The sequence below is a fragment of the Castor canadensis genome, chromosome 6 (genome assembly GCF_047511655.1).
Source record: "Castor canadensis chromosome 6, mCasCan1.hap1v2, whole genome shotgun sequence".
NCBI lineage: Eukaryota > Metazoa > Chordata > Mammalia > Rodentia > Castoridae > Castor > Castor canadensis.
In genome coordinates this window covers 122,073,510-123,213,023 of record NC_133391.1, presented here as the reverse complement: position 1 = coordinate 123,213,023, position 1,139,514 = coordinate 122,073,510, and the positions used below count along the sequence as shown (strand labels likewise).

At 40.1% G+C, this 1,139,514-nt stretch overlaps 2 protein-coding genes and 1 long non-coding RNA gene across 19 annotated transcripts; 2 read left to right on the top strand and 1 right to left on the bottom strand.

The window, feature by feature from the left end:
- Window positions 1-107,850: 107,850 nt before the first annotated feature.
- Window positions 107,851-113,126, top strand: LOC141423923 (uncharacterized). Its single transcript, XR_012448687.1, has 3 exons — window positions 107,851-108,099; window positions 108,859-109,032; window positions 110,625-113,126. It is a non-coding gene; the product is annotated as an uncharacterized lncRNA (long non-coding RNA).
- Window positions 113,127-362,545: 249,419 nt separating this feature from the next.
- Window positions 362,546-922,692, top strand: Mast4 (microtubule associated serine/threonine kinase family member 4). Of its 17 annotated transcripts, XM_074077362.1 has the most exons (32): window positions 362,546-363,200; window positions 525,217-525,370; window positions 552,287-552,411; window positions 626,478-626,552; window positions 655,810-655,841; window positions 676,117-676,176; window positions 678,972-679,007; window positions 819,902-819,990; window positions 847,700-847,769; window positions 853,811-853,889; window positions 860,494-860,651; window positions 862,785-862,860; window positions 864,707-864,916; window positions 869,998-870,099; window positions 872,315-872,447; window positions 875,997-876,064; window positions 877,302-877,387; window positions 884,084-884,292; window positions 885,776-885,914; window positions 887,294-887,426; window positions 888,289-888,454; window positions 890,454-890,555; window positions 894,868-894,990; window positions 895,189-895,301; window positions 897,652-897,779; window positions 898,130-898,365; window positions 902,826-903,026; window positions 905,534-905,763; window positions 906,267-906,389; window positions 913,587-913,723; window positions 915,876-916,057; window positions 916,362-922,692. In XM_074077362.1, the coding sequence occupies exons 1-32, from the start codon at window positions 362,844-362,846 to the stop codon at window positions 920,240-920,242; spliced, it is 8,013 nt and encodes a 2,670-aa protein (XP_073933463.1). In that variant the 5' UTR covers window positions 362,546-362,843; the 3' UTR covers window positions 920,243-922,692. The 17 variants fall into 17 exon arrangements, with proteins under 17 accessions (XP_073933463.1, XP_073933464.1, XP_073933468.1 ...); XM_074077363.1 differs by lacking the exon at window positions 676,117-676,176; XM_074077367.1 differs by lacking the exon at window positions 902,826-903,026.
- Window positions 922,693-943,044: 20,352 nt separating this feature from the next.
- Window positions 943,045-958,313, bottom strand: Cd180 (CD180 molecule). Its single transcript, XM_020165557.2, has 3 exons — window positions 958,017-958,313; window positions 948,637-948,803; window positions 943,045-947,281 (listed from the first exon to the last, which is right to left on the bottom strand). The coding sequence occupies exons 1-3, from the start codon at window positions 958,104-958,106 to the stop codon at window positions 945,553-945,555; spliced, it is 1,986 nt and encodes a 661-aa protein (XP_020021146.1). The 5' UTR covers window positions 958,107-958,313; the 3' UTR covers window positions 943,045-945,552.
- Between the last annotated feature and the right edge of the window lie 181,201 nt (window positions 958,314-1,139,514).

The following is a 1,139,514-nucleotide window of genomic DNA, read 5'->3' as shown; positions in this document are numbered from 1 at the left end:
AGAAAAAGAACCTCAGATATTGTATTTTACAACTCTAGTTCAATTTCTGTTTCTCTTGTCTCTGTTTTACGTGCTGAAGTGAGTTTCAGTCACAATAGCACATAAAATATAATTTGTGAAATTTGCCTTTTGAGTGAATATTTTTTGCATCCTGTGGATATTCTTAAGCTTTCCTCTGATGCACCTATTACTTGGAGATTCTTTCTTTCAAAGCTTTATTAGGGAGGCCCAGATCAGCCTTATCTCTAGAGCTCATTTCCCCCTCCCCTGAAGTAGTACCTTCTGAATACTCAATACTCTGGGAATTATATCTTTTTTACCCCAGGCTCATGGGAATAGCGACTTCCATCCCTGTGTGAGCTCTGGGGATATGTGTCTCCAGTTTTTTGTTCTATCAGATGGGATGGTAAACTTAGTTCCTGTTAATTCTGTTTTGTCCCAAAGTGAAAATCTGGTCTCATAATTTTAAGCCCATGGTTTTGACAGCATATTTTTTGCCAATAATTTATTTCCTACAAAAATTTGACCATATAGACACATTGCTGACGTCCCTTTCAGAGCCTGGGAGAGGATTGCTACAAGCGAAGAGTCCTAATGTTTCAATTGTATGAGTGTCACAGTAAATCCTGCTGTGAGTCCCACGAGGGAGGGTAAGAACCAGAGGGTGCAGTCCTCAGTCCACCCTCTTTTGACTCTTCCCAGGCAGCATGACCAATGACAACTGTAAAGGAGGCTGGGTTTACAAGGGTCGATTTTTGGACAGATCATAAAAACACATTTTAAGGAGAGGTGGGAGGTACTGAGGTTTGGACTCAGGGCTTCACATGCTTGCTAGGCAAGTGCTCTCCCACTTGAGTCATGCCCTCATTCCCAAAACCCATTTCCTTAAAGATTCAGGAAAGCCACTCAGCCAGAATGGTTCTCTGTGCCTCCAGGGTGAGACAGCTTGGATTCTAGGTGCCCACTGAAGAGGGGCTGTCCTTCCAGAGGCTGCTCACCTACAATGCAGAGGAACCACGAGCAAAATTTGTGTCACATCTTATATCTCTTTTGTTCTACAAGCTCCTATTAATTGCAAGGTACAAGAACAAGTTCATATCAGAAACTTGACTAGAGGTTAAACTAAGGTATGCTATAATCAGAATAATGTGGTTATAGAACAAATCATGAAGCTAACAGCTTAACCCAACCAATCTCAACTACAGCTAGCAACTTAAATTGTTGTCTATTATACTATGGCAGTGTCAGGACAACTAGAATTTTGAAATTTTATAGCTGGTCTGTTTGGTCTGAGAGTTCCCTAGGCTCATATGTATATAAGCTTTTCATCAGTTCTTACGAACCATAATAATAAAAAATAATGGTTAAAAACAAGAATGAAACATAAGCATATTCTTCACTGTCTTCTTTGAAACATAAATCTGTCAGCCTCTCAAAGCACCTAAAGTCCAGGGAAGTGACTGTGCAGTTAAGAAACATGCTGTCTGGGGTGGGGCTTGGGGTGGTGGTGCAACCCCCTTGGCTATGGCTTGGCAAGCAAAACTCAGTTTGGAATGCAGGCTCCGTGGTCTCCTGTGCTGGGTGGTGTGCAATAAACAGACTTCACAAATCATAGCTGGGTTCCAGTGGCTCATGCCTGTAATCTTAGCTACTCAGGAGACAGAGATCAGTATGGCTATTTGAAGCCAGCTCTGGCAAATAGTTCATGAGGCCCTATTGTGTCCCCTGACCTGCCACACCCCTAATAGGGACTTCCCTCTAAGAGCGATGGAAGACCACTGAAACATTTTATTCAGGGCAGGCATAAGCAGCCTTTGGTTTGGAAATGGTTCACAATGAGGGAGGGGCAGATAAGAGAGCTGTGGAGGAACTGCCTCCTGAGGAGGAGCCTGGGCTGAGGCAGTAGAGGCAGTAGTGGGGAGGTGGAGAGGGAGCCTCACAGGGTAAAGAACCTTCACAAAAGCAGGTCTTGGGGTAGTAGGGGTATGAAGGGGGCTCTTGGCTAGTTTTCTGGCCTGAGGTGCTGCTGGATGGTGATACTGTTCACTGAAAGGTGGTCTATGGGAGAAAGAGAGCTTTGTCAAGGTCAAGTCTAAAGTTCTAAGTCTTTATTACTACATAGCACATTGACTTTCTCCCCCATCCACTGTGTCTGCTATTCGGTGATTCTGTCTCACCCATTGATTCTAGGGAGGCTAGTTTGGTGGCAGCGTGTCCTACTGTCAATCCCAGCCTTCAGCCATCCCTAAACTTCTAGAAAGTGCCCATTTTCTCCTCACCAGCACATCCTCATTGCACCGGTGAAGGGAGGTCCCTCCAGGTGTCTCAAGGTAGGCTTTTGGGCCTCACCAAATAAACTCATTTTAACACCCCCCTCCCTGAGCCTTCTCCCTGTGTTCAGAGAGCTTTGATTTCCACATTAAGAGTGTCCATGCCTCAGAGAGCAGCCCAACAGACTTCTGGGACAGGCCTTATTAGTGGAGACACAGTAACAAAGATGTCTTTGCAAGAGGGCTCATACATCAATTCATTCTCCTCTTCCCACCTTGTCATGAAGCTAACACCTTCCCATGTTCCCACCTACTCTCCCAGCCCCAGTTCCAGACCCTCAAGCTCTGCTTCCACAGTCAGCCCTCCCTCTCGCTGGCACTTGCTATTTAGGCCTCAGAAGTTTTTCAGTTTGGATTCAGGCTTTCATTTTTGCATAGGTATGCTTCTTGCTGACTCTGGTTTTAGCCTGGAGGGGGCAGATCTTGGAGGAGACAAATGCTATCTTGTGAGGCCATGTCTTGTTAGAGTATGACAAGTCCCCTCAGGTACCACACAGTCCAAGAGGACATGAGCCAGAGCAAAGAGTTGTCTAACCAAAAGGCATTTGCTCAGCAATTCCAAATGCCAACAGAGTGCTTTAGAATTTAGCCAGTGTTGGTCAGGTCTCTCAGTCGCCATGTTTCCTCCCTCTCCTGCCCTCTGGGCCTCCACTCGCTCCCCCAGCTGACAACATGGGCTGGCCTGGCTTCCTGCCATTGTTCTCTTGGGCTCCATCTGGAAAATAAGGACCCAGAGTCTGGCTTAGAGCATGTCACAGGGGAAGTTGGGCCTTGTGGAGCCAGAGAGCATACTCAGTCATTTTAAAAGCTTGTTATTTTTGAGCCCCCCAAGCTCCAGAAATGAATTTAGAATGAAAATGAAAAAAATAACAAGACAGATAGCAGGAGCGTGGCCTCTACTAACGAAGGCCGTCAGCTGAAACCAATTTGGACAGCTCAGCTCCGTCTCGGCTCATGAACTTTGCTTTACCTCAGAAAAAGCCCTTCAGGGCTGCATGCATGTACGCATGGGTCTGCGTATGCACACACACACACACACACACACACACACACACACACGATGGGGGTGAATGAGAGAACGCAAGACAGGGTTTGGTTTCAGAGCTGTTCCTCATGAAAGAAGCAAAGGTTGCTTTGCTTTGTTTTGCTTTGCTTTACTTTACGTGCTAATCTCTGGTTTTGACATTGGTAACTGTGATAATGTAATTTATAATAAGAAATATGTGTTTGGTCTCTGTCCAGTTTCATGAAAAGCTCCCAAGACCTTTGGAATTTCTACAGTGATGTGTCTTTTGGGGTGCTAATGATAGGACTGGTGGCTGGGGGGTCCTGAGTAACCTCTGTCCCTGCCTCCCTTCTGGGAGGGGAAAGGGGTGAAAGTTGAGTCCATCACTGTTAGTCAGTTTTCTGCCACGGTGACAAAATACCTGTAATTAAGAACTTAAAAGGAGAAAGGGTTTGTTTTGGCTCACTGCTTCAGTCCACGGTTAGTTGGTTCTTGCTTTGGGGCCTGTGGCAAGGTGGTACATTATGGTGGTGTTAGGTAACAGTTAGTCATGAGTGGTAGGCGAAGCAGGATAGAAGAATAGATGAGGAGACAGGGAAATTGTATTCTTTTAATAAATATTAGAAGGGCCAGACTCAGACATTGAAACGAGAAAGTAAAAACTAAAAAGCCAGTGTAACTAGCCACCCCTCCCATCTCCAGTTAGATATTTAAGATACAAGAACAGGGCTATCTACATTTCAGGACTATCTGCCTTTCTCTGAGACAGTAAGCTTCAAGGCTCCTTGGATGGCTGGAGGGACAAAAAAAATGAAAGACATGTCTAACAAGTGGAAGTCCTAAAGCACACAATTTGTCCCTGTGATTTGAGTAGGCCTGGATGACACCTCCCTCTTTCAGCACCCATCTTAGCCACCCAGATCCAGTATTTTAATGACCATTGTGTTCCTCCAGCTCAGAATTGTAAGACTAAGAGCTGAGGACCACCATTGTGAGTCTTTACTCCCATTTCCTGCATGGGGAGCAGGAAATGTTTCTCCACTTTTTCCCCCATTTCTTCCCACTTTTATCCTGTTATACTAACTTCCTTTTCTAATAAACTTTCCTATTTTACATTTTCACATCTTGTCTGAATTTTTCTCTTACTGCATACAAGAGCCTAGGTGTTCACCAGCGCTTAACTTTCCGGTGAAGCTGGTCACCTCATGGCAACGGGAAGCAGAGACAGAGAGAGAGAAGGTGCCAGGGACCCAACATCCCCTTCAAGGGTGCACCTCCAATGACCTAACTTCCTTCTGCTAGGATCCACCTCTTAAAGTTCCACCACTGCCCCACAGTGCCCCATGTGAGAATGAACTAAAGTTAGGGCTTTCCTGTCAAAGGAGTTAGTGTGTAGATGCTAGCTACCCTCCCCAAATTGCTGCCTATGTGCTTTGTGAAGTGTTGCTTGACCCTGCAAGGTCAAACAAAGAGCTGTTTACCACCAAGTGCCCTAATCTCAAACTGCTTGATGAGTGAAATGTTAGTCTCCTTCCCCTGTCTGCAGGGGGCCTTGAGAAATCACTTTCTCACTGAGCTGTAAAAATGTCACTGCCTCAGAAAACCTTGCCTTTACCCCAAACAATAGCTAGCCAGTCAGGAAGATTGTAAACCCAAGCCCATCCATCAGGGTGAGGGGCAGAGAGATAAAAACTGAGCTGATTTCCTGCTCAGTGTGTTCTGCCTATCAGACTATGGTCTGTGGCTGCACCCTTCTGCAGAAGTAAAACTTTTCTTTTTGCTTTGCTGAGCGATTCCCGAATGTTTCTTTGGCTACTGTTTGGGAATGGCACTTCTAACACACAGGATGGGGACCAAGCCTTTAACACCAGGGCCCCCAGGGGCACCTATCCAAAACCATAGCAATCACCAGTGACCAGTGGTTTAATCAATTGTGGCTACGTAGTAAAGCTGCATAAAAACTCAAAAGGACAGGATTCAGAGCGCTTCCATGGGCAGAGCACATGGAAAGAGGCACACCCAGAGAGGGCCTGGAAGCTCCGAGACCCTTCCTCATGGCTTGCCCTGTGTACTTCCTGCCTCTGCAGTCATCCGTGTCTTCTGTGACATCTTTCCAATAAACCAGTAAATGTCAGCTGGTGCTGTACTGAGTCCTGTGAGATACTCTAGAAATGCTTGAACCTGGGCTGAGAATAGCTGGTTGGTCAGAAGCACAGGTCACAACCTGGGGTTTGGGGATGACATCTGAAGTAGTGAGCAGCCTTGTAGGACTGAGCCCTAAACCTGTGGGATCTGACTCTTAACTCCAGGTAAATCATGTCAGAATCGAGTTGAATCAAAGGATGCCCGGGTGTGTGTGCTGGAGAATTTGGCTGGGGAAAATCCCCACACATTTTGGTGACAAGAGGTAAAGTGTTGTTCTGAGTGTGGAGTATATAGGATTAAGCAGTTTGTGTTTGTGCTATTCTTCAGGTGTTTTCAATTTACTACATCAAATCCTGAATTGTTTACTTACAGCCCCTCCTTCCTTTTCCTGCCTGCCATTTTGCTTTCTGGTGCCACCCTCAACAGAATTACTGTAGTAAGTTTGCATGTGACGGTAGAGTTGTGTCCTCCAAAAAAAATTAAATAAAATAAAACATGTTTAAGCCCTAACCATTCGAACTTGTTTGGAAGCAGTCATTGCAGATGTAATTTGTTAAGATGAGGTCATACTGGAGCAGGATAGACCCTGAATCCAATGTGACTGGTGACCTTAAAAAGAGAAGAGACACAGGGACACACAGAGAGTGTCAGGTGACAGTGAGGCAGAGATCAGAGTGCCCAGGACTGTGAGCAACACCAAAAGAGAAAGGCACTGGACACATTCTCTCCCAGAGCCCTGATGGATTGATTTCCGGCTGCTAATCAGAGCTTCCAGAAAGTACATTTTTGTTATTTTAAGCCCCCTTATTTGGGGTACTTTGTTCTGGCAGCCCGGACATGTGGGTAAAATGAGGAGATGAAAATATTTCTAAAATGAGATCTTGTTGTAAGATTTGTGGATTTTACGGCTAGTATTTAGTGAGAGTAAAGTTGAGCACAGTATGGCACTTGGGAGGACCTGGAGACATGGAACGCAGGCCTTATTCTGTGGAAGTCAAATGCTCTAGCCAGAATGCTCTTATTTCACTGACCCAAGGTCACCCCAACCCTGGGAACAAAAGCTAAGAACTTTTTGTTTCATCAAACAATGAAATTGCTCATTAAACTTTTGCTGCCTGACCTGGGAGAAAGAGCAAAACCACGTTACAGTGATGTTGTATGTTCTCATTGTTTACTTCAGTGTCTGTAATACTTCTCAAAAGTCATGTACGAATAATGAAGTTACACGGGCCTTTCAGGATGTCTTTGAACATAAATTGCATTAACTCAGAAATCTCTGCTGGCTCATCAAGAGTAATGGAATTACGGCCAGAAGTCATAAGTTCCTTAGAAATGAAATTGTATTTTTCCAAATGCTATATATAAATAATGATGTTTGCAATCCCTGTCATCATTGTATCAGGGAACTTACGTTTTATCTGTGTTTTTGAGTTAGGTTGTAATGGAAAAGGCACTTTGAAAGAACATCTGTCCAGATTTTAACTTACTAAAGCGGTAGTTGAATATTGAAAAGGGAGTTGATGACAGTTGAGTGGGTCACAGGTGGAACACAGCCTAGCGTCACCACATTTGTGGGTAGGACCCGAGGAGACTGTCCATAGCTAGCAGTGAGACCTTGGGCTCCTTGCTTCCTTCTTGAGCTTTAAGATTTGTAGGAAGGGAAGATCTATGTCATTTCCAATATCCTCTCATGCCTTAAAATCCTGCTGTCTGTGGGGTTTTTATGTGGGCTCCGTAGGGTATTTATGTGAGCTCAGGATTTCGTAGTCAGGTTTTGATCCTTTTTAAGTTAATAAATCCCTGACTTCTCGGTGCCTCTACTTACTAAGCAGGCCAGCCTGGGGCTGTGACTGGAAGAGGAGTCTTGTTGAAGAAAACTTATTTTTTTTTTGGCAATATGAGGACACGACTGAGCACATTCCCTGTACTCCAGACATCCTGGGGGAAGCTGGCCTGCAGAGGGAGGAAGTCCAAGTGAGGCCCGTACCTACTGGTGAGCACAGCTGTACGAGGGGGTACAAAGAGTATCTGAGGATGTTTTTAGCAATTGGATCCAAAATGCCTTTGGCCTGCAGCATCCCTGGATGTTCCAGTGGTGAGAAATAATAAGTTGCCACCTTTCCGAAATCCACATTTTTTTGGTGGAACCAGGCTTTGAACTCGGGGCTTTGAACTTGCAAAGGAGGTGTTCTACCACTTGAGCCACAACTCCAGTCCATTTTGCTTGGTTATTTTGAAGATGGGGTCTCATGAATTATTTTCCGGGATTGGCCTTGAAACTCAGTCCTCCTGATCTCAAGCTCCCAAGTGCTAGAATTACAGGTGTGAGCCTCTGTCACCAGAAAAATTTATTTCTTTTGAATCAGGTTTTAGGTATTCCCACGGAAGAGTCCTTTTTTTGACTGATAACCAGAATATATAGGGAACTTAAAAAACTAAATTCTCCCAAAACTAATGAACCAATAAAGAAATGGGCAAGTGAACTAAACAGAACTTTCTCAAAAGAAGAAATTCAAATGGCCAAAAAACATGAAAAAATGCTCACCACTCTAGCCATAAAGGAAATGCAAATTAAAACTACACTAAGATTCCACCTCACCCCTGTTAGAATAGCCATCATTAGCAACACCACTAACAACAGGTGTTGGCGAGAATTCGGGGGAAAAAGGAACCCTCTTACACTGTTGGTGAGAATGTAGACTAGTACAACCACTCTGGAAAAAAATTTGGAGGCTACTTAAAAATCTAAACATAGATCTACCTTATGATCCAGCAATACCACTCTTGGGGATATACCCAAAAGACTGTGACACAGGTTACTCCTGAGGCACCTGCACACCCATGTTAATTGGGGCACTATTCACAATAACCAAGTTATGGAAACAGCCAAGATGCCCCACCATAAGAAAATGTGGTATCTATACACAATGGAATTTTATGCAGCCATGAAGAAGAACGAAATGTTATCATTCGTTGGTAAATGGATGGAATTGGAGAACATCATTCTGAGTGAGGTTAGCCTAGTCCAAAAGACCAAAAATCGTATTTTCTCCCTCATAAGTGGACATTAGATCAAGGGCAAACACAACAATGGGATTGGACTTTGATCACAAGATAAAAGCTTTAGCACACAAGGGAGGGGTGAGGATAGGTAAGACACCTAAAAAATTAGCTAGCATTTGTTGCCCTCAACACAGAGAAACTAAAGCAGATACCTTAAAAGCAACTGAGGCCAATAGGAAAAGGAAACCAGGAACTAGAGAAAAGTTTAGATCAAGAAGAATTAACCTAGAAGGTAACACATATGCACAGGAAATTAATGTGAGTCAACTCCCTGTATAGCTATCCTTATCTCAACCAGCAAAAACCCTTGTTCCTTCCTATTATTGCTTATACTCTCTCTACAACAAAATTAGAAATAAGGGCAAAATAGTTTCTGCTGGGTATTGAGGGGGTGGGGAGAGAAGGAGGGAGTGGGTGGTAAGGGAGGGGGTGGGGGCAGGGGGGAGAAATGACCCAAGCATTGTATGCACATATGAATAATAAATAAATAAATAAATAAATAAATAAATAAATAAATAAAAGAGTCCTTTTTTCCTTTCTTTTTTTTTTTTTTTTTTTTGTGCCGGGGGTGGAACTCAGGGCCTTGCACTTGCCAGGCACGCGTTCTTCCACTGAGCTAAATCCCCAACCCCTGAAAAGTCCTGTCTTGTGCAGCACCCACATTCCTTTTTCCTCCTTTGATTTTAAGTCTGTGCTCCACTCAAATTCTGTCCCCATCACATGGCCTCCTTTCCTGTCCTTGTCTTCTTGACTTGGGAAGCCATTGTACCCCATGCCCACGAATCCCATTTCTCTAAGTCAAATTCCACTTTTCAAGGCCTGATGAGTGGGCCGCCTCCAAGGAAAGTTCCCTTGGATACTGTAATGGGATGATTAGATGTGGTTTCTTTCCCTGAATGTTACGCTCAGCCTGAGCCATTCTAAGGTAAATGCCTGCAGGGCACAGAGAGCTGTGTCTTTCAGCAGTGGGTGCTCTGTGCTCAGACAGGGCTGCCAACACTGCCTCAAGACAAGACTGGAATCACGCCATTTATCATAGAAATTGATTTTTCTCCAACATGTATTACTAAGATATATCTATCTTATTTTGAACTTGGAATGTGCTGTAGCACAAAACTCACAATAAGTATTCAGCACCAAGGTCGGTTGAAGGTATAGATTCTCCAAAACATAAATTGTCTCATTCTGATCTTGGTGAGAATCAAGAATGGCTTTGCAGCTTGCACAAAATGCAGCTATCTCAGCTTTTTCTTGCATGCTGTCTGAGATCCAAGTGGTGGCTTGAGAGCCACAGTCAAGACCTACCACTTCCCAAACATTTTATTGGCCTGTACTTTTTTTCAGGTTTAGACTCAACCAGCCCAATTTTGTTAGTTATGAAATTCAAGGATTAAAGCAGAAGTGGGTGCTAAGGTCATCAGATCCAAGATCAGCTTCGATTCTTTGAGCCTGGAAGATGCTCCAGGGTACACGCAATTTAGCTAGTCTCATTATTGTAGATAATGTAAACAACTGTACAAATCCCTGTAACACACGTGGGGATAATACTGTCTATGTCACAGTTTCTGTAAGATTTAGAAATAATGGCAGAGCAGGTGAATTCAACTATGATATATTGTAAGAACGTCTGTAAATGTCATATGTACCCCTAGTACAAGAATAATAAAATAAGTAAGTGAAAAAAAATAACACTTGGAAAGCACTTAGCACAGTATCTAGTAGAAAGAAGACACTTAAAAGATGGTTGATGCTATTATTATTAATATAACCAGTTATTTTAATTTGGTTTGGGAGTACTGGGGTTTGAACTCAGGACTTCACAGTTGCTAGGTGTGTGCTCTAGCTGTGCCCCCAGCCCTACTTTTTTTTTTTTAATTTTTTTATTTTAAGGACTCTCAAATAGCTAAGAGAGACCCATGAAAAGAGGTAGTAAAGGCTTTATGGATTTGGAAGGGATAATGGATGAAGTTAGGTTTGGAAGGGAGGATGGGGAGACGCCTTGGTCACAGGATTTGCTCTTGTTTCGAGAACATTCTCCCAGTCCCAATTTACACCTACAGTGTAGGTGGCTTTCCCACTACTGAAGTTTTTATTCCAACCATTATCACAGGCCCCTCTGTTCACGCTGTTGTTACCTTATAGATTACATCTACCTATAGCAAGATACCTCAGACAGCGGAGTCACTTCGTTTTCAGCTGCCACACGTATTTGGAAGAACTCAGAGGAGGGTAATAATGAGGTCTGTTTATCAGGTGTTCACTTCTCTTCCTGTGCTCCTGAACACCTGCTACCACTCCTCTGCTGTCCCAGTTCTTTTAGAGTGCGTCCGTTAGCGGCATTCTTCGCTTTCCTGCATCTGAGAACATAGTTTGCCCTCAGTCCTGAGGGACAGGGTCCTGGTACAGAATTCTGCAGTCCTTTGATTTCAGCTTATGTAATTTGGCTCCTCTTCCCCCTTTCCTCCCGAGTTTCTGAGAAGACACTTGGAGTGGTTCAAATTGTTGTTCCCCGTAAGTCATGCATCATTTTTCTCACAACTTTCAAGGCTTTTTTCTTTAATCTTCAAGAATTTGATCTGATGTTCTTGGGAGTGGATATCTTTGGGTTTATGGTGGGGAGGTTGCTCAGCTTCTTGACTCAGTGGGTTTGTGTCTTTCACCAAATTTAGGAAGTGTTCAGCTATTCTTTCCTCAAAAGAATTTTTACACCACTCTTCGTCTACTCCATCTTGGACTCTGATGGCATGAATATGAGGTCTTTGGTGGTGTTCCATAGGTCTCTGAAGGAACCTACAGGTTCGTTTTTTTTAATTTTTTTTTTACTCTTTGTTGCTCAAATTATATTACTTCTCTTGATCTGGCTTTATGTTTACTATTTCCTCTATCACCTCCATTCTGCTATTAAGCCTCTTAAGTGAGTTTTTAACATTTTTAAATGTAGATTACATATATAAATATGTAGTAGGTCTGGGATTTGAACCCAGGGCTTCACACTTGCTAGGCAGGCACTCTACCACTTCAGCCACTCCGCCAGCCCTTATGTGAGTTTTTAATTTCAGTTGCTATATATTTTATCTATCTGTCTATTTATTTACTTATTTATTTTGTGGTTCTGAGGTTTGAACTCAGGGCTTCCGGCTTGCCAGAAGGACTTTACTACTGGAGTCATGCATCTAGCCCTTTGAAATTTTTAAAAATAATTTTATTAGCATATAATAGTTGTACAGGGGATACACTGTGATGCACAATGTATCTTAGACTTACTCCTTCCATCGTTCCCCTTCACTCCCCCTCCCCTCTGTTTGAAATTTTTTATTGGTTTTTCTTTCAGTCCTAGTTTTTCACTGACATTTCTGTCTTTCTGTTCATTTTAAGGATATTCACACTTACTTGGTGAGGGACTTTTTGTTTGTTTGTTTTTTCAAGATGGTCTCGATATGTAGCCCACGATGGCCTCAAACTCAGGATTCACTCGCCTCAGCCTAGGATTACAGGTATGCATGCCTGGCTGGTGGGGAATTTTCTAGGGGCTGCTTTGAAACATTTATCAGATAATTCCACATCTGTATATCTCTGTGTAAGCATCTAGTGCTTGTCTTTCTTTCCCCATTGAAAATGAGATTTGCTTGGTTCTTCATATTCTGGTTAGTTTTCGATTCAATATTGAACATTTTGGCAATTCTGTTATGAGACTTTAAATTCTGTGATGTATGCTGATATATTTTTCTTTTGACCTAGTTGGGTTCGGGCTGCAGGGTTACAAGCCTTTGTGGGCTGTGGTTTCAGTGTCAGCTGCTTTTCTGAACTTTTGCAATGCCATGCAGCTCCGTCCTGTGTCTCCCACTTGGTGACCAGTCTGACACTAGGGTGGTTATTTACTTCTTATTTCAGCCCAGATTAGGGTCAGATCCATGCCACACAGCTCAGAGGTGAGCCCAAGAGTACAGTGACTTTCTGGAGTTGATTTCCTGCAGTACCTTCTGATTCACTGGGGGATTTGTGCCCCTTCCCTCTTCCTGTGTTGGGATCACAGTCCCTATGATTAGGTGTTTCCCCTCCCTGAGTTCAAGGTGCCTGGGTCTCCTTGGCCACCACGGTCACACTAGGAGAACCACCTACCGCCCCATGATGCCCATTGCCAGGACCTCCTCTCCACTTGTTCCCCCACCCCCCAAGTCCAAGCAAGGGAAGTTTAAGAAAAGAGCAAATTCTCCACTGTTTTCGCACTACTGCAAGTAGTTCACAGGCCTTCTTCCCCTGTGTTCCTGCCATGATGTACTGCCGCACCCCAGGCCCAAAGCAATGGTCAATTTTGTACTGAAACCTCCAAAACTCTGAACCTAAATCAACCTTTTCTCTTAACTTGGTTTGTCTCAAGTATTTGTTATAATAACAGAAAGCTGGCACAGTTGGGAGGGAGGCAGAGGCACAAGCTTCCTTCCTTTCTCTTAGAACTAGAATCCCGCCTCTCAGAAATCAACCTTGTTAACATTTTGCTCTTTCCTTCTAGTGTAGTTTCCTGTGAACACATACACAACTGGAATCTATGTATATAGTTTAGTAGATTACTTTTTCCAATATCATTGTGAAAACTTCCCAAATAGTATTAAAATATGAGTAAAATGTTTTAAATCTCATTTCAAAGTGCTATATGCTTGTTGAAATGTTAGGAAAAGGAGAAAATCATAAACAACAGGATATGTAGTCCCAGCAGCCTGAAATAACTCTTAACATTTTGGTGTATGCTCTTACAGTCTTTTAAATATTTTATATGTTTAAATTCTGTGCAGACTGCTTTGAAACTTTTTTTTTACCTTAATGGATTGTATTTTCCATATTATTGAATAATCTATAGCACATTTAAAAGGTGGCGTTGTTTCTGTTACCTGCCTGTATCAAAAGATGTTTAAATAACTAGATGTAGCCTGTAATCCTAGCTATTCAGAAGACAGAGATCAGAACTAGGGAAAATAGTTCACGAGACCCACCTTGAAAATACCCAACACAAAAAAGGGCTGGTGGAGTGGCTCAAATAATAGAGCACCTGCCTACAATCGTGAGGCCCTGAGTTCAAACCCCAGTACTGCCAAAAAAAAAAAAAAGTTCTAATCTGATAGATTAAGAGGTGCCACTTAAAAATTCCATTTAATTACTATTTTGTGTATACTGATGAAAATAGTGTTTTATGATTAGTATTTCACCATGTGGAAGGAGCATTCTTTTGTTATTTATATTTTGTGCTATTTTACGTAATTCTGCCAGGAATGTATGTATTTTTTCTATCTTTTCCTCTATTTATCTATCTGCCTATTATCAATTTTTCCTTTTCATCACAGAACATTTAAAAAATAAAGATAAGTATAAAGAAGAAGAAAATCTGCCTGTGGCAGTGAAGCTCACTGGCCACCAAGGTCTCACTCCTTTTTCCATAATTAGTCTGGGAATAGTTTCCCAGCCTGCACCTGTGTAGGTCTGACCAGTGCTGTGTGAGCAGCGCACTGTGAAGCTAAGGCTTTGAAGTTACAGGTGGATTTTCTTCAAGATTGTTTCCCCCTTCTGCTAGCAGTTTGCAAGTGCTAACGAGGGAATAGGAGGAACACAAGGTGAAAGGGGTTGGGATTCCTTAAGCACTGCATGGACAAGAGCCACCTGCTGACTAGGAATACAGGGTTACATTGTCACATGAGTAAGACACAATGTTACAGGAAACCCTACTGGCTTAAGCCACTGAAAGTCAGTGAGGTGTTGTTTTTTCCTTCCTTCCTTCCTCCCTCCCTCCCTCCCTCCCTCCCTCCTTTCTTTCTTTTTCTTTCTTTCTTTTTCTTTCTTTCTTCCTTCCTTCCTTCCTTCCTTCCTTCCTTCCTTCCTTCCTTCCTTCCTTCCTTCCTTCCTTCCTTCCTTCCTTCCTTCCTTCCTTCCTTCCTTCCTTCCTTCCTTCCTTCCTTCCTTCCTTCCTTCCTCTCTCTCTCTCTCTCTCTCTCTCTCTCTCTCTCTCTCTCTCTTTCTTTCTTTTTCTTCTTTCTTTCTTTGTTTTTAGATGGGATCACTATGCAGCCCAGGCTGGCTTGGAACTTTTATTCTCTTGCCTCCTCCTCCCAAGTGCTGAGATTACAGTTGTGCACCATTATGCCCAGCTTCAGTGATTTATTCTTTAGAAAAAAACTCTTGGTAGCATTTTGGTTCATTTTTTTTTCCGTTTTTTTTTTTCTTATGCATTTTTTCTTTCCTTAGATTAGACCAGAGAATGAATTTTTAAACTTCTGTTGTATGTGTTACCAAAATGTGTTAGAAATGCTGCTTTGATTGGTATGTAAGCAACAGTATGTAAGAATGGATTTCTCAGTATTGTTTGTACTTTGTTGCAGTCTGTTTCTTTTTCCTTTTTTTTTTTGCGGTACAGGGGTTTGAACTCAGGGCCTACAACTTGAGCCACTGCATCACCCCTTTTTGTGATTTTTTTTTTTTCGAGATAGGATTTTTTTTTTATTATTTGTTTATTCACATGTGCATACATTGTTTGGGCCATTTCTCCCCCCTCCTCCCCTCCTCCCTCACTTCCAAGCAGAATCTGCTTCTAGATAGGATCTTGAGAACTATTTGCCTGGCTGGCTTCTAACCACGATTCTCCTGATGGCTGCCTTTTGAGTAGCTAGGATTACAGACTTCGTTGCATTCTTATGAACATTCTTGCAATAGCCTACCTAAAAAGTCCTCTAGGAGATGTGACAATGTTTAAAGTATCTTCTTTCCCTTATCAACTTTAAAGTTTTCGTGATTTAATGTCTGAATGTACTTGAACATCACGATGGCTTAACAAGTACTTGTGGAATGAATTTTAAGCCAATGTTCAGAATAGTTACTACACTTATTTGAACTGTGACACAATCCAGTCCTGCAAATCCTTCCTGTGGCTCACTTCAGATCACATACTTCTTTTCCTTACTCTTTCAAGTTGCCTTTCAAGGGCTTGTCATCAATCATAGCTTTAGAGTAAGGAACACGAGGCAGTTGTCTGGCTTCCCAGCCTCCAGGCTGATGTGTGCTCCACCCAGACCCCATTCATTTGTTCAGGTAGCCGTTACCCAAATCTTCATTTATTCAGCACCTACTATGTTTCAGATGCTTAATTTATGACAGTGCACACAAAGAAGGTCTTTTCTGCTTGGAACTTGTCTTCTGGAGGGGGAAATGGATATTAAGCAGTAAACACAACAAGAAAAGTACAGGTAAGTTAGAAGACATGGGAAAAAGAGAAGGAAGGCAGGGAGAGGCAGGAGATGTCTTGTGGGCTGTGATTTATGATGCATTGTGTTAGGGTGGACCTGATTGAGATGGTGACATTTAGGCAAAGGTTTCAAGGAGGTAACCAGTATTTGGGGGACAAATCATTCCAACAGAGGGAAGAATGTAAAAAGCAGCAAAGAGACATGGTGCCTGGGCCAGGGTAAGTAAGGGAGGCCAGGCAGGAGTTCAGTGAGTAGCTGCAAAGGGTCTTCTTGGCACAGACTCTCCCCCTGAGTGATGTGATCTGACTGTTTTATGAGGGTGATGCTGACTGCTGTGCTAAAAGTAGTAGACATGCAGGCAGACAGAGGAACGACAGAACAGACTAACAGTGACTTGGGTCATGCTTGTAGCAGGGGTTGTAGAGGAAGTAGGAGTGTGAATAGGTTTGGAATATAGCACCCACAGCATCTCCTGGCAGGGGATTTGGGTTCAGGTGATGTAGGTGTGGTAAGAGAGAGTCTCCAGGTGTGCATAGGGAGAAGGTCTTTCCTTCCTTCCTTCCTTCTTTTTTTTTTTTTTTTTTTTTTTTTCTGGTTTTATTTTTTTATTTTATTTTTTTTTTTGTAGGGGAAGTCTCTCCTTTTATTTTTTTTTTTTTCATTTTTCTTTTATTATTCATATGTGCATACAAGGCTTGGTTCATTTCTCCCCCCTGCCCCCACCCCCTCCCTTACCACCCACTCCACCCCCTCCCGCTACCCCCCTCAATACCCAGCAGAAACTATTTTGCCCTTATCTCTAATTTTGTTGTAGAGAGAGTATAAGCAATAATAGGAAGGAACAAGGGGTTTTGCTGGTTGAGATAAGGATAGCTATACAGGGCATTGACTCACATTGATTTCCTGTGTGTGGGTGTTACCTTCTAGGTTAATTCTTTTTGATCTAACCTTTTCTCCAGTTCCTGGTCCCCTTTTCCTATTGGCCTCAGTTGCTTTAAGGTATCTGCTTTAGTTTCTCTGCGTTAAGGGCAACAAATGCTAGCTAGTTTTTTAGGTGTCTTACCTATCCTCACCCCTCCCTTGTGTGCTCTCGCTTTTATCATGTGCTCATAGTCCAATCCCCTTGTTGTGTTTGCCCTTGATCTAATGTCCACATATGAGGGAGAACATACGATTTTTGGTCTTTTGAGCCAGGCTAACCTCACTCAGAATGATGTTCTCCAATTCCATCCATTTACCAGCGAATGATAACATTTCGTTCTTCTTCATGGCTGCATAAAATTCCATTGTGTATAGATACCACATTTTCTTGATCCATTCGTCAGTGCTGGGACATCTTGGCTGTTTCCATAACTTGGCTATTGTGAATAGTGCCGCAATAAACATGGATGTGCAGGTGCCTCTGGAGTAACAGTCTTTTGGGTATATCCCCAAGAGTGGTATTGCTGGATCAAATGGTAGATCAATGTCCAGCTTTTTAAGTAGCCTCCAAATTTTTTTCCAGAGTGGTTGTACTAGTCTACATTCCCACCAACAGTGTAAAAGGGTTCCTTTTTCCCCACATCCTCGCCAACACCTGTTGTTGGTGGTGTTGCTGATGATGGCTATTCTAACAGGGGTGAGGTGGAATCTTAGTGTGGTTTTAATTTGCATTTCCTTTATTGCTAGAGATGGTGAGCATTTTTTCATGTGTTTTCTGGCCATTTGAATTTCTTGTTTTGAGAAAGTTCTGTTTAGTTCACATGCCCATTTCTTTATTGGTTCATTAGTTTTGGGAGAATTTAGTTTTTTAAGTTCCCTGTATATTCTGGTTATCAGTCCTTTGTCTGATGTATAATTGGCAAATATTTTCTCCCACTCTGTGGGTGTTCTCTTCAGTTTAGAGACCATTTCTTTTGATGAACAGAAGCTTTTTAGTTTTATGAGGTCCCATTTATCTATGCTATCTCTTAGTTGCTGTGCTGCTGGGGTTTCATTGAGAAAGTTCTTACCTATACATACTAACTCCAGAGTATTTCCTACTCTTTCTTGTATCAACTTAAGAGTTTGGGGTCTGATATTAAGATCCTTGATCCATTTTGAGTTAATCTTGGTATAGGGTGATATACATGGATCTAGTTTCAGTTTTTTGCAGACTGCTAACCAGTTTTCCCAGCAGTTTTTGTTGAAGAGGCTGCTATTTCTCCATCGTATATTTTTAGCTCCTTTGTCAAAGATAAGTTGCTCATAGTTGTGTGGCTTCATATCTGGATCCTCTATTCTGTTCCACTGGTCTTCATGTCTGTTTTTGTGCCAGTACCATGCTGTTTTTATTGTTATTGCTTTGTAATATAGTTTGAAGTCAGGTATTGTGATACCTCCTGCATTGTTCTTTTGACTGAGTATTGCCTTGGCTATTCGTGGCCTCTTGTGTTTCCATATAAATTTCACAGTAGATTTTTCAATCTCTTTAATGAATGTCATTGGAATTTTGATGGGAATTGCATTAAACATGTAGATGACTTTGGGGAGTATCGACATTTTTACTATGTTGATTCTACCAATCCATGAGCATGGGAGATCTCTCCACTTTCTATAGTCTTCCTCAATCTCTTTCTTCAGAAGTGTATAGTTTTCCTTGTAGAGGTCTTTCACATCTTTTGTTAGGTTTACACCTAGGTATTTGATTTTTTTTGAGGCTATTGTAAATGGAATTGTTTTCATACATTCTTTTTCCGTTTGCTCATTGTTAGTGTATAGAAATGCTAATGATTTTTCTATGTTGATTTTATATCCTGCTACTTTGCTATAGCTATTGATGATGTCTAGAAGCTTCTGAGTAGAGTTTTTTGGGTCTTTAAGGTATAGGATCATGTCATCTGCAAATAGGGATATTTTGACAGTTTCTTTACCTATTTGTATTCCTTTTATTCCTTCTTCTTGCCTAATTGCTCTGGCTAGGAATTCCAGTACTATGTTGAATAGGAGTGGAGATAGTGGGCATCCTTGTCTGGTTCCTGATTTTAGAGGGAACGGTTTTAATTTTTCTCCGTTAAGTATAATGCTGGCTGTAGGTTTGTCATATATAGCTTTTATAATGTTGAGGAACTTTCCTTCTATTCCTAGTTTTCTTAGAGCTTTTATCATGAAATGATGTTGGATCTTATCAAAGGCTTTTTCTGCGTCTATTGAGATGATCAAGTGGTTTTTGTCTTTGCTTATGTTAATGTGGTTTATTACGTTTATTGATTTTCGTATGTTGAACCACCCCTGCATCCCTGGGATGAAGCCTACCTGGTCGTGGTGGATAATCTTTTTGATGTGTTGCTGAATTCGGTTTGCCATTATTTTGTTGAGGATTTTTGCATCAATGTTCATTAAGGAGATTGGCCTATAGTTCTCCTTTTTGGAGGTGTCTTTGCCTGGTTTTGGGATAAGTGTAATAGTGGCTTCATAAAATGTGTTTGGCAGTTTTCCTTCCCTTTCTATTTCATGGAACAGTTTAAGGAGGGTTGGTATCAGTTCTTCTTTAAAGGTCTGATAGAATTCAGCAGAGAATCCGTCAGGTCCTGGACTTTTCTTTTTGGGGAGACTCTTGATTGCTGCTTCAATTTCATTTTGTGTTATAGGTCTATTCAGGTGATTAATTTCCTCTTGGTTCAGTTTTGGATGATCATATGTATCTAGAAATCTGTCCATTTCTTTTAGATTTTCAAATTTATTTGAATATAGGTTCTCAAAGTAGTCTCTGATGATTTCCTGGACTTCCATGGTGTTTGTTGTTATCTCCCCTTTTGCATTCCTGATTCTACTAATTTGGGTTTTTTCTCTCCTCATTTTAGTCAGGTTTGCCAGGGGTCTATCGATCTTGTTTATTTTTTCAAAGAACCAACTTTTTGTTTCATTAATTCTTTGTATGGTTTTTTTGGTTTCTATTTCGTTGATTTCAGCTCTTATTTTTATTATTTCTCTCCTTCTATTTGTTTTGGGATTTGCTTGTTCTTGTTTTTCTAGGAGTTTGAGATGTATCATTAGGTCATTGATTTGGGATCTTTCAATCTTTTTAATATATGCACTCATGGCTATAAACTTTCCTCTCAAGACTGCCTTAGCTGTGTCCCATAGGTTCCGGTAGGTTGTGTTTTCATTTTCATTGACTTCTAGGAACTTTTTAATTTCCTCTTTTATTGCATCGATGATCCATTCTTCATTAAGTAATGAGTTATTTAGTTTCCAGCTGTTTGCATGATTTTTGTCTTTACTTTTGTTGTTGAGTTCTACTTTTACTGCATTGTGGTCAGATAGTATGCACGGTATTATTTCTATTTTCTTATATTTGCTGAGGCTTGCTTTGTGCCCTAGGATATGATCTATTTTGGAGAAGGTTCCATGGGCTGCTGAGAAGAATGTATATTGTGTAGAGGTTGGATGAAATGTTCTATAGACATCTACTAGGTCCACTTGATCTATTGCATATTTTAGATCTTGGATTTCTTTATTGAGTTTTTGTTTGGATGACCTATCTATTGATGATAATGGAGTGTTAAAGTCTCCCACAACCACTGTGTTGGCGTTTATATATGCTTTTAGGTCTTTCAGGGTATGTTTGATGAAATTGGGTGCGTTGACATTGGGTGCGTACAGATTGATGATTATTATTTCCTTTTGGTCTATTTCCCCTTTTATTAGTATGGAATGTCCTTCTTTATCTCGTTTGATCAATGTAGGTTTGAAGTCTACTTTGTCAGAGATAAGTATTGCTACTCCTGCTTGTTTTCGGGGGCCATTGGCTTGGTAAATCTTCTTCCAGCCTTTCATCCTAAGCATATGCTTATTTCTTTCGGTGAGATGAGTCTCCTGTAAGCAACAAATTGTTGGATCTTCTTTTTTAATCCATTTTGTCAAACGGTGTCTTTTGATGGGTGAATTAAGTCCATTGACATTAAGTGTTAGTACTGATAGGTATGTGGTGATTCCTGCCATTTAGTTATCTTAGTTGTTTGAAGGTTTGATTGTGTGTACCTAACTTGATGTTACTCTCTACTGTCTTGCTTTTTCTTATCCTGTGGTTTGGTGCTGCCTGCCTTTTCATGGTTAAGTTGGGTGTCACTTTCTGTGTGCAGGATCCCTTGCAGAATCTTTTGTAATGGTGGCTTTGTGGTCACATATTGTTTTAGTTTCTGCTTATCATGGAAGACTTTTATTGCTCCATCTATTTTGAATGATAACTTTGCTGGGTAGAGTATCCTGGGGTTGAAGTTATTTTCATTCAGTGCCCGGAAGATCTCACCCCACGCTCTTCTTGCTTTTAATGTTTCTGTTGAGAAGTCTGCTGTGATTTTGATGGGTTTACCTTTGTATGTTACTTGTTTTTTCTCTCTTGCAGCCTTCAATATTCTTTCCTTAGTTTCTGAACTTGTTGTTTTAATGATGATATGTCGTGGAGTAGTTCTATTTTGATCTGGTCTGTTTGGTGTCCTGGAGGCCTCTTGCATTTGTATGGGAATATCTTTCTCTAGATTTGGGAAATTTTCCGTTATTATTTTGTTGAATATATTACGCATTCCCTTCGCTTGCACCTCTTCTCCTTCTTCGATGCCCATGATTCTCAAGTTTGGTCTTTTGATGGAGTCGGTGAGTTCTTGCATTTTCTTTTCACAGGTCTTGAGTTGTTTAATTAATAGTTCTTCGGTTTTTCCTTTAATTACCATTTCATCTTCAAGTTCTGAGATTCTGTCTTCTGTTTGTTCTATTCTGCTGGATTGGCTTTCCGTTTTGTTTTGCAGTTCTGTTTCGTTCTTTTTTCTGAGGTTTTCCATATCCTGGCTGTTTTCTTCTTTATTGTTGTCTATTTTTGTCCTGAGTTCATTTATCCATTTATTCATTGTGTTCTCTCTTTCACTTTGGTGTTTATACAGTGCTTCTATGGTTTCCTTTATTTCTTCTTTTGCTTTTTCAAATTCTCTATTTTTTTTGTCTTGGAATTTCTTGAGTGTCTCCTGTACATTTTGGTTGACCCTATCCAGTATCATCTCTATAAAATTCTCATTGAGTACTTGTAGTATGTCTTCTTTTAAATTATTCTTGTAGGCTTCATTGGGTCCTTTGGCATAGTTTATCTTCATTTTGTTGGAGTCTGGCTCTGAGTTTCTGTTCTCTTCATTCCCCTCTGGTTCCTGTACTAATTTTTTGCTGTGGGGAAACTGGTTTCCTTGTTTTTTCTGTCTTCCTGTCATTGTCCTTGGTGTTGTTACTGTCCCTGTACTGTGTGTAATTAAGTATTTTCTAGCTTGTAATAATAACAATGGTAATATTGAGAACGGAAGAGTGAGCTGAGATGGAAAGCAAGAAGTTAAAGAAAAGGGGAAAACAAATATACAGACAAGAGGGAGAAAGCAGAACAAGGTATCAGACAAGAGAGTTTCAAAGGTATAAACAGGGAGTGTTAGTGTACTAATCCACAGTAAGCTGAACAGACAATAGAGAGACAGAGAGAGGATTGAAAATCAAAGATAAAAAAAATAAAAAATAAGTATATGAAAGTAATATCTATTTATAAAAATGAATTAAAATAAAATGGAAAATAGGAAATTAAAAAAAAAAAAAAAAACCAAAAAACTTCCAAGTTTATATGCAATGCAATTTCAGTCTTAATAATTTGGATGTCCGTCTCAATCTCCAGTCCTGGAGTTGGTGCCTCAGATGTTGTTCTGTAGTTGTCTCATCAAAGGGGATGCATAAAGTAGAACAAAACTACACTCACACACACACAGAAGAAAAAATTAAAAAAAAGCCCCACCAAGTGTCCCCAGTTCAAATGCAATAGTTTCAGTAAGTTTTTCGGCTTGCAGGTGTAATTCGGTTGTTCTCTCATCAAAGGTAGGGAGAAAAAGAAAAAAAAAAAAAGCGTCTGGAGGCAGTTCTGAGAGTGGTGTCTACAACTGTGGCTTGCCTGCCTGCTGCTCTCAGCCTGTAGCTGGCGGCGTTATTTATGCAGATCTCTGGGGTGAGCTAGCGCTCACCTGGTCCCACAGGCTTTGTTTGCTCAGAGTTCTCCTGTGCGGGGGAGGGGGGCCTCTGCTACAGGCTTTTCCCTTTCCAAGCACTGGGAAAGGCGACACTGCCCCGCGTTGTCAGGCCTGCGTGTTTATTTACAGTTCACGTGGGAAGTGGGTCTTCCCTCCTCTCACAAGCGTCCCTGCTCCTGGTTGCTGGCGCGCCCCGCTCCCGCCAGAGCCTCTCCGGCCGGCCCGGCTCGTTTCTTTACAGTCCCGGGAAGGATTCCCTTCCCCCAATCTTCAGCGCTCAGGGCGCCCCACCCTCTTTCCAGCGTGTCTTAACTGTTCTTATTGCTTAGTACTCAGTTTCTCTTTTTTCCCGGGTGGAGGTCAGTGTGTCCAGGGGGCTATGCTGCTCTGGCCCAGGCTTGTCTGTGGGGGAACGCGGTACCGCGAAGCTCACCTGGTCCGCGTCTTCCCAAGCCGTATGGGCGCCGGCCCCTGGCGGCCCGGGGGCCTCCTCGGTTCTCCGTTTAACGTGAAGTGGAGATTCTCTGCACCGGCTGGAGATGTGGAGGAGTCAAAGTTATGCCTTTTCTCGGTGATTATGCCTGCAAAGTGTGTCTCCAGCGTCTCTCCAAGATTTCACTATAGGAGGCTCGCTTTCTGCTTCCTACCTCTAGCCGCCATCTTGGAATCTCCTTCCTTCCTTCTTTATTTCATGGAATTATGAGGTTTGAACTCAGAGCTTCATACCTCCTCTCCTGAGCCACTCTGCCAGTCCAGAGAGACCTTTCTAAAACGTTAACTAGACTAAATGGCTTAACACCCCACTATAGTCCTCTCGTTCACACAGAGTAAACAACTAACAAACAAAACTAACAGCTGGGCATTGTGGTGTACACCTGTAATCCAAGTATGTGGTAGCCTGAGGCAGGAGGATTGTGATTCCAGGCCAACCTGGGCTACCTGGCAATACTAAACAATAGCAAACCAAAAACTAACAAGTACATACTGGGTTCCTGAGTGTAGCCCATAACTCATTTCACCTCCTGCTTCTTGCATTTTATATACCACCCATTAACAACCACAGACTCCTTACTTGTCAGCCGCACCCCTCCACAACTCAGCTCAGGTATTTTTTCCCCCTAAAAAGTCTTTCCCAACTTTTGGTGCATCAGTTTTCTGTGGCTGTTACAAATCACTACAAGCTTGGTAGCATAAAACAATAAGCCTTTATTCTGTCACAGTCCTAAAGACCAAAAGCTGAGATGGAGGCATAGGTAGGGCCACATCTGCACCGGAAGTCCTGGAGCACCTGGCACCTGCTGGCATTCCCTGGCCATTTCCTTGTGGCCGCATCAGTCCCATCTCTGCCTCCCTGTGGCTTTTTCTTCTGTCTGTATCAAATCTCCTTTTGCCTCACTCAGATAAGGACACTGGTGACTGAATTTGAGGATCAACAGGATCATCCAAAATAGTCTTGTCATGTCAAGATCCTTAATTTATGGGGGTGAACATGATTGAAGCACATTTGATAATTATGTGATCTGTATACATACGCACACATATAATATATAAATACATATATACACACATAATATATATGTATATGTATGTGTGTGTTTATATATATAAAATGAAACCCACTGAGTAGTGTTTGAGAAAGGGTGGGAGAAAAGGAGGCTAAGAGAGTATAATGGAGGGAGTGAATTTGAACAAAGCATTTTATATACTTCTATGGAAATATCACAATAAAACCCCTTCGTTCAATTAAAGTATTCTAATAAACATTAATTTTAAAAAAGATTCCTAACTTAATCACATCTGCAAAGACCCTTTTTTCTCATAAAGTAACATGGACTGGTTCCAGGAATTGGGCCCTGGCAGCTGTGTGCGGCTATGTGTCAGCCTGAAGGTGGTAATGCCCCTGTGCCACACGGACTTCACAATCTGAGGACAGTGAACCAGGGCTGGAGTCCTCAGACACTTGGCCAGTGGCTTTCTTTTGTTTCTGACTTGTTTTCTGTGCCCAGCTCTTGATCAGCACAGCTATGGCCGGATAGAAGAGATGTGTTTTCCCTTAGCTGGTGGGAAATCTAGATTTGGTGTCCTTCTTGTGAGCGGTGAGGTGCTGAGGATGGAGCCCTTACTGCCCATTTGGACTCAGTGTTCCAGGACTACAGGCGAGGGTAACCAGGCACCCTGATGATGGTCCTTCCTTTGTTATGCGGTTGCTCATGACCTTAGGGAGGGCTGTGCCAGGGGTACTTGGGAAGTGACTGTGACTTTGACCTAATAAAGATAAGTGCAGTCCTCGCTGTGTTTGGGTTAGGATTTAACTGGGGCATTGGTTGCTTCCATGGGGTGGAACACATGTGGTCAACCTGGTCTCCCACGTTCTACTTGCCAAATGGTTTCTGGCTGTATTTTCATTATCCTAAGATGTGGTCATGCATGGCTACAAGAGAGTAAGTCCTGGGGGCTGCAAAGCAAATCAGTGCTGAACTGTCACAGTGGGTCTGTCTCTCCAGAAAAGGCACACTATTTAATTTTCTTTTCTTCTGTTTTTTCTTGGTGGTACTAGGGTTTGAACTCAGGGCCTTACACTTGATAGGTAGGTGCTTGACAGTTGAGTCACATCCCAAGCTCTGTTTTGCTTTAGTTGTTTTTCACTTAGGGTCTTGAGCGTTTTTACCTGGGGCCAACCTCAGATTCTCCTTACTATACCTCCTGCATAGCTGGGATTACAGACATGAACCACCATCCCTGGCCAATTATTTGATTTTCCATTTCAAACATTCATTTCCCCTCATTTTCTCTCCATGTTCCTTTGAGTGTTGTGGGTTGTTTGCAGGCTTCAGTGACCTACTTTGCAACATGTTAATAAATCAAATTTATTGTCAACCTTGATAGAGACCAGTCACACTTGAAAACTATACTGGTTAAAATCATGTGTCTTAAGAGTCCCGTGGGACAAACTGGCACAGTTGAAAAATTCTTGGGCAGAATCTGGATGAATAAGATGATAAATTTTCCCTGCTCTTTTGGAAATGCAGCCATTTATTTTGACAATCTTCCTGGCAGCAGAGTCCCTGAATGACTTTTGCCTTTCCATTTACATTCTGCCTTGTACACTAACAGCTTGTCACAAAGACCTAGTAGGCAGCCCCAAGCCAAGGCAGCATGGGGCTCGTTTTTATCCATGAGAAAATCCTGCAAGTGCTGACCATGAGGGACGCAGTGGAGGGAGAAAGAGGGGAGGACAATGGAAGAGCGCTTGGAAAAAGGATGCTTTCAGCTGGGAGCAAGCAGGTCTCTTTACACCTGCGGCCAGGTCTCATGACATGTTTTTGGTGACCCTTACCAGACACCCACATCCTGGTCTGTGCTCTATGTGGGATAATTCAAAGGCCAGGAAGATCCCAGAAGCTGAGCTCAGAGGCCAAGGAGCAGAGCAGGAAGGGTGGGTAGCAGAGCCATTGAAGCCAAGGACTCTCTGGCCAGGTGTGCTGTCAGCGAGGCCCCCTCTGCCTCTGTGTTCTCTGGATGCCTCTTGTTCCTGCAAGGGTGGGAGAAACCCCTCTCCTCTCACCTCCACCTAGGCTGGGGCTCCACATTGGCCAGCACTTATCTGGCCCATAGTGCCTGCCCAACTAAGCCCTCTTCAGGAGCCTGGGGTAGGTTAAGATGAGACCCGTTGCTGGGCCCCAGTGGCTCACGTCTATAAGCCTCTATAGCTACCCAGGAGGCAGAGATCAGGAGGATCATGGTTTGAAGCCAGCCCAGGCAAATAGTTTGTGAGATCCTGTCTGGAAAAAGCCTTCACAGAAAAGGGCTGGTGGAATGACTCAAGTGATAAGAGTACTGCCTAGCAAAGCATGAAGCCCTGAATTCAAACACTGGTGTCACCAGAAAAAAAAAAAAAAAAAGATGACCACTCTCTCTGAGAGGTGCTTGCATTTTAATAGTTTTAATGGGAGACACTTGGAAACAATTTTTTTTTTTTGACACGGGTAGTCCAGGTGGGCCTTGAACCCATGATCCTCCTGGCTCAGCCTCTCGAATGCTGGGATGACAGGCATGTGTTACCACTCACAGCTATAGATCTAATTCTTACTTATTCTTATTTTGAAGTTCTACAGCAGAGTTCAAGTTTTAAATGTGTACCTTGAATGTGTGCAATGCAAACTCACAACTCGAGTCATGGTGTGTGTTAGCAGACCCATCATGCCCTTTTGCCATGCTGGGGTCTCCCAGCCTGTTGACAAAGACAACTGTTATTCTGATTTCTGTAACCATAGCTTAGTTTTGCCTGTTTGAATTTTTATCAATAGAATCATAAATAGGTACACTTTGGGAGATCATTTTTATTGTTCAACATTTTAAAATTACCAGTGTTATTGTCAGTAGTAGTATTTATCCTTTCCACTGCTGCATAGTATTCCATGTTTTGGAAAAAGAAAAAAATCCTCACAACTTATCCACTCTTTTGTTTGTGAACATTTGGATTGATGTGGGCTGTTAGGAATATACTTTTGTGAATATTCTTCAGTGTCTTTTAATGCACACATGTACCTTTCTTTTGGGTACCTAGGAGTCAAATTCTAGGTCAGAATGTTCACTGAGTACAGGTGGACCATTTCCAATGTGGTTCTACCCATTCACACTCCAGGCAGAAGTGTATGGGTCCCAGTAACTCCATACCTCACCAAGACCTGGGATTGGAAGGTTTTGTTTTTGTTTTTAAATTTTACCCTTCCTGGTGGGTAGGTAGAGGTGTTGGATGGTTTTGATTTACATTTCTAGTAAATTAACTAATGACTAGTGCTATTGAACTTTTTTTGGTAGACTTATTGGCCATGTGACTGTTCTTTTTCCTGTAGTGTCTATTCAATAGATTTTGATGGATGCTGTATACCTGTCTATACACATGTGCTATCCACCGTCCACTTGTCATCTGTCTATTCATCTATAGCTCACTCATATCTATTGCATATGTGTGTGAGTGTATACTGTACCTATTTATACATCTAATCTATAGATAAGCCTAATTTTTCCAGAAGTATGATTGGGCTAATGTTGCACATGCTTGTGATAAACTGATTGAAACCCAGCTTCATTTTCCACCTTTCCCTGTAATCGCAATCCTTGTGATGTAATGTTGCAAATCTCCCACCAGGAGGCAGAGTGAACCCCTAGGTCTCTGCTGCCCTTTGATGTGTTTTGCTGGTGACATGCATCGAAAGGGACAGTGGGCCAGTTCTGTGTCCTGGCCTCCAGAGGTGCTGGTGGCTCACAGCCCCTGCCATGGGAACCGCATAATGATTCTTTAAGTTTCTGTTTCCCCACCTGTGGGAGATCCTCAAGAAATGAACATTTGTTTATCACTCTGGAATCAGCTCACAGCTCCAGCTACCTAAGCTCTCTCTCTCTTTCTTTCTTTCTTCTTCTTTTTTTTTTTTTTGGTGGTTCTGGGGTTTATGCTTGTTATGCAGGCACTCTTGCCACTTGAGCCACTCCTCTAGCCCTCTTTTGTGATGGTTTTTTTCAAGTCTCATGAACTATTTGCTAGGGATGGCTTCAAACTGTGATCCTTCTAATCTCTGCCTCTTATGCAGCTAGGATTATGGTGCCTGGCTCTAAACTCCGTTTTGTCTCAAGATGTTTTAATCTCTTGGATTATTATGCTCTGTATTATTTGTTTGAGGCTGGTTTTGAACCCTGAACTGACTTTTCTTTCTAATCGCACCCCTCACTTGCCCTTCCACTGTGGTTGCTAGCTCTCTGTGCTCTTAGAGACCTGGGGCTTTCTGCACTTCAGCCATGAATGACATTGGCTTTTCCTCCAGTGAATTACGTCTGGCCTGAAGTTTTGAGGGCCATTCCAAGATGAGCCTGCCTACAGAGAGGTTGCCGCCTCAACCCCATGTGTTAAGTCACCCTTTGGTTCAATAATAAAAAGCAGTTTCCTTTTTGCATCTGGAATTAGTATGTAAGCAGAGTTCCTTCTTTTGTATTACCTCATGCTTCTCAAGTGAAGCTGAACTTTGAGGTTTTACGTGTGTGTGTGTGTGTGTGTGTGCATGTGTGTTTTCCCTCAGTGTGACAAGACAATCTGTCATTCTGGCAATGAAGAATGAGTCTCACCAACAACAGGATGGAGAAGCAGAAAACCTCGTCGTGCTGTCCTTCTGGGCTGATGACCTGGGGCCTTCCCCACACGTCAAAGCAGTCATTGCTAACATTTGGGTCAGGACAAAATGAAGTGTTTCTGCAGCCGGTGGCCCTGCTGAGCTGGCCTAGAGTTGAGGCATGGATTGGAGTGACAGCTTTGCCATTTGCCAAAGCAACAAAGAGCCATCGGTGGTGGTGGTGGGGGGCACGTGGGAGGTAATTGATCCTGAGGGCTATGCAGAAGCGCAACTCTTTCTATGCATGGAGAAAAGCAACCACAGACTTAGCTAAAGCCTATGTGTTCCCATTTTCCTCTCTTGCTTCATCTGCTAGGAAAGGGGTCACATGTTGAAGTGGTCACATCCTGTGTAGTTCTGTGGGCTGTGCCATCCCTGTGACAGGAAAGAGTGTGGGGACAAATCTGGGCGGAGGTCGGGAGACGAAGTAGTTGCCCTTCTCTGAGTCTCACTGGACCAGGGCAGGAAGGTGTGTATGTGAGGAGGCTGGGTGACAAATGAGATGGAAGATGGAGGCACAAGCAGCCCGATGCCTCTTATGCAAGGAAAGGGAGCAGCATGTGGCCAGCACAGGCGACCTCATCGCCTGGGCTGGGGATGAAATTACTTGGTGGGAATCATGCTTTTGTCCTCCATGTGTCCAGAAAGCGTTCCGATTGGCTGGTTTTGTTCTGCTCCCGCAGTAGCTTCGCAGACTGTTTGTTTCTGAAAGGGGCTGACAGCAGTGGGGGACCTAAGCAGCGACTCTCCAGCCTAGTGCTGTTTGGGGCTCCACCCTGCATGGGTCCAGCTCTGCCCCTCTGTGCTCAGCAGCACTGTAGACAACACGGGTCCATGGGCTGTGGGAACCACATAGGAGGGAACATTTCCCTGTGGCATGGCCCTGGGCATTGGTGGCCAAGGTCTCTCTTGTCATGGTCAGGGTCTCCTTTCTCCTCCCCTCACCCCAAGCATCCCACAGGCCCAGGACATGTGTGGGGCGGTGAGAGGCTGTGGCCAGGGCTGAGGCTCGGGATCTGCAGCAGTGTTTGTTCTCTGACCTCCATGTGCCCAGGCCCTTGTGGGAGGCAGGGTGGCTTCAGGAGCCGGGGACACTAGGCTGCATTCCTGACAAGCTCCCAGCCATCTGAGGCCGCTGTCCTGGACCACAGGTTCAGTAGAAGGACACGAGCAGAGGGTCCCAGGTGTGGGCCACCCATCCGCAGCAGCAGGCCCAGGAACTTGTGGAAATGTATGTTCCTGGGCCTGGCCCATGGGTGACTTAGCAGGAGCTGTGGAGGTGGCCTCACAGTGTGTGGTGTCAGCAGCTCACCAGGGGTCCTGATGCTTGCTCAGGTTTGAGAACCGCTGGTCTGGGAACAGGCTCACCTTACCATTCAAATGTCACCAATGTCCATTTTCTGAGGGAAACTTGTGGACTGTTCATATGTTGAATAGAAAGTTCCAGAACAGATGACTATGGCAGATCTTGACCTCAGTTAACGCCTGGCAGTTTTCACTTGGTTAACAGCTGTGAAGAAAGAGGAGGACCAAAAGAAACTTTTTTAATTACAAAAGAAGTCAATGTTTACTTTTAAAAATTCACACAGCAGAATATAATAAAGTAGGAAAAACGAAGGTCCCCCTCCTTCCTTCTCTCCACACCTTCTGTGAGAAGTAATCACCACTCACAGTTTGGCATCAAACTTCAGACCCTTTTTTTCAACAATTAAAAATTTGTAGATAAGTACAATATATAAAATCCATATTTTTTAGATATGGCCTGCACAGGCTGGCCTTGCACTTGCAATCCTCTTGCCTCATCTTCTCCAGTCCTGGGATTACAGGTGTGCACCACCACACACAGTTTTGGAACCAACATTTAAATATAAAAATTATATTGCCTTACGTATTTGTGAAATAATAAGATATATCAATCTATCTATCAATCAGTGGATCTATGCATTCATTCATCCTTGGTTCCTGATTGCAAAGAAAACCTTTATAATCTCCTGAGTGCTAGGAGCATCTTTTCTCTAGTATTTGCTCTTTGATCCTGATTCCTGACACAGATTCCCTAGTCCCTTTGAAGTTCCTGGGTGATAATAAACGTCATAATGAGAAATAAAGTGAGAGAGGGATGGGAAATTTCAGTTTTAAGCACTGTGGTCACAGAAGCCTCCATGGGAAGGTGCTATCTGAGTAAAGACTGGAAGAAGGGAAAAGCAGAGGGTACTGAAAATCTGAGGAAAGAAAATTCCAGATGAATGAGGGAAAGAGGCAGAGCCCTAGGAAAAGTATGTTCTGCATTTTGAAAGGCAGCAAGGAATCCAGAGGGACTGAAGCAGGACGAACAAAGAGGGCAACAGGAGGCAGTCCGAAGATGCAGGGGACCAGAATCATTTGGATCTGTGAGTTATGGTAAATATGTGGGGTTTGACTTAATGTGATGGATCGCCAAGGAGAGCTTTTGAGGAAAGAAGGGCACAACTAGCTTGTATTTTAAATGGCTCACTTGGGTGCTGTGTTGAGGAGAGAATGGCCTGTGGGGAGAGTAGGTCAGGGTAGAGGCCGTGTGACCAGGTAAGAGGCCACTGCGGTAAGCCAGGTGAGAAATTACAGCGGGTCAGATGAGGGTGGTTGCAGTCAGTTGGTAAGATGTGGCTGGATTCTGAATATAGTTTTGAAGGTAGATCCAATAGGATTTCTTGACAGACTGCATGTGGGGTGTGAATAAAATAATTTTAAAATGCATTTTTATTTTATTTTATTTTATTTTTTTTTCATTTTTCTTTTATTATTCATATGTGCATACAAGGCTTGGTTCATTTCTCCCCCCTGCCCCCACCCCCTCCCTTACCACCCACTCCGCCCCCTCCCGCTCCCCCCCTCAATACCCAGCAGAAACTATTTTGCCCTTATCTCTAATTTTGTTGTAGAGAGAGTATAAGCAATAATAGGAAGGAACAAGGGGTTTTGCTGGTTGAGATAAGGATAGCTATACAGGGCATTGACTCACATTGATTTCCTGTGTGTGGGTGTTACCTTCTAGGTTAATTCTTTTTGATCTAACCTTTTCTCTAGTTCCTGGTCCCCTTTTCCTATTGGCCTCAGTTGCTTTAAGGTATCTGCTTTAGTTTCTCTGCGTTAAGGGCAACAAATGCTAGCTAGTTTTTTAGGTGTCTTACCTATCCTCACCCCTCCCTTGTGTGCTCTCGCTTTTATCATGTGCTCATAGTCCAATCCCCTTGTTGTGTTTGCCCTTGATCTAATGTCCACATATGAGGGAGAACATACGATTTTTGGTCTTTTGAGCCAGGCTAACCTCACTCAGAATGATGTTCTCCAATTCCATCCATTTATATATAAATTGTACGGGGGGTTTCATGTGACACTTCCATGTATGATTACAATGTACCTTGGTTACATTCACCCCTCCATCATTCTCCTTTATTCCCCTCCTTTCTTCTTAAAACACTTTAACAGGTTTCACTGTTCTGTTTTCATCCAGAAAACAGAAACTGACGAATTCACCCTCCTTCACCCTCTCCATTCCCCCTCGCCCTCCCACTGCCACCCACCCCAGAGCAGGAGCTGTTTTACATTCCTGTCTTTCATTTTTTAAACTGTGTATTCATTGTTCAAAGGGTTTTCACTGTGGCATTTCACACATGAATATATTATACTTTAGCCAGATTAACCCCTCTGTTACTCTCTCTTTCCCTACCACCTAGCCCCCTATTATTCAATATCTTACAGTGCATTGCATTACGGCATGTCCATACACAGATGCAATGTATTTTGAGGCTATTCACTGTCATTCTTTTCTTCTCCCATCTCTTAGTGGTGGCTGATGCCTCAGAGATTAGGGATCTGATAGCCACATGGTGGTAGCCAGGGTGTGAATACCAGAAGAAGGGCAAATGGAGGGGTCTTGCCAGGGAATGCTGATTTCTGTGGCTCACTTGGCTCCTGCTCATGAACGTGCTAAGGCTGGAGGGGTAAGCTCTCTCCTGTGGTGCAGAGCTCCTGGGGGTGTGGAATGCCCTCTTGTCTGCTGCCATCAGAGGCATGGAGGCCATGGCAAGGGCTGGAGATGTAGCTTTGGGAGAAGGAAGCTTGCTGAAGGGCCATGGCCTCCAAGGGTGGCCTGGATGTGAACAGGGAGAGTTCATGGTGCCTTTCTTCAGGCTCTGATGCTAAGACTCAGCAGCCAACCTTCTGTCTCTCTTGCTGCACTTCAAATTTGAGTGCTTGGATAGCCCAACTGACAGAATCAGTTGTACAAACATGTTTCCTGGGGAGTCACCTCTCTGGATTGTGAGGAATGATGGGGGAGTTCAAAGAGATGGGAAAATGATTTTACATTGGCTGACACTTGCCAAACTTGAACTTCTCTTCTGTAAGATGGGGGTCGATGACAATCCTTGCCTCATTCAGTTAAGGTGGAGGAAATACAATGCCATGCAGACCACACTGAGCACAGGGCTCAGTGTCCAGTTGACATCATGTAAGTTGTCAGTCCTTAGTTTTGGAATTGTGAGATCCAGTAATTTGTCACCTCACTGAGGGCAGATTTGAATTGTTCCTGCATGTGTGTCACTCATTCAGCTGGAGAGGAAGCTGAGGACGAGGTGTGTGTGCTGGGCAGGATGGGGATGCTGGGGCTGTATGGTGCCCAGCAGGACTTCCAGCAATAAGCATTGACATTTCAGTGTGGCTTTGTTCCTCTTTACTTGGGTCTGAAGGGGACCCACTGCATTTCTATTTGTATTTTATTGCTTTTTATTGGGGAATTCTTAAATGACTTGGAATTCATTCTCAGCAAATGCCAAGGGTCTCTGTTGGCCTCCTGTTGGCCCTGCCTGCTCTGGCAACCCCTTTGCCTCCTTGATCTTCACAGTTGACCTCTGCTAGCTTACTTTTGTCTACTTTCTCACTTAGTTTTTCAAACAGGACAGATCTTGAAAATGAGCAAATGTGCATTCACCCCCAGATAAGAATTTTAGTTAGCACTTTCATTTAGTTATTGAATTTCTTGGCTTATGTGTCTACCAGACTACTTGTGGATAAATACGAGCATGATGCTTAGGTGTACCCTCTGTTGTGTGCTTTAAAGAGATCATAAATGTATTGATGGAAGCTGTGTGATAAGAAAAATGAGGTTTGCACTGGAATAATCTTAGTTGGCACTGAGAAACCCTGAGGATGCTGAAATGTACTTGAGTCTGTAGTGTATTATCGAAGAGGAGACTCTTCTAATTCAGATCACAGTGATTTGCAGCAAGTGCAAGGTCATGAATGTCCTTTCTTATGATGGCCTCTGGATTGTCCCAGGTAGCAGAAGACTAAACTGTTGATACCCAGTGCTGATTTTTCTGATTTCTTGCTTTATTGCTGTGGATCTTACTGTAAAACATGAGTGCAATTTTGGGAGAATAAAGTCCTACAGAATTGAAGAGAAAAAGCCCCAAGGCATTTTTGACAGTAGTCATAAATAAAATACGGTTGTAATACAGAGGATATATGACCATAGAAATTCTTTGAGTATGTTACCGATGATGTTATTTGATCAGTTTTCTCCAATTTATCCTATCAGATGTCTGAAAAAAGTAGATGGGTGACTGGAGACAGGTGTTTTAAAACATGATTTAAAAAAATACTGGCATTCTTTATGCTTACCTCTAGTACAGAATAAGTTTCTGAAGCTGAGTGAATTTTCCTCATGCTTATTTGTGAGAAAAGACAAGCCTTCAAAAAAGTCTCTTATCAGCACTCGTGTTTAATCTCTATTGCTGTGCAGGGGGCACGGGAAGTACTCTTTGACTGCCATGGTGTTTTGCTTCTTTATTCTCTCTGATTTTAAAGAATTTCATGCAAAATATATACTTTATTACTTTAAGTGGACTTTAGAGATTTTGTGCAGGGTTATGGTACAGCATTTTGATTCAATTTGCCCAATTTTTAGAACAGGAAAATTTAAAAAAATATCTTTCCAGTTTGAATTATTATAAAAGAACTATTATGTAGAATAATTTATTAGGACAAAGAGGACATAAGGACTGGATTTGTATAGGGAAAAATATTTCAATAATTTCCATCAATGTAATGTAGTGCCCATAGTCTACAATTAACTTGACCCTAGACTGAGAAACAGTGAGTGAGCTTGGTTTAATCCCTCTTCTCTGGCCCTTTTAGGATCCTGTTTCTCTGACCTGGCCACAGCCTGGCAGATCACCTGCACTGGTACATTTACAATGTAACATTAGTCTGCATTATTAGTATTTTCCTATCAGTTTCTTACATCTAGATAATGACCAAAACAGCAAATCACGCTCATATTTGTAGTGTTAGTAAATTTCTGTGGAAATTGAAGTTAAGGAGCTGACTGAGTGGCTCAAGTGGTAGAGTGTAACAAGCATGAGGCTCCAAGTTCAAACCCCAGTACCGCAACAACAACAACAAAAGTAGATGAAACTGAAGTTTAGGAGTGGTGCATAGAGGCTCACTCTTAATAGGATTTCCACTATCAAAAGCCAGAAGACAGAACAATCTTGAGAACAGATAGCAGTAAAACGTAGTAAAAGAATTAGGTAGTGATGCGTTCAGTACTACATTTTAAAATATAATCTATTTCGTGGTAAGTTTTTATAATTTAACTTTTAGTAATTACCACGTTTAACAACTGGCTCACAACATTTCTGAAAGTGTGATAACCAGTTCTCATGAGATAGGGAAGGGGGCTCCAGCACACTCCTGCTTTTCTGCTTCCCCTCCACTGACCCCAATTGTGCCCCAATCTTCCAGGGTCAGCCCACAGTACAACTTTCAAGAAAACCTTCCTTTCTACAAACCCTCAACTCTTTTACTGATGTGAGTCCTTGGCTCAATGTTGTTTTTTAGTTTTAGTCAGTCTGTGTCTTAGTCCATTTTAGCAAAATACCCAGGACTTGGTAATTTACAAAGAACAGAAGTTTATTTAAAAAAAAATTTTATTATTATATTATTGTTATACTGGGGGTATATTGTGACATTTACAAAAGTTCTTACAAAGTATCTTAGTTAAATTCACTCCTTCCATCATTCTTGCTTATCCCCCTTCTCCCCATTCTTAGGATAGTTTCCACAGGTCTCATGTTTCATTTTTATACATGAGTACAGAATATTTCCACATATTCACCCTCCCACACCCTTTCCTTATATCCTGCCCTCTCCCACTGGCACCAACACCCAGACAGGACCTGTTTTACCTTCCTGTTCTCTGGGTTTTTTTTTTTAAAAGGTGTTTTTGTTTGTTTAAGATATCTTTATAGAGATTTCCATTATGACATTTCCATGTATATATGTAATGTATCCCAAACTGGTTCATCCCCTCCATTTTTCTCCTTTCTACCTTAGTCCCCTTCTTATGGCGATTTCAACAGGTTTGAAAATTTGATGTTGGTTCTTGTATAGAAAGCACATCACCTATATTCACTTTCTTTACTTCCTTCTTGAAAAGTTCGTTTAGTTTACAGCTTGGAGAGTGGGAAGCCCGCAAGCATGGCGCCAGATGTATCACAGCACGGTGGAGGGCACCCATGGAGCTCCGGTCTCCCTTCCTCTCTTAGAAGGACCTTATCGAATGATGCTCATGACCAGATCTAATCCGAACTACCTCCCAAAGGACCACCTTCATATCCACCGATGTGGGCATTTGTTGATTTGTATATTTGATACTGTGCTTGTGATCTGAATGCTTTGTGGATAAATTACCCGTATGCAGTTAGTAGAATATCCATTTTACCCCAATTCATGAAAGTAGCACAAAACACTGACGTGACTCCAGGTAGGTGAGGAGTTCGCTGTTTTTGCTTAGCTCAGACTCCACTGACTTGGGGTCTGCAAAATGCACTCCGCATGACCTTGGCATGCACTGTTCATATCTTCAGACTCACTTTCTTTGAAAAGAGCAGCTTGGCTCTGAGAGCCCTGGCAACTCAGAGTCAACATCATTACTGTGCGGCTACACTGGCCTCCCCTGAGACACCTCCTCCTTTGCTTATGCGGGAGTGCTATCTACCTGTTGAATTTTGAATGAAACCCAATGGACAGACATTCTGCACTGAATTCTATATTTTGTTCCTTGCTGAGATTCCATGAATATAAATTATCAGCACAAAGGGGAGAGTCAGCAGGTAGAGATCAACACTATCCATATTTAATGGAAAGGGAGTTGGAGTTCATAGATGGGAAAACTTGAGATAGAAGAAGGCTGAGTTCAATAACTTGCCCATGCTTACTGAGTGAGCTTCTAGCAAAAAAGGAATAAATATCTTATGACAAATGTTCACCACTTGTACTTTAAAGACGCACCATCATTTGAATGCCTAAGGAGGAAAAAAACATTGAGCAAGAATGGGATTAATTAGCAAGGGCTCGTCAGGAAAACTCCCTCATCCACAATGGAGCACAAGAGCAAAGACAGGGTGCATCTTTCACCACGAATCCAAGCTGTCTGGGGCTTGGCTGGCTCAGACCTCCCCGCTCCTCCCATCTCTTCTGAGGAGAAGACACTGAAATCCCCCAAGATTTCAAGAGTAGCAAGGCAGAGCAGCTTGGAGCCTGAGCACTGTGGTCTTCCTAGCTGGAGTTCTGGCCTGTGGCTTCCAAAGTGGCCCTGGGGAAAGCTCTCTCAATGACAGCAAACCCTCACACACTTTCTTCCCTGGTCCTGGTGGCTTTATGACTTAACATACTTTTAGATAGGATCTTGTGCCAGGCTGGCCTTGAGCTCCAGATTCTCCTGCCTTAGCTTCCTGAGTGCCGAGATTACAGGCGTGCACCGTCACAGCCAGCTCTTGGTGGTTTTTTGATGTCTTCCCAAGGGCACCCCTCCACTGACAGTGGCTTTTGTAACAGTGTCTGTAGCTCTCAGTTGCTTCTTCTAAATACCCTTGTAGGGGTTCCCAGGGCCTCTCCTTTGTTTCTAACCTTTCAACAGGTTTCAGGGGTCTCCACAGCTGGGCAGCCACACATACATATATTCTTATAACTACATCAACAGAGCTGCAGTGTAGGTCATTGGCAGAGCACCGGCCCAGCACGTGGGAGACCCTGCGTTTGACTCTCAGCACAGGAAACGAACAAACAAAAATCCAAAACAAACTACAACATAGAACAAGCAGTCAACAAACAGAGTCTGGCATCCTCCCTCACCCTTTTTCCTGTTCAGATCCTCCTTTTGCATCAGACACTGAAACAGCCATGAATACCCAACTCAGAAAGAACTAGCAAGTTTCTCAACCTCCATTCAGTAAGACTGTGGTTGCACTCTTGCTCTCACAGTTGCTCCTTCATTCAAATAGCTGAACGATACATTCAGTCACTTATGGAGTGCTTACTATCTTCTTGGCCTCATGGCATGGATAATTGGACCCAGTCCTCCAAGTGCTGAAGGCACTCATAGTCTGGTAATTATAACAACGTCAAGTGCCTATAGAATGCTTAGTATGGGCCATTCCTCCGTAGCGTGAGGTCATTATCATTCTCTCCATTTTACAGATGAGAACAGAAGAGGTACAGTCAAGCATGGTGGTGTACATCTATGAATCCTAGCACTTGGGAGGTTGAAGCAGGAAGGATCATGAGTTTGAGACCTGCTTGAGCTACACAGTGAGACTGTCTCAATAAACAAAAGCAAATAAACAAAAACAAAATCAAAAAATGAAAGAAAACACAGGTAGGCACAGAGAAACTGAGTTTCCCATATTCACACACGTAAATGGACAGTATTGTTTCATATCATGGTCACAAGGAGACTGTGTGTGCAAGGGATGTCTTCAGGAGTGAAGTGTGACTCAGACCTAATTTGCTTACACACTCGCAGCCAGACACCTGACTTTAGGGTTTTCTAGAGGTAGTTAAATTAAAAAAACAAAACAAAACCGAATACTTGTTTTAAAGAGAAATGCACAGGAAGGCACTAACAATAAAAACGAAGTGTTCATTTCCAATGGAAAAAACGTTCAGTTTTTAGGGTCAGCATGACCTTTCATTTACATGTGTCTTCCAGTGCCTCTGGCAAAACTCAGCCCTCTTCCTGGAGAAATGGTTTTTATGTGCTGAATTAGAAAGGGCCAGAAAGATTTGTGATTGCTAAGGAACTCAGGAAACCTTTCCAAAAAAGAAAAGACCAGACCCGTGGTGCCAATTTTGCTCCATCTGCAAGGTCTGAGAGGCAGAAGGGAGAGTGGGTTTATTTGGTAACGGGGCTGCACACTTGGTCAGTGGCAGTCACTCTGATGCTTGAACCACACCTCCAACCTCTTTTGCTCTAGTTACTTTGCAAGATAGTGTCTTTTTTTTTTTTTTCATTTTTCTTTTATTATTCATATGTGCATACAAGGCTTGGTTTATTTCTCCCCCCTGCCCCGACCCCCTCCCTTACCACCCACTCCACCCCCTCCCGCTCCCCCCCTCAATACCCAGCAGAAACTATTTTGCCCTTAGCAAGATAGTGTCTTGCCTGTTTTTTCTTTTTCTTTTTTTTTTTTGGTAGGACTGGGGTTTGAACTCAGGGTTTTGCACTTGCAAAGCACGTGCTACACCACTTCTGACATACTTTCAGTCCATTTTGCTCTGGTTATTTTGGAGATGGGGGTCTTTCGAACTGTTTGCCTAGGCTGGCCATGACCAGCAATCCTCCTGATCCAGCCTCCCAAGTAGCTAGGATTACAGGTGTGAGCCATTGGTACCCGGCTAACATTGATCTTTTTGCATACATATGTTTTTTTTGCTACATTGTCACAATCTCTTTTTGGCTGTTGTCTATTGATTTCCTCTTGAGAGTGGTAAAATTTGACAAGGACTTGTTCATTCCTGTATACTCCCAGCTTCTGATCTAAAGTAGAGTCCTTTTATTCCAAGTTAATACCTATACTGTAATTCTGAGTTTATCCTACTTTTCAGAAATGATCTCCATTCTCCCTCTGCTGTATACTCGTGCAGTCTCTGATTAGAACATTCCCCAATTCTTTGTGTCCCATATGGAAGCATCCAGGCAAGACATGTAGGTGTAGTAAGGGAGGTAAAAGAGTTTGTTAGAGTTAAGGAAAATGTCTTACAAAAAGCATCTGGCCAGGTGGATGGAAGTGGGAAGCAGACAGAGAGAGAGCTATGTCCATTTCCAGGTGCTTTTAAAACCTGAGCTAACCTATGGGAGGGAAAAAAACCCAGATGGTTCTTGATCACCAATAGTCAGTGAGTGGGGAGTGGTTCGGGTGGTCCTCAGGCTAGGATTTAGACTATCCTCTGGCTAGGCTGTGAATAATTTGCACATACTTACAATTGTAAAGAAGGTTGAGAGAGAGAAAGAGAGAGAGAGAGAGAGAAAAAGAGAGAGAGAGGATGTTCAATCTGAAATACAACATGAAATCAAACGTGTTTTAAGAGTCCTGATTTTTTCTACGGCCTGGCCTGCCTCTCACCTCCATAGTTGAGAAGTGACTTTATGTTGTCAGAGCAGGAGGATATCATGTATTGTACTTTGTCCAATCTGTGTATGTCGCTACGTGTATTTAGTAGATGCTTTAGAAAGGCTTTAAGGCAACGTTACCTGAGTTCTTGTGTGTTTATAGCTTTCTGTTTGTGGCTTTGTGCCTGAATGTCATTTTGATTGGATGCAAAATCCATGACTGGCTATAAAATTGTTATATTTCTTCCCTTGAGTTGCTTAAACACATTGCCCAATTACTTTCTGACACAACTACTTTTTTTATTGTCAAAAAATCTGATGATGTTTTGATTTTTCTTTACCTTCTAAGTGACTGTTCTTTTATGTCAATGCTAAAGATACTTTAAAGTCTAAATTTACTAGAATTGTATGATGTTGGTCAATCTGGACCAATATTCCTGGTAGGGATTGTAATGTGTCAACATGTAGTTCTGTAGTTTTGAAGAAGTTTTTTCTTTTTTTTCTTTTTTCAGTGTTGGGATTGAACCCAGGGTTTCACACATGCTGGATAAGTGCTCTGCCACTGAGCTACATCCCCAGCCCTTTATTTATTTATTCATTCATTTATTTTTGCAAAGTTTTATTGACTTATAGTTTTTGGTATTTGGTTTGTTCTATTGCTGAGGTGTTCTTCATGAAGGATTTAAGTAAATCTTGGATTATTTTTTGCCTGTCTTTTATGGTTTCCTCAAACTTCTTTTACCTCTTTCTTTCTTTCTAAGTTAAAACTTTTCTACTTCTCATCTTCTATTTCTCTTAAGATATTGTTGTCTTTCTGGGATGAAAATTTTGTTTCTAAGCACTAGCTCCTTTTTAAAAAATCTTCTTTTCCCCTAATTACATAATTTATATTTTTTCTAATTCTGATTTATTTCCTGGATTTGATTACTTTCTTTCTTTTGGCTTTTAAAATAGTAAGTTACAGTTCAATTTAATAGCCAGAACGGATGCTGTTTTGATTCTTATGCTTTACTTTTAGAGATAGGGTCATCTGTGTAGCTTTGGCTGGTCTTGACCTCACCATCTCCTGACTCTACCTCCTGAGTGCGAAGATTCCAGGCATGCACTACTATGCCTGGCTGATCCTTATTCTTATTTTCCTTAGAAAAACTTTGAATGGACTCAACTGCAATCCTTTTTCTTTTTGCTCATTTTTAAAAGAAAAATAAGTTTTCTTGTACATTTGTATAAAAGATTGAGAAAGAATGGACCAAAGTAGTATTTTTAGAATCTTGGCTGTGATGCTTCCTCTTGTGTTGTTTTTGTGAAATGATCAAAAACCTTGCCTGGGATCTGCCTCCCCTGCTTTTTGAGATGGCCTTTCTCTTTGCCCTTTTCTCATTGTTTGTATTCTGTTTGATTCTACTCCCAGAAGTTTCACTGCAGAGTGGGGCTTTGTCTTGGGAAGAAATTTCGGTTTGATATTTGAGAGTTTTCAGAGTCCACAAGTTTAAGCATCATCAAACCTTGAATTTCACAGTAGTCTCCCCGGACGGACGTGCAAATTGTACCTTGCAGGGCCCGTTGTGTTTTTTGTCACCAGTCCTGGGGTTTTGAGGTTGCTACCCTGTTGCTTTGAATGACTATGGGGCGATTAAGGAGGAAATTCTCAAACATGCTATGATCACTGCCATATTTCTAGAATCCTCTCCCCATACATTTCCATTCAGCATTTTTCTATATATTTATGACTCTTTTTGCATTTTTTTACAGTGAACTCTGTTCATATCTCTAGCCAATTTTCCTTTTTAAAACATAAAATTCACATAACATAAAATTTACCTTTTTATTTATATTAAAATATATGTCACTGTGGCTTTTAGCATATTAATAATGTGCAATGAAATAAAAAAATAATGTTGTGTAATCACTGAGACTGAAAGTTAGGAGACAGAAACTTGTCAGGCAGAACAGGGGCAGGGGAACTTGATGGGAACTTACCAAGGATACTGAGACAATAAACAGGTGTGGGAAGTCTGGGGAGTCTTGACACTGCTCGGCCAGGCCTTGAAACTACTGAAGCATAGGAAAGGTACATGAACCATGCCCTGATAGGATGCCTGGCAGGTATACTGGAATGCAGGGCCATTGGGAAGGGAAGAGGGGCATACACAGTGTCCCCATGGGGCATATTAGCTGTTGATGATATACATCCCTGCTGTCTGTCATTTTCATTCTTCCACCACACAATCCTCCTGAGTTGGTCCAACCAACAGAAGGTCATCTATATACTGGAGGAGTGTGTAGCCATGCTAGTCAGCCAAGAAAGCCTTTAGATTGGATGCCAAGGCAGTCCCAAAGATAGTGGGAGAGTTTTTGAAGCCTGTGGCAACTGAGTCCAAGTCAATTGTCCCTTCTCTCCAGTACTAGAACTTTCCCATTGGAAGGCAAAGATGGGTTGGCTCTGCGGGGCCAGAAGGATGCAAAAAAAATGTGTATTTAAGGTCCAGGCAGGTAAGGAATTTTGCCTTAGCTGGGATAAGGCCCAAAAGAATTATGGGTTTGGGACCACAGGGTGTAAAGTAACAGTTGCTGAGTTGACTGCACAGAGGTCCTGAACTGGCCTAAAGTCTTCAGTGCCTGGTTTTTGGACAGGCAGTAAGGAAGTGTTTTAGGGAGACTGACAAGGCTGAAGGATCCCATACTTTAGGAGTCTGTCAAGATGATTTTAGATTCCAAATTAGGCCTTGCAAGGAATGTAGTATTGCCTCTGGCTAATAGGAATGGCTCCTGGCTTGAATTCTACCACCACTGGAGGTATGTTCCGAGCCAGTGTGGGGGGTGGGGTTGTCTTCAGCCCATGCTCCTGGATTCTTAAAGGGAAGCTCAGGCATGTCAGAAATCTCTTTCTTAGAGGCACAGAGTTGCCATTCCTCCTCCTGTGTAACCATGAGAGTTAGAATCTTGGCCTCAGGCCCCTTCAGCTTTAAGACTGCTGTGCCATCAGTCAAAAGTTATCTGTACTCTTAGTTTGCACAACACGTCTCTGCCCATCAAGGCCACAGGGCAATCAGGAAAGTAGAGGAACTCATGCCTTACTTCATGTTTTCCAAGATTGTATTTACAATCAGAAGAAGCTGTCAGTAGTCTGTCCAGGTGGACTTATTAGTTTGGATGATGGACTGTATTAGATCAATCAGAGCCTAGACTTTTCCATGAAGGAGGGGGTACAGTGGCACATAAGGGGGTGGGGTCTCCCCAGGGTCCCCCACTAATGTGGGTTTCTCTGGCTTCTTACAGTCTTCCCTGCATTTGGAAGCTGCTGCCATGCTGGCTACCATGACCCTACATGCTTCCTCTAAGTGGGGTTTTAGCCACATGGGCCGACTGAGGACTGCATCTTGCCAGCAACTAATATAAGGAAACTGATCTTGGTGTCCAGGCACCCCTACAACCACTTCAAAAACTTTATTGACTATGACCTTATCTAATGACCCCTCTGAGGCCCATTCTACACCAAAACCAGACCAGTCTATTTCACAGACATTCTTAAGCTGGCCAGGAGTCAGCTTGACTCTGTAATGTCCATTAAATCCCTTTTTAAAGTTCTTAAGCATGCACCCCAGGGGGGTGTTCTCACTCTGACCTCTTCTCATTCCTTCCATTGTCAGATGTCCAGACAGAGACAGAAATGGAAGGATGAGGGTTGTGGAGAGGAGGTAAGGGGTCTTCCTTTCTGGCATATATGGAAAACAAGTAACACCACTTGCTTTGTCTATTTCTGGTTGTTCCTCTTGCAGGAATTTAGGCATCTCTTAACTGTAGTGAGTCCATATAAACCCCAGACTGGAGGCCATGTTAGGGCTCACACTAGAGCATATGGGTTTGCCATGGACCTGTTGATCAGGACTCTGCATCGCTTTGTAGCTGGGCCATGTCTCAGGCTTGCACTTTCACATGCTCTTACACAGCACAGTACTTCCACCCTGCTCCCTGAGCCTGAGAGACTTGGTTTCACCCCCAAAAGGTGGTTACTCGGGTCTCTGCAGGGAGTTGATCAGACTCCCCTCCTGCCTCCTCAGGCAGGCCTAAATTTGAACCTGGGTTCTGACCAGTCTTGATGAGCAGGGCTCCCAAGTTGGTTCCCAAGCCTTTCTGGGTTCCTTTGTGTGACCAAAACTCACCCCCTCAGTTTTCTGGGAGAGAGACTCCCTCTCCCTCAGATCAACACCTCAGGGGGGCCCTCCTGGCAGGCCAGGGATGCTGAGCTGGTGGCAAGGAAGTGAAAACACTGCCCTCCAAATCTCATACCGAGCCCTCAGAAATGTTGTTGGAAGACTCAGACGAGAGATAGGGTACCAAAGCTTTCAGGAAGCAAGTTTGATTAAGCAGACTGGCAGCAACTCAGCAGATTGCTTTGGGTAATATAGATATGTTTATTATACAACAATACTGATTCTTCTAATTCATGAACACTGGATGTCTTTCCATGTTTAAGTGTCTTCTGGAATTTTCCTTTCATCAATGTTTTAAAGTTTTCCTGTGTATTTATTTATTTATTTTTGGTGGTACTGGGGTTTGAACTCAGGGCCTCATGCTTGCCAGGGAAGGCAGTCTACTACTTGAGCCACTCTTCCAGCCCTTAAAATTTTCATTGTAGAGATTTTTTTCACCTATTTGGTTAAATTTATTCCTGCATATTATTTTTAAAGCTATTGTAATTGGATTGCTTTGTTTTAAGTTTTTTCCTTTTTGGTGGTACTGGAGTTTGAACTCAGGGCCTCATGCTTGCGAGGCAGGTTCTCTGCTACTTAGGTCACTCCACTAGTCCTTCTATTTCAAATAATTCAGTATTGGTACACAGCAATTCTACTGTTTTTGTATGTTGATTTTGTATCTTATGACTTTGCTAAATTTGTTTATCAGTTCTAATAGTTTGGGTGGAATCTTTGGGGTTTTCTATATACAAGAACACATCATCTGCACACAGTGACAATTCAACTTCTTTTCCAATTAGAATGCCCTTTCTTCCTTTCTCTTGCTTGACTTTTCTGGCTCTGACTTCAAATACTACATTGAACAAAAGTGGTAAAAGTGGCATCCTTGTCTTGTTCCAGACATTGGAAAGGAAACTTTCATGTTTTCCCCAGTCAGTGTAATATAGCTATTTGTTTATCATACATGGCCTTTATCTCATCAAGGAATATTCCTTCTACACCCAATTTTCCAGTAATGTTTTAATCATGAAGTAATGCTGAATTTTATCAGATGCCTTTCTGCCATTTATTGAGATGGTCATCAGTTTTTTTGTCCTTCATTTTGTTGATTTGCATTGTTGGATCATCTTTGTATGTGTGGGCTTAATCCCACTTGATTGTTGTGAATATATTTTGTAATGTATTTGGTTTGCTAGTGTTTGTTGAGGATTTTCACATCCATGTTAATCAATTATATTGCCTGTATGTGTGTGTGTGTGTGTGTGTCTGGTTTAGCTGCACTAAGTTAAAAAAAAAAGAAGACTCAAATAAAATCAGAGAAGAAAAGGGAGACATTACAATCGATACCACAGAAATACAAAGGATTGTTAGAGACTCTTATGAGCAACTGTATGTCAACAAACTTGATAACCTAGAAGAAATGGTTAAATTCCTGGACACAGACACCAAGTTTAAATCATGAAAAAATAGAAAACTGGAACAGACCAATAACAAGTAATGAGACTGAATCAGTAATAAAATGTCTCCTACCAAAAAAAAGTCTGGAACCCAGATTCACTGCCAAGTTCTATCAAACATTTTTAAAGAACAAGCAATACTAATTCTTAAATTATCTCAAAAAAATTGAAGTGGAGGGAATTCTTTCAAACACATTCTATAAGGCAAGTACTACCCTGTCAATTTTTACTTTGTGAATTTTAGAGAACCATTGTTAGGTTCATATATGTCTATAATTGCTGTATTTTATTGACATATGACCATTTTATCATTGTATGTTTGTCTTTGTTTCTTGTGACACTTTTGGTCTTAAAGTCTATTTTGTCTGATAGGAGGATAGCCATTCAAGCTCTGTTGGTCACAACAGCAAAAATATTTTATTACCCTTTTACTTTCAGCCTATTTGTTTTTTTCAAACTAAAGTAAATATTTTATATAAAGAAAGTAGGTGGATCAAGCTTTGTATTACCCACTGACAATTTCTGCCCTTTAATTGAAGAGTTAAATCTATACTTTTTTTTGTGATACTGGGGTTTTGAACTCAGGACCTCACACTTGCTAGGCAGGTGCTCTACTACTTGAGCCACTCTGCCAGCACTGTTTTATGTTGAGATTTTCAAGATAATCTCTTGAACTAATTGCCCAGGATGTTTTGAACCTTGACCTTCCTGACCTCTGCCTCCTGGGTAGCTAGGATTACAGGTGTGAGCCACCAATGCCCAGCAAATCTATACATTTAATGTAATTGCTAACAAGGAAGGATTCCCTTCTGCCAGGTTTTCATTTTCTATTTATCTCTTAGTTCCATCATTAGTACTGTTTTGGGTATCAATATGTATTTTCTGGGGTACTATTTTAATTCCTTTCTTTTTCTTTTACTATGTTTTCTAGTTATTTTCTTAGTGGTTGCTCTGAGGGATTATAATTACATTTTTATTTTTTGAGAAAGGGTCTCACTCTGTTGCCCAGGCTGGTCTCAAACTCACAATCTTCTTGCCTAGGACTCTGGAATAGCTGGGATTACAGGGATGTGACACAGTGCCTATGGTATCTTAATTGCTAACAACATATTTTGAATTAATAGCAGTTTAATTTCCATCAGATATAAGGGCTTTGTTCCTAGATGGCTCTACCCCTTTATGCTGTTGTTTTTACAAATTACACCTCCCCCCACCTCTCTTTGGCAGTGCTGGGGATTGAACCCTGGGCCTTGTGTGTACTAGGCAAGTGCTCTACCACTGAGCTATATCCTCAGCCTACAAATAACATCTTCATACACTGTGTGACCATCAACATAGGTTTGTAATTTTTGTTTTATATAGTTATCTTTGCATTATATAACAAAATACCTTAATATTGTCTTTTATATTTACTTGTATAGTTTCTTTACTGGTATTTTTAATTACTTCATGTGGATTTAAGTTACTGTCTAATATTCTTTCATTTCAAGATTTAACATTCCTTCTTGGATAAGGTCTTCAAGTGAGAACTTCTCTCAGTTTCTGTTTATCTGGGAATGTCTTAATTTCTCTCTCTCTCTGTCTCCCTCTTTCTTGACTGGCCAGCCTCAACCTTGTGACTCTCCTGCCTCAGTCTCCCTAGTGCTGGGATTATAGGCATGCACTTTATTTTTGAAAGACAGTTTTGCTAGAATTTTTGGTTGATAGTTTATTGTTCTTTTAACATTTTCAATATGTCATACTACTGTCTCTGGCCTCAATAGTCTAATGAAAAATCAACTATTAATCTTATTTTTTTCAGTGATGGACTGAACCCAAGGCTCCAGGCATGCCAGACAAGCTCTCTATGGCTGAGATGCATAACTGATGATCCAGCCTCTACCTGTCAATCTTGAGGATGTCTTTTATGTAGTCAGTTGCTCCTGTCTTGTTGCTTTCAAGATTATCTCTTTGTCTTTGACTTTCAACAATGAAGTGTTTTGATTTGAATCTTGGTCTGGATCTCTTTGAGTTTATCCTGCTTGGAATTTGTTGGTTTCTTAGATGTAGAGATTAATGCTTTTCATCAAATTTGGAGTTTTTGATTAATATTTCTTCAAATATTCTCTTTCCTTTCCTCTCTCTCCTCTCTTTCTGGGACTCCTGCTATGCATTTGCTGGTAGGCTTGTCAGTGTCCAACAGGCTTCTTGGACTCTTTCCTTTTCTTTCATCATTACTTCTTTTTGTTCCTCAGACTGGATAATCTCAATAGACTTTTCTTCAAGTTTATTGTTTCTTTTGTTTGAAATAATCTGCTATCAAATCTCTGTTGCAAAATTTTAATTTCAGTGAGATATGGCTCAGAGGTAGTGTCTGCCTAGCAGGGCTGAGGCCCTGGCTTTAATACCCAACACCATAAAAAAAATTCAGTTACTATATTTTTCAAGTCTGGAATGTCTATTTGGCTCCTTTTAATAAGTTCTATTTGTTCTTTTTCCCCCATTTTTTTTTAGAGACAGGGTCTAAATATTTAGACTGACTTCAAATTTGCTATGCATCTCAGGTTGGCCTTGAACTCTTGATCTTCCTGCCTCATACTCCTGAATGGCAGGATTATAGGTGTGACAACCATGCTTAGCTGATAAATTTTATTTCTTTATTGATATTTTCTACTTGATGAGATACTGTTCTCATACTTCCAATTCTTTAGGTATGGTTTCCTTTACTCCTTGGACATACTTAAATAGATGATTCAAAATCTTTTTCTTGCCAGGCACTGATGGCTGATGTCTATAATCCCAGCTATTCAGGAGGCAGAGATCAAGAGGATCATGGTTCAAAGGCAGCCTGGGCAAATAGTTCACGAGACCCTATCTGGAAAAAACCCATCATAAAAAAGGGCTGGTGGAGTAGCTCAAGGTGAAGGCCCTGAGTTCAAGCCCCAGTACTGCAAAACAAAACAAAAAACCATCTTTTTCTTATAATGCTAACATGTGGACTACTTTAGGGATGGTTCCTACTGATTCCTCCTCCCCACCTCCGCCCCAAAGTATGACCTCTACTTTCTTGTTCATTGTGTCTCTTCATGAAAAATGAACATTCTGAATGTTGTAATGTGGGACTCTGAAAATCAGATTCTCCATTGCATTAGTTAGCTTTACATTGCTGTGACCAACTACCTGAGAAAAGCAACTTAAAGAGAGGAATTATTTATTATGGCTGACAGTTGCACAGGGTTCAGTTCATGTTGTTTGGCTTCCATTATCTACTTGGAAGAAAAAAAATCTTACAGTCTTTGAAGAGGGTCTTTATTTTTGTGTTCAGTACTCAGCCAGGTGGCACACAACTCTGTCTTAGTCTTCACTTCCTACCTGTTTGGAGCTTAAGGCACACTTAGGTCTTTCTTGGACATGTGTGCAGTCAAGATGGGGTGTATGGCCTTCTAGACTTCCAGGAATATGTGGGTACTTTTCAAAGTCCTTCTTCCCCAAAGCATACCATCCCATAGCCTATCCTTCTAAGCTTATTAGTCTATTGTTTGCCCCAGCAGTTATGCATTTCCTTAGACAGTAGCAACTAAAACATTTGCCTGTAAGTGCACTTGATAAATGTCCTTGGGTGGTAGCTACAGTGATGAGTGAGTACTAGTTAGATGAGACAAAACATGAAGCCACTGCACAGATCAGGGAAGGACAATCCTTTGCAAAGGAGGACCATTCTTCTCACTCAGGCAACAATACTAGATTTAGTACTGAAATGTGGGCTGTTATTGTCTAGGCTGTGGTTTAGTTAAAGAACAGGCAATGGGCCTAGGGTAAATTGGAGGGCCACAAGTCTCACTGCTCTTACTGGGATTCAGCCCTTTGACCTGATTAAGCATGTGCAAGATTGCAGCAAGCTTTTCATTTATTTCTAGACTTCTAAAAAAATCATTGATTATGGTAGTCGTGTGTGTGTTTGTGTGTGTGCCAATTTTAGTTGCTTTCGTGGAAGGTGGGCTTTTGTAATTTCTTACTCTGCTGTTTTCACTGGTATCACCTACCCTATTTTTCTACAGTATTGTTGGGGCTTTATTTTTGTGTCTTTTAGAGACATTCAATGCTGTGTCTGTGACATTAATTGAAAATAATTTTGCCCGGTTCATCTTGTTATTTTATTTTGCTCATGGTGTTTAGACTTGTTCAAAAGTACATTATTGGTCTTGTGTTTGATATTCTGCTATCAAATCTATGTTTGATTTTATGCTGTTATCAAACACATTAGTCTTTTCTCCCACTTGTTTCTGGATTTCAAGTGATAGTGAGAAAAAGCTCCCCTCTCTCTACTTCTAAGCAATTCTCTTATATTTCTTATGTTGTTTGTATAGCTTTATGTTTTACACTGAAGTCTCTAATCAACTTGGATTTTTAACATAGTGTGTGATATGAGAAATGGATCCAATTTTACCTTTTTCATTTTGCTTTCCTCCCAACACATATTATCTTTTCTCGTGATTTGAAATGCCTCCTTTTATTGTGTTCCAAATTCCCAATTAGATCCATGTCTCCATCGTCTGTGCTCTGCCATTGATTCCCTCCTCATGTGCCAACCCATGCCCACACTGTTTGTAATTATAGAGCTTTCATTAGTTTCCCATGCCCTCCTCCCCCATGTTGTGGGTTTTTTTTTAAATTCTTGCTTGCTTATTCTTCCAAAGAAACTTGTGATAAACTTGCTTTCTTCCCCCTTTATTGTCGTGCTGGGTTGGGGGTTCATTGTGGCATTTCCAATGGCTCTTACAATTAAACTTGCTTTTTACCAGAAAAAAGTCAGGACATCACTTTATACTGAGGTCTTACTATATAAAATCGCTTCATTTGTCTTCGTATTTCTTCAAGTGTGCTTTTGGAAATTTAAGGAGTGCTTTATAGTTTTCCTCATATAGGTTTTGGGCCTTTCTTATTAAGTTTGCACCTAGTATTTATTTTATTTCACATTTTCATGTCACAAATGGGACATTTTCTTCCATTCTAACTACTTTCTGTTTTTACATAATGAAGCCTATTAATTGTTTAATCTGCCATTTTAGTATTACTTTAGTTTTTTGGGTTTTCCAGAGGTAAGATAATATCAGCTGCTGAGATGTTATATTTTGGTGGTTTTGGAAGGACTTAAAGCCTGTGATGATAAAGTTTTGGATATAATATTCACTAATCAGAGCTTTTAGCCAAGGTAATCTCTCCTGTGTTTTAGCATTTCCTATGAAGGTACTTTGATTTTAGGCCTAAGTCAGCCTTTTTTAACAGACAATTTAAAATGTGACATTATTAGGCCATTTTAGTCTATTTGGGCTGTTACAACAAAATACTGTAAGTTGATGGATTATGAAAACAGAAATTGACTGTTCACAGTTCTGGAGGCCAGGGTGTCTGAGAGCAAGGATTTGGTGGTTTGGGTGTCTGGTGAGGCCTTGTCTTGTGCCTCACAGATGGTGCCTTCTATCTGTGTCCCCATGTGGTGGGACTGAAGCTCTCTGGGGCCTTTATAAGGACGCTATTCCCCTTCACAAGGACTCTGCCTTCAGGACTTGATCACCTCTATAGACCCCACTCCTAATACTGTCACATCAGTGATTCAGTTTCAATCTAAGAATTCTGGGTGAACACAAATGTTCAGAATGTAGCCATAATCCTTTGTGTCATCTCACACACACACACACACACACACATGGACACACTTGTGCACATGTACACACAATCTTGTGCTTTGATTTTGAGAAACAGATGCATGTATAGGCTGAATATATTTACCCAATGAGGTTGCCAGGTGAGTTAGTGCAGTGTTTTTGAAGATGACATCATACCCTTGCCTAACTTTGCCACTCTTTAAATGCATTCCTGTGTCCATTATTGTCTTTTATTCTCAAAGTCCTATGGCCCTAGGAGGGAGGCTGGCATCCCATTCTATTTTCTCAGAAAACACGCACTCAGGCTGGTCAGCTGGCCAGGGAGGGGCACGGATAGAGCTCACATTTTCTAAATTCCAATGCTTATTCTTTCCAAGACACTCAAATACCTGTGAACCCTTCTACTGCTATTAAAGCCCATTTCTTACCTGTCCTCAGAGGAATCGGGAGGCAGCTGCTCAGCATCCTCTATTATAATACGTTCATATGCATGGATCCTGTGCTGTTCCCTTCCAGTCTCCCCTTTGGCAGGTTAAATAGCCCTGATTCTGCTCCTCCTAGAGTCTGGCTTCCCACTCTTTTGTCAGTTTTAACAAAGAGGTTGTGACTCTTGGGTTCCTGCTCACCAGAGCTCTTCCTCATTATTTTGTAACCTTTATCCCTCCTTCCAGGGAGAGTTAAAGAAAGCCTGTGGATTTTTGATATGAATGTCTGGCAGGCCACACTGCACTGAAAGGTTTCCAGTGGGGCTCACTGATGAAAGTGTCGCTGCAACCACCGAGTCTCATTCATGGCAAATGAAAGGCAGTAGCCCCTAAATGGGAACGGTGCCCACGTGAAGGTTCAGGTTCCAGAGCAAGTCTCATTTTGGCAGGAAGAGATATGTTGTAATGAGAATGGAGATGAGGAAGTGCTGGCTAATTACTTCAGGTGAACAATTCCTTTCGGAAAAGGCACTATTCATGTGTAAAAATTACCCCTGACCCAGAATTTCATTACTGCACCTGAGCCAGCCTGAAAATTGGAGCAATTAAATGCCATAAAATAGAAGCCATAAAAAGGAAAATAAACCTCGGGAGTTAACAGCCACTGTATTCTGGCTGTTAAAGCATGAAGCATGTCAAGCGTGTTTCAGTGGCCTTTTAAAAATGGCACCAGATGCCACATCTCTTTCGACATTCAAGGCTTTTCTCCTAGCCCATCTCTGTACCCACTAATAAGGTGCCGAAGTTGAAGGACAAGGGGCGGGGGTGAGGGTGTCTTCTCTCTCCTATCCAGCAAGTTGCTTGCCTTTTATCTTTCTGGGAATGAGATGTGGCTGACATCACTGTCCTTTAGAGGACCCGGATCCATGAGTTAGAGGCATGGGTTCATGTCAGCCTCTTAGGAGAACACCTTGTGTGTGTCTGTGTGGGAAACTTCTCCTCTGTTTGTGAACAAAGTATCTGCACCTGAGCCCTGGCCTCGCTCTGTGTTCCCTGGTTATTCTGTCACTGAGCCATCTACTCCTGGGAGGAAGTCCCTTTTCAAGTAAGAATCACCCCAAGTCCTGAAAGAAAATAACAGGGGTTGAGGAAGCTCTTTTGCAAAATCATGCTTTTCATTGTAAAGAGCTGAGATGGATATGGAATTCATTCTTTGTTTGTAAAGGGTTTGTACAATGAATGGGGAGAACTTTGCAGAGGGAAGAATATAAATAAAGGGTCAAGGTATGAATGATGAGGTTGAGTGAGGACAGGGAGTCTCTGCAGTCTGGCCCAAGACAGTTTGATTTGGATGAAGCAGGGCCTGGCTGGAGAGGCCCTCAACGGCACGATGAGGCAATTGGGCCTCCTTCACTTGTTGGGCAGGGAAGAGACATCCTAACAGTGGCGTTTCAGAGAAAGAGGCTGATGATGGTGTAGCGTGTGTCCACGAGGCAGCAGTGAAAGTGATGTGAGAGGATGACAACAATATTGGGCATGTAGGGAATTTTCTCTGATCTCTGATAACAGGAGGGTGTGGTGTAGCAGAGAAAATTCTGGGAATGGAAAGGCCTTAATTTGGATTCTTGTTTTGCCTTTAACTTTCTGGATATCTTCAAGAAGCACTTCTCTGAGCCTCTGAGCCACAGTTGCAAACTAGATCTGATCTGTGCCTTGGTTTTCACCTGCACACATTTATCTCAGCTGTTTTCCATAGTCCCCACCACTTCCGATTGCATCAGATTTAGCATTACGCTTTTGCACCACCAGCCTGGCTCCTTAAGGCTCCAATCCCTGGTATAAGTCTTCTGAAAACAGGTGTATCTGTGTCCATCTGCTTTGCCATTACCTACTTCAGATTATAAGCTCTTAGACTCAGGAAGCTGTTTGACTCACTTTCTTCTAGCATACTGTTGAGGATATGATTCAAGTATGCTAACATAGCCAATTCTCCCTCCAACTCAACTCATTTTTTTCTACATACTAGAAAGCTTAAAGCAGGGGACTGTGAGAACTTGGTCCCTTCTTCTCTTTCTCTTGGTCACCTTGAGGTGACTACTTTGGGCCCGCTCTATGCTTCACCATGATGTTTTTACCCCCTCCCCCAATCACAAGCCCAAAGCAACGGGGTCATCTGTATTTTACCAGTATTTTCCCGCTCCCATTTGGAACTTTCAGATATCTAGAGCCACAAATGTACCAGTATCTGTGTTTGGAAGGAAAGTGGTCCTGGCAATTTTTGCTAATTTCTGAGTGCCTTGGGGATTGTGAGAAAGGAAGCTAGTTGTAAAAGTAGAGCTAGCTGTTTCTTTCCGTTTCCTTTTCCTTATTTTATTTAGTATGGGTGATTTTATTGTCCTCAAGAGGCTATAACTTTCAAATGAATTAAAATGTTACATTGCATTTTCTTTTATAACATGAAATTCAATTATATTGAATTTAATTCACCTGAGTGTTCATTTAAAGACGAGATTTTTAAGTGTTTTCAAGTTACTAGAAATAGAACTTCTCGCTCTTCTTTATTTTCCTTTATTTTTTTCTCCTCTTTTTTTGGGGGGAGGGTACTAGAGTTTGAACTCAGGGCCTCACACCCTTTTTCTCCTCTTGTTCCTTCCCATTCTTGTGGTTCACCCATACGGGCGAAGTCCTAGGTGAACGTTCACAGGCAGTCCAAGAAGTTGTGTGAGAAATCCTGTGCTTTTGTGCATGTCTCTGGGAAGAAAGTCTATAGGCTTCATCACATCCTCAGAGGGGTTGCTGACCCTGAAGTTTATGTAAGAGTCACTAATGAGAAAGATGATGCCATTTAGTGGCAGAACTGGGAGAGAAACCATTTCTCATGGCTTCCAGTGTCGCTAATTCAGTACACCAGGAAGGCGAGCTCAGTTTCCAGTTTTAATGGAGGCCATTAAAGACAGCCATTGTGTCTTCTTATATCCACATTCCAAGGAATTAGAAAAAAAATTATTAAAACATCTTAAGTAACACAAGCACTACATTCTAAGTGCTCTGATTGCTTTCATATAAAATTTCATACATTCTGACTATGTCTGGTATCGTATAACTAAATACAAATAGAGAGAGGAGGAAAAGGGAGGGAGGGAGAGAAAGATTTTATATATATATATATATAAAGAGAGAGAGAATATGAATGTGTGTTGGGATGTCTGATAAGGGAGGGAAAAAACTAGTGAGAACTAGTAAGTCTTTTCTCCTTCCTAACTCATAGTCTACCTTCCCCTTGGGAGTTTCAAGGATTTCCTGAGATTCCCACAATATTAGTTTTGCTATTTCTTTCTCTCCCATTCAAGAAGTGCGTGAGGATGCAAGGGAGAATGAGGTCACGAGCAATTACAATACCCAGCAGTGGGCTGTGAAGTCGTAAGGATGCTGGACGCCCCTGCCAGGAGTTGCCACTGTGGACTTCTCTTTAGTAGAGTACCACTGTCCTGGGTGTGCCAATCCACTGATCTGAAGGAAGCCAGAAGGTGGTGTTTCCCACAACTGTTCTGTGCACTCCTAACCCTGTCTGAGTGGTGTGAGCCCTCCCAGCGGGTTGCTGACCAGGAAGGATCTTTATTCTGGTTTCAACACTTTATCTTAGCAGTTTCATCAGGTAGTAGAGATTCTAGCTTCACTGTTCACATTTATGTAAATTGTTTTCTTTTCAGACACAGATAACACCTCCTTCCCAAATATGCTGACCACGGCCAGCTTGTCTTGGTGACAACGGTGGGTGGATTTCAAGTGTCTGAGCTGAGGTGCAGCCTTCCACAGGCTGGGAGGGGCTTTTCTTTCCCCCTAATGGTGATAAAGATGACAATTTAATCCTTTGTCCTCTTCTCTCATGCTTTAATCGAATGGACAGGAATCACAGTTCAATGTACCTGTCACAATGGAGGCTATGAGTCTTTGGATTCTCTTTTCTTAGCACTATTTAAAGATCTGTAGCAACTCAAATTGCTCATTTGGCCAAACAGCCTGACATTTCTTTTCTAAAAGGAAAAGAGAAAAAAGGGGGGAAAAAGAAAGAAAAGGCTAACCAGGTCTTCAGCCCCATTGTGCGAGGACTTACTGCTTTGGAGCTAACTGGATTTTCCCTGCTTAAGGCCACATGGACTTCCACTGCTATCTTTTTTTTTTTTTTTCTGGTGCTGGGGCTTGAACTCAGGGCCTACACCTTGAGCCACTCCACCAGCCCTTTTTTGGGAAGGGTTTTTTCGAGATAGGGTCTTGCAGAACTATTTGCCCTGCTGGCTTCAAACTGCAATTCTCCTGATCTTTGCCTCCTGAGTAGCTAGGATTACAGGTGTGACGCCCGGCTCCACGACTATCTTGAGTGCATTTCTTCTTCAATGGGCTCCTCAGATCTGCCCTTTCCTTTGGCAATTGGAAGGTCAGGTGATGTCACAGTACCTCCTTCCCCATTGGATTGTCCATCTCTCTGTGGCTTTTCAGGGGTAGTGGGGATTTTTGGCAAGATTAAGCTCTCGGGAGCATAGAGAGGCATCTTCTTCAACTGTGTGCATTTTAGTAGCCTCTGACTATGTAGCAACCAAGTGGCTTCATGTTCTGGGGCACACAGCATTTGGTGGCAGCTTACTGTACTCAGGAGGAATGGGAATGAGTTTGTGATAGAAGACCATTGTTTGGTCTGGATGTGTTTCTTGGTGGGGAGGGAGGGAGCAGGATGGCACACAGCAGGCAAGCTTAGCGGGTGTATGGCCTTGAAGAGTCTGTGTTCAGTAAGCCTGTGAACTTTTCAATGCATGGGTGGCCACTGTGACATATGACTAAATCTAACCAAACTTTGATTGACTCCCTGAAATATCTTGGTAGAAGCTTCTTTGATTAATTTTCAAAGTTTATTTTTCCCCCACATTTTTTATATCAAAATTGGGTGGAAAGGAATCTTCAATCACTGGGCAGCAATGGCGTGTGTGTATGTGCATTGGCTTTTGATAGTGAAAGGGGGCAGCCCTACAACGTTTTGGGAATAGTGGTTAGGGGAAAGGCCTATAAATTGTCAAAGAAACTTCAGGTTTGTTTCTTACTGCAAAGACCCAGTACAATGGGAACATTCATACCATCGCCCCGAACTACACAATCTATCTTAGTCCATCAGGGCGCTATAACAGAGTGCCACAGAGTGGGTGACATATAAATAAGAAATTTTTCCTCACAGTTCTGGAGGCTGGGCAGTGCAAGATCAAGGTGCTGGCAGACTCAGAGTCTGATCAGGGCCTGTTTCCTGATTCCTGGAGGGCATCTTCTCCCTAGGTTTTCACATGGTGGAAGGCACAAGGGGCTTCTCCTGCTTTTTTTGTTTCCCTAAGAGTACTACTCCTATGAATGAGGGCTCTGCCCACGTCCCAAGGGCTCCACCTCATAATGCCATCATCCTTGGGGTTAGGATCTCAACATATGAGTTTTTGGGAGACATAAACATTTAGTCCATTGTACATCCAATAACAGACTCTGAGAGGGACTGACAGAATGAGAAGGCAGATGGAATTAGAAGTGGGAAATATCTACTCACACTTAGCTCTGTTTTCTAAGTAGATCACCTGGAAAGAAAAAGTCAAGGCATATTGGAGATACTTCATAGCTTCCCACCACCTGTTCTCTCACTAAGAGAACGTAGGTTCTTTGTAACCTGAAAGTGGTCAATTATAGCTGCTAAAAAGGGTTCGAGGTGGCATACCACCGATGGGGAATGACCCACCCCAGGACAAGCAAAGAGGCTTAGGATCACTAATAAAACTGACTAGAGATTGGTCTGCTTTTTATTATTCCAACATTGGCAATTCTAAAGAATGTCAGTGAAAAAATATTTCTCCCTGCCAAGATGAGCCATATCACCATTTACTTCAAATACAAATAGCATTCAGGTCTGTTTAAAATAGGTATTTTGGATGTATTTTAAGTCATGCTTTGAAATTGTGTATCATTTCATACGAGTTGGAATATAGTTAGTGGAAATGCTTCATTTGAAAAAGAAATTTATTTTCAGAGAAAAATATATGAGATGCTTAAAACATAATGAGTTGGAGTTCTCTGGAGCTGAGCTGGTGACTTGCTCAGATGAATTTCCTGCATAAGCTGCCTCTCTCTTCAGATCACTGGTCAGCTATTAGTAGCCTCGTCTAGGAACTAGACAAGGTCCAGGAACTAGGAAAAATTTAAAATTTTGGCATGTGCTGGTGTTGAAAAAAAATGGCAGGAAATATCACCCTTATTTGTTTGTCAAAAATTATCTTGTCCAGCTGGGCGCTGGTGGCTCATGCCTGTAATCCTAACTACTTAGGAGGATTGTGGTTTGAAGCCAGCCTGGGCAAATAGTTTGTGAGACCCTATCTCAAAAAAACCCACCACAGAAAAGGGCTGGTGGAGTGGCTCAAGGTGAAGGCTCTGAGTTCAAGCCCCAGACCGCAAAAAATAAAATAAAATAAAGTAAAAGAAATTGTCCATCTAGCAGTTAGCAGAACTGACCAGGGCTGCACTCAGTCTCTTAGTAAATAGCATTTGTTGAATGAACCTTTTCCTAAAGTGGCGTGTACCTATAACTTAAGTCTGTATGCATGTACTCACCTTAATTTCCATTGAGCTGGTTTCACGTGCTTTCTTCTTGGTTCGGCTTCAGGAGATTGGGGTGTCTCTCCTCCCTTGCAGGACGCCAGCGTCGCCCTCTCTTGCTACAGAATTGCTCACTGTCTGCAAATGGAAAGCCTTCTAACCCCTTAGTGCCTGGCTGATGTTCAGCAGTTCAGAAGCAAGCCCAGGAAGGAGGGGTAACACGGTCACGTGGTGTGGACACATGGGTGGCCCTCACACAACTCCAGCTTGGACTGCATGGGTGCACTTACTTGTGCATTTGTTTTGAGATTTGTGACAATCTGTAAGACAATTTTCAGGCTATTAGTAATGAAGCTTTTGGGAGTCAAAAGTGGATTTTTGAGTAAGTTGGTGGAGAGGGGTCTCAGTGCCTCTAAAACCTTCACTGTTCAATGGTCAATTGTGTTAGTAACAGGCTATGTGCCTTCCTCCCTTCTTCCCTCCTTCCTTTTTATGGTACTGGGGTTTGAACTCAGGGCCTTGCACTTGCTAAGCAAGCTCTCTACCCCTTGAGCCATGCTCACAGCCCTTTTTGCTTTGGTTTGTTTTTTAAACAGTTTATCTTGCACTTTTGCCCAGGGTGCCCATGATCCTCCTGCCTCTAGGATTATAGATGTGTATCATCTACAATAACCTGGCTTGTTATTTGAGATGGGGTCTTGATAACTTTTTCAATTGGGCTGTTCTTGAACTGTAATCTCTTATCTCCACTTCCCAAGTAGCTGGGATTACAGATGTGAGCTGCCACGCCCAACCTCTTATGTGATTTTCTTAAGGTGTTAAGGTCTTGACCATTCTTTGGGAAAACTCAGATAAAGTAAATGTATCTTATAAAATGCAGTGTGTTCTATGTACCATTCTCTTCCTTTGAGTGATAGGCCCCAGTGATACCTTAGTTCTCAAGAAAGTTTCATTCCTTACTCAAATTTCAGGAACAAAATGAACTTCTCTGTCTATGTGTAGTGCCTGCTGATTCCTCTGTCACTGGTGTGTGCCAGTGATGGGACAATGTGAAAGGAAACTTGTTCCATAAGGAGAAGAGTGACAGTTTTAGGGTCAGATGGAAGATGAGGCTCTCACCAGAGGTAAGAGCTGGAGAGAGGTTTATTCCTTTGCTGTCATTCAATGCCTTCATGAGTTGGTCTGTCACCATAGACTCATGATGAAAGGGACCCAAAATGAAACAGAAACCAGGCTGGAGCACTCAGAAGTCTTATGTGAGACATAATTCAAGCTAGTGTTGCAAGGAGTGACATTGCACAGTGTTGTCTGGGCCTAGACCATAAGGCCATGTGTGGCTCAGGCTCACGCCAGCACCAAAGGAGGGCAGGGAGGGGTGTGGGCTGTGTCCAAACTTGTCCCTGTCAGTGCTGCTGTCACCTTTATCACACCTGCTGCAGGTCAGCGGTTTTGACATCTGAGCCAGTTGTTAAGGCACAACCTGTGCAAATTGTTCAAAAGGGCTTGGAAATCTTCAAGCAGATGTGCCGCAAGAACAATGCACCTGGAAGGGAATGGAGGGGCTACAACCTCCTATTTTACAAACATCTCTGCTTCCCCTCTTATCTTTTGAGAGGAAAAAAAGGCAGAAAAATTGTTCTTTTATTCCTGGCAAAGGACTGACTTTGGCAAGTTTTCGAAGGACCACAGAGCACCAGCGTTAGGGGATAGAAATCACCAATTGTCCAAAGGAGAAGCAGGTCTAAAGACTTCAACATCTCCCTGGGGGTAGTTATAAATATGACTTGGTATAGCTAATGTTTTCTTGCAGATACTTTCAAATCTATAGCCTATTTTCTCTGGTTATCTCTTTTCTTAATGCTTATGTCAGAGCCCTTGAAAAATCGGTTCCCCAGGGTGAGCACACAGCCAACTATCAAGGCAATGGTTCAGTGGGGGTTATATGAAAACCATTTAGCAACTGGCAGTGAAGCATCAGCTAGTCAAATGGAGTCCCAGCGAATCAATACAGGTGTGCGCCTGGCGACTATATCAGTACACGCTGGCCGAGTGTCAGCCTGAGCATAACGGTGTGGGTTGACCTTGAAACTTCAGGATGTGTTCTTTCGCTAGTCCATCCCACCAGAAGTGATGGCACTCCTCACTGTCTCTCTGTTTCTGTAACCGAAAAGCTGTGATATTTATGAGAATCAGATTAAGGGTCATTTGTTTCAAGGCAATAATCTATGAAATGCACTGAAACGTCAGTGGAAAGGAAGGAATTATACTAATGATCTCCGAGTTCCTTACATAATGGATGAAATAGAGATCTATTTCTGTATGATTGAATAAACAGTACTCTAAAGTGGCAGTAGAAGGTATGTATCTATCTGTGATTTTTTTCTTTTTTTTTTTTTGGTACTAGGGTTTGAACTCAGGGCCTACAGGGCCTAAGCTGTAAGCCACCAGCCCTTTTTATTTTTTTGTGATGACTATTTTCAAGACAGGGTCTCACGAACTGCTTGCCCAGGCTGGCTTTGAACTGCGATCTTCCTGGTCTCTGCCTCCTGAGTAGCTAGGATTACAGGCGTGAGCCATCAGCGCCTGGCTGCATGTACTTCTATAGGGGCGAGACTCATGGTACAAGTGCCAATGACCAATGCTGACACCTGCCTGCTGATTGATTGCCTGGAGTCTAGGTGGAGATCAGCTGAGAAATGAAGTGGAGTAAACCTAGAAGACTGCTCTGTACCAGACTTGGTAACAGTGGCATACAAGTGAGAGATTACCAATAAATTGTCACTGGTGGACTGAGACGTCATGGATAGTTCGTGTGTGCTCTCAGCCCTTAGGGTGGATGGGCTGTGCCTACAAAGGTGGAGCTCCTCAAAGGGGGCTCCTGAGAGGCCCAAGTGGAGCAGGATTTCATGGCTATCCTGTGGTCCTCTTGGGTGCAAGGATGGTGAATAACATCCAGCTCTCAGGGCTGGGTGGAGGGACCGTGTGAGGTCAGGGGGCTCTACCACCTAGAGACCTCCTTCCGCAACTGCCTGCAGAGTACGTGAGCTGCTGGGGGAATTTGTGGTGTTGGTGTTTAAGGAGAAGATGGTTGGAGGTAGGAGAGGGGCAGAGATTGTCTGTGGTTCCTTGTGGGCCTAGCTCCAGCTCCTGTCCAAGCCTTAGTCTCTCTATACTCACATTTATATATAGAAACATATATAATGTGTTTATATATGTATTAATTTCCTATTGCTGCAGTAACAAATGATCACAGATGTAGCATTCAAACAGAACACGGAGTTATTGCCTTATAGTTCTAAATGTCAGCATTCTGAAATAGGAGTCACTGAACCAAAATCTAGGTGTGGGTCCAGGTTGTACCCCTTCTGGAGGCTCTGGGGAGAATCTGTCCTCGTTCCTCTTTCAGTACCTAGAGGACACTTGCACTTGGTTGCACAAACTCTTTTTCTAGTGACAGAGTCAACAGTATAGCATCTTAAACTGTTTCTCTTCACCCTCTGCTTTTGTTGTCACATCTTCTCTGACTGTCCTGCCTGCTATTTTTCCTTCGTTGGGTCTGAAGTAACATGCTCCCAGGTTCAGGGACCACAACATAGACTTTTTTTTTTTGTGGGACTGGGATTTGAACTCAGGGCTTCACACTCACAAAGCAGGTGCTCTACCGCTTGAGCCATGCTCCAGTCCATTTTGCTCTGGTGATTTTGGAGATGCGGTCTTGTTAGAAGTATTTGCCTGGGCTGGCGTTGAACCTCGATCCTCCTGATCTCAGCCTCCCAGGTTGCTAGGATTACAGGTGTGAGCCTCTATTCAGCCTATCACATATATGATGGCTGTCCCTGTGTTTTGTAGCTGATTGGCCATGAAGGATGACATTCATGTCCTCCAAAATAGAGTCTTGTCGTGGTTTTGAACTCTGTTCCTGTCACTAAAGACATTTCAATGTTATATTGACTAATGAAAAGAGAAGAAGACGCTCTTAAAACATAATTTTAACTATTGTGGATTTTCCAGAGGGTATAAAATGTTTTTAAAATTTGAGTCATTTAATTATGTGAGCAAACTTCTTATTGATGTGACTCTCACAGATTTAAAAGGCTGCCTTTAAAAACTCTTGATCAGGAGTTGTGTGTACTCATTTCAACCTTAAGATCTCATACAAGAAAGTTATGTTTGTTTTGTTCAAGGAAGCAAGCTCCAGACTCATAAAAATGCAAAGAGATTATTGGGGAAATTTTATTCAAGTTCAATATTTAATATTTTCCTTAGTATTTTACATTTTATTTTTACAGTGATTATACATAAAACAAAACAAAAGTCATGAGGGTTCTCTTATACTAGGTTCAAACGTTGTCATTTCCTATGTGTGGCTAGTGTGAATAATAGTTGGAGACAATGGATGTGAGTGATGTCATCCTTTGTGATTGTGTGGAACCATCCAAAACAGTTTCAAAGGAACACTACAAGTGATGGACAATTCCAATGGAAGACTGATCACTATGTTAGAACATATAACACAACAGATCCTTTATTTTGACATAAGAAAGAAATCCATAGCTTTTATCAGAATACCAGTTTTTCCCTATCTCCACTAGGGAATGTTGAGCAAATTCTTATCATATAAAGAGGTGCCCACCTATTATTGCTTATACTCTCTCTACAACAAAATTAGAAATAAGGGCAAAATAGTTTCTGCTGGGTATTGAGGGGGTGAGGGGGAGAGGGAGGGGGCAGAGTGGGGGGTAAGGGAGGGAGTGGGGACAGGGGGGAGAAATGACCCAAGCCTTGTATGCACATATGAATAATAAAACAATAAAAAAAATAAGATTGACAGAATGAAAAAAAAAAAAAAGAGGTGCCCAATTAAGTAGCCTGCTATGGGTTCCTCATGTTGTGATCTTAGATAAAGTCATTGGGTAGGGACCTCATAACTGACTTCTGGTGGTTTTATAAGAAGAGGGAGAGTGATCAGAGGATGGATGCACTCCCTTTCTCTTGCTCTGTAATGCTGTGTTAGCTTCCCATTATTATAACAAAACACCCAAGAACACTAACTTATAAAGGGAAAAAGGTTTATTTTGTTTCGGTGCATGGTTATGAGGGTCCAGTCCAAGATTCAGTGGTCCTATTGTTTTGGGTATCTGGGATGCTGGAAGGTAACAGTGGGTAGTGCGTGTTGGAGCAAAACCACTCATCTCATTGGCCAGGAAGCAAAGAGAGACAGAAAGGGGCCTGCATCCCACAATCCCCTTAGAGGGGTTGATCTAAGGTCATCCTAAAGACCTAAGGACCTCTCACCAGGCTTCATTCCTAAAGGTTCTACTACTTCCCAATTATGCCACCCTAGACAGTAACCTTTTAGCACATGGGCTTTTGGGATCATTTACCCAAACTGTAGCAGATTCCCTGCTAGTTTGGGGCTCTATCAACAAAAAGGCTATCATCAGATGTGGGCCTTTGGTTTTAGATAAGAACCATTAGCCCAAATAAACCTCTTTACAAGTTGCTCAGTCTTATACTTACCTAGAGCACACAGCCTGAGCTGGGCTTATCACCTTGTGTAGGAATAGCTCTTTTTGTTGCAAGCCCAATATACACTCTTTTGTTCTACTGAAGTATGCCAATCCCATCGCACCAGACCAACATCTGCTATCTCTTTCCTCTGTGGGGAGCAGAGTCATTCTACTGTGCCAGTGGTATGTGTATCCAATACAGTCCTGTATTGGCTGTTGGGAGAGACTGCTGGCCCTGGCGGTACTGACATACACTATTGATGCTGAGTTTGCCCTGTAAAGCATTGCTCCATCTATAGCTTGACTGTGTTTCCTGAACAACTCCAATGCCAAGCTGCAGTGTGCACAAGTGTCTGGACTTCTCTTTCTGGTGGTTGATACAGTGATGATCTTTGCAATCCTCTGTGTAATGGGAGTCTTCCTTTGGGGTGGGGAACTGATGCTTGGGGAACTGCTCCCCTGGGATCAGTATCAGGTATGTGGCAGTCTGCATAGCAGGAAACACAGTGAAAACCTCTTTATTTTCCAGGTAGAGATCAAGGCTAGCTTCTGCAGCACTGGCTGGGAATGGGCTGTAGGGAAGCAAGGCAAGGGTTTCTGGGAGATAACCTTTGGCCTTCCACTGTTTTAAGCATCTGTCCTGACATTGGCCTGCTCCCAAGCCTGCCTGTCTTGTCCAGTCATGTCACTCCCTGTCTCCAGGATCTGTAAGCCAGGGCTCCACCTAGAGCTTGTAGCCCCATTATGTCTTGCAGAGGTGAGGATGAAGCTGAGGTAGCTTTACTCTGTCTGCCGTTTTCAAGCAGGAGGGCATTTAGTATTTGGTATATAGCAAGTGATCAACAAATGCTGGTTGGCTGAGTGAACAGTAAATGGAGAAATGAACTTCCTGGAATAGATAAGACTGCATGTTAAATGTTTTTGAGAAAGTTGACAGAAACAAATTTACCAAGGGCAAAATCCTTAGATCCCATTTTTCTGGTTTACCTTAATGTGGGGAGCAGATTATGAAAAGCCTATGAGAACCTGACATAAGCACAGCTGTGCTCAATGTTCTACAGGCTAAGTTTGGCACAGCCCCAGCTGCAGAAGAGAGCAAAGGCAAAAATGCAGCACAGCTGCTTTTCCTAAGCTGTTTATGTTCAGAGAAGTAGAGAGCAGGTGTCTCTTGTTACAGTGCCATGTCCCTCCCCCAGAACTGTTGCTCCACCTCCCTGTTTACCACTGGATATAAAAGACTTGCTGAAGGAGGATGGGGTTTTTTGATGGGGGATTGATTGGTTGGCTGCTGCTGTGAGCTGTTTGTGTGTGTGCAATTCTGAGGGCCAAGACTTTAAGAGAGATTATGCTAAAGAAAAGCTAAAGAAAACACAGGGCAGTGAGAGTCTAAGAAAAGAGATTGTAAAGAACAGAAAAGAAGAAAGACTTCAGAAGTAAGGTTTTAAAGAATAATAGAAAAGAAGCAAAGCAAAAGAGGAGTTATTAGAGAAAAGAAGCAATAAGGCTGTTGTGCATCTCCATCCGAGTGCCTAACACACCTGGCCCCAACTTTCTGCATATCTGTCTTCTATCGTTTGTCCTTTCTGCATCTCCAGTCATCTCCAGTTAGATTGGTAGAACAAGAGCTTATGAAAAAGCTCTCGAGACCCTAAACCTTGTATTTTTAGAAATTGACTATTTGTATTAAAGTTAGTTTATTCTGTCTGTCTGTCTGTCTTTTTCTCTTTCTCTATCTCTCTATCTTTTGCTGTGTAGTTTGGACTGGCCTTGAACTCACGAGTCTCCTGCTTCTGCCTCTTGAGTGCTGGTTACAGGTGTGCACCACCATACTTAGCTCTCAATTTTGAACTCAGGGTCTACACCTTGAGCCACTCCACCCGCCCTTATTGGCCTGGGCTGGCATCAAATCACAGTCCTCCTCCTCTCTGCCTCATGAGTAGCTAGAATTATAGGCATGAGCCACCAGTGCCTGGCAATCTCTATTTTTTAAAAGTTACAGAAGACCATAACAAATAATATAAAGATTGTTTACCATACTCATAACATTGGGGTATATTTCCTGAGACTTTTTTTCTCAATGCACAAACGTGTACACACACACATATGCAGTTGGCCCTTTACATCCATGAGTTCTACATCTGCAGATTCAAACAACCTTAAATTTCAAATATTAGGGCTGGATGGTGTAGGTCAGTGGCAGGGCTCTTGTCTAGCATGTACAAAGCCCTGGGGATGGTCCCCAACAAAAAAAAATTCAGAAAAATACACTGAAACTATTGCATTTGTAGAGGACATACACAGACATTTTTCCTGTCACTATTTCCTAAATTACACAACACAACTATTTGCATAGCATTTTTTACATTGTATTAGGTCTTCTAAGTAATCTAGATATGCTTTGACATCCACAGGAGGATGTGCACAGGTAATTTGCAAATCCTGTCTATTTTATATGAGAACTTGAGCATCTGGGGATTTTGATGTCTATGAAAGGTACTGGAACCAAGTCCCCAGGACACTGAGGGATAAGATGAGTGTGTGTGCATACTTTTTTGTGTGGCACTGAGGATTGAACTCAGGGCAAGTGCTTGCTATATCACTTAAGTAGTACCCCACCTACTGAGTACCTGGGATTATAGGTGTGTACCACCACACTTGGCTATATATTTACTTTTTATTTAAAAAAAAGTATATGTGATGCTGTTTGTAAGATGTAAGCCTTTACCTGTAATCCTAGTTGCTCAGGAAACATAGATGGGAGAATTCTACCTTGGGCAAAAAAAAAAGGGTTAGTAAAACCCTATTTCAAAAAACAGCTGAGTGTTTTGATGCATGCCTGTAATCCCATCTATGTGGGAGGTGGAGGCAGACCTTTCACTGGCCCTGGGCAGCCCCCTGTCTAGTCCCCCACTTCCTCCCAACTGCAAGACCTTATAAAAAATATACTAAAGCAAAAAGGGGTGGAGGCATGGATCAAGTGGTAGAGTGCTCACCTACCAAGTGTGAGGTCCTGAGTTCATCAATACTACCACAACAATAAGCCTTAGCAGTACAAATATGCCAGCGTATTAAAATGTCATATTAACATAGGTTACCATAATCCTTCTTATATTTCTAAAGAGTTTATATACACACATGGGATATGTGTCTGCGTATATATTTTAGGAGACTCCTATCTTTCAAGACCTCACAACTCTGGCTTTGGCTGTGCTCACTGGAGGCATGGGAGCTGGACAGGCAGGGCCTGTCTCAGCCTCCTCCTCTGTGGGCCCTTGAATGAGTTTGTCCTTAACTTGTGAAAGGCAGTTTCTACCTTGAGCCTATCATCTACTTCCAGGATCACTGTGAAGGTCAAAGAGATGAGATGCACAGTGTCTGTTACAGCTGCTGACCCTGCAGGCAATGACTCAGTAAACGTGAACTCCCTTCTTTAAACTCTTGGTTACAAGAATGATTCATGCTTCTAGGTTACGCTTCTTTTTTCTTTAACATGAAAAAGATCCATTTTATGAATAGATGAATTGAAATTACCATTATTTTGATAGCTGCATCAGAATGTCTTACCACCAAACCCTGACAGTTTGCATAAATTCCCGGTGCCACCCAGGGCTGGCCGTCAGGGAGTCAGCACGACAAGGCAGCTCCCCACACTAATCTCTTTATTCTCCTTCAGGTGCATGGGCAGTCAGTCCAAACACATCATTTTCCAATCGGAAGGGCAGCAAACAATAATTGCTAACAAGTACAAGCTGCTGCACGTGCCCTGTCCACGGCTTTCCTCATTACATCAAAGCTGGTAGTCCTGGAGGGTCCACAAAGCCAGTGGAGGGACAATAGCTTGGTGTTTGAGAGGACCAAAGGTGCGTAATCAGACTGATCAGGTCCAGTGATCAGACTGAAGTCATCATCATCCATGACAAATATTTTCGATGCCCCACTTTGTGTTTGGTTTCTAGGTATAACAAATGAGGAGACAGAAGGTTTTAGGTTAAAAGTCCCCAAATCCATTTAACACCTGGATGGACATCAGAAATAGGTGACAGATAAATCATGTGGAAGTCAAGACAAGCAAAGTCTTTTCTGTGGTATGAGCACCGAGATGACAGTCTACATATCCTTTCTTAGATTTTAATTCCCACAATCCTGGGGACCCTGCTGGTGCCTAGTTTGTAAGAGCCTGCTAACTTATTGTGTTTAGTTTATTTGAGTTATATAAACTGTTCTTTATTGGGAAACATTTCAAAAAGTTATCATTGTCGATAGCGTGTAAAGATGTTTACAGCTGCAGGCTGGGAAGGAATGTTGAGGATTAAAAACAGATGGGCCTGTTTGGATGAGCACAGGTGGCTGCTCAGGTGTTACTTGTGGACAAAGCAGCAGTTTGTCCTCAGGCTCAGGTGCCCTGGTGGTGTCTGAGTGCCTCATGCCTGGGGAAGGGCAGAAGGCCACATAGCTTCAGTGTGGCCATAATTAACAAGAGCAAAAATGCATAAGCTTTGGCCTAATTTTGCCAAAGGACTGTTGTCTATGTTAAGTCTTTGAATCTAGACTCTTGTGTCCTGGGAGGCAGCAGGGAAGCTGGCGGGGGGACAACAGTGACAATGCTGCCTCCTATACATGTTCTCATCTGCAAGATGTACAGGTTGGTTGGTTCAGCTTGAGGCTCAATGGCCCTCTCCTTCCTTTTCCATGGCTACTTCTTTCCTTGGCTAGTTCCCATTTATTCTTTCCACAAACATGTTGCAAACACAGTGCTGACACTGTGTGAGACACACAGTTGGGGGGCAAGATGTCCCTACTCCCATGCAGCTACAGGGAGTAGAAGAGGTGAGTAAATGGGTACAGGCTAGGGCCTGAGGAGGCAGGCTTGAGGAGGTGGGGACAGGAGGGTCCTTGCAGAGACTGGAAGTGAGGAGGAACATTCTCTTCATCTGGTGTCTTCAGGAAACAGGAAGAGGTGTGATGGATGGCAGTGAAAAGAGGCCACAATAGGCAGGAAATGGAGGCCTGTTCTATTTCTTTTCCTTTCCTCTTTTTCTTTTTTTACTTGGACATCTCTCAATTGTATGGATGTCCTGGGCATGGCACTACGGGGAGGAAAAGAAACACCTGTCTTCCTCTCCTGTCTGGAAAGCTCTCAGGCATGCATGTCACATAGCGTCAGGTGGAGGACCATGGTGGTTTGCTTCTCCTCCAGCAGAGTGACTCTCCAGTGCTCCCAAGCATCAGGACCCCACTGTGAGCTGCTGACACCACACACTGCAGGGCCACCTCCACAGCTCTTGCTAAATCACCCATGGGCCAGGCCCAGGTCCAGTGAGTTCTTGGGGCTCCTGCTGCAGATGGGTGGCCTACACCTGGGACCCTCTGCTCGTGTCCTTCTACTGAACCCAGGACAGCAGCCTATGGTCCCAGGACAGCAGCCTCAGATGGCTGGGAGCTTGTCAGGAATGCAGCCCAGTGTCCCCGGCTCCTGAAGCCACCCTGCCTCCCACAAGGGCCTGGGCATATGGAGGTCAGAGAACAAACACTGCTGCAGATCCCGAGCGTCAGCCCTGGCCACAGCCTCCCACTGCCCCACACATGTCCTGGGCCTGTGGGATGCTTGGGGTGAGGGAAGGAGGAAGGAGACCCTGACCATGACAAGAGAGACCTTGGCCACCAACGCCCAGGGCCATGCCACAGGGAAATGTTCCCTCCTATGTGGTTCCCACAGCCCATGGACCCGTGTTGTCTACAGTGCTGCTGAGCACAGAGGGGCAGAGCTGGACCCATGCAGGGTGGAGCCCCAAACAGCACTAGGCTGGAGAGTCACTGCTTAGGGTCACTCCTCCCCCACCCCCTCCCCCCTGCTAGTCCCTCTCAGTCTTTATATCCCAAAAATATTATGGACTTTTATAGATCAATAATGGGACATGCAACCCAATGAGAAAATGAACAAAAGATGTTAATAGACATGCACAGAAAACATAAAATGCCAATGAACACAGGGAAATACACTCAGTGCTATTAGTCAAGAGGGAAATGTGAATACTTTAAAACTATAACAGGATACCTCTAGCCAAGTTATGGAAACAGCCAAGATGCCCCACTACTGATGAATGGATCAAAAAAATGTGGTATCTATACACAATGGAATTTTATGCAGCCATGAAGAAGAACGAAATGTTATCATTTGCTGGTAAATGGATGGAATTGGAGAACATCATTCTGAGTGAGGTTAGCCTGGTCCAAAAGACCAAAAATCGTATGTTCTCCCTCATATGTGGACATTAGATCAAGGGCAAACCCAACAAGGGGATTGGACTTTGAGCACATGATAAAAGCGAGAGCACGCAAAGGAGGTGTGAGGATAGGTAAGACACCTAAAAAATTAGCTAGCATTTGTTGCCCTCAACACAGAGAAACTAAAGCAGATACCTTAAAAGCAACTGAGGCCAATAGGAGAAGGGGACCAGGAACTAGAGAAAATGTTAGATAAAAAAGAATTAAGCTAGAAGGTAACACACACGCACAGGAAATTAATGTGAGTCAACTCCCTGTATAGCTATCCTTATCTCAACCAGCAAAAACCCTTGTTCCTTCCTATTATGGCTTATACTCTCTCTTCAACAAAATTAGAAATAAGGGCAAAATAGTTTCTGCTGGGTATTGAGGGGGTGGGGGGAGAGGGAGGGAGTGGGTGGTAAGGGAGGGGGTGGGGGCAGGGGGGAGAAATGACCCAAGCGTTCTATGCACATATGAATAATAAAACAATAAAAATTAAAAAAAACCCCAAAAAACAGGATACCTCTACACCTCATGACAGCCAACAGTATCACAAAACCATACCAAATGTTGGTGAGGATGTGTGGCAATTGGAACCTGGCTGGTAGAAATGCAAAATGTACAATGACTTTGGAAAATAGCCTGGCAGTTTCTTAGCAAGGTGAATATATACTTACCATACCACAGAGCCCTGTGCTCTTAAGTGTTTGCCCAAAGAAATGAAACATACATGTACAGGGTAACCTGTACAAAAACATTCATGACAGCTTTTCTGGCAATAGCTTCAAACTGAAACAGCGTCCATCAAGAGGAGCAGCGATAAAAGTCACAGAGCCACACAGTAGAAAACTGTTTAGCTGAAAAGATCTATATGACATGGATGAATCTCAAAACACTTACAGCAAGTGAGAGGCCCAGAGTAATCGGAGCCCCTATTCAAACTTGGGCAATGGAAAGCAATCTACAGTGATAGCAGAGCGTTGTCTGTGGGAGGGGTGGAGGGAGGGATGGGGCACAGGTGCACAGGGAAATTAGGGGTCGTGGAAATGTGTGTTATCTTGACTGTGTTGATGCGTTCACAGTAGTGTACGTGTGCCAAACCAATCCCATTGTGCACATTGTGTGCATGTTAGTGTACTTATGTTCCAGTAAGTTGAGGACTGTGCTCTCATTTCAGTGGCCTTTGGGATAATATGACTGAGTGGTGGTAAGAAGATCACCCTGAGGTGACGGATGTTCTGAAGCCAAACAGAATGGGAGCAAGAGGATGTGTTGGCAGCATAAAAGTAACCGTGAGGTTGATGGGAGGCTGTGGTCAGAGGCTGTGAGTCTGTTGTTGAGCAGGTTAGGTCCCTGGATAGATTAAGGTGGTCACCAGACCTTTATTGGTCCCATGATGGCTTTAGGGATGGAGAACAAGAGCGAGGCATAAGTAAGTTCCTGGATGGAGAAGGAGATGAGTGAAAATGATGAACAGGAATGTGTCAGCCCTGGGCAGGTGTCAGACACAGTGGTCTGTGTGATGGTTGATGGGGAGCAGCCCATCTCCTGTAGGAAGTGAGCAGGAAGTGGCTCTGGGTTTGCTTTCTGAGGCTGCCATTGCTTAGCTGTGTTGTATCATCTTGTTATTTACTTATCTGTGCCTCTGTTTTCTCACCTGCAAATGTTTATTAATAGACTGTTTTTAGAGCAGTTTTAGGTTTATACAAATTATGCAGAAAGTACAGTGAGTTCTCATATACCATTCTCTCTCCTTACTTCGTGTTTTACAGTTCCTTTTTTTTTTTTGGTGGTACTGGGGCTTGAACTCAGGGCCTTCACCTTGAGCCACTCTGCCAGCCCTTTTTTGTGATGGATTTTTTCGAGATAGGGTCTCATGAACTATTTGGCTGGGTTGGCTTCGAATCGCAATCCTCCTGATCTCTGCCTTCTGAGTAGCTAGGATTACAGGCGTGAGCCACCGGCGCCCAGCCCATAGCTTCTCCACTGCTGAATAATATTGCATTGTAAAGATGGACCAGTTTAGCTTTCCTTTTATCTATTGAAAGTCATCTTGGTTACTTCCAATTTTTGACAATCATGAATAATGTTATCAACATTTGTGTGTAGGTTTCTGTGGTGACATGTTTTCAATTCATTTGGGTAAATACCTAGAAGCACACTCTGTAAAGCACGGTAGGCCTACGTTTAGCTTTGTAAGAAACAACCAAGCCCTCTCCCAGAGCGGCTGCCGTTTTGCAGTCCCACCAGCAGGGAGCAAGAGCTAGCCTCGGGTGGTGGTGGAGTTTTCATCAGGGTTTCACAGTGAGAAATGTGAGACTCTGAGCGAGGCCTGGTTGAGAGGCACTGCTCAGTATCTCGCTGCCGCTCTGACCATTGGAGGTGCTTTTCCTCCTTCCCCTACCCTCGCTCCTTTCCTTGGCCTATGTCAATCCCTTTTATCTGAGGCCCAGCTTTTGGTCCTTAATCTCTAAAAACTCTCCCTTCTCTGCCAGTCTCTTCACCTGAACCTCTTGTCACTCCTAATTAGACCAGAGACATCTGATGGTTCAATAATCATCTTGAAAAGAAAAAAAAAAAAGAGAAAATGAAAATAATCATCTTGAGTGTTGTATTAGTCAGGGGTTCTGGAGGAGTTGGATGTGTGTAGACCAATAGAGGGATAACGAGCGAGATGAGCTTTATTGTAAGAAATTGGCTGCTCACGTGGTCATGGAGGCTGGCAAATCCAGAATCTGTGGGATGGGCCAGCAGGCAGGAGACAGGAAAGAACTGGTGTTGCAGTTCAAGTCCAAAGGCATCTGCTGCAGTATTCCCTTATTCCCTCTCGCACCAGGGAGGGTCAGAGTTTTGTTCTCTTTAGGCCTTCAGCTGATGGCTGAGGCCCACCCACCTCAGGGAGGGCCAACTGCTCTGCGCAGACTACTGATTTGAATGTTAATCTCTTCCAAACACCCTCACAGACACCCAGAATGACGTCAGCCAAATATCCAGGCACTGCAGGGCAGCTAAATCATTAAGAATTAACTATCACAAGTATGTGGATGCTGATTTGGAATTAAATCAGAGCCATTTTGAGAACAAGAACTGTGTTTTGAGCGTTTCCTGTCCTAGGCAGTGCTAGGGCTGCACCAGATTCTGAATGGGGTGGAGAGGCCCTTGGAGAGAAGGATTTCTTCAGTCATCTGGTTCAGACCCAGTGTGTGGATGGGGGTGGGGGAGGGTAGGTATCTGTCCTGTTACCAGGGTGATAATTTAAATTAACATGTTCCTGCTTGAAAGGGCTTTGTTAAAGGAGTTAATTTGAACTAAGAGAAATGTCAAGAATTTTAGAAAATGACGGTATTTCCAAAACAAATCAGGAAGACAAATCATTAACTGTTGTGATTTTTTGACTACCCTCATGTACCCTGCCTCCTTCTACACTTTGGAAGGAATGGAAAATGATAGTGAAATGAAGATACACAAGCAGGGTTCCAGTTTCCCATGGAGATGGGTCTTTGTAATGATTATTTTGTGGGTTGTTAGAAACTGACCAGTGAGTGTAAAGTTTTGGGAGTCTTTGGCCCAGTCACTGTGACTACATGACTAAGTCTTAGTCAGTGATCCAAGCTTTGTCTCCCTTCAGGGTTTCCACCTGGAGCCTTTTTTCTGATTCCTTCATGTTGGGATCCACACATTGTGAGATGAAGACCCCCTGGTACAGCTGGAAAAATAAGTAGGCAAAACCTGGGTGTTGGGGGGTGGTTTGCAACACATGGGACAGCGACTGTGGTCAGGACATGTCAGCACAAGATGAGAACAAAGGTGGTCAGTTTGACAAATCCAGCTGTTGGGAGCAACAATGGGCTGCAAATCTTGTCAACTCTTACCCTTGTAGAAGTACGGGGGTTCTTGGAGGAGATAAGATGTGGTTGGAAGGAACACAAGACCTGCTTTGATACTCAATCTGCCCTACGCACCTGTGATCTTAGGTGGGCCACTGGGTCTCTGAGTGTCTGACTGTGCATCACTTCTAAAATGGTGGTAATATGTATTGTCAGAGCCGTTGAACGAGCTACGCTTTGTGAAAGCTTTATGCCATTATTATTATTGAGCTCTGGTGTTTAATTCATTAATCAGTTTTAAAAATCTACTGTTTTCTTTGCAGAGTTGGGAATCAAACGAGGGCCTCATGAATGCTAGGCAAATGTTTTACCACTGAGCCCCCCGCAGCCTCTACTGTCTTGTTTTACTAATGGGGAAACTGAGATTCAGAGAGGCTAAGTTTCCAAAGTAAAGATTTCAAACTGCAAATCTTTGTCTTTTCTTTCAGTGCCTGTTGTTGACCTGCTGATGACGAGAACCACAGCAGTTGCTAAGCAGTTACTACGTGCCAGGAAGTGTGTGTTTTTCTCCTCCGTATGACTTTGCAAAGGTGATAACTGGATTGGTTTCCACTTGGTACACATCAATTTCCCCCATGTTTAGGGCTTAAAGCAATACCTATTGGCTTTCTGACAGTGCTGTGGTTTAGACCTGTGGGCCTGCTGTGGCTGGATCCTCTGCTCAGGGTCTTACAAGGGTGAAATGGAGGTATTAGCTGAGCTGTGTTCCTTTCTGGATGCTTTGGGGAAGGGTCTACTTCCAAGCTCCACTGGCTGTCAGTTGAACTCAGTTCCTTGCAGCTACAGGGGTGAGACCACTGTTTCCTTGCTGGCTGTCAGCTCAGTCCTGGGAGCCTTGAGAACTCCCATGTTCCTTCCACTTGGCCCTGGAGGTGGTTTGCAATGTGTTTGCTGCTTCACCTTGGAGGCCAGCAGGGGTAAATGCTCTACTTTTAAAGGAGCTCTTCTAATGAGGTCAGGCCCACACTGTTAAAGCCAGCACTGCTGTGTAACATAATCTAACCATAGAGTGAAATCCATTATAGTCACAATTCTGGCGTTATGAAAGGTGCAGTGGGGAGTATGAATCTTGGGGTCACCTGAACTTTACCTACCTCAGCATAATTACTCATATCTCCATTTTACAAGTGAAGAAACAGACCAGAAATGTTAATAAACTGCCTAAGACCACACAGCAATAAGTAGAAGAGTAAAGCTTTCTGCCTTCAGAACCCACGATCTTAACTGTTCTATGAGACTTCATTTTGTTACTTGGCCCTTGAGAAGATCCTGTTTCCCAGACCAGGAGGGAATGAGGGGTACTGGGTTTGCCAAGCAGAAGTCCCTATTGGAGAATCCATTGTCCTTAATTACTGAGGTTTTCCAGGGTGGGCCACAGGGGAGATGCTTCTGGTTTCTGTCATCTCTTACACCAGTAAAAATGTTCTGGGACCCTTAAGTGATGCTACAAGTCCTGGGAATCAGACAACCGGCTGGGCTCCTGCAAGAGCTGAGAATGTCAAATGGCCTTGTTACTGTCCCTAAACAAGTGTTGTACAGGTGCTGGTCTATTCTGCTTCTACCCAGGTAAAGCACACGCGCCCCCGTGTTACAGTTCTTTCCTCTCCCTCCCCGCTACCCATTTGAAAGAGGCCTAGCCCTGCCTGCAGACGCAGGGAAGGAGATACCATGTTGAGCCCGTGACTCATGCTGCTGTTTCATCGTAAACCCACACGTCTGCCAGCTCCTCCGTCATGGCCTCTGAGGCCTTTGTTCTGGTGGGTGGGTATGGACCAGAGTGCTGGGGCTGGGGGTGTGTACGAGGCTTAGTAAGACTTCCTTTGCTGCTAGGTGGTTCCCTCTGTCCTCAGAGGTGAAGTAAGCAGCTTGGTACATACTTGCCTTTTAACATTTTTACTCACCATTGGCCTTAGTATAGAGGCATGACAGGGGCAATCCCTGAACAGCACCTGCTTTGGTATGAAATGAGGAAGAGGACATTCTTTGGTTGGAACTGGCTGTTGACCAGGGACCTGGTGATAGTGAGAGGGCAGGCAGGAGTGGGAGTGTCCCAGGGAGGCAGGTTCTGAAAGCCTCAGTGTCTCACATTCAGGTTTGTTGCTGTCCTGTTTGCCCTTGACGTCTTTCCTAACAAGGTCTGGTGAACTCCAGGATGCTCTCCTCTTACTCCTTGGAAGGTGGTCTCAAGAAGATGAGGAGGAAAGACAGGAACTCTCTTGGCTTAGTAACACTTCATGCTTTTGTTGTAAGAATGGTCAATAGGAACCAGAAGAAGGTTTATCTGACTTGTTTGCTAGGGAGGCTCAAAGGTGCCACCTCTGCCCTTCTAGCTTCATGGACAGATAGATTGGGAGGCATCACAGGACTGGGTAAAATGATGGGAGCTGGGATAGTGGGGGAGAGAACGGAAGGAAGGGAGAAATGGGTGTGCAGACTGGCAGCGGTGCAAAGGGAAAAGTGGAACACACTTGTGAGTGTACTTGTGGACATGTGACTACCAGGTGGCAACAGTGGATGGTGGCTTCCCGCCCTTGCAGGGGTGCAATCAGACCCATGCCTTCCACTTCTCTGAGTTTCTCCATTTGGATTACACAGGTCCCTTGCTCAAACACATGCAGCCACCTTGAACATCTGATGTCCTCTGCAATTCTCAAAGCCATCACTTGGTCCCTGCTGTGGTTTAGATGTGGTTTGTTCCCCAAAGCTTCACGGGTAGGAACTTGGCCATAGTGTGGTGATGTTAAGGGTGCTGGAAACTTACCAGGTGGGATCTAGTAAGGGGTGTTTAGGTCATTGCCTTCAGAATAGATTAATTTACTTCTTCCAGGAGCCTGCTTAGTTCCATGTGAGAGCTGTTATTAAAAAAAAAAACCAAGCCTGACTCCCAAGTCACTCCGACCTCTCATTTTATCACGTGATCTCTTCCACACACGCTCATGTCATTATGCCACCCATTATGAGGTATTTACCAAATCCTACTCTGGAGCTGGAACCATGTTCTTGGATCTCCAGACCTGTGAGCTAAATAAACCTCTTGTCTATGTAAAGTACTCAGCCTCAGGTATTTTGTTATAGCAACAGAGAATGGCATCAGAACTAAGACAGTCCTGATGTCACTTGATGTTAGTGGCACAGGCTGGAAAGCTCCATACTCACACTTCCCTTCTCTTCCACAAGGGCTTAAAATATGCAGACCACACGGCCTCCTGTTCTTTCTGCCAATGCCCCTCAGTGGTGCCAAGTGTGACTGTGGCTTCAGTTGCGTTAGAGGGTGGTGACTCCTGACTGGCAGCAGCAGCAGGGGCTCCTCCAGCAGCAAGGATAAGTGCACAGGTTCCTGTCCACAGACAGTGCTACCTTTCTGATCTTTGAGTATCACCTCTTTGTCTTTGTGTTCCTTCTTTGTGGTGTTCCACACCACACATTTTCAATTACAGCCCTCTGGCCACTTCTGTGACCACATCCCTGCTTCAATCCTTTTCTCCTCAAAATATCCCTAAGAAGCCAGGCATGGCTACACTGGTAATCTCAGCACTCAGGAGACCGAGGCAGGAGTATTGTGAGTTTAAGACCAACCTGGGCTACAATAGTGAGTGAGAACTTGTCTCAGAAAAACAAAAATCCCTGAGTTTTGTTTACCAGAACAAACGCTGACCCAGGCAGTAATTTTAATCAAGTCCACCTCCATTCTCACAGGGACCCAGATTTGCATGCTTTGTTTTCTCAGCTGTCACTTTGGTTTGGTGGCTCTGTAGAGCCTTTACTTTGATGCTTAAGAACCTTAGCGTTATTGTTTCAGGGTTAGAGTTTTAAAAAAGAAACTGATGGATAGCTCAATAACTGCAGTGATTAAAGCCAGGGAAGAAAGCATGGGGCAGTGAACAAGGATAGGAATTTGACCCTGAACTTAGTTCTCACAGCCTCTGTCCTCACATTCATCAGGGCGTTAGCTATCAGACAAGCTTGTCAAAATGTGACTGAGCCTGCTGCTTGATGTGTCATGAACTTGGGCTGACAATAGCTGTTCTACCAATTCTCTTTAATCTATACTCTGTTTCAAAGGCAAAGGGGGATGATTGGGAGGAACATGGCTTAATTTTAGAGAATTAGGGAAGGCATAAGTGACCAAATGATGTTTTCCAAAAACGCACATGCGCGCGCACACACACACATCCCATTATCAGGTGGGATGAGTTTGACTATGAATAAGAATAACAGCAGGAAGAACTCAAAGGGACTTAGTTAAAGAGGTTTATTGGACTCATAGGATTGGAAGTCCAGGGAAAGGCAGACTTCAGCGCTGGCTTAATCCGGGGACTTCTGTCTCATTTTTCTAAGATGTTCTTGACTCTGCTGGCCTCTGGCTTCTTCTAGGGCTTGTAATTGAGTGTATTCTGGCACTATCCAGAAAAAGAGAGTGAGAATAATTTCTGGGAGCTTGAGAAACCCTCAAAATCTTTTCTCATGTCTCATAGGTCTAATCCAGTCATATGCCCTTCTGAAATCAGTCACTGAGAAGGGAGGGATGATCTTTGGAACATTCTGGACCTGGGATGAGGTCAGTTTTTCCATACGGACTGCATGGAGAAGGGTTTCCACGAAGGAAGTCAGGGTTCAGGAGGAGGGAAAGGAACACTGGAATAATTAGGACTGTGGGACAGCAGAGTGGAGTCCACAAGTCCCTTTGCTGTTCTGACCCAGAAAAGGCCATGTTGTTGATATAACTGGAGGCTTACAATTCTGACTCATTCAACATAGATTTACGACGCCATTAAGTCTATGCTTAGTACTATGCCAGATGCTAGAGGTAAAAGGAATAATAAAAATATTGTCCTATTCATTGAGGATTTTACAGTCTAGTGGAGACATATAGGTAAACAACTGTTATAGAAATATATGACAAAGTTGTTGAGTAGAGAAAAAACAAAGTTTTATAAAAACTCAGAAACTATGCAGAAAGAGGCTGATGGGGTAAGTTGACACCTGGGGAGATGGGCAAGGGCATCCCAGCCAGAGGGACAGTACGTGTAAGAACACAGAGGCATGGGAGATGATGGAATGTTCTAGAGAGTATGACTCCCTATGTGTGCAAGGCACATGGTGAGCACATGGGGGATAATGAGGTGAGCTCCAGGGTCCAAGTTATAGACAGACTTGGACTTCATCCTGTACATGACAGGAGGAGAAATTTAGCAGGTAGGAGGACCCATGGGGTAGGACTGGAAAGGTTGTTGTGGCTCTGTGTGGAGACTGAATTGGAGGAGGTGAGCCTGAAGGCAGGAAGGTTGTTTTCCTAGCCACACAAGAAAGCAAAGGAAGGAGGAGGGCCTGCACTGAGGAAGCAGAGGAAGATGTAGAAGGAAGAATGGGAAGGATCTGGTTACCACCTGGTCAAGAAGGGTGAGAAAGAACTGAGAGAAGAGGGGCAGAAGATGAGATGAGCCCAGGGCGCTCTTTGAGTGTCCAGGTGTTGACATGTCAATATTTGAGACAGCTCAGGAGGAGGTGGAGGAGGAGGAGCCGGTCTGAGGGAAGAGGACAAGTGCAGCTTTGTGTATGCTGAGGATGAAATGCTTGCAGCATGTCTAGGTGGCACTACAAGTTCCACCAGGACTACACCTTCCACCAGGACCACAAATCTGGGGACTGGGAAGGGGCTCTGGTGGTGAGCAAGGCAGGGTGGGACACTTGCAATATGTGGTCAGTCAAGGTCATTCTGAGGAGGACCCATTTCTGAGATACGCTTGGATGAAACATGCAGCAGGTCATGTAAACATTTTGTCCCTACCACTGGCCTGTTCTCCAGGGTGTGTTTCCTGATTTCTGCAGCACTGTGGAGCTGACCAGCGTGACAACCTTCTGTCTACTCCTTGGGATCGGTGGGGCAGGGCACTGACCATCTGTGAACTCTGAAGAGGCTGTTTGCCTTACTGTGGAGTGTGTCAGCAAGTATAGGACTCCTCACTCTTCAGCTATACCCCTTTGTCTCCCTTCCACCCATGATTCCCATGGGGCACAGGAGCATTCTAGATCTTTCTTTTGGCTGGACTGTATTTTAGGCAGGGAGCTCCATTGGGTGCAGATATCACTTCTGGGCACTAGGGGGCTCTTCTGAGCATTCAGATCAGCCTTCATTAGGTGCAGGGAAAGGTGTGTCCTGAGGATGGTCTCTTACAGGGATGTGACACACGGTTTGAAGCATTATGTAGCTTACTCAAGCTCAAATTATACTTTTAATTTGACCTAAGGGCCACTTCTTATAGTCAGTGCAATGACTAAGATGAGAAAATTTCCCAGAAGTCTCATTTCTCTACTTTTCTTTACTAATCTCGGTCTTGAACTCTGTTGAATGTACGAATGCACAAGTACTTTTTCAAAATCCCAGGAGAATTTGCAAAAAAGGAGTGAGAATGGGAAGTAAAGCAATTGCTGTTTTCCTTCTACTCGAGGCAGTTCCATCTGAGCAAAATTCCTTGCTCTTGCCACTGCTGGTTTATACAAGAACTTCCTGAAAGTAAAGGCAGCGTGGGACAGAGAGTCTCAGTCAGAGGCTGTGGCCTGAGAGCTTTCTAAACACCCTGGAAGGTGTCTCCTTGCAGCGGTGACGCTTGCTGTCATGGAGTACGCTAGAAAGTAAGATGGAGTTTATGTTAGTCAGGTTGTGATGATTAAATATTAAAAATCAGGGAGTTCATCAGGTAAGAGGGAGAATGGGTACTACTTTTAGATAAAGTGCAGTTTGGTTGTTTTGGTGGTACAAACTTGCTAGGCAAGTGTTCTACCACTAGGGCCATGCTCCCTACCCCCAAATATGGTTCATTCTTTGAATGAGGTCGTTCTTTAGTGCCACTCTCACTTCAGTATACTGTCTACTATGCGAGGCCTGAGCCAGGCAATATGTTTTAGACTCTTAGCCCACAAAGGACATACTTTTGCAAGCTCCAATCATCTACTCTGTCTTAAGGATGAAGGTTGAGGATTCCAAGATGGCGGCTAGAGGTAGGAAGCAGAAAGCGAGCCTCCTATAGTGAAATCTTGGAGAGACGCTGGAGACACACTTTGCAGGCATAATCACCGAGAAAAGGCATAACTTTGACTCCTCCACATCTCCAGCCGGCGCAGAGAATCTCCACTTCACGTTAAACGGAGAACCGAGGAGGCCCCCGGGGCCGCCAGGGGCCGGCGCCCATACGGCTTGGGAAGACGCGGACCAGGTGAGCTTCGCGGTACCGCGGTTCCCCCACAGACGAGCCTGGGCCAGAGCAGCATAGCCCCCTGGACAGACTGACCTCCACCCGGGAAAAAAAGAGAAACTGAGTACTAAGCAATAAGAACAGTTAAGACACGCTGGAAAGAGGGTGGGGCGCCCTGAGCGCTGAAGATTGGGGGAAGGGACTCCTTCCCGGGACTGTAAAGAAACGAGCCGGGCGGGCCGGAGAGGCTCTGGCGGGAGCGGGGCGCGCCAGCAACCAGGAGCAGGGGACGCTTGTGAGAGGAGGGAAGACCCACTTCCCACGTGAACTGTAAATAAACACGCAGGCCTGACAACGCGGGGCAGTGTCGCCTTTCCCAGTGCTTGGAAAGGGAAAAGCCTGTAGCAGAGGCCCCCCTCCCCCGCACAGGAGAACTCTGAGCAAACAAAGCCTGTGGGACCAGGTGAGTGCTAAGCTCACCCCAGAGATCTGCATAAATAACGCCGCCAGCTACAGGCTGAGAGCAGCAGGCAGGCAAGACACAGTTGCAGATACCACTCTCAGAACTGCCTCCAGACGCTTTTTTTTCTTTTTCTCCCTACCTTTGATGAGAGAACAACCGAATTACACCTGCAAGCCGAAAAACTTACTGAAACTATTGCATTTGAACTGGGGACACTTGGTGGGGCTTTTTTTTTATTTTTTCTTCTGTGTGTGTGTGAGTGTAGTTTTCTTCTACTTTATGCATCCCCTTTGATGAGACAACTACAGAACAACATCTGAGGCACCAACTCCAGGACTGGAGATTAAGACGGACATCCAAATTATTAAGACTGAAATTGCATTGCATATAAACTTGGAAGTTTTTTGGTTTTTTTTTTTTAATTTCCTATTTTCCATTTTATTTTAATTCATTTTTATAAATAGATATTACTTTCATATACTTATTTTTTATTTTTTTTATCTTTGATTTTCAATCCTCTCTCTGTCTCTCTATTGTCTGTTCAGCTTACTGTCGATTAGTACACTAACACTCCCTGTTTATACCTTTGAAACTCTCTTGTCTGATACCTTGTTCTGCTTTCTCCCTCTTGTCTGTATATTTGTTTTCCCCTTTTCTTTAACTTCTTGCTTTCCATCTCAGCTCACTCTTCCGTTCTCAATATTACCATTGTTATTATTACAAGCTAGAAAATACTTAATTACACACAGTACAGGGACAGTAACAACACCAAGGACAATGACAGGAAGACAGAAAAAACAAGGAAACCAGTTTCCCCACAGCAAAAAATTAGTACAGGAACCAGAGGGGAATGAAGAGAACAGAAACTCAGAGCCAGACTCCAACAAAATGAAGATAAACTATGCCAAAGGACCCAATGAAGCCTACAAGAATAATTTAAAAGAAGACATACTACAAGTACTCAATGAGAATTTTATAGAGATGATACTGGATAGGGTCAACCAAAATGTACAGGAGACACTCAAGAAATTCCAAGACAATAAAAATAGAGAATTTGAAAAAGCAAAAGAAGAAATAAAGGAAACCATAGAAGCACTGTATAAACACCAAAGTGAAAGAGAGAACACAATGAATAAATGGATAAATGAACTCAGGACAAAAATAGACAACAATAAAGAAGAAAACAGCCAGGATATGGAAAACCTCAGAAAAAAGAACGAAACAGAACTGCAAAACAAAACGGAAAGCCAATCCAGCAGAATAGAACAAACAGAAGACAGAATCTCAGAACTTGAAGATGAAATGGTAATTAAAGGAAAAACCGAAGAACTATTAATTAAACAACTCAAGACCTGTGAAAAGAAAATGCAAGAACTCACCGACTCCATCAAAAGACCAAACTTGAGAATCATGGGCATCGAAGAAGGAGAAGAGGTGCAAGCGAAGGGAATGCGTAATATATTCAACAAAATAATAATGGAAAATTTCCCAAATCTAGAGAAAGATATTCCCATACAAATGCAAGAGGCCTCCAGGACACCAAACAGACCAGATCAAACTAGAACTACTCCACGACATATCATCATTAAAACAACAAGTTCAGAAACTAAGGAAAGAATATTGAAGGCTGCAAGAGAGAAAAAACAAGTAACATACAAAGGTAAACCCATCAAAATCACAGCAGACTTCTCAACAGAAACATTAAAAGCAAGAAGAGCGTGGGGTGAGATCTTCCGGGCACTGAATGAAAATAACTTCAACCCCAGGATACTCTACCCAGCAAAGCTATCATTCAAAATAGATGGAGCAATAAAAGTCTTCCATGATAAGCAGAAACTAAAACAATATGTGACCACAAAGCCACCATTACAAAAGATTCTGCAAGGGATCCTGCACACAGAAAGTGACACCCAACTTAACCATGAAAAGGCAGGCAGCACCAAACCACAGGATAAGAAAAAGCAAGACAGTAGAGAGTAACATCAAGTTAGGTACACACAATCAAACCTTCAAACAACTAAGATAACTAAATGGCAGGAATCACCACATACCTATCAGTACTAACACTTAATGTCAATGGACTTAATTCACCCATCAAAAGACACCGTTTGACAAAATGGATTAAAAAAGAAGATCCAACAATTTGTTGCTTACAGGAGACTCATCTCACCGACAGAAATAAGCATATGCTTAGGATGAAAGGCTGGAAGAAGATTTACCAAGCTAATGGCCCCCGAAAACAAGCAGGAGTAGCAATACTTATCTCTGACAAAGTAGACTTCAAACCTACATTGATCAAACGAGACAAAGAAGGACATTCCATACTAATAAAAGGGGAAATAGACCAAAAGGAAATAATAATCATCAATCTGTACGCACCCAATGTCAACGCACCCAATTTCATCAAACATACCCTAAAAGACCTAAAAGCATATATAAACGCCAACACTGTGGTTGTGGGAGACTTTAACACTCCATTATCATCAATAGATAGGTCATCCAAACAAAAACTCAATAAAGAAATCCAAGATCTAAAATATGCAATAGATCAAGTGGACCTAGTAGATGTCTATAGAACATTTCATCCAACCTCTACACAATATACATTCTTCTCAGCAGCCCATGGAACCTTCTCCAAAATAGATCATATCCTAGGGCACAAAGCAAGCCTCAGCAAATATAAGAAAATAGAAATAATACCGTGCATACTATCTGACCACAATGCAGTAAAAGTAGAACTCAACAACAAAAGTAAAGACAAAAAACATGCAAACAGCTGGAAACTAAATAACTCATTACTTAATGAAGAATGGATCATTGATGCAATAAAAGAGGAAATTAAAAAGTTCCTAGAAGTCAATGAAAATGAAAACACAACCTACCGGAACCTATGGGACACAGCTAAGGCAGTCTTGAGAGGAAAGTTTATAGCCATGAGTGCATATATTAAAAAGATTGAAAGATCCCAAATCAATGACCTAATGATACATCTCAAACTCCTAGAAAAACAAGAACAAGCAAATCCCAAAACAAATAGAAGGAGAGAAATAATAAAAATAAGAGCTGAAATCAACGAAATAGAAACCAAAAAAACCATACAAAGAATTAATGAAACAAAAAGTTGGTTCTTTGAAAAAATAAACAAGATCGATAGACCCCTGGCAAACCTGACTAAAATGAGGAGAGAAAAAACCCAAATTAGTAGAATCAGGAATGCAAAAGGGGAGATAACAACAAACACCATGGAAATCCAGGAAATCATCAGAGACTACTTTGAGAACCTATATTCAAATAAATTTGAAAATCTAAAAGAAATGGACAGATTTCTAGATACATATGATCATCCAAAACTGAACCAAGAGGAAATTAATCACCTGAATAGACCTATAACACAAAATGAAATTGAAGCAGCAATCAAGAGTCTCCCCAAAAAGAAAAGTCCAGGACCTGATGGATTCTCTGCTGAATTCTATCAGACCTTTAAAGAAGAACTGATACCAACCCTCCTTAAACTGTTCCATGAAATAGAAAGGGAAGGAAAACTGCCAAACACATTTTATGAAGCCACTATTACACTTATCCCAAAACCAGGCAAAGACACCTCCAAAAAGGAGAACTATAGGCCAATCTCCTTAATGAACATTGATGCAAAAATCCTCAACAAAATAATGGCAAATCGAATTCAGCAACACATCAAAAAGATTATCCACCACGACCAGGTAGGCTTCATCCCAGGGATGCAGGGGTGGTTCAACATACGAAAATCAATAAACGTAATAAACCACATTAACAGAAGCAAAGACAAAAACCACTTGATCATCTCAATAGATGCAGAAAAAGCCTTTGATAAGATCCAACATCATTTCATGATAAAAGCTCTAAGAAAACTAGGAATAGAAGGAAAGTTCCTCAACATTATAAAAGCTATATATGACAAACCTACAGCCAGCATTATACTTAACGGAGAAAAATTAAAACCATTCCCTCTAAAATCAGGAACCAGACAAGGATGCCCACTATCTCCACTCCTATTCAACATAGTACTGGAATTCCTAGCCAGAGCAATTAGGCAAGAAGAAGGAATAAAAGGAATACAAATAGGTAAAGAAACTGTCAAAATATCCCTATTTGCAGACGACATGATCCTATACCTTAAAGACCCAAAAAACTCTACTCAGAAGCTTCTAGACATCATCAATAGCTATAGCAAAGTAGCAGGATATAAAATCAACATAGAAAAATCATTAGCATTTCTATACACTAACAATGAGCAAACTGAAAAAGAATGTATGAAAACAATTCCATTTACAATAGCCTCAAAAAAAATCAAATACCTAGGTGTAAACCTAACAAAAGATGTGAAAGACCTCTACAAGGAAAACTATACACTTCTGAAGAAAGAGATTGAGGAAGACTATAGAAAGTGGAGAGATCTCCCATGCTCATGGATTGGTAGAATCAACATAGTAAAAATGTCGATACTCCCCAAAGTAATCTACATGTTTAATGCAATTCCCATCAAAATTCCAGTGACATTCATTAAAGAGATTGAAAAATCTACTGTGAAATTTATATGGAAACACAAGAGGCCACGAATAGCCAAGGCAATACTCAGTCAAAAGAACAATGCAGGAGGTATCACAATACCTGACTTCAAACTATATTACAAAGCAATAACAATAAAAACAGCATGGTACTGGCACAAAAACAGACATGAAGACCAGTGGAACAGAATAGAGGATCCAGATATGAAGCCACACAACTATGAGCAACTTATCTTTGACAAAGGAGCTAAAAATATACGATGGAGAAATAGCAGCCTCTTCAACAAAAACTGCTGGGAAAACTGGTTAGCAGTCTGCAAAAAACTGAAACTAGATCCATGTATATCACCCTATACCAAGATTAACTCAAAATGGATCAAGGATCTTAATATCAGACCCCAAACTCTTAAGTTGATACAAGAAAGAGTAGGAAATACTCTGGAGTTAGTAGGTATAGGTAAAAACTTTCTCAATGAAACCCCAGCAGCACAGCAACTAAGAGATAGCATAGATAAATGGGACCTCATAAAACTAAAAAGCTTCTGTTCATCAAAAGAAATGGTCTCTAAACTGAAGAGAACACCCACAGAGTGGGAGAAAATATTTGCCAATTATACATCAGACAAAGGACTGATAACCAGAATATACAGGGAACTTAAAAAACTAAATTCTCCCAAAACTAATGAACCAATAAAGAAATGGGCATGTGAACTAAACAGAACTTTCTCAAAAGAAGAAATTCAAATGGCCAGAAAACACATGAAAAAATGCTCACCATCTCTAGCAATAAAGGAAATGCAAATTAAAACCACACTAAGATTCCACCTCACCCCTGTTAGAATAGCCATCATCAGCAACACCACCAACAACAGGTGTTGGCGAGGATGCGGGGAAAAAGGAACCCTCTTACACTGTTGGTGGGAATGTAGACTAGTACAACCACTCTGGAAAAAAATTTGGAGGCTACTTAAAAAGATGGACATCGATCTACCATTTGATCCAGCAATACCACTCTTGGGGATATACCCAAAAGACTGTGACACAGGTTACTCCAGAGGCACCTGCACATCCATGTTTATTGCGGCACTATTCACAATAGCCAAGTTATGGAAACAGCCAAGATGTCCCAGCACTGACGAATGGATTAAGAAAATGTGGTATCTATACACAATGGAATTTTATGCAGCCATGAAGAAGAACGAAATGTTATCATTCGCTGGTAAATGGATGGAACTGGAGAACATCATTCTGAGTGAGGTTAGCCTGGCTCAAAAGACCAAAAATCGTATGTTCTCCCTCATATGTGGACATTAGATCAAGGGCAAACACAACAAGGGGATTGGACTATGAGCACATGATAAAAGCGAGAGCACACAAGGGAGGGGTGAGGATAGGTAAGACACCTAAAAAACTAGCTAGCATTTGTTGCCCTTAACGCAGAGAAACTAAAACAGATACCTTAAAGCAACTGAGGCCAATAGGAAAAGGGGACCAGGAACTAGAGAAAAGGTTAGATCAAAAAGAATTAACCTAGAAGGTAACACCCACACACAGGAAATCAATGTGAGTCAATGCCCTGTATAGCTATCCTTATCTCAACCAGCAAAACCCCTTGTTCCTTCCTATTATTGCTTATACTCTCTCTACAACAAAATTAGAGATAAGGGCAAAATAGTTTCTGCTGGGTATTGAGGTGGGGAGCGGGAGGGGGTGGATTGGGTGGTAAGGGAGGGGGTGGGGGCAGGGGGGAGAAATGAACCAAGCCTTGTATGCACATATGAATAATAAAAGAAAAATGAAAAAAAAAAAAAAAATAAAAGTTTTGAATATAAAAAAAAAAAAAAAAAAAAAAAAAAAAGGATGAAGGTTTATGGTAAGCACCCATTTAAAAATGAGAAATGCAGCAGATTTGAGGATGGTCTGCTCTTTGTTGTTGTTATTTTCATTACTGTAGTCTGTCACTGGATGTGATTGCTCAAGTTCTGGCCACGGAGAATGGGTGAGTGAAGATGAGAACTGACCAATAGACCAGTTGGAAATTCACTGCCTTGCTATTCTACACGCACCACGGAGCCGTTCACACCTGACACCACTAGATGTCACCAAATGCCATGCTCCTTAGAACAACCCAGTTGGAGGGTTGGCTAGCCATGGCGCTGCTCAGTCTATTAATATTTAAAAACTGTATTTGTACTGTATACATTTTTGACATTAACTCTTTTACATTTAATATGACATTCATTCCTAGGAACATGGTGTCATCCTATGGGACTGTAAGCCAGCAGTTCCTTGGCTGGGGACAACTCTGCTAGCCCCTCTTCTATCTGCCAAGAGAATTGCGATTTCATTTGCTATTAACATGTCCTGGTTAGGATGAACTTGATTGTGTTTTTCATGCTGATGAAATATTCGTTCTTTGCAGATTTTGCTGGACCAATACAACGTGACGAACTGGACGCTTGATCGCTTTGCTTCTGTTTTAGGCTCCTCAGAAAGTGTGATTCCTTCATAGAGGTCATTTCAGTCATCTGAGGCCTTCAGTCAGGGCTACCACATAAGCCATCAGGGGCAAGTGAAAAGCCTGTACTGCTTTAAAGACCTCTATGGAAAAGGCCTTTGCTAAAACAAAACCCCTTTCTTTGAAGCCCCCTAATCCCTTAATCTTCCTGAAGGCTTCCTTGTCATATTTTCTATGACAGCTCTCAGAGGAGCAAGGCCAGCAGAATTTTCTATGCCTTGGGAATCTCTATCCCCATCAGTAATTCAGACAGTCAGAAGGAGAACTTGTCGGATGTCCCCAGAGGGACCCTTCAATTGTGCATTTGATGTTGACAGCTTCCTTTGTCATGAAGAATAGAACTCAGGGGTGCATGCATCACACAGTGTAATGATAAAACTTTGGAGTTCTATCAGGCTTTCATGTGTATCACATCAGTTTGTTCTCACAACAATCTATTAAGTAAGGCAGGATGGATATTTTTATTTCTATTTCCCAGAAGAGGAAACAGAAGCTCAAGAGGTTAAATGGCATGCTCAGGGTTGCCTGGCTAAGAAAGGCAGTGTCCCAACACTTGCCTCTCCAGGCTTCTGGGCCATAAGTCCTTCTTCCCCCAGTGACACCAAGTTGCTTCCTGCAGAGGAATTGTTGGGCTACAAGAAATGGATCTTCTGATAAGGGTGTTTCCACAAAGCTGAGGAGGAAGCAGAGATCTGGAGCTAGAGAATTCATGGCAAGAGCAGAGGCATCTTTGAACCTTCTGCCAACCCATCCACCCAAAGCATGCCATCATCTGGGTGCTTGCTTGGCTGGCACTGCTTGCCGAAACTGTTATTTGAAAGATGTGAAAAGATGGAGTGCACAAAGGAAGCATATAAAAATACCTCAACAATCACAGGAAGCTTTGCAAAGAAAAGCGTTCAAGATCTTGTACTTATTCCATTTTGAAAAGAAAAAGTGAGGAGAATCTGAATATTATTGCCCAGTCCAACTCAGAATGTATCCTTTCCTTGGAGTGTGAGAGGAAGTGGGAAAGATGCAGTAGACCCAGGTAATGGCAATAATGATCCCAGGGTCTGTGCGATGCATTTACTGCCTTCCCAGGACTGGGAGGGACAGATATGGGTGGGGGAGAGGTAGTGGGGGACTTCCTTTGTCAATGCTTGAGCTAATGCTTGACTGAACTGCATTTATAAAGCATTTTGCTAACCTGATGAAAACCACCAGCTAATCACTAAAGTAATCTGCTAATCTGTTGCATGAGAGCCCTTTCTTAATGAATAGAGACTTCAAAAAATACTGCTTAATCAATGAAGGTGACTAACCTAATTTTCAACCACAGCCAATAGTTGACTGAGAAAGGAGTAGAAATTTCCTACAGCATCTTTCTAGGGTCGTTTCTGAAGGAGGTCCTATCTGAAAAAATCCATGTTTGTGAATTCAAAGCAGCTTGTTTTTCTGGTACTTTATGAAATTCTGGTCTTTTCACCAGATGCCTTATTATTTCTCAGGTCCAGCCTGAGTGCCATGTGAGAAATGGACAGTAATACTTGCCTTTGATTTCCAGGGCTGGTTTCACAAGACCAGCTCCTAAGTTCTCATTAGAGTCAGTGGTTCGTGACCTTGACTGCACATGAGAATTGCTTGGTGAGCTTTTAGAAATTGCTGATACCGGGGCTCCACCTCCGGATGTTTTGATTTAATTGGTTTGGGGTGGAGCCCAGGCACTGGTATATTTAAGTGCCCCAGATAACCAAATGTGCAGTCCGGGTTGAGAGCCACTGGGTGAGTTGCTTATATAGGCTGCCCTTCTCCCAAGTGAAGGTAACAGAGAATCCCAGTAGAATTTCCATTTGACTTTTTGCTTGTTCGTTTCAGTGAAAGAAACTTGATTGAAATATCGAAATGAGAAACCTCCTCTAGTCAGTAATTATTTAATTTAAATGCTAAATCATATTTTAGCACTAAATCGAAATAGCTACCATCACTTAGATATAATTTCTTGCACCACAATGTAATCCAGCAGTTTCTCAAAGTGTGTTCTTTTGATTATTCAAATCAGAATAATCTAGATGCTTCTTATCATGCAGACTCCTGAGCCACACTGTAGCCACACTGAATCAATGTACTCTGGTGGAGACTCAGGAATCTGTACCCCAGCAATCACTCCAGGGGATTTTGGTGAGAAGAAACACTTCACTATTTCAATTAGTACTCACCTGCTTGTCCTGAGGGCATTAGTGTATCTTAGCTCTTACAGTGGCTTTGGTTTTGTTCTTTCATTCTTGCTATTGCAAAGCTTCTAACTCTGTAGCCCTCCATCATGTCTCCAGCAGACCATACATTGTTTTCTTTATAGGTCATGGGATACTGAGATGTTCAGTACTGTTCAACCCTTTGGCATTCCTGACCAACTAAAAGGTTTCTTGTTCTTCCTTCAATTCCATCCTAAAGCAGAAAAAGAAAGAGAAATGAAGTAGTAGCATGACGTCACAGGTCTGCTTAAGAACCCCCATGTTTGTCTATTTCCAATCAGCAGTTTCTCTGCCTGCTGGCCTCTGAGTCTCTCCAAGTTTGCCCTGCTATTAGGTACTCAGCTGCTTAGGGCTTGTTGATTTATTTGCATCAAATAGTCACTTAGTAACTATGCACAGGACCAAACACTTCTCCTTTTTGGCACAGTTTTCTCTCAAGAGTTTGGAGTTAACAAAGCCAAGCTCTACCCATCAAGTTGAAAACCTGTTTAGAGAACACAGTGTAATTGTAATGGTTTCTTCATGAATATGAAGTCTTTCAGGTCCTTGCTTTGCTTTCGTCCCTCTCCTGGTTCTGGACTTTCTAACAACAAACATTCTGGGTACCTGCTTCATACTTCTGCTAGTATAGCTTCTTCAAATCAAGCTGCCTTAAATCTAATTCTAAGTTACACTAAAGAATTAAGGCAATTCCAAGTCAAAAGGTCAGACTGAACATTTGTAGCGAGACTCAGTCCTCATACCAATGTCTTAGGAATGCCAGAATGAAAAACAAATTAGTCAAATTAAAAAGAACCAAGTAGAAATCTTAAAACAACAAATAGAATCATGAAATGAAAAGCTCAGCAAATGGATTGTAGTATAATTTAGACACATATATGGAAAAAGTTAGTGATTTGGAAAAGAGAACTGAATTTTCCATGCATCATACAGAGCTCAAGAAAATAGAAATATGACAGAAATTGGGAGGCCTGGAGGATAGAAGGAGAACCTTTAAGTTATATCTAAGATGAGCTCTATATGCAAAGAAGAGAGGTAATAATAGAAAGCCCAAACTTAAAGAAGCAATGACTATTTTCTAAATATGAAGACATAAGTTTCTATAAATAAAAACTCAGACTGCCAAGAAGAATTGAAAAAGGAAAAAATCCTTTGGTGGATTCCATTGTGGTAAAAAGGCAGAATATAAAATCCTAAAATCCTCCAGACTATTTATAAGGCATTGGCAGTCAGATTGACAGCAGACTTCTCTCATTGTAGATGACAGAAGACAATAGATACTCTGAAACAGTCTGAACCTACAATTTCATACCCAAGTGTTAAGAAGTAATCTATGCCTATTCAAACACTGCTTAATTCTTTTGGAAAGTTTTGGTGGCCTCCAGGGATTAGTGGTGAGTGATATCTCCTTCTGCACAATCTTGTCACCAGATCAGATGTTATAAGGAAAGCAAATCACAGATTAAATTCTGCACCACTCAGACTTTTTTGGTTTGGCAAGCATAAATGACAGTCATGCCTGGTTTTATAAGGTCAATGAATTTTAAGTTTTCTATCCTTTAGGTATTTCTGCCAATCCCTTGCACAAAATACTGTTTAGAGGAAGATGTGACAGTGCTCTAGAAGCAGGATCAGTTGAGCTTTCTGTGGGATCAAGAGTCCTTTATTAAATGGTGGATAACAGGATAAAGGGGCTCATTGCTTGGTGGGGACTAATGCTGCTGGGATGACCTGGCTCCACACCTTGCTCGTGCAGAAGCACAGCAGATGCCTGTGGTATTTTTTATTAACCACTCCACATAGCTTGACTGCCAATTATTCCAACAATAAAAAGATATTTCTGTATCATTATGCTAATTAGCCTATCCTACATGTAGTCTTAGAGAACAGGCTTGGAGAAGTTGCCTCTGGGGAGTACTTTTTTTTTTTTTGGTGGTACTGGGGTTTGAACTCAGGGCCTTGTGCTTGGCAGGCAAGTGTTACACGTCTTACGTCATCACCCCATCCTTTTTTGTTTTAGTTACTCTTTTTGGATAGGATCCCACCTTCATGCCCAGCCTGGCCTGAACCATGATCTCCCCAGGTAGCTGGAATGACAGACAAGCCACCATACCCAGCTTTATTGGTTGAAACAGGGTTTTGTGAACTTTTTGCGTGGACTCTCCTTGAATCATGATCCTCCCCTCCTCTTATTAACTAGAATTACAGGTGTGAGACACCATTCTTGGAATGGATAGTAGATTCTTAAATGAAGTCTTTGAAATTCTAATTGCCCTGTGAAGGTTTACCATTGATTAGGATATTTCCCGTCTTAACCAACCAGAGCACAGATCACAACTAGCATTCATTCACAGGTTATATGTTATGCTCTCTCTGCTGAAATATTTTAAGCAAACCATAGACTATATAACACCAGCTAAATGATATTTTAAGAGTGAGAGGGGGAAAAAAGGACATTTATAGACAGAAAAAAAAAAACCTCAAGTGTTTTCCACCCAGAGATAGAAAGAAATAATACAGGATGTCCTAAAGTAGGAATAAAAACAAATCTAGAAGGAATGTTGGGATGCAAGAATGAAAACAATAATTTATGTGTATGTTTAAAAGCAAAATATAATTAAAATTCTGGTGCTGAAATAACAAAGGTTTGGGGTTGGGCTGGTGTGGGAGGGAAGTTAATACAAGCTAGGGTTTGGGAGGTGGGTACAGATGCCAAATAACTTTAGATTTGCTTGCAAGAACATAAAGTTATGAGTCTATTTTAAAATCTAAAAGAGTTGCCACTGAAAGAATAAAAAGTGAAACATTTTTACCAAGAGCAGAATATGGAGGATGGTGAATGGAAAACTATAGGACAAAAGCATAGAACGATACACTCAATTCATGGTAGTGGTTTTCAGGGGCTGAAGATGGGGGAATGAGCCTTACAAAGGGACACAAAGTAAAAAACTTCTGCATGGTGGGAATATAGAATTTTAAAATATTATTCTTTGCTATTTTTACAATATTAAAAAAAGGAACTCTTTTTTTTTTCTTTTATTATTCATATGTGCATACAAGGCTTGGGTCATTTCTCCCCCCTGCCCCCACTCCCTCCCTTACCACCCCCTCCACCCCCTCCCTCTCCCCCCACCCCCTCAATACCCAGCAGAAACTATTTTGCCCTTATTTCTAATTTTGTTGTAGAGAGAGTATAAGCAATAATAGGAAGGAACAAGGGTTTTTGCTGGTTGAGATAAGGATAGCTATACAGGGCATTGACTCACATTGATTTCCTGTGTGTGGGTGTTACCTTCTAGGTTAATTCTAAAAAAAGGAACTCTTAAAACAAGAAAAACATATGTTGAAACTTTGGATCGATTTAAGGGCAAGAGCCTGGGGGCATTCAGGATTGGGTGGCAGGCACATGGACTGAGCACCCAGAGAGAAAAGACTGGGTGTTTTCATTGTTGTATTAAGCTCATAGCAGGTACTTGGTAAACACTTGTAGGTGCAGGTTTGACTGAACACATGGCTGCTTTCTTCTTGGGAAATACACCCCTCTAAACAACTACCTTTCCTCGAAGGTCCCAGATGGCTCTTGAGGTTTTCCACTGCTGCCTTTCTCCCTTGGCTCCTCCTGAATTTCTTGCCCATATGCCCTGCTGTGATTGCACTCTTTCGACTCATCATGGAATGTCTGGCCTTCAAGCATCTTCAAGTCATCTGGGCCCATTGAACCTTGTAAACCCTCTATTGAAGACTATTGCACAGGTTCCTGGGAACACTTGAGAATTCACCCTCAACACCACTCCTCAGCATGGCTGACCTATGCCTGTGGGTTCTTTACCTTCACTTACCTGAAGCTGAGTTCCTTGCTTCCCCAAGTGATGTTAGCTTTCATCTCTCTTTGTGGAAGTGTTCATTCTTTCTCCAAGACTTCAAGAGAACCTTTGCTACTAGAGGAAAAATGTTCTAACACTTAGAGATGCCCTCCAAAGAAATGGAATACAAAAAGGAGTGAGCTTCAGGTGATTGGGAGTAGTCAAGGTGGATAGCAACCAATGACAACATGGTTAGGTTGGGAGGCCTGTAAAGTCCCTTCCAGCTTTAGGAGTCAAGGACTCTGGGATCATTGGTGCTCGCCTCTAGAATTAGGTTAAACCCTAGAAAACATGCTTGTACAGAGGAACTCAAAGCAACTACTAAGCACTTCATGGAAAGAAGTCACACCATTGGTAGGGATTCTGATGTCAAGTGCCTTATTAGGTTGATGGGGTAATTTCTGATTGTTCCAAAGACTATTTGAAGCAATCAAATACTCCATTTATGAATAAAACTCTGCTGCTGCCGCTTCCCCAAAGCAATGCAGAGCTGACCAGGGACTCCTGTGATGGAAAGCTATTTGCTTTGCAGTTAGCAAAGGGAATGAAATTCTTTCTCAACTATTTCATGGGATATCAGAAATTAAACTTATTCTGCTCTTCCTTGAAACTGGAAGTCGCACAACGTCCATTTCGCATTTATTGTGTGCCACCTTGCTTTATGAGTTAGTGTCAGGCGACCAGGTTTTGTTTCCATAATTCACTTACAGTCTTCTAGGAGGTGGAGTTGTGTCTTATGCTTTTATCACCCATGGTTTGTAACAGAGTATTCTGCACAGATCGGGGCTCAGCAGCCATTCACTGAAGCACTGGCAAGAACCAACATAGAACTTGACGGAAAGTATTCAGGTTAGGCTTGTTTTAAGATGATAGCCAGTGTGTCTCTAAGACAAGAGCTCGGATTGTATCTGTCAGTGTTTCTTTGCTTCTTTGTCTCTATAGGCTGCTTCCATGTGTCCTGTGGATGACAGGATTGTGTAGGCATCCCCACAGAGTACAAAGCCAAGAGGGATGACATTCAAGAAGGAATTGTGGCAAAAGAACTCCAAACAAGCCTTGAAGGCGAACACAATACAGAGGGGAAATTCAGAGTAAAATGAAATATTCAGAGTAGTTGCTTAGTAAACAGTTTACTTTGTCACATGGATGTGAAGCCAAGAAGGAAGGGCAGGCTCTGAATGTCCACTATAGATGAGCAAACGTGCTGCCTGGGAAGACACACTAGCATGAGGTCTGGGAGGGGACTCCTGTGGTCCTAGCCCACATTCCATTCCTAGGGAACTTACTTGTCCCTGTCTAACAATTCCTGACTGACTCTCTTGGAGGTCAGCTATTCTTTGGCTCTTTTTCTAAGACACTAGCTCTGTCCCTGAGTGTGGGTCATCTAAGCCCAGCTCTTGGGGAGGCTGAGGGGAGCATGGAAGAAAGACTGTGGAGCTCTGAAAAGAGGCTACCTCTGCTGAAATAGCATTTGAGAGGGTTCAGCTTCTGGATGTGTTTGTAATTTAATAGGTGACTCAAGTCCGGAAAAGTATATAGGATTCAAAGGGTGAATCTGAAAGTGCAGTTTGGGCACTTTGACAGTCCAGGGGGTGAGGAGGCCTGTGTGGCAGGGACCTCAGGAATGTCACACACAAGCAAGTATATACATGAAGACTGTCTTCTCAAATGGGGCATATCAGGAAATCCCATTCTCAGACCACAATGAACAGTCCGTGTCCCTCCACGCCTACCATATCGCATGGACACTGCCAGCTGTCTGCTCAGACTGGGTCTCTGGGAGGATTCCCTACTGACATGGGCATGACTAGCTTACAGCATCTCAGAGTATCTAGGCTTCCTGTCCTGCTGTGCAGAGCTGTGGGGCCTTGGACAAGTTACCAAAACTCACTGTGTCTGCGTTTCTACATTTGGGAAATGGGGAGAATCACAGTACCTACCTTATAGAGTATTTGAGAATGAAATGAGTTATTGCATGGTGAGTGCTATGAATGGCTGGCATAGCAAATGCTTGACAAACAGAAACATAGTAGTATGGAAGTGACTGCTAGGGGACAGGGCTCTAAGGATTGGTGGAATCTTGTAAGTTGGGGATCAAACCTATACTCTGCTATGTGGCCTTGGGTGTTAGCCTCTTGGAGACTCAGTTCCTCATTTGTGAAATGGCAATCATAATACCTACACCTAGAGCTTTTAAGGATAAAATGAGATAAGTGATGTGAGCTATGAAGCACAGTGTTTGTCACACATGATGTGACTTCAATAAATGTGACATTTGTAATAAAATGTTTCAATGAGGATTTAACTTATACTTTGTATGAGAGATGAAATCACTGTGGTAAAACTGAGGAGGAAACTTTGTCCTTTTGGGGTGGGGATGGTAAGGAGAGAAGATGGGAAGGTAGGGGAGGAATAGGGGAGAATAGGATACGAGGTGGGGAGAATGTGGTCTGAGAATTGGGCTCCCTGAAAATGCTCAAGACAGCATCTTTGGAGAAATAACCCTATTGTTATGAGATTCCCCCATTTCAAAGGCTGAACAGTCTGGTCATAGTCTTGGGGGAGAGGAGCAGAGGGGTAGATTATGGGGACTTGAGAGGCCTCTTGCTTCCTGAACCAACTCTGACAGCTCCTGAGAACATCAATCAACATCTGGGGGTTGACTGGGAGGGAGAGAGAGAGAACATCAGGTAAGAGCTGCCATCCTCAAAGCCCAGTGGTGGTGATGGGGAGAGGATGGGCATCCTTCACTGAGCAGGGCATTGGGGCCCACTGTCCTCACAGGACCAGGGTATGGGGCCCATGGGTAGGACATTTCAGTGTGGACAATCAGGTTTCAACAGCCAATTGGTGAAAGCAAGAGGCCAGAACAGGAGTGGACTGTCCAGAGACCAGTGTTCTCCTTGGTGAGTGTGGAATGCACGCCAGCCATGGCACTATGGTTACTAGGACAGAACTGGACTGGCTGAATTTTGAAGGTGGGTGATTGAGCCAGTTTTCAATGTATTATTAGAATTTAGAAGAGAGAGAGTGAACACACATGCACTACCTGGGCCTAGACTTAGTGGAGCAGGTCTGTGCTCTGTGTCTCACTGCAATAAAGAAGGGAGAGTTTTGATCTGTAGCATCCTCTTCCCACTGGGCCTTTGGTTAGAAAAGGTAATCATTTTGTGATAAGAAATCTAGGAGCTGGATGTGTGCCCCTCCTCACACAGGGTACTGCAGCCAGCATACGTAACCACTTTGAAATTCAAGCACTTCTTTTCCCATTTAACTCTCACTAGGATCATGAACAGATGCATCTCTTCCTTTTAGCGATGAGAAAACTGCAGTCTAAAGAGGTGCAGGAACTTGATCCTGGTGCCTCGGAGGAGGCAGTATTTGAATCTAGGCTACCTGATTATAAATCCCACATGCTCCCCGCATCCCCTTCTTCCCCAGGAGATTTCAGTCCCCGAGTCAAATTCCGAGTGTTGGAATTGAAGCAGTGGCGGCCCCATGACTTCTCATTCATTTTTCTTTACTTCTGGGGGTCTAGACTTCAAGTCCATAAATAATACATGCATTAGTATGTTGAGCTGATTCCCACAGTTTTTCAACAGGCTTTCAGTTCTTCCTGAGATCAATACTGCTTAAAGGAAAAGGAAAAGCCAACTCAGCTGGTGTGTGGATCCCGGAACAGGCTACAACACGGACAGCTTTCCTGGGGTGTGAGCCATGCTTGAAGGCTCAGCTTTCTTTTCCCTAATGACATGGGTGTGGTTGCACATTGGAAATCCAGTAAGCACTGATGAGTGTGCTTGGATCCACATCACTGATTAAACTCAGTTAGAAAGAAATTTCTTTACAGGGGGAAGTGCAGAGGGGTGTGCGAGATTTCCAGTCTGTTCTATGTTGCCTTTGAATCATGGTTATGTCATGGGTGGCTGAACTTTTTCCAGGGGTAATCAGAGATGAAATAAACAGAGGGAAATAACCAAAGATGACCACAGCAACCACTGGACATATCAAGAAAATATTCATCATTGGCCCAACTCAATATCCAAAAGAAACTCTCACTTAGAACCCAGATGTCAACCCAAATGACACATTGGTGCAAACCGAGAGGAGGAACCCTTTGCAGGCACATGCAGCCTTGTGTGGGCTGAAGGCCAGGCCCCTTGCCTCAACCAGGCTTTATGCAGGGAGTTGTGTAGCTGGACACCGAGTCTTCAGTGTCCACATATTTCCAGCCATTTCTTTTCTAACATTTTCCTTTTTTTTTTTTTAAAGCTCAATAGCTCCCCTCCCCCAACACACACCTTTTTTTTTTTTTTTAAAGACCATGAAGCTGCAGCCTCTGCCATGATATGTAGATAAAAGATGTCACGGGGATAAGAGCTGGAGAAAGCTTTAACGAGAAGAGCTTAGACCATTTTCAAAGCCCGGCGCAGTGTGCGGAGGGGCTCCGGGGCTGGCGGAGCTCTGGGTCGCACGCGGTGTCGGTGGGCTGCGGTGCACGCTTGGGCCTCGCTCTGATGAGCCTCGCTCTGATGAGCTGGGCAATCGGGGGCCTGTTTGAACAGACCAAAGAAAAATATCAAAAGGCAAATTGGAGTCAGGGAGAAAATGAATAGCCCCTGATCTCCAAGGGAGATTACAGAGGTATGACAAAGCAGTCCAGTTTTTAAAGGGGCTGTTATTCCAAGAAAGGTAATTTCGTTCAACTTTTTTCTTTTTTTTTTTAAGTGGAAAAGAGGATGAAGAGATCAGAACCAGCTAAATCACCACTGTCAGATGAAAGATAAATCTTTCATTAGGGAACATTTCTTTGCATGCCCTTTTGACATTGAAGAATATATTTGATGGTAAGGTTTTGGGGCTTTATCAAAACTGTAACATGCTAAGATAAACAAAACACGATATCATGTTTTATTGGAGAGGAGCAGCCATTTTAAAAATGGAAGAGAACACTCAGGATTAATAGTGTGTTTTCCTATGGGAGCTCTGCTCTTTTTAATATATATTTTAAGATCTATACTTGCTGGACGCTTGCACAGTCAGCAGACATAGGCTAGGATAGCAAAAGGAACTGCCTCAGTCCCAGAGAATCAGGTCCACACTCCCACCCACATCTTCAGGGCTGCAAAGCTTGGATTCCTAAATTTGTCTCTTATCCCAGCCACTGCTCAGACTTCACCTCTTCCCTTGGGTCATTGAGCACCTCAGCTCTCCCCCTCAACCTTGCCAGTTTCCACACCCTACTAGCCGCCTACAGATTCAAGCGGTTTCTCATTCTGACATTGGGGAGAAGGGATGAGAGAAGCCCTTGTTAAGCAGACTGTCATGAATGGCCATCTTACTGTAAGTCGGTCTGGCACCTGCTGTTTCCATTAGGTTTCTTCTTCTCTCATCACACCCTTCCTATGTCCTCCTTCCACCAGGCTAGCACTGTGCACTTGCCAAGTCTCCCATGGACTGGCATTATGCCCTGTGCTGTGACTGCTCTAAGGCCACCCCATGACACCATGCAGACTGTTGCCATGTCTATGGAGGGAGCTCTTTTACTTGGCTGGATCTTCACTTATTATCCTTGGGGGGAATTCCTGTGCTTACAGCTTTATGTCAACACCTAGCTTCTCTGGATATTGTCTTCTCACCGCCTGGGTTTCCTCTGCTTGCCTACATCTGTGTTCATATCTCAATTTAGCTGTCCCATTCTGACAGACAAATATGTCCTTTACACTTCCAAATCCTTGATCTGGATTATGAAACTCTAGCGTGGTAAGAAGAGTTCACGGATCTGCATTTTTAAGCTCTGCCATTAACCCACTCAGTGATGCCTCTCTGTGTTTTTGCTCCATTGTCTGATGAATTAGCATCCTCATCATCCACTCCACGTTTTTCTCTTCCAGGTGCATGCTCCTTTATAACTTCAGCATCGACAGGGCTCCTTTCGCTTTCCTGCTAGTGCTGCAAGCCCACTTTGTCTTGCATTCACATTTTCCATACCTTCACTGCTTCATAGTCTGGTGTTTCCAAGAAATTTTATTTGTCTATCTTACTTTTTTTGGCATGAGAATCAAAACAAAAGAAGCACCCAAGCAAATAAACAAAATGAAAAAGGGAGATTAGCAATTGTATGAGTTGCTTATCCGTGGGTCAGTTGCCTTCTCCAGGTCCCACTAGTCTGATTGAAGGTTGTCCAGTCACAGAAGAGGCTGTAGATGTAACACTGTCTTCTGGTTAGGGATTAGGATGAGGCAGGTACCATGACATGCCTCATATTACATTTTATTTGCTCTCAGAATCCACACTGACACACGATGAAAGGGATCTAGCTATTCCAGATGAATTTGCAAGTGGCCTCAGATCCTTCTGTTAAAACAGTTCACCAAGTTATCTGATCCTCAGGGAAATAAAGTTAATAAAATTGGATTCTGAAATCCAATTTTTTGGAGGAAAAGCCTCCAAAAAGACCAGCAAACCTTGGAGAAGAAGTTTTTAGTAGTGGAAAGTGCATTAGATGAGTCCCAGAAGACTTGGGCTGAAATTATCTGTCTCCTTGTGCCAGGCATTTCCCGGGGACTGTAGTAGATGCTGTGGCCCTTCCCAGATGTGCATTACTGGTCGATCAGTGATGCATCCCCCAGCTGCTAAAAGCTCACTGCTACTTTCTCTGGGACCATATACTGCTGATAGGACAGCAGCCCTCCATTATAGGATGGATACAGCCAGAGTCTTTCAGGGCAAGACTAGACTTTCTTGACATCAAATCTGCACTCAGCACTTTACTGCTTCATTTACTCCCTCCACTTTTCCTTCAAGAGCACTATCTCTGTATATTGTGCACCTGAATCTCTGTCTAAACTTTGTTTTTAGGGACAATGACTAAGGATAGGGACTCAATTAATTTCTCTGTGAAGTAGAAGTCAAGGTTGATGAATACTCAGGTCCTTTCCTATCTTGATATTTGTGTGGGTTTTTTTTTCATTGTCTGATTTGTATTTCCCAAACAGATAAAGTGTAGAAGAAAATCAGTAATTGTTGTGAGAATAGTTGTGTTTCTATGTAGATTACCATATAATTGACATAGCTAAGGATGTCTTAGCTAATCAGATCCTAACAATTGCTTTGGCTAACCGTGTGTGAGCTTTGTGTTACGATAATGAAATTTCTGAGATAAATTAAGTTATAAGAGAAAAGGTTTATTTTGGTCTATAGTTTTGGAGGTTCCAGTCCATGATCAAGTGGCCCCATGGCAATGGCAGGAAATACATAACAGGGAAAAACTATAAACTTCAAGAACCTAAAACAAAAAGAAGGAAAAGGAAGAGGACTGGGTCTCACAATTCCCTCCAAGGGAATGTCCCCAAAGACCAAAGGACCCTTAAAGGTTTCTTGATAGTGTTGCTCTCCGGACCAAGCCTTTAACATATGTACCTTTGGGGAACACTTATCCAAACCCACACCGGCACTGGGCAATAGATTCGGAAAAGTATCAGAGTTAAGCATTATGCAGTGTACTATGTACACCACAAGTTCATGACTTGCTGAACCATGCAGGCATTCCAGGGTGGGAAGTTTCTGGCATGTGGACTGATATAGTTGCTTATGCTAGCCTAACTTGGTACGTGTCAACACCGAGGCAGATATTTGGAAATCTCATGTGATGTTCTTCACATAGAACAAATTGTAAGTCAGTTAGGAGGCAGGCTGTAGTCCAAGTTACTTGTATCTAGAAAATGTAAGTGGCATATAATTGTATTATTTTTGGTTCTGGCTTGGGTCATGGAAACACTGAAGATGAGTTAGATCATCAATGTTAATAGCAGAAATAGCCCTGCAGAAGAAAAGTTCTTCCCCCCAGTTAACACTCTTACAACCTAGCTCATCCATAGTGACTGTTCTAACCAGTGAGTAACTCCCTCTCTGGAGCATTTGCCAGAACTTTATCATATGACCACTGGCAGATGGTCATGAGTTACTTTCATTTGGGAGATCTTATTAAACTAAGCAGTGGGACATGTGGTATTTGCGCTGGACTCAAGACCTGACGGCTTTCTCTCCTGACTTCACCTTGTAGCCTAATAGGGCAGTCAATATTCCTGTGGCTGAACCATCAGTTAGCCATTATGAGAGGTAATTATTCCCAAAGGGCTCTATGACAGTTCCTCTGGGAACACTTGCCACACCTCCAGTAGGGCTTCACGTTAACAGGAGCATCAGTGCTTCATCCAAGCACATGTACCTCCCTGGGGCTTCATCAACATTGAATTCAGAAGCACTGTCCAGAGCAGAGACCTCCTAGGGAGCTCAGTGTGCTCGGGCTTCACTTTGAACTCTGGTTGAGGCTGTGGTAGGAGAAGGAAGATTTGGTATCTACTCAGAACTCTATTCTAACAGCTGTGCCTTATGTGCCGAAGGGCCCCATGGAGTAGACTCCAGGCTCATTTTGCTGTTTGCTATGTGTGTTCTGCAGTTCCTTTTCCTAAAGTCCGGGACATCCAGCTCCCACATCCAGGAGAAGCAACCTGGAATGGTTCAATGGAGATAGGACTAGGAGGCAGAAAACCAGGCTCTAACTACCCGTGTGATCTTGGCCCATTTAGCTTACTACTCAGGACACAGATTTCCTCACCTGAACAGAAGGGGTTGAGGAAATATGCTTCTTTCAACTAAAGAATTGTATTATTTTAGCGGGGCATGAGTGGCTCACGCCACTAGCTACTGAGGAGGCAGTGATCAGGAGGATCATGGTTCAAAGCTAGCCCTGGCAAATAGTTCACAAGACCCTATATCAAAAAACCCTTCACAAAAATAGGGCTGGTGGAGTGGCTCAAGGTGAAGGCCCTGAGTTCCAGCTCCAGTACCGCAAAAACAAACAAAAAAGAATGGTATTATTGTGGACCTGGAAAGGCATGAGAAATAATCAAGACCAACTTCTTCACTGATGCATGAAGAAATGGGGCCCAATTAGTCTCTTCTCCCAAATCCCAGATCTGTCCTCAGAGTCACTCAACCATGTAGCCATCATGACCATGACTACCTACCTATTGAGCACATTCCAGGTTTGGCACACTTGACCACCCTCAGCTTTAATCATGTTGGCAACTGTGTTAGTAAGCTTTCCATCATTATCACAAAATACCTGAGATAATCAACCTATAAAGAGAAAAGGTTTATTTGGGCTCATGGTTTTAGTGATTCCAGTTCATAATTGACTGGCTTCATTGCTTTGGGGCTGTATGGAGGCATCACATCATGCAAGGAGTATGTGGCAGGGTAAAACTGCTCACTTCATGACAAGGTAGCAGAAGAGAAAGAGGAAGAGGCCAGGGTCCCACTGTCCCCTTTGAGGGCATGCACCCAGTGACTTAAGTCTTCCTCTACCCCTCCCGCACCTTTAAAAGTCCACTACTTCTCAATAGCCCCACCCTGGGGCCCAAGTCTTTACCACATGGGTCTTTGGTGGACATTTAACATCCAAACCATAGCAGTAGAACAGAGTCGGTTTCAGGGGTTAGTTTAAAAGCAGACTTTGGGGCCCTCTACACAGTCCCTGGAACCTATTTTGTATGAACCTTGTGTCCAGTGTCGGTAGAGTATGTAAAAAATTTAAAAATTTTACGTTGTTGCTGAGTTCCTTTCATACCTGATGCTGTGGTTTGGATGTTCCCCCTCCAAAATTCCGGTGTTGAAATGTAATGGCCACTGTGATAGGACGAAGAGGCAAGACCTTTAATAGATGGGCAGGCCACGACGGCTTCTCCTTTGTGAGTGGGACTAAGGCCCTTATACAAGAGGGGCTTCACACAGCACCACTCAGCTGTTTCCCCCTTCCCCTTTTCATGTGAGAACACAGCCTTCCTCTCCTCCAGAGGACACTTAGAAATAGAGACATGGGGCCCTTACCAGCTGCCACCTTGTCCTAGCCTTCCAGTCTTCAGAATCATGAGAAATAAATTTTTGAGGTTTTTACAAAGATAAATTATCCACTATCAAGTAGTTTGTCACAGCAGCACTGAGATACTTAATGGGAAAGGAATTCAAGACTACTACAATACTTAGTTGGGTTGTGGTGGCAGAGCACAGGCACCATGGGACACTTGACATAAGGGCCGGTGCCTGCTCAGGGCATAGTATGGTGAAGGTGGAGAGGAGTGAAGCATAGGACCTCAGGCTGGCGACAGAAAGGCATGGAGGTGTTCCTAGGATACTAACAAGCTGTGGGCCACTCCCTTAAAAGAGCTTGGCAAGTTCACTAGTCCAATGGGCAGGGATATAGTTATAGGGTGTCTTCTGAGCTGAGCTGAAGAACACCTGATTGTCTGACCAGGGTGGAGTAGAGAACAAGGACCCAAGTGAGAATCTTTCCAAAGCACTTGCTGGAGCACGTTGGTGTGTGAGAGTGCAGAGGGAGGGGAGGAAACAGAAACAGAAACCCAGAGTCCCAGTTGGAGGAGACCTTCATGAGAGATTTCCACTATCCTGTGGTGAGTGTACCTTTAAGGGAGAAAGGAATTAGCTTCCATTCAGATTTGCACATCCCTGGGGAAGATAGCAGATTTTTCCATTAATAAACCTAGGAGTTTGAAGGTCACTAGGTACCAAGTTAGGAGTTGGTCATCAAAACCTTGAAAAAAGTTGGAATTCAGGGTCTCAGTGCGGGTGGGTGGGACAAAGGCTGAGGATGGCATGGGTGCCTCCCTGGGCCAATGAATCATGGAAAGACCTTGAATCATGGGTCCACCTGCCTTCCACCACAGGCACACCTCACACAATAGCCCAGAAGGATGACTAACTAGAAGCTTCGGTTTCAATCTCTCATTGACAGGAAACTTGAAGCTTGCTCATCTGCCTCTTAACAGTGATAGCTTTGAACATGCCACTGTGGGCCAGCCTTCAGTATTAAAAACTGCTTCCTTGCAGGAAATTAAATATGCTTTCCCTTCGACCTCTTCTCCAGGTCTAAACAGTTACAATGATTTTCAAGGTATTGTCACTGAAATTTCCAGAGACAGCTATTATGCGGTGCCCATCTTTACTCTTGCCTCACCAAGTCCAAGCTTAATATCCTCAGTTTATTCCACTGTTGGCCATAGAACACAACTTTAGACTCTTTCCTGTTTTTCCAGATGTTTTATGATGTTAGTGACAACTGTGACCTGTCTCTCTGCAGTCTAAGAGGATGGAGCATCGGTCTCTCCTGTGTGTGGAAATTAGCAGTTTTCTGAAAGATTTTTTTGCATTCCCTGCCTTGTGCCTATTGACTAGTTGTGGGTACCCACAGGTGGGAATCCTCTGGCCTGGAAGACAGTTTATTCTCAACAGAACAAACAGAAAAACTAGGTTAGAAAAGACTTTTCTGTCTTCTCTGGACATCAGGTCTACTCCTCTCATTTCCTCATAGGCCATGGCCACTTAAGGCTGATAGTCACAGCACAGAATTAACTTAGGCTCTAAAGAAGAATAGGTATTTACCCAATACCTCCATCTATCTATCCATCCATCTTTCCGTGTGTCTGTGTGTATGTCAATCCATCCATCCACCATCATCCATTCATCCACCATCATCATCCATTCATCTACATCCAATCATTTTAAGAAAATTAGGAGTCAGGGAGAAGAAGCAAGCTTATCTCAAAAAGCAGGTGCCTAGATCATCATTACAACTTTTATTTAATTGAAGTCAACATTCCTAATTTACTTAAATGCTATACAACTCTAAAAGACAATGAGAGATTTTCACATTTATCACAAAGGGGTATGGCTTTTTTTGAATGCCAAGAGCCCCTGGCTTACAGCTTGTTTGGAAGGGTTAGACCTTCCTTTCACTATTTCTGGTCTCCCTTCCTCCTGAGATGAATGTAGCTATTTTTACTCTCACTGTTTATGACTTACACTTCGCTAATTCTGAAGAATGGGGGAATCTTTTCTTGGCATATCCTATAGATCAACTTCTGAGACCTTTTCCCCTTTGGGTCTCTGCTTGCTCACAGAGGAGTGGGGCTCAGGAAAAGAACAGAGCTTAGCGACAGGAAGCAGCATCTCATCGCTGTGCCCTCTACCATTGTCTGGCTGCTTGGTAGACCACTTCCTGTGAGATATCCTCAAACTCTTCCTTCTATGCCTGCAAATACCCAGGACTTTTGGGCTACCCCTGACTCCTCAGAGAAAGTGAGTCTAGGTCAAAGGTGGCAAGTACCCCACCCCCACCACATACCATGGTGCTGACATCCCAGAGGATGGTGCTCACGGGTGCAGAGTCAGCAGCAATGACACTCATAGCAGGCAGGAAGCTTGTGAACAGTGGGCAGGGACCTGACAGGCTGCAGCATCCCATTCAGCTGTCGTGCACCAGCTGCTAGAGCCAGAGTCCAGAGGAGGCAGCCCTCCCTCCCCATTTTCACCTGCTCCGGCTCCCAGATTTTGCTTAATCTTCCAGGCAAAAGTTTTTCAAGTCAAACTGCCCTCATCTCACTCAAGGTTCTGGGGGACGTTATTCCTTTAGCTTTGGTTCCCTTAGCCAAACACCTATCAGTTCTATTTGGGATTTGCCAGTGGCCAGGAAGACAGGATTCAGTCTAGCTCAACTGAATTCTAGCTACACAGGAGGTGCCCAATAAACATTGGTTGAGTGGAAGGTGATGGCGGGAATGGTTTTTGCCAGATGGGATTCTTGGATTCTGGAAGTGACTTTTGTGGAGGGGAACCTTCCCTGTACATCCCGTGTGATGAGCTGGTGTGACTATTACCTATGCAGTTACCACAGAGAAGCAGTCTGGAAGTGTGGATTAGCAGTCTGGAAGTTGAGAAGAAAAACCAGCATGCCTGGTGTCCACAGACAGCGATGTCAGAGGGGCATCTGGGCCTGACCAGCTCAGGAGGCTTTGGAGAAGGGGGTGGACTGCATTGGAGGACACAGGTAATTAACAAAGCCTAATCAGGCAATGTCAGCAGGAGCAGGGCCCACTACTTAATTTGTGGAGCCCAGTTAAAAATGAAAACATTGGGCTCCTTGTTAAAAAGTTCTTAAGAATTTCAGAATGATGACAACAGATCATTAACTAACCATGAACTTCTAAACATGGGCCCCGTGTGACTTCATAGGTCACACACCCATGAAGTTGGCCTTGAACAGGAGTCATTACCTGTCCCTATTTTCACCTCAGCAGAGGACTGCTGGCAATGACTTGGGAAAGTGCTTGATGGCTAGTTGTGGTGTGCATGCCTGTAATCTCAGCTACTTGGGAGGTGAAGGTAGGAGGATTGTGGTTCAAGTCTGGCCCAGGCAAGGTTAGCAAGACCCTATCTGAAAATCAAACTAGAAGCAAAAGGACTGAAATTGTGGCTGAAGTGGTAAAGCACTTGTCTAGCATGTAGGAGGCCCTGGGTTCAATCTCCAGTATAGCCAACAACAACAACTCCCCTCTGATGCAGTCCCAAGGTCTCCTTGGCCTAACAGCATTCAGCCTACTTTGCTCGGGTTCTAGCTCCACTGTGCTTGTTTGGGGATCAGCCCTTTGCTCCGGACTGTGAATGAGTCTGGAGTCCTCCACAGCTAGCAGTTCTGAGCCATCATTTATCAAGGTCTACCATGCCCTTGGCAGAAGTGCTTTCTATACATGACCTCTAACCCTCTCCAAAATGCTTGGTGGTAAGTCTTTTTACCCCTGTCTTACAGATAAAACATGGCCAGAGACACAGTGTTTGGTTAAAGCCACGCAATGTATATATCGCAGGACCAAACCAGGACAGCTTCAAAACCCTTTCCATTCACAACCTGGCCTTGCAGTGCACAGTTGTGTCTTGTTAATTTTTGTGTCATCTGCGGGGCCTTGCTCGTAGAAGACTTTCAGTAAGTACTCTTTTTTTTTTTTTCTTTGAAATGCCAGGTTTGTGATAGAATCAATCAGAGGTAACACTCGAAACTGAATCAGGGCACTTGACTCCCAGGTAGCACTCTGTTCACTTGATTTGGTGCCCTTTTGTTTCTCCCAAGATAAGGATGGCTGCTAGGGGCTTCCCTGGATTCAAAGGCTCCATTGATTTCAGGGGTCTCCTGGCTTGGACTTGCCTTGCTCTTCTCACTGTCCTCAAAGGTACTGAGCTCAGTCCAGCCAACTGCTTCTTCTGAGTAGGTCCTCTGCCTAAACCACATGCCCCCTCCTGCCCTGGGGAGCTGGGCTGATGATGTAGAAACCCAGGCAACTTGCTCTCCCTTCTTCCAAGGATTCAGCCAGAGAAGTTCTCCATTGGCCAGTCTCCTGCTCCCTTTCCCAGGACTCCTCCTCACCTCTCTCAGCTTTCTCAGTGCTCCTCCAAACGGAAGGCAGGCACAATTGCTTTCATCTCTCCAGGAAAGAGAGGGAAGGGAGTGTGACCACAAAATAAAGGACATGGGAACATGGGTGAGCAGTGTTCCAAGTAAGGTCACTGTGTGTGGTGATGCTTCACTTTGTGCTTAATCAGAGCCCCTCTGGGTACCTGCAGGACATTGGAAGGGCAGGTCTGGCCAACACTGTAGAATTTGTGGAATACTACAGCCCTGCTTTCAAAAGTCAGGCTCACTTCACCATGGTCAGGAGATGTGGCCCAGGGGCCTTTGGTTCAGAAGATTGTCCTTATCTCCCAAGCCCCACACCTGGGAAGCTTTGCTCTTCCTCTGCCTCATTGTTGCCTGGCCTCACTGGAATCCCCCCAGTCTCTGAATTTGCCCACTGGTTTAAGAGTCCCCAGTTTAGGCTATCCTGTCATTTTCCTTCTGCTGGGACTTGGTGAGTGCCTTTGTGCAGCATGGGATCCTGCTTAGCTGAGTCTCTTTACCACTGGCTTCTGACAAAGAATCAGTTGAGAGGCCTGATAGGGAGGTTCTGTGGAGTCTTCCCATTTGGGGACAAGGGGATGGGTTGGCAAATCTCATTTGGAAGCTGTTACTTCTACCTGCAGAATATTCATCAGGACAGATTTTTACATAAATAATATGGAAAACTGATTGCATGTGTTTGCAGGCGATAGGGGATTTCCCCTTTGGGGTCCCAATTTAAGCGACAGGATTCCAAGAATGTGGGCTCACTGGAGCTTCCATTTGGAAGATCCTATTCTCCTGGGTCCTTCTGCGTGAGCTGGCTTGGGTTTCTTGCTGTTTTGCACATCTCTGCTTCTGTGCTTAGCAATAGCAGAGGAAGGGAGAAAAACCCCTGCTCTTCTGATGTTTATTTGACTATTGAGGCTAATTGTTCACTTGCTGAAAAGAATAAAATCAAAGACCAAGGATCTCTAAAATATTTCTTTTGCATGCACTCTCTCTCTTTCTGTACATATATGAGGATTTCTGTGGGTATGTAAGTAGGTACTTCGTCAAGTGAGATGTAAGCATCAAACTAAAAATAAAGATGAGAACCTTTTATAAAGAACCTTTCTCTCTTTTTCTCTCTTCTCTCCCCAAAGGTGCTGCCTTTCAGCTGTAATTATACCCTCTCTTTACCACTCACGGAGAGGCAGTCGCCCAGGTCCACGCATGCTGCAGCATCACCATGTGTATAATTGTATATAAAGACAAAAGGAGGATCAGATTTCAGGAGATGAAGCAAGCTGAGATTTGAGATCATAGCTGTGTGATAAATGTTTGGGGAAAGAGAATCCTATCCACTGGACTTGGTGCTCAGACAATGGCTCAAAACCCAGGCAGACCTCCGCAGGCCATTAGAAAAACCACTTCTCCGGAATATGTGTCTGTACAGGGAGAATGAGGAAAAGGTAGTAAAAGACTGCCTGAGTCTGTAGCCATCAGAGACTGCTGATAAAAACTGTGCATAGCTGAAAGAGCAAATTGCTCTTGTTTTTCAGTGATTGCTCTGGATTTTGAAATTAAACTCAGCAGGGTGAATGTACCTGCCTGAGTTCCAAGAGAGGAGGTGGGATTGGAGCTACAAACATCTATTTGTCAAGCTCTGGAGCTCTGTGCCTACCTTGCTCAGCTTCCATGACACAAATCTCAGGATTGGTGATCTCTTTTTAGCTCTACACTAGGCAGGAAAGTGGCAGCTTTTGCCTGGGCTGAGAGGAGGTCAAGGGAGCAGTGGCTCACACAGTAAGTCACAGCCTCTCTTGTTTTTCCCCACATCTGGGCTAAGCTTAGGGGTGAGTTAAATTGTTCGAGGTAAAGTCCAGCTCTCAGAAAGCCTTCAAGATTTCTAACCCTATTAGAATTTACTCAACCCTAAAATAACAGAGGTGTTGGGGACTCATTGCTTTAGGAAGGGTCAGATTCAAAAGTTATCGAGCAGGGTGAAAATTGCATGTTGTCAAAATTAGACTTGAGGGAGGGAGGATAAAGAAGAATGATGGAGGGGGTGAATTAACTAAGAGATATTATAAGCACTTTTGCTAATGTCACAAGGTACACCCAGTACAACAATAATATGATAATAAAAAAAGGGAAAAATAGGCTTTAAAATCCTTTAAGTCACTGGCAAAATATGCATCAAGCTACTTAGGCTCGGAAGGAGGAGAGCTGAGAGAGGGTGCCCCTGGGGGCGTTGCCCCTGCCTGTGCTCTCTGAGAGAATCTGTGAGGGATTCTTTTCAGTCTTCTCTGGCCAGCTGGCTCTGTTTGAATTTGCTGAAGTGAAATCCAGATAGGATGTGTTTACTGTGCACCAATGGGTGGTCCAAAAGGAAGGAAGTGAGGGAAGGAAGGAGGGAGAGAGAGAAAGTCTGCATAAGAACCTGTGTATTAGTATCTCTAGCTTGACCTTAGTAACTACTACCTAGTTTCACTCTGACACACTTACAGGCATCTAGCTAATAATAATAATAATAGCTAATACACGGCACTGAAAATGCACTAGGCACTGACTAAAAGCACTTTACATACATTTACCCACTCAATGCTCACAGTAACTCTGTAAAATGAACTTTATTATTCCATTTTACAGATGAGGAAACAAAGTCATAGAGCCCATGCATGGTTTTGTTTCTGTAGTAGTTTAAGATGAAGATGTGTGTTAGGAGGTGTGGGAAGAGCCTACTGGGGAGGAACTAGAAACTTCGACTTATTTCATGGGGTCTGCAGTGCTTGTTACAAACAGGAGGCCCTGCACTGGCCCATCTGGAGCTCAGCCACAGCGCTGGATTCAGCTGCCTTGCTCAGTCATCTCGGGGCTTTCCTCTGGGCTATTCTCTCTGGCACACTCTCTCTGCCCCCTTCATCCCAATAACTAACTTATCCGTGGTTAGCTTCTGTATTAGGAGCTATATTGGGGTCACTTCACCTGCTTAACCCCCTCCATCGTCTCACTGTCTGTTTTTCATCCACTGGACCAGATGGTTTTGGACAGGGATGCTGGCTGTCCCCCAGCTGTGTCCACGGACTTGGCACAATGCCTGGGGCTGTCGTACATAGTGCTACAGTCTCTCATTTCCTGTCTAGTTTCTAAAACACAAGGCACCTCCCACTTAGCATAAGCAATCTATTCCTAAAAATCAGATGTTCTGTACAAAAGTGGTAACTGGAGCCTACTTTCTATTACTTTAAATGAGAAAAATTTTGTGTTGCACATCAACCCCAAATTCCTAAGCATTTTCCTAAAACATAGGTGAAATATAGTAGAATGTCTCCATGCAACTAAAAGACTCCTCTGCGAGGATGTAAAATGCCTACCACATCCCTTCCTGATCCAACTGTTAATGTGATGCTTGAGAAATGACTGCCCTAGGTGTAGTAAAACCCTCTCTTCTGGTGGATTGGTTTTTTTCTCCCTGGCTTTAGTCTCTACTTCAAGTTTAACACTGTCTCAAATTTGGGGGAACTTGTATACAATAATAAACAAAAATCAGTGCAAGTTATGTAAGGCTCTGGAAATCTGTTTAGGGCAAGCACAAAACAGACAGGGAATGTCTCCCACAGAACATGAAATGCTACCAAGTGGATTTGGAATGGAACTTAAGTTTCCTCCCACACATTGTCTGTTAAAAATGGTGCACTCAGTTTTGGGGTTGCAAATGTAATTTATTATTTTTTTTCTAAAATTCATACAACATTTTATTCACAAAATATTTAGAGTACTATTCGTAAAATATTTTATTATAGCTAGTGCCTTCCTTCTTATTCCTTTCTACTTTCTTGTTTTCTTTCCTTTCTTAATGCTTTCAAAACAATTGAGTCCTTGACATTTGGCTGTGACCAGTGAAGGGGTCAAATTTGTTACCACAGCATAGAGATTATTCTGAGTGAAAGACACTTGAGAATCAATAGATGCAGGAAGGGCCTTTCTCCGGACTTCCTTTTCTGCCTAAAAGCAGAGCCTTCCAAAAGCATTCTTCCATAAGAGGGGCATTCTGTGCCAAGGGACAATTGACTTCTGTTACCAGAGATGAGAAGTTGGTGCCAAGGCATAAATAATCCTCATTAAAATAAATCTTATTGTATTATAAGAAATTGATTCACATGATTATGGAAGCTGAGAAGTCCTATGATCTGTAAGCTGGAGACCCAGGAGAGCTGGAGATGTAGTTCCAGCCTGAGTCCAAAGGCCCAAGAAGGAAGGAAACTCATGGTACAAGTTCTAGTTCAAGGCTGACGGCCTGAGAACTAGGGGAGTTGACGTAGAAGTTCTAGTAGGAAGGCATGACATGAATGCTAGCTCAAGCAGCCAGGCAGAGAGAGTGATTTCTCCCTTCCTCTGTCATTCTGTTCTGTTTAGAGCCATCCATCAAGATTGCATGATGTCCCTCTACACTGGGAAGGGAAATCTGCTTTGCTGTGGTTTGAGTATCCCCACTCTGCCTCATCCTGAAATTGAATTGTGAGGGATTAAGAGGTGGGACCAGGTGAGATCTTTAAGAGGTGGGTCATGAGGACAAAGTCTTCGTGAAAGGATTCATTCAAGGGTTAATGGATTAATGGGTTATCTTGAGAATGGGTCTGTTATAAAAGCTAGTTTGGCTCTGTCTCTTGTGTGCACCCTCCTACCATGTGATACCCTGCATTTCCTTGGGACTCTGCAGAAACTCTCAAGAAAGACCTCATTAGCTGTGGCTTCCCAATCTTGAACTTCTCAGATTTTAAAACCATGAGTGGAATAAATCTTGTTTACTTATAAATAATCCAGTCTCAGGTGTTCTGTTATAGCAATGGCACAATTCAAACGCTCATCTCATGTTTAATCATCCTCAAAGACACAACCTGAAATAATGTAATACTATTCAATCAATTATCTGGTCACTCCATCACCTTGCATTTATTTCTCCCATGTATTGTCAGTTATTTCCTGTTAATGATCTCTTGACTCATAACCTATTCCCCTTGTTAACAAGGTGAATAAGCACCACATTCTATCAGCTTCTTTGAACCACTTTCTTTGTGAGCTCCAGAGAACATAAATATTGTCTTTTCTTTTGTCAGTTTAATTCATAGACCATCTGCCCCCAATTACTGAACCAAAGAGGGATGAAGAGATTTTTCTTCCCTGGCATGCTCTATTAGGAAAATTGAATCAGGAATAATTCTGTGGCATGTGTCTTATTTTCAAACTTTAAATATCTCCACATATGCTGAAGCAAGACAGAGCCACTTCTGCTCTGATGTTTTCATGCATATGACACTGACATAGTTTACTTATGATTTTGTTGGGGACCTGAGACTGAACCTAGCTCTGGAACCATGGCCTTGTAGTAGGATTTGATCTAAGGTGCAAAATCTGCCTGTATGGCTCTTGGTTCCTGGCCAACCCTTCAACTTTCTGGTCTATGGAAGCTGCCTGGAATTCTTGACTCATCTGATTAAGATACTAAGTCCTCCATTATAAAGTTTAACTAGGCTAAAATAGAATAGAAAGGACATTTCCCAGCTTTCCTTACTGATTAGGTGTGGCCATATGATAGTTCTTACTAGTGGACTGTGAGTGTAGGTGACAGGTGTCACTTCTGGAGTGTCAATATATCATCCCCACCTTGTTTGTGGGAGATACATTCCAAGACCCTGAAGGGAATGTTTACAACAATGGATAGCACCAAGCCAAATATATGTATGTTTTCCTATACATAAATACCTATGATAAATTTTAATTTATAAATTAGATACAGTAAGAATTAACAACAATAATAAAATAGAATTAAAACACTATAATGACTGTAATAAAATTTATATGAATGTAGTCTCTCTCTCTCAAAATATATTATTATCTTATACTCTCCCTTCTTGTGATGGTATGAGATGGTACAAGGCCTACATAACAAGATGGAGCAAGGTGAATGGTGTAGGCAGTGTGGCTGGTCTTAGGTTACTAAATACAAGGGTTACTTGAACACAAACACTGTAATACCATGGTAATCAAGAGATGGCTACTTAGTGGCCAGGGGTAGGTAGCATACAGTGTATGGATACATTGGACAGGGGAATGATTTCATGTTCTAGGTACAACAGTGCAGGACAGTGCAAGACCCCATAATTCTACTCAGAATAGCATATGATTTTAAATTTTTGAATTACTTATTTCTAGAAATTTCCATTTAATCTTTTGAGGCCATGATTGACTGTAAGTAACTGCAACCACAGAAGGTGAAACCCACTTATAGAAGGGATATTGTGTCTTTTGGAAGTCATGGGATCAATAAAGATCCTCAACATTGTCATAAAGCAGTTTTGCCCAAGATGGGCACTGTGCAAACTACCAAGAACCTGGCTTTGCACAGTTCACATTCACCGAAGCCAGGAGCGTGTAAACACAGTCCTTGGCATAAATTGTGCTCCACAGCGTTCATGTGTCGAATGAATGCACAAACAAATAAATGACTGGATTGCATAGAGGTCTAGGCATTCATGACAAATGGTGGTCATCTTTCATTATTTAAGATGGATGACTTCTCAGACAGTTCAGCTTTCAGTGGCCCCTAGGCTGGCTAGTGCGATCACTTCTCCCTCTCCATTGCCTTTATGAGATCCATCTAGCTGGGTCATGGTCGCATCCTCCCCGGTTTGTGAGCCCGTGCATGATGTCTAACACACAGAGTGTGTGGAGGCTCATAGAGAAACAGGCTAGAAGCAAGGCATGCTATTTTGTGGAACTTACCAAGCCTTTTCTTCTTTTAGCATCTCAGCCAGTTTCTGTCTTTCAAAACTTTATTCCTTGGATTCATATCAAATAAAGGAACAGAAACGCATTTGTCGCATAGCAAGGGGTGACTACGATGCCTTGAGGGTAACAATCTTTTCCCACACAAGATAAAACAGACAGTATCCCATTTGAAGCCTTCCAGAACTGGGTGCCCAAGAAGTGCCAGAGTTCTCAGATGTTAATTTCCTTGCACCTGGCACCAGCTGGATTGAACTTTGCTCTCAAAAAAAAATCAGACCTTAAGGTGTACCAACCCTCTTCCACAAGGTCTCTGACCATCCAGAAGGGAAATAGACTGGACGTCAGCTAACTGTGACCTTCTGAGAAGCCTGCTTACATCCTTAGCACCCTGCCCTTGAATTCTTACCATTCTTATTTGGAAAGAAATGTCACAAGGACATGGGCCCAGCAGCATTGATTGTCTTGATAGTTTGTTGATTAAGTCCAGGAGATATGCTGGCATCTGCAAATACATCTTATTAGGTGTGATCAGGCAAGTAAATTGTCCCTGCCCTCCAGCATGCTACAATAATTAACTCTAATACTAACAAGTAAAAGTTAATCACAGCAGGTGCAAAGCCTGGCTGTCTTTGTCTGTATGTAAAACCTTCCTATCATGGCTTCAAGGTGTTAGCTCTGAGACTTGGAACTGTTCTTTGAAAAAGAGCCTTTCCTTTCAGTGAGACTGTTCTACATACTATTATTTTAATTTAATTAGATTTTAAAAAGGTTAACCATGACATTTTAATAGCTTAAGCTCACATTAATATTCTGAGAACACTGTTTAGCCCAGCCACTTGTGATTTAAAAAACATGTCTTTCCAGAAAAGGATTTGGCTTTTAGGACAATTACTGAAAAATAGCTTTCATTTGATTAAGATGGATATCTTGCTATTTTAAAAGTTATTGAAATAAAGCACACATGAGACATTGGTAAATGTTAAAACTGTAGCTTGATACAGTTGATCCAGGGGAAAGGAGGACTGGGCTGTGTGTTTATGGAGATTACCCCGAAGGTGGCTAATGTCCTTCAGCAATGAGCAAATTAGTGGACTGTGCTTGTGATGTGTGTGTTGTCAACCTCATGTTTTATTTATTTGCCTGAGAGCTGATATCTTCATTAGGGAGTTTAGAGAGCAAAGCAAGATGATATTTACTGGCCTGGCAAACTAATAAGCTCTGCTCGTGTTTCTCCTTTTGCTATCACGGCTAATCGCTGCTTTTTAAAAATAGCTATTCGATATGCTAATGGATCCTATGGGAATGGGAGTCAACCATAACTTCCTGTAGAGGGAGGCGGCAAGGACTGATTCAGTGTCGCGGTGCACATGGCTACTGTGTGCCAAGCGCTGTGCTAGCGTTAGGTGTCGGCTTCTAGACCCTCACAGCTAGCAGGAGCTGGCACAGATGATACAACTGGGTCTCATTCTACAGTGCACACAGTTACGGGTGCTATTCTTGCCCCAAAGGAGCACAGGGGACAGGTGATGAGTTTAGCCTGCTGTGACTGGTGATAGCTGCAAAGAGTCGGAGGGAGCTAGGACTTGAAGGACTAGAAAGACTTCATCAGAGGGATTTAGATGAGGCAGACTTTTGCTCAAACCCCTGGTCCTCAAGCCGTGGTCTTCAGCATCAAAGGACCTGGAACTTGTTAGACATGCGCATTCCAGGCCTCTCACAGGACCTACTCCACCGAAGATCAGTGGGAGGCAGGTGTGTGTGTGTAGGTGTGTATATGTATTTGCATGAGTGTGTCAAGCAGTCAGTTCTTTAACTAGCTTTGCAGATGTTTCTGACACTCACCAGAGTTAAGAATGTGTTTTTTCACAACCCCTCTCATGAACTGAGAGACATTTGACTTGACCATTGGTGGGGGCGTGGAGGGATGTCTACCAGGCTATGGACCTAGAAAGGTCACTGGGATCAATTTTGAAAGAAGTGGAGGATATTAATATTTGTATTAGTTATCTTTATGCATGGGTGTTTACCTAAAGACAGATCTGGTGCCAGGTAACAGGAACCAACTCAAACTAGCTTAAACAAAAAGAAAATTTATTAAAAAGACACTGTGATATCTCATTGTAGCCAAGGAAAAATCTGACAGCCAAGGCTCAGTAAGGCATTTTTTTCCTCCTTCCTCTATTTTATATTATTTCTTTAGGATAGGCTCCCAGATGTATGTTTACTGGTTCAGAGAGTGTGAACAATTCATGGCTCTGATGTGTATGGCCAAAAAGCTTCTAAGAGCTTGTCATAGTATGTGAGGCCACCAACATTGAACACAAGCATTACCAACATAACTTTGTATTGCTAACTTGATAGGATGAAATCGTATATCATTGTAGTTCATAATGTATTAATATTATTATTTGCAGTGCTGGGGATCAAACCCAGGGCCTTGTGCATGGTAGGCAAGTGCTTTACCACTGGGCTGCACCCTCAACCTGCAATTGGTTATTAATGAAGTCAAATATTTAAAATTATTTAATTTACAAATTATGTATCCTAGTTCAAAAAGGTATTTTGCTCTTTTTTATTTTTATTTTTAATTTTTTTTGGTGAGGGGGTTGCTCTTATTTTACCAGGAGAGGACGTACTTTACTCTTTAGGGATTCTGGATAGCAGTACTTCTAGCAAAATAAAGAGGAAATCATGTGGTTTTGGTGGCTACAGAGGCTGTCAACTTAGCAATGCTTAGCCATGGGAACAGGTTCATCATTGTTTTCACTAGCAGCCAAAAGGGCCATGGTGTCACAAGAACCACGTCCAGATCTCAACTCTGCCACTTACAGGTCTTGTGATTTGGTGTCAGTTTCTGCACTCCCCTGAGCCCATTTCCTTGCAGCCTACATGATATTTTAAAGACCAGAATGAGATAGGTACTTGTTTCTGATGTATTTTATGCTTGGTAAACTGCAAAGCACTAAGCAAATGTAAGAAATCACTATTGTGACATTGACTTGCTTGTAATGTCCCCATGAGGTCACACCAGGTCTGGAATTTTGCTGTTTACTTACAAGCAGAAACATTAGTAGTCTATATCAGCTCTTTCACGTCTCACACAAGTGGGATATTCACATAAGTGGTATTTCAGGTAATATTTTTGTCTCCACTAGCTGGTGAGGGGCTTTACAAATATGTAGAAGAAGCATATATGAAGATGCATCCTCTGGATGCATCGTTTTATTTGTTTCTTTCTGTATCAGTTGATGTGCCAAGCAAGAGCTGGTCCAAATCCTGCTACCATGTAACTTGTGTGTTCATTCAGAAGGACACACATACAAGCGTCTCTATGTTTTTTTGGTAGTATTGGAGTTTGAACTAGAGGCCTTCCTCTTGCTAGGTAGGCACTCTACCACTTGTGCCACATCAGTGGTAGTCCGTTTTTTTAGTTTGTTTTTCAGATAGGCTTTCATGCTTTTGTCTGGGCTGACCGTGGACCAGGATCTTCCTCCTTCTGCCTCCAGAATAGCTGGGATTTGTCCTTAGGCCTGACATGGGTCTTTAGTTGACTGAACAGTGCTTTACAGTTTACAAGATACATTTATTGTAATTCATGCATTTGATTCTGCCAATTAAGTCATGAGGAAGGCTGAGAGGCATAATGTTTTAGAGTCAGAAAGGTTAGGTGACTTGTCCTGGACCCTCTAACAGAGTGAATCTTGGGTTGGACCCTGTGCCCAGTCCCCTGGACCCTGGCCCCTTTCCCATGGCACCACACTCATCCTTCCGTTTCATTCTCATATTTACAGTGGATTAAACTTACAACGAATCCAAATAATGGGATTCCCTTAAAAAAATCTTACCTCATCTTAAAAACTGGGGTTGGAGCCGGGAGCTGTGGCACACCTGCAATCCCAGCACTTGGGAGGCTGAGGCAGGAGGAATGAGAGTTCTTGGCTAGCCTGGGCTACATGGTAAGACCTTGTCTTGAAAAAGTCAAAACAAGAAACAACCCCCAACAATCTGGGTTGGCTTTTGTTCTGGGAAATGCAGCTCCAAATGTAATTAAGAAAAGAAAGCCCAGCAGCCAGAAATTAAAAAGCTAAAAGAAAAAGATAGGGTCTGGAAAGTCCCTGTTGACCTAAAAAGCCAGGCAGTGGGTCCACTGGGGTCAGAGAGCTGTTGGGGAATGGGGGTGGGGGTGGGGGCCTGCAATGCAGTACTGGCTCAGCTCTGCTCTGGCGGGAAAGTGTCTCTGCTAGTCAATGGAATTACAGAGATGGCTCTAAGGGATAAAGGGAGATAAGTGAGCCAGATAGAAAAGCTTGCAGAAAATTGAACAAAAGCAGGAGAAGATGACGTGGGCTAAAAAAGCAACTTGGGGCCTCTGGGTAAGAGAGGAAGCCTGCTGCCTTAGCCTGTCTTCACCCAGAGTGGAAGAGATGTACAGTCAATAATACAGGCCGGTCAGAGGAAGGGTTTGTCTGAGGCCTGGCTGGGAGGGGCAGGTTCACTCCCTCTTCTGAGTGCTTTGCATGTGGGTGGCTGCACAGCAGAATGGTTTACTCACCTGATGATCTCCTCCACTGGACGGTGACCCTCAGGGGGCAAAGCTGCATGTTCAGCTTTTATCCCCAAAATCTGACACAGTGCCCTGGCCACATCCAAGCTGGCGAGTGGTCACTATGGGTTTGTGGACACACTTAGGCTAGAATAAAAAGACTTCAGAAACTTACGACCCAGATGGCCTGAGTGCTCTAATTTCTTCGGCTTTTGGGGGCTACCTTTCAGTTGGCAGTACAATAGGATGACCTAAACCTGTGTCTCTTTCTTGTGAACCCAGTGTTCGCAATATCTCTAAGAATTGTGGGTAGCCCTGTTTCTTCTTGAGCTCCAAGTTCCTGCTTCTGGTGAATCATTTTTGATTTTATCATGTCTTTTCTCCTGTACATACACAATGTCATTTTCTGTATACCATCTCCCCTGAATGGACAGAACCTCCTCTCTTCACTTTCTCAGGGCAGCCACACACATGTCATGACCTGTGGCTGCAGACTTATTGAAGGACCCTGGTATTAGTGCTGGTTACACTAATCACACAGCACGTTAGCATATATTCATGATACAGGGGGATACATTGTGCCAATTCTGATAGCCTTACATTGCACATTGGAATATGCCTGGGAGTGGTATTGCTGGATCATATGGCAGTTCTATTTTTGAGGAATCTCTATGCTGCTTTCCATAATAGTTGTACTAATTTACACTCCGACCAATAGTGTATAAGGGTTCCTGTTTTGCTGCATCATCTCCAACATTTGTTGTTGTTTGTGTTCTTGATGATAGCCATTCTAACGGGGGCAAGATGAAATCTTAGTGTAGTTTTGACTTGCATTTCTTTTATGGCTGGGAAATTGAGCACTTTTACATGTATTTATTAGCCATTTGTATCTCCTCCTTTGAAAATTCCCTATTTAATTCATGTGCCCATTTCTAAATTAGGTTGTTGATTCTTTGGAGGTTTGAGTTTTTTGAGCTCCCTGTAGATTCTAGATATTAGCCCTTTATCAGATGAATAGCTGGCAAAGATTTTCTCCCATTCTGTGGGCATTCTCTTAAGTCTGGTGACTATTTCCTTCGCTGTGCAGAAGCTTTTCAGTTTGATGCATCCCATTTGTTCATCCTTTCTCTGTTGAGACACTGGAGTTCAATTTAGGAAGTTGTTGCCTGTGCCTATATGTTCCAGTGTATTTCCTATTTACTTCTTGTAGTATATAACATTATTTTTATAAAACCAGAAAGAAATTGGTTACTAGCCATTTTCTTATGGAACTTCCTCATTTATATTGATTCCATTCACCACCATGTTGCTTTGTCTATTTTTACTTTCCCCAATTGCTTTATTCTTCCCTGGTAGATCATCTTTGAAAATTGATCCCATGGAGAAAGAAGGGGAGCAATGAAGCTGAGCCAGTCCCAGTTGTTCTTTTAAATTTATAATCATGGGGTGCATTTGGGAAGAGTAACTCCCAGTTGGAGGGATAAGAACCAGGGAGGAGAGAGGTAGGGAAGTTACTCATCTTGAAGATTGTTCTCAACTCCTTGTTGAAATTTGTTAGTTTGTTACTCTCTGTTCTCAGTTTAGCATGACTAGCCTTGATGCCTGAATGTAAAACAGTGGCCAAGAGGACAATCCGTGATATCCCTGCTTTACTGCTGAGATAGTTTCAAAGAGGATTTCTTTTGCTCTTAATTGCCACCATCCTCCTTTAGATGTCAAGTGTCACATGCCAACCAGCAGGCACCTGCAAATGATATTTTTGTTTTCCTTTATTTTGTGACATTTGTAATTTAGCATCAATAGTTACTGTGCACACAGTGATAGCTCTGGGCTAGGAATGATAGAATATACTAATATGATTAAAACATGCGCCTGCCCTCAAACTACTCACGATGTAGTAGAAAATAAATACAAGGTTGTGTTAGACCTTTTAAAGTGCTTTTGAAAACATTATCCTACAATACCTTTGAAATAGGGAAGGCAAATGATGATCTGACTTGAAAAATGACAAGACAGAGACTTAGAGCTATGAAATGACTCTTCTGGACTCTCACAGCTAATGAGTGATAGAACTAGAACCAGAGGGTGCAGTTTTGACTCGTGGTCTGGTGCTCCTCCCACTGTGCCAACGCCTACACTGTGTGATCACATTCCCAGGAAAAGAAGAAAGTCTCCTGAAAACCACTGGATTGGTTCCATGTATGGAAAAAAAATCTCATCAGCTCTTGGGAAAAGGAATATGCTGCAATAGGGAGCCACTTTCCTCTTTATTTTTTCTGCCCTCAAAGGCTAGTGTTCAAATTCTACAGTTTCAATAAATCTTATCAAGGTGATTTTCAGGAGAATGATATTCCAAAAAATGCTTAGGTTTTTCAGGTTAGCAAGATGTGAAGGCCATTTTCCTATTCATGGAGAGATTTTAAGCAAATTTTATCTATAAGTTGAATAATTGTTGACACCCAGAGTTCAATAAAGTTTACTGAATATAAACAAGTATATAATAGAGTCTTTTTTGTGTGTGACAAAATCAGTGTTTTTTAAAGCTTTTGTTGACTTCTCTTGGTCAGAGAAAACTCATTAAGGAAGATGTGAATTATGAATATACATAGCCTGTGAGGTGGTGCAGATCGAGAAAATGGAGGTAGAGCAGCACTGAGTCACTTTCAACATGTCCCGAAGTAGGTTTTCATAGAGCAGTTTTGTTTTCTTTATACAAGGCTTTGAACATTCCAGAACAGTCATAGGCTACATGGAAGTGTAAGTAGACTTCTGCCTCTAGAAACGCCAAGCAGAGAAAGGCAAGAACTTTAATGGCACCATCATCAGCTTCTGCACACCGTCCTACTTGCTGCACTCAGTGACTTGCTTCCTTATTGTTGGATCAGGCTGATTTATGATTTTCTAGCATCTGCAAAAACAAAACCATAAAACCTAAACCTGCCATTTTGATTATCTCCTTCACTTTACTCTCCTGGACTATTCTGAAGTTTCTGCTTGACAGTGCCAAAGATTTTGGGGGTGCTGTGTATAGATTATCAGTATATCCGGGGATTGCTTCCCTGCTGTGGTCACAGACAAATATATGAGGATTTTCTGTGCATTAGAATAGACCTGAAAAGTCCTGGTGGTTGATGTGAACTAACAATCAGCCCCTAGCATGTCGTACCATGAGGATGTTCAATGAACATGCATTGACTGATGACCAGCCTCTGATAAATGTAGCATACATTATCATCTTTCTTTGAAGCCATTACCATGATATTAAATACCTGCCCTCATATGGCTTCCCAGGTTTAAATGTCTTGTCATATGACTTGGAATGTTTGATAAATAATAGCATTGTTATTTGAGAATAAAGATAATCAGTGTTTATTGTTTTCTAAGTGCTAGGATCTGTGCTGCTTTTATTTCATCTCATTCAAATTCTGTAAGACAGGAATTGTTATTATTTTTCAAAATAGGATCGCACTATGTAGCCTAAGATGGCCTTGAACTCATAGTCCTCTTGTTTTCGCCTTCTGAGTGCTGGGATTACAGGCATGCCCCACCCCGCCCATCTTAAGATGGGAATTATCAGGGGTCTGTTGATCTTGTTTATTTTTTCAAAGAACACGCCTGGCCCAAAAGACCAAAAATCATATGTTCTCCCTCATATGTGGACATTAGATCAAGGGCAAACACAACAAGGGGATTGGACTTTGATCACATGATAAAGCGAGAGCACACAAGGAAGGTATGAGGATAGGTTAGACACCTAAAAAACTAGATAGCATTTGTTGCCCTCAACACAGAGAAGCTAAAGCAGATACTTTAAAGCTACTGAGGCCAATAGGAGAAGGGGACCAGGAACTAGAGAAAAGGTTAGTTCGAGAAGAATTAACTTAGATGGTAGCACACATGTACAGGAAATCAATGCATGTCAACTCTCTATATAGCTATCCTTATCTCAACCAGCAAAAACCCTTGTTCCTTCCTATTATTGCTTATACTCTCTCTTCAACAAAATTAGAAATAAGGGCAGAATAGTTTCTGTCTGGTAGTGAGGGGTAAGGGGGGGTAAGGGAGGAAGTGGGAGGGGAAGGAAGAGGGGGAAAGGGAGAAGAAATGACCCAAACAATGTACACACATATGAATAAAATAAAAATTAAAAAAAGGATGGGAATTATCCTCACTTTAAAAATGAGGAAATTGATGCAAAATTTCTTAATATATTCAAAATTATCAATCTTTTTGTTTATAATGAGTGCTGCATTTGTCTTCTTTAAGAAATCTTTCCATACCTTAAGATCTAAAGTATAGTTATCTAAATTTCCTCTAAAAATTTTATTTTTTGACACTTAAGACTTCATAAATTATTTTACTTTTTTATTAATATGTATTTATTGCACATATTAGTGGGGTTTAGTGTGGAATTGTTCCACATTCACTCAACAAGTGCTGATCAAATTCAACCTCCCATTGTCCTCCCAACCCCACCCCCCTTTTTAATCTCTATGTCACTATTTTATATTCAGGTCAACATCTTTTTTAGCTTTCACATGTGCCTTTCTCTGTCTGGCTTATTTCACTTTACATAATATCCTCCAGTTCTATCTGTGTTGCTGTAAATGATAGGATTTTATTCTTCTTTCTGACAGTATAATATTCCATTGTGTGTATATAACACATTTTCTTTATTTGTTCACTGTTTAGGGCATCTGGACAAGATTTCATAGCTTAGCTATTGTGAATAGAGCCACAATAAATGTGGGCACACACAAATCTCTTTGGTATGCATATTTCATTTCCTTTTGCTATGCACCCAAAAGTAGTATGGCTGGATCATATGGTAGTTCTATTTTTAGCTCCCTTTTTTTTTTTTTTTAACTCTGTTTGTTTTGGAGAGAGGGTCTTGCTTTTTGCCTAGGCTAGTCTGGAATACACTCTTCCTATTTTATGGTTTTGCCACAGCTGGAATGACAGGTGCATGACATACTACCCAGTTTTTATCCATTGAGATGAGTCTCACAAACTTTTTTGCTGGGGCTGGCCTGGAACCTTGATCCTCCTGATCGCAACCTCCCAAGTAGCCAGGATTACATGTATGAGCCACTGGCATCTGGCTTATTTTCAGTTCTTTATCAGACATTTTTGTCAGTATCATTTTCTTTGGTATCTGTTGCTCCAGTTATTGTGTTCTTTTGGAGGCAATGTGTTACCTTGTTTTTTCATAATTTTTGTGTTCCTACATTGAGATTTATGCTTGGTTGGTCATCTGTCTCAACCACTTTTATGTGGTGGCCTTCGTAGGAGGCAGCTTTCTCCTGGAAAAGTGTTTTAGGGTGTTGGTTTGGTATGCAATGTTGGCTTTAGTTCCAGCTGGGTACTATAGTGGTGTCCTCATAAATTCTTTGTGGTTGATGATATTGGATATAGTACCTACAAAGCAGAGTTGGAGAGACACACTGTCTTCAGGGGCCATGCAGAAGTGAGGACACTCTAGCAGCTCAGGCAGGTGTGGCACAGACAGTAGTGAGTGGTGGGATGCTTACTATGTGGTTACTCCTATGATGTTACTGGTGGTCCAGTTGGATGATAGGGGTTTTCTTAGGCACTGTTGATGTGTGCTTTGCTGCTGGAAAGGTCTCTGGCAGTGGCAGCCCCAGTAGAGATGGGTAGAGTAAGTACTTGCCCTCAGACCAGCAACTGGTATGGACTCAGGCACTGCATGTGGAGAGACAGTGGCAGGAACCACTCTGTGGTACTCACCCAATCCTGACAGAAGTGGTGTGAAAGTGGGTCAGAGGCTGAGTGATGCTGTTCCTCCCAGCCCTACCAGCAGCACAAGACAGGGGGCCAGGTGGCAACAGGAACCCTGCATTTACTCTCAGCCCTGTCAGCAACATGGACCCAAATGTGACAAAGAGGTGGGACTGGAACAGATAGAAGGAACTACGTAGTTCCAGCCTTCAGTCCTGGCATTGGTATGAATTCACAGGTGGTGGAATGTGCCCTTGGTCTCAGAGGGCACGCACCCCAATCTCCTGGCTCTTTAGGATAGCACCTTCCACTCTCTTCTATGCTGCAATTCCTTTGCTGCAATGTAGGGCATCGAGTGGTCTTGGGTACTGGGGTTCTAGTCACCTGCTGGGTTAAGTCGGGTTCCTGAGATTGCACTCCTACCCCAAGCAAGTGCTGTGGAGTATCTGTGAGGTCCCAGAGATGGGAATATGACATATAAGATTTTAATTCATCTGGAGTTGATTTTTACATATGGGATCATTTAGGAGATTCCCTTTTATCTTATTCCATATGGACAATTATTTTATTTTCCAGCTCTGTTTAGTTAATAGTTTCTCCTTTCCACACTGATAAGTCTTGCCAACTCTGACATGGACCAGACATCCACATATACACTCGCATAATGAGGAATTACACAGAAGTTCAAAGAAGACAACTTACATGCAATAATATAAATGAATCTATGCCATGTGATGGACCAATGAGAAGAGTGTGTCAAGAATCATGGATTGTGAGGAACTGAATTCTGTCTTCTGAGGTCCTATGGGGAAACAAACTAACCCAAGGCTAAAAAGAAGTTGAATGGTTTGCCTAAGCCTACTTGGACAGAAAAGTGATAGAGCCTCAAAACTTTAAATCCAGTTCATCCAAAGGCCAAGCTTTTCCATCAGACAATACAGTACAGTCTACTTATAACCCTTCTAGAAGCATATCATTCGTAAGTACATATCAGTACTTTAGATGCAGCTGTGATACCTACTGGTAAACAGAGTACCACACAAAGTTGGAAGGCTGTACATTTCTGGGATTTCCCTGGATCCCTGAAGTCCTCCATGCACTAAGTATCCCTTGTATATCCCACCTCTGACTCTTCCAGGCTCCTTTCCACTAATGAATACACTAGGATTTTTGAGTATGCTTGACAAAAGAAGTACAAACTCCCTTTGATCACTTGCCAGTCTCTTCTCAGCATCCATGCATCTTTGTTAGAGTTCTGTTTCTGTCTCTCTTGCACAGGAATCTCTGCAGGGCATGGTTGGCTGCCTTGTTCACTGTTTTATCTAGTTTCTAGCACTGTGACTGACATACAGTAGGCTCTCAATGAATATTTTTATACTGAATAAATAAAGATGATATTCTTTCTTGCTTATACCCTACTATTTCTAGTTTCTGCTTTAGCCCAGGCTCTTGCAAGAGTCCTGTTCTGAGGTGTGGGAATTTAAACTTATTCTAGATGGGTAGTTGCTGTTGCTGGCACACTGTGACCGTATGTTTCAGTTCCAGTAAATGCGTTCATGCCTCATTCCTGGTTAGTAAGCTTCTGCCTCAGCTTAGTGCCAGTAATTTAGTCCTTGCTCTGTTCCTCTGGCAGCCCTCAGGGGACTTAAGCCCTGCCATGAGCCTTGGTCCTCTTGACTGAGTCCCTGCCACGCTCACCATGCATGCCTGACACTGTTCTGCCTTCAGCCTACAACCCTTAGACTTCTCCCCTGGTCAAGCCAGGTTCCCTTACACATCACCCTCATTCTGATCTGTGCCTACTGCAGGGGCATTCCAGAAAACTGTCCATCTCACTCTCCGGAGTCAGTCTCTCCAGATTCAGTCTGCTCACTTCTATCCAGGCAAGAACCCATTTTTAAAAAAATGTTTATTTTATTCATATGTGCATACAATGTCTGGGTCATTTCTTCCCCCTTCCCTCACCCCCTCCCTTACCCCCCCTCCCTCTACCCCCCATCCCCTTGCCTTGATAAGGGCAGAAACTATTTTGCCCTTATTGCTAATTTTGTTGAAGAGAAAGTATAAGCAATAATAGGAAGGAACAAGGGTTTTTGCTAGTTGAGATAAGAATAGCTATACAGGGAGTTGACTCACATTAATTTCCTGTGCGTGTGTGTTACCTTCTAAGTTAGTTCTTCACAAGAACCCATTCAAACACACTGGTGGTCCCCAGAAGGACCCACAATATCCTCAGTATTACCTCAGACATAGCCATTAATCCCCAGATTCTTGTCCTCTGTGAGGGATGGGAGGCGAATGAGGGCTGGAACAAGAAGGCAGGAAGGTAGCAGGGAGGAGAGCACCAAGAAATTGGCTGTGGCCACAGTCTTTCTACAGGTCACAGAGAAGAGGTCCTGTCACAGTGAGAGTGATGGCTCAAGCTGAGGAGGGTGTGTGAGTGTTCAGAGGCAGTGTATCTTCCATCTTCTTATCCCCAACACCTCCCACAGAGGCTGACGTAAATAGATAGCGGAGATGTTAGCAGAATGGTGTGAACACATTCTTACGTGGGTTGTGTCCCTAACAACCCATGTGACACTGGACTCATTAATTCACTGGTAAGCTTCAGTTTTTCCACGTGTTAAGTGTGGGTCAAAGTGTTTCTCATAGTGTTATTTCAAGAAAGAAGTAATTCAATGCATTTGTGTATGGGGCATTGATAGTTTCCAATATTTTTTTTGAGCATGTCATCCTATCCTGCAGGGGCTTTTAAATTTCTACTCCAATGTATGTGTGTTTATTTTGAAATTCCCTGTATATTCTATTTGTTAATATGCTTTGTATTTTTTAAGGATGAGGAAAAAATAAATAGAAGTTCAATGTATTTGTGCTGTAACCCAAATGAATGACCCCTAAATTGTGTTTATCTTACTTTGAATATCACAACTTTGAAGTCTGATATATACCTAGTGGGGGATAAGATAAAATGTTGCGCGTTTTTACTCACAACACGTCTGATTTCAAATGTGTGGTGTTTTTTCCATAACACTTCTACTCTCAGACTCCAGCTGGATGTCCTACAATTCAGTTCAACTCAATTCTGGCATTATCTATGCAGAGCTCGTATCAGATCACACAATGAAAGGTTTAGTTCCATAAGACTTCCCCTACGTTCAGATACTGGTTGGAAGTCTAAGGTTGTTACTCCTGTTGGGTCCCAGTCCATGAGACCAGTGAGTGGGATCTGAAAGATTTCACAGAAAAATGAATTGAGTCAGAAGCAAAATTTTATTCACTTTCCAAGGGAGGAAAGGGGTTGATACCTTAGTACCAATATTAAGATATCAGCTCAGAATGAGGTTAGGGCTGGAGTTTATAAGTATTTGAAATGCATGAGGATATACTGCTGATGTTTAAGGTATCAGCTCAGAATGAGGTTAGGGCTGGCATTTATAAGCATTTGAAATGTATAAGGAATATATTGCTGATGTTTTGTTCAGCTAGCTGTTCTAGGAAGCAGCTGGGATGGTCAGTTTCTCAATGTTTTACCAAGGCTGGTTGTTTGTTAGCTGGTACAATCTTTTCTATGATGTCATGTGGTCAGAATATGTTGTCAACAAGATGCAGTGAGGTTCCGCTTGAGTTCATAAAAACAGTTTCTGCAAAACAACCTTCCTGCCAGACAAGATGGAGACCTTTACAAAATAAAGTAGTTAGGTTAATTTGAGTTGGGACCTTATAATTCTGACTTCTGACCGACCAGCTATAAATTGAGTAGGTTCCAACAACACGCTCTTCCAGTTCAGTAATCTGGTAGAGCAATTCACAGAACTCAGGAGAGTACTATGCTTACTATTTCTGGATAAAGGGTACAACTCAGGAACAGCCAAAGGGAAGAGATGCACAGGGCAAAGTATGGGGGGAGGAGTGTGGTCCTTCCATGTCTCATCTAGGCAGGCCACCCTCCCACTACCCCTATCTGTTCACCAGCCCTCCAAACTCCTTCGTTTATGGGTTCGTATAGAGATTTCATTATGTATGCATGCGTGATTAAATCATTGGCCATTGAGGATTGAACTCAACCTCAAGTCCCTCTTCCCTGGTCTGTGGGTAAAAGTTTCAACCTTCTAATCACCTGGTTGGTTTCTTTGGCAACCTGAAGTTATCTAGGGGCTCACCAATGGTCATTTTATTAGCATAAACTCAGATATGATTGAATAACAAAAGATGGTCCTATCACTCCCATCGTTCAGGAAATTCCAAGGGTTTTAGAAACTCTGTGTCAGGAACTGAGGACAAAGACCAAATACATCACAGATGTCTATGGATTGCTGCTCATATTTGCATTTTAGTGGCTTAATAGTAATGCCCATTGGCTCATTAATATTTATCTGATCAGCAAAGTATATCATCTCAATGGTAAAACTCCACATCACTCCTCCCGCCCCATAGGATTTAGTAAAGATACTTTCATATTAAATTTTAAAGTGCTGATCATAAACATTTGTGTTTTGTCTGAGTTGGCTCTCAACCAGAAAAGGTTGCTTACCACCAGTTTAATGTCACTAGTAACCACATGTGTTTCTTGGAAATGTAAATTCTTAAGCTTGTTAAAGCAAAATGCTCCCTAGGGTACTATAAACAGATGTTGTGAGGCATTACCCACAAGTCAACAGAAAAACTTCCCTCTTCTTTCTCCATCAAAGAAGGTACACTGGCAACAAGGGGGCGATTCACTCTTTCCCTCATCTAACAAATACTGGTGCCAGGCATTGGGCTAGTCTCTGGGGATAAAAGATTAAACAAGTGAGATATAGCCTTTACCTTCATGGACTTTATATACCAACTCAGGTGAAAGGCAGCAACAAAAATAGCAACAAACCAATGAGACAATTACATATAGGGTGAGTGCGGTAGTTTGAATCTTGAATATTCCCAAGAAGTTCACATGCTAAAGAGTTAGTCCCTGGAGTGGTAGTTTTGGGAGGTGCAGGAACTTTTATGAGGTGGTACCTGCTAGACGGTCTTTAGGACATTGAGGGTGTGTCTTTGAAGAGGAGTGTAGGACCTCGGTCTCTTCCTCTTTTCCCTTTTGCTTTTTGGCTTATGATGAGGACAGTGGTTTTGCTCTGCCGTGCACACTGATGATGTTTTGTCTTGCAATAGAACCAAAGTAAATGGGGCCAACCGATCACAGACTGAAACCTCCCAAACTGTGACCCAAAATAAACCTTTCCTCTTCATCAGTTGATTATCTTAGTACTGCCAGTATAAGAGGCTGAGGAAAGTCCCAGCCAGTTCATCCAGTTTTCCCACCATTAAAAAAGGTTTTTGTCACCATTAGAAAAGGAGTCTAGAGACAAGACAAAGTAAGGAACTGGGGGAGAGAGAGGCATGCTTTTATTAACCAAGTGAAAATGAAAATATACACTCAAGAGGGGAATGAGGTCTTCTCAGAATGGTGGCATCCCTAGGATTTTGGATTTTGTATTATGGGCGAACTTTAATGGAGGGAAGGATTATTTATGAGCTAAGGTGGGGAAAAGTGAGGAGTTCCAGGAATAGATCAGGACCCCCCCACCCCTTTTTCTGTTCCTATATGGGGTTTTAGATGTGTCATGGTGTCAGAAGTAGGATGGAAACGGCCAAATCTACAGGGTTTAATGGTTTTGAGATGCTGAATTAGTGGTCTCCTCAGTTGGCCGTACTGGTGCCAGCTGGTTTGGGGTGGTTTGGAGTGGCTTTGTTCCTTTTCTGTTTGAACAGTCATATCACATCGTCCTGTAACACAGCTCTGTGACTGCAGCTTCCATGTAGCTTGCCTTTTTTTTTTTCCATATGCCTAATGTAGCTACCTCAACAGAAAGTCAACTAGCTAGTAAGTCTATGAAGGAAGTACTCTGAATGCTGAGATAGAGAACTGTGGGGTTAGAGGTAGGCACAGAACCTCCTGGTGATCATAAAAGTGTCACCAAAGAGGTGGCATTTCAGCCTTATCTGAAGGATGAGAAGCCTGATGAAGAGTGTCTAAGCAATCCTGTCACAAGACAGGATTGTTGGGAAGCATGAGGTGGGAAAGGCTGTGGCCAGTTTTTGAGTCCATGTGATGCAAGAAGTTACATAAAGACCACATCATGACTCACCTTTGTTAAGCAGTCAGAATTTTAAGTGCAATAAGAGGTCACTGAAGGTCGGGGAGGAAACCTTTTAGGGAATGTTATGAACAATGGGCTGTGAGCTGAGAACTGGGGGAAAAGATGTTGGACAGGAAAATGGGTTTGAGTGAAACCTCAAGTGTGCTGTAGAAATGTAATGTGCAGTGTTTTTTAACTTTCTTACAACAATGTAGCTTCCTTGTTCTTCTGGGTAGTGGAAACTTCATTTAGAATCTAGACTGTCTAGATTCCAGATAATTCCAGGTAAGCAGAGTTATGCCAGTGTTTCCTTTGTCATTTTAGGATTTCTTTGCTCCTCCTCCTCTTTTCCATTGATCTGGTCCAGGTTCTGGGGTTTATTTGCACCCTCATTGACCTAAAGAAAAAGATTCCACTCCATAGGCATCATTTGCCTCTGTACCTGGTGACTTCTTTGAGATGAACAGTTCCTATTGGACTTCATCAAATTTTCTTGCTCTTCCTAGGTTCTTGGAAATCAAAAGTTCCTCAGCTATTGATACTGCTACATCTACCATGAATTTTAAAAAATTGACAAAGAAACTCAGTTGAGTTTCTTCACTGAGGTGTGTTCAAATGTGTGTCATTCATAGTTAGGTGAACACTGTTGACTCTGAGTGTAGGGTGGGAGAAAGAAGAAAGGTCCAGGACAGATGCAACAAGAAATAATATGGGTCAATAATTCCAAATTCTATCTCTCTACCTTTTTCAGTACTAAAGTTTTTACTATCTTAGTACCCCCTCACCCACAGTCACTCACTCCCATTGTCCAGCATCAGGGAGCTGGAGAGAATAACAGTGAATCAGATTTTTGGTGGATATGCTCTTTTCATGAAAAATACTCCTCAGAGGCTTCCATTGCATCAGGGAAGAGAAGGAATTTTTTTTCAGTAATTCAGAGAAGGATGCTTCCTTGTTCTGCTTTGCAGCATGAAAATAAGATTTTGAATATCAAGACAGCAACAATAGCAATGACCTTGAGAGAAAGGTCTTTTGAACATTTATGTACTAAGGTCCTGGACTCAACAACAGGCAGTGTACTCAGGTAGGAGTTTAACTAATTCTGTCTCACATGTCTGGAGGTTGGAAGTCTGAGAACAAGGTATCACAGGTTGGTTCCTTCTAAGGGATGTGAGGGAGAATCTGTTCCAGTCCTTTATCCTAACTTCTGGTGGTTTGCTGGCAACTTTTGGCATTTGTTGGCTGCTAGGCACAACATCCTGATCTCTACCTTCTTGTTCATTGTATTCTCCCAGTGTCTCTGTCATCACAAGGACTCCTTCTTATAAGGACACCAGTCATAGTGGATTCAGGGCTCATCTTGCTCCAGTCTAACTGCATTTTTGCCTAATTAATTACATGTACCAGCACCCTATTTCCAAGGAAGGTCACATTCTGGGGAACTGGGAGTTAGGGGAACATAATTCATCCCATGAAACTCATCTTCTTTTTGCTTTTTCAAAATGTGAAATCTACATTATGTAGCTTTTAACACTCATTTTTTGAAATTCAATCTGTGAGGATGGTAAATTGTGCCTCTGAAATATGCCTTGAAGTGATCCACTTCTCTTCAGCTCCTCTTCTGCTCAGTTCAGGCTGCCATCAATGCTCTTGAACTACAATAGCCTCTGTGGTTGGGTTCAAACTTCTCATGCACAGAAATATAGCCTTTTAAATTTTCCTTTGGCTTGATTGGATTTCCATCTCCAGTCACCATGGCAACAGATGCAGGGAACTTAGTTGAGTCACATCCAGGTCAACTTGGTCAAATTTGGTCTATTTGGGTTTAAGCTTAGACATATTCAGGTATTTCTCCTTTCCTCTTTTTGCCCTTCTTCTTCTTGGCAGGGCAAAATTATTCTTCCTATCAGGGGATGCCATTGTTCAGTGGCACTGAGGAGGCACCTGAATTCATGGTCCTTTGAGGCTGGTGTCCATTTTCCATAGTGAGGACCTCCCCCGCCCCACATACTGGCATTTGCTGAAGTCAGGCCCACTATGCTACTCCCATATCCGCATCCCAACTTCATGTCCATAGACTCCATCAAGGTCTATGGGATGACCTTGGGAGAATTTGTTTACTCTACCCTCAACTGCTGGGATGTATAGTGCCCTGAAGCCACCCTCTGGCTTGGTGGCCTGGACTATGAATAGCAATGGATCCTTTGTGGCTTCAGTTTTTTTTTTCTTGATGGTACTGGGGTTTGAACTCAGGCCCTCATGCTTGGTAGGCAGGCGCTCTACCACTTTAGCCACTCTGTGGCTTTGTCTACAGGGTTTGCCAGTGTCCCAGAGTTCTATGTAGAAAGCCTCATCTGCTTTCATTTCTAGGTTTCTTGAAACATATTTGAGGGTTTGCATATCTGTTTTCACAGAATGCATTGCTTATTGCCTATTTTCTCTTTGTCTAACTTTGGTACGCTATGAGCCTCCTGCTTCCCCTATACCTAGTACAGTAGCTAACCTATTGTAGGGGCTCAGTAAAACATCTACCGAAGGAATGACTCACCAGCATTCTTCCAGAGAGATCGTGTGACATATGTGATGGATGCCATGTCTTAGGAGTGACAATACAGTGGCAAACCATGGCTCTGGAGGCTGAGCCAGCCCAGCCATTAGGTAGCTGTGAGCCTTTAGCTATGCAAGCCTTAGCTTTCTCAGACACTTAGCTTTCTCAGACATGGATGGGAAATGACTTCATGTGTTGAGACTGGGTGCAAATTAGATAACGTATATAAAACACTTAGCCTGCATCCTGCTGCTTAGGTAAGTGTGCTAGGAAAGGCTTATTATTAGGGTGCTTTCTTTAGCTTCTGTGAGCCCTCAGAGCTTTTAAGCAAAATGATTACTGTGAGCTGCAGAAGAGGACTAATACTTCTTTACCCCAGTCCATGCTTGGCTCGTGGTTGAGTTGGGTTAATCAAGCTGAGCTCTTATAGTCTCTGGAAAAGAGGATCTGTGAGCAGCCATACTGACACCTCTACCCCCAGTCCTCAAGAGCCACGGCCATCTTGGGTTTGACACTCGCATGTTACCTGGGATAATGCATGATCATGGTATTTATTCATGTGTTCAGAGAGAGGGAGAAAAAAGTTACTGTGCTTTAAAAATGGAAACCACTTTTTTTTTTTAATTTAACAAGGTACCAGGAGATGGATCTGGACTTCCAGTCCTAGAAGCAGTAGGGATAGAGTGGGAGATTCTAGTCTGTAAGGGAGGAGAGAGATGTGTTTTCCTTGCAGGTTCCTTTTGGGATTTAGGGTGTAACCTGCTCTCTCTATGCTCCTGTGCTCTCAACACTGTAATAAAACAGTGGGGCCTGCTACCCACTCCCTCTTTTTTTCACACGGAAGGGTCAGGGTTGGGTGGGGAAGTGATGACATCACTAGCTTCTATCTCTAGGTTGAGTGGATGCCAAGTTGAAGGCGGGCTCCTATTTCCCACAATCAGGTCTTGCTTTGTCGTGAAACTTTTCCAGTGTGCAATTCTATTCTGAGCACTGCACTTTTATTTTTATGGAGGAAATGGAAGAGTCTAGCAAGTCTGAAATGGTAGGTGAACTGGCGAGGGGTACTGACCTCCTTGTTGCTAAAGTGCACCAGGGGAAAATAGAATCACACACGAATGGTACTCACACACCAAAGTCAGTCTTATATTCAGAATGGAGTTTCATGGACTAAGGAGGAAAACAGAAGGCTGAGCTTCACACCTGACTTCCCCAGCAACTTGCTGCCTTGGTTTTCTTGTTCGGAAAACAGGGACAAGAATAACAATCCCAATTAAATCTCTATGAGTTCACTAAGCTAATAGAAATAATTGGTCGCATTTTTTTGAGCATGATGTGCCAGGGGCTATTCTTCACAGCAACCCTTGGAGATAGATTTTATTACTTCTGTTTTACAGGTAGAAGAAAGAGAAGCAAAGGAAAGTTAAATAACTCATTCAAGTTTGCAGAGCCAGGAGGCACAGGACCAGGACTTGACCTGGCTCTGCCTGACCCTAACCATTCTTTTCACTGGGCCTCAATAACAAAGACTTTCAAAGGCTTCTTGCTGGTGAGCTGTGTGAGGTCATCCTCAGCTAAAAGAGAAATGGAGCGATACAAGAAAAGTGAATTTGCTTTATAAGGAAAGATTTTTCTCTTAAGGATCAAAATCTAATATTAGCCATTTGACGGAAAGCTGTCCAGGAATGTCTTCTTCTATTTTTAAAGAGAATGTATAAAAAATGACAGACCCATTTATTCTCTAACATATTGAGCCTAATATTCACACTGTGTCTCAAAGCAGTTCCAGGGGCATTACCTGCACTGCTAAGCACTTCAGTCTCCCACCGACCAAGGAGACAGGCACTGGCCTTAACCCCTTTTTATGACCATATGATTGAGGCTCTGGGTCACAGAGCCAGTACTGAGTCTGGATTTTAACTTAAGCAGCCTGGTTCCAGGGCCTGTGCTCCTCTTGACCAACAGTTCTGAGTTATGACAGGACTATGCACGGGTCATGATGGCAGTGACCATCTTTGCCATTTATGATCCTTGAGTTTGTGCGAAGCACTATGCTAGGAGCATCACATGTCTTGGTCCATTCATTCGTCTCCACCATTCTTCTGATTCTTTGTAGCTCAAGAACAAAGACATAGAGAGGTAAAGAAACTTGCCAATATTGCACTGCTAATAACCGGCAGAGTAGAGGTTCAAATTCATGTCTATAGCACCAAAATTCATTCAGTTATATGACTCTGCCTATAAATACTGGGCTCAGTAGAAAAAAACCTTCAAGGGTTGTTGATGGAGAGTGTGAAATTGCCCTGGCAATGGGCATAAGCTCCTGTGTTGCCATCTTCCTGCTAAGCTGCTCTTCCTTCCCCAGAGCCACAAGTCTTGGTCTCCCTCAGTAGTTCCTTGGCCTAGCAGGAGGCACAGAGACTGGTCGGTGCTGGTTTTGTTCAACTGAACTTCAGCCTGAAGTTCAGTCATTAGATAATTTTGCAGGATGATCCCAGATTTGGTGTCCATACTCACATCTGTTCTCTCATTGGGGCAGCAGTGAGGTGTTCACAAAACCCTCACGGTAGCCATTATTAGACAGCATAATTCATAACTAAGGTAGGATCCCAAGGGTTGTCTCCATGAGGAGTAGGGTCAAAGTCATGCTAACAGAGGGACGTGCCTTTTTCGTGTTGTCCAAAGACGACCCTGTCTTTGGAGGCCTCATGAAGCAGGCATAAATCTGTATGTTTAAACTGAGGTATTCAAGAAACATAACTTTGTAAGTTGTGTCAGAACTTAATTTCTATTTCTGACTCCTAATATTTCAGCTATACCGTTGTCGTTCCTGAATTTTCTTCTCTGGAACATATGCCCCAAGCCTGGAGAGTTACCCAGCACCAGAGCATGGGTTCTTAGAGACTGTTCTCACAAGCTAGCTTGGGGCTTGTTGTGCATACTGTCAATCCTGGTTCCCATGGCCCTTAAATGTGTGCTTCTGTGTTGCCTCCGGGCTATGCTTCACAGAAGGACATCTTTGGTGAGACTGACTCTAGTCCAACCTGCTGTGATGTGTGCAATGATTTCTCTTTGGAGTCTTTCTGCATTTCCTTCGAGGCTGCCAACACTTGGTTCCTTTTTGCTTTTTGAACTTAGAGAACAATTGATCTCTTTTCTTTCCTTTTCCTTTTTCTCCTGTTTCACTTCTCTTCTTTCTTCTCCTCACCCCAAACTTGAGGAAAAATTTCTAATTTGGAGAAAGTCCCACTGCTTTCACATTTCTTCTAGAAACCCTGTCTGTACTCACCTAATATCCCTTCATTAAGAGATTAGGCTTTTGAACAAAAGCCAAAACAGGCCACATGTTTCCTACCAACTGTTTAAATGCAGGGATATGGGGTGAGAGGAAAAAAAAAGATAGAAAAAGAGAAGAATGGCAGAGCCCATTCTTTGGGCATGCTTTCTCAGAAGTCACAAACTGCTAGGCTGTAGCTCTTGCTGATGGGGACACAGGGCTACACAGCTGTCCCCACTGTAGGACCAGAGTGAAAACATTCCATTGGAGCCTTCAAAATCTGTGTCCCGGACTTTACCAGATAATGAAAGGGAGCTGGTGGGGTGGGCTTTTTTTTCTACCTGGGGAGGTTAGTATTTCCTGAGGTAAAGGTTGGACCCTGCATTCAAGGAGTTTCAAAGAAGGAGCTATAGCAAGTGTTTGGGGATTTGTGGAATTCACAAGAAACTGTGAGATGGAACTTACTAGTAGGCCCTTCCTGCCTAGAGTCTATGCCTAATATTGGAAGCAAGGCCAAGTCCTAAATGTGCTCATCCTATACTGCATGTTTGAGCTATTTACACCTGGGGAATATTTCTGTGTGTTTGGTTCTCAGAGTCAGAAAATCCTGGGGTCTGGGAGAGGGGAAGGTTATGACAGCTTTCCAGTCACCTTATTGGACCCAGCCAAGACAGTTGGAGGGACTCTGGTTACCCTTGGTTGCCAGCAGGCATCACAGGATCTATGGACCGCATATGGTCAAGATGATTTGTCATCCTCAAGATCTCATTAAGACTGAGGTTCCTGGTTGATCTCACACCCCAAAGCAGGCAAATAATTTAAAGGACAGAAGAGAGAGGCCCTGCCACATGGGTTACCCATTTCTTTAGTCAGTCGAAATCTACTGAATACAGCTATGTGGCAGCTAGGGGAATTTCTTTTTCTTGTTATAAAAAGATGATTGAGATAGTCCTTGCCCTTGAGATGTTCAAAGTCCATTGTGAGAGGCAGAATTCTATAAGGAAGACTATGATGTGTGCACATGCACCTGTGTGTGTACATGTGTTGATCATTTCTTATGTTCTCATCTTTGTGTCCCGTCCTTGCTAGAATATGCAAAAGAGGTTCTGCCCCTGGTATGTGTGACTTACCTGTTTACTGGGATGGGGGAAATTGGTGTGCCCACTGCTCTGCACTGGAAAGAATGATGTCTTAATTTAAAGGTTCTTCCCAGATGGTCTGTCTCTTTCCTTCTCTTTCAGAGCAGCTTCCTCTTAGCAGGTGTGCAAGCATGTGCACACTCTGCTCTGTGTGATAGATCTGCTCTGTTGGGGAAGGCCACAAGTTCCCCAGCTGTTTAGTGTGGCCAGATGGATAAGGCAGGCCAATCAGGCCGTGCATGTGGGGTGTGTGGCATATTAGGCAGCTCATTTGGCTGCAGGGCTGATGCTCTCTCTCATTTGTTACGTCTGTTGTCATGGATATTGAGCTCTGTTTCTTAGTATATGTTTCAATTGATTCCAGAATCACAGAAGAGGGGTTTCCCTAAGTCCTATCACAGGACAAGCACTATTACAGAGATATGGACAGAGGGCAATGGGTCAAAGAGGAAGAGGAAGGGGCAAGAGTCAGGAAAGCCTTCCTGGAGGAGGAGACATTTGAATAGAAGGAGGGGAGACCCAGAGGCTCAACAACCTACATGATAGATCTTTATCTCCATCTCAGCCTTAGCAGGAAGCAGGAGCACCCAGCAGGAGTTCCAAACCTGTCCGTGGGATGGGAAAATGAGCCCTGGAGAACACTCTAGGAGAGATGGAGGAGGAGTCTTCAGAAACATGGGAGGGCCACTCTACTGCCATGCTGGCCTCCTACCCCAACAGCACCAGGGCCACTGGCACGGCACAAGACAGGATGCACAGGGCCCTGATGCATTGTTGATTTGCATATGTGCAAATTGCTGGGTGGAAAATCAGAAGGCAGAGATAGGAGGGCAGGCAGGAGGGAAATCTAGGACTGAGAGCTTACGGAAGTAGGAAAACCCAGGCATCCAAAGCAAAGGACTTTTTGGAAGAAATGTTCTTACTTGGAAGAGACCAAAGAGAGCAGTTCGGTTAGGTGACACAGAGTCAAGACTTTCTAACACAGGATTGCTGGAGAATTTTTCCTGGGGTTTGGCAGTGGTGTCCAAGCATTAAAGGATTCTAGGAAAATCCACTGCACAGGCAGAAAACTGACGTTAGCTGGAAACAAAGGACTAGAAAATTATTATTGAAAAAATTTGGTTTTTTTTTCCTGTGGTTAATCATTCCTCCTTTGAGAGCTAGGTTATTTTCACTGATGTAATTAGTGATTGCATTTTCTAGAGGACATTTTTCAAGTCAAGCAGACAATGGCTCCTAAGATGGGGGACAATGGAACCTCAGATGGGGGACAATGGAACCTCACTGCAAGAGAAAGAAGCATCACGCTGACAAGAGAGGATGACACTGGATTTGACAAAGGAGCCCTTCTTGCACAATCAGCTACCCCGAAGCATCAGCAAGCAGGAGCTCATTTTTGAGATGTTAACGTACCCCTGGGATCTCCAAGTGCTTTGGCCATGGTGGGACTTTGCTGGTTCAGTTTAAGTTTACTTAATCAGCCCTCTCCTTTCCCACTACATTCTGGATTTAGAAACACTCAACTGAGTAAGACATGGTGTCTGTCCTTACAGGGAGAGAGCATACCAAGCCAGCAATAACAGTACATTGTGGTAAGTGCTGTGGAAGGAGTATGCATAGATGCCAGAGGAAGGACACAGAAGGCTCTTAGAAAGTCCCTGGTGACTGAGAGGAGCTTTACGAGAGGAATTATTCCAATTGATCACTTGGTGGCCATTAGAGTCTTCCTTGAGCGGATGCTTTGAATCTGCTATTCTCTTTATTTCCCTCCATCCTTAGGACGCTCCTAATTCATAACTTTCCACCACCTGCTGTACTCATCCATTTGGAGCCATCATCATTATGAACTGCATTCTGGCTCCTGTCTACTTCCCCATCTTGATTACCCCAAGCCAACCTTGTGATACCTGTGTGAAAATTGACTATAGTTACCCGGTTTGATCCAAAGTCTTGCTCCATTTAGGCCTCTGGTGAATTAATTAGTCTCTTCCCAATTTGAGGGTCAAAGCCAAGATCCAGGATGGGGTACATTGTGAAGGTCACTGGAAGCCAGGTGACAGAAGCTGTGCCTTCAGGACTCCTGGAGATCTGGAATATGGTTCTAGAGTAAGCAGCTTGGTGTTCCCTTATAATGGAGGAGCTGTCTCCTGGTCCAAGTGACTTTCTTATTTTTCACTTTTCGTCTCTGAGTCTCTGAGGTGTCTCCTGTCCCTGCCACTGCTGTTCTCCTTGCCCCTTATTCCCCATCCCTTGTTCTCATGCATCCTTGAGGAGTTGCTTCCCCAAATTCTAGGTCCACTTGGCATTTCCTGACAGTAGTATAACAGTGTATGTGCCAGATGCCAATCACAGTTTTCTTTGATCACGAGGGGGCCTGGGGCATGGCAGCTGCCTAGGTCTCCACTGGGTACTGGGGGTGTTTCCATTCCTGACCATGTCCTTGGTTCCAAAACATCCAAGCATTCTGATCTTGCCCAGAGCTCAGCCTGCCATAGAATTCCTACAAGATTCTCTGTTCTCAGTCTCCATCCCACCTTATTACCATCATAGCTTATTGCCACTAGCATTTTGCCTTCTACAACCATTACTGATTTTACAATGTGAGTCAATACCCTGTATAGCTATCCTTATCTCAACCAGCAAAAACCCTTGTCCCTTCCTGTTATTGCTTATACTCTCTCTACAACAAAATTAGAAATAAGGGCAAAATAGTTTCTGCTGGGTATTGAGGGGGTTGGGGGGAGAGGGAGGGGGTGGAGTGGGTGGTAAGGGAGGGGGTGGAGTGGGTGGTAAGGGAGGGGGTGGGGGCAGGGAGGAGAAATGACCCAAGCCTTGTATGCACATATGAATAATAAAAGAAAAAACCATTACTGATTTTAAACAACACTGTCATGCCTAAGGATGAACCATGAGGGTTATTTTTTCCCTGGGTTTGGGGATTGAGCAGACCTGCCTCAACGGCCATCAGCCTGCTAGTCCACAGCTTAGCCTGACTCCTGTGTGCTCAGGGTACTTACTAAACTGCTCAGTGCTTTCTTTTGCCTCCATAGACTTCACTTCACTCTACTGTTACAGTTCCAGATTATATTCCTTTTAAAAGTGTTCTTTTGCTTCCTGTTACCACTTTTCATCTTTAAAAATGGGAAACAGGAAGCCTCAGGTTAGGGGTCCAGTCCAGGGGCTTCATAGGGGCTGGCTGCCCACACAATCTCTCTTACTGTTCCTGGCAAGCCTCCTTGGTCCCAAAGTCAGCCCTCTAGGGAAGGCCATATTTCCTCCCTACCCAGCAATGCTCCTTTGGCAACTCTATAGAGCTGAAAGAAGATTCCATTTAGATGGCAGTAAGTTCAGCCTTAAAAGTAACTTCCTAGGGCTACTAGACATGGCTGGATTTTAAAGGCCAGTCAGGGAATATGGTAGTGTATTTGTTGACACTAATAGGAAAGCTCCTATTAAATAGAATAAGTAACCTTCTGCATTGGCCAGGCCCATCAGGCAGTGTATATTATGAACTGAGAGGGATGTAGGCAGTGTTTCCTTATTTTCAGTCATTCATATGCTCATCTTCATCATTTTACTCATATCACTTTACCACTTATCACTAAACTATTAATATTATTTAACTTCCTTTAAACAAACTCAATAATAAAAGACTCACCATAGTTCTGTGCTAATTAATAGTACATTTAAGAATTCCAAGATGGCGGCTAGAGCCGGCGCAGAGAATCTCCACTTCACATTAAACGGAGAACCGAGGAGGGCCCCTGGGGCTGCCAGTGGCCGGCGCCCATACGGCTTGGGAAGACGCGGACCAGGTGAGCTTCACGGTACCACGGTAGCCCCACAGACAAGCCTGGGCCAGAGCAGCATAGCCCCCTGGACAGACTGACCTCCACCCGGGAAAAAAAGAGAAACTGAGTACTAAGCAATAAGAACAGTTAAGACACGCTGGAAAGAGGGTGGGGCGCCCTGAGCGCTGAAGATTGGGGGAAGGGAATCCTTCCTGGGACTGTAAATAAACAAGCCGGGCGGGCCGGAGAGGCTCTGGCGGGAGTGGGGTGCGTGCCCAGCAACCAGGAGCAGGGACGCTTGTGAGAGGAGGGAAGACCCACTTCCCACGTGAACTGTAAATAAACACGCAGGCCTGACAACGCGGGGCAGTGTCACCTTTCCCAGTGCTTGGAAAGGGGAAAGCCTGTAGCAAAGGCCCCCCCGCACAGGAGAACTCTGAGCAAACAAAGCCTGTGGGACCAGGTGAGTGCTAGCTCACCCCAGAGATCTGCATAAATAACACCGCCAGCTACAGGCTGAGAGCAGCAGGCAGGCAAGCCACAGTTGCAGATACCACTCTCAGAACTGCCTCCAGACGCTTTTTTTTCTTTTTTCTCCCTACCTTTGATGAGAGAACAACCGAATTACACCTGCAAGCTGAAAAACTTACTGAAACTGTATTGCATTTGAACTGGGGACACTTGGTGGGGCTTTTTTTTTTTCCTTCTGTGTGTGTGTGAGTGTAGTTTTGTTCTACTTTATGCATCCCCTTTGATGAGACAACTACAGAACAACATCTGAGGCACCAACTCCAGGACTGGAGATTGAGACGGACATCCAAATTATTAAGACTGAAATTGCATTGCATATAAACTTGGAAGTTTTTTGGTTTTTTTTTTTTTTTTAATTTTCTATTTTCCATTTTATTTTAATTCATTTTTATATATAGATATTACTTTCATATACTTATTTTTTATTTTTTTATCTTTGATTTTCAATCCTCTCTCTGTCACTCTATTGTCTGTTCAGCTTACTGTCGATTAGTACACTAACACTCCTTGTTTATACCTTTGAAACTCTCTTGTCTGATACCTTGTTCTGCTTTCTCCTTCTTGTCTGTATATTTGTTTTCCCCTTTTCTTTAACTTCTTGCTTTCCATCTCAGCTCACTCTTCCATTCTAAATACTACCATTGTTATTATTACAAGCTAGAAAATACTTAATTACACACAGTACAGGGACAGTAACAACACCAAGGACAATGACAGGAAGACAGAAAAAACAAGGAAACCAGTTTCCCCACAGCAAAAAATTAGTACAGGAACCAGAGGGGAATGAAGAGAACAGAAACTCAGATCCAGACTCCAACAAAATGAAGATAAACTATGTCAAAGGACCCAATGAAGCCCACAAGAATAATTTAAAAGAAGACATACTACAAGTACTCAATGAGAATTTTATAGAGATGATACTGGATAGGGTCAACCAAAATGTACAGGAGACACTCAAGAAATTCCAAGACAATAAAAATAGAGAATTTGAAAAAGCAAAAGAAGAAATAAAGGAAACCATAGAAGCACTGTATAAACACCAAAGTGAAAGAGAGAACACAATGAATAAATGGATAAATGAACTCAGGACAAAAATAGACAACAATAAAGAAGAAAACAGCCAGGATATGGAAAACCTCAGAAAAAAGAACGAAACAGAACTGCAAAACAAAACGGAAGGCCAATCCAGCAGAATAGAAAAAACAGAAGACAGAATCTCAGAACTTGAAGATGAAATGGTAATTAAAGGAAAAACTGAAGAACTATTAATTAAACAACTCAAGACCTGTGAAAAGAAAATGCAAGAACTCACTGACTCCATCAAAAGACCAAACTTGAGAATCATGGGCATCAAAGGAGGAGAAGAGGTGCAAGCGAAGGGAATGCGTAATATATTCAACAAAATAATAACGGAAAATTTCCCAAATCTAGAGAAAGATATTCCCATACACATGCAAGAGGCCTCCAGGACACCAAACAGACCAGATCAAAATAGAACTACTCCACGACATATCATCATTAAAACAACAAGTTCAGAAACTAAGGAAAGAATATTGAAGGCTGTAAGAGAGAAAAAACAAGTAACATACAAAGGCAAACCCATCAAAATCACAGCAGACTTCTCAACAGAAACATTAAAAGCAAGAAGAGCGTGGGGTGAGATCTTCCGGGCACTGAATGAAAATAACTTCAACCCCAGGATACTCTACCCAGCAAAGCTATCATTCAAAATAGATGGAGCAATAAAAGTCTTCCATGATAAGCAGAAACTAAAACAATATGTGACCACAAAGCCACCATTACAAAAGATTCTGCAAGGGATCCTGCACACAGAAAGTGACACCCAACTTAACCATGAAAAGGCAGGCAGCACCAAACCACAGGATAAGAAAAAGCAAGACAGTAGAGAGTAACATCAAGTTAGGTACACACAATCAAACCTTCAAACAACTAAGATAACTAAATGGCAGGAATCACCACATACCTATCAGTACTAACACTTAATGTTAATGGACTTAATTCACCCATCAAAAGACACCGTTTGACAAAATGGATTAAAAAAGAAGATCCAACAATTTGTTGCTTACAGGAGACTCATCTCACCGACAGAAATAAGCATATGCTTAGGATGAAAGGCTGGAAGAAGATTTACCAAGCCAATGGCCCCCGAAAACAAGCAGGAGTAGCAATACTTATCTCTGACAAAGTAGACTTCAAACTTACATTGATCAAATGAGATAAAGAAGGACATTCCATACTAATAAAAGGGGAAATAGACCAAAAGGAAATAATAATCATCAATCTGTACGCACCCAATGTCAACGCACCCAATTTCATCCAACATACCCTGAAAGACCTAAAAGCATATATAAACGCCAACACAGTGGTTGTGGGAGACTTTAACACTCCATTATCAATAGATAGGTCATCCAAACAAAAACTCAATAAAGAAATCCAAGATCTAAAATATGCAATAGATCAAGTGGACCTAGTAGATGTCTACAGAACATTTCATCCAACCTCTACACAATATACATTCTTCTCAGCAGCCCATGGAACCTTCTCCAAAATAGATCATATCCTAGGGCACAAAGCAAGCCTCAGCAAATATAAGAAAATAGAAATAATACCATGCATACTATCTGACCACAATGCAGTAAAAGTAGAACTCAACAACAAAAGTAAAGACAAAAAACATGCAAACAGCTGGAAACTAAATAACTTATTACTTAATGAAGAATGGATCATCGACGCAATAAAAGAGGAAGTTAAAAAGTTCCTAGAAGTCAATGAAAATGAAGACACAACCTACCGGAACCTATGGGACACAGCTAAGGCAGTCTTGAGAGGAAAGTTTATAGCCATGAGTGCATATATTAAAAAGATTGAAAGATCCCAAATCAATGACCTAATGCTACATCTCAAACTCCTAGAAAAACAAGAACAAGCAAATCCTAAAACAAATAGAAGGAGAGAAATAATAAAAATAAGAGCTGAAATCAACGAAATAGAAACCAAAAAAACCATACAAAGAATTAATGAAACAAAAAGTTGGTTCTTTGAAAAAATAAACAAGATCGATAGACCCCTGGCAAACCTGACTAAAATGAGGAGAGAAAAAACCCAAATTAGTAGAATTAGGAATGCAAAAGGGAAGATAACAACAAACACCATGGAAGTCCAGGAAATCATCAGAGACTACTTTGAGAACCTATATTCAAATAAATTTGAAAATCTAAAAGAAATGGACAGATTTCTAGATACATATGATCATCCAAAACTGAACCAAGAGGAAATTAATCACCTGAATAGACCTATAACACAAAATGAAATTGAAGCAGCAATCAAGAGTCTCCCCAAATATTGAGGGGGGGGAGCGGGAGGGGGTGGAGTGGGTGGTAAGGGAGGGGGTGGGGGCAGGGGGGAGAAATGAACCAAGCCTTGTATGCACATATGAATAATAAAAGAAAAATGAAAAAAAAATAAATAAAAAGAACTCAGATCCTAAAAAAAAAAAAAATAAAATAAAAAGCAGACTTAAAACTTAAAAAAAAAAAAAAAAAAAGAGTCTCCCCAAAAAGAAAAGTCCAGGACCTGATGGATTCTCTGCTGAATTCTATCAGACCTTTAAAGAAGAACTGATACCAACCCTCCTTAAACTGTTCCATGAAATAGAAAGGGAAGGAAAACTGCCAAACACATTTTATGAAGCCAGTATTACACTTATCCCAAAACCAGGCAAAGACACCTCCAAAAAGGAGAACTATAGGCCAATCTCCTTAAAGAACATTGATGCAAAAATCCTCAACAAAATAATGGCAAATCGAATTCAGCAACACATCAAAAAGATTATTCACCACGACCAGGTAGGCTTCATCCCAGGGATGCAGGGGTGGTTCAACATACGAAAATCAATAAACGTAATAAACCGCATTAACAGAAGCAAAGACAAAAACCACTTGATCATCTCAATAGATGCAGAAAAAGCCTTTGATAAGATCCAACATCATTTCATGATAAAAGCTCTAAGAAAACTAGGAATAGAAGGAAAGTTCCTCAACGTTATAAAAGCTATATATGACAAACCTACAGCCAGCATTATACTTAACGGAGAAAAATTAAAACCATTCCCTCTAAAATCAGGAACCAGACAAGGAAGCCCACTATCTCCACTCCTATTCAACATAGTACTGGAATTCCTAGCCAGAGCAATTAGGCAAGAAGAAGGAATAAAAGGAATACAAATAGGTAAAGAAACTGTCAAAATATCCCTATTTGCAGATGACATGATTCTTTACCTTAAAGACCCAAAAAACTCTACTCAGAAGCTTCTAGACATCATCAATAGCTATAGCAAGGTAGCAGGATATAAAATCAACATAGAAAAATCATTAGCATTTCTATACACTAACAATGAGCAAACGGAAAAAGAATGTATGAAAACAATTCCATTTACAATAGCCTCAAACAAAATCAAATACCTAGGTGTAAACCTAACAAAAGATGTGAAAGACCTCTACAAGGAAAACTATACACTTCTGAAGAAAGAGATTGAGGAAGACTATAGAAAGTGGAGAGATCTCCCATGCTCATGGATTGGTAGAATCAACATAGTAAAAATGTCGATACTCCCCAAAGTAATCTACATGTTTAATGCAATTCCCATCAACATTCCAATGACATTCATTAAAGAGATTGAAAAATCTACTGTGAAATTTATATGGAAACACAAGAGGCCACGAATAGCCAAGGCAATACTCAGTCAAAAGAACAATGCAGGAGGTATCACAATACCTGACTTCAAACTATATTACAAAGCAATAACAATAAAAACAGCATGGTACTGGCACAAAAACAGACATGAAGACCAGTGGAACAGAATAGAGGATCCAGATATGAAGCCACACAACTATGAGCAACTTATCTTTGACAAAGGAGCTAAAAATATACGATGGAGAAATAGCAGCCTCTTCAACAAAAACTGCTGGGAAAACTGGTGAGCAGTCTGCAAAAAACTGAAACTAGATCCATGTATATCACCCTATACCAAGATTAACTCAAAATGGATCAAAGATCTTAATATCAGACCCCAAACTCTTAAGTTGATACAGGAAAGAGTAGGAAATACTCTGGAGTTAGTAGGTATAGGTAAGAACTTTCTCAATGAAACCCCAGCAGCACAGCAACTAAGAGATAGCATAGATAAATGGGACCTCATAAAACTAAAAAGCTTCTGTTCATCAAAAGAAATGGTCTCTAAACTGAAGAGAACACCCACAGAGTGGGAGAAAATATTTGCCAATTATACATCAGACAAAGGACTGATAACCAGAATATACAGGGACCTTAAAAAACTAAATTCTCCCAAAACTAATGAACCAATAAAGAAATGGGCATGTGAACTAAACAGAACTTTCTCAAAAGAAGAAATTCAAATGGCCAGAAAACACATGAAAAAATGCTCACCATCTCTAGCAATAAAGGAAATGCAAATTAAAACCACACTAAGATTCCACCTCACCCCTGTTAGAATAGCCATCATCAGCAACACCACCAACAACAGGTGTTGGCGAGGATGCGGGGAAAAAGGAACCCTCTTACACTGTTGGTGGGAATGTAGACTAGTACAACCACTCTGGAAAAAAATTTGGAGGCTACTTAAAAAGCTGGACATCGATCTACCATTTGATCCAGCAATACCACTCTTGGGGATATACCCAAAAGACTGTTACTCCAGAGGCACCTGCACATCCATGTTTATTGCGGCACTATTCACAATAGCCAAGTTATGGAAACAGCCAAGATGCCCCAGCACAGACGAATGGATTAAGAAAATGTGGTATCTATACACAATGGAATTCTATGCAGCCATGAAGAAGAACGAAATGTTATCATTCGCTGGTAAATGGATGGAATTGGAGAACATCATTCTGAGTGAGGTTAGCCTGGCCCAAAAGATCAAAAATCGTATGTTCTCCCTCATATGTGGACATTAGATCAAAGGCAAACACAACAATGGGATTAGACTTTGAGCACATGATAAGAGTGAGAGCACACAAGGGAGGGGTGAGGATAGGTAAGACACCTAAAAAACTAGCTAGCATTTGTTGCCCTTAACGCAGAGAAACTAAAGCAGATACCTTAAAGCAACTGAGGCCAATAGGAAAAGGGGAACAGGAACTAGAGAAAAGGTTAGATCAAAAAGAATTAACCTAGAAGGTAACACCCACGCACAGGAAATCAATGTGAGTCAATGCCCTGTATAGCTATCCTTATCTCAACCGGCACAAACCCTTGTTCCTTCCTATTATTGCTTATACTCTCTCTACAACAAAATTAGAGATAAGGGCAAAATAGTTTCTGCTGGGTATTGAGGGGGGGAGAGGGAGGGGGCGGAGTGGGTGGTAAGGGAGGGGGTGGGGGCAGGGGGTAGAAATGAACCAAGCCTTGTATGCACATATGAATAATAAAAGAAAAATGGAAAAAAAATAGTACATTTAATATAAAATTACTTATTTTTTATAATTAACATTAAATAAATTCAAAATAATCATAACATATTTGTATACAAAGTGAATCCTCTTGCATATCTATTGCAGGGGGACACATGGCACACTTTGTGTTGTTTTTTTTTTTGTGGTACTGGAGTTTGAACTCAGGGCCTACACCTTGAGCCACTCCACCAGCCCTTTTTTGTGAAGGGTTTTATGAAGTATTTGCCTGGGCTGGCTTTCAACCACAGTCCTCCTGATCTCTGCCTCCTGAGTAGCTAGGATTACAGACATGAGCCACTGGCACCCAGCTATACTTTGTGTAACAGTTTCAAGTGTCTAGGATTTTTTGATATCACCAGACTTCATTCTATTCAACTGATTCTTCTCTACTCTAGTAGGACTTTCAGGGGATTCTCCTGGATGCAGCTATTCCTGATGGTTTGTCATGATAGAAACCAAGGTCACTTTCACCAGTAACTTAAGTTTTGCACAAATGACAGATTTCAAGCTCTCAAAAAATATTTGAGTACTTCCTACATTCAAGAAGCCATGAGAGGTGCTATGAGTGGGGACTCATGGGCCTAGCTTTAAGCAGTGTCCTTCCCTGTGATGTTACCAAGGGAAGCACATCTGGAGAAGATGATGGCAAAGGAATGCAAAGCTCCATTTACTAGGATATGATGTTGTGGCAGAACAGCCCATCCCACTGAGAGATCTGCGGCTTAGGCTGGAAGTCTAAAGGGAACTTGTCTGTTCAAGACCCAAAACTTCTGACCACTCATCAGCTACATCAGAGGATGGAAAATGAAACATCTGAGAGAGCATGGGCAAGGGAAGATGACAGAGAGCCTGAAAGCCCAACCTCCTCATGCCCTTTTACACCTGTCATGTGCAGAGAAAAGCCTCCAGGTATAGGAACACTGTGACCTCACTCCTAGCCAATCACATCTAGAATCTGCAGTCCAGCACATGCTCTGGTCCCTGCATAGGGAACAAGAAGGAGGGTCAATGAAGAGACCAAGGCAGAGCCCTGAAGGCTGAGAACATTTCTGCCTGCTGAGTAGATGACCTGTGGGCCAGGAATGTTGGGACTCCTTAATTTCTAAGTAGAAATTAAGTTTCACAAATGTCCACAGGAGCAAATAATTAGTTGGATTGCCTGGGACAATCTCCACTATTGCTGGATCCCTCCAGGAAAATGCCACTTGCTTTGGTCATCTGTCTGTTTTGTAGTAGTGTGTAGCTAGGAGCCTGGCTGGAATGCTGCAATTTGCATTTAAGTGTCAGTGCAACGATGGACGTATTGCTGCACTATTGTCTTCTAGCTGTTTGTAGGCTTTGCAAGCCTGTATTTGAAAGTTGTATTTAGCAAGAACGAAGTTCATGCTTGGTTGGTGTCAGCTGAGGAGCAGCCCAATGCTTATTCCTAGGGTACAGCCTAAGCTAACATGAACTGCCTTGGGTCCCTGCCACTACAGTTCCCCTATTGGTACCCTGTACAGTGTTGACATGGATCAACCTGCTCCTTCCTGCCATCAGCACGAATATAGCTCTGTCTGGAGTGGTAAGGAATGGTCACCTTGACCTTAAGTTCATCTGAGCGCCCTTCTTTTTTTCTCCTCACTGAGTCAAAGGTAGAAAGAAAGCTACTTTGGGCTTTACCCACACTGTGAGCCTGGATCTTTTTGCAAACTCGTTTGAACAGAAGAAAAAGAACCTGTTCCATTTCTATTGCAGAATTGAGCAAATTTGTCTTGAAACTGATGAATGCAACACGGACTCTCGAGACACCAGCTTGCCAGGTGTCTGAAGAGAATGGATGGAGCTCTACACACCCACTACAAACACAGCACTTCATATACTCGGGAGAGTGTCAGAACCTTGTAATTGCTAAAGGCCACTTGAGACACCCATCACTTGAAGAGATCGTCTAAGGGACATGCTCTCCATCACTTTCACTACATCCTCTGAGCACCATTTATGTATTAATTCAGGCTTCCAGGAAACTTCACATGAGCACTTTTGAACCCCTAAAAAAAGGCCCAGCAGGAGTTAAGACCACATGTGATGCTTGTGAAAATCCTGAGAGTGATTATAGCGAGGGCCATTTTGTGACTTTTTGGGTATCTTTTGTATGCCTGTATTTGAAAGTGTCACTCATTACATGATTCATGTAGCATTTCCTGAAATTCATTGCTAGAGAAAAGCTTTCGACCACATGAACTTACTAGTTCTCCCAACAAACCTTTATGGAATGTCTGTGTGCTCTGGGCTGTGGGCTAAGTTAGGGGAAAGTAGTGTGTTATCTTTTGTTTCACACAAGTGCTGGCTAGCCTAAGTTGCACTCATTTTTTCTGGTTCTGGCAGGAATTCCAAACTACATTTAGCACTCAAGTACATTATACTCTTATTTGTTATTAATTAGAACTATATTATAAAGAGATATATTCTCATTTTAAAATTTTCATGTAGTATAGGAAAGTCTGTTCTTCATATATCCTCCAGCTTTCTCCTTGGCACAACCAATAGTAACTGTTATGCATGAATCCAGCTATGAAACACACACACACACACTCACACACTCTCATGTACACTTGTGTTTCAGTTCAGACAGTACACACAGTGACAGCAAGGGTAAAGGAATTGGAAGTGGTCCATCCCATGTGCAGTCAATAAGGAGGTTCACTGTTAGAAGAGATTTGTAAAAAATAATAAAACATCCTGAAATCTGCTTTTTATTAGCACAGCGCACCAGAAATTGTAAACAATGTCAGGGATAATATACTCTTCCCTATGCAGAGGACCGCTGTCAGCAGGTCCCCTCCCCAATGGCTAACTCACTGAACTCACGTATTTACATATGGGTAAACACAGCTATATATAGACAACTGAATAAAACTATATATGTACAATATATATCCTCCATAAAATACAAACAAAATAATATTATACATTATTCTTGCAATATTTTTCTACTAATTTAAATGGATTTCTTTCTACACAATTTTTTTTCTACATAATTTTTTTCTACATCTAAATTTTTGGTTTTTGTTTGGTGGCACCAGGATTTGAACTCAGGGCCTTGTGCTTGCTTGGCAGGCACTCTACCACTTGGGCCATATTTCCAGCCCTTTTTGCTTTAGTTATTTTTTGAAGAGTGTCTTGCATTTATGGCCAGGCAGCTTGGATACAGTCCTCCTGTTTACACTTCCTGTATAGCTGGGATGACAGGTGTGAGCTATCACATCCAGCTTTTATTGGTTGAGATGGGGTCTTGAGAACTTCCCCTGCCCTGAACTGGCCACAGATTGCAATGGTTCCATTCCCTGCCTCATGAGTTGCTAGGATTACAGGTATGAACCACCACACCAGGCTCTAATTCTGTCTTAATGACTGGCAGAAATTCTGTATATGAATGGGCCAGACATTTTTTTTTATCCAAGCCTCCTCATTTTTTTAACTATTCGCAGAAAGATAGATCTATTTTGCTAATCCAGACTGATAGTCTCTTTCTTTTTTATCAGGTAGGTTTACCTCATTTACATTTATTTTTTATAGCAGGTACATTTATTGTACTTAGTTTTGTCACACTATTTAGTTATAGTATATTTATCTTGGCCCCTTATTTAAAATTTTTTTTCTTTTTTTTTGCTGTTTGATCTGTGCTTTCTTTCTTTTGCCTTATGTCAAAACTTGGATATGGTTAAGCTTCTATTTTTTTGTTTTATCAATCTTGACCCTTACTTGTAACACATTGTGAAATATGAGAGAAATTTATATTCCACACTGCCAGCTCCTTCTCCTCATTTTACTTTTTATTATTTTTTTATATGACCAAGATTTATAACTTATACAGAGCTGAGCTCCACAGACACAATTACACACTCAGTAGTCACTAACAGCCCTTTCATCCATGGCTTGCACATTCATGACAGGACTTTAAACATTTTCTACTTATCTTTGGGTTGGCTGGATTTGGCTATTAAGTGTCTTTTATTTGAAAGACTATAGGTGCTATATTATCAGAACCTTTGCATTATTAAAACTATTTTCTACTTTTAAACATTAAGCCCATTTTTCTTGGGCCACACACTTTGCTCATCAGAATTTGGTAGATATTGCTCTACCAGCTTTTTTTGCACTGAATGTTGCCATGAATAAGGCTAGGATTAGCTGCTTTCTTCTTTGGGGGAATATGCTTTGAATTCCTGAAAACCTGAGGACTCTTTCCTTGTTCTTGCACTTCAAGGGCATAAGATACAGCTCAAATTTGTGATTGTATTTTTCCTTGAATAAAAATTCTATGTTTTGCAGATTAAAGTCAGTGGATTCACACCTTTATTTCAGAAAAGTTTTCTTTTTATATCTTTATTTGCTCTCTTCTTCACTTTAGGAAAACCAATTATGTATATGAAGAACCTCCTCACACTGACTGTCTTTGGTGTTATCTGTTCTCCTGCTGCCTCTAATCTTCTATACCCTTGCTTACATTTTCTTCCTTTCCATTTCATTTTGTATGACTTTCTTAAACTATGCCTTCATATTCCTGACTGTGTTTTCATTATTACCTAATCTTCTTGCTACCTCTAATGTGATTTTCATTGCTATGTTATACTGCTTTAAAATTTTCTTCCAGTGATACTTCAGTTTATATTTTATTTTATTTGCCTTTATTGTTTCATGCTCTAATCATTTATTCCATGAGTCCCTTTTTTCTAGACTCTCTCTCTTTCTCCAAAGAGCCAAATTGCTTTATTTATTTTTTTTACACTTACATAGAAGACAAAATGTTTTATTTATTCAAATAAAGACTTAGTGTTTTGTTTCTTCGATTCTTTATCTTAATTTACATCAGCAAAAATGACAGAAGAGTCATAAAATAACAAGACCACCAACATTTTAAGGGCCCTAAATACATTATTTCTTTTGAATGATTATTAATAAGCAAATACATCATATATATTACCTCATTTAATGGTCACAAAAACTGAAAGCTAAAAATAACATTTCCTCTATTTTTAGAGGAAGAAACTAAGTCACAGAGGCAAAAAATAACTGACAGCTCATAGACAAATGACACAAACTGTGGTTACTATACATGCTACTTTTAATATTTTTTCTTAACTTATTATGCAAAAGAATGGAAAGAAGTCTTTTGTCCTTCCTCTGAGCTCCAAAATCATTTTATTTCAACCTCTGTTTTTATACTTATTTTCTACCTTACATTATTATTTGCACACTTTTCTCTTTTTTCGGTTTATTTATTCATATGTGCATCCATTGTTTGGGTCATCTCTCCCTGCCCCCCGCCCCCTCCCTCTCTCCCCCGTCCCCCTTGCTTCCAGGCAGAACCTGTTCTGCCCTCTTTTCCAATTTTGATGAAGAGAAGACATAAACAATAATAAGAAAGACATAGAGTTTTTGCTAGTTTGAGATAAAGAGCTATACAGAGAGATTCCTAGCATTGCTTCCATGTACATGTGTATTACAACCTGAACTTTTTTGTCTCTACCAGACCTCTTCACTACTTCCTGGTCAACTTCCCATAGTGGCCTCTGTCAGTTTAAGATTACTATATTAGGAGCGGGCACATCAAGCACTTTCAAGTTTTGGGTTTCCTACCTTTCCTTATTCCTCCTGTATGTGTTCTTCCCTTAGCGTGTGACCCATGTCCAATAATATTACTGCATTTGTTTTAGGTCTATAATCCACATATGAGGGAGAACATATGATTTTTGGCCTTCTGAGCCTGGCTAACTTTGCTTAAGATGATGTTCTCCTGTTCTATCCATTTACTTGCAAGTGACAAAATTTCATTCTTCTTTGTGGCTGAGTAAAATTTCATTCTGTATAAATACCACATTTTATTAATCCATTTGTTGGTAGTAGGGCATCTTGGCTGTTTCAATAATTTGGCTATTGTGAATAGTGCTGCAATAAATATGGGTGTGCAGGTGCCTCTGGAGTAACCTGAGTTCTTGTATATTCCTTTCATAGGTCTCAAGTTGTTTGACTAACAGTTCTTCAGTTTTTCCTTTAATTTCTATTTTATCTTCAAGTCCTGAGATTCTGTCTTCTGCTTGTTCTAGTCTGCTGGAGTGGCCTTCCACTGAGCTTTGTATTTCTGTTTGATTCTTTTTTCTGAGGTTTTCCATATCATGGGTCACTTCCTCTTTAACATTTTCTATTTTCATATTTAATTCATTTCTCTCTTTATTTTTAGTGTTCTCTGTTTCACGTTGGTGTTTATTTAGGGCCCCTGTGAGGTTATTTATTTGTTTCCGTGTCTTCTCATATTCTTTATTTTTGGTGTTTTGAAATTTTTTGAATGCATCTTGTACATTTTGGTTAACTGCATATAGTATCATCTCTATGAAATTCTTAGTGATTACTTGCAGGATTTCTCCTTTGAGATTGTTTTTGTGGGCATTGCTGGGTTCCTTGGTGTCATTTATCTTTGTTTTGTTGGAGTCCGGAACTGGGTATTCATTTTCTTCATTTCCCTCTGAATCCTGTAATAAATTATTTTTGGGGGTAGGTTGGTTTCCATCCCTTTTTCTTCTTCCCATTGCTCCACTTGGTACTGTGCAACTATGTTCTTGATAGGCTATTTGGTGGTTTTAGTAACCTATTTTCTTTCCCTTGATTTAGTTTTTGTTTTGTGGCTGCTTGGGTTTTTAGCTAGGTTGGTGTGCTATTTCTGTCCTTGGTCTGAGTGTAATTTAGTAATAACTAATTCACAGGTTTAATACCCAACCATTAGTTTATGTGTTATATAGAAGACTCCTTGATGGTAATATCTATAAGCAGTGGGAATTGGGGGGTTAACATTTGTAAGGCTAGCTATAGAAATTTGGGAAGTTGGATAGGGTGGCACTAAAGGGGGAGGTGGGAAGTGGGGTGGGTGAGTGGGGGAAGCAGTGTGGGGGCTGCTGGTTTTTGTGGTCCTTGTGTGTTTGTGTGTATTTCTGTTGTTGTAGTGGAGGTATTGTGTCAGGGATTGCAGGGGTTTGGCATTGTGTAAAGTTGGTATAGTAGAAACTGTCCTAAAATCAATGAACCAGTTAAGAAATGGGCAACTGAACTAAATAGAACTTTCTCAAAAGAAGAAATTCAAATGGCCAAAAAACACAAGAAAAAATGCTCACCATCTCTAGCCATAAAGGAAATGCAAATCAAAACCATACTAAGATTCCACCTCACCCCTGGTAGAATAGTCATCATCAAAAACACCACCAACAACATGTGTTGGTGAGGATGTGGGGAAAAAGGAACCCTCATACACTGCTGGTGGGAATGGAAGCTGGTGCAACCACTCTGGAAAAAAATTTGGAGACTTCTTAAAAATTTAAACATGGACCTGCTATGTGATCCAGCAATCCCACTCCTGGGGATAAACCCAAAGGAATACTACAAGGGTTACTCCAGAGGCACCTGCACACCCATGTTTATTGCAGCACTATTCACAATAGCTAAGTTATGGAAACAACCAAGATGCCCCACTACTGGTGAATGGATCAAGAAAATGTGGTATTTATATATAATGGAATTTTACTCAGCCATGAAGAAAAATGAAATCTTATCATTTGCAGGTAAATGGATGGAACTGGAGAACATCATTCTGAGTGAGGTTAGCCAGGCTCAGAAGACCAAAAATCGTATGTTCTCCCTCATATGTGGACGTTAGATTTAGAACAAATGCAGCAATGTGGTTGGACTTGGATCACATGGCAAGGGGAGAGCACATACAGGAGGTATGGGGATAGGCAGGAAACCCAAAACATGAAAGCATTTGATGTCCCCACTGCATAGGAACTAATATAGAAACCTTAAAGCGACAGAGGACAACATGAGAAGGGGATCAGGAACCAGTGTAAAGATCAGTTAGAGATGAATCAACTTGGGTTGTAACACATTTGTACATGGAAGCAATGCTAGGAATATTTCTGTATAGCTATCCTTAAGTCAACTAGCAAAATCACTTTGTCTTCCTTATTATGCTTATGTCTTCTCTTCAACAAAATTAGAGATGTTCTGCCTGGAAGTGCGGGGGCAGGGGGGAAGAGAGTGGAGGAGGGGAGCAGGGAGAGAAATGACCCAAACAATGTATGCACATGTGAATAAATGAATAATAAAAAATTTTTTTAAAAAGTTGGTATAGTAGGTTGGTCAGTGGGTGATGAGTGTGTAGGAGGGAGGGGTAGTCTGGCAACAGGATGGGGGAGAATGGGAAGGGAAGGTGAGGGTAGGGGGAGAGAGTGGGTGAGAAGGGGCAGAATGAGTTGTTGAGGAGGAGAGCAATGTATTTTAGCACAGAGAAGGAGGAAGAATGAAGGGGGTGAGAGTAGGGATGAGAAAATGATGATGGTAAAGTTGATAGTATGAAAGAAAAAAGATAACAGGAACAGAAATAAAAATAGAAAACCCACAATAACAACAACAAAAAAAACCAAAACAAAAAAAACAGGAAAAAAAATGAACAAACAAAAAACCAAAACTAAACAAACAAAAAAATAAAAAATAAAAAAAAGAAAGACACCAGTTTCATGAACAATAGAATTTCGGTCATAGTTTAAGTTCTGGAGTTACTCCTCTGGCATCCAGTCCTGGTGTTGGGATGTAAGTAGAAGCTCTGACCTGGTCTCACCAGGGGATTGGCTTGTGAGTAGTGTTTTGTTCTTCTATCTACCAGCTAAATTGAAACTGTGAGGTGAGGTAGCTTTGCCAGATGATGCAGGGTGGTCGGAGGTATTAATTTCCTCAGCTGATAGCTGTGTTACCCTTCAGCTGCAGCTGCTTGGCCAGCTCCTCCTACCCAGCAAGGAGTGGTAGTTCAAGTTTGAATGCTTCAAAAGATCAGCTCTATAGAGCACTAATTGCCCTGCTTTGGAAGTGGCTTTTCACTGTGCTTGTTTACTGGGGTTTCCACACTGGAAGGTTATTTCTTTGCCCCACCCCCTTTCTGTGGGGCAGGTTCAGTGTACTGTCAGCCCCCTCTACTGTCTGTGTGTTATGACAGTTCACTGTTTTTCAGTTTTGTGGGACAGTTTGGCTTCTCACTGGCTCAGGAGAAGAGCTCTGTGATCCCCTACCTGCCCTGTTTCCAGGAGTGGCTTATGCCCTCCCACTCTCCCCCTTCTCGCCTTTCTAGTGTTTGTTTACTGATAATTCACACTGAGGTTAGCTCCTTGCCCCTCCCCCTTTCAGTGTTTCTGCCCCCTCTGCTGTGTGCTAGGTTACAGTTGGCCAGTTGTTATTCAGTGTTTTGGGGAGGGGTCAGTCTGCCCAGGGACTGTGCTGGTTTATCCTGGGGGTGGCTCCCCGTGTGGCCTGGAGCTCACCTGTTTCAAATGTCTTCCAGGCAATTTTGGAGCTGGTGGCGGTGGGCTGCGGTAGCAGTGGCAGCCCCGGCTTGCTGGCTGTGCAGCAGGTTGCAGCTGTTAGGTGTAATTAAAGGCTGATTTGTGGGTCAATCTTTGATTTTTTTCTGCACCTAGTGTGATGGCAATTATTATTTTTGGTAGAGCCAGTCAGTTACCCAGGTGTGGCTCCAACTTCTCAGGGAGGTTTTGGAGTCATGAAAGTTAGGCTTTCTGCTTCCCTACCCTAATCACCATCTTGGATCTCCATCCTAACATTGCTTTATAAATTGAGTAAAAGTATAAAACTTTCTTTCCCAAAGTGATTCTTCCTTTGGAAAGTTTTTTTTTTTTTTTTTAAACTCTGCTTAATTGAGGCTGGCAGAGTGGCTCAAGAGGTAGAGTGGCTACCTAGCACGTGTGAGGCCTTGAGTTCAAACCCAAGTGCTACTAATAAAAAAAAAAAGTGTCAGGCCTGGAAAAAATCTGCTTATTGTTTGGTAGGTTTGCTTTTCATTTTTAAAGGAGCAATCTCTACATGGAGCCTATTCTTCATGCTAACATGTGAAGCTGAGATGTCCATATGAAAAGGTGTCAGCCGGGGGAATGCCTTCTCAGAACTCTTTCCAGATTTCTCTTTCTTGAACCTGAGAGCACCTCTCTCCTTTGTTTTCTGCTCTTCCCCATTTGGGGAGAGCAGATCACCCTATTAGAAGGCTTCTGTAACATTCAGTGCAGCCTCTAATTAACAACCAATCATTTGAGTATTTTTTGTAGTAAAAATTTAAACAGTTAAAAATGGTGTTAGCTAAAAACAAGCTTCCCCACACTTAACTCCTCCTCTGAGCTAACTAACTCCTTCTGGATCAAAAGTCTATGCATATACAACTGTATTATTCAGGTAGGATCATAGATCTATAGTTTGGATATGGTTTGAATGCATTTCCCAAGGGTCATGTGTTGGTACCCTGGTCCTCAGTGTGGTGGTATTGGGAGGTGGTGTGGAACCTTTAAGAAGTGAGGCCTAATAGTAATTAGGTTATCAAGGTCACTGTCCTTGGAAAGAATTGATGAAGTTCTTATGGGATCTTGGTTTGTTCTTGCATGATAGTTGCTACAGAAGAACAAGACTGGTCCCTCCCCAGTCTCTTTCTGGCTTTCTGCATTGCCATGTGACCTCTCCTCCACACACATACTGTCATGATTCCAACTACCATGGTGTGACATGAAGTGGTCCTTTGCAAGAGCTAGTACAATGCTGTTTGGACTTTCATACTCTAAAGCTGGAAGCTAACTAAACCTCTTTTCTTTATATATTATCCAACCTCAGGATAGCAGTGGAAAAGGGACTAAGACATATAGTCTATACATACTTAAGTTCCTTCAGTTAACCATATATGCTGGCTGTGACTCCAGGTTAGTCTTCTTACTAGCTGCAGATTTTTTTGGACTCATGTTCAGAGCCTGTTGTAGAAGTTCAGACTTTCTCAGCTAGCACATGGTTCTGAATGATGATGAGGGGTTATTTTCTTTCCTGTTTTCTTCCTTCCATATGTTCTCCCACCTCACAGGCTGCTAGAGTTGCCAGATTCCCAGAAGACCTAGTAACAGCCAGGGACAGTCCCAGTAATCATCTTGTTTGCTGAAGGTGAAAGAACAATATGCAATTCCTGCTCATACCTGTATGTCTGTCTAAACTTGAAATGCTGGAGCAAAAGAACACTGACTGTGACAACTTGATAAAATTGGTGCTAAGATAGGAAAGAAGGGTAGACCAGAGATCTTTGTTTTTCTCTCTAGTTCCCCTTCCTGTAACAGGGAAGATACCAAACCTGTTTTAGCCTATCAGAAACTTGGTTTATACAGCTGGCTTCACTTTGTGCTTAAAATGTTTTTCATGAAAACAATATAGTTATATCTGAGATTGGGACACAAAACAAGTTAACAATACCAGAGAGATTAAATAAAGAGATTTAAGAAGAGCTGAGATAAACCACCGGAAGTTTTAACTGCAACGGGAGAGATTTTTAAAACAAACCTTGGATCTGATTTCCCAACTTATATTTGTTATCTTCCATTCACGAAGACAAGTAAAAATTTCTCTGGGGGGTTATTTGGAAGGTTTTTCCTGGTGAGGTAAGACTTTCCATATGGTGCTTCCTACTGGAGTAGAATTCACACACAGGTCCCACACAAACCCTCTGCATAGCTACTAGTAATGCCGCATGTCTATTTGTTGGTTGTAGTGCAAGTGCGGGAAGGGTGGTGCATTCTTATTTAAAAGGATCTTTAAATTTTTCATAATATGTAGCTGGGTGCAGTGGCACATGCATGTTATTACAGCACTCAGGAGACTGAGACAGAGGATCGTGAGTTCAAGGTCGGCATGGGCGCCGTAGTGAGACCTGTCTCAAAAACCAAACCCAAACCACAATACATGCTTATTATATAATGCTAAGCATTTCATATGCATTATCTCATTTAACTTTTGCAAACATAATGAGATAGTTAGAGTCAGGTGCCCAGGATCAAATTCCAACTCTGTCAACCCATATTCTTGGCAAGATTGTATAGCTCTGTTGCCTCTATTTTCTCATGCTTGAGGTAGGGTTGTGACAGTACCCACCTCATAGAACAGTTGTGAAGATTAAATGAGACCATGCATGGACAGCAGCTAGTCGGCACTCACAGATCATCTACTTGTATTTATATTATTAACCTTATCACTTCCATCTTATAAACGAAGATACTGCGGCCCATAAAAGGGGTGCCTTTGCCCATGTTGCCCAGGCAGCTGCTGGCCTCGCTGAGTGTAGAATCTTAGTTTTTAAAAATGATGCTGTCTGTCCTCTTCAATACCTCCAAAGCCATCTCTCTGGGGCTCAATGTTTCAGGATTCCCTGCGTTCTAACAAAGTAAAATGGCTTTGAACTTCCTCATACAATGGAAGCATTCCCCAGAGAAAACATGTATTCTTGTTTTTTCCTTGGCTTTCATTCTAGGCGTTAGCTTTTCTTTCCTGTTCAATATTTTCATTCAAAGACTGATTAAACACATTTGAATCCTAGCCTACTCTCTGGAATCATTATTCTTGCAGAGGCAGAGTTTTCATTCATTGACGACAGAGTTAAGCCTCAGCTAGAGTTACTCATAGGAGGAGTGCAGGAATCCTTTGTTGAGTATTGCCAGGGGTCCCTCTAACATGTATCCCTTCACCAAGTACTTGTTGCACTCCTCCTAAAATTGTTTTATATGATGCAAGTAGATATTTACTTGAGAGAGTTTTTTGTTTTGAGTTTTGGAAGTACACAATTAAGTCTGGAGACAAGAATATAGCTTTTGTTATTTGAATATCTTTTTAGAAGATAATGCTCAAAATAGATGGAAATACAGTTGATTCTCATTATTCATAGCAATTATGTCCTACCAAGTCACTGTGAACCCTCAGTAAGCACTTACTGAGCAGTTATTTCAAGGGGAAATGCAGAGTTAGGTTCCTGTGAGACTACTCAAAGCGTTTTTGTTAATGCCATCAGTAGATAACTTTGGCATCTGTTTTAAGTATGCATCTATTTGAAGGTGTTTTATTTAACACATAATTGATTCATAGAGTTTGAGCTCATGACAAACAGCCCTGACTCATGCCTCAGTGAAGCTTATTTAACACACGTATTTTCTCTGTGAGGCACATCACAGCTTTGCTGTGCTCAGACCAGCCAGCACTTCAGCACTTCCCTCAGAATCTCCAATAAAAAGGACAGAAATGTTAAAAACATGCTACCCAAGATATGGCAAAGAAAGCACTTGCTCATAGTATGAGAGCTGAAATGAAGGCCACGCCCGCCTTATTGGACCTCAGGTGGGAAATAGTACGTTGGTGACTCAAACTTTTCACTGCTCTCTGCCCGTCAGTGAATCACTGGGAAAGCATCTCCCGTATCTATTTTGAGGTTACAAATACATTTGAACAAGCAGGTGAATTTGCAAACTTGGAATCTACAAAAAATGAGGGCCAACTATCTCTTGCTTTGGAATACCTTTAAACTTTAGTTTGGAGACTTTGGTAGATTGATTGCATTATTGGTCTTCTGGCACCAGGCTCTCTGTCCTGCAGCTCTTGGTCCCCTCCTACTTTAATTCCAGGCTTGGAAAATGGGCCAATAAACCTGATACAAGCAGAAACTTGAAAAGCACATGCTCATTTCCTTTTGTTCTCTTGGTCCCCTGCCACCAGCAGGAGAACATGTGGGACCGGACTGGAAAAGGGACATGTGGAGGAGAGTAGAGTTGCCCCATTTTAGACGAGACAACCCTGAGCTGGCCACCAGCTGAGCATAGATGCATGAGGGAGCCCAGCCACACCAGCCAAGCCTCCTCTGGATCCAGAGACCAGGAGGAACAAGCAATCTGTTTTGGTTTCAGCCACTATTTTGGAAGGGGTGGTTTGTTGGACCTTAGTTACTAACTGATACAAGGTCTGGGGCATCTCTAGTGTCAATTTGGAAGCTTTCAAAACTTTAGAAGGACATAGGACTGCCACTTCAGCTGCAGATGGATGTCTCTGGCTTCTCCATCATGTGGAGGTGGAAATGGAGAGCAGCTACTCCAGCAGACCAGGGAAGACACAAGAAGAGTAATGGTGAGGGAGGAATGGCATCAGGTGAGCAGAGCAGAGTATGATTTTTCACAGCTAGTTTCTCAGGCCTTGGTGAGTTGCTGCTCATTCCTTTAACTGCAGCTTGGTTAAAATGTGACCTGCTATTTACTTCTAAAAAGTCTTCCACCGATAATGGCAGGTTTTTAAAATTTATTTTGTACTGAAACTCAAAAAAAAAAAAAGAAAAAGCAGCCAGGGAAAGGGAGCGGTAGACGTGGAAATAAGGTAGGGAATATATACAGAAAATAATTTCTTATGTTCCAGTCTTAGAACATGAAGGGCAATTCACCAGGGGAAGAACACATCAATAGCTACAATATATATTCCTCCAGAAAAGCTGCTGGCCCCCAGGCATGATGGAAGTTACACTTAGGAAGACCATAAACCTTTTAAAAGTCACATTTTGAATCAAAATAATTTTCTTATAAAATATTAATTCTCAAAATGAGTTGTAAAATATGAACACAAATGGCTGAGGCTATTTTTATTTCTGGCAATAAAGCTAGAAATTTCTTAGAGGAACCAACAGCTATTATGAGAAGGTACTGAGAATGTGAGTCTGAAATGTGTTCAGATTCTACTCCATCTTTTAACGCACAGTTACTGGGCAGCCCAGGCTCCGTGCTAGGCCCTGTGGGCCTCACCAAGCCAGGCTATCATATGGAAACCTTGAGATATAGTTGGAGCCCCAAATGCAATTTTGAGGCAGCTCATTGTTTCTTGGTAGTTTTGAACTTATTCAAAATTTTAAAAAATGAGGAGGTAGATATGAGGCAAGTATTTTAAAATGTAGGGGAAAATACATTGAATGACAGCTCTGAGTAGAGCTAAAAATTATGTAAAATAATTACCTGAGATTTACCTTTTATAATTATAATTTTATAACTATGCAAATACAGTATTTTTTAGTTAATATTAAAAGAATCGAGGGCCAGGTATGGTGGTGCAAGCTCACAGCTACTCAGAGGCATTGGTTGGTCTAAGGCTGGCCAAGACAAAAGCGTGAGACCCTATCTGAAAAACAAACTAAAAGCAAAAGCACTTGAGCAAAAACTCAAGTGGTAGTGTGCCTGCCTAGGAAGCAAGAAGCTCTGAGTTCAAGTCCCAGGGCCACAAAAAAGAATCCATTCCCTTGCTTATAAATTTTACTGTTAGAATTTTTGGTACAACAAATATTAATATTATGACATATTCCTGTAATAGCATGGGTCTCTGAATCAGACTCCTTGGATTAAAATCTTAATTTTCCCATTTATAAAATCTAATTTAGGTAAATTTCATAACCTCTCCATGCCTCAATTTCCTCAACTGTAAAATAATAATAATACCTGCCTCATCTGTGTGCACTATGCACAAAGCAAGGTGATATATGTATTTGTTCTATGTCAGGTGTTAGTAGATAATGTTAGCATTAACTAGGAAAACTGGGCTTTCGTCTGATGTTTCCCAAGTCCATTCTCTGAGCTATTGATACTGCTGGGTTCAGGTCCACCCTCATGGCCTCATGGATGCTAGATGCCTCCCTGTTTTCCCCCCATAGTAAGTGGGTTTTGGGAGTTCCTACGTGAGCTGTCTCCCATGTGGATGGAAAATCAGCACAAGGTCTTCCAGATTTGGATGTCTGCACATCACATAATTTCTTGGAGTGGGAGACTAGAAGAAATGGGGACCAATTCTCCAGAATGTTTGGAGAACCCCATTCCCAGGCTGCTGGTGTAGCCCATAATGCTATTCTCCTGTCTTTCCAAACTTACCTATCCCCTCCTGCCTCAACTTCCCTGCCCCAACCTAGTAATTCCCTGTGGTCTCTGGATCTGTGAAGTCCCTGCCCAAGGACGAGCCCTGGTGATACTTAAAGCACTTGCTCACATCGTTGTTGCATTTTCTATGGGCTGTGCTTGAAAGTAGCTCAACTCTAGCTAATTCTTTACAAATTCCCTTCATATTTCCCTGAATTGTAGTGGTCTACTTGCCCATGGCTCCAAACTTCTGGGGATTTCTTGTTCACTCCTAGGAAGTCTTATGCACCTGAGAAACCCAAATGCACACACTCAGGTTACTCCTAATTTTTCTTCAAATGTATTTAAGTGCAGTTTCCGTCCAGAGCCTCTGGCAACTGCCAGCAGACACGCCGAGCCAACCTCCTGAGTGACTGTGAATAGATCAATTCTCATCTTGCCTTATTTAACTCATATGTTCTCTTGAGCTTGTGTTACACAAACAACACAAAGTTGGGGGGTGGTCACCAGGGGTAAGAAGTAATTTACAGTCCTCTGATGAGGTGCTGTTTGGAAAGGCCTGACTTCAGCTGACCTGGCCTCCAGCCATAATTCTACCTCTGCATCCAAACTGACCTTCATCAATCTTTCCTCTTCCAATTAGCCCCCTCTCTACAGAACAGTGACTCACCCACAGCTCCAAGACATCCATGAGCAAAGTTAATTACAAGTTTGGTCTCTAAGTAGTTCTTCTTTTCCTCAGGAAAAAAAATCCTCCTGTTTCCAGAAAATGGGCTTTAGAACAAAGCAAAACAAAACCTGTGACAGAGCAAAATGATATCCTTTTATGAGGTGGAGCCTGGGTTGTGTGCTAATGTGTTTGCTTGGGAGCAATAAGAAGAATCAAGGAAGACTGAGGCAGACTGTCTTACCATTTAAATAACAAGAACAGTAATGGCTAGCATCTATTAAATGTGTACAATACGTTGTAAATTGTGTCAAGAACTTTCCATATTTTCTCTCATTTTGACCCCCACGACAATCCCATTATTCATTTAAAAGGCCTCTATGTAGTGCTTACCAGAAATAAAAAAGAATTTTGCTGTGATATTTTCAAAACGTTACAACAGTGCATTTAAATTTCTCTTCCCCAAAGTCCTTTGTAGCCATTGCCCCTGGGAAAGGGGGCAGGATGTGACATGGGAAGGCCAAGAACAGAAAGAGAGAAGAAGTGGAAATCTGAACCCCTCCATCCTGAGGGGCTGTGGGAAGAAGAAAAAGGACTGAAACAGGGAACAAAGCAGTTGGCACACGTGGGACCTGATTTTTCTTCCTCTGGCTGGAGTACAGATGGATGTGTGAGTGGGTGTTTGTGGGGGGGCGGGAGAGCACTGTCAGGTTGAGGTACACGTTGAAATCAGGAGATGCTGGTGAGATGTCCTGTTTGAGACTTCTGGCAAAAAGTGCCTTGCTGAGTAAGCCCCAACCTGGACAGCCAGGCTGTGAGGCAAAAAGAAAGTCTGAGCCCTGCATGCAGTAACCTGGGGCAACAGTGATGACCAAATCTCCTTAATGTTCATGCCTTTGCCTTCCTAAGCAACAGCATCCCACTTGGGAGCAGTCATCAACCCAGTTGGAAGATTTTATTTCCTGGTCACTGTTGCCACTGGGATGGCCATAGAAATGTTATAGACAATGTGAATGTAAACAAAAGTTTGAGTGGGACTACTGGACAGGCCTCTGACAGGAAGCCATCCTAGTAGAGACACACTTCCCATCTTTCTTTATATCATATCCTATACTTTTCATTGCATTATGTCCAGGAGATAAGAGCTGGAGCTCCAGCAGCCATTTTGTAACACAAGTTGATCCTGAGGGCAGAAACATGCCCGACAAACCACCAATGTATGTGAAACCTGGCTCTGTGATGACTTCATAGAAGTACCACACAAACCCAAATTATCTCTCTTTAGGATTTTTTTGTCACTATTTCTCATTTTATTTATTTTAAAGTTATATTAAAATTTACAATATTATGTAATCAGTATCTTGATTCTTTACTTTTGCTATTTCTTCATTTAAAAGTCCTTTCCTGATGGACACTGGTGGCTCACACCTGTAATCCTAGCTACTCAGGAGGCAGACATCAGGAGGATTGTGGTTTGAAGCCAGTCTGAGCAAATAGTTCATGAGACCTATCTCAAAAAAACCTTTCACAAAAATAGGTCTGATGGAGTGGCTCAAGGTGAAGGCCCTAAGTTCAAACCCGAGTACTGAAAAAAAAAAAAAAAGCCCTTTCCAATGTAGAACTTTTGAAGCCAGAGCCATTCTTTCCCTGGCTTCTTTATTATTTGATATTGCACACTTGGCTCATCTTCTATTTGGAGTTTACTGTGGTGGGTAGCACAGATTTTGATGGACAAGGAAGTAGAGAATGAGGTATAAACTGGGGGAAAATATTAGCAAAGTTTTATAAGCAGGATTAAATGAAGTGAATGCAAAAAGTGTAAGACTATCACACCATGGGTGACATGGTGACACTGAGTAATGAAAAAATATGAGAGATAGAGAAGGTGAGGAAGGAAGAGGAGGAAGGCCAACAGTGTTGTGGTCCATCCAGAGGCAGCATGCACAGCCTGAGATGAGTCCAGCTTTTAGCAGGAATTCCAGGTAGACAAGAAAAACTGCCTAATGCAGGTTTGAGCTCTGCCCAATGAGCAGGAGCACAGAGTGCTGATGGTGTTATAACAGTTTCTGTCTAAAATGAGGTGGGATGTCATCTCACTCAGGATAACTTCGTTTGATGGGATTTAAATGGGGTGCAGAGGAAGGGCAACTTTCTAATTCTTAGCAGAATCATAGAGTTTTGCATCACACGTCACACACCTTTCCTACTCCTCTGGGAGATAAAAGCTCAGCAGTTTTCACTGCACTGTTCTTTCTCTAGAGTTCAGATCATATGTCCATGTGCTAAAACTACTGATGTTTACTTGATAGTTATTGTACATATTTATGGTTTATAATATTATGTTTTGAAATATATTATACATTGTGGAATGACCACGTCAAGCTAGTTAGCATATGCAGGGCCTCACCTTTTTTTAAAAATTATTTATTGTGATGAAACATTTAAAATCTGTTCTTTTAGCAATTTTCAAGTATACAGTTCATTATTATTAATTAGAGTCATAATAGATCTCTCTTTCTATCTATCTATATATCTCTAGAATTTGTTTTAATAAGAGAAAAAAATTCATGCTTTAACCCACTATCATTTTGGTTAGTTACAGCTGAATGCTGTAAGAAGTTATATCCAGAAACCACTCAGAGTCAAACTGAAGAGATGGAGGGGCTGAAGGGAGTGAGAAGACAGCCGACAGGGTGGGGATGAGGTCTGTGAGGCCAGCTGCTTCATCTAGAAATGGAATGGGAGTCATGGCCGACTTCAGGGCTTCATCCTTCCAGCAGGGCCCAGAGAACAGACCACACGAGACACAGATCTCACGCTGGGCAGCAGCGGGCCACTCAGCAGCCAGGGAGAGAAGACACCTCAGGTGTCCTCAATGTGAGGACCTGCCCAGGGGTGAGTTCCCCAGAGAAGTTCCCAGAGATGAGCAGTCATGGTACGAAGGACAAACAGGAGTGAGTCAAATGCTCAAAGATTAAGTGTTATCTGAAAGAGACCAAATTAATTGAAGAAACTGCTGTAAGCAGTGAATGGAGCTAATTCCCACAGGATTGGGTCAAGTTTGTTTTCCCTGACAATCCAGTTGGCAGTGGAGGCTGGAGGAGGTCTAGGAAAAAAAAAAAAAAAAGGAAGGAAGAAAGGAAGGAAGGAAGAAAGGAAGGAAGGAGGAAAGGAAGAAAGGAAAGGAGCTACATTTGTTTGTAGGTCTGAGTACATGCCTGAACTGGCTTCCTCATGATGGAGGGTTTAAGTCCTTATTTCACAGATTAAGAAGCAGAAACGTGTTAAGGTCACATGGTTATTTATCATGTTTACATTCATTATTTCTATTTCTAACACATTTTAGGTTTGGAGGTTCAATTGCTCTGCCCATGAGGATGGCCTCTTTGCTGTGTGTTCAGTGCTGGCTGTTGATCAAGCTAGAATTCATTTTCAGAGCCTCTCCAAATTCCCAACCACTTTCTGCTAGATCATGCAGCATTTAAGAACTGAGTGATCTTGATCTGATTCCAAAACCTATCAGCACAGGGCCATAAACCTATCAATCTTGGTTACTGAGACTGTCAACATGTAATTGATTCTCAAAATGAATATGAAGAGCCTCTAGATCCAATTCATACATAAAGTGGCAAAACTGAGTGTAAATGATTCAGGGGGAACTGAGGTACCAGGGAAGACTTCAAAGGGGATGAGAATGGTCTTGGTTCCTTGAGCAAGTTCCCAGAGTTACGTTGTTCATTTATTCATGCATTCTTCCCTTCATTAAAAGCTTCTCAGTGCCTAGGTGTGCCAGGTACAGACTGAGGGTGGAGACTGAACTCTGTAATCCTCCTCCTCTTCTCCTTCTCTTTGGTACAGGGGTTTCAACTCAGTCCTCAGGGATAGGCACATGCTCTACCACTTAAGCCATGCCCACTCCTTCTATTTATCTTCTTATCACTTTTGCAACCTTTACTACCTCAATGATTCTAATTATTGCAGAAAATTCTATTCATATCCCCAAAATGGAGAACATCGAAGGTGCGAGTATCTTGTAAACCACAGTTTTAAGAGAAGTGATGGGTGTACATGGAGCACCATCTGTAAGGTGGATGGCCCTCACTCGTTCATTTCTAGAGTTCAGTTCTACACGTTGTCGTAAGGTCTGCTCTTATGATTTCTACCTTGCCTACCTATATTTATCTATGCCAACATTAGATGCGCTTACCCTCTGACCCAGCACCCTCAGTTCTAGAAGTTTTCCTCATACATATGCTTGAAACTGTGATGAGAGTTGTTCACGGGAGCACTGTGTGAAATAACAAAGGTCTGGTCATGAACGTAGAGCTGCTGGAATAAATGAAGTATACCTGCCCAGTGGAATAGTCTGCAGCCTTTAAGAAGATGGCAGAAGCTTGGAGATTGACTTCTATAGCTCTAGCTGGAACTCTTGCAACATGTTGTTAAGCAGTTATGATGCTACTATTTGAAAAACAGCCAATGAGGTGGGGAGATTGATAGAGGGAAAAAGAAAGAGGGTGCTTCTTTGTTGCACTATTGGTGCTGGGGGAGAAACCCCTCGTGTGTGCCGTATGCCCTGAATGGGAGTCAGAAAGACAGATCGATAGCACATAGCAATATTGACCTTCACATTTTGCTATTATTGCCTTGTTTTCTGGATTGGACCTTTCATTTTTGCCTGGACTACTCTGGCCTGAGATCCTCTTATTTATTCTTCCTGTGTGGTTGGGATAACAGGCATGCCCCACTATACTCAGCTTTTGGTGGAGAAGGGATCTCACTTTTTTCCCCCGTCTGGCCTTGAACTGTGATCCTCCCAAACTCTGCCTCCTGAGTAGTTGGGATTATAGGTGTGAGCCACTGTGCTGGACCCAGCAGAAAGTTTTAATGCTTATGACATGGTGGAGGTAGAAGTCAGTCAGCCTGTGTGTTGTCTGCCATATCCTAGCCTTGCTTTTTTTCTGGAAGAGGCAAGAAGGATTCTGAGGAAAGCAGAAGCGTGTCCAAAATATGCTTGGAACCACAGTAGGGAAGAGCAGTGGCCCTCCGTGAGACGAATGTTCTGGACTTCACACGGCACAGAGAAGAACCTGTCTCTTTCTCTAACCTTCTCTCAGGAGGGAAACCTCTGGTTGAGAGATGAGTCCCCATTAGCCATATTTGCAGATAAGGAGCTGAAGGAAGGACAGGAAAAGAAAGCTGAGGTCCTCACTAGAGCTAGACTGCTTCTCTAGGAGGGGAGGTGGCCTGGGTGTCTCCACGGTGCCAGCCCTCTTTATGTCCTGCGATTCAGGATTCATAAATCATTCAGTGGGACAGACTCCTGGTGGGCAAACAGCTCCATGTCACCATTTCCCTTGTGGATCGATGATACATAATTAAATGTTTGCAAAATGTGGGCGACAGATGGTCTGTTAAGAACAGTCTCATTTATGGTCATTAAATAGGACCCTTTGAAACAGAGCACCTAGAATGTTGACACTTTCTTCCAGGAAGGAAATATAAACCCCACAATGCTAGTTTTCCCAGAATGCCAAGCAACTTTCCCACAATTTCCTGCCCCCCAGCTCCCTGAAGGTGACTATGGGTCCTGCTTTCTTCCTCTCCCCTTCCCAGTACCACCAGGAAGTCATCTCACACTGCTAAGCTCTTGGGGAACAGTTATGGGGGTAATGGACCCTTACCTCAGACGGAGTGATGCATAGTAACTCCCATTCCTGAATCTTCTTTCCCTAATTTGCTTTGAGAGTTAGGTACTAAAGGGAAAACACTGGTATGTAATGTTTCTTCAGAGAACTAAGAGGCATGGAGGCTGACCTGCTCAGGGCACTGAGGTCAGGGATGCTCCAGAGTTCTAGAATCTTTACGTCAGAGCTCCAAGGGAAGATGGATGCCTAACTCCTTCATTTGCATGTTTTGGCCCCAGTTCCATAGCTATAAAGCACTTTTGTGGCTTCAGAGCTGGTTCTCAACACAGCTGAACCTGAGGCCACGTCTCTGGGTTCCACAGGTGTTCTTGTTCCCACATAGCTTAGACATGTGATTGGCTGTGTGTGAGCATAAGTGGGGGAGTGGAGGAGGCTGATTTGCAGAGGGAAAGAGAGAGGCTTTGTGTTTCTTCCATTCTACATGACATCAGAGGTCTGAGGAGTCAGGTCCACCTACGTCAACTCTCTACAAACTGAGATTTCATGCGTTCCTTTACTTGTCCTAGTGTGCCCACTCCCCAAAGCGTCAGCAGTGTCCATAGACCCCTCCTCACACACACCTCCCTCCTAAAGGCCCAGGATCCCAGTCTCCCAGAAGTCCCTTCAAACCCCGCTCCAGCCTCCAGCACAGTGCGGAGATCTTCACCCTAACTCAAAGTGCTGGGAGAGTTCTTGTGTCTGTCTGTCCTCTCTTCCCAACTGGCTGTATGAACACAGAAGCCATCCTTGAAGAGGGCAAAGAAACCTGATGGAGAATGAATGTCACAAACCTCACTGAGTCTGAATGGGGTCCAAAAGTTAGGCTAGAAGTTTGCTATGACCTACTTCTGGGGGCACTTGCTCTCCTTCTGGCTTCAGGATCCCAGGGTCTCCCGAGGCATACGGGTGAGGCCTTTGGCACAGAAGGTTTGCAAAGAAGCCCTGGGTAGAAAGGGGCCATTTGTGTGTCCTGATCCATTTATTCTCCATCTTCCTTTTATCATTATCCTCCTCTAAAACATGGCTTGGGACCATCTCTGAAGTTACAGCCTTTAGCTCCAAGCTAGTTTCTGCCAGGCCACCTTGGAAGTGCTGCATTGGAAGGAATGGGCTGTTTCTAGAACCGTCTGCTGGGAGGTCTAAAATGGCTGCTTCTGCAACTACCAGCTACACATTGAAATATGGGAGATGGTCTTAGAGGAAGGAGAGCTTCAGGTGCAATGTGAAAAAGAACTTCCGTGGTGCTGGTAACGACAGGCCTCGGTACCCTCAGAATCCTTGGAACTCTACCCAGACAGCCTTAAGAATGGTATAGATGTGATCTGTCTAGTTTAGTTCAGGTGTGACTCCATTCTGAGAGGCAAGGTTAGCTTTGATCTGTTTCCCAAAACATGGTACGGTATGCATCCAACAAATAGTGTGCAAAATTTTACATGCTCTGTGGATCAGCAATTCTTTTTATTTATTTATTTTTTATTATATTATTGGTGTACTGGGGTACATTGACATTTAAAAAAGTTCTTACAATGTATCATAGTTGGATTCACTCCCTCCATCATTCTCCTTTATCCCCCCCTACTCTCATTCTGGGAATAGTTTCAACAGGTCTCATTTTTCCATTTTCATACATGAGTACAGAATATTTCTACCATATTCATCCTCCCACATCCTTTCCTTATACCTTCCCCCTCCCACTGGTGCCAAACCCCAGACAAGACCTGTTTTACCTTCATGTTCTCTGTTTTTGAAAAAAGACATTTTTATTTGTTTAAGATAGCTACACAGGGAGTTTCTTTGTGACATTTCTGTGTATATATGTGTTATAACCTGAATTGGCTCATCCCCTATATGTTTCTCCTTTCTACCTTACTCCCCTTCTTATTGTGCGTTCAATAGGTCTAAATATTCCATATTCATTCTTGTCAGCATTTCTTATTTAATGTTAAATATCTGACAATTATTTAATCCAATTAACATTCCAATTTTATTGTGTAATAGAAAAAAAGAATAAATAGGACCTCCCAGCTTTAATTTTATAGCCATTTCTGGTCAAGGATGGATTGAAATCAAAGTGAATCTTCACAGAGTTGATTTAAGGAAAAATCTTAAATGAATAAAATTACAGGTATCCTGCAGAAGGGACAAAAGTCACAGAGGTGGCTTCAGAGAAGAGAAACTAGAAACATTAGATTCAGTGATAGAGCTCCTACCTGGCTTCTTGTTCCCATGACCTTTGTACTAGTTGGTAACTCACTCAGATCTGAAGTTCTCTTTCCCCACTGTCAGTGTTTTAGCATTGCGACTGGGGAGCTTTGCCTGGCCAGTGTGATTTTCAGGTGCTTGGTGGGAGGCCCTAGCCAACCTGGTAATGAAGAGTTCTTCTCGCTGGCCCAGTGGCAGGGTGACAGGGGCTGATGAAGACAGAGCTGCTGCGTGTGGTGTTATTAATGCAGCTTGGAGCGCCGAGCATCTGCAAGTGAAACAAAGGGATGTGCCCTTCACTTAAACCCATGAGGACAATGAAGCTAGTGTGTGGCTTGCATGGGAGCCAGGATCAGGCCTGTTGTCGCAGTAAAGAAATTCATTTGAGAAGATCTCATTCTAGGGGCTGGAGAGAATGAGGAAAAAGTGTGGGGGGGTGTTAATTGAGACACAGCAGATTAAAACTTCCTCCCATTTCAGGATGCACTTAAGTCCCTGCTTCTCTGGGAGACTGATGACAACAGAGGCCCAAGAGGGTCTGGGTCGCCAGCCTTACCCTGTCTCTGCCCTCCACAAACCAGGGACCAGAATCATAAGAAAGGGCTATGGTAAAATCTCTGCAGAGATGGTAGAATTCTGGACAGGATCACATGTTGCCAATAGAAAAGGAAGTTGTCTGAAGTCTAGTGACAGGAAAATGACTATTTGGGATCCAGATGTTGGTGATATGTAAATACCTGTTACAAAATGTGCAAATTCAAAGGAGCCAGGCAGGTCCCATAACTTGAAGTGTATGAGGAGTGTGTGCAACAGGAAGTGCCAGAGGTCATGGCCACCTTGAGGGCCCAATGCCCATTTAAAGGGCCAGCTGCAGCATAGTGTCTGCCAGTTGTTTTGATGAGGGAATCAGCCCTTGTTCCTAGATCTCTTCAGAGAAGCTAGACATGGGTATTTTTAAACTATAGAAAAGCTCTTGATTTTAAAATATTACAAATTCAAAACCCTAAAAATTAAAACAAAACCCTCTATTAGACTAATCAAACAAAAGATGCTCATGGACTAAATTTGTCCTGTAGGAATGTGTACGCAAAATAATGTTCTCCTGGAACATTGTATGTATGTCCTGGACTTGTGACTATGCTATGGTATGTGGCAAAAGAGAATTGAGGTTGCTCACCAGTTACCTGGGAATGGAGAGAGTGTCATGGATTACACAGGTGGGCTCAGTGTAATCACAGGGGGCCTAACAGGTGAATGAAGGAGGCAAAAAAAAATCAAAGTGATTTGAGGTGGGAAAGAGACAGTACAACACTGATGGCTTTGAAGCTAGAAGGAGGCCACACTACAAGCCAAGGAATGAGGGAGGCCTCTGGAAGTTGGAAAGGACAAGGAAACAGATTGTCCCTGAAAGCACTGGCCCTACTGACCCCTTGGTTTTGGATCAGTAAGACCCATTTTGGGTTTCTCAATTGTGGAACTAAAAGATGATAAATTTGTGGTGTTCAAGCCATTCAGTTTAGTGGTAATTTGTTACATCTGGAAGAGACAACTAATATGGCTTCTAGTTTCAAACTCTAGAGACCGAGAGGAGGAAGGTTGGAACAGTGAAAATAGAGGCACACTGTGAAACTCCACTTGCTTTTTATAATAAGGGACAACTGGAGAAAATGAATGCCACACTGGGCTGCTCGAATTCCTCGGTGGCCATTTTGATAAAAAGTCTGTTAGGCACATGTATCTGAGCCTTTAATTCTCAGATACCCAGCTACGTCCTGGAGGAAGTTTTTAGAGAAATGACCCAGAAGGTCTCTAAGCCAGTGGTATCCAGTTTATAATGCCAGAGACCCTAGTGCCCATCAATACCTCCTGTGATTCTTAGCCTCCCTTGCAGTTGGGTTGGAGTCACACAGCTAAGGAGATGCAGGCAATTGAGACCCAGGCCTGGCCCCTTAACAATCCCACAGGATCTCTAGCACCTGTCTTTTTCTTTACCACGGTGGCCCCGGTGGCCTTGTGTTCCACACGATTTCGGTTATAGATAGAAGAGGGCTGTCCCACCTGTGTGGGAGCAAGAACTACACCTTTGTTTGGTTGGACCACTAAGATTTGCCTGTTTCAACATTTTTTTTCATCACTTACCGAGTCTAAAAAATTGACAAAACAAGACAGAGAGTGAATGTGAAGAGACACGTGAGTTGGGAACCCAGGGGAGAGGCGGGAGATGGTTCAGAGTAGGACCATGTTTTTCCAAGTGATATGTAAACCAGTAACAGGAGCTGAGCAAACAATGGGTGGCAAACAGAACAACATTTTACGTTTGAATGGGCATACATTTATTTGATTATGCATTGTAATGAAAATTTCTTTTTCCAGCACTTCTATAATTTCACAGATTTTTTTTTTACTTAGGAGTCAATTAGTAGTAGATGTAAAGAAAAATATCAAGTTAAAATATGGAAGTAGCATATTGATTTGTAACAAAAATGTGATGGTGGATTTTAATAACTGAAGCTTGAGGACCATGGAAACAGGCCATAGGAAAATACGGGAGGCTTGGAGTATATCTCCAAAAAGAAGAGTCAGCAGATAAGGCTGTTCTGTGGGCAAATTATTCACTTAGCTCTAAAATTCTAGGACTTGCGAGGGACCTAAGATTACTTTCTTGCCTTTATTGAGATGTTTGATTTCCTCCTCCTGGCATCCAAGACTTTACAGATGTCTAGACTCGAACCGTACCTTGATGGTTCAATCTCTTTTGACTTTGTACATGATTCTACCCTTTAATTTCACCCAACTTGCAAGGTACAGTTGAAATTCCATTTTCTCTATGTAGCTTTACCCCTAAATAAAGGTGATTCCACACTCTTTCCAAGCCTACTCCTGGAACTCCTAAGACTTGCATCGTTCAAGTATAGTCACGTGCATTAGCATTTAGACTGTAAGTTCCTGAACAAGATGGCATCTTATTTTTAAAGTATTTCTTTGAATCTTTCGTACATCCTGATAATCTTCAGTAGCACAAATCGACCTGTGTGCTGTTCCTTTTTTTTGTTGTTAAACATCTGTTTCTCATGCTTCAGAGCTTTTCAAAGCCTAGCTAGGAATTGCTGGCTTTAGCAGAATTGAGCTGTCCTATGACACAGGATAATTTATTGAGCTTTCTCTTTGAAGAAATCTAGCTCTAATGAAGTTGGCTATTGGGAATGTCGTGAGTTTTGCTATTACCTGGTTTATTAAAGTGGTCATATTGGTGAAATGTGTTCAGGCAGGATGTTAAAATAGAGGCTGAAATAAATAACCTAAAAAATTAAATAATACAATGTTATTTTTCACTTACTTAATAGTCAGGCAAGTCAGCTTTCCTTAATGTGGTCATCTAGGGACCAAAGTTCCTTCCATTTTATGGCTTGTTCTCTAAGGCCTTGCTATCATCTGTATCCACTTGGCAGAAGGTCAAAGAGAAATTTAAGAAATTCTCTTTCATTATTTATTTATTTTTGGTGGTACTGAAGTTTGAACTCAGGGTCTTGGGCTTACTAGGCAAGTACTCTACCACTTGATACCCTCCTCTCCCATCCCCCCGCCAGACCATTTTGCTTTAGTTATTTTTCAGATGGGGGTTTCAATTTTTCCTGTGGCTTGCCTCTAACCACAACCCTCTGATTTCTATCTCCTACATAGCTGGGATCACAGACATGTACCACCAGGCCCAGTCTAATACTCCCACTTTTAAAATTCCCTAGTCAGAGACAAGCATGATGGTACATGCCTGTAATCCCAGCAATTAAGGAGGCTGAAGCAGAAGGATCACAAATTTGAGGCCAATCTGGGCTACAGAGTAAAACCTTGTATTTAAAAAAGGAAATAGCAGAATAATCTAACAGTCTGTGGGTGGAACAAGTCACATGGTCACAGCCATATGTCATGGAGCTGGGAAATGTAACCACTAGGTGCTTCCCATCACAGTTCTTAATTATAGAGTGAGAACACACACTTAGGGCCTATGGTTAACTACTTCTGGCACCCAGTGAGGGCCAGCTGCCAGCCATCTTCCAAGATTAGCTGCTGTTTCACTTGATTGGCAAGAAAACGTGGAGGAGTTTGGTGAATAATTGTAACAACAGAGGAAAACACAATGGAATAAATTGAAATTAGAAATAAGTGAAATATACAGGAAGGCCATCCGGGTCCTTACATTACACTCTTCACCACAGGGGAGAAGGAAAGCCTAGCAGAGGCCCTGGAGCCCCAGTCCACCGAGCTCTGGAGCAGGGAAAGCAGGGTGATTGTGACTCTCCTCCTCTGCAGATTTCCAGGAAGAATCCTTTTGGCCAAGTGGAAAACTAAATTTTCCAGGCATTTCCATCCAACTGCCAGCCAGATTGCTTGGCTTCTATGATGGCTTAAGTACTGAAAATGGAAGAGAAGAACCAACAGTACTGGCTCTTGAAGAACACTGTACTTTTTTCCTCGCCTTCCCACCTGTTCTCTTATTTGAATTTTATGATAATTTAGTGTAATCAGGAACATTATCACTTAATAGAGTAGGAAAGTGAGGCTAGAAAGGACCCAAATTTTCACAGAAGTGTGTGAGTGAGGATTAGACCCTATACCCCCTGACTCTGTATTCAAGGTGCACTCTGCTGCGACACGATCTCCTCCTCTCTGACAAACAGTGGGTTTCAGGTAAGCCTCAGATAAATTCTGTCCTTCAGTCTTCCAGCTTTTCTTTTCTATGACTTTTTTGCCCCCTCAAAGATCAGTTTCCTCATTTCATTCAAAAGCTGGCTTTATCTCCTTGGCTGTGCTAACTTGCAAAGGGCACTGACATTTTTTTCAGGCTAGGTCTAAAGAGATGTGACTCTATTAGTGGCATCCAGTGGGAACACAAGGTCTATGGCACACAATTTAACAGCCACCTGCTCCATAAAGCCAGGCTGGTTTTAGCCAGCACTGTTGTAATGATCACTTTTTGCTAGAACATAAATCACATGAGTCAAATTTTACAGTCGTGAAGAATTTTAGAAAACAGCCGACCTAGCTATTTATGTTTGGGCAATAAATACATGAGTACTTAAAAAGACTCATTCCCACTCGTGACCAGAACAATGCAACTAAAACAAGAGGACAAAGTTTTCCCCCTTCAATTAGCAAAAGCAAAAATGTATCTACTGTTCGAGGGGTGTGGGGAGAGCCACTGTTGTACGAGTGTAGACTAGCAGCAGCCTTTCAGGGGTACTTTGGCACGTTTCAAAGCAAAAACTTACCCTGTGAAATAGCAGTCTTATGTCCAAGAACCTCTACACCTATGAAAGTGCATAAAGTATTAATTGTGATTATGAACAAAATGAGAAACCCTAAGTGAACTCAATAGCTGAAGGGTTAACTTAATTATAGAATACCCATATGGTCATATTACAGAATTTTGTGTAACTGTTAAAACGAATGAATTAGAAATATAAAATAGTACCACAGCTTTGGAAAAACACTTTTTAAAATACATTTTTATTAGGAAATATTCATTATATGGGGGATTCGTAGTGACAATTTCAATTTCAATTAAACTTATATTATACATTATTTACATTGCCCCCATCATCCCTCCCCCTCAAGCCCCCCACCCCACTTAAAGCAATTGCAAGAGTCTTTTTAGTTCTGTTTCATATAGGTATTTGAAGTCCATCAACCATATACAGTCACCTTAATCTCCTTCCTTCACCCTCCCCCTTCCCACCAGCACCTCCCCCGCCCCGCCCCGTGCCTATTTTTCAGTCTTGTTTTCGTTATTAATATTCAAGTTGACGTTCAGAGGGATGTCTCAGTGTATGCCCACTGTGGGTGTGCTTTACTTTGGTCCATTCAATCCCTTCGAATGCTCTCCCTTACCCTTTACCTCCCTCACTCCATTTTTCAATAGTTTTCAATTCACATCCTTAAATCCTCTACCTTTACATCTTATGGTATGTGATATTACTGATGCTCTATCATTCTCTTTTCCTTTCCTTCTTTCCCCAAGTTCCATAGAGTAGTTCCACTGTTACAAACATGTTCTACATCTGAGTTTGTATATGATCATGCTTGTTTTTGTGTATCTGTTTATCTTTGGATCTATCTACCATGTATGAGGGAAGGCGTGTATCTTTTGTGTGTCTTATCCTGGCTAACTTCACTTAGCATGATTTCCTTGAATTGGATCAATTTACCTTCAAACCTCATGTCATTATTCCATGAGGCTGAGTAATACTCCATTGTGTATATACACAATTTCATGATCCAGTCATCAGTTGTAGGGTACCTGGGTTGTTTCCAGAGCTTGGCTATTGTGAATAGTGCTGTGATGAACATTGGTGTACAGGTGTCTCTACTGTATCCTGTCTTACATTCTTTTGGGTAGATGCCCAGGAGTGGTATCACTGGATTGTATGGCAGTTCTGTCTCTAGTTTTTTGAGGAATTTCCATCCTGCTTTCCATAGTGGTCATACTAGTTTGCATTTCCATCAGCAGTGTATAATTGTTCCTGTTTTGCCACATACTCGCCAGCATTTGTTGTTGTTATTACCCTTGATTCTGGCCATTCTAACTGGGGTGAGATGAAACCTAAGTGTTGTTTTGATTTGCATCTCTTTTATAACTAGGGAAGTTGAACACTTCTTCATGTATTAACTGGCCATTTGTTTCTCTTCCTTTGAGAATTCCCTGTTTAATTCATGTGTCCATTTCTTCATCGGGATGTTGATTCTTTGGGGGCTGATTTTTTGAGTTCCCTGTAGATTCTGGCTATTAGTCCCTTATCGGATGGATAGCTGGCAAAGATTTTCTCTATTCTGTGGGCTGTCTTTTGAGTCTGGTGACTGTTTCCTTTGCTGTGCAGAAGTTCTTTAGTTTGATGTAGTCCCATTTGTTCATTGTTGGAAAAACACTTTGCAGTTCCTCAAAAAGTTAAATGAAGAGTTCCCATATGACCTAGCATATACCTGAGTATTGGAAACATGTCCACACAAAGACTTGTACTAAATGTTCACATTAGCATTTTTCCTAATAGTCAAAGAGTAGAAATAACCTAAATATCCTTCAACATATGATGGGTAAGCAAAATGTGATCTGTTCATACAACAAATATGATTCAGCCATAAAAAGGAATGAAGTATTGATGCACATTACAATATAGATGAACCTTAAAAACATTGTGCTAAGTGAAGGAAGCCAGACACAAAAGAACATATATTCTATTATTCCATTTATATGAAATGTCCAGAAGAAGCAAATCCTTAGGGACAAAAGTAAATATGTAGTTTTTCAGGGCTGGAAAGAGGGAGGGAATGGGTAGTGACTGCAATGAGGATGAGGTTTCTTTTGGCAGTGATGAAAAAAATTCCAGAACTAGTGGTGATGGTTGCACAATTTGTGAACAATTACACTAAAAACCACTGAATTATTTGAAGTATTAATAACTTTGTTTTAAATTTTAATTTAAATTATGATTTGTACTGGTGTTTTTAAGGAATGAGTTAGACCTGTTTGTCTGAAATGGAAGGATATCTCTGATACATTGTAGGTTGAAGAACAAGATGTGGAACAATGTAGAGCCTATTGCTTTCTTTTTTGGTGGTGCTAGGGTTTGAACTCAGGGCCTCACACTTGTTAGGCAGGCATGCTTCCACTTGGGCCATGCCTATAGCCCTTTTTGCTCTAGCTATTTTTTGATCAGGGTCTAGAATTTGTGCCTAGGCTGTCCTTGACTACAATCCTCCTAGTTATGCTTCTTACATAGCTGGGATGACAGCTGCAAGACTATGCCCAGATTTTATTGGTTGACATAAAGTGGTCTTATGAACTTTTTCCCTGGGCTGACCCATGATCCTCCTGATCTCTGCCTCCTGAGCAGCTAGGATTATAGGTTTGAGCCATAGTGCCTGGCTGTATAGCCTATTTTTATAGCATTAAAAAAATATCAATTCTCTCTCTCTTTTTTTTTTCAGACAGTCCAGTAAATATTTAAAACAGAATTTAATATAGGGAATTGATTGAGGAAAAAGTGCTCTCTGTTAGTGAGATAAACTGAGGAGACATTACTTTCAGAGGCCAGGTTCTGAGGACACTTATGGAGAACAGAAACCATGGAAAGCTTTCCAAAGAGTGCTGAAGCTATGAAAGGATTACAGCTACCACCAGAAGCAGAGTGAGGCAGAGAAATACCTTTGACTTCTCTCCTCTTCCCAACCTCTAGTCTTCCCCATCACTTCCCATTGGTCATAAATATTCAGAAGCCAGATGGAAAGAGAGCCTGAGAAATATAGTTCCCAGAATTGAGCAAAAGGGGACCAGAGAATGGATGTAGAATCAGGCAGTTAATCCACCTAGTGTACTCTTTTTGTAACCTGACCTCAATTCTCATTTGCCTGACCTGAGGCATATGACATACAAGCCAAAATGTTCTTATCCTCTCCTGACAAGGGGAGACCCAAGGTGCCATCAGTGTCATATCCATTTTGAGTGCACAATTTCTAGCTGATATGATCCTCCCCAGATGTCTGGATGGAGCTTCTTATAAATCTGGTGAATTGAGTTACTTGTAAAGGTAAAACCACCACAGTGATCATTAAAAATAATGGAAAAAGAAAGAAGTGACAAATATAAGCCTAATAAAAATATTTGTAGCTGTTAGAATCTACATATCTGTAACAGATCATGAGAGCATAGTTAATATTTATCACTTCCTCCTTCTACCACTCATTCCTTGTCACTGTGTCCTTAGCTAGCACTCTAATTTGTCAAGGTCCTTGACCCAGTGGAGTAACTGACATCACAATTCCTTGAGGCTCAGAGTCTTCACTGGCCATGCCTTTGGTGTATCATTATAGTCTCCTGTTGTTCTTTACTCAGAGGTACTAAGAGGCACCTCAGCTTACCCCAGTGATGTTCATCTTCTGCCATTGTGTAATAGCAACCCAGCTTCCCCTAGATAAGTGAAATCACTGCCATTATCAGTGTGTTGGTGTAGTGACACAAAGAAATCTAAATAGGGAGGTGGCAATTTTGTCTTCTACTTCATGTGGAAGCAGTTCTTCCTTGGGGACAGTTCCAAGGTTGCAGGGACAGAAAATGAATCTCTGATATAATAATGAATGGGGCAAGTCTTCAACCCTTGGTTTCAGATTCATGTGTTCTGGCTGCAGGGGAAAGAGTGCCAAACATTGCCCTTGCAGTTTGAAGCTAACATTATATCCTGTGGCATAGTATCCAACTTCATGGGGCCTTGTCTCCCAGCTGCACTGTCACGGAGTCTGCAATAAGCCATTTTAACAGGCAAGCTTCTTCTGGGCAGTTGAGATATAGGGTAAGACCAGAGAATTCTATGAGTGAGAAGCCATTGGTGCACTTTCTTTACTATAAAATGTATTACTTGCTCAAAATGTTGTGTGAGATATCATGATGATAGATGAGGTGTTCCCTAAATCCATGGGCACTAGTGTGACAGGAGTATGCAGGGTTTATTATACCAGGGAAGTTTGGGCATCTTGATGTAACTGAAGGTACACAGTTGAATCCAAGTTTCCATCAGCCAATGTAGGAAACTGTTGGAACTGTTTCCAGCTGCGTGAGCTAGAGCAATTAGTCTGGAATCTTGCGTAGGTGTATCCTTATTGATCAATTCAATCTCAGCTCATGTTATTTTCCTTTTTAGCTGCTATCATCACCTTTAGAATCTACTAACAAAGCTGTTCGCCAGGATCCTGCTCCTGTGGATTAACGTCTTACATTTCCCAGAACAGCTCTTAAAATTCCCCCTTCCCACCCACTCAGCCTCCCCTGCTTCCCGAATACAATGACATCTGATTCTCTTTATAGGTCCAGAACTTGTGGGGTGGGTCTTGCGAAGAATAGAATCTAGAGCTGGTGGAGTGGCTCAAGTGGTAGAGTGCCTGCCTAGCAAGCACAAGACCCTGAGTTCAAACCCCAGTACTGTCAGAAGGAGGAGGAAGATGAGAAGGAGGAGAAAGAAGAAGAGGAGGAGGAGGGGGGCTGTACAAGAAGCTCTGTCACTAGCAGGTGCCTGGACCTTTCTGTTGTGCAGGTAAGAATTGAAGTGTGTCACATGTGGAACCAAGGGACAGCCATTGCACAGCTATTGTTGGTTACCGACACCTCTTCCTTCCAAAATAAGGGGCGTAGTCCCTGGGGCTTCTGCTCTACATACCTCAAATAGGCCTCAGATGCACTAAAGAGGAGTCTGGGAAACAGCAGACTCTGGGAAAGAGATATCTCTCTCTGCACAATCTTGCTTCTTTCTCCTCTCCACTACAGTTGTTAATTCTCAGGGAGCTCCCTAATAGACTTCCTATATTATTCCTTTTCCTATTCCTAAAACAAAATACCTGAGCCTGGGTAGCTTACAAAGAAAAGCATTTTACTTAGCTTACAGTTTTAGAGGCACAGCCTCCTTCATATACTCTCAGACACTGGCAAAGAAGATGGGCAGCTGTTGACATGGTTATAGCTTCTTCCTGCTGGGGTCACACAGGGCTATCTTAACCATTAGGCACCACAAACTTAGTTCTATGATCCATGGGATATTTAAAAGCTCTTTAAACATGTCTGAGACTTGAGGGAAAAAAAAATCCAAACAAAACAAACAAACGAATAAAAAACCAAAACCAACAAACCTCAAAGCAATCTGACAAAATTATCAAATTGATTTAGTCAGACACAAAATCCAACAGTTAGAATAAATAATCAAAAGGTGCCTCACTCAAGACCATGCACCTTCCTGGAGCACTGATTTCCAATGGCTGATTTTAATGGCAGCAAGAAGGCTTGGTGGTTCAGCTCAATATAGAATGGGCCATTTTAGCTCCAGAGTTCCCAGAGAAGTTTCCCACAGCTGCTGTTGGACCCACATTGTAGCATGACACATTTAGGAGGCACATCTAAACAGGGGTTCCAGAAGAAGAACATGAAGGAAATAGCAGAAGAATGGTTCTGTAAACATAATAGCTGGGGATGTTCCTGAATTGAAGAAAGATAACAATTTTTTATTAAAAGTGCACCCTGAGATACAGGCAAGATAAATAATGTAAACCCACACTGAGTATGGTGACAAAACTGCAAGATCTGAAGATACAGCACAAAAGGCTCATAAAAACCTCCAGAAAGAAAAGATACTTTATCTACCCAGAGAAACCAGTGAGACAGACAGCTGACTTCCATCAGTAGCATGTGTCAGAACAGAGTAGATTAATTTCCTCAAAGCACTGGGGGAAGTAATAGTCAAGCTCATATTTATTTTTAAGCTATCATTCAAGGACCAGGGAAAAATAATAAAATTGTTAGAGACACAGAGTCTAAAAACTTTAGAAATTAATCATTGAAAAATATCTTCTGCAAGAATGAAAGTAAGTCCAGAAAGAAGGCTGGGCTACAAGAAACTATTGTGAGCACACAAATAAACTTTTTAAAAAGTTGCTATACTCAGCAATTTGTTTAAAAATAAAATTATTTTTTTGTGTTGAAAATTTCAGGGTTAAAAAAAGAAAATAACCAGATGGGGGAAGGAAGTAGTCAATGTTTACTTGAAGTGTGTAAAGTCCTGGTCATGTGTTGGAGGGGGACAGAAATAATGAACAAATTTATAGCTTGTGAGACGCTTTGTGGCTAAATGCCTATGTTAAAAATTTAAAGGTAACATCAAAAGAAGATAAACACAATTTATGGATTGCAAGCTAGCAGAGGCAGAAGGAAAAGAAATATAGAAAAATGTTATCAATTCAGCAGATGGCAGTAAAAGAGATATGAACCAAAGATAGAGGATAGTTACAGAAACACAAAATGGAGTGGTAAAAATAACTTCAATTATAACAGTGACCAGAATAAATGCAAAAAGATTAAATTCACCTCTTAACAGATAGATTATCTGATTGGATTTCTAGAACACAAAAATAGGTTATATGCTGCTTAAAACAAGTAGGGCACTTGCCTAACATGGGTGAGGCCATGAGTTCCAAAAAGACAGATTGAAAATAAAGGGGTTGAAAAGGGTGCACTCGGCATAAACCATTGGAAAGAAAGCTGGGATTTCACAGAAACTTGAAGATGAAAAGCAGATGATTCACAAATCTCCGGTTTTATCTTTGACCCTGATTGACAGTTCCATAAATGACTTATTGCTCATGTACCCAGGGTCCCACAGACATGTCCAACTCAGCTTTGCAAAACTGACATAATTTTCCTTTCTAGACTGTCTCTAAACCAATTGCTGACACTGCTGTCCATAGGTTCTCAGTTATCTTTGATCTCAAGGCTTGTCACTTTTTCAACTTGGGCTTGCTCTGATTATAGCAACCAAGACACAGATTGTATCTCTCCGGAGGGCCCAGAAACTTCTAGGGACCAGCATAGAGTGGACTTTCTGCAGTAAGAGCAACAAAGAAACGGCAGCCAGGATTGAACTCTCCAGGCACAGTTCTGCCACTTGTCTTCTCTGACCCAGGTCTGCCCAAGGAGGATCAGAGTAGAGCAGCATCTGCTGGGTGGTGAGAAGTGGTTTTAGGGGAGGAGTGTGTGGTGCAGCAGGAGTGGGTGGGCTATAGGAAAGGGATCTACCCCATACAGACCCACCATGGTCAACACATCAAATCCTAGCCTCACTTCTGAGAACACAGGCAGGGGGAGGTAAGGCCAGGGAATGTGGATCCTCTGAATGTTTTGACCCTTCTCTCATTGGGCCATATCAATTCTAAGATGCTCCTGTCAATCCAGCCCACAGTGCCTTTGATAGTCATGCAAGTCAAATTTTCCCCTTGGCCGATGCAGAGCAGTTCTTAAGTCACCTGCCTTGGGGAATTGGCTGCATCATTGTTGTGGAACTGGTGCTTTCCTGTCAAGCAGACACAAGTCTGGTCACCACGGCATGGTTACTTCATGACCCACACTCAAGCACAGTGGCGCCCTTGTAAGTGCCACCTTTGTTCTGCATAGGTCAGCATTCTGCCTCAGTGAATTGTGCAAATACTCATTTTAATGAAAGAGTGATGCACGCAATTGCTTAAACCAGTACATATGTTTCAGGTGGCTTTTTCTACTCTCTCTGTCAAAGGGGTCAAGGGCAAGGCAGCTATCACGCAGTCTGCCATGTGGGAAGTGGCCAGAGGAAGGAAAGTGTGATGAGCAGCAAGGTGGCACCCCCCCCCTTTACAGGCTGTAGGATCCCCCAGGGACTCAATTGCTCTACCCCTGTGTTCCCCTGTTGCTGGTCATGGACTGGGCTAGGACAGACACTTGCACAGCTTCAATGTGCCCCGTCCCATTCTGGCCCCTTTGGAAGGAAAAGTGGCTGGACCCTGGGCCCCAAGAAAGCTGGGGAGCCCCACAGTGAGCCACTGAGGCCTGCCATCTGCCACACTGCCTTGGCTTTAATGAAAACTGTCCACGTTGCTACGCCTCAGTCCTCATTATCTGTGCTCCGTCCTGGCTGGCTGACATGTTTATTCTGCAGCTGCCAGGCTGGTGGAGATGGTTCGCTCAACGACTCGCATCCTTTTCAAGTTGAGTTTTCTTTTTGCCCATCATTTGTTTTTGCAAACATTTCAGGATTAATTGAACACCCTGTCCCCTTCCAACCAAAACACATGCTCGCCTTCCCTGCACAATATGGCAATCTTGGCATTTGATCATCTCTGTACTCTTTCATTTCTGAGGCCCCAGTGCTGACAAAGACTGGTCTCAAGTAACCTCAGGCCGCTGTGTTGGAGAAAATTGAGTTTCATTTCAGATCAGCCTCTTCAGTTTTAGCCTCTGCGAAGCTCATTTTCTATAAATCTGGGCTTAGATATCTTCAGGCTCACCTGGAACATGAGCCTGCATATCTTTTGCTCATCTTTTTAATTATAACTATGGGTTTGGAAGCTTCTACAATATGTCATGTTTTGAGTAAGAGAAGAGGGGGAAAAGAGCTCTGGGCAGACTTTAGGAAGCGTCGAATAAAAAATTGTTTTTCTTTAACATAATTTCACTATTAAGACCCCACTGAAAATGTAGCTAGCAGTTGGAGTAATTGTCTATTACTACACACCCCATCTTGTGAAGCAAAATCAACCCAAAAACTATCACCCCTCTCTCCTTTGGGGGTTCTTTAATACTTTTGCTCAGAAGAATCAGAGAGGTGCTTACAATTTTCCCCACATATAAGCAGGCTGTATAATGGCCTCCCCAAAACGTCCATATCTGCTATGTTTGAGTGTGGTTTGTTCCCTCCAATACTTATTATGTCAGAGTTTAATCCCCATTGGGAGGTATGAAGCGGGTGGAAACCTAATCCAACTATGGTATTTAGAGGTGAGGCCTTTGGGAAGCAATTAGTGTCATCAGGGCAGAGCCCTCATGATTGAGTACTGGTGACTTCATAAGAGACATGTATGTCTTACCTTGTGATGTCCTGTATCCCTTAGGCTTGTGTAAGCATAAAAGCCACCACCATGTATGGGGGTTCTTGACCTTGAACCTCTGGGAACCATAAGCCAAAGTAAAACTCTTTTTCTTTAAAACTTATCCAGTCTGTGGTACACTGTGTTACTAGCAACAGAAACTAAACAAAGGCAACTTCCTAACATGCAGGACCTGTTACCTTTCAAATAATAAGTTAAGGATCTTGGGGTGGGAAATTATCTTGGATTATCTAGGTAGACCCTAAATGTAATCACAAGGATCCTTAAAAGTGGGAAAGGAGGACAGAAGAAGAGAATAAGAGGGAGATGTAGCCATGGCAAAAGGCTCAGACAGATGCAGTGTTGCTGGCTTTGAAGATGGAGGAAGCAGGCTTTTGAAGCTGGAAAAGGTAAGGAAATGAATTCTGCCTTATACCTCTGGAAAGGCACATTGTTCTGCTGACACATTGAATTTAGCCCAATAAAACCCATGTTGGACTTCTGGCTTCCCAAACTGTAAGATAATACATTTGGGTTGTCTTTTAAGCCACTAAATTGGTGGTAATTTGTTACATCCACTATAGGAAACTGATACATCATGTAAATTTACTCCATTTAAGTTTGAATATTGAGAGATGGGATCTAGGCACCAAAAGTGCTCAAGGCTCTGCCAGCAATTCTCGTGTGTGGTAGGGCTGAGCACCACTGGGCTGTCCCATGTCCTTACACTTCCCTACTCCTCAGCCCGTTGCAATCTGGCTGCTGGTCCCATGATGCCTCTAACGCTCTTCCACACTAGTTGCATCCTTGCTGGCAAATCAAGGAAACACTTCTCCCTTATTTTACTTAATGCTTGACACTGTTGGCCAAATCCTCATGCTGATGTAGTCCCTCACTATGGCTTACCAGACACACTAATTATTCTGTCTTACCTCTACTGTCATTTGTTCGATTTTCTTTTGTCGCTGTTTTCCCTGGTCCAATCCTTAAGTACTGAGGTGTTGTTTCTTTTCACTCTATAAACTCTTCCTGGATGGTTCAAAATAATGATGGATAACTAACCTAAATCTTTTGTCAAATATGTTTCCTGACTTTTAAAGCCATATATTCAATATCCTTCTTCAAATTCAGTATGTCCAATAATAAACTCATAATTCCCTTCTATATATGGTGTTATTATCAATGCAGCAATTTAAGCCAGAAACCTGGGACTCATCCAGTCTCTTCCCACTCCTGCCCCTCTTCTTCCCCTAAATTGAATTAATTATTTATCTCTATCTACTCAGTATCATCCTGGCTCAGGCTACCTTCATCTCTACCTGAATTAGTGCAAGAGCCAAAGCTATCACTTCGAAATAAAAGTGTCATAATTCTACATAAAACATTTCAGCACCCTCAGGAATAAACTCTAAGCTTTTCACTAGTCCTACAGACACATTGTCACCTCTCCCTGTTTTCTTTCTTTTTTCTTGTTGTGCTGGTTGGGGTACATTGTGGCATTTACAAAAGTTCTTACAATATATCGAATACATCATACTTGAACTTACTCCCTCTGCCATTCTCCTTTATCCCTCCTCCCCCATTCCTGGAAGAGTTTCGATGTGTATCATTTTTCCATTTACAAACATGTGCACACAGTATTTACACTATATTCACCCTACCACACTCTTTCCCCACCTCCTCCCCCTTTCCTCTGGTACCAACCCCAGGCAGGATCTGTTCTGCCCTCCTGTTCTCCGATTTTGTAAAAGAAAGAAAGAAAAACATTTTTGTTCATTTAAGATAGCTACATAGGGAGTTTCCTTGTGACATTTCCATGTATATATGTATTATAACTGGAATTGGTTCATCTCTACTTTTCTTCTTTCTACCTTAATCCCCTTCTTATGGTGGTTTCAATAGGTTTAACAATTCTATATTCATTCTTGTATAGAGAATACATCAACCATATTCACCTTTTTAACTTCGTTCTTTTACCCTCCCTCTCTTGTATGTGACCTCCCTTAGCATGACCTGGTTTTTATAATATTGATGTGTTTGTATTAGGTCTATGTTCCATATATGAGAGAAAACATGTGACTTTTGGCCTTCTGAACCTGGCCAACTTCACTTAAGATGATGTTCTCCAGTTCCATCCATTTAGCTGCAAATGGCAAAATTCCATTCTTCTTTGTGTCTGAATAAAATTCCACTGTGTATAAATGCCAGATTTTTTTTGATCCATTCATCAGTGGTGGGGCATCTTGGCTTTTTCCATACCTTACCTATTGTGAATAGTGCTGCAATAAACATGGGTGTGCAGGTGCCTTTATTGTAACCTGACTTACATTCCTGTCCCTAAGTAATGCTGGATCATATGGCTGTTCTATTTTTAGTTTTTTGAGGAGCCTCCACACTGTCTTCCACTATGGAGGAGCACTCCGTAGTGGTTGTACTAATTTACATTCCCATCAGCAGTATATGAGGGTTCCTTTTTCCCCACATTCTCATCAACATTTGTTGTTGTTTGTGTTATTGATGGTTAGAATGCTAACAGGAGTGAGGGAGAATCTTAATGTGGTTTTGATTTGCATTTCTTCATGTGTTTTTTAGTCATTTGGATTTCTTTCTTTGAAAAAGCTCTGTCAGATCATTTGCCCATTTCTTCATTGGGTCATTGATTTTTGGGAGTTTAGTTTTTTGAGCTCCCTGTATATTCTGGTAGCTAATCCCTTCTCAGATGTATAGTGGGCAAAGATTTTCTCCCATTCTGGGGAGAGCTTCTTCAATTTAGAGACTGTTTCTTTGGTTGTGCAGAAGCTTTTTAATTTTAAGTAGTCCTATTTGTCAATCTTTTTTCTTAATTGCTGAGCCATTTGAGTTCTATTTAGGAAGTCATTGCCTATGCCTACTAATTCCAATGTATTCCTGCTCTTTCCTGCACTAGTTTCAAAGTTTCAGGTCTTATACTAAGGTCCTTAATTCACTTTGAGTTGATACTTGTACAGGGTGAAAGACATGGATCTAGTTTCAGTTTTCTGCAGCAGATACCCAGTTTTCCCAGAAACATTTTTAAAGAGGCTGTCTTTTCCTCCATTGTGTGTTTTGGTGCCTTTGTCAAAAATCAGGTAGGCATGGATTCATATGGAACAGATTCTTTTAATCTGTTGGTCTTCATATCTGTTTTTATGCCAGTACCATGTTGTTCTTATTGCTATGGCTCCCTAGTATAGAGTTAAGTCAGGTATTGCGATACCTCCAACATTGTTTTTTTTTGCTCAGCATACCCTTGGCTAGTCATTTTGTGTTTCCAAATGACCTTTAGGGTTGATTTTTATTTCTTTGTGATGAATGTCATTGGAATTTTGAGGGAAATTGCATCGAACGTGTAGATTGCTTTTGGTAATATAGCCATTTTCACTAAGCTGATTCTACCAATCAATGAACATGGGAGATCTTTCCATTTTCTATAGTCTTTTTTGTTTTCTTTCTTCAATGATTTATAGTTTTCCTTGTAGAGGTCTTTCACATCCTTTGCTAAGTTTTATTCCTAGATATTTGATTTTTTTAAGACTACTATAAATGGAATTATTTTCCTATATTCTTTCTCAGGCTGTTCATTGTTGATGTATAGAAAGGCTACTGATTTTTATAGATTGATTTCATATCCTGCTACTTTACTGATGCTGTTTATGGTGTCAAGGAGTTTTTTGGTGGAATTTTGTGGGTCTTTTGAATATAAGATCATGCCATCTGCAAATAGGGATAGTTTGACTTATTTCTTTTCCAATTTGTATTCAATTTATTTCTTCTCCCTGTCTTATTGCTCTGGCTAGGAATTCTAAGACTATGTTGAATAAGAGTAGAGAGAATGAACATATTTATCTTGTTCCTGACTTTAGAGGAAATGGTTTCAGTTTTTCCCCATTTAGTATTATGTGGCTATATGCTTGTCGTATATAGCCTATATTATGTTGAGATACATTCCTTCTATTCCTAGTTTCATTAGAGCATTTATCATGAAAGGATGTTGAATTTTATTGAAGGCTTTTTCTGTATCTATTGAGATGATCATGTGGTTTTTGTCTTTGCTTATTTAATGATTTGCATATGGTGAACCATTCCTTCATTCCTGGGATGGAACCAGCTTATTGCAGTGAATGATCTTTTTGAAATTCTGTTGAGTTCAGTTTGCTAATATTTTATTGAGAATTTTTGAATCTATGTTCATTAAAGAGATTAGCTTATAATTCTCTTTTTTTGTTGTGCTCTTGTCTGGTTTTGGGATGAGTGTAATACTGGCTTCATAGAATGAGTTTGGCAGTGTTCCCTTCCTTTCTATTTCATGGACAAGTTTGAGGAGTATTGGCATTAGTTATTCTTTAAAGGTCTGGTAGAATTCAGCACTAAATCTGTCAGGCTCTGGACTTTTCTTTTTTGGGAAACTTTTTATTGCTGCTTCAATTTCATTGCTTGTTAAAGATCTGTTTAGATGATTAATATCCTCTTGGTTCAATTTTAAATGGTTATATCTGTCTAGAAATTTGTCTATTTATTCCATATTTTTCCAAAATATTTGAATATAGGCTTTTGAAGTAGTCCCTAATGATACCCTGGATTTTTTTCAGTGTTTTTGTTATCTCCCATTTTTATTTCTAATTTTATTAATTTGGGTCTTTTCCCTCCTTATTTTAGTCAGATTTGCCAGGGGTTTGTTAATCTTATTTATGTTTTCAAAGAACCAATTTTTTGTTTTGTTGATTCTTTGTGTGGTTTTTTGGTCTTTACTTCATTGATTTTGGTCCTTATTTTTAAGTTACTTCTCTCCTTCTTCTAGTTTTGGGTTTAGCTTTTTCTTATTTTTCTAGGAGTCTGAGATGCAGCATTAGGATGTTTATTGGAGAGCTTTCTGTGTTTTTAGTAAATGCATTCATGGCTATAAACTTTCCCCTCAGGACTGTCTTTGCTCTGTCCCATAATTTCTAAAAGGTTGTGCTTTCATTCTTGTTAAATTCCAGAAACTTTTTGTTTTCCTCCCTTATTTCTTCTATGACTCACTGATTGTTGAGCAATGTGGTGTTCAGTCTCTAGGTATTTGAATATTTTCTGCTGTTTCTTCTGTTGTTAATTTCAAGTTTTATTGCATTGTGGTCAGAAAGTATGTAGAAGCTTATTTCAGTTGCCTTATATTTGTTATGACTTGCTTTATCACCTAAAATATGGTCTATTTTGGGGAAAGTTCCATGGGCTGCTGAGAAGAATGCATATTGTGCTGTTGCAAGATGGAATACTATGTTGATGTCTGTGAGGTACATTTGATCTATGGTGTCATTCAATTCCAGAGTTTCTTTGTTGACTTTTTGTCTGTATTATCTATTGGTGATAGAGGAGTACTGAAGTCTCCCAACACTACTGTGTTGGAGTGTATCTCTGTTTTTAAGTCCAGTCGTGTATGTTTAATGAAGTTGGGCACACCAACATTGGGTGCATATAAGTTAACAATTGTTATTTCCTCTTGATATATTGTTCCTTTTATTAGTATAAAGTGTATAGTATAAAGTGACCTTTTTTGTCTCTTCTGACTAATTTAGCTTTAAATTCTACTTTATCTAATTTAAGTAGTTGCTCTTCTTGCCTGCTTGGGGGGCCATTAGCTTGGTAAATCTTCTTCCCCCTCAAGGCAATGTTTGTTTCTGTCTGTAAGGTAGGTTTCTTATAAACAACAGATTTTCAGGTCTTCCTTTTTAATGTAGTTTGCCAATCAGTGTTTTTTGATGGGGGAGTTGAGGTCATTAATATTCAGTATTAGTATTGAGAGATATGTGGTGATTCCTGCCATTAGTTATTTTTGTTGCATAAAGGGTTTGTGTGTTTGCAACTAATTGTGTGCTACTTTCTGATTACTTCTCTGCTGTTCTCTTGGTGTTTAGTAATTCCCATCCTTTCATGGTTATGTTTTTTTTTTTTTTCATCTTCAGTGTATAGGATTCCTGTCAGAATCTTCTGTATTGGTGGTTTAGTGGTCATGTATTGTTTTAGTTTCTCCTTATTGTGGAGGATTTTTATTCTCCTTCATGTATTCCAGAATCAGAGCTGAAGAAGCTGGAAACACTAATAGGCACAGACAGAAAGAGCTCCAGCAAGAGCCTGCTTCTCAAAGCAAAGAACTTGGAAAGGGATAGTTTAGCAAGACAAGAGATGATCTACTCTAGTCAAACAACACAGGAAAAAAAATTATAGCCTCATTCTGACCAACACCAGCAAAGAATGAATGTGGTGCATAGGCTGTAAAGATGGTCCCACCCCAACTGAGTAGTGTCAGAGAAGGCTGAGGAGGGGGCCAGGACTTTCATCCCCTCTGGGTGGTAATAAGCACCTTCTTCCTCCACGTGGTGTTAGTGAAGACCACCTGGGAGACCCTCACATGGGAATCCCAAGGTGCACTTTCCCCCTCCTAGCTGGGGAGACACCAGTGGAGGCCCTATGGGGAGCCAGAACTCCCATCTGACCTATAAATAATGAAGAATAACCTCAACACACACATCTTGGGATAAATAGAGACTGTGTGGGGAGCATGAATTTAAATTTCCGTCTAGAAATATTGAGGTGGCACCTATCCTTTCATATTCCAGAGTAGTACCAGAGCAAACAAACTAAAGCAAGGCTTAGATAAGATCCAAAATCATATAACACATTATCCAAAATGTTCAGGTTTTAATCTAAAAATCATTAATTTTAACAAGAACCAATAAGATAAACAACTGAATGAAAAATAAGATGACAGAGATGTTAGAATTATCTAATAATGCTTTTAAAAAAGACATCATAAAAATGCTTCACCTAGCAATTACAAATGCACTGGAAACAAATGAAAAAAAACTCATCAAAGTTACATAAAAATCACAGCAAAGAAAGAAAAGCTTTGAAGAGACAAATGGAACATTTAAAACAGAATAGATGGATTTAATACCAGAACATGGAAGAAAGAAGAAAGAATCAATGAATTGCAAGATACACTGGTAGAAATACCCAATTTATTTATTTTTTATTTTTTGAAAAAAATTATCATTTTTACATTTACTCACATGTGTATGCATTATTTGGGCCAACTCCCCAGCCCCCTGCTTCCAGGCAGAACCTGTTCCACCTTCTTGTTCTCCAATTTTGTTGAAGAGAAAATATAAGAGATAAGAAGAAAGACATAGAGGTTTTGCTAGTTTGAGATAAAGATAGCTATACAGAGAGATTCCTAGAGTTGCTTCCATGCACATGTGTATTGCAACCCACACTGGTTCATCTCTACCAGATCTCTTCACTACTTCCTAGGCCCCTTCCCATAGTGGCCTCTGTTTAAGATTACTATATTCGCTCCTCTACAGTGAGCAGATCAACTACATTCAAGTTTTAGGTTTCCTTCCCTTTCTCTGTTTCTCCCATTCATGTTCTCCTCTAAGTGTGTGACCCATGTCCAATAATATTACTGTATTTGTTTTAGGTCCATAATCACATATGAGGGAGAACATGGGATTTTTGGCCTTCTGAGCCTGGCTAACTTTGCTTACGATGATGTTCTCCAGTTCCATCCATTGACTTGCGAATGACAAAATTTTGTTGTTCTTTGTGGCTGAGTAAAATTCCATTGTGTATAAATACCACATTTTCTTAATCCATTCATTGGTAGTGGGGCATCTTGGCTGTTTCCATAGCTTGGATGTTGTGAATAGTGCTGCAATAAACATGGGTGTGCAGGTGCCTTTGTAATAACCTGAGTCACATTCTTTGTGTATATCCCTAGTCGGGATATTGCTGGATCATATGGCAGATCTATGTTTAGTTTTTAAAGAAGGCTCCATATTGTTTTCTAAAGTGGTTGTACTACCTTACATTCCCACCATCAATGTATGAGGGTTCCTTTTTCCCCACATCCTCACCAACATTTGTTGTTGGTGGTGATCTTTTTTTTTTTTTTCATTTTTCTTTTATTATTCATATGTGCATACAAGGCTTGGTTCATTTCTCCCCCATGCCCCTACCCCCTCCCTTACCACCCACTCCGCCCCCTCCCTCTCCCCCGCCCTCAATACCCAGCAGAAACTATTTTGCCCTTATTTCTAATTTTGTTGTAGAGAGAGTATAAGTAATAATAGGAAGGAACAAGGGTTTTTGCTGGTTGAGATAAGGATAGCTATACAGGGCATTGACTCACATTGATTTCCTGTGCGTGGGTGTTACCTTCTAGGTTAATTCTTTTTGATCTAACCTTTTCTCTAGTACCTGTTCCCCTTTTCCTATTGGCCTCAGTTGCTTTAAGGTATCTGCTTTAGTTTCTCTGCGTTAAGGGCAACAAATGCTAGCTGTTTTTTTAGGTGTCTTACCTATCCTCACCCCTCCCTTGTGTGTACTCACTTTTATCATGTGCTCATAGTCCAATCCCCTTGTTGTGTTTGCCCTTGATCTAATGTCCACATATGAGGGAGAACATACGATTTTTGGTCTTTTGAGCCAGGCTAACCTCACTCACAATGATGTTCTCCAATTCCATCCATTTACCAGCGAATGATAACATTTCGTTCTTCTTCATGGCTGCATAAAATTCCATTGTGTATAGATACCACATTTTCTTAATGTTGGTGGTGATCTTGATGCTAGCTATTCTAACAGGAGTGAGGTGGAATCTTAGTGATTTGCATTTCCTTTATGGCCAGGGATGGTAAGCATTTATTCATGTGTTTTTTTGGCCATTTGGACTTCTTCCTTTGAAAAAGTTCTGTTTAGTTCAGTTGTCCACTTCTTTATTGGTTCATTGATTTTGGGGGAGTTTAGTTTTTTTGAACTCCCTGTATATTCTGGTTATCAGTTCCTTGTCTGATGTATAGCTAGCAATGATTTTCTCCCATTCTGTGGGTGGTCTCTTCAATTTAGAGACCATTTCTTTTGTTATGCAGAAGCCTTTTAATTTCATGTAGTCCTATTTGTCCATCCTTTCTCTTAGTTGCTGGGCCACTTGAGTTCTACTGAGGAAGTCCTTGCCTATACTTATTGCTTCCAGAGTATTCCCTGCTTTTTCCTGTACTAACTGCAAGGTTTGGGGTCTGATATTAAGGTCCTTAATCCACTTTGAGTTGATACTAGTACAGGGTAATTTACAGGCATGGATCTAGTTTCAGTTTTATGGAGGAAGATAACCACTTTTTCCAGCACCATTTGTTAAAGAGGCTGTCTTTTCTCCATCATATGTTTTTGGCGCTTTTGTCAAAAAAGGTGAGCATAGCTGTGTGGATTCATATCTGGGTCCTCTATTCCACTGGTTTTCATATCTGTGTTTGTGCCAGTACCATGCTGTTTTTATTGCTTTGGCTGTATAGTATAGTTTGAAGTCAGGTATTTTGATACCTCTAGCATTGCTCTTTTTGCTCAGTATTGCCTTGGCTATTTGCAATCTTTTGTGTTTCCAGATGAACTTTAGGGTAGATTTTTCAATCTTTGTGATGAATGTCTTTGGGATTTTGATGGGAATTGCATTGACCATGTAGGTTGCTTTTGGTGGAATAGTCATTTTTACTGTGTTGATGCTGCCAATCTATGATCATGGGAGATCTTTCCACCTTCTGTAGTTTTATTTGATCTCTTTCTTCAGGGGTTTATAGTTCTCCTTGTAGAGGTCATTTACATCCTTTGTTAAGTTTATTCTTATTTATTTGACCTTTTTGAGGCTATTATAAATGGAATTTTTTCCCTATATTTTTTCTCATTTTGTTCATTGTTGATGTATAGAAAGGCTGCTGATTTCTCTAAGTTGATTTTGTATCCTGCTATATTGCTGCAGCTGTTTATGGTGTCTAGGAGTTTTGGGGTGGAGTTTTTGGGTCTTTCAGGTATAGGATCATGCCATCTGCAAATAGAGATACTTTGAATATTTCTTTACCTATTTGTATTTCTTTTATTTTTTCTTCTTGGCCTATTCCTCTGGTTGGGAATTTCAGGACTATGTTGAATAGGAGTGGGGAAAGGAGGGCCCCCTTGTCTTGTTCCTGACTTTAGGGGAAATGGTTTCAGTTTTTCCCCATTAAGTATGATGTTAGCTAAAGGTTTGTCATATATAGCCTTTGTAAAGTTGAGGTACATTGCTTCTATTCTGGGTTTTCTTAGAGCTTTTATCATGAAGTGGTGTTGAATCTTATCAAAGGCTTTTCTGTATCTATTGAGATGATCAAGTGGTTTTTGTCTTTTCTTCTATTAATGTGCTGTATTACATTTATTGACTTGTGTATGTTGAACCATCCCTGCATCCCTGAGATGAAGCTGACTTGGTCATAGTGAGTGGTCTTTCTGATATGTTGTTTGATTCAGTTTGCCATTGTTTTATTGAGGATTTTTGCATCATTGTTCATTAGGGAGATTGGCCTATAGTTATCCTTTTTGGATATGTGATTGTCTGGTTTGGGGATGAGTGTAATATTGGCTTCATAGAATGAGTTAGACTGTGTTCCTTCCCTTTCTATTTCATGGAAAAGTTTAAGGAGTGTTAGTGTTCATTATTCCTTAAAGGTCTGGTAGAATTCAGCTGAGAATTCATAAGGTCCTGGACTTTTCTCTTTTTTGAGAGACTTTTTATTCTGTTTTAATTTCATTACTTGTTAAAAGTCTGTTTACATGATTAATACCCTCTTGGTTCAATTTCGAATGGTCATAAGTATCTAGAAATTTGTCCATTTCTTCAAGATTTTCCAATTTCTTAGAATATAAGTTCTCAAAGTAGTCTCTGATGATTCCCTGGATTTCCTTGGTGTTATTATCTCCCCTTTTTTGTTTCTGATTTTTCTAGTTTGGGTCTTTTTCCTCCTCATTTTGGTCAGATTTGTCAGGGGCTTGTCAATCTTGTTTATTTTTTCAAAGAACCAGCTTTTTTGTTTCATTTATTCTTTGTATGGTTTTTTGGTCTCTATTTCATTAATTTCGGCCCTTATTGTTATTATTTGTCTACTTCTGCTTGTTTTGGGTTTTGCTTGTTCTTGTTTTTCTAGGAGTTTGACATGTAGCAAGAGGTCATTTATTTGAGATTTTCTGTCCTATTAATATATGCACTCATGGCTATAAACTTTCCTCTTAGGATTGCCTTTGCTATGTCTCAGGTTCTGGTAGGTGGTGTTTTCATTTCTGTTAACTTCCAGGAACCTTTTGATTTCCTCTCTTATTTCTTCTATGACCCTCTGATTGTTGAGCAATGTGTTATTCAGCCTCCAATCATTTTTTCATTTTTTGCTGTTGCTTTTGTTGTTGAGTTCTAGTTTTATTGCATTGTGATCAGATAGAATGCATGGGATTATTTCTATATTCTTATATTTGCTGAGGCTTTCTTTGTGCCCTAGGGTTATGATCTATTTTGGAGAAAGTTCCATGGACTGCTGAGAAGAATGTATATCGTGCTGTTGTCAGACGAAATATTCTGTAGACATCAGTTAGGTCCATTTGCTCTTTGGTGTCATTTTGGTCTAGGATTTCTTTATTGACCTTTTGTTTGGATGACCTACCTATTGGTGATAGGGGAGTATTAAAGTCTCCCACTACCACTGTGTTGGAGTCTATAAGTGCTTTTAAGTCATTTTAAACAATTGAGAGAAGATAGACTAAAAATCATGAACAAAGTTACAGGCACATGTAAAACTATAACTAAAATACTGGCATTCCTGTCATGTGGGTTCTGGCAAGGAGGAGAAAGAGAAGACTGGGAATATTCTTGAATAATGTCTGAAAACTGCCCAAATTTGGCAAAAGACATAAAGCCACAGATGTAAGAAACTGAGTGAAACCTCAATGGGATAAATTTAAAGAAATTTACACCAACATATAAAACCAACCTTCTGAAGACTAAAAACATAAAAAAATTAAATCAGTGAGAAACACTATCTCACCTGCAGAGGAAAACCATATGAAGGGTTTTTTTTTTTTTTCATATGATAGTGATTCATATCAGGATGACATGATTTTCATATCAGAAACCATGGAAACAAGAGAGAAGTGGCCCATTTCTGAAGTTCAATAAGCAAGAAAAAGAAATCAAAGGCATACAGAAGGAAGAAATAAAATTGTCCCTTTTTATGGATGACATGGTTTTCTACATACAAAATCTTAATGAATCTACAAAAATCTTCCTATGACTAATTAGTGAGTTTAGCAAGGTCCGAGGACAACACAGGATAAACAAACAAAATTCAATTATATTTCTGCATACTTGCAATAAACATGGACACTGAAATTTAAAATACTATATTATTTATAATTGCTCAGAAATGAAACATTTAGGTGTATCTATAACAAATTATGTACAGAAACAATATGCTTAAATCTACCCAATGCTGATGAGTGAAATAAGACAGATGTAGAGACACACTGTGTTCATGGATTGGAAGACTCAACATAATAGAGATATTAATTCTTTGAAATTATTATGCAGTTTTCTCAGAATTCTTATCAAACTACCAGAGAAATTTTGTAATGATAGACAGATTATGCTAAAATTTATATGGAAAGAATGGGAAGGAAAAGGGAATTAGAATAGCTAAACAATTTTGAAAAGAAGTAAAGAGGGAAGAATCAGTGCCCCTGCTTTCAAGACTTACATAGCTACAATAATCAAGACTGTGGGATATTGGTGGAGGGACAGTTCTATAGGTCAATGGAACAGAATAGAGACCTTAAAAATGGACTCACATAAAGTATGTCCAGGAGATTTTTTTTTTGTAGGTTTTGGAGCTTGATGCTTCATGTGCTCTACTGATGGAGCATGCTCCAGCCCTATTTGCTGTGGTTTGGAGACAGAATCTTACTTTTTGCAAGATGACAGGGGTATGCTCAATTTTCTTCCATTGAGTTGGTTTTCACAAACTTTTTTTTTTTTTTTGCCTGGGCTGGTCTTGAACCACTATCCTTTTGATCTCAGTGATCCACATTTCTTGGGATGACAGGTGTGTGCCACTGTGCTCAGATATTGGTTGAGATGGGTCTTGCAAACTTTTCCATAAACTGACCTCTAACCATGATCCTCCTGATCTCAGCCTCCCAAGTGTCAAAGATTATAAGTATGAGCCACCAGCACCTAGCTCCCAAGAGACTTTTAAAACAAATTTCAATATTAATTCAACTTCTGTATTGGTCAGTTTTCTATCACCATGACAAAATACTTGAGAGAAATCAGGAAAGGTTTGTTTTGGCTTATTGTTTCGGAGGTTTCAGCCCCAGGCCATCTGGTTTCATTGCTTTTAAATCAGAAAGGCATGGTAGAAGAAAGCTCCTACCTCATGACAGCTAGAAAGGAGAGGCAGAGAAGGTGGGGGAGAGAGAGGAAGAGTCAGGGACAAGATATGTCCTCCCAGTGCAGACCCTAGTTTCACAGTTGGAAAAGTGATCTGCTTTTTCCAATAAGGGGTCACCTCCTAGTTTCCATCACCTCCCAATAATGCCATCAAATTATAAATCCATCCAAGAGTTAATCCATGGATCAGGCCAGAGTTTTCATGATTCAATTTCTTCCCAAAAGCCCTACCTATGAACATTGCATTGAGGACCAAGCCTTCAACACATGAGCCCTTTAGGGGACCATATTCAAACCAAAACAGTTTCCAATAAATGGACTGGAGCAATTTCAACATTAATAGGGAAAAAAAAAGACATAGCCCAAGTCTCATACTTCAGTATAAAACTTAAACGAATCATGGATGTAAATACAATATGAAAAACTGAAATATTTAGAACAAAGAAATTCTAATTTGGCACGAAGAGTATACTTTATAAAGAAAAATTGATAAATTGGACCTCAAAAATTTTTTTATGGTATGAGTTTTGAACTCAGGGCCTTGCACTTGCTATGGAGATGCTCTACTACTTGAGCCATGCCCCACTCCCCCAGCCCTGACCACAACAAAGGTGTGAAAATCTTTTGTTCTGAGGATGATCCTGTTAGGAGAGTGAAAAGACAAACTACAGTTTGGGAGAAAATATTTGCAAACTATACAGCAAATTTGTTGAACTTAAGACTTTGCACTTGCAAAGCAGGCACACCTTAGCCCATTTTGCTCTGGTTATTTTTGAGATGGGATGTTGTGAACTATTTGCCTGGACTGGCTTTGAATCATGATCCTTCTGATCTGAGCCTCTCCAGTAGCTAGGATTACAGGCAGGTGTTACTGGTGCCTTGCTCAAACCACATATCTTACAAAGGACAAGTATCTAGAAATTATGAAAACCTTTCAGAACTAACATTAAAAAAATCCAATTAGAAAATAGGCAAAAGACACAAACATTTCACCAAAGAGATACAGATGACAAAGAAGCACATGAAATCATGTCCAGTGTTATTGGCCATTAGGAAAATGCAAGTTAAAACCACAGTAAGATATCAGCACAGTTATCAGAATAAATAAAATAAACAAATAGTGAACACCAAATGCTGGTGAAGATGTGAAGAAACCAGTGATTTGTCCATTGCTAGTGGAATGCAAAATGACCCAATAGCTCTGGAAAACAGTTTGGCAGGTTGCTTTTCACTGAACACGTAACTCTCAGCAGTTACACTTCCGGGTGTTTCTCCTAGAGAAATGAAGACATGCTCACAAAAACCCTGAAAAGCATATTTCATAACAGTTCAATTCTGGAGACAATACATATGCCCTTCTATGAGCGAGTGATTAAACACACTGTAGCACATCCTTGCTATGAAATACTATTTAACATTAAACAGGAATGAATTCTTGATATACAACCACCTGGATGAGTCTCCAGAGAAGTATACTGAATGGAAAAAAGGCAGTGTCTAAAGGTTGCTACACTGTGTGACTGTATTTATAGAACATGTTCAAAATGATACAATTATAGAAATGATGAACACATTATTGGTTGCAGGGCTTAAGAAGGGAGTGGAGTAGGAGGGAAGTAGGTCTGGCTATAAAACGCAACATGAAGAATTCTTATGGGGATAGGAATGCTCTATCTCTTGACTGTATCATTTTCTTCCCCTCACCCCTATAGTTCTAGGATTTGAACTCAGGACCTCATGCTTGCTAGGCAGGTGCTGCTGTACCACTTGAGCTACTCCGCCAGCCCTGAATCATTTTTAACACCCTAGCTATGATATTGTATTGTGTCATATGTGTTACATACTTACAGAGGATGTTAGCATTGGAGGTAACTGTGTGAAGGCTATACAGGATCTCTATGTATTATTCTTACAACTGCATGTGAGTCTACAATTAAAAATCAAAATAGCCAATTCATTCAGATTGAATTTGGGTACTGACCAAGATGGGTAGTCTACCAACATTTATCTTTCATGTGATTATAAAAAAAATCTGAGCTAATACAAAAATACAACTACCTGATGACCATGGAAAGTAAGCAGAAGCAGACAGATTATGGCAGAGTCAAAACTTGTAAAAAAGAAAAAAGTTGCACTTAAGGGAGTGAACTCTATTTTTCTGTATTCTTGCTGGCTTTGGTCAGCTTGCATCATGTATTGTGAAGTAGCAGTTCAGTAGGCAGCTAAAATTCAAAGAAAAATGTTATGTTTCTGTCCAGAAGAACTGAGAAAAGGGGCCCCTGAGTGCCAGAGATTGTGTATGGGATCTCAGAGAGGAAAGAGCTGAATATGAACCTAATTCTGTATGTGAACCTATAGAAATTCTGGTCAAACCCTGGAGCTGCATATACATGGAACAGACCCAAATCTACTGAGTTGGCTCAGCAGTAAATTGGAGGTGACAGAGGAGTCAGAAGTGTGAAGCTAAATTTAGAGAAATCATTGAATAGTTTCTCTGTTAATAATACCACTCTGAAAAGTAGAGAAAATATGTTCTCTTCAATTCATCAAACTATTTATGACTGTTGAAAGCAAAATCTATAACACTGATGGGGTGTTCTACATATGCGGATATAATACATGTGTATATAAAACAGATAACTATAATATTAAGGTTAGTGTAGAGTGTAAAAAGGATCTAGGTGGTTGTAAGATATGTACATTTTATTGGAATTTATTAAATATTAATTCAAAATAGAATGTCAAGGTTAGGTACTTATACTGTAATCCCTATAGTAACCACTAGAAAAAGTAGTAATTCAGAGATATATCCATATTGCCAATGGACACAGTGGAATGCTAAAAATATTCAAATAATCCAAAAAGAAGGCAGAAATGGAACAGCTGAGAAAAAAACAGATGGAATAGACAAAACACAAAATACTATGATAGACCTAAATCCAATCATATTAATAATTTGATAAAATGTAAATGATCTAAACACACCAAGAAATACACTTTAAATATAAAGACAGACAAATTGAAAGGGTAGAAAAAGATGCATTGTATAAACAATAATACAAAGAAAGCTGAAGTGGCGAGATTAATATTGAACAAAAATTTCAGAACAAGGAATGTTGCCAGCTGTAAAAAGACCATTATATAATGATCAAAGTATTAATTCACCATGAAGAATGAACAATTCTAAGTTATAGTCAGGGTTTGTTGCAGTTTTGTAAAATTATAGCAGTGGTCCCATAAAATTATATCACCTAGTGATGTTTTAGCCATGTCTGTTTGTATGAGTATGCTCTATGATGTTTAAACAATAATGAAATTGGCTAACCATGCATTTCTCGAGCTTATCCCCATACTTAAAGCAGCATATGACTGTAGTTGGTTCAGTATTTTTTCGTTTCTTAACAGCTTACTTTGGGCATTGTAGGCAGAGCCTAAAAAGAATGAGTGTAGTCTTTATTAGAGAAAGTCATATTTATTGTATCCTGTGAAAGATGCCGAAGAGTGGCTCCTAGTCATTTCCCAGTCAATGAAACACCCCTTGGCAGTATTCTTCTGACAGCATTCAGGGTAGGAATCTTGAGCCAATGTAGCAAACACCTTCTGCCAGCCTGCCTCCTGATTTCTGATTCTAAAGGGTATGAATGCTTAAAGAGCTATAATGTAGGCCCAGAACGAGTGATCTTAAACTCTTACATGCAAACAACAATACTGACTTATTGCTATTAGTCCTAGTTTGAACAATGCTTTCTGCCTACCAGCTTAATGACAGACCCCTCTGGAAACCCAAGCCAAGGTTCTCAGAGATTTCTGAGTTCCTAGCTCCCACAAGACCCCTCCTTACTGGCTGCAGGAGGCCTTGATGGGTAGGTCTGCACCCGACATGCCCACTATGGTTTGAATGTGTGTCCTTCCAAAATGTATAGATAAATGCTTTTGACTCTGAGGTAATGGAATTAAGAGGTGGTGGCCACTTTGGAAGTAATTAAATCATGAAGAATCTGCCCTTGATACTCCTATAAAGGCGTCTGACATGCCTCTAGAAGATGCTTCTTGATTTTCTATCTTTCGTGGGATGGAGAATCATTATTAATCCCTCTCTGTATTTTCTCACGAGCTGTGGGAGGGGCTTCAGGCCAGCCTATTACTGACTTTTGAACCATCCACCAACTATTTCTTCAAGTCACAGAATAGAATCTATTAAGAGAGTCAAGAATCAAATGGATATTGGTAAGCTGCTGTGGCAAAATGAAACCAGAAGATGAAATTATCAGGAATAAACATCAAGTCAGGTATTATGTTAAATGATCAATTTCATTATAATCAGTATGCAGAAGGTCACTCACTGTAAGGACCCCTGGGGAAATTGGTAGCAAGGGCACTATCTGAAAGTGACACTAGAAAAGTCATCTTAAAATGAGTGAGGACAAAGAGCACACTTGTACACACCCCTACACAAGCCTACAGGCTGACCTCAGTCATGACTATCACTGCAACAACTCTAAATAAAATATGTGCAAACACACAGCATATGAAAAGATTAAGATTACATGAGCAAAGGAATTTATTCTATGAATGTGAGAATGTTTTAATATTTGTATATTTATAAATATATTTTACATTAATGGAGTCAAATAGGAAAATCATATCATTCTCATGAATTTTTTGAGAAAATTCAGTACCCATTCTTGATTTGTTTTTTTAAAAAAGTTTTCACAAAACGGGAATCAATAGCTATTTCCCTATTATGTAAAACCAAGCTCTCTGCCTAAAAGGGAAAGAATGGAAGAAGTCTTGTTAAAATCAGGATCTAGGAAAAGATATCTTCTACTAGTGCAACTTAGCATGACCTTATCATGTTCTGTAGCACTTAGGGAAAAGAAGAAAATCAATGATTTAGAAGTTGGAATGAGGCTGGGCATAGTAGTTCACTACTGTAATCCCACCACCTGGGAGTCTGAGGATTATAGGATTGAGAACAGTCTGACCTATATAGGGAGACCCTGTTTTAAAAAAAACTTGGAGTGAACAACATGAAATTATGATTATTAGCAGGTAATGTGACTATTTGCCTCAAAAATGTAAGGGAGAATAAATTGAAATATTGTTACAGAATGAATCTAGTAAATCATACATACAAACTATGATCAGTAGGAGGAGAGAAACTGAGATCAAACATGAAGTATATGACTACCTACAAATAAACCTAGAAAGAAATAGAGAAAATCCTTCAGAAGAAAACTGAAAACACAAGGGAGGACCATGAAGCTTGTACAAATGATCTATATTCTAAATTAATAGATAGCAAACTATATCATCACAGAGATCTTAGCTCTCCCTAAGGTCATCTAAAATTATATACTTTCAATAAAATGCAAACTGGATGGTTTTGGGAGTAGACGAGCTAATTGTAAAATCATATGGAAAAATAAACAATCCGGGAAAGCTAAGAAAATTCTGAAAAGGAAAACTACCAAGGGGACTATCTTTACTAGAAAATGTAATATTCAAAACAATGAGACTCTGGCCATAAATTGATAAATAGACTAATGGAAAACTTAATCTGAAAGTAGACCTTTGAGCACGGAGGAATTTATTGTATTTTAAAGCATGGCTTTTCAAGTCAGGGGGTAAGGCTGATTATTAGTTCCCTTCCCAACCCTCCATGCTCTCATCTGTTACAAAGGCACTGGCTGCAAGCCAGCACACTACATTTTCAACTTTCATCACCAGCTGTCTTTAGGTAGATTCTGCAATGATAGCAGCTCACTGGTTGGGACTGAGTGCAAGAGGTAAGGAGGAGCCATATTTCTGCTTCTGGTGCTTCTTCTGGCACTAGCTGTGGCATCAGTGGCAGGCAGCTTAGGCATTACCAGCACCAGTGAGCATTATTACGGCATAAGAGCCTGGGTTGCTCCTCACTGTCTTCAGTGAGGAAACCATCAATGCCTGTGATGCCAGAAGCACAACCATGGTGCCCAACCCCAGGGCGCTAGCGACTTTGTGATCACTAACATCACCTTCCTCCTTTTCTTCTGCTTCTGCTGTTTTTCTTACTAATTCTTTGTAATAAATTACTCTCTACATAAAATATCTGCATTCAGATTTTCTAACAAGAACACTGACTTAAGGAGAAAATAATACTTATTGAATAAATGACATTGTGAAAGTAGGTGGTCAGCCTCTGGGGGAAAAGGATTTGATTCCCTACCTCACACTTTATAATAAAATACATCTTAGCTAATCAAAATGAATGTAAAAGAGATAAATCATAAAATAGAGAAGAAGACATTGTGTATTTTAAAACTAGTCTTAGAGAACTGAGAGTCTAAGGTTCTCCAAAAAATAGAAACATTTTAAAATTTAATTTCATAAAAATGTTGGCATGAAAAAATCCCACTAAGGAAGTCAATAAATAGGAGAGCTACTTGCAATGCATATCCATGGACAAACACCAAAACCACAATAGAAGAATGAATAAATGTCATGACGGAAAGCTCACCGGAAGGAAATATGAATAGATCTTAAAAAAACACACATACACTCAGAATTCACTAGTGAAGCCATCTGGTTCTAGGCTTTTCTTTGTTGGGAAGTTTCTGGTTACTGATTCTGTATCTTTACTCATTATTGGTCTGCTCATATTTCATGTTTCTTCATGATTCAGTCTTGATTGATTGTATATTTCTCGAAATTTACCCATTTCCTCTAGTTTTTACTGTGCTTTTTCATGATCCCTATTTTTAATTTCTGCAGGATCAGTTGTAATGTCTCTTCTTTCATTTCTTATTGTATTAACTTGAATTTTCTCTCCCTTTTCCTATTTAATCTAACTAAAGTTTTGTCGGTTTTATTTATCTTGGAAAGTGCTGGGTGACTATTACCTTGATTACAGTAATTGTAACATGGGTGTTTGCAAAAATCCTAACACAACAAATTACACACAATAACTATTACATATATTCTTTGTATATCAATTATATCTCAGTAAGGCTGTTAAAATATTAAGTCTCACTCACAATAAGGAAATTGCACATTAAAATCACAATAGATGCCATTTCTACCTATCAGGTTGCAAAGACAGAAAAACACAGTTGATAACTCACTGTGGTGGCTTAAAAATAGGTCTACCAATTCATTGTGGCTTCTCTCCTTCAAGAGTTAGAGCTTCATTTTCCTCCCCCTGAGTATGGTCTAGACGTGGTCACTTCTTATGAATAAAATAGTGGACATGATGGTTATGACTTCTAAGATGAGGTCTTGAAAGGCAGTGCTACCTCCTGCTTGTTCTCTCTCAGATCTCTTCCTCTGGGGGAAGGCCATTCACAGCACCAAAAGAACATTCCATAAATCCAGTGGAGAAGTCCACATGGCAAGCAACTGAAGCTTTCTGCCAGTAGTCACATGAATGTAACATATTGGATGTCGAGCCTCCCACCCTGGTTAAGTTTTCAGATGGCTTCAGCATTAACCATCCTCTTAAGAGACAGTGAATAGAATCACCTGGCTAAACTACTTCAGCTTATCCGTGTTCTAGCTATTAAGCATTGTGGTGATGTGTTACACAGCAATAGATAACTAGTGAACTTGCTTTGTGGAGAGTGTGTGGGAACAGGCACCCTCATAAACTGCTGGTAGAAACATAAATGAGGTCAATGCTAGGGAGGCATATTAGGCAGTATCTATTACAGTAAAAGTGTAATTCCACATCTAGAAATGCATGTGAAGGTACACTTGCACAGGTGTGAAATGTTAATTAAACAATGCTATTTATTATAGCCATGTTTGCAATGGCAAAAGACTGGAAGCAATCCAGATGTGTATTGTTACTGGGACTAGTTAAAGAAATAGAGTACATCCATACAATGGAATTCAATGCTGAGGTTAAAGAGAAAATAATTCTATGAGCAAGAAACAAAATAAGGTGTATAGTGTACCACCACTACGTCATACAAAAGCAAAATGTCTGCATAGATCATCTCTGGGTGGATACACAAGAGAGTGATAACAGTGGAAGAGACAGGACTCAAGAGTAGGAAAGAACTTTTCACTGTATACCTTTTTTTTTTGATACTTTTGACAAATACTTCTTTTACCATGTGCCTATATTACCTCTGCTAAAAATTAAGTAAGTAGAAAACTCAAATAGATGCAAGGTCACTCATGTTAAGAGAGAGATTCAGAAGGCAGTGCTTCTAGTATAATGTGATAGCTAGGAGAATTCCTCTAAGCACGGAATCTGACTTTTAAAAAGTCACCACCTAAGGCACTGTATTTTTTTTTTTTTTTTTTTTTTTTATCTAGAGAAAGAGTAGGAGGCAGATGATCTGCCTAGAGTTTAGATAAAGGGAAATGGGATAGTAAGGATTTGTCAGAGTTTACCCAGACTGAGAGGGAAGGGCAGTATTTAGCAGTCTTCGGTGCTGGAGTCCTGGGGTGGGAGCTTTACAAGACTCAAGAGCAGTTGATTCCTTTGTTTAGATTCTGTGCTCAAGGGAGTAAACTTTCAATTCCCTAGGATTTAACAAGAGAAGCCGTCATCTTAGATAGATGTATCATAGTCACTGAAAGAATAGATGCCATTAGAAATTTTAAAGGGACATTTTGGTTTCTACATCAAACTTTTAGGAGTTAGATTTGTGTGAATCAGGTTTAAGCTTGAACAGCAATGATGGATCTAAGAGGATGGAGTTTCTTTTTTTATTTTAGTTTTTTGTTGTGGTTGTGCTGGGTATGGGTACATTGTAGCATTTACAAAGGTTCTTACAATGTATCAAATATATCATACTTGAATTCACCCTCAGGTTGGAGTTTCTTGACTCAAAAAACTGAGGGGCAGATCTGCTGTGTCCCACCTTCCTCTGGGGCCTAGTGGAGTAACCAGTGCCAGCCAACCTCTCTTTTGGGCAGTCTTGCCTCCTTCCCTTCCCTTCTGGTCTGTTCCCTTCCCTTAATTCCCTTCCCTCTTCTCCTTTCCCTTTTGCTCCCCTCTCCTCTCCCCTCTACTGAGCCTAGAGCTGGGCACCTCACTTAAAAAGAACCATTGACTGACTTGAGAGGGTGGGCAGGTTAATATCTGGATCTCCCTAGATAGATAGATGGATGGCACCACCCATCCATTCATGTATTTGTGTATTTCATTTACATTTACTGAACATTTCCTATTTGCCAAGAACTATGGTATGGCTGGGGGGCAATGCACTATGAGAAACAGCGGAGGGAACTCAGACACACCACCAAAGGAGATTAAAGGAGAACATGACAGCTTGTTTCCAAGTATGTGAAGAGGCAGAAGGCTTATCTGTGTTTTTCCAGAGAGCACCATTAGGGAAAGTGAGTGGATGATAAGGGGAGTCAGACAAGGGCATAAATTATAGAAGAATCTTTGACTTTGTTAGCTAAGCAACAATGGAATCCATGGCCTTGCAAAACAGCCATCTTCCGGCAGGTCAGGGAACTGCCAAGGTGCAGATAAGGAGGACGGAGCCCAGAAAGATTAAATGACAAGGGCGCATGGCCAGCTCATGGAGGCCTGGCTCAAAACTCAGACTGCAAGGCAGACTAGTCAACCCTTGGCATGTGATGATTTTAACTTTTGCTTTTCAACCCCACAGCTTCATGATATATGGTAATTTTGAGGAAGCAAGTGCTACAAGGCTAATGCATGGAGTGAATCCTTGAACAGAAAGTAAATACCCACTTTGAAGTCTGGTGCTGGTGGAATGCATGGTAGTTTTTGTGATGTGTTACAATCTTTTGTTACAAAAAGCAGTTAATGCTATGCTGCAGAGCAGAGATTTAACTGAATGAAAGTTCTTATCAGAAGTAGGAACTTTCTAAAAAAAAGAATGGCAAGTTAAATTCAGTGGTGATGTGAGTCTATGACATGAAATTATCTCATAGAATGTTCTATTCCTTCTGTTGCCACAGAAGTGTCTGAGGAAATGGTCAAGAAGAAAGTATCTGTACTCATTCAGCTATATTCTCAGTCTCTTGTGGTCTTTTGCTCTAAATAATTTGAATAATATGGGTATGAAGAAGGAGAAAACAGCTCTAATCAAATCCTACCTTTCAGGTGAGCAGGGTGGGGAAGGAATCACACAAGGGTGTCTCTGGCTTGTGGCTTCCCTGCAGGGCTGTGCAGACCATGGGAACCCCTGGCTCCATGTGACTTGTGATCCAGATAGAGTCCCACCGACAGGCATGGAGTCCAAGATATATCTGTCTTCACCTTAAGGAACAGGCCTCATTTCTGTCAGCTGTAGGCCTAGGGGACTGGTTCATAGTCAACCACTCTCCATTTCCCCCAGGATACCAGAGGCAGTTGAGGCTTAAACTTTGAAGCCATAGCACAACTTTGATGAATGGTTCCCCTAACATAGTTCTCAAAGTGTGATCCATGGACTGCAGAAGTAGCATTGGAGAATGTATTAGAAATGCAAATTTTAATTCCAGGGCACTGAATCATAAAGTCCTGGGCAGGGGGTGGGGGGAAGGTCTCTGCAATTTGTGTTTTACTAAGCCCTTCCTGTGATACACACTAGAATTTGAAAGCTGAGAAGAATCTTCAAGAGCCGGAAGTAACATGGGTCTCATGGTTGGTTCAATGTCCAGCCTCCACCACCCAGCCTCCCTCCCCTTCAGAGGAAGTCTGCTCATGGAAGCCACCAGGGGTCCTGACCATCTCCATCCTCATAAAAAACCTACATGCTTTGCCTGGAGCACCAAACAGTGAGTAGAAAATGCTGTTAGGTGATTTCTGTTTGGCTCCCTGTGGTTCTTCCAAGGATTAAGTGGCACCCTGATTTTTCACAAATGAAAATGGAGATGTCAGCACACCCATGATGAACCATGAACAGTGATGCAGTTTGCAGAAACTGTGCCGAGACCCCCAAACCAGCTGCTTTTTGCATATTTCTACCTACAAAGTTGTCAACACAGCACTTCTGCCAGCTCCTATTTTACTCAAGAAAGCCAAAGCCCAGCCATTTGTATGATTCATATCTTTTATTACTAGAACTTTACCAAATTACGTGTTTAATAACAAATTCCCTGCCTATGTGTGAGTGTGTGGAGGTGAGAGGGTGTGTTGCTCACCTAGTAAATATCTCAGGCCCAGTCATTTCTGGCTTCCCTTCCTCACTTGGTTCTTGTTTTTTTTCTTTATGGCAGGCTGTTTATGTGACAGCTGTTTTACATTGATATAAATATGCACCCCACTCCAACTGAATAAATGTCAGGAGAACAGCGGGAAGCCTATTTTTTTCTTCTTACATCCTATCACTGCTATAGATGTGTGTGCCCACTAATGACAAGTCACACCTGCAGATTCCACACCTGGAAGCTAAGAGGTTGTCTGCATTCTCCAAAGAGCCCAGGCATCAGGGAGGTCTCAGTTATAACCCATAGTGGACCTTCTACTTGTAGCATGACATTTGCTATTTACGTGGTCCGTGTTTACAGAAGCCGGGGTGAATAAACAGAGGCTACTGAGGGGAGGGAAGATGCAGAGTGTGGAGATGCATGGTGTAGGAGAAGGGAAGGACCAGAACTCACCCAAGCAGTCCTGTAGCAACATGTTCAGAATGGAGTGGTTTGCAGTTTAGGGAGGCATCACTAAAGCTTCTGAATTTCACTCTTTAGAAAGATGCATCTGTCATCCCTGAAGTGTCCTATTTCCAGGTGGGGCTCTGGTAAGCAGATGGTTAACTGCTTAATAAAGTCTTTCACTTTTAATCAAAGACAGCTGATTTCAGACTGAAACCCTGAAATCTCTGCTTTCTCCCTGTGGTCTGATAGAAGGAAAGAAAGAAGGAAGGGAGACAGTACCATAATTTAGATTGTTCAGAAGTTCTAATCAAAGGGCCCTCAATACCAGTTCTTATTAGAAAATTAACCTGGCAAACTTGAGATGCAGCTCCCTGGAACTGGAAGGGGTCATGGCAACAGTGCCTGGTCCAAAGGAGGACCTGATCCTTCATCCCTGCTTAATTGATGGCCGTTGACAGCCTGTATGAAGTAAATCTCAGCTTTATGGATAAAAGTGGGCCTCTTCCTATAAACCTCTCAGGTAGTTAAAGAAAGGGCATCTTTTATGAATAGTCCAATCTGGGTTGGCCTTTACCTGGTTGGCAGGATTCATTCTGGTGCGTGTTTTTATATACAAAACCTCCGTGTGTGAAATAAAGGTCAATGGAACAGTAGGCGGCCTGTTTCATCCCATTATGTCCCCGTCTCCTTACAAACCAGCTTAGCCTCTAGACCTTCCTGACAATACAGGGCTTTGAGGGTGGCCCTGCCACAGAGCTCTGTGTGGCAGACCTGTCCCACTGTTCTATTTACAGTCATTTTCTTGAGTGGCATCTGGATGCCAATGGATGCTGGGGTGGGTGAGATCACTCCTAAGTCATGGGGCAGGGACTGACTCAAGCTCTCGGAAGGTGTTGTGCCCCATGGGCATCCCTGACATGAAACTTCCCCCTCAATAAAACTCTGGGGAGGAGGGAACTGGCAGGGGGTTATTTGAAAGATTCATGCCAGTGTATAAGTGCTGAAATGGAGGGCATTCCTAAATGGGGGCCTCAGAACAAATTACTGTTTTATCCCCTCTCCCCCAAGTATTTTACCACATATAGTTTTATTAGAGTGAATTTTAGGAGTGAACCTGAAGGTAACCTGTAGAGCCTTTGTTACCTGCCAGGCATGGTTTATAATTGTGATTTGTTTCTCATCATCCTTAATACATAGTGTCTTATTTGACCTTCATGACAGTCCTCTGATGTGACATCCTCTTTGTCCCTAGTTGAACAGATGAGTGAAGGAAGGTGAGGTAATGTGCTAGGCATCACAGGGCTGGTTTAAGTGGAGAATCAGTGATTCTAATTTGGACCGTATAAATCTATCCACTGTACTTTAACCACGCTTAAGAATGAATCTCAAATTCAGGTATGGTGGCACATACTTAGAATCCCAGCTACTCAGAAGGTGGAGGTGGGAGGATTGCTAGTTCAAGGCCAGGCTAGGAAAAGTTAGTGAGGCCTGATCTCAAAAACAAAATAATAAACAAGAAAAAAATGGGGTAGGGGAGAGCATCTGGGTGTAGTTCAAGTGATAGAGCACTTACCAGAGCACAAGGCCATGGGTTCAATCCTGGTACTGAAAAATACAGAATGAATCTCAGATTTCAATATGCATCTGAATCACCTAGAGATCTTAATAGACACTGATTCCTGAAGTCGGGGGTAGGGCCTGGGATTCTGCACTTTCAGCAGGCTCCCAGGCCCTGCCATTGTTGGGTTGCCCCAGTCTTCTGGTCACCTGCAGGTAGGAGGTAAATTATCCACCCAAGAGCCCAGGCCTCCTGTCTCCAAGCATGATCAGTGCTTCCCATTGTACCAACCTGCCCCGGCTGCTCACCCTCTCTGTTGACCAGGAAGGAGGCAGGGGAAAGGATGTCCAGAATTCCATTGCGTGACACTCACTCCCAGCCTGTTGAGAAGGTCTTTGTACCTACAACTTGCACTCTGCCATCATAATCCTGCTATCACAATCCTAGGGGCCATGGTGCAGCAGCAAGCACATCCAAGTGTCCCCATAGAACTGGTGATTTCATACCCCAAGCCCTCCCCTCCCAGGTCTCCTAATATCTTAAATCACATCTCACTGCCACAGTTAGACGTCTCAGAGCATCTCTCATTTGTAGCAGTGTAATGGAAACGGCCCTGGATTGGAAGGCAGGGGCTTGAGTTCATTTGCTCAGTGACAGGAAGCTAGAAGCTAACCTCTCTAGACCTTCCTTTTTCCTCTCTTGAAATAGAACTAATAAAACACACCCCCAATCTGCAGCCTAGTGGTACTTCTAGGAGTAAGGAACTTGCATTTCTAAGACAATTCAAGCTCCCTTGGAAATAAGTTTTTATTATGGAAATGAATACACAATAATACAATATTGCCAAAGTCTGTGAATACTTTCTATGGCATTCAGCAACTCGTTAGACTTAATGACCATCTCTCCTTTGCTTTGGTGTTAAAATCCTCCTCATTACAGCATTTGCCTAAAGTAGGCAAAGGAAGTAGCCTGCTTGAAATTCACACTCAATTTCACCACCAGTCAAAACCCAGAAATGCTGCATTTCTAGAAAGAGAGTTTCATACCATGAACCCAGAGTGTGATAGTCTGTGGCCAGGCTTCCATAGGGAAACTAGTAAAAACAGAACAATTTCATCAGCTATGCTAGAAGCAGACAGGCTGCAATGGAACACACCTTGCTTCTTTGTCTCCCTCGGAATAGCTAGTCATTTGGTGAGTTTCAGGCAGGTCACATTCCCATCCCCAGTTGGGGTAGGGGTGCTGGATTAGTTGGAACAGCAAGAAAATTCTCCTGGCCAGTGGGTACGCAGAGCCTGAAAAGGACTGCAGGCTGTGAGAATGCATGTGACAGGTACTTGGAATCCCTTCTCCAAAGTGCCACTTCTCACTTCCTCTGCAATATGCCAGGAAATTGTTCTTGTCTTGGGGCAAGATTGCTTTTATTCAGAAAAGGAGTCGTTCACCTTGAGTATTGTCTGCCTGGAAATCAGGCAATCACATCGCTGAGACTATGATTTATCTTGTACATGGAATGTCTTAACAATCTTTCTATCACTTCATTACAAGGTTATGTTTTTGCTCCCCCTGTCTCTTCACAGACAGCATGGAGTTCTCCTGCCTTTCCCCATTTGATTTTCATTTGTTCCTCTGTCACATGCATTGCAAAGTTAGGGATTTACGTTGCTGGTGACAAGACTGTGGACTTGGAATCATTTATAAGCAGCTGGGGGCAGGAGTGCCAGAATCCACAAAGAGACCTAGAGGGTTGGTTGGTTGGTTTCCTGCCAAACACATTATCTTTCGTTTTCATGTAAAGAGATGAAATGGTGGGTAAGGTTCACAATTCTCCAAATGCTCCTTGATTTAATCTGTCAGCCCTTACACCATCCCCCAAAGGCTGGCAGTTCTGGAGGCTCTGGTCTGCTTCTCTCATTTGTCTTTTTCGTTCAGCAACTTCTTTTCTAGGTCCCCTCTATTTCCTCTTCCTCCCACTTTCTTCTCTTTTTCTAAGTCCTCACTTTGTATCTGGGACAGCCTCCCACTCCTTGTCACCTCATTTAAGGTTCTGTTTCCAACTTATTTTCCTCCAGTAAATCTGACCAAATAAATCTAGATGTAATCCACTATGTAATCCCAGCACCACTGTCTGGATTTTTCTCTCTCCTCTGGATTCCAACTGAATATTTTTATAAGTCAGAATTTACTGTTACCTCTCTTGATTGTTGTGAATCCATCATAGTGCCCCAAATATGAAAAGATGCCTCCAGATGCTATGGAAACAGATCAAAACCCCTTAGGAAGGGCACAAGTATCCCCTGCACCCAGGTTGTGTTCTGGTTCTACCTAAATGGAGCAGGACTGTTTTCTACCTCGTTCTCTCCTTGTGCTCTCCAGAGAGCAAGACATTTAAGAGCTCAGGGGGAACAGATTTATTCTAAAATGGAGGATGGCCCACCATAAATGGTAGGTCAGAACGGACTCTTGCTGGCATGGTCTTCTCAGGTTGCTGGTTACTGTGTAGGGGCAGGGGCTTTAACCACAGCTGGCTTCACTTCCTCGTGGCTGTTTGTTTGGCCCTGAGCTGAATGTTCCCTCTGCAAAACAGGAATGACAGTGGATACCACATGGGTTTGCTGGGAGGTCAAAGTGATATAATTTATGTGAAACATTTAGCATGAAACCTGGCAAGTATTATGGAAATGATAACTTGTTGATTCTTACATTGATCAAATATTTACAAACCTTAGAAAGACATTTCATTTTTGACACAAAAATGCCTTTGCTCACCTCTCCTGCCACACACAGCCCTTCATCATTCTGTATGGAACAATTTGAGCTAGCCAATTCACAAATCAATTTTTCCTTCCCCACCCCAGCTTTTATTTTTGGCCTTGGATGCTGGTATTTTTCAATGCCTGGACAACCTAACCCCTGGAAGTAAGCATCTCTTTTCCTACAATAATTTTTTTTCTCTGCCAATGAAGAACCATGATAATCTTATGAAGGGCACAAGTGTCCCCTGCACCCATGTTGTGTTCTGGTTCTACCTAAATGAAGCAATATATTATTGTTACAAAATGAACAAATGCCCCCTCTTGACTTTTGGTGAGGACTTTGGCTGTGGGGTTTTGGAATGTTCTGCTTTTACACCAATAACCACAAAGAGTTGATGTCAAACATAAAAAATAGTTCACATTTTTTTCACATTAAGAGACCTGCTCTTAGTTCTCAAACTCAGTGCATTTGGTAAAATATATCTTTGAGGAAACTTTTCCAAAAGTGCAGCCAGCTGCTAGATAGTTTGTATTCCTTCTTAATTAAAACACTCAGGGTACTGCCCTGGTCCGTCATTTGTATGTTCCTGCCAGTAATATACTTTGGAGGTACTGTTCTGTTTTTGTTGTAAATGTTTTGGATTTTAGTAAATTGAGGTTTGGTTTGGTTTGGTTTGGTTTTGACTTGCTTTAGCTGGTCTCTCTCTCTCTCTTTGGATTTTAGTAAATTGAGGTTTGGTTTGGTTTGGTTTGGTTTTGACTTGCTTTAGCTGGTCTCTCTCTCTCTCTCTCTGTGTGTGTGTGTGTTTCTGCCTGCCAGCCAGCTGTCCTCTTCTCTACCTCCCTTCTTTACTCCTCTCTATCTTTTATTAAGATTTCTTTTCCCAAATGAATGAATGATATCTACATGATGCTCAAACACTCAGTCTGACTCAATACCTATTTAACCCTTTCCAAGCCACTTATAATAAGGAAGCAGGGAGTGTGGCTTAGTGTCTTAAGCCCTGTCCAGCTCTAAACCAGTTGATTCGGTGGTCAATGTCCTGACCCCATGCAGGTCAATTGCTCCATAATCACAGAGACTTACATTTGATTTGAGGTACCTACATAAACCACTCCAACAGCTTAATTGTTCTGCAATTAAATATATAGTTTTGCTTTCCTATTATTAGTTATGTCTGTGGACACAGCCAATTAAAGAACAGGTATACCAGAAGGATACTTTTAAAACCTCTCTGTCAAAAGAAGAGTTAATAATCAGAGCAAGTATACACTAAAGCTCTGACTGAAATTCCTGGGGTGAGCATGCTTGATTGCTTTGACTACTTACTTTTATCAAAACCCTTATCAATTTGATCAGGTGACCAATTTGACTAATAACATATACACAGCACTGAATTTACCCAACAGTATTCAAAATGGTCATTACAGTTACTGCACTCATTCATTCAACATACATTTATTGAGCATCCATCCTATGGTGTTGGAGGGGTTCTGGGAACTGAGGATACAATAAGAACCAAAATAGCCCCTGGCCTCCTGGAGTTACATTCTAGTACAGAGATACCCAGTAAGCAAATAATACATATGAGAACTGTGACTGATGTGACTGTGACGGAAACAAATGCTCTAAAAAGAAGAAAGCAGAGTTGGAGAATAATAAAGGTGATCAATTTATGTTGAATGATGAGGTTTAGCCAGTTTGCAAAGGTAGCATTTGAGCCACCCAGCCTTAAGTATATTTCTCTGTTTACTCACCTTCTGGGAGTAAGGCTAGAAATTTTTAGCTTTTAATCAATTTTCCTACAGTTTAGAAGAGAGTATTTCTAAGTTCTCATACCACTGCTGTTTCCAGAGTTTTCTTTTCTGTAGGTTTTCACAAATTATAGAAGATAGTATAATAAGCAGGTTTTTCTGCAAGTTGCAGGAGATATGTTATGATTCCTTTGTTCATTCAAACAAGTCTTCTCTAGTTTTTTTTTTTCCGTTTATTTGCTATTTAAAAGTCTTTTTTATTTTCCCATAAAATGATGTCTTGAGCAAGAGTTCAAGCAAAAGTCTGTTCAGGATGCAGACATGAAACAATTTTTATCACAAATAAGGTGTCTCTTCTTTCCAGATCCTACTTCTCCAAATAGCATTTTCGGCAAATTTTCCAAACATTGCTCCAAAAAAGCAAATGCCTTTGGAATTCTTGTAGTTCCAGTCATGAAATGTGTCTTGTTGGAGTTTTTGGTTTCCTTTAAAGGGTTTTTTTTCCCTCTTTCTGAAATAATCTATATAAGTATGTGAAACACTTAGGATTTTTCCATAGTTTACTTTGTTGGCCTGAGATGCTAATTGAATTTAGGAATTTTCCAAGGGGGGCGATCATGGTTGCATGGATGCATTGTTGCCTGCTCATATGGACTAAGCTTATATAAAGGAGCAAGACTCAGTTCTGTGTGTAGAGGGAGGCAGACTGTCCCAAGGCCAAGGTCATTCTTCAGAAATAACAACTAGCATTTATTAGTGCTCTCCATGTGCCAGGCATTGTTCTAAACCTTTTGAAAACTTATTTTTCAAGCTCTGTGGTTATCTTCATTCTATGGATAAGGAAACAATACCAGGATCACACAGTCAAAATGTGGCACAACCAGGAGTAGGATATAAGTGGATTGGATTTTGTGTTAATGTTTTCTGTCACTAAAACAAAGTACCTTGAGACAACCCATGAAGATAAAATATTTATTTAGCTCACAATTTTGGAGGTTCCAGTCTGTGATTGATTGGCCCCTTTGCTTTGGGTCTGTGGCAAGGTCAGTACCTCATGGTGGTGATGGAGTAAAACTGTCCTTCTCATCTCCAGGAAACAAAAGAGAAAGAAAAAGACTGAGGTCTCACAATACCCTTGAGTGCATACCCCCAAAGACCCAAGGATCTCCTACTAGGTTTTGCCTTCTAAAGGTTCCACCATCTCCCAATAGTGCCATTCGGGGGTCTGAGAATTTAACCATGAGCCTTTGGGGATATTCAAGACCCAAACTATTGCAATGTGGAACCCATCTTCTTAATCTGTGTCTTATACTACTGCCCTTCAATGTAAATCAATGAAGGAGTTGAAAGTTGTATATTCAGTCAGAATGCATAGGTGTGACCTCATAGGTGGTTTATGTCCCTGTACTGTCCTGATTGGTTGGTGGCACATTCTGATTGGTAGGTGCCCATACTACTTAAAATTTGCTTCTATGGCAGCTTTCCATTTCCTTCAACTGCAAGCTCTGATTTGATATCCTGTATCTCATTTGCTTGCAGACGCCAACAGGGTGGGGATTTTGTTGCTCAGTTGTAGCAGAAGTACAGTATCAGCATTCTTTAAAAATTAGCTGTTGGGCACTGGTGGCTCACGCCTGTAATCCTAGCTACTTGGGAGCTGAGATCGGGAGGATCAAGGTTCAAGGCCAGCCTCGGCAAATACTTTGCAAGACCCCATCTCCAAAATAACCAGAGCAAAATGGACTGGAGGTACAGCTCAAGCAGTAGAGCACCAGCTTTGCAAGTATAAAGCCCTGGGTTCAAATCCCAGTCCCACCAAAAAAAAAAAGATAATTAGCTGTTTCAACCTACTCATTCAATAAATGAGGAAAGTAAGGCGAGGTCCCCAGACTTACTTATCTCAGTCCTTTGCCTGGAACCCAGGTTTCTGCCCACTGAGCCTCCTGCTTTGTACATATTCCTCTTCTTCTCAACTTCTTCCATGGACTGTGACCTCAGAAAAGCTCAGAAACAGATGTGGGAGGGGAGCAATGGGAGAAGGAGAAAGAAAGTCAATTTTTTATACACAGTTTCTCATTAAAACATCTTGAGAAATTGCCTAAATGGTTGATTTCCATGACACTCTTCTACCTGATACTGTTGATCACCCCTCTCTGATCTTCTGTGTTGCTTCATGCCTGGATCCCCATATGTATTTTTCCCAATATACAATTTTGATGCTCTGCAGTGGTATAACCTCACCCTACCTCTCTTTCAAGCATTAATTCAATTATATCCTCCAGGGTAATTTTCAACTGACATCACATTATTTACCACTGACACATCCATAATTTCTATTTCTAGCTTCCTCTTCCTTTTCAAGATTTCAAACTGTCTATTGCTGCAATGGCTGAAACTCAACATCTCTGAAAATAAAACCTGTGATTCCCCCCTTAGGTCTACTCTTCCTCTAGAATCCCTCCTCCATGAGCACTGTCTTGGTTAATACCAACACTATGACATTGGCATCCCAAATACTGTTTCCCGTGCTCACATTAATTGTCAAGTCTTATTGATCTTATTGAAATCTCTCAAATCTGACTTCTCCCCACTAGTACTTTAATGCAGACATCCTTATCTTTCTCCTGGTTTTAAACCAATGTTGACTTGAAGTCTAATATGCATACAGAAAGGTGCACAGGTCACAAGTGACAACTGAGTACACCATGTGACTTACACTCAGATCAAAAAGCAAAGCCTCCTCCGTGACTGGTGGCTGCCCTCCACTACTGATGTTTAATGACTTGAAGCACAAATCCCCATCAAAATTCAAATATCCAGGTAGAGTAGCATTTGATACTATGATGAGCTATGATAGTTAAGCATGTGAGTGATTTGAAAGCGCAGTTTAGTAAACATGAAAATGGAGCATGGATCACTAGGAATTGAGAGATGAAAATTTACCCTAGGGATGGAGAGTTCTGAGAGACCAGGCTGGGGATGCAGACCTAGACTGCCAAAGACATATCACCTGCTTCACATTTTTGCTGAGGACCAGCTCCTATGATAACTAAATAAGGTTATAAGACTCTCTGTTAGAATGAAAAAGGCACAGAATGGATAGGCTGGAAGACAGCTCAAAAGCCAGCACAGGATTTATTCAGGAAGAAACCCTGCAGAGGGGGTCCCCAGCTCAGTTGTGGAGGCCACAACTGCTTACAGACTTGAAGTAGGTATAGGGGAGTGGTCTGGAGTAGAAATTTGGCTTGGCAGGAAAATTTTTCCAGAGTGGAGTTTAAGATTTCTAGGGGAAGCTAGAGGAGATAAGTGGTAATTAGGGGGATAAGTTGCTCAGCTCCCTTCCCCCTGGCGAGGTGGCAGCTTGTCATTTCCTTGAGGCTGGATGTGCTCTTTCCAGTGGGTGGTGGAGTGTCTTCAGTGTGTTGCCTGCAAGTGTGGGGAGTCCAACCCTAACATGTCTTCCTTTTTGTTCACCCTAACATCATTCCTGCCTTTTGATATATATAGATATAGATATATATGAATGGGGCACAGATGTTCCTCTATGTACTTCCTGCTGAACAGGGGTGTCGAGGTCTCTTACGGGGAGAGGGTACAGGCAGGGTCTTCTTGCTTTCAGTGACTACAGTGGGCCTGTTGGAGGAATAGAACTCATTTGATCTGCTTAAGGGTAGTGTCCTGGATGGGTCCTGGAACCTCTGCAAAAAAAAGTGAGAAAGTGTTTGAAAAGACAAGGTCACAATGCAGAAAAAAATAAGGAGTCCCAGCAGAGGAGGACCTATAGCATTCACTTAGGTCTGGAAAACCACTGTCCCCAGCTGTCTGTTGTTTGTTGTTGGAGGTTGGCAGCACGTTTTGAGGTCTCTTTACTGAATCTCAGCAGTCCTGGACTGGTTGACATAAAAGCAATATTCTTCTTGTTGAAGCTACATGGCTTTGAGTGACAACCTGTGTAAAGGAATGTAGCTTTTGGAAGATAAAGTGACATATGTAGTTAAATACACATGGCCCAGTGGTAATCAGTATGAGAAAGAAAACCAAGTGATCTTGGTACAGACATTGGCTATAGGTTTAAGTACACAAAACAACTGGGGCCAGGGGACAAAGGTATGTATAGTTAGGCAGTCCCAGTCACAGGTGAGACCTGGTTGGTCATTTTCTTGGTTCTTGTTTGGGAGAGGTTCCAGAGTTGTTATCTGGAGAGTGCTCCATCCTGAGAAGAGTCTGTTGTTGGGGATAGTTTTAGTCCCTTGTCATAAAGATGTTATTGATTATTTCTGTCTTTTCTTGATTCCAAGGTGGCTGTAGGAGAGAATGGCTCAGAGCAAAGGACAATAGACAAATTGGAGAGATGCCATGTTTTTTCCTGCTTTTAGTTAGTTTGTGGGCCCAAATAAGGAGTCGGTGTTTTCTGCAAAAGCAGTTTAAGTACCTCTTATAATTTTTTACATTTGAGTATTTTTAACATTGAGGAAATTAGGGTTTCTTGACCAATGATAAATTGGAAGGGGTCAGATAGCTGGAAGCTAGGTCAAAAGTACTTGTTATTTACATTTAAAACTAGAAACAACTTTATAGAGTAGAATACTCTGTAAGTAAAAGTCAGAAGACTCCCAGTTGAATAGATTGTGTAGGGGAACCCATTTTAAAAATAATTCCATGATCATAGCAAAAATAGTTATTTTTGTCTTTACTTAAATAGATGACCTTGGCCAAAAATATGAGTTTGCCTTCTGTCAGAAGTAACTGCAAGGGCTTGGATGTCTAGTAACCATGCGTAAGATCACTTCCTTATAGACTTTTGGCTTTAGTGACTTTTGTAAGGTCTAGCACAGGTGACTCAGTCTGGATTAGGACAGTTTTTCCCACTTGTCTCCAAACTGTCTCTGAACAGTCTCTGAAGATTTTGTCAATTAACTATTCTGTTTAATGAAAGTCCCTTGTCACTAGGAATAGCCTTTCCCAGATGTTTTTTTAGATTCCATGTTGGAGGGGAATCATTAGGCAGGTCAACTGGGAATCAATGCCAATTAACACCTGTTTGGCCAAATTGTAAACAACAAAAGAGGTTTAGAAGAAGTGGGCTTACCTGGCATCCATTTTTAGTTCTGTCTGGACTTTAGATGATATCCTGACAACTTAAAAATGTTGCAGAATGTCAACAGACATCAATTAAAAGTTTTACAAGGAGAATATAAAAAGCCAATAAAAGCAAATATCCAAAAGGCTGACTCAATTGAAAAATAAGTACTTGTTAGAGTTATTTGGGGGGATTGATTGCAAATGCTCCAGAGAAGGACCCAGACTGTGAATGACAAGACTTAGAATAGCCATGGTTAAAATACTGAAAAGTAGTTTAGGAATTATCAGAACATCTAGTTATTTCCATTATAGGCAGAATTTTAGGTAAATAATTATGACCGACAGCATTAAAACACCAACACTAAGTGTTCCTTGTTAAAATTAAGAACACATGGAGACAAGCCTGCAAAGATTGGTATCACTAAAATTTTAATTGGAGAATATCTATATGTTAAAGGTTTTTTCCTAAGAGGGCTTATATGTTTGGGGAGTGTAAATATACTACAAAGGAGCCAACAACAATTAGCATCATAGCAACTCAAATATCATATGTACCTGTTAATTAACTTTTTTGGAGTAAAATTTATAATTTTTTGGTTAGGTAAGATAATAGGTATACAACAGTGACAAAAGTCAAAACTTCAGATCTCTTACTAGTTAGAGAAGCAGTGTTAGCAATCCCAAATAGTCTTATTTCCTAATGTACAAGTATATTTTATATAGACAGTAACACCTATTTGGCTAAGACAAATACAGGCCAGGTTTAAATAGCAGAGTTGCCCAAATGGCAGTATTTTTGTGAATGTTAATGATTACAAACAGCAGAAAAACCAAAAGTTTCATTAAACATTTTATATGCCAAAGGTTTACATGGAATGCTGTTGGATAAAAGAGAGCTTTAGCTGGTCATTTTACATATATTAAATTGACATACTTTTAACTCTGCAAATGTTCATACAAATTTTAGATAAAGTTTAGACATACAGCTCTACATACTTTTAGTCACAAATCGATAGTGTACTAATTGTATTATAATTACTTAAAATAATAGTTGTTTTATCACATAATTATAAGGTGGTCATTAAAGAGAACTTTATAGGAGCAAACACTTAAGTGAACTCTGATTTAGTTAAGCTTGACAAGATCAACAGAAAACACAAGTAATTATTTTGATAAAATCCTTCCTTATGAGTTTTTTAAAAATATTACTCAGAGCAGAACAATATTAAGATAGTTTTGTTATTTTATGTACATAGAGAATCAGGTTCTACTTTAACATGGCCCTAGAAAATCTTTCAGGCAACTCTTAGATTACAGTCAACTTAATCATACACCTAATCCTTTTATAAGCATGGGAGCTTATAAAAGACCCATGAAGAAAGGCAATCTTAAACTGTCTATACATTAAGCAATTTATAAAGACACATTTGTTAATAGATCAAATTATAAAAGAAATGAATGTAAATTACACTTATGACAAGATGAAACAGATCAAGGTTACTGTCCATAAAGTAATAGCTCTATTTTAGTTAGACCCGATTGACATAAGACCTTGAAAAACTGATTTTTCTTATAAGTAGTGGCAAAAGAGAAGAGAACAGAAGCCGTTAATTTCTTTACATTAATAGTTAATTTTTGCACGCACATGCAAAAGTTTTAAATTAGGCATGCCAAAAATGTCATTTTAAGAGTGCATAGATTCAAGAGCTCAAGAGCATGCAAAAATGAATTAACTGGCCCACAAGTATGTTAGTTAGTTATTTTTAAAATTTTAGGAGCAGATTGAAATATGCCCTGTTCTGATCTTTTAGGGCTCATTTTGGGAGACTTGATAGTTGAAGGAAGAGGGTGATTTGAGTGAGTTTCAGGCTCCAGTAAGACTGTTGCCACAGAATGTAAATTAGTGCAACCACTCTGGAAAAAAATTTGGAGGCTACTTAAAAAGCTAGACATTGATCTACCATTTGATCCAGCAATACCACTCTTGGGGATATACCCAAAAGACTGTGACACAGGTTACTCCAGAGCACCTGCACACCCATGTTTATTGCGGCACTATTCACAATAGCCAAGTTATGGAAACAGCCAAGATGCCCCACCACTGACGAACGGATTAAGAAAATGTGGTATCTATACACAATGGAATTTTATGCAGCCATGAAGAAGAACGAAATGTTATCATTTGCTGGTAAATGGATGGAATTGGAGAACATCATTCTGAGTGAGGTTAGCCTGGCCCAAAAGACCAAAAATCGTATGTTCTCCCTCATATGTGGACATTAGATCAAGGGCAAACACAACAAGGGGATTGGACTTAGCACATGATAAAGCGAGAGCACACAAGGGAGGGGTGAGGATAGGTAAGACACCTAAAAAACCAGCTAGCATTTGTTGCCCTTAACACAGAGAAACTAAAGCAGATACCTTAAAAGCAACTGAGGCCAATAGGAAAAGGGGACCAGGAACTAGAGAAAAGGTTAGATCAAAAAGAATTAATCTAGAAGGTAACACACACATACAGGAAATCAATGCCCTGTATAGCTATCCTTATCTCAACCAGCAAAAACCCTTGTTCCTTCCTATTATTGCTTATACTCTCTCTACAACAAAATTAGAGATAAGGGCAAAATAGTTTCTGCTGGGTGTTGAGGGGATGGGGGGGAGAGGGAGGGGGCGGAGTGGGTGGTAAGGGAGGGGGTGGGGGCAGGGGGGAGAAATGACCCAAGCCTTCTATGCACATATGAATAATAAAAGAAAAAAGAAAAAAAGACTGTTGCCACAGTCTCTAAGGTTAATAATACAATAGACATAAACGGAATTCACACAATGATGCACAAAACAATTACATCAAGTCTGAGAGCACTCTTAGATATCAAAGGCTTTAGATTTATCTCTAGAGGGTGTCTTAAAAACAATTTGTAAGACTAGTTTACCTTGGGTTGCAGTACCTTTGTTATTAGCCAAACCTTTAACGTAAATTTAGGGAACCTATTCTTAGGTATAGGGTTGACAGCCCATATCCTCCTCTGGACAAAGGATATGGGATACATGAGTCTACCCTCTTATTTTATACTAAAAATTTGTTTTTTAAAATTAGAATTTATATGTCAGGCCAGGAAAGGGACAGACTGGTATGATAAAAAGGATTACATCTCCATTGAAACTGGTGGTATCTGGCAATCTTAGTCAGCATAGAAAAGGTAGAATGAATTAAGCCCCTCAAGACTTAAATTTTAGCAAGGGGCCTTTCATAATCAAAAAACCAAATGCCTTATTGAATCCATAGCAGAACTCAGAAAGGCTTCCCTTCTGCCTTTTAGCTAATACATAAACTGGAAAACGGAGATTTTAATTTTAAATACCTGGGGGCATTTGGAGGAGACAAAGAAAAGCTTAGACAAAGAATTGAAATTCTGTCTTTGGTCCCTCCAGTCTGTGTGCACATGAGGCTGAGGGCATGGGTCCATAACCCTGACCACATTGTGCCTTGGCCAGGAGAGCAGACAGGCCAGCCCAGGGTCACCACCTGCAGTGATCTGGATATGAAAAGATCCTTTTCCTGGTTGTGACATGTCTACAATAGGAAAACAGCCCATCTCAAAAGCAAGACTTAAAGGGGAAACTGTTAGTAGAGTGTTTAGGCAGACTTAGAGACTTAGTTTTAGGTGGAAGACCAGGAGGTTGGGGCAGAAAAGCAGCTCCAGTCCTCACCAACATGCCTTTTAGGTTTTCAATTGATCTTATGTTTGTAGTCTTGGGATCTTATGGGTCACTCAGGAGGCTGAGAGAACTGACAATGTGACTTGACCAGGGCATTTCTTTCCCTTTCTCCTCATCCATTTCTGCCTCTGTTTTCCCCACTTGGATGGCCAGTCAGGGAAAGGAGACAGGGGTAGATTATGGAGCAGGAGGGGTAAAAGAAACCCCCATCATGGCTGAGACAGATTAGAGAAAAGAGTTTTAAAGTCAAACTCTTTGTTATGTCTTGTGAGATGAGGGAGAGGAAAGGATGACACAGAGCTGGATTGAAGTCAGAGGAGAGGGTTTTTAATGGAAGAGAGAGAAACCTGCAGGGGGTGGGGGGAGGGATTTTTGTTTAGGAGGAGAATATAATAACATGAACAAGATTGACAGAGAGAGTCTAGAGTCGACATAAACAAAGGACTAGACATAAGAGTAACTTAGACCATGTCCCATAGCACTGGAGAAACTTTTTAAGATCATGCTGAATTTGGAAATTGAAAATGTCCTGTTTGGGCCAGTGGAACCATTTTTGTGAGACCCAGGGTCTGAAATCGAAAGTGCCAATGGTTGGAAAAGGCTTTGGATAATCCCCTCAGTGGTCCTACCTGGTAGGAGCGTCCCCACTAACAACTGATGGTCTATGATACGTGCGTGCACCTGGATTTTCCAGGCATTCCCAGAAAATAGCAAGTGAATCCACCCAGTTGGGGAATGAGGGAGTCTCTCACAGGGCTGGGGCTTTCCAAGTAATCCACAGTAGGACAGGTAGTAAGAGAGAAACCTGGATGGAGGGGGAAACTCACCAAAATTGAAGGCCACTGTTGGATGGAAGTCCAGTGATATTGAGATGGTCCTTGGCAGAGCCATCAAAGAAAGGAAAAGGTGGGAGCGATTGAGCAGTGAAAGGAGGGGAAGAGGTAGTAGGGGAGGATTGCTCTACCCTCCACTCAGGGTCTGGGAGTGGGCCCAGGAAGAGCAGCTGCTTGTCCATTGCATCCCAGGTTGCAAGAGTGGAGAGCTGAGAGCCAGATCTACAAGCTCCATCCCAGGTTTCGGCATCATCTGTTAGACTAAATAGATACAGAATAGATAGGTGGGGAGACAGCTCAAATGCCAGAACAGGATTTATCTGGGAAGAAACCCTGCGGAGGCGGTCCCCAGCAAGAGAGCTGGAGCCCACAGCTGCTTACAGACTTGAAGTAGGTACAGAGGAGCCATCTGGAGGGGAAATTTTGCTGGGCAGGAAAATTTTTCCCTGGAGTGGAGTTAATGATAGCTAGGGGAAGTTAGAGGAGATAGTGGTAATTAGGTAGATAAGTTGCTCAGCTCCAGAACCCCTGGTGATGTGGCAGCTTGTCATTTCCTTGAGGCTAGATGTGGTCTTTCCAGTGGGTGGTGGGGTGTTTCCAGTAAGCTGCCTGCAAGAGTGTGTGTGGGGGGGGGGGGTGTCCAATCCAATTCACAGGCCCTCCTTTTTGTTCACCCTAACACTCTTTTCCCCAAAATGTTTCTTCCTTTTCTGGATTCAGCTATTTGTTTTAAACTTAAAGGAATCAGAAATGGTATCAGCAGAAGCAAAACTCCTACGGCCTTGAAAGTCAGAGTAGGTGAGACCAAAGCATTGAAAATCCATTGTGAATTTACCTAACTCATGTAATATTATATTCATTCTCTGCCTTGTGCTAGATCAGTGTGAAATCCTCTGTACTGAGCTGCTTCTGAGGAGAGATCCTGGAAAACACATCCCTTATTCATAGTTTGGTCCATAGAAACAGCAGTTTTACAAGCCACCTTTCTATAGGTTTACCCTTCCTCTTCTGCAGGGCCTCATTCTCTAACCTTGGAATTGTAATTTTGCTCCCAATTATATTTTTGCTTTTTTCCACTGCTCCTACAATCTTTGTTTAAAAATAGTTATTCATATAGAAAAACTCTCTCTAGCTTTCTTTCTAGCCATTGGAAGAACATTCAAGTTTATTTTTGATGACTAGAAAATAGATTAATATTACTGGTCAAAAATTTGGATAAGGGTCTCTTTTAGGCTAGCTTTCAGGTGAAGAAGAATTGTTACATACCAGAATGCTTTCTAAGCCCAATTGAATAGTGAGAAGAAAATTTCAAATGCAATTGAGTTGCTCCCAGCTCTATCAGACACTATTCAATTGCCCCTGAAGATATCAAAAGGCAACTCAATTCCATCAGATTTCTTCAGGAACAATTGGATTGTAACTCAGCTGAGTCACCTTCTCAGGCAGAGCTCAGTTGTATTAAAAAAAAAAAAAAAAAGAAGGACATATGCTTAAGAAATAGTGGGTGTCAGCTAAGAATTCATCAAATGTATTCTGCTCGTACAAGTTGTATTGGAGCAAGGAAAGGAAACACTTAGGATGCAGTAAGATTTGTGTGCCACACATTTATTCTTTCATCAAACATGTCTTTGTGACTCCAAACTCTGTGCCAGGTTCTCAGGCTATAGAGACTAGTGTTTCTATCATTTACCTTCCCAGCTTGACCTCCTTTTTCTGGTTTCTCACTCTGATTTGAGGTCTGTGGGATCCCCCTCCATGCTGACTACATGCAATATGGGACCTTCACCCCAAGTTTAAAGGTAACACGTGAGAACCTGGCTTAAACCAATCCCTGCATCATAGTTCCATGGCCACAATGATTGATTTAAGAAATGCCAAGTGCCCTAACTTGATCCAATCAGAGTGAACCTCAGTCTTTTAAGAAAGTGCCTCAAAAGGTCTCTTGCTCTTTCTGCTATCTGAAAGAACTCATGCTCTTTTTTTCCACCTGAGAGGTTTTAGTTGCTACATGAATTTCACCATGACAAAGAAAGAGCTCAGAGCAAAAAGGGGTCATGGGGCTTAAGCATTAAGCCAGTGTAGCAAGATACTCAGCCAAGAATGGTGAAAAACAGAGTGAATTATTTAAGCCCTGATTCTAATGGTTTCTGAAGCTGGTGCTGTACTTCTATGCCTGGTGGCCCAACATTTTAGTGAATAGACCAGGGTGAATTACTTGGTGGATAGAAAAACAAGTTGAGCACAGTCCATCTTTGATCTCAATTGTCCTGAAATCAAGAAAACTAAGACTGGTAGAAAGAGAGCAATAGGAACATAGCAGTATTTATGGGACCAGATCAAGTAGAAATAGCCTTAAGAGAAGTCTTAAAAATGTAAAATGCATAGAAGGTAATCAACAACCCTGAAGGATCCTAATGTGAAAAACAGAATGGAATAGAGAACTCCTAGTTCACCTACAATGCTTGAGCTCCTTGGCAAAAGTGCAAGAGTTCTGTCAAGTTCAACTTAAAGCCGAAGAGCAGAGGCTTGGGGACTGGCAGAACAAACTGGAGAGATGTGGGTAGTGACTGACTTGAGATGACATTTCATTTGAGGGCCACAAAGAAAGTCACTTCTTTGACCTTGTGATTTTGTCAGGGGTCTAGTTAATGTAACAGGAATAATGAAAATGAACAACTCAATAACAATATTAGAGGAAGCATGAAAATTTGAAGGTATGTCCTATGGTTTCAAATGCTAACTCTTTTTTTTTTAATTTTTATTTTATTCATATGTGCATACAATGTTTTGGTCATTTCTCCCCGCTTTTCCCCGCTCCCTCCCTTACCCTCCTCTTACCCCTCGCAGACACTATTTTGCCCTTATCTTTAATTTTGTTTAAGAGAGAGTATAAGCAATAATAGGAAGGAACAAGGGTTTTTGCTAGTTGAGATAAGGACAGCTATACAGGAAGTTGACTCGCATTGATTTCCTGTTCAAATGCTAACTCTTTCACATGGTATTGACAACCATTACCCTCTGTGTATTTTAAACTCATCACCATCTTCTTCACCATGGAGGAAAATCTGGGAAATGAGGGATTGGCATTCAGCTTCTAATTTTTTTCGGCTCGGCCATGCTCCTCTTCAGAGGGTAGACAGCTAAATAGACTTCGCTGAGCTCTCTTGATGAAGGTTAGGTTCTTCAGCTCCATGTAGTCAAATGAGATCTAAGAAGCAGAACTAAGGTATTGGACATTTTTCTACTATATTTGCAGTATTTTGCAGACACAGTGTGTTTCATTCCCTCCCTCCCTCCATCCCTTGCTTCTCTTTTTTTCCCTGGGGGATTCCGGTGTTCAGTTGCTGGCTTCATGGATATCAAGAGATGGGGTGTTGAGCATCTATTTTTTGCCAGTGCAGATCCAGCAAGTGTGAATGTGATATTAAAGCTTACAGTTGCAGTAGCAATGATACCTGACCCTCCTTGGGTCACAGTGAGGGTGCCATTGGAAAGTTAGCACTTCTAGTGGGAACCTTGTAAGTCCCTGCTTTCCTGACTGAAGCTAAGATAGCAGTTTCCCCACTGGTCAACCTATCTACTGTAGCTCTCCTTGTGAATTTGCAAATAGTCCTCTATTAAATTTGCTTCTACTTACTGTAGCTAGAATGGTTTGTTTCTGCCAGTGAATCCTGATTGATGCAATCACTATGATCAATAAGCATTTGTGTAAGAAGGCTCTACTTCTGAGTACTATATGAAGAGAAACAAAGAACACTTTTCTTTCCCTTGAGGAGCTTATATACTAAGACAAGGAAGTAGAGAGTAGTGGAGGAGAGGTGAGAACTCAGAAAGTGTTTGGGCTTGATGCCCAAACTCAGTGAGATAAGAAGTAATTAAAACCAGGAAATCCTTCAGTAACCCCCTTCCCCCAAAAAAAGAAAGAAAGAAAATGAAGTTAGACTCTTACCTTATAGCATATACAAAAAATTTATTCAAAATTGATCAAAGACCTAAATGTAAGACGGTAACTATCAAACTCTTAAAGGAAAACATAAGCAAAATGCTTCACAACATTGAATTTGACAATGATTTGATGTGATACCAAAAGCACAGGAAACAAAATAAAAAATAGACAAGTTGAACTTCATCAAGATTAAAATCTTGTGCATAAAAGAACAATATCATTAGAGTAAAAAGACAACCCATGGAACAGCAGAAAATGTCTTCAAATAATATGTGTAACAGCTATTGATAGTCACAGTACACAAAGAGCTGCAACTGAACTGCCCGGTTAAAAAATGATCCTTTCTCCAAAGAAGAAGCACAAATGTCTGGTAGACACATAAGAGGTTCAACACCACTAGTTCATTAGGGAAATGCAAATTAGATCAAAAGGAGATACCAATGCAAACCCATGAGGATGGTAGAAAAGAATCAGGAAATCACATGTTGGTGAGGAAGTAGAGAATCTGGAACACTTGTGCACTATTGGGAGGGATGTATAATGGGATAGCCCCTGTGGCAAATGTTATCACAGTCACTAAAAATATAAGCCAGCAATTCCTCGCCTGGGTATATATCCCAAAGACATGAAAGCTGGAACTCGAACAGTTATTTGCACACCCCTATTCATAGCAACATGATTCATAATAGCCAAATGGTGGAAGCAACCCAAGTGCTCATCAAAGCATGAGTGGATAAGCAAGATATGCTATAGACAAATAATGGAAAAGTATTTAGTCATAGGAATAAATTCTCACTCATGCTACAACATGGGTGAATATTAGAGAAATTAGGCTGGGTGCAATAAGCAGTCATAGAAGGACATGATTCCACTTTGATGAGGTATTAGGTGTAGTGTAGTCAGTAGAGCTACAAAGTAGAATTTCCAAAGTGAAATTGCTGGGTTCTATGGAAACTTCTATTTTCAACTTTTTGAGGAACTGCCATACTATTTTCCATAGGTATGGCACCATTTTTAAATGAGGTGCCTAGGGAAGATAAATTCATAGAAGCAGAAAGTCAAATGGTGGTTTCTAGGAGGTGGAGAGAGGGGGGAGAGGAGTGATTTTTTTAATGGGTACAGAGTTTCAATTAGAAAAGATGAAAAAGTTCTGGAGCTGGATGGTGGTGTTGGTCACCCAACAAATATGAATATACTGAATGCCACAGAACCGTCCACTTAAAAGCGGTTAAATGTGCCAGGCACCAGGGACTCACCCCTATAATCCTAGCTACTCAGGAGGCAGAGATCAGGAGGATCGCAGTTTGAAGGCAGCCTGGGGCAAATAGTTGGCGAGAACTTATCTTGAAAATACCTAACACAAAAAAGAGCTGATTGAGTGGCTTAAGGTGTAGGCCTTGAGTTCAAACCCCAGTACCACAAAAAATAAAGTCTACATGTTATGTATTTTTCCATAATTTAAAAAGCAACAGAAAATCCTCATTATTTGAAACTCATCTATCTCTAAACTTTCAAAAGAACAATACATATCTAGACTTTAGTTTGCATTATTTTTCTTTCAATGAGGAGTAATAATACATTTGCACAATATTCATGCTATATGTCCCATCCAGGCAGAATTTAATGTTGCTACATGTTCATGTTTCAATCTCAGGTTTAATTCTTCAGTAGGACATTTTTATCCATCTGCAGTGTAAAATAATAATATCATTTGAAAACTGGCATGGAGTAATTGTCCAGGTTAACTTGTAATGGTACGCCATGTATTTTTTATTGCTCTACTCTTCTCTGTGACATTGTAGAAAAGAATTTGATTCAATTATGGAAGATAATCTGTTGGGAAGGAGTTTTTAAAAGGAGCTGTGAGCCCAGGAATACTTTGATTTCAAAGTAATTAATTCCAAGGGGAACCTTCCTGAGATGAAATAGTGAGGTTATTTGGTCACGAGAGCTTTCATAGTCAGGAAGAAGAAAAAAGGAAGCACAATTCTTTTATTAAATTAGCATTACATCAGGAAAAAGAGCTAAAAAAATGATTGGTTGTGAATAGAATGTGGGAGATAGGAGCATCTGGTTCAGGCGTAAATAACGAAGGCTCTTTGACCTATGGCGCTGATTTGTGTTTGTGTCTCTGCAGTCCCACCTTTTCCAACAGTGATGCCTTTTGCAGGACAGGCTTGCCTGGGTGTCAGTGTGAAGCAGGCAGCACAGGGCAGGGTGAGTGTCTTCCTGGCCTGTCTCTGTGGACGAGATGTTTACAGGGCTTGCAGCAGGTGTGTGTCTCTGGCGCCAATGTATCCACAGTCACAGCTGTGAACCCAAGAATGAAACAGCATTAAGTCTGGGGGCCTTCATTAGAAACTGGACTCCGAGTATCCAGGCAGAAGCACTTCAACGGTTTAGGTCCTCCCCACGTCTAGTGCAAAGTAGCATTTATGAAGCACAAAAAGACGGGATTTTTCTAGGCCTTTGATGCCATACCAAAGGTAATCACTCATAGAACACTAAACAGCACTTCAGAGTTGGTGGCATTCCATGAGTCGTCCTTTCCTTGGTGACTTTTAAAGAAGACTCGAGGCAACACCTCTCTGGTTGTGCCTTGCCTTGCAGGGCTTCTCCTGTCTTCAGGCCTTCTCAGCCCCAGGCAGCTGCACAGAGCCTGGACACTGGCCTCTGCACGCTGCTCCCATCAGCTCACAGGTGAGAAAACTGGAGAAAATGTGCTGTAGAGAGGACTGCAGATGCCTCATGGACCCGAGATGATGGAGCGCTGTGCCTCCTCTGGGTTTACCGATAAGCAAAATGTCTCCTTGTCTTTTCAGGAAGCATCATATTTACACCTGCCTTCTCCTAGTATTCTGAAGAAAGGGCTCTAACCTGTGGTATGGTACCCACTGCTTTGCTGACAGCCTGACCTTGACACCAGCTCCATAACTCAGCCCACAGATGGCTGCAGCTGGGGTGCTGTGTGTAATTTCAAATTACATACTTGCTGGTCTTTGAGAGGAACGCGTCCTGTTCTTATAAACACCCATCTGTCTCCTTGTGGGAAAAATGGCTCCACTTTTCATGACCCTTTCTCATAAATCTAAGTTTTAAGTTAGATTTTTCATAAAACTGAACCAACAGTGGTTCTCTGAGCTGGCTGGTGTCCTGCTTGCCTCTAGCAGGTTGTCTCCTACAGGCAGAAGTCACCTGTGTGTCCCAAACGTCTAGAACTAAACACGAGGCTTTGCTAACTCTGAGTCATTTTATATAGATTATTTTTCTATATAAATAGAAAAATAAACTATAGAGGAATAGTTTTCTTTTTAGCTCCAGTGCCAATACATCTGAGTTTTGCTGACATTAAAAACTCTGAGTCTTTGCTGGTGATAAGAGCTTCCCTTTCATATTCTGATTCAAGAAAACATGAGTAACTGATTTGGTAGAATTTGTCCTTCAGAAATGGCTTGTATAAGTGAGTGTTTCAAAATGGGATGACACACAATATCTAATTCTTCCATTTTATTCATAGTTGAAAAACCTCATTTGATTTTATTTTTTGGGGGTGGTACTTGGGTTTGAACTCAGGGCTTCACACATGCTAAGCAGTTGCTCTACCACTTGAGTCATACCCTCAACCCTTTGTGCTTTAGGTTATTTTTCAGATAGGGTTTCATGTTTTTGACCAGGGCCAGCTTCAGACCTTGATCCTCCTGCCTAAGGGCTCCAGAGCAGCTAGGATTTTAAGCACATGCAACCATGCCTAACTTACTGAGATGGAGCTTTGTTACCTTTTTGCCCAGGCTGGCCTTGAACTGCAATCTTCCTGATCTCCACCTTCTAAGTAGCTGGAATTACAGATGTGAGCCACTGTCCCCGGTTTGAATTTTAAAATCCTAATTTCAGGACAGGTCAGATTTTCACATTACAAAGCTCATTCCATATTGTGAAGGTACTTTCCAAAGATTTATAATTCTGTAAAAATCCATCAGCTGGATAGTAGATGGAAGTGTAAATTTTGGATCCATGTTCACTGCTGCTGCTGGGAATACAAATAAGCACCTGGAAAACACATGGGCCACACTTTCTGTCCAACTTAGTTCTTCCTGGTCACAATGGCTGCTTACTAAAACACTTTCATTTCTCGGTAGAAGCTAGTGCCTATGAAGGGAACAATGGAACTCTGGCCCCTTCTTCCTCTCTTTGTCACTTCCAGCTGTGAGATAAGCAGTTTAGCTCCACCATGTGCTCTCTGCCAAAATGTACTGCCTTTCCACAGGCCCAAAAGCAACAGGGCCAACTGATCATGAAGTAAAACTTCCAAAACTATGAGCCAAAATAAACCTTTCTACTTTATAAGTTGATTATCTCAAATATTTTGTTACAGTAATAGAAAGCTGACTAACACAAGGACTAATGATGAATTAAGGAGCTTCTGCATTAAAACTGTGACTCTTCTCATTCTGGAAACTGAACTATATTTGCCCAAATTATGAAAATTGGCTGTTTCTGTAAAAGCTTTGGAAGTGCCAAGTTACAACAGTTAGGAATTTCTGATTGAAGGGTGAAAACATGGTCAAATGTATTTGTTAAACACCATAGCTACTTCTTGTCTTTGTCACACAAAGTCTCTGGAAGAATCTACAGGGAGAAAGAGAGGGGGAAGGCCCTGGGCACTTGGTGCTTTTTGAAATAGAGTTGGGGCTTGACACCATAGTTAAGAAAGCTAGAAGCACACAAAATCACCTCCACCCAGGTAAGCCTATCCCATTTTCATGCTTCTCCTGGATGTTAAATCTTTAATTAAATCTAATGGAATTTTCAAAAACTTTATGTTTTAAGAAGAGTTATAAAAAAAATCCATATCTAATGACAGTTATTTACAAAAATATTTTGGGACACTTTACATGTTTACTAGAAGATTGAAAAAGTGACCTTGGATTTTTTGTTTTGTTTGGTTTTTGGTACTGAGTTCAATCACTCAGTACCTTGCATTTAGGTACCCAGATACCCAGGACTTTTGGTTTTATTGTGTTTTTGAAATAGTGACTTGCTCATTTTGCCTGGGCTGATCTCAAACTCTCAGTCCTCCACCTCCTGTGCAGCTGGGATTATGGCTGTGTACCACTGTGCTTGACTAAAGTGATCCTGCTTTTGCAAACTGTTTGATTCTTTTTTTTTCCTATTAATTTTCTTCTTTGCCTTATCATTATGAAAATAGGTACTGTGGCAGAAGTTAGATAATGTGAACAATAGCTAGGCATAGTTCAGATATGGAAAATACATGTAATTAAATTAAAACATTTGTTAGGTAAATATTCAGTAACAGATGGACCTCATGGGAAACTTGGGTTTTTTTGCTCCTCTAACACCGTTTGTTTTCTGCCCCTTTTCTGTTTGTCACAAAATTCTCCCTATCTCTACTGTTAATGTTTCATGATACTATTGCAGGACAACCGTGAACCTTTACAAGACCAGACATGATCTTTACCTCTGACCTCAGTAGAACTTAGTTTCTGTGCCAGACACTTGACACTTATTCTGCAAAATGACTTGAATTGGAATCAACAAGACACAGCTCCTAATTTTCTTGGATTCCTTCTTATTTACCATTTGTCTTGATTTAAAAAACCCAAGATCTTATTATTATTAATAATGACATTAAAAAGAGCCAGGTGGGTTTGGTACCTTTGTTTAGCACTTCCATCTTCTGCCGTGGTAGGGGATATTCACGCACTGAAGAGAGTTCTCAGTTGGACACATAGCTATATATAAAGTTGACCAGCAGTGATCTTTCTGCCTTTTCCTGACCTTTTTAAGGTACAGTGTTAACTAACAGTTCTCTTCCAAGGACATCTGGCAGGATACCCACTGGTAAAAGCAAGTGATGGGGGCACAAGTCACAAAGGACAGCTTGTTCTCTTGCCAGCTCTGGTGGTGGTAGAAATGATTGAACCAAGGCTCCAGCTGGACACTGGGAGTACTAACCTCTGGGAGAATGGCCTCCAGTCTACCTGGCAATGGAAAATAGGGGAGAGGATGGGTTTGACCACTGAGCATGTCTGGAAGCAGACGTTACTTGTCCTACCATAGGGCACAGAGAGAAGACTGATGGAATGCTTTAGCTGCATTTGTTCATTCTTTCACTTATCACATTGACTTCTTTTATTGTTTGGTAACCCTTTTTTATTTTGCAAAAGAAATTCCTGTCATCAGCATGAGCTTTGTTATTGTTATTCAAATGAAATCCACAAACAAAAAATTTACCATTTTAACCAACTTAAAGTGTACATCTTGGTGGGTTTTTATTATATTCACAAAGTTGTGTAAGTATCACTGCTGTCCAATTCTAGAATACTTCCGTCATGCCAAAAGGAAAACCTGTACCTCTGAGCAGTCACTCCCAACTTCCCTGTTCTCCTGCTCTCTGGCAACCACCAATCTCCCTTCTGTCTTCATGGATGTGCCTACTCTGGATATTTTATATGAGTGGAATCATACAATATGGCCTTTTCTATCTAGCTTCTCTCATTTAGTGTAATGTTTTCAAGGTTCATCTATGCTGTAGCATGTGTCAGCTACACATGCATGGTATAGTTGAATAATAATTCCTTCTATGGATGTCCCATGTTTTGTTTTATCCACTCATCAGTTAACAGGCACTCATGTTGTTTTTACTTTTTAACTGTTATGAGTAACACAGTTATGAATATTTGTATGTATTTGTGTGTATAAATGTTTTCCATTCTCTTGGATCTATACCTAGGAATGGAATGGAATTGCTGGCTCATAAGGTAACATGTCTAACTTTTTGAGGAACTGCCAAACTGTTTTCCAAAGTGGCCACACCACATTACATTCCAGCAGGAATGTTGAGGATTCCAACTTCTCAACATCTTTGCCAAGACTTGTTAACTGTTTGCATATTATAGCCAACCTAAACTAGTAGGTATGAACTGATATCTCATTCTGACTTTGATTTATAATACCACATGACTAATGACATTGAAATCATTTCATGTGCATATTGGACATTTGTACGTCTTTGAAGAAGTATGAATTCAAATCCTTTGCCCACTTTTTAGAGAATGGGGTGTTTTTTTTTTAAATTAAGTTGTAAAAAAAAGCCATTATATGTCTGTATATTAGAGCCTAATCAGACATGTGATTTGCAAATATTTTCCCCCATTCTGTGGGTTGCCTTTTTATTCTCTTGATAGTGAAGTATAAATGTTTTTAATTTCGATGAAGTCCAATTTATCTTTTTTTTTCATTTGTTTCTTATGACTTTGGTGTCATGATTAGGAAATCATTGCCTAATTCAAAGTCACAAAGACATATATCCATGTTTCTTTCTAATAGATTTATGTTTTTAGCTCTTACATTTAGATTTGTTATTCATTCTGAGTTAATTTTTATATATGGTATAAGGTAAGGATCCAAATCCATTGTTTTGCTTGTTGCATCGGCATCATTTGTTGGAAAGATTATTCTTTCTATCCTTTCTCCATGAATGGTCTTCATATCCTTGCCAAAAATAAATTGACTACAGTTATGTGAGTTTACTTCTGGACTCTCAATTTTATTCCATTGATATGTATGTCTATTCTTATACCAATAGTACACTATTTTGAGTACTATAAACTTGTAGTAAGTTTTGAAATTGGGAAGTGACTTTGTTCCAATTTTAAAGTTTTGAAGATAAATTTTAAGATCAGGAAATAATTTTACTCTAACTTTGTTATACTTTTCATGCTCATTCTAACTGCTCAAAATCCATACATAGCCTTAAGCTTAGTGATTAGTTAATGATTAAATAGAATTGACTTTCAATTCCTGGAAGGAAAAAAAACCCAAAGCAATAAACAAAAACCCTCCCGGTGTTATGGAGGAGCTCTGTTTTGTTTTGGGCATGCCTTCTACACTCAGCCAGGAAGTGCATGACTCTGCCTTATAGCCTTTACTTCCTACCTGCCAGCTTCAAGGTCAGTCAGAGATTTTCAGGGCCTACTCAGGTCTTCCTAAGCATCCATGCACGCCTTGGGTGCAAGTGTAACTTTCTGGGTTCCTGAGAACATGTCAGAGCTTTCCCAAGCCCTCACTTCATACAGCATGTAACTCCTAAGACTTCTCCAGAATTTTGGTTCCTCTGTTATGACCCTGAAGCGTTATTTATTGCATCAGGCAACACTTGCCCATAAATATTTTTGAGAAAGGGAGTCTATCTGTATGAGCTTTAACACAAGGGGGAAGTTTCAGTCAGATGAGATAAGACCAGTCTTCTGAGCATTCTTCCAGGGAGCCACCAGACAGATAAGAAATAACAACTTGCAAATGATGTCTGTTCTTCACTTTTCTCTGCTGGTAAGGTAGTGGAAATGTGGACTGTTATTTTAAAGGCTCCCTTGGGGGGTGGGGAGGGATGGGAGAGGGGACCCTAATTTTAAGATGCCACAAAGCTCACTGTTCTTTCTGAGATTCAGATTTTTTTCTTGAATAATCCCTCCTGGCTTGTGAGAGCTTTTGGTTAGTTTTCAACTCTTCTTTTTTTTAAAAGGTGATTTTGATTGCTTTTGACAGTTTTTTCATTACTTTTATGGAGGAGAGGGCTTTTGGAGTTGCCTCCCCACCGTTTTCTCTTAGCAATGAGCTTTTTAAATGTATGTGTTTAATGAAAAATTAAGAACTGAATTTTAATGTCTCAAACAATCAGGGGTGGATATGTAATCTCAGCAAAAAAGAAAATAATGCAAATTTCCCAGTTACCATGGAGGGAGTAGTGACATCCCTGGCCACTTGTATCAGGACATACAAACTTGCTAAAGAACCATCAACATTTATTATTTTTTAACATCTACTGTAAAAATACTTGTTCTGAGAAGAGTATGTCTCAGACAATTTAGCATGTACAGCTCAGAAAGTATGTTTACCTTATGCTCTGCAGTATGACTTATTTTTAGATAAAAGACTGTTGTTCTAAATTAATTTCTCTTGTTTTTCTCCCTAGTCTTCTTGTGCATGTACAAAATGAGGTAGTAATTACTGCCATTGTGTTGGCTCTATTAGCTAAGGAAGAAATTTGCAAACAGATAACTGATGCCTGTTGTATATCTATGACATCAGATGCTTCAGACAGAAGAATGGTCAAATTAATACAAATAGCAGTTGTCTTTTTTTACATCAAGTTCTCAGCGTTAAAGCCTCTGGAAGTTAATTCAGTTGCATTAGGAATATTTGACATGGATGTGGGTTTAAATATAGTTCAAAAGTTTAACATTCAAGGTAAAATGGCTTGTTCTGAAAGTGATAATAGAAATACAAATTTTGGTAGGGTGTAACATTGTAGCAATAGCAATGTTCTTACTAAATTAGGAAAACATGGAAAAGAAATATAGTTCAAATTAGTTGGGTGCACACATAGCTAATCACAACTGTGTGTTCAAATAAGCTACAGTGCCTTAACAACCAAGATAGAAGGTTTAGTTGCTAAGATTTACAAATAGTTAGCCAGGTATGGGGGTGTACGCCTATAATTCCAGTTATTCAAGAGACTGAGGCAGGAGGATCAAAAGTTCAAGGCCAGCCTGGGTACTTAGTGAGACCCTGTCCCAAAATTAAAAAAGAAAAAGATAATAAAAAAGGCTGAAGATGTAGCTCTGTGGAAGAGTATTTGTCTTCCATGTGCAAGGCCCTGAGTTCAATTTCTAGTGCTGCAAAAAAATTTTTCTTTTATAAAAATTATTATATTTTTAATGTATGCACAGAGTAAAGAACTAGAAGATTTTTGTGGCAAAGCTGATGCTGAATACAGGAAGATATTTGAGCCTGGTTGTACGTGTGTTCTCTTTTCATGTCCACCATTAAGTGGAATTTAGACAACATGGAGCCTTTTAGACCTACCTTGTAAATCTGCCCAAGTGACCTCAAAGGGCATTATGTTATTTTGTGAAAGAGTTCTTTAAATTTTTATTTTATTTTGTTTAAAGAAAACCAGCATTTCACAATAAACAGCATATTTGAAAAGTTTTATCCTTATAAAATTAATTGCCAAAGAAAATTACTCTGAATAGAGGCATGTCGGAGCCAGCAGTGGGACCGTGCCTGTGTATTTGGCATCTGGCCTTGTGAGAAAGCTCCAAGGAACTGAGGCAAAGGTCACAAAGGCTTTCTCACAAGGCCAGATGCCAAATCACACAGGCACGGTCCCACTACTGGCTCCGACAGAGGCAGAACAGAAGTACTTGTGACAATATGGAGTTTGCATATGGCACTGAGAATATCCTCCATTTACTCAGATTTTCTCTGAGCCTCCCTTGTACCTCAGCCCCATACTGGGTCCATTTCCTAATCTGAAATGTTGTGGTCTACTGAGAAAGGTCAGTTGAAAGCATCAACGGTTCAAATTTAGTAATCATAAATGTGACCTTGAAAATATTATGCTAAATTTTATGAAAAAAGCAGATTAAACTAAATAGTATACTTAAAAAGCATACTGATCCAATGGATAATAATGAAATCCTCTTAGAAAGAGGTTCAGCTAAAATACTGATTGAAACACATAAATATCCTGGAATCACCCTGTATTTTTTTTTTTCAAATAATACAAGAAATTTCTGAAAGTTTTATTTTAACATACATGAATGTGTAATTTTATCTATAGATAAACATTTTCTAGAAAGTATTTTTGAAAATAGATGAAGTAGAACTTTTTATAAGTCCACTATTATCTGATACCAATTTGTTAGGTATTGGGGCTTTTTTTGCTTTTTTTTTTTTCTTTCTTTTATTTTATAGTTTTTATTCCACTTCCAGGCAGAATCTGTTCCTCCCTCTTGTTCTCCAATTTTGTTGAAGAGAAAACATAAGCGATAATAAGAAAGACATAATGTTTTTGCTGGTTTGAGGTAAAGATAGCTATACAGAGAGATTCTTACTGTTGCTTCTGTGCACTTGTGTGTTGCAGCCCAACTGGTTCATCTCTGCCAGACCTCTTCACTACTTCCTAGGCCCCTTCCCATGGTGACCTCTGCCAGTTTAAGATGACTATATTCGCTCCTCTACAGTGAGCACATCGGCCACATTCAAGGTTTAGGTTTCCTTCCCTTTCCTTATTCCTCCCCTGCATGTCCTCCCCTTACTGTGTGACCCATGTCCAATAATATTACTGCATTTGTTTTAGGTCTATAATCTACATACGAGGGAGAACATGCAATTTTTGGCCTTCTGAACCTGGCTAACTTTGCTTAATATGATGTTCTCCAGTTCCACCCATTTACTTGCGAATGACAAAATTTCATTCTTCTTGTGACTGAGTAAAATTCCATTGTGTATAAATACCACATTTTCTTGATCCATTCGTCAGTGCTGGGGCATCTTGGCTGTTTCCATAACTTGGCTATTGTGAATAGTGCCGCAATAAACATGGGTGTGCAGGTGCCTCTGGAGTAACCTGAGTCGCATTCCTTCAGGTATATCCCTAGGAGTGGCATTGCTGGATCATATTTTCTTTTTTTGAGACAGGATCTTCTATATACTCCAAGCCAGCTTTGATCTCATGATCCTGCTGCCTGAGCCTACCCAGAGATGGGATTATAGATGTGTACCACCATGCTTGGCCTATTTTTCTTAAAAGACTATAAAAATTATGTAATTGTAATCATTCCTACTGCCCCTTTCATTCTCAGTGATATCCTGGGTTGAATGATAAATTACATAAGCATAGTTGTAGTTACCATGTACACAGAGCACCAGGACTTCTGGGTGATCATGGTATATTAACAAATTCTCTCTCCTACAAATCCCACCAAAATTACTGTAAGGGCATAAAATGCTTAAAACCCATTAAGCAAAAGAGTAGAGAGAGGCATAGAGACCACAAAAATGCAAGATGGCAAGAAATGCTATAAGATTTAAGGCACATGGATGGAGGTGACTGAGCAGAGTCAGGAGACTTCTGCTTACGGTCAATAGACCAGATAGCCTCTTCCCATGCAAAACCCTACAGCTTCAGGCCTGTAGGAAGGCAGGGGTGAGGTGTGCCACTGAAATCCAGAGGTGTGACTGAGAGTCTAGGTACATGATCACTACCACCTTTTCCTAACCTGGAATTCTGCAAGACAATGGAATTAAACACCTGCAGAAAGTGACCTGAGCAACTCTTCTCTTCATTTTCCCAAGGATGGCACAAATTTAGTGCTACATTCAATGCACAGGAGAGAAATTTCTTCATTCCCTACAATGAATGTTTTAGTGCACCGGAGCTGAAACCTCACAGCACCCCAGCTGAGAAGGAACCTCTGGGGGCCTCTGTCACCCTGAGCAACCACTATTCTCAGAGTCTCGGGCTCTTCCTCCACCCAACTTTCTGGGTCCCAGCAACTATGTTTACACCTTCCAAAGCAGCAGATTGGAAGGTTTGTCCCCTGGGGAGATCAAAGAACTACAGAGGAAAGACATATATATCCTGACAGTGAAACCCCAAGTTGACAACCCCCACCCAAACCTGAAGTTTTCAATCAACATTTTAGTGTCTCCCTTCACTTATGAACAGCCAACAGCTTGCCTGAGGTTTGAAGGACAAAGGCCAATATACACAAACCTAAGAAAGGAACCCTGAGGAAACAGAGCTGACGAGAAACTGCAAACTTTAAAGTGACTCTTAATTAAAACCCTTAGAGAGAGATTGCATCTGTGAGACCAAAGGAGTCAGAAACATGTTGCAAATTGAAAAATACAGCAGAAATAAGTTTCAGAAGAACACCTGGAAGATAACATTGAGGAAATCTCCTAGAAAGCCATGAGGGAAAAACGGTATGTAAAATACGAGAGAGAAAATAAGAAAATTAGATGTGAATAGAGGATCTAAGAGTTTCAGAAAGATAAAGCAGATAAAATGGAAAGGAAATCATTAAGGAAAGTATGTAAGAATTCCCAGGACCAAGGGACTCATATCTCCAGACATAAAGGGTCCTCAAGTTCTCTGCACAAAGAATAATCTCAAAAAGATCCATGTTAATGTATAGTAAAGAGGGAGAAAATCAGGTCACATACAAAAGACCAGGAATCAAAGTAATTTCTCATTGGCACTACGGAAAGTTGGAACGCAATGGGGCAAGGTCTTTACAATCTGAGAAAAGCCACTTCCAACCTAAAGTTCTTAACCTAGCCCATATCATCGATTAAATGAGAGGGCAGAAAAAAGTTTCAGATATTTACATACTAGGTGTCACACTCCCCCATTCCCTTTTTTTTTTGCCTCATTCTTGCCAGGTAAGAGTTCCAGCACTTGAGTCATGAACCCAGTCCTTTCGTCTTTGGTTTGTTTTAGGGTCTCACACTAACTTTGCTGGATCCTCCTCCAAATCTCCCAAGGAGCTAGCATTACAAGTGTGCACCACTATGCCCATCCAGGCCCCCTTCTTTTAAGAGCAGCCACAAGATGTTGTGGAGCAAGCCAAGTGAATTAATCAAGAAGGAAGATGAGACAGAGATCCTTGAAATGGAATCTGAGAGCAGTGAAGAGAACCCCCAGGAGGACGAGGTGCAGCTGCCAAGGATGAGGAAGGCCAGGAGAAAGGTCTCCAGGAATGAGATAAGACCAAAAGATAGTGTGTGCCATAAGTCTGAGCTAATGAAAATAATGTTGAAAGTAGTTTTCAGAACAGTTGGAATTGCATGAAGAATCATGAAAGGTACATAAGCAAATGGAAAAGTAATGAGATTAATGAAAGGAAATCATAGCCATAGATTGGCTCAGTGATATACAACATTTATATAACCCTAACCTTGAAACCTTAATATTAAGCAAACCAAAAATTGCCATTTAACCACCTTGGGAGAATGACAGTCAAGTCTAGGAGACTAATATTTATTAATATCTTATTAATGAATCTGTTTGTAAAAAAAATACCTTCAGCAAAACTTTGCTGGGTTCCTATTTTGTGTTCAGCTCTGGGTTGGGCTGCAGATAGCTAGCTAGGTGAAGATATATGATGAGGGCTGTGCAGTCTGATGGGAGAGACTGAAAAGTGATTTGTGTTAATGGGAAGCTTCCGGCAAATTCCCTGAGGCCTTGGTTATAGGTGTGCCGGGTTCCTTTCTGAAAGCCTTGATCCTTTAAGTGGATGGCGATTTGTACTTGAAAAATGATTCTTAAGTTAGCAATATTTTCACAGCCAGGCTCTTTTCATTGTGAGCTCCTGGCACATTTAGTATTTATTTATACACAGTTAAAGTGTTGTATAAAAGTGAAGCATCCTGCAATCCGAAATTCCTTTCCTGTCTAGAAGGAGGGTGCTGATCTTTGGATCTTGTGTATGCTCCCTAAATGACTTGCGTCTGTCCTGGCAGAGGAGTAAGCTCCACTAGGCTTGCCCATCCTTTGCATCCATGAGTACTGTACTCCCCCGAAGTACAGTACTCATCTAGGAGCTCCTATTTAGAATTCAGAAACAGGATGACTTTCTTGCTTTCACATACCACTGGGAAGAGGTCTGCTGAGGCCGGAAGGTGGGCAAGGAGCCTTTCAACAGGAACAGGGCATTTCCTGGAAGGAGATGAAAATGGAATGTTGGATGGGTCTTAGTTCCACAGAGCTTTCTGGGATGATGGAAATGTGCTATTCTCTCCAATGCCTTTGCCACTATGTGGCTACTGAGTATTTGGAATGTGGTCAGAGAGATGGAAGAAATGGATTTTAATTTATTTAAATTTATATTTAAATAGCCACATTTGGACTATACAGATCTAGAAAGAGGCTGTGCTGCTTCTAGTTCAATGCATTACTCTGTAACCTTTTTGAATTTCTAGAAACCTCTCACTTGCTTCCCTTTAGGAACTAATAATAAGAACCTAGGACTCCAAAGGCCTGGTTAATTATTCTAGAGAGAATATAAAGAGGGAGAAGTGGTGATAGGCTTGGGGAGTAAGATAATCTAAGATGGAGACAATGGTGGCAGTTAGAAAAAAGAAAAGCATTATGTATATTTGGAAGATCAGGATGAGAGAGGAAGAGAAGGAAGGGAGATAGGGAAGAAAGAAGAAAGAACAAAAGGAAAGAAGGGAGAAAGCTCAGAAAGCACATCGGAATGCATGACTGAGCCTGGGACTACAAACTAGGGAAGGGGGTACAGCCTATTCAGAGATCATACTACAACTAGTGTGAACCTAATTCTTTTACCCATTGTATCAAAATCAAACATTCATTTATTTTAAGTAATATCCAACTTAAACACTTACATTTTTATCTATTCATAGCAATTTTTCTTACTTTGGTTAGTATAATCAAAGTGACCATTCCTTTAAAATAGATGAGGACTTGAGGACTGGTGGAGTTGCTTAAGCCGTAGAGCACCTGCTGAGCAAGCATGAAGCTCTGAGTTCAAACCCCAGTACCACACAAAAAATAAAAATTATTAAGGCTAGTGGAATAGCTCAAGTGGTAGAGTACCTATCTAGCAAGCATGAGGCCCTGAGTTCAAACCCCAGAAATGCCAAAAAATTAAATTAAATTAATTGATGAAGGCTAATGTATTCATTTATCGATTGACTGAACACCAAAACATGTACAGTGGCACATGTACACACAGGTTGACGGTCTTACCTTATTTCCTATAACTTACCTAAACCCTTCATTTTATTTTAATTTTTATTTTATTCATATGTGCATACAATGTTTGGGTCATTTCTCTCCTCTTCCTCTCCCTTCCCACCCCCCCTCGCTCCCTCCCTTACCCCCCATTACCCCTCGCTACCAGGCAGAAACTGTTTTGCCCTTATCTCTAATTTTGTTGAAGAGAGAGTATAAGCAATAATAGGAAGGAACAAGGGTTTTTGCTGGTTGAGATAAGGATAGCTATACAGGGAGTTGACTCACATTGATTTCCTGTACATGTGTGTTACCTTCTAAGTTAATTCTTCTCGAACTAACCTTTTCTCTAGTTCCTGGTCCTCTTCTCCTATTGGCCTCAGTTACTTTAAAGTATCTGCTTTAGTTTCTCTGTGTTGAGGGCAACAAATGCTAGCTAGTTTTTTAGGTGTCTTACCTATCCTCACCCCTCCCTTGTGTGCACTTGCTTTATCATGTGATCAAAGTCCAATCCCCTTGTTGTGTTTGCCCTTGATCTAATGTCCACATATGAGGGAGAACATACGATTTTTGGTCTTTTGGGCCAGGCTAACCTCACTCAGAATGATGCTCTCCAATTCCATCCATTTACCAGCGAATGATAACATTTCGTTCTTCTTCATGGCTGCATAAAATTCCATTGCGTATAAATACCACGTTTTCTTAATCCAATCGTCACTAGTGGGGCATCTTGGCTGTTTCCATAACTTGGTTATTGTGAATAGTGCTGCAATAAACATGGGTGTGCAGGTGCCTCTGGAGTAACCTGTGTCACAGTCTTTTGGGTATATCCCCAAGAGTGGTATTGCTGGATCAAATGGTGGATCAATGTTTAGATTTTTAAGTAGCCTCCAAATTTTTTTCCAGAGTAATTGTACTAGTTTACATTCCCACCAGCAGTGTAAGAGGGTTCCTTTTTCCCTGTATCCTTGCCAACACCTGTTGTTGGTGGTGTTGCTGATGATGGCTATTCTAACAGGGGTGAGGTAGAATCTTAGTGTGGTTTTAATTTGCATTTCCTTTATGGCTAGAGATGGTGAGCATTTTTTCATGTGTTTTTTGGCCGTTTGAATTTCTTCTTTTGAGAAAGTTCTGTTCAGTTCACTTGCCCATTTCTTTATTGGTTCATTAATTTTGGGAGAATTTAGTTTTTTGAGTTCCCTATATATTCTGGTTATCAGTCCTCTATCTGATGTGTAGCTGGCAAATATTTTCTCCCACTCTGTGGGTGTTCTCTTCAGTTTAGAGACCATTTCTTTTGTTGAGCAGAAGCTTTTTAGTTTTATGAAGTCCCATTTATCTATGCTATCTCTTAGTTGCTGTGCTGCTGGGGTTCCATTGAGAAAGTTCTTGCCTATACCTACTAACTCCAGAGTATTTCCTACTCTTTCCTGTATCAACTTTAGAGTTTGTGGTCTGATATTAAGATCCTTGATCCATTTTGAGTTAATATTGGTATAGGGTGATATACATGGATCTAGTTTCAGTTTTTTGCAGAGTGCTAACCAGTTTTCCCAGCAGTTTTTGTTGAAGAGGCTCTCTTTTCTCCATCATATATTTTTAGGGCCTTTGTCAAAGACAAGTTGGTTATAGTTGTGTGGCTTCATATCTGGGTCCTCTATTCTGTCCCACTGGTCTTCATGTCTGTTTTTGTGCCCGTACCATGCTGTTTTTATTGTTACTGCTTTGTAATATAGTTTGAAGTCAGGTGTCGTGATACCTCCAGTGTTGTTCTTTTGACTGAGTATTGCCTTGGCTATTCGTGGCCTCTTGTGTTTCCATATAAATTTAACAGTAGATTTTTCAATGTTTTGATGACTGTCATTGGGATTTTGATGGGAATTGCATGAAACATGTAGATTACTTTTGGGAGTATGGACATTTTTGCTATGTTGATTCTACCAATCCATGAGCATGGGAGATCTCTCCACTTTCTGTAGTCTTCCTCAATCTCTTTCTTCAGGAGTTTATAGTTTTCCTTGTAGCGGTTGTTCACATCCTTTGTTAAGTTTACACCTAGGTATTTGATTTTTTTGGAGGCTATTGTAAATGGAATTGTTTTCATATATTCTTTCTCAGTTTGTTCATTATTAGTGTATAGTAATGCTAATGATTTTTCTATGTTGATTTTATATCCTGCTATCTTGCTATAGCTATTGATGGTGTCTAGGAGCTTTTGAGTAGAGTTTTTTGGGTCTTTAAGGTATAGGATCATGTTGTCTGCTAATAGGGATATTTTGACAGTTTCTTTACCTATTTGTATTCCATTTATTCCTTCTTCTTGCCTAATTGCTCTGGCTAGGAATTCCAGTACTATGTTGACTAGGAGTGGAGATAGTGGGCATCCTTGTCTAGTTTCTGATTTTAGAGGGAATGCCTAAACCCTTCTTTAATTTACTGACTGAAAAATATAATCCGAGTTCCCAGGGAACTTCCTATTATTTCTCTGGAATGCATGGTGTCCTTCTTTTAGCTTGGCTATGAAGGCCTAACCTGCAAATTATGACATGAACAGCACATGCACACACACACACACAAACACACACATGCACATCTGTGCTCTTAGATTTACCATAAACCTTGGGGGTAAATGAACAGATGATCTGAGACATCTATGGCTTGCTTTCTCTCAGAAGTTTCAAATTTCTTTAGTTCAGATTTGGACAAATGTCTTCCTCTTCAGAAAAGTATCAAAATGTATTCTAAATTATCATAAATCTATAAGTCCAAGACCTAAAAAGTAAGCCCTTCAGAAAGCAAAAAGTAATAAAAAGTTAAATAATTCAAATTTGATTCACAACACTTTTAGCAGGGTTCACTGGCTCAGAGAAACCGTTACTACGTTGGAGGGTACTGGGGGAAGAATTAGTAAAAATTCTGTAGGTTGATGAAAAAACATTGATTCCGTGGTTGCTTATTTACAGTGAACACAAATAGCTACAGCAACACCCAAAGTAATGTACTTAATTATATTTAGAACTTTAAATTAGATTCTAAAACCTTTCAAAAGTCGCAAGTTGCTCAGTAAGTCTTTATTTAAAGAGTTCAAGAGATTGGCAGGTTAGCAAATTTCCCCAGATTAGCAAGAACAAAAAGAACATCATTCAAGAAAAGAAACACAGACATTTTGGGTAAAATGTTCTTCAGAGAACCTAGCAATTTTAGCACCGTTTCTTCCTCAGCTCCCTTAGTTCTTGTACTAGAAAATTACAAGGATGCAGGAACATTTATAGTCTCATGCATTTGTCAGTGGGTGACATTTATTGGGTCTGTCTGTGTGGAAATGTGAACTGACATAGTGGGAGAGATTCAAAAGAACTGCAAGACCAGACCTTCCTCTCAAGAAATGTCACATAAAAACCAGATTCATAGAATAACATATGGAGAGTGTATGAATAAAGTCTCTAGTACATAATTAACGAAGCTCATTGAGTGGAAGAATTGAGAGAATTGGGTCGAGTTCATCAGAGGGTGGTTTTGCAGCTAGGTTTGAAAAGCGAGGGAGGGGTTGATGGAATGGTGTTTGAGGACATGTCTCTCATGGCTTGCCCATCCCCACCTAAGGGTAGGAGTGATTTGGGGCTTGTGCAGCTGATGTCATTATTGCATCGGTTAATGGTGTGACCAAAGGAAGGTGGCATCATGCTTAAAATTCTAGTAAATCTCCATGCCCTGGGGCAGGTAGGGGACAGGGTGCCATTCTGTGTTCCTCCTCCTTGAATGTCAAGTTCCAAGCTGACAAGTGAGAGTATAGATCCTTCTTAAGAAAAGAAGAGGTGAATGAGGGCAGGAAGGCCTGCCGTCCATTTTGAAATAAAGCAGCTGTGAGAAAGCAGAGCTGACCTTGGAGGCTCTGGGAAAGGAGGGTGCTGACCGGGAGAAGCTTGTTATGGATCCCTGGGGAGCACGGAGTGAAAGTGCTCCCTAGAAGGTGGGTTGGAAGTGTGCTGCCCAGCTACCAGGGGCTGAATACCTGCAGACAAGGCCATTGCTGCTCGGGAGGAGTGGGGATGGGTGGGGTGGTGGGTGGCAGGGACATTGACAAGTGCAGGCAATTAGGATTCAACATGGTAGGTGTGACCCTAAGAGGTGAGTATCACGGTGGGGACACAGTGGCATATTCTGCCTAGAGGACATGCGCAGACTGCACAGAGTTGGTGAGTGAAATTTGAATTGGTCCTTGAAGACACAGTAGTCAATTTGTAGGTAAGAAAGATGGGGGGAGGGGAGGTGGCATTTCAGGCAGTGGGACAAGTTGATAAGAAAATATAGAAGCACAAAAATGGTGATGAATCTAAGTAGGCTGCAGCTGCACCTTGGAGAAAGGGAGGGGAGAGAGAAGGAAGACATTTTGGTTACCAGACTTGTGCAAAGCAAAGCAGCATAAAGAATGCAGCTGTAATTTGTAGGGAATTCCAAGGATAGAAGAGCATGCCAGGCTGCACCTCTGATATGCTAAATCCAGCACACGATTCAATGGCAAACTCTAGCATCAGACCCCCTGAGTTCAACAGACAAACTGGAAGAGAAAGGGTAAGGTAAAGATGAAGGGGACGCTTGTAGGTCAACAGGTACTTAAAACACACCATTTTTAAAATGGGGTCCAAAAAACCCCCCATAAGCACAGGAAAGAAACTTCTGTAAAAGTCAGTAGGACTTGTAACTGGGACCCATGATGGGGCTTTTTGGGTCACTGGCTGTTTCTTGGCCTGAATGTGGTTATGAGTGCTTGCCTTAAGCTAAACATTGTTTTTATGTACTAAAAAATCTGAAATAAAATTATGAGCAAGGCTTTCCCTAAAGTGAAGTGAGTTTCATATAGAGATGGATCTTAGGTATGGACAAAATCTTGCCAGAGGTGAGCCCTGCACGAGCTGAGTCAGAGGGACACTGAGTGGAAAGAGGGTGGCAGAGGCCAGCTGTGTCTCACGCTAGCTGCTCAGAGCCTGGAGCTGAAGGCACAGTGTGACCTACCTGGTATCAGAAAACGATCCAGTAGCAAACAAACTGTATTCCAGCTTCATCTTCTCAGACCCTTTGCATCCTACTTTGTTTGGGTGACATATGTTAGGTGAGTTGGCTGCACGTGTATTCATTAATGTTTCAGTTTGCTTTTTAAGTGGAGATCAATATGGGTCTGAGACGGAAAAAAAAAATAACGCATTGCCTTTTTCTCTTACCAATAATCTCTGCATCCTGGAGGCCTGGCATCCCCTGCTTCCTGCGACATGTTTGTTTTGTAGAAAGGAGCATGTCAGGCTGTGGGTTCCAGCATGGCGGGCACATGGAGTGGTCAGACATTATGCAGGATAATAATAAATCAGTAAGTAATATGGTTAAACAAACATGTTCCCAATACCCCCTGACTTCTTCAAATGTCCATTACAACATCTCTGTCCATATTAGTCAAGTGCTTTGTTCCTGGTCTGCTTTTCCCCTAGTGTGGGGGAAAAGAGAAAGCTCTCTTTTAGATACAAACAAGTAAAAATAACTAAGGGCTGTTTTGGTGGAGGTGATGCTTTTGATATTGGTCCCTGTAATAATTCTGGCTTGTTTGTTTTATGAGTTAGGTTTGGACCTTGCTGTCTGATTTGTATATTAACTCCTCACACAAAGGGAGAAAGCTCTGGTGTGAATAACAAGTCAAGGATCAGAATCTTCAGGTCAACAGAGCATTCACAAATGGTCAGTGTCATGGCTAACTCAGCAGTGGGAGAAGAGGGAGAGGAAGAGCCTTCCAAGTTTAGGGGGAAATGAACCAGTAAAAGTTAGTTAGTATGTTAACTACTCCTCTCAAAGAAAGCTCATTTTGAATTGCTTTCATGCTAACTCTTATACAGGTTTTGTGGAAGATGGAAACCTCAATTTTCCTGTACCTTTTTGGAATGTGTCACTCCAGATAACCATGAATAGTCAGAAGCTCATCTAATGAAGCACAAAATATTTTGCAAACTGTATTGGGTGAAAATTTTTCTGGAGAATGTTTTACATATTGTCCTAAATGGTCAATAAAAAGAGGGCAGAATAGCCATGTGGTAGACATGCTTGTAATCTCAGCACTCATGAGGCAGAGGCAGGAGGATGGCAAGTTTGAGGCCAGCCTGGGCTATGTAGAAAGACCCTATCTCAAAAGAACAAAACAAAATGAAACAAAAATCCAAGAGCACAGACTTTCAAGGCCAAGCAAGCTGGAATACACACAACCCCATTCATTAATTGAAGGTCATTGGGAAAATTAATTATCCTCACTGAATCTCAGTTTCTTACCCTGTAAAATGGGCACAGTTGCACTATATAGTACGTAGTAAGTAACAGGTACTCCTCATTACTGGCTTCTATTATGCCACTGTCCTGACTCTAATCTTCCATGTTAATGATAGATGAGAGCTGAGAAGACTTCACCTGGAAGCTCACAGAAAGGATGGACTATGAGGGCTTCTTGAAGGAATTGGAGTGGCAAGCAGGGCTGGCTCTGAGGGCTGACTAGGTGGCGTCTTATCTATGTTTTATAGTTTGAGAACTGGAAGTTCCCCCTGCATCTACCAATCACAGTCAAGATACCTCCTGTGGAATGAGACATTTATTTTCTAGTAATTTCTTGTTCTATAGAGTCACAGCGGTGTGGCAGACATGCAAGACGACAGTCAAAGGAACAGCATACTGCCCAGCCTTGTGGAGTGTGATTAGCTAGTCTCCAGCTGTTCCTTCAGGGTCACCTCAGTTTTTGAGCCAAGGCTGCACTCTTCTTGGAGCAACCCCCACCAGTGTCTGAGCAGAGAATGGTGGCTATGGCACACACTTTTTCATGGTTTCCACCTTTGCTGAAGAAGATGGTGGTGCTGGGGCCTGGCTATTTCTACCCCACATTGGCGCCTTCTAACGGGGAGTATCTCTCATTGGAATGGCAGAGTATTGTTTTATCTGTGTCAGGGTCTGAGGTTCCCCCTGCCCAACCTTGTTTCGTTCTTTGTGCTTCATAGCAGCATTCCACAATAAACTCTTTGTATCTCTAACTCTGTCTCATCGTCTGTTTGCTTCCTGGCACTGACTGGGTCACATGTCAGCTGGGGTGGAGAGGAAGCATTAGCAGTGTGGACTTGTGAGTCAGTGACCAAGAACGGAGCAGAGCTCTGCACAGGTTAAAGAGAATGAGACAGTTGTGAGGGCCCATCATGGGAGGATTCCAGGCAGCCAAGGATAGCTCCAAGAGCTGGGGTTATAGAGAAGAGGACACTGCAGACCAAAAACTCTCTCCTTCATGGTGGGCTAAGGACAGAGTTGGAGGGGAACCATTTGGGTCAGAGAGATATGTAGGGAGACAGCAACAAGGCTGATTGGTGCTTTGCACAGATGATCTCCAACCTCTCAATAACTCTGCCAAGTTAGATATAAATAAGAGAAAGAAAATGAGATCCAAAGAAGTTAAACCAATGATCAACCTAGTAATGTGAGAGTCTGTTTGACTACGGAGCTCTTGCCCTGCGATGTCTCTGGAAAGAGTAAGATAAATGCTGTATGTTTTAATATGTTTAGCATCTTTTGCCTTTGGAAATTGACTGTCAGTCATGTAGCCCTGCCTTCCTGTCATGGGGGTGTCTGGGGAGGGTGGGGAAGGACTCAGGCTGGTTAGTCAGGTTATTCAAAACGTTTGGACTTGGTGAATGGTCTGAGAGCACATGACCCGAAGAGACCAATCAGAGTATTTTCAGGGGTTGATATGGATGATGGGAAGAAGATTTATTTATCTTCTTACTGCTGGAAGCCAGAAGATGATGTCAACCTGATACTCCTAGGGACATCTTTCCCAGCACTTGAAAAGAACTTGTCTGAGAATGAGGCCATCGTTGATGATATAATTTGAGAAGTTTTTAGCTATGGGAAGAAAAACATATTCTCTTTTTATTTCCTTGAATTATTTTGATTTGGGTAGGTCCTTGATATTTACTATCTATGCATAGTTTAACTAATGCAATTACCAGTTGTCCAAATTGATCATGGTGCTAAACCAATATTGTCTTGGAAAAGTATTCAGTTGCCAATCAAATACTAATATGATTTTTTGAAAAATAAAGACATCTGTTTCTAATAGGATTACCTAATGCTTCTTACTCAAGCTTTCTTAACAAGAAATCAATGACAATCTTATATGTGAATAGGGAAGAACAACTTCTCTTAGATTTGCCAGGTTCTAGGCCTTGTTTGAGACAGTAGAATTAGGGTACCCTGTTAGGGAAATATCTAAATTTTTCAAAAAGTTGAGCATTACAGGAGATAACTAATGTACAACAATTGACCATTGGGTAGCAACACTGAATAGGCTATCTCTGGCTATACAAAAAGATGAAAATGAATATGTTTTGGAACCCAAACCTAGTAGACTACAATCCAAATGACATTCTTTTTTCTGTTAAGGTAAAAGAATGTCACTCTTTAAAGTTGTTCACTAAAAATAGATGCATGTAGAAACCTGGGAAAATCACCCCAGGATTTACCTATGTAGAAAATGACTTCTTTGTGGGGTACAGCTAAGACTAGGGTGTTTTCTAATGTTCTGGAAAGGTTTTAGGTGATTTTCTTGAAAGGAAGGCTTCGACTTAAGTGTAACTACTATAGTCTACATAATTCTATAATCTTGGAAGTTGGAAGTATAAGGACAAACGTTAATGACTCAATACACAATATTAAGAAAGGAAGGTTGTTGAGTATTAGTCCATAGCTGGACATGGGATAAAGACATCATCTGGGCCTGAAATCCCAACCCCCCCCAAAACTGACTTGACACACTTCTCCAGGGTTCTTCAGGTTCCATGGAGCTGGTGCTTTGTTTTTTGGGGTTTTCTTAGCACTTGTGTTAGCTGGTATTTATGGTGGTTCATCCTTGGACAAAGTGTTGCATCTTCCCTTTTGGTTCTAAATAGTATATTTGAAATGGTCAGTGAAAATGCCTCCTAGAAATTGTTTCAAATATTATGTTCCAGTTGAACACTGCTATCTGCTACCCCTAAGCCTGCCACCAAAGTCTGATTTCAGAGGGGCATTCGGTATTCAGCAAATTTGCAAAGCCCTGCCCTCCTCTGATTGCTTACGTGCTTGCTTCCTCAAACTCTGTTTACTATCTCCTACCCTCCACCACATCACAGTATTCAACAGCTCGTTCAGATATTAGCAAACTACTACTGTGCATTTACATGTTTTAAGTGTTGAGGATATATGGTGAACAAGCCCAACAAGTACCTGTTTTCTTAGAGTTTGTATTCTCTGGATAACTCACAGTCAAACATTAGTCAACAGGTGTGACTCTCCTCAACTAAATGGCCCAACAACCTCCCCAAACAAACTTCTCTGTATCCACCCACATCCTTACCCATGTGTTAGTGGTGAAGCTATCCTTCTATCTATTACCTCTTAACCTGAGATATTTCCCATCCTTTCTTGAATCCTTAAGGAGATTTCTCAATCAGTTCTTCATTTTTTAGCTAGTTTATTCACGTTATTAGCTATTTTTTTCTCTACGTAGAAATATGAACCAAATATAAGCGAAGGCTTCATACAGTCCAGTCTTTGGGTGGCATCAAGCAAAAAAGGCCATGTACGTGAGGAGTTCATGAAAAGTAAGCACATGTGTATACGTCAGTAATGCAATACGTTAGTGCATTCTTTCTTGCAGGATATTAATCAAGTACTCTCCTTGAACTGAGAAAAATTAAACTTTTACAAGTAGTGATCCCACAAAGACATTACAATTGGTAGTCTTTCTGAAATAATTAGCCCTTCTCATATTCTGGTAGTTCTGCCCAAAATTTGTCTTGTATTCCTTAAGATTTTGTTAGGTACATACGAGTCCAAAATTCTTTAAATTTTTTTGTTATCAGAACACAATGGCCTGATTCATACCTAATTTTATTACCTTAAAGTTCATTTGTCTGACAACAATATTGTCACAGATTGTTTTAGGAGAAAGGGCACACAAATTTATTCATCTGCAAAAAGAGGAAAATCACAGAAGTGTGATTACCCCCATAGATCTTTTTAGTAGTATTTTCTTAGAGTAAATTATTATTAAGTATCTTGGAATATACATTAATTTTATACTTTTTATGTTTTAAATTTTATTAAACCACTTATAATTGGTGCTGTGATTTGGATCTTCAATGTTAGTGGCTTGGTCACCAGACTGTGGTGGGTGTTATGGAGAGGTGCTAGAACCTTTTAAGAGGTAAGGCCTGATAGAAGGAAGTTAGGTCACCATGGACCTGCTTTTGAATGGAATATTGGGATCTTGGCTCTTTCTTCTCCCTCTCTACTTCCTAGTCACCATGAGACAAGCAGTTTCCTTTACCATGCACTCCCTCCATGATGCACTGCCTTGCCACAGGCCCAAAAGCAATGGAGTTAATGAATCATGGACCAAAACTGTCAGCCAAAGCAAGCCTTTCCTCCTTATAAATTCATTATCTCAGGTATTTTGTCATGGTGACAGAAAACTGGCTATCACAATTGGATTTAGTTTTAAAAACAGTAATACCTGGGATTTCCTATCTTTTAAAAGGGGAAGTTTAATCCATCTACATTTGATGTAATTTCTGATGTATTTGAATTTATTCTATCCTTTATGTTTTCCTTGTATTATTCTTTTTCTTTTGTTTCCTTTTCTGACTTCCATTGGATTTAAACTTAAAAAAAAATAAATTTTAATTATTTTATTGGTTTGGAAGTTACACATTTCAACTTTCTTCTTTTGGGATTCTTTTCTTTAAAAGTTTTAACATGCACGGCTTACTTAAAATCTAAATTGTTGTTGACTAGTATTTTAGTTTCATCTTATTTTTAAGACCTTAAGCATCAGTTATTATTATTAAAGTATATTTAATTTGCCCACAGAAAATTAGTCTTTTTGCTCAATGTGGCACCCAACTCTCTCCTTCTGGGTTCAATTTCCTTCTTTCTGAAGCATGCCTAATACCTTTCCTTTTAGTTGAAAGTATGTAAATTCTAAATTTCTTTAATTATTTCTCTCAGAATGTCTCTATTTTGGTTGCAGTCTTGAATGATAATTTTATAGGTTGTAAAATTGTAGGTTGCCTTTTATTTTCTCTCAGCCCTGTGATGATGTGGTGTTAATTTTACCCTATTTATTGCTGATGAGAAATTTGCTGTCATCTAACTCCTTTATAGATTCTCTGTTTTCTGTGGTTGTTTATAATTTTTTTCTCTTGATCTTTATATTTCGAAGTTTCACTATAATATGACACAGCATAGATTTATCTTTGTCTTACTTGAGCCCAGAATGTCTCTTCAACCTAAGATTAAGCATTTTAATATTCAGGAAAATTCTCTATTGTTTTCTCAAACATTGCTTCACCCATCATCCCTGGATCAGGAATTGGTAAACCATAAATCACTGGCCAAATCTGGCCACTGCAAATCATGTTTTATTGGAACTCAGTCATGCCCATTTGTTGATGTAATGTCTATGACTACTTTTGCACCATAACTTCAGACTTGAGTGGCTTTGACAGAGATTATAAGGCTCACAAAACCTAAATATTTGCTACTTGTTTCTTTTCAGAAAAGGTTTACCAATCTCTGCTCTAGGTTCCCATCGTGGAACTTCTATTAGACCTAAGTGGACTTCTCACTGTCTGTCTTATGTCTACTAATCTAGTTCTAATTTTCTATAATTTTATCTTTCTGTGCTGCATTCTAGATAATTTTCTCAGGACAATTTTTTAGTTAATAAAATTTTGTATAATTATGTGTAACCCAATATTTATTGTACCCATAGGAATTTCTATTCAGTTATGTTTTTCATTTCTGGAAGGAATTTTTCTTGAATTTTTAAATCTGTCTAGTCTATTTTCACTATAGCATCTACTTTCTACCTCCAATAGCCATTTTAAATTTTTTGCACTTGCAAAGCAGACATTCTACTATTTGAGTCACATTGCTAGTCCATTTTGCTCTGGTTATTTTTGAGATAGGGGTCTTATGAACTATTTGTCTGGACTGGCCTCAAACCTCTATTCTCCCAATCCCAATCTTCCAAGTTGCTGGGATTGCAGGTGTGAGCCACTGGCAACCTGCTTACTTTGAATATTTTTAAATGACTTAATCACCACAAATTTTCATGGTCATTAACCTGGCTTTGTGTGCTAACTCTTGTTATGATGCATTGTTTCTTTTTAGACTTCTGATTTTTGTTTGTGATCTTGTTTTCAGTGAAGACTGATTTTCTTCTTTACAGTATTTTAGTATGCCTTGGGTTGTGGAAATTTCCCAACACAGGAGTTTTCGATTTGCTCTTACCTGGCACCTCAGGGATTTATTACTCTGGAACCAATTTTTACATTAGTGTTTTGGCTTAATGACTTTTGCACTTGTGAGTAATGAAATTTGCACTGCATATTAGTGCATGATGCTTGGGGTTTTGACTTTTTTTTTCTTTTTGGCAAGCTATATTTTTCTACTTTGAAGCCTCAATAGAAATATTCATTCTATGCCTTATTGTTTACTTTCCTGTATCTGAAGCAAGAGGCTTGGAGGCTTGGGGGTCATCTTTTGACCATGGAGTCAACTCTTCCAGGATTCTGATTTGGTCTGGATTCTCATTTCCATCATTCTGCCTCGAGGAGCCCAAGAATATGTTCCCTGCCCCCTATTCCAATCCCCTGCTTGAGCCTGTATTTATATTCAGCTTCAACTTCTATCCCATTCTCTTCGCTATGATGTGAGCTCACAAGCACAGCACTCTGGTTTCATTCAAGTAATTTTCTTTTATTAAAGAAACATTTAACATATAGTGAAGTTGGCATTTTTGAGAATAGAATTCCTATGAATTTTAACACATAAAGAGATGGATTGGTGTAGCTACCACCACAATAACAATATAGAGCAGTACTATCATGGCAAAGTTCTTTATCATTTCTTGCAGCTAGTTGTTTCTTTTTTCTTTTAAAGTTAAACATTGTATTAAGTTTTAATATTCCATTTTGCATATCATTTCTATGTATGTGTATCAGCAGTGGGGCAGTCATCTCAATCTGCCATGTTTTCAGAGCCACCATCTACTTATATTAACCACAAAACCTATGGCAGTGTAAATAAATAATCTGGCCATTTGGTGTATTAGGATTCTGCAGAGAAACAACCCATAGGATATGATATATGGAGGAAGACATTTATTTTTAAGAAACTGGCTCACACAACTAGGGAGGCTGGCAAGTCCAAAATCTACAGGGTGGGCCATCAGGCTAAAGACCTAGAAAAGAGCTGTTTCTGAAAGGCCATCTCTGCAGAATTCCCTTTTGCCAAGGGAGGCAGTCTTTTGTTCCATTCAGACCTCTAACTGATTGTTTTCCAAATTGTGGACTTTACTTAAAGTTCATTGATATAAATATTAATTTCATCCAAACACACCCTCACAGAAACATCTGGAAAAATGTTTGATCATATAGCTGGGCACATTAAGTTGACATATAAAATCAATTAAAACCTTGTAAGCATGGTACCCATATGCATCTTTTTAAACTATATTTAATCTCCAAATAAAGACAATTACATGGTCATACTTTCACATATTATGATACAATTATCCCATGTAAAACTGAAAATGTGCTAACTCTTTCCCCAGAAAAAGATGCAAAGTCTTTGGGTCATGGTTACTGTTCTCCTTGATATCTTATAATTAAATATCTTTATATAAAGCTAACAATAATTATATCCTATTATATAAGTCAATGCATCTTATGTTACATGATAAAGGAAGAAAACAAAGATGTATGGTACACACACAAACATATTCATAACAAAATAAGAATCACAGGCCTCATTTCTGAAGCAGGCCACATTGTTGTAGACAGTATTTATAGCTACCATTTTGTAGTTTTTTTTGAGATAAGGTCTTGCTATGTAGCCTAGGCTGGCCTCAATCTTTCTGTTTTAGCCTTCCAAGTGCTGGGATTGTAGACATGTACCACTATGCCCAGCTAGGTCTACTTTCTTCACTACCCATTCCATACTCCCTTTGCTTCTACCGAGCACCTCAGCTGGTAACAGTTCTTTGCTTGGCGGAGTGACAATCACATCTTCATTCCTGAAGAATCTGGGCCATTTATAGGTCTACACAGACTGGGTTGTTATAATTTTCCTTTGACTTTAATCCTAGGACTTGATAATACTAACAGAAGCCCAAAGGGAGTCTCCTATATTCTAGACATACTCTTCATTTCCTCCATGGTGGCATAGCAATCCTATTTCTTCTTGGTATTCAGATCACCCACCCAGCCAGTCATAATTCCTTTTCTGTCTGTTGGTTTACAGGCATAAGGAGCCCAAAGGGACTGCATGGCAGCCTTAACTTCTGGTTCAATAGAATCACTGTTGTGTTTCCTGGCTGAACTAAGACCTCTAAGCCAGCAGAGCATAATGGCACAGGTTTAGGAAACAAAAATTTTGCTAGTGGGTCACCAGGGCAATTCCATTCCCACCCTTTCATTCCTGGAAAACCCATGAAAGAATTAAAAGTATTTAGAAGCCAGAACAAATGTAATCAACCTTTCCATACATTACTGAGCCCACAAAGATACTGAAGCATTTGTATTCCAGAAATCAATTTGAGCTACAGAAATGACTGAATAAAACCTCAGCAAATAGCTACTCCTTTTCCCCTGGTACAAAACAGTCATCTTCTAGAAAGAAATACCAGTGACCCATATTTTAAACTAAAGCACACACACTGATTTTAGTTAAAGAGAAAAAAAGCAGCCATTTAAAGCAACTAATTAAAATACCATTTAAGCAATTACAATGGGTAACAGGACCATAAAATCGTTAGCAGAGTAGGAGCTTGTCACTGCCGATTCTGTATGATCTTATAGATAGCAGTGGACTGGTCAGGCTTCAGAGACATCAGGCAGGTGAAGGTACCAAACTCCATTAAGTCCTAAAATATCACTGTCCTACTTTTTTTTCTGAGTAGCAACAGAGCCAAAAAGAAAAAAGCAATGCTAAGAGAAATATACCATGACTTATGGTAGGGATTGATCTGAAGTTCTAGACATAAAAGTTTAGTGTTGGTTTTGTATACATAAGATATCCAGGTTAATGATGTATTTATTGAGTATATATACATGCTAGTGTTTTGCTGGCCAATTTGGGAAAGAGAAAAGAAAGCTAAAAAAATTTCTTTGAGATGGTATTTCATTGTGTTGCCTAGGCAACAAATTCCTAGGCCTTGAACTCCTTACCTTCTCCACTACCTAGGACTACAGGCACATACTACTATGTCTGACTAATTGTGAAGATCCAGGACAGTGTGTATATTTCAGGGCTACTTCATGCAGTACCAACTACTAAGGAATAGTGCACTCTAACAGCAGAGACAGACAAGATGGGAGAGGTAGTACTGACTCCTTTGCAGCTACTGACTCCAGGAATGAACTCAATGTCCAGAAACAAATGATCCATTATTTACTACTAATTTGAGAAAATCTTTTTATAACTTAGACCCAGTCATTTATTTTGCTTAGAGCAAGAGCTTTCTGGGAGGCCTAGCAGCTCTTCCCTGCTTCAATTGTAAGTTCAGTGTCACATGTCACACTCATTCTTTCTCTAGCACACGTGGTGTAAAGCATGAAAGGGCAGGAGAGCAAATGGCCTCTGCTCTGGGAGCAGTGTGCCTTGGTGTGCCCTCCACACCAGTATTCTTTTCTCTGGGTCTGGGCTCTCCGTGTCCCCAGGCCTTTCAGCTGCACTAGATCCTTTCTGCATTTCTGTTTTCTGCATGCTACTTTCCTGGCTGTGCAGGTCGACTTCCTGCTTGTAATTCTGTTGACTTCTCTCAATGTCCCTATGACTTCTCTGATCAGCGATACCAGCAGAGTCCTCATGTTGGTGGAGCTCCAAGTCCAGACAGTCATTCTTATGCCTGAACCCACTGTACTGTAGACCATTTCACCTTGCTGATCTGAACTAGGAAGATAATCCTTTATGAGATCACCCTGGGAAGCATAGGATGGCATTTAAATGGCTGCTCCTCCAATCCTGTCCTTAGCCCACCTCTTTTTTGTTGTTTTTGCTGTTATTTTTTATTTATTTTTTATTGTTATTTTATTAGCATATAATAGTTGATGGGATACATTGTTACATTTACATATGTGCTTATAATATATCTTAGATTTGCCCCATCCATCATTCTTGCTCTTGACCCCTTCCCCCAGTTCTTAGAAAAATTTCAACAGGCTTCATGCTTCCATTTTCAGATATGAATACAAAATACATCCACCATATTCACCCTCATTCACCCTTTCCTTGTGCCCACCCACCTCCCATTGGTACCTGCCCCTGGAAAAGACCTATTTTTCCCTCTTGCCCTTCATTTTTTAAGTGTATATTGATAGTCCAAGGGGGTTTTGCCTTGGTACTTTAGGTCTGTTTATATCATGCTTTAATCAAATTAACTCCTACCCCATTATTTACTTATTCTCTATTACCATGCTCACCATTCAACAGCTTACAGTATAGTGCATTATATTATATTTATCTATAGATGGGTTGTTTCAATGTTTTTCAGTCTCTGACATTTTCTTTACATCTCCCACCTCCCATAGTCTCCTCAGACAGATTCACTAAAGCAATTTTGTTCTCTCTCTTACTGTATGTGTGTATGATCGTACATTTATCTATATATACATTTAACTTGTAGGTCTAGCTTCCACATATGAGACTTTTTGAGACTGGCTTACCATGCTTAACATGAAGTTTTCCATTTCCATCTACTTACCTGCAAACAACACAATCTCCTTCTTTATGGCTGAATAAAATTCCATTGCATATCTATACCACATTTTCTCTATCCATTCATCAGTTGTGGGGCATCTGGGCTGCTGCCAAAGCTTGGCTATTGTAAACAGTGCTACAATAACATGCTTAGTCTACTTGTTTATTCACCTCCACACCCGCTCCCAGGGCAATCTCGCTCATCCCTAAGGCTTTAACTTCCATCTTTTCTAGGATGAATCCCTAGGCCATCCTCCAGGTTTTGGAGTATCTGAGCTCGTCAGATACCTAAGTTGTAAGACACTACCTCAAAAAGAAAAGTAAATTATCAAAGAATTAATGTATATTTTCCAGAATTATTGAGAAAACTGAAGAACAAGACTCAGAAAATGGGCTAGAAGATAGGGATGCCAAAGGTAATCCACAACGTTGTCCAGTGAAGTCCTTGCTGCTCCAAACATTGGTACTGCCACTTGCTATGGCAGTGTTGCTCCTTGAAAAGTAGGTGTCGTTGCCACCTCCAGAACGAATTCTCCACTGAGTTTGTTGTTTGGAGGCACTTCTTCCTAATTCAAAGTCTTGAATGCGTGCATGTGGTTGGCTAAGCCTATATCACATGGTGTATATATCCTTATTGTTGGGGAAGCAAAAAGCTGGCATGTTGAGATTTTATTTCTGGCTGTCTCTCACCAGGAATTTCAGTGGAGAATTTCTCACCTAAACAAGGCAGGATACATCGGGCAGTAGAAAGAAATGAAGAAGGAAGGAAAAGCAAATATCCACTACAGACATTTATCCAATTGCCTACTGTCATAAAACCTCCTACAAACAGCTCAAATTCTGTGTCTAAAAGTGAACTTACCTTCATTTATTCAAAGTTACTCCTCCTCTCTTTCCTTTCTTGGTATCTGATTGGCTGTCATTCATTCGTCACAAAAGCCCCTAAACTCACTAGCTGTCTCCACCAAGGCACCAGACATAGGAGAGAGCCAACACTTAAACATTCTAGTTCAAGTGAGCCTCACGTGACTGCCGCCCCAGCTGATGTCATGTGGAACAGAACTGCCCAAATGAGCTTAGTCGATCTACTGAGTCACGAGGATAATAAAAGGTTTTTGTTTAAAGCCTTCATTTTGAAGTGGCTTCTTACATAGCAACAGACAACTGAAATAGGAGTCATTGATTATGTGTGTGGTCTTATTTAATTATTCATTAGGCTGAGCTTCAGACATTTAGTGTGTTTTTCTGTGGGTTGTTGTTAGCTACTCAATGCAAAACCCCTTTAGTTCACAATCAGTATAGGACTTTAATTTTTTTTTTTTAAAGATGAACTCATTTGGTGGTCCTTATCAATATTTTGAAGCCCAGAAAAGCACACACATAACAAAACTAGAAGCTTCAGGCTATAAATTGAATTGGCTAGATTCCTCCTGCTCTTTTCTCCATTAGACGTAGCACAGAACAATTATGTTGGTCTATGAGACAGTTGTTTAGGTCTCTGAAATAGATCAATCTGAAGTTCCTTTGGCAAAGAATAAAACAGTAATAGAAGAGAGATGAAGTTTTAATTGGGAAAAATATGAAATAAAAGGGAAAAATAAAAGAAAGCCATCAAAATGTCCATGACAGGTAAAGATGCTGTTGTTTGATCCACTGACAACAGGGAATGAAACTTGTGTTATGTTAACATTGTATTTTTCCTTATATAGTTCTGGCCAGGGACTGTTTTTCCCAGGACACACATGCAGAGATGTATGTGTGGCCATGTGACTAGTTTATGCCAGTGGAATGTCAGAGGAAGTGACATGTGCTACTCCGAGCCAACACTTTTAAGAAGTCATTATGCCTGTTCATGCTTTCTTTCCTCTTAGGCTGACTTCAGGGTCCTATGGGATGGCAGAATTCCAAGATGGAAGAAAACTAGATGTCTGAGTCATAGCAGGGAGGAGAGTCATTTACCAACTAGGAAAACCCACCTTGAAAAGTTACACAGGAGAAAGAAAATCTTGTGTTTGAACCTTTAAAAACAAGAGGCTTATTTGTTACAGCAGCTAGTATTCCTCTAATGCATACACTTGTTCATTTATTTGAAAATCCACTTAATTTTTTTGTAGATGACATCATTACTAGTTTATAAATTGTGGAGAAGTTAGTTCATTTTCTTTAGCCTCTGTTCTCACATCTATAAAATAGGGCTAATGCTATGTACTTCATAGGATTGTTGTCATGCCAAGTGAGATATTATAGCCTCTAATTTGTTGAACATTTCCATGTATCAGATCCTGTACTAAGCATTTTACATACCTTATCTCATCAATTCACCCAAATAACCTATGAAGTAAATTCTACTAGCATCTACATTTCACAGGTGAGAAAAACAGAAGCCTAGAAGGGTTAAGCTCTTGTCCAATGTTATACAGCCAGTCTGTTATACAGCAGAGTCAGTATTTGAACCCAGGCAGCCTGACCTCAGAGGACAGAAGCCCATCATTAAGGTTTTCTGATTAGGAGCACATAGAATACAGTCAGTGCAGAGCCTGACACTAATAAATGCACAATAAACACGAACTTTATTTTTTCCTTCCTGTTTGAGGGACGAAACAATACAAAACATGAGTACAAGCATGCACTTTGGGTGAAGTGCTCAAAAGACACATGTACACAAACATATACAACCTTACCTTTATTCACAGTCATCCTCAGCATGGTATGTTTAAACTAGAAATTAGCTAGTTACCTTTGTTTACCTGTGTTCATTACTGAGTACTGTTCCATAATATATGTAGATCATCTCAACTGAGAGTGTTATTATTTTGGGCTCAAGGCCCAATGCAGCCAATGCATGGTCAAAAGGAGCAGCAACAAGAACAAATGGATCTCCAAATGACTAATGTACTTTAAAGTTTCATGTGCAACCTTCCTGCTATCGACCTACCAGAGGAAAATTGACAGAAAACGTAGCCCAGCATAGACCTTACTTCAAGAAACTCAGGACTGTTGGCTCCCTAAAGTCCTTTTCATTTCTTTTACTATTGCACATGTTTCTTGAAGAAAAAGAGTTTTAACAGCTAGCCTGAGGTATATGTAAGAAACAGGCTGACCTTTGTCGTTTTGGTCATGCAGTGTTCTATATACCTGAAGGACTTTAAAAAAATTACAAAGCCATAATGAGAATGCTAGTGCTTTCTCTAAAGTCATATCGGCTGTTATTGGATTGTCTGTAGAACCACTCTGAGAGTGCCTTTTCAAAGAAGGTGCTGCAATTTTCCTCATTCTAATTGCGACACTGAGAGTAATTTGTCTTTTGGGCTTTGGAGCTGCTAAACCACTTTCTTCCTTCATCCAAAGTTCCATCAAGACAACATCCTTAATCAATGTTTGCGGATGTTTACGGTCTGGCGCTTACTGACAGCAGGTGCAAAAAAAGTCAGTCCCCATCTGCATAAAAATCTTCCTTAAATTCACCGGCATGCTGTTTTGCTGTAATTTTACTAGACAGGTGATTTTTCATGGCACCTTCACGAGTTGCTTTCTCCCCTGTAGCTGGCTCTGTTTCCCTACCTGCTGTTCCTCGGTACTGTGGTCTTATCTGTGCAACGTGTGGTAGCTCCTTTCAGACTGTGTAATTGGCCTGTTGCTCAACTCTTCTTAGTGCTTGTTTTGACATTTTAGTCCAGGAAACAGACTAATTTAGAAGCTGTAGCTAACCTGTCAAGGAAGCCTAGCCAAAGATGGGTTATGGATCATACCTTTTTGATAACAGCAGAGACCTTAAAATAGCTTCTCTGACCCCAAGGATCTATTTCCAATAATGTTCAGTGGAAAGGAGTTTACCCTGGGGAAGTTCATTAACCTTAATGATAATCACCTGGCTAATTACCCATCACCACCCTGGAAATGTGGTTCTGAGTACAACCTCCCAATCATCATTATTTGTTTACTGAAGCAAGGGAGTTGGTTCACCTTTCTCCTCCCCATTAGCGAAGGGTAGTTTGTAAATTGAAGACCGTGTGCAATGCTCCAGGCAGGTATTTTTTCACGTTGACTTCTTCATTCCACTTGGCCTTAGATTCTTTAAGGCAACGGGTCAGTTTATCATCCTTTTCCACTGAGGGGGACGAGAGGATGAGAGCTTAGTCTCCTAGCAAGTCTAGGGAGACTAAGGGGGTTATCAGTGTTTGAATGTCCCTCCTGTCCTTCCAATAAGCAAAGGTGCACTGAAGTCATGTGAACTTCAGTGGAGAGCTGAATCCTTGATGTATCATATGTAGTTAAAGCCATTATTTTACTATGTAGAACTCTTAAAATGTTAGTAACGCATACATGGACAGCGGGCTTCTTTGAATCTCAGAGAGCTGCCATAAAGGTAGCAGAACTAAACCACAACATTTAATGGCTATTTAGTTTGCTTGTTCTTAAAGTGTGGAATATGCTTGAAACAGACTCACTCCATAGAGTCCCTGAGGACATGAGACTCATTTTAAAACATAACCAAGTTGTGGATATGCCGCTGTTTCTTTACCAATGTGGCTGGCCTTGCTACCACACATTATTTCTAAAACACTACATGAAGATCTTCCTAAATCAGCTTTATAAAAAAGAGAAAAGGAGATGGGAGTGGAAATCAAGTCCCTAAGGGGATTCGAAGGCCAGACATAAAACCACAAGCAAGAGAGTTAAACAAAGCCATGGGAGAGAAATCTCAAAACAAGATGCATCAGAACCAATAGAAATTCAAGATCAATTGTGCCAGCAGATCAAAGCCAAGACCTAGCAGAGTGAAGAGTATTAGCTATCATCTGGGGAGAGCATCCACCAACAAGAGGGAAGCAGATACTTTGCATCACTGTGGTGCTAAGGCTGGCTTTTGAGTTTGGTTGCAAACCTGGCAAAACAGATATATTTACCCATAAGGCTGTGGTTAGAAACTGAGGAAGACATAAATTAGCTTTCTAAAACACATTTTTAGGTACTAGAAATTTTAGAGGCTAGAATTCAGCCCACCTCTTAGAGGAGCTGTTTTACCTAGGCAGGATCTACATCCCATTGACAGGTATTTTGTAGGAAGATTTCCTCTGACTGCTTCAGTGACTGACCCTTGCTGTTTACCTGGCAGGTGAGCAAAAAAATCCTGTTCCTCCATTTTAATCTATAGACTTAAATACATGCATTGTTGGCTGAGAATCAGGACCATGGCGTGATGGTAACAGTCTTGGTAGAAAGACTTGGCAGGAGTTACTGCGCAGATTTGTCCAGACTCTATTTAGAGACCTTCACGAGATGGAGGGTGATAGACTGCCAGTACTCTGTCTAGCTACCAGGAGTCTATATTTGTCTCAGCACCGGAACACTTAAAACAATGCTGGAAATGCACCACACTGTTCATGTCCTGTGAATGATATGTACACCTAGAAAAGTAGAAAGCTCACCAAGTCTGACTGTAAAATCAGAGTTTTCTGAATGTTTATGACTTTGGTATGATAAGAAAGGGTGTATTCTTATCAGGATAAAGTGAGATTCCTAAGGAGCAGATGGTATCCACAGAATTAATGGATTATGATCAATGTATTCAAAATGCAATCGACATATTGTGGTTACTGATATATGTTGAAATATCAATCGACATGTATATCATGGATCAACTATATGGTTACAGCTGCTGTATATGGAAGTTCAATTGCATATACCAGTAGAGGAAGATAGAAAATGGGATCATTTGACAATTAATTGAATACTTGTTTAATCTGAGTAATTATGGTTGTTGGGAAGAAAATTATCACTGCCGTGAAGGATAGGAGCCATGGAGGAATAAGTTCAGCTGATCTGCTGTAGGATGTGTAGATGTCTTGAAAAATAATCCAGTTTCTACTGTAGGGAATGGGTTGGTGTATCTTGAATGATAATATAGTTTCTGATGTGTTGGTCACCTCACTGTAGCATGTGCTTTAACTGCTCAGTTCATGTGAGGATTTTTTTCTTTCTTTTTCATAGATAGTCCCATAAATCTACTAATAGGTTTATGTGGAAAGTTAACTCCATGAAACTCTAGACAACTAGTTCTCCCTCAGTCCCTCCAAAAATCTCTAGATTGTTAGAGTTCAGGTAGCAGATGGGCAAGGAGGCTTAATATTTCAGATTAAATTTGGCCCCTACCTTAATTTGCTTGGCTTGAATTATCACTTAATATAATTTCTTTAATAGATTTTGTATCTCACCTACAGCAACGTATCTAGCACACTTCTTACTTGTGGAATGAGGACACAAAAGAAAAATTACGTAAACAAATGAGTTAGCTTATTTATTCTAAGTATTTCTCCCAATCTAATTAAGAATTTATCAATTTCTTTTTGAAGTGATTTGAAATTTCACCTTATATATTTTAAGATTATATTATTATATGCATACAAATTTAGTAAGCCTATACCTCTGGGTTATCAATTTCACAGGTGCTTTGCAATTTCCTTCCACTCCCCTCAGACAGGCCAGAATGGCTCTCTCAGGAAGGAGTTGGGCGTTTCCCTTTTCCTGGGTCATTTAGGCTGTGTTGAAACCTTAACAAGTTAGGCCCTGGTTGACTGGTTTCTCCTGAGGGCAGGCCTTGTTAAGAACAGAGTGCTTGGGCATATTTCAAAATGGCTCCTTTCCTCCACCCCAGCCAGAAGCACACGAGTTTTTCTCCAGTATTCACTGTGGGAATCTGATCAAGCTCCTGGAAACAAAACTAAACTGTAGAGGATCCCCTCTATGTCTGGGTCCCCTAAAATTGTTTTTAATTTTCAGACTTGCCTGTACTTGCCAGCTTTACCAAATGCAATTTAGGTTTTCCAGTCCTGAGATGGTTTCTACTCTAAGTCTCTACTTTGGTAAGCCACAAGTGTACATGCAGATCTGAACTGCTTTTTTCTTCTGTTGAATCGAGCATCTTACCTTGTCCCTTTTAATCTCTAGTGCTTTCTGCCTTAAATTTCACTTTATCTTATAAACAGTCATGATATTGTTATTTTGCTTAGTGTTTGGATATTATATTTTTCCATTGTTTTACCGTCAGTCTTTCTATATTCTTATACTTCTGATGTTTTCTCTGATAAGCATCACATAAATTTGTTTCTTTAAAAATAAATCTTGGCTTATGATTTTTGTCTTTTAATTGAAATAATTGGCTCCTTTAATGTGACTGCTGGTTTGTTAGGATTTAAATCTCTCATCTTTTTTCTTTTGGTGCTGGTGTGGAACCCAGGGCCTTGCACATGCTGGGCAAGCATTCTACCACTAAGCTACATGCCAGCTCCCTAAATCTCCCATCCTGCTGTATTCTTTTATTCTTGTCTTGCTATCTTTGGGATTGATTAGTTTTTATTCTTCTATTTGCCACTCTGTCTCTGAGCTTGATAGCTGTTCCAGTTATCTATTGTTACATAATAAACTTAATAGCTTTATGAGTCAGAAACTCAGGAGGGACAGCTGATTTGGCTGGTCAGTTGATTTCTGCTTTTTGGGCGTGTCTATTGAGTCAACCACTAAGGTATGAGTAACTTCTTTACACATATCTTTCTCTCTCCAATCCTCCCCTTCCCCTACCACTGCAAAAAAAAAAAAAAAATTTTTTTTTTTTAACCCGTAGAGGTTTCTCTACTTGGCTCGTGCTTCTCCCTGCATGGTTGCTTGGGGTAGTCACATTTCTTACATGAAGGTTGTTTTCCATGAGGCAGAAGTAGAGCTGCCAGATCAGTTCATGGCTATCCTGGAATTTACACAGCATTACTTCTGTCACTAGCCAAAGCAGTCTCAGGGCCACCCAGATTCAGGAGAGTGGAGAAATAGCTTCTATCTCTTTTCAGGGTGGAGACAAGGTCATATTGTCAAACCCCAAATTTCCACATTGCCAAAAAAGTATGTGAGAAAATAGTCATTACTATGGCTACCTTCAAAAAACACAATCTGCCACAGATTATATAGTACACAGTTAAATATTTCTTTACTGTTTTTGTTCATTTGTTCTAGTGCGTGCCTGCAGACAAGAACATGTATATTGAATACACATGAATATTTTTGAATATACATTGAATATATGAATATTTTTGACTTTTTCTTACTAACGAAAAGAATTTTGAACACTTTAAATCTCTCTAGTCTAACACATAGCCTATTTTTTTATATACCCAATTTTAATCCCACCAGAAATCACCACCACTCTTTTATACAGTCAGGACTCATTTAGGCTTTTCTATACATTTACTTTTTGGTTGTCTTCATTTCTTCCTATATTTCAATCTTTAAACTGCGATCATTTTCATTGTATGACCTTTACTGTTTCCTGGGGTATGTGTCTGCTATTGGAAAAATCTGCTTTTTAAAAAAATATATTTCCCTTTCATTCTTGAAAAGTATTTTTTCTGATAATGGGTTTCTATTTTGCAGATACTTCTTTGACGATATCATTCTATTGTTTTTTGACTTTCCTTATTGCTAGAGATAAGTCTAATGCTAATTGTCACTTCTTTGAAAAGCCTTTGGCTGCTTATGTGTTTTTCTTTTTAATTTGCTTGCTTGATTTTGCCAATTTTATTATGAGACACCTTCTGATTTTCTTTCTTTTTTATTTGCCTTGTGACTTACTACTGAGATTTTTTTGCTTGGCATTTTTAGAACTCCCTGTAAAGTGGGGGGCTAGATGATTTTTGTTTCAGGGCTTCTTGTTTTTGTTTTTATTTTTAAGATAGGGTCTCACTATGTAGCCAGGCTGGCCTCAACCTTGTGATCCTCCTGCCTCTGCCTCCAGAATGCTGAAGCTTGATGACTTTGTGATTTGTTTTGAGGGGGAAGGGGAATTCTTGTCCATTGTGTCTTTAAATATTATTTTTGCCCTTTCTTCTTTCTCTTACTCTTCTGGTACTTCCATTACATGTATATTAGACCTTTTTCATTGAACTCCCATGTTTTTTACTCCGTTCCCTTGTAATCTCCATTTCCTTTTGTTTCTGTGTTTTATTTTGGTTATATTTTTCTTCTAATTAATAAATTCCTCAACTGTGTCTAATGTGCAATTAAACATGCATTGAGTTTTAAATTTCAATTATTGGATCTTTCCTAAATCTAGATTCTACATTTTTTAAATGCAATGTCCTGATCCCACATGGGTCTACTTCTAATGTTTATTGTTTCTCTTGGTTTTAAACTATCAATCCAAGTGCCTATTTTCTACCTTCTACTAATCATTACATATTTCCGTACAGAAAGAATGTAAAGCATAATAGGACTTACAATTATTTCTGGCAGGCAATAAGTGACATGGCTACCCTAGCTCACCTTAATCCTAATACAGAGATTGAGATTATTTGAAGTTAGCCTTCAGACCAGGTGAGGGCTAGATTAAGTTAGTTCACCTCTATTCTTAAGGCATGGCCTTTAGGGGTTCCAACCAAAATCATGGATGTTTATCAGAGCTCCTTCATGGTGGATCTTAGGCTCTAATTTTTAGTCCCTTAATGAGGTTGACAAAAATCTCTCAGTCCCTCAGAGAGGCTGACTTTTATTTAGTGCTCTAGAAGGAAGCAGGTTTATGTGCTCAGCTGACCTGTCTGGTCTGTCTTCCTTCTGTATCTTTTCCCCATAATTCTCACTGTCTTTTGAGCTTCCTGTGATTTCAGTGTTCTTCCATGTGGGGGATGTTCCACATTACCCAGCCCATCAGTAACAGAAAGAGTCCTATTATCAAATATGTACAGTAATTATAAAATAAAATTTAAATTCTAGCTTCTCCTCACTAGAACCAGAATTGATTATAAAAAGAATGCTAATAATAACAAAACACACACATATCAAGTTACTTTTGAACATGAGAGAATGTGTGAGGCTTAACTTTTACAAAATGTAAAACAATTCAAAATTATTAAATGAGGACTGGTGGAGTGGCTCAAGCAGTAGAGTACCTGCCTAGGAAGTGTGAGGCCCTAAGTTTAAACTCCAGTAATGCCAAATATATATGTATACATATGTCTATATCTATCTCTCTATGTATCTGTCTATCTATACAACATAATAAATTGACTGGCTCATTTTAAGTTCTTATGTCATTCTCTGTTACTCATGTAAAATCTTTCAACTTAAATGACAAAATAAGCCTATTTGAAATTTAAATGATCTTTTATGCTTACAAATAGCAGAAAATCAGTTCCCTAACTCATGAAAAGTAAATTCAGTACTACAGATGGAAAGGACAATAGTGATTACTGTTTATCATACTCACAGTCCAAGTGAATAGGTAGATATGAAGAACACCATTTACTTCCATGTACTTTAAGATCTTATTAAACATCTTCTGGCTATGAGATAGTAGGATAAGTTTTACAAGGAACACAAAGATGAATGAGTCATAAACTTTCCTTTAGACAACTCAAAGTTTTTCAGAAATTTATCTGTAATTCAAAGCAGAATCCTACCTGAGACCAACATATATATTACAAAGCCATGCTACAAAATAAGACAAAAGTGTGGCACTTTTCTAGGCATATATCTGAAGGAATGTAAGTCAGGATAAAATAGAAACATTTGCACACCCATGTTTATTACAGCACTATTCATAATAGCCAACCTACAGAAGCAGCTCAGATGCCTTACAACTGATGAATGGGTTAAGAAAATATGGTATTTTCAGGAGGAATAGGGAAAGGTAGGAAACCCAAAACTTGAAAGTGTTTGATGTGTCCACTGTAGAGGAGCTAATATAGTAACTTTAAAGTGACAGAGGTCATTATGGGAAGGTGACCAGGAAGTAGTGAAGAGGTCAGTTAGAGATGAATCAATTCGGGTTGTAATACACATGTACATGGAAGCAATGCTAGGAATCTCTCTATATAGTTATCCTTATCTCAAAATAGCAAAAACCTCTATGTCCTTCTTATTATTGCTTATGTCTTCTCTTCAACAAAATTGAAAAGAGGGCAGAACAGATTCTGCCTGGAAGTGAGGCAGGTGGGGGGTGGAGAGGGAGAGGATAGGAGCAGGGGGAGAAATGGCCCAAACAATGTATGCATGTATTAATAAATGAATAAGTAAAAAGAAAGTGTGGTATTTATATACAATGTAGTATTATTAGTATTAGTCAACCATAAAGAAGAATGAAATTATGTTATTTCCAGGTAAATGGATGAAACTGTAGATCATAATGTTAAGACAAAGATCTCATATTTTCTCTAATATGTGGAAGCTAGACCTAAAAGATAAATGTATATGAGAGAGAGAGAGAGAGAGAGAGAGAGAGAGAGAGAGAGAGAGAGAATGAACATGTTTGTAATAGTGAGACTGTTGGAGAGGACTGGGGAGAGGCTGGAGAGGAAAGGAGACTGATAGAGAGTGAAATTCACTGCATCTGTGTATGCAGTTGGCATAATGAATGCACAGAAAGCTGTTTGAGTAATAGGGGGCAGGAAGACAGAGTAATAAAGGAGGTTAATATGAATAAAGTAAAATATATTCACATGTGAAATACTGTGGCAAAGCCCCTTTAAATAATGAAGGACAGGAATGTTAAATGGGTCCTGTTAGGGGGTGGGTACTAGTCAGAGAGAGAAGGGTGAAGGAGGGTGAATATAGTTGATGTATTTAATATACTAGTATGAAAATAAAGCAATGAAACCAGTTGAAATTATTTTAGGAAAGGAGGGGGAACGAGGGAGAATGATGGAGGAGGTGAATCTAACCAAGATACGTTGTAAGCATACATGAAAATGTCACAATGAAACCTCCCTGTACAACTTATATCTGCTAATAAAAATATTTTTAAATTTTTTTTAAAGTGTGGTGCTGAGAAATAGGCAGTTGACTCAATGAGACAAAAAAGATAGTGCATTGGAAGACTCCTGAGTACTTGAAAACTTGGCATAACAGGAAGTAACACCCCACATCAATGTACAAAGAAGTTGGTCAGTAAATTATGCTGGGAAAGATGTTTTTCCATCTGAAAAAACCAAAATCAATCCTCCACAGTCAGTGGGGTAAAAAAACTAATTGCAAAAATAAAATGATAAATTAATGGATGAAAATAGGGGATAATACTCTTCTGACCAAAAAATGAAAGAATAGTGTATGCATCTGTGAAATATTCACAATGCCAACAAATGCAAATCTTAATTTGCATCATAGCTTTGAAGTTGGATGAAATTTGCTACATCAAGGCTTCTCTAATGGGGAATCTTGTTAAAATGCAGATTCAGATTCAGTAGGTCTTGGAAGGAACTGAGATTCTGCATTCCTGACAAGCTCTCAATAGTGGCTAGTGCTGGGGGTCCTGCACCTTTGAGGTGCAAGTCTCCACAGGAACACATTGTAGATGGGTTGTTCTTAAGGTATCTGAGGTGTTACTGAGCTTGGAACAATCTCAGGATGTATGCACATTTAGCAAAAGATTGCTCAGGGGACATTTGAGGTACTGTGTAGTATTACAAGGGTTTGTTCCCCCAACTTCCTGGGAATATGCTCCCCCAAAGAGCTCCAATGCAGCATGGACTGGTTATGGCTCATACATCTCTTTCCATCTGTATGTTTAATGACATTGTGTTGGTAGCTTGAAATCAGCCTTGGAGATTAGAATTTACACCATGAAAATGTGCAAATGCTATGATTTGGGGCTCCCTACTTAGAGATTGGTTTAGCAGCTCACTACTCTGACTAGAGTGTTCCATAGGGAAATTCCTGCAGACCACCTTGGTGTGACTCTGAGGAGCACACGTGAGAACAGTAAGTTCCCACTATGGTTTCTGGCTGGGATAAGAGTCCAGTTTTAAAGAAATCAAATAGTAAGGGGTTCACCTAGAAAGATATAACATAGAAAAAAAGAGAGTTACTTGGGAAAATAGGGAATAGGACTTTACAAATAAAGCTCTTTTGCTCAATGTTATGGTTTATATCTGAAATGTCCCCAAAGGCTCATGTGTTGAAGACTTGTTTCCCAAAGCAGCAATGTTTAGAGTGGGGCTTTTGGAAGTGATTGGATCACAAGGGCTTTGACCTCACCAATGGATTAATCCATTAATTGGTTCAAATCTGAATGGACTTTTAGGAGGTGGTAGAAACTAGGAGGTGAGACCTAGTTGGAGGAAGTAGATCATAGGATGGGGTGGGGCATACCTGGAAGGGTACATCTTGTCTTCTCCCCTCCCCTGCTTCCTGGCTACCATGAGATGACCAGCTTCCTCTATCACACACTCCTACTGCTGCTTTGTTCTGCCTCACCACAGGTCTGAAAGCAATGGAGTCAGCTGACCATGGACTGAAACCTCTGAAAATGTGAGCCAAAATGAATCTTTGCTCCTTTAAGTTGTTTTCTCAGGTATTTTGTTGCAGCAATGGAAACTGACTAAAAAATACTCTCATCCCAAGCATCAAAACAAATGTAACATTTTAAATATCCATACAAATGAAAACCAGGGAGAGAAAATGCACTATTTATAACAGGAACACTTTCATTGAAGAATTAATGAGTCTTTAGTATTAGGAGTCAGAGCAATGCTGGGAAAGTTGAGTCCCTATGAAGAGGCCACTGTATCAGCTTATTTCATGCCTCTCAACAAAATCTGTACATGTTTTTTACAATATTTTACTGACTTTTAAAATAAGAGTAAAAATAATTTTTAGCCATCTCATCTCTTCACAATTTCCACAGAATATTGGGTTAATAAATTAGGTTAAAATGGAAGTTAGAAACTAGGGACAAATTATTTTGATTTAGAAAGGAATGTTTATATGTAGGTTATTATTACCCAGAGTCAGAGGCCCATTTCTTTTCTGGGTAGATTCAATCCCAATGAAGCTCAACTAGAAAATGTAGTAAGTATATATTATGCTTTGCAAAGCTTCACTGAGCCACCACAGGACTGAGCAAAGAGACAAACTGACTTCCCTTGCCCTAACAGTGTATACTGTTTACCAGTACAGGCCTACATTTACATGGAAGAAAATCCTGTATGATAGCCAGAACCCTTGTAGTGTGTGTTCTGTGGCCATCCAGTTTCCATGGCTTTTCCTAGGCAGTCATTAAACTAACATTTGAAAACTCAAACCTAGGAGTTCAAACTTTGAGCCACCTTTTCAGTAAACTAGACACATCACATATAATTTATATTCTGATCCAAATGATAGAAGAAAGATCAGTTGCAAGACATAGAGAATACAATCTTAAACTTGCTGAAAACATAAACACACATGCCATCAAAATATGAGTGGATATTTACCAAGTTACCTGATGACTATCTCAGGACATTGGGATCATGGATGATACTGATTTTCTTTTACAAATTTTGCTACACTTTCAAATTTTTCAAAAGATGAAGATTTATTAGTAGGGAAAAAATTCATTTTTGGGGGGGTGAGTTTTCCATGTTTAAGCTGCCACTTTAAAATACCATTTTATAAGATCTCAGATTCGCTGGGCATACCCCTCCACAAAGAGAGACAGGGCATGTAATTTGATTGTCCTTCAGTATTGTCATAGCATTTCATAACTGAGATGTGTTTTGAAAATATCTACTAAATAAACCTCCCCCTAGCTCCACGAGAGGTTTTCATGTGAGGATGAATTGAAGTTTGAGGGAGAACTGACGTGTTGAGTCACTGTTGGAAATGGTTTCCTGTACTTCATCTTCTCACACTGCACCTTTTGGTCCTTAAAATCTCATAAGTTCCATAGACATGGTTTGCCAGCTGGAACTAGACTTACAGCAAACTAAGTATTGACATCATCTGGCCAAATGCAGAGCCAAGGAAATGAATGTGCCTGATACATGCACTTCCTGATTTACTTTGGAACGCCATTCCACAGCTCTCAAAAAGTCTGTTGTACTTTTTCCACATTGCATCCTCAAACCCACATACCCACTGGTCAAAGGTTAAAGTGTTGCAAATGGTGAGGGAGAGCAGGAAAACCTGCTCCATCCTATGTACTTGAGCAGCCTGAGGAGGGACAATTAGACTTCACGTTGTGTTTAGAATATTGTATATCCAGGATTTCCATTCTGGGCTGTGTGACTTCACCTGGTTATAATTTGCATTTGACCAGAAGAGTCTGTGGAACACTAACCCCTTAGGAGACATTACCTCATCAGTCCTCCCATCATCCTTTGGGAGACATGGGGTCAGACATGTCAGGGAAGAGAAAGTGGAAATTAGACTTCCTCTTTAGAACTCAACTCAGTTCAGAAAGGGACATGGACTCCCAAGTCCATGGTCAAGCCTTCTGCACCTGGGGCATCTTTATGGAAGCAGCTTCCTTATTTCAGTGTACCTCTGACCTTGATCCACACAGTGAATCCAAGGTAACTTCCAGTAGGATATCTGTGCTCTACCCCCCCCAATTTCTTTAACTCCCCAGTATATTCCCTAATCCCTTTTGAATTTAGTTCAAACATAAAAACTGTTTTATTTGATCCCACAAATGTTCATTTGTGGTGTTCAGTCTCTTGGTCCAAATTGCAAATTTTTTAAACACAGAGATTGTACTTTATTATTTCTGCTACTGCTCACTGCACCTGTCTAGCATAGCACAATTCACACTCAGCTCCACCTGGCTCATCCTTTTCTGTCCCTGAACTCAGTATTACTTTTTTCCTGATTTTTACTATTGCCCCACCAGAATGTGACATCTTCAGGCAGGCACTTTTTCTGTTTTGTTCATTTCCACATTCCCACCACCTAGAATAGGATCTGGTATGTGTCAGGCTCTCAATGCATATTCACTATGAGAAAGAACTAATGCTTTAATAAGGTGTTCAAAAATGCCTGGATATTTATTTTTGTTATTGGTGATTGGAGGCTGGTTTTCCAGATACTCCACTCTGATGCCTTTCCTCTCTTCTCCCTCTTTCCTTCTGCTCATAGAGTGACCAGGGAAAAGATCACAGATAATGGCTTTTGGATTTGCAGCAATTGTGAACTCATTTTAAATGGAGAACAGATGAAGGAGGGCAGAAGAAAATGAGCTGAATTTCAAATGTAGAGCAGACATGCTTCCTGACATTGAAGAAAGCTTTCACACCAGATGATTCAGAAAAATGGACTACAGGAGGTTAACACTGAACTGTAGCTGGGGGACTAAAGCATTTTGCATCTCTGTAGGCATAAGGAATCTCAGCACAGGCAGCTCATGAAAGACTCTCCAGGTGAGGAAACCTGGGTGTGGAGAAATGAAGTCATTTACATAAAGCCACACAGCTAGATGATGTCTGAGATGACTTCCAGTTAGTGCAGTGTGCTAAATAATCTTTAAATATTTGTTTAAAATTAAGTTCATTGGGATTTCACACCTAGTAAGTTCCCATGATGTCTCAGAATAAAAAAAAAAAAAGAAGTCTTAGCCCATTTTACAGTCATTGATCATGTGGAGTGCAGTGTAGCACTTTGCACTGCTTCTAGTAATATCGGCACAGGCCAGGTTTCACCTTAGTGTAGATAAGTCAGCAAATCTTACGGGAAGACAAAAGTCCTAATCTTATAGAGCACCTAAGTAGAAATTAATTGGTTCCAGCACTTGCTCAGAACTGCCTGAAGCCTGAGAGGACACGAGTAATCCCATGCAGGTGTGCTTGCTCTTCACGAGTCCAGCTTTCAGGCTTTCTTTGGAGAAACTGAACTGGATAGAATCAAGTACTTGTTACCAGGCTTACAGCTGGAGTTCTGCCTAACAACAGGAGCAGGGAGAAGGCTGTGCACTTCACTGGGGTTGGCTTTGAACTAATGGTGATACTCTCCTCTATTCAGAGCTCAAGGTCATCCCTGCCCTTCTCATGGCTTTTTGACCTTCCCTCCTTTGGGGTTGTGTTTGTGATAAGAAAAAAGGGTCTAGTGTTTGTGATCAGAAAAAAGGGTCTAGTGATTCCAACTTAAGCACCCCCCTTCCAACAATTTGAATCAAGATAATACACTTGGAGTACTGCAGTATAAAAATATTAACTTTGACATTGTAAGTTCATTTGGGAATAGACTTCCTAGAAATTCATCTTTCTTAGTGTGACAGCAGTTAGCAGCAAGGTACAGCTTATTGTCACCTAAATGTTCTTTTCTCCTCCATCATATTTATCCTTTTTCCATCCTTTTGATTCTTTTTCTTTCTTTCTTTCTTTCTTTCTTTCTTTCTTTCTTTCTTTCTTTCTTTCTTTCTTTCTTTCTGTGGTACTGAGGTTTGAACTCAGGGTCATGCACAGGGGCTCTCCAACTTGAACCATGCCCCCAGGCTATCTTTTTTTCCTTCCTTTCTTCCTTCCTTCCTCCCTCCTTCCCTTACCTCCTCTCCCTTTGTCCTTCCCTCCCTCCCCTCGTGTTTCCTCCTTTCCTGCCTGGTCCTAGGCCTGCTGACCTACAATCACTGTTTAGCTCCATTGGCAGCAGGTGGAGCTGAAAGAAGTTCCTGTCCCTGCACTGCCATGGTTCTGAAGATGTTCTGCAGTAGATAATTTCTCTTTATTCTAATAGGATATTCAAGGTGGTTGTATTAGTTTCTTGTTACTGCTATAACAAATTGCCACAAACTCAATGGCTCAAAACAACACAAGTGTCTTATTTTTGGAAGCTAGAAGACCTAAAAGTCCAGTTATCATCATCCGTCTGGAGAGTGTGCCTCCTCACTTTTGCAGCATGTAGAGGCCACTCACTTCCTTGGCTCATAGTTCCTTCATTCATGTTCAAAGCCAGTAGTGAGGCATCTTCAAACCTCCTTTTTTCTCTGACCTGGGCTTCCATCATTACATGTGTGACTCTGACCCTCCTTCTCCTTTATAAGGCCCATTGTTATTCCATTGGGTCCACCAGGATAATCCAGAATAATCGCATCATCTCAATCTCCTTAATATACTCACATTTTAAGAATCCCTTTTGCCAGGCCACATAGACATTTCAGAGGGCCATTATTCTTTCTACCACAGCTAGAAGCCAGTGATTCCAGAAACAAATTATTGGTTGGAATATTATCAAAGAACAGTTATCCTTTAAACTCTTCTTGTAGGAAGGAGCTCAGCTTCCCAAAACAAAAATAAATAGATAAATACATGGTCAGGGCTTTCCATGAAGATAATATTACCGTTGCTTCTGGTGAGTTTCAGTGTAATAGTGACTTGATTTGGAGAAAGTTGGGGCAGCCAAACAGAGCTTCCAGGAAACCAGGCTTAAAGTTTGAAGCCCAGCTCTGGCAATCACAAGACTTTGGTTAATTAAGACCTTGCTTAGTTATAAAATGGGAATGATTCTTCCCTCATAGAGTTACAGGATTAAATAAAAGTATGCATATAATATGTTAAGTAGCTGGGCACAGAGGCTCATGCCTGTAATCCTAGCTACTCAGGAGGCAGAGATCAAGAGGATCGCAATTTGAAGCCAGCCCTGGCCAAAGAAAAAAGAAAAAAGAAACATCAATTATGACATCTGGCTTATATCTGATGCTTCATAAAATTTAATTCTTCTATCTCCTTCCTTAGCAATAAGGCTAAAAGGTCAAGAATGTAATTACAGTGTGGCCAAAAGAAATTAGGATGACAGTAATCAATTAGATGTTGAACAATGGAATTCTAAACTGGACGCAGATATACTTATGTAACCCAATGCAAAATGACTAAATTTGTTTCTTTTCATCTATTTTTAGCCTAATTGCATTATATGTTCCTAAATTAAATGAAGGTGTGTAAGAGAAAACCTGACCTGTTTCATGCCTCAGCCTGAGGAAGTGTAGGAACCAAATGGAATTTCTCTCATTCCCAAATTTGATAGGAATATATGATGTAAAGATTGAATGGGTCTTTAGGTCTGCTCCAGAACAACCTCCCAACCATGGTCAGCACTCTTTACTTGCCTTTGCTTGAACACATTTCACATGAGAAGTTCACTACCTTATGAAGTGGTTCATTTCAATGCTGGCCAGTTCTCATTAGAAAGTGCCTCCCCATTTTTATCCAGAAAACTGCTTCCTAAAGTTTCTGTCTTTTGATCCTAATTCTGCCCTCTACCATTTATAAAAACCAAGTATTGCTTTCACATGACCATCCTAGTTGTACCTACTCTGTGTCTTTTCTGTTCTAAGTTAAGATTCTACTTTCTTCAGCCATTCCATCATTTGGTCTTTTCAGATCTGTCCCAGGCTCCTAGTTGTCCTACTCTTGCTGTCTTCCCATTTATCAATGTCTTTTCAAAATGGATCACCAGAGCTAAACAGAGTGCTCCAGAGGTGGCTGGGTTGGTGCACAGCATGGTAGGACTTTTATTTTTTCTGGATCTGAGTGACATGTGTCCCTTTATGAAATCTGATTGCATCAGTTCTTTTTAAAAGTCATCACATAACTGTCAATTGGCTTATGATGAGGTCACAGTCAATCAAATGCTTTACAAATGCTTTGTCAGTGAGCATTTGTTTCCCTTATTACCCACCCACTTGACTTACTATAATGCATAAATAATATTATAAAAAGATCAATAAAATGACATAAGTAACATAGGATCATACTACCCTACCATTGGCAATCTTCAGTTGTTCTTTCTAGTCCTTGCTTATAGAAATTTTATATATACCTCAATAACTTTTCACATCATAACTTTAAAGATCAACATGTTAACATTTCCCTAAACTACTGCATTATCTTTTACAATTACACATTAAAGTAGCTGCACTAAACTCCATCATAAGATATAGTATGTTTACTGGATAAGTTCCCATCTCAGAAGTGGAGGTTATTGTATCTATACATAAAATATTTTTCTTTGGCAAATTTTGACAAGGTACTTGAAATCAAATGACTTTTTTTCTTTTGGTGGTGGTACTGGGGTTTGAACTTAGGGTCTTGTGCTTGCTAGGCAGGTACTGCATTACTTAAGTTACATCCCCAGTTTATTGGTTGAGATAGGGTCTTGTTAACCTTTTATCCATGTTTCCCTCTGAATCATAGTCCTCCTGATCTCTGCCTCCTGTTGTAGCTGGGATTACAGAGTGAGCCACCATGCTCAGCCTCAAATGACTTTTTGAACCCAAATCAAGATTTTACATTTCTCTATTTAAAATTTTCTCCATTTTTAGTTTTATTCCTAGTTCAGACTTTTTGGGACACTTCTCTCAACCGCATTCTCCTTTGCTGCTAACATCATCTTCTAATTCAGAGCAAATAAAGCAGAGTAAGTAACACAAGACTCAGAGCTGATTAGTTTCTAACAGGAGTTCGGGACTGTCTCACCCCCACCTTTGTCATGGGCAGCCTAAGAGCTTCTGCATCAGGGGCCCTCAGCAAATTTGCCCCCACCCCAAATGCTCTCTTCTTACCAGCCAGTTGATGCCTGCAACTCATGGAGGCCACACATTATAGGTTCCCTGGGGGGTGGGCGCTCTGTCGCTTTCACTTACTGTATTCCCAACTTAGTCTTGGCAGCTCTCCGTGAATATTTATTAGTAGAAGGAATGAAAGAATATAATTAAAGATAAGACTTAACAATTTAAGTCAGCCTGGGGCAGACACCGCTTCATTCACACTAATGAGTAAATTGCTGGTATTATTTCCCTGGGAACAGGTTTTACTATGAGGAAGAAGAAATGGGAAGCACTCTACTTCTGTTTGAGAAAAGAAAGTGATGGGCTGGGGACACCCAGAATAGGTACATTATAATTTTGCCTAAGGCCAACCTTGTATTTTTTAAACCCAGACTATTAATGCTGTAATAAGCCACAGAGACTTGGAACTCATAATGCCCATAGATTCTGCACTATAAAATGTATGAATGCTTTTGCAGTTTGCTATAGACTAATGCTACAGTAACAGAACTTGCCTTTGATGTTACTTAAGGGGAGGGGTTGATTCCAGAAACCCTAACCCCAATGATACAAAAATCTGTGGTGCTCAAGTCCTTTATATAAAAAAGTGTTGGGAAGACTAAGTTAGAAAGGAGAAAAATAGAGGGGATGAACCAATTTGGTTTATAATACATATATGCATAGAAATGTCATAATGAACCTCTATGTATAGCTATCTTAAACAAAACTGTCTTTTTTTCAAAAGTGGAGGATAGGAAGGTAAAACAGGTCCTGTTTGGGGTTTGATACCAGTGGGAAGGGGGAGGATATAGGGAAGAGGTGAAAGAGGGTGAATATGTGGAAATATTCTGTACTCATGTATGAAAATGGAAAAATGAGACCTGTTGAAACTATTCCAAGAATGGGAGAGAGGTAAAAGGAGAATGTCAGAGAGAGTGAATCTAACTAAGATATATTGTAAACACTTTTGTAAATATCCCAATGTACCCCCAGAACAATCATATAAGAAATGGAAAGTAAAAAATAAAAAGGTGTAGTATTTGCATATAACGTGTGCACACCCTCCAGTGTACTGCAAGTTATCTCTAGATTATTTATAATACTTAATACAGTAAAAATAGTGAGTAAATAATTGTACTATTATTGTTTAGAAAATAATAACAAGAGAAAACTCTGCATGCATGCAGTCTGCATGCAATGTTTTTAATTAAACATTTTTGGCCAGGGTTGGTTGAGCCCACAGATGGGGAACCAGCAGATATGCTGGGTTTACTGTGTGTTAAGTTTCTTGCTAAAGGGTCTGGGTCAGGGTCAGGTGGTAGGTTGGCATCCTTTCCAGGTATTTGTCACTCAAGTCAGGTCCTGACTTGTGTGGGAAGGAATGCTGGGGTGACCAAGTGTCTTAAGTTTGCCTAGGATTCTTCCAGTTTTAATACTGAGATTTGTACATCCTAGTCCCGAGAAAACTGGGACATGACTACGACCTAGAGATTCTAGTCATATTATAGGTTAACTCATTAATAGTCCCATTTGTATGAATGTGTTTACTAAGCCATCACTTAGATCAGCGCTCTGGAATGGGAGGGCAGCAGACAGCAATGCTGAGATGGGACATGGCAGTAAGTGTATGTCTGAGACTGGGGCTCCAGTTGATACCATGGTATTTTCTGTCCATCCAGGGCAATAAGACGCTTTGGGTCCCTTGGAAGAGAGTACAAAGTCACAATTATCCGACTTATGATTTGAGTTCACTCTTCTCTAGATTCCAGAATAGAGGCATTCTCTCTGTTACCCACTTCTACTTTGGACACTCATATGATGGAAATGTTGGTGACAGGTTTTCCTCTTATCACTAATGGGCACACCCCAGCCATTGAGTCTCATTTATTAGACTGTAACCAAGCTGAGCTGAGCTAGAAATATGTCCTGATTGTACATTTTTATCCTCACCCTTTTTTGTTTGTTTTCTTTTGTTCTTGCTATTCACAGATCAATTGATTCCATCTTCTATAAAGCATTGTTTTTAATCTCATTCTCCTTTTCCCCTTATGTTTTAGTTATCTCAGAAGAATATTTCTTTTGCTGTTTACTCTTTTTCCTTTCTTGTGTTCCTTTTACAAGTATATACATTTGTGTGCATACCTATGCATATGCATACATACACATCCATATTTATAGCTCATAGTCTGCTTATATAATGTGTTTTAAATAAGGGGTAGGGAGTCAAAGTTAAATGAAAAATAATGAAGTCTCAAGACCTTCAATTTCTAGAACACTTGAAAGTGCTTACATTTCCTTCAAAAGTTTTTTAAAAGTCTCCCTCTGCCTTTTTGTCCTCTACTAAGCTAACCAGATATTTCTCAAGCACAAGAAGGGAAAACAGAAGAAAATAATTTCTTCCTCATTTTTTTCTTATCCTATTTTTCCCTTTTCTAAAAACTAATGGCTAGTATTATAGTAGCTATTAGTTTACTATTTTTCCTTATAAATCCAAAGCAAACCCAGCAATACTGTGTGTTAAAAAAGGCTTTGTGGAAAACGTAGAAAGGTAAGCATTGCCTCAGTAGGGATGACTAGAAATAGAGGGAAAGCAGGTGCTGAGATGGCTTATGTAATGAGGTCAGATGTTTGAGGCAAAAAAGACACAAGTATGTCAGGATTTTGATCTGAGCTCCTTTATTTGTTAGCAGAGGGCCTCAGAAACCCTTGAGACCTGACACCTACCATGTACTTGAAAATACAACCGAAGCTCCCAGTACATTGTGCAATGTTCTATTCCAGTTGGATGTGTCCTGATACCATACCATCACTGAGGGTAGGACTAAGAAGATATAAGCCCCATGTGAGCAAGAAAAGAGCAGAATTGGGGGTGTGTCCTACAAGGGCAGAGTAACCCTGAGCCATGAGGAAGAAGGGAACATTTGGGTGGTCCTTCCAGTTACATCTACTTCCCTGGGGCCTGACTGAGGAGGGCAACTCTAGGCCATCACAGTTCCAAACAACAGATTTAAATTGCTATTTATGCCAGAGAATCCCTGTATTTCACAAAGACCTTTTTATTAATTCACATGGCAAGTGTGTAGAACTTAGCCATTATCACTAGTTTGTAGATACTAAGTAATTTGTCATAGTTAATAGCATATTTGACTTTTCTCTCCTTTAAGTTGATTTTTCCTTTAACTGTTTGCTCCTATTTCATTGCCACAGCTACCCACCTTCTTCCAGGACTGTGTCCCTTCAAACCTATACCTTTTCAATGGCCTCCTAACCACTTCCATCTCTAGCTGGACTTGGCTTAGTATATCTGAATATACAAATATTGCTGCCAGTGTTCAATGTTGGATTCATTGTCCTACACCAGTATTAGCCATATCACTTCCTGCTATAGTTTGGATTTTGAATGTTCCCCCAGAGTCTATGTGTTAGAGACTCAGACTGTTAGGGGGTGCCGTGAACCTTTATGAGGACTTACTAGGGGGCTTATGGGAGGTGCTTAGGTCACTAGTTGGGAGGGGATGAATGGAAGGGTATTGTGGGACTCTGGCTGTTCCTCTTTCCCTCCTTGCTTCCTAGCTATGAGGTAAGCAGTTTACTCCTTTACATGCTCCCCACTATTGCACCCAGCACCCCATGAGAGACCCAAAATAATGGGTCCACCTGATCTTGGACTGGAAACTTACAAAACTTGGAACCAAAGCAAATCTTTATTCTTTATAATTATCTCAGCTATTTTATTACAGTAATGCAAAGCTGACATCAACACTTCCTTTTCAACTAATCCGAGCATACCTTCCATCCCTCTATAGGCTAACAAAGTTTTCATTTTGACGTTTGAGTTCTTCCGTGTTTCCTCAGCCTTAGTTCTTCTCTCCTTGGGTGACAGTCAAATTGTGCCTTAAACATCAAGTATCCTCACATGCACACTGCACTTGTCATCATTCCCCACCTGGAATCCCACCTCTTGTCCCCTTCATCTATCTAAATCTATGTACCTCAGCTGTCACCTTTCTGTAAAGAGTCACACTTAGGGTACATACCAGCCCTTGGCTATTTATTGTGTAGAGCCAGGTGACATCTTTTATTTCTGTTTAATATGGCTGCTTCACTCTGTATGGTTAACTTTTCATAGGTTTTCCTATTTTTCATGTTTTCCCAGTTATATAGGCAGCTTGGAGGCAAGAATCATGTTTTAAACTATTTTGATGTAGCAAAATAATATCTTGAAATATTAATCTTTGTGCTTTTATTTTCTTCTTGTCTTTGTACATGACTTTCACCTATCAGGCAGAGGCATCCACATTGCCTCAAGCAGAAAAATGGAACAAGAGACAAGCATGAAATCGTCAGTGTTCCAAGTTTTTTTTTTTTTAACTTCCACAACAGTGTTTTTGAGAATCGAAAGAGAAAGTCTGAGAATTTTGTATCACACTCAGAGTTTATACCGTAACAATGGAATTAGCAAGAGAAGGTGGCCTTCATTATCCATGGTCCACTCAGCAAAGGAAATCTGGGTCTGTCTTAAGAGTCTTCAGAAACTCACTCAAAACCATCTACATTAAACACCTCCAGTTAATACCAGGACACGTGACAACAGCAATCCTCAAAGAGAGAGGAGACTTTGCTACCCTGAGGGAGATGGGGTGAGTGGTGGGGAGTAGCCTGGGCAGAACCTTAATTTTTGCATTCTTGTATCTATGCTGTTCCATAAGATAGCCATTGGACATGTGTGGCTATTGAGCAGGTGTGTTAAGAAATTGAATGTAAATAGCCATGTGGGGCTAGTGCCTGCCATACTGCACTGGAGCGCTTGACCTGGCCCGTGTGATTCTGGTGGTTAGCAGGGTACAGCCCAGTTCCTGATACACAGTGAACTCTCCATGAATGTTTCTGGAATGAAACAATGATTTACATTACAAAAGCAATGAGTTTGTGTTGACCACTGGTTCAGACAGACCTGAAGCCTCTCGGTTTCAATGTCCTCTATTCTACTGACCATATAAGAAGACGCTGCAGCTTTCTCCATTTAAGAATCTTTATAGGAATTGATTTTTCTAGGGTGCATAATTCCCAAGCCATCAGCATCACCTGATAGCTAGTTACTGGGCACGACAATCACTATACTTGCTTTGAATCTGAAGTACCTAAATCAGGCTTGCCAAAGCTTTAAACTATTCTCTTTCTTTCTCAGAACAAAAGTTGACTAACATGCATTTCACTTCTGGATAGTTTAGTGTTATTTTATATCACATTGATAACCTGATTGCCCCAGGCATTACTGATTACTGACCTGTGGATAAGGAGATAAGGTTGTAGTGATATCTAAATCACATCACCTCTGTAAGTCTCTGGTGTTCTAGCCATTATTTCTACTGCTGCTTTCTCTGAGAGCTGTTCCAACCCCCTTGGGGGTGGTTCAATTAGGTCTTCAATGAATGTGGTAAAGAACGGCCCCACCCCAGGGCCGAGCTCTCTGCTTTCTCTGACCTGAAGCCGCTGCTTATGTTCCAGGTCTCATTACAGGATTTTTGTTTCTTTCATTTCATTTTATTTTGTTTTAATGAACCTGGATCTTTTTGCTCCTGGTTCCCCTCTCCCCTTTTGGGGGATCAAAACAGTTCATCAGGTCAAAAAACTAGATTGAATCAAACAGTTGTAGACTCTATTATGTGTCAAGCTTCTTTTTTTCATTCAGTGATATTGAATACACCCCATAATACTTAATATCTAGACGTCTTGCCTATCTACCCTGTCACTGCTCTTCATCTTGATGAGTGACACTCCTGTTCATCTCTGTTCATTGAGGTAGAGACCCCATGAGGAGCACCAGTTACAAGGCTGAAACCCAATTTCAGAGGCTGAGACCCAGGTTGGGCTCAGCTGGGAATAATTACAAGTCATTCCTTTAATTCAGAGGCTGTCAAACTTTAGTGAGGATCAGAATCCCCTGGAGGGCTGGTTAACACAGATTGTTGAACGCTACAGAGTTTTTGATTTACTCTTGGATCTTGGGAAAGACTCCAAAATTTCCAGTTCCAATGAATTCCCAGGTGATGCTTATATACGTGTGGGAACTACATAGGAAAAGCATCCCCTTTATCATTTGTTGACTGACTTTCTGGAGAAGTAGCTTGTGGATGCATGATGGTCCTCCAACTTCACTTCATCTTAGTTTTCACATGCCCTAAAACATTGGATCTTTCTTGCCTGAATCCAAGAGGCAACATATTTGAGATGAGAGGATTTTCAGTATGTTCATTTGCAGTTGTAAAGAAGCAATCAGTTTGCTTCAGCTTTCTGGAGGCTCTTGGACAACTGGTTTATAGATAGTAGAAAGCAGTGATTCACTGGGGAGTCAAGACACTGAGTAATTTAAGTAAATCTCACTATAATCTTGCTGCAAAGACAACTAATTAGGTGGAGCTCTGTCTGCTGTATGAGCCCAGAGGAATAAGTCCACTGTCAGAGATTGTTTTTCTAATTATATAATATAAATCACTCCAAAACAATGAGAGAGACAGAATACAATTCTTTGCTTTTCATTACTTAGGTGAAATTTCCCAAAAGCCATAAAACATTTACTCAGCTCAATTAATCCATTAAAAACTCCACTCATCATACAGGTGTTTTATCCACATGACTTTGAACAGTCAGCTGGATGAATTGTTCACTGTTGCCAGATGTTTTGCTGTCAGGAAGACACAGTTGCACTTGAAGTGTTTTGGGAACCTGGAATTTTCTCTGTGTTTAATTACTCTTCTGGTCAATAAATTCTACTTTCAGTGTAACCAAATGTCACTGTTGCAATTTAAACTCATTTCTACTTGTTTCTATCTTGTATATAGGGAATGAGTAATACTGTGAATTATCTATCGTTAATTATTCCTAATTTATTTGACGATAGCTAGTCACTCTTTATCTTATTCTTTTTCATGCAAAATTACCTCCAACCCCCTTTAAAATTTTCCATTGATTCTAATTCCTGTCACTCTAATTTGTTTGTAAGTGTATCTAGGACCTATTTCTTCCATTCTTCCTTCCCTTTCTTGGTTTATTTTGACCCTTCCTTCCTTCCTTCCTTTCTTCTGGAGTTTGAACTCAGGGCCTACACCTTGAGCCACTTCACTAGCCCTTTTTTGTGATGGTTTTTTTCCGAGATAGGGTCTTCCGAACTATTTGCCCAGGCTGGCTTCGAACAGCGATCCTCCTGATCTCTGCCTCTTGAGTAGCTAGGATTTATAGGCGTGAGCCACCGGTGCCTGGCTCCAGACCCTTCTTTAAAAGCTCAGACCCAAGTTGTGATTTCCTGGTTCCTGATTCATGCAGCCTCATCACGTGGGCTGAGTAGTCCAGGCTCCTGGTCCAGGTTTGTCAAGGCACAGCTATGATTCATGGAGCCTCCCTAAGCCTCCTTTTGCGAAGTCAACCTCCATCCTGTGAAGCTTCAAAATGTCACTTCCAAATCACAACAGGTTTGAAGAACACAGTGATGTTGTAGGAATTTGATTTTAATAATTAATTTTTTTAAATACATGAATTCAAAGACACTATTAGATTTATACAAACTGATTCAGTTCACAGTTAAATAAAATTAATATTGCTTCCAATTAATGAATGCTACTGTCTGGTTTTTTGTTTGTTTGTTTTAGGTACTGGGTTTGAACGCTGGGCCTTCACCTTGAGCCACTCCACCAGCTCTATTTTTGTGAAGGGTTTTTCAAGATAGGGTCTCTCAAGCCACTGGTCCCTGGCTTATTTGGTGCATTTTTATTTGGGGTTCACTTTGGTTTATTTTAAGGCAAGTTTTACATTAACAAAAGTTATATTAACTTGTGGTTATGTTATGAAAATAAGAATGATTTTTTTAATTGTAAGGAAATGATTGCTCTAGGCTATGCCTAAGGAAAAAATCAAGATGTAGAGTTGCAAAAAAAAAAAAAAGATGTAGCGTTGCAGAGGTCTTCATCCTAGTCCTCACTGCCTCCCTCCTGTTCCTGTCCCTAGAAGCCTCCAGCCTCCTTCTTGTGGATTTTATGAGGCTCAAATCTCTTGACAGCAGTTATTACTTAAAACAACAACAAAACCATTCTCCTAGTCCAGATAGAACCTGATGAAGGTGTCTCCTCACAAATTACACTTAGCAGTTTTCAGCACTTCCTGCTATGTTAGTAATCTATTTTTGCATAGTAAATGTACCTAAACTTGGTGGCTTTAAACACCATTTGTTATCTCACAGGTTTTGCGACTTGACCAGATCCTCTAGCTTGGGTTCTGTCACAAGGCTACAATCATTTAAGACCTTTCTAAGGATCCACCTAGCATCTCAGGCACATGATAGTTGGCAGAATTTAGTTTCTCATGGTTATTGGTCTGAGACCTCAGTTTCTCCTGACCTTTTGGCTGGAGCCCCCTGTTAGAGCTCTACCTTCCCTCCAAGTATCTTGCAACATGACAGCTTCTTCTTGAGCCAGCAAGTCAGGGCAGGAGAGAACATCAGTGAGACAAGGCCATGTCAGTCAGATGACAGCTAATGCAGCGACAGAAGTGGCACCCCATCACTTTTGCCGATTTTTATTTCTTAGAAGCAAGTCACTAAGTCTGGTCATACTCAAAGACAGGATTACACAAGAGGCAGAGTAAGTGAGGCAGGGGTCACTGGGGTCAGCCACCATTGCACATTTGAATCCTTTGGTGGGGGGAGCTCTTTAAAACCCCAGTGCCCATGCTACAGCCTAAGACAGTTAGATGAATTAATTTTTATCTGTTAACGAGGTAAAATTTAATACAATAACAAAGGTACATAATTGGTTACCACCACAATCATAATACAGATTATTTTCAATAGCCCCAAGAGTTCCCTTGTACCTTTTTGTGCTCTGTGTCCTTCCCCTTCCCAGTGCCTGGTAACCAGAGATCTACTTTCAGTCACTATAGTTTGGCTTTTCTAGGATTCCATATAAGTAGAACTGTGTATTATATAGTCAATTATATTTGTTTTATATATAAAACAGAATGCTTTTGAGACTCATCTATGTTGTTCTGTATCTGACTAGTTTATTCCTTTTTATTGCTGAGTAATATTTCATTGTATGGATATATGAAAATTTGTCTATAAACCTATTGATGGATTTTTGGGTTGTTTTTTGGCTAACACAAATAGTGCTGCTATGAACATATGAGTACAAATCTTTATGTAAATATGCATTTCTATTTTTCTTGAATTACCCAAGACTAATTGTGGGGTCACATGGCAAATGTATGTTTAACTTCACACAGAATCATCAAACTGTTTTACAAAGTGGCTATACCATGTTATGTTTTGATGATCAATGCATGTGAGTCCTTGGTGACATTTGGTAGGCTTTTAAACTAAAGACATTCTGGCAAGTGATATCTCAGTTTGATTTCAATTTACATTTCTCTAGTGACTAACTGAGCATTTCATGTCTTTTATTTATTTATTTATTTTGACATCTGTAATCTCTTTTTTCTCTCTTTTTTGGTGGGACTGGGGTTTGAACTTGACTTCACACTGGCAAAGCAGACATTCTACCACTTGAGCCACATCTCCAGTCCATTTTACTCTGGTCATTTTGGAGACAGGGTCTTGCAAACTATTTGTCCTGGCTGGCCTTGAACCTTGATCCTCCTGATCTCAGCCTCCCAAGTAGCTAGGATTACAGTCATGACCCACCAGTGCCTGGCTATGCTCCTCTTTTGTGTTAGTTACTTTTGTGTAACTGTGACCAAATACCTGAGAAAAACAACTTAGTTCAGAGATTTCAGTCTATAGTCCTTGGAGCTCTTGATTCTGGGCCTATGGTGAGGCAGAATGTCATGGTGGTAGGAACATGAGGAGGATGAGCTATTTATCTCATGGCAGACAACAGAGAGAGAGAGACAGAGACAGACAGAGAGAGGCAGTGTGGGAGAAAGAAAGAGAGAGAAGACTGGGGGACAGGGCTAAGACACACCCAAGGACACACCCTCAGTGACCTACTCCCTTCAGCTAGATTCCACTTACTAAAGTCTCCAGAACCTCCCAAAATAATGCCACCTTCTGCAGACTAAGCCACATGAGCCTATGGGGGTCATTTCATATTTAAACCATAAAATCTTTGGTGGAGTATTTATCCAAATGTTTTGCCCTTCCTTTAAATATTTGGACTGTCTTCTTAATATTGAGTTGTCAGGGTTCTCTACATCACCTGGATACAAGGCTAAAGCAGACAAAGGCTTTGCCACGATGTTCCCCAAGTCTGTGGCTTGCCTTTTCATTGCTTAACAGTGTCTTTCAAAGAGCAGTTTGTAATTTTAATGAGGTCCAAGTTACCATTTTTTCTTTATGGTTTGTGCTTTTTGTGTTGTAAGAAGTTTTTGTCTAATCTAAGGTCGTAAATATTTTATCCTATATTTTCCTTGAGAATTTTTATTGTTTTGGCTGTTACATTAAGGTCTACAATCCATTTGGAGTTAATTTTTATGGTATGAGGAATAAGGGTGAAGGTTCATTTCTTTGCTTATGAATGTCCAATTGTTACTGATGATTATTTTTATCACTAAATTACCTTGGTACTTTTATTGAAAATTAGCTGGCCATATATGAGTGAGTATGCTTATGGACTCTGTTCTGGTCCATTGATTTAAATTCCCATGCTTACACAAATACCCTATTTGGAAGTCTTAAAATCAGGTAGTGTGACTCCTCCAACATTGATCTCTTCCCAAATATTTTACCTATTTCAGAACACTTGGCATTTCCTTGTGAAGTTTAGAAAAAGCTTGTACTTTTCAAACAAAAATATAGCTGAGATTTTGTTTGGAATTGCATTGAATCTATAGGACAATTTGGGGGAGAAGTGACATCTTAACAAAATTGAATAATCTAATGCATGAACTTGGTATATCTCTTTGTTTTTTATCTTTCTGAATTTCTTTCTACGATGCTGTGTGGTTTTCAGGTATTATGTTTTGATAAATTTCTCCATATGTCTTTTACTTTTGGTGCTATTGTAAGTGGCATTTTTTTTATGTTTAATTTCCAATTGTTCCTTAATTGTATATAGAATTGCAATTGACTTTTGTATAATGGCCTTGTGTCCTATACGCTCACTAAATTTAATTATTTATACTAGCATCTTATCCTCTAGATTCTTTAGGGTTTTCCATATAAACTGCTTTACCTTCCTAAAACACTTTGTACTTCATTTTTGCAATTTTACTTTTTCCTTTCCAGTCTATATGCTTTTGTCTTTGATGTCTTGATATTTTGGCATGATATTAGCTATAGGTTTTTTTTTTTTTTTGTACATTCCCTTTATCAGGACAAGAACTTTCCCTTGTGTTCACAGTAGCCTGAGAATTCTTATAAGTAGACTTTGGATTTTGTCAATATTTTTTCTGACACCTTTGAAATCATCATGTATTTGGTTGTTTTTTCCTGTTAATATTATCAGTTATATTAATTGATTTCAAATGTTAAATCAAGCTTGCATTTCTGGGATCAAATTCACATGGTTCTGTTGTATTATCCATTTTATATATAGCTGGGTTCAATTTGCTCAAATTTTATTAAGGATTTTTGTACCTTTGTTTGGGAGGTATATTGGTCTATAGTTTTGACTTGGGTTTTACTATTGAAAACAGCAGTGATGATTCTGAAGAATCAATATATCTTTTACAAGATTTTTAAAAAAGCAGCCCCATCTACTTGTCGCTTCATCATTTTTGGCTTTTTATTCCTTTATGAACTTCTGTATGGAGTCACTGAATTTCCTTTAACTTTGCTTAGGATTCATGTTGGCTGGTGATAAATTTTGTCTGAAATATTATATTTTTCAAATTTGGGATATTCTTTTTGTGGGTAAAGAATTTTAGTTTATATTTTATTCTTTTGTACTTTAAAGATGACTTTTCTTTATCTTCTGATTTGCATAGGGTTTTTTTGTTATTGTTAGAAGCATGCTATCATTCTTGTCATTATTTCCCTTTACAACAATATCTCTTTTCTCTGCCTGCTTTAAAATTTTATCACTCTCTAATTGGCTTTCAGTAACATAATTTTAATGTCCTTGGTGTGCCTCCTTTACATGTATTCTGCTGACATTATTGTCTCCCTTTTGTCAGGAGTCATGGTTCTTTGACATCTGCTATTTGATGTCTATGTGGTGAGTAGCTTTTAAGATAATGGCTCCCAGTGATTCCCCAGTGTATGGCCCATTTTTTTGTACTATAACCAAATACCTAAGGAGACTAATTTTATAAAGGAATGAAGTTTATTTAACTCACCATTCCAGAAATTCAAGGGTATAGTATTGGCATCGGCTCAGCTCTGGTAAGGACCCTCTTGGCTGTGTCACATCATGGCAGGAGCATGAGGAGAGATTGCATGGTGAAACCAGAAGGCAGAAACTGGTGTCCCACCATTCCTTCCAGGGGCACACCCCAAGTATAACCTCTCTCTATGCCCCATCTTTTGAAGATCCACCTCCCAACATCACCACACTGATGACCAAGCTCCCAATACATGTGCCCTTAGGGGAAAAATAATATCCAAACCATAGTACCTGCCTTCTGGTATTCATGTTCCTCTTGAGTATGGAGTCAGTCTGGTGACTAACAAATAGTTTTTGGCAAATGTGATAGGATATCACTTCTATGATTAGGTTATAAAAGATTATGACTTCTAACTTGCTAGGAAACTCTCTTGTTGGCTTTGATGAAGCAAGCTGCCATGTTGTAGAGTACTACATGCAAGGAACTTAGGGCAACCTCTGGCCAACAGCCAATGAGTAACTGAGGCCCTCAGTCTAACTGCCCACAAGGAACTGTGGCCTGCCAACAACAGTTGAGTGAGCTGAGAAGTGGATCTTTTCCCAGGTGAGAGATCTGGCGTCCAAGGACTGAGTTAAACCATGCCTGGATTCCTGAACCATAAACACTGTGAAACAATAAATGTATTGTCCTTTTAAGTTTCTAAGTTTTGGGATTACTTGTTACTCAGTTATAGATGACTAAAATAATCTGAAAACCACTGTTTTATATATTCTGTGGGGTTTTTTTCCCAGCATTGAAATGAGGAGGCTAAGCAAGTCTTTGTTACTCCATTTTAGTTAGAGAGACATCCTGGATCATTCAAATCAGTATCTCTGAAGGTGGGACCCAGACATTAATAGTTTGTAAAACTTTCCAAATGATTCCAATATATAGCCAAGTATGAAAGCCACTGTCTTCCATCAGTGATGTTCAGCCTTTAATGTACATGTATATCATGTGAGAATCTTAAAAATCAAGATTCTGTTTTAGTACGTCTGGAATGGGACCTGGAATTTTGCATTTCAACTGGCTCTAAGTTCTTGCTGACACTGCTGGTGTGAGGACCACACTTTGACTAGAAGGACTTAGATTGTTGGGCTTCTTCTGTTTATTTTCATCTGTTGAGAAACTTGAAGCAATGTCCTTAGCATCTATATCCAATGATGTTTGGATAGCTCTATTCTCTATCTTATTCAAAAACACTATTCTCTGTGAACTAGTCTCTCATTTATTAATTCATTAATTCGATCACTATTTTTATCTCTTGTTTGAAGTCTTCTTCACTAGATGAATGAGGCACAAGCCTCCTCCACCATCCTTGTAATCTGAACCCGTTCTCAGTTTAGTGGATGAAGCAGATGGGTGAGGAAGTACATGATAATGCAGGCTGGTAATTGCACAAACAGATTCACAAATTAATTATGAACTCATGGGGTACAATGGTCAGAAAGTCTTCTGGAAGACTGAGTTAAATTGGAGTTAATGAATGGCCTTCCTGGTGTGTTAGGTTGGAGAGCAGTGTCTAACAGAGTACATACTGGCCTCCACCTCTGTTTCCTCTCTCTGCTAGATAGCTTTAATCTTCACGTCTAGACCTGGACTTTGAGGACCTAGGACCAAACTCTTGCCTGCTTTTGTGCAAATTGGATCCCTCATGGTTGTCCCTGAAGTCTCAAATATACAGATTAGACCCCTATTATAGCCCTCACTCATCACCCTCACTATTTAATCAAATTTAAGAAACACTTTTATTTTTAAACTCAAACTAGTTTCAACTGTCAAAAATTATCATTTTTCATTTTTATCTCTGTTCATTTCTCAGAAGTGGGGAGGCAGAGAGTGGAGCACCAAGATAGGGACACATCTCACCTTTATTTAGCAACATTCCTGACTTTTCCCTCCAGGAGAATTGCATATTGTGAAACCCCGTTTAATATCCTCCCCACATTTTTCCGATTAACTAATGAAAGTAACAGATGAATGTAGCAATGTAGAAAACAAAGTAGAAACATTTAAGCTTTTCTTAATTGGGATTATAGTTAAGATATGGTTCATATCCTTTGTAGAATAGGCTTATGAACTGAAATTAGCCCATAGTGGTTCTTACAGTGGAAAAATCAGCCCTTCGCTGTCTCCCCACAACTTCTCAATAAAGGTTGGAGGGGAGAATAAGACTGGATCCTCCATGTCGTTGAACATGATGCCTCTTTGTTTTTATACATCTGAGCCTACCCCCAATTCTGTACCCAGAAAAGTTGTGGTTAGAGCAACAAGAGAGTTGATAAGTGGCCTCACACATTATAAAGAGATTATAAGCTTAGAGTTAAGTAGTGAGAAATCTGGTATCTAGGTTTGGAAGATAATTTTCTTCTAACTATGAGCAACCATGGATTACTCTTCCAGAATCTTAAGAAAATAAGTGAATAGTTGCTCATTGATGGTCACGATCCTACTTGTGACATGATGATCAGTGGATCAGTTAACGTTTACTGTGTAACAAATCACCACAGAATTTAGTGGCTTAAGGCAATAAGCATTATTTTCCCCCGTTTTGGGGTTTTTATGGGCACTTTTATCTGGGCCAGCTTAACTGGGACCAGAAGTATCATCACTCATATGTCTGGATGATTTAGGAATGGCTTAGATGGAGCCTGTGTCTAGAAGTTCTTTTATCCCCAAAGGCTAGCCAGCGCTCACATAGTGGTGGTAGAGTGCCCAGAGAGCAGCAAGAGATGGGCAAATCCAATGTGCAGTCAGTTTTCAAGCTTCTGTTTGTATCACATTTGTTAAAGACCCACCTGCTGGTAACATGGCCAAACCAAGACTCAAGTGAGGAAGACACAGACGCCACCTCTTGACAGGAAGGGCAGCCAAGTTATGTTGGAAGAGCATGCATCAAGGGAATCTCAAACTACCATACACAGCCACCTTTTGCTTCTCTTCCTGACATTCAGCTTAAATCATCCCAAACATCAGTTATTCCCAGCCAGCCAAGTACGTACAGGGTGGTCCATAATGGTAACTTTCAAAATTATTTGTTGTCCCACTACATGACTGTTCCACTTAAGTCTTGTCTCATCTCTTGTCTAATTCATGCTCACTCTTTTGTCTTGTTTTGTTTTTGTTTTTGAGCCAGGGTCTTTCTATGTAGCCCAGGCTGGCCTTGAACTTGCAATCATTCTGCCTCTGCCTCCCAATTATTCTTTCTCTTGTCTTTTATCCAAAATACCTACCATCTCTGAACTCTGCACATTTAATTTCTTCTGGCTGGAAGATCTTACAATTTATTCATCTAATGAATTGCTATGCATGTGCTAATCTCCAGCTCGAGCACCACTCATGTTGAATTCTTTCATGACCTTCCTGGGTCAATCTGGATGGGCTCTTACACCTGTGTTTCCAGGTCATGGCATTTATAACACTAAGGTTGCACCGTGACATCATGTCAAAGTCCTCTATTACTCCCACTGGGCTCTAAACCTCTAAGGTCAGGGAAGGCATTTGGTCTTCATCTATCTTTTCTTATTGCTTAGTCCAGGGTCAGGCTCACAGCAGATGCCAAGTAATTACTGATTGAAAATACTACACATAGATAAATAAGACCCATGGCAGGCTGTATTCAGGTAGTTTACAGTCTGGTTAGAAAGACAGTCTAAGAAACATTAAAAGCAAGAAGAGCGTGGGGTGAGATCTTCCGGGCACTGAATGAAAATAACTTCAACCCCAGGATACTCTACCCAGCAAAGCTATCATTCAAAATAGATGGAGCAATAAAAGTCTTCCATGATAAGCAGAAACTAAAACAATATGTGACCACAAAGCCACCATTACAAAAGATTCTGCAAGGGATCCTGCACACAGAAAGTGACACCCAACTTAACCATGAAAAGGCAGGCAGCACCAAACCACAGGATAAGAAAAAGCAAGACAGTAGAGAGTAACATCAAGTTAGGTACACACAATCAAACCTTCAAACAACTAAGATAACTAAATGGCAGGAATCACCACATACCTATCAGTACTAACACTTAATGTCAATGGACTTAATTCACCCATCAAAAGACACCGTTTGACAAAATGGATTAAAAAAGAAGATCCAACAATTTGTTGCTTACAGGAGACTCATCTCACCGACAGAAATAAGCATATGCTTAGGATGAAAGGCTGGAAGAAGATTTACCAAGCCAATGGCCCCCGAAAACAAGCAGGAGTAGCAATACTTATCTCTGACAAAGTAGACTTCAAACCTACATTGATCAAACGAGACAAAGAAGGACATTCCATACTAATAAAAGGGGAAATAGACCAAAAGGAAATAATAATCATCAATCTGTACGCACCCAATGTCAACGCACCCAATTTCATCAAACATACCCTGAAAGACCTAAAAGCATATATAAACGCCAACACAGTGGTTGTGGGAGACTTTAACACTCCATTATCATCAATAGATAGGTCATCCAAACAAAAACTCAATAAAGAAATCCAAGATCTAAAATATGCAATAGATCAAGTGGACCTAGTAGATGTCTATAGAACATTTCATCCAACCTCTACACAATATACATTCTTCTCAGCAGCCCATGGAACCTTCTCCAAAATAGATCATATCCTAGGGCACAAAGCAAGCCTCAGCAAATATAAGAAAATAGAAATAATACCGTGCATACTATCTGACCACAATGCAGTAAAAGTAGAACTCAACAACAAAAGTAAAGACAAAAAACATGCAAACAGCTGGAAACTAAATAACTCATTACTTAATGAAGAATGGATCATCGATGCAATAAAAGAGGAAATTAAAAAGTTCCTAGAAGTCAATGAAAATGAAAACACAACCTACCGGAACCTATGGGACACAGCTAACGCAGTCTTGAGAGGAAAGTTTATAGCCATGAGTGCATATATTAAAAAGATTGAAAGATCCCAAATCAATGACCTAATGATACATCTCAAACTCCTAGAAAAACAAGAACAAGCAAATCCCAAAACAAATAGAAGGAGAGAAATAATAAAAATAAGAGCTGAAATCAACGAAATAGAAACCAAAAAAACCATACAAAGAATTAATGAAACAAAAAGTTGGTTCTTTGAAAAAATAAACAAGATCGATAGACCCCTGGCAAACCTGACTAAAATGAGGAGAGAAAAAACCCAAATTAGTAGAATCAGGAATGCAAAAGGGGAGATAACAACAAACACCATGGAAATCCAGGAAATCATCAGAGACTACTTTGAGAACCTATATTCAAATAAATTTGAAAATCTAAAAGAAATGGACAGATTTCTAGATACATATGATCATCCAAAACTGAACCAAGAGGAAATTAATCACCTGAATAGACCTATAACACAAAATGAAATTGAAGCAGCAATCAAGAGTCTCCCCAAAAAGAAAAGTCCAGGACCTGATGGATTCTCTGCTGAATTCTATCAGACCTTTAAAGAAGAACTGATACCAACCCTCCTTAAACTGTTCCATGAAATAGAAAGGGAAGGAAAACTGCCAAACACATTTTATGAAGCCAGTATTACACTTATCCCAAAACCAGGCAAAGACACCTCCAAAAAGGAGAACTATAGGCCAATCTCCTTAATGAACATTGATGCAAAAATCCTCAACAAAATAATGGCAAACCGAATTCAGCAACACATCAAAAAGATTATCCACCACGACCAGGTAGGCTTCATCCCAGGGATGCAGGGGTGGTTCAACATATGAAAATCAATAAATGTAATAAACCACATTAACAGAAGCAAAGACAAAAACCACTTGATCATCTCAATAGATGCAGAAAAAGCCTTTGATAAGATCCAACATCATTTCATGATAAAAGCTCTAAGAAAACTAGGAATAGAAGGAAAGTTCCTCAACATTATAAAAGCTATATATGACAAACCTACAGCCAGCATTATACTTAACGGAGAAAAATTAAAACCGTTCCCTCTAAAATCAGGAACCAGACAAGGATGCCCACTATCTCCACTCCTATTCAACATAGTACTGGAATTCCTAGCCAGAGCAATTAGGCAAGAAGAAGGAATAAAAGGAATACAAATAGGTAAAGAAACTGTCTAAATATCCCTATTTGCAGACGACATGATCCTATACCTTTAAAGACCCAAAAAACTCTACTCAGAAGCTTCTAGACATCATCAATAGCTATAGCAAAGTAGCAGGATATAAAATCAACATAGAAAAATCATTAGCATTTCTATACACTAACAATGAGCAAACGGAAAAAGAATGTATGAAAACAATTCCATTTACAATAGCCTCAAAAAAAATCAAATACCTAGGTGTAAACCTAACAAAAGATGTGAAAGACCTCTACAAGGAAAACTATACACTTCTGAAGAAAGAGATTGAGGAAGACTATAGAAAGTGGAGAGATCTCCCATGCTCATGGATTGGTAGAATCAACATAGTAAAAATGTCGATACTCCCCAAAGTAATCTACATGTTTAATGCAATTCCCATCAAAATTCCAATGACATTCATTAAAGAGATTGAAAAATCTACTGTGAAATTTATATGGAAACACAAGAGGCCACGAATAGCCAAGGCAATACTCAGTCAAAAGAACAATGCAGGAGGTATCACAATACCTGACTTCAAACTATATTACAAAGCAATAACAATAAAAACAGCATGGTACTGGCACAAAAACAGACATGAAGACCAGTGGAACAAAATAGAGGATCCAGATATGAAGCCACACAACTATGAGCAACTTATCTTTGACAAAGGAGCTAAAAATATACGATGGAGAAATAGCAGCCTCTTCAACAAAAACTGCTGGGAAAACTGGTTAGCAGTCTGCAAAAAACTGAAACTAGATCCATGTATATCACCCTATACCAAGATTAACTCAAAATGGATCAAGGATCTTAATATCAGACCCCAAACTCTTAAGTTGATACAAGAAAGAGTAGGAAATACTCTGGAGTTAGTAGGTATAGGTAAGAACTTTCTCAATGAAACCCCAGCAGCACAGCAACTAAGAGATAGCATAGATAAATGGGACCTCATAAAACTAAAAAGCTTCTGTTCATCAAAAGAAATGGTCTCTAAACTGAAGAGAACAACCACAGAGTGGGAGAAAATATTTGCCAATTATACATCAGACAAAGGACTGATAACCAGAATATACAGGGAACTTAAAAAACTAAATTCTCCCAAAACTAATGAACCAATAAAGAAATGGGCACGTGAACTAAACAGAACTTTCTCAAAAGAAGAAATTCAAATGGCCAGAAAACACATGAAAAAATGCTCACCATCTCTAGCAATAAAGGAAATGCAAATTAAAACCACACTAAGATTCCACCTCACCCCTGTTAGAATAGCCATCATCAGCAACACCACCAACAACAGGTGTTGGCGAGGATGCGGGGAAAAAGGAACCCTTTTACACTGTTGGTGGGAATGTAGACTAGTACAACCACTCTGGAAAAAAATTTGGAGGCTACTTAAAAAGATGGACATCGATCTACCATTTGATCCAGCAATACCACTCTTGGGGATATACCCAAAAGACTGTTACTCCAGAGGCACCTGCACATCCATGTTTATTGCGGCACTATTCACAATAGCCAAGTTATGGAAACAGCCAAGATGTCCCAGCACTGACGAATGGATTAAGAAAATGTGGTATCTATACACAATGGAATTTTATGCAGCCATGAAGAAGAACGAAATGTTATCATTCGCTGGTAAATGGATGGAATTGGAGAACATCATTCTGAGTGAGGTTAGCCTGGCTCAAAAGACCAAAAATCGTATGTTCTCCCTCATATGTGGACATTAGATCAAGGGCAAACACAGCAAGGGGATTGGACTATGAGCACATGATAAAAGCGAGAGCACACAAGGGAGGGGTGAGGATAGGTAAGACACCTAAAAAACTAGCTAGCATTTGTTGCCCTTAACGCAGAGAAACTAAAGCAGATACCTTAAAGCAACTGAGGCCAATAGGAAAAGGGGACCAGGAACTAGAGAAAAGGTTAGATCAAAAAGAATTAACCCAGAAGGTAACACCCACACACAGGAAATCAATGTGAGTCAATGCCCTGTATAGCTATCCTTATCTCAACCAGCAAAACCCCTTGTTCCTTCCTATTATTGCTTATACTCTCTCTACAACAAAATTAGAGATAAGGGCAAAATAGTTTCTGCTGGGTATTGAGGGGGGGAGCGGGAGGGGGTGGAGTGGGTGGTAAGGGAGGGGGTGGGGGCAGGGGGGAGAAATGAACCAAGCCTTGTATGCACATATGAATAATAAAAGAAAAATGAAAAAAAAAAAAAAAAAAAAAAGAAAGACAGTCTATTCGCCTGTGAAACATCTACAGAATGATAGAAATAATAAGAATCAAGAGAGGGGAAGACTATTCCCTGCTTCGTTTCACAGCATCACTTTCCTCCTCCCCTAAATCTGATGTATGATCATTTTTCCATAACAGACCTTTCGAGCTGCTGACCTTGAACAAGATATGTGACCTCAGAAGGTCCTCATTTCCTCATCTATTTTCTTAGACTCTGTGAGGATTAGATAGGTTAAGACACCTGAAGTGCTCAGCACAGTGTGTGGCTCACGGGAGTGCTTAGTAAATGTTAGTTTTTATTGATGCTTATGCTGTTATGCTTTCCAGCTCTGCTTCTGCTTTCCTTTTGGCTCTTGTCATGTCTTTCCTGGACTATCATAATCACATTTGAGACTTCCCCATCACCCAACTTTCACCTGGTTACCTTTTCATTTTTGGTCGTTTTTTGTTTTGTTTTATTTCAGGTGGTGCTGGATATTAAACTCAGGACCTCATGAATTCTAGGCAAGTGCTCTACCACTTAGCTGTACCCTCAACCCTACTTGATTGTCTTCTCTAAAGGAAATCTGATCACCTCTCTCTTACCTGCTTTAACAAATTTCTCTGGCTTCCCATTGCCTACAGAATCAAGTTCAAACTACTTTGCATCCTTTCAGCCATGCCAGACAACTTGCCCTTTCCTGAATCTGTACTGCATTTTAAACACATCTACTTTGCACAGAGCCAGATTTACAGTGGTGCCATGAGGCTTGTGCTTCAGGGCCTTTCATTTGCAAGTGCCCCTTCCAAGGCCTAGCATGTACTCCAGGATTAAGGGAGGATCCAGAACCCTCTGCAGAGTCTGAGCCATGGAGCACTCCTATAGCTTGGGACAGTAGTCCTAGAACTGTGGCCAATGTCAGCAGGCTGCCAGAACCACCTCCCTCACTGCCTGGTCCTCAGTGACAACTTACCTCTGGTAACTTTGATGAGCAGCAGACCCTGTCTGTGACTCCCAGAAGATATGAACTACAGGCTGCTCTGCCCTTGTTTGGAGCCACCATAACTCAGGCTCCAGGGCCATCTCACACAACCCCCCGCCCCCACACACAATCCAATCCAGGCCCTATAGGATGTTCCTCTGGGCAAGAAACACTGAGCAAATCCACAGAGTAGGAGAAAATATTTGCCAGCTACACATCAGACAAAGGACAGATAACCAGAATATATAGGGAACTCAAAAAACTAAATTCTGCCAAAATTAATGAACCAATAAAGAAATGGGCAAGTGAACTAAACAGAACTTTCTCAAAAGAAGAAATTCAAATGGCCAGAAAACACATGAAAAAATGTTCACCATCTTAGCCTTCATAGCCAAGCTAAAAGGAACACACCATGCATTCAGGAAAAATGATAGGAAGTTCCCTGGGAACTTTGATTATATTTTTCAGTCAATAAATTAAAGAAGGGTTTAGCATTCCCTCTAAAATCAGGAGCTAGACAAGGATGCCCACTATCTCCACTCCTATTCAACATAGTACTGGAATTCCTAGCCAGAGCAATTAGGCAAGAAGAAGGAATAAAAGGAATACAAATAGATAAAGAAACTGTCAAAATATCCCTATTAGCAGACGACATGATCCTATACCTTAAAGACCCAAAAAACTCTACTCAAAAGCTCCTAGACACCATCAATAGCTATAGCAAGGTAGCAGGATATAAAATCAACATAGAAAAATCATTAGCATTTCTATACATTAATAATGAACAAACTGAGAAAGAATATATGAAAACAATTCCATTTACAATAGCCTCAAAAAAGATCAAATACCTAGGTGTAAACTTAACAAAGGATGTGAACAACCGCTACAAGGAAAACTATAAACTCCTGAAGAAAGAGATTGAGGAAGACTACAGAAAGTGGAGAGATCTCCCATGCTCATGGATTGGTAGAATCAACAGAGTAAAAATGGCTATACTCCCAAAAGTAATCTACATGTTTAGTGCAATTCCCATCAAAATCCCAATGACAGTCATCAAAAAGATTGAAAAATCTACCATTAAATTTATATGGAAACACAAGAGGCCACGAATAGCCAAGGCAATACTCAGTCAAAAGAACAACACTGGAGGTATCATGACACCTGACTTCAAACTATATTACAAAGCAATAACAATAAAATAGCATGGTACTGGCACAAAAACAGACATGAAGACCAGTGGAACAGAATAGAGGACCCAGATATGAAGCCACACAACTATAACCAACTTGTCTTGACAAAGGCCCTAAAAATATACGATGGAGAAAAGAGAGCCTCTTCAACAAAAACTGCTGGGAAAACTGGTTAGCAGTCTGCAAAAAACTGAAACTAGATCCATGTATATCACCCTATACCAAGATTAACTCAAAATGGATCAAGGATCTTAATATCAGACCACAAACTCTAAAGTTGATACAGGAAAGAGTAGGAAATACTCTGGAGTTAGTAAGGTATGGGTAAGAACTTTCTCAATGGAACCCCAGCAGCACAGCAACTAAGAGATAGCATAGATAAATGGGACCTCATAAAACTAAAAAGCTTCTGCTCAACAAAAGAAATGGTCCCTAAACTGAAGAGAACACCCACAGAATGGAAGAAAATATTTGCCAGCTACACATCAGACAGAGGACTGATAACCAGAAAATATAGGGAACTCAAAAAACTAAATTCTCCCAAAATTAATGAACCAATAAGGAAATGGGCAAGTGAACTGAACAGAACTTTCTCAAAAAAAGAAATTCAAACGGCCAAAAAACACATGAAAAAATGCTCACCATCTCTAGCCATAAAGGAAATGCAAATCAAAACCACACTAAGATTCCACCTCACCCCTGTTAGAATAGCCATCATCAGCAACACCACTAACAACAGGTATTGGCAAGGATGTGGGGAAAAAGGAACCCTCTTACACTGCTGGTGGGAATGCAAACTAGCACAACCACTCTGGAAAACAATATGGAGGCTTCTTAAAAACCTAAACATAGATCTACCTTACGATCCAGCAATACCACTCTTGGGGATCTACCCAAAAGACTGTGACACAGGTTACTCCAGAGGCACCTGCACACCCATGTTTATTGCAGCACTATTCACAATAGCCAAGTTATGGAAACAGCCAAGATGCCCCACCACCGACGAATGGATTAAGAAAATGTGGTATTTATACACAATGGAATTTTATGCAGCCATGAAGAAGAACGAAATGTTATCATTCGCTGGTAAATGGATGGAATTGGAGAACATCATTCTGAGTGAGGTTAGCCTGGTCCAAAAGACCAAAAATCGTATGTTCTCCCTCATATGTGGACATTAGATCAAGGGCAAACTCAACAATGGGATTGGACTTTGAGCACATGATAAAAGCGAGAGCACACAAGGGAGGGGTGAGGATAGGTAAGACACCTAAAAAATTAGCTAGCATTTGTTGCCCTTAACACAGAGACAGTAAAGCAGATACCTTAAAAGCAACTGAGGCCAATAGGAAAAGGGGACCAGGAACTAGAGAAAAGGTTAGATCAAAAAGAATTAACCTAGAAGATAACACACACGCACAGGAAATCAATGTGAGTCAATGCCCTGTATAGCTATCCTTATCTCAACCAGCAAAAACCCTTGTTCCTTCCTATTATTGCTTATACTCTCTCTTCAACAAAATTAGAAATAAGGGCAAAATAGTTTCTGCTGGGTATTGAGGGGGTGGGGGGGAGAGGGAGGGGGCGGAGTGGGTGGTAAGGGAGGGGGTGGGGGCAGGCGGGAGAAAGGACCCAAACCTTGTAAGCACATATGAATAATAAAAGAAAAAAAAAAGATTCAATGGGACAAAAACCCTGGAAAAAAAAAATGAACATTCTGAATGTTGTAATGCGGGACTCTGGAAATCAGATTTTCCATTGCATTAGTTAGCCTTACATTGCTGTGACCAACTACCTGAGAAAAGCAACTTAAAGAGAGGAATTATTTATTATGGCTGACAGTTGCACAGGGTTCAGTTCATGTTGTTTGGCTTCCATTATCTACTTGGAAGAAAAAAAATGTTACAGTCTTTGAAGAGGGTCTTTATTTTTGTGTTCAGTACTCAGTCAATCCCTCATTTCCCAGATTTTCCTCCATGGTGAAGAAGATGGTGATGAGTTTAAAATACACAGAGGGTAATGGTTGTCAATACCATGTGAAAGAGTTAGCATTTGAACAGGAAATCAATGCGAGTCAACTTCCTGTATAGCTGTCCTTATCTCAACTAGCAAAAACCCTTGGTCTTTCCTATTATTGCTTATACTCTCTCTTCAACAGAATTAGAGATAAGGGCAAAATAGTTTCTGCCTGGTAGTGAGAGGTAAGGGGAGGTAAAGGAGGGAGTAGGAGGGTAAGGGAGGAGGCAGGGGGAACAGGGGAGAAATGACCCAAACATAGTATGCACTTATGAATAAAATAAAAATTAAAAAATAAATGCATAAATAAAAATCAGGATAAAAAAAAGAAACACTGAGCATGAAACTGCAGAGGAAATTACAGATGAGGCATAATTGGTAACAAAGCTGTGAAACCGAAAGCAATTTCAAAAACTATATTAACAACAACATATTTCTCTTGCCCATGCCCTAGGAAAGACTGATTTATCTTCCTAGTCTCTAGACACTGTAGAATCAAAGAGTAAGAGGCTGAAATTAGGGGGCAGGCGTTGGTTCAGTTAGTTAACTCACAGAAATAATATCCACGATGATTTGTTGTCCAGGGATTTGTGATTCTCATAATATTTGCCAAATTTCCTGCTTGTAACTGCCTAGCTTTCACTTGTGATGTGCATTCCTTTAAATAAAGGGCCCTGGGGATAGACGTTCACCTAACTAACCATCTATCCCTTGCTCCAGTGAGAGAATGGCTCCTTGAGAGCCAGTGACCAGGCAGGCTGTCTGTGTGCTGAGCACCACCCCAAGCCCTATTCTGCACTGCCTGTCCTTTAGTCCTCTCATTAACCCTGTGACATCAATGCTACTGTTAGATCACATTATAAATGAGGAAACAGGCTTAGAGGGCTTAAGTCATTTTTCTAACACCATAGCTAGGAAAAGGAGAGTCGGGGGTGGGGGGGCGCATTAAACCCTCAAACTCACTCAGTACATCGCATTGCCTCTCCCCAACCACTTAACAGTAATTTAGAGCCAATTTTTCTTAAGACATTATTAACAAAAAATGCCTAAGATAGTATTCAATGCTTAAAGACACTTACAGTTTCTATCAAAGTGCCTGAGAGCCTTCATTCACACTGTCACTTCATTTTGCACCAAAATGTATTTTATCTATTATGCTAAGTTTTTATTTTAGTTTTTTGGCAGTACTGAGGCTTGAACTCAGGGTCTCATATTTGCTAGGCAGGTGCTTTACCACTTGAGCCACTCTACCAGCCTCCTATGCTATTTCATTTTCTTGTGCACATACATGGTGTTTGGTGGAGGCTTTTCCCCAAACACCAAATTGCTTTCCCATTTAAATCTCTTTTTGTGTTGCTGTGGGGAGGACACCTTTACCTTGAGTTCTCTGGAGTTGCTCTGGGAACAGTGAAGTAAGCATATGCACCACTTCTTTCTAGCCAAATTGTGCTTCCCCATCTCTATGCTGTACCTGGATTCATTTCCCCAAGGCTGAGGCTCACAGCCAAACCAGGGATGAATGCAGCAGTGATTCATGCACATGGTCGTCACTGTGTTCTCCACATTTTACAATGGAATCACAGATACTTGCATGTTTCCCTTCCTTCAATTGGTCTGTCTTATGTAAGAGATCAGAGCAAGGGAGTATGATTCACTTGGAAATGACGAACAATGGCCTCAGGTAGAGAAAGGGGTATTCAAGTGTGTGGTTTTTTCCAAACCTGAAGAATTTGCTTTCCATGCACTTAGCAGGGTTATAATTACAGGGTGTTACACTCTTCCAAGTGTTGTTATGCTGACTCAGCATTCCACTTGATTGTTTAAAAAATAAAATATTAGCTTTATTGAGATATAATTTATGTATTCACAAGGTTATACTACCATTTCCATTATCTAATTTCAGAACATTTTCACACCCCAGTTAGAAGCTCTATACCATTGGCTACCATTTTCCATCTTTCTCTTTCTCTGTCTTTGGTAACCACTAATCTATTGTTTGACTGTATGGATTTGCCTCTTGTGGACATTTCATATAAATGGAATCATGTAACATATGGTCCTTTGTGACTGGATTCTTTTACTTGACATCATGTTTTCACGTAACATAATGGACATAAGGTTCATCCATGTTATAGCACGAACCAGTACTATACCACATTCCTTTTTATTGTCAAATACTATTCCATTGTATGGACATACAACATTTGCTTAACCATTCATCAGTTAATGAGTATCTGAGTTGTTTCCACTTTTTGGAGGTCATGAATAAAAATACAATGAACACTCAAATACAGTTTTTGTGTGAACATGTATACCTAGGAGTAGACTTGCTGGGTCAAATGGCAACTCTGTTTAGCTGTTTGAGAAACTGCCAGACTATTTTCTAAAGTGGCCACACCATTTTGTGTTCCTACCGACCGTGTATGGGGGTCCACTTTCACCATTCCTGATGACAATATTTCGATTTGATCATAGCCACGGAGTAGTTGTGAAGTAACATCTCATTGTTATTTTAAGGTTTTACCTTGTGCTATGGAGTGAATCTTTTTGTTCCCTTCCCCATCCCTGCCATGTGAGGAAATCGAGAATGTGCCTTCACCAGCATACAACCACGCTTGCCACCCTGACCTCAGACTTCCCAGCTTCCAGAACTGTGAGAAGTAAATGTTTGTTATTTGAGTCACCAGCTCTATGGTATTTTTGTTGATAGTAGCCAAAATTGATTAAGGCATCATGATAAAGAATGCATCATGTGGAATTTATCATTTAACTGTTCTTAAGTGCACAATTCAGTAGCAGCAAGTGTATTCATAGTGCTGTGCAGTCATCACTACTGTCCACGTTTAGAACTGTCATCATGCCAGGCAGAAATTCTACATTCATAAAACAGTAAGTCCCCATTTCCATTCTTCCCCCCATTGTGGTGTTGACTGGTGTTTTGCAAATGGATAATGTTCTGAGCATCTATTTGTATGCTACTGGTCATTTGGAAATATGCCTGTTCAGATTCCTTGAACATTTTAAATTGGGCTATTTGTCCTTATACTTTTGAGTTATAAGAACTCTATGTATTTGAGAGAATGTTTGCAATATTTTCTTTGATTCTATGGGTTCCCTTTCTTGGTGAAGAAAGCATAAGTTTTTAATTTTGGTGGTTTTATTGTTCTATTTTTTCTTTTGCTTGTGCTTTTGGTGTCATATCTGAGACATCATCACCTAACAAGACCACAAAGATTTACTTTTTTATTTTCTTCTAGGAGCTTTATGATTTTAGCTCTTCCATTTTTGTCTGTGATCCATTTTGAGTTAAGTTTTATGGGTGATGTGATGTAAAGATACAACTTATTCTTGCATCAGAGTAGCAGTTGTCCCAGCACCATTTGTTGAAAAGACTATTCTTTTCTCTCATTGAATTGTCCAGCATCATTGTTTAAAAAAAACTGAACACAAATGGACTTTCACATCTATCTCCTCTTTCACACACACACACACTCACACTCCAGTACCATTCTGTCTTGATTACTGCAGCTTTGTAATAAGGTTTAGCATTGGGAAATGTGAGCCCTTCAACTTTTTTTTAATCCAAGGTTGATTTGGCTCTTTTGAGTCCCTTGCATTTCCATATGAATTTTATGGTCAGCTCGTCAATGTCTACAGAAAAGCTAATTGGGATTTTGATAGGGATTATATCAAATTCAAGATCAGTTTGGGTAGTATTGCCATCTTAATAGTAACCATACTTTTAGATTCATGAAGATGGGATACTTTTCCATTCGTTCTTTAGCCTTCCTTAGTTTCTTTCAGCTTTGCTTTCATAGTATAAGCCTTGCACTTTTTTATTAAATTTATCCCTAAATATTTTTTCTTTTGATGTTTTCATAACTATAATTGTTTTCTTAATTTCATTTTTGGATTGCTTACACTGGTATACAAAAATACAATTGTTTTTTGAATATTGACCTTGTATTCTGAAACTTTACAGAACTTGGTTGTTAGTTCTAATCATGTTTTCTGGTGGATCCTTTGGGAGTCTCTAAATATAAGATCATGTCATCTGCCAGCAGAGAGAGTTTTGCTTCCTCATTTCCAATCTGGATACCTTTTCTTTTTTTTGTCTAATTGTTGTGGCTCAATGAGCATTTTAAATCCAATTTAAAGATTTTCTTTTGTCTAAAGAGAAAAGGGCAAGAAAGCCAAGAATATGTAGGTACCTGGCATCTTGCAAATAAACCTATTTGTTGATACTCTTACTTCCTCATTCCCTGACTAAACCATTTCTCTTTCTGAGTCTCCTACTTGGGAAGGAATGTGTACTCAAGGAAGATTGTCTTTGTTTCTTACATTACCCAGTGTCCCATTGATCAGCAATCAGTTGAATCCTAAATCTCCATACTGGATACAAAGGGCAGGAAAACATAAAATTTAAGAAATAATAATGAATGTATTTGTGATGCTTTTCACTTCTATTCCCCAACTGCCAGATTATGACTATTGGTTTTTTCTTTATACCCTCTTCATCCTGGCTTGGGATATCTGATACCTTTTTCTCTATAGCCTTTACCAATGTCAATGTTGGGAAATAAATGTCCCAGCTTTGGGGGCTACAGTTATCATCTGGCCTTTGCTTCCATGTGTGCTCAGTATCCAGATCACCTGGTCAATGTAGAGAATTTAAAGTGTCAACATCAGTCTAATTTTAATTTTCTCCCAAAAAGAACTGAAAAACATGTCTAGTTGTAAGGATGCTTCAGAATACAGTGGGAGAATATTCAACTCCTGTGAATAACTATGAGAAGCATGAAATCATGTGTTATTTTTGGAACTGTTGTGTTGTACCTTGAGCTGGCAGGGCTGTTTTTCATGGAAGTAGCTGTAAAATAATGGAAAGAACAGTGTGCTTATGCACAGTCCTGGGTGCTGGTTCTTCTTCGGCAGTGAGCATGGTGTGTGGCCTTGGCTACATTGTCACTTGAATGCTCTGGACCTGAAATGAAGGAAATGGAATATTTACAAGCTCTGATAACCTATGAGCCTGTGACTGAAAAGCCCTGTATGCAAGCCAATGGAAGAGGTCCTTAGCTTTCAGAAAGCACATTGCAGAAGTGGTGTCATCACAGCAACCAGGACCACAGCAAGGAACACATACATTTCAGATTTAAATCCTTTTGACCAGCGTGTGTGGTCTTTCCTTTCAAAGACCGAGAAGAGTAGGAGAAGCATAAGCGAGCATGAGGTATTAGAGTATGTATACTAAGTGACGATTAATTTTTCCAGATAATTCTTAAGAATTACAGTTTATCTAAGAAAAGTTAATATTCATAATCTCCTAAAAATGATGAATAAATAGGAATTTTCTTTTTGATAATTCTCCCTTCTTGGCCGAATGGTCATCCATCCTGGGGGCCAATAGGTCAGGCAAAGGCCCAGAACCAGTCCCATACCTTAGGGCTCAGAACCATTGCTTACCAGTGGCGGTGGCAGCATGTCTTAATTTTCCCCAGACAGTCTGTTTATGCCTGTTATCCCAGAACAATCATTCATAGGACTCTTTTCTTCTGTAAAGTAAGCCTCCCAGTCTAGACAGTAAGTTACATAATCTCATAAAGTATTCTTATTTCCAGGTCCATTTACCTAAGCGTTTTTTTTTTTAAGTAGCAAAATAATTTAAACTGTGGTTCAATTAAATCCTTTGTTTCATTTTCTTGTCTTAATAACTGCATCAGCTTTCACTTAGTCCTTACTCACTTGGGGCAAGCTCTGGGCCAAAGCTCATATGGGAGATCTTATTTATAGTGCGTTGCAGGTAGGAGAGAATCATTAGCCTCCTTTACAGATGAAGACACTGACAGTCTAAGAGGAGAAGAGCAGAAGATCCAGAACTTGAACCTGGGTCTGTTGGTATCATAAACCTTTTGTCATTGTGCCTTTCTGTGTTAAAATATATATATATATTTTTTTTTAACTTCAAGAAAGGCAAATTGGCTGGCAGTTTAGATTGATAATGCTGACAATATCATTAATACAGCCCCTGAATGTTAGTGGTCAAGGTATATTCGCTCCTTTCCTCAGTCTCCTCTTCAAGAAAATGGGAAAATAGGAGCTCTCACTCTGAGAGGAGGATGTGAGGCTTGGTACACTGCCGTATCTCAATGTCAATGTCACGGTCATCATCCCACCTCCATCACTAATACCCGAAGGAAGTGTGTATGCTTTGCTCACCAAGCTCCTGCTCTTTACGACCCTCAGTTTTGCCCAGCAGCCAAGTCTTGTCCTGCCTTCCAGTCCCCACTCACCTTGCCATCTGTCTCTGGGTATATCAATTTCTCATTAACATCTTTTTGTTTTATACCTTCAGTGAGTATAAAATATGTAAGAATTTTGTTTTCATAGTGAAAACATGTACCTGATATACACAGCTTTGAAAAATTGAAGGGCTCTGTGCTAATACTTGAAACACTCAAACTTCAAGGCCCTCAGTTCAAATCCCAGTGCTGGTCAAAAAGAAAAAGACAAAAACTTGCAGAAGAAAACTACCAAAGGCATCAGTGACTAGGTCTTAATTCTACAGAAATTCACAGAATCAAGTCACCCCCTCAGCCCCTCTACCTTTAAAATGAACAGAACAACAAATAGTTTTTAAACTCTTATATGGAGTTAGTCAATTGGCAGTGAGCTATTGACTTGATTTAGGCATCACATGGTTGAAAACCTTGAAATGTGGAGTGTTATATAGAAAACATATTTTATGGCTAAAAATAGCCTCTTTTCCTGATGACCAAAAGAATAACCTGCTTGTTGTAATATATGTTCTTTTGTGTATTTTTTGATCATGGATACATAGACATATGTGAGATCAAACTGCAGTATTATTTTGCAATCTGTTTTTCCATTTTATAGAGCACTATACACATCTTTCTATTCCAATTATATTTATTCCTTTCCCAACTATTTTTGGCAGAACTAATTTTCTTTCTTTTTTTTTTATTCTGAACTCTATCTTTATTTTTTTTCTTTTATTATTCATATGTGCATACAAGGCTTGGGTCATTTCTCCCCCCTGCTCCCACCCCCTCCCTTACTACCCACTCCACCCCCTCCATCTCCCCCCCACCCCCTCAATACCCAGCAGAAACTATTTTGCCCTTATTTCTAATTTTGTTGTAGAGAGAGTATAAGCAATAATAGGAAGGAACAAGGGTTTTTGCTGGTTGAGATAAGGATAGCTATACAGTGAGTTGACTCACATTGATTTCCTGTGCGTGGGTGTTACCTTCTAGGTTAATTTTTTTTGATCTAACCTTTTCTCTAGTTCCTGGTCCCCTTTTCCTATTGGCCTCACAGAACTAATTTTCTGAAATGAACCACCCTACATAAAACCAATAAAATTGAAGTTCTTGAGGTCAAAGCAGGAATGTGAGACCGGGGCTCCACCTACTCACCCCCAGTAACCCCACCCCTGCTTGCTTTCCTCCCCATCCTATCCCCAGTGGCCCATTGGTACCACCAAAGAACCCTGTGATACGATAGTGTATGTATATAATGGTTTTAACCAGTCTTTCATCATTTAGATTACTTCCAAAGTCTTCTTGTTATCAACAGCATTGCAGTGAACATCCTTATAGCTGACATGACTATACATGAATAGTTACGTCTTTATTTCCTCAGGACCCTTTTTGTTTTGGTTTTTTTTTTTGGCAGCACTTGGGTTTGAACTCAGGGCCTTGCTCTTGACAGGTGAGCACTCTACCACTTGAGTAATGACTCTAGTCCTTTTTGCTTCAGGTTATTTTCCAGATAGTGCCTAGTACTTTTTTGCCTGGACCAGTCTCAAGCTACAATTCTCCTGCCTATGCCTCCCATATAGCTGGGATTGCAGACATGTCCCAACACACCTGGCTTGCTGTTTGAAGTGAGGCCTCAAACTGTGATCTCTTTTCTCCCACCTCCTGGGTAGCTGGGATTACAGGTGTGAGCCAGCACATCTGCCTCCTTTTTTCCATCTTACAGAAAAAATTGGCTTAATTTCCCCAGGAGGTTCTTCTATACTTTGTATAGAATATCTTTTGAAAGCAGTAAGCTCTCTACAGATCTGTCTGTAGGGAGAAATTAACCAAGAAAGATGGTAAAGGGAATCTTGGGTACATATTTTTTATTTGATTCATCCTGTTTTAGTAGGTCTCTGAGGACCCTTAAGCTAGCGTTGTGCATGAATCTGAAAGGTCTTTTAAATGAACTAAAAGTCTTGCCATAGACAATTTCCCCAAATGTAAATCACCCTTCACATTCTTTTATGCTGTAGGTTACCAGAGACTCCCATCTCCAGGTCCATTGCTGCACCTGGGCAGGGGTGCAAAACTGTTTTTGGAAACCCAACCCCCCCATCAACTTGACTCTGCTTTGCTAAAGCTTCCCAGTGTTGGCTGACACTGGTACCACGTGGAGGACTTTAGGCACAGATGACCCGATCCAACTCCAGGTATTCTTTTTTAAAAAATTTTTATTAGCATATTATTGTTGTACGGGGGGTACATTGTGACATTTACAAAAGTTCTTACAACATATTATAGTTAAATTCACCCCTCCTCATTCTCCTTTATCCCTCCTCACCCCATTCTTAGAATAGTTTCAACAGGTCTCATTTTTCCATTTTCATACATGAGTACAGAATATTTCCACATATTCACCCTCCTACTGGAACCATCCCCAGACAGGACCTGTTTTACCTTCCTATCCTTCATTTTTAAAAAAAAGACATTTTTGTTTGTATAAGATAGCTATGCAGGAGTTTCATTATGACATTTCCATGTGTGTATATAATATGTATATATATATATATTATAACCTGAATTGGTTCATCCCTCCCAATTTTCTTCTTTGTCCCTTAGTCCCCTTTTTATAGTGATTTCAATAGGTTTAAATATTCTATATTCACTCTTGTATAGAAAGTACATCAACCATGTTCACCTTCTTTACTTCTTTCTTTTACCCTCCATCTCCCATTAGTGGCCTCCCCTTAGCGTGACCTGTTTTACATTCTTGTCCTTCATTGTTTAGGTGTCTGTTCATTGTTCAGTGGAATTTTTGTCTTGGTGTTATCTGTACATGCATTGTGCTTAAGTCAATCTAACCCCCACTCCACTGCAGTTCCTTGCCCTTTTCCCCCATCCTGTGTTGTTTAACAGTTTTTAGTGGTTTTGTTGTATTCCTACACAGATGTGATATATTTCAGCTATTTTTCTTTCCTTCTTTTCCTCCTCCCTTAGTCTCCTTTACATGTTCTGTATATATTTGTCTGTATATATTATGTTGCTTGTATTTGTATTGAAGTGTGGATATTTTTTGTTAGTACTGAGGCTTGAACTAAGGGCCTCATACTTGCTAGGCAGGCTTGAACCACACCAGCAGCCCCAGCCCCAGATATTCTGACATAAGTAGCGTGGAGTAGACATTAGACTGTGTCAAATCTCCCCTGGGTGATTCAGTGTGCAGCCAGGATAGAGAACCATGGGCTTAAACCAGTACTTCTCTAGTTTCCTATTTGCCTAAGAATTCAATTGGATCTAAAGTCACTTTAAGGAAGTCAGGAGAAAACAAAGACATTGGAAGAGAAACAGTTTCTCTATTTTAAGAATGTCAGTTTTACTCTCCTAAAATAGAGGGTACGTATTGGTGCAAGTCCAGAGCTTTTTGTCATTAACTTACGAGGAGGGAGGTTGAGCAATGGGGCAAGAGTAAGGGTAGTGTGGAACAAGGTACTGTGACATTAAAATGAGCTTAAACTACGTAATGCCTTCTTCCTGAGTCCCTGTTAAATAGCAAGAATGGTACGAGCCTTCATTTCAGGTTTTCTTGATGCTTCCTGAGAAGGCCACACTTTTTCCTCCAGATCAAACGCTTAATTACTTCATTTGTCTGGGATCTCACTGTAGAACTCATTACTAAATCCATCAGGACCTAGAGGGTGGCGGGATGATTTAGCAGTCTTATAAATTTCTCCATATTCTCTAGTAATTCTCATCGTATGTTAAACGCTTCAGAATGACAGAAAGATATAACTTATCAAAATGACTGGGAATGACTTTGAAAACATCTTTTTCTTTTTTTTTTAAGAGGAGAAAAGGGCTGAAGAAAGAGTCTTTTAAATCCCCAAATTAATATTTGACTCGTTAACGCTAACCCTGTTCTTACTCAAGCCCTTGATTGCTTTATTAGAAGGAATTGCTTACTTCGGTTTAAGAAAACTGGTGGACAGGCTACTCACATTAACTCACTCATATAAACTTTATATTAAGTATTTTAAATGCCTTTTGAACTCTTTTTTGTCACATTATAAATCAGCCAGTTTGTTGTTTTGTAGTGAGATGTAGAACTTTTACCATGCAGACTGAAATACCTGCATCAGCATGAATGACACGTTTTCTTCGAGGCAGTTACACGGAACACCAGGTTTTATCAGGGTGCTTAGCAGGTGTGAAAACCAAACAAAAGGAAGCTACTCTTAAGACCTACACCACACTCATGAAGCCTGGGGTACACTTTCCCACCACAGGAACAGCCCAGGCTCTGGAAAGCTCGGTCTCCTCCCTCCCTCTTGCTCTGGATGAGCACCACCAATGTTTGCCTCCTGTAGCTATACAATCAGCCTCCTTGGCCTAGTCATCTTGTCTCTCTGCTCACTAATTGGTTCATTTTTTGTTTTTTGTTTCTCAGTGCTGAAGGTCAAATTCATCGCCTCACAAATGCTAGGCAAGCACATTACCATTGAGCTGTATCCCAGCTCTGCTGCTTTTTATTGTTGACTTCACTGAAAACTAAGATTCTGAAGGGGGCACATCAATTGCTCCCATGTCTACCTTCAAGACACAGTAGTAATCTTGTTGGGATGCTCTCTCAAACCCATTTGTGAAGTTTTGTGGATCATCTGCTTTGGAAAAGTTCTTTCCACCTCTATTAGCTCATACAGAGGCTACCTAGGAACTCACCTGATGTAACCTACTTCCTTCTGGGGACTGAGCAGTTTAATCAGCTTTTTCCTTCATTTTGGTTTTTTTGTTTGATTTTTGTCTTGTGGGGCTAGGGTTGGGTTGACTAAACAGGAACCTACAAAAGGAAGAGGTATGATCTTTTAACATCAATACATTACTCCTATTAAAAATATCATTCCCACCAATGTCAAATGGTCTTTTGGTACCTAATGATCTTGACAAGAAAAAATACAATGCTGTGGGTTTAGAATCAGGCAACAGTAGGGTCATTTATCCATAATGCTGTAGGAGAGACATTTTCTTTTTCAATTTTCGTCCTCTGTTTTCTTATTACAATTACTGTTTGGGTTCATTATGACAACTCCCATCATTATGACTTTTCCAGCTCACAAGCTGAGGAAAGATTAATGGTGGAAGAAAATACAGTCTTTGGCATTAGAGCTTCATCTAGCTGTTAATATAACAGAGTAGAAATACATGAAATCCATTTAGAAGATTTATGCTTGTTTGGGAAAACGTGGTATAGGTATAAAATGTTAAGATGTAGAACCTGAAATGTTGGCAGGTAGCATGTGAATTTCAATTACTCGTTCCTTCACTCTTTCAATCAATACGTCTTATGCATGTGATACCCTAAACTTGAACTAAACCCTAATATAAGCCAGTCTGATTGGGATGTGGGGTGGGGAGGTTACACAGGATAGTTGTTGGGCATAGAGAGCTTTTTACCTGGTTTTACTGATTCAGAAGACTAGAATTTTAATTCTTATCTAGTGGAGTCCCTGTATCTTGGCGCATCTGATATAAGCCTCTAATTTCTTCTCTCCAGAGTTATTTATTGTCACAAAGAGAAACATCTGGTCTAGGCTGGATTGTTCTCTTTCAACCTAATAGTGTATCCTGTTCTTGCCTCCTTTGATGTGCTTGTAGACACTCTCCTTGCTGTTGGCCCCTTGTTCCTAACTCCAGAGAGCTGGACTTAGCTTCTTAACCTTGGGAAGGAATGCTCTAGGTCTTGTTTAGAGAGCTCTCCAAATGTTCTCTCTGGGATTTTCTTTCTTAGCTCTATGGCTTTGGGTGGGGTATTTAAAAAATGCTTTGAAGCAAAAGAGTCATTTCCTGTTTGGAAGTCTAAGTGTTAAGGGTTTGTCTTTGCTCAGAAATGAGTACATTGTAATTGTTGTGCAATGCCATTTAACACACTCAGGTAGAAATGGGTCAGGAATAGCTCAGAGGTATTGCCCCTTAATCACTGGTTTTTCAACATCCTGTAGGTTACAGTCAACACAGTACTGGACCTTGGTGATGCAATAATTAAGGAGCAGTGTTCCATTCCCCAAGGACCTTCAGGTCTCATGAAGGAGTCAGGCACTTACAAATTGTATGATTAGTACTTGGGTAGAGATATGCAGGTAGGGGAGTGGGTGGCTGTGGGAACACAGAGAAAGGTTACTTAATCCAAAAAGGTTAAAAGCACTGAAAATTTTGCTTAATAGCACAATTTTTAGGAAGTTGATAACATCAAAACAATCTGGAAACTTTCTCCAAGTTATTTGTAGTTCTATATTAAAATGCAAACTGGTAAATCTTGTATTATGTCATGATAACATCCTGTTATCATTCAATTTTGTTAACTCTTAAAATGTGAGCTATCTTAGGGGCTGGTTAGGGAAGATTTATCATGAAGATCCTATAGAGATGGAGCCTAGAGAACAAGTGGTAGTGAGGCAGAGAATGCCATGAAGGGGAAAGGAAATAGGACATGCAAGAAGGGGAGACAAGAATGCAGCTTGGGAAAACTTGTTTAGTTCTTCCCAAGCTGCATTGACAAGGGAAGCCAAGAACTGGAAGGAGAGAGGCCAGAAAAGAAAGTGGGGGTGTGACTGTGGAGAACCTTATGTGCTGAATAAAGGTCTCAGATTTTATCTCTTGGCAATAAAAGACAGGGACTCAATAAAGGATTGAACAGGAAAGAGACAAGATCAGATTTCTGGAGAATTAACTGGAGGTATAAGGCAGGAAGCTGAAAGTACAAATGGGAGGCTGATGCAACCAGGGAAGCAAGGATGGTGGTTTGAACTTTGGCAAGACTGGTGGAAGGTATAAAGAAATGATATATTAGACAGGTAGTTATTTGGACTGCATTTGGTGGCAGGTCAATGGAGGGATGAGGAAGAAGAGAAAATCCTGCTTCCCATGAATCCAATATGTTTTCTAGGTAGAAGAGTGTGTGTAGGTATGTGTGTGGGTGTGGGTGTTACTGGGGATAGAACCTAGGGACCTCACACATGCTAGGCAAGCGAGCTCTACCATTGAACCACATCCCCTGTCTAATAATAATAAATGTATCTAATTATAAATAAATTTAGTGTAGAAACAAGATAGCTCTTCCTTTCATGTCTCTGTTGCATGAAATCAACTTCTAGTTTAGATGTCTGATAATGCAAATCCCAGGTGGCTTACTACCCAAGGAGGTACATAGGTTCTTTCTACCAGTTGATACTATTTTGGACTTGGGCATCTTTTGAAAGAGTTACAGTCTCCTTGCCAGCTGGGGATCTATAATACTTCGTGACTGGCAATATTGGAGTCAAGGAGCTCTGCCTGTTCTCACTCCAGGTGTGAAGTTTCTAGTCAGTGGTAGTTCCATTTGCCTTTGATATTTCAGCAGTAGGAAAACTGAGAGCACATTAAACTTCACTCATCTTAAGAAGCAAACTATTGCTTGGATTGTGAATACCTTTAAGTCTACAACAAGAGAGGAAAATAATGCTCTGGCTAAAGGTTGGGAGTTGTCTTTGGCTCTTCTACAGGTCTGGCCTGTTTTTAATGTTAGCCCCTTCCTGCAGACTATCCCGTCATCTGGTATCTATTCACTTTCATTATCCCCCAACCTGTCTTCTCACCCAGCTGCCTTGGAATTTTACAGGTTTTTCTTGTCAACATTGACCTGTGTCAATTCCCTCCCTGCTTCCCATGCTCTCCTACTGTAATTCTGATGCTGTATTTGGTCCATAGGACAGGGACCTTGCCTTACTCCAGTTCTCAAACCTTACTGTGCTTCAGAATTGCTGGGGGTGTTGGTTAAATTTCTGGGTCACTCGTTCTGCATTTTTGATTCAAGAGAGCTGGGTCTGGTTGGTCCTGGGAATCTGTATCTTGACAGCAGGTTCCTCCTTAAACTCCCTCCCCTTCCCCAGGTGACTCTGGCCTGGGGAGGAGACCATGCTTTAAACAACCCCATACTCTGCTATAGCACAGAAGAACAGTTCTTTAGTAAGGAGACATGGGTTAGTTCTACCTCTGCTCCTCTGCCAGTTCTGTGGTGTGGGGTAAAGTCACTTCACCTCCCTGTGCTTCTATTACTTCCATCTCCAGCATGGAGGAGTTGAGAGAGTTGTTGTACTAGAGATCTTAAATTTCTGTGCCTTATTATCTCTCCTTTTTGCCTTCTGGATGCCCCACTACTGTCTGCCCACTCTTCCCTGTACCCAGGCTATGGAACATGCCAAGACAAGATGGTACGTGCAGGATGCTACTCCACTGAGCTCTCAACACTGCAAAGTACGGAACAGCCCTCCTACCTGCTCTCTCTCATCTTCACAAGGATGGTTCCAGTGCTCTTCTCTCTCACACTTCAGTCCCAGCTACTTCCCCCACATTTTAACATGTGAGCTTACTTCCAACTCACAGAGAAAACAGAAGCCACAAGGAAGAAATTCCTTAACTCCCTATCACCATAATTGCTTCCATAACTGCCCTTTCCTATTTCTTTATTACATTTTCTCTCTTCCTGGCTGAGTCAATGGATGCTTGGATCCTTTGGGTTTCATTTCTTTTTGTCTTGTCCTTTCTAGACTTCCTTCTCTCTCCAGTATCTTCAATCTCTTCTCTACAATTATATTCATATCACTCAGAGACTAGTAATACTAACAAATCGATACAATACTCTCAGTGTTTTAAACATTTATAAGCTATATGTTTTATATAGCTTATATAAAACATGTTTTATCAGCATAGGAAAGAAATGTGAAAGTTGTCAGAATCAAAATGAAGTCATTGTATCACCATAACAAAAAAAGTCAGGATGAGAGGATCTGAAGGAAGAGTTCACACACATGATTGTCTGATAGTAACTATTACAAAAGACTGCCAAAACTACAACCTTGCACAAAGGTTTATTACTGTTTTATTATTCATATGGCATACAAGGCTTGGGTCATTTCTCCCCCCTGCCCCCACCCCCTCCCTTAACACCCACTCCACCCCCTCCCTCTTCCCCTACCCCCTCAATACCCAGCAGAAACTATTTTGTCCTTATCTCTAATTTTGTTGAAGAGAGAGTATAAGCAATAATAGGAAGGAACAAGGGGTTTTGCTGGTTGAGATAAGGATAGCTATACAGGGCATTGACTCACATTGATTTCCTGTGCGTGTGTGTTACCTTCTAGGTTAATTCTTTTTGATCTAACCTTTTCTCTAGTTCCTGGTCCCCTTTTCCTATTGGCCTCAGTTGCTTTTAAGGTATCTGCTTTAGTTTCTCTGCATTAAGGACAACAAATGCTAGCTAATTTTTCAGGTGTCTTACCTATTGTCACCCCTCCCTTGTGTGCCCTCGCTTTTATCATGTGCTCATAGTCCAATCCCCTTGTTGTGTTTGCCCTTGATCTAATGTCCACATATGAGGGAGAACATACGATTTTTGGTCTTTTGGGCCAGGCTAACCTCACTCAGAATGATGTCCTCCAATTCCATCCATTTACCAGCGAATGATAACATTTCATTCTTCTTCATGGCTGCATAAAATTCCATTGTGTATAGATAACACATTTCCTTAATCCATTCATCGGTGGTGGGGCATCTTGGCTGTTTCCATAACTTGGCTATTGTGAATAGTGCCGCAATAAACATGGGTGGGCAGGTGTCTCTGGAGTAACCTGTGTCACAGTCTTTTGGGTATATCCCCAAGAGCGGTATTGCTGGATCAAATGGCAGATCAATGTTTAGCTTTTTAAGTAGCCTCCAAATTTTTTTCCAGAGTGGTTGTACTAGTTTACATTCCCACCAACAGTGTAAGAGGGTTCCTTTTTCCCCGCATCCTCGCCAACACCTGTTGTTGGTGGTGTTGCTAATGATGGCTATTCTAACAGGGGTGAGGTGGAATCTTAGTGTGGTTTTGATTTGCATTTCCTTTATTGCTAGAGATGGTGAGCATTTTTTCATGTGTTTTTTGGCCATTTGAATGTCTTCTTTTGAGAAAGTTCTGTTTAGTTCACTTGCCCATTTCTTTATTGGTTCATTAGTTTTGGGGGAATTTAGTTTTTTAAGTTCCCTATATATTCTGGTTATCAGTCCTTTGTCTGACGTATAGCTGGCAAATATTTTCTCCCACTCTGTGGGTGTTCTCTTCAGTTTAGAGACCATTTCTTTTGATGAACAGAAGCTTTTTAGCTTTATGAGGTCCCATTTATCTATGCTATCTCTTAGTTGTTGTGCTGCTGGGGTTTTGTCTTAGTGTGGTTTTAATTTGCATTTCCTTTATTGCTAGCGATGGTGAGCAGTTTTTCATGTGCTTTTGGCCATTTGAATTTCTTCTTTTGAGAAAGTTCTGTTCAGTTCACTTGCCTATTTCTTTATTGGCTCATTAGTTTTGGGAGAATTTAGTTTTTTAAGTTCCCTATATATTCTAGTTATTAGTCCTTTGTCTGATGTGTAGCTGGCAAATATTTTCTCCCACTTTGTGGGTGTTCCCTTCAATTTAGAGACCACTTCTTTTGATGAACAGAAGCTTTTTAGTTTTATGAGGTCCCATTTATCTATGCTATCTCTTAGTTGCTGTGCTGCTGGGGTTTCGTTGAGAAAGTTCTTACCTATACCTACTAACTCCAGAGTATTTCCTACTCTTTCCTGTATCAACTTTAGAGTTTGTGATATTAAGATCCTTGATCCATTTTGAGTTAATATTGGTATAGGGTGATATACATGGATCTAGTTTCAGTTTTTTGCATACTGCTAACCAGTTTTCCCAGCAGTTTTTGTTGAAGAGGCTCTCTTTTCTCCATCGTATATTTTTAGGGCCTTTGTCAAGACAAGTTGGTTATAGTTGTGTGGCTTCATATCTGGGTCCTCTATTCTGTCCCACTGGTCTTCATGTCTGTTTTTGTGCCAGTGCCATGCTGTTTTTATCGTTATTGCTTTGTAATATAGTTTGAAGTCAGGTATTGTGATACCTCCTGCATTGTTCTTTTGACTGAGTATTGCCTTGGCTATTCGTGGCCTCTTGTGTTTCCATATAAATTTCATGGTAGATTTTTCAATCTCTTTAATGAATGTCATTGGAATTTTGATGGGAATTGCATTAAACATGTAGATTACTTTGGGGAGTATCGCCATTTTTACTATGTTGATTCTACCAATCCATGAGCATGGGAGATCTCTCCACTTTCTATAGTCTTCTTCAACCTCTTTCTTCAGAAGTTTATAGTTTTCCTTGTAGAGGTCTTTCACATCTTTTGTTAGGTTTATACCTAGGTATTTGATTTTTTTTGAGGCTATTGTAAATGGAATTGTTTTCATACATTCTTTTTCCGTTTGCTCATTGTTAGTGTATAGAAATGCTAATGATTTTTCTATGTTGATTTTATATCCTGCTACCTTGCTGTAGCTATTGATGATGTCTAGAAGCTTCTGAGTAGACGTTTTTGGGTCTTTAAGGTATAGGATCATGTCGTCTGCAAATAGGGATATTTTGACAGTTTCTTTACCTATTTGTATTCCTTTTATTCCTTCTTCTTGCCTAATTGCTCTGGCTAGGAATTCCAGTACTATGTTGAATAGGAGTGGCGATAGTGGGCATCCTTGTCTGGTTCCTGATTTTAAGGGCTGGTGTAGTGGTTCAAGTGGTAGAGCACCTGCCTAGAAAGTATGAGGCTCTCAGTTCAAACCCAGTAACACCAAAAAAAAAAAAAAAAAAAATTGATATTCTGGTTCCTGATTTTGGAGGGAATGGTTTCAGTTTTTCTCCATTAAGTATATAATGCTGGCTGTAGGTTTGTCATATATAGCTTTTATAATGTTGAGGTACTTTCCTTCTATTCCTAGTTTTCTTAGAGCTTTTATCATGAAATGGTGTTGGATCTTATCAAAGACTTTTTTGCATCTATTGAGATGATCAAGTGGTTTTTGTCTTTGCTTCTGTTAATGTGGTTTACTACGTTTATTGATTTTTGTATGTTGAACCACCCCTGCATTCCTGGGATGAAGCCTACTTGGTCGTGGTGAGTAATCTTTTTGATGTGTTGTTGAATTTGGTTTGCCATTATTTTGTTGAGGATGTTTGCATCAATGTTCATTAAGGAGATTGGCCTATAGTTCTCCTTTTTGGAGGTGTCTTTGCCTGGTTTTGGGATAAGTGTAATACCGGCTTCATAAAATGTGTTTGGCAGTTTTCCTTCCTTTTCTATTTCGTGGAGATACCACATTTTCTTAATCCATTCATCAGTGGTGGGGCATCTTGGCTGTTTCCATAACTTGGCTATTGTGAATAGTGCCACAATAAACATGGGTGTGCAGGTAAGGCATACAACCTTACCATAAAGTACTACAAAGACATCTGCCCAGCAGCTATCAGGCTGACACCACTCATGTTAGTATCCATTGTGGCAGAGGATTCTTGTTTCAAAATATCTGGTGTAATCCTCCTCATTTTTGTCTTTAAAAACTTCCCCTTGCTTCAACCTCTTCAAAATACTTATCATTTACTATGGGATGTGTATTTATATTACAATGCTTTGCTATTCCCCTTGCAATGTTCTGCTACTCCCAAATAAATGTCAGTATTCTTTGGAGAATGTCTCTCTGGTTGATGGGATATTTTTTATATTGACAAGTTAATATTCAAATAAGGAGAGCAGAGTCACTGTGTTAGGGAATTTATTATAGGAGTTGGACCTTAGATAATTGTGGGAAGAGAGAAGTGAATGCCCAAGGAAGGATGCTGGGGAAGAGAGGAGTTGTTAATTGGTCAAGTGAGAGCCCAAGCACTTTATCCTGGATTATGTAGGTGGGCCCAAGGTAATAACAAATATTCTTATAAGAGAGGGACAGAAGGAGATTTAATTACCATAGTAGGAAATGTGATGATGACTAGAGTGACATGAGGAAGGGCTCAAGAAACAAAAAAGCCTCTAGAAGGCCTCTAGAAGTTTGAAAAGTCAAACAAACAAAAAACAACAAAAAACTTTTCCCTCAGAGCCTCCAGGAGATACCAGCTCTGACCATATTTTGCCTTTAACAAAGCAGATTTTAGACGTCTGGACCCCAGAACAGTAAAAGAATAAGTTAGTGTTGTTTTAAGCTACTACATTTATGGTAGCTTGGACAGCAGGGCCAGAATCAAGAAGTGCTGAATGCAGAGTGGAGGATAGCTGCAACCCACTAGACATCTCTCTAGATGGATTTACCTATCTGACCACAAACACCTTCAGCAAGCAATGGCCCCTTTGACACTTTTTGCCTTCTAATTCTTACACAAATTCCCCTTTACCCAGCTCTAACTTGAATAGGAAGTAGACTTCTGGGACCCATTGTTTTCAGCTTAAACAACTTGACCCAGAACATTCCAACTCAAGATCAGATGGTTTTTATAGGTTTTCCCTGGCTCTCCTGCCTCCTTTCCCTAACATTACAGCAAGAGCATCTTTCTACATCACTGACTATTCTTCCAAATTAATTTAGAAGAAATTCTGGTGAGCCATTATTTACTTAACACTCCTGTTATTAGTTTCTTAGGCTATTTTCTGTTTTTCTATATTATAAACAGGACTGCAGTAACTCTGTGAATACAAATGTTTGTCAGTGTCTCAACATTTCCTGGGGATGAATTCCTTGAAAGGAAATTACTGAGTTAAAGGAAGTGAATTTCAATGGATCTTGATGCTTCCTGCCAAACTGCTTTCCAGAAATGATGTATCAGCTTTCATTCTTGTTCTAACTGGTCATCGCCAGAATTGAAGATTATGTTTTTGGTCTTTTCAAAGAGGCACTTGTTGATTTCTGACATTGGTGATCTTGTATTGCTCTGAATTGTGGCTGTGGTCTCCAGCTGCCTGGCTGGGGTGGTGATGCCTTCTCTTTACCTCTGTGGGGACATGCACCTTCAGAAGCTGCACTCTGGGTAAAAGGGGACAGCCTGTTCTGATAGGAAATCCAGCATTTTTCAGTCAATAGTGTGGGGAACTATGTTGCTTAAAAATTAAATGTGTTCTCCATAAATACATAGTACATAAGGGTCAGGATCACAAATAGAGAAACAGAAATAATATGAGGGTGAGTGACTTGTTCAGGGATAGCTGACAAGACCTCAGAAGAATCACCATTAGCATTCATTTTCCTGAACTTTTCAATCATGATTTAAGATATTTCAAAGCATCTGCATTGTACTCCAAACTAGATCCTACATATAAAATAGCATGGGAAAGATACAATCTTTGGTTTATTGCTTATGCAATAAACTAAAACATATTAATTGACTGGTCCTCATTGCAAATATTCTAATTAATAAGAATCGTTTTATCACCTAAACTTTAAATAATCTTTTTGATTCTTAGCATCACTGCAGCAGAGATGAAAATAAAACATGATTGGGTTGTGTGAAGCTAAAGTGACCCAAAGAGAATACCTTTCCCATCTGAGAATTTTGTGCAGGGAGTGATTAAGAAGTCTATACTGCATGTTTTCCCAAATTGATATTTCTGCTGAAATGTAATGGTTAGATGGATAAGCAGTAATTGGTACACTGAGAACAGAAATTAATACTGACTTATCTTCTCTCCAAACTGCAAGGTGTATTTTTATCTACAATCTCAGTATGCTAATAAAACAATCTAGTTTCCATTTATCAAAATTAGAGATGCCTAAATTTCTGATGACTAGTTTGCTTTTTGAAATCTATTTCAGAGTTATCAGACTGTCAGAGCTCTTCAGGGAACTTCTGCATTAAGTGAGCCAGCCCATAAACAAATACCCAGGTAACACCTACAAAATCATAGAAGGCTGAGCTGCAAGAGAGACAGAGATGACCAGGGCTTCTCAGAGTGGTCCTAAAATCAGCTGTCTCAGCATCACCTTGGCAATGGTCAAAAATGCAAATTCCACCTTAGACCTCGGGAATTGGAAACTCAGGGGAGGGAACTGGGCAGTCTGTGTTTTAAGGAGTCCTCTGGTTTTCTTACACTAAAGTTAAGAACCACATGCCTTCCTTCTACAGATAAGAAAGTGAAGCCTGGCGAGGTTAGGTGTCATTCCCTAAAGCAGCTGAGAAGTCAGCAGCATAGCAGGACCAGAACTCCTGTTGTTAGACAATTTCAAATATTTCTACAAGCTGCTTCTCTGAGATATACAATAAGGATGACAGTGTATTTAGCATACTCTGTCCTTGAAGCAAGGCAAGCTATGGGGTAACAAATTTTAGAAAGGAAGGTGTAAATGAAGAAATGTTCAATAACCTTAGCCATGAAAGAAATGCAAATCCAAACATCATTCAGATTCCATCTTACCCCAGCTACAAGGACTATCATTATGAGAATAAACAACAACAAATTATGGCAAGGATGTGGGGGAAAAGGGGCCCTTACACACTAATATTGGGGATGTAAATTAGTGTAGTCACTGTGGAAATCTGTATGGAGGTTCCTTAAAAAACTAAAAATACAACTACCATATGTTCCTGCTATACTTCCTGCCAGGAGTACCTAGGCATTTTCCAAAAGAATGCAAGTCAGCTTATAACAGAGACACCTGTATGTCCATGTTTACAGCAGCACTATTCATAATAACTAAGCTATAGGATCAGCCTAAGTATCCATCAACCAATGAATGAATAAAGAAAATGTGGTAGATAGACACAAAGAAGTATTATTCAACCATAAAGAAGAATGAAATTATGTCATTTACAGGAAAACAGATGGAACTTGAGATCAAGTCAAGTAAAATAAGCCAGACCAAGAAAGACAGATATCACATGTTCTCTCTCATATGTGGAATCTAGTCCTTAAACATGAATGACAGGAATGTAATACAGGTTCTGTTTAGGGGTGGGTACCAGCTGGAGGCAGGAGGGTAAAAAGAGAAAGTGTTGGGGGGGAGGGTGAACATGGCCCAAGTACTTTAAACACATGTATGAAAATAAAATAATGAAACCTATTAGAATTGTTTTAAGAAGGGCCCAGGAGGGATGAGAAATAGGGAGAGGGAATGAATTTGGGGTACATTGTATGCATACATGGAATTACTACAATAAAACCCTTTGTATATCCAACTAATATGTGCAATGAAAATGAAGGGGGGAAAAAAGGAAGGTTTCTTGCTTCTAGAAGCAACCTATACAAAGCTTGATTGCCATCCCCTCATGAACTAGACAAGAGAGCAGTCGCTACACTTCTGGATTCTGTGGTTTAATGAGAAGAACCAGGAACATTCCCTGTGGCTATCATGACTCTCACAGAGGCCACATAAACTCTGAAGAAGTAGCTGTCATGAAAAACATGAAACTGTGTTTGTTCTCTGCCTCTTTGAGAGAATTGCATGAATTCAAATGACTTTATTCCATTCAGGTAGGGGGAAAGTGGGGAAATTTCACCTAATCACACCTGCAAAGTCACCTCTGTGATCTGTAACCAAAGAGAAACTTTTTGAGTCCTTCAGGGAAACTTTTTCCATAACAGCCACAAAAAAGAATTTGATGAGACTCATTTTTAAGGCAGGTAAAGAATGTCAAGGATGTCAAAGAAAAGTAAAAATCATTTCTAACTCATGATGACCTTATTAAATAATAAAGTTTCTCTTTATTTAATCAAGTTGCATTTAACCAGATGGAAGAAGGGATTTATGTGATTGAATCTTTCAAAGTCAGCAAGGACACCTTCAGTCTGACAAAAATCAAGGATGTGAAATCTCCATTTTAACAATAGTTTCCCAGTTCAGCAGGGACCAAATGGTCCATGTGGCATTGTCTTTGCTAAAATGTAGGTCTATTGCACAATGTAAACATTCATCAAAAACTCCAAGACACTGGAATTCATAAGCCATGAACTGTGTATATTAAGAAGGGCTTGAGGCAAATACCTACAGGATTCCCATGCAAATTCAAGCTCTTGTGTAGGAAGCCCTAATATGCCATAATTACATTTCTGGTAAACCAGGATGAGACTGTGGGCGAACCTTACACACTAGCACTGCCTAAAAGAAACAATATAAGTCACACGTGCAGTGTTCCATGTTCTAGCAGCCAAATTAGAAAAGTGCAAAGAAACAGGTGAAATGAACTTTAATACTTTTATTTAATCCTATATATCCAAAATATTATTATTTCAACACCTAATCTATATACAAATTACTAATGGAAGCTTACATCCTTTTATTCTAAATCTTCAAAATCATTGTGTATATTTTGTACACACGTATCTCACCTTAACAAGACACATTTTTATTAGTGTGTATTAATTATACACACTAATTAATTATATAGAGGGATTTCATTGCAATATTTCCATACATGCATATAATTTACTTTGATCAAATTCACTCTCTCTATTATTTTTTCTTATTCTCCCTTTTCTTTCAATTTTTAATGGGTTTCATTATTCTATTTTCATATGTGTATATAAAATACTTCAATCACATTTACCTTCCTATAACCTTGTCCTTTCTCTTACTGGTTCCCCTCCCAAACATCACCCCTTTTACATTCATGTCTTCATTTTTTTAAAGTCTAGATTCTGCATATGAGAGAAAACATGTAATATTTGTTTTTTTTAGTCTGGCTTATTTTGCTTAACCTGATTTCCAGTTCTCATTTTTCTTCAAGTGACATAATATCATTCTCCTTTATGCCTGTGTATATTTACTGCATTTTCTTTATCCATTCATCAGTTGATGGGCACCTAGGCTTATTCTATGGCTTGGCTATTGTGCATAGTGCTACAATAAACATGGGTGTGCAGGTGCCTCTATTGTGTGTTGACTTACATCCCTTCAGATATAAGCTCAGGAGTGGTATAGCAGGATTATATGGTACTTCTGTTTTTACTTTTTTTGCGGAACCTCCATACTGATTTCCATAATGGCTGAACTAATTTACATTTGCCAACAGTGTGTAAGGGTCTCTGACTCCCCCTCTCTCTTCCCTGAACCCCTCCCCCTCAACTTCGCCAGAATTTGTTGCTTGTTTTCTTGATGATAGCCATTCTGTCTGGGTTGTGATGCCATGTTTCAATACTCAGTCACATGTGGCAAGTGACTACAGTATTGCACAGCACAGCAATGGCTTCACCAGTCAACTGGACATATTTCTAGATGCTTCCCTTAGACTATCTTCACCCCAATCCCAACTTTCAAATTGTCAGTCATATAAGCAATTCTTTCAAAATGCTTCTGCAGTTTCATTTTCTACCCTATTTTCATTTTTTCCTCATTCTCTCCCTAAATCCTAAGGCTCTGAATACCAGCCTCATGCTGATGACTCTTAAATCTCTGTCTCCAGCCCTGATCTCTCCCTAAGCTCCAGGCCTTCATGCAATTTAGTGGATGTCTAATAGATGCCAAAAATGTAGTGTGGTTGAAATAGGTATAGGTACTGACTACCAACCCCTACTAACACTATCAACTTCCCCATGGCAATAAATACCATCATTACCAGTTGTTCAGCTAAATGCATTGCTGCAACTGTTCCCTAACTAGTCTCTTGCCTGTTTTCTCCTGGCCATTTAGAAGAGATTCAACTTTAAAGCATAAATCATATCATATCCTTCCCTTGCTTACAACTCTTCCATGGGTTAGAAAGCACTTAAAAGATGCTCAGCATCATTAGTCATTAAGGAAATGCAAATTAAGTCCACAATGTGATACCATTTCTCACCCACTAGAGATGAGACAGATAACAACAGCTAATGTTGGTGGGTATGCAGAGAAATGTGAAGCCTCTGACATTGCTGGTAGGAATGTAAAATGGTACAGCTACGTTGGAAAATATTTTGGCAGTTTCTGAAAATGTTAAATATGAAACTAGTATACAACTGAGCAATTCTACTTCCACAAATACACCCAAGAGAAATGATGAAAAACACATCTATACAATTGTTTATAGCAGCATTATTCACATAAATGGCTAAACTGTGGTATATCCATACAAGGGAACACTACCCAGCAAAAAAAAAAAAAAATGCTGATTTAGGCCACAGAACCTTAAAACCCTGCCAAATGAAAAGATGCCAAATACCCAAGACCTCCATTATATGACTCATATGTAAAAATCTCCAGAAAAGACAAATTTATAGAGGCAAAATAAAGATTAGCAGTTGCCTGGGAAAAGGAGTAACTACAAGTGGGCATGGGGAAACTTATTGGGAGGATAGGGATGTTCTCAAGATGGTTATAATGATGTTTACCCTCCTTAAAGTACAAAAATAATTGAATTGTACACCTGAGATTGGTGGTTTTATGACATGTATAATATACCTCAATAAAGATACTTAAAAAAATGAAAACCTCCCTTACACTTAGAATAAAACCAAAACTCTTCATCATAGCCCATCAAACTCTCCTTGACTGGCCCCTACCTCCCTCTCGAACATTCTTTCCAACTAACCTTCTCTTTGTTCACTGTGTTCCAGCTACTTTGGTCCTTCTTGGTACTCTCCAACATGCCAAGTTTGTTCCTGTCATGAGGGACTTGCTCATTGACTAGGGTCATTCCTCCTCTAGATCTGCGTGTGCTTGCCTTCTTCTCAACATTCTGGTTTTGATCCACAGAACTTCTCTAACTCCACTCCAGCTAAGGTAGCAACCATTCTCCCAGAGAAGCACACATCATCCTCTGTGATGTCCCTTCCTTTATCCTCTTCATGGTGCTTACAGTCTCTGAGAAATTTTCTTTCTGCTTATGTGTTTGTCACCTATCTTCCCTGCCTTTCCCTAAGTTCCCTGTTGAGGGACTTGCCTGGCTTTCTAAAAGACCAGGTTCAGAAGAGTAAGGTCTGTGTTATAGGAAGTGCTTACTAAACCAGACTGACTAACTTGCTGAATGTTCTTGGATATTTTATTTAAACCTCTGAACCTCAAATTATTCTTCTGTTTAAAAAAGCAGAAAACAATTATATCTATTTCTCAACCCATAGGACTGTTTGTGAGGCTTTAATCAGACTTGTGTAAAAGCTCTTTGTACACAAAGCTAGCTGTTACTATTTTATGAGAAGATTACCTCATGATTCCTTTAGACCATCCTCCTGTTTACATAGTTCAGGGTCAAGAAAAAAATTGCAAAATGAATGGCTGGGTTATACGCTCTATGCACTAGGGGAAGGGAGGCAAAGCGTGCACAAGCATGCTTGTAGGGAAAGCAATGCTCTGCTCATGTGTAGGGCAAACAATGTCCTTTCTTGTCCCCTAATTCCATAAGAGAGAGCACCTCAATATAGTCTCAGAGGAAGCCCAGCTATTCTTGTGACAATGAGAAATCTATAGGGAAGTGGATCTGTTTGTTTGCCCTTTGACATGGAAAGGGACAAGGATGGAGCACTTACCATATTTGCTGAGAGTGTAAAACCCAAAATTCTAAGTAGAGACAACTGTATTTCAAAGGTAGTTCATTTCATATAAGTCACTAATGAATACCAGAAGGCAATAACTTTTCACTGTCATATAACTTAAGCTGCTGAATAAGAAGCTAGCCCTAACATCCATCTCTCTCTCTCTCTCTCTCTCTCTTTCTCTCTCCTATCTTACTCTTTTTTTTTTTTTGCTTTTTAAGTGTACATCTTTAATAATTTTGTAAAATTTTCTCCTAGGAATTATCTAAAAAGTGACCAAAATCATCCTTTCTCTCAAACTAAAATAGTTTCCCAACTGACTCAAGATTTTTAACTTTAATCCCCTTGTAAATGTGTAATGCATTAAGAATTTCTTTTTTGTTTGTTTTTTTCAAGACAGGGTCTTGCTGCATAGCCCAGCCTGGTCTCAAACTTAAAATTTGACTGCCTTAGCCTCATGAGAACTAGGACTGTAAGCACGCACTACTACACCCAGCACAATGAGTTTCTTACACAAAAATTGACCTCCAAATCGAATTTTGGGTTTTCTAGGAACAAAATACTTTGCTTAATATATTTTTCCCTTAATATTTTGAAAAGGTTCTCTAGTATCTGTTAGCATTCAGTCTTTCTAAGTCTGATGCTAAATCAGTTCTCTTTCTTTTATAGGCTTCTTCCTTTCTGTCTCCCTCTCTTCATCTTTTCTTCTCTCCCTTTCTCTTCTTTCTCCCTCTCCTTCTCTTTATTCATAGTGTCTAAAATTCCCTTAAGATATGTCTACTCCAACCTGCCTAGCATTTTGTGGGCACTTCCAATCTGAAAAACATGCATCACCTTTCAGCTCTGGGAATTTTTCACATATATATATATATTTGCTCTTAGTATTCTCTCATTCTGAAGTTCCTCTTTGAACATTTCCTCTTCCTCAGTTTTATTCTATATGGTTTGGGCTGCAACTTTCTCTGCCAGAGTAATTGCATCAATTTGTTCTTTCAGGGTTTATTCAAAATTTCTGATTTGCTAATGACACAGTATTTTTTCTTTTTCAGAGCTGGGAGTGGGGGAGAGAAGGAGGGAGAGTTTGTGGTAGGTTATTTCTTAGGATTTGAGACTGGGAGTTAGGAAATGTGACATGGACGTTTCTAAAAGGCTGATCCTGCCTGTCCCACAAGTAGAAGTCCTCTATTTAGGAATCAATTGTGCCTTCCCAGATAGACTTTTAGAAGAGCTATGTGTTTTCTGGATGTAAAATATGAAAATGGTTCTCTAACAGCTTTGATTCTAAGTCAACATTCTCCATTTTAGTTTGCTGCATTCTTTTTGGAGTTCTACGTTCTGTTAGTATTTGTGATTCTTCTTAATGTTCTATTATTCTACTCTAATATTTGTGAATTTGCAGTTAGAATATAAATGCAATTATCATACACAAGACAAGGTCTAAATTTCTATCCCATAGTTCTTGAGAAAAAGATGACCCTGTCATTTTGTTCAGCACTGGAGGTAGGAAACCTTAAAATCATGCTGTTAGCTGCCTAAGAACTAGCCTCAGATCTGCAATACCTTTGTATGTTCCAAACATTTAAGGGAAAGAGAGATCGTGAAAGAAAGTGTTCACGCTCTTTGACTCCATAGTCCTGGGAACCAGTCAAAGAAATAATCATGTTCCAGCCAGAGTAATCGGAGCAGATATGGCTAATAGATTTCAACTTGAGGTGAAATAAATGATTGATAGGGTCTGCCTGGAACAGCTGTGTTGGAAAGGATTTTGATGCCATATTTGGGTTCACAGGACAAAGTGTGATTAATGATGTCTGCCATAGTTGTAAGAGGAGATAGCAATGGTAGCCATGCCACATAGTTTTAATCCCTGAATAAGAATCTTCTGATGAAAAGAACTGTGCATCCGTGGGGTTGCCAGATTGCACCACAGTCCCCCTCACACAGCATGGAGCTAAAATGCTAATGCTATTTGGGCTGATTTTATTCAACTTGTAGCCAGAATAATTTTCTGACTTGCCAGAGCCAGTAAGTTGGAAAATAAAGTATGTCATAACTGTACTCCCACTGCTTGGTTTAAACTTAAATGCAGGACTGTAATACATCCCAGTGCAGACAGAAATAGGATATTGCACTGAAAATGGAATGTTCAGCTATCCAAATTATCATTCTAATGAAAATCTTCTTGTGTTCTAGAAGGGAGAGATGGATTTTTTTCACTTGCCTTATTTTATGCTTTGGTCAGTGAACATAGATATGAGGAAGAGAGGGTTATTTACCTCTAATACCTGTGCCAAAGATAAATATTGCTAATATTTTTGGTGTGGAACCTTCTAGAATCTTTTCAATGTATGTTTAAAATTTAGTTTGTTCATATCATGCATTGTTTTTGCCAAAATTTTTCATCCAACAAAATTTAAACACCTAAGTTAATAAATATGATTTCATTATAGTATTTAATGGATCAATAATATTCAATTGTGTGCAATATGTCTTCATTTATTTAATCAAGCACATGCATTTTAATACTTTGTGTAATCAACAAAATTTAATATTTTTCTTTATTTCTTTTTTTTTTTTTTTTTGGCAGTACCGGGGTTTGAACTCAGGGCCTTGCGCTTGCTAGGCAAATGCTCTGCTACTTGAGCCATGCCCCTAGCCCAATAAACACCATTTTGATAAATATCTTTGTACATAAATACTTATGTACTGATTAGTTCCTTAGAATCATTTTCTAAAGCAAAAATATTTGGGTTCAATTTATGATTTTTTTTTAATTTTGAGGGTTTTGCTATTGTGTTTCAAGAAGATATTAACAATATACTTAATAAATCTTGAAGATAATAATAAAGAAGATCTCTTCTCTGAGGGAAGAGGATGGAGTACCTACCACTCTCCGCACACCCACAGTCTTTTCTCTCCCTCATGGTACCATATATCTTGATTGTAGAAACTATTATGATTCATTAGTTCTGCAGTCAAGTCAGAAGCAGACGTGCACATGTAGCCTGTGGTGTGGAGCTAGACAAGATCACAGGGTTATTGGATTCTATAGACCAAACACTGTTCCAGCTGTCCCAAGATTGCCATGATCTCCAGAGGGACTAAGCATTCTGCTTTGCACTTCCTGGGATGTGCTGGGCCTTGTCGACAGACTGCAGATCCCCAGCTGGTGTGACTGATTCATCTGTGGTTACCTGCAAGCCTGTGAGGCTTGGGAGGCTGGACAGGGAGGGCTAGAGAGTCTGGAGGAAGACTAGGCTGTGATTCCCTGGCTCAGGGGAGGGCAGAGCTCTTGTCCTCAAAGTGAGCATTAGTAGGAGATTTGAATCAGTGACCTCCTTTGGGGATGGTGGGTCAGGACAGTGTTATTTTATCTAAATTCCTTTTCTCTGTTCCTCTTGAGACTCAGCTCTTTTTATTCCATCCAATCATTTTTTTCCTTGATTTTAACTTTCAAAAGGTTCCCTTTGTCATTTGTGGCACCTGTGGAAGTGTTTGGTGTTGGATACAAGTACCAAAGTAAATGATTCATAAATTGTAGTTAATGGTATCTATAAAAAGTAGGAAATTAAACTTAAAATAATCTATACTTATACATTTAAGAGAAAATTGTCTCTTATTTTCAAATCATAGTATAATATTTATTGATTCTACCTCCTAGGATTTCATTCTCCCCATAAATTGTTAGGCTGGCATCATATTAAAACTAGTAACCAGAGCAAGGAGGAGATAAGCTAGAAGGCAAGATGGAAGACTGTTGCTTCACAATTTTCAGGGGGCGTTTCCAAACACACCTGGCCTCAGTCAATGGAATGAGTGGTCATTATCAGTGATAATTGAGTTTAGCATCACACCCAGAAAATCTTATGTGGCAAACACACTCAAACCTCTCAGAAAACTAGGGGAAAACCCCAGAAAATTTCAAATTCTGTTTGTTTTCTAAAAACATGTTAATAGTAGAATCTTTTTTTGAAAATTTTAAAGGGTTTTTAAAGTGGAAAAAAGAAAATCAAAAGCAAGACATTGAGATTTATTTCTGGAAATCTTTTACCTGTAGTTGTGTGTGGGGGGGGGTTGATTTTAGGAATGGTTTGTTCTCCAGATGTACTGCATTACTCGACTCATTTACTTTTTGTCACCATACCTTTCTAGGAACAAGAAGAGAGTTATTTAATGAGTACTCATGCTTAGAACGCTGGTATAGCACTAAGAGTCAGATTATAATCTGGCTTTAGATTCTGCTGGTTCAGTGAATGGGCATGAGAGGTCATCTGAATGGAATGTCAGAGGTCCCACACCGGACAAATATGAGGACAGGTAGGCATTTAAGGTAAGGGTGACCTTCTGTTCACTGGCAGACATAAGTTTATTCCCATCTTTATACACAAGCAGGAAAAGCACATGACCAGCTGAGAACATCTTTCATTTCTAAACAGAGGAAGGGTTTTACATGTGAAACCCCAGGCCCTGCTCTGTGGGTCTCTCCTTCAGTCTTGGAGACACCTGGAAGGAGCAGTGGTGGAGCTCTACAGGAAATGGATTTTTAGAGTTGGTTATCAAGATATTAGAAGCCAAGAAGTTTCTGCCTAGAACCAAGGGCTAGGGACAGGGACTAAGAAGGACATGTTGGGAATTCTTTTTTAAATTAGTATACATTAGTTGTATAAATGGGTTTCAATGTGATCTTCCACACATGTATACAATGTACCTCTATCAAATTCACCCCCTATTCCTCCTCCTCATTCCCTCCCTGCATCTTAAAACAATTTCAGTAGGTTTCATAGTTCTCTTTTCATACATGAATATAAAGTACTTCAACCATATTCACCCCTCTTTTACCTTCTCCTTTCATCCTTGCCCTCCTGCTGATTCCATACCCAAACAGGACTTGTTCTACATTGCTATTACTCATTTTTAAAGACTAGATTCTGAACATGAGAGAATATGCAATATTTGTTTTTCTCAGTCTGACTTATTTAGCTTAACATGGTAATTTCTAGTTGCTCTGTTTTCCTGCAAATGACATAATTTTATCTGTCTTTATGACTAAGTGATACTTCATTGTGTATATCCACCACATTTTCTATATCCATTCATTGGTTGATGAGCACCTAGGCTGATTCCATATTTTGGCTATGTGTGAATAGTGCTGCTGTAAACGTGGGTGTACATGTATCTCAATCGTATGTTGACTTACCATAGTGTCCAAGAAAGATTTTGTTTTAAAGTCTGGATCAGACAGCCTAATCTGATTGGCCTTGTGTCATTTGGAAAAGAACTTAGAAATCACTGGGCGTGCTGTAAGTTTTTATCTGTGATTTAACCCTAAACTAAGAATAGCTCCAACCTAGATAATTACCTGTTAGTTCAATCATTTACCCTATACTTGAAATTTTAAAATTCCTTCTTACCATGTTATAGGTGTGAGATCTTTTCCAGTAGATGTGGACTCTGTTGTATGGAGTTTGGAATTGTAGCACAGTGTCTAGCATATCATTTTATAGACATTTTTCAGCTTAATTAAACATTCTTCAAAAAGTGCAACATTGGCTCATAAAAAGATTAAAAAGTGCTTTGACCAATTTCTGAATCATCTCTTAACTTTTAATGACTCTATGATTTTTTACTAAATATATATATATCACTTTGACCAGTTTCTGAACTATTTCTTTTTCACTATAATAAGCTCTATAAATGGCCTCTGTATACATAAATAATTTTATAAATTTCTGATTTTTTAGGATAAAAATTAGAATTTGGCCTGCTTGGAGAATTTTATTCCAATAATTTATATTTTAATTTATTTTAAAAAATTGATACTATTTGGTACATACAGATTGTCACCTAGGTTTTTCACTTAGCAAATTGTGGGCATTATTCCATGTCATTAAGTATTCATTGAAAATATGATGGGTTTTGTGGTAGCCATATGATAACTTACCTCTTGGCTATTCCATCATTAATCCTCCCCTTTTTTAGCCATTCTATTATTAAATAATTGAGTTGTTTCTGCTTTTTTGGTGTTACAAATATTGCCACCATGACCATCCTTTCACATATATTGTGTTTAAGAAAGAAGACTAACTAGAATAATGAACTCCTGTCTGTCATTCACTCCCTCAATTGTTAGCACATGGCCAACCTTGTTTTGCATAGAACCTCCACATCTCCTCTCCCCAGTGGGTTATTGTGAAGCAAGCAACCCAGGATGTTTTGTCTCATAAGGACAGTAAGAAAATGGTCATTTTAAGGGGAAAACACTACAACCCCTTTATGTTGGACCTAGGTGATGGTTCCAACTCAGCTGTTTATTAGAAAAAATGTTAGAGTTTGCAAGAAATAGGAAACAACATTGTTGAAAAGTGAGATTTTCAAGTAAACACATTATACTTCATTTCATATTAGTAAATTTTAGGTTATGCTTGATTGTCTGAGAGAAAAGAAGTCATCATTGGATACTCTGGTCAGATGTTTGAAATGGAAGAAGATAAGCCAATGTCATCTTATAATCTCCATAAGTGAGAAAAAGGAAAGTGTCAAAAATAATTATAAGACACATTTACTTTTATACATTGCATAACATTTTCTAAACTTCATTTTATGCTTTTGGTGGTAAAAGTACAGAGAGTGAAGTAATGGTTCATGGGAGGAGGGAACCTGTTCACGTGATCCTCCAGAAATGCAGTAACAGACTATCTGGTTATGGTGTGCATGTACCCACATACCTTGAGCTGTGTGAGAGAGAAGAAAACTACAAACACAGCCCTAAGACTAAGTATGTCATAGATCAGGTCTAAGAAGAACACTCTCCTGTCACACAATCCAGCTGAATTATCTTGCACAGAAAATTGTCAGTTCTTTCTTCGTGCACACAGTCTAGCTTTCTTATGGAAGCTCTGTCCACAATTAGCCAACAAATATGTATCAATTTCCTTCTTGAGATGTGTGTGGGGGATCCACTAAGATATTAGGAAACTGATTTTAATTCCTCCCATTCACCATAATATTGCAACAAAACTCTTCCTCCTCCTTCCTCTTCTTTAAATTTTTCTTGCAGTGCCCAGGATTGAACCCAGGATCAGTGCATGCCAGGCAGGTGCTATACCACCAAGCCACATTTGAGCTGTTCTCAAATCTATCCGTTGGCTTCCTCTTTCTTCCCTCATAAACTTACACATTTTGACTTGTGTTTGGAGCAATCAGATTCAGGCTTCTTTTCTTGTGTTTTTCTCTAGTAGCTTTTTTGTTTTCTTGTTTATTTCTCTCACCATTCTTTTGTTTTTAACAGTTTACTTTCTTCTCTTTACTGTATCTTTGATCTGGTACCTAAGATTTGATTGGTGCTCACTTATCACCCTTTCTACCTTCTCTTTCTTGTACAAAAAACCCACAAAAGCAAACACCACTGTCAAGATTGTATATTCACTCCTAAAATGATTGTCTTGCTTTCCTGCCAGCAAAACATTAGCCCAACTGAGGTGACATTATGTTATATTTCCTTTTGAAAATTCATAAGCTCTGACCAGGGAAGGCAACTTTAGATAAGCCTTGTTTTGTTTCCCCAGTCCACTGTGGAAGCAATTTTACATATGAGATCATGATTTTTCTCAAAAGAGAAATAATGAGGTTTTCTCAAAAGAGAAAGAGAGATGGAGAGATGGCAGTGGAGAACTTGCCTCTAATTTGGAGGAGAGGTGGCCCCAGGGCACTCAGGCTGTAATCGTAGAGGCACTGCATGTCTGCATTTTTCTCACAATTTCTATTAAGATTTCTAGGGGGAATAGAAAAGCAATGTGGATAAGCTCTAGAAAAGACAAGAACTAGAACTTGTAGAGAACAACATTAGCAGTAGGTCTGAAAAATAACTAGTTACAGGACTAGAGTAAGCCCATCTTACTCATGGATTCTTTACACATGGTTTTGACCAAGCCAAGCATGGTAAGCCAGATAATAAATTTTTAAAAATCAAAAGAAATTTCAAAACAATTTTTTTTAATTTTCATGTGTATCACACAGCTCAGTTGATGCAGAGAAGCTCTCAGTCGGTCCCACGTTGTCCTCAGTTGTGTTTAAATTGTCCTGTGATCTACTGAGTGCTTCTTCCCTGCTCTTAATTTTGAGAAAAATCTGTCTCTCGAAAAGCAAATGGTGCCCCAAAAGCAAGGTAAGTTAATGTGCTTAAATGAAGTGAAAATCTGAGATGTGTTGAAAGGTGCATGTCTTTAGTGGAAGCTGGGCAGTGTTATGTGAGAAATGAATCCAGCATCCACAGCACAACACTGAGTTCTATGGATCCCGACCATGCTCACTTTTCCCTTAAGGGTGGACTCCCTGGAACCACAAACCTGTGACTATCAAGGTTCTACGTTATACTCAGTGAGAAATAGCCAAAGGTATGCCAAGGGGAGAGTGATCCAGAAATTTGAGGTTTCATTTTTGTGAAGATAAAGGGTAATTCATTCTGTTTAAACTAATGATAAATGCAGGATTAAATTAAGCAGTGCCTAATAATAAAGATGATGAGAAAGGAGAACATAAATGTATCAAGTATCTGATATTTCTTTTAGTCAATTATATGTCCTCTTTTAACAGAGCAATTGGTAATATTAATAAATACTTATGCTTGCCTATTTTAATAAAGAGCTTTACTTGCACATAAAGAAGCATAATTATAGGCAAAATACTATATTTTATTTTTGATGTAGTAATGCCTATGGGACATCATTTCTGGGGGCAGCAAAACCATAACCTCCAACAACACCATGACAGCTAATACTAGCCATAATTTAAATATTTATAGTCTAAGTCCTCATAGTGGAATGAGCCCTTTAAGGATTGACCTGAGAAACACAAATTTACCAAATGATAGCAAACGCCCAGTCCACTAAGACATATCTTTGTTTGCCTTTCTCCTAACAAAGAATCATCAATGAGTATTTGAAATATTTGATCACTTACAATATGCTTAACCAATACAAGTGCAGAATGCTTTTGAAATATTACCCAACGTATTTTTTAAGTCAAAAGGCTGTTTGTCCTATCTTCTCCCCCATTGCATCAATAGTATTCATTGATCAAGATATGGTGAATATAGTGTAGAAAAAAATGCAATTTTCACATTCAAGAAAGTTTACAAAGTCCAGAGCAGAGAAAAATAGCCTGAAAGCCAAAACCTTTTTGATTTTCAAGAGCCAGGCTCTTAGGAGAGAATATGTTTGGGGAGCGTTCCTGAAAACTTGGCTTCATGTATCAGGTTCCATGCCCTGACTTGATATAAGTTTAGAGAATTTATACCATGAACTCTCCAGAAGGCCCTTGTCTGATATGGCCCCTGGGTAGAACAGTAGCCATGACTGAGGGAAATGTCCAGGTGCCTGGGATTCTGCCCACGATGGTGGAGGATAAGGTAAGCAGCTAGGAAGAGAGGAAGAAAGGAGTGACCAGCAGACATGAGAGAAAGAGTAGAGGTCATTCAGCTTGTGCAGATCAGCAACTGTAGGCTGTGATGGGACCTCACATTAGCAGTGGATGAAGCAATGACAAAAGTTGACGCTTGAGGTCTGGAGGGGTGAGCAACACCTGAGCAGCTTGCATCAGGGGCACTGGATGCTGTGGGAAACAGTCTATGAGAATGTTCTATGAGGCCCATACAAAAGCACCCTTGGAGCCCAGGACATCTCCATAGAAGAGAAGAAAGAGCGGAATGAGTAGGTCCTGGATCTGGGCATGTTCCAAAATAAGGGTTCTTTTCTGGTTTTGTCTGTTTGGATGTCCATCTCAAGATTTGGGAAATTTTCTGTTATTTTATTGAATATATTTTCTATGCCTTTGGCTTGTACCTCTTATCCGTCTATGCCCATGATTCATAGGTTTGGTCTTTTCATGGTGTCCCAGAGGTCTTGTATATTCCATTTGTACTTTCTAATACCTTTTTTCTTATCATTGTCTGGATGTTCTAATTCATGTAACTTGTGTTCAAACCCTAATACTCTGTTTTCAATTGATTTAGTCTTTTGGAAAGGCTTTTAACTGAATTTTTTATTTGACTTGTTGAGCTTTTCATTTCTAGAATTTTAATTTGATTTTCAGGATTCTGTATCTTTATTTATTTGTTTACTTATTTATTTATTTTGATGGGACTGGGGTTTGCTCTCAGGGCTTCTGTGCAAAGCAGGTGCTGTACTACTTGAGCCACACCTCTAGTCCATGTTTGCTCTGGTTATTTTTGGAGATAGTGATCTCCCAAACTATTTGCCTGGGCTGATCTTGAACTGCAGTCCTTCTTGATCTCAGCCTCCCAAATAGCTAAGATTATAGGCATGAATCACTGTTGCCCAGCTCTGTATCTTTCTTGAATTCCTTTTTTGTATCCTGCATTGTCCTTATGTATATCCTCTTGGAATTTCTTCAGGTGTTTATATGTGTATTCTTTAATTTTGTTGATCATTCTTGTAATCATTCTTTTGAATTCTTTGTCTAAGATTTCACCCAGACAAAAATTTCTCATTGGAATATGCTATTGTACAGGTTCTCACAACCTGCACAGGGTCTCCTGTTTGTGCTCCCAGGGGCATCTAAGCCTAAGGGTGTCCTCCCAATGCATCAGAATGGAGGAGCAAACAGAGCACTGAATTCTGGTCTGGAAAGGAGAAACAGAGGGAATCAGCACTCTGGTGCTGGTCTCAGAGCGTTCAGATCTGCACAGCAGTTAAGTACCCTGTGGGATGAGAAGGCTGGGGAAATCATGTGATCCATAGGACCTGGTCTGAGAGTTCTCAGTCAGCCCAGTAACGTCCCCACTCCTCTTCCCCCTCCCCCACAGCTGGGAGGCAGAGGCCAGAGCCCTCCTCAGGCAACCTTCTCCCTCCTCTCCAGAGAGGGCAGGGCCATCCACCATTTTGCCAGTCAAGCCCCAAGCTCCCTGTTGCTTAAACTTGTCAGCAGGTCCACATCAGACCTTCCCTTTCTCCACAATCCCTTTTGTGGCCTTTGCCCACCCAGTGTCCCTCTGAGCCATGATTGTTCCTTGTTTTGAGGTCCACAGAGTAGCCTGTGACTAGGTCTGCCAGTCTGTCCTGGCTTGGTCAGGCTTCTATGCCTGTGGTTGTGGCTTCTCCTTCCTTCTAACCCCCGGGGAATCAGGGTTAGAGTTCTAGACTATTTCCTACTTTTCTCTGTCACCTTTCTGTTTCTCTGTGCTTTTCAGCTGTCCTGTCACCTCTTTCATGATTCCTTGACTCTTTCTTTCCTTCCTTCCTCCCTCCCTCCCTGCTTGCTTGCCTGCCTGCTTTCCTTCCTTCCTTCCCTCCTTCCCTCCTCCCTCCCTCCCTCTTTCTTTCTCTCTTTCTTTCCTTTTTCTCTTCAGAATATAGTCCTTCGTTACCCTGACTCTTTTCATTCATGGAGTCAAACAGAGGAAACTTCTAGTTTGCCATCTTGTCTGCATCTCCAAGAGTGTGCTTTAAAATAGAGGAACTGAATTATATGCATGATTGCAAGATTTGATCTATTAGTAGAAATGGGGACAATTAATTTGAGTTAATAAGAAATAGTTTTAGGTTTGCACATATAAGTTTTTAGCTAAGAGAAATTCAGATTTGCAATATAAATAATCCCTTATCACAAAGAAATACAACTTTAGCGAGAACATATTTCCTAAAAGTATTTTAAAATAAAAGACCAGGGACGGAACAAGAGGATGCCAGAAACATGTCTAAATGAAGGTGATGCTCTCCAGACCCGACCTTCTTTGGCCTCAGTAGCATTTGGCATAGTTGATTTTCTCTCGGTTTCTTAAAACACTGATTTACTTTGACTTTGGTGACTCAAAGTCTTTGGTTCCCTTCTAAATCTTCTTTCTACTTGGGGCATAGTCTTCCTTCACCTTGCAAGCTTGTGTGCTTTTGGTCCTTGCCTAGGCTCTCTGCTTTTCCCACTCCAGGCCCAGGGAATCTTAGGCTTGCTTATGGTTTTCACTACTATCTAGGTACTGCTAACTCAAACCTAAGTCTCTAAGCCTTTCCCTCTAGAACTCCAGACTCACACACTCAATTGTCTCTCTGATAATTGAGGTCCCATAGACCATCAAAATCAGTATTTTCAAATGTGACACTGTACATGGCACAAAATTCACATTCAGATGTGTATTATTGTACTGTAGATATAATAATACACTATACTTCTCTGTTTTCTTAGCTATCTCCAGCAGACTACAAAGATCCTGTAACCAAGGTGCTATGATTTGAATGTGGTTTTTGTCCCCACTGAAACTCATGTTGAGGCTTAGTCCCTAAGGAGGCAGTGTTGGGAGGTGGGCCTACTGGGAGGTATTTGGGTCCTGGGGGTAGAGCCTTATGAATCATAAGTGCTTTTCTTGTGGGAATGGTTTGCTAGTCAGAGGTTAGGCCCCCTTTTCTTTCTCCCACAGGTGACTTCTTGCCCTGCTGGTGTTTGCCATGAGTTAACATGGCACAAGACCATCACCAGATGTGGCTGCCCAAGCTTGGGCTTTTTCAACTTCCAACACTATGAATCAAAATGGCTTTCTTTTCTTTTCAAGTTACCCAGTCTCAGGTATTATGCTATAGCAACAGAAAATAGACATAAGGCACAGGGTTAGTGTCATTCTCAAAAACTTATTGCTTCCCTACCATCCAGGTTCATCACTAAATATGTAGCCCAGTGGATGTCTTTTGAATGAATGAGAGTAAGAATAATTGCTTTGGAATTTGAGGAGTGAGGGATGACCTTGAATTGGATGGTCAAGAGAACTTATTGAATGTCCTTATTACTGTTGTTGCATATTGTTTGCAAATTACTTGTAAACTTAATAACTTAAACCAGCTGTTTATTTTGCTTATGATTTGAGAGTCAGGAATTGAGGAAGCTCCTGATATGGTGATTGATCCTGGAATGTTGACTGGTACTGCTTACCTGAAGGCAGTTATGCAGGAGGTCATCTGGGTCCTCTACCAGATTGTTGATTTGTGGTCTCTCCAGCGTGGTAGTCTCAGGGTATTGGGCTTGTCCATGGTGCCTAACTACCCCCCCTCCCCACAGCAAGTGTTCCAAGAAAAGCTGCTGGAAACTATGTAATCATTTCCAGCAAAAGCTTGGAACTTACACAACAATCCTTCTTTCTGTTGGTTAAGAAGAAATTCCTATGGACCACTCAGATTTAAGAAAAGGGGACCTACAGTCCATCTTTCAATGGGAGGGGTGTCAAAGAATTGGAGAACATGTTTTAAAACTGCCACCCAGAGGGCTGGATTTTGGTTAAGTTCTGTTAGATATATAGAGTTTGGGTAGCTATCACATTTTAATGGGTGGAGACATGGGCTAAACAGGATTCTAGTTGCATAAACACATATGGGAGAGAGGGCTGGAGCAGAGTCTGAGTCACAAACAATGACTAATCCAGTTTGGCAAGAATTATAAGGTTGGTGGTGGGGGACCTAGAAAGTGATCCTGGAAAGATAGTGGGGCTTTGCATGCAAGGCTAAGCATTTGGGTTTTTGTTTTTTTTTAGCAGTGAGTAGCCCTTGATATGCAGAATAGTGGTATGATCAAAGCAGTATTTCCAGGGTTTCTTTTCTTTTTTTGTTCAAGATAGGGTCTCACTATTTAGCTCAGGCTGGCCTTAAACTCACAATTCTCCTGCTTTCACATGCTTCTTCTGAGTGCTGGGATGATAGACAGGAGAAACCAGAAGCACTAGAGTATAAACAAGCAACTCATTTAGAGGGCTGTTACAGTGATCTTAGGGGTGATGGGCCCCTGCCTGAGTCAGGGAAGTCGAATTTAACTTGAAAAAGAAGGAATAGTTAGGGGAGTGATGTGAAGGAAAAATCAGCAAGCCTGGAGAACTGGTAGGTCTGAAGAGAATTTTGTGAGCTGAAGGGTATCTGCTTTCTACGGGGGCAACACATGTTACTCAGATTGCCTGTGTTGGTGGCAGTCTGAAGAAATCTTCAGCTCCTAGGGAGCCAGCTCCTGCTCCTATCTTAGCCAGCTAAATGAGTAAGTACAACTTAGCTTTATCCAAGCAATTAATATGTAAGACTGGTTTGAGATTGAGAACTACAACAGTTGGAAGAGGACAACAAGGGGAAACTGCTTCCAAAATTTCTCCCTTGTCCTTCCTACTACCTGCTTAATAAATATCTTATTTTGAATTCATATTTTTACACCACCATAATTGTAAATTTCTTTATATTTTTCTATGGGAAAACCATGCAAGAAAACAAAATAACAATAACAAATAATAACATCAAGAACAACAACAAACAGTTACACTTCATACCCTGGCATTTTACCCTATTCAGGATGTTCTCTTGGCCTCTGCTCCTGGTGATCCATCTTTCCATTTGTTAGAACAGGCTGAGCAATGGAAATCATTCACTGTTTTATTTATGGTCCATTCCATGGCTTTGAAATTAAGTTGACATCCGGTGTTAGTAGATATTCATTACCTTTCTAAAATGCCATTTAGAAAACTGATTGCTTGGGGACTAGACAGCAAAGAAGGGGACATTTCACACTCAGATGGTTGACCCTATTCATAAAATGCTACACTTAGAAGTTCTCCTATACAGCCATTTATGGTGTATACTATTTCTACCAGTGAGCTGGGTGGACTCTCCTGGGCTTTTTACATCTTTCTATTTTAAAGCAATCTTTATCTTCTTTCTAGAGTAAGGCTTTGTGTTCTATAAAATATTATGCATGTTGACAGCCAGATATAAATAATGAACCATCTAAAGCAACATTTCAGCTAGCTAACACAATTTGAAAGGTTTATTTATACTAAAAATTTTAAAAACACAACAAAAGAATAGAAGGGAAGAAACAACCCAGTAGGAATGAAAAAAAAAAAGAAGAAAGAAAAGAAAAAAAGAAACAAGCAAGTTTTTCTTCATAAAGAATATCTCCCCGTATGGATGCCTGTGAGGCTCAGAAATTACTTAGTCCTAGAAGTTGTGAGTCGAGTCTTCTCTGAGGTGCTTTTCTTCCCCCTGAAGAAGTCATAACAGGAATATATATAGATCTGTAATGCCTTTCTGTTGGGGAAATGAAAGTACTTTCAAAACAATCTCATAACGTGGTGATGGAGGAAATGATGGCAGGTTTTATATTACCACCATCATACAGGTGATGGAGGCTCTGATAAATGGAGTTGGCAAAGTCACAAATAGATGCTAGGCCTTCTGGTGTACAGCTAGGACTTCAGTAGTGAAATGAAAAATATGCTTCTGGTTTGCTCAGCCTTTTCTCATCTTTCAGAGAGAACCTTTCTCATCAGGTTTAACCCTTGCTCATTCTTGCAAATACATGCATCTCCCATCCCCACAAGAGAAGGAGCTCCTGGCTCAAATTTTAAATTTAAATTCCATACTGCAAGATGGTATCACAATAAATGATAACATAAAAAATGTATTAAAAAAGATTGGGGCTGAGTACAGTGGCTCACTCCTGTAATCCCAGATATTCAGGAGACAAAGATCAGGAGGATCACAGTTCAAGGCCAGCCTAGCCAAATAAGCTGGGTGTGGTGGTGAGCACTTGTCATCCCAGTTACTTGGAAGGTATAAATAAGAGAATGAGGTCTATATTGGTCTGGGCAAAACCACAAAACCATGTACAAAAAATAACTGAGGCAAAAAGGGCTGGAATGTGGCTCAAGTGGTGCAGCCTAGCAAGCACAAGCCCCGAGTTCAAACCCCAGTACTGCCAAAAAAAAAAAAAATCAGAAAGATTAAGCTGACAGCCAATCTCATAGATAGAGAAGGTAGAAAGTTGGTTGCCAGGGGCTGGGAGGGTGCCATTCAATGTATATAAAGCTTCAGTCATGTAAGATGAAAAAGTTCCAGGAAGTAGAGAGCTTCCAACAGAAGCTAACAATAATGTTTTGTACACTCAGCATGGTAAGACAGTAGATTCATGCTATGCGGTTGTCTTCTTAGCGCACACGCGCACACCTGCACACACACACACACATTCATTGGAATATATTTGTGCCCTAGCAACATGTTGCTTTATGATCATAAATTGACCTGTTACAGCTTTGGGGAGTTTGTTTCTGTTTTGGAGGTCATATGTCCCTTTTGAAATCTGATAAAACCTGTACATTCTCCCCTAGAAAGATGCATAGCCTCATTCACGTGGTCCCTGAAGACAGTACCACCTCAATGGTTCCATGAAGACCTTGGTTAAAAACCCAATATATAGGAAGAATACAGGCTCCAGACAGGGCTTGGATTATGTCCTAGCCCCACCTTACTGTGTGACTTTGAGAAAAAACTACTTAATTTCTCAGCCCTGCTTTCCTTATCTACAAAGTGAGAAGTACACCCTTGAATTGGGGTTATTGAGGAAATTAAATACATAATGCATACAAAGCACTTGGCTCAGTGTCTGGCATATAGATTGTGTTCAGTGCATGATTGTTATTTTGCCCTATGAGATATCAGGAGAGCAAGGACTGCTGTCTGGAGCAGCCATCGTCAAGATGATGCTCAGGTCCACATCCACCTGAAGGCTAAAACATTATGCCAGGGGGCAGACTGGCACAATAAATCCAGGACTGGAGGCTTTTAAGTCCAAGTCACTCTGGTTTACCCTGTTAGCCAAATCTTTTGGCACTTCTTCTGCATTAGGATGGTTCCCCATGGTGTGAATCCCATCTTCCCAAGATAGAATGCAAAGCCCCCACGTTTCTCAGTTTCCTTTGCCTCCAGGGTGCAGTCCTATGACTTAGCTCTGCTAATCAGATGCACATACAGAGCTGTAGATGCAGAAGTGATTTATGTGAGGAAGCAGGTGGGGTGCATCCATTCTGCAGGCACAGATGGCAGGAGAGGCAGCATAGATCTGGAATCATCAGGAGCAGCAATTCCCTTTCTTGGCAGTTTTGCATTCAGGTTCTGGGGGTTGTTTCTGCAAGCTCACTCCAGAGTCCATTTCTTTAGTTTTTCCAGAGACTCGGTGAGTGTTCTACTAATTTTAATAAATCATTTCCTACTTAAGCCAGATAGATTCCTTGGCTTGGCAACTAAGAAGCTTGAATTTCACAATGCCTAAATATCTCACCATTTCATTTCATCTTCCTGCCTGCCACAATGCTCTTAGATTCATTTTTCAACATGGCTAAGTATAATCAAAGGTCCTAATACTCTTATATATGAATGGAGTTTACATAAGGAAGCGGTACAGACTGATCCCACCCTGACTATGGTCTTGGGTGATATCTTTGGCTGCCTGCAAGAAGATTCTTGTAGCTTTAATATGAAGATCTCAGGTGTTCCTTCCAACTTATTCACATCATGTGCAAGTCATGCACATAAGATTGCTTAAGAAAGGCAAATAGTGGGAGAAAACTTCTGTGAGCATGACAGAACAATAGTGGTTTTAATGCAATTATTATTTTTGATAAAATGAGAGACTCTTTTAGGAATGAGGCTACTTTACTGCAGAAACAGATTTTTTTTTTTCCTCCAAGAAGATTTTGGGTTCTTTTCATCAAACTATGCAATGTATCAAGTCTTAGATTGAGTTAACTTTTTTCAACAAACATAGACCTTCAATAAACCTGTTAAAAGTGACAAGGGAACAATAGCATCATAAATTCAATCAACAAGTATTTATCATGAACTACTGTATGCATTGTGCAAGGAGTTAGCACACCTGAGATGCTAAATAAGCCAATATGCTCTGGTCCTCAAGATTTCCAAAACCTAGTTGAAAGACAGACAGACAATTCCAACATAGTGCAATGCTAGGACCTGTTTCAGGCAGAATTTGAAAAAGTCTTTCTTCTTTTTTCTTTTTTTCCTTCCAGCTCACACTTTCTTGATATTTTAGGCTACAGTAAGAGGGATTCCTTCTCATACCGAACCGTTAACTGTATCCTAACATTTTGTGGAGTCAGCACCCTGATTGAGGTCAGAACACACCTTTAAGTTTAGGCGCACTAAGAGCTTTGGAATTGCACTCATGTATCTTATTCCCAACTAGACGGGTGACCACTGGATTCAGGTCGGCACACTTGCATTTCTGAGGGTTCCTTGCTAACAAGTCACAGCTGACAGTAGCTAATTCAATCAGAAGGAAGTTTTATTGGTAGCTGAGAGGATCAAAGGAAAAAAGTCTTGGAAAAATACTGGAACCACAGCAGCTCTGGATGTAGTTTGTAGTAGCCAGTTAATAGTCTTACTCAATCAATGCCGTCCTTGGGTTATTCTTCCCAAGATTTGAATTTCCAGTATAGCTCACTCCTGGATTGACAAGGTTATGACTGTTCAAAAGGAAATAGGGATTTCCTGAAGAATAAATTGGGTTGCTCTTATCAAAAGAAAACAGAATGGCTATAGAATGGTCTAATTCCAGAGATGTCTATTATTATGTTGATGCTCCCATTTGTGGCTCCCATGGAACTCACCTTGGACGTTTTCCTGGATGGATGCTGGGTAGTAAGTAGTGCTGATGTTGCTACTTGGGTAAGGAGAAATGAGAAAGGTAGGAGACTGGTTACTGAGGGTTAGAGTAGAAGGTGTCTACTTTGGCTACCATTAGAACCATCTAGGAACTTTTACCTTTTAATTATGTATTTTGAACTAATTTTAGACTTACAGAAAAGTTATAGTAAAAAAGTACAAAGACTTCCCCAATTTTCCTAAACCTGCTTCCCTTGATAATAACATAATTATAACCACAATTATCAAGATCATGCAATTAACATTGGTACAATATTATTAACTACACTACAGATTTGATTCAAATTTCACCACTAATATGCTTTTCTTTACTTCTTTATATTTTGTTCCAGGAGTCTATCCAGGACCCCACATTGTATTTTGTTGTTGTTTCTTAGTTTCTCTAATGGTTCCTCATACTTACCTTTCACGATCTGAGTACTTTTGAAGAGTTCTGTTCAGAAATTCTGTATAATGTCCTTCAATTTGGTCTGTCATGTTTTCTCATGATTAAGTGAGATCATGCATTTTTGTTATGAACACCACAAAAATGATGTATATTCTTGCAAGGGGTTCAGCAAGGTTTATGTGGTTCAGTTGGAGTTTATTGGGTTCTCCATCATACAGTTGCTTTCTTTGATTGTATTGGTTTCTGGGGGAAATACTTTGAGTCTGTGAAAATTTGTTTCCCCCAAACTTTCACCTGATCACTTTAGCACGTGTTTTTGGATCTTGTCAAGCCAATGATTGCTGTCATCTTTCCCTAATGATGAATTCCTTCTTGCTCTTTTACCCATCTCTGGAATTCTCCTGGGGGGTGGGAACTGTTTCTGTTCCTCCAGTTACTTTTTATGTCATTATTTACTTATGAGTTTGGACTCATGGGCATTTATTTTATCCTATGATTTAAAATCTAGCACCATCATTGTTTGCTACTTAAATTGTTCCAGCTTTGGCCACCGAGAGCTACTTTATGCTGCACGTTATCTTCTTGTGATCAGGTCCCATCTGTCTTTGAGCATTTCTTTTAACTTGGGACACCAGGAGTTGTTCCAGGATCATTTTATATTTTCCCTGCCCCACTCCTAAAATTAACTACTTCCCACCTAGGGAACTTGTCCCCAACCTATACCAATCAAATGAGAAGATGTTTTGATGAGATCGCAGGCAAGTGAGGTGCAGGCAGCAGGCTTTTGTAAAGCTCCCAGGTGTGGCAAGGACTGAGAACTTGCAAACCAGAGCAGTGTTTTTCACACTTTCCTGTGCCTATGGAGCCTCTGAAGTCTTGTTAAGGTTCTAGTTGAGTGGTCGCGGCAGAGACCAAGATTCTGCATTTCTGTGTCGGTGCATTGGCAGGCCAGAAACTCTGAAAGGAAAGGAACTGGAAAGGTATTTCCTCCAGTACAAAAAGCCCTAAAAAGAATTGCAAGTGGCTGTGGCTGGGGAAGGGGTCACTGTTTGCTATGTTACTGTTCAGTATTATTTTATTTTCTAGTTGGCTGGGGTTACTGGTGGACAGACCAGCGTCCTTCATGCAGTGTAGACAAAGTCAAGGAGATTGCTCTAAGAATTGAAAGTGGGAAATGGAAATGTTTGACTCTGAATGCAAACCTCTACAATGAATAAAAGGCAATGAATGGGTCTGCTTGTCTTCTGCTTCCTTAATAGGCAAAGAGTAGTGAATAAATCTATTTGAAAAATGAAGAGTGATAGTAAAAGAACATTTCATGCTGAAAGCACAACAGAAAATCCCAGATGTGAATATCCATCTTGGAAAGACAAAGGCAAAAGATTGGAGTCTTCTGTGGGAAGTAGGTCACCATTTTGAATTTCACTGGAGCATAATCCTCCAGGGAAATTGTCCTGTTTTTTTTTCTCTATGTGTATTAGCTCAGTTTTCCCAGCTGTTTTTAAAACAAGCAGATTTCTGTCCAGCTGCTAGGCTGGCTTTGTCTCCTCAAGGTGGTTTGTCTCCAGGAGAATAGGAAGAGATCCAAGGAGACTCAAACTGCAGCCAGTCAGTTTCACTCCAACTACTTTCCCTCGAAATATCTATTTTCCCTGTAAAATGACTATTTGATCTTCCAGTTAGGATCATTTTTAGCAATCCTCAAAATGCAGGATAGTTGAGGTTCACTTGGGATGGTTCTTAAAAAATACTGATTCCCAGACCTTTGGATGGGCCCATGAGCCAGACCCCCTCTCCCCTGTTGATCTGATGCAAGTGAACCACATATGGCCTGTTGAGAAACATGGATACAAGAGATCAGGTCAGTGGACACCCCCTTTGGCCCATCAAAGGCTTGTTTTAATTTGCTGACAAAGATATTTCCCATCCTTCTCAGCCTCTAGGTCAGAGACTCTGACAGCTGCAATTCACATTATGACCCTTTCCCATATTATCCCTCCTCCCCATCCTTTTCCATCACCACTTAAAAATTCTCCAACTTATCTTCTGGAGTCTTGTACTGCAACTATTCCTTCCCTAGAGCCTCAGACACACAAAAAGATTGAGAGGATATGAGGGTTTCTTTTTCTCCTGGCTGACTGGTCAAAACTGGTATGGTCTGTATCGTCATGCTACAGTCTCAGGTATAAATCAGAAACCACAGTTTAGGTCACCTCAACAGCTACCTTTTGGTCAATGTTCACTCTGTCTCAAAATGGCACTTTAGTCACAAGGCAAATCCATCATTAGTAATAATAATAAAAATAACCCATTAAGGGTGAATATCATCTTTATAATCCTAAAATAATCTGAAATATAACAATTTTTCAGTGCTTAAGTAGTTAGGAACGTATTAACTTATGATTTTGCAAAAAGGTTCATTTTGAGTTTATTATGTTCTCGTTTCATGTAAGAAAGAAGAACAAATGATTTCAGTTTTCTTAAGTCCCAAACCTAATGCTTGGGAGAAGGTTCATGACACTGGGAATAGGTGAAGGGTGTGACAGCTTGTGCTGGAACATCCTCCAGCTGAGAGTCAGAGCTGACATTCACACCTGTCCTCACCCACACTACGAGGCTGGCAGAGACCATACAGATCCCCAGAGGCGGTATTTCCCATCTGTTAGGAGAACAGCACAAACCTGAGGCAAGTGTTTAAGCACAAAACACAATGAACACTTGTGGTGGGGTGCACAGGAATGCTTATCTTTGAACCGAATGCTTGGTATCACATCCAAGAAAATTCAGAGAGACTAAATTTTGGGGTAGGCTGACCTTGACCTTCTACTCTGTAGACTGGTCTGTCTTCATGTGAAGCTACACTGTTAGCTCCCAGGAGTTATTTTTCATTTTTCTGGTTTCTGCCTCCAGTGACACTATAGGAAAAAAGTCATGCTTTCACAATCATGTCTGGTCCCAAAGTCTCCAACATTGGGGACATTTATGAGGAGCTCTCTTGAAGGAGACACTGAGGAAAGTATTCACAATGTAATTAATAACTGGAAAGTTGAACAGCAGGATTTAGATAAATTAACACTGATTTTGGCCCAGTGGTTTGGCCACATCTCAGGGTTTGTCCGTGGATCTAATTGGAATTATTTTAGGGAATTATCCTGACCTTCTGACCATATTCTACTTACAGAGTCATCCTTTGAGTTCTGATCTGGAAACTCTTACACTCAACGACAGTCACATCTCCCTCTTAGGCAGATGTGGAATTGATCGACTATACTTTGAAACTGCAATTTTGAAGAATATAAAATTTGCTTAGCAGATCACAACTAGCATGTTCATTTTCAGTAGCATATAAGAATTTCAGACCACATTACTTACAGAATGGGTAAGCACTGCTTCATGAAATTTTATTTGTATGTATGTATGTATACACATTTGTGATGAATGGCAGTGGAAAATATATTTCTCATATAGGGTTAAGTTTTAAAAAATTAAAGAAATACTATCCACTACTTGACTTTGATCTGTAAAGGTTAATAGCATGAATGTTGTTCGTGTTTGTGTTCTGGCTCCAGCACCTGCTAGCTGTGTGACTTTGGGTGAATTACCTAACTTCTCTTTGCCATAATTTTTGTATGTCTCACAAATATGATTTGAGAATAAGAACAGTAGCTACCTCATTGATTAGCTTAAAATAAGTATTAAGTAGATTAGTATTTGTGAAGTGCTTAAAACCTTGTCTGGGAACATAGTAAATATCTTATAAATGTTTGTGGGGAAAATTACTGTGCCCCAAGTTTATTTTCTTATGCATTGAATCAAGACAAAAACATTCTTTCCCTATTTATAATCTTGTATGTACATATGTGTACACTTGATTTAAAACTGTCTGGCCTGAGTGGTATTATACTGGGATGTTTTGGAAAGAACCCTTTGGAACCAGACTGCTGGGTTTACAGCACAGCTGTACTACTTACTTACTGTGTGACCTTTGACAAGTTATTTGACTTTGTGACTTCCCAGGTTCTTCATCTATAAAGAGGAACTGACAATCTAGCCCCTAAGGTTGCTGCCAGGAGTAAGAGACCATCCACAGAAGATGCTTCGGGCTCAAGTAATAATAACTATTATCATTCTTACTGTTCAGAATTCAGACAATGTCCTTCCCGCAGTCTTCCCTGTCTACTGAAAGGCAATCCCACCTCTTCTTTTATGTGAATGACTTGCTTTAAATCGTCATTTCAGTTCTCTGTGCCAAATCAACCACATAGGGGCTCAGATAAAGAACAGTACTCCTGAGGAGGCAGTCATTGTGAGGCACAGGGGTGGACTGAGACCGCCCCACTGTGCTCTCTCTCCAGCCTCCCTCTCAAGACTTAGCAAAGTCACTAGAATTGTCCTTTTGCCTGGCAGGTCTTCACATCCCTGTGGATAATTCTGAAGTGTCACAATACAAGCCTGACAGCCAGAGTCCGTTTTGCAGTACAGCTGTCTCCAGCAAGAGGGTCACATCTATTGCCTTCCCGTTCTTCTGCAGGGAGGAAACTGGGACTAAGCTTGCTGTCCTGTATGATGAGGGCTTTGTCTGATGTATCACTTGTAAATACTGTGGTACCATTAAAGAGCTCATTAGCTTGAAGGGGCTTTCAACTTGAGTCTTCGAGTTCTTAAGGACCTTTGGCAAAGCTGTTCTGAAAAACAGAAATCTCAGATTCCTGGGTGTGAAGACATGCTGCAGTTTTTCTGTAATTCTCCCCTCTTCTCCCACAGCACGTTGTCTCCTGTAGCACTTAGCACAGCTTTTAAAAATGAATAATGGAGCGGTATTATGGAATATCAATCTCTCTTTTGACCATAAGCTCCTCAAGGGCAGGAGACCTGCCTTATTCATCTTTGTAGCCCCCGTAAGTACCTGGCACACATCTCAATCAATGTCTGTGGCCTGGAAACTGGGTGAATTTATACCTCGGGTTACAGTGCGGGAGCTCAGAATGGGACTACAGCTGAAGGTGAGTGGGAATCATTTATGTCGCGCGCAGCACTAGCTTCCGAGCAGTCGCCCCGCAGGCTGCATTCTCCAGCCCCAGGGAGGCTGTTCCTTCTCTTCGTTCCGCCTGGGGAAAAGGAAGCACACGACCTGCATCTTGCTAGTTTGCTCTGCTCGGCTAGGGGACGGTAAACAGCACACGTGAACTCTTCATCCTCTGCTTTGCTTAGGTTGAGACAGACAATGGCTAGGGCTGTTCTAATTTAGCTCGCTCCTAATTAAACATGAGGGGACAAATCGTTATTTTCCTCGCTTTCAAAATGTGCAAGCCTTTGACTTAATTTTTTCGGTTATAAACAGAAATAAAGACATAAAACAGTCCTTGGAAAATTCTCCATATATCCAAGTCAAGCACTGTGCTGATACTGGTCATAGGCAAACAAGAGCGGTAATCCTGCTTCCAGTTACCTTTGGGGAAACTGAGGCTCAAGGAGTTTAAACACAAAATAAGGGACTGGCGATCCCGTTTGGACCCACTAACCATCCCACGAACTTTCCCTCTTTTCTCTCAGTACATTGGTGGGTCGTGTGTGCGTGGCTGTGCGGATTTTCCTTTTTCCCTATAAAGCCTCCCCCCACCCCTTCTTCGGCTCAGTTTCCTCTATTCCACTTTTTCCAAAGTCCCGTTCTCCAAGGTCTCACCACCCCCTCAGTCGTCGTCCCCCTCTGGCGTCCCGAGGACAGCCAGACCCTCCTCCGCTAAGTTCTGAGTCCAGCCCTGGGCTCTGATTCGGGCTCCAATCCCACCCTCCAGGGACCGGCGCCCGGTCCCTGTTAGCAGCGCTCCAGCAGGACCCGGTGGCCCGCGCCTCGGCCCCGCCTCCCTACCTGACGCCCGGGCGGCCGGGGCGCCGCGGCCTCCGCCCACCGGCGCGCCTGCCCTGCCATTGGCTCCCCGAGCTGTCCGTCTGCTCGGCTCCGTCCCCGAGGCAGGTTTTGCCTGAGAAGCCGCAGTCCCGCGGCTCGGGCGCAGCGCGGGAGCACGGTGGAGCGCAGAGCGCACAGGGGAGCGGGAATGTCCCCGAGCACGGGAGTCCCCGCCGGCTGCTGGGCCCGGCCGGCTGCTAACTTGGCGGTGGGCTCTTGTGGCCCTGTCGCGGCCATGTAGTCGCCGGCGGCGCTCCCCGAGCCCGGGAGCGGCGGTTCAACCGAGCAGCAGCCTGGCAACCCGCGACTTTCCCCGGAGGCACTGAGTGCGCGCCGCGCGCCGCTGTCCTCCAGGCAGCACTTTGGGAAGGAGAGGAAAATGGGGGAGAAAGTTTCGGAGGCGCCGGAGCCGGTGCCCCAGAGCTCCAATGGCCACGGCGCCCGGACTCTCGCCCCTGCGGCGGCCGCCGTGTCTTCGCTGGGCGCTTCCTCGGCTGAGTCCTCCTCGGGCTCAGAAACTCTGTCGGAGGAAGGAGAGCCCGGCGGCTTCTCCTGCAGGTCGCAGCCGCCGCCACCGCCGGGCGGCGCCCCAGGTGCCAGGCTGCCTACCGCGTGGGCTCCCGCGCGCATGGTGCTGGAGCGTGGAGTCCCTATGCTGCCGCTGCCGCCCCCCGGAGGAGCCGCGCCGGCCGCGCCCCGGGACAGCAGCGCGTCCCAGGAGGAGCAGGACGAGGAGGTGGGCCCCGCCTTTTCCCACCTCGCCCCCTCGAGGTCCAGGCTGCCGGGCGACCCCGGCTCCCCATCCCGTGCGCGGGCGGTGGGCAGGGGCGAGCTCGGCTTGGAGAGGGGGAGGGACCCAGGCGTTCTGCCCCGAGCCCAGGGTAATGACAGTTGGCATCCTCCCTGTATTTCATTGATTTCCCGGTGGCTGTTACCTCCGCGCGCGTGTATCTCCATGTGCTGCCTGATGGTGTCCATTTAAAACATCAAAGCAAACTCCTTAATGTCTGTATCTGCTTGGGTCAGTGAATGGATGCGATCTGGGCACCTGGCTTGTCCCCATAACTATGATGTGATTCTCTGAAGTGGGCGATGCTGACCATCGGAGCGCTTGGGTGGAGCGGGAGAGTTGGTGCGTTTGGGGCGTGTGGTGCGGGTGGGAGCCGTAGCCGCGGAGTTGCACTGCAGGGTTTCAGAGGCGCCAGCCGCCTGGGATCGCCCGGGGTGGCTTTGGCCTGCCGCTACAGCACCCACCCTTCGGGAGAGGAGGACGCCCCGCGCTCCACCCGCGGCGTAGGCGTCCGCGCCTGTAGCTCCCATTCGTTTTGGTTTTAACCTGGTCCAAATGAGTGCTGTCACCAAACCGAATAGGGAATGCCTTACCACCTTGTTCAGAGGACTTTGTTAAGAGTCCTGAAAAGAGACGCATCCAAGAACTTGTGGGTCGCTTCCTGACACACAGAGCTTTGGCGTCCTCATGACTGCTGTCTTTGGTTTTTTTGTTTTTTGTTTTCCCCCTCCACTTTGGAGGACAGTGAAAGAAGATTGTTTGCTTTGGACGTTTCTTGTGTGGAAGTCATCTTGATCAAGCAGGGCCATAAGTTAAACATTACCCTAACATAGTTTCCTTGTGAAATTAATTCCCCAGTGCCAGAGTGGTATTTTCCTCACCTCCGATGAGGTTGGCTTTAGTAAATAATTGCCGTTGTCCCTAGAAGAAAGGAGCAGAGGCCGGTGTCCTGGCAGCAAAGGCTGAATTTAGCACCAACTAAGTGGAGCCAAGTCCTAGCCTGGCAGAGATGGACGGAACCTTAGTGGTTGACTAAGCCTCTCCCTGGCAGTAGCCATGACCCATTCCTGAAGGACCCAGGGATTGCAGGGATTCCAGACAGGTGTCTGGAGGCCTGCTTTCTAGAACTGTCTCTGTTATGAGTTGGGAGACCTTGAGTATATGTTTGAGTATCTGAGGTTCAGTTCTATGATCTATAAAGAGAGGAATTTTAAGGTAAAGTTTATTTCCACACTAATAATCCTGTTTTTGATCAGGAATTTTGAATGGATCCAAAGTTCTGGATTGACCCTAGTGCAGGATGCCAGGAGTTGGTTGAGTTCCACACCATGCACAGAACTGTGTTCTGTAATGTAGCAGCATCCCTCACTGGTTACATCTCCCTTTATGATACCAGGCATGTGTCAGGTGTTCATACTGTGACTTTTGGAGATGAGTAGACTCCCTGGGAAGCTGGGAGTATATCCTAACTTAATTGTTTACCATTAGGTCCTAACTTAGTACTGTCATGAGGTGAGAAGATATTTGCCATGTGCTTTCTGTTTAGGTAGGAGGGTGCACTGTGTAGTAAGTGACTTGATCTTGCGGTTCAGCTGTAAGGGAGGGGATCTGGGAATGTCTCACTTTTGATCCCCATTTTGCGGCTGATTTCTTGGCTCACCTCAGGGTGATGGTTGTTTCACTTTCTCAGAAGTGGATATAATGATAGCTTATTTCCCAGGCCAAGCGGTGAGGATTGGCTGATTGAAACACATTTTGTTTCACCGCGGAATGACTAACATTGGTCTCACTATTTGTGAAATCTCAGCATTGGATGTAAACACATACAGTATTGCAGTGCATTGTATTTCTTAACCTGTGGCAGACGATGGTGACAATTGTCTAGGAGTGAAATCTTTCACTTGCCCTGAGAATTTTGAAGCAAAACTAAAGCTATGTAGTTCTGTGCCCTTTCCACATCCTCCCCCAGCAGCAGAGAAGTAGAAGTCTTGGTGAGGGGAGCAGAAGTCAAGTGTGCATTTTCTGGTTCTAATGTGGTGATGGTGCAGTGCTGTGGTTCTTAAACTTTTGTGGAATTGTGTGTCTCTGAGAAGTTAATGAAAACTCTCTTGCCCCGCTTCTTAGAACAGACATTTGAAATGCTCATTCCAGAGGGTTCAGGAATGCCAGATTACAAACACTCACTTTAGAAAGAACTCGAGTTTCACGTCTACCACCTTGACTAGTGTGTGCTCATAGACCATTCAACTTCTGTAAGCCTCAGTTTTATCACCTTTTAGATGGGAATGATAGCAATCGAGTCATTAAGACATCATTAAAAATACCATCTAATTTAATCCTAGCATTGTAGCTAATATGTGGCATTGACATTAGTAAACATTAATTTCTCAAGTTCATTTCTGATAAAATCGTGTGGAATATAGGTACAGGTCGGGCAGGTAGGTTATTTTATTAACACATAACTTATGCTATCTACTATCTACTTTCAGCGAATCTGAGGCCGTGTCTATTCAGTTTATCCCCGTTTTATTAGTATAAGCTAGGAAACAGTTTTTATTCATCTCAGGGCATAGAGTATGGCAAGGCACTGTGAGAGTAGTGTTATGCAGCAGCAAGGTAGTCAGTAGAAAACATTGCAATGCTGAGGTGCAGCTCATAAAATGGAAAGAAGTTTATTTTGATTTTAAAGTTATCTCTCGCTTGAGAAATTCATTTTCTGTTTTTATACAGCAATATATTGCATCAAGTTTTAACAAGCCACAAAACTCAGGTTTCTAGTACATTATTGAGCCCTGATTTTGGACAACCACCTTGTTAAAGATCTAGTGATACCACAGTTTTTGACCTGTTTCATATTTGATCTTACTGTCAATATTTGTATAAACTTACAAAGTCTCATACACTTAAGTCAGCCCCATAGGCTTTGGATGTTTTAAGAACTATAGTTTCCCATGGCAGTGATGGTAGTTTTTAAAAATTTGAATTCAGTTTAATATTTTTGTGGTGTGGGGATTGAACCTAGGGCCTTAAGGCATGCTAGGAAAGTGCTGTAATGCTAAGCTAACACTTTTTTACTTAATATCAAACACATGAGAGTTAGAGAGTTAGTGGGTGACTTTTTGTTTTTTTGTTGTTTTTGAAGCTTCATCTGCCTCCGATTTGTCCCCATGCTTATGAGGTCTGTGTGTGTTAAGAGGCAGCACCCTGCATTTCTGAGTTAAGACATTTACATTGGGGGATGTTTCCCTGACAGCATTTCTGAGATTTGCCTTTAGGCATTGTGCCTTGTCCCTTCCCTAAAGCATCTGTGATGACTCCAATAAAGTACTCAAGTGTCAACAGTGTACCTGGGTGTTAACAGGTAAATTCACTGGGAGCAGGAATTTTGTCTCTGTATGCCTGGCACCTGCCTCTAGTACATCAGCAGAAACTTAGTAAATATATGTTGAATGAATTAGGGGGAAAAAAAAGACACTGCTGAAAATAGTTGTCTATTTGATTGAAAGGTGACTGTGTGTATTCATTTATTTTGTCTGGTGTGAATTATGTTGCTCAAATCACTGGATTTCTCTCCCAGCAAGGAAAATCTGTGGCTCACAGCAGAAATGTTATCAAGAGTTTTTCTTGGTAAATTTGAACAAAGTCAAATCATGGAAGATTCACTCAGAATGTCTTTGAAGAGACTGATGTGTTGACTGTTTTACTAAGTCTGCTTTTCACTGTGTGTGAGAGAACTTGAAACTTTGGGAGATTCTTAGGATGGCAGCAAAGGGCTTAGAAGTGAGAAGGCTTTTCAACAGAGTGTACATAACATATTTACCCTCGGCTGCTCTAAAGGGACCTATTTTATTGGCCCAAGTTGGGAAACAGTTTCTCTCATTAACAACAGGGACAATTATGGGATGTCTTTAAACTATTCTATTAAATGGTACAGGAGTAAGAGGACTGCCTTAGTATTATTTGGGGGATGCTTGTGTTTGGGAGTTCCCCACATATAGATGAGTTTCTGGTTTTAATTGTTTAAGAGAATAAAAAGCAGACAGCTTTTGATTGAATATATATTTTATTAATCATGGCAGCCACATAACTTGACAAGAGAAGTGCAGGAATCTTGGCATATTTATTGTTTAGTCTACTTTTGGACTACTTCAGTAAAAGCCAGAAGGTCAGAAGATCAGTTAATCTACCCATACTTGTATCATTCAACTCTGAGGAGTCATCCTGTGAGCCCATGGAGCTTCTCATTTCCTGGGGGAACTAGACACTAAACAGGATTATCAATTAACTGGTGTCAAAGGTGACAACTCAGAGAGCAGGATGCAAGAGAGTGGGTAACCACACTGCAAAATTCCATGAGCGTGGAAGCTAAGGACTGCCTGGCTGGGGAAGGGATGTTTGGCCTGAGACCTAAAAGATGTGCAGGAGTAAGGTGGGGGAAGGGAATAGAAGGAAAGGGATGGATTGAGGCAGGTTGCCTTGAAGCCAGAGGGCACATGGTGGGTCATGGTTCTGAGAGGAAGCCGGCTCGCTTGGTGTGGAGAAGTGAAGAGCAGATATCATGTGATGTTTGAGAGAGAGGAAGAGGGAGAGAGAGAGAGAGAAAGAGAAAGAGAGACACCATTGCTGGGTCCTGTAGAGCCCTTTGAGCATCATTCTGAGGACAGTGCAAGCCATTGAAGGATTCGAGGCAAGAAATGAGTGGCTGGTCAGATTTGTATTTTGGGGAGGCCGGTTAACATGAAGCCCACCTCTTAGGAACTACCCACTGGTATAACCTGTTTAAATGTTCCAGAGTTGGCCTGAGAAGATGGTATCTTAGTAAGTGTGGTATTCACCCCAGGTGAATACTTTTGAGCTATAATAGGGAAAGAATTTAGATCTATTCCAGAGAACATCTTAGTGTGCATAGAATTTCCTTGAAAGACAACCTTTATTGACATGAATGGAGAATGAGATGGGGACCTTGCAAATGCTCATTTCCACAGTAAGTTGAAGGGACGTGTTTACCCTGAGTGAGCTTCAGGGTTTGTAGTCTGAGATTGTGCCCACTGTGGACAGGCAGGGTGGCATTCATGCAACTAACACACTTACCAGAGTCTGGATTGTTCATTTGGATTTTTTCCCAGAGGGGGAAGGCTCAGCATTTACCCTTTCCACCTCTTGTCTGAGTTATTCCAGGAAATGCCAATTATTTATACCTCACCAATGTTTTTGAGTAGGTGACAGAGGCTCTCCATTTACTTAGACTCAGTGGATGTAGTATGTGAGTTCATTTAGTCTCCTTTTTCAGTCTCACCCTGTGGAGAAGGGCGTGGAAATGGGGTGCAAAGATGATAGACTGGAGAAATAATCTTTGTAGAACTTGTATGACAACTAGAAGGCCTGGCCCTTAGAGAAAGTTGAGTAGAGGGTGTGTGTATGCATATACACACACACATTTCTTAGAAGAGATGATTGTTTTTAGACGAAAGGCACCCTCTGTCACTTCAGATTACATTCTATGACTTTGCTGAGAAAGGACTTCAGAGCAGATGGTCAGTACAAGGTCTGTATTGCATGGGTGCAGGGTCTGATCACTTATAGGCCTGATGACTATGGGTAGGCTATTAATACTGAGACTGCTTGCTCATCTGTAAAGTGGACATACCAGTTTATTGTAGAAGTCATTGTGAGAATTAATGAAATGCTTTATGGAGAGTCTCCAGCATGATGCCTGGCATATAGAAAGCATTCCCTAGTGCGGAAGGTTTGTACCACCACCACCATAGCCAGGAATAAGCAGGGGCCTAGATGTCCTTTCCCTGATGGGTTTTGCCACCAGCACGTTTACCAGTTCTGCTGCTAGTTCTGGCAGACCTTTTCATTCATGAGTAGGTAGATATGTAACATAGTTTTCACTTTCAGTTGCATGGACGGCATCTTTTAAAGCTTTATGGTGTATGATTCATTAGCCATTTTTTTGCATCACTTAGCTCACAGGTTCTTACTTTCTTTTATATGCCCCATATTTTTTCTGTGGTTTCCTATGTGCAAGTGTTAGTTTAGGCTAAAGCATAACATAAAATAGAAGATGAAGCAGAGAGCTGTTACTCCAGCAGCTGTAGGCCTTGTTTGTCTCCCTGTCTTTGCATTCTCTCACCTGGCTCAGAATTCCTGGAAAGGTCTGGACAGTCGTCACCTGTCCCACCAGACTTCGGAGAGAAATTCAAGCCCTAAAAGCAAAATGTAGGTTCAGGACTGTGGTCAGTAATACATACACATACAGTGATGTCACATTAAAGTGTAGAACTTGTGTGAATCCTGGTGGCTTCTCCAATTTCACTTAATGCAAAGCATCCCCTGCTTATTTAATCATCTGAATTCATAACTAGACACGTGGCTAGGAGATAGCTTGTAAATTTGTATCCTAGGCCTGCACTCTTTTGCTAGTCCATCAATTCCCCTCTCAGACACAGTCGATATAATTTTGATTATGGTAGTTACTTCCACTGAACCTTCCAACCCAAATGCTTTGTGATGATATTGGGGGCTGGGGGAAGGTGGGACTGTAGGAGGGAAGATAGAGATTCTGGCAAATTGTGCTTCTTTTCTTAACTAATTTCATAGGCTATCATGTGGAAAATGAAATTTGAATTTTAATGTTCTGGACTTTGTAATTTAGCAGTGCTTTGGGTGGAAAGAAAGCTCCCAAGTGGACCCAATTTCTTTTGGGTGGGTGAGTGTATATTAAGAAACTCCCATCAGATGTGGGCCTCTGCCTTAGAACTTGATCAGCACTTTTATAATCAGCTGAGAAGTTAAGTGTGTCATTCCTTCCTGGCTGATGATTTTGAGCCTTTCTATGTCTAAAAATACCTTTGTATCTTGGACTTCCAGTCTTAACATTTGGCTTTTCAGGTGTTTCTTTATGTAGAAATAGATGGGACTTCTGCCATGTAGAAAGGGCCCTGCACTTCATCAGTGGTAGGGAAAGCTAAATTGGGGTTAGAATTGGTGTTTTCAGTCTTGTGCTGCCGTACACCATAATAAGGACATATTCACAAGAGCCACACATTTAAACTTATGTTTTAGGGCAGTCCTAGCCAGCCAACCTACATTAAGGTATTACAATGGAATGTAATTGTGAGGAAATCCATTCTGTGTATAAAGATTAAACGATCAGTTTCGCAACTAAGTTCTTTATGGGTAAGTTGAGTCCATAGAAATGTGCCTACTTCCTACACACACAACACAAACTCATGAAACTTACCTTTTTGCTTACCTAATTTTAGATGGAGTGGCTTACTTAAATAATCTGAGCCTTCACTTAGGTTTCTTGTTTTAACAGCAGCTCTGAGGTTACTCAGATGCAGCCAAGAAAAGGAGGGAAAAAGTGCTCCAGAGGAAAGGTCACCTCAGATGCTGGAGTCTTGAGAAAGAAACAGGGAAAGGCCTTACTTTTAGGAGGACTTCACACACCCCAAATGAGTCCAGTGCATACCAGGAGAACCCAAGGAGATGCCAGCCTTCCTGGCCTTGTGGCTCTTATCAGAATAGTAAGTCAAAGCTCCCTGTTCAGTCAGAGTGGGCTTGGCTTAAGCACTGAGCTCGAACATGTGGGAGCAAATACTTGTCACATAAGAAAAGACCGTCTTCTATTTGCCCTACATTATGGTACTTTGAATTATTTATCTGCTGTTTGAAAAGTTGCCTTGGTAAACTTTATTTAATATGCCATTTTATTTCCTTGAAAATTCTTGATTATTTGCTTAGCAGGCACTGACCAAGTTATCCTACTAGGATACCCTGTTTCCTTGTTGGTTGGGGAGGGGGACAGTCCCAAAAGTGCCTGTAAGCCCTTTTAGAACTAATTTTAATTCGTGATCCTCTACTTAGAGGACAAAAGATAAAGTGGAAATTACAACTTTGAACACTCTTGACTTTCTTCATAAAAGTGTCATTTTGGTTTTCAAGACTTTTGCTTTAGAAATTGAAGCCATTTCTACTGATGATAAGAGTTTTACAGTCAGAGTAAGGCCAGTGGTAGAGTTATGCCTGTGGGTAACAATATGGTAATTTTGTAACCTCTAAAATTATACTCTTTTATGTTCCTTTAAAATTATTTCTGAATTATCACTTTCTGTGTATTTGGTTACCGTCACTCCTTTTTCTAATTCTTTCTTGCTTCTTTACAGCAGCTCTCCCCCCCTTCCTATCTATAGCTTGGTCATCAAAATTTTAAAAAGAACATGACAAAAAAAAGGAAAATAATGACAAACCACATTAGAAGAGTGTAGTAAAACCTTTGTTAGAATATTTGTGAGATAAGCCCTCTTTGGTTACTGAATTTTTTGAGTCATTAAAGATTAATTTGAAAGCTCTTTTTGTTTTTGCCTTGTGTAGCTTACCTTTTTTTTTTTTCTTTCTATAATGCCATGGTGCGTTTTCCTGCCTTATTATTCTGTGCTGAACAAGCTATTTTTTTTTTTAATGATTGGACATTTTCTAGTACTTTGGGGCTCTCACTCAAGATATCAATCATCTTCAAGAAGTATTGAAGATGTGAAAAGTGTGTAAGAGGTAAGAGTGAGAATAAAATTGTGTATGCTGCTAATAAAAGTAGATACCTTGATTTCTTCTTTCTAACTTTAAAAGTTGTAGATAACAAACATCAGCTCTGCTTTCTGGGGGTTGTACTGTATTATCTTTGTTCTTATTTTGTATTTATTGCTAATATTAAAGAGTACTTTTAGTCAGCATAGTCCTGTCCGTTGTTTTCTCATTCCTACTTTGCACACATTTCTTTTTGTTGCGTAGATAAGGGCTTACATCTCTCTCCCTCTAGACTCTGAGCCCTTCAGACAGGAGCAATGTCATACCAACTCAAATCCCCGCAAGGGAGAATACATGGCATGTTATGGATAATGATAACAATACATTGCATGAAATTGCCATGGAGGCATAGTGTGTGAAGACATCACTCTCCATATTTTGCATGTATTTATTACTTTAATTCTCCCAAGTCGTTTTGGCATGCAATTGATAATTCAGTTTGTCCACACTGCCACTTGCTATAGCAAATAAATGGCAGAGTTCTGTCTCTCACCTCCCAGTCCCTTCAAAGGAGAGTAACTGCAGATGGCAAGCTGAGTTCTGTGCTTCTCTTGATGCTGGGTCACCCTGTGGTGTTGTCTTGCCCATTCAAGTCCTCAGGCTTCTGCACATTTTTTGAAATACTGAGATTCTTTGAATTCTCTCTTTGAGCATGGAGCTTCAGTTTTAGACTATGTCTTCTCACAGAGACTGGCTGGGCCTGCAGGGACTGTGGGTGGAGAACATGACCCCTAACAATGCAGGGCAGCTGTAGGGTCTAGTGTTGGTGTCTTCCCTGTGTGAGGCTGGCCTGTCATTGAGACAGTGCTGTGGTGTGGCTGTCTGTTGAGATATCTTTACAGTAATGTATGTTAACACTAGGGGTTTTGTTCCTGGTTGAACCTTGAAGGGTAGTGTTTGCTGCTAGCTCCTGGAAGCTCTGGCAGCAAATTGGATCTTTCTCCCTTGGATTTTCCCTGCAGATCCTGGGACCAGTGGCAGAATTCACAGGCTCCAAGCAGAAAAGCTTCAGTGTGGAATTTGCTTGCTGTCTAGAATTATTCTCCTTGGGCTACATGTCACAAGCCTGATACCCTATGTCCTAGAACAACTTGAGATTTTTAGAAATCACTCACTTAGTTAAAAGACTTGTGTGATCTCTACTCTTCAAGACAGTTAGGGTCCTTCTGTACTGCTTGGGACCTTAGCTGCCCAGCCCTTGAAGTCCACTAAAATTTTTTGCAAAGTCAAATCAGAATATATCAGATGTTGCCTTTCAATGTGCTGGTTCCCTCACCCCCGCTTTAAAAAAGCAACAAAACAGAAACTGGGGAACTGGCCTAAACAATCAGTAGGTTATTTCATAAGTTTGAAATTTAGTTGTTTGGAACTTGGAGTGTTCAGTACCACACAGACAGTCTAAACGGTGATCCAGATCAGCCTACAGAAGCCAAATGAACCCCCAGAATTGGATGCTCAAGCACTAGAAGTGGGGAAATTATGGCAGCAATGATGAGGACAGTAGAATTCTAGATCTGAAAGGTCAATGGCTGCTCTTAATCCTGTTTTCCCCAGAGAGGTCAAGTGACTAGGTCAGCGTGGGAACCCAGGCCCTGACTGTCAGCTGCTCCACAGCACGCGTGTTGATGCCTTTGGTTTCCCAACATCAGTCCAGTGAGTGCTGAGAGCAGGTCAGACTGCTCAGTAGCGTTGCGGGTGATGGGCAGCTTCTGGGGTGCATGACTACAGCACAGGTAACTCAACAGCCGTCGACCTGCATGAGCAGGCCCTGTCCTCCCAGGAACCAAATACTGTGTACACATGTATGTAAATGGAAAAATGAGACCCATTGAAACTATTCCAGGAATTGAGGGGGATAAAGGAGGGTGATGGAGGGGGTGAAGTCAACTAGGACATATTTGAGAAAAAAAAAAATAAGGAAGGGCCTTTATGTCAATAGTTTTTCTTTGTATAATGAAATTCCTTATACAACAAATGTTCTAATTTGTGTGCTCTCTCTCCCCCTCACCAGCATACATTAAATTCTCCTATACTTTTCCTTCTAGTTTCATTCACGTAGTAGGGTCAGTAGCTCCTATAGATGAGGCTTTAAATAACTGCCACATGTCCTCATTCCAGAGGGGACCTAACACTTAAATGTGCTTTTCAGGGACTCTTTGTGTCTGGAACCCACTCCTACAGTTTGCCAAGAATGGTTTCATCTTTCCAAACAGGATCCTTATGCTTATTCTGCAAGCTATTGACTTTCTCTCCTGCATCTCTGTCCTTCTCTCATAAGAAAGTTCCCACTGAGTTGAGTTGTGGAAGTAGTGTAATTTGTTCTTTTAGAGTGATGGCAAAGACTTCACTGAAATAGTTTGTAGCTACCTTCTAGTAATGGGGATGGTGCCATCAAGAGTCTCTCCTGGTGTCCCTTAAAGATCTCCTGTGGTGATTAACAGGCTAGTGAAACACAGATTTTCTCAAATGAAAAATACAGGTTTATCAAGTGACTTTATAACAATAGGCGTGAGTCCTGCTGAGAACCACCAGTGGGGGGCTCACTGTAGTCCTGAGAAACCTGTGATCAGGCACTGTCATGAATGGCTAAGATACCTTGTTACCTTTAAGAGCAACTAAAGATGGAAATTTAATTGCTGTTCTTTTTTTCCCCCCTGTGGGCTTGGATGAAAAGTGGCAGATTATATAAAATATTGCCACAAAGGTATAGTACTTATTGGACTTAAGTTTCAAAATCTTGTTTTCTAAACTTGTCATGTGTTAATTAATGACTCTTAGAGCTTTGCTCATGGGTATTGGGCAATCCAGATAATTTAAATTTTGAGGGATAGCTTTAAATTTGGTGTGGTTTAAAATAGCTGCTTACTTAGGGTATCCTAGAAAACAAGGGCTTGATTCAAGTGAGATTTTGTGTGTGTGTGGCTTATTTTAACTCAGACTCACAGGGGGCAGCACTGCCTGTGGGGGTGGTAAGTGGGCTGGGGCCAATCAACTTCCTGGGCTCAGGTTTCTTTTTTGTGGGACTCCTCTTTCTTCCCCTTGTCTGTTAGTTTGTACTTTTGAGGACAGAAAGGAAGGAAACAGTAGCCCTCGGTGAGTGAACAGAGGGTCTTCAGAGTTACTCCTTTTCACATAACAGATGCTGGTGAAGACCTCCTTAAAGGAGGTGTGTGTGTTGGGGGGGCTTCTTCTGGCTGCTGGGACCCTTCTTGCTGTGGGGGTAGAGCTAGTGTGAAAGCTCATATTGGTTTTCTTTGTCAGGAGGCGTTTATTGAACTTTGCTGCTTACAAAGCAAAGCACTGTAGAAGTTGATGAGAAAAGAAGGAAGAAAGATGCAAAAGAAAGAAAAGATCTGGTCAGCGCTTCAAGGAATCTATAGGAAGGTTAGAAAACAGCACACACGGAATTACTTGATCCCAGTGTACACAGTGCACAATTGAGAAGCGAAATGTGACTCAAACTGAAGATGGGCATGGGGAGGGAACCAACCATGGAATCATCAGCCTGACAGCATCGATTTAGCTTATCAGAGATGTTGACTAGGAACAAACCCCACCAAAATAGCACATAGCTGAATTCTAGTAATGAGGATGATACCATTGAGGCCTCTTTCACTAGAGATCGTGGGGAAGTCTCTATTTTTTTTCTATTAAAGTAATAACATTTAGAAGCATTACTAATCCACAGGTTGGTTTTTCCATTTTATGTCCATTACATATGCACATTTGACACTGCTGGTATAAAATTAACCACCAGCTTATTTATGGCTTCATAACTTTCTCATCAAGAGCATTGTGTATATGTTTTTAAAGATTTATGTTTCTCTAGGTAATTAAGCAGTGTTTATAATAACGCTTTTTTAGTCACTATCTTAAGGAACTTTTTGTTCTTGTTGGTTGTGGGGCCAAAGTTTAGGGAGAAAGTATGTTGGTTGAAATTTGCCAGGTGAATAAATTTTTAAATCTGATTGGGATCACATTTTCTTCTTTTGCTTTATAAAGACAACTTGCCCAGATTTTAGCAATGATGTTTTTGGCACAGTTAGAATTCTAAACACTACCTCCTTAGCTCAGTGTTTTTTTTTTTTTTTTTTTCCCACCCCTGCTCCCAGAGTGCACTTGGAAGTTTTTTTTCACACCCTAGCAGGAATCAGGCCTCAGTCAGGGTAGGGCTGATGGTGGGACCTGATGTTCCTGTGCTCCTGGTAGCTGTTGGCCCGGGAGCTTTCTGAGACCTCTGAGTCCCAGGAACTTGTTCAAGTTTCTAGTAGCCACAGACCTCCCGTCATCTTTTTATCTGGCGGTTTTTCCAGACCTCAGACCTGTAGCTAGTTCCCCACGTTTCCTAGTGAGGAGGGAAGTGAAACGTCGGGATAAACCTCATCTTTAAGAAACACTCTTGACGTCATCTGTCTCCTTCAGTATCTACAAGCATGGGGGAAATTCCTTCCTAAAAGAGTGAGTGATGTAGATGTGGTTTACTCTGTGGGAATCCATGTGTGACATGGTGGCTGCTTCCCAAAGCCTCACAAAATTGCAGAGCAAGGTGGCCAAGGGTCCTGATGAGAATGAGTCTAGATAGTGAGGGGGAACTTAGAGGAGATGCTGCTCCTCAAATGTGTCACAGCCTGGGGTTGGGAGGGGGCAGGGAGGATGATAGTTAAGGTGGTCCTGCTTTTAGAATTGAACTTACTTTTTGTCTTACTGACTCTTTCCTGGCTGGACACATCTTTTCCTTTACCTTTCCCTCAGGAAAAATAAATCAGAAAGCTGTGTACAAGGTCCTCTGTGAGTTTCTGCCCAGGTCTGCTACTTCTTCAAAGACTCTCTGTCCCAGTTATTTTTATTATAGCCATAATGTGTACTATGGACTTTTGAAATTTGTAGCTACAACTGTGCTATTAATTTTAGCTCTGAAAACTAACTATTCACCCTCTCCATACAAGAGCTTGCAGACACAGTCTAGCTAAGCTGTGAAATGATAGAAGGTTTTCTTGCAAGACTTTGTGCTTCTGGAATATAATGTCAAGCAGCTTGTTGGTCTTTATTAAAATGGTATTTGGAGTATATAGAATTCTTCTGTTCTTGATGAATGCATTGAAGTCTCAATATAAGGTTAAGTTTTGGGAAAAAAATCTTATTGAAAAGTTTTTTTGCAGAACTTTCAAGGGTACCCCTCCCACCCCCCACCAAATTTTCCCATTCTTTGGAGAGAAAGTTCTCTGTTATTTAAACTGGCTGATTTATTTTGTACCAAAAAGGCATGGTGCTTTCCATCCCTCTCAATACGAAAAGGCTGCTAGGACAGAGCTTTGTGGAGCAGGGACCTCCTGGTACACAGTAGAGCTCCCTTGTTGGGAGGTGGTGGAGTGTTTCTACTGGAGTTGTGTGTATTTGCAATGAAAGGTGAGACATCCTTTCTGATGTTTTGTAGGGGTGGAGGTGGCTCATGCAGTGAGCTATTAAATCTGTGACTTGCCCTTTTTCTCTTTGGTATTTCAAGCAGGAAATGGGACCTTTGCAATTTCTTGTCTTGGGGATATTTGCCTGGCAGAAGTCGTTTGAAGTTGAGGCTCTTCTTGGCCTCTCAAAAGTCTAAGTCTACAGAAGAGGGAATGCTGGGTGTCCTGGAGTAGAGGGTGTTTCCTTTCAAGAGCAGGAGAGAGAAAGAAAATTTACCCTGAACCAGGAGGGGATCAAGGGGGGTCCTGGGAGACAGGGGTTGGGACCCTGTGAACCTCTTGATGGCAGCATCATGGGAGGGAGGAGGCACTGGCCACTGAGTGGGCCTGGTGATGCTGGACTTTAGACATCTGGGTTTCCTGCCGTGGCAGATTCTTCCCCATGTGGGGTGTGGAAGTCCAGAGACAGGCTGTGTTTCAGGAGCTCTTAGTTGACCATGAAGAGCTCAGCAATAAGCACAACAGACTGGAGGCCTTTACCTCTGTGTGGCATCCCAGGAACAACTCTGGGATGTTTCCTACCATGGGGCTTAGAATCAGCATTAATTGGATCTCCCAAAAAAAGTGATAGATTTGTACACCTGACTTTGTGACTTTATGTTTTTTGTTTGTTTGTTTTGCAGTACTGGGGCTTGAACTCAGGGCCTACACCTTGAGTGACTCCACTAGCCTTTTTTGTATTAGGTACTTTCCAGATAGGGTCTCGCAAACTGTTTGCCTGGACTGGCTTTGAACTGGGATCCTCCTGATCTCTGCCTCCTGAGTAGCTAGGATTACAGGCGAGAGCCACCTGCGCCTGGCCTTTTTTTTTTTTTTTTGGTGGTGGTACTGGGGTTTGAACTCAGGGCCTCGCATTTGCAAGGCAAGTGATCTACTACTTGAGCCACTCCAACAGCCTGTGATTTACTGTTTTATTGCTACTGTATGCCTGATCAAAAGTTGGGTTCCTGAGAGTGTATAGATGAGAGGCTGTAGCCCCAATAGACTTAAAATCTTCCTCCAATTCCTTTGTAAATTTATTAAAAAAAAGAAGGTATTGGAATCTGCACAAATTGGAAGAAGGCACTGAGAGCTCAGTTACTCTTGTTTCAAAGACTGTATGCTTCTCTCCATCCTTCCCTGAAGCCTGCCCCCAGCAAAGCAGTTGTCTTGCATTGGGCAGAATCCTCAGATCTCAGATCTACTAATGCACTTACCTCGCAGGGTTTTGATGTCTTCTCCCCTCACCAGACTTCAGGTTACGTGAGATTAGGGCTTTTGTCTTAGTCATCTTCACAGCCACAGAAGCTGCCTGCCAGTATGCAGTCAGTCTTTGTTGAATCAATAAATGCATAGTGGAAACTTTCTTGGCAGTCCTGAAAGACCCATGCAAGAAGGATGTTAGGATGGGTTCCCTCACTTGACTTCCTGGATCCTGGTGGGGTGCATGAATTTTTCATACTCAGTCCATGTTCCCCTGTCATGGTGAGTGATTCAGTCAGAGTCAAAGGAGAGAGAATTAAATTTTTTTTTTTTTTTTTTAGTTTTAAATACTGTGTATTTAAGTTATATGTAAGAATCAATCTTTAGAGGTTTGGCATTCTGACTCGCCAGTGGCCATCTATCAACTTTGTAGAATAAGACCAGACCGGTTTAGACTGGATGGACATCTGGGGCAGTCACAGGTCTCAGGACTTTTGGTTATCTTCCCATGATGCTCTCTGGGAGCCTCCTGAGAGTGCTGGTGGAGAGAGAGAAGCCCAGGCATGGACCCCCTTGAAGGAGAAGGCCTTCTTCTCTGGATTCTCTGAGGCCCACAGGAAGACAGGATTTTACCTTCCTAAGCTCTGCATGAGCCCGAGTAGGGGCCTCCGTGTGAGGGGCAGCTCAGGAGTGGATGTGGGCACTGCACACTCCAACCTCTGAACAGACGCATATTGAAACATGTTTGCAAAAGCAAATTCTGGACAAGAAGTCTAAGCTTCCTTGTGTAAATAGTTGGTAAGTATTGCCCCTCTCTTTCCTTTGACTAATTAGTTTCCTTGACAGCATTGCTTTCTGGCAGCTCCTCTCCACAATTGGTTGCTGAATTGCAATGCTCAATTATCTGTGTAATAACATGCTATAAAAACATATAAAGCCAGGAAAAAATGGTTTTAACCAAAGCGGCTGAGCCTTGAAAATAGACACCTTGCATATTCACATCTAGAGTAAAAGGGGAACATTAAATCTGTCAGTAGTGATTTAACTGGCTAGATTTCTTCCCTGAAAGGTAAGGAAAACATTAAAATTGAGCTTGAGGCACTCATATTACCTTCAAGTGCACCAGAATTGGCATCTCATTAAAATCTTTGGGTTTTCTGGTGCTATTTATTAGGAGTGATTCTCTGTGATTATAGCTTCTGGAAATGTTGGTAATACATATTACCGAGGGCCTGCCATGTGCGAGGCACTGCACTTAAGTTTTTTGTACAGTCTAGCAGTTAGTTCCTCCTTCAGCCTTATATGGAAGGTGGTGGAATGTCACCATTTTCTAGTTGGGGAAAATTAAGCTCACAGACACTGAATAACTTCCTCGTGGTTTGTACGATTTCAAAACCAGTGCTTTTTACCAAAGTGGGTCAATAAAAGCAGTGAGATGTATTTTTTTCTTTCTTGAAATCATGAACAGATTTACCAGTTTGCTCATAGTTACTTAAAAAAAAAACGTATTAAAACTATGTGGAGCATAATTGCTGAGCCCTGCCTGAATTCCTAGCTCACAATGTTGGGAAGTAAGATAAGGCAGTGGTTGCTTTAAGCCTCAAAGATCTGGGACAGTCTGATGCATGTGACGAATAGCCAGCTCACACAGCCTTGGCCTTTTCTGGTTCTCAGGCATGCATGTTCACCCTCTTTCCCCAATCCCTCCTCCCCACAGTACTGGCTGGAGGATACAGGAAAGGCCAATGACTACTGGAGAAATACAACTCCAAGGCAAACTCATAAAAGGAGAAAGATGAGGCTTGGGAAAGCCAGGAAACCAAGAAGCCAAATATTCAGCTGTCGACTTGGCAGCTGGGGTGGGTAGGGAAGTCAGTGCCATGGCAGGGTTTTGGTGTCCTCTTTTCTACATTTGGGTCACCTTTGGCCCATGTACCATCAGGGTGTGTCTGAGAGACCCTGATTCTGCATGTCTCTGTGTATTATAGGCCAGCCAGTTGGTTCTGTGAGGGGCCAGAAGTCCTGGCCTCGCTCCCCTTGGCTGGTGAAGAAAGGTAATTCTTGCTGCCCAGTGCCATTTAGCAGGGCATTTTATGAGCAGGAGCTGTAGCAGCGTTCGTGAGCATCACCCTCATAGCAGATTAGAAGACAGAGGGCAGTTGCCTTACTTCCCAAGTGAGGAGACAGGATTTTGGAGAACTCAGGTCTTTGATACTGTGTCTTTTAGTTAGTGACAGGGATAGGATTTGAACTTGGCTGTTTGCCTTTCAAGTATCCGACTTTATTACATTCAAGTTTCCCTTGACCTTCAGCCAAGGCCACAGACTTCTCTGAGTACAGCAAAGGACTCTGGACATTCGTATCTATTTGTGTAGTTCACGAATGTTTCTGTGACTTTTAGAAGACTTTGTGTTTTTGTGTGTATGTGTGTGTTTGAAGGCTTGCTTACTTATGTCCCCACCCCAAACTAACTTTTGGAGGAATATTACTGTCTCATTACAGAACTGTGTACTTTTCTCTGTGTTGAGTGGTAACAGACACGCTGGTTTAAAAAACCTCAGATTAATGAGATGCATCCTTTGATTTTATCCCGATCATTTTTGAGTGCATCCTCAAATATCAGGGCAGCTATTAAAAAGTGTCATTCACATTAGGAGTGTTGTACTTTTCATTTCCTATAGTAGTCTGAGAATTGCTTAGTGCACATTTTATGAAAAAAAAAAGGATTTTTTTTTCCAGCTTAATTTTGCTGAACTGAAGGATATTTGGTGATGTGGGAAGAGAGGAAATAACAGACCTACCCTGCTCCCTTTTAGAGTGTTAGCATCTTTCTGCAGTCTTTGAGCTGGCAAAAAGATGTTTTCCAACAGAATTACCATTTGAAAATACAGGATTCCTTTCATAGCAACGTTCTAAATGCTGGCCTGTCATCCCCAAGTCAGGGCCACACTCCTTCTGGAGGATGATGGGCTACTGAGAATTGTGGCAAGAAATGATCAGGTGAAGAGGAGACTAGCACTTGCCTAACACATTTATTTGGCTGTCTTTTGGCAGGGCACTGATCTTCTTGAAGCACTAGGACCGTTACGAGAGTGACTTTCCCAGGAGTGTGGGCAGTAGGTGGCTTTGCCTCTGGGACTTGGTGAGGTTCCTGCTTCTGAGCCTTCCAGCCTGAAACCCAGTGGGATCTTGCTGGATGGTGAACTACGCCTGTGCCACCCTTGAAGCAGGGACATGGCGAGTGGAGCCCTGAGGTGTATGGATCTCACTTACTCGGAGCTGTCGGGTCTTATCAGACTTTCGTTAGGCATATTTTTTTTTCTCCTTGAAAACGCATAAAAATTCATGTTGCGATATCAATGCATGCAGGATCCTGTAGAATTCCATGAGCTGCTTAGACCCTATCCTCCTAATAGATACATCATTCTCTCAGACACGTGCGTACTGATGTGTGCTTTGTGAGTCTGCATGGGAGGCTCGTGTGTCTGCCAAAGTAGGTTTGCTGAGGGGAGTGAAATAAACTCATTTTTCCCCCCAGTGGTTCACTGTGACTGAAATGTTCCTGTGCATATTCTCAGAAGACTCCATTCTGGGGGAATATTTTAAATTTCATTAACGTTGTGTATGTTTTACCAAATATCTATTTGGCATGACACTTCAGAGTATCTGTTTATTTTATTGCTACAATGCTTTTTTTTCCTGGAATATCTGGAAAGAGAAATTATTAAGTGAATCTAATTTTTTTAGCAAGGTTATATTTAGTTTTGTTAAAAGCAACAGATTTGTAAATTCTCATCTACCCACTGTGTATTCTTGTGCAATTAAGGAAGATTATGAGATAACCCTAGTGTGTTATGTTATGCCAGAATGTTAACAGTTCAAATACAGGTCTTCAGTTGAATGAAAGATTTAGGGTTTTTTTTTTTTCTTCTTCTTTCTGATCGACTGAGCATAGTTACAATACTTAAAATGAAAAGAATCATAGTGTACCATTAATAAAATATTCTACAGGACAAATACATGTCTCATGTAAGATGAAAACTTAATATAACAGATGGTGGATGCTTATCCCTCTTTCTGCATTTTTATAAGAAAGCGATTATATTGTATTGCTTATCTGTATTTGTGAATGGGGAAAATGTGTGGAACTCTGCAGTGAGACTTTTTATCCACATTAAAACCATATGGAATTATGTCTGTAGATTAATATATTGTAAAACCTCAACACAATGTTGAATTCTGAGTAAAATCATGTAGTCTTTACCTTTTATCACTCTGAATGAAGAAGTTATAATAGTGTGAAATTAGTATGGGCAGATCGTCTGTAACCCTCTCTTGGCATGGCAGTCAGCCCTAACTGATGGCCTTTTAGAAAACAACAAAGCATGGCCTTTACCAACGCTAGCATTTCTGACAGTGAAGAAGAATTTAGCTCCTGAAAGTCTTCTGAGTGGAGTGTTAATTATCTGTGACTTGTGACAACATTTCTATAAACTTCAGCAGGGAAGTATTTGCTAATACCTGTTTCTTATGTCTTTTATTCCTGTCCCTTGTCTAGCCCCACTTTTGTCCACCCTTATATCAGGACAATTCTATGTTTTTTTCCATAGGTCTCACTAGATGTGATAACTCATTTCGTTAGCATGGTAGTGATCTCAAAAGTGGAGGATTATGACTTCAGTTCGGGCTTAATCGGCTGAGCAGGTGCATTCTAAGTAAGAGAGATACTGTTTTAATGCAAATGTCTCCCCTAATTCAGAAGGAGGGAGACATGGATAGGAAATGACAGCAGTTAAGTCAGAATTGTTTCTAAATAGATTGTTTTTCTCCCCCTTGAGTTCTCTGAACACCAGCAGCAGTATCTTGTTAATAAATTGAAGAGATACAGAAAGGAGGAGGTAAGGGTGGTGTCTTAATTTTTTGCTTTGAGAGTTGAGAAATGCTGAAGAAAAATGAAGTCAGAGATTTACACAGAGCCTTGGCAGGATAGTGTTCCCTTTCAGGGGGAAATTTGATTCTGAGGACCTCAAATAAGAGGGGATGGTTCTGTTAATGTCCCCAAGGCTGAGCTGTAAAGCACCTTTCACTTTAATGGCATGCACCTCAACACCTTGGCTTTATGGTGAGGTTCCAGAGCTTTCCCTGTTCTGCGGTTGTCTCGAAGTATGCTACTGTGTGAGAAGAAGTGAGAGAACGACTGACTTGAGTAGTGTGCCCAAGAACCAGGGCGTGCAGAGAACACCTGGGCTGCTCTTTAGGTGAGTGAAACCTTCCTGCCAAGTATAATTCTACTTCTACTTTTCATTTTAGTTAATTTGGCTGCAAAAGTAGCACAGTGCCTTGGAAGGAAAGGCATTGGCTATACTTTCTTTTTTAATTGGGGGTTGGTTGTTGTTTTTTCTATAATCATTTATTCCCTATACTTTTATGTTTTAGGTATTTTCTTATATATTTCATAATAAAAGTTACTTAAAGAAAAGTCACTAGTGTGTCCTACCCCTTCCAACCCAACCATACCAATTTATTACTCATTCATTCATCTACTCAAGTATTTATTGAGCACCTACTCTGTACCAGGCACTGGAATATCACAGCAAATAAAACAAGCCCTGATTTCATGGGCTTATGTTGTGTGAAGACAAGGCAGATACTGTTTTAGATGATGGGTTAGAGCAGGAGTTAACAAGCTTTTCTATTATGGGCTGGATAGTGAGTATTGGAACTTCTGTGGGCCAGATGGTCTCTGTTGCAGCTACTCCCTTCTGCTATCCTGAGGTGAAAGTAGCCCTAGGCAATACATATGTGAATGGGTACAACTGTGAGCCCAAGATATTACTTACAAAACCAGGTGGTGGGCTGGGATTGGTGACAGTCTGTAGTTTGTATATCTCTGTTAGATGGCAGTGTAGGGTAAGGAGAAAAGAAAGGAATAGGGAATATGACATGTTGGGATCTGTGGGCAAGGGGTCTTGCAGTTTTTTAACAGCATAGTCAGGGGAAGGCCTTGCTGAGAAGGATGACGTACACGAATATCTGAACAAGACGATGTTATGAATGTATTGGGGGAGAAGAATGTTTCAGAGAAACAGCAAGTGCAAAGACTCTGAGTTGAAACAACAATTCAAGGAGTTGTAAGAAGGCCAGAGTATTTGGATCAGAGTGAGTATGGGGGAGAGTGGTCGGCAGTTAGATCAGAGGGAAAAAAAAGGCTGAGATGAGAGGTAAGGTCTCATCATATCACCTTGTAGGTGTTTATGAGGTCTACTTTTTTGTTTGTTTTTGTTTTTAGTTTTAGTAAGTCAGTTGGACAATTTCTAGAAGGTTTGGAGTAGAAGAGTGACATGATGTAATTTTTTAGCAGGATTCCTGGCTGTTGTGTGGCTACAGGGGCAGAGAAAACCAATTAAGAGATTATTGTAATAATCAGGTGAGAGATTATGATGCTCTGGCCAGGCCAATTCTGGACGCCGTCAGAAGAACCAGGTGTTGGCTGTGTATTGAACATGAGCCCAATAGGATTTGTTCACCAAGTGGAAAAGGCACTTGAGAACTGGAGGAGTCAAATGTGACTCCAAAGGTTGTGGCCAGGTACAATGAAAGTATAGAGGACCACTTGCTAAGTGGGAAAGATAGTAGGACAGCCAACCAAATAGTCAGCAATCTCAAACACAGAATCTAAGTCCCAATAAGGCCCACACACTTACCAGGCTAAGCAAGGTAATATCCTCTCATGGGTTCGTGTTTGCCTTGGTGGCTGTGAGTACCATTTTCTAAGTCTGTGACTGTCCATGGTAGGGTTTGTTCACAGTTCTCGGTCTGTTGCAGAGTTATGGGTTTTGTGCTTCTGTAGGTTCCTGAGAGTCCTGAATTCTTACGGGGCAGATGGAGATCACACACACACACACAGAGATTTTTTTAATGCTTTCTGATGTACAGAGTTTTCAAAAGAGATTCTGATACCAGTGATTACCAAGCCTGCCTTCAAACATAGGCATGTGTGTGGTGGGCTGACTTCTGGCAGCTACAAGAGCCATAACCTTACTGGAATCATGAATTTGAGGAACTAATACCAACTTTTCTTAAACTCTTACAAAATAGAATAAGAAGGAATACACACAATGTCATTTTATGAGGCAAGCATCATCCTGATTCCAAAACCAGACAAAGACAACATAAGAAAATTACAGATTATGATCCTTGATTGAGCATAGATGCAAAGATCTTCAAAATACTGGCAGACCGAATTCAACAGCACATTCTAAGGATCATATACCATGACCAAGTGGGATTTATCCCTGGGATGAAAGATGGTTTAACATACATAATTCCATCAATGTGATATACTACATTACTAGAATAAAAGACAATCCCATGTGATTACTTTAACAGATGCAGAAAAACCATTTGAGAAAATTCAACTTTGCTTCATAATAAAAACTCTAAACAAAATATGTATAGAAAGAAGTTACCTCAAATCAAGGAAGTCAATCCATAACTAACATCATAATTGATGTGATTACTATTAAAAAAGCCAAAGTTTTTCCTTTAAGATCTGGAACAAGGCAAAATATGCCTTCTCCTAGCAGTTCAATTGCACATAATACTAAAGGTCCTGGGCAGAGCACTCAGGCAAGAAAGAGAAAAGGTGTCCAAATTGCAAGGTAAGAAAGAAAATTTTCTCTGTTTGCAGATGTCATGATCATATAAGAAGAAAATTCTGAAGACCCCATTAAAAAAGATTGCAACCTTACTGAATTCATTTATTCATTATTCATTTATTCACTGATTTTTGTATATTGCTTTTTGGTTTTTATACATTAACAAAGAACTATCTGAAAGGGAAATTAAGGAAATCCCATTTGTGTTAGTAACAAAAAGAAGGAGCTACTTGGGAGGCTGAGACTGGGAGGTTCATGGTTAATTGATCTTATTAAGGGTGCCAAGAACACAGAGGGGAAAGGAAAGGCTTGTCAACAAATGGTGCTGGGAAAACTGTGTATCTCCATGCAAAAGAATGAAATCAGACTCATATCTCATACCATACACAAAAGTCAATTAAAAAGGGATCAAATATTTAAACATAAGACTTGAAAGTGTAAAGCTCATAGATGAAAATATAAGAAAAACCTTAACTTTATTCATGACAATAAGTTTTTGGATATGACACCAAAAACACAGCCTGCAAAGCAAAAACAGACAAGTGGGATTATATCAAACTAAAACATTTCTGTCAATGAAAGTAAAAAGCGTAATCAGGGGGCTCATTGTGCACGCCAGACACTACAGCACTGCCTAGCACATAGAAGGCTTTACATGCGTCTTCATGTTTTTCTCTCCTGGAGATCACTGGGACAGTTGGAGTCCTATAGTGGCTTCTCTTCTTCATGTGTGAAATTTAGACTGAGACAAAAGAATGGCAACCAACCTATAGAATGGGGAAAGGAGGACCTTACCTGTTTCCCATTTTAGGGTATCCGTGACTTTCTGTGATTGTTGTCAGCAAAAGGATGTTTTCCAGAAAAACATAAATAAATAAATAAATAAATAAATAAATAAATACAGCATTCTTCATGGCAATACTCTAAATGCTAGCCTGTTACTCTTATTATAGCAGGGCCATAACCCTTGTGGAATACAATATAGATAATGAAAATATTTGCCAACTGCATCTGATAACAGATTAATGCTTGGCATATCTAAGGAACTAATAGAACTCAATGCCAGAATTACAAATAACCATATTAATAATGGGCAAAGGAAATAAATAAACACATTCAAAAGAAGAAACTCAAATGGTGCTCAACATCTCTCATGAACAGGAAAATGCAAATTAAAACCACAGAACAACAAAAGATAACAAGTGTTGGCAAAGATGTACAGGAGAGGGACTCCTCATATATTATTGGTGGAGTGTGAGTTAGTACAGATATTATGGAAAACAACATGGCTGTTAAAAGGAGATTTATCATATAGTCCAATAATCCCACTGCTGGAGGCATCTGTATGTGTGTGTTCACATGTGAAATCTGCGTGCATGCGCGTGCGTACACATACACACGCACACACACACACAAAGGAACTGAAATTAGAATCTTGACAACTCAACTCACATGTTCATAATTCACAGTGCCCCAGACATGGAAACAATCTAAATATCTCTCAACAGATGAATAGAGAAAATGTTTATATATATATATATATATATAAACAATGGAATGTTACCATAGTCAGCCCTAATGAAGGAAATCCTATTTGTGACAGCATGGTTAGAGCTAGCAGATGTTTTGCCAAGTGAAGTAAGTTAGACACAAAATTCCATGATCGCTTGTGTATGTAGAATCTAAAATCGTCACTTAACGGAAGCAGAGAGTAGAGTGGTGGTTATCGGGAGAGGGGAGGGATGTTGATCGAAGGGTATAAAGTTTCAGTTATGCACGATGAGCAAGTTCTGGAGATGCTTAGCATAGTGAAAGTTAACAGTGCTGTATTGTGTGCTTGAAATTTGCTAATTTCCATCTTTTAGTCTCTTAGCACACAAGTGGCAATTGTGATGGATATGTGATTAGTTAGATTGTGGTTGTTACTTCACAATGTATACATATATCAGGGTATCACATTGCATACCTTAAATATATGGTTTTTATATGTCCATGATAAAGCTGTTAAAAATTATTGGTTCTAAGCACTATTCATAGTTCTCACTGTGTTGCCAGTAGAAGGTACAATACTGTCCTGCTCCACTGTTACCATGTGTGTAAGTAACATGTAAAGTTCATGCAAATAAGCAATTCAGGAAATCATGTTCACTTATACTGTTCCATAAATTATCTTTTGAAACTTCTACAGATGGTGTCTTGAATGCATTGCCAAATTTATGATAATGTGCAATAATGTATATGTATATGTGTGTATACACACGTACTTCTTGTTTCTATAGGATATATGCCTTGGAGAGTTATGTCAGTGCTGAAAATGCTATGCTATATTGTATAAAGAAGGAGGAAGTTAGAAGAGTCTGGAGGTTGGTAAGGCCTTTAGGGCTATAATTTGGAAGAGCATTCCCCAAAGGTGCATGCATTACAGGATGCTGCTATTCAGAGGTGGTGGGATCTTTAGGAGGTAGGCCTAGTGAAAGGTCCTTAGGTAATTGGGGGTGTGCCATTGAGGGGATTGTGGGACCTTAGCCTGTTTGTCTATTTGTGTTTTCTCTCCCTACCTTCCTTCTTTCCAAGCTAAAGAAGTAAATAATTCATTCCACCTATGCTCCCACCTTGTTGTGCAGCTCTCACCAGAGGTCCAAAGAATGGGACCACTTGATCTTAGAATGAAAACCCTAGAACTGGAGATAAAAGAAACCTTTTCTGTTTCTTGATAAGTTAGTTGCCTCAGATATTTCATTATAATATGAAACTGAAAAATACACTAAGACTACAGAGATCCATTTGGGGAGTCTTCACAGGTAGGTAAAGCTGTAGGGCCAATGGGACATTGGAAGAGTTTAGCATAGATAGAAGAGAACCCCACCTGGGCACTTTGGAGTTTACAAGTCAGGAAGATTGGAAGTAACTAGCAAAGGAGACTTGGTTGAATGGGCAAAGACAGGAGATTGAAGAGGAAAATTGGTGATGCCCTGGGAGCCAAGAAAATGTCTTGTGCAACCATGTCCAAGGCTGCTGAAAGGTTAAGAAAGATGAGACTAAGAGCCAAGTCTTCACTGGGATAGATGTTATTAGTGACTTGGGCTAGAATAGCCTAGATACAGAGGTATATTTGTGAGAGAATTTGTACATCAGCAGCTGCAAATAATTAAGCCAGGCAAGCAAAAACAGTTGGGCATCTGTGAGCCATGTTAATAACTGCCATCCTTCTTCTGTCCTAACCATTTATCATCATTATTATTTTGGTATTAAAGAACAAACCACTTTCTGTAGTAAAATTCAGAGCTTATCCATTTTAGAAAAAGGTGAAAATAGGAAGAGGTAAAGTTTCTTCAACAAAATTTCCATTGGTCTTTGTCATTTAAGCTGTGTGACTTGGGGTATTACTTACTGTAATACCCCACCATGTCAGTGGGTTCACACCATGCTCTTTCAGATTCACTGGAAATTTGGACAGATTTATCAAATACATTTCAGTTCCAGGGGCACAATGTCATCTATGCTCCTCTACTTTTTAAAAAATTGCTGCAGAGCTGTGAAATGCTCCACTTCAGTATATCAGAGGTGAAGAAGGAAACTGTTGCCCACCTAGTTAACCAAAATCACAAATTGATCATGGAAAATTATTTCATCTAATGTGTTCAGATTGAATTCTATCCTGTAGATCCTAGAGAGAATTTCTACTTTATGCTCAGAGGATAAAATTAATAGATGAAGAAACTGGAGCAAAGGGGAAGTTATAGGTAGAAGAGAAAATAAGTTGTGATGAAGTTAGTATATAAGAATGTTTGAGGGCCATTCTGTATAGTTGTTGGAAAGGGGCCAAAACTTGATCCTGAATTTCAGAGCATTTCAGCAGCCTACATGTATTAGATTTGTCATCACTGTGACTGAATTGCCATTTACACTGTGTGACTTGGGATCTTGTTTATTGTCAGTGGGTTCATACCATGCTGTTCCAGATTTGCTGGCAGTTTGGATGGATTTATTAAATACATTAACAACTTAAAGGAGGGAGGATTTATTTTGGCTTATAGTTTTCAGAGGTTTCAGTTCTGGATTCCTTGGTTCTGAAGCCTCTGGGCCCATGGTGGGGCAGAACATCATGGCGGGAGCATGTGGTGGAGCAAAGCAGCCCATCTCATGGCAGATAGGAAGCGGAGAGAAACAGAGAGAAAGCCTGCACTAGCTAGCATCTTTCTTTTCCCATTGGGCCCCCAGTCTATTGGAGGGTGCTGCCCATATTTAGGGTCTTTCTTCCCTCCCTCACAGATGCACTCAGAGGTCCTAGGTGCATCTTAATTCAATCAGGTTGACAATCCAGATTAACCATCACACTAGGCAAAAAAGAAAATGCTATTTTTATGTGATTCAGTTTCCTGAAGGCAGGAAGAGGGCAGTTATTCAGCCGAAGTAGAGCTTTTCTTACTATTGTGGATAGAGAAATTTTTCTAACCTATTGGAAATATTGAATGATAATGTAAAATTTCCTCAGCGATGTCCCTATGACAGACATTCCAGTTATTTAGAATTGCGCTTTACATGAAGAGATGGTCTCAAAGAGGAACTCTATTAGGGACCTGGACAAGTGCTATAATTTGAGTGAGAGAATATAGGTTGAGCCTTTCTTGTGGAAATTAAGATGCTGTGGTGGGGCTGTGTGCCTGCATGGATGTCACAAACACCAGGGAACTCAGGTGAGAAGGGCTGGAATCTGAGATAAAGGGAAATGAACTTGACATGTAGAATATGTTCTCCCTGCAAGCAGATTCCTGGGGAAGGCTTGTTGTGAACTCTGGCTTTGAAACTGATGGCTTTATTGAAAACTAGCCATGGCAAGTAAGCACGATTCCAGTGGGAATCCTGCCTCTGATCCCTGCTCTGCTGGCTCTGCACTGACTTGGAAGAGTTTCCACTCACCCATTCATCTGTAGATTGGCCTCACCCTTGCAAAGCCTTTCCCTCCAATTCCAGCTGTCTGTGTTCATTTTAGAAAGTTACTTATAGAGGAGCTCATATTTACTATTATGAGCCATTTCCACCTGAGCCCTTGCATATATCCATGAAAGAATTTTAAATAAAGCTCCAATGTGTTTTCCAGCCTATGCAGCAGCTGCTGTCTGCCTGTCTCCCATTCGTTTCCTGTGTATTTAGTGGGATGCTTTGAGATGGTGCAAACCAAGAACTGTCTGCTTATTGCCTCTGGCTGCTGGCAACTGCTGCAAGAATAAGTAGAAAGTGTAGATTAATATTAAAATAAATTATTAAAAAACTATTGCTTACTAATTAAAGATTGACTATGAGTAGTTGATGTTCACATTTGAATAGGATGTATCTTTATTTTGAAACTTTGACATATTTGAGTTAATTGTTACCTAACTAGGATGGAGTGGTGGGCTTTTTAGAAATGAGGTAGAGGGTTTGACACTTATTTCAAACTCATTAGATCTGACCTTTATTGATATGAAGTGATTGCATTAGGGCAGGGGTTCTCAACTCTGGTTGCACATTAAAATCACTTGACAGTCTTGGGGAAAAGGTTCCAACCCCAAACAACCATGGCTTCAGTCCAGACAATTAAATGTGACTTCTAGAGATGGGCTTGGGTCTTGCCTTAAGGTCTTCAGGGGATTCTGATGTGCAGCCAGTGCTGAGAGTTGCCTTTAGCACACGGGAGATCAAACTGTAAGTTTTTGGTTGTCATTAGTTGAACAGCCTCTAAAACTAGATCCGTTTTGCTCTTCAGCATTATTGTGCTAAATCTGCATATGTGTTTGGGAACAGGATAATGATTCCGGATGCAGTGGGGAGTAGCAGTGATTTTGGCTTAGGTAGTATCTAGACTGAAGCTTATCCTTGTTCTAGTTTTCAAGAGAGACTTTGTTATAGCACAAGCAGCATAAACAAAGTTGTAAGGATAGTTTAATATAGTTGATAAAACACATTTTATAAGCACTTTAGAGTACATATTGAAATTTAAACTATTCAGGTATTAATTATATATTATTTTCTCCAAATGTTCTTTAAGACGCTACCTCACCAATTAGGATTTTTTAAAATCACAATTTGTATTGTAGTTTAACTCACTTGGACTATCTGGAGGTATTTGAGAAAAGATTATTTCAGTATCTCAGTTTTTTCATTGGAACCAGTTTATCTATAGAGAATTTCAGAAATTAAAAAAAAAGTGGTGCCAAAGAGCGATCTCTTGAGTCTTATGCTGCCTGATAGATTTCTAGGAAATTAAGCTGTGTCACACTAGTGTGGGGCTAGCACTATAGAGAAGGTGGCAGACCATGAAGGTGAGAACCTTGTAGGAGGATCTAGGAAGGCTGCTCTTTGTCTTTTTCCTATGGCCCTTGGACTGGTGTGCTTTGGATTCTCTCTTATTTTATAGTTTTTCTATGGCAGTTCCATTTTTCCCTTGGAATTCAGTGCTTCTCATCTGCTATCAAAGTGGAAAGTAGGTAATCAAATTAGTTAGAATTATGGGTCAATAAGAATAAGTAGGTTGTCAGTAAGGACCTGTGGACCTTGTCTATGAATAACATCCATGAATTATAACAAATGACATTATGGTTTACTTCTGGTCCTTTAACTGTGTTCTATAAAGATGAGCTCAATAGCCCAATGGTAATTTCTGGGCTGGGGGTGAGGAGTTGGTATGTGTATAGTAGTGACATGGGGCCTTAAATGAAAAGCAATCTGGACTTCGGAGTTTCCATATTTTTATATGCACTTTTATCTCTAAATGTGAATCTCATATTTTGGTATTCAGTTTTGCTGAGAACATAAGATACAGGCACATGCACACATGATGGAGAGGAGCCACAATAGGCCCAAGTGTGACCCTGAGTGTGGGAGGTGAAGAGAGAGATGTCTTTAACCCCCTTTCTGTGCTAGACAGTACTTTAAGCACTTTGTGTGGACAATAAACTCCTTAGTAACATGCCCCAAATAATGTAAGTTTGCAGATAATGCTATTGGTGATTGTTGGGCATTATGGAACCAGCCTAATGGCAAAAATTGCCCTAGATACTTCACAGTAACAAGATTTTGTATTTTATATGATTTGATATTTTGGATCCTTCATATAGGTTTATGGCAAGATTTTATTTATTCATTTAATCCTTGGTAAAAACTCTATGATGTAGGGATCGTTGCCTCCTGTTCTACAGGTAAAGAAATTGAACTAAAGGAAACGTAGGATGCTTATCCAGAGTCACTCAGTTAATAGTTGGCAGAGCCAGGATTTGAATTGAACCTAGGCTTCCGACTTGAGACCCCAGGGTGTTCAATTTATGCTTTATTGTCTTGGGACATGCTTGAAAGTCTGTCACTTGATTCTGAGTTATTATGAACAGTGGCTACCCATGTATAACATTTTCTTCTTTGGATTATTTTCATGGAAAAAAATCAGTAAGCAGAATCTAGGCATCATGGGTTGGATTGTAACTGCCTAAAATTCATGTATAGAAGTCCTAACCCCCAGTAGCTCAGAATGTGACCTTATTTGGAAATGGAGTCAGTGCTAATGTAATTAAGGTGAGATCATACTGATGCAGGGTGGGACTCTATAATCTGATATGACTGGTGTCCTTGTGAAAAGGGAAAATTTGGATGCAGACAGCACATGGAGAGAACACCATGTGAAAGCTGGAGCTGTTGCCACAAGCCAAGTAATTACCCGAAGCCAGGAGAGAGGCCTGGCATAGATCCTTCTCTAGTTCCTTCAGAGGGAACGTGGCTCACCAACACCTTGGTCTCTGACTTCTAGCTTCCAGACTGTGAGACAATAAATTCTGTGAAATTGCAATTTGCTGGTACTTTTTCATGTCACCCCTTGGAAACTAATAGATTTCTGGAAAAAGTTCTTATAAACAGAATCCTAGGTCAAGGTGTAATCCTAAACTCACTGCTATTCAGTAGCAATCAGAAATTCTGAGAGTACCACAGAGATGCCTGCCCTCTCATCTTGGCCCATACCCTTTCCCTAGGTAATTGTTCTTTCTATGGTCTTGTAAGGAGTAGATTCCTTTGTTTACCATGTGACCTTGCCTGGCAACCAGTTGGACCAGGCTGGACACCTGACCTTAGGGAGAGCAATCCCGGTGGCTATTTAGAAGACAGATGCTTCTATGACGTGTCATGGCTTAGTGGCACAGAACCTGCAGTATCAGGATCGAGGGACCAACTGGGAGCTGTAGCTCCTGATACAGTTTAGCACGATGAGAGAGGATTATCCCACATATCACTACCTCAGGGAAAGATACAAATTCGAAATTCCAAGTATGGTTCCTACAGAATATAGGTGGCTATTGGCATTTCATAAAGTGAAAAATCACAAGGCAGTCCACCGTTGAGGACTGTCTATTTGGAATTGAGATACAGAAGATTAGAGAGCTGAGTTGAAAGGCATTAAGATCACCATATGGGGACATCCTCACAGGGGTCACGTTCAAGCAGGTGATTGAGCAGAGGAGTTAGACCTGGCAGCAGAGGTAAAAGAAGCAGAAAGAGGGCAAAGATGGAGACTAGCTTCAGAGAGTTCAAGAGACATTTAGAGCTGATTTCTTGATTTTCCATGGTGTACAATTTGTGGTTGAATTCTTCCTGATGTCCAGTTGTCCTTACTGTGTTTGGATTGGGGAGATGCCTCTATTCACTTTTACTAAATTCTCCCCAAGGGAGCTTACCTGAGTTCTTGTAACCAAATGAACCCTGACTAAAACAGGGAAGGGATGGATAGAAGTTTGTCTGAAGGACAAATGGTACTTATGTTCCCCAGAATCTCCAAAGCCCAGCTTCCAGAAAGCTGTATACCTGACTACATTGTATTGATTCCCCTATAACTGTATCAATGACTTGTTTTCTGTTTGGATAGCCTCAGCATTCTTGTGCTTCTAATACTTATTGCCAAACTGATTTTTCAACAAAATTTGAGCATGACTATTTCACGGCAACTCACCAGCAATGTGTAATGCAATTTTAGAAAATTGTGATAATTTCAAGAGTAACATAAAAAGTATTTTTTAACTTATAGAATGTTAGTACCAGCCATTTTGTTTATGTTTGCTTTCTATTTGCTAACCAGTAATGATATTAATCTTCTCAATAGCCCACTGATCATTTATCTTAAAATTATTTGGTATTTATCTTGCAAAACTGTGGATTTGACTTAGGAGAGTCACAGAATCTCCTTCTCTCAAGGTAGAAATTACCATCACTATCCAGGGAGCACATGTTACTTTGGGTTATCCTATATGAAGAACTGAATATTTTAATGACCTTTGTCATTGTTACCATAACCATAGGGCTGGGGACCTGACTAAGCCATCACATGTTGCAGATCAGGAATGAGAGGTAAGGAAGCATTTACCTAACTTGGGGTACTTCAAAAACCTGACCTTGGGAACAACATGGTGGCTCTGACTGTCCCAGTGCACAAATTATTTTTGATGAAGTGGTACACACCTGGAGAGCATTTCCAAATAAATATCCTTTGCACCTCTCCAGAACCAGACTGGGGGGGACGTGGTGGTGGGTGTGGTTTCTGTAACAGTTATATTCCTTCCCATGATGTCTGTGCTGTGGAGATGTCTTACAGTTAGGTTTTTAATTTTTATCCTCTATTGCTCCTATGGAAGCACTCACTTTGACAGTCACAATGCCAGCAGGTACATTGCCTCGTTCCGCTCGGGAAGACCTTGTCCTCTGCTCCCTTCCGGTTGGAGTTGTCTTGCTTTGACCTCTGGTTGTGTGTGGCAGCCGCCTAAGTGGTAAGTGGTGCACTTGGATGAGATTCATATTAAGGAGCTGCCGTTCATAGTTCTGCTGTTCTCGTTCAAGAAGAGAAAGGTAGACTACCTCCTCAGTGTTTCCCTTTTTGTTCTGTAAAGTAGCTCTATTAGGGTGGTAGAGATCGTGGGAGTGTTTTTAAAATAGCAGTCCTGATTATGCCACTAATATTATTAGTACAAATAATGGTAATATTACTGGGGACAGGAAAGTTGTTGAACAGGGAATTTGGAGCAAGCTGCACTGGGCAGAATTCTCTGGCTATGAAATGGGGCTGGTAGCATCTGTCTCACGTGGTTTGTTTAGTAGATGGAGGGTATTAGCCATTGCAACACCCGTATTTATTTGGCTTATACCTAACTCCCCTGTGCACATTGTCTGCCACCTAACTTTTCTAAACAGCTTATCCAGGTAATTCACTCAAAAGTTCTGCTCACCTATTTGGGTGAAGTAGGCTGTGTGTGTGTGTTTTATAGCTGAGGTAGGTGCTTGGTTATACTCAGGAGAAAAGATCCAGGCCAAAAATATTCTGGTCTTGATATGTGGAAGGAGTTCTTAAATAATTCAGGTTTTGTTAGAAAGTATAAAATATTTTTAAAGTGTGTACATGTATGTACACACATGTATACATAGACAAATTTCTCTTAGTACAAGAAAGTTTAAATTTTTTCTTTTTTAAGTTTTTTCTTTTTTTTTTTGTTATTGTTGTTTTGTTTTGTGGTGCTGGGTATTGAACCCAGGTCCTTGTGCATGCCAGGGAAGTGCTCTACCACAGAGCTACATCTCTAGGTCTTGAATTTCTTTGTTTCAATTAACCAATAGTTTATACTAATTTTCTTTGTAGTCTGTTCAGATACCTTGAATTTAAAATGTTTTTTTACCATCACAAAAGAGAAAGATGTACCATTTTTTTCCTGTGGCTTATGTGTACACATTGTCAATTTTGTACCCCGTAGGGTACACATACCTTGGTTTAGGAAGCCTAATTCTAGGGCCTTGCTTGCCCATCCATTTTCCTTGTGTCAGAAAAACAAAAGCAAAAAGCCCTCCACTTTATTTTTTTTTAAAGAAAACTTGGATAGGTGCAGTGGCTCATGCCTGCAATCCCAGCCACTCAGGAAGCAGAGATCAGGAAGATTGTGGTTTGAGTCCACCCTGGGCAAAAAGTCAGTGAGACACCCATCTCAGCAGAAAAAAAGGGCATACTGGTTCATGCCTGTCAACTAAGCTGTGCAGGAGGTATAAGTAGGATTGTTGTCAAGGCTTGTCAAGGCTTGTCCAGGGAGGAAAAAAACAAAAAAACAAGAAACACTACCCAAAAAATAACTAAAGCAACTGACTTGTCTGCAAAGGTGAAAGGCCTTGTCTCCAAGAACGGTTCCACTACCCCCAGCTGGGGTGACGTGAAGCCTTTGGATTTGTTCTTGACTGGCCACTGGAGATATTCATGGGCTGTGCAACCAGGGGCTTATAACCCTTCAGTGAAGGACACATAGTTAATCCAGTATTTCTTTAACTGGAAATGTTTTAGTATCACTTGCTTACGTGTCATTTGGTTCAGATTATCAAGTCCCTGTTTTTATAGCAGTCTCAGAGGTTTCCAAAGAACTTCTGGCACCCTGTTAGATTCAGTTGCTCAGAATGTTAGATTTTTAGTCATTAAAAGCTTTTGCATATAGATTCAAAGAAATCAAGCACTTGCCTAAATTGGTTACCAGAGCTGAGTTTGTTGGTTGGCTTTCCAAACACGTTGCCTGGCTTTGTTTTTAAATTGCTCTTGATAGGTGCCTATCTTCCAGCTCCTTTAGGTATTCTAAAGTTCATTGCTGGTCACTTTGACAGGCCTACTGATGGCTGAGTTCTGACACCTGGTGTCAGCCCAGCGGACTTGGTTCTGCACCATGCTTTGCTGTGAGGCGAGGCCAGCAGCTTACCCAGGGGCGCAGGCCTGAGAAGAACCACAGTGCACTCCTATTCACGTGAGGATCGTGTTACACAGTTAGGAGGACACAGGGGAGCCTCTGTGCCTGCTCTCAGCGCTGAGAGGACTCTGTTGTCCTAGAGTTACTGTTTGTTGTTTCTTAGGAACCTTGTTTTCCATGTAACTGATCCTGTTTCTTCTTCAGGCTGCCCATGATGACCATGCGAAAAAGCCCAATCTGTGCTTTAGCTGTGCTGCCTGGAACCTCAAAACATAAAAAACATGGGTTTTATGCTTTGATTTCTTTTAAACAGTTAAATACAGTTTGGGCCTCATAGTTTTAAATTTTTTATTCTTTTTTTACCCCCAATTTCTTCCCTCGTAGGAAAAAATGCCCATGTTTTGGGAACTGGGAAAAAGTAATCATTATAGCTATCCAGCCCCTATTGAAGCAGCCGCAGTGTGGTTTTTCCTCAGTGGACCATGAAGTTAGTTCCATTGTGGCAACCCCTTACCCTAGTCTGCTGTGAATGCCTTCTGAAAGGGCCTAGTGGCACAATCTCCTCTACTCCAGAGACCCCACACAGCCCACCAGGCTCATGCTGTGAAGCAGTGTGAGTCCCTCTGCTTCCCCTTCCTAGGACAGTGCTTCTTTTTTTTGCAGGACCCTGGTGCTCCTTGATCACAGGATTCTGCTGTTCCTGTCCCCTTTGTGTTCCTGCAGTTGTGACCAGATATGCTGAAATCCCAGCCTGCCCTCAGGATGCAATCCCCGCCATCCTAGTACAGCCTAGCATCCCCATCCTAAAATCCAAAATCCAAAATGCTCTGAAATCTCAAACTTTGAGTTCTCACTCAATTCAATGACTTTGGATTTTAGGCCATTTCCTATTGTGGAGTTTTTGATTAGGAATGCTCCACTGGTAAAGTCAATGCCAATATCCCCAAATTAAAAAAAAAAAATCTCTGAAACCTGAAACACTACTTGTATCAAGAAATTCTGATAAGGGAAACTCAAATTATCTTTGAAAAGCTTTGGGTCTGTGTTCACAAGTGGCAAGAGGTCTATAGCTTCCTGTTTTTTATGCCAGGTGTACCAGTCCAATAAGGCTAGGTTAAACTGAGGGACAAATACTGTCCAGTGTTTCTGGCATAAAGCAGTGCCACGCTACTTGTCCCTTGCAGGACAGACTCCCTGGTAGCCACTATTTGTGACCTTGCTGTAACCAGGCCACAGCCAAAGAACCCTGGGAGGTTTCCATCTGCAGTTGAGTGTGCTGGCCTGGAAATGACACTTCTGCCTGCAGCTCATTTGCTACAAGTTTTTACCAGTTTCAAGCAGTTCTCTTATGTGCCAGGAAAAGAAGAGGACAGGCAGAACCTGTCAATCACACTTATGTCCATCACATCAGATTTTAGAAATAGCATTATGCTTTATCATTTACACTTGACTTTCTACCTTTGTTGCAAAACAATTTTTTAGGATATATGAACTTCAATAAAACTTCAGTTTGGGGTGAAATTAGTCCAGGGATGTGAATGGGAACCATATTTGCAGCTATGGTAACATGCATAGCAGAACAGTGTTTATGTTTGTTGAAGGTGAGCATTAAATTGGAAGCAGTTTGTGAGACAGAAACTTGACCAGAAAGTGAGGATTTCTTAACCTGGAGACAGGGGCAGGGGGAGATGTCTCTGAGCTCCCTGAAATTGTACACAAAGTCTAGCAGGTCCCCATGGAAAGGAGTCCTAGCTTTCATGAGGTTCTCAGGGTATGTATGGCCACAATCCCATCCAAGGCTGAAACCCACTGGCCAAGCTATAGACCTCTTAGTTGGAAGAAGTTGGAAGACCTTTTACCCCAAGCAGGAGTTCCTTCAGGGTAAGTTTAGGACATGGCAGCTTCATTCCCTACACTTACAGTAGACACAGGGATGAGTTTCACTGACACATTTATTGTAGTATTCCACAGTGTAGGTTGACAGGATTCTAGGGAAGCTAGTTCAACACAAGTAGGGGACTGGGAGTGGTAGGGTGGTGGCAGTAGTCAGGACAGTAAGATATGAAGCCTACTTAACATGATGGTCTCCAGTACCATTCAATTTCCTGCAAATGACATGATTTTTTCTTCTTTATGGCTGAATAATACTCCATTATGTATATATACACACCACGTTTTCTTTATTCAGTCATCTGTTGATCATCATGTTAAGTGGAATAAACCAGTTTCAGGAAGAGAATATTGCATGTTGCCTCTCATAGGTGGAATCAAGATAAAAAAACAAAACATGAAAGTAGAATGGTGACTATCAGGGACTAGGAAGGGGATGAGGAAGAAGGAGGTACAGAGGGGCAATGGATGTGTGAATATAACCAAAATGTGATTGTTACTGGGTTATTCCAGAAAATCAAACTGTAAAACTAAAAATATGCTCATGATTGAGGTAACATGTTGGGAGCCTTCCAGACTGTGTACATATGTGTACTTTTTTTATAAACTCAAGATGTGATTCACAAAATACATGTGATTTAGTAATCTTGTTTTTCTTCTCACTTCATATATCTTACATGTTTTTCCATATTAAAAAATCCTAGACTTTTAAAAGAGTGATTTCATGTTGTACAAATGTACCAAAATATACTTTCCTATTGGACATAGGACAATTTCCATTCATTTTTTAGCATGCTCTGATTGTACTTTCACATAAATCTTTGCATACTTGTTTGATATTCCTCCAAGGATAGAAATTCCTAGAGTTGAATTGTTGGGACAAGGAGTAGATTCTTTTTTTTGGTAGTACTGGAGGTTGAATTCAGGGCCTGTGCTTGCTAGACAGGTGCTCTACCAAGACCCTTTTTGCTTTAGTTATTTTTGAGACAGGGTCTTGCTTTATGTCTAGGCTGGCCTGGACTAGGATCCTCCTATCTGTGCTTCCCTGTGTAGCTGGGATGACAGGCATGCACCACCATACTCAGTCATTGGTAGAGATGGGGGTCTCATGAACTTTTTGCCTGGACTGACCTTGAACTGTGATTCTCTCCATCTCTGCCTCCTTAGTAGCTAGGATTATAACAAGAGCCACAGTGTCCAGCCTGTATACATTTTTAAGATGTTGGGTATATGTTGCCATATTGTCCTTTAGGAAGTAATACAATATATATATATAAATCATAGTTTTTGTGTCCTCTTTTCTTTAAACCTATTAATCTGGTGATTAAAATGATTAGAATAAAATTTTTTACCATCTAATTATGACCAGTTGTGAAATGTCCCATTGTTTCAATCAGCAGTCCTTTGATTACCAGAGTTGAAATTTCCTGTGTCCTTGCCCATTTTTCTGTTAGAGAATCAGTCTCTCCTACTGATTTGTAAGAGCTCCACATATTTTTAGAGTATTGATCCCCTCCCAGTAAAGTTAGTAATTGATAGATTACAGGAGAAATTTCTATTTTATTGTAGCTTGAAAGTTTTATTTTTTCTTATTTTGAAACTTTGTTGATAATTGTCTTAAGTTATAATTGATTCCTCTGTTTTCTTGGTTAAGCTTTTATGGATTTTGGTTTGGGTTCAACAATACTGCTAGGACTTCTCAAGAGGTCCTTGTTCTTACATTCTAGGGAAGCTCCCACTCCCATCCTTTGTGTTGTGATCTCCTCTGGCAGTCTAGGGAGGTCTATGGCAGTGGTGTTCCCAGGAAGGAGCTGTGGAAGCGACCTCTGTTGGGTCCCAGCAAAGTGGGGTGCATAGTCAGGAGGAAATCTAAGGCCAATGTTGACCGATCTCAACTGTCACAGCCACGTCCAGGCAATTCTAAGCAAGTCAATGCTAGAATTCTCTCTATCATGATTCACTTCCACCTTTCATTCCCTTGTTTTACCACTAGTATTTGAATACAGGCAGAACTTGAAATGTAGAACATAAAACAATGATTACAAAGGAAGCTAATGAGGACTGGGCGTGTGGCTCAGTGGTAGAGTACTTGTCTACCACTGTCTAAGGTTCTCAGTTGGATCCCCAGCACTGCAAAGAACAAAACAAAACAAAAAACAAAGGAAACCAATTATATTGAAATACAGTTATCTCCATCAAAGTGATGTCTTCATTGCTGAAATCTACCAAACAATGATAGATTTCATACCCACCCTCTTGGAATTCTTTCAAAAAATTTAACAAGGGGAATATTTCCAAACTGATTTCATGAAGTAGTTGCAACAATATTAAAATTTGTAATGTAGAAAAAGATTTGCTTTTTTATTAAAGCATTGACTGACAAGATTTAGCTTCAGCTGTAATAATTACTGTCATTGCTGAATAGTAACGAGGATGAATTATATTTCAAGATATCTAAATTTTGTGATATGAAAACATCAGAAGGTTTCTATTGGTGACCACGTCATGGTATTGCATTTGTAGGCTACTCTCATAATGAGTGGAAATGCTAAGTTTGAGAGCTTGATGAGAACAAAGGTGTCACTGGTGTCTTGGCTTATGGCCCCCTGAATTCCATCTTTGGATTGCTTGGATGTTGTGCACGAAAGGACCCTTTTCTAAATGGAATGGTTACTGTATCCTTCATTTAGGCACTGTTTATCAAGTAGCCCAATGAAGTAAAACAAGGAGTTGGGATGGATGTTTCCAGTTCTTCTAGAAGTAGAGGTAGGACTCACCTCTACCTTTAAATAAGGCAGAAAATCAAATTGCTGATGAGTAGTAGGGGAGGCTGGGATTGATTTCTGCCAGTACCCATTGAGTAGAGGACTGTGCACACTGGATTTTGTTGGCCACTGTAGGGACTAGGAAACAGTACCTCTTGCTAAGAGAAATTAGTATGGCGGGTGCTACATAATGTATGTAAGTCAAAGTGATAGAAGGTGAGTAGGTAGATAGGGTCTTCAGGAAGAGCTTCTTGGAGGAGCTGATATTGAGGCAGAGACCTCAGGATGGCAAGGAGCCAGCATGTAAGGATGGGAGAAGAGTGCAGTGAAGAGGTCAAGGTGGACAGAGCCCTGTGTGCTGAGGTTGTGAGTCTGAGGGAAGAGTTTGGCACATTTGAGGACTGCAGCCCTAATTCAGTGTGGGAAGGAGAGCATGGGGATAATCCAGTGAAAGAGCCAGAGAAGGAGCAGGACAGATCACCCAGGGCCTTGTGAGGGACTTAGGACTTTTGCCTTGCAAAAGAAAGGCACTGGTAGGTGAGGCCACTTTTAAGGATGCTGAGTGGCAGTCATTTAGAGGGAGGTCTTTGACATTGCCTAGGGGGTAGGGGTGGTAAAGGAGATGGAGATTGAGGGGTCTGGAAGTACAGTATCAGGGCTTTCTGATGGCAAGGTTGGATACAGAGGTATGGAACAGAGGCAGAAACCAGGATCCTTGCTTGGATTTTGGGTTGGGTACCTGAGATGGGAGTGTGAGGACCATAGTGGCTAAGAGTTCTGTTTTGCTCATGCCAAGTTTGGGATTATTAGACCACCAAGTACCAGAATTTTATGGGTCTTTGGGTACCTGAGTCAAGAGCTTGGAGTCAAGAGCTTTGAGCTGGAGGTATAAATTTGCAGACACTAGCATACAGATATTTAGTGGCACAGGCATTGATGGCTTGCTTAGGAAATGGGTAGAAAGAGAATAGACGAGAAGGAGTCCTGGTTTGAACCCTAAGAGTGCTAATAGGTTGGGTTTTGGGATAAGGGAAGAATTAGGAGAGTGAGAAGGAAAATTGAGACTTGTGGAAAACCTGGAGGGTGTGAGGTCATGAGAACCAAGAAAAGAAAGTGTTTTAAGGAGGAAGGGCCAAGTGTCCATTGCCAGAGGCAGCTTATATTAAAAATGAAAGAAAAAGGCTAGGGGGTGGGGATCGGGGAGAGAAGGGAAGGTGGAAGAGATACACACCTTGTTTGTAGATTTTTGCTTTTGAACTAAGTAAATGTCTTATAGAATTATAAAATACAATTAAGATTTCAAAATTCTTCAAAATCAAAAGCATAATGAAACAAGTGTAACAAAACACCATCCAGAAAGTGACATAACCAGGTTGTGTAGAACTGTGTCAATTGACTTTCAGCATAGTATTTTCCTTGTAAATTCCTAAGGATAAAAAAAAACTGCACTGATAGTTTCAAATGCTTTTAGTAATCATATTTTTGCTTATAGTGTTAGTATCATTATTCTGAGACTTTGTGTGCATATGGGATGAAGCAAATGAATAACCGTGTTGGTGTCATTCAGAACTGAGATTTTGGATGTGCTTATGAAGGAGGTTTAGACATAAGATTAATAAAACTTTAGTCCTGAATTTAAATCAGTATCATCAGTGTAAATTAATGATTTATAAAATTTTGTGTGTATTGAAGGTATACATCATGTTTTTATATATATATATTAGTGAAATTAATACAGTGCATAGTGAAATTAGTACAGTGGAGCCAATTAACCTATTCATCATCTCTCATTCTTAAAAAATAATAACACTTTTACTTTTATTATTATTGTTTTTGGTGTTGCTGGGGTTTGAACTCAGGGCCTCATGCTTGCCAAGCAGACACTCTACCTCTTGAGCCACTCTGCCAGCCCATAACCCATTTATTTATTTATTTATTCATGGTACTGGGGCTTGAACTCAGGGCCTATACCTTGAGCCATTCTACAGCCCTTTTTTGAAGGTTTTTTTAGATAGGGTCTCACAAACGATTTGCCCAGGCTGGCTTTAAATCATGATCCTCCTGATCTTTGCCTCCTGAGTAGCTAAGATTACAGGCATGAGCCACTGGTGCTCAGCTCAGCCTTTTTTTTTTTTTTTCATTTTTCTTTTATTATTCATATGTGCATACTAGGCTTGGTTCATTTCTCCCCCCTGCCCCCACCCCCTCCCTTACCACCCACTCCGCCCCCTCCCTCTCCCCCCCCACCTCAATACCCAGCAGAAACTATTTTGCCCTTATTTCTAATTTTGTTGTAGAGAGAGTATAAGCAATAATAGGAAGGGACAAGGGTTTTTGCTGGTTGAGATAAGGATAGCTATACAGGGCATTGACTCACATTGATTTCCTGTGCGTGGGTGTTACCTTCTAGGTTAATTCTTTTTGATCTAACCTTTTCTCTAGTACCTGTTCCCCTTTTCCTATTGGCCTCAGTTGCTTTAAGGTATCTGCTTTAGTTTCTCTGCATTAAGGACAACAAATGCTAGCTAGTTTTTTAGGTGTCTTACCTATCCTCACCCCTCCCTTGTGTGCTCTCGCTTTTATCATGTGCTCAACGTCCAATCCCCTTGCTGTGTTTGCCCTTGATCTAATGTCCACATATGAGGGAGAACATACGATTTTTGGTCTTTTGGGCCAGGCTAACCTCACTCAGAATGATGTTCTCCAATTCCATCCATTTACCAGCGAATGATAACATTTTGTTCTTCTTCATGGCTGCATAAAATTCCATTGTGTATAGATACCACATTTTCTTGATCCATTCGTCAGTGGCGTGGCATCTTGGCTGTTTCCATAACTTGTCTATTGTGAATAGTGCCGCAATAAACATGGATGTGCAGGTGCCTCTGGAGTAACAGTCTTTTGGGTATATCCCCAAGAGTGGTATTGCTGGATCAAATGGTAGATCGATGTCCAGCTTTTTAAGTAGCCTCCAAATTTTTTTCCAGAGTGGTTGTACTAGTCTACATTCCCACCAACAGTGTAAGAGGGTTCCTTTTTCCCCGCATCCTCGCCAACACCTGTTGTTGGTGGTGTTGCTGATGATGGCTATTCTAACAGGGATGAGGTGGAATCTTAGCGTGGTTTTAATTTGCATTTCCTTTATTGCTAGAGATAGTGAGCATTTTTTCATGTGTTTTCTGGCCATTTGAATTTCTTCTTTTGAGAAAGTTCTGTTTAGTTCACTTGCCCATTTCTTTATTGGTTCATTAGTTTTGGGAGAATTTAGTTTTTTAAGTTCCCTATATATTCTGGCTATCAGTCCTTTGTCTGATGTATAGTTGGCAAATATTTTCTCCCACTCTGTGGGTGTTCTCTTCAGTTTAGAGACCATTTCTTTTGATGAACAGAAGCTTTTTAGTTTTTTGAGGTCCCATTTATCTATGCTATCTCTTAGTTGCTGTGCTGCTGGGGTTTCGTTGAGAAAGTTCTTACCTATACCTACTAACTCCAGAGTATTACCTACTCTTTCCTGTATCAACTTAAGAGTTTGGGGTCTGATATTAAGATCCTTGATCCATTTTGAGTTAATCTTGGTATAGGGTGATATACATGGATCTAGTTTCAGTTTTTTGCAGACTGCTAACCAGTTTTCCCAGCAGTTTTTGTTGAAGAGGCTCTCTTTTCTCCATTGTATATTTTTAGGGCCTTTGTCAAGACAAGTTGGTTATAGTTGTGTGGCTTCATATCTGGGTCCTCTATTCTGTTCCACTGGTCTTCATGTCTGTTTTTGTGCCAGTACCATGCTGTTTTTATTGTTACTGCTTTGTAATATAGTTTGAAGTCAGGTATTGTGATACCTCCTGCGTTGTTCTTTTGACTGAGTATTGCCTTGGCTATTCGTGGCCTCTTGTGTTTCCATATAAATTTCACGGTAGATTTTTCAATCTCTTTAATGAATGTCATTGGAATTTTGATGGGAATTGCATTAAACATGTAGATTACTTTAGGGAGTATCGACATTTTTACTCTGTTGATTCTACCAATCCATGAGCATGGGAGAGCTCTCCACTTTCTATAGTCTTCCTCAATCTCTTTCTTCAGAAGTGTATAGTTTTCCTTGTAGAGGTCTTTCACATCTTTTGTTAGGTTTACACCTAGGTATTTGATTTTTTTTGAGGCTATTGTAAATGGAATTGTTTTCATACATTCTTTTTCCGTTTGCTCATTGTTAGTGTATAGAAATGCTAATGATTTTTCTATGTTGATTTTATATCCTGCTACCTTGCTATAGCTATTGATGATGTCTAGAAGCTTCTGAGTAGAGGTTTTTGGGTCTTTAAGGTATAGGATCATGTCGTCTGCAAATAGGGATATTTTGACAGTTTCTTTACCTATTTGTATTCCTTTTATTCCTTCTTCTTGCCTAATTGCTCTGGCTAGGAATTCCAGTACTATGTTGAATAGGAGTGGAGATAGTGGGCATCCTTGTCTGGTTCCTGATTTTAGAGGGAATGGTTTCAGTTTTTCTCCATTAAGTATAATGCTGTCAGCCTTTTTGTTTTTAAAAGTGGTTTGAACAAGAAATGCTTCAAAGGCAACAAAATGTGTTCAAATAATAGCATTTTTAAAAATTATTAATTTAGAATTTAAGAAAATTCTGATTTTTTTTCCTTTGTCCACATCCATCTGGATAAAAGTGAGACAAGAATGGTAATCACCCAGATGGCTTTAAGTGTTTGATATCTGTCATTCATTATGCAGTCCAAACACCTGGATGATTGCTTTCAATTCCACTCTCTTTTTAGAACCTTTTTTTTTTTTGGTGGTACTGGTGTTTGAACTCAGGGCCTTGAGCCATGCCTCCAACCCCTCTTTGCTTTCTTTTGCTTTTTTTTTAGATAGGGATCAACCCCCCCCCCCCACCAACCAAGCACTAGCATAGACTGTGATCCAACTACTGACTCCTACATAGCTGGGAATGGAGACGTGAACCATCATGGCTGGTCCAAAACTGTGATCTTTCTGATCTCTACCTCCCAAATAGCTGGGATTATAGGCATGAGTCACTGCCTGGTTTTTGGTACATTTTAATGGGTTTTACTGTGATATTTTCATACATGTATATAATGTACTTTGATCATATTCACCCCTCATTACTGTTTTTTGTCTCCCTCTCTCCTGCTGGTCCCTTTTCTCTTCCCAAAATAATAACCTTTCTACTTTCACCACATACATTTTCTTTTTGTTGTTATAGTACCAAAAGTTTACTCTCAGTAAATTTCTAGGACACAGAGATATTAACTGTAGTCCTCATGCTGTACATTTGCTGCCTAGACTTATTTATCCTGCATAACTGTAGTTCTGTGCCTTTTGACCTCATGTCCCCCATCCTCCTCACCCCAATTCTATTCTCCTTTTCTATGTACTCAACTTCTTATTTAGATTCTACAGATAGGAGAAACCATATAGTATCTTTCATTCTGGGTCTGGGTTATTTCACTTAGCATAAAGTCCTCTTGGTTCATTCATATTGTCACAAATGGCAAAGTCTCCCTTCCAAAGGCTAAGTAATCTCTCTCACCCACAGTTTCTCTATCCATTCATCCATTGATGGACAGTTAGGTTGTTTCATATCTTTGCTACTATGAATAATACTGCAGTGAACATGGGAGCTCAGATGTCTCTGTGGGGTGTTTCATTTCCTTTGGTTATATACCCCTTAGTAGGATTTCTGGAGAAGATAGTAGTTCTTGTTTTAGTTTTTGGAAGACCCTCCATACTGTTTTCCATAATGGTTGTACTAATTTACATTCCTGCAGACAGTCTACCAGAATTCCCTTTTCCCTATATGTATACTTAGCTCTTGTTTTGATAATTGCCATCCTAACAGGTGTGAGATGATGTCTCAGTGTCATTTTGATTTGCATTTCCCTAATGATTGGAGACAGTGAGCACCTTTTCATGTACCCATGCTATTTGAAATTCTTCTGTCAAGAAGTGTCTCCTTTGGCCATATTTTAATCGCATTACTCATTTTTGGGATATTAGCTGTTTTGCAGATACAAGCTTTGCTTGTGATCTATTTTTAAAATGTATTTGCTTGCTTCCCCACTCAACATGACTAGAAATCATGATAAGTCCAGTGGTAATGAGCATCTCTAGAATCTACATGGTGGTTTCTAGGGACTACTTCCCATCAAGAAGAACTAGCGTTCCTGGGAGACATGGCTGATTCCAAGTCTGGAATGGAAAGTAGACTTCATGAATGAGAAACAACTCACACCAGAAAATAAGAAGTCTATCAAAGACTATGTGAGGTTGTGTCTCTCACTGCTTACAGATGTGCTAGTTTGAAAATCATTTGGAATAACAACCACAGTGAATTGAAACAAATCAAATATATTTAAACCCACGACTCCATAATCAGACAAAACCAACACTGTTAGTCACCTTTGAAGGATGCTGGTATATTAACTTGATTGGTAGATTTAGAGTAATCCATTTCATAAACCCTAATGAAATAATGCATCATTAAAGCTACTAACATCACTCAGAGACAGTCAAGCATTATGTACCTCTTGATAGAAATAGACAATAGGCTGTATTCTAGCAAGAAAGAAAGAAAAGAGAAAAAAGAACAAAGAGAGAACTTGACGCTTTTCAAGTCTCTGAGTCTAACCCCTGTGTGGCTCTGGGGGTACAGCCAGCAAAATCTGAACCATGGGAAACTAGAGGACAAACCACACCGTTCATCCAACAAATATAGCATCAGGATGAGAACACGGAAAAAGAACCTCAGAATTACAGAAGACTGAAAAAATTATCAGTCCATGGCAGTGTTTGGACATTTTTATCTTGGCTCAAGCAGACTCTAAACATTTTGAGACTATTTGGAAAATCGAACAGTGATTGGATATTTGGTGTGAAGGAATTACTATTTAATTTTTTAGATGTGATGGCCATGGGAGTTTAGGATGGCATGGCATTAATAATACCTTGGAGTGTGGTTTATTATGGTTTCTATGTTGTGGCTGAAAGAATGAGAAGAGGTGCCCTGCCTTTACTGTATATTGAACCCGTAGCTTTTGAACGTAAATCGTGTGAATGTGTACTTCAGGACATGTGCCATTTAATTGCTCTTTCAATGGGTGAATGATTATTTAAAACATATATGTATATGACTAACATATACTGAGATCTGAATGCCAGGATAGAAATGTTCTGTGGTTGAGTCAGCTATCTGACGCTCTAGAATTAATTATAAAAGGAGAGAATATAGTAATCTTAAACTGGCAGAGGCCACTATGGGAATGAGACCAGGAAGTAGTGAAGAGGTCTGGCAGAGATGGACCAATGTGGGTTGCAATACACAAGTGCATGGAAGCAACGCTAGGAATCTCTTTGTATAGCTATCTTTATTTCAAACTAGCAAAATGCTATGTCTGTCTTATCTCTTATGTTTTCTCATCAACAAAATTAGAGAAGAGGGCAGAACAGGTTCTGCCTGGAAGCTGGGGGGTGAGTGGGGAGAGGTGGCACAAACAATGTATGCACATGTGAGTAAATGTAAAAATGATAAAAAGAAAGAAAGAAAATAAATATGAAAGTATTGGCAGAATAGACTTGGAAAACATCCACTGGATCTGTTTTTGCTTTCACCTCATAAATGTCAGGGGAAGCCCATTTTCTCAGAAAAAGGGACTATTTGGACATCCAGGAGTGTCGAGTTAAGGAAGCCTGTGTAGAACTTCTCTTATTATTGAGGTGTTGTCTGTTGAAGCTACTGCTGTGCCCTTGTGATCTGTAATCTTGTGTATTAAAGTGATATGTGAAGTTCAAGATGGCAAAAAGAATTAAAAGGAGTGAAAAATCTAAAACTGAAACTAAACACAATGGGCAGTTTAGGGATTTTGAGGAGAGGTGGTTTTCAGTAACTAACTTATCGCTGTGCAGAGTACAATATACCCTGCACTCCACAACTCTCAGATCAGGCCTCAGGTTGTATTTTTAAATGTCTTTTTAGCTTCAGCTGTCTTTTCTATGCCAGGTTTTCCCTTTGGCCATGTGTTTATTTTGCTAGTCAAGATAAGTTTGTTTGTGAGTTTGTTTTAAATACCATGATTCCTCTGGGTTCAATGTACCTCCAAAAAATTAAGTTGTATTCCTTCTGCTTAAGTCATGACTAAATTTAAATGCAAATGGAAAAGTCATTTGTATTTCTAAATTGTTGCTGATGTTTCTGATTCTAGGGGATTTATTTGGAAGGAAAGAAGAGTGTGGCTTGATTTTTATTGTATCCAAGTGACCTAAATAGCTTTCAGAAATAGAAAATAAATTTTGATCAAGAGCTGTCATCTCAAAATTGGCTTCAAGGCAGTGTCCTGTAATCTAGAGTCCTTGATATAAATATGAATTCGTTTCCACGTTTACCATATATATTTACAACATGGTTTTAGGGCATTTGTTTGCAAGTACATAGTGACCATTCCCGACCAGTGGATCATGGTTGGAGAAGTTTCTTCTAGGCTTTCATTAACTTAGCACATGTCTATACAGTGTTGTTTTTCTCCCAACCAGTTAAGTATATTGAAATCACTCATAGTATTTGCTTAGCATTTTATTATTAAAAAAGTAAAGTTAAATTAGATCTAAAGTTATATGTTTTTATAATAAACCATTTAAACTGCCAATATTCTCTTGTAAACTTCACATTTTTACTTTTAATGATCACATTTCAAATATTGAAAATTTGTATTTTGTCCTTCAAAGTCTAGTCCATTCCACCTCTTTTGATAGGATGGTCTTCCCAAGTTAGAAATTTTTTCCATCTTTGTTCTTAAAACATTTTAGAGAAAAATATTTTCTTTACTCATATAAAACTTAAAATAGTTGTAGTTTTTGTCCGATGTTCCTAATGTTCTGATTGTACTATAACAGGTTAAAATGTTCTAAAATCAAGATTGATTGCCTAGGGAATTACAAGGCATTTGATGACAATTGAGACAATGTACCATTTTTTGTAGTCTCACTCCTCCCTTGTTTCATTATCATTTTCTCTACATCTGCTATAAACTCTTCTTTCTACCATTCAGTCAGCTCTGCAGATGGGAGAACTTTTTGATCTTTAACCATTATTAAAGGTTATGCTTTAAAAATGTTTTATGACAAATTATTTTGATTGGTTTTAGAGAAGAGATGCCACTGGTGACGGGCAGACATCAGAAATTAGACTGTGACAGCCACATTTATTTTAAATGCCAATTATAGACTCTGATTTTAAAACTTTATTTCTTGCAGAAGTCTTGAGCTCCTCTAAGTGCTAAAAATTCTCTTCAATTGCCAGCTTTAAAAAAGTGACATTCTGTCACTACTTAACTTGTCATTTTAGCTTATGTAGGAATAACAAAAACATCGTGATAAAATGTAAATCTAATGTGTTTTTTTTTCAGAAAGCTAGTATTATTATTGTAAGGAAGAAAATGGCACGCTATCTGTGTTCTTAAAGATATTATTTCTGTATTAATCTGTTTTAACACCAAATGTTAGAAAATGCCTGGACCCTTTATTTTCCATCTAACTCTAGTTCATGTTTCACTTATTCCTTAGCTCTAGTGGATGACATCAGATGTGTCACAAGTACTTTACGAAGCCATTTATCATGACTGTAAGAGTGGACCTAATAACTCACAGTGCTAGAGCTCCAGGCAGCTGCCCTAGCAACAGAATCACGTTTCTGACTCGACTGATGTCGTATTTCTTTATAATGCCTTGCCTTACACTCTATAACTATCAGAAGGTTATTGTTATCAATGTGATTGAAAATTCAAATGACTTTTAAAGTCAACTTTAAGCAGGGCTATCTTACTATTTGTCTAAGGCATTCCTGTTGATTTCTAATCTAGAGACTTGCTCTGTGCTTCCAAATGTAATGTAACTTGGATTGGTTTTCCCGGTATATTTAACTCCATAGTAAGATCAATATTTAGCAGGCGGGGGTGGTAGCCCACACCTGTAATCCCACCTTCTGGGGAGATAGAGATCAGGAGGATCATCCTTGGAGGCCAGCCCAAGCAAAATGTTAGGGAGACTCCATTTCAACCAATAAGCTGAGCATGGTAGTACGTGCCTGGCATTGCAGCTATGTGGGAGGTGTAAATAGGTTCCCAGTCCAGGCCTGCCCAGGCAAAACTCTAGACTTTATTTGAAAAATAACTAAAACAAAAAGGGCTCGGGGCATGGCTCAGGTCCTAGCACATCTGCCTAGCAAGCACAACATTCTGAGTTCAAACCCCAGTATGGCCAAAAAAAAAAAAAAAAGGACTAAGATTTGGGATTAGTGATGTCAGTGCTTGGTAAACAGAGTTCAAGTGACCATTATATATACTGAATCCTGGGCAAGTAAACTGCCTTTTTGTAACCAGTGTCCCCATTCTCTTCTGAAAAGCTTTGCATGTTTTTTGTTGTTTGACATTATTTAAATATTCCCTAACAAATCTTCAGATGTCTAAAGAAATGGTAAGTGGGAAGACCATGTCGAAACAAGTTACTATAACCTCTGATTGACCTCCCCTCACACTCCCCAGTGGCTGCCTGGTGTCCTTGAGCGTGGCATCTAAACATTTCTTCTTTTTAAATTTCAAGTATCTGGGAAGTTGTTTTTTTACCAAGTGACACTGGATATTGAATGAAAAGAATCAGTAAGAGCAAAAACTCAAGTGTTTACTGTGTATGTTTACTGTATACTGAAGGTTGAAAGTTACCATATGATGCTTTGTATAAACTAATTCTAAAAAATATTATGTAGAATTATTTTATGTCAAATAAGGAAAAAAATGAGAGGTTAAAATGTTCTAAATAACCAAATTTAACTGTGGCCCAAGTGGTTGGTAGTTTGACTGAAGACTTCATGCCTCTGTAACCAAGCAAAGTTCTTATGGGGTAGGATGGGGGAGTGGGTGAGTCCCAGGCTCCTTCACACAGCAGAGGAGTACAGGCCCAGTTAGGCATTCAGCACCTGGCTGCCTCTGCTGACTTCAACAGGACAAAGTCTCGGGTTTCTAGTTGAACTTTAGAAATGTGGGGGCAAGGTGGGAATTAGTTCTAACTTCAGTAACCTGCACTTTAATTACATCTGATAAGTCATTTACATTATTGATGTTCTACAACTTGGAGGAAATTACTAACTTCATTTGAGTGGTTAAGGTAGCGTGTGTGTGTGTGTGTGTGTGTGTGTGTGTGTGTGTTGCCTTTGCCTCCAGTATTTCCTTAGTGTTTTAGGCTTTGTGGCGATGTGGTAACTTTGGTCACAATATGAAAAAAAAAAAAAAAACCCAAAAACCTTAGTTCTGAAACTTCTTTTTTGCTGTAGATACCAGTCATTTTGGGGAAGCTTTACTCAGTTATTTTTACTGGAGTTCACTGAGCTATGATTAGAACAAGAAGATTTGGGAAAGTTTAATTTGGCATGGCAGACAGGCAGCTGAGCAGAAAAATATTTGGTGAAAAAAGAATCAAATATACAGGCTGCTCAAGATTGAAGTCCAGCAGAAGCAGGAAAATAAAACAGGGCATTTGTGCTTTGTCTGTTCCATATTTTATGTTTTGGGGTTTGTCCCGGAAATGCCTTAGGTGTGTGTTTAATGATAGAAAAGAAAGGCAGTAATGGCTTAGTATTTAAATTACTTTTCCTTTTCTTAAATTAAACTATTCTGTCTTGTCTGTGGCATCTCTATTGAGTTTTTTATCCATGTCTCCAAAGAAAATGGCCTTATTAATTTTAATATTTCATTGCAGGCTAATAATCTCAGAAGAATAGATTGGTGCTTGATTGAACTGAATCCTGAGATGTTTCTAAATGAAAGCCTTGTCAAATATTCTATTTTCCTTCTGTGTTTCAATATTTGAATTGTCATCTAGTAGAATGGCTTTACTATGCTTGATTTACCAGTGTGACTAAAATGAAGGTGGTTTTTTACATTATTTTCAGGGTAGCCAGACTTGTAGAATTAAGTCTTGAAGCCAAACTCATATAGTAAGACTTGCTGTTTTGTGATTATGATCATCCAACATGAATTTGGGGCTGTTTAAATTAGAAAGGTTAAATTTAAAAGAAATCTCCAAGTTGTATTTTTCTCCTTAAAATCTCTCATTTTATTTGAGTGGCTTGACATACTTTCATAAGGATAAATAATGGGTGTATGCCTTGGAACTTAAAGAGAATATGTAAAAACCATGTGGTGTTCTCCACATGTCTGCCTTCTCTCCCATGGTTGGGAGCACAAAGGTGTTCCCTGCTTTTGTGATGCTATATTTCATGGAAGCCATGGCCCAAATGCTGAAACAGGGTGGGTGTCTTGCTGCTTACAGACAGTACTTGCGTATAAATGCTTATATGAATTGCTAACCAAAGTTGAACTGTTGAGTTTTGTTACTGGGATATGTTCAGGGATAAAGTGTCAAGTGCAAGGGGAGAACAATTGTAGTGATCAGTGTCTGAGCAGGTGTGTGGGCCGGGCCCTGGATGCATCTCTGCGGTTACATGGATGAGCAGGGCCTCTTCTTGGAGCAGTCCCCACCACACACAGAGAGAACAGAAATGGGCTACCCCCTCATCCTGTTGGTGGGCTAATGCCATTTGTGATGCATTTTGATCTAATCACTTGTCAAAGCCTGCCCACTTCCCCTGTAGAATACCTTCCTCTTTTCATTCCAGCAGCATTCTTCATTTTTTTTAAATCTTGGATTGATCTTCTTCAGTATTCACAGCACAGAGATTGCTTCCACTAGGAACCCTTCCCTGGTCCCAGGAGCTGAGCCTGGTTCTCTCCTGTATCTCTCCATGGCAGTCTGAGTTTTCCTTCCACCTGCCTCTTTGCATCCTGGGTTATTCTTGCCTCTGCACTTACCTCTTTGTCCTTTGTCTGTAACCACCTAGACTGCATCTCTCTCTTTCAGTCTGAATCTACAGTGCCTGGTATTGTGTTTATTTAGCATGTGTAGGACTGAATGAATCCTTATTGAATTCTCTTCATAAGTCATCCTTCTTTAATTAATATCTTATTTATTCCTTAATTGTATATATCTGTCCATCTGTGTTATCTAAAGCATATTCTAAGACTGGGATGTAGCTTAGTGATAAAGCTCTTGCCTAGTGTACACAAGACCTGGATTCTATACCCTGTGTGACAAAGAAAAAACAAAAATTATGCCATTTGAAGCCTGACATTTTGGTCAGTCTCTCAGTGACTGGCTGTCAGCTTCTCACATTCATGGCCTATACCAGTTCACTTGTTTTTTACGTCTTCAGGTAGTCCAACTGACTGGGCTCCAGCTTACCATGTGTTTCAACCAGTCATTGCCATGATTTTTCTTTTTCTTTTTTTTTTTTTGCTTTTAATCTTTTTTTTTGAACTAAGCACCTCATTGCATGCTAGGCAAGTGCTCTACCACTGAGCTATGTCAGTAGTGCATGATGACGCTGAATAGCAAACTGGTCCCTAACTCAGCTTATTCAGTAGGCCTTATTTTCAGACTCGGGGTTCTGTTGGATGGACTGATGTAGGTTGGGCATGGCTGAGGCTCTGCTTCAAGCCATGGTCTGTCTGGGCTTCTCTGCTTGCTGTGTGTTGGACTTAAGTTTGCTTCATATGTGATCCTTTTGGGGCCCCAGATGAAAGGGCAGAGATGGTCAAGAAGCACTTTCCATGCTGAAAGAAGCCTAACTGAATCTATGGGACAAAGGACACGTCCTAATTTGAAGTATTTGCCCATTTCTATGGTGTAAATACTCCCAGCAGGGCTGATTTCAAGCTACAAATAATGATGTCGATGAGAAAAACTACGCAGTAACACACCATTATGTAGCAATTTTCATCGCAGATACTAGACAACCCAAAAGCAAAATGATAAAATAATTAGGAAGTTATAAGTTTTGAGAACCTTTAGTTTTACTATAACTTATTTGATTTTAAGTTTACATAATTTAAGTTTTATTGATTGATGTGTTTAATAAATTCTTCAGCATAAGCTTTTATGAGGTGGGATGGGCTGGTACTAGCACATCACTGCACTAACCCAAATACATGTTGTGCAATAAAGACTGGGCTCAGAACTGACACGTTGTTACTTCTGTTTCTATCCCATTGGTCAAAGCCAGTCTTCTGGCAGATCCCAAGTGAATGAATGGGCAGGCCACTCTTCCTGTAGAGGGAGGAAGTTCAGACTTACAAGGGCAAAAGGTGTGGCTACATGGAGGTGGAAGAACTAGGGCCAGTGACTTTGTCATACCTGTATGTACTTGCTGAATTACATATTAAACCAAGATCTGTATTGTGTGAACTGCTCTTGAAATGCTTCATGGATTAAGTTCAGTGAGCAGACTTACTCAGACTTTTAAAAAGTATGACTTATAAATGAAGTAGCTGCTATTTCAGAGAGATTTATGGTAAAGTAGGGAGTCTGAATTTTTACTCTGTGTGAAGGGGCAGTTTATGCCCTGTAGATGCAGGACTGTCACTTCCTATGGGTTGCTCCTGCAGTATCCACTTTCTGTGCTCTTGCTCAACTTCTCCCCTTCTGAAGACTTTTCTGCCACCAGTCTTTAGTCTTCCTCCCCTCTGTGTATCCCATGTAGCACTGATCCCTTCGTAACATTTTTCAGAAGTTTTTTATTGATGGCTAATGATTCACTCCTAATTCTAATAATGATTGCTACCATTGATGAGCTAATTTTAGATGTACTAGAAAGCAGCAGATAAATAATAGATTACTTTTTTCAAGATAAGGAAGGTCTTAAAATTCTACTTACTATTGTTCCAGATAGAATTAAAAAATATTATCTAGTGTGCCACATTTTGCAGAATATATTTACATCATTGCATTATCTATTGTGGTGTAACAAATCCCTCAAAAAAAAAATCAGCCGCTTCAAAGGACAATGTCCACCAGTTTCTGGTAATGGGGACCCTCTGTGGGATTACCTGGGTTCCTTGGACTCTCTAGTTGTTGAATCAGACCTGCAGTTTCACCTGAAGACTCACCTGGTGGAACCCACTAAGTAGTTCACTCCTGTAGCTATAAGCAGCTTGTACTTCTTTGCAGCTGTTGTACTAAGGCCTCCAATCCTACTGGCCTTTAACCAGAAAACTCCCTCAGCTCCTTATTACATGAACTTTACCAGAGGGTAAGCAAAACAAAAGTCACAGTTTCTTCATAACCTAATCTTGGAAGTGATAACTGGTAGCTTTAGCCATGCTCTGGTTACCAGAGCACATCACTTGGTCCAGCTTTCATTTAAGGGAAGGAAAATACATAAAGGTGTGAATAGAAAGAGGCAAGTCCCAGGACTGTTTTAGTGGCTGCCTACTGGCACACTATAAAATTATTCTTCTTTTCTACAGATTAGTAAGTGTAAGATTGAAGAGATTAATTTATTTGCTGCAAGGCCAGGGTGCTAACATAGAAGATAACTGGTTCTTCAATTTGGAACCCCCTATCTCAGAAAGTAATTTGAAATATTGAAGCCAAAGCAAGTGGCAGATTGAAAACAGCATAAAAGAGGCTTGTGTTGCAACTGTATCACCTCCCGTAGTGCCAGGAACATCTCTACACCTGCAGGTTCCATGTCAGTAGATTGGATCAGATGCAGGTGAAAAAATGTTTAAAAAAATTGCATCTGTATTGAACATGTACAGACTTTTTCTTGACATTATTCCCTAAACAATACAATATAATAACTATTTACATATTCCATTTATACTTTATTAAGTATTATACATAATTTAGAGATGATTTGAAGTATTTAGAAGGTGGTTGGGAGTGTAGTTCAGTGGTAGAGCAGTTGCCTAGCATGTGTGAGACCTTGGGTTCAATCACTAGCATCACAAGAGTGAATGAAGAGAGCGAGAGGGAGAGAGAACTGATAAATGTGTGGCTGGTATATATTAATACTTCACAACTTTGTATAAGGGACTCTAGCATTTGCAGACTTTGGTGTCTAACAGAGGTTCTACAACCAATTCCCTGCAGTTGCATCCCACAGGGATAATTGTATTCCATAAATACTTGTACTGAATGAGTGATTGAATGTCAATGGTAGTATGACTTTCTTAGTTGCTTCTATTTCTGTAGTTTTCTTTGTGTTTTTTCCTTGACAACAAAGATATAGTACAACATAACAAACAATTTAAATGCTTTTCAAGTTTGAAAAAAAATCCACCAGCTTGGATTATTTACATTATTTCAACCTGTTTAAAAATGATTGCTCTATATTGCCTGAGTCTTAAGATTAAAAGCAATATGGCTTTTCGGCAAAACAGTTATAATTACAATTTTGTCATTGTTTCAGAAAAGAGTATAAAACACAATATGATAATATCCATTTATCTACCCAAACATCCATGTTGCCCAAAAGATAGAGTTCAATCTTTAATTCAAGCTGAGAGATAATAACATAGTTTCCTTTGTTTTAAACAAAAAGCTTCTCAGCCATTCACTTGCCTAAATGTTTTTCTTTTAACAATATGTTTGACTTTGGAAATTATCTTTGGAATCGGGCATGAACTAATATCTTTAACTTTCTTTAGGTTCCTTTTTCTATTTAAGGAAAAACTTGATCATTTTTACTTGATGCAAACACTCTCATTGTTTGCCTCTCTTTACTACCTCCTTGTCTTGAACATTTTTCATTTTTAAACAGGGGAGAGTGTGAACGCAGTCCCCCACTACCACAAATTGTGCAGTTGAGTTTCCCATATTCAGGGAAGTCACAGGGGTCAGCACATCTGGAATTAGCCTTGAACATTTAAGTTGGTGTGATTTTAAGCTTGTCCTGGCTACTGTAGCTCCTGATGCTCTGAGAGGCTGTGTAGCTCATTCTTTTGAACATTTGTAGGGAGTGGTTCATGCAGTAACCCATGATGTCATGGCTTGTTCAAAAGGGATCTGTGGGTGAGATCCCTCACAGATTTTAAATAGTTCATTCTTTGATCAACCTCATTTAGCTATTTTTTTATTTTTTGGTGGCATTGGGGATTGAACTCAAGACTTTGGGCTTACAAAACAGGCACTCTACTGCTTGAGCCAGACCTCCGGTCTTGTCCATTTTGCTCTGGTTATTTTGGAGATGGGGGGTCCTATGAACTATTTGCCCAGACTGGCCACATACTATCGAGCTCAGCCTCTAATGTACATAGGATTGCAAGTGTGAACCATGGTGCCTGGCTCATTTAGCTATTCTTAATTGTCATCAGTTTGTATAGAGATGTAAGCATTGGTCATTCATAGTGTTCTGTAGTTCCTAACCCCCCCAACCCTCACCAAAGTCACAGTGGTATACATTAATATGAAGTAAAGAATGTACTTCAATTCTTACTCCTACAGAAATCCTACCATTTCTCTCTTCCTGACTTTCTTCTTCTTTTCTATCCCAAGAAGTGGATGTTGTGGGAACTTTCAGTCTTCCCACTTCTGTTACTTTAGTGACCACCACCACTATCTGGGTATCTTTACTTGCAGTTTTTTGTTGCCCAGTTGATCCTGTAACTGCTAGGCCAATTCTTTCCCAGTGCCAACTCGATCCTGTCCCCCGAACCTGTGGAGGTTTTCCTTTGATCTCAGTATCAAGTGTAAATTCTTCAGCCTTGCTCTCAAGTCTCTTCCTAATCTGGCACTACAGAGTCTGTTTTTGGGCTGCCCAGCCGGTTCTCTGTTTGGTATCATGAGTCTTGCACGTGTTATTTCTCCAGGGGTAGGGTTATTCACATCCCCATCCTTGGTATATATTCTGGTAGCTTCTTCTCATTGTGGAAGGCCATCTGGACCCTTTTCCAGCCCTAATTTAATTCACGTACCAGAACTCAGCATAAACCCTGCTTCTTCCATGTATCCTCAGATGGCTGTATTCATTCTTTCATCTTTTTCTTCCTGTGTACTTGGAATCTATACCATATGTTTCAATACTTATGCATTTAAACATCTCTAGTTAGGGTGTCTTGTTTCATACTAAAAGTGTAAGCTCCATAAGGAAGGGTCATATCTGTTACTTCCACCTCCATAGAGCCTAGCACAATGCTGAACAACACGGGCATCCCAGAGTCCCTTGATTTATTCAAGGGACTTGAATGAATCCAAGTTCCCACCCTCTTGGGTCTTGCAGAGGGATCAAAGAGGCAGACATTAAACAAATACATGCTTTGGTAAGTGTTCTAAAGGACTCTGCGTGCTGCACAAAGAAGAATTGGGGATTTAGATGGGATGGCTGGAGGGGTGGTGTTATGAAAGTCCTGAATCTTGAGCTTTGTGTGTGAAAACTAGAAGAGGTTGGTTCTCACTTGGTAACCAGAAGGGAGAGTGGTGTCCTTCACACACTTCATACCCTTGATATTTTCCTTCTAAGGCAACCAGAGGTGGTTTGGATCTGAAGGGCTATGGTTGCTCTGGAATAGAGAGAGTTCTCCAGCAGCTTCATGAAATGACTGGGGGCCCCAGAATGGTGACAGCATGGTCAGAGATAGCAGTAGCAGACTTAGAAGATGAGGACAAATCTGCAAAGGTTGTCACCTTGAGATGCTCAATTCCAGGAAGAGAAGAGGAGATGGGCAAAAGGTTAGGTGGACACAGTAAACAGGAGAAAATGGAAAATTGAACTGTTATTGAATGTTTTTGAGGACAAATTAAGTGGCAAAGATGGAAAAGAGGTTTAGAAGAAAGAACAATTTAACTACTACCTGGATAAAACTACTTTATAGGAAAATAAAATTTTACTTTATTAACAGGTTCTTTATTCAGAATTATGTTCAGATTATTTTTTAGTAGGAAGCAAGATTTAGCTCAAAGATGAGAAAATTAGATATGGAAATTTTGGCTTGTGGGGATGTGTTCTCTGTGATTATATGTTCGGTTAGTGACCAGAAAATGAATCCATCATGATTCCTTTTTAAAGAATATATTTTTGTTTTTAATTGACATACAGTAATTGTTCTTATTTATAAGGTACAGTGTGACATTTTAGTGCATGTGTACAATGTGTAATAATCAGATCAGGGTAATTGACATACCCATCACCACAGACACTTCGCATTTCTTTGTGTTGGGAACATTCAGAATCCTCTATTAGGTGTTTTGAAATATGTAATTAATTGTTGTCAACTGTAGTTATCTTACTGTGCTGTGGGACATTAGAACTTATTCCTCTTACCCAACTGTGCCCTTCTAATTTCTTTTTTAAAGGAAATTTCTGAATAGACTCAGTTCTATCAACTTGCATTGGAACTGTAGATTTTGTTGGAAACCTATGGAAAAATTCCAATTATATTTGTTTTAATATTGACAATAATAGATAAATATTTATTGAGTTCCTTATCAAATGCCAGACACTGAGCTAAATGCTTTATGTGCATGATTTGATTTGACCTTTACATTAACAGTAGTTGTAAGGTACATTCTGATTTTACTCCATTTAATCAGCTCTGACCTCTTATATTGAGATTGGAATCATAGAGCTCTTGTGTTAAGTGCTTTCTAACTGTTTTAGTATTAGAGTTTGATATTTTCTTGTTAAAAGATTGCTGCTCATTAGAAAATTAAAGTTTAGTTTCATGGAATTATCACTGAATAGAATAAGCCTTTTGTAGCTGAGGGAGCTAAAGAACAGAGAAGTAACTTTACTTAAGTTATATAGGTGGTGGTAGAGCTGAAACAAGAACCCAGGTATTTGGATCCCAGTCAGCAATAAAAGGCCAAGAGACAATTACAGACATCAGGAGCTTCCAGATCCTAAAGATTCCAGTTCCAGATGTGAATTTTTTGAAGCGCAATGATCTTGATGCAAGGTGGCTTTTTGTCCTGAGCTGCTTTTGCAGAAAGCCAATCTCTGGCTAGGGCCAGCCTACCCTATATCAAGAACTCGAACTTAGGGTGCTCTGACAAGTTAATGTAAAGACTTCAGTCAGCTGCAGGCAGCACTCACAACAGCTTCTCTCTCAAGGAGTCCCTGTTCTAATTTGGGAAACAGGATGCATCACTCTGCAATTATTCTGCACTTACTCATGCAGTGTGTGTGCTAACATTCATACTGAGGGAATTGGCTCATTAATAAATAGGCCAATCCAGCTGAAGTGTGGTTGATAGTACCTATTCTGAGTGCAAAGAGTGGCACGATGGAGAGCTTTTAATGTGCTAAAGTGAAAAAAAAGCCACAAGCCATTAACAATGTGCCTTCCCTTGATTTTATTTAATTTGGTTAATAAGTATTGAAAACTTAAACTCTTAAAATTTTTAATGGCTTTAGAGATAGGTGAGCTGATATACGCACTTGGGAGGCTGAGGCAGGAGAAATGGGAGTTCCAGGCCACCCTGGGTTACATTGAGAGACTCTGTCTCAAAAAACAAAAAACAAAAAAAAAAAAGAAAGACATGTAATGGTTTTGAAAACTCAACAATAGCATCTAAAAGTTGGTGATGACATCTTAGAGGAGATGAACCAAGAATCTGGTAATAAAGCAGCCATGTGACTTCCCAGGGGGTGGGGGTGCGGGGGGAGAAAGGCAGTGGAGTGTGGGCCAAAGGCACCACCAAGGTGGAGGTTCTACAGAGGAGCTGTGGAAGGGGAGAGACCTTTTTGCTTTGCACTGATAATTGACAGACCACTGCATAGCAAATACTGCTCAGGGTTGGATTTGTGTTTTAAATAATTCTGACATATGTGAATGCTGTCTTCACAGAAGATTTGTCTTCTCTGGCATATTTTCATCAGAAATTGCCTGTTTGCTTGCAGATGAGGTTGGGAATGTTGTTAAATCCTGTCCCATTAAATTCCACATTTAACCCTTTTCCATTTGCTCAGTAATTGAAATAGCTTCCCTGGGTATGTTAACTCTGCTTAACAGTGGAAAATGAGCTCGTGGGTATCACTCATCAGTCACAGGGTTATCTGGTCTTTTGTAATTGGGGAAGAGAGAGCATGGAGAATATTGATCAGAAGACAGTGTGGGTGGGACTCTGGATTCGATTAAAGAAACTCTGATAACCTCACTTGATTAGGTTCACTGGTTATTCCATCCAATTGAAGAGACAGTTCTATGGTGGCTTACATTATTGGCTGAAAGAATGCTTTTTGCATGTCAAATGCACCTTCTTTCTGATGTGACTTGACTTTACGAAAAAAGAATACCTCCCAGTTTGAAAAAGTACTCTAGAGTGTTAGACTCACATATATTCTATACATGACTAAATGAAATATTTTCCTTGTCTAGTGCCTTGTGAAGAAAAAAATGCCTTTGTTTATACCCGTGAGACAAAATTCTTGGGTACAAAAATGCATGTAAGTTCAAATTCTGGGTATATTGGTTTCATTTTTTCCAAGCAAAATTGTGTTTTGAGAGCCCATATGTCTTACTTTGCATAGTAGTATCAAATCTCTCCCTCTTTCATCTATTTATTTTTGCAGTTATAGAGCAAATATTATTTGCCATATTTCTGAGGAGATTCAATAAAACTAAGAAATGTAAAAGAAGAATGTTCTGGAGGTTTTATAAATTATTGCTAATTCATAGACTGATTGCTGATCAGGTAAATAAAGAATCTGTCTTTGCCTTCTATTAATGATGGAATCTATTTGCCATTCATCACTGTTTGGGTATTTGGATGTCCAGCCTAAATCAATAGCCTATCTAGTTTACTGGGTGACAAGCATAGATAAAAATTATCATTGTTTTAACAGAGGACTCTGTCTTATCACCAAGGAAAATATCTTCAAATCTTGAATAGTTTAGCAGTCTGCAGATAGATCACAATTGGTTGATAACCAGAGACTCCTTAATGTTCTAATTTCATCCTCATAGAATAAACATGATGCTACCCTAATATTGCTTGAAGAAGAAATTGCATATTCTGTATGAATGTGCTCATATTCCATTTCCCCCTGATTTGGTAGCAGTATTTTTTTCCAGCATTTTACAACTAACAGTGAAATCAGTATCTGCAGTATAATTCCCCATATACATTTCCAGTTAATCGAATTTTGCTTTTGTAAATGTATGGTCCCAAATGAAAGATGCATGTGTGAGTACCATCAGCATGGGAAGTTTCATTTCCATTCAGCTGGAGCTCTGTTGATCTCTCTGTGCTCTTCCTTCCTACTTTGGTACCTGTCATGTTTCTTAACTGTGAAGATGGCTGAGCAATGTGCCTTGGTTACTGATGGTTGTATAGGTTCTCTAGCACTAATCCAATGTGATAAAACACAGAAATGATTAAAACAATGGAACCCAGCCATACAGGATGGGAGATGACAAAGCAGAAAGTAAAAGAGAAGAGAGAAATCTTGAAACACTTCCTTAAAATCTCCCATGGTGTTCTTCTAAGAAGAAGTTTCTTTATTTTAAACTCTATAGAGTTGCTGACTTATTTGATGCATATCAATGAGGATAGCATTTATTTTTCAGTGTGAGGTGACTTGATGGTGCCACATCAGCACAAGCAGATAAACTGCCAGAGAGAGGCATTCGTTGGAACATGGGCAGTATAGAAAGAGGGCTGAATAACAGGAACAGATGAATATGGGCCCTGTTACTCTGCTTTTTAAAATATTTGCAATGAAACTACATGGGTTACGTGTTACATGTGTTCTTAGGCACTGTTGTGGACAATTCTCAAGCAAAACCTTTTAGATTAGCCTGTCTAGACTAACAAGGAATGCAGTTCCATTTGTGAAAAAGCAGAGTGTCACAAAGACCAGCCTGTTTCCAACCCAGTTTTTTGTAAGTTGGACTGTTAATTATAGAACGGTTATGGGTCCCCTCCCCCCTTTTCTTTTAAATCAATATCAAATTAAATCTAAGCTAGTGGAATTGTCAAGGCAACAACTGGCATAGTCTTCCAAGGAAAACACTGTACTGAAAAAAGAATAAGTAGCCAGGATTGTTGAACTCAACTGGTAGAAAAGTGGTATTTCCCACACAGCTATGCCCACCTTATTTTTGACAAAGGTACCAAAAACATGATGGAGAATAGACAGCCTCTTCAACAAATGTTGTTGGGAAAACAGCAGAAAACTGAAACTAGATCTATGCCTATCACCCTGCACTACTCTCAACTCAAAATGGATTAAGGACCTTAATATCAGACCCAAAACTCTGAAGTTAGAACAGGAAAGAGCAGGGAATACTCTGAAAGCAATAGGTATAGGCAAGGACTTCCTCAATAGAACTCTAGCAGCCCAGCAACTAAGAGAAAGGATGGACAAATGGGACTACATGAAATTAAAAAGCTTCTGCACAACAAAAGAAATGGTCTGTAAACTGAAGAGACCACCCACAGAGTGGGAGAAAATATTTGCTGGCTATACATCAGACAAAGGACTGATAACCAAAATATACAGGAAGCTCAAAAAACTAAGCTCCCCCAAAGTCAATGAACCAATAAGGAAGTGGGCAACTGAACTAAACAGAACTTTTTCAAAGGAAGAAATCCAAATGGCCAAAAAACACATGAAAAAATACTCACCATCCCTGGCCATAAAGGAAATGAAAATCAAAGATTCCACCTCACTCCTGTTAGAATAACTATCATCAAAAACACCACCAACAACAAATGTTGGCAAGGATGGCGGGGAAAAGGAACCCTCATACACTGCTGGTAGGACTGTAAGCTAGTACAACCACTCTGGAAAACAATATGGAGGCTTCTTTAAAAACTAAACATAGATCTGCCATATGATCCAGCAATCCCACTCCTAGGGATATACCCAAAGGAATGTGACTCAAGTTACTCCAGTGGCACTTGCACACCCATGTTTATTGCAGCACTATTCATAATAGCCAAATTATGGAAACAGCCAAGATGCTCTACTACTGACAAATGGATTAAGAAAATGTGAAATTTATACACAATGGAATTTTACTCAGCCACAAAGAAGAATGAAATTTTGTCATTTGCAAGTAAATGGATGGAACAGGAGAACATCATCTTAAGCAAAGATCTTTTGGCTCAGAAGGCCAAAAATTGTATATTCTCCCTCATATGTGTACTTTAGATCTAAAACAAATGCAGTAATATTATTGGACATGGGTCATAGGCTAAGGGGAGAATACATACAGGAGGAATAGGAAAGGGGAAGAAAACCTAAAACTTGAAAGTGTTTGATGTGCCCACTGTAGAGGAACAAATAAAGTAATCTTAAGCTGACAGAGGCCATTATGGGAAAGTGACCGGGAAGTAGTGAAGAGGTATGGCAGAGATGAACCAATGTGGGTTTCAATATACAAGTGCATGGAAGCAATGCTAGGAATTTCTCTGTATAGCTATCTTTATCTCAAGCTAGCAAAAATGCTGTGTCTTTCTGATTATCTCTTGTTTTCTCTTCAACAAAATTGGAGAAGATGGCAGAACAGGTTCTGCTGGGAAGCAAGAGGTGTAGGGGGAGAGGGAGGGAGCAGGGGGCCAGTGGGGAGAGATGGCCCAAACAATGTATGCATGCACATATGAATAAATGAATAAACAATTAAAAAAAGGAAAGTGGTATTTTGTAAGATAAGCATTATGAGCCTGTAGTGTGTGGTGGGAAAGGCTTGGTCTCTGAGTCCAAATAGTGTCTCTTCAGTAGTGTATTCATTCAGTGACATGAGTATGCCCTCCAGGTGCCAGACTCGGTGCCCTGGTTGAGGGATGCAACAAAAAGTAAGAAATTTACACCAAACAGCCTGTGAGGTGGGCAGAAATTGGTTGATAGCTGGGAAGTTAGCAGGACCGGGACTTGAATTTGGGTCAAATTTAATGTGTTTCCTCTAATCTACCACACTGCCATCCAATATCCACCTCATCTGGATGTTGTACCTACTGAGACAGAGGCTGTGTAAGACGCCAGAGTGCTTTTCATACATAAGGTGGCCTTGATTCTAGGGTTAAAGGATTTCTAGACCAAATGATGAACTAAGTAACTATTTTCCTTTAAAGATTAAGTCTAATGTATGTGTATCCTATAAGTCATAAATTCTGATGCATTTTTCTATAATATTGGGAATAGAATACCATCGGGTATTCATTAAATCATTTAGTTATTTGGCAAACATTGGTTGATAATTTTTCCTTTGGTGGATCCAGACATGCAAAGATGAAGAAAGCATAAGGAGTTCATAGTCAAACAAGAGGATACGAGCTGTATAAACAGGTATTTATGCTATGTAACAGATACTCTAGTAAAAGTGTGAGTAAGGTACTGAGGAGATTAACTTCCCAAAGAGGACAAGACCTGTTCCGAGTCTCTTAGACTCAGTAGGAGTTTGGGGGGTAGGGAAGCAGTGGAGGCACTTTCTTGGGTATAGAAGAGTGCATGATATCATAGGGGTACTGCTCAGCGCTGTGCATTGTGCATAGCTGGGAATCACTGAGAGGTCAGATGTCTGTGAGCAGTAGCCTCTCTTGGTCTCCCAAACCAGAGGATGTAGGGTTGGAAGGTGAAGCCTTGCATCATCTCGTGTGTGAACCATGGCCAGGACTGACTTAAAGATTTATGTCTGTGAATATTAGGTAAAACATCACTATGTTGTCGACAGTGCCTTGAGATTATACAATAAAACTGGTGTGAATTTCCTGCGCATTGTATAGGAAACTGTCCTATTGTTTTTTTTTTCTTTTATTATTCATATGTGCATACAAGGCTTGGGTCATTTCTCCCCCCTGCCCCCACCCCCTCCCTTACCACCCACTCTACCCCCTCCCTCTCCTCCCTACCCCCTCAATACCCAGCAGAAACTATTTTGCCTTTATTTCTAATTTTGTTGTAGAGAGAGTATAAGCAATAATAGGAAGGGACAAGGGTTTTTGCTGGTTGAGATAAGGATAGCTATACAGGGCATTGACTCACATTGATTTCCTGTGCGTGTGTGTTACCTTCTAGGTTAATTCTTTTTGATCTAACCTTTTCTCTAGTTCCTGGTCCCCTTCTCCTATTGGCCTCAGTTGCTTTTAAGGTATCTGCTTTAGTTTCTCTGCGTTAAGGGCAACAAATGCTAGCTAATTTTTTAGGTGTCTTACCTATCCTCACCCCTCCCTTGTGTGCTCTCGCTTTTATCATGTGCTCAAAGTCCAATCCCATTGTTGTGTTTGCCCTTGATCTAATGTCTACAAATGAGGGAGAACATACGATTTTTGGTCTTTTGGGCTAGGCTAACCTCACTCAGAATGATGTTCTCCAATTCCATCCATTTACCAGCGAATGATAACATTTCGTTCTTCTTCATGGCTGCATAAAATTCCATTGTGTATAAATACCACATTTTCTTAATCCATTTGTCAGTGGTGGGGCATCTTGGCTGTTTCCATAACTTGGCTATTGTGAATAGTGCCGCAATAAACATGGGTGTGCAGGTGCCTCTGGAGTAACCTGTGTCCCAGTCTTTTGGGTATATCCCCAAGAGTGGTATTGCTGGATCAATGTCTAGCTTTTTAAGTAACCTCCAAGTTTTTTTTCCAGAGTGGTTGTACTAGTTTACATTCCCACCAGCAGCGTAAGAGGGTTCCTTTTCCCCACATCCTCGCCAACACCTGTTGTTCGTGGTGTTGCTAATGATGGCTATTCTAACGGGTGAGGTGGAATCTTAGCGTGGTTTTAACTTGCATTTCCTTCATTGCTAGAGATGGTGAGCATTTTTTCATGTCTTTTTTGGCCATTTGAATTTCTTCTTTTGAAAAAGTTCTGTTCAGTTCACATGCCCATTTCTTTATTGGTTCATTAGTTTTGGGAGAATTTAGTTTTTTAAGTTCCCTATATATTCTGGTTATCAGTCCTTTGTCTGATGTATAGTTGGCAAATATTTTCTACCACTCTGTGGGTGTTCTCTTCAGTTTAGAGACCATTTCTTTTGATGAACAGAAGCTTTTTAGTTTTTTGAGGTCCCATTTATCTATGCTATCTCTTAGTTGCTGTGCTGCTGGGGTTTCGTTGAGAAAGTTCTTACCTATACCTACTAACTCCAGAGTATTTCCTACTCTTTCCTGTATCAACTTTAGAGTTTGTGGTCTGATATTAAGATCCTTGATCCATTTTGAGTTAATCTTGGTATAGGGTGATATACATGGATCTAGTTTCAGTTTTTTGCAGACTGCTAACCAGTTTTCCCAGCAGTTTTTGTTGAAGAGGCTGCTATTTCTCCATCGTATATTTTTAGCTCCTTTGTCAAAGATAAGTTGCTCATAGTTGTGTGGCTTCATATCTGGGTCCTCTGTTCTGTTCCACTGGTCTTCATGTCTGTTTTTGTGCCAGTACCATGCTGTTTTTATTGTTACTGCTTTGTAATATAGTTTGAAGTCAGGTATTGTGATACCTCCTGCATTGTTCTTTTGACTGAGTATTGCCTTGGCTATTCGTGGCTTCCTGTGTTTCCATCTAAATTTCACGGTAGATTTTTTGATCTCTTTAATGAATGTCATTGGAATTTTGATGGGAATTGCATTAAACATGTAGATTACTTTTGGGAGTATCGACATTTTTACTATGTTGATTCTACCAATCCATGAGCATGGGAGATCTCTCCACTTTCTATAGTCTTCTTCAACCTCTTTCTTCAGGAGTGTATAGTTTTCCTTGTAGAGGTCTTTCACATCTTTTGTTAGGTTTACACCTAGGTATTTGATTTTTTTTGAGGCTATTGTAAATGGAATTGTTTTCATACATTCTTTTTCAGTTTACTCATTGTTAGTGTATAGAAATGCTAATGATTTTTCTATGTTGATTTTATATCCTGCTACCTTGCTGTAGCTATTGATGATGTCTAGAAGCTTCTGAGTAGAGGTTTTTGGGTCTTTAAGGTATAGGATCATATTGTCTGCAAATAGGGATATTTTGACAGTTTCTTTACCTATTTGTATTCCTTTTATTCCTTCTTCTTGCCTAATTGCTCTGGCTAGGAATACCAGTACTATGTTGAATAGGAGTGGAGATAGTGGGCATCCTTGTCTGGTTCCTGATTTTAGAGGGAATGGTTTTAATTTTTCTCCATTAAGTATAATGCTGGCTGTAGGTTTGTCATATATAGCTTTCATAATGTTGAGGTACTTTCCTTCTATTCCTAGTTTTCTTAGAGCTTTTATCATGAAATGGTGTTGGATCTTATCAAAGGCTTTTTCTGCATCTATTGTGATGATCAAGTGGTTTTTGTCTTTGCTTCTGTTAATGTGGTTTATTACGTTTATTGATTTTCGTATGTTGAACCACCCCTGCATCCCTGGGATGAAGCCTACTTGGTCGTGATGAATAATCTTTTTGATGTGTTGTTGAATTCGGTTTGCCATGATTTTGTTGAGGATTTTTGCGTCAATGTTCATTAAGGAGATTGGCCTATAGTTCTCCTTTTTGGAGGTGTCTTTGCCTGGTTTTGGGATAAGTGTAATACTGGCTTCATAAAATGTGTTTGGCAGTTTTCCTTCCCTTTCTATTTCGTGGAACAGTTTAAGGAGGATTGGTATCAGTTCTTCTTTAAAGGTCTGATAGAATTCAGCAGAGAATCCATCAGGTCCTGGACTTTTCTTTTTGGGGAGACTCTTGATTGCTGCTTCAATTTCATTTTGCGTTATAGATCTATTCAGGTGATTAATTTCCTCTTGGTTCAGTTTTGGATGGTCATATGTATCTAGAAATCTGTCCACTTCTTTAAGATTTTCAAATTTATTTGAATGTAGGTTCTCAAAGTAGTCTCTGATGATTTCCTGGAATTCCATGGAGTTTGTTGTTATCTCCCCTTTTGCATTCCTGATTCTACTAATTTGGGTTTTTTCTCTCCTCATTTTAGTCAGGTTTGCCAGGGGTCTATCAATCTTGTTTATTTTTTCAAAGAACCAACTTTTTGTTTCATTAATTCTTTGTATGGTTTTTTTGATTTCTATTTCGTTGATTTCAGCTCTTATTTTTATTATTTCTCTCCTTTTATTTGTTTTGGGATTTGCTTGTTCTTGTTTTTCTAGGAGTTTGAGATGTATCATTAGGTCATTGATTTGGGATCTTTCAGTCTTTTTAATATATGCACTCATGGCTATAAACTTTCCTCTCAGGACTGCCTTAGCTGTGTCCCATAGGTTCCGGTAGGTTGTGTTTTCATTTTCATTGACTTCCAGGAACTTTTTAATTTCCTCTTTTATTTCATCGATGATCCATTCTTCATTAAATAATGAGTTATTTAGTTTCCAGCTGTTTGCATATTTTTTGTCTTTACTTTTGGTGTTGAGTTCTACTTTTACTGCAATGTGATCAGATAGAATGCACGGTATAATTTCTGTTTTGTTATATTTGCTGAGACTTGCTTTGTGTCCTAGGATATGATCTATTTTGGAGAAGGTTCCATGGGCTGCTGAGAAGAATGTATATTGTGTAGAAGTTGGATGAAATGTTCTGTAGACATCAACTAGGTCCATTTGATCTATTGCATATTTTAGATCTTGGATTTCTTTATTGATTTTTTGTTTGGATAACCTATCTATTGATGATAATGGGGCGTTAAAGTCTCCCACAACCACTGTGTTGGCGTTTATATATGCTTTTAGGTCTTTCAGGGTATGTTTGATGAAATTGGGTGCGTTGACATTGGGTGGGTACAGGTTGCTAATTATTATTTCCTTTTGGTCTATTTCCCCTTCCTACTGTTTTGAGTTAATGATTTTTGCAAGCTTTGGGAGGGATTTTAATTTTTGAGATTAAACTCTTTGTGTTTTTGTTTTTTGGATGGTAGCATATATTTTAGAAACATTTATATGCAAATAATTATGTTGCTAATTACCAAAATAAAAGTAATACAATTGAATCCTATAAATCAGACTTTTCATTAATGGTGATTGGATTTCCCAACCCCTATATGATTTTTTAGTCAACTTATTTAATTAAAGAACGTGTCTTCTTCCAAGCTTAATTTCTCTCAGCACCAGACAACTACAATCAGGCTCTGAAGAGCCTTGCTAAAATCTGAAGAATTTTATATTAGCATGCAGTGTATTTTTATTTTTATGGATACGCTAAATTAATAAGTTTAGGGAGAGCAATACCAGTCGATGTGGTTTCCCTGATCCTTTAGTTGTTGCTAATATCTGTGTCAGGGAGGATCAGATTCAGTGGTAAACTGAACACAGTGACTGTAACCTATCAGAAGCTGTGCATTTTCTCATTGAAGGAATGGTGCTTGAGGTTCCACCGGGGAATCTGGGCCCTTCTCCCCTAAACCTTCAGTCATCCTGGCAGGGTTTGAACTGAGGGCTTCATGCTTGTTAGGCAGGTGCTCTACCACTTGAGCCACATCACCAGCTCTTTTGGCTTTAGTTATTTTTTCAGATAGGGTCTTGTGCTTTTTTGTCTAGAGCCAGCTTCAGACCAAGATCTTCCTATGTGTGCTTCCCAAGTGGCTGAGATTACAGGCACATAGCACCTTGTTGATTGAGATGGGGGCCTCAATAACTTTTTGGCCTTGAACTGTGATCCTCTCAATCTCCATATCTCAAGTAGCTGAGATTATAGACAGGAACCACCATGCCTAAAATGAATGCCTCTGCATGCCAGACAGGATGAAGGGAGATGGTGAAAGACATGCTGCTGCTCTTTGCTTGACCTGAGCCCATGTTTTCACTCACATCACTGGCTGGAACTATTTTTGTGGCCACTCAAATTTGCAAAGGAATCCTGGGAATGTAGGGCTTTTATTTTTATTTTTTTGCCTGGGCATATTGCTGTTCTGAAACCCCTGTGGACTTGGCTAGTTAGATAGGAAAGGCATTTGCTGTGAGGCCTGTGCAAGGATTTGCAGGCATGTCTGTGCAAAGCCTGGATCTTTGCTGTACTTGCTACATCATCTTTGGAGATGGAATTAATGTTCCATTCAGCAAGAGGATGACCAAAAAAGAAAATTCAAATAAAGCTAAAGTAGACACTACTATTTGTCCTTCATAACTTGGGAAAGAAAGTAGGCTACAAAAAGAATTTCTTAATAATAATTTTAAATAGAGGGTATATTTGCAGATATGTAGCAATGATTGAATTCCAGGAGGTGAGGTCAATGTTTGGTCTGCCTACGTTTTTATTTTGAAAGAAACAGCAGGACTCATAATATTCACTGTTACAAGCTTGCTTCTCTACTTTTTTTTTTTTTTTTTTTTACTTCTTGCCTAAAATACACTATTTAGATTCTGACCAAACCAAAAAGTAGTCATGCAGTATAGCAGATTGGTTTTGGTGGCAGTGGTAGTTAAAACAAGTAGTTTTGTCTTCTGCTGTACCCAGTTTGCAGGGTGCTAGTTAACACTCTTTTTTGAAATAGGATCTTCTATGTGGCCCAGGCTGGCAGGGAACTCCCAATCCCCCTGCCTCAGTGCACCCAAATAACACTTCACATTTTTTGATGCACACCTACTGGGTATCAGGTACCATTGTAGATATAAAACTTTAGATATAAAACAGTGAGGAAACAGGGTGCTGCCCCCACAGCATGTGCAATCAAAGTGCTGAGTTCTTCAGAATCTGATAGATTATTTATATAAAAACATTCTTACTGTCCTTCCCTTTTGCTTTTCTAGCTTTGAGAATTTTGTTGGTGCATGTGAGACACAGTGGTTAATTAATGAAGTTACAGTCCTCAGCTTCCCAGGAAAACGCAGGCATCCAATGTCATGAGGGGAAGGTCTTCTCTTTAGTCTGTCATGTCATTTCATTTTAAGCTCTTCATTTCACATTTCCATCATTTAAACTGCCTTAACTACAGAATCCTTTTCTTTTCCTAATTAAATATTGCAAGACAGTCAAGGATGTTAGTTTTTTTTTTTTTAAGCACTCTTAATATGCTCAAGAGCACTTAATATTCTGAACTTTGGGGATGTAAACAGTTTATTTTACAGTTAAAGGGACAATGCCATTGTAAAAGAACCATGGCTTAGTAATTAGAGCACTGAGCAGGCTGGATGCCTTTTATTGCTTCCATCTGTTTAAAGATAGTGAAAAGAAATTGGAAACAAATCTAGGAGACTGTAGATTGTTAGCTACAAAATGTGCTTTTTTTAAAAAGTTGGGTGATTCTTAAAGGTATTTATTTAGTTATGGAGTCTTTGATAGTTTTGGGCTTTCATTGCCTCTTTATTCAATACCTATGCTTATATTGTATGCTTCTGTGTTTCTGTGTTCATGCAATTTTTTTTACTATCTTCAAAATAAATCATAAATTCCCATTTTTTTAGAACAGTTCCACTCCTTTTTTAGGACTGGCCATATTCTATTCATGTAAGTCAAACTCTACAGGTTAATCGGTTAACTAAGTCATTGTGTCTTCCTTCCTCAGTAATTATTTCGATACCTACCATATGCCCGACTTTAATTTCCTCAACAATGGACAAAACAGATAATGTTCCTGCCTTCATAGCACTTGAAGTCTCAAAGGGGAGACAGTTAAACTTAATAAAACTTGATTACTGTTAAATGGAGAAAGATAAGGCAGGTTAAAGAGATTGGGAAGTGATGGGAGGGATTGCTATTTTTTTTTTATTGGTCAGAAAGTTATGGGAAGTCCCTTTGAGAAGGTGACATTTGAATAAAGACCTGAAGGAAAACAAGGGGGCAAGTCACATGGCTGTCAGGGAAAAGAAAGCATGCTGTGGCATCAGAAAATGCAAATCCCTAAATAAGAGTGTGTCTGGTGGCTGACTTGTTCAAGGAATGCAGGGAGGCCACTGGCCAGCAAAGAGTAAGAAAGGACAGCAAGTAGCAGATGATCTCAGAGCGATGAGGAGGCAGATCATGCAGGGCCTTCTGATCCAGTTTAAGAACCAAGAGCACTCTGGCTTCTGTGTTGAGAACAGATTGTGAGAGGTGGAGGTGGAAGCAGGAGGGGAGGAGCAGGGAAGTGACAGCAGAAGGAGGTGAGAAAGGTTGGTGCTCAGACCAGGGAGTGGTCCCAGTCTGGATGAATTCTGAGGGATGGATGGGATGTAGGGTGTGAGAAAGCGAGGAGATAGCAGTGCTTCTGGAGATCCTGGTATAAGGAGTGGTAAAAGTAGAGTTGCCATTTATCAATATGTAGAAGATTGTGAAAGGAGGAGGTGGTGAAAAGCAGGGGTTTGGTTTTGCACATGTTAACATTGCACATGTTAACTAGGTGAGACAGACACCTAGAAATATCGCCTAAGCAGTGAGATGGAAGAATCTGAATTTAAGGAGAAAGAGATGGATATGTTCATTTGGGAGCCATGAGGATAGAGGAGGTATTTAAATCCATGGGACGACATGAGGTCATGAAGGGAGTGTGAGAGTACCTAGAGGAGAGAAATACAGGAGAAGATGCAGCTCATTCAGAAATCAAGAAGCAGGGAGAAAATCCAACCCCAAATCCAAAATAGAAACAAACTCGAAGGGAATTTAGGAAATAGGCACATACTTTAACCATTGGTATGTTCAAGCAATTAAAAGATGAGACTGAGAATTTTGTCATAGAACTGAAAGTATAAAAATGGGATGTTACCATCAGAAAATGACAATCAAAATAAAATGCTTAATGGATAGGTTTAATAGGAGATTAGACTCACTTGAAAAGAGAATTGTTTAGCTGGAAAGTCTGTCAGACAGAAATCTTCAGATGGAAGCTCAAAAAAATGCTAAAGGGACACATGTGATATAGTGGAAAGACCTAACATCCCTATCTCTACAGTCCAAAGGAAGAGAAAAGGGGAGGCAGAACACAGCATTATTTGAAGAGAGAGAGGCTGGGAATTTTTTAAAAACTTGGAGGAATAGTAGAATTTGATACAGCATACATAAAGAATTCTTCGAGGAGTTTTGTGTAAAGGGAACAGAGAAATAAGATATTACCTAATGAGACTTGGGGACAAGCAAGATCTTTGTTTTTCTCTTTTTACATTTTAGAGCATGTTTACATGTTAATAGGAAGGTTCCATGAGAGACTGGTGGTGTAGAAGAGAGTACAATTCCCTGCCCTACTCTTCTAGTTCTTTCTTCTTAATTTCACACTTTAGATCTCACTGCCTACTAGATATGTTTAGTTGGCTGTCTCCTATACACACCAACAAAGTTAGTATGTGCTTTAGTAGGTAACATTGGCTGGGATCTAGTGGCAAGGGTCCTGCCAACATTTCAGCATAACTTCTCCCAACTCTCTAGTTAGCTTTAAATTCAATTACATAACTAATGAGGCAATTAGGCCTGCTATTAAGAATATTATTTCTTAGCAGAGTATTATTTATTATAATTATTTTGGTAGAATTGGGTTTGAACTCAGGGCTTCATGCTTGCAAAGCAGGCGCTCTATTGCTTGAGCCACACCTTGAGTCGAGAGTGGTATTTTAAGTGGTATAATTCTCACTCATTGATTTGCTGTAGTATTAGTAGCTGGTTTAAGCAATGGCTCTTTTATGTCCTCCCTTCAGTGATCCTCCCAACTCCCTGTGCCTCGAGACCCTCAAGATTAATATGGGGCTACCTCCTTGGTATCCCTGGAGATGTCTTTGGTGGCAGTTTTTGAACTATAGAATCATTGTTAAGAGAGCTAACTTGGGAGATAGACTGCTGACATTTTCTTCACTTACTATCTGTAGAATTTTGGACAAGTTACTTAACCTCTCTGAACCTCAGTTTCTTTATTTGTAAAATGTGGCGGGGTAGTACTTCAGTACCTACTTTATGGGGTTATTGGGTGTATTAGTTTTTCCATTGCTGTGACAAAATACCAGAGAAAAGCAGTCTAAGGGAGGAATGATTTATTTTGGCTCATGGTTTCAGAGGTTTAAGTCCATGGCCATTTGGCTCTGTTGTTTCTAGGCCATGGTGAGGCAGAACATCAAGGTAAGGAAGCTTATGATAAAGTGGCTTCACCTCATGACAGACAGGAGAGAGAGACCCACCTCTTCCAACTGGGCCCTCCTTCCTCATAATCCACCCAGCTGTGAATGGATTAACCCATTGATGAGGTCGGTGCCTTCGTGATCCATCCCCTCTCAGTAGTATACCACCTGAGGACCAGGTCTTCACCTAGCCTTTCCAGAGGGCACTTCATACCTAAGCTATAACGTTGGGAGTACTGAGTTATCATGTACGTGTTCCTCAGCCTGTGTCTGTCATAGAAAATTCTCAATAAATGTTTCTTGCTACTGTCTCTGGTTCTGGGAAAACCTTTTGGAAGTAGAAGAGTAATTTTCTCATATTGATTATACATCAATTGTCTGGGCTTTTAAAAAAAATACCAAGACCAGGGTTCCATCCCTTGAAATTCTCATTTAATTATTCTAGGGTCAAGTCCCTAGATTATTATTGCTTTAGTGAAAACAAGAACACTTCAGGTGTTTTAGTTTGTATAAAGGTTGTGGAGGCCCAAGAAGGTGATTGAGCCATTTGACACATCTCTGCCCTGAAGAATCTTTGTGCACTCAAGTTTGCCCAGACTGTGTTTACAAATGTACTTTTGATTGAGTTTTTAAAGCATTGTCCTACTTTTATTCTTGATGACCTTGAAGTGCATGTGATGGTAATGATGTTTCTCTCTACAGACTCCCCCAAAGCTGGAAAAAGTGTATCATTCTTTTTTCCAGTGTCATATCTGATCATCTGTAGTCTGCTGTATGATTCTCTCTCCTGGACCTGCTAGTCTGGGAGAAATTGCACAAGTCACACCAAATGAATTGTATGGTATGCCAAAACCAAAATGGAATATTCATTCCTGCACATTTGCTTTTTATGTGACTTAAAATGTATAGCCTTTGGGACAGTTGTTATCACATTGGGTCCACTATGGCAAGAAAAGCTAATTTAGTAGAGAAATTGGCTGGAGTGTCTCATGTAATAGAAATAAACATGAAACCACTTTAGTGTCTCTTCTTTTCAAGGACTGCTGTTTTCCCATAAAATTTACAAGCCCACAGATTGATACAGAAGTCCCTATAACTCATGTGGCTGTGACTTTATAATTTTAAATAATATTTCCCCATAAATTAATACCACTGAGAATTGTGAAGCCATTTTTACAGCATGTAAATGAAATTTTAAAATAAACTTTTTGCATAGCTAGTAAAGGGACCAGATGAGTCCCTTTACATAATGAAGTGTAGCAAAAGCTAGGGTAAGAATAAACCTTGAGTTGTGTGAAAGCAGCTAACTGGGTCTTGTGAGAAAGAGGAAGCATGTACAACGAGAGCTACAGGAGTGTCCAGATGTGTGTTGAGGGGCTGGAGAAGTGAGGAGAACATCTTGTTTTGGAATTAAGGGATGGCCATCTGCTGGGAGTCATGAAACAGGTCCAGGGAGGTGTGACCATTCCTGTTTTGTGTAATTGTTAGTGACACCAATTTTGCTTACAAAAATGAACTGTCTGTTGTCCTCCTACCCATGGTTAGGACATGTTACAAGGAATGATACAAGATTAAGGAATGACACAAGAAAACATATAGGCCTTTGGTTCAGTTCTTACTCTCAGATGACTTCTTCGTGCCTAGCTAATTACTCCAGTTAGAAAGGCAGGCAGCCTCTGTATCTATTGGTTGCACATGGTCAGATTCAACCAGCTGCAGATCAAAAACGTTTGAAAAACAATTGCATCTGTACTAAAAATATACAGACCTTCTTTCCGTGTCATCCCTCACATTGCCGCAGTGCAGTGGTTCACGTAGCTTTTGGGTTGTATGGTGTATTGTAAGTGATCTAGAGGTGATCTAAGCATATGGCAGTTGTGTAGAGGTTATTTCGGGTACTGCACCATGTTACATAAGAGACTTGAGCATTCTTGGGTTTTGTTCTCTGTGGGGACTTCTGGACCCAATCCCTTGTGGACACTGAGGAGCTACACTGGGTTTTACTAAATACACGACTATACCATAGCTGCTAGTATCTTGTTCCTTTGGAAGAAACATTCCTTGTTTTAGTTTTAATTCTTTTTCATAAAGTTCAGTCCCATTTTAGTATAAATAGTCCCCCCTTTGCTTCTGATCACATTTCTGTTGACATTCACCCTTTTCATTTGTCTCTTCTTCTTATGTGACCTGTACCAGATCCCCGATACTTCCTGGCAGCATTGACCAGTGCAGTGGCTCCCCACCAAGTAACCCCACAGTTGTGGATTTATCTCCAATTATCACCTAGTTTTTCTTAGTTCTTGCTGGTGCTGATGACAAGTTTCTACTCTACCACTGCTCACTGCCGGTGACTTCTTTTTCCTCCATTCTTTGTTTTATTGCTGACTGGAATCTTGGGAATACTCCCTACTTGCTTAATGGTTCAGCCTGTGGGATGGGGCTCTGCCACTGAGAGTGTCTCCAACAAATGACTGATGTTTTTGGTTCTCTGGAAAATGGTGATTGCATCGATACTTACATTGTCAAAGTACAGTTCATTTTCATCATAAATTAAAAGTGTGAAAGGCCAGTTCCACTGTCAGCAGTGAGAACTTTTAAAAGAGTTGTATTTTGTTTACTAGTTGTTAACAATTTAATTTAACTTTAGGTTGCTTTATCTGTTGAATCCCTTCCTGTTCACTGTAAAAGAAAACCATTCTGAGGAAAAAGTGATCCATGAGGTCAGTGAGCTGCCTCATGGCTTTGTACCAAATGCCAGACCACAGATTGCAATAAAAATTGTGCTAATTTGGTTCAGTTTTATCTTAAGATAGCTCAGACTATCTTACGAAAATTAACATAGGCTCAATGCAGAGAAAGACAATGTAGACTAAAGAAACAGAATAATTCTTAGTCTTATAACTTAGGATGCAAAGAAAGAATTAGTGTTTTAATTTTGGGTTTTGGGCTTTATAGTCTTCAGTCAGGCAAAAAATATTCAAGGTCAGGAAGCTTAATGTAGTTAAGTCTAAATTTTGAGTGAATTTTATGTAGAAACTTTGTCCTAAGAAAGTCTTACAACCTTTTTGAGCATTAGTGTAACTCTCTGCTTAATTACTTGCTTAGACATTTTAGTCTTCTTGCTTGGAATCTCATCTCTCATCTCTAAGCTTATCCCCCTGCCTGTTTAGAAAGCGATTGACCAAAAGATGGTTTTTCTGCTTAGGTTGACAATTTGTGCCCACCGAAAAAGGACTTGAAAGGTTATGGGGAGATCCTGCTCCAGGAATATGTTAAGTATGTTAGAAGGAATGAAGAGATTTGCCACTTGTCCTAGTTAGATTTCCAAAAAAAGGAGGGTGTTTTCGAGAAAACAGGGGACAATAACAGTACCAATCCTCAAGGGGCTGTGAGGCCTAAATGCTAATTTATGTAAAGCTCATAATGCAGTGTGTGACACAGAGTAAATGCCGGAATATTTACTGTACTGATTTGGTGTAATTTTGTCTAAGGGAATCCTCAGGACATCAGGCTTATTATCTCAGGAAAACTGTCCATGTTTGCAAACTATAACTTGTTTAATAATCAAAAGTACTATAAGAAAGAAACTGAAGGGGGTGGTGGGGAACCTAGCCTTGACCAAACTGAGTAGACACTTGCCAGTTGGTCAGAGACTAGGTGCAGTAAAATTCAGCTGAGCTGTTGTGGCATAGAGCAGAGGAATCCAGTGTGAGAGAAATATGAATGCTACCCTAGCCTTTCTGAGGATAATAAAAGGAATTCAGGAAGCATCCAAAGCTGTAAGAATGAGGTGCTTAGTGGATAGCAAGAGACTGCGGCATCCACAGTACATGGGCCTCGTTCTAAATCGCTGTCTGGTGCCTGTGGAAGAATTCAGAGACAGAGTGTTCAGTCAGCCTGAGAAGACGTCCTTCACATCCAACATCTATGATGTCTCAGGCTTAGTTTCCAGGGAAGCTGTTCTTCAAGAGATAAAAGTTAGCCGGGCACCAGTGGCTCATGCCTATAATCCTAGCTACTCAGGAGGCAGAGATCAGGAGGATCTTGGTTTGAAGCCAGCCCGGGCAAATAGTTTGTGAGACCCTATCTCGAAAAACCCTTATACAAAAATAGGACTAGTGGAGTGGCTCAAGGTGAAGGCCCTGAGTTCAAGCTCCAGTACTGCAAAAAAAAAAAAAAGAAAGAGAGAGAGATAAAAGTGTAGTCTCAAATTATGTCTAGCGAGGTGTGCTCAGGGGTAGCAGGGGTAGGCTGCTGCCTGCAGACTTGAAATCTAGAAATGTACTTGCTACTGTGAAAGGTATTAGTTTTGTAAGGCTCTTCTATAGTTTGGATCTTGGATGTCTCCCAAAGGCCTGTGTATTGAAGGCTGGTCTCCAGGATGGGGTGTTGGGAAGTGGTGGAACATTCAATAGGTCTTTAGGTCCTTGGGGGGATTGTGGAACACTGGCCCCTTCCTCTTCCTGTTGTTTGCTTCCTTTTGGCCATGGGATGAGTGGTATGTTCTGTCCCATGCTTTTGGCACCATGTGCTGCCTCACCATAGGCCCAAATCTACAGGGACAACAGATTATGGTCTGGCACTTCCAAAACTGAGCCAAAATGAACCTCTATATGTTGGTTACCTCAAGTCTTTTGTTATAGTGTTGGAAAACTGACTAACACAGGCTTCATGACTGAAGAATGATTGGGGAGAGATCAGAATTGAGGATGGTGGCTGTGGAGGGTGGCTAGTGGGTATAGCTTACAAAGAATGGTAGAGTGTTGCAGCACTGTGGGTGAGGAGGCTCTCTCCTCTGGATTCAGCCAACAAGGGTGGTGGAGAATAAAGCAGGATAGAATCTAGAATGACTGAACTAGGTCAGGAAGGTAGGGAGGGCATGGACTTGAAGTGCCTGGCTGAAAAAGCATTCAAAGGGCTGCTTTGCAGTACCCAAGAGCCAAGGGGATGAGAGGGCTACAAGTACAGTGGGGAGCACAGAGGAAGAAAATTTGCTTTTGCCTGGATGTCACCCTTTGAAAGGTGACATTTAATTTGAGTCTTGAATGAGGAATAAGAATGTACAGGAGAAAAGGGGGCAGAGACCAAGTCTGAAGACAGAGCTAATCCCCCAAATATGGACTTGAATGTCTGTCCAGCATTAAAGGCGAAGGGAGAGTGGCAATAGATGAGCCTGAGAAGCCAGGCTGCTAAGGGGATGTGCGAGGATTCCTAATGGCTTGCTCAAGATTTGGTTGCTTATGCGGCAGAACTGGGGTGAGTCCCAGGGAAGGTGTGACAATTAACCTTGTGCACTACATGGTTATAATTTTTGTGAGTCTATTATGGAGAGTGACAGTCCCATGTGTCCTCTTCTTATTTAAAATGAAGTATGGGAACAAATGTTCCAAGGTCAAATGGAAATGGCTCTTGGAGTTACCGCTATTTTGGATTAGTCATGGCTCTTGTAGACTCTTCTCTCTGGTGGTACAAATAGCCACTACTTGGCCATGCGTGGATCTGAATTCTAAGAAACATACAATTAAAACGTCTTAATTTTCATTACAGTCATGTTAATTTATAATTTATCAACCTCTGAACTTTGATTTGCTTTTCTCTTGAGTCGATCATTTCCTTCCAGAGTTTGTAATAAATCAGGATTTAATATTACCTGGTGAACATGAACTATATCATCATATTTTGGATAAAATATGCCAGTTTACAAGGAAGTTTTGGCTCTGAGTAATTATTTTTAATTGAAGGCATAGCGGTAAATATTAGGTGAGAGATTCTCTGGTGAGGATTCCAGCAACACATCTCACTGGAACTCTTGGGCACTGCCTTCCTAAAGGACAAGTGCAGACTATGTTCACAAGAAGCACTATGAGTAGGTGGTCAGCAGTAAAGTTTCTGGTCTTTGAAAAAGTGAGCCAAAGATGTTACATGAAATTTTTTTTGAGCAAACTAACATTACTCATATTGTAGCTCTCTTGGGACAATCTCTAGTTACACTTAAAGAATAATTACTAATTGTGTCCTCTCTTTATTCTTAAGTGTTCTTATTTGGAAAGATAGCTTATTTTGTCACTTTAGCCATGCATATACATATCTCCCTGATGTAATTGTTTTTACTTGTATGTTGCTATTTAATCTTTAGCCAAATGCATTAGGTTTTTTTTTTCTCATATTTGCTATGGTGATGTGCCATTTCAGTCTTTTTCACTTAATGAGCTCTTAAAATGTTTTCTACATTGCTGCACAGTTTTTGTATTTTTAAATTGCTACTTTATTCATAAGGAACTAATTTAGCTAAAATCCAACTAATAGTGACTTCAACAGTAAGGAGTTTGTTGTGCTTAACAAGAAATTTGGGAATAGATGACCTTGGACTGGTGCGACTGCTCATGGATGCTACCGAGGAGGGAGACCTGGTTTCCCATTCCTCCATCTTTGGGCCTGTTTTCATCCTCCAGCTGCATTTCCAGCCATCCAGCTGTAGTCCAATGGGAAGGTGGAGGAAGAGTGAAGGGTAAAGGGGGCCCTAATCAGCGAGCTTTGTCCTTCTGTAGAAATTTCCCTCTAAGACCCATCTCAAAATGTCTTTCTTATTGGTCAGAACTCGGTCCTGTGTTTATTTCTCACTGCCAGAATGTCTGGGAAATTTCAAATCCTGTGTTACTGGATAATAAGGAAGAAGGTGCTATGAATGGCTTTTTGGTAATCTACCCACGATGTTTGAAATATTGTTTTGTTTGAAACAGAAATGTGGTCTTTGTCAAGTTTACCTTTCACATCTATCACACCACCATAAAACCCTATGATGATCACGACTGATCAAGAATTATGAGAGGTTAAGTTGAGCTCCTTCCAGCAAGATGTGGTGATCTTACCCAGTATCCAAGTTAATATTTTCCTGAGTTTAATTCTGAAAATAAAGCTAGCTGAGTCACCAAGTATTTCAGGAGTGTGTTTCATTTGCTTAAATTGTGTTACGAATGTCCAACTCTACTTAATGTCATTTCAAATTTGGAAAAAAAGCTGTGTAATTTTAAAAGCATCTTGTTAAGTATCATACACCAGCAAACTAACTTTAATTTCTTCCATTTTTAGCTAAGTTAGAAATTCACCAAAGATGTTCATGAATAGTCTAATTCTTTTAAATCCTTCTAATTGCCTTAATTTTGTTTAATTTAAACTCACAGTGTATTATATGTATACTAACTGGTCTGCTATGAGTCTAAACCATATTCAGTCAATATTGGGCACAAGTCATGAAATACAATCACCTTGCACCCATGAAGGTGTTAGGCCTCCCCAGGTCATACGTGCATAGCCTCTCCTTGCTCCCGGAGAGGAACCACCCCTAACTACTGACGACAGGGAAACACGCCTTCATTTTATAAGGTAAAAAGCTTCATTAAATAATATGTCCTTCCTTTTCCCTCTCCCATCTCCCATGGGCTGCCACTGTAACGTGCATCTTTTCATTTGGATGAGTTATTGAGCAATTAGTGTTGCTTTATTTTAATATGTGCATATATCACGTTCTATATTTTTACTTTGGTATCATAGTTTTAAAAATAGTTTTACTATATTTTTGAAGTAGTGTGCATTAATAATATGAGGGGGTTTTGTTGTGGCAGTTCCATGCATCTATATCATGTACTTTGAACAAGTTCCCCCTTCTATTATATTCCCATTTTCCCCTCCCTCCTTCCCCCATTTTCAGATAGTGTTTGGTGGGTTTCATTGTGCTGTCTGTATACCCCATATATGTAGTATATGTCCCTACTCTTCACCCCTTGGTATCCTTTTCTTTCCTCACTCCTCTTGCCCCCCCATAATCCCCCTTTCACATTGATGTCCCATTATTGTTATTGTCATTATCATTATCATCATCATCATTTTAGGTCTAGGTTCCACAAAAAAGTGAGAACGTGATATTTGGCTTTTTGAGCCTGGCTTATCTCACTCAACATGATGATTTCCAGTTCCATTCATTTTCTTGCAAATGACATAATTTTATTTTTGATTAGAGTTGAGTAATATTCCATTATATATATATATAATATTTTCTTTATTCATTCATTGGTTGTTGGGCACCGCCACTGACTCCACAGTGGGCCATTGTGAATAGAGCTGAAATAAACATGGGTATGCAGATATCTCTTCTGTATATTGATTTGTATTCCTTTGGATATAAGCCTATGAGTGGTATTCATATCTATTTTTGTGTCAGTACTATGATTTTTTGCTATATTTTTATATGCTTGCATTCATATTATTGCATGACTTTCAAGCCTTCATCTTTCATTAGCATGACACAGTAGTCATCAACATGGAGCTGTACTTTGCCTTTTTTATGGTTAAACATTTGAAAATGGCATTACAGCATAAGGCTCTGAAGATTATAGTGTGAACAAGTCATGAGATGGAAAAGTCTATTTATTCAACTTTGTTTGTCCAGAGAAGAATTTAGATATAGAAAGTAAGGGGCAAACTTGACAAGAGTGGGCTATTCTGATGCTCTCTTAAGAATAAAAATAAATATACTGCATGGGAATTTGAAGAGCCTAAATTTGGGGAAGGATGACTTGAGAATTAAAGGTTTTATTGACCTATTCGGGAAGAAAGTGTAATGACTAAGTTTTGTGGGTGGAAGAGGAGGTATTTGGTCTTCCTTTTCACTTGCTCAATTTGTTTGCCCTGGGGGCAAAAACTACTTAGATATTCAAAGGAACACACATGGGATGTAATGTTACATGGAGTATCTGAATGGTTTATGGAGAAGGAAAACTACTCAATTTCTGGTTTGCTTTTGCTTTCTTGTTAAAGAAAATGAGAAGCTGAATGGGAAAGGTGCAAATCTTGGAAAGAGGAATTAGAATTCCAAGACAAATGAAAAGATTCAACAGAAACACTTTCTAGACTCAATGAGTTCATCTTTTCTGTTTGAGATGAACTGTGTCTGAATGTACTGAGAAAACCTGCAGATGGAATTGCTGAGCTTACAGCCAACTCATCTTTTGGAACGTCCAGTCAGTGAGACATAGTCCTGTTTGGTTTTCAAAAGGGTCAACAAGTGGACTAGTGGTGGTGGTACACTCCTGTAATCCTAGCTATGTGGAAGTGTTTGTAGGAAGATCATGGTCTGAGGCTAGCCCAGGCAAAAGCACAAGACCCTATCTTAAAAAAAAAAAAGAACAAAAGGTCTGGAGGTGTGGCTTAAGTGGTGGAGTACTTGCTTGGCAAATATGATGCCTTAAGTTCAAGCCACAGTGCTGCTTCTCCTAAATGGGGTGGTGGTGATGGGAGGGAATTAAGAGGTGGATTCTGCCGTGTTGATAATGTCCCTTGCAGACATCTAAACTGACTAATTAGTAGATTGTAAGGCTGAAATCTGTCAGAGTCCTTGATTGCTACTTCTGAATAACTTAAATGCAACTTAAAAGTATGTTGACTATTTTGATGGGAAGATCAGAGAATCAGGTTTTGAAAAGAGGAGGCACGGGAAAGGTCAGAGAGCTCACACCAAGCTAGCCCATGCCAAGCAGATGGAACTGGTGGGATGCTGCCACTGTGTGGCTCTTATTGGACATTCACTGCTGCCTGCTGGCATCTTGGCTCCACCCCCTGGGTGCATTCTGAACTTTCCTGTGCCATTCACTACAAACCCGGGATCCATGATGGGTACAGCTATTTGCTGAGTTTGCCCATTCTTGAGCTGCCTGTATTCTAAGTGAACTAGTATATATTTGGTTTCCTTTTAAACCTTTTTTTACTAGAAGATGATCTCCCATCCCCACCAGGTCTATCACTTGTAGGACCCTCAAACAGAGAAAGGGCATTCAGAAATTGGACAGTCAAAAGGAATAACAAACATTCTCTGCAGGAGTCATAGGAAAGAAAAGAGATTGGCCCTAGGAACCAGCATGGTTAACTGGGGTCCACTTGAATCAGATGAAACTCATCCTTTCTGATGGATTCCTCAGTTAGAAAATGGTGCAAAAACATTTATTCTCAATTCCAAAAAGACTTTTGCTAAACTCCCTCACAGGTCTCATGTACAAGTCATCACTGATTCAACATCTGAACCCAAAGGGTGCTGGGTAGAATACTTGATGCTGTGAGGCATCTCAAGGGAGGGAGCCTGACTCTTTAATGAATTGGCCGAGAACAGCAGCAGGGAGGCTCATCAAATTTGCTTTTGAAGTTAAGCTGGAAGGGATAGGAAGTGTATTGAAGGAGAGAATTCGGATCCATAAAGATTCCCGTGAGCTGGAACAAAGAGCCCAATTTAACGGGATGAAATTTAATAGGGAATAAATATTACATCTTGTTCTGATGTTCAGAAAACCAGCTGCATCTATGTGACGAATAGAGAAGTAACTGCATAGCAGCATCACAGATGAAAATGCCATTAATACTTTAGTCGAAGAAAGCATTGTGTGCAAGTCAATAGCTTGACTAAAAAAAAAACCCTAAAAAACTCCTATGGTGATTTCACAGTTTGCTAGTGGAAATAAAGTCTCCACTATAAAGGAGAGATTTGCCCTATTTTACTCTGTGTGGCTCAGATAACATCTGAAATATTCATCGATTTTGGACACACTCAAGGATACTTTTCTGGGCAGAGTGACCAAAATGCAAGTGGATGTAAAAGCTTGGCACATGAGGGCCATTGAAAGGATGAGTTGTTACCCCTGAGAACTGGGATATGGGGTAGCAAACCACAAATCCAGGCAGGTGTCTGGTAGGTGGTGTACTGATTGAAGAGCTAGAAGCAGTGGATGCCAGTTGTGAAGAGGGAGGTTTCCAGCACAAGGAGGTGCTGCACCTTGAAGGAAAGTCAGAAGTTGTATATCACTTGTGACCAGTAGTTGTGACCAATTAGGCCATGGGGGGAATTCAAGCAAATCACAAGTGTATTTTCCCCTATTAATTTCACAGATCTTCAGACTCCCTGAATGGTGATGTTCCCTGAGGCTCTTTTTCTTACCAAGCTATTGAAAATTTTAATGTCTTCATAAGGTTAGTGAAAGACTCAGTCACTTTCAGACCTGGGAATACTATTCATCATAAAGCTGTAAGGGAAGATCTTAATAAAGAGCAACATGAGATGATAAATATTTGATTTGAAGCGATGGGATCATAAACCAATCAGCAGAGTGCTTGCTGCGAAGGGAGTTTTTTTCCTAATTGGCACCAGGCTGTCATAACACAAGTGGTCGTTCTTTAGGAGGCTTGTAGTTTTCACATTAAAGGCATTTTATTTTAAGCTTAATTTTAATCCTTAAGATATTAGAATTGCCTGGCTGATCAGGTAAATTATAAAGGTAATTGTTATGGGAGTTTAACTTGCCAGAGACCTAGAGAAGTCTCCTTCATATTTTAAAAAACATAAACAAGTTGTGAAATAATGGTTCTGTCAAGAAAATTACATATTGATTCATCCTTCAGTATTTTGACTTAGGCTAAAACATAAATTCATAAAACATATCCTTTTCAAAGGTCACTTATTGGGGGACTGGCCTTAATGGTTTTGGACACTTTGAGCCTGCGCTGATCACTGTCTTCCTCAATGTGCCTCCTGCAACCATTATTCCAACCAAGGAGAGTTCCAGCACAAATACCCAGTGCTGTCTACAAGGTTTTTGGCCTTTATGATGCAAACAATTGCATGCATCTTTTCCAGCAGTAGTATTTATTGAGGGAGATTAGCATAAAAGTAGTTAGCTTGCAGCATGATTTGAAAATTATAGCCTTGTAAAGGATCCCCAAGTTACAACAGCTGGAAACATGCAATCACCAGAAACTGCATTGTAAAAGTCTGTGCTGGTCTCTGGACTAATTTCATTCCTTTGGCATTTCTTCTCCCACTTTCTAACTAACCTCTTTGAGTTTATTGTTTGGGATAATGAAAAAACATCTGAGGGTAAGCACTGCCAGCCAACCATTTTGGATTTGCTCAAAGTTTATGCATTTGTTCATCTATTCAGAATTTGGTCAGTAGCGTCTATTGAGTGCCTACTGTGTGTCATCGTTGCAGTGGTGAGTAAGAAAGGAGTATCACTCATGCAGCTCTGGGGCTAGGAGAGATGGGAAAGGAAAACTAATGGGTTATATTAGCTGAGAAAGAGAGCTTGGGATGCCCAGAGGAAGGGAGTATGTCTGGAGATCTTCCCAAGCAACTGATATTTCAGCCCAGACACGTGGGTAGAAAATAATCCGACATACTTATGGCAGAACAGAATAGATTTGCAGAGGTTCAGAGGAGGAGGGGCAGACCTGGCCTGCTGATGCACCAGGCAAGCCTATACTTTAAAGCCTCAGTGTGGGGTTCTTATAATATTATTTTATTACAGTCACCTGAAGAACTTCTGGATCCGCAGATTTCTGGAGCCAACTTCTCTACTTCCCCCAGATAAGATTCTCTGGTGGTATATATCAGCCAGCTTTTCATTCCTCTAACAAAATATCTGAGGCAGGTTACTTTATAAAGAAAACAAATTTATTTTTGGCTCACAGTTCTGGAGAACAAGGTTCAAACAACATGGTACAGGTCTGGTGAGAGCCCCTATGGACTGCAGGAGCAGATATATATATTTCCCTGTGTCTCTGTGTTCTTTCTCATTTACCTTATAAAGCCACTAGGATTCAAGCATGGGTCTGTGCACTAGTAACCTCATCTGACCTCTAAACATCACTCACTGGTGGGGTTAAATGTCTACCCTTTTAATACCATGGACATAGACTTCAGGAATTAAACTCCTGCATGAGTCTCATTGATAAACCATATTCAAACCATAGCGAGGTGGATCAGCTCTATCTGCTTGTGAAGTCCAGCAGAGTTTCTGTGCGAACTGGGAGCATTGAAGAATCTAGTGCTGACGAGTATCATGACCAGATGAGATTTTTAGTGAATATTATAATCTAATTTGTTATGACATGGATAATAAATCTGGAGGATGTTATGCTGAGTGAAATAAGGTGGACACAGAAAGACAAATATTGCATTATCTCACATACATGCAGAATTTAAATAAAGCTGAATTCATAGAAACAAAGAGGAGAGTGGTGTATAGGGTTTTGGGAAATGTAAGTCAAATGGCAGAAAATTTGGATGAATAAATTCTGTGGATCTATTGTACAGCAAAGTGATGACAGTTAATGTACACATGAAAATTAAGTAGATCCTAAATGTTCTTACCATAAAAAAAGATAAGAATATGAGGTAATGGATATACTCATTAGCTCAATTTCATCCTTTCACAGTGCACACATATGTAACAATATGCTTTACACTACAAATGTGTACAATTTTTATTTTTCAATTGTACTTTAATCAAGCTTGGGAAAAGAAAAAGCATTACTGTGACAGTGAGTCAGTTGGAAAAGAAAATAGAGGCAGGGGGTCCTGTGACAGTTCAGGGGAGAAACGAGGTCAAGGAGGGGGCAAGTCTCAATCACATTTGGGTCAGAGAATTGACCACATGTAGTGATCTATTGGATATGGTTGAGTGGGGCCACCTCCTTGGTTTCAGGTAGCAATCAAGAGTACCGTGCGCTCAGAAAGATGCTCCAAGAAGAGTGCTGTTGTGGAAACTGCACTGGAGGCAAATATGGGCTCCAAGGGGCTTCTGTGGCTGTGTTTTGCCATTTCTGGTTTCCTCTTCCTTGTTGCTGTAGCCCCTCACTCCTCTTCCTTTGCCACTACTTAGGTTGGATAAATTTGGCAATCCTAAAGTGACCCTGTTGCATGAAAAATTCCTGAGATTCTGGAGGGGAAGAGGCTGAGGCTGCTCTGTGGGATGCAGGCTCTCCAGTGTGGAGGGGAGGCAATTAACTCTGCCTCTGAGCTTTCGTACTTCCGAGTGTCTTGTGTAGCGGCACGTGTATCAGGCTGTCTCTGTCTCTAACATTGACTGATCCATTGGGTTGATGGAATTCTTCGTTTCTCCAGAGTGCATATTCTGAATCGCTAAGCTCAATGTACACTTATTTTTTATGTCACAGCTATATTAACATTATTTCACACATTATTTTTTCTGTTACACATAAATTCATAAACTCTATGGGTATAAATTGGCTCCTTACATCTCCTTTGAGTAAAGCTGATGGATCACATACACCTTAAGGAAGAAAGAAGAGCCATATATCTTTAACAGAGAACCCAGTTTTAATTGAATCGGGCCTCTGGTATAAATCTTAAATAGCGCACCTAAGTGGGAGGGTAAGCTGGGGAATGGCTGGGAATAAACTTGCTTGGAAGCTGGGTTCCTTGTGGCTTATTTCTTCACACTGGTATGATACACTCAATTGAAGCAAAATTCTGTTGACTTTCTTTTTTATAGGATTCACTGGTTTGTAATCTAATTTATTTGGTTGTCTTAGAAGAAAAATAAGGGAAGAGCTGAGCAGCAGTTGCTAAACCACTATCTGTGCTGTCATTCATTGTCTGTCTCTGATTCCCTTTGTCCTCCAGGGTACCTTCTAACCTCATTGGCAGTCCCCTCTGCACCTGCCACCAGCGTCCCCTCCCCCAGTAATTAAAGAGGGAATGAGAATGTCAATTCAACTTCTCACTGAGAGTTGGCGTTAACCCCAGATCTTATTTTAGGGCAAGGCCTTTCCCCTCCAGCTTCTTTAAATCCCCTATTAATTCAGACACTTTATTTACTGAACAAACAAGCCCTGATTTCTTCAGTGAAGAAGTTCTGTACTGCTGCAGGGAAAGGAAGAAAGCTCTTCGTACTCATCTCATGCTGAGGCATCAGAAAGGTTCCATTCATTTTTTGTGGTTTTACACCCCCTAAAAGGCAAGCTAGAAGTAGGGAAAAGTCAAGACTGCTTCACCGATGTTCTCCAATGTCTTGGTGGTGTTGATAAAAGTTTTGTTTTGTTTTCATGAAAAATCTGTCAGGTTCTTTCTGTACAGAATGAGTCACCTTGACTTGGAGCAAGGGCATGTGAGATCATGCCACCCAGTCTAGAGTCTAAGGGCATTGGCCCCCTGCCCACCTGGGTCAGTTGTTGACACTTCTGGGCAGTAGGCTGCACCTCTGACCTGCTAATCATGGGGGTGCATGCCTTTGGCAATGAGGGGACCAGGGTAAGAATGTATCAGAGTCCACAAGATACTAACAAGGTGAGATAACTTCCCAACACAGCTTTGCCTCAGCTCTCATACACAGATCATGTATATACCAAAGGTGCTTACTTTGTGAGTTTGTGAATCAAAAATATTTCAGCTGTGAGGTTTAATATCAAAAACACTTTTCACAGTGACAGTATTTCAGAACTAGAGGAAACCCTTAGCCATCATTTCCACTCTTCTTATTTGGTAGGAAGAGACATAGAGAGATGAAATGACTCTCTTTGGGCCTTGTGACTGGAGCACTGAATCACCACTTGGATCCAGATATCCTGTGAATAAAGAATGGCTTGCTCAGGGGTGACTTGAGTCAGTGTTTGACCAGTGGTCCTGGTTACGTGCGTGCATCAGATCGCCTGAGGCCCACTGAGAATGCGTATACCTGGTTCCGTTCCGTTCTAGAATGGCTGAATCAGCATCCTGAGGGTGCATGGGGAATCAGCAACCTTGCATTTGAAATAAGCTTCCCAGGTGCCTGTCACCATGTTGATGTCTCAAAACTGCTGAAGGAAATCCTCAGGATTAACTTGTGTTCTGCCCTTGTTCAGCTACAGGCTTCTTCCTAAATGTGCTTCCTTGGCCCTAATTGCTTTCTGTTTGTGCTTTGCATACTGAAAGGCACAGCATGGCTGACAGGATCAGGGTGTTTCAGAAGTGACTGGGATCATAACAGTGGAAGGAGGTAGTGCTGGCCCACCTGTACCTCCATCATCCTCTCTGTTTTCCCAAATCCTTGCTTTGTGAAATGACAAAAAAGAAACTTGGTTTAATCATCACTGCTTTCCCATCAACTCAACTTAGGGTCATTTGGGGAGTTGAGCTGTGTTGGTGGAGGTTTGGTTAGCAGTGACTTGTTACTCAGGAGTGGAAGGAGGACTGGGCAACTAGATTGGTGCGTGGTGCGAGTGTGCATGTGTGTGTGTCTCCCTATTTGGGTCAACAGGTGTCTAGGCTTTAGATCATAAAAGTACCTGTTTCCTGACCTGTATGAAGGTGTCCAGGCCTGTGATGAATCTTCTCATGGACAGAGGTTATAAGGCTGCCCCTTAGGTCACAGCCTGTAGCAATTATGGATGGCTCACACCCCAGAAAAGGGTTAGAGTGTGTTGAGAATCCTTGACCTTTAGTACTTGGTGCCTCAACTGTAGGGGCACTGGAGTTGATTTCACTTGTGTTTTCCTGAATCCCAGGTACAACTGAAGTGCCTTCCTTTGCTGTGCATTCCTGAAGGACAATGTGGAAAATCACAGAGACATTAAATGTTTTTCACACATTTCATTTCCCACATGAAAGATGCGATGTCAGTGCTGATCTCAGTGAATTGCATCAAAGATAAGCTAAAAATAAAGATGGGTTCAGTTTAGTTAGAGCTCTGGAGTCAGACCTACTTTGAATTCTAGACCTGTTTGACTAGAGTTATAACTGAGAAAGAAGACAATGGTAGAAGCCGTCTTGTGGAATTGTTAAGTTAGATAGCAAACAAAAGCTTGTAGGATAACAGTGCTTGACCAAGAGTGAGGAGGGAATGAGTGGGATGTATTATTGCCTGCAAGAGGTTGTTGTTGACAACAACCTACTTACCTGAAGAGGTAGATGGGTTGGGGGTGGAGAACAAATAATTACATTCTTAAGCTAAGAACATGATCTTTTAATTATTCAAAGGCCAGCCTTTGGTGAGGTTGTTTCCTATATTCTAGATTGTTATTTGGCTTCTCTTTTGGCTGGAGCTGGATGGAATAGAAGGTGGGATAGAAGGTGGTGGGGCCTTCGAGGAAAGAACGACTCAGTAGAGGAGTCCTGGCCCCCAGGGTTCACCTTGACCAGACAACAAGATCCTAAGAAGTAGTAATGGGTGTTCACTTCCTCCTAATTCATGAGCAGCTACTTCATTGTCAACAAACAGCTGCTCTTTTGCTATGGCCTTATCAGCATCACTTTGGCTGCCATTAAAAACAACTCTTTAATTTACCCCCACATGGCTTAGGTTGAAGCCAGTGAGAACTAACATTTGAAGGCCTCTTCACAGAGGCCTTTGTTCCTTTGACTATTGTTCTGGTCCTTTGGCCATTGTTCTGGTCCTTTGGCCCATTAGATGCTTTCTGGTGACTGATAACCCATTTATATTCAAAAGGTAGGTATAGCAGTGCTTTTCAAATCAACCCAGCATCTAGTGCCTGACCTAATGCAGTGAACACCTGTCTCCAAACCACCGAATTTATATATAGGGTCCTGTACTCTGTATGTTATCTGGGACAATGGCTGATGGTTCACCAAAAGTCAACAAAGATGAAGAACCCAAAGGTGACTTAGTTGGCACCCCTGAAGTCGATCAGATTCCTCTGAGCAGCTGTGCATATCTAAAAACCATGTTCCAAATGGGTATAGATAGCCTGCCTTGGGATCGTTAAAGATTATGTGTTGTCCTGGATGATGACTGCCTGACACTGGGATTTGGTTATCCAAAACTAAGCTAAAACTTGGGGAGCTGTCCTTCCAGCTCTTCTTTTTAGCTCTGAGATCATGGTGGGCCAAGACTAAATCTGAGAATTCCCCTTGGCACAATGAGATGAACCGAGATACAACGTAGGAACAGGTCTTCACATTGACCTGACACCCAAGCATGCTTTTCGTGATGAAAGAGGAGCTAGAGTGGAGGCTTGTGCTGGGACAGTAGGCACTTTGCCTTGGGAATCACAGGACTGAAGCATCTGAGTCTTGTGGGATTTTCACCCCAACATCTTAGGTGTTTGTCTTAGTTTATTTTCTGTGGCTCTAACAAAATAATGGAAATAGGGTCACTTTTAAAGAATAGAAATTTATTTGCCTCATTGTTCTGGAATTGTCACAGTATCTGCTTGGCACCTGTTGAGGGTCTCCTGGCTATGTCATAACATGGTAGAGGGCTTCTCATGATGAGACAGAGTAGGTGTGCTAGCACAAGCCTCTCTTCCTCTTCTTATAAAGCCACTAATGCCATCATGGGGGGTCCCATCCTTCTGTCTTCATCTAATCCTAATTGCCTCCCAAAGGCCCCACCTCTAAAACCCATTAGCATACAAATTTGAGAATTAATTTTCCAACACATGCACTTTTCGGGGACACATTCAAACCATAGCAATGTTGGAGAAAAGGCTTTGCTGCTCTGTAAGTTTTTGGTTTGTCTGGTGCAGTGTATAGGATTCAGCCCTGGCTTTGCTACTTTACGTGCTAATAGGGCTGGCTATGAGAAAAGACACAGTAGGGTGAGGACCTGTTTAAGGAAGGTCTGTGGGTGTGGTCCATACTTTGGAGAGAGCTGAGGCAATGTTTTCCATCCACAGAGGGCATGGGTCCAAGTGGTGCTCCTCCTGCATGGCTATCCAGGCCACCTTCCTACAGCACGTGGAGGTGGAGGATGGGAACGGAGTCATTGTACATCCATGGATGAAAGTGGAGGACGGGAAAGAGTCATTGTACATCTGTAGGTGGGGGAGATGTAGTCATTTCTTATCTTCCAGCTATTCCAGGAGCTTTTCTTTCTCTCCTTTTTTTATGTTCTATTCTCAAAGAGCACTAGTTAATATTTCACAAGCAGTAACCAATTAAGTAGAAATTTAATTTGAAGCAACAGTGGGCTCAATTAAATGTGTTTGGAAATCAGGTGCATAAATTGTTCTGGAAGGAATTTGAACATTTACATACATATATATGCATTGTGAATGTGGTTGTAGGTGCATATATATGTTTTATACATACACATTTGCCTAAAAATCAGGGTTGAAAAATTGCCTAAAGAGTGACTTACCAGTCACATTTCTAATTAGTCATGCATACAAAATGTAACAATTGCTTTGTTAGTTATAAGCAGAAGGATTTGCATTTTCATCCCAGTGTTCCTGGAAAGAGAAAGGCTAGTGATTTTTGAGAGCTTACAGTAGAAGAGTGGGGCGAACAGGTAAGAGGAGGGGTCACTATCTGGTTTAGAAATATTGCAGTTAGCTCAGTGCAGTGGTCTGTACCTGTCCCAACTACTTAGAAGGCCAAAGTGAGAGAATTGCTTAAGCCCAGGAGTTCAAGGCTAGCCTGGGTTACAAGACTTCATCACGGAAGGAAGGAAGAAAGCAAGAAAGGAAAAGAGGGAGGAAAGGAGGGAAAAAGGAAAAAAGCTGCTGTTGAGAGCCAGTAGTTGATGGTGCTTAGTACCTGAGCCCAGTGGTTATCCTAAGCTACTGGAGGACGTTGAAAGGGGAATGGTACTGGCCTTCAGGATGCCAGTAAGTTCTGAAACAAGAACAAAGTAGTATGGAGTTGGACATGAGTTCTTACCAAAAGAATAGTTACACACAGGATCAGAAGAGTTCTACAAAGGTAAATTCTAAAGGGTCAAAGACTGTAAAATAGAGCTAGAAAAAGGTCATAAGTATTAAGAAATAAAATATTTGTATAGTATTTTAATGGAGACAAACACAGCTGACCACTTAGCTCTCTTAGTTTGTAGAGGATTACTCCTAGAACACACCATTGGTAAAATCAGAGTAGATGGGTGGGCATTTCCCCTCAGAAAGGTGGTGGTGAAATAGGTGTTTCACAAAAACAACTAGATTCACCACAGTTCTGTCCTTTGATTTGTCTTGGGCAGCCATGTTTAGGAGAGAGATCTGTTACCGTGTCTTTTGCTGAAGAAAGAGGTGTGCTTTCTACTGAAGTTTGCTTTGGAGGAAAAGAGTCATGCTTGATTTCATAACATGACAGAGAGGCCAAAATGTGGGTTCTAGAGTCTGACCACCGAGGGTCAAATCTTGGCTCTGACTATAACTTTGTGATAGTATTAACCTCTTTGAGCCTCAGTTTCCTTATCAGTAAAATGAGCATAGCATTACTTACCTCTTAGGATGGTTATAAAATCAACTGGATGAATATACTGAAGTACTTAGAACAGTACCCAGTCCAGTATGCTATTATTTGTATCTGGTACTGTCATTATTGTTGTTGGTAGAGCTTTGTACACTTTTGAAAATATATGAGATGGTCACAGAAAAATCTTTCTGACTAAGCAAATCAGAGTCATAACATCTTTATTAATTTGGAGATTTAAATATTGAATAAAAAGTACCATGGAATTAAAGCTATTTTAATAAGATTTAAAGGTGAGGCCCTTATTTATATTTCTCAGCTATCCTCCAGGGAGTCTTGGATTTTACCACATTAGCTCTGTTGCTTGGATGGCATTTCAAATAGCACATTTTACAGTTATCCGCTATCAAATTCCAACTGGAGTGCTTCTCATTAGCTCACAATCCACTCTTTCCCTATGCTTATCCTATAACTCTACTTTTTATGCCCTTTTAAAAACTTACTTTGTACCTTTCAGTCTGTTCTTAACCACCTCGCTGTACTCCTCTGTCTTATAAGGATTTGTGGCAGGTATTGGAGTTTACACCTGTCTGTTATCACCAGATACCTGATATCTTATGCCCTGTATGCATAAGACATTTATACAAAATTAAAAATTTTTAAGTAGAGTTGTTCCATTTTAGCTTTATTCAGCTAATTTTTCCTTTATTTCTAGGAGTTTTGAACTATTTGCCATTTGTAAGACTGCATGTCAAGTATGCAAAGAACGAAAAAAGAAGTTTTTTTAGTGGATAGGTAGAAATCCTACTTTCATTTAGTTGTTGGATTTCAGAACTTTGTCTATAGCAGCTACCTTTTTTAAAGAATATAGGAGACTTTAAAACCAAACACCCACCCTAAGTTCTTTTAAAGATGGTGTGGCAGTTTTCCAGGTATAGGTATGGCACAGAGTTATCAACTTGTGATTAAACAGTTGCATCATTAGCTGGAGTGTCCCTCTATCCAAATCTTATATTTGTGAGAATTGTCAAACTTGCTCTCTGTTGGGTAAATCTTTGGCTTGGTTTGGGCATGAATGTGGTCTGGTCCACCATCTATCTCAATTCATGTGAGCTTTTAAATTCTGCTTCTTAGCTTGCTACCCACTGGGTTCAAGTGTCTCTGCCTTGCAGAATGTCTGTGCCGAGTTGACCAAAGGGAAAAACATACATCCCAAGACTGTAGCATTGTTATACTGCAGTGACTTGACATGCCTGCTCAAATGGGTGTACAGCAACCATAGGAATGTTCTGGCAATTATACCTCCCCAAATCCTGTCTGCTTTCAGTTCTGTTCATGGTTTTAGACCTAATTTGGATGAGCTGAACCTCATGGGTCAGGCTAATTTCCACAATTTGCAATTTGAAGGGTTGAATTCTGCAGAGGTTGAACAAATGAGAGTGACTAGGACCCCGAGTCATGGTGAGAGGGTCAGAAGAGGGCTGCTGTGTCTTTAACCTCTAACTTTGTTTTCTTTGACAAGAAAGGAACCAGTCTTCCCAGAGGCTCTCTGAGATGGTTGCCAAGTGCTATACTTCTGGAATGAGACAAAGAGGAAAGTATAGCTGTTGTATTGTACAGGATTAACTTGTGGGAAGTGAGTCCCATTCTAAGTTCAGTGATTTCAAGGTTGAAATAGGATGATTTTCTGGACTCTTACATAGGCTATGGGGGAGGTAGAGAAAAACCTTTCATGGACCAAGACTGATCACTAAGGCTAGGGTCACAAATTCAGTTTGAACCATCCGGTGGCAACCCACACAGTATATTAGAACCAAGAATGTAGCTAACTCAAAAGGAGTATTTTACAAAATTTAGCTGTTGAGCCTTACATTTAAATTTATATCCCTAGCCTCTCCTTGTCTCAATAGAACCACTCAAAGACTTTTCCCAAAACATTTCAATGTGGATCCCATCCTTGGAAAAAGTTTTACAAGGAGGATTTGAGGGTCTCTTAGTAACTCCATCCTAAGAGACAGGACCTGCTTTGCTTACACAGTTCCTCGTTTTGCAATTTAAGCTGCAGTGAAAATGAAAATAGTTACTTTGATCTTGATAAAAATTCCTCATATTTGTGAGAACCATTAATTGCCACTTAGCGCTCTATTCTTCGGGCTCTCTGATGTCACATCACTTTATCATGTTCACTTAAGTCCCCTCTGAGATATCTTCAGAGCTTCTTGAATAGGGATCAGGGTCAGGCTCATCACCAGACCCTAACTGGGTCTCCTTCAATTTCAAGAAGAGAGGGGAAAATTGGTCTCTGTGGTGTCCTTGCTGGAACTGAGCCCATGAATGAGTATGTGCTTTCATCTCCTCTTGTCACTCCAGGATACTGACTTTTCTGCTTTTCAGTTGATCTTTTTCCTTTCCAGATGCTTAGCTTTCTCTGACTTTGCTTTGCTTTCTACACCAAACACTGCTCTATCTTCCCTGCTAAACTTCAGCCTAGTACCTTATTGTCTGTTTGACCTCCCTTGATCTTCAAAATCCAGTGTCTTCCAAGTTATTTGGAATTCTCAGCCTGGCCTTATTCAGGGTACCTACCCTGGCTGCCTTTAGGTCTGTTCTCTGAAGCTGGTGAATAATATATCTAGTGACTATACAACTTTATCCCTGCATTTCTGGTTAGTGTACTCTTAACAGTCATCGAAATGTACAGGGCCTGGAAGCATAATGTATTGTATCCATATGGAAAGCATAAATATTGCAAGAGGGTAATGTGACACCAAATTCTGTTTTCTAAAGACTATTGAGTAGCAATGTAGATTTTGGGGGCTCTTTTGTTTTCAAATGATTCGGGTGCACCTAGAATTGACCTCCTGTGCTGGAAAACATTCAGTATTTTACAGGCACACATGCGGAAGGCGTGGAGCAGTTACAATCCTTTGCATTGCATAAATCGCCGTTAGTAATAATTAACCCATGGGAGGTGATGCAAAAGCTCTGCCTGCTGAAAACTATTCCCCGTCTCCTCACATACTGGGTATGTGACCTTGGACAAGTCATTTTGCTTTTTATGCCTTCTTGCATACTCTTCCTCACAGAATTGGTAATTTGAGGGTTAAGTAATGACTGTAAAAGTATTTGAACAACTTTGGAGAAATTAGTGTTTGTACAATACAATGTATTGTATAAATTTATTCATTTATACTATTCTGAAATCTCAGAAGGAGATTAATTTTTTGTTTCTCTTATTATAGAACCCCCTTAACCCTTATTGAAGAATTGTGTTTCCATTGTTTAGGATTAGAAAATATTTCCTGTATTTTTCTTCTACTCATTGAGTCCTAGTCTTGAGCTGCAGCTCATTCTCTGTCCCTTCCCTTCCCTTCCCTCTCCTTCCCTTCCCTCCTCTTCCCTTCCCTTCTTTTCCCTCCCCTTCCCTTTCCTTCCCTTCCCTTTCCTTCCCTTCCCTTTCCCTTCCCCTTCACCTCCCTTCCCTTCCCTTCTTTTCCCTCCCCTTCCCTTTCCTTCCCTTCCCTTTCCCTTCACCTCCCTTCCCTTCCCTTCCCTTCTCTTCCTTCCGCTTCCCTTTCCTTCCCTTCCCTTTCCCTTCACCTCCCTCCCTTCCCTTCCCTTCTTTTCCCTCCCCTCCCCTTTCCTTCCCTTCCCTTTCCCTTCACCTCCCTTCCCTTCCCTTTCCTTCCCTTCCTTCTGTCACTGCAACAAAATACCTGAGTTCATCACCTTATAAAGAGAAAAGGGTTATTTTGGCTCACAATTTTGGTTATTCCAGTGCATGACTGATTGGCCCCATTGTTTTTGGGCCTATGCTGAGGCAGCACATCATGATGAAAGTGTGTGGCAGAGAAAAACCACTCACCTTGTCATAAGCCAGGGAGCAAAAAGGATGAAGAAACCAGAATCCCTCTATCCCTTTTAAGGCCATACCCCCAGTGACCTAAAGATCTCCCACTAGGCCTTACTTCTTAAAGGTTCCTTATTCTGGGGACCAAGCTTTTAACACATGGGCCTTTGGGGGACATTCAAGATCTAAACTATAGCAGGCACTAATGCTATTCATAACACTTATGAGGGATCTGTCCTCACAACTTAATCACCTGACATAAGCCTTGCTTTCTAATGCTGCCATATGTGGGTTAAGTTGCAGCATAATGAATTTTGGGGGAACACAAACGTTTAGTGTATTGCAATTGTAACGTCTGTCTCTTAGTTAGTTATGGTAATAATCCATGAGTGTCCCATTGATAAAGTACAATGATAGTACCCAATTTTATTTTGGCTCACACCAGGGAGGAAATCTCTCTCTCTCCCCCCCCCTCCTTCCCTCCTTGCCTTCTTCTCTCCCTCCCTCCATCCTTTCTCTCTCTCTCTCTCTCTCTCTGTGTCAGTTAAGAACTCAACCCCATGGTAAGAGAAACTTCCTAAGAATTATGAGAACATTTAACCTTAATTCTAACTTAACTGTAACTGGACCTGAGACTGGGCACACTTATTCTTATTGCTTTTCTATACCCCTGATCTTTGTATATAAATTCTTTCATGTTTATATTCCATTCTGTTAAAACCCACCCTGTTTCAAGGGTCTCTCTCTTTTTTACCTTATTTTAGAGCCATCCTAAGTCATATAGGTAGGCCTAACTTACAGAACATCCCTGGTTGAGTTTCCATGTATATTACAGGCAGTTTGTGGCCCACCATCAAAACACCAAAGCCAGTGCTTGACTGACTGCTTCCGGGGAGTGGATTCATTAAATCATTTTGCTAGCAGTGTTCATAAATAAAACAATCAACCTGCTTGCATTTCATTCATCGCCTTTTGATTCTCCCACTTTTCTGCTTTGAAGTAGGTTGGTGGCAGCTGTCAGGTAGCTAAGAAGAAAAAAGAAAGGGTGTGGTTAGCCAGTTGTGTCTATAAATTGAATAATGACAGTCTGTCACCTGCATGAATGCAAAACCTTGTATTGGTTTTTTTTCTTCATTAATTAAGAAACTCTCAAATGAGCTATAGCAATGAATGGCCACAAAGGTTACAAGATTTCACAAGATTTTTTTTTCTAGAGACTAGCAGTTTTCTTGTTCCATTTAACATGTTCTTGGTTGAAGGTCTCTGTTGTGAATTAAGCAGCTATCTGTTTCCCCAACTCCCACCAGGACCTCCTTACTAACGTTCCTTGTTCTATGCTTTACCTTGCTGTTTAATAAGTCGTTAATGATAAGTTGTAATCATGTGAATCACAAAAGTTTTACAAATGTTGACTGCATGCAATAAAATTTTATAATTGTAAGACATCTAAAAACCACCCCAAATCAAAATATTTTTTATATGCGTGAAAGTTTATATGGGATGAAAGTTTAAAGTAAAGATTTTATTTTTCCATATTTTTATAAGTTAAACCCTTTCAGGAAATACCTGATTTAGAAGTGAAATTGTTGAACTAGTAAATGTATTTTATTTCCATTGTACCATGAGAACATGAAAGAAGTATGTTTGCCATAACCACTAAAAAGATGAGCAAAATGTGATTTTAGAAGGATTTATTAAATGACCACTATTATAAAACGCAATGCTAGATGCTGTCAAATCTGTGTAAGGTATGGTCTGAGTTCTCCTGGAGCTTTCAATCCAGATGGGGCCAAGACCATTTGGAGAGAACACACAAATGTATAGCTGGCATGTTCTTTGAAGAGTAGGCGATCCTTACCAAAGGTTGTGATGATAACCAAAGAACCCAAAATCTTAACGAAAGGGAGGGATTTGCCCCAATCTTGAAGCATGGACAAGGCTTTTTAGAGAGGGGTTAAGACAGGATGTTTTAAGTAAGGGGAAATGTGCATATACATATGCAAGAAAGAAGCTCCATATCAGTTAGCTGGAGTGAAAGCTTTATGGAGATGAGGTCGAGTTTAAATTGACAGTGCCTTGGCATTTCTGTCACTTGCTGGTGGTTTTCAACATGGACCAAGCAGCAGGGTGATCCAGGAGTATGCTGAAAAAATAGGATGATGAGAACCCACTTAGATATCTAGAATTTGAATTTCCTAGAATGGAGCCCTGAACTTGGGTGTTTGTTGAAAGCCCTAGGTGATCCTGAAGTGTGCTGTGTCTGAGAACCAGGCCATAGGTGTTGGAAGCCAAAGAAAGTATGCAAAAGACCCTTCCTTCTCTCTAGTCTTTGCAGCTAGCAAGCCCCTCTTTCTTCCCTCCTATATGTTGGAGCTTGGAGATCTTTCTTTCTGTTGTCACTTCCCACCTATTGTTCCCTTCCCTCTTCTTTCAAAATCTGTAGGTCTTTGAAGCACGTCATTGGACTGTAGCACCCCCTGCAGGCTTTAGTGTCAACTTCCTAGTCATACCTACTGCACTAATATCATTCACTCCTGGCTTTCTTTCTCTCCCTTTCTTTTCGTGTTACTGTCCTTCTCACTCAGTATCTTGAGCATCTACATGAGAGTCAGCTCATCATTCTGGCCTCTCAGGTTATTTTGCTGGTCCAGTTATGTTTTCTTGCTCTGACTTCAGGCCTACTCATACCTTCACAATCACATCTTAGGCTAGCAGTTGGTTATCAAAGTGTGGACCATGGACCCCTTTGTCATGTCTACTAGGCTTTTTCAAGAGTCTACAAGGTCAAAATTTCTTTCTTCCCTCCTTCCCTCTCTCCCGTCCTGCCCTCCCCTCTTCTCCCCCCCTTCCCTTTCCTTCCTTCCTATTCCCTCCTTTCTTTTTTTGTTATACTGGGGATAGGCTTTCAGGTTGAGTTTATGAGGCACTCTAACACTCAAGCTATGCCCAAACCCTTTTTGAAAAGTTTGTTTTTAAATCAGTCACAAGGGCAGAACAGGACCTGCCTGAAACTGAGGAGGGGAGGGGGGGAGGGGGAGGAGAGGGGCAGGGTGGAGAAATGACCCAAACAATGTATGCACATGTGAATAAATGAACAAAAAAAATTTTTTTAAATTTAAAAAGTTTGTTTTTGAGATAGGGACTCATTAACTTTTCCTGGGGCTGCCCTTGAACTCACAATCCTCCTACCTCCACCTCTTGAATAGGTGAGATTACAGGCATCACCAGCTCAAAATTGTTTTCATAATAATATGAAGACAGTATTTGCATTTTTTACTATGTTGCCATTTGCACTGATGGGCCAAGGCATTGGTCAGTAAAACTGCTAGTGCTGTAGCACTCAACAGTATTAGTAGCCTTTCTATTCTATTCTTTATTGTCACTTACTTGTAGCAAATAGTGCCAGTTTTGCTTAAGAATGTCCTTGATGAAGCAGTAAAAAAACGATATTAGTTTTATTATATCTTAACCCTTGAGAGCGCTTCTTTTTAATATTCTGTGTGGTGAAATGAGAAGTAAGCATAATACATTTCTGCATAGTGAAAAGTGATGACCATCTCAAGGAAATGCATCTGTGTGATTGTGCAAATTGTGAGCTGAACTAGTCATTTTTTCTCTATGACTGTCATTCTTATCTGCAAGAATGATTGGTAGACAAACTCTGGTTATCAGGCTTAAGCATTTACAGATACTTTCTTGAAGGGAAAGAAGTTGGCTTTTACTTCAAGGAAAACAACTGATTGCATTGGTTGCCAGTGACACATTTAAGATTTCAAGTGAAAATTAAAATTTTGAAAATCTTATATCCCTTATTCTGAGCTTGAGAGCTTCTGGGTTCTGAAAACCTTTTCTGATGTGTCATGTTTTGGAAGATCTGTATAACTCAGGGAACCAATATTTTCCAAATCAAATGTATGATGTTATAGAATCATGCATAGAAAAAAGATCCATTCAAAATGCAAGGTAGACTAAAGGTTTTAATGGTACAGAGTATACAGAGTTTGTTGATTTGGTTTCAAATTCCAACTGCAACTTAGTTTTAAGAAACTAGCACTTGTTAAGTTTTAGAGTAATATTGAAGAAAAGGATATCCACATGGAACTGTCTACCCCTCCCCCTTCCACTCTATATATCTGTGCAGTTGCAAATTTTTTCATAGATTTCAACCGAACAATTTACTGCAGTAGATTAAACAGAAGCATATGTAAGATTGCAGCTGCCTTCTTTTAAGTAAGACATCAAAGAGATTTGCAAAAACAGAAAAAAACAATGCCTTTTTTTTCCACTTTAAAAATACATGATTTTTATTCACAAGGAGATTAAATTCATATGTAATGGATTAGTCTTATTTTTTACTAGTGTTGGGGATTGAACCCAGGGCACTGTGCATGCTGAACAAGTGCTCTACCACTAAGCTACACCCCAACTCCTTGTAATGGATTTATTATTACTTTTAAATGAGTTTGTATTATTAAATGTCTGCTTGAATTCCTAATGTGGTGAATACCAACAGTTACAACTACAAAATTTATGATAAATAACCTTACGAGTTATTTATCAATAACTTTTGTAAGTATAAAAGGAGTAAGAGACCAAAGTGTTCAGGATCTGCTGTTCTAAACCACACCAATAACTCCACCACCTCTAAAATCTCAATGTGTAGACCTGTCAGTATCTAACCACTACTTTCTATCCTTCCACTCACGTTTGCATCCATTTCTTCTTGGGAACCTTCAACCTACTTCATCTATCCATGTTGCTAGCCATTGCCCTTCTCATGGCGGCTGGTTTCTCTCATGACCCAGCTTAGAATATATAGTCTGGGCTCCAGCAAATCCAGAGCCTCTCTCCCTCTTCCAATGGATGGTCTAATCTCAGCTCTGCCACACTGATTTCCATCCTAGTTCCCTGATAACTGTTTCATCTCTACCTTTCCCCCTCCCCACCTCGTCCTCTCAACCTACTCTATATTCCCATCCACCGCCTTCTTAGGTTACTGTCTTCTGTCTTTCATAGGCACCTTTTCCTCTGCCCAATCTACAGGACTTGGAGTAGTATGAGGTTTTTGTCCTTGCCTCTCTTCTCCATCTAGACATTTGCTTTAAGTAGTCTAGCTACCTAGTCCTTGACTGTGAATATTACTTTATAAGGTGGTGTCTCTGGTATCTCTAACTCCAGCCTTTACTCTCCCATCAGTTCAGGTTCATGGTCCAACTGTCTGTCTGGCATCTCCATTTGGACATCTTAATAAGTGTAATAGAGTTTAGTTAGCTTTCTCATAAATGACATTACCATGCACCCTCAGGGCCTCAGATTGTTCATCAGTGTTCATTTTCCTGTGTTGATCACATCCACCACCCGAGTTCTGCAAGTCTCTGGTCTCTTACTCATCTAGGTGTCCCTCATCTAGGACACCACTTTTCTCACTCAGACTTTGAACTTATCAGTCTCTTTCTTTCCACTTTTGCCTCCTTATAGTCTGATCTACATTCATCATGTTGTCTTTTTAATGCGTAAGCTGGGCTCTGCCACTCATGCTCTACTGGTGCATCTCAGTGCAATCAGAAGAAAACCATATTTTAACTACCTCAGACCCTGTGTGATCAGCATCCTCTTCCTACTCTGACCTGCTCCAGCATGGTCTCCTCTAGCCCTGATGGCCTCATTCTCCCCTCATTAATATACTTCTCAGAGTCTTTGAACTTGCTGTTACTTCATCCTTAAATGTCTTCTGCCTTAGATCTCATAGTTGGACCTCCTCATCATTTAATTCTCAGTCAAATGTTAACTTGTTCAAAAATTTCCCAACTGTCCTAGCTAAATAGGAACCTTCCATCTCCCCAAGCTCTGGCTTTCTTACACATCACACTGCTTTAGTACCTTCAGAGCACCTCATGCCCTCTGAAAAGTAGCAGTTTTTAATGCATGTTCATCCATCTCACTTTATTTGAGCAGAGGTTCTAAAAGAACTCTGTCTTAGTTACCACTCCATCCCACATAGCATTGTCTCATAGTAGGTGTGTAACACATTTTGTTCAGTGTGAGTAGATCAGTTTTCATCAGTGCAGCTGTGATTGTGAAACTAGAAATACGATAGATGCCTCACAGTTGCTACGGCAGTAATTTGTGGCATTCCCTGTAGCCTGGTTTCTTTCTGCCCTGTGGCCTTGCAACTATTTCTTTCCTTTCCTTGTAGAATAAAGGTAAGAGAGCCAAAATGGAAACTGGTAAATGGAAACTTTGCTCTATTTGCAGCAAAAAGAACAATTAATGGTGGTTTGAAAAGCAGAATTATAATATCTTTGCACCTAGATATTTTGGATAAATGTGCTTGCTTTTTCACAATGGAATGTTCTGGTAGTTTATCCCTCGCCATTATAAACCCTGTACAAATTTTTGTTCTCTTTCTGTCTCTTAGGATTCAAATTTTCTTTAATCTTGGTAAAACCCTTTAAACCTTAGTTTTGATATACAAATGTTTTGATTTTGTGTTAATTTTGTTAGAATTAGTTAAATTTGAGCAGCCTATCAGAATTTTTTGTTAGAAAGTCATTTAGAAAAAGAAAAATTGCTTAATGAGCACTCTGTTGTTAAGATGTGCTGTTACTTTTTCTTTTCAAACTTCTCAATGCAATGCCAGAGTAGACCATATAGAAGGTTAAACGCTTTAGAAGTATATGTTTCTAGTCAGTTCTTCCTAAAGATTCTCCTACAGAAATGTATCTTCTCTGAGTGAACTTTAACCTCCGAATAATCACCTGTTATGATGTAGAACAAAACTGACTACGAGTGCCTCCCCATGTGGAAAAGAGGTTGTGGGAAAAAAAATCCATATATCACTGTATTCAGATTTCTGGAAAATGTGTTCCTTTATTTGTGTAAAATGGATTGCTTAATTTATGGCCCTTTCTAGCTTTAACAATCAATGTACTGAAAAAGATAATTTAAGACTAGTGATTAGCAAATATGTTTTTAATCTCTTGTGTTGCATCATAAATGTGGCTTAGAGTTATTGATAATATAATAAAGTATATTTGTTATACTAATTATTAATAAAATCATTAATATAAGTAATGATTAAAACAGTTATTGACTATCATTAACTAAAGAGTAATATTCTATTGAAGTCACCATTATTGCATTTTTTTGAGCATGTCTCAACAAATTGTAACATGGTTTGAGTTTTAATGACTGACCAAAATTTGGCTATGCCAATCTAGGTTGAGTGTGAATGCAATCATTCTTGAAGATAAATTAAGTAATAACTACTTTGCTATAAATTTATCTATTTAAGATTATTCTTTAAGATCATTCTGAGGGTTCTGGCATGGTGTCTTGCAATACCCAGCCATGTTTCCTTGGTGGTGGGTTCCTGCCTCTGTTCCTGAGTCTCTCCTGATGGAGGTCTGTGCTTCTGTCTAGTTGTTGTTTCACCTTCTTGCTGTTTGTGCCTCCTGTCACAGGCCTAGATGTGTTCACGTCTCTAGTGTCCATAGCATGTTGGGCCTTGATTTTCTAATCTAGCACCACTGAGTTTCTCAAGAGTTCAAGATCACCCCATTTGAATTTAGATGTTTCTTTAGTTAGTTCTTCATCTCAAAGACCAGTTTTTCATTTTCTAGAACTTGTTTTTCTGTGAACACAGCATAAATAATGGAAAAAGTCATATATATGAAAAGAAGGAGTAAGGTCAAATCCTGATGCCAGAATTTCATAACCTTGAGTCACTTAACCTCTTATTAGCCTCTGTCTGTTCTTTTTCCAAAGGAAATGCTGCTCACACTAACCTTATAGGGTTATTGTGTTTTAAAAGTGAAAATGCCCTGCAAGTATTGATTTTCAGCTCTTAGAGGACTTTGCTTTACCTAAAACATGGACAGTTCAAGTTAAAACTTTTAAAAATTGAATTCACATACAGTTCAGGATCCACCGGCCTCTTGTATTTACTTGATACTGGGAAAATATTTTGGAGATGTTTAGAGGGCAACTGCTTTTGCACAGGTAATTGTGGGTCTTGAATGAGTATTACTCCCAGGAGCAGACTTGAACTTTCATGGCTGAAAAATGTGCTCCTCAGCCTTCTCATCTTGTCTCAGAAGCAGATGGGAGCATGGGCTGCTGGACCAGCTGGGAATATGTAACTGCCTTATGGAAAGCACAGCATCCTTATCTCAGTAGGCTCCTTTTTCCTAATACAGGGTTCACTCTTGTTTTTATTCATTTATCACCCTAAGGATTTATGAAGAAACTTCTATAGTCAGGTCCTGGAGACAGTCTTTCTTCTCACGGAGTTGACATTGGGATACAGGAAATATAGGGATATTCAACAAACAAACAATCACACATGTCAGTGTTCTGAGATAAAAATAAATCAGGATAGAGAGATGGAGGGATGCTGTGTATGTATGTGAAGAGGATAATAGGGAATGGGAATGGAAACTGCAAGATCAGAACTTTGTTTTCCAGCCAGCAGACTATCACAGGGTGAGCTCCAGCTGTGTGGTAATGGAGTGTTGTTTCCACATCGCTTTATTGGGGGGGCATAATTTAAATGCCATAAAATTTACTTATCCTGTGTTCAATTCAATGATTTTTAACAAATATACAGAGTTGTTTTCCACATGCTCATTTGCAGTCACTCCTTGTTCTATGTGGTAGAGTGGTTTTGTTATTCTTAGGAACGTCCACAACTCGGAAATAGTCATTAAGCTTGTATATACATACAAAGATCAAATCATGGGAAAAAAAACTATATTTATTTATGTTTCAGTCTGAACTCTTTAGTAATCAGAAAATGTGAGCTGGCTTGGACACTCTAAGATCATAATATTTTGAGTCATAAACTTTTATAGGAACTGCAAACATCACCATACACAAATACCATCAGCTTGTCTGTATTTTATGCAAAGTGCAAAGGTATTACAGGCAGATGGGGTGGGTCAGTGTGTTGTTAGTGTTTGCCAGCGTGGAAGAAGGCCAAAGAGATCAATTTTCATCAACATTACAATTTTGTTCCTGGGTTAGTGTCTTCTAGAATTTTATGATGCGCACAGTGACTCCTGGAATACCTGATTTTTCCCTGTAATCATTTATATCTCATTTTATTATGCCATGTCTATTTGGAGTATCCAAATCATCGTTTTAAAAGTATGCTCAATTGAGTTGACTCATTTGTTTATTAAAGCTAGCTGTAGTATATTTATACTCAGTATAAATATATTTATATGTTTACCATACGTAGTGTATTTAGTTCTTAAAAAGCGGCAACTGTTTAACTTTAGTTTCCATCTGTGAAATGGGATTCCTAATAAATACCTCGTGGTTTGTATTCGAAGCACTTAGTTGTAGCAGTAAAGTAACTGGTGGCCTTTATTCTGCTTATTAACTGTTAGTCCTGTCTAAAATACTATACCTCACATTGGAGTCTCAGGCTAGACTGTTGACCCTTCTATATACACTCTGATGCTCATTGCTCTGTTTCTCTCTTAAGAGCCTGCTGCCTGACTATGCTCGTTCTTACTCCTACTCTTCCTTCTCTCTTATCTTTTGTGTCTTCTCATCTGTAAGAATTTCCAGCTTCTAGGGAAATGGAGAAATTTCTTGTGTTCCAGGGTGTTGCGTTCCCTGGAGAGCAGTGCTGGGCTCCTTGGAGGATGGGTCACTTGGCCTAACATGAGGATTTGGAACTTCCTAGTGTGAGTCAAGCTGAGAACGCTGGTTGCCTATCAAGCTGCCCAAATTGCTGCTCCTTAGTCATTCCTCATTCATCTGATGACCCAGTTCTTGCCTGGGAATTCATTCCAGAAACGCTCCAGAAGCCATCTCTGGAGAGCAGAAATTGGAGGAGCAGGCTTCCTGCTTTTTATTTACATACAGTAATTTGGAATTCTGCTTGCACAAATTCATCTGAGATCATCTGAAGATTAAACTTACTGTGTGCTGTCTGCTTTTCCCTGTAGCTTCCCCCACCCCCCGCCCCGTTTTTAATGGGTATAGCGTGAGCATGTTCAGAATGATAATGCCAGAAACCTCGCCATAATTAAATACATGTGCTGCTTCAGGTCTACTAAAGTCCCAGGTGTGTTTCCAATCTCTGCGTTACTGGAACATCGGAACACTTTTTTTTTCAAAAGATGAAAACAAAAGATATAAATGACTAAAAAAATCTGAGCCAAATACATAATTATATAGACGAATGCTGCGATGTGGTAGTGGACAGCAGAGTGAAATCATGTTTTATAGGCATGGTTTCAGCCTCTCCTGAGTCTGCTGTGATGCCTCCAGTTAGGATGAGCTGAGCTGAACACCTACCTGACTGCTGAACTGCATTTGCCATTAAATGGAGCTTCATGATTTGTCACCAAAAGACATTTCCCTGCTTCCTACAATATATTTATTTTGCTATAATGAAGGGTTAAACACTCAACTAAAATGAGTACATCCAAAGTGCTTTTGCATATCATAACAATAGCCAACATTTTTGAATACTTGTTCTGTGTTACACAGTGTGTGGAAGGCTTTATGTAGATTGTTTTGTCATCTTTCAATACCTCTCAGGGGAAGGAACCTTATTGTCCCCAATCCATAGGTAGAGAATCAAGGCTTAGTTGGGAGAAGCGATTTTCCCATGGTCACTGCTATAAATAGTAGCGTTGGATTCTAAAGCCTGGTGGCCTTGAAGGATACTCTGTGGTGCCTTGGGCCTTAAACTATATTCATAAGAAGAATCAGTTGGGAAATTTGATTAATTTGAAGATTCTTGGGCTCCACCTGAAGGTGAAGCTAATAATTCTAGGTGCAGCGCAGGAATCTTCATTTTAACAGGCTTTGCAGGTGAAGCTGGTTAAGTTGATCCAAGAACTTACCTTAGAGGAATATTGATGAATGTCCCCAGAGATTTTTTTCATCATCGATAGTACAAAAGACTAGGTAGGGAAACAGAGGCCTGAGATGAGCTAATTCATGCATGTGGTAATGACTGTAATCCAGGCTTGGGGCAAAGAAGTCTCAATGACTCTGAGAGTGAGTTAGAGGACAGAACCAAGCCACAAAGCCACCTCTTAGTCATGGTACTGTGTGAAGTGGGAAGGCAACTCATAATTTGACATGAATTTTTTGGGAGGAGCAGTACTGGGGTTTGAACTCAGGACTTCATGTTTGCTAGGTGGACATTCTACCACTTGAGTGATGCTCTAGCCCTGGACATTTAAATCTGTGGAAAGAGGAAGCAACATTTGAGCTCAGTAAGACTCATTATCTTATATGTTCTTTTAAGAAACTTAATTGCTTGTTATAATAAATGTCCAGACTTCTTTTTACTAGATGATATTCCAGGAAATTTCCCCAGAAAATGTATGTTCCGTATGAGCAATGATGGAGGAAAGAAATCATAACTTTGTCATTCGTTAAAAGTGATCAGACAAAATCCTCAAATTAATGATTCATAAACATTCTTCATCTTCAGTTAGTTGGCTTAATTCTTCAGACCTGGCAGTTTTGAATCATTGCCATTATGTAAAAAAACGAAAAAGTTTAGCTTCCTAGTCATGGTCCGCATGGTCTGACTTAGATTTATAAATAGCTGTAGTGAATTAATCATTGTTTATTAAATGTTTTGACCATAAGAAACTTTGTTGTTGGGCCTCATAGGAATGTTTACTGATAACAGTAATGATAAAATTTCTTCATACCCTGATATAAGTCAGGAAACTATAAACGCAGTGCTAGCCTTTCAAAGTTACTGTGCTTTTACTTGTAGTTATACCCATGGTGACTGTGAAAGCTGTGTGGTCTTTTTAGACGTTCAGGCAGTAAGGCCGCATCTTCTATGCCTTAATTTGCTTCCTACAGGAGCCTCCACCTGAGGAGAACCCCAGTCTGTCTTGGTAAGACACTAGCAGGAACCCCATAATGCTCTCCTGCTCCTGAACTTCAGTCCCTCCTCATGGAGTCCTGTGAACTAGCCACTGGTGTTGGAAGTGCTGGGACATGTTTTCCTTGTGTGAACCGGAAATAGGTAAATACATTGACACAACAGTCGTCAGCTTACCTCTCATTTGTATCTGGCTCTGTGTGCAGTGATGGGTGATAGAGCCCCAGCTGTGTTCCATTCCTGAGTTAAACAACAGAAGTTAATTTTATACTGGTTTTGGAGATGGTGTAGTTGTAGGATTAGTTTTATTCTGAAGCTTTCTCCTCAGCTTGTAGTTTGGTATTTTTCTTTTTGACTTTATATAGTGTGTCTTCTTTGCCTAACTGTGTCCTGATATTTTTTTTAATAAGGACGCCAGTCATGGTGGATTGGAGCTCACCTCAGTGACTTCATTTAACCCTATTCCTCTGAAGGTCTCTTCTCTAAGTGCAGTCAGTTCTGAGGCAGTAGAAGTTAGGATTTCAACATAAGAATTTCTGGGAGTAGAGACACATTTCAGCCTATAACAGTGGGAAAACATAAGAATGTAGAGTAATGAAGCCAAGGGAAAAGGCAAAGAACAGTGGTTCAAATACTGGAATCCTTTTGTGTGGACTCCATAGGGTTGATTTCACTTGGTAGCATATACTCAATAGTGTTTTATGAAAGAGTTCTTATAATGGACAGAGCCTGTGTTATCAGTGAAAATAGTAACAGCTACCCTTTGAGTGCTCATGTACACCAGACCCTTTACACACCCACTCTGGTTTTCACAAGGATGAGGATGGTGCTGGTAGGCCCATTTTACACATGAGAAGATCAAAATTCAAAGAAATGAAAGGACTTTTCTGAATTCACACAACTACCAAGTTAGATTCAAACCCAACTCTGCCTTGCTTGTCCTGGTTTGCCATATTCCATCTTGCTTACTTACTGTTGTTATTTGTGGAAAGGGTGCAGAGCTTGGAGTGGAAAGATGAGGTTAGTGTCTTGGCTTGATTGCTTTATTGCAAATTTCACTCTCTGTGAACTAGAGTTTCTTGGTCAGATAGAATTGGTGTTAATAGCTCTATCACCAGATGGTGGGAGTATTAGTGAGAGTATGAACAGGCCTCTCAAAATGTCAGCAAGCTCTCAGTCATGTTGAACTTTGTTGTTAAAAGTGGCATCCTGTAATCACACAAGGAATTCAGTGTTGGAGCTCATCATACCTAACTGGTTCCAGAGAAGTCACCAAAACTCTCTATTGTCTTTTCTATAAAGGGGACAGTAGTGACTGGCATGAAGCAGCAAATATAAACTGTTCCATCCTCCTTGTCAGATCGAGTTTGTGGTTGACTGTCTGCTTTACCTAAACTTGACCTTCCACTTTCTGTTATTAGACTGTCAGACATTCATTTCCAACTAGGTATGGTCATGCACACCTGTAATCCTAGCCACTCAGGAGGCAGAGACAGGAGGATTGAAGTCTGATGCTGGTCTTAGGCAAAGTGGCACATACCTGTAACACAGCCAGTTGGGAGATAGAAGCAGAAGGATGGTGACTTAGAAGCCAGCCTGGGCAAAGGAAGTGGCAAGGCTCTGTCTTAAAAACATAAAAATAAAGAAAAACAAAAAAGGCTGGGAAAATGACTCATGTGGTAGAGTGCTTGCCTAGTTAATGCAGGCGTGGGATTTAATCCCTAGTACCAAAGCCCAAAATAAAACAAGAAAAACATTCATTTTTGTGTGTGTGAGCAGTACATTTGGCCATTATTAAGGTGTTAGATGGGAAACCCATTTAGTAGCCACTAATCATTTAAAACAAGAATACCACCCCCAAAATTAAGTTTCTGTGTTGTATGAATTACCTTTGACTATAAGTGAATTTATTTCCTAGTGTGGTTGCAGTGTTCCCCAAAACATAAATGATTGGGGAAAAACACTTAGAAATGCTAAAATTTGAAAATACTGAGAAAATGGAATCAACATTAATAAGAATTTACAGTAAGATAATTATGGGGTGTGCAGGAGAAAGTATACTTTTTTACATGGTTGACTATTTTGCATGCTTAGTGTTCTCTTTCTTTCATGTCTGTTATTTTTTATTTTTTAATTGTAAAGCGGGAGAGTTTGTTGAACTAGAAATGTGTAAAGTGGGAGAGTAGGGCCTCCAGAGTTGAGGGAGTATCCCAAGAGAGGGTGCCCCTGTTACTTCTTTATTCTAGTTGTATAAAACACATCCTGTGTTTTCCTGACACTGTTTAATTTTTCCTTTCTGTTAAAATGAAGATCTATTCCACATTTCCAGAAAAGCACTGAGAACATCATGGACAGTTCTCAGCGTTCACTGTTGTTAATATTTTGCTTTGTTTCACATTTAACATTTTTCTGTTTTCTGCAGCTTAAGGAATTCAGTGCTCTTTCTTCCAGGCTTTAGCAAAGGTATGTTCTGGGCTTGATCATGTCATGTTTAGGGACACTAAAGCACCAAATCAATTTTTTAAGGCCAAATTGACAGTCTGGCTCATTATGTCTCTGCTTCTCTTTGTAATTGCTAGGAAACTTATTTTATATTCAACTATATGAATTCAATTAAATTCAGTTCCACCTAAGATTCATTTTCCATTTGCATTAGTGTCTGAGTGCAGTATGAAATCCAGTCCCAACCAGCACCTATTAATGCTGATACTGCTTCACCAGAGGCCAAGTGCAGAGAAAAGACCCACCTGACTGTTTGAATCCCCACTTGCTACCTTTGTGATTCCCAGCTTTTGGCACCTGTGGGTCTTGCAGGAAGATTTTAAAGCTTTATTAAATGAAATACTCTGCCAAAATTTGGTGCCACAGAGGTGAGCAGGCTATGAACTGTTCTATGTTAGGACAGACCCATTTCCAGACCAGCATTTCCTAGTTCCTCACTGTGGAGTCTACACTCTGGGCTCTCATGGTGAAAGGAAAAAAGCAATGCTGTTTTCCACTCCCTCTGGCCACATTCCTGAAGTCAGGACTTGCTCTCTGTGGGGTGGTGTGACCCGTCTCTGCAGCCGTCGACTGTTAGGGCTTTAAATTGAGCTCCTTCAGTTCTCTCCTGGATTTAGTAATTCTTTGTTATGGAAACAGTGTGACTGCATGCAGATACATTCTGATGTGATTTGCAGAGTTTTGTTTTTAAGGAGAATTGTTATATACTCATTTTAAACTCTACCTGTATATATCATATATACATTGTATATACATACATATATATGACAAGGTGAGAGCATTAACACTTTAACTTTCTGACTGGACGTGAGGTCTAATGAATAAAATACAGTAATAGCACCCTGACCTTGTTGATGGGTAGGTTTTTCCTACTGAAGACTCTCTTCTCCTTCATCTTTTTTCCTTAGATATGGGTCTTCAGACACTTGTGCATCTTCTTAAGCCCAGTGGATACACTAGATCTTCTCTACTAAATTCTTACCCTATTTTTTTAGTATAAAATAATAGGTTGAATTTTTAGAAAAGGGGGATTCTAAGTTATAAAGTTCTTTAATTTGAAAAGTTTATCACCTTCATTCTCTTAGAAACCTTGATTTATTTTTGTTTGCTAGACACTGAATTCTTTCCCTTTCCTTTTGGACTGGCTGTTTGGGTAACTGGTGGCTTTATCTTTGTTTCTTTCTCTTACTCTGTGAGAACAGCCAGGCTTGGGACTGCTCCCAGACATTACTTTCCCAAGAGGGACTTAAAAATGAGTCACTTGGATGTAATGATTAAAAAAGAAAAAAACCACAACTTGTAATAAAAACAACTCACCAATGTGATGATGTGCTTTCATATGTATGTGTGCATATATATGTATATATATATATATATATATATATATATATATATGTATATAAAATTGATGAATTTCCTTAGAGTAAACATATCCATGTTAAGAAAGACAATCTTACTCCAGAGGTCTCTTGCCCCATTCCAGTCAGTGCATCTTCCCAGAGGCAACCATAGTACTGACCTCTCACACTGTGAATAATTTTGGCCTGCCATTGAACTTCACATTAATGCCCTCATACAGTAGGTTGGACTGTGTCTTGTTTCCTTTACCAAACTTATATCTGTGAGAATTGGGCTTGGTGTGTGGGGAGACTTTCTGAATAGCTATCTTTTTCATGTCTGTATGGTTATCTCATTGTGTTATTAGTCTCCTATTTCTGTTAACTTAGTGCCTTAAAATAACACACATTAATTCAGAAGTCCAAAAATCACTGGGCTGAAATCACACTGTTGATAGGGCTCATTCCTTTTGTAGGCTCTGAAGGAGAGAATCTATTTCCTTGACTTTTCCAGCTTCTAGTGGCTGCCTGAATTCCTTGGTTTGTGGCCCCTTCCTCTGTCCTCAGCATTACATCATTCTACTGTCTGCTTCTACTTCATGTCACCTTCTCCTCTGTGGTCAGATCTTGCTACCTCTTTCTTATCATAGGAACACTTGTGATTATGTTAGGTCTCACCTGGGAATCTCCACCTCAAGATCTTTAATTTAATCGCATCAGTAAAGTCCCTTTGGTCATGGAAATTAGTATTCATAGGTTCAGGAGATTAGACTGTGACTTTCAACCTACCACACTCACTTTGTGACAGTACTATCAATTGTCCATTCTATTGATGAACTTTTTGTGTTGTTTTCACTTTGGAGCAATTATGAATCATGCTGCCATGAGTATTCTTTTGCATATTTTCTCATGACCATCACACACTTACATGCACATTTTTCTCTTCCATATACAAATGTTTCTCAATTTGCCATGGGTTTACATCCCAGTAAACCCACCTTAGACTGAAAATACTGTAAGTCCAAAATGCGTTTAATGCACTGAACCTACTGAGCATCGTAACTAAGCAGCACAGTATACCTTGGAGAATTAGTTGTTTCCGCCTTTGATTCCATAGCTAACTGAGAACTCTGGCTCACTGCCACTGCCCAGCATTAAGAGGGAGTACCATGCTGCATATCGCTAGCCCAAGAAAAGAGCATTCTTTTGAATGCATATCACTTTTACAAATTCACACAGTAAAAGAAACCTGAAGCGAATAATCTCAATGATTCAGATGAGGATGGCTATCTGTATATATGGGAACCAGTTATGCATTAAGTGTAATAAATTCAACCTTAGCACATAGTAAAAAATAGTTTTCCAAAGTGGTCATACCAACTTAGGTCCCTCTAGCAGTGTTTGTGAGTGCTGATGTCTTTTTATTTTATGAACATATTATTATTGTATTGGGGGTACATTGTAACATTTACAAAAGTTCTCACAGTATATCATAGTTAAATTCACTCCCTCCATCATTCTCCTTTATCCCTCTCCCCCATTCTTAAAATAGTGTCAACAGGTCTCATTTTTCATTTTCATACATGAGTACAAAATATTTCCACATATTCCCTTTCCTTATATACTCCCATCCTCAACTGGTACCACTCTCAGACAGGATCTGTTTTACCTTTCTGTCCTCCAATTTTGAAAAAAGACATTTTTGTTTATTTAAGATATGTATACAGGGAGTTTCATTATAGCATTTTTATGTATATATGTATTATTTTTCAAATTGGTTCATCTCCTCCATTTTTCTCCTTTTTATCTGAGTCCCCATCTTATGGCCATTTCAACAGGTTTAAAAATTCTATATTTTTCCTTGTATAGAAAGTACATCAGTCATATTCACCTTCTCCTGTTCATGCCCTCCCTTTAGTGTGACCTGTTTTTCATTTTTGTCCTTCATTGTCTAGGTGTCTGTTCATTGTTGAGTGGGGTTTTTGCCTTGCCATTGTACCTGTACATGCATTGCGCTTAAGTCAATGCAACCCCCTCCACTGCACTTCCTCGCCCCTTCCCCTATCCTGTGGTGTTTGACAGTTTTCAGTGTGTTCCCTTGTGATTTGTTCCTACACAGATGTGGTGTATTTCATTATTATATGTATCTTCCTTTCTTTCTTTTACTCCTCCTTCGGTCTTCTCTACAGTCTCACTTTTGGACATATATTCTGTATGTATTTGTACATATACACAGTATTGCTTGTATTATAATGAACAGCACATATTTGGACTTGCCAGGTCCAAAACCCTCTGAAAACCTCCACTTTAGGCCTTTTGTATACAGTTAAGGATTTTTCAAAAGTGTGTGTATATATGTGTATGTGTGTGTACAGGAGTCCTGAGGGGTACTGTCCAAAACCCTTTGACAGCCTCCATTTTAGGCCTTTTGTATACAGTTAAGGATTTTCAAAAGTAAGTGTGTGTGTGTGTGTGTGTGTGTGTGTGTGTGTAGGAGAAAAGATGTCTTGCTGTCTTTTATCTAGTGAGTTAGGGGAATCCTAAGTACTGCTTGCAAACTCAACTGACGGTGAACATGTTAAAGGTTTTAAGCCTGTTTTGCTTTATCCTTGTTTGTCTGAAGTCTCCCAAGTGACTCTGACTCAATTTCTCTCCTTTAAAGTTTCATAGAAATGGAGTTCTAAGGAATACCCTCTGAAAACTCTAGAATAAGTCATAACTCAGGATGATCTTTGCTAAACAAAAAAAGTATTTGAAGTTATTGTAGTTTCTTTTTAAGAGGAAAAAAATTCCATTAATATGTCTTTTGAGTATTCTCTCTATAATGTATCTCTAGAGAAGTGAAAACTCTCAGAAAATGGGTTGATCCTGCTTCTACTTAGTTTTCCTTTAGTGAGGCCTACATTTTGGGCAAATTGCATTACTGTGATCTTATATTTTGCATCAGGGGACCCAACATAAAAAATAATTTATACTAACTGGGAACAGCATTGATGGGCTTCACCCCCAAAAGGTTCACCCCTAGTGTGCTTTTTTTCTCCATCTCTGTCTTTCCATGGATTCTCTTACTCCTACCATTTCCATTTTTTACTTCTCTAATCCAACTGGTAACAAGAAATGTTCTGCTTATTTCTCCTTTCTCTTGGTCTGTTGCTTGAACAATATTATTCCTGTCTTGTGTGTGTCATTGATATCATGACAAAGACCTATATTCCTGCTCTGGGGCAAATACCCCAACCCCAAGCTACCCCGAAACCTTTCCTGGCTACATGTTAATCTGCTGGAGTTGGTCTGGGGAGGAGATGCTGGTGCTAATGGGCCATGAAACATGAGTGGGAGAAGCACTTATAGTGGCTAACATGTAGTTAAATCAACCAGTGTATGTATCCCCCTGAGCATAGTCCCCATAATTACTTCATCTTCCTTCCTTGATATTGAATATTAATGTAGATATGACACAGCATACATTACTCAAATAATATTTTCGCCATTAAGTTTGGGGTTAATTGCTTACCCCCTTCCATGTCCTTTGCATTTTTTCTTGGATTGGATCAAGATCTTCATTACAACTTTAAAAACATGTTTTCGCTTTTATATTACTTATTGCAAACTTTCCACAGTCGTGGAAGAAATAGTCCCCTGGGGGTATGTTGTAATTTTTTTTTTTTAATCAGTGATGCTGTCATCAGTATTTCTCTGTCTCCACAGTAGCTGTTAGGCCAGTGAGGAATTAGAGCTGGGGCTCTGATCTGAGATTGGTGGCTAAATTTTAGATCTGAGGACTTAGAACCAGAGCCTGAACCAGATGGACACTTTAAGTCACTTCTTTCCTGGTGGTCTCTCTCTCTCAGAGGGTGATGATAATGAAGCTAGCTGAAGCCTATTTCCACATGCCTGATACCCTTGTAAGTGCCTTATTTATATATCAATGCATTTAGTCCTTATGGTACTCTCATGAGGGAAGGCACTGCATATCCCATGCTATAGATGGCAGAGTTGAGCCACAGAGCCTTGTTTAAGATTACCCAGCTGGTAAGTGAGGGAAGCAGAATGTATATTTAGTCTACCTGATGGAGTCCATGCTCTTATTCCTGTCTTATTAGCTGTCTGATTACAAAGCTGCTCTATCCAAATTGTTCCTCACTGTAGTGTCCTCATTTTCTTTCTCTTTTTCTTTCCTACCTCCCTTCCCTCCATACCTTCCCCTCCTTCCCCCTTTCTTCCTCATCTTCCCTTCCCCACTTCCTCCTCACCTTCCCTTCCCACTTTCCATTCCCTCCCCATTTCCCTTTCCTCCTGCCCTCTCCACCTTTCTTTCCCTTCTCCCCTCCCTTCCCTTCCTCTTCTCCATCCTTCCTCACCTTTCCCCCTCCCTTCTTTCCCTCTCCCCGCACCTTCCCTCTCCACCTTCCCTCACAGCTTCCATTCCCTTTCTCCCTCCCCACCTTCTCCCTCCCCACCTTCTCCCTCCCTTTAAAACCAAGGAACTGAGAAGAATGGTCTGTTGTGTAAGAAGATAGCACTAAGGACCTCTCTCTTGGAGTGCTAAGTGCCTGGCTTGTGCCGGGGTCAGCCTGCAGCACAGCCCTGAAAGCTATCACCTTCTCTTTCCTTCTTCTGCATCTTGCCTTCTCCTGTGCTTGTTGTTGGCATTCATTCCCTTCTGCTGGGAGATACTGTTTCCCCTCTGGCAGTGAATTCTCTGCATTTTCTCAAATCCAACAGATAGGGCTGGTAGACTGGCTCAAGTAGTAAGAGCGCCTGTCTACCAAGTGTCGGCCCTAAGTTCAAACCCCCACACGGCCAAATCAAAAACAAAAACAAAAAGAACCCCCACAAAACAAAGTCCATTTTATGCAACAGGTAAGATAATATCCTACCCTTCCTGCTGTTCCTTCTGCTGTTGTTGCCCTTTGCCTTTTTACTTCTTTTCTTCAATGGCACTTTTTAGGCGATATAGTTTTGCTTTGCCACACAGTGACTAGAGGCCCTCCTCCTGTCTGGTCACTCTTGGCTGTCTGCAGTACTTTCTGGTGGGATCCTTCCCAAGTCTGTGGGGTTGTTTTGTTTTCTACTCCACAAAAGGTCTGGCTTCTGTAGCGTGCATCCTCCCTTTCCACTTGTTTGTGCATGTGATTCTTCCACCTAAAGACAGGCCTGTGGCACACTGGTCCCTGAAGTCAACAAGCATGGATCTGTGGTACTCACAGGGTTCACAATGACTTTCTGGGAGCTAGTAGGCCCACAGAGAGTTATAAGGAAACAATTTCAGATCTGCAGCTTCCCTGTGCATTCTTTCCTAGAATGGATCAGCCCAGGACCATTCCTGTACTGATGGGTCTCTTGGCTTTACCTCTCCCAAATCTTATGGCATCCAGTCACAAAAAACAAACACCTCCCCCCTGGGTGCCAGACACAGGGGCAATCAGAGTATCAGTGTGATGCTGAAAAAGGGAATGAATTTAATGAGTTAGAAATTAGTCCTTTTGCAAACAAATTAATTTTTAAAATAAAGCTGAAGGTGACCCCTAAATAGTTTGTCACGGAATAGTGACTAGCAAGTAGAATTTTGTTTAATCAGCTTTGGTTTTGAGGGGCGTAAATCTCCGAAATTCTAAGAATTAAGTACCATTGCTATGACAACACTTCTTCCATTCCCATCAATTTATTTACATGAAGAAGGTTTTTACTTTATATTTTTAATACAAAAAAAGAATAGAATTGCTATGGAAATCTTTCTTATTCTGGCAACAAAATATACTTATTCATGGCAATTTGGACCAATTGGAAAGCACAAATCATCTTTGTCACATTCAGTAATGTGTTTCCAATAAAAAGTTACTTTTATGCTTTAAATTTTATTATATAATTATACATTTGTTTTTATTAAATTGCAGTCTATTAATAGCTATGATGATAATTGAGTGAATAAAAATTTTAACAATTAGAACCACTTGGTCATAGAAAATAAAAAATAAAATTTAATTTTTATCTTTTTGTTGCAGAGAAATATGATGGTATGATTAATAAAAAACAAAGCATAAAATTATTATGTTAGAATAAAACTGTGGTGGAAATTGAATGAAAATTCATGTTTAAGGAAAAAAGGCAGTTGGGAAAATACAAGAGCAAAAGAAAGGTCATTCGTGTATTTTTTTAATATGGATCATAGATATCAAATCACTATGATATTTCAATAACAATGGGTTTATTAAAAAGCTTGAATAGAAGCAGTTCCATTTTTAAAATGTCAGTATTTACAAATGCCCCAAATTAGATTCCATGCCACTATTTCAATCCAGGATGAACAATTTTAGAGGTTAACTTTAAATTTTGTTAGGGCATGTATAGTATTTCATAATTCTTTAGATTAGTTTGAAGCAAAAATGTCTGTAGACTATTTCTTCAGGGTACTTGACCTAGACAAGTAGGCCTCATGAAATCTCTTGTACTGCTTATCTGGTCATTACCATGACTACACTAACCAGTATAGTGGAGTCCCATATAGTGGAATCCCATGCCCAGAATGGATTTCACCTTTATTGGTTGTATCTTCCCCTTTGGATTTGACTCAATTCCCAACAAGCCAACATTAATAGAACACATGTAGTTCCTAGTTTGGAAAGCATGGGTTTCATGGATGAAGAGGACAGAATTCACCCTTGAGGAGATCTGTCTATAGGGGTGACTGGCCTTTTTGGTGATGAGCAGAAGCAGAGGGAAGCAAAGGTCTCCACAACACATTGGACCCTGGAGCCTCTAGTGGTCCCTTCTAGAGGCTAAGCTGAGTCCTAGAGGAGAAGGACCCAGAGCTGGATTAGACTACTTAGTATGGGAAGTGAGGAGCTGCTCTGTGTTCTGAATTCTGAGATCAGAAAGGGAGTATTCACTTCTGGTAAGAATGCTGTCATTCAGAAAGAAAAATAGCCACCATTCCTCCACTTTGGGGTGGGAGAAGGAATGCCTAATTCTGTGATCTTTTAAATGTTTCTTCTTTAAATTATTTTCTAATGCAGGCCAAGGACAATGTAGGTAGTTTAATATTATATAGTAGTCGTTATGCTCATATCCATAAAGCAAAGCCTCCTTTGGCACTTTTAGTTTTGAATGTTTTCTTGTAGATTGTGGGTGAGTAGCATATCCAGTGTATTAATTTTGACATATGGTTCCACCCACTGCAGCCTCAGCCAAGCAGTCTCTTGGGATTAAAAGGCATAGAGTTAAATTTCCCAAGTTGGAAAGAAGCTTTCAGAAATGAATTTCTCTCTCCACTCTGAGTGACTTTGCTACTATTTCCCTGGGGAGGTTTGCTAGGCATTTATTAGATCTCTATGTTAGGAAAATAAATTCTTCCTAGCATTTCAGACTAAGGTGTTTTCCCCCTCTTGGCCTCAGTTTTGTATTGTGGAGGCTGAATCTAATCTTCTTTATGTTCGTATTTATAAAATGTTTCTAGCTGATTGTCTTCCTGTTATCATTTGGATAGTCCTAGGTATTAGTTGTTCTAGTCATTCCCAGTTAGCCACAGCCCTGCCAACTGCCTGAAGGAAGGAAGGAGCCCTGTGCCCTGGGTTCAGGCCTGGTTCCCACTACTGCCCCACAGCTGTTAACCCTCCTCCATCCCAGAGCTCTCCCTGGGATGTAAGGGACTGCATTTCAGCTGTGACAATGTTTTGTTGCTCTTGGCCACTGCATAGCACTCACATCCTGTGTGCTTTTTTTTTTTTTTAAAGCCCTTCTTTCAAAGACTCTTTTCAGCTTCTGTGGGTTTCTGTGGTGTGAGATGCACACAGAAACAGACTATATATATTTGAAACCAGGATTTTGTTAGCTTTGCTAAGAAAATAAAGCTCAAGCAAAATAAAAGGGGCCACATTTGGAGGATCATTTTGGAAAGCGTCAATTAGAGATTGTCTTTAAGTTCATGTTATTAATTTATAACATATTTTTGGTCCTTAGATCAGGCTTATGTCCTTCTATGCAATGGCATTTTGTTGGTTTTGTAGATTTCCCCTCCCTCCCCCTTTTTTGAGACTCTTAAGTTACTCAGGGTAGCCTCAACTCAATATCCTGCTGCCTCAGCCTCAGAATGTTGGGGTTGCAGGTGTGCACCCCCACACCCAGCTTACCAACAGGAACCTTTTTTAGTGAAGGCTCTTTTAGAATCTACTGAGCCTCAGGTACCTGTAAGTGCCTAGTGCTTAGCAGATGCTCATGGCACCAGCTAGCCACCACCAGCAGAGCACTGTCTTTGATGTTTCCCCTTGCTTGGGAACAGTGAAAGCTTTCTCAAACCTAAGTAGTTATAAGAAACTATGATGGCTAATCTTGGTCAACTTGATTGGACTGAGAAACACCTAGGAGATTTGTAAAGCACATCTCTGGGATTGTCCATAGACAATTAAGGAGGCTCGTCCTGAATGTTAAAGGCACCACCCAATAGGTTGGGAACTGGATGGAATAACAGGGGAAGAAAGCGGAGGCCTGTTAGTGAAAATGTGCTCACTCTCTCTCTCTCCCTCTCTCTCTCTCTCTCTCTCTCTCTCTCTCTTTCTCTCTCTGTTCTCTGTTCTCTTTCTCTCTGCTTTGTTGCCACCATGGTGTGAATTGCCCTGCTTCCCCATGTTTTCCCTTCCACCGGGGACTGAAACCCCTGAAACTGGGCTGCTCAAGTATTTTGTCACATTGACAAAGAACTGACTAGCCCAGAAAGGATGAACAAATTCTATTTAGAGGACCAACTAATTTCATTCCCAGTGAGCTTGCTGCCAGTGAAAAAGCATAGAGACACAAGGCTGGGAAGAAGGAACAGAGTTTTTAAAGTTCTCATTTTCTTCCCTAAGCTGAAAAATTTCTAATTTGTAAACTATCAGAAAAGTAAACATTAAGAACAAATGTTTAATAGGCTATACATTATTCTAAAATATTTAGAAGATGAGAGGAAATAAAATATTCTTGCCTCACTGTTCAGTCTTTCATAGATTTGCTTTTCTTAATTCCTTGAAATGTGGGCAAACACCATACTCTACTACATTGTTAGAACAAAATGCAATCAAAGAGACTTTTTCCCCCGAAAGTATCTGGGTTGGTGTTTTATTTCAGAAAGATTGTAATCAACTTGCCTGAATCTATACTCAAGAATTTTCAAGTATTGGTCGCAGTCGTTGTGCCTTGAGAACATGGAGTAGGGCTTTTACTTATATAGAGAGTTAAATATCAACGGCAGGGACAGATATTCTCGTTTAAATGTAATCATGGCAATAATAATGTAGATGCTAAGCTTTATTGAGCACTTTTTAATGTGTTTCTGAAGTTAATGGGAAATATTGTGAAATAGGGTCTCAGATCTCAGCCATTGGTTAAGTGAGTGAGAGACACACACATACACATATATACTTATATGAGTTTATTAAAATGTTTTTCGATAGTGGTTTATAATTTTTGCTCAAATGCAATTTTGGCATTGAATAGTTTGATGGCATTATTCTGTATGTGATTTGATCATCATTTTAGAATTCTTCCTTTATCAACAAGATGGATTTATATTTCTTATACTCTTTTTTCAAGTTTTGATATCAAGATTATAGTGACGTAAAAATGAAATTAAACACTTTCCTTTTTTTTTCTCTATACCTTGTATCAATTCTAATAACAAAAACTCTGTGTTTCTGAAAGATTTGGTAGTGTTCCCCTGTAAGACTATTGTCAGCATTGTTGATATCCACATAGTTATTTACTTGTTAGTTTTGGTAGTTTATATTTTCTTAAGAATCATCTCTATCATCCATTGTCTCTATTTTCATCATAACTCTGTACATATTCCTTTATATGCATATTAAATCTCCTTTTTTTCTTTGGCTATATCCATTTTCTTATTTTGGATGTTGTGGAATTGTATTTTCTCTCCTTCTTGATGAGCTTTGCAAGAGATTTGTATATTTTATTGATCTTTTCAAAGAAGCAGCTGTTCTACTGTTTATATCCTAATCCTTTAATTTCTGCTTTTATCTTTTAATGATTCTTTTTTGTGCTTCCCTCAGGTTTGTTTGGCAGTGTGTGTTTGTTTTTTTCAGCTTGTTGAGTGGAATAAGTTAACTTATTTTCTTATTTCATAATGTTTTTTGTGGTGGTTCTGGAGTTTGAACTCAGGGCCTTGTGCTTGCCGGGCAGATACTCTACCACTTGAGCCACACCCTCAGCTCTTTTTGCTCTAGCTATTTTTTAAATGTGTTCTCACATTTTTTGCCTGGGTTGTGATCTTCTCGTGTATGCCTCCTATATAGGTAGAATGGCAGTTGTATGCCACCATGCTCAACTTACTATTGAGATGTGGTCTTGGTAATGCTATCTTTGCCTGGGCTGGTCTTGAATCATGAACCTCCTTCTCTCCACCTCCCAAGTAACTGGGATTACAGACTTGAGCCACCATGCTCATCTTATTCAGTAATTTTTAAGGGTGGTTTTTAAAAAATACTTTTTTGCCTTTTTTTAAAAAAAGATAACTTTTTAAAAAATCTTCCCCTTTCTACTTGAAACATCTCTCCTTCCATTTTCACTCTTAGTCAATGAACTTGATTCTTACATGGTGAGAAAGTTGAAATGGTCAAAAGAGTGCTTCCAGAGACTTCCCATCTCATCTGTTCACTGCTACAGTGAACAGATCCCTATGATCTCTTCCCACTTGTTGCCATGGGTAACCATTCATTCATGTTCCTTCCTTCCTCGACCAGTCCATTTGTGTGCTCAATCCCATCTCTGCTTGCCTAGTTGAAAGAAACTACCCAGCAATTCTCCCCTTACTTATGTCATCAGACTTTCTGTCTCTTGATCATGCACATCTATCAACAAATGTGCTGTTGGGACTCCATCTTCCATTAACCTTTCAGTGCTCATACTTCCCCACCAGACGTCCACAATTTCATTGCAGTCAAATTCCCCTGAAGAATTACTCCACCATCTCAAATTCATCTTTCTCTAGACTGTCCCGAACCTAGCCTATAGGCTTTAATTCCCTCACTCCATATAGCCTACTGTTATCAAGGTTATCAGTGACCTACCTCCAGTGGTCTTTGGAACAGGCCCAGAATACAGTCTTAGGTACTGTATCTTTCTGATCTCATCTAGTAGGATGATTCTCACCTATATTTATGGCCCTCAAATTTGTATATTTAGCCTTGACCTCTCCCAAACCTCAGACAAGTGTATTCAGCTGTCTACTTGATACTTGTACTTGAGTACTCAATAGGCATCCCCAGCTTTTCGTGTCTTATTTTCCTCCCAATCCTGTTCCACTAGTCTTTTCTGCCCCAGTAACTGCTTCATCTTTGCTTAGGCTATGTTGTAATTTCATTTGGCTTTTTATTCTTCCATACTTCAGATTCATTCTATTGGACAACTCTCTTTGCCTTGCCTTCAAATATATTTAGAATCTGGTAACTTACCACATTCTGCACTGCTTCTACTCTGGTCTAAGTCAGAACCATCTCTCATGGCAACTATAGGTTGAGTATCTGTTATCTGAAATGCTTAGGACCAGAAGTATTGTATTTTAGGCTTTTCAGAGTTTGATATATTTGCATATATTTAGTGAGATATCTTGGTGATAGGACCCAAGTCTAAACATGAACTTCTCTTAAGTTTCATATATATCTTATGCACATAGACTGAAGGTAATCTTAAACAATAGTTTTAGTATGTCTGGGTTTGACAGTGACCCATTATGTGAGGTCAGGTGTGAAATTTTCCACTTGTGATGTCAAAAAGCTACAGAATTTTGAGCATTTTGGGTTTTCAGATAGGGATGCTCAACCTGTGCTGCTAAGTGTCTTAGGGATCTTCCCACTGCCATCACCCCCATACCCTCTATCCTATGCTCAACAGAGCAACCAGAAGGCTCCTTTCAAAATGGCAGCCAGACTGCTCGTCTCAAAACTCAGCAGTTGCTCCACATTGCACTCAGAGTGAAATCTAAAGCCCTCACACATGGCTTGGCCTGTTTCTTCTCAGTCCTCACCCACTGATTTGTCCTTCATACCTCTCTGGCCAGGTACTTCCTTGCTATTCTTTGGATGTTGCCAGACATTTTGGTACCTCGTGGCTGTTTCAAGCCTCTGTCTAGAAATTCTTCCCTAGATATCCAAGAGACTCTAAGTCTTCACCAGGTGTTGTCTTCTTGTGGGGCTTACACTGACCCCCCGCTAAACTGCAGCCCTTCCCTTCACTCCCAATCCTGTTTGCCTGGTTTTAGGCATTTTTTGTTTGAGCATTTACCTAGTATTTTTAATTGTCTGTGAAATTACATGATTTATTATATTTGTTTATTGCCTGCCTCCCTCATTAAGATGTAAATTCCAGGAAGGCAGAGATCCTTGTCTCTTTCTTTTTACAAATGTGTCCCAAGCACATAGACAGTGCCTGACAGTTCCACTGGGGGGAAGGCAATGAATATTTGTTAGATGAATGAGTGAATTAAGGCTATGGTTTTGTTCTAAGAAATATTGAGTGCAGCTTATAAAATTTAATGTTCAAGATCCTCATTGTGCCTAGTTTAGAAGTAGTTTTCTGGGATTAGTAGTCTCTGAATAAAAGGAGATGACCTTTCAGGCAAGCAATCATAGTTGCTCAGTGAGGGAGGGGTATCTGAGCAGTGCCCCTCACTCTCCACGTCGACATCTGCGGTGGAGAAGGGAAGAGGTGCTGAATACTTAGTTAGAAAGGGATGTAGCTGAGTCAGGGAAAGGTTAGAATTATGAAGCAACTTTCTGCTATTTTAAATAAATCCTTTAATGAGGTGAAGTGGGGTGTGCTACAATCAGGCTTGTGGGCATTTGTCTGCCTTTTCATTACCCAGGGCACTTTTTAGATTGTGGCAGTAATTTGTATTTTCAGTGGCCTAGGAGTTTAGAGGTAGTGTGACTATCCACTCTTTTCTAAATCTTCAGTGGCATTTTAGTGAGAAACTGGGAAAAGTGGCACCAGGAACTGAGGTGGACACTAATTTAGAGATCTATTATTTTAAGAAGTTATCTTGGCGATCAATGGATTAGTACATGTATATATATAGTATATATAATATGCACAATATAAAAGAATGGAGTTTTATTCAGCCACAAGGAAGAATGAAACCACGTGGTTTGAAGGTAAATGGATACAACTGGAGGACGTCATGTTAAGTGAAGTAAGCCAGGCTTAGAAAGACAAAGGCCACATGTGTTCTCTCATGTCGAAGATAGATCCAAAAGATAAAAATATATACAAAAACAAACATCATATACAAACATATATTAACATGTTTGTAATAGTGAGCTACTCTATGGCACTTGGTGGAGGAGGGAAAGGAAAAAAGAATGATAGTCAACAATATCAAAATACATTACATCTGTGCAGGTAGAAGATATAATGATTTATATTGAAAGCTGTTGAATAATGGGGAAGGGATAGAAGGGAAAGGATAAGGGAGAGTAATGGAAGGGGTTGAAATGACCAAAGTATATTTTGAGAACTTCTTTTGAACACATTGACTTAGGGATTAATAATGAAAGACAGGACTGTAAAATAGGTATAGTGTGTGTGGGGTATTGTGGGAAGGGGGATGGTAAATGGAGGAGATAGAGGTGCAGGACTATGGTTGATGGGCTTCATATACATATACAAAATAATTATGAAACCTCTTGTGTTTGCTTTAAATGGGGCAGGGAGGGGTTTGTGGGAGGGGGAGCTGGTGGAGGCAATCTAACCAATGTACAATGTAAGGCTATTTGGAATTTTCACAATGAATCCCCCTTATAATGAATATATCCTAATAAAAAGGGGGGGAGGGAAAGAAGCAAACTTAGGGCAGTTTAGAATGTTAGTTGACCATTTCTGAGTCTTCAAAGTTCTTTTTTCAAATAATACATCTTCAACACAATGAAATTTACTTTGGATTCTTGACTTTAGCTTTCCTGTTAAACCCATTATTAAATGTCTTGAGGAATAGTCTGTGCCAAGTTTATTTCACTGGCATAGAAATGGCAGTGGTGCTGGAGACTAGCATTGCTAAAGGAAGGTTCAGTTATGGAATTGCTGGCTTTGCTCTTTCAGAGGTCTTCCTTCTAGAATTCTTTCTCTTTTCTTTTTTCCTCCTCCTCCCCTTTCTCCCCCCTTCCTCTTCCTTCCCCTCTACCTCGCACTTGCTAGGCAGGTACTCTACTGTTGACCCCCACTTCCAGCCCCACACATCACATTTTTATTAAAATATTATGCTTTATGAAAATAGAAGTTTATATGATACATCCTATTTTGGGTCTCCCATTTTCATTTACTTATTTTTCTTCTAACAGAAATATTTTAGTTAGAGCATTTGGTGATGGTGAAACTTACAGCAGGCAAATTCTGCCCTAAAACAGTCACCTCCCTGATCCCCACCTCTTGCCAAATTCATGGCTACTATATTTTGGGCATAGTGGGCTGAAGAGAAGCAAGATACATAATTTGAAAGTTTGACTTAAAGTTATAAAATATAAAATTGTCACTTTTGGTGGAACTGTACTCATTTTATTTCCAAGCAAATACAGTGATTACACATGGGTCCACCTTACTAAGTAAGGCATTAATTTTCTTCCTGGCAGAGGAGAAAACTCTGTTTATTCCATTCTTTCCTTTTTCAGACGTTATAACAATATTTGATTCTTTATGTTTTGGTTGTAAGTTGTTGATTTTAAAACACACCTTTGAGGTGTGGATCACAGGAAAATACAGGACAGGGTTTTGTGTATTGACCTGTCAACCAGCTTAACCAAAATGTCAGTCAGAGTTTTCAACTCAAAGTACAAATAAATTATCCAGGTAGGATTGGGACTGCTTGTGATGAATTGTAGTTGTAGTTTAGGTTATTCTTGCTCTCACTTGGTAACAGGAGAGTGTGTTTATGTATTATGAATTGTAGAACCCTTTCAAATAATATTGAAATGGTCCTTGAGTATAACGTTATTTAAACTAGGGAGTCTTTTCAAGAATTTTTACTTAAAGAATCTTATTACTTGATGTCTTCAAATGCAAAGTTCCTACTCTAGGCTATCACTTATCCAGTTGCTTTTCTCAAAATGCCCCTTATTTTCTTTTTGAGAACTCGAAAAAGGTTGTTGCCTCCTTTTTTCCAGTGAGGTCTGTCTTGCTCTTAATGAGATATTATGCCGTTTTAAAGAAATTCTGTTATTTTTCTGATCATATGACTTCTCTAGTTTTACATTTTAAGTTTCTCCAATTTTGCTTATGTCTTAAGGACAAAGTGATATATTTTTATTACAATATCTATATTAATCTTTCATTTGATCAGAAAGAAATTTTTAAAAGTGACTTCATATTGCAGTTTCAAATATTCATGAAATTTGTGTTTTAACAGAAATTACTGAAGTACATGTGTGAGATTTAGTTTTAAGCTTCAAGAACATATGCATATTTTATCATTCTCCTTACATTCTTAATTTGGTTTTTAAAAAGGTTATAAATATTGGATGTACTCGTGGCTTATTGTTAAGTCAAAGTTTCCCTTCCCCCCAAGAATAAGATGGCTCATTTGCTTCAACTGCCTTTGGACCTTTAATGGCTCTTGTGTGGGTAAATAAGAAAGCTAAAAATATAGATATTAAAAGCTTTTGACTTTTATACCTCCATGCTGAATAACTGAATGTCTTTTTGAAATAATATTTACTCCCAAAAGATATTAGATATCTAAAAATTTCTTAGATGGTCAGCTTACAATGACTGCCTGATGCCATAACTTTTCATCTTTTACCTACAGAAAGGACAAGAGTAGGAGACCAAAAAATAAGATGTATCATAAGCAAGTTTCTACTTTTGCTTCTTAAAATGCTAACATTCACTGTGTGTCAACTATGCACTATGTACAACTAGGCACTGTGATATGTACTGTGGGCTCAAAGTTGAATTAGTAGCAATCTTTGATTTTAATAGTATTTGCTCATTTATTCATAAGTGAGTATTTTTTGAGTTGTGCTAGACACTATATATATGGCCATAATAAAACTGAAAAACAAATGTAGCTGACATTCCTGATTGTAGAGGTAGCCAGTAAGCAAGATAGTAAGTATAAAATATATTTACACATACTAATATTATCTATGCATGTGTGTATACACGTAAGTTGAATAATAAGGAAAATAAACCAGTGGTGGAAGCTAGGAAGTTTGCAAGTTAAGAAAAGGTGGTCAGGGAAGGCTGGCAATTCTGAGCTCATATCTGAGTAAAGACTTGAAAGGAGATGAAAACCTTGCTTAATGGAAGAGGCAGGCACACAGGTACTCTCAATTTCATGGGGTATGAAAGATATAGGTAGAAACAGGGTGGGCTGGGAGTAGATTCACTTAAACACATTCCAGGATATCCAGGAAGACTTTTTGGAGGAAAAAGACTCATGAGCAGAGATACCAAAGAAGACAATGAGCAGAGGCATTCAGGTGACAAGGTAGCTGCTTGGATACCTCTGCTGAGCAGTGACTAAGAGTTGAGGTACTGTTTGGGAGATGAATTTGGAAGGTGCTTAGGGTTGGTTTGCAGAGCGCCTGCTCAGTCATATTAAGGAAGCTTTGATTCAATGCTGTGGGCACTGAAGGCAGCATCAGATCTGCATTTAGAATAGAATATTCTGGCAAAAGCATGGAGGTTGGTTTAAGGGGGATGTACAATCTAATATAGGTCAGTTTTCAAGTTGTTCTAATAGTTCTTGTGGAAGATGTTGGCCTCACCTAGGATGTTGGCATTGGGGACAGAGAGATCCCAGTAGATTTGGGGAGTAATCTCAGCAGGACTTGACTGCATTGGAAGCTTAAGGGTGAGAGATGTGAAGTAACTTTATAAACCTATAGTAAGAAGTATATTTTACTTCACAAGCTAGTCCACATGCTACTAACACATATAACTAGTTCTAGACTATGTCGCTAAAGCATAGTTGTATAGAACATCATTTCACCTTACTATGTGTTGCACATGCTAGTATTTTCTGCTTTGTTCTATTTCAATTCTTTAAAATGCTGGGAGTGACTCACCAAATTTCTTCCACTAAGGGGTCATGACCCATAGTGTGAAAAGGACCTGGCAGCCTTCTTTGGCTATCCTCTTAACAGATGGGTTGTCCCCTTCCTGGAGTTTCTTTGTGGTCTCGTGTCACTAGAGACCTTTTACTTAGTGGAGGGGAGAAAGTACACAGCATTGATTCTAAATTCAGTGCACAATAGAAACATTTATTTGAGGACATATTGTGCCAACCATTTGGTGAGTCAACTGATATCCACTTAGTACAGTTAAAGAGGTGCACACAAGATATGTCACAGCTAATTGCCTAGATAACATATCTCTCTTGAGATGATGGTTAGTTGTGCTGGAAACACATTTATGTAGGCTTTTTACAGGAGACGAGAAGGATGTAATTTTTTTTTTTCTGTTAGAATACCTGTCTTCACTGGAGTACAGAATGAGAGTTTTGATGTTGGAAGAGCCTTAAATGGCAGTAGTCCACAGTACCCTTATCCAAAATTAGTGACTCCTTGATGTTGCCTGAGAAGTCATGGGTCACTGTTGAATTTTTGTTAATCACTTGGATGGCTCATTATAGAGTTGCCTGTGGGTAGCTCCATGACAAAATTCTGCCTGCAGCTTTGGTGTTTGCCTGTGGGACCATGTTGGAAACCATTGTTGGTTTTTTCCAACCAAATGGCTTTGGTTTTCTAACTCTAAAACAGATATACCATCTACTCAATCTGATTGTTTTATGAGAATTAAAGAAGAGAATATGTAGAAGGTACAGTGTCTGAAGCATAGGAATATTTATAGTAAATGTCTATTGTTATTCATGTTAGTGAGTCGTTTCTGACATTGGAATACTTTGTTCATGTTATTCAGCAGTAGGAGATATGTGGAAAGTTTCTGAGTCTCATGTATAGAGTGAGCTAAAATTAAAGCTCCTCTCTTGGTATGTGCTTAAATTTTTAAGGGTATAGAAATTTCCATGAAAAAAAAAAACCCAAAAACCATACATTTGATTCAGGAAGAAAGATGTTACAGTACATCCAAGTTGAGCTAGTTCTGTAGGTGATTTCCGAAGGACATCAGTTCTCTGTAATAACATTCTTTGAATTTGCTTAGGGTGAACAAAGCTGTTTAGCTGGCTTTATGCCTCTTAAGTGACATATAATTAGATATAATCTTGACTCTTTAATTTATCTTTGCTACAGTCATTTGCATGGTTGGTTTCCAGTGCATTGCAGATGACTAGTCTTAAATTTTTGAACATGAGATTTCTTTGAATGATGGAAAAAATGTGACTATAAGGGACTGATTTCTTTTGAAGAGTGAAAGTTAGAATTTATCTCAAAGAAGCCACTAGTAGGAAAGCCTGTAGAAATAGGTAGCAAACAAAGGATTCCTCTATGAGAAGTTTATTGGGACCAATTTTCACATTCTCTTTTGAGTATAAACGTAGAAAGTAAGCTGAGGTAACATTTTTTCCTTTTGGAAAGGCTTGGCAACTGCTCCTTAATAAAAGTCGTGATAGCTTTTTTTTTTTTTTCCTACCAGTAGCTTGTAAATACAACTTTCTAAAGAATAACACCCAAAGGTCAGTCCCTTCTATTTGGGTCCAATGACGGGGACAGAGGGTAAAATTCTAAACAGGGAAGAACAGGGATTATTGAATGCTCTTTGGTTCTTGGTACTGTCAGCTTTTTTGGTAGTTTTTGTTCTGTTTTGTAGATGTAATACTGTATTTTCAGAGAAGTTAGTTGAAGCAAGAACTCATAATATTTAGCTCTTAAGTTTGTGTTTTGGAAAAGGGAAAGAAGTAGAACCACACTTAATTGGCTCATTGAAGAGGACGGATAGGATAAGTGTGTGTTTCAGTTTAGTGAGTGCAATGATCATGTAATTAGGGATATTTAGTATGGATTTTGTGCTACAATCTGAGTAAGAATAGCGTGGTTTTTATTGATGTTGGGCTTTGAAGTAGGGCTGTCTGTTAAAAGATGGGGTATGTTAGAAGTCAGATGTTTTGGGTGTTTGTGTGGGTATGTGTTAATGTAGACATTTACATTACAAATGAAATACTTGAAGAGGCTTTGCCAAATGAAATTAAAGAAATGATGGTTTTGATTAGCTTTATTCCTTAAATTCTATATATTTAAATAGTTTGGATTACGTTTTGCTTCTGTTATGTTTCATGCCTGTGCATTTGGTCTGATGGCAGCATTCTTTTTTCATAATGAAATGTGTATTAACTACGCAGCCCTTTCAAAGAGCAGTGTTTTAATCGTTCTGTATTGATTTATACATCACTTCAATGCTGAATATGGAAGGCCTCTTATTCAAAGTCTGCTTTACTCAGATTCTTATTCTGTCTACCTGACTTGCATAATATTCTGGGCCTCTCTTCATTTTTTTTCTCCCTGCGGGAAGCAGTCATGATTAGGAAGCCACAAAAGGTCAGACGCGTTGTTGCTTTCTCTCCGCTTTCTGAGGGCATAGAAGACACATAATGGGTTTAGAGAAATATTGTCATTGTCTATAACTGATAATGGGTATCAGAACTTAGTTAAAATTAATAAATGCTGAGTTCCAAGCTTTGACATGAATCTGAATGATGTATTGCAAGCTGGGGATGCCAAGAGAACGTTTTACATTTACTTAAGGAGTGGGGCAATGATGAGAGGACTTTGTCGGTCGATGCCTGAATTTCCTGCAAGGGCCATCAGCAGCCTTGCGAACAGTGGCTGTCCTTTGAACCTAGGGTTGTTGCTACAAGCTGGCCAACACAAATGGGAATATTTCACTTTTTTCTTTTGTCTTAATGCTAATTTGAGTGAGAGAAGTGTAGATCTCGTTGATGTGGATGAAGGCTGCCAACATGGACTTGAATAAATAAATTGAATCCCCTGCCTTCCCTCTGCAACTTAGAATCTCATTTGGATTGAGAGACTAGAGCTAGATTTTACATATGAAGAAAACTGCTTACTTCATTATTATTCATGGTCAAATCCCTAAATCTCCTCCCTGAAGAGATGTATTCTTCCCAGCAAATTAAAACATGTTTTTTTTAGAGGCCAAATGATGATGGTGTCAACTATTGATGAAGATGAATGGGTGATTCTTTTCTCAATTTATATATTCCCCCTTCCCCCACACTGTTCAGGATAGGGTTTGCTCATTTAAACCAAGATCCAATATTTCATTAACTCTGCTCTCTGTAGGTTGTACGTATTGTGTAAATCTCCTGGTTAGGTAATGGAGGGAAATGTTTGAAATGTGATGACTCATTATAAGGGCATTTGACATAAGCATATTTGCTGATGACAGATTGCCGATTGGTGGTAATTTAAAGGGATTCTGAACAGTAGTTAAGGTAGAACATTTTCCTCACATTAATCAGATCAGGATAGCCTACATTACAAATATCTTTCAAAGTCTACATAAAATGTGGATTTTAGAAGCTGGTCTTCATGAAAATGTACAACGCATCTTAGCCTTACTTTTGTTTTTATTCCTACTTACTTCAACTATCATGAAAGAAGATATGAATGGATTGACAGACTGTTTTACTTTACGGTCCCACATACACCCACCAAAAAAGGGAAAAGAGTATTTTAAAACAAAATTGGGACTACCATAGGCTTGTTGGTTTTCAAAGTCTTTTAGATATTAGTAATAGAAACAGATAGCAAATCCTTATCTAAATGAGCATTGGAACTTTAATCAAATATATTGTTAGTAGTTTGAGCTAGTTACACACACTACTTGAAATAAGAATAGCCCACCTCTGAAACTTATTAGACTTTCATTCATGGGAAATATCATAGTTGGGCCACAGATGAATAATTACTGCTTAGAGTCATTTCAGAGCTCCAAACAGAGTCATAATTGCAATGCTATCACATCAGTTTGATCACGACATGTTTTGTGATAAAGTAGCACTGGGTGCAGCTTTGCAATATCCAAAGATCAGAACAGCTGTTATCTTCAGAGTCCCTGGGGCATATCTGTCAGACATGTGTGTAGAGAACAAGGTGTTTCAGTTAATGTGTCATGATACTTTAATTACATCACCTTTCCTGGGACTTTGCTTGATTTCTGGTTTAAGAGCATTCAGTGAGATGGCAAGCTATCAACTTTTCTTTCTTTAACAGTCTTCACTTATGTTATTGCTTGGTTAGGTTACATCTGGTTATTTGTAAAACATATGTATAGGAAAAAAAATGTGCCCCTCATTCTACTCAGCTTCCCTGTGGTGTTTAGTCACACTGTCTTCACTCCCAACTTCTGTTACAAAGAAATACTGTCTTTCCAGTGGTTCATAATACCCCCTCCAAAAAAACAAAACAAAATTGGTGGCCTCTTCTTTGTCTCTACTCTCATGTCACTTATCATTCTGTTCTGTGTTTCCCTAGTGGATTGCTTCTGCCTGGTTCTCTCCTTCTTCCAGCTGTATTTTCACTGGCTATCTTAGTTAATTCATTAGCGTATTTTTGTTTAAGAATAGTTTTCTCAGTTTTTCCTCTCCAAGCAAAGCCTTCCCTTCTTTCTAAGTAAGAAATGATGGGAAAATATCATTGTTGGGCCACAGATGATTAACAGTACCTCCTGGGGCTCTAGACTTTTTTCTGTTCTGTTTCAGCCTCTGTCCAGTTGGCCACAGACTGCTTTCCTTCCTTTCCAAGTACCTGCCACCTTCCTCTCCTGCCACCTGCTAACTGAGCTCAATGTCTTCTTTTCCTGGCTTCTCTCTGCTCTCTTTACTTCCTAGGCTATGGCTTGTGTGGTTTTTGTTAAGGATGTTCCTGACTTGCTTGTGTTGTTTTTATGCCTAACTTGTTCTGTGCCTTGTTTTAAGAATGCCTGTTTCTTTTTTTTTTAATTTTTATTTTATTCATATGTGCATATAATGTTTGCATCATTTCTCCCCCCTTCCCCCACCCCCTCCCTTACTCCCCACTGCCCCCTCCCTCTCCCCCTTACTCCATCGCTACCTGGCAGAAACTATTTTGCCCTTCTCTCTAATTTTGTGGAAGAGAGAGTATAAGCAATAATAGGAAGGAACAAGGGTTTTTGCTGGTTGAGATAAGGATAGCTATACAGGGAGTTGACTCACATTAATTTCCTGTGCGTGTGTGTTACCTTCTAAGTTAATTCTTCTTGATCTAACCTTTTCTCTAGTTCCTGGTCCCCTTCTCCTATTGGCCTCAGTTGCTTTAAAGTATCTGCTTTAGTTTCTCTGCGTTGAGGGCAACAAATGCTATCTGGTTTTTTAGGTGTCTTACCTATCCTTACCCCTCCCTTGTGTGCTCTCGCTTTATCATGTGATCAAAGTTCAGTCCACTTGTGTTTGCCCTTGATCTAATGTCTGCATATGAGGGAGAACATACAAATTTTGGTCTTTTGGGCCAGGCTAACCTCACTCAGAATGATGTTCTCCAGTTCCATCCATTTACCAGCGAATGATAACATTTCGTTCTTCTTCATGGCTGCATAAAATTCCATTGTGTTTAGATACCACATTTTCTTGATCCATTCATCAGTAGTGGGGCATCTTGGCTGTTTCCATAACTTGGCTATTGTGAATAGTGTTAAGAATGCCTGTTTCCTATTGTGTTTAAGATACAGGTTGATCTTTTGAGCACTATTTATAAGACTCTTCACAAACTGGTCCTGGCAGTGACTTTTCCTGCAGTGACTCTCCTCCCTCTGTTGTTTCTCCCACACTCTCAATCTTTCCTCTAAATTGCACTTCCCAGCCACAGCACATCCTTCCTTACATACTCAGCACATTCAGGCTTCCCCACTTGTGTACGTGTTACCTCTGATAGAAAGCCTTCCTTATACTGCAGCTTCTATGATATCCAATATGGTAGCCATTAGTCATGAGTGGCCTTAGAACTCTTGAAATGAGGCCAGCACAACTGAGAACTCTGTGTGGATTAATTCCTATCTGATTGAAAGACTTCCTTACATTGCTGCTTCTTCCTGGATGCCATTGCTACCCCAGGCAGAACCTTTAGGGTGTCTTCTGTGTTACCATAGCACTTTGTATACTTCCCTATCCTAGCACTGATCACTTTGTGGAGTAGCTATTTATTTAGGAAGCTAGCTTTTAACTGGGACTTCTTAAGGGAAATTTCTTGATGAAGTTTGAGTATATGATACTCGGTACATGGTAGAAAGTTAACACTTGGTTGACTGAAAAACCAGATGGAAGTGTACTGTGTCTGCAGATGGCTTCGCATCAGGAGGTGTTGCTATATGAGCACAGAGATTGTCCCTTTTTCCATTGAGTGATTAGCCACAATCCATTCCAGCTCTGAAGAAAAAAGAAGTAGATCAGATTGAGCCAGCATGGTTGGTGAAGTGGTTGAGCGGCTTTTTTCCATCCTTTGCCTCCCTACATCATTCCTTCTCATTTTCTTCCATTGTATAATACCATCTCATTTCTAAAGTTCCTCTTGTTTTTGAAGATATGAGGGTTATTGTTTTTTTCTTTTCCCATTGGAAAGTCATACTCTTCCCCATTGTCCTTTCCTCTCCTGTTTCTTACCACTATGTCCTCATTTCATTATGTGTATGTTGCTTATTTCAATAGCCGCTAGGTTTACGTTGGCAGTAACACCAGTCTACTTCCAAGTCTGTCTTCTACAGAGCTGCCAGGCAGATCTGACCCAACTTTTGTTTTCAACAAAAAAGGGTCCCTTATTGCCAGTGAAACAGACTTTTCATTAAATGCTACCCTCTGGCTGTTCCTGCCACCTCCCCCCCTCACCGCCTAATCTCTGTCTACCCTTCCCACCCTGTGTGCATGCACACACCTGGCTATCTAATTTTATTTTTTTACAAACATGGTTCCTTTTTTTCAGGTAGACCATTTACTAGTTCTTACCACAGAAAGTGCTTATCCCATATGGACATCATTTTCATCCTGTTGACTAGATCCTATGAATGGGTCACATAATTAGTTTAATGAGTCACAAATTATATTTTAAAAATGAAATTATAATAGAGAATATCAGAATAGATACAATAGGGAATATCAGAAAAGGTACATTATAGTAAGGCTAATAATATGAAATATTGTTTTATGAAATGCTTGCTTTGGTGGTATGTCTACTAGATAATAATCTAAGTTGTCTTTGTTAGTATGGTTTTGGTTAAGTAGTTTTTAAATTTTTTATTTATTTTGTGGTGCTGGGGATTAAACTGAGGGCCTCTTACATGCTCAGCAAGCACTTTACCACTGAGCCACACCTGCAGCCCTGGTTAAGTAGTTTTAAACATAACTGACATATAATAATACAAAAAATTAGCTCCTTCAGTTTTCTTAGATTTACCTCCTTCCTGAACCGTTTTGTGACAAGATAATAAATGATATATAACATTGTCACCCAAGCATTGCTATCACCTTCCTTTATACCAAAATTTAAAATAATTGTGGCTCAAACTTTGCTGGCCAGTTTTTAGAAATTTTTAATAAAATGTTGTTATTCTGATACCTTACATTTAGACACATGTATTATGTAATTCTCCTGTAGTTCCTGTGTGAGCAGTTGTAAACTGTCCCATTAGATTACAAACTTTTCTTGAGCTTTTATAGCATTCTGTGCAGCAGCTTGAATGCATACCTTAGAGAACCAAAATGAGAACTAGACTTAGATGATTTGTCTAATTCCTTAATTTTTTCGGGTGAAAAAAGTAAGGCTTTCCAAAAAGACTTATTTTCATGTAGACCTGATCGCCAGTCATGAGTCAAAAGGAATTAAGAGGCATGTAATGAAATGAGTCTCTGGAAAAAATCATATTTGAATGAAAATCAAAATTATATTTTATAGTAGGTACCTGAGCATTTCCCTCAGGTACTTGTGATTAAATGCAGCATGACTTTGATATGTGGCTATGGAAAATATGTAGGCTAAAAATACAAATAAACAAGTCATATCTGTAGTTCCTTTCCCTCCCTCCCTCCCTTCTTTCTCCTTCCCTCGCTCCTTCTCTTCCTTTCTCCCTTCCTTTCTTCCTTCCTCACTCACTTCTTCTTTCTCCTCCCCTCTCTGTCCTTCCTTCCTTTTCTACCAAATTACTGAAGGCTAAAATATGTCTTCTTATTTTAGAACTCTTTTACTCTGCAGGGTATATATAGATATTAGAAACTCAATAAATGTTGTTATTGACTAGCAAGAACGAATAATCCATAGACCTGTACTAGTTTGGTTTCTCCTGAGCCCCTTGGATTCTCAGATGGGGTCTGGGTTATCATGAGATGTACTGTGCAATGTAGGTTATTTTTTCATTGCATTCAAAATTTGTAATCACAACTGTTTTCTGCCTGCTTTGTATACATTTATCTTCCTTTATAAATGGGAAAATTTAGCCGAAAATCATTCATCTTTCAATCTATGGGCTTTCTGTTTAAGACTAAGTAAATTCTCAGTGTTTCTTGGGTTCTTATTTTTTGAAATAGTGCTGTCAGTAGACCTTTCTAAGAAGATGGAAATGTTCTGTGTTCCACAGTGTCCAATGTGGAAACACTAGCCACTTGTGGATTTTGAGCTCTTGAAATCTGAAAGTGCAACTAAGAACTGAATTTATAATTTAAATTTAATTTAAATAGCCATGTATGGTTCATAGTTACTACATTTGGATAGACAGTCTTGGAAGTCTGAAAACACATTAATTTATATTTCTTTCACTCCTGGTTTCTATATCTGTCCTGACTCTCCCTGGCATTTTCAGCCCCATTCATTCTCTCCTTGTTCTGGTTATTCGTCCATTTGACACCTGTTAGCATTCTGTGCCTCACCCTTAAGAAAATTCTTGGCACCATCTTCTGAAAGATACTGCAGAACTGTGAAAGAGGATTTAAAAAAAAAAATCCCTGGTGCCCAAATCACTTGTCATTCATGTTTTCTTTTTGACAGCATAAATACAGTTTATGTAGCAACACTGAGCCTTTTTAAAAATGAAAAATTGAAGTGAATTTTTTCTACTGATATTATAGCCCAAAATTATTTAAATCATTGAAACTACTGAGAAGTATTCAGCTTGCTGTCTTGAAAGTTCAGAAAATGTTTTATATTCAGGATTCATCAGACAAAATACTCTTAGTACAAGGATGAGATTAAAATGTGGATTTCATAAATTTAGTTTTCACATAAATTTCACTTTAGTTCATTTACTATAATGTGTAACAAGTAATGCCAGAAATATTAATAAATGTAACTTTTATATAAATGTTACTTTTACATGTATGTATTTTGTCCTCTATGATTTGGGGTATTTGATGAAATTGAAGAAGATCTGCCTGCAAGAGGGGCTAGACTAGTATCTAATGTAAATTATGTAATACATTTACTGAATATAATTCTCCATATTTTTCCTCTTGACAGCTTTTGGATAACCTGGGAATGTTAGCAAAGTTTTGTCTATATGAATTTGGGAAGAGGAGCCATAATTTGTACAGGATTCACAGAGTGATTAAGAGTCGCTTTTACTAGGTTAAGAATTGCTGATTGTCAGCAACACCACCAACAACAGGTATTGGCGAGGATGCGGGGGAAAAAGGAACCCTCATACACTGTTGGTGGGAATGTAAACTAGTACAACCACTCTGGAAAAAAATTTGGAGGCTACTTAAAAAGCTAGACATTGATCTACCATTTGATCCAGCAATACCACTCTTGGGGATATACCCAAAAGACTGTGACACAGGTTACTCCAGAGGCACCTGCACACCCATGTTTATTGCAGCACTATTCACAATAGCCAAGTTATGGAAACAGCCAAGATGCCCCACCACTGACGAATGGATCAAGAAAATGTGGTATCTATACACAATGGAATTTTATGCAGCCATGAAGAAGAACAAAATGTTATCATTTGCTGGTAAATGGATGGAATTGGAGAACATCATTCTGAGTGAGGTTAGCCTGGCCCAAAAGACCAAAAATTGTATGTTCTCCCTCATATGTGGACATTAGATGAAGGGCAAACACAACAAGGGGATTGGACTTTGAGCACATGATAAAAGCGAGAGCACACAAGGGAGGAGTTGAGGATAGGTAAGACACCTAAAAAATTAGGTAGCATTTGTTGTCCTTAACGCAGAGAACTAAAGCAGATACCTTAAAAGCAACTGAGGCCAATAGGAAAAGGGGACCAGGAACTAGAGAAAAGGTTAGATCAAAAAGAATTAACCTAGAAGGTAACACACACGCACAGGAAATCAATGTGAGTCAACTCCCTGTATAGCTATCCTTATCTCAACCAGCAAAACCCCTTGTTCCTTCCTATTATTGCTTATATTCTCTCTACAACAAAATTAGAAATAAGGGCAAAATAGTTTCTGCTGGGTATTGAGGGGGTGGGGGGTAGAGGGAGGGGGTTGAGTGGGTGGTAAGGGAGGGGTGGGGGCAGGGGGGAGAAATGACCCAAGCCTTGTATGCACATATGAAAAATAAAAGAATTGCTGATTGTGGCCTATGCTTACTTATCACTGTACTATTATAGTGTCTTAACACACAGTAAGTACTTGATAAATGCTTTTAGAATGAACTTGGAAACTATTACTTTAAAAGTGATACACACTGCAGTTCTTTTTTGTCTAGACAGAGGAATCTATGATGACCTTTATTTTTTTTAAGTTTCTGTTGTTGTTTTTGCTATTGCTTCCAGATAGGGTGACATGGAACATATAATCTTATAGCAAATAGGTATGGGATTCAGAGAGTCTAGAGATGTTATTCTTCCCATTTCATTTGTTTGTTTTCTCTTGAACCTGACTGTCCTGCAGACATTAGCACCATCTTGTTCAGCCTTACCTTATCTTCATCCCTTCCTTTCCTATCCTCATCCTGGATGGGTTAGTGACTCCAACATTGTTACTGAAGCTAAACCTTGGACTGATACTCTCTCTACTATTACCTGCCCCAACTAGGGAAAAGCAGAAGATGCATAATGGAGAATGCTTTGTCAACTATGTAGTATATGTTTTCTGATGTTATTGTCCTTTTTGTGTATTCCTTGTCAAATATGTGCTTCTCAGCCTCCTGACACACCATTGGAACTGTATTTCTACTCTGGGTCAGTCACTGAAGTACTGTTTAGAAAAATAGTAAATTACTCAGAGAACCAGATGCTCATTCTGAGGAGAGGTAGAAAGGTAATAATGGTCACTTAGCTGTTGAAGGTGTCAGTGGGCCATACTGGAGAAAGTGAATCCTATGAGGGCTACTCTACCAAGTTCTTTTTTCTTTTCATTTTTTTAATTGTTTTGTTATTCATATGTGCATACAAGGCTTGCGTCATTTCTCCCCCCTGCCCCCACCCCCTCCCTTACCACCCACTCCACCCCCTCCCTCTACCCCACCCCCTCAATACCCGGCAGAAACTATTTTGCCCTTATTTCTAATTTTGTTGTAGAGAGAGTATAAGCAATAATAGGAAGGAACAAGGGTTTTTGCTAGTTGAGATAAGGATAGCTATACAGGGCATTGACTCACATTGATTTCCTGTGCGTGGGTGTTACCTTCTAGGTTAATTCTTTTTGATCTAACCTTTTCTCTAGTACCTGTTCCCCTTTTCCTATTGGCCTCAGTTGCTTTTAAGGTATCTGCTTTAGTTTCTCTGCGTTAAGGGCAACAAATGCTAGCTAGTTTTTTAGGTGTCTTACCTATCCTCACCCCTCCCTTGTGTGCTCTCGCTTTTATCATGTGCTCAAAGTCCAATCCCCTTGTTGTGTTTGCCCTTCATCTAATGTCCACATATGGGGGAGAACATACGATTTTTGGTCTTTTGGGCCAGGCTAACCTCACTTAGAATGATGTTCTCCAATTCCATCCATTTACCAGCGAATGATAACATTTTGTTCTTCTTCATGGCTGCATAAAATTCCATTGTGTATAGATACCACATTTTCTTAATCCATTCATTGTCAGTGGTGGGGCATCTTGGCTGTTTCCATAACTTGGCTATTGTGAATAGTGCCACAGTAAACATGGGTGTGCAGGTGCCTCTGGAGTAACCTGTGTCACAGTCTTTTGGGTATATCCCCAAGAGTGTCTACCAAGTTCTTTAAGTCTTTTTATTTTTGGGAAAAAAAAAAGTAGACTATGAATAAGTAAAGATAAAAGCAGTAATTCTATGGTCATGTATTCAGGTACTATTAAGAGTGGCCTATTACTTTGGTTGTTGTTTTTCAGTTCTTCAAGCGTTTTTAAGTCACAATGAAGTGAAAGGTCCATCACAGAGGGTGTGATATGGAGAGGAAACCGGTTTTCACATAAAGCTCATGGAAGGCTTTTTTTCAAAAGGTTGAGGTCGCAATGACAGGAACTACTCTTCTACCCTTAAATACAATGAATGAGAACCTAGAATTAGGCACCAGGGAATGCTGTACTTGTGTGAATGTGTTTGCAGCCTCTCGGTTATACCTCTGTGTGATCCACTCTATAGCACCACCGTGAGCATGCCATGCATGTAACATTTCCACATACACACATACCCTGGCCAGAGGGTACTTGATCTGTTAGTTACCTTTTTTTGCTGTGTAGGAAATTATTCCCCAAATTTAGCACCTTAAAAAAATATCTCAAAGTTATCCCAATGTTTTTTTTTTTTTAGGGTAATAACTCAGGAGCTGGTTAGCTGGGTGGTTGTGGCTCCAGGTTGCTCATGAGGTTGCAGCCAAGACTGTAGTCATCCAACAGCTTGGCTTCCAAGATGGCTGCCAAACACTGCTGGCATGCTGATGCTGGCCATTGTCAAAGAGACTCAATTCTTTGATTTCTCATTATGTGGGCCTCTCCATAGGGTTGCTTGAGTGTCCTCGTGGTAGGTCAGTGGCTTCTTCCAGATGAAATAGGAGACAGAGAGCAAACATGAAGAAGAGTGAGTAAGTGTGAGCCTACATACATGAGTGGGAGTAAGAGCAAAGAGGAGACTCTATGGCTTTTGTGGTCAGGCCTCAGAAATTATACATTGTTGTTTATGCCATGTTCTGTGCCTTACACACAAGTAACTAATGTAGCCAGCACTCAAGAAGATTGCTAAGGTCGGCTCCTGAAAGGAGAAATACCACAGAGTTTGTTGACATAAAATCACTATCCCTCGGTACTGTTCTCAGGCTAATATCACTTCATACATCTTTATCCTTTCCTATCCTCCTTCCTGACTCTTTCCATGTCTGGAGTCCATCCTGAGGGGGCTGTTTCATTCTGGATTGAGGTCCTGTGCTTTGCTGGGAAGATTTTTAAGTACTTTAGGGGCTTCTGAGGGAAACATCTACAAGACCAACTGCTCTCTTGTTAATATTGATTACTTCTCCCAGCATAACTTCTAAGATACTTTTTTGACTTTAATCAATCAAGGAACTCTTCAGGAAGGTTTGGGACAGATATGGAAAGAAGAGAGTATGGCAGATAAAAACTGTGACCTGTCCTATATTTTGCCTGCGGGTTCCCTCAGAACTCATTACACTGGGTAGACTCTGCTAGATGAGCAGACACATTCAACCACAAATTTTATTGCATGTCCTGGGTTATAATAATCCTTGACCCTCAGTGTCTTAATGTGCACATGCTTTAGTTAGTTTTTGCTCATGTTTCATAGGAGCTGGAGGTTGTCTGGAGCTCTACTTGGTGGTGTCCTCACTCTGGAATAGGCTGACAGAGTAGCTCCCATCTGGAGCAAGCAGTTGCTAAAGCAGAGTTATGTGGAATATCCTGGAGGGTCTTCATGGGGTGAATTACTTTCACCTGGGCAAGACACACATCACTTATTCTCACACTCACTGGTCAGACCTTTTTACATTGCCTTGTCTAGCCATAAAGTGACCAGAGAGTACACTATCATTGTGTGTCCTGTAGATGGAGTGCCCCAAATAGTCTATTTATCACTACTGTTTCCTACATCTACTCTGTGCCAGGTGATCTTCCAGCCTTTGGCCTTTACCAGGAAATAACAGACTCAAGTTTCAACCTTTGTGAAGCTTATGTTGGAATCAGGGAACAAGTAAAATAAGCAATGTATTAGATGATAGGCGCCATGGAGGGCCTATCACCTGCAAGAGCAGGTGAAGAGTGTATGTTAGGAGAGAGGAGGGCTCCCTATTCTAACCATCTTTTGTGGGAGACCAGAGTAGGTGGTTACCATGTTCTTTTCCACTTTGAAAATGTTGTGAATCAGGTGTGTCTTCTGAATTCCAGATTGAGCTAAATACTTTGGCTGTTCATAGATTCATTTAACTTCTTTGACCTTTTTTTTCTAGCTTGATTAAGTACCATTGTTGGTTAAATTTTGGTAATGAGATGTGACAACATGAGATTTTGAATTATAAGAAGCTTTAAAAGGTTTTAGGTAGATTACGTCTCTCTTTAAGAGCAGTTATAGAGTCTTGAATTATTGATCCTTAACTGTCATCTTCTAGTCTCTCTCTCTCTCTCTTCCCTTCCCTCTCCCTTAATTAGCTACAATGATGAAGAGTACTTTACTATCAAGTGAAAAATGCTACTGCTTCGTTGTATTTGTGCAATAGTCATTTCTAAGTTTTCAAAAATGATTTACAAGGTTGACTTTCTTGCTTTTTCCTATATCCTCCTTCATTGGGGAGAATGGCATACATATAAATACAGCACATTTATTTTGCATTTTGGTGAAATGCCATTTATGTAACATAAAATGTAAAATTATCTTGTACTTCCAGATAGACAATCCTGCTATTCCCACATCCCTCCTCAGAGGACTCCCAGTGTTTATCTGCATATTTTCTCAGTTGTGGGGGCAGCAGTCACTTTCATGTATTTTCCTAGATCTCTGAAGCAAGAATTCTTGGGCAAAAAGAAAAGATGAGTGACATTTGTTTGTCTCAGTCACCAAGGAATAGCAATAGATGATAGAGAATGACTGGGCCCCCTTCTAATGCTGCACCAAGGAATTTTTTCAATAGCCAATCTTCCTCTCTTTTCACATGGATAGAGGCATTATAAGCTCATTTTTGTCATCTTTTTGTTCTGCTTCTATGATGCATCTCTTAACTCCTTGGGGAAGTTGCCATCTAATAATACCCTCAAGTGTAAGTGGATGCCTATTCATCTGATGCATACACCAAGTGCTGACTGGAGCTACCATTTGCCAATTGTTGGGGCCACACATAAGAGAGAGATTCAGAGGGAGGAGTGATGTATTGATCAAGAAAGAGATTATATTTTTCCATGTTGGATGCTAACATATTAGAACTAGCAGAGCATTTTGTTCATTTTTGCCCTGAGCAGAGTAAGTTGTTTTCTATCACTCTTGCCATTTTGTCCATCCAGCCTTTTGCAGGTGACATTTATGGAGTTGTGCTTGTTGCTCTGTAGTGCATGCTGCTTTACAGTTTTGTTATGAATGACTTTCAGGTTTCTTAGTATTATGTATGATGCTGAGAGCTACTCTGGGGAATTAGTCCACATACCTATCTGGAGAACCCCAGGAAATGTTGAGAAGATATCAAGTCTTAACTGGCTGAGGGCTGCTAGGCCTCTAGAGTAACTAAGTAAATGTCTCTGGGGAGGTGTTACTTTAGGTGTAACTAGCTGTGCCCTGGTCACTTCTGAACACTTGGGAGGAGATTGTTAGAGGCTGAGTAAACTTTAGGAAGGGATGCTGGGTAGGAGGCACAGGAAAACACCTTCTGATGTAGAGAAGATTAGGAAGTTGCTGTGTTTCTTGGCTCAGCACATTGGACAGTGATTGATTCCCAGAGAATGAGAAGGGAATGGAGAAGAAAGAGAAACAAAGGACTGAGTGACAAGGAAGAAAGAGAAGCGAGTGATGGAATGAGATACAGGGCAGGAGGATGTGATATCTCTTGCATGTATTTATTGCCTTCTGCGGAGACTGCTCAAATAGTTCCTGCATTGTGGAATGTGGAAATCCAAATGGAAGATGCTGTTTCTCTATCTTGCTCTTCTCCCTGAGCATCATCTCCCAAAAATAAAGCCCACAGAGTGCTTCCATCAGTGCTTAGCTCATAGTTGGCTTGCTGCCAGTGTGAATTCACTTTCTCCTTTTTTCTCTTATACAACTGTAACTTACAGTTGTTGATCTGTGGCTGGGTGACCATGCTGGTGCTGATTGTATGAACATAGGATGGAAACAATATAGGAAAACACAAGCCTGAAAGCTATCCAGGGGTCTTGGGCTTTCTTGGTCACAGCTCTGATACCTTGGTCAAGTCACCTAAGTTCCTGAAGCCTCAGTTTCTGTATCTGCAAAATGGGGATGGCAATAATGCCATGTCAGATTAAACAAGATGATGTGCTGACAGCATTTAGGATGGTACATGGCCTGGTTAGGGGAGGGCTGGTCATTGAGGCTGTGGAAAAAAGGGACATTTCCTAGCTCCCTTGTTTGTTTGTTTTTCAAACATCTGACCTCTCTCTTCAGGACCCTGATTCTTGTCATGCTCTTGTTCTAGGAGCCTCTTCCCCCTGTGAATTTCATTTCCTTCCTTCCCTTGGGTCTCTGTTCAAATGTCTCCCTTTCAGAGTGATCATTTCTAGCCACTAGTATTAAAGATTATCCTCAGTTTCTCCCCCATATTCTCCTTTCTTGATCTTTTTTTGGGGGTACTAGGGATTAAACCCAGGACCTTGGTCTTATTAGGCAGATGCTCTAGCACTTGAACTACTCAGCCAGTTCCTCCTTTCTTCTTCTTTACAGCCCTTATTACCACCAGAAGAAAGAAATTTTGCTTAAGTCACTGCTATCTCCACAGTGCCCAAACCATACTTAGCAGATAGTAGAGACTCAGTGAATTTACTGAATGAATTAGGCACTCACATATTCTGTAAAGGGCCAGAGAATAAATATTTTAGGCTGTGTGGGCTTTACTGTCTCTGAGGCAACCGATCAACTTTACTATTGTAAGTGGAGTGTAGACAAAACATAAACAAACATGGCTGTGGTCCAACAAAATTTTATTTGGTGAAAGGGCTGTGGTTTGCTGGAAATACTAACAAACAGTGAAGGTCATGAATGGATGTTAGTGGTTGTGGCAGTTTGAGCATGGTGGGAATAAAGCCTCTCAACAGTAGGAGGAGTGGCCATAACTTTCAGAGAAATGTGGAAATGGAAGGCAAAGAAATCCAGAGCTCTGGTGGGGAGATACACACACATGGATAGATGGAGATCTGAGGGCTTCCCCCACAATACTAGTCAAACAGGTGTGGCCTCATCTATTAGAACTGTTCTTCCAATGTTGTGAACTGGTTTTTGTTAATTTTCCAATAAACACATGGCAGGGGAATTCATTGCTTAAAATCCCTATATAAAGAAAAGAAATGTAATTGATCTACTGCCAACTCAGGTTCTTATATTATTAAAAAATTAATAAACACACAAATAATATTTCAATACCTGTATACAATGCATAGTAATCAGATCAGGGTAAATGGCATATCCATTGTCATTATTTCTCTGTGTGGAGAACATTCAAAATCCTTTCTACAAGCTGTGAGGAAATGAAGAATTAAGTGCATATTTTAGAATAGCTACTTCACTATAGAATGAATACTAGAAGTTATTCTTCCTATGCAGCTCTACCACTGTATCCATTCACCATCCTTTCTCCTTTCTCAGTCTCCTAAGTTCAGACTTTTATATTCCAGAACCCTAGATCTATTGAAAAGAAGACTATCTATACCTGTAGATTCCAATTCTCTCTTCTGGGGCAGATTTGAAGTTCAAACTTGCAGCCTTCCCCTTAGTGTGTCACTTGATCCCAGCCTTTAGATCCACATGAGTTCAGTACAGTGTCCTTCCATCAGTGGAACATGGGTGGAAATAGGAAAGTACAGACCTGGGCCTGGGAGACGGAACTGGGTCAGAGGCTGACTGCAAAGTGGCTCATGGTTCATCTGCTGGAGTCTATTTTCAGACTGTCGGATGTTGGCGTATTCACACTTTCCATGCTAGGCACAGTGGCTTGTCAGATTTTTCCTTGGGTTCTTGTGCATTGGTGGTTTTCTGGTTTTGTTCTTTAGGGGAAAGAGAAGTAGAATCTTATTGGCTAAAATTAGGTGTAATTTTGGAAATAGTTTTATTTTTTGTTTATGTGGCTTGTGAAAAGGATGTGATAAAACTCTCTGTGCTCTTCAGCATCTCTGCTGCCACATTGGTCTTGCTTATGCAACTCTATCCCATCCTTAGGGCCTGCCTGGAGGACTCCAGGGGCTTTTGACAGTGAATTATTTTCTGTTTTTACCAGACTGTGACTCTGGTGAGTACTTCTTACAGTAGAGTCATAAACCTGTGCCTAAAGGCAAAATCCTTTTCTGTCCTGATTACATGTGGGTGCCAGGAACATCTCGATTTGCCCATGCCCTTGGAACCTAGAGAAGAATTTTTAAATTTTTTTGTTTGTTTTTCCTGACAGAGTCAGTCCTGTTTGGAGCCAGACCATTTTTTTTGTGTGTGAAAAATAAATGTATATTAGGAAGTTTGTGTAATAGTTGGTCAGCGAATCAGGATTTCAGAAGCTAGTATAGTCAGGTCACTTGCATGCTCATAACCCAAGTGAACAGCAGAACATGAAGACAAGTTCAGGTGCATTCACCTTCTTAGCATCTGCACAACTTTTAATTGCTCTCCTCTCTCCTTTTCCTTCTGTTTCCTTCCTGTTCCCTCTCTTCTTATATGTCTCTCTGTCAGTTTCTCCTTCTGTCTTATTGTCTACATCATGTTCCCTCGGGGGGTGGTTAGTTAGATTTGACCTGACTCTTCAGGACTGGGAGTCCAGGTGGTGAAGGGTGATGTGAGGTTCACCTCTGGGATGGTGTGAACTGCACAAGGGAAAGCTGCAGTATCAACTTTCCTGATATAGAACCCAGAGTTCTATAACAAGTCCTAAAGTCCAGGGTGTGTCTCTAGTGTGTTGGCTGAATCAGTGGCACCAAAGCCAGGAACTGTGTTGTGGTCAGGCCCCCAGTAGTCTATGCTTCAGAAGCAAAGGAAGCCAGTGCAACACCCTGTACATAAAGCCAGGTATGCCCAGAAATCCTACACCTGTAATTCCAGCACTCCAGAGGCTGAGGCAGGAGCATCATGGGTCCGAGGCCAATCCAGGCTACATAGTGAGTGTGAGGCCAACCTGAGTTACATAAGGAGACTCTGTCTCAAAAAACAAATAAACAAAAGACCCTGGGCACAAGGCAGCCCCCAGACTTCAAGTTCTGAGGGTATAGAGAAGGGACACTAGCAATTGGGAGGTGAAGACTTGGCCAGGGAAATGAGGTGAACAGCAGAATGGGAACCTGATTAGATAGAAATCAGGGGTGAGCTAGACCTGGTGAGGAGTTGGGAAGCTGCTGACTCAAAGTCTTGGAATTTTAAAATTTATTATTATGGGAGATATTTGTAATTATGTATTTCGTAATAAATATATTCATGATGAATACTATTTTACAAGCAACATTATTTACTAAAATATATTTATTATGCATTATTTTTGCTAAGAGAGGTTTGGTCTTTGGTTCTATGACAGACGCAGCTGCGGGTCCAAGCTGCCATAAGATGTGGCTTTAGGGGATTTGGCGTTAACCTTTTAAGTTAAAGACAGAGAGCTAGGAGCAAGCAGGACATCCTTTTTATTTCCTGAGTCTGTCTTGTTTCATCACTCTCTTCTCTTTCTTTCTTCCTTATTAGTGCTTTGTTTCTCTTTCTTCTCCAGTCCCTTTTCATTCTCTGGTATTACCCTCCCCTACCCCTTTAGGAAGGCAGGCTATTACAATCAGTTCTCATCCCACCAACCAGACCCTTTCCACACTCCACTCGTAACATTTGCCAGTTCCTCAATAGTTATCTTTCTGCATCTTTCTTAACTATTTCTATTTTAACCAGGTAAGGCCCCTAAACTGCTGAGAACTGGGGCCCATGATTCTTTTTTGCACTTTTTTTCATTATTATCTTTATCTCTTTAATGTTTTCATATAATAGTTGTACAGGGGCTTTGTTGTGACATTTCTGTTTCTGTGTACAGTGTTCCCCAGTGGGTTCATGATTCTTAAGAACATTTATTTTGCCACTGTGGTCAGAGATCAGCCTGTAACTTCAGTCCATTGCTGACTTGTTCATAGAAACCATCTTCTTAATGTGAAATCCAGAAATTAATATTAATTTATAGAGTCCACCCAACTAAAGTGCTTAGATGTTGTTTTACAAGAGGAGTTTATTTGGAGGTTTTTCCTAGAAACTCATATAAAGTTTATTTTTAGCTCTGATGACTGTTATGGAACAAAAGTTCCAAGGATTGATTATTTTGCTTTATGGTATGACAAAAGGAGCAAAGCAGCTAAGAAAGAGTGCTGAGGGAAGAAAAAGATCAACATTTGAGTGCCTTTTAGGTACTATTTTGCTAGGAGAGTTATAGTGAGCCACAAGAATCCTGTGAGAAAGGTAAAATTATCCTTATTTTATAGATGAAATTAAAACTTATTCACTTTTCTAAGGCTGATACCGGTAGAGTGTAGTCCTGGCTAGAAGCTTGCTTCAAGCCACTGCTTTCCTCTCCACCATGTTTTCTGGTCTCTTTAGGAAATAGGATGCGATGTGAGGCACCCAGCTCTTGGTGGAACAGTTGTTGCCTGAAGAAAGTTAGACATTTAGGACCTTGAAAGCTCTTGTGCTGCTGATGGTGTGGGAGAGTCTCTGCTCTGTCTCTCTTACTCCTTAGAACATGGTAGATGGCTTTAGAAAGCCTTAATCAGAATGACAGTTAACAGGGGTTTAGATACCACTCTATGCCTTTCCTGGACTGGCTCCTAGGTAGCTGACCGACCATAATGTCTATGAGTAAATTAGAATCAAGTAAGGGAAAGAAATTAACTAGATCACAGCTCTACTTACAGTCCTATTGTCTTTCCTATGTACCTAACTCCATCCTGACATTTCCCATGTTATTTTATGGTTGTGGTTTTGTGTCCATGGAACTCAGAAGTGCCCTAAGGAAGATGACTGTCTTCAGCCCTCAGCACATTATCTAATCCATAATAGACATTTGGCTAAAAAACCTTTGTAGAACACCTCTGGGTTAATAGAGATGTATGAATACAAAGCCACTAGGAATCATCCAAGCCACTTATAGTAGGGTGAGAAATATTTCAGGGCTTAGGAAGCAAAATGAGTGAGGGAGCACAGTGGTAGTCAGGGCTGTAGATCCAGAAATTTGGGTGCTGGTCTGGGTTCATGCATCAACTATCTTTGTAAATCTGAGCAGCTTAATTGTCTGGGGCTCAATCTTCAAGTAAAACCAGGAAATTAGACTGTAGATGAATTTTAGTTTCTTTGTGTGGCTCATATTGTATAATTTTGTCATTCTGACTTAAGGAAACCACTTGTGTAGGCCACCAACTAAGATTAAATTGGGTTTGGATTGTGGACACCAGAATCTAAGAAGCCAGCCTTTTTTGGGGAGCTTCTGCCCAGTCTGGAGATGTAAGAGGAAGTTAAGGTTAGTTTTCTGGGTTCACCTAGGAGAAGGTTTGGAACAATGGAAGGAACATGGGCTCTGGAGTTAGGGTTCACAGACTTGATCCTGTGGTACCTCATACTGAGCTGTAAACTTTGAGTGATTAATCTTTCAGCATCTGTTTCCTCATTGGTAAAAATGGAAATAACAATACTACCTCACTGGGGGTCTACTGTGTGTGTGAGAAGGGGAAGTGGGCATACAATGTCAGGTTTTGTGGTGGTGTTTTGGAACTTTTTGCTCTGACTTTGGACAGAAAGAAGATAACTGGCAGGAAATGTAGTCTCTTCCTGCTTGTTAACCACAGTCAGAATCTTCAGTTACATTGCTGATGGGGACAGGATGGCATCAGGGGAATTTAATGACTTCAGATAAGTAAACAACTTCAGGCGTAGATTAGATCCCTCAATAAAGGTCAGGAAACACTAGAATATTAAAGTGACAGGAAAACAGGTGATACATATGCAAAGTTAAATTAGTATTGTCCCTGTTTCCACGGTCATTGCTCCTACACCAAACTTTGGGAAATGAGTCATAGTCTAAACACTGTTCACATAAATGCCCTGTTTTAAAAAACTAAAATACGTTAGCTCTATTTTTTCACATCTATCAGCTGTTGAATTTATTACTTAGTGGATATACTATAGTCAGTTGAAATTAAATGCTTGCTGCATAGAACTCTGTCCTTGGGCTATGATAATATTCTATTGCTGGTGGTTGATAGTTTGTGGGGTATGTGTGTGTGTGTGTGCGTGTTGTTGTTCATGAGCAAAGGAATTGACTTTCTCTGAGTTGACAGACAAAAGTGAGACAGTGTTTTATCAAAGTGCTAATTTACATATTTCTCTGGGAAGGGAAGAAAGAAAATCAATTCTCTTAAGCAATGAAACTGGCAGTATAGCTCTGTTTAGGTGAATGCCATTGTATTTAGATATTATATGTATTTTAGGATGTTTCTGAAATACATTTCATATTGCTTATTGAAGTTTGTTATTATAGTCTCTCATGCCTATAATCCTAGCATTGGGGAAGTGGAGGCAGAAGGATCACAGACTTCTAGGCCAGCCTGAACTACATAGTAAGACTCTGTCTCAAAAAACAAACAAGGCACATTAAAAAAAAATCAAAGGTAGAAAATCATGTTATCTAGTCATCTTGCAGTTTAAATACATTCCATTGATGAATTATTTCTCAAAATATAGATAGTCATTAAGAAAGTGAATTTCACTACATGGTTAAATTGCATAAATTAATGATGCTCAAGAAATTGTTTGCTTACCAAATGTTATTGATGTGAACAACTTTCTTGTTCTCAAAAGGTTTAAGATGACCTACAATAACACATAACCCATCATGGTGAATAACTTAAAAATAGGTGAAGACAGAGAAGAAGGAAAGTGAGCACAGAGCAGGAATCCTGTCCAGGGGCGTGACTGACATTTGGGGTGAGGTACCTCTTTGCTGTGGAGGACTGTCCTATTCATAGTAGGGTATTGTACTGCCTTGAGTCAGTACCTACCAGCATACCTTCCCCCAGTTGTGATGACTGAAAATGGCTCCAGACTTCTCCAGTGTTCCCTATGGTAGAGTGAGAGGGTAGAAATCAGCACATGCTGAGAACTGGTGTAGAGGATAAATAAAGTCATTACTAAGATTAGTGAGGATAGATCCACAAAGTCTAGATTGGAGGTAGCACAAGTCTCAGCTGCTGGTGGAGGCTGCGGGCCTTTGTGGTTTTCTAGGGACTGGTAGAGAAACATGACTACTTATGTGGTTCGTGGGGTTTCCAGGGTAAACCAGACCACAGCCCAGAAGCAGAAGCACTGGTTCTAGTACAGGGAGCTGAAAAGCATATTTGCATTCCAACTTGAATGAAGCTCCTGGCAGGCGGGATCTGTTCTGTTTATTGCTGTTTTGCCCACTGTTGTTCCCAGAGTAAAACTTGGCATAAAGCTGCTTAATAAGCCAAGAGTGGTGGTGCATACCTGTAGTCCTAGTACTCAGGAGGCAGAGGATCTTAAGTTCAAGGCCAGCCTGGGCTACATAGTGAGGCTCTTGTCTCAAAAAACAAATGAATGAGTGAAAGAACAAAAGAAAACCTGTTGATTGAACAGAGAGGCTGGATTTATTTCTTACAGTGTCATTAAGTGGAAGTGTGTGCTGTGGATAGTGTGATTCAAAATGAATGTCAGCAAGTCAACTAAAGGGCCCAGTACAATGTGGTCAAGTCTGTCACTCTTTCTGTAGCCTAGGTTAAGCCAAGAGTCATTTTTGGATGCCAGGGAAGGGCGTGTGTATTCCTCAGGAAGTGCTAACAGTAAGAAGTCCCTTGAGTAGTGTAGAGCAGAGGTAAGAGTGTCTGAGAGGTGCCACTCCAAATGGCTTTGCCAGTCAGCAGGCTAGGAGAAATGAGACTGGACTGAGCCTAGGAGGACAATGACAGCACAATATTTTTGGTGATTGAGTGCCTGCATGGCAGCCCTTTCACTGCCTCATCCCTCTGCATCCTCATCACCTCTCACCTCTGTGCTTCAGACAGAAGTAGTTTGCCAGGGCCTGGCATTGGGCTCTGTCCCTGACTATTCAAATGAGGTCAAGCCTTCTCATCACTGTATTCTCCTCCACTTCATGTGCAAATGTGGCTGAAGACACCCATGCCATTGGGTAATGGTGAATTTTGATGCTCTAAGGATCAGGAATTCTGGGCTCCAGAATGCAGGATTTGGCCTGGAGTAACAATGTACAGTTACAACCAAATTTTCACTTTAGTTATAAAAATAAAAAAACAACAACCTCAGTAAAATTGCAATTAACTCAATTTCCTTGCAAACCACTTATGACGAGGTACTGTAGAGATGTTTACCTAACTAATGAAAGAGGTGACTTCCTATATGGTGATAATACCCACCAAGAACATGTGTTGTACTTTTACCATGTGCCAGGTATTGTGTAAAGTGCTTTCCATATATGACCTCTACTAATCCTCAGCCACCTCAGGAAATAGATGCTATTGTTACTAACATTTTGCAGATGAAGAAATAGGCTCAGAAAGAGTTATATATCTTATTGAGGGCAGTAAGTGTTAGCTCCTAATCACTATGGAATTAGTATAAATACAGTAATGACTGTCTTAACTATAGAAGACTGTTCTATCAAATTTTAAGATACTTATTGTATTTTTAAAGTAAATAAAATCCGCTTTTGAACTATTGTAGAGTCATTTCAGGCGTCCAATTTGAATCTTTGTTGGGTGACAGGGTTGGGAGAGAGATAGTGAACACTTAATTAGGATTACAAGCATAGTCTATGCAGTTTTATAATTCATATCTTTGGCTTCTTAGAATTTTTTTTTATTATTCATATGTGCATACAAGGCTTGGGTCATTTCTCCCCCCTGCCTCCACCCCCTCCCTTGCCACCCACTCAACCCCCTCCTTCTCCCCCCAACCCCCTCAATACCCAGCAGAAACTATTTTGCCCTTACTTCTAATTTTGTTGTAGAGAGAGTATAAGCCATAATAGGAAGGAACAAGGGTTTTTGCTGGTTGAGATAAGGATAGCTATACAGGGAGTTGACTCACATTAATTTCCTGTGCGTGTGTGTTACCTTCTATCTTAGAATATTTAATATCAAGAAACAGAATAATTGAACAATGTCTTCATAACCTGTGTTACTAGTTAGTCTCTTTTTCTCTCCTCCTATTTTTTTAAGCATAAAAAAAAGACTTTACCAGTGAGGCCCCATTATGTATGCAGATGACATTAGTGATTGGTGATCCTTTGAACTAATGAACTTTGGCCTTAGGGCACATCCACTCTGGATGGGTCTTTAAAATGCATGTGTCACATCTTTAGAATGAATGTAGAATTATAGAAAAGAAGAATGGGACCAGGAAGAGCTTGGATTGATAGACACATGCAAGTATGCTAGTAGGGATACATTTAAAAGGTCAAATAATTCATTATTTAGGAATCACCTTTAGAGGTAGCCCATTCAAAAATTAGCATATTGGTATTATAAAAAGGATTCTTTGAAAAAAATGACATTTGTTATAACCTAAGGGTCTTTCCATACGCGATGTGCTCAATTTTGTCAAAGTGCTAGAGAGTCATTTTAGCATTTCACCTTGAGTAACATTAAATACAATTTCTATTTGTCAACAATAAAACTCTATGGCATGTGTTCTGTGTTTTATACTACTGTTGTATTTTAACTAAATACCAGAGATTTGCAATTCATTTGTTCTTTCCTCAAATATTTACAGGGTGAGTTTTTAGGTAGTGGGCACTGTTATAGGAATGCAGCAGTGGGCAAAACAGACTTTTGCATAATTTCATGTGACTTACATTTTAGTAGAGGAGGAGTGGCCAGAAACAAGTACAAAAGATCTCATGTCACGTGCAGTAAAGGCTATGAGGAAAACTGCACGGGAGTAAAGTGCTGAGTGTGCTGTTTTACATAGGTAGCTACAGAGGGCCTCCTGGAAAGAGTGGCATTTGACTAGAGACCCAGAGATGAAGGGGGCACAGTAGCTGATATCTAGAGTGATGAAAGAGATAGATGAAAGAGTGATGAAGAGAAAGGCACTAATAAAAGGTCCTGTGTGGGAAGATACTTGAGGCACCTGAGGCTTGGCAAAAGACTGTATTGCATCTAGAGGAGTGCTCAGTGTTGGGAGCAGTCAGGGGGTTGGACCTTGTTGGCCACTTCTAGACATAGGTTTATTTTGGGTGGAGAAGCCATGGGAGGACTCCAGCAGAAGAGTGGGGGCTTTGGGCTTAGATTTTAGACGGATCACTGGCTGCTGTCCTGAGACCAGATGGAAGCAGAGAACCTGTTAGGAGGTCATTGCATGAGAGATTGCCAAAGCAGGGACAAGATGGTAGCAGGAGAAATGGTAAATGATTGGATTCTTAGAGGTACTTTGGAGGTTGCGCTACAGGACCTGCTAATAGGACATGGAATGAGAAAAGAACTTAAGCTTAACTTAAGGCTTGGGATGTGAGTAGCTGGAAGGAAGGAGTTGCATTCACTGAGACTGAAAAAAATCTTTCTATTCGTCTGATCATTGTTAATATTTAGAAACTATGAGTTGGAGGACTCATGTGCTTGGCATGACAGTGTTTGGGGATTAGGTTGGAGGAAGTAGTTAAGAAGGCTGAATGTTCATGGACAATTTATAATATGCCTTTTAGAGGTGCATGAAGGGTGTTTCTTGGGAACACAGTCATAGAAAAAAACCATAGGTATGTGTTTGGAGACAGTGGTGGTAGTGATGATGGCTGAAACACTAAAAATTAGATGCAGCCTTGTAAATCATTTATTCACCTTCATTGATAACAGAAGCCATGTGTAATCCTAGTAGATTCTTCTATTTTTCTCAGCCCAACAGTTTATAAAACAGCAAAACAAAAAAAAAATAGATGGAGATGGCAAATATAGGAAATAGAGATGTGGAACTCTTAGTTGAGATCCAACAGTTCTCAGAAGAAGTACAAATGGCTAATAAATTGCTGATAAATATATGAAGAAATGTTCAACATTCTTAGCTATACAGGAAATGAGAGTCAAAACTACACTGAGATTCCATCTCACCCCTGTCAGAATGGCAATCATCAAGAAAACAAACAGTAAATGCTGTGAGGATGCAGAGATAAAGGAACACTTACACAGTGTTGGTGGCAATGTAAATTAGTGCAGCCACTGTGAAAATCATTATGGAGGTTCCTCAAGAAGCTAAAACTAGAACTACCATAGGATCCTGCTGTACCACTCTTGGGCATGTGTCTGAAGGAACGTAAGTCAGGATACAGTAGAGGCACCTGCACACCCATGTTTATAGCAGCACTGTTCACAGTAGCCAAACTATGGAATCAGCTTAGGTGGCCATCCACCAATGAATAGATAAAATGTGGTATGTGTACACAAGGAAATATTACTCAGTCACAAACAATGAAATTATGTTGTTTGCAGGAAAATGGATGGAAATGTTCTCAGGAAAATAAGCCAGACTGAGAAAGATAAATATCACATTTTCTTTCTAAACCTTAAAACAAGACAAGGAATGACAGGAATGTAAAACAGGGGGACTGTTTGCTAACAGGAAGTTGGAAGGCAACAAGAGAGGGTAAATATGATGACAGTACTTTATATACATGCTAAAATCATTTTAAAAGGGGGAGAGGAGGGATAAGAAAGAGTAAAAGGTGATAACTTGGATATAAGTACATTATATATGTATATGGAAATACCACAATGAAACCTCTTCATACAATTAGGATATGCTAATAAAATTTTAGAAAAAGAAGTCTACTTCATGAATTATGTATGATTAGCATTTCTACAGGACTGATAATTTTGGAAAAATTTCCCCAAAACTGCATCACATTTATCTTGGTTTTACACCTTTTGTGCACAGGTAGTGCTGTCTGTCTTCTAAGCTCAAAAAATGTACAAGTGAACCTCTTCACACTATCCTCTGGCTGTTCTTGGAGTGTGTGAAAATTAATGTAGGATGTCTGGGACAAACCCACTCACCAGGCATCAATATTTGCTATTGATGAATGAAATAAGGACATATTTTTGGAGAGCATGTTTCAACCCAGGATACTTTGTGACTAGCAGCATGCGAGGTGATGAGGACTGCGATCTGGCTCTCTCTGATTCAGCTGTATGCTTCGGGAGGGCATTGCAAGTGTTTGAAGCAAGTGGAGCAAACCCAGCTTTCATGCCCTTGTGCACCAGGGAGAGTTTCAAGCTGACCTCTGTCTTCAGTTAAATTCCTTATAATGTGAAGACTTTGAGAGTCTGGAAAAGTTTGAAAAGATTAAACTGAAATCAGTTACAGGCAATGTCTACAGTGACATGTTTGGTATGTATCGTAAGCTCCAGGGTGTGATGAAGTGTTTTTAAAGGGATCATGAGTGTTTGAATCAGGACAAAAAATGGAAAATAAATTGCAGGGCTGCAGTGGACCATTTTGAGAAACTTTGACTAATTGTAAAAGGAATATTAAAGCCACTGACAACACAGCAAATTTGGAAAAATGATCTGTTCAGAGAAAGCCCTGTTGGGAGTGTGAAGATGGAAGAAATGTTGATATGAAGAAGGAAATGGGAGCATTTCCTTACACTTGCACGTTTTTCTACTTATACTGTGTGTGTGAGACATTTGTAGCCTCAGTTTTCTGCCTTAGTTTTCCTGGATTTAAAATAATGCTCCCCTCTTGGGGTTGTGATTCTGATTAAAAACCTTGGCTTATGAACTAACAGCTTGTGGCTATACACCTGTGATGGAAAAGCTTTTCTTTTTCTTATACTTTCTCTTTGATTTCCTTCTCATTCTTCTATATTTGTTTTATGTCTTTTATGACTTTGTTGAAAATATGTAAGGAGATCACATAATTCCTCCTTAGTAATTACCTCCTTTCTTCTACTTATTTTTTCACCCTTTGTTAATTTGTGATATAACCATCTTCCCCAGGGTAATTAATTGGAATTCTGCATGCTGAGTGAAAAATAAGCAGTGGAAGCTGATGAACCTTAAACAATAAATATTTGTGTTTCATGCAGTTGCCACTAGTAATTAAGAGAAAATAAGTAAGTAGAATGGGCCCTAAGTTGCTTGATTGGTTTGAGGGGTGGTCAACCATTTAGGAGGACCTCTTGTTGTATGGCTGTGGCACACTGCCACCTTGTGGCTGCAAGTTTTCCTTGAAGTGGAAAAGAGCAGTTTATTACTGTGAAGTCTACATGATATAACCTCATTATATATTTTTCCTAGTACTGATACTTTACTTTGATCACCAAAGATTTGAGACATCTTACAAGAATATGTAGATTACAGGGTAGGCAAATTTAAGTATTATCCATGTTCTTAGCAGAGGCATGCTAACATATTTAGGGCCAAAGTTCCAAAATGTATGCAGTGTATGCAGCTGACACTATGTGTGTGTGAGTGTGTGTGTGTGTGTTCATGGAGAGAGGGTGAGAGAGCAAGGCAGTGTGGCATTAAAGGCTGGTGTTCACTTCTGGCAGATGGAATATGGGTACTCATTGTAATATTACTCTACTTTTTCATAGTTGTGAATTTTCTTCTGATATTTTTTGAAGTAAAAAAATATTGGCAGGAAAAAAATGGGGTAGGGAAATAAAATGGAGCCAAGAGGGAGGCAAAAGTAACATCTAAATTGTGTGATGTTCTGACTACAGATGGACCATATATTGGGTTCTGCATTTTCTAGTAGCGATTGTGTAATTGTTCAGGTTTCCCTGGGTACAAGTCATTGTGCATAGACTTCAGGACAAAATGTCTGAGGCTAGACAGAAATCCGTTCTTGTGGGCCCTCCTCAGTAGACACGGATTTAATGAGCAGCAGCCTCAGCAGATACCTTCTGATAAGCACAACCTCTTGTTGAAAGGATTGTTTCTTTTACAAGCGCACACTGGAACCCCTTGCCCCTCCTGATCTGGCTTTGATCCTGGAGCAGGTGGACTGCCAGTTCTTCAAGGGCCTCTTACTCAAATACCGACTATGATGAAAAACAGGAAAGTACTGACTGGCCAGGAGTCTGAGATGCTGTTTGAAAAGTGCTTGAAGCCCAGCTGGTGCCTGTTACTAATGAATACAGTTGAACTTGGGAAAAAGTTAACATTTTGTCTCAGCAGAGCCAATGAAGGTTCTATCCCAACCAACTTGGGAGGGGCTATCAGAGGAGTGGTCAAGTTTCTTTTTGTGCAATGATTTGGAATATGCTGCAGTACATAGACAAACGGCCGACCTAGTTCCTGAATTTCTTCTTTCTATAAGTAAATCCACGTTAGTCTTAACTATGAAAAAAATTCAGCCAGGTATAACCGAGTGATCACTATAAAAACAGAACGAGTTTCAGTGAAATATTCTTTAAAATGCCTGGCTTTGAATAGTGTTGCCCAAGTCTCTTCTGCTTTTAAACTTCTACATAGTTGGTATGCTTTGGTAACAGTTGAAATTTCTGTGAATATCTGAATATTCTTTTTTTTTTTTGTCCTTAGTAGTGATCTGTACATATGAATGTTTTTGTCCTTAACTATCTGGATATGCATATATAAATTCATTTGTACTTACTTGAAGGTGAACATTTAGAAGGCATGACACTCTTCAAGAATAAAAGGCTTTTTTATGAAAGTGGAATAGATGATGTGATACAAGGATTCTTTTGTAGAAAGGTATCTGCTGAAGTGATTTTGGTTTCACTGCTTCTTGTGACAGGTTTTCTTTTTAAACGCTATAAAGTGATGTAGGGGTGTATTGATTTCCATTAAAGGCTATGGTGCTTAGAAATTTCTCTCCTGTACGTATATTTGTGTGCAATCTGAGTTTTCTTTTGTGACCAAATAAAGTGATCTCCTGCTTTTCAGGAGATCAACGTTCGTCAATTTTGGGGGTGGAGTGGGACTATGGCTCACAGAATGACAATGCTATAGGGACCGAGAATATACACATATACATGGATAACTCAGTCAAAAGGTTCATGAAGCAATACCTTCCCTTTCTTTGTTAGACTCCAATAATTTCTATCCTATTACATTTAAAAAATTGGTCCCAATCTACTAAACTTGATTTCATGACCCACTGATGTGTTGTGACCTGCATTCAGAACCCTGTTTTGAGATTTTGCAGCAAGAGAGGCTGTCTCTCAGATGGACACAATGAAATCCGGAATTCTCTAAAGTAACCAAGTGAAAACCAGGGTTGGAAGAAAGTGGTTTAGAGAAGATGGAAGAGAGTGGGAGTGGTTGGTCTTCTGCCCTGGGTTGCACTGAGTGTCCCTAGAAAGTGATGCCACTGTCCTTCTCTCTGCAGCTTGACCACATTTTGTCCCCGCCTCCCTTGCCATTTCGGAAGTGCAGCAACCCAGATGTGGCTTCTGGCCCTGGAAGGTCACTGAAGTGTAAGAGACAGCTCAGTGAGGATGGAAAGCAGCTTCGGAGAGGGAGCCTAGGAGGAGCCCTGACCGGTGAGTCTAGGAGGCTTGGATCAGAGAGGGAATTGTGTTTCTCTTCCATGGTCCCTAATGTGTGAATGTGTATGTGACAAAATATCCATGTGTGAAAACTGGCCTGCAGACCATTTGGTAAAACCTCATGTGATCCAGAAAGCAGTTAAATTGAGGATTTTATTAGTAAACACTAATGAAATATGGCTTATATATGATGACCTCTCCCCGTTTTGCATGTGCTTGGGCAAATTTATACATTGGTATAAAAACCACCATGATCAAAACATAAAATGTTCCCTCTGCCCGTCTTGTTCATCACACCCCCAATCTGGGCTCCAAGGCAGCCATAGATCTGCTGTCTGTCACTGTGTATTAGATTAATCTTAAGAGTTTTATAGTAATGGAATCATACAGTATGTACTCTTTTGTGTTTGGCTTCTTTGATCAGTATATTTTATAAATATGTCTATGTTGTTCTGTGCATTAGTAATAAGTGTTTGTAACAAACTCTTAAGCTATTTTCTAAAAGTGTATCATTTTATATTCCCACCAATAATAGATGAGCAAACCAATTGCTCTGCCTCTTTACCAACCTATGGTTTTGCTAGTCTTTGTAAGTATAGCCATTTTCACGGTATGTATTCCTATCATATTGTGCTTTTCTCGTGATGACTAGTGTGTTAGCTTTCTGTTTCTGTAACAAATATTTCTGAGACAATCAGCTTATAAAGAGACAAGCATTGTTGCTGCTTCACTGTGGTGCTGCAGCACTCATGGTGAGGTGGCTTGGTGGAGCAAAAGTGCTTACCCCAGAAGTAAAAGAAGGAAAGAAAAAGGGGCGGGATCCCACAATCCTCTTCCAGAGCATGTGAAGTGACCTGAAGCCATCCTCTCTACTTCTCAATAACACCATGCTGGGAACCAAGCTTTTGATGCCCAGAGGTCACTTAAGATCCCAACTCTAACTCTGGTGCTGGTGGCTCATGACTGTAAGACTAGCTACTTGGGAGGTGGAGATCGGAACAATTATGGTTCAAGGCCAGCCCATGCCAAAAGTTCATGGGACCCCATGTCAACAGAAAAAGCTGGGTATGCCTATCATTCTAGCTACCTTGGGAAACATCAACGGAAGGATCAAGGTCCAGGCCAGCTCAGGAATAAAGCCAGAGGCTTTCTCAAAAAATAATCAGAGCAAAAAGTGTTGACAGTGGCTCAAGTGGTAGAGTGTCTGCCTAGCAATTTCGAAGCCCTGAGTTCAAACCCTAGAACTGTAAAATAAATAAATAAATAAAATCCAAACTACAACAACTAAATAATGTAAAACATCTTTTTATATGCTTACTGGACATTTGTATATTTTCTTTTGTGAAGTATCTGTACAAATCTTTCACCCATGTTTATTTGCATTACTATAAATAAATTAATTAATTTAAGATTATTTTCAAGTCAGGCACAGAAAGACAAATACTGCATGTGACTTGTGAGAGAGCCATACAAGTTGATCTTACAGACTGAGAGATTAGAACGGTGGTTACCAGAGCCAGGGTAGAATGGAGAAAGAGCAGCTAACAGGTTGGAGAGGGGCAATTACTATGGTGTTCTACAGCAGAGCAGTATAACCATGGTTGACAATAATTAATTGCATATTTTTAAATAGTGGGTAGAGAGGATTTGTAAGGTCCCAACCCAAGGAAATGATAAATGTTGGAAATGATAAATTTGCCAGTTACCCTGATCTGATCATTGCACGTTACATGCATGTGTTGAAATATCACACTGGAACTAGAGATGGAGCTCAATGGTAGAATACTTACTGCCTAGCATACACAAGGCCCCAGGTTTGCTCCCCAGTATTTCTCTCTCTCTCTCATTCTCTCTCCTCCCGCCCCTCTCTCTTTCACACATACATACATGCAACACACTGCAGCCCATAATCTGTACCATTATTATGTGTCATTTGAAAATAAAATATATATTAAAAAAGAGGAAAATTAAAGTGAAGATAAAAACCCTCCCCCAATTTTAATTTAAAATCTAGAAAACCCACAAACCACTTTAAAAATTTTTTTGAACATTTTTATTAGTATGTGATATTTGTACAGAGGTTTCATCATGGCATTTCCATATATACATATCTTGTGTTCTGGTTTGGTTCATCCCTTCCATTGTTGTCTCTTCCCCTTCCCTCTTCTTAAAATGACCTTGACAGGCTCCAGTGTTCCATATTCACACACATGTAGAAAATGCATCAACCGTATTCGCCCTCCTTCGCCCTCTTCATTCACCCTCCGTCCTGCTGGTGCTCTCCCTTTAGCACGATCCTTTCTGCATTGCTTGTCCTTCATTGTGTAAACGTGTGGTCATTGTTCACTGGTATTTTACCTGTAAATACACTGTGCTCTTATCAGTCACACCCTGTCTTGTACTCTTCCCTACCCTGTATTGTTCAAGTTTTCAGAGTGTTTGTTGTGTCTCCACAAATCGCTTTTGCTAACTTGAAAAATAGCCAAATTAAGATAAGTTAAAGTGTACCTTTAAAACAATAACATCGTTTAAAATTTCATGTTATATTCAAATTTAAATCACTACGGGTTACATTTATTTCATGCTTTTTCTTCTAAACATTAATATTTTGAAGGAACCCCGAGGCAAGGTTTGATCTTGTCTGCCAGCTCATAAATGGTCTGGAAAATAAATTTTGAATGACTCACACTTTTTGGAGAATTATGGATTTTGATTTTTGGGAGGTGAAATCTGGGAACAGAAATGCTGCTGCCACATGGTTAGCAGCCTCAGTATTTGGCCAAGTGTGACAGGGCTGGAGGGAGGGGGAGCCTGACCTCAAGCCAAGAGGAAGACAGGCATCAGAAACAGCTGTATTCTCGCCCTGTGATCCCAACACATGGAGGCAGAGGCAGGAGGATTGAGAGTCGTAGGCCAGCCTGGGCTACATCGCAAAACAAAAAGGTTGCATTTCACTGAGCTGAAGGCAAATGTTTTCACTTGGTGTCCTTCTAATACCTGGTAGGACACTTCTTTGCTTTCTTTTTATAAATCCAGACTGCTTTTGTAAATGGTTTAGCCTGAAGATTATTTAGTCTAACCCTTACTTACTTAACAGGTAAGGAAATTAAATCTTTAAAGGTTAAAAGACTCACCCCCATGATAATTCATTTTAATTAGGAAATGTTCTTTGATTAAACTGTTTTTGACAAACAGGAAGGACAGGAACTGTTCTCAGCATTCATGCTGAAGCAGTTTACTGAAAGCTTTAGAATAATGATGCAGACATGTGACTGGAAACATGATTCAGTCTTTAGCTTCATTTAAAAAAAAGAAGAAGAAGAAGAAGAAGAAAAACTGGACCTGATCTCCATTTCCTTTTCTTTTTTTCAATTTTTTAAGATTTTTTTGTTTCTACATTTACTCACATGTGTATACATTGCTTGTCCCCCTCTCCCTGCTTCATAGGAGATAATAAGAAAGACAGAGTTCTTGCTAGTTAGAGATAAAGATAGCTATACAGGGAGAATCCTAGTATTGCTTCCACGCACATGTGTATTGCAACCCACATTAGTTCATCTCTACCAGACCTCTTCACTTACTTCCTAGGCCCCTTCCCATAGTGGCCTCTGCCAATTTAAGATTTCTGTATTTGCTCCTCTACAGTGAGCACATTAACCACATTCAAGTTTTAGGTTTCCTTCCCTTTCCCTATTCCTCCCATGTGTGTTCTCCCCTTAGTGTGTGAACCATGCCCAATAATATGACCGCATTTGTTTTAGGTCTGTAATCTGCATATCTGACCTCCATTTCTTAATCTTAGCAGCGCTACAAATCTGTTTTTATACAATTTGGGTGCTGTACAATCATTCTTGGTGATTAAGTCTTAGGTAAGATTTTTTTTTAAATGTTTAGTAGTCCTTAGAAGAGCTCTTTAAAAAATCCTTTGAACATCAGCCTTTTTTGAAAACAGTTCCTTCAAAGTTGAATTGGAATAAGAAAAAAATTCTTAATTGGTCCTCTAGATAGCTTAGCTGAGGCTTTAATAAAGTAATATGTGAGAAGTTCTTAGCTGCTGATGGGTAGTCACTAGTTTTGTCTGCATGAGTAATTGAATTGAGGGGATTTGGAGCTGATGGAGAGTGTAGGTCATGAAAACAGCCCAGTACCCTTATGGTTACATTTCTATTTTGTGTCCTGCACTGTGCTCCTGTCAGGTGTTGGAGCACAGAGAAGATGGCATCATTCCTGAAATTGCAGTTTTAAGCTGGGCGTGGTGGTTCATGCTTGTAATCCCAGCAAAGTGGGATTTTAGAGGATCTAGGTCTGAGGCAGACCTCAAGTGAAAATGTGGTAAACTATATGAAAAATAACCTCAAACAAAAAAGGCTGAAGGCATGGTTCAAGAGATCGAGTGCCTGCATAGCAAGTGTGCCCTGAGATCAAACCCCAGTACCACAAAACAAATGAACAAACAACTAAACAACCCCTCCCCCTGCAGTTTCCACTAGTTTTAGGCAACTATAATCACCTGTACTCATCTTGGGCCATATCTCCTGTCGCTAAACTTAAGAAAACTGTGGACTGGAGGTGTGGCTCAAGCAGTAAAGCACCTGCTTTGCAAGCTTGAAGCCCTGAGTTCAAACTTCAGTGCCTCCAAAAACAAGAAAAAAAAAAAAAAGGAAAACGGCCTAGGCATGGTGGCTTACGCCTATAATCCCAGCTACACAGGAGGCTGTAATCAAGATCCAAGGCTGGCCCAGGCAAAAAGTGAGACCCTATCTGAAAAATAACTAAAGCAAAAAGGGCTGGGGGTATGGCTCAAGTGGTAGAGTGCTTGCTTAGCAAGATAAGAAAATTGGTTTTGCCATCTGAAGTCTGTAACCCTGACTACCCATTCTGTTATTTACGCCAGCCACCTTTGCATTGTTTAATTTGATTCTGTCCAACCATCTGAAAACAAAGCTGCTGAGCAGACCTTCTCCTGCTCGAGCCACACCTCCACTCCATGTTGCTCTGGTTATGTTGGAGGTGGGGTTTTCTCATGAACTATTTGCCTGGGCTGGCCTCCTGATCCTCCTGATCTTAGCCTCTCAAGCATCTATGATTATAGGCGCAAGCCTTTGGCACCTGGCTTGAAAACGAGTTTATGAAGGTTTAGTTTGTCATTTGAAAATTTACCACACAATTATCCTTGACGAGGTTAGCTTTTTGAGAGGAAGATCTGTAATCTATTCGTTCTTATCTCTAATAATGATAACTAACTGTAAAAGCTTCCTATGTGGCAGGACTACTTTTAGACAATTGCCTTTATTGCCTAATTTAACTCATAAGCTCTCCATGTGCCTGTGAGGAAAGCACTCTTCACCATTTTATAGATGAGGACACTGAGGCACAGCGGTGCTCATTGATAGAAGAGCCAGGAATTGAACCCAGGCATTGTGGCTGCAGAATCCACGTGGGCTCACAACCACTGTGATGCTTGTAGCATAGCAAGTACCCAATAGGTTTTAAATAAACTCTAAGATCTAGCAGCATTAATTACAGTGAATCCTAGGTGGGAAAATCTTTGCTTAGTTGGAATCTGGGGCCGACTTAATCTGTAGGATTCCTGGTCCCTTAATTATAAAAGTAAATTAAAACTAAACATTTAATGCATACTAAAAAACTTTAAATTTACACATTTGTTAACCCAGCAATTCTATTTCTGGAGATTCATCACAAGGAAATAGTCGTGAATATGTTCAGAGAATGAATTCTAGTAATATTTAGAGCTGTTCCATTTATAATAATTAAGGTTGCATATCTTCTAAATATCTGGCAAAAAGATATTGATTAAACATATTATGATATGCACATAAAATGGAAAACAATTGTAAACAACAAAAGTCACATTGTAAAACATAAATTTTAACACTGAAAGAACTCAAATTTACTGTGAAATCCCATTATTGGTCTTTAGTGTCACATGCTTCATAGGACTTTCTATAATCATAATTAAGTAATTGTCTATTTGACAAGAAGAAGGAAAACAATTACTGTCAGCTAAGGAATTTTCTCGAACTGGCATGTGTTTGAATAGGTTCCTGTCATACACAGGCATGTGGAAGATGCTTGGGTTTTTATACCCTGCAATTCAATCCTTGAGGAAGATGGTGGTTTTTTTGTTTGTTTGTTTTGCAGCGGTCAGTGATGTATCTGACAGTTAAAATAATGCTACATCCCCTCAAAAATCTCAATGGCAGACAAAGATAAGTCTTTCTGTCTTGTTCACATGGCTGAAGCCATGGGAAGTGATGTGAAGCTGGTGTTGGCTCTGCTGGGCTTGGTTCCAGGATGCAGTTTGGGTCCAGATCCACTCTCTGTGTTGTCTTCTGTCTTAGACCAGCTGCTACCCAAAGCATCATCTTCTGGCAGGAGCATAAGAGGTGGTGTTCATCTGTACAGACGTATTTCAGGACTGTAGGCATCACGTCAGTGAACTTTCCGTTGGCCTAAGCAAGTCAGGGCTGGATGCTCCATACACCTTGACGCCTCAACTACATGAACAAATATGATGCTACTGGAAGGGAGGGAGGAATTGGAACCGGTAATTCAGTTCATCGTACTGAGCTTCTCGCTCTCTTTCTAAAGCAATCCTTTATAATAAAAATCCTTTACCTATTCTTAATTACAAAAATGTGTTCAATGTAGATAACTTAGAAACTACCAGAGTAATATAAAGGTGGGGGGGAAGTCCATAATTGTACCACTGTTGGAATTGACAATACCCATGATTAAAATTTTGACATTTTTCTCCCTAACTAAAGAGCTGAATCACCAAGAGTATTAGGTGAAAAGGGGAAAACCACCAGTACTCCTTCCTCCAAAGCTGACATTTAAATAATAGATCCAGAGCTCACTGTGGCTGTCTGTCACTGCCTGAAAAAAAAATTTTTTTGAGGCTAATGGTGTTTTCTTTCTTCATGGCCTGCTGCTTGCTAAATAGGCACCCAGAAGCATCCTGTAAACATTGACTGAGCTCTGCGGCCCCCTGATGAGGAGGAGAAGCATTGTTCTAATCATTATACAGACCCTTAAGTCTAGGCAGAGATCTGCTGGAGTGTGCCTGACATTTCACAGTGAGGAAGCTGCCGAACGAGGAGCAGAACCTCAGGATCTTGCAATCCTGGCTTCTTGATATGGAAAGGCATGCTCTCATCCTTGCCCTGCATTCTGCGGGTGTAGAGTGTGTTTGTGCTGAGCCTTCGTAGTCAGAATGCAGGCTCCCAGTCTACATTTTAATATGTTGCCAAGGCATTGAGGTGGATGGACTGTGCATCCACGCTTGACTTCCTTAGGTGACTCACTTCAGCTCTCCACAGTTCACAGTCTATACCACACTGAATGTCCCCGATTTGATCTGAAACGCAGGGTGAGGCCTGCTAGTACTTGGATGGAAGAAGGCAGGCTTCTTTTCCTTGTGAAGAGAGCTCTGTTTTCCAAAGGGTGTTTAGCTGGTTTGGAATATAAAAGAGAAAGGAATCTGTATATTACTATAGATTATATAGAAATGGAACACACACAGACACTAACAAATCAAATTTGTAGTCAGTGTAAACTAGGATTTCTAAAACTGTTAAAATGTTCTATTGTGGGAAAAACTTGAGAGGTTTTTCTTCCCTGGACTGTGAAAATCAATTTGGAATAACACCTGGACATTTGACATATTTTTTTTTCTCTTTTTCTTTTTTTACTGTTGCTCTGGGGATCGAATTCAGGGCCTTGAGCACACTAGGCGAGCTCACTACCACTGAGCTACAACCCCAGATAAACATTGGAACTCTTTAAATAAGCCATTTCTGAGTGAGCTTTACTTGAAGAGGAGAAAGAAAAACCACCTGATACCAGAAAACATCCTTTCCTTTAACCTGTAGGCCATTGTGTTTGAGAACTCTGTAGCACTTACCAGGTTTCTCATCCTAAAGTCCTGTTTAGCTTAGCTTAGCTTTTTAGCTTAGCTCAGCTCAAAGCTAATTTGCATAAAATATGACTATTTTATGGTTAGGCATGGTATCTAGTAAATATTGTACCTAAGCACAACTTCTGTCCTCCTGTAGTGTCTAGTTTTCTTCATTTTTGTAGTAGTGTCAAAATAATGCCTATAGAAAAGTGGCGTGTGTCAAGATGACACTGCATATGCTCTGGCAAGAAACTCCCAAAGTGTCAGAGACTCAACACAATAGTAGTTTATTTCTTGCTCGTGTAATGGTTCAAGGTAACTGTTTTGGGCTAGCAACTCTCTTCATCGTGATTTAGGAGTCCGCATTCCTTCCGTCTTCTGTGTTGGCTGTGACCTTGAAATACTCTGTTCCAGTCAGTGAAAGTGAAAAAGAAAGAGGAGAAGCCCTCTGACTCTGAAAATTCCCCACCTGGGAGAGCCACCCTCATTTCTATTCACACACTTTTGGCAGGGTCCAGTTACGTGGTCCCAGCTGGTCCTGGGATTGGCAGTGTCAGGGCTTAGTGTCTCACTGGACCATTGCTCAGGGTCCAACTCTGAGGCAAGGAAGCATGGCACTCACTAAATTAGGGGGACTGAGGGAGCACACATTTTAAAGCAGCCATAGGAAGCGAATTCAGTTTGAAGCTGCAATGAAACATGCTAACTAGATAGGCCAGGAAGGACCGTGGAGTCATAGAAGCAGAGCAAAGCATCATTTTGAGGAGGAAAGGATACAAACTACATTTTGGCTGTACCTGAGAAAGTAAATAATTTGAGGATAGGAAAATGTCACTGGATTTGGCAGTGCAGTCACTGGGTTACCTTGGAGCACAGGTACAAACTAGAGTAGGGTGGATTAAGAGAAAATGGTAATTAATGAATTACCTCTTTCTTGATTGTATCAGTCAATATGCTAGTTGTGATACTGTACTCTAATTTATAGCTTATGTGCTGAGAGATCGCTTGTAGCTCTTGTGAGAGCTGTGAAAGGAACTAGAAGAAAAAGGTGTGACCTGGGTAGATATGAGGGGGGTCAGAAAAAGCCATCATGGTGCAGGAGCCATGAGAGGCTATTGTAAGGTGTGAGGATAGTGTGGATGAGAGACAAGAGACAAAGACAGCATTTGGAGGACTGAGACAGGGTATTGCAGATCACATATGAAGGCACTGACTGGCTGTTTACTGGAAAGGCACTTGCTCCACTCTAGTAGGAGGAAGGAGGAGAAAACAGAGGAAACAGGTAAGTTGGGTCATCTGTACCATGAGCTCAGCACCAAAAAGGGAAAATATTGACATTCAGCAAGTACCCAGGTGAATGTCCACAAAATTATTTTCGGTGAAAAAACATCAATACCAATTTGTTGCAGACTATAATTCCATTTACAGATAACATTCTTGAAATGACAAAATTATGACATGGAGAGCTAATTAACAGCTGCCAGGGCTTGAGAAGGTGAAGTGGGAAGAAAGCAGGCAGGTGTTTGGGGTGACAGAAATGTTCTTTCTTGATTATATCAATCAATACAATGCTTGTGGTATTGTCCTATAATTTTTTAAGATGTCCCCATGGGGGAGATGAGGGAAAAAGGAGTACATGGAATCTCTCTGTAGTATTTCTTATAACTGGATACAAATTATAGTTGTCTCAAAGTAACAAGTTTAATTTAAATTTTAAAGTTCCATTTCCTTATCACTGATTTTTATTAACTTTGTCTATTTTTTAAAGGTAGGTAAATAGATTTGGTGACTTACTTTTCCTCAGTGCATTGGAAGAGACCTGGCTAGTTCTCCGGGAGTGGGGAGAGAGGGAGGTAAGACATGGTTGTGGTGAATAGAAGGGGAGCTGTGTATAAATGTAGTGGGATTTCTTGGGCGTGTTGACAGCCCCACTTGAGGCCTGAGATTATTAATGGAATGTGATGCCTGGCTACGTGCTTGAGGAAAAGGTTAGGCTCCAGGGGAATGAGTCTACTGGGAAGGTCAGTTGCACAGACCAGAGCAGAGTCCTGGTCAAGGCTTATTCAAGAGAATGAGAGGGGAGGAGCAGATCTGGGTTCAATGGGGATGAGAAGTTTTGGTGTCCATGATGGGGTTTTACAGGGATCATGCCAAAGCCAGAGGAAGCTTGGAAAGCAGTTTAGAAGCCGCAAGACGATGTGTGATGGGTTTGGGCAGTGAGCAGTGGCTGGGCTGAGTTCCCCTTAACCAGCCACTGAAGAATATTTATTCAAATTATTCAAGTGTTATTTCAAATTATTTTGAAATTTGGCATATTTTGAACCTTTTGTTTTTTCTTTTTTTTTAGTGATACTAGGGAATGAACTCAGGGCCTCACTCTTGCTAGGCAGGTGCTCTACCACTTGAGCCACTTCATCAGCTCTGAGTGCTTTATGCCTAGGCTGGCCTGACTGCAATCCTCCTATTTATGCTTTCCCACATAGCTGGGGATGACAGGTGTTCCATCATGCCCAACCCTTGGTTGAGATGGGGTCTCAAGAACTTTTTCTCTGCCTGGCCTAGAACTTTGATCCTCCGGATCTTTGTCTCCTAAGTAGTTAAGATTGCAAGCCTGAGGCATTGCACCTCACCTATATTTTGAAACTTTTAAGGGGAAAAGATCTTCACAATTTTTGAAGGTGGTGCTCTTGAAATACTCTCAACTTCAGTTCTTTGGCTTTTGACCAACAAGGGAATAAAGAAAGCCATATCCACGAGTAACTTACATTTAAAGTTTTACTGACCTCACAACATCTTCCTTCTATTTATTTTACTATTTCTTAATACTTGTAAAATCTCTCTTTATAACCAGGGCAGGAATTCTTTCATGTTGGTACAGTGTTCTGTTCTAGAACTTAAACAATTGTGTAGTTCCTCAGCAAGAGTTTATGAACCTGGAGAATGTCTCAGCTCAGTTTTTGGAATCAGCAGGCAATAAAGAGACAATTCCATTAGTGTCTTGTTTCTGGTGAGAGTGCATGGGTTTAAGAAGCCTTTAGGATTGCTCACGGTCCTTACAGCACTGGTGTGGGTTTCTATCCTGGTGTTTCCTATCCGGGTGTTCCATTTGGAAGATGAACACTTTGGTGCATTTTTATGTGTCTGCAGTTTCTCCTTGTCAGAGTGGGGTGATCTCCAGAGACAACTGGTTCATCTGGCGGGTGCTGCCTCCCAGTAGTGCTCTCTCAGGGAGCATCTGCAATAGCTGCCTCACATACAAGTGGTCCAAGGGTGAGAGTCACTGTCCCTGTAATGTGCTCATACCTTGCTTCCAGGGCCCAGGATTACCTGCTGCAGAGGGACTGCCTGGTGGCTACCACCGTGTGCATAGGCAGAGACCTCATGGAAGCCCACATCTCTCTAGGCATTTTGCAACAATGAAGACTTCTGAGAGGTTACCAGTTGGACATGGTGGGAAAATTAACTAGGGAAGAACCTAAATGAAGATTTGAGGACTCAAATGCATTTTCCTGAGACTGACAGTCAGATGAGAGACTGGGCTGTTTTTTTTTTTTTTTTAGTTTTGTTTTTTATTGAGATGTGCAGGAACTCCTGAGACTAGCTCAGCAAATCAGGCTCATCAGAAATGTGTTTTGTAATCCTGTGCCTGACAGGGTTTGAGGGACTTAAAACTTAGTCCCGAGGGCTGATTCAGATGGCATTTTGCATAGAAGGCCTGATTTCTCTTAAATTTCTTAAAGTGACTTTTATAGAGCAAAAAGTAACTTGGACCTTAAGTCATGGTTGATGTAAGATTTCAAGACTTCTGGGGCAGGAAAATGCTCAGACACCAGGAAACCATTTTCATGTACAAAGACATTGGCCTTCTTGACCTTCAACTGGGTATATTGGATGTAGCAAACCAAATCCAGTAACTAAAATTCTTCAAATCCACCCAAGAAGGGAATATCTAGTGGTCACTTAAAGTTTTTGCTGGTGTGATTTTGAAAGTTGTATGTGTCTAAATATATTTCTGTAAGGGCCCAGTCTGTATCAGTTGGGCTAATGAAGAAACTTAACAAAAAGAAACCAAAAATAAATAGAATGTTAAATCTACAAAACACAAGGCTGTGTCCAGTGTGATTCTGTAAATAATGGACTTTGGTCCTTCCTTAGGTAAGAAATGCATTTATTGAATCCATATATCAAAAATTTAGTTGATCTTAAAATTCTCTTTATTTTTTTCTTTTAAAATGATTATTGTTGTACTGGGGGCATATTGTGACATTTACAACAGTTCTTACAACAGATCACACTTGAATTCACCCCTCCATCATTCTCCTTTATCCGTCTCCCCCCATTCCTGGAATAGTTTTAATAGGTCTCATGTTTCCATTTTCATACATGAGTACAGAATATTTCCACATATTCACCCTCCTACACGCTTTCCTTAGATCCTCCCTTCTCCCAGTGGTACCACCCCCAGACAGGACCTGTTTTGCCTTTATGTTTGTAAGAAACTGATTTCACTTTTTATACTACTTTATCAAGACATTAGGTGTAGGTATGTGTGTCTGTGTATGCTTGGGAAAGGGTCTCATTATATAGCCCAGACTGGCCTCATACTTTAAAATCCTCCTGCCTCAGCCTTCCAAGTGCTGGCATTATAGGTACACATCACCACACCTGGTTTAAAGTGTTGAATTTTTTGAATAGATATCATCATGCTCCTTTTTTGTTTTCTCTTTACTTTTCTTTTTCAGTACTTCTTGAAAATCTGTATCACTATAATGAAATAGACTTCAGCCTGGGGGAGTGGCTGGGCCTGATTTTCAATCCTTTATGCATTATACACTTTTAGGTTCTGAAAAGCATGCTATGGCAAGCTTTTAAGGCTCATGCTCACAGTCCTTGAAGTATTGGGGAGGAGGAGTTAAAGCCAAGGAAAGCAAGAACCCAGTGGATTGGCAGCATTGCCTGCCACAGTGAAACCATGAATGTGTTCAACTAGGCAAGCTCTGGTGACATTTTCTTACTGTGTTTAGTCAACTGCACTATGGGGCAGTGCATGGGAGGTTCTGATTGCTAGAATCAGTCCATCAGGGTGTATGTAAATCCTGTGAACCACAGAGGTATGGGAGTTGGATATGGTCCAGTCATAATTACCTCAGATCAGAAAGAGAGTGGGACATGTGAATTAGATGGAATGAGATTTAAAAACAGAAAGCAAGAGGCATGCCTGGTGGAGACTTAGCTTCACATCCTCTGCTACTGCTTCAGGATGTGAGGGAGGACTGCGGAGTGGAGGTCTGAGGTCCAGACTCTACCCAAGTCAACCTCTAAGCTTCCACACTTTCACTGATAGATCCCAGTTCCTCCATTTGTAAAAATGGGTGGGTTGAACCCTGTCTTATTTCCATTTTGTGGGACTAGGTAAGTTATAAAGAAAAAGGTTTATTTTGTCTCAAGAGTTCTAGGAGCTAGGAAGTCCAAAATGGAAAGAAGGAATGGCTGTATCCATTTGGTTTCTGGTGAGGGTGATGTGCTTATGTTAAATAAGGAGCACATGTGGGTGGGGGAGGGAGGAGGAGAGGGAAAGGAGAGAAAGTCCCACATTTACTTTGTAAAACTACTTCTTGAGGTAAGGAGAACTAACTCCTGTGAGCCCTAATAACCTCTTGATACCTCCACTACTTCTTATTAACATTACACTGAGAGTCAAGCCTCAACATAGGTTTTAGTGAAGACAAACCATAGCTCACCCCATCCTGTCAAGGTCCCTTCCAGTTTGAGCAGCAAAAAAGCTGCCACTGTGAGAAGGCAGTGAAGCCTTTGCAGAGATGGATTCCTTCACTTCCTCTTTCTAGACCTAGCCCTTCTCCCACCCTTTCACCCTTGTACTTTCTCCATTGCTGTGCAAGCATCACACCTTCTCTAGCAGAGCAGCTCAGGCGTCTGACACTGAGCACCTAGGCCATCCATCTTTTGCTTAAAACTCATTTTTAGTGGCCAGTCAGGGGATAGAGAAGTTTTTTTTAACATCCCAGATGGAAACTGGAAATGATACTGACTTTCTGTTGGCTCCAAAGGAAAAAGAGCTGGCAAAGAAATGCAAATGCCACCAACTGGGAGTTTAAAGATTTATAAAAATTAGTGTTTCTGATATATTAATGACTCTGGTGGCGGTAGCCTGCATTTGTCATTGTCATGTTCCATTGTCATTCAAGTACTTAATCAACGTATATTGTCAGGGCTAAATTTATTTTCTTGTGTCTGCCTAGCCAGATAATTTCTCTGTTCTCTGACAGCCCTGTCTCAGGCACCTGCATCAGACCTGGGCCTGAAGGGAGGGTGGAGGGTAAATAAGTCCCCTTGCTTTTAACTCATTGCTGACTTGCTCACTGGAGGAAAACTTTTGAAAGCGAAAACAATATCATTTGAAGGTCTGTTTTCTTCTTTCTGAATGAGAACACAAGTGGAGTTATTCATGCTGGGCTTTGGATGTGCACACTCCAGAATTTCTGTGTTGTCAGTGGGATAGTAGTGAGAAGTGTGGCCTTTAGGGGGTGATGAGCCCACGAGGGCTCCCTTGTGAATGGATTAAGAACCTTTTAAAAGAGGCTTCAGACATTGTTGACTTGCTTGCCCTTCTGCCTTCTGCCATGTTAGGATACAGTAAATAAGCCTCACCAGGGCAGCTCCTTGATCATGGACTCCTCAGCCTCCAAAATTGTCAGGAATGAATGTCTGTTATGTATAAATTACCCAATCTCAGATACTTCATTATAGTAGTGCAAACTGCCAAGAAATCATGACCACCGTAAATTATTAATGCTACTCCAAATTCATCTCTGAGAAGGATTTTGCAGAAGGTAATGCAGATCCCAGCTTCCAATCTCTGTAAAGGAGAGACATGTACTTGTGTTAAGTAACACACGTGGACATTTATGTGCTTACAAGTATATATGCACATATTGCATTGCATGCTTATTTTCTACTTAGTGTCTCATAATGTAGGAAGTGCTTCCATTTTTGCTTTAAGTTACTCTGAACAACAGTAATAATTATGTATGTCACTGTCCTTTTTGAAAACTCTCTGAAACAAATCACTCTGAGCTCAGAACAATGAAAAAGGGTTTATATTAGTCAGATAAATGTGTATTCTTCCTTTTGTTAAATAGTGAGAATTGGGTAACTCACCTGTATTTGCCTTGGTTGACAGGAGTCTCAGTGCATAGGGTTTTGTTTGTTTGGGGATTGCACAATTTTTCCAGCTTTTGGCTGCAGTGGTATATATAAATAGCATAAAAATAGAAGGACAGCAATGTTTTATGCACACACCCGAGGCAATGAGTGTGGCTAACCTGCCCTTTAGGTGTACAAAGAGGAAAAGAAGCAATGACCTTTAAAGCCCTTTCTACAGTTACATTCTTGGTCTGGGGGTATAGCTCAGTGGTACAGTGCTTACTTAGCCTGTGCAAGGTCCTGTGTTCAATCCCTAGCACTACAAAACAAAACAAAGATTATTCCATTCCAAACACCTCATGGTACTCTTGGTGACTCTCTACTTCTCCTTTTCTCCCCCGATATCCATCTTCTTATAGCATCCTTTTCTTAAAGGATAGATTGCTTTCACTTTATTATTTGCGTAACTATCATCCCCTTTCACTACTTTATAAATTACTTGAAACGTTTTCCTTTTATCCTTAAAGCAAAACCCCACCAAGTGCTCAGTAAATAGAGTTGCCAGATAACATATGGGATACCCAATTAATTTTAAGTCAGAAGAAAAATAGTATTTTAGTATATGTATGTCCAAAGCAATATTTAGGGCATACATATTCAAATTTATTTAGGCATTCTGTATTTTTATTTACCAAAACTTGGCTGTCCTATCAGTAAATGTTGGGATGGTTCTGTACTTAGGCAAGGTTGTCTCATAGGTCATTGAGTGGCCCAAGTAGCAAAGGTCTAGAGGCATTGCACATGGACATTAGTACCGTAACCTTTTTGTGCTCTATTTTGCCCCTGTAGCTGATTAGCTCATTGACATCAGGACCATCTTTAAAATGATAGGAAACAGATCCACTATGCTGTACCCTTCAGCATGTGAACATCTGTGGGCATATGCCCTGTTACAATGCCTTCAGTAGCCACAGTGCTCTCTTGGATTTCAAATAATGGAAGATGAAGTGCATTTAGGGGATTGGACAGAAGAAACAATCAGGCGTGATTGGGCCAACCAAATGGCTACCTTCCCTAACCACAGCTCACTGATTTTCACAGAAGCATGGCTGAGTTCTCTAAAAAGGAGTATTAAGGAGCCTGATGAAACTGTTACTGTAAATTATGAAGCACTGACTTTGGACTTCCTGGCTACTTAATGTTATCTGAGCTTTCAGAAGTAGTCAGTGACTAAGTAATAGACCAGCAATGGAAAGGCTGGATTCCAGCCCTACACCTGCCATTCATTTTCAGGCAGTGCTAAGGCACTCATGATGCTGACCTTGGCTTTGGTTTTTCTCTTCTTAAAAGGAAGGGCATTGTTATGATGTGTTTTGTAAAGTACTTAGATGTTCATTAGGATTTAATTCAGGATGTGAGATTGTAGCTTGGATAACAATGTTCCCTAGATCCTCTAGATTCTAAACACATGGAATAGGCATTAATTAACTTTCCTAGTGAGGGAAGGGGGAAAGTAGATCATACAGTCCTCAGCTGAGACTTCTCACCCCACACATAGGGACCTTGAATCACTTGCCATTTGGAGGCACTGGAGGAGATCTACATTGGTGGTATTTCTGAAGGGATGCTTTCTAGTTAGGTTCTAGACTTCTTGCTTACTTGTTGATCAATATTAACAAGCATTTCTTTAGATAAAAATATTAGTCTTTATGGATCATACTTACACATTGTTATGGAGGACAACTTGAAATTTTTTTAATAATGACCCAGCATGGAACTGTAAAAAAACAAACAAAAAACCAAAAACAAAACAAAAAAACTGTTCCAAAAATACATATGGAAACACACAATTATGTGACCTAGATATAGTGTTTTTTTTTTTATATATAAATAGGGAACTTGTTAGGGAATTTGGACTTGTTTGGAAATTTCTGCTTTGATTGTGATATGGAATTTATTTTTTTCCCACTAAGGCTACTTTTGTTCTTTTTGTTTCTCTTGTAGAGCTCCTGGTCCCTGCTGTCTCCGTAGCCTCTGTCACAATTATTTAAATGTAGGGCAGTTGCCAGAAATGTGTAGTATCTCAGAGCTGTAGGTGATAGCTGGGCCCATGGGCTAAAGCATCTGGGTCTGCCATGGAGTTACTGAGCAGACTTCATAGCTTCTCCAAAAAGTAAGATGCTAAGCACCAGTCGCTCTCTAGTGTCTTGAAGTTAACAAACCACTTTGAAAATCTACATTATCTTGTGGAGATGGTGGGCTCTTGGAGATGGTTTTTAGGAGAGAAAACCAAAGAGGGTGGCTGCTTTGCCACCCTGTGCTCCTGAGGCCAGCTGGTGAATGAAATGAGAATCAGTTATCCCCAACATGCCTGACCTGGACAGAACTGATACAGTTTGGGAATGATACTTAGAGGAGGATGCTTGCCAGGAAGAGCTGTTGAGCAGTGGGAGGTAGAGAGAATAGTAAGTCAGTATTTATTTCAGGCCTTCGATTTGCTGCATGGTGTGCTAGGCTCTTTATTTGTATTTTCATTTAGGCCTTACCAACAACTTGTGAGGTTTCCATCATCTCCCTTTTATTGAATTTGGGAAACTGAGACATAGGAGATTAAGAAGCCTGGCCAAGGTCACCCAGCTACTACAGGGTCAGGGATTGAACTTAGAACTTGAACCTTGTGACTGCCACCAAATGGTGTTAGACTGGAAATCAATAGTTTGATTTCAGTATCTGGAGGGAGGCTGTAAATATATTAAATGGAGTGAAATTTTGGCAAGGATGCTAGTAAGTGGGGTTGGGAAGTCCCAGTGTGACTGGAGGAGGATGAGATGACTCTTATTCATTTGATGATCATTTTGAAGAGGACAAGGCACGGTCCTCTGGGAGGTTTTAGTGAGGTGTGAAGGAAGCATGTATAGAAAAGGAAGAGGAGGAAGAGAGAAGGGGGGCTGACAAGTACTTTAACAGCTGCTCCACATATCCACAAAATGACTCTGAGAAAAAATGGTTCTATTTATTTGCCTTTTCCTTCCATATATCTTGCCAGCAGCATTCATCAATATCTGTCATTTCCCAGGGGGCTTAGACATGTCTAGCAATTCATTCTACTGAATTATATTTCAATACGCGAATGGAGGAAGGCCAGATTGCAGATGTTAACTCTGACCTCTGGCTAGCCATTGCTTAGACGCCGCTGCCACTACCACCCAGCTCCTCGGTACCCTCACTCAGACAGACATTCATTCCAAACCTCGCTGCCTTGTGTCAGGAGCTTGTTACCATGTTCTCATTAGAGCAGACTCTATTTAATACTGCTTTAAAAATCAGTTTTAAGTTGTCACATTTGCCTTTGGTCTATGCAATTGGAGCTTAGGGCCAAACCATTATTTATTTTTTAAATAATAATTTTAAATCCAGACAACCACCACCTGAGGGAGTCTGCCTTGGTGGTCTATGGATGCCATTGAACAGTGGAGGATTTGCTGGGTACTGGCTGTCCAAACTGTAGTCATGTACTTGTAAGAATAGAAACATTACAGCTTACCAGGGTATGTCACTTGTATGAACTGATTTGATCCTAATATCTGCCCTTATTAGATTGGATTGAGAGGTAATTTGGATGGCTGAGAAGAAATACTGCCTTAAGAACAAGGGAAAGCATAAGGAAGGCCAAATATATATCTCTGTAACTTTGACTTTGAATTCTTTTCATTTAAAATATACTGTGCATTGGCATTTTTGCCCTTTTATCATAAAATGGTAAGAGTTACAGGGTGGCAGGGCTGGGATTGAGGGTGTGAAACCACTATAGCTTTGAACTACCTTGCCATATTACCTACACCCAAAGTTATTTTTTGATTTAAAACTGAAGCTATGATTGGCAGCGGCAATGGTAGCTTGAGATTCTGCTCATGGCCTTGTGCTTTGTCCAGAGGCTTTGGTGTCTGTATTGTAGACATGTGTGTTCTGTTATTTTCCCACATTTCCTAGCTCTCCCAGTGTGGATAGGGTTTTAGAGACTCCTTAGAACATTTGCCAGGTATTCATTCTGTCTGAGCTTACCCCAGAGAAACTGCTAATTTCCAATGCCTGTTCCTCTTGCTAGAAACTTTCTTTTTTCTTTTCTTTCTCTTCTCTTCCTTCTTTCATATTTTTATGATTATGCTTATTTATAATGCTGGGGATTAAATCCAGGATTTGTGCTTCCTAAACAAGTGCTCTACCTCTTGAGCTACCTCTCATTCCTCTAACTTTGCCACCAGGCTCCTGTAGTTAGTACTGTTGTTTTGCCATTTTATGTTAAATATGGAATGCTGGTGAGAATATTCTAGAAAGTGAATTGGGTATCTCTTGTGGATTTGAGTCTTGTAGCAAACAGATAGCTAATTTGATGAAGACCTTGATGCCCTACTGGTCCCACCCTGCTGTGCTAGGAACCTCCTAAGACATGGGAGCTCGCCTGTTCAGCTTCTGACTTCCTTGTCATCTGAAGCTCACTGGCCAGGAGGCAGTGATGTCTTCAAGGATTCAGGATGGAGGCTCTGCTTTGGCCTTCTCTTGGATGAGTAAACACTCTGCACTTTCTAAAAAGGCTAGAACAGCAGGAGTCAGTGAACTTCAGCACTTTGGTCACAGGTCTGCTGGTTTCTCAAATTATATTTATTTATGCCATTAAGAAGAATGACTTAGCAGCATTGTTGATGCTATGTGGTGCAGTCATTATTTTGCAGTGGGCACAAGAAATTGGAAGGCAGTCACCCATGTGAGTGGGAAGATGAAGGGAACCATGTCTCTGTTGTAGTAGCATTGCTAAGATGAATAAAGGGAGGCTATAATTGCCTGCAAGGATGACAGTCATGCGATGAGGGAACAAATGTTTAGGAGGGAGCAATGGGGCATAGAAGAAGAATCTCTGGATGATGATGGAGCACAGCTTAGGGCGATGGCTGCTGAGTCATGGATTCTGTCCACATTCAGCCAGTGACCTGTTGTGGCCTTTACCCTTTTTTCATTTCTAAAGTTTGAAGAGTTCTTAAGAGATTCAGTTCCCCTGACTTGTAAGTGATTCGAAGGGTTTAAGTTATCAAGTATAATTCGCAGTAAGAGTGTTGATGTGGATTAATGTGGATGGTCTTTGGACAAGAAGCATCCTTAATTTTCCTCTCTAAGGTGTAGTGATTTTCACTAAGCAAGGGAGGATTTTTTTGTATTATGGTAAAGTATACATAAACAGTTTACCATCTTTAAGTGTACAATTTAGTGACAGTAAGTACATTTTCATCATTGTTCTACCATCACCATATTTATCTCAGGAACCATTTCATCATCCCACACAGAAGCTGTCCCATTAAACAAGGACTCTCTGTTCCCCTTCCTCCTCCCCTTTCTTTTCTGTCTCAATAAATTTAACTATTCCAGGACTACCTGTCTTTTTGTGACTTATTTCATTTAGCAGGATGTATTCAAAGTTTATTCACGTTGTAGTAGGTGTCAGAATTTCATCCCATTTAAAGGCAGAATAATACACCATGGTATGTTTATACCACATTTTATTTATCTGTTTATCTGTCAGCGGACCCTTGGGTTATTTCCATCTTTTGGCTATTTTGAGCATGGTTGTACAAATACATATTTGAAGCCTGGCTTTCACTACTGTTGAATATATATCCAGAAGTGAGATTCAGTAAGGGAGATTTTTGCAAGGCATTGGTGGCCCCATTTGCATGCTCATGGCAGCAGCACAGTGCTCGCTTTTGTTCTCAGCACTTTGTCCTATTCTCCCTATCCTACCAACCCCAACCATGTGGCTGCTATACCTCCTCAGAACCCTTGCGAGCCGTGCATTTTCCACCTCAGCTGCCCTCAGTTCCTGGTGGTACCTTGGAGGGATGAACAAACTCTTTTCAGAGTTCTTATGTTGTAAACAGTGCTTCATTTTTTAGGCACTTGGTTGGGTTTTCCCTTTGCTGTCCTTCTTACAGTGCAAGACAAATAACCCCAAATACAAGATTGTGGCCCGATTACTGAATCTATGGTACATTTCAGGTGATATGGAACTCTCTTAACGGAAGCTTTCAAATGTAGCCAGGTACCATGATTCCCTTATGATAAAGTAGACCTCCAGAGGCTATATTAAATTCTTTATATGGCCATTCTGCTAAAATTACTGCTGACTTGGTGTTTTTCTCTTTCAGAGGCACTTCCACCTTTGGAGTGCCTTGAAATCATGTGTCTCATGTCTGAATGCATGCATTTATGAAGCTCCTGGTTCTTGTTTCTTGGAATTTAGGATGGAAGCAAAGGAAAATACACTCCAGGAGAGGTCATAGGCAGCCTAGATAGAACCAAGGCACAGTCTGCATCGAGGCTTAGTCATCTATTTATTTTAATGTACAGCGATAGAAGACTGCAGGACTTCCTACTCACTGTGAAGTAGACTCCCCATTGCCAACACAGTCACAGTGTTGTAAAAGTCAGACAAATCCATACCTCTATGGTTGAAACCTGGCAGGTTCTTGTCTCAATCTAGCCAAATAATTCCCGCTTTAAAACACACCTCTGTTTATTGCCTTTAAGTTTCTAGTTATGTCAGAGAAAATATTTAATACATGTTTTAATGAGCATGGCAGGGTTTTAGAAACATGTTTCCAAAGAACACAGAGCTGATTAAAGTTCCAGTTGTAACAAGCCGCCCAATTCAGTATTAAAATAGCAACCAGATTGCTAGGCAAGCTCACCTCTCATACAACAAATTGGAAATGGTATTATCCATTAATTTCCACCCTGTGCAGCTGAATAATGCTGTTGACAGATGCTAATTTTCTTAAATTGTAGGCAGCAAATGATGCATGAATGTAACAGCAGCATACTTTGAGAGGCTCTTGGTAGTCATCAGAAAGGGAATTTGTATAAAGTTTGATGTAATCACGACCGACTATGCCACTGTGTGAATGCCTTCTAATGACTGCCTTAAATCCATCTGTTGTCCTCTTTTCCCTATTAACACTAATGGGAGTCTAGACAGGAATAAAATATCCCATGTGTTGTGTTAACAGACCCTCAAATTTGTAACAGTCATATGATTCCTTAAGATAAGACCTATGCATGAATGATATCTAACATCTCACACATCATGAGATTATAAACATTGCATTGTATTTGTATATAAATGCTTCCTAATGTGTTTTTTTTTTCCAGTGGCTTAACAAAATTTTATTTCTTGCTCACTTGATAATCTAATGTGTATATTTTAAAGCTTATCTGATTTTTTATCTTAGATTTTGCAACAACCCTGTTATTATGTCTCTGCTTTAGAGACAAGGAAGCTGAACCTAACATAAATGGTAGAATCAATTTGGGGGTTCACAATTGGAACTCAGCTGTCTGACTCTTAAGTCAACCATAGCTAGAGTAGTTTACTTTTACCACGGCAATCAAGGACCTTTATATTCCATTAGGTTTGGAAAGAGCCTAAGGTATAATATATGGGCCCAGAGCAAATCACTTATTGGAATCATTGTCTTCTTGGGTTGAACTCTGTTGAGGTACAAAAGAATTGAAGACATACCTTTGATAATGATACCAAGATTGTATCTGCACATGCCATAGCAACAGATAAAATGTAGTGTTAACCTTAATGGTGATTTCTGAGGACAGGTAGCATGAAAGTCTTTTTACCAATAGTCTCTACATAAAGATCCCTTGAGCCTTAACAAGACAGAAGTTTTCAAAGTGTGGCTCAGCATGTATGGAGAGAAGGGGCCTGGCTCTGGTTTGTTCCTTGTGGTCTCTGTGCTAGTTCTGGTTTCTGTTCAGAGTCCCTTCCCTCTGAGCCAGCCTGGTCTCGGTGACTCAGAATCCTCACAGATGAATGTTATGTACAGAGACTTACCCAGGAGCTGCTCCTCATGCTTCCTCTGTGCTCTGAATCCCTGAGATCTTCCCTGGCTCCTTGCTTTCCCACCCAGGACCCTAGGAATGTCCCCACTGTCACTTGGGCCTTAGGAACTATCATTTTGAGGGGTGGTAGGAATGTGCTCCTGGTTAGTTTGCCATATAAGAATATAGACCACATCTTTAGTAAGAACCATTAAAAGCAATAGAATAAACTAATCACATACAGACATTTAAAAAAATAAACTCAATGCAACCCCATATCCCTACCAGCTAGTTTTATCAAAGCTTAATATTTGCTACATTTTTTCAGGAACATTTAAAATTTTTAATATTTAATTTAAAGTCACAAGTCAAAAAATGTAATTCTTTATGTAAAATGTTAAGTTGAACTAGCAGACCTTATAATTCCCTACATAAAATTTTAAAAATAATAAGATATTATACAGGCTAGGGATGTAGCTCAGTGGTAGAACACTTGCCTAGCATACATGAGGCCTTAGGTTTGATCCCCAGTACTGCCAAAACAAAAAAAGTTACTAATCCAGGAGGCTTTCCCTATTCCCATCCCCTAGTTTTTCTCTTCCATAGATAATTCTAATTTTGCTGTTCCCCATTTCCATGAAGAAATATTATTTTTAATAGTATTCTATATTATTCCTTATTTCTTATGAGACTTGGTCTAAGAACCTGACTACCATGTTTTATTCGGTCACTTTGGCAGTGGTGGGGGACACAGGTCTTAGGATCATGCGAATGGTGACAGTACAATGACTACTCTCCCTGCCTTAGGGCAAGTGACTTAAGTGCATTATCTTCTTTAATCTCAGCTGCCTCCTCCTGTTTTAGAGAAGGGAATATTAAGGCTTGGAAATTTTAAAAATTGCACAACAAGTTGACTGTTAGACATGACTAGTGAGAATGGGGCTTTAGATCCACGTTTGTCTGATTCCAAACCTGTGGTTTGCATCACTCTGTTCCCATTTTCCAGATGATTTTCCCTCTCCATGTATTATATTATATATGTATATAGATGTATGTGCATAATTGTAAGTGTTGATTCATCCCATCTTAATTTATAATATGTATTTCCACCTAAGCCTACATGATGAATATTTTCCTGGGTTAGAACTTGGACTTTGGAGTCAGAATTCTGGTTTTGCCTGCTTGCTCAACTATGAGCCCTTGCCTAGTTTTGGAACCTATCTGCTTCAGAGTGGAAATGACCATACAACCCACAAGGCTATTAGGATGTTGCGTGCTTGGCATATGTGAAAACCTTGGTGGGTGTTAGCTGTTAAGTTATATTTACAAATGAAATTTAAGAAAATGATCTGTTTGCCAGTATTCTTCCTGTTTACACTTGATCAAATATGTTTTCAAAGAATCTAGTTTAGCTTCGTTTCAGTTAATAAACATTTATTGAACGTTTCCTAAATGCCAGGCCCTTTGCCAGGTACTGGGATTATAGGAGTGGATAAACCTGTCTCCTCACATCAGGGAGATTTTTGGAACTCAGCCTGATAATCTTTTCTACTGGAGTGGAAAAAAAAAAAAAAGACTAATTGCAGAATATTTTACTGATCTAAAATGTTTGGCCTTTAAAATTTTCTATTATTACATTAGATTCTCCAGGGGTTTTTGTATCTGTTGTTAGTTTTCTTTAAAACAAAGCCTCTGGATAGATGCGAGATGAGGCCAGCAAGGATTTCATCTCTCACATATGCCTTGACATGCTGCATCTGCGTATCCTGTCATACCTCTCTCTAAAACATGAAAAAAGGAAATACAAGACATAGGCATAGGATTCCCAGGAGAAATCCCTCTACCCCCCCAAAATCTATGCATTCATATTGCCAAGTAGTCTGGTAGTTTTGAACAAATGATATCCTTCAAGTAAAGTTATTTCTGTTAAACCATTTATTCATGTGGTACTGGTGTTGTTTTCCTAAATACAGTCTGTTGCTTTTCTGCCTTTCCTTTTAATGTCCTGCCTCTGGGCCTAGAAGGGGAAGATTTCCCAAAGCCCCTCTTAGTCCAGTTTGTAGTTCACATTTCAAGGAAAAAATTAAAATTCTAGACTTTAACATTCCCTACACAAAAGTACATTTGAATGTTTTTAAGATGGTGATCAGAGCCACAAGGGTAATTAATTACATTTGAGTTTTCAATGACTATGTTCATGTTCTAATTAATTGACAGTTACAATGTGTATTTGCTTGGAAAAGGTCATCATCTCTTAGTGGGGTTGGCAGGAGTGAGTGACAAAGCCAGTGTGATCCCATTTTTGCAAGAAATGTAGGATATATAAAGAGAGCCTGAAGGAAAATCATGGAAATGTCTAAAGCGATTTTCTCTGGTGTGATAATAGGTGATTATTTTCTTTGTGCAGATGTGTATTTTCTGCTTTTTAATGAAAAGAAACCAAATCCAACCAGAAGATTATTTTCTTTTTTAGCAGTGTTATGGCAAAATAGCTAGCATTTGCTGAGTGCTTTACTCATAACATCTCCCAGCAACTATATAGTGGTTCTCTCATCTCCATTTTAGAGATGGAAAATGAAGGCCAAGACATATTGACTGACTTCCTTCTCCAGTGTCCTTCAGCCATAAGCCTAGATCTCAAGAAAGTCCAGTTTTTCTCCAGAGTCTTACTTTCACTGTATAATAAGAGACTGAAAGGTCAACATGGGTAAAACAAAAGCCATTTTCCTCTATAATTCAAATATAAAATTCTGAAAGCACTTGAATTAAATAAAGTGTTAGATCTCTTAACCTGGACAGTTGATGGGTGATGCCCCTGGTCCTGTACTTTGATAGTGAATATGTGTAGTGATGGCAAGTTAGATAATATAGTTATTAACTAAAGGAACATGCTTCTTAGGTGCATGCTAGAGGGAGAAATAGGGGACAGATGTTACCTGTGCTACTGAGCCACCAGCCATGGCTGCTTCAATCCCTCATGATTCTGGAGAGGAATGAAGCTGGAATCCCTCAAATGAAATTCGGTCTTTTCATTGTCCTTATGTTTTCTGGGAAGGAAATGCCCACTCATCTTTTCATCATTCAATAAATGATAGCCTGTCATTGTGCTAGTATTGGAGTGAAGCAGCTAATCAGACACAGTCTCTTATTGTTGAGGTTCGTTACTATGTGAACATTCATGGCCATCTTAGCTTTCCTGAAGCTAAAAACCTGTTTCTTGTGTATTGATACTGGTCTAGTCCCTGTAACCTAGAAAGTAGCGGTGTGAATTGGTTCAGCTGTTTGACTTCTAAAAGCATATGCGAATGTGTATTTAGTTCAAGGTTGATAGAAGTTATGCAGTGAACCTAAACTGACATTGATGTCCTGATTTATGCAAATGGGTACCATTATGTATGCCTCTGACATGGTTGGATGGCCACCTGCACTTCAGCGAGAGAAGCCAGGAAATGAACACCAGCCCCATGTCACCTTGAGAGAATTCCACCACTTCCTTCTGTTGATCTCCATGATCTCCACTTTGTAGACTCTCCTCGTTCATCCCTAGATCACTTTGCGTATTAGAATTTTTCAAAGAACATTTATAACACACACGTTTATTTCTGTGATGCTGAGGAAGCTTTTCACGTGTATTTACAAATATCCTCAACAAATTCCAGTGGACTAGGCAGATGGAAAAACCACTTCATACTACCCTGATGATGCTCCATGCACCAGAGACGAAGAGGTTTAACTTGCGTTTCTGTGGGAAATCATGGTCAAGTCCTGCCAGTGGATCTCTTGACTTAATTAATAATAAAGCAGTTTTTCCGCAGTTGCTATTAATCAGTATAGTTACTGAGTATGGCAGAAGAAATACAGAAGGATGGCTAGGAAGAGACTCACCATTGTTCCAGATCTACTGTTGTTTGCCTGCCACTTACTTGTCTTCTTTTTGACCCCAACAGGGAGGTACCTCCTTCCGAACCCAGTGGCAGGACAGGCATGGCCAGCCTCCGCGGAGACGTCCAACCTCATGCGCATGCGCAGCCAGGCGCTGGGCCAGTCGGCGCCCTCACTCACTGCCAGCCTGGTGAGTGTCCAGTGTGAGGGTCTGGGTGGCGCTAGCTCACTATCCCCTTGGGAACTATTTGGGTTTATTAAATTTCATTAGATTTAAACCTACCTACATGTAACATTAAGCATGGATGTGGTGAAATTTCTTGCTTTTAGAGGGTTAATTTCTACCTTTGCTACCCCAGATTTTGTGTATTTCTGTTTGGCGCTGTCTCTGTCCTTCACCTCAAAGAAATGAAAATCTTTCCTTTTTTAAAGAAAACTTCAATTTCCAACTTACAATTTACAAGGATAAGAAAAATACGTAGCACTCCAATTTATCCTATGTCTAGATCCAATTAAGTAATATCTTGCCCAATTTGCTTTATTGTTTGTTTTCTGTGGGTATAATACATGTGTATTTGTATGTGTGTATATGTGTACATACACACATGTACCTGTTACTTTTTTAGTTATTTGAGAGTGCATTGTACATATATCATAGCTCTTTGTTGTCATAGTTGTCAGCTTGAGTGAATTTGTGGTGGACACAATCCTGTTATCTACTCAGCCATCTGTATTTAATTTTATCAGTCAACTCAGTCATGTCCTCTATAGCATTTTTCCTCCTCCAGTGTAGGATCCAACCTGTGGTTATGCATTGTGTTTAATCACTCATATCTTTAGCCTCCTTTAGGTTGGGATGTTTCTGCAGCCTTTCTTTGCTTTTCTGACATTAACATTTTTGGAGACTTTTTTAATGGACTATTTCTCATATTATGTTTGCCTGCTGTTTCCCCTGGTGAGATCTAGGTTTTTGTATTCCAGACCAGAATCAGGTATTGGTGATATATCCACAAGGCATGATGTTTGCAGGCTCTGCCATCCATCTGACCCTCACTATGATGTTAATTTTGATCATCCAGTCAAAGTGTGGCCCAGTTTTCCCTGTAGTTATGACTTTTTCTCTTGGAATATATAAGCAATCTATGGGAAGATACTTATAAGCCATGTAAACATGCTTCTCATAAAAAAATTTTTCTTCTACATGCAGCATCTGTTGGTTGTTGCTAGGACCATTTTCTGTGATAATTAAACTGGTTGGGGCTAGCAGTATAGCTCAGTGGTAGAGCATTTGCCTAGCTATGTGAGTCCCTGGGTCTGAGCTCCTGCACTGCCAAAACAATTTTAAAAAATGTATAAAAGGAACTTCTCCAACAACAGCATTCCACATTTACCAGTTGCCACACAGCATAAATATTTGTATATTGGTAGCACAGATTTGCAGACCTTTCTTTTTAACTATGATGCTTAATAGAATTGCAGTTGTTGTTTGTGGGCACCTTACTTTTTTCTTCCTTGACCTTTGACTGAGCTTAGAAGGCGTTACAGTTTACTTTTGCATTGGTGGTAGAATTGTATGGCATGGAAATAGGTTTTTACACATTTTTGTTGATGAAGATCTAAATAATAATGTAAATCAGTGTGTTATAGTATCTTGTAGTTTTATCCACTGCCAATAAATTAAGTTGGGTATTTGAGAATCATACAATAATGCACGGAGGGAGATTTGATTTCGGTCTAGCTCATGGTCCTGCTTTTACTATTAAGTGGTTGTGTAAACTTGAGCAAGTCACTTGGTTTCTCAAATTTTATCACTTCATCTGCAACTGCAAGATGAAAAACATATTAAACAGTGTATGAAGTCCATTTTAACTCTGGAATTCCCTGATCCTACTTTCAGAATACTTAAGTGTCAGAATATGTGGGATAATCATCCTAGAGAAGTTTATTTTAGGATGTTTTGTTTCAAAACTATTACCCTTGAACCAAAATTTATCTTTTTCCTCTCATGAAAATACTGGAATTTATTTTTATAGATATGGCTCAAGTGACAATAGATAACATTTTCCTCTATCCTGTCTCCCAGTCCAAAGTGACTTTTTTCTCCTTGGAGAATTTTGTTAACAGGTTATTTTACTGTAAGCATTTGCATCTTAAGAGGAAAACACCTCAAAATTCATAATTTCTTTTGACAGAAGTGATTTTCAGTCACTACCATACCATTTTTAGCATTTAAATGGTAATATTGTATGTTTGTTATCAAGGAAATCATTCTGATTAAAATAACACTGTCACTAAAATACTGTATCTTATTACCTAAGTCTGGTAGTCACATACCCAGACACAGAAAACTGATTTATTCATTGCTAAAATGCAATGAGGAAAAACCTAAGGTATTTGGGAATAGGATGCAAAAATAAGGAAAGCTATTAATAGAAAACATGAGTACAGTACCCTCTAGACTCTCTTTAAATTATTAGCTGGTTGGCCTGTAAGTTTTACAAAGCTCCAAATACTAGCAATCTTAATAGCCTGCTGTTATTATCATATTGTGGGTAAGTTGGGACACAGAAGCCCAGATGGGGTTATACATTTACTGCTAGATTGTCAAGACTGAATGCCAAGCAGAGAACCATCTTGATTTCCTTGTTCTGCTGAGATGTGCCCAGATTGCTATGCCAGGGCACTTATTTCGATATTCCACTCTGGTACATATTTATGGATTTTCTAGCTCTTCGTACCCTTTGTGGGACCGTACAACTGAAGAGGCATTAAAGTTTAATCTGTTTCATGTTCCTACCATGTTTGGATTGGTTTATATCTAAATTGTCTCTGCTGATTATAGCTAATAGGTTAGATAGAGAATGATGTTAAAGAGATGAAAATAGACAACTTTCAGAGCTCTTTCACTTTCTTTCCTCTTTTTCTTTTCTTACCCTTTTGTCCTTTCATTTTTTTCCAAACAAGCTGATGTTGCATTGTGCATACTTCCCTGATTGATCTATCCTGGCCACTGTCTTTACCTCATAACCCCCTCTTAGAGCTGTATGTAAGCCATCCTTCCCGACTCCCTCAGTGTTTATCGTGATTCCCCTTTGTGGTTGCTCACTGTGCTTATGCCCAATGTTTCCCTACTGGACTATAAGCAACTTGAGGGCAGAATTCTTACCTGACTTGATTTTCTTTTTTTTTTTTTTTTTTTTGTGATAGAGCTTTTTTTTTTTTTTTTTTTTTTTCATTTTTCTTTTATTATTCATATGTGCATACAAGGCTTGGTTCATTTCTCCCCCCTGCCCCCACCCCCTCCCTTACCACCCACTCCACCCCCTCCCGCTCCCCCCCTCAATACCCAGCAGAAACTATTTTGCCCTTATCTCTAATTTTGTTGTAGAGAGAGTATAAGCAATAATAGGAAGGAACAAGGGGTTTTGCTGGTTGAGATAAGGATAGCTATACAGGGCATTGACTCACATTGATTTCCTGTGTGTGGGTGTTACCTTCTAGGTTAATTCTTTTTGATCTAACCTTTTCTCTAGTTCCTGGTCCCCTTTTCCTATTGGCCTCAGTTGCTTTAAGGTATCTGCTTTAGTTTCTCTGCGTTAAGGGCAACAAATGCTAGCTAGTTTTTTAGGTGTCTTACCTATCCTCACCCCTCCCTTGTGTGCTCTCGCTTTTATCATGTGCTCATAGTCCAATCCCCTTGTTGTGTTTGCCCTTGATCTAATGTCCACATATGAGGGAGAACATACGATTTTTGGTCTTTTGAGCCAGGCTAACCTCACTCAGAATGATGTTCTCCAATTCCATCCATTTACCAGCGAATGATAACATTTCGTTCTTCTTCATGGCTGCATAAAATTCCATTGTGTATAGATACCACATTTTCTTAATCCATTCGTCAGTGCTGGGACATCTTGGCTGTTTCCATAACTTGGCTATTGTGAATAGTGCCGCAATAAACATGGATGTGCAGGTGCCTCTGGAGTAACAGTCTTTTGGGTATATCCCCAAGAGTGGTATTGCTGGATCAAATGGTAGATCGATGTCCATCTTTTTAAGTAGCCTCCAAATTTTTTTCCAGAGTGGTTGTACTAGTCTACATTCCCACCAACAGTGTAAAAGGGTTCCTTTTTCCCCGCATCCTCGCCAACACCTGTTGTTGGTGGTGTTGCTGATGATGGCTATTCTAACAGGGGTGAGGTGGAATCTTAGTGTGGTTTTAATTTGCATTTCCTTTATTGCTAGAGATGGTGAGCATTTTTTCATGTGTTTTCTGGCCATTTGAATTTCTTCTTTTGAGAAAGTTCTGTTTAGTTCACATGCCCATTTCTTTATTGGTTCATTAGTTTTGGGAGAATTTAGTTTTTTAAGTTCCCTATATATTCTGGTTATCAGTCCTTTGTCTGATGTATAATTGGCAAATATTTTCTCCCACTCTGTGGGTGTTCTCTTCAGTTTAGAGACCATTTCTTTTGATGAACAGAAGCTTTTTAGTTTTATGAGGTCCCATTTATCTATGCTATCTCTTAGTTGCTGTGCTGCTGGGGTTTCATTGAGAAAGTTTTTACCTATACCTACTAACTCCAGAGTATTTCCTACTCTTTCTTGTATCAACTTAAGAGTTTGGGGTCTGATATTAAGATCCTTGATCCATTTTGAGTTAATCTTGGTATAGGGTGATATACATGGATCTAGTTTCAGTTTTTTGCAGACTGCTAACCAGTTTTCCCAGCAGTTTTTGTTGAAGAGGCTGCTATTTCTACTGCTCTAGGCACAGTGCCTTGCGTCTAGGAGTCATTCAATAAATAACAAATAGCATAATAAAAATTACAAAAAATAACTAGTAAAATAATAAACATTTAAAAAATCAATAAACAACAAATAATTATTCACGGAAAAGTGACAGATCCCTTTGGCTGCAAGGTGAGAGTGATAATGTGCTTTTGCGTGCTATAATGGGTGGCCTCAGAAGACCATCTATCTGTATACTCTCTGATCTTGCTGCTGCTCAGTGTCCATCTTACAGTTGTGATCAGCCTCAGAATCCATGGATTGGCCCAGCCCTATTTAGTTCTACATCAGCCACCCAAATAATACAGTGTCAGAATTATGAAGATACTATCATTGTCTGTATTCGAGGAACTTTCATTAATCTGCTTTTAAGCAGAAATGTAGTCACATCCGTTTAAATATCTTGTTGATTCATTGAATAACTAAGTTAAAGCAATATGTTTGTCCAAGTATGGAGGAATTAGGAAAAAAAGGAATCAAGCTGGCCTATGTCCAAATGACAGTATCACCAGTGGTGTGACAGAATTCCATGCTCCATTGCGATAGCATATATTTCAGAAAACTGTAGACCGTTCACTGAGAGATGTTAATATGTTGGTAAGGTATAAATGAAGGCCTCGTGATTTGGTAGGCATGAATTTTAGTAAATGCATGACCTGTAGTGATTTAAATGCCACAGGCAAACTTGAAGGTACTGCTAACTACCTTCTTAAGGAGGAGATTAATTCCTAGCCTGAAGTATCTAGTTTTGCTTGGCAATGCTAAATGTAGTTGTGTTCTCTCTCCCAGACACTTTGGGCATTTCAGATAAATGGCATGTTGCCAATTCATCCTAAGTAGCCTGGTGGCTGGCAGAATACATGCTCAGCCAGTGTCCGCCTGCTGGGACACCAGCCGGGAGTGCTGATGAAGTGTCAGATGTATACTTCATATACATTAATCTGAAGAGGGGAAAACTCATTTTCCCATTTGCTTCCTCCATCTTTCTGTCTCTCCCCACACACATGGGTAGTTTATCAAAGAAGTCATAGTCGTCAGAAGCAGGGGATTTGTACAGATGCTGCTTTCTGGCAAGAAAGATGGAAATTTCAGGAGGCAAAAGCAAGGACCAGTTGTAACTTATTTCTTGGTAGGAAAATAAGCTTGTAAGCTTGATGACTGAAGTTTAGAAATGCTGTGTGTAGCCATCATAAGAAATACTCACTGCCTTTGTATGTTGGTGTAATAGATGGATGGCAGAAACACTGTGAAAATTAGTTGGCAGTTTTTTTCCTCCAGTTGTTTTTGGTTGAATCGTGTGCCTCATCTGTTTTGGTCATGTGAAGGTCCCGTTCATGTTCTTTCTCATGAAACCATCTGTTTGAAGCTTTTCCCTCTATTGTGTGCTACACACCCCACTTCTTCCGTTTTCTAGCATGGCTTCATTGCCTTCAAGCATACCATATCAGTATCATCTGCTTATTTTATTTACAGTTTTCCCTCAGTGTTCGTGGGGGATTGATTCCAGGACTCCTTTGAATACCAAAATCTGTGGTTGCTCAAGTCCCTATGTAAATGGTGTGTTATTTTATATCATCATTGACCATCCTCGTGTATACTTTATATCCTCTCTAGATTGCCTGTGGTACCTAATGCAATATTAATGCTGTATAAGCAGCTGTGACACTGGTTTCAGGATAGTGACAAGAAAAAGTCTGTGCATGCGCAATATGAATATTCAAATATTTTAAAATCTGTGGTCATTCGAATCTATGGATCTGGATCCCATGAATAAGGAGGGTTGTCTACATACTTCTTACCACTCTGTTTCATGAATGCACAGATATTTCTTTTCTGTTTTGCCTGTTATTTCCCCAGTGCCTTGTATAGTATCTGGTACAAAGTTGGTGCTCATTGAACTTGTTGAATGTATAAACAAATGTATTTCTTTTCTTAGTGCCCTGGAACTGATACTTGTATGTTTGCTTATTTTTGTTTTTAATATGTTATGATTTTTTGTTTATATTATTTAGGCTACATGAGAGGCTGTTCTTCAAGCTAAGGAAACTATCTGTGGAAACTGTATTCAAGAATTAAGCTCTAGTTGTTCAGTTGGAAAATGAGTATGAAGAAGAAAGCAGAGTGGTTAAAAACACAGACTGCCTGAGATCACCTCCAGATTCCACCGCTTAGCTTCACCTAGGGCTGGGTGAGCCTCAGTTTTTCTATCCGTGAAGTGGAATTAAATGATTCTCCTAATGTTAGAAGGTTATTGTGAGGGTTGCTTAAGTGAGCAGACTCTTGTGTAGTGCTTTGCACCATGCCTGTCACTGAAGAAACCATCAGTGTTCCTGAGATTGGTAGGAGGAGTGTTTCTTGGAGGATGTGAGTGAGCAAGGCTTAGCTAGGATGTATTGTCAGCAGAACAAGCATGTTTCCTTCAGATGGTTTGATTTTTTTCCTATCCTTGTCCTTTTTAGTGGACTTGCTTGTTGTTTTTTTGTTCTTCATCTTTGCTCAAAGTTCACCAATTGAACACTTTGGAAGATACCTTTCTAGAGTACTTTTTTGAATGAGAAAGGTGCTTTCAAGTACTGTTTTTCAATGTTTGAATATTAGGTTAAGTGGTATCATTTTCTGTATCTTCAGTGGCTGTCTTTTGATATCATATCCACTTCTTTTAATGGAAAAATTATATTTCATGATGTACCATAAATATTAAAACCAAACTATTTAAGCTGTAATATATTCAAAGAGCCTTGATGAATATTCATCTTTCTTTTGCAAAAGTGCATTATGAGGAGTCAGGGAAAATTTTAAGCATATGCAAAAGTGTAGTTTTTCTTTTTTAATTCATTCAGATTATAGAGACATAATGCCAGCACTTATTTAGGGTACAGACTTTTATTTGCAGTCATTCAATATTATATCAATACTTCATTAGCCTTATATCTCAAAAACAAAAACCTGATCTAAAGTCTAACTAGTTAACTCCAAGACCGTGTGTGTTAAATATTGATGGAGGAATGATTCAATGTCCTTGGATAAATTACTTATCAAAGTGGTGAATTGGCATTTCTCCATAGCCATTGTGACTCAATTTAAAGGCTACATAGTATTCGAGTACTTGGTTCTATCACAATTTATTAAACTGTTTTCCTCTTTAGGTTATTCCAGGTTTTTCCTACTGCAAATAATGGTATGAGTAGACTTTTGAGGAGTCCTTGTTAGCCACGTGTATTGGTACAGGCCTATGATCTTGGTAGTTGGGAGGCTAAGTACGAGAATCATGAATTTGGCAGCCCAGGCTCATGTGTGTTTGAGGACAGTCTGGGCTATCTAGCAAGACCCTGGCTCAAAATAAATAAATAAATAAATAAATAAATAAATAAACAAACAAACCCACCCAAGTCCTTGTTCACCACAAATTATTTCCTGGGGAAAACTCTTACATTGGAATCAGTGGGGCAAAACAAATGAGGATTGTTGAAGTTCCCCATAGCTCTTGATCTGGTGTTTCTAGGAATCCTGTTCAAATTCATCCTTCTATGTATTGGGCAAATATATATACTCTAGCCAACAGTTAATACTGTCTTTCTCTTTGAAAAAGAAAATTACTCTGTTTTGTGTGTGTGTGTGTGTGTGTGTGAAAAATAATTACTCTTTTAAATGTATGTTTTAATGAAGTTAACGTAACTATTGGGGACACTAAACTCTTGTACTAAAGCCAGCAGATAAAGCCAACATGAAGTTAGGGTTATCCTAATGGTAATAGGATTATTTTGTTTCCTCCCAAACCATCATCCTTCCATTCCCTAAATCAGCTTACCATACCAACTGTTGGTAACCTGAACTGCTCCTGGGACACAGGAACTGCTGAGTGTGATTACTCCACAGTTGGGAATGTTTGTTTCATCTGGAAAATAGTAATCTCAATTGTGAAATAGTGCCCTCAGCGTGGACATTACAGTCAGCGTCTCAGGAGTGCTGTGTTCCAGGAGTAATACATCTCATAGTTATTACCCTCTGAGCTAGCTTCTGTTTATAGTGAAGGGATGAATTTTCATAACTCAGTGTTGAAAAAGCAATAGGGAGCCCTGAGCAGAATATTACAGGTCAGGCCTAATCCACAAAGATAAATCTCATTATGGGCTCACCTGGGTCCTTCCACAGAGTAGCTGGTTTAACACGAGTCTGTAAATCAAAGATCAGCTTAAAAGTGTACTATAAAATCCTCACTGTAATCCCACTACTACCTCTGTGAAGAGATGCTCCATGTGTATCCTTACACTAACTGTGTTTGGGTGGCTGTGGTATAGTTAGGAAGCAACACAGGAAGGCGTCACAATAAAGCCTAGGAATGAAGGAAGGACTGTTTGGGGAGAGATTATTTTCTAAATTGAAATTCCACCCAGAGTAGTCACTTAAAACTTCCTATGTCTCAGCCTTTTCTATTCATTTTGCAAAGATTAGAAAGTATCCATTTACTTATGATTGTGCTGTCCTTCCTGGGAAGGATGGGACACCTGACAGAGCAACTCCCTGTGTGGGTGTGCCAGGGACAGACCAGTCAGGTGTGCACTTCTCATCATCAAGGGAGTTTGAGAAAGTCAGTGAGGTGAATGGTTTCTGTACATATCCTGTGGTATTTAAAGAATACAAATGCATGTCCTCTGTCAGTTGCTTACCATCATAGAGGGGAGCAAAACATATTTTTAGCAACAGTACTGTGCATGTGTATGTGTGTGTTTGTGTGTGTGTGTAGGGGGCGTATTAAAGCTTTGATTTTGTTTGTTACCTGTTTACCCAACTGGTGTCTTCTGTAGGAGCCAGTCAACTTGCCTTCCAGGTACAAAGAGATGATCTATGGGGAGGTAAATTGCTCACTCCACAACTGTCTTAATCCTCACTGTTTCTTTAGCACCCTGGACAGTGTGTGGTATGTAGTTAGTATGCAGAAAATGGTTGTTTATTAACGAATGTTGAGGAGGTTTTGATTCTAAGTTTCATAGTTTTCCAAGGCTCCAACTGTGCTGTTTTCTGGAGCTCAGCCTAGCTGAATGGTCAGGCTATCAAGGACTTTATTGGTTTCTGTGTAGGGGATGACTGAGTTTAAAGTGGTGAAGCAGTGACGGCCACCATTATGGAGATGCCTCTTGGTGCAGTGGTGGAAGCTGCCAGTGGGCAGAGGGGGGACCCTTCGGGTGAGACAGCTTAATATTTCTGGCATGCCTTTGTTTTCACAGTAAACTATCTACCTTGCCTATTTATCCATTTTTTCTCAAAATGACTTTGCAGCTCAGAAGAAACCCAGAAACCCAAACTAATTAGACAGCAGTACCTGAGAGGGAAGGTGTTAGGATATAATATTTCCTGTCTTTGGGAAATGAATACTTACTTTATTTCATAGGCTTCTTAGGAAATCTCTGAGAAAACAACATGACCAAAATCTTTCCTACCTTATTTTTCTAGATGTAACGAGAAGTATCAGTAATTGTAGCAGTAATTATACTTACTCCTAACTTGTTGGCACCTGAAGCGTCAATCTGGTTTTGGATTCTGAATCAGTGTACTCCCCATCATGCTTATTTTTCACTTAGTTGACTACTAATGGATTAATGGAGTCCCTACTGTGCAACTAGTATCAGAGCCTTTGTAGAAATGCATAACATATGTTCTTGTTTTTGAAGGGTTATAAACCTGGGAAAGAGGACTTCTGAGAAATCAGAGCAGAGTGGATTGTTTGTAGCTGGATTGTTTATGGAAGCAGAGGAATGACTTGGGCTGTAGAGTTTTGGAAAAGTATTACACCCTGAACTGAGATTTTAAAATTGCATAGGTTTTGTTTAGGCAAGCGACAAAGCATAGTGGACCTAAGTACATAGTGAAATGGGGTAGGATGGCAAAACAGGTGAAAGTGTAGGGGCAATGTATTCCTTCTTATGTGGTGTTGTTAGGATAGTTAGGAAGACAGAGGACCACGCAAAAATGCACAAGTTCCTGAACCATCAGTGATAGAACGATTTCTGACCTACATGGAATCCTGGAATAGCAGCATCATCCATCTTGGCATCACCCAATCACCCAATCAAGTGTTTCCTTTTTATTTAGGAAATCTCCAAGCGGGGAAGTGTCTTCACATATTTTAGTCAAAAGAAAATTAAGTCTGCATTTTTGTTCGATTCAATGACTAAATGTTAGTAGTAGCCTACATGGCTGTGAGGTCTTTTCTTCATGATCTAGTACTGTATAATTTGCTTTTAGATGAAGAATAGAGCAGAATGGCAAAGCCCATCCTAACTATTTGTGATATACTAAATCCTTTCTTTTATTGTTCAGGGGATGTCAGCTTCTATTTTTAACAGCAACAAAAGCTTTAAACCTTGGATGCTTAATATTGGAGAACATTTTTGTAAATAACTTGCAAAAAGCCCAGGCTCAAGTTTTGATAATTCTGACCTCACACTAGGAATGATTTTCATCCTAAGCCCCAGTGCTTCTGTTAGTTTGTTACCCTGACTTCTCTTCCTTCTGTGTTTCTTTTATCTATCTTCATCTTCATACCTTTCTTTCTATCCAGTATGATCCACCATTAAAACTTGATTTGGCTGGTGTATATCCTAATCAGGCTGAGAATAGAAGATAGATATTGCCATTATATACACACACATATATATATAATACACATATGTACTATCTTCAAGAATATATATATATATATATGTATATATATATATATATATATATATATACACACACACACATATCCCAAGAAAATGGGTATACACTTATCATTCTTTTTGCAGGGACTAGTGCCTTTTCTAGACCTCTGAGTTCTGAACTATCCCTTCATTGCATGAAGCCATCCTGTTTTTCTTTGATCACAGACACCTCCTCCCATGTTTTGCACATGCGAGTCCTCAGCTGGATATGTCTCTTTCATTCCTTATTGGTTTGTGTAAGTGTACACTAGTCATTTTTTCTTGGTTCTCAGACACGTGCAGTGAGAGGTTTTAGCCAGATAAATAATGTGAACCAGTAACATTATTCTGTCTCTCTTTTCTACAAAACTCTAAAAGTCATGAAGAAACTTTTGCTCTTCAAAACCCCATTTTCTGGAAAGCGCCCCTTCCCTTGACAAATTCACTTGATGGAAAGTCAGGAGTTTTACATATATAAATGTGTCCAAAGTTTGACAAAGCAACTTTTGCCTAGTGAACCACCTACCATTCCTCAAAGGGCATCAGACTCCTCTTCCCATGCCCTTCCTTGTTCCGGAAAGAAAACATGTCTCTACACAACTCTCTTCTGTTTGCCTGGCTAACACCAGTCTGCACTGTATCTCATGTACTTCCTCTTCCCTGACCTCCTCACCCACCTCACCTAGTCTGGGTGACCTCCTTTGAATTGTATATATCTGAATCAAAGCATTTGTTACATTGTTATATAGAATGCAAGGGTCACCTTGCTTGTCTTCTCCCCCTTCCTTGTCATCCTCAGATGGCTTGATTGTCTGAAGAGTCCAGGAAAATTAACTGAGCTGATGAAGATGTGAGTCTAGGATATTTGTGTTGGCTTTTTAAAAAGACTCTTAATAAACCATCATGTGCTTATATTTGGTTATGCCCACAATAGCTCCCTGTATCTTCATTGACGTTTTAGGGCTTTGCTTTTTGAGAATGAGTTCTGCAATTGGAAAATTTTATGTGTATAACAGAACTTAAGTCACCTCTCTCTCCTTGACAAGAGAGCCTGCACTCTGCTGTGGCCCTTATCTAAATTGTGATCACTTTTAAAAGCACTTGATTTAGAATTTAATTATTATAGGCAGTTTCAAGATGTTTAAGAGCATAAGCTCCAGAGCCTGGTTGCCTGGATTGGAATCTTGACTATACCACTTGTTAGATGCATGACTTTGACCAAGGCATTAACCTTTCCATGCCTCTGAGCCGTGGGGATATTAGGTTGTATGTAGTCATTGCCAGAACCAAGTGAGATCAAACATGTGAGGACATCTACTGGAGCACGTAAGAAGCATAGTAAATGTTAATTATTATCATCATGGACAAGAGGGACTGATGTATTAATTAATTAAATAGGGAATTTAAGTTTTATTAAATGCGTACCTGAAGCTTGGAGCTTAAAGCATTGATGAAGCTGCTTTGTAAAGATCATCTCCTCTATAATGATTTTCAGATAGCTGCAGGTTTACCATGTTTTCTGTGAGATTATTTATAAGGTGTAAAGCTTTCTTGAAATCATGGAGAAGGATGACATCTTCAACATGAAGTAAACATTAACTTCATTTTTTTTTTTTAAATGAGACAGAGTCAGGTTATGTAGCTCAAGCTGGCCTGGAACTCCTGATCTTTCCTTAGCCTCCTGAGTGCTGGGATTATAGGTGTGCACCAAAATGCCTGGCCAACTTCATTCTTCTAATTCCTCTCATTGACTGACACAAAAGACTTAATCAGGATCCTGGCCTTCATAAATCTTCTTTTTGTGTCAAAACTATGACTTGAACAGAAGTCTTGCTTTCTTTGGAATTGACATTTTGCATACCTCTTACCTCAGTGCCTATATATCTGGATCTTTAAAACAGTAGTATCTTTTTTACTGAAAATATTGCTAATATTTTCACCATCACCCTTTTTTTTCTTTTGCCAAATTTTGTTTGTTATTTGCCTAGGTATAGCACATTTAGGGGATGCCTCTTGGACCACTAAGATTTTTGCTGGCTCAGCCCATCAATAAAACATTTCTGAGTATGCATCCTTTATATCTGGATTCATTTTGAAGTGATTTTCATGAACTTGCATGTAGTGTTACATTTTTTTAAATATGCCTGTAGGTCTCCGCTAGAAAATCATTAGTGAGAACATGACTGTAAGGTTTCAGCAGGTATCTGGAGAAAGGAGTTCACCAGCTGGTAACCATTTAGTTCCCATATCATGGAGAGGTCTGGGGAGACCTGGAGTGGGTGATGGGGGAGATAGAGTATACTTGGAGGGGTTTTGAGCCCTATTTGTCAATTGTAAGGAAATCTTTTAACCATCAACTCTGGTGCATATACATTGAGTTTCAGCCTGAATATCAACTTGAGAAAAGTTTTAAAATCAACAACAACAAAAAGATTAAACACTGCAAAGGGAAGTTCCAATTTTTCCCCTCAACTTGAGTTGAGTATATTGTGGTTCCCAAGTTCCACTTTATAGACTCTTGGAATAAACAATAAGATCTGTCTTCTAGACCTTCTAGAACACAGCTTTTTTTGATTAAAAGGAGTATTGAGTATTCAGGGAGGCTGCCTTTTTTCTTTCTTTCTTTCTTTCTTTTTTTCTGAAAAGGCTTATTTTATTTTACTTTTAAGTGGAAGGAATAACAGATCTCTGTTAAACCTGTCATCAGCTGCCACTAAATTTACACAAGGGGGGATTGTTATTATAAGGACTACTTCAACGGTAATTCTGTTAATTAGAATGTAATATAGCAGTAATTGCATGTGTCCAAACATCATACCATCACTTTCTGTGCTTTCTTCTCAGATGTAAGACATTCATTTGTTGCTTGAAAAGCTTCAGAATTAGGGCTAAGATTACAAATAATTGCCAGCAAATAAAATTGGTTCTTTAGAAATGCACCCTAATTGGTTAGCTGTGTAAAAGAAAGTAACAAATGTTAGCATGTTAAGCATATAAATTAGGACCATTGCTTATGAAATCCTTGTTTTTAGGCTTTTCATTTAAATAAGTCTTCTTACTGCAATTAATATTATCCTTTGGTTTATGATCCTCAAAAATATATTCCCTTTCAGCATTTCTTGGAGTTCTAATTTAGCTTTCTTATACATGTTAGATGATTTGCAATTTAGATTTTAATTTGAGTTCCATTCTTGAAAATGCCATTTTTCTTGTATTTCATTTTTATTTAAAGCATGATTCTCTCTGTATTCATGGAGGCTAAGCGTAAACAAACTACTAGAAAAACCAAGCTATTAAGTGAGCCGAGAACATAAAACATTTTAATAGGAATTGCACATAACTAAACTAAGCATTTGAGAGCCCAGCCACAGAATGATGGCTCTTTGGAAACAAACTTTATGGGACCTGGTGTTCCTAACTTACCCTGTTATAGTTCTTTTCAAAATAGCATTTCTATGTTGACTTTAAATCCTTATCATTTCCTGCATACGTGAAGTGTTTGATGTGGCTCTATCTGATGATTTGGGGGCCACATCTGCACAGAGACACTGTTTTGGTTTCTGTAGTATTTTAGAGCTTTGAGTATAATTTTGCTTCTGTTGAGGATATTGGTGTGAGTGTTTGTCTCCTAATTTGTGTGTGTGTGTGGATTGTTTTCTTTTTGTTTCTAATTGTGACCACAGAAATCATCTGACCACTCTCAGTGCGATGACCTTAGTTCTCTAGGACACACATAGCCTACTGTTGTCAATTAAGTGGACTCATGGTATGGGTTGAGAGTGAGGTTCTTAGAAGAGAAGAATGTTTCTTCTTAGCCCTTCTTTCATGACTGTTCTGAATGCTGCCTGTAAAGCCATCAGTGCATAATTTTCTTGCATGTGCCATGTTCTGCCTAGTTTTTAGCTACGTTTTTTATTTAGTATTTCCGGGGCTTAGCACTCAGGCCCTTTGTCTTGCTTTATTTACTAACTGTTCTTAAAAATATACAGATGTTAAAAAGGTCTGGCATGTTTGAGTTTGGAAAATTTAGGATTAAATCCTAGTAATGACATTTCTTGGTTGTGTAATTTGGAGAATTGTCATTTAACCTCATGGAGTCATGGTGTCTCCATTAGTAAATGGAACTGATCGATCCTGACAACATGTTTGTAACAATTCAAGGACGTAATTCATAACAGAGCAAGGAGCCAGTACTGGTGCTCTGTTTCTCTATGTACATGATTCTGTTCCTGAGCATGCTGCTCTGTAATTGGTCTGTCTGTCCCTATGCCCATGTCTTAATTATTGTAATCTCATCACAAGTCTTAATAACTAACTGGTCAATATCATTCCCTGTGCTGTTGTGGTTCTTTCAGAGTGTTAGTGCTTTTTGGCACCTTTATCTTCCACATAAATTTGCTTGTGAAATTCTGCAAGCTGATTGAGATTTTGATTAAAATTGCATTAAATCTGTAGATCAATTTGAGGAAATCGACATTTATACAGTGTTGAGTTTGCTATTCTAGGACATGGTATACAGCTCTATTAACTTAGGGCTTTTAAAATGTTTTTAATAAGGTTTTTTTTTTTTTTACAGAAAAAATTTGAACATCCTTTGTTAGATTTATTCTTAGGAATTTTAAATAATATCCTTTAAAACTAAACATTTCTACTACAAACTAAAGTATAGTAGGGATCCAATAGCTTTTACATGTTACTTTTTAAATTAGTCAGGTTCGGTAATTTTTTTTATTGATTCTTACCAATAGATTTGGAGGGGTGGTAGACAATGACGATCTACAAAAAATATCAGCTTTGTTTTTTATTTTTCCAATCTTTATAACTTCTCTCTGTCTTTCCTTCCCTCTGTCCCTCTCTCTCTCCCTCGCTCCCTCTCTCCCTTTCTCCCTCTCTTTCTTTCTTTTACAGTACTGAGGTTTAAACTCATGGCCTCATGCTTGCTAAACAGAAGCTCTACCACTTGAGCCATGTACATTTTTGGCTTTGGCTATTTTTCAGGTGGGGTCTGACATTTTTACCTGGGGCTGGCCTCATTCCTCCTACCTATGCTTCCTGTACTACACATTCCTTGTTTGTTGAAGTGGGATCTTGCTAACTTTTTACCTAAGCTGTCTTTGAAACACAATCTTCTCAATTTCCACCTCCCAAGTGTGAGCCCCCACACCTGGACTTTTACATTTTTAGGGACTTTCCCCCCCCTTAATTGGTTTTGTCAGAGGTTTTTCCCCCCCTTAATTGGTTTTGTCAGAGGTTTTACTACTAATGCTGAGTGACTTCTGGATTTGATGTCATGCTTAGAAATGTGTATTTTCTTCCTTGATTCTAACAATGTTATCCCATATTTTCTTCTGGTATCTTTATGAGTTAATTTTAATTTTAGACCTCCATCTGGGACTTATTTTTTTTATTAAGGAGTAAAGGAGCATTTCCACTTTTTACTCTTTATGTGGCCCACTAGTTATGCCAGCACTATTATTCAATAGCTTCTCTTTTTCTCCCTAATCTATACTACTACCTTTAGTCTATATTAAATTTCCAAGCATGTTAAGGGTCCATGTCTTGACTCCATTCTGTTGCTTTGATTTGATTGTCTTCCTGTATTTATATCAAGTAACTGAATTCCCGTAGTTTCCTGTCAGTTATTATCTAGTAGAGTTGGTAGGGGAGCCTCATGACTCTTGTAGTTAAATTTATTTTTGTGTACATTTAAGAGAGTTCCTTTCATTTTAATGTTTTCCTATCTCTGGAAATAACATCCTTGTTTTCTTTGACATTCAGTGAGGAAAACATGTCCCTTGTGAAACTGTTGAAAAGCAGCTACTTTTGTGAAATCAGAGTCCTTGTGGGCTATTAAGGGGGAAGGGACTGTTTGTTCTCTGGGGTGTTCATGTACCCCTCCTGCTCTGTGCTCTGAGCAGCTTCAGGGCACTGATGTGACTGGTCCTACACACAGAATCCTGGTCCTTGCTACTGTCTGGATTGGGACTGGTTGCTACTGCCTCTGGCCTGAGAGACTGAATCAGAGGGAGCAGGTCTCCTGAGATTGAGGATAGTTTCATAGACCAAGGCTGGGACTGTAAGGCCAGCCACCCTGATCTTCCTTCTTTACCTGTCACAGGGGCTCTGCTTGGCTTTGATGAAGGCAGACACTTGGCTTCCTCTTCACTTGTAGTTGTACACTTGTGAGTGCCACCAACTGCCAGACTAGCTTTAGAGATGATCTCTGTTAGGGGAACTTTTTCTTACTGACAGTGCCATAAGAGCCAACTAAAAGGGAAGTACAACGGGAACAACTATACCTCTTTGCTGGGACGAGATGTTTCCCCAAACTCTCTCAGTCCTGAGTTATTCAGAACACCTTTTGCCTCCTGTGCTGATGAAAAGATGTGCTCGGAGGGGGATCGGTACTGACAGCAGACCAGGAGTAATTCCTCTCATCCATCACACTGGCAACCCTTGAACTTGCAGTCCTGTCAGAGCAGGGAGGGGCTTGGGCAGGATTGAATGGGCCCCACTCGTTTGGCATTTTAAACAAATCTGCATTTGATATGAAATTAACTGGATGCAGCTGAAGTTGCTGATGGCAAGAGTTCTCACTAAAGTGGGAACCTGTCCCATAAAGCTGATGCATGTCACAAACTTGTGTCTAAATTATGGCCATCATCTATCTGTCCCCTGTCCGTGCTGAAAGCTTTTCATTAAGAAGGAGAGACTGGGAATCCATTATCAGAGCAGATAAAATCATGTGTTTGATCAAGTAGAGCTTAATTTAGTTTCCTTTCTCAGGATTATAGATTCAGTTCATCAGGTGGGAAACCCGGGGAGAACCTGTCTGTGATTTTGTATTTTAAAAATACAAAGTTTAACTATTTTCTATTAGAAGATGAATTCCAATAGAAAGTTTTCTTTTATGCATAACATCTTTCCTCTGAACATGGATTTCCTTTAGATTTTTGTATGTCCTGGTAACTTTTGACTGCAAATGCACACTTTTTCATTACTCACAATTCTTGTTTCCCCCCAGATGCCAGGCCTGGGCTGAGTTTCATATTTCCTTGATTTTCTTACCTGTCTGATTGTAATTCCTCCCTGCGGCTTTCTCTCTAACCTCATTGTCCTGTTCTGTAGATCATAACTCTGGAACTCCAAGGGATTCCGGAGGTGTAACCCTTTGTCCCTGGTGACATGCCTCACTATGGCTACCCATCCTCTTGTCTTTTCTTCATTTAAAAAAAAATATTTATTTGATCTCTTCCCTCTCAGTCTTCTAATTCCTTGTTCTGTTTCCCCATTTCCCCTAACAGGGGAATTTGCATTTTATGCTCAGGAACTGTGGGGGCCCTTGCCCTCTCCTCAAACAAGTAGAGACCTGGTTCCTGAAAGAATGGAAACCTCAGGAAGCTGATAGCTCCTGCATCAGTGCTTTCATGTCAGCTGCTTGATATCAAAGCCCATATCCTTAGATATCTCTAGGTGGCAGCATCTACCTCCCTGTGCCTCCAGGCTACACCAGAAAAGAATGGTTGACTGTTGTCAGGAGGAGGATGTGTACTATGTTACCTGCTCTTTGCCACACACATCTCCCTTGGCGTCTCTCCTGTTTTCAGGTGAGTTTTGAATTCAGTAGATAGTTGCCAAACGACTCCTTTTCCTGGCTTCTCTGTCATAGTCTTTATTTTGCCAAGCCAGAGCCAGGAATTTAATGATTCAGGCATGTTCAGCCCAGTGGAGTTTTGGTGTGAAGAACCTTGCTTTAAAAATGCAGCCTGAGGTTTTTGGCTAGTAATTCCATAGAGGACTGGTCATGTGTCTTGCTGCTAAAATGTGAAAGAGCAGGATCGAGTCTTGAGTTGGTATGTATGTGCAGGCTGGGCAGCCCCTCTGGCATGTGAAGCTCTGTTTTGGTTTTTGATGACTCCAGTGAACATTGGTATGGAATATACAGCCCCAGATCAAATAAATTAGGTTGTTTTCTGTTCAGAAGGCTTTAAAGCTGGAGATAATGCAGAGTTGAAATTCAGTGTAGAAGAGTGTTTAGCATTTGAAATATAATATATATATAATGTTGGAATGTTTGCCTAATTGTCTTTTTTTTAATTTTTATTTTTGTGTGTGCTAGGGATGGCACCCAGGACCTTGAGCGTGCTGAACAAGTGCTCTGTCACGGAGCCATACTCCCTTTTGTTTTTTCACTGCATATGTTCCCCCATGAAACTTTGGATCCCTTGAAGCCTGGCAGAGTCTTGACTTTGCATCTTCCATTGGGGCAAGATGAGGTCTTTGTATGTGTGGGCACCCATGACCTTCACTCTCACAGCATCCTCTTTGGAGTCCGATACCGTAGCACAAACACTTATCTCAGAATATTAAACATATTCTCTCTATGCCTTCACTTCTTTGTCCCAGTGGAATTGTATTCAGTTGTTTTAACAAAATCCAGGGCAGTGCATGCCTGCATTAGGCTGGATGTGCCTCTTTGTCCCGGGACAGCCCTTTCTTCACCACCGTAGAATTGAAGCCCAATAAAAGAGATGAGGCAGGCTCTAAATACCAAGAAGTATTTTTGTATATTATTGGGAATCATGCAAGTTGAAGAGGTATTTCTTTATTGAGGGATATCCTAAAAATGACACTCAGAATTTTTCCTGGGCTTAGGAGAGCTCTTTCCCAACTATAGACCCACTAAACTGTGCTTTTGTGTCTGCATCAATATGACTCCATCACCCTGTGGGTTTTTTTTTTTTTTAATTGCTGCTGTTGTTCTTGATGCCTTTCTCAGAGTGTAAAACTGAAGTTCCCTGCCCCCCATGTCATGTATAAACAGATAGCTTTGGACTCAGAGGGGAAAGCGTGTAATTCATCTGGAAGAGCTGGCTGTTAAGGCATTTCTACAGTGATCACGAGTCAGAAATACTCTTGCCATAAAGCAGAGGGAGGCCACGGTGGTCACCCATGTCACCAGTACAAATCCAGAACTGTATGGCTATGAGTGGCAGCCTATCAACACAACCTCATACCCGGCATCCTCACTTGGGGAATAATTTTCCCCTGAGGAGACAGGAAGCAGTCATTTGGCTGACATGATTCTTCCTTCATTGCTGCTGGTTTACATTTGAACAGTAACATTGTTTTTAATACAGGGGTGTATGATAAAGAAACAACATTGTTGTTACTCTTGTTGACATTGTTATAAAATGTAATATAAATGAAGTACTAGAAAATTCCAAGAATACCAAATGGTATTAACTAAAATGTGATCTACTTCTCCCCTCTCATCCATCTCTATAAAGGTAACCATCACTATTTGTTACTTATTAGCTGTTCCAGAAAAAAAGAAAAAAAACCTATGTACAATTAAAATATATACCCCTAATTTTTTAAAATAACTTTTTATTAGGATATATTCATTATACGGGGGAAGAAGGGGATTCATAGTGACAATTCTGATTAGACTTATATTGTACATTATTTACATTGCCCCTTTTGTCTCTTCCCCCAAACCTCCTCCCTGACCCACTTAAAGCAATTGCAAGAGGTTTCTTAGTTCTGTTTTATATGGCTATATGAAGTCCATCAACCATATACCGTCATCTTAAATGCTTGCTTTTTAGCTTAATCAGAAAATCTCTCAGGATAGTATATACAAGTCTACTGTGTGTTTTAGTGGTCTGTCATCACAGGGAACACCATTGTGTGAATTGCTTGACCAGTCTCCAGAGTCTTGAGGCCATGACCTGTATGATGTCTAGTGTGAGAATATGTGGCCGCCATTATTCTTAGTTGGAGAGTGATTGTGGTTCTTAGTGAGGTAAGTCTTTTCCCAGGGTTTAATCTGGATGACGTAACATGCATTGGGTTGTGTTAAATCAGTGCTAGCTGTCATGATAAATACACTCAGAGTTCTCACTGGCCTGACACATAGTTTATGTTTCCCTCAACTATAGGCCATTTTGGTGGGCCATGCTCTAGTCCACACAATCATTCAGGGACTCTGACCGATAGAAGTCCTGCTACCTTTATGTCACTTCCAGGGTCCCTTCAGTGTCAGTGCCATGATAATAAATGTGGTATCTAGAGAGGGTAGGATTGCATGGGGCATGCTACTGGGCCAGAGCTTGAGAAGTGGCTCACATATGCCTGATTCCATAGTCTAACAACACCTAGCTGCAAGGGAGGCTTGGAAACAGTTCTACCCAGAAATAAAAGGAAATGGGTTTGATGAGCAAGTAAGTGGCCAGGTAACATGGCCAAAACTATGAATGGGAGTGCCACCAAGGCATCATTTGTCACCCAATGTGGAGCATATGGGCTGCCTGTCTTCTCTTTTGGTGTTGCTGATATTGAATATAGAAGGAGGTTCTCTCTGTTCATAATTCCTTCTACCTTTTTCCTCTCCAACTACTGTGGTGGGGAATCCACCAAATGCAGAGATCTTAATCCACATGTCTGGCCGAACTTGAGAAGAAAAGGGAGGTTGGCTAAGTGGGATGGGAAGGATTTTGCTGGGCTCCCTGGAAGAGTCTGCTGTGCAAACAGAAGTCATGATCATGCTGATCTCACTTGGCAGGACCACAGGCCCATTCCCTCAGGTCTTCTGCATGTAACTATTTGCAGGAAACCCAGTGCTAAGACCTTTCAAGGTGGTGGCTTTCTGGAATAGCCGAGGGCCAAGTATACACAGGAGTTGGGCTAAGACCCAGGGAATCTGCCAGGCAGCAGTGGCTCACATTGGCTTCTCTGTCCACCACATGGGCTCCCTCACTGTTGGTCTCTGAGTACTGGAGAGAGAGATGTCAGTAACGCTCTGCTGCCCTGGAGTGGTGCTGAGGAATCCCAGCCTGGGCATGGCAAGAGACAGATGGTGTCTGCGCACATGCAGCTTGGTCACTGAGAATTAGCCAAGGTTATAGCTCACCCTGCATCAGCATACACTTTTTAAAATGACACCATTTTAAGGTAGGTGTGAAAAGTAAAAAGCACCTATATTCTTGGTATATGGAGATACTTTCAACATGACAAACCAATGCTTCAAAGACGAGCTTGTCTCAACACAATAGAACTTTGAGGAAGTGATCCAGGTAATGCTGGAAAATAAGTTCTTTGTCCCTTCACAGCCTGTGTGCTTTGTCATTCTTCTTTGTTTGTATTCAAATAAACTTGCATTTTAGAGCTGGGGAAAGCCTAGAAATATGTCTGATGTCTTGATAGAACATATAATATATCTGGACAGGTTAACATCTGTCGTCTTAAGCTTTTTAGTAGTTGGTCATGTCAAGGAAGTACAATCTGGTGAGCATCTTGATTTAGCCATCTGCTGGGTCCTAGCATAGTCATATGTAAAGGGGAAAATGAACACAGACAAAAAAAGGAACTTACTCTCAAGTGATGAAGGAATTGAACGCTCTTTAAATAATGGTGCCTGTCACATTTTTGGACACTTTTCTCAGAAAGGAGAAAAGATATTCAAAAGATACCTACACATGCAACAGGGACTGACAGAGAACATGGTGACTTTGGAAATCAATACTGCAATTGTGTACCTTGGCTATAATTTATCAACACATCTCAAAGTATTGTACAGAAAAATTCATAAGTACCCTCATTTTACAAATGAAGCAATTGGTCACTGGCTGTAAACTGCTCCTTTTATTTGCAATCTAGGGCTGTGTTTGGGTTGGGAGGCAGAGAACATCAAACAGTGTAATGAAATGCTGGCATGGGCTGGCTGGATAATAGTGTGATCTTATGCAATAGAGCACCATCGATAAGCATCCCTGCAATACAGCCAGCGGCTACAGAGCTGTCTCCTGGGCCATACCAGGTCAGGGAAGGATGCCAAGAAAACAATCGATGGAGGCTGTATTACTGAAAATTAATATTCTGTGGCTGAATTACTCTTATTGATTTAAGGATTTCGGAAATGTCCTTAGATAGCTTTGGGAACAAAAGCCTTCGTATTTCTTGAGCAGGACCAAAAATAACAGAGGAATTCCCATCTCTAACCTAAAACCTTGCCACTTGGCTAGAGAAGCATAAAACTTACATCTGATATCCTCAGGAGGGCTTGCCTGTGCTTGCTTATAGAGGTGGTTAACTTACAAAACCACACATGTTATTTGGTGTGGTCAAGTCTTTGACAGAAACTATTTTCCTAAGTAGTCAGAAGAAACATTAACAGTATAATGTATACAGAGGAAAAATAGAAATGCTTGCAACATAGGATAGGAAGTGAGTCAGACGAGGCGATATAAGACGGAAGAAACGGGACTCCTGAGAGTTTGGGATACAAGGCTGTGGCTTGCTCTGAAAGACAGCACTGCAGCAGTGACCTTGGAGCACCAAAGTCTGTGCTGCTGCAGGGAAGTGAGGAGCTGCTGTTCTTGACTATGCTTGGCTCCTCCTCCTCCTCTCCCTCCCCCTCCTCTTCTGTCTTTCTCCTCTACAGTCCCCACCTCTCTTGTAGTGGAGAAGGGTATCATTTCTGGCTGACGCAAAGGTAGTGGTGATCCCTGGGGCTCAGTTGACACATCTCTGGATGAAGGGCTGGAAATGCTTGGTTCCCAGCTCTGCAATGGAAGGATGCTAGGGGTCACCTAAGACAGACACCCTTAAGTGAAAAAAACGTTTCCTAGAAAATGAGTGAGAACTCTTCTGCATTCCAGTGGTTTTTATTTTATTGTTGTGCTGGGTGGGGGTACATTGTAGCATTGTAGTACAAAGGTTCTTTACAGTGTATCAAATATATCTTACTTGAATTCACCCCTCCCCTTCCAACAGTTTTTAAGGAAGTCCCACTTGCTAACAAAATATTCTTGCTCAATGTGTGTGTGTGTGTGTGTGTGTGTGTGTGTGTGTGTGTGTGTGTAGTCATGGTCTTGTGGGGGGAATTTTTCATCTCTAGACTTTTCTGTTAAGCTGAAAGCACTTTTTTCATCCAGTGTGTATTTTCGCAAGCATTAATAGCAAAAGATATTAGAAATGTTCACGATTAGTTAATATCTGGGTGAAAAGATGTGAACATACTTATTGTTCTCGTCTTTTTTGTGTACATTTGAAAATTTTGAAAGTAAAATATTGCAAGTAAAAACAGGCAAATGTATTTTCTCATCCCTGAAGGAAACTAAGACAAATTAAAGGAAGAAATTTATTAAATGCCTTTCCTAAGGACATTCAGGGGAAGAACCGGGGATAGAGTCTAGCCGCTCACTTGCCCTTTTGGTGCTTTTAGGGCACATCTCCTGCCTAAATGAAGGACAGATGCAGGAAGGGGCTTCCCCTGGGCCCTGCTCTGAACAGAATGCCTCTGAGTCTTGCTGCAGTACTGTGTTTTTCTGCTTATCAGTTATCCAAGTGGGAAAAGTGGAAATTGGCACCTGCATACCACCAGTTATATAAAACTGCTACATGGGGCTGGGGTATAGCTCCTGGGTAGAGCACTTGCCTTGCATGTTGAAGACCCTGGGTTGAACCCCCAGCACCACAAAAGAAAAGAAAGAAAGGAAGGAAAGAGGGAGGAAGGAAGGGAGGGAGGGAGGGAGAAAGGGAAGAAGGGAGGGAGGAAGGAAGGAAGGAAGAAAGAAAGGAAGGAAAACCCCTGCTAATTGGATGGCATTTGGTAGATATTTCACCCACTGAGAAGAAATGGGTGATTCTGGTTCTGAATCATTTTTGATAACTTGAAACAGAAAATGGGGTCCACAGAGGCCGTGTTTAGTAGTGAAAGGAGGAGTGTAAGATGCATGTTTGGTAGTCTGATGCAGAGATGAAATAAGCCCTGGACGCTGCCCTCTTGTGTAGCTTCCGGAGTTGAGTGGCATGCTGGAAGGGCAGGGTGCATGCTAGGCAGAATCCAGTGGGTGCTGCATGTCCTGTGAGGGCAAAGGTGAGCACTCTCCGCCTTCTGGTCCTGGGCCTGGGTTAAGATGATGAGTCTGCAGGCAGAGATTTCCAGGAGTCCACCTCTGTCTCCCAGAACCTCAGGGAAAGGGGGGTCTCCAGATTTTGTTCAGAGCTTTGCCAATGTTAATGGGTCAGTAACAAATGATGGAATTATAACACCTGTTTATGATTGTTGTGCTCTTTGTTGTCATTATGACATTTGGAAAAAACTGGTCACTGAGCCTTAGTGCTGGTGAGCAATGCAAGGAATGGGGGGAGGGTGACACTTTCCTCCTGGTCTCAAGCAGCTTTGACCTCTTGTGGCTAAACTTCCCTGAGCTGAGATTGAGCAACTATAGCTGTGTAAAGGAAGCCAGTCTCCTATCAGAATCCTTCAGAACATTACCATTGATAGGATATACTCTGTTTGTCATCATGTTCTTCTCTGGAAAATATTTTCACCCATCTTCGTCTCCATTAACTCAGATAATCAAGAGTTTCAAAAGCTGGGAAAGAAGAGACACGGCGAAGTATGCTGATGCAAGTGTTAGTTTGTCCACGAGGTGGTGCTTCAGCAAATCTCCTTTGCAGTGGATAGAAGTAAAAACGTTGATGTTGAAAAACTGATGCATCCATAATGCATTCGAGAGAAAGGTGTGCCTTGTGCAAGGGGAGGCACAGGCCAAGGTGACTCTCAAGTCAACTGGGGAAAAAAACCAACCAGAATATATAAAGCTAATTGTCTTATAAGAAAACCAACAGGAAGAATTTTCTTTCAAGATAATAGAGGGACTGAAATTAAAATGCTTTATGATGTCACATGGAGATTTCCTACCATAGCTGTCTTCAGATTCTCTTACAAGTACAAGAATGCTGTTAATCTTGGTAGCATTTTGAGTTTTAGGAAATAATATATGGAAGAAGTTTTGGCACCCTAGGTTTTTATATTTGAATTATGTTCAGAAAATGGTACATGCTTGAGCTAGGGAAATTCCTTCCAGTAACTCAAATTTAATGGAACATGTTAGGTATAACTTCTTTTTGAAGGAATAGAAATCACATTGCTGGAATGCATTATCAATAACTCAGTGCGTGTGCAATTAAACACCACAGCTGAATGAATAACTCCAGGCTGAGAGTATATTACTTGGGACTTTTTTCTATAAAAAAAATGCTCAAAGATGCTTTTTAGAAGCATGCAAAGGAAGCAATGTTTTCATTTCTTAATGCCGAGTATCCTTTGTGAAGGCTGAGTAGTAAAATTAGTACCATACTTTTTAAAATATGTATTTCGGAAGGCAAATAAAAATTTTAAACATCCTCCTTTAATTAATTATTAAGATTTCATTATATTTTCTCCCTAAAGAAATCTGTATATTTCCTGATAGTTTAAGGTAAGGAGTCTCTGGGTATTTCTTTGTAAAGTGGATGTAATCTATTTGTTTTGGCTGCAGGTTAAGCAGTCAAAATATACACACCCTGTTGTATCCAGTTTTCCTTAGAGGACGCTTACAGAATACAGTGAACAGGCTTCTCACAGATGTCCTTCTCACAGATGACCTGCTGTCTTAGAGGAGAACAGGTTTTCAAGGTTGTCAAGTGAAGTAGGAAATTGTCACCAGAGTTCGGGTGGCATTGGAGAAACCTCAAGAAGGAGAAGATGAAGGATCCTGCTTGCTTTTAACAATTGAGCCATGCAGTGTGTTCAGTAAGGCCAGGGACAGACAGGACTGATCCCATCCACTGTCTTCCAGTCTTAGAGGAAGAGTGTGCACAAGCGCCTGTCTTCCTGTGAGCGTGCTAGTCTTTGGTAAGAAGAATTAAAGTCACATTCTTCTATGGCCACAGGAGTTAATGCTTCCTTCAGCCACCTCTCTCTTCCTCTCTCCCCTCAAGTTTTATTACCACTTATGTATGGAAAAGATGATGGAACTGTAGTAGTAAGAGAGTCTCTAATGTAAGTCTTTTAAGGATATAAGGATATCCTTTTAAGGATTCTAAGGATATAAGAGTGTAATAGGCAGAAGGAAATTATCCTCTGCTGATTTGGGAAGAGAGAAAGGGGCAGAGTTTGTGAGGTCTGCTTTTGTGGACCATCACAGGTGTGTCACATACAGGATGGCTTGTGTTTGGAGAGAGTGGCTGCTTTCGCGTCCAGACCCACTGTGTCCTGGCTGCTGTCACATGTTGTTCACTTCACGATGCTTCCCTTAGCTCCTGGATCCCATCTGCTCCACTGAGAATTCATGCTTGCTTAGACAATGGTCCCTAACTTGTCTGCACATGGAATTTCCTCCTGGGACCACTCTGGAGACTGTGATTCACTTGGTCTGGGCCTGCCACCACCTCAGGTTTTGGAGTTTATAAAGGAACTTGCAGTGGTTCTAATATGCAGATAAAATTGAGAACCACTCTTGTGGACTCTGTTTACCTCCTGCTCCAAGCCCTGCTTTCCTCTCTGCCACTCTGAGTTCCTCCCTCCTCCCTACCTCAGTGCTTGCATCTTGCTGCACTGTCCTGTGTCACCACTAATTTCCTGTCCTTTGTTTATTTATTCATGTGTCCTGAGACCGTGGGACTGAGTCTTTTCCCTCTTTCTGTTCTCAGTATCCTTCATAATGCCTGACTCATAGTACATGCTTAGTGATTGGTTTTTGAATCAAGAGAATTAAAAAAAATAGTAATACAATGAAATAAACAAATTGATTCATGCACTTTTCACTCAGGAATTTTCAATGCCCAGGTAGATATTTCTGCTTTACTCAAAGGGCATAAATTCCCTAATCTCCTGTCTTTTCTTAAAGCAATGATAAGCATATAAAATTAAAGAGGAATATGTTCTACTGGGTGGTATTAGCTTGAGTCACAAAAGCCAGCTTTAGATAAGGGGACCAAGGAGGGCTAAGCTTAGAGTCAATAAAGCTCAAGAAGTGAGTGGAAAGTGTTGTTGATTTCCAACAGTAATTCCCCATCACTCTACTTAGAGGATATTAATTTATCTAATTGATGATAATCTGGCCAATTTATTGTAGCATTAAAATGCAAATCAGTTACCATATCAAAATATTCACTGGTGTGCCCATGACTTTTTAAATTTTATCTTATTTTATTAGGTGATAATGGGAGGCATAACTGTTAATGTTTGATTCTGGAAAAATACAATTAGCTTCTGTGAAACACATTGTGCATTAATGATATCATTAAGATTAATGAATATAAATGAGTGAGCTGGGGATTTCAATAGAATGTAGTGACTTTGTATCAGTGTGTAAAACTTGAGATAGATTTCCTTGATTTTTAAGGATAGTATGCTAGAGTTGCTATATAGAGAGAAAACAAATTAAATAATAAATTAAATCAGCTACCAGAAGGCTCAAAAACAATTTTTTAACATTTACTGTCATTATTTGGGAAGACTTTTGTAGATTGATTTTGGTTTAAGAAAGCCACTCTCTCATTTTATTTTAAGAAAAATTTTAATAGGAATTTCTAGGTCCTATATGTGTAAAGGTACAAAATATATATTTTCATTCATTGCATATTAAAATTAAATGTGACTTAATGGCATTCTTGTGTATTCCAGATGCTTTATAATAGATGTCTAGTTCATTAAGTTATTAAAACTAGACAAGTGTTTTTTTTTCCCTACAGAAAGACAAAAGAGACTTAGGCTGCTCATTGTGGTCTTAGGGAAGAGCCATGGACCAAATGTATACTGTGACCCCCAAGAACCATAGGCTATTTTGAGTTTGATGCATGATTATATGTTTTGATAGTGTAGAGAGAAACTTGGCCACTAAAGAAGAAAATCAGAACAGATTCAGCCGTGCTCCGTGCTCTTGTAATTTAAGCACTGTGTTTTTTAATCTCCTTTCTTAACTACATAGATATAAATACTGTGTCCTCGGGTGCTGTTTAATGTGACTTCTTCCTATGTACATAGCCTTGGTCCAATCTTCATTTGCTTATTTCTCCCTCTCCATGCATATGAATGTGTAGGCTTGAACACATTTGGTTTTCTATTTGTTCATGGGTCTATTTGATAGTTTTGCAGGGTACCCTTTGCCCTTGAGTTGCGGTTGGAGTCCTGGTATGATGGACAGTGGAGGAGGAAGGGTGGTATTGGAGCATGGCTGGTGTCTGGACCTTGCACCCTGGCCTGAGAAGCCTGAATTCTCTTGTTAGCTTTGCCTTTTTACTGTTTTCATGACCTTGGGCTCTTCTTTTAACCTCTTTGTCTCACTTTCTCATTGGTAAATTAGACCAGTCTCTTCCCTTTCTGCTTCACAAGAAACTGATGAGGATTAATGAGGTAGAATCTGGAGCCCATTTTATGTTTCTTGGAAGAGTACATTTAGGTGATGCTGGAAGACAGAGTTAATATCAAAGAGAAGGGGTGCACATTGCTTACCATGCTGTATGATAGAGTCCAAGGAGTACTTACTTCTTTTTCAGCCATAAGCTAGTTGGCAGGAGGCAGCCCCATTTCTATTCATATTTGAGGTGGATGGTGTGTTAATGTGGGCTGATAAAAAGTCAAAACAAATGTGGGATAGAATGGAATGACAAACAAGGTTCAGGAGGAACTTCTAAACTTCTACACTCTTGCCTGAAAGAAACCTAGGTATTTTAAAAATCATTTGTGTGTGTGCACGCACGCATGTGTGTGTGTATACACCTCTCGGACCTCTTTGGCTACTTGGTATTCATAAGAGTGCTTGATTGTGTGCACATAATGCAAACAAGATTAAAACGAGCCCCGTCATAATTTCAGAATTAATTGAACCTGATATCTCCAGGTAGATGTGATCTTAACTTGGGGTTTAAAACAGTTGTCTCTCACAAATATTCACATCTATGGTGCAGTGAATGTCCACATAAAAAGATGGATGTGAAAACACTGCTTGATTAATTTGCATGTGGAATCCCATCCTGATTTTATTTAGCATGTTCCTCTTTGGTCCATTGGGTTATAAATTTTGAGGAAATGAGCTTGGTTTTTCTCCTTAGGAAATTTGCCAAATTGTTTTCCACTTTGTGTTCACTATTTTTCAAGTTTAGCTCAGTAGCAGTACATGTAATCTAGAATGTAGCCACTTGACACTTTAGGATTAACAAGTTTAATATGTCTATAACCTGAAAGTACCTTTATAACCTCTGATTTAGTAGCTATACTACGAATATAGAGATATAGTTCAAAAGTTTAAAAATAAATCCCCCTTTAGCTTTTACCTCTAGGTATATCTTGTCACTTTGGCAATAATTTTAGAAATACCTTTGTTTCAGAAGCTCCGAAAACAATTCAGTAGTATTGTCACCAATATATACATGTATCAACATCTTAATTTTTCTACAGCATGTGCAGCTGACAGGCATCCTAGAATGACGACACTACCACATCACTTCACTCATCTGTTCCTATCTTTATGTATTAATATGGAATATGGAATTTTGCTAAATATTAGCTCATGGTCCTAGTGTTAGCTATGTATCATTTAGAGCTATAGGGACATAATTGAAAAAAAATGTTGGTACTATTTCCAATTGTCACATCTTCATAAATGCTCTCATATGAAAAAAATGAAGTTGTATTACCCAGTTTTATTAGAAATGCTATATTTTGTTGGATTCGTGTGTTCGCAAAGTGGAGAATACTTTCCTGCTGTGATTGATGTTAGGGCATTTATGAGGATAGTCTGCTATATTTCATATGTATATGAGGGTGTCATTGTTAAAATGTTCAAAAGAAAATTATGTCTGTGATTTATATTTTATTATTTCCTCCTAGGATGTAATTTTTTCAATACCATGATTCCTGTCATATTGTCAGTAGTGATTTGATGGCTAATATGCCAGAAATAATTAGATAAAAAGAAAAGGTGATGGGGACGTCAAGACAATATAGCTTGCTTGTGACAGGCCCGTAAGCAAAGCCATGCCTGTTACATAGTGGAAATCACTGATTGCATCCATTGAGGAAGGCTTCAGAGTGTGAGCGGGATGGCAGATGTTGCTGCACTCAAGAAGCGTGGGCTACGGCATATTTCATAGACATATGCTTGCTACTGACCCCACCTGCAGTTTTTGCTAAATGAAACAGATTTTGGAAAATGCTACTCTGGATAAATTCAGACTTTGGTATATTGTCAGTGGGAAGGTGTTAGGTCCTCTCATTCCTTCAAGTGAGAAAGATGTGGCTTTCCCTCGAAGGCAGTCTGTCCTTTGTTTTAGTCTCCCTCCCTACCGGCTTAAAATCTTTTTCTTTGGTGAGAAGATGACACATACAGAATGAGCTGCTATTTCTCTATCTTTGCTAATCTTAGACCATAACATTTCAAATGGCTATTCTAAAATTTAGGAGAAGATTGGCTAGGGGTGGTGACACATGTCTGTAATTCCAGCTTCTCAGGAGGTAGAGGTAGGAGGATTGCCGTCTGAGGTCTGCCGGGGTTATAAGTGTGAGAACCTATCTGAAAAACAAACTAAAAACAAAAGGACTGAGAATGTGACTCAGGTGGTGGAGTGCTTAAGCAGGAGGCCCTGAGTTCAGTCCAGGGTACCACCAAAAAAATTAATAAATTAAAACTAGAGAAAAATACTACTTGTGGTTTCAGTGTTTGCTCCTGGTACTTTAGACTGCACCTCATTTCCAGGTGACTTTACTTTTGAGCACTGATGGCACAGGCCACTATAATCTGGTTCACTTGTGGGTTCCTTTCGTAAGTAGTAAATATTTCTAAAGATGCAGCAATCCGGTATTATGGTATTAATATCACAGTGATACATGTTAGGGTCAGCCCTAGCCAACTGCTGAACCCACTTCCATCTCAGAGTTAAAGTGTACCTAGACACTTCAGCAACTTCCTGCTTCCCGAGCTCTGCTGTCCCACTGGGGAAGAGGTGACAAGAAGGGGCTGATGGGATGCCTCTGACCCTTCCTCAGTCCTCAGTCCATATCAGGTTCCTGAGCAGGACCAACAACCTCGGAGGCCAGGACTGTGGCCCAAGAACTCAGGGAGTTGATACAGGAAGAAGGAGAGAGTCTGAGCCATGGATGCAGTGCGGGCCAGTAGGGAAGGACCAGGTGTCCACAGTGGGGGGGCGTGGGCTCCTCTTCCCTTGAGGGCAGAGGTGTCAATTTCCACATTTCCCAGCAGGTCATCTCCTCTTTCCTTCCCATCTTTCCCAACTTCCTGATCATAAGCCCATGATGGTATCTTTATTTTATGGATGAGAACGCAAGGCTCAGGGCAGGGAGGGACTTGCCCCACTACTCGCTTGTTTGCTGGCAGAGCCTGAGCACGGACTGGCTGTCTGTACAGGATGCTGCCAAGTAGGCTGGGTAGTTGCAGCTTCCGGAAAATGAAAGGAGAAAGCAAGGCTGGGATTTTCCCTTCTCTTTTTCCCAGCACTGCTCAGAACAGGGTGGACAGCCTTGCCCTGAGTCATTTTGCCTAAAAGGAAGGGTGACTTAAAGAGCTGTCTTTGGTGATAAATTCCAGAAAAGGTACCAGTCTAGAAAATGAAAAGCTCTTAGCACCCCCACGGGGTAACAGGGATGTCTAGTGATGCCTGAAAGGATGCCCTTGGCTTTGTGCAATTCATGTGATTATAAGTAAGTATGGGTTGTGTTTGGAACTGTGTAATTCAGAAGGATGTTAGGCTGTTTCCTCTCTGAGAGACTCCTCAGGATGGAGGCCCAGAGATCTCCCCCTCTTGTTTGTCTCTGGCCTGCCCTTCCTCCACCCTTCCTGCTCAGGGGGCTCCCAAGCTTCCCCCAAAAGGAGCTGAGGCTTACCTCCTTTTCTCTTTTAGAAGGACAGCGCTCATAGAGTTTGGGGTTCCAGATGCTCTTTCTGCTATGTTTTGACCACCAACAACTTGTGATATGGTAATTTTTCCTTAGGAACTAAAGCATCAATGCCTTTCTGTTTCTCTTTTCTTCCTGTGCTTAAGCATTAAGAGGCAGGAGAGCTGGGTGGTTAGGAATGCAGGCTCGAACCTACTTAGGGTTTGGATCCCAGTTCCATCTTTCCTTGGCTTTGGTAGCTAAGAAAATCACTTAACTTCTCTGAGAGTCAACTTCCTCATCTGTAAAATGGGAAAATAATGTTGCCTAAGTCATAGGTCTATGGTGAGGATTAAGATGGTTCATTTATTGATCACATATGTGTCAATTCCTGCTCTGTAGGTAGGCACCACCATGTCCAGCTTTTCTTGGTGGTTGAGATGGGGGTCTCACAATTTTTTTGCCCATGCTGTCCTGGAGCCATGATTCTCCCAATCTCAGCCTCCAGTGTGGCTGGGATGATAGGCATGAGCCATTGGCACCTGGCTACATTGTCTTTTTAATGACACCTTCTTTGGCTGGGGCAGTTGTCTTGAGTGGAGAAAGTAGTCCATGATTACATGAAGGGATTTATCTACTTTGTCACATTGACTGAGTTTGGAATGAACAGACAGAGACATAGGAACCCTTCATGTCATGGACAGGATATGATGGTCGGAGCATTTGAGGCTGTCTTCCTTGTTAAGAAGCAGCAGTCACCGTCACACACATAAGCATATTTACAGGACCCCCCACACCATGGTGGTGACTTTACTGCATATCATACTCCACGCATGCCATGAGACCTGACTGGTGGAATGAGGGGATGAGGGGCCGTGCGACACTGTGGCCCTCCCCTGTCACTCCTGCCCACGCAGGTAAAAAAGTGGAGGAGAAACCACCTCTCAGAGCAGGGTGCTGTTCTCTCCCCTCCCCTCCACTTCCCTCCCCTGTGGTTCAGCCCTATTGGCTTCTGAATGGATGTTCAGAAGCTCAGTCTAGAGCTGCTGGAAGGGGTAGACTAGGTCAGTGGAGCATGTGTGGGTCTTGAAACACCACACATCCTGTGTTGTAAAAAAAAACTCTTCATGGTGTTCCTGGGAGCGGTCACTCACTGAGCAGTCCACTACCCACCAGTGGGTATAATCTGGAGATACTGTTTCTCAGGGTAAACGTGTAGAACTAGTGAAGAGAGCGCACTCATTTCTGAGACGTGAAAGATAACTTGACAGGACACAGGAGGAGGCCTGTATCCTTGTACCAGGCATCATCACTGTGGCCCATGGTTACAGAATTGCCCTCTACCCTTTTATGAAAATGGGAGCAGCCAGTGCTGCTTTCCCCTGTGAGCCATTCATTTGCAACAGTTACTAGAATTTAAATTCAACCATTATTATAACCATGAATTGACCATGCATTTCGAGTGTTGCATGAAATAAATTATTCCTATAAAACACAGACACGTGATTTAGCCATAAATAATCAAAAACCACAAAACTCCTGGCTTTAGGTTACAATGAATGACAAGACCCACCGGATTTTATTTGAATACACATGTAAAAGCAATACTTTGAGGTTGCCACTTTGTGAATTGACTCTCAATATTGTGAACATATTCCATGAAGGTATAAAATTGCAGGAGAAAAAGAGTTTATTAATGGAAATTAGTCTAGATCCCAATTATTACCTGTGAATAGTGTCATCATTTGAAGTTTTTATTGCATTTTAACACATGGCTTATCTTGATGAGAAAATATATAGCAAAGGGTAAATGTAGCAATTTTCTTTTTACTATTCCCTCTGCTAAGCCATTATTGCTTGATGTTATTTTTCAGCAGCCTTTCATTTTTGTCCCAAATGTTTTTGCCTCTGGCTGGTTTTATTTCTTTAAGATGTATGTGTATCACTTCTCAAAGTGATACATTTTGACAGGTAATCGATATTTTTTCGTACTAGATTTGACAGAGTGATGGTTATAATCTTCATCTTAGACTTAGTTAATGGTGGAATACTCACCTAGATTTTATCTCAACATATTCCTTTGTTAAGAAACATATGTCTCATCCTTAGCCACATTCCTTTTTGTCACTTCTGTGCACCAAACAGTTCCAGCTCCCAGGTACCTGGGAGGTATAGAGTTCCCTTATCTGGGACACATATCAGATGACTTTTTTTGACAGTGTGTCCTCAAAATGTCTTCTGATAGCACTTCAACTAGTTTATGCCATTGGTCACAGAAAAGATGCTTCTGGGCTCACTAGTGCTTTACTGTTTTTTTTTTTTTTTTTTTCCTCTTGGCACCTGGCAACCTGTGATGTCTATTTCAAGGGGAAAAGTGTTTTCCCTTTTCTCTCCAATGGAACTTGGTGCCCTCCACCACACCCCACTTTTTCAAGAAGGACCAGAAAAATGAAGATCACCATCCTTAGCAAAAGTATAAATAAGAACACCACAATTGGGTTTTTTTTTTTTTTTTTTGAAAGTTGAGCTCCTTGGATCAAGGTTTTATCTGAAACCAGGTAGTACTTCCTTCCACTTCTGTGAACAGACAGCAGTGATTCTCCAAGTTGGCTAGTAAGTGCTGATCTGCTTCCAAGGCTTTGTCTAAGACAGCTCTGCCAATTCAGGCAACTTTTTGTGCTTCTCTCTCAGTGGGTGACTTGAGGAACAAGGGGTAACACTCCTCACTCCCTTATTCTCATTGAAGAGAGAGGTCTTCCCTTTGCAGGAAAACATGAAAGTGCATTTGGGCCTTGCAGGACACACAAAGAATGGGGAGCTATTTTCTACCAGCTATGCAGATGGTTGACTGAAGGCAAGTTAGTCCATCTTCCATCTTGTTCTCCACTTGGATCTTTTCTTTCTTTTTGTTCTTCAGTTTTAACAAAAATTTAGTTTTTAAAAATCTGTTTTAAAAATATGATTTGTACTAGAATTTTTTGGTACATTGTGCTATCTGAACAATGGCGAGTTTTGTGCTGTTTGTTTTTTCCCTTTTAGAGATGTCATTACAATTGTACATATAAGTGAGAGCTAGAAACTCCCTGGAGCTTTCTGCCTTAAGTGGTATCAAGTGAACATGCCCAAGTGGAAAAACACTGTGACACCCTTCTCTGCTGCTGCCTTTGCACAGGCCAGCATCTCTTGACAAGTCTTCCTTTGTATGTCTCAAGATGTATGCAAAGACTGTTTGGGAACATAAAATGCAATCAGTTTTTCTCAGTGGTTAGATTCATAAATCTCTGAGCTGTTTTTAATGACACAATCTAATCAATTGATAGCAGGTCTAACAGTGTGTTCACTTCCAGAAAGCGATAGAGAGCTACTGGAATAGTAGGTGAATGGATAAGACACTTCTTCCCCTCCCCTATGTTTAGAAATTCCTAGGTATCTGGTTAGGTAAAAATTCAAGAATTTTTTTAAAATTATGCCTGCCTTCCTGACTACCCTTCTTTCCAGAGAATGACTTTATCTAATGTAAAGAGTCACAGAGGGGGTAGTTTCCAGACAAACTGAAGTCCTTGTGTCTATCTCTCAGGAACAAACAGTTCTCTCAATTTAAATATCTTTGGAGTAGACACCACGGGGAATAATTTATTATAAATTGGTAGTATTGTAGATTGTAACTCCTGTGCCATGCCAGTAATGAAAACTTAATATTCATCTCTTGGTTGCTTTCAATTGAAATAAGATGAGGATGAGCGGAGTAAACAAGTTGAAACAGACTGTGAAATTGCACATGATGGGAATCTTTTTTGTTTAGCTGCTTATCGACTATAAATAGGTTAATATTGCAACTAATGATGGCTCCTAGAGTCCACCCCCCAGCCCCCCAACCCCATTACCTTTTACATTTTGGTCAGGTATCAGCAGAACTAAGTTATTATTGTAAGAGAAATTAAAATCTAAGCCTTTTCTGTCTTTGGGCTCAGCATTGACTGGCAGGGTATTTATGCAAATGAAGTGGCTTTCACGCTGGGAGGTGTAAAGTGCTCCTTGGGGGCCCGATGGAGAGCAGCCGCCCCAGCTCTGGGCTTTCAGGTTTTAAGGCAGCTCAGGCAGCGTGTGTTCTGCTACATTTTGTTTTCTTTGATGCCTTTAGTAAAGATGAGCAGGAGGCATCACGGTGCTGCTTGGCTGACCAGCTGTGCCCTAGTTTTCACCATCCCAATCAGCAGCTGCCTTTTACAGAGGTGTCTGTCAGCGCTGATTTACTTAGCCACTTTGACCTTATAGTTGTTTCAGCAGGGACTTGACCCAAGCCATTGCCAAAAGCCATTTACCGGTTGTCTGGAATGCGACAGCCAGCATTTTGAAGACGAGCAAAGCAGGGATCCCATGATTTCCCGTCTGATAGCAAAAACCTCCTGTGCCTGTCTGGATAAACGCATTAGGTGTTGGAGCCCACTTGCTGCTCTCTTCCTCGGAACTGCAAGCATCCGTGATCTCCGAAGTTGCTGGAGTGAATAACTAAGCGGGACCAGCTGACTCCAGGCTCCAATCAGCTAGGGCGTGATGTAAGTGTTTAGCAGCTGCGGGGCTCTGAATTAGCGTGCCCAAGTAAAGGTAGTGCAGCGTGGCTAGACTGTGGTGAGAGGCTCAGAGAGAGCAGAGGGGGAGATGGATGAGTCCAGCATCCTAAGACGGAGAGGGCTCCAGGTAGGCGATCGTTCCGTTCTTGACATGTGGCATTGTCAGTGGCCAGCCGTTGAGGATTTCAAAGTTCCCTTGTCATTCCTTTCCTGGGCAGGCATATGTGCACAGTTCTTAGTGTGTACTTGGCAGTGAGATGCACCGAGTCTGTAGTTACAGGTATGACACCTCCCAGGGTTTGATGAGGGAGGTTCTTTTGTCGGAGACAATAGATAGGACATTTAGTTCCATACTTTGCTTGTGGTTTTGTTATTCTGTTGCTCTTTCAAGAATAGTGAGACTGTGGCTGGCAGTGACAGCTGATGAGCGGGTCTGGCGTGCTCTCAAGTATCTGGGAAGTCTGTTTGAGGGTAGCAACTCCATCCAGTCCTGGGAATGCAGGACTCAGCTTGCGATGGGGTCACCTCAGACGGGTGGCATCTGGTGTGGTCGCCTGGCAGTTGTTTGCAGCTGCTGGGAGTCTCCTGCATCAGTAAAATGAAAGTTTCTGCAGGCAGTTCCATCAAAGTTCTCCATGATTTACTTATGTGGAGATAAGGAAAGATGTATATCTCCCTGCCTTGCTGTTTTGTGTCCAAGTTTCTCTAATTAAATTACTCTGACTTCAGTGTACAAATGTATTCCAAGTTAGAGACTTGGCAAATCGGAAAACTTGAAAAAAACATCTGTTTGGCAGTTGGTAAGTTTAAGGAAGCCAAAATATAAGTATGTTCAAAATGAGTGTTTAACTCCTGATTACTCTTTTTCCTGTAAAAGTAATGTTTTTCTTTGGGAGAGGATCTAATCATTAGCTGTTGTTGAACTCTTATTCATTATTTGAAATTAAGAAATATGCATGCTTGAGAATATGGGATCTATGGCACATTTTGAAACACTCCTTGATGGTCTCACATCACAGCTGACCTAGTGTCTATCTTTTGTGCTGTCAGTTATTAACACTGATATTATTTACATCACTCTAATATTATGCCAGGGTCAAACCCAAGGACTATTTGTAAGTAAGCAAGAGAGGGATTAAAGAAGTTGGGGCAAATGCCATCTATTGTTCCAAATCTAAGTAAACAGACAAGCTCCTTAATGATTCTAGTGTGGCATTGTTTTTGAATATACAGTGAGGTTAGTCATTGGCCTGGACTTCCTTTTCTTTGTTTTCGTCATCTCTAGAAAGTTCTGGTAATGCACAGCTGGTTGTGTGTGTTCCTGTCCTCTTTGGAGTCACTGGTTAAATATGGAAAGGGCTCTTTGTTAACAGATGATAAACTCTGTTAAACTCCTCACAGTTCATATTGGTAATAAATCAATAGCACTTTGGCCCAGAGTTTTCTCTTTCCTTTAATTCATTTTAGATAGGTTTTAAATGTATTTTTGAGAAGAAATTTCTTTTTGTAGGTTTTCATTCCTATAATTTATACATTATTACCACTTCCTAGGATATAGTTGAAAGCCATAGGGCTTTGGAGGATGAAGGATTTCATGGACTTTAATTTTAGAAATAAAGAAATCATTTTGGTTATTTAAAATAATGGAGCCATTGTCAATCGAAAAGATTTGTAGCAAAGCAAAGGGAACATCACTTAATACTGTATTAGAGTGCCAGAACTTTATCACGTTTAACATGTTGTTACTGTACTTGCTATTGTCTCCTACACAGTGGCTCAATAATATCTGCTTCCTATTATGAATGAGAAAAAGTCTTCACATTGTCAGAAATAAAAACATACAAGCACCTAAAAGTTCTGCCACTTCATAGTTACAACTGTACTCTGGTTTAAACAAAACCTGTTTTGCATTTATACCCCTTGTACCTAGCATTTTAAAAAAGATATCACATGTACAGAGTTGCTATTTAAAGAAAGCCCAATGTAAAGAACTAAAAAAATAAAAGAGTATGCATTGGTATTACAACAGATGTCACTGTAGAATTCATGAGTGACGCCACCTAGTGAATTTAAGTATCCAGTTAATTTGCAAATATAGTAGTGTGGAGCATTTCAACATGCCAGTTGAGATACCTGAAGTAGTAAAGCCAGTGAAACCTACACGTTTGCATTCCTGGCTCTGATCCTAGGTGGCTAGGCTGAGCAAGCCACGGCCCTCTCTGTCTGTTTATTCTTCTGTAAAACACACACCCTCACATATGACTTCTGAGTTTATTAAATAAGAAGATAGGTTTAATTCAAGTGGTCAAAAAATGAAAGGCCATATAATAAATATACTAACTTATAGTGGGTTCTCAATAAATGTCAAATTATTGAAAAGCCATAGCATATCCTTTATAACATTCCGTATGTTTGCTAATGAAATGAAATCATATTTTTACGCCATGTTGTTTGACTTTTGTCTAACAATTATCAGTAAAGTTAGTAAACATTATTTACAGGGATCATTAAGACAGTCAAATATATAGAATTTTATATAATAATAAGTCTATGTGCTGAATCGATGTGTGGTGTGTGAACTAAGCACTTATTTATATAACTAGCAGCATACTGTCAAAAATTTGAAACACACAGTATCCTAATCTTCTAAAATCTAATTTTATAATAATGCAATATATGTTTCCTATAAAATCCTACAGTCTGTGTTTTGAACCTATTTTAAAACTTCATTACCTCTAGCTCTTCAAAACAGGCATACTGGTAGTGACTTTAAAATTTGGACTTTGAAAAATTATCTTAGTCAGAACCTCTAATTTCTCAGAGTGTGACTACCTCATAAAATGGCAGCACAACTGAGTTGTTCATCTTAAGCGACTGTGCTTTTCCACCTTTTCTATGGGCTGTATTAATATTTCCAGTACCACTGATGGCTCTTCAATCACTGCTTGTGAGATGAGAGTGAAAGACAGAGGCTCCAATGGCATCCACTGTTAGCATCTGGGAGTCTTCTCAGATTGTGTCGCGAAACATGGGAAATTCTGATGGATGGGTGGGCTTGGGCAGACCTTGGTCTTGGGGCAATTTGAATTTCTAGACAGGTCTAATTCATCAAAGGATAACTGGCTCCTTTCAACCTAATATCCTTCATATGTGAATCATATTTTTTAACTGTCAGGGAAATTAATTGTTTTAGTGGTTTCCATTATATGTTTCTCTATTATTTGCTTTAATGAAAGTGTCCCTATCTCTAATGTGATAGATTCCAACACTGGATAACAGTGAACAGCATGCATCAGTAAGGCAGGTACAAGTCACTGAGAGAGTAGAGTATCCAGGAGAGGTCTCCTAGGATGCCTTTCCTCTCATGCTGTGCCCTGCCTGGCATCCTCTTCTTTTAACACTGCTCCTCAATTAAATATTATCATTTCAGTCCACTTCCAGACTGTCACATCTAGCTAGGATATGGAAACCATTTTCCCCCTAAATTTAGTGTATGATGCCATCCAACAACAAGACGACTAAAGGTTTGCAATTTAGACCTCTGGATTTATGAATATATGTAGGATTTATTGGCTTCTCTTTTGCCTATACCTTATCTCACAACACCACCCTTAGTTTACAACAACAACAAAGAGCTAACATTGTCACCTTTGCCTGGGCTCTGATTTCCATTGACATTGGTCTAGAATTCAAATTTGAAAAGCAAAGAAGCAGGTGGACTCTTGATATTCTGACTGGGTATCAAACCACCTCTGTTTGGTGTTTGAATGTAGGTCAGTCAAGTCATGACATCTCACTGCTTCTTCTGTCAACTTCATATAATTATGGATGTGTTTACACTTTACTTGAAATTCAACAGCAGGATCCTTATGCAGGACTAATACTTCATCCCTGTTCATTTGAAGACTCTGGCCAGCTACATGGAGAAGTCTAGTTAGAAGATTACAGTAGAGATACTTCTGATAATATTAATTCCTCTTTCAAATAAGGTACTTTGTTCCTCAGCAATTCCAGAAAAACACAGAAACTTCTTTGGGACAGGAAGAATCAAGATGGTAAATGAACTTTAAATGAACTTTTGGTTGGTATGGGTACCTAATTTATTAGATAAATCAGAGGTATATCTGAGTGGTATTTCTTGTCCATTGAAGGAGTTCAATTTCTGCCCCTGAGGTAGACATGGTACCATAGTTTAGTTTCCTAAATATAAATATCCACTACTCTCTCGCATTTAGCCCCAGTCTACCTTTCTGGTCTTACCTTTAACTCTTTACCTTCCAAGACCCTGTTCCATGACCCCCTCTCCCATCATGCTTTGGGATTTCCAAATTTCATGCATCCTCTTCCTACAATTACCTTTCTTATTTTGTCTAAATTCTTCCTGCTTCCCCAAGTAAATTCTAATTCTTTATGGAATTTTCCATAATTGCTGCCTTCTATTCTGAGCTTTATAATAGTCCATTGTTAGTTTTATTTATATACATAATCCTATAGCATGATACACTTTAAAACTATTTTATTATGTTTTGAAAGTATTGAATTGCTTAAAACTATTTCACTTATGAGTATCTAATACTGAAACTATAAACTCATTGAAGATGGAAGAGTTTAGCGTCAGATACATGTTCAATGACATTTAAAAACTCCGAATCTAGTGTAAGATTTCTTAACCATGCTGAATCTCTATGACCACATCTATAAACTAGAGATTAACAAATGAGGTATTTAAATATTAAAGGAGATTATCAATCCTTTAGCACAGTGTCCAGCACATCGAACCTACTACGCTAACCTTATTTCTCTTTCTTTTACCATCACAAAGTCTTGAAGAATTCCATTTTAAGTTATTAAATGTGTTTGTCAGGCAGGGTCCTCACAATAGATGGATGGCATGCATGAATTGGATAATTTGAGGCGTTCAATAGAGAGATCCTTTAAAAGATGTGTGCACATCTTGGGAAAGTTAGGAAATGGTGGAGTCCCAGGGTCTAGAAGCAAAAAGAAGCTATCCCTAGGCCTGAAGGATGAGGAAGGAGAAGTTAGCAGAATGCAGAAACAGGAAGGCACAGATAGGAGTAGTGACCTTTGGTGTAAGGAAGGTCATGCGATTCCTCAAGGAGGTGCCGAGGGACAGATAGCTCAACCTTACTTTCCCTTGTCCTTCTGTACTCTTGCTGTGCTTCCCCTCAGCAGAACCCAGACAAAGGAAGAGAAACCATGGACTCCAGGGACCAAGGATGGGTGGAGAGGAGGTCTCCCTGGGCCAGTGAAGTGCATCCAGCCTGTTTATAATCAGCACAGGTGGAACCGCCCCTTGCTCTCAGAATTTTGCCAACTGAAGGTGACATTCCAGTTTTACAGTGCACGTCACTGATACCTGAATGGAGTTGGAACATTTGAGCACATTCAAAGCTGCTTTTTGTAAAATGTTGCAGCTCCTTGCCACTGCCCACTGTTGTGTCATGATGACATAGTCTCTCTGATCAGGCCCTTCATTCTTATGGGAAAATCTTAGTTCCTCCTTTTCCACTTTAGTATCTGAGCACATGGCTCTCCTTTGAATCATTAATACCTGAGCTACAGGTCCTAGAAGCAAACTCAGCTTTGAATTGCTCTTCTCTCATGCATCCTGTGCAAGCTTGGCTCAGAGAAGTGAAGTGTGAGAGGAATAGCGCAGGAAAACTCTTACCATCCATCTCCTGCATTCCCTGAGTCCTGCCCTCCAGCTGGTCCAAGCACCAGAATGGGGCGCACCAGCACCGTCCATCTCTGCTTCCCTAGGGAACCGTTGGCAGAATGACAATCTCACATTACACCCTTGGCTTTTAACTGGGAAAACATTGTGGTGCTTTTTGTAAAACTCCCCTTGAAGCCCCATCCATTATGCTGGGCATTCTCTCCTGTAGTAGGCCCATGATAAATTAGCTTCAAGTTCAGCAAAAAAGCCCCTCCCCCTCTGTAAGCCAGCTCACATCTTTCAATCCAATGTTGAGAGCTGTGACTTTCCTTCTTCCCATTTGTGCCTTAGTCACTCAGAACTGAGTTTCGTGTGCAGTTGCAACAGCTTTCTAGGTCAAATTAACCACCACTTCATGCTGTAGCTCTTGGTTCCTCCTTTTAAGAATTGTGTGGTTTTATTTTATACCTTTTAAAATATCTTATGCTTTAAAGTAGATAAGACCTAACATTTCTGATAACATTGCACTTAAAAACAAGAAATTACATTTAAAAAAATGGCAGAAGACAAAAAGAGGCTAATAGACCACCTAATCAATAAACTATAAAAATTGAGAATTACATGAACATACAAAGATCAATATGCATGCAGCAACCAATCATTTTATTATTGACAACAGACTCTAACAAAATCAAAGCAGGTACTTGAATTTACTAGAAACTTATGCTTCAAATAAATTATGAAAAGCAATAGAGATTTTAAAAAAGTATTTTAGAAATCCTGTATTTTTCTTGGAAGCAACCAAAAGCAAGGAGTTGGCAGATAACTTGTGAGATAACCATGTTAGAACACAGCATTGCCATTAAAATCTGCTTTTGACAAATGTTCAATGATATGGGGAAAAGCTGACAATAACAATGTTAAGTGAAAAAAAAGAGCAGGTCAGTAACTATATGTGATATATGTATAATTCTTTAACATATACGACATACACAGATACATACATGTGTGTGAGGCAGAGATGAAAGTGTGTGTATGTATGCATGTGTGTGTGCATACACTCTAAGTCTAATGTGATGGAAGGAAAAAGCCTGTGTGTGCTTTGGAGTATTCAAGGTCATCCCTACCACTTATTAATTGTGTGATATTGACAGCACTATTTAATTCCCCACCAATAAACTACTAACTTTTACTTGCAGAGCTCTTGAGAATGAATTAAAATGAGATATATAAAGCCTGAAATATATCAATCATAGCTAACCTTTAGTGAGAATCTGTTTTAGGTTTCTTCATCATTTTCATTTAAAAGAAAAAGATATCATATTAAAATCTTACTTCATTTGTATCTTGGAGGGGTCATAAGAATCTGTTTTCTTCCATACTGTTTTAGAGTAAGTATATGCTGCCATACAATCAATTTAAAAAGTGGGTTTGGGTTTGTCTTTGTTTTTGCTTCACTACCTAAGAAAAGCCTTTATAGTACTCAGTACCATCAATGGAAAGTTCTTAAAGGTAGTTTTTTATTCTGAGTGGTTTTTAGGAATTGGGAAAGGTGAGTGCATACTTCCAAATCTGAGGACCTGACCACAAACATTTGGCTGCAGCTGGCTGCTCTGCCCTTTTTTTTTTTGGTGGGAGGAGGTTATTTGAATTTCTGGATGACCTGACACTCATTCACTGTGCAGCCCAGATTGGCCTAGAACTCAAGATTCTCCTACTTCAGCTGGGGTAGACAGCTAGTGCTGGGGTAACAGGTATACACCACTACTTCCAGCCCTGGCTGCTCTTTCGATCTACCTGGAGAGCTTCCTATGGCCTGTGGTCCAGGTACAATCCGTGGGAATTTAGTTAGGATCTCAAAAGGGTGGGCATCCAGGGTTGAGACCCCCTGCTTCTGGGGGATTAAGTGTACAAGAAACCTCCAAGTGTGAAACATACAGGTCTGTATATCCAAATGTAAGATTTTGGCCTCCTTTCTTCTAATGAGATGGATGAAGGGTGGAAGTGCTCATTGTATTGTTTCTAGAGTTCCCAAATAACAGTAATGATAGAATGTGAGGGCTCAAACCATTTACCAACCCACCGTGGTGGGGGGGAAATTTTTATACGAGGGTAACTGGAGGCAGCCCTAATTCATTATCCCAAAAGGACCCATGGCAGTGTTGGTGTCTGGGTGCAATTTCACATTTTTTAAATTGTTGGTACATGCTCCCTGGTTGACAGGAGAAAGCCACCACAAGGACATGGTGAGACATAGCCCTTTGAGGCATCCTTCTAACACTAGTGACACACTAGTGACAGCAAGTGCCTGTAATTCGAAATGGGACTCTTCCATAGATACGCTTGAGGAATGTAGGTATTGCAGTGCTCAGAACATTTGTTATTTTCCTTAGACTGTGAATGTGCCTACTTTTGATTCAGGTGGTCAAGGACAGGACCCTATTCTTTGCCTTTTTTCTACAAATGTTTAATAATAACAATAACAACAACGAATACTGAACAGGCTTGTGTCAGAGGACTGTGAGTTGTCTTCAGTATACACTTCTGTGCTTTATTGCCCAGGCTCCATCAGTACAAAATGAGTAGACTGTGGTACTGATCTGTGAGGTGTTTATAGAGCGTTTGGGGGAACAGACAGCAGTGCCCAAGCAGCATGTCCAGCAGCCCACTGCAGTTATGAAGCAGGGGCTCTGGAGATGGCTGGCTCTTTTGAAGGAGGCTGGGAACGTTCTGTCAGATGGCAGAAGGTGAACAAGTGGTGATTAGGCAAGAAGGGCATCTCAGGCAGGGCAAATAACAGTGTGTGCAAGGTGTGGCAGCTAGACAGGGTGTACCCTTTCCAAGAAGCTTCAGACAGTGTATATGAGAAGCAGGAAGTGAAGCACATTGTCCCAAGAATGATGCCATATTGAGGGATTGGCCTTTGTAGTCTATCAGCAGAGAGCCATTGAAAGATTTTAAGCAGGGCACGGAAATACCAACTGCCAACTATTAATGTAGAAAGCTTGGGAAGAAGCTGGGTGCAGTGACTCACTCCTATAATGCTAGCTATTTGGGAAGTGAAGATGAGGAGGATGGAAGCCTGGCAAAAAGTACTTGAGACCCCGTCTTAACCAGTAAGAAGCTGGATGTGGTGGTGCACCTGTCATCCCAGCTATGGCAAAGCATGTTAATAGGAGGATTACAGTCCAGGCCTACCCACCAGGCATAAACGTGAGACCCTTTCTCAAAAATAATCAAAGCAAAAAGGGCTGGAGGCATGGCTCAAGTGGTAGAGCACTTGCCTAGTAAGCGCCAGGCCCTGAGTTCAAACCCTAGTATCCTCTTCCTACTCAAAAAAAAAAGGGAAAATCCCAAGACTTTAAGCAGGATAGACAGCTAGGAAGTTATGAGTGGGGAGTTGACCATGCCCTTGCTGGACTGAGATGCTGATGGCGGAAGTCAGGAAAGGCAACTCAAGATAGCATCAAAAGGGTGCAGTGATTATTGATGGCAGGGAAGGAGAGATAGAAGAAAGTGGAGGTGACTCTCGGGTTCCAGGAGTTGGGGACTGGAAATGGAAGCAGAAGTAAAAGTGATTTGGATGATTAGAAGATGTGAGTGGATTCTGTGAATCTTGCATTTGAAGCACCTGTTGAAGCCATCTGGGGAGACGCTCAGGGACTAGTATCCTTAAGTCTGAAGTCATCAGCTTCAATTGACAAATTGAACTATGAACAAGAAGAGGACACATTTTCTTCCACACTAGTAGATTTCTGTTGGAATGACTTTTAAGAATTATCTCAGAATGTGCATTTTAAAACTTATTTTATAAGAATGGCTAAAATTAGAGAGTGAACAAAGTAGTCTCACGATCTAGGCTATGAAAATAATGTGTCCTGTCTTGAAGATGTGTGTTTTTTTCTGTGTTTCTTTGTTTCTTTTTTTTTGAAAATTGCTTCCAACTTTGACAACTTGCCTATAAGTCTCATTTCAATACAATTTTGAAAAGGCAGAATGAAACATCTCAAACTAGAGGCTATAATAGAAAAAGCAATTCGTCCTTAAATGAAGATGATGAGGTTGGTACCATATTTTTGGAAATCGTGAGTGAATTTAAAACCTGAGTGAGATTACATCAAACCCAGCCAAGGTCTTTGTTCCATTTGAATGGAATGTCTGTAATTGAAGATAGGGGTTCACCTGAGATTAAAGGTACAATTTTATCAGCTTTCTGACAGTGGGTTTCCAATTTCTTTTGCACATATGTGTATGTACACAAAGCCATTAAATCATATGGATAATTAAAAAACTAGCCCGTTTTTGATTCACACGAGAATGCTAACTTTATTTTATTAGTGACACTTTCTTTCTGCATTAGTATGTTGAGAACATGCACATCCTCACGAAAATGATGGGAAGTCGGAGGTTGAATGTATTACAGTGAGTTCACAATGATTATAAAAAACATTAAATCTCGTTTCATTGGGGTGAGCAGTGCTGGGGTTTGAACTCAGGGTCTCATGCCTGCTAGGCAAGTGCTCTACCACTTGTGTCACGCCCAGCCCTTTTTGTCTCCTGCTCCCCATCTAGCTGGTGTCAGAGGCATGAGCTGCCACCCCTCCTAAAGTTTTGTCTAATGGAATTTTTTTAATTGGTGCTCAAAGTTAGAAGTAGGTCTGGATGTAATTCATTTTATATGATTTTTATTATCTTATTCTTAATGATAAACTAGTAAGCATTTTATGTTTTCTAATGACCTATTCTCTCAATTTTAACATTGCTGTGCAGGTAAAGATTGACTTATATTATTGATTTTACTGTTTATACTTTTCTATTAAAACTTTATTCCGAATATAAACCATGAAGCTCGCAGATTTATTTTTCATATGTGTAGCAACCCAACTGTGCAGCACTATGATGAATATGAGTGAAATTTGGTAATGTGGTAGATCTAATTAATTACCTTACTTTCATATTAGCTTGTAATAGAAGTATATATTCACCGCCTTACCATGGCCTCATGGTAAGCAGAGGGACTTCCTTCTCACTTGACTTTGTGCTCAGCCTTGTGACTTTTATTAGCCCCTGAGTTATTTGTGGAGGTATTAGGAATAGAGTCTTAAAATACCGTGTACAGTTTTGCAGAGTCTCGTCTTTGGTACTGTACCGCGAGAACATGCCCAGAGCAGCCACTGCCCACTGAACCGGGACCCAGGAGCTTGGAGTCAAGCTCAGCAGCTTCAGATTGTTCCTGCACACCTGCAAATGGGAGAGTAAGTGGTTAGTGTTGTAAATTGATAAGCTTTGTGGGTTGTTACCCAGCTTGTGATGACGGTGATGACTATACAGGGGCAGCTTCCGCTTGGTTAAGAGCAGTGGCACTGAAGTCTGCTAGACTTCTGTTTGAGTGTTGATTCACCACTTACTGCCTTTATTTTCTTGGGCATGGTACTCTCTTCTAAGCTTTAGTTCTATCGTCAGTAAGATATACTACTTACCTCCCAGGATTGCCATAAAAATAAATAACATATGTGTGTGTAAATTACTTTGAACAGTGTCAAGCAGATAGGAAGAACATTAAGTTTGTAGTAAGTTGTGGCTGCTGTAGCACTTGTATTTGTGGATGGCTGAGCCTGTCTTCTCCTCTGCTTTACTTGAATCATGTGACTTTGACACATCCTAACTGTGGGATGCTGGAGCACTCAGTTTTAAATTATCTGAGACTTAGTTTTTTCCTCTTGTATAATATGAAGATCCTTACATTTATTATGAAGATTATACCAAAAGTAGGCAAATATTGATCTTAGTTTGGGCTGCTGTAACAAGATGACATAACAGCAGATACTTGTTTCTGACAGTTGGGAGGGTAGAAAGCCCAAGATCAAGGTGCCAGCAGATTTGGTGTCTGGTGGGCCTCTTTTTCTGGTTTGTGGACAGTCACATCTTGCTACATGGTGAGAAGAGATTTCCTGTCTCCTTTTAATCAGGACATTAATCCTATCATGTGGAACCCACCCTCATACCTGTCTTACCCTAATTACCTCCCAAAGGACCATTTATAAATATCATCACATTGGAGAAACGGGCTGGAGATGGTATCTAAAATGCTTCAGTTTTAAATGGACAGAAATTGCCAAACCTACCTTTTTGCCTCCTGGAATGATGTTTGATGCCTGGGCTCTCAGTCTTCAGAGTTTTGTATGTTCATCCTATTTTTACAAATATTGTGTGCCCTGACTTGTCTGTTTCACTGACCATATCAACTGTACTGTTGATACTGTTCTGTACTGTATGCTTCCTCTCCTGAATTTGTTCTGTAGAAAACTGTGTCCTCAACACACTTGTTTGAGATTACTTTGATGTGTATCAGCTGGAATAGGTTTTGAGCTCCTGGATATTAACTTCTGTATGCCACTTTCTCTAGAAGCTAATTGACTGATTTTGGGGTGGAGGTGAGATGAGAGTCTATATATTTGACCAATTTCACAGAGCTTACCTTGCAAGCAATTGAAATGCAAATCTTGGCTATGCTTTGAGACTCCAAGAATTCACTCATTCAGTTCTTTGTTTTCTTCTGAAAAATAAGCATTCAAAATTCATGCACATTCTATTATTCATATGCTTTATATTTAGGTTCCGCTTGTATGTCTAGATAAATCTTATCACCATTATTTAAAATTTCATGAATGAAACAAAACTTTGCATCTCTAATACCACATAAGCCTAGACAACTTTAACCAATCAAAATAATTTGAAATGTAACACTTAAATGAGTTCTTGTGTGTGCCTGAATATGTGCATTTACATATACCCCTATGTCATTGTCTTCTCAATGCCGTCTATATTTAAATCTCCTCTGTGTGAAATGGGTAAGAATTCAAACCAACCAACCGTAGGTTGTTTGGCCCAGAATAACCTCTTTCATATGTGATGCTCCAAGGACTTCCATGAAATAGAGCGTTGCTGTCAAAGCACTTTTTCTTTGTGTGATATTATCATGTTAGGAGTCCTGAAAGGAAAGATGCTCTTTCCTGTGCTGTCCATTCACCTGGGCTTTCAAGTCACCCACCACTTTTCATTTGTCAGGCACCTTGGAAAGTGTGTCATGTTTCAGCAAGACAGCGTCTCTGTCAGTTGATCTGCTCTATAACTTAGTCCTTCTAGAGTAGTCAAAGCCTTCAAGACCCCTTTCTCCCCTAAGCTGTGGTTACTTCCCATCCACCCATGAAGAGAGAATGGCTTTCTTACCAGATCCAGGACTTCCCCCTCCCAGTGTCTCTGCTAGTGCCTGTTGGTGCTGGTGCTCACATCTTCTGATAATGCCTTCAATATGTGATGAGGCTGACTCTCTGGCATTAGGTTTGGAAGAAGGAATACAGACTTAAGTGAAATTCTTTATTAGGATTTGTATCTCTGTAGAGGAATGTTGGTGGTGGTTTGAATTAGGCCTCTGTCAGTTTCCAGGAGCCACATCAGAAAGGATTTTATCAGCTCTTTTTGCACTCTGGAAGGTTCTGTCATTTCCAGGAAGGGCCAGTTGGTTTGAGAAAATAATGCATGTTTGTGGGAATTTTGATTCGTGAACCGGGGTATATCAGTGCCCATGCTTAGAGTACAAAGGGGTTGCATAAATTAGTGTGATTGGGCCTCTTGCTTACTTTTATTAGTTATCTCAGTTTTTAACTTCCACTGCTTCAGTTTGTGCAAATGAGCATGCTGGGGTGGACAGCAGCAGCAGCAATGCACAGTGGCTTCGTCATTTCCTGCCTCCTCATGCTATGAGGGTGTCTTTCATGAGAATAGTCCTTCCTGTCATTGTCAGATGCTTTCCTTAAGTTGTTCTAAACTGAAAACTGGTGTGAAGTCTGGCATTCATCACTAACAGCTGGTCTCAGCCAGTCCCAACTGTGCGTGCACACATGTGCATGTTAGGAGGAGGTTATGGACTATTGATTTCTGCCTTCCACAAATCCTCCTCCTACTTTGGGTTTTCTTAGTTATGAACTCCTATGACCTTTCAGACTTTCAGATATAGACACATAATTATTTAATGTTAGTTCCATCTGTATTAAAAATAACAATTACTTTGGTCATAGTATAACATTGACTTGACTTGAGAACTCATCTTTGATTTTGTATCTCTGCTGAAAAAGTGATCAGTTACATTCTTCCTATAATCTTATCTCTACCTGATATTAACTTATGGTCTAGAGCAGGTGCTTTAATTCTGTAGCATAGTTTTTGAACCAAACTCTTGGGAACATTTATTCACTCACCCAGTGGGTTTTTACTGTGCATTTTTAGTTGGTGCTAGGCTGAAGATACAAGGACAAACAAGACTTAACTCCCGTTGACTTCTGGGAGCTTATGGTCAGAAGTGAGGGTAAAAGTCTAGTAATTAGACAATTCAATGCACAATAGTGTTGTAATCCTTAGCCTGCCACAAGTAAGTGCTCAGTGAGCAGGAGGATAGATGGGATGCTTTGAGGACACAGAAGAGGATGCTTAGCCAGTGGTGGGGTTATCAGACACAGGCATCAAAGTGGAGATTGGCAGCTGGTTTCTGTTCTGTTCATGTGAAGTTTTGGATCCCTTTGGAATACTCGAGCAGAAATTTCTAGTAGATGAGGAGGATATGCATAAGTTTGGGGAGATAAGGTTAAAAGCAGCCTAGAGATAGGGATGCAGTGGCATTATCACACAGGTGCTAGTTGCCATGGGAGTAGGTTCTACTGCCCAGTAAACACATGAAGCAGGAGAAGAAAGTAGGACATAATGAAACAACACTGTCCCACTGGGTCACTAATCTGTACTTTGTGCTAGGCTGAGGACACAAAGACAGACAAGGCTCAATTCCTATTGACTTTTAGTGCCTTATGGCCACAAGTGGGGAAAAAAAGACTAGCAACTAGACAATTAAATGCAGTTACACTTTCCAGTACATTGTGACATTTACCAAAGTTCTTAACACTATTTCATAGTTGAATTTACCCCCTTGATCATTCTCCTTTATTTCAGTGATTTTCTTAAGGACCAAACAAATGAATACAAAAGAGAGACAGCTGCTTATTGGAAGTATATATTTGGTTCTCCTCTGTGCTGAGATTTCAAGGATGCTTTTGAAAAATAGCATTCTATGTCATAGTCATAAACATTTATTGAGTTACTAAGTGCAGGCACTGTTCTGTGTGTTTTCTATGTGTTAGCTCATTTCAGTTCTACAGCAACCATTTGGGGGAGGTGCTGGTATCCTCAAATTTCAGAGCAGAAAACTGGAGAGCTACTTAACCTTTCATTAAGACATAGAATTAGTGACAGTAACTGACTGCAAACTTAGGTGTCTGGATTCAAATCAAGGCAATTTGGCCACACTCTTCATGACCTTATGCTTTTTTTGCTTTGAGCTAGGCAAAATAGATGGCCCAACTCTGACAAGTTCACTTAAAATTGTATCCGGGATAACGTGCTATGGTTTGTATGTGGTTAGCCCCCCAAAGATCCATGAGTCAGGAGCTTGGTCACCAGTGTGGAGAGGTGGTTGCCGATGGAATCTTTCAGAGGTAAGGTCTAATGACGGCTCCTTAAGGCCATTTAGGCATGCCCTTGAAGGGGATTAGGCACTTCTCATGGGGTCCTGGTTAGTTCTTCTGAGAAAACTGTTATAAAAAGCTAAGTCTGGCCCTACCCTGTGTTTTTTATGGCTTCCTGCCTGGACATGTGTTCCTTCTTCCCACATGTGCTCTGCCATCTTCCATGAGGCCCTCATCAGATACCATCTGATACCAGTGCCCTCCCTTAAGCCTCTAGAGCTATGAGCTAAATAAACCTCTTTTCTCCTTAAGTAGCCTACTACAGGTATTTTCTTATAATGATGAAAAAGCTGACTAATATAACATGGAAACCCACAGATGGGTGTGGTAGGAGATGTGAAGGTGGTAAGTTGAGTTCCACTCATCTGTATTTGTCCAGTGGCCTTGAAGAGCCTAAGCTTGTTGCATTTTTCCAGCAGTGGGCTTGGGTGGGGTATGAGTTCTGGACATTTTATCCATGAGCAGGAGAATGAAACATGTCCACTGTGCTAAGGCACGTTGTTCAGGTATGTGCAAGTGTGGCTAGTTTGTTACCAGAAATTAATCACTTGGCTACTAGAGAAAATAGAGCTAGTCCACAACTATAAATGACAAATTTATGTAATTGCATCAGAAGGTATCATATGCTATATAATACCTGGAACATTCTCTTGCAGCTTAGAAGGATTTCAGAAACCATTTGGTGAATGACAAACCATGCTGATAAATAGGGAAAAGTGAATAAGACAAAAAAAAAGAAACTTTAAATGTCGACTTGCTACTTAAGGTAGATTTAGTTCTTGTGAAAGACATCTAAGGGGCTCATGGAGATAAAATGGACCGAAGAATCATTTATTAATTTCATTATGGAAATAATTTTGAATTAGAGTTATAGTTTTTCATGACTTAACCAAATGGAGATCTTGAGTTAGAAGATGTGGTTCCCTGGTGCTGAGTCTGTCCTTAGCTTCTCCTCCCCACCATGCCCCCGGCACCACCTTGGCAGCCTCTGATTTCCATTTGGGAAAGATACCCTTTCCTGCTGGACATAACTAGGAAGTACATAGCCTCAACAATAGCTCAAAGCTATTTAGTGTCTATGAAGCAAGCTTGTTTTAGGTAGTTGGTAAGGGTATAGAAAGTAAGGTCAGGAGAATAAAGAAACCATGTCCTCAGAGACATTTTAGGGCTGCTGAATCAAGTCATGCTTGAAGCAGAACCTCTCACTAGACTTTTCAATTACATCGGGAAAATCCATTATGAGGTTTAAGTCAGTGTAGGTTGAGTATTTTGTTGGGACAAAAAGCATCCTCATTATTTTGATGTTTTAGTTTAGTTACTGTTTGCTTAAGATAAGAAAATTTTCTTTTTGAATATTTAGGACATTTTGTTTTATTCTCACCTATTTAGTGTATTCACTAGCCGCCCCCACGAAAATAGCTTGCTTTTTTTCTTCTGCAAAGATTTCTTTAATTTGTTATTTTCCAATGTAAATATGCTTAATACATGAATAATTTGTTTCTGATTAGATTAGAAGAGATGCAAAAGAGCAGGTGATACTTACAGGATGCAAATGTATTTCAGTGACATTTGTCATAAGATTTACTAGATTTTTTTCTTTGAAGGGTTAGTTCATTTGTGGTCTTTCTTTTCTAATCTCTTAAAAGCAGGCAAAATCTTGTTTGTTGAGTAGGTAAAGAATTATTAGGCATGACTTCACCAATAATCAGTGAGGCTAAGTTATTATCCTTTTTAACCTAAATGCTTTGACAGTGATACATAACTGAAGTGGCATAAAGCTTTATTTTGTTATGGCCTTTTATCACTTCTGCTCTAAATAATCGTTCTCATCTGGCAGCTAAAGATGCAGTTGTGTGAGGATTAGGATGTGTGGAACAGGAAATCCTGCCTAGCATTTGTTTTTATAACTTCTCCTTTTCCTCCTTTTCTTTCCAGTTTTCCTCTTCTCTCTAGTGCATTTACTTTTTGAAATGTTCTCAGAGTTCTGGTCTGTTGGTGCACAATTTATGATTCAATTCCATAGGTGGTCTTGCCGGACTACATGAGTGTCTGGAGAGAAGCGTGTGAATGCACAAGGTCCAGGAGTTTGGACGGCTGCTGCACCTGCATGAGAAGAGGCTGTCAGACATGGGGAGGAACTCGCCCTTCATGCTGCACACCCAGCTTCCAGCCCTTCTTGCTTCATCAGCTCATAGTTGGTGGAGTCTCTGCAGAATAGGAACCTGTTGGGCTCCATGAAATAATTGCTCATGCTCTCCTAATTATAGTTGACTGGGAGTGTCCTTGTCTTCAGTTCTTCTGGTTTGTTGGGCATTTTTGAACTGTAAGGAAGGGGTTCCACAGTTTGGAGGTTGACCCTGGAGCATTTATGCAGCATGGATGGAGATTTAGAGGGTTCTGTCTAGTTTTTCCCAGTGTGCTTCATTCTGCTTCATATCCCTGTGGAAGGCTGAGGGGGCAGCAGCAACCTGAATCTATGTTAAGTGCTTGCCCTGGAAATACCTCTGCCTTCTGCCTCTTCCTTAGCTGGCTGGTTTTCTCCTGTATCCGACTTTGCTCCTTTTCTCTGCTCTCTCCTCCCTTCCCCTCCCCTCCCCTTTCCTTCTCTTCCCTCCCCTCCGCTCCCCTTCCTAAATGATCAGGCCGTGTTTGTTACTTTTCAAGGGCTTGGGTTACAAGTTATTTTAGTTCTCTTTGTGTTTTTGAGCCATTCTATTAGGATTTCATGTTATGAATTATTTTTAGAATCAGTATGGAAAATTTAAAAAGAAATAAAATTTAATAAAAGCTATGTGTAAAATAAAGGAGACTCTCAAGGTCTGCTCAGATGTTAATGGGGTCCTTGGCCAAAGCATATTACCTCACAGGAATGAGCCAATTATTTATAGTGGTTACATCAGCTAGAATAAAGACGATAAATTCTGGGTTCTTGTCTCTGCACTTCCTGACTCTAAAGAATTTGCCTGATTTGTCCTTTATTGCCTCTGTTACTTCTCTGGGGTCCAGGTTTAGAGCTTTTTTTTTGTTGTTTAAAAAAAAAATTAGCAAAAATCTAAAGACAACAAAGAGGGTCTTTGTCTTCACTAGCTGCAGTCTGAGGTGCTTTAGAATTAGAGAAACATAGAATTTTAAGTCCAGAAGAGGACCCTTAATTTAGCTTAGTAACTTCCTCTTTCAGTTAAGAACACTGAATTTCAGAGAAATGAAGTAACTGAGATGAAGTTATCCAAATAGGGAATGTCAGAATCAAGGTGTTTTCATTGATAGTCTTCAAACATTCTTTTATCTGGTCACTTGGGTTTCCTGCACATAGCTGATGCTTGAGTTCTTTTGTGTAGGCACAGTAAACTATTACTTTTTGAAGAGACTAGTCTCTGCCTAACAGAAATTACTTCATTTCAGAGAGTTAACCAAAATCCCAAAGTGAGTCTTCTGATTTAACTTTCCAGATTGTAAACACCTGTCCCAAATTGTTACCACCCATTTGCTAGAATTTTATACACATGTATCTGTATATATAAATCTATCCATCTGTCTCTCTCTCTCTCTCTCTCTCTCTCTCTCAAGATATAGAGGCCATAACTAACCTTTGAACCTGTGTTTGTAATTCTTCCAAATTTAGGCCCTCAAATGTTTTTATGGGGTGGGTTCCTACATTGAATCCAGGGCCTTGTGGTTACTAAGCATGTGCTGTACCACTAAGCTACACCCACAGTCCCCATTTTTGTTGTTACAAAGAAACCATCTGAAGCCTTTTAAAAATAGCACACAAATGGGAAAAATCTTTCAATGGACAGTAGGTGTCTCCTGCCTATAGATGGTACTATAGGCAGAATTTATACCCAGTGCAAGACCAGCAACATTTCCCCATAGATGGTAATCTTGGTCTTTAGAACTTAGGATGTTTAAGTCACACTAAAACAAATGGGATTTTAGCACAGTATTCCATCTTGACCTTGTGTGGGTGTGTGTAAGAGCCATCGTCTACTCCTATCATTCGTCCATCTATGTATGTATGTATGTGTCTATCTGTCTGTCTGTCTATCTGATATTTATATCTATCTATGCCAAGACTCAGCAAAGAGGCTGAGAGAAGTGATAAAGCTTCCTCAGAGCAGCTCCTGAACTAGGTCAGGAGCAGCAGTCTAATGGATTAGGCTGCCAGGCAATTTGAGTCAACCCATTAGTTACCAATTTTTGTTACGTGAAATTTAACACTCATAGCAAGAGCCACCAGGATGCTGCCAGGATGCATTCTTTCCATTCCGGCTGTTGCTCTTACAGGACAGTTTAATTTGTGTGAGATACTGTTCCAGCTTGCTGTCTCTTTCATTCCTTGGGAAATAACTCTTCAGAGTCACTATTTCCTTAACATTTTAAAAACCTTTGCTACATTTCTAAACCCCTTTTTATTTTTATTAGTGCCACTTATCACTGGATTATTACCGTGTGTGCAGTTCTCTCTAGTGAGTCTATTTGTATCAGTGTTTCCTGGGTGCAGATTTCCTTCTGAAGATAAGCAGTAGCTAATTGTGGAATAATTCTTTTTGAAAACAGTTTCTATCTATACTCTTCCTTCTGACTGTTTTCAGACTTTCTAAGCAGTGCCTAATTTCATTGTGGAATTTGTTTTAGAGATAGACAGGTTCTGGAAGTTCACTTAGTTTCATCTCTTTATATAACTCAGTAAGGTTTGTGACACTAGCTATACCCCCAGTATTGTCAATAAATAGTAATTTCCATTAAGAGTTCTAGCATTGGGTTCAAAATGGTCAAATATTTTCAAAATACATAACAACTTTCCGTATAATAATGGAGGTCTGTGAAATGCTAGCAGCAATACTAGAAACTGTATGAATAGTTGCTGAAATCCTCACAACAATCTGGTTAGGTGTCATTAATCCTATTTAACGGAAGGAAAACTGAGGAGCAAAGACATTCAGCAAATTGCTTGGATATCATAAGGCATGTCTGTGTGGATACAACCATATAGTCTTTTTGATTCCATAACTTATACTTAATCACATGTAGTCTGATCTGGTCCTTCCTTATTCCAAAGTGAGTTTGGAGGAAAGGTTGTGCTGAAAGACATTTTGCATAGCTGAGCTCTGTTTAGATTATAATTTGTACTGCATTTTTCTCAAAATTGGAAACACAGATAAGACTTTTGTATAGAAAATGTAACATGCAGTACACAATTTACAGAAGTCAATTGAGTATATTGAGAACAAAAGTTGCATAGGCATGTATTGATAATCATCAAGGACACCCTAATAAAGTATAAGCTATCTCTCCTCCCTAAGTAGGATTCCCATGATACTCCCTTCTGGTGAGTGAAGAAAGGAATATACAGAAAACACCTGAGCATGGGAAAGAAATGTAGATGATGAACTGTTCTTAATAGTGTAATAGTGGCTGAGATCCTCCTGCTAAAGCCCCAAGTGAGACCAAGAGGAAGATGGTTAGTAAATCTAGGCTGGAAACTGTGACGTGCAGCTGTAGTTCTATCTACTAAAGAGAATGGGACAGGAGGATAGCTTGAGCCCCAGGGCTTAGTTATGGCCTGCCTGGACAATACAACAAGACCTCATAAACAAACAAACAAATAATAAATAAAATCTCAAGGCTTTTTGTGATCCCCACGCTTCAGTATTTTGGTGCCTGTATTCCTCGGTTCATGGTTCTGTATCATGACTTCTAGAGAGTCAAGGTGTTACTTCTAGTGAATGTGACCTTCTGCTGAAGTTGGTTGGATTGTCCTAGTGGGAAGACAAGAAAGGCATATTTTAAAAGCCCACATGTCCAGCTGGTATTTTAATTATCATTCTAACAGATCTGTCTGGGATAAGTTTAACTGTCAGGATTTGATATGTGTGTGTGGAGGGGTGCTTAAATTCTTTACTGAAAAATCATTCCCCCTTATCTTACACTTTCTATTTATTCTAAATGGTCACATTTCTTTGCTTTCCCAAGGGTGCTCATGACACTGAGGGAAAGCTGGCACTATGTGTTAAAATAAGTAAATAGAACCAAGGATGTAGTTTAGGAATATGTGGAACAGAACTTCCCTGTTTTGTTGTTTGTCCTTTCTAGTCAGTGCCCCGGGAAAGGGAGAAGTCCCATCACACAGGCTGGAAGTCCCACAGAAGTACTCTTGTCCAGTCACGTTTATTTATCCTGAATTTGAATAGTGTTACCAAGTCTCATTAGAAAGAGGAGAATATAGATTTCCAAAATTGATTCGGAAAATATTACAGAATATTTAGACATAACATTTCTTATTCGCTGCCTCATGAGTTTTCTGCCTGTGGGAAAAGTTTGTCCAATGAATGGAAGGAAAAGCCCTAATTCCTGTAAGAATTTTCACAGAGAAAATCAGAATGTCTTCACCAGATGTAATAAGCTGTAAAGCATCTTGCATTCAACATAAAGTAGGTTAAAGTAGCAGACTACTTTAATTGTACATTTAATAAATCACATGTCAGTAGACATTAGACATTTGTGACAAGTCATAATTTAAGTTCGTGAAGTTGCATAAATATGTTTGCTACCAATTTTCCAACAAAGGCAGAACTGTGTCATTTTTAAAGTTAACGTTTGTGTCTACATTGCCTTAGCCCATAGTAGGTGTTTATTGAATATGAGTACATGAAAGACTAAGAATGAGATATTGGACATGCTCTATATAGACTATATCTATATTTGGTGATTTTCAGTCATGGCTAGTGTGTGTGTATGTTAGTTTTCTATGGCTGTGTAAGAAATTATTCCCAAATGTAGCAGCTTCAAACAGCAACCATGTATTAGGTCACAGTTTCTATCAGTCAAGAATCCAAGGGGAGCTTGGGTGATCTAGTGCATAGTCTTTCACCAGGCTCACATCAGTTACCGCCAGTGATGTCATCAGTGGCTGGACAGAGGAGGAGCTGCTTCCACGCACCCGAGTGGTGGTCGGCCAGGTTCAGTTCCTGGCGGTTGTTGGACTAGGGACCTCAGATCCTATCTGGGTGTTGCCTACTAACCACCCTCTGCTTCTTGTCACGTTGGCCTCTCCAGAGGCCAGTTTCCAGCAGGCAACTCCTATTAGAGAGAGCAAGAAAGGACCAGTCACAGCTTTTTCTAACCTCATCTCTGACATGACACCTCATTGCTTCTACTAAATCTCACCTTCAGGGGAGGAGGTTACCAAAGGAAGCCAAGGATGGCTGGGAACCTTTGTGCATGCTGCCTACCACAGCTGGATAGGAAAGAACTTGTGATGTGGGCGCTCTCCACAGGCAGAAGCCATTACCTTCCTTCATGACGCTGGTGTATCTTATATGCCCTGAACACTGTGGGGTGTGCGTGTGTGTGAGTTTTCCCTCCCTAGACTGTGTGTTCTTAATGACTTAATAAAAATGACTTTGTCTTGTTTATTTTTGTGTCTGAGATATGTGTGGTGTTTGGCACTTAAATATGAAATTAGCAGACTCTGTGAAGAAGAAAAGTTGCATTTAGAGCTGGACCAGCTGATGCACACCCTCTTCCCTTGAGTTCTGAAAGCAGAGCTGGAGATGAGGATTTGAGGGCCAATAGCTTAGTAGGGGGTCTAAAGAAGCAGGAATGATGGAGAAGGAACGATAAGAAAGGAAAAGAAGGATGGAGGAAGGAGAGCCAACCTAGGTCGGAGGGCAGTGGGAATGTCTTTCCATTGGGGGCTTCCTGAGACATACCGAAAGAAACCTTCTGGGATTGTCCATTTAATAAAGACTTCCAGGGAAGCATTTATCTACCACTGGCTCCCGATAGCTGTCCAGAGGACAGCTGTCCCATGGGACCTGGCGGGCCCCATGGCTTTGGAGAATACCGGGGGAATAAGTAGAAAAATGAAAACTATGAATATTTGAGACAGGACAATAAGTATTAGCACCAAGTTAGTCTGCATCCCACTGCAGCTGAGGCTGATCTCCGAGTGGAGTGGGGGTCCTCGAAGAATGTGATGCCAGTCACCTGTTGTATCTGCATCAGGTGCAGAGGGGAACCAAGGCCCTATCACAGGTAGGACCTTCAACCTTGCTGGTGAGGATGAGAAAATGAAGGACATCAAAGACATGATTAACCTTTACCCAGAACTTAAATGAATAAATCCTTTTCTACAGTAGTTTCTGGAGGTTTTTTTTTGTTTTACTATTTCCACTTGAATCAAAAGAAAAGAAAAGAGAGATATGGATCTCAGCCTTGAAGAGTTATTAATTGTCCTCCCATGTGCCAGTCAATGTCAGTTCTGTCTGCAGGAAAAGATTAGAAATCCCTGCCTGTTGTCTTGATCAGGAAAACATACACTGACTGATGGCCTTCCTGATTTAAAATCGGATTTTGTTTTTATCTGATTCTTGAGCCAAATGATGTGCATCTGCGCAAAGACAGGCTTGTGCCTGTGTTATGGTAGGATGATCTTTGGATTGTAATATTTACTGAATTGGAATGTCTTCCTGTTTTAAGAAGCACACAGGGAATGAAGAAACCAGCCATTAACTGTACATTTGACATCTAAATTTAAGAAATGTTTACATTTTGTCAATTTTCTTCTGATAGTATTTTTTAAATGAAAGCGATTGAACATCATAACAGAAAAAAAAAACCTTAAAAAATAAAAAGAGTGAAACATGACTGAGAACCTTCTCTTAGTCTTTTGTTCCTTTCTCCACCCTACCTCCCAAAAGCAACCTCCATGATAAATTTGGTATGCATGTGTATTTCTACTTATATATAGGTATATACATAATAGAATATATATGGTATATATTCTCTCACGTATATTTTGTAACTTAGGTTTTTTAATCACTTACTTGGTCCTTAGATATATGTATGTTGGCTCATATAGGTCTAATTCATTCATTTTGAGTGCTGGTTAGTTTTTCATCTTATGAATAGGTCACAATTTCTTTTATTCTTTCCCTTAATAATAACATGTTAGGTATTTGTGGGTTTTTTTTTTTTTTTACTGTTATAGAAGACATCCATGTATGGATTTATTGCTGACTGTAGGTAAGAATTATTGTAGGATATATGCCAAGAAGTAGAATTGGTGGATTCTATGGTTTAGACATTTTTAACCTCAATAGGTATTGTCAATCAACTTGTCAAAGTTCTTCAGTCAATGTATTCTTTGACAGCAGATCACTGCTTTTTTCATGTTCACCAGCACCTGATATTTTGATACTTTTTAATTTTTACTATTCTTTTGAGTGTGAAGTGATGATTTCATTATCTTACTTTATTTTATTATAATAAAGAGGTCATGAATCTTTTATATATCTTGAAGTGATTATTTTGTTTTACTATTTCTAGTGTCATTTTCATTTCCATATTCTCTAATTTGTTAGTTTGTATTTTTTACCCACTATTTTATCACTACTTCCTTCTTATATTAATTTATATATTTTAGGTATTAGAAATATCTTATTTCAATCAGTTCCTGTCTTTAAATTTAGTTATGGTGTCCTTTGTCATATAGAAGTCCAATTTGTCAGTCCTATTTCATGCATTTCATATTCTGTACCTATTTTAAGAAATACTTCCTATTGTCATGTTTCTTTTTTTCCTAAAAACTTAATTATATTTTTGGTGCTGGGGTTGATCTCAGGGCCACATGCATGCTGAGCATATGATCTACCATTGCACTATACCCAGCCTAAAACTTTGCTTTGATATTTGCTTTCTTATTCATCTGACTTTTGGAGGGGAAGACAATGTGAAGTATGGATCAAATTTGTTTTTCTTCAGACAGAAAGTGAACGTTTTGCCATATTATTTGTTGATTAAATGTATCTTATAAATATATTTGTTATACCATCTCCGTTTTGTACTACACTCTCATCCATGTAAAGGTCTGTTTTAGGGTTCTCTGGTTGCTCCAATCTGTTATCCTTGAGTGAACTCCACCTAATTTAACTACTGCAATTTTATAATAAAGTACTTCTATAGGGCAAGTCTCCTATTCTTGTTTTCTTTCATTTAGAATTTATTGGGCTATTTTTGTCCAGTCAGCCTTTAAGAATTATAAAAACTATTTGTTTAATTCTATAGTACAGATCTACTAGGAATAGGAACTTTTGTTGGACTTGAGGTGGTTCTTTGAATTTATTTGGGGAATATTTGAATCTTCCTATCCATGTATATGACATATATCACCATTAATTCTGATACTCATTTGTGCTCATTACACTATTTTATAATTTTCACTATGTAAATCTTGCTCATCCTTTGATAGATACATTTCTAGATAGCTTATCATTTTTGCTGCTATTGTGAATTGTATAGTTTACCCTTTAATGTTTCCTTACTGGTAATTGAAGATATATATAAATATTGCTTATTTTTATGTGTTGATCTTATATCTAAAATCTCTTTTGTGCTCTTTTAATAATTCCAAAAGCAATATCTGTAGAATCTCATGATATTTTAGTAGAGACATTCTATTAGCTGCAAATAGAATAGCTTTCCGATTATTTTCATCTTACCTTTTCTTTTATTACTGCTAGCACCTTATTAAATCACAGCAGTATGGTAGCACTTTTTCTCTTGTTGCTGTGCATCATGAGTGTTAACTACACACATTTCCTCCTAATCTCCACTCTTCCCTTTTCTAGTCACCATTAGAATACATTATTCTTATTGTTCCTTCCATATTGGAAATTACTGGTCCTTTTTTTTTTGGTTATTTTTGGCATTCCTTAATACCATACTGTATTTAAATGTCAAGCTTCTGGCATATTTATTGGCATAATACCTTTATTTGAGACTGGTCATTAGCTTCATTCAGCCTTGGTTCCCTCTCTGTCCTTCCTGGCCTCCCCATATCTTTCGACCCAGTACCCTTCCCATAGCCCTGCTTGTTCCACCACAACAGGACTAGGTGTGCAAACTTTCTCTTAGCTAAGTCTTCAATTTATTTGAAGTGTGCTTAAGAATGCAAACCCTGGCCAATATACATTTGAATTCCAGCTCCACTTGTTACCAGCCCTGTGACCTCAGGCACATTTTAAAGCCTCAGTATACTTATTTTCTCATCTGTAGAATGGACATAATGGTGAAATGGTGCCCATTTCATAAGGCTATTATAAAGATCAGCATAGTTAATACAGGTAAGGCACAATAGATCCTAACACATAGTAACTGCTATATATTTCTCTTAAGTATTTTGAAAATCATATATCCACAGGAATATTTATTCAAGGACCTTATAGTCTGGTTGAGGCAATAAAATGCACTAACCTGATCTTTTGTTGCACTAAAAGGGAGGTTCCCATCTGGAGAAGGGATACTCAGAGCCTTGAGTCCTGGCAAAGCTTCAGGATTCAGTGTTTCTTCATTATTACGAGTTAAGGAGTTAAAGACAAAAGTCTTACAGTGTTTCTTTAAATATCTCTTTCAGCTGCATAAGATTAGCACATTTTTCTTGGCAAAGAACACCTTTTCCTTTTTCGCTGGAGTAGTTTTCGTCAGCGGCCTCTCTTGTTTTTTTGGGTTTTTTTCTAAACACTTCCTGTACTTCTATCTCTCTGTCATCCGCCTTCATTCTTCTAGTCCCCGTGCTGTAGCACTTCCTCCCACCCCTTCCCATCCTCTGTCTTAAAAAAACAAAACTCGAAAACTTTGCTCATTGATTGTGCAGTGTGTTTCCTTCCTACGCTGCGGGCCGCTGTGTGCCTGGGACAATCGCAGTGGAAGTGTTCTGGCAGCCTGGGAAAGTGGCTGTGGAGTTTTATGGTGGCGTCAGAGTGCAGCTGGAGGGGAGCAGAAAGCAGTGCCTGAGGTTGGAGGTCAGGGGCAGGCTCTGCAGCCATCGACGTCCAGTCACTGTCCAGTTATTTCCAGAGCCCTTAGCCCAGCTTTACTTTAAGTGGGTGATGAGAGGTTACTGTCGTATCCCTCTGCTACAGGTGATTCCTTTAGGTTAAGATAGGGCATCTGAGACAAAGCCTGGGATTTGGGGGTGGGGAAGTGAAATCTCTGTGTAGGCTCGGCTGCTATCTGTTCAAAAATGTAGAAAATGTTCAGACCCTCTGTATCACAAATGACCAACATTTGTTAAGTGTATACTCACACCAGGCACGTGCTGAATGTGTCTTATTTATCTCGCAACCCTTTGGAGGTAACCATTATAGCCTTAGTTTACAGATAGGGAAACTGAGGCTCTGCTAGGCATGCAGGGCTGGCAATGCAAGTAGCTAGGGGTTTTTCAGAGATTGTCTCCTATGCTAGATGTGCCTTTCACACACACTGTGTCTACCCCTCAGGGCAAAGCATAGCCACAGAACTACCATGGAAAAGCCAGAGTGCCAGTTTTTATATTCTCCAGGTAAAAGTAGGTTTTAGCTAAAGAGTAGAGAATAAAACTGTGACCATGTGACCTGAACACGAGGAGGCTTTTGTTTGTATTTGTTTAGTGTCTGCAAAGTTCATGTCTTCTAGGCTCAGAGCCTTATTAATAAGTGGAAGTGATAAGACACCATTTCATCCACCCACCCCACCCAAGAACCTGCAGTGTTCACGCTCCTGGTAGAAGCCACGGTCACCATCATATTCCTCGCCAACAGTACCATGTTAGGTATCCGCTTCTGTAATTACAGTGTGTGGGGGAGGCGTGGGTATTTCCAGGAATCTGTTCCACATAAGAATCTGTGTGAAAGTAAGTGCTGGATGAGAGAGGTAGTTTACACTGTGTCCTCCCCCAATTTTCAAAGCTGGGCTTCCTCCCCATTCCTGGGATCCTGGCCATTTGCCTCCTGCCCACTGAACAGATGAAGCACATCAGAACGGCTTTGAGGAGTCTGGCATGTCCCCTGCTTCATTATCAGAGCTATATTACTTGTTGGCAATAATTTGCTTTGGGTACAACTCAGAGCTATGTTGAAATTTCTATTTTGCTTTCAGAAAATTGGTTTACCTAAAACATTTTCCCCCCAGATTTCCCTGTGGAAAATTGGTGCTCTTAATTTGGGTATCTTGTAATTTTTTCTCATTAAAAATGTGTGGCATGTGATATCATTCGATTTTTTTTCTAAATTGAAGTGACTTAAGTGGGTTGACACATGTGCTGCAGTGTAATTGTGCTGTTTTTGGAGCTCAGGTCAGTAATTATATCCATAAACTTATTGTCTATGGTAAAATATGTTAACTGGTCTTTGGCATAAAATTCATTAATTTGAATCGATATATAACGTTCTGAAATGCTCTAACAGAGGATCATTGACTGATGGGTGTAGTGTGGTCTAAGACCCAAACATTTCTCTATCAATAGCAGCAAATATAAATATATTTAAACAGCTTGTCAATACTATGAGTCCCCAAACGCATATATTTTAAAGCCTACAAGAAATTTGAACTATGACATGGACCCAATAATTGAATTTATTCATTTATAAAACTAGGAGATATATAGAAGTACTGGGGTTTGGACTCAGGGAATTGCAGTTGCTAGGCAAGTGCTTTACTGCGTGAGCCACACTTTGAATCCTTCTTGCTTTAAATTATTTTTCAGATAGGGTCTCACTTTTTTGCCCAGTGTGGCCTGGCACAGATATCCTCCTACCTATGCCTACCTGGCTTATTGAGTAAGACGGGGTCTTGCTAACTTTTTCCACCTGTGGCTGGCTTCAAATCATGATCCTCCTGATCTCTGCCTCCCGAGTAGCTGGGATTGCAGGCGTGAGCCATCACACCCAGTTCCTGGATTTTTTTTTTTTTTAATCTTTCAATTTTGAGCTAGCTTTCTAACAGGCTTTTAGAATTTTAGACCATCCTACCCCCAAGCCTGCGTGCTGAGATGCAGGAAGGTCAAGTAACACGGGTGGCTTTTGCTACCAGGCAGTGGCCCAGAGGAAACTTGTCTTGGTGAGATCTCCTCTTCCCACTAATCCTCAGAGAATGCCAGGCCTCCCCGCTGCGTGATACCTCAGCAGATTCTCTGCAGACTGACTTAGATACTTCCCTAATGTTGAATAACTTTGAAAAGCAAATTGAAGTATACCAGTGTAGGGAAGGAAGTAAATTTGAATTCAAAGGAAGAATTTCATCAGGAATCCAATCCCAGGGTTTTCTTCTGTCTCGCAACTGCAGGCCCACAAGAATTACATTAATGTGAAACCTTGACAAAAGAGAAATCCTATGATTAGATATGTGGGCTTCACACATAATATCTAGTTTGCCTCCTCAGCGTTTCTGGGAAGTGAGAGCCAGAGAAGAAAAGTATTGTGTGGCTTTTCTGCTCCAATTCTTTGCTTCTCCTCCCATCAGACACTTGGACACAACCACAGTGCTTCTGGACAAGCAAGAGCAGCTTTGAAGGTAAAGCAGCAGAGGAAGGTTAAGAAACTGGGGCTGGGCTGAGGAAGGATGAGGGAAGCAGAGCCTTCAATTGCTGTTTACTCTTGTTCAGTGGTGCACGAGTGTTTTCTGTTTTTTTCTTTGACCTTGAGGTCACTGCACTTTTCCCTATGTCTCACTCTCTCTATAGTTATTTCTCTCCCCCATCCTCCCTATTTCTCATCCTTCCTTCTTCTCTCTCCCCTGTCTCCTCTTCCCATGTCCTCAACTGACCTCTCTACCAAAGGGCTCCTCAGCCTCTGGTATCTGGTTGGGTTTGGCGCAGCATGGAGATACCAGCAGGAGACTGGAGGAAAGGAGGCAGAACAGAGAACATAATGAAGGCCATTGCTCCCTGGCTCCCTCCCTGTGGTCCTAGCACAGGCTGGCTGATGCTGTCCCCCTCCCTGTGGTCCAAGCACAGGCTAGCTGATGCTGTCCTCAAAGTAAGGGCACCTTTCAGGTGACCCTTGCTACCCAGCACTCTTCTTTAGGTTCTAGAAGCAGCTCCCTACCCTTTTTTTCTGAGGCCTAGGGGTAGGAAAGCCCTCCCTGAAATACTTCTCAAACCACCCAGCCTGAGAGTGCCATCTGTGTCCTGCAGGATTCCTGACTGAAACACTAGGTGTGGTAGAGCTCATGGCTTGTAACTCTGTGTTGTGTATTTGTAAGTTTGCTTCACTTATTGGTTTAGTAAGTATTTATTGAACATCAACTGAATATCAGGAAGAAAGCAAATGAGAGTTCCTGGCCTTGGGTGCTATAGAAGGGTAGACAAAACCAAATATCTTATAATGACATATCATCACAAGTGTCATGAAATAAAGGAAGAGGAGAAGGGAAGTGATGGGGCCAGGGATCCTTCCAGGATATGAGGGGACATAGGCGCCTTCCCGAATGAAGCAAATAGGCATGCTTTGCCAGCCTAGAGAGTGAAAGTGAAGGGAACCCCAGGGAGCCTGAGGAGAGAAAGTGGCTAGACAGAGAACGCTGGGAACATCACAAGACTGGTGTGGCCTGAATGAAGTGAGAAAGGGGAGCTGGAAATAGTGAGTCCGACGAGTAGCCAGGGCTGGATCACTCATGGCTTTGTGGGCCATGGGAAGATTTTGAGTGAGTGGGAGGGAAAGACTGGAGGCTTGGAGGGGAGCGACATGGTTTATGTTTTATTAGAGTAGCTTTATTTGCCCTTGGGAGGATATACTACATACAGAGACTAAAAGCCATGGAACGGAGATATGAGGCTTTTGCTGGAGTTTTGATGATTTGAGTAGTTTTATGGGTTGAATTGTTCCCCAAAATATGTTGATGTCTTAATTCCCAGTACTTCAGAATGGAGCCTTATTGGGAAGTACCTTTACAGAGCAAATCAAGTAAAAAGGAAGTTGTTAGTGTGTCCTGTAATTCCGTATTGCTGGTGTCTTTCTTTCTTAATGCTGGTACTGACCCCAGAGCCTCCCCATACTAAACTGGTGCTCTACCACTGAGCTACACCTTCAGCCCCCTTAGCTCATATTTTAGCTGCAGGCCATGTTGTCAATTTAATTGATAGAGACCAGCATTTGTTTTTAAAAAAAGTAGGATCGATTGGGAAATAGAATGATGGTAGTAGTGGCAGATGACTTCATGATGTAAAGTATGAGCACTACAGTGATTTTTTTTTTCATTTTTCTTTTATTATTCATATGTGCATACAAGGCTTGGTTCATTTCTCCCCCCTGCCCCCACCCCCTCCCTTACCACCCACTCCGCCCCCTCCCTCTCCCCCTGCCTCAATACCCAGCAGAAACTATTTTGCCCTTATTTCTAATTTTGTTGTAGAGAGAGTATAAGCAATAATAGGAAGGAACAAGGGTTTGTGCTGGTTGAGATAAGGATAGCTATACAGGGCATTGACTCACATTGATTTCCTGTGCGTGGGTGTTACCTTCTAGGTTGATTCTTTTTGATCTAACCTTTTCTCTAGTACCTGTTCCCCTTTTCCTATTGGCCTCAGTTGCTTTAAGGTATCTGCTTTAGTTTCTCTGCGTTAAGGGCAACAAATGCTAGCTAGTTTTTTAGGTGTCTTACCTATCCTCACCCCTTCCTTGTGTGCTCTCGCTTTTATCATGTGCTCATAGTCCAATCCCCTTGTTGTGTTTGCCCTTGATCTAATGTCCACATATGAGGGAGAACATACGATTTTTGGTCTTTTGGGCCAGGCTAACCTCACTCAGAATGATGTTCTCCAATTCCATCCATTTACCAGCGAATGATGACATTTCGTTCTTCTTCATGGCTGCATAGAATTCCATTGTGTATAGATACCACATTTTCTTAATCCATTCATCAGTGGTGGGGCATCTTGGCTGTTTCCCTAACTTGGCTATTGTGAATAGTGCTGCAATAAACATGGGTGTGCAGGTGCCTCTGGAGTAACCACTACAGTGATTTTTTAAAAAAACTAGAACAAACCATTTCAGGTTCTGTTTTCAGAGGTTGGGGATCCTTTCCCTATTCCAGTTTGGTGACTCACCTTTTGAGTTAATTCAAAAAACCTTTCAAAGAAGATGAGGAAAAAAAATGATCCTCTGTCCTTTTTACAATGTTATTAATCATGGAGGTTTTCATCAATTATTGTGTGATTAGTTCCACAGGTTTTAGACACCTGTGATAGCATAATAAAATGTGTGCTCTATCTTTCAAATTATGCATTCCATCCAAATGATACATTTCAAATGATACACGTCCATTGGGGGTTTCTGATCCCTAATTTGATATGCTTGATAATCATTAGAGTCTATCAGTCAGTTCATTTTTCATGGGGTGGTTTGACTTTGCCAGGTCTTAGATTGCTCCACTGATGTTCGATTTGTAACACATTTGTTGTATTTAAGCATGGTGTTTAGAAAGAGCTTTGATTGGGGGTGAAAAATATTTATTACAGACAAGAACTATCTCCAAGTTGGGTGAAGAAGTTTATTCTTCTCTGAGAATGCATATGATTATTTTTAGAATTAAAACTATTTTGAGTACACTTTAAGAAGTTGTCTAGGAGCCTTTGAAACATTTTATGATCCATTATGTGGTTTTCTTTTTTTTTTTATGTTAAAATCTCTAGGCTGGAAATGTCTAATGATAGATTTTTCAAAAATGAGACTCGTGCCAAAATTATAGATACACTTAGTTTTAAATTTTCCTTGTGACTTTCATTTTGAGATAGAGTAACTTATACCTGATTTAAAGAATTAGGTTTTATAAATAGTCTGCCGTTAGCAACTAAATTCATTGGGCACTCATTATTTCACGCCTAATGTATTGTTTTCCACAGAATATTCTTGTAAATATGTTTACGTGATGCAAATTAGGCTATAGTATTAAGCTATCAGGTCTGCAATGCTAAGGGAGCAATAATTTCTTTGAAAAGTATGACCTGTAACATTAAGTGATGTTAGTAATTTCTAAAGCAACTTATCTTCCAAGTGAAGGCTTGGTGAGAGCATTTAGGATAGAGGTGAAATGTGTCTCATTAGGCTTACCCCTTACACACACGTCACCTCTTCTCTTGTCATTCTCTAATAGTTTATTTACATAACTGAGGGCCGCTACTTTCATTACCTGTGGTTATCCTAGCAAAATGATTTGGGTTGAGCTCACCTAAGCAAAATTACAATGTGCTTCTGTTTCCCCATAGTTAACGGTGAGGATTTCTACTCTCCAGGCTCCCCTTCTCCAGCTCTTTGCAGTGAAGACCCTCCTCTTGCCAATGGAAATAAGTCATTCAGCTAAGAGCCCTATGGGACTCGCCAGGTCTAATCTGTTATTTGCTGATGGTGATGTCATTAGCCAGGAAGTAAATGGTACCTGGAGACTGATGTGTCAATCTGGAATGACAGAAACCAGGATCTGTCATTTAAGAGGAGAAACAGATTCTTGGGACTTAGAATTTGAGAAAAGAAAATGAAGTCACAAATTTTGCCTTTAGTGTTGGCATGAGTGATAAAATTTAATGTTTTTCATGAGTACAGAAAACAACATATGCAAATTTATAGACATTGCCTTACCCCCTTTTCTGTGCTGTGTCAAAATACCTGAGACTGGGTAATTTATAAGGATGCAAGTTTGAGACTGATGGTCTGGAGCAAGGAAGTCCAACATGGTGCAGCCATCTGCTTGGTAGGCATCTGGTAAGAGCCTTCCTGCTGCATCATAACATGGTGACAGAGAGCAGTGTGCCAACCCAGATCTCTCATCCTTTCCTTAGAAAGCTGCTATTGTCATCATGAAGCCTCTCACAGGCTCCACTGCAAGTACCTTTAACATACGAAGTTGGGGAGTTAGTTTCCAACAAAAGAACTTTTGGGGGACACATTCAAGCCATAGCATGTAGAGAAATAGATTTCTTGAAAAACCATTTATAACAGCTCTGTTTACTTTCTTTAAATGTGCAATGTACTGGTTGGGGATTTAACTCCATGGTAGAGTGCATGAGGACCCAGGTTCCATCCCCAGTACCACCACCCCCCAAAAAAGAGTTACTGTGTAATTGAAGTGAGATGGCTGTAGTTAATTGACTAAACTTAAAGATGCATTGTTTATGCCACTCCTGAATACGTCAGGAGATTTGGTAAGTAACAAGACTGGATAAAAGAGAAAGTTTTTCAATGAGAATCTCCCTGGTAATGAAGAAGTTCTCAGGGGTTCTTTCTAGGATCCAGCTGTGTGCACCTTTCCACAGTCTGAGGACCACTTAATTAAGTAGAATATATGAACAGTAAACCAAAAACATTTTTTAAGCAATTGAATACAGTGTGACTATTGCATTGAAAATTAATGTTCGTTTAAGTCTAAGATGAGAGTCAGATGGAGAAAAACTTGCTGTGAGCTGTTCACAATTCCTCTATTTTCACTCTGTATGCAATTCATTAAAATGACATTAATCCTCCAGGCTTTTCATTGGTTTCTATTAAGATATATGGCTGGAATCTCTGTGTAACTACATTGATTATTTCATAGACCTTCTTGTTCATCGCAAGTAGCCTGTTGTTACAGATTCATTGTACTCGATGATAAATGAGGTCCGGTGGAGACCAGGTTCCACGAGCCCACCTCTCCAAGGACGTGCTTGCTCTGAAACCAGACTTCCACCAAGCAGGAGTTTGAGATTCAGAGCTCAGGTTTAATATCAACATCTGCTTCCTGCTGAGTTCATGGTATAATTAGCTAATTAAAAAAAGATAACATTTTCACCTTGGAGTCAGAAGAAGAGCCATAAACCCCAGGCCCAGGATTTAGTTAATTTGCCCATTGACTCTAATTGTGTATTTAAGGCTGAGATTAATTTTTTTTTCCTGATGTGTGGGAGCTTGGCCCCATGCATTGGAACTGTTAAATCAGTTGTAATCATTCCATGAGGAGGTTAACAAGGGTGGAGAGTCCTCCAGCTATATTAATGAAGATAACTATTTGTTTATATTTGGTAACTTCTTTTAGGGAGAAGACAAAAAAGCATTAAAACCCCATTCTGATAAACCACTAAACACAAAGGATAATTTTCAAATAGTCAAGCTAAATAATGTATGATTATTTTTCCAAAAACCATATATATACCTCATGTAAAACTTATTGAGAAACCATGTTCAATAAGCCAAACTCATGTTTGGTTTTTTTTTCCCAAATATTTAGTGAGTTGATGAATATCATTTCTGCTGTTAAAGCGTTGATGCACTTTCTAGGCCAGCTGAGTTTCAAGACTATTTTCTTGCATTATTTTTAGAAGAGGTTAGAGAAAGAATGCATGTTAGGAGGGAAGTTTCTAGAGAGTAAAAACTGTAATTGTGATTTGCAATCTGCTACTTACGAGATTTCCTTTTTTGTAAGGTAAGCATTGTACTGTGGACACTGAGCAGTGACTATTGGCAACTCAAGTGGGTGTGATTGATATGTGTCTTAAAAGTAATAGAACTGTTATTCCTAGAAAGAAGAAAGCTTTTTTAAGTTCCAAAATGTAGACATTGCTTTTTTACCTGAGGAGAAGGGCCTTTGTTAATAGTTTTTGGGGAATGAGAGTTGCTTCTCTCATTTGCATCAGGGCCTCTAAGCACAGAGGTGTGTGAAACCATCTCTCCATGTTCATCTCATTGTCCGGAAAGCTGATGCTCACAGGGGAGGAATGCTTGCCTCTTAAATTCTTGTACACTATTGTGCAGTTTAGAAAGATGGAGAAGTGAAGCTGTACACCATTTACAGAGGCTCCATTCTAAACTTAGTTAAAATATAGTTAGTACCTTGGGTGGAATGAGTCATGGGAAGTGTTAATCCTTCCCCTGTATTTCATAAAAAAGGGATCACTCTTTTACATATACTTACATTATAAACTTGACCTAAATCTCTTTACGAGCCAACAAAATGTAACATGCATTTAGTGGGCAGAGTGATTCGTGGCTGCCAGAGATGAATTCTACCAGGATGGTGGAAAGAGACACTTCTAAGGCAGGAGGCTTTTGAACTTTTGAGGACTGTGGTTCCTATGTCATTTGGGTGGGATCCAGATGGACGGCAAATCTAACCCAAAGAAAGCTCTGTAGTGCCTTCTGCTGTTTTAGCAAGACGAACTTAAAAGTTCAGGGAAATTGTGTCCCAGTTTTCCTTGACCATGCTTGAGATATAATTAGAGAAAATGATCAGCTAATACGAGAATGAAGATTTGCTGGGAAATCTGAATCCTGAGTGTTGTTCGTGACTTTATCCACAAATGCATATACAAAGCTGTTTTTAACAAATGACTTGTACATAGCATGCATCTTTGTGGGGGAATGTGTGGCGTGTTTTTGTTCTTAGATTTTTAGCAAAAACAAAGTACAGTGCTGTTTAACATTGTCCCTCTCCCTGTTCTGGCCATTTTCCCATCGTCCACGCCCCACTTTCTCCCCTCCCACCTGTCGTTCATTTCTCATCTTCCATTCACTGTCAGGAAGGGCAGCCTCCGAAGAGCCATTTCAACTCAGCTCGACATCGCCAGAGACTAGTGGACCCAGCTGCTTCAAAAGTGAGTGTGTCCTGTCACTCTGGGTGGCAGGCATGCATGGTGATATGGTCTCTGAAGTAAATGGGACTGAGGGGTTTTACTTATACTGAATTTTTGATGGTTTTAGAATATGGATATGAAGAAGAGGCAGAGGCAAAATCTTCTCTGTTAATTCAGATCTGTACAAACCAGTGGTGTTCTGATAAGTGTTTAACAAGCAGCCCTGAAAGCAAAACCAAGCCCTGATTTGGAACATTTGCTGGTTTCCCTGGTGGACATACTCCTACCATGGGCAATTCCAAGTACCTGTGTGATGACATTGAACTCAGAGCTGGGAAAAGATACCCAGTAGAACATTATAATATAATTATGTTATGTTGTTATTGTATACTTTGTCTACTGCAGATGTAACCTCTACAAGAATGTAGCAAAGGAGAGGATAGTGGAATGGCTCAACTGGCAGAGTTCCAGCCTGGCAAGTGGGAGGCCCTGAGTTCAAACCCCAGTACTGCCAAGGTGGGGGGAGGGAAGATGTAGCAAAATAATTAGACAGTTCATCTGTTTTGAGTGTCATTTATATGTTTTCAATATATTTACTTGTGAATTTAGCTATTTTAAATTTGTAATGATTGTCTATACCAGTTGACTTATAAAGGGCTGGGAATGAAGTTCGGTGACAGCTTGCTTAACATGCGAGGTAGAGATGGCGGAAGTTGGGAGTGGGGGATGTGGTTCAAAGACAGCCCAGTTAAAAAGTAATTAAGACCTCATCTCAAGCAAGCTGGACATGGCGTATCTTGCCTATAATCCCAGTTGTGCTGGAGAGATAGTTAGGAGGATCATGGTCTAAGGCCAGCCCCAGACAAAAATCAAGACCCTATCTGAAAAATAATCTGCAAGCAGAAAAGGCTAGAAGTGTGGCTCAAGTGCAAGGCACTGAGATCAAACCCCAGTACTCAACCCCCTTGAAAAAAAAAGTAGGCTTCTGAAATTTTACTAAGCTGGTGTGGGTTGGCTTCAGTGTTTTAGTAATAACGTGTATGTGGAAATAGTCTTAAGCCATTTGGTCATGCTGAACCCTTTGACATTTAGCAGTAACCACCAGAAGTGTGGCTGAGTTTTTGGGTGAACTGTTGATAAACACATCAGCTGCAGGTGTCTCAGGCCAATTCTACTGCACAAAAACTCTTATTAAACACATTTTATTGGTCAACAGAACAAAGCCTTCATGAACCTTGTCCTGTAACTCGGTGAAGTCCCAGATCTCTGACCCTTTAAAGCATTCTGGTTAAATCTTTCTGGAAAGTCTCATTCAAGTCAATGTGACAGTTTTTCCATGGCAGTGTTCTCTTACCTCTAGTGTGAACCAAGCACAGGGATCACTAGTTGCTAGACATAGGCCACCTATCATTCGAATCTCAGGTGTCATTTCTAGGGGAACAGGTTACAGGCATTTCTGGATTCTTGTGCCCAGCTCATGGGAGGGTTGGAGGATATTTTTAAAGATCTTTCCAATTCACTTGTTTAAATATTACACATACCAAATACCCACAAGCAAATGCTGTTTTTAACATCTACCATGTGACCAGCAAGCCACTGACTTTGTGTTTTGACTTCACCAATGAAAACCCAGAAGCCTTATGATGAAGTCATGTATGTTCTGTTGATATTTGTGGGGGGAGACAAACTAGCTTTGAGTACATCTGATGATTTTACCGTGTAAGATGTGAATCTCACTTGTGTGGAGGACAGCTCACAGTACATCAGGCCCTTCTTGGACCCTACCTACGAGTCTCAACTAATGAGGCTCTAAACCACTATGAGAGTTAAGCACATCTGTTAGAGCATGCTCCTCTTGGTCCCTGATGCTTTAATGAAACAACAGCCTGTGCCTTCTTCCTCCTCCTTCTCTTGTCTTGTATTCATTTCATTCTGTCTTAGCATTTCAGAAATACCATGCCTCACTATGCACTGTGTTAGTTTTTCTTCTATTGGTGGTAAAAGGCTTTTTGTTGTTGTTGTTCCATTTAGTTTTGAGTTTTGAGCAAGAATCATGGCTTCTTTTTCTATATAAACTTTCAGAGGAACTTATTAAACTGCTATGAAGAAGATATCTGGTGCCTTAATGTGCTTTGTGAATTGGTTCAGCCATGTTACCAGGTAGATTTAAAAGGTCAGATCCTTTCCTTTTCAAACTATTGCAGAAGTAGTTTGAGAAGCTCCAAAGAAATCTCTAATATTAAGGGGAAGTGGGAAAAGTCATGGTGGGCTGTGCAGATGTGTTTCTCGGACAATAAATGGCAAATGAAAATGTGCATCTGTGTGTCCAGTGCTTTGAATCTGCACTGTATCATTTTTGACTAAATAACCTGAGTGGAAGTAAAGAATTCCTACAAATTACAGGTTTCTGTGTTCTGGGTGTGTGGGGGGGTCAATAGCAATTTATGGTAAACCAGCTGCCAGATCTTTTGAGAACATTGATTTCATCATGAATCTGCCTGCTACAATCTGAGAAGAAGTGTAGTCAGGTAGAAACATTTAGCTCCCCACTAACAAAGAATGTACTGACTTGCATTGTACACTGGGATTTGTGGCCTTTTGTAGTTATTTAATTCTGAGGCCCCATTGCTCTGGATTTCTCATCAGCAAAACGAAGAAAGCGTATAAAATTTTCTCTTCATCAAATTATGGAATTGTTTTTCTTCTCTACCAGGCTATTTCAAATGAGGTGTTTTGCTATTTACTCTAAGATTTTTGAATGGCATTTCTCAATCCTAAAATCCCTCTACAAATGGTATCATTCTTCATTACTTGCAAAGCCTTGTTAGGCAGACTTCTACCAGAGTCTTGAGTGGATGTTATTTATTTATTTTTTTTTGCAAGGCAAATAACTTTATTTTAAGAGGAAGAGACAGATTTAGCACTAGGACCAAGCCTTCTACAGGTAAATTAAAAAGCACCATTTTAAACTGTGAAAGATCAGCTTAACATCTACTAATATCTAGGACTTGGAATATGTAATAGACAACAGATGGACTAGAAGTTAATTTTTAAAACAGAAAGCACTTGAAAGCTATGAGAGAGATATGGACCAGAAATAAAGAACTCATTTTCTGCTTAAAGTGTTGGCTTTTTTTTTTTTTTTTAGCCTGAATTTTTGCTTTGCCTTAGAAAGCCTTTTGTGCTTTGAGTATAGGAAAACAAGCTTTTAAATCTGTTTTATTTGAGTAAAGTAAAGGGTGACTGATGGGGAGATCAAAGATAAGTGATGCTCCTCTAATTGGCTAAGCTTATCCACTGGGAATATCTAAAGTGGCTTTCAGTTTGAGAATATGCTCACCTGTCTGTCCCCTAGCTGGAACGCTGTTAACACAGCAAATGAACAAAGAATGAAGCAAAACGGGCAGTAGGAATAATAGTTCAAAGACCACGAGGCTGTTATTTGTGAAGCTGGTAAAGGCTTCTGTTAAATAAAGATCAGTTTGGCTTGGGAGCATCGGGACACGATCTGGTGGACAGAAGAGAAGGTGAGAGTGTACAGAGGATTAGTTTTCAAATCTCCTGGCATTTCAGCACGTCTTCATAAAATGAAGATTTATTCTCCATGAGCTGTCATTTTACACTGGAAGCTTTGCTGATCCAGAATAAATAGGTTCATCAAGATTGTATTGAAATCTTGAGCATGTGAGAACAGATAGTGGTAGGCAGAGCATCTAATATGTTTCAAACGCTGAACGTGTTGGGCATTCTACCTTTCGTTAAAAAAACAAGCCAAAGTGTCACAATACACAGATAATTCTCCTACCAAAACTTGGACGTATTTCTGATACCTTGTTTGAATCTGCTATAGGGCTTGAAAATCCTTTATACTAATTCTCAGCAATTTCTCTCCCTTTCTCTAATGAGAATGAGATTTATAAAACTTGGGCTCCCCTGCTGGGAAATTCAGCCCAGAGCTATGTCAGAGCAGATGGTCTTCTTTTCTCACTGCTATAAACCTTTTAGGATTGATCCTTTTTTCATTTTTACCTATCTGAAGAGTAAATGTCTTTGAGACCTTAGAAACCCACTGTTCAGAAGGAGCAAAAAGCTGCCTGACCACAGTTCATAATTGTATAGATAGTGTAAAATAAAGGCAATGGAAAATTTGGAATTGTGTTTTTGTCTGTCATATTGAAAGAAAATAGGTTGTTTTTTTTTTAAGCACTAAGGAGATAGGCTTTAAATTATCTACATTTTTGAGCCTTATTATGCATGGAATTTCTGGATGGTAATTAACACCTTCCTAGTCCCAGGAATTTCAAGTGTTAAAGAATAATTTCTTCTTTTTTGGAGGATGCAGTACTTGTTACTATATTTAAGGACATAGAAAGATGGAGAAGGAATTGAAAGACTGGCTGTCATAATTATTCTGGGAATATTTTAGTCACAAAATGTTGTACTATGGAAACTTTTTTTAATAAAGGACTTTAGGGATCATAAATTTCTAATAGAAATCTTTGAGGCAGTTTACAGTTTTCAGTTTTTTTTTTATATCAGCCATCTGTAAATTATCTTTAATCCCAATTAAAATGCCTGAGTTCCATTTTTGAAATCTATTAGCTGTGACCTGGAGCCAATTACTAATCACTTTGAGAAAGCCTCAGTGTTCTCATCCTTAAAATGGGAACCAAAATAATAGCAATCTCATAAATTTCTTCTGAGGATTCAATGAGATAATGTGTTAAAGGTTTTGACAACATGACCAGGCAGTTAGCATGTGCCAAACTGTAACAATCCTGAAAGAATTATGATTACTGCTCTCATAATTATAATTTAACTTTTCTGAGACTTTTCCTCCTATTTGTAAAATAAGGGCTTAGGATCAGATGGTCTCTGAAAAATAATGTCTGTATGTTATACAAGTCTATTGTAGTACTGAGTTTTGAGTGCTTGGCAGTACATTAGGCATGAAAGAATATAACTGACAAGATTTAATTCCTTATCCTCAGAAATATAACTTAACTGGCAAAGAAGTAAAGCAGAGACAATAATAAATTGTATGGTAAATAGTGTCATTGTGATGTTGATTTTAAGTGGAGGGAGATTTGTGAGTGACAATTGGAAAAGGCTTCCTGAAAGTGGTGGTCCTTGAAAGAGGACTAGCAATTTTTACAGGGCATGTGTGTGGACATGTAGTAGTTATTGGTCAGACCAGAATGGAAGGGGTGTGACACAGGATAGAAGGTGTGCTTTCATCATGGCCCTTGATGGAGGTTACACATAGCTTTAAGATCACATAGGTCTATTTTCCAATTCCGTGTACTAGCTATGAAGCCAGGCTCTGTCTCCTCATCAGTGTGCTGGAGGAATTACAGCATTGCCTCACTTGGAGTGTTGTTATGAACAGATGGTCTGGTGCGGCCATGCCGTAGACTAGACTGGCTGCTTTGGGTGATACACTGGTGGCACGTGTTAAGTTCCATATATTCTGCTCTTGACCAGTGATCTCTGCCCTGAAGAAGTTGACTGTGTAAGAGGACAGATACACAGATGCCTCTCACAGCATTGTTTGCCACAAAGTGAGAGGTGTAGACAGAAGGTGTAGACAGCTGAAGGGATGGTGGGAAACTAGGTGAGGCCATGGAGCAATGGCACTTAGAAGCAACATCCCGAAGAGGCAGAACACACAGCAATGTGGGTAGAACCCAAAATAGTACTGTGTGAAAACAGACTGAAAAATCATTCTATAGTACCTGACCTTTAATGTCAATTAAAAACACATGCACACCACACAGTATACTTTTTGTAAGAGCATATACAAAGAGCTGAATATGTAAGCCTTGTTTAAAAGATTGCTTGGAGGCAGGAGGTGAGTACCTGAGGCTGGCCAGTAGGCACACAGAGCATGAAGTGGCAGGTAGGGATAATAAGCTGTGGAGGGAGGTGTATGATTCACCTCACCCTCTCCTCTGCGCTTGGATCTCCCTAGGAAGAGATAAAACGGACAACTGTAAGATAGAAAGAAGACTTAGGTGCTTCAGAAGTAGAAGGGGCCACCTGTGAGAGAGGGATTGCTCCCAGAGTAATGGGGTAACCAGCGCTTAAGTGGTGCTAGTCTGTTCTCAGTGTGATCCCAAGTACTTCTCTCTCTCTTTCTTTCTCTCTCCCCACTCTTTCTGTCCCCCTTGCTGTCCTCCTCTCCAAAAATTTTACCTCAGTTAGTCACTTTGTTCTGACTGACCCAGGGGCAAGAAGAACTGATGAAGGAAAACAGAAGTCTCTCAGTGAATAGAAGGGCCATCTCCTATCATCAAAGGATAAAACAGTTTGAGCTGCAAGTGTTAGTTGGACATAAATAGATAGATAAATACCTACCATGGTTTGGATCATAAGGGCAGATAAATGATATTTTCATCTCTCCTCTAGTCATTCTTTTTTTGTTCCTGTGACTTTGGGGGTTGTATTTAAGCACAAATAATACATGCATAGACGCTGGCTATCCATTTCCTTTACTGTGAGGCCTGGCATTGGGATTGGTGGCCAGCTGGTCCCTCTTTCCATTATGGCTTTGGATTCTTGGAAGCGATCTCAGCACAGTAAGCTTTGTTGCACATCAGCAGCACTTCTAGCTCCTTGAGTTGTGGACCAGGGACTTCTGGAAGCCTCTGGTCAGCTTGTGCTTTGTTTTCTTGTTGCTCCCATAGCAGTGGTGGGCGGAACTGGCCCTTGGATCTTCTCTACAGCCTCTTGTCAATGCCTTTGGGCTCCACCAGTTACACTCAGTTTTGACAGGTCAGTCTGGTGGGAGCCACGGAAGCTTCTTGGTCCTCTTTTTCACTATATGAGCTTCTCAAAATGACTGATGGCTGCCATGATGCTGAGTTAGAATGGTGGCCACCTGTGTAGGTAGCACCCAGGAAAGCTGTGGTGGTCATTCTTCAACTCCACGATTGTTCAGTTTCAGCTCCTGTGGGCCACATTTGACAGTGTATAGGACAAAGCTATAATTGTGTGCCTCACACTGAAAGAAAACAGTTATCCTTCATTCCAGGTGATCCCATTTCCATCTTTTGTGTCCAGAGAGAGTATTGTGTTACATTTTGAGTGGTACACTTATAACATCTTCCACCTGCCTGGCAAAACTATTCCCAGTGATTTGCTGCTTTGGGTGTCAGGGCAGTGACATTCAATTATCTCATGAGGTCCCAGAGCTAGCAAAGGTGAAACCAGGATTTGGACCAAGTAGTCTCTGTTCTTAGCCACTAGGCCATTTTCTTTACATCCTATCTAAGAGGGGGTAGGCCTCCTTCCCAGGCAAATCCTATATGAGGTGATGCAGGGTTTCTCAGGGATCAAAAGGAAGGCAATTGCTGTACTTCCATTGCACCCCACATGCCAGAGAAATATCGGTGCTACTGAGGACCTAGGCATTGCTACAAAACTTCGTGAAAAGTGTTTTCTCCTTCTAGTTCCTATGTGTGTCCCCAGTTTATAAGAATTTTTGTCTCTATTGGCTTTAACAAGAACTCCAGACCTTTAACAATTCAATTGAAAATGGGCAAAGGGCACAGATAGAAAATTCACAGAAAAGCAAGTATAAATAAATAGTTTTTATACACAGGAAATGATTCTCAACTGCCCTCACAAGAGAAGTGCAAATTAAAAACTGTACAAAGATGTTTTTTAATCCTGTATCAGATGGGCAAAAATCTAAAAGTTTGATAATGATTTCTGGGGAAATAGCTTTTTAAAAATATATTGCTGGTGGGAGTGTAAGTTAGTATAACCCCTGCAGAGGGAAATTGGCAGTTCTAATCAAAACTTCATATCCAGGAACCATGTGACTCACGAGTTTTGTTTCTTTTCTTTTCTTTTTGTGGTACACAGTATAGGTACTCAGGACCTATACTGTGAGCCACTGCACCATTCCTTTTTTGTTATGGGTTTACTATTTGGCTTCAAACTGTGATGCTCCTGATCTCTGTCTCCTGAGTAGCTAGGATTACAGGCGTGCGCCATGGATGCCCAGTTCCCATGTTTATTTTTTTGGGTGGTAAACTATCAGATGTGGGTGTCTCCCATCCCCCCACTTCCATGTTCTTCTTTCAGAGAGAACCAGCATTCTTAGTTTTGTTCACACTTGTCAGAAGGTGCAATGGAAATGTAATGGAGGGGGAGTGAACTTGTTCAAGGTATACTGTATGCATATATGGAATTATCACAATGAAAGTCCCTCATATTATTAATCTATTAGTGTTCAAAAATAAAATTAAAAATTAAAAAATGTCTCTTTATACTGTATGGATTTATTACCCATTCAAAAATATTTAGCATTTATAAGGTATATAATATTATGTTATACATAATGTGTTTATATCCATGTGATTTATATATATAGATATACATATAGATGTCCATTATTTTACATTAAAATTTTTTTCTAGCATTAAGAAATCCAAAGCCAGGTGTGGTGGGGCTTACCTATAATCCCAGCACTCAGGAATTTTAGACAGGAGGATTGTGAGTTCTAGTTCCAGGCCAGCCTGGGCTATATATACAACAAGACCCTGTCCCAAAAAAGCAAAAAGTAAATAAATAAATAAATAAAAAGGAAGGGAAAGAAAGGAAAGGATGAAAGAGAGGAAAAGAAGAAAAATTAGAAAAGGAAGAGAGGAAAGAAGAACTCTTGGATCCAGAATTTGTTCCTTTCCATTCTGAGTCATTTCCTAGACCACCCAGGCCACCTGACTACTTCTCACTAGTACTGAATCCTATTGAAATGCCTTGCTTCCCATTAACGATGGACCATTTAAGTACATTCACCATCGAGTTCATCGCAGAAAGTGGTGGGATACTCAAGAACAAGAAGGCAAAGTAGAGGGCATTGAGCTCACTCCATTTCCCCCGACTAACACCGCTCTACTGAGACCCTTCCAAGTAACTGCGGAAGGTGGGCGCCGCCTGTTTTCCATGATGCCATCTGTGAGGGATAAAACAAACACAGTATTGAAGCACTTGAGAATGACAGGATAAAAAATATCTTTGGAATTGAGTTCTACTCAGGCCCCGTGCTGAGTGCTAGGGATTTAGTACTTAGATGTGGAGGTGAGTATAGCAAGCTTCATTTTGAAGAATCACATCCTAGCCTTTTTGTTTTTTTTAAACTATTTTCATTAAAGAGTAACATATATACAGAAAAGTGCAGATGTTTTAGGTTTGATTTTATCCTATAGTTTTTTTTCCTCTAAGAGTAGCACATATCCAGAAGAGCACAGATGTCAGTGAGCTTTCACAAACTTACTACACCCACTTACCCAGCACCTAGATAGAAAATAGCACCCCCAGAAGACAACCTGTGCTACCCTTGTAGCAATTTGCAGAAGACTTTGAATTTCTATTGTTTTCAAAGTCTTATTTTTTTTATGCTATTACTTGTAGATAGTGTGTATTACAATGCTAGCTAGGAGGAATAAGTTCTAGTGTCTGCAGCACAGTAAGGTGGCCATAGTTCATAAGAATTTATTACATATTTCATAAAGAATTATGAGGAAGGAGTTCCCAAACACAAAGAAATTAAATATATTTGAGGAGATGAAAATGCTATTTACCCTGATTTCACCATTACACTTTATATATGTGTATTAGATCTTACACTATACCCCATAAATACATACAATTAAAATGTAAGTATATCCATTTTAATTTATTGTTTTTTAGGAAAAGGCTATGATTGGGCTCCAAAATACAAGTAAATAAAGAACACATAGAAAGACTTCAATCACTGTGGATCCAAAACACTAGGGAGGAAAAATGTCTCAGTTTGGTCTGTTTGTTTTCCCTCTTTCCTCCACAAAAGGTTGCAATATCTAATATTCACAGGCTGGCTCTCATCCAAGTACTGACCTGCTTGACTTTGGAGATGAGCCTTTAAAAAATTTTTTTGACAAAGGTCAAGTATAATATACATTTTTATATTCTAACTTCTTTTATCCTTAAGGGGATTTTTTCCCCCAGAACTTTAAAGAACTGGTGAATTCATTGATTTTTCTCAGAGACATCAGAGTTGAGCTTGCCAAAGGCTTACATAACAGGAAATTTACCAAGAAGGAATTAGTAAGTTATTTGGAGGAAGAATGTAGGAAATATTTTTAATTTAGAGGTGAAAAGATCACAGAATAGGTTAAGTATGGGTTATCCAGTTTGGCTTCCAGACTTATGAAGAACTACAAAAATCATCCCTTGGCCTCCAAGGACTTCTGTGTGCTTCTGTGTTTATCCATCACTCAGACAAGAAGAAAAGCAGACCAAAATACGACTAGCAACTCTAAGAAAGTGACTCAGAGATTTAAGTGGTCAAGTCTGGTCAAGTCTTACCTTGCTTCTGTGGATTCTGATAAGGTCTGGAAGGAGTTTGTTTGCTAGCAATGCCTGAGAGCAGCAGAGTGGATAGCTCAGGCGTACTTGCTGATTCAAGTTCAGAGGCTAGCCTTGCTTCTCTTTCTGTAAATGGTTTACTGTCTTGATAACTACATTGCTGGTTTTAACACTTGTGTGTGTGCATGTGTGCATGTGTGCGTGTTTCCATAGATACTCCTTTTCCATTACCTCCTGCTTGAAAAAGAGATATGAATGTAATGTGCTAAGGTGTGGTTTTCCTTGTATATGTTTTGCTATTTGGCTTGTGATGTGGATTGAGGACTTGCATCAATTTCTGGGACATCCTCACCATCATCTATTCTAATACATTGTTTATCCCATTTTCTCTCTTCTTCTCCTGGGATCTATATATACTTAAGTTAGGCAGTTTGATTTTGTCTCACAGATATTAGACACTCTTGTTTTTGTTTTCCTTTTTATTTTTTTTTCTTTTGGTGGTTCATTTTGAATAAGCTATTGTTTTGATTTCATCTTTGCTTACTCTTTCCTTTGTTTCACTCAGGCAGCAAGTAAGTCCATTTCATTCTCATGTATTTTCAGTCTAGCTTTTCCTTTTTTTGTTTGTTTTTATAACTTTATGTCTGTGGAAATTTTCCACTTCTTCATTCATGTTGTCATATGTTTGCTTCTGTATTCGACCATCTCTGTTTCTATTTGTATTGCCTGTTTCTCTTATTGACATAGGTCCCTACAATACTCAGACCCAGTTCAAGCAGAAAGCAGAATGACTCTATATTCTTCCCAAGTGTATGACAGGAGAGATGGAACTCTTTCTGAAGCTAAATATTACTTACCTCAGTTTAAGCTATTCTTTTATTTAAATGTTTGTCACTGACAAAAAAATTAAAGATATAAAAAGAAGCAAAACTCCTATTTCTGAGACTTCCTCTTCCACTTAGGATAGACACTATCATAGGGACCATTTCCCTCACCCTAACAATCAAAGGAAGCTGGGTAAGCTACAAAATCATAGTTTAAAAAGAAAATCATCAAGAATGCTAAGGGCATGGTGCATGCCCTTAGTCTCAGCTATGAGGCTATGGCAGGAACTAGGAGGCTAAGCTTAAGCCTGGGCATTTGAGACCAGCCTGGGCAACACAGTGAGACCCCCATTTTGAAACATCACAAACAAAATAACAGCAAAATCTAGCACCATAAAAACTGTATTAAAAGAAAAAAAATCAGCTATTAAAGGGAAAGAGGAGGTCTGTGTCTGCTCTCAACTCTGGAGACTGGCAGCGGGAGGAAGAATATGCTGTGAAGGGAAAAAGGAGGAGGATCCCGGCAAATGTGCCTGAATCTTTTTAGCTTTTCTTCTTATCTTTGATCATGTTGTTGTAAGCAATGGTCTCTGGTGATTGTCTACATCCTAAGTACAAGTCTTAGAAGTAGGAAATTTGCCCGCAGAGAAAAAAGAACAAAGATGAGCCTTGGATAAATAGGACACAGCCCTGTTGTTCTGGCACTGTTGCAAGCACATGAGTATGGTAAACAGTCCATATTTACTGGATTTACCTTTCCCGTGCACTTTAGGCCTGTGGTGTGGAAGCCATGTGTTTTTGTGCCCTGTGTTTATTTCTTTAGAGATTTGATCACTGTAGCATCCAAGGGATTAGTTTCTGTAGCTCTTGTTTTCAGGCTTTTAGATTTGTTGACGCAATCTTGGGAGGTGTGCAAGGGGACACTTTATCGAGTTATAGCACAAGCCTCCTACCTCTTTCATCACAGTGCAATTCAGGACTGTATAATTCAAAGTTACTAAGCATAATAGCTGGTGTATGGTATGGCAGTAATTTGGTCTGTTTTCCTTGGGGTTATCCTAAAAGTAGGATGAAGTGAAACCTTCATTTCTCAAGGTGTGTTCTCTGTATTGTATGTGCCTGGGCAGTGCTTGCCCCCCATGTTTCATGGTTCCATTAATTTGAGGAACATTAGATTCCACCCTTGCTCTTAGCAGATGCAATGCTATTTATTGGGGAGGTCTCACAGTGACTCCATCCTCTGAGCCATATTTAATTAGGTGTTTCTTAAGCTTACTGGAATACAAAACCAGTAAAGAAGTTTAAGGGCTTTTTTAAATTTTAATGTGATGATAAATCTATTGACACCATATTTAAAGTTACTATAACACAAGTGTGAAAATCAGATATCCCTAAAGTATAATATAAAATATGTAAGGCATATGATATATTTAGCTATCATAAATATAAGAAAATTCTTGTATAGAATAAGAGCGGTTTAATAGTTATATGCATGCACACATACATATTAAATTATTTGTGAAATGGCCAGGCTCTGCCACTTACTAGCCTTGTGAAAGAATATAATTATTTTAACGTTTCTTTTTTTTAATTACCATACTGCTGTACTGGGGGTACATTGTGACATATACAGAGGTTCTTCCAATATATCATACTTGAATTCACCCCCTCCATCATTCTCCTTTATCCCTCCTCCCCCCATCCCGGAATAGTATCAACAGGTCTCATTTTTCCATTTTCATACATGAGTACGTAATATTTCCACCACAGTTTTTTTTAATACCTATTAACAAAGTTCCAAATATACTTTGAGGAAATGTTAAATTAAATGGACCCTGTTACTCTTTATTTCAGGCACTATGAAAAATTCCAGGCTATACACCTGGAAAACATCCTTGCCACTGTTTTCAGATAAGAACCAGGAAGCTTGTGTAAGGAGGTAGGAAGCCCTCCAACCCAGAGGCCTATCTAGTTACAATATTTTTCCTTGGGGTTTCCTACTCATAACAAGTGTGGACATTATAACTCTGTACATTATAGTGATATGCTAGACTCAACTGCCTAACTTGTCCAAGGACTGTCCTAGTTTGCCAGTCCAGGAAAATAAGCTGGGTCAGCTGTCATATCCCCACTAATGAAAAAAGACAGCTAGCTGCCTAGACTGCAATTGGAGGGAAAGGTCAATCAATATGTTACCTTTCTTTCCATGTGCTCCTTGGCCGCTGGCTGAGTTCTGCCTTCTCACTAGTGCTGGTAATCTCTTCTGTTAAATTTTATTTTAACCTTGCAAATAGGTTAAAGGAAGGGCACAGTTAATAACGTCTTATCTCGTACACCTCTGAGCATGTTAGTTAGGCTGAGTCTTGCTCCCCTTTGCAGTATTTAGCTGCAAGCCCTCTGCAGTCCTCCTTAAATGGTGTGTTCTGCAAGTAGCCAGTTTTATTTATTGTGGGAATTTCTCCTCAAGCTTTGTTATGCTCTTGCACAAACAGAATACAAACATTTTTTGTGTGATTTCTGACAGTAGCTGGACTCTATGTGGCATACGGGGTTTTCAAAACATTTCTCAGTCAATATGTTTACCTCACCAGCCATGCAGCATGATACGGTGCGTCACCAGTGTTTGAAATAGGCTGCAACAGGAGGTCAGAATGGAGCATAGATTTTCTAACATAGCATGTTAGATGAAATGATTTTGTGTACTTTGAAGTGGAAAATTCAATCAGAATTTTCCACACTTTTTAGTTAAAGCAATACTGTTACTTATTGATGAAAGGTAGACTAAGAAAAATACAGAATGCAAACAGACTAGACAAGAAATGTAGCATATTGTTCCCGGTCATAGCAAGAAATACTGTTTCTCTTGTGATATAATGAAAGCTGTGTGAGATTTTTTTTTAAAGGGGGGGCCTGCTTAAAATACACAGCTATGGAATGCTTGGACTACTTGCCAATATGTTCAGCATGTATATGGATAAAAATGTAATGTGGCTTTTTAAGAAGTTTGTTTTTCATTAAGAGGACTTCACGCTTGATGAATGGCAATTGCAATTGCTTAGGTAATCCATTTTGTATTAGTTTTAAAGTAACAGAGCTATTTGGAATGCTTTTTGGAGACTACCAATAACACAAGAATAGCATTGGTTCTGTAAGCTTTCCTAGAAGTAGACTTAGAGAGTGTTAAATTCATTGCTAGTTTTGATCTGTCCTTTGGCACACTGAACATGAGTCAACATACCTTACTTACTCTGTACTTGAATACTTTATGTTTTTAAAATTACAGAACCCCAAGATTGCAATATCAGTTTTGCGCATGCATATTTAACATAGAATACTAACCTAATATTAGACTAATCAATATGTGCCAGTACTTTTCAAAGTACTTTATGAGCATCCCAGTATTCTTTGATTTAATCCTCACAACAATACTATGAGCTGCCTTTTTTTTTTTTTTTTTTTCCTGTACTGGGGATTGAACTCAGGCCTCATGCTCACTAAGCAAACATTATACCACGAGAGCCATGACCCCAGTCCTTTTGCTTTTAGTTTGATTTTTTTTTTTTCCAGGAAATCTTATAGTTACTTTGCCCCACTTGGTCTTGGTCCACAATCCTTCTATCTCCACCTCCTGATTACCTTGGATGATAGATGTGCTTATGCTCATCTTGTGTATTGAGATAGAGTCTTGTTAATTTTTTGCCAGGCTAGCCTTAAACTGTAATTCTTCCATCTCAGCCTCCCCACAGGTATGCACCACCATGCCCTGATTCACTATGAGCTTTTATATTTTGTAATTTCCACTGAGAGAAGAAAGCCTTGGAAAGGGCAGATGTGCAGCCCAAGGCCAAATGGCAAAATCAGGCTGGCACTCACTTTGGCATGCAGACTCCTAAGCCAGTCTTCCAAGCCACTCTGCCTGGCTGCCTTTCTGAGGTTCTGCCACTTCAGTGTATTCATCCTGGTGGCCCTAAGGGGGGGATGGGTTAGCAACTTAGTTCAGTTACCCTATAGGATTTGTATATGTAGAGTCTTCTTTAAAAAGTGTGTACTTCTTCAGCAGTCTACTCTACCTTCTGTTTTTATTTTCTGATTGATATATAATTCATCTCTGAGTAATTCAGTTTGCCTTTTCTTTTTTTAAACTAGCATTAAAAGTGACAGAACCAAGGCTGGAAGCATGGCTTGCATGATAGACTGCCTGCCTAGCAAGTACTGAATTCAAACTCCAGTACCACAAAAAAAAAGAAAGAAAAGTAAAAATGGCAGAACTATTTAAAAACATTTGTACAAATTCACCAACTTGTCTAAATACTGAAGGATAGTGTAGACTCCCTAAAACTGTGTAGTTCTCTTGTTGTAAAGTAGATTTCTCTCCTGTGTTTTTACAGGATCATCAGTTTTTATCATGGTATGTGCTTAGTTTTGTTCTATAAAAACCATGTCCAGACTCAACTATCAGTTTCCGATTTCCAAGGCAATCCAGTGAAAGTCAGCGTAAAAACACCTGCCTTCTGTGTAAATTACTAAGCGTGTCAGTCCAGTATGATTTTTGTATGCTTTTTATCTTTTTGAAGGAAGAACCTAATTGGTTAGTAGAAGTCAAAGTGAAGACCACCTAAGTTCACCCCTTCACTGCTGATGGCTGCATTGATAGGGAAAGGGACTTTCTGCTCAGGGACTACTTTTGATTGTGGTTAACAAAAATAAGAGATCACTGTAGGGAAATTTTCCTGTCTCAAATTTAAATGTCCACACAAGTTGTAGTCCTTTTGATCACAGAAATCACAAGGGATCATTTTGACTTTGAAGAAATGAATCTGTCTTTGCAATGAGAATAGAATTCAGTCTTTGAGAAGAAGCAATTTAAACCCCAAAGCCTTTTATTCTTTTGATGCTTAAGAAAAAAAAAAGCAAAAACCTCCCTGCACTGAAATATTTTCTGCTAATTAACTGTCACAAATGTGATGCCATTAAGCTGAGAGACTCCTTAGTTAACTTCAAAGTCATTAATACACACTGTGCAGCTCTCCCAAATACATTTCAGAAAAAGGAAACAAATTGACAGATATATAATCAATGTTTCCAAGGTTTTTGTTTCTCATAAAACCTAGGCCTAATTTAAGGAACTGTTGGTCAATTGTTTATTTATTTATTTTTTGGTAAAGTGGATCAGCCCTCACTTATGGTACTGGGGTTATCTTGATATGCAGTGTGCATTTGGAACATTGTTCTAAGGTTGACTTGCAAAGGTTAGGCCTGGGCCTTTGGAGACTATCAATTAGGAATGCATTAGGCTGCAAATCACAGAAAACTAAGACCAGCTTAAATAAATAGGGATTAACTTTTCTCATATATGAACATTTGTTGGCAGAATTTCCAGGGCTGATGCCGTATGGAAATGGCATCCTCAAGGACCAGGTTCCTTTTGTCCTTGCTCTGGTGACCTGAATATGATGCTTCTGACCTTTGGCAAATCGTGATCTAACTTGTCTATGATTGAGTTCCCCATCTCAAAAAATGGTGGTAACCCTTCCTATACCTGTAGGGTAGTGTGGTGAGGATTATATGAAGTCCTGCATGAGAAAAGGTGACTCACAGTGCCTGGCACTTTGGGGAGCCAAGTTGATTGGTCACAGCAGTAGCAGTCTCAGTAGTGTAGGTTTTTGTAGTGGTGATGGTGGAAGGTGTGAAATAGGAAGCAGGGTATCTATCCTACATTCACCCATGGTCTTCATTCTTCTACTTCCCAATTCCAGCTGAAGTTATTTAAAATAGCATATTTGAAGAAAATACTTTAACAACTGTCACATACCGTATCCTTCAACAAGGAGGATCTACTGCTTACTAAGTGAAATATATCCCCAACAAGGCAATTGCTTATTTTATTCTGTGACCTCTTCATAATAAATTTCAGCACCATTAGAGGCTTAAGTTCACATTATTGATTATTTGAATATGCGTGCCATTAATCTCCCACCCTTCTCATCCATTTTGCAGGCACATTTTAAGTGTTGTCTTTTGCATTTAGATGGAGAGGAATGCCAGAATAAAGGAGACACGTGGGTATTAGCTTCATATAGCACTTCAAGAGCTCCCTCGAGCTGATTTGCCAGTAAATTTCTACACTAAAATAGGCTTCAGAATAGTGACTGCTGATAAACTATGAGGTATCCTTAGTGAATAAAAATGATTACTCTCAATGGAGTAAATTCACTATCACTGGTCAAATAGTCTCATCCAATTCTGTTTTCTGGTTCTACAGAAAGCTTTTTGTTTCTTTTTGTATTAAGTCATTTTAATGGAACCTTTGAATTATTATCTGATTTTTAAAAATTGGTTCATAAAAGGACATTGATTCTTTAAATTAGGAGCAAGTGAAATGTTGTTTATAGGCAAACTGGTCCCCTTTGATGGGACCTGGAAATTACTGTCAAGAAAACTCATCTTAACTGTAAAATACACCTTTAAAAAAAATGATCACAATTCTTGTTTGACTGTGGAATGGACAGGGATTTTGGTGTGGAAATGCAAGAGAACCAGTAGGTAAAATTGAAAATGTGTTTAGCGGAGTTCTTTCTAATTGCTTAGTTTTTATTCCATGCCATTGATACTCACTTCTGTCCTGGGGCATCTTCCTGGGTAATAAAAAGACTCTCAAATCAAATAACGGTTTTGAATGCTGAAGATATTTGTTGCCTTTCTGTTGAAGAGTCCTATAGATTTATAGTGATTCTAAAAGGTGTCTCATATCCACTATATTAACTAGCTTTTTAGAAGCTTATGAACATTGTAGCTTTTATTGATTCCAGGGAATTGGATCCAACAATAAGCAATAAAAGTCGATGGTAACTTTCTTCCCATATAAGGATGTGTGGATCAATATTTTGAATTTACTGTAATTTGCTGGTAATGGATGGAAGAACTGGAAGAATTGCGGGACCTTGTGGGGCACAGCTGTGTGGTGTTGTCTCTGTATCTGAGCTCACTGCAGGTCACAGGCCTTCCCCAGTAACAAGAAACATAGTTAAATGGCAAGGTTGATAGGCTTATTTGTCAAGGGACTTCGTAAGTCTGTTATGAGGAAAAATCAAAAACACAAAACTTGTCCACAGTGACCTTAATTTTATATAGATTCTGAAGGACCTGCAAATTTATATTGTCTTAAATGCAATAACATTCAAAATATCTTGCATTGGTGGTGTTTGGTCTCCTGCTAAATGAATTTTCCTACTGATTTAACAGCCATGATTGGGACTTTGCTGAAATTGATTTGCTTTGAGTCTTCAAATGGTTTCACAGAACTGTGGCCAGGTTTAGGTGTCAGGGTCGGGCACCTTGGCTCACTCATCTATCTGGTCACAGTTCTTAACTTGTGCCCTAGCTTCCTCAATGAATTTGGGTGGGACATTCCAATGGAATAGCTGACCTCTAGGATGCTTCTATACCTTGGAACTTTGCTAAATATGGGTCATATTATTAATCTTAACACTGTGAGATAAGTTGTATTATCTTCATTTTATATTTTAGGAAGGTGAATCTTAGAGAAAGTAGGAGGGTTTCTAAGCTGGGCATGGTGGCTCATGCCTATAAACCCAACTACTCAGGAGACAGAGGCAGGAAGATCATGTTCAAGGTCAGCCCAGGCAAAAAGTTAGCAAGACCATATTTAAAGAAATAAATCAGACATGGTGGCACACATATGTAACCCCAGCTGTTAGGTAGGAGGATTGCTGTACAATAGTGGCCTAGACAGGGCAGAAAGTATGAGACCCTATTGAAAAAATAACTAAAAGCACAAAAGGCTATTGGCGTGGCTCAAGTGGTAGAGCACTTGACCACAGTTCAAAACTCTAATAACACACTCAAAAATGTAGGAGGGTTTCTTAAGGACACTTTCTGTCATTGGCTTGGGTTGAAATATAGGCATTTCTGTATGTTTCTCACTATGAAATAGACAATTGACTTAAATGAGGGTTTCTATAAGTTTAGTTGATGTGTATTTTCTGTTTCAGCTCTTTGTTGTGAATGACCGGATTCTCTAATAGGATCAAAAGTAGTTTCCTTAATTTCAAAAAATGACACAGAAACTTGCGCTTGAAAGAATCTGCTTTCTTGTTCCTGAGAACAAAGTGAGCACACAAAATACAGTGGGATTGTGGGCTGCCAGCTTTGAACTTTGAGATACTAAGTGCACCTCACTTGGTACAGAGTAGCCCTTGATCAGCTGGGACTGTTAGTCACACACATATTGGTTGCTGCAGCAAAACCATGGAGAAGCACATTGCCTTGGGGTGTGAGGGGTAGATTTCCCTTTTGTAATACTGACTTGGAAGACAAGGGTATATATACATGTCTGATTACCAAGCTTGATTTTTTGATGTCAAGGCCATAACGTGTTAGGAAACATCAAAAACCATAGTAATTGACTGGAAAGGAAGCTTGTGTCATTTGCTCATTTATTTGGGGTTAGCTGATTATTTGGCTTGTTATATATTTTCTACTCTAAAAAAGTCTGTTAAAAGTAATGTATTTGTAGGACTTTGCTTCCAATAAAATGAGTCCATAAAAACAATTTAAGTGTGAAATTTACTTAGAAGGAGCTGCCAAGGTCTGCTCTGCCTTTTTCCTTTCTCTGAGTAATTGGTGGTGTGTCACTAACTCAGAACGAGTGTGAGGGGTCGGTGATACAAATATACCAAGACATCACTTGGTGAGGAAAAAAATTATTAAAATACTCTGGATGCTGGCTGATGTGGATTCTAAAACAAGTTAAGCCGTGTTCTAGCTCTGGGACCTCATGTGACTTACTGTCTGTCTGTCTGTGTCTCAGTTCTGACTTCTGTGAAATGGAAAGATAGAGCAGATTAAATGAGATAATGTGTGACAGTCACCATGCAATAAATGCTAGTTTCCATTATTATGCTGATGAAGGTAGATGAGCTATCATTTGTGTAAAAATTTTAATGTGGAGCTGAGTGCTGTTGGCTCACACCTATAATCCTAGCTATCAAGGAAACAGAGATCAGGAGGATCATGGTTCCAGAGCCAACCTAGGCAAATAGTTTGAGAGACCCTATCTCAAAAAACCCATCACAAATAAAAGGACTGATGGAGTGGCTGAAGGTTTAGGCCCTGAGTTCAAGTCCCAGTACTGAAAAAAAAAATGGAATGGGGGCATGTCCTAATAGTTGCTTAAGCCTGACCTGGGATTCAGGCTTTGCTTCTCTTACTCAGTGACTTTATCTTATGCTCCCGCCTATCAGGAACCCTCAGTTCTGACATAGGTGGTTTTGCCACCCCTTCATCCATTTTCAGATTTCCATCATTGAACTTCTGAAAGGTTATCAGTTCTGTTGGCATACCAGAGCCCTTTTTCCTCATCTCTGGGTGGCACCCTGCCCTTAGTTCCACGAGGGCTGTTCTAGCCTCCCAGAAGGTCAGATTTCTTCTCAACTCTGTGGATCCTGTGCACTCCATTCTCTCTTCAACCTTCCGCCCCCTTCCCCTCCCTCTGCCTCATCCTTGGTCTTTGATCCTGGCCCTCAGCCATGCTTCCTTGATAATTGAATAAGCCTCCTAACATCTTTCCTGCCTGTTTGCCCTCTGTGAGGCACATGACACCCTAGTGCTGGAGCGATGCTCTTTAACATGTCAATTTGGTCATCTTATTCTCCACTGCCTACAGGATAAAAGCAGAATCTTCCAACCACCATCTGTGATCTGGCCCCAGATCCTTTGTGCCCTGGCTGGGTTTTCTTTCTGTTCTCTGTCCCAGCCATTCTGATCCCTGTTGCTCAGAGTCCTGTGCTGGTTCACTGTGCCTTACGTGGTGCCTGCATCCTTTCCTTCTGCAGTGTACTCTCCCTACCCCTCCTGAGGCTGCCTCACCGACTCCCAGATTGCAGAAGAAAGAGGAAGCACAAGTACTATGACACTTAGGAATTTTTGAATCACAGAAACAAAAAACACAAGTTAAACTGGCTTAAACAATAGGAACTTGATTGGCTCGTGTATCCCAGAAGTCCAGGTATACAGTAGGCTCCATCCATTGATCTCATTCCTCTCTGCCCTCCTCCTTCACCATCTTTGGTGTTTGTCTTTGTGGCTGCTGTGAGCTTCCTGGGGTTAATGCTGCTGCTTTCCTATTTGCTCTCTCGGACATGGAAACTGGAAGTTCATTCCCTGGAATCCTGAGAAAATACTGTTTTGCATGTGCTTTGCAAACCTGATTGGATCGCATGCCTTCTTTGAACCAATTACTTGGCTCAGAAAATGAGCACTGTCATTTACTTAACTTAAACAGACATTCGTCTTAAGGCTGAGAGTAGCTTGGTTCCCACCAGAATTTGTCATCGTGCATAACAGGAAATGTCTTGGGCAAAAACCAGCCCTGTCCCTCACCCAAGAAAACAGAGCACAACCCCCCCCTCCCCCTTTGTGTTATTGCATACTTTGAAAAGGCCTCTATTCCAGACCTCTTCACACTGCATTTTACACTAAGCGAAGTCCTTTATCCCCAGTGCCTGGCATGGCACCTTCCATGTCGACCTTTACTAAAAAGTGTGTGATCGAATAAAGGAACCCATTCTGCTTGCTTTAATCCCCAAGTGTGCCCTTGCCTTTACCCTTGGAGGAAGATATTTACCTTCTGTGTTACTGAAATCACAGAACTCCATGCGAATATCTTCTGTTTTATTCGGTTCTTCTTTAAAAAGTGCCTGTTTTCACCTGCGCCTTCTTCATCTCTAGAGAAAAAGCTGTCTTATTAATATTATTATTATCATCGTCACTATCATCATCATTATCACCACCTCTCACTTCTTGTGCATTCATTCAAGCTCTGTCTCTCAGCCGCCCACAGCTGCACTCTGCCCATTTGCTGTGGTTGAGATGTGGTTTACCCATGGCTTGCGTGTGTTACTTGGGGTGTCCCTCCAAAGGCCTACGTGTTGAAATCTTGGTCCTCAATGTGGCAGTGCTCACAGGTGGTAGAATCTTTAAGAGACGGGGCTTAGTGGAGTAGTTATGTTATTAAGGCATCACCTTTGGAAGAGGTTAATGCTGGTCTCTTGGAGTGAGTTCTCCTAAGAGCGAGACATTACAAAAAGACTGAACATGGTACCTGAATCTCCCTGGCTTCCTATCTCATCATGTGCTCTCTTCTGTCCTGTCATTGTGATGGCATCTGCCATGAGGCTCTCACCAGAAGCCACATGGATGGGGCTGCCTGACTTGGGATTTCAGCTTCTAAAACCATGAGGAAAATAAACCTTTTTATCTAAAAATTATTCAGCCTCAGGTGTTTTGTTACAGCAATGGAAAATAGAGTAATTCATCATTCTTGCATTTTCACAGTGGAAAATAGGGAAAAAATTGGGGAATGGGTGACAGGTTCAAATTTTAATCCCATCATCCCCATGACTTGTGCCTCCAGTCAGTTGCTGTTCTCTTTGCTTTTCATGGGAATACTTGAGTGTCCTATCCAGACAGCCAGGTGATTTTGTTATGAAGCTCGCTGACTCACTGTATGATGAGCCCTTACAAGACCAAAATAAACACCCATGTTGTGACTCAGAAATTTTGTCTGTGGCAAAAGTCCTCAGTGCCCAAGTCATGAGGGTGATAATTGTTGCTCCAAGCTCATGACTGAACAGCCAACATGGAAGGAAGGTGGCCTCTTTTTTTTCTGTTTTTCAAAAAAAAGTGAACATGTGGTTTTGATCAAGTTAAATTTATGTAAAAACCTAGCAAACATTTTTTGTGAACCTTTTCTGGTTTGTTTTGTTTAACTGTACTAGCACAAAAATATATATTAAAGTTCATCCTGATTGTAGATACACAGTGGAATGAAATAAAGCCTGCAGGAAGGAGAAGGTCCTTTTGGCTTCTCCACCTATCTCACCTAGCCCCGAGCAGTTTACCCATGCACAACAAGATAGAATGGTTCGAATGTTCAACATTTCTAGAGTCATCTACATACGGATTTTCCAGCTTTACTCTATCTGCTTTATGCAGAAAACCATGTACTTTATAGATGGCTTTCCAGAGTTCTCCAAGGTTTTTGAAAGCCAATTTTGCTTTCTCCTTTGGTTTAGAACCAAGTTTTCCTGTAAGATCTGGTTCTATGGTGTGAATGGTTGTGTCCTCTGCTTCTGTCTTCACAAGTTACTCTCAGAGATGGAGTCTGGGATGTGGGACCCCATGTATTTCTTTAGGGGTTGTGCACCCTTGGCTGGCTTTGCTCTGGCAGGTGGCCATAGATCTGTTACAGAATGATGCATTGACACAGAGAACCTATCCTCACCCTACCACACTTCCTGCCTAAAAAGGAAATGACTACAAAGCTTAAACTTCACTTGCATGCTAGCCTAGAAAGCTAGTATTCCCTGAAGAAAAGAAATCCAAAGGCAAAAGATTTATGCAAACTAATAGTCCTTAAGGGGATTTAAAATTACTAACCTCTGATAAACAACTTATGCAAACAACTCTCTCTGCAGATCTGCTCAGGCTCTGGCATTGTTAAGGCTCCCTGGGTGACATTAATGCACAACCAGGTTTCAGAATCACTGCTTCAGCCAAATTAGCCAGTGTTCAGAACCAGAGCATAAGCTGAGTTACCTCAGCCCCTGTTATTTTCTCTCCCCTGCTAGCATTTATGCACTCAGGTTTATACTGCCTACTCTGGCACCTGGTGATGGCTCTTCGTTTTATATGTGTTGGTGTATGTTTCCCCAACTAGTTTTTAAATGGGTTTTATTTCATTTTTCCCTTATGTGTCCCTAATGGTGCCTGATGCACTGTCTTGCACAGCTATCTTGGCTCTCTGAACTCTGTCGCTAAATTAATAGTTTGCCAGTGTCATAATCCTCACTGAGAGAATGAGACACCAGTGACTAAGGGAAGATGATAACAGGGAAGCCCAGGAACTGCAAACCGATTGCTTTCTGGAAAGTGTCTAGGAAATAGTGTGTGTTGGACACCAGCATTCTACTTGCAGAGTTTGGAATAGGGGAGGGGGGAGGCCCAATTTCCAAATGCCCTTCTTTGTTTTGGAGGAGCTCCCAGACTGTGACTGTTGGTGGACTTGGCCTCACCGCCCATTTTGCTAGGGAGGGGAGCCTCTATTTCTTCTTTATGCATGCTTGTCAGCTGGGGCAGGGACTCAGGTGCCATCATGCTGTCACAGGCACCCCCCCACCCACCCACCCCCCATCTCAGGAACCAGGAGGTAAAGGTGTGGGACAGTTAGAGCACCCCCTGCAGGGAGAGCTCCCAAGTACTCTGCTGTTGAGGTGCTGTAACTGGGCTGTTGCCATGGACGTGGCCACGTTCTCTGTTGTAATTTCCTGGTTCTTGCCCAGTTTCTAATGCTGTCTGCCCAGCTATCTTGTCATCTTAGAGAGTGTGGTATCTGTCCCCTGACCTCAGATAGGTTTTTGACTTGTCAGCCCCCTTCAGTTTCCATTGTTTTGTGAAACCCCAGCTGCCACTACTGCAGATGTCCTTCCGCATGTGCCGCACAGTACCGCTGCTCATAGCTACATCCTCGGGCATCTCTTCTTCTCTATCTTTTCCTTCTCATCCGGGCCTGTGGCTTTGCATACCGTGTTAATGATGAGGACTGCAAATCACTCTCCAGCCCCGACGTCTTTCCTAAGCCCAGGGTCATAGATCCAGTTGCCTGTGGAAATTTCCAGTTGGCATCCCCATATAGACAGAATTTTCGAATGTCAGATGTCCAAACAAATCTTTTCTTCCCTCAAACTCCATTTAATCAGGCCAAAAATATGTGACTCCTCCATGCGATTTCCTTCATCCTCTATAACTATTTGTTTTGTAAATTCTCTAGAAATACATCTCAAGTTTGACCACCTCTTACCATCTTCACTGCTGCTTGTAGCCAGTTTTCTCTAACCTAGACTATTTCTACACTTTTCTAAAAATTGATATTAAATATTACCTTATGATAAGCTTAGAATATTTAGATAATTACCCATTTGCCTCTTCCATTCTCCACTACCTCCAGTCTTCCCATCCCTCTTTTTAAAATATACTTAAAATTTTTGGAATAATTTTAGATTTACAGAATAATTGCAGGCTGGCTCAGCGAATTCTTGTATACTCTTCCTCCAGTTTCCCCTAATGCTACCTAACATCTTATATAGCTTTAATACATTTGTCAAAACTATGAAATTAACTTTGCTACGTTACTCACAGCTAAACTACAGATTTTTATCACAGGGTTTTCCATGCACGTCCTTTTTCTGATCCAGAATCCAAGCCAGAAGTCATTGGTGTTCTCTGGCCTGTGATGGTTCCTTAAGTTCTCCTTGTTTTTGCACAGCCTTGTTGGTTTGAGGAGGGCTGGTTGAGTCTTTTGTAGAATGTCCCTCCATTTGGGTTTGTGGTGCCTTTTCATGATTAGAATGCAGTTAGGGATTTTTACTGTGAAATGACCTCATCATTTATCTGAGGGTATCTTATATCAGTAGGACTTACTTCTGGTGACACTAAGCATAGTCACTTCATGAAGTAGTGCCTGTGGGTTTCTCTGCTGTAACACTGGTATTGTTCCCTCTGTCCCCTGTGCTTCAGGAGGGATCTCTGAATCCCAGTCCACTCTCCAGGGGAGAATTAAGCTCTACCAATTGAAGGAGGAACTGTCTATATATACCATTTGGGCTTCTGTAAGTCTTTTTTCTCTTTCAAAGCATGTTTCGTGTCTTGTTTTTAAAAAATACTGTAGAGATTCTCTAAACACATGTGACATGTGTGGCATCATTGTTTAATTTGTGTAGGTGTGGCTGTTAAATACGCATTAAGTACTATAAGTGTTTTTTTAATTACCAGTGTGAAAATTGCCTGGACACATAACACATTGCCGTTTTCTCTATTGTCTTCATGGATAACACAATTTAGTTTCTCTTTTTGAGGTTAAGGATGGTTAGGGAAAGGGCGGATTCATTCGTTTGATGCCTCTTGTCCTCGTGGACTCTCCATGAGTTCTTTTCTGGATTTGAGAAACCTTTTGGCATTCTTAGTAGTTTTTGAGACGGGGGTCTCCCTATGTGTCCAAGACTGGCCTCGAACTCCTGGGCTCAGGTATCTCCCTGCCTCACTCTTGTATTCCAAGTGTTCAGGCTCTTGCCGACTCACCCAATCCTCCTGTCTCAACGACGGATCTCAAGAAAAATTACAGAATTCTCAGACAAGATTAATTATACTTCATCTTTATTTTCATCATAAATATTTGTTCATACTTTTAGAAGGGTGGCAAAGGGTTTAATATCAAGCAAATAATGATAAGCAGAAACTAAAAAAAAATGAAGTCACTGAGTCATCAGTACCAATGAAAATAATTAAAAATTGTATTCTTATTAAATATGTTCTTAAGAACTTCTTTAATCTGATAATAACAATTTGCCTGTTGATTCATTCATATGAATGTCTCTTGCCTCCCCCAACCCCTTTTCGTCTCCCTTTTCTTCCTACCATCAACTCTTACCTCACACTAAACTTTCAGTACATGTTTCACCAGTACCACAGGTCTTATCTAATTATCTAAGGATGCGTTAGTGACCTTATCCTGACATTAAGAAAATAAAATGAGGACGCATACACAGGGTACTGCAGGGGCTGAGGCCATAAAGTGCCTTGATGCCGTTCACTTGCATCTGACCCACACAGATTTATCAGCGTGTGGGCCCCATACATTAGGACGGTCACCACTCCCTGCTCGGTGTGCGATTGCTTAGTCCCCTTGATATTTGCAGCCTTTTGCAGCCACCGTTCACAAGGTCTTGGCCACAGCACATTCATTTCTCTCCCTTTATTACCATCACATCTGATTCCAATTTGCTACCAAATTGAGTTTCCAGTCCCGAGCCTGACATTCAAGCCGTCAGGTGGATTAGCTCCCTCAGCTTGGTTAGCACAGTAGCTCAGGTCAGTTGACAGTGGCCTATTAAATGGCCTCAAGTCCTCATCTTGGAATCGCGGCTGCCGTCCCATGGAGCAGCAGGGCTGAGTTACCCACCGTAACCTTTCTTCTTGTTTAGAACTCATAATTCCAGACCTACTGGAAAGACTTCTGATTAAAAACAGAGTGGGTTTTTATCCCTTATCTTGCTGTTTCAGCAGCTTTTTTCGGAGCAAAACCGCCAGTTTATGGTCAGGTCATTTGGGGGAAGATGATTGATTGAACTATTTGGGTCATTTATTTGGCCAGTTTTTTCTGACATTTTCCCCGTGATCTGTTTGCATATATAGTTGAAATAACATCTGACTTACTACTTTCTGTTACTAATGGTCACACCTCCTGTATCTTTTATGCTGTTGCAGGTCAGCTTATTGGACAGAGCAGGTTATACATTTGGGCTCTAGGAGTTTTGTATTTTTTTTTTTATCATTATCGGGTAAGCTATTGCCTCTAGGGTGCTTGCTCCCTGCCCCTGCCCCAACCTTTTGTAAAACCTGAACACGAAGCTAATTTCTAGTGTGTGCCATAATCAACGACGTCCATATGGAAAATCCATCATTGGCTTTCTATGTGCATCTCAGCTTCCAAGGAAAACCGTCTTAGGTAGACTCTTTTCTTGTCATTTGGGGCTTTAGTAAATGAAGTGTATTTATGTCTCAGAATCAAGGAGCCAACTTCAGTAAACACTGTAATTTCTTGGGGATAATAAAGGACTCAAGGGGAAAAAAAAGCAAAACCAGACACTAACAAAAAATAAAGTGTTCGCCCCAGTCCTGCAACCCTTGAAAAGAAGACGTGAACTATTGGGGAAAGACCTGATCTCCCTGCTAGTAAGTAGTGACATGACTTTCATATTCTGTATGCACACGTATTTGCGGTTACCAGGGAGGTCATCTGATGTCTGTTGCCATGTCTCAGAGCTTCCCTTGCCTCTGCCCAGCTTAGCAAGAACCTGTAAGCTGGGCTGGAATCAATCACACTGTTCAGGAGTGCTATAAGAGGGCACTGCCCATGATAAATAAACACTTCAGGATCCCATAAAAATTGGGGCCAGGAAAGGTGAGTGTGAAACTGAGGGGGAAACACCTTTCAAAAGACAATGCTTAGCTACTGGAAGGCAAAAAGTAAATGAGAACTCTGTGTACACATGGCCAAATTTAGTTTAAATCTTCTGCGTTTATCATGCACTTCATTTGGAATCTAAGTAGCCAGATGACTCATTGCTTCCCATTCTTTAATTATCATCATCAAGTAATCTTTCTAGGGGAGCCCAGCTTTTGAAACTTCATTAGTGGGTAGAAGTGTTTGTGAATCCTTTTTTGTTTGGTTGGTTGGTTGCCTTGTTTGCTTGCTTGCTTGGTTAAGTTTTTACCTATTTCTTTTTTCTCCATTTTCCACAACCTGTCTGTGATTAGGTAGATAATGGTCTTAGTTTGAGATAAGTGTGAGATCATCCTTTAAAAACCATAAACACTGGTAATTGTGGCTGTCTGGTTACCTTTTAGAGGTTCGTTAACCTACTTTTTCAATATTCTAAGTAAGAAATCAGGTTTGTTTTGAGAAATGATTCCAGAAGGAATCCCTGTGCACCATCTTTTTAAATAATAAAATGTAATATTTGGTCTGCTTAATGTTTTCATGAATTTGTTTCTTTTGAGAATAGATAGTCTAAGTGCTCTGAATTAATTGTCCTTTTCATTTCACTTTTTGTTTAATTATAATCCTGCAAAAATATTTCATACTACTTGTATCTATTTCCTGTCTGGAGAAGTTCTTTGATTCTTCAGATTTTCCTTATGCTCAATTTTAGGATTGTGCAATTCAATTCTGTTTTACTGTTGCTTTGGGAGGATTGATGATTTTTGTGGTCCAGAATTCAAATACACTGGGTGTGTACCTTAAACAACCCCTATAAACCTCTTTACCTTGTGTCAAGAGAACAAACAGCACAAGGAGGGATCCAGCATGAAATTATGGCATAAGATCTTTTCAGCTTAGGAAATGCTAAATCAAGTGTAATGAAGGGTGGTACATTTTATGTGATCCATTCACTAGCCTGGTAGTCTAACTTTAATGTAGCATCTTCTACATGTATCTTCTTTTTTTTTTTCTTTTACAGAAGGAGCTAAGCCTCCCCCGAAGAGGAAGTCTGTAAGTAATAGTATTTTGTTTCTTCTTGTACAGTTTGTAATGTGATTATTCTCTGACTTGTTAGGCTTCAGTGGCGATTGGAAGGTTAATGATAATGTACTGAATTAAGAAAACAAAACCATTGAATTTATTCAGAAAAGTCAAATAACAATTATTTCACTATAATTGCCAAGATTTACTCCTTATGGACATTATAAACCAAAATGCATATTTATTCCTAGGAGAATCTTAATTTTTAAAAATTCCATTCTCAACCAAGCAGATAGTACTAATTGATCCGAGTCAAGAATTAGTGCTTGTCTGTATGTTCTGGAAATCCATGAATGTTCTTTCTACTATGGTTTTATGCAGAGTCAATTTTTCACTTTTGCATTTGCATTCATAAAGACTTTGAGTCAGCTAAACTTGAGAGCTTGTAGCACAGCTACTTCTCTGCCCTCGGCATGCAGCTTTCTGGAGAGAGGAATGGGACACCTGCCAGGCCAGCCAGATCAGCTGAGCCAACCCTGTCAATCAATGGGGGTGACAGATGTTACAGTCACATCGCCCTCACATTTGTCAGCTAAACTCTACTATTAGCTCTAGATCTTGCTCAACTGATTCATATAATGTTGTTTTATTAAAATAGCAGATTTATGCACTTTTTGACTTGATTTCCTTGCATTGTGTTTCAGTCTTTTAAGACAACAGTGTATTTTCATGAATCTAGTTGTTTTTTTTTTTCCATTTGTGATTTGCAGAATGAAATAAGTTGCCATTAGTAATCCACTACATTTGGGATAGATTTGTTACCAGCTAGTACTATGGAAGGGTTGATCTCGATCTTGCTGTCTGGTTTATGTTATAGAACTTAGTGGATGGGAAAGTTCCTTTTTTAAAAAAAAAAATAGTGTGTATAGTATTTAAGATTTTGCAAATCCCACTGTGGAGGATTAGAAATAGATGTGGTGAGTGTTAATCAGAGTCATCCTGCTGGTTAAAAATTGGAAGATTTCAGCCTTCGTATTTGGAACTTAAGATTCAACAGCTGTGAAAAATTTATTTCATTTCTTTTTTATAAGTTTAGGCTGCCAGGTGGACACGGGATCATTATTCTTGGAAAATTTGCCTAAAAAAGTGTGACTAGCTTCTTGCTTCCTTTTCCCTGTGCTAGAGATGAATGGCCCAAAGGTTTGCATTAGGAAACGCCCTCAGAATTTAAATACTTCCCTCTCTGCATCGTGGCTCTTGCATAGGCTGGGAAGGGTTAAAAGTTTTAATATTTTTCATCAGAATGAGAAATAAGGAAATATCTTTATAGAAAAAATTTTTTCTCTGTACTTTCATTTAGGGTTTAAATACGCTAGATTTTCTTCTGTGCTTTACTTGAAAACCTTAGGACTTTAAATCAAATTTTCACTTTTAGCCTTCATTGCCCATAACACTTGGATTTACTAGTCATTTCCAAGAATTATTACAGGATGAAACTAATTAGGAAATTTAATTTCTTAGATCTGTGTAAGCGTCATTTCTCCTCTTGTAGTTAGGTTTCAATTTTGTTGATATTAGCTGATAGCCTTGAGCTGATGTGGAAAGATATGATACAGAAAGAAGATATTTAAATTCCTGTACTTGAAAGAATGGAACTTTTTATGAAAAGGGGATGATGAAATAAATTTTACTTGGAACTTATGCTTTGAATTATATGAGTCATTTAAAAGTCCCTCCCTAAAAGGAACCCTCTTAATACTGCTGGTGGGAATGTAAACTAGTACAACCACTCTGGAAAAAAATTTGGAGGCTACTTAAAAAGCTAAATATTGATCTACCCTATGATCCAGCAATACCTCTCTTGGGGATATACCCAAAAGACTGTGACACAGGTTACTCCAGAGGCACCTGCACACCCATGTTTATTGCAGCACTATTCACAATAGCCAAGTTATGGAAACAGCCAAGATGCCCCAAATGTGGTATCTATACACAATGGAATTTTATGCAGCCATGAAGAAGAACGAAATGTTATCATTCACTGGTAAATGGATGGAATTGGAGAACATCATTCTGAGTGAGGTTAGCCTGGCCCAAAAAAACCAAAAATCGTATGTTCTCCCTCATATGCAGACATTAGATCAAGGGCAAACACAACAAGGGAACTGGACTTTGATCACATGAGAAAGTGAGAGCACACAAGGGAGGTGTGAGGATAGGTAAGACAGCTAAAAAACGAGATAGCGTTTGTTGCCCTCAACACAGAGAAACTAAAGCAGATACTTTAAAGCAACTGAGGCCAATAGGAAAAGGGGACCAGGAACTAGAGAAAAGATTAGTTCAAGAAGAATTAACTTAGAAGGTAACACACACGCACAGGAAAGTAATGTGAGTCAACTCCCTGTATAGCTATCCTTATCTCAACTAGCAAAAACCCTTGGTCCTTCCTATTACTGCTTATACTCTCTCTACAACAAAAGTAAAGATAAGGGCAAAATAGTTTCTGCCGGGTATCGAGGGGGTGGGGGGGTGAGGGAAGGGGGGAGAAATGACCCAAACATTGTATGCACATATGAATAAAATAAAAATTAAAATAAATAAATGAATAAATAAAAGTCCCTCCCTAATAAACATTTTTTGATTGATCAGATGAGAAAGCACAGCACGTGTCAATATAAAGCTACCTTTCTCAGTGAATTTGTGAAAATGAATACTCCCAAGTGAAGGAACCCCAAAATAAGCATGCTATTTTGTATTTCCTATTAAATACAAATGCCCCCCCAAGAGTTAATGACACCTGATACAGCCATTGTGGAACCCAGTGCCACTTGGAATTCTCGCTGAACACCACACATTGTGCCGGGAATTAGTCTTCTCGTGCAATGTTCCTTTATGACTTTGAGAAAAGAAATACTTTTAAAACTAAATGGCAGGGTGACTTTAATACAAATCTAATGAAAAAGGGCATGGATTCATCTTTATTAGCCGTCAGTGTGCGTCCACAATCATGGCACATGCATGATTAGTAAACCGTTAACACTTTCTCACCGTATTTACCACAGAAATGCTTCTTGTGCCTCCTCACAGAACGACAGGGGTTTGGTCCTGCTGTCCTGTTGAGTCTTTCCCCAGCCCACAGTGTGCTGTGGTCCTCATTAGCTTTCCTTGCAAAGCCCTGCGATTGAACCTGTCAGAGGATGTATACCTTGGGGGAGGCTGCTGAATCTACCATATCTATTGTATCTAATTTGTAAGCCTTGAAAATTAATAGTTTCAGATTTCACTTTCATCATTCTGAAACGCACAGGGTTTGTCAAATTTGTTTAAAGTTCTTTGAGTATTATTTTGAAACTTAAAGATAACTTATGTGTCCACAATTATATAACAAAAACATATGCTCTCTTTAAAATAAATCATTTACAAATAAAAGAACACAGACAATATTCTTTATTACTATTAATTGAAAGTATGAAAAAAGTAAACAATATTCTATGTTGAAAATATAATTCACATCTCCCCTAATTTCCAATTTGCAATCATTTTGGCAACTTGAAGAATACCTTGCTTCATACACAGTTTCAAAGGTGACTATGACCTTTATAGATAAGAGAAATCAAGGGAACTGTGTTCCAGGCAAGATACTGGTAGATAAGCAAGTGACTTTAGGTCAGTTTCTCCAAGCTTTTGGGCCTTTTATCTTCTTTAAGACCCCAGACCTTATCTCTGCTGTACATACCTAGAGCTGGATTTTAGCTTTGTTCTTCTTCCATTCAAAGAGTAATCAATTTGCTAAGGCTTTTGATCCCAGAGTCTCCCAGAATTTTTCTTCTCATTCTCCTTGGAACTAAAATTATCATGCTCTCTATTCCTGCTACTCACACTTCCTGTCAAAATCATGATATAAATAAAAGGAGTATTACACAGCAGGTAAAATGACTGAATCACATTGTATGTATTAATAGGGATAATTACCAAAAACAACGATAAGCAAATTCCACAGACAAGATACTATTACAATATAAAATTTAAAAATATGCAAAAGAATATTTCATGTTGTTTTTAAGTACAAACAACATTTACAGAAAAGTATAAAGAACAAGCATGGGAAACAAATTTGTAACAGAAATGGCTTTCAGTGACTCCAGGGAGTTTCATGTATTTTTAATGTGTGATGTATGTACTGGTGTTTATTATACTCTCTATATTTTGGTGTTCTTGGAATAGTTTACTTAAAATACTCAGCGATGATAAGAAAATAGAATTGAAACATTTTAACCAAATATTTACATAGATTTTAACATAATTTGAAGGCAAATTATGTTAAAATTTATTTCAAATAAGAGAATATGCCATACCTGTGTTCTGTTTGATTTTTCTGTTTGTCTCTTGATGAAGATTGGTCAAATGAGGACAATTCTATAATAATTGGAAGATGTACTATATCAGCATCTATTGATTGATGCCAAAGTGTCATGGAAAAATTGTAACAATAAATATTGATACCCCTGAAATAGCTATTGTGTTCTGCCTGGGGGTAGGGGAGGAAAGAGGCAGAGCAGATCATTTCATGTAAGTGGCGCATTGTAACAGTTAGCTTTAGCCCTCGCCTTTCCACTCTGGATTTTTAGCCCTTTTAAGAGACATGGCTCTGCCTGACTGTTCTTTGTGTTCAGCGAGATCATTACCCCCGTGGCTGTGTGTGGAATGGATGCAAGGCTGCCTCCCCACTAGATGGGGAGCGTGGAGCAGAGTGACTGTGCCCTGCCTGGCCTCTCCTAACCCTGTCACTGTGCCTGCTCCAGGACAGTGATCCTGTGGCTGGTGGCAATGCCAGGTGCTGTGTGGTTTAAATTCAGCATTGGGACCGGTAGACACCCAGGATGTTATTTTGATTTTGATTCTGCTAGTAACTAATCTGACAGGTCTGTGTTTATAATAGTATTTTAGCATTATGGGTCCCTGATTGAGCCTTTGGCCGGCCTGTATTTAGAACTGAAGTCCTCAAATGACATTTGTAAGTGGAAAGATTTCTGGGAGGAGTCTGCTTTTAGGCAAAGGAAGTGGAAAAAGTGAAAAAGCTAATAGAGGGTTAGGGACAAAACCAAGGTACCCTGGCAGCTACCACTTATTTCCAAAGGACCCCTTTGTGTTTTGTTAATTGCCCAAAGAAACAGCTTTCCAAGACAGAGGCATCTTTTTCCAGGCAATTCCTTAGAGTGCCTTCCTGATGTTTATGCCCTGGGGAGAGGAGCAGGAAATTGGCTCCCTCACCCCCTACCATCCTGCTTCTTAATGGCCTTCCAGATTTCTCCACACAGAAGGAAACAGTACCCTGTATTCTTAGCCGTAGATTCTCCCTCCTACTTAAAATGGTCTTTCCTCCACCTTGGGTAATTATGATCTGGGATCTATAAAATTATGCACAATTTTCACTTTGTTTTAGCAGAAGCAGTGACTAATACTTGGGCTTTGTGGTCTTTGGCCACACATGCTTTAAAGAGGCCTTTTAAGGGGGGCGGGGGGGTCCAGCAGCAGGAGCCCAAAGCAGAAACAGCCGCTCCTGTGCACAGCAGTCCTGGAAAAGCATGCCGAGAAACTTCTGGGAACACTGAAATTATCAAAATTCATTTCAGTGGTGAAGAGTCTTGTTCTAGTTTAACTTTCTCTTTTTTTTTCTTTTGGGGAAATAGGGATTGAACTCAAGGCTTTGAACTTGCCAGGCAAGCATTCTACTACTTGAGTCACACTTCAGTCTGTTGCTTTTATTTTTTCATTTTTAAGATAGGGTCCTGTGCTTCTATGTAAACTGGCCTCCAATCATAATCCTCTGCCTTTGCCTCCCAGCAGCTGGGATTATAGATTTGCATCACCCTGCCTGACTTGTTTTTGAGATAGGATCTCATTAGCTTTTGCCTGGGCTGGCTTTGAACTTTAAACCTCTTATCTCTACCTCCCTATTTTAATTTCTTGGCCTAGCAACAATACCAGCACATTCCCCTCTGTTCCTTCTCCAGTCACTCTTTTCTTTCATTGTTCTAAAAGTAGGTGAAATGCAGGAGGGTTGGCTATGGAATTGGTATGGTTGGTGACCACTGGCCTGTGGCAGGCCTGCTGGGAAGCCCATCTCCCTGTCCATACAGGGGGCTTCCCTCTTTATCACACCAACCACCTGCCAGACACCGCAGTACCAGAAACACATTCACTTGGATTTTCTTTTTGGCACCTCACTGAAATTGCATACCTTTGGGACAGCAGAAGACAGTTTGTGAGTTGGATACTTCTGGTGTACTGGCCAGAGACAAGGTTACCAAAGCAGAGTAGGTCCTAAATATCATTTTGCTACATGAATAAATTAATAAATGTATATAAAGGATGAAAACTTAACCTCTTTCTAATTTCTTGGGTACAAACAGGAAAGAGTATCCAGGGAAAGAAGCTGAGAGGGAGACTGAGACAGAGTGAACAAGTTGTCAAAGAGAATTAGGACCATAGAGGCAGAGGGAGGTCCTGGTCCCTGGAAACTTCTGAGCAGAACTGAACCTCCTGAACTTAGGAGATAGTGTGGCTCACAGTAGATGTACTGAATTGCCTGCGTTGAATTAGGGTATGTCTAAGGCTGTAATTCCTATTTTGAGACAAGATAGGAAGTGGCCTTCTATGTAATTGAATAGGCTTGGGTTGATGTAATTGGTATTTGGAGGTCTGTGTACTTTTTAAAAAGAAGACCTAAATTCAGCCTGGTGTCTTTCAGAACATAATGCCTCGACTGGCTGTTTAGAAAAGTATTCTGAGTAAAATGAGGTTATTTCCAGAAAGCAAGGAGAGGGAATCGCCTTGGTTTTACAACTGATTTGAAATAGATTTATGAGATTTTCAGCAAGGTGAAGGCAACATTTCCTGAAAGAGTAGAAAAAAGTTTAACTCAAGCAAAATAAAGGACATGTAAGCCATACTGGTATATGTTTTAAAATAAATTTATTTTCTCCTTAGCACTCTTCTACACTCCCACCCCCACAAATATTGAAGCAAGAATTCAAAATATCTATTGTCAAAGCCAAACAGAAGCCCGGTGTCATTTTGAATGTTAGAAACTCCAAAACAAAACAAAGAGGAAATTGAGTGTTGCATCTGAATTAGCATTTAAAGCGGCATGTTTGCATAAGAAGAGAGCGATGTAATATATCCTAGAGTAAAGAGAGGATTTCAGGCTGTGGGAGAATGTCAATTGCATTTATATATTCATGTTCGCAGCCTTCCTTCCTTTGCTCCCTGGCATGCATTTGTCCCTGTGAAGTGGGGAGGCAGGAGACTGGGAGACAGAATTGGGGTGCTTACCTTTGGAAGGCAGAGGAAGATTCAGTCCTGTTCTAGGGGAGAGGGGTAGGTGACCTGGGGAGGTTTAGTTTCATCAAAATATGGGTGCACTAACAAGCATCCTGGAGCATGCAGATTTGTGTGTGTCTAATAGAAGGAGAGAGGAAGGTAGGGAGGAAAGGAGGAAGGGGGAGAGAGAGGGAGAGAAGGACTTAGGTATCTTCAACATGAACCTAAAATGCCACTTCAGTTGAGAACTGCTGTTCTCAGGTGAGCTTGCTGGTGCCTGGGGTTTGCAGTGGTGGAGTGAGTTTTTGGGTCCCCAAAGGGATGAAGGGAAGTTACCCATTTCATCTTTACTAAGTAATGTTAGGACCCGGAATCCTATTCCCCCGAGAGACAGAGAGCCAGGCGTGAATGCAATCAACAAAGCAGAGTTTATTGGACTGGCTAGCCAGGGTCGAGCTCCCACACGGACACGCAGGACCGGTTAGGAAAGCAAGACCCTGAGCCTCTTAGGGGGAAATCTTATATAGACTGCAGTGGCGTGCATATTTTTGTTATCAACATTAGACAAGCAGGCAGAGCACATCCTGCACGTACTTCACATCTTGCTCGTACCTCACATCTTGCTCGTATCTCACATCTTGCATTCCTCACATTCTATATGCCCTAACTGAGCCCTGCCTCATTGCTTATCTTATCTACATGGGATGTTTGGTACTGGTTTCTCCAACAAGGGGGTTGGGGCCCGCTGAGACCTCATATTCCTTTCATTCCCCCCTTTCTTATGGCCTAAATTGAGGAATCATCCTCGAGAGGATGAAGAGCCTGATATTGTTGGCGGAGGACCAGAAGTTGGATAGTATTAATTCGACTTTTGACAAAAGTCATAAGTCGGTTTAGAATCCAGGGTCCTATGGTAACAAGCAGTAGGATGATTATTATTGGCCCTGCCAGTGCAGATAAAAGGGTAGCCAACCATGGGGACTGGTTAAACCAAGACTCGAACCAGCTTTCCCCTGCCTCTTTTTCTCGTTTTCTTTGTTCCAGGCTCTTTCGAAGTTTAGACATGGAGTCACGAACAACTCCGGTATGGTCAGCGTAAAAACAACATTCTTCCCCTAGAGCAACGCATAGTCCCCCTTTTTGGAGGAACAACAAGTCCAGACCTCGTCGGTTTTGAAGTACTACCTCAGACAGGGAAGTGAGGGATTTTTCTAGGTGGCTAATGGAGGTTTCTATTCTCTCTATATCTTCATCTATGGCTGCGCGCAGTGAAGACATCCCTTTATGTTGAGTAGCCAGGGAGGCTATGCCGGTCCCTGCCCCAGCCACCCCTAGGCTAAGTAGGGTAGCAATGGTTAGTGTAGAAATAGGCTCTCTCTTCTTTCTCTCACCTGTTCCTATATTCCAGTATGAATATAGACTTTCCTCCGAATGATAGAGGATGCGGGGCAGCACAACCACTATAACACAGAATTCTTTAGAGCTGTTAAACACCTTAGTTGATAGGCATGGGGTGAGTCCGGACCGCGAGCATAGCCACCACCCATTGTCCTTTGGAATTACCCATTTAATAGCATTTCCCCAGGTAGAACTGGCGTTAATAACAGTACATAAGTCCCGTCTGTTCTTTGGCACTTTTCCTAAGCAGGTTCCTTGGCCGTTTACCTGCTGTATGGTCAGACCTCTCTTACGGTCTCCCCAGGAACATTGAGTAGGGTTTTCCTCAGATGAGGTATCGTGAGTGGTGTTTAGCCCTATTGCCTCATAGAATGGGGGCCTCACATCATAACATAACCAACAGGAGTTAGTCATGTTAGGGTTGGTGTGGTTTAACGTCAGGAAGGCAGCACCCACTAGCTCCCAGAGGGGGTCTTTAGATGCGGTCATGAGACTGGGCCTCACCAGGGGAGGGCTGGTTTCTGATGGTCTTGGAGTTGTAACATTAGCCCGAGCTATGGTTGAGGGAAGGTGGTGAGTTGTGGAAGGTTGGGGAGATGGCTTTACATTGGGCGGCCTAAGTACCTTATTGGGGCCTACTGCTGTGGACGGTGGCCCTATGGGCTCAATTTTTAATCTGACCACTATGGTCGAGCCAGCATGTCCACCATATTTATAAAATACAAGTCCCCATACCTTACCTTGTATCCACCCAGGGGTGTCCTTCTTGCCAGTTTCAGTGAAAGTGACCTTGATTCTATCTAGATCCGTGGGCTGGCATTTATGGGTGGGTATTGGAATTCTGTGCCCCCTTAATATCCCATTTACAAAGGCAAATTTGACTAGGTCTGATTTTGATATCCCCCATTTCCATTCACTATCATTGGATGTGACACATGCCCATGACCTACAGAAGGAGTATTGTATCCCCCCACATTCCTGGTTCTTTTTGTGGCCGGGGCAGGCATAAAACCCATAACGTCGGGCTGACTCCGGGGCAGTAGACTTGTAGGCAGGATTGATGTCTCTGAAGCAGAACTGAAGCTCCGGCCACCAAGTTCCTATGGGGGCAGTGCGAGTAGTCTCGTTGAGGGTGGTATGAGTCTCCCCATCGGTGAGTATCCAGGTTTGCTTATAGGGCTGGTGAGGGTTGGTTTCTGCGAGGCTCCCGCTCTGGGCATTGAGCAAGATCAGAGCGATCAGCCACCCCATCCGTGGCTGCTCCTGAAGGCTCTGCATGTTCCCGGGGCCACAAAAGCTTTAGCTTTAATGGGTTGTCTGGGTGCCGCCGTACAGTCCACTCCTTGACCCCTTCTTGTTTTTGATGATTGGCTCAACGCACGTGGGAGTGGTGGATCCAAGGTCCGATGCCATCAACCTTGAGGGCGGTAGGGGTAGTAAACAGTACAACATAAGGTCTTTTCCATCTAGGCTCTAGGGTTTTGGACTGATGCCTTTTAACCCATACCATGTCACCCGGGACTATGCCATGTTCCGGAGCCGGGTCCCTCTTAACAGCGTGGTATGCTTGAATTAAGGGCCAAATCCGTTGTTGCACTTTAGCTAAAGCCTGCAACATGGTCAGGTAATTTGGGGCCAGATCACCTAGTTCTGGGCTTAAGGTCCTCTGAATGATGGGGGGTGGAGCCCCATACAGGATCTCAAAGGGAGTTAGCCCATGGACATAGGGGGAGTTCCGGACTCGGAAGATGGCCAAGGGAAGGAGCGTCACCCAATCACCGCCAGTCTCCAGGGCCAATTTGGCTAAAGTCTCCTTTAGTGTCCTATTCATCCTTTCTACTTGCCCTGAGCTCTGGGGGTTATATTCACAATGTAGCTTCCAATTGGCCCCCATAGTCTGGGCTAGTCCCTGCAGGACCTTACTAACAAAAGCCGGACCGTTATCTGACCCAATTGCCTCGGGCACCCCATATCTGGGTATGATTTCCTCTAGCAAAGCCTTTGCCACTACCTGACTCGTCTCCTTCTTTGTAGGAAAAGCCTCCACCCAGCTTGAAAAGGTATCTATGAATACCAGCAAATATTTGTACCCAAACTTTCCCGGTTTTACCTCAGTAAAATCCACTTCCCAACTTCTTCCCGGAGCCCTCCCCCGTTCCCGAGTACCTGTATGGTGCCCCTCCCTTCGTCCTGGTTTCATGATTGTGCAGCTGGCACAATCTTCCACAATTTGGCGGACTGCTATGGTCTGGTTCGGAAATCGGAGCTGCGCAGATGTCAACAAGTCTAGTAATTTTCTCCGCCCCAAATGGGTGGACTTATGTAAGTTAGCCAACAGGAATCGTCCGAGTTTTTCAGGCAGAATTAACTTGCCTTCCAAGTCGCTTTTCCATCCGTCTTCCCCTTCTCTAAAGGGGGAGTGGGCTCTCATCCAAGTGAAATCCTCTGTGGAGTATTCTGGTCGGGGGGGTAGCGGAGGGAGCTCTGGGACCGGCACGTCTATCGCCGCAACCGTGGAAGGTTGCCCTGTCTCCATGGGAGGACTCACCATTGCTACTCTCTTTGCTTCTTGATCTGCTCTGTTGTTACCGACAGCTTCCGGCGTCTTGGCAGACTGGTGGCCTGGGACATACATCACTGCCACTGCCTTCGGTTTTTCCACTGCCATTAATAGACGCTGGACTTCGGCTAGGTTCTTTAGATGTTTTCCTTCTGCTGTGCGGAATCCTCTTTCGCGATAGATGGCCCCGTGGACATGGATGGTACCGAAAGCATAGCGGCTATCGGTGTAGATATTGACTCGCTTTCCTTTTGCCCTCTCCAGGGCCTCTGCCAAGGCAATTAATTCCGCTTTTTGGGCTGATGTTCCGGGTGGGAGGGCGCTGCTCCATACCGTATTTCCTTCTTGGTCGACTACAGCTGCCCCTGCCCTTCGGGCTCCATCTTGGAAAAAACTGCTTCCATCCGTGTACCAGTTTAATTTGCAGCCGGACAGGGGGGTATCCTTTAGGTCAGCCCGTACCTGTGTAACTTCGGAGAGGAATTCTTTGCAGTTATGGACAGGTGTCTGCAGTTCCGGGTTAGGCAACAAGGTGGCAGGGTTCAGGATTACGGGATCTGTGAATGTGATCCGAGGGGAATCCAACAAGAGCCCCTGGTAGTGGGTGAGCCTGGCATTCGTCATCCATTTCCCAGGGGGTTGTTTAAGGATTCCCTCCACCGGGTGAGGGGCCGTTACCCAGAGGGCCTGTCCAAAGGTTAGTTTATCGGCTTCTCTCACCAGCACGGCAATGGCCGCTATGATGCGGAGGCAGGGGGGCCATCCTGCCGCTACTGCGTCTAATTTCTTGGAAAAGTATGCCACTGGTCTCTTCCAGGGACCTAGCTGTTGGGTCAAGACTCCTTTGGCTACCCCCTTTTTCTCATCTACAAACAGAGTGAATGGTCTTGTAGGATCTGGCAAGGCTAAGGCAGGGGCCTGCAAAAGAGCGTCTTTTAGCTGATCAAAGGCCTGTTGTTCTCTCTCTCCCCAACTCCAATCTGGAGCTTCTTTGGTGGCCTCATATAGGGGTCTGGCTATTTCCGCAAATCCTGGAATCCAGAGTCTACAGAACCCCGCGGAGCCCAGGAATTCTCTCACCCCCCTAGTGGATGTCGGGGATGGGATAGCCAGAATAGTCTGTTTCATGGCATCAGTCAGCCACCTTGCCCCATCTGCAATCCGATAACCCAAATACGTCACTGACCTTTTACAGATGTGAGTTTTCTTGGCACTTGCCCGATACCCCAGCTCACCTAATTCCGTTAGCAGGTGTTCAGTAGCCTTGATGCACTCCTCTCGGGTTTCTGCCGCTAACAGTAAGTCATCAACATACTGTAATAGAGTGACTCGTGGGTGGCTCCGACGAAAAGGTTCCAGGTCCTGGCTCAGGGCCTCATTAAACAGGGTGGGAGAGTTTTTAAATCCTTGCGGCAGTCTGGTCCAAGTGAGCTGTCCGGATTGGCCCCCATCTTCTTGCCATTCGAAAGCAAATAGCGGCTGACTAATTTCTGACAATGGAATGCTGAAGAAAGCATCTTTCAAATCAAGGGTTGTATACCATACTTGCGAGGGGGGTAGGTGGCTGAGCAAGGTATAGGGATTTGGAACGGTGGGATGAATGTCCTCCGTCCGCTCGTTTACCTTTCGTAGGTCTTGCACAGGCCTATAGTCCCCGCTTCCCGGCTTTCGGACGGGGAGCAGAGGAGTATTCCAGGCAGACTGACAAGGTCGCAGTACTCCTTCCTTTATTAGCCTGTGGATATGAGGGGCTATGCCTCTTCGGGCCTCCTCAGGCATAGGATACTGTTTCACCCGAATGGGGAGAGCAGAAGCCTTCAATTGTATAACTACGGGCGGGAGGTGTTTGGCGAGGCCGGTTCCCGCAGTCTCCGCCCAGGCCGTGGGAAATCTTTTTACCCAATGAGTCATGTCCCCTCCTGGTTCCTGTTGACTCTCAAACAGACGATGCTCATCAGCCAATGATAGGGACAAGACATGAATCGGGCTCCCTTCTCGATCAGTCACAATTATTCCATCTGGTTCAAAATGGATATGGGCCCCTATTTTGGTGAGTAGGTCCCGTCCGAGCAGGGGAGCGGGGCTCTCAGGGATGACCAAGAAGGAGTGTGTGACCTGGTGTTTTCCTAAGTTCACCTTTCTTTTGGTAGTCCATGTACATAACTGCGTACCGGTGGCCCCCTGAACAACACTTGTTCGTGCCTTGTTCAAAGGTCCATGTGCCTTGTTTAAAACTGAATATTGGGCGCCGGTATCCACCATGAACCCCATCGGCTTCCCCTCCACATGCATTGTTACCCAGGACTCGGGGAGGGGGTCTGAGCCCCGTCTCCTTCAGTCCTCTTCTCCGGCTAGTAGGACTCTGGCCTGCTCTACTGCTCGTTCCCTTTCCCTGTTTTCCCCCGGTCTCCTTCCAAACCCTCTTCTTCCCTTTAACTTAGGACATTCTCTCTTCCAATGCCCCGTTTCCTTACAGTAAAAACAGTGTTCCTTATCCGGGGTCCTGGCGTGGCCCCCTCCTCTGGGTTGGTCCCGGACACCCGCTAGGAAAATACGAGCCATTTCTCTCTGTTGCTTTCGGTTTTCCTTAGCCTGGAACTCCCGGTCCTCCTTTCTCAATTTCTCCTGGGCTTCCCTGTCTTCCTTTCTCTGTCTTTCCTCCCTTTCTTCTGGAGTTTCCCTAGCGGTAAAAACCTTTTCTGCTACCTGTAGCATTTCCCTTATAGTCATCTCCCCTAAGTTTTCCTGTTTATTGAGTTTTCTCCTAATGTCTGGGGCTGCCTGATTAATGAATGAGAGTACCACAGCAGACCGGTGGAGGTCCGCCTCAGGGTCAATCGGGGTGTACTGACGGTATGCCTCATAGAGGCGCTCTAAGAAACCGGCTGGGCTTTCGTTTTCCCCTTGAATGACTGCTTTTACTTTTGCAAAATTGGTGGGCCTTCTAGCGGCCGCTCGGAGACCGGCCATCAGAGTCTGGCGGTAGATCCGAAGACGCTCCCTACCTTCTGCGGTCCCGAAATCCCAATCAGGCCGGCGTAGGGGAAAAGCCTCGTCTATGGCCGGTTGGAGAGTTGTGGGTCTCCCATTATCCCCCAAGACATTCTTCCTCGCTTCGTTGAGGATGCGCTCTCGTTCCTCCGTCGTAAAAAGAGTATTGAGCAGCTGATGACAGTCATCCCAAGTGGGGCGGTGTGTATGCATGATGGACTCCAGGAGATCTATGAGACACTTGGGGTCTTCAGAAAAGGGCGGGTTCTGCATCCTCCAGTTATATAGATCACTGGAGGAGAAGGGCCAGTACTGAAACTGTTGCCCTCCTCCCGGTCCCCCTTGGCCCACCATCCGGACTGGAAGTGTAGGGACAGTTTCCTCCCCCTGTGTTGATGAGGGGGGCCCGTCTTCCCCCTCCCTTTCCCGGATCCCTCGGGGGCGAAGTCTTCGACCCATTCCTCCTCCTGCTGCCAGTCCTGTTGAGGAGGATGAGGAAATTTCCTCCTCCGGGGCACTGGCTTGGCCAGGGGGAGTCACGTATGGAGGCGGCCGATCTTCCTCTGCCCCTGCGAGGGATGGGTAAAGGGGGGAACTCTCTGGTAAGACCGGAGATGGTGAAGGAGATGCCCTAATTTGAGGACCGGTCAAGGTGGGAAGAGGAAGTTTTTCCTCCTCCTTTATGACCAAGGCGGGCGTAACTGGGGTTTTAGCCCCGGGGGCCGAACTGGAGGGGTGGGTCAGAAAAACTGTTAACCAAGGGGGAGGGTTCCTCACCAGATCCTCCCAAACCAAAATGTAAGAAACTTGGTCTGGATGGCCTCGATTGTCTGGCTGAAAAATGACTGCTTTAACCTTAGTGATCAGGTCTAGGGAGAGGGAACCTTGAATGGGCCACCCGACTCCAAAGGTGGGCCACTCTGCAGAACAAAAGGTGTCGAACTTACCTTTCTTGATGACCAGACCCGCATTTAAGGCCTTTTCTTTAACTTCTGGAAAGTGAGAAAGGATCAGAGACTTTGGGGTTGTTTGTCCCTGTCCCATTGTGGAAGGAGACTCAAACACCAAGAGAGATAGAACAAAAAGGGTAAAGGCAACAATAATTCCACACACACACAACACTCTCCAGCACTCGCTCGGACCGGTCCTTCTCTCACACTGGTGCGCACCCCATTCAACCTCCTCACCGTCCAACTGGGATATCAGGCCGAAAGGCGTCCACTTGACGGGTGGTCGGTCGACTAGCTCAATTAGTTCTTCACCTGGCGCCAGGGTTCCTAAAATGCTCGAGCCCAAATGAGAGGAAAGCCTCTCCCAATAGGACCCTGTGGTCCTCCTTGCGAGATTCCCAGAATGAATCTCCCTGGGGATTGGCCGAATCCCCGCCGCGGCCCAAATGGAACACTCAAGTTCCTCCAAATGAGGGTCTGGGATCCCCTCCCAACGCCTAGGACTTGGGATCGCCCCTGCTTTCTCGCAGGCAGGTTCTGTCTCTCGAGAAAATGAAATCTCGGTGGAACCTCCAAATGTTAGGACCCGGAATCCTATTCCCCCGAGAGACAGAGAGCCAGGCGTGAATGCAATCAACAAAGCAGAGTTTATTGGACTGGCTAGCCAGGGTCGAGCTCCCACACGGACACGCAGGACCGGTTAGGAAAGCAAGACCCTGAGCCTCTTAGGGGGAAATCTTATATAGACTGCAGTGGCGTGCATATTTTTGTTATCAACATTAGACAAGCAGGCAGAGCACATCCTGCACGTACTTCACATCTTGCTCGTACCTCACATCTTGCTCGTATCTCACATCTTGCATTCCTCACATTCTATATGCCCTAACTGAGCCCTGCCTCATTGCTTATCTTATCTACATGGGATGTTTGGTACTGGTTTCTCCAACAAGGGGGTTGGGGCCCGCTGAGACCTCATATTCCTTTCAGTAACTTTTAGCAAATCTGGATGCAATAGGATTTGGGGCAGATACCTGTGCTTTCTCGCTGAGAGCCACCTTCTAGGGTCTGCTGATCTATAGGAAATCACTGAGCAGCATTTTGGAATATAGACTTAGAAATCATATGATTTGGATTTGAATTCTGGCTCTGCCATTTAACCAACTGTAGAACCTTCAGATAATTACTTAATCTCCATGTGCCTTAGCTTCCTCATCTGTAAAATGGGAAAAGTATTATCCTGGAATTGCTTAGAGGATTAACTTTGCTAATATTTATGAAGTATTTACAATAGTGCCTGGTATACAGCAAGTACTATGTGTTTTGTTAAATAAATAAAACGTATATTGGAAAACATGCTCTCCTCCCTCTCGTCCCAAATCACTTAGTTTTGCTCTATTGTATTAGACAAAAAAAAACCCCAAACAACAACAAACCCCAGTAGGCTGGGGAAGTCCTCTTAAAGTCAGATCATTTGAGGGGCAATTTTGTTTCAGTGGAGCAGTTGGCCCCATACCTTTGAGTAGGTCTTTCACTGTGCCCTACCTCCGGTGTACAGTGGAGACAAACAGCTTCATTTGACAAATGTGGCACTAGCAGCTCAGAGGATTGGATACATGCTTGGGCTCAGATAGCACACTGGTTGTGAGCCATAAGCAGAATCTAGGGTTCCTAACTGTCAGGGACAAGACCTTTCCTTCTTGAAAGCTTGAGTCACTCTGTAGACATGAGTTTTAGCACTGACGTCCACAGTATTGACCAAATAACGGGATAGCTTCTCAGATGTGGCAGAGTTCCTGTGCTTGTCACAGTTTCTTTGAATATGTTGGAAAGCCAGGCAAACTCTTCTTAAAAGCTTCCCCTTACCACTGCAGCTGAGGAGAAACTCTGGGGTCACACCCCCAGCTCTGCCAGGAGCAAAGTATACCTTGGATACACTGGTGATGGCTGCATGGGTGGGGGTGTGGCCATCCCAGCTGCGGTAACTGGCAACCCCCAGATATATGCATTTCCAACTGGACATGTGAGCAGGCGGCTGTATTCAGTAGTGTTCCATCACTGCCCACATTGTGCCATAGGAAGTGGCCCTCTGGGAGACATGGGGTTCCAGTTTCTCCTTAAGATCTCTGCTGGCTCCTCTGTCATAGCAACCCTGAGACTTCAGCTCCCTTCTCTGTTGCCCTGTGTAATGGCAGACTTAAGGAAATGGGGACAAGCTGTGATGTTTTAGGGTATTTTTGTCCCTTTTTCTGCACGGTAACATCTACCTCCGAGATTTTGGCAGGACATTTGTTTCAGCTGGCGTTGTCTCTAAATGTGTTGTTTTATAAAGTCACCTGTTCTGGAATGAGGCTGAGGACAGTCACATGCTTATGTGTTGGAAGGTAAGACATGTTCGTGGGCCACGCCAATAACTCCCTTGTCAGTGGCTGTCTGAGCTGGACTTCACCTCACATGTCACTCCAGTAACTTTTGCCTCTGGTCAATAGAGGAGTCACACAGATAGCTCAGTCAATACAATTGCATAAGAAGAAAAAGTTTTATTGACTTAGTCTCCAAATTTAATTTGCATATGGGCATAACTGGATAGCAAGAATTTGATGAAGCATAGGAAGATATATTCCAATGGGTTTTTTTTTAAGACCAAAAATTCTAATTAATTTAAATATGAACATGATATTGAGGAAAATTTTTTTTAGTGCCTGTATTATAGAAACATAAAGTAACCTTTCAAAAAGTATTCGGATATTTTGTAATTGCTTACATGACAGCGATCTTACTTTATGAGAAAATAAAGAGGCTTTGTGCTCTTTATTGTGGAGGAAAAATTGGTTTCTAGCTTTTGGTGTGTCATACAGATCCACGGGATTGACCTCTGGAGTGACATCAGCACTGAGCCCCAACTCTTCCTCAATCTGAATTCTACATGGCAGTCTTTATTGTGATTGCTGGTGGTGGATGTTCTTGAACGAAGGAGGCTGGCTTTGAGATTGAGCTTATCTTTTGTGCTTAGTTTATTCTTGATAAACTGAAGAGGACATTTGCTTTGACAGTTGGCACCAGGTGACTTCCAAGTTCGCTGCTGGGGAAGAAGTGGCAAAGTGGACTTTCCCACTGGGCTCATGGCAAGTTTTGCTCCTCTTCTCTGTTCCCCTCAGCCTCTTTGCCATAAATCCTAGCATTTGTTTTGCATGGGGTGCATGAGTGAGTTCACCAGAGGTTTTGTATTTCAAGATATAAAGCATAATGTTTAGTGTCTTAACAAATCAAGAATCAATTATCTGTAAGAATAAGTGGAAGGTTTTTTTATGTCTAGGATAAATTAGTTTAAATGCTAAAACCAATCCTTGTGGATTAAAGAAGCACTTGGAAATGATGAAGTATGTTTTTAAAATGCACTTGACTTCACATTCTGAAATGAAATTAATAGCTCAGTACACAGGTTTTGTGTCTTAGGGGAACAATGGTGGCTTTTTAAGGCAGAGTTCTAAGGTATTAATTTGTTAATGTAGTTGATTCTGATAGAATCACAGGGAAAATGTTGTCTTCACACATCTGGGTAAAAGTATACTAGTTAATTATTATCTCTGAGAATTCAGGTCACTTAGCTCTATTCTGGTTTTGTTTTTTGCGTAAAGGTGTTATTCATCCATTTCTTTAAGATCAGGGTAGGGATAGTGATGGTGGTAATTGTCTTTACCTGTGTTTAAAAGGAGAATTACAGCAAGAATAATTCAACTGGGCACTTTGTGAGGCTCTATTTACTTTCCTTACCCCAGTGCATACTGCATCTGCTACTTAATGTCACCCAGGCTATATTAGGTGACATATCAAAAAATTGTGAATTCTGTTTGTATTAGCACATAGCAGAATTTGAAACAGCAGAACAAAATAACCCCTCCATACAAATTGCTTCCTCTCACAGAACTCCATGTAGTATGAACTAATTTCAGCTGTACTGTACTCTACCTGATTCACAAGTTAATATTGCAACTCTCCCCTTTAAAAACAGCTTTAGTGAGGCATGATTAGCATGCAGTAAATTACACATAATTTCACGTGTGCAACTTCGGGTGGGAGTATAATTCAGTGGTAGAGCATTTGCCTAACAGCTGTGAGGCCCTGAGTTCAATGCCTAGCACCACAAAAAGGAAAATACAAATTTTAAATGACAGGAAATAGAGTATACTATTTGATAAGTTTTCACATATGCGTACCCCTGGGACACCACTGTAATGCAGTATCTATCTCCCCTGTAAGTTTTCTTCTGCATCTTTGTAATCTTTCCTTCTACCTGTGTACTCAGGCAACTGCCAGTGTTTTCCATCCCTAAAGATTAATTTGCATTTAAAAAATTTTTTAAAATGCAACGATAGTATACATGCTCCTTTTTTTGAGAGGACCTGGCTTTTTTCCATTCAACATAATTATTTTGTAATTCACCCATTGTTGAATTACATTGTTGTAGTGTATATTAATGATAAATTATTACCTTTTATTGCTCAGTAGTGTTCTAATAAATGGGTATGCCACAGTTTGATTATCCATACCTGGTTTTTGTGGTTGTTGTTGTTTTGGTGGTACTGGAGTTTGAACTCAGGATTGCTAGGCAGGCAGTCTTCCACCTGAGAGCCTTTTTTTGTGTTGGGTATTTTCAAGATAGGGTCTCATGAACTGTGATCCTTTTGATCTCTGCCTCCTGAGTAGCTAAGATTACAGGCATAAGCCTCGGGTGCCTGGCTCCATACACTTGTTGATGGACATTTATTGTTGATAATATTTGGCCTTTATAAATAAGTCTGCCAAAAGCTGAGGCATCCCTAATCTAGAAAAGTGAAATCTGAATTGCTTCAAATCCTAAATGTTTTGGGCAAGAGTTGTTCAACCTGATTTTATAATCTATAAATATTTTCTTCAGCCTGTGATTTAAGTTTTTGTTCTCTTTATACCATCTATTGAAGAGCAAAAGTTTTAAATTTTGATGACCTAATTTATCAGTTTGTCTTTTAAATGCTTTGGTGTTATATCAAAAGCATTTTTGCATAACCCAGGGTCACAAGTTTCTCACCTATATTTTCTTTTACAGTTTAGATTTTGCATTCAGGTCTATGACTGGTTTTGAGTTAATTTTTGTAAATGGAGTGAGGTATGTATCAAAGTTCATGTTTTTACATACACGTATCTAATTGTTGCAGCACCATTTGTTAAACAGACTATCTTTTGTCCACTGAAATTCTGTTTATCTTTGTCAAAATTCAGTTGTCCCTACATGTGTTTGTCTGTTTACAAGCTTTTGATTCTGTTTTACTGACTGTTTTTTCTTCACAACAATACCACACTGCTTTGATTATGGGGATTTGATAATGAGTCTTGATAAAGGAAGTGTTAGTCCTCCAACTTTGCACTTTTAAAAGTTGTTTTTAGCTAGTCTAGGTTCTTTAGTTGTAGAAGTCATTTGTCCACTTCTACAAAAAAGCCTGAGGAGATTTTTCTTGTAATTGCATTGAATCTAGAGATCAATTTGAGGAGCCATAAAGAGTTGACCAGGAATTATAATGAAACTGTCTTAGAGATGGATGGACGAGAACGGTATGTAAGTCACCACAGTGCAGAGGGATGGTCTGATAAGTATCTGATAAGTATCATCAGATACTTATGGAGGAAACGAGTGACCCAGGCTGGGGAGACTGAGTTGAGGAATGAGTGACCAGAAATGAGCCCATACTTTGTCAGAAAATCCTCTCTGAGAAGCCCACAGGAAAGGGGTGGATGGGTGGTTGTTGGTGTAGCTCAGGTAATGATTTCAAGCTGGAGTCAGAGGAAAGTAGCCACATTTCTTCCAGGAAGAAGAGCTGCAGTGGAAACCTCAGGCTGTAAGCACAGGGGCGGTGGGAGAAGAGGAGTGAGTAGATGAGTTTCAGTGGCTGAGGAGAGGGCCACAGGGCTCAGAAAGGTTGTGATGCAGTGCCCACTGAGAGAGGGTGGCTTCATGAGTCCTATACAACAACCCAAGTCTATTGTACAGTTGAACTGATTGTTGATACAGAACAGTGGGTCTCAACCAGGGTAATTTTTGTCCCCCATGGGAACATTTGACCATGTTTAGAGACATTTTTATTTGTCATAATATTGAGAGTGGGGTCGTAGGGTTTTTCCTATCATCTAGAAGGAAGAAGCTAAATGTCCTGCAATATATAGGACAACCTCCGTCCTCAACCCCAACAAATAATTACCTACTCTAAATATCAATAGTGCCAAGCTTGAAAAACCCTGATCCAGAGAGGGAGGAGCAAAGACAAAGGCAGAATGAGAGTGAGAGCTGACTGACTGCTTTGAGATTTTGTGTGAGCTGTCTCCAGGAAAAGTGCTGTCTTGTGTGTTGACCATGCAAAGTTACCCAGGGTGATTAGGAATTAATCTGAGAATCTCCTTCAAGAATGTTTTCAAAAAATTTTTTACCAAATAAAGCTGATTTAACCAAACAATACCTTGATTACAAATAAATGGAAAGAATTTGGAGCATTTGAGTTAGCTCAGTTAAGAAAACGATTCTGTTTGGACATGGCATGATGTATTGATGAGTTTATCAATTAGGCTGCTTTTGATTACAAGTAATAAAAAACCGAACCTGAAGTGTCTGAGTAACATAAAGAGTTTACCAGCTTATAGCACTAAGACATCTAGGATTCATGCAGGGGTTGACCCAGAGGTTCAGGGTTGTCACGGAGCACCTGAATTCTTTATCTTGCTGCAGATTTCCTTCCCATCTGGCCTATCCATGTGTGCCAGCTGTTGCAGTTCCCAGGGTACTTTTTTTTTTTCTTGTTTACTCTGAGCAGGAGAGAAATTTTCTCCCCATACTTTTGTGGCTTTCTTTTTGATTGGACATAAATATGTTTCCATCCATGAACGTAATATTTGCAGTGTTATTATCTTAGACTGGTGCTGTCCAGAGCCACAGCCACTAGTGATGCGTGGCTGTTGAGTGAGACCTTGCAGTGTGACTAGTCTAAGTTGAGATATGAAACAAGGAATTTGAAAAAATCTCATTAATAATTCTTATTTAATTCTATGTTGAAATGATAGTATTTTGGGATATATTCAATTAGGTCAAATACATTGTTAAAATTACATTCACCTGTTTCTTTTACACTTTTTAAAAAATGTAACTCTTGGGAAATTTAAAGCTATGTGAGTGGCTTAGAACTGTGTTTCCTTTGGAGAGCAACCATTTAGGAATTAGAACCATTTAGAATCCCTAGAAATAGGGTGTACTCAGTCTTACCTGAGCCATGTGGCTGACACATCAAATGTGGGGAGACAGATCAAATGGGTCCTGGCAAGCCATCACAAATGAATCTTGTGGTGAGACCGGCTTAAGTAAAAAATGGAATATTTGCTCGTTCACTATCATTTTACTAAAGTACCTGGAAGTAGTATCACTAATAAAAACTAATAATTTTTTCCTTAAATATAGTCTTGAAAATTATAAAAGTGATAACTGTGCTCGTAGTAGCTATGAAACAGCACAAAGATGCACAGAGAAAGTAGCTGGCCACCATCCCTTCCAAGCCCCTCTCCATTCATCCCCTCAAGTAGCCATCATTAAGCTGGTATGTACTTTCTCTCTCCTCACTTCACCTACACAGATTACCTGCAGTCCTTGCTGATACCTACAAGCATGCTAAGCAATCACTCCTCAATTTGTTGGCCTCACTTTATCAATCTTCCAAGTCAGTAAAGATTGATTTATCCCATTCATTTCAATAATGACCTAATAACGGACATAATACACATACCACATTTCATTTCAGTGTTTCTCTATAAATAGACATTCATATTGTTTTTATAACCCCTTTATTCCTACCTCATAACAAACAGTGATACAATGAACATCTTTGTACCTATATCCTTATGAACTGGTCCTTTTTTTTCCTTTAGGATAGATTCCCAGAAGTGGAATTGCTTGGTCAAACGGTATGTGTATTTTTAATTTTAATAGATATTGCTAGATTAACTGAAGGAATAGCAAATCACCTTTGCACATGACAGTGCCCATTTCCTACATCCTCACCAGCACTGAATACCACTACCCTTTTTAATTCTCGCCAGTCTTGTTATCACTGCTGATTAATTTCCATTTCCTTCACTCTCCCTGACATTGACTGTATATTCATACGTCTGTTGTCCATTTGAATTTCTGTCTTCTTTATTCTGTGTTCATTTTCCTTGCCCAAGCCCATTTTTCCATTATCAATTTCTTGGAGCACTTGTGTTTTGTAGATTTTTGTCCTTTGTTAAATGTATGCAAATAAATCTTTACAGCTTTTATCTCTGTTTATAGTGTCTTTTGCCAAATGAAAATTGTTAATTATTGTTTAATCAAACATGTATGTCTTTTCCTTTATTATTGCCAAGTTGTCTTATGCTCAGTGTGGTGTTATGTACCCCAAGGTCATTCAAGTATTCTCTTAATTTTTTGACCCAATTTTTAAAAAACATCCAAATGAAGTACAGAAATCCTAGTTATTACAAGAACCTTTATTTTTCATGGGATTGAAAAGTTATCCTTGTCACATGTGAAGATGACATGATATCTGGATCTATTTCTGGACTGTCTGTTCTGATCCCTTTCTATTTCTGTGACAACGCTATTCTGTTTTGAATGCAGTGGATTTCTAGTGACTTGTAATGTCTGGTAAGTTCTACTTTGTTAGCCTTCTTTTCATACCTTTCACAACTGTTCTGTTCTATATTCTGATTAAATTAAAGTCTAAAATTTAAAACTGGGGAATTGTTTTCTTAAATCTTTTTAATACAACAAGTATTATTATACCACATAGGAAAATAGAAACAAAAATTAATATTTCTCATTATGGGAGTCTCTTTCCTGATGTTACTAAATAGAAAATATTTATTGATAAATTGAGTGTTATTTCTTCTATGTTAATTCTTTGAATGTAATTTTATTTCTTCTCTTTGATAACTGTACATTTACTCTAATGTACAGAAATGGGATACAGAAGTGACATTTTAATATATCCAAGGATTGGATTGGTACCTTGGAGCTTAAGTGGTTCAAACTTTTATTACTCTGTTTTTCTGAATTATTTGTGTCTATTTATCTAAAAAGCCATGAAGTATACTGTGTGGAGATTGATTGAGGGATGTGTAAATATGATGATATGAGTAAGGAACTATACCTGAAGCAGGTAATAAACCTTGCATTTTGGAATCTCTTGTGATTTGATTCTTTTAAGCTTAGTATTGATTATTATATGGACTTTGAAAATTGTCACAATTGAAGTTTTACCAAAATTGTGTAATAGTTGAGATTTTCTTGGCAACTCTTAACTTTTATATTAATATAACTTTAACTTAATTGTGCTCACTGACATTCTTAATTGCTTTTTGGAAACTTTGGTGCAATATAAAAGTAATAAATACCTTTCTGTTTGTCTAAAGGAATTTGAAATATTGGCACTAAACACTAACACTACTTGTGTTAAAGTAATGGTAACATTAGCTTCAAACGAGTATATACACAAATGAAGGGGAGGTCTGTATTTTGCTTATGGACGTAGAGAAACATCCCTTAGGACGATAGATTCTACCTATGTTTACTTGGTTAAGTAGACAATAGCATTTTTTTCTGTAGCCAAAAATGAAACGGTGAAGTAATTAGTATACTTGATTATTATTGAATGATATACTTGGATAAAATATAATTATGTGTTGAAATTGAGATTCTTACTTATTTTAATGGTAGGTATAATTCAAACAAGTTGATTGCATGGCCATTTTTTTGCATATACATATATATTCACAAATATTGGTGATGGTAATTTAGAAAAGAGAAGGAAGTTACTCACATTAAGACCAAAACCAGAAAATATAGTTGAGATCTTCTATATGAATTTATGAAACCAAATATAGTTTCTCTGCTTTGTTCTAATGAAGGTGACAGGCAGTTATCTCCTTCCTTCCATCTAGTACTCGTTGAATCTTCCAGAAGGAATTTCATGTACCCTAACTTTGGTCTCCACTAAAGGGTGTGTGAACTTTTTTTGGAGGGAGCACAACAGGATGCCCTGATTGACGTAGACAGGATTTTGTTGGTTTCAGAATTACATGTTTGTTAAACAGCAAGAATGCATTCCACAGTGTCCTGCCATTGGGCTTTAAAGGACAGGTGAAGCAAACCAAAGGAAATTCTGCTGGCCAATAGTGAATCAGCAAAGAGGAAATGATAATTATAAACTGCTCAAAAAAGTTGAATCTATCCAAAGCCAAGAGTCAGTCATGAAATAGGCAAAGATGACAAATGACACAAACTGTGATAAATAAAAGGCTTCTCATGCTTCCAAGGTTTCTACATGAGCTGAATTCTCATAAACTCAAAGTGTGTTTCCTGCACCCAAGTTTTAGTCATCAAAACTGACAAGAGTTGATAAACAAAAACATAAAAAGATATAATTAGAGTATCTCAAATGTAATTATGCTTATCTGTGTAAGTTCTGTCTTCTTAATCTTAAAGTAAAAACAATTTTAGGTAGAATCCCAGAAATGTAAAACTTCGATAAAAACCAGTAAGTAACATGACACAAGATAAACAACTATAAAAACATGTTTCTTTCATAATACTGTCAAATGTTTAAGCCTCTCATTATTCCAGGGCTGCCCAATCCTCGAAGGCTCTGAAAGAAAGAACTGTTTAAATTAGGATAGAGAATCTCTCTGGGTTTGTTTATATATCTATACACACACACACACACACACACACACACACACATATTATTTTGTTAGATATATTATTTTGTTATATATATACCACCACCTATGTACAGGGCTTGGAGTGACCACAGCCAGTGCTGTGGCTATGGGGTTTATTATTCCTGAAGTCAGAAAAACTTTATTTGTTGTAATGGAACCAAATGTCAAAAGCCACTTAGGATACAAAGCAATAAGTTGGCACTAGATATAAGCACTAGAATAATGAAAATAAAAGAAACACAGACTGGAGGTGTGGCTCAAGAGGTAGAGTGTCTCTACTTAGCAAGCTCCCTAGTACCACTAAATCAATCAATCAATCAATTGATTGATTGATTGATCATTCTCAATCTCACAAAATTTAAGGAATGGGAGAGGGGATGCCCTAAAACTATAAAGTTAGGTAAAAATAAATTGTAGGCTGATTTAAGCTAAGGTTATAGTAGAATCCCTGAGTCTAACAAAGATTAATAAGCAAGCAAGTGTGCTGTCTGTTGACCAGATCACAGTGCCATTCCTCCAAAGGCCTGTCCTTTCTGGATTGAAGAGCAGTTGGAGCCCCTCTGAGTTCACAGGTATCCTTAATCTTAATCCAACTGAGATAAAACAACCTTACCTGACATTTGTACTTTTAAAATATAAAAAAAAAAATACAGCTAAAAATTAAATGCAAATCAAGAAAAATAGTTTGCATGCATTAGTTATCAATTTAGACTTGTAATAGTTGCTATTCATGACCAAACATAAGTTAGCATGACTCTAATCCTATTATCTTGTTCTTGTTAAAATGCTGACTTATTAAATATTACATTCATGTGTTTGGCACCATCTTAAATGGCCTCAAAATGAAATGCTACCAGCAGCACCCGTCTTTATTTTGACTTAGTTCACTACTAGAATGTGCTACACCTCATACACAAATTAGGAAAATTAGTACACAACAGATCCATTGCTGGTGTTGACTTCCATCTTGCATCAATTTTGAAAGCTCTGTCAGGACTAATGTGTAGTATTCCCTAAAAAAGATGAGTGAGGAACCACCCTGTCCCTGGACTTGCTGTAGAAATGGTAATTCAATTATAATTGTGACCTGAGTGCTTGGTTTTCCTGCTAGTGGGTCTTCTAGCCATTAAGAAATGAATGGAGACTGCTCAATTTATTCTGGTGAAGCCACTGGGTCGATAGTCAGTGACCCCTTTCTCTGTGTCTTAAAGCAGAATCGCTGCCTCCGTCTTTTGGGAAACCAGTGGTGAGCAGGTGACACATAGCACCAGCTGCATTTAACTTCCAGGTTAAGCCGTGCCAGAGGACTACCTTTTAAAATGACACACCAAATTTGATCCCTTGCTGTTAATCCCCACAGTATCTTTATCTGTGTGAATGTTTAAATGTCATTCTCCTCTGTTTTCTGCTGTCTTTTCTGCTAGCATTCAAATTCTAATGACTGAAAAAACTACTTGGAAAAAAAACCACATAGCTCCCATCTCTTAGCATTGCATTTGTGAAAGGCCAGTGTACTATCTCTTAGAGACAGGACTATTGAAAGGTATGAATAGAAAACTTCAAAAGTGAATCTATCAAAGTGATAGACAGTAAAGATATTTTCAATATAATTGCAGTTGTGTTCAGTAAGAGAAAAAATGTCAGACCATTTCTACTTAATGCCATTCTGGGGTGTGGAAAATTTTGTAAGAATGAGCAGAATATTTGCAGGAAGGAGCGCACCCCAGCATTCTCCAGTTTAGGGTGGGCCATGGCTCCCAACCTCCCATTCATCTGACCAGGTCTCTACCAGATCTGTTAAGGCCCCTCCATTTTCATCTTCTCAGGCTTCCAGCTGTGGAGCTTAAGATCACATTTGTAGGGACATTGTGGCTGAACAAATATTTTCTCTTACATGGGGCTTTCAGAAGAATTCTTTTATCTCCTATATGGCCAGGCTCCTTGGAGGCCAGAACAATGAAGAGTCTGAGCAGGGTATGCCAGCGCCAGAGCCCTGGGAGCTGAGCACACTTTGAAGTGCATCACGCCCAATCCTGGGGCCACAATAAAAAGTGGGATTTTCGTAGCCCTTGCATTGATGTCTGCAAAGCCACATGACTTTGTAAAATGAGCCCAAAAGCAGTATAACTAATTAAAAGAAATGCCAGGTAGTTGAAGGCTTCCATACTCAACATGAGTCTGACAGAAAGAATTGTTCTCTTGAGGTGTGTTAATATTAGGGAATGTCACTCTCCCATTTCAGGGCTTTGCGAAGGACAATAGAGACAGGTGTTGGCAGCAAGAGCCTCACACACAGTATCTCTACCAGCCAATGGGGCAACTGTTTGGAGAAGAAAGGACACTGAGGGAAGTGCTGTAAGGGTTATAGGTAATCCAAGCTGTCTGCTCTCTCTTGCCTTTTTGTTATGATCCTTGGTCTTCATTTTCCTGAAATCCCAAAGGTCCCATTGTTTCACACCTAAGGGTGACTGCTGCCCACATGTCTCTGTGTAGTATAAATGTCTGTTCAGGGGGTGCCACAGCCCTTGCTTTTTCATTGCTGATATAGAAATCATTCTGCCTGTATGTGCTACTCTGCACACTGACCTTAACCTAAGAGCACAGTCATATATTTCAAGTTGTTTTAGTTCGGAGGTTGATGAAGCTTGGCCTTGTAGATAGAAGAATTCATAGATGTGACAAATTGTTCTCTGGCTTCATGACCAACCATTGGATTACTGGGAAATGGGGTTCTCAGGCAAAGGAAGAAACAAGCCTATCACAAAAAGAGTTAGCCGGTCCTGCTTTAGTTGTTTTTCTATCACCAGGAAGCCCTTTAATCCTGCAATAAAGGGCATGTGGTAGAGGTTTAAAAAGCAAACCACCTGGCTGTCCTGTTTTCTCACTGTTGCCATCTCTTCTTGCCTCATCAGACGTGGTGCTGAGGGTTGTGCACAGCAGAGGTGGCACCCAGCTATTTTATCGAAATAACTAATTTCAGAAGAGTTTATACATTTTGACCTCTTTGAACTCTTATGGCTCCTTTCAAAGAAGGAAGCAATTTCAACCTGGAGGCATTTCCAAGAATTGTTTTGGAAATAAACTGATATGTGTTCCTCTATTGTGGTCTATCTTTTGAGTAGTCATGTGGAATGTACAGTATTTTATATTTTAACAGGCCTAATTGATCTTTGTAGAAAATAGTAATTTAAATAATATTTCTGTCAATCTTGTAGGTTATCATTGTAGAGAAACTCAAAAACACAAGTAGGAAGAAATGCATTTGAAATTGCCCTAGATCTTATCACCTGAGGAAAAATCAGTTTTAAAAGCAGAGAGTTTGGCTTTCACTAGAGTCTTTTGATACATGAAATAATTTTCCTTTAGGTATTTCCAGCATTATAGTCTCTACATTTAAGAAATGAGGTGGCATTTTATTTTATTGTGGAAAAAAAACCTTAGATGAGAAGGCATTAATAATTTGTTTTGATTTTTTCCATTGTAGAAAAATACAGTAATATAAGGAGTAAAATAGTTTTCATTCATAATCTAACCATATAGAGATACTTCCACAAACATTTTACTACATTTTTTTTCAGAATTTTTTATTTTCTAAATCTTGGTATTTGATGACTATTGACCCCTGGTGTGTGTTTCCTTTCCAGCTGGGAAGTGCTTTCTGGAGGTGACCAGTTGTTGAGCCAAGTGCTCTGCTTGTTCACACATTTGCTGTCTTTGAACAGAAATGGCAGGGGAACGAAGGACTGGCTGGTTTCTTATGGTCAGGTCTAGTTGCTGAGGACCCGGAGGCATGTCCTTACTTGCTCACTTTATGACATTCTAAGTAGTGACATTTTTCCTGTTGGTAGTATTTGTTTAGGGTCAGGAACACTTTCATCGAAGGTGCAGGGGAGTCACTCTGAAGAACAGAGATGCTCTAGTCATTCAGAGAATACAACAAATCATCTTTGTTTTGCTTTACCAGTTGGGGCACTGGCAGATTCTGCCAGAAACCAGCTCCGAAGCCATTCTTACCCAAAGTTTGATTTATACGGTGACTTGTGGATTATGGATTATAGAGTGAGTTATGGATCATGGAGAGTTTTCCAGAGTTCCTCATGACATGCCGTTCATGGAACGCTGTGCATCCTTTCCTGCTAGAGATCAGCTCCCTCAGGACAGAGGCTTTCCTCCATGCGTTGATCAGTGCCTGGCATGAAACAGGTGTCCCATAGATAGTGTAGAATATTGTTTTGTGTGATTTAAGATCACACATCTCCCTTACCAATTAACAGTTCCATAGACTAACCCACCCATTAACTGATTGTGCAGTTAATGATTGGGTTAAAAGTTGTCCCAGCTTTTGATGAGACTGCCCTGTGCTCCAAATATAATGGCAAATGTTGGGTCCTCCACTTAGTGAACTTCCAGTGTGATAGAGTTTTATCTTCTGTCTTCCAGTCTTTTATGAGAACAGATATGAGTGATGGATTAATTACTAATTGTTCTTCTAGTCCTTCGTATAAAAGCGAGCAGTTTAATTTTACTGTTATCTTAAATTCTAATTTATCTGTTCTGGGATTGGTGTCCAGGAGAATGTTCAGCATAGGTGACCTAGGCTTCCACTCACTGATAGGAATTGAGGACTGCTGGAAGTAGACACCTGTGAAAGTGTGTTCCCATTGATCGAACTTGATTTCCCTGTATCACAGCTTTATTGATGAGGGTGTGGGTGACACAGATGAAAAAATAGATGCGAGTCGATAAGAATAAAATTAAGGTACTTCATTATTACTTTCATGAATACATGGATCTAACAGTTATTTATTTTTTGCCAGATGATGGAAAGAGATACAGTTAGAAAGAAAAAGAAGAAGAAACTGATGGGACTGTGGCCAAGAAGCACCATCTTTGGGGTGAATTGTCCTTGTGGCATAGGAATAAACACATACTTGAGAATAATAAACACCAAATTGACGTCAGTGTTTACCTCTTGGTGGAGAGAGAGAAACAGATCAGGGAGAATCCTGGGGATCTTCAGCCATGTATATGTTTGACTTGTTGAATAGTTGTTATACATGAAAGTGTTCATTATGTTTTTCCCTTCTTAGGTTTTTAATTAAGAAAACAATAAAAGATAGGGAATGGGTATGCATGGAAGTGAGATTTCTCCACTCCGATGACAGATATTAAAGTATTCTGCTTGTTTCTCCAGCTTCTTTGCAAAGCCTATGCCAGATAGATCCTGTTGGCAGAACCTGTGGGTAGGAGAAATGAAAGGAGGTGTAATGAAAGTAAAGAATTTCATTCAAAGACATTGATGCATAGACAGACTTAGATATTTGAGCTTGATGAATCATCAGAAGTGAGCAGTGATAATACCTCCTGAGGTATAATCACTTGCTTTTAACTTTCTTTCATTTACTTCATTTCTACAAATGCCATTGGCAGCTGTACCTGTGTGGTTGCATCATGTGCAGAGAGTTTAAAACATGCGTGCTCAAATGAGTAGGGTCTGACTTTTCATGTCCTGGTTATAGTCACGTCCGGTGGTTTTCTCCCAATTTTTGGCTTTCCTTGGCTTGCAGAAGCAGTTGTTCTATCTCTGCCTTCACCTTTACATGGCATTTCTCCTGCCATATACAGGTCTGTCACTGTGTCCAGATTCCCTCTTTATATAAGAATAGCCATATTAAATTAGGGCTCACTACAGTGACTTCATCTTAACTCTATTTCCAAATAAGGACATGCTCAAAGGTCATGGCAGTTAGAATTTCACCAGCCTTCAGGGAATACAGTTCAACCCACAACACCCCTCCACTCTCATGTTCACTGCTCAAGTCTGGAGGTAGATCCCACCTGCCAGTCGGTGTTACCCACCTCAGGCTTGTCAGGATCCATGGAATGCCTATACCTTTTCTTACTAAATGCTTTGGGATGGGCTCCATCTCCCCAGTAACAGAAGCAAGTGAAAGGACTGTGAGGAACACAGGGATAAGCCAAATGACTTGCTGAGGAGAGAACAGTTGAAAGTGAGTTTTCCAGAGAATGAAGTAAGGAAAAATGTGTGCTGCTTCTTGCCACTGTTTCTTTTGCCTTCTATCTAGGCTACTTTCCACACCCCAGTAGAGCAAAGACCAATCTATTGAAACCGATCGATTCTACTTTAGATGATGGCAAATGGGTATTATTTCCACTACATTACCTGTGCAATAGGCCCACGTGGGTAAACCTGGAAAACTCCCACTACTCACAACATTGCTGCCGTGAGTACATGGGCTGGGTCTTAAACTTAGAGCTGCACCTTCAGAGCACGGTCTTGAATGTCATTGAGGTGAGCTGGGGAAATGGAGTTGGTCAGGGCCAGAGGTCACAACCGACAATATGAACCCCCTTGCCTGAGATCTCCCCCAAGATGCCCAGAACAACCCAGCTGAATGACTGGAAGAGATACTCAATTGTATGCCTAGTATCCAGGCCTCCCTTCTGTCTTCATGATAAAACTCTGATTTTTTTTGTGCTCTTGGGGTTGAACTCAGGGCCTCACGCTTGCTAGGCAGATTCTCCACTACTTAGGCCATACACCCAGCCCTTTTTGCATTGGTTATTAGGGTCTCACTTTATTTCTGGGCTGGTTTGAACCACAGTCCACCTATTTGTGCTTCCCTGCCTCATTGGGATGATAGGTATGTGCCACTGCACGCAGCCATTGGTTGACATGGGGTCTTGTGAACTCTTTTCCTGTGATGGCCTCAAGTCTCTATCCTCCCTATCTCCACCTCCCAAGTGGCTAGTGTGAGGATCATCTAAATTGGGTATTTTCTGTTAAAGAGCTAGCTCAGTTGGTACATTTCCAGGTCCTGGGTTTGACCCCCCCCCATCCAGTATCACACTATGGAATATGTCTGTCATTATGTGGGTGTTAGCTAATATCCCCAGTTGTGTATGTGCTCAGTGGCACATTGCTTGGCTGTAAAGTTTAATCCTTTTTTTTTTTTTTTTGCACACCCTTAATGACAAAACCTCCCACAAGTCCCCACCTCCTAAAGGTTTCACCATCTCTCAGTAACATCAAGCTGTGGCCTAAGCCTTTAACACATGGGCTTTGCGGGGCAGGGTATTTAAGAGTCAAATAATAGTATGCATATTGAGAATGCCCAGAATTAAGACCAGAAGTTCTAGAAATGATGGCAGTGCACCAGGAGCTAACGTGTTGGAGAAATAAAGGGGAAAGAGTTGGTATTGGGCAGGCAACAAAAACTGTGCTAGACAGTGGGTGATATAATCTGATGACATGAGGTGTAAGGCACAAGGGTTATGTGGGAGGAGTGTGGGAGAATGCTCTGAGAGCTGCCACACAAAGTTTAATCCTTTAAGAAGAGAATTGTTTGTCATTGGATGTCCTAAAATTCAAATGGCTAGTCTTGGGATAATCATTGTCCAAAGAATCTCTGCTTCAAGGTCCCCTTGGCCCACTGGTTGATTATATACTTGGTGCTGCCATTTCAGGTCAAACAGTCATTTCAGGCCCCAGTTTCCCTGAACTCCTAGAATTCTTGCCTCATAGGTCATCTCTTTGTCTCTGGGTATACCAATCAATCAAGTTTCACGTACTTGCTCTCCAATCATGTTTGCTCTTCCCCTGTGCCCTCCCCTAAATTTCAACCTTAGTCAATCTCAAAAGACTGTGAACCCAAGCTCCCTCCTTAGAGCAAAGGGGTTCTTTATCCCTGAGTAAGGCATAAAGCTGAGATGTCCCCTCTCCCCTGCATGTGTGTGCTGGCTTGCCTGACTTAGATCAGAGACATACACATGCCCTTCTGCAGAAGTAAATTTTGCCTTGTCCATCAGCTTTTCAGCATGTGTCAGATTTGTGATCATGACAGCACCACATTATCCTAACACTAGGACCACAGATTTGAGCTACTGAGCTGAACCAAAACTCTGATTTTTGCAGGGTGGTAATGCATTCAAGTAAAAGACTGTACCTACCAAGCTCCATTTCTCCCAGTGAGACACAGTTATGGTACTACGTTCTGGCTAGTGATATATAAGCAGAATGGGATATCAGGGGTGGATAGTTGATGGAGCTCCTATTTCTGTTCTTCTACTCTTTCCTTCCTGTCAGGGATGCATTTGTGTTGGCTACAGCTTGGGCAGCCATATTGGCCTATAAAGTGAACAGGAAGGGTAGGTTAGACCGTCTGAGGATGGTGGAATCGAAAGGTAGATGTCTCTTGAGTGTGATAATTTAGTAAACACCAGAGCAGCCCTGGACTTGCTATTTCTGAATCTCTTTTACATAAGGAAGCAGTAAGCTATTTTAAGTCACTTATTTGGGTTACCAACTAAGTATATGCAGCTACACCTGATCCCCAGGTGTTCCTCTCCTCAGGAGCCCCATCACTACCCTGCAGAGTATATAGTGTACTAGAGAGGAAGGGCTGGTCCAAGGAGAAAGTAGGAAAAGGATTGCTTCCTAAGACTTAAAGAAGAACTGGTCTGTTGTACCCTGTGGCATCTCTTCCCTTGCCATGCTTCCTGTGACATGGAAGAGAAAACTCTGAAATTCTGTCTTTTTAAGCTACTCCCTTATTCCACAGAACTCTACTTCCTGTAGCATGGATGTATTGGCATAACCACTTTTTGCCAGTGAACATGTAGTTGCTACAGTGGCAGCAACACATGGGCAAAAAACATTGACTTCATTTGTTTGGTTGTTTGATTTTGGTGGTACTGGGGTTTGAATTCAGACTTCACACTGGCCAGGCAGGTGCTCTACCACTTGAGCCACTCCTCCAGCCCTTTCTGCTCTGGTTATTTTGGAAATAGGGCTTTTCTTTCTGCCTAGGCTGGCTTGGATCATGATCCGCCTATTTTCATTTCCTATAGTAACTGGATGACAGGTTTGTGTCACCACACTAAGCTTTTTCCATTGAAATGGGGTCTCACAAGCCTCTTTGCCAAGCTGTCCTGGAACTGTGATCCTCCCAAGCTCAGCCTCCTGTGTATCTTCAGGCTTGAGCCATCGTGCCAGGCATTGTTTTGGGTACTTCATTGCTTCCTACCATTGTTTCCCAAAGGTGGGTAGAAAAACCAAGAAAACAACCTGTAGATAACAGTTAAGAAAATACAGCACTTACGCACTATGGAGTATTATTCAACAATAAAGAAGAGGAATATCTTGTCCTTTGAGGGAAGATGGTTGGAACTGGAGAGTATCATGTTAAAGATATATACTAGACTCAGGAAGAAAAATCCTGCATGTTTTTTCTCATATGAACAATCTAAACCAAAAAGAAAAAAAAAGATATGCAAGTAGAAGGGGGACAATTTGGGAAGACAAAGGTGATAGACGGGTGGGGCAAATATGATTAAAGTACATTGCATATGTATTTGAAAATGTCACAATGAGATCCTTTATTTTGTACAGTTAATATATGCTAATTTTTTAAAATTTCAAGAAAAAAAAAAAGAGCAGTTCTTGTAAACTTAATGCAACTGATCCCAAGGGAGTCTTCCAAAAAGGATTAATCTGCCACTTCTATCAGGCAGTCATTATATTTAGGTCAGTGGGGTGTGTGCATGTGTGTTTGTGTGTGTGATTGTGAGTAAAAAGTAAAATCAACGAATGTGAGCGGGTTGGCAGATCTAAACAAGTTCTTTTTTTTAGGTAGAGAGCCACCTTTCCTCAGCTCCATAAGGCCTCTCTGTCCGTTAGCAGTAGGTGGTTCCCTGGTGCAGTGTGGCATGTTGGAGGGGCAGGACTGCTGGGATGCTGCTGTGGTGGACCCGAAGAGAAGGAGATGCCAAGTGTAAAATTGTTGTGGCAGGGCTGAGCTCCTGTTCTTGGTCCTGTGCCGGGGCGCTCCGTACAGCTGCGAATGATAAATAAAGGTTACGTGAAGGCTTCCTTATCCATCGTGAATTATTCATACTCCTCTGTACCTTTGGATTTGCAGCCAGCCCCTAGAGACGAACGTTTTCATGGAGGTCGAGATTTACGGGAAACATAGCTTCTTAGAACTTATTAAATCTGTAATAAGGGAAAGTCAGTTTCTTAGCCGATCCTTTAGAGTCACAATGGCGTGAGACTCTAAAAAGTATCTCCTGCTTAGGGAACTGGTAAGGCAATTGATATCATTCAGCTCTACCTACCTAAAGTGTAGGAAATCTCAGATTTTTTCACTGAGTGTGTTTGCCCTTATGTTTTTAAATGCATTTTCAAATGCTTGCAAGGGCTTTTCAAGGTTTATCCTAACCTCTGTTCCTATGCCCTACTTTCACCCTGGAGCTATGAACTCCATTGTGAGTTCATCTTCCTTGGTGCTTAATCAGGAACCTAATTCTTTGTGTTGAGGGAGGAATTTCTGTACTTGTTTTTTGTAAATTTCTTATTTCTTATATCCATGGGGAGGTACAGTGAGGTCGATAAGAGGAGCTCTGCCAACTCTGATTCAAGCAGTTTTCTTAATACATTCCTGACAAAGTTATTATGGTTGTTACTTGTCAACAAAACAAGATTGGGCTTGACATTACATTGGATTCCATTTATTAATTTCTTATTATTGTTCTGCAGCAATCTAGAAAGTCCAAAGATTATTTGGGTTTTGTTTACCCACAGTATCTGTGACTTCCATTATCAAAAGCTTTCAGAATATATTGAGGACAGAACTGCCACCAGGAAGCCATTAAAGATACTATGAAAAAAGAGACAGTGGTCCTCAAATGTAGGACTGTGGTCATTTCCCACTGAAATTACAACCAGAAGGGAACATTGACTCCTGGTCATCCTTTTGGATGTTATCACCAAAATTTTAAGAGTGTATGGAAAAAAAACCTCTTAAACATGGAAGCCATGTTGTCTTGAGGCAATTATGGAAAGGCTATAAAACAGTGTGTTGTTTCCAGGGGTGGAAAGGGATGGCATGGAGGGTATCTTTAAACAATAGTATAGTTGCTAAGACAGAACATGGACATCCTTTAAGTAATTGTCCTTTGTGCATTGCTCTCTGTGAAATCTTAACCACTGGAGGAATGTTCATAGAGGAGGCTATTTCACATCCTGTAATTTGAATTATTTAAGAGACCTCTGGAGAAACTAAAGCAGATACCTTAAAGCAACTGAGGCCAATAGGAAAAGGGGAACAGGTACTAGAGAAAAGGTTAGATCAAAAAGAATTAACCTAGAAGGTAACACACACGCACAGGAAATCAATGTGAGTCAATGCCCTGTATAGCTATCCTTATCTCAACCAGCAAAAACCCTTGTTCCTTCCTATTATTGCTTATACTCTTTCTACAACAAAATTAGAAATAAGGGCAAAATAGTTTCTGCTGGGTATTGAGGGGGGGGAGAGGGAGGGGGTGGAGTGGGTGGTAAGGGAAGAGGTGGGGGCAGGGGGGAGAAATGAACCAAGCCTTGTATGCACATATGAATAATAAAAGAAAAATGAAAAAAAAAAAAGAGAGACCTCTGGAAGTCATCAGGTAAGAAGTCTGCATCAGAAACAACTCTGAGACATATAAATGGGTAATTTACCCATTTATATGATGTTGGCCTTTTCATTGGGAATTTTGGGGAACAGGGAAAGGGTTCAACCTTAGAAATATCTTGTTCTATCCTCTAGTTTGCTCACTCAAATGGTAATTTCATAAGAGCCCTCCTCCACAGAAGACCTTAGTTTCATTATTTTATTTTAACTGGATAACATGATTTCAGGAGTAGAGCTGACAGAGAATTTGTGGCCACTCTACAGGTTGTGATTTTGAGAATAACATAGGTTTTTTTTACTCATGAAAATAAAAAGGAAAAAGTGGAGAAAAGGGGAAACAAAATAAACTTGTGTGGAAATTGTGCTTGTGCTTGGAGTTAAATTCCATGCATGGTGGATTCTTGTTTAAGAGCAGGAATGATGAGATGTTGGTTGATCTGCAAGCTGCAATATAAACAGTGTCCATGAAGGCTTTCTCATATTGGCGTTGGTAATTAGCTATGCATGGGTCATGGGTTGGTGATTAGTTCTGTTCCTCAGAGCATGTCTGCAATCTTTGATATCTACTTAAGCGATGTAAATAATTTGCTGTTTTCATTCTGATTTTTCTATTAATCATGGATAGAGCGAAATTTGATATTTCGTCTATGACAAACCATGAAATTTAGCAATTAAATCCTTTCATTTATTCAGAATCTGCCCTTGGTTTAAATACATCTCAACAAAACATTGTGTTGAGGTTTTCAAAATATTACTTAGTGGTTCTTTAACAACCAGAAAACATAGCTCATTGCAATTATTTCTAATCTCCTGACAGTTATAGTCTTTAATTCTCATCTAAACAAGAGTCACATTTTGAAAGCCATAGACACCGAAAAGCCAGAGCTTTTCTGGCCCTGTCACATGTAATGTGACTGATCTTTTGCATATCCCATTTACCACTTACTACTACATTCAGCCGTGCATAGATGCTGTCTGTACCTCTTTAATTAGAGTAACTAAGCACTTAGATTTCTGATAAATATCCTCTTGTGTAGGAAAATCTCTGATGAATTAAAAAACACTCAGTGATGATGTAATAATTTGTTTAATTTGACTCACTGCAAGAGAGCCCAAGGGGTTTGGAATTGTCTATACAATTGTCAGTCAAATCTATCAATAATTGTTTCTCTTTTATTGATCCACCCAACTATTTTCAGTTTTTTGGCCCCAGCCAGTGTTTTTCTTTTTTCTTTATTCACTTTTTCATATGTGCATACATTGTTTGGGTCATTTCTCCCCTCCCTCTCTCTCCTTCTCACCTCCCTTACTTCCAGGCAGAACGTGTTCTGCCCTTTTCTCCAATTTTGTTGAAGAGAAGACATAAGCAATAATAAGAAACACAAAGCATTTGTGCTAGTTGAGATAAGGATAGCTATACAAAGAGATTCCTAGCATTGCTTCCATGCACAAGTGTATTACAACCCGAATTGATTCATCTCTTCCTGACCTCTTTACTACTTCCCGGTCACCTTCCTATATTGATCTCTGTCATTTTAAGGTTGCTGTATTAGCTCCTCTGCAGTGGGAACATCAGACACTTTCTCAAGTTTTGGATTTCCTATCTATCCCCATTCCTCCTGTATGTGCTCTCCCTTAGCAGGTGACTCAAGTCCAACAACATTACTGCCTTTGCCCTAGATCTAAAGTCCACATATGAGGGAGAATATATAATTTTTGGTTTTCTGAGCCTGGCTAACCTCGCTCAGGATAATATTCTCCAGTTCCATCCATTTACTTGCGAATGATAAGATTTCATTCTTCTTCACGGCTGCATAAAATTCCATTGTGTATAAATACCACATTTTCTTGATCCATTCGTCAGTAGTGGGGCATCTTGGCTGTTTCCATAACTTGGCTATTGTGAATAGTGCCGCAATAAACATGGGTGTGCAGGTGCTGCATTCTCACCAACAGTGTACAAGGGTTCCTTTTTCCCCACATCTCACCAACGCCTGTTTTTGGTGAATTTGATGATAGCTATTCTAACAGGGGTGAGGTAGAATCTTAGCGTGGTTTTGATTTGCATTTCTTTTATCCCAGCCAGTGTTTTTCTTGGTCACATGTTATCATTTCATTTCTGTTTAGTAATTGACTAAAATTCACCTCTTACAAACTGTTACTATTCTCTCATTATTTAGGTGTTTTGTCATGGGTTTGGTGAACAGCTTTGTGGAGTCTGAATTTTTTTTATAGTTTTCATCTGAATCTCAAAGCCTGCTTGGCTGCAGAAAGTTAAGGATGATTTGAGTCCTTTCCTGTGGAACTTTTCTCTCCATTGAAAGCATAAACATCTCGTGGTTCCACACTCTGCCTCCCGCTTGTTCTTTAGGAGCACAAAACAGCACAAGGACAGTGTGGAGACCGCTGGCTGGGTCAGTTTCCAAACAGAGTCCTAGTCATTTGTGGTCCAAGTCCTTACATTTAGAGATGCCCCTCAAATTTGACTGATGTATGAACTTTAAAAGAAAAGTTTCTTCATACCCAAAATATTGATTAGTTTTTATTTTGTTGCTGTTTCATGAACAAAGAAAAAAAGTTACATGTAAGCTTCCATTTTTAACTGTTTACCACTGAAACTGAAAAATTAGAACAAGTACAGCACAATCACAAGAAGAGTAACATTTAAAATAGCAATATCAACTTCCTGTAACATGCAGATGATACATTGCTGAAACTAAGTCACCCTTCACACTCTGATCACGCTACTTATTGCTGTGATGCAATATTTTTATTTTGAGTTGGTGTATTTGTCATATTCAATGTGAAGCTCGATTCTCTTGTAACGTTTCTGATAAAAAGCTTCAGGTGATGACTCTACAGTGTTCCATAATACCCATTGGTCTTCACTTCATGTGTGCATTAGGCCTCTGGTCTTTTCTTGTTAGCTCAGGGAGATTGAAGAGTCATGTTTGCCTCCAGTACGTATGGAAACACATCACCAAGATAGTGGGACAGTCTGAAACTAAAGGGTAGTCCTCACTCAATTTCTGTTTTTAAAGGCTATCAATGAAGTGGCAACATTTTTTAATGTACTAAATATTCACATACCCCTTAAAAAAAACCTTTCAGACATTGGTTTGAGGAAAACTGGCATAGCATGTAAGTGCCAGAATTGGTATAAATTACTTCTACTGCAGTAACTAGGCATCACTTGCTTTATAAGCAGACTTTGATATTCATGCTTAAAAGGTGAGCTGGAGCTTAATTAATACTTGTCTTCTTGCTCTTTACTGAAATAATTATTTGAACCTAAGTTTTGCATGTATTTTTTATTATTTTATTTTGTTGAGATTTGGCTTTGGTTGTGTCTTATATGAAACCCAGCCTTGCATGTCGCTGTCACATCTGCTATAGGTGAACTGACAGGGCAGCAAAGGAGGGAGCCAAAGGGTTGAGAGGTAAGGAATGTGGAGAACCTCTTGTGGATGCTAAAATGAGGGCAGGATTCTGTGGTTATGGTCACATGGTGCTCTTCCCTTGGTGACTCCATCTTTCTCTAAAGAGGCTTCCCAAAGGCTTTGCAAAGTATTGAGACCATGTCCTTTTTCTTGCCATCTAGTTCTGTTTAGTAGCTGTGTGACTTTAGTTGCTGATGAAATGGTAATGCTAGAAAGCATGAGCATTAGGGAGACAGTGCCTGGTATATGCTGAGCACTGATGAATGGGTGCTGTCTTCATGTTTTCTCTCATGTGTAGAAAATAGATCCAAAAGATAAATGTATACACAAAAACAAATGTGATATTAAATACCTTTAGATGTAGAGCATGTTTGTAGTAATGAAACTACTCTATGGCACTTGGGGGAGGAGGGAAAGGAAAAGAGAATGAGAGAGAGTGAACAATATCAGAACCCATTACATCTGCCGTAGGTAGAGGACATAATGATATGTAGTGAAAGCTGTTGGGTGGGGGTGGGAAGGAAGGGGTTGGGGAAAGTAACAGAGGGGGCTGAACTGACCAAAGTAAAGCACACTCACAGCAGGGATACATCAAGAAACCCCTTCAAACATTGACTTTGGAATTAAAAATGAAAGACGGGACTGTAAAATAGGTAGTGTGTGGGGAGGTACTTGTGGGAGGAGGGAGGGTGAATGGAGGAGATGAAGGTGAGGGAATATGGTTGATGGCCTTCATATACATACACAAAACAGAACAATGAAACCTCTTGCAACTGCTTTAAGTGGTGCAGGGAGAGAGTTGGGGTGGGGGAGATTGAGGGGGGATCTAACCAATGTGTACATGTGAGTCTATCGGGAATTGGCACAATGAATTCCCCTTGTACAATGAATATATGCTAAGAAAAATGAAAAAGAGAATTAAAAAATAGTCCTGCTGGTGTTACGAGAAAAGTATTCAAAATAACTAGTGTTTGAATTCATTTTATCCACAGAGAGAGCAAATAAAAGGTATGAGACAGACATTCCCTTAACTCAACTTGTTAGTAGTCCTTAGTTCTTTATGAGACAAATCACCCTCTTCCAAGGAGCCCATGAAAGCCAATTATATTGTAATGGTGCAACCTCACTGCTCCCCACTGAGTCTGCCTTCTGCCCTCTCTAACCTAGTTATCCTTCCACTCCTTTAAATTCTCTGAGTCCCTCTCTAGTTCTGTCTTTTCTTCTGCCTCTGCTCTGATGGATCCAAGGCAAATTTTGACAGCTCGGTTTTCAAGGCTGCCATTGGTCTAGCTTTGTGTTCTTCAGGTGCCAGTGCTTCTCCAGAGATAGCATCTTCTCTTAATTTTGAGAGTAGATTACATTATCTCCATTTAAGTGGTATGACAGCTAGGGCCCAGAAAGGTTATTTAACTTTTCCAGGGTCTCACAGCTTGTCATTGATAGAGAATCCAACTGCAGTCTTTATCACTCCTTTGTCCCTTTTCTTATCCTTCTGTTACTCTGTTTTTAAAAGTAGAAAGTGTTAATTTGGGGAATGGGTAAGGTTAATGTGTTGGGATGAACTGACTCAATGGGCGCGCATTTGTACCAATTTAAGTTTAAATCCTGGCTTTGCTGCTTCGTAGTGACATGATCATAGGTAAGCATTTCACATCTATGGTGCTCAGTTTCCTAATCTATAAGGATAGACTCATAATGACATTTGAATCATTGGTTGTTATAAGTGAAACAATATTGGTAAAAAGGTCCTTGAATAGTTCTGATCTCTGTTAAACAATTATAACACAATGATTTTAAGTTGTAAAGCAATAAAAAAGTATTTCTTTTCCAAGCCGTGGCTTTTTCCTAGGCAGTCTTCAGCTCTGAGCAGGTAAGACTGGCTCTTACCTGCCAGTTCTTGCTTTCAGAATGTCATAAAATGTAGGTGTGTGGGTACTTAGTTTTATGTTTTCACTCTTTAGCAGTGTCTGTTTTGGTACCTAAAGAAGCACCTCTGTCTGTTTCTGAATCAGTCCTTTTTTGCCTGGATCTCCTCTCCTCTCCTTGGTACAGTGCTTCTTGGATGAAATCTCCCAGTGCTTTATTTTTCTCTAATCTGCCTGCAAGTGGCAAGTTACAGTAAACTTGTACTCAGTGGAGGCAAGAGAATAGATCCTAGTCTTTCCTGTGGAAAACACACAGAAACATAGCAGTCATGTTATTTTTCACTGTTTGTTGTAACTTATTACATAATAATATCTAAGCCCCTACCATATGTCAGGCACTATACATTTTTGTGTGCAGGCATGGGAGGGGCCCCTACTAAACTTCTTTACTGCTTCTCATTCACATTCGGAAAACAAAATTTCTCTCTCTAGAGATGCCTCAGCTAACTTTCCTGTATGCTAGCTGATTTTTCATGCCACCAGGCTACCTTCTTATCTTTAAATCTGCAGTACCTCACAGGATCAGGCACTCAGAGCACAAAATATAAATGTCCATGTCTAATGGATTTGTAATTTATGTTAGTGTAGAATAGGCTAAAAATTTCTTCCCATTTGGTAGCCACTTGCTCCCTTTCCCACTACTGAGTAATCCTCTCCCCACTGATTTTTGCACATCATTATTTAATGTATGTCCTGTCTTCATGATCTGTATGTATTTTCTTTAACTAGTGCTGCTCTGTTTTTCACAACTGGAGACTTTGATTTTTGATTTCGCTCTTTAGGTTCATCTGTTTTTCTTTTTTTGTCTTTAATTTCTTTTTCCTAGACAAATGATTGCATTTCTTTTAGGTTCTCCCACCATGCTACATTTTCCTAAGTGACATATTAAAAGTGTAGGGCTGAGGACTTAGCTCAGAGGTGGTGTGCTTGTTCAGCATGTAAAAGGCCTAGGTTCAAACAAATAAATAAAAATGTTTATTTCTCTAAGAAGAAGTGGCATCCTGTCCCTATCTAGTTTTTCCTACAAGGAACATTTTTTATATTTCATTTAATGACACTGACATTAATTTTTCTTTCTAAACTTTTTTTGTTTTCATATCTGATAGATCACACACATTTCTCAATAAGATTTCACCATGGCATTTTCTCTTTTTTGCTTTTTATTTTTATGTAAATAGCATTTTTATGCCACATTTTCTTTGTGTCATATAAGCTGTTGGAGCTTATATATTTCAGGTTAATTAATTCTTAGCAACTTCAATGGTTTTTCAGTTGACCCTGGCTTTTTTAGATACAAAATTATATAATGTACAAATAATCACACTTTTTCTTCTTCTTACCCAATATTTTTACCTTTTTTTAAAACTATCATATTGCATTAAATGCCATTCTCAAATCAGCAGAAAAAGGATGGTAGGCAACTTGTTCCTGTAATGCTTCTAGTGCCTTATTAAGATAAATGTAGTCTGTAAGTATAAAATATACTCTCTAATGTAAGAAAACTTTAAAGGGCCATATTTTTTAACATTTTGAACTATTCTTTTAAAGTTGTGTAGTAATTTTGTCATAATGTTCACGTTTAACCGAAAGCTGCTTGCCATCCAGTAAAAGGAAATAGCTTCAAGATAAGAAAAAATTGCCTGAATTTAATGGACCTGTCCCTTTTAATCAGAGGAACACCGCCCTTGTTGTTCTACACTGACAATGATAATGGCTGTGCTCTAGCCATGAGTGTAGAAAGTTGCTGAACAAAAACCCACCAGGAGGACCTACAGCCTGGGAACAGAGACAAGGCTTGGGTGTGTAAGTCAAACCTAGACTGTAACTAACCTTGCCTCAAGTCAAGCCACGCTTACATCATGGTAATTTATTCTCTATCTGCCTAGAAGAGGAAAAGGGCATGTCTGGTGGAAGAGGGCATCCTTTAGAGGAAGCATTCTTACTGTCTCCCCAAGGAGGTTAAGATTGGCTTTGTGTCGTTTAATAAATATTAAATATTATAGTGAAATGCAGCCCTTCAGATGCCCACAACAGATCAACAGACATGTAATATATCCAGTAAGCTGAGAAAAATGTCTAAGAAGGCTCCTTCTGTGGATGGTAATGGCAGAAGAAAAAAGAGGGATGAGAAACACTGAACCTTTTCATTTTTATAGACAATATGCTGTGGTGAAAATTTACAGGGTATGCTCATTCCTGGATACCTGAAGGAATCTCAGTGTACAGTAGAGACACCTGCACATCCATGTTTAGGGCAGCACTACTGATAATACTCTAATGCCCAGCAACAGATGAATGGACAAAGAAAATGGGGTATATATACACATGGATTTTTATTCACCCATAAAGGAGAATGAAATTATGTCATTTTGCAGGACAATAGATGGAACTAGAGATCATCATGTGAAGTAAGCCACACTCAGAAAGACAGATATCTCACATTTTCTCTTATATGTGGAATCTTGATCTTTAAAAAACAAAACAAAAAGGACCTGGAAAGTATAATGAGGACTATTTAGGGAGAGGAAGAGGATCGATGAGAGGGGGATTAAGAGAGGGTAATGGGGGTAAATATAATAAAAATAAATTATATACACATATGAAAATATCATGATGAAATTCATTCAATGTACAAAATGTTATGCTAGGAGTTATGCTAAGATAAGCTAAGAGGCAGCTCATATAGCCAAAAGACAAGAGAAAAGACAGATAATGTAATTTATAGTTTCAATTTCACTCCAGAGAGTAGTGTTAGAACAGAGAGGCTTAAAAATCACATAATTAAAATGTTAAAGAAAATAGATGAAAAATTGGAAAACTTCACCAAAGAATTGGAATTTGTAAAAAAAGAAAGAGAGAGAGAGAAGTAAATGTAAGTTTTTATAACTGAAAAGAACAATATCTGAAATTAAGAACTTCTTGGAGAGATTAAGCAGTTATTAGACATAACAGAATTCAAGATTAATAAACTGAAACACAGGTTAGTAGAAAATAACCAAACTGATCCAGAGGGGGGAAAATCATATGTACATATATTTCACTAGCAAACTTTTTGAGAAGTACCACCTTTCTCTATATTGCTGCCCCAAATAGCTGTTAGCTATGTTTATGATATGCCAATTTTCTGTGTAAAATATCTCCTTGTTAGTATAATTTTCATTTTAGTCACTAACAAAACATTTTAGGATCGTTTCATTTTTGTATTTAGATGTTCTTAGAATTATCTGTTCATGCACATTTGCTGTTATATCTTGGGGTCATTTGTATTCTTTTCACCAAGTTATAAAAATTATGTATATTAGATAATACCCTTTTGTCATCTCTGTCACAAATACATTTTCTAGAACAGTATGTACAACATCTGTGATTAATATACTGTTTTATAGCAAAAACACCTGGGTCCATTTGTATGTTGAGAATTAATCTGAAGACTGTACAATAAAGGTCGGTTTTTGCACCAGATTCTAAGCTACATTCATAATTAGGGCCAGTATTCCAGACTGTTCTTCATACATGTTGTGTGTGCATATGTCATATGTACCTTAGTAATTTAGCTTGAGTGGCAAAAGCTGTTGGAGCGTCAGCTAAGTTTCTGTAGGACTTCCTCCTTGATCTTGGATTAATTAGGTCAGGTTACATTGTGCTCAGCAACTGACTAATATGAGCATTGTCTGATCTGCACACTTTGCAGTTATTTAGGTATTATTAAGTAGCTAATGGGTTTCATGCACTTTGCACTATTGCTCTGATGATTCAAATATGAGAACATGTCTGTGTGTGAGAGTGCGTGTGTGTGTCCCTTAGATGTAAAAATGTTTGAGTACTGACTGGTCTGTGTGTGTATGAAAAACTCCTTTTGGTTTCTCACTATACTAGGAAAGCAACTGCTACTTGTCAGCCCTCTGTTTTGGGGGGTTTTAAAAGGTGGTTATGTCAGGAGAAGATTATATACTTATTTTGGCTTTGGAGGGGGATTGTCTTCATTTGCCCCAGCTGCTATAACAAAATGCACAAACTGGGATGTGATGAACAGCAGAAGCTTCCTTCCTTCGTCCTGGAGACAGAAGTTTATGGTAGCAATGCTGGCAGGCGCAGTGTCTCCTGAGCACCTGCTTCTGGGTTCACAGATGCCCTCTTTTCAATGTAGTTTCACATGGTTGCAGAAAGGGCCAAGGCGGCTCTCTGAGGCCTTATGAGATAGGACAGTAATCTCACTCATGAGGACTCTATCCTCATGACCAGTCACCACCAAATATACATCTTCTGGGATGGTGGAGTGGTACAAGTGGTAGAGTGCCTGCCTATTAATCTGGAGGCCCCGAGTTCAAACCCCACTAGCACAAAAAAAAAGAAAAGAAAAAATGCAATATACATCTTCTATTTCCAGATGTGCATTTAGGGTTAGTATTTTAACATAAGAATTTTGGTAGGACATAAGCATTCAGACCATAGCAGTACTTGGACAAGTTAAATAACCTTTCTAGGACTTGTTTTCATTGACAGCAAAATGAGGTTGATGTTAGCATCTCCTTCACAGAATTAAATGTGACAACGCAGTTGTGTGCTAGCCAGAGCAAGCAGAAGCTGTAGTTAGCTTTTCTAGTAACGCATATTGGTTCCAATTGAGGTTAAAGTAGTGAATGTTTAGTGAATAGCTACCAAGTACAAAGACCCACAGGTCAGGCTATGAGACGGGGAGTATTTAAGGATTCTCTCCCATTGTATAAAGCGGTCCCTGCTTTACAGAAACAAGCAGTGGCTGCAGGGAGGTTTCAGGTGCCCAAATAGCTCTTGTCACTATCTCTCGGAATCCCTAGGGTAAGGGTTAAAGTCCATAAAGTCAGGATAAGTGGCTCATTTGCTTCACTGCATGGCGAGCACATTTCCTCAAGTTTTATCAAAAGCAAAAGTTATGACTAATACTTCTTCAAACTTTTCAGTATTTATTTGAATACTTCCAATCTATTTCCCAGAACACAAGGCTATTAATTAAGATGCTAAGAAATATGTCCTCATGGAAAAAACAAAAGGCTGATTTCCCTGTGGTAGCATTCCGAAGTGTTTGGAGGCTATGTCTGATCAGAGCATGTTTTGTTTTTTTTTTTTAAAGAATCAGAGTTACAGCATGATAAATGGTAGAAACACACAATTATTCTTTAGGGGCAAATGTGTGTTTTGTGATCACCGGTCTCTGAAAAGCCATGTGAGTTTTTAAGTTCCTTGAAGGGTTCTTGCAATGTTAATGTTATACCATACACAGAGGTCAAGAGATTTGCTAATGTGCAGTAATCTTACTTCTTGCTCTAGGTATTTTTTGTTGTTATTGTCTTTGCAGTACTGGTGTTTGAACTCAGAGCCCCACATTTGCTACGCAGGTGATCTACAGCCTAAGCCATACCCTCAGCCCTTTTGACTTTCATTATTTTTCAGATAAAATGTTGTGCTTTTTGCCTGGGCTGGCCTCATACCACAATCTTCCTACCTATGTCTCCCCTAGCTGGGTTTATAGGCATGAGCCACCCTGCTTGGCTTGTTGAGATGGAGATCTTGCTAACTTTTTCCTTAGGCTGGCCTTGAGCTGCAGTCCTCCCAATCTCTGCCTCTCAGGTTGCTGTGTAGGCCACTATACCTTGCAGTTGGTGTACAGTCCCTATTGGGAGTATTTCTGATTTTGCTCTTAAAAAAAAGTTCTTCTGAATGTCTTTGGTGTAGTGAATTGCCTTCTTAATTTTTTTACAGCATGGGCGATTGAACTCAGGGCCTTGTATTTGCTAGACAGTTTACCACTTGGCCCAAGTCCCCAGTCCTTTTGCTTTTAGTTATTCAGATGAGGTCTCTTTAACTTTGTCCAGGCTGGCCTTGAACTGAGATCATCCTACCTCTGCCTCCCAAGTAGCTGGGATTACAGGTATGTACCACCAGGTCTGGCCCCTAGTTAATTACTTTCTGTAATGTCATATGGATTATCTCACATGTTTCTAAAATAATATGCATATTTTCCTGCCAGTAGAGAAAATTGGTCCTGAAAAACCTATGTGATAAACAAATTAGTTTGTGTAGTTCCTTCAAAAAAATCACAATCCTCAACCCTTTGGCTATTGTTCTGAGTTTTGTTTTTTTTTTTTTAAATCTCCTAGGCCATCTTTGAATGATATCCTTTTGCAATTTAAAACGTTTCTGTCATGATAATGAAGCTAAAACTTTAATTAAATTAATAGTGAACTTGTAAATTGGTAGTTTCAAGTTGAAGCTATGTATTAGAGTAATAGGAAATTCTAGTTTCTTTCTAAATAAAACTTTCTTTGTAAGAGATAATGTGTATAAGGCATCTAGGCCTCAAAGTCATAATGGACCTCAAATTTCTGTGCTCCCCCTTCCTTTCTGTTTCTAATACGTGTGCTCTTGTTACTTCTGATGTCTCTTCCCTGAGGTTATAGAAACACATAAATTTATGGCTGTATTGTGTATTAGTTTTCTATTGCTGTGTAACAAATTACCATAAATGTAATGGTTTAAAATATCACCCATTTATTATCCCACAGTTCTGTAAATCAGAAGTCTGGGCAAGGCTCGGCAGAGTCCTCTTCCCAGCAGAATTCAATTTCTTGCATGCATAGAACTCATGGCAGCTTCCATTGTCCTTGAGGCCACAGGAGAAGCAGTTCTCTGATGTTTCTCCTTGTTTTAAAGGACTGACTTGATTAGGTCAGACCCATCCGTGATAAGTGCTTCTCAATTAAGTCGAAGTTGATCCATGGGGAACCTTATGGGTGATGACCCATCATTTTCACAGGTTCTGCTCACAATCTACAAAGCAGGGGGAATAATTCCAGGGTATGGGTCTTTGGGGGGGGGGGTCTTCTTAGAATTCTACCTCCCAAGTTCTGGACTTTCAAAATGAAATAAATGAATGTCTGTTGATAAGGGTGCTAGTTATGATGCTATGACCTCCATTTTACAAATGGATAAACTTAGACTTATAGAGAGGAAGTAAATAGTTCAAAGTGACACCAACTTAAAGGGCCAGTTGAGTCAGAGTCTCATTTTTAGTTGTTACCTCAGAACAGTCACAGATTTCAAATGTGTTCTCTTCAAGAAATTTATATTCAGATTGGTTGTTTAAAATTTATGGGGTTGGGGTGTGGCTCAGGTGGTAGATTGCTTGCCTAGCAAAAGTAAAGCCCAAGTTCAAAGCCCAGTACTGCCAAAGAAATGATAAAAGATATGAACACATTTCCTTAGGCCAACTATCTATACTGTAAATGCTGGGCAGATTCCCAGTCTGTCTCACAAAATCCACATTAACACATACTCCCAGGGAAATCTGGAAACTCTGGGGCCCTAATACCTGAGCCCCCTGGAGGTCACAAGTGTTGTGTGGCTGCCTCCTGTGGGTTACTTCCATGGAGATGCAAATCACCAAGACTCCATCCATCCAGGCAGAGACCAGAGCAGGTGCTGCCCCTTAGCTGTCTCTGTATCTGCTGGAGGTCAGTGGGGGCACTGGAGCATCTGCTTCTGTTGTGGTAGGAAAAGCTTGCTGCACTGAGCATTGGGATCCTATTTAGCTTGTTAATTAGGTCATTGTGTTACATAGTTGCCTAGTGATATGAAGTTTTTCAGTGGTGCCCATTAAACTTGCACAGTAGGTTTGTGTTAAACTATTGGATCAGTACTTTTGTCCTTCAGTTCTCTTAAACTGTGCTCTTTAGATGTGCATAAAGAGATGGCCTATCAGGCTTAGATCAAACTAACTTCTACACATTAGGTAGAATAGTCTCAAAACAATGCAGCCTCTCTTTTTCCTCTGCTTCCCATCTTGAATTCTGTCATGTTCTCGCTGTCTTTAAAATGTGCCTGAGAAAAGAGGAAGAAACATGAGCAACTCCGTGAGAGTCTCCACAGAAACGGTTGCTGCTCTCAACCTGAAATGATTGAAGAGAACCTTAGTGATGGTTCTGACCGGAATGCAGGAGGAACTGTGTTTGCAGAAGGTTAGATGGAAGGTGACTTCGAAGGGAAACAGTGAAGAGGAGGGAATGTCTGGCTTTATTTATCTTTAACTCTTTTCATTGCTGTGGCCTTGATTTTATACCTCACTGTCCTACTGTGACTTGGATGATATTATTGACCTTCTTTATGAATTTTAGGAATAAGGTATTGATGTTTGCCTAAATTGAGACTTTTTTTAATCCTAAATTTTACTTTCTTCTCATTCACTGCCTCAGGTAAAATAAATAAATAAGTGAATTCTATTCCCTTTTGATCTTCATTTCAGGTTATTCAAAATGTATGGCTGGCAGCCTTCAAAGGAACAGTGCAGGCATAGGATGTTTTATTCAGTGCACTGCTGCTCTACCCTTTTGTGTAGCTATTCAAATTGCTGTGGCAGGGCCTGAAAGGTTGTCATGGATTTTTTCCAGCAGTAAATGACAAGTGGTAATATATATGGCGAATGTTCTAGGTGTACTGGAAATTTCTGTTGCAGCCTCTATTTCATGGGAGTTTTGTTTTCCATGTAATACTAAAAGTCCAGACTAAATTCTTTAATCAGATAGGTTCAGGTTCTACCCTGCATGTAATGAGTGGAGTTAAAATAATTTAGAATGCAATTACAATTCGAGAATGCATAAAAATAGCACACAGTAACTTTTAAAACAGATTGTTTTTAATAATTCTGTACCTGTGGGACAAACGACATTCCCATATTATTCCCACCCCCTTTAGGAGATCCACTTCCATTTTCAGTGGCTGCAGTGGTGAAATCTTTTGAAGATCATTACCTTAGTGCCCCCTAATGAAATGTAAATAAAATGAATGATTACAGCTTGATTATGGGTCCAGTATTTATGATGCTCATGGTAACTTGCTGCATAAATTTAAGTGTGTGAGTAAATTCTCTTAGGGACAGTCAATGTGAGAGTATTTTATTTTTCTTTCCATTTTTATGATGTACTAATTCTTTTCACCTCTGGATTCTTTATTGTTGTTTCTGCCTTAGAAGAAGTAGGACCCTGGAAAACAATATATTTTTTTTCTGGATGACTTTTATGGTCCCTGTAGGGTTTGGACTAGACCTGAGTTGCTGCTTGATCCTGACTGGTCAGAGGAACATTAAAAAAAGGAAAAAAACTTTTCTTTCTTCTCCCAATACTGTATCCATCTTTCCCAAAAAGAAAAATAGGTCAGTACTTTTCTCTCTTGCCGTTCTGAATAAGGCATGCCAGATTTCAAGTCTGTACTTTGATGGAAATCACAATGTAATAGGTTAACAGTATTCTCTGATTACTTAGGTTTAAGTATTTTAACTTTTCTACTTTGTCACCTCAACATAGGAAGTTAGCCTACCACTCAGTTTACGACTCAACAATATTTTCCCTGCTCCCTCTTCTTTGTAGAATTGCTATTAGAGTGAAATACCCATAGGACATCTCTTCCTTGCCATAATCCTTGCCCATCCCTCAAGGCATTTCCTGTGGCACGAGGGAGAATAATTCTTGAAGGTTAGCCATGATAATAAAACTTGTTTGGGCAGCATCCTCTGGACTCCATAGGAAAGGAAGTTGAATTTTAATTTAGATGTGATGAAGTTAAATTTCAATTCAGATTTGACATCATAAGTACATTTTAATTCTTAATGTTGGCACTCAAGGATTCTCCTTTAGCTTATGGTGTAAGAAGGTAGTATGGGAGTAAAATTGGTAGATTCAATTCATGTGGCTTAGAGACTTTTAGAAAAATGTAATTGCTTCCCCATGCAAAATACAAAGGGAAATTTACTAAGTACATGATAAGTTTTTCATATAAAGTGGACCATCCATCTTATGCATGAGCCAAGTGTCACAGGTCCTATTTTGCCCCTACTACCATTTTAGTAAAGAAGGTGGTGAATGATGAAGGAGACTGGTAGCTCAGAAGACTCAAGTTTAAACATGGAGAAGACTGAGTTCCCAAGTTGGCTGAGCAGATGGTAAAGGAGGGGTCAAGATGAGAAACCAAGCCATATTCTCATTGACTTACCTGTTACGAAACCACAGTCTGAGTTGTATTGGAGCATGATTGATAGGTGTTAAATGAGATAGATAGTGGGTTTTAGATGATTTGGGGATACAGTATTATTGGCACTCACACATAAACTCTGTGTTGTAAAAATCAGAGACTGCTCTTGAGTAGTTCTCTGCTGTTTGGTTACAGAAGCATCAAAATGTATGGTTTGGTACTTCTACTCTTCCGCCTCTTGATACCCAAAGGTTTTCTTGTCCCTCAACACTTCCCACTTCTGGGCAGGACAAAGCAAAGCATTTCAGCCTCTGTTCCTCTCAAGCCAGCTCCCAGTTTCCTCCAAAGCACTAACCAAGTGCATAGCTATGACTGGTAGTCACAAAAGATGTCACTGGGCTTTTGAATGCTGTGTGTGTCAGCAGCCTGGATGGAGCTGAGTAAAACAGGACAAATTGGTCCTCTCAAGATAGCCCAGAATAACTCTGACTTTTTTATTTCTCTACGTAAGAATGGTAACTAAGCCTTCTCAAAATAATCTTCCTGTTAAATTTGAACCTTCCCCATAGTGACTAAACTTTTTGCAATCTTCGTTAACAATTAACTATTCATCTTGTCAAGTATTTGTTGAGTGCCAACTGTGTGTGCCCTCCCTTAAAGCACTTAGTATACAATGGTGACTAATAAAGTTACATGACCTCTGCCCTCATGGGAATTTTATCATCGCATATTATTTCAAATTTATCCTGACTGTAATAGATTATCCAAAGGAAAGATTGCAGAATATTAGAGGAAAGGATAATGTGCGTTTCTTATTTAGATCAGATCAATAAAGACCTCTTTGAGCCAGTGATTTTTTTTCTACAATAAAATTTTTTTCTATTGAAAACTTTGGAGAGTTTTATTATATCAGAGTATTTACATTAATTAAGACCATGACTCCTTTATATATGTTTAAATCTTATAGTCCTGACCAAACAATAAACTCTAGATGTTACAAAAAATAGAGAAAGTCAAGATGTATAAAGTGTTTATAAATCATAGTCTATATTAAAGGGGCTTATTGGTGGCTGTTAATAAATCCTGTGGTAAAATGGTCAAAGGTGGAAATGATAGGGACTGCATATAAGCACACCACTAGAGAATGAAGGTGATTATTTCAGAAGTAGAATAAATCTGAGTTCAGCTCAACAAACATTGAGTAAGTCTTATATATGTCAGAGAATGTGTTAGAAAGTGAGTAAGGTGCAGTGTCAGACTTCCACAAGTACACAGAAATAATGTACTCCAGTAATACTAAAAAACATAAACATTCAGTATCCTATTCTAAGGTACACTTGGATTTGTTTTCTTTTTTTGTTTTTGTTGCCCAGGGGGAAGCAGATATTTTAACACAATGTTGTCACTGTTGCATAAATAAAAACAAACTGATTGGATTTGAGTGAATCTGTGTTGATCTATCTTATCTATCTATCTGTCTACCTATCTATCATCTATCTTTCCACTCCAGCTTCAGTACTGAAGGAAGGCTTATCACAGCAAACCTCTGATAGGCTACAGAAAGTAATCTCAATAAATTATCCAAAGCATTGCTTTTTTACATTTGGCATTTTATTATAAGGATACCACAAAGGGCACAGATGGAGAGATGCATAGAATGAGGTGTGTAGGAGGGGCACAGAACCTCTCCAAGCTAAAGCATACTTCCACAAGTTCTGCTGTCTTCCTAGTTGAGTGACCTTGTGTAAGTTAATTGCTAATTGAGCATCCCTTTGTTCATTTGTAAAATAGGGTGACAATGCCAACAGATTGAAGGAAGTATCTGAAATTGAGGCTTAACTGCTCAATGTTAGGTATCATTTCTTACACGACACTAGAAATTAATAATATTAAAGTATTTTTAAAAGTTTTGAAATAACATTCTCCTAAATAAATTTTTGGCAGAGAGAAAAAAATAAAAGAGATTCTTTAGAAGAATCTAAATCTAACTGATAATAGTGATCATCTCAAATGCTATTGATTAATTTCAAGTTCTGCTCAGGAGAAATTGATCTTGACATGTCTTTTTCATGTCATATGTCTATGACATGAATTTTGTGTTGTACATCTATCTCAGTGATTGCTTGAGATTCTCACAAAGTTCATTGGTTGTAGGTTTTGCAAGATACTTATTTCAACATTTCCTAATGTTCCTGGAAAGATATTACATTTGCTTTGGAACATGATAACTTTATTTAGCTTTATCTGGAAGAGATGGGAATTAGATTTTTCCATTATCAAAAAGTAGAGCTGGGCATGGTGGCACATGACTGTCATTCCAGCAATGTGGGAGATACAAAGATCTTGGTGCAGACCACTTTGGGCAAAAATACAGACTGTATTTGAAAAATAACCAAAGTAAAGAAAAGGTTGGAATTATGACTCAAGTGATAAACAGCCTGCCTAGCAAACAAGGCCCTGGGTTCAAACACTAATGCCACATACACACACAAAAAAATTAAATATTATTTGTGTTTTGGGCTGTGTTCTCTTACTGCCTTTCTTTTTTGGTTGGTGATTGCAAAAAAAGCCCAGGTTCTCTTTACTTGGGAGATAGCTCTTACATGATAGGGAAAAACGGTGATTGACTTTTTTTCAAAGGGAATGAGATAGAGCATATTCTTTTCAAAACCTTTTTAAAATGTGCATTGACAAAGGTGTGAAAATGTCACGTTAAAAGCAGATATCATTCCCTTTGCATTTCTTGGCTAATGGAACTAGGATAAGGCTTTGTTTTCTCTGTTGCTTTCACTAAGTACCTGAACCGCAAGTTTTGGTTGTTTCTTTCTTCTATTTCACCTATTATTTTTGTTCAGTAAAACTTGGAAGATCAGGATGAAAATCCAAATATAAATTTTAATAAGGCAAATAAGTTTAGGTCAACTAGTCCATTACACTTTCCATTTCTTTGTTCCCCTGTAATATATCCAATAAAATCTTTTAGGTACAAATTCTATGTTTAATTCAGAAAACATTTTCTGATAAAACTGGGATATATTGATCTTACTTATTTTTTTCCAGTGTTTCAATGCATAGTAAATGCTCAGTTTGCTGAAGGAATGAAGGTTACTCAACATGCAATATAAAGAAATGACATTTTTTTCCACATTTTGCTGCTAGTCTCCATGTAAGGGTGGCACTGAGTCACATAAGTCATGCTTTTATTATCATGACTTCAAATGGCAAAGAAACATACATGGACCATCCATTTACAGTGGGTTATCAGGTCACCATAGCATTTAAAAATAACTAAATATTTGGGCTTGTTGCTAATCATGCAAGATATGATGAGGGAAGAAGTTTCAGAAAGATGAACCTTTTTAAAAGAGCATAGGTCTTCAGTGATGATGCAAACATTTGTGTCCTCTTTACACATTGACATCCCTAGGTATCATAATCCAGTGTCCATAAATGTAATTGAGAACCTTTCCCTTAGAATTTAACTGTGGCATACGACACTTGCTTGTCTACTCCATAGATGTCTCTTAAGTGAAGCATTCAGAATGTGACTTGGCTATGAAGGACACAGTGGTGACATGCCTGGAGAACAAGAATACAACAGATACCACTCTGCCTTCAGCAGTCAACCACTGTCTTAGAGGTGAACAATTTTTCAGTTATTATTGGTGAAATTCTCACAGAATAATAGCCATGAAAAATATCTTGGCTGTGTAATTCACAACGTGAAAATGTAAAAACGTTAAAAATTGGATAGCATTAGGGCAGCCGGTTAGGCCCTTCCTCTAATGAGATATACTCTGCTATTGTGATTGAGCCATCAAACATGATGGTGTCACATGTAATGGGTCAGGCCACATGGAATGAAGCAGTCAATGAAAATGGAAAATACAGCCCATAGCCCTAATAATCTGTCTGAACAGGAGCTAACCATGGTGTTGCCAAGAGCTCAAGTGGGAGAAGTCTTTTACCACTTCTAACCTCTAGAGGGTGCTTTGTAGTTTGTGAAGCCTTTTTAGAAGTACTGTGTCATTCAATTTAATCTTTTTGTCTGTCTGCCATTGTTGGCATTCAGAGTTCTTCCATAAGGGTGTCTGGCTTTGTGCAATGTTTTAAAATGTGATTAAAAGTAAGTTTTTGCTTTGAATTAAATACATGAAATGTGTTACCTAGAAAAATGTTACTAGAATCATTTTGCCAAAGAATTTATTGCCCTACTATGATCTGGAAAAGTAGAAAGAATGTAGTAATTAGAGTCAAAAAGCCTGATTTAATAGTCCAAGCTTTATTACTTACTATGTAATGTTGGGCAAATATTTAATTATTTTGGTCATAGATAGGTTGTTAAATTTATCCCTTTATTATAGGATTCTGTGGGTTTTTTTATGTGTAGGCTCTGTATTTCCCCATGCATTTGTGTTTGTATTAAAAGTTCCCTGGTACTGATTTGATTTACTTTTTTTTGGCAGTGCTGGGGTTTGAACTCAGGGCTCCATGCTTGCTGGACAGCTGCTCTACTGCTTGAGCCACTCCTCCATACTGATTTGATTTACTGTTACTTTTCTACATTGGTTCATTTGTTGATTTAACAAGTAGCTATTGAGTAGTTATGTGTGTACTCTTATGTGTTCCTTCAAATTCTGGATAGAAAAATGTTGAGCATAAATAACTTTTTAAAGAAGGAGTGTGTTTGAGACATGCCTAAGAGCTGTACAACCTCTAAAAAGAGAGTCTGCTTTGATGAGAGATGTGGCTTGAGACAGAGGAATCCTCAAGTTCACAAGCTTGGGGATTTTCACAATCTAGGCACATCCATGTAACCAGTACTTAGGTCAAAACCATATACACAGGGCTCCCTTAGCATTTCCTGTCACTGCCTGTTCTCACCCCATCCCACCTTCTTAGGACCTTGTGTGTCCTAAGAACCACAGTCCTGACTTGTAATAGCATAGATTGAGTATGACTGAAATTGAACTTCATAGAATTATAGTTATAGGACAGGTATACTTTTATTCCCTTTAAAATATAAATAGCATAAATTTTCCATTTTAACCATTTTAAGTGCACAATTCTGTGACACTTTAAGTATAATCCTTTTTCTCTTTTATCATTTTTACAATTTACTCACATGTATACACATTGTTTGGGCCACCCCTCCCCTGCTCCCCCTAAAGTACATTCTAATGGACAACCATCACCATCATTCATCTCCAAAACAACTTCCTCATCTTCCCTAACTGATACTCTGTACCTTTATACACTCAGTTGCCATTCCTTCCCCCTAGCTTCTGGCAATGAGCATTTATTTTACTTCCTATGAATTCCGACAACTCTAGGTACCTTATGTAAATTTAATTGTGCAGTATTTATTCTTTAGTAACTGGCTTATTTTACATAGTGTAATGTCTTCATGGTTCCTTCACATTATAGCATATAACAGAATTTCCTCCCTCTTTAAGGCTGAATGATATTCTGTTATACAGATGATACTACATTTTGTTCATCTATTCATCCAACTGATACCTGCATGGCTTCCACTCTGGATTATTGTGAATAATGCTGCTGTGAACATGGATGTATACATATCTGTTGGTGTCCCCATTTTCATTTCTTTTGGGTGTATACCAAGATGTGGATTGGCTGGATCATAAGGTCACTCTGTATTTAAGTTTTTGAAGAATGGTCATACCATTTTCCACAGTGGTTGCACCATTTTACATTCTCTCAGGACAGCTACACTTTCTTTTACTCAATATTATGTTTGTAAAATTCATCCATGATTCTGCAGGTAGTTACGGGTCATTCAGTCCCCTTGCTTCATAACATTTACATAATTGATAAGAATGTGGCACAATGTATTTAGCCATTTTACTAATAATGGGCATTTGGATAATTTCCAGTTTGGGGCTATTACAGACAGTGCTGCTATTACCTTGCATTTTAAGTTAAATCTTAAAGTTCTTATAGTGTGGGAAAGAAAGTGCTAAGGTTGAAGACTTTATTTGTACAAATGAAAAAGCTTTGATTGTATCACTTGGTAAACTTAATATAATAAAGGACAATATAAGCCAACCCACATTGGCTCAAGACAGGACTTGTTGAATTACATAATTGAAAAGTTAGTGTCTAGCTTCAGGCATGGTTTGATATATGACTCAAATGATTTAACACCCAAGTCTGCTCCTGCTTTGTAGTTATTGTAGGTACCATTCTGGTAGTCACAAGACAACTGAAGATAAGTAACTTTCCAACTTCAAACATAGCAGGAAAATAATCCCTTTTTTCAATATCTTGTCCCTAGCTCAATTTGAGTCCTATGGGTGACAAAGCAGTCGCTGTGATTAGGTGATAAATGGGATGGATTCTCCTGCCTGGATTAGCCTGAAGGTTGTGCATGGAGTAAGTTTTCCCCCAAGCCAGTGGATCTGGAGATGAAGGGTATTCCAAAAGTCAAACAGGAGCACAGTTACTGCAGGAATGGGTAGCAGGTGCCTTGCCTTTGAGTGCAGGTTGTAGGAGCTCTGGGAAGCATAAGACAGTTCACTGAACATGGTGTGTGTCCTGGAGACTGTGTCACAGGAAGGAGAGTGTGGACATTTTTAATCCCACTTCATTTCCAAGTACTACTCTGCACATTCCTTTATACTTTATTGGCTTGCTTTCCATTCTCTGTTCTGTTTATAATGCCTTCAATTCACATTGACTGCGGGGGAGATAGTGTTGTGAGGAAGGAAATAACTAAATCTTGAGGAGAGATGGAAACGGTTCACTTCTCTCCCATTTTAAAAATACTACAATGTTTAGCTGAATATGCTGGTTAACAAGCACATGGAAGTTAGATGATGTTTCAATAAAAGTGAGCACAGTAAAATTCAGAGATACAGCAAGGGATTACTAGTATCTTTGGCTGCTAATCTTTTTTCTTTTTAACATTAATTTTTATTCTTATCAAAGTATAATGTATGCAGAGTTTAAAAAATTAACTAATAGTACCAGACTCATGAAAGACTGCAGATCCGGCCTCACCCAGCCCCCTCCCTCAGTCCTGCTTCCCTCTGCTCTTGAACAATGTTCTGTTACTTCACAGTAATGCGTTCAGTTTGCTCCTTGTTAGTACCAGCTTTTTACTTTATATTTTGTCTTCCTTTTTGATACCTACAGATTTAACTCATATACTACCTCATCCTGTGTCATCTGAGTTTTTCCATCACCCAGTTTCCAAAACTAGGGATATCACTGTGATAGTATGACTTTTAGTTAAATTCAGTGTTTATATTTTTTCAGTTATATACATCTTAGTTTCTTACTGCTGCAGTAACAAATACCATAAACTGAGTGTCTTAAAATAGCACAAGTTTATTATCTCACAGTACTGGGGCTCAGAAGTCTGAAATGGATCTTGTGGGGCTAGACTCAATGGCCATGTTTCTTCTGGAAGCTTCTGGAAGAAGCTGTTTCCTACCTTTTGTAGTTTTGAGAAGCTGCCCTTAGTCCTTGGTCCTAAATGTAACACCCGACCTCGGCTTCTACCAACCTCTGTCTCTAGCTCTCAGCTCTCACTCTGACACCTCTCTCTTTTCCATGAAGGGCATTTGTGGTGACACTGAGTTCACACAGGGAATACATAATAATCTCCTTTTCTCAGCACCCTTAGTTCCATCAACAAAGTCCCATTTGCCATGAAGAATAATATATTCACAGGTTTTGGGAGTTGCCACATTTTTAGAGGGGCCAGTATTGTGTTCCCATAATATGGGTGTCTGTATGTGCATATATATGCGTATACATAGTGTTTTCTGCACACACACGCACACGCATTTTTCCCACTGGTCGTAGTCCATCTTCTTTTCTAAATTTGTTTTTCCTTGAGTTAATAATTGGGGTGTTTTCCTCCTCCTAGATTTTGTGTAGCTATAAATCCCTTCCTAATTTTCCAATAAAGCTCTGAAGCCCTGTTTGTCTTTCCACACTCTCAAGCACATCACTAGCCTGTCAGTGTGTCTTATCTTGACGCCACCTTCTAAGCCTCCACTTTCTGGTCCAAGCTGCAGTGTGTGCTGTCTAGGCCTGCTGCTTGGCAGCTGCTGTCTTGGGATTTTCTCTCACCATTATTCCCATCAGCCAAGTCCCTCCATATTGCTCTTTTTTTTTATGTACCACTGTTTCCTGGATGATGTGTGTCTCTCTTGAATGGTTTATTTCTTTGTTAGGTGGAGCAAGTCCTCCTGGATGATGTGTGTCTCTCTTGAATGGTTTATTTCTTTGTTAGGTGGAGCAAGTCCTCCAGCAGTTTGTTGAGAAGAGGTATGCTGATGTAAATATGGCACTTTAGATTTCTTAAGATATCTTTAGCAAAGATACCTTTGTCACCACAAGTGTCCTTATGAAGAAGAAGAGGGAGATATCAGAATGAGAGCCAGAGGCAGAGGTTGGTGGAAGCTAAGGCTGGGGTGATGTGGCTAGGACCAAGGACTAAGAGCAACTTCTAGAAATCACAAAAGGTAGAGAATGCTTTCTCCCCACCACCTTCCAGAAGAAACATGGCCTTTGAGTCCAGCCCCACGCGACCCATTTCAGACTCCGATCTCTAGAACTGTAGAATAATGAACTTGTGTTATATTTAGATGCGAGATGATAAGCCCTGTCTGACTGGCGAGACAGAGACTTGGGTTGTCTGGGGAAAGAAGAGCAGGATCGGAGCAGGTGCTACAATCCTTAAGACCCAAACTTATGTCTGCTTCCTCTTTGCCTCTCCACATTACCATGCATGTGTAAATGCTCAGTAAATGTGTTTAGTGAGTGCCCATCGCGAGCTGGGCTTCTTGGTGCCCATCAAATAAGCCAGCCTTAGCCCAGAAAGGCAAGAGCCTCTGCAGATGCTATGCTCTGCTTCAGGACTCTCTAACACTTGGGAGCTGGCTGATTTCACCTGCTAGTGACATTTGCACATCACTTAGTCCCTTAGGACCGATCCTAAAGACATTGCCTATTCCCGGATACTCCATCATCCATGACCACCATACCTGTCGTTATCAGAAGTGATCTTGTTTGTGTTTTTATTTATTTTCTCGGATTAATGCACCCCACAGGTGTATCTTTCAGTCTCATTCACTGCTACATCTCTCACATACGGAAGTGAGACTGCTGAGTGTAAGTTTATTAAGTGACTTATATCAACTCGCGTGAGAATGACAATGTTCGTGCCTTTGTCTAATCCTCATGGATCATGTGCATGGTAAAAGAGAGGGTACGCACCCACCTTCTTTGGAAGTTTTCTTTAACATTGCTTACCTTTAGAGAGCATGCTGGTAGTTGCACATCCAGGAAGAGTGATGGGCGTAATGTGACTTCACCTTTTGTCTGCTCCTTGTAGACACCTGACTCCAGAAAGGGAAAAGGAGGAAATGGTGGGCTGGGGAGATCTGTGCCTTGAATCCCATGGTCGGTGCACTTCACACCCTGTCCCTGGTGTCCCTCCTGAGCCAGCCTCCTTAACTTTGGCTCTAAGAGCTGTGGAGCCAATTTTTCATGCACTTTCGGTCATCTCGTTCTACAGAATTCCATATCTAGGTTGCTGTTTGTGTATGGCACGAAGACTTTGGAATTAGGTTTCTGTGACTTAGAGCCACTTCTGGTGCTCTGGGTATTAAAAATAGCATTCCCCCTGAAAACAGGACAGAAGTCTCCACATACATTTGGGTTAGAAATATTGCTAAAAGAAGAAATGTGCAATGAGAAGCAAAACAAAAAGGCTACTCCCCACCCCCTTCCCAGCCTAAGCTGAGTGTAAAGACATCAAAATTAAAATGTTTAAAACTGGCTATTGATGTGTCAGACAGAATTGAGCCCTCTCTCTGGAGCGGGGTTTTAGGAACAACACTATTGTTTGGGGCTGGGAGGTTCTTTGTTGTGGGGGATGGCTTGTGTAGCACTGGAAGTTTAGCAGCATCCCTGGCCTCCATGTGCAGTAACAGCAGTCCACTTCCCATGCTGCAAGATGTGAAACCAAAAGTTTCTCCAGATACTGCAAAACCTGGTTCAGAACCATGGTTCCAGAGAGAAGATAGAAAGAACCAGCCATAAGCCATTGGCACTGGGTTTTTTTCCCCAAAACCCTTATTACCAACCTAGTATAGCAATGGATGTCTCTTTCCTGTAAAAACAAAAGGCCCCTCAACTTCAGCCATGCCAGAGTAGTTCAAATCAATGTCCTCTCCACGTGCCCCCATATAAAACATCCCCACTACTCTGTGTAACCTTAGCCTCTGATTCTGCACATAAAAGTGTGTGATGTGTGCCTTCCAGCCAGCAAGGGCCTTCTTGAGTCTTCATGTATCCCCTAAACATCTCTCAGCTTTCTCTTTTCTTGGAAGTCACGCTCTGACATTGTGTTGTTATCTGACCTGTGAAGAGTTGTAATTACAAGAAAATTATAAAGAAGTGAACCTTGGACTGCAGATATGGCTCAAGTGGTAGAGTACCTGCTTTGCAAATGCAAAGCAAAGCCCTAAGTTCAAATCCCAGTCCCACCAAGGAAAAAGAAGAAGAAGAAGAAGAAGGAGGAGGAGGAGGAGGAGGAGAGGAGGAGGGGAGGAGGGGAGGAGGGGAGGAGGAAGGAGGAAGGAGGAAGGAGGAAAGAAGTAGAAGAAAGAAGAAGAAGTGAACCTCTTTAACTGGTAGCAAAATCAAGAGGGTCAGTCATTCCTTTCAGCGCTCATTTGTGGAATACTTGTGTGACTGCTCTAGACACTAGGGATACGCAGCAATTAACCACATATATACTTACCTTCACAAAGCCTGTGCTGTTAGGGGCAAGGTGGTAAGTAACGGAAAAGTGTCAGGTGGTAATAAGTGCAAAGGGGAAAACACAAGATGAAGAGAAGGAAACACTAGGTGTGGGAGTCTTGCATTTCTAACTAGGGCCATCAGGTAAGGTGTAAAGGAAGTTCAGAAGGAAGATGTGTGCACATCTCAGGAGAAAGGAGTTCCAGGTAGCTTTCTGTTACTGGAACAAAATACTCGAGAAAATCAACTTAAAAGGAAGATGGTCACTTAGTTCTATTGTTTTGGGGGCCTGTGGTGAGTCAGAATGTCATGGTGGAGAACAGACGGTAGAGTAATGTTAATCTCATAATGGCCAGGAAACAAAAAGAGAGAAAAGAGTGATCAGAATCCTGATTTTTCCCTTCAAGGGTGTACTCCCAATGACCCCTAATTTCCTTCCACTAGGCCCCACCTCTTAAAGGTTCCACAGTAGGCTGGGGACAAAACTTTGAACACTTGGATCTTTGGAAGATATTTAAGATCCAAACCATAACAACAACAAGTGCAAAAGGACTGAGGCTGGAGGATACTTGGCATAGGTGAAGAATGTGAGAGGTGAGGGAGTGGGTGATAGGAATAAGTGTGAGAGTATAATAGCTACATCATGCCGATTATTTTCTGAATGTCTAGTTATGTGTTTTTTTACAGTTTCTTTGATACTGAGATCCACAAAAAGTTTAGATGCTGCAATTTTGGCTCAATCTTTTAAATCTTTTTTTAATTTGTAGATTCATCTTTTCATCTCTTTTTCTCCCATTGAAAATTTTCAGAAACTAGTGAAAGTCAGAAGGACTTTCTCGCTTTTATAGGCCACATCTCTGTGATGCTGTTTAACATGTTCTTTGGCTCTTTATTTCTCATAAATTGATACTTTGATGGAGAGGCTTGGTTGTCTTCAGGGGTGATGTGACTTTTTTGGTAAGACTAATTCACATGTGTTGACTCAAGAGACACACAGTGTCCAGTGTCCATCTCTCTGTCATCAGTGTCATCAGTGTCCAGTGTCCCCCTGTCCAGTGTCCATCAGCTGTCATCGATGCTTATGGTCTAGATCCACTGATTCATTAGAGACTGGAAAATGGTGGCATCATAGTCCACCTTCCCTTCTTTATTTACCAATTGGAAATTTCTATAAAGAGAATCATTTCCCCATTTATGAGGTACACTGTATAAGAAAAGCAGAGTCAATGCTTGATTCTTCCCTTTTGTCACATTTTAAGATAGATGGGATTGTTCTTTGATATTCTTCAAAGTTGACCCTGGCTGTCCTCCTTCTTTCCTCCTTTTCTTCTTCTACCCTCCCTTCTACCCTTCCTTCCTTCTGCCCTTCCCTTGCACCTCCCTTCCTTCTTAAACTCATGACTTCAGACCTTTGTTCTGCTTTATTATATAGCCATTGTCATTCGTATTGATGCTTAATCATCCTATTGTGGACCAAGTGTACTCAAGTTTTGGCTGTTATTATGAGTAAGAGAGAAGGGCTTGGGGAAGCTTTTGACCAGAGAGTGACATATTCCAGAAAAGATTGATTTGGAGTTTATGTGGCTCCTAAAGGGAGAGAGTGGAGAGGCAGTGAGGAGGAAAGTAATCTAGCTAGGAAACCCTGCATCCTGGATCATGGTGGTTTTTAAAGAAAGGATGGTGAGATTCTGCATATTGTACATTGAAAGGAGGGCATTGGCAGCAGGATGGTAAATTAACTTTTGGATATGGTAAATTAGGGTTATGAAAAGGAAATCCAAGCAAAAATGTTCTGTGGTCCATTGACAGTATAAAACTGAAATCCACTTAAGAAGATCTGTGTGCAGAAGTTTACTATATTATAATGCTAATATGTTTCCTGAGATGAAGATCTCCTTTGAAACATTAGAGAATATGAGAATTTAGCTGTTTTATTATAGCTGACTTTTTTTTTTTTTGTAATCATAATCTGACTTAGAACACTTGTGCTTTCAAAGTTTCCCCAACTTTCCTAAGTAAAGTTGATCTCTCTTCCTTTGTGGTCCATATCATCTTTATTGATTCTTCTTGCCATGCTTTTTCCTATTAAATTACATATTTATTTATTTATTTTTACATTCTTGTCTGCTTCCCTCTGGAGGCAATTACTATCCATTGGTTACATTGGCAGTAGGGATTCATTGCCTCTAAAAGGTAAGACAGGTGGTTCTGTGAACTTACACTGAAGGAAAAGTTGCTAACTAGTTAAAATTAACAAATGTCACAGAGCACCTTGAAAGGTAAGGGCTTAGAAAAGGGCTCTGGGAATATCCCATAACCCTCCACTAGCCTATATTCACCTTTGTAGAGTTAGAAACAGGTAGCCCACCAGAAGGTCAAGAGCAGAGGGTAACTCTATAGAAATGAGAAAAATGGGGTAGAAGCCACTGAGAGCCAGGTGTGGGCATGGCCAAGCAGAGAGAAGTCTGGGTGTCAGCTGCCCCTTTATGCAGGACTGTGCATGGTATCCCTGCATATGAAGTCCTCCAGGTAGAAGTAAACACACCAGGATCTAATCCCCCACTGCTACCATGTGTGTACACACCAGGATCTAATCCCCCACTGCTACCATGTGTGTACACACCAGGATCTAATCCCCCACTGCTGCCATGTGTGTACACACCAGGATCTAATCCCCCACTGCTGCCATGTGTGTACACACCAGGATCTAATCCCCCACTGCTGCCATGTGTGTACACACCAGGATCTAATCCCCCACTGCTGCCATGTGTGTACACACCAGGATCTAATCCCCCACTGCTGCCATGTGTGTACACACCAGGATCTAATCCCCCACTGCTGCCATGTGTGTACACACCAGGATCTAATCCCCCACTGCTACCATGTGTGTACACACCAGGATCTAATCCCCCTACTGCTACCATGTGTGTACACACCAGGATCTAATCCCCCCACTGCTACCATGTGTGTACACACCAGGATCTAATCCCCCACTGCTACCATGTGTGTACACACCAGGATCTAATCCCCCTACTGCTACCATGTGTGTCCTCAGCTTCTTCATCTGTGAAAAGGTGGAGTTTGACTTCACAGCCTTTAAAGTGTAACTACATAAACATTAACATTTCACTCATTTCTCTCTCTCTCCCTCCCTCCCTCCCTCTCTCTTTCTCTTCTTGTAGTGCCTGAAAATTAGAATTTTTGATAGAATAAAGTTCTAATTTGCTCCAGTGTTTATTCCCAACAAACCAGTGGTTGCTAGATTTTAAAACATTTTAAAATGCATTAGAGGAAGTGAGTCAGTTACATTCTTCATACACGACAATGGAAGTACAGTTAGTTCCAAGTTATGAATACTGTGAGAAATTGTGTTCTTTGAATAAATACAAGATGAAACTTCCAGGTTTGCAAAATGTATGCTGTCTCTTTCCTTCCTAATTCATATTAGATTGCTTTTGTGAAGTATGGAGCACTGAAATGGTCTTAAAAATCAGTTTAGAGGATCAAAGTATGCTACATATATACAAACATACATACATACATAGATACATATATATACACATACATATATTTATAGCATAATGATACCCACCAATATACAGGTATGAAATTATTACAATTAAAACCCCTTGTATTATTGATGTATGCTAATTCAAAAATAAATTTCTTAAACTTCAGCTTTCAAAAATAAAAACCCGAACTCCTGTGTCTTGAGTTTCCAGTTGGTATTTGTCCATCATAAGCACGAGGTGCCTGTTCACGCAAGTCCTGGCCTCAAACCAGAGTTTACCTTCCCCCAAATCAACACAGTTAGTTTATTCCTCTGATGATTGCCACACATAGAAAAAAAATCTAATTATTTCATTTGACATTGTCCCTCATCTCTTGTGGAATAGGAGTGATGTTGCCAACTCCTAGGACCCAGTAAGTACAGCTTCTTCAGGGTGGCTGAATTCTGTCCCTGAGTGTCATGGGGTGGGGGTGGGGGCAGGGTCCTTGACGTTCTGCTGCGATCAACTCTTTAAGTATGATACTGTTGCTTTATTTCTCCCCCCAGTCTGCGTGTTGAAAAGGACTCTTCATTTCACTGAGGTGAAAAGTGGGTCTGTGAGTGGAGCGACTTTCTTAAAAAAACACATCAGAAGCCAATTAGTTGATATGCAGAGCTGCAAGCCTCGCTCCCTTAGCGAAATCAGTGCAGTGCGCGCCACCGTTAACCTGAGGAGAGCCGCTGACAGCTCTTGATTACGCTAGAGGTGGAAGGACCCAAACTTGCAGGATCCCCCTCCCCCTCGAGAGGTTGTTAGTCCAGTCCTTTAGAGAGGTTCGTTTTGGCTCTCTGTCATCACCGGGACGCTGGCAGGGAATGTGTGTCATGGTTGCAATAGAGTGTGGTAACATAAAACAACCATGAAAGGCCAGCGGGAAAGGCTACAGATTCCGGGGCTGACCTTGGAGTAAGTATTGTCTTTAATATTTTAATGCTTTCTGCATGGTACTGGCTTTCCCTTTCCAGCGACCAATAGCTATTTAGCATTTGTTTGTACTGACAGCCTCAGAGCACTGCAGTGTGAGGTGGAGGAACGTCTTAACGGCATGAAATTTGGTTTCAGCTAATGTGCAAAGCCAGACCCAGCTTTTTGCATTGCAGTCAGAGGCAAGGCACTGCTGCATATTTAAAGTTACTGAACCTCAGTTCTGGAAACATCTTAACAGCTCATTGTGAAAGAATGCATCCGTAGGCCACCGTCTATCTGGCTTTTTCTCTTTCTCTCTTACTGTTTGTTTATCCTCACGATGCCTGAGTCTAAGGAAAGGCCTCTTGTCTGCACTGAATAACAGAAAACATTACAATGGATTAGACTGCAAGAGAATGGTTATTTGTGACCGTCATTAGATGTGACCCATGTTTTATCAGAGCAACAGAATATTAATAATCTGAGTACATTTAGAGTCCTCCAGCCGCTGCATGCAATGTGTTTACCTAGTTGAGCTCTGTGTCTGCTCACCTATTTTTTTTTAACCCATTAACTCATCTCACTGCCTTCTGTTTTGATGGCGCTACGTGAAAATGTCCATATCTAATTTGTGGCGCAGAAGTTAGACATCTGTGATGCAGGAAGTGTCAGCAAATTTTTATTTTAAATCTGTTAGTCAAAGATGCAGAAGCTGTGAGTTAGTCTGTGCTGGCACACTTGAAATAATAAACAGTAAAATATAAATCCGGTAGAAAAATATAAATATCCTTTTTCTCATTTACAGCACAGATAGGAAATTATATTTTCACGAAATCTGTAAGGTCCCAAAAATCTCATACTTGGCTACCTCCAGGAAGAGCCAGCAGAAAGAACCATGCCGTTATGAGTATTCAATAATCCTCTTGAATTTTCTATGTGCATCATATAAGAGAAATTATTTCCTGAATTAATAAATTAATAAAGGCACAGAATTCTGAAGTGAATGTTTTTTAAATCAGGCCTTGCTCTAAAATTATGTACATTTTATACAAATGAGGAGTTCACTTATAAAAAAGTTAGCCAGCTCTTACAACCTTCTTCCCAGATGTGGCATTTGTCACAATAGAGATGGTAACAGTATTTACCCACTGCCCTAATTATTTTTTCTCACCTCCACCCTTGCCCTAGCATTCAGCCCTCAGAATCGACATGGAACATTTTATCAGCATGCAGTCATTCTTCCCTTCCCCCCACCCTGTAACATTCTGAAAATGGACAACTAAGCTATCTGTAGCTCTGGGTTTAACACCCAGGAGCTCTAAACTCCTGCATAGCTTTTTTTCTCTAGTTTTTGTTGTGCTGCTTCCTTGTCATTTTCTTTAGATTTAAATAGATACCATTTCACATTAAGCCTTTTGTTTCCATCTTTCATTTTTTAGCATTTTGTTTACAGTAAGAGGAGACACTTCAAAGTAACTTTTAAAAATACAGCCTCAGTTGTATCAAGTGTTCCATTTTATAATTTGAAAGACTGAGATGTGCCACAAGTTTTATGACTTTGTCAATGACAACACCAGCATAGGGATCAGCTAAACATAGGGATTTCCCAGACTGCTCCCCCTCGCTGGAGCCTCCCCCCTCCCCCCTGGCTTATGTTACTGTGCATTTTTATTAGACCACATTCACTCGAGGAGCTTAGACAGCAGCATAGAGGATTACTCTCGAATGCCATTGTAGTAGTACCACCTAATTTACTTTGAACATTTTGCTTGCCTTGAAATGTCAAATTAATCTTAAGTAGACACAGCTAACTTTACATTCATTCATGGAGAAAGCTAGTCTTTGACTAAATTCAGCTTCTACCCACTGCAGAAAAGTGATATAATGAAAAGTCTTGTCACTGATTTTATTAAAGGCAGATCTGGTGTATGTAATTTTAGTTATTTAGAGACCTTGTAAAAGGGTCCTGATTCACAGATCAAATGTATAGAATAATGTTTGAATGTTCTCTCATGAGACTTTCCTATTTTTCTTTCAGGAGAGTTTATTCCATAGGCTCAAGAGCATATTTCATACTCTGTAGATGAAATCCAGAATTTTCCATGTGACATCAATAATATGGGACAGTTTCTGATTCCTGTTTGAGAAATGGAAACCCTACTTATGAGATGCCAAATAAATATGTCAGGGATTAATGGATCATTTTAATTTATACACAAATTTATGGCAGCTGGATAGCTTTTGCCTGGCTTTCTAATTCCTGAAAAGGAAGGTAGAATTTTTGTTTGGTTGGGTTTTTGTTGTTGTTGTTGTTATATTGGCATTTGAACTCAGTGCCTTGTGCTTGCTGGACAGGTGGTATGCTACTTGAACCACTCCCCTAGCCTATTTATTTGTTTAATGGAAATGCAGAATTTGCTTCATAGATACTTCATTGCATACATCATATGTGTTTTCACTTGAAGACAGGAAGTGGTATCAATGCCTATGCATACCTATATTAGAACCAGAAGGATAGATAAGACTGTATAGTACTTAGAGAAATTGATGGATGTATCAGTGGACATTCTTGTGAACTTTCCAATGAGCTGCTAAGTTCAAGTACAGTACGGTTCAGAGAGACAGCTTCGGAATGTGCGCTGAAGGCATAAGGAGATCATTTCCTTAGTTTACCAAGTACTGGCACCAACTCAGAGAAAGATTTTAGAAGATATCATACTTTGTTGGAATGCTTTACTAAACGAATTGAAGTGTTTTGAGTAACAGTTTATTTCAGTTTAAGACAAGCACAGCCAATTCTCTCAATTACCCATGCAATGGGAGATACAGATAACATTAAAATTTGCAAGTGATATGAAGCCCTAATTTTATTTTCTCACCTGTTGCCAATTCTCTGTGCCAATGAAGGACACAACTACCTTAAAACAGCTGCTCTGCAGCTCTACACCAAGACCCTATTCTCAAAGATAAGAAAGTATGTGATAGTCATTGTCCAGTGGGGAGCAGAACGTTCTTTAAGAAATACTGCACTGTAACAGGAGTGTCCATTGCTCACTTCAGCATAAGAGTTGGGAACAGAATAACTAACTCTTCATTTGATTTTGCCATGTAAAAAATGGTTCCGAACTGACTCTAAAACTGCTTACTTTGATAGATCTATTGGCAAAATTCTTGTAAGTACAATATCTAAGTTTGTTACTTCCCTAGCAGAGAAGAGACATGGGGCTAAAAGCAAAAAAAAAAAAAAAAAAAAAAAAAAAAGATAAACTGACTCTATTCCAAATGTCCTGTGATGGGTATTTGAGAGTTGGCTGCTTAGGTGGTTTGGATGAGTTGGTGGGAGGCAGGTATTATAATGGTTCATTGACAGTTGAATTAGAAAAAACAATTCTGCAAAGTAAAATAATCAGTAGCTGCATATAATAATTTTTAAAGTTATTTATTATTAATATAAACGTAAAAAGACTAGGATTAGAAAAAATGATACTGGATCTTTGTTATAAGGAAGGCTTTCTTTTCCCTGCAAAGTTCTTAAAAACGTATCTACCTTATATAAAAATGTTAGTGGCTTTGCTGTTTAAAAACTACAGTAATTGAGCTGAGTTTTTATTTCCATTATCTGAAAACCACTTCCCTGTAGTTCTGCTATGAATTTACCAATGATTCTTAATCTGGAAGATAATATATCTGAAATAAAATAGCATTGGATTTTCTTTGATGCAAAAATCACATGTAGAAGATACCTGCCAAGTTGCTTTGTGACAAAGAGAAAGCTCAAAGAAAAATGGCAGCTGTAGTTTTTAAAATGTAAATTTCAGCAGGGAGCCTTTTCCTTGTTCCATAGTTTAGAGATCTGAGAAGGGGCAAGTGCTTAGATGGTTACCTAGTGGTATTGATGATCGTGGCGTGGTGGTACTGGCCCTTAAATGAGCTGTACTGTTTGTACTGCAGTCATATCTCCCACTTGGAATGACATTATTTTAACTTTCAGTCTCACTCCAAGGAGCCTGAGTCCAACCCCATCCAGCCCAGGCAGTCCTTGTAGTCCTCTCTTCGCTTTTCACTTTTGGAGGTAAGCACACCGCAGGGCCTCCTGGGGCTGCTTTTTCCTTCTGTTCCTCTAAGCCTCACTACCAGCATTGGAACATTCTGGTCTCTGTGATACACACTAAGCTGCTTTTTAATTGTTGCATTAACAAACAGAGCCTAGAAACTGGTCGAATTATTCACTCACTGAGCAATGTACTTGGAGCCTTACTGAGAAATGAACTTATTCCATATAACATGTTATGAGTCTTTCCCTTGGTGGCAGGTAATCAGTTGTTGACCTCTGTATAGAGTTTTTCATATTGCTTTCTTAAGAAATGGTTTGAACTAAATTTCATAACTTTTGATCCATCTCTTACAATGGTGTAATTTATTATAATTTGTAGAAAACATTTCCTGATACATATTTGAACATCATAGTATCTATTGCCACAAGCTATTTGATATACTATTATTTACAGGATAAAGTATTTAAATTGTTTCAAAGGCTAGTTAGTATTTTTTAAATCTTTTTTAAAATTCCCACTTATATACCCCTACCCGCTCATTCACAGGTTAATTTCAACTCATTCTTCATTTATTAGAGAAGTTTTCTCAAGGAAAATTTTGGCTTTCTGTCACTATGACAATATACCTGCTGGTGGAGTGGCTCAAGAGGTAGAGTGCCTTGCCTAGCAAGCAAGAGGCTCTGGGTTCAAATCCCAGTACTATAAAAATACCTGAGATAAACAACTTAAAGGAAGAAAGATTTATTTTGACTTGTGATTTCAGAGGTTTCAGTCTATGGTTATTTGGTACCTCTTGGGGGTCATGATGGCAGGGAACATGTGGTGGTGACCAGGAAGCAGAGAGAGACAGGAAGGGGCTGGGATCCCAATCCACCCTTTAAGATCATGGTCCCCAATGACCTCCTTCTTCCAAATGGGCCCCACCTCCAAAAGTTTTCACCACCTCCCCACAGCATCATCAGCAGGGTACCAGGCTTTCATCACAGAGGACATTTAGGAGCCCCAACCATAACAGAACTCTCCTTGCATTTTAGCATAGCTTGCTATAAGAATACATGATGGAAAATTCTGCTAATATTTGTATTCTAATATACTTTTCATGAATTTGATACTTACGGATGTAGCAAGCCTTCTCATATCTAATCAGAAGTTTTACATAGAATGATCAGCATCCCTCTTCAGCTTTTTAATTTTAAGGAAGAAGGTAGAATCATACTTTCAGTCGATGGGAAGGGGACTTAAATTATTTTTATTTATTAATATTCTATTATATATTTAAATGAATAAAAAAATTTCCAATCAGGGCCTATTCCTTAAAAATACTAACTTACAAGCTTTGCGTGATATTAGTGGTACATTTACACATTTGTTTCATATTTCTAAAACAGGACTGAATTGAAATCTGTGGAAAAGAATTGACTAGGGAAATGAATTAATGACTTGGAATTGGGTTCTACTTTTCTGATGGGAATATATTTATTATTATAAAAATGACTTTCAACATGAAAGTTATATGTAATGGGTCTTCTAAAGCATCCTGTGAATATAATAGATCCTAAAACATCAGAATTATTTTATCTTTATCTAGAGAATTCCATTGCTCTTGGAACTTGCCCATTTTTGGTGATCAAACCATAAGAAATTAAAGTGTCTTCCAGAGTTTTCTTCCCCAGCGTCACATGTCTTCGTTAAATACTCATATTTCTTTTTCTGCTTCTTTCTTAAAGAAAGAGGGCTATTCAAAACTCGGATGCTATTCCTAACAGAGGAGAGAAGAGAAGCAGCTGAAATGCTATGGTAGTTCAGAGGAGGGTGACAGTCTGAGAATGTTTTGGAAAAAAAGCTTTATGGAACTGGTTGTGTTTAAGCTGGATTTTAAAAAACCTTGGGGGGTTCAGTCTTGAAGGGGTAAAATGAAAGACAAAACCAGAGGAGGGGAGAAAAATCAAGGAGATAAGAAAGTTTAGTATGAATTACAGAAATAATGTGTACCTCTAGAGCACAGGTGGGTGAAATGGAGGAAAAGCATGGAATTGTAGAAACAGATATGGATTTAACAATTAATTGGGGACTATCCTATTTTGGGCCTTGAATACTAAACTAAAAAGTTTTGAGTTTCATTGTTAAGTATTCAGAAGTCATAGATTTTGTTGAATAAGGAAATGATTAGTCTGAGTTCAGAGTAAGGAAATGTAATCTCACCAGTATTGGAAACGCATCAGGTTTTAGGCAGAAATTCCAATTAGGAGCCCAAGTTCTGGATTAGGACAATTACAATGAATTAAATTAAAAATCACAAAGTACTTTAGAGTTGCCCTAGTGGCTTATATACATGACTTTATTCAATTTAATTCACCTACTCTACTGTGAGACAAGAATGAATATTGCTTGGGCTAACAGATGAAGATGCTGGCACATAGAGATTAAGTGGCTTAGTCTACTTAGCCTGGGAGTCAAAATGAAGTCTCACATCTTTCCACTGTGTGTGACTTAAGACAATGCACTGTTATATGATCACTTATGTTGACTTTTAATTATCTAGTTTTGGTAGACCTGTGACCCCCCTTCAGACATTTTTGTTTCCCAGGTGCCTCACTCAAAGCATGGAGTATAGTAAATGTTCAAGAAGGGTTTGTTAAAGAATGAATAACTGAACGAATAAGGAACAGAGATGTATGAGTTACAGTGCTGCTGCACAAATTAGCCATGAAATGTACAGTGGCTTAAGTGCAATAGAATTGTGCTTGTCACTCACAGATTGAGGGTTTGGGGAAGGATCTGCTCCACAGAGTCATTCAGGGATCCAGGGGTAACATATGCCTTCATGGTTGTTCTGGGTGTTGACCTGTAGCTGGTGGAATGGGAAGAGCATGGAGAATGGTGTGCAGCCTGACCTGGATGTGGCATATATCACTTCTCTGCACGTTCTTTTGCCAGGAATGTAGTATCCTGGCCACACCTAATGAAATACAGCTTGCCTAAACCTAGGAAAAGGAGAAAGTAAGCTTAGTAAATAGAAGCCACAGAAGTTGATGGACCTCAAAGATCTTCAGTAGACCATTTTCAGTGAAGGCAGAAATTGAAGGATTGAGATTAAGATTTCCAGCATTCATGACTTGACTGGAACCCAAAAGAGCAAAGTTGGAGGGGGAGGGGGCAGAAAAATGTACTAGTGATAAGTCTGGCCTCACACACATTGGGACACTTCTGGTAGGGTTATCTGGCTGGCAGCTTAGAAATGGATATCTTTGATAGGGTTCCCTGTAGTAATGATCCAGTATTATAAACTGTAGGAATCCAAGTATGTTTATGCCTTTCCAGAAAAATAAAAGCATTTTTTTAATCCTCCACAGGTAGTTTTTTCTCCCATTGACTGCAATAGGTCAGATTTCTTCTTCATGCCTTTTCTGTGAGTGGGGGTTGAAGGTCTGGGGGAGAGTGACAGTAGTGCCCTTTTGAGGTGCTGACACATGGTGTTTCTAATTATGGCCATGGAAGATTCTGTTCCTTTCATGGTAAAGCCTGGAGGCAGGCTGTGCTGTGCTGAGAGCTGAGTCAGATCTCCATCCCCAGCAGTGCTCCATGAGTTTCTCTTGGTCAGGCTTCCTGAAGGCTGGCCAGAAAGAAGAGACTGACTACAGCTTCCAGGACAGCACACTGTGAGTGGAATTTGTGTATGAGGAATGAGACCTGGCACTAGGACCTCATCCTAGTGTGGCATTCTTGGCTTTGTATGAGAGGAAGACCTTTCTAAGGAAGTTTTCTGAACATATAGTGAGCACCTCACCAGACCATCATCAGTTTCAGGGAAACCGGGCACTCACTTACCTGGAAAGGTGCAGAGGGTATTCCTTGTCAAGCAGAGGATCAGGTCACATTATTCCCAGAGGCCCTGCCATCTGGAAATTCTGACATGTTCTATGTCTTTCAGCAGGCCTGGAAAAATAGGAAAAGTATATAAATTGTTCACAAATGTTAAAAAGTACCAATGTGAAAGAGCCTTTAAAACCTTAGGTGGAATTGATGGGTGCCTTCTTCTCCTCCTCTGAGGCAGCTACAGGCACTCAGAATTTCCCATGATCCCCAGTACTTAACACATGGATTACCACTTAGGAGCTGTTCATGTAGTGATGACATCTATCAGCTGGCCACTTCTGAGTGATGTGAATGTGACCCATGACAGCTCACACTCTGGACTCTGCATAGACAGCAAGATTCCAAAGGAAGTTACCTCATTTTATATTCTCAGAATCTTTCCTGGCACCTCGTATGCCTTGTCCTCAGTAGGGACCCAGTAAGTACCTGGAGGCTGACCCTGTTACTCAGCAACTGTAATTCTGTCATGGAGCATTGATGGCCTTCTGTGTTTCTGTTTCATTCTCCAACATCTAATGGAACCATGGAGCACCTAGTGGACTTATTTCCTGTGTTCTGCTTTTCTGTTTCTTATTTCCCATTCTTGTCTTTGCCTCTTCATTTTGTTCCTGGAATTTCAAGTTGGTAAACATACAGTCAGCTATGCCAGAGTTGGCAGAGAGAAGGCATTCTATTTCGTCTCTTATTTCTCCTGAATCCTTACATCTCTCTGTTTCAGTTCTGACTGAAAACACACATGCTGCATCGCTGGTAAGATGTACTAATTTCAGAGAATAGCAATGCCATTGTGCTATAAACTACACCAGAAGAATAAGTTCTATCTATTTTTCCATACAATGTATTCACCAAACCTGAGCTAGTGCCTGACACACATAAGAGAGGCTCCATAAATGTGTGTTGATTGAATGATTGACTGTGTTATTGTCTGGGTCTCAAGCCTGGTCTGATGTTTTTACTTGGGCTCAAAACATGATATGTATGACGTATTTGGTGTGTTTTGAGAATGGTCCTGACACCTTGAGAGAAGGGGCTCACATTTCGATTCTTCCATAAGCAGTAAATTATAACTATCAAAAATGTACTGACCAGGTAGTAATTATAAAGAAAGCAAGGTGCAAGAACAAAATAAAAAGGCATCATTGGTGAAATGATGTACACTAAACATTATGCCTGGCTAGAGTGAGGGACAGAGAAAATGATCTAGAAGTCATGGCTGGCCACACACTGAAGAGGAAAGAGAACTAGAATATCAGATCTGTGGATCCTTATTACCATCTCCCTAGCACCTAAAACAGCACCTGGCATATACAAAAAGCCTTCCACTTACAATGGTTTGACAATGATTTATTGAGTTTTTCACGGTGCCCAAGCAATATGTGTTCAGTGGAAGTATTCCTGTGAATTGTGAATTTTGCTCTTTTCCTGAGTCGGCATATGTACAAGGATACTATCTTGCAATTCTGGACATCAGCAGAGAGCTGCAGTCCTAGTCAGCCCCACAGTCACGAGGGAAACAACCACAACCAACCCTCTGCCGTGGGCTATGTTGCTGAGCTGTGATGTTGAGTAGGCTAGTGTGTTAAATGTGTTTTTATTGGTACAGACCCCACTGTAAATGGAGGTGCCTCCGTACTAGATACTAAATAAATGAATTAGTTGTTGTTGAATGTCCTTTGAAGCAAGAACGGAACTCTGAATTGGGGATTTGGGGGACTCCCTTTTAAAAACTGAAAGCCTTCAGTGAGTTCACATCTGATCCTGGTGACAGTCTGTCTCTGGTTGAGTCATTGCTGCCCTCTTCCTATAGACTCTTGTTCTTCCGTCCAGTGCAGACTCTACCTAACTCCATCTATACATGTTACATGGCTGACCCTGGAAGCACTTGAGTTTGTGACTCTGACAGACTAGGAGTCATATCGCTTGAGTTTTGATCAGTATCCTCACCACATGCAAACTTTGTGACCTTAGACAAGTTGTCACCCTCTTGGACCTTCATTGCCTTCATCTGTGAATCACCTTCCCCAGTGATAGCATAAGAATAGTACCTTATTGGTATTGAATATGGTAACTTTGCATTCAGAAGAATGGGACACACAGTGGTCTTGGGAGTGGTGGGCAGGAAAGGTAGATGGTGCCTTAACAGGGAGGACATCAGAACGATTGTCACCTAATCTAATCTTGCCAGGAGCTGGCATAGTTGTGCTTTGCTGTTGGAAAGGTCACTGGGTATCCATGGCTGCCTGGATTCCCCACTTCACTTGTTGCCATGGTGAGGGGCAGACATAATATGTAGCTTACCAAATGCAGTGTGTTCTGATTTTGTGTCGCCTTCTCACTGGGGACCTGTAAGAGTGAGAAAGTCACTGGACTGCTGAACCACTACACCCTTTAGTTTCCTTGTTTTTACCATGAGGAGGATCATTTCTCCTTTTTCTCTTTTGGTTTTTCTCCCTTTCACTTTGTCGGGAACACTGGAAAAATCTGAAGAAGCTGGTACAAGATGGCAATTTCTCCATACTCTACAGATACCTGTTCCCATGCTTTTGTGAATGTGATGGTTTAATGAATTGCCTTGTGTGTCCTGATTTCTGATTTGTTATGAAGGACCAAATCTAAGCAGTGCAGACCCTGTTTGGAATAGCTCTGCCAAGCAGAGATGAGTTGGATGATGCATACTGCACTGGCCTGTGGGGGTGGGGCACAGGCAGAGATGGAGAAGGTTGGCAGCTTGAGATGTCACTGGAGAGGTGTCAGGGGAGGTGTGGACAGGCCGGTTAGCACTTCTTCCTGCCCTACCCTTGCCTGTTTTCTGGGAGGGCCACTCTAGGAGACTTCTGTTGCTCTTAAGAATGCAAAGGAAGAATGAGGTGAGTGTCTGTGGTTCTCCAAGGGCTGGCTGGGTGGGGGTGGAGGTGGGGGACATAGGTCACATGGTGAGCATTAAGGGCATTAGATGCTTAGAGCTGGTCCTGATTGGCTCATACCTGTAATCTCAGCTGCTTGAGAGGCAGAGGTAAGAGGATGGTGGTCTGAGCCAGCCCAGGCAAAAGCATGAGACCCTCTAAAAAACAGACTAAAAGCAAAAGGACTGGGGGTGTGGCTCAAGTGGTAGAGCACTTGCCTAGCAAATACCGGGCGCTGAGATAAAAACAAGAAGATGCTTAGGTGGTTTCCTTTGGTATTTTTTTCTTTTTTTGAGTTTGTTTATTTATTTAGAGACAGGGTCTTACTGTGTAGCTCAGTCTGGCCTGGCCTCAAACTCACTAAATTGCCTAGGCTGGCCTCTATCTCAGCATCCTCTAACCTTAGCCTCCAAATGCTAAGCTCCATGACACCCAGCTTGTGTTTACATTACTTTTTTAATGGTCATCGTAAGCTCATCTGCTGTACAGCTTCAGAGCCCACTTACTGGAAGAAGTTTTGTGAGGTCAGGTGGCCAACAGACCTGTCAAAGCCACCATGGCCCCTGGAGCACAGTGACCCTTACAGAGCCTTTGCACATAGGTATGTCGCTGCACATTCCAGGCCCTGACAGGCTGTTCTGGCACCTTGCTGTTTGTCATGATGGTTTGTATTTTTTCGCTCCTGGGGTTTGCTTTTCTTTTGGTCTCCAGACTTGGGTTAAAGACCAAAGTTACTAATCCAGACATTTGCATATGCAGTGCCTTAATTTCAGCATATATAGAGTGCTTGCTCTACCCATTGGTGTTCTTGGTGTCACATATATAAACGCTGTATTCAGTTTACAGATGCGAAACCTAAGGCACACGGAGAGAACTTGTCTATACTGGCCATACATCTCAGGTTGGGATCAAGGCATGCCTTTGTTCCAGTGTGATTACTCAAAGTGCCCCCCTTTCACTTTCAAACCTTCCAAGTCTGAACAACACTAGACACTGTTTCCCAGTCTCTAGAATATGGCCTTGTCAGGTTCTCACACCAGCATCTGGCTGGAGAGCCTGCGTTCCTAATTCCATGGCACAGGTCAGCACTCCCCACATTTTCCCCACCTTCAGCCTGCAGTCATTTTAAGAGCACTTTCAGAATAGAAAATTCCATTGACAGAGGGGTGACTGTCACTGTCTGTAGCTCCTCTGCTTGGTTCCCTGTGCATTGTGCAGTTCTGTGCTGACAGCATGCTCATGGGTAGGAGCGTGCTTTGCCTTGCAGAGCCCTGCGTTTCTTTTAGAAAGTTGCATCTGATGCTGCAATCAGAGTCAAATTGGAGTCATTTGGAAGCCAGGCATGGGCTTCAGTAGCTCCGAGACCACGCTGCTCTAACCTGAGCAGCCTGAGCCTGTTTCCTTCTGCATGCCGCTGCCTGGGAGTGATTGTGATCTTGCCACTGTGCGGTGACTGTCTTAGAGTCCTTGGAGCCTGGAGAAGGAGCTCCCACCCCATTTGCAAGAAGCCAGGACACTTCATTCGTGCTATCCACTCATCAACGTTCCTTTGATCCCACAGCACGGAGTGTTTATTCCTGCATTGTTTTTTCCAGGCAAAATATTGTGGCTACTCAACTTAACCAACTTTTTAAATTTTGGTTTTGAATACTCTGAAATAATTCTAAGGAACCTTAACAGTTAACTCTGTCTAGATCTTCTTAGGGTACTTTGCTCTGTGTGTGTGTGTGTGTGTGTGTGTGTGTGTGTTGGGGATAAGTCCTGTTCCACTTTGACTAGGAAAAAAACATTTCACATCAATTCTTTTTATAATGTTCTTATTAATATATAATAGTTGTGCAGGGGGTTTTGTTGTCACATTTCCATATATGCATAAAATGTATCCAGATATGGTTTCTCCCCTCCATTATTCATTATTCTCCCTCTTCCACCTCCCCCTTCTTAAAATGACTTCGACAGGATTCAGCATTCATATTCATGTATGTATAGAAAGTACTTCAACTATATTCACCCTCCTTCACTCTGTTCATTAAAAACCTGTTTCCTGCATTTTAAAAATGTGGATATAGCCATTAACACCCACCCGCTAGATGAGAGAATTCAGTTGTGATATTCCTTGAAAGCATAGGTGGTAATGACAATGAGCTTGGAGGCGTGTCAGAGAGAGGGTTCACACAAATGCAGAATTCAGAAAAACTCTCAAGTTTTCCCACCAGTAACATGGATAATAATATCTCTTGGAGGTGTCATGAGAATTAATTAGGTAACATTTGTGAAATGTTCCAAGATGAGAATTCTGTTTTATTATTATCAGCTTCATATTGTTCTTGGAAACCCAGCATTGAATGTGAAGTGTAAACCCTGACCTTGGTAGCAAGGCTGCTGAGTGTTCTAATTGCATGTGGCAGTAAATGAATTATTGTAAGATTGAGATAGTTGTGTTGATGGTTCATAATGAAAAGTAAGCTAAGTCTCATGTATTCCTATGCTTTTTACTTTTTTATTCATGACAACTTATATAGCTGAATGATCACTACTTCCAGTTAATAAAACAGTATGATGATACCCCAAAGTGAAGGAAACATTTACTTTCTTGCAGTGGCATTGGAATTGGTTTTACCCTTTCTCTTTATATAAAGTACAGATTTGACTCCACCCACCAGAATCAAGATCTGAGTCCAAAAGTCATCTTCAGTTCTAACCCCTTTTAATTTTTTAAATGTGGGTCTGTACATATGTGAGGGTGTGTATCCTCCGCTGGCAAGTCCCATTGACCTCACCTTTGCCACAGTCTCTGCTCTGTACCCGTGCTGCACCACAGTAGTCTGGGCTGCCGTCACCCATCCCCAGATGTCTATAGTAGCCATGGCCTGTCCCCTGCTTTACTCAGCCTTTGTCCTTCTGCAGCGTGTCTCCACCCAGATCTCAAGTCATCCTGCAGGATGTTAAGTCCCTCCTCTGCTCAGAACCTTCCAGTGGCTGCCCACTATCTCCCATTCTCTTAGCTATGGTGGACTTTGCTTTTTCTTGACTACTCTTGCTCCTGGTTTGCAGTCTATTTTCCCCAGTTCCTGGAACATTATATTCCTTCATGTTTTGTTTTTTTAACTCTAAATCTTCAAAAAAGAGCTGGAAGAAAGTACAATCGATAGCCACGTTCACCCTGATCCACCAATTAACACTTGCCATATTTACTTTCTCTCTCTTTCATATTTACTTTATCTCTACAGTCCCTAGATGAATTAAAAATGAATTTTTGCTGAGCTATTTGAGAGTGACTTGCAGACATTCAGACATTAAACACTTAAGCATGGGTCACCCATGAACAAGTATGTGTGTCTTCACAGCCAGGTCATCAATACTATGCACTATTAAGTTGACCATTATTACATAGTCTATGTCAAACATCTTCAGTTGTCCCAAAAAAGTGTCTTTTAACGTTTCGTTTTGCTTTTCTTTGCTGTCTGTGGTGCTGAGGATCCAACACAGGGTCTTGTGCATGCCCAGCTCCAAAAGTTTTGTTTTTTTAACCAAGGAGCTAATTAAAAACCAGATATTCCATTGAATTGTTGTATCTGTTTATCTCCTTTAATTTAGAGGGTTGTCTTTTTTTGTTGTTTTCTCTTGGTATGAATGCTGATGTTTTTGACTATCCCATAATCTCAGCTGGTCTCATGATTTTTGTGTGTTTAGATTCATATAAAATGTATTTGGCAAAAACAGGTGGAGATGGCCTCCCCGTAACATCACACCAGGAAGCCCAAAACCTTGTGTCTGCCAAATTCCTCTGTTTAGTGATACCCGTTTTGCTTTATTAGGTGATCACAAGGATGATACTTTTGAGTCCTTGTAAACATCCTTTCCCTTCAAGTTTTCACCGGGTGGGTTTTGTATCAGTGACCTTACTTCAGTCCCTCATTGCTTTGTCACAGTTTTCTTTTTTTGTTTGGAGGGGGTGTATACTGGGACTTGAACTTAGTGACTTGTGTTTGCTAGACAAATAGTCTACCACTTGAGCCGAGCCTCCAGCCCTTTCTGCTTTAGTTTATTTTTCAGATAGAGTCTTGAGCTTTTTGCCCAGAGCTGGTTTTGGGCTGCAATCCTACCTTCACCTCCCACCTAACAGGGATTACATACATTTGTCATCAGATCAACTTTTTTTTTTGAGGGGGGATAGGGTCTCTCACTAACTGACTTTGAACTGCAATCCTCCAGTGTCCATCTTCTGCACAGTTGGGATTACAGGCATATACCACCACTCCTGGCCCACAATCTTATAATTCTATTATTGGTGGTGTTCTTTAGTTAAAGAACTGTCCTTCTTCCTCTCCCTCATTTTTAGGAATGATACTGTTGACTCATACATTTTTAAAGAAGAAAACAGAATACAAATATCTCTTTTTGGTGGTCATGCTGTCCTAAAATGCATCAGTAGGAAGCCTTTTAAGCTGATTCTTTGGTCTTTTGGACATGACCCTATTAATCTTTGAGTACATCCTCATGTTCTAGTACAGCAAGATGTTCTAGCTGTCCAGAACAGCTATGGGCAGCCCCACACAGTGCCCAAATGGCTTGTCGTCACTCCCTCATTGTCTGTACAAAATGTTACTGCAGCAAAGCAGGTGTTCCCAGCCACTGTCTGAGCACCCCCTCTTTCCTTGCTTAGGAGAATCCTTGCAGTGACTCTCCCCATCCCATATGATATATAATGTTTGTTTGTGTGTTCTTTATCATTCCCAACTAAAATGAAACCTCCAAGTAGGCAGAGCCTTGCCTGGTGTGTTTACCCCAGGTCTCTAAGTATCTGTTACATAGCACATTCTCAACAAATGCCTGTTGAAGAAATGAATGAATGAGTTTCCCTATGTCTTTGCTTGCATTCAGGGCTTCCAGATTAGCTGCCACTGCTTCTCTGTTTCTTAACCTGAGATTGCAATCAGACTGACTGGAGGGGTTCACAGCCATTTCTCTGGAGTCCAGTGCCATTTAACTTCCAGTGGTTCCCCTGCCTCTGGATTCTGGGGGAGTTCAGATGTTAGTAACAAGGCATCACAAATGACACTCACTGGAAGCCTTTGGCAGTTGACAGTGGAAGCATTTGTGATGCAATTCCTCCTCTCTAGCTTCTCTGAACAGAAGGTCTAGCTATTTTAGAAATGTTAAAAAAATGAAACACTTGACTGTTAGAATTTTTTGCTTGGAATCTAATGCTGGGAACTTAAAATTTAGTAGAATATGAGTTTTCTAAATGAAAACTACCTATTCTATACATAATACCTTAAAAGCCTTTACTTTTTTTTCTACCATTATTTTTTCATTTTTAGCTTTCTTTGTTAGCACATATTAATTGTTCCAAATAATGGGTTTTGTTGAGACATTTTCACACAGACTTATATGCACTTTGACCATATTTAACACCCCCTAGTAACCTCTCTTACTCCTCTCTAATCCCTTCCTCTTCCCTAATAATCATGTGTCCCTTCTCCCCCAGATTCCACATGATATTTATCTTTCTGAGTCTCGCTTGTTTCACTTTCCTTGATGATCTCCAATTCCATCCATTTTTCTACAAACAACACAATTGTGTTGTTCTTTGTGGTTGAATAATACTCCACTGTGTATATGCACACATTTTCTTTTTTTTAATTTTTTTTATTATTATTATTCATATGTGCATACAATGCTTGGGTCATTTCTCCCCCATGCTCCCACCCCCTCCCTTACCACCCACTCCGCCCCCTCCCTCTCCCCCCCACCCCCTCAATACCCAGCAGAAACTATTTTGCCCTTATCTCTAATTTTGTTGAAGAGAGAGTATAAGCAATAATAGGAAGGAACAAGGGTTTTTGCTGGTTGAGATAAGGATAGCTATACAGGGCATTGACTCACATTGATTTCCTGTGCTTGGGTGTTACCTTCTAGGTTAATTCTTTTTGATCTAACCTTTTCTCTAGTTCCTGGTCCCCTTCTCCTATTGGCCTCAGTTGCTTTTAAGGTATCTGCTTTAGTTTCTCTGCGTTGAGGGCAACAAATGCTAGCTAATTTTTTAGGTGTCTTACCTATCCTCATCCCTCCCTTGTGTGCTCTTGCTTTTATCATGTGCTCAAAGTCCAATCCGCTTGTTGTGTTTGCCCTTCATCTAATGTCTGCATATGAGGGAGAACATACGATTTTTGGTCTTTTGGGCCAGGCTAACCTCACTCAGGATGATGTTCTCCAATTCCATCCATTTACCAGTGAATGATAACATTTCATTCTTCTCCATGGCTGCATAAAATTCCATTGTGTACACATTTTCTTTATCCATTCTTTGTTGATGGGAACCTAGGCTGATCTATGACTCGGCAATTGTGAATATTGTCATTTTAAACATGAGTGTGCAGGTGTCTTTATTGTATGCTGCCTTTGATTCTATGACTATATACCCAAGAGTGGTGTAGCTGGATCAAGCAGTAGTTTCTTTTTTTAGGTTTTTGAGAGTTCTATGCTAATTTCCATAGTGGCTGACTTACATTCTCATCAACAGTATATAAGGGTTGCTTCTTCCCTTCCCCATATTGTCACCAGCATTTGTGATTGTTTGTTTTCTTGACGATAGCCATTCTCACTTGGATGAGATGGAACCTCGATGTACTTTTGGTTTGCATTTCCCCAGGGCTAAAGATGTGGAGCATTTTTCATGTGTGTGTTGGGCATTTGTACTTCTTATGAGAACTGTCTGTTCATTTGCTCATTTATTGACTGGATTATTTGTTCTTTTGGTGTTCAATTTTTTTAGTTTTTTATTATGGACATTAATCCCTTGGCAATTTTTTTCATTCTATAGTCTTTCTCTTTATTCTAGTAACTGTTTCCTTTGCTGTCCAGAGCTTTTTAATTTGGTGCAATCCCATTTTTAATTCTTGCTCTTATTTCCTGAGTGATTAGAGTGCTATTCAGAAAAGGCTACACTTATATCTTGAAGTCATTTCCCTAGTTTTCATCTAGTAGTTTCAAAGTTTCAGGTCTTACAGTTTCTTTCTTCAGTGTTTTGTAGAGATCTTTCACCTCCTTGGATAGATTTATTTCTAGATATTTTATTGAGGCTATTAGGAATGTAATTTTTTTTCCTGATTGCCTTCTCATTATGTTTTTTATTGGTATATGGAAAAACTACTGGTATTTTTATGTTGATTGTGTATCCTGCTACTTTCTTGATAGTGTTTATCAGATCTAAAAAATCTCCTGATGGAGTCAAGGAGAGGTATTACATCAGTCAGTTTAGACAAGTTCTGCTGTAGTAATGAGCAGTCTTCAAATGGTGATTGCTTACAAGCATGAAAATTTTGTTTTAACTCTCATTAATGCCCTCTGCAGGTCAGAGAACTATACGAACACTCAGGGATTGAATAATAAACTTTTGAATGACCACTGAGTCATTGAAGAAATTAGGGAGGAAATGTTAAAACTATTAGAAAAAAAATGAGAAGGAAAACACAACTTAACAGAACCCATGCAATACAGCAAAGGGAAGTTAACAACTATCAATGCCTACATTTTAAAAAATCACAGAAATCTCAAATAAATAATGTAATGATGGACATCATGGTCTTAGAAAAATAAGAACAAGTGAAACTCAAAATTAGTAGAGGAAAAAAATAATAAATATCAGAGTTTAAACTAATGAAATGCAGACCAAAAGAACAGTACAAAGGGTCAGTGAAACGAAGAGTTAGTCCTTTGAAAAGACAAATGTGATTGATAAACTTTTAGCCAAACTAACCAAAAAAAGAAAGAAAAGAAAAAAGAGAGAAAGAAAGGGGAGGTGGGGGGGGGGAAGAGGGTGTGGCCCAGTGGTAGAGCATGTCCATACCATACATGCCTCCATTGTTTAGAACCCTTGCACCACCAAGAAGAGAGAAAGGGAGAAAAAATGAGAGAGAAGACCCCATTAATAAAATTAGAGATGTAAAAGGGGATATTACAACAGATACCATTGAAGTCCAAAAGGATCATTAGGGAAGAGTTTGAAAATGTGTGTTCTGATAAATTGGAACATCTTTAAGAAATAGATTAATTTCTAGACACTTGAACTACCAAATTGAACAAAGAACATATTTTTAAAAAAATGAGATTGAAGCAATAATAAAAAGTCTCCCAACAAATCCGTCCAGACCTGGATGGATTCACTGCTGAATTCTACCAGATGTTTAAAAAGGAACTAACAACAGTGCTCCCCATATTATTCCATAAAATAGGAATAAATGCCTCCAAACTTGTTCTGAAGAGCCAGTGTTACCCTGATACCAAAGCTAGATGAGGACACACACACACACACACACACACCATAGACCAATATCCTGATGAACATTAATGAAAAATCCTCAATAAAATGTTTTAAAATAGAATTCAGATACACATTTAAAAGATCATACACCAGGATCAAGTTCATTTCATTCCAGGAATGCAAAAATTGTTCAACATATGCAAATCAATAAGACAGCACATAAAAAGAGTCGGGGGCAAAAAAATCATATGATCATCTCAATAGATGCAGAAAACATCTTTGACCAAATTTTACATCCCCTTATGATAAAAGCCTGAAGAAACTAGGAATTGAAACATCACACCTCAACATAACAAAGGCTAAACACAATAAACCAATACCCAACATTATACTGAATGAAGAAATACTGAAATGAATGAAACAAGAGTGTCTACTTTTACCATTTATTAATTATAGTGTTTATATTCTTATCCAGAGCAATAAAGCAAGTGAAAGGGATAAAAAGGATGCAAACAGAAAAGGAAGCAATCAAATTATCCCTGTTTGCATGTGATGGGATCCTATAATTAAAAGGCTTTTAAAGACAGGACTTTTAAAGAGTTGGATATTACCTTCAAAGAATTTCTGTTCTAACTGAGATAATGAGAATTAAGAAAAGAATACAGGGCAGGAATCGTACATTATACTTAATGTAGTTGATGGATGTAGTGACCAGAATGGTGGCCCCAAAGATGTCAGATCCCAACCATTGGAGCCTGAAAATGTTACCTTACTTGGAAAGAGTCTTCACAGATATGGTTTATGTAAGGATTTGGGGACAGGGAGATTATCCTGATGGTCCCTAAATCTAATCATAGTGTCCTTACAAGTGAGAGGCAGAGGGAGATTTGACAAATTGAGAAATGGGAAGAGGCAAGAAGAGATTCTCCTAGAGCCTCCAGTGAGCACGGCTTGTTACCACCTTGATTTTAGCCTCTTGATACTAATTTCAGACTTCCGGCCTCCAGACTTTGAAAGAATGCATTTTTGTTGCTCTAAGGGTCTGGGTTGGTGGTGATTTGTTACAGCAGCCATGGGAACCACCTGCATTGGCAAGCTCTATATTCTGTCACTTCTGTTGTGACCATTAAATGATCTTGGGAAGGCAATGTGGTGGGCACGTTTACATGTGTTTTCTAGAAAAAGAAGCAAGAGCTAAGGGAGGCCTGTGACTTGAAGCAGCTTTTCCAATCCTTTGTCCAGGACTCCTGTCACTACAGGACCCTGTCTCCACCTACTAACTCTGGCCAGCGATCGGCACAGAGTACTCCTAATGATAGCTCATTAAAGCCAACATGTCATGGCCAGAGAGATCAGGAGCAGGCATGTGTGAGGTGGGAACCCAAGGATGTCCTTAAAGGAAAAGGATATTTCAAGGCTCTGAAGATGACCAACTTGTTTCCTACAGCCCAGGGGTGCTTACTCCCTCTATTTTAACCATCAGCCTTTCCTAACCTTCCAGATTTTGGATGCCCTTGAGCACATGTGTCCACGCATCTGCACTGAGCAGAATCCCTTTCTATTTCATGGTTGGCACACCATAGCCCCTCACACGATATCATAGTTTCCACTTGCAGGCTGGCTTCCCGACACATTGTATGCAAAAGGACCTGGGTTATCCTAACTTAAGGCTCCAGGTAAAAGCCAGGGATGGACTGCAGCATCAGTACTCCAAGGCATAACCAGTCCTGAGAAGCACTTCATTTGGCTCACTTTCTCTCTGGCAGATGTCAGCATTCTCTTCTTGTGGGTCCTGCCCTAGACCCGAGCTATAGCACCATGGTCCACATGGTCTGTACTGCCACTACCCACTTCTCACCCCAGTGATGAGGCCTGTAATTTATTCTGTGTTTACTTTGCTTCTGTGCATGAGGTGAGGCACTGAGGAGATGAAGTTTGGGAGGATTCCATCCCTCCCCAGGGAGCTCTCAGACATGCCTGGGAAATAGCCAGAGATTCAGTATGATGGAGTATGATAGCACAGGCATGGGGGAATAGTCTCAGGCCATGCCCTCTGCCCCATAATAGGGGAATAGGAGAAAGGAGCAAGGCATTTACTGTTCAGGACATGGCAAGCTCATCAGGAAGCAGACATGGTGGAGAATCTCTTAGTTGTGGCTTCTAGATAGAGCATCTAGACAGTTAGCATGCCCACGGTGTAGACCTAGGATGTGGTGATTATAAGATGCTTTGGATTTTTCTATTCTTTACCTGTTCCCTTCATGAAATTTACAGACTATCAAGGAGCCTTGATCGTATGGATTTCTGTTTAGCTCAGTGTGAGATGAAACAGTAGATGAATAACTCCTTTCATCACTGCTAGTAGTCACTGACAACCATCTTCAGCTTCTTTGTGTTTATATTCTTCTGTTGAAGGTAACTGGAGGTATAAAAGGAGCTACTTCTTGTAGACACTCCACAGAGACCAGAGGCCTAAGAACTTGTAGCCATAGAGTTCTGTAGTTTTATCTTCAGTGACAGCTGTAATATCGATTATGTCACCTTTGAGAATATGGGGAACCTTGTTAATGTCAAACATTTCTCAACACCCTAAGTAATCGCTTGATTTTATCTCTCTCTCTCTCTATCTATCTATCTATCTGATATGTATATATAATTAACTGAATACAACTCTTGTTGGAGAAAATACAGAAAGCAGAAATTTACTACAAATTCAAGAACATTTAAAAATATGCATTTTCTTGATCACAATAACAGCTGTGGATGTTTGGAAGGGAAATGTTGCTGCCTTTATGCCTGACTTTGTTTATTAAGTTTATTGGCAGTGTTTGCACTGAGATCTCTCATTATAGCTTCATGGGCATGAGTCATGGCTGTGCTCTTTGAGGTCCCCATTGGGCTGTACTCTTGAGTTTACATTGGCAGTTGTTTCTTTCCAAAAGGACAAAAAAATTATATGTTACTATCATTCTAGAATAAATGAAATTCCATTTGGTACTGAATTATTTTGTGAAAACAGAATGGAAAGACTTTGGCTGAAAATGTATTTTGTTGTTTTGTCAGTTCTGGGTATAGCTTTTGCATTCTAGTGGCACCTTGAGAAAAGAGTAGTGATGGCAAAGAATTTGAACTCAAAACTTAGAACCCTGTGCTTTCCCTGCTTCCATGGTGTTTTCATTTATTTTTACTGCTTCACTGGAGCTTCCAAAGTAGTCTTTTTTTCCCAATGTAGGATCAGTTGCCTACCATACTATTGCTGTAAAATCACACTCATGATTTTTTACATTGCTTGCTTAATTTAAGGCACTATTTTGCTGTATGCACCAGTTTGTCAGTTTAACTGTGAATGACATGAGAGATAATATTTGAAGTTATTGTGATCACTTTAACATAGTACTAAAATCAGAAATAATCTTTCCAGTTAAATAAAATTAATTCCTCTATTCTCCTCTTTTCTCCAGCAGTTACACAATTCTTAAGCATGTCCAAGGTTGGCTAGTCCTTGGATGAGTTATAGTACTGTGAGTAGGCTCTGCTCAAAGAGGTAAACACCTAAGGTGTGATGTGCCGTTCCAGTTTAGATTGCAGCTTAAAACAGTCCCTTTGGAAGTCTTCATAAACTATAAACTGCGGCATATAGACCAACCAGCAAATATAATGGACTCTGGTTAGGTTACTGTGGGAGAGATACCAAGAAGGGAAGGCATTCTTATTTTATAAGAACTTATTTTGGCTTTGAGTAACAGTTTAGTTGTGCCTAAGCACTTGAAAAAACTGTACAGAGTTACGTTACAAATGTCACTGAGTGGTGTAGCCAGAGGACATGGGAATTTAGGAGCAGGCTATAAACTTACTATGAAAGTTGTCTAGGTACTAAGAAGAAGGAGGAGAAGGGATCATCAGGGCTGAAGAGAGAAATAGTAACCAAAGGAATGATGGTGATATGGTCAGGATGAGGAATTATCCAGTTTCCTGGAGAGCTTACATAAGGCTAGAGAGTACATAGAAGGGATTTTCATGGAAAAAGAAGGGTTTCATGGGAAAAGAAGACAAAAGATGATCACAGTTCAAGGCCAATCTAGGCAAAAGTTAGGTGTCCCCAAGTGGTAGAGTGCCTGCTTAGCAAGCAAGAGGCCCTGAATTCAACCACCAGTACCACCAAAAGAAAAAAACAAAAACACTAACTAAAAGGAAAGGAACTGGGGGTCATGGTTCAAGCAGTAGTGAGCAGGAGGCCATGAGTTTAATCCCCAGTACAGTACAAAAAAAACAAAAAAGGGAAGGAGGAGCATGCCAGGTGCTAGGAAAGAAATTAACAGAACCTGCTGAAGGCTGTGAGGCATTGGGCCGCCTAGGAGCATGGTGATATCCAGACAGAAGTAGGGATCAAAATCAGTTTGGAGAAAACTGTTTCCCTTTTAAGTGTTCACTGACATCAGCTCTGAAAATGATGGCCTAACACCCAGGTAGAAAGATCTAGCATGCTACCCCAAAAACCTATGGTTTCAGGAGCAGGGACTAGCCCAGCCCCTAATCATCAGGAGGGTCACCAGGAGTGCACTGGGGTTGCTAGACTCCACTTACTGGGTTAGCAGGGAAGCCTAGAGCTCTCACCTGGAGAGGCACCTGAATGGCCTGAGGTTCTAATTTGGAGCTCCACCTTGTAGGCCTCCTACAGATGGCCCAGAAGGTAAGGAAGGAGCCCTGGTCATGGGAACAGGGACACATTTGTCTGCTCTTTCTACCACTGGAATAGGGCTTCTGGGCTAACCTGGGCTACTTGAAGGCTGTTAGCACATCAAGTCGACTGTCAAGAGTCCAAATGAGGTTGCTTTTGAGATCCTGTACACCTGAGATACTGAAATTTCTGAATAATTTAATCACCTTGTAGGTGCTCTGGAGTCTTAGAGAATGTCATTGAGTTTTGTGAGAAACAATAGCTGAAACGCTGCTCTCCCTGTAGCTCACAAAGCTATTAAGAGTGTAGCCATGTGTGTATAGCGAATACATTGAACTCAGAACACCCTGCAGATCATGAGTACAGACAGTGATGCATCTGACTGCCTGGTGCAGAATAATTCAGAATGCTGTCATCTTTAACTTGTCAAGGGAAAATCATTGCCATGTACCACTCTGATGGTAAGATTTCTGTGTATAGAAGTCATTTGAGGACGAATCTGTGCCTTTTAACTTCAAGCTACTTGCTAGATGTAAAAATTCTATTTGGATATAAAGAACTGTTTTGTCACTTCTGATTCTCATCTGTTCAGATGTAAATGACTGTTTTCTTGGAGTACCTCAAATGTGCGCATCAGGCAGAGAAAAGTGCCCAAAATGTCAGGGATAGCCTGGGAAGTCTAGCCAGCTTCAGCCATGGCACAAGATGCAGTAGTTATAATTTATAATCACGCTCCTTGAAAGAAGCTTGGAGGTGGTTTACAATGAAAACATACATATCAAATTAGTCGCAATGAAGATAAGCAAGGACTTAAACTTTATCCAAGATACCTTTTATTTGTGACACTTTGAATAAGAGCCCTAATGTAGCTTGGGTCAAAATTTAACTGAGTTTCCTGGAATTCGAGGCAAAGATTGAAACATAATTGATCCTTCTGTCTAATGAAAGAAAATGTTTTGGTTCTGATGCTCTCTGTCTTTTTCTTTCTTTCTTTTTTCCTGTTTTTTTTTTTTTTTTTCCTTTTTATTGAGACAGGGTCTTGTTATATATTCCCAGCTGGCCTTTAACTTACTATGTAGGCCAGGCTGGCCTCAAATTCTCCATCCTCCTGCCTCTACCTCCTGAGTGCTGGGATTATAGGCATGTATGTACCACCATGTCCAGCTCTTATGTTTTACTTGTCTTAGAAATCTTTAAGATAGTAGCTGATGACCTTAATAAGTCATCACAACGGATAATGTTTTCTTATCAATTAGTCCTTGTTGTGGTGGTACAGTGAAGAATATAAGTTTTGCATTTGTTGTAAGAACATTACTTTCTAGCAGTGGCTTAATTCATATAGGGCTAGAACATGGAGAAATGTGTACTCAGCATACCTCTCTTTGTCTTCCAAATAGCACTCTTCTCCACATACTTTTGCTCAGTGTCAGGGAACCTGCAATTCTATAATGAATATTCTGGCTGGTGAGAAAGTACAGGTATTCAGGGTGAGTCAAGAAGAAATCCATCTGTTCTGATGCTAGTGAGGAGCCTGAGGAATTCCACAGAAGTAAATCTCTCCTTCTTACCCCATGAAGTGGATTGTAGGGGTGTCTTCTGGCCAGGCCATTTTGTTTTACTTTGTTTTATTTGTTTTCTCCAGAAAGAGCAAAGACTGTGCTAAAGAAAAATAGCACTGGACTAAGACCCCCAGTCCTCTGCACAGTCCAGTATAGGAGAGGTCATTTGGGCACAAAAGTTTTTAAGGCAAAATGTAACCTGTGGCCTTTCCATGTACCTTACCATTGCTTATTTGTAAGCCTCCTAGTGCAAGTTTCTTGGAACCCATGGTAGCTAACTATATTAATTTGATGAATAAAATGTAATTTTGTTAATTGTCATTAACAAAATTTTCTGTCTCTGATCAGAAAATTTCCAAATTCTTTGTGACCCATGTGGAAGCACCCAGGCAGGACATGTGGGAGTAATGAGGTTTATTAAAAGTTAGGGAAGGGAGGACTGGAGGTGTGGCTCAAGTGGTAAAGCATCTGCTTTGAAAGTAGACCTGAGTTGAAACCCCAGTCCCACTAAATAAATAAATAAAAATTATAAGTAAAAGATAGAGAAGGGAAAAAAAGGGCGGCTGGGGCCAGGTGGGAACTGGAAGCAGAGAGAGTCTCTTCTCTTTTTCTACGGAAAGGGAAGAAACTGGTGATTCCTAAGCACCAATGATCAATAAGTGGTGAGGGGCATGAGTGGCCCCTGGGCTGAGGTGGGGATGGTTTGAGTTGACCCTGTGCCAGGGTGTAAAGAACCTACACACATTTGCAATTAAAAAGAAGGCTCAGAGAAAGAGAAGAATGTTCAGCCTGAAATACAATATTAAGTCATACATGTTCTAAGAGTCCAAACTTTCCCTAAAGTCTAGCTTGCCTCAATTTTAATGTCTTTTATTTTTTTTGGTAATTATCAGCTCAAAAGTGAAAAAAGAATGGAATGATACTTGACTGTAATTCAATTGTTCCTTATTCTAGGAATTGCTAATACCGGGGGCTTCTCTTTGACTACTGTTTTGTAACATCTACTCAGAAGTCTGTGCTGAGAAGGATTCTGAGGCTCTATCTGGAACTCAATGGCTAAAAACTAGATATAAAAGCAACCAGAAGTGCTTTCTGTTATAACGTTAGGGATGGGGATGGAGGAGCAGCACCATAGATTTGCCAATGCAAACTGTCTTCCCAAACTGGTACTGTGATGCCAGTGAAGAACCTGAGGAACTCAAGCAGGAAAAAAATCTCTATATTCATTTTCACAGACTTTGCCTAGAAGCTCTGATGCTTCTAGAAACCATTCCTACTTCACTGTGCTTGGAGAGCATCCGATCATAGCTCCGTGTATTGATCTTGGTGGTAGCGTAGGCCCAGGCTGATTTCACCCCATTGAAATGTGGGGTTTCAGTTTTCAAGAGGCTCTCTGACCCACTTAGATTCCGAGGGCTGTGTAGTGGCATTGCTCCTGGAGAAGCACAAAAAATTCTGTGTCTTTGCCAAAATCAATTTGGCTCAGTAATTGTGAAGTACTCTCCAATTCAGGGACCCTTCTCCCATTCCAGCTCTTAATGTGATGCTCATGAAAGTCCAATGAGGTCATTCTTATTTTTCGTGTGGGCTTTCTCCCATTGTTCACTTGTTTGTAGTATTTGAGGCAGCCCCCAAATGACTGGTGACTTCAGCTCTGAGGACATAGGCAGGATAGGTAGCATGATTTGGTGGTGGCACCCTCATCTTTAAGATAAGGAAGTCAGGATTTACAGAGAGTAAATTACTCATCTAACAGTCTCACAAACTAGAGATTGGTCTTTTCTTGTGTAATGGTCTTGTCCATCTCAGCTTATGCTACGCAAAATGTTCCTTCTCCAACATTTTAGCCATATCCATTCTGAACCACAGGCATCCCTGTCTTTGAAAGAGTGGGCTTGCCTTTAACATCTCCATTTTTCTTTAAATCAGTACAATGAGGTTGCTCTTCTAAAGATTTGGTAGAGTGTATCCCAGGTATAGAGGGTCACTTAGAGATGGACTCAAGTGATATGCATGTGTCTGGACACTGTTACATGTAATTAAGTAGTTATGAAAGAGCATTTGAGGATGACAGACAGTTTATATTATTTATCAAGGTGTGTGAATCTGAAGCCATTCTGACAATCTTCTGGAATCTTCTTTTGGTACTTGGGGAGAACTAGTGGGCCCTGGAAAAATGACATCAATAAAAAGCTGTTAAAGAGCTGACATTAGAAACAAAACCACACTTCCCTTGAGACTGTCAGACCTCGGCTCAGCCCAACCCTGGGCTGTCTTGGCTTAGTAACAGTGTCTGGCTTTGACAGCCTCTTGCTCTCCCTGGCTGATATTTTGTCGGCAGATATCAGCACATCAATGAACATACTTTGCCTCTTGTAGGAGCTGAGTTGACTGCAGTTATGTCAGCTCATATTTTCTCCCTCATTAAAGTGCCTATCTGCAATTTGTTCAAAGGAGGTGGCCAGCCCAAAAAAACACTGTTGGAATGCTGTGCCTTTTTACTGGCTATTAATTTGCCTGGCTGCACAAGTTTCATTGTCTAGTTAGATTTAGTTTTAATGCCAATCTAAAATACACCAAAATATGTATTGAGGACTGCTTCCCCATCCATCAGAGGTTATGGCTTTCACTTATTACATAGCATTTAGATAGCATTTTTATCTAACAGCGCAGTGTGAGTATCGCTTTGACCATGCAGCTGACTTCATTGTGTGGGGGTAGACACATGGTGTAAGGTTTCAGCCCTTTGCCACCAGAGAGCTTGTATACAGAATGCAGCCAGGTGCCAGTGGCTTACACCTGTAATCCTAGCTAGTCAGGAGGCAGAGATCAGGAGGATCACGATTCGAAGCCAGCCCAGGCAAATAGTTCTTAAAACCCTATCTCGAAAAAACCCTTCACAAAAATAGGGCTGGTGGAGTGGCTCAAGGTAGAGGCCCTAAGTTCAAGCCCAGCACCACAAAAAAAAAAAAAAAAAAAAAAAAAAGAAAAGAAAAGATATAGAATGACCTCAGAGGTCAGTTTCTGTTCATTTGCAGGTCCCTGGTAAAGCCAATGCATAGATTTAGCTTCGGAGATATCAGCTGATGTCATTCATCTCTGAGGTCCTTTTTCTCCATGGTTACGATATGTTTCAGAAATCTGAATGTGTTATGTGGAATATAGACCCAATACAAACATAACCAATGTTATGAAAAACAGGCCACACTAAGGGGAGGTCACATGAAAGAAGGAAGTTAAGAAGGTGAATATGGTTGATGTACTTCCTCTACAAGAATGAGTGTAGAATTTTTAAACCTGTTAAAATTACCATAAGAAGGGGACTAAGGCAGAAAGGAGAAACATAGAGGAGATGGACCATTCAGGTTATAATACATATATACTTGGAAATGTCACAAAGAAACTCTCTCTATAGCTATGTTAAACAAACAAAAATGTCTTTTTTCAAAAACAGAGAACAAGAAAGTAAAAAAGGTCCTGTCTGGGTTTTGAGATGGGGGAGGATCTAAGGAAAGGATGTAGGAAGGTGAATATAATGGAAATATTACGTACTCGTATATGGAAATGGAAAGAAAAGAGACCTGTTGAAACTATTCCAGGAATGGGGATAGGGACTAAAAGAGAATGATGGAGGGGGTGAAGTCAACTATGATATATTGTAAGAACTTTGTAAATGTCACAATGTGCCCCCAGTACACGAATTATTTATATCTAAATCTGAATGTGTAACTCCTGGTCTTAATGTTGTGACCGTGACAGAAGCTAGGTTTGGGGATACTGCTTAAAAAGTGAATGGAAGAATCCAATTCAACATACTTAGGCCTCCCTCTGAGAATTTTTAAATAACCTTTCATTTGCAAAGCACCCATGGCTGTGTCTCTTGCTGCTTGTTCTTTGCTATGAGAGACTCAGGGATGTTTACATAGAATCTCCAAGTTCCAGTTTTCTCATCGATGCAAAGGGAAGCCAGTATCAGACACAGAGAAAATGACAGTAAACAGTTGCTATCCAGCTGATGAGGACAGGAAGAGCCTGGAGTCATTTCCTTACCCAGTGCTGTCATGCGCCTATTTCCTTATGTGACATTCTGATTCAGTGCCAGACGCACCTTCTACAAAGTCTTATTATAGGTGGGAATCCCTGGGAAGTACAAAGATGGAACCTAGGACATCAGACAATGGAGGTTACAGTGTGAAATGTCATGAAATGTAAGCCAAGGAAGGACAGAGTCCTGGATATGCATCTTTTGGCTGAAAATGTTTGGGGATGACACAGGGGAGAGTGGCATAGAACCTGACCTTCACTCATATGAAGATCCTTGCAACAGGGCTTTGGAGCATCTATTCCCAACCAGGCTGTGTTCTAGGCTTTGGGGTCACAGTAATGAGCGGGATAAAGAAGAAGCCCTCTTCTCTCGCAGAGCTGACATCCTAGTGGGGTACAGGGGTGGGGGAACAAGAATATGCTGTAAGCAAAGTAGAAAGACTGAAAAATGACAGTGATCTGAAGAAAATACCACAGGCTGGTCAGGTGACTTCTTTCCTTCTGAAAGAGCAGCACGGGAGCTAGAACTGAAGCGCATTGGTGACAGCCATGAGCAGTCCACAGCTAAAGGCTAAAGCAGAGAGATGTGGCCTGGGGAGAGTGAGCCCTGGTCACAGGACCAGAGCCAAGTGAAAGGCAAAGGAAGCGGTTGGGCTTTTCTTTAAAATTGATGGGAAGCACTTGACTTACTTGAACGGGAAATAACAGGATCTGACTTAGATTGATTTTCTCTGCTTGCTGTGTGGAGGGTGGGTTGTGTTCTAGAAGAGGTCTAGCTGAGAATTCATACTGCTTGGGCTGGGCAGGGTAAACAGTGAGGTGAAGAGATATAGAGAGATTGAGGCTTTTTAAATTTATTTATATTTTTAGTGCTACTGGGGTTTGAATTCAGGGCCATGAGCTGTGAGGCAAGCACTCTATAACTTAAGCCAGCCGTCTAGCCCTTTTTTGCTTTAGAATATTTTTTTTAAGATAGGTTCTTGTGATTTTTACTTGGGCTAGCCTCAGACAGCAATCTTTCTACCTATGCCTACCATGTAGTTGGGATTACAAGTATGAACCACCTCACTCTGCTTGTTTGTTGAGAGGGGTCTCACTAAATTTTGTCCAGGCTGGCCTCAAACCACATCCCCCCTAGTCCCCAACTCCCAAATACCTGGAATTACAGACATAATCTACCATGCCTGGCCTTAGGCTGTGTTTGCAGGGAAGATGCTTAGGACTTACCAGAGGAGGTAGTCCAAAGTCAACCTGGGCAAAAATTGTGAGACCCTATTTGAAAAATAGCTAAAGCAAAAAGGGCTGCGGTGTGTGACTCAAGTGGTAGAACATTTGCCTAGCAAGTATAAGGCCCTGAGTTTAAACCCCAGTACTACCCCCCTCCCTACCCCTGAAAAACACACCTGGGAAGAACTGTCCTTCCCTGTTACCAACTCAGGGATGTCCGTGTAAAAGTCCTTTGGAATAGGTAAGACAGGAGCCCAGCTTAGAGGAAGGATAAGATTTGGGTGGGTGGGACGAAGGCTAGGTGGGGGATAGGAACAAGGGCAGAGATGCAGGGCTACTTCTACATCATTGAGTTAGGAAAACCAGCAATGAGCTTAGCGTGGTGGCAAAGGCTCCAGTGTGCAGCACAGCAGTAGGGAAGCCACGGGTTTATTTATTTTTTCCATCCCACCTACTTTTCTGAAAAAGGTTTGAAGTCACCTGCTTGCAGACACACACTGGAGCACTGCTCATTCATCTAACAACATGTATTGATTTGTCAATAATGACCCCACAGTAAAGTAGAGCCTGGGCTGCCTGTGACCTTCCCTCAGGGAAGACAGACAGGAAAGCAGTTAGCTCTAATATAATAACTGACCAGAGGAGAGAGGATTAATTCTGTCTGATTCAGTTTCCACAGGATGTAGAAGGATGAAAAGTTGTCAGGAAGAGAAAAGACTCTAGGAGGAAAATCTTGATGGGCAGAGGGCAAGGCAGGGGCAGGTGTGAGATCACAGCCTAGCAGACCATGGGCCTGGAGGCACCTGCTAGAGAAGGTGGGAGGCAAAGGAAGTGCTGAGTGCTCAGGATGGAAAGGGAGACTGAGCCTAAGCTGGCCTTTGTTGTGGGCAGTAGGGATCCATCCGTTCTTAAGTAGATAAATGATCTTTATTGTCAAAAAAAATCATAAATGTATATGTTAGTTTCTCTCCTTCTGCCCAAATGGTGAGAGTACATGGGCCCTTAGGTAGATTGCAGTATATCAAGTGATACAAGCTTAATATTCTTCTTCTTTAAAAAAAAAAAAGATAAAAGAAAGCAATAACAACAAAAAATAAATAAAATTCTTCTTCTTCCCTCTCCAGCACTCTCTATAGTTTCATACAAATACACACGTGCCTGTATGTTCTGTTTTCACCTCTCAATATCTCCAATGAGTATGAAATTATATAGGTTTCTTAGATTCTCCATGGCATTGCACATGTGAGAGTGAATGATGCTTGTACAATAAATAGCATGGAAGATTAAAATACACTCTTTAATACCCATATTGTATGTTGTAGCTCAGAAGATTTTCTTTCTTTCTTTTTTTTTTTTTAGTAAAACATGTGTATAAAGTTTATATGACAGAAACGAGAGAATATGGTTTTAGGAAGAGCTGCAGTGTCTTGGGAGTGACATGTTTAGCCTTCTTAAGTGATTTTATATGTGATGAATGAGTCACAGTTTTACAGTTTATTTGGTGTAGCCTTCCTTCCTTAGTGGATAGCATACCCTGCATGCTGATGGATCACAAGCAGTTTGTTTGGAAAGCCAGAACCTTTCAGAGGAGTTGGACGCCTGTATGGCTGACATGGCTTGGCCATCAACCTCAAAACATAATTTCAATGTTCTTAAAGAGACTCCAGTTCCCTTTGTAATACATTCCTTATGTAACAACACCATAGTGAACAGATGTGGTATTTTCTTTCTTTTGCCACCTCCTGTCTCTGGAAAGTCAATGGTTTAAGGAAAACACTCCAAGCTCAGCAGATCGTGTCAAATATTTGGTTTGGTAGGATTAATATTTTACTGCAGAGTGACACTGGTAGCGCTGTCCTAGTTTTAGGGATGATTATGTAAACTAATGAGCCCCATCCATTAAAAAACTTAGAGAAACAAAAGCCTATTTATCATGTGGATTACACTGACTCTACTTAGAGGACCCTGCAGTCAGGATGAAATGCTTACAACGGGGTTACTTTTAATTAAGGTTGCTCTTTTTTTGTGATGCTGAGGTTAATAATTTATGACACTGTGGAAATATTTGATATTGCTTTATTTTCCAAAAACTCAATGGTTTGTTATTCTGTCCCTTACTCCCCAATAGCTTAAAATTGACTTTTACTCAAACTTACCATCTTCTGGACTATTTCCATTAGGACAGACCTGAGGAATCAAGGTTGGGAGGAGCTGTAATTGTGTACCTCCGCCACTAGAGGGAAGAGACTCTAGTATTTACTCTGGGGAGAGAAAAGGTGCTTAATACCTCTGACCCTGTGCCTGCTCATTGACCCTTAACCCAGAAGTTATCCTTAGCGTGACGGGTCAGTCCTCTTCCACTCCTGGAGAAGATTCTTGGGGAAGAAACAGAATCGCGGGTATCTCTATAGGGCTTGGCATAGGGCTATGTCTGCCTGAAGTTTCCTTCAGGCAAGTTCCAGGAGTGAGGAGTTTTTGATGGGAAATGTGATTCTTCCAGAACTGTCTTATCCATTAGGTATGAAATACCAGTGATATGAGTGCCACTTGTAGAACATCGGGCACTGTTCTAGACGCTTAAAAATCTTAACACAATCTTAGCAACAGGCCTGGGAGGTCAGTCCTGTTGTTCCTATTTGTAGAGGAGGAAGCTAGGGCACTGAGAAGTAAACAACTTGCTAAGATCACTGAACCAGTGGGCGCTGTGCAGTAATTATAAACCCAGGCGATGGCTGCAGACCGCGTGTTCTCCACTGCTGTACGGAACTTCCCTTACACAGTTTCTCAAGCGTGAAGACACATTAACATTCACAAAAATGTTCTATTTGCAAGCAGTTTGTTTCAGATCTTTGCACTTCATAAGAACTCCCAAGTGTGGTGATGATTGCTGAGATACGAAGCAAACGTCTAAAATACATACAGCATGTTTTACAGGAAACAAGCATTTGATGTGAGATGTTGGCTTGCTGTAACGTATCTGCTAGCATGTCACATGGGGCTTCCAAAGGCAAGAGTTCAGGTCTTTGCTGGCTTTCCATGGCCCTGGATTCTGTGTCTTCTCTCAGACTCTCCGAACACTTTTATAGCACATCTGCCTCTCCTCTTGCCTCCTTGCTTATCCTCTGGTTTAGGCTTCTTATCTTCCCTGTGGGAACTCAACTCTCATCAAGACTTCAAAAACTGTAATGGTGTTGAACATCTGGGTAGCTGCTTGTCGCTGATCAGTGGAGGGTCTCAGGGTTGCACTGAAGTCTGTGGCAGCCCAGAATTTATGTGAACAAATTGGGCAGAGCCTGTGGTATTTGGGAATGGAGGCAAAGCAGTCTCTGTTATTATCAAAACTCATATCGGCAGACAAGCATAGTTCTGGGAAAATTCTGTCTTATATGGTGAAGTGTTATTATTTTTTTCCTCACTGACATTTTGCAGCCAGCTCCCTTAATGAGAGAAATACAGTTTCAGATAAACTTTTTAAAAGTGTGTTTCCAAGAATACAGTAAAAAATATAGTCATTTTAGGTCAAAATTTTTTTCAGCCAAGGACAAAGAGAACATTTTTTGAAAATAAATGGATAGGATAGATTTTTTTTTCATTAAAATCAGAGAAATTTCTAGACTACTTAAATCTAGACTACTTAAAAATGATATTTCTCCATTGACTTTTTCTAACTCTGTAATCAATGCCAGAAGAGTCAGAAGCCAGACATTCTAGAAATTAGCAGAGAATTTTTGAGTTAGTAGGTTTGTTTCTCTCTAGCTGTCCCTCACAGGTTTCATAGGGAGATATGGAGGAGGGAAACTTGAGACTCGCAGTTTGCCAATTGTTGACAGCTCTGGGGAAGATTCAGTGTGGTAAAAAGTTAATACCACATGATAAAGAGAAATTTCTAGATTATCAGTAGATTTTTATTCATGCCTGTTCTCTTTGATCAAAGAAATAAAATTTTGGCCTCCATTGCAATAATTTGTTTATGGTCTTAGAAATTCTAATAGTTTTATTTATTTGCATATTTATTTATTTATGGCAGCACTGGGGTTTGAACTCAGGGCCTCATGCTTGCTAGGCAGGTGCTCTGTCACTTGAGGTACTCTGCCAGCCCTCTAGTAACTTTATTTTGAAATCCATCCTAAACCTCAGTCAGAGGCATAGTCCATTTTTGCAGTCAGTTTCATATTCAAATTTCAAGAGTCGTCTGAGCATCCTATGAGTTGATAAATGTTTCTGGCCATGTTTCTCTCAGACTTTTTCTGAAGTTACTTAACCGTACTCATAAGCTTTTGAAGGTAGGACTCTCTCCCAGAGTTTCTAGGAATCTGGCAGATTTGATGTGGTTTCATTGAGGAAGCAAATACTATTGTTTTATTTACTGAACTATTTCTGGGAGAAAAGCATGTTGTGAGTTCAGTTATTTCCTCCTGAAATGCTTATTCTTTGGATGGAACTTAGAAATAAGCAAGAACTGTTTCAGTGAAAACTTCTCAAAACATAACAGCTCTGAAACATAGGGCCTTAAATTGCTTCCTCACTCAAAGGAGCAATTGTATCCTAATCTACCCTGAGGGATCCATGGGCTGAGGAAAAGAGGTTACTGAGGCCCCAGGCCTAGGACAGCCTTCTGGCATTTATAGTGTGATTAGAAGAACAAGCTGTGTGGCTTGCATCCTTGGGTCTATCCATCTGTTCATTGTTTCTCACTTGTTCTTTGATTTGCTTCCCTTGGAGTGTGCCACATTGAGAAAAGACAGCAATTTATGCCATGGCTCATACTTATGAAATACCACAAAAGCTTTTCCCCTTCTCAGAACTTGTCCTTGTTTAGACACTTCCATGTTAACTGATGGGTACAATCCATTGGTGACATGCTGATGGGTGGGTGTTAACCCCTACTCCTATTCCCAGGAAGTTCCTCACCTGTCTATCTTTAAAGCACGTGTGAGACAGCCCTCTGTCACATGCATCTGCATTCACTCTCCAATAAAGCTAAAAGTGACACATAATACCTCAAGTGTTAGGCACTTGGTGTGGTTTGGATGTCATTTGACTTTGTCCCTAAAGACTCATATGCTGGAAGCTTGTCCTAGTAGAGTAATGTTAAAAGCTTGTAGAACCTGTAAGAGGTGGAATTGGTTAGGTTGGGGGCTGGGGCATCACCTCTGGAAGGGATTGATGTGGTTCTCACAGTACCCTGGTGTTCCCCTGAGAGAGTTGATTTTATAAGAGCAATCTTGGCCTCTGACTCTTTCTTGCTCTCTGTATCACCATACGGTCTTACCCTCTGGTACACATTCCTGCCGTGATGCTGTCACGTATGTCGTGATGTAACCACATGGCCCTCACCAGCACTGATGCCATGCCTTCAACCTCTAGACCTGTGAGCTAAATAAACCTCTTTCATCATAAAGTATGTGTCCTCAGCTATTTTGTTATAGCAATAGAAAATGGCCTAAATACAGTCCTCTATAGGTATCTGGCAGCTCAATGAAGTATATCCAAATCCATTTCTGGGACAGAATTACTGGATGGATATTTCTGAGCCAGGAGTTCTGCAGTGGTGTTTTTAAACCTGTAGTACTAAAAGTATAAAGGGAAGACATGATTATTTTGAAAGGGGAGAGAAAGGACTTTGATGATAGTATCTGTTACCACTAAGATGTTAAGTGATGATTATCTTTTAGCTTCTGGCAACTTCTAGTTTAGTACTCTTGAACAATTGAAGGTTATCCTCCTGAGCCCTCACCTGAACACAGCCCCAATCCTCCTATTTTTTTCTGTGTGTTTTGCATGAAGCATTGTTATTTGAAAATAGTTGGAGTTGTATTGGGGAAGATGAGTTGGCACCCAGGCGAACTGTTACTTAAAACCCAGGAAATAATTGTTAAAATTGTTAAAAATTTTAACAGTTGTTAAAAATGTTTTAACATATATGGTTAAAACAATATCAGAGGGCTGGAGGCATGGCTCAAGTGGTACAGCTCCTGCCTAGCAAGCACAAGGCCCTGACTTCAAACCCTAGTATCACCAAACATATATATATATCACAAATAAAATCACTTTAAAAATCAGCTAGGGTATATTGTTTTCAGTTTTCCATGAAGCCTACAAATCTTTTCTGTTTGTACATATGATTGTGCAGTATTATAATCATACATGGTTATACTTTATCCATTACTTTTTCATGGGATATATTGCCATGCTATTGTCATTTTCAGTGGCTGCATATTTAGTAAATAGGTCATCTTCCCTTGATGACTTTGAGCAAAAAAAAAAGAGAGAGAGAGACGATAGTGTATGTATTAGAGACAAATAGCCTTTTCTGGGTTTTGCGTCTTTACTTCTGTTTCTCTCTAGTGAAGTGGTGGGGAGATGAACTTTGACCCCACTCTTTAGAGCCTGGCTGTAGAAATTGGTAGTGCTATCTACAAAATTCAGACTTCTGCAGTGGTGGGTGTACGCTCCCATCACTGACACCTTGTACTTATCTCTAAAACTTTCGATTCTCTCTACAATGCAAGCCCAGCTGGATGGTTTACGTCTTCAAAATAATCAACTCAAACATTACTTCTTAGTTAGAAAGGTTAGGTGGCATAAGTTGGCTGTGAGTAAGAACAAGAATATTGCTGAAGAGGGGTATGTTAGGAGAGGCGACGGACAGAGGTGACTGACTGTCAGATGTTCTTAGATCAGTTGATCTGAAATTTTCTCATCTTCACAGTTCCTCCTAAGTGGGATAGAAGATTTTCCTGTGGAAACTGACATATCTGAGCCAGAAGGCCCAGGCTGTGAGGCGGTAGCCAGCAGATTGCAACCTTGAGCACTGTGGATGTGGCACCTTTAGTTCTTGTCTGTTCTCTGCTGTGGGTTGTGTGTTGTTCATCCAGCCTCAGAAAAAGGTCACTCTGCCCCTGCTCCTGATTTTAGCCATCCTTTCAGGAAGACAAAATCATGCTTTATTTTAGCCATACTTACTGGGAAGGAAGGTAAAAAGCTAATAGTGTTTTTTTGGGGGGGAGGGGGTTCATTTTTCAATAAACCATTAAAATCTGCCTAACCATCATGAACTTAAATTTGTATTGTTATTGTCACTCTTCATCATGAAGAGTGTTAATAATGACAACACTTTAAAAGAAAAACTGTGCAACCAACTGATAGAAGGCGGCATGGTTTGGAAGCAGCCTCTTAGGGTTTGTGTGTAGATGTTGGAGAAACAGAAACTTCACAGGTTTCTTTTTTTTTTTTTTTTTGACTAATGTTAGAAAATAATTTGTGTATATCCACTCATTCTGTTGAGTATCTATTTTGTACTTTGAGCCATCCACAGATGAATAGAGTCTGTCCTTGAACTTGGAGAGCTCCAAGCCTGGTGGGGAATTAGACCTGTAATCACATCGTCCTGCCATAGTAGAGTGATGGCTATAATGAGGCATACAATGCAAAAAAATCCACTGGGGAGCCAGGGGCAAAATCATTTCTGTGTGCAGGAGAAAGTCAGGCAGACTTTGCTGGAGAGGTGACCTTACAGCTCATACTTGAAAGAGGAGCAGAAGTTTTCCAAGCGGGGAGATAGAAATTCTAGACATAAGGAACAGGATGTGCAAAGGCAGTGAGGTATGGCAGAGCTTACTGTGTCTGGGGAACTTAAAGTAATTCAGTATTTCTGACAAGTCCATATTTTCCTACTATTGGAGCATAAACCACAAGAGGACTTGCAGCAAGGGAAGAGGCAGGACAGATAACAAGGGACTGCCTCAAAAAGTACTCATTTGAAGAGATTGTCATTTTCTGGTGAAGGGCCACTGGAACAAGTGTCTTTGATGTGCATAAAGAGTCACCTGGACATTTGGGTAGAATGCACATTCCTGGACTTCACTCCCAAAACTCCCAAATTAATGGATGTGGAGAAGACCTCCAAAATTTCCATTTCTCACAAGTCCTCCAGATGATTTGGTGATGGTAGGATACAAACCATACTTGGAGTAATATTGCTATAGAACAATGGTGAGCAATGGAACTTTGTTTCATGGTGGAGTGATATGATTGTGTGCAAATGTTGGAGCAGAGCAGTTTTGGAAGAATGGTTTCTCATTGAGAGTGGGAGTGTCAGGAAGCAGGAAGGAAGTTACATTAATCTAAGTAGGAAACAGTAGGCGCCTTTCCAGGTGTGGACCATGGGGAGAAAACATAACAACCTATTGTTCTTTTATCATTTTATATATGGTGAAAACTTTCATCCAGTTTCCTTTTTTCCCATTTTCCAATATTCCAAGCTAGTATATTTTTCTGTCACTTTTAAATGGAATTTGCTCTTCAGTTGTCTGTTTCTGCTGGCACATGTCATCTCATCTTGTTTTTTCTTTTATCCTTGCTGTATTAACATTCTTTATAATTTTGTATGTACTTCATTTCCTAAGGGTCACTAATAGAAACAATTCTTATTTCATATTGATAGGTATTCATCCATCACCATTTGTCATTTGGTTGTTTGGTCTGAGTGGCTATTGTGTTTTTGAGGGGTGGGTTGGTAACAGGGTTTGAACTCAGGGCCTCACACTTGCTAGGCAATTACTCTACCACTTGAGCTGAGGGGCTATTGCTATGTTACTGTTAACTGGAATATATTTTTTAAATGTTTTTGATCATCATAAACTTTAATATGAGTGTCTTCTAGAACACATATGTCAACACATTGGTTCAAACAATGTTTCCATGGTTGACACCAGAAATTTAGTCTTCTTCACCTTTTTAGTCCTCACAGTTTAGCTAAGGAAAGAGTAAAAACTGAATTTTCTAGCCTCATGGAAGATAACATTTATTTGGGCTAAATTATAGCTACTTAATAATTTGACATGATGAGCATAATTTTTTCCTTCGTACATATCTGGACAACTTAAGAGTAAGCTTGCTGACTTCTGTGTGTGCATGATTTTTCTGAGCAATGAAGGAAGAAAATGCAACGACATGCAAGCAGGCCAGCCTGAAATTCAAAGCTGTTCTCACAAATGCACAACCTCACCAATCTGCAAATAAGAATTCAGATATTTAGCTCCAACAAAGCACTGTGTAGATTTATAACCCAGTCAGCTTTGAAAATACCCATTTGCCCAGTCGCAATAGACAGGTAAGGATTTATGTCTAGGAAACAGAGATATTTTTCATTTTTATATCATAAAATTCCTGGGAGTAGGAAAGACTTCTTTTTAAAATCAGTTTTAGTATTTATTTTCAAGGCTCATAGAGATTTTACACACACATTTTATTTCCTGTGTCAAAAATATCAATCAAATTTTATGAAAATGTCAGTGAAAATGTGTGTTTTCTTAATTTTGTAAATTCTTCAAAGTAGTCTAAAATTCTCAGGAACTTGAACTTTCAGGTCATAGTAACAAGACAATCAAATGTAAGGCTTCTGGCAATTGAAATTGATTTTTAATTAGAAATATTTTACTCATAAAAGTAGAAAATGTGTAAAGAAGAATGAAATCGATCATAATATCACACAGCTGTTTGCTAGAATATTTTCATCTTTTTAATTCACATAACTACACATAGTTAGCATTTTAAACAATATGGCTCAGAGAACTCCATTTTTAAATTATGTTTGGAACATTTCCTACTTCTTACCTATTTTTGAAAACACTATTGTTTTTATTTCCTCTGACTGCTATAACAAATTATGACCAGCTAAGTGGCGTTAAGCCACATACACTCATTCACTGTCTTACAGTTTTAGAGCTCAGAGGCTGGACTCAGGTCACTGGACTGAAGGTGTCCACAGGCAGAGCACCTTCTAAAGACACTAAGCCGGAGCCTGTTTTCTCCCCTTTAACAGCTACTGCAGTTGCATTCTTTGCATTCCTTGCCTCTTGGCCCCTCTCTCCCTCTTCAAACCAAGAGGATAGCATTTTGTTTCAGCTTTGTATTGCCACCTTTTCAAGTCGCCCTCTCCCCTATTTTGACAGAGACTCCTGTAATTACGTTTAAGGCCATGTGGATAATTTAGGTTAACCTGTCAATCTCAAAATCCTGAATTTAATCACATCTGTGCAATCTATGTAAGTAACATATTTACAGGTTCTCTAGATGAGAGCCTGGGTATCTCTGGCATTAATTATTCAGCCTACTATCATGGCCTTCACTGGTTTTTTAAAATAATATTTTAGGGTAGCATTAGGATATATTAACAATTGCTTTTGTCTTGTATCTTTGGGTCCCCCCGACCAATATTTTGTTATTACAAGGATTTCTGAAATTAATTTCCATACTTGTAAATCTTTTTGTATATACTTGATTATTTTCTTTATTTAAATTCTGGGATGTGGCATTATAGTTCAAATATGTATGTGTATATGTATATTATATGTTAATGTATAGTTACAAATACGCATATATATGTGCATACATATGCACATAAATGTGTTTTTATTCCCCATATTACTTTCTAGAATGTTGTGTGGAGGGTACTTATATCCCCTCATCAACATTGAATATTACCATTTTCTTATTCTTTGCCACTTAGATAAAAATGACATCTGATTGATATTTTTATATTTTTTTGATAACCAGAGTGAACACTCCTCATGGCTGACATTCTGTTCTCCTGTGAATTAATATTTCTTTAAAAATTTTGTTGCTATTAAAAATGATATTACTTATTAGATAGGTACTGAAGCTTGCTTGAAAATTCTTTGGGCAAAAATTTCATTTTCTACTGACATAATACCCTGTCAGTGACAGTTTGAATCAGCCTTGACAATGGAGTAAGATTTTGATGGTTACAGAGCACATGGTTTCAATCTCTGTCTGTACATGTTCCTAAGTGGCACTTTGGTGACAACTTCTGCCTCTCATTGTAATGGGATGATTTTCCACAACTTTAGTTATCTGACCTGGAAAAATATTCAAGAAAAGATGAAGTGATAAATTAACCTTAATCTTATGTTACAGAAAGGCCTTGGTGTCAGCTACTAATGGGCTAAATATAACCACACTGACCCACTTACACAGAATTGACAGTTCTTATAATTGCACTGTAATTCATGCTCAGGGGCTATGCGAGAAACGATGGACTTTGAACCCAAGCTTCTGGGTGATGAAGCACCATGACTTCTTCCAGACTGAGTGAGCCATGCAGTGGTTAGTAATTAGGGTTCACTGTTACCATCAAAAGCACTTAGCAATTCCATGCATGCAGTTATGGGTATGCACCTAGCCCCAGTTAGTCTCATGCATAGTCCCTGTTTTCTGACATTTTGGAATCTGGGAAAACAGACTCCCCAATAGGTACAGCATATATAAATAGTAGAACGGACTTTCTGAAACATGTGCCAATCTTCAAACTATCAGGCTTCTCACCCTAGCTTTGCTGTTGCTTGTCTTTCTCACTGGGAAGAAACTGACCCTTCCCCTTCTCCCTAGTTTTTAACATTCATCCTGGATTTAATATTATGGATTTAACCATGAAGGAGCTGCAGCCCCTGCCCTCAGGAAGCTTTTACTCTCAGAGGGACTGATCTGCAAGCAAATGTGGATACTGGTTCAGTGACCAAACTCTTTCATGTAGGAGGCAGAGGCCAACAGAGACAGACCTAGTCTGCGGGTAGGGTGGGGGGAGAAGGGGTGTGTGTGTCAGGCTCCCATCAATGCTGCCTAGAGCAAGTGGCTACAAAATTCAGTCTTAAAGCAAGATAAGGACTAGTCTGGCTATATATGTGAGACCTTCCTGAGAATGAGATGAGGGCATTGATCTCCAAGTGTTCCTCTCAGCTTCACGATTGGATTACTAACTCTGTTAGAGGCCAGTGCTCCATGTGCTTTATTGATGGATCTCCCAGAAAGCTGTTTAGAATGGAAAGACACATTTATTTCCAGATTTTCCTGATAGCCTTCCTCCTGTAGGGTGACCCCTCCAGCCCTATAGGAATGCCATGCCTTTTCTGGCAGCATGCCCTGCTCTTCTCCCTGGGAGGAGCTCTTTCCAACCAAGTTGTGGACCTTCTTTCAGAGCCTCAATTTTTTGATGCTAGGAGACAATGCAAGGACATCCTTGCAGAGTGCTTCTGACCCCTCCCCAGTCTGTGGTCAGTGTGCCAGGAGCATGTTCCACTTTGCTTATCTGTCATATGCAGCCAGGGGCCACTGCTCAGGGAGAAAAGCCCCTCATCTCTCCGATCTGTCCACTCTGTCCTTTTAGATTTTGTGAAGTAACTGGTCATCTGCCATTTTTCCAAGCCTCTGCTTCTCCTGGGATCCAGAGATTGCCTGAGAAAAATATTACATTCTCTTGTCACTCTGACCCATCTCCAGCTGGTCCTTCCCCACTGGGAACTTACCCTTCACCCACTGTTACTTACTTCTCTGCTCAGCCTATCAGGGAAGGGAAATTAGTTAATTTGTTTCCTTTGTTTTATCTACTCACTGTAGAAATATGAGTCTTACTTTGTAATATCATTTAAATGTTTTTTTGTCATATTCCCAGGATGACAGAACCCTGCTTGGTTGTTTAGTATTCAGATCTGTCCTTCCAAGTTCATTTGCCGTGTTATCTTCCTCCATATTTTAGCATTGTGAGCACAAATTTGTTTAGTTACACTAGCAGAGTATTCTCTCAACTTCATTGCATTCTGTGCTCTTCTGCAATTGGTATTCTTTCTGGATTCTGCTCCTTTCCTTGCATTTCTATTCCCATCTTCAAGTTTTATTTCCTGAAGGATTACTCACTTAGAACAGGGAATGTGCTCTTCACATTCCTTAACTCAAACTCAAGAGAATATTTAAGGTAACCAAAATCAGCTATCAGTATGGACAGCCTTGGGAGGTGATCCTTTCTAGATGCTATAAGATGGGGTAGGAAGAGGTCAAAGTTAGTTTGTAGCAGAATCCCTAGATTAGATCAGAATCAGGTGGGATGTCTATGAAAGCTCAGTGTCAGCCCTACTTTCCTTAGTGCCTTTGTATTTGACACTGGCTGTATGGCCTTATTATCCTGCCCAGGAGCTGGCAGCTTCCCAGACTTCACACCCTAAGAAATTTAGTCTCTTTTTAGTATGTAAAACATACTAAAAACAAGGCTCTGGCATATTATCTCTTAACACTGTTCTGTGCAGGCATGGGGAAGCTAGTGGGAATGTAAACAGATTCAAGTTAGTAAAAGAGACCTGGCATTTTTGTATACATGAAGGGGGGAATGGTGAAGGATTTAACCCTTGCTTACAAACTCATTTCTTCTTAAACTAGCATTTCAGCAGGATGACAGGCTTATTTTTTTAGTCTCATTTACCTTTCTCAGAAAAACAATGGCTGATAATGTCATCCCAATAAATGAATGAGCACTGAGGGTAAAGCTTACCCATTGTTGTGGAGGCTTAGCTGTTGCACAATAAGTAGAAAATCTTGCTGAATATCTGTATATTGCCCTAGAGCAGCTATGTGCTTAAGAATTTCCAGTAATCTCCATTTCCTCTTAGTTCTGTAGTCAGAGTTTTACTTCATTTCAGCTCGACTATGCTTTAGTAATTATTTAGTAACTCTGCCCATGTAATTATTTTGTCTGTAGGAAAATGTCAGTAGTTCTGACAGTTTTAATTCTTGCATTTCCTGACTGCTTTTTCTTTCTAAAACAAGTCAAACAGGTTAGAAGACAAGTTACACTTTAGAGTCACCTCTACAGTGTGGAACTATGTCAGAAACTTTCACTGTATTAGCCAGTTCATTTCTGGCTGCTCGTATATTTTACTTATTTTTTATAGTTTCAATTTTAATAAACCCAAATCCTCTCAAGCCTTTTAAATGTAAAAATATTAAAGTATATGCAGCTAAAACATACATTATCAATCTCTTTGAGAATTTGCTCAGATTCCTCAAAATGCAGAATAACGATGTGATACCCACAGACAAGAGATACATCCTTCAATGAAGAGAAGAAAGAAATGTTTTATACCATTGATTTATCCATGTTAGTTGCTATCATCCTTATAGGAGATGCTAAATATATGGGCTTTTCTAGAAGGATCACTGGGAATACAAAAGTTGGGAGGTACAGAAGTCATCAGGTCTTAAAACCATCCAAAGCTTGAGTCTTACCCACTATGTCTTCTTCAAGTATCTCTGTTTAATACCCATTCAGGAAATCTGCCCTTGTTTCACTCTTTTTCATCTTTGGATCCAAACCCACTTCCACAAAGTTCTTATAGTAGTTATGGACAGTTGCTGCTTATCTCCTAAATTTTTACTTCTCTTTCAAGAGAGTGATCCTTCATCCTATAATTTGGATTGTACAATTTCAGGTCCTCTCTCACTATCTTGATGGCTCTTCTCTGGCAGCCTACAATATTAATTATCACTCTTAATCTAAAAGTGAGTGTAGAAAGGCCTTGCTGGGTCTTGCCTGAAGAATGGAGAGGTGGGAGTCAAAGGGAGTCTCCCTTGAGTTTGGTTGTGACATTTCTTAGAACCATGTTAAGATCTGAAGAATGTTAGCACTAACATCTTTTCAGTTATAATAAAAAATGAACCCAAAAGAGAAAGTCTTTAGAATTTAACAATATCCTCATGGGATTGTTGAGAAGTCAGGATTCTGTGAGAACATCAATTGATCTGCTAATACTGATCATTTTAGTACATCTAAAGAGAAGTTGTAGATATTCAGGCATCCGAAGTGTCCGTTCAAAAAAGTATTTTTAAAAAAATGCCTACAATAAGCAGGAGCTGTCAGCTTCTGGAAATATAGTGGTCAATAAAACATGCCTTTAGCCTGGAGGAACTCACAGACTAATAGGAAGTCAGCAGTAAGCAGTCAATTATAATGCAGTGTGATCAGCCCGAGTGAAGTCACATTCTAGGCACAAGGATTAGAGAGCATGGTATGGGGGAGCCCTCTGCTCCAGGCTTCTGTCTCACGGTGTAGTATTCTCCTAGCTTCTCTGTACTGTCAACATTTACATGCAGAATGTCCTTGACATTGCATGAAGGGGCTTATGATGTCATCTCATTTTCATTTACATATCTCACTCTCTTATGGGTTGATCCTATCATAGACCTATACTGCAGTTATGGAAAATGGCAGAGATTAACTCCCTTGCCTAAGGTCATAGTATGTGGTAGATCCAGAATTCAAACCCAAGATACTTCCTTTCTCAGAGCAGTGGTTTCCAACCAGGGTGATTTTGCCCCCCAAAAGACATCAGCGGTGTCTGCAGGCATTTTTGATTGTTACTTCTGGTATCTAGTGGATAGAGGTCAGTCAGGGTCAGGGATGCTGCAACATTCTCCAAAGTACAAGAAAGCGCCCCAAAAAATCACTCAGGCTAAAAGTACCTGTAGCAAAAAACCTTGCTAGAGCATGGGACTACTTTATGTCAGCCTCTAAAAAATCTTTTTTAGTACAGTCTCCCATAGGCATCTGTAGAGGACTGGATCCGGGAACCCCCAAGGATGCTCCAGCCCTTTGTATAAAATGGTGTAGTTTTTCCATATATCCCACATCCATCTACCCTTATACTTTAAATCATCTCCAGATCGCTTCCAATAGCTAATAAAATGTAAGTGCTGTGAAAACAGTTGTTTTACTATATTGCTTTCTGTATATCCTCATTAGTGATACAGTTTTATTTTCAAATGTTTTCAATTTTAGTATATTTGAATCTACTGATGTGGAACCTGTGACTACAGAGGACTAGCTGTACTTACATACTTTTTTTAAAAAAAGAAGAGATGACTTAATATAGGACAAAATACCAGAGCGGAGTACATTAAGTGTACTTTGTCACTTAATGTCCCATCCCGGAGCCTCAGTTTCTTAAATATAAAATTGAGAAAATATGATCTTTGTCTGTGGAGGCTCTCCAAGCATGGGAGATTATGTATAAGACGGCCCTGTAGAAGGGCTGTCATCAGAAATTCTTAGTCTTTTGGTGTGAAAATGTTTCTGTGGGCCAGAAGAATTATATTGCATCAGATTTAAAGCAGCTAATTTAAATTTTAATTTTTCTTTATGCATTTTTTACATAAGCATTTGTGGTTTGGGGAGTTTTTTTAGATACCATGCCTTTCTTCAAAATGAATAACAATAAGTTTGATTCATCCCTCCTTTTCATTCTTTCAAGCTCTATATATACTACAAGGGAAAAGAATTCTAGCACTTGTTGAATCAATGCCTAATAGCATATTTACATGTGGACCATTACTTAGATCTTCGAGTCCATGAAGCCAAACAGGTGTGCACTGCAGTAATCCATCAAATGGCTGTGAACCCATAAATTTAGTTTTCCTGAGGTTTTCGGTGAGTGTGGCTTCGCGTTTGCATGCGTTTCCTATACAACAAACAGCATCACTGCCAAGAGTCATTAGGGACTTCCCTCGCAGGGTTTTAATTGTGCTCCACCCCGGGGTGAATCACTGATCAGCCTTCAGGTGTGCACAGCACACACTTGAGCGTGTTCCGGCACAGCAGCTGGATTTATTTATTTATTTTGGGGGACTGATCCATTCTGGGCTCTGGGATGGGGGAGCAGCCGAGGATGCTCTGTGTCCCGAGCCTGCTCCCTTTCCCGTGAGGCCCCACTCGGGGAGTGTCCTCAGGGGGCTTGAGTGGGAAGGGGCCCTGCCATCCCCCTTCTTCCAACTGGACCCCCCGGGAGGGTACACTAGGTGTCAGGTTCAAGTCCTCCCATAGGCCAATTTTCTAAAAAGTGCTTTTAAGTTTCCATTTTTTTTTTTTCAGGAGGGGAGGGCAAGAGGAGCTTTTTCTATTCAAATTCTTTTCCTTGTATGTAGATATCAAAAGGAAACTCAGCACTGGGCATGTTCGGATGTGAATGGTCTTGCTGATAAGCCACAGCCTCCCCGGAACCAAAGACTTAAAATAGTCATCCTCCCTCTGCACCCCCCGCAGGAGCTGCAAATGGTATCAGCCAAACAGATGACAAAGTACCTTGGACTGAATCACACAGAGACAGCATTTTGAGCAGAATGCACGGCTAAACTCTTGTAATTACTGTTTATAGCTGGCTAAGGCTCACCAGGAGAGGGCAAACCCAAGAGGAAATAAGTTTCTTGAACCTGTGAGAGATGGCTGTGGATTAATTAAAGACTAGAACAGGACGGGTAATTCTCAGACATGCTGCAAGTTGTTCTTGTGATCACAGTTCACATCACGTTTGCTCTGGAGGGAGTGAGTAGATAATTGAGATCTGGGTTTTTTTCATTTTTTGGGGTTTTTTTTTTTTTTTTTCTGTTTTGTTTTTCTTTTATCCCTGTCTCCGTCTTGGTCTCATGGCCTTGAACTTGCAGTGAATCGAAGAGAAAGAAATGGATATGTCTGACCCCAATTTTTGGACTGTGCTCTCAAACTTTACTTTGCCTCATTTGAGGAGTGGGAACAGGCTTCGGCGAACACAAAGGTAAAAACACGGGATCCTTTGCCTGGAGATGGAATGCTTTCTCTTCCAGGAGGCCCAGCATGCTGCTGGAGCCCCTTGGCAGCTGGGGTTTTGTTTACTGGGTGACAGTTTGAAAAGTTTATACCTTGCCAGGAGGGCACTGTTTCAGGTATTCCACCCTCTGTGGAGTTCCCTAGGTAACCCTAATGAATGTGCTTCTCAGAATTGGTCTTTTGAAATGTGGGTAATAAGACATTTCCTTTTGAGTGGTGGAGAGAGAAAAAGCAGGCAGAGAGGAGATACTTTGTCTTGGTCTGTCTGTTGTATCTAATTATGTTTATCCTTTTCATTCACCCAGACCTGGGCCTTCTGGTACTCCTCATAGGGCCTTTCAGATGTTCCCCTCTATTAAATATTTGACCTTTATAAGATGCAGATGTGTGATGCAAAGATACTCCATATTAGCCTGTTTCATATTGACTGCTTTTTCAAAGAGTCAGGTCTGCATAACTTTGCCAGTTTGAGTTTTTACTGGTTTGCTAGCATTTATTACTAATACAGGACTGGTCTTTTCATTTTGTAATATACATTTGACAGAATGGATGGGGAAAATTTTTCAACTCAAATTGAAGCTCATGCTGTAAGTGAAAGGCAGTTCAGAGTTAGTTTGCTGACACTTGGAATGAAAGAATATGATTTTAAAAAAAGAGGTATTTCTCCATTCTCCACATTTCTGTCCACAACAGAAAAGTAGCACTGTTGTGGTTTCAGAGGGTTACACCCTTGGAGATATGTAAATATAGATCGATTTCTTGTTTTTCGGGTTTTTTTTTCTTTTAGTCAAAACTTGCCTTGCACATACACGTGAGCACACACAAAAGCAACAGTCCAGTCAAATAAACAGGATGCTAGCTATCAGATTTGGAACTTCATAATCTTTATGCACCACTATTCAAAGAACACAAGAAAAGGATTTTTCTCTGGTGACACCTGTAACTGTTTAGTAGTATAAATGCAAATCCATAACACTTTGAAAAACTTAGTAGATTTTTCCTTTTGAAATTTTCCATGGTATTTCTTGCATTTTAGAATATAGTCACATATATTATTTATACACACATATACAGATCACATGCGTGTGTGTGTGTGTGTGTGTGTGTGTGTGTGCTGTCAGGTTTTAAGGTCCTACTTTTAACGCAGTTTGAGCAATGGTGATATCACTAAATCCTGTTGTGCTTTTTGAGTGATGTGTGGCTATGCTTTTCTCATTCTGTTATATAGTATGTTAAGATAATCTTTTAGTATTGCTCATTTTTGTTCAAGCTCTGTCACCCATGCATCAAACCCCCAAAATAACGAAGAGCGCTACACATAAATAAACTGGCCATAAATAAACAGGCCAGCTCTCCTCATGCTGATAAGTGTGTAGGTTCTCACCTGCTCTGTTTGACAGGAGCCTTTTACACTTCTGAGTGGTGCAGTCCTGGCTATGGGACAGCAGCTGCTCTTACCTGGAGCCAGGTCTTGGGGAGATAAGATAGCCCTGGCATCATGCCTGTGGGTCTGAACCTGAAAAGCAGTTGGAATCTTTCTTCCCCCCGCCTACCTGTTGATAGTGCTATTGAGAGAGTCCATGCATGAGTAATTCTCAGGCTGGTCCAACCCTTGCTTTAGGACAGTGTCTGTCCATCCTCATCACTCCAATTTAGACAACTCCCACTGGCAGAGAACTTTGGTTCTAAAGTAACCTGGGTGGGGAGAGCGTGGGACAGCTGCTTCCACTCCCCAAGCCACAGACCTATATCTTTAGTTCAGCAAAACAGACAGGTAGCTTTTATTCCCTCCTTCCTAGGAGTAGAGATTGTTACAGCCTTTTTCTGGGGATTTCCAGAATTCTTGGAGTTTGGAAACCATTGTCCTGAAAAATCATCTACATCCAATGTAGTCACTGTTCATCTTAAAGGGCCAGCACTGCTTTAGGTTTATCGGTCAAGTACCCCGTATCCAAAATCCTTGGGACCAGAGGTGTTTCACAGTTCAGAGTTTCTAGAAGTTGAAATACATGCATAGACTTTACAGGTTGAGTATCCCTAACCCCACAATGCTCCAGAATCCAAAACTTTTCAAGTACACTCAGAGTTTGGGATTTTGAAGCCTTTTGGATTTTGAGTTTTCAGATTAGGATGCTTACCTGTATTATGCAGATTTGGAAGGTGAAAGGCAGGGTTCTTTCTCTCAGAGCATTGTGTTGGTTATGCATTCTGTTATATAGTGATCATTTCTGGCTGTGTCCTTCCCTAAAGGCTGGAGGTGTATGTTACATTGTTACTGTTCCCCTTTATGGAATGTCCTTTAACTGTTCTAAACCCTGTCTTCCCCAAACCTAATCTAGTCCTTACTTGATCAAGTTCCCTAAAAAAATCCTCTCCTTTTCAAGTTGTCCTGCTGGATGCGGGTATTCCCCATGTCCAGATACGGACACCTTGTCCTTGCCCTCAGTCGTGTCTTAGCCCTTGGAATCTCCTACCTGAGCCTACCTTCTTTACTGCACATTTGCTGACTTGTCTGACAGATTATACATGTTGAAGATTGTATCCCAGCTACTTGTTCTGATTCACATTGTAATCCAAGGGACTTCATCTTAACCATCCTTTAATACTAGCTTTTTCTATCCAAGAGTAAAATTTAGCCATAGCCTGTGAATAAGCATTGGAGAGCTAATCAGGATAGAAGGTTTGAACACCTAAGTAAAGGAGAGGTGTTCTAAATAAACCTTCATTCTGACCAAAATTGTCATCAGGCAAAGCTTTTGGCTTGCTACATCTCTTCTGCCTTACTGGTCCAGCATGGCACTGGTTTATTGGTTTGTCCTCTCACTAGAATGCTTTTAAGGTTTCCCTTCCAACTCAGAGTCCTACCAGGCCTTTAACTCCTGGAATTGGGGAAAGGAGCCTGGGCTTATTATAAGCCTAGATCTTTAGGACTGCAGAGTACTGATTAACTGAAAGCCCCTGTCCCTTGCGCTGTATCCCAAAGATGTCTTGTCCATAAAAGACAGTGGGCTGTGTGGATGCACACTGACGTATGCCTGCTGCTTTGCTGTAAGGCTCCATTGGAAATGATTCCTTTTTGTGACTGCCTTAACTTTTCTCTCCCTTTTCCTGATTTCCTCAAAGCTGTCTCACTACAGCCATGCACCTGCTACTTTGAGGGACAGAAATCTGGACACCATAGACACTTTCACCCAAATTTCTTTGTTTGGTCTCAAGTAAAATTTGCATGTTTTTGAAGCTTTAACTTTGTAGATCTGTGGATATTACTTTTTTTTGAGAATCCCCTCACAAGGATGGAAAGTAGTTGGCCTGCATTTGTGTTACTGGTAGTGTTTATAATATGTTTTCCTGTTGATTTAAGAATTTTGGGGAGATTGGATCAAGCTTCTTCTTCACTTACATCTCCTCTGTGTCCCACCTTAAGTAAAGTCTACAACAGATTTCTGAACATTTTGCTAAGGTTTCAGGTGGCCTTTAGTTGTCTTGAAATGCATTCTTGAGAATCTAGAAAGAGCTTGATTTTGAACCTTAATATTCAGAAATCCATCATGTTTTATTTGGCTTAAGTGGTAATTTCCACACTCAAATGACCTTAAATCAATAAAACCCTTATCCATGCCAATGAGCAGTTTATGGTTTAGTTGATCACTTTAAGTTTCCAAATTTATTTTCCTGAGAACCCAAAATTCTGAGAAGTAAGAGATAAAAGAAGTTTTTGTTTTGGGGTTTTGTTATTGTTTTTGCTGAATTCACATTACTCAGCATTTGCTATGAACAGCAGGTACATTCTGGGATCTTAAGCTAACTGCTATAGTTGTCAGAATTGAATTTTTATGTACATTGCATGTTCCCATCAGAAACATCTGTAGTGTTTGATGAGTTTTTCTGTTTGTTTTGCTCATGAATGTGTAAGAAGGGTAGAGAATACAATTGTATCCTTGCCCTGCCATTCTGGGTGTCAATAAATTTGTACTCACCCCTTTTACCCAAAGCCTAGTTAAATCCACATTTATTAAGCACCTATTGTGTACCTGGGTACTGTAACCCAAAGCGGAAAACCACAGGCATGCTTTCAGTGGGCCAGGCTAACGAATCATTTGTGCACTAGGCCAATAGAGAAGTATTTTCAAGGTATGTATAAGCCCTAGATCAGTGCATAAACAGAGACTTTGATCTCTGGGAGCCAGGAGAGGCATCACATAGAAAAGGCAACACTTCAGATTTAGAAAGCTACATTGGTGCTTATGAGGCAGATCAGAGCTTCCCAAGGGGCAGAAGAAATGGTGTGCACAAAGTCATGGTGGCAGCGTCTACACAGAGTTCAAGGAACTCTACATAGCTGGCTATTACTGGAGCAGAAAGAACCAGAGCATAGCTCAGTATTGCTGGAGCAGAAACCCAAAGAGGCAGTGCACACAATGATTAGGAGAGTTGCAGAATCTTGGCTCTGTAATGTTAGGTAAGTTAGCTGCTTTGGACTTGAGTTGCTCCATCTGTGAGCTACGGATAAGTACATTACTTATCAGATTGTTGTGAAGATTAAATGCATTCATATTTGCAAATTGCTTAATGTGATGACTGGCACACAAAAACTCTGAATAAATCTTAGCTGTTACATTACCACCGTCATTACAACACAGAGATGAGCAGTGGGTGATGAAGCTGGGAAGAAGAGCAGAAGGAGTTTGCTCTTTATCCTGTCGGGGAGACTGATGTCTTTTGGCCTTGAGGAGCTACAATCTGAGAATGGGGTGAGACCAAACTACCAACTTGAAAATATTTGTAGTAGCCTTGCTGGAAGATTCTTCAGGCCTAAATCAAGAGTATGGTGCCTTTGAGAAAAATTAAGGGTATAATAGTTGATGAACTATTGGCTATGGTGGACAAAGAAAGAGTACATGATGGCCCTGGGGTTTTGACTTGGGAAACCAGAGATGTGGAGGAACCATCTGTACACATGAACATAGGGGAGGGGAAGAGAAGAGAACCTGTACATGTACTTGTCCCTTTTACCCCCAAAACATAAGTATTGATTTATTAACAATTAATTGCAAATTAAGTACCACAGGGCATTATTCCTTCATCAAACCCATGCAGAGCAAGGAATACAGTGGAGAACACACACAGTGCTTGGGACTCACCAGTGAACAGGTATTTAAATAAGTTGGTTGCCAAATTGAGGTCAGTGTTCCCACAGCTGTAAGCAAGAGCTGAGAAGAGAGAGTAGCCATGTGGGTGTGGAGTGGGGGACCTGCTTTAAATTACGTGGTCAGGTAAGGTCTTTCAAAAGTTAATATTTAAGGAGAGATCTAAGAGATGAGAAAGGGCTGGCTGTGGGAAGTTTGGGGGCAGCTATCTGGGAACATCAAAGGTTTCAAGGCAGGACAGAAAGGAAGTTCCCCAGGACGGCAGTTGGATATACAGGTGAGGGCACTCGAGCAGGCTGGACCAGAAAGTATAGATGGGCATGGGAGTCATCAAACCATCAGAGAAATAAGTTAGCTTAATCTGGGAGATGTAAAGGGGCACCATTTAAGGGGTGGGCAGAGATGCAGCTGGGGATAGGAACATGGCTTGGAGGGAGTGGAGGCAGTCCCCTGGGAAGGAAGACAAACTGTAGAGTGTTGTCCCAGACAGCCATGAGCATGGCTCACAGCACTGAAATGAAGATGTGTGTTGTAGTTGCCACCTGGGAGGACATTGAGGTCCTCAGCACCAACAGTTGCCTCGGAGTGATGGGCTGAGGTGGGTGTGTCCCAGACAAGAAACAGGAATGAAGCCAGGAATTGTAGACTCTGGGCAGTGACCACTCTCTTGTGGACTGTCTACTCTAGCAGTCATACATCATGGTGTTGGAACCTCTGCCCATTCATGGCTGGCCTGTCAACCTCTTCCTGAATCATATCCTTTTACTCACTGTTGCTCACTTTATGGACTGCTTTATCACCCAGATTGGCAACACTGGTTTCCTTTTCACCTCCTGCCTGGAAGCTCTGGTTCTTTCCACAGCCTGAGTGTTGCTTTCTTCCGTGTTTACAATCAGAGCTTCTCTTGCTTTCAATCCCTGACTCTGAGCGTCCCTAGCTCCCACTCACCACCTCTTGATTTCCTCTTGAGTCCTGGCACTGGGCCTTTTCCCCTGCAGCCTGTCCCACAGGTGACTGAAACCTGGCCCCATGTGTAGCTCCTCCTCTCCTTCTCTTCACGCTTGACCTGAGGGCTCAGCTCAGCCCCTCCCTGAGTCCCTGTGCTCATTTCCTCCCACTCCTTGCCTTGCCCAGGCCTGTTTCATAACTGCTTCCTTTCATCCTTCTCCTTTCTTTGTGTTCTCCACTGTAGCCTGCCTATCACCTCTCTTCTCCTCTCTGACTAGGTCAGCTCCAACGTAGCTGATGTTGTTTCAAGCCCATCCTGCAGTCCCCTTTCCAAGCCTGGTCATGGATACTCCATCCAGGGAAGAGGAGAAAGCTGATCCCCCCAAGACCTGGGTGTCCTTCACCCTCTAAGTGATTTCTACTGAGTCCCTGGGCTTCCACACATGACAGGGAGTTCTTACAGACTCTGCAAGGCCCCTTTTAAACCTGACCAGATACAAAGGACAAAAGCAGGAATATGTACATTTCCAAAGGGCTGCTTTTATTTTCCAGTGCCAGGCTTACAATAAGACCTCACACGTTGGTTGTGTTGCTCCTGTAACATGCAGGTTTTTGTGTAGGAAGAGAGAGAGTGAGAAGGTAGACTAGACTGGAGGAAAGGAATGAGTGAAGAGGGACAAGATGGAGAGAAAAAGATGTGTGAAAGTGCAAAAAAACAAAAGTAGATTTCAAAAGAAGTTCATTGAAGTAAACCATTAGAATATGGAGCCAGTTCTCCACAGGGAGGCATGGGCTACTTGCTGCTATAATTGGCCAGCACTAGGCACTCTGTGTGTGTGTGTGTGTGTGTGTGTGTGTGTGTGTCTGTCTGTCTGTCTGTCTTTACTCTCAAGGTAGTGGGGTTGAGGGTATATTGATAACTGAGAACAGAACTTTTTATTTGATACTTCGCTTGCTTTTCTTTACAAATATATTTTGTTATCAGAAGCTTAAATAATGCCTTTAAACAGTGTAATCCTACGGTTCAAAGCTGGCAGATATTGGTGTCATGAAATCATTTGAGTCCTGTCTGGGGCTAGCCTGTAGTGGAGAGAGGCTGGAGTAGGAACCTACTTGAATACTTGAGATGATCCCTTCTTGTATCAGTTGAAATGCAAATAGCTTGTATCAGAGAGATTGAGATTATAGATACTGGACCCCAGTGTACCCCCATACACACCCATCTGTAGTGTGAGTGAGCATGCACAGAGTATTAATCTGAACCACCTTCACTACGTCACCTAGTCATTTGAATGTGACATCACGGTAATTGAGTAATCCCTTTGAAAGTTGAGTAGTAGAACCAAGATATTAAAAAAGTCCTACGGCTACCAGGATGAAAGTGGGCACAGGGTGTGCATAAAACTCTCTATTAAAAATAGTTATTCTTTGTTAGTAGAAGTTTTGGCTATTTAGTGGCAATTTTTTTGTTTGTTTTTGCTACATGGCACATTTTGTAATTGGAAAGATCTCTAAATAAAAGTTCACAAGGTTGTTAATACGTGTAGTTCTTGTACTTTGTTTTCTTTTCCTCTATCTGCCTGGAAATCATGAACTTGATTGTAAATTCTGAAAATATCGACCTTAAACCTTGTTAATAGAATAAGAAGGCTTGGGAGAGTTTTAGTTCCATTAATGGCTATTGGTCATGCTTATTAGAGAAGGTAATTATACTGATATCAAACTGAACTCATATTGTTTTGTCTTAAAGGAAAAAAAGACCCTAGCACAGACTTTAGGCTTTGATCAGCACTTGAAGGTAAAATAGATTGGTAAGAAGAATATGCAGTCATTAACGGTTATTTCTTTTCTTAAACACCCCATTGCTTGGTTTATTATAGAACCCCAGAATTTCTACATTCTGCTGGTTTTGTGGTCTTCCATTTATCAGAGACTCTGATTTTGTTAAGAGCTTAGGGTTTCTTACCAACTGCACAGCAAAATGCAGATCTTGACATGGGTTAAGCCAGATATCATTTGTGTTCTGAAGTTCTGAAATAAGCTTTTACCTCTTAATAGGTAAGAATCAGCTCCCCATGTCCTGGAAAGTTTCTTACCTGACATGAAATTCAAATTGCAGGTATTTTTTGGAATAATTAATTAGGTTCCAAGTTGATCACCTAGCTGGAGGGAATGAGGATTTGACTGGTCACGTTTGTGGAAACTTGCTGAGGTCTCTTAGGGTCAAGGGATTAGAACAGGAAGTGAACTATGAATTCACCAATACCATTTTGTCGTATGAGTAAGAAGTTGTCTTTGTTTTGCTTTTTTCTGTCTAATTTTAAATGTTACAGTCTAAGTTTATGTCTCTTCCTTCAGAGTCACTATTAGACTATAACCTGACCACTGCAGAATTTCTTGACTATCCAGTCTGGAGGAATCACTGAACCTGTAGCTTACATAGAAATCACTTATGCTCCGCTCACGTTCAGTAGTCATGTCTTTTAAAATGCAATATGCTGGCTATTTTTAAGTTGGAAATTATAATTATTAAATGTTGTACTTTACAGATGTGTGGAGGGGTTAAGGGGGGGGAAAGGGATGCTTGTCATGGGAAAAACTACCAGCTGGATAAAGCACTCTAGGAAATGTGGCGAATGAATCCTTTGTTACTATAAAACAATAGCCGTTAAGTGGCTATTATGTAATGTTGTTTCTTAAGTCTGAGTTGGATGGCTTGTTGATTTTGGAACTTGAGAGAGAATTCCTGTAAAACTATTACTTTCTTTTGGCTAATCTCAAGACTTCGGATACAAAAAAAAAAAATCAAAGAATTTTCAAGTAGATTACCTAGATCAGAAACCAAGCATTGGCAATATTAAAACCCTATTGGGTAGAGTTTATTTTCTCATGTGAAGATTAATGTTATCTACTTTGTAGTCTTCATCTGAGCACTCGTCCAGATAAACACAATTTGCTCACCCAAAAACTGGTTCACTTTAGAATTGGCTTATGCTTGCTCAACTACCCCAGAGGGTAGGCAGGTAGCAAAACAAGTGCATGTCACCTGCTTGGCAAATTGGATGAATGATTGCAAATTTGCATTTCCCATACAGGGTAAGCCTCTAAGCCAAAAGATTACTCATCTGTGATCTCAAGTTATGACCATTATGGTCATTGATGGGACAGATGGAATGTGGGAAAGTTCAGGGTAACTTGGTAGTAGTTCCTGTTACGGAGTCTGTGAAATAAGCTTCTGTATTTATGGGTCATAATTTCCTGTTATATCTTAGGATTCGATGTCTAGAGTTAGATGTTCGGACCATGGAGTTAATAAGGAAAAATTGCTCTGTTTTTGCTCTGTGGCCTGTAAAACTTGCATGTAGCATTCTCTCTCAGTAGATGTTTTCTCTCCTATTAAATTCAGGTAAGTTGGCCTTAGAAATCAATAGTGGTTCTGACTTTGGCTCAAGATCTACTCCCTTCGATCTCTTTCTTACATCTTGGTGGTTTTGAGGGCATTTTACCAACAAAGCCATCGCCTAAACCATCTCCTGGCAGGTGGATTTCATGTTTCTTTGACATTGTGAGGATTGCTTTTCACTTGAAAACTCCTGACAGGAAGCTCTTTAAACAAGAACACTTTTGGTTTTTCTGTTTTTTAAACGTTTTTATTAGTATATAATAGTTATACAGGGGGATTCGTTATGACATATCCATATCTGCATAGGTTGTCCTTCAGTTTGGTTCCTCCCTTCCATTATTCTCCCTCTTCCTCCTCCCCATTCTTAAAAATGACTTCAGTTAGGCTTCAATGTTCCATATTCATATATGTATAGAAAATACATTGACCATTTCCACCCTTCCTAACCTTCATCATTCTCCGTCAGACTGGGTAATTTGGGCATTAAAAGGTACCGATGGTGAACTGCTTACAATAGCTATATTATGATGCTACTTTTGGATGCCATTCCTAGGATATGCACACATTCCATTGAATGGACCCCAGGTTGAAAAACCCATGAGGGAAAATTGTTCTGACTCTTGGCACTGAGAGATGTATTCAGAAGTGTTGTATTCAAGCCAGAATAAATATATATGCCCTTTACACTTCTTTCAGTTAGTAGAAATCACTTCTAAACACTTTGGCATTAAGGAAGCTCGTCATGACCTATTGTTCCAGAAAGATTATAGTTCTGTTTTAAGCCAGTTCTTTAGTTCCCATGCAAGTGACATGCCCAGCCTGGAGCTGAAGAAACAGCCTTCGCTTTTCAAACCTTCTGTTCTTATAGGTGTGTCCAGCAGGCAGTGGCTTGTAGCTGTTCCTTCAGCCACTTAACAGGTTTGATTTCAAATCTATTTAATAGAGAAACTAACATGGTTGGAGGGTTTTCATGGCCCAGCATTTATGGATTATGTTGGGAAGTCCCAGGTGTGTATATATCCTAAATGTTATGATAAAGCCTGATAGATTAAAGTGATTTTGTTTTTGCTTTTGCTTTGCTTTGCTCTGTTCTTGTCTTCTAGTCATAGTTCTCATGTTTTTTTAGGAATTAGATTGGGAAGAGAGAGGAGCTCCCAGGCCCAAAGGCTAAGTAGTGCCTCTTTTCCTTTGGCTACCTTAGAAGTACAAACTGGGCCAAATGCTAGGGAAACAGACATGAAGGAGTAACCTCTGAAACATGGGAAGTTAATTACAGTTAAAAATACTTAGAGGGGCTGATTTATGAATCACGCCTTTCTGTGTGACCCTTTTACTGCTGTGGGAGATTGCCTATGAGTCTGAATCACCTCTGAAACCTGATAACCTAATAACCTAGTTTGACTAAGTTTGACTTCTGTGGACACGATTTGGGGATTTGTCACATTGTCTTGTTTTTTTCATTTATGTACCAAATATTCACTGAGTGGTTTTTACATGACCAGGGCTATGACTACCATCTGAAAAACAAAGATAATGTTTGGCATGATTCTTTTCTTTAAGTAACTCAATCCAGTGGGGTTAGAAAATAATGTTGACAAATAATTATTGCAACATACAATAGCAGGCAAAGATGAGGGACAGAGAGAATGTCGATTGAGGAAATTTGATGTGTATACTGTCTCATTAAATCCTTACAACAACCCTATAAAGGTTATTTTATTATAGTACGTACAATGCAGATGAAGATATGGACACTTAGAGGAATTATGTAACTGTCCCCAAATCAAACTGTAGTAAGTAGTGAATCCTGATTTTTAAAAATGTTATTATTTTTTCTTCTAAGGAAATAAAACTTCAACAATACTCTAATTACTGAAAATAATACTTGTAAAGTGAGATCATAGTCTGGTAATTTAATAGAACACCAGCCTCTTGGCAATTCAAAAGATATTTGCAGAATATAGAGCTCTGATAATTTTGAACTCTGCTATAGAAATGCCACCTGCTTTTTGAGGGAAGAGAGTAAAAAATAGAAATAGGCTTTACTTTGTTTTAAAATTGCCACCTGCTGCTTCTCTTTCCCATTAATGGAAATTGTATATGTATTCTCCTGTAATTTCCTCATCTTAAAGCATCACAGTTTATAATGGTGTTTGAGTGGGCTTGTGCTTTTAAATTTAAGCTTTACTCAGGATGTAGCTATGAACAGCTGCTGTTTTACGGGCCTTCTGAATGAGTAACACCCCACTGCACCCAGGCTTGTTTTTCTGAGATTTCCCTCTCTGGCTTATGAAATCCTGTGTATTCTCATGAGTGTGTATGTGGTACTCACATCTCAAAATCCATGTTGATCTTGTAGTAGAGCACACAATTCCATGGAAGAGACAAACATTCTTGCATCTTTTATGGCAGTACAATAGGAATGCCAAAAAAAGGTCTTCTTAGGACAGTTTAGAAAGGAATTACATATAGGTTTCTTTTTCGTTTAAAAAGAAAATAATTCCTCTTGAATATGTTAGTAAATAGCTTTTTAAGAAGGGAATGGCTTATTACACTCACTTAAATATATATATTGTCCTTTATATTTAGAGAACTAAGAAGCAGTTGCTTTGTAATGCATAAAACAACTTATTAGAATAAACTATAAATAGTCTACAGCATGCAGAAGGCACAAATACTGTGTCTAGAATTTTCTAAACCACAAAAAGAAACCCTTCACTGGCTATCTCTCAGTTATGTTTAAGGAATGACTACCCCTTTCTAAGGACTGAATGACAAAAGTCTTCCCTTCAAGTACTTTTTTATTAAATGTTAAAGAAGGTGTTTTTCAGGACTACTAACCTAGGCCTAAGAATTCAGATTGTTACCAACATGGGACTAAGCACTTACATTAATTTACTGTAGAAAAGCAAGGTCCAGTGTATCTGTTGAGATACAGTGTACTTTTGGGTGTGCATTTCACGGAGTTTTAAAAAATACAGTCATGTAGCTACCATAAGGAAGATGTAGAATATTTCTATTACCTCAAAAATTTTATTTTTTTTAGGTTAATAATGCTACTGTAGGATTAGAATAGGTTGTTTTGTTCTCCCTACTCTATTTTTTAAAATTAAGTTCTACTTTTATTAAAATTTCAGTTTTTCGCTAATGTCCTTTTTTCTGTTTCAGGATCCCATCTAGGGTACCATATTGTGTAGTTCTATGTAGGCATCATTTTTGTAGGAAATAGTTAACCTGTAGTTTGATTATATGTTGATAATGTCAAGTAAAGTAGCAGGAAATGCATCAGAATGAGATATTTCAAAGAAAAACATAAATGAAATCCTATGGTTCATTACTAACATATTATAGCCCTTTTATTATGACATAGATGAAGTTGTTAGAAACCAGATAAATACATTTGACTAGTAAGAAATAGCTAAAAATAATTTGGGGTTGCTTGTTGAGGAAGGAAGAGGACCATGAAGTGGAAGATTTTACTTATGGTGTACTATGTATGCATAGGCTTGCATGTGGACTAAGGACATAGATTATGATTACTGGATAGTAAGTATGGAAATTCAGATGGAATCTTGGAGTTTTTCTATAAAGAGACGACAACAAAATACACATTTTTACAAAAGATGAATTCAAGGAACCTTATTTGCTTTGCAAAATAATTAATCATGTCTTTCTGCTATCTTATTTTAATTCCATTGGAACTTATATAGCTTTTACAATAAATTTTAAATTAGCACGTGCTCAGGAAAAAGAATGGAGAAAGTACAAACAGCCATAAAGACAAAAATTGCCCTCAAATATGCTCAGATATAATCATTGAAAATTTGGCAAGTTTTTTTTTCTGTGTGCATTTTTGTATACATATGTACACATATCTCAAAACTCATTTTATTGTGTCTCCCATTTTATGATCTCCCCTTTTCCTTGAATGAGAGTCTTTAAACACCCACCTCTATAATGGTGTGATTTCTAGAAGTTTTGAAAAGTGTCTGTAGCATACAGAAGGTGTGGGGAGGACGGTGGGGCAGGCCTGGGGCACCATTCACAGTGGAGCTCTGAAGTTGTGTGGCAGTGCCAGCCATGCCTGCTATGGGTGTGTCCACAGCCACCTCCCTGATGTGCACCTGGGGTGAGAATGAGCACTGGTGATGTCATCCTGGAAGGTTTCACATTTTAGGTTCTGTTTTTCTCCACCTGTGTTTAGAACTCTTTGAAATACTCCATTTAAAAATACTAATGCTAACTCAGGTTCCAATTACCATTTCCCCACAGGCTTAAATGTTAACCCTCAAGATCGAAACTTTATCCTTATGTATGTGAGCAGACTTGCCAGATGGCAGGCCCATTAATATATTTTTGCAAGGTGCAGAAATGTTTTTTCTCCATAGGGGAACAATGAATCCATCTGCTCCACATCTTCCTTTCCCCTCTGTCCTTTGGGAAAAATCATCATTTAATTTTCAGAAATAAATTGTGCCACTTTCTGATTTTTTTAAGGAAGTACTTTTAGTTATGAAAACTTTTGAAAATTATATAATTAATTCTATGGACAGGGTATTACTGGTTTGAAAGGTGAACATCCTGAATCATATGTTTAAAATGAGGCTATCAGGGCCAGTGACGCACACCTGTGGTCCCAGCTGCTGGGGACACAGAAGTAGGAGGATTGTAGTCCAAGCAAAATTAAGGTGAGACCCTCTTTCAAAAGCAAACTAAAAGCAGAGGAGTGGGGTATGGCTCAAGTGGTAGAACACTTGCCTGGCAAGCATAGGCCAGTACCACAGAAGGAAAAAAGCAACACCCCCCCACACCCCCAAAAAGCATAAAGAAACAAATGAGACTGTCAGAAACATCTAGTTGACTCCCTCTCCCTTGTAAGATGAGAAGATTAACATTTAGCTACTAAAGTTTCAAGCTAGTAAGCAACAGAGATGGACTTGGAACCTGGTCTTCAGGTTCTAAATTAGGACAGCCATGGTATCAAGGGGGAAAAAAGGACTGAGAACCTAGACTAAGGTTCACACAGAAGTATTGCCTGTTCTCATTTGAGTTTCAGGCACTGAACTGTGCAGGTTGCCTTTATACTTGCTTTTTACCCTGAAGTAGCCATTGAGAGCAGTGGATAATTCTTTGCTTATCGTGTGTCTGTCTTGCCTCCCTCGTCTTATAAGGTCCTACAGAGCAAATGCCACATATGTTTTAAAGCACACTTTGGTAGTTCAGTATTGAAACAAATGAATTACTGAATATATGAATATCAGTGGGTTAATTTGCAAAATCCTCTTAAAGAGTGTTGAAATTCCAGGAAGGCAACTGCATTCTAGCTTTTCCAGAATCTGTCACATCATGGAACAGAATTTGATCCCCCTCCCCTATGGTACAAAAGAGTTTATTACTGGATGTTCTAGAAGCTTCTTTTAGGAGCAGTGTTTCGCATACAAAAATGTGTACCAGTACTTTTCCATATTTTATGATAGGTGGGTTTGCATCAGTTAATGTTAACTGAGAAGGATTTAGACTTGTCGTCTTTTCTTTCTGTCCTCTTCTTCATCTGTATTCAACCTAAGAGATCCTTCTTACAGGGTAGAAAGTCTTCAGATTTGGATAGACTTTTGTTGGATACCGTCATTAGTCTAGACATATGACCTTGGCAGGTCACCTCAACTCTGATACTTGTTGTTTTTATCTTTATGTAAGAAAAATAATCAATCCTTTTTTATGCTTTAGATAAAACAGATTGTGCAGCCCCAAGGGCAAAGGTGGGCAAATTCCGCCTGCAGGCCTTGCCTGGTTTTGGATGTTAAGTTTTATTAGAAAAGAACCAGAGAGATTCACTTAGCCACTTTGTCTGTGGCTGCCTGTGCTACAAGGGCTGAATCAAGTAGTTGCAAGAGATTCTGGCCTGAAAAGCCAAGAACATTTACAAATCTGGCCTTTTACAGAAAAACTTTTGTTACTCCTCTCCTAGGACGGTAACTCGCAAATATAGACGCTCAATAATCATACCTTCTTCCCATTGATTACTGTAAGTTCAGTATTTCTCATTTGGCACTCCAGGAAGAAAGTTCAGATATGACCTCTGGGGACTGTTCTAGTGCCCCACCCCACTTCTGGAGTATGGGCAGAGCTTTGAACCATGGACACGTCAGAGCACATTGAAAGAGATATCTCTGTGGCTCCCCTCCCCTGACATGTATCAGGTCCTAACTTGAAATGGAGGCCGTAGATTAGAGTAGAATTTTCTCTAATCCTTGTGTAAATAAGAGCAGGCTATATAAATTGCAACATACTCTGATTTAGTTTAAATTATTTCTCACTATGTATTACTAGGTGTGTCCAATCCTTCTTCAAAAGCTTCCAAGCACAACCCCCAAACTGGATTTTTTTTTCCTTTATAAATACACTGAAGAATCATGACAGATGACAAATACCATATTTAGTAAGGGACCTTCTGAAACGTTACAGCAGGAATTCCTGAACAACTCTGGGCCATTTGAAAGAAAAGTTCTCAAAGGAGCAATAAGGGTTTTTCATGAGTTTGTTATTTTGTTTTTTAAGCAAAGTGAACTCAGAGTTCCTTAGCAGCTCTCGTTAGGGACACCCTGGTGTCTAGTAGAAAACTCAGCCTGGGAATAGACTGGGGTAGAATGTGCCGGAGGAGGATTTGTGATTGATCACAACACTCCAACATACAGTGCAGAGAAAGATGAGGGACTTCTCAGAGCTGCTAAGGGCAATTATGCTTGCTTGATATTTTGTATTTAAAAAAAATATTGAGGGGTAAGTTCAGAAGTGCAAAGTGATTTGCTCAGTGTTTTAATATTAACTTGTATCTTAACAAATACTGTGAAGGAATTATAAGATCATTACCCCACATTTTACAGAGTTCTCCCCCTTTCTTTCTGTCCCTTATTCTAACATTTCTATTGCTTCTGTGCATTTATTCCAATATGTTGTAATTCTGCGTATGCTCATCTGAATTTCCAGCTGATCACGAGTGTCTTGAGGCACAGACTTTATGCCAGCATAATGCCTGGCACATAATAGACACTTAATAAAGGTTTATTGACTGAAAGCACTCCACAGTGAGCATATTCTTGCATATAGCTTTTTTTGTCTTTTGGACTATTTCCTTAGGATAAAGTCCCAGAATAGAGATTTCTAGGCCAAAGTGACGTGAACATGTTTATGAATCTTAATGCATAATGCCAAGTAGCTTTTATGTCTACTTGAGGTGTCTTCCAAGTTTGAGATTCTCATATTGCTAGGTTGGCAGTCTGGTGCTCCATATTTTTTCTAGCAAAAAAGTGACAGTAGGGTACATCACCGCCAAATTCAAGTCTGGAATGAGTATCGCATATGCTGTATGATGAAATTCTTCTAAAAAAATTGAAATCCCTCATGTGGAGCTTGGGAAGGTGGGGAGTGGGCAGTAGAGGCAAAATCTTGGACAAAAGATATTGTGTTATGGGGTAGAAAACGCCTGGAGTTTCATTATGGCTCTGAACTTGTACTGAACTGCCATCAATATTTCAAGAAAGCAATTGGATATTTTTTTATTCACTTTTCCTCTCCACACATTTAATGTTCAAATAAGAAGCATTACCAAATGCAAATTGCTGTTAATGCCCACTCCAAGGTCTGCTTTTATCAAGGTTTGAAGCTGTTTGTCTAATGTATAATGCATTTCGAGCTTCAATTGATCTGATTTGTGTGTGTGAAATAAGATTGAGCCTCCATGCTGTGACCTTGGGAAGCAGTAGCTATTTTTTTTTTTCAGTTTGATATTTTCCACTCCCTCATCTCCTAGTATTTGGCAGGCTCATAAATTACCAATGATAAATAACCATATCTACCTTTTTGTACAAGTATGTTATTGAGAAATTCATAGTCACCCAAATGACACCTTACAAGATGACACATGAAGTCTGAGCACTCTAAGCTGAATAGAGTAAGAATGATGTTATATTAAAAGAATCCTGTGGAGACTGAGGATTGTGGTGAATAGGAAGGTTCAATATATATTCTAAAGAATTATGATTTATGATTTACTAAGTAATATATTTCATTATATATATATGTATATATATATATACATATATATATATATATTCTTTTCCAGCTTAGCTTCAATCCAGACTCTTCACTCTCTAGAGAGATAACCAATAGAGAAGGAAGAGAAACTTTCTACATGCTCAATCTGGCTTTCAGATAATGTCCTTCTTTTGAGCAATGCAGAGTCTGTAGATCTTGGCCTAATTAGACTTTTATTTTCTCAAATGAATCAATAATTACTTGGTAGCACTTGGTCACATTCTGGTCATTCCAAGCCATCATCTGAAAGGGATTGTGTGAGCCATGAAGTTGGTGTTTCTGGCTCCCAGTTCCTTCAGGACCTTAAAGATCTAGGTGATTTGTACAGAATCAAAATGAGAATGCCTTTCCATGGGTCCTTGATCCTGTTATTCAGACACAGCCAAGTGCATCTCCTTCATGTAGATTAGAATAAAGATGCTGGAGGACTCAGAACAAATCCTTCTAACACAAATAGCCTTATTTTAACTTATTTGAGCTATTTTGCATTACTTACAAACTTATAAAGGGACACAGGATGACTGGGTAATTTTGACTGGTGATATTTGGGCTGTTTGGCAGATGTGGGATAGCTGTGCCTCCTTAATCTACTCATATTCTATACTCATCCTTTTTTACTTTTGCCTGATCGTTGGTTCATCTTGTGTTAAGTACATTCACATTGCTGTGCACCCAGTCTCCACTACTCTTTTCATTCTGCAAAACTGAAGATCTGTATTCCTTAAAAATCACCTCTTTATCCCCTTTTCCCAGTCCCTGGCAATGACAGTGTCTATGAATTTGACTCCTTTGGGTACTTCATGTAAGTGCCATCATACAGCATTTGCCTTTTTATGCCTTGCTTTTATCAGTTAGTATAATGACTTCAAGGTTCATCCATGTTGAAGCATGTGTTAGTCTCCTTTTTAAAAGGCTGAATAGTCTTCCATTGTGTTTATATGCCATATTTTGTTGTGCCTATTCATAAACACTTTTAAGGGCAATTGGGTTTCTTCCACTTTGTGAATATTGTGAATAATACTGAGAATAGTGCTGCTATGAACATGGTATAGTAGGTCCTCAAGATGCTGATTTCAGTTCTTTAGGATATATATCCAAAAGAGGAGGTGCTGGCTCACATAGTAGTTCTGTTTGTAACTTTTTGGGGGAACCTCTATACTGTTTTCCACAGCAGCTGCACCATTTCTTATTTCTGCCAACAGTGTGCAAGAGTTTTAGCTTTCTCTCCATCCTCTCCAATACCTGTTGTTTGCTTATTTTTCTTTCCTTTTATTATAATAGTCATTGTAACAAATGTAAGATAGTGCGTATTTCATGCATAATTTTTCTCTTTCTTACCTGTCTGTGACCAAGATAAAAGACTCTTGAGTATGTTTTTTTGAAAGGATTGTGGAATCTTTATTCAAATCTTTATCTTTATTTGGGATAGTTGAGGATAATTCTTTTTGATGAAAAATAGGTAAATTGGCTCTCTGTTTCTAAGATATTTAAATTGTGTGACACCCTTATATCAATACCTAAACTTGGTATGGATCCCTTCAAAGAAGATACTTCTGATTCCACATATACCAATGATAATGAGACGGTGTAAGGAGAGAAGAGATGATGAGACCAGGGATTTGAAGGGATGGATTCGAGAGCCAATGCCTTGCACAGTATCCAGAACACACTGCCCTCTGAACACACTTTCTTTTGGGCTACTCATTTGTTTTGTTTGTTGTTTTTTAAACAGGGTTAGCTGAAGTGACATAGTATAATGAAAAGAACTCTGAAGTGCCACACAAGGGACTGTGTTTCTAGGCACATTCTGCAAATAACTAGTTATATGTCATTGCTGAGTCTTTCTGGGCCCTTTAGAACTTGCCTCATTTTTATTTTTTGTAAATTGCAGATTCCATTGGCAATGTGGATGTCGTTTTAGAATGGCATTTTAAAATGTATAAGATGCAGAGTATAAATGTATAAAATATATAAGGGAAACCAATATATTGAAATATTCACAAACATAAAAAATATTTGTGGTATACTTAGTTTGTTAGCACAGGATATATCAATATCTAGTTTAGTAATTACTGTAACTTCAAAGTGATAATAAATATAAATGACTTTTTAAAATTTATCAAATTTATTTATTTTCCCCAATGTGATTTCTCTTGGAGACAAAAACATAATTGCTGTTAATACTGTGATGTGTATTTATGAATGAAATGTTTCATTTTAGTTTCCAGTTAATGAAAATTGCTTTCTTGTGTAAGCAATCCAAGGTCATGGACCAAGTGAATTTTCCTCCTAACCCTGTAAAAGTGCATGGACTCCAGGTTAGAATTAACTGCATTAGAAACTCCCTGGTGGTTCCAGCATTTGAGATGCTGTGGCAGTGACAGTAAGGCTGACTTAGATGGCTTCTGGAGTTGGTCATGACACTGACCCTAGGAGTTGGCATAATTAAGGGAATATTATGTCAGCAAAGTAACCTTTGATTCACGTATCTGGGAAGTAAGCAGTCAGAAGTGTGTTGGGCTGCCTTTAGTTGCGTTTTCCTAGCATGTAGCTAGCTCGGGAGTATATTAAGACACACACAAGTAACTGGAGAGTGGTAGAGGGAGGCAGTAGTCACCGTCATCATTTTCTTTTGGAGAGACCCAAAGACCAGGGCTTCCCTGATCTATGTGTCCTTTACTTACTTTAAAGGAGCCTATATCTCTCAGTATCTCCCAACCCTTTATTATCTTTGCAGGCTTTTTCCTAATTAAGTGTAGCCATGAATCCATAAAGATCGTGTACTAAAACTACCTACCTATCTACTTACCAGGCTTGAATTTTATTACCCTGCTGGAAAGGAAAATTTGTGAAGTAAGAAAATGTTAAGTAATGCTAATGACAAAGCACTCCTCATTGTTTCTCTTTCTCTCTTTCTCTCTGTCTCTCCCTCTCTCTGTCTCTCTCTTGGCAAGGTCTGGTTCTGTAGCCCAAGCTAGCCTTGAACTCTAGATCCTCCTGCCTTAGCCTTCCCACTGCCAGGATTATAGTAGTTTTCTTTCCTAGAGTTGTTTAATAAGTGTTGAATGATCAAGGTCCAAGTATGTGCTAGATATAAGAAATGGCAAACAAAATTTATCCTAACCCTTCTGAACATTGAAGCCATGTCTCCTTTTACCACCCCCAACTTTGCATTTTGGGGGAAGAATTTTTTTGGAAGTGAGAGAGTTATAAATTGTAATTCACGCTACTTGCCTATTCCAACAGCATCTTACAATAGCTTCTAATGGAGAGGAACATTCTTTTTGGCTTTGCAATCAATGCTTCTAGGTCAATCTGGGTACAAGAGATTTGATTTGTCCATGCTCATGAAAGGCAATTCATACGCAATAAGAATGCTTTGTAAACATGGAATTATTTTCAGGTTAAAAGGTCCTCTACCAAATTAGATAGTAAGCTTGACGCATAGATTGTAAGCAATTTTTCGTCCCTTATTTGCTCCTGTGGATCAATACCTTTTATTGTCTCTTCTGGGGCTTGCATACAATTTTCTATCATGGTCATTTATGCTAATCAGCATGAAACAAAGTAATTGTAAATTATAGCCACTTACGCACATTTTTCCCTCCTGTAATACAGAGGGAATTCTGTGAGACCACAGAATTCTGTTCCAAAGAAATAGGAAAAGCAATCCATCATTTTTTAGAGATTTGACAAGGCTGATAGAGCTGTGAATGGCAACAACTTCTTCCCTCCTTACCTTTGGGCTTCACCTTCCATTTTAATCCTGAATACAAATGGATATGAAGCTCTCTCTGAAAAGAAATCAGACAAATTGGCCAGTTACTTTTATCTGTAGAAATACAAATATATCATCTTACCTATATACATTCTATCTTAATGGTTTACATATGATTATTAAAAGTTATCTTCATCAGAAAGGCATGCAATTATTGTAAGTTATCAGAATTGTTGCTAGAAGTCATGTAAGGATATTTATTTTCTACATTTTTAATGATACAATTTAGATAATTAGCATAGAAGACAGCAGTGTTTTACTTTAATGTTGTACTAAGATAGATAGCTTGACCACTGTCACATTAATGTTTCATGTAGAACTCAGTGCACTATGGAGTTATTACAAAAACAAAGTAGACTATATCTGTTTTGGCCAGTAGCTCATACAGAGCTGTTCTCATCAGAGTCCCAACTTTTTTGTGGAGTGGAAACAAAGTGGACTGTACCTTTACACATATTCCTGTACCTCAAGCTATGTACAAATCCTTGTATATGCCCATAGATGAATGAAATGTGTGTTCAGCACATAGGATCTATAGGCACTAACAGTACCTCATTTACAGCGACAAAAAGAAACATTTAGTGATGGAGTTTAGACATGGTTCCTCAAAGCATGGAATTGTATAAAAGATGGAGCTTCCTTCTAGTTTTGTTTCAGTAATTCCAAGTAAAGACTTTACCTGTCAGAATGAAAAGTAGAAGCTTTGAATTCCCAAAGAATGTACCAGTCATTTTACTACGAGGATTTTCAACCTAAAAACAGGTTTGTAGATTGTCAGTGAATAGAACTGGAAGAAGAAGAAGTTGTTTGGCTTCTTGCCAGTTTTAAGCAATACAGATTGAAACATCCCAGTACCCTGCATCTGTTGCTAGGACCATGTCAAAGGTTAAGAAGATACGTTTTGCCCTATACCAGTGGCTCATGCCTGTAATCCTAGCCACTCAGGAGGCAGAGATCCGGAAGTTTTGAAGTTACCCTAAGCAAAATAGTTTGTGAGACCCTATCTCAAAAAAACCCATCACAAAAAAGGGCTAGTGGAGTGGATCAAAGTGTAGGCTCTGAGTTCAAACCTCAGTACTGCCCAAAAAAAAAAAAAAAAGATACCTAAGGCAGGAGACATTTCCCTTAGGAGACAAGGTGAGGGATGTGTAATTGGCTGTATTCTGTTTTCCTTCCTTTCTACTTATTTATCATTAATTCTGTAATCTTAGTTGAACACCCTCTCTGTGTTAGATGCTGTGTTGGGAGACCATGTGAAGGACACATATGGTTCCTAACCTTTTGAAGGCTTGCTTTTTTTTTTTCCTCTTTCTTATTTTATTTTTAATGACTTTTTTTTTCATGTTTGCTAAGAAAGTGCTGTTCCATTTGAGCCATGTTCCCAGTCCTTTTGCTTCTAGTGTATTTTTCCGATAAGTTTTTTTTTTTTTTTTTTCTTTTGGCAGCACTGGGGTTTGAAATCAGGACCTCATGCTAGCTAGGCAGGCTCTCTACTGCTTGAGCCAGGCCTCTACCCCCAGCCCTTTTTTGGTGATAGGTTTTTTGAGATTAGGATCCCAGGAACTATTTGCCCCAGGGCTGGGTTCAAACCTGGTCTCTGCCTCCTGAATAGCTAGGATTATAGACATGAGCCTTGAGTGCCTGGCTGAAAACTTGTAGTGTTATATGGAATGAAGCAGGGTGGCACGGAGACATAAAAGAGTCATAGGAGATGACAGCACCATTTGTGTGTGTGTGTGTGTGTGTGTGTGCACACGTGTTTGCACGCACACATGCTTACCCTTTCAGCCATGTCATGGTTGGGAAATTCAGAGGGCTTTGAGACATCCAATGGGCACATAAAAGTGGCTGTCAAGGAAGTAAACTACATTGGTGGGTGACAGGTCAATGAAATGTGGGAGAGGATGTTCCAGGCAAAGAGGCAAAAAGAAACCTTGTGTTGAGGGTTGAGGAAGAATTCCATTCATGATAAATAAGGGCCTGGAGTTTACTCTGAGGGCAGGAGGAACCACTGAAGGTTTTATACTGGGCAGTGATAAGATCACATGGAAAGATATCTTACAGAAGCATGATTGAAGTTGGGCAATGAAGGGTCCCAATTAGAGCACGTAACAAAGGCTTCCAGGCAGACATGGTGATGGGGCCACAATGAGACTGGTGGCTATGAAAACAAAGGGAGCTGCTTGGGAAGTGAAATCCACAAGACTAGATGACAAATTGGATGATTAAAGCAAGGAGGGGCAAAAGTTGAGGTTCGTGTCCATATTTCTGCTATTGGATGATGGTGCCAGTAACTGAATGTGACACAGGAAGCAGGACAGGTGGGTGAAGATGACAGCTTTGCTTTGGGACTCATGGATTGCAGCTTCTGCTGACACTAGAGTGGAGATGTTGGCTCTGCAGGTCTGGGTGGGACGCAGGAAAGAGTTCCATGTCGGGAATTGAGTCACCCACGTAAAGACTAATGAGGAGTGCTGAAGGTAATTAGTGTTGACAGCGTCTCTTCCAGGAGCCTCAAGTATTGAGGGCTGCTGAGACCCAGCACTGAGGGGGAGAGAGAGGAGAAAACAGAGGAGAAGGAGGAGGAGGAGGAGAAAGAAAAATGTTAGGCATTTTAGAAGAAAAGCATGTTCCTCATATGGAGAACAGGCTAGGAGAAAGGAAAATGTAAACTCATTCCTTGAATTGGTAATTTATTAACTGCATCATTGAAATGGCTTGAAAACTTTGTGCTATATCCAGGCCTGGACAAAATTGTCCAAAATTGTCTAAAAATAAAACGTATACATTATTTTTATACATTTTGAACTTTTCTGAATTACATAGTACAAAATTTAACTTAATGAAATATTTTCATTTATATTAAAAATGTGGACATGTTTAAAATTGAAACTAAGATTTGAGATGATTCAATGTTAAATGTGATGTATGTCTAGGAACATGTAAGGAATTGTAAACCCAAATTCCCAGTCAGATATCTATTTCATTATATTTTAGTATATATGTGGGTAAATGTCATTCATATCCTTATTAAAGTCTTTATTTAACAATTTCCTGAATCAATACAGTATATGAGCTCTATCATTAATTTACTAATACCATGAAATGATACCTCTATTCCAGACCCCCTTCCTTGATGAGTTAGAGTTGTTTTCTTTTTAAACTTTGGCTTGAACCAGGTTAGTCCTAGCAAGAGTTCTGAGACAGATGTTGTAAAATAGCATAGTCATCATTTTAGTTTTTGAAGTGGTAACCACAGCACTGGTGGCAAAAATAAATTATCCAAGTGATATTTTCACTCAGGTAATAAATACCTTTTCATTCTGTAAAACATCATTTCTGAGAGAGTCCTCGGGCAAACCACAGAGCCCCAGGGGTGACAGTTACAATGAGACTTGTTTTGTATTAGTAATGAGATTGTGATTGTAAGCCCCTCCATTCCGTTTTGTAGTTCCAGAGAGTTTAGTGAGAAACAACATTCCCTGGAAGAACCTTGTACATTTGGGGTACCTACTGTCTTCTAAATGTCCTGCGCCCCAGCACTTTCCTGTCTTGGGTGTTTCTGTCACTCTCTTAACAATGTCTCATTTTGTAAAGCCTTGGGTATCTCAAAAGCTATATTTTTATTTAGTATCTTAGCTCAATAGAGCATTGTGCTAAGGAGGCCAAGGTCGTGGGTGTTGATCCCATGCCAATCAGCTTTTACAGTGAAAAGGACTTTTTTTTTCCTCCTGTAGCTTCAACAATTGTTTCAGAACTTGTTGATAATATTTAACTTCTTTTTTCAAAGTATGAATGATGCTATCTAGCTCGTTAACGGTGCTATAAAAAGTAAAACTGAGATAAGGTGGGTGGAATCCTTTCAAACAGTGGAGCATCTGCCTTCATCTGTGGATGGTCTCCCTTAGCGCAGAATATACGCATTTATTCAGGGGACTTATTGCCATGTCACTTCCTAGTGGGTGGGGACCAACAGGAGACCCAGCCCCTATGTCCTGAGCACAGAGACACTGTCAGACTCCTGGCTGCTCAGCACAAGTGGTTCCAAGGGTTGATAGCAGAGGAGGGTCATCTCTTGTCACCTCTTTAATCTGATTTATTGCCCTTGAGTGTTTTAATAAGGACGTATTTTAACTTCTGTCTGGAGACTGAGGGCTCCGATTATTCATGCATTGAACTTCGAATAAGTTGGAAAGATTGGCTGGGCCCTGTTTTTGTAATGGATAATGACTATTTGACAGTTACAGTGGTATGCTCCATTTGCACTAAAATAAATGAATTTGTACTTATTGAATACAAAAAGTTTAAAATGAATTTGCCAGTTTTTGTCCCCCACTATCAAACTTAAAGTTTTTTTGTTTTTGTTTTTGCATTCAAAGGGAAAAACTGAAGAAGTATCTGCCCAGCTTTCTCAAATACACGTTAATTGGTTCAACCCCATTCCATCTGACAGCTCTGTTATGTGGGCTGGAGAGAGAGCAAGAATCTCCTTACTTCCCTGTCCCTAGAGTCTAGGCTGTCAGTTTGCAAAGCCAGGAGATTTCTCTGAAGCTGCTTGTTCTGCCTTGGTGACCCTGCAGTCTGCCTGCTTGGCCTGTTTGCAGGGCAGGTCACCAGGAAGCTTGCAGTCCAGCTCCTATCCTAGGAGAGCTGACTCCCACTGCTCTTCCAGGTGGAGAACTGGATCACTGGTGTCCTTTGCTGTACAAGATACATGTGGAAATGAGTCACTGGAAAATTCACTTACTCATTGCGACCTACTTCTGTCATTTGTGTTGAAGGTGTGTTTATTTGTCAAAAGCAATTGTCCCCCTTCCAAAAACTCATGCTCTGTGGCTGCTTTAACTCCTCGGCCTCTAGGTTGTTTTAGAATTTGTGCAGTTACCTAAATTGTTCTGTAAATTATCCTCTTGTGCCAGTAACCCGTTTTAAAATGAACCCCAGGCAGCCAGGAGTAGGACTTGGTTTTGCCTAGTTCCCAACACGGCCTGATCCATAGTCACTGCTTCCTAATGAAGGTTCCAAGACTTTTAGGATAAATTATAAAATGGTAACTTTCACTAGTTTAAGGCAGGAGGATTGAAGAAAGGTCAAGGTTTATTATGACTTAGCTCTCCCATCCCTGTGTTCAGCAAAGAGTCCTCATTTTTATTTGTTTATTGTTTTTCAAATTAGTCATTTATTTAACAAAGTTTAACCAAGTGTGCCTTGATTCCAAGTATTGCACTAAGCCTACTACACGAAGCACAAGATGTATGCTGGCCGACAAGGAGTTTACAGTCTCTAATAGGAGAGCTATGAGGCGTCATTTTAGAGGAAGACCAGCTTGAAGCACCATTTTTAATTTGAAGGAGGGCAAAAGATTCCACACTGAGCCTGGTGCTAGGAGCTTACCCCTGTAATCCTGGCTACTTGGGAGGCTGAGATCAGGAGGATCACAATTCAAGGCCAGCCAAAGCAAATAGTTCATGTAACCACAGCAAAATGGACTGGAGGTATGGCTCAAGTAGTAGAGCTCCTGCTTTGTTTAAGAAATTGGGTTACTTCTTACTTACCATTATTTACCTAACTTTGTTTTTATTATTATCCTTCAAAACTAACTTTAGAACTCAGGCTCTCGTGCTTGCTAGAAAGTGCTATACTGCTCGAACCACACCCCAGCCCTTTTGAATTAGTTGTCTTTTCTGCTTGGGCCCACCTTAAATTGCAATCTTCCAAACTATGCCTCTTCTCTTCATAGCTTGGAATACAGGTATATATCACCACGCCCAGCTTGTTCTCTGAGGTAAGGTCTTACTAACTTTTTCCAGGGCTGGCCTCAAACTGCAACTCTCCTATCTCTACCTTCCAAATAGCTGGTGCTATAGCTTTTCTTTTCTTTCTCTTTCCTCTCCTCTCCTCCCTTCCTCTCTCCTCCCCTCAACCTCCCCTCCCCTCCTCTCCTCCCCTCCCCTCAACCTCCCCTCCCCTCTTCTCCTCCCTTTCTTCCTTTCTTTCTTTCCAGCTCTTACTATGTAGACCAGGTTGGCTTTGACTTGCTGTGTAGTCCAGCCCAGGCTGGCCTTGAACTGGAAATTCTCTTGTGTTAGCCTCTCATAGGCTGGGATTTTAGGTGTGAACTGCCATACTTGTCTGACTTTGTAATTCTTAGCATCAGCATCTTGTCTGTCTTGATCAGAGAGTTTACTGATCAAACAGTCCTATATGTCAGCTTGGAGAATAGTTACCATACAACTTCACATAAGTGATAAGAAGATTTATTAGAACAACAGAATGCAGGACTTCCGAAAAGGAAAATGAAGTGTGTTGTACATTTTAACCAGAAATACACTAACATACCTAGACAGCAACTACAAATAACATAGATTAATAGCTGCTTATTTCACGTTCAATACAACAAAGAAATAGAAGTGATATACCATTTTTAGATGTATCCAAGATGATGTTCAATTCAGATAAAGTAATTGTTTTAAATAATAAATATTTTGCGCCCTAGTCTAACTATTCTTATGAAGACTTTCAGATTAAGACTGAGTAATCTTATTTAAAGTAAATGGTTCCTTATGGGGAGACCAGTGTTCCTTTGAAAACCCATCTCCTTCATGGCAGCTAATTAGCTCTTACTGTGAACAACTCACCCTTAAAGAACGGGAGGAAGTGCTCTTGCTGACTTGACAGCACTTTTTAAAAGGTGGCAAGTATCAACATTAAAATAACAAAGTGGAATTTGTTCTCAGCTAACTAGCTGATAGAAGTGTAAGCATTACTTTATTTAGGTCTTAATTTCTTTGTTAATTCCCCCTCCCCTCCATTGCGTGTTACAGATACTTCTTTTTTTAAGGAGACTGAGTAAATTAAAAGTCAGGGTCAGGCTGTGCTAGTTCTTTATAGCACATTGCAACATGGGCATGGCTTATATTTTCGAAAATATTCTGTGCTTTCTGACCAAGAGACAGAAGCTGCTGGTCAAAGTCACCAGTGATGTGGCCAGTTCTAAAGTCAACGAGAGCTAGTTTGCATTGGTTAAGCAAGGTTACAGTGTTAAAGCGGTGATGTGTGGTGCCCTGTGAATTTTGTTTAAGTGATCTAGGTTTTGCAACCTGAGAAACTGATTAACCTTGACTCCATTGTGGGAAGACCGCCTGCCAGTGTTGATTTTCTCACTACAGTTGGCACCTTTATCTTTCTGTGTGCAGCCACTTTCCCTGATAAACAAAATAAATGTACTTCAAAGGAAAATATCAGTTTATTGTCAAATAATATTGCATTGTGAATCCACCTCTGCATATGCCATCCATCTGGAGACACAAAGAAACACTGAAGGGTGAGAATAGTGTTTTAAGCCATACATTTCACTATAGGTAAATAGCCTTGCTTATCTATTTGGTCTTCAATGAAAAAGACCCTGCACAACCTCTTTTTCAGAGCAGATCACATTTCAAACAGACTATACCATAAGCCAGTTGGCCAGTGACTTAAGTTTAAGATGTCTTATCTGGCTTTGTACAATCTCTTCATTTAAAATAACTCTCCTAAAAAGGCTTATGTCTTTTGTTGTGGTGTCATCACAGTCCACACCTGGAGAAGTCAGAAGCTTATTCAGGTGTTTCTACTAAGCTGCCTTTCTATAATGTGCTGAAAGTTCATGCTCTCTGTCTCCATGGAAGCATGGACTTTGCCAAGAGCTCAGGTGAGGAACGGATGGGGTCCATGCCAAGTTATCCTGCGGACACTTGGGTTGGGTGGGAGGTGGAGAACAGTGATTCCATTCTCTCTAATGCTGGCTTCCTGATTCACAGTTTTCACTGCTAGATCTATAGCCACTGTTCAGTAGTGAGAGCTGGTGACCTTCCTGAAATGGCAGACACTGCAGTAATAGAGAAATGACTGGGTCCGCTTGCTAGCCTCAGGACTGACCAGGAGCTCTGTGCTCTTAGCCATGTGACAGGCTGATTGTAGATTCTGTAGTTCAGCTTTGACTTTGTTCATTTTCTGCAAATTGAATGTGAGATACTTTATATTCCAGTATGGTAAGCACTGCCCAAGTATAAATTCAGTAATTAAAGCTCCAAAAGGAGTGAATATATTTAACAATAAAACTGGGAAAAGATGACATCTGTAGAGAGAGTTCTCTATTATTGTAGAGTACCAGGTTAGATTTAGCACTATAAAAACTGTACTGTGCAAAAATTCCAAAGGGATAGTCTTCATTTATGAGTATACTCATATAACTTTGGGGTTAACTTATAAATTAAAAACAAAGAGTGTTTCCCTAAAGGACTGCTCATGTAGGAGAGCCATAGAGATTACCCACACTCAAACCTCTTTTACCCAGGTTGTTTTGAGGGATGGTGGTTGGTTTTGGGAGGCATTTTGTTTTTGTGGGGTTTTGTTTTTGTTTTTTGCACCTCAGTGAAGGAGACTTTTTTTTCCTTTTGGCTTCGCTGTTTCTGGAGGTCACCAAACCAGCCAAAGTCTGACTTTGTTTCCTCCATGTGATTGATAACTATTGGAGTGGGCCTGGCCCACCATTGTAGCACTTCTATGACTACACAACCCATAGCCAATGGGCTATAATTACAGGGGTGCAAATAATTCCTTCCAGTAGCAGACTGTATGGTCAACATTCTGTGCTCTGTTTCTGTTTTCATATTTTAGGTCAGGTCCTGAGGGGGATGGATTTTGGCTAACATAAAATGGCATATTTGAAGATTTCCTAGGGAAGGCAGTTCACTGGTGTTTTCACCAGTGAGAATGTTGGAGCTGGTTAGTACTTCTCACCCGAGAGGGGATCAATCTGTTTTTTTTTCCCACTATAGCTGCTTTAATGTAGACTTTATGGTACAGTCAAGTGACGTGAACTCCAGAAATTGCTCCCTATCCATCAGGGTCCCTTGTGCTCCAAGACCACATGGAATGATGTTGGCCTTTTTTTTTTTTTTTTGGTGGTACTGGAGTTTGAATTCAGGGCCTCACACTTGCTAGGTAGATACTCTGCTGCTTAAGCCATACCACCAGCCTTTTTTGTGTTGGATATTTTCAAGATCAGGTCTCACAAACTATTTGCCAGGGCTGGCTTTGAACTGAGATCTTCCTGGTCTCTGCCTTCTGAGTAGCTAGGATTATAGGCATGAGCCACCAGTGCCTGGCTGTGTGGCCTGTTTTAAATGAGGTTGTGGTGCTGTTGGGTGCCTGTGGTGGACAGGAACATCTGTAATTGGCAATGTGAGCATGACTCCTGTTATTAATCTGTGCCCCACTCGTCTCTTTCCCTGAGCCACACACAGGGCCACCATAGGGCTTATCACCTTATGCCTCTTGGGGCCATGTGTTGGAAAGGTCTTAGTCATTCACACAGTCAGCTGCACAATCACGCATCAGTGTCTCCCCTCACTTCCCACCACAGTCTCAGGACAGTCATCCCTGTCTTCTAGCTTGGGCAGTTCCACCCATTCCATCTCTGCAGGTGCATCTCTCAGGGGGCTGGTTCCTCCTTAAAGAAGGGCCAGGAGGTTACCTTTGGGCTATCTCGCAATCTGCATTCCTGAAACCAAAACCCAGGATCTTCCAAGGGCCTGGAGCCCAGGCTTGAAACATAAAGACTTCTTGGAATATGACAAGAAAAAAAGTACTTTTCATTCTCTCTGCAGTAGAGAGAAACCACAAATGAATAGCTCAATAAATTACCCTATTACAGAATACATTGTCATCCCTTTCTCCTCCCTCCTTTCCTCTTAGGAATTGTGGCTAGCAATATGAAGAAAACACATTAGCTCTTCTACGTTAGACACACAGTTTTGCAGATTAAGAGGTTACAGTATCCATGATGAAGAATTTTTGAAAACTAAAGCGCACACATCTACACCTTCCCAATCCCATGTTTCTACCACTGGGAAGTAATTACCATGATTACTTATGAGTATCTCCTTCCAGTTCTGTTTTGCAAATGTGTGATAACAGGCTTTGTATTCCCCACTTTTCACTTATGTTTTTGTAAGCATTCTTGTGTTTATATCCCAATTTGTGGTTATAGCATGGCTTACTTACTTTTTTGCAGGGTGTTTAGCAGAAGGATACTAATCATTTGTTCTACCTTGTCCTTTGTTCTGTGTTGTCTCAGAAAAATGTCAAAAAACAGTGGTATGTGCATAAAAGGAGCTAGATGGTAAGTTGGCAAAAAACAAACCGAAAAGCTTCCATATGGGCTGAACAGTTAATTCTAGAATGAGTGCTGAGTGACCAACCTGAAGTGAGTGGCAGAACAGAGACATGCTGGGCTGGGCCTCTCAGTTCTCAGAGGGCTCCCAGCCCCTGTGACTCTCCAGACTGCCATTTCTGCCCTGATTCTCTCCACTTTTTCAGTATGTGATTTTTGGCTAGTATGACTCGGAGAGAATGCAATCTTTATTGTGTGAAAGATTTTTATAAAAACATATCTCATTTTGTACATAAAAACCATTTGAAGAACAGAATTACGGAACAGTGAGCCATGCTAAGAAAAGTTTCCAACCTAATTTCTATTCCTGGATCTTATCAATTTTTTAAAAAAAAATTTAAAAGATTAGGGAAGCAGTTTTCTTCATTTCTATACAAATTGATTAACTCTTTCTTTTGGATGAGTTAGACATTAATCTTTTTTTGAGGTAAAATCATATCTTCGAAGCAGGAGTAGGAAACTAATTGGAGTTCTTTTCCTAAGAGGAAGTTTTAACGGTTGAACAATGACTACGCTCTGAAGCAAGGCTGTGACAATGAGGACTGGGGGGTCAGATCCAGCATTTATAATTAATATACTATTAATTCTCCCTAACTATGGTGTAGGGCTCATTGCTGACCTTTATTTTCTTCGTTCCTCCCTCCCTCCCTCCCTCCCTCTGTCCCTTCTTCCCTGCCTTCCTTCCTTTCTTTCCTTCCTTCCTTCCTTCCTTCCTTCTTAAAATTACAACACAAGCATTAATTGTTGGTTCTACTGATGTTCACTGTAATATGAAAACTTGTAGTGGTATATTACAAACATATTAAATAATCTTCTTGGGAACCTCTCATGCCCCCTCCTCATTTTTCATTTCTGAATGATTAACAAATCAGTCCTTTGTCAATTGTCTTTTCTTTCTACGCTCCTTCAAACACCAGCTTATCCTAAGACAGGAGCACTTTGCTTTACAGCACATTGAAATCACAGTTGCATTTCTAGTGTAGATGGTTTATAGGCTCATTCCTTTTCTTTTTGTCTTTATTCATTTTTCTTAACGTGGCTACGTAGTTTCTCTCAAAACTTAGGTAGACAGCTGAGTGCTGGTGGCTCATGCCTGGAATCCTAGCTTCTCAGGAGGCAGAGATCAGGAGGATCATGATTTGAACCCAGCCTGGGCAAATAGTTTGTGTGACCCTACCTTGAAAAAAATCCCATGACAAAAAAGGGCTGGTGGAGTGGCTCAAGGTATAGGCCCTGAGTTCAAACCTAAGTACCGCAAAAAACAAACAAACCCCACAAAACTTAGGTAGACAGATTTTTGTTTTTATTTATTTATTTTTTAATCCTCCCCATTACATAATGTGTCCTAACTGAACAATAGAGCCATTAAAAAAACAGGGAAATAACTCCCTCCCCAGATTTCCTGACTGCAAACTCATGAGCACTTCTCTTTCATTCTGGTACCAGTCCTCCTCAGCCTGGGGTATGGCACTCCTCAAAAAATGTTGGGGGATTTTTGGTGGAGTAGGAAAGCTACATATGCAGCAGAAAAACAAGTCAAGTTAAAACAAGGAAACCAAGTTGATACTGGTGGAGGGGGATGGGAGCAAACTTTGACTTGTGAAACCCTTTTCATCACTGTAACTGTAGAAAGTCAGTGGAACCTATTGCTTACCACTCATCTATTTTAGTTCACATCATTTTAATATAGCATCTTGGTGGTTTTTTGTTTTTTGTTTTTGTTTTTGTAGTGCTGGGACTTGAACCCAGGGCTTTGTTCATGCTCGACAAATGATCTAACACCGAGCTGTACATCCCTAGCCCCAAATATTGAATCTTTTGCATGCAAAACTAGATACTTAAGGTGTTTGTGTGATTTGTTTTTAAGTAAAATAAAGAAACAATTTCCTGTTACTTGATGTACATATCATCAAATTTTTTCTGTACTGTCTATAAAGTAAACTAGTACAACCTAGTGTTTTTGCTCCTCACTGTGTCGTTTTGAGTTCATTAGCATTGGTTCCTATTGTAATAAAATCATTGTAGCTACCTTCTGAAGACCCAGACCTATGAAGAAAGATCCTTAATTTAAGGATGTAGAAAACACTCATTGTTACATAAATGAGCCCTACAGTTTTATAATTAATGCTGCGAATGAAAATATGATATGACCACAAAGCCAAAGGAATGAGTCATTTGGTAGCTATTGGCAGATTTTATTTTCAAGGTGAGTTTGGTTGTGCTGTTGTTTTCATATGTATTTTTCCCTTCTGGTAGGATTTAGGGTAGATTTAGAAAAATAATAAGCAGAAATAGCCAGTAGAATCCACATTCATTTCCTTCATAGTATGGATGACTTGTTTTCATCACATTAAGATATTCTATTTCTGTCTTGGAGTGCAGTTTAGTTTCAAGTGGGTGAACTACTCAGGATCCCTTTCAATATGGAAAGTGTACACAGTAGGATGTCATCTCTCTATACCACTGAATTTCTATTTAGAAGTGTTTCCATGGGAAGGATGGGGATTCCATAACTTTAATAAACAGGAGTCCAGGAACACAATGAACAGGAACTCTCTGAGTCACGGCAGGGAACACAGAAAGAGGTTGGGTAGTTGGTGAATACAATGAAGGCGTGGAATTGGTGTGTTTTTCTGGAGCTCAAGATACTAATAAGGACCAAATTCCAGGTGAAGGACAGATGATGTCATCTCATTGAATGAGGTTCAATTGAGAATGAGGTTCTCATTGAAGGAGGTTGGATCAGAAATCTAAAAGAGAATGCACCAGAGTTAAAACTTTCCTTAGTAACGAAAGCATCTGTCGTGTGAATTCTGCATTTTAATCTAATTCACAGGATTTGGTAAGGCCTCTTTCTACACACAGACTCCTCTCATACCTGTTTTCTTAAGAGTTTGGAGGACAAGAATGATGGAAGACATGAGACTGTAGGAATGACATCTTGAAAGAGTAAGTGCAAGAAAGGAATCCAAAATTTGGGGCCACAAGGCTATAGCAGTTTAAAAGCAGACTTTATACTGTTAAGGTTGCTTTGTTTTGAAATAACGTTATTTATAAATACTTCAACTTAAAAAAAACTCATCTTAGTAATACTGTTAGTATGCCATATAATATACTTTAGGTCTTCTGCTGGCCAAATTTGCTTTCTAATGTGGGCAGTTAGTCCTTTTCTCCAAAGCCTGCATATACAAGGATCCTTCACATAGCCAGGTATGGTGATGCATACCTGTAAGCCCAGCACTCAGAAGGCAGAGGAAGGAGGATCACAAGTTCCAGGTTATCTTAGAATGTACAATGGAACCTTGTCTTTTTAAAAAGAAGATGCTTCAAGTCACAAACCTGATTTATGTATTCTTTTGAATACTTTGAGTCAGTTACCTGGAAATAAAGAAGCAAAAAAGCCACTTTAAAGAAAATATGACTCCAAAATCTGGGTTTGATATTGCAATTCACTAAGCAACAATGGAAGAAAAATCTGACACACACATGCTGAAACCCAGTTTTCTCTCCAATTCCCAGTTGCATGTGGCTAGACCAGCTGGTTTGGGCAGAGGTGAAGAAGAAATGCCTGCTTGGCATGGATAATCTGTGTGTTGAGTCATCTACCTGTATATCCTTAAGAATACATGTGGAGAAGGTAGTGTTTAACTGTGTACACGTCTTGCCCTTGTGTCTCTCACAGGTCTGAAAAGTGAGATCTTGGGATAAAAAGCATCCTTGCTGAGTGATATTGGGGTATTTGTCCACTGGGGTCAGGTTTCTTACCTCCAGAAAAAACACAATCTGATGTGAAGCTTGGGAACTTGACATGACCCTTCAGCTTGGTCAAGTTACAACTTGATCTCCTGTTCTTGACCTTTAGTCTGCAGCTCAGAAGTTTGGTTGGATCCAAGAGAAGATCCATCTTATACACATGATTCATAGTTACCAAGCTCACATGATTTATGTATGGGCAGAATGCTGATATTAATTTATAAGAATAAATGCAACCATTGAACTTAGGCCCCTCAAAGCACTCATTCTCTGCTTCTTTGAACACGGTTTAGCAAAATAGTTAAGAGCATTGATTTGGAAGGCAAACTTGCTAGGTTTAGATGCCAGTTCTCTTTTCTAGCTGTATAATCTTGGACAAGTTACTGAATTTCTCAGTTCTTCAGTTTTCATATCTATAAAGTAGTACCTTACAGGATTGTCTAGAAAATGAAACTATTGCTTGGAGTGTATTCAACACATAGTCAATGTTAGCAATTGTTATGATTGTTCTTGTTACTCATTTTGAGGCAGGCCTCTCTGTAAAGTCAGTCAAAAGGTTGTTTGTGGAACATAGTAGCAGAGCAAGACAAGTCAGATAGCTTGGATGATAAAAGGTTTTGGGCCAAGCTGGGCTCATGTTCATGGTTTTTACAATTGGTCTGAAACCCTGAAGTCTGTTGGTTGCAATCCGTTACATGTTGCTCCACCTTGACATTGTGGACTCGAAGCCCTCACTTGTGCTTGGGTAGATACTCTGAACTTGTGGTTCTGAAGCTTTTGTTATTCTCTCTTCTTACTGCTCCATGCTTCCTATAACTAGGTTAATATTTGCATGTACTGTTGAGTCTTGCTGACCCAGAGTCAACCTCTAGTTCTTATATAATTCATTGTTTTGGTTTGAAAACAAACAACATGGCCCATGTTGTATTTCTTGTTTCAAGATCCTTGAGAGAAAACCTTAGTGTAAAGTTTGAAATATTAAAGCATACATTCATGAGAAAATATTTGTAATAAAAAGACCCACTGCTTTCTTTTTTTTTCCTCTGCTTTATTTTTGACAGCTAACATTTATAAGGTACCACCTTCATTTCAACATCATTTCATGAAGTCTCCACAGATTACTCTGTGGTAGTTGATTCTTATTCCCATACTACAGATCAGTAAATTGAAGTTAGGGGGCTTCGAATTTGAAACCAGATCTACTGATGGCAAGTCCTGTGTTTTATGAGTGCATTCTCCTAAAAGAAAAAAAAAGCCAGTCTATTATGTCCAAAATGGAACTCTCTCACGTTTTGTAGAATTATTATACACTCACATAAGAAGTAGTTAAACACATCTCTATATCTAATGCAGATTTCTGACTTTTAATGTGAGCTGATTATAGGAGCAACATTGTCCCCCTTCTAGGCTCTATTTGCCACTAATTGGTGTGCTACCTTGGCAAGTCACTGTGATGTCTTTTAGACCTAAAGTCCTGTTACTGGGCCCATAAATGACAGCAGCAAGGGACATTCATTACCCGGACCAAATACTGAGCAGCTTTCAGGCCAGTGTCTTCTGGTATCTCCCCAGACCGCCTGTCTTCAGTAACAGAATGGGTTCCTTGTGGCCAATTTCATCTTGGCAAAATTTGAGAACGACTAAGAAAACATCAGTGGATGCAAATGAGAAAAAGAAAGACATCTGTCAAGTTAATTAAGGGAAAACATTCCTTTGACCTCCTGGTTTTTTCTGTACTCTCACCAAGGTGAGCTGTTCTTTTCTTGTTGCTGTACTCTCCTGTCATGTTGGAAACAAATAGAAAGGAACTAAGTACTAAAGTAAGGAGTAAATACACAACTTATTTTAACATCCATTTGGCAGTTTTCCTGTGGCTTCTCCATTTAGGAAACATTTTCTTCTGCTTCTGCCCATTATCACAGCTTTGACATTCATGTCATTAACAGAATGTCATTTTGCAAGATACTGAATTAGGAGCAACTAGCAACAAAACATACTGAACAGAAAGGAGACTGGCTTGTTGCCACATGACTCGCCTCACAGAAAAGAACAAAGTGGAGCTCTGATGTCGGCTTTTCATGTTTGTGTGTTTGTGTTCTGATCATCAAGGCACATGGAATCAGGGCAGTTCACTGGTGGGCAGAGTGTGATGCCAAACTGCTATAAAAAAGCAAAATGCTGTAGAGCTGGAAGGTGTTAAACAGTCATGCTGTTCTTTCTTGGCTGAAATAAACTTCCATTGGGTGTAATGCAAAGGCAACCCTGTGGTCCCAGAAGTAAACTCTTCTCCCCTTTGTGGATCAGACAGTACTGGTCCTGGATCTGGAAACCAAAGAAAATGAACAGAGCTTTCTATTTTTTTTTTTTATGGGTAGTGTCTACCTATGTAGCTAAAGTATACTAACAGGATAAAATATATTCACCAAATTAAATATTTCTAGGTGTAGCAAGTCAAACTGAGATTTAATTTCTGTTTGAAGAAGGTTGGAATGAATAAAACAATATTCTACTACTTCTACTACAATATATATATCATATGTGATATTGTGATATATATATGCAAATAAAACTTGAATATAAGACCATCTCCCAATCTAGTTCTGTACAGCTGATGACCATTTCTTTAAACTAATATAAATAGAAGATGGTATATAAGGGGAAAGTAGGTAATAGGGTCATAAAATTAGATTTAACCTAGTAGATTTATTATGGTTTAGTGCAACTACCATATTCTAAGGCCTTTTAAAGATTTATTTCCTTATCCCTGACTAATAAGAGTAATCCACTGCCAGTAAATTGATTAAAGTCATTTTTACCATGGACTTTGGACTTGTTTTTCTGCTTCTTAGGAAAAGATATATTAAATTGTGACTTTGATGTATATTCATATTGAGTAAAAAACATGGGCATTAAAAAAAAAAAAAGCCAGGTGTGACGACATGTAGCTGGGGTCTGGAGTTTGAGGCCAACCTGGGCTACATAAGGAGACCTTGTCTCAAAAAGAAAGAACCAAGCAAAATCATGCAATAACGTGTTTATGGCTCACACTTCCCCTTACCCTGCAACACTGGTAAAGGTTTGGAAGGAGGTCACTAGCTTAGCTTGTGCATCCTATTTCCTTATTTCCCCAGTGTGTCCATAGATTTCTCTTTGGTCCCTGACTACTACTGCTCTGAAGAAAACCAAAAGCTTGGGCTTCAGTCTCTTAACTATTTAATCTTGACCTTTCCCCTAGTTATTAAATTGGCTCCACCATGTCCACCCCTCCCTCAGCTTTTACTCTTTGTTTCTTTGATAACCTTGCCACAGGTAGGCACAGCCATGTGATAGCATCTCTTTATCCTTGCAGGGCAGATTGGATCCTAGGAGTTTGGAATGAGCTGGTGCAACTAGCACCAGCCCTTGGGGCAGTTTCCCAAGACACAGCCTGTGCCCTTTAGCTCTTAGATCACAGATATTTACCTGGCCCTGCTACTCTTCCCAAACAGAAACAAGCCTTCTTAGGTGTCTTTGGTCTTTGGATTGTTGTACTTATCTCACATCCTAAGTCATGCCAAATGTTGACTCTCCCAGCCTTTAAAGGACCCTCGGTAAACAGATGACCTGTCCTGATGATCTAAATCCCGGGGTGGACCTGTTGGCTAGGCACCTCTTATGAGTCTTGTTGCAGATAAACTGCACTATAAAAAAGCACAGGTATTGAGACTTAGAACCCTCACACTTTAAGTACTTTCTACTTCTTATGTTTTTCACAGTTGACTCTACCCTGCTACTATAAATCTCATTATCCTTGTCTTTGATATTTATCTTCCTTGTCTGTCCTTGTATGGGATTTTTTAATGTGTCATGGCACCATTTGTGGGTGGAAACAGCTTTTGGGTGGTCTTGTTCCTTTATTCATTGAGTGGTCACATCGTGTCCTGTTGTAATACTACTCTAGATGGATCAGCCTCTAGCCACTATTCAGTTTGCCTCTTTTTTTCTCCTGTGCCTACTAACCTACCTCATGTGTGGCCTTGCTCAACCCAGTAGGAGCAGACTATATTATCATCTTAGATCACATTAGTCTTATACATTTGATTATATTCATTTTCAAAGTTAAGTTAAACTTCTTAAAGGCAGGAACCATATTTAGACAATCACTCAAAAGTATTTATCTTCAGGCAGGAAGTGTAGCTTAGTGGTAGAGTATGTGTTTACTGTCCATGAAAATCCAAGTTCAGTACCCAGCACCACCTAAAAAAATTTAATGCATCTCTGCAAATCATTTTTATTTTCTCTATTTTTCTGAGTAGCCAAAGGGATTCAGTATTATATAAAATACAATTTTTATTCTCAAGGAACTTACCTCCTTTCCTATATTGAAACTCTATATTGGATCTCAGATTATGGTGTTGAATGATTGAGTGACTCCAGAGTGATACTCTGTTTATCATGGTTACTGGGACACAACTTGATGAAAGTCAGCCACCATCAGTCACATGCCAATAATGTGACATCAGAGCTCACTATGCTTGCCGCATTGAAATAGCTGTGCTGGTATTTCCATCTTTGAAATGGCAGATAAATGGAGAGTAACTTAGAAGAAACAATTTTTTAAAAATGTTTTTGTATCAGGCAGATCACACAGATTAAGGGATTTCTTAAGGAAATACCCTGAAACTATGGCTAATTTGCAATGCATATTGCATATTATGAAATTCTAGCATTTGTTATTTATGAAAATGTTGAAAAGTTGATTGGGAATATACCTCACACTTTAGTTAGCAACAAATTTGTGTTTGTACCTCTCTTCTGGATTCTGCCTTAGAGTTCAGAAACATATGTGAATCAGTCTTATTTCTTCATTTGTACTTTCAATGCTTTGGGTGTGTCTTCACTTTCTTACCTCCCACAGAGCTGTATACGTAGGAAAAGATAGTCCATAAACACCTGTTTCATTGTATGTTCACTTGTCTTTCTTTTCCTCCGTGAAGACTGCAAATTGAGCAGGACCTTACCATGACTTGTCTCAGAGCCTCATGCTTGTTCGGGAGATGCTCTACCACTAGAGCTATGCCCCCAGCAACTTTTTCTTTAGGTTATTTTTTCAAGTAGCGTTCCCTGTTTTTTTGTCAAGGGCCAGGTTCACACCACAGTGTTTCTATCTATGGCCTTCTGTGTAGCTGGGATGACAGGTGCCTGGCTTAGTAGTTGAGATGGAGTCTGAAGAACTTTTTGCCTGAACTGGTTTCAAACTGTGATCCTCCCCATCTCAGTCTCCCAAGTTGCTGGAATTAAAGGTATGATCCATGGTGCCCTTATCTTAATGGATCGGTATTTCTAGAAAACACTGTATAGGTTAATTTATGTATTTCTTCCTGTTGACTTTCCTGAGGATTTTTGAAAGCTTGAAGACCTACAATTCTCTCTAGCTGTTGTAATTAACCTAAATTTTTTGTTCCATAGGTCAAAAAGCATGAGCAACCATTCATTCTTATAACTAATGCCTTTGAAGAGAGTTTTTCTGTTAATGGAAAAGTTTAGTCCAAGTTTGAAGCCAATCATATCAATAATTATACCTTCCTGATAACTCTGAATAAGGTTATTACATTGATGCAAATGCACAAAGGTCTGAAGCATTGGCATTGGTAGTCATCACAAGTATCAACAATTGCAGTTTCTCCAGTGTTTTGCTTGCAAAAGAACAAAGACATCTATAATGCTGGCATTGAATTTTAGGGTCATTTCTGCTCAATTAATAAAATACCATATTTGAAAGCAGAATTACAGAACATGAAGTCACTTCTGCTTGTCTTCTGCTTCTTCCTGTGGCTATTTCAGTTTAGTGGTCAGAAAGATTCTCTTAAAGCAAAAATCAAATTTATATTCAAAACCCTCTGACTGCTTCCTTTTTTTGTCAGACTAAAAGTCAGACTTCAAGATGCCACAGACGTGCCTGCTGTCATCTCTCTATGGTATAGTTGTCTGGAATTCTCCCTGCTTACCCCACTCTGACCACACTAGTAATGATTGCTGTTCCTGGAACCCTGTGCCCAGAGCCCTTGGGCTTACTTCCTTCCTTCCTAGCCTTACCAAATGCCACACTACTTTTGAGGCTTTTCCTGAACACCTATTTGAAGCCATAACTTCCATACTTGCATCCCCTGGCCTGCTTTTGGCATTGGTTTTCCTCCATCATCATCCCACATACCAATTTATTGTGTTTATTATCTGCTTCTCCCTCCAGAATGAGGCCGTGGATTCTGTTTGTTTAGAGTAGTGTCTACTACTTCTTAGGCACTCAAAAGGTATTTTGCACAATGAATTCCTGAAAGCCTGGAGCAGCCTTGATTTTATGGGCCATAGGGAAGACACCAGCAGGTACCCTAACTTCAAATAAGTAGCAAAGCATATGTGACAGAGATGAAAATAGCAAAGCTTTGTTTTCTGCTGCCTTTAAGAAGGAATAGTGCATATCCAGCCAGCTCTGTGTGCAGCCTTGTGCCGTTCAGGAAAAACGCTGGAGATACACTTGCAGATGCTCAGACGCATCGTCTTACACGAGAAAGATGATGTTTATTTTTGGGAAAAGACAATAGAATGAAGGGAGATCCAGATGCAGGGAGGGAGCAAAGAGCAGAATTTAGGGGATAAGTGCCCAAAAAAGGTTTTAAGCTACACTTTCTTTGCATGGTATAATTTTTCTTTCAAATACAGCTGTTATTAAAGACATTTTTCAAGGCTTTTGCAATCAGATTTACAAATGCACAGAGTCCCAGATATTTAATGTTGCAAACAGGGAAAAGAAATATCCATAATATGTAATTTTAATGCATTTAAGAATCCTAAAATTTGCTATAAATGAATAATCTAAAAAAGAAATGAATTAGACCCATATTTATGTTGCCATGGTTAAATCTCAAAAATATAATGTTGAGTAGAAAAAGTACATTAGAGAATATCTGTAATGTATAGTATATGCTAAAGTATAATTTATCCAAAAGTCAGACATGATTGTCATACAAAATGCACATATGTCAAAGATTTTATGTAACTTACTAATTAATTAAAGCAGCAATAACATTAAAACAGATTCAAATGAGACTTAAAGATATATCTATAGATAGATGGACATATACATGCAATCAGAAATCATGAAATGAGTTTGCTTGTATATGCAAAGCTGGCTAATAATCACAGGACTGTGATGTTAAATGTTTGAGAGCGTCTTTCTATGGAGGGGTATCATTTGTACTTCCACCAGACAGAATTCATTTGGGCAGGGATCATTTACCTCACAACCAATTTTCTACAACTTAACTTTTACCCCAAAAGTTTTAAAGTTGAGTAGAAAAGCAATAGAAAGACAGTGAAATGTGGAGGCCTTTAAAAGGAAGTCCATTCATTTCTTTTGCACAATTCCAAATGTTTATCTGTTTTTCCTGATACATGCTGTCACTAGTAAAAATATAAAACCACACACATACTCTGTTCATTATACATGTATGAGTCAATACATGTATCAGTCACACACATATATGCATATATGTATGCATACATTTTTTAAAAAATTCAAAACAAATATGAAAAGTGATTTAGCTGTCCATTCCAGGCTGGTGGGAACTATTGGGTTACTTTTCTATCTTTTAAAAATTTCTTTGACTAAAAAGCCAGTTTCTGACTATTTCTCATGTGGTCCAACCCTATCATTGTAAGGTAAACAAACCGAAGGCTCCCAACTTAGTAACATTTATTCAGCAATGCAGTAGGGGTTTCTGCGCCCTGGTCAAACCCCGCTTCCTCCACTTCAGCCTTTTTCTCTGCTTTAGGTATATTCAAATGTTCAGATTCAACTTTGGTATTAGGAAAGAATGAGCAGATGTTCTCATATGGTAAAGCTTTGGTCTGTAATTGGTCTCCTGTGCAAATTTATCAAAAATTTCATCAAACTGAAGTAATAAATTGGAGCCTACCTTCCTGGAATTGCTAGGGCTCTTCTTATCCAATTCACTGTCACTGGCCCTGTGCGGTGGTTACTCATAGGTTGTGCTGCGTACAGACCTTTTAAGTCTACTGTGAATGTACAAATTACTGTCTGTTGGGCTTTCCCCTTCTCAGTTGTCTTGCCCTGGTCAGACATGCTCAGAATTCATGTCTCAAGGTGAGTATAATTTAAAATTAAGTGGGATTTCAGCTCCCTAGAACAATTGCAAATGGTCATGGCCTGCTGGGCCTTAGCTTTTACGGACCTAGTAGGGGGTGGTTAGCAGGTTCTTCTGCCAGGAGACTTGTGACAGTTCCAGATGACAAACATTTACAGAGCCTGCCGAGTCTTCCTTATGGAGCTCTGAGCTTAAGGACGATTTGGGCAGAAATGGAATATGGGTGTTTTGGACCAAAAATACCACCCTCCTTACCCACCCCACCATCCCCCCGCCCCTCAGCTTAGTAGCCATATTGCTCTTTGTCCTCACGCTTAGTCAGGCCTGACTTAGATGATGAAATACATGAGCCATTTCTTTATGTACCAAATAAATGGAAGGCACTGTTGACAGTCATTAAGAGAGTGAGACACTCCTTGTGAAACTGCTTTGGTGGTGGTGACAGTGAACTTGGGGAACAGGGAGTGGTACCTTATTCAGTCTTTACCTGCTTGAGCAAAACCCACGCAGACAAATACAAGACCCCCCTGTGGTGGTCTCATGATACTCTAAAGCAAGTTCGCTGGAGTGCTCGTCCAACTGTGATGGTTCTGTCCCTGTCTGCTTGTCCCAGCTGCCCTCAGGGGCCAGCCAATCCTACTTATTCTAAAGTTCTGTTATCATCTTTCTACCCTCCCATTCTCAGATCCTGGGTCAACAATGGGCAGAATGTAATTCCTGGGCCCCGTGCATGTAAGAGCCTCATATTTGTCCCTGGGTTGGTCTTTCCAAGGAGGAACCAAGTGAATGAGGCAATAAGAAGTGCTTACTTGTGATTATCAGCCCCTGTCCCAACCCATCCTTTACCTGTGCCTTTGTCTCTAGTTGTCTATAGCTGTCTTCTCCCCTAAATTCTCATTTTACAAGTAAAATCTAACTGCGTCATTGTGTTAATAGAACAATGGTCACCTTCTGAATTCAGAAAACAAACTGAGCTGGTTATGCACATGAAAAGTAAGCTTTCCCCTGTGTTGCCTCAACTGGAAAACTGAGAGAAAGAGGTACATTGTGAGACATGGTTGTTGACTTGACTTTCAGGTTGGAGCATGGGTGGGGAGAAAGGGTTCTGTTTGTTGTTGAACGGTAAGGTCAGAAGAATGCATTTGAGTATGAAACAGCTAAAACTTGACTTCATGGCTATTCTTCAGTTTCATTTTGTGGTCATATACCTGTGTTGATAAGGATGAAAACTGGAGAAAGCATTTTACAAGGTCAAATGTTTGGATGAGGATGAAGTCTGAGAGACTTCAGCTATTAAGAAGTGGTGTCACTGTTTTACCTGTTAGGAAATCCCCTGGATTTCCCTGGGGTGACTCTGTCTGAGAAAAAGCAAGCAAGAATTGACTTAGTAACACTGATGAAAGGGAAGTAACTTTTATTTTTGCCTAGGTGATATTTCCCCTATTTGAACACTGAATGGATTAAGTGAATAGGTGTCATGAACACATGGGGAAACTGCCTCACACTTGGATGACACAAATTTCTCCTTTTGTTGGCAAAAGTATGTGATAGATGACTAAATGATGACAGAGGTCAACACAGTGTTTTGCATCAACATTGTTATATTAATGTGGGCTATGGCAGGCTATGGGAAAACACTCATGGGTCCTTCCACTTGGAGCTTTCTTATTAGGGGTTCAGTGCAGGTTATATTCATTTATTGGGAATCAGCTACCTGGAGCAATAATATCAGGTGGTACTGATTAGGATGACCATCCCCTACCCCACCTTAGTAAAGTTATCTACAGAATATCTCAGTAGGGCCTCAGGATTTCAAAAGTATTAATATATAGCAAGATCTAGGCTTGCTTAGCATCACAAGGCACTGGGTTAGATCCCCAGCACTAAAAGAAAAAAAAAAAAGTCTGTGTATTTCAGGATTAAATAACTCATGACCCTTAAGAATGTTAGCAAGAAATTAATTTGTGAGACCAAGAAGCTCCTTTATAAGTACAGAGATTTGTTTTGTGAACACAAGGACATCTGCCTTAGTCTGTATTTTATAAGTGCTGGTTTTGCATTTCATGTTTAAGCTTCCTATTTGATTGCTGAGAGAGGCAAGGAAGTTCCAAGACTGTTATAATTTTAATGCTATCTCTCGTTTCAATGCTGAAGATAGGCAAAAGGTTGTGGGAGACACTTTCATTTATGGCCTGTGCTTTGATTGTTCGTGGCATTTGTCAGCGAGCTATGCCTCCAAGTGTTTAAATAAAACCCATATTCAGGTTTTATTTGCACATTTCTTTTTGAGTTTTTTGAAATCACATTTTGAACCACATTTTCATTTTTTTTGATAGACTTTAGATAACTTTCTTGATACAATTGTGAAGGTTTTGGGATTGTGTTTTTTTCTTTATTTGTATTAAATCTGAATTGTTGGCTATTTTTCTTACATTGATAGTATTATACTAGTTATTCTGTGTTTCTTAGGAAAATTCATTTTTTTAAAGATTTTCTTTAAGAAATGTCATTTCTTGGTAGTTTTTTTTTTTCCTTTTGGCAGTAGTGGTGCTTGAACTCAGGGCTTCCTGCTTGCTAGGCAGGCACTCTCACCACTTGAACCACTCCTCCAGCCCTGTAAGAAATGTCATTTCTTAATTTTAGTTTTAAGTGAGCTAGCATATTGCACTGACATCCCTAGCTAAGATATTCATTAGACTTCTATTTGTATTGATACACATTTCTTCTTTATTTTACTTACATACAAACATTATAAAGATTTCTCAACATATTTAATTAAAGTAAATAGCTCAGATACTAAATATAAACAATACAGATAGCCATTTTTTGTAATAACCAACCTGAATTTCAGTTAATTTGGTTAAATATGTTTGCTAAGATTTCCAGGATATAAATCTGTCATTTATAATTTCTTTTGTTAACTTCGGCAAGTTAATATATTTAGTAATGCACTGAAATGAAAGGAGACATTAATTTGAATTAACACTAAATATCTTGTAAGGTATCTTAAAAACAATCAGACTGCCTGATTTAATGATTATATATTTAATAGGTCGGAAACAGTTCTTGATAGATGAGTTGATAATATCACAATCCTCCTTCACAATTATCAGGAGTCTGTTCTCATTCAACAACTCTTTAAGGCTGAGTAAACATGATCTTAATTAAACTCACAGATAATGTGAAGGGATGTTGATTGCTGCAGTAGGAAAAATAAAATGATGCAGCCTGACCTTAAGAAATAATAAATATGGGAATGTCAACAAATGATGTCACACAGCAAATATCTGAGAGAAGATTGGCTCCCAAGTCAGTATTGCTGAAACAAACTGGGCTTGAGTTTAAAATGTATTTTGTGGATATTTAGAAATGTTCCTTTCAAATATTTTAAATGAACCCTGAAATATGTCAAGTCCTATACCTAAATTAGGGATCAGGTGAATAGGTCCTGTTTCTGGGAACCTAGTGTAACTGAGGTCTGTCTGAATTAAGATAGCATTGCGTATTCTTCAGTCTAACGCTCTCCAAACTGAGCTATCCCGGCCACTACTGCATTGCGTATTCTTGATGGTGGAGGGCTCGCAAGTATAGAAGGGCAGAATCACAGTGCCCTGGACACTGCCTTGCTGGTATTTATCACCAGTTTCTAAATACTATACTGATGATGGAGAATAGAATGCCGATTGATATTGAAGGAAAGCAAACAAAAATTAGATAACATCCAGTTCACCATCAGTGAGTTTTGTATTTGACTTATTCTTTGAGGCTTGTGAAAGCTATTAGAAATAGAACTTCCTACTGGTATAAACAGGAAAAAGTAGTTGCCTCGTGTCCATATATAGTAATAAATTTCTACTTACTGGGTATTCAAGATATAGCTAGTAGCTAGTATGCTTGTGAAAAGGGGTCTTAGCTAATGTTTTAATACACTGGAATCTGTTTTTATGATTCTAAAACATGGCCCTTAATAAGGAAACCAAATGCAGCACACAAGATGAAAAATGAATGGATGGTGAAGTACATTTATCTTAGGCATCGGGTGTTCCATTGACAAAAGGCACAAATATGAAATTTGTCTAAATAATTAGATTTTTAATTAGTGCATCACTATAAGATTAATGTCATTGCACTTCATTGCATGTAATTTTCTGTTAGAAATTTCATATCAACAAAGATGCCACCTGTGGTTTGCTGATTCGAATCCTTAATTTATCACTTGTGTGTATGGTATGGTACAGCTATAGACATGAGCTGAAAGAAGGCATGTGATTATAGCTGCATGGTGCTGAGGAATAATGATGGTGTATGCTATATGAATAAATCATGGTTTCTAACATTCAGGCCATGCATCCCTCAAATTTTGGTGAATATATAATACGTTGCAATGATGTGAGCATAAACAGATATTGTAGCTTGTTCAACCTAGTCTAGGCTGAATTTGTATATGCTTAAACATTGTTGGTACTATTCTCCTTTTAAAACTGATTTTGCTTTCTTTTTGACAGTTGCCGAACAAGCAACCGGAAAAGCTTGATAGGTAATGGCCAGTCACCAGCATTGCCTAGACCGCACTCACCTCTCTCTGCTCATGCAGGTAACCAAGTTTCTTCTCTTGAGTTCTGTCTTATTTCTTTTGTTAGTGTTTAAAAATAATTCTGGCCTTGTGATACTCAGGTGTGTCTTTGCATCTACCTTGGTATTCCTCTTAAGTTGTTCTTTCTGAAATACAGAATTTCTTCTTATATGGCGTCCTTTTCCAATTGTTTCTCCATTTCTAGATTTTTGATAATACAGAACATGTTTCTATATTAGGAATATCTTTGGGAAATGCAGACACAGTTGCTCACATGGAGAGGATAAATGTTAAGAATTTCAGCCCGTTTCTTCCTGAAATTGAACTTGACTGTTACATTGAGATAGCCATTGTGCTAATGATAAAAATTCAAGAAGTGAGGCTGACCTCAACTACCTCATAGAATTACAAGGAAGACAGTCATATTACAAAAACCATGCAATAAATACTGTTTTCTACCCTTTTTTTTTTAATTTCAAAGTTCTATCCAAAGTGATGTGAAAAAGAGAAGGGTTAGTTCCAATCAGGAAAGTCTTAGAGAGTTTGAGGGAGCCACTTGCCCAAGATGTTGAAAGATGGCCAAGATTTTGGCAGGTAGAAGTAGGGTGAAAGAAAGAATTCCCAAAGTATGGCTAGCCCTCTGGAGGGTTTGCCTGATTACAGGAGAACATGAAGGCAGATGGTGGATGTCCAGGAGTGGAAGGAGTTTTGACTCGAGTGCCTTTTCAGGACTGGGGGGAGGATCCATGTGGTAGAAAGGTGTCTTCAGGACTGGGAAAGATGAAGGCTCCAAAGATTGAGCCAGTAGCCCTACTTCCATGGTACTCTTGGGGAAATTCAAGTTTGAAACTGGTAGGCTCTCAGATGATCTTGGTTTCATGATTAAAGCTATCAGTGTCCCCCAGAAAGCAGTGCTGGACCTCCAGGGGTCTCTCCAGTTGAGGTTGGAGTTGTCTGTTATGATTGGAAGAATAAGGGAGAGAGAGGGAGTCACTCCTTTGGAATGACATTTTATTTCCTTCAGAGTATAAATAAAAGGTGGTCAAATACAAGGTAAAAGACAAATTAATAAAATTATGACATTGTAAAATAATCAGTAGTGTCCATAAATGCTTCTCCCAGGGAAAACTTTAGAGACGGTTTGCACACATGAGGACATACTCAAAGCCTTGCACAGTGGCACCATTGGTGACTGGAGGTGTGGCTCAAGTGGTAGAGCACCTGTTTTGTGAGCACCTGCTTTGCAAACACAAAGCCCTGAGTTCAAACCCCAGTTTTACAAAAAAAAAAAAAAAAAAAATTAAACATTTCAAACAACCTAAGTTTCAATCAGTTGGGAAAAGGATAAACTGTAGTGGCAGAGTCATACAGAGAAAATAAACAAATGCACTAGATATGTATGCATGTATTTATATATATATATGTATATAGAACTCAAATATAGTGTTGGGCAACAAAAGCAAGTTACAAAAGAATATTGCTTAAACAATTCATACAAAGTTAACATGATGCTACATTTAACATGTTAGGGTATATATGTTATGTATCATAGAACATATATGTAACATAAAATACGGCCTATAACACATACCTATAAAATATATAATAATTGTATTCTCCAGATTAATTATATAATGATCTATGTATGCACAAATATATATATATATTTGTAGTAGATTAAAGGAAAACATGGCAATTTTAACAAACTATAGAAATGATCCACGAACGTATAGTCTAAACATGGCAGTTTTCAAGACCAGTTTTAGGATAGTTATTTCTGAGAGGAGCGAGAGCAATACAAGTGGGGAGAGGGTAAGTAATTGGTGATATTGTATTTTTGCAGCTATGGGATGAGTACACGATCACCTCCATTACCAGTATTTATACTTTGAGGTTTATATACATCATTGTCATAATAGTAGAAGCCTACAGAGGGCTGAGCAAAGGTAAAAATCTTACCTGAGAGTTGGGATTATGTTGCCTAAAGTTTTTTTGTTTCTCCGTCACCCAGCGCAGTGCCTGGCAGTATTCCCGGGTACTAAGTGAAGGATGAATCCTTTGTCTTACACATAATTCAGTACTGATCTTAAAAATATAATCTCCTTGTAGTATTCTGTAGGTCTCACTATCCTTTATGTGCCTGTGGATTAGTCTTTTATTGCTGTGATTTTCTTCAGTTCTGATATTGAAAAGAGAGAAAACGTGGTTAGAAGTTTAATGGTCCTCTTAATTATTTCTCTTTTCTCTGCATAGTCTTAGCTTGAATTCTTTTCCCTTCAACATTAATTTTAGAACTTAATCAGAAGTGTAGGCAGAAAGTCTGTTGTTCTGGGTCTGAGGCCATTTTCTTCCTTGTTTTCATTTGTTTTGTTTTGCTTTGTTCTTAGAGACAGGGACTTTCCATTGTTGTCCATGCTGGCCCAAACTCATGATCCTATTGCCTCATCTCCCTGCGTGACTACAGGCATGTGCTAACACACCTGGACTTATTTCATTTTTTGTTGAAACAGGATCTTGCTATGTAGCCAAAGCTGGCCTAGATCCCATGATCTTCCTGTCTCAGCTTCCTGAGTTGCTAGGATTACTGGTGTGAGGCACCACACCTGGTTCAGGATTTTTTTTTTATATTATAGAGCCAACAGGTTGATATTAACTCAGAAGCAGTGGGAATTCTGTCAGACTTTTTGTGAGAAGTGGTATTTATCACGGTGTGGCAGATACTCACATTTCTGTGTAAAAAAAGATTCAGAAAAAAAGTGTAAATTAAATAAAAGGCCAGTACTGGTGTCTTAGCAATGTGCAGTACATTGCCACTTACCATGCCTTCCCCTCCTTCCACCTGTCACCACATTCTCTATTCCGTGTGTGGTACAAGTGCTAGGTGAGGATTCCTAGATGTCTCTATGAAAAACAACAGGAGGAAAAACACCCATCTCTTGGCACATGTAGCCTAAAAGATAGACTCACCCTTTCTATTTTTCTTCAGGAAAGGGCTATGCGTACCCTGCCACTCCTCACTGCCATGTGACTCTGCACACATCCAATGCCTCAGCAGAAACTGAAATGTTACTTATTTGTGTAGGTGTGACAGGAGGAAAAAGATGTTGGCCTGGTGTTCTGGAGCATGTCTTCACACACAAAGTAGTGTTTGGGAGGATCTAGGTTTCCTAAAAGAATAGTGAACAGGACAGTCCCATTAAAAAATAAATAAATAAAACAGAAAAGTAGAAAAATCACAGGCTCCTAGATCCAGGGAGAGCTAATCATGAAACACAATCCAGCAAGTCTGAAGGAAAAGACAAGTGTATTGCTCCTAAATAAAGTTTCTATGTAAAAAGAAAACAGTGTAAAAAATAGTTGTGTGCACATAACTGATTTCCCATCTGATTCCCTGAATGTAAAAGAGCTTGTTTGAGTTAATATGAAATGGTAAATAGACCAATAGAACAATGCATAAAAGGTGAAAATAGCATGCTATAAAAAAAATGGCCAACAAAAATGTAAGAAATGCAATCTCATTGCAGCCATGAGAGAAATGTGAAGTAGGACAGCGAGAAAATTGTACCATTTACCTAGAATAGTATATATATATATTTTTTTGGTGGGATTGGGGTTTGAACTTAGGACTTTGAATTTGCAAAGCAGGCACTCTACTGTTTGAGTCACATCTCCAATCCAGTATAAAATTTTTAATTGATAAAATTCACTAACAGCAAAGATGAGGAGAAGCAATCCCTTAAAGTGTTGACGTGAATCAGCATAACAATTTGGTTAGTGGTTTGCCATGTTGGATAAAATTTCAAGTACATTTGCCCTTTGGCCTAGTAAATTTATATAGAGGAATTTATCTTACAGATACTCTCACAGAATAATAGGAAAATTTAAGTGCTTATAACTAGCAAATGGAAATTTATCAGTTTTTTTATTTAACTTGCCCTTCAGTAATGAACTGGTTAAGGAAATAATAATTGAGCCATATATTCCAGCACTCCATGGTTGTTATAAGGAAAGTGATGGGCTTTTTTGTGGTGGTACTGGAAATGTGTCCAAGGTAAGTCATTACGTGGAGAAATGTATATAGTAATTTCATGCATTTTATAGTGTGCTTGCATAGCATACACTCTTGTATATTCATGTATATTCATAGGAAAATTGTTAACTGTTTATTTAGTGTTAATAAGAAGTAGGGAACTTAGTATATAATACTTTTATAATAAAAATAAGGCTCTAAAAATATAATCCCAAAGAAAATGAAATACCTATATTAGTTTTGTGTTGCTATATAAACATGTTGCTAAAAATTTAGAGGCTTAAACCAGAATGCATTTATTAATCTGATAGCTTTGAGGGATAGAAGTCTGGGTAGGTATGCCTGGATTTGTTGTTCAGGGTATATTAAGACCAAATCAAGGCCTTGATTGGATGGGCTGTTTTCTGAAGGCTGAGAAAGAATCCACTTCCAAGCTTGTGAAAAGTGTAGATAGATTCACATTGTTGCCTTTGTAGGACTGAGGTTCTCTTTTCAGCTTGGCCATTACCTAGTGCTGCTTTGGTAATGCATATGGTTTATTGCTGTAGGATTTTACACTTTTACATTTTCCATACTCATAAAGCATTTGTTTCTCCTTTTCTTTATCTGTATTTTCAGCCATGGTCCCTCTCTTTTGTGTATTTTTTTTCTTACTGATATGTAAGAAGTGAGACATCACAATTAATCTTTTGTAATCTTACCAGTGTTCTTTTCCAGTTTGCTATTTGCTTTTCTTACTTGTGTTTTTGCCTAATAGAAGTTATTCCTTATTTTTGATTCTTTATAGTTCATTCTCTCTTTTTCCTTCTGATTTCTCTGTTGTTGTATGTAGTTGTAGATTCATTTTTTAGCAAGACTAGACTTGCTCTGAGAGCCACCTGCTGTTGTCTCACCGCATTCTGCCCGCACTTGATGCTTGACAAGTTCAGTATTAAAGGCACAGTTCTTTTTTCTCATACTCTTGGTCGGTTAGTATAGGGCAATGATTTTCTCAAGTGCTGAGCAAATTTTTAAGCAAAAGAGTTTTTCTGGACTGGGGCTGTAGCTCAGTGGTAGAGCATTTGCCTAGCAAGCACAAGGACCAAGATTCAATGCCCATCACCACCAAAAAACAAAAGGTGTTTTTCTGACTCCTTCCTAAACTTTTATAGGCTAGCCTCCAAGGGAAGGAAGATTGTAAGCCAAGCAGGCATTCAGTCAGTTCCTCGCAGCTCCCCAGGATTCGAGGAGTGATTATACAGAGAGCATTCTGCCAGATGTTTGTAGTGCCTGATGCCACCCATGCAGCAACAGGGAGGTCGAGGCTTGTGAGTTTCAGCTTGCTGGTGAGAGCGACGTGGAGAGTAAAGTTGGATGAGTTTTAAGTACCTGTAGAGGATTTTTTCCTGAATGAGATGAGACAAGGGCCATAGTCCTAACAGTGATAGTGCCCTTGTTTCATTTAGTTTGTGACTTTCATTCAAAAACCCGCAGCAGGGTTTCTGTGCTCGAAGTATTATTTACCAAACTGAACCTGCTTTTTAGACCTTCATTTAAAATGTCCATTCAGCAAGGCGGTGACCTCCTTTGGCTACACAAACATGCTAGTGCAAGATGAATGCTGTGGTTCCTGTGCTTTTTTATATTTGGGGAATACAACAAAGCAAGACTATGTGTCACAGAGTCACAGCAAATTAATTGTCAGCCTTAATAGAAATTAAGTTTCTCTGAGGCCCATATAATTGCTTCGGGAGGGGAAAAAGGGGAGGAAAACAGAACAAGATGGAGGTACATTGCATGCATGTATGAAAAGGTCATAATGAAAGCCATTAAAATTGCAAGAAAGGTAAAAAGGGGTGTGAGGGGAGAGGAAAGAGTGATAGTAATAGAGGGGTTGACCATGATCAAAGTGTATTATATGCAATATGGAAATTTCATACTAAAACCTTTACACTATACAATTAATAGGTGATCAGCCAGTTTTTCTACCTATAAGCCAATCTTAACAAAATCAGCTTAAACTTGTAAAACCTGTCTTCAGTCAAGTACACCTTGAACTCTTCCTTATAGAGTTTCATTTTATGATGGTGAAATAAGCAACTCCTGTGACTTTGTCCCAGTGATTTCCATAGTCAACTTTCAGGAAAGCATGACCTTGGACTTACATAATTCTACGAAATAGTCCCCAAGACCAGGTTTCTTAACTTACTGTGTGTGTTGAAGCTATAGCATTTCACAATTCAGCTCTTCTGTGATTTCAGGAATTTCCTGTCAGTTTCTCTGAATTATGGAGAATATTGTCTTTCTATATCATATTGTATTCACAGTTTTTGTGATTTTTTTTTGTAAATCCTTAGGCTTTTTGTAATTGCCAATTGTTGGCTTGAGCAGTGACACATCTTGCCCTTCCTGCTTAAGGAAAAGAATGATAAAATCAGATGGACTGACGTCAGTCAGTGTATTTTCCTAGTTTTTGGTATTGCTTTGTATTGAATCACTAGTTGGGTGTATATACCAATACCATTATTCTTTATTGTTCTTTTATGCTGATCCACCTGCCCTGTGACCTGCATTTGTCATTTTGTTCTGTTGAGTGGACTATAATGCTTGCATGTAATGTGTTCCCAATATTAATTTAATGATTGATATCTTTCATATTTCCCTAATCTAAGTAGAAGAGAATTCAATGGGATTGGCCTTTGTTCTAGCTTTTTGGTTTTTCTCCTTAATTATAAATGAAGGTGATTGGAAGTTGACTCTTAAATGTCAACTCTTAATTCATATTTATTTTTCTGGGCAGCCACTCAGGAAGATTTTGTTCCCCCCATCCACTGGAAAGGCTCTGTTTCTTTCTGTTTGGTTGTTTGTGAATTTTAATAAAAATTTTGTCTCATATTGTGATTGTGTATGTGTGTACATGTGTATGTGTCTGTCTGTCTTTAGGCTTGGTTGCTGAGGCACCAGTTAGGTCTTCAGCACACACTTTTCAAGTTAGAGTTGATGGTGTGGGAAAAGACTGGATGTAGAGTAAGAGGGATTTGATCCAAGGTGGCTTCCAGATGTCTTGTCAGGAACACTGAAGCATGTAGGAGGCACTTCCCATGATAGGGGAGACAGGAAAAACAGCTGAGCTAATGCATGGGAGTTCACTTTGCTGCCTAGAGGTCTTAAATTCCCATGATGCATGTAAGTAATGTACATAGGCTGGTGTTAGACAGATCTGCCTGAGAGGTTGAGTCTGTGTTGCCTGTATCAGTTTAGAAGCTGTTCATTCGTAGTGGCTGTTTAAAACCTTAGGAGGTAAGGAAACCATTGAGGGAACAGAGTTGGGAGTGAGAAGACAGAGCCTGGGCTGAGCCTACAGGGTGAACATGTTGAGGTCTTGAGAGGTTAGCAGTTAATTGAGAAGCAGCAACCTGAAAGGCAGGAAGGAAAGAGGAGAATGTAGTATGATAGAACACAGGAAAAAGTACTGTTCCCATAAAAACAGAGAAGAAAAGCATACCATCAAGTCAGCAGGCCCACTAGGTACTTGGCAAATACTTGTTAAAGAAAAAATCTGTCTATACAGAACTGCCCACAGTTTCTTTTAACTCTTAGGACGAAAAATGTAGTGTGTGCCCTCATGTAAGATAAGGTTTTGCTTCATTCCCAAAAGAGGAGTCCTCTTAAACATTGAATCACTTACCCACATAGCATCCTGTCTTAATTACTTTATTCTGAAAGCAGTTCTAGCAAATATCTTATTTCCATTGTTCACAATACAATGTTTCACCATTGCTAAAAGTGAACGGGGGCTATTGCCTTTCAAAGACTTTAAAAATTTAGCTGTCAAGGTGATACCTGTCCACAACCTCCAAAGCCCAAAGAGCAGTCAAACAGCAACACCTCACCTAAGTAAGGAAATGTGAAATTGTCTGTTTTTGACAGAAAGTAGATATTGGGAATTCTTGAAGTTAATTTTTCTGTGATAAAAGAGATCCTTATAAATTTTGAAGAAGAGTTCCTGAGATACTATGTCTCAGAATGGCCAACTTTCTTGAAAGTGACAGAGAGAGGAGAATCTAATTTTAAATTTTGCAGAATTTTATAATTGGAAATGAAAATAATTGCTTTGTCAACTTTGACCACATTTGGATTGGATTTTTTAGATTTTAATCTCATAAGCATATAATTACATATTTCATTAAATATGTAGTATGACTCAATTAATATGTCAAATAATATAGATGACAAGAATTATTATATCTTCTAAATCCCTGCAAGTTTATATATTTAAATTGGGTGAAAAAGAAACTTTGATTTACTAGTTGAAAAATGACAAGTTACTTCTGTCTAGTGTTGCATTTGTTCAAAGATAGAATAAATGCTCACCCACAAAGTAAACAACTTGGACACTGTCACAGAGACTTCCTGTGCCTTTAGATTTTCTTTTCCTGTGGTGCTTCTAGTTCCCTCCTCATCCCTGACCCCCAAGTTATCTTGGAAGTGGAGTCAGAAATCCTTGGTTACGTATAAATGCACACTGTCTTCCTCAGGCCATTAGTTGGGCGAGAATGTGTGGATTTGTGTCACAGTCAAACTAACTGCTCTACAGAGATGAAGAACTTGAAGCAGGGACCCCACTAGCATGGGACTCGGCCAGCTGTCTTTGTGAGGTGCTCAGTGCCTCTGCCAAAAGGCTTGATGCTCACCACAGTCTTAAGTGGCCTGTATCTACTGGGCAACCTATAAAGGAAGTTTAAAAGTCTGTATTTTAAATTCAAGTACATATGCTAAAGAGTGTTTTCCTCCTCTGGCACAATCAACTGTCACACATAGCATTGCCTTCTCTGTCTTTGAACTCCCTCAGTTGGGCACAGTCACAATCCGGGAATTCATGATGCCTTAATGCACACTTTGTATTTGCTGTAGCATTGTGTGAGCACTTCTCCATCAAAGCCATCCAAATTGCAGGATTTTCACAGCTTCCTTCAGCTTTTATGTGAGCAGTAACAGTGGTGATTACAGAGCTCGCCATGAAATGCTCAGGTGTCCCTCCATGGTGGTGGAGCCCTCGAAGTTTACAGTGCAAGTGTGGAGAAGGGGAGCCAGTAACACACCTGCACTGGAGTTGGAGCAGGCTTGGTGTTCCCTAGATTTGAGAAGAGAGGGGAAGAAAGAATTTAGAAGAGTGTAAAAAAAAAAAAAAAAGAAAAGCTGTGTAGTGTTAGGAGTAAAGGTTGAGCTTTGCTTGAAAGTAACTTGGGATATTCTAGGTGTTTTCTAAATGTGGTTTCAAAACTTTTTTTCCTGTTTCCCAAAGCTCTGCAGGTTCATCATAGAAAATTTACAAAATATTTGAAAGTGTAAAGGAGAATGCAAAAATCATCTGTGGTCTTATTTTCCACTCAGAATCAACTACCTAACAATTTAGCTGTTATTTTGCATATTTTATTTATTTGCATCTGCTATAGCACACATACATATACTTGAATATATACACATAAATCTATGTATACGCATGAAATCACAATTTTGTGTCTAGATTATTTGAACTTGGTGTTATACCTTGAATATTTTATCTATCATTAAATATCCATGCTATGAATTGCCATAACTGCCTTCCTCCAGTGAACATTTTGGCTGTTTCCACTTTTGCTTATTCTTAAGGCTGGGATGTAGCCCAGTGGTAGAGTGCTTGCCTAGCAAGCACAAGGCCCTGGGTTCAATCCCTAGCACTACAACAAAACAAAACAAGAGCAAAAGGCACAAAGTTTCTTTGTTTTTATAGTCTATTCTGTGGTGAACAGCGCAACACACAAACCTTTGTGATCAGCTCTAATTAGTTTCTCAGCCTCACCTGAGAAACCATTGTTTAGAGTGCCAGCCTATATGTGTATGTGTGCTGAGAAGTCAGCGGGGTTTAAACTCAGGACTTTGTGCTGGTTAGGTAGGCACTTTACCCCTTGAGCCACATCCCCCAACCCCTTTTTTTGCTTTATTTTTCAGATAGGGTGTTGTGTTTTTTGCCTGGGTTGACCTAGACTGCCATCCTCCTGCCTCCTGTGTAGGTGACATTAAAGACATGACTGACCATACCCAGCTTATTTGTTGAGATGGGGTGTCTCACTAACTTTTTGCCCAGGCTGGCTTTGAACTGTGATCCTCCCAATCTCCACTTTGCTAGTTGCTAGGATTACAGACCTGAGTTACAGTGTCTGGCCAGTGCTAGCCTCTTATTGTCTTGTATTTGTATATTTGTGTCATTATCTTAGATTTTTGAGGCCCTACAATCCAGAGATTGTGTACACAGGAAATGCCCTCTAATGCTTGCTGCAAATGACATTTAATAAGCATCAAGAATGTGTGTGTAAGCACTGAAATAACACAACACCTATCTAAGTACATCTCAAGTGTGTTCTCTGGAGCTGAAACAATAGCTGGTTGTATTAAACTTCCAGGAACTGTACCCAGTAACATCATGATAACCTGGTGGTGACAGTGAGGCCAATGAAGGAGGGACTATTACAGGAGGCTACAGAGCGGGTGACACGCGTGTTCTTCGCAGGCACTGAGGACTAGACTCAGTCCTCATTTTATACATTTATTCTTATTATTCATTCTTATACATTTATCAGAGTCCACCAACAAATACGATTTTCAACATTCTCTTAGCTTCACTTGGCCTTAATTTCCTTTTCTGCTAAAAGGAGATTGAATTATATAAATACTTTTGTCTAATATCATTTTCAAATATTTTTTCTAAGGCAGCCATTGCATATTTCTAGTTCTTTGTTTGTTTGACACCACTGAGGTTTGAACTCAGGGCCTCACACTTGCTAGGCAGGCACTCTTTCCACTTGAGCCATTCTGCCAGCCCAGTTCTTTTGTTTTAAAGGATTTTTTTTTATCACCTTGTGTACTCAGGAATAACTTATACTGGCCTTGTGTCCTTCATTGGAGGCATGCTTTTACTATGTTAGTCTTTAATGCTTGCTGCAAAAGACATTTAATAAGCATCAAGAATAGCAATCAAGAATCCAGAATGACAAAGATGAATAAGAATCAAGGCCAGCTTCCTAAGGTGAGATCCATTGGAGGGACTTTTGATGGGAAAACAGGCTGCCTGAACCTCCCAGGCACTTTGAAAGTCAGCTCCCTCTTGTTTATCCAGAATAGCAATACATCTCAGTTGTGGTAATCACATCTATAAGATATAATTAGGCCTGAAGAACTATTTTTGCACATGTGAGAATGTTCTGTAACTCTACAATAGTTATGAGTACTAGCCAGTCATTGCATGAGGGGATTTAGTTGTGAAGGTAGAGAAGAGAAGAGGAGGAAAAAAATAGGTGAATTAGTTCACATTTTGTACTTTTGTGCTGTTATTTTAGTAGGAAATGTGAGTTTTAAGCTTCTCAGTGGCTGTTTCATTTGACAGTTTTGATTTTTCAAAGACAAAGGTTAAAGGCAAATTCTTTTCCTCCTCTGGAGAACCAGGCAGACTTTAAACATCAAGATTTCACGTGAACAGCTCAGGTCTGCCTGTGTCAGTGGAGCTGTTTTTATTGCATCTCTCCTGCTCCTATTGTTGACATAATGACAGACATTCATTTCTTCCGATGATTTGGTGCCTTAACCATTTTTGCCTGCTTACCCTGAATCCCACTGACCTTGTAATTGCTTTGAAGTTGTCTTTCCTAGCAGGGTGGAAGTTAACAATATCTGAGTTTAAGTTTCTGACATGAACACACCTCAGAATGCACTGCTGACTCATGGGTTGAATTGATAGATAGTCATGCTTTCCATTAAAACGCCTCTTAACAGCCTGCCACCACCCCCAGTTGTAAAACTATAAAACTCTGGAAAGTGAGAATATGCCAGTGCCTGCTCACATCTTCAGTAGAAGTTGCCCTTGTTGCCTGTGTAGCAAATCTCATGTCACAGGCTCTTGAGTCAGCAGTCAATACAGGTTACACATCAGAAGCAGTACAACAGCCAGGTAGGAGACAGAGGTTGGGTCCACCCTCCTGCATTGCCTTCCAGCATCAGACTTAATACCAAGACTTCTGGCAGTCATGTCTTACCACAAGAAAGCTGCTTTGTAAGTTGGCCAGAGAGTAATATTATCTTTCTCTTTTAGATTTGAGAAACTACACTTTCTGGCCCTATCAGATAAATTGGGGATTCATTTATTAAAAGGTAATAACATACCTTTTTTGGCAGGGGATCAGATAAACAGAACAAAAGCAATGGGCAAAAGTAGTACTGATGAGCCAGGTGTGGGTGGCCACGCCTGCAATCCCAGCACTCAGGAGACTGAGCTGGGCTACATAGTGAGACCCTGTCTCAAAACAAATAAATAAAATACTATTGGTGAATACTTTCAGAAGTTAGAAAAAACTAAAATAAGCATAAATCATGAAAATGAACAAAACTGCCCTAGATATAGTTCTCTGACTTGAAGATTTTTAACCAATGAAGGGAAAATACCTATAAGCCTCTGTAACTACCTAAATAGAAAAAAGCAGACTCTTATTGTTCAAAAGGCATGAATGCATGCAGCCTTTGTCTTCCTCCTCTCTTCATGGCTAGTGCACATCTTATGGTCAAAGAATTCCAGATATTCAAGGATGTGTGAAATATATTTTCCACATATCTTTCTCAGAAAACTCAGAGGTACACAGAAGATGCTGGGAGTTCAGTTACTTTTTATATCTGATATACAAATACTCTGGTGAACTTTGACAAAAGTAGAACCTGGAGGGGATTCTTTAAAATGTAAAAGTAATGATTGATGAACAGTGTAGATCTGTAACTCATAGTTACCATGACTAAGATGGGGTGCCAGGTGTGGTAGACAGGCCTGTGTGCTAAGTTTCCTCACTGACCTTTCGAAGTGGGGAGGAAACTAGAATAAAACTGAATTCCTTTTGAACCCTTTAATTAATGAAAATATGCATTCAGGTGTATTTTGTAAACATTTTAATATGATAACTATTGGCACAAAAAGCAATGAATTGTATGTCAAATAAGAAAATAAAAGGAAACTACTCATACAGTACAGAGTAAGAAAATAACCACTTTGAAATATAAATGTTAAAATTTAGTAGAACAGTATAAGAATTAGTTACTGTAAAATACTGGGCTTTATTCCAAGAATGCTGATCAGTTTAATATGAACAATAATGCATCATATGTTCATTTAATGTTCATCTAAATAGCTGTTGAAAAAGCACTTGATAAAATTAAACCTCTACTCCTGCTAGAAATTCTTTAAAAAATGAGAATGAATGGAGAATTTCATTATGTAGTAAGTCATCTAATTTAGACTGGTCATTATCATACTTCAGTTAAATACTAGAAACATTCTATTAAAATTTCTCTTCATTACTATCTAACTTCATTCTTTGCATTCAGGAATATATTAAGCTGAAACAAAATACATAATTCAAAGATGTGATATTTATCACATTCATATAATATGAGTAACTTAGAAAATCCAAGATAATTTAATGCATAATTCTTAAGTAAAATCAGAGAAGTGGATTGTATACAACATTGATAAATTTAGGAATTAATATTGTTGTATGTAACCAACTTTGACCAGGCAGAAATGTTCGTGGATGAAAGGAATGAATTCATGGCAACATGTCATGCTCTTTTCCTCCTCCTCCCACACCCCCAAAAGAGCAGGGAATATCGCACTCTAAAGCAAGCAGGAGACGAAAGGGAAATCACAAATGAAAAAAAATCACAAAACTACTTGAAAACTAAATTGTCTCAAATAATGGAAAGATGTCATGTTCATTGTAGAAAATGGTCAGTGATGTTACAAATCCACTAGGAATTTTCCTGTGTGTGTGTTTGTATGTATGTATATATGTGTGTGTTTAACTCCATTTTCTTCATTGCAAACACCAAATGTGCTTGTTTTAGTTGGAGCAAAGGAAAAATGTAGTTCACAGAATTTTCAGTACTGGAGAGTGAACATTGTAGTCTAGAAAAACACCCAAACCACAATATGGCACTGTGCAAAGACAGTCCCAGTATCTATTGCTCTCAATCCTGGGTTTCAAAACTGACACCGGGGAGAGGGTTGGGGGAAGGAGGGAGAAATGACCCAAACATTGTATGCACATAGGAATAAAAGAAAAAAAAGTATATCTTCTCACCAGAGAAACTTGGAAGACAATAATAGCCATAATTTATTAAGAGGGTATTTTACCATGGGCCAGCATAACTTTGCAACTCCATGACGGTGGGGTCTGTCACCAGCTCACTGCTTCTGCTCAAGAACCTCACTGAATCGACTTCAAATGCCCTATCTGCAAAATAGATATGTGAATAGAATCTCTCATAGGATCATTTGGCAAAATAAATTTCCCATCACACTGTTTAAAAAACAAAAAAAAACCAAAAACTGACACCGATGCTTCCTAAGAGGGATACCGCTAATACCACTTTACCATCAACATGGATTCCTTTGGAAGTCCTTATGCAGCCTTTTTCAGGCCAAAGTTGAGTTTAGACTTACTTGGACAAAGCCAAGCCTGACTTCTACCTGCAGAGGCAGCTGAAAGATGGGTGGTCTCATCAACGTAGGGAGGTAAAACTCATGATATGGGAGACTTCTCTTACAGGCAGCTGCTTAGAATATAGTGGATGATCAAAAAGATATGATGCCTTGATGTGATGACTCCAGAGTACCTCTAAAAATTGAGTAGAAACAGTTGGCAAAGTAAATTCAGTGAGTTAGGCCTTACCCACGTGAAATTCACACATATAACAAAGTGACAATACTCCAAGAAGTCATTCACATAAAAATAAAAATTGACAAGGGTTGATAATGATATTATAAAGGAGACATCAAAACCACTGAAAAAGAAACACCCAATTTCCCCAGTATCATTTGTTAATTAAACTATCTATATGAAAAGTATTTAAAGCTCCCTACATACTATAACTAAAATAATTTTCTATGACTTTTACCTGGAAAAATGAAACCCTAAGAAGTAAGATTCATATATAGTTGAACATTTAACGTAATTCGGTTGGAGAAATAGTTCCTAAGCATCAAAGAGTACAAAAAAGTCACTGAAAGGAAAAGATTAATAATATGAACAAATTAAGAACTAAAAATTCTATAAACTGTAGAACATCAATAAATTAATTTAAAACACTAATAGCTGAGGAAATATCAGAAAAAAGATAATGGCAGAAGATTAACATTGTTTATTCATAAGGAGCTCTTTTTAGTGGATGTATGAAAATCCCCAATGTTCCAGATGTAAACAGACAAAGCATAAGAACTGACAGTTCATAACAGGTGATAGAACAGAATTCACCAGCAAACACTGAAAAGTTCATCCTGTCACTAATCAAATAAGTGCAAGTAAAAATGTTACAGTCGGTTTATAGAGGACTATGATGCTTTATGGCAAGAGCCCTTGAAACAGTTCCTGTACTTGAGCTATGATTTTCACTTCATGAAATGCAGTTTAAGGAAGTAATCATAAAAGTACTTAGAAATCTGTATTTCACGGTACTAATTGCAGCATTATTTACAATAGTACAAAATTGGAAATGTCTTAAACATTAAATAGTTGGGAGAGTAGTGATTAAATGGTAGCCCACCTATACAATAGAACAATGCATAGCCATTAAAAATTATCGCATTGGTGCAGAGGTAGAGTGTGTGATTAGCATACGTGAAGCCTTGGGTTCAGTCCCCAGCACCAAACAATAAGACACAACAAAAAGCATCAGATTTTTGAAAAATATTTAGTGGTATAGGATAATTGTAATTACAGCCCTCATTATAAAAATGAGACCACAAAACTGAATATGGTTTATGATCTAATTTAAAATGTGCTTGCAATTTCATGAGTGCACTACCAAAATCAAAATACAGGCCAAAGAGAGATACCACACTGTTGTACTTAATAGGATTAGCATTTCATTTTTTCTATTTCACGTATCTTGCAGGTCCTCTACTGTGGTCATGTGTAACCTTTAGAATCGGGTTTTAAGACTCTTGGTTTTTTTTAAGAGAGCAGTTTCTTTCTATGGATTTTACATCTCAGCAGAAAACCCCCATGTGTATATTGCTGCTACTTTTACCATCTGCCTCGCGTTGAAAGCAGTTAAACAGCTTTCTGTGTAGCATTTGCCAATATTAGTAGCAGTGCTGAAGTTATTCCCTCAGTTCAGCTTATCCTTAGTCAGCCCCGTGGTGGTGAGTGATGGACCTGTGCTAGTCTCGTCTCCCGAGCATCCGCCAGGAACATGCACCTGCCGGAGGAGAGCATAGGATCTCAGTGAAGACTGTAGTGTCTTGTCACATCTACTGCTGAATGAAAACATGTTTCTGTAATCCGAGTTTAGTTGATCTTGGAAAACATTACAAAACAATTTGACAGAGATTTGTCCTTTATTTTTAGAGAAAACAATTAAATAGCCCTCAGTACATGCTGAATGCATATATTAAAATACCCACGGAACCTCATTAATACGTATAATTAATACATGCTAATCAAACATCAATTAACAAATTGAATGTTCTAAGTAAAATTGTTCTGTGTTAAGATTCCAAACTCATAAACCCTTTAACCCGTGGGAAAAAGGTCAAAAATTTGTTTTGTAGTAGCTGGGTTTTTGTAAAATATAAAAGCTAGCATTCAGGAATTGTCTCACCCATTTTCCACCTGATAGACCATTTTTAATAATGGGTTTTAAACTCTTACTATGACATTATTAACTATTACAACATTTGAAATTTCTTATTTTTTGAAATCATAGCTTAATTAATAGCCAAATGTAAATGTTGTTATTCATTATCTTTATTATATGTCTTGGTAAAACAGAGTCAGCAATTCCTGCTCAAATACCCTTGGGAAACTAGTTCAGGCTTATCATTGCCCAAGATGAATTGATGATGTACTTGGACTTACATCGTCATGTCCTAGTGCTCCATTGTGGGAGACACACCATCATCTCCCAGGGGCCAAACCCAGTGACTTCTTTGTTTGAAAAAATATGTATGTATATTAGCCTGAGCACCCAGCAGGATTTGGCCACAGGAATGATCTCCTATTTCTAATCATTTCTCTTTCCTGGCTTCCTGATACTTGCTTCTGTATTTCTGTTCTTGTTGGAGTCTTTTTGTTTCCTCACCCAGGTTAATTATTGGAATCCCTTGGTTACAGACTCCAGCCCCCATTTACTTGTGACATGCACTCTCTCACCCAGGTGATGTGTGCTGATTTTTCCCATAGCTTTATCTTGTGCCTGGATATTTCTCCTGAGCACGGATGTGTGTTTCTGTTTATTGGCACTCTGTCCATCTGTGTCTCACCAGCACCTCAAATTCAACTGTTGTCCAACACCAAATTTATCATCAATCCTCTTCATTCTCTGTTACCAGCAATGCCATCCGCTTACTGTCCAAAACTAGAATCCTCAGCAGTATCTCTTATTTCAAACCCTTCCCACTTTCCCTCTGAAATGTCTTTCAGACCTGGTCCCTCTTCCCAGTGCCAAAGTTGCTGGTTCAGGGTTTTTGCAAGAAATGGGAAACTGGATGCTTCACTTTTTGTGCCCCACCTCCATCAATTCTGTCTTCTACATGGAAGGTAATTGTTTTGAAAAACATGAACTTTATTATGTCTTTTAACTAAAGGAAAACATTCCATGATTCATCGTGACACTGACAAGCGTACGGGTTCCCACAGTGGTCCCTGGAACAGTAGCACCAGCAGCAGCAAGAGATGGCTAGTTAGAAATACTGACTCAGGCTCCACCCCAGACCTTCCGATGGAGAAGTGTGAGGGGCACCCAGCAGTCTCCTGTGACAAAGCCTCAGGACAATTCTGCTGCACATTAGAGTCAACTGTGGCAGTTTAGAAAACAGACCCAGGCCCAGACCAATTAGATCAAAAACTTCAAATGTCTGGCCTGGCATCAGTGTATATCTTTTAAAAGCTCCCCAGAGATTGATTACAGAGGACATTAAACTGTCAAATTTACGTTTTTCTTAAAGCATAATCTAAAGTAGTGTTTCTGAAACTTGAATGCACCTGGGATGCCTTAGAAATGACTAATGGTGGTCCCACTCCTCCCCATTCTGATTTAATTGGTTTGCAAGACTTGGGCTTTGGGAGTTTTCTTAAGTTCCCTAGCTATTTTAATGTAAAGCCAAGGTTAAGATCACTGTTCAAAAGCTAAGATTCTGAAACACCAGTGTGCCAAAGGCCACCTGGAGTACTTGATAAAAATAGGAGCAGTTGCCAGGTTGAGAACCCCTGGAGCACTGTCCTAAAGGACATTTCTAGCTGGCCCTACACTGTTGAACTCCAGGGTCCTTCATCTCTGCTCCTCACTGTTCAGTGCCTGCCTTCCTCTTCTACAACTCTACCTCTGTGCCATCAAGTTATTTCAGATCCCTTTAATGTGTCTTGCTTAAATCCTTGGTGAAGCTCTGATTAGTTAAGTCATTAAGTAGTCTTAAGTCAACTGATTAACCATTTGGAAAATAAGTAAATTGGGCTGCTACGTTACTCCTTACACCAAATAATCCCTATTTAGATTTTAAAAATGTTTTTAAAGCAGCCATAAAAATACTAGAGCATGATATGGATGTAATTAAAAAATAGTTTGCAAGTAGAAAAGGTCTTTCCAAATAAGGTACAAAACTAATAGCCATAAAAGAAAATGGTTGAGAAGCTTAATAAAATTTTTTTCCATAGAAAATTACTGTAAACATTAAAAGATAAACAAATGAGAAAAACAGCAACAGTATATTGACAGAATTGCCTCAATGTGCAAAACAAAGAGTAAAAACTAAGCTAATATAAGAAATCATTTGGAATAAAGTATGAACTAGGTAGTTTGTACAAAAAGATAGCAAAGGTCGTATATTAAAAGGTGTTCAACTTTACTTAAAATGATCCAAAGAAAGTTATGTGAGATGGTAGATGTATTAATTACTTTAATTGTGGTAATCATTCCATAAATTTCTACAGCAAAACATCATGTGTACCTTAAATATATATAATTTTATTAATTATACCTCAGTAGCGCTGGAAAAATAAAGAATTACATACTAGCCGATGTGATACCATCTATCAAATTAAGAAAATCTGAAAAAAAAATCAGTATTGGCCAGTCTGAAGGGAGCCAGCACCCTGTATGCTACTAGTGAGAATATAAATTAGTGCAGTGTTTTTGGAGAACAGTTTAGCTATATAGAAACCAAAATGAGAAATGTGCTCACCTCTGACCCCAACAGTCCTGCTTCTAGGAATTTAACTCTTGGATATAATCACATAGATGTTCAGATGACATTCATCGACTCACCAAATCCAGTACGGAATACATTCATAGACATACTATATTCTATCACATATAAGAATCTCCATTATCCAAAAGATAATGGAGATTTAGATGGGTTAATACAGAAAGTTACTGATAAGATTATTGAGAAAACTTTTTAAGTTTTAGAAATGCAGAATGTATTAGAAACATTCTGGTACATATGCATGCATTTCTGAACAAGTTCATATCCTACGAAAGAGCTTAGCAGAGGAGTGGATGGGGCCCGATGTCTAGAACAGAGCCCGACCCAGCAGTGTTTGGATGAGGGACTGGGGGGTGTTGCTTGTGGCATAGTATAAATAAAACTATATCATAAGGTATGCATATGTGGGGAAAACATGGTATGTATATGTGTGTGTGTGTGTGTGTGTGTGTGTGTGTGTGTGTGTGTGTAGGGTTTAATACTATTTGAAGTTTCAGGCATCCAGAGGGGTCTTGAAGGCATTCCTCGTGAATAAAGGGATTGCTATACCCTATTAACCCAATAAGGCTCTGTGGGCAGATGGGATTTTGGTGTTGACACAGTAGGACACTATTTGTTGGGTTTTGATAGGGAAGGAGTTTCAGGTCTTACTGCCATTTTGAGTATCCTTAGAGGTCAGAGGGAGGTGAGTATGTAATTGAACTCGTATACCTGAGACAAGGCAGGTGGAGAGTTGAGTTTCAGAAAGAACTGGAGAAGTGAAAGGAAAATTACAACACTTCCTGGTTAAGAGCTCAAAGGGCATGTGCAAGTTTAGGGTAAGATTTACAGTACAAGGGACATTTTAAGGTCAAGCTTCTCAACCTTAACTGCGTATTAGAATCACCACACTTAAGGATGGGGAAGAGGACAGTAGAGCCTGGACACAAGCATTTCACAAGTTCACAGTTGATTTTAATATTCAGCCCAGATTGAGAATTGTTTATCAAGCTAAGCGAATGTAAGGGAATTGTGTGAGAAAACTATTAGAGAAGGAAGAGCCTCAGAGCCAGAGGACTTCAATACCTAAATGGGCTGCAAGAACTCAAAATTCAGATTTCTTATATTCTTGACCCATTCCAAATGATTTTGTAATGGAGCAGTAGGATTGGATGTTGTTGATTATTCTAAACCTGAACAGATTTCATTTCTTGAAATATGATTATTTGAAAAGGGAAAGAAAAAACCCTTGAATGTATCTTTCTTCTTTCTGATGAAATCCCTACATACTGGATTCCTAAAGAACATTTATTATTTATTAAATGGGACCACTTAAATGCAGTATCTTTTTTCAACTAAGAGGAACTGAGAGGAAAAGGTTCATGATGAAGAATACCTTTAGACTGCATTGAGGAAGTCATGCAGCTATGTAGCGTTTCACTTAAATTCTTCTGTTTGACTTGAAATTACTCAGCAATTGAAGCAAATGGTCTAAGAAGAACCAATTTCCCAGTAACATCCCTCCTTATCTAGATAAAAAGGGGAATTCTTTGTATCTAATTATGTTAAGGAATTGTAATCTCTTCCTGTAAGGTAGAAAAAATAATAACATGCACATATTGTTAGATTCTTTAATACAGTCTTATCCAGATTCAGGGACTAATTAATTATCTATGATAAATAGACTGAATCAATTGTCTTGTGATTGCGTGAAACTTAGGAATATCTGTTTTAGTGGCTATGTTCTTGCCTCCCCTCCCCCGACCTTACAAATGCTGCTTAGTAACTTTAAACAGAGGGTAAACATAATCGCTTCTCTACTGCTGGGAAGATGAATTACTGCAAGATGGGAGGAAAACATACAACTAAAAATCAACTTTCTTCATCACTCTTGACATTCACCAGTTTTTACTTGGGATCACCTTGAGATGTGACATCAATTCAAAGTAATAAGGAAGGGTCAATGAAAAGCTAAAACATTCTCAAGAACCCATTATAACACATCTCCAAGGGGTTCGTGTCAGTGCCAGTGCATCTCAAATACAGCACACAAATCCCAGAGGAATGGCTTCATGAAATGGGGACAAGAGACTCTAGGAGAGTCTCATGTCACAGAAACTGACCTCTTAGTGGTTCTCTCTTGCACACCCTACATATTTTCCCTCCTATAACCTCATCAGTCATTCCCTAGAAAACATTACATGTCCACTTACCAGCAGTCCATTATGAAATGAAACATTCTTTGTTTTTTTTTTTGTTATTAAAATATTTTATTTATTTATTTATTTTTCTTTTTCTTTTATTATTCATATGTGCATACAAGGCTTGGTTCATTTCTCCCCCCTGCCCCAACCCCCTCCCTTACCACCCACTCCACCCCCTCCCTCTGCCCCCCACCCCCTCAATACCCAGCAGAAACTATTTTGCCCTTATTTCTAATTTTGTGAAACATTCTTTGTGTATTACTATTATTGAGAGGTTTAAACATAATTTTGATATACTTAAAGGCTTTACTTTAGAAAGGCTTTACTTTTTTACATGAATAAGGATTCAGAATTGGTTTTGCAAGATGAGTCTAGAATAGGTGTCATGCATTTCTGTTTCTATAAGTAGATTTTTACCTGTCTATAGTGCATTCACTTATTTAATGTGTTTTATCAAGAAGCTAAAAGCTCTGTGCGTGAAAATACTAATTGAATTGGAAAAAGTCCAATGTGTTTCTAGTTTACTGTTTAACAGAAACTAGGTTAGGGACAGAGAACTCAAAACACACTTTTTGTGTATCTGCACATATAACCAGAGTTTGTCTCTCTCCAGCATTCAGAATTACAAATTAGTTAGAGGAAGCTGGAAATGGGATACGGTATATCTTTATATTCCATTTGCTATTACCTATGGTGGTGGGAGATAGAGTAATTGAAATTACTGAAAAATATTGAAATTATTTTTCTCCCTTATAAATCTTTTCTAGTGCCATAGACTGGTTTACATGTGTGAAACAAAAAATTCATTAGGCAGCAAATTATCTATATAAAAATGTTATTTGCTCTAAAGTATAATGAGAAAACTACAACTTTTAAATGTCTAGGCAACATAAATGTGAACCATGAGTTCTACAACTAGATTCAATGATATTATATATAAGTACATACAATGTGGAACATGAGGACATTTTAATATATATAGGATTATTTAAGATGGAGTCTCCATGAAAGCCTAAAGCTTTCTGTCACACTCCCAAACCTTATCCTCCCTCAGTCTTCCCCACCTCAATTAATGCTACTATCTATCCATTTGCTTAGTCCTAAAAGCCAGAACCCATCCTTGTTTGCTCTGTTTCTCCCTTTGTTCCACTCCATCCCATTTTTCTGCAAATACTGTTGGCTCTGCTGTCAGCACATCCTTGGGATCTGCAATCATCCCACCCTAGCCATCATCTTCTCTTCCTTGTGTTTGCTGGCAGGTTCCTAGCTGATCTTCCTGGGTCTACTCATGCCTGCTTTAGCCCATTGGCCACAAAAACAGCTTGAAAGGTCTTCATCATGTCATTCCCCTCCACGTAGTACAGGATTAATAAATATTGAGTCAACCAAGTAGTAGTAGTAGTACTGGCTATGGAAGGTTCAATAAACAGGGACAGGGAAAACCAAAGAGGATTCAGAGAACCCATGTTATAAGAGAGCCTTGATTCATTGTGCATAATTTGTTCTTTTTCTGAAACTCCAGTGTATTAGTCTACTTCTGTTCACTGACCTGTGATAAACACTTCACAGTTCACCCAAAGACAGTTAATCAAGGATTTTTTGGCTACTTAGATCCTAAACAGCTGCCCAGGTTTAATTAATATTCTACAGTTTTATCTGGAGAGGAGCCAGTTTCTGAGACAGGTATCTAAGTGAAGGGAAGATCTCTGACTTTTTTCCAAGTCACTTGTGGAATCTCTGGTGACTTGAAGTATTATTTCACAAAGCTCATTCAGCATGAGGTTCCTAAATGCCACTCTGCTGGCATTCGTCTTCTAAGGAGGTCCTAGGTTTGATTCTGTGAAGTTTGGTGCTAGAGGTTTTTAAGCAGTGGCCATGTGTTGAAAAGGATCAACTCCAAAGTGTTAAGAAATGCTACATTGATAGTTATGGTGTGAAACGTCACAGCTCATTTAAGGGATCATCAAGTAGTGACAACAAGGATTCAAATGGGGGATTACTTTTCAATCCACCAGGAGCTTCAAATGGTGGTGGTCATTAATTCTTGGATTGCCTTAGTCCTGATAGAAAATCAAGGCATCAAAAACTATCCTTTCATGAACAGACAACTATTAAAAGCACATTAATAATATATAATGGGTAAAACATATGCCTTTTTAAAAAGACTTGCAGCTTGCTTCTCTGTGGCAAAGACACAGGACTTCTCCAACCTAATTACAAAGCAATCAAACAATTTAATTAATCTGGAAATCACTTTCTTAACAATAACTGCCTCCAAAATGAGGCACCCTGTGTAGTGCCATCGGGCAAAGTATGGTTTTGATACACTGCTTGTGTATTAGCCATGCCTCTGCCCCATGAGGATCATGGAGTTAATTACCTACCTAATGCCTGACCACTGCTGGGGCTTACTTTAGCAGGTCAGAACCATCAGCTGTGATGCCAGCAGTCTATAAAGTGTCCGAGCACTCAAACATCCAAGAGCCTGCAAATCCCTGGAGCAGCAGGATTTGAGTTATAAGCAAGTGCTGCACATATGGGCAGAGAATTAACTGGCACCAGTTTTCATTTGAGAGTCTCTCAGGTATTGCTTTACAGATGGGTGGATGAATTCAGACAGCAGTGCTGTGAGGAGTGAAGGTCATGTGTAGGACTCTGGTTTCAGTCCATCTTGCTCTCTCATCCCGGGGAAGTACCATGCATGAGCACAACAGTGAGGTTCTCATCTCTGAATTAAGAATACAGACAGTATGTTTCATAATTGATCTGTTCTAAATTAGCAGCATTTTGGCCACTGTATAACAAAACAGTGTCACTAAATCTTCAGAGACCAAGTAGAAATCAATTTTTATTTCAAATAGGAACAAAGACTTCAAAGAATGACTTCTAGGTATCTAATCTGCTAATCTTAAAATTTCTCCCTAAGGAAAATTGAGTTTTCTATAACACATGACATAAAAGTCTACAGAATACTCATTTATCAATTTCCTCTGTTACTACCATAACCTCACTTGTCTCTCAAGATGTCCTAGCAATGGGTTAGTCATTCTGTTCTCCCCATCCACATACTTTGGACACATCAGTTATCTTTAATCTATACTATTTTCATTGCTTATTTCTAACCTATCACCAGTTACACTTGGTTTGCCCACCAGAATTATTCTTTCTTTCTATTGCCCTTGTATGGCCTGATCCAGCTCTGGAGCTACTGTGTCCACCCATACTAGGTACATCACAGAAACTTTAAACCTGTGACATTTCTTTTCTCTCTCTCTCTCTCTCTCTCTCTCTCTCTCTCTCTCTCTCTCTCTCTCTCTCTCTCTCTCTCTCTCTCCTCTCTCTCTCTCTCTCTCCCTCCCTCCCTCCTTCTCTCTCTCTATCTTAAGATCACATACATGTTAGTACCAGTAAACATGGTCCATGAAGCTCATTGGCTTTACCTGTCTGAGTTCCTTTCTGCCAAAGAGCCTGACTCTTGTGTCATCCTACTGTTTGAGTTGTTTCTGACTGTCCCTGAAGTCTCTTTCTATTTCTCCTCTTATCTAAAGCTTACAGAACTATTCTTACATTGAGCTGTCTCTTGCCCTTAAGGAATTGTCAGGTACTCTAGCTTGCTCTACTCTCACTCATTTTCTTTCACATCCCATGAAATTTCAAGAGCCTCAATAGTACACATACAGTCTTGCACCGTGTAATAGCATTCCCATTCATTCTACTCAGTTCCATTTTTTCAGCAAATCCTGTTGACTCTGCTGTCAAAACATCCACAGACCACATATACAGTGATGCTTCTTTAAAATTATATTACCTAGTGATGTGGTTGCCATTTTAGTTTGTTTAAGTACATTCTGTGATGTTCACACATTGACAAAATTACCTGACAACGCATTTCAGAACATGTCTGGTTCTCCAGAATCATGTGACTATGTGTTATAATATTTACATTTCAGCTTAGCTTTCCAATCCTACATGAAAAAAGAAAGATCTGCTGTTAGCAAGATAATAAAGATGGGCCTATCATCTTGAGATTTAATATGAATTGGGTTGGTTTTATAGCAGCGTATGGGTAGATGAAAAGAAGAAAATATATTTTTAGTTGATTTATCTGGAAAGGTAGTCCAAGATGAGAAGGCAAAATATGAAGAGGAGAAATGTTTAATGATAGCCTTTGTTTGTTTGTTTGTTTTTAAGGGCTGAGTTAAATTAACTTGCCTCTGAAGCTCTGTCTTTGCCTACCCCATCAGCAAGATGATGGGTCACTGTGTAATATAAAATGTTACCTGGCTTCTTAGGGATCACTCATTAAAATCTCTAAAAGTAAAAAGAATTTTAAGTTAATTTCTTGTTTTTTCCCTCTCGTTTTGTAAAAAATACAAAAACAAACCAAAAAAACTCAGCTGTTCCTTACTTTTGAATCTCCAGATACAGTATTTTCTTTACAAAGAACATGGGCTAACCACCTGGAGTTGGGTTTCCTTGGTGTTATTAGTTCGTTCTATGTGAATGAAGTAACAAGAATTGTTCTCAAAATGTCTTGGTTTGAAATAAGCAGTTGTTTTGTTATTCCTAATAATTTGCCGGTAGTTTGTTCTCTGTGGTATGTCAGCAAAGTGAATAGTTCAGTTTTCCCAAATAAAAAAATCTATACAAAAATTTTTGGCATTACATTATTCCCTTTACAAAACAAAATTTTTTTAGCCATCTTGAAATTAGTGACCACTTTTATTTAAGGAATGTAGAGAGTAATATACAAACTAGGTTAGGGGTAGGGGAATGAAGGTTGTTGAGAGAAGTCAAAATAACTTAATCTAACAGTGGAGATAAATAGGCAAAATGAATCCTGGATTACTGGATGGCAAAAGCAAACTCCATTTCTTGGGGGACCCAAGGAATGCCGGATGCAAAGGCATGATAAATTTCCTTGCAAGCAGGGGAAAGATGCCTCTTGATTCTTTCTCCATAAAGAAATGGACTTCTCAGCACTTCCCCTGTTGAATGGCTTTGATTGTGCTAGCTGTCATAAAGTTAACAGCATCTGTTGAAGGCATGACTATAAAATTTGCAACCTTAAGTTAATTGAAAAATTTCAGTAGCGATGTTACCAGTCCAGAGGTTCTCAAGGTAACACTACACTTATCCTCCTTAATGTGTTAGTCTATTCTTTTTGCACATTGGCAATAAATTGTTTACCTTTACAGCCAGCCAGGTGCTGACTTGGACGTGAACTCTTGTATTCCCTACACTTAATTATAGTTGTCACTTTCACTAAGAACCCAGTGGCATGGCAACTGGCTTGCTGTTAGGGCTGAAACATTCCTTCCTATTTTCCATTTCTCAAGAATGCTAGGATTACTTTGCAGCTCCCCCTCACCTTCTTGAAACCAACTAGAGTTCCCGAGCAGTCTTCGTACAATTCCTTCAGTCTAATTAAGCATGCAGAGGGAAGCAGGGTGATCTGAAGTGTCTTGAACTTGCCCTTGCCAGCTGCCAGCCAAGCTTTGTCAATGATCAGCAGCAGGTTGAGTGGGCTGATGGAGAAAGTAACAAGCCCCGGAGGAGCTGCCCTCCTTCCGGTGAGCAATCAGTGCTCCTCTCTGCCTTGGAAAAGATTTGGAGAGACACATGCTGCCAGTCTTTGTGTGGCTATGGCTTCTAGAAACTGCCTGGCCAGTCACATTCCAGCTGCTTAGGGGCACAGAGATTGTTGAAGAAAATATTGACAAGGGGTAATCCTCTGGGCCCTTAGAGGATGGATTTAGGATAGATCTGGGGTATCCTAGGAATAGGTCCAGACAGCTCACTTCTCCCTGGTATTTTATGATTAATTCTGACATATCCATGTTTTAAATGTGTATCTTGGAATATGAGCATTTGAGAACTGGGACTTTTTACATGACTGTTTCCCCTTAATGGAGGCACTTTCTTACCATCCATCCTGCTCTTTGGAATGTTAGCATCTATAGGTATTTTTGTATTCATTAATTCTATAGGACTAAAATTGTTTAGTGATTAAATATTTGGAGGACTACAGTTGGTGATATGGGTGAATGTGTGTATTCATATATTTTGCACATTTGGGATGCTGTGCTGGAACTCAGACAGCCCTCCCCTCAAATCCCTGCTCCAGGTAAAACTAAAACATTACTAGGGGAAATGACATTTTACAGAGATATAAAGAAACTAATGAGAAGATTCTGGATGTGGATAGTGGTACAAAAACAAAATCATGCTGTAATTTTTTCCCCTTTTTCTCTACAGGAAATAGCCCTCAAGATAGTCCAAGAAATTTCTCCCCCAGTGCCTCAGCCCATTTTTCATTTGCACGGAGGTAAGGATTTCTTGTGAGTGGGGGAACAGGGAATCCCATCTCTCTGGCCCCTCTTTGTTCCTCCCCACTCTTCCTGCCTTCTGCCTTGTGAGGTCCTGCTCAGTATAAGGGCCTTTTAGGAAGCCCCCGTGGCCAAAGGACTTCCCTATAACACCCTTGCTTTAGCAGTTTTAGTAATGACTTCTGCCTAATGTTCAAGAGTTATAGGTCCTCTTGGTGGGTCACCAAATGGCAAACTCCCAACAAGGGCAGGAAAGAATCTTTCTGTCTTTTCTCCCATCCCTGTCCATATCTTGTGCACGGTTGGTGCTCAGACTTTTATTGCTATTGTACAGCCTTCAATTCATCTATGTCCTGCTACATTTTTATTGTTGCTTAGATACTTTTTGTGAAAATGACTTTCCAGGATTATAAACTCTGACATATCACTCAGTTTGGAAACATCAAGCCAACAATTTAGTGATTCATCTGAGAATAAGCAATGTGTGAACTATATGATATGTTTTCTCTTTCTGTCCTACATGGAATTGAGTACCAGATATTAAAGAGATACATGTCTCTGCTCTGGAGTACTGAGGTGAAAGGAAGTATTGTTGCTCAAAAATCTAATAGTCAGCCCTTTGGGGGATGCTCTCCTCCTGTGGTTCAGCCATGTGATAGGAATCCTTGTGGACTCAGTCCACTCGTGTCAAATTTAAGCCTTCACCTACCCTTAACCCTCTCACAAATGTATCATGTCCTGTTCTTCCCAGGACAAACACAGATAAAGCAAAAATGTCCCTTCAGTCAGGCCTCTGAATATTCAGGATAAATTTGGTTTATGATTGGAATGTCCTAGATACTTGCTAAAATTTCCTCAGAGATCTAACTACATCTTGAAATGGATTAAAGTAGCGTTTAATAAAGACACCTAGGTAGATTAAATATATATATTTCTTCTTGCATTACTAACCAGAGAAACCTGGAGTGTACCCACTACTGTTTGTCAGTATGTGATATGTTTTATATTATGAAATTCAGGGGAAAGTGTATGTTTGTAACATTTTCAGAATTCTATACAATTAAGATTCCATGATAAATCTCAAGCCAAAATGAAAGATTTGTTTTCATTATCTTAGCCATTTCCCACCCTGTGCTCAATGACTTATATGTACCCTATGGTGGAGAGGAGACGAGAGTGATTGACACAGCTTCTCCAAGGAGTTGTGGAGACCTGTACTCTGATCTTCCCTAAGTTTCAACTTTTATTCTGTTAGTTCCTCATTTTAAGTACCATAAAGAAGATGCAAAAACTAACTGATCCTAGAAAGTCTGATTGCCTAGTAAATATTAATTTGTGATGGTACACTATTCCAAGTGGAAAAAATCTAATAAAAATTGATAAATAAGTGCCCTCTGTAGTCTTTAAAACACATCTCTAAAAAGGGGGAAAATGCATTTAATTACCTTGAGTAATAAGAAAAATGCAAATCTCATTAGAGTGTGCATTAAAACATGGTCTCTTAATCCTACCAGATTTATAAAAATGAAGAGAATCTAATAATTAAGTGGGTGACTGAAGGACAGATGAATCTAGTTTCCATGCTGTAAAAAAAAATACAGCTCTTCAAAGCATGTTAATTTCTGACAAATAAACCATAAACCGTGACAGGAGATTATCACAGGAGACCTCTAGATCATTTCCAGCTGGAACTTCCTCCACACTCTTCAAAAAGTATTAATGTAGATTAGGACATGAGTGATCATCTTGCTAAACTTTTATTCAAGTGAATAGAACCCTGTGCTTGTTATGAAAATTTGAATTGGCATTTTCTGTTTAACAGCTGGGAGTCCTCTCCCATTTTAGAGTCAGTTTTCACTCAGGAAGCATGGAGATTCTGTCTACTGTCTCTGTCCCTTTCTATTTGCTTGGCACTTCTAGTCTTTATGACTGTAATAGTAGTCTTTCTGACGGGACTGTGCAGAGGTGGAAGGAGAAAAGGAATGATAGAGACTGAATAATATTAAAACATATTGCATCTGTGTACAGAGATAGTAATGGGGGGGGTGAATCTGATTGAAGTACAATATATACATGTGTGAAATACCAAGGCAAAACCCCCTTGGAATAATCAATATACACTGAAAAAAAAAACGGAGGATGGGAAGGAAAAACAGGTCTCATCCAGGGGTGGGTGGAGCAGTGTTTAAACAGAGAGGGTGAAGGAGGGTGAATATGGTTGGTGTAGTTTGTATATGTGTATGAAAATACAATACTGAAATCTGTTGAAATTGTTCTAAGGGAGGAAGGGGAATGAGGGAGAATGATAGAGGGTGTGAATCTAATAAAGGTAACTTGTAAGCACATATGTAAATGTCACACCGAACACCTCTGTAAAACTATTATACACTAATTTAAAAAAAAACAAAAAAGAAGTAATGCTACTTTGATGTTACTGGGGTTTGAACTCAGGGCTTTATGTTTGCTAGGCAGGTGCTCTACCACTTGAGCCACTCTGCCAGCAGTAATGCCACTTTGAGACTAAATTTTGTAAATTTAGCCTAATAGAGGAAATATTATTCTATCTTTTACATTATTCTGGGGTGAAGAGATGTCAATGTGAGGCTTATTAGTCTTTCCTGACCTTCTTGTTCAATGTAGTTGTACTGTCCTGGTAGACATCTCATAATATAATAGTCCAATAACAGACCGTAAGGTTCACATGATACACACCTGCCTTACACATTGTCTAATACAGATTCAAGAATAAAATTATCAAGTTAATTTTAAACATTGAATTTTAAAAAGAAAAAAATGAGCTTCATAATATTGTAGATTTTGTCTGGAGCGTACATTTTCACATTGATAATTGTAAAACAGGCTAAACATCCCTAGTCAGAAAATTCCAAAATCTAGAATGCTCCAAAAACTGAAACTCATTTCAGCACCATTAAAACTATTTGGGCAGTGACATGACAGTCAAAAAAATTTTCGGACTTTTTTTCAGATGTTGGATTTGGGTTGCTCCACTGGTAAAGTCTATGCAAATATTTCAAAAGACAAAAATCCCCAAATCTGAAACACTTCTAGTCCCAAGAATTTTAGATGAGGGACACGCCCTGTGTACTGATTTATAATGTATCTGAGTGTGGATTAGCATTTTCCCCCAGTGTAAAATGAAGGCAGTAATTTCCTGCCTTTCCCAGAAGTTGGGGATCTTACGCAGCAACTCGCACTTTCATTAGAAATCGAGTGCCCTTGAATAAATGCCAGAGATCTCTTCCTGGTTGTAGAGTTGTTATTTGCAAGGTTAAAGCTCAGAATGTATTTCCACAAGCAAATTATTAGAACAGGTTTGCCTGCTGAGTTCAGGTCCTCAGACACTTGTTGAGCACTTATGACCAAGGCAACCTCCTAGTAACTCTTTTAGAATTCTTCCTGGAGTAGATTTTTGTTGGTCACATTATATCAACAGAGTTCAGTTTGTTCCAGCATCAACTAGAGAATATAATGTATCATTCCAGGTGATTCTAACAGATAAATCAGCTTCCTCTTCATGCAGTTAAAATTGTTGGGTTAGTATCAGAACTTTTCATTCTTTTTTTTTTGAATACCATATTATTCTAAGTTTTTATGAATTGAAATGATGTTTTGTTTTTTGTTTTTTGTTTTTTTTTTGCCAATCTCTTTGTGTCTTGTGTTCCCTTCAGATGTTTTTTCCCTTACTTTGCCACTTACTGTAACATTGAGATTTCCACCCACAAGAAAAGACTCTTTTTTTCAAAAAAGAAAGCCTTGTTGCTTTGGTAAGAATGTAGTCTTGGCTTCAGGTAACATTTTATTGATAGTTACTGCACAGAACAGACAACACTGTTAGTAGGATCCAAATTGCACTTGTGTGATAGCTTTCTTGAAAAAAGGGCATATTCTCTCTTCAAGTACTGCATATAGCATATATAGTAACTTCTGATGTGCGGTTGTCATGGTAATGGAAATGCAATGGTCCTTTTGCTCCATTTGAGTAAATAGACACAGACAACTTAGAGAACTTTATGAGACATAAATTATTTCTGGTTGATGGCTGTACAGAGTACTGAGCACATTCTTGTTTAAACATCTTCCTAGTTGTGTGTTTTCTGGACTAAGCAAATGTAATTTATGCTTCAGAACTAGTAAGAACAGATCTCCTCTTGGAGTTATTCATCCATCTGAAATATGTTCACTGATACCTGAGGGAAAGGAGAGTTAATGAATCACAAAACAAAACCATGGTAGGGGAAATTATGTCCCTCACTCTTTCTAGAGACTAGTTTTTGGCAATCGATATTAAATGGACTGAATAATTCTTTTAAAATCATATCCTTTTGTTACTTTTCCAAATTGGAAGTGTTGAAAATATAAAGTAGACAGATGGATTTTAAAGAGTTTAAAAAGTAGTCAAATAGTAGTCCATTTAATTGTTATCTTTCCAGGTATATTCTAATTATTTCTTCTTAAATATTTGATATTTTAAATTGTTTAAAATGTTTTTAAACATCATATAATTCAGTTTTCCCAGTTCTTTTACTCTGATATATTTATAAACATCTTGTTTTGCTTCTTCTTTTTCTTTTTTTTAACCATACTTGATTCAATTGTACTCCAATCATGATCACAGAAATGACAGGTAAATTTTACTAAAATCTCAATACTGTAGTGAGTTTTGTGATTTGTCCACTTGATTTACTCCATTTTGTCTTTGTGGACCATTTGCATTTATTGGAGGTAACATCCGTGGGAGGCTATGGTAATATTGTCCCTTGAATGTCAGGCTGAAATATCAGTATCTTGACATCAACATCTAATTGTGACTTCTCACGTTCAAGTCTAGTGCTATTGAACTCCGAGACTTCAACTTACTGTGAATGTGTGCTTGGTACATTTTGTCCATTCTTGCCTCTCACTTGGTAAATTAATATCATGTATTACAGAAAGTCTGTATATGATACTGCATCTAAGAATATAATTGTGCCCTTTATAAAGTGTGTATTTCCTGTCTTGCTCCCATAGCAAATTTGCATGTGTTTGTTTTCACAGTGTTTTATGATTTTTAAGGCACAGTCTTACTAAAATTTGCTAAAAAAAAAAAATGGTTCTAAAATTGCAGAAAATTTGCTTTCTGGTGGCCCCTTGCCCTAGAAGCAGTATTGTCTCTGCTACTGCACTAACTCATCTTAGACTGTGTAGTGACCTTAATTCATAGCTGGAGTCCAACTCAGAAGCCACTATGTTATCACCAATAGAAGATGAAAACCATTCTCTTCAAGGATCCTGACAGAAATGACTTTATGCTGGGTTCTATTACTAGTGCATTACTTTTTCCTTTTGCCCTCATTGTTACTGTTCAGAATTGGGCTGCATGCACAACAAACTCTGTGGCCAGTCTTTGGTCCAATACTTTATTAAGGCAAGTCATGTCAGGGTAATAACTCTTCAGAGAGTCTGAAATCAAAGGCAGTCACTTTCTTCATGCTAAAGTTACTTGCCACGTAAGACTTGAACTAGCCAGGGGCCCAGGGCTTCCTCCTTCCTCCTTCATACCTCCTAGGTATGAAGAGCAGAACTACTCCCTTGAAAATGCTAAGTGCAAAGAATTTAGGATGCACTGAATCTCCCCACAGGCTCTTGCTGGAATTCAGGCCCTTGTAAAAATCATCAGCCTCTGTTATCAGTTCCAGATGAGAGTGTGTTCCCTCTCTCCTTTCTGTTTGTATTCCTTTGAATCTGCTGACTCTGGCCGTTGTAATTATCCCTGGTATTCATTTTGTCAAAGTGTATTAGTGAGAGATCAATACTATGGATCAACCTATTCACTTTCCACTTGTTTGGGTGTATTGATTCAGTTTAAATAAAAGTCAACCTGCTGTATAATGTTTGTTTACCCTGACCCTAGCTGAGCATTTGCACATCCTTACAGACTATGTTTGTGTCATTTGTTTGACTAAAAAATACTCTGTTTCTCTGGGGTACTGTTGTAACAGTCCTGCAGAGTTGGCTTAAGCTAAGTTCCCTTTCTCTACAGGACTGATGGACGCCGCTGGTCATTGGCCTCTCTCCCCTCCTCTGGCTATGGGACAAACACACCTAGCTCCACTGTCTCTGTAAGTGCCTGTGTTATTTTTTCTCTCTCTCTCAGTCACAGAGCTACCATGCAGGTGGTGTTTTCTTTGGGTGTTTCCTGGTAGGAAGGAGAAGATAAATTCCACAGGTCTGCTACTCTGAGTAGGTTATGTGTCAAATGGTGGCCTAACAGACATAAAAAAGACTTACTGTTGCTATAAGCTCCTAAACTGTGGCACATAAATTGTGTAAGGCCCAGGATCACAAGTTTGGAGAAGACTGGGAGCTTTCATTTCAATACCACTTGGTGTAGTTTGGGGGGAAAAAACACAATCTGATTTTAATGCTTTAGTTCCATGCCAGTGATATTAGTACTGAAAATGCCACTAAACTTTGATGAACCTGATCCATTTTCTTGTGTGGTTTAGATAGAAGTTTGTTTTCTTTTTTCTCTCCTTCAAAGAACATCATCAACAACAACAACAACAACAAAAAAATAGCAAGCCTCCTAGGTAAGAGACATAAAGAATTTAGTAAAAGGTGTAGAAAAATAGAGTCAGGATGGTACCTTAGAAATAGAATAGAGACTCTTGCCTCAAACTATAACATTTCAGCAAGAGGCCTAGCGATTATTGAACGTAGTTCGATAGATTAGATACAAGCATTCCTAATTAAGTTAGTGAGGTTTGGGGGGTATCTGTATCCCTAGGGCTTTCGAAAGACCCAGGAGGTCATAGGTGTTCAATAAATATCTAATGAGGTGGCCCAGATACACTTGTGCCAGCCAGGAATGTAGCCCCATGATTATAGGGCCCCTTCTGATTCATTTCCTTCCTCATTTGTCAACACCTGTTCTAAGCACATAGATTCAGCCACTGAATAAATACTTGAATTGACAAGAAACTGCAGTTCAATAGATAAATTCCAACTGGTTCCACCACCACCTTAGATTACTTGTTTCCTGAACCCCAAGTGGAATAGGATTTGAGTTTCTGGAGCACCTCTAAAACCAAGTTGTTAAAATCTGCCGGGCTACATCTCCTTCAGTATTTTGTTGAAGAAAGCTCATTTATCTTCCTGTCCTTTACTCCATTTTGTGGTTGTATGTGCATTTCTGTCTTTGTATGCATCCTTTTTCTCAAGTGAATATATAATGGTGAGTACATTGAGTCAGGCTCTGTTGGGTATAAATACTTGTCAAAATAATGTTTTTGTAATTACTTATTATGAGGTGTAGGCATGAGTCTAGATCTTCAAGTACATGGGCTCATTTAACCCTGGCATTGCACACTATGGTGCAGTTGCTATTATTCCCTCATTTTATGGATTATTTGATGGGCTGTTCATCTGCCCCCTTATTTTAACAATAAGGATACAGCAAGTGGTCTACACTCCTGTCTCTTTTCCATTTTTAAGGCATTTACATGGCATTTTTTAAACCTTGTGCTTAGTTAAGCCTGTCCTTACTAACAGTGGTAATGGAGTCACTGCTGCCTCTAACTTCTATTTGCCTCAAGAAGTCCCAAACACAAAATATTCTGTTTCTAACAGCTTTTCTCTTAGGTGTTCATTTTATCAAAGAAAGTGCTGTATAGCCATTGATCTCAATATTTCTATTTTTTCTTCAGAATGAAATTTTAATTCTAAAATTGCTCTTCTTGCCAAAAGATATAAAGAACTAGTTAATCTGTGGCCTGTGGGTGATGTTTCACAAAACTTCTGCTGTTTTTCTCCATATTAGCTGTTGATAAAAGCAACAACACCAAAAAATAAACTAGAAAAAAAAGCTATTTCTCACGTTCCTCGGTTTCTCTGGGTTCTTGTCATTTAAATATTAGGCAAAAATTAATGTAAAACTGCTTAGTTACAGTTTCTTCTTTCCTAAATCTAATCTGAATTACTCTTAGAATTTTCATTAACAGTCATTTAGCCAGTCAAAAATGCTCTTTAGTTTTTTCAATAAAATATAGAATATACAAATAAAATTATAAGCACATTGGAAATGTAGTTTAAATTTTACAGATAATTGTTTTGTTAGCTGAACCACAGATCTGCTTGTACAGAATTGTAAACATTATTATATCTTTAGCCTTTGGATATGATGGAAAGTGCAAAATTCCCAAATGTTTGAAATGCGCTATTTTGAAGTTGGAAAGATTTGGTCATGTGGAGTTGATCAGTCCTCCTAGGGAATACTTAGTAATGCAGCTTCTTTTAGTGTTAAATGTTGCAGTTAAAATTAATTTGTGGAGCTTTTCCAAGATAATACTTTTAATATTGAAATAAGTAATATGGAATTGCAGTAGTATGAAGACGTGCCTCCATATATTTCTCACCAGATAAATTATTTTGGTATGAGGGAAAGAATACAAATAAGACTATAAATACCCATAAATATGAGGTATGACTATTAAATTATGTTACATTTAATAAATAACAAGTGGAAACTTGCATTCGTATGAACACTATCCTTTGCAAAATGGTTATCTTGAGAGACTAAATGCTTATTTGAATGATAGCATTACTTAGAGCATGTATTTGGAACACTAATTGCCTTGAGAACTAGCAGCACAGTTCTTTTGTGTAAATCTTCATTCTTTGAAAGTGGATTTGATTTATGGTGTAGTCAAAACTCATATGCAAACTAGTTGGATAATGAGACAAACTGGCACCACACTTGGAAAAATATGAAGTAATAAGACTTAGTTTATTGGAGGACTCCCAAGCTAATTCTTGAAACCCTAAAAATGGTATTGCAAGGCTGCATTGGTCAACAGAGGTAACTTTTCAATAAGCATGTGAGAACAGGGTGTGGTGGCACATGCCTATAGTCTCATCTACTTGGGAGGCTGAGCCAGGAGGATCCTTGCACCCAGGAGGCCAGTTTGGACACCATGGTGAGGTACTGCCTCAAAAACTATGTATATGCATATGTGTGAATATACATATATATGTGTATATGCATATGTGTGAATATACATATATATGTATATATGCATCGTATCGTCTTAGAGACAGCACTTGTATCCCTCTGTCATCCTGGCAGCTCTCTTCACTGACTTAGGAGTTCTTCATTGAGTCCCACAGCTCTACAGAAACTGACTTTGTACTTCTTTGTCATCCAACATAACTCAATTTTAATCCTGAGGCCATTTTGCTGGTGTGTAGTTGTCCCAGGTGCCCTGGACTTACTCTGGTAACACTTGGATTTGGCCCTATTTCTATTTATATCTGGCTGGTTCTACCTGAAGTAAAAGGGGCTCTCTTCCTATGGAAGCTTCTGGGCACTTAGTTTCTCTAATATGCCAAGGTTGGGACACTCACTCCTACCACTGTGTCACTCAGTGTGCTACATTGCTGATGGAACTATCTGATAATGTATATGATGCAATCATATCAGATGTTAACATTTTTGTTACCCTTGCTGCAGCCATTTTGAAAAACAGATTTTATTATGGTTAATAAATAAAATGTTAAAAATACTACCAAAACCTCCCTGCCCTCAGTCCTCTCTCCTCAGAAGACCCCTCTCTGAGTTCCACTGGTATTGTTCTCATGGAAGTTCCTGTCCATAGTGACACCCTTGAGCCTGGTGTGTTTTGAAATTCATTTTCACTTTTACAAAAGTAACATCATCTCTGTACTATACATAATAGCCCAGAAGCAACTGGACTAGCAACTCATAATCCAATATATTAGTATTTCTACAGCAACCTGAATCAGCATTCACAATAAGTAGATTAGATACATATTTTGAATAACTTCCCTTCAGTTCAGTTGACTATCTGTCTTCCAGAATGGTTGCTGTATACTTACAAAATGCACTTCGGGGTTTGTGGGTTTTGAAATCTTAAGATACAAGAATATAAACAGTGATTTGCCCGTGAGACATACGTTTAGATTTCTTTCTTCTATTTTGATGCTGGATTGAACCCAGGGCCATATGTATGTTAGGCAAGTGCCCTCCCACCAAACACATCCTCAACCCTGCGTATAGATTCTTAATTCTGTTTTTCCATTGATAAGATCCTTGTCTCTGCTTTTCTGCTACTTGAATTATTTTTCAGATATCTTGAATTGACTTAGTTTTTTGTTTGTTTGTTGGTTGGTTTTTCATAGTGAAATGTTTAAGGTTATGCCTATTTGTTTTGAATAAAGTTTTGGTTTACTCTTCAGTTTTTCTTGTAGTATTCTCATTTTTATGGTTTATAACATAATTTCATTATATTATAAAATTCCCTCTTCATCTCAGTATGTACTTAGTAAGACATTTTATAATTTCAAGGTATTGGGATATTTTTAACCTCTAGTCATTAATTTCTAGTGTTGTTTGCATTGCAGTGTTTCAGAATTTACAAAGGATGCTCTTTTATAATGATAGGTTTTTTTTTTAATTAAAAAAACACCCCAATGAAGAAATGGTCACATGAATCAAGCAAGGAATTCTCAAAGGAAGAGGTACAAATGGCCAGTAAACACATGAAGAAGTGTTTAAATTTCCTGGTTATAAAAGAGATGCAAATCAAAATAACAGATTTCATCTCACCCCAGTTAGGATGGCCATAATCAAGGGTAATAACAACAACAAATGCTGGCAAGGATGTGACAAAACAAGAACTCTTATACACTGCTGATGGGAATGCAAACTAGTACAACCACTATGGAAAGCAGGATGGAGATTCCTCAAAAAACTAGAGACAGAACTGCCATACAATCCAGTGATACCACTCCTGGGCATCTAACCAAAAGAATGTAAGACAGGATACAGTAGAGACACCTGTACACCAATGTTCATCACAGCACTATTCACAATAGCCAAGCTCTGGAAACAACCCAGGTACCCTACAACTGATTAATGGATCATGAAATTGTGGTGTATATACAAAATGGAGTATTACTCAGCCATAAGGAATAATGACATGTGGTTTGGAGGTAAATGGATACAATTGGAGGACATCATGTTAAGTGAAGTAAGCAAGGATCAGAAACACAAAAGCCACATGTTTTCTCTCATAGGTGGAAGACAGACCCAAAGATAAACATATATACAAAGACAGGCATGATCATATACAAACTCAGATGTAGAACTTATTGGTAACAGTGGAACTACTCTATGGAACTCAGGGAAAGAGGGAAAGGAAAAGAAAATGATAGAGCATCAAAAATATCACATAACAATATGTGAAGGCTGAGGATAGAAAGATGTGTATTGAAAAATGGGGCCTGGGAGGTAAACAGGTAAGGGAGAGTAATGGAAGGGATGGGACAGACCAAAGTAAAGCACACCCTCAGTGGGCATACATTGAGACACCCCTTTGAACATCAATTTAAATATTAATAACAAAAACCAGGACTGTAAAACAGGAGCAGTGTGGAGGGTGTCATACTAGTGGGAGGGGGGAGGATGAAGGAAGGAGATTAAGGTGACAGTATATGGAAGGTGGACTTCATACACCTATATGAAACAGAACTAAGAAACCTCTTCCAATTGATTTAAGTGGGGTGGGGAAGGGATTGAGGGGGAGAGACGATGGGTGCAATGTAAATAATGTATAATATAAGTCTAATCGAAATTGTCACTACAAATCCCCCCATATAATGAATATATCCTGATAAAACAAAAGCCTACTAGAACAGACATTTTCAAATGAATGCTGTCTTTCAACATATAATTATTCTATCCATTTTTGACTTATTCAAAAATTCCTCAGTGTTTTTTATTAGACTAGCTTACAGAGTTTACCTCTCACTATAACTGAAAATAACGAGTTTCTTTGTTTTATAGTTATTTATCTCAGATGGATTAAAAGCAGAGTCTGGTAGCTGTTCACCCATTCTACATTAACATTTTCCAGGTGTTGAGAGATGATTTCAAAAGCAAATGTAGGATACAAGAATGTAAACAATGATTTGCCTGTGAGACATACGTATAGGTTTCTTGATGCTGGATTGAACCCAGGGCCTTGTGTATGTTAGGCAAGTGCCCTCCCACCAAACACATCCTCAGCCCTGTGTATAAACTCTTAGTTCTGTTTTTCCATTTATAATATCCTTGTCTCTGCTTCTCTCCTACTTGAAATAAAAAACTCATTACTGAAGATTTTTTTTTTAATGTGATAGTCTCAGCTCTCCTCCCTCAAAAAGAAAGGAAAAAATTTCAATCCCAAATTTTAAACAGTGGCTTTACTGAGAAAAGCTGCTGGACACACTGATAGCAGTTTCATTGAAGGACAGCATGCCTTATGTAATTTGTTATTTCCCTAAGAATGCTTGTGAGCAGCAGTAGAAGTGAGGCTACCATACTCAGATAAGAACTAATCTGTACTACAAATCTTACTCCAGTGGTTACCTTCTTGCCTTGGCTTTGACTAGATCATGCCCATTTTCTGAGTCCAGGTCTTATCCAGAGAAAAACTGACTTTGGGGAAATTGTCCTTTATAGACAAATGAGGTGAGTTCTAGAAGGCATATTGACCTCTCAGAGAGAGCACCAAAGTATACACTTAGGTTGTTGTTACTATAATTCTAACACGTAAGTATAACATATAAAATGGTGGTGCCACTAAGGTTAACCCTTTGATCCCCTCTTTGTTTCCAGTATCTCTTTTGGCAGTAGTCTTATAACTTTACTTTGATTTGTTTCAGTCATCCTGTTCCTCCCAGGAGAAGTTGCATCAGTTACCATACCAACCAACGCCAGATGAATTACACTTCTTATCAAAACATTTCTGTACCACAGAAAGCATTGCCACTGAGAACAGATGCAGGAACACGCCAATGCGCCCCCGTTCCCGAAGTCTCAGGTGTGTGGACCTGACCAAAACTGTTATTTACTTGGATTATCTGCTTTCAACCATTTTGAGTGAAAACCTTTCATCCTTTGACTCATGTCTATGTTAGTTGATTTATGAGCTGCCATAGATATAGCGTAATTTTTTTCCATCTATAGGTGGCATTGTTAATTACCATTGAAAGGCATTGTATTATTTCTTTTAAATTTTCACACTTTGCTAATTGCCACAATAGCAGTAATCATGATGGCCTTAGGGAGCTACCTGTAAAAACTTCTACGTATTGGAAATTCCTATGCCATCTGATCATGGTATGAGAGCAGTTATTATTATGTGAAGAGGGAGAAGCTTGGTGGAAAAATAGGAGAGTATTTCCCCTGACTTCCTGTTATAAAAGCTCACCCTGACTTTTTTATTCTTTCCAGCCATGATAAGTCTTACTTTCTCCTGGGTTATGAACACGGCTTCAGAAGTTCGCATCTCCTGAATTTTGTGGTTGTCAAATTTAGTCTTCTTGACATTGGGTTGAGCTGGTTGCATTTTGACTTTGTGTCAAATAGTGTGTATCACAGGCTGCTTCTTTAGGAAGCAGATTCTAAAATAGAGGTACCTGTTCAGGGTGTTTGTTAGGCAGTGCTTTGGGGATCAACACCTGCGGAAGGGAAGGGAGGAAGCAGGACTGGGCAGTGGGAGAGTCCAGCTGCACAACAGGCCTTGTGGCCTCAGCTCCTCTTGACCTCTCAAAGGTTTTTCCCTTTGTAGCTGTCTTCATTCTGTTTCATAAACTAATAGTGAATATGGCCACCTTGGATAATGGTGGGATATGTTAAAATTGTGAGATGCAGAAGAAAAGACACCGATCTTTTTTTTTTCCCCCCAGGGGCATTGTGGTTTACCATATGGGTGCCATTTTTTTGTTTTCTTAAAGAAGTTCCTGGGGTAGCTAAAATAAGTTGTATTCCCTCAGGATATAAATATCCTAAAGTTATACCACTGTATCCTACCAGGAAGAACACCGGCTGACTTTTGAAGCCTCTGTTTCTTCCTTTTTTTTTTTTATACATTTGAGAATTGGGAAACTACTAGTGGTTGCATTTTTATAAGACAGTTTTGAAGCCATTTAACAAAACTGTTCTATGCTCCAAATGTCTATCATTTGATGATGACAATGTTTGTCAATGTGACGACAGTGAGTAGAACTAGCTAGGCAATTGAAAAGATGTGTCATCTTGATTTCCTCTGCTTGTGGGCATCTCTACTTAAGTATAATTAAAGAAGTAGAATGTATAGGAATATTTAGAAAAGCATCTCATTTTATTCTGCCTCACCAAAGTGTCTGAAAATTGGATAGTAGAAAGGAAGACAGACAAACACACTTAAAGCAATAAAATAAGCCAAAATTTTAAAGCAGTCAATGTTGATCTTTTGATTCTCTTCCTTTGGTTAGGTCCACGTCTGTCCAAATCCTCCTCATGTGGGTCATTGATGGATGTTAAATAAATTTAGGAATTCCTTTTAGTGCTTGGCACACTGCAGATAGTACTTGATAATATTAGTTTTCTGTCACTTGGTATGCCTCTGTTTCTTACTGTATATAGTGCCTAATGCCTACCTCAGCATCCCTAATAAATATTTGCTAGACTAGAAAATGGATTTTACTATGACACAGTGCCAGGGAAGACTCTCTGCCCTTTCCAGTGCTATGTGGCAGAGCGCAGGTGTAGGATAAAAGTGTGAAATTACAGTTAAACATGTCCTAGAGGTTGCTGTTTGTAGTCACCCTGTTTTGTTTTGTACTGCAATTCATTAATTGGTTTCCACAACTTACACAGGCTTATCTTACACGCAGAATATAATTTCAATTTGAGAACATTTTCTGAACTAGTAGTGTGACTATAATTCTTTTTTTTAGCATTTTATTTCTTGAGCTTGCTTTGTGAATCCTATTGAGAGTGCCTCTGTTTGCAGGTATGTATGTGTACATGTGTGCTAATGAACTGATTTTGTAGTTCATTGCCTAACACGGCATACTTTTCATATGAAGGTTGCATAGTTCTTTTGACGTAACTGGCTTTTTATAAATAAAAAGCTTATTTTCATTTCATGCTGTGGCAAGTTTAAAAGGGTAATTTGCTTTGCTTGCAGCCCTGGACGTTCCCCCGCCTGCTGTGACCATGAAATAATTATGATGAACCATGTCTACAAAGAAAGGTTCCCAAAGGTAATGAATTGAATTTAAGGTGCCTAGCATCTAAATGAACAGGCAACATAGGTTTAGCCTCTGTAAGGTGATTTTGTTATAGGAAGTAAAGGTCCAATCCAATAGTGACTTGTGTTAAACCACATTGTAGCCTTCGCAGAAAGAAAAAATAACTAAACAGATGTGAAAGTACCAGCTGCTAAAAACACCACTCTGTGTTGAGCTGACTTTAAAGCAAATACTGCTGGTATGCACCGTGCACTGGGCAGGCCTGGGGGCGGGGTGGGTAGGAAGGGTCTGCTCTCCAAGGCTCTGCAGTCTTTCTCTCTCTTGTGCCCATGTTCTGGACCTGTTGTAGAATTCTCAAGTGCATTTCATTTTTTTCCTTTCTCAGAAGCCATAGATTACTGTGTCATGAAAGTTGCTGTTTTTCTTTTTGAACCTCACCTCCCTTGTTCCCATCTTTTCAGTCATCACATTTGTAATCCTACTGCTGTAAAAGGGAACGTACAGGTGCAATGTTCCCCACTTAGCCTGGTAGAATGAATGAATTGAGCCAAACAATTTGTTTCCAAATCCAGTGACCTCCGTCACCTTGCCCGGGTCCCACATTTTTCCCAGCAAAGTATTTCTACATGTTTGGGAAAAGGCTACTACCTCACTTTGTCATCCCCGATTCCCACCCACTGCCTTTATGGCCCTAGGCACACGAACAAAGGGAAATCATTGGTTTCATAAATCAGGAGTAGAGGACTTATTATTTGTAATGAACCCAACATTGATGTCATTGATTAAAACTTTTGGCTATTTATCACGTCACCTGCTCTCCAGGGAAACAGGTACTAAACACATGTAGTTAAGCGGGTTTAGACTTTAGAGGGGAAGAAGGAATCTTCCATATATAATTCATGGAAGCCAAGAATGTTGATTAGGCAACAGGTGATCAGAGACGGAAAGGAAATTTAAACTTTATTTTCCAGGGGAATCCCCTTGGCCTTTGCACTCACGTGGCTTTTCAAAGGAAGGATAATGCTTGTTCCTGGTACATTGAAACCTAGACAAGAACACACTCATGGCTCACACTGAGGAACTATAGCAGTTATACTGAGTTTTGAGTAACTAACAACTAGAGAAATATTTGATATTTTTGACAACCCATCCGAAAGAACCCAGGAACTAACAAGAAGGCATAACCATTCACAGGTATTTTTGAAGCTATTTCAGAAAGCTGACATGGACCATCTTACATTTGATGGGACATTGGAAGAGGGTTAGCATACTGAAATACTCATTTTCAGTGAAAAATCTTTACTCTCTGTTATTTTTATATCACATGATGAAGTATTTGTGTCCTCTCCCTCCTCTTCTTCTCATTATTTTTTTGAGTAGTTTTAGCTTCATAGCAAAATTAAGTGGACAGGTTTTCCGTATACCCCCGTCCCACACATGCAGTCTCCCCCTATATTGACATCCTCCGCCAGAGTGCGGTCAGTGAACTCATGAACACATCATTATCATCCACAGTCCATATGTACGTTAGGACTCACTCTTGGGTCTGTACAATCGATAAACTTGGACAAATGTGTAATGACATGTGCGCACTTCTATGCTGTATCACACAGAAGTGGTTTGTTTTGTTTTGTGATGCTGGGGACCAAACCCAGGGCCTTGAATGTGCCAGGCAAGTACTTTATCACTGATCCACAGCCCAGAAATGAGATTTCTTTTAACTTTAATTTTCAGAACTCTGTTTAACAACTTGTGGATGTCTGTGAAAATGGCTAGGGAAAGGTAATGGTTGAATTGTTCATGTTTGTGTCTCCTTATTTTACACCTGTGTGTGTATGTGTGTGTGTTCTCCAAACAGGCTACAGCTCAGATGGAAGAGCGTCTTAAGGAAATTATTACCAGCTACTCCCCTGACAATGTCCTTCCCCTAGCAGATGGAGTGCTTAGTTTCACTCACCATCAGATTATTGAACTGGCTCGAGATTGTTTGGATAAATCCCACCAGGGTCTCATCACCTCGAGATACTTTCTTGAATTGCAGCACAAATTAGATAAATTGCTACAGGAGGTAAGAACCATGTGCCATGCATATAAAGTTTTCTGATTTTTTTTGCATTTCTGTTGAAAAAAGACTGTTTTATGAGACCATTTGCTTACAAGTGGTAACTATGAGATTAAGTTCACATTCCAGGGAAGCAAAGAAGAAAGAAAGAACCCAACTGATTGCTGCTTGCCATAAGTTAATTCTGGTCATTATGTAGAGTAAGAGGAAGTTAAGATAATAACCTGGGGGCCCAACAGTCTATGACTCTAGGATAAGTGGATTGTGAAGGATTTTGAAGCAGTGATTCTTCCTTTCCATTACCCATAAAGCTATAAATTGCCTGAGTGTGTGTGTGTTATTTGATGGTTCTATCTAGTTCTAATATGTGCAAAAGCTAAATGGAAAATTGCTAGCTTCTTCCAGGCTGTGTGTCCTATTAATTAACCTGCATGTGTTGCCGGGTGTTAAATGGCAACCTATATTTTCATTAGTGTCAGTTCTTCCTTTAACAACATATCCAATTTCCAAAATGGCAGATAAACACAGGACCTGTCTCTGCCTAATACTTGCATGCTTAGCTCCTGCTAACAGGAGGGGGTGTGTGTGGTGGGATGGAATTAACACATGATACTGCTCTTCTGACTGAAATTGATCAGCCACAGCCTCCAAGGGAAACCTATTTAGCCTATGTATTTGGATTTATAGTATTTCTGTATCTTATGGGGTATAAATTATTCCTATGTGCAAATAATCATAGGTGGTTTTTTTTCTAAGAATGAATATGTAAATACTTGCATAGAACTGAAGGAAAATACTAGCCTCCTAATTTTTGAGAAATCTACCTGTCCTTGCCCCCCTGCTGAATTTACTTCTGGCAAGGTAAGAATTTTCTTATCTTGTCTGGCTGCTATAGCCACTTATTCTTACCTGTCTTATCCAAACTTCCTGACAGAGTTTTCTCTGCTGTTTCCATTTCTCACATTTCAACTTACTGAAGTCTATCAAAATAGTGCCTCTCAGTCTGTCTTTAGGGGCAAATACACTGGTTTTGGTCCTCGTTACTGTTTATTTCATCTTGGCATGGAACAATTCTCCAGTAAACTAAAATGAAAATGAGTTTACAAAGAAAATGAGTATGTACTTGGGTATCCTAACCATATACACTTACTGAGAGTTGCTGAATGGTTACTCTCAATGGTTGTATTATCTCAGCATACTCTAATAACAGAACATGGACTGCCACCAGTCCATACTAGAATATTAAAACTCTGAGAACAAGGATCTTATCTGCCTTGTTCACATAGAATGGTGGACAAACATTTAGGAACCTAAATATTTGTTTTATGAGTGGCTACATAAAACCTATGCTTTGTGAGTGGAATTAAAAGCCACTCATAAAACGAAATTCAGTATGTCCTTACTGTCATATCCACTGGCCATGTTACTGGAACAGACCTATTTTACTATAATGCCCAAACTCTGCCCCTTCTTCACTCCTTTAATATATTTCACTTGGTACCTCTCTGTCCTTTTCTTTCCTGCCTTTTCCTAGGGTTTTTCTCCCAACTCCTGTTTTCCCCAAGTTAGTTTTCCCACAATCTCATCCTTGTTACACTGCTTCTCTCTCTTGATGATCCTGTTAACTGTCTACATTAAAGATCTGTGGATTCTAGCAGATTCCAGTTCATATCTCAGAGAAGCAGTGTTCTCTCAAGATTTCACATTTAGCTGTCTGTTTGCCTATTGAACATCTTTCCACTTAGCCCACTGAAGTGCCAGTGGGCAACACCGGCCCTTCTCAACTAGACTTAGCATGTCCTCAGGCAAACCTGTGTCTCAGGCATACTTTGCACCACCATCTTCCAAGCACCTGCTGGGACTCCTAAGTCCTACTATGCTCTTTCTTCCTCTATATTAAGCCACCACCAACCTCTCAGTTTTCTTCCTGAATCTTCTCCAACTTTTCCTTCCTGTTCTATAACCACTGCCTAGCTTAGACCCTTATTCTTTTTAATCTGCTTCCCTCCAGTCATAGACCCCTCAAATTTATACTTCTATGCAGCCCCACTTCAGTGTTCCATTCTAAGGTAAAACACCATAGCGTGGCCAATGGCTGTGTACCCCTCTCAGTGCATTTAGCCACAGTGTAGTATAACAGTCTTTCAGAGGTGGGGATTGGGAGGGGACATCACTTTACCAGCAGACATTGGGCTCTTTGAAGACAAAGGGTCATCTCTAATTCCCTAGTATCTAGCTTTGTGCTGATTATTGATTCCTTGGTGACTGTAGAAGGGAGGAAGGAAGAAAATGCACAGGGAAGCATGCCAAAGTACTTGATGAGTTATTGTATAGCATCTTAAATCTAATCTTCTATTCTTTTTAATCAAATCATCTTCCAGAACATGCTGGAAATACCATGCTTATTACTGTGTATGAGAATACCTTGAAAATGGTATTTGTGAAATGGTACGGTTTTGAACAGAAGAGGTAACTAGAGAGGAGAGGAACTCTGTAGTGAGCCTCTGTGAGATATTCCTTCCTGAATTCCACAGTTCCGTTCCAGTACATTATCATCATCACCAGATTATTTCTGTTTTTCATTCCTTCATAGGTATTCCCTGAAACAGGTAGAATTGGTATGCAAAGCTTATTATATTGAAATCCCCTACTTACTTTTGTTATGTATGACAGACTTGCCAGATTGTTTCATGGCAATTAAAAATCAATCTTAGAGTTGCAAAGATCATGGGAGCGGGCCATGTGATAAAACTGTTGATTTTTAAAGAAATTGCTCACGGGGTCAGAGAAACATGTATATTATAGCCTAAAGGTCATTGTTGGGTATGAATAAGAATGTTGTCTTGTTCATCTCCACAGATATATAGCTTCCTTCAGTCCTTGTGTAAAAATCAAACCTATCTTCAGAGTCACATTTATAGTCTCCCTCCAGAGCCTGGAGCTAATCTGTTACAGGGGACATACCCTTTCAGACAGAGCCAAATTGTGGGAATTGTCTTTGGCATCCCCTAGGTGCAGCTGTCCGTTCTTAGCTGTGAAGTTCTGTATCCAGCAAGCCTGTCTTCCCACCAAGTTTCCATTTACAGTCTTTTGCAAACCCAAGGCAAGGTTCCCTTGTGGGGTTTGATCAGCTTAATTTGACTGAGGCCTTTTAACATCCTGAGGTCCTAGGTTAATTCTCCATGAATGCTTTCCTGTCTCTCCAGTTCTTTTTCACTGTGGCACCTTTAGACAAAGGAAATTGAAATACGTAGGATGCTCTAACCTACCCTCAAATCTGGGTGACAGTATTCTTTTTTTTAATAGTGACCAACACTTAAAATACAAACCCAGGGTATCCACTAGTGTACCCTTTTGGAGCTTGCTGGTAACAGCCAGGAACCAAGAATTTCTCTTCCCAGGCTATTTGTGTCATTTTGTCAAATGTAGTTTTAACAAATTTCTTCCCTGTCCTCCTACCCTTAAGGTTAGTAGATGAGACATTATTTCAGCTAGTGCAATTCCTGTGTTTTAGCCTTGGATATGGCTGATAATTATTAAAACTAAGAAGTTGGAATGAACTTTCTGTTTTTATGCTTTTAAAAATGGGATCTATGTAACCTAAATTGACTATTTTTAAGTTTTTCCACATATGAAACTGTTATTTTTCTTTAAAAAGGCCACCAAAATGTGCTCAAGTTCTTAGATATTTTTCTTTGTGCTTGAATTTATAAAATTATAATTATGATAGCAAGAAAAAACTTCAGTGTCTAGCCGAAATTGTCACCAAGAAGTTAGGAGAGGTTAGGTTTTTTTTTTTTTAAGGTTTTTTGTTTAGTTAAACTATAAAGAAGATATATAACCATATTTCTTAGCATTAGTTTTTGTTGCAAAATGAACATTGGAAATAAAATTTTAAAACTTTGAATATTTGAGGGGTGAGCATATGTGTGTGTGTGTGTATAGCACATTCTATTCTATAAGTATTCACCGATTGTCATTTTCCTTATTTTTTAAATTTGAGTGTGGGCTGGTTTGCTTTTACCTGTCATAATTTCTGTGCTTATGTTTTAGAACATCAACTTTGATTTGGTGGTTTAATTCAATGATTCAATATACATATTGCAGTCACATTTTCATGCATTTTATCTGCCAGCTCTTTTGTGGGTCATTGATGAAGAATGATTGTAATTATTTACTGCTGTGGCTATGAAATCATATATTGTACCAGCAGCACCTTGATACTTTTTTAATCCTTAGAGCAAAGTAAATCATAAAACTTAAAAATTATGAAGACCTAGAAGGAGCACGTACAGAAGTTCACATTAAAACTTCCAAAACTTTTGTCCTGTGCCAGCCTTCATACAGATATACTGGATGTCTTCAAGAAAATAGCACTGAAAACTTCAGTGACTATTAACTGAGTTTTACTCTCAGAATATATATTGTTGCGTAGGCAACATGCAAAATAAAATTTTAAAAGATTTGAAAATAGTTAAATTTTATTGAGTTGAGTGCAAAGTTATTTACTCAGTGGGCGAGATTGAATTTATATGTCTAATTATAAACATTATTTGGCTAACATTTGAAATAAGCATTGTGCACTTCTCACATGTACCAAACTAACTTGTGGACTAATTAGATTGCATATATGTGAACTATATTTCACGAACATGTTAAATGTCCAGGATAATTAAAGCAGTCCATTGTTATGTTAGCTGTTTCACACATCTGAGATGCCACATCTGGAGAACCCAGGTTCTTGACCAGCTGTCTCTCCTGGTACCAAGAACTTAATGTGCCATAAACTTTTAACGTCTCCCTCATTCCTGGTTCATGTTAAGAGCTCTGACAGTTGATTTTTAGCACAGATAATAAATCAAAAATTTGCAATTAAAGTTTAGCTAATAGAGCTATCTTGTAGATATAGAAGTTTAATATGTCCATTTATGTAGCAATAATGCCCAGTTATCAGTCTTTTAAGAGCACTTTCTAAATCACTTAAGTTTTGAGAATTTGCAATTATCTAATTAGCATGCTTTGCTGATTTTCTCTTCCATTTAATGGAGCAACTCTGCATTATCATTCTGTTCATTGCTTTTTCATAGGCCCATGATCGCTCTGAAAGTGGAGAATTGGCTTTTATTAAACAGCTAGTCCGCAAGATCCTAATTGTTATTGCCCGCCCAGCTCGGTTATTGGAGTGCCTGGTAAGTTGCCTTTAGATGTGGCTACATTATTTATTGTTAACTGTGGGAAAGTGGCAACCTTCAGAATGCTCCAGTTTCATTTAACTTCAACCACCAGTGCTAAACAGAAAGAGTCAGGAGGAACTCCACTTGTGAATGTGTATGATGGCATCCATATGTGACTTGTCCTCTCTGATTTTAAGAAAGAATTCTAGCGTGGGTGTTGTGGTAAGTGGTAGTCATATCACATTCTAGTCAAACTTGAAGGATAATCATGAGGTAATGTGTTTGACCTTATTTCTACATAATTACTTTATGTCACAGCTAATTTAAAATGCTTGCCGTGCCTTGTGTTTTTCGAGTTGCTGAGATTCAGAGAGCGGGAAATCAGGGATATACTAAATAGTGACCCATGGTTATAATTATTATTTGTTTTTTAAATGTGCCAGTTTAGAAATAATTTCTAGTGGGCAACCTATTTGGAAGAATTCAGAAGTGAAGGAGAGCACTTCATTTTAGCAATTTTTGACCAGTGATCATCTTCCTGTTTTAAAATTTTTGTTTTATGAAATTTTGATTGTGATTTCAATCAAAACTGTAAGCAAATTATGAAACTTTCAACTAGGAATTACTTTAAGGAGCTCTTAGGATAGCATGAAAATTCACTTTTAAGTTTTACTGGCTCCTAAAGTAACTTAACTGCATGTGTAATGCAGTTCTCAGCATCACACACAATTTGTGTGTGACTGTGGTACTTTGGTTTTATTGTTCTTTTAATTAACATTCAAAATATTTTACAGTATTGGAATATTCATAGCCCCGTAAATTTATACCTGTGCCTGATGAGAGACATTAGCAGGAGATCTTTAGGAAAAGATGGGCAAAACGGGATTTCCATGAGCACAGGAGCCTTAGGATCACAGAATCAAAAACACCATTTGGCATCAGGAGTCTCTGGAAGGGGACAGGGAAAAACTATTGTGAAAGCCATTGTGAGAACAGGACAACTGATGAGTGCAGTAGTTTATATGGCTTCTCCTGTTGTAGTTTTTGAATTATGTTCCACGTGCAGTAGTTTAATTTGGGGGAAAGTGCCATTTAGCATTAAAACTTGTTTTTTTTTTTCTGTACAATAGCAGATAGAGAGTAGATCTTGCCTTAAGAGAGAAAATTAATTTTTTACAGTAATCACTCCTAACCAGAAGAGAAAAAGTAAAAATAATGCCTCTTAAAGATAGAAACAAGTGGGCTCAGAAGTACCTTTGGAAATGCTGTTGGTTTCAGTACAGTTTAGAGCTCAGATGAAACTAGGAGTTTCCAAGTTATTAGGGGGCTTTTTCCCAACCTACCATCTTCTGCCTGCAGTTCTCAGGTTTGCCCGTCAGCCACTGCAGGTGTCTATAAAGGACCTTGAGTGATTACTCTGGCTTGATACTACTTCATTTGCAGTAAGCTTTTCATGTGGCCCTTAGAAACTCTCAAGTAATTATTAGGAGAGATTCCAAAGTCTGAAATTTTTCATTACGTACATACTATAAGCAACAGTTGACCAAAGAAAATAAAATACATAGGAAAAATGTATTACCAAAGTATTACAGAGGACAGGGTAACTGGAAGCCATTTTTCTTTCTTAACTATTGCATTATATAAATACTACTAATGCAATCTGGAGTTATTTAAATGGGTTTTTAAAAATAGATGAAATTCTTAGATTTTAAAACTTTGCTTTAAAAGCACAAATAAAAATTAGAGCTAAAGCCTTAGGTTCCATCTCCAGCACCACCCAAAAAAATGAGATGTAGAGGACCTGGTGGTACACACTTATCAGTTCCAGCTACTCAGGAGGCTGAGGTAGGAAGATCACTTGAGCCCAGGAGTTTGAGGCTAACCTGGGCAACACAGCGAGACCCTGATTCAAAATACAACCAAACAAAAACCAGTCAAGTGGGTTTTTTTCAGGGAGAGCATAGCTGCTTCCAAGTTCTGTTACAAAGAAATTGGAGATGATCATTATTGTTAGGTTACCATTGAAAGAACATATTGGCTTAGAAGATGAATAGTCTTCAGATAGGAAGTGAGAACTGCATACTTTTTAAGGCCATTTGCCTTGTTTCTGCATAAATAACCTACAACCACATATGTCCTGCAGTTTCATTATGAACAGGATTTATGTAATAAAACCTCAGACCATTTTGGCTCAAAGAATTATCTATCTATATGTGTTGTCTTCTGCCAGGAATTTGATCCTGAAGAATTTTACTACCTATTGGAAGCTGCAGAAGGCCATGCCAAAGAAGGACAGGGTATCAAAACTGACATCCCCAGGTACATCATCAGCCAGCTGGGGCTGAATAAGGACCCTTTGGAAGGTAAGTGTTGGCTGGGTTGACCAGCTACTTGCGCCTACCCTGTGACCTCTAGAAGAACTTAGCGACACCTCTTTATTTTTTCTGTTTTGCTGTCTCTGTTGAAAAGCCCCTTCTTGGGGATCAGTTGTGATGTGAAGGAAATAGCCATGGGTTGAGTCCTGAGGAGCAAATGAGCCTGCCCCAGTGTGTGTTTGCTAGAGGGGGCCAGTCTTGGTATCTTAGAGCCTGTCAGCCAGAGAGTGCCACATTGCCCCAGAGGGTTTGGAATTTGGTCTTCTCTGAGTACTTGTGCTTTTGCAAGCTCAGATTGACTGTTCTTGAAAGTACTTTAATTTTGTAAGTCACTAAAGGCGTTAATTAACATTCATTTAAAATTGACATTTAAATTTAATATCAGAATAATGCAACTAATGGTAGATTACTTTAAATTTGAGTGCAACACCAGTATGTATATTTTTGTCTATATGACTCAAGAAGGTATGAAACATAGTAGCATACCAGGGAGATAATGATAAAGGAGTGTTTATTTTAAAGCTTCTAAAAGGATATGTTATATTTTTTTGCCTACTTGATGCAGATGTGTCATTTTTTTTTTCCCCTTTGGTGGCACTAGGGCCTTGCTAAACAGGCACTCTACCACTTGAGCCACTCCTCCAGGCTCATATTTTTTTTTTGAGAAAGGTATAATTCTGTTAAACACAGAGAGTAGGAAACACCATGTTAATGATTTTTAAAGATCTAACATTGTAATGGCCCAACCTTTTCTGTTCATTATTGTTTGAGATTATTTATAAATCTTAGGTTTTATACTGCCTTAAAAGATTCATAAACGATCACTGACTCCCTCATTCTGTCTTCCTGGTTCATTAAATTGAATTTGGAAATAGCGTTTATCCTGCTCAATTGCTTGTGATGGAGGTACACACTGGCATGGTGATCTTTCCTGTCTAAAGCCAGGAGCTTGCTGCTCTCGGCCCTGCTCTCTCCTTTTCTTCCTGCTTTGTTTGCTCTTGTGGCCATCGTATCTTTGCTTCCAGTGAAATGATGCATGCATTACTGGGAGATAATGCCAGATAAATTTATACTGTACTGAAAGCAATACCACAACAGATTCATCACTTATCAGAGACTGGTGGCTGCTTTTCTGAAAAGTTCCCTGGAGAGAAATTTCCCCCCATGGCTTTTAAATTACCATCTTTACCTTTTTGAATCACGAGTCTTCAGAAATGGTTTAAATCAATGAAATAAAAAGGGCAGATGTTTAATGGTATTTAGATGAGTTTTAAAAAATCTCTTCAGGCATTACAAAATGATGCCTTAGCTCCCTGCTTCAAAAGCTGACTCTTGGTTCCATTCCATTACTACCTACTGCTTATAAATAATATGTATTTCTCAGATAATAGTTATTTAGCAAAAATTCTATTTAAAACAGAACCATCTTTTAATTTGTTTTTTTATGAGAATAATTGGAGTGGGGAGGCTGTCAAAGCATATTAGAGTGACTCTTCACGCTGGTAGAGTTAAGGCTGTGTCAGCCCTTGAGTTGCAGACAGTGAGCTTTCCGTAGTTTTCTTACCTGGCAGTAAATGTCACTGTAGGCTGGACTCTGGTATGTGAACAATCTAAGGCTCATTTACATACCTTGAAAAAATTAGTAATGGCCTTTGACATGTTTTGAGTTTAATAATATAAATAAATCACTAGGAGTTGTATTTTTAACTCTTGATAGTTAATTTCCTTGATTCAGTCTGAGGATAGTTTTTAGTCCATCTATTAACCTTTGAAACATAACTTCTGCCAGTAATTTAACAAATGATGGCAAATTCTGATGTTTGTTTGCTTCCCTGTGTTGTTTACATCCAAACGAACATACATAAAACCAGTCTTTTGAGGACTACGAGTGAGTCCTGGAGTTGGGATGTGACCTTGACCATGCAGTTCACAAGCCTCTTTATGTCTCAGCGCTTTCCATAAAGTAAACTTTGTGATAACAATAGCACCCATTTGTAGTTGTTTTGAAGATTGTATGACTTCATCTGTGCAATTGTATAGCAAGGTAACTGCTTAATAAATATAAGCTGCTATTGCTGTTTTAAACAATATTAAATTTTGTTTCTTTCCTTGTGAGTCCCTCAAACCAAATATATTTTTGTTTGTCTCAGAGTTTGTACAGTTACACTGGATATTGGCATCATTTGAATCACTCCAAGAAAGTATAGAGTTTGCACTAAGTTCATTTTTATTCTGGAATTTTCCCTTTTGTAAACTGGAAACGTTAGTGTCAATCTCCAGTTAGTTCAGAATCTAGAGTTTATAATTTTTTACCTAAAAGTAACACTCCAGTGTTGTTTTGCTTTATCTTTCTTAAGATTAATCACATATGTTTAAGAACATGAACACATGAAATAAAAACCTAAGAAACAATTTTAGATTCATATAAAATATATAGCTAAAACTGTAACTTTTTGTTATACATGTTCAGCTTTTAAAAATCAGAAAATGTGGGCTGGTAGAAGGGCTCAAGAGGTAGAGCGCCTACCTCGCAAGCATAAGGCCCTGAGTTCAAAGTCCATTACCACCAAAAATTAAAAAAAAAAAAAAATGGAAAAATGCCTTTGGAGAATTTTTTTCTTTAAAAAAATACTTTTCAAAAGAATATGAAAATTTGCAGTAAATGCATTAGGCTTTCTCATTTACTTACATAAACTCAAGGATGCATTCCAATGTGGGCTGAGCAATTAGATGCCTTTGTCACTTTTAACTAGACCACCAGGGCATCCAGCCCAGAATTGACTACTTTATACAATAGAATTAATTAATAAATAACAATCAGCATCTAATGAACTCTTAATTTTTGTTAGTGAACATGCTAGGAGCTTTAATGTGTTATATTATAGTACTCATAAAAACCTCTAAGGGATAAATAACATTGTTCCCATTTTACACAGGAAGTCTGAAGTTAAAAGGTCACTCAGGTAGTAAGTGCTGGTAGTGATGGTAACCAAGTCTTCCCATCTTCAACCGCCTCTTAACCACCACCATTATTGCCTCTGATACGTCACAGATCCTGCATGCCTTAAGGGATCGCTCCTGGTGGGTGCTAAGGCATGGAACCAGCCATGCCCAGGTTCACTTGAGACTAGCTAAGTCGTAGCCAGTGCGTGTTTACTGTCTGTCACATCCCAGAAGACTCTCCTCTCTTAGATATCTAATTATATGCAGCGCTGTTCACCCATGCAAACCTGGACAAGCTGTAATTGCATTTGCCAGTAAATGCTTCTCGCTGAAGTGGTGGCCTAGTCCCCAAAGTCCGTCTATCTGGGTGTTCATAAGGAATGGAGTTCCAGGGAAGGCAACATTGTTTATGAGTTCAAAGTAGCTTGCCTGTTTGGATGTAGCATTTTTCCCATGGGCACAGTGGAACATAGAATGAACTTTTCTTTTTGTTTTAATAATGGGGAACTTATTTTTATTTTGTTTTAGCTTAGTTCTTTTGTTCAATTGCATTTTTTTCTTAAACTGTACTTACTTTTTTTTTTTTTAACTTAGAAATGGCTCAGTTGGGGAACTATGACAGTGGGACTGCAGAAACACCAGAAACGGATGAGTCAGTGAGTGTGAGTATCTTTCTTGATGAAATATGATGTTGGTTTTTCTGTTTATTAGCATCGGAAGATTTTGACTATGTTAATTACTTTATTCAACAAATATTTATTGTGTTTCTTCTGTGTGCAAGGCACTATGCATAAATTTTAGCGCCCCCTTCTAAGAGAAGCAAAAGTCTGCAAAAACAAATCATATGTCAAAAATAGTAGCAATGAAAGAAAATAAAATCTATGAAGAAAAAAGACAATACACTAGTGGAATGTGCCATAAAGAGATTTGCGCTGGTCTGGCCATTCCTAAAATTTTCTAAGAACATGGCACTTGAGTTAAACTGTGCAAAACTATTAGTGTGGGAAGGGATGAGGAACATTCCAGACGGAAGATACATCTGAGGGCTAAAAGCAAGGCAAACCATAGAGACTGGATAGCTTGGGGAAAAACTGGACACATAGGTCCCTGCTGCTGGATGAAGCCTGCAATGGCAGCCCTGAGGGAAGTGGGTGGTGCACCCCTCAGAATCATGGGTTCTTCCTAAATCATGGAAGGGAATTCTGGACTTTATAGAGAAACAGAGACTATTTGCATCCTGTCACTACTGTGATAAAGGTGACATGAGAGACTTTTTATTTTTAACAGCACTGAGTTTATTCCTGACCTTTAAGCTAAACTTTTTAGAAAGCTGTCATTTAAAACTTTAGTATTTAAATCATAGTAAGATTTCTGGTTTTGAGGTAAAGAAAGGCAGTAGACTTGTCACCTATGACCTTTTCTAAATAAGAAAGATTGCCACAGTATGCAGTAGACATTCCCTGGTCAGAGATAGACAAGCCACATCTTCCCTCAGCCCCAGTGACAGTCATGCTAGCCCATTCATTTCTGGCTAAATGAAACCAAAGGAGAGGTTTGGCATTTTTGGATTTAAATCTTAAAGTACTAAGACTAGGATAAGACTAACTTGAGTAGTTTAGAAAGGGAAACTAAAATGGAATTTTCAAAAAGTTTCCTGCTTTTATCTCTTGGAATGTGGGTTTGCTTAAATGTAGCCAAGATGTCACAGGAGCATTTGTTTAGCTGTTTAATCTGCTGTGGCAGATCGGTCAGCAGAGCTGACCTCAGGTTTCTTTAGCTAGAATATTGCACCTCAGCATATTAAATGAGATAGCATTAATTCAGGTATTATCTACTTTGTCATTAAAGTAATTTTCTCAAATTCTAAACTGTTTTTCACTTTCTTACTTTGTTCCCAAGAGCTCTAATGCTTCCCTGAAACTTCGAAGAAAACCTCGAGAAAGTGATTTTGAAACGATTAAATTGATTAGCAATGGAGCCTATGGGTGAGTAGTTCAAGAAAAGCTCCCTGTTATATGTTAACACAGTGAGTAATATGGTTATTCTTCACATTCACCTTATGCCAGATAGATGTAGGGACTTGGCTTTGTAGCTCACTGCTCAATGGGTCTGATATACAGTCACAATCATTTCTTACTGAATACCCAACAGAAAATGTATCAAGTGACCTAGGGGTTGTTTTACAGGGTTGGAAAGAAAGATTTTATAAAGTAAGGGAAATTTTTCATGTATTCCTATTGTATTCCTTTGTTCTGCCCTTTTGGGTTTGGAATTATCTGACTCTTGGTAGAGCTATATACTTATCAGTATATATTCTATAAAACCATATACACACATATATAATTCTGTGTGTAGCATTGCTACTTGTATTTCCTGTAGTCTGCCTTGTGAGAAAAGTATTTAAATAAGTCTGTTTGAAAATTTAAAACAATATATTCTGTTAGTCCTTATATTACACCAGAATTAATGAAATTGAACCTAATCCTATAATCTGATCACATTAGTGGTACTCCTTCCTTGACCCATTTTTTTCTTTAAGGAAGAGATTTAATTTCTAGATTCACACATATACATTCTAATAATACATTTTAGACTCCTACCAGGCACTAAATTGCTGCTACTTTCTTTCCCCTTTATTATAATAGCCTTTCATAATATGTAAAATGTGTTTTACTTTTTCAGTATTTTTACTGGCATAATTTGTACATATTTATGGAATTCATTGTGATTCTTCCATTCACACTGGAGTACTTAGCATTTCCTTCCCCTTAAACGTTTATCATTACTTTGTATTGGAAATCTTTGAATTCCTCTCTTCTTCTTGCTTGATTCATTTTTAGAGACACACAGTTTCCTTCTCAGGGTGTAGCATAAATGGTGACAAGATTCTTCTGAGTTACTAATAAATAGTTAGGGAGGGCAATTAATGCACAAGCCATGACTTGATCCATTTTAGACAGCCCAAGAATTCTGGCTTAATTAAGTATTAATCCCAATTCCATCTGTAACTAGAGAGCAATAAATAATCCCAGAGACATTTATTGCCATTTATAACACAGATGAGCAGATGAGGTAAAGCGATTTTTGTTGGGCCACAAGGGATATTTCTCCTTGCTATTTTTTCACCTCTAATATTTTCCACACCATTAATTTAGCGAAGAACTTAAATATTTGTGAGTCCTTTCTATGCTTCGCTGATTTGTTTTCAGGATTATGTCAGATGGCATGTTTCCTGATGTGATTCAGAAATGCTTTCTAATGTATGTTTTTGCAATATTTTATGTCCTTCTAGGACCTCATAGAAAGTTTTCTACCTAGGAATATTGTTCTATAATACAGTCGTTCATGGTTTTTATTACTATTTGCTTTTTAGTTCTTCATCCTTTTGGAGATGACCTGAGGCATTCTTCTGTCATTAGGCAGAAGTTTGCATGTTGATTTCATGGACACATGGGTTGGAGCATTGCTAAATTCTGTTGGCAGTGCAATAAGATGATCTGGGAAGCACCACTTTTGTAAAACTTGGGCATAGATCTTAGCAGTATTTGGAGTTCTAATTGGTTGAGTAAACTCATTTGTAGCACAGTTAAACCGCTGGATAGTAGATGAGGTATATCACACTTTGGGGAATGGTTGGGAATATACAAGAAGTTAAACAAGCTGTGAATCAGTCAACACCCAGGATGCAGGCCAAGTCATAACAGCTCACAAGCCGCCTGTCGAGCCTCTGCTGATCGGCCAGATCTCCTCTCTCTCTCTCTCTTTCCCTCTCTTGCTCTTCTTAGATTTAATCTCTCATTACATTTCTGACAGATTTCCTCTCTATTTTAATTATTTTTAATTTTCAATTTGAATGGAGCTACCTTCATCAGTTCACGTAGCCAGGATGCCAATTGCAGGCTGGCTGAACAGATGGACCCCTGCATGGGTGGCTGACCTGGGCTCTTGGAGGTTGTCACAGGTATCTGTGTAACAGTGTTTCACTGCACATCAGTGGCTCAGAGAGACACGAATTCCGCAGCTTTGCAAAAAATTGGTCGTGCTGGGAATTAGTCCTGTCTTTCAGATGGGCTTCTCTCTGTCTTATAAAAGACACAGCGTGTTCTCATCCTATTCAGTGACCATGTGATGACGCCAATTCGATAACCATCTTATTACCTTCTCTGTTTAACATGTTTCATAAAGGGTTTAGCATCCCTTTATGCTAACTTAGCCCTTTGTAGAAGGCTGACGCTGGTGTGCCCAGCACTGTCCTGGTCTCCTCATCTGTGTTGCCTGCTCACAAGGGCCCACAGTAGTAGTTGGTATTATTTCCACTTGTATGTTGTGTGACGGAAGGCTCAGAGACATGGGCGCAGATCCTCTGATTCCTAACAGTGTTCTCCTCTCCTCGCTAGTGTCTTTTGTTTAAAGCTTTTTGCCATCCAAATTGCAGTAAGGAGGTCCTGGTTCTTCTGTTGAGCACTTTTTGGATTTTTAAGTTATAACGTCAGCCGGGCCAGGTGATGCACACCTGTCATTCCAGCACCAGGGAGGCTGAGGCATGGGGATAGGCAGTTGGAGGACCTCAAATGTTCTCAAAGAGAAAGAATAAGATTCACTCAAAGGCACAGCATTCTCCCCCACTTTGCTTCTCTTTACAACCTCGATGCACATTATTTTCTCACTCTTCAAGAGCCCAGAGACATCGAGCAGAGAGACACCTGATTGCAAGCTGGCTGTGTCCCTCTCCATACTTCTCCCAAGGCCTTTTTCTCTGCTTTTGTCTGACACAAGCCCTCTCGCTCCCACATGGGACTTTGCTGGCCAAGACTGATATATTGGGCTCTCAAACCTGTGCATAACTCACTCACATTAGAGAGTCACATGCCCCATAGGCCAGAGTCACTGGGCTTTCTGTTCTGTCAGCTTCAGAGTCCGCTTGTCCCCACCCTTGCACATCTCAGTCCTGTCTGGGTGGAGGGTACCCTGGCTCACAGAGAACAAGCATCCCTGTCTGTCCCCCCACCCCCACCCCCTCCCTGTGTCACCTCCCACCCTTGAGTTTTGTTGTTTCACAGGAAGGTCAGTAGAGGAAGAGACAGAAACAGCCATTTTCAGAAAAGCAACTCCTGGGGCCAGAAAGGATAAAAAATGCCAGCCCAGTACAGTGTTAGGATGTGAGGAATTTATAGTCTGCTTAACAGTACTAGCTGTCTGTCAGCTGCTGTTCATCTGTGTCTTTGTTTTTTGCTCTCTTGCTTTCAACTGACTTCATACAAAAGGAGGAAGGTATATGTGAGAAGCAATTATTACTAAAGAAGTTCTGGCATGAAGACAAATACTCCAAAAGAAATGTAAAAAACCAGAACATAAAACAAAGGCAAGTAGGTCAGTGATAAGGCACTTGCCTAGACTATTCAAAGCCCTGACTTTGATCCCCAGCACCACAAAAGCAAGCATGCAGACAAATAACAACAAAACCTTCAAAAATCCAGTGACAGCAAATTCTAATTATGAAGTCTAGTCTACTTCTGCAAGTTGATCGAGATATGCTACCATGTCCCGAGGCAGGGATTTATCAAGCTACCTACAAAGATTAATTTCAATTGCTTTAGGTCAGTTTCCCTATGGATTAACTGATTATTTTAAGTACATCATAGCAAAGAAGAGTAAGAAATCAAATCAAACTTTTACAAACTGAAAATCTGAGACTACAGAGTGAAGCCATTTTTTATACTGTGTCCTGAAGAGACTGAGTGAGGATACTGGTGAAACTGGGCCTGAGGCATCTTTTCTCTTTCAGTCTTTCATAAAATCCTGTGTAATTCTGTTCTTCCTCCACCTCCTATTGTTGCTGAAGAATATTCTAGAACAGTTATTCATGAGACAAATGGTGATACTTGTTTGAAAATTAAAGCGGCAACCTTATGATAGTCTAAATGTGAAATTCAGAAAGTATGGCTAAAGGCCCTCAGCACTAAACTTAATATTAACTTTTGAAAGAATTACTGGAAAAGAGGCTGTGTTCCCACTGACTCTTAAGGACAAGCAAGCCACTATAGAAAGCTGCTGTGTCTTCCTTTCAGCATTTTGAGTTCTTAATTTTATTTCAAAAAATAGATTCCTTACTTCAGAAATCCTTTCTAGTGACAATTCCCTTTTGCCAATGCTTGGCTTATTTCAGAGATAGGCAAGTTATTTTCTGCGTTCTTGTGTAATCTGCCTTCATATTCTGCCACTATAAACTGAAAAAGAAGCAGCTTAAATTATCTATGGATTTCTGATATTATCCCATCAGTAATAGGAAAAAGAAAAATATAAAAGCCTTTAATCTGATACAGAAAGGACTACTTAGTTAGTTAAAAAGTTGGTTATATAGGAAATTACTACAAAACATACTTTATACATTTAAATTTAGCCTAAATATATGTATGTTTACTGGTCTTCTGGTCTTTACACGTAAGGCCTTTTTCTTCTTTGATAGGACTGGGGTTTGAATTCAGGTCATTGTGATTGCAAAGCAGGTGCTCACAAAGCAAGCACTCTACCACTTGAACCATTTCGTTCTGGTTATCTTGGAGATGGGGTCTCACAAACTATTTGCCTGGGTTGGCCTCAAACCATGATCCTCCTGATCTCAGCCTCCCAAGTAGCTAGGATTACGGGCATGATCCATTGGTGCCTGGCTGGATGTAAGGCCTTTTAAGATAGCCAGTATAACCCACACTTTTAATATATTGTTTTTATTTTCCAATTTTAGCTTCTTTAAAGGTGAAGCAATACCTTAAAACAATCTAAATGTAGGAATCTTGGATTCTATGATTTTACTCAACTTTTGGAAATCTCACCCCCACTAAATCAAAAGGAATTTTATTCAGTAATTTACACCTATTGAAACTTTCTAGAACATTCCTTTAGTTTTCTTATAAACAGAATTTCTCATCTCCATGCTGACATTTCATTGGTTTAAGTATTTATTTAAATTAGTTAATTTTGATATCAAGTCTAGACAGACAAACAGGTGTGGGACTAACCAAGCCTGTGGGAGCCCTAGTGTTCAGGCGTTCGGTTGAGGGCACTGGTCCACAAAGAAAACCTTGGAGCCCAGCTGGCTGGCTCCTACAAGGTTTTGTTTCACAATGGGTGTGACAGCACCACATTATTCAGTGAGTGTGGTTAAAGGAACTTCTTATTATGCAGTGAAGGAAAAACTAGAAAACCAAAGAAATGAAGAGGAAGAAAAAGAACAAAGCCAAAACTAGAAATATTTAGACAGAGACAAAAATTACAAATGTGTGATTATTGTTATCAAAGGAAAAAGATGACTACAATGACAAGATAAAAATGTACATACTTGAAAGAAAAAGTAATTCCTAGTAAATGAAAGATGTTAATATTAATTAAACTGGGCTTGAATGTACTTGAGACTTGGGTCAGTGGATCACCCTGATATGCTGGATCAGCAAGAGCACAGGGTGTCACAAGTACCCCTGGCAGTTATCGTTCTGTGACAGTGATGGCACTAGTGGCAAACACATCTCAGATCACCTAACTCCTTGTTTCAACAGGTGTGCTGCTAGATATATTTTACTGTACTTGGTGACTTTTTTGGATAAATTATTGCTCATTTGATCATTGCCTTTGATTGCAGGATAGCTTTATGTAAAGTAGGTAACTTACTACACAATTCAAAAGGTTGACAACTCTTCAGAGAATGGTTTATCTGATCACTGTCTTCCTGATCTACCATGATAACATTGAGGAGGGACTTTTGAGAAAAGGAGTCATCCTAGACATTTCCTTGTTGGCTGTCATTCCTCACTGAGGTTTTAAGACTCCTGCTCCTAAGTACTCATCATCCCATACCTCAGGGAGTCCAAGACTCTTCCTAGCCTTTTGTTCTAGTAAGTATGTGGGTAAGGCTTTCCACAGAGAATGAGTATGACCTGGTCTGGTCATTTCCCAGTTGCTTAACACCTTGGCCAACGGTCATAGGGAACAGAAATGCAACTACATGGTTGACCCTCTTTTATGCTGGAAACTGCATTTCCTATTTCCTGTACAGGCACAGGGAGCACATGCCGGGTCTGTAGTGAGGAAATTTGCTACTTCTTGTTGCAGAATGGTCTCATATAACCCCTTACACACTTCTCATTTATCTGAAAATTTCATGGGAAGTAAATTACTCTCGATTGGAAATCAGATACTCAAAAGAAGCTGTGGTCCTTTTGTACATCCCCAGGGTATCATTTAGAAAATTATTGCTTTAGTCAAGAAAGAGTACCTAACATATGTCTAATGCTAGAAAGGATCTAGTTCATGCTCTGTATGTAATTTTGTTAATTCTTCCCAGTTCTGACTTACATATTGAATTTTATTTTGTTTGTGGAAAAACTGAAAACATCAGCTAGCTTTTGGAAAACACTCTGGGGACTATCTGTCTCCTTTCTTCAGCAGTGAAGATGAATTCGGTGCCTCATGCATGACCTTTATTGAAAAAATTTTTTTAAAAATCAATTTATTCAAAAGATTTTTTGCCTGGAATAGGATGTTTCTAGTTGCCAGCATAGCTTGCGTGAATTGAGTTGCAGCTGCCACGTGAACTTAAGAAATCTTGATGATCACATGGTTTACTACATCCCCCAAACATCCTTACCTTCTCTCTTCCTATGAACCCCTATACTTGTGCTCCTTTTCAGGGCAGTCTACTTCGTTCGGCATAAAGAATCCCGACAGAGGTTTGCCATGAAGAAGATTAATAAACAGAACCTCATCCTTCGGAACCAGATCCAGCAGGCCTTTGTGGAAAGGGACATCCTGACTTTTGCAGAAAACCCCTTTGTTGTCAGCATGTATTGCTCCTTTGAAACGAGGCGCCACTTGTGTATGGTCATGGAATATGTAGAAGGTAAATGAGCCTAAGACCCAGAGAACATAGCACCTGTGTCCAGAAATCCTCACTCATTCATTTATTAAAGCTGTCTGTGTTTGTGCCATATAACAGCTATGTCCATGTAGGAACTGAGACCAGGCAATGAGATGGTTGTATTCCCAGTCATTATCTTCAGATAATTGCTGCTAAAGGGCCTATTACAGAGGGAAAATCAGTGCTATTTGGGAAAAGGTTGTTTTTCTTTAATAATAACTGCCTCCTCTCACTTGGTCATTAAAGTTATACTATAGGTGATAGGATTTTTCCTACCAATTTTTATCGTGTATCATAAAAATTGTTCATTATAAGTGGTCTCCTTTAAAAATGATTTAAAATATATCTTTTACAGTCTATCATATGAAATTAAAAATTAATTAGGAGAAAGGAAAAACATTTGTGAAAATCCAGCCAGTCTTCCTGATTTTTAGGATTTTGTTTTGTGTTTGTGTTTTTCTTTTCTTTTGTAGACAGGGTCTGCCTATGTAGCCCAGGCTGGCCTCAAACTTGAAATCTTCCTGCCACATCCTTCTAAGTACTGGGATTTCAGTACATACCACCATGCCTAGTTTTTCTTTTTTTGTTTCAAAGTGGTTTGTGGTCTTTAAATTGATCTAAGTAATCATATTTTCATCTTTGTTGTATTTGATTTCTGAAGCTGAGTGGTCATGACTTGTTGACATATAGTTAATAAAATAAATAGATCAGCAAAGGTCAAAACACATTTCAAAGCATTCAGTTTTAGCTGTGGAACAGAATTCCAAAACTGTAAAACAGATTTGGAAGTTTTTCATTCTGCAGATGAGTGAACTGAAGTCTGAGAAAGAAAGGCTTACAGGACATTGAGTGGTAGATAGGAGACAAAAGCATAGCTCGCTGATTTTCACCCATTGTTCTTTTTCCACACCAATACTTTTTTTCCCCTAACCATTGTGGTGGTCATTTTAGCAACAAGTAACATTTATCACGTTTGGTATGTGGTAGACTATATCCTAAATTGTTTACATGGATTGTCTCAATTAATACTCAGAATAATCCTATGAATGAGGATATATTACTGTTCCGATGTCGCAGCCAAAGCAACTAAGGTGACCAAGACTTGTTTGCCTATGAGTTCTGCCTTTAAGAGACAGAACTCAGACTTTAGAATTCAGACGCAGGCAGTCTAATTCCAGGATTCATGTTTTATATTGACATATTTTAAATTGTTGCCATCATCCTAGAACTTTAGCACTGGTTCTTTGAAATAGTTTCACTTCAGAGCCAAACCTGTTCTGTTATGAACAGGTTTTATCCATGTCTTAATTAGAAACATGACTGACTACTTAGCATAATCTCCACTTAAGAATATGATATATTTATGAATATGGCTCTGATCTGAAATTCTGTGTTCTAAACTTAATGGTCTTCATTAATCCGAGCTGACACTGTACCTGCTGAATCTTTCTCCTGTGTTTTACAGGGGGAGACTGTGCCACCTTAATGAAAAACATGGGTCCTCTTCCTGTTGACATGGCCAGGATGTACTTTGCTGAGACAGTCTTGGCCTTGGAATATCTGCATAATTATGGAATTGTACACAGGGATTTGAAACCAGATAAGTATGTATACTAGTGAAGCATATGCATTCTTTCACACAATACCAAATGTTTTCTTATGTCTATGAAATGTTTTCTCTTAATGCTATTTGCACAATTAAAAGAATCTCCTATTATGCCCAAAATGAGTTATTTTAATAATGTACATGGTAATTTTATATAATTCTATAAAGGCTATCAGCTTGTAAGAGGAACTTATGAGAAATAGAAGAAAAATGATTCTGAAGACAACTTTTAAAGTTTCTTTTTAATGTAGTTAACTTTTGAGTAGCAATATGGAATACTGCTAGCTGCTTTCTGGATAGTTTTTGCATTTGCTATGATACTTAGATAAATCCTTCCCTATCTCAATATGATATGCTTGATATTATATTCTATTTAATCATACTTTGTTTGTTTTTAATTTACATGGAGTTCATGGTGGTATCTGATTTGAAATTCAGATATAACTGGCTCTTCATATTGATCCCATTTATTAAATATCTTGTGTTGTCTCTTATGAGATGTCCCTAAAAACATTACATGTTAGTACATAAAAGCTTTAAGTGAGGGCTTGTGGAGTGGCTCAAGTGGTAGAGCACCTGCTTAGGAAATGTGAGGTCCAGAGTTCAAACCCCCAGTACCATAAAAAAAAGACAAAACTTTAAGCATGTGGAAAATTCATGATAAAATTGATCATGCTCATTTCAGAAAATTTGGAAAGCACAGGGAAAAATACCACTTTTATCCTTATATTACCAAAGGCAACTATTAGAATTTTGTCATATTTCCTTCCAGTAGCTTTCTTCTATTCTATTCCTTTAAATTTTTTAATCAATTCAATACTATATATGATATTTAATTTTAATTTTTTGACTTAACAATGAAACATTTAAAATATATTCAAATGCAAAGTCTTTTCATATATGAGAAATGCAAGTTGTTTTTTTTTTTTTCTTTGTGGATAGACATTTAAGTTAGATCTTAAAGTTGAAATGTGAAACAATACTACATTTTTTGGTCCAAGTTCTTTCTGTCTCATTTGAATCACAGATGGGTTCCTTCTCCTAGTTCCTGTCATATGACATGTTAGCCCTTTCTATTTTCTCCATCTGAAAATGGAAAGAGTCCCAGTTCCACACTGCAGTTTTCTAAGAGCTTTGGGGTTTGGTGAAAAGATACTATACGTGTGCTACAACAATGATTTGTGGCCCTTCCTCATAAATTACCCTTAGCTACTAGATGCAAGTACTTGTCATCTTTGTGTGACTTTTTCTCTTTCCAGGCTAGGTTTTGTAATAAAGCTGGTACCAGTCTATTTAATAGTCTTACAAATTGATGGGGGGAAAGGGGAACCTAAAATACATAAGTGATTGTTGTTCCTGTGTCCTTCTGCTTCACAGCCTGTTGGTCACCTCCATGGGGCACATAAAGCTGACAGATTTTGGATTATCTAAGGTGGGACTAATGAGCATGACTACCAACCTTTATGAGGGTCATATTGAGAAGGATGCCCGAGAGTTCCTGGATAAACAGGTAAGCTTGGTCTTGTTCCACTTTACAGAGAAATACAAAGTATGGTGTAGCCAATGAAATTCACAATCAACTTGTGTAGGCCATCTTCACATTAGGACGAGTGGTTTAGATGTCTGTATAAGCCTTACATTTAATAAAGTGCAAATTGCTCCCATTTGTCTCTCTGGGCCTCTTTGAACTGTCCACTCCCTCCACCATCCTCTCCCAGCATTATGGTCTATTAGCAAGATGAACGATCTAATTGCACACAAGTGAGAGTATGAGAGAGACAAATGGAAAACTGTTTTTGTAAGGAATTCAGGAGTCTCAGTAGAGTACTTGTGAAACTTATGATGCATTGTACAGTCACGGGCACTGAAATCCGAGCCATGGCCCATTTCCCTTTAAGCATGCCTCATTACCATGTGCCACAATCTGTTCATTGTAAAGTTACTTAAGGTAAACATCTCAACTATCCTGACTTTGGGATATAACCATGGCGAGGAGCAGTTTGCTCATATAAATAATAAAACTATCTCCAATAGTGACAGACTAAAAAATGCAATATTATTTTAAATTTATGGATTACAAATGGCTTTAATATTGTAAAATTTCCAAAGAGAGCCATATTCTCAATTTGAAACTAAACATTACCCACAGTTTAACATTCAAGCAGAATTGTAAAGTTCTCCTCTTTGGTGTTGAAGTGATAATTTGCCTTGGTCTTATAGATTCTTACAGTTGCTATTCTTAAGGTCTTTGCCCATAGTTCCATGTAGTTGAGCAGGTGCTCTGTAGGCAAAATAATTGGTATTTAGTCATTTTGTATATTTTAATTCATGTCTAATAGTACAATTATTCTAATATTGCAATCATTTTTTAGGTCTGTGGCACACCTGAATATATTGCCCCCGAAGTGATTCTGAGACAGGGCTATGGGAAGCCGGTAGACTGGTGGGCCATGGGGATTATCCTCTATGAATTTCTGGTTGGATGTGTGCCATTCTTTGGGGATACTCCAGAAGAGCTATTTGGACAAGTCATCAGTGGTAAGTATCACCAGGAGTTATCTTTAAGCCACTGTTGGGAAGCAGTTCTTATATGTAAATCTGTTCGGTGTCACAGTTTTTGCAACTAAAGTGTTAACCTTTATCAAACAGTTGAGCCAACAAATTAAAAGAACTCACTCATCATAGCACATAACTGACTTTCACAATCTCAAGAGAGCAATGTGTGTTGAAAATTGATCTGAGAAAGTTTTGTTAACATTGAGTTTGGAAATGTGCTGGCGATGTATCCAACTTTTATCGTGTACTATTTTTCGTAAAAGAAATTGGTGTGGGATTTACAAATGACTTAATTGTCGTCCAGTCTTCCTTTCCATAATAGGAAAATTGCACCAGGGAAGAAAAGGTTAATGTGGGTAACATTTATATAAATGGGAAAAATGGCTAATGGCACAATGAAGAAATTAACAAAAATGTAATAAAACCTAAAACAAATGTCTACCAAATAATAAATAATGAGAATGGGAAGGAAGCAAATTGAATCCACAGATTGTTAATGATTTCATTGGTAGTTGTTATGGTGTAATGTTATTTCTGTAACAGCTGTTCATCTTTCATTTAAAATTCAATAACCTTTAGATCTTAACCTGCAAGCTGACCCTAACTATTGTTATGCAGCTTGTGGCAAAGCTAAATGATAATTAAATAGGATCCATCACCACCCTACCTACTGATTTTAGAAACTTCCTCAAAGCATAGATGAAAAACGCTTCTCTTCCTGAAAGTTTGTCAGACATTGCTGACATCTCCATCCACCTCTGGTCTATTCTGGACTATGCTCACATGGGCCAGCCCTGGGAATAGGGGAAAAATTCACTTTGCATTTTCTGACATTGACTTTGCAAGCCAGGCATATTTGTAAACTTTAACAAAGTAGATTTGTGAGTTGCCTGCAGTATGTAACCCCTTTATACAATATCTGAGCTCTTTATGGATTTATAACTAGGCTGTTTTCTGACATACCAAGGGCCTGAATGGCAAGGGGAATCAACTGTTTAATTAACACAAGCAGCAAATGCTGGCTTTGTTCTCAATGCCTTACGGCTCTGATGCATATTCATGTTTTATTTTCCAAATCAGATTTAAACTGCAGCAGAGGAAGCTAGAGGCAGGCACGCATAGAAATAACTCATGTTTTTATTGCATTTCCATATACATAAGCACACACACCTATCTTCAGGCAAACTCTTCTAGAGTGAGAACATATTCTAATATTTATGACAGATTTTAAATACTCCCATTACTATGATTACTTTGGGTATTTCTTTTCGTCTTTAGTCTTAGCATTTTGGCATCTCCTTTTTCTCCACAAATAATTATTAGTATTTTTTTTGTTTGAAGAATAACTTTTTGCTTCCTGAAGCTGAGGGACTCTATGGCCATGACCAAATTCTTGTTGTGGATAGTAAGAAAGAAAAATATCACTCTTAGATGATCCTTAAGGGGTGGACACCTGAAATGCAGGTGTTTAGTTTCTATTACATTAAATCCTCTTAATAACCAGGAGGGGTGACTATAGAAAAATGAATGTAAAAAGTGAGTGAAGCCCAACCACATTAAAGATAACTTTCAGCTCCAAAATTTAAAAAGTATAGATAGGCCCAGTATGGTGGCTCACAGCTATAATCCTAGCTTCAGGAGGCAGAGATCAGGAAGCTCGTGATTCCAGGCCAGACTGGGCAAAAAGTTCATAAGACCCCATCAAAACCAACTTAAAAAAAAAACAAAAAAAGGGAAAGATGCTGCTTATTAAAATGTTCTCTCAATACCTTGTAGTAGACAGTTGTTGTTTGGTGTGTTGTAAAATAATACTGCTCAAACTTGGTTGTGCATAGGAGACAACGGAAGATCAAAAATGCAGATGTGGTTCAGGAGGTCTGAGATTCTTCCTTTCTAACACATGGCCAGGTGATGTCCATGCTGTGGGGACCTGGACCACCCTTTGAGCAGCAAAGTTATAAACTACTTTTCTTCCTTCTAGATGAAATCAACTGGCCTGAAAAGGATGAGGCTCCACCACCAGATGCCCAGGATCTGATTACCTTGCTGCTTCGGCAGAATCCCCTGGAGAGGCTGGGAACAGGTTAGAGCACACGCATGTGATTTGCCAGTATTCCAGAAAAAAATGTCTTCTGGAACAATCTGAGGCTTTGTGTTTTGCTTTTGTGTAGGCAACATCTGTTGGTTGATATAGGGCATAACTACAACACATTCTAGCAATAGTATTTGGGTTTTTTTTTTTTTTCGATTCAGAGCAGTGTAGTAGACACTAGGAGTGTTAGTTATTGTTTGTTTTTGTGTTTTGCAAAGCAGAAATTATTAATTTACTTCAATAAATGAATCTCAAGGGTACATGAAACTCTTCTGTCCTGAAAAACATGCATCTTAAATAACTTGAAACAAAGAATCAAATATGTGGAGCTCTTTTTTTGTTGGTTTTAATATATTCCATAAAGATTCGACCAGCAGATTATTATCCACAGGCTTTGAAATGGGTTATCAGTACTTGAACTAATAACTAGTAATGGAAGACCTGGAGGCTGAATCATGCTGGCCTATCACAGTGATTGGTTCCATGACCCAAGAAAGAGAATTAAGCACCACTGCCCTTCAAGATTAAGGATTTACTGGATTCCCTTTGGACATATGAGATACCACATGGTGGTCATACCCCTACCTTCCACCCAACTGAACTCCTTCAACTAAGTGCTTTATATTTCTTCCCACTCTATTTGCTTCTCCACTTGCCTGAAGAGATGAGCAAACTTCTCATTTTTCCACCCTCTGTGGCCTGCAGTCACATCTGCTTCTTGATCAATAGATAAGAGTAGCTGTCGAAGAATTTGTGTCATGGTTGTTTATGTGGCAGAGTTTTAAGGGTGAATTTTTTTTACTCCATGGAGCTAAAAATGAGAAGCAGTGGCATTGGTATCCACTTAGACATCCTGTTCATCTGATTCAGAAAAAGGGCCTCTCAAGGTCTAACTAAAAATATGTTTGGCTGGGCACACCCTTTCCAAAGGAGGCTCAAAAGTTTCCAGCCCTCTGCTGATGAAGTGTCACTTGGAGAGTTTTTCCACTTGGTATTCTTTCCCTTCCCCTCCTCCAGGACTGCTTGGATTCTTGATTGGGCTTGACTTAACAAGACAGGGCTGTGATGGTGGTCAGCATATTCCAGTTACGTGTACATATGCTGCAAGTCATCTGTGCACGTTTTCTCATTGACTGCTACTTTCAGTCTTTTCAGCTTTGACAGCTTGAGGAACAAATCCCCTAGCAGAAGCTCAAAAGAGACATTTAAAAGACCCTGCCCAAGCTCTTAGCATTGTCAAGGAGTGATTGCCAAACAGGCAGGTCCAATGTGACAGGTTCCAGAAGGGCCTCGGAGAATGAGGCTGGGGCTCCTGCAGGCCTGCCATGCTGCTTCCAATGACAGCATTTAGTATTTAATGCATATTTAGTGAGGAAAATAATGCACCGTGAAAATGTGTGAATGCACATTTGCCCAAGAGACTAGAGAAGCTGAGAAAAAGGGTGTGAAGAGCATAATGGATGTTTAAGAATCTTCCATGAAAAGACAGAAAACTCGAGGAGAATGTTAGTGCCAAAACATAGCTTGCAATTTTGGACCTTGTCCTACTTGAACTAAACTGTTGAACTTGTAGAGAGTTGAGTGGCAGCCTGGCCCATTGGACCTTAGAGCAACTCAGATGTGACTGCCACCATGTACCAGCTGTGAGATCTTGAGCAGTTTCTTCCTTGCCCTTAGTCTCAGCTTCCTAGTCTATGGAAATGGATAACATATTATATGTACACACACACACACACACACACACACACACACACACGTGACAGGATTATTGTGAGGAATAAATGCAAAAATGTTCATGAAGAGAAGAGCTGGGCATGGTGGTATGTGCTATAATCCCTGCTATTCCAGAGGCAGAGGCAGGAAGATTGTGAGTTCCAGGCCAGCCTAGGGAAAGTTAGCTAGAGTCTATCTCAAAAACAAAATACAAACCCAAAGGGCTGGGAGGGTGGCCAAATGGTTGAGTACTTGCCTCGCATGCACAAGACCCCTGGGTTCAATCCCTGCTACATACAAAACAAAATCATGAAGGTATCTAAGTGCTTGCACCTAGTGTATAAAAGGAGCTCAGAACAATCCGCTTCCCTTTCTTTCCCTCTGTGCTGAATTCTCACAGTAGAGCTATCTTTGCATAAGTGATTTGCATTTATCCCTTAATGCCATCACCTATGCTTTAACCCAGAGGTCAGCTCCCTCTCAGTTTATCCCTTTAATTCTTTTCTTCCTCATCTGTCCATAAGTGCATGAGAAATAGGACCCCCACTGATAACCAGCTTCTCCGTGGGGCCCGAAGGCCAAAGGGTGAGAAATGTGAGCTACATTCTCAGCGGGCTGAGACTCTTCCAGGAGGACCCATTTATCATTGTCCACAGGGAGGACAATGTGGGAAGACAGGGTGGAGTTGTGGTCTGGATGTGCCTGGCGAGCCCTGGCTTTGGAGCAGTTGCTTCTCTGGGTAAAGTTGAAGTGCTTACCTCATGGCTTGGTGAAGAGTCCAGAGTTGTGTGTCATAGCCACTCATCAGGGCTTGACTCTGGATCTCAGTCAGCATGGTGAAGGAGGTGGATAGGGAAACATTGAAACGCTCTTGGCCTTCATATCCCACTCCCCCAAGTGAAAGAGCATTAGAAGAAATGATGCTGGCAGCTGTGCTGGGGACATTGATTGTGGTAGATGAGAGCCAAATTGTACTGTGGACTGGAGTGGGATGTATGCAGGTGCTGTGAAACAGTCAGGTGTAGGGCACAGTTACCCAGTCTTGGCAAATGTGACTCCATTGCAAACTGATGCAGAGATGGAGCACGCCTGCGCTTTGTGGGGGAGGGTGACTGGCACCAAGGCTGGATGTTTCTACCTCAGTTTAGCCCTCTCATCCTTACCTTCTTAGTATCTTTATATTGCTTTTCCTTAGTTTTCCCATATAAATAGATTCAATGATTTAATTAAAGAAAATAAGACGTCTCAGCACCTATTGCAATACTTGGCATACAGTTGGCCCACAAATCATAGAAGCTAATGATACCACTGTTGTGATGCACCTCAGACTTCAGTGTTATGCTAGAAAACAATATTGTGGGAAATACCTGATAGAATCCAGGAGAAATGTTCTAATCCAATGGGCTTAAAAAGAAGAATCCATTCTCCCCTCTTCGGCGTGATTTCCCTCACTTTGCTCTTTGTCTAGAGACAAAACTGTGCCTTGTGCTAGTGGGACCCAATGGGGACAGAGCCAAAGGACAGCACCTTTCTCCAAACACAATCCTCAACCCATTTTCCATCTCACTTGCATTTCCCATCCTGTTCCTTTTGTATCCCACAGAGGACAGGCTGAGAGCTGGGTAACAACTGTGTGAGAGAAGCATTGGCATTCCAGGTAGAGGAGCTATCCTAGCAGGGAGGCTGATTAGACCCTGGGATTAGTCTTTTGAGTAATCTCTCTTCCTAGTGGTTTTCAGAATCTGTTCTTTGTTATGTCTCTCATCAACAGTATGTGTGCTGGTGGCTGGGTGGAGGCCTGGTTCTAGTGCTATGATTTTTATGTCGTGCTATGATTTTAAAATGTGCACCTTCTTCTCTTTATATGGGGTGTGGTGTTAATATTTTTAATGAGACCTGCCCTTCAAAATCACTCTTTAAAATCAAGAACTGAATTAAAAAACATCTCACCAAATTGAGCTATTATGCTGATTTGGCAAAAAGAAGCTTCAATTTAGGAGCTGAGATTGATTTGAATTTGGATGTACTATAAATCTATCAAATAGGTCTGTCAGTTCCTTACTTAAGAATCTAAGCCACAGAATCTAATTCCTACATATGCTAATGAGCAATCCAATAAAATTGACTAGTAACCATTTTATAGTATTTAGGAAAAATTTATCATTATTATCCTTACCTCCAGAGGAAATATTGCTGTGAACACATTTTGCACCTTGTTAGAATTTTTCTGGGTTTGTAATGAGTGAGTCGGCTTTGGGCCAACATAAGTCCACATCCCCAGGTTCAGCATAATATGATTTTAAGTGGCTGCATCGTTAACCTTTGAAAAATGGAGGAAGTCATGGAAAAATTAACAAACGAGAAGCTGTACCTTAGCAACTACTACTAGCAAAATCAGATCTCCTGCTGATAAATTATGAGAAAAATTTTTGAGTTTTAGTGCAGAAAATTATGATTTCCATGACTTTATTTTATTTCTCTGCAGATAGATTAAAAAAAGAAAAAAAGAGTCATTCTTAAGACCCAATGCTTATCTTTGCTTGAAGGCTAACTTACCCTCTTTCTCTGCCTCTACTCCCTGCCCTTCCAGGTGGTGCATATGAAGTCAAGCAGCATCGGTTCTTCCGATCTTTAGACTGGAACAGTTTGCTGAGACAGAAGGCAGAATTTATTCCCCAACTGGAATCGGAGGATGACACAAGTTATTTTGATAGTACGTGCGTTATCTGACATAAGACAACTGTTGGCCTTTGCTTCATAAAAAAAATCATCCAAGTTTGAGCTTTCCAATCTCATACCTACACGTTCTCAAACATAATGTTGCTTTGATGCAGGAACTCATAATTAAAATATCTAAATTAAAAGCCAAAACCCTGAGTAATTGGAACTGTTCCCCAACATTTCTCTGCAGCTCGGTCAGAGAAATATCATCACATGGAAACTGAGGAAGAAGATGACACAAATGATGAAGACTTCACCGTGGAAATCAGGCAGTTTTCCTCGTGCTCTCACAGGTTTTCAAAAGTGAGTGTCTGGGAGAGTCTCTCATGGACCAGTTGCTGGTACCCTCAGAAGCTGTACTGGATTATAAAACCGCCTACCCTTTGTGGGAGCTCTCCTTTGCTTAAAAACTGATTTTTATGTAAGAAAAACAGCCCCATCATCCTGATAATTACTAGTCCCCACCCTATGGTAGAAGTATCTTTCTCTCCACAAATTAAAATTCCTTTTTAAATTTTATTTGTTTTCCCTTTGGAGGCATAGACTTGCATCGTAGTCATGTCCTTGTGATAGCCATTTATCTGATGAACTTGCTCATGGATCCCCTCGGCTAGCTAAGAGGCAGGCTATAGTGGTCTCCCCTCTTTTCTTTCCTCTTATAAAGAAGAATGTGAGCTTCATTGTATGTGGAGCCACACAAAACAACACAAGGAGAATGCTCAGCCCTTGACAGAAGACAACGTGATTGGGGATAATTGACTATGGGATGACAAAGTGTTATTTTTATTGTTATTTTTGAGACAGGGTCTTGCTATGTGGTCCAGGCTGGCCTCAAACTTGTGATTCTTCTGTCCTTGCCTCCCAAAAGAAAGTATTTAGTTGGAAATTAAGTTACATTGAAAAAGCAGTAGGAAGCCAACCTAGAATTTTGGAAATGGTAGAAGATAATAAAATCAATGCTTGAGAAAAATGCCTTTTTATGAATTTGTGGTGAGATTAAAAAAAAAAAAACACTAAGAAAATTGATAGTGTTGAGGCAGGGTAGGGCCCAAGAAAAATGGAAATAAATCCACAGGGCATCATACCTCCTTTTTACTATTCTCAGTTGCTACATATTTTCTGTTGCCATGACATTTTACATGACTATTGTTTAGCTTTTCTATAGCATTGCATGATTTTAAAATGCTCTGTAGGTTTTTCTAAGTGATTACCCAGAGTGCATCTGCAAATTGGCCAGTGCTACCTTCTCTATTTGTAGGAATGATGTAAAGGTAGAGAGTTCCCTACAGAAAGTGGTAGCAAGTCTGTCTGGGAGCCAGGACAAAAGCTTTGCAAACATAAATCAGCACTTAGAGAACCTGTACTCTGGGCCCCAAAGCTCACCCAAACACTGCTTCCTTCTTTGCTTTGGAAAGTTCATTTTTCCTGTCTCCTGCTCTTCAGCCTAATCTTTTCTTTCTCATCCTGGTAGATTGTAGGCTGTCTAAGGGCCGTCCCATGAGAGCAGCAAGTAGCTGAGCAAGGCAAGGGAGCCCACTTCCAGCACTGGGCACTCAGTGCCCCTGTTTAATCTCCCATCTTTCCTATGAAACAGTGGGGATTCAGAAATGGGTTGAAACCTCCTGTTTCCTAAACTCTGGTCTCCTGCTAGAAATCCAGAATCAACATCAGGAGCTGCTTGACTCTGTATGTGATCTGTAAGCCAAACAAGTTTGTCTGGCTCTTACAACCAAGTGTATAACACAACCCTGCCTTCTCCCCACCAACTTTCCCACCCAAAACTTGAAACAGACCATTTATTCTTTTTTTGCTCTAAATTTCAGTTCATTTCTCTCCTTCCTACCCATGACTGGTGGCTATTGTACCTTCTTTCTGTGTTATTTTCTTTTTCTTATTAGCCTCATGGTTAAAAAGTAATCTAAGATGTGCATTGATCCTGAGGCTGAGAAGTCCCAATGCATCTATGGATTCTGTTTACAGATACAAAGTCCAAGAGACACGGTGAAAAAAGGTGTGTGTGTGGAATATGAATTCTTATCTTCCCACTCCAAAACGCACACACAAACCCTTCATCTCAGGGTTCAAGTTCAGTAAACTGCCCTATTCATGGACTTATTACATATGGTTTTGAATAAGCATGGTTAAATAAATAAATATCAAAACTAAATTCTCACATGTGCACTACAAAGCTCAGTCAGTACAAAGAAGCTCTCAGTCAGTCCCACGTTATCATCACTGTGTTTAAATTGTTGTGTGCCCAATGTTTCCCTGACCGAAATTTTGAGAAAACATACCTCCCCAAAACAAAATGGGGAGGTAAACAGCAAGGTTAAAGTGAATGTGCTTACTTGAAGTGATAAAGTGAAAATGTGAGAGTTGTGGAAAGGTGGCATGTCTTTAGCAGAAGTCGGGCAGTGTACAGGGAAAATGAATCGAGCGTCCACAGTACAGCCTTGAACTTATGTATCCTGGGCATGCTCGGATTTTTTTCAACGATGGTCTCCTTGGGACCGGTACCAGTACTTTCTGAATATCTAGTTCCAGTTAACATGTTAGTAAATTCTCAGGTTTTTTCCTTTCTTCCAGGACTTGGGTTTTATCTGACAAGCTTCTTCTAGAAGATATTACTAAGCACTGATTATTTGCCTTCCAGGTTTTCAGCAGTATAGATCGAATAACTCAGAATTCAGGAGAAGAAAAAGAAGACTCTGGGGACAAAACCAAAAGCACAACTCTGCCATCCACAGAAACATTAAGCTGGAGTTCGGAATATTCTGAAGTGTATGTGAGATGCCTCCCAAGTACTCTCATAAGCAGCAGTCATTAAGACAGTGATTCCCAAGCTGTGGCAACCATCAGAATCACCACAGGGAGGGGGGAGGTTGTTAAAACGCCAATGCTGGACCTTCCTGCAGTGACTCCATTCTAATAGACCTGGCACCGGTCTTGAGAATGTGAGTTCCTGGTCATGCTGATGCTGCCTGCCTGGGTACCACACTTAATAACCATCACACTGGACATGTTGTGGTTAGGCTTAGCCAAGTTCAGTTTGTACTTGCTTGTCCCCAACATTTGCCTTTAGCACAGTTTCCTAGTGTAGATATATGACTTTGTTTTTGTTTTTAATTAAGACAACAGTTATCGACATCCAACTCTTCAGATACTGAAAGCAACAGGCATAAACTCAGTTCTGGCCTGCTTCCCAAACTGGCCATTTCAACAGAGCGGGAGCAAGATGAAGCCACCTCCTGCCCTGGAGACCCCCGAGAGGAGCCTGAAAAGCCAGTTCTTCCTCCTGAAGAGTGTACTCAGGAGGAGCCTGAGGTCACCACCCCGGCCAGTACCATCAGCAGCTCCACCCTCTCAGGTAAGCTGCTGGACACTGCCCGCCACCCTCAGGAACCACACTGAAAAGTGGTTCTAAGTGGTCCAAGTCCCAGGGCTGGCCTGGCCAGGTGATGATGATGGGTGTTTCATACTCTATATGCCTTCCTTCCATACCCCCTCTTCTGGGGATGAGGAACAAACTCCTAAGAACACAGATCAGCTGTCTCAGCCCCTCCTTGGTGCAGGGCCATATACTAAACTGTTCTGGCTTTCATCTCACCTTGACCCAGCCTTGGCTTCCACAGCTGGCTTCAGTGGGATCCTCTGGTGTTAGTAATAACTTGCTAATGGAACTTGCTCTCAGCTGTTAATGCAAAGATAAATCTTGTAGGGTTTCATCCAACTCAGAGTTCAGAGTAAGGGACAATATTAAATATCCAAATCATCAAAATTATACTAAAAAATGTCTCAAGTCACTCCAAGGTACAACAGCACTGACCTGGATGCTGTTGGCTTCTGTTGAGAGGTCATGTTGTACTAAACAACTCATCCCTGCCCACTTGGACTCACATTGAGCCCAGCAAGACACTCATGTGGTGAGGCTCACAGCACAGCTTCTGCTGCATCTTGGACTGGGAGGGAGAGGTGAGTCAGAAATACTGATGCACTTTCAGTTGGTATCTTATCTTATGGGAAATAACTCCACTGTCCACAAAAGATACTTCTGGACTTCCATGAGAGCGTGCCTTTGAGGTATATTTAAAATATCTTTTGGTTTATAAAAATTTTCTTTACAACATATCCTTCTATAGAGCAGTGTGCTCTATATAAATTTCAAAAATTAAATGGACAGGGTTATGGTTGTAATGTTTTCACTAAGTCATATTCAATATGCTATATTGATAACCATAATGCTTCTAACATTTTTCATCAGCCTTTTAAAAACTAGCTAAATATTCACAGTATAAGATTTTTTTATAATCACTTAAAACAACAACAACTTCCCAGACTAGATTTATTTCAGCCTCAAGAAAAAGTTTGGTTCTATGGAGTTTTACTTATGCTTATAGCTGATCATGGAGAAAAATGTTAGATTTTCTTTTCTTCTCCTTCACCTCACTTCTCTTTCAACATTGGATAATTCCACTTATTCTAATTATAAAACAAAGAGAATAGAAATGTAGAAGTAGCCTCTCAGATTCCTGGCCATTTTTAGGTCATCTTGGTACTCAGACCAAATGTAGATATCTCAGTATATTTTATATTACTGGTTACAAAGGTCCCCATCTGGAGGTGAATATTTTCACCTCCATTTAAAAACTTGTCCTTAATATGGTGAGTTGTTTACTCTCTCTTAGTATCTTCATCCTACTCACTATCAGAAAGGTAAGGGGGTGAAAGAAGGGAAGTAGTATCTAAACATTTGATTGATTGCTTTATAATTAAAACATATCTGCCTGAGTCCTGCTATGCATTTTGAGAGCTTGTTTGGAGGTTCTAGCAGGGGAGCGCAGCTACTCGTATACCCTTGACCGAAGAACGGTCCTCCTCTATCGGGGATGGTCGTCCTCTTCGACCGAGCGCGCAGCTTCGGGAGGGACGCACATGGAGCGGTGAGGGAGGAAGGGGACACCCGCCTAGCCAGCCAGATCAGCCGAATCAACCCTGGCGATCAATGGGGTGACAGATGTCGCAGCCAGATCGCCCTCACATCCTGCATTTTGATTAATAGATTCCAACCACCTTTCTCTCTCTTTCTCCCCGATATGCACAATAAAAATAATCAAAGACCTTGGGGGCTATACAGAATAGAGAGATGAGCTGATTTACTTATAGCCAAGGGTAATTAGGGAACCTGAAAACCATGACTGTAGTAAAATTAAATTTGTTGATTTTTATACTGCTCTACCATCAAAAAGAAGGAACTCTTGACATTTAGAGAATATTAAGGTGACATTATCCACCATTGGCAGAAAAGAAGCACAAGTTTAGATGCAAAGTGGGATGGTGGAGAGAAGAGAAAATTGTGCATTCACACCACTTTAGCATTTAGTACACTTTATACCTGCTTCTCTTTTTTCATGACCACATTGTATTTGAATCCTTGAAAAGTGAGTCTTGAAATCAGGTGTGGTGATTAAATGCACTCAACAGTTACTCTCTATAAAGAGATTCAGCTTTTCATTTTCATTTTATTCTCATTATTGATCTCATCCAAATGCAATTAGAAAGAGAAAGGAAGTGTGTAACTAGTCCAAAGGTATGCTTAAGTTGGGGAGACGAAATTTTTGACTAGTGAAGCAGTTTTGATCAACTCCATCAAGAACTCATTTCTTTTAAGGGAATGGAATGGAGATATTATAGGTGAGAGTGTTTTAGCATATAAGAATAAAAGGATAGTTGCCATGTTCTTTAAGATCATGTGTTTTCATTTGGCCTGCTGGGCAATCCATGAAGTCCACAAAACTTTTCCTGTCTGTACAGCAAGTGTGCTGTGCCCACACCTGCCCTTTCATTTCTCAGGCTTCCCTTAGTATAGACCAGAGCTGCCAGGTCAGTGCCCCTTCATAAAACATGGCCAGACAAGAGCTGTACAGTCATGTGGTATGTGGAGCAGTGTAATTAAAATGTTAGTTCTATCAAATAAGAATGCCCTGTGATCAACACTTTAAAATGTGATGGATGGTCTTTCAAAGGATCATTTATAATGATATTACATAGTCTGCATGGATTGTAGATTTTAAGATGATAGTAGAGTTGATGATTTTTAAGCATAGGAGGCTTCTATAATTCAGAAACTTTATATTTCTATCTTATACCTAAAATTTATGACATATTTATGAGTTGATCATTGCCTTTTCTGAATGGAAAAAATATTATCAATGACTTTAAGAGAAAGAAAATAGAGGCCAGGGTTGGTGGATCATACTTGTAATCTCACCTACTTGGAAAGCAGAGATTGGAAGGATCACGGTTAGAGGCCAGGCCAGGCAAAAAGTTAGTAAGACCCCATCTCAGAAAACAAACTGGCAAGATGGATCCCAGCAATGTGGGAGGCATAGATCGTCTGAGGCCAGCCTGGGCAAAAATGCAAGACCCTATCTGAAACATAACCTAAAGTAAATAAGGGTGGGGGAATGGCTCAAGTTATAGAGCAGTTAGTTGTCTATCAAGAACAAGGCCCTAAGTTCAAACCCCAGTGCTGCCAAAAAAAAAAAAAAAAAAAAAAAAAGGATAACCTGGGGCATAAAGAATAGGAGCAACTAAGATGGGTAGCTGCTCCATTTGCATCTGAGAGACTCAACACACCTGAGAACTTTCTTTATCCTCGGCCTTTATCATTCTCCATCTCTACATCCATTCTCTTGAGGGAAATGTCCCCATTTTTTAACTTAAAAATAACTCCAGAGTTATGCACTGGTGGCTCATGCTTGTAATCCTAGCTACTTGGAAGGCTGAGATACACAGAAGATCATGGCTCAAGGCCAGCCCAGGCAAAAAAAAGTTGAGACCCTATCTCACTAGGAAGAAAGGTGGGCATGGTGGCACATACTTGTCATCCCAATGACAGCAGGAAGCATAAGAGAGGAGAATTTGTAGTCCAGAACAGTCTGGGCAAAACGTGAGACGCTGTCTCCAAAATAACCAGAGCAAAAAAGTCTGGAGGCATGGCTCAAACTGAGGAGCACCTGTCTTGTAAACAGGAAGCCCAGAGTTCAAACCTCAGTACTGTTACCTCCCCGAATAATAAAAACAACTCCAGCTTATGCGAAGCATTAATGAAATTAAAAACAGACTTAGAGGAAATGGAAAATAATTTCGGGGAGGATCAGCATGACACATTATCTAGATTAAAAGCCAGGAGATGAAGAGAGAGAAGTGTGGTGAGTATACTATATCTTGTCCCTTGAAATTTGCAAGGAACTTGGAGTGAAAGGAGGCATAGACCATCAGTGGAATTAGAGACACCTTCTGCTCTGTTCTGTAAGTGACATACCTGAGCTTATGAAGTGTGTCTGAGGAAGGCTGTAGAATGAGAAGCAGAGGAAAGCCTACAACAATTTAATCATGTCCCATGTCAAAACTTTTAGTCGCATGATGAGCATCAGTGTTAGGGTATGAGATGGGTAATCACGGGTCCCTAGGGTAACCCATGTATGCAGCACAGCCTTTCATGGGGACAGGGGAGGAGATGCATCGCTACACAGGTTCAGGAATATAGATTGTAGAAAGTCATTTATTCCTCCAGTAAAATGGAATCATTGACTGAGAAATTAGCAAGCTGTGTGCAAGGACAATGAAGCCTGAATAAACACCTCTTCTGCCTCTTCCTCCTCCACCTCCACGTTACCTTTCTCTAACAATTACGTGTTTTTATGTTGACCTGACACCGTATGGACTTGTGAGCCCCCAGTATTTGTCCTTCCTCCTCTCTCTTCCTTCTCTACCTCTTCTATCCTAGATTTTCCTGAATGTGTTTATTCCTTCTTCTTTGTACAGTTGGCAGTTTTTCAGAGCACTTGGATCAGATAAATGGACGGAGCGAGTGTGTGGACAGTACAGATAATTCCACAAAGCCATCCAATGAACCCGCTTCTCACATGGCTCGACAGCGATTAGAAAGCACAGAAAAAAAGAAAATCTCGGGGAAAGTCACAAAGTCCCTTTCTGCCAGTGCTCTGTCCCTCATGATCCCAGGAGGTAGAGAGACATCTACTCGCATGAAATTGTGTGACTTGTGCATGTGCTCCTCTCCTCCCTCCCGCAATGTGGAATGCTGGTTGAGATGTGAGATTGCTTAAAGCAGTCACGGGTGGTGTCCTAGGATGGCTCTTAAGAGCTTTTATCTACAGACCCCTGAATTCTCCCTGCAGGCCCTCCGGGGCTCCCACAGAGCATGTGCGGTCTGTTTCATCTCCCTTTCTGCATCAGGGAATGAGATTTTCCTGAATGTGTTTATTCCCCTGAAGACTCTTTTAGTTTCTCCCCCCAAGCTAAATGATAAATTTACCTCTCAAGAATAATTTTTCTTCTTCTGTAGACCATATATCATTTATATACTTTATAGAACTATTTACAACATCAGTGTTAGAAACCTAAGTATAGTTTTTCTCAGCTAATTAGTGAGAACATAGACACAGAACATGTAAGCTTTGCGTTTCTGGAGATACAGAGCATCACAGATGCATTGAAGTTGCAAGTTTTCCCAACCCTGTTGACTGAGCTATGCTTCCTCCTACTGGTAGGCAAAGCATTGTAGGCCCTGTTTTGGAAAACTGGGCTTGATTATGGTTCTGTTGCCTCAACTAATCACCAAGTCTCTAGTAAGTCCACTGACAGAGATGAGATAGACACCCTGATGGCCCTGACACCACTCAAATGATGGCGAGAAAGAGGAGGTGGCAACTGGGTTAACCTATCTTGCAGATGGCTTGTACTTGGAAGAATACAGATAAATGAAAAAGAGGGATTCTTTACATTTTTGAAATTTTCTATTTGTACACAGAAAAAAATTTGATAGAAACAAATCCTCATTTGGGGGTAGTGCTCACTGTAGTAGTTTCTTTTCTGGGTGACATCCCATTTAGCACCAGGCAGCAGATACTTATCTCCCTGTCTTCATGGTCTTTCATAATCCAAACGAGTGGCCCCAGTACAGCTGCTTGGCGAGTTTGGTGTGGTCAAGTCTACTTTGGAGAGCCAGTCAGACAGCCCATATCTTGCTAAAATTAGGAAGTCATTCAATTGGGATATATGAGTAGAGGATTGGGGCCTGGCCTTTTTACTTTGGATCTGTGTGTCCCCTCTCCTGTCACATGTTGCGAGGTTCTCTGCCTACCAGTCTACCTCTCTTCATTGGACTTTTGGATTAGACAAAAGGTAGCCAGCAAGGAGAAGCAGAATGCCGCATGAAGTCAGAAGAAGGGAACACTGGTAGAGATACACTTAGCTTTGGTCTTCTTTGGATGGTACAAGTCTTGGATCATCCCTGTGAGTCTTCACCCACCCCAGGCACCCTGTAGCCTGGTCCTTACTAGGCTCACATTTGAACATCAACATTCTCTCTAGATTACTTTGCTTTTTCTCACACACACAATTTCACAAGGCCAGTTAAAATATGTTTACAGTGACATGAACTATGAAAGTATCCTAGTGTCTTCTTCTACTCTGGTTGCTATAACATAATACCTTAGACTTGGCAACTGATAAGCAACAGAATTTGTTGTTCACAGCATTGGAGACTGGGATATCCAAAATCAAGGCACCAGAAGCCTTGGTGTCTTAGTGGGGGCTTGTTCATAGAGGCATTTCTATATGTTCTCACCTGCAGAGGGGTGAGCAGGATCCCTCAGGCCTCTTTTATAACCACTAACCCCATTAGAGGCAGGGCCCTCATGACATAATCACCTCCCAAATGCCCTACCTCTTAATACTGTCACCTTGGAGGTTAGGTTTCAGCTTATGAATTTTGGGGGAACAAAAACATTCAAAACATAGCAATTTGTTTATAAAACAGTAGAAATAGTGTTTTATTAGAATATGAATTTAGTTTTTCTATCTTACCTACCTTATCCTGCAAGAAACCTTATTATATTTGCAGCTAATTGATGAAGAGAATCAGTTGTAATCATAGTAATTTTTTTATAGAATGCTTACCACATTAGTGTTTTCTTGATTAAAGTTTGTTAATTAATACTAGTCTAATAGCATATGAAAAAGCAGCTAGTAAGTTGATCATTGTTTTCCTGGCCATGTGTGTTTGGAAAAAAACCATGTTAAATTGTTTAGTGTAGATTTGGAGGCCAATGTCTTTTAATATTGTATATATAATCTTCTCTTCATGAGGACATACTTGAGCTACATCTATAAATTTATTTAATTGAAATAAAAAATATCATAGTCAGAAAGTAGCAAATCTTGGTGTCTTATAATTAGTATAGAGAACTAAGAAATCATAACTTTAGTGTATTAATTGAAAAATTAGTTAAAATAGAGATACTTTTTATGTTTCCTTGGTGGTTTTGGAATACATGCCAGTACCAGTATAAGCATTTTTGCCTAATTTCTTCCTTATTTTGCCATTAGACACAAGTGGCTTTGTTTTTTGGTTCTGTTTCTGATCCTGGCAGGGCTCCCATGGTTAGGGCTGGCTGCATGGATGCCTGTGTGCCCAGGATTGGCTTTGATGGTTGGCTTCTTTGTTGCAGATATGTTTGCTGTTTCTCCATTGGGAAGTCCGATGTCTCCCCACTCTTTGTCCTCGGACCCTTCTTCTTCACGAGATTCCTCTCCCAGCAGAGATTCTTCAGCAGCTTCTGCCAGTCCCCACCAGCCCATTGTGATCCACAGTTCAGGGAAGAACTATGGGTTCACCATCCGAGCCATCCGGGTGTATGTGGGAGACAGCGACATCTATACAGTGCACCACATCGTCTGGGTAAGACCGGCAGCCTCATACTCATTATCTTTCGTTCCCAGTCAGATTGGATAGTGGATCAGTTGGCTGAAGCATAGTTAATGACAAATGTATTTTCTGGTAAGCTGGCTTTTGGGACCTATTTCATTCTCCTTTTAGTGCTGTTTCCCTTTATGTAGTGGAATTGGATTTAGGAAAAACGAATTTCTCCTAATTCTATCCAGTTTGCCCACTCTTGCATACCAAGCTGGTAGACATCATCTTGTTTTTGTTCTCTTTTTCATTTCTTGTTCTTCCCCCAGTCTGTTTTTAAAAATTACATTCTCAATCACTTGAATTTTTTAAAGGAAGCATAGGAATTAGCCTATTTTTTTGTAAACAGTAGCAGGACAGGAATTACGCCTTTTTGATTTCTTACCAGGAGCTTAGGATCATTTGCAAGTTGATTCTGAATATCCTGACAGAAGAACCAGTAGGTATTAGCAGTGCCATTAGTTTGCTTATACTTTCCTCTTGGACTTTAGAATGTAGAAGAAGGAAGTCCAGCGTACCAAGCAGGACTGAAGGCTGGAGATCTGATAACGAACATCAACGGGGAACCAGTGCATGGGCTTGTCCACACTGAAGTTATAGAGCTGCTGCTAAAGGTATTGTCTTCTTTCTGTCTGACATGCAGAAGCAGCAGGTTGTCCAAAGGAACTAGTACCAAAAGATAAGTTTCTCTGAGGCATGTCCCTATAATCAGTCTCATCTCTGAAAAGGTATTTAGTAGTCTGAGGTTTAATGTATAGACAAGCCTATTATGAATTCTTTGGTTTTACACTGAGTTCTGCATACTCATTGCCTAATTTAACTTTGTTCCTCATTCTAAATTGTACACAGTAAGAATTCTCTTTGTTTATACACCTCACATAGTAGAATCCATTTGGGAATCATCTGTCCTAAAGGTGATTTTCTTCAGGAGTTTTCCATAGATTCTAGTCTAGTGTAGAGGGAGACAAAATAGTATTTAACTCTAAGGTCAGATCCAAGGCTTTATTCCAAGAGTCAGAGTTCCTTTGAAAGACAGAACTTAAATATATACACATGTGCTATAAATGATTAAAATAGTTGATAATGAACAATGGGATCTAGCAATTATTAGGTGTCCCTCCCCTCCACAGACAAATATGTAATTTCATTAGGGATCAAGTCATACTTCAAAGGAAAGCTGAGTTTTGTCTTTCTGTGACTCAGCTCACAGGAAGCATGAGAAGGAATGGAGAGAGACAAGAGAAGAGTGTGCACATCAATCCTTTCAGACAAGTCCTCTTGAGATACTTGCTTAGCTACCTGCTGACTCAAAATGATAAAGTCAGAGATCCAAATATAGATGGATTTGATTTTAAAGCTTTCTCAGGAAAAGAAGGCTAATTTATCTGTGACAAGAAATGCAGTCTCTACTTGTAGGATTGTTTGACAAATTCCACAGGTTTAAGAACATCCTCTTACTTCTTGAGCCCTGTGCTCAGACTCTGTAAGACATGACCAGCCAAGAGATATGTGAGACACTGCCCATTCAGGGAGCCAAAGCATAAAAATATATAAGCATAAATCCATACGCTGGTTTAAATAATGTTCATTCAGGGTGACTCTAACCATCGTTGTAGACATTGGTGACATGGGAATTAAGGGATGTTTTTTGCTCTGCCCTGAAGTATGGACCATGCTTATGAAAAAATAAAACACAACTTAATTAGCCCAGGCTCTAGCAGAGAGAGAACTGTTACACTTTTGGAGAGAACATTGTATGAATGGTAAGAGGCAGAGATATTGAAGTGGAATTTGAAGGCACTACAGGGAAGTGGGTGAACAAATCTTTCAAAATCAAAATCAAAATGTAGTTAAGTGACTTTTTCCCTCCCTTCTTTGTCATTCTCCAGCTCACACAAATTTTTTTTCCCCAAGATTTGGAGTCTGGCCTCAGTTCCAAAATCAGTAGTATGTGTATCCTAAGGTTTAGTGTGAGATAGTAGATAGGAAGTTATCATTGTTGATTAAATCACACCATTAATGAGACTTGGGTCTTATACTCAGGGCTCATGGGGGTCTGGGGCTTAATAAGTTTGTGGAATGAATCTTCTCTGCTTGCTGTCTCAAAGTTACCATGGGAGGACAAGGATCACCTTGCTGTTTTTGTTTGTTGATTTATATCTTAGTACACATGCCATTCAGTTTGATAGCAACAGACTTAAGATGACTGGAGTTAGCCTACACTTCTGTCATATGGCTACTGAGCAAAAGCAAATGTCATTTTTAGCCTCTGCATGGATAAGACCTGAGGCATTTGGTTTCATTTAGCGTCTGTCTCTTATAATGCCCTTTATCCAACTGAGATGGAACAGTCTCAATCAAGCATACCAAAAATGGAAGGCACAGAAAGACTGCTGATTTCATGATCCCTTGGTTGTGAAAGTCACCTTAAATGACTTTAGACTACTCAAGACAAAAGCCAAGAAGAAATGCTTTTACCCACAGGACTTGACATTGTAGTCTTGGTTTCACAATGATCCCTCACCAAGCCACTCCTTGTGAATAAGGGCCCAGAGAACTGTTGGGGTTCTTGTCTCCTATATCCAATGTATATCTTTCTGGTTGGTAGGGACCGCAAGGGTAACAGACAAAGGAGCCAACCTGACAGTTGGTGTTGGAGAATTAGTCCATGTTCTGGGTTTCTCTTATCCTACTGGAGCTTGGCATCCCTGAGTTTTAAAAAGTTAAACAGATTTTAAATGGTAATACATACCTTGCCTTCTATATTTTTTATAAGAGAATTGTGTTGTGTGCAAAATAGCTCCTGCCAGAGCATATGTTTATACATATCATACATCTGCTATAAAAGCAGAAGAGAAAATAAACTGTAATGGATATTGAGGAATATACACTTATTTTGCATCTTAATATGATTCTGGCTTTTAAAGCCTTTTTTCCTGCTTCTGTGAAATTTGACTGTGTATTTCTCTTGAAGGTTTCTGGCAAGGTCTCAGCAGAATCAGATGGTCCTCTGTGTAACATTTTGCCTCATCTGGCTACAGAGCACCTTCCCCAACCTACAGCCTTCATTCCTGGCTGCAGTCATTGAAATTGCTTCAGCATGATGTAGTGGAGTCCCTGGCACCCTTGGAGCCGTGATGTGCTTTGTCACACATCCAAGCAGAGGAGCCTGCCTCTGGTTCATAAAGGAAGCACTCAGAAGGAGTAACTAGTGTAATGAAACAAAGAGGATACAAGGGATTTAATTATCTTTTCAACGAACTGTGTAATCATGTAGCTCCCTTCCAAATTTAACCAACAATTCTTGAACAAAGAGTGGAAAGTGACTAGTATCAACAGTGGGCCTAACATCAGAGTGGCAGCTCTATTTTCGTGTTCTTGCCTGCTGTTTCCACAATGTTCTATGCTTGCTAAGTACTCAACTTATCTCATCCTTAGAAAAAGGCAGAAAGGAATCACATAGGGCAATATTTATATGTTTAGAAACACATGTATAGTATTTGTCTTTTAGATTATGAATATATGGGCTGGGGTGTGACTTATGTGGTAGATCACCCACCTAGCAAGTGCAAGGCCTAAATTCAAACTCCAGTGCTGTCAAAAAGAAAAAAAGAAAAAGACCATGAACAGAGTAAGCATTTCCTGGTTCATAGCACAACTTCAAAATGGACACTCAGCATCCTAGACCCATGGCATTATAGACTCTCATGATTATCTAGTTCAATAGTCCAGTGGTAACCTGAATCCCTTCCCACCTTTTTTTTTGCTACAACCAAGTTCATTTGGCTTTTAGGCAGCATCATTCATTCTAAAAGAACTTCATAAATAGACTGAAATCTTTCTTGACCCCCTTGTTAAGGATAGAGACCATGCTGACCCAGCCACATCACCTTATCATGTGCTAACCCACCAGGCTTAACTTCTGTAATCCAGGACTTTCTATTCAGCCAGGTTGCTTTCTTGACATAACATTAGTTTAAATTCCCAATGCAGTAAAGAAGCCCTAAAATTTCACAAGCACTTGCTTCAGAAACTTCATTTCCGTAAGCTCTGAGGAGCTTCTAGACACTGAAATGAGGACCACCAAATAACATCATTACCACCCTCACGTGTTAGTTGAACCACTGATAGGTGCAGAGCCTTGTGTGTAGCACTGCAAGGGCCACTCAAAAATGACACATGAAAATAATAGCTGATGAAGCAAGAGCACTTGGTACCTCCCAAGTTCTGCTGTGTTTACTCAAATTCATAGAACCTCTGATTCCTTCTGAGACAGATGTTGTCAATCTAAATGTTCCCATTGTATAAATGCAAAAAACCCCAAAACAGGGAGAAGTGAACAAGGCAGCCACGCCTATCTGCCTCTAAGGAAAAGATGACTTTCACCCAGGCAGGGGCTCTTCTATGGCACATGGCTGCACACACACACAGTCACCAGTTACCAAAGCCTTCTAGTCTAAAGCTTACAGCGAGAAACAGTGGCAATACCAGGCTCTAGTCAAAGTGTTAAACATAAGGAGTAGACTGTAAACATGGCAGAGGTTCTGAAGAAGAGATGGCTCTCCACCAGGATGCATAAGAATGGCATCAGAGAACCACATTGGTTGGGGGGTGCGGATCTGCACAGGGAACTTCAGGATGGATGGAGATTCAGTGTATAGAAAAGGGGTACAGGACAGTGTAGGCAATGTGAAGAGGTGTGTAAATACAAGGTCAAGGGATATCAGCTGTGTGAGGTATACAGTGAGCAAGTGGGTTGGAGCCTCCGTGTATGTGATAATATGTGCAAGTCAGGGCAGCCATGCCACAGGGTTGAAGGAAGGATTTGTTCCCCATCTGTGCTTTGCAGAGAAAGGAAGTGGAGCTCCGTGAGTTACCCAGGCCAAATGATAAGTGACTCAATCAGACTGACAGCAGAAATTGGATAGTCTGACTTCTGTTGTAGTCAGTATAGCCAGCTTAAAATAATTTCTCTACCACTGTACACTAATTATGAAAAGAGTTTAAAGTAAAAGTGAATTAGTTGAACATTTAACAGTCGGATGGCTACATTTCTGTTGTTGCTGTTATTTTTTAAACAGTTGCCACAGACTTTCTTTAAGAGGTTGCTCATTCATTAAGATAAGTTAATTGAGGATAAACCTACACCATAAGCTGAAAAGAGTGGAATTCTGGTAGCACTTGCTGTAGCTGGATGGATCCACCAGGTGGCAGGCTTCACAAATAGCACCCATTTTTTTTTTCAGTCATTTGCCATTTTTTTTTCTATTAATGTGTCCTACCCAGTATTTTTCACTCTGCATCCTTTGTGTATGTGCATAAGTCTTATTAATTGTCCTCTGAAATAGCCATGTGTAGAAATGAAAACAGTTTATATTTGTATTTGATAGGGTAAGGAAGCCTAGTGTTGTGGGGACCTAGCAAGCTCTGTACCCCTCTGTTTTCTAATGTGAAGCGTTCAGAATTTGTATTATTTACATTTATCTTATGCAGTTTTATGAGGTTTGTGTCGCCTTCATTTCTTCTTGACGATCTGATATTTTGAACATGCCTGAAGATGTCAGTTGCATCTCTGGTTTCCTCATCACCTCCAGTGGTGAAGCCACACTCTATGCCAGGCTCAGGGGAGGTGGAGGGGACCAGGATGCAGCCTACCTACATGGAATGGATTAGGAAGGAGGAGCACTGGGGAATGAAGGACAGGAGAGCCAGACTTGGGATCTTCTACTGGGCTCTGTGACCCTGGGAAGAAGAATCTCAAGGAATATGTGTGAAGGTGACCTTAAAAAAATCAAATATATAGAAGTCAACACTGAATTCCACAGAAGTGAGTAGAATTGCATTCAGGCTTAAGTGACTCAAGGGATAGGACAGCCCCTGTGATCATTACAGCTGTGTGTGTCTACTCAGTGTAAGAATGAACAGAACCTAGGTGAAAGATGAACCCCAAGAATGTTTGTTGCCCTTTCTTTCACCACAGGAAAAACTATAATTTCATTATGGCTTCAGTCAATTTGTGAAGACCCTATTCCAACAGCCTTCAGTGATAGACCTTACTACTTAATAGCTGAATTTTCCATCCAAAAAAGTAAATAGAAGCCATTCTCAAATGTAAGATTAAATGTATACTTTTAAAGTTTGTATTTGCATATAGACTGCATAAGTTATCCTTTTGGAATGAGGGGGGGAACCTTTGTCTTGGTGGAGTTCAAGCCCCATTTCCCTAAAATATTTTCTACAAATATGACATTAGGTATGAGGTTATAGTTTCTTAAATGATGGATGAAGAACTATAAAGACAACAATAAAATACTACAGCTTTTCAGTACTAAACTGGAGATAAGGCAAGAGCAAATTATTTCCTAAAGAAATACGAGACACTAAAATAAGGGAACATCAGCACGTAAGAATTGAGTAATAACAGCAGCAGGGAAAGAGTTAAATAAGTTTGACTCACCCAAGTAACAGATTATACAACCTGTAGAAATCATGTTCTTAAGACTATTCAATGATGAAAGTGTTCCAAAATTATATAATGTGAAATGCAAAACATAAAACTAAAAGGTAGTAGTATTAAAATTGTTATAAAGTATGTCTACATACATGTGTATCTATATGTGCCTGGAAAAAAAAAACAGTAGGGGCTGGGAATGTAACTTTGTGACCCAATGATAGAGTGTTTGCCTAGCGTGTATGAGGCCCTGGGTTCAGTGCCTAGCCACTCCCCCAACACACACACCAGCAGGAAATACATTGAAATATCACCAGTGATAATTGGGTGATAGGCCTCTCAATGATTTTTTAAATTTATACTTTACTATTCTTTTCTCATGATAGCATTGAATACTTCCCAAATCAGCAGTGGGGATTGAGGAAGAGGAGTAGATGTTATCATTAAAACACTCCCTATTTTTTTAATCCCCTGTTCCCATAACAATTTCCTATCACTTGGGTCTACTTAGAACTGAGGGTGCGAGGTATCTTCCAGACAAAGGTCTTTACAAAGGTCCTCCTTATACTAATATTTTCAGAGTAATCAGAGCTACCTCTGACTTTGAAAGGACATATCTCATCCCCTGCCCATATCTCATGGATTCCAGAGTAACTGGCTACCCCTCAGCCTGGCTGCTAACTCCATGCTTGACTCTACCCCTAGCCTGCCCAGCAATCTCCTTCCCAAGATTGAGTGAAAGGGCACGGAAACCCACCAGGAATTATCTCCCCGTGCAGACCTGATGAAAGCATACTCCTTGGTTCTCTGCAGACTTGACAGGTTTTATGAAAACAAGAAAGGAACCTTTCACAATCATTAACTATAACAGTCTCATTCAGCTTTGCTGCTCTATGATTTCTAAGCTATAAGAAAAACACAAAAAGGAGAAAAAGGAAAAATCTATCAACCAAGACCAGACAGCCACTGGGCACGTTTATACTTAATGCATATGGATGAAGATAACTTATTTATAGAGCCCTTTCCATGTGTCACACTCAGTGCTAAAGGCTTTACAAACTCTCTCATTTACTCCTTGGATGAGCACTGTGAGATAGGAAGGATTATACCATTAGCTAGTGTGGTGTGCGTGAGGTTAAGCAGCTTGCTGAGGTCACAGAGCTTGGATATGTGAATTTGAGAGCCTACCATCTAAAGAGGCTTTCTACTTTGCCTTCCACCCACTTGAATTGTCAGTTATTTAGAAATGAAAGGACCTTTTGATGAATGCTCCTATCTATTTATTTGTCTTTGGCTCTCTTAAGCTCCATTCTCATCTTGCCTCATCACAGCATTTAACACCACCTCATCTTTTTTATAGAGTGGGAATAAGGTGTCAATCACTACTACTCCGTTTGAAAACACATCAATCAAAACAGGACCAGCCAGGAGAAACAGCTACAAGAGCAGGATGGTGAGGCGGAGCAAGAAGTCGAAGAAGAAAGAAAGTCTAGAAAGGTGAGTTATGTCAGTCTCCTGTGCCAGCTTGGTGTGTGCTCATGTTGAAGAAAAGTTATTTCTACTTAAATGCTTATGTTTGCTAAAGATCTATTTCTCTATGAGAAATTTTATGCTATAGTTCACATATAGTTATATATTAAAGTTTATATGCATAGTAACATTCTTTTTCATAGGAAAAGGACTTACATATATTTATTGTAAAAGGATTTCTATTGATTTTTATCTCATGTGAGCACCATGAAAAACCCTTTGCTGTTTTTTCTATCTCTAGACTTCTTTTTAATAGAGTTGAGTTTGAGGAACTGTACCATCAGGCAGTTTTTTTACATTAAATGTACTTTTTAAATGTCCTTTACATTATCTAAAAACAGTTGTTTTTGAAAATACCAGATATTCCAAAGTACCTACATCTTCTACATCTTTTTTCTTTTTTTTGGCAGCACTGGGGTTTGAACTCAAGGTCTCACACTTGCTAGAGACCCTGAGCCATTCCACCAGACCAGTACCTGTATCTTTAAAGCTTCCACATAAGCTTAGAAATAAAGGGCCTTTGTCTAACTAACTGAAATCTAAGGAGGAGACACATACGGGCAGCCTGGGATGCACACATTGTATTGTTGTGTGCTTTGTGCAGACTAAAATAAGATGTGTGCCTGTGCTCCAGACAGCCTGGGGTTTGGCTCCTGTGTGCTGTCATGGCCCCTCTTTCACTCACTTGGACCTGACAGTCTCATCATATATTCATATGACTTTTGATAGAAATGTAGAAAACGTTGAACATTATGGCATATGCCTATAATCTAGCACTTGGGAGGCTGAGGCAGGAGGATCATGAGTTCAATGCCAACCTGGGCTGTATAGTGACACTCTGTCTCAAAACCCCTTTCCCCAAAGTGGGGGGGGGGACACTAAAAAACACAGTTATATGAAAAGAAAAACCTTACATACTCCAGCTGTGATGTAAAACAAAACACCAGCCATATGTGTAGCCAGTTTTTTTTTGTTTTAGGAAGAATGGAAAAGAGACAGCATATTGTATTCAAGGGTAGAAGGTGATTGTATAATAGTTTAATTCTCATTTTCATAGTAGGAAATCAACAGATAATTTCTACAACTGGAAAAACTAAAATAGCAGTGCAGGCACATTATTTAGCAATATCAGACAAATGGGAGCAGGAATGTAAAAGGGTGGAAGGTGGATTTCTCTGGGATGTGGAAGGAAAGAGGTGCATTTCTCTACAAGTTTAGAGAGCTGTTTGACACTTTATCCCATGTGCACGTACACTTTAATTAGAATTACACTCACACGTTCTAGCATCCTTGTTTTTTCTGGTTACACTTTATATTCTGATTGTGCTTTAGGTTACATAGAATAAATTGCTTTAAGGCGTAGCAGTGTTAGCTCACCAGGGCCAGGTTAGGTCTCTGTGATGGTGAAAGAACTCCATCCAGCCACACGCACTGATAAGCCTTAGGCAGCTGTATTTTTTACCTTATCATGTGCTCATTGAGCACTCAGTGTACATTTGTATCTGCTGCCCACTGATAGGATGGGCCTGGCTTCCCGTGTAACTATGCAGCCTACATTATTGTTAGGCATAGTCTAGCACCACAATGGAATAAACCCAGCAAACAACCCTCCACAGATAAAGCGTCTGCCCACTGTCTCACCATTACAGGATTCGATATCCCAGCTCATAGTTTTTCTTCCAGAGATTTATTTTGTGTTGGCACATACTGGGTATGTACCTAGATACTTTCACACAAAGACCCTCCTTACAAGCCTAATAAGGTGATATTTTTAAAATATATTTTATATTTTTATTTTACTGTCTCTTCCTAAGCATTTAGAATTAAGAGAACCTTCAAGAACACTATCAGGGTTGGCGGAGTGGCTCAAGTAGTAGAGCACTTGCCTAGCAAGCCTGAAGTCCTGAGTTCAAACCCCAGTACCACCAAAAAAAAAGAAAAAAAACACTATCGAAGACTATTCCTCTCTAAGTCAGGGGCAAGATTTTAAGGAAAGATGGCTTCCTGCTCTTTATTTATGCCACACTCTCTGACAGTCACTGAACTCGATGGCATGGTGGGGAAGCAGGGGTGGATTTGAAAATAGACTCTGATCCCTTTTGTCCTGTTTCCACTGTAGGAGGAGATCTCTTTTCAAAAAGCTAGCCAAACAGCCTTCTCCTTTGCTCCACACCAGCCGCAGTTTCTCCTGCTTGAACCGATCCCTGTCATCCGGAGAAAGCCTCCCGGGTTCCCCCACTCACAGCTTATCTCCCCGATCACCCACGCCCAGCTATCGCTCCACTCCCGACTTCCCATCTGGTGAGTGAATCCCTTGTTCCAGAAGCTCTAGGGTTAAGAGGAGGTAAAGTCAACCTGGGGAGGTAAACGACAGACAGGGCTACCAAGGGAGGACACAGATGGGGCTGTTCTGACTGTTAAAACAAGACAGATAGTTCAGGGCTAACCCTGGGTGCAGGGAGCTTTATCTGAGAAGGGGTGACTTCTTTAGTCCGATGACAAGACACAGTGCTGACTTGTACCTGATCTCACCTCAGTCTGGGAAGATGGAAAAAAAAAAAGAAAGATGACCCTGGATACTCACACCTCTGTTTTCTACTTGCAGGTACTAATTCCTCCCAGAGCAGCTCCCCAAGTTCTAGTGCTCCCAATTCTCCAGCAGGGTCTGGGCACATCCGGCCCAGCACCCTCCATGGCCTGGCTCCCAAACTCAGTGGGCAGCGATACCGCTCTGGAAGGCGAAAGTCGGCTGGTAGCATCCCACTGTCCCCATTGGCCCGGACACCCTCTCCGACCCCCCAGCCCACCTCCCCTCAGCGATCACCTTCCCCACTGTTGGGATACTCCCTTGGCAATGCTAAGATTGCTCAAGCCTTTCCCAGCAAGATGCACTCCCCACCCACCATTGCCAGACATGTTGTGAGACCCAAGAGTGCTGAGCCCCCGCGCTCCCCGCTGCTCAAGCGGGTGCAGTCTGAGGAAAAGCTGTCACCCTCCTATGGCAGTGACAAGAAGCATCTGTGCTCCCGTAAGCACAGCCTAGAGGTGACCCAGGAAGAGGTACAGCGGGAGCAGTCCCAGCGAGAGGTGACCCTGCAGAGCCTAGAGGAGAACATGTGTGATGCACCATCCCTCAGCCGTGCCCGGCCTGTGGAACAAGGCTGCCTGAAACGCCCAGTGTCCCGGAAGCTGGGCCGGCAGGAGTCTGTGGATGACCTGGACCGGGATAAGCTGAAGGCCAAGATGGTGGTGAAGAAACCAGATGGCCTCTCAGAGAAACAAGAGTCCCACCAGAAACACCCCAGCTTCGGCAGTGATTCAGAAAACCATGCTCTCTTTAGACTAGAAGAGAGAGAGAAGAAAAGCTACCCCAAGGCATTAGAAAGGTCCAGTCATTTTGAAAACAAAGCAATGGAGGCCCAGTCTCTGGGCAGCCTGCTAAAAGACGCACTTCACAAGCAGGCCAGCGTGAGGGCCAGCGAAGGGATGGCCTCGGATGGGGCAGCACCTGGCTGTAGCCTGGCATCTGGGGAGCACAGCCAAGGTGCAGGTGACTTCAAACGGGTTTCCACCCCCAGCACCCTCCAAGACAGTGTCTGTCACTCCCCAGAGAGGTCCATCCCTGGGAAGGCTGAAAACACAGAGAAGGCCTCCCAGGCCAAGGAGTTCCTCCGAGGCGAGAAGTTAGACAGCAAGCTGGCCAATATTGATTACCTCCGAAAGAAAATGACACTTGAAGACAAAGATGATAACCACTGCTCTGTGTTGAAGGCCAAGATGGCATCCAGTGCACACGAATGCCTGTCAGGAAATGCAGTCCGGCCTGTAGGTGGGCAGCAGGAAACCCCACAGGGCTCCGAGAGCCGGGCGTTCATTAGCAGCACCCATGTGGCTCAGATGAGCTCTGTCTCCTTCGTTCCTCTCAAGGCCTTAGCTGGCCGGGGGGATGGTGGACCAGAGAAGCCGGTATTAGTTGCTCCTGAGTCTCCAGTCAGGAAGAGCCCCTCTGAGTATAAGCTAGAGGGCAGGTCAGTGTCATGTCTGAAGCCAATTGAGGGCACATTGGACATTGCTCTCCTGTCTGGACCTCATGCTTCTAAGACAGAGCTGCCTTCACCAGAGTATGTACAGAGCCCCAGTCCAAGTGGTGACATGGGGCCCTCTGTGCCACCAGCTCTCCTTGGAAGTAGTGGGAAAAAGTGTGACCCCATCAACCTCAGAGAGCCTTCCCCTGCAAACTTGAAGATGAATAAATCCTACCTGCTCGAGCCTCGGTTCCTGCCCCCTGGCCGGGGTCTCCAGAGCATACCAACTCCCCTGCCCAACCCAGAGTTAAAACAGAACAGAAAAGTTTCCCATCCTTCTGCCAGGAGCTCAGTAACAATCATGGAAAGTGACTCTCAGCAGAGAGAGAATGGCTCCGTCAAACACCAAGACCATTCCACAGACAGCAAGGTCCTCCCTGGCTCAGGGAAGACCATGCACAGCACTGCTCCAGCCAGGTTATGTGGTCCCCTCTTACCCAAAGAGGTCCCTGCAAGGGAGAAACCAAGCCTGAAGGAACCATCTGAAAAGAGCCCTTCCACAGCGAGAAGTGAGCGGCCTGCCATGAGGGCTGACATGCACAGAAACCCCTCAATGGAGCTGTGTCCTCCAGAGACTGCTAAAGTCAACGAGAATTCCAAAAGTGTCCCTTCTGGGGGAAGGGCTTGCCCAGACTTCTGTGTGCAGACTCAAGCCATGGAGAAAGTGTGGGGTACTTGTGCAAAAATAAACCACAAAGATGGCCGGGATGAGGTTAGGTCCCTGACCAGGGAGGAGTCCTCCTTGAACAAAGCTGGGATTCTTTGTGAGAAGGAGGTGAGCAAGGTAAGAAGTGACTTGGAACCCAAGCCTGAAACCCCTCCTGCCAGGTACACTCCACAGCCTCCTGGAACTGACAGTGGGAAGAGTGAGAAGCTCTCTGGTATCCTCTCTTTGCAGAAACAGTGTCCCAAGGAGCCTGAGAGGAAAGAGCAGCCTCTTCAAAGGCACATCAGCAGTGGCTTTCAACTCCCCCCGACCACCAAAGAGCTGCCCAGCCTGGCCCCTTGGCAGCATTGCAGTTCCCCAAACCTCACTTCCAGCAAGGAGCCCGGGATCCAGCCCACTGCTGCAGAACCCAGCCTCTGCCTCCAGGATCCTCCCAGGCCTACTGCTATGCACACTGAGAACAGTGGCCACAAGCCTCGGCCTGGCCTTGACCCTGGCCCCCCTAAATCCAAGCACCCAGACAGGTCCCCCTCCTCACAAAAAATGAGCATTGGGACTGCAAAGGGCAAAGAGCTTGTCACTCAGCCCCCCAGTGGCTCCAGCAGAGAGGGGAAGGGCAACAGTAAGGGTGTGTTGGATGTGTCCCCAGCCATCCAGGGCAAAGCTAGTGATGCGATTGGCTGGGGAGAAAGTGGTCCTTCCATCCCACTGCACCCTCCAGAGGGTCCCCTAAATGCCAAACTGAAACCCACCAGTGATGAACACCTTCTAGAAGTGCAGGAGAAGCCTGTGCATTTGCCCAAGCAAGGACATCCAGGGTTCATTGATGCTGTAGACCAGAAGCTTCCCACTGCCAATGAAAAGCAAAGCCTGTCTCCAAAGCACCCCAAGCCATCCACTGTGAAAGACTGTCCCCCTCTGTGCAGACAGACCGACAGAAGCTCAAGTCAGCAAGCCACCACCATGGATAGGAAGCCAGAAGGCAAGAAATGCACAGAAGCACTTTATATTCCAGCGGCAGATGCAGGCAAGCTGGAAGCCAGCTCTCACATGCACGGTGAGAGCCATCAGAAAAGTGCAGAGAGGCCAGCCTTGGGGCCGGGGAAGGGCTTTCTAGAGGCCAAAGGGAAAGTACCTGCTCCCCAGAAGCCACTGGCGGAGGCAGGCAAGCCTAGCAATATGAAGCGGTCACCCTCAGCCACTGGGCAGGGTTCCTTCCACTCTGTTGCCCTTCCAGAGAAGTCTCTGAGCTACTCCTCCGGCATCCCTGAGGCCTGGGCAGGAGGACGAGAGGCTGCAGCAGCCAACAGTGACCCCTCTTCTGCTAAAGCCAATGGGGGCACACCTGAGTCTGTAGCCCCCAGTCATAGGGACCATAGAAAGTCCCAGTCTGGGGAGGACAGCAGAACCCAAATGACAAAGAGCGACTCTCTGCCATCCTTCTGCCTCTCTACCACTGCCCAAGAGTCACACCACACTGACCTACATGTGCCTGGCGGATCTGGCCACAGGCACAGGGCGCTCTCAGTAACCGCCATGGGAGAAACCAAAGGGAGAGAGCCTGCCCAGCCTCCCCCGGCCAGGAAACAGAACATGGGCAGGGAGGTGACCAAGGTGCCCCCAGCCCCAAACACAGACCGTCCCCTCACCCTTTCCTCAGAGAAGGATTTTGTGGTGCGTCAGAGGCGGGGCAAAGAGAGTTTGCGAAGTAGCCCTCACAAAAAGGCCTCCTAACTGAGTAGGTCTGTGGGGACCTGGCCTGAAATGGAACTGGGTCTTGACCACCTTTTGATACCAGCACTGTATGGGGACGTCCTCCAGGTAAATTAGCTTGGAGCTTCACTGAGGAGGGGGAAAATGAGAGACAGAAAGAGGGAACCTTCTTCCAGATGCCTTCCCAGTTGTAATGGGTAAAACTTACCAAGATAGTGTTTGTACAAAAAAATACCTTTACAGCAGAGGGCTGCTGAGGAAAGAGATTCTCTCTGTAAATACCTAGCGATGTGTTTGGTTTGGGATGTCGAGTCTGTACCTTGCTGCTGATTGCATCACTTACTACAGCTTTTCTGAGTTAAGATCTTTGCTTTACCACTTATCATAATGTAGTAATGAAGCAAAATGGTCAAAACTGGGTGTGTGTTATCCATACATCCACAGTCATGTATGTACACATCCACCTACATGTTTTGGTCTGTGGTTTGAGAATATTTCAAGGCTCCATTTTTATAAGTAGAGTTCAAGATGAAAGAATGCCCTAAATACGGTAGATTGTACGTTTTTATGTGTATTTTAAACCAGAGTTTCTGATAGTACTGTATCTGGCTATCCGTATTTCCAGATCTAAAGCAAGAACTGGTCCAGTCACTGCATTTGGAATCCACCATTAAGAATGGCCAGGACAAATGGAGCTAGCTATTTATCTCACAGTCATCCTGCTAGACATTTTGGTCCTTAGGACCAACTGTCAAAGGCCAGTTGTTGTTGTTTTGGGATTATATGTTTGGTCTTCGCATGAGGAAGAGCAGGGACTATAAACACCCATCAACTTCATTTCTGTTCTTTCTTTCCCTTCTTTTCAAGCTCTTGCACTCAGGCTATGAGTGACGAGTCCAAGAAGCACACACTTTGTGCTGGTTCTGCACCAGCCCTGCTCTTGAATGGAAAGGAAAATTACTGGCTGCACACAAATCTGCTAGTACTTAGGTCAATTAATAGCATCAGGCATTGGAAGAAGTTTTAAATTTGCTTTCTTTTTTGAGGAAAAGAAGGGGGGTGGATTTTAGCATCATAACATATATATTAAGGAATAATCAGGACATCAGATACATTTTAATACATAGTCGGGGCCTTATGTTGTAGACGAAGCTTGCTGTTTTTAGCAAGTTCCTGGGTTTCACATTCATTTCTGATGCATTGAGTAGCTCCATATATATCATAACACGATCTCTTTATTTGTATGCAAAAAAAATACTGTATTAATGAAGAGCAGTATTTTTGTAAAAATGGGGCTATTTGGTGCTTGAATGTGACCATCCTTTTTACTTTTGCTAAGCCTTATTTAAATTTTGTATACCATGAAATATATAGAATTTGTCAAATCATTTTAGTGCTGAGGGTTTTTGATTTGTTTTATGTTGTTGCAGTTTTGAAGTGGCTTGTTTTGAATTGTAAGATGGCACTTGCTGACATGAGTACTAAGGCACTAAGAGACAATGGAGACAAAGCAGATAAGTATTTATAAGATGCTTGGGATCCATCACAGGATTTTTGTTTTGTAAGAGGAGAAACTTACCAATAAATAACTAATTTAGCACCAACCGCTCCTTGGGGATGTCGTAGTATCTTCATGCTATAAAATTATTTTTGTAAGCACAGCCTCATCTTACCGCCCTGTTGGATTGTAAATCATCTAGCAAGGCTGTAAACACTCCAAAAACAAAAGGCATAACTTAACCGACTATCCGGTTGTCCTTCATTGTAAAGCGAGTTGGCACTGGCATAAAGAAAAGAAAAATGTATCCTCTTTGCCCCTGTTTTGTTTTTGTTTTCCCCATGCAGTTTTAGCTATTCCCAGTCACTACATTGTGAAACTGTAGAAGAAACAAATGCATTTTTTACACGAACTCAAATGGGTTTCAAAAGTGGTCTCAACACTTAAAATACATATCTGCCTGGCAGTTGTCATACCCCAATCTTCACTCAGACATCGAGACAGGTCTATTCGGGAGGCAGTTCATGGTTTACAGCCTTTGCTTTTTAACTGTCCAGTTTTCTTTAAAGCACAACTAGCTGCTTGTTTACAAAGGATATTTTTATGTGTATTTTGTATAGTGTATTATCATTTTTGCCAAATATGTTTTTGCATTTTGGAAGAGTAAAGAGTACTTAAGGTTGCATTCATGTGATACCTGTTTGTTATTGTGTACCTCTCCAATCAGCTGGTAGAAATTCTTCTGTGTTCTGTTTGGTCAGTCTCTGTGTGGTTGTAAGACGTGCCCCTGGGTAGTACTTCCAGCTGTAGACTTACCAGCTTAAAAGTTTGTTAGGATCTGTGCAATAAAGTGTTTGCAGTCTTATTTTCTCTAAGAAGTTCCCCCATGGATGTCATAATTGTTGTATATTGAACAAATATTTATACTTATGCAGTTGCATAACATTGAATAAAAACTTAGCATGAAAAATGACTATGTTTTTTTCAAATGTATATACTGCTCCAAAAATATTACTGATTTTCACTGTATTACAGAAAATATTTTTGTGTGAATTATTTTGGTGAGTGAAATGATTTGCCTTTTTTCTTTTGACCTACACAAATAGTCCATTTTTCGAGATTAAATCCTCTAACTCCTTCCTGATTTTTCTTAACAACCGTCTTCCTCACCTGTGGAACTCACTGACTTCCATACCCACGCTCAGCACCTTCCCTGCGGTCTTTAGGGAAGAGGTTTCTCATCTCCTGCTACCTCCTCCACTTCTCCCAAGATCTCTCTCCATCCATTACCGTCATCTCCCCTGCTGCTCTTTTTCTTCCCCTCCTGTATCTTTGGTTTCAGAATCCCTTTCCTTTTCCCCTCTTTCTGACCTCCTAAAAGAAGACTACACTTGATACTTTCCAGTCTTCCCTGTCACTCCATACCCCATTAGCACCTGGCTTCTGTTCCCCACACCGTCAACATTTTTCTGAGGGTCACCAGTGTTGCCTGGCTGAGTGCAAACCCTCTTTTAGGCATCGCTTGTGTGGACCACCTCAACCTCTTCTGTCCTAGATCTTATCAGCAGTTTTACCTGTTCCTTTTGTCTTCTTTATTTGGGGTACTGCCATTTGAACTCAAGGCCTTGCGCTTATTAGGCAGATGCTGTACCATTAGAGCCATGCCTACGGCCCATTTTGCTTTAGGCATTTTTCAAATAGTGTACCACATTTATGCCTGGACCAGCCTGAACTTCTACCCTCCCATTTATGCTTCCAGCATAATAGGTGTGCACCACCACACCTGGTTTTTTTTATTAGTCTTATTGGTTGAGATGGGAGTCTCATGAACATTTTTGCCTGGGCTAACCTCAAACTACAATCCTCTCAATCTTTGCCTCCCAAGGAGCTAGGATTACAGGCATAAGCCACCACACCCAACCCTTTTTTTGTCTTGAGAATTTCTTTCTCCTCCTCAGAGTACTTGTTCCCTATACACCATTGTTCCTAGGGTTCATTCTTTTTTTTTGACATTTATACTTGGCTCCTTCTTAGGTCCCTCATACACAAAAGAACAAAAAATATGCCCATTCTCTTCTGTGCCCTTTCTTTCAAAGCATGCTGTGTCCCAATCTTCTCTGCAGGCCAGATCCTAGGTTTCTACCTAAACCTCTCTTTACATTTAAAAACAAAGAAAGATAAAAATGACACCAAGTCCCACCAATCACACAGCACACTCTTTTATGTTGTTTTCCCCCTCTCCTCACTTATGTGCTGCCATTAGCTTTACTCTAGTCTCAGTCATCTCTCTCCTAGACCACCCCAATAGCCTCCTAACTTACTCTCGTAGTCCATTCTTTAGAAAATCCCTAGAGAGAGATTTCTTTCAGGTAAAGATAGTTCCTTAAAGGTACTCTTAGTCTGTTAGTTCATTTTCTGTTATTATAACAAAATACCAGATGCTGGATACTTTATAAAAAGGAGTTATATTCAACTTACAGTTCTGCAAGCAGAAAGGCCAACACTAGGTGGTCCCATCTGTTCAGCAGCTGACCAGGGCTTCGTGGCAGACAGTATCACAATGATGGGAGCATGTGCAGAAGGGACCTAACTGCCTTTTACTGGGCCCTACCTGAACTGTGCCACACTGAGACCAAGCTGCCAGCACATGAACCTTTGAGGGACACACTCAAACCATCCCCAAACCTCTCCTAGGATTAAGTATGATAGGCTCAGGCACTCAAAGAAGTCATTCTGGACACCATGTTCCTGTGTATCTCCTATGAGACTCAGTATTTTTTTTTTGGAATTATTTATTTCTACATGTTTATCTTTTCTTGACTCCCAGCTTCCTGGGTGTCTGTCTTGTTTGCTTGGACTTCTAGGACCAAACACATAGGAAACATTAATAAATATTTACTGAAGTGAATTGAACAAAGGGTTACTAGTGACTATCATTTGTGGTAAGTTTACCACCAAATACTAGACTATGTACCTGATCTTATTTAATCTGCATGTCATTTTTTTTTTCTTTTTATAATTCACTCTGTGGAAACTAACCAAGATCCCACAACATTAATCCCTTGCAACAGTGGCACTCCCAATGACCTAACCACCTTTTACTGGGCGCTACACGCTTAGGCCCAGTGTTGCTTCATTGTAAACACAAGGAAACCAAGACTCAGCAAAGTAGAGGCTAAGAGACTAACCGTAGTGATTGGCAGGACTAGGACTGAAACTTCTGCAACCTAACTGTTTAGCCCTCAAACTTGCCCTCCACCAGTAGCGAAGACTCACCACCTCCCTCTTTTCTACTGCAAAATAAATTACAAGGGGAAGGGGGCAGAACCGTGACGAAGGTTTTCACCACCCACATAATATAGTTCTGTCTGTTTAAAGGAACTCTGCTAAGAGTCACATTTTTAAGAAGTAATTATGAAATGATCATTGTAATGGTGCTTGATATGCTATGAAGAAAATTCAGCCTTCACTGTGAAGAAAAATCCACAAAAGATATTAAGCCCACTTAGATCCAATATTAACAGCAATAACTTAATTTAGAATGAATACATAAACTCTTCAGTGAAATAAATGAAAGGATGAACTTTCAAAGGTACCTACCTTGGTCCAGAATGGGTAAAACTAAAGAAATCATTAAAGGACAGACAGTTGAACGATCATGCTCTTAATGAGTCTGGCTAGTGGGACAATTTCTTGTGCCATATTCTCACCATCCATATGGCACTATTTTATTGGGATTTTTTTAAATACAAGTGTAGTTAAATGCATTTAAGGGTATAGCATTTCTCTAGCAAATTCTGAGAGCTACATCTTTTCTTGAGCCCATAGCTCAAGAAAATGTAAGTACAAGGAGGAATAGGAATTAAGTTGTGGTAGAGGTGCAAGACTACCAAGAAGATCAGAGAATACATGAACTGGATGTAGGTATTGGGAAACAACTTCTAAAACAAGAACACTAACCACCCATGTGGGGCAGTCACTTTGGATGCTGATAACCAAGCACTTGGGAAACAGGTTGGCTGAAGGACTTGAGATACTCCGCTGAAGGACTTGAGATACTCTAGTGTGCACATGAATCTATATGGGAATCTCATACCACTGAAGATGCTGCCTGCAACATCACACCAAGGTATAAGACTCTGAAGGCTGAGCTCAGGCACCTCCAGTTTCAAAAACCCCCCACTCAGGCGGTTCTAACGTGCAGTCAAGGCTGAAAAGCAAAGCAGAAGAAATTCCCTGCCCATGGGTTGACACTTTGCTCAACTTACTTCTCTAACTCCATATGAAATCACAGATCTTTAAGATACTTCCCATATAACTGCAAGTCAGTTACCTCAACCTTAAAGACTCTTTCTACTCAGTGTGATCCTTGGACCAGCAATATCTGCATCCCCTAGGAGCATGCTAGAATCATAGAATCTTACACCCCACCCCACACCCATGATTTTCTGCAATTCAATCTGGTAGCAAAGTTGTTTGCTTGCTCATTAAGGTTTGAGATGCTCTGTTACCACTGTTTTCCAAACTTCCTGAAAGATAGTTACTTGGGATATTTACTAAACATACAAATTCTCAGGCCCCATCTCAGATCCACTGATTCAAAAATCTTTAGGGAAAGTCCTGGGAAATTTGGTTTGTAATCAGTGGATGGGAGGAGCAGGTTGTTTTATGAAGGAGGCACCAGGCAGTACTGGTAGAAGAAGTTGTTAATCATCTCTGCTCAAATCGTCTGTAGCTAAAGTATGTGGTTATTAGTGTTCCTTTAAGCCTTTGGCCATAGAAAACTCGTGAAAAGATATTGAAACTATTAGGAAGGAATGAACTTAAGCATTTATTATTTACCTACTGTATATGCTTCCTGGACAGTATGCTTTTCTCACCCACCTTATTTGAGCTTCAACATAATCCTCAAACCATGTGGTGGTGTCCCTACCTTACAGATGAAGGAACAGCCCCAGAAGGGCCATGTAATTTGTTTAAGAACTCTGTAAAGAGAGCTTGGATTTTCAGACTTTTCTGGTTCTAAAGGTTTTGACCTTTCTAAACATTATGAAATATCTTGTAAATGAATTCAGGTCCAGGTTTCTCTGTGAATAAGTGAAATCACCTTATTTCCTTTTCCTTTAACACAGGAAAACCATACAGTGCTAAGTTACAAATTTGACGATTGGTGGGAAACTATAAGTGAAGCAAGCTAATCATTCTCTGTAATAGGACTCTTTTATTAGCTCTAATTAATCAGCAGGCAATTTAGTATCTAGCATTTTCGGTTCACAACACAAATGCAACAGGAAAAAGTATGGCTATATTAACTATGGAAATGTGCTTCCTTCAATATGGGGCAACCATTAAGAAACTCAATGATAGAGCAGTCCTCTAAATTTAATTTCCCTCCTACTAGCATGTTTAATCCATTCCCCTAGACAATCATTTTGTGTTATTCCTCTCTGTCCCCTACTCTGGTTAATATTATGCATATCTCATATTTAGAAAATCAAGAAATGACTCAGCCTTCAGCAAAACTTGATTTTGTCACTTTTTTGCATATTAAGAGCCAATCATTAGTCCCAAATTCAGGTGCATTGGCAGTTCAGATACCTCAGATCTTGGACTGGTATTATTAGCACTAGTCCTCATAAGAAAACACACAAACACACAGTAGCAGCTCACTTAATTCTGGGATGGTGTGTTCCAAGAGGCAAGGTCATCATTTTTTCTAACATCACTGGCTAATTATGGACTGTCAATCCTGTTGGAAGGAAAATTCCATAGACCAATTAAGTTTAATGGTGTTTATTTGAGCAAAGCAAGGCACAAATGATTTCAGAATGAGGCAGGTTCTGAGAACTACCAACAATGTGATCAAATAGCATTTCTAGGAAAACAGAAGCAGGGCATAGAAAACTTAATTGGTTATGGTTTAATCAACTAATCAACTAGTTACAGGGTAACAACTAAATGCTGGGTAACAACTAATTGTTAGCAGCCTGATCATTTTGCTGACTATAGGCCCTTCTACAACCAACCATAGGTCAGTGACTGTGATTAAACTTGATATTGCTTTTGTCTATTGCTCAATCCCAATCTATGACCTCTCACAACTTTTTTATTTATTTATTTATTTTTATTATTCATATGTGCATACAAGGCTTGGGTCATTTCTCCCCCTGCCCCCACCCCTCCCTTACCACCCACTCTGCCCCCTCCCTCCCCTCCTCCCCCTCGATACCCAGCAGAAACTGTTTTGCCCTTATCTCTAATTTTCACAACTTTTTTTTTTTTTTAACAATTCCTCCCACCAACTGAGAACTTGACCTAAAACTTAGGACATGAGGTCCACGCTCAGTCACTATCATCCATAGCTTATGGTGTCCTCATGACCAAGCATTGGACTTCTTGACATTCTAGCCAAGAGAAACCAATTAGCATCCAACAGATGGCTGCACCGTAGACATTTAAGACTTTGAGAGAACACAGTGCACTAGGGAGACGAATAATACCAATATTAGTTTTCCTAACAGTGAATTTGGAGCATGCTTCTTCGCCAGGGTCTTTCAGATAAATAAACCAAAGTCAGATGATTAAAGAACAAGCCAGGTGAGGAGTCTACCAATTTTATCCAAGTAGTCTGTTAATTTTCTTACAAATGTCTCTACAATATCCAATGTACTTATGTACATGCAGCACAAAATATGAGCAACTGAAGACTCCTCCCTGTTCAGTTATCAAGTAACTTAGCACCCCAAAGCTGGATGAAACTAAAACAGGGAGTAAGAATAAGGGTAATTACTAGTCTAGTCCTGTCAAGTGAAAAAGATAGGCACATGGAAAAATTAAGAGGCATAAGAACCTTCTTATGAACAGTTTGGTTCTGGGATCTTAGGAAAATCTGTCTAGACCTTAAAATGACATCTGTTTCAGGGAAACTTTTCCCTAGTCAACTTTACCTTAAATTTTGATGTGTGTACTATTCCAGGAGTTTAGGGTGCCCCCTGAAGTTGTTTATAAGATAGAGACTCAAGTTAAAGCCCTGAACTTTACAATAGGGTGAGTGATAAGAATGTAGAACAGTCACCAAAGCAGTATTTTTGCTAAAATTTGTATTATCTTATACACTGTATGATAACTTAGAGCACAGACCCTTTAGCAATGGAAGCTTTAAATACTTGGGAAAGACCAGGTGCCTGTTTAGGCCTTGAGTCTGTGCTTAGCACTAAATTTAAATCTTTTCAGATATCAGTTTTGTTTCTCCAATGCATGTGTATAGCACCAGCATCCTCCATTAAACAGGTCACCACAGGCAATCTGATTTGGGTCAACCTTGAGGAATTCACAGAAATTGCACACCTCAGCAGTTTCAGCACTGGCTGGCCCAGATTGAAGATGGTAAACATTTCTCTGGTTTTCATGCAACTCTATTTCTGCCTGATGTTAAATTAGCAGTCTTTCCTTTAGAGTTCTAGGAATCCCTACCTAGTCCAAATGATAAGATCTCAAAAGTTATCAAAAACCTATACTTGGCGGAGTTCTTTCTATGAATCTTCTTAAAGATGAAAACACTTCAGGATAGAGAAAGCAATTAATCATCTGTGACTCAAGATAGCCATGATGAGAGATCTGATAAGATTTCACTACAATAATAATGCAATTGATGAGGCAATTCAGTCTCTATTGCATACAAATATCCTAAGATTACTAGAATTCTAACTGACAGCATTACAGCAGGATTATCAGATCTCTATGAATTTCATATGGTTTTGATGCACATTAACACACTCATCCAAATGGAATTCAAAGCAGATCCAGCACCACTTATTTCACAATGCTTTTCACAGAATTTAGTACATCAAATAGGTCTATGATTAGCTCTCTTTCAGATGCTCTCAGGCTCCTCAGGAACATCCCATAGTTTCTAACGATTTCACTTAGAATTTGATTTGTGGAAATTTAAAAATAAGTGTTCTAAGCTTTTCAAAAAAGAACATAAGGAATAAAATTATCTTGCATAGTTATATTTTTTATATTAATGCTTGATTCTCAGAAAAACTTATAATTCCCCTCTAATTTTAACCAACTTATCACATACAATTCCTTCCACAAGATTCAGCTTCCACAAATCTACCACCATTTTATTAATTTAGTTATTTGTCCTGTATTTTACCTCCCTTATTTTGGAACAACCAGTCATTGTGCTTTAGGCCAACAAAATTACTTCTAAAAAAAGAAAGCACATGTCTTTTCTACTTCAGCTTCGCTCACCAAAAACATGTCTTACTTTGCCTGCATAGAGAATTATCTCTAAATAATGGGAATTTTGATACCCCACTCTCATCATGAGCTTCGTCATCTAGACTCCCCCAAGGAAGCAGAGTTAAGTTACATTATAGATCGAATAAACTCAATGGTTCTTCACTGAACATGCCATCTGACAGATGCAGAATAAACATTCTTTTTCATCAGCATATGGAACTATCTCTATAATAGACCATCTATCAGACCACAAGTTTTAATAAATTCAAAAAAGTAAAAATAATGTCCGGCATCTTTTTTCATCACAAAGGAATGAAAGTGGAAGTCAATAGTCACAGAAATTGTAAAAATTATACAGTTAATGAACAATGGGCCATTGAGGTCAGAAGGGAAATTTAAAAATTTCTTGAATGAAGTGAAAACGGAAGCTGGGTGCAGCAGCTCAAGCTTGTAATCCTAGCTATTTTGAGAGTTAGAGATCGGGAGGTTGACAGTTTGAGACCAGCAGAGTAAACAAAGTTTGTGAGACTCTATCTCAACCAATAAAAGCCGAATATGGTAGCAGGAGACTGTCATTCCAGCTACATGGGGAGCATAAATAGGAGGACTTGGGTCCAGGCTGGCCTATTCTCAAAAGAAAGTAAAAACAACTGGCGGTGTAGCCAAGTGGTAGAACACCTGCCTAGCAAGAGCAGGGCCCTGAGTTCAAACCCTGGGGCCTACAAAAAAAATGGAAATGAAACATACATCCTGTAGGCTATAACAAAAGAAATCTTGAGGAAGGTTATAGTAATGAGTGCCTACATTAAAAAAAAGAAAACGATCTCAAGTAAATAGCCTAATGAATGATGATGCAATCTCAATGTCTGAAAAAGCAAGAACAAACCAAACCCAAAATTGGTAGAAGGAAAGAAAGATCAGGGAAGAAATAAATGAAATAGAGACTAGAAGAACAGTATAAAGAACCAATTAAGCAAAGAGCTGGCTCTTTGAAAACATATACAAAATGGACAATAGATAAATCTTTAGCTAGACTAACCAGAGAGAGAAAGTAAGAGAGAGATAAGAAAGGAGACATTACAATGAAGACTATAGGAAGTCAAAGGATCATTAGGGATTATTTTGAAATCTATTTGCTAACAAATTGGAAAATCTAGAAGAAACGGACAAATTTCTGGACGCATAGGACCCACGAAAATTTAACCAAGAGCATATTAAAATTTGAGCTGGGTGTGGTGTCACACAACTATAACCCCAGCTATGCTGGAGGAAGCAGAGAGAGGAGGATGTCAAGCTCAAGGCAAGCTTAAGAAAGTTAAGGAGTCCCCTATCCCAGAAACAAAATACAAAACAAAAAGGCTGGAGACATAGCTTAAGAGGTAGAATAGCTTGCCTAGCATGTTGGGTTCAATCCACAGTTGCACAAAGGAGAGAAGGAGCAACTAAAATCTGAATAGATCAAGCACAAGTAATGGTATTGATCAGTAATAAAAAGACTCCCAACAAAGCAAAGCCCTGGATGGATTCTCTTATCCATCCTGGACTGGATGGATTCTCTGATTTTTACCAAACTGTTAAAGAGGAACGAATACCAATGTTTCTTAAACTATTTCATACAATTGAAAGGGAGGTAACCCTTCCAAACTCATTCTGTGAGGCCAGTATTACCCTGTTACCAAACCTGACAAGGACACAACAACAATAAAACCAAACTACAGAAATTAGCATCCCTGATTAATACAGATATAAAAATAAAAATCCTCAACAAAATGCTAGTAAATTAAATTCAACAGCACATTTGACCAAGTTGGTTTCATTCCAAGGATGTAAGAGTGGCTAAATGTATACAAATAAAAAAATGTAATACTTCACATAAACAGAATGAAGGATAAAAATCATATCTCAGCAGGCATTGATAAAACTCAACATCCTTTCCTGATAAGAGCCTTGAGCAAACTACATACGGAAGGATCACCCCTCCACATAATGAAGGCTATCTGTAACACCAGATGACATCATACTAAGTAGGAGAAAATGGAAAGCAGTTCCTATAATATCAGGAGAAAACAAGGGTGTCCATTCTCACTGCTCTTATTCAATGTAAGACTGAACTTTCAGCCAGCGCAATTAGGCAAGAGAAAGAAAGAAAAGGGATAGAAATAAGAAAGAGAGAAGTCAAATTATCCCTGTTTACAGATGGTACATTTTTGTACATAGAAAAACATTAGAACTCTACCAAAAGATTATTAGAGCTGACAAATTCATTAAAGTAGCAGAATACAAAAATCAGTACCTTTTCTATACACCATTAATGAATTTGTTGAAAAAGAAACAATGAAAGCAATCCTGTTCACAAGACACACACATACACACATAATATTAGGAATAAACTTAACTAAGAAGTGAAGGACCTCTGCAATAAAATTTCCAAAACACTGAAGAAAGAAGTTGAAGAAGATGCTAAAAAGTATAAAGAGCTTTCATGTTCATTGATTGAAAAAATATTATTAAAAGGTTCACACTACCCAAACAATCAACAGCTTCAATGCAATCCCCATCAAAATTCCAATGACATTCTTCACAGAAATCGAGAAAAAATCCTAAAATTCATATGGACTCATGAAAGACCCCAAATAGTCAAAGCAATCTTGAGCAAAATGAACAAAGCTAGAGGATCACAATACCTGATTTTAAGACATACTACAGAGCCATAGTAACAACACAACATAGTACAGGCAAAAAACCGACACATATACCAGAATAGAGAACCCAGAAATAAATCCACAGTCAACTGCTTCTCAACAAAGCTACCAAAAGCATGTTTTGGAGAGAAGACAGTCTCTTTATTGAAAATGGTGTTTAGAAAATGGGGTATCTACATGCAGAAGTGACCTCTCTCACCCGGTATAAAAACCAACTCAAAATGGATCCAAGAGCTTAATGTAAGACTGCAAACTCTGAAACTCTTAGAAGAAAACGTAAACACTTCAAGACATTGGTACAGGCACTGATTTTCTGACTAGGACTCCAAAATCACAGGAAATAAAAGTATAGATTAACAAATGGGATTTTGCATAACAAAAGAAACAATCAACAGAGTGGGAACGAATACTTGCCAGCTATTTGTCCGAAAGTGAATATCCAGAATATATGAAGAACTCAAAAAGGGTACTGGGATGTAGCTTAGTGGTAGAGTGCTTGCCTGCCATCCTCAGAGTTAGTCTGAGCACCACACACATGCGCACACACAGTGAAACGTAAAGATGTTTAAAACAAAGAAGTCAAATTTGAAACAAGTAAACCATCTAAATAGCTTCTTCTCAAAAGAAAAACTACAAATGACCAAAAAGTATTTGGAAAAATTTTGTTTAGTTATCAAAGAAATGCAAATCAAAACTACAATAAGATACCATCTCACTTCAGTTGGAATGGCTATTATCAAGGAAACAAAAAATAATAAATGCTGGTGAAGATGTGGAGGAAAAGGAGCCCTGATACATTGTTTGTGTGAATGTAGAGTAGTATAGACATAAGGAATATGGAATAGAGGTTCCTCACATGACAAGAAATAGAACTACCATTTCTCACTCCTGGGTATCCAAAGAAAATGAAGTCAGCATATCAAAGAGGTTTATTACAGCCCTACTCACAGTAGTGAAGATATGGAATCAACCTAGGTGACCATCAACAAATTAATGGATAAAGAAATTGTGGTACACACACACACACACACACACACACACACACACACACACACACACACCGGAGTATTATTCGGCCATGAAGAATGAAATTCTGTCACTTGTAGCAGAGTGAATGGAACTAGAGGCCATCATGTTAAGCAAAATAAGCCAGACACAGAAAGACAAGTATATGTTTTTTCTCATATGTGGAAATTAAAAAAGAAAAACAATTTTTTGTACTGGCATACACTGACAGTATGAGGGGTTCATTTGATAACTCCATAGATGAATACAGCATACATTGAGCAAGTTCATCCCTCCATTATATGCCTTAACCTCCCTTCCACCTTTTTCAAACAATATTTGGTGGGTTTAATGTAAAGTCAAAAAGAGAATTATTTCTAGTTTTAATGACTATTAACATTTTTACCTCTTAGAGATGTTAATTTTCAGTAAAAACTCATAAAACGGTTCACATTGGTTGCTTTCTATCAGCATTTTGAAGATTGGCACCATTTCAAAAGCTTTAGAAACAGTTCCTAGAAAAACCAAAACACCCGTTCCATTCTCTACTAACAAACCCAAATAGACCTAGCTTCTCTATACTGAATGAAACAGTGATGTTCATTAAATAGTGAAATGTGAGACCACTGCTACGTTTTGTATTAAATAAATAGCAACAAAATAGCTGACATGACGTTTAATTAAATTGCTTATCTATTTGCAGATACAAACATCTGGGTAGATGATCTTTTTTCTACATGGCTTTTAATGTGACTAATTTTCTTGTACTGCATATGTACATCTGATTCTTTTATGACACTACATGAGGGACGGACTATAATTTATCCTGTTTATCATATATCCCTTGCCGCAGTGGAATCTGTTACATAGACGATTGAATATCTGTACAACGAATGTGTTTCGTTGCAAAATGTTTTTCAATTACTCAAAACACAGTCAACACTTTTTCAATAAAAGCAGCAAATAGCTGTTTTCTCTTCAGAGTGATTTCCAGTACTCTATTCTATTCAAAGGTAATCAGAATATCTGCAAATCCGAATCACATTTGTCTTTTCACCAGACTCTCCTTAATCAAATCAGGGTGGTGAGGGAACAAGTTTTAATATTCACTTGAAAAAGATTCAGAAATTTCATGAAAATCTACCGTGTAATTCACTACAACCAGACTCCACGCCTTCCAGCCACTGAGAAAGCTCCCTGAAACTATGACAAGTTCATCCACAAACGTCCATCCCATTTATAGTCCCCTAATTTACACATTCTTAACAATTGTGCTTAATTTTCTCATTAAAGAAAGTCACTGGTGGAGTTCAGGAAATATCAGCCAAAATATATTACTGTAATGTGGTTACTTTGAAGTTGAAGGCACTTGAACACCATATAATGCAAGGCTAAGTTTTCCATTTACTTAAAGACAGAGCTTCTGAGCTCTTTACCCATCCTCTCTGAACACTAACTTATGACAGTGCAGAAAACCTCACTGCACTCAGACCCTGTTAAAACCATCATCTGTTCTTCTAAGGGCCCCATCAGCTTTCTTAAAAGCCACTTAATCTGAGGATATTTTCTTTGTCCCTTGACCATTTCCCTCATTTCAGCAAGGGGCATGAGTCTAAGGATTCTTGCTCTTTCCTTGACTAGCCTGTCTGATTACTGCCCTAAATGATCACTAGCTAGGTTACTGATTGTAATCAGGTTTCGGGTCCATATACCATCATCTGCTGAGAGGCAGAAGAGCGCATGTGGGAAGCCAACTTAGGACAAATGGCCACAGCTAGCCTGTTACACTGACCAATGTCTTTGCCACCTTCACTGGAGTCCAGTAATGTAGTCTTCCTTCTCCTTCAGGAGCAGAGAGGGCTACATCGTCACAAATGGAGACTTTCTCTACAGAGGTAGATTTCTGTCACTAAAGAAAGATACGAAAAATAAATAAGAATAGGGTTGCATCAAATTTTAAAAGCTTCCACACAAAGGAAACAATTTCTATAATCAAAAGACAAGCCACTGAATGGGAGAAACTCTTTGCAAGCTATTCAAACAAAGGATTAATATCCAGAACATATAAAGAGCTCAAAATATTAAATACTAAAAGAACAAATAATGCAATTAATAAATGGGCAAATGAACTGAACAGACAGTTCTCAAAAGAAGAAATACAAGTGACAAATACAAGAAGAAATATTAACATCCATAGATATAAGGGACATGCAAATCACAAGGACACTGAGTCCATCTCACTCCAGTCAGAAGGGCCACTATCAAGAAATCAACAAATGCTAGCAAGGATGTGGGGAAAAAAGGAACCCTTATCCACTGTTGGTGGGAATATAAATTAGTGCAGCCACTATAGAAATCAGTATGGAGGCTCCTCAAGAAACTAAAACTAGAACAACCACATAACCCTGCTATACTGCTACTCTTGGGCATATTTACAAAGGAAGTAAGTCAACCTATAATGCAGACACCTGCACACCCATGTTTATAACAGCACTATTTATAATAGCCAAAGCATGGAACCAACCAAGGTGCCCAACAACCAATGATTGGCTAAAGAAAATGTTGAGCTGGGTACTGGTAGCTCATGCTTATAATCCTAGCTACTCAGGAGGCAAATTCAGCCCAGACAAATAGTTTGCAAGACCCTATCTCAAAAATTTCCAACCCCCAAAAGGCTGGCAGAGTGGCTCAAGTGGTAGAGTGCCTGCCTAGTAAGTTTAAGTCCTGAGTTCAAACCCTAGTACCACCAAAAAAAAAAAAGTTGAAAAAAATCTGCTCTTATTTCAAAGACTCAACCCTGAAGATAAAAAGAAAAAGAAAATGTAGCACACATATACAATGGGGTATTAGTCAGCCATAAAGAAGGATGAAATTATGTCATTTGCAGGAAAATGGATGGAACTGGAGACCATGATGTTAAGTGAGATAAGCCTAGCTCAAAAAGACAAATATGGTATGTTTTCACTCATATTTGAAGTCTAAAAAAAATACATGACTGTAAAAAGGGAACTGATTGGAGGGTGACCAGCAAGTGAGGATGGGAAGGGTGACAGGGGGTGAATATTATAGAAATACATTGAATATATGTATGAAAATAACACAATAAAGCCCACCAGAAACTATTAAAAAGAAGCTGGGAGGAGGTAGGGTGGTTAAGAAGCAGTTTCATAGATGGGATGAATTTGATCAAAGGACATTATATGCGTGTTGTAAATATCACAGTGAAATCCCTCTGTATAATTAATTCATGCTAATAAAAAGTTCCCAAAGTAACTATACATAGGCAGCTTCCTCATAGCCCATGTTAAGTTGTTGAGTTCAAGGCAGTCTGTTAACAAAAAGGACAAAAAAGCAGCCCCTTCTTTGGATTAAAATACCTTCCATTATTATCTCGAGCTTAAGATTTAACCAAGATATTAAGGTTGTTAAAGAAGCAGACCCTACTAATTCAAGGACTGAACTTCGACAAACTCTTTCCCTCTATATTTAATCTTTTAAAGTTTCTATATGCTAATAAAAAATTGAATCTTGGGGTAGGGAGTGTACCTCAGTGGCAGTGCTCTTGCCTAACAATGCAAGGCCATGGGTTCAATCCCCAGTACCACCCCTCAGACACACACAATGAATTTCCTTTTTTCTGTGGGGTCTTTGAAGCTTCCTTTTCTCATCTACCCCCACAAATAAAAATTTCAACTAAATTAAAACTCCCTCTTGTGGCCTCTGTAATTCTAAGTTATTTCTGGTAAGGTTTACCCATTTCTCAAAAACAAAACAACAACCAAGAAAAAAAATACACAACCCACACACTAGAAAGAAAACCTCCAGGTTCTTATAATTCTTATGCAGTGAAATTGGCCAGAATTCCAGACCCTGGGCCCACTCCAGTTTCTGTCTAACCAGGCAGTCACCACAAACCCCAAAATAGTCTTTTGCCTTCTCTTAGCATAAACTGATCCTTGGTATCTACCCCAAGGTCACATTCTTTCTCACAGCAAAAACTAATCTTGGATGGAGTTCTAGATTCTCTGGATCACTGGATAAACCCATGACTGTACATTTTAGCAATTTTACCCACCCAGTGAACCCGGTTCTGTTTTTTGTCTGACCTAATCAGACCCTTGAGGCCTTTCTACAGCACCCAGTTCTATTCCTACTGAAGCCAGCACAGTTTCTATCTGACTCCATCAGACACTTGAAACCCCCTTAAAAGACCTAGTCTTGTTTCTGGTCACAACTTCCAAACCTAGTTCGGATCAAAAGTTAGCTCAAATAAGCTCAGATTGCTCCAAACACAAAGTCACTTACTTTTGATTCCCAGGTGTGGCAAAATGACAGTGACCACAGTGTACCTGGTTACCTGATGCCCCAGGGGTCTGCGGAGCACTGCTGCTACAGATCCTGCCAACTGTGTCAAGACTGTTAAAAAGAATGATCCCTTAGACCAATTAAATTTAGTAGAATTTACTTAAAACAAAACCAAATAAGGCAACTCCTAGAATAGAACAGGCTCTGAGAACCCCACTAATGTGATCAGACAGCATTTGTAGGAAAACAGAAGCGAGATATAGAAAAACCAAAATGGCTACAGCCTAGTTAATCAACCATTCCTTTGGTTGTAGCTTGACTAGTTAGTTGCTTACAGCTTAATCAGTTAGCTGGCTACTGGGCCTTCTTTAACCAGCTAACTCTCATTGGCTGTGATTACACTGTTTTACATGGGTCTCCTGGGTCCAGTGCAGGTTATCAGTCCATATCCAGGGCCTCCTACCAAGTTTTATTTAACATTGCAATACTTGTCTATAGGCAGGCACTTCAAAACAGGAATGTATCCCAAGAGCAATATTCTCTATACACTGAGTCACATGCTGACCCGTGATGCTCTGATGTGTGAAGAAGAAAGACCTGTTGCACGTGGTTACAAGTTCTCATCCCACATAGCTTTACAAAAAGTGTAACCAAAGGCTCCTTACAAATATCTATCCTGTTTCATTAAGCTCTGCTGAGATGTCTGTCAGCACTGGGAGGTGAAGAATGAAGATGTTTACAAGGCTGGCAGCAAGCATGCTACAGATACAGTCTTTACATACAGGGCTGGTGTCCTCATATCCACAAGCACTAGCCTGTCTAAATGAAAATCTTTGCCCACATGAAAATCTTTGGAATACATATGCTCTATTAAATGGTGCTGTGCAGAAATAATTTTCCTGAATTGGAGATCTATCTGTTCCAGTTGGGAAGTAGATATGTGCCATAGTGCAAGTCCTTCCCCATTTCAGTGGTGCTCCTTAAAACAGCCATGGTGGCCTCTCCCATCTCAAGGAAAAGGACCCACAGAGGCTGGCGTGTCCATTTGTATTTGCAACCACAAATAGAACCTACTGTTCTCACAAAGACCTCTTTATTCTTTACCTTTGCAGGAAAAAAAAGTCTTCCTTTTCTCCTTATTGCCTACACACAGAAAATACACTGAAAGAAAATTCAAAATATAAATAAGCAAGAAGAAAGTTCTTGAATCATTGCAATCCCACCAGCCACTGTCATTCTTTAATTTATAGGTATTATTTATCTTCCTGAAAAATGAGATAGTGGACATGCTATTTAGCAATCTGCTCTTTTGCTTGAATATTAAAACACAAATATGTCTGAAAATATATTCTGCAATATTATTTATAATGGCCACATATATGTAGTGAAATATATATGCATATATATGTGTCATATTATTTTTTGTGTGTGTGTGTTAAAGAACCTGAGGTACAGATAAAAGATACCATCTTACTCTATTTCTTGATCATAAGCCTTGTCCTATGCTAATGTTTGCTTAATTTAGCATTTCCTTCCATCCTTCTCCCCTACCTAATAAGCACCTATGTTCCTGGTTTATCTTTTGATTTGCATTCTTGCAAAATATACATCCTTCTTCAGTGCACATGCCTTTTAAATTTATGTAGATGATCAGGTTAAGATATCCTTTTGCGTTTTTTCCCCCATGGAGCTTTATATGTTGTTGGATTAAATTTGGCTTCTACATGCAAATGAACAGCACTCAAACCATGGCCTTATTTAAGAATGCACTCATGTAACTCCAGTACCCCAGTACCGCAAAAAAAAAAAAAAAAGGAGCTGGGAATGTGGCTCAAGAAGAAGGTACATGTAAAACAGCTGAATTTCAGCCAATCACAGGCTGTCAAATGATCCGACTATGTCATGTAAGGCAAACACCTCAATATACCATGCCTAAATAAGGCAAAAACTGCTGTAACCAATCAAGGTGTATTTATCACTTCTTTTTTCTGTCTCAAATACTGCTGCATGCAGCTGGGTGGAGCTCTCTGAACCTCTGCTGGTTCAGAGTGTACCAAATTCATGAATCCTTTACTCAAAAAACTGTTAAATTTAATTTGCTTAAAGTTTTTCTTTAATAGTATTAAAGATACAGCGTGACTGTGTCTCCTTCATTGCTTCTAAGCTCTGTATAAGGCCTGGTGCTGTATATCTTCCCTTATCTACTTTCCTAGTGATGACACTCAAATTGCTATGAACTCCCCACTCCATAAACAATGCTGGGGTGAACGTCTTTGTAGACATGTGAAACTTTCTTGGGATACAACCTCAGAGGAGAACTTGTGGGTCACATATTTAATTTGAATAACTGTTGCCAAATGGTCCTAGAAGGGCTTACCAGTCTACACCCCCTTAAGTGGAACATTCAGCTCCAATAACCCCACATCCCATCTACACTCTTATCTACCGTTCTCTCTTTGCCAGTATAAAAGTTTATCTCATTTTAATGGTGTTTCTCTGATTGCTGATTGAATTGGCATGCTTATAGTACTAAGTTGTTCCTCCTGAGAGTGGGGAATATCTCCCATTTATTCAGACCATCCCCAAATTTATTTAATCACTTATTTCTATATTTAGGTTATTTCTAAGGAAGAGAGAAAGAGAAAAGGGGGCTCCAGCGATTTAGAAAGCCCTTGTGCCAACATGAATGGAGGAGGAAGAGGTGAATGGTTGGATGCTCTCTCTGTGGTCACGTGCCCTTTACTTACCTCTGCAGGATCTAGTACCACATCTTGAACAGTTAGGCGCTCAGAGAACATTAACTAAAGATGGGGAGGAAAGATGGAGGGTCTTTAATGAATTTTACTGCCTGATCTTTATGATCAGTCACTACTTTGAAATACAATCTGTAGATTAATTCCCTCATTTTAAAATGAAATGGTATTCAATAAATGATTCCAAATTAAAAACAGTGAGCATGTGCTGGGAGTGGGTAGGCCTAGGAGGGAGAGCAGGGAGGTTTCAGGAGCAGAGTCTGGTAGCCCAGCAGGTGGCAGAAGGGACAAATGAAATGTCCCTTCGTTTGAGGGCTCTGCAGTGCTTTTGTCTCGCTTTTGCTGAGAGACTTCTTCTCATGGGAAAGGGAGAAGATCTCCAGCTCATTTGACTCATGGAGCCTAATGTGTTTCTACTGTTGGTTGATAAAATTAATTAGGAAAGGATTTTTCATTTGGCCAAGAATCCAAGGCCAACCCAAGTCTAACAGAAGCCAGTATCTAGAAGTGGGGCACAGATATCTAGTTTGTAAAGATTCCCCAGATTATTTTGGTGTTCAGCTGAGCTTGGAAACCACACTGGGCTGGTCCATTCCTCTGCAGACCCCAGGCTAACTCCTGCTGTGTTACAGATTCAAACTCTCAATGTATCAGGCAATTGACTCCCATGTGGTTAGCTTAGAGCTAACCACATGTAATTCAAGTTCCTCTTCAGCATTCAGAGCAGATAGAAACACTGCCACTTAGCCTTCTCATATTCTATACTAAGAAAACATTAAAAAGACAGTTATTTCATTCTTTTGTAAACTTCAAAATTACAGTTGATGCTTATCGGAGAGTTGAACAGGAAGAATGATAGAACAGAGTCCTGTTTTGGAATTTTTCAGGTAATGCCTGTATTTGGGGCTGTGCTTTGCTCAGTTAATAGCAGAGGCTGCTGGCACAGGGAAAGGTATAATTCTTTTCCAGATTATAGGAGTTGCAGCTCACACAGAGAGTTCTCTGTGATGGAGGCCAGTCAGCTTTTATGGACTTCAATGCTATTTGCTTCAGTACACTGTGAAATGCAGGGTCAGCTCACCTAGCTCCATCATGCAATAATAACACATTTTTATAGGAGTAGCTTGTCAGAGCAGCAACAACGTGCAATACATAAAGCCAATAAACACACCAGGTCTACAGATTCTATCCTAGTAACCGGATAAAGCAATAAAATTGACAGCAGCCATCAAAAAGCTCCCTTTCTGACTTTGTGGGGTGAATTTACTGTTGCTTAAAGCAGAGGAACTGTAACAGAACCTTAGATCAGGTGCAGTTACAAAACACAAGTCACATCACGTGGAAGGGGAGCACAGAGGATAAATGAAAGCAAGACAGGCAGCTAGGTCTAGCCATGGTGGAGACACTGTAGCCTGAAACCAGATTAGAGATTTTCTACAAAGTTACACATTGGATATTATTGAGGACAGTGCGACTATGGGGCAGTAGGTGAGGAACTAGAATTTCCAATCTGCAGCCTAAATATCTAAGGCTGGAAAGAGCTGACATTTGACAAAAAAACACAGGGAACACAGTGGGCTGGTGTTGTTTGAGATTACATTCTTACAGTCAGACCTTTTATACTCTGAGTAGGAGGAATACACTTATTAAGAATCCAGAAGGATTTTATAAGGGGTCAGTCATTTGCCTGGGAATCCAGGGCCAACCTAGTCCAATAGAATCTTAATATCTGGGGATAGACACAGGAATTCAGTTCTTTTTTTTGTTTTGGTTTGGGTTTTTTTACTTTTCTTTTTTTAGTTTTTCTGAGATAGGGTCTCATTATATAGCCCAGGTTGACCTTGAACTCACAATCTTCCTGTCCCATGAGTGCTAGGATTACAGGCAGGTGTCACTGTGCCCAGCCAGGAATCCAGTTTTTAGTTTTTTGTTTTGTTTTGGTGGGACTGAGGTTTAAACTCAGGACTTTATGCTTACAAACTAGGTGCTCTACCACTTGAACTACATCTCTATCCCCATTTTCATGGGGTCTCACAAACCAGTTGCCTGGGTTGGCTCAAAACACAGTCCTCCCAATCTCAGACTTCCAAGTAGCTAGGATTACAGGTGTAAGCCACTGGCACCTGGATGGGAGGTTTTTTTTTTTTTTTTCCATATAATAAATTGCATGTAATAAAGGAATTCACCATGACCTTTCCATCTATAAATATAATGTACTTTGGCCATATTCTCCCTTCTATTACTCTTTAGAATCCATATTTTTGTGGCACTGGGATTTGAACTCAGGGCCTTGAACTTGCTAGACAGGTTCTCTACTATTTAGCAACTCCACAAGCCTGGAATCTAGTTTTTTTTTAATTGGCTTGAATAATTCTGGTGAGAAGCGCATGTGGGAGGCCTAGGAAACACTGGAGATGTTGATGGAAGCTAAGGGTAGGTGGATATGGGCATGGGGGGCGTGGAGCAAAAGTAGGTGCTGACAAAGGCACAGGGATCAGAGGCCAGACAACATGTCAACAATCGTTAATATATTGAACCCTTACCACATCCATGTTCTAGAACATCCTTGGGCAGACAGTCTCTCACTGGGCTTACATTTGGGGGGAGAGGATGAGATAGACAAATTGCAACAAGTGAGAAAGATAATTCCATACACTGATGAGCACAAGAAGACAATTAAGGTGCCAGAAATCTCACTGGGTGTGGCATGGCTTGGTTTGAATTGACAGGGAAGAGAAAACCGTGAAATCTCACGGGTGCTTGGGAACCAGCCATATGGAGACTGACTGCAGCATCGTCCAGGCAAAGGAAAGGGCAAGTGAAAAGTCCTGAAGTCCCCCAGAAGGAGAGGGGTTCCCCCACTGCAGTGGCCCTGCCTGTCCTGCTTTTCCTGGGGTGAAGGAAAGATGAGGAGTTTCCTGCCTTATCACTGTTATCATAGCCCACTATTTGTCTCTTAACCTAAGAGCTAGCAAATTCTGACTAGATTGTCTTTCTTTGTTTACGCTACTGGGGATGAACCCAGGGCTTCACACATGCTAGGCAAGTGCTCTACCACTTGAGTCATACCCCAACCCTCTGATTGGATTTTAAAATTGATCAATTCTTATTGATATTCAGAATTTCCTAACGATTGTTACCATCTCTAACCTAAAATTGGTTGTAGAATTGAATGAAGGCCTTATACAGTTGTCTGTTAGTTTCCATGGGGGGAGATTGGTCCCAGGAACTCCTCATAGATACCAAAACCCTCAGATGTCCAAGCCACATATAAAGTGGCATAGTATTTGTATACAACCTACATGATCCTCCCATATTCTTTAAATCATCTTTAGATTTACTTATAACATTTAATACAATATAAAGACTATGTAAACAGTTGTTATACAATATTACTTAGGGAATAATATGAACAAAGCCTGTACATATTCAGTATACATATAATTTTTTAAAACATTGTTGATCCATAGTTTTTGAATACATAGATACAGAGGAGAAGGGTGACTATAAACACAGCATCTGAAGGTATTGTGGTGCACATCTGCAATCCTAGCACTTAGGAGGCTGAGGTAAGAGGATTTTGAGTTGGAGGCTAGCCTAGGCTACATAGTGAATTCCATGCCAGCCTGGGCCACACACTGAGCTTCTGTCTCAAAAAACAAACAGAAACACAGCAGTCTAGTACTTGAGCTCCAATAAGTTTGTCCAGAAGTTCAGACCTCAGAAGATTAAGGCCTGGATCAGTGGGATTCTTTGGGTCTTAGAAAGACCTAAGTTGTGACATTGTCAGCTGCCCTGCCCTCTTTGTCTGTCCTCATTCAATGGCCCTGTCCCCTGCTTGTCCCTGGAATGGGCTTTGCTGACACTTCCAGAAAACACTTCTCAAGAAGCTAGCCTTATTGTGCTTCTCACAGCTAGTGTGCAGGAAAGACCTCGCCAGGACGCTCCTTTGTAAATGTGTGCTCTCAAATACTTTCCCGGTGAATAGGCTTTTGAAGGGCTGCTTGGGAACCAAACCACCTTTTATCTCCCTGTTCCTAAGGGAGAGGGGCTTCTAAGGCCCAGACACCCAGGGGAGAAGAGCATTTTGGACCACAGCCCACCTGGAAGCTGGCTCTGCAACACAAGAGCCAGTACTCCAGACAGGCAGAATGGAGCCTCCCTGGGTATGAAGTGAGAGAGACAGCTGAAATCCTAAACTTCAGGAATAAAGAGGGCTCTTTTATCATTATTATTATTATTATTATTATTATTATTATTGTAGTGATTTGTACCGGAGGGTATTATAGAGAGCTCAGAAACCTAAGAATTAAGGAGATAAATGAAGTCTATTTGAGAGCAAGGTTTATTTCTTAGTCTTTTTTTTTTAAATTCATTACATTTTTCTTTTTTCATTTAAAATAAGCACTGAGACTCTGTCCTGGACTAATTTGCCCAAATGGCTGCATTACTGAGAGTTCAGCTTCAGAGAGCGATAGAGTAGGGGGGTGGGGTTTGCCTTAGTGCTGTCCTTTCAGGCAGAGTGGGAAGTGCTGCTCCTGGTGGGTTCCTCATCCCTCAGCTCCCACCCACCTTCCCCATGAGGAAATGACTCTGTGGCTCTCATAGAGAGCTCTGGTCCCTGTCACTTTACCCTCCATGGAGGACTCACAAATGTAAGAAGCTCAGAAAAGCAACTCAATCCCAGCCAACTCCAGGAGCCAATCTGAAAAGTCTGGTCACCAAAAAATGGTCATGGTCACCAACAGATGACAGTTTCTTCACTTAGGGCAATTTTGCTAAACACATTTTTCAGTCTTCCCTGGAAAGCCTTTAGCACTAAATATGTTGGTATTTCCACCTGAGAAGGAATTTAACTACAAAAATGAGCAGAATGACAAGCAAGAGTAAAAACACCACAAGAAAGAAAGCACCCACAGGTGTAATCCCACAGGACAGCATGACATCGGACAGCTTGACCCTCCTCAGCGATTCAGGATTTGCACACAGGGTCTCCTCTGAGTCCTCGAGTTTGTGCATGTTTTCTTTGTACCATGTTAAAAAGTGAATATTTGAGCAAGTGCAGTCCAGAGGATTGTGACTTAAATTAATAGTACTCTGCTGGGACAAAATGGGGAGGAGATGGGATGGGATGACTCGAATGCCATTGGCAGCCAGGTTGAGGTGAATTCCCTTAAGATGGCTAAGAGCTTCGATGCTATTGGATGTCAGGCTATTGTGGCTTAGGTCAACGTGGTGCATTTTCCCAAGGCTGTTGAAGGCTTGCTGGTCTATGGAAGAGAGATCACAGGAGGATAAAACCAGAATCTCCAAGCTGCCCACTTTCTGAAGAAGGTTGGTCTTCGGGATATTTCCATCTTGAAAGTGGTTCCCCTGTAAGTTCAAATGCCGGAGATCCAGAAGGCCTTCAAGAAGATGCTGATTGCTGGTGTCAAGGAGACAGTGAGAGAGATTGAGAACCTGCAGGAGATGGAGGTTTTGGAAAGGACTTTGTGCAGCATTAACACGTAAGTGAGTGTAGGCCAAATCCAGGAGTTCCAGTCGAGGACATGCTTTGAATGCCTCGCTTTGGAGGCCAAGAGGTTCGTTGTAGCTCAGGTTCAGGCTTTGCAAGTGAGGCAGGGTTTTGAGTTGCAGGTTGCAACAATCAGAAGCATCTATGTCACTATGGCTTAAATCGAGTTTCTGAAGATTTTCTAGTTTTTCTAAACAGCCAGTACCAAGGTGAAGTTTCTTCATGTTGCCTCTGATGTAAAGGTGTGTAAGGGAGGGGAAACTGGCAGCATTGATTTGACACAACTGGTCAAAATTATTTACATTAAGAACTAATTTCTTGAGTGAGTTCATACCCTCCATCCCAGAGGGCAATCCTGTCAGGTGAGTAGCTGTCAGGTCCAGTTGCTGGAGATGGGTGAAGCACTGGAACATGGTGGAGGAGAGGTCAGAGAATCTATAGGTCTGTAGATTAAGGCTCTCCACAGACATTTCACAAAGCCCCTTGAGCATGGCTGAACTAAGGTCTTGGGCATCAGTGTCCTCAAATGTCCCCAGCCACAGAGACTGAACAGTAGAGTTCTGCAGACCACTGAATATCACAGACAAGTTGACAGTCCCTCCAAAATTCAAACTTTGGAAGACTGTTGACTTGAAAGCCCCAGGCTCAATTCCTTTAATGTCATTACCATTGAAGTTAAGGCTTAGGTTAGTGACCTGCTTCAGAGAGTTCAGATCTTCCCTAGAGAGGTAGTGTATAGCATTGTTCTGAAAATCCAGAACTTTCAGATTCCCTGTTGGGAAGTCTTTGGGGAGCTTGATGGAGGAAATATGGTTGCTTCCAAGGTGCAAAGTTTCTAAGTTTTTCAGATTGTGCACTGGGATAAACTCAAGACTGGACATTCCTGTTTGGATTAAGAACAGATGCTTCAGTGATATGGGTCCATCAAGTGCCGTTTCTGCCATGAATATCAGGGGATTTCCCGTTAACACAAGTGTGCTCAGTTGATGATGGCTTTGAAAAGTGTTTTCATGTATCCAGCTAATCTGGCACCTTGAAAAAATAATCATATTTTATAATTATTAGAGAAAAAAGAAAAAAAAACACTGCCACAGTGATAATCCTTAACGAGCCCATCTTTTGCAAATAGTAAAGCAATATGCATTATTATTGAAAATTAAATACAAAAAAGTTTCTGCCAGATCCACAGATAGCCTGTTGAATTAATCCATGAATAGCCACAGTTCTGACTACCGATTTAGAATTTATACTAGATGTCTTGCCCCTTTAAATCGAACACTCAGAGGTTTATATTTATACTGTAAGTAATAATTCATGGCTTTGTTGATTGTTTTAAAATCAAATCATTACTATTTTAAATAATATAAAATATGTATATAAAGCATAATAGATAATGCAAGATGTATCATATATAAACCTGTGCCATCATGGGCAAATTATAACCTTTACTAAACTTTTTTTGTGGGAGAGGGTGCTAGGGATTGAACCCATGACTGCACAAACTAAATACACATTCTTCCACTGGGCTACACTCACAGTCCTTAGTTTTCATCTGTGAAATATAAAAAGAATGCTACTTTGTAGGACTATTACATGTCAAATGATATATGTGAAAATAGTATATTGGACTACAGAACAGCAGAGGTTTGGAGAACCTCATCTTTGTATTGCATTTAAAAAGAACTGGAACACACACACACACACACACACACACACACACACACTGTGGTTTCCTCATCTAACCAGAAGGCAGTATAACATTCAACACCAGCAACTCCCAGTGGTTATGACCTTGAGACATTACTGAGTTTCATGGAAGGACCAAAGTGGAGGAAGTGAACTGTTGCAAGGACGCAGGGGTTGTGAGCACTTGGACTTCTTCCACACACACAAGCTGCACAGCCCTTCTGCCTTCTTCCCTCACTTTTTAGTAATACTTCAGTTCACTGGATCTCAAACACTGGTTCAGCATTTGGAATCCTGATTCTACCCTAAAAACAGATAATGGAACTCTTTGTCCAATTTGGGTGTGGGAGTTAACAGGCACATGTGTTTCTCCTGCAAAATTTTCTTAAATGTCATTACTCAATAATAGTCAAATATAGCATAATATGGCATCTGATTTAGTATAAAATGTATTTTCATTTTGTTAACAATATCCTTTAGAATTTCTTAAACTACACTGATAGTTTGAGAACAGTTCACCTTCCTCTCCATTGACTGGTGTTTATTTGAATCACATTTGACCTGCATACAAGTCTTTCATGGAGGGGGTAAGACAAGTAGTTTGTCTCTGTGCCTTAAGAAGATCTTAGAAACAACTTGAATGCACGGTGTGTATTTACTTAAGTAAAACATCAAGAATACATAGGAACTCAGATACATACCTGGTTAAATCCAAAAAAGTAAGATTTATGAGTCTGCTGAAGGTTGTATTTTGAATTGCAGGCAAGAAATTAAAACTGAAATCCAAAGATTCTGTTGAATTTGGTAGAGTGCCAGGAATTTCACTGAGATCTAAATTTTCACAGTTATATGTTTTGTTGGCTTCTTTCTGATGAAAGAAACAATATAAATTAATCTTAGGTTTGGTAATTTGGCTATCTTGTAAAATTAGATGTTTTGTCATTTGAATAGCAATCTTACTTTTAGCATTCTTTACCAAATATATGCCTGCAAAAAACACAAAATGACTTGTATATAATAATGTTCATTATAGTTTTTTGGAAATATAATAAATAATGGCAATAAATAATGACTAGGCCTTGATTAGATGATGATTTCACATAAAGCTGTGAGGAAAAGGCATTTTTAGACTGTGAGAGACCTTTGGATGGAGATAGGATTAGAGGATATTAAGAAACTATAACTTTTGTTGACAAAAGATTGACAATAACCAGGGAATCCATCAATGTGGAGCTAGTTGAGCAAAATAGGATACACTCACAGATGGAACCCCCAGAGCTGCCAAAGAGATGAGAAGGATATGCATACATTGGTAAGGAGTGACATCCAAGACATAGTGTAAATTGGGAAAAGCAGAGTGTACAACATTGTAAGTGTATATAGGACGTGGTATACTAACTTTCATGTGAAAAAGGGTACGCACATGTTTTGTATGTAAAAATCAACCATAGTAAAGAATAACCAGTGATTTTTAAGGGAGGGGAGGAGCCAGATACAAGAGTCGTGTGCAGTATACTTTGGCTTATACTTGGGGTTGTGTGTGTGTGTGTGTGTGTAGGATTGTTTGTTGCTGTTTGATTTGGTTTTTCTTTTCTTTTCTTTTTTTTGTTTATTTTGAGGCAGTGACTTCCTAGGTAGCCTAAGCTGGCCTTGAACTTGAGATCCCCTTGCTTTAGCCCCCCAGGTAGTGGGATTATAGGCATATACCACCAGGCCCAGATAAAGTTTTGATTTTAGATGCATAGAAACACTTTCTTTCAGCTTGAAAAAAATCCAACAGCACCCAACGTTTCTCCCAAATAAGACAATAAGACATAATGCTATTTCTGACAAGGTACAATATGGAGCACATAGCACTACCTATAAATATTCTTGCCAAAAAGAAAAAAAAAACTTGAATCCAGTCAAGACTTTAGGTCTAGCTTCAGTGTATAATTGATATGGCAGATTTAAACAATACCACAAGGTAGCAGTTAACCAAGAGAAGGGGTAGAGGTGGGGTTAAATGGAGAGAGAGGGAGAGAGAGAGAGAGAGAGTTTTGTTAATATAAAAGTTACTTATAAGATATAAACAACAACAATAGACTAGCTCTTGTTTAGTTTATATCTAAAATAGACAATTTATAGATGTCAGGGAACTTTGAGCACAGGATTAGATAATATTAAGAAATTACAGGTTTTGTTACTCTCAGTGGCTTTGTGCTTATGCAAAGGGAACGTCGTTATTCTTTTAGATGCAGACTAAAGTACTTAGAGAATAATGGCAGGATGCTTGGGGTTTGCTTTAAAACACTGGCAGAAGTGAAGGAGGGAAGGAGTGAATAGATGACGTTAGTAGGCAGAAGGCTGACGGTTGGTGAATGTTGAGTGACACATTATATGTCACTCAACTATTTTGCAATATGCTTACAAATTTTCTTACCATAATGTTAAAAAAACATACTAACAACACAGCACAGAACTTAGGAGTTGTACTCTTAAGTATGAATTCATTTCAGATCTGTGGTATCTGCAGGCTGAGGCTACCAGCCCCTAGGCCTTTGGGTACAGTCCTGTACATAAGTACAAAGGACTTGCTTACCTTGTACCCCACATAGTAATGGATTTGGAAGTCTGCCAAACATTGCCTTTCAAATACTCTAATCCAAGTTATAAATCTTAGTCTAACTAGATAAAAAATGGGAAGTAATTCATTAGAAGCCTATGGAGCTGCAGGCTCATGACTTACATGAATGATGCTTTAGGGTGAAGGGCAGGGAGGCAGGTAGGAAGGTCTGATGGGGTATTTCTTGCCTGAGGCGGCTCCTAGGTAGGAAGGCACAAGAACATGGTTGCCCAGGACCATGGGCCTGCTCTCAGATAGTCTCAGGCTGCAGGTGAGTTCATGCAGCCAACCAGCCCTGTCCTTCCCTGATCACACATCGGCTCACTGGAGGCCCCACCAAAGTTGTGCATCTGACAAAGATCTCCCCTACCACACTCCAGATCAGTGGCTTTCCTCATGCTGAGTTGCACGCAGACTTGCCTAGCTGGAGACAGAAGCGCACAAAGCTTCCTTTGTTCTCAACTGTGGGGCTTGAGATGCCGCCATTTTCATCACTTTGCTTCACTCCAGTTCTGCTTAGTGGCACACGTTTTCATAGCTACTGTGAGCATGTTCAACTACAGGAAATCCTGGTTTCCTTCTCTATTGTGACAATATTATAACTGCCACTGATGAAAATGCCATATTTGTATTTCCTTGTAATTCATTCTTCATTTTTATAGACCCAAAGTCCTCTAGGCACTGCCACAAATCCACATAACTTCCTTGAAATGAACACTTTGCATTTAAAACTTAGATTTAGCTGACTGGTGGGGAAGTGAAAAACATGTTACCAGACTTGTCCTTGGTACTCATGAATGGGGACTGCCCAAAAAGAACATTTATGTCAGTTGCGGCCCCCAAAGCGGCTTAGGTGCTGAGTAGCTTGGAGGAGACATTTTTCTTTTCTGATCTCCATTGACATAACTGATTTCACATTCACTTGAGAAAGGGACTTTCCTCAACTTGTCTTGCCCCACAGCAAAAAGCTCAACTAGCAATTGCTTCCTTCTGAATATGTAAGTGCCCATGACAGCTATATTATCCTGTAGCTCAGCTTCCTGTGTGCTTTACTAAGCACTTTACTGCACTAATGGGATTCAGAAAAGTTAAGATTTCAGGAGGAGCTCTGTGAGCCAGGGGTCCGAGGGAGCTTCTGGAAAGAGCAAAGGCAGGTAAATTAAATAGCTCAGTTTCAACTGAGTAAAACCTAAGAACCAGTGGTTGATGCTACCAAGCAGTGTCAAGAACCCTGTGCCACCATAGTAAATAACCTCCAGTTAGGTGGAGGTTGTTGCCATTTGATACCTAGGAGAGAGAAGAAATGTAGCTAAGAGAATTTAAAAACCAAACACATTTCCAAAAATGACTTGGACTTTGCACATGCGTGAGCCCACTGCCTCAGAGCTTTTTCAATCACAACTACAATCAAAATTGCTACGATGGTGGGGATACCAAAGCACTGCATGTTCTGGAAACATCTAAGAAGCATTACAGTGTTTCCAGTTGACTGTATTTTTTTAAGGCTGGCAGAGTGCACATGTATACACACATTCACAATTATTCTCATTCTTTTGGAATGGGAGTAAGTTGAAGACATAGTGACTCCTAAATACCTCAGGTTATATCTCCTAAGAACAGGATATATAATCATAGCGTCACTACCAAATTTAGAATATTTAACATGATTCAGTGTTACTATTCAGCATATACCTTATATTTAATTTTGCCATTTTTCCCAATATTTATAGTATTTTTTCTTTATGCAATACAGGATCATACACTGCACTTGTCATATTTCCTTAGAGTTCTTTAATCTGAAATAATTCCTTAGCCTTTTATGACACTGATTTTTATTTTTTTTAAAGAATACATGTTTATATCTGCCAGAATGTCATTATGGGTTGACTGGATTCAGGTTATACATTTTGGGTAGAAGTACTATATCAGCAAGATTGTATCTTTCTCCCTGTTAAGCTGTCAGAGAGGGAGTTCTGATAATATGGCACAGTGTTGCAGAACTGCAAAACAATAACACTCAGAGAGTGAGAGGTGAGGATGTAGAGAAGGACCATACAGCTTGGCCACTGCCAGGGTCACCTGCTTCGGGTTGATTTTTCTAGGCCACTTCTTTAGAAAGCCTTGGATTTCTAGAATTTAGTAGGTTGTCAGTTTCTGAAGTTGCTTTTGCACTCATCTGCTTTGTCTGGCTAAACTGAAGACAGGACCCTTCTTGATGTGAAGTCCTGTAGCCAACAGAGCTGTGGCAAGGCCATGTGGTATTCATGGCTACTGCTCACCCCTGCTCCAAGTCAGGGACGTCTGCTAAGCACCCACCCAGCACTGGGACCCATGCCAGCCACTTCATATCCAGCTCCTCTGTCTCAAAGCTATGCCTTTTACCCGGAGGAGGGCTCGCAAGTGTCACATGTGTATTTGCAATTCTTCTTCCCTCCAGGGGAGAATTCATTTGCATTTTTTCAATCAAGATCATATTTTGCTTCTTTCTGCTCTGTCTCTAACTCCCTCCCATCCCACTGTATTTTCTCTCCTTGCAAGTGTTGGAACATTTTCTAATTTGGAAGCCTTTGAATTTTACTGAGTGCTTATTCCCACCTTCCCAGATGCTTCATCTGCACTTTACACATTCATGCAAAGAGTCTGGGACACTGGGCCCAATCCTACCTCTTTAATCACACCTCTATCCAAGAGATAACAATTTGATGAGTAAGCTGAATTCAAAGCAACAATTACTTTCTGCAAACAAAACAAAGCAGACCCTCCTAAGAAGGCACATCCCCCAAAACTTTGCTGTCAATCTGATTCCTGCAGAAAAAGGGTGTTCCACTTCCATGCACTTTATTTTCTGTTTGTCTTTAGATAAACTGGAGGAGTTGGTGATTACAGGAGCATCTCAACATCATTATCTAAAGATGGGAAACTCTTGCTAAGAGCTCAAAAAAAGAGCTCTGCTAAACGAACCCCATCCCTAGGGGCTGAAGAACTTTCTCTTAACATAGTTTTGAGGGGATGGGATGGCCCAGAAGAGACTGTTTGAAATGGGGAAGCATGCTTTTATTCCCAAGTAAGGATTCCAGAGTGCGCTGAAAATGTTACCACAATTTGAATCACACAACATTGGATTCCAGATACTATTTTCTTATTTGACAGCCTCTGATGGGTTGGTCGTGGCTGTAATTTTGTACTTTTTCTCTCTCTCTCCTTCTTCTCTCTCTCTCTCTCATATATACACATATAGAACATGTAGCATTAAGCAGTAGAAGAATTTCTATGGATTGTTTATGAGTGTTCATTATAATATTCTTAGAACTTGTGAGTAGGTTTGAACTCCTTTTAAACAGAGTTTTATGTAAAAATTAATCTTGGGCTAAAGGTGTGGCTCAGGAACAAGAGTGCATGTCTCACAAGCAAAGCCCAGAGTTCAAACCCCAGTACTGCCAAAATCATCACCACCACCATCATCATGACTCCTTGCTGCCATTTATGTAATAATGTAATTCCTGATAGACCTAGATCTAAGTGTGAAACCTAGAAATAAAAATAAATATGAAACAATAAACCTTGTGGAAATCATGGGATTATATTATCATAGGGGTAGGCAAAGATTTCTTAAACAGAACATAAATGCACTGAAAGTAATAGAAAAAATGATACATTGAGCTACAATAAAATGAAGGACTTCTATTTAGCAAAAAATACCTTTAAAAGAGTAGAAAGATTAAGTCACAGAGAGGAAGGAAATATTTGTGATCTGATAAGGGACTGTATCCACAATACATAAAGAATCTCTACAAATCAAATCAACCCAAGAGGAAATGGGCAAGAGACCTTCATATGAACAGGCTCTTCACATATATGTAAGAATGGTTACAAAGCTTATGTAATGATTACCTTTAGCTCAGTTGCAGTGTGCTTGCCTAGTGTGTGCAAGGTCCTAGATTTAATCCTTACCACGGCAAAAATGGGGGTGACATAAATAACCAACAAAGTATGAAGATGTACTCAATTGAGTTATTCATCAGGAAAATAAAATTTAATCCCCAGTGAAACACCCACCTATCAGAGTGGCTAGCATCACCTGTGTAAATATATATGTGAATGAGGCTGTGGAGCAATCAGAAGTCACACACATTACCAATGAGAATAAATTCATCCCAACATCTTGGAAAGCTGGCAGTATTTATTAAAGTCGAACATATGTAGGCCCTATGGCTAAATACAGCCACTTTTAGGTATATATTTAATAAAGATGTGTGCATTTGTTTCTTAATAATATAGACAAAAACCTCCAAAGCAGCACCCTTAGTAAAAGCCAAAAACTTACAAGTAATGCAAATGTCTATTAACAGTGGAATGGCTAAATAAATGGGAAGTCACCAATACCACAGAGTGCCATTCAGTGATGAGAATGAACAAATGATTGCTAGTCACATCATCAATAAGTCTTGCAATTTTTTTTGGCATGTAGTGGGGTTTGAATTTAGGTCCTGCTGTTGGCTAAGCAGGCACTCTACCACTTGAGCCATGTCCCCAGCCTTTTTTGCTTTGGTTACTTTTGAGATAGTGGCTTGCATTTATGCCCAGGTTGACCTGGACCAGGATCTTTCTATTTATGCTTCCCATGTAACTGGTATGGCAGGATTGTACCATCTTATGCAGCTTTTGTTGTTTGAGGTAAGGGCTCATAAACTTTTTGCCCAGGCTAAATTCAAACCATGATCCTTCTGATCTCCACTTGCTAAATAGCTAGGATTACAGGCATAAGACAAGTTTAATACTGAGTACACCAAATGGTACAAGGATATAAAGCTCAAAACCAAGCAAAAAAGAATTATGTGATAGAAATTAGAGGGCTGGATGCCTCTGGGCATCAGGCATCAGGGAGGAGGCACAAGGAGACTTCTGGTGCTGAGGACATCCTGGTCTGTGTGCTGGTTACATGGGTGTGTTCACTTGGTGAAAACACAATTGACTGCACACTTAGGGCTTGTCAACTTTCTCTGTGTATACTTTCTTCAACAAACTAAAACCAAAGAAAACAGAACAAAACCCTTACTTTCAGGCTAGTCTATAATAGCTCATGATGGTTAGTTAAGTGAGCATGTATATGGCTGTTATGCTTGAACTGGAGGTGAGGAATGAAAGGGGATAAGAAAGCAAAGGGAGGGGGTGGGTAAAACTGCGGGGTTCTTGAGCTTGGGAAAGGGCCAGCACTAAAAACCAAAGGCCAGACCTCTTCTCCTAACCCCTCCTGTTTTTCTTACACCTGTCTGCAGCCTAGAGGTCCCTTGCCTTCAGGAACAAGCTCCCATTCACCTTGGTCTCTCCAAATGCCCTTTCTAGTATTCACACTGTGGGAAGGGCTCAATAAACAGTCTAGAATCCTGTTGTTGGGAGTAACATATGAGAGAAAAGGCAAAAGAAAATGGTGATTAGAGGCCATTTAAAATCAGAGTCCTTTCAGAGGGAGAGCAACAGGAAAGTTACGGCAGGAAAAGATTTCTGGGCCTCTTATCTCAACCAAAAGGAAACTCAGTGCAATACAGGCCTTGCCTTGGAGATCCTGGGACCCATTGCATCACTCCTGTGACCCAAATAGCACTGACAACCCAGAACAGACAGCCAAAGGACATCACTCCTCTCCCTGCCTCTTTCCCCTTCTCTCTGTAGAAGCCAGAGTGATTTGTAAAAGGGAACTGGCAATTCTGGGGCCTGATGTGCTCTAGTTACTGGTTCGGTATTTTCCTTCTGTTGTGGGCTGAATTGGAATTGCATTACCCACCTCCTCCATTCATATGGTGAAGTTCTAACCCCCAGTACCTCAGGAAAAGATTCTATTTGGAGAGAGGGTCCTTAAAAAGGCAATTATGGCAAAATGAAATCATCTAGGTAGGTCCTAATTCAATATGACTAGTGTCCTTATAATAGGAAATTGGACACAGCCCCACGCACAGTGGAAATACCTCATGAAGACATAGGTAGATGTTTGTCTACAAACTAGGAAGAGAGGCCTCAGAAGAAACTAACCAGTCAACACCTTGATCTCAGACTTCCAACCTCCGGAACTGTGAGAGAATAAATGTCTGTTGTTTAAACACTAGTCTGTGGCACTTTGTTACAGAAACCTGAGCAAACTGATACACCATCAGCCTTAATTTCCCCTGGGCATTCCACTCCTCTTGGTCCTGATTCCATTCAAATACCACACTAACAGGATTCTGTTCATTTCTGTTCCAGGCCTTATTCCAGTCCTGGCTTTGATTCATGCCCTTGTTTGGCAGGTCTTTGCCCTGTGTTCTGGATCATTCTCTTGACTTCCTCCTAGCTATTGCCTTCATTCTGTACCTTGTAACTCCTGACTCTTATTCTTTTCAGCCCCAACCTAGGAAAGGAACTAACCAAGTCACTAAGACCAATGATCCTTCCTGTCTACAGCCCTTGTCTGGCAGGCCACATGGTTCTGGAAGCTTGCCAGGGTCAGAGTAGGAGGAAGGCTGAAGTATTTTAGAAGATGGCAAGAGACCAAGGCCCTTCATCCTCTCTCTAACTGTCCTCCCCAAGACCTTCCCACAGGCTGATAAATATTGTTATGGTCAGAAACAGAAGTGCAGTTTGGCTCTGTTCTCTGATTTTACTCAGGTGTGTTTGTCAAACAGATGGAGGGCTGTCCAACTGGAGGGGAGAGCCAGACTCATTCACAGCACCTTCTAAATGTTCTGAAACCTGGCACAGTCCTATCTTTACTAATCTTCACCCCGAGAGGCAGGAAGACAAAGGATGATTTGGGGGTAGTGACCACATGATGGGGTGGTGGACAAACACCTCCTCCAGGTCAGGGGACAAGTTTGGGGATCTGCTATTTGCACTAAACCCCATTGGTATCTCATGTGTAAATTGGAATTATTTTGGGGGAACTGTTTAAGCAAAAGGAAAACTCTCACTTTTTCTTATCAAGATGCTACTAGACTGTCTTCTGGTTGAGCTCTCAGGCTTCTTTCTCATGATAAAAAAAATGTCTATGAATCCCACTGGTCTTTTTTTGTTTAAACGGAAGTTTTAGCTCAATGCCTCATACTTACTAGGCAGATACTCTACCACTTGAACCACGCCCCCAGCTCATTTTTGCAGACATTTTTCAGGTAGGGTCTCATATTTTTCTCTGGGCCAGCCTTGGGCCATAATCCTCCTACTTACAGCCTCCAGAGTAGCTGGGATCACAGGCATACACACCATGCCCAGCTTATTTGTTGAAATGTGGGTCTTGCTAGCTAACTTTTTGCCCTAGCTGGCCTCAAACTACAATCTTCCCAATCTCCACCTGCTAAATAACTGAGATTACAGGTGTGAGCCCCAGTACCCAGATCCCTTCTGTCCCTTTAAAGAGAGTAGATATTGAAATTCTCAAGGCTCACATGGAACTGTATGCTGAGCCTCAATATTTTCAGCAAGTATAATCTGGATATAGTTTGGACTCACCTCGAAGCATGTCTGATCTGAGGAGGTGATGACTTCACAGCCAGCTGAAAGCAGCACAGCCAAAAAGAGACAGCTGATGCTGGGAGCCATCCCAAGCCCAAGGCAAGCCCAGCTTGGTGGCCTTATCTAACACTGGAGGGAGCTAAGCACTGAAACACACTATTATGGCAACTTGGTGGCCAGATTGCTGCTCAGAAGGGTGATCTTGAGACAAGAAATGCCATGGACTGCTCAGCATTCAGTATCTCTGTGCTGCAAATAAAGGGAAGTTCCTTTTGCATACCAACAATCTTTGTCAAAAATAACTAAAAACCCAGCCATGGCGCATTTCCGGGCAAACATGAATGGGTGGTGCAGCCCTCTGGCCTCTAAGTGTGATGGTTCCCACTGGTTTTGAGTCAGTTTCAAGGGTTTGGTCAACTGGAACAGCTTCTAGTTCCTCTCCATGAGCAAGGCTTCAGGAAGCTGTTCCTCCACAAGAGATGACTTTGTTAGCTGTCTAGGACACACAAGAGGAGGGCATGTAGGACAGGCTGACAAGGCAGGACACTCTGGGAGCAGGTGGGAGGGCTATGGGCCTGGGAACTGGAGCAGGAGGCAATAGGTTTGCAGGGTACCTGCTACTTATACTTCGAGCACTACTGGGCTCCCCTCACCCATCTTTGCCACCGATCTTTTCCCCCACCAGGAGAGGAGGCCTCCATCTCTCCCCTTGATGACTCAGGTCTGTGAAAGCAGCTCAGGTGGAGCCCCTTCTTGTTCCTTCCCAATGCACCCAGGTTAAACAAAACAATTGCTATAAACAAAGGAGCCTGGCTAGAGGGAGCAGGGCTAAGGATGTCAGCCTGGGCTCTATTTCTCCTTCAAAAGAGCTTGGAAGCAGGACTGCAATTGTTCTCATCCTGGTGCAAGATGTGGCAGTGATGAAAAAAGTCAAAGAGCAAGCATTTCCTCAATGGGCTGAATTTAGCTACCCTGGACCTCCCATAATTTCCCAGATAGAAGTGATCGGTGTTATTGTCTTCCCATTCCATTCCCAGGAGCCCAGTTCTTAGCTTCAGCGTTCACAGCGTTTGAGATACTATTCCTACTGTACTATATTACCACCACCGTTAAAGTGATGATAGTAGCTATCATTGGTTGAGCACTTACTATGCGTCAAACATCCGGTCAGAATTTCCTTTTGTTTTTCAAACATTTCCCCATCCTACAATATTTCCACATGGGCTCAAAGGAGATTCTATTATTTCCCTCATTTTATAGTGGTAGAAACTGATGCTTCGCTACTAGAGAGTAAGGTTGGGGTTTGAGGGCTGGACAGCTCCAAAGGCTCTGCTATTACTCTTCATGGTTGAAGAGCAGAAGAATGTTCTTCCTCTGGAGATTTCAGAGCAGATGCTAAAAAGTGCAGAGGGTTAGAGAAACTGCATACTTGACGCTGTGCAGGTCTGTTTTAGGTAATTCAACATTCTGTCTTTCTTTTGCTTTTTGGCAATACTGGGGTTTGACCTCAGGGCCTCATGCATTACTAGGCAGGTGCTCTACCACTTGAGCCACTAACCTTGATCATCCTGATTTCTGCCTCCTGCGTAGCTAGGATTACAGGTGTGAGCCTCTGGCAGGCTTTTCTTAAGATAACTATTCTTAGCAATAGAGCACCTGTAAAGATGCTATTGGCAAAGTATGGTATAAGCAAATGCAGGCAAGTGACAGCTACTTTGCTTCAAAGATGGCATCTGTTATCCTGCATGGGAAGAGGTGGGAACTGCAAGGTGTCGGAATCTACTTACCAAATGAGTGGTAAGTAGACTCTTACTTACCACACTGCCAAGTCATTTTACTCCTGAGTCTTTTCACCATCTGCAAAACCAGAACTGTAATTCCTGTTCTGCTTACATCACAGATTGGATCCTATATGGGAAAATGCTTTCTTAACCTTAAAGCCCTACATAAATACAAAGAATGTGAAGCAAAGACTCCTCTGAGTCACCAGTCGCAGTGTCATATAAAAATCACTCTCACGAAATTGTCCCCTGCCCCAGAGACATTGAAAAGTCATATTACTTTCCTTTTTAAAGAAAGGTTTGATGGCCTGGTTAAGGCCAGAAGATTTTGTCATTTTCTGAGACCACACCATTTGCATATGATTTGCATGTGTTTGCATAATGGATTCAAAAGACCCACTGCAAGTGTATAAGAGTAAAAGAAAATAAATGAATATGAGTGACCTTCTGCCACAGCATTCAGATCAAATATTCAGGGCATAATACCCTGAAATATGAAATAGATTAAAATTTAAACTATTGCAAACAGATAGGAAGATAGGTTTTAGAGTTCAGAAGCAAGAATGAAACACTTATTTGGCCCCAGGTTGTAAAGAATTACATCCTCCTAAAGGTTACCCCATCCAAATGATTTTCATGCCCGAATTCTCCCCTCCACACCCCTTACCCCACTTCTCTCTGTAGGCAAAACATACTCATTGCATTATTTCTCAGTCTATTCTGAAATGTCTCAGTGACAGAAATCTTACTATCTCCCAACAAATTGTTCTGGTCAATTTTGACTATTTAAAAAACTTAATCTTATACTTAACTGCTAAAATCTTCCCTCTAATGCCCACATAAACATTCTGGTTTTCTCCAGCTAACGGAGTAAATTCAAACCCTTTCCTATCTGCCAATCCTTCAGGTATTTGAAAATATTTATGTCCCTAGTTCTTCCCCTTTCTAGGCTAAAAATACCTACTTCTGCTAATTGAGTCACAAGTTTATGCATTTCTAATCTCTACCATTCAGTTTATTTGAATACTTTCCAAATTGCTCAAGAAATGTACCCACCTGAGTTTTAATCCTAGTTTTGCTATTAACTGATTGTGTGTCATAGGGATAGTCACTGGGTCTGAAGTTAGTCATCAGTAAAATGACAGAGTTGGATTAATTTATCTATAAGATACTTCTTCACTCAAAATTCCATTGTCCTATTTCAAAATTACAAACTTTCAATTTGCTATGTAGGAAAGTTATTGGCTTCAGCCAAAAAAATGAAGTTACACGTGCTTTCTCTTCCTTTCTCTTCTTGGCTGGAGCAAAGAGCACCATGACTGCTGCAATCCCAAATCACCCACAGTACAATGGAGGGGCGGAGCAGTCAGCATCCACGCTAAGAATGATTTCTGTCAGAGATACAGAGAGGGAGAGGGCAAGCTGAGAAAAGGCATCAGAAACTCAAGTTATTTCTACTGACCAACTGCCACATCAATGAAGAAACAACAGATCTGTGGGCCTTGAAATTTCTCATGAAGTTTAAGTGTTCTTAAATTAGATATCAACATAGATTTACATATATCCTAAATCATTCTTTTTATTGTTGTTCTATTATTTTATGAGGTCCACGTAGTTCATCCTTTATGGTTACCTGTTCTCCATGGGTGTTCCCAAAGAACTGCCCACTTTCATGTCTCGTGGATCCTATGTGGTCACTTTCCTGTATCTCCATGTGACTATAGTCTAGGAGTGACTTGGGGTCCTAGGATACCTTCTTTGGCCCTTCAGGCCATTTTCTGGTGATAATCCAAAGGCTAAATTACTTTCTTTCAGAATGTGCAAGTCAAAATATGCTCTTGTGATCCAAATTTAATGAAGAACTAGATGTGTAGTTCCATTTGATGATGGACCAGTCGATGTTAAACTTGCTTACCTTTTTCCTCTGAGTACATTTAGTTTTGGTTCTGCTTTTGACTCAAGCCTACTTCCTCCTCTGCCATTCCCCCACCTCCAAATGGTTAAACCTAGTTGGTATCTAAACTTCTACTTGAATATTTGAATATACTTTATAATTAATATTACTTCTGTCAATTATTTTTCTCAATACTTGTCTACTTTATTTTTTTACCAAATTGTTATGATACAAGGTGCAGAACCATACTCCCAAAGTAGAGTCCTCTTCAAAGTTATTGCCACCCTCTGATCTGAAGTTGCTTGGTGTGCTGCTTTGTAGGCACATCAGAACAGAGCCTGTGGTTCCTTTGATTCTACTTTGTGGTCAAGCGGCTGCTATGCTGTTCCTTTGCAGTTGATGACACTTGTGAGGCTGGACAAAGCAAGTGATGCTGCTGCCCCTAAGCCTTCAGAGGGGACATGGCTCTCCTCATGTGCTGCTTAATTTCTTAGCAGAGGAAAGACTTTTCTTCTAGGTTCTGTGCTGGGGCCTGTGAATTGAACTTACAAAAGAAAGATTCACAGATGAAAAAGCATAAAAATTTAATTTGCTGTTAATATTTTTATGTGGCACAGGGAGTTTCATAAAAAGAAGGAACTCCAAAGAAGCGATTAGACCTAAGGGCTGTTACACTACTTTAACAAAGATCAGTACATTGCGGGAAGATGATGAGATACAGGAAAAAGACGTCTAGGCTGGGAGAAGTAAGTTGTGCAAAGTGTATGAGAAATATATAGGGGAAACTAATGGGAGGTGAGGGTTGTTGTTAAGGTCTGCTTTGACTCCTTGCATGGGGAATTTATGCCCTGCTTTTAGGAAGAAATGGGGAGGACAGAGCACCTTCCTACCTCTATAAATAAATAAATCTTTATTGTCTTCAACTCAAAACAATCAAAAAGTGGCAGATATGGGGTGGGAATGTTCTATGTATTGTTGATGGCACTGCTGCCAACAGCAAAAAACCAGAACAGGCAATGTCTTCACATGGCGCAGCCAGCTTGCTTCTATCACCTAAGCACTCTAGGTCTTTGTACACCTTCAAGTCCAAGTCTACTGGGCTTTTGTACTCAGGGGAGGTCAGAAATCCTTCCTTTTCTCATCCAAGGACAGTTTGTATTTTCTGCCCCAGGATTTACCTCTTCCTAAAATGACTAATATTGAAAGCATTCATTCTCTGAAGCCTTCATTACAGCAATTTAAAAACAGATGAAGGAATATTTTCCCCAAATCTGGGTTTCATTATTTTTTGTGGTCACTTAGCTATACACACATGGTTCTGAAAATGTGTGTGACATAACAGAGTATCTGTCAAGCTTTCACTTTCAATTAATCAGAATGTTAGTGTGATTCACTAACTTCTTTTGCACCTGATATATTTTATGAAGGCAGAAATATTAAAGGCATCCTTAGGGTTTTTCACTCAAACTGTAAATGGATACAATATTAACAGGCAGAGAGAGACAGAGACTAGAGGATAGGATTGGGAATTGGGATTCTGAGATAAACTCTCTCTTCTGAAATAAAGGGGTCTTAAGGGTGGTGTATTAAAAATCAGAAAACTTAAAGCTAAATATAGGCTTAAAAATAACCTAATCCAACCCTGTATTTTTTTCTAATTAAGAAGGTAAATGAACAACCTATGAATCTAATAGTCCCAAGAGTTGAGACTATTCATATTACACTTAGCCATTTACTTTTGGCCCTTCTGAAACATTTCTTACATCCTGTCTGTGGTTAGGATTTTAGTCCTTTACAGTGAACTTGGGAGGAAAGGGTTTCCTTAACTATCAAAGAGGTAGGCAACAACTTCCCCAAATGGTAACATGGCATCCTTGCTTCATTGTAATGAGCCTCAGCATGACTAGAAGCATTTTTGCGAGCTGGATGCTGGTAATGTAAGGGTACCTTTTTTTTTTTTTTTTCTGTACTGGGGTTTGAACTCAGGGCCTCTCACTCTCTCACTTGCCAGGCAGGTGCTCTACCACTTGAGCCACACTCATAGCCCTTTTTTTTTTTTTGCTTTAGTTATTTTTAAAATAGGCTTTCACATTTATGCCAGGCTGGTCTGGCCCTCCATCCTCCAATTTATGCTTCCCACCCAACTGAGATAGTAAGCATGTACCACCATATCTAGCTTTTATTAATTAAGATGGGGCCTGGACTGCCCTCAAATCATGATTCTCCGGAGCTCTACCTCCCAAATGGGAGGCTTTTGTTCATTCCTTGCTTCATGAGTAGTCAAGAATTCAATAACTTTTATGGGCTTCCCTCTTCAGACACAGGCACTCATGTGACCTTAGACATAGGGACTAATGTGACCTTGTACATGTTGTAAGCCTGTAAGTGTCCCAACATCTATAAAACAGAAGTTACTCTCTCCCCTGCTTACCTCTTAAGAGTGCTTATGAAAAGAAGGGGAACCCATAAAGACCTATCAAAAATTATATACTGCCTCTATTATGGCCTATGCCTAAATGATCAGGGTGATTCCTTGTCCTCATTTGTTTGTTTGGTGGTACTGGGGATTGAATTCAGGGCCACCTGACTGCTAGGTAGGTGCTCAACCACTTGAGCCACTCCACTAGCCTTTTTTGTGTTGGTAATTTTTGGGATAGGGTCTCACTTTATGTCTGTACAGGCCTAGATAGCGATCCTCTGATCTCTACCTCCTGAGTAACTAGGATTATAGGTGTGAGCCACTGTGCCCGGTCAGGTTTGTGTTTTTAAGGAGCAGTTCCTTAAAAGGTCAAGTAAAATTAGTGGCAAAAGTTAAATGATATGTAGAGAGCAATTACTAGGTGGCAGGTACTCCTATAAGCACTTGACATACCTTGTCATACATAATTTCAGAACTTGTTCGTATAGGCTCTATTTTTATCTCAAATGTATAGATAAGCAAACCAAGACCAGAGTGGCTCAGGAATATAAACGAGGTCAGTGGAAGACCCAGAACCCGTAAGTAGCTCTGTCTTATTCCACACTTACTCTGTTGCCCCCATCATGCTGTTTCTGAAGCACTCCCTTTGCTGTAATGGAAAGGATCCCAGAAGCCCAGCCATATGGCAGGAGATGTGCCTGGCGTGGGTGGCCCAGGGACTCAGGTTTATATTATGCCCTTTCCTCCACCCAGATCCTACCTCCTAACATTTCCAGAAACCTCCCCAAATAGTGCCACCAGCTGGGGACCTAGGCTGGAACACATGAGCCTGTGGGGGACATTTCACATTCAAACTATAACTTTCACCTAGGCTTCTATCCTCTAGAGGAATTCCTCCTGGCACTTAGTTGACAACTACATTTTTGTAGGATGGAGTGTGAATTTGGAAGAGATGTCAAGCTTAGAAATTTAATCAGCTAGGCCGCAAAGCAATCAAGATGCCATCTGGACAGGCTCTGACTTCCTGCCCAGAAGATAAAGACATCTGGACTTAGTAAATGCCAAGGACATGCTGACTTGGTCTCCAGGCCTGCAGGTCACTCCACACACACACACACACACACACACATGCATTTTCTTAATTACACAGACTCTGCAGCTCTGAGCTACCACTGGGGCCACGGACTGCCCGCCAAAACTTTCACTGCTCACAACCAGTGAGCTGGTGTGACTTTCTGGGCCTTGGACTGCAAAGGCCACTCAAAATAAGCCTCCTTAATGATGGGGCCAAGAGATGGCTACCCCAGGCTCAATTTATCACTGATACAGAGTTTCTGAATTAGGGGACCTGATGACTGTTAATAGTTAAGTAGAGCTGAGATTAACTGTATGTACATATGAAGAAGCTAATTAAGGTGTTTGGCCAGGTCTGCATACTAAGTCCCTCTTACTACTGTTCTCCCTATTGTATAAGGTTTGCAGTTAGCCTGTGTGGAGCGCCAGAAAGAGTTGAGGAACTCTAAGTGAAAGGTCAAGATTCTGCGTGGACAGCTTTTGCTGTGGAAATATCTGAATATCTGCATATGTCTTCTAAACACCTATCTAGACATGGTTTGAATTTCATACACCAGCTTCTGTCTGTTTTAAAGCAAATACTTGGAGTCCTTCTAACAAGTGTTTAAAGCAACCAATTTTGGGAAAGCTAGAATTGAAAGTCTCTCCCCTCTTAACAGTCTCCCAGAGAGAAGTGTTATTTGCTCCAAGTAGACTCATGAAATTTTCTTTCTTGCAAATATACTGAGAAAACTTATTCTACACAGTTCTAACTCCTGTGTAACTGGAACACATTGAGGATTTTTGGTTTTGGTGTGAAAGTTTGCTAGTTTGGGGCAACTTACATTTGATATTTTGATTTCAAAATAATGAAACAATTGTGCCTAAGAATGTTTACTAAAATTTTCGCTTCTAATCTAAAATCCTGAACAAATCATCATTTCTGACTTAAGCACAAAAGCAAACAAACCCCAGCAGTAGGGATTTTTTTCATTGTAGATGGAGATTGATGGGGCTTTGGTCACGATCTTGCAATCCTTCTGGTCTCTGTGCTCAGGAAATGACCATCACATTCTTTTCCTTTGCTTCTCTTCTAGGTTACATATATTTCTTTGCCATCCATTTTACTGCTATTGCATTTTCTTTCTGCAAATCATTTTCCTATAAGATCTGTCTTTTAAGCAATCAATCCTTTCTTCTGTGGTGTCTATCTCTTTAATGTTTCTTCCCCTGGGATTTTTTATGTTTCTCATTTTAAGTAGGGATTTTCATTCTTCTCCCACACCATCTGTTCCTCATTCTCCAGACCTTTGTTTTTGTAGGATCATCATGTCCCTTTGTTTCTGGAAGGCCCAGCAACTCCATTTGTTTTCTGTCCTCAGAATGTTGTCACCTGGGAGTGCACTCTTCTTCTTGGGGTTGCCTTGGTGTCTGGTTGGGTCAGCTGCCAGAACTGTCAGAGAGGAACCATGCCTCAGATCCCAGCTTTGAGCTTCCTCCAGGTTATGGTCTGGGACCCAGTGGTCAGGTGATCCTGGCCAATGGGATGTGCCTGATTGGCAAAAGTCAAGGAGTGGTGGCTCTACTCCCTGGGCACGTGGCAAACCCTATATAGTTCTGACTTTGGCTGACACAATAGGCAGTTCATCTCAAGGTATAAATCAAGCTTTGGGTTCTGTCCTTTTACTTTCTTTCTTTCTTTTTTTTTTTAACAAATGAGAGGAAGTATGGCACTTACAAGCAAGACAATAAGAAGTTAAAATTTGATTCATTTCAAGATTTTCCACCAAGGAAGAAAAAAACCCTCCATTTTATATTGCTAAATAAGCATATATCCTATTAAGACCAAGGAGGGAGAAAGTCCTTACATGGAGATACAACCAACAGTTTCCAGGTATGGGAAAATTATAAAGTTCTAGCACATTCTTCCTCTTTGGAACACAATTGGTTTCTGTTCTAGTCTATTATTAACAAAGAAGAAGAGGAAAGGGGAAACTCTGAAACTCTGTTTTCACTTTCTAAATGTGGTTGAATTCACATTAAACAAAGCTATCATAACAATTTAAATTTGTAGAATGTATAAAACTTATTTTTTCAGTGGTTTCAGATTATTTGTTACTGTATTTCATCTAGAATTCCTTTAAACTGTAACCAAACCTGATGCATTTTTTGATGACCATATTTTTCAAAATGGAGTCCCATATGTCTCTGAGTAAAATGATGCTGGCATGCACCTGACATAGTCAGGAGTTGACAAATTCAACAAATAAAACACGTTTGCTGCATGCTGGCCCAGGAAGTCAGAATTCCTCTCAGAATTCATTGAGCGATTCCAGGCTGCAGTTTCCATAGTGAAATGGGCAGTCTGGGCAGGGGATGCAGCTAGGAAGTGACTGGAGAGATCATTTGCGGGGTCACAATGCCGTGCTGACAGAGGATCCACTATGGTCAGGACCTGTGACTTGCAGTTGGTCACAGGGCACCCAGGCCTCAGCTCTGCATTTCTTAGGCGATGGAGCAGAAAGCCAGACACTTAACACTGGCTGCTTCCCGGAGCAGGAGGTGGCCCATTCCCAGTCCAGAGCCTCACCTGGAAAATAGCCTGGCCATAGTCCACAGTTCCCAAACAGATGTGGTGTTTGTTGGATTATCACTTTTCCTTTATACCTTCATCTGAAAAATTGGTATTTTTTGTTCATTTGTTTTTAAAGTACAACTTGCAGTGCTAAGTATTTACTATCTTCATAAATAAGTTTGTAAAAAAGGTTACCATTCCCCCCCACCCCTGAAGTTATGTTGTTTTTAGGAAAATGGATGGAACTGGAGATCATCATGGTAGGTGAAATAAGCCAGCTCCACCAAGGCAAGTATCACATGTTTCCTCCCATTTATGGAAGCTAGGAGAAACAAAACAGAACAACCAAAATCATAAAAGGAGAAGGGGAACTCCTAGGGAGGGGAGGGAGAGGAGATAAGTAAGGGTGACAGAAGGGGTGAATATGGTCAAAGCATGGTATATACATTATACACATGTATGGAAGTGTCGCAGTGAAACCTCTTACTATGTACAATTTAATATACGCCAAGTTTAGAAAAGCAAAAAAAGTAAAAAGCAAAAAGTAGAGGAAAGAAACAGTGACAATTGTCTTTGTTATGACACTTTTTATTTTCCTCCTTTTAAAAGTTTAATATGGACTACTAGAAAACATAAAAATACACTTGTGGGTTTCTTAGGCAGTGCTACACTGAGAACCTTAGAGTTAGCACAGGCAGCAGGATTTGTATTTGATGAGACAACAAGAAACCAGGCCAGAATCACACAAGAATAAAGCCCAGGGATGATGCTGAGGTGGGGCAGATCAGGGGGCTGGCTGAATAATACTCCATCATATACACATACCATATTTTCTGAATCCATTCATCTGTCGATAGGCACCTAGGTTGATACCGTAAATTGACTATTGTGAATGGTGCTGAGATTAACAAGGGTATGCAGATATCTTGATAGTAAGCTGATTTTTATGTGCTTTTTGCATATACTCTGAAGTGGTATGACTGTATCATACTCCTTACTGATTGCCACAGTGGCTGGACTAATTTTTTAAAATTCATGTTTAAACCACTGAAAAGCAGACAGTAAAGTAGCAACTGGAATTTATGGTCAGCTGCATCAGTACACTGCCAGGCTGGAGCAGGGTTGGGACAGAGGAGGATACAAAGGGTCTTCCCTCAGTCACTGGTGGACAGAACTGGAAGGAGGGATTCTTTGGTCAAAAGGAGGCAGGGAGGAAGACAGGGAGAGGAAGGGAGGAGAACAGGAAGGGAAAGAGGAAGAGAAAATGAATGAAACACCATTACTGTTTGTTTGAATCCAGAGAAAAACACCTGGCCCAACATGAAGGAAAGTACACCTCAGAGGGGAGGTGGAGGGCTGGGGCTGCAGTCCCAGCATTAGTGGAGGAAGCCAGCAGGGGTCTGGGGGAGAGGGCAGGAGAGGGAGGTTGCTCGTGCCATCACCTGTGTATTCCCAAGCAACTCCCTGCTTTGTTTAATTTTATTTCAATAAATAACATGGTACCTCCAAGAAAAAAAGTGAAAAGAAAGCAGGCACAATTGATTAATTTAAATAATACATATTATTCAACCCAGTATACTAAAATATTATTTAAATCAATATGATATGATGAATGTAAAGTATGACTTTCACACGATGTCTTCAAAACCCACTGCATATTTAATTTACAGCACAGCTCAATTTCAGTATTTTTCCCTGGAAATGCTTAATCTGTAGGCAGATTTCATACAGTTTACAGTTGAAAGAGTAGACCGACATGCCCAAGTTGTTTCAGGTGTACTTAAAAGTTTTTCAATAACAAATTGAGTATTGGTTTTTAAGTGAAATAAAATTCCATATTTGGTTTCTCAGTTGCACAAATCACATTTCCAGGACTCAGGATACCCGTTGCTGCTGGAAGAAATGAACAGAACTGACCGTGGATTAGTGAGCTTAGACTGGACAGTGACCTAATGTCAGCATATGTTTGCTGGGCTCCTTGTTGTCATGTGGGCACAGGACTCTGCAGACAGGCCGCAAATTTGGGCTCAGGCACCAAGGGTTAAAACTTCAATTACTGCACAGTGTGCAGCTACAGGCACTTTGCAAATGTTAATGATGCCACCTAGTGACCACTTTGTGAATGTCACCTGGAGATAACTGGGGAAAATCCATGCTGATGACAGCATTGCTGCCTTTCCTGAGGGCTCCAAGACTTCTGTGCTGCTGATGTGTCATTGCTGGCTCAGGCTGCTTTGGCTATCTCTGAAGGATAAGAGCTGAGTTGTCATTACCCGGTTTCCTGAAGGTGCTTGGAGAACAATGACCTTATCTCAGGAGCATCCCCTGTGCCAGGAGATGACTCCAGTTCCCACAAGGTTAGAACTCCCCGTCTCCCCTGTGCTTGTTGCTATTACAACTTCCAGATCTTCTGTTTACTTTTCTGTCTCCCTCTTACATTGAATTGTGAAATCTGTGACTTGGTAGCAATGTCTCGCTCATGTGTTACTGCATAGCCTGATTGGGGTCTGTTGATAATTGCGGGTAGGATGAGTGGATGGATACTCTACCCATAACTTCATGGTCCTTTCCAGACTCTTACTGCATTCCTCAGATAAGGTGTCTTCCCTTTTCCACCCAGTATGAATGATGTCATCATTTCTTCCTTTTCTTTGGCCCTCAGTCTCCTCTTTCTTCCACTACATTCTCAGCATACACTTAGTATGTGACCTTGCCATGAATTTTAATAGAAAGTCGAAGCTAGGAACTCCCTAATCCACCCACCAAACCTATCTACACCTATGCTTTCATCTGCCCCAGTTCCTCCTTAAACAAAATACCACATGTTCTAGTTGTGTTCTGAACTCCCTGGACCATGCATTGGAAACACCTGGTAAGCTTTAACAGCAACAATGGCTGCTGACTTGGTCCCAATTCAGAAAATTGGAAATCTTTGGTTCTGTCTGGAGGCTGGGCACTGGGATTTTTAAAAATGTCCCTATGTGATCCTAATTACAGTCAGGCTTGAGATCTGCTGTCTGTATCCTCCCATGAGTCACCTTCTCAGCCTCCAGCAGGACCCCCGCCCTTAGCTGCACTTCCAATCATTCTCATTATTAGGTCATTTTCCAAATCATACTCAATGCTCTCAACTCTTCCATCCAAAAGTAAGAATGAGGAAGCCTCCTTGGATCCAACATCCACAGTAAACATCTGTTCTTTTTATGTACTTTCTAAGCCAAACATCAAGAATAAGTTGCCCAAATGCCTGTATCTACTTCTTCATCACTGTTCACTTTTAAGTCTATTCCAGACTGGGTCCTGCTGCAGAATTGATTACCCTACCATTCAAAAGTCCATATCTCCTGTGGCCCCAACACCCCATATCTCCTATTATCCTCTAGCAACCTCCCAGTGTCCAGAGGTCCAAGACACTGTACTCAGCCATCTTCCTTCTAACTTCCCATGGCTTTCTAGCCTTGGGATCCTTGGAGCAAAACACTTGCTCAGAGAATTCTGAGTCCCATATGGCATATTCAGGTCCCTATTTGGCCTCCCTCTCCAGTCAGTGTGTGACTGGCATCTCGGATTTCATGTTCCAAACAGAATTGTGATGTCCCTTCATTCTTAGATGCTTATCATATAGTAATTTTTTTTTTGGTGGTACTGGGGTTTGAACTCAGGACCTCATGCTTGCTAGGCAGGCATTCTACCACTTGAGCCACTCCACTAGCCCTCATGTAGTAACTTCTATTATATGAATTTCCTGTGGCCCTTGTAACAAATTGTTACAAACCAATTGGGTTTCAACAGTGCATATCTATTCTTTTACAATCCTGGAGTCCAGAAATCCAAAATCAGTTTCACTGTGTTGAAATCAAGGTGCCGGCAGGGCTGTGCCATCTCTAGAGGCTTTAGAGGTGAATGTCTTCCTTGCCTCATTCTGCTTCTGGTGGCTGCCAGTTTTCCTTGAGGTATTAGTCTGATTTCCCAAGAAAAAGATCAATAGGACCTATGTCTATATCTATCTAATCTATCATATATTTGTCTTATCTATCTATCTATCTATCTATCTATCTATCTATCATCTATCTACCCATTCATCCATCCATCTGGAATTGACTCATGCAACCAGAGACTGGGAAGTCATGTGATCTCATTTGGCAAGGTGGAGCTCTAGAAGCAACTGGAGCAAGTTCCAGCCTGAGGGCAAAGAAGACCAATGCACCAGCTCAAGCAGTCAGGGTGGAGAAATCTTTTCTTACTCAGCCTTGTTCTATTTGGGTCTTCAGTTGACTGAATGATTGAGCCCCCTCCCACACACACAGTAGGGAGGGCAGTCTGCTTTACCTAGTCTGTTGGTCCAAATGATAATTTGGAAACACCCTCAGAGACACATTCAGAATATTTGTCCAAACATCTGGAGAACTCCATGGTCCAGTCAAGTTAATATGGAAAATTAATCTTGATACTTGGGGCTGAATTAGTCAATCTTCAAGGTCAGCAGTTCTCTCATTATACCACCTTTTCCTGTGTGTATGTGTGTGTGTGTGTGTGTGTGTGTGTGTGTGTGTGTGTGTGTGTGTTAATCTCCCTCTGCCCCTGATTTTATTAGGATACACATGATTGCACATAGGGCCCACCTAGATAATTTAGGAGCGTCTCCTCATTTCAGCAGCAACTTAATCACATCTGCAAAGACCATTTTTCCAAAGAAGATACAATTTTCCAGATTCCAGATTCAAGAATAAGGATATGAAGATTTTTTTAGGAGGGTCATTTTTCAGACTACTACACCAGTTCATGCAGTAGCAATTATTCTTAAACCAGAAATTTGGGGCTCACCTTTGTCACAAAATTCTCCTCAATCCCATTTAATTCATCAGCATTTCCTGTATTATATATCTCTTAAATAAATCTTGAATTGCCTCAGAAATCTCCATCTCCTTTGCCTTCAACCTAACCCAAATATAGTGGACTATTTTAATAGTTCTCTTATATCAATTGTAATTATTTCCTTGTTTGCAATGTTATTTGTTGAGTATCTGTCTCCGGTTACTAGGCTATAAACTCCTTGAAAGCACACTCACATATGTTTGGTCCACATTGTGTTTTAGTCACAGCATAGTTCTTGGTAGCACACAGGTGCCCAATAAATACTCAATACATGTCTGAATGGATGGATGATGCCCCGTGGAGGAGCTCACATCTGGTCAAGGGACCATTCAATGGTTTCTAACCCAAATTGCCTAATTCGTTCATTTAGTCTACTTATTTCAACAATCATCTCAATGTAGACATTCTACCAAGTTTACAGGATCCACCAATTAATAAATCATATGAAACTTCTTGTTCTCATGAGCTTTACGTTTTAACCTGGAGAGAGACAGATAGAAAACATAATAAATACATCATGCATCCTATATATGTACTGTTATGTTCCTCACAACAATGTTTTAGTCAACAAGAGATCACATATAAGACAGTGGTCCTAGTGTATCATCTGCTGATACCATAGCTATCTTAGTTTAAGTGTACTCTGCTGTTTGCACTATGACAAAATCCCCCAATGACTTGTTTCTTAAAAGTTATTCCTGTTGCTAAGTGATGCATGCTATTTATAATACTAGAAAGAGATAGACAATATGGAAAAAATAGATCATTCAAAGGGGGCTTGTAAGGGCCAGGAATGGGGGCACCCACCTCTGACCTGGCTACTGGAGAGGCAGAGATCATGAAGATTGCAGTTTGAGGCTGTTCTGGGCAAAAAAGTTAGTGAGACCCCCACCTCAACAAGCAAACTGGGCAAAGTGGTGTGTGTCGGTAATCTCAGCTACATGAGAGTCATAGGTAGGAGGATCAGATTTCAAGTTCAACCCAGGCAAAAACTTTGATTTTATCTGAAAAATGGTTAAAGTGAAAAAGAGCTGGGGGCACGGCTCAAGTGGTAGAGCGCCTCGTAGCAAGCATGAGGCACTGAATTCAAATCCAAGTACTGTCAAAAAAATAAAAAACCAACTCCCCTCCTCCCCAAAACTCAAAGGAGGGTTGTGTACACTCACAGTTTTAGATATGGTAGAGTCTCCTGAGAAATTGAGAGTTGGGCATGAAGGAGGTGACGAACAAGTCATGAATATATCTGGAGAAAGAGCTCCCAGGCCCAGGTTCAGCATTTCAGGAAGTCCTTGATGCAGGGGTTCTGATGGGGAGGGGGTGAGGAGGAGACTAGTGTGGCTGGACCATGTGACCAAAGTATGGAGTAGCAGGAGGTGAAGGCAGAGTGGCTGTGTGGACCAGTGTGTTTAGGGTCTTTTAGGGCAGTGAGAGGACTGGCTTCTCTTCCAAGTAAGACAGGGAGCCACTGATGGTCTCCAGAAAGCAGAGAAGGGATCCTATCTGATGTATATTATAGAAGTATCTCTCTGTCTGCCCCCAGGACTGTAAGGGACCCAGGGTAGAAACAGAAGCCTGGGAAATCATCTCAACAATGGCAGCCAGAGATGATGGTGTTCTGTACCAGGCCCGCAGAACAGGTGATTCTAGATTCTGGATGCATTTTGAAAACAGGGCCTGGAGTTGAGGGAGAGAGAGAGAGAGAGAGGTATTAAAAATGTCATGAAGATTTTTGGCCTAAGCAACTGGAAGCCAGACTAAATTAAGAGTTTGTCTGGAACTCCTACCCAAACATCTTAATTCCCTAAAGTCACTGGAACGGCACAACAGTCCTGAACTTTCCAGACAGCTGCATGGCAATGTCATCCATCCTTCCCTGGAGAGTATCTGATCCCTTCCCTAAACTTATGCCCTGTTCCTGTCCAGCATCTGTGCACGGGGGCTTGGTGCAATTCCACACTAAGAACCATGCGCAGCCCACAGCCTGCTTCCCGTCTGTGTCCATCAGTGACAGTGCATGCTAGACTCTTCTCAGAGTCATGGCACAGTGTTTGGGTGTCCTTCTGGCCCTCACCTTAGAGTTCACACCCAGGGCTCTAGGACGTTGGCCTGATTACTATTTTGCTCACAGAAGTTTCTCCTTGATCTGGTCTGGAAGAGTTGAGTTCACTGAACAGTCTCTGGACCTCTGTTGGCCCAGGTGGGCCTGGCCAAGGGCCACTTGAGGCCCTGTGACGTTTACTCAATGTCTTCCTGGATTTTTAATATTCTCTCTGTAAGGGTTTTTAGGATGGCCTGCATGACAGCCTTGGTGACAAGGCTGTGCTGTGAGGAAGCAGCAGCTGTCGAGGAGTCAGGCTCATTTTCTCTGGGTCTGTGCAGTTATATGGTATGTGTGTCTGCTGCTGCAGGCTTTAGGGAAATGTTTGGAGAGTCAGTGGCAAGAACAGTTGTCTGCACTAGTTGAGCTTTGTTTTGACCCAGTCCCTACCCCACAGAAGCCTCTCAGTGAGGAGCAGGAAAGGGTCAGTTGTCTCGTGTTTCTCTCCCTGATGGGATCTGGAGTGCCTCTGTGTGGCACCTCTCCCAACTTTCAGTGTGCACATGTCCATTTGGAACAAAAACCTCAGGGGAAAATGAATTTAAATTGACTCTTAATTATTTGTTCTGGAATAATCCATGTTTATTTAAGTCACCAGCCTCCCTCCTAAGTGCAGTCACAGGTTCTCTCAGACACCCAAATAAGCTCATGCCTTTCCCTGGATCCTGCCCTGGGTTGCCTCAGTTGCTGACTCTGAAAGGTGCATTTTGGGTTTGGTGATCCAAGAAAGTGAAAGCCTCAGCTGTATTCAACAGCAGGAGGTGGAGAGACCTCCTGGCAGGAAAATGAAAATGGTGAGGACAGAGCATGCGTTCTTTAGGCCTTTCACCAACGTTGTCTAGTAGTCTGCACTGAAAACTGTTTGTGAAGGAGAACAGAGTCTTCTCTGGTCTCCCAAAGCCTTGCAGTTGCTCTGATAAGCCTCTGAATTTACATCTCCTGTGAGTTCTGCTCTAATTAGAGGACTCAGGGTGGAGAGGTTTGTGATGGGATCCAAGTATAAGGGACTCTCCCCATTACCTTTCAGAAGCACTTGTGACCTGGTATGGAGCTATGCCAGCCTTGGCCATATTGTCTGGAGTGCTGACTCAACACTGCACATCCTTCTGGGTGAATTTAGCTTTGCTACCATGTAATCAAATTAAAGTACAAGAAGGTATTTTTCAGCTTTCTGAAAGTGGTTGCATCAAACCCCACTCTGAAGCCTTTCCTTTTCCATGTGTTCATTAGACTTGGAAGAATCAGAGGGAGGGAGGTGTGAGCTCATTTAGGGGAATATGATCTCTGATGGCAGCATTTTCTCAATGTGCCACACAGACACCTGGAGAGGTGACAGCCCAGCCTTCCAGGAGGTTTTCTCTAGAAAAGAAGCACTTTTGAGCTCTGGACCAGCAGAGAAGCATGGCGTTTTCTTGTGTTCTCCAAGGGCTTAGGTAGTTTAAACAGGAATGCTGGGATGTGTTCTTTGATATACCCATGTACAGGAACATTGATGTGGCATTTACTATGGGCCAGGTACCATTATCAGGGTTTTGCAAGTACTAACTTTGATTTACAAATTACTGAATGCTGTTATAAAAGGATCCAAGGAGCACAGAAGTATGGGTTGTGTTAAAGGAGTAATTATATTTTATATATATTTGCAAGTGAGGGAAAACTTCAGGCAGGTAGCCATGTAAATGGCATAGTGGTTGTTTGTAGGAAGATGGAGTGAGGGCTGATGGTGTGGGAGGACACTTTTCATTTAATATACATTTGCTGTCTGAATTGTTTTTGAACATGTAGGATTTATTTCTGTTTCAACTAAAAATACTATGTTTATTGCTAAAGTGAAGAAAATGAAACTTTTACAGCCTAAGGTAACTTTATGGATCAGATTCAAGGGGCTGAACTGGGAGCTTGGCAAGTCCAAGGTAATTCCATGCATAGAATAGAAAGCAGCATGGCTGGAGAGAGAGGGAAGGGGGAGTTTGTTTTGCTATCCTGGAGACTATGAAATAACTCTAACCTCAAACTGTAAGATAGAAATTCTAGGGAAGGGAATAGAAGTAGCACTTAAAGTCCATGTGGTGTGAGCCAGTGTGAAGCTAAAATGAGCAGTGTGAGATTCTACCTGTAACTCACCACTATGTGTATGTCAATCTAATCCCAAGATCGTGTCCCCTTACAATATGGGCAGCCCCACATCCCTAGTCTTCTAGATCCAGTACCTGATTATAAGACCTAACACATAAGTGTTATTACACTCAGTCAGGATATCGGTCCAGTCACCTGGCCTTCAAATATCTGTAGGTGGAAGCGACTGCTAGGACCATAAGGGACTGAAGGCAGATGGGACCTAATCCGTCCACTCCAGGAAAACTACACTTTCACAAAACTAACTCATGTACCAAAAACTTCAGGAGCAGGGATTGTCAGAAGGACTGCAGGGTGATGGGATTCCAAGATGAGAAAGAGTATATTAGACAGGAGCAATTGGAACATGAAGAAAGGATTCTGCTGCCATTGGCATTTGGTAAAGGGAAAGGAGGATATAGCTCATGCACTGAGCATGGCTTAAGCAAGCTCTATTTAAGGAACAGATAAATAAGTTTGGTTTAAATGCAGGAACTGGGAAGGCAGTGGAGGGAGAACAGGCTGGAATGTTATTCAGAGTCAGCTTGCAGGGTCTCAAGTTCCATTCTGAATAAGTAATGGGAAGTCACTTTTTCCCAGCAGAAGGGACTGGGACTTGAGCCATAGCTGAGTAGAGGGGATGAGCTAGTTGAAGGTTTGGGGAATATAGTCCATCTGAGAGCTAGTGGCATGAATTCAGAAGGAAGAAGAGAAGCAGCCATCCTGGACAGATTGCTCAAAGGCACAGAGAAGCAATTGGGTGGCAAAAGATAGGAAGCAGCTGATGAAGTTTGAACCTGATTGCTCAGGAGGACAAGCTGAAATGAGCAGGTTTGGGAGGTGATAGTGCTAAGAAAAATGGACAGTCTGTGCAGGGAACCTAAGAGTCTTACATACCACACACCCAAGTTTGAGACCAGAGCTGGGGAGAGAAGCTGGAGGTATCATGGGGAGTGAGCTCTAGAAGCCCAGAGATCGGGTAGTTTTTGCAATTAGAACCTTTTGAAAGAGGAAATATAAGAAGATGATGATTAAACAAGATGAGCTAGAGAAAGAGGAAAGAAGATAGCACAATGAGGACAGAGCAGAGTCACAGAACCTCAGTCACAGCAGTTTGATGTGGGAGTCTGAGACTCACAGGAGGTTGGGAGAGTGAGGTAAGAGAGGCTGAAGTGGTCTTGAAGAGTGTTGGGTGGAGGAAACCAAGGGTTTATAACATAGTTTGCAAATTTCAGGATCAATGGTTGAATCCAATCAGAAGAGGTATTTTAACTGACTCTCAATATTTAAATAAATCACATCAACTTTTAATATTTGCCAGAAAAGCCCATCATTGCAAACCTAAGTGCTCTGGTCCCCTAGGGTCTCACTCCCCTGGAGTCCCTCAGCAGGAGTGGTGGGGACATGAGGGCAGTCATCCCTGGCCTTACTTCTGCTGCTTGTCCCTCTGCACCTAAGGTTCAAGTCTGTGGTGACAGGTATTTACACCTCCTTTGAAAGTGGGAGACATTGTGCAGAAGAAAATGAGGGTGGTAAGTCAGGGTGTGGGGAAGAGAAAATAGAGGTGTTTGTCTCTGTTTGGTGTTGTCTAAGGGAAAGGACCTTTCTCTGAAGAATGAAGGAGTGAAGAGGTGAGAGAGGAAATGACCAGAAAACCAAAATGCAATGTAGGAGCTGAGGAAGAAGCACCTTTGGGAAGAATAGGAACCTGGGGCCTCTGAGGTGGGGAAGAGAACAAGATTGAGCCACTTTGCACTGGAGAGGTTGGGACTCAAGACAAGAGTTGGGATCCATGTTACTTGCTGAGTTTGCTCATAAAATGGTTCTAAGGTCAGGGTGAAACAAGTGTGAATGTGTGCAAGTGTGTGTGTGTGTGTGTGTGTGTGTGTGTGTGTGTGTGTGTGTGTGTGTGTGTATGTGTGTGAGATCCTGGGGCAGGGCAACAATTTTGTGCCCCAGAAGTGAATCTTTTTAAAGTATTTGTAGACTATTCATTTGTGATGTTGGCAGGAGAAGCTGATTTTCTCTTGAAAAATTTGCACAACTTTGTTTAAAGTTAGGGTGTATTACATGTGCCAAATACAGCATAACATTTGGACTGATTTGAATTTGTCTTTCACCTTACATATCTTCTGCACTGTTAGGGATTCCCACTCAGGGCAGAGAGTGAGGACAGAGAGGGCTACATGGACAGTAGTACACTTTTGCTCAAAATGTATTTAAAAACTTGTTGCTATTTTGTCCCCTGACTTCCTTAATAGTAAAACATTTCCCATATAGCTTTGGTCCTCTCTCTTTCTCTTTTTTTATTCCTTGAGATTTTTTAATGAATAGAAAACTTCACAGAAGACTCATTAGAGTCCAATGAAACAATACAGAGAACACTGTGTGACTGGTAAATAAGGTTACGCCTTGCATTTCACAGGGTTGATTTCCTTGGCTCTTCAAGTGTGTAAAGATCTCATGATCTAAACTTGAGATTTGAGATTCAGTCTGCTGAGCCATCCAACTCATTGGAGCATACCCCAGAGGAAAAGTGGTACTGTACTGGAGGTTTTTACATAGATGTGGTTGTGGAAGCCAGGAGTGGACTTCCATTTTGGCCAGTTGTGTGCAAAGTGCCACGTGGAAATCTTAGACCACTGGCAACCCAATGAGGATTTATTCCCATGCTGGTTTAGTGCCCTATTCTGATAAATAGCAGCTATAGTAGCTGGTGCACACCTTCATCTGGCTTGCTTGGGGTTCAGGCTGCATTATGGAATTACTGTCATATTAATGAGGATGTGAATTGATGGTGGCTGGGGGTTGAAGAGAAGGAAAAGAAATGAGTAAGTGTAGAAGTATGGGAAGCTAAAATCAGATTTCAGAATTCTAGTACCTATTATTGTAATGAAATCTTTTAAAAGTTTCTTTTTAAGAATGAATCCTATAGAATGGTAACTTTAAGAACACTTCTTGGGGATTTGTGAATTGTTTCCAGGACTGTCACTATGAATTTCAGGTAATCAAACACACTCACTGTTCATAAACTGTCATTGGTCTGATGTGAACATCCAAACTGTAGTTCATTCGTGTCAGTCTTCCAAAGCACAGATTTCTCATGTGCTGGAATATGACACATTAACTTTTATTTTCGTTTTTCTATTAATCAATAACTGGGTAGCATTGGACATTCAGACCTACTGAAGAGAGAGGCAAACTATGTGGATATGTTTTCATCCCATTCAAATTACTTAGCATTCAAAGACGAATACACACTCAAGTCATATGATTCTGACCATGGCCAAACTTCCCTAAGTCTTAGTTCCTTTATTTTAAACTGTGGAGGGGTGGGGTGGGATGCAGAGGGCTGGATGGTTTCAAAAGTTCCTTCTTTAAATGCCTGAGAACATGACAACAAGCGAGCGTAAAGACTGAATGTCAGAAAATAAGAAGATGACAGTCCAAACTTCTCAGCTGGGAGAAACATGCTGTTCTGTATTTACTTGGTTTTTGTTAAGAAACTCAGGCCATTTGATCTCATGACCTCAAAAAACCCTTCTAAATCCCAAGAAGACAATTATTGTCCATTCCATGTTAACAGCTTGCAATAGCCAGGATTTTTATTTGTGGGCTCATTGTATCAGAGCTCTTTAGAGAACACAGGGAGGCCTTGTATAATCAGTTCAATCAAAGATTTATTTTGCAGGACTCAAGACATAGCATTATTACTTTAAATGATCCTGGAGGCTTATGGTTACTGTTTTCTTGTGTGTCATAGGATGCTGTCCTTTATCAACCACAAGGACCCATGGATAAAATGTGGCCTTTCCTGAGCTGATGCCACTCAGTATCCTCTGAAGGAATGGAAACTTTCCAGGGAAATTCTCAGGGTAAGTTTCCAGTCTCAGTTTTGTGGTTTTTACCTATTGCCTGTTTTTTGTAGCAGTCAGCCTCTAGGCATTGTTCTTTTACTATTGATCACTGTTGCATTGTGGGCCAATGTGGGGGGTGCTGGGAGAAAGTAAACCTCCAACTCCATCTGGACACCCCCTTCACTGATCAGAATCCCATACTTTCCAAATCAGCAGATTGATCTTATTCATGCAAAGTGAGTTGTCTGATGTTAATCCATCACATCTTGGATTTTGTGATGGGGCGCCTGCAGTTGTAATTTGGTAGCCCACTTTTGTCTCTATCCGTTCCCACTGGGGCAGTGCCGCATTGGAATGTGTCTCTTGCTGGTTGCATAAGGAATAGTGGTGAAGGCAGGCTTTCTGATATTTATCTACCAGGTCCCCTGAGCTTCCTTCCTTGTGGCCACATCATCTGAGTCCCATAGCACAGCACGCTATCACTTACCTAACTGTCTCCTTACCAAATATTGTGTACTACTGGCTTCCCATCCTGGAATGAGGAAATTCTTAATGCATTACACTTTAGAAGTAGGATTGGAAATAGAACAGGATTCTCCCTTTCTGACCCTGTGGGACTGGAGTTAAAAGCCCAAGTTTTGAAACTACTGTGGGCTATAAACGATAACTAAATGATTGAGAAAAATGTGATATGTGATATATATGTATATGTATATATATATGTATATATATATGCACACACACACAATGAAGTTTTATTCAGTCATAAGAAAGAATGACACCATGCGGTTTGAAGGTAAATGAATGCAGTTGGAGAGGATGTCATATTAAGTGAAGCAGGCAAGCTCAGAAAGACAAAGGCCACATGTTTTCTCTCATATGTGGAAGATAGAGCCAAAAGGTAAATGTATACACAAAAACAAACATGAACTTATACAGACTCATATACAGAACATGTTTGTAACAGTGGAACTACTCTATGGCACCCAAGGGAAGGGGGGAAAGAAAGGAGAATGATAGAGTCAACAATATGGAAATGCCTAACATCTGTGCAGGTAGAGGATATAACGATATGTATTGAAAGCTGTTGAATAATGGGGGTGGGAGGAAGGGTAAGGGAGAGTAATGGAAGGGGTTGCACTGACCAAAGTAAAGTATACTCACAGCCAGGATGCATCGAGAAACCCCTTTGAACATTTACTTTGGAATTAACAATGAACGACAGGGCTGTAAAATAGGTACAGTGAGTGTGGGGTGCTTGTGGGAGGGGGAGGGGGAGTGAAGGAGATGAAGGTGAGGGGATATGTTTGATTGGCTTCATATGCATATGCAAAATAGAACAATGCCTCCTTTAAGTGGGGGCGGGGAGAGGTTGGGGGGGAATGGTGGGGTGATCTACCCAATGTACAATGTAAAGCTATTTGGAATTGTCACAATGAATCCCCCCTGTACAATGAATATATCCTAATAAAAATGAAAAAATGTTATTTATTTTTTCAAAGAACCAAAAAAACAGAAATGAGGACTTATCTGCCTCCATTTTTCAAACACAGATTTTTTTAAGAATCTCCTTAGAAAAATGCATTATCGCTGGTAAAGTATTAAAATAATGTTTCTTCCCAGGTAGAAAAAAAAGATCATTTTCATTAAAAATGATAAACAAGACAGGTGTGAGAGAGAGAGAGAGAGAGAGAGAGAGAGAGAGACTTAGAAGGATATGACTATGGAAAGGTTTTCTGGGGTTTCGCTGTACAAGGTATAGTTTATAAATCATGGCACCGGATAGGATTGTACTATGTATTAGCTGGTTGCTGTATTAATCCTACTTGTGGTTTTTGTGGTGGTGCATAGGTCTGTGTTGTTTCCACGAAGGTTTTTGGTGAGGTCTAAGTCAGCAGGAGAGAGAAGTGTTTTTCTGCCAGCATCTCCCTGACAAGTGTGTGACAAAACTGTGTCACTACAAAAGACCAAGGCCATGATCCCTGTCCCCAACAGCCACATAATGGTGGAAATGTTGCGAAGTTGCTATAGCATCGATGGCTTTATTATATGAAATATATTTAAGAGTGCTGCATCCTTTTCATTTCCTTATATAATTGTGAAGGTCTCTTAGTTCGTTGTGTGTTGCTGTAACAGAATGCCATACACTGGGTAATTTTCAATAAACAGTTATGCATCAGCTCACTGTTGGGGGGCTGTGAAGTCTAAGATCAAGGGGCTGCACATGCTGAGGGCCTCCTGTTGCTTCAAAGAGGGCAAAGGCCATCCATGGGTGAGAGAGCAGAGCCCTCATGACCTGATCATCTTTCAAAGTTCCCACCTCCCCACATACTTGCACTGGGGATTAAGTTCACAGTACATGAACTTGGGAGACATATTCAGGCCATAGCAGAGGGTTGTCACGGTCATTCCATTCAAGGTTGGTTTCTTTATTTAAATATAAATGGCTTCTTAGAATCTAGGCAGAAAGGCTAGGGTGACAGAAGATGTGGCTCCAGCAAAAACTGGGTTTGACTTCCTGTCCCCCTATTCACTGATTGTATAACCTTGCTTGAGATACTTTGCCTTTCTGGATCTCAGTTATGTATGTATACACCCAGGAAAATAATGTCTGCCCTTTAAAAAGAGAGCAAGAGAATTTCAAACAGGACTATCTGCCTGATTTGTCAGCTGATTTCCACAACTGTGGAAATCTATGATTGTGGACTCAATGACATGAGAAGGCATTACACTGGCGTTGAGTGCAGTGATTCCCAGAGTGAGCCCTGATGTTGGTACTCACTAGAACAACATGGACCAGGAGTGTGTGAGCAGACATCCCTGTCTTGTTCCTAATCATAGGGAAACACATTCAATATTTCAACATTAAGGATGATGTTAGCTATAGGGTTTTCAAAGACGCACTTTACCAGATGAGGAAACATCTTTCTACTCTGATACTTTTTGCAAAGAATGGATGTTGAATCTTGTCAAGATTTTTGGTGTATGGATAGAGACGATTCTATGATTTTTCTCCTTTATTCTGTTTACGTGGCAAATTGTATTGAATAACTTTTGAATGTTGAACTAGGCTTGCATTCCTGGCATAATATCCATTTGTTTTATGTTGTTGATTTTTATTTAACATTTAAGTATTGTAATGTCTGTCAGATTTTCACATTGGGGTTAGACCCCAATATGAAAATTTTCTGAAAGAGTTTGTGTAAGATTGATATCATTCTTTCCTTAAATATTTGATGGAGCTCTTAGAAAAGTTGTCTGGCCCTTGACTCTCCTTGTGGTAAGGTTTTTAATCATAAATTTAATTTCCTTAATATACTAAATAAATAATAGGTAATTGGTAAACTTAATAAATTCAACAGAGTAAATTTAGTAAATAAATACGTTTAGATTTTTGCCTTGATTGTTGTGTTTTGGTAAGCTGCACTTTTCAGGAATTTGTCCATTTCATTTGAATTGCTCAATTTGTTCACATGACATTCTTTCATAATATGCCACCCTTTTAATAGTCACTTCAGAAACTATGGTAATAGCCCTGTGTAAGTTTGTTAATGGCAACTTGTGTTTTCTATTTTTTCGCTTGATTGATCTTTCTGGAGATTTTACAATCATAATAGTATTTGAAAATACAGTGTTTTTTTGTTGTTTGTTTTTGTCCTTATTTTGGCTGGATATTTGGCTTGTTTTACTTTGTTATGTTAGAGATAGCATGGTGTGTGAGGAGATTGTAATATTTAGTGATAGCAAAGAGTTATTAAGCTTCTTAGTCGGCAGAAGCTGGGTTATACACTCTAACACATCATCCCTAATCTTCCACGCTAGGTCATCATTAGTTTAGCAATTTTGACAGAGTGAATTGAAGGTTTGGAAAGTTCAGTGACTTCCCCAGAGTCATACAGCTATCAGTGGTTTACCAGTAGTTTGGAACCAGCTGTGTGGCAAGCCTGTGAGCCTCACTATGCCATGTTATCTCTCTGAAGGGCTTCCAGAGTTCCTAGCTGAGTTGATAGATTTAGTTTCTCTGGTCTTCAGGTTCTACCTCACCTTCCAGTTTCACTCCTGAGCTCCTCTGACAAACGTCCTTCCATTCCCTGTGTCAGAACATACTCTTCTAGGTTAACCTCTCTCTGCTAAACACTCAGTTCTTCCTCAAGGAGATCACAAACTAGAACTCACGCAAGTTCTAGCATTAAAATTTTCTCTGAGCTTCCTGATAGAAAGTCAAACCAGGTGGGAGAGAGATGTAGATAAATATATATACACATTCATATATATGTACATATACATATGTGTGCATATGTATATACAGATGTTAGAAAGCTACTTCATAGAGGTATAAGGGATTGTATCTATATCTGTCTGTACTATCTCTCTATTGAAAGATTCTTAATTATTTAAACATAACAATGACTGCCTCACAAGTGCAAAGCCCTGAATTTAAACCCCAGTACTGCCAAAACAAACAAACAAAATAAATAAAAAACAGCAAATACGATGGGGAATTTTTCACCAAATTAAAAGTCAGACTGCAAGCCAATGAAAACTACTTAAAAATCACTGTTATTCAATTTCAAAATGTTTGAAATGTGTACTATTTAAACCACTGGAAACAAATCCCACCCCACCCCGGTCTCCTTAATGGATAGATCTTTAAATGACAGTGTGAAGATGATGTCATCTGTTTGTAGAAAAACCTGCTGATCAACAAGGCCCCTCTAATTTTTATCTGTAATACAGTGGTCACATATCTCTATTCTGCTTTTAATGTTATAGTTTTTGTTCCCACTTCTCAATTATAAACTCCTTGCAAGTGGAGACTACTCTTCTAGTTCTCTCATCTACTTCCAGGGAACTTGCTGGGATTGAGCTAGTTAAACTAGTGGTAGGTAGTCCAAAGCACTTTGAGGCATGAGAAGAGATGTTCAGGAGAACTAGGGGAGAAAGAAGACGCCATAGATGCCTAGCAGGACACAGTGATTGTGTAAGAAGGAAGCAGGCTGGGCCTGCATGCGAGACTTCTCATTTGGACATCAACAAGCTCAGATGGAGAGTTTGCAGCCCCCTGTGCCCTCAGCCTCCTCTGCACTGTGCATGGGGATGCTACATAGGGTCATAGGCAGCAGGTCATCGGCCCTGGCTCCAAGTTGGGCTGGATATTCAGGCAGATACTTGTTTTTTGAACAACCAGACAGGCTGTCTCCTGAGATCTGACCCAAACTGGAACTTGGAGGAGAGTCAGCTGGCTTCAGTTCAAACCAGACAAACTGAAACAATACTAAGGGAAGGTGGGGAAGGAACTTTAAGACCCACGAGAAATGCTTATGCACTTTCAGTCCATGGTCTATAAACTCAGCTGTGAGTACATGAACAGCCTGAAAGTCTTCTGGACCCTCTCACTATGCAGAACCATGAGTACAGGGTTTTTTAAATGGGATGAAAAATAAGTAAACACTTATAAATAATGACATTAAGTGATTTTGCAGCCATGTGGACATCAGTGGACATGACAGAAGTCTGTCTACACCGAAGAAGTTTCTTAGACTGTAGATAATTCAACTAACTCCTTAGAAAGTCCTAAGGGTGCCATTTACTAAGTGTTGGTCACAACCAGAATCTTAGGCACATCGAATTGTCTGGACTCAAGTGAGTGGAAAAATAACATTTCCTCAGATAGAAATAAGATGGTGGGAAGAGCTGGCCAGGATGTCATTCATGTTTTGTCAATACATTGGAAGTAGGTGGTCTGCTAAGACTGGTGGCAACCATCATGGCCCTTTGGAACTGGTACCTAATCCCAAAGCATTTTCACTCATTTTCGAGCAATCAGAGTTCGCTTGAAGTGCAGTGGACTGGCTAACTCCATGCTTTCTCTGTTTCTCTCTCTGTCTTTATCTCCATCTTCACACACATTTGTATGAAGGAAAGCAATGTGGTTTGCTCAGAAAATGTGGTTTAACTTTGAGAACCTTAAATGACAGCTTCTTTGTTAGTGAAAAGCAAACAAAACAATGTGGACATGGGGTCAGCATGCTCCGGAATGCAGAATTGTTTGTCGCCAGTCAAACAGCCGCCTGATGTTGGGTTTGGTTTACACAATGTTTTAGCAAACTGAAACAATGAGGACGTTTACCATTAACTCTAGGCTTGAGCCATGAAATCAGAAGAGAGGTAGATTGGGGTCACTACATCTGATCTTGGAGGCGCTCAACAAACAGCCCCGTCCATGGAAAATGACTACTTAGACCAAGTCGTTCAAATGTTAAATACCTGGTATTTTGCCAAAGACTCTGTGGATATAAAGATGAAAAGACCCAAAACTCATGCCTTCAAGGACCATGTTGAGAACTAGCTGGAAACAGAGAAACAAATAATGACGATGCAATTCTTGTTACAGTGATTTTCAGTTTAAATAAAACTGCTCTGTGCACACAGAGGAAGTGAGAGTTTTTCCCAGGGGAGGTGGCATTTGAGTTGAAACTTGAAGGAAGGGTAGACATTTGCTAGACTGCAGACTGGAGGTGATGGGTAGGAAGGAGGTTGCATGCTGGACAGAGGGTGTAAGTCAAGGTGTGAGGAGCAGGGACATTCTAGAAGCTCCTAACGCAATTCAGTGTTGCCAAGCCCCGGGTGGAGGTAGCAGGGGTACTGGAAAGTTGTCAGTTCAAGAGGAGGCTTGTGCATGCATCAGGTTGGTGCCTTTGTTTTGTCCTGCAGAGAAAGGGGTGCCAGAGAAGTGTGTTGAGGGGAAGGAATGACTTGGCCATGTTGGCTTTTTAAACAGACCGTTGCAATGGCCTCAGGACAAGTGGGTAAGTGACTAGAGGGGGTGACATGGTTGTGTGGGGGAGATGGATGGCATGTTTGCAGTGAAACTGGCTGGGGGACACTGAGGTTGTTAGACTCAGGTAAATGGTTAGACACCCTCATAGGCAGCTATGGGGATCATGACGGAAACCATCGGATAGCAAGAGTGAGAAGATCAGTCCTCTGAGCAAATCCTTGGCTGGAGAAAAGTTCTGGGCATCCCCAGGGCCTCCCCCTCCCCCCATGGCTTCTGAGAGCTGCTGTCCATGCTGGGCAGTGGCTTTACCACAGGCCTAGGGCAACCAGGGCTGGATAGCCAGGTTATGTCACGAGGGCTACATTGGTATACTCTTTCTCTGCAGTATCAAGTTCACAAATAAATATTTGTGAGCTGCATTGGGACAGGCACAGGCATAGGAGTTGGAGGGGCAGCAGTGAACAAATCACATGAAAACCCTGGCCTTGGGGCGCATATCATCCAGGGGATGAGGCAAGCAAAAGAAGTAAAATGTACAGAAAGCTGGGACGCAATGTGCCATGAAGAAAATGTAAGGCAGGAAGGACAATTTGCAATTCCACATAGACTGGGCACTGAGCAAAGACCTGCTAGAGGGGAAGGGCAGTCATTTTAATCCAAGGAGAAACACATCCCAAGAAGAGGGGAGCATCAATGCTAAGACCTCAGGTTGGAGGTGAACTTAGCATTTGAGGAGCAGCCAGAAGACTGGCGTGACTGTTGGGGAGTTCCTGGGGACTGAGGAGTGGGGTAGAGGATATGTGGTATGGGTCTGAGTAGACTCCGTTCTGCACTAAGTGAGATGGAAAGTCAAGCTTGTTCTCCCTGGTGTCCTATGTCAAGCACTAGTCTCCTTTTCCCCACCCTTCTGATCAAAGCTCATTAGTGTTCACCTTGGGATGTTCTATAAGACAACTGGCCTAGATGTATGTAAAAATCACTGTCATTAAAAAAAGAGTAGAGGATTGTTATTTATTAAAAGGACCCAAATAGCTACAGCAATCAAACATAATGCTGAAATTCTCAGGATAGAGAGATGGAATGGAATGGACCAATATTAGATGATATTGTGAAATTAATCTTAATTTTCTTAGACATCATAATGGTGCTAAGGTTATCCTTACTCTGAAAAGACAGGTGCTGAATATTTAGGGTTGAAGTAGCACGATCTCTCTCTCTCTCTCTCTCTCTCTCTCTCTCTCTCACACACACATATGCACACAAACCTGCACATACACTCAAATAGATGTGTAAATAGATAAAGCAAAAATGTCAACATAGGAATAATTGTTGAGTTTAGGTTTGGGTTTATAGATGTGTATTTTACTAGTCTTTCAACTTTCATTTTAGAACATTGTGATATTGAAAGGCTGAACCCCATCTATGCTATGGTCTGGTTGCTTCTGGTTGCTGTAATTTATTCTCCTAAGTGTCTGTCCAGCTCCCTGGGCCAGGCCATTGATTCATTCTGGATTAGAAATGCTTGCCTGGTAAGACTCAAAGGAGACTCTGAATGCAGGGACTTGGGTTGGGTGCAGGGTACCCTTTTTGACCAGTGTGCCTTTTACCATACAGGGCAGTGTGTCAAAGAATGGTGGAAGTGCTTCAAAACTTTGAAAGATACTTCCAGGGCAAGGGAGAAAAAAAAAAAAGCAAAACAGCCTTGCAGGCTAATTCCTCTCCAGAGTGCGTGCTTTTCCCTGATGTGGAGGTTCTAAATTATTCCACTGTTTACCTGCTGCGTGACTTGACAAAAGGGTAATGTGATTTAGAAACTCAGCGGTCATCCAGAAAGTCTATTTTCAGCTGGGCGGTTACCAGGCAATGTCAGGGGATTGGGCTCTGGTGTGTCGAATCCTAGATTGAATCCAGGAGCCGATGTGTCTCTGAATAAGAGAGAAGCCCATGTCCTGTGCCTGAGTTGCATCAATTCTTTACAGTATTTTCCATGTGGAAGTAAGAATTAAGGCATGCAGAAAGGTGGGCTTAGCACCCTTAGCTATCCTAATGAGAATTTCAGCCTATGACTAGGATGTGTACATTTATAAACACACAGCCCCCTGCCAGTCACCTAAGTCAGAAAAAAAAAAAAAATCCCTGGAAAAATGCCTCAGATCTCAAGGAAAAGAAGAATGAAGTTGGTTATAGGTAAAAGATTTCTAAAGGTACAGTTATTTGCAGATTTTATTTTGCTGAAAAAAGTCTTTTGTTTTGCTGCAGAAATAGCAATAAAAGATAAAAATGATTGAAAATGAAGGGAGGAAGAAGAAAATTGGTCTTTATTTGTTGGTTTGTCTGTTTTGGGGATAGTTATAATAATAATGATAATAGCTGTGCTAGCTTTTTATAACTGTGACAAAATACCTGAGAATAACAAGTGAAAGGAAGGGTTTATTTTGGTCACAGTTGCAGAGGTTTTGGTCTAAGCTAGTTCTGCTGCTTTGGGCCTGAGGTGGGTCAGAATATCATGGTGGCAGGAGCATGTGGCAGAGAGAAGACTGCTCACTTCATGGTCATCAGGAAAGGAAAAGAAAGAGAGAAAGGGTCTGGGGACAAGATATATCATTCAAAAGGTACACCCCCAGAGACCTTCCTTCAGTCAAGCCCCACAGATTCTCATAGCCTATTCAGCTATTAACTCAACAGATCAATCCAATGACTGGGTGAGCACCCTCAACATGCAGTCACCTCTCAATAGCACCACCACCTGGGGACTAGGCCTTCAACACATGAGCCTGTACGAGACATTTCATATTCAAATGATGCAACAGGAAATACACCAACAGCTAACACTTACTGAGTGCTTACTGTGTGCCAGGCATAGTAAGCACTTTACACCTTTAAGGAATTTCATCTTCATGACAACCCTATGATGAAGCTGTTATTATTAGCCTCATTTTAGAGGACTGAGGCCCAGAGAAGTGAAATAATTTAAGCAAGGTCACATGGCCAGTAATTAACAGAGAGAAAATTCAAGCTGTCCCTGAGGTAAGCCAAATTAAACACTATCCTATATTTTTGAGCCCTATTTTCTTTGTCTTCTCTCTCCACAGTAAGGTTTGTTTTGGTCCCACTACAGGATTAGAGTGTGGTGAAAATGCTGTTTCTACATAATCCCTACAAACCAGATCTCTAAACAGCCTCCTTGAGGAGTGGTCTCCACCGGTGACTCTGACCTTGGGGCACTGATGATACTATCATCACTAACGAGAGTTGGCTGGGTGCCAGGCTTCTGTTGCACACCTCACATTTCATTTCCATATTTAAAACAAGGTTTTATGAGTCATAGGAAAAATTATTTTGTAAATCAGGACCAAGTCACACACATATATTTGGAATAAAAGTCATAAAACAAAACTCACCTTTACTTTGTATAATGTTTTCCACTTGATTATACTTTCTACAAAGTTGGTTGTGAGATGCTACTTGATTTCATGTTCTACTAAGTGGTTTGTGACCTATAGTTGAGAAAACAACTTCTTTGGCTTATTTCAGTGCTCGCAAGAATCTTATAAAGTCAATATTATTTTGGAAACCCCTTTACAAATGAGAAAACTGAGTTAATTTGCTCAAGGTCATGAAGAGAAGCTGTAGTCCATCTCTTATACATTGTATTATATTCCTTTTTCAAAACAGAGTTCAATTAAAACAAACAAGCAAACAGTTTTCTAATTCTTTTTTTTTTTCTTCAGTGCTGGAAATTGAACCCAAGACCCAGAATTTAAGTAGTCTACCACCTGAGTTATGCCCCCAGCCAGCTTTTTGAATTCTTTTGTGCTTGGTGTGTTGTCTGTGGATGGAATAAATACAAGGTCTTTCGAGCATGTCTCGTAGGTGTTGTTCTAGGTCACACAGAGGGAGATAATGTTGTGATTTATAAATGTCAAATATTTCTAAGTACCTCTAGACTCTTTGTAGCTCTTTGTTATTGCGCATTTTCAGTCAAATGATTTAAAAATGACAACTCCTATCTTATGGGGATATGAAAGTTTCTCTTACATTGACATTTCTTTCTTTCTTCCTCTCCCCCTCCCCAAGAAACTGATTGAACCCAGAGACCACACCTTTGGAAATGCTGCTGGCAGGCTTAACTGGGAATTCATTCACAAATCTTTAGTTTTACCGAACTTAGCATATACATCAATTGTTCTACTTTATTGTTTTGTGGTGCTGGGGATCAAACCCAGGGTCTCACACATGGTAGGCACTACTGTACCACTGAGCTACAGCCCCAGTCCCTAAATGCATCAATAAACTATAGCACGATTAGCAGCACACTGAATTTGTTACTAACATGCTGCATTAAATCATTAATATTTTCATATTATCTCACAATGTTGCAATAGTCCAAAATATTGTTTATGCTTAAATTATGCTAGCTATCTAGCCATCATTCGATCTTGATACGCAATGCACTGATAAAGACAAATGCATTAGAATGTCACAAAATTTATTTTGGAATATTTTGACTGATAGATATAGTTCAGTATAATTTTTATTCATTCAAATGCATTACTTTAAAAAAAAAATAAATGAGTCCCCACAAATGACCTGACTAGACACTTCTCAAAAGAGGATATACAAATGGCTGACCAGTATCTGAAGAATACTCACCATCAGTAATCACTCAATACATACAAATCAAAACCACAATGAGATAGCATCCCAGAGTTTGAATGACTATTACCAAAAAGGCAAAAAATAGCAAATGCTGGTGAGGATGCAGAGAAAGATGAACTCTTCATACACTGTTAGTAGGCATGTAAATCAGTATAGTCACTATGGAAAACTATGGAGGTTCCTCAAAAAATGAAAAATAGAGCCCATATGATCCAGCAATTCCACTACCTGGCATATAAAGGTATTGAGATCAATACATCAAGAGCAGGGCAGATGTCTTTGTTCCTTGCAGTACTGTTTACAAGTGGGACACCTTTCTAAAAACCTAGCATCAGCATGAATCACTGTGGGCAGATTAGCAAGGGGGACTTGGGCTACTTTTTGTAGGAAATGTGGAAACTGTGGCCCAGAGTTCTTTGATTCTTCTTTTTGTTTCTGTGTTTGTCCTCATTTGTTTCACAAATCCTTGTATTCTTATTCATTCATTGATATGCCTCTGTTTCTTGTATTTGGCACAGAGATTCATATAAAGATCTTAGAATTAATTCCTTAGTTTTGTGAAATTTAAGTTGAGAATGTCCACTTTGTTTACTGGATGTTCATTATCCATGTTCTGAACAAGAAACCAAAACAACTGTTTTTCTTCTCAACAGGGTGGGAAAAGCCTACATTTTTGGCTCAATTCCTGGCATTAGTCTTCCTGAATTATCATGTTGCCTCACAGAAATCAAAGGCCAGGAAAGTGACCAGTGGTTTAAACTATTTCTAGACTTGCATTGCAATGCATTGTGAACACCAAGTAATAAGTAACAGATCTACACTCTCTCAAAAGTCTGTCCGATGAAGCCTTGCTTTGACTTTCATTTAGTCTTGTGTTAAATTTAACCATATTATCCTGTACATTTACAGAAAAACAGTTTATAGTATGTTCTATGAATTGAAATGTTTGACAGAGCTGAATTATGTTCATCTTGGGATCATCAAGAAGCACAAACTCTAATTTACCTCTGAAGTTCCTTGGAGAGGATCTAAACTCCATGTTATCAGAGCTACTTTTCTTAAAAGCAAACTGAGCAAATTCCTTCTTTTTTTTGTTGTTGTTGTACCTTTGTTTGAACTCAGGACCTCATGCTTGCTAGGCAGGCACTCTGTCACTTGAGCCAAGTCTCTAGCCCTTTTTTGCTTTAGTTGTTTTTTGGGTAGGTTCTCAAGTTTTTGCCTGGGGCCGGCTTCAGATCGTGGTGCTCCTATCTCTGCCTTTTGAGTTGCTGGGATTACAGGTATTGGCCACTGTGCCTAGCTACTTCATCCCTTCTTTACAAACCCCTGTGTTCCTCTGTGGTCAGTAGGATGGGGTCTAGCATGTGTAGAGTGGAATCCAAGGTTTCACAGCCTGAGATCTGCCTACCTCTTCAACCTCATGGCTGCCCATTTCCCATACATGTATATTTCCAATGTGTGCATATTTTTACCTCAGCTTTCCCCAAATCCTCATACATTCTGACCTCTCAACCATTCTTCCTCTTGCTTTACTTTCTTGAAAACTCCTGTTGGTCCTTTGAAACACCTCTGGGGCACTGCCCTTTTTCTGTGGACTTCTCTTATGTTGCTTTCCATTCATTGCTACCATATGCAATGGAGGTAAGAAATCTGGCTGTTATCATCTACGCTCACCATGTTGGTCTGAATGCATTAGAAATAGTTTACAATTATTAAGCAAATGGAATTTGTTAGCCTGTTGTACATGTGCATCTGGTGTTGAAGAACTATTATAGTCATGCTAACCTCACACCTGTTGATAATGTGTTGGAGGATGGAGTGTCAAGGTTTAAGCATCACATGCTGTCTGGGTCATTTCTTGTGCCCTTCCTTACATCCTCTTAGCCTAGCTTTTGTCTCCAGCCATTACTATGAATGCTATGTGCAGTTGGAACTGACTGACTTCCTCTTCTGCTGCATCACAGACTCTTGTTTTCTGACTTGGGACTTCTCTGAGGTTGTTACTGACCCGGCAGTAGCCAAGTCCACCATTTTGCCTCATGCTCACATTGGAAGTGGGAGTGAATTGACACGCCGTGGGGAAATAATGAGAGTTGGTGGATTAAATACTCCCCTCTGTACCCTTCAGGAAGATATACCAGGGGTGATTCTACAAGGCAACTAAGAGCATCTGAGTAGGAGGTAGCTGCAATTGCCCTGATCGATAAATCTTCCATTGGCTTCCCTCAGTTCCCTGTGTCAACCTACTTAGCTTTCTGCTCTTTTCCCTTTAAATCAGCTCCCCAAATAAAATATCTTATCTAGATTCTGCTTTTAGGCAGAACCCAGAATAAGAGCTAATTTAAATCAGCTTCACTCCATCAAATTTTCCTTGAATTTAGAGATATTTGGAAACTATTTGCAAGTCTCATAAAGTAGACACTAACTAAACAGCATGGACTATAAGTAAATAGGATAACACCCATCATATTGTCTGTAAATGTGATACAAAGTAGGATTGTTTTGTGAATTAAACATTCTTCTTTCTTCAGTCGAATGACAGACTCAGACAACTGCTAAGTTTTGTAAGAACATGTCTTCATAATTCTACAGCTGTGTCTTAGATGGTAACTAAATAGTAATGTTTTGATCACAGCTTTGCAGATGGTAAACCCCAGGCACAGCAGCTTTCCTGGAGCAAGTGGTGAGGCCCCAGAAGACGTATGTCTTTCCCATAGAGGGTCAGAGCATGGAGCCTGGGTGTGAAACCTGCACTTAAGCCAGTGGGCTAAGTGGCCTGCTCCGGTGTGTGTGTGTGTGTGTGTATGCATGTGTGTGCATGTGTTTGTGCCCGCTTATGTGTGTATGCAATTCATATACACATAAGGTATGAATTCCACTCTAATTATTATAAATACCACAAGACTTAGATTGCAAATAGGAAAAGAATACTTTTTAGAAATGGAACATACTGGGCAGTAAAGTTGCCATCTGAGACCCTTTGCATTAATAATTGCTAAAATTACAGAATTTGTGCATCTTTTGCAGCTAGAAGAGGCATTCAAAGTTGCTCAGGAGCTGCACACCCATCTGGCTTCTGACAGAGGCAGGACCAGATCCCAGGCCTCTGGAGCTCATTCTCACGACCCACACTACTTTCTCTTGATGATACTTCTGTCGAACCAGAGGTCAGCATGCTTTTCCTCTAAGGGCAAACAATCTAGGCTTTGCAGGCCTCAACTCTGCCATTGTGTAGAAACAGCCGTGTGGGGCACTTAAATGAATGAGCATGGCTGTGTTCCAATAAAGATTTGATTGCAAACACAGGTACAGGCTTGATTTGGCCTGCGGACTAGTTTGTTGGGTCTCCTTTTATACTACTAACATTATGGCAATTTCTGGTTTTGGTGGTCACAAAAATGCTGCTGAGTTAAAACTGAGTTAAACTGAGTTAGAACTACCACCCTGCCTGGTGGAGAGAGGAGCTGTTGCATCATGGTCCCCAAGTGACTGGGCTTCCTTCCAGGCTTGTGTACACTCAGACTCTGAGCCAGCAACCAGGAGAGTGGGCCTGGCATCCACAGTGATTTCCAGAAGGAATCATAAATTTCCTTCCTATGCAGATAAAAGAACAATTGTACCATGGGAGAATTTACTGGAAAGTAATGCAGGGTCACCAGGAAGGAACAGGAATTTGCTCCTCAGTCACAGACTTCACAGTCTGGCTGGGAGTCAGTCAGACCTGGAAAGGTCAGCTGGAAGACACAGGACCTTGGCAGTCTCCCAGGGCCCTGTGCTCACGGATAGCATATTGGGTTTAGGTAATTTCTGTGGCTTACTCAGAGCTTTCTGTGGCTGGCTCAGCTACCTCAGCCTCCTCATATGACTTTATCCTCCATTGCTCTCTGTCAATGCAAAGTTATTGTTTCTATTAGCCAAAATCACCAATAGGTAAAGATGCTATTGGTAAGACTCAGGAGTAGATATTCTCTGGCCATACTCTCAGGATTTCACTTCTTCCCTCTCATTTTTTCCACCACATGAGTTCACCTCATGGTCTGTTTCCAAGTTCAAAGACACAAGTACTTTCAAAGATTGGATGGAGTTTTCCAAGGATTTAATGATTAAAACCTCAAAAAGACACATGTGATCACCTATCTTAACAGTTCACTGGCCAGACCTGTCACTGGACATAAGTTTCTAGTAAATGTCGAAGTCCTTGGAATTGAAGTGATGTAGGGGTAAAAATTCATGTTAGTATTTCTCCCAAGTAGCATTCTGTCCCCTGGGGAGAGAGCTGCTGGTAGTAGTGTGAGGCAGCAGAAATGAGGAAGAAGAAAGGAAAGAATATTTCATTATTGCTTCATAAACACTCAATTCCTTTAGCACCTGGCTATGGTTCCTGCTGCTGTGAGGAGAATATCAATGCCTTTAGTACTCTGTTCTCCATGGCCGGGAAGCATTTGCCTGCCTTTCTGTGCGGCCTGGCTCTCAGACTGGCAACAGAACAGGACAAAAAATGTGGCAGATGTAAAAGCAAAGTTTTAGCCAAAATGTTTTATATCAGGTTAACTTCCTCTTTAAAACCCACTTTGGAATTCAGCCTCTCCTCCTTTAATTTCTGCACAAAACCCTGGCTGATCTTAAGCTGCATTTCTGTCCCCTAAACAAGGAAGGGCATATTCTTCAGATTCGGGTTCTACTGTCCCTGCTCACATAAGTGCTGTTTTGTCAGTTTTTTAATGACCTACTTCAGTAAATTTTTTGCCTTCTTCAATAACACTAATGCCAAGAAGTGATTAATGAGTACTAATGAAAACATCAACAACAAAAATGACTCACAAAATGAAGTCTAGAAAAGGTGGCTGAAGAACAGTTACATGGGGTGCAGAGACTGCAATGTCTCATTACCACAAGGTGGTGCTGTTAAAACACCTCATTTTAAAGACCTAAAAAAGGTTGCAAGTAAGGACAATACAAAATTAAAGAGTCTTTCACACAGAAAATACTTTGTACCAAAGGAGTGGGGTTGATGTCTGTGGTGCTTATTTGTGTGTATGTACTGTGGATATAATGGTTTTAAGAAGTAAATATTTTGGAAGTGGTGATAGAAATTTTATTTATTTTTTGAGAGACAGGGAGTTTCATGATTGATATTCTGGCAATTCAAGAAAGAATTTTAACATTTGTTAAAAATTTATATTGACTATTAAATGCATTTAATCCCAATGAGAACTTTCCTGGCATCTTCTGAAGTGTGGTATCGTTAAAGATCAGAACACTAGACTGAATCTACTGTCCCTCAATCCACTTTTATTCTGCATAGAAGCTTGCACACTAGAGGCATTTATTTGAAAACAATTAGTGCCCCATTAGCGGGAAACATGAGGCCTGTGGGTCACAGATGTTCTTGACTGCTTTGGGAACTTGGCACGTAGAAAGTTGGTAAGTTAATACTCCGTGGAGAAGAATTCTTTACTTTAAAACATGTTGTCTATTATGTGATCCCTGATGCTGGCACCATTGTTATAAAAAGTGACATTTTTCATGTTTGTGCATTCTGTGTGTGCATAAGGTATCCATTTACTGACAGAGAGATGAAATGCTGCTGTTTCATGAGTTTGTACATTTGAAGATGGGGTGTTGATATAATGGTTCAGATAATCTTGCTCTTGAAGAATGGCCAGGAGTGGAAAGTGATCTAGTGCAAAAAAGTAGAAATGCTCACAGCTTTACAATCATGCTTGCTTATTTCATCTCCAGAGTGACTCTGGATCACATGCTAGTCTCTCCATTGTCAAGGTGAGGTTACAAGAAATTAAGTAACTTGTCAACTGCCATGAAGACTGTACTTGACAGAATCAAGAGTTAAGCTTGAAGTTACTCATGAAGCCTTGAAGGAGAAATACACAGGGAAGTGAAAAGGAAAAGGTCTAGATCATTTTGTAATTTGTATTTAGATAAACTCTGCTAAAATAATGTGCATCTCTTTGAAAAAAAAGAGGAAAGACACCTGCTTTGTTCCAATGTACAACAAGATGAGGGTCATATATAGAGCAATATGTATCTATACATTGTTTGGTTGGATTTTTTGGGGGATGAGATTCTCGCTATATTGTCCTGTCTGGTGTCAAACTCAAGTGATCGGGCTCAAGTGATTCTTCTGCCTCAGCCTCCCAAGTTGGAAGTACAGGCTTGGGCCACCATGCCTGCCTTTCTGCTGGAACTTGAACCCAAGGCCTCACACGTGCTAAGCACATGCTCTCCAACTGAGTTACACCCCAGGCCATATATATTTTTTCTACTTCTTTTATGTAATTTTTATTAACTTCTATCTCAGTCTAAGTAAAATTTTCCATCATCCACAGACAAGGAGGCCTGAGAAAATTGCTGAATTTCCCCCTTACTCATGAAAATTGAAGCTGTGATAGCTCCCAGGTGATTCATACTACAGAGACATTGACCCCTGCTGGAAATACAATTTATGATATAGAAGTCAACTGGTCCCTACTTGGTAAAAATTGTGTTATTGAAAATGTCTTACTCCAAGCAGCATGCCTGGTCTATACTAGATACTTGACATGCTAGCAAAATCTGAGCTTATAGCAATATAAACAACTTAGACTGTTTTGAAGTAGTCAAAAGAACTATATATTTATTATTACACTTTCTAATTGAATGATATTCAAGGTAGTGTTTTAAGCCTATATTTCGCAGAGATTCTTTGTGTCTAGCTGTGACATTTTATGGACAGAAAGATGGTGGTGTGCAGGATGTTGGTGTGTGTGGAGGAGGTGAGCCTTGCCATCCACCCTGTCTTAGATTGGAGCAAGTGGGATATTTCTGATTCCTATAGTTCTTTTGTATATTCAGAATACTTGATTTTGATGTCATGCCCATGTGGTACATCAGGGATCTGGTTTATTTGGGACAATTCATGCCCTTATACTTAAACTATTCCGACATTTGATGATTTTTAAAAATTAAAGAAAGGTCCCCTGTGTCCTATGGCTTTTAGTACTGAAGGTGACACAATATTTGAGGAGAAAAGTTATTACATACCCTAGAGAGATGCATCACAAAATAATTGAATTCTTAATTTGATAAAAAAATAGAAAGAATCTGATTGTCTGATGATAAATCTTGAACTACCTAGAGCTGATTAATATGGAAGTAAGAGAAACAAAGAAACCTTTGACATAAGCAGAAGACCTAGGGTTTCTGTCGCATTCCTCACTGTCCTGTAATGGTTCTGAAGTATTGACAGGGATGACATTTGGTTATTTGTTTATTCATTCATATATATTCTGAGTCTTCAATGCTGAATGTGAATCAGAAGATTGGAACAACTGTCAGCTATAAGGCCTCTTTGCTTTTAATGATAAAGGTATATTGTTTAGGTCTTAGCTTGTTAGTTGTGTTTTCAATATTGTTGGTGCCACCTGCTTGTTCTGAAGAAACCATGGACATTTGCTTGTTTTGGTAATGATTTGCTGCAGAGGGAACATGGGGTGACTTGCTCTGGTTCCCAGCTCCTGAAACCACAGGAAGCCTAGACAGGTACCTGCTCGATCCTCAGAGACTACAGACTTTCCTCCCCCGTGTTGTGCAGCACACACTGTACTTCTTGCATCAGGCCCACATCCGGCTACCAGGGCTTCAACCCACAGGGCTTGGGGGATACACAGAGGATTTTGTTGATTTAGGCTCAGAGTCAAGAAATCTATTTTAGAAACCTTAGGAGACTCAGTTTAAGTAATATTAAAAGGTCTCATAAAGGAGTTTTGCAGAGTTGGCTAGCAGCTGGTCTGTTAATGAGACTGAAGAATCATACCTTATCTTGGCCTTTAATCAGTTGACAAATTATTTCAATATGGCATATCATTTTCTTTTATAAAAAAGCTTTTTCCCTGACAGTAAAAGGTTGCCAAGATTTCACAGTCTTTGATGATCTCTTGTGGAATATGCCTTTTGCATTTCCTTTTATGAGGTTCAACCCTCTCCAGTAGAGAAAAACAGCAGAGGAAGAAAGGAAACTCAGAGAATCAAACTGAGCCACCCCAAAGTACACATGCAACACCAATTTATTTCCATAATACCTCATTCCGTAAAGAAGTGAATTGATCTGCTCCAATACCATGTACAAAAAGGCAATGGAAAATATAAATTGGAGAACCAGGAGATGGAGATAAGGATAAGAGGCTGGTATGAGCTTAACCAAAGGACTTCAAGTATATTGCAAGGGTTCACACAGCTGTCACAATTCAGGCTCATATCTGGAAGCAAGCCAAACTGAATCCGAGTGTAAAATTGATGACAAGACAAAAAGTAAGAAATATAGTTTTTCCCAACAGAAGTATCATTTCTGAGTGCTTAGAAATGTCATTATTTCTTAAATCACTCCTTTCACTGCATACTACACAGCAAAACAGTTTAAGAGGGTTAATTTGTCTGTGAGGCAAATCACCATTTAGAGTTAGAGAATAGGGCCCAAAGTGGGTATGTTCTGCTGGCAAAAGGAGATCAGACTGAGCCATATGTGGTGATACACACCTGTAATCCCAGCACTCAGAAGCTGAAGCAGGGAGACAGTAAGTTCAGAATGAACCTGAACTGCATATTGAAACTGTTCCAACTACATTGAGACCCTGTCTCAAAATAAAAAAAAAAAAGAAAGAAAGAAAAGAAAAATAAACAAACACTACCCTGAGTCTAACAACCTGAGTTGAGATCCCAGAACCCCGGAACCTGGGCCAGATGACAAAAGTGGGGAGCTGAGACTGTCTGATGCCAAATGTGACAACATCACAGGTTTTGTTTTCTAGCATTGGTCCTAGTGTAATAGATGGCAAAATTAAAGGGAGGAGAGGATTTACAATTGCTTTGGAATGATTGTGTATGCTTCTAAGAAAACAGAGGATGCTGTGTTCTTACAAGGAAAATGTGGAATACTTTATTTGACATTAGCTGTAACAGGATCATGCTATAGATTAGGACTCAGGGAAGCAAAGAATTTGGGTTAGCTTGACTGTTTCCCAGTCATTTCAGATTTTCATGTGTCATATTGTGATGCAAGGAGCAAGTCTGTACTAATGAACTTAGGTGCTCACTCTGGGTTGCCTTGACAATAATTCACTCACTGCTCATGCTTATAATTCTAAGCCACTCAGGAGCAAAGACAGGGAGGACTGCAGCTTTAGGCAAAAAGCTAGTGAGACCTTATGAAAACAAATAAACTGACTGTGGTGGTTCATACCTGTCATCCCAGCTATGCTGGAGGCATAGGTAGGAGGATTGTGGTCTGAGGCCAGCCCAGGCAAAATCATGAGACCCTGTTCTGAAAAATAACTAAAGAAAAAAGGACTGTGTTGTGGCTCAAGTGGAAGAGTGCCTCCCTAGCAGGTGCAAGGTTTGAGTTCAAATCCCAGTACCACCCCCCCAAGAAATTACCTGGTACTAGAGGTATTACCTCTTTCATACTCAGCTTCTCTGAGCTGGCATCTAAGCCCGGACCATCTGGTGTGCAAGAGTCTGTCTATATTTCCTGTAACGAGACCACTTGCTCATCTGTGTCATTAAAAAAGGTATAGAGACAGACCTGGCTAGGTTCCTGTACTATAATGCAGAGTGCCTTGTCCCACCTCTCCATGGGGACAATGAGTGAATCTAGCAAGTCTGTCTTCCCCAATAAAGCCTTTCCCTTATCCCATCCTCTGTGACATCATAAGTTTCCTCTAAGCTCCGTGCTTGCCAGCTTGCAATCCACAAGAGACCCATCTTTGAAAATTATTCTGGAAGCAACAGGACTAGGTTTAAATTGTGACCAGAGGCCCCTCAAATCACATACGGCAAAACAGCATGTCTTCATTATTAAAAATCCTCTTGTATTCAAAGTGAACTCAGTGAAACTGATTGACTCTTTTTAGGCACCATTACAACTTCACTGTGTAAAATGCTTCCAGTACTTAAATTCTCATCTCATCACTGTTAATCGTATTGTCCTCTGCAGGTAAGTACTAAGTGGGCTGTAAAAAGAAGTGCTCACTGTCAAATTTCATACTAAGCTCAAGTGAATGACGTAGAACACAGTGGAAGGCCTTGTCAACGCAGTCACTGTCACTAGTGATTATTTATCCAGCTTGGGTGAGGTGCTCTGCTCTGCTGGCCGCACGCTGAGTGAAGCCTAGCTTTGGTAACAAATACAAGTTCTAATGTCCTGAAAACAATACAGCCTTATGCAAGTGTAAGTTACCACTTTGTTATTATTCTTTTTATTCTTACTGGAACAAGAATTGGTTAATTGAATTGAATTGGTTAATTCAATTCTGTCTTCTGAATTGAACTTTAACCGGGATTAGTTTTTATGACAACTAGGGACATTGCTCATAAATGAGGGAAAATAAGGCTTGAATTGGTTTTCACAAGTCTTTCTTTTCTGCTTTGTGTCTGAATGTAGTGGAATCCTGTGGTTCTTGTTATAGTTTTCTATGTAGATTCAAATAGGCTATGAGTTCATAATGTCCCCTTGAGAAGACCACATGCAAACAATCAAAGCCTTACACTGAATATCAGTCTACTTATGGATATTGAGATGTTTATTTCTACCACTTTCAATATTACCAAAGGATTTCAGTAATTTTAGACAAAAATCCAAGTCATTAAGCAAAATAGGGAACAGTGCTCATTAGGCTGAAATGCTGCACAAATGTACATATTATAATGATAGATTGAGAATTATACATCACAACAAGATTTATTTTCTTTTACTTTTTACTTGTAGGTGCACAGAAACTTTTCATCATTGATCATGACACATGATCAATGGTTTAAGATACATGTGGTTCAATATTTTTAATAATATGATGAACACCCATTAATCCACTGCCCAATGTCACAGCAAAGATCTCACCAAAAGTAAAATCTACATAAGTTATGCTTACCGTTTGTGGTCACTTAATGTATAGTGCCTCCTGCTGGCTGTTTTGATTATCCCACTATCATGATCATTATTTCCTTGAGGTGGAAGAACTCTTGCAGATAGATTTTTATAACATATCTATTAAATTTTACCACCACAGGATATGCTATCTGCATGGTGGGAAGATTAAGCTAATGCAACCAATACTGGATACTTTTGCCAATGGAAAATTGTCCTGCTCCTTTGAGAGTCCTCTATTACAATAGAGCCTAAATAGAATCACACTTAATGAGAGGACTGTTCTCCTAGTTGGTATCCTAAGGTTTCCTGGGCTGTTTCATTGCAATCCTTTGTTCATTCAGCCAGTCATTTATACGGAGAAAATTGTCTTAGCACCAGGCACCAGGTACTAGGAGTCTACATTCAAAATGGCTGAAATGGAGTTGCAGAGAGATCATTGCAATTCAAAATTGTGAGTGTCCCAGAGGCACCTGCACATCCATGTTTATTGCGGCACTATTCACAATAGCCAAGTTATGGAAACAGCCAAGATGCCCCAGCACTGACGAATGGATTAAGAAAATGTGGTATCTATACACAATGGAATTTTATGCAGCCATGAAGAAGAACGAAATGTTATTATTCGCTGGTAAATGGATGGAATTGGAGAACATCATTCTGAGTGAGGTTAGCCTGGCTCAAAAGACCAAAAATCGTATGTTCTCCCTCATATGTGGACATTAGATCAAGGGCAAACACAACAAGGGGGTTGGACTATGAGCACATGATAAAAGCGAGAGCACACAAGGGAGGGGTGAGGATAGGTAAGACACCTAAAAAACTAGCTAGCATTTGTTGCCCTTAATGCAGAGAAACTAAAGCAGATACCTTAAAGCAACTGAGGCCAATAGGAAAAGGGGACCAGGAACTAGAGAAAAGGTTAGATCAAAAAGAATTAACCTAGAAGGTAACACCCACGCACAAGAAATCAATGTGAGTCAATGCCCTGTATAGCTATCCTTATCTCAACCAGCAAAACCCCTTGTTCCTTCCTATTATTGCTTATACTCTCTCTACAACAAAATTAGAGATAAGGGCAAAATAGTTTCTGCTGGGTATTGAGGGGGGGAGCGGGAGGGGGTGGAGTGGGTGGTAAGGGAGGGGGTGGGGGCAGGGGGGAGAAATGAACCAAGCCTTGTATGCACATATGAATAATAAAAGAAAAATGAAAAAAAAAACAAAATTGTGAGTGTGAACAGTTCTCACACAGAGTGAAGGTGGTTTGAGCAGGAGAAGGTCAGGGTATTTCTTTCTGTTTTAGGAGTTAGGGAAGGTCATCAGAGGAGGTAATGAAGAAAAGATGGAGGTTGAACATAACACTGAATAAAGTTACTTGGAACAGAGAGGGAGATTTAAGACTACTTTTTTTTTAATGGTACTGTGGTTTGAACTCAGAGCCTCATGCTTCCTACAAAGATACTCCACCACTTAAGCCATGCTTCCATCCAATTTTTGCTTTAGTTATTTTTCAGGCAGGGTCTTGCATTTTTGCCTGGGCCAACTTGTATCGATATCCTCCTATTTTTACTTTCCACACAGCTGAAATCACAGGCACATGTCTGGAAGCCTGCCTCTTTGTCAAGTTGTTGAAAACCTGCCACTAGTCAGAGAATGACAGGGTACAAAACTATGAGACCCCATCCTTGGATGAAGTTTATTCTGTGCAGATGTATTGGAACTCAGTTGTTTAAACAAATGAAAAGATAACACTGTACTGTCTCAGAAGGTATAATGTCCAGATATAAAGAGCAACAAGCACAAATTTAGGAGAAGCTATTATGATTCCAACACCTTACCTAAACCCAAGGATAAAATAAATGTACTTTGAAGTCTGTGATATTACAATATTATTCCAGTAGAAGTGGTTGTGCTTCTGTGCCTTATATTGGCTCTTACTTTTGCCTTTTCTCCAGTGAAAATACAAATACATCTGGAAAACCTCAGAACCAACAGACTGCCATGTCTTGTGGTGTTTGCATTTCAACTGTTTGCTAGAGATAATGGGGGAAGGACTAGTAGATGAAGACAAAGATAGCACTTTGGGGGTGCACGCCTTACATAATGATACAGTAGCAACAATTCTTTGTTTCTGATAGTAATTGAGTCAAGGACTTATAATAAATAATATGATTCTATAGTTAGTGCGGACTGTGGATTTCTGTGGACCTTACTCTCTCAATTAGATTTCTGTGGCATAACCACAGGAAGCTATCAGGGGTTAAAGACTTAATTTTTCTCAATAGTGTGTCCTGAAAAAAAAAAGATCAGTATGCAGTTTCTTCCTGCCTCTCTGCCTTGTAAATTTTTATTTTTCAGGCTCTTTCCTACCATTGTCATTATGGCTATTCATTATTACGGTTGTGATGAATGGGCTGGTGGTGTCTTTGTTCTCACTTTCTGCAGTTAGGCTATCATCAGGACAGTGTGCCTGGGGTGCTGGAAGAGCCATAGTTCAAAGGATTGGCCCAAAGGTCTCTTTAGTGGGCACTCTTGTTTAGATTTACAAACTGTATTTTCTTTTCCCTTCATAAACCTTAGTTTTAAAAAATCACCCCTGTCTCATGGGAAAGCAAGACATTTAGATAGTTGATACAGACTTTCTCACTGTAATCACCAGAAGTTATTTTCAGATTAAAAAAAGATCCCAGTAATCAGTGGACAAAAGTAGGATACCACAGGCAGGGCATGGTCAGATGTGGACACTGTCAAATTGACACTGAAAGTGTTTGCAGGGGTCTTTTCCACACTGAAGCTCCATGTTCTCTGGAGCATCAGAATGGTGAGGTCTATATTTGACTCCGTGAGGGCCCTAAAATGAAGGTTTGGATCTTCTGTGCTTTGCCAAGCAGGGAAACTTCCATCAAAATCTGTGCAGTGGCATTGGGTATGCTTCAGTGGTAGAGCATTTGTCCAGCATGGACAAGGCCCTGGGTTTGATCCCCAGCACCACAAAACAAGCAAAAAACCCCCAGACCAACAAAAACCAACAAGGACTTGTGTCCTGAACAGTCATGATTTGTAAGATACTTGCAGAAAGTTGCAGGGAGGCCTGGGAACCAGAGATCTGGGGTTCCATTCTGCATTAGGACAAACTGAACTGGAGTTTTTTATTTGTTTCACTTATTGGTTAATTTTGTGTCATCTTGACTGGACTAAGATAAAACATTATTTTTAGGTGTCTGCGGGAGTGTTTCTGGAAGGAATTAGCATTTGAACTTGAGTGACGTTCTGTCCTCACTAATGCAGATGGGCACGATCCAACCCACTGACAATCAAATAGAACAAAAGGCAGAGGAAGGGCAAGTTTGCTCTCTCTCTGCTTGAGCTGGAGTGCTCAGCCCTCAGACATCTGGCTTAGGACTCAACAATTCTTTGGCTTCATACTAGGTCTTATACCATCAGTTCCTCTAGCTCTAAGGATTTTAGACTCATTAAATTCTACTTCTGGCTTTCCTGGTTCTGTCTTGCAAATGGCAGGTGGGATACTTGCAAGTTAGTTCCAGGACATCCTAAGGATACCAAGTTCAGTGGATGTTCAAGTTCTGTAGATAAAATGACACAGTATTTGCATATAATTTGTGCAAATATAATATATATTTTTGGAAAGCCTTTTCTTTCTGTTTTTGGTGGTGGTACTGAGATTTGAACTCATGGTCTTGTGCTTGGAAGTCAGACACTCTACCATTTGTGCCATGCCCCTGGCCTTTTTTGCTTTAGTTATTTTTGAGGTAGGGTTTTGTGTTTTCTCCTGGACTGGTCTGAATTGCAATCCTTGCAATCCTCCTACTTACACCGTCCACATAGCTGGGACTGGAAATGAGTCACCACACGTATTGAGATTTGGTCTCCCTTACTTTTTGCTCAGGGTGTCCCTGAACTGTGATTTTCCCGATCTCCACCTCTCAATTAACTGGTATTATATGCATGAGCCATGACATCAAGCCAATCTTCTTGTATACTTTAAGTCATTTTTAGGTTACTTAGAATACCTAATAGAATGCAAATGTTATGTGAAGAATTGTAATACTATATTAATTAGGGGATAATGGCATGAAAAAAGTCTGTACACATTCAGTAAAGAGTCAATTTTTTTCTGAATAACTTTGACTTACAATTGGTTGGATCTGCAGATATGGAGCCCATGAACAAAGGCCAACTGTAGATATGCTCTCCAGTTCTGCTATTGGTTCAGATTCTCTGGATGATCCTGATTAATACATGTGTGCCAGTGTTTTCATTTATGAGCATGAGTGGATGGCTCAGGCTCACCTTTTACCTCATGAGACAAGATGGAAAGGATCCCTGTCTGGAACCCCCACTAAGGATTAGGGAGAGGTTCATATCTTCTCTTCCTACTTAGGACACAAGTTTATAGAACAAAAACATTCAGACTCTCCTTTGAGTTATCACTAAGGTACATAAAAGCACTGATCAGCTTTTCTGAATTCCTTTCCAACCCTAACACTCTGGATCCTCATTACAACAAGGTGATTTAGGTGGTATTACTATTTTTTTCTAGACAAGAAGACTAAAGCACAGAAGGGTAAAATAACTTGCCCAAGTTCACACAGTTAGTAAAATGGGAAACAGGGATTGAAATTCAGCAATCTGCTCTTGATATTCCACTCTTAATCTCTACTTTTGGCTGGCCCTGCTTCTGCCTGGGGCTAACTGGTTCTACTCTAGTACTTCTTAGGAAGGAATATGCTCCATGTTTGCTTAAAAAAACAGACAGACAGATTGTACTTGCAATGTCTTCATAACAGGGGGTGACCTGTAATTTTGTGTCTACTGCATTCCAGGTAATATTTACATAGTGTGAGCCCTAATCCAAGTTTGGGCCACCCACAATTCAGAGGTATTACCAACAAGATTGCTGCTCTTTTTGGTGACCAGCTTATCCCTCCTAAGACTTAAGAAAATTATGTCCAGGATCCTAAACTTCAAATATATAAGTAGAAGAGAAGCTAAAGGAACTGGCTTCTCAATTGTACTCTACAAAAGAAAGTGTAGAATAATCAGTGTCAGTGTTTTGCTAGTCAAGGTCAAAGCATCCATTTCCTTTTTCAGAATGAGCCACTTTTACTGTGTCAAAATTTATAGCCTTCTATAATTTATGCACTCTCCTAATGTTGGAGGCTCATGGAAATTCAGTGAAATTGCTCCAGGAAACCATAATCATTCATTTATTTGAATTTTGGATCTTCCTCTAGGGATTATGTTTAATGCCCCCTTTTATAATTCCAATGTGCTGTGTGACATCTGAACAATGAGTATTTTTCCCTTATGTGGTATTAAGATTACAGACCCAAGTTGTGTTGATTTGTAGCAATGTGGCAATAGGTTATTTGTTGACTTGTTCAACTATCTTTGCCTTGGACTTTGTGTGATTAGAGAATAACTTGCCGAAACACCTATTCCCTTGGATTGCAGAAGACATATTCAACCAAGGACTCATCCCAGATGGTAGCCTTTCCTGTTTTGCACCTAATTTGAAATATTAGTTTAATCTAATAATAAGGCTTTCTGGGCACTAAATTCCAAACTCCCCAAGTTGTAAAAGGCAACACTTGGAAGGATGCTGGTTGGTAAGTGAAAATAGCTCAAGAATAGGCAAACAACTAACATATCTTAAGTACCTACTGTGTGCCAGAAATTGTGCTCCTGCTTTATATATCTTTTCTCTGTTTTCTCAAAAAAAATCCTGTGAGGTAGTTACTGACCGCCCATTTTTCACTAAGGAAAGTGATATTTTAAGCCTTTGAGTGTTTTTCCTAAGAACTAAAATTAAATTATGATCAGGACTGAGTTGTAAATATGTTTCTGCTCAGTTGTAAAATGTTAGTATTTCCACCAAGTGATGCTCATTACGATGTGACATAGGAGAGGAGTAGAAGAAATGAAGGGCTCTAGGCCAGAATGTGCTAACTTAGAGACACTTTCAGATCTATCCACTGTTACATATCTGTGTTTATTTAACACTACTGTGTATATAGTGCACGAACTTAAGTCCTTATTTGAAACATCTAGTCTTTCTAGATGTTTAAAAGTGCACAAAATATGTTAAAAATACAGGTAGTAAATAACACATTTTATAGATATAATTTTGTTAAAATTCAAAATGAAATATTGTCTTTTGAAAATGGAATAATTAAACCACTTCTCTGAAAAAAATGCTTATTAAAAGTCAACAAGCCTTGCTTTTTGGTCATTTATTTACTTATTTTATAGATTTTTATTGAGTACCTTCTATGGTGCTATTACTCTTCTAGTCCCTAGTAATTCAGTAGTGTTCAGGATAGAAGTTATGACTCTTCTAAAACCTTGCCTTAAAGATAGGACTAGGGGGAGACAGGAGATGATATACAATACGCAAATCCATAACTTGATAGATAAATAAATTTCATGATTAAAGTTCCTATAAAAGTAAAACAGAAGAATGTGACAAGAGAGAAATGGGATCTCCTTTATGCCAGATGTTCAGGGAGGACCTGGTTGAACAGCTGACACTTAAAATGAACTTTGAATGATCAGGATCAGCTATCTGAGGAGAAAAGCTTTAACTCACAGAGTACAGCTGGTACAAAAGGCCATAAGGGGAAAGTGATTGTGCGACAAAATGAGAGAAGGCAAGGGAGATGGAGCATACACCGACCAAGGGGAGATCATGTACAGCCTTGTTTGCCAAGGCAGGTCATGTGGATTTTTATTTAATAATTGTCTCCCAAGAACTCAAGAGGTCATGATCCAAGGATCTCTACCAGGTCCCACCTCTCAGAGTTTTCACTACCCCTAGGGAGCAAAAGGTACAGCAAAACACTAAATCATCATGAGATATAGTGATAAATATGAACACATAAACTTTTATATAGCTATGGGGAAAATGCACACCAAAGAAAGTAAATCAGATAAAATATTGTAAAGCATTTTGTACAAAGTTTTTTTTTTTTTCATTTTTCTTTTATTATTCATATGTGCATACAAGGCTTGGTTCATTTCTCTCCCCTGCCCTCACCCCCTCCCTTACCACCCACTCCACCCCCTCCCGCTCCCCCCCTCAATACCCAGCAGAAACTATTTTGCCCTTATCTCTAATTTAGTTGTAGAGAGAGTATAAGCAATAATAGGAAGGAACAAGGGGTTTTGCTGGTTGAGATAAGGATAGCTATACAGGGCATTGACTCACATTGATTTCTTGTGCGTGGGTGTTACCTTCTAGGTTAATTCTTTTTGATCTAACCTTTTCTCTAGTTCCTGGTCCCCTTTTCCTATTGGCCTCAGTTGCTTTAAGGTATCTGCTTTAGTTTCTCTGCGTTGAGGGCAACAAATGCTATCTAGTTTTTTAGGTGTCTTACCTATCCTCACCCCTCCCTTGTGTGCTCTCGCTTTTATCATGTGCTCATAGTCCAATCCCCTTGTTGTGTTTGCCCTTGATCTAATGTCCACATATGAGGGAGAACATACGATTTTTGTACAAAGTTTTTTTTGAAAACTTTTTATTGTGAAATAATTGAAGACTTACAGAAAAGTCACAGATATAATATTTTCTACCCAAATTAACTAATTATTAATGTCTTATTACATTTTTTTATATTCTCTCTCCATATATACAACATATAAATAGTTATTAGCCTTTTGAAATTAAATTGAGAAAATATAATGCTCCTTTGCCATTAATCACTATTGAATATAATATCCAGAGTTTTTTTTAAAATGAATCAACAGAAACAAAAGCAGTTTAATAGAAGAATAAGAACAAACCTTAGAGAGTTTTAAGCAGGGATGGATATGATTTACTTTTGAAATCCAAATAATGGATTAAAGGAGGAAGTATGGAGTTGGTGAGATCAGTTGGGAAGCTACAATAATATTAATACCACAAGCAAAAGTTGCTGGTGTCGCAGCAGGGTGGTGGTGCTGGAGATGAGAAGTGAGTGTTGAGGATGAGCTGGAGGCACAGTCCTGAAATGATCAACTTTCCAATGACAATCGATGACTCTGGATGTCAACCTTACCCTTACAAAAATGAAGATAATTTGGATGCTGGTTGTAAAATAGAGCAAGGAGAAGATTGCATTCACGTAGTGGCAGGCATTAGAACATGTATGAAGAGAGTAAATGCATTATGGAGAGAAAACAAAGAGAACCTAAATAAATAAATACAACTTGCTTTTGCTTTTCCTGGGAGGAACAATTTGCTCAAACTATAAGACTATCAGTTTTCTACAAATTATTCTGATGGTGTGACATAGTTCATTCTCATGTGGGGAATGGGAACTGACAGAATAATTCTTAAGTGCATTGCAATGAATAAACAGTTGATAATAATGAAGGGAAAATTACACGCTGAGACACTAATATGGCTTACAAAGCTGTGTAACTAAAACTTGTTTTTTTTTTTTTTAAATTTTTCTTTTATTATTCATATGTGCATACAAGGCTTGGTTCATTTCTCCCCCCTGCCCCCACCGCCTCCCTTACCACTCACTCCGCCCCCTCCCTCGCCCCCCCCCTCAATACCCAGCAGAAACTATTTTGCCCTTATTTCTAATTTTGTTGTAGAGAGAGTATAAGCAATAATAGGAAGGAACAAGGGGTTTTTGCTGGTTGAGATAAGGATAGCTATACAGGGCATTGACTCACATTGATTTCCTGTGCGTGGGTGTTACCTTCTAGGTTAATTCTTTTTGATCTAACCTTTTCTCTAGTACCTGTTCCCCTTTTCCTATTGGCCTCAGTTGCTTTAAGGTATCTGCTTTAGTTTCTCTGCATTAAGGGCAACAAATGCTAGCTAGTTTTTTAGGTGTCTTACCTATCCTCACTCCTTCCTTGTGTGCTCTCGCTTTTATCATGTGCTCATAGTCCAATCCCCTTGTTGTGTTTGCCCTTGATCTAATGTCCACATATGAGGGAGAACATACGATTTTTGGTTTTTTGAGCCAGGCTAACCTCACTCAGAATGATGTTCTCCAATTCCATCCATTTACCAGCGAATGATAACATTTCGTTCTTCTTCATGGCTGCATAAAATTCCATTGTGTATAGATACCACATTTTCTTAATCCATTCGTCAGTGCTGGGGCATCTTGGCTGTTTCCATAACTTGGCTATTGTGAATAGTGCTGCAATAAATATGGATGTGCAGGTGCCTCTGGAGTAACCTGTGTCACAGTCTTTTGGGTATATCCCCAAGAGTGGTATTGCTGGATCAAATGGTAGATCGATGTCCAGCTTTTTAAGTAGCCTCCAAATTTTTTTCCAGATTGGTTGTACTAGTCTACATTCCCACCAACAGTGTAAGAGGGTTCCTTTTTCCCCGCATCCTCGCCAACACCTGTTGTTGGTGGTGTTGCTGATGATGGCTATTCTAACAGGGGTGAGGTGGAATCTTAGCGTGGTTTTAATTTGCATTTCCTTTATTGCTAGAGATGAGACCATTTCTTTTGATGAACAGAAGCTTTTTAGTTTTATGAGGTCCCATTTATCTATGCTATCTCTTAGTTGCTGTGCTGCTGGGGTTTCATTGAGAAAGTTCTTACCTATACCTACTAACTCCAGAGTATTTCCTACTCTTTCTTGTATCAACTTAAGAGTTTGGGGTCTGATATTAAGATCCTTGATCCATTTTGAGTAACTAAAACTTGTAATAGTGGAGTAGAACTCAGGAGAAGAGTCTATGAAATAGAGTGATATTTCTAGAAATAACCACAAGCATATGCAAAGTTATGGTATGAAATAAAGATGTAATTTTGAATGAGTTAATGAATTGATAAATTGTTTAGTAAATGTTGTGACATTAGGTTTACTAAATTGTAAGAAATGAAGTATGTCATATGTCAAGAAATACGACATAAATTACACATTTTCATGTAAAAAATACTTAGGACATGTAAGGAAAACATTAGGTGAGTATTTTTATAACCTTGAAATTGAGATTCTTTTTAATGATGTCAGTACCAGAAACTAATAAAGAAAAGAAAAAAAATTAAGTTCTCTGCATATGAAAAATTAGAAGAAATACACATGACACATTATTTTGGACAATTATTACATAATAAGCTCTGAAATAAACATAAACTGGGGACATGAGTGGGAATTTCACAAAAGAAATGATACCAATGCCAAAAAATATGAAAAATTTTCTGCCTCAGTAATAAAACATCAATGGAATCTTAGTATTTTCCCTTTCAAATTGGCAAAGATGATAAAATGCTAATATCCATTGTTGATTATGGTGTAGAGAAAAGGAATTTTAATGCAACTCTTACAGGAACGAAAATTCACATGTATTTCCCCTGGTAATTTGGCAATATATGAAAAAATGTACACATTCCTATCTCCTAGGAATTTATCCTAAGGAGATAAATCTGTGTATATAAGAGTTCAGCTATTAGGATATTTATAATAGATATCCTAGGGATCTTATGTAAGACCCGAAATGTCCAAGGATTGTTTACATTTATTACATGTTGCGATAACCATGGAAACCAGTCATTAAATATTACGTGGATGAAATATATTAGTTGATGTAGAGAGACCACCACAATTCATATCAAATGAAAACACTGAGCGTTTACAACTTATGTTAAGCATGATTTCCACCTCTTTTGGTTAAATTGCAGATATATGTAGAACGCATATCTGGAGAAGAGCTTTGGTAAAGCTTTCCCTGAATGAGTATGGATGTAGCTGTTTGTTCTCCTTACACATATCTAATTAAAAAAATTCTGTCATGAAGGTTTGAAAGTGTGGGCTCTTAATTCAGGTGGACTTGGATATATCCTGATCCTGCTAGGTGGTCTCTGATACCACTATACTGAACACTGTAGAGAGTAGTGTTCAGTAATAATAATAGAGATTACTGTATACAGTAACAATAGATAGCTGTGTTAAAATAATGCCTAAAGTGAATATCATGCTTTTTTCTTCTGTATTGCTTGTATTTATTTTTACTATTGATATTTTATTGATTACCAAAAATACTCTTTTAATACAGAGTGAATTCAATCTAAAATTAAGGATTAGAAAAATAACTTCAATTTCTTCTTTGCAGAGGGTCAAAAACAGTAGATTCTCTTTTCTATTTCTTACCTGTGTCAGCTGGTATCTCTGGATGGCACAATGTCAGTTGCCAACACCCAGGGCAAGGCAGTTACCATGTTGGTGGGATAAGAAAACCACTCTGACATGACTGTTTTAGGGTGTAATTCCTAAGAGTGTTACATGCAGTAGTTTCAATGGCTCAGCTATAAAATAACTTGATTTTGAAGGAGAAAAATAGGCTAGGTAGGACTAGCACTGGAAAACACTCCTAAGTAGTCCTAATGTTTCCTTGAATGGGGGATAAGCAAGATACAGCAAATTAATACAATACCGAGAACCTTTAAAAGTTTGCTTTGGTTCAGAGGGTTTGTGGTACAAACACAGTGCATGTGATTCTTTCTTGAAATATGTCCCAAAAGGGGTGGGGACAAGTCTGTGGGCTATTTATCCCTAAAGGCATCTTTGTTCAGACTCCTGGTCATGCCATGCATGTTTCAAGAAATAATATTTTCCAAAGTGGTGCCTCTTAATCTTTCCAGTCATTCATAAAGTTATCTGAGGTTGCAGGTAAGGAGGAGGGACTGAATATGCTTCAGAGGAATGCTTGATTATTGTCCTTAGACTTTTGTTCACTTGAGCCTTTTCTCTTGCTCAATTTCTTCTTCCTCCACCTTATCCAGAAAACCCATCAATCCACTGTTATCAGTTTTTCATCCAGGAATAGGTAGGTAGACTTAACAATCATAGAGGAGGCTTTGTCATCATGTTATTCATATTTCTGATGCATTTACATGCACTTGTCCACGTGAAGGTTGCAGTGCCCCCTTGTCTAGCTAAGAAACACCACCATCTAGTTCATTATGCTACGCGCTAAAAAAGTAGATGAGTCCCTGGCACTGGCCTATGGAATATTTTCCCGTCATGCTTACATTTGAGTCACAATAGAAGAGCTGGAGCCAATAAGATAAATGCAGGCTGACAAGTGTCTTATTTGAGTTAATATGGAAAAATATAAAATAATGGGAACCAGGTCAAAAATGGCAAAAAGGATTAGGGCTTAAATGGAGACAGGCTTCCAGACAATGAAGGGAAGAGGATCTGGCAGTAATAGTGTCTATAAACCCCAACCCATCAGCTTTGTGTCTGGCAGTAATTAGGAGGCCAAAGGAACATTGCCATGAATCAACAGAGGATGAAATGGAAAGGAGAAAGGGTTGAAATGCTTGTAGAGTTGATGGCCATACAGGACAGGGAGGGATCGCAGAAGATAGATCTTCAAATTGGAGGAAAGAGCAGGTGGCCTCATTTTTAACCCCTGTGTGGTTGGCCAGGGCATGGACACACAAGAGAGCAGATCTCCAGGACAGCAAAGGGAAGGCATGGGGAGAGAAGGGACTTGAGATATGCTACTTGAGGATGTGGGGCGGTTCAGGTGCCACTGCCCCTGACTTCTTAGGTGCTCTGCTTTACCCCCTTTGGGCCTTGTGACCCTCCTGTCACTGCTAATCTATAGCAGCCTCCTTGAAATCAGACTCCAGGAAGGGATCAGCTATTGAGTACAGGACCCCTCTGTCTTTCTTCACACCCTGGTAAGCTTCCTTCCTCACAGGAAGGCCAAGCATGCTCAGAAGTGATGGCCTCTTAGACTTCACAGTTCTCTAAAGCTTGCTAGTCTCTCCATTGTTTAACCAGGACACACACCAGCTGGGTCTGAGTGCAGCTAGAAGGCTTTGGAAGGCATCCTGAACCTCAGCTATCATGTATTTGTATGTGCATGTGCGTGTGTGTGTGCGTGTGCATGTGTGTGGTGTGTGTGTGTGTTCTTGTCTACATGAGAGATTCCCATCCATGCTGGGAAGTTGAGCAGGAACCCTTTCTTGTCCATTTGCTCAACAAAACACACAACGGGCAAGGAGGTGTCCAGACACCAATGTATGGCACTTAGGATTGCTACAGAAACTGGGAAATGGGCTATACAAAGAGAACCATAGACATGCTTAGCTCTGACCTCTGAATTCAAATGTGACTCTCCTTTGGCATTTGAAACCAACACAATAGCCCAGGAGGATGGGAAAAGAAAAGTCCAAAGGACACCTTTATCAAATCAGTCCTCAGCAGGATTGTATCAAAGTTCAGAGATCTCTTGAGGTATAGAGCAGCATCAAACAGCTAAGCTTAGCCAGGTCCCTACTCAGGGCGGGGAATGGGCTCTCCTAGGCAGCCTGAGTTGTGCATAATGTCCTCTGCTAGGAGAACACTGAGGCCTTGACTTAGTGTGAGGGCAACCAAGTTGTTCACATGGACAGTTTCTGAGATTTCTTTCTCATTTGTCTTTCAGGGCACTTCCTAGCTACCAAAATAAATCTATGCAAGCTCAATCATCCCTTCCAAAACCACAGTTAATCCATGCAGTCAGAAATAAGCTCATGGGCTTGTGGAGTGGCCCAAGTGGTAGACCACCTGCCTAGAAATAAGCACTGTGTGGTGTCACACACAAGAGAAAAAGCGTGAGTCTGGCCCAAGCGAAAGCATGAGACCTTATCTGAAAAAGAAACTAAAAGCAAAAGTACTGGGGTGTGGCTCAATTGGTAGAGTGTTTGCCTAGCAAGTGAGAGGCCCTGAGTTCAACCCAGTACCGTGAAAAAAAAAAAAACACTGTCTGGGGACATGAAAAAAAAAACAGACATAAATTCTTGCCCTCAAGGCCCATACATTCTTGTGGTACATACATTTTGTCAGAAGGAACACAAAATTAATATTATGCATATAATAAAATAGAGGATGATAAGTGCTAAGTAAAAGAGGCAAGATCGGCTCAGACAATGTTGGGGGAAAGGTTGAATTTGTCTTAAACATGTAGGTGTTTGGCAGTACAAAAATATAATTTTGAATAACAGGGTGATTATTTTCAGTTATACTATATATATCCAGTTTTCATGAATAATAATGGTCTTAAATTTGTATAACACATTATAATTTTCAGAGAATGTTCATACCTACTATTTCTATAGACCTCCACCAATCTCATGCAATTTTCTCCATTCAGGTATGTTTTTGAACTATATTAAATTTAGGCTTTGCAATGCATTGAGACAACTTACTGAAAAAAAAAAGCTCAGTTCTACAATATGCATGTGTTATATGGAATTGAATCAAACATTACCTCAGGAAGCCAGAGAGAGTTGTCTACCCAGTGGCTTGATGGATGCAGAAGCTCTGGAATGGGAAGTTGTTAGCATATCAGTGAACATGGCCTCATTCTTCCTTTGTATATGTAGACCATGTGAGTGACAGAAAGTCCTTGCAGGCCATCACAGTCACATATGTGGGGAGGTTCTGCAGCCAGCATCTTGCCCAGGCTCTCTAGCACCCCATCTCCAGCTCAACTGTACCTTTCTCTTTGGTGTCCCTACTTTCATATCAAGTTCAACTTGCCTGAATGAAGCTCATCTCTTCTGCTTGCCCTGTCTGAGCTGGCTTCTGCTCTTAAGTTTTTATCTTTGAGGATTCCTTGACGTTGATCCCTGTTAGAAATTGGTGCTGTTTTATTGTCCTTTCTTCCAATTGCCTCTGGGTCAGATCAGGACTTACATAATCTCAACACATATCTGAACAATTGTGAGCATGTCCTCTCTAGTCACCTCAATTTCAAAGCTCTCCCCCTTTCTTTGTCTTTTCATGCTTTGTGGCCATTTACCTTTTGCTCTAACCAGACCAATCTGGAGATGTCTGGTTTCTATTTTCTGTGCTCTTTGCACCCCTTCCACTAATCCTCAACTAAAGTAGGCTCACCATATAAATTACAGAACATTTGGTTAAATGTGAATTTCACATAAGTGAATTCTTCTTCTTACTATCAGTATTTCTCAAACAATGCCTGGGACAAACTTAGGCTATAATACTATGCACTGTTTATAATTAAAATTTAACTCTCATTCTTCATTATAATTTGCTAAACAAATCTGGTAATTCTTTCTGCAGGAAGTCCTTGGTCTGTACTTCCCAGAACTTAGTCTCAGTCTTGGTGGAAGGTCTGGAACACTTATTCATACAACAGCACCTATTCACAGCTTTGATTCTTTAGGATCATAGGTCATAGCTAGATGATTAGAAAAGTAGAGCTGTTTGTATTCTTTAATTCAACTGTTACTGAAAGTCAACCATGTACCAGGAAGAGTGTAATGCAGGCTGGATACAAAACTAAAACATGGTACATGCTCCCAAAAGCATCTAGTGCAGTAGCCCACAACCCCTCCCCACCTCAGCACAGAGTGACAGATAATATTTGGTAGTCACTGCTCTGCTCACCATAGGAAGATTTGTAGCAGAACCTTGCACTTACGGGATGACTAGACACAGGGGAAGGCAAGAGAGAAAGATGTACATAGGACCAGATGAGTGAGAGATTATGGAATGATCAGGAAATTGAAAGCTCACTGTTGCTTGAGGGGGAGTACAAATCCTGTAAGACACCGCTGTTGTCTGTCTGGTGATCTGGTTGTTAAACATTCACCAGCACAGGTTGGAAAATGGACAAAACCCAGATGCTGAAGATTTTGTATGTCATGCTGAGAAGGCTGAGCTTTATCGTGGAAGCCGTGTTGAACTATTGGCTCTTTGCAAGTATTGCCAGCTCAGATTTCTATTCAGAAATACAACTCAGAGAACAGACTTAGGGGGACAAGACTGGCAGCAGGGCGACCAATTGGTAGGCAGCTACAGTGACTCAGGCTAGGGATATTGAGGGTGGGTTGATTACAGTGTGGACAGCACATTCAAGAAATGTTAAGGACATAAAATCAACAGGATCTGGTGGCGAAATTGGATAAGCAGGTGATGAAAGGGCAGACCTGCCAATTTATAGCTTGGGCAACTATAGGAAGGTAGAGACATCCATCAATCTGCAATAAGAACAGCAGACTTTGGAATGAGGATTAAGAGAAGACCCGTGTGAACTTGTTTTAGTGATGCACTATATTTTTCGTTTTATTTGGTTACTCATCATCTTACGTGCTGTGTTCTCTCTCCAGGTGGCCTCTGATCCTCCTGAGGTCCTGGATCATATTTACCAATGTGGGCATGCCTCAGTGTCTTTAACTCATTACCATGGCTTGCCAGGTCACCCCACCAAACGTAGGGACATGAGGTCCCAAACGGAGCCTGAGAGCAGCTGCAAATCATAGCGCCCGCACAGCTGGAACTTTATAGCCTTTTCACCCCAAAGATGTACTTCTCCTCTGAAGGAAGCTGAGACTCCATGGCGACCTGACCCCTTCTGGGAGGCAGGCTCACATCTCATATCTGACAGTAGGAGACTGTAGGGCAGTGGGGTGGCAACCTGGTCCTCAGAGACCTACTCTCTTTCTTTCTCCCTGAAGAACCCTGTAAATCCTTCAAAAGCAAGTAAGTAATTCCCTTTGGATCAAGAGAGAGCCCTGTGCATTCTTGAAATAAGTGAAGGCAAAATGTACAGGGATTTCTGAGAAAAGTCAATATGGTGTGAGCATGATCCCTGGGTATTACTGCGCAGCCGAGCAGCACTTTTTTTTTTCCCTCTCCCCTGAATGGTGTTCTTTGCTCTCAAGTTAACTCATGTACTGGATTAAGTCCAAGTACATTTTGTTTCTTGACTTCCAGCCAGGCTTCTCTCAGTTGCAGTGCATTCTCTTCTTCACTCCCGTCCTTCTCCTGTCCCCCCTTTCTCTTTTTGTAATGATTTCAACTTTTCCATGTGACTGAACTAATACAGAGGAAAACCCAGCAGCTTAGGGAGAGCTTCTACCAGAGTGAGGCCACAGGGACTCCTTTGGGACTGGCCAACCCTTCACTCTGCACGGGCCTGCATGGCCAGGCTGTTCTGAAGGCAGCTGAGACAGAGCGCATTTGAACTCTGCCCCTTGCCAAATGCTTTCCAGATGTGCAAACCCCAGCCTCCTGCTGCACTCTGACTGTAGCCCTGCCAACGCACATCTGCAGATTCCTAGTGCACAGGAAACTTGAAAGAGGATCCTTTACAACATCTGCTGTGTTTCTCCAGCTCTCTCCCTCTCTGCCTTCTCAGACTTTGTCCTATATTTCATCTTCTCCCTTAAAGGAATCCATTAAAGAAATGCTCTACAGCTCCTCTTGGCTCACAGAGGCCAGCTTGTCTGTCTCACCCCAGGGCCTGTTCTTGGCTTTAGTTGACTTGAAGCGTCACTAGAATCATTAAAGCAGCTTCTGCACTCCCTGGAGGAGGAGAGGATGGAGCTGTCTCTGATGAGCTGGTACCGGTCCACAAGCTGCAAAGGGAGACTTTAGCCACAAGGAGGTCAAAGTGGAGCCCTAACGATGAAAACCTTGAGAGAGAGAAGGTGAGGACAACTAGTGAGGAGACCTTTTCTCCATGATGCCCAGCTTCTTGGTACAAACAAGATGGACTTCTGGAATACTGAAAGTGTTTATGCACAGAATGATTTCCTTACCTCCCTCCAAGCTCCCCGTTCTGTTCATGGCATCCAACAAGCTAAGAAGCTGAAGATAACCTTATCAAAATGTGACTCAAAGCAGGGGGTGGGATGTGGGGAGAGGGAAGCCAGGGACCCTTTCAGCATACTACAGCAGAAGATTTTTCCCAAGGCATTCACTCTCATTAGGGAAATGATTTGCCTGCTGGGTAAATAGATACTTGACCTTCATTCTGCCCTTCATCTATACAGACCCTAAACTCTGTCCCACTCCATCTCAGGGACTATGGAGTGGAGCCAAGTGGCAAACTCTGGAAGAGGAAAAGAGGGTGCAAAGTGGAAGGAAGCGATAGTGCAAAGAACTTTTGGGCTCTGGGGTCTGAAAGAGGAACAGTTAACAGATGAGAAGTTGCCACCAACTGGGACTCATGTCCTGGCCATGAAGGCCTACCTGGGGACAGTGAGTCTAGCTGTATTAAGAACTACTGCTGATTACCCACCCACAGTGGAACTGTTGTGGCTTGAAAGGCCACTTTCTGCACTTGCATAAGGTGCGACTCATCCCTTTTATCTGACCTGCCTCTGGGAAGAAGATAGTGCTGGATGGCTGTGAGCTCAGACAGATGCTAAGCTTACTGAAGAGGTTATCTTTACTTCCTGGTATTATACACTCCCTCCCCTTGAGTAACTTGCTTCTAATCAATAGCAGCATTGAAAATATGTCACTTCTGTGATAAGGCTAACAAAAATTATGACTTTGTCTTGCTAGCAAACTCTCTCTTTTATTGACTATGATGAATCAAGTTGCCATGTTGGAGAGGCCCACATGGCAAGGAAAATGGCAGCTAAAGACATCAAATAACCAAAACCTCCATTACAGTAGCCTTCAAGGAACCTAGTCCTGCCTGCCAATAACCACATAAGTGATCTGGGAAACTGATCTTCAGCCAGTTGAGCCTTCAGGTGAGAACCCGGCCCTATCTGATACCTTGACTACAGTCCTAGGGGGAAGATGGGAGCAGAGACCTGGCTAAACTGTGCTCAGATTCCTAACTCAGAGAAACTGTGATATGGAAACTGTATGTTGTTGTAAGCTGATGGATTTTAAGGTAATTTACTACTAGGATAACCAATAGTCCTAATTTGCCTGTTACTGTCCTAGTTTTAGTACTGAAAGTTCCAGGTTCCAGTAAGTCCCTTGGTCTTGTACAAATGGGGACAGTTGTCACCCTATTCGTGATGTACTAGTGAGACAACTAATGCATGAATGCGTGTATTATATTCCACTTAAGCAGGTATACCTCAAAATACTTCCCAGAAGTGAGTAATTTCAGTCTGGATGGTAAATTTGTCTGGAATTCTATTAGGTAGTCCCCAATTCTCCTTCATAGGGGTTGTAACATTTTGTTTTTCCATTTGCAATATGACAGTGCCTGTTTTGCCATGGTCTCCTAACAGTTTGTTTTTATAATCTATTATCTATTTGATAATTAAAGCAAATACATTTTTATTATATGCATAAATGTAAACTGACTGAAATTCTCTTATAGCAAAATATTTAATCATTAACATTTGTAGAATTGAACACCATTATTTATACTTTTATTATTCCCAAAAACTCATTTTAGTGAATTCACTTGGGGAAAGAAATGGACCTAACTAAATATACTCAGACTCTCATGGTGTGTGTGTGTGTGTGTATGTGTGTGTGCATGTCTACATTGCCTTCTTATCCCATAACACAGATCATGTAACTGGTTTACTAAACTTTCAGTTTCATTTTTAATCAATTACTCTATCAAGAGTACAATTTGCCCAAACGGCATATTTAACTTCAGTAGTAGATTAGGGGAACAAAGGAACATGTGATGAAATAGAGGGAAGAGAAGATGATGGTTTGAGTGCAACCCTTTTGTGATTGCTGGCAAATTTGTCAAATTCAAATGTCTACATTACCAGGAAAGTAACCCAAGGAAATGCATGTGGCTGAGTTGGGAAGCCCATTAGCTGGGCAGTATATGCCCAGCTGTGTGCCAGGGAGGAATATAGGCCAGTGTTGCCATTATAGTTATTCAAGGTCAACTGAAGTTCAAGTTTAATGAATTCTTTTGTGGCTTTAAAAAAAAGTAATATGCAGAAAAACTTTGTTGATAGGCCAGTGTTAGCCTATATGCTGCCAGTATGGAGTTGTGGGAATGTAGAAAAAGAAAAACCAAATCCACTTGTTCGTTGATCACCTATGGTCTGTTGTTTTCCACCAAATCTTGGGAGATAGGTATTAACAACCTAGCTTTCCTGGTAAGGAAACAGAAGCTCAGGAGGTTAAATCAATTGTCTTAGATAATAAAGCAGAAGAGTGGTAGATCCACACCAAGATGTCTTTAGACACCCAAATCTCTGGTGTTTCCACCCTGTGAAGCCATGGTCAGTGCTCATTACAATTGACCTAGCTTTCAGTTTTCCTCCAAGACAATGTTCAAGAGTCGAAGCCAGTGAGTGACATCCATCTTACCTTCACCATCCAGTGGCACAAACTGAACAGGCATATTTATGCTTATGGTTGCTTATGAAGTGTGCTTGGTGGTTCCTTGGGCAGGGTTCCATGGAGCCTCATTCTCAGAGTACATGTGGCTTCCTTTCAACTGGGAAGTCAAGGAACACAAACCTTTCAGTTTTTTTTATTGTTTTATTATCATATGTGCATACAAGGCTTGGGTCATTTCTCCCCACTGCCCCCACCCCCTCCCTTACCACCCATTCCACCCCCTCCCTCTCCCCCCCACCCCCTCAATACCCAGCAGAAACTATTTTGCCCTTATCTCTAATTTTGTTGAAGAGAGAGTATAGGCAATAATAGGAAGGAACAAGTGTTCCTGGTTGAGATAAGGATAGCTATACAGCAAACCTTTCAGTTTTGACTTCCGCTGATTTGGGTTGAAACGCCCTCCCCACCTTTAAAACCATTATGGGAGTGAAGGAAACTTATATGAGAGTAAAATTAGATTTCAAGCCCAGCGTAGTTGAGCTGTTTTGTCTTCAGTCATGTACCTGGAAGGACTTGTGATCTGGTCTATTACATCTCGTGTTTATAGTCCTGCATCCCCAAATGGCTCTCCAAGGACACTCTGTGAGGTGGTGTTAACAGGGCATTTGTGAAGTGCTGTAAATTAGGTTTTTGTGAACAGAAATGAGGCCAAGAAGGTTCAGGTCCAATAGCCATCAGGTCACTGGCTGCTGGTCTTCTTATGTTTTATAAACTGAAGAGGGTCTTTTATTACTTTTATCATTTATTCTATCTATCCTTTCACAAATCTGCTTTTGATCCCTTCAGTCATTAGTTCTCAGCTGCTCTATCCCTTCTTCTGGGACTTCACCATTTGCTTTTTAAAGCCTTAGAACTTGCATCTCTCCATTTTATAGATTTAATTGTGTTTTCAATGAGTACAAGAAAACTGTCCATGTTTTTTACAGTCCAAATAAGTCAAAATGCAAAACTGTGCAGTTTCATAAGGAAGTGTTTTGATATTCTTTTGAGCACTCAGGTATTAATACAGAGGGTGAGGGACAGTACTAATTTAGTTGCTGAGGGTGGGTGGTCTTTTCATGTAGTTTTGGAGACAGAAGTGACTTTTAACTTGTATGATTCTCTGAATTTCAGTTTAACTGAAAAAGAGAGATTAGAAAATTAATATGAAAGACATCTATGAGATCAGAAAATTGGTTCTCTGAAAAGCTAAATCAGAGGAGAAATTATGCTATCAACAACTTTTCATTTTTAACTCTCTCTCTCTAGTTTTCAGTATCATTTTATAGAGTTAATTAGATCTTGGAATAAGGTAGGAATTGCTTTTGACTATTACTAATAGAAACTCAATATAACAGTGACATTAACAAAACAAGGCTGCTTTTCCTTTCGTGTAAAACAGAGGCAAGGAGTCCAAGACTATTACAGCAGCTCCACAGTCATCAGGAACCCAGGCTGCTTCTACGTTTTGTACTCTTCTATCCTTAATTCATGTCTTCTATTGCATAGTTACCGCTCTATTAAGAGATAGCTGGTGGAGTTCTATCCATCAGTTCTTCCTGGAAGACCTCAGGAAGAAGAGAGGGAGATGGGTATAAGCACCTGAACCCTGTTTAAATCAACCCCCATCCTTGTATGAACATATCATTACAATATGGCCTGTTAGACTCCTGTGGCTGCTGTCACAATTTACCACAAATTTAATGGATCAAAGTAACAGAAATTCATTCTCTTATAATTTTAGAAGCCAGAATTCCAAATTTAGTTGCCCCGAGTTGGAATCAAGATAATGACAAGAACTACACTTTTTCGGAGAAGCAGGGAAGAGCCATTCCTTGCCTTTTCCAGCATCTAGTGTCAGCGTCTTGGGTTTGTGGCTACATCATTCTAATCTCTGTCTCTGCCTTTATATAATCTGTCCTCTGTGTGTTTCAAAACTCCCTCCTTTATAAGGATGTGTGTGATTATCTTTAGAATAGACTCAAATAATCCAGGATAAACCTTAGGTCTCCAAATCCTTAACTTAATCACATCTCTTGCTGTGTATAAAGCAATATTCATCACGCTTTTGCCATATTAAAGTCATATCCATAGGTTCCAATGATTACATCAGAAGCAAATCTTTTTAGAGGGAGGACGAAACCATTCAGTTTACTACCCATGGGAAATAACTTGTATCTTGAATTACAGTGTCTGACAGCTATGTATTTTTTCTTTTTCTTTCTTCTTTTGTAGTACTGGGGGTTTGAACTCAGGGCCTTGCACTTGCTAGGCAGGTGCTCTACCACTTGAGACATACCCCCAGCCCTAATTTTTTTTCTTGTTTGCAACACTAAGGTTAGTTTGTTTTACTGCAAGTATAAAAAAGCATATTATACAAATCTGATGGAAATCATATAAAGAACCATATGTTTATCTTCTCTTTTATGTTATAGACATCAGGTAATGTTAATTTAACTTGTCAAATATAATGACTTTTATTTTAGGTTCTATTTTCCTGTTTGTTTTTTTTGGGGGTACTGAGGTTTGAACTCAAGGCTTTAGCACTTGGGAGGCAGGCATTCTACCACTGGAACCATACCTCTAGCCCTTTCTGTTCTGGTCATTTTGGAGGTCTCACTTTTTTGCCTAGACTGACTTGGACTGAGTTCCTCTTATTTTATGCTTTCTACAGCACATACCACAACACTCAGCTTTTTTTCCCCATGGAGATGGGGTGTCACAAACTTTTTTACTGGCTTCAAACCATCATAATCCTGATCTCAGCCTCCTAAATAACTAGGATTAAGTTGTGAGCCACGGGCATCTGGTTTGGTTCTGTTTTTATTGGTGATTCGGCAGTTAGGTTTTTTTCTCACATTGTTTTTTTGAAGTAAGGCAAATTGGGACATTATTTACATATAGTAAAATTCATACACTTTAGGTGTACAGTTCTATGAGCAGATGACAAATATATATAGTTATGTACCCCGCCAAAATCAAGATAGAGAACGTCTCCCTCGCCCCACAGTGTTCCCTCCTACCTTTCTATAGTTAATCCTTTCCCTCTACCATCCTTCTCAGAAGCAAGTGATCTGATTTTACTCTTTATAGCTTTTGTCTTTTTAATATGTTATATAAATGTAGTCATACAGTGTGTATCTTACTTTTTAAATTTAAAATAATACTGAGATTCATTCCTGCTGTTGCTATTTGTTCCTTTCTAATGCTGAGTAGTAGTCCAATGTATACATGTACCATAAATTATGTTTCCCAGTTGATATTCACGTGAGTTATTTGCAGTATAAATACAGACACCATAAACATTTGCATAGAGTTTTCATGTGGAAAAATTTTCATTTTTCTTTGATAAATACCTAAGAATGAGATACTGCTGGGTTTTATAGGAAATACATAGTTAACCTTTTAAGAAACTGTCAGAGAATTTCCTCTAGTGGTTGCACCATTGTGAATGCCCATCGGCAATGTGTGAGAATATCTGTGTTCCTGCCAGCCCACAGTAATGCTGTTGTTTGTTAGTTTGTTTGCTTGTTTAGATCCTAGTAGGTATATTTTATTATCTTGATATGATTTTAATATAAATTTCCTTAGTGACTAATTATTTTGCTTATTTTTGTTTGCTTATATTCCATCCTTATCTCTTTGAGGAAGCATCTCTTCAAATGCCCATATTAAGTAAGATCATTTGCTTATTATTGTGTTGTGAGAGTTCTTTATGGATTATGGCTACCATTCATTATTAGATCTGTGTTCTGTAAATATTTTCTTCTAGTCCATGCTTTTGTTTTCATTTTCTCAACTTTCTTTTATGCAGCAGAATCTTAATTCTGATGAAGCTGGGTTTACCAGCTTTTTCTTTTATGATTCATGTTTTATGTCCTAGCAGAGAAATTTTTGCCTTATCTAATGTCTCAAAGATTTTCTTCAGTGTTTTCTTCCAGAAATTTTATAGACTTGGGATTTTTATATTTATGTCTATGATATATTTGGAGCCAGTTTTTATGTGTGGTATGAGGTATGATTTGAGGTTCATTCTTTGAGTATAAATGCCCAATTTCCCAGCATCTAGACTATGCTTTCTCCTTAGTTCAGCACACTTACCAAAAATCAGTTGACTGTATGGGTGTTGGTCTATGTCTGGACTGTCTTCTGTTCCCTTGTGTGTATTTATCCTTTCATCTGAACCACCCTGCTTGGGTTATTGTAACATTGTAAGAAATCTCGACATCAGGCAGTGACAGCTCTCCACCTTTCTTTTTCTTTCTAAAATAACTTCGCTACTTTAAGTCTTTGCTTTTACTTCTAACTTGTAGAATCAGTTTGTTATTTTCTTCACAATAGCTTTCTGGGAATTTCAATAAAACTATAGATTAATTTGGAAAGAATCAGCATCTTAACAATATTCAGCCTTTCAATTTCTGAATGTGTTATAGTTTCCTATTTATAGAAATTTTCTTATAAATCTGCTTAAAATTTCAATTTATAGTTCTGCTGATTCATACATGAAAATTACAATTTAAAATATTGACCTGGTAAGACTTTGCTAAATTGACCTATTAGTTCTAGTAGCTTTTTTGTGAATTTTTCAAGTTTTTTTTTATTAAGATAACCACACTTTCTAGAGATAGAGGCAGTTTTATTTCTGGCTTTCCTTTCTGGATGCCTTTTATTCCTCCTACTCCCTTACCACATTGGTAAAATGTGGAATAGAAGTGGACACTCTTGCTTTCTTCCCAACTTTAAGGGAAAGCATTTATTCTTTCAACATTAAATACACTTTTAACTTAGATTTTTCTATAGCTATCCTCTGTGAGGAAGTTCCTGTCTAAGTTTGCTGGGAATTTAAATCATGAATGCCGGTTGAATTTCATCAATTGTATTTCTCTTCCTATTGAGATGATGATACGATGTTTTTTCTTTTTGTCTGTTGTTACAGTGGATTATATTGATTGATTTTTGAATGTTCAATCAATCTTTATAATTCTGGGATATATTCCACGTGATGATAACATTTTTTATTTCTATATTACTAGCTCAATTTTTAAAGAAATTTTGCCTCATTGTTCATAAGGGATATTGGTCTGTAGTTTTCTTATATCTGTGTTTGGTTTGGGTGTCAGACTAATGCTTTCTTCCTCGTAGCATTAATTCTTCTTATTTCTGAAGTTTCTTAAATAATACCTATATCTATACATATATATTTGTATATATAAACATATATATTTAATTAGTAAAATGCTTTCTTCTTTGAAATCTATATTTATACAAGCAATTTCTCTTTTTCTTTTTTTAGTAAAAAGCTGATTTTGAATTAACTATGCACAAAGGAATGTTTGGTCCTAAATGTTTCCTTCCTTTTGTTACTACTCTCCCTCCCTTCCTTTTTGCTTCCCTCCCTCCCTCTCTTCCTTCTTTCCTTTTTCCTTCCTCCCTTCCTGCCTTGCTTTCTTTGTTTCTTCCTTTTCTTTCTAGAAACTTGATCCAGTCAAGTGAGAATCTTGCATCTCAGCCAAAAGTTTGCTCTCAGATTAATATTATCCTACAGTTTTATCCTATTGTCTCATCCAAAAAGAGTTATTGCTGACTATAGGAGTTCTAGAAGAGAAAGTATTTTCATAAAGAAAATAAATCCTGTTTTCATTTGCTTCTGCAATATTGCTGAGTGAGGCAGCAAATTTACTCCATTGATGTCCACTCAGGTAGGCTCATTGAAAGAGGAACATGCATTAGTCCTAGTGATTAACCTATCAGCTATGATCATGAGCTGGTTCTGATACCTAACAATGGTGTTCACTAATTCTCATAGGCAGTGTGGTGTGTGCACTGTATCTTCTCATATGTAAAATTTTAAATCAACTTATTATATAAAAACCCTGCTTTCTTTTGTATGAACTTCTTCTTGGTCTTTTCTGTAGTTAACAAGCAGAAACCTCCCAGGAAGTGTTTTTGAGGGCTTGTTGCTCTCAGTGTCTGTACCTGACACAATATATACAAAATCAATCACAGGAGTTCCTAATTTCAGAAACATCTACCTGGATTCTGATCCTGTATGGATGGAGATTCTGGAGATTGAATGAGTTGGATTCTTCTCCATCCCTGTCTACTCTTCTGCCTCTTTAATCCATTCCTCTGTTACTACTGTGCTAATTTTGCATGAACAGATGAGTTTGTTTTCTGTATGAGTCAGTTTCAACCAGAGAAGCAGAACCAGTAGGAGGAGAGAGCTAGAAAGATAGATTAAAATGAAAGATGATAGATAGAAAAGTAGATAGATGGATAATAGAAAGACACAAAGAAAGATAAGTAGAAAGATTGATGAAAAAGGAAAGACAAATGATAACTAAGAGAGGTAGGAAGCTAGATATAAAGACAGATATTGCAAGGATTTGGTTTAAAGACTGAAACCCGTGGGCAGGCAGCCTGGGATGGAAGGTCAAGAGCAGGCTGACCCCTATAGGCAGAGGCTGTCGCTGTATCAGGAAGACTTGGTGAAGAGAGAGAAATTGGAGACACAAAACCTGTTTGGATTCTGGCTCAGAGAATGCACAAGCCTTCTTTTAAAGGGTTTTTCCTGATAAAGTCAGCTCTGCCAAGATACTCTTAAAGTCAGTTAACTAGGAACTTTAGTTAGATCTGCATCATCCCTTCACAGCAGTGCCCAGACTAGTGGTTGGTTGAATAACTGGAAGAGGTATGTGCAAGCTACAGCATGGCTGCTTCTCCCCTTCTGTCTTTGTAGTTTAGCTGAGTTGGCACATCAAAAACTCTTTCCTGGGCTGGTAGAGTGGCTCAAGTGGTAGAGTGCCTGCCTAGCAAGCATGAGGTCCTGAGTTCAAACCCCAGTGCTACCCCACCCCCCTCAAAAGGAAGAAAACTCCTTCATATTTCTCTCCTTCTCCCTTTCTCTGTGCCTCCCTCTCTCCTTCCTTCCATTCTTCCTTTGACCCCAAATTTTTAACTTGAAACTTGGAACTCAATCACGTCCAAAGTGCAGATTGAGTTTTTAGAATGCATTTGTTGGAAAATATCCTGCTGTAATCTAGAGCAAAGTCAGCATATGCTCTCCATGTGTGAGTTTTCTTTAGGCCTTTTCCCTCCATCTCAAGATGTCTGTTCATCTGCAGACTCAGGACCCTGGCTGTTGTGTGATGTGAGCTACCCTTATTCTCAACTCATTCCTGTTTGGGCTGCCAAGTCCAGGAGCACGATAGGCAGAGTTACATAACCAGAGAACCAGCCACCAAGCACTGAGAAGAATGACTTTAATATGGAAACCTCTCCCCTCCCCAGATCTGTGCACATGGAGCAGCCACAACAAACAGGCTATGAACAATGCCAATTGTGCTGACTTCATAGTGTACAGAGATGCAGTGGCTTTCAGATCCATTTTAACCAAGGGATGAATTGAACTTGTTGGCAAACAAGCCCACATTGTCTTCCCTCTGTCCTACAACATTCTCTGAGCTAGTCTACTAAGAGCTGCATTCTGGGGTAGAAAAAACCTTGCATGACAATCGTACATAAATGCCAAGTACCCCAAGATTCAGACATGCTTTGAATTTGGGCATTACCAAAGACTTGATTTGAGCTTTACCAAAACAGGGCAGCATTCAAACTTTTAATCCAAGTAATTTTCATCTTTTTACAAACAAAGCAAGTCCTGAGGTCTGCCCCAGGGAGGCGTGTGGAATGTCTGACAGATTACTCAGCCCAGCACCGCAAACTAGGGGACCATTTTCTTTTTTTTCCCCTCCTCAGTATTTAGCTGATGTAATTACACGTTTGTGTGATGACAGTCTGTTATTTGTTGCGAGATGATAGGGTGGTCCAAGCAACTGGAGTGCAGGAGCTGAAAATGGCACAGATCATTGACTTTAATGGCTGCACAACCTTGGAAATTATGCAGGGTCAGAATTGCATGATGGAGTACTTATCCAAGTCTCAGCGTCTAAGAGCAAATTGGCCTCAGGTTTCTCTGCTTTCCTCAAAGAATTTCCAATGGAGAGAACAAACTTTGTCCTTTGTAGTCCTGGAGAAGTCATCCAGAATGTTCCCTGCTCTTAATTCTCCTCACTGTGATCTTAGAGAAGAGTGGGCAGCTTTTCTTTAAAGATGGTTTGGTGGCATCTTAGACACTGTGGGCCACAGATCACTGCTTCGACTCCTTGACTCTTCCAGTGTAGCATAAAATCAACCATAGACAACATGTAAATGGATGAGGGGCTACATTCCAACAAAATTGCTCAGATTTCATGTAATTTTTAAGTGTTAATATATTTTTCAGTACTTAAAAAAATGTAAAAACCATTCTTAGTTTTCAGGCCATACTAAAATAAGCTGTAGGCTGGCTTTGACCAATGGTTTGCTGACCCTTGTTTTAGAGCATGTGAGAGTATCACCTGGAATCTGGAAGAGAATGCACTGTCAGAGCTCTTGAGAACCTAACATTTGGATAGCAGTCTTAAAAGTCTGAGGCAGTAAGCCTTAGTTTTCCCAATTTCTCTCCTGGGTTACACTTGTGTCCCTGCAGCCCGATGTAAGAATGCAAAATGAGGGTCAAGTCCTCAAAGAAACATGAATCTAAGTTCAAACAGCCTTTACATTGTGATTTCTATTTTTCTTATATTTTTTGTGGTTTTTGAATATTTTATTTCTCCTTAGCCACCTATTGTGAGAGTCTGTTGGCTTTGAGGATTGAGATGATCTTGTCACTTTAATTTTGAAGTCAAAGGGGCATTTTAGGTTGTTGAATACCCAGGAGGGCCCAGTTAAAAGATTTGACTTGTCCCTTCCTCTGCTTCTGTTTCTGCATAGAAGAAAATCCACTATCTTTCTCCACTATCTTTTGGGTTTGATCATGACATTTTGCTTTTGGGAAGCTTTCAATTAAAGAAATACTTTGAACATCTGTGTCAGGCCTGACTCTACATTTGAAAATATGATGAACTCTTTTGATAAGATTCCTTGTGAGAATTTAACCACAACTTATAATTTCTTTTTTAGGATTGAACAACCTTTAATAAGCTTTTATTTTTGTTACCTCTGCTTTCAGATTTCAGGCCTCTTGACTTTGAATCAAAGACCACTATGTAAGATCAAGAAAAAAGTGAGAATGGGTCATAAAAGACCCCCTTTTTGCCTTTGCCTGCATTGAATATGTCCTTACAAAGGAGCTGAGAGGTAAATCTATAACCCTCTTCCATCCTTTTGCCAGAGACCAGGGCACACCAACACATGGGCCACCTCTCATTTTCTTTGGCAGAGGAAGACAGAAGGCAATAGATTTGTCCTTTTCAATGTACTGAGGTTTGGAAAGGATATTCAAATTCAGTTTATGGTACAATTAGATTGAAAATCATAGTCTTACTCCTCACAAATATTGAAATGTTCTATAGCTTTATCTGCTACAGGTGACACATTGGCAAGCAGGCAAACAAGGCCTTATGCTCAGCCTGTCCAGCCCAGATGAACAGCAGGGTTCAGGACAATGGCTCCAGAAAGAGATCAACCCTGGGCTGTCCCATCTGTTAATGGATGCTATGTATTTCAGGTCATTCTCAGCCAAAGGAACCAGGTTTTTTGTGCCTCATCTACTCACAGGTGGGCGGAGACAGCCTAAGTGTGCAGTTGGGCTTAGGATTTAATAACCATGACTAAGAATGTGCTCTTCTTCACATTCAGAATCATGATGTGACATGATTCTGCCTGCTACAGAGGGCCTTCTGTGGTCATGCAGGGACTTCAGTCTGAGACATACGCCCCTGACACTTTGGTGCCAGCAGTAGGCAAGACTGCTGAACGGGGATGCTCTGTTTGTGACAAAAGGAAAGAGTGAAGAAACAATAAACAAGACAATACCCACTTGGAGATGAGGAGAAAGTAGAGAATTGACTAGAAGTGCACATTGACTTCAGAAAGAGATTCTACTGCATAGATTAGTTATGGAAGAAGGGGAGGGAGAGGAAGAGGAGAAGTGCTCTTCTTCGGCTAGTTGTTTCCTTGGTTGGTTCTTCTTTGGCTGGTTCTGTACCTTCCTTGAATAGAACAAGACATCTAAATAACATTCAGCAAGGGGATGTCCCTGAATTTGGAGGATTTCAAGTTAGAAGTGGCGTGCAGGGAGAAAAGTAAAAGTCTTGAAGCCACTAAGAACAGCTTTGAGTCACACTCTGTAATGACTTCCTGGGCCATCCTGGGCAAACAGTTGAATTTCTGTTTCTGTTTCCTCCTTTTTATATAGGAGTCTATTTGGATTTCTTCATGTTTGGGTAATAATTTATCATTTTTTAGCGTAGTCTCATTTGCATGCTTATTTCACTCTGTGTGGGAGGTAGGTGGAAAGGAAGACAGATGCTAATCTGCACAAATAATTTGATAATGGACTGTCCTGTGAATAGTCATCAGTTAGGTACTTTGGCCTAGTGCCTGAGACTACCTGGAGCAACTTCTGAATTGACCTTTTAGGAGAGCTTCAACCTTGACACCCTCAAACTTACAGCCATTATAATCATAACCATTTTAAACATCTTTGCTCACACGCAACACTAGATTCCAATGTCCATATAACACGAGCTGGCCTTATCTTAAGAGATATGGCCATGTTTCCTATAATTGGCATGATAAGCTCTTAGAAGCATTGAAGATGGCTGAGGTAGGCAGGAGGTATTTGCGATACATTAAGCCAGTACTTTCCATGTGCTTGACTTTATAGATAAAGTAACTAGCACGGACTAAGTAGCTGGTTCTTCCATCTAGTTTGTCTCTAACTCCTCCAGACAAACTTAAGAATGAAACAGCAATTTCTTTATTCTCCATCTCAATTGAATTTGGCAGAATTCTTGCTGTATTGTTCATTGAAAGCCCTCATTAGCAATGCAAGCACTTTAGAAGGCAATGTGTGACTCATACAAAGTCCAGAAATAGTATTGAGGAAAATTGCTTTTATGTGATTTTTTTCTCAGAATGTCATGTCACGAATACTTATCATCCCAGCAGAAACACGTGGGAAAGATCACATCTCGTGGGGCCTGCAGAGACGCACTGTCTCTGAGCCATGTCACTGCCTCACAGGACTTTAGAAGCTACTAGAGATTCGAGGACAGTTATTTAGGCACAACAGGGTAATTGTGCCTAAGTAAAGGGGATATCTGAGAAGTGACATCTGTCTCCAACTTCAGTAGTATTTCATTTAGCACACAGGCTTTGATTGGGTGTGTTTTTTTTGTTGTTGTTGTTGTTGTTAGTCTTGTTTTGTTATCTGAAATAGACTCTTAAAAGTTTAAGAAATTGTGGTAAAATATATATAACACAAAATGAACCATTTCAACCATTTCTAAGGGTACAGTTCAGTAACATTAAACACATATACATTGTTGTGCAACCATCAACACCATCCATCTCCAGATTTTTTTTTCATTTTCTCAATTCAAGCTCTATATTCTATACCTATTAAACAATAACTCTTCTTACCCTCCTCCAGCCCCTGGCAACTACCTTTCTACTTTCTATGAATTTGTCTATTCTAGGTGCCTTATATTAGAGAAACCATCTAATATTTTTCCTTTTGTGACTGGCTTATTTCACTCAGCACATGTCTTCAAGGTTCATCCATGTTGTAGAATGTGTCAGAACTTCACTCTGTTTTAAGGTTGCCTAATATTCCATTACGTATACATACCACATTCTGTTATTCATTCACCATCAATGACACTTGAGTTGCTCCCACCTTTTGGCTATTGTGAATAATTCTGTTATGGGTATCCAAACTTCTATTTCAGTTGCTTTTGATTCTTTTAGGTATATTCAGTAGAATTGCTAAAAATCGATTCTTAAAAATTAAAGGGGAAGGTCCTGGGATGTTTTGTTATACTATGTACTATATCAGCAAAATAGAAAGAGAAATGGCAGACTGAATCTAGTGAGACTGATGGAGGTGGTCTCCCAGGCAGGGTGGAGAAGGAAAGAGGGATAGTCATGATCTTAAAGGAGAGAAGGCTATTGATCTGTTGAGAGTATGGAAGAGGCTCTTGAAAGCTGCTTCTGGGTCAACACCTCTAGGAGCCATTGGAACACACCACCATGTGCTCAGGCAGAGAAATCACTCTGGCTATCTCCTCTGCTGCTAGGTGAGGTCCTGCTGTAGCCAGCTCTGCCCCTGGCCTAAGCAGGATGTATGCAAGTTCTTCCCAGCTCAGAAATGTGCATGAATGCTGAAAGATTTGGGCTTAAAGTGGTTCTGAGGTGGGAAAAATGGACAGATTCCCTTCACAGACTCTGGAGTTTAACACATGGCCCCTATGGGGTCTCCAAAGGTGACTCTGCTGTGTGCAACCCTCCTGACTATAAAGAGCCTGTGGGTGAGATGACAGGTGAAATGGGGGCAAGCTTAAGTCATGGCAACAGCTGAAGATGTGGCCTGGCATTATGGCCTCCCCTCCTTGGGACAGGCCCAGCCAGGACCCCAAGGGCTTGCCTCTTTTTCCATGTTGCCTTTTGCATTGAGCAATGACTACAGAACACCAGATAATGACCATTTTTGGAAAGATTAGCATTCTAATTCTTGGTACTTAAAAAAATTATGAAAGTGGTGTTCTGCTTTTTTCCTAGAATCTTTGCCTCTCTAAGGACTAGCTCTTGCAAAGTAAAGAAAGAAAAGGATCCAAAAAATGTTGGTACATAGTACTCTTTTGATTAGCATTCCTACCCAAACCGATAAAGATATACTAAATGCTTTAAAATTCTACAAAAGCCCACCCAAATCCCTTCTTCATTTCCTACAGGAGCCCTTTGCAACACAATGCTTCTGGCCTGGGTTTCAAGAGGATACATCAGTCAGTGGTGGAGGGTGGTGAGTGGGGGGTTTGGCCCCATGACAACTTGGAAGGTTTACCATTGATTTGGAAAGAACAGCAGCCTGTGTTCTGAATAGAGAGCCGGAGGAGGGACAGAGTTCTAAGCTGAACACTAATGAGAATAAGATGAAACCGCCTCAAAAAGATGTCCAGCCAGGTCTAGAGGACTACGCAGGTGGATGTGGCCAACTTTGAGGTTTGCACACGCTCATGGTCATGTCTAGAGCAGACTGACGGGGATCAATAGGATGATCATTTTGAGATCCAGGCATCTCTCATTAGAATGCACTTTTCTCAGAACTGAAAAAAAATAATCTGAATATAACAACAAAGATGTTATTGTTTAATTGTCCAGGTATCTCAGCATTTTGACTTGTGGTTACTTTAGACTTGAGTGGCAGATGATACTGATTTTTGATATGAGCTATAAGCAGAAAGAGAAGAATTTTCTTTTAATGATTCACAAAGCAGTGGAAAGAATTTGACTTTAGGAATCAGGGGCCAAAGGAGCTAACCTGGGCTCTAATGAACTCTTGCTATTAGAAATGATAGCATACTATTTTACCTATCCAGCCCTCTGCTTCCTTATTTCACAATGGAGTAGAGGCAACTGGGTCAAATGTCCTTTGCCAATGATCCAGAGGGCTCTGGAGATTATGCCAACCCTTTGAAGTAGGTTGCAATATGTTATATCTTTGTGCATAAAGGCTTTTAAAAAAAAGAAAAAGAAAAAGAAAAGCTCATTCCTTTAATCATCCTTCCAAAGGGGTCCATGGATCCCCAAACATTCAGAACCCCTGGACTAGCTCGCACATCTCTTCTACCTCTCACAGTTTTTGAATATGCTGCCGTACATCTGTGACTCATGCCATTCTGGTTTTTTTCTGAGAGGGGTTTGTGATGGCATTTGCCTCCATTGGTTCTGTTTTCATTGTAATGTGAGAACCATGGCAGGTATGTGAACTTCTCTGGTTCATGCTCATTGTCTGGTCTCAACTGGCCTCTCCTGGGGAAAACAATTAAGAAATGGGAAATATGAGTGTTAGGTCTCTTTCACCTTTGCAGTTCCTGATTGTGCCTATCTATCCACTCCCGTAAGGACTCAGCCCCACTGTGGAGCCCAAGCAGGCCTCTACTCCCAGTCTTTTCTTCCCAGATCCTCCATCTACTCTGTCCCCACTTCAGCCTTCTGCCCAATTATACAATATATTTACTTAATATGCCTTATTTTCCCTGTTTTTTTAAAATTGTGCTGGGTGGGGGGTACATTGTGGATATGCCTTCCTTAAAAAAATTGACTATAATAGTCACATTATTGACTAATATATCTTGGGCAGATTAACCTCTTAATAACTTCAGGATGCTCTCTGCCTCTGGTTCAGAACCATCTGCTGCTGAATCATTCCCCCTGCAGGTTGAGAAGGATTTGGAGCTTGGAGGCCTACGGTCTTTTTGGAGGGAGAGGTCCCGGTGCAGACTTCTCACTGGCTGAACTTGCTGAGGACGCCCACAGAAGTAGCATGTCGGGCCCTTCTGCCCACAAGCATTTTAAAATCAAAATGAAATCAAATAATCCTCTGTTCAACATACACAAAATTCACTGTTTCCAAAACACTTTCAATGTGATTTTTGTTCCTTTACGTTATTTGTTCCAAGGATTTTATCCCACCCAGCAGAAGAGTTACTGAATATTCTGAGAACTGCGTCTTCTGCCCTGAGAGTGACCTTCTCAGTATGACGCCATGCCTCAGGGGTGGTCATGGACAGATGTAGGTCTTCTCAGTAGAGGCAAGTGTGTGTGTGTGTGTGTGTGTGTGTGTTGGGGTAGAGTGGGGAGAAAGTTTTGCCTCTATTTCCTTCCTCTGTTTATTAGACACCATGGGCAGCTTGGGTTTCCTTGAATTGTGGGAAAACTGTTTCTTTCAAAGTGCACCAGGACTGTCCAAATTCTAAGGCATAGGGTGAAGCAAGCCACAGAGAAGTTGATAGGGCACTGAAGTTAAAGGCTAGATTGTATCTATTTTGTAAAATGCTAATACATGAGTTGGATGGTGTAAGAGTGAGCCCTTCCTATATTCTCTTATAAGTACTCTTTCATTTTTTTAAATGAAAGTTCTTCTTTATCCATGATCTAGTAATATACAATTCTTTTTTAGAAAGGAATCATCTTGTGGCTACAAAGTCATGAATTCAACTTTGCACTTCTTATCTTTGATGTTCCAGGAAGCTATCAACACGAATTCATGGGACTCCACAATTCAGCTCACTATTTATGCAGCATGCATTTAAATGGTTTTTGAAAGCTAAGACAGTTAACCTCTTTCTTTACACTTAGTAAGTCTCTTTTTTTTTTACCAGTTTTTGTTATTTTCTGTAGAATGTGTTAAGAAAGAAAATGTACAGAAACAATTCTATTCACATCACATGCTATCAAAGCCCTCTTGTGAGATGAGGTTTAACTACTTAACAGTGGCTCTTTGATAGCTAAAAATTTGGTCCTCAGCAATTACTGCTTTTTGAGAACTCCAAGTACACCCAGCCTTGCAGTTTTTTAAACAATCAGCTCTTTTCTGTGGGTCCATTTCTCATCTCTCTTGGCACCCATAGAGATATAAGACAGGCCCTCTGTTTCTATTGAAGTAGAACAACTGACATTTATGGCTCAGCTGGAAGTAGAGAGGTAGATTGACTAATTCAGGCTTTTTTTTTCAGCTGAGAATGTGATATGGGTTTGTTATATGTTTGTTTAATCTTATTTCAGGCTCCCCTATACAAATCCTGGTGAGAGAAAGAAAGCAAAGCTTCAACATATGTGTTGAACTTGGAATAAGAAACTTTAATCCTTAGAAAAATGATATTGTGTAAATGCCAGACTGCAACTAATCACAATATATTCAGACAGTGGCAGGAACATTTTATTTTCTGCTTTAATATTCAGTTCACACAATGATGCAGTGAAGTGGCCTTTTGAATGCACATTTCCCCGAAATTTTCTTTAGGCCTGTATTTATTTTATTTGCGGAAACCCTGGCGGCTTATATGAAGTAAACCAGATGTTTTCCATTTGCAGATGGTGCACCTGACAGTCAGAGGCTGAGCAGGTTTGCTGGTGGCCAGCTGTTTGTCTGCAACCTCAGCATCAGTATGGATTTTAACTGCAGAGAACATACAAAAGGCTCCCTTTACTGAACAATTATGTCCTGGACTCTGTGCTACAGGCTTTAGGTCATTAGCAGATTTACAACTTCTATGTTCCTATGAGGTAGGTTCTTACTAGCCCACTACCTTATTGCTGAGAAAACTGTGGATCAGAGAAGATAAATAGCTTTTCCAAGGTCATATGTGGAGAAGTCAGAGGGCAAACCTGGGACATCTGAGTATAAATCCCTACTATGTTATAGCCATGTCACTTCTGGACCAGGACTCCTGCTTTTGTTCCATAATTCAGTGCAAGAATGGTCTTGTCCTTGGGTCGCTGGATCCCATATCAACCCCAGCAAAAGACTCAGTCATTTTAATTTCCATAAAATGATTCTTACTTCTCTGAGCCCGTGTGTGTGTGTGTGTGTGTGTGTGTGCACATGAGTGTGTGTGTGTGTGCTTTTGGTTAGTAGGTTTTATAAAGGATTTTAGGAAATCCAAGTGGAATTTATATCTTCACATCTCAGAGAAACAGTAACCTCAGATGAAAATTAGCTGCATTTTTTGTTTTTAGAAATCCATGTTGTTCCTGTCATATTTGTTGTTGACCTGTCTCGTGCTAATGCCTGTCCTCATAGTCTCTTATACTATACCTTCTTAAAATGTTTCCACAAAGAAATGGTTTCCTAAAGAAAATCCTGGAGCTGGCTGTTAAGGTAATTTAATTTCCCTTTGTTTATTTTGAATGTATTATTATGTTTTTAACATACTGGGATTTGAACTCAGGACCTTGTGCTTGCTGGGCTCTACCACTTGAGCCATGTCCCACAGTCTTTTTTTGTTTTGAGTTATTTTCAGATAGGGTCTCATGTTTTTGCCTGTGGCCAGCCTCACACCACAAGTTTTCTATCTATGCCTCTGGAGTAGCTGAAGTATCTGGGATTACAAGCATGAGCCACTATGCCTGGCCCTAAGATAATTTTCTTTTAAATTTTAACACTGACTTCAAGGAAGGGAAGTCTTTTGTATTGTTGCTCTCCTCTCCCCCTTTCCTTGCCTCCTCTCACCCCCACGATCTCTTCTCCCTTCCTCCCTCTCTCCCTGACTTCCTTCCTTCTTTCTTTTTTTCCTTCATCCTCTAAAACACAATAATGTTTTATTATGTGCTGAATTAACTGATTGAGTAGTTTCCAATATCAAGAAAAAAATATCAGTTGAATTTTCAGAGAATCCTTTTTTTCTCCCAACTACCTCTTGGAATAGCTCATTTTTCACATTTACCTCCTAGCTTTATCCCAGACAAGTGATGGACCCACTGAAGAACTGTTGTTGCTCTTGTCAGGACACTCATGAGTGTCTCTATTTTCACAGTTCCAGCTCTCATCTTGGCTCCATGGCTGCTGGGCATGTCACCTAGTTAGGGTCAGGATGCCATCTCTAGACTGCCTCCCCTCACAAGGTAGGAGCTCACTCCACTGGGGAAGGGAAGCAGAGAATAAGAAAAGATGGTAGGCAACTTAAAGAACAGAAAGGAGAGCCAGGGCTGACTGACCTAGCAGCAGTATGGTAAGTATGAAGTTCTCTGTGTTCACATAATCATTTATGCAATTCATTTTTCTAATTATAAAGCTGATGCATATAAGATAAGTTTGGTTAGAAATTTGGCAAATATGAAAAATCCCAAAATAAATAAATAAAAAATGTTCATAATTCACCATCCAGAGAAATCTCTTTTAACATATTGCTGCATGTCTTCGCAGTTGTCTTTCTGTGCCTACAGTTATCCACATATAATATATACAATGGTAAATGACTGCCCACTAAAATATATTTAGGCTAAAGTGGAATAAATATGGTTTTTGCCACCTGGCAAAAGGAACTTGCTCACCACTCTTACTTGTTCTCAGACCTTTGTTCCATTACAGCAAGTGGGCCATTTTTTTTTTTTAACCAGCTCAGCTCAGTCTTGTCATTGCAACATTTGTACTCCTTGTCAGCCTCCCTCAAAATATTTTCTTTTTTTTTGCTGGTACTCATCCTGGGCCTCATGCTCTACTGCTTGAGCCACTCTGCCAGTGCCAAAATGTTTTCTTGACCCTTGAGTTGAGTCTAAACAGCCTCCATTCTCTGTATCTCATCTGGCCCCATCTGAACTACACAGATAGGAGTGTCTATTTGCACAAGTTTTACACCTGGATGAGTTACCAGATATACCTGATGATCCTTGTAGGTGCCTGTGAATTGTATCATTTCCACATTCACAAGCACAGTAGAATGACATTCGGGTTGGAGGTACCAGTCTCTAAAGTCAGGAAGACTTAAGTTCAATGGTGACACATTTCTAAAACAGGTAAAAATAGAGCTATCTTTGCAAGTTTTCAAGCCACAAGAATACATTTGGCTCAAGCTTTTCTTAGGAGATTGTAAAAGCCACAGATCAACTGAAGCCTCACATTTCACATGTGCAATGCTGAAAGGGTGGTGTGTAGGCAGCATGATCTGGTCCAGAGTCAGAAATCTGATGGTACCTCTAGAGAAGCAGTGGAGGTGACAAAAATTGATCCTCAACAGCAGCAGGTTGTTCAAAGAACAGAGGTAGTCTTTTGCCAGAGGCCAAGCTGTGGAAAGGACAGTGGGACAGGAATTATTGCCCCTCCTGTACATCAGTGAGGTTTCCAAACAGTGTGTTCTTCATATGTCCTTAGCTGACTCACATGGAGGTAGGCACTCTTCTTACAAATACATATGGTGGAAAAGAGAATTTGGGGGAGTCAAAGTTTAGATTGAGGCCCCAGAGTTTGAGGTAGAGCTCCCCAATGTGCTCTGACCTCTTCCTATCTTCTGACATCTCTGTCAGCTGTCCCTCCCTTATGTGCCCTCGGATTCCATCTTTGACCTTCCCCTCATATTATGTGCTCTCCCTGACCAAGTCTTCAAAGACAGCCTGAATGGAGTGATGTTTATCTCTACATTTTGGATTCTTGCCTCTTGCCTAAATCCTAGGATTTGGTATCAGCTACCTATGGACATTTGCTCATCTCATAGATTTTTTTCAAACTCAGTATGTCAAAAACACTTGAATCTGCCTCTGCCTCTACCAAAACCAAAATAGGAACATTTATTTCCATTCCAATATTGTTTGTTGTTGTTTAAGATATCTATATAGAGAAATTGATTATGACATTTCTATGTATCTATGTATTGTATTTCAAATTGGTTCATCCCCTCCATTTTTCTCCTTTCAACCTGAGTCCTCTTCTCTTTTTTTTATTGTTTTATTATTCATATGTACATACAAGGCTTGGGTCATTTCTCCCCCCTGCCCCCACCCCCTCCCTTACCACCCACTCTGCTCCCTCCCCCTCCCCCCGACCCCCTCAATACCCAGCAGAAACTGTTTTGCCCTTATCTCTAATTTTGTTGTAGAGAGAGTATAAGCAATAATAGGAAGGAACAAGGGTTTTTGCTGGTTGAGATAAGGATAGCTATACAGGGAGTTGACTCACATTAATTTCCTGTGCATGTGTGTTACCTTCTAGGTTAATTCTTTTTGATCTAACCTTTTCTCTAGTTCCTGGTCCCCTTTTCCTATTGGCCTCAGTTGCTTTTAAGGTATCTGCTTTAGTTTCTCTGCATTAAGGGCAACAAATGCTAGCTAGTTTTTTAGGTGTCTTACCTATCCTCACCCCTCCCTTGTGTGCTCTCGCTTTTATCATGTGCTCAAAGTCCAATCCCCTTGTTGTGTTTGCCCTTGATCTAATGTCTGCATATGAGGGAGAACATACGATTTTTGGTCTTTTGGACCAGGCTAACCTCCCTGAGTCCTCTTCTTATGGTGAATTCAACAGGTTTGAATTAGGCATGCTACTTCTGCCAGTTGTCCAAGATGGAGTCCTGGTGATCATTTTGGCTTCCAACTACCATCTAAGTAATCAACATATATGATATTTCTCCTTCTCCTATCTAGTCATCTCCATCTTTCCATCCCTATTGACTATGTCTTGGCTCAGACTTTCATTCTTTTTATGTGGGCTATTTCAATAGTCTTGGCCTCCTCCTCCTCCTTTTTCTCCTTCCTGTTCGTCCTTCGCCTCTTCTTCCAAGTCTTGTTCCAATTTATTCCCAGAACACTTTCTTATCACTTATAGAATTAGTACATATCTTTTGGGTCCAGCACACATATCCTTCTGGATTCCCCAAGTGGACAATGTTTTTTGGATTTGTTCTGCCACATAGCTAATAGAGTCTGGAACATCAGTGTTGTTGGAAATGAAATAACTTTATCCAGGCATATATGGTAGAAGTTCACAGTTACATACTACACTAACCAATCTCTATGTTTCCATTGTTCATTTATTCATTTATTTAAAAGCCTTTACAGCCTTCCTGTAGGCAACACAAACTCTTATAAGAGCTTCTTCTTGGTAGTGAACCTCACCTTTGGACAAGGTGGATGGAGGGTGCCCTTTATTCCTTCCTCCTTGTTCCTAGAAAATCTCAACTCTGTATTGCTACAGAGATGTTCCGAATCATGAGAGCTAGCAGTTTTAAGTTCATGCTGTGTGCCAAACCTTATTCCTCATTGTTGTAAGTATGTTAATAACTCATTCATCTCCAACAACTTGAACATCGTGGTAGCACTGCATCTCTGATTTACAATCAGGGATTGGAAAGATTAAGTAACTCACCCAAGATCCTACCACGTGTTAAGGAATGGGCCAGAACAGGAATCTTGGCTGTTGTGTCACAGGGCCAATGACCTTGGCCACTAAAATGGCATCAGGAACCACTAATGATGGCCTCATTTTCATCTTATAGTCCCGGTTAATCATTTGTTTTTACAAGAGATGTTACAGCTCAATTAAAATCATTAGTGGTCAGGAGCTAATATGAATATCTTGAATTTCTTGTTTGTGGCATCTTCTAGCTGCTACTCAGCTCTAATCAACACATTCTTCTACTGATACTTGGACTCCAGACATTTCTTCTCGCACTCACTTAAGTTAACAAATGATTACTCCTCACAGAGATGGGTAACAAGAGATCTGAGTCATGAACTTGCTAAAGTGCTTTCCCCATTGTGCATGTTAGATCGTTTTCTCTTCTACTCTCATAATGACCCACACATTTTATCCTAAATACCCTGATAAATCACAGAGAATCCTGTTACACTCTTAAAAACTTGCTGACTTGGGCCTTGAGGAGGAAAATAAATGAAATACGCTCCTAATCAGAACGATTTAAGGAGGAGGGCTCTAACTATGGAATTTGAACTGATGGAATCTGAATCCAGGTTTCAGGGAGTCTGAGCATTTCAAACCCTCAGGCTGAAAACCACTGAACTTGTGTGAATATTGAGGTGCTGTTGTCCTGTCACTTCAAATATAGCACAGGTTATTTTGTTCTTATTCTTATTTCTTCTATATTTTCTCTCCTCTCCCCCGTCCTATTTCCCTCCCTCTCCCTTTCCTTGCCTATAGTTAGCTCACAGTTCTTTGTTACTGCCTGTGGAAAGCCCACTCCTCATATTTGAACCTGCTTGCTTTGTCTCTACACGATGCCCTAAGGATATAGTGGTCTGTGTAAAATGTATGCTCAACCACGGCTCCAGGATAGGATCCCTCTGCAGATGTGGGCAGGGGCTGAAGAACTCCCCCTCCACAGCACATACCTTCTGGGCTTGCTGACCACACCCTTCTTTGTCTGTCATCTTACCTCTGATCTAACACTACACAAAGGCTCCCCCTGAGTCTTAGGAGACATTGGGACAGAATAGAACATTTCTTCATGTGACTGAGCCAGCTCTAGGCCTGATTTCTTTAAATCAAGTGAGATAACCCCATCCTGAGCTCTTAGAAGAGAATTTGGCATGTTTAAGCACTAGCCAGTGTTCTTTTCTTTCTTTCAGTAGCTCTTGACTTATTTTTCTCCACAAACTCTGTAAGACTTGCTCAGACAGCCCAGGTAGAAGAGGACTTTGGGATGGAGTTCAGAGGGAGGCAACTCACAGGATGTACAGACACAGTGTGTTAGAACACACTTGTTGATATAATAAAGTTTGCTAGCTTCTAAGTCATCAAGTTCTCTAAAAAACTAAATTCTCCCAAAACTAAAGAACCAGTAAAGAAATGGGCAAGTGAACTAAACAGAACTTTCTCAAAAGAAGAAATTCAAGTGGCCAGAAAACACATGAAAAAATGCTCACCATCTCTAGCAATAAAGGAAATGCAAATTAAAACCACACTAAGATTCCACCTCACCCCTGTTAGAATAGCCATCATCAGCAACACCACCAACAACAGGTGTTGGCGAGGATGCGGGGGGTGGGAAAAGGAACCCTCTTACACTGCTGGTGGCAATGTAAACTAGTACAACCACTCTGGAAAAAAGTTTGGAGGCTACTTAAGAAGCTAAACATTGATCTACCATTTGATCCAGCAATACCACTCTTGGGGATATACCCAAAAGACTGTGACACAGGTTACTCCAGAGGCACCTGCACACCCATGTTTATTGCAGCACTATTCACAATAGCCAAGTTATGGAAACAGCCAAGATGCCCCACCACTGACGAATGGTGGGGGGTGGTATTTATACACGATGGAATTTTATGCAGCCATGAAGAAGAACGAAATGTTATCATTCGCTGGTAAATGGATGGAATTGGAGAACATCATTCTGAGTGAGGTTAGCCTGGCCCAAAAGACCAAAAATCGTATGTTCTCCCTCATAGGTGGACACTAGATCAAGGGCAAACACAACAAGGGGATTGGACTTTGAGCACATGATAAAGTGAGGGCACACAAGGGAGGGGTGAGGATAGGTAAGACACCTAAAAAATTAATTAGCATTTATTGCCCTTAACGCAGAGAAATTAAGCAGATACCTTAAAAGCAACTGAGGCCAATAGGAAAAGGGGACCAGGAACTAGAGAAAAGGTTAGATCAAAAAGAAGAAGGTAACACACACGCACAGGAAATTAATGTGAGTCAACTCCCTGTATAGCTATCCTTATCTCAACCAGCAAAAACCCTTGTTCCTTCCTATTACTGCTTATACTCTCTCTACAACAAAATTAGAGATAAGGGCAAAATAGTTTCTGCCAGGTATTGAGGGGGTGGAGGGGAGAGGGGGGCGGAGTAGGTGGTAAGGGAGGGGGTGCGGGCAGGGGGGAAAAATGACCCAAGCCTTGTATGCACATATGAATAATAAAACAATAAAAAAAAGAAAAAAAATAAGCCATCAAGTTCTCATTTTTGCTATGTGTCATGATTGGTATTGGGATATTTAATCTCATTCTTTCTGTGTGTGAACAATGGGAGGGACAAGGAACAAACAAAACACAGACAAGTGTTGTGCATACCTTTAATCCTAGAGAGTGGAGAAATGGAGGGAAGAGGAGAGTGAATTTGAGGTCAGTCTGGGAAAAGGTAATGAAAAGGTAATCTCAAAAACAACGTTTTATTTCTTAAAAGGGCTGGGAGCTGTAGATCCAGTGGTGGAATGCTTACCTAGCATGCACAAGTGGCTAAATTCAATCCCTGGTACACAAAATACAAATGCACACACACACACACACACACACACACACACACACACACACACACAATCTCTGATGCTTTACTGTTCTGCAGACCTTGAAGGGGCAGCATACCATGTTGGTTTTTTTTTGAGGGAGGAGATAGTAAATGGTTTGAACTCAGGGCCTTGTGCTTGGTGGCTTAGTACCATGCCCCAGTCCTTTTTTGCTTTAGTTATTCTTGAATAAGGTGTCATACTTTTGCTTGAGGCCAGTCTCAGACCTGGATCCCTACACCTTCGGTGTAGCTGGGATCACAGGCACATACCACCTTTCCTGCTTTATTGATTGAGATGAGTTCTTGCTAACTTTTTGCCCAGGCTGGCCTCAAACTGTGTTCCTCCTGAAATTCTTACCCTGAGTTCTGGGACTACAATTGGTGCCATCACACTTGGCCTGGGAGCGCACGTTTTAAAAGTTCCAGCCCAGTGGCCTGGTTGCTCCTGTGCTGAGCTGCTTCCTCTTGGTTGAGGGTTGAGGCTGTTGTGACACTGAGTGTTGGAGGCTCTTCAGTGCTTGCCTGAGGAGAAAGAAGCTCTGCAGCAGGGTCACTCCCCAAGATTGGAAAAGAAAGCTTAGCTGGCCATCCCAGCAGGGACCCATTCATTTCCTGTCACTAACAAAGTGAAAACGATGTCCTGGACCTCTGCAAACTTCTTTAAGCTGGAAAAGTACATTCTGCTGAATGCCCAATTTCCTGACGGCAGGCATCTGCTCTGCTCATGACCTTCAGTAGCCCTGCTTCAGGGTATTTCCAGCTTCGGGAGGCTGTCGGGCACACGCTAAGTGGCTCAGGTGTGATGTGCATCAGGACAACCTAACCCAGGGTCTGAACTGTGACCTCTGTTTATCCTGGATGATTATTGATGTTACTCCTCAAGTTGCTATGGAACTTTTCCAAATATTTAGGGATTGGATTTTAGCTTATAAAGTTAATGTTCAGATTTACCTGGGGATAAATCAGCAAAACCAAAACAGAACCAACCAAATCCTTCAAATCCAAACCCCAGCCTCCATTTAAAAGTGCAGGGAGTATCATTTGTAGATATTCCCTTCTTGGAAGAAAACCTTTCCCCTAGAAAAACAAGTTTTCTTCCGATAGTTTATTTAGTTCACTTTCTGATATTGTAGGATCATAAATAATAGATTTGAATGTACATTGCTTTTTAAGGAGCTAGTAGATTTACTCTTCTTTCCTATGTACTTCCTGAAACCCACAGAAGAAACAAGATGTTAACTAACACAGATTAACAAAGAATTTCTTTTCTTACAGGTGCCAAATGGCCTAGAGTTACAGAGAGGTTAAGCAGTTTGTCTAGGGTCACACAGCTAGAATTAGAATCTGGTATAAAAAAATGTGTGTGTGGTGTGTGTATGTGTGTGTGTATCTGTGTGTGTGTGTATGTGTGTGTCTGTATGTGTGGTATGTGTGTGTGTGTATGGTGTGTGTGTGTGTGTGTGTATGTGTGTGTGGTGTGTGTATGTGTGTGGTATGTGTATGTGTGTGTGTGTGTATGTGTGTGTATGTGTGCATGTGTGTGTATGTGTGTATGTGTGTGGTGTGTGTATGTGTGTATGTGTTTGTATGTGTGGGGTGTGTGTGTATGTGTGCATGTGTTTGTATGTGTGTGCTATGTGCATGTGTGTGTGTATGTGTGCGAGTATGTGCGTATGTGAGCATGTGTGTGCGTATGTGCGTATGCATGTCTCTGTGTGGTGTGTGTGTATGTATGTGTGTGTATGTGTGTGTGTGGTGTGTGTATGTGTGTGGTATATGTGTGTGGTGTATGTGTGTGGTGTGTATGTGTGTGGTGTGTGTGTATGTGTGTGTGTATATGTGTGTGGTGTGTGTGTACGTGTGTGGTGTATGTGTGTGTGTGGTGTGTGTATGTGTGTGGTGTGTATGTGTGTGGTGTGTGTATGTGTGTGTGTGGTGTGTGTGTGTATGTGTGTGGTGTGTGTGTATATGTGTGTGGTGTGTGTGTATGTGTGTGTGTGTGGTGTGTGTGTATGTGTGTGTGTATATGTGTATGTGGTGTGTGTGTGTGTGTATATGTGTATGTGTGTGTGTGTGTGTGTGTGTGTGTGTGTGTATGTGTCTGCTTGGAGTATAAAGCTGCCAGCAGTGAGCCCATCTTGAGTAACTGATAATCTTGGGGTACTTGGGATACCCTCCAGCTGAAGACTGGTGCTTGGGCTTATCTATGACTGGGGCTTTCACATGATGTATGTCACCTCGCCACAGGGGATTTATGGGGTCAGCTTTGCCATGCCTGCTTCACAGATGGGAAAATTGGGAATCAGCCTCATAGAGCTGGCAGAGGTAGTGATCAGGTTTGAATTCAATCTGTCTACATCTGTCTACATCAGTGCCTCTGGAACATATAGAAACAAAGACATAGGGACACTAAATAGACGCAGGAGACAGTGGTTTATGACATCGGGGGAGTCAGGATTCTAGGAGAAATGGAAGAGTCAACATGTCACATAGCATTTTCTAGTTCCTAGATACAATACAATTGCTAGGACTTTCTTCCTCCTGGCCAGCTCTAATAAGTGAGAGTCTTTGCACACAGAGCTTTGGTGTAAGAGGTGAAAGGAAAGGAACACAAAAAGTAAGGGAAGAACAGTGAGGTGACCTCCCCAAGTGTGGCCTCAGCTGGTCTTCTTTGTCTTCAGTATGCTGAGTGGAGCAAGAAGGGACACAAGAGGCATCATAAATAGAATGTACTCAGCCCAGCGTTGAGGAGCCCAGTGGCCTCCTCACCTTTGTGTCGGGAAGGCAGCAACACCACCTCAATGCCAGAACCCTGGAGAGACAAAAGTAAAACCAGAGACCAGAGGACATAAAAATCTTGGAAGTGCCAATCAGGAGAAAGGTGCAGGTTTATCCTGGCTCATGTCCCTTTTTGATGAGCTAGGAAAACTGGCTGGGGAATCTTCATGGATTAAGTTTGAGTCAGGTCCCAGCATCTTTGGGAACCTCTTAGAAATCAGTGTTCAGGCCTCACCCCAGACCTACTAAACCAGCAAGGCTGGGATGGGAACTGCCACCCAGGCTTTGGCCAGCTTTCCAGGCCTCTCATGTGTCTTATCTTTGAGATCCATTGCTTTAGGACATGCAGAGGTGACCTCTGGCAATAGGGTGACAGAGAAGCTTGTCACAGATACAATTTTACATTTATTAATGTGAGTATTTGATTAATATCCATGTGCCATACTCTGCTGTACTTGCAGACTTGTGTGGCAGAGATGGTTAGAGGCTTGCAAATCTTTTTATTTCTCTTAGGGATATGGGAAGATTGCTTTTTCCCAGCCTGCTTTGCAGTTAGAGTGGGGCCATATGACTGGGTTCTGGCCAATGGAAGGTCATGGAAGGAACAGCAAAGTTAGGCCTCTGCTGGCAGGTGTACTGCCTGCCTGCGTGGAACTCTGAGATGTTAACTTTCATTATCTTAAGCAACTTAGATTTGGGGGTTTTTGCAGCAGTATCCATTAATTTCTCTGATTAGCATAGACTATAAACAAAAGGCAGGTGAGAGCCATGCCAGGTTTTGCTCATGATTATATACAGGGTGATAATCAAAATATTCCTTGATGCTGGGGTGTTGGAACGATCCATCCACACAGGCACTGTGTGAGGATCTTGCAGACCCTCTGCTCTGTCAGGAACTAACCCCTCAGTAGAGGGATCTGTGGGAGCTCCAGGGGCTTAGGGGACAGGAATGTTAGTTTGGGCAATATGGAGGGCTTTACTATTTTAACAACACTTTCAGTGTACTGGTACATGCCAACTCTATCACTAATGCGTAGCACAGTCTTGCAGTCTTGGCCCAAGTAGGCATGTGATAAATATTTTTTTTGAATTGAAACCAGATAATTTGAACGTTAACATACTTAGGATCCAGAATGAGCATTGAGGATACAACCTGCAGACATCTGTTGGGAGATTCCCCCCTAGTGTAAATAACCTGCAGATTCTAGAGACAGATGGGCCCATCTGATCCATTTCCTTGCCCTAAAAAGTGGATGGACACCTATTAGAATGGGGAGTTCTTGACTTTCCTTGGGGTTCTGAATCTATTTAGTGCTAATTGAACTTTGAACCCTTCTAACAAATATGAATAACTACAGGGGCACAGATGTGAATCCTATTTCGGGGGGGTTCTAGTGTCCTTTGAGCTCTACCTGTAGGAATGAAGGGTAAAACAAGAAGGAAAGTAATTCCTAGGAGTGGCTAAGTGTGAGCCAGGACCTAACTGCAAAGAATAATGGTGTTATGAAAACAAGACTTAGCTGTTTCCTGTTTCATTTTCTTCAGTTCCTGTCTTTCTGTTGTGAACAGCAGTATAAAGTCCTTAAGAAGCAGAAAAGAGGTTTGCAGCTTTGTGTAGAAATGAGTATTAGTCTTCATGTCATAATTTGTAAATTGAGTTTGACTTACATACCTGGGCAGAGCATGAAAACGCTGCTTGCCCAGGCACTTCCTTCTCTGTCTCAGACGCTTCTTAGAGACTCAAGGAGCTCCTCATGCTGCCAGAGCCTGTTTATTTGAACACCCACCATAAGGGGACCTGTCTTCCTGTTCCCTCACTGGATAGAAAATCTGTTGGAGGGTAAGTCCTGCAGATCTGAAAGGAGGAATTCCTGGCTGGTAGGTGGTTGACTGATTCACTTCCTATTGTTAGTGCAGTAAGAAAAATTTCATTCATAAATGTTCTCTCACTAACTTCAATATTAGTTAGTTTTCATTACTGGATCATTTCAGATGCTGAGGAGTCTTTGGGCTGGTCAGGAAGCATGTGAGAACACTTGGTATTCCACAGTGGCCTGGGCATGGAAGGGGCCACTCCAGGGGCCAGAAGCAGACAGTCATCCTGAATCAGAGTTCAAGCAATGCTAGACCAAATAATTTTTTTTTTGTAGTGCTGGGAATGGAACACAGGACCTTGTGCAGATTAAGCAAGAGTCCCACTACTACATCCCCAGTCAAAATGAACTTCTAAATATGATATGAACTAAAAAATCAACTCCTATCAAGGTTAAAAAAATGTTTGGGCTGCCTGACCACATTGCTGCCAAATGGGCCTCAATTTTCTCAAGTCTGAGAACTGAGAATTTTGGGAAACGGACTTTGGAGATCTTCTGCAATTTGCAAATGAATGTGAAGTCCTGAAAGACTGAGGGGCTTGCCAAGTTCAGTGTCTATACAGGGGCTGACGATACCCCCACTTTGGTATAGACAGGTTCTGTACAGGGCCACTGTGAGAGTCCAGGCTGGGCTCAGTCAATGGAAAGTATGGGGGTGGATTTGGAGAGCCTCAGAGAGAACTTGCACTTAATTCTGTGAGCCATAAAATATTACTCAAGGTCCCTGAGTATGCCTCAGGGACCCAATGCCAGGGTTTGTCCAGGGGATAAGCCAGGAGTGGGACAGCTTGGGCACAAGTGGTGGGTGTGTGGAAACATATCACCTACTTAGTAATTTTGCCTTGGCCCAGCCACGAGTGTGAGCTCCAACAAAGAGCAGTCATTACCCTCACACCCTGGGGTGTCCCATCCCCATGCCTTGGGCTGACAAGGCTGAGCCAAAGGTCAGAGATGATTAAGGAAAGACGACAGGGTGCCAGGAGTGAGCGAGGTGAAGTGAAGGTCAGGGGTGAGGAAATACAGGAAACCAACCAGGGAGGATGTCAGAGCTCCTAGAACAGTGATCAGTCAGGGCTGAGGAACTTGTGGGACTTGGAGATCCTTACAGTGAGGCTCATTAAAGTCACACTTTATAAAGGCAGAGAAAGAACCAGAATGCCCTAGGCTCTGTGCGTATGGACCATTGCATAGCAGCCCTTTGCTACGGAGTTGCATCTCAGAGACATCTTGACTGTTTCAAAGTTGGTGTTAGGATTCAGTCCTAGATCTAGTACTGAGGTGTACCTAGCCTAAGAGAGGGCTCTTTGGCTTTCATACTAGTATAATAGGAAATGATGGGTGGTCTTTCCTTCTAGGTGCAAGTCTACACAGGTGCTAACTGGAGACCCTGGCAGGTCACAGAAATGCCCAGGACTGTGAAGGTGAAGGCAGAGGCTGTGCTTACCTTTTTGCCCAAAGCAGGCTAGTTGGGAAACTGATAAGAGGACTGCTGTGGTGGGATCAAGGGTAGGCTATGTTCTCCCTCAGTGATATCCCTACCATTCTGTAGGATGGAAGAATTCTATCATTCCAGAAGAGGAAAGTAGGAGAATGCAGGAAATGGATAGGTTAGATTACTATTAGGAGCACAAGTCTGGATTCAGATTGAGATTTTGGCCTGGCTCTATCATTGATCCATGCCTCCAGACCTTTCTTGCTTTAGTTATTTTTCCAGATAGGGTCTTTCATTTTCCTGGGGCTAGCCTGGACTGCAGTCTTCCTGCCTATGCCTCTTGCACAGCTAGGACTACAGACATATGCCACCATGCGTGTCTTAGAACTGAGTTTTTACGGTCCTCTACCACTAACTGGCTACATAAGCTTGGATTGGTTATTTCTCCCTCCTGAGTCTCAGTGTTTCCATCTCTAAAATGAAGATAATAGTAGTTGTCACCTCAAATGTTTGAGTTTAGGATTGGTTGAGTTCCTTCTATCAGAAGAGGAACAGATTAGTGCCTGGCATAGAATCCATCCTGAAACATGTTAGATTGATCCTCATGGTGATAATGACGATGTGGTCAGTACTGGTAACCCGGGACTACCCATTTCCTCATTAGCAGAGTCACTTCTCATATTCACCTGGCAGGTTTCTCTGTAAGGATGATCTTACCGAGAGAATTTTGACTGGCTGTCTGGAGCAGTGTACCACTCCTGAGAAATTACTTATGAGGTGAGGAGATGAATGCTCTTGGGTGGCTCCATAGAGGAAGTGAGCTGTGCAGTAGATAATGAGCAAGAATTTCCTTTGCAGCTGTGGACTGGTGAAACTGTACACCGAGCACTGGCGGTAGAGTTTCTGATAGGTGAAGTGAAGGGAGAAGGGGTGCTGAGGAGTGCTGAGGATAACCACGAACCAGAAGCAGAACCCGACCCTCAAGACATTTCATGAATCAGCACTTAAGTTCCTCTGAAGGTTGTATATGAGGCTTCATGGAAAAATTTATCACTTAGATGGATGTTTTAATAGGATTAAAAGCACCTTGACCAAGTAGAACCAGATGGGAGTTGGGGCTGGGGATGGGCTAGGAGCTCCAACTCCTTTGTGAGGTGAAGAAAATGTAAATGAATTCTCCCCAAAGCCTCACAGACCAGTAATTGCAGATTGTGTGGCGTTCTAAGAAGAAAGCATTTTACTTTGGCAAACACATCAGCTCTGTTTCTCCAGAGCCCAGTGGTATTTGACTGCTTAGCTTTTGAACTCTAAGAAGTGGCACAGCAATCTCCAGTAATCACAGGAGATTTCAGATTACCAGTGGGTTTATACAAGAAACATCTTAGCACATGGCTTAAGAAAACCTCACACTCTAATTATGTGTGGAGAAAGGTCACTGGGTGGAATTTCCTTAAGAAGGATTCCAGCGCTTCATACAGAAAGACCAGCAGGCTGAGGCCATTTGGACATCCTGCTGCAAAGCCAGCTTTTTTTTTTTCTTTTTGGTGCATTTTTCATGGAAAAGTGGTGGGGAATTCTGTAGCCATTAAGTCCATGTGAGTTTGAAATGCTTGTCCTTCTCACAGGAGGGTTTGGGTAAAGAAGATTCTAAAGGAGTGATGCATGTGGAAACAGTGGGCAGAGTTTTGAAGATTTAAAAAACAACCAACCCATTCGTGGGGTCCATGTGACTAGGATGCTCTTGTATGGTTTTTTGTGAAGTGCTGTGTCCTTAGACTGAATTTTTAAACTCATCTCACTGTGGCCTTTGCACACAGAGCACTGAACCTCTGTCATGCATGTTTATGCTAGAGGGAAAGAGAACAGAGGACAATTTTGTTCTGAGTTCACATGATTTTCAGATTTGAGAGCATGAGCAGTCATTGTAGAGGGTATGTGTTTGTGTTGCTTTCCTGAATCTTACACAGGAAGATGCAGCAATGGTGCAGTAATCACCAGGTCACACACAATCACAAAGGCCTGGAGAGGTGGGAGATGAAAACTTCATCTCCAGGTGGGCTGAGGATGCCTGAAATATCATTGGCAGTAAATTTCTATGTGCCTATTTCTAAGGAAAAGTCTTAGAAAGTTGGTATATATAGCGGGTGAGTGAGCACATCTTATTTCAATATTTTTTTGTACTAGGGGATGTGTAGGGCTGAATTCACCTGGTAGGGAAATGGCTCTAGAAGGTTTAAGGTGAGCAGATTCTATGTCAGAGCTAAAACCCTTGTCGGAGCTGTTTTCCAAAATAACATTAAGCTTTCTGTGCATTAAGTTACATTTTAAGTTTCCTGTTCCTACTAGGATAGGACTTGTTATATCCAGGGCCTTCATGATTTTCCTCTCCCTCTCATATTGACTGAACAACCACTGAGTATTTATCTTCTCACCATGTCCTCTGGTTGCTTTATTCTTGGATGTGCCTCAGCATTTTTAGAATAGAATGAAAAGCTATCCCTTGCTCCTATGGAAGCTATTCCCGTTTGCTGGCACGGTCTTAGACTATAGAACAAAGTGTGCAGACATACTGCTAGTTTCTAAATATTTCTTGTAAAACTAGTATAAATAGACCCTTTCTGCTGACTGATAAGAAACCTGTACTGTCTTAAGTCACTCTGAGTTATTTCCTGCAACAAAACCTGGCTAATCCTTGCCAATTTAGGCTGTTAACTTTTATGAGACTTCAGTCTTCTTTCCTTCTTGTGGAATAGCCTGCTGTGGTCTAGAGGTTCCAGAAAGGCTACTCTTTGCCAGTACATTGCCATCTCCTCATAGCTCCCACCCCTCCCCTTGAGTCTACTACACCTACCAAGGTGAGGATGCATTATTCAGTCTTCCTGAGCCTTGCACACTAACTGTAAGATGAAAGGTTGGAAAAGATGACCTGCAGGGCTGTAGCTGGCTTCCCACTGTGTATCTCAATGGTAAGTTGCTCTTCTAGGCACCAGTTCTGGGCAATTCTTACAGCCTGAGATGGCCTTTGCAGAGTTTTTGAACTACTCTCTAAGTTCACAAATGCCTCTGCACTTTGCCCGTTCTGACTTAGAGGTCTTTACACGTTTTGTTTCCTCTGCCATCATGACTCAGCCTCAGGGAGCCCAACTGTCATCTTCCCAGTGAGGTGACCCTTGCTACCCAATGCAACACATCACTCCTCTCATATCACTGTTTTATTTTTTATCAAAGTCCTAACAGTGCTTGCAGTGGCCACATCTATTGACTATTTTTTGCTCATCATTGGTTTCCCCTTCCATAAAACAAACTACACCAGAGTAAGTAGCTTATATTTTTTATTCTTGGCTATATCCCCAGCACTTAACTGAGGCTGGCATGCATTGGCCTGCAGCTAATATGGGCTAACTTAATGTTTCCCATGTTAGGGGTTGGCTAAGCTGAAGGGAGCAGCAACCCAAGTCATGTGTGAATAACTTCAGGTGTCACAGTAAGCAGGCAGTCATCCTTGAGCCCATCCTTCTGGGCAGAGTATGCATACAAGAGCTTGTTTTTAGGGAGTGTAATTTAAAAAGAAAACCATTTCCCTAGTGGTTCCTACACCCAGAGAACCAAACTCCTAGAATGTATTCCTGTCCGAGTAGAGTTTGGGTGTTTGCTGGCAGCAAATGACCATCTGTGGTCTACTAGGAGCAGGAGCAAATGCTTTTTCATGTATTTGCTTAGAATTGTTGGGACACTTCAAAGACAGATTTTAAAGAGACACGTTCATTCCCAAGACACTTACTGTATATGCTTTGCAGTGAATTTCCAGGTGTGCATGGGAAACTTCATGTCATAAAGTCTTGGTTTTCTTTTCATTACCCATGCCACTGTTTAGTACAGATGTGTATTCTCTTAAAGCCAGAAGTGTAATTAAACCAGGGCAACAGATCTAATTTTTGCTTGATTTTTTAAAATGAGAGTAGACTGGCTGTTTAAGTGGCATCCAAATTGGTCCTCAATTTGTCTGGGAAGTGTCAATTTGGAATCAGGAATGTCTGCTTTCTTTCCTTTTCAGCTGGTGTGAAATCTAGAAATCAGAACATTGAAGTACTGAGTTTTAGAGTGCTAGATTTTTTTTTTTTTTAAGAAAACACCCATTCATTGTCAAATATCTGGTCTCCACCAATTCTGACAGCCAGGGCTCTACCATGAGGTTGAGGTCCCAATAGGAAATGAAAGAGATCAGGGGAATTCAACCTACAGGTCAAAATCAGGCTAAGCAACTTGGGGTCAACTAAGTTAACCAAGCGTGTTGACATTGTCTGCAAGCCTCTAGAGAGCTAGCGAATCCAAGTGTGTGATTCAGAAATTCAGATTAATTTACTTAAAAAAAATTAGCTTCATGAACAATGCACTTTTCATTTTGTTTTTCTAGACTGTGGAAGCAACGGGTGACTTTGTGATTCCACTTTCATACCCAAGCCATGTCCAGTTGCATTAGAGTCCCCAACCACCGAGGGACTGGGGTTACTGTGGCCAGTCAGGGCACTTTCGGCTTGGTGCACAGAATTAGGTTTAGCGTCTTCTCAGCACAAGGGCCAGCTTATTCAGGCCACACTGTTGGCAAAGCAGCAAATTGCTCTTTTGTGGGAATTGGGGAAGTCACAATTGGCTGTCTGTTCTGTGATGGACACAATAAGGAGGCAGGGTGGCCTCTTTTCTTTAAGTCCAAGACAAGGATTTGGGAGCTTTGCCTCCTGCTCTCCCACTAACTGGCTTTCTGAGCCAGTCAGACAAGCCCTCTATGACTCAGCTCCTTCCTTTGCAAATTGGGATGGTTGAATTTATTCAAGAGCTGTGAGGTATGCTTGAAAAGGCCTTTGAAAATACAGCTCATGTAGAATGACTGGCTGTTTTCTATGGTTTGGGAAACTCGCACAAAGGTTGGGGGAATTTCCCTTTCTGGAGTGGAGGTCTGTGGCTTTCTGAGCAGAAAGTAGAGCTGCTCTGGCATAGAATTCCCCTGATCTCTTTCATTTCCTCTTGGGACCTCAACCTCATGGTAGAGACCTGGCTGTCAGAATGCCATACGCTCCACCGTGTCACAGGCTGCTTCCGTCTGCTACTTCTCATGAGGAAGTCACTTCTAACTGTAAAGGATTTCCTTCCAGAGAAGTAAGTGAAACATCACAGAGAAGGAGTTCTGAAAATAACTGAGGAAATGAAAATGAAAACAACTTGAGTTAGCAGAAATAACTATAACGGATCAACCCTAGTGGGCTACAGGGACGCATGCCCTTTAATTGCTTGGCTTAAGGGCTTTCCATTGTTTAGTCTTTCTGAGCAGTGAGCTGCAATTGTGGAGTGAAAGTTACACACCTACTCGAAGGTATAGATTCCCAAAAATAAAAACAAGTGAAAATTATTTTTAAATGTAGCAATTGAGATATACCTATGAGTACATCAAAAAGAAGAATTGCCAACATGATGATCAGTAATGTTTAAGTAAATTCTGGTTCCTCATGATGACGAGATTGTGAAGTCTCAGCACATGGGGCAAAGGCGAAGGGGTTTCCTCCTATCTGTTGTCACAGGTAGGAGGCTGTCACCTTTTTAAGGTATATTGGAGCAAAAAGAGAAAATTACCATTATATACAATTACTGAAATATTACATTTAAGTTTATGGAAGGACATATATATGATATAATATTTATTGAAAAATGTGACTGGAGTTGTGTAAAAAAGGCATTTATCTGTTCATTTGACTCACCAAAATTTAATTCAGAGTGATGTACAGTGATAAATTTATTACAATATTAAAAACATGAAGCTTTATAATAAAATTGATAATGAAAAAGCAAACAAAAAGCCCTAACAATTACCCAGTGTATGCCTCCAGAAGCATGGATTTTTGCATTTGGCTTAATATCCTGAACGTTGTAAGTGTTTAGTGTACATTGGCTGAAAGTGGTTGAATCTTATCCAGTTACATTAGGAGCAGCCTTTCTGCCGATGAGTCTATGCATAAAGAGTTTTGACTAGGTGATATGTAATCATTTCTCTCCCTATCTTTCCTACCTAATAGTTTTATCCAGGCTGGGTTCACACATATTTAGAGGCTTCTTAATTGGTCTCAATGCCAGGAATTAAAAATAACATATCAGGAAGGAAGGGACTGGATGGTTTTGGTGAGGAAACCCTTTATTTGTCATTCAAACTACACAGTGTAGACAGCTGAACAGACTTTCCTCAGTCGGCTTTGTCCTAGCAAAACAGTAATAGGCTCTTGTCATGAGCTACCTTTGATGCCCTATAGTGACCTACAAGGGACTAGAGAGCCATGCCAGAGTTTAATTGAAACAGAATTCTGAGTGGTTACGATTTTCTCATATCCTCATATGGTAAGTGAAGATTGATATGAAAGATATCAAAGAAATATTAGTTCTTCTTAAGGCAGGAGAAAAGGTGACCCTTGAGATTAGAAGAAGGAGATATTTCCTCCACTAATCTCAAAGGTGACACCAATGTCATGGGGTTGGAGAGGAAGCCATTTCTGAACACAGTGTGGTTAAGGATTGACCTGTTCTAGCTTTTCTTGCACTGGGATTGTGTGTGGTCTTTTCTTGAGGATAATGTGACTCTGTGTGTATACATGTGTGTATTTCTGAAAGCAGAATAACAAGCACTGTGGCACAGGCCGCAGTGATATAAATAGAGCTGTATGTAACATATAGGGAGAGAGTTTCCTCATTTGCAGGAAATCTGGCATTCTTCATTTTCATTAGCAGAGATGGAGTCTTAGTCTAGGTATACTAGAAAGTTGCCTGAGCTAAAATCTAATGTACTTTTCTATACTTTAGGAAGAGGTCATGATTCTTGGGAAACAAGAGTATAGAGGGGGAAAAAAGATGTGAGGTAAGGGACAGGGAAGTAGGGACAGAAAATATAAGGGAAGAGTTAAGGTAGACCATAGCCTGACACCAAGCGTAGCTGTGAATGCTCAGTCATGGATATGTTTTCATGAGGCCTCATGAAGAAATGAGATCCCACACCCCTTTGCACTTGTAGATTGTATAGCTGGTCACTCAGAAACAATTGGTTCCAGTTTGCCAGGACATGAGTTTCTCCTTATCACTTGCAGAATGGAGGTCTGTTGATCAATGATGGTGGCAATAGTGACAGTAGCATTACTAGCAATATCTCTCAGATTTCCAACTATGGGACCATCTTGAACTGTTGCTAGGGCTCCTGTGGCTAGGAAGAGAAGCCTGACAAAGTAAGTGTCAAAGGACTATGTGTGCAGTAGGTGGACCCGACCATCATACATTTAGTGTAGTGTATCATTGCAGCAGCTCTAGCTCTTTATTCAGAGAATAAAAATTGCATCGAGCTGTTGAGAAGCCCAGTGTCAGTGGGAGGGAGGGACGTGCCTTTTTCCTAACAGTTGACAAAGATTGTGCTGAGCTGCTAGATCACTTGTTTTCAACAATACCAAGTAATTGTTCTGGCTATGACAATGGCAGAACGATGGCTTTTCCATTGAAGATGTTAAGATTGATTTTGTGGCTTTCCATGAAACATCTTCAGGACTGATTTCCTGTGGTGTCAGCACTCTTGGGGACTTGGGTTTATCACAAGAATGAGAAGAAACTCCCTCACTTATTCTTGATAAGGAAGCCTGGGATTACTTACTTAGAATAGGTCAAGGAATTATTACCTAAAATTTGCATCCAAACTTAGTGAAAAGGAACCTATCCAAGATCTGTAATCATCCATACACCTTGATCAAATTCCTAGGTGTGAAAGGATTCTTTTGTCAAGGTAAAAAGTGGTAACCCAGAAGGCAGGAAAATAAAGGAAAGATGATTTAGCATTTAAAGGTTCCTTAACAGTGATTTTGTTAAGTCAGTACAGATGTGATGGAGCAAATGTTATTATCATTATAACTTGGTAGCACACTACACATGCATTGACATATACACACTGAAAACATTCACCTTTCAGTAGTATGTGGGATATACTTTAGTCCAGAGCACTGGAACCCATACCCTTCATTTGGGCTATGCAATTTGGAGTAGTAGTAATAATTGGCTATGGAAATATGAATGATGAAGTATCATTTTATGTGAATGAGATTTTATTCTCTCAATTACCAACAAACACCTATTAAGTATTTAATTGAGCTCCAAATGGTCTTTGGTTTAGGGTCATTATCTTGATATTATGTATTTTTAAACTTTGAGGTCAGATTCGATCAATGAACTTTCCGTTTAGACATCTGGAATTTGGCCTATGAGCACCATTGATTAGTTATAAGAGAACAAGATTAAATCATTTTAATGTTGAATACTTTTTCTCTTGAGGACTTGATTTGTTTTTTGGGTTTCTGATATCATCAGAACACCTTACTAATAATCTGTTTAAATGTTATATGGGTGAATTTATAGCTGTGGCTACAAAGGGTGATAGCATTAGGCCAGAAAGTCAATTATTGATTTGAAATGTGTATTGATTAAGACCCAGCTAATGAAGAATGAGAAAATATGTGTTTGTGTGTGTAGAAAGAGTTCAGTGTTATTTAGAGGTGAGATAATAGGTGTCTGGGTTTTGCTTAATTGCTGGTTTTCAATGCTTGGACAAGGAAGCTCTTATGCTGTAGTGTCTGCAGTATTTATCACATGTTGCTTTTATTGAGGCTATTTGTTTTCCACCACTTGCTTTTTTCTTTTATTTATTTATTTATTTATTCATATGTGCATACAACGTTTGGGTGATTTCTCCCCCCTTCCCCCACCCTCTCCCTTACCCCCGGCCCCCTCCCCGTCCCACCCACCACCTTGATACCTGGCAGAAACTATTTTGCCCTTATCTCTAATTTTGTTGAAGAGAGAGTATAAGCAATAATAGGAAGGAACAAGGGTTTTTGCTGGTTGAGATAAGGATAGCTATACAGGGAGTTGACTTGCATTGATTTCCTGTGCATGTGTGTTACCTTCTAGGTTAATTCTTCTTGATCTAAACTTTTCTCTAGTTCCTGGTCCCCTTCTCCTACAGGCCTCAGTTGCTTTCAGGTATCTGCTTTAGTTTGTCTGGGTTGAGGGCAACAAATGCTGTCTAGTTTTTTATGTGTTTTACCTATGCTTACACCTCCCTTGTGTGCTCTCGCTTTTATCATGTGATCAAAGTCCAATCCCCTTGTTGTGTTTGCCCTTGATCTAATGTCCACATATGAGGGAGAACATACGATTTTTGGTCTTTTGGGTCAGGCTAACCTCACTCAGAATGATGTTCTCCAATTCCATCCATTTACCAGCGAATGATAACATTTCGTTCTTCTTCATGGCTGCATAAAATTCCATTGTGTATAAATACCACATTTTCTTAATCCATTCGTCAGTGGTGGGGCATCTTGGCTGTTTCCATAACTTGGCTATTGTGAATAGTGCTGCAATAAACATGGGTGTGCAGGTGCCTCTGGAGTAACCTGTGTCACAGTCTTTTGGGTATATCCCCAAGAGTGGTATTGCTGGATCAAATGGTAGATCAATGTTTAGCTTTTTAAGTAGCCTCCAAATTTTTTTCCAGAGTGGTTGTACTAGTTTACATTCCTACCAGCAGTGTAAGAAGGTTCCTTTTTTCCTGCATCCTTGCCAACACCTGTTGTTGGTGGTGTTGCTAATGGTGGCTATTCTAACAGGGGTGAGGTGGAATCTTAGTGTGGTTTTGATTTGCATTTCCTTTATTGCTGGAGATGGTGAGCATTTTTTCATGTGTTTTTTGGCCATTTGAATTTCTTCTTTTGAGAAAGTTCTGTTTAGTTCACTTGCCCATTTCTTTATTGGTTCATTAGTTTTGGGAGAATTTAGTTTTTTAAGTTCCCTATATTTTCTGGTTATCAGTCCTTTGTCTGATGTGTAGCTGGCAAATATTTTCTCCTACTCTATGGGTGGTCTCTTCAGTTTAGAGATGATTTCTTTTGTTGAGCAGAAGCTTTTTAGTTTTATGAAGTCCCATTTATCTATGCTATCTCTTAGTTGCTGTGCTGTTGGGGTTCCATTGAGAAAGTTCTTACCTATACCTACTAACTCCAGAGCATTTCCTACTCTTTCCTGTATTACCTTTAGAGTTTGTCATCTGATATTAAGATCTTTGATCCAGTTTGAGTTAATACTGGTATAGAGTGATATACATGGATCCAGTTTCAGTTTTTGCAGACTGCTAACCAGTTTTCCCAGCAGTTTTTGTTGAAGAGGCTCTCTTTTCTCCATTGTATATTTTTAGTGCCTTTGTCAAAGACAAGTTGGTTATAGTTGTGTGGCTTCATATCTGGGTCCTCTTCTATTCTGTTCCACTGGTCTTCATGTCTGTTTTTGTGCCAGTACCATGCTGTTTTTATTGTTATTGCTTTGTAATATAGTTTGAAGTCAGGTATTGTGATACCTCCAGCATTGTTCTTTTGACAGAGTATTGCCTTGGCTACTCATGGCCTCTTGTGTTTCCATATAAATTTAACAGTAGATTTTTCAATCTCTTTAATGAATGTCATTGGAATTTTGATGGGAATTGTATTAAACATGTAGATTGCTTTTGGGAGTATAGACATTTTTACTATGTTGATTCTACCAATCCATGAGCATGGGAGATCTCTCCACTTTCTATAGTCTTCCTCAATCGTTTTTCAGAAGTTTATAGTTTTCCTTGTAGAGGTTGTTCACATCCTTTGTTAGGTTTACACCTGGGTATTTGATTTTTTTGAGGCTATTGTAAATGGAATTGTTTTCATATGTTCTTTCTCAGTTTGTTCATTATTAGTGTATGGAAATGCTAATGATTTTTCTATGTTGCTTTTATATCCTGCTACCTTGCTATAGCTATTGATGGTGTCTAGGAGCTTTTGAGTAGAATTTTTTGGGTCTTTAAGGTATAGGATCATGTCGTCTGCAAATAGGGATATTTTGACAGTTTCTTTACCTATTTGTACTCCTTTTATTCCTTCTTCTTGCCTAATTGCTCTGGCTAGGAATTCCAGTACTATGTTGAATAGGAGTGGAGATAGTGGGCTTCCTTGTCTGGTTCCTGATTTTAGAGGGAATGGTTTCAGCTTTTCTCCATTAAGTATAATGCTGGCTGTAGGTTTGTCATATATAGCTTTTATAATGTTGAGGTACTTTCCTTCTATTCCTAGTTTTCTTAGAGCTTTTATCATGAAATGGTGTTGGATCTTATCAAAGGTTTTTTCTGCATCTATTGAGATGATCAAGAGGTTTTTGTCTTTGCTTCTGTTGATGTGGTTTATTACGTTTATTGATTTTCATATGGTGAACCACCCCTGCATTCCTGGGATGAAGCCTACTTGGTCGTGGTGAATGATCTTTTTGATGTGTTGTTGAATATGGTTTGCCATTATTTTATTGAGGATTTTTGCATCAATGTTCATTAAGGAAATTGGCCTATAGTTCTTCTTTTTGGAGGTGTCTTTGCCTGGTTTGGGGATAAGTGTAATACTGGCTTTGTAAAATGTGTTAGGCAGTTTTCCTTCCCTTTCTATTTCGTCGAACAGTTTAAGGAGGGTTGGTATCAGTTTTTCTTGAAAAGTCTGACAGAATTCAGCAGAGAATCCATCAGGTCCTGGACTTTTCTTGTTTGGGAGACTCTTGATTGCTGCTTCAATTTCATTTTGTGTTACAGACCTATTCTGGTGATTAATTTCCTCTTGGATCAGTTTTGGATGATCATATGTATCTAGAAATCTGTCCATTTCTTTAAGATTTTCAAATTTATTTGAATATATGTTCTCAAAGTAGTCTCTGATGATTTCTTGGATTTCCATGGTGTTTGTTGTTATCTCCCCTTTTGCTTTCCTGATTCTACTAATTTGGGTTTTTTCTCTCCTCATTTTAGTCAGGTTTGCCAGGGGTCTGTCGATCTTGTTTATTTTTTCAAAGAACCAACTTTTTGTTTCATTGATTCTTTGTATGGTTTTTTTGGTTTCTATTTCATTGATTTCAGCTCTTATTTTTATTATTTCTCTCCTTCTATTTGTTTTGGGATTTGCTTGTTCTTGTTTTTCTAGGAGTTTGAGATGTATCATTAGGTCATTGATTTGGGATCTTTCAGTCTTTTTAATATATGCACTCATGGCTATAAACTTTCCTCTCAGGACTGCCTTAGCTGTGTCCCATAGGTTCCAGTAGGTTGTGTTTTCATTTTCATTGACTTCCAGGAACTTTTTAATTTCCTCTTTTATTTCATCAATGACCCATTGTTCATTAAGCAATGAGTTATTCAGTTTCCAGCTGTTTGCATGTTTTTTGTCTTTACTTTTGTTATTGAGTTCTAGTTTTATTGCATTGTGATCAGATAGACTGCATGGTATAATTTCTATTTTCTTATATTTGCTGAGGCTTGCTTTGTGCCCTAGGATATGATCTATTTTGGCGAAGGTTCCATGGGCTGCTGAGAAGAATGTATATTATATAGAAGTTGGATGAAATGTTCTGTAGACATCAAGTAGGTCCATTTGATCTATTGTATATTTTAGATCTAGGATTTCTTTATGGATTTTTTTGTTTGGATGACCTATCTATTAATGATAATGGGGTGTTAAAGTCTCCCACAACCACTGTGTTGGACTTAATATATGCTTTTAGGTCCTTCAGGGTGTGTTTGATGAAATTGGGTGCATTGACATTGGTTGCATATAGGTTGATAATTGTTATTTCCTTTTGGTCTATTTCCCCTTTTATTAGTATGGAATGTCCTTCTTTATCTTGTTTGATCAATATAGGTTTGAAGTCTACTTTGTCAGAGGTAAGTATTGCTACTTCTACCTGTTTTTGGGGGCCATTGGCTTGGTAAATCTTCTTCCAACCTTTCATCCTAAGCCTATGTTTATTTCTGTCAGTGAAATGGGTCTCCTGTAAGCAACAAATTGTTGAATCTTCTTTTTTAATCCATTTTGTCAAGTGGTGTGTTTTGTTGGGGGAATTAAGTCCATTAACATTAATTATTAGTACTGATAGGTATGTGGTGATTCCTGTCATTTAGTTGTCTTAGTTGTTTGAAGGTTTGATTGTGTATCTAAGTTGAGGTTACTCTCTACTTTCTTGCTTTTTCTTTTCCTATAGTTTGGTGCTGCCTGACCTTTCATGGTTATGTTGGGTTTCATTTTCTGTGTGCAGAATCCTTTGAAGTATGTTTTGTAGTGGTGGCTTTGTGGTCAATATTGTTTTAGTTTCTGCTTATCATGGAAGACTTTTATTGCTCCATCTATTTTGAATGATAATTTTGCTGGGTAGAGTATCCTGGGGTTGAAGTTATTTCCATTCAGTGCCCGGAAGATCTCACCCCATTCTCTTCTTGCTTTTAATGTTTCTGTTGAGAAGTCTGCTGTGATTTTGATGGGTTTACCTTGTATGTTTTTTGCTTTTTCTCTCTTACAGCCTTCAATATTCTTTCCCTAGTTTCTGAACTTGTTGTTTTCATGATGATATGCTGTGGGGTAGTTCTATTTTGATCTGGTCTGTTTAGTGTTCTGGAGACCTCTTGCATCTGTATGGGAATATCTTTCTGTAGATTTGGGAAATTTTCTGTTATTATTTTGTTGAATATATTACACATTCCCTTCGCTTGCACCTCTTCTCCTTCTTCAATGCCCATGATTCTCAGATTTGGTCTTTTAATGGAGTCGGTGAGTTCTTGCATTTCTTTTCACAGATCTTGAGTTGTTTAAGTAATAGTTCTTAGGTTTTTCCTTTAATTACCATTTCATCTTCGAGTTCTGAGATTTTGTCTTCTGTTTGTTCTATTCTGCTGGATTGGCCTTCCATTTTGTTTTGCTGAGGTTTTCCATATCCTGAGTTTCTTCCTCTTTAATGTTGTCTATTTTTGTCCTGAGTTCATTTATCTCTTTATTAATCATGTTCTTTGTTTTACTTTGGTGTTTATAAAGTGCTTCTATGGTTTCTTTTATTTCTTCTTGTGCTTTTTCAAATTCTCTATTTTTGTTGTCTTGGAATTTCTTGAGTGTCTCCTGTACGTTTTGGTTGACCATATCCAGTATCACCTCTGTAAAATTGTCATTGATTATTTGTAGTATTCCTTCTTTTAGATTGTTCTTGTGTGCTTCATTGGATTCTTTGGCATAGTTTATCTTCATTTTGTTGGAGTCTGGATCTGAGTATCTGTTTTCTTCATTTCCCTCTGGTTCCTGTACTAATTTTTTGCTGTGGGGAAACTGTTTTTCCTGTTTTTTCTGTCTTCCCATCATTGCCCTTGGTGTTGTTATTATCCCTGTACTGTGTGCAATTAAGTATTTTCTAGCTTGTGGTCTGCGTCTTCCCAAGCCGTCTGGGCACTGGCGTCTTGTGGTGGCATGGGAGCCCTCCTGGTTTCTCTGTTTAACGTGGAGAGGAGATGCTATGCGCAGGCTGGAGGTGTGGAGGAGTCAAAGTTTTGCCTCTTCTAAGTGGTTTTTCATGTAAAGTGTATTCCCAGCATCTCTCCAAGATTTTACTTTAGAAGGCACGCTTTGTGCTTTCTCCCTCTAGCCGCTATCTTGGAATCCCTTGCTTTTTTTACCTAGATTTTAATCTGCTGTAGGTCAGGACTATTTTTTTCTATCCCCCACAGGGTCTTCAATTTAATAATACATACTTCTTGATTGCTTGAGAACTGAAATTTCTAGTGAATTCCCTAGGCTTAACTAAGGGTATATTTTAATTATCTCAGAACTCTTAAGCCTTTCAGAAGCATTCTGACACCTTGCCTTGAATCACATTTCAATGAAGATTATCATAAATTATTTCCAAGCAATAAACTTTGTTTGAATGTCATGTGTGTATAACTATGTAGGAGTAGCATGGACATATGACTACTTAGTGACACTAAAGATGTCACTAGCATGCCCATTGAATGTGTTTTCAAATGTCTAAGATCTAGAAGCAAGCCATAACCATTTGCATACTTGCATCCCCTAAACAGACTCCTTTATTTGCTTGGCAAACACTGGTTCATGTACTACCCTGAAAGTAAGGTTGAGCCCAGGGAACTGACAGGGAAGGATTCAAAAAAAGATTATGGAAAGAAAATCAGGTAATCTTCATGGCACCAGTTTTAGATTGAAGAGTACCACTCTTTATTTGGTATTGCATATCAGCACCCAAGTCTCTGTTGGAAGACTATACTATAGGAGCTGCTAAAGCCAGTGACTTTCCATAGCTTTGGCAAGAGACCAGACTTGGAAGACAGACATGCTCTGGAACACAGATCGAAGACTGAGTAGTTCAAACATATCCTGAGCAGCCATTTTTGTTGGTTTTTTTCCTACTTGTTTGGAGCCATGAGTTACCAGATAGTCAGCAGAGCCTTGAGGGTGGTAGCATTTGAATCAGGTCAAACAGCACCTGATTATATACAAGACTCCTTCCCAGAGGAGTCTTGTATATAAATCAGGTGAAGGCCTGTATTATCTCTACAATATATAACCTTTAGTTCTATTTGTCCCCTAGGAGGTTATATTCTTTCTCCTCATATCCAAATACTGAATTCAAATAACATGTCTCTATTTTCCTGCTTCCTGGTGTGGTGGTTTAAGGGTAAGTGTGACCATGTGGTACTGCTTTTCTTCTTTGAATCTTGAACCTCCAATCTTTTTCTAGGATATCCCAATGAGTCCAAGGTGACTTGTACTACCTCTGGACTCTCTTCAGGGTTTTGAGCAAGGTGTCCCCAGGAGAACAGTGTAGTCCCAGCATGGCTGAGGAGAGGAGAGAAAAATGCATCCTCTAGCTCTTTTGGTCATGCCAACAGTCTATACACTAACTAGTATTGTTTAGTGCTTCCTTTTGGGGAAAGCTGCCCAGGCAGTCTACAGTCTCTTCTCAGCTCTCCTTCATCAAGGCTAGATATTAATATACATGAATTGGAGTATAATTAGGTCACAGAGCAGATGCTATTAATCATATCATTACCAGGGGGTAAATGATGTATGGAATAACGTTTCATACACATTTGGAGCATCTTACTCTCATTGACCAAGAGATTGCAAAAGAAGGTCTACCAGAAGGCTGAAATACCTGCCTTCTGTTGAAAGTGGGGCTCTCTGGGGGTTGGATGTTCTCTAACATGGGGGTCTTGCTTTCTTATGCCAATGATGATTTAACAACAGAAACTAGAAAATAGCCTTGGTTCACACTGTCTCTTGCCATTTCTTATTATTGTCAGAATGTCTTAAATTGCCCAGGGGTGTTTTTTTCCCTTGTTGTTATTGGTTTAATTATGGCAATGCCATCCTATGGGAGAGAACTAATTAACCTTCTGTCAAGAAATCAGCTCTGCTATATTGCATATGACATGAGTGGTTCTGCATGTTTCTGGGCAAGGTTTTAAAGGTTTTCTGTTTTGTTATTATTGTTGACATCTTGAAAGAAAAGGTTTTTTAAAGAAAATGTGGTTCTATGCAACTCTTTGAGGTTGTTATGCTGTCAATAATTATTATAAATATATAATGATAGAGGGTAGCTTAGTAGACAATCTGTGAGGAAATCAAACCCTAGAGTTTCTCACAGGAGTGTATAGCACCTGAAATAAGTGGAAAGGAGACATTGAAGTGAGGAGGGAGAGGGGGAAAAGTGGAAGAAGATAACACTCAGTGAATGCCAAGCACACACGAGGTACTTCTTTATCTTCACAGCCCTGCAGAGTAGGATTTATTTTCTTCATTGTATACATGAGGCACATGAGAGGTTCTGAGAGGTTGAAAACATAAAACATGCCAGTGGTCACACAGCACTTACATGATTTCAAAGCCTGAGCGCTCCACAAAGACAGATCACAATTGTGTAGTGGTTCATGCTTTATGAGTCACTCTTCCACCCATTATGTCATAGCTACTGTTGTAGCTATTGGCAGCAAATATGAACCATGTTAAATTTATTTCTGAATCCACTTTTTTTTGTGGTACTGGTATTTGAACACAGGGCCTCATACTTGCAAAGCAGGTGCTCTACCACTTGAACCACTCTGCCAGCCATTTTTTGTTGGATGTTTTTGAGATAGTATATTGCTAATTATTTGCCCAGTGTTGGCCTTGAACCCCAATCCTCCTGAACTCTGCCTCATGAGTAGCTAGGATTATAGGAGCTGCTGTGCCAGGCTCCCAATTCCATTATATATCTTAAATCTTCTTTTTCTCTGTCCCATCTTCTGTTCTTTCATATTTGTGTCAGATGACTTCACTCCTTTCTATAAATGAATATGGTATAAATGAAAGTGACTTTCACAATGGCCCTAAAAAAATTATAAATGTGATCCTTATTTTATATTAGAGAAATCACTTTCTTAGGTGTCACACAACTATTAAGAGGAAGCATTGGGCCCAGAGTCTAGGTTTTTGGTCCTATGATTATTTCATCAAATCATGCAGCTATATTAATAATGAGAAGAAAAAGCACTAGACTCAAGACTATACTGAATAAATGGCCTAGGCTGGGACCATGTCCTTTGAGTGGTATACTCTTTGAGGAAGGAGGAAAGGAACAAAAAAGGAACACTCTTACCTATGTGATAAGCAAAAGGCTAAGCGGGCATATAATATTATTAGAATATTTCTGTAGACTCAAATACATTATTTAGAGGGGTGAAGTGTCTAGATCTCTCTCTCTCTCTCTCTCTCTCTCTTTTCTCCCTCTTTCCTTACCCACCCTTATTATTCTTCATCAGTATATGCCTGAAATTAATTTATCTATTCATTTGATTCTGTCTTTCCCATAATAATTAAATTTTTGTTGGGCAGGCAGAGGTCATCTGGCTTGTAGCCCATTCTATCTTTTGCATTTAGAATTGTGCTTGGCTGGAAGGGTTTGATCATAAATACTTGTTGAATAAATGCATGCATGAATGAATGAATGGAAGTGAGGCTCATTACTTTTTCAATTTGTTTTTTAATGACTTGGGATAGAGAAAAACCTGTATTTTACTGGATGCCAATTAGGAAGATTTATCCTTGGGAGTTGCATTGAGAACGGCTACTCTGAGAATGGAGGCCACACTGGGTATTTAGAAAAATGATAAATTTAGAGACAAAACAGGATCTGTTGCATTTTTAAGCCCCAAATGGTGACCAGCTTGAAATATACCCTATTTTGGGACTTTCTGGCAATCAATCTAAGAAATTTCCTCTATTAACAAAACCACTTTGGGCTAGAATTTTTGTTGGTTGCAACTGAAGTGAGTATAAATCTTAACAGTAAAGTTTCAATTCAGGAAGAAAAGTTTGGTCAACAGCATGTCTTGATCTTCTCCCCTCCCCTCTCCTCCTCCCTCTCCTCCTTTTCCCTCTTCCTCTACTGCCTCTATTTTTCTTCTTCCCCTCCCCTAAAGTATTTCTCTTGCTTTGATGGGAAGTGGTGCTGAGTTCAAATACCTTACCTAGCACTTCCAAGAGTGTGATTTGATCTAAAGCTTACATTTCCTTGTGTGTAAGAGGGCAACAATACCCCTACCATGGTGGGGGGAGAATGAATAAGATAAGGTTGTGTGATTCATACACGTAGACTACACTTAATAAATGTAATATTCTTTTCTCCTCTTGTTTTAGTGATCTGACAAAGGAAGTTTCAACAATTAAGTCCCAGATAAATGTTGAAACATTTGTTCAAAAGTAGTTAATTCTACATGAATGGTGTTTCTAAATTTCTGCCAAATTCTGTGCAGAAAGGCTCAGAGTTCCATATAATTAATTGATCACTTTCAAAACAACTTCTCAGCATAAGAATCTCAATGACAGTACAAAAAGTAGCTTTTGAAAGAGGTGTCAGTAAACTTCCTGATGATTGCTTTTCATTTACAGTACTACCTCAACCTGGATAAAGGCCAAAGGATCTAAAACCTGGGATCCAGGGAAGGTGCTTTTTTTGTATGGCTAATGCAGAAATATTGCCCCAGAAATTCTCATGTGTCCTGATGCTCCCAAGGACACAGTGGGAGAATCAAAGTTTATGCTTTTGCCAAACAATTAACACTAGATCTCTTACTGATTCAGAAGATTTCTATTATATTGATACTTCAAAAACTCATTCACAATAGAGGCAATATCTCTTTTTTACAGAAGAATTCCTACTACTGTCAGCACGTACTCCTCCTTCTGGTAGAGTTTAACCCATGTCCCATCTTGAACATAAAGTAAACTCAGTTGTTTCCATTGAAATAATAGAATGTGGAAAGGGAAAAATAATGTTTTTACAGTGAAGAAACACTACCATAAACAAATAACCAAGGTTAACCTTACCAGTGATAAATCATGGTGATATCACATCCTACCAATGTCATGTCATGTTGATGAGGAGTGAACTTCCTTTAATCCAGTCCTCCTGAAGACTGCCAAGGTCATAAAAACCAAGAAGACACTGAGAAATTGTCACACTCCAGAGATTAACGTGACAGGACAATGTGGCATTCTGGGGAGTCAATTCTGGCATAGGAAAAGGACATTAATGTGGAAACTTGTGAAACACAAATAAAATCTGGAGTTAAGTTAATGGCACTATAATGAGTTTGGTTTATTAGTTTTGACAAATGTATCATGGCATTGGAAGATGTTAATGTTAAAAGCCGAATGAGGAGTTTATGGGAACTCTATTTTCTTTGCACATTTTCTGTAAATCTTACATTTTTTCAGCATAAAAATTTATTTTAAAAATGTTCATCCACAGCCTAGAAGAATTATAATATATAGCATCCATCATTCTGCCTCAGCCTGGCACACATTCAAGCATTGGAACAATGGGATGGCATTGTCTAGGTCTGGAATGCTGACTTTGTGGCACTTTTCCATGAGATCCCAAAGATGCCAGTTCTCACGGTCAAAATCAGTCTGATCCCAGAGGGACACATCAAATGACATCTCTTTGGGATGTCAAGATATGTCTATATGAATTCCAGAGAAAATAAATAACACTTAGAAGAGGAGAAAGGGAAATTACTTATGGCAGGTTTACAAGTTCAAACAGCATAAAAAGGAAAACAAATGATATGTATAAAACTCCTGAAATAAACTTACATAGGAATTCTAAAACAAACCACAGACTATAACACTCTGGGTAGAACACAGAGCTGTAAAACCTCTCTCCGGCTAGCATACAGTAGGCCTTCCACAAAATTTGCCCAACCCAAAAGTAAATGAAATGTGCAATCACCTGAATTTACCCTTATGAAGGAAAGAGAGTTAGCATTGAGCACAGTAGAAAAACATTTGGTTTATGATGGTGAAAAAAAAAGCACAAGACCAAGATATTGCCGTATACCAGTTTTATTCACTCAAAAGTCCAGACAAAAATATGGTAACACTTGTACTCATGAACTTGTAGCTCTTGATAGCAAATAAAACACACGACTTCAAGTATTTTCAGTAGTTATAAATTTGCTCTGGGCAAAAATAATAAATTCTGTCCTAATTAATTTATGTACCTTTCGATTTAGCCACAGTACATTTTAGGAAAGCAAAGGTTTGTAAAAAGGGACTGTACTATTGTTATTCCAAATGAAAAGCAAAACATCAGGAAATCTTCCAGTACCTCTTTCAAAAACCACTGTCTTCTTGCTCTCTGTCACTAGGACTCTTACTGTTGAAAAGTTGTTTTGAAAGTGAATAATTGATTATATGACATTCCAAGCCTTATGAAATTTGGCATCATTTAGAAACAGCATTTATATAGGCTAGAGATGTTGAATACAGCTAAGTTTGTAGAGAAAAGGGGACCTGTGTCCCAGGGTCAGAAGCGTTTTCCCTAATGCCACATTTCTTACAAATTTGAATTTGGAATCTGGCCCTCTATGTTTTTGAGAAGGCGTATTTGTTAAGGTGGGGGAATATGACATATTTTATTTAATAAATTGCTTTCTTGGTTTACAATTTAGACATATGGTGTGTGGGCTTCCATTTGTACTCTTGTCCTTGGCTCTGAAAATATTCAAGATGAGCCTGTTTCAGTGCAAAGTGAAATGGAGAAAACGTCAGGGCTGTTGGCTGTAATCTGTTCCCCAATGCTGCAATGCCCTTGAGACCACTGCTGTCACTGTGTGCTGGGTTTGTCCTTGGGCCACACAGCTTACTTCAAACGCCTTGAGAGGCCTGAGGGGAGACTTTGCTGCTGTCACAGTGCTGGACTTGCCTTTGCTTCTATTTCCAGAGAATTCCCTTTGTCCCCTGGAATCCCATCCTCACGCCTCCTGACCTGTCATCTGGAATTCCACCTCTTCTGTGAGGTTTTCCTTTATGCCCCAAATCTCTTCTTCAGAAGTGTGACATGCTTATTTACATGTAGTTGTGGGTTTCTATAGGTGACTGCCTCTATCTGGTTAAGACCTTTGAATAAAATTCTGATATGAGGCCACATGGTAAGTAGTGGCTCCCGAATGAGGGACTGCATGACCCTGACTTCCAGGATGGTTTTATACTCACATGGTGGAGTATACACTTTAAAACTGTATTGAAATAAGATCTATGTTAGAGCAAGGCTGAGAGACATGCCCAAGAATAGGTGCAAATAGGTGATTGGTTACTAATCCTGCTAATTCATGAATCAAATCACGCTTCTCCCCGAGGCTTACAGAATGCCTTCTGTAGGTCATCTTCAATCCCTTGTGTGAGTCAAAAGCTCTTCTGGGAGACAATGTGGAGCTTTAGGATGTCATGTGACCCAGGAGGTGCCAAAACCCTGTGGTCACATCCTAATCATAAGGACTCATGGGCTCTGCAGGGTCATTTTTCTTTTCAAACCATGCATGAGACCTGGGCTCTCCTTCCTCATGGTCTTTCCCAATTTTTGTTTTTGTTTTCCAAAAGCTATAAGAGAACTGTCTTTTCATTTTGGGGGCTGAGCCAAAGTCCACAGAGAATGACGTGCAGGTTGGAAGAAATACTCCATTTTTTCCCTTTCTCCTCCCAGCACTGTCTTTTTTTTTCACTCAATAATGTACTAAAGGCATATTTTTTTTCTAGCTTTTTTTGTAGCTTTGTTTCTGTGATGATATATTGTAAAGACAATGTATTTCCTCTTCTTTTTGTTCTGTCTAAAATAGCTTTATTGAAGTGTTGCTAAGCAAGGACCTGCACATATTTAATGTGTACAATTTAATGAGTTTGAACACATACAAACACCTGTGATGCCATTTCTGATATATGGACCATTTCCCGTGGTTAGGATGCCCAAACAGAGGTGTCCTTTTGTGTGTGTACATGTGTGTATGCGTGTGTACAAGGATGTGAACTCTTAGTATGAAATCTGCCCTCTTCATAAATTTTGGAGTTCTCAATGTCAAATTGTTAACTACAGGCAACATATTGCATAGTAGTTATCTAGAATTTATTCACAGATCATAACTGAAACATACCCACTGAATGATGTGGTTGATCAATATATTCCTTTTCTGTGTTTACAGATCTTTGGTTTTGTAACTAGAGTTAGTCTGATTGTAGGAGAATATATTTTGAGGGTAGTAAAATGTATTAACATTTAAAACACAGATCAGAAATGGGTGCATTGTAAAACTTCCATAAAATATATTTTTTATTTCATTGAACTCAACCTTTAATTATATCCTATTTTACAGTTTTCCATATTTGATTCATTCATTCAATTAAGATATATTAAGCATCTAGTATGTTAGACTGTGTTCTGATTGCTAAGCATTAGAAGTGAATGGACAAAGTGTATTTTTTCTGAACCTCACGAAGGTTCCATTTTAGTGAACCCAGATAATAAAAAGAAATAAATAAAATACACCTTCTGTTAGATGTTGATCATTGCTATGAAGATAAATAAAAGAGGAAGGATGTTGAGGACATGTGGAGGTGGGGGTGGAGAGTTACGGTTTACAACTGATGATCACAGAAGGCCTTAGAGCAAAATAGTTGAGCAAATGTTGATGGAAATGAGGATGCAAGGCACAGGAAACAGCTTCCCTGGAGAAACAAGCCTGTTGGAGTTCAAGAAGCAGGGAGGAGCTAGAGGATCACAGCATGAATAAGGAGGGTCAGAATAGGCAAGATGGGGGTGATGAGGACAGCCTGTTTGTGTGGGTCATGTAGGGTGCTTAGCACAATCTCTGACATCTAACCAACCAGAGGCCAGAAGTTGTCACCCACCAGCTGTACAAACCAAAAATGTCCCGAAGAGAAAAAGTACCCCCATTACAAAAACACTGCTCTAAGAGAACATGTGGTAACTGAACTGTGGCCCCATCCAGGCCTAAAATGTACTCCTTTTGCATCTACTTTCGGCTATCTTTCACACATGTATGTGCACATGCCCTTAAGTTCCTTCCACTACAGAATAATCACTAGGCTTGTGATCCCTTTCATTTTTCTTTATTTTTCTCTTCTTCCTTTTCCTTATTCTTCTTATTTTATCTGTGAGCCACAGAATGTTGTTACTTATGGAAAATAAATGTAAGAATTTAGGCAAATCTACATATTTTTTAATAAAAAAGTAAATGAGAGGTTTTTAATCAGAAAAAGTCACTGTGAAGAATTAATGCTACTCTTTAAAGCTCTTACAAACATACAAAACTCAGAATACGCAATATCACTCATTCAGAGATCATAACAGTTCTCTGATCCAAACTCTTTCCTGGGCACTAACAACAGGTTGAGCAAAAACCCATCTGAATTAATTTAACATGGTCAGTTATAGTTAGCTACTGTTCTAGTAAGACTCTGGCTTCCCACTCTTGGAGTCTAGTCTGTGACAGAGCTGCCACTGAAAGGAATTGTTTGAATATAATACACTCAAAAGTTCTAACAAATGACTTTGAAAGGATCTCTCAGGAAATAACTTCTAGACCAGTGGCAGAATTTTCTTTTAGTGACTGACTTACAGAACACAGTTGGTGAGCAAAGGCACGAAGTAAGCTCTGTGTAATTGAAGGTGTTCCAATGTGACTTTGAGGAAATTTTGTTTCTAGTACATGAGATGGTGAGTTGAGATTAATAATGCTTAAATGGTTCTTAACAGCAACCAGCAACATCTATCACATTCTTTAGTAAGTACCTCCTTGCTAGGTATTGAAAGGAGTTAAGTAATATTCTACTATAGACTAGGCAAGAAAAATAGGAACATGAGAAGAAAATGCAAATATGCATAACAGTATTTATGCTTCCATCATGTGGAGAGCTAAATAATTGTTGCTGGTGGGAACAGAATGAATAACGGGAGCCAAGTGGGGTCAGTTAATGACGACCAGAATAAATTGCTAATCAGAAACAGAGCAAGCACAGGCTGATAATTAACAAGGTTACTTCTTGATCTGAAGAAAGGACCTGCTTTCCCTCATGCTGGTAATTATATCAATACAGAGAGAGAGAGAGAGAGAGAGAGAGAGAGAGAGAAAACTTGGCTTTCACTGGGGTACAGCCAGATGATTTGGCAAATCAATTACATGTTCTCAGGCACCCTCCCCTATAGTGGCCTGGCTAGAGTTGAAATAGCAGTGATTCCAGTTTCTATTACCTGAGTAGCCTGATGATGGCTTTTGTGCCTAAGTGTGTGTTTGTCCAGAAATCTTGGACTCGTAGAGAGGTGCTTTCAGACTTTATTATGCACAGTAATGCCTGGGGATCTTGTTAAAATGCAAATTCTTATTCAGCTGATGTGGGGAGGGATTGGAGATTTTGGGTTTCTAATAAGGCTCCCAGGTGACGCCAAGGCATGATCTGTAGAATACATTTGATTAGAAGAATATTGGGTAAAGGGAGAGTACATAGGCAGTGATAGAGGATTGGGACCTGAAAGAAGTGAGAATAGAAGAGCATGGAGTTAGGGATCATGTCGCTGAGTGGCTGATTATAGGTGCCTAATTCTCACTCACTCCGCACAAAAAACATCCAAACAACAAATGAATAACTATGTTTGGACTATAAACCTGAAGGAGAGCAAAGCTTTTCAGAGCATAGAAACTCAGGTTGGCCCCATACAGAAGGCAAGGAAAGACCTGGCCATGGCCACCCCATCTCCCAAATTGGGATCAGCTCAAACCAGGAGGGACTTCTTCCTGAAGAGAAAGGTAAACAAGAGGCACCCATCATCTGGTGTCATCATTACTAGAGAATCCTGCAGTCCTGCCAGGCTCAGCCCCAGCTTAAGAAACTGGCTAGAGTTCTCAGAGCAGCACTGTTCGAAAAAGAACCCACACGGTGCCCTGCTATCTGTGGCCCAAGCTGCTACAGCACTGTGCTGCCTTAACACAAAAGCCGCTCTAGAGTTTGGCCCCCTCTGAGGGCTAGTAGCAACTGCACCCCTCCTCCCTGAGTCTTTGCTGTCATGCTAACACGTGGTGGTGTGTTTTCCCCAGGTGAGAGGTATGCAGTGAACGAGCCACCTAGGAGGCACTCCAACTCCCTCATCCCAGTTGCTGTGCTCAGATACTCAGAGCCTGTGTTCAGTGAAGAAGCCATAGCTCCAGGTGGTCTGAAGCAATCTGGTGTCTTCCTCCCAGCAATCAGATCATTAGCTCAGGGGAGACGTTTGACCCCTGTGCCCAAACTCATACTTTCCCTTTTCCCCCAGGTCTGAGATGAAGACCCAGTGAAGAAGCAGTGCCTGAACCAACCTGGTGCCCCACACTTCTGGAATCAGAGCTGGGGGATTGGGGTGGAGCACATAGAAAGGATCTCAGTGCCTAAGACTGTATGATGCCCTATTCCCTGGGTACCAGAAATGCTTGCTCAGTGGAGCAGTTACTTGAGTTGATATGGCAGCGTTGGGTCCAGGGGAAACAGAGCCTTGTCTGTCTCTGGGTTAAACAGCCACATTGCTTCTTGTCCTTGGATCTGGATGTCCTTGGAGTCTGAACTGTCGAGGTGCCCCACCTTCTTGGGGAGTGAGGCCATTGGTGCTCTGCTCCTTGTGTCACAGCCCAAGTCACAGTCATCGTCCATGGGTCTTACTGCCATAGTACCTGGCTTCCCAGAGCTTGGACACTGCTGTGTCCCACCACTCCAGGGACCAGAGGCAACACTATTGGATATCCCCTCTCTTGATGCCTTACTTGTAACTGTGCTCTGTTAGTTCTGAGACTCAGATTGTAGTTATGCCCTGCTCCCTGGGCTCAAGCCTCTGGAATATTCCTTCTTCTATCAGGATGTGCTAGGGCTAACTCCCATGATTAGAGTCACAGCTGCATACCTGTCTCTAGTCTGAGCTACTGTCTCAAAGTCAGACCTTGCCTTTGTAGGAGAGCTGCATCTACCTGTGTCTCAGAGAGTAAACCTGTGCCCACACCAGAGATGTCACAATAATTCAACAAGACACTGAGTCCAGGGCTCTACCTCCATAGCCACTCTGACTACCTCTGAGCTGGAACAGAGTGCCACTGTGGCTGCTCAGGGGTCATGTCACGACTGATACCAAGAGGCCCCCATAATTAAGTCTTTAGAATGTGGAGAAAATAAGAATGGAAAGATCCCTAAAGTCTATGACACTGAGAACCCTAACAGCTTACCCTGCCACCACCACTGCCAGAGCTGAGGCCACTGAGGCTAACACAGTCATCACTGATATTGATCACAGCTGAAGAAGCTTCATGGTGACTATGCTGCTGAACACAAAACAAGAACTAACGCATCTGTCCCAAATGAAACCTTAGGGCCCATCTTCAGGTGAAAGACTTGCCTTATAAAAGTGACTCTAAAATTTTGGAAGAAGCAACTGTCCCATCAGATGTGCACACAACAACTCACAGACACACACACACACACACACACACACATGAAAAAGCAAGGAAACATGACACAATAAAGGGAACTCAGTAATTTTACCATAACTGACCACGAAGAAATGGAAATATAAAGATAATCCAATTAATAAAGGGGAAGATGAACTAAACAGACAGTTCTTAAAAGAAGAAGTACTAATGGCCAGTAAATACATGAAAAAATGATAAACATCCCTAGCCATAAAGGAAATGCAAATCAAAACCACACTGAGATTCTATCGCACTCCAGTCAGAATGGCAGTCATCCCAATAACAATAACAAATGCTGGCAAGGGTGGCAGGGTGGAGGTGGGGTGAATTTGATCAAAGGACACTATGTGCATGTATGCAAACATTACTATGAAACCCCTGTGTACAATCACAATATGCTAAAAAAAGAAAAAAAAAGGGCAGGGCCACACAACTCTTTTCATTAGTGCTGCTGTGGAGGAGATCCTATAAATACTTTACTGATAGGAAAATAACTTAGAAGAAAATGTAAAAAAAAAAAAAACAAGAAAAAGAGTGAAGAAAGCTTATAGGGCATATGGATATCACTAGGTGAACAAATTTTTCCATTATGGGGGCTCCAGAGGAAGAAAAAACTAGAAGAAGGCACAAAAAGATTTTGTAATAAAGTAATTGCTGAAAAATTCTTAAAGTTGGGAAGAGATATGGGCATCCATATCTATGAAGCTCAAATAGCCCAAAACAGATTCAACACAAAGAGGTCCTAACCAAGGCTTATTATAATCAAAATATCAGAAGTCAAAGACAGAATTTAAAAATGGTAAAATAACACAAGAAAATGCTTATTGTAGTATTTTAAAAATAATCACAAGAAATGTCTAATAATGGGATATTCTACCATAGGGAATCTTGAGGTAATTTGGGTGATATCTATTCTAAGGGATAATGTATATTCACTCACATGGTGACTACAAACAATATGCAGCAATAGGAAAGTCACTTGTTTATGCAAAATTGTTTCTATGGCATATTGATCACCAACCATATTCTTAAAAACAAGAAACTAAGTAGGGAAAGATCCAAGATGGCAGTTAGGGCAGTGATTCAGAATTCCTGAGCTCCATGACTCCAGAAACCACCTTAAGATGTGGGAGCTACACTTGGGTAATTCTGATTGCTTCTAGCCAAAATAATAACTGCTGACACATTAGGTGCACATGAAATTCAAAGACTGACCTTTAAAATGCCTTTACTTGCACCTAACAGCTAGGAAAATCCCAGGGCAGCACAGTCAACAGGGTGTGTCTGCCCCGGCAAAAAAGCACCCTGGCTGTTTCTCCCATTTCCCTCTTTCAATAAGCAGAAAATAGAGCGTCAATCAGAATCGAACTCTGCACCCTTAACCCAAAGAAAGCCTACCTATTTGCCACCATGCTGAACCCAGTCCCAGTAAATATCTACCTTGAGAAAAGTGGCTTGCCATTTCTCCCCACTGGCCCATGTAAACCTGCAGACCCAACAGGTGAGCAACACACACCACACACAACTCCCATACCCACTCCCTGGGAATATAACCCAGCACAGCCCCTGGGCAGATTGAACACCCTCCCAACAAAACTGAAAAGCATAAACGGTGAATTGTACTCTAACAATGACAGCAAGGGTGGGAGGGAATGCTGAACCTGCCCTGGAGAATGAGAGTGGGGCAAGGAACAAAACTGTCAGTGAATGAAGGTGGGAAAAGTTACAAAAGCTGAGAGCAGGGGTGGGGTAACAAGCCAAGCTCCCAAAGTGAGGCGTTGGTGGATTGCTGAACTAGTCTCATGGGACTGAGAACTTTACTCAAAACTGAACTGCCCCACCTTGCTGGGGGAGGAGCTGACCAGCCAGAGTTGCAGCTGTAGGGCAATGCAGCTGTCACCTGGTGAAAACAATATCATAAGTGACCATATTGCACAAACTGGCAGTGAGTGATCTCGGGTCCCAATTGCAACCTGCCATATGGACAGAAGGAACTAAATACTACTCATAAGCTAATCACCTTGTGAGACAACTTTAGAGCTCCCACTTGCAATGGATGGCGCATAAGACCAAGGAAAGTAGGAACAAAAAAAGAAAAGAAAAGAAAAAACCCTCCATCCATCTCCACCCCAAGCTGTCCAATGAGAGGGGCAGCACCCTTTCTCACAAAGCCCAAAACACCAAGCGCCAATACCAGGATTAGATGCCAAAGGAATAAGTCCAGGACTTCTACCAAGCAGACTGAACTTTTTGTTGTTGCTGTACCTGGTGTTTTTTCCTTTTTCTTTTTCTGTATTATTAACTTCACCATCACTATTTTCTTACCCCTATTCTTACCCCCTTCACTTTTGCTCCTTTTCTTGTGCTACAGTCCATTGTTCTCCCTTACAACTACTCTTTGTACCCCTTCTCATCCACTCTCTCCCTGTATTTACTTCCCCCTCCTATCCTTCCCCAATCTGACACCACACTACCCCTTCCTCCTACACACTCACCACCCTCTGACTAGCCTACTGTACCAACTATACACAACCCTGGCCCCCTGTAATCCATGACACAAGCACCCTCCACTACAACAGCAGAAATACACCCCAACACACACAAGGGGCTCAAAACCTAGCAGCTCCCAAACCTCTTCCCCCACCCTCTCCTTTTTGCCCCCCAAGTTTAGTGCCACCTTAACAAATTACCTAAGTTTTTATATGTAGCCAAACAACAATTAACCCCTCCCCAACTCCCACTATTTATAGATATTATCATCAAGAGGTTTTCTATATAATAGGTAAACAACTGGTGTGATATTGAGTCTATGAATTTGATATTGATAATTTACACCTCTAGGCCAGGGACAGAAATAGTACACCAACCTAGCTAACAACTAAGTAAGTTACAACACAAAAATTAAATAAAGGAAAGAAAACAGGTAACTAAAACCACCAACTAGCCAATCAAGAACATACTAAGTAAGTTACAACACAAAAATTAAATCAAAGGAAAGAAAACAGGCAACTAAACCCACCAACTAGCCAATCAAGAACATAGTTGCACAGCACCAATTGGAGCAATGGGGAGAAGAAGAAGGGAATGAAACTACACTCTGCAAAAAAATATTTCAATAGAGGATTTAGTGGGAAATGAAGAAAATGGATACCCAATTCCTGACCCCAACAAAGCAATAATAAATGTCACTAATGTGCCCAGTGACACCAAAACAAAAATCTCTCAAAGAAGAAATCATGGAAGAGGTCACTGAGAAACACAGAGAAGATACTAGACACAGTTAACCAGAAAGTTCAAGATGCACTCAAGAAATTTCAAGATACCACAAACAAAGAATTTCAGAAGGCACAGAAACAACTAAATGAACTCAGAGGGGACTTCAGCAAACATCAAAGTGAAACAAATGACACTATTAAAAAAAGAGATACGAAATAAAGAACACAACACAAAATGTGAATGAGGAATTGAACAAAGATATGGAAAACCTCAGAAAAATGAATCAAACAGAAATCCTGGAAATAAAAATTCCCTTTAGTCAAACAAAAAACATTGTGGAAGGCTACCCCAGCAGAACAAGTTGAAGACAGAATCTCAGAGCTCAAAGATAAAATAGAAATTAAAGAAAAAACAGAAGAACTTTCAGTCAAACAACTCAAGACCTATGAAAGAAATATGTAATAACTCAATGACTCCATAAAAAGACCAAACCTGAGAATAATGTGCATTAAAGAAGAAGAGATGCAAGCCAAAGGGATATGTAATATATTCAATAAAATAATAACAGAAAATTTCCCAAATCTTGAGAAAGATTTGCTCATTCATGTACAGGAAGCCTCCAGAACACCAGACTTGACCAAAACAGAACCTCTCCATAGCATATTATCATTAAAACAACAAGCACAGAGAACAGAGAAAAAATGTTGAAGTCTGTAAGAGAGAAAAAAGAAATAACGTATAAAGGTAAACTCATCAAAATAACAGCAGATTTCTTAACAGAAACCTTAAAAGCAAGAAGGGCATGGAGTGAGGTATCCTGGGCAATGAATAAGAGAATAATTTCAGCCCTAGGATACTCTACCCAACAAAACTATCATTCAAAATTGATGGAAACCAAAACAATATATGACCACCAACACACCACTACAGAAGATTCTATAAGAAATTTTGCACACAGAAGATGAAAGCAAACAAAGCCACAAGAGGATGGGAAATATTGAACCACAGGAGAAAAAAGACAAGTTATTAGAGAGTAACATTGATTTGGCTTCACACATTCAAATCCTTAAACAACAAAAACAGCTGAATGGCAGGATTCACCACATATCTATCAATATTAACACTAAATGCCAATGGACTCAACTCCCCTATCAAAATACACTGTTTGGCAAACTGGATTAAAAAGGAAGATCTGACAATCTATTGTTTATAAGAGACCCACCTTATTGACAGAAATAAACATTGGCTTGGGGTGAAAGGCTGGGAGAAGATTTACCAAGCTAATGGACCCCAAAACAGGAAGGAATAGTAAAACTTTTATCAGACAAAGTAGATTTCAAACTTACGTTGGTCAAATAAGACAAAGAAGGTCACTTCATACTAATAAAAGGAGCAATACATCAAAAGGAAAAAACAATTATCAAGTTTTATGCACCCAATTTCATCAAACTTACACTAAAGGACTTAAAAGCATATACAGACTCCAATACACTGGTAATGGGAGAATTTAATACCCCTCTAACACCAATAGATAGGTCACCCAGAAAAAAATCATCAAAGAAATCCTAGACCTAAATGAAACCATACATCAAATAGACCTAACTGATGTCTCCAGAATATTTTATCCGTCAACAATATATATTCTTCTCAGCAGCCCATGGAAATTTCTCTAAAAGAGACCATATCTTAGGGCAAAAAGCAAGCTTTATCAAATATTAGAAAATTAAAATAACCCCCTGCATTCTATCTGATCACAATGCAATAAAACTAGAACTCAACAACAAAAGCAGCAGTAGAAAATACTCAACAATTGGAGGTTGAACAACACATTGCTCAACAATCAGTGGGTCATAGAAGAAATAATAGAGAAAACAAAAATGTTCCTGCAATTTAATAAAACTGAAAACATAATCTATCAAAACCTATGGGACACACAAAGGCAGTCCTAAGAGAAAAGTTTATAGTCATGAGTGCATATATTAAAAATATAGGAAGTTCTTAAATAAATGACCTAATGCTACATCTCAAACTCCTAGAAAACAAGAACAAGCAAAACCCCAAATAAGCAGGAGAGAAATAATAAAAATAAGGGCCAAAATTACTGAAATAAAGACTAAAAACACATTAAAAAAAATCAAATAATAAAAAGCTGGTTCTTTGAAAAAATAAACAAGATCGACAAGCCCCTAGCAAATCTGCCTAAAATGAGGTGGTAAAAGACCCAAATTAATAAAAACAGAAATGAAAAAGGGGAGAAAACAATAAACATCAAGGAAATTCAGAGAATCATCAGAGACTATTTTGAGAATTTATGTTCAAATAAATTGGAAAATCTTGAAGAAATAGATAAATTTCTAGATACTTTCACCATCCAAATCTGAACCAAGAAAATATTAACCATGTAAACAGACCTATAAAATGTAATGAAATTAAAGCAGCAATAGAGTCTCCCAAAAAAGATAAGTCCAGAACCTGATGGGTTTTCCACTAAATTCTACCAGACCTTTAAAGAAGAACTAATAGCAACATTCCTTAAACTTTTCCATGATATAGAAAGGGAAGGAATACTACCTAACTCATTCTATCAAGCCAGTATTACACTCATCCCAAAACCAGACAAGGACACATCCAAAAAGGAGAACTACAAGGATATCAACTTAATGAACATTGATGTAAAAATCCTCAATAAAGTAATGGCAAACTGAATCCAATAACATATCAGAAAGATCATTCACCACGACCAAGTCAGCTTCATCCCAGGGATGCAGGGTGGTTCAACATATGCAAATCATTAGATGTAATACAGCACATTAACAGAAGCAAAGACCAAAACCACTTGATCATCTCAATAAAAAAAGCCTTTGATAAGATTCCACACCATTTCATGATAAAAGCTCTAAGGAAATGAGGAATAGAAGGAATGTATCTCAATATTATAAAGGCTATATATGACAAACCTATAGCCAACATCATATTTAATGGGGAAAAATTGAAACCATTTCCCCTAAAGTCAGGAATGAGACAAGGGTGCCCACTCGCTTTACTCTTATTCAACATAGTCTTGTAATTCCTAGCTAGGGCAATGAGGCAGGAAGAAGAAGTAAAAGGAATACAAATAGGTAAAGAAGAAGTCAAATTATCTCTGTTCACAGATAACATGATCTTATACCTAAAAGATCCAAAAAACTCCTAGACACCATAAACATCAGCAATGTTGCAAGACACAATATCAACTTTCAAAAATCAGTAAGCCTTTCAATACACCAATGAGCAGATTGAGAAAGAATATAGGAAAACAATTCCATTTACAACAGCCTCAAAAAAAATCAAATACCTAGGAGTAAACTTAATGAAGGATGTAAATGACCTCTACAAGGAGAACTACAAACCACTGACGAAAGAGAAGGAAGAAGACTACAGAAAGTGGAAAGATCTCCCATGTTCATGGATTGGCAGAATCAACATAGTAAAATGGCTATACTACCAAAAGCAATCTACATGTTCAATGCAATTCCCATCAAAATTCCAATGATATTCATTTCAGATACTGAATAATCAACCCCAAAGTTCATTTGGAAACACAAAATACCACAAATAGCTAAGGCAATCCTGAGAAAAAAGAACAATGCTGGAGGTATCACAGTACCCAACTTTAAACTATACTACAGAGCCATAGCAATAAAAACAACATGGTATTGGCACAAAAACAGATATGAGGACCAGTGGAACAGAAGAGAGGACCTGGATATGAATCCATGCAGCTATGCCCACCTAATTTTTGACAAAGGTGACAAAAATATACAATGGAGAAAAGACAGCCTCTTCAACAAATGTTGCTGGGAAAAGTGATCATCTGCCTGCAGAAAACTGAAACTAGATCCATGTTTGTTATCCTATACAAGTATCAACTCAAAGTGGTTTAAGGACCTTAATATCAGACCTGAAACCTTGAAGTTAGTACAGGAAAGAGCAGGGAATACACTGGAAGAAATAGGCATAGGCAAGGACTTCCTCAGTAGAACACAAGCTGCTTAGCAGCTAAGAGAAAGGATAGACAAATGGGACTAGCTGAAATTAAAAAGCTTCTGCACAACAACAACAACAAAAAAATGGTCTTTAAATTGAAGAGGCTACCCACAGAATGGGAGAAAATCTTGGCTAGCTATACATCAGACAAGGGACTGATAACCAGAATACACAGGGAGCTCAAAAAACTAAACTCCCCCAAAATCAATGATCCAATAAAGAAGTGGGCAACAGAACTACAAAGAACTTTTTCAAAGGAAGAAGTACAAATGGCCAAAAAGCGCATGAAAAAATGCTCACCACCCCTGGCCTAAGGAAATACAAATCAAAATCACATTAAGATCCTTCTCACTCCTGTTAGAATAGCTACCATCAAAAACACCAATAACAACAAATGTTGGCAAGGATATAGGGAAAAAGGAACACTTACACACTGCTGGTGGGAATGTAAGCTAGTACAACCACTATGGAAAACAACATAGAGGCTTCTTAAAAAACTAAAATTGGATCTGCCCTATGATCCAGCAATACCACTCCTAGGGATATACCAGAAGGAATGCGACTGAGGTTACTATAAAAGGCACCTGCACACCCATGTTTATTGTAGCACTATTCACAATAGCTAAGCCATAGAAATATCTAAGATGCCCCACTACTAACAGATGGATTAAGAAAATGTGGCATTTTTACACAATGGAAATTTAATCAGCCACAAAGAAGAATGAAATTTTGTCATTTGCAGGTACGGATGGAACTAGAGAACATCATCATAAGTGAAGTTAGTCAGGTTCAGAAGGCCAAAAATCACGTTCTCTCTCATATGCAGATTATAGACCTAAAGCGAATGCAGTAATATTATTGGACATGGGTCACACACTAAGGGAAGACGATGCATGGGATGGATACAGAAAGGGAAGGAAACCAAAAACTTGAATGTGGTTGATGTGTCACTGTATAGTAGCAAATGTAGTAATCTTAAACTGGCAGAGGCCACTAAGGGAAGGGGACGGGGAAGTAGTGAAGAGGTATGATAAAGATGAACCAATTTGGGTTAATACACATATGCATGGAAACAACACAAGGAATCTTCCTGTATAGCTATCTTTATCTTAAATTAGCAAAAATGCCATGCTTTTAATATTACCTTTTATATTTTTCTTTAACAAAATCAGAGAGCAAGAGGACAGAACAGGTTTGGGAGGGGGTGAGGAGAGACTGGCCCAAATAATGTGTACACATACAAGTAAATGCATATATGATAAAATAAAATAAAAAAGAAACTAAGTAGAATCTTATGAAAAGAGATGGGAAGCCTCCAGGTAGCTAGAAATTGTCATGTACCATTTGTTTTCTCTTTATTTTATGTATTTATGTGATATTATAAAATTTATTTTTATAATTAAAAGATATGGCAAGGAACTGCAAAAAAACAAAAAAAGTCAGTAAGAGAAAAGTATTTAGTCACATATAGGGAATTCTCCTTTGGCCTATCAGCAGTTTTCTCAGAAAAAAAGAACCTTGCAAGGCAGGAGAAAATGGATACAAGAGTCAAATTACTGAAAACAAAACAAAACACCACCAATAACAATAATTTAAAAAACCCAAGAATAGTATATCAGAATATCAGAAAAACTGTTCTTCAGAAATGAAAGGGAAATAGACTTTTTTTCAGACAGCAAAAACTGAGGAGTTAATCCTCATTAGACTTACCTTATGAAAAATGTTTAAGATAGTTTTCTAACCAGAAATAAAAGTACAATAATTGCTGTCATGAATACAAAGGAAAATAAAAAATTAGTTATTCAGGAATGCACACTATAAAAGATGTAAGGTGTGAAAACAAAACATAAATGAGGGAGAGGGTAAAATCTAGAATATTTATATGTGACTGCAGTTTAGTCGTTATTAGCTGAAAGTAGTCTATCAGAACTATAAGATGTTTGTAAGCCCCATGGTAACCACAAAACTACAGCAGTCACACAAAAAAAGAGAATTAAAGCTTAGTTCTACAGAAATTCACCAAATCACAAATGAACAGTAAAAGAGAAAGAAAGGATCCCAGGATCTACTAAACAACTAGAAAACAAGTAACAAAATATCAGAAGTAAGTCCTTACCTATCAACAATAACCTTGAATGTAAATGAAGTAAGCTCTCCAATCAGGCCTAAGGGTGTAGATCAGTGACAGAGTGCTTTCCTAGCATGTGCAAGACCATTGGTTCAATCCTCAGCACTGAAAAGGAGGTAAATAAACTCTCGAATTAAAAGACATAGAGTGCTGCATGGATTAAAAAACTGTGTCTCAATGATATACTATCTACTAGAGACTCATTTTAGCTTCAAGGGCATGTTTAGGCTGAAAGTGAATGGATGGGAGAAGATATTCCATGCAAATAGTAGCTGAAAGACAGCAGAGGTAGCTATAGTTATATCTGATAAATCAGACTTCCAGTCAAAAGCAGTTATAATACAAAAACATCATTAGTTAATGATAAAGGGGTCAAAATGAAATAACAATTATAAATATGTATGCACCCAAATTCTGAACACCTAAATGTATGAAGCAAATATTAATGGGCACAAAGGAAGGACTAGATAGCAATATAATAAAGAGTAGAGGACATTAATAACCCAACTTCATTAATGTATACATCAATAGGCAGGAAATTAAATAGGAACTATTAGACTCCTGTCTTTGTACTATTGACCAATTGCACCTAACAGATATAAACACAAGTGTCTAGCCAACAGCAGTAGAATGTGCATTCTTCTCTTGCAGATGTAGAACTGTCTCTGGGATAGACAATCTGTTAAACCAAAAAGTAAGTTTTAACAAATTTAAGAAGATTGAAATCATACCTACTATAGTTTCTACCCACAATGGTATGGAACTAGAAATTAATAACAGGAGGAATCTTGGAAAATCCCCAAATACATGGAAATTAAGCACCATGTTCCTAACAAACCGATGGGTCAAGGAAGAAATTGAAAGAGAATTTTTTGACAAATATCTTGAGACAAATGACAGTGGAAATACAATCTACCAAAACCTATAGGATGCAGCAAAAACAATTTGGAGATAATTTTATAGTAACAAATGCTTACATTAAAAAGAAGAACATTTCTCCCTCCTCAAATAGCCTAAGATTTCCCCTGAAGGAGACAGAAGAAGAAGTTATAAATCCAAAGTTATCAGAAGGTAGGAAATAATAAAGATCAGAACAGAAAGGAAGAACAGAGCACACAAAAGAATCAATAAAACCAAGTGCTGTTTCTCTGAAGAAATATAAACAAAATCAAAAACCCCCAGCTAGACTAAGAAAAAAAAGAAGAGTCAAACTAGAAAAAAACACCAGAATGAAAGTGAAGACAGATGCCTCAAAAGTAGAAAGGATTATAAAACAGTATTATAAATCATTATATGCCAACAAATTGAATAACCTAGAGGAAATGGATACATTCCCAGAAAAACATAACCTACCTAGATTCAATCAGGAAGAAACAGAAAGCTTGAACAGACCAGTAACAAATAAAGAGATTGAAGAAGTAATTAAAAATCTTCCAATGAAGAAAAGCCCAGGACCAGATGGTTTCATGGCTGAATTCCACCAAACATTTTTAAAAAGAATTATCAATACTTTAAAAACTCCTCCAAAAAGAAAAGCTGAAGGGAACACTTCCAAATCCATTTTACATGGACAGCATCACCTTGGATACTCAAGCCAAAGACATGACAAGAAAAGAAAACTACAGACCAATACCTTTAAAAAGCATTTATATAGAAGTCCTCAAGGAAATACAAGCAAACTACCACAACAAAAGGATCATATGTCATGACAAGTGAGATTTATCTCTGACATGCAAGGCTGGCTTAACACATGCAAATCAATCAATGTGACACATCATACTAAAGAATAAAATATAAAAACCACATGATCATCTCAGCTGAAATGGGAAAGAAATTGACAAGTTCAGAGTCCTTTGTCTCTCTCTTTCGTGTTGTGTGTGTGTGCGTGTGTGTGTGTGTGTGTGTTTGAACATACTAGGGATTAATCCCAGGGCTCACACTTGCTAGGCAAGCACTCTACCCAACAATCCATGCTGCAGCTCTTGTTTGTGTTTTGTTGAGACGGGCTCTCCCTGCCTTTGCCTCCTACTCTCAATTCTTTTATCTTTGCCTCCTGAGTAGCTGGGATTACAGATTTGTGGCACTACAACTAGGCTTTAGAATCCTTTCTTGATAAAAACTCTTAACAAATTAGGTATAGAAGGAAGGTTCCTGAATATAATCAAGTCTTTTTATGAAAAGCCAATAGCTAACCTCAAAATCAATGAGGAACAACCAAAAGGTTTTTCAGTAAGACCCAGTGCAAGGTAAAGACTCCTACTGTAGCCATTTTTGTTCAGCATACTACTGAGAAAAGTATCCAAATCAGAAAGGTAGGAATAAAATTATCTTTATCTGCTGGTGACATGGTCCTATATGTAAAAACACCTCAAAAATTCCACAAAAAACCCCTATTGGAACTAATAAGTGAATTCAGTAATGTTACAGGACACAAATATCAGTAGTATAAAAATATCAGTAGCATTTCTCTATACAAATAATTACCTAACTGAAAAAGAAATCAAGGAAAATCTAACTTATGATAGCATCAAAGAAATAAAATACCTAGGGATAAACTTAAGCAAGGAGTGAAAGGTTTGTATCCTGAAAACTATATAACATTGCTGAAAGTAATGGAATTCATATTGCTAAAATGTGCATACCACACAGAGCGATAAGCAGATTTGTCACAAGCCCTATAAGAATTCCAATAGAATTCTTCACTGAAATAGAAAACGTAATCCTAAAATTCATCTGTAACCAAGAAATCCCCAATTTATCAAAGCAATCCTGTGAATGAAAACAAAGTTGGAAGTGCCATACTTCCTGATTTAAATTTATATTATAAAGTGATAGTAATTAAAACATTATGGTATAAAACTGAAACACAGACTCATGGAACAGAATGGAGAAACCAGAAATGAATATACACACACACACACGCACACACACACACACACACACACACACACAAATATATGTAACTGACTAATTTTTGACAAAACTACCAAAAGATATGAGGGGAAAGAATAGTCTCTGCAATAAATGGTGCTGGGAAAACTGGATTTCCACAAACAAAAGAATGAAATTGGGTCTTTATCTAACACCATATAAAAAGTCAACCTCAAAATGGACAAAAGACCTAAACACAAGACCTGAACACAAAACCAGAAGAGAGTGCAGGAAGCTGTTTCTCTACATTGACCACACCAAAAACTCATACTATAAAAGCAAAAATGTCCAAATGAGACTGTATTAAACTTAAAAGCTTCTGCACAGCAAAGAAGACAATGAACAAAATGAAAATGGAATGTACAGACTGGGAAAAATATTTGGGAGTCACATTTCAGATAAAGAGTTAATATCCAGAATGTATAAAGAACTCTTACAATGCAGTAACAGTAAAATAACCCACTGGCTGTGAGTGCCCATTCCAGCTTCCAGGAGGTAGAGGGAAGGGAATCATGAACTCCACGCTACTCTGAGCTACTTAGCAACAGCCTATCTCAAAGCAAGCAAACAAGAAAACAAACAAACAAAAACAATGTAAAACAAGTAACCTGACTAAAAATGGGACAAAGGAACTGAACAGACATTTCTCCAAAGAAGGTCCTTAATCGACTTTGAGTTGATACTAGAGTGACAGGCATGGATTTAGTTTCAGTTTTCTGCAGGCAGATAACCACTTTTCTCAGCAACATTTGTTGAAGAGGCTGTCTTTTCTCCATCGTATGTTTTTGTCACCTTTGTCAAATTAGGTGGGCATAGCTGTGTGGATTCATATCTGGGTCTTCTATTCTGTTCCATTGGTCCTCATATCTGTTTTTGTGCCAATGACATGCTGTTTTTATCGCTATGGCTCTGTAGTATAGTTTGAAGCTGGGTACTGTGATACCTCCCTCCAGTGTTGCTCTTTTTTTCTCAGGACTGTCTTAGCTATTTGTTGTCTTTTCTGTTTCCAAATGAATTTTAGGGTAGATTTTTCAATCTTTGTGATGAATTGTCACCGGGATTTTGATGGGAATTGTGCTAAACATGTAGATTGCTTTTGGTAGTATAGCCATTTTTACCATATTGATTCTGCCAATCCATGAACATAAGAGATCTTTCCACTTTCTGTAGTCTTGTTCAATCTCTTTCTTCAATAGTTTGTAGTTCTCCTTGTAGAGGTCATTTACATCCTTCATTTAGTTTACTCTTAGGTATTTGATTTTTTTTGAGTCTGTCGTAAATGGAATTGTTTTCCTATATTTTTTCTCAATCTGTTCATTGTTGGTATATAGAAAGGCTATTGATTTTTGTAAGTTGATTTTGTATCCTGCTACTTTGCTGAAGCTGTTTATGGTGTCTAGGAGTTTTTTGGATCTTTTAGGTATAAGATCATGTCATCTGTGAATAGGGATAATTTGACTTCTTCTTTACCTATTTGTATTCCTTTTATTTCTTCCTCCTGCCTTATTGCCCTAGCTAGGAAATCCAAGACTATGTTGAATAGAAGTGAAGACAGTGGGCACCCTTGTCTCATTCCTGACTTTAGGGGAATGAGTCATAAAATTAATGACTTTAGTTTTTCCCCATTAAATATGATGTTGGCTATAGGTTTGTCAGATATAGCCTTTATAATGTTGAGGTACTTTCCTTCTATTCCTAGTTTCCTTAGAGTTTTTATCATGAAGTGGTGTTGGATTTTGTCAAAGGCTTTTTCTGCATCTATTGAGATGATTAAGTGGTTTTTGTCTTTATTTCTGTTAATGTGCTGTATTACATTTAACGATTTGCATTTGTTGAACCATTCCTGTATTCCTGGGATGAAGCCTTCTTGGTCATGGTGATTGAGCTTTCTGATATGTTGTTGGATTCAGTTTGCCATTATTTTATTGAGGATTTTGATATCAGTATCCATTAAGGCGATTGGGTTATAGTTCTCTTTTTCAGATGTGTCCTTGTCCAGTTTTGGGATGAGTGTAATACTGGCTTCATAGAATGAGTTAGGCAGTGTTCCTTCCCTTTGTATTTCATGGAAAAGTTTAAGGAGTGTTGGTATTAGTTCTTCTTTAAAGGTCTGGCAGAATTCAGTGGCGAATACTTCAGGTCCTGAACTTTTCTTTTTTGGGAGACTTTACTGCTGCCTTAATTTCGTTGCATGTTATAGATCTGTTTAGGTGATTAATATCCTCTTGGTTCAGTTTTAGATGGTCATATGTATCTAGAAATTTGTCTATTTCTTCAAGATTTTCCAATTTATTTGAATATAGTTTCTCAAAGTAGTCCCTGATCATTCCCTGGATTTCCTTGGTGTTTGCTTTTTTCTACCTTTTTTTCTAGGAGCATTAGGTTGTTTATTTGAGATTTTTCTGTGTTTTTAATACATGCACTCATGGCTATAAACTTTCCTCTTAGGACTGCCTTTGCTGTCCTATGGGATCATAGGGTCTGATAGGTTGTGTTTTCATTTTCATTGGAGCTTTTTTATTTCCTCTATTATATCTTCTGTGACCCGCTGATCATTGAGGAATGTGTTGTTCAGCCTCCAATTGCTTGAGTGTTTTCTGCTGCTGCTTTGTTTTTGAGTTCTAGTTTTATTGCATTGTGATCGGATAGTATGCAAGGGGTTATTTCAATTTTCCTATATTTGTTGAGACTTGCTTTGTGACCTAAGATATAGTCTGTTTTGGAGAAAGTTCCTTGGGCTGCTGAGCAGAATGTATATTATCTTGTTGCAGGATGGAATGTTATGTAGACAGGCATCATTTAGTTCTAAGATTTCTTTGTTGATTTTTTTGTCTAGATGAGCTATGTATTGATGATCAAGGCATATTAAAATCTCCCACTACCACTGTATTTGGGGTCTATGTGTGATTTTAAGTCCTTTAGTGTATGATTAATGAAGTTGGGTGCATTGACATTGGGTGCATGTTAGTTGATAATTGTTATTTCCTATTAATGTATTGCTCTTTTCATTAGTATGAAGTAGTCTTCTTTTTCTCTTTTGACTAAGTTTGAATTCCACTTTATCTGGTATAAGTATTGTTACTCCTGCCTGTTTTGGGAGGCCATTAGTTTTGTAAATATTCTTTCAGTATTCACCATTAGCCAGCGTTTGTTTCTGTCAGTAAGGTGAGTTCTTATAAACAACAGATTGCCAGGTCTTTCTTTTCCACCCAGTTTGCCAAATGGTGTCTTTTGATGGTGCAGTTGAGTTCATTAACATTCAGCATCATAACATCATTTTGAAAACCTCAAATGTACACAATAAAAATTGGTTTTAAAACTTGATTATACACCATGATTAAGTGGCTTGCATTCCAGGGACACAAAGGATGGTTCAATATATGTAAATCAATAAACACAATACAGTCCATAAACAGAATAAAGGACAAAAAGTCATATGATTATTTCAGTAGAGTAAAAAAAGCCTTTGACAAAATTCAACATCTTTTGATGGTAAGATACCCCAAAGAAATGAGGAGTAGAAGGAATAAAGGATATATATGTTAAACCTATAGTCATCATCATGCTAAATGGGGAAAACTGAACCATTTCCTCTACAATCAGGAACAAGACAGAGTGTCCATTCTCTCCATTCTTACTCAACACAGTGCTTGAATTCTTAGCCAGAACAATAAGGCAAGAGAATGAAATAAAAGGGATACAAATCAGAATGGAAGAAGGCAAATTACCCCATTTTGCAGATGCTATAATCCAATATACTAAAAAGACCCTAAAGATTCCACCAAAAATTCTTAGATCTGGTAAACATTGTTGGCAAAGTAGCAGGTTATAAAATCAACATACAAAACTCAGTAGCTCTTTTATATACCAACAAGGAATAGTTAGAGAAACAATCAGGACAGGAATTCCATTCACAGTAGCTTCAAAACAAATAATACCCAGGAATAACCTCAACTAAGAAGGCAAAAGACTTGTACAATGAAAACTATAAAACCTTGAAGGAAGAAATTGAAGACAATACTAGAAAATAGAAATATCGCTCATGTTTCATGAGTTGGCAGAATTAATGTGAAAATGGTTATCCTACAGATTCAAATGTAATCACCCTTACAATGTCAAGGTTATTTTTTTCAGAAATAGAAAAATCCATCCTAAAATTTATATGGAAGCACAAAAGACTCCAAATAGCCAAAGAAATACAGAACAAAAAGGGCAATGCTGGAGGCTTAGTAATAATAGGATTCAAATTATACTACAGAGCCATAGAAACAAAAAAAGCTGGCACTGGCATAAAAACACACATAGAGACCAAGGGACTGGCATAGGAGATCCAGAAATAAGCCGACACAGCTACAGTCATCTGATTTTCAACAGTCACTGAAAACATATGTTGGTGAAAAGTCAGCCTCTTCAATAAATGGTGTTGGGGAAACTGGTTATTCACAAGTGGAAGACTAAAAGTAGACTTCCATTTCTCACCTGTATAAAATTAATTGGAAGTAGATCAGAGATATAACTGTAAGACCTTAAACTTTAAAAGTACTGAGGGAAAATGTAGGGAAACCCTTGAAGATATAATCATAGTCAGCAACTTTCTGAATAGGATACCAATGATTCAGGAAATAGCAAGAATTGATAAGTGAGATTGTATCAAAATAAACATCTTCTGTACAGCAAAGGGAACAGTCACCAGAATCAAGAAACGATCTACAAAATGGGAAAAAAATCTTTGCCAGTTACTCATCAGATAAAGGATTCATATCCAGAACATATAAAGAGCTCCAAAAATTAAACTCCAAAAGAGCAAACAATCCAATTAATAAATGGGCAAATGAATTGAACACACACTTCTCAAAAGAAGCAAAATGGCCAATAATACACGAGGAAACATTCAACATTCTTAGCCATAAAGGAAAAGCAAATGAAAATGCCACTGAGATTCCATTTCACCGCAGTCAAAATGGCTATCATTATGGAAACAAACAGCAAAAATCCTGGCCATGGTGTAGGAAAAGAAAATCAGTATGGAGTTTGCTCAAAAAACTGAACATAGGCTGGAGGTATGGCTCAAGTGACAGAATGCTGCCTAGCAAGTGCAAAGCCCTGAGTTCAAACTCCTGTACTGCCAACCCACTCTCTCCAAAAGGCTAGAAATAGAACTACCAGGTCTGTACAAGTGACTCAAGTGATAAGATTGCCTGCCTAGAAAGCATGAGACCCTCAGTTCAAACCCTAGTGCTGCAAAAAAAAAAAAAAAATATATATATATATATATACACATAACTAGTGTAGGATCCTGTTATACCAACTCCTGGGCATGTATACAAAGGAATGCAGGTCAGCATAAAATAGAGATACCTGAATACCATGTTTATAATAGTATTATTCAGAGTAGCCAACTATTGAATCAGCCATCAATCAATAAGTAGATAAAAGACATGTCATATATACACAGTGGAGTATTATTCAGCCATAATGAACAAGGAAATGATGTCGTTTGCAGGAAAACGGATGGAACTGGAAATCATCATGTTAACTGACCTAAGCAAGACTAAATACCAAAATCTGAACTAAGACAATACCACACATTTCTCTCATATATGGAATCTAGACCCGAAAGAAAAGACTGACTCAAGTGTAGGATGGGTGGACTGGTTGAGATGGAAACCAGCATGGGAGAGAGGACATAGAGAGGGCAACGGTGGGCTGAATATGATGAAAGTACTTCATATGCATGTATGAAAAAAGAATAATGAGACATGTTAAATAGTTTAATAAATGAGGAAGAAGGATCAGAAAGTGTAATAGATGGGTGAGTTTGATTAAAGCGCATTATATGCATCTTTGGAAATGTCACAATGAAACCTCTCTGTATAATTAACATACACAATTTAAAAAGAGTTTGGACTTAATCTTTCTCCCTAGTCTCTCTTTTTTAAAATTTATTTTCCCTTCCCTCCCTCCAGGGCTGTCTGCTCCTTCTCTTTCCTCTTGCCCAGGTTCCTCACGCACCATAGGCCAGGAGAATTCTGACCCAGTAATTCTGGTGTTATATGACGCTCCCATCCAGCAGCAGTGGTGTTTGTAACAGCTTCCAGGATGGTTATAACAGAGATTTACTGAGATGAACTGATTCATCATCTTTAAAAAACTTAGTGTTTATATTTGAAACTGTCTTAATTTAACATATAGATGGGGATATACAATTAAAATTTTTTTTCAACTGCACTGAGGGTTGAACTCAGGGCCTTGCACTTGCTAGGCAGGTGCTCTACCACTTAAGCCACTCTGTCAACCCTTTTTGCACTGGTTGTTTTTGAGATAGAGTCTCACTTTATGCTGGGGCCTGGACCGGGATCCTCCTATTTGTGCTTTTAGAGCTGGGATGACAGGTGTGCACCACTAAGACCAACTCTTAGTTGAGATGGGATCGGATGAGTTTTTTTGCCTGGGTTGGCCTTGAATTGATTAAATTCTTAATAATGATTTTTTTTGAGGATAAGCAACATGTAAGATGTAACATAGCTTATCAGTGCTCAAATTTAGATACTCCAAGAGAAACATAGCAGTCAAGTGCAGCTTTGCTTGATACATAGGCTCCTGGGTACAGAGCCTCCATCACATTGAGGCCCCTTCTCTGACTTCTAGAGCCTGTGGCACTGGCAGTATTGGGAGCTTTTTGGTGATCTACTGAGCCAAAATCTGCACTTCAACAAGGGCCCCACTTGCACTTTGGAGGAACAATGCTTTCAGATGTGGATCGTTCTATCACTCTCTCTAGGCACTACCTTTGATTTATGCCTGGTTGCTTGGGCAGGCCCTCCCTCAGCTCAGGGGGACCTGCTTCTGTCAAGCCTGCTTTGCCTTGCTCTGCCCCTTCACCAGTTTCCAGCCTATCAGATGGTGAGTAACATCCTTCTTGTGAAAGCCTGCACTGTTGGGTGAAAGTTTTTCTTCTAAGAAGTCAAGTTCTGGTTAGATTAATTTGCTTTTGGCTGTCACTGATGCCTGGGTTCCAGGACAGGTGGTAGGGGCAGGGAAGCCCTGAAATCCTCACTTAGACTGACTTGGCATGCATGGTGGTTCTTGGGGTATTTTGTATGCTTGTTGTAAGCCTCCACACTCAGACAAGCCCGGGACCAGGATGGGCCTCTACTGTGCCCTCCTGGCAGCCCACATTTCATGAACATCCTCACTGGTGAGTGGAAGTATCTGTATTCAGAGTGAACAGGCCACAAGCTGCCCAGGCTATTTTTCCCTCTGCAGCTTCCTGTCATTTGTGGTGTTCTTTTTGCAAACCACAGGGTTCTACAGTAACCAGCAGCTGTTTACAGAGCTGCAGCTGTAATTAAGTCAGGTTGGATCTGTTCTTGTAGCATGGTGAGGAAATGTACTGACATCCACTATGTTCAAGTTGGATGGGGAGAAAGAAAAGCAGTCTTGCCAGTTTTGATGCACGTTCAAGATGGGGACCAGGTGAGGGAAGAGACACTTCTGCGGATCCAAACAGAGCACTAGTGAAATGCAGAGCTGCTAGGAGTGCCAGGCAGGGCGTTGAGGAGGGGAGCAGGGGAAAGGTTAGGTCTCTGTGGTTGCACTGAGAAGAACACAGAAGTGAAGACTTTCTCCACAGTGATGTGGTTGGATCAGAGGCTTAGTTGGCAGAAACAACACTCTCTGTGTAGATGTTCCAGAAACGTCCCACCCTAAGAGGTGTATTGCTCCATCTTCTACATTGGTCATTCTCTACCACAGAACTCCAGTTTTGCTTCTTTCTTATGAAATTGATCATATTCTGAAGTAACTACCTTGATTTATTTGGTTACTTGATTATTCTTCTTCACCAGAATTTAAGCTACTGAAAACAGAGAGCTCCTCTTTCTTACTACTATACTGTTAATGCTTAATATTGTAATTAGAAAATATTAGGAGCTGTATTAGTTTCCTATGGCTGCCATAACAAATTACCACAGCCTGGGAAACTTCAAGTAACAGAGGTGTACCCTCACAGTTCAAGAGGCCAGATGTCCAACAATCAAGACATCAGCAGGCTTGGTTCCTTTTGGAGGCTTCAAGGCCCAATCTGTCTCACTTCTCCTCTTTTAGACTCTGTGATTATAGGGAATTCTTTGGGTGAACTCTTTGACTTGTAAGTGTATCTCTCCAATCCCTGCCTCCATCAGTACATGGTCTCCTTCCCTATGTACAACTCTGTATGTCATCTCCTTTCCTTATGATGACATCAGTCATTGGACTTAGGATCCACACACTCTAGTATGCCCTCTTCTTAATTACACCATCAAAGACCCTTTGTCAAAATAAGCTTACATTCTGAGGTTCCAGGGTACCTGAATTTGAGGGGGGAGACACTGTTTAACCCACTATACATGCTCAACATTGTTGGATAGATGAGTCAGATATTTCTTTTGCCCTTCAGATTTAAGCACCAGAGGAAAGAAAAAGAGGATAAATAAGAAAGAAGAGGCTACCTTTGGTTTTAAGTAATCTAGGGGGATCACAGCTTTGTTGTTGTCAGGAATATTCCAGTAGGAAGACATTGGGAGGACACATTCGCTATGGGAAGTAATACACTTGGAGAATCTGTAAACAGAGGCAGCTGTAATGTTAGCAAAACCCTTGAACTGAACTACTCATGGGTCACTGGGGTTCTCAGCACTGGGTTTGCCCATAAACTGAGGGAGCTGAGGCACTGCAGTACCCCAAGAAAAGGAGAGCATCTTGAGAAAGTATTTGAATTAAAATTTTGTTTGAAAAAGTACCTGAAAAATCATCAAGAAAAAAATGAGAATTTAGTTGGCTTTCTTTATACTTATATTTTAAGACTGCTTTAATTCTGGATTACATCTGGGCTGAAGGCACTATAATATTCTCAGTGCTGTCTAGTGGTTTTAATCCAGGCCTTAGTGAGTTCCAATATTTCTGAAACCTCAATCAGAATAAAGTGTGTGCAAGGGAGTTAGAGTGGCTCATGCCTGTAACCTTAGCTACTTGGGAGGCAGGATTGAGAGGGTCACAGGTAAGGCCAACCCAAGCAAAAGGCTCAAGAGATCCTATCTCAATAAAGATAATGCATGGCCATGTATGCTTATCATCCCAGCTATGTGGGGAGGGTAAAAAGAGGATCACAATCCAGGCTGGCTTGGGCACACAATGAGACCCTATCACAAAAATAATCAAAGAAAACGGGGCTGGAGCATGGCTCAAGTGGTAGAACTCCTGCCTAGCAACCTTCGGTGCTGACAAAAAATAATAAAGTGGGGGTCAGGAGAGATAGCTGTTCTTCTGGATCAATCTCCAGTTGTCTAGTTGGAGGTTAAGTTGATTACTGAAGTCCATACATTGATTTATGCAAGATAAAGCCAGATCAAGTTCAGATCAATGAAGAGTCGAGAGGTGCTGCCTGATGATACAGAAGCCACCTTTTGTGAGATCAGAATTATGTCTCTGAGAGAAAGACCACACAATAACCAGAGACAAAGAAGAAACTGCATTCTACTGGAGATGCTCCAGGGCCTTGGCATTCCTAAAGTCCAATTAGAAAAGAGATAGATTTCATTCCCCTCATTCGGCAACTTTGTGGCCTGGGAAAACTGAGACACAAGCTGATCATTTCTATTTAAAGAATGGCTGGTCTGTGGATTCTTGGATTGATAATGTTCAGTAGCCAATTTAAAGTTTCCTTTCTGTATGGTTATTCCCTTGAGGATCTATCATTCGTTCTTATAAGCCTTGTCTCAGCCACTATTGAGAGCACTAATGCTCAGGAGAGGTAGTTGGAAAAAGATACAACATTCCTACAAGTAGATGTAAGCTGGGAAGAAATTAACCCACTGGAAAGGAAGAGTCTCTGAGAACAAGAAAAATGGCAGATTGAGATGGCAGGGAGCAGCCAGGATGAACTCATGAGATGTGCAATGTCTCCAGAGACATTCAGAAATAATGAGGGAGGAAAACCCCAAAGACCAGACTGGACTTCTTGAAGTCCTACAGAAAGGGTTCTCAAACTACTGGGTGTTAAAGGCAAGAATGGCTTATTTGGGTTGAACACCTAAATTCATAGTCTTCTAACGTTGCTGACTTTTGTTTTTTGTATATCATGATTCAAACTGTCTGCTATTGTTGTGTTTTTTTCTTACTTATCATTATTCACTGACCATGGCTAATTTACTTCCCCATTGATCTGTGTGTTACTTACACACTGTCACATCAACAATCACTGTACCAGCAAAGTGTGGTTTAGTTTTGGAGGTCTGACAGCCAGCTTAAACAACGCTGTGTGTGGGACTCGTGTGGGGCTGGGGCTCTGCCAAGTCCTGGAAGGCAGGCAGTAATGTTTACTCACAGAAGTGCTGGCTGTGGTAAGATATTGCATGGAGGAGTAATTAGCATATGGTTTTCTTAATTCTGAGTAGCTGTATTTGTTTTTATGTAAGTAATGGATAATGTCCTGTTCAGTGGACTTTGGAAAAGCATACTTCAAAGCATGTGTCCTCTGAAAAAGTAACTGGAAATTGACACACTTGCACTGTATGATTGTTATACTTGTGAGGAAAGTGGACACATGGAGACTGTAGTGACTGATTAGTTATTTCCTCCCCTTAATGTGAGGAGGTTTGCTCCAATCTAGGGTGAACTGAGTCCTTGAACATACAAAGGTATCTGTGGCCACCTAGTTAATCCCATACCCCTGTTTCTGAGTGAATGACATCTTTGACTCCCAGCAGAAGGTTGAGCTTGAACTTTTTAAGGGCTGTGATAACAGCTGGGGATTTCTCTCCCTTTCTGTTTTCCTGCCACACACAGCCTCCCAAGAGGCAGGATAAGAGAGAATGCATTGCATTTCCTTTTTTCTCTGGCTTTGATTTCCTCCTCTTCCTTTGTGTTTCTGAACACTTTAAAACAAGCAAACACATAAAATATAACTCATACCCTTCTGGGCTTTGCTCTTCTGTCTGATCTTTTCCCCCATTTATTGTCTTACACCATTTTTCTGATGACCTTCTTCTCAGTTCCTGAGTTTTCTTATCTATCTTTGCGTTAAGATTTGGGTTGGATGTTTCAAAGTAGAACAAATAATGCTAGCTCAAACTAGATAACAGTTGATTTCTCTCTCATGTAACCATAGGTGATGGCAGGTAATCAGAGGGCAGTTGGCTCCATGGATTCAGACTCCTTCCAGCTTCTCTTGCTATCCCTTGGGGGTGTTGCCTATGTGCCTTTGATCAGTTTGGACAGTCTATGACCCCTACCTCTGAAGGTTCTCCCAAAGCAAGGAAGGGGGAATATGTAGAGGCAAATCACAGCCTGGTAGGTCTTGGAAATTGCACTTAGCATTTACATTCACACTCTTTTGGCCATATCTAGTCAGATTATAGGAAAAGTTTCTAGCTGGTGGTCAAGTGTTTAGCTGTAACTGAAGGGGCTCTGTTTTCAAAGGATGTAGAGAATGAGGTGAGGGGACAAGATTCAAGCTCTGCCATACCTGTCATGCTATTAAACTACATATTGAAAATTAGAGAGGATTGGGGCAGAGTAGAACAGACTATTAAGTTAAGCCAGACTGCTAATGGGAAAGAAGAAGGAAGAAGTAATAAACTATTCCAGTAAGTCTATCAGTCAGTTGCTTGATGCTTATCCTATAAATACGCAGACCAGAAAACTTCCACTAGCACATTTTACAGGGATCATGAGGCATTAAATTTCCAAACCAACATGGGGTCCAGCCCAGCTCTACCTAGTAAGGTAGTTCTTCCAAACTAGCTGTTTGACTTTGGCATGCGACTTAACTTTCCTGAACTTGAATTTCTATGTCTGTGAAGCAGGGATCATAATGACAGTTATTTTACAGTGATGAAGTGATTCATATGATGCTTGGCACAAAGTAAGATCTCAAGAAATGTAGGTTGGGATTATTTCCCACAGGGCAGAAGTTGTTTTGGAATCTGTATATGATGTCCATAAGTAGGAAATTTAGTAATAGAAATGATAAGAGTTAGAATACCCATGGTGGGATGCAGTTGAGGTGTGATGAGGAGCTGAAGAGCTCCTTGTGGAGACCACAAAGCAAGGAACTTTTTTGGGCATGTGAGTTTCCAGGAGACCTTGGAGATAAGGACTTGAGTTCAAGTAGCTTTCTTGTGAGTTTGTCCAAGAAAACACAGGTAGGAAAGTGAGGAAGTAAGGCAGCTGAGGACAGTGTAAAACCGTCACAGGTTGTCATACCAGAGGAACTAGTGATCCCTAGCTTCTATCAGTCATTGTTTGGCGACTGCTCTAGGAGATATTCATTCTTTGGCTCTTCTGCCTGACTTACCTGCCAGCTCTGTGGGCCAGAGAAAGCCCTCCAACAAGTAGCCTCAGGTGCCTGCAATTAGAACTACTACTAGTGAGAAAACAGAGGTGAGGCACCAACAGTGTGGACTCTGCTACTTGGGTGGCATCACTCAGGTCCTAGACCTTCTCTCTGTGGTCTGGGGGGGCAGTGCCTGTGAATGTGGTGAAGGATACCCATTTTTGCACATATTAGAGGTATGCTGTGAACCTGTCTGTATTAGGATAATGCAATAATTTTCAGTGTTTAATAAAATCTAGACCCGTTTAGTATAGCTGTTGTGGTTCAGTACCCAAGGTCTTTTGTTTTTCCCCAAATGCAATAATCTCTTATCTTAGGGATAAGAAACTTTCTCAGATTATCTTGTAGTCTGACTAATCAGGACTGTGTTCAGAATAGATTGCCAGACAATGCTTTTTCAAATTCTCTATTTTTATTGTCTTGGAATTTCTTGAGTGTCTCCTGTACATTTTGGTTGACCCTATCCAGTATCATCTCTATAAAATTCTCATTGAGTACTTGTAGTATGTCTTCTTTTAAATTATTCTTGTAGGCTTCATTGAGTCCTTTGGCATAGTTTATCTTCATTTTGTTGGAGTCTGGCTCTGAGTTTCTGTTCTCTTCATTCCCCTCAGACAATGCTTTGGCTAAGCACACATCGTTGTGTTTCCATTGATCCATGACTTTCCCATGATGGATACATTATTCTCATTGTGCGTATGAAGAAGTTGAGGCATAAAGTGTGGGACAAAAATGTCAGTTGGTTGTTCCTTCACTTTTATGAAGTGATGAGAGCTTATGCCATGATTCTTCTGGGGAGTTTGACTAAATTTGTGTAATATTACCTTAAACTCCTCAGAAGAAAGATGTCATACCCCACATGGAGACCTCCATCTCATTATGACTACCCTCTAATTTTGTATCGCCTCACTCTTTTTTCTGTTTCTTTCCTTTAAGCTTCTCGAATCCCTGAGACCTGGCAGAAGAAAGAACATTGCTGGAGGTTAGCTTTTCAAACTACTAGTTTCTGTGTTGGGAATGAGGACAAAAAGAAAAATGAAGTATTTCAGAAGGGGTGCCTCAGCAAAACAGCACCAGTCTTAGTGTGTGGCTGTTGTCAGACAACACTTACACTTTATTCTGGGAGTGTTCAGAGTAGACCAGCCTATCAATTTACACTTGGAAATAAACATGGTACTTCTGGAATCTCCTTTTCCTATTGAGTAAAATTAGAGCATACAGACTGATAATAGCTTTCTGGTCAATTTGCCTTAACCCTGTCAGCGCTGGCCCACCTAGGTTGCAGCTAGTTAGATGTTGTGATAGTTGGTCTTGATTGTCAACCTGACTGGGTTAAGAAACGCCTAAGAGATTAGTTAAACACACTATTGGGTGTCTCTGTGATGACATTTTCAGAAATGATTAAAGTCATGAGGGCTCTGACCTAATGGATGGATAAATCCCTTGATAGATTCACAATATGTACATGGCCTTATGAGGAAGTGGTGAAAGGTAACAGGAGGGGCCTAGTTGAAAGAAGTAGGTCACTGAGGATGTGTCCTTTGGGGCTATATTGTGACTTGGCCCCTTCCTGTTTGGTTTCTCTACTTTCTGTCCACCATGATGTAAGTTGTTTCATCAAGCTTTCCCTACTATGATGCACTGAATTTTCTGAAATTGTTAGCCAAAATAATCCTTTACACCTTTAAGTTGTTCTCTCAGGCATTTTGGCCACAACAATAATAAAACTGACTGATATAGATGTACTGTATTGAAAATTCTCAGCCTCTTTCTAGGCTTCTGATCAGAGCGCCAGCGAGGAGATCAGATCGTGGTGTAGGGCATATGTCCAATCTGTGAGCTCAAAATTTAACTTTTTTATACATACTGATAATAGCCTTCAGATAATAGTGGACTGAAATTACAGCCAAGAGGAAAAAAATTGTGGATCCAATTTGTTAGATGTACAAATCTCCATATCTCTTCAATCCTTTGGAGTAACCTGGTTCTTCAGAAGAATTGGCCATTCAGGATGTGTAAGTACTAAACTAGAGGTTCAGTTTACTTTGTGCTGGGCAAGTGAACATATTAGCAAAACTCCTCTGCCATTCTGAGGAATGTTTTTTAGTAACTGGCTGCTCCCTGAGGTTTCTCTCCTATGATTGTACAGAAGGCTTCTGAAGAGAATACCTTTTCTTTGAGGTGTGGAAATGCATTACCATGTGCTATTATTTTTGAAGTCTGGCTAACATTGGGATGAGCAATATGGAATAAATATACACAGGCAAGTCTTCACTGTCAAGAGCTTTTGTAACCCCCTTCTTTCCTTCCTGCAATGGCTTCTTTTCAGGCTTTAAAGAATAGAATCAGTATTATAATTTATATAATTATTTAAACTTTTGGCAGTAATAAATGTCAGAATAAAGTATCCACTTTTTTTCAAAATTGCTTTATTTATTAAACATTTATTGAGCTGTGATTCGGTAATGAACCCTGTGTTGAAGTACATAAAGACAAAACCCAAACTCTGCTCTTAAGAAACTGATAGCATTACCAGTAAGATTAATTAAGGCTACCATGTTGCCTGGCTTTTGGGGTATAATAAAGGAGGAAGGAAAGAAACAATTTGAAATTCATATACTTGTCCAGATATAAATTACAACCCTTTCAAAAGCACTAATTGTACATAAGTTCTCTTACTGTCACATGTGCTTGCTTTCAACAAGAAAGATATTAAAGAGAGAATATGTTTTTTCATAGGCATCAGTTTTTAAACTCTGCTCTTCTCCATGTGTGGAACATAGAATTTCACTGGCTTTTCATTCACCTCAGGGAATTTCAGACGCCTAAGTTACTGTCTAGCTGAGGCACTACCTTCATCACCATGCTCTTTCCTTTCACATTCTTTTGCAGTGAGAAAGGTATTCGCCCTCTTCTGCAAGGTAAATCACTGCTCCCTCTGTGTCTCAGACATTCTTACTTCCCAAAGATGTCTATCTCATGTCCCTGTCCTTTTTCCTGCTTCTACAGAGGCTCTTTTCATAATGGGGCAAGTTCCATCAAGATATCAAAGTGCTGTCAATTCTCCATAATAAAAATACCCTGCCTCAATCCCATGCCTCTCTGGTAACCACTCCATGTTTTGCTGTCTTTTCATGATTTTCTTCTATTCTTCTCCTATTTCTTTGTAACTACCTATAAATGCAGCCCCATCACAAAAGTCTTCCATCAACTCACTGATGACCTCTTTATTGCAAAGTGAATATTTTTCACTTTGATTTTACTTCATTCCTCTGCATAATTGATACTTTGATACTCCCTCTTTATTTAACTTAAAATATATAAATATAATATCCACTCAAAGTAAACTATTCCATTGATACTATAGGTTTATTAAGCATCAATAATATAGTCCCCTTCTCTCTATGACTGTCCAGTCTTACACTTCTAGGATCTCTTCTTGCCAGCCTCTTATGTATCCTTCCAGAAATAGTCCATTCAGATACAATATTAGATACAATTATTTCATACCACACACATTGTTGTAAAACATGCTCTTTTCATGTGTTATATTTTGAAAGTTTTTACCTACCATTTTTGATAACTGAAGTGTATTATTGTAAGTTCCTCATTCTCAGTCTCCTCTGCAAGATTCACTTTCTGTTCTAAGTCTCAGCTCATTTTACTCCCATCTGCTCCATGGTAGATGCCATATGCACCCATGGTCACTGTTACTGATTCTCATTTTTACATCCTGTAGAGATCTCTTTTCTAACCTCCACACCTATGTGCCTAATGCATAGTTCCACTTAAATATACTGCTAAAATCTAGAATTCAACACACCAGGAACTCAATTCACTATCCTGCTTTGTTCTCATTGCCCAAATCTGTTCCACTCTGGTCTTCTATCACAACAAATGCTATTCATGCCCAGCAAATTGCTAATGTCAGGCACCTGGAGTCATCCTTGGTTTCTATGCTGCTCAGCCTTCACATGTGATCATAAATTTTGTGTGTGTGTGCTACTGGGTATTGAATCCAGGAACTCATGCATCCTAGGCAGTTGCTCTACCCCTTAAGTTCTTTTGTTTTACTATAAAAGCTATATATGACAAACATACAGCCAGCATTATACTTAATGGAGAAAATCTGAAACCATCCCCTCTAAAATCAGGAACCAGACAAGGTTGCCCACTATCGCCACTCCTATTCAACATAGTACTGGAATTCCTAGCCAGAGCAATTAGGCAAGAAGAAGGAATAAAAGGAATACAAATAGGTAAAGAAACTGTCAAAATATCCCTATTTGCAGACGACATGATCCTATACCTTAAAGACCCAAAAACCTCTACTCAGAAGCTTCTAGACACCATCAATAGCTACAGCAAAGTAGCAGATATAAAATCAACATAGAAAAATCATTAGCATTTCTATACATTAACAATGAGCAAACTGAAAAAGAATGTATGAAAACAATTCCATTTACAATAGCCTCAAAAAAATCAAAACCTAGGTGTAAACCTAACAAAACATGTGAATGACCTCTACAGGGAAAACTATAAACTTCTGAAGAAAGAGATTGAGGAAGACTATAGAAAGTGGAGAGATCTCCCATGCTCATGGATTGGCAGAATCAACATAGTAAAAATGTCTACACTTCCAAAAGCAATCTACATTTTAATGCAATTCCCATCAAAATTCCAATGACATTCATTAAAGAGATTGAAAAATCTACCGTTTAATTTATATGGAAACACAAGAGGCCATGAGTAGCCAAGGCAATACTCAGTCAAAAGAACAATGCAGGAGGTATCACAATACCTGACTTCAAACTATATTACAAAGCAATAATGATTAAAACAGCATGGTACTGGCACAAAAACAGACATGAAGACCAGTGGAATAGAATAGAGGACCCAGATATGAAGCCACACAACTATAACCAACTTGTCTTTGACAAAGGTGCTAAAAATATACGATGGAGAAATAGCAGTCTCTTCAACAAAAACTGCTGGAAAAACTGGCTAGCAGTCTGCCAAAAAAACTGAAACTAGATCCATGTATATCACCCTATACCAAGATTAACTCAAAATGGATCAAAGATCTTAATATCAGACCACAAACTCTAAAGTTGATACAGGAAAGAGTAGGAAATACTCTGGAGGTAGTAGGTATAGGTAAGAACTTTCTCAACGAAACCCCAGCAGCACAGCAACTAAGAGATAGCATAGATAAATGGGACCTCATAAAACTAAAAAGCTTCTGTTCATCAAAAGAAATGGTCTCTAAACTGAAGAGAACACCCACAGAGTGGGAGAAAATATTTGCCAGCTACACATCAGACAAAGGACTGATAACCAGGATATATAAGGAACTCAAACAACTAAATTCTCCCAAAACTAATGAACCAATAAAGAAATGGGCAAGTGAACTAAACAGAACTTTCTCAAAAGAAGAAATTCAAATGGCCAAAAAACACATGAAAAAATGCTCACCATCTCCAGCAATAAAGGAAATGCAAATTAAAACCACACTAAGATTCCATCTCACCCCTGTTAGAATAGCCATCATCAGTACACCACTAACAATAGGTGATGGCAAGGATGCGGGGAAAAAGGAACCCTCTTACACTGCTGGTGGCAATGTAAACTAGTACAACCACTCTGGAAAAAAATTTGGAGGCTACTTAAAAAGCTAGACATTGATCTACCATTTGATCCAGCAATACCACTCTTGGGGATATACCCAAAAGATTGTTACTCCAGAGGCACCTGCACATCCATGTTTATTGCGGCACTATTCACAATAGCCAAGTTATGGAAACAGCCAAGATGTCCCAGCACTGACGAATGGATCAAGAAAATGTGGTATCTATACACAATGGAATTTTATGCAGCCATGAAGAAGAACGAAATGTTATCATTCGCTGGTAAATGGATGGAATTGGAGAACATCATTCTGAGTGAGGTTAGCCTGGCCCAAAAGACCAAAAATCATATGTTCTCCCTCATATGTGGACCTTAGATCAAGGGCAAACACAACAAGGGGATTGGACTTTGAGCACATGATAAAAGCGAGAGCACACAAGGGAGGGGTGAGGATAGGTAAGACACCTAAAAAATTTGCTAGCATTTGTTGCCCTTAACACAGAGAAACTAAAGCAGATACCTTAAAAGCAACTGAGGCCAATAGGAAAAGGGGACCAGAAACTAGAGAAAAAGTTAGATCAAAAAGAATTAACCTAGAAGGTAACACACACACACAGGAAAGTAATGTGAGTCAACTCCCTGTATAGCTATCCTTATCTCAACCAGCAAAAACCCTTGTTCCTTCCTATTATTGCTTATACTCTCTCTACAACAAAATTAGAGATAAGGGCAAAATAGTTTCTGCCGGGTATCAAGGGGGTGGGGGGGAGAGGGAAGGAGTGGGTGGTAAGGGAGGGGGTGGGGGCAGGGGGGAGAAATGACCCAAGCATTGTATGCACATATGAATAATAAAACAATAAAAAATGTTCTTTTGTTTTGTTTTTGATAAAGAATCTCCTTAACTTTGCTCAGGCCAACCTTGAACTGTTGATCCTCCTGTCTCTGCCTCATTAGTAGCTGGGATTATAGATGTGTGCCATTAGGCCCTGGTGTTAATCATCAATGCTTATTGACTTTAACTACTAAATATTTTAAATATAATATTATTTACCTCCCTATCATTAATCCCCTAATACATGCAACCACAATATTTCATCTAAATTATTGCAATAAGCTTTCAAGAGAATAACTCTTTCTCCAGTTTTCTCTCCTTATAGCTCATTCTCTTCTCTATAGAGTGAGATTTCTAAGGCACAGGATATAATGAAGTCTAAATTTCTTCCTGTGGCTAATAAGAATCTTATACCCTCAAACTTTGTTTGTTTTTTTGGTCTCCTAAATCATCACTTTGTGTCTGAAATCTATACATGTTAGGGTGGACATCTTTTGGAGGTCTAAATGAACCAGAACAAGTGTCATCTCTGGGTCTTTGCCTATGCTGCTCTTTTCTTCCTTGATACTTTTTTCTCCTCTGAAACCTGACCAACTGTGATTCATCTTCTGGTTTCAACCTTGGTTTTGTTTCCTCCAGCAAGATTTTCTTTACTTCCCCGAATCTGCTTCTTTTCCATTTATATGTTCATCTTCCCACTGCCTGGTCACACTTATTACATTTCTAATGGAATTACCTTGTAAATTCTTTTTTTCCCTGTCTTCTCTCTTTCATTCTCTGTTTCTCTTGCTCTCTCTCTCTCTCCCTCCCTCTTCCCCTCTCTGCTCTAAGCTGCTGAAGATAATAGTCATGATTATATTATTTATAACTCTGTCTTTCTTACTATCTAAGCAGAGTAGATTCTTATTAAATATTTCTAGAGTAATTCAAGACCACTTCAATAATGACATAACTTCATAAGAACTGAAAATGCTTTCCTGATTTTCCTTCTGTTAACTGGGATGCAAATGCACCTATGCTGTACTCTACCTTTCTTTCAACCCCTTCTTGTTCCACTTTTGTGTTTCTTTAGGAGACTCAAGTAAGAACTAGACTCTTAGAGTCTCAATAGAATTAGGAAGTAACCTAATAACCTTTTCTGGGTTTTCTCTAGTTAACATTCTCATGTCTTCCTTGATGGTATCCTCCTGGGGCACAGAGACCCCAAGGCCGAGTCTGCCCTTGGCATTAGAAACATCCATTGCACAGCCACAGGAGGCTGCAGGCTCTTTCTAACTCTCAGTGGACCCCTTCATCATACTAAACAGATATTGATGGCACTAGCCAAGCAAAGACGTGAATCTTATACTTTTCAAGAATTAATTACATGACAACAGACAGACTGGGTGGTTGATAAAAATGTAAAATTTCAGAGACAGTAAAAAATGCCCAGGACTTAATTATAGGAGCAAAATTAATTACTTGAAGAGAAAAATATGTGTAGCCAAAGGATAATGATAGTTATCCAGGGCTCTTCTTGTAGGATGCTACCACAGAGTCCTATGTTTGGATTCAGTCCTAAGAAATAATCTGGAGCCAGATCAGGACAGCTAATGCAGACATTTACTGCTTTGAGGTAGGGGTAGAGAGGTATGATGGATCTGTGAAATATTAGTAGGACTTCTGACTAGATTTGGGAATAAGTGGAAGAGTTGGGAGTAGGTTTTTAACTTGGATGATTAGATAAATGGTGCCTCCAAAAAGTGTAGTAAACAGAGTGAGAAGTAGGTTTGTATGTAGAAGATGGATCACATGATTTTATACATTTTCAGTTTGAGTTCTGCATTGACTATTCAGGTAGAAATAGCCACTAAGATAAAAAATTGTGAGACTCATGAGAAATAATTTGCTAGAAAGATAGATTTGAGGATTTTTTTAGCATGTAAATGGCAACTGAAATCAGCAATAGAAAAACTGATTCTTAACTTTCTCCATAATGGTAGTTCAGGGAAAAGTCCTAAGTTTTTCTTCAAATATTCCTCCTTTCTTGGTGTGGTTGCATCTCCTGAAATCCCAGCACATTTTTACTTACCTGTTGGTCTCAGAGGTCCATGTGCCTCTCTGTACCTGGGGTGGAAATCTGAGAGCATGTATAGTGTGAGAAAAGGAGAAGAACTCAACTCTCACTTTCCAGATGTAGCTGGAGGCAGACAAACTCACTGAGGATACAGAGAAAAATCTTCCAGAAGAGCTGGAAATATGCCAGGAAGCTAAGGTAACACAGAACTCAGAAAGAGACAGTGGTCAAGAAATAACTCCTTTGGATTTTCCTCAGAGCTTATAAAATCTGGACTCTCTTGGATGCTTTCTCCAAATGGTTGAAATTGCTTTACTGCTTGTTTTCTGTTATACTTTTCATCTTTAATGAAGTTTCTAGAGGGAGCAAGAGTGAAGCAAGATTTAAGGCTTCCCTGGTGGAAGTCCAAATCATGAAGGAACTGGCTATTTGGGAAAATGCATTACTTGACATACCAGTCTTATCTGTGTATGGGAGGCTCAGACAACTCTCTCTGACTCCCATCCCTGGGGAGGTCATTATATTCGCCTTGTATCTTGAGCAAGGCTGCTTCTTAAACCGTAAATCCATATTTGAGAATGCTTTCCTTGCTTGTCACTGGTCTTCCCTATTGCTCCTTCAAGATGGCTGTTGACCTATACTGCTCAGCTAGGTTAAAGTGTGAGCACTAAAGTCCCAGTTTAGAAAAACTCCCGAATAACATAGTAAATAGACATTCTCAACTTCTCTCTTGAGGAAGGAATTCGGGGTTGAGGTGAAGGTCAAGGTTGGTGATATCTGCTTTGCACATCACTTTATAATTTTTTAAAAAGTGATTTTCATTTGTTCACAGCAGTTTTGATGAGAATGTGTTCTAATATGCTCTACAAATAAACAACAAAGTCAAAATATTGTACTTTGGCAAAATAATCCCAAGGCCATGTTGAATTGCCTTGCAGACTGAAGATGCACTGGAAGGCAGCACGGAGATGGAACAGACAGCAGCACAGTTCTATCAGTGCAGGGCAGTCATGTCCATGTTGAGGCAACTATTGAATACTAGCATCGTGTTGGGTGCTTCCTACACACACATTATTGTGTAGGCATCATTATCTCCTTTTTACTCAGAAGGACACAGCAGCCAAAGAAATAAACTCGTCCAAGGCCACACTGTGTGGGTTATAAACAGTCATGACTCATGAATGTACCCAAGGCAGGATGACTTCCTAAGAGAAAGATGAGGTGTACAACTTGACTTGAGGAACACAATGCCTTTATCATAGTATTATTTTTGCTTCTGTGCCAATCACCACGATATTTTTCTAGTGGGATACTATTGTTTTGTCTTTTTTTCCTCACTTGCTTGAATGAGTCACAGACATTTAAAAGCTTAAAAAGGTAATCAAATAACCTGTCCTTCTTAAAGCACTCCAGGCTGGAGGAGGTTTGGCTGTTCCAATTTATGTTAAGGATGGAGTTATAGTTTAAAGATATTTACATATTCTTTACAATAAAGCAGAAACAGTCACAAACAGAGCATAGTTTCAGGCTGGTCTGCTGAGCTCATGGAAAACTGAGTAGGTTGGGATAATGAGGAGAACTTCCTGGGGGATCTTAGTGGGTAAAGGGAGAACAGATTGACTCAGTGGACCAACTCTCCTATGAAGTTCAGTATTGCTTTCAGAATCCAGTGCCTTGCCAGTTGGTAGTGGCTCCTGTCTGTAATCCTAGCTTGAGGGGAAAACAGTTTGAGACCAGCCCCGGGAAATAGCACTTGAGCCATCTCAACCAATGGCTAGGTGTGGTGGTGCATGTCTGTCATCCCAGCTTTGTGGGGAAGCACAACTAGGAAGATCACAGTCCAGGCTGGTCTGAGCATAAAGGAAGACCCAACCTCAAAAAAAAAAATGCATAAAAGGCTAGCAGAGTGGCTCAAGCACCTGCCTAGCAAGTGCAAAGCCATAAGTTCAACCTCCAGTACTGCCAAAAGAAAAATAAATAAAAAGAAAAAGTCCAGTGCTTTAGCTTAGAAGGCTGGGAATAGATACCACACTGTGCATTGATGGTTGAGGAAGGACATGAAGGAGGCAGAGGAACAGCACGTGATTTAAGTCATATAGCTACTTGCAATATATTATTTCATCTCTCTCAGTTCTTTCAACATAAGTGTTGAACTGATTTTCATTGATCCGTCCTCCTCTGCATTCTTGTTGATTTTTCTGCATTTTCCAGACATCTTCATTTTCCAGAGCCAGGATGTACTTCTATGCATCTCCATTCACTTGTTCAGCTATCTTCACCAGCTGGAAACTGGTAACTTCTAAAGTTAAATAACTCTTCAGCCCAACCTCTCCCCGCATGCCAAGCTCAGACCTAATGGCCTCTGTGACATTTCTTCTTCATTTCTAATAGACTTCTCCAACTAATCATGTCCCAAATCAACTGAACTTCTAATCCCTAACCTTCTACCTTCCACCAGCCCTTTCTTTCTATATTTTAATAAAAATTTGACTTTCAGTTTCTCAGGCTAAAGAACTTTTGAGTCATCCTTCCTTGACTTCTCTTACTGTCCACATCTAAACTCTCAACAAATCCTATTGACTCTGACTTCAAAACGTACCTGCAATCCAATTACTTCTTACCATATATATCTCTGTCATCCTAGTCCAAGCATTTTTAGCAACCTTGACCCTACCATCTACTCTCAACACATCTGTCAAAGTGATCCTTGTATACAAGATTTAAATGAATTGTGTTCTCGTTATCACTTGGAGCATTAGTCACAATTTTCATTTTTACAGTCCTCCTCAGTGCACGCTGTGACTTGTTCTTCACTCTACCCTATCTCCTCTTTGTCCATCTCTCTCACTGCTCTCCCTCTGCCTTGCTTTACTACTATCCCTATTCTCCTTGTTAGTCATTATGCAAACTAGGCACACTCTGGGTAGGAGACTGTTAAAACACAGATGTTTGGGTCCTGACCCTAGAGTTTCTGATTCAGCAAGTCTTATACGACTGGTTAATTTTCATTTCTAAAAGGTTCCAGGTGATGTTCTTAGTATTGCTGGCTTGAGAGCTTAAAAGCAACTCCGTGGTATGCTGATAACCCAGATCTCTGAGGGGTGACCAGAAGCCCTGATTTACAGTACTTTCTGGTGTCTGTGATAAGACTGCTCCCATCATGGCCAATGTCAAACTACTAGGATGATATCAATTAGCTTACACAGTTCTTGAGAATTTAGCAATAGCTCTCATGAGCACACCATTATAACTAGTAGTCCAAACAGTGGTTGGGATAAAGGATTGAGGAAAGGAGTAAATACTTATTGTGTACCTGCGACATTCTAGCATTTGCTTGGTCTGTGACATAAAATATTTTGTTTGTTCCTAATAACAAATCAAAAAGATTATATCTTGCATAAGTGAAATTACTTACCTGAGTTGTACGACTGAGATTTGAAGTCAGGACTTCTTAACCCCCATCCCCAATGTTCCTTGGGTTTCTTTGGGTGGCACCATATCATTGGGACCATCGTTGCTGATTTGGGAGAAGAAAAGCAGAGGAAAGTAACTGATAGCATAGATAGAGTCTGAAATTGTAGGTGACTAAATTTTGTCCAGTTGAGATTTGAAAGGGAGCCCTGCTGAGTAGGCTAACCATGTGGGGGCTGTAGTACTCAGAGCTGACCACAGCCCATGGGCCAAGTGCAGCTAGAGAACATGTTTCTTCCCCTGGTTACTGCCTGATAATCCAGGAACTAGTAAGTATAGATCAAAGGAGACTGGAAAGCTCACATACTGAGAATTCTGGTGCCAGGTGCTGAAATAACTTTCCTTTGAGGGTAAGTAAATTCCCTCAATTGATGGAACAGAAGCTGCTCCAGGCAAAGGCCCCACTTGTTCTCCTGCTTAATTGCCTCACTACCCCCATTCTGGATGGAGCTCAATTCCTGTACTTCCTAAGCTTGGAACCTCTGGGACAGGTTTCCACTGGCAAGCTTTGCAAGCAACAGCGGTGATTATCCAGGCATCAAAATTGCTTTCCTCAGGCCTTTTTAAAGCCAAGCTCAGGTTCTGTTCCTCTGAGTTGCCTGGAATGCTGCTCTCTGCCTCACCATGCTCTGCTTGTACAGACAGTTGATCTACCTGGCCTGAATGAAAAGACTCTGAGTCTTGAATATTACAGACCTGATGTTGACTCTACAGTACAAGGCAATGTAAAGTAATGTTCAGGGTGATGAAAATCTAGTTGCATATTCTGAGTTGGTTTGTTCTTTGCTTTTTTTTATTAGACCATTTGATGGACATTGCTGGCCCCTGAGGCATTTCAGTGGGGCTAAGAGTGGAAGAGAAAAAGTAACCCTGAAGAGGAGCAGAGAAGGCTCCATCACTCTTCCACAGATGAAAAAGCAAGGCATAGTCTATTTCTTTTATCATTATACATTCATTTATTTATTCCAATTTCCTTATAGCAGGTACAGTAGAAAGCTAGAGGAGGAGGCATTACACTGGAGATGAGAGAAGGATTTTTGGAAAATTTTGGAAGGAATTTTGGTGATATAGCTATGAGGACATTGTTTGTGGGAGGAAGGCAGTTGTGTACCCCCAATATCCAAATGTCAGAAAGTCTTATCTTACTCTAAGGAATAAGAATCAAGTTAAACTCATCCAAGAGTGAAGTTCTGACTTGTTATGCCCCATGTTAATCCCTTCTTATAGCCCTCAACATGAATTGAGAAATGTGTTATTCTTTCCCTTTCTCCTGGTGAGGCCTGCTATCCTCATAGTTAAAGAAAGGGATGTAATGTTTTCTGTCTGCTGAGAATCTGCTCAGAGACAGTGCAGGCTGTAGTTGGGAGCTCATATCACCACTTCTTACTCTCTGAGGACATTTTTGAGAGGACTCCATAATAGAGAACCAAATGTCACCTTTCCTATGATAAAACCTTAGTTTGGAGGGTGGTTGCATAGATAAAGACAAGATGATTTGCTTCCTGATGCTGGATCCAGACTCAGCAGACTCACCAAATCAGTGCTATCAGGAGGAACAGGGGTACCTTGGCCCTGCTATAATCTGGATAAGTGTCCCCTAAGGGCCTATGTGTTTAAGGCTTGGTTACCAGCCTGTGGCCCTGATGGGAGTTGATGGAACCTTTAGGAAGAGGGGTCTAGTGGAAGGAAGTTAGGTCACTGGGGGTATTCCCTTGAAGGGGACATTAGGACCTCAGTCCCTTCCCCTCTCTCTTTGCTTCCCAGCTGTCATGAAGTAAAAAGTCTGCCTCTGCTATGTGCTCACCACGATGCACTGTTATGCCACAGACCCAAAGCAACATGGCCAAGTGACCATGGGCTGGAACCTTTGAACCATGAGTCAAATTAAAACTTTCTTCCTCTTACTTACCTCAAGTATTTTGTTACAGTAATGGAAATCAAGCCTCTAGTGTGAAAGAAGCAAAATGCTGGAGAAGCAGACTCAGTTTATCCCTCCCATGACCTTTCACCTCCTTGGGGTAGAGAGAAGAATGAGGGATGGAGACTAGGATTATTATTCCAGTTGAATCCCCTCCATGTAGGACACCAGGAGTGAGGAAGAAGCATTTAACCTTAACTTATACTGGCCAGAGAAAGAAAAGGTGGTGAAGGAGTTGTGGTTGTAAGAATGTCCTCAAAGGGTCAAAGTGAACTTCTTCTATAAAGCAGGGCCATCATAAAATATTTCCAGTAGGGCATTTCTTTTGTTTTCCTTCTCTGAGATGTGGAGATGGGAAAAACTTACCTCATGGGAACTTTAGTCGTGGGCAGTGTGACCTGCGTGGGTTCCATTGACAGTCATGGTTGGCAGTCAGGAGTAAGAAGAGTTAAGAGAGAAAGAGCCTGGCTCAGCAAGAAACAGTCCCTGGGGCCATTGAGGCTTTGGTAATAAAGAAGATTTAACCTGACTCCATCTCTCTGGACCTTATTAAAAGAAGAAAGGATAATTGGGATTTTGTAGGGCAAGACTAGAATAAGGCTAAGTTCATGCTCTCTTCTGTATTCAAAAGAAGAAAGAAGGAAAGGACCGAATATGGAATTGGACTTCAGTTCCAAGTGTGAACCTTCATCACTTTCATCAGTAGCCATCTGGCATCCAGTGCTCCATGGCATTTCTCTAAAATGACTGGCAACTTCCAACAGTTTCCTTGGCACTGCCACTGAGCAGCCTCCGTCCTCGGCAATGTGCTAGAAATAGTCAGTACTCCACACAGGCAGGTAACCACGATACTTATGCAATCACTACCTTATTTAATCCCGGTACAATGAAGCCCTCTTCTCCATCTCTATGTGAGACCTCTAAATGCACTTTCAGAACTCCTTTGTTTCGTCTCTTTCTCATGAAGCTTCTTGAAAGAGATGCCAGTAATGGAGGAGAATAACAACACACACATTCCCATAATAATCCCTCTTCTTGGAGTTTCCACATCACTGTGTTCACATATCTTTACAGCACTTCTTATACGGTACTATAATTATGTGTTTATATGCCTCTTGCTTCCAGTAGATTTTAGCACTTCAAGGTGAGAAAATACATCCACTTCATCTGTATCCTTCATCAGTGGGCACAGATGGAAAGCAAGGAAGATTTAGATGGACAATTTTTTCAGTTTTATGCTTTATATCCTTACTACAATTGGTTATACAATTGGTTAATAACAGGTAAGCCTATTGCCCATTTTCAGAATATATATGATTCTTAACTTTTTCAGAACTAGATGATTTTGAGGAGAATGTTTTTCCCTGAGAAGTATGGACTTTTCTCAAGGTGCTATGGAAGGAATCAAGCCAACACCAAAAGCAATTCTGACCAGTAACCTCGGGGCCCTTTTCTTAAGCACAAAAACGTTTGTTCTAGTATTCCAGCCAACACTTGGAACTGGCAATTGATTTGACGGACTTAATCCAAGAATTTATGCAGGCTTTTAAGATACCAAGTTGAATCTCTTAGCATTTTGGAAAAGAAAACTGTATATGCAGAGATAAAATCACACACACAAAGATTTCAGAGGCTAATAAAAGTTTACTTTAAGCTAGGGTCCGAAGAGAAAACATATAGAGCTAAGATTGGGATTGAACTAAGTACTTCAAAGAATGAAGTCCCTGAAAAAAAAAAGAAGAAAGAATTGAGGAAATGGTTTCAGTAATTCAATTGCAGTTGATTATAACCCTGATGCTCTGAGTGTGAGCTCGTGGATGGACACATGTTACCTCCCACTCACTAATATCCAATGGTGTCTTGCTAAACAAAACAGATGCATCCTTAAACTTCAGGTAATGGCTAAATTAGGTGAAGTGATACTTGATACAGCAGCATTTCTGAGCAAGTAAAAAATTTGGACTATGTCTTGAAGATTGTAATCACAGTTTTGATTTGTAATTAAATTTTCTTAAAATGTTCTGATGATAATGCTGGTGTAGAGTATCTTCTTTAGTGGGCAGTTTTCTAGAAACTGTGTAGGTTCTGATGGTATTTGTTTATATTGGCATTTGGATGGCCTCATCTAGGAGCTATCTTGGACAAATGTAACGATTAAAATGCACATATAAAGCCAAGAGAATTAGAAATATCAGTGCAGAGCATGCATTTTCCCTTTAATTGCCCCCAAACAAGGATAGTTGATGTGTAAGATATCACCTCCGGAAAGCAGCTTCTAAAGCTTAGATATCACATAGGCTTTTTAAAAAAAACAAAATAAAATAATTCAAGATTTCCTGGAGTTTTTTTGGAGCTTAGTTTGATTGACACTGACTTAAGAAATTACTGATTCAATTTTTGAATGTAATTTTTTAAAAGGAACATAAAAGACCCATATTTCAAAATCATTTGATAGATTTTACAGTTATGAAGAAGCTGAGAAAAAAAGTGTATCTATAATTGAGTCCTATAGAACTCTACTCTTGAAAAACATGGGTGTTTTGAGTCTCAATTAAGTAAATGATGGAGAAGAACTAATTGTTCTCACCTTGAAGACCTAAAGTTTAAAGAGAAGAATGTAAGCTTTTGAATGTAAATAGATAGTTATTTTAAACCTTACTTTAGGAATATTTGATAATGTATTGTGCAGGTGCTTGAGTTTTCATAATACAGATTATTAACCTGCAAATCAAATGTAATGTCTATTAATTACAGAACCCAAAGTTCTTATGTTATTGATGTGGACCAATTGCTAGAATACTCTTGCAATCTGTAATTGGTATCCTCACAGTAAATCAAAACTTTGCAGACAGATTTCTAGCACCCATGTGAGAAGTGGCCTTTGATTCTGACTGCTGATTGGTGGTTGTGATGGACTTTTCAGCAACAACTATTGAGGATAAAGACTGTAGAGATGAGGAGACCTCCAACAATGTGGCCTGAAGGGCCAACGAGAAAGCATGTGCCCTTATTCGATCAACTTATTTTTAGCCTGTAATAACAAAATACACATATAATTAAAACAGTTTATTATTGAAGACACTAAGAAAAAACCATTTTATTATGCAAAAATGAAATTCTCCTGCTTTTAACAGATTTTATTGCTTTGATTTTTAACATTTTATGCTAACTTGATATTCCTTAAAATTGGAACTATTATATTATTTTCAAAAAGGTTGATTTTTTAAAATGTTGACTTATTATTAAGAGTTCTCTACTAAAAAAGGGGAGGGTTCTCTAACTCCTTGCAAATACTGACTGAGTAGAAGAGGTTAATAACTTAAATAACTATACTTACAATTAGATCCTGGCTGCTCAGACCATGCTGTCATTACGACAGGATGGCCATTCACTTGGTGACAGCAAACTCTTTATTTAAAGTACTCCATACCTGTAGTAATGAAATCTGTATTTAAGAGCTTCTCTATCTTGAACATCATCTCAATTTTTCTTTATGTTTCTACACTCTGCTGCAATCATCTACCCCTAAGTACTTAAAAATAGGCACTTTACTTTGCTATACTACTTTTAAGCTGTTATGGTTCTTAGAATATTCTTTCTTTTCATTTCATCATGACAAGTTTTTGCTCATTTAAGCCAGTTTAAGTGTCATGTTGTCCATATTGTTTTCTGGTAAACAAGTAAAGCCTCCTTTTGTGCTTTCTTCATGCCATGCTGAATGTAGTACATTTGTTTGGCTTCCATTGTTTGGTAACTCTAGAATGGAATGAGAGTGTGTGTTTTGAATAGATAGACACAGGAATAGATTTATTGTTCAGTCTCTTAAAAACTGGCTGTACTATTCAATCACATTTTGGTCTCATTTTTCTCAAGGTATATTGGATTAACCACCCTTCAGGAAGTTTGTGAGAACTAGAAAAATAATTGAGAGTGTGGTTTGTAAAATAGACACTTAGTAAGTGGTAATGATTTTTTATTGTATATATGTTCACTTCCTATTATACTTAGATCAACTTAAGCTCTAAGGATGTCTAACCCACATTAATATGTCCTAGTGCAGAGTGGTAGTTTACCTAAGGTAAATGAATGCATGGATGAATGGCAACGTATCACAGAGAAAGTGAAACTACTTCCTGAGTCCTCAGCATTTAAAGTCCATTTCCAAAGCACGTGGCAATTTTTCCTTTAAATACAGAATTGTTTTTTCATCAGTTAATCAGAGTCTGGTGCTAAAAAACTTGGGGCCTTTGATGCATAAATGTAAAAGAGGCTAACTCTATCCTAATACCACTAGGGATGTCCTCAAACACAGAAATATTCAGAAATATTAATTATAACTCCTCTGGTGATTTGGGGAGAGAGAGAGTCCAACAACACCACTACAGATTTTGTGTGTGTATATGGTGGTACTGGGGTTTGAACTCAGGGCCTCACGCTTACTAGGCTTACTCTACCACTTGAGCCCTCCATCGGCCCCAACAACCCTTAGAAAGTCAACAATCATGAGAATGGTTGCCACTAAAGGTGGGAATTTTATTTTATAGAAGTTATCTTAGATGGCACTAAAGCTGGGGACTGATGAGTCAGATAACGCGAGTGTCATAGGACTTGCCCCATGACTTCTGAGTCTCAGCTTATTCTGTCGGATACCCTGACTGCGATGATTAATTTTATGCATCAACTTGTCCTCAGTGCCCAGATAGTTGGTCAAACATTATTCTGGATGTTTTTGTGAGGGTGTTTTTGGGTGAAATTTACATTTAAATTGGTAAACTTTGAGTAAAGCAGAGTTCTCCATAATGTGGATAAGCCTCATATAATCAAATAAAGGCTTAAATAGAACAAAAGGGTGACCTTCCCTGAACCAGAGGTAACTCTCCAGTGGATGACTTTGGACTTCATCTGCTGCATTAGCTCTGCATGGGTCCATAGCAGACTGCTTTGTATCTGAATTGCTGCTCTTTCTCAAGTAACCAGTCTGCTGGTCTCCACAAGCCTCCATAATCAGACAAGCTAATCCCTTAAAATAAATCTCTTTATACACATACATATACACACACCTGCTCAGTTTTGTTTCTCTAGAGAATGCTAACCTATACGACCTGTAATTTTACAAGTTGATTTGCATCAGGCTATTTTACTCTTAAAGCACTATTAAGAGAACACAGCCTACCCTTTTCCCAATAATTTTCACAGTGTTTCCCAAAATGTCCTAACTCACTGGAATCTGGACAGGTCTAATGTACTGCCTTTGTCTAAGTCACGTGGAGTGGGTTGCTAAAATCCATACTTTCAGGCTCTGTCTCAGAGTGTCTGAGGATGAGATTTGGTAGTCTGTATTTTTGATAAATTCTTCTTCTGTTTCTTGTGCATATAAAAATTTGAGAACTTTGGATTCCCATGTTATGTGTTTCTGATTTTGCCTGAACAGTGAAATTACTAGGGAAGGGACTATTAAGACCAAAGCTAGTGACTGAAAAAGGACTCAACAGTGGGAGTAACAGACACTTGAATGATAAATTCTACATAGATTATACAGTTCCTTCTACATATAGGTAAGTTATACATTTCTTTTAAATATGGGATGTAATTATTGTCATTTCATGGAGTATATAATAGATTCAAATTTGAGACATGACAGAAATTCTCAAAAGTGTATTCTTTTATTTAAAGGAAAATTGGGAAAAACTAAGGGAATGTACAAAACTACATACGAAAGTGATTTTTAAAAAGCCCCAAAAGAAGAAACAGGTGATTGTGCAGAAAGATTGACTGTGACTGGACCTAGTTTAGAAATGTCCCCTCAGGAGCTGATGGAGCACAGATTGTACCCAGCTTCTGGCTGCAACTAACCCTTCGTTCTCTACAGGAAGGTGAGGGGAAGGAAGAGGGGAAGGGCTCTGTTTCTACTGCGTGGATGTCAATTGAAGAATGTGCAACACATGGGATATGTTATTCATTAGCACTATACTGAAAAGATTTTGACCCACCTGGTAGGAAAAATGAGTGAGTTTGCAAAAACAATTAGCATATGGAAGAGATTAGGAAGAAAGTCACATCAGCATCTGGTTTACTGCAGCTCCTCATTTTCTATAACTCCAAGTTATAAGAATAACAATTCTCATAACAGATTAAGACCAATAACATATGAACAATGACAGGTCAACCCCTGTATTTATTAATGTGGTATTGATTTCCTGTTTGCTTTTGCTTTTTCTGAGTTGATGTGGAAAATGGTCTTTAACCCCTAAAAATGTCACCAAAACCCAATGGTCAGATAAGTGAGTGTTGATGAAAGAACTTAATTCCTTACATTCACTTTGGCTTTTCCGTGAGCTATTCATGTGAACTGATTAACTTTTTAGAGAATGACTCACTGGTTAAGTTCAAAGTGATGACAAGTAATAAAGTTAATATTACAAAGCCCAGGAGCCCCATATTTTCCTCCTCTTATATCCAGAAATGTTTTTGGCTATAAGGAACCCCTGCAAAATCCTGAGAAGTTCAGACTACAGAAGACATTTTTAAATTAAAAGGATGAGACTGACATGAGTTTTCTTCATAGAAATACAATAAAATTCTTTAGCTATTTTAGGTAGATCGGTTAGCTTAGAGACCTATAAATCCTAAACTTATTTTTAAAACCTTTGGGAAGAGAATTGACTATGAAAAAAGAATCCCAAATCTTACAGCATTTATAGATAAACAAACACTAAACCACTACAAACAAAAACAAAAGCTACTTGTAAAACCTGAAGGCACTTAAAATTTTGTCTGGTTCATGGAACAGGGTAAAAAATGCAAAGAAAATTCAAGTGAGATACCAGCAAAATTGTTCGGTGTAGAGGTAGGACATACTATGGGTTTTAAGCCAAATCAGCCAACCCCCTTTTTAGTATGGAATGGGAGTCAAGAATTGCTCATACAGTTGTAAAGAATTATAAAAAATATAATAAAAAAGAATATGCAACAGAAGCCACATTTGGACATTTGGCCTTCAAACCGAAAATATTTATGATCTTTTTCTTTTCAGAAAAATTTGCTGCCCTCAATCTAGTCTAAAGATGAAAGGATTTGGAGCTGGTTTGTCATTTCTGTGACACCTGGCAAACTGTGTGCCGAGAGCCTGCTCCCTTATCTCTGACTTTGGGATGATTGAACTTGATCAGTCTTACAAATTCAGTAGTCCCCTCCTTCTGCTTGATTTTACTTTCCACAGTTTCTGTTACCTGCAGTCAATTGTGGTTCAAAAAATACTAAACAGAATGTTTCAGTAGGAAAAAAAAATCCTCAGTTTTAAATAACTTATTCAGTACAGAATTATGATTGTTCTATTTTATTGTTATTTGTTATTGTTAATCTTTTACTGTGCCTATGCTGTAAATTAAACTTGATCATAGGCATGTATGTTTAGGAAAAAAAGGATAGAATAGATACCTTTTGGTACTGTGTAAGGTTTCAGGCAACCTCAGAATATCTTGGAACATATCTCCCAGGAATAAGGGGAGACTACTGTGAAACAAAGTGGGAGGGTAGGAATTGGGAATTTGAAAAACTCCATCTACAAATTGGTAAATAATATTATCCCAAAATTGTAGCCTCTTTTCTTTGAAAAATAAGAATTTTATTGGGACTCCTATTTGTTTATTTTCTGTTTTATTTTTTTTAATTTTTATTTTTTTATTATTCATATGTGCATACAATGCTTGGGTTATTTCTCCCCCCTGCCCCCACCCCCTCCCTTACCACCCACTCCGCCCCCTCCCTCTCCTCCCCACCCCCTCGATACCCAGCAGAAACTATTTTGCCCTTACCTCTAATTTTGTTGAAGAGAGAGTATAAGCAATAATAGGAAGGAACAAGGGTTTTTGCTAGTTGAGATAAGGATAGCTATACAGGGAGTTGACTCACATTAATTTCCTGTGTGTGGGTGTTACCTTCTAGGTTAATTCTTTTTGATCTCACCTTTTCTCTAGTTCCTGGTCCCCTTCTCCTATTGGCCTCAGTTGCTTTTAAGGTACTGCTTTAGTTTCTCTGAGTTGAGGGCAACAAATGCTAGCTAATTTTTTAGGTGTCTTACCTATCCTCATCCCTCCCTTGTGTGCTCTCGCTTTTACCTTGTGATCAAAGTTCAATCCCCTTGTTGTGTTTGCCCTTGATCTAATGTCCGCATATGAGGGAGAACATACGATTTTTGGTCTTTTGGGCCAGGCTAACCTCACTCAGAATGATGTTCTCCAATTCCATCCATTTACCAGTGAATGATAACATTTCGTTGTTCTTCATGGCTGCATAAAATTCCATTGTGTATAGATACCACATTTTCTTAATCCATTCGTCAGTGCTGGGGCATCTTGGCTGTTTCCATAACTTGGCTATTGTGAATAGTGCCGCAATAAACATGGGTGTGCAGGTGCCTCTGGAGTAACCTGTGTCACAGTCTTTTGGGTATATCCCCAAGAGTGGTATTGCTGGATCAAATGGTAGATCAATGTTTAGCTTTTTAAGTAGCCTCCAAATTTTTTTCCAGAGTGGTTGTACTAGTTTACATTCCCACCAACAGTGTAAGAGGGTTCCTTTTTCCCCACATCCTCGCCTATTCTAACAGGGGTGAGGTGGAATCTTAGTGTGGTTTTAATTTGCATTTCCTTTATTGCTAGAGATGGTGAGCATTTTTTCATGTGTTTTTTGGCCATTTAAATTTCTTCTTTTGAGAAAGTTCTGTTTAGTTCACTTGCCCATTTCTTTATTGGTTCATTAGTTTTGGGAGAATTTAGTTTTTTGAGTTCCTTATATATTCTGGTTATCAGTCCTTTGATGTGTAGCTGGCAAATATTTTCTCCCACCCTATTTGTTTATTTATTGTTTTATTTTACTTTATTTTTTTATGTCCTGAGGACTTCACACATGCTAGGCAAGTGCTTTACCACTAAGCTACATCCCCCAACTCTTGGCACTACTTTTAATTTAGAATGAAAGGATGGACTTTAATTGTATACAAGTTTATTTTAGGGAAAACACTTTCATCAGATAATGTGCTTTGAGCACACATTGGACATTGACCCCCTATCCAGACTTTGATACTTTGGACCAAGTCTGATCTATAGCTTATCTTTATAGGGCAAAGTCTTGCTTCATAGACTCTGCCAATTATCATCATAGGAAAAGTACCTGTGTGTCTATAGGTAGCAAAAAAAGAAGAATGTTAAACATACTTGCCATTGAAATTCTTTCAAGCACTTTGACTTTGGAGGTGGGAAGATGTCACGGGGTACTGGGTGTAGAAGATTTCACACTTGTGAAATGCCAGCCTCTGGAACAAGGCCACAGTGGACCATTAACTGCCTCATGAGAACTAGGAAGGGTAAGTGGAGACCCAAAGCTGAGGCAAACGGAACTGAGAGTCTATTGGATGGGGGAGAGGGAGGAACAGAGCGAGGCAGTTAAATGAGTAACAAATTGAAATAATGAAAGTGACCATATGATTAACACTTACCACACTCCAGAAACTGGGCTAGCTACCCAAGGGGTGTATTTTATTTCATTTAATCTTTACAGTCACATTGCAAGCTAGGTATAATCAGGTCCATTCTATGTAGACTAGTACAACCACTCTGGAAAAAAATTTGGAGGCTACTTAAAAAGCTAAACATTGATCTACCATTTGATCCAGCAATACCACTCTTGGGGATATACCCAAAAGACTGTTACTCCAGAGGCACCTGCACACCCATGTTTATTGCGGCACTATTCACAATAGCCAAGTTATGGAAACAGCCAAGATGCCCCAGCACTGACGAATGGATTAAGAAAATGTGGTGTCTATACACAATGGAATTTTATGCAGCCATGAAGAAGAACGAAATGTTATCATTCGCTGGTAAATGGATGGAATTGGAGAACATCATTCTGAGTGAGGTTAGCCTGGCTCAAAAAACCAAAAATCGTATGTTCTCCCTCATATGTGGACATTAGATCAAGGGCAAACATAACAAGGGGATTGGACTATGAGCACATGATAAAAGCGAGAGCACACAAGGGAGGGGTGAGGATAGGTAAGACACCTAAAAAACTAGCTAGCATTTGTTGCCCTTAACGCAGAGAAACTAAAGCAGATACCTTAAAGCAACTGAGGCCAATAGGAAAAGGGGAACAGGTACTAGAGAAAAGGTTAGATCAAAAAGAATTAACCTAGAAGGTAACACCCATGCACAGGAAATCAATGTGAGTCAATGCCCTGTATAGCTATCCTTATCTCAACCAGCAAAACCCCTTGTTCCTTCCTATTATTGCTTATACTCTCTCTACAACAAAATTAGAAATAAGGGCAAAATAGTTTCTGCTGGGTATTGGGGGGGGAGAGGGAGGGGGCAGAGTGGGTGGTAAGGGAGGGGGTGGGGGCAGGGGGGAGAAATGAACCAAGCCTAGTATGCACATATGAATAATAAAAGAAAAATGAAAAAAAAATCATGTCCATTCTATAGGTGAAGAGACTGAGTGAAGTTGCAGAGAAATTAAGGAACATATGTAGGGGCAAACTAAACAAGAATAACCAGAAAGTTCCAGAAAAAGCAGGAGTGACAAGTGTAGGTAGAAAAGAGAACACTGGCTGATACCCTGAAACCTCATTCTTGATCATCAAATATCTGGACTTAGCTGGGCACCTGGTGGCTCACGTCTGTAATCCTAGCTACTTGGGAGGCTGAGATCAGGAGAATCATAGTTCTAGGCCAGCCTGGGCAAATAGTTCATGAGCCCCTGTCTCCCCAAAATAATCAGAGAAAATGGACTGGAGGTGTGACTCAAGACATCAAGTGCCTGCTTTGGCCTGAGTTCAAAACCCAGTCCCACCAAACACACACACACAGGCACATAGCCACGCACACACACACACCCACGTACACACAGGCACACAATCTAGACCTTACTTCATTACTTACATCAGTCTCTCCAATGACACCTGATACTAAGTGTTAAGTTAAGGATCCTGCTGGGACTAATTACAAACCTGGTTGAAGGAGTCAGATATTTAGTTGTTTTTTAAAGATAATCCACTCATGAAAATTAGTGATGGATTTAAGTGGAAGAGTGCTTGTCTTACAAGTCTGAGACCCTGAGTTCAAACTTCAGTACTGCCCCCCGCAAGGTTAAGGATATGAAAAAATGAACATATTTTCTTTTGACTAAATACATTCTTCACCAGGCAGCAATTTGTTATCCTAGTTTGAGTAACACTAGTATACTTAGAAGTAATAACACTTTTTCCAAATACCTTACAATTTAGATGGTTGTAAATTTCTGCCAGTTCAGTTTTCCATAGAACAAAGTAACCAATTCAAGTCATTCAAAGGAGGGCTGGCAGTGCATGGACACAGGATTGGAGGAACACCTCATCTCTATTCAAGAATATCTCAAACCTTTGTACCACAGCATTTTGCAGTGTTAGAAGTAGAAGAGATTTCAGGGGACATTTAATCCAAACTCCCTTATTATTCTTAAAAGGAAACCAAGGTGCAGAACGGTTAAGTAACTTGCCTGAAGTCACCCAGTATATATTGATAGTGTCAGTCAGAGAGTCAGATCTGAGTCCCATATTTAACATATTCTTAAAAGAGTCCAGTTGCTCATTTTGCAACAAGGTGCCTCACTGGCACCTATCCAGGACCCATCCTGGAAGGCCAGTGGTTCTTCCTCACAAGGATAGATATCTACTCTGGTTATAGACATAACTGCCTTTCCTGTTTGCAGAACCTCAATGGGCCCCTCCACCTATCCTGTCTGACCCACTGATCCTTCGTAGGAGTGAGATGATGACCTCAGGACACACTGATATTAGCACAGACTGCACTGTCCACTGTCCAAAAAAACCATCTGGAGGAAGGACTGAGCACTAGCTCAGAGGCAATTCTGAGGTATCATTCTTCAAGATGCAAAGTAGTCATTGAGTTGAAGGCCTCTCCATGACACTGTGTCCTCAGTGGAGGAGTATATGGGTCTGGGAACTAAGGAGCAGAAGCTAACATTGCTTCACTTATTGACCCACTGGAGGTTTTCTGCTTCCTACCTTTGAAACTCCAGGTTAGCAGAGTTGCAAGGCCTGGACCCCAATGATGATAACCTTCTGCCAGGTAGTCCCAGCTACCCCTCCTGCCAAAGCACTTTGGACATCTTTGTTAGGGACCTGCAAACAAGAAGAAAAGTCACCATCTTGGTAGGGGTCACTGATTTTGAGCAGCTGGGGAGTAGGAAAGCCTGCATTTGCACAATGGGGATAGGGTGGAACCTCTTGTTCTGCTGGCATTCTGTTGCCTGTCAGAGCAGTGAATGGAAATGTGCAGCAACCCTGAGTCCAGAAGGGTCTGATTGTCATGGGCTCATTCCCTTCAGGAATGAAGGTTTGGGTCACACCACTAGTTGAGCCACCATGGTTTGGCAAAATGATAGTGGAGGGAGAAGGAATTTAGAATGGGTAGTGTTAGAGAGAAAAAAGAACCAGTTGTTGCCCTGAGGCCAACCAACCTCCTTCAGTAAGAGGGGCTGCCAGGAGCCATGGAGGAGCTGTTTCTAAGGCTGTTCCCAGAGTAGATCTGCACAGCACAAGACAAAAGTGGAAGCATTAAAATGAACCTTCAGAACTTGGGCTGTAGGAGCATGATCCACTTATGGCTCCATCTGCTGCCCCTCTGGATTCACCCCATGTCCTGCCAACACCACACTTGCCATAGCTTCTCTTAGTCCAAGACTGAGCTCAGCAGGGGACTAATGCAAGCCCTTCCTTGCATAAGAGAATCTTCTGATGGGTAGCTTTGGCTTGAAGACTTCTTATAGGCTGGGCCATGACATTCTTGACACGTTCATGACACTGCAGGCTGGGACTCCTGCCCAATTCTATTTCCTTCCCTTCCTCCTTCTATGGGCTCATTTTTACAGGGCAGCAGTCAAAATGGTGGCCCCATACTTTCATTCACAGCTCATTCATAACCCTACCTTCTTTGTTGCAAGCTTGCATATCTAATCCCATCTTGGTATCTGCTTCCCAGACAATCTGAACTAACAGAGCAGTGCTGTCACTTCTCACTGTGTCTTCTGTCACCACTCCTGGGTGAGAGATACCTCCTGGCCTATATCTTCTTCCTCCCCCCTCCAACATTCCCCATTCTCCCAATCCCAAAGTTCCTCCCCACGGAGTGGACACCTCTTGAAGGCCCTTCTATTCCTCTTTATTTTATACTGCAACCAACTCAGATTTCCAAGGCTGGTATCTCAAATTAGTCCATCTTTAGTAGTCTCTAGGCTACTGTCAGACTGTTTGAAAGTCTACTCTAGAATTCTGCTTCATAATCAACCCCATACCAATAAAGAATATCTTCAAAGTATAGTGGCCAGTCCTATCCTGCCCACATGCACAGACATGGACTGGCCATGGTCTCTAGAGTCCCTCTTTAGTTAAGCACTCTTTATAAGTATTTGATTAATCCTTATTTCATGAGTCATGTACTATTATTGCCTTCTTTTTACAAATGAGGAAAGCTGAGACAGAGTATTTAAATAATTGGCCCATGATTCTATAGCTAGTAAATCCTATGAAGCAGGATTTCAACCGAGGCATTATGGACAAGAGAGAAAAGAGGTGATAATTACAAGAGGAGACTGGGTTGAGGAAGGTCTTCCATTTTAATTTAAGAGACTTGAGTTCTTCCTTCACCCAGTTCTGGGCCTACTTTTATTCATTCATTCATTTATATTTTTGTCCAGCAAAGTGCATGTGTTGGAGAAAGTGATTTTTCCATTTATTTATTTGCTTGCTTCTTTCTTTTTACAAATTTTTTTATTAGGAAATATTCATCATATGGGGGGATTCATAGTGACAATTCTGATTAGACTTATATTGTACATTACTTACATTGCCCTCATTGTCTCTCCCCCTTAGCTCCCTCCCCATCCCACTTAAAGCAGTTGCAAGAGGTTATTTAGTTCTGTTTCATATAGGTATTTGAAGTCCACCAACCATATACTGTCACTTTAACCTCCTTCTTTCACCATCCCTCTTCCCACAAGTACCCGCCCCCAGCCCTGCACACACTGTGCCTATTTTCCAGTCCTGATTTTCATTATTAATATTTAAGTTGATGTTCAAAGGGGTGTGTCAATGTATGCCCTCTGTTGGTGAGCTTTACCTTGATCTGTTCAATCCCTTCGAATGCTTTCCCTTACCCCTTGGTAAAGCATTGGTAGTATTGCCTGCTTGCTTCTTCAATGATAGATAGCTACTGAGCTGCAGAGGTCTCTGTGGATCAGTCTCTCTTGCTCACCTCTTGGCTCTTCGTGCACTGACGTCTGAAACACAGTGGCTGCTAGGCCTCGATTTGCAGGCACCCCACCCCAATGGAGAAGCCCTGATATTCCAAAAAATATGTTTGCCTTCTCTTTCTCATTCTTTTTCTTTAAACAAAAATGAAAAAAATATGTAACACGAAGCTGGGACAGATGGATGATGTTCTCACGTGTTTCTGGCCACTATACATAAGCCCTCTGGCAGTGCCACCTGTGTGCAGGGCAGGAAGGGTGATGGAACATTCTCAGGAAAGTCCCTTTTGTCATCAGCTTGGGGCCCTACTGACACCCAGCACGTTGGAGCAGAGTTATATGGAGCCTCAAGGATTTGTGCAGGTGGAGGGGAACAAAAGGACAGAAACAACTGATCAGCTTTAAATGTCTAGCGGCTAAATCAGGATTAACCTTTTTGGCTTTTGTGCTGATGAGATTTAGAGAGTCCTGCACGTCGCTCAGCTTAGAAGCAGACTTTTTGCTAAATGAGATTTGTACTGTTTTGTAAATATTAGCCTCGATTTACAGCACTAGTTAAAAATAGTAATGTCTCTGAATTGAAATATGTATGTTAATTTCAAATGGTGTTTGAATTAATTGGATTGATATTAGGATACAAATCTTTGTCAATTTATATTTCAAGCTATGCTTTGCTAGGAAAGAGAAAACAACACAGACATTTTGTACAACCTCATTTTTCAATTTCTGTATGGATGATGTCATCCTTCTGCCAACAAGATATTTAAGTACTTGATGGCAGTTGCTGGTCTATATTGTCTGGCAGGCAGCATAGCTTAAAATATGTGTCAGAAGTAAGGTATGGTGGTGCATGTCTGTAATCCCACACTTGGAGGTAGAAGCAGGAGAGTTAGAAATTTGAAGCCGGCCTGGGCTATATAGCAAATATCCTTTGTCAAAAAACAAACAAAGCAGGCATGTTGGGAGACACCACTAAGCCCACTATGCAGGAGGCAGAGATTGGAGGATCATGGCCTGAGGGCGGCCTGGGCAAAAAGCGTGAGACCCTATCTGAAATGTAGGTCTCATACCTGCCCATCAAGTATGAGGCCCTGAATTCACCGCCAGTACTGCCCAAAAGCTCAAACTATGTGTGCGTGTGTGCGTGTGATTGATGCCTACAATTTTTAAGGACTAAGGATGAAGATCGTGCCATGGAAAACAACATTTGTGGAGTTTTTCTATATGCCAGATACTTCATTTTCTAAGCAACTGATTGTTTTCATTTTTCTTTCTTTCTTAGTGTATATTACTTGTTCAAAGTGGTTTCATTGTGATATTTCCATGCATGCGTATAATATACTTTGATCAAATTCACCCTCTATGACTTTCTTATACCCCCCTTTTTAAAGCAATTTTACTGGGTTTCATTATTCTATTTTCAAAAATGCATATGAAGTACTTAGATCATATTTAACCCCCTTTGCCTCTCTTTTCACCCTCCCCTGTCCTGTTATATTTCCCACCCCCAAGCAGTCTCCCCCTTCATCTTACACAGTAACTGATTTAGTTCTTAAACATCCTATGTTAGAATGAAGACTCAAAGAGGTTATGTGACTTGTCTTCAGTAGGTGGCAGAGCCAGTGTTAGACTCAAATACCATGACTACCAATTCTGCGATTTATTCTCCTGGGTATTAGTATATTTGCTCTGGAGGACCCATAGAAAAGTATACAGTACCATGATCTCTGGAGGAGGAGAATCTGTAATCGGAAGGCATGTCTGTCACACTCTAGAGTGTGACCGTCAGAAGTCATTCGATATCTCTTAAACTGCTAGTTCTTTATCTGCAGCATGGAGATAATTTTTTATTTCTGGTAGTTAATGCTTAAAAGTTTTTTTTTCCAGTTTATAAAGTATTGATGAACTATGGCATGAAAAGAGCATCAGGGTGTCTAGTAGGAGAATTTCCCTTCTCACAGAGGCCACAAAATGGTGGTTCACTGGAAGTTCTAATTCACACATGATCTTTCTGACTTATAATGATCTTTTCAAAATTTATTTATTTATTTTGTTGTTGTGCTGGGTGGAGGTACATTGTGGCATTTACAAAAGGTCGTACAATGTATCAAATGTATCATACTTGAATTACCCCCTCCACCATTCTCCTTTATCTCCCCCCCTTCCCCCATTCCTGGAATAGTTTCAACAGGTCTCATTTTTCCATTTACATGCATGTGTACACAGTATTTGCGCCATATTCATCCTCCCACACTCTTTCCCCACCTTCTCCCCCTTCCACTGTTCCCACCCCCTCCCCCAGGCAAGACCTGTTCTCTGATTTACTTACAATGATCTTAACTGTGAATGAATTGCCAAAATTTAAAATAGAAAGATTTCATACAAAACCCTGATTTCTGTATTACTATGAATTATTGAGCCATCTGGCAACATCAGGTCTGGGTTCTCAGAGTGCAGACACTAGGCTCAGCTAGTGTTGAGTAGTTATTGCAGGTTGGGATGAGGTGGAAAACGTGGGTTCCTGTCAGATTGCTCTGGTAACTTTTGTTATCTGTGTGATTTCTGTAGGCATCCGTACTTGTAACTTTCTCATGGAGTTTCCAGGCTTGTAGGGAGGAAGGCCCTACAGATGTGCACGGTGACCCTCTCCCTCCCCACTCACCTGATCTACGTCTTGAAATAGGTCATTCAGCTTCTAGGAAGAAGTGCTTATGGCCTTCTCCTATAGCCATTCCTTTTGTATTCAGCTCACATGGAGATGGGGTTTACATACCAAACTGTTGTGGTGGTTGCGTGACGCAGTGCAGGTCAAACAGTTATTGTGCTTCCAGATACCTCGTTAGCGATCATTCAGTGGCACTGATTCCTGGATTTTTGTTTGCTGCTGTGTTTTAGTCAGGTAATTGGATGTTCTTATTGCAGGAACACATTTAGCAACTTACAGGAAATAATCTTCTATTATATATCAATATAACATACCTTTTGAAATACGTTTCAAACCTCTCAGATTTTGTGTTTTATCATATCTTCTCTTCTAATGGAGTTCTATTATACACAGCAAGTTTTCACAAGAAAAGAGAAATATAGTTTATTTTGGTTCACTGGCTTTGCTTGATATCTACAAACTGCAGGACATAGGGTTTTGATTAATGGCCTTCTGTGGCATCACCAGCCAGTATCACCTAGCCATTGCACATACATTTAAGGAGCTTTTTGTTCATTTTTCTGCAGACCAAACTAGAGGGTTTGAGTTAAAGTTGAAAACTATACTATTAGCATTTGGATATTTGTAGAGCTAAACTATGGAACAAGATTTTCAGCTATAATTTAAAAGGACTTAAGTCCACTTTTGCTAACAGGTTCTGTGCCCTGTGCTGGTGTGTGTGTGGCGGGGGGTGGGTCTTGTGCCATCAAGGAGAACTTCTCCATCAGAGAGAACTTTGGACCCTGCACTTGGAAGAGCCCTGTTTTCACTGATCAAATTCTGATCTGTAGGGGAAAAGGTAAAGCTAGTTTTCAGGCCATTTACAAATACTACGTGTGACAATCTGAGTGTCTGATGTAACAACTGTGCTTACGTTTTTTAGTCATAAACAGCCTTGGTCCACACTAAAAAAACCATCTTTCCAGAGAGTTGGTGAGTTCATAAATTGGTGCAACCCCTTCCTTATGTTAACATTAATGCTTATTCTTTATTCTCAAGCTTTTTTATTTTGATAATTCCAGGTACCCCTTGATCTAGGAAAGGTTAGACTTGTCATTTTCTGTAAAGTAGCTATTCCTTTTATTTATGCAATTTCCCCTCAAATGCTTGAGTAATGTCCAGAGAAAACTTGTGACTAGATATGAGCCATTTTCTGGCTCTGTCACATTACCATTTGACCTCAGAGGTAAATCATGGTTACAATGTCCTTTGTCCTGTGAATCGAGCCATATAATTTCCATCACTGTCATTGCTGCCAAGCTGGAAGTGGAGAAAGAATGCTGCAATGTGCTGATTTCACTTCATGGACATTCAGTTCTATTCGCATCACATAAACACCATCATGTGAAACGCACAGCATAACCTGAGGATCGATTCTGTCTGTGCCTTTGTCGGTCTTTGTCTCACTGCTTGGAGGTGGACATTTGTGCACAGACTGCTGAGAAGATGCCCATTAACACCTAGGGAATAGAAAAATGACTTGGGCAGGTGTAAGCAGCTGATGCTGATTTGGGTTAACAGCCTCTTCATGTCAAAGTCCCCATTCAGGAGCAGATTAAAAATAAGGACTTGTCACCAGAACTTATCAGCTATGGGATTATGTGTTTCATGAACCTGAAAAATATGTGCACATATAGAGAGTCAACTTACACCACTGGTTGTTGCAGGTGGCTAGCATGGGGGAAATTATTAAGCTTTTACATATGCAATTTTATGTTGTTTGATTTGTTACATCAGACACAGTACTTTTTAAAAAAATACACATTCTTAACGAAACAGAGTAATGATACATTTATAGGGTATAGTGGTAGATGTAGAGATATATATATATATATCTGCATCTATGTCTATCTATCTATATCTATATATAAAATGTATAATGATCAGATCATGGTAATTGGCCTTTCTGTCATCTCAGACATATATCCATTTCTTTATGTTGGGAACATTCAAAATCCTTTCAACTAGCTTTTTTGAAGTATTCAGTTAATCGCTGTCAACCATAGTTCTCCTACTGTGTGTAGAACATTAGAAGTTATTCCAGTAACTTGTACCCTTGCACCCTTGTACCCATTACCCATCCTCCCTCCATCCCCCTTTCCTTCTATCCTTTCAGGATTTGGTAAGCACTATTCTATTCTCTGCTTCTCTAAGATCAACTTTGTAGCTTCCACACGTAAATGAGAACATGGGGTATATGTCTTTCTGTGCCTGATTCTTTTACATAATATAATATCCTCCAGGTCCATCCATGTTGATGCGAATGACCGAATTTCATCATTCTTTTTTTAGCTGAATAATATTTCATCATGCATTTATATCTTCTTTGCCTATTCATCTAGCAATCTAGGTGGCTTCCATATCTTGGTTATTGTGAGTAGTGCAATAAGCACCTGAGGGCAGATGCCTCTTCTATATGCTGATTGCTATTTCATTGGATATATATACCCAGTGGTGGAATTGCTGGATCATATCATAGTTCTATTTCTAGTTTTTTGAGGAACCACCATACTGTTTCTATGTATGTATATTTATATCCCCACTAACAGTACATGACAGGTCCTGTCTCTCTGCATCCTCTCCAGCACTAGACACAGTACTTTTTAAAAATCCAATAAAATTAAACAAAAGACAAAGTATAAAGCTATAAATAAAACAAACCTCATGGACTAAATCAGTATTCTCAAGAACATACATGCAATCCACCTGTGGATACCGAGTGACTATATATCCTGGTTTAGTGGGTCTGCGATGAAGCCTTTTATTAATGAAGTCTTAACAGGGTTCCAGGTGACACCAATGCCATGTGTGAATCCATGGTCCACAGTTCCAATACCAAGGAATAAAACCTGGAGGTAGACAACAGGACTGGTCCTCATCATTAAAAACAGGAAGAAGCGTGTCATTATTTTTCTAATTCTGTATCAGTTCCTCCTTTAAAAAAGATTCTAGTTAATTCTCAAATTTAGATAAAATATAAAATACTTCTTCAAGTCAGACTAGAGAAATGGCTTTATAAGCAGTTGATTTCTGTCCTCAAACTCCAGCAGAGTAAGTATCCCATGTAAAAGCTTCATTTATTTAAATCAGCCAAACATATATTTGCTATAATAGCATCTGTTTTATAAGAATTAGATACAGACTGTGTCTCCAAGAACATATGCTCTTGTCATCAAAATAAGATATAAAAATTATTCTTGCTTGGTAGAGAGTATTGCTTATAGGAAAATGGGAACCAGGACAGCTGGAAGTCACTATGAGGTGGGTACCAGGGGCACACAAAGAAATGTGGAGTTTCCCAGAGGCAGCTGAAATTGAACTAAATTTACAGACCCAGCAGGGTGGACGGTATGAGGAGTAGAGGCTGCCTGTTTGGATGAAGTCATTGTTTCTAGAAGGTGACTCCTAGGTGCTTGAGAGGAGCTTAGAATTTTTCCTAGCTTCAGGTTTCCTGCAGTTGAAGTGGGATTAACTGCTGATTAGCTAGGAATTGCTGACTAGGATCAAGGCTGTTCAGCAAAATCTCATTCACCCCATCACATCCTCATATTCAATTACTGCAACTAAAACACGTATTTAGGTTGTGTCTGCCAGATGGTCAGCTTTCTTTTTTCTAGAGAAGCTGTTCATTAAAGTAGATTAGGGAGAAAAATAGTTGGTAGGAAATGTATAAATAAATGAATTACTTATTATATCTTTGTGCTATTATTTCAAGATCCCAGAAGGGAAATAGAAACACCGTTAAGCCTGAATTCCTGCTGCCTGCAAAGCAAAGTAGGCAGACAGTGTGCCAGACATGCTGAATCTTTTCATACCATACTAGAAGCATAGTTTACTGTGTGCTAAATTCTTGATTTATTTGTAGTATAGACTTGTTACTAATATTTTGTCCATTTTCTTTATTTAGATGGCTAGCTCTTAACAATATTATCGTTTTCTTTTGATTTGTGAATATCCATTTGTTTACACATGACTTCATTTAGGAACCCAAATTTTTTCCAAAGGAAGACAAAATGTAATTTATAAGAAATTCAATGAGAAGAGAGAACTGTGACAGAAGTTGGATTCAATTCAGTTTTTCAGAATTGTACTTATGGCATTAGATTGAAACTACTTATATTACATATGCAACTAAAATACAGCTAGTTGTTCCTACATAGAAGGGATGTATTTTTCTCATTTTCTATAAAGTGAGGTGAAATGGTGACAATTTCATTCAGTGACCCAGGCAGGTCTGTTACCAGTGGCAGTGAGTTCATCAATACATGAACTTTTACAAATTAACTCTCACATGATAAATTAGTGGATTTGTAGCTATTTTAATTTTCTGGGAGCAAAGAATTTTTTTGAGGAAAGAATTTTGATTGAATGTATTTACTGATTCAGCTTGCAGACTCACTTAGTCTTTAAAATTACATATGGGTATGGGGATTTGGAACATAGAGGAATGAAC

Excerpts from the sequence above, each read along its gene's own strand:
- Mast4 (XM_074077362.1), top strand. The coding sequence starts at position 362,844 with ATGGGGGAGAAAGTTTCGGAGGCGCCGGAGCCGGTGCCCCAGAGCTCC. Across the intron at positions 876,065-877,301 it reads AAACGGATGAGTCAGTGAGT|AGCTCTAATGCTTCCCTGAA; the intron begins GTGAGTATCTTT and ends TTTGTTCCCAAG. Across the intron at positions 888,455-890,453 it reads ATTTGGACAAGTCATCAGTG|ATGAAATCAACTGGCCTGAA; the intron begins GTAAGTATCACC and ends TCTTCCTTCTAG.
- Cd180 (XM_020165557.2), bottom strand. The coding sequence starts at position 958,106 with ATGGCTCCCAGCATCAGCTGTCTCTTTTTGGCTGTGCTGCTTTCAGCT. Across the intron at positions 948,804-958,016 it reads CAGATCAGACATGCTTCGAG|AAAGAAGCCAACAAAACATA; the intron begins GTGAGTCCAAAC and ends TTCTTTCATCAG. Across the intron at positions 947,282-948,636 it reads ACTTTTTTGGATTTAACCAG|GTGCCAGATTAGCTGGATAC; the intron begins GTATGTATCTGA and ends TATTTTTTCAAG.